The sequence below is a fragment of the Lissotriton helveticus genome, chromosome 7 (assembly GCF_964261635.1).
Source record: "Lissotriton helveticus chromosome 7, aLisHel1.1, whole genome shotgun sequence".
Classification (NCBI taxonomy): Eukaryota; Metazoa; Chordata; class Amphibia; order Caudata; family Salamandridae; genus Lissotriton; species Lissotriton helveticus.
In genome coordinates, this window is record NC_136068.1 from 1016970641 (window position 1) to 1018124073 (window position 1153433).

Sequence of the window (1153433 nt, forward strand, 5' to 3'; positions counted from 1 at the left end):
TCTGTTCTATAGGAAACTTTGTCCCACAGAACAATGTTTCCCTCCTTATCTGCATTGTTGATGACCACTGAATCATTGTTCTTAAGTTTATTCATAAGTTGGAAATACTCCTTATTTCTTCCTTTCGATTTTGTATTCGATTTGCATGTGTTTTTGTGCAAGGTTTTTAGTTCATCGGTTAAACGTTCATGGAAAATGTCCAATGCATCTCTAGGCATGATGGGAACAAAGTGGAGGGGGATTTGAAAGGGCTACAGCTGGGTGATGAGATGTTAATATCCTCCTCTTTTGCTGCCACCTGTGTATTCATATCCTTGGCACTAGGCTCTGGTTTATCTCCTCGCAAGGCACTTAGGGTTGTAAGTAGTGGGATCTCCCCAGCAGTGAGGTTACCACTGGGTGTATGCATTGGAGCCATTGTTTTACATTGTCCATGTTTTTTGATGGTGAAATATTTTTTTTATTTCAATTTCCGAATGAATTTATACACATCCACACGAGTTTGTACAAAATGTAAATTGCTCTCGGGGCAGTAGCTCAAACCTAGAGCTACCAACTGTTTTTCAGGATCATTTAATTCAATATTCGGTAAATTGATCATGGTTTGTTTGCCGATGTAGTTATTTGTGCCAGTTCTTTTTTCTTTTGCTGTCCTCTGCCTCCACCACTTTGAGCACTTTCCTCTCTCTCTCCTCCGGCGGTTCCTTTCTTTGTTTGAGGTGCCTGTGGATTTCTCGGTCGAAGTGACTGCTTTCTTTGCTCCGGATAAAATCCATCTCTTCAGCATAAGAAAGCAGTCCCAGTGTTGCACTGAGAGTGCCGTCTACACAACTGCTGCGATCAGAATCAGTATCACTGAGCATGGTGCTAGAATCAGAACTCGAGGCTAAAGCAGATGAGGCAGATGCCTGTTCGCTGGCCTGCAATCTCCCTGGCTGCGCACCAGATCTGTTGAGCACTTTCTTAACATAGTCATACTTGCGAGCAAAGGTAAATACCTGCCCTTGCTCGTAGTCATTTTTGTCCCTCGCAAATTTCCATACTTTTCTCGTTTTGATGGTATCTTCTTGTTTGTTCATCCTTTCATGCATTTCTTTCAAACTTTTATCAACAAAATCTTTGTTATTGGAGTTGGTGAGCATGTCGATTTCACTTTGAATGCGTGTTATTTCTTTCAAGTCATGGTCTCTGTCAATTCTGGCATATTTGATAAGCAAGCACACAAGCCTCATAGATGCCTCGAGGTTACTTTCCGCTTACCCCGGAAGAACCAGGGTGGAGGAGCATGGAAGGGCACATAACCTAGCCACCCAAGAACGAGAATAGGTGGAGAGCCAAAGACGCGAAATCAGAATTATACATCCTGCCCCGGAGAGAGGTGAACTAGAGCACCCCTCAGGAAGACCAGGGACACCTGTAAGGAGGCAAGTGGGTAGAACCCAACCTGGAAAGGTCCTCGCAGAATGGGGAGGAAGGGTGGGCGTTAAGGAATCTACGGCTAGACTATGTCTCTACCAGATACATCATTACCTAAGAACAATAGTTACTTACCTGTAATCTGTGGTTCGCCAGTATTGGTGTCTTTCATCGATTCACATGCCTGAATCTTTCCCCGTCGTCGGAGTGGGAGTCCCACGGTACATAAAAAAGCAATAATTATGCACATAATAACCAAAAACCTTGGTAACATAAAACCAGGAAGTAAAGTAGTAGTAAAGGTGGTGGGTCTGAGTGCCCCACCACCAGCAAATGGTGGGTAGGCAGAGGTTGACTCCTGAGGTCCCGTGTCCGGTGAAGACCGGGAGCAGTGGGCACCGACATCACGCTTCTGCGAAGTCGGCGACCTCAGTGACTTCTACCGGTGCCTACCCGAGGCAGGGGAGCGAAATCCGCAGGAACGACTCTGGGACCTGTCCCGAACAGGAATCTCAGCATGGGATGAAGAACTGCGCCACTTGGACCCCTCCACTGGAGACATAGGCCAGCGCCACAAGGATTCGGACCGGGACAACTGGTCTGACATCAACTTCCTCCGTCGTTCCCACAGGGATCAGCTTCAACTGGCGGCAGGTGTCGCTTTCGGTGGAGTTGTGGTGCTCACCCAAGCACCACAAACAAATCTCGTGTGGATCCGTCGCCGGCATCAGCCGCGTACAGATCTCAAATGACTTGAAGCTCGCAGGCATTGGCACACTGTTCAGACGCGAAAAAGGTGTTGAGAAGGCCTGAAAAACAAAACAGGGCAGAGGAAACGCTTATCCCTGATCCGCGTTGGAACGCGGAAAAGAAGAAAACTGACATCAGCGCGCCGGGGGGGACACTTATATGGCTCCATTGAGGTCACTTCCGTGGAAGATCTCAGGAAGGAGCCGGGCGACGCCGCTTCCCCGGCGTGCAGAGGTGCTGCTGGGGAAAAAGTTTTCCGGATCCAGTCCGACGCATGGGGGATATTCTAAGTTAAAGAATCTGTGGCTAGATGTCTCTATCAGATAACAGTTTGCAAATGATGACCTTGGTTAGGTTGATCTCTTTTAAGTGGGTTCATATGTATACTTGAGATAGTGAGAAAGAGGATAATTCATTTGTTATAAGCAACAGGACCATTTCAATTTTGTTTGTTTGTTGTGACTTGTAGACTTTCTTACTGGACTCCCTGGTGACAAGTTTTGGTGGTTTTGCAATGTACATACAGGTTAATTTACATGAAAACTGGCCTTCTGCATACGTGCATCCAGGATCTGCAACAAGATCCCTAAATCCAACAGGAGTAGCCAGCCCTGCTCCTATTTATGAAAGAGCTTAAGGCTCACCTCTTCAAAGAGCACTGCATTCATGACGCAGTAACAGTACCCTTCAACTCCCTGAACTCGGTTCCCCTCACATAACTTGTTAACTGTATCTTTGCTGTTAACACTGCGCAGTCCTCTACTGCGGTCAGCTAGGTTTAAGCTGTACAAACAGCATATTCATACATAATGAGTAAATACAATTTAAAGAGGGTGCTGCAATGAATATGATAAAATCTCAGTTCTAATGTGACATCACAGTTTTGTGTAAACAATTGCATCCTTCTTTTTTACTACTATTTGTCATTCAAACACCAGAGTGCTCTGGGAATGAACATGGTGCACTTGTCACTGTCCCTGTGCTGTATCATAGCTAATAGGCCAGGTAGGCATATGGAATCTAGACAGATGTAGTTATCTATTTTTGTGGTTTTCTTCAGTGCAAACCAGATTCACTGAACAACAGAGCACTATACATGCCAGGTGTGAAACGCTGTTGACTTGATAACAGGATGGATTAAACATTTATATTAAAATTGTGTAAAACATTACATTAACATGTATTTTCTGTGGCCAGGCAGAACCCCAGAATTCACCCCAGAATTTACTTGTCTGCCTAACTCTGTTATAGCAGATAATTAGTCAGGCAAGTGAATTATTAGGTTTGTAAACACACTTCGAAGTGATGGAATTTGCTAACAATTAATAATCTTCTATTTAACAGAAAATACATATCTGTGAGGTATTGTATGAAAGTGCCCCTTTTTGCATGTTTATCCCCCACTTTTTGCCTGACATCTGATGCAACCTGACTTGATGTGCCGTGGGTCCCTGCCAAACAGGTTCCCAGGGCCTGTGTTCTTTCCCAAAACTGTACCTTTGTAACCACAATTGGCACCTTCCTGGCCACAGGTAAGCCCCTTGTAAAAGATACCATGGATATCAAAGGCACTGTGAGCAAGGAAGGCCTCTAAGGGCTGCTGCACCTATTGTGCCACCCTTAGGGGCCCTGCACCGTAACACACACACTACCAGTGAAGGCTGCGTGTTTTGGTGCAGAGAAAAGTGAAAAGTCGACATGGCACACATCCCTGGGTGCCATGCCTGCAATCCACTGCCGGATGTATGACGTTATAACGCATACTTTTACTCCGCAGACCATTACAACGCGACTTTTACTCCGCATACCGTTACAACGCATAGCGCCTTGGGGCGCTGGATAGTGGTAAGTATAATTTACTATTCTAACTCCAGTCCCCGTGGACCCTAGGGAAGGTGTTGGATAGTAAATTATACTTATTACCTATCCTAGAGCGCCCCCCAGCGCAATGCGTTGTAATGGTATGCGGAGTAATGGTCGCGTTGTAATGGTAGTGCGGAGTAAAAGATCCGTTGTAACGGGTGTATACCTCCACTGCCTAATGACCCAAGTAAGTCACCCCTCTAGCAGGGAGCACTAGTCCTAAGCTGAGGGTACAGAGGCATGAGCCCTGTACCCCTACAGTGTCTATGTACATTCTTAGACATTGTAAGTGCAGTAAAGCCATAAAGAGTATATGGTCTGGGAGTTGGTCATTACGAATTCCACAGCCCCATAATGGCTTTATTAAAACTGGGTAGTTTGACAGCAAACATTTCAGCACATTAACTGATGCCAGTGTGGGATTTAATGTCAAAAGCACGCAGAGGGCATCTTAGAGAGGCCCCCTGAAAATTGACCAGCCCTGGTGTGGTTCCTGTATAGCTGCCCACTATTTGCCACCATCAGGAAGGTTTCTGGGCACCTGTGTAGAGAGCCTCTGCTCTCTGGTTCCAGAAACAAAGGCCATCCTGGGCAGAGGTTACCTACATCCTCCCCCAGGATGGGCTGGGTCCACGAAAGGGAAATCTTCAACGGTCTGACACTGTCCCTGCCTTTTGCCACCCTCAGCAACTGGCTCCCTCCAGTTTTGGCCCCCACTTTTGGTGGGAGCATCGGTGGGAAGTCCAAGCTAGGAAGAGAGGTTTGCCCACCTTTGCCAACCCCACCTTTCAGGTGAGGGAGGTAAGGTGAAGCACATATCTCAGTATTCTCCATCTTGAAGATGGTTCCTGTATAGCTGCCCACTATTTGCCACCATCAGAAAGGTTTCTGGGCACCTGTGTAGAGAGCCTCTGCTCTCTGGTTCCAGAAACAAAGGCCATCCTGGGCAGAGGTTACCTACATCCTCCCCCAGGATGGGCTGGGTCCACGAAAGGGAAATCTTCAACGGTCTGACACTGTCCCTGCCTTTTGCCACCCTCAGCAACTGGCTCCCTCCAGTTTTGGCCCCCACTTTTGGTGGGAGCATCGGTGGGAAGTCCAAGCTAGGAAGAGAGGCTTGCCCACCTTTGCCAACCCCACCTTTCAGGTGAGGGAGGTAAGGTGAAGCACATATCTCAGTATTCTCCATCTTGAAGATGAGGGGACTCAGCAAATTACGAAGAGGTTCATACCCCCTCCCACTGGAGGGTGACATAATAGGGAACCTATTGGTCCCGACCATCACACCCCTTCAATGCCCCTAAATTTAGTATTTAGGGGTGACCCTGAACCTAGCCTCCTGCGATTCGAGGAAGAAAGAAGAACGACCGAAGAGCCATGCTGACCCAGGAAGAAGAAGAGGACACCAACTATCGTGGCCCCAGTCCTCCCGGTCTGTTCCATCTACGACATACCAACAGCAAGAACCCTGGCCAGCAACCCCCAGAGTCCAGAGGACCTACCCTGCGACTTTCCCACAGAGTCAGTCTCCTGTGAGCATCAGATTTGCTCAGTCAAAGACTCACCTCCAGAATCCGGATTCCATCGACTCTGTGATTTTGCACTACTCTGCACCCAACGCCCACGGGCGAAGTTCAAGTGGCCCAACACCCCAAGGAGGTCTCCCCAGTGATCCTGACCTTCCTCAACACTCACAACATCATTTGAAAAAGAAACACTGACTATGATTGCCGACAGACCGCAAATCCAATAACGCTGCTGAGAGATTTTCTGAATGTATGTAATTCCAATTGAAACCACAAGATGTGACATGAACTTCGCCTCACAGCCTTGGGTGGCCCAACCAACCGTGTCCATGCAGCCCCTAAAATCCCAACTTACCTCTCCAGCCTGTGGTAGCCTCCAAGACGTCTCCCTGTCCGAGCCTGCAGTATCTGTCCAAAAGCAAGGTTCTCCATGGGAATGTACAGGGTCCACCGACATCTGATTTGCACTCTGCAACTGGCCGCCCAAGTGCAGCTGGTGGTGCTGCTTCTGCGCTGGTCGTTGCCCCCTACAATGCTGACCCTAACCCCACAAGCTTGGCTCCCACAACTGAGTGGCCTGCTCAGCAGCAGTCCCTAACCGGAGACCCCATTAGCCCCATTGGCTAACATTGGGCTCCTGCACTGTGCACCCAGTCGTCCCAGTTCCGCTGTTGGTACAACTTGAGTGCCCATCTAGACTTTGGGGAACCTTGGTCCTAACCCCCAAATCTCACCCTCGTGAGAAGAGTACTTACCTTCAAAACTGATTTTTCTCACATCGGAACACATGTTATAAGATTTTGAGCCTAAAATTGTTCTGTGTGGAACTGCTAATATATAGAGAAAAAGTGAACTCAATTGCAAAGTATAAAAAGTCGTACTTACCTTGTATGTAGAAATCGTAAGGTGTGGTATCTAGGCATACCACCCCCAGTACTCAAAGTGATCTAAAGTCACTCAAAAGTAATCTAAAAGTATTTACTGTATGATACAAACTGCATTTAAAAGTGATACAAACCTGTAACAATTGTAATTTCAAACACAACTGCATTACCTTTAGCAGTCTTGCATTTTGAAAGTATCTATTACTCACCTGTGCCATGTCCTGCTTGGTTCTAAAATAAAACATAAGTATATATTTTTTTTATACTTACCTAATTGGTCTGGATTCTGTCTCTGAGTGTGTGTATCAGTCCTTGATTGAGTAAATACAATAAACGATTACACACCCTCTGAATAAGCCTAAGTAATCGATCACACTACCACAAAGAGAGCTGTTGGTACTTACATAATTTAGCCTCTTCTATACCTCTGGGGACTCCCTGGTCTCTGTGCACACTATACTTTACTTTGGTATAGTATATACAGAGCCAGCTTCCTACAGATATCTATCGAGCCCCCTTACCCGCCGCTTTTTTTTTATTGTTAGCTTTGAAGTTTATATATATATGTGATGCATTTGCACCCACAGTAAGCCGTGCTCATGCTTTACATTGGTTCTGCTACAGCATGGTTTATTTCATTCTCCGTCACAATTTGGTTGTGGCAACACAAGTGCTTTGTTTAAGGAATTTGTGCAATACAGGGTTGTATACCAATTCCCTGAAATGCATACACCATTTTTGGCCCCTGTGACAAGACTGATACGGTCTGCCACTGGGTGCTCTGGCAGGTTGCTCTTTCTGGTCTGTGTAAAAAGGAGGGACAAACAGGAGTTAGGGTGAGAAAAGAGAACAAGGAATAAGGGGTAGGGAAGAGGAAAGAGAGAAGGGAAAGAGCTAAAATGGGAAAGAATGAGCCACAACGATGAGAAAGAGTGACAGAATGCAAGATGGAGAAAGAATTATACAAGGAAGGAAATGAGTGATGGAAGTGAAGGTTGCAAGGAATATGAGCTGTGGAAAGAAGAGGTAGGGGAAGAAGCTGCAAGAAAGAATACGGCTAAAACATAAGAGCAATACCAAGTAGTGAGCAGAAGAAAGAAGGATTCATAGAGAGAGTGACATAAATATAGTTAGAGAAAGGATAGGTAACAGAATGAAAACAAATTATGATAGCGCAAAAAAGAAGAATAAGGTAAAAGAGTAGGGAAAATGACAGTTTTTGATTAAAATGAGTTACACATGCATAACTTTAAGGAGATCTCACTTTCATGAAGACGAATGGCTGCAAAATTCATTGAAATGCTATGTTTCTCACATAAAGGTAGATGCTGAAATGAAGGAAAGATTATTTATATTTAGGAAAATGCACATAATTAACAAAACATTTGTTGCTCTCATTGGCAACGCCACCCACAAAAGCACCACCAAACAGGTTAGCTGGTACACTGAAGTCCTCAGAACTGCTCAACGAAACTGTAAACCACTGGAAAGGAGACAGTGTAACAGCAAGGACACAACTGATAAGACCTCCTTCAAGACAGCACTCAACCTCTATCACAGACAGATAAGATATTTGAATACAAAGGCCTTAGTCTCACGTATCGAATCAAGCCCCAATACCAACAACGAACTCTTTAACATCGTCAAAGAATTCTCTGACCCCTCAGCTGCATCAAACAACATTTTACCACTTTACAGGAACTCTGTAACACCTTGCAAACTTCTTTCACGACAAGATTGCCAACATCTTCAGAAACTTCAAACCCCAGCTCAAGGCCACCGACTTCTTCAAGCAGCACGACTCCACTGCCACCACATACATCTGACTAACTGAATGGAGACAGCTTGCCCCACAGGACACCACCTCCATCATGAACTCCGTCCACTCAGGGGCCCCAACTGACTTGTTCCCTCACCACAACTTCAACCTAGGTGAAGCCAGAATCAGTCACCTACTCACCACCTTGTTCAACAACTCAATTGCTATGGCCACCTTCCCCCAGGACTGGAAACATGCATACGTCAATGCCCATTCTAAAGAAACTATTGGCAGACCCCAGCAGACTAAACAACTACCGACTGATCTCCCTGCTGGATTGCCTCTTTCCTCACCAGTAGAACTCAAAAGGTCTACCTTCCCCCTTCACCTCCAAACCCAAAGACATCACCTGTGGAGTACGGATTAGTTACTTACCTGTAATCCTAGTTCTCTTCCAGGGGTATCCTCATCAAAGTCATAAGCATTAGAATATTCCCGCCCATGTGCGGGACCCCGGACACACTATATTATATGTGCCCCACATATATATATACACATATATATATATATACATATATATATATAAAAACATGCAATAGCAGCCAAAATAAAAACAGAGCTGAAATATGCTGTAAAGAATTTCCACCATACATGAGTAATAAGCATTAGAAACATGAGAAACAACACAAAGTTTGTTTTAGAAACTGTTTTAATGCTCAGAAAGCAGTAGAAATTCTCATAACTCACTGGAAGCATAGAAAGCTCCCAGGCTGCATTGCAAACACACAGTCTAAAAAGACTGAAAAGCTAACCTGTAGCTGCATAGCAATAAACTGACACCGTGCCTTTAAGGCACCCATGACCCCCAGTATCCCATCATGCCTCAGGGGTGACAGTTAGGTCAGTTGTACTTTTCGGAGACTGAAAATAAACCCAGTAACAGATAGGTTAACAATATCTCCTTATTAAAGAATTTCCATTTGCCCGGGGAGGCGGGAGGGTTGCTTATGACTTTGATGAGGATACCCCTGGAAGAGAACTAGGATTACAGGTAAGTAACTAATCCTTCTCTTCCAGGGGATCCTCATCAATAGTCATAAGCATTAGAATAGAATAGCGAGCCTCACCTCATCTCCCTGCGGGCAAAGGAGTAACAATACAGTAATAACCATATTAAGCCTAGTAACCACTAAGCTCGTACAGGCCGTAGGTTACCCAAATAGATTCCTCAAAGAGGCTTGTCCTACTTGAGTATCGGCCCTGGAATCAGATTCTAGGCAGTAATGCCTTGTAAAGGTATGAACTGATTTCCATGTCGCCGCCTTGCATATCTCTGACATCGGAATGTCGTGCAAGAAAGCTACTGTAGCGGCCTTCCCTCTAGTGGAATGCGCTTTGGGTGACCCCAACAAAGGCTTGCCTGCAAGCTGATAGGCCAATTTAATGCACGAGACAATCCATCTCGCGATGGACCTCTTGGCCGCTGGAAAACCTGTTCGCATTGAACCATAGTTCACGAACAGTTGATCCGTTTTCCTAATCCCTTTGGTCATTCCAAAATAGAACTTGAGCACTCTCTTAAGATCTAAGGAGTGAAGCGACCGCTCGGCTGGGGTCGTAGGATTTGGAAAAAACGAAGGGAGGGAAATGGACTGATTTATATGAAAATCAGAAATGACTTTAGGCAAGAAAGATGGATGAGCCCTTAGGACTACTCTATTGTGATGAAAAACAGTATATGGTTCTTTCGCACAGAGCGCTTGAATCTCGCTTACTCTGCGCGCAGAGGTAATCGCCACCAAAAAGGCCGCCTTCCAAGAGAGATGTTGCAAAGAGGCCTTTTGGATGGGCTCGAAAGGAGGTGACATTAACCTGGATAAAACCAGGTTCAATTCCCATGGAGGAGAAGGATTTCGCACAGGGGGATACACTTTTTTCAACCCCTGGAGGAAGTCCTTAACCACTGGAACCTGAAAGAAAGAAATCTGATCAGGTGATTTTCTGTATGCTACTATGGCTGACAAATGCACCCTAATAGAAGCGTACTTTAAACCAGCAGTTGCCAGGGAAAGGAGGTATGGCAAGATGACGTCCTCCTGCCCTTTAGTCGGATCTAGGTGATGATCCCTACACCATAAGTAATACCTTTTCCACTTGAACGCATAGGACGCTCTCGTGGAAGGTCTCTTAGCCTCTTTTAAAATGTTCATGCATTCAGGAGGCAAGTTCAAATGTCCATATTGCAGGACCTCAGGAGCCATGCTGTTAGGTTCAGTGATGGGAGGTTGGGATCCATTATCCTCCCGTTCATCTTGCTCAACAGGTCCGGCCTGCAAGGGAGTCGTCTGTGTGGACACACAGATAGATGTAGAAGGTCCGGGTACCACCACTGCCGCGGCCAATCCGGAGCTATCAGGATCATTTCCATGTTCGACCTGCTGAGCTTGGAAATTACTTTTGGAATCAGAGCCAGTGGAGGAAACGCGTAAGCGAATGTCCCTGACCAATCCATCAGTAGAGCATTGCCCTGCGTCCCTGGCCGGTGGAACCTGGACGCGAAGGCGTGGCATTTGGCGTTTTCGTCGTCTGCAAACAAGTCTATGGTTGGACGACCCCAGCAACGAAAAAGCTCTTCTACTACTTCGTCTTTTAGCACCCAGTCTGGCTGATCTTCGAAGTGCCTGCTGAGTGCGTCTGCTTTTACGTTCAACTCGCCTGGAAGGTGCACTGCCACTACCGTGAGGCCTTGAGAGAGGAGCCAATGCCAGATTGCCTGAACCTCTCGAGAAAGTGAGCGAGACCTTGTGCCTCCTTGTTTGTTCAGATAGAACATGGTGGTCGTATTGTCCGTCTGAACTAGGACTGAGTTGGACTCTATCGCTGGAAAGAAAGCTTTGAGAGCCAGAAATACCGCTCTGAGCTCCAGCATATTGATGTGGTATGTCTGCTCCTGCGCAGACCACTGGCCTTGAATTTGAAGCGGACCCATGTGCGCTCCCCAGCCTTGCAGAGAGGCATCCGTCACTATCGACTGGGATGGAAGAGGTTGGTGAAACAGTACCCCCACCAGTAAATTCTTTCTCCGAGTCCACCATTTGATAGCATCTTTCGTCGCTTGGGAAAGCGTGATACGATCTTCCCAACGTCCTGTCGCTTGGTCCCACTGATCCTCCAGAGCCTGCTGTAGAGGACGCATTCTCAGCCTGGCGTTTGGGATGAGAAAAATGCAGGACGCCATGGAACCCAGCAGGGATGCTACTTGTCGGGCTGTTGGAAGCCGAGACTCTAGCAGGAGTCCACATTTCTGACTCATGGAAAAAAGTCTCTCCTCCGAAGGAAACGCTTTTCCCACTTTTGTGTCCAGAACGGAGCCTAGGTAGTGGATGGACTGTGTAGGCCGCTGGACTGACTTCTCCAGGTTCACATGGAGGCCGAGCCTGCGCAACTGGTGCAGACACAGATGTAGATCGTGCTTTACCTGTACGGAGATGGACCTTTTAGGAGCCAGTCGTCCCGGTATGGGTAGATGAAGAGCCCCTTTTTGTGAAGAAAAGCCGCCACCACTGCCATGCATTTGGTGAAGACTCGTGGTGCGGACTTGAGACCGAAGGGTAGCACTTTGTACTGGTAGTGGTTGTTCCCTACGACAAACCTCAAGTACTTGCGATGTTGTTGAGCAATTGGGATGTGAAAGTACGCATCTTGCAGGTCCACCGAACACATCCAATCTCTGACTTGAAAATGTGGGCATATTTGGTGAAGCGCTAACATGCGGAACTTTTCTCTGACGATGACTTTGTTTAAAAGTTGAAGATCGAGTATTGGTCTGAACTTGTCCTCGTGATCTTTTTTGGGAACAAGAAAATATCTGTAACTCCCTTTCCTCTTTGAGCGAGAGGAACCTCCTGTATTGCTCTTTTTTGCAGTAGGACTTTTACCTCTCTTCGGAGCAAGCTTTGCTGGTGAGGGCAAGAGCTCTTTGGAGGAATGCTCTTCGGAGACGCACGGAAACGTAGCCTGTATCCATTGCGCAGTATATTCAGCACCCACTGATCCTTTGTGATGCTGACCCACTCTGCCAGTTGTTGTGAAGCACTTCCTCCCACTGGAGTGGGTAACGGCGCCAGAAGAAGCCACTGCTCAGGCCTTTCCTCCTCTTGTGGTGTTAGAGGATTGTTGGTGACCTCCTCTACCTCTGCCGGGCTTGCCTCGAAACTGGGATTTCCCCTGGTTCTTATTTTGGGACCACTGAGGGGTTTGAACCCTCTGTTGAGCCCCTCTCCCCCTGTTGGTCTTGAAGCGGCGTTTGAATTCTTTCTTCTTCTCCAAACCCACCGCTTTCACTGTGTCCAGTTCCGTCTTCATTCGGGTCATTTCTTCGTCAGCATGTTCCCCGAAGAGAGCGGAACCCGAAAAGGGGAGATTAAGGATGCGATGCTGAGCATCCGGCTTCAGACCTGTAAGGCGCAACCAGGCCGACCTCCTGGCACAAACCCCATGTGAATAGGAATGCGCCGCAAGGACAGCACCATCTGCAGCCGTGCTGATCATCTGATTCGCCACCAGACATCCTTCTGTCACAGTCTCTTCAAAATCCTGCTAGTCTTCTTTTGGCAGCTTGGATTTGAACCTTTCCATGGAGTCCCATAAAGATCTGTCATATCGACCCAGAAGCGCAGCCGCACTAGAAACCTTAAGAGTGGATGCAGCTGAGTTGCAAACCTTGCGACCCCAGGAGTCTTGAGATTTGCTGTCCTTGTCTGGTGGGACTGAAGAGGAACCGGCAACTGCATGTGTCTTCCTCGCCGCTGCCACAATTACAGAGTCTGCTGAAGGGTCAGATTTTACAAAAACCGGGTAAGAAGAGGCCGGTTTGTATTTTTTCTGAATGCGGGCTGGCACCGCTCTGATAGCCGCCGGAGTTAGGAAAACCTCTTTGACAGGATCCATAATCCCCGGGACTAAAGGCAGCAGAGGACGGGAGATAGCTTTTTTGGGTAAAGTCTCAAAAATGACTGTCGTTGTAACCTGAGGGACAGACATTTCAATGCTCAGCTTCTGAGCTCCTCTTTGCAGGACATCTAGATACGTGCCAATGTCATCCACTGGAGAGGATCTGGACGTAGGACTGTCCGTCAACGTAGGGGAGTAGTCCCTCTTGGAAGACCTGGTAGAAGAGGTAGATGAAGTAGACGGAGTTCGTCGACGTCTACGGTGAGCACTGTGCCTCCTCTCCCGCGATCTTTTTGAACGCTCCTCCCGCCTAGGAGAGCGAGATCTGATCCGATCTTCTGAACGAGGTCCTTTTCTGGGAGATCGGGACCTTCTGGGAGATCTGATTGGTGTTCTCACAGGTGATTTGCGCCTGGGAGGACTACGCTTGTCCATCTCCTCTACCAGATCCTGAAGAGGAGACCTGTGCTGTGGGCTGGCATAATCTTGCATACGTTTGGCAGCCCCAGAATCTCTCCAATGGTCCAAAGACTTGTACCATCTAGGTGATAGTCTGATTTGCCCAACCGAAGGGTCTGGCCGACGCTCAGGAGATTTGCGCACAGGACTTCTGGACTTTGAAGATGCAGTTGAGGAGCCAGAGGACCGTGAAGTGAAATGACGGAAAGCTGACTCCGTTACCATAACCACATCTGAAAACCTCGACGTCGAGCGATCTTCCCTCGCCGTCGAGCGCCCTCGGGGAGTCGGAGGTTCAAACAATCTCGACTTTGATTGTCTATGCCTCGACGGAGTTCTCTGTCTCGACGTCGAACGGCGATAACCGGCCGTCGACGGTGCCCTCTCTCTCGACGTCGAACGACGATGTCCAGTCGTCGACGGAGGCTTCTCTCTCGACGTCGAACGACGATGTCCAGTCGTCGAGGGAGCTCTCTGCCTCGACGTCGAACGGCGATGACCAGCTGTCGACGGAGTCCTCTGCCTCGACGTCGAATGTCTGTGCGACGACGGCGGAGGGGTATTGGGCACCCTCGACGCCGAGCGCTGACGAAACACTGACGGAGACTGCCTCCTCGACGCCGAACAACTTTTTCCTGTCGACGGCGGAGGGGTCTTGGTCCTCGACGCCGAACGTCGTTTTTTAGACGACGGCGCAGGGCTCACACTTCTCGACGCCGGTCGTCCCCTGGATGACGACGGTGGAGGAGTGACCTTCCTCGACGCCGGTCGTCGCCTGATTGACGAGGGCGGAGGGGTCTTGGATCTCGACGCCGACCGTCGCCCGGTTGACGGCGGCAGAGTCATCTTCCTCGACGCCGGTCGTCGCCCGGTTAACGCCGGCGGAGGGGATTTCAACGACGGAACTGGATCCTTCGACGTCGTCGACGTACCTGGTCTTCTTTTCGACGGCGAGCCCGCCGTCGACGGTAGTTTAGAAGAGAGATGATCCACCGGTGGTTCTTTTCTCAGCGCCGAGCCCGACGCTGAAGTTGAAGGGTGTGAAGACTTCTTTTTTGAAGATGTATGAGCCTTCTTGGAGCCCTTCTTCACCGGAGATCTTCCTCTTGATGACCTGTGAGCCAGGCCATAAATGCGAATCCTCTCCCTGTCCTTGAGAGTTCTTCCTGACAGGTGCTCACAATGAGGAGAGGTGCCTGGATCATGATCTTCAGGCAGACACAGGATACAGACGTCGTGGTTGTCTGATTTTGCCTTCTTGTTGCCACAAGAAGGACATTTGTCAAAGAGTGAAGGCATTCTCAAAAGAAAATGTTCACTAAACTGACTGAAAAAGACAGTATCTTACTTGACTAGATGTTAAATGTCAAAGTAAGAGCAAAAGTTGTTAAAAGTGAAGTATTTTTCTGTCAAAAAACAGAAAATTAGTGGAGCTGTGTAACCAGGGTCCTTCTCTGAAGGAACCGGAAAGAACAACTGACCTAACTGTCACCCCTGAGGCATGATGGGATACTGGGGGTCATGGGTGCCTTAAAGGCACGGTGTCAGTTTATTGCTATGCAGCTACAGGTTAGCTTTTCAGTCTTTTTAGACTGTGTGTTTGCAATGCAGCCTGGGAGCTTTCTATGCTTTCAGTGAGTTATGAGAATTTCTACTGCTTTCTGAGCATTAAAACAGTTTCTAAAACAAACTTTGTGTTGTTTCTCATGTTTCTAATGCTTATTACTCATGTATGGTGGAAATTCTTTACAGCATATTTCAGCTCTGTTTTTATTTTGGCTGCTATTGCATGTTTATATATATATATATATATATATATATATATATATATATATATATATATATATATATATATATATATATATATGTGTGTATATATATATATATGTGGGGCACATATAATATAGTGTTTCCGGGGTCCCGCACATGGGCAGGAATATTCTAATGCTTATGACTATTGATGAGGATCCCCTGGAAGAGAACCAAAGGATCCTCGCTCAGCCCAACCCTCTTCAACACTTATATGACACTTTTGGCCATCATTGTCAAAACCCAAGGACTCAACATCATATCCTTTGCTAATGAGACACAACTCATCCTCTCTTTCCGAAGACACCATCGCCAACTGAATGAAGGACAACTGCCTGAAGCTCAACACAGACAAGACAGAGGTACTTCTGAAACAAACACTCTGCATGGTATGGATCCTGGTGGCCCTCGGAACTCATACATACTCCTACCCCCCACTGATCACGCTAGAAACTGAGGCACCATTCCGGACACCAAGCTAACCTTGATGACTCAGGTCAACTGCATCTCCATCTCCTGCATCCTCCGCATGCTTTATAAGATATTCAAATGGTTACCCCCAAAAGCTGAAGACCCACCATCACCCAGGGCATCATCTCCAACTGACTGACTACGGCAACGTTCCCCAAGTAGGGATCGCAGCTCACCTCCTCCGATGACTACAGACCATTCAGAATGCAACAGCCAGACATGTTCTGTATCTTTGTAGACAAACCCACATCACCCTCTACCTTGGGGAACTCTACTGGCTCCCTGTACAGAAAAGATGCCAGATCAATCTTCTGACCCACACATACAAGGCCCTATACAACTGCGGGCCTGAACCACTGCCTCAACTTTCATCAGCCCATCAGACACCTCTGCTTCATTTCCCTTTCACTAACCCTCACCCCAACATCTGACTTAGCAGATGCCAAGGTCGCTCCTTCTCCTACCTAGCAAGGAAGACATGGAATGAGCTACCCTTTTATCTCCAAACCTCCCCATCTCTTATAGAGTTATGAAAATCTCTGAAGACATGGCTACTCGGTTAATCAATTGAACCCTGCCAGTGCCTAGATTCCCTCACAGGTGACACGAAGCACTCTACAAATCTACTGATTGATTGGTTTAAATGTTGCCACCCAGGATGATTAAAATTATCAATCCTTCATTTCTTGGCCATCACAGGGATGTTCCACAACTTTTGTTTTTGTTCTTCAAGGACTTAACAGTAGTGTACTTAATTATTTAGTAACTTTTAAACTGACGTGTACCACATTATGTGAATAAACATTGCTACTGAATTTGTGAGAACTACAAATAGTACTTTAAAGGAACTGCCACTGTGGGATACAAATGAAAAGTATAAATGATAAGTAGATGAGGCCTGCTGGAATTTCTGTCAGTCTGTCAACAAGAATAGGAGCCTAGTATATGCATGCCAAGGGTTCTGTCAGGTTGCACACAGTATCCAGTATTGTCCACAATGTGCAAATCCAAATGATAAAGGAAGGTAGAGGATTGTGCCCTCACAATTGTCAACAAAGGTTCATAAGAAAATTCAGGCGTTCTTTGAAAGTTTGACGTGCTTAAGTTTTATTTCATGTCTCCTCTGTATAGAAGGACAGCCAACACGTGTTTCGCCCAAGGGGCCTATTTAGGCAGTGGGCTTTTTCAAGGCTGATAGGGTCAAGAAGGGGAAAGGTAAGAATGTGTGAGAAGGACAGGGTCCCAGTTGGGAAGTCAAGAAGAGAAAAGATAAATGATAGAGTGAAAAACGTGGAATCATTGGGAACATGGCAGAATGGCGAAGCAGAGAGAAAAATTAGATAAAACGTCAGAGAAAGGAGAGAAAAGTAGGGCGTGGGGAGAGGTTGGGAGGAAAAGGCAAGGGAGGGAAAAAAAGAGGATAAATTAGTGTATGTAGAGGCAAAAATAGGTGGATACAGTGAGCTAGCGGTAAGTAAAAAAAACACATGGAGTACATGATTAGACTATTGACAAGCAATTGTGCGGGCACAATCCTCTACCGTCCTTTATATTTACCTCCATAATGGCTCTTGGGTGAAGCCTTTTGCGAGGAATGTGCCACAACAAACTTGGGCCATGACAATTGTAGCACCGAAACCCAGAAACCTCCACCCAAACATCTATTCGCAAATTCAAATGATGTTTGTGTCATAAGTGCAGAAGCAATCTGCACACATTCAAATTTGAAAGATATTGCTAAATATATAATTTGCACATGCAAATATAAAAATATTACAGATGGCAGAAATGTATCTGTATCATCATGTTCAACTGAACACTGTGAAAGTCTCATCTATATAACAAATGCCTTCCATTTAGCACCACCCCTAGCACAGCCCATGCTCCACCCCAAGCCGCAATTCAATTTGGGAGTACCTGCACACTGCTCAAGATTTAGCTGATAAACTTTCCCACTATTTTGAAGAAAAATCAATACAATCTGTGACTCATTGAGTCTATCAGAGCTCTTTTTACTTATCATCATTTGGAATTGCCAGAAGACGTGGCTATGCTTTACTCTCGCCTAGATTAATTTCCATGTTTATCTGTGTAACAGTTAATTTCTATCTCTGGCTTTATTAAATCTGTCACTCCACTGAATCGGATCTCGGCAAAATACTGATATATGGCCAAATCTGCTCTCCTACAACCTATTGGCAGTGCGTAATGGCTCTCTTATTAATGACTGAATTTGTAGTGAATGGGTAAGGGCACTCATTGTCCCACTGCTGAGGAAACCAACATTGATCAAGCCATTCTCTGTTTCACCCAATATCTCTTCTACCCTGTGCAGTTAAAAGTTTGGAGAAGCATGTTACTCAATAGCTCTCTAGTTTTTTGGAACAGAACCATCTAATAAACCTGAACAGTCTATTTGTTGACCAGAGCGCAGCACTGAAACTGCGGTGGTTTGGGTCTTGGATGACTTAAGAATGCTAGTGGACAAGGCTATTTCAGCTGCCTTAGTACTTCTTGATTTGTCTGCAGCAATCAATACTATATCCTATTCCATCCTTTTACTCAGACTGGCGGAGGTAGGGATAGGAGGATCTGCACCACAGTAGTGTAAAGCCTACCTTGAGGGCAGACATCAAGCTGTGTACCTTCCTCCATACTTGTTGGCTTACAAGGCTTTGGAACAAGATGTTACCCATGGGTCTGCTTTCAGTCTGACCCTGTTTAATATTTACATTCGTCCTTTGTCCTTAATGGTCAGATCTTTTGGAGTCACCTGCGTGATTCCCAGAACAAATACCTCTTGGAAAAAATTGTTAATATCAAAGCCAGTATTCCTGTCTCCTGCCCCAAGGAGTACTCCCCGGCCACGATACTCAACTCCCATACTCTTGACCACTTTCCACTCATAGATGCGCAGTCTCTGCAGGCTCTACTGACCAGGGTGAAATCTGGCTCACCAAGGGACTGCTGTCCCCCGCATATCCTAAAGGACGCCTTCTCTGTCCTCTCGCTCCCTATGATGACCTTCCTTAACGAATCTTTATCTCAGGGCAGGGTCCCCAAAGCCTTCAAGGAGGCAGTTGTAGTTCCCCTCCTAAAAAAAAAACAGGAGCGGACCCCCAAAACCTCTCCAACGACAGGCCCATTTCTCTGCTCCCCTATTTGGCTAAGGTCCTTGAAGCTCATGTAGCTACTTGTCTGTCCAACTTCGTGGAGCAGTCTCAGATTACTTAGACCCCCATCAAGCAGGGTTTCGCCCTGCCCACTCCACTGAGACAGTTATTGTCGCAGTATTGGATGCCCTACGAGGAAATGCTGACGAAGGAATCCCTCAGGCCTCGGTCCTTCTGGACCTCTCGGCCGCGTTTGACAAAGTCGACCATGCCATCTAGTTGGACTGTGTCAAACAGGCCGGCATCCGTGACTCGGCCTACAGTTGGATCAGGTCCTTCCTCAGCGACCGCACTCAAGCGGTACGCTTAGCCCCTTTCTCTGCACCCAAACTTCTCATCACATGTGGGGTCCCTCAGGGATCTTCACTGTCCCTCTTACTGTTCAACTTGTATTTGATACCCTTGATCCAGTCTTTGAAGGAACGGAATACTATCACCTTTAACTATGCGGATGATCTCCAGTTGATCTTCACAATAGACAACTCCGCATAATCTATTCAGGATTTCCAGGGTACAATGCTTCACATTCGTCAGTGGATGGACCAAAACCATCTGAAGCTGAACCCCGGCAAGACCGAGCTAGTTTTGAATGGGAACCGCCAAATCCTCTGGGGCCCACATTACTGGCCTACAGAACTTGGCTCTCCCCCCATCCCAGCCTCCTTGGTAAAAAGCCTTGGGGTGATCATCAATAATGATCTATCTCTAAAGACCCAAGTAGACACGGTAGTGTCCTCCAGCTTCCGCAGGATCAGGAAGATCAGCTGCATGTTCATCCACTCGTTCTAATACCTGGCCTTCCATTCTCCCTCAGCAAACGCCTTCAGCTGGTCCAGAACCAGGCGGCCAGATTGATTCACCAGCAACCACGTTGGCAATCGGCCAGACCCCTGCTAAAAAAACTCTACTGGCTCCCCATCCCCCAACACACTGCATTTAAGACGGCCTGTATCATTTTCAAGTCCCACCACGGCCGCAGCCCCCAATTCATCAAATGCCTTCTTCTTAGGTACACCCCCTCCCGCAACCTTCGTTCCACCAACCTCCAACTCCGGGTCACCCCGATTTTCAAGCTTCAACGCCAGGGCAGACGTAGGTTTGCGACTCTGGCCCCCAGATTATGGAACTCCCTTCCGTTAGAAATTTGATCGTGCAATAAACTCCTAAGCTTTAGGAAAATGCTCAAAACATGGCTATTTACACAGGCCCACGTGTAACTCCTGCTTGGTCCCGGCACACGCTAGCGCAATACAACCTCCCAGTGAACGTACGCTCTACAAGAAATTATTAACATAACATAACATAACCTGCACAAATTATGCATATGACACACCACTTGTTAACACCTTGGAAAAAACCAGGCCGGCTCCTATAGATAATTCCCATGAGTGTATGTAATCAGTCGCCTTTTGACTGCGACTTAATGCGTTGAACTTCAACTCTAACAAGACTTCGGTACTCTGGCTTTCCCAATCCCCTCTGACTAAACATTTTCTGTATTTTTTGGGCCCCTTTCTTGGCTTGAATCTCATCTGCCTGAAAACTTTGTGAAGAATTTGGGCTCCTGTTTGGAGGAAATTTTGTCCTTGGAGAAACAGGTTAGCCATCTTTCCTCCTTCTGTTTCCTCCTCTTAATGGTGCATAGGACATTAGTCACTTGTCTCCCTTCCTAGGTGGGCCAGATAGTGGTATAGGCTACTACCCTTACTCATCTTGACTGTTGCAACTCAATATATCTAGGAGCCCCACCCAGTGTGCTAAAGAAGCTACAGAGGATCTAAAATGTGGCAGCCAAAGTAGCTCTTGGATTATGGAGTTCTTCAGTTAATCAATCAGGATTCCAATCAGGATTTATAAAGCACAGCTAGTCACCCAATAGGGTATCCAGAACCTTGAAGGTCCGGGAAGCTTGTTCAAACAGCCAGGTCTTGTGGTCCATTCGGAATTCCGGAAGTGAGGTGATAGTCCGGAGATGCATGGGGAGGCGGTTCCAGGGGTTTGCTGTGAGGTAGGAGAAGGAGCATCCCCCACTTCTGCTTCTGAAGATTTAGAGAGTATGGGCAAGTGAAAGGGATTTGGAGTGTAGTCTTCTCGACAGTTGATGGAAGTTCAAGCAGTGGTTCATGCAGGCGAGTCCTTGGTTGTGTAGAGCCTTGTGTGTGTGGGTCAGCAGCTTGAATTGGCATCTCTTCTGCATGGGGAATCAGTGGAGTTGCCTGAGGTGGAGTGTGATGTGGGTTTGTTGGGGAAGTCAGAGGAGGAGTCTGGCTGGAGGGTTCTGTATGGTCTGAAGACTAAGTAGGAGGCATGTGGTGATTCCTATGTAGAGGGCGTGGCCATAGTCCACTCGGCTGGTGATGAGGGCCTGTGCCATCGTGCATTTCATGTGTGGGGGTAGCCATTTGAAAATCTTACGTAACATGCGCAGAGTGAGGAAGCAGGAGGAGAAGATGGCGTTGATCTGTGATTCCATTATGAGCTTGTTGTCAATGATGAGTCTGAGGCTTCCGGCATGCTCAGAGTGGGTGCAGTTCCTAGGACTGATGGCCACAAGGAGTCGTTTCATGAGTTGCTGCTGTTGATGGAGATCAGTACTTCCATCTTGTCTGTGTTCAGCTGCAGGCAGTTGTTTTTCATCCAGTCGGCGATGCTTGTTATGCATCTGTGGAAGTTGCTTCTAGAGGGGGTGGGGTCATTGGTGAGTGAGAGGATGATTTGGGTGTCTTCGGCTTAGGAAATTATGTTGAGAGCATGGGATCCGACGATGTTAGCCAGCAGAGTCATATAAGTGTTGAAGAGTGTGTGGCTGACAGATTAGCTCTGGGGGACTCCTCAGGCGATCTCCTTGGAATCCGAGGTGAAAGGTGGATCCTCTGGGCTCTTCCAGTGACAAAGGAGGTGATCCATCTGATTGTGTCCACTTGGATGCCGATGTGGTGGAGTCTTTTAATTAGCGTGTGTTGGGATACAGTGTTGAAGGCTGCCGAGAGGTTCAAGAGGATCCTAGCTGCTGTTTCTTCTTGGTCGAGGAGGTTTCAGATGTCGTTGGTGACTGCGATCAAGGATGTTTTAGTGCTGTGATTGCTGCAGAAGCGTGACTGGGAGGCGTTGAGTAGCTGGTTCTGCTCCAGGTGTGTCATGAGCTGCTTGTTTATGATCGTCTGCATCCTCTGCTCTTGATTCTTTGCACTGGTATCCAGTGGATAAAATGATTTTAATAATCCCTTTGCATAGTATATAAGGCTTGCTTCAATCTGGTCCAATGTATCTGAGAAATACATTTAAAATCTATGTTCCCGGTGACCACCTGCATTCCTAGTGCGATCTGCCAATAGGGCCTTCTCTGTGGCTGCCACTAAATTGTAGATTTCTACGACTTATTTTTGCATAGTATGCTGGCTCCTAAGTAAAGCCTTGGAGACCTAGCTATAGGTGTATTAATGTATTAATTTAGCTTCTACCTATTTTTTGTCCTCTCTGGATGTGATTGTTACCCTTTTGCAGAGCAGTGAGACATTTATTCTCAGTCTACTGTTTCCAGGGCACAGTATCAATATTTGCATGCTTTATCAAAATAATAATATAATAGAACATAACATTTACTCCTGAACTTAGGTGCAAGTTTATATTTTTTCAATATTCATCATTTTGGAGTGTAGATTTACACCATAGAACAGACTTACATGTCTCCACATCCCTGAAATCGGGGTGTGAGACATCTAGAATAGAAGTTATGAGTGTAAAGTTACTACTATTAACTTTCTACACGTAGGCAGAGATCTTCCAAAAGAATAATAATAATTTATTAATCCGTAAAAAAAATCAAACATATTTAAATGTAAAATAAAAATGTCAATTTTAAATAATGTTCACTAACCTAGAGGCAATAAAACAATAATGTTACAGCACATTACCCCATCAAATTGTTTATTAAATATTACATATATATTAATTTAGAAACATTATTTCGACACAACAGTTAAAAACTCCTTCACGAACATGTTCATGTTTAGTAAATTTAATTAAGTTGTGTTTTTGCATTATTAAAAATTATTAAAACTAATTTAATAATGAACACAGTGATTGTTATTTTGCAGAATTATAATATTTTTAATGTAAACTATTTTTAACATATACAACGATTTCATTTCATATTACAGAGTGGCAGTAGCCACTTTGTAGAATAGTTAGGGTTCCAAGAGATAGGAATTCTTCATATTTTTGCTTGTTAATAATGTTGTCACTGTTTGTTGAATTTTCACGAACCTTTGCAGACTTATTCTTATTTCTACATTGGCTGATAATGCAACGTTTTGTAGTGATTAGTTAAGGAGTGCAAAGAAAAAAGGGGGCCCTAAAACACATATTTCTACCAATGCATTTTCCATAGCCTTTTTAAACAAACGTAGCCACGAAATGGGGGAATGGACTTACATGAAATTTGCCAGGAGTATAGATTATGGTGTGGAAAGGGTCCCTTTTGTTATTTGATCTGAATTTGTTCTGTTGTTTTTAAGTAATAAGAGACAAAAACCTATTAATATATTAGACATATCACGGTACATACCGTTGACGAAACAATATTGTTAGTTAATAGAAGTCCTTGCAAATTAAAAAGGCAACAATATTGTATAGACCACACTTTATCTTTGTTCTGCGCTTTATTGTGGAATTTAGCTTATTACTGGTTTTGTAATGTATAGGATTAAAGGAGGCAGTTTAGCAAAGCCTATAGAGTTAGGGAAATATATATTAATTGATATATATTTCTAAAACGTTTACAGTGTACAGCAATACTTCCTTATAATTATCAAAAAAGTAAAGCAGTACATACTGAAATAGAATTTCTTTTTATATATGACAAAACAGCATTAGACATAATATATGGTGACTCTTTATATAGGTTTGTCAAGCCACGTTTATAGGTTTGAAATAAAAGTATGGTTTCCATACGGATGATACATTGCTTCATTGCCATATTTTATATTTAAATGAAAAATGTAAGACATATTATGATCGGGAAGGAATGCTGACACTACCTTGTTCACATCTTCAAGTCCTTTCAAACTTAACAGCATTTGCAGTAAACCATTTTCACTTTTGTCTCTGACAAATATTTGAGAACACCAAATGTGTGTTCAGAAACATACACATTAAGATGGAAAATGTCTCTTTGATCTCAATTTTCAATCTAACTCCATTTTAGTGTCCAGTATCATTACTACGACAGAGGATAACCATAAAGTCGGGATGGTCCCATTTACTAACAGAAGACAGTAGAGGGAGTAACTGATTCCAGTTCAAACCTCTTTTACCATGTTAGTTCAACTCCTTTCAAACCTAAACTATTTTCATTACCTACATTCTTAGCATGCTGTTCAGGCCCAAAAAACTGAAACTGTGGCCAACAAATCAAACCCTAACCATCTTGCCCATACACTGATCTTCACAAATAAGAAACACAGAGGCAGACAAACAAATACGTAAAGAGTAAGATGATTGGCCATTAGGAAACTACATCATACCAACAACTTAATTTTCAAAGGAGGACAATTATTGCCTTAAATAATTAGGGCTACTAATGTAGCACAATACTACCAAAACCGAAAATGAGGTAAGAAAATAAACTAGCCGGCAGCAATACCATTTATTAAGTATTAGAAAGGCATTTGACACACCCATTTGTGGTAACATGATAATGAAAACGAATAGCAAACTAGTTAAGAACTAAAATTAAGAAGTAAAGAATTATGTGACTGGCTGATAACACAAAGTGGGTTATAAACACAGCCCGATACTGCGAAATACCACCAACAACCTTAGAGGGTCTATTGACTGTTGCAAAGCAATAGAGCTCTATTTCTTCTTCAAAGACATACATATCATTGCTGGAATATCCGAGTATAATGTACCAATGGTTGTTTAATACATCATAGTAAACCTAATCTCTTATTAAACTAAGTTATGACGCAGTCGAAAAGAAAGATGTTTACTATTTAGCACTTCTTCAACTATTCAAACCATGGCGCAAAGAAGAACTTGTGGTTCCCATTCAATGCTATGGAGATGCATTTCATGTTTATAAAAAAATGACACTGCATTGCCTGAATTTCAGATATGCTTGCAAACGCTCAATCAAGAAATAGAAGAAAACAATATTAATGCTGAAATGCTGTATAATACTCCATAAACTAGTAATACGTTTACTTCCAGGACTGGTATCCCACTTGGATAAACAATAATGGATCCTGAAGTTGTGCTTGCCATGGACGATGTTCGAAATACAGTGAAGCGAGTCAAAAAGGACGTATACAAATGAGATAACTTAGGGCCTAATTATGATGGCGGTCGGACGAGTGTCTGACCGCCATCACAGCGGGTTGGAAACCGACCGACATGTAGTCGGCGGTTCCACCCGACAAATTATGATGCACCGCCCTGTAGGTGGTCAGAAACATTCCCTTTTCAATTGCAGCTTGTACTGTGGCTTGGAAAAGGGCTGCAGCACAAGTCACAATGGAAAAGAGGATGTTTTGAAACTTCCATGCCCTGTGTGCCAGGCACCATGTGGTGCCTGGCACATGGGTCATGAATGTTTGGGGGGCGCCACAGGTGCTCCCCCAGGCCTCACAGCAGAGGCCCATAGGGGATGGGGGTTGGACCGTCATGGAAAGGCTGTCAGGAAGGGACATTGGGATCTCTACAGTAGTGCCTGTTCAGGCACCGACCCTATTGTAGGTAATACGATCTGACCAACGGTACCACTAGCTCCTTGAACGAGTCGGAAGTGTAGGTCGATCCCTCTAACCAATGCGGCATGAGCAATCACATCATAATTCAGCAGTCGGACCGAGTCGTGGCTGTCACAATGACATCCTGTTGAGGCCCTTTATATCTCAAATAGTTAACAACAAAAAATGTACAAATGATAAAAGACTCTAAAAATGATGGACTTCAACATACACATGGAATATGTGACTACTATGTAAAGGAACAAGCAGGCACAGGGAAAAGCTTTCTCATTAAAGTAATTACTGCGTATGTGCACTGAGTTACAAGCTCTAATTTATCTTGTGTAGTTACTGCTCTCAATGGTCCCTTGCTCACTGTGCCACTGGAATCAAGCTAGCCTGGCTGATGAAGGGTGACATACCCTGAAACCGGTTCCAGGATGCTTGTCTCTGGTCCAGTGAGGACCTGGCCTGGCAGTTCGGTCTGGACTGCCTCCATGGGGCACAGGGTCAAGACTGATTTGCATATGGCTGGGTCCAAACTGGGGTGGCGTAGTGGGAAAAAGAACAATGGATTTAACCCAGATCTTTTGACTGGGGGAGAATGTTTGCATTGTCAGCATTCCGTCCATCATTTGTTTGCTGTAACACTCAATGGATTAGCAGCAGGTAACATCAACAAAATAATTACCTTACATCGTCTACTCTTACTACCTGTGGAGCATGATAACATACTGGAATACTTGACATTAAATTCTGATACATGCCAAGACCTTTGTAGAGTTCTTAAAAAAATAAAAGTTCATGATGACTACTCCCATATGATCATCTTGAACTGTAATTGTTCTAAATTATGACATAGCAGCATAACAGAAATGGTTGTTTTGTCTGAAAGAACATAAAAATTAAAACTATGATGGATTGTCTTTATGTTTGTTTATTAAATATAATTAGATATCACTGTAGTAGGCTATTATTAACTTACCATCTACTAAGAAGCCAGCATAAGGCACATGTTTAATGTACCTTGCACTTACCATTCATCTCTATATAAGTTACAATTAAGTATCTTTGATACCGGAATAAATATGGTTGTTATTGGTAGGAGCTCTTTATCTTTAGAGACATTTGGTTAGTTCTGAAAATATCTTCCCCCCCCCCCCCTTCTTTCGTGTTTTTAGATTTTTTTCTGGAAGTTTGCATGTTTTACAAGGTCACCATGACCAACCAAAATAATAGTCTGAACAGGAAACAGGATAAAAGTAACATAAAAAAACACAAAAAACTAAAGGGTATTGGAGAGGACACTGGTGAGCCATGACAAACTCGCAAATTATGGCCATATCTCTCTTCCTCAACCATCACAGTATGGCAGAGGAGACCGTATGTCGCTGTATTGCCATATTGCACTACTATTTCAGGATCCTGCCTCAAAAGATGTATTGGCACCTCGCTGCTAAAAGCAGGTACTTGTGGAGGGACAGATGTACCGGGTGTTGATGTAGGTAGTGTTGGAGCAGAAGAAGTAGAAGTTGCTACTGAAGGGACAGAAGCAGTGGGTGGTGATGAAGCAGAAGAAGTCAAATGTGTTAAAGGAGTACTGTTTAATGATCCCACTGGAAATAACTCTGTTACATAGGCTGTATGTAAAAAGTTTGGCATTCGTTTTTTTTCTCTCTGGGGGAATGACATAAAATCCCACAGAATGTATTTCTTGAATGTCTTCCTCCGCTCAGCATCTTCTTCCTCTTGCAATAGCGCTGGATGATCTTTTTCCTCCATTGCAGTTATTCAAAGTTGCAAGGTGGCTTTTGAAAAACAGATATTCCCTTTTCTAAAGAGCACAACCTTTTCCTTTGAAGATATCAAATTGAATGAGGATAAGGGGTATACACTTCATGTTTCCCACAATTTACAAGAGTTCTATGCTAATGAAAAGCCTTTTTTGGAAAAGCAAAAGTACTGCGGTAGTATCTCAATACTACCCCATCATTATCGCAGTATCCATATAGCTCACAGACACAAATATATAGTTACAATACTAACACATACATATCATTAAAAAATAAAACTAGCTAAAAAAAAATGAAGAACAAGTTACTTACTTCTGTAACACTTTTCCTGGTGGATACAGTATCTGCTTGTGGATTCGTCACCTTTTGAATTATCCCTTTGACAGCATTCCACAGAAACTTTTCTCCATAGCTTTCCCATGTCCACGAGGACGTCACAATGGAACGGCTGTGGGCGCGACTCAGGGTGACATCATTGGAGCCATAAGAAGACCTCGTTGGCGTGCTGACGTCAGTTCCACCCATTTTTTCCGTGCCCTCTAGGCAAACGGGTGAACCGAGAACATTTTCACAAGTATACATAGCATACAAAACCAATGAAAGCTGGAAATTCTAAAATAGAAATTTCCTAGTGACCAGTATCACATTATTTCAAGAATTCCATAAATTATTGCATGTCAATAATTTTTCGGTATAAAGAGGCAGGCAACAAGGAGGCGGGTGGTTCAGTGAGGAATCCACAGGCATATACTGTATCCACCAGAAAAAGCGTTACCGAAGGTAAGTAAGAAAACAAGTTACTTACCTGTAACGTTGGTTCCCCAGTATTTGCAACTTTCCTAGATTCCCATAGCTTGTATCATTCCCCGTCGTCGGAATGGGAGTCTCGGTAACAAAAATAACATAGCAGTAGGTCCAAAAGAGAAAGCAAAAGGCCTAGACCTCATTCCCTTTTGTAGCATATCCGCCTCTTTTTGTAAAAGAGACCAAACATAAGCCTCAGCCAATCAGAGGAGCCTCACCCCATAGAACCCTCCTGAAGGAACCTCAGAGCCTCAGATTTTCGTAGCCATTGTGTAACAGTAACCACATCTGCTGTAGGCTGAGCTTTCCCAGGGGAGGAGGGTGCGCGCATGGAAATCTATGAAAGTTACCAATACTGGTGAACCAAAGTTACAGTTAAGTAACTTGTTTTCTTGCCCCAGTATTGGAACTTTCATAGATTCCCATAGCTTGTATCAGAGTAGCTAGCAGTAAGAAATATAGCACATTTTGTGACATAAAAAGAAACATGATTACCTCTGTAACATCATGAAAGCAGAAGTAAATTAGATACTGAAATAACAATTTGTATCGACAGTAAACACAAAATGTGCATAAAAAAGGAAGGAGGGCTAGTAGGGAAAGCTCACCAATTAGTGGAAGAGGTTCCTCAGGATTGCCTGGCCCACAGCTGTGTCTTCCTGTGTCAAGGATCACAAGCAGTAGTGCTTTGTAAAGTTGTGCACGCTGCTCCAAGTCGCAGCTCTGCAAATGTCTCTGATGTGTACTCCCGCAATGAGAGCTGTAGATGAAGCCACGGATTTTGTGGAGTGTGCTCTTATCCTGCTGTCCAGCGGCTTACCCGCTGTTGAGTGGCAATATATAATAGCACTGGAAATCCATCTTGCATTACTCTGCTTTGAAAGTGGAAGGCCCTTGCAAGGACCACCAAAAGCAATGAATAATTGTGAAGATTTGCGAAACCCTTTGGTGCAATCCAAATAAAATTTCAAGCACCGCTGCACATCCAGAGAATGAAGTGACCTCTGCGCTGGTGTGGATGGTTGAAGAAAGAAAGACTTGAGAATAATTGGTCCATTTAGGTGAAAGTCTGAAGGCACTTTAGGTATGAACCTCGGGTTAGTCCTCAAAATCACAGTATTTCTCTTGAATTGGAGAAAAGGTTCCTGTATTGGGAGAGCTTGCAATTCCCCAATGCGTATTGCCGATGTGAGGGCAAGCAGGAGAGCCAACTTCCATGAAAGAAATGTTATGTCTGTACGACGAATTGGTTTGAAGGAATCCTTCATGAGCTGTGCGAGAACTAAATTCAAATGCCATGTAGGAGGCGGAGGCCTCACTGGGGGGTAGACTCGAAACAAGCCCTTGAGAAATTGTTTAATTATTCTTGAAGACCAGAGAGAACGTCCAGATGCCGAGCGTCTGTAGCGAGAAATCGCTGCCAAGTGAACTTTTATGGATGAATGAGCCAATCCCGTCTTAGCCAAAGACAAAAGATAAGGTAGAAGCTGATAAGGCTGAGAAGAGAAAGGGTTAATACTTTCCTTCCGGCACCAAATGCAAAATCTTTTCCATTTTAAACAGTAAGTTGTATTAGTGGAAGGAGCTCTAGCTTGAGATAGAACTTCTCTTATTTCATTTGAGATGGGAAGGTTCATGAATTCTCGCTGCTCAGGAGCCATGCAGTCAGGTGTAATGACTCTGGATCCGGGTGCCAAATCTGTCCGTGGGACATCGCGAGAAGATCCGGAATCGTCCGCAAAGGAAGAGGAGGGACGAGTGACAGAAGGTGAAGTTCTGTGAACCAGAACTGTCTCGGCCACGCAGGAGCTATCAAGATCATCTTGCATGGTTCCGTTTTGATCTTCCTGATAAGCCTCAGGATCATTGGAATGGGAGGAAAGGCGTACACATATGCTCTTGACCAAGCTATCGAAAGCGCATTCCCTAATGACCCTCGATGGTGAAGCCTGCTTGCGTAAGACTGGCATTTCTTGTTGGTCGGGGTGGCAATTAGATCTATTGAGGGTTTGCCCCACCGTTGAAAAATCTCTTCCAAGACCACTTGGTTGAGTTCCCATTCGTGACTGACTGACGATAGCCTGCTGAGTCTGTCTGCCTTTTCGTTTAGGACTCCTGGTACATGTTCTGCCTGCAGTGATATTCTGTGAAGAATAGCCCATTCCCAAATCTCCTGGGCCTCCTGAGACAACGGAAGAGACCTGGTACCCCCTTCCTTGTTTATGTAGTGCATGGACGTGGCGTTGTCCGTTAGGATGAGAACTTCCGACCCCTGCAGTCGAGGAAGAAATGCTTGAAATGCTAGCCTGATAGCCCTGATTTCTAGGAGGTTGATGTGAAGAAGACGGTGCTGGGGCAACCAATGCCCCCTGACATGAAGATCCTGAAGCACCGCACCCCAGCCGCCCAGTGACGCATCCGTTGTCACCACTTGAGGAGACGGATTGCCTACGAAGGCTAGACCTTGGGAAAGGTTTTCCTGTTTTGTCCACCACAAGGCCGCTCTTTTCATAGCTAAAGTAATCGCCACCTTGTCGTCGAATGAGCCGTGAACCTGCCTCCACTGTTTGTCTAGCTGCTCTTGAAGAGGCCGCATCTGCCGTGAGGGATTAAAGGGATGCATGAGGAGATCACCCCCAGAAGGGATTTGTAACGGCGTACTGAAAGACACTTTCTTCTTCTCAAGAGCAGTGCCATGTTCGCAGTTTTTCCTGCCTTTCTAAGGATGGGAAAGCCTTGCTGAGATTTGAGTCCAAGATGGCCCCCAGGATATGCGCTGTCCTGGACGGAATCAGAGATGATTTTTCCTTGTTGAGAGTAAGACCCAAATTCTGGTATAGGTTCGTACATGCGTTGACTGCTTCCCTCGCAGCCTCCCTGGACGGGGCTTTCAGCAACCAATCGTCCAGGTATGGGAAGACCTAAAAGTGATGTTTCCGTAGGAAAGCTGCCACCTGTGCCAGCACCTTGGTAAAGATTCTCGGGGCAGAGCGAAGTCCGAAGGGTAAAACCCTGAATTGAAAGTGGCTCTTGGCTACTGTAAATCGTAGAAACTTCCTGTGTGCAGGGTGAATGGGTATGTGAAAATACGCATCTTCGAGATCGAGAGTGGCCACGAAATCCTCCGGATTGACGAGACGTAATATATCCTGAAGGGAAACCATCCGAAAGGATTGGGAAATGAGATAGGTGTTTAGCTCCCTGAGGTCTAAAATAGGGCGCCATTTCTCCAGCGTCTTCTTCATCATAAAGAACCTGGAATAGAATCCTTTCTCTCTTTGAGATAAGGGAACCAGCTCCACAGCTCCCTTCAGGAGCATCTGATGAACTTCGAGCTGCAAGGGACGCTGATGTTTTGATGGAATTGCAGCAGGGGGCTTGGAAGGTGGGATTTGAGTGAATTCCAAGGTATGGCCCTTTCGAATTATGTTGAGCACCCAACGGTCTGATGTTATCTGAGACCAGATGTGGAGGTATTGTGACACCCTGCCTCCTACAGATGTTGTCAAGGAGGTGGGCACAGCAGGCAGAGCCAGAACGCGGCTATTGCCTCTTGGACGTATCACGTCCCTGGCGGTTTTGTTTCCCTCTGGTATTCGATCTAGAGAAAGTCGAGGCTTGACCTTGTATTAGATCCATATGACGAGTACCTTTGCTGCTGGTATGAGCCTCAGTATGACGTGGTACTCCTGCCCCTGGCACCCCATAAAGGAACTTTCCGGTACTGAAGCGTACCAAGAGACCTAGCCGTCTCGGTATCCTTCTTTATCTCTTGGAGGGCATCATCTATGTGTTTCTTGAATAATGCCTCTCCGTCGAAGGGGAGGTCCAAGATCTTATTCTGGACCTCTGGCCTGAACCACGTCGCTCTGAGCCATCCCTGGCGACGAAGTTCTGCCGCTCCAGCCGAAGATCTAAAAGCTGTAGTGGCGATGTCCATGACACAATCTATCACCTCAGCCGACGTCGCTTCCCCCTTCTTGCAGAATTTTCTTGGCCTCACCTTTTGCCTCGTGTGGAAGTTGCGGTACAAAAGGGGGTGGTGATGGGACGGAGCATCTGAACCAATAAAACACTCACACCCAGTCAACAGATCTGGGTTTAATCCATCACCGTTCTTTAGCCCACTCTGCCACCCAGTTCAGACATGGCCATATGCAAATCAGTCTGACCCTGTGCCTCAAGGGAACAGTCCAGCCCGAACTGCCAAGCCATGCCTTCCCTGGACCGGAAACAACCTTCCTAAGACTGGTTTCTGGCATTTCAGCCGTCTTCGGCCAGGCTTGCTTGAATCCAGTGGCAAAGTGAGCAAGGGACTCACGTCTGAGCATACCCTGCCAACTTATGGAAGTTGATCCAAATAAGGGGTAAGGTCACACCACAATTGGCGATCATACCTGCCCAATATCACCAGAGCATTCTCCGCTCGCACCAGCATGCTAGCCATTGACGAGAACCTCTAAGGGGTGCCGGAGGGTTGAAGGACGCTGGACCATATTCAGGCGCCTTATATTTCTTTTCCAGGCGTGGCAGAACTGGAATACAGTAGCCGGGTTTTTCATAGCCTTAAGACCCTCATTCCACACATGCTCCACAATGGGTATGGATTGGGTCACCTTCCTATAGCGCTCTTTAAAGTCATAGAGACAACACTCTGTCTGTACAGAAGGCATAAGCAGCTTGAACCGGCTTGATGCTCTTTCCATCAGCTTATGGAAACCCCCGACATCCACTGGGGGAGAATCCACCGGATCTGGGTTTGGCGATGCGGGATCCGGGATCACATACTCATCCCATTCTAAGCCTTGATTAGGCCTGTTATCAATATTCTGATCCTCATCCGAGGAATCATCCTGTACGTCCAGTAGTGTTAAAGGAATATTCAAAGCAGGTGTTGGAGGCTGAGAGAACACCTGAGTTGGCAACACTGGAGAAACCATCAATGGAGTTGTAAGGGCAGTTGTAGTTTGAACTGCTGGGACAGACTCTGCCTGAGTCATAACTTGAGAGGACCTGTTTTTATAGTCCTGCAGCATACTATGGAGATCCGCCAAAAGTGAGGAAGGAACAGACACCATTTCTTGGCCTGCGGATTCTTGACGTTGGTAAGAATGTTGGTAAGTACATTCATGAAGAAACTCACCCTCAGAATCAGTGTCCTGACTTTTAATCAGCAGCGGAGATTGACTGTGGGCATACCCAAAAGAGTCTTGATCCTCTTCGTCAGAATCTTCCTCTTCTTCTTCTTCTAGTAACAAAGCGGGAGGCAAGGGGGTAACCCTCTTTGGAGACGTCATGTCCGGAGTTATCCTTTTCAAGGAAATAGTTATCCTCTCCGTCGACGATTGCATCGTCAACAGTGCCATGGACGACGGAGAAGGTGAATGTATAACCGTCGTCGATGGAAGAGCCACCGTCGACGGGCGGACTGCCGATGACGAGATGGGCATCGTCGACATAGTCGGTCGTCTTCGTCATCGTCGTTAAAGCACTCGTCGACGACACCGTCGTAGTCACCATCGTCTGCGAAATCCTCGTCGTCACTACCGTCGTCGAAATCCTCATCGACGTCACCGACGATACTGTCTACAACGATTGTGCCTTCGACGAGCCCGTCGACTGCACCACTTTAGTCACCATAGATTTAGACATCTTCATCGACGGAGTCTTCTGCTGCGTCGTAGACGACTTGGAGCTTTTCCCAGATTTCTCAGAAGACTGAGAGGATGGTTTTTTGAATGTTGAACAGTCTCCACCATTGCTGAAGGTGTAGATGGTCCCTTCCACTCCTTTACACCGTGGTGAGGAGATTTGACAGAACTTTGGCGCTCAAACTCACGGGGGTCTTTTATTGAGGCCTTAACTGGATGCTCCACAGAAGATGCAGGTAAAACCCTACCCCTTTTGACTGACCTTCTGGATGATGTAGCTGAAGAAGAGTCCTCACTGTCACTTGACACTGTCTCTTTTCTGGACTTCAATTTTTGGAGCCAAGTAAGGAGGCGACCCTCACGGTCCCGGAGGGTCTTTGTAGAGAAGGTACGGCAGCTCTTGCAGTCTGCAGCCTTATGATCAGGATACAGGCAATATATACAGTCCTTATGCCTGTCCTCTACATATAACCTTTTCTTGCCGCAGGTGGAACATGACTTGAAAAGGGCCTTCTTCTCCTTGTCAGACATTTCAGAAGAAACTCTAAACAATCCTGAAGAAAAAAGTTAAAGAAAATCTCTCAAAAGAGTAGAAAATGAGCAGAGCTCAAAGGAGACTCCATAAGCACAACGTGCGGTAGAGATTCTGAGGTTCCTTCAGGAGGGTTCTATGGGATGAGGCTTCTCTGATTGGCTGAGGCTTAGTTTTGGTCTCTTTTACAAAAAGAGGCGGATATGCTACAAAAGGGAATGAGGCCTAGGACTTTTTCTTTCTCTTCTGTACTTACTGCTATGTTATTTTTGTTACCGAAACTCCCATTCCGACGACGGGGAATGATACAAGCTATGGGAATCTATGAAAGTTCCAATACTGGGGCAACTTGTTCTTCTGATGGATACATCTGCCTGTGGATTCCTCACCTTTTGAATTGAACCTCCAAGCAGTCCCACTCCTGGAGGAGGGTGCCTGCCTACCTATACCAAAATAATCTTGTAACACAGAAAATGCAATGTGGGTGTCCCTCTTCACCACCGAGTCTAAGCAATAATGCTTTGCAAAAGTGTAGAGGGAGGCCCAAGTTGCCGACATTTGTAGATGTCTACAACAGGGACACCTCTTGCTAAAGCAGAAGAAGACTTAGCTCTGGAGGAATGAGCTCAAATACCTTCAGGAGGCTCCTTCCTGGACAAGGCATAGCAGATCTTGAGACACAGGATTATCCACCTGGTCAGTATTCTTTTGTGGACAGCCTTGCCCTCCATGGGGCCCACATATCCGATAAAGAGTTGGTTGTCCAACCTGCAGTCCTTAGTCCTGTCCAGGTAGAAGTTGACCATCTTCTTAGGGTCCAGGTGGTGAAGTCTCTCCTCCTCCTTGAGGGGGTGGATAGAAAGTGGGTAAAGTGATAGATTGCCCTAGGTGGAAGGGAATGGCCACCTTAGGCAGGAAAGCAGCTCCGGTCCTAAGAACCATCTTATCCGCATGAAATGAGGTGAATGGAGGCTTGGAGCAAAGAGCCTGCAGCTCACGGCTCGCAACGGTTCAACCGATGTCTCTCCACACCATTTAACAAACCAGGCCCACATACCAGAATAGACAGATTTGGTGGAGGGTCTTCTGGCCGATAAAATAACACGTCTGGCAGGAGAGAGAAAAAGCTCAGGTTCAATCTCCAGGCATGAAGGTGCAGGCTCTGGGGGTGTGGGTGTAGAACCTGCCCTTGCAACTGCGAGAGGAGGTCTTCTCTGAGAGGGACACGGAGTGGAGGTCGCGATAAGAGGTAAATGAGGACTTAGTACCACACCCTCTAGGCCAATCTGGGGTGATCAATATAACTTGGGCCTGGTCTTGGCAAATCGTCCTCAGGACTCGAGGAATCAATGGTACGGGAGGAAATGCGTAAGGAAGATGTGAGCCCCAATCTAACTGAAATGCGTTGCCCAACGCTCCCCACATTAGATACTGGAGACTGCAAAACGACGGGCAGTGTGCAGTCTCATGAGTGGCACACAGGGCCAACGAGGAAACCCCAACATCCTGAAAATGTGACGGACCACCTCAGGATGGAAACGCCACTCGTGAATGGCTGAGTACTGCCGAATGAGACTGTCAGCAGGCACATTCAGCACTCTGGCCAGATGATTTGCAGTCACGCAAATCGAATGGTCCTGAGCCAAGGACCAGAGCTGCAGAGACGATACAACCCCACTCCTCCCTGTTTCTTGATGTGCCACATTGCGGTAGTGTTGTCAGTCAGGACCTGAATCGACTGACTGCGAAGGGAGGAAAGAAAGGCCTTGAGAGCCAAACGTATCCAGACGTAAAACAATCTTTCCTCTGGAGATCAAAGGCCTTTCACCTCCAGATCCCCCAGATGAACTCCCCACCCTAAAGTGGACGCATCCGTTACTACTGTGACCACCGGAGGACTAGGTTGAAATGGCTTTCCTTGAGCCAGGTTGTTTGAGACACTCCTCCATAAAAGCTCAGCTGCAGTGTCTCTGGAGATTCTGACCACCTCCTTGAGATCTCCGTTGTGTTTGAACCACTGCCTGCGCAGGCACCGCTGGAGAGCCCTCATGTGCCAGCCTTCATGGTTGGCCAACAGTATACAGGAAGCAAACAGACCAAGCAGGCGTAAGATCTTCAGGACTGGAACAACCGATCAATTGTGAAAAAGTGGAATCATAGCCTGGATGTTTTGAATCATCTACGAAGGCAGAAGTGTCCAGTACTGCCCCTGTGAACAGGTCGCGCTGAGAGGGTGCCAGGTAAGATTTGGATATGTTTATCGAAAAAAACAAGTCAAACAACAGACACGTTGTTACTTGCAAATGATGCATCACCATCTCTGGAAACTTTGCCTTGAGCAGCCAGTCGTCCAGGTAGGGGAAAACAGGAATCCTGGACCTTCTGAGTTGTGCTGCTACCACACTAAACACCTTTGTGAAGACCCGAGGTGCTGATATAAGACCGAATGGAAGGACTGTAAACTGGTAGTGTTGTGAGCCCACCATAAATTGGCAAGACTTCCGATGCGACTTCAGGATGGGAATGTGAAAATACAGATCCTGCAAATAGATTAATACTATCCAGTCTGCTTGCAGCAATGCCAGAGGAACCTGAGCTAGGGTCAACATCTTGAACTTTTCCTGCTTGAGGTAAAAATTAAAGATCCTGAGGTCTAGGATCAGCCTCAACCGGCCGTCCTTTTTGGAAATCGGGAAGTACAGAGAGTAGCAGTCCCTCACCCCTTTCCTGCTCCAGAACCACCTCTATCACACCTTTCTGCAGTAAAGATAGAACCTCCTTCTTGCAGTAGCAACAGATGCTCCTCTGAGCACCAACCCTGGGCGAGGGGGGAAAGGATTGGGAAACTCCCGGAAGGGAAGGACATACCCATTTTCCGCGAGATCCAACACCCAGAGATCTGAAGCAACAGACCTCCAATTTCATAGAAAATGGGACACTTGTCCTCCCACAGGACCATCATGCTCTAGGATGGAGGAGCTAGAGCTTCTTCCCTGTGGTACCAGTTCGAGGGGCAGGAGAAGAGGAGGAGGCTCGAAAGGATGAAGTCCTGCCAAAACCGTGAAAGTTGCAGTACCCAAAGCCCCTGGGCTGTGACTGGAGACCCAAGGATCTCACTGTGGCTCTACTATCTTTAAAGCACTGTACCTCTGAATCCGCTTTGGCACCAAAAAGACGTGAGCTATCAAAAGGCAAGCCCAATAGGGTGGCCTGTACATCCAGTGAAAACCTAGGTGTTCCTCCTGGTTGCAACTGAGGAGCCCATTACTCTGGCAACAGGAGTCTGCAGTATCAAGTCCTGATTGAATAACCTGATGGGCCGCAGCTTGGGTGTCAGATAGTACTTCCATGAAATGGCCCTGAACATCCTCCAGAAGCTTAGAGAGCACCTCCCTTGCTGAGTCCATCAGCGCATGGATAAGGCGACCCAGCAGGCATGTATCATTTGTTGATTTCAGAGCCATACAGTGTGAAGAAAACACTTTCTTTGCCTATTGCTCCATCTTTTTGGATTCTCTATCTGCAGGCGTGGATGGGAAAGAATAAATAGTAATTGGGGTTGTGAGGAGCACTCCAATTTAAACACAAGTTTTTTTGAATTTCTCCAATGGTGCACTGATTAATCAGGAGAGTCACTCCTGGTCAGTATAATGAATAGTGATGGTGAGTTTTAGCCCACCTAACCATGCACTGTTCACTTGGTGCTCCGCACCTTAATGAATAAAATTGTTTAAACAAACTCTTCGTTGCTCGTTTTTAGCAATTGTTTTTGCATTTATTATACACTTCTATTCAATTGATTGCTTATGTTATTTTCAATATTCATAACATTTGCTTTAAACATTTGTCAACACATTAGCATCACAACTTATGTACATAACATTATTTTACAGACAATCATAAATGAGCACACATTTGCGAAATAGGCCCAATGCATTTCGGCACCCGAAGTGGTGCCTTCATCAGGGGCAATGCTGTAAGAAATGAAAAAATATTCAATGTAATGGTGCACTTCATTTGGTTGAGCATGGGGGTATGCATTTGCATGAAAATAATAGCGTACCTGATGTCAAGTTGGGTTGTTGTGGATGATATGCTTAAATATTAAGCTGTGTGCCTGGAGCGCTGTGTGAATAAATAACAAAGAGCTGATAGTATGAGGCTGGGGACTGATGTTATCACAATGATATCGTGCGTTAAGCCTGTGACCCTATTTACAACATACCTGCTTGTCTGGTTCTTGTGTAACTGTAACGATAAGCAATAGTTGAGTGAAAATCCAGGTCATGTGTTTGAAACCACAGCGTCAGCGTGTTTCAGAGAAATCAATAAAAATAAAAAATGAAATGCCCTACCTTATCTTCGTAAACCGGAGTTCTAAATCTATGAGAGCGGAAAAGTAGTAGCGCCGTTAATAACTATATAAGTCATAGACGGCTCAAATTACACGTTCTGTGAATTATTATATGGTAAGTACCTGATTCCGGGAGAAACGCGATCTACGTAAATAGTGCCGCTGCTCGTTGCGTGTTCGTTCCACAGAAACTCGAGAGCGCAATGTATGTAAACTCAAAACTCCCCTTCCCGTTTGAGAAGAGTTGAAAAGAAAAACGGACTTCAAGCGACATAGTCGCTGGGTGGAGAGATTCTTGTGGGCGCCATCTTATAATTGCGTTTGTGCTGATAAGAATGGCTAAATTCCGTTACCTATTTCTAGTTGGGCAAGTGGACGGCGCCCATGCATCGATTGAAATGACATTGTTGATGATCCTAAATATTGGTGTTAGGTAATGGGGTAATTAAAATGTAAGACTGTGGGTATGTTGTGATTGAAAATAATGTACACGCTCACATGTGATCCTTGCTCGTGAAGATCGGGGCAGAATGCTGGAGTGTTGAATCGATTGATGTGTTTTTCATGTCCAATGAATACACATTAATATCAAGTAAACAAATATGCAGAAATTATTGAAAAATATGAAACATGCAAAGCTTAAGATATACATAAAATACATATTGACTAATGCAATTGGTGAATACCTGCATTTACAGTGCTGTAACTGAAATATTATGCAGACCGTTTTGCCATAAACAATATCGGTGCTCAAGATTAAACAAGTCTAATACTTATTTGAACTTCATGGGAACGTTATTAGCGGATGACATAGATTAGGGCTAACATTATCATATGGGCAGTCTAAGTTGATCTGCTTGTTGTTATGACCTGTATTATTGCTATTGACGGCCTAACATAGTACTGATATCAAATGGAGCTTCCTATAGGAAGCAAGCCAGATCATATTTGTCATTAAGACCTGTCGGTGTCAGGGTTTTTAAGAACTTGATCCAAAATAATTCTCGCTGCAATAACCTTTGGTGGTTATCTCGATCATTGTAAATTTGTACGTGTTCAATAATGAAAAATCTCAGTTGAGCAATAGTGTGTCGTGCTTCTCTCCAGTGTGTTACCAATGGTGAGGTCATGTTATCATTACGGATACGACTTTTATGTTCCGAGATCCTCACTTTAATTTTGCGTTCCGTTTTCCCTATGTACAGCTTGCCGCATGGACATTTGATGGCGTATACCACATTTTTAGCGTTACAATCACATGAGTGTTTCAAGTTGATAGTTTTGCCCGTGGTGGGGTGTCTACATGTGTTGCCAGTGATTACGTTATTGCAATTGATGCAATTTAAACATCTGATAGTGCCTTTATGGTTGATTGGTTCTGTGGCTTGATGTTTCCGTTTCAGTCTTTCCCTCAAGTTTGGACCACGTGTATATGCATGTAACGGTGCATCTTTGAAAATTCCATGAAAATCAGGTTCCGTAGATAGAAGTTCCCATCTTTTATTCACAATTTTTTTGATCTTGGTAGACAAAGTTGTGTATTTCGTGACAAATACCAACCTATTCTGAGATGTTTTTGGTCGTGGTTTTAACAAGTCCAATCTATCCATTTCTTGTACTTTGGCCAGTTGTGCTGCTAGTTCATCTGGGGCATATCCCCTTGCTTGGTATTTTTGTACCTGACGTTCCAGTGTGGTGAGACAAGTTTGTTCGTTAGAACAAATACGTTTGATACGGATGAACTGGGATACTGGTAGATTCCGGATTAGATTTTTTGGGTGGAAACTTGTGTGTTCAAGTGCACTGTTGCGGTCTGTGGACTTGGTGTACAGCGATGTTTCAAATCCATGTGTTGTTTTAGAAATCCTCACATCCAAGTAATCGATAGTGTCACTGCTTATTTTGTGAGTGAATTGAATCCTGGTGTCCACTAGGTTTAATTGGTGAATTAATTGTTCAAGTGATGCTGAAGTGTCATCCCAAATTAAGAAAATGTCGTCTATGAATCGACTGTACATTTTCACATGACTCCATTCAGTAGATGACATGATGTTGTCTGCTTCATACTGGGCCATAAATGTATTTGCGTACGCAGGAGCCCCTGCAAAACCCATGGCTGTACCATTCAATTGTGCGTAAAACTCTCCCTTCCATAGGAAATAACTGTTGTGTAAACAAAATTTCAAAAGTTGTAACAAAATTTTTTTTGGGGTGGTGGGTGAGTCTTCCATTTTAAGCAAAGCCCATTCGGTCGCTTCTAATCCAGCTTGGTGTGGTATAGAGGTGTAAAGTGCCACCACGTCTATGGTGCACATGATCCAATGCTCTTGATATCCTTCCTCTGTCCATTTCAATTTGTTTAAAAAATCTGTCGTGTCCCGTATATAGGATCCCCATTGTTGTACAAATTTTTGCAAATGGTGGTCGATGTATTTGCCAAGGGGGTCAAAGATTGACCCGCACCCTGACACTATCGGTCTGAAAGGTGGATTTGTGGGGTGTTTGTGGATTTTTGGGATCATATACAAGGTAGGTCGTCTGGGATTTTTTTGTGTGAGGTACGTTTCTGTTTGCTGGTCTATCCAATCATTCTGTTTGGCTGTTTGTAGTATGGTCTTCAGCATTACTTGTAATGTTGTGGTTGGATCTGCTGATAATTTGAAATAAACATCTTGATCGGTCACGTGTTCATTAACTTTATATTCATAGAATGTTGTGTCCATCAGGACAAGGGCCCCGCCCTTGTCTGCCGGTTGTATCGTGATTGTGGCGTTGTTTGCCAAGTTGTTTATGGTGTTTAATTCAGCTTTGGTTAAGTTGTTGTAGTGGGTTCTTTTGTAGGTTAATGCTTGTAAATCCTTTCTGACCATTGCCTCAAATGTATCAAGCCTTTTATGAGATACTGGCGCTTGAAACACGCTTTTTGGTTTGAATATTCTCTCGGTGGTATGTTCACTTGATTCTGTAGGTTCCACCACATTCTCAAAGTAATGTCTTAGTTTTAATGTGCGCATGAATCTAAAGAACGCACCTTCAGTCTCTAATTCGTTAGTTGCCACTGTGGGTACGAATGTTAAACCTTTGTTTAATACTTTCATTTGTACTTTTGTGAGTGTCAATGACGATATATTGATGATCAGACTACTGTCCGTCCGCTCCTCAATTCTTTTCCTGCCGTTTCCTCGCCTTGTTTTCCTTTTGTTACTGATGTTTCTGTTTGAAGCGTTGGTGGTTGTCCTTGAGTTTGAGCCTGTGATAAAAAAGCCGGGTCTCTACTAGTGGTTGCTTGTATATTGGCCTCGGTGGATAATATGACACCCTCTTGTGTAGCTGATATTGGTCCCCTCCGTATTGATGTTTCTCTATCTGCGACCAGACTTTCTTCCGACGAACGATTTGATGGTGGTGTTTTCTTGGGGATATATTGACGTCGGGCATAGATATCAGCCCATGTATATACTTCATTGAGTTTATAGTCTATAGTGTCACGTTTATATTTACGTAATTTGCCCTCCTGTAATTCTTTCTCATATTTGTCCAGTTTGATGTTGATATTATCCAAGCTGATCTTCCACGTGTCTGTTTCCATTCTCGCCTCAAGTTCTGACTTCAAAACGTAAATCTCTTCTTCCAATTCACGGATCGTTTTAGCTAATTCCTCAATGATAAGCAGAATCAAATCTAAAGAGCATTTGTTCAGTATGCTGAACCATTTGTCCATGAACTTAGAATTAAGATTGAAACGGAATAACATCGGTTTTATTGAAAGTCGCAAACCTCTTGGTATCCGTTTGGCACGGTGATATTGGATGAGGGTGGAAGCATGCATCCTCTGATTCAGTTGGCGTCTTGTTAGGTACTCCAATTGTTTTAGTTGCTGGCTAATGGATCCCCCATGGACATCCATATTTTTCACTTCTTTGATGAGAGCATAGATCTGGTCCGCCTGATCATTTGTATAGGCCAAGGTGCTGGCCCTATTGTCTGTTATGCCAGTGATTGTATCGAATTGCATCCTTGTTTGGTCAGTGGGTGCCTCCTCACTGTGTGACTGATTGAGAACTAATAGTAATTGGGGTTGTGAGGAGCACTCCAATTTAAACACAAGTTTTTTTGAATTTCTCCAATGGTGCACTGATTAATCAGGAGAGTCACTCCTGGTCAGTATAATGAATAGTGATGGTGAGTTTTAGCCCACCTAACCATGCACTGTTCACTTGGTGCTCCGCACCTTAATGAATAAAATTGTTTAAACAAACTCTTTGTTGTTCGTTGTTAGCAATTGTTTTTGCATTTATTATACACTTCTATTCAATTGATTGCTTATGTTATTTTCAATATTCATAACATTTGCTTTAAACATTTGTCAACACATTAGCATCACAACTTATGTACATAACATTATTTTACAGACAATCATAAATGAGCACACATTTGCGAAATAGGCCCAATGCATTTCGGCACCCGAAGTGGTGCCTTCATCAGGGGCAATGCTGTAAGAAATGAAAAAATATTCAATGTAATGGTGCACTTCATTTGGTTGAGCATGGGGGTATGCATTTGCATGAAAATAATAGCGTACCTGATGTCAAGTTGGGTTGTTGTGGATGATATGCTTAAATATTAAGCTGTGTGCCTGGAGCGCTGTGTGAATAAATAACAAAGAGCTGATAGTATGAGGCTGGGGACTAATGTTATCACAATGATATCATGCGTTAAGCCTGTGACCCTATTTACAACATACCTGCTTGTCTGGTTCTTGTGTAACTGTAACGATAAGCAATAGTTGAGTGAAAATCCAGGTCATGTGTTTGAAACCACAGCGTCAGCGTGTTTCAGAGAAATCAATAAAAATAAAAAATGAAATGCCCTACCTTATCTTCGTAAACCGGAGTTCTAAATCTATGAGAGCGGAAAAGTAGTAGCGCCGTTAATAACTATATAAGTCATAGACGGCTCAAATTACACGTTCTGTGAATTATTATATGGTAAGTACCTGATTCCGGGAGAAACGCGATCTACGTAAATAGTGCCGCTGCTCGTTGCGTGTTCGTTCCACAGAAACTCGAGAGCGCAATGTATGTAAACTCAAAACTCCCCTTCCCGTTTGAGAAGAGTTGAAAAGAAAAACGGACTTCAAGCGACATAGTCGCTGGGTGGAGAGATTCTTGTGGGCGCCATCTTATAATTGCGTTTGTGCTGATAAGAATGGCTAAATTCCGTTACCTATTTCTAGTTGGGCAAGTGGACGGCGCCCATGCATCGATTGAAATGACATTGTTGATGATCCTAAATATTGGTGTTAGGTAATGGGGTAATTAAAATGTAAGACTGTGGGTATGTTGTGATTGAAAATAATGTACACGCTCACATGTGATCCTTGCTCGTGAAGATCGGGGCAGAATGCTGGAGTGTTGAATCGATTGATGTGTTTTTCATGTCCAATGAATACACATTAATATCAAGTAAACAAATATGCAGAAATTATTGAAAAATATGAAACATGCAAAGCTTAAGATATACATAAAATACATATTGACTAATGCAATTGGTGAATACCTGCATTTACAGTGCTGTAACTGAAATATTATGCAGACCGTTTTGCCATAAACAATATCGGTGCTCAAGATTAAACAAGTCTAATACTTATTTGAACTTCATGGGAACGTTATTAGCGGATGACATAGATTAGGGCTAACATTATCATATGGGCAGTCTAAGTTGATCTGCTTGTTGTTATGACCTGTATTATTGCTATTGACGGCCTAACATAGTACTGATATCAAATGGAGCTTCCTATAGGAAGCAAGCCAGATCATATTTGTCATTAAGACCTGTCGGTGTCAGGGTTTTTAAGAACTTGATCCAAAATAATTCTCGCTGCAATAACCTTTGGTGGTTATCTCGATCATTGTAAATTTGTACGTGTTCAATAATGAAAAATCTCAGTTGAGCAATAGTGTGTCGTGCTTCTCTCCAGTGTGCTACCAATGGTGAGGTCATGTTATCATTACGGATACGACTTTTATGTTCCGAGATCCTCACTTTAATTTTGCGTTCCGTTTTCCCTATGTACAGCTTGCCGCATGGACATTTGATGGCGTATACCACATTTTTAGCGTTACAATCACATGAGTGTTTCAAGTTGATAGTTTTGCCCGTGGTGGGGTGTCTACATGTATTGCCAGTGATTACGTTATTGCAATTGATGCAATTTAAACATCTGATAGTGCCTTTATGGTTGATTGGTTCTGTGGCTTGATGTTTCCGTTTCAGTCTTTCCCTCAAGTTTGGACCACGTGTATATGCATGTAACGGTGCATCTTTGAAAATTCCATGAAAATCAGGTTCCGTAGCTAGAAGTTCCCATCTTTTATTCACAATTTTTTTGATCTTGGTAGACAAAGTTGTGTATTTCGTGACAAATACCAACCTATTCTGAGATGTTTTTGGTCGTGGTTTTAACAAGTCCAATCTATCCATTTCTTGTACTTTGGCCAGTTGTGCTGCTAGTTCATCTGGGGCATATCCCCTTGCTTGGTATTTTTGTACCTGACGTTCCAGTGTGGTGAGACAAGTTTGTTCGTTAGAACAAATACGTTTGATACGGATGAACTGGGATACTGGTAGATTCCGGATTAGATTTTTTGGGTGGAAACTTGTGTGTTCAAGTGCACTGTTGCGGTCTGTGGACTTGGTGTACAGCGATGTTTCAAATCCATGTGTTGTTTTAGAAATCCTCACATCCAAGTAATCGATAGTGTCACTGCTTATTTTGTGAGTGAATTGAATCCTGGTGTCCACTTGGTTTAATTGGAGAATTAATTGTTCAAGTGATGCTGAAGTGTCATCCCAAATTAAGAAAATGTCGTCTATGAATCGACTGTACATTTTCACATGACTCCATTCAGTAGATGACATGATGTTGTCTGCTTCATACTGGGCCATAAATGTATTTGCGTACGCAGGAGCCCCTGCAAAACCCATGGCTGTACCATTCAATTGTGCGTAAAATTCTCCCTTCCATAGGAAATAACTGTTGTGTAAACAAAATTTCAAAAGTTGTAACAAAAATTTTTTTGGGGTGGTGGGTGAGTCTTCCATTTTAAGCAAAGCCCATTCGGTCGCTTCTAATCCAGCTTGGTGTGGTATAGAGGTGTAAAGTGCCACCACGTCTATGGTGCACATGATCCAATGCTCTTGATATCCTTCCTCTGTCCATTTCAATTTGTTTAAAAAATCTGTCGTGTCCCGTATATAGGATCCCCATTGTTGTACACATTTTTGCAAATGGTGGTCGATGTATTTGCCAAGGGGGTCAAAGATTCCGATGGGAAAGAGCCTGCAGACTGTTTAGAGCATGATGCCTGGACAACTAAACTCTCAGGAGATGGGTGTGTGGAAAGGAAAGCAGGATCTTCCGGGTCCACCCTATACATCCTTGCCACCGATCTGGACACTGCAGTGGCTGTCATTGGCTTCTGCCTCACCTCCAAAACTGGCTCCACCAAAGCCTCATTAAAAGGAAGCAGAGGTTCCGAAACGGAAGAAGGAGAATGAAGCACTGCGTTAAAATGTTAGATTTAAGCTCTGCAGTAGGCAATGGCACATCCAGCAGATCCGCTGCCTTCCTCATTAGGGAGCGATATGAGGAAATGTCATGTGTTGGAAGGCCTTTCGGAGAGAAGAGCTCCCATTCAGGTGATGTGTCTAATCCACTAGCTTCCTGTAGGCCCTCAAACTCTTGTACTGGGTTTACAATCTCACCCTCTTCAGCCTCCTACTACTGCTCTTGATATTCTCCTCTTCCAGCAGCCTTTGTGCTTTCCATCTGGATCTCATCCTTGGGACCGGCATTGGCGGCGCCAGTCACGGCATAGTGATTTCAGGACCGGCGTTGATGGAGGCTCCACATGAATAGTAGAAGACGCCGGATGAGGCCGAGTCGGCGCCAGACCGGAGCCAGATGGACTCTGAGAAGAACCGTCCAATGACACTCTTCCCTCCAGGGATTGCACCGGCGACGAGAACCTCGGCACCGGGAGAAGCCAACTCACTGGAGCCAGTGGCATAAAGGGCATGAAAGATGCCTGAGACAAGTGGGGTGGCAAACCTCCAAGGGAGGAGGTAAGCAGTCCCATCGGGCCACCCGGTACTCCAGCAGGGTTAGCCGCTCTGGCAAACATCTCAAACATCCCATTTAAGAAATGAGACCGATCTGTACCTGGAGCCGGAATGGCTAGATATCATGGATCTGGTACAGCCCGTTCCGAGAAGGCTCGAGGGGGCAGTCTAATTGGCTCCGGTTGCAGCGCCGGAGACCCTGGTGCCGGGGGTGGAGAGGTCGGAAGTGAAGGTGTCGTTTCTCTGGGCATCGGTGAGACTCTTGGAGCCGGAGACAGCTGGTCTCACCTGAGGAGAAGGGGAAGTAGATTTCATCTGTTGCGGTGACATCGGACTACCAGAGACCCCAACTTTGGTGTTTCATCCTTCGATGACCGACATCTAGATCCAGGGCGCCACTGCTTTTTATGCTTCCTTGACATTTTTGAGGTATGCGAAGTCGGCGACTTGGACTTGTATTTCAACCTCCTTCGGCCACTTTTCTGCTTTTTTGCCTTGGCCATAAACAGCTTGACCTCCCTCTCCTTTAAGGCCTTTGGGTTCATGCCCCTGCATGATGAACACCCCTTGACATCGTGGTACGGAGAAAGGCACCATTAACAATACTCATGGGGGTCAGTAATCGACATATGACCCCCACATTCCCTGCGTGGCTTAAAACCAGACTTCTCCTGGATAGCCATGATCACTGCTACAATTACACATAGCGTGCAACAAAGAAACTCCCAGAAATGAAGAGCCCTGGAAGAAATCGTTAAGCATCGATGGCGCAGCAAAAAGGGAACTGATGTCAGCACTCAACGAGGTCTTCTTATGGCTCCGATGACGTCATGCGGAGACGCGTGCAGAGCCGTTTCATTGTGACATCCTCATCGATGTGGGAGAGCTATGGAGAAAAATTTCTGTGGAATGCTGCGTATGGGGTCATTCAAAAGGCGAGGAATTCACAGGCAGACATAGCCATCAGAATCCATATTTTAGCTAAAAAATAAACTTCACAATCCTTATCAATTCTAAAGTTATAGTTATGACTTAAAGTTGTAATTTGCGCCCCACCAAAAACTTACTATAACTTTTGCACCTCCATACAGAGTGTTGTCCACTGGCTAGCCAGACTACATTAACTATAACCCAGTCACTGTTTATACCCTTTCATATTACATCACATACAGCATATTAAATCAGAGCACTCATAACACTCATGACATCTCAAATTACATTATGTAAGAGGATAGTGTGCCTGGTAGAGGGCAGAATTTTAGTTAACTTAGTCTGCTTAGTGAGTTGATAACACTGTACGAAGGTCTCAAGTTATAGTATATTGTTGGGTGGAGCGTAAATTGTAACTTTAAGTTCTAACTATGATGTTTGAATTTATAAGATTTGTGCAGTTTAAATTGGTTTTGTATACAAATAATACATGAAGTTGTCCTAATTACACATAAAAAAGTTATATATTATATATTATATATATATATATATATATATATATATATATATATATATATATATATATATAAGTTCCATCCAAAATGCACCACTGGGCCACGGCGGCTTAACGCAGAAATGGATACAAAGTCATGCCCTACATGCTGCTGCAGAAGGGGTTTCTCAAAGGTGCTAAAATCACCGGCATCAAGGCCATGAATTTTCAGATGCCATGTGATTTTAGTGAATGGATAGCACAGGCCAGCACCACACTCTGAAAAATGTTCCAGCTCCCGATTCCAGTGCAGTTCACCATCTGCCACATTTATAATCAGATCAATATCTTGGCCACAGTCCGATAACTAATGGCGTGGTAAAGGTTCTGATGTTTACAAATACGTGCTGTTATAACATTATAAAATCTCCCCGCCTCATGTCCATTAAAGCTAGGTGGGTCGTGAAAGTTTATTGTTTCTAAAAATTGGGTCATTATTCTAAAATGTTTGGGAAGCACTGAGCTACTGTCAACCATGGCTGGTTTTGCTGACAGCCAGCCACCTGGAGGAAAGGGGGGACATCAACTCAAGTATGACATAAAAGAAAATAACTTAAAGTATGCACATCATAATGGAGTGTTGTGGGACAATATGAGACCTGGGTACCAAGATGCCTCCTGGTAGGAGAGAAAGAGTGGCTGGTCCTGCAGAAACTGTCTGCCTGAGGAGAAAAAGAACTGCAGTCGAATTTGGAGAGACGATTGGGCCGAAGAGAGCAGACCTCTGTGTGAGTATCCCTAGAGTTCACCTGAGAGTGCCCAAGGGTCTCTCAGGCTCCCTACATGCCCTGGACAAGCCAACATGAACTTGTGTCTTTCAGTATGCCGGATCAAGACACTACCACAGAGGTAAACAAGAAGACCTGGGCTGACTTGGGCTTTGCTGCACCTCGGAAACTGTGACCCTGCACCATGGACCAGAGGAAGGAATCCCCCAGGTGCAAGTGGCAGACTTGTCTGTGAGAAATAAGACAACATATTTCAATGTGTGAAGGAACGGATACATTTTCTGATGGCATATTGTCTACCAGCAGAGAAATCCACTGTGGAATTACTTTCTCAATAAGGATACCACGAAGGAAATAATTCTACCAGAGAAGCCTCTGATGTGGTATTTATCATTATCTTCGTAAATCAGAGGATTTTCGATTACCACCCACCTCTACACTACACAATCTCATCCAACCGATCAACAACAGTGTTTTACTGCCTTTCTACCCTGATTCACATGTCCAGACCACAGTCACACCAGCTTAATATTATGCTAGTTTTCACACGTTCTTTTGTACTGACTAGCAACAGTCTTCCAAACACAATACATAGGGCTCCCTTGGATCTTCACCATTATACCACCACCACATTCAGTTCATTTCATAATTGTTTCCCCCACAGATGCATGCCTTATTCCAACTATTATACCTGCTAACATATCCAAAATATAGATGTTTGAATATTCTCCAATGTGGCTTACACAAGGTTGGACTGCTACAAGGTTGGACTGCAGCAATGACCATGTTTTACACCTAGTAGGTCTGATATTTGTTCAGCAGAAACCTTTATTTTGAAGGAGAAAGAATGCATTCTTTACATTTATTACGTTCCACGTCTCAATCTACTCTGATTTGGGTATTTATAGACTGTGTATTATTAGTGAGTTTTGGACCATATGGTGTTACTCTGTATCGTTTCACCTAACTCGGGGGACACCTCTAATGTGTGTTTTCAGCATGTTAGATTTATGTAACCTGTGGAATAGTTAAGATGTGCAACACTTGAGCCATTAATAACTGAGAAGTCTATGGCATACTTCTGTTTTCCAACGCCTTGCTATCAAAGACTGATGTAGCCACTTGGTTAGTTTTGTTGTCTAATGCTTGAGCCCCAAGATGTGCAGAAACCAAGAGATATCTCTAATCACAGAAGCCTTACTAGTCTGAACTCTATGTAACCTGCGATAGTTCTTCTTTTAAATAGTACAAATGTTAAATTTTTCTTAATATGTTTGCTTCAAATGTGGTTTTAAGTACATTAGGGCTTAACTTTTTAGGCATAAAGTGAAAAGAACTCTAGTCAAAACAGAGCAACCTGCCTGGTTACATCGCAGATAGGAAGGTAAAAATTGCCAACACAAGAGTCTAAGTGGAAAAATATTATATTTGATTAACTTTATTACAATGAACACTGAGGCTGGAACGATTCCACCAAAGCAAAGGAAAAAGGGAACAAACGCAGGAATCAATGATCCCAAATGAATTGCCCTACAGACATTCTAGCAATTAAAAAAGAAAATCAGTGAAAGCTCAGCAGAGAGGCTGAAATCACCCCTCCCCCAATCAAAGTTAATGTTATATACACACCCATACAAATACAACCATAAATAAATACATTGCAATGTTATAAATAGTAAAAAAATAAATATATAAATACGTAATGGGCAGTTGTGATTTACTGCATGTGATCCCAGGTTTCTCTGTAAATAAATAGAGGTCCGAATCAGGAAACTCGGGGCTATACGCTTTGATCAGATGCCCAGAGGGGGATCAGAAACTGAACAAGATACTTCACTAAACTCAAAAAAATGAGTCTACAAAGTGATGCTTCCGTGAACTCTGCACTACAATACTTCCTGAAATAATCTTTGGATCTGTGATTCCAGGCACTTCTGAATTCTGTGAAACAAAACTGACTGAAATAGAAATTACATCCAGGTTTATTTTATCTACGTTCTCAGAAATGTGAGTTTATGTATCTCTATAGGAGACCTATAAGTCCCTGAGAACTTTGCCTTCCTCCTCTTCCTCGCTGTCAGTCACATTGACCTGCTGAATGCGAGATGGTGCAGCGGTGGGGGCTGAGAAGACATTCTCCAGAGCTACAATGTCTAGCTGGGGCATAGAGTTAAGGTAGTCCTCCCCACTGTGGCTGTTGTAGTAGGACATTCCTTCCAGACTCTCACAGCTACGAGAGTCCTCGCTCTGAGGCCGCTCATCACCATACTCTCGGAAAGAATAATCACGGTTCAAGGCTGAAAACATGGCTTCATGTTTCTGGTAGCGATCTTCATAGAAGCCCAGACATTCTGGCACTGGGTTTGCAAAATCTCCATAGCCAAAAGGTGGCCGGCTGTAAGGACAGGTGCTGAGGACAAGAGATAAATCAAGGCAAAATACATTAGCACAATTATCATTTTGGACTTATGCTTCATCTACAGTTATTTGTAAAGCCAAATCGTTATCAATTCAATTATAAAACTTGTCTAGGACAAGAAAAGTTGTATTATTCAAACAGAGCATTCTCTAAGGATGAGACTGCTTAACGTGTCACAGTGTGACTCTGGAGGAGAATACTGCATGCCTGCCAACACACCCGATTTAGGTAGGACCCCTCGGCTTTATTATAGCTTTCTCTCACCTGAAATTACACCCATTTCAATGCAAGTCAATGCAGGAAATTAAATCCCCCAATTGATTGTTGACAACCTCCCTCACATAAAAATACATATCAACAATCAGGAGGTTGGCAAGCCTCAATTGTAGCTGTGGACGAGCAGTCAAAGGTTTTCTCGGGGGGTGGGGGTGGAATAGTGTAGATACAGGTTAGTGAACACAATTCAAAACTCAAAGGCCAATAAATCAATGTCCAGTTAAATAATTGTTATATTAAAAAGTATTTTATTTTCTAACTCTAATCATTCGAAGAATTACTACAACATTTGTAAGCAATAACACAATCCCCATGAGGTCAGGGCTCTAGTGATCAACTGGCAAATCCCTGTCCCACCCTCTTCCTTGTAATGTAGTCGGGGTTATTGCCCATTCAATGGTGGCCACATCAGAGAATGCTCACTAGTAGGCCTTTCTCAAGAGTCCGCTCTGATACTTGAGACATAATCAATTGTGTCTATGGAGCCACAGCACCTTTAGTGGTGAATCCCCGTATCCCCGTGAATCCCTGTATCAGGTCTTAACAACTCAAGCAGCAAGAAAGTATTCAGTGTGTGTTCCGACCACAGGACCTGCAATGTTTGAGTCCTGCTTGGTTGAGTCAGTCTGCACGTGGGAAGGGCAGCAGCACCTGGCAGGCTCATGATCTCTTCTGAGCAGTACGGCCAGTCACAACAGGGATCGGAGGTGCTCCCGGCTTCGGTTGGTGCAGTAACTTCAGCCTTTTCCAGCATGGGTTAGGAGGTTGAGCTTCATGCTCCCAACTGAGTTCCAGCGACACAGCGAAGTTCTCTCGACGTCCTCTGGAGTCCACAGGGCAGGTAAGGGGGCATGTCTCAGTGCTTAATTCAGACCTGCAGGTAACAACTTCAGTTTTTCCAGGCAACAGCCAGCACTTTGTAATACTAGGTACTGGTAGCCCTTCCTGGCATACAGGTTTGCAGTGGTAATCGCTGGGAAGGAATCGACCTTTCCTGTCCAGGCACTTATGACACAGCGATCCCTCCTGGCATACCGGGTCGCTGTTAAGGTCCACAAAAACCTTGGCGCTTTGTTGGCAGCAATCACTGATTTCTACGGTGGCCCCATCTAGCATACGGGGGTCAGTGCTATTAGGCGCTGCGTGCTTCATGCTCCTGCATGGCACTTGATTCTCGGCTTAGTCTACGGAAGCACTCTCCTGGCAATAAGGGTTACAGTTTCAATCCTGAACACGGGCAACGACCCATTCAGTGCACAGCCGTCTTCTCACACCTCGCACCGGGATTCCTCTCTGCAGGATCGCCACCTGACTTTGCTTCATCCAACACTCTCCTGTTCCTCACAGGAAACACTGGTCTTCACCAGCCCGGCGACCCGAGCTACAGCTATCAACAGGCCCGATCAGCCCCCAGCGGGTAATATATTAACACATTCACCCTCCCCACATCCATCTCGTTCGACTTACTCCGTCCCCCCCCACACAGGCACCCTTCCGCTCACATTAACTACACAATGGCTCGCGACTCGCCATCCCCTCCCACACAAGCCCGACCTGCCCACCTGAAACCCCACAGCCGGAACTCATTCACCATCATCCCCCCCTCTCTACAAAAATGAGACGCATTTTCAAACAGAAACTTATCCGCCAACACAAAGAAACCCTATTCATAGACATCTACCACTCAGCCTCCATAGGTCCGACTAAGATGGACCTTATATTCCACACTGAAAGACCGGAAGACTGGATCTCCTTGATCAGAACGCAACTGTATATCGCCAAACCCACATCCACTTCCCACAGTTGCAAACTAACTTCCATACTCACTAACCGTTCCGCCAGAAGAGGGTCCACATCCGTGACCATCTACACTAATGGCACGGTTCTCATTCAGGCAAACAATAAGAACCCTGAAGCTTTCGACTCCCTATTTCCCGCATTAAGATCCGCCCTTACCGCACCCTGCCTCAATCCTAATCCCACCCACAATCACAGCTAACAGCGAATCCTATGATTCTCTCTTCCACCCACGTGATACCGCTCCGGCCCGCTACGCTCCCCTTCACACGCTTGGCCACGCCGCATCCCAACTCATACCTACTGCCATCCAGCCACAACAGGAAACTCCAGCCACTCCCTCACTTCCCCTTCCAACCATCACACTTCCCCTACCAACCTTACCCCCCAGCTCCTTACGGAAAGCACTACCCCACCCCTTACTGGATCCCTCCTCAGCAAACTCACAGATGTGACACACTGATAGAGACCCTTTTCCCCACTAGCTACATCCTAGCTCTCTGACACTCTAAGCCTTCCCCTGTCCCTTCCCATCTCCTTCCTCTGACCTCTCCCTCGATCTCGAAAAAGGACAACCCGACATGCTCCACCAACAAGAGTCCTCAATCCCTCAACCTGATCCACAACACGCAAGACGATACCCTAGATGCCCCCAACTCCCCCCATGATTTCGCGTCGCAGCATCTCGCGGCTCTTGAAAGCCAGATAGACGTAATCTCCTAGGGCTTGACCGAAATCCTCTCCAACCTAGGTAAAGCCTGCAGACCCCTGAAATCCCCTCCCTGTACTCCCCACACCGTCAATGCAAACAGCACTCCCGGGCACACAGAAACCCTTGGTACCCAGCATCAAAGTCCCCCCACCAGGGTCTTGGAATCATGCCCACAAAAGGCCTCAAAAACCGGAGTTCCCCTCCCCTAAGATCAAGATCCCTACATTATCTGATATAAAACACCTGATCTCAAGGCCGATCAGAACAGAAGCACCTATGTCAGACAACGAAGCAGCCTTGCTAGCCTCCACATACGACACTCCCTCCTCGGCCTCTCCTAAATCCAAAATCCAAGTGATCACAGGCCACCGGAAAGACCTTCCCTGCACAAAACCCCTGAGACGTCCTGTCCTCACCGCCATACCTAGGGCGACCAAAGAAAAAACTGCCAGTAATCAAGAGCATTTCACCAACTGCTTACTGATCAACTGCAGATCGGCCTCACTTCACCCAACGGAACTAGCTGAAGCTATCCTCTCACATGACATTGACATTGCGTTCCTCACGGAGACCTGGCTGCATAAGATATCTCCTCCTTGCCTAGACATGCTGGTACCACCTGGTTTCTCCCTTATCACCAAAGACAGGATAGATCAGCGAGGAGGGGGGGTTGCTATTATCCACAAGGATAGTCTGGTCATCTCGGAAACCACCTCTTTCGATTACGATTCATTTGAATGTCTCTCCTCCATCATCAAGACCAAAGATAGCGGTTCTTTACTGTGTCACCTGCTCTATCACCCCCCCGGTAGAAACGCTGCATTTGGAGAACAACTATCCGACCTGATAGCGCAAGGTGCACTCGGTGATACCAATAATTTAATTCTCGTGATCTGAATCTACGGTGGAACGAGATAAACAATCCTCTAATCCAATCGTTCTTCAGTCTCCTCTGCGATAACAACCTTATACAATACTGTAAAGAAGAGACACATTACAAAGGAGCCACATTGGATGCCATCATTGCGCAAAATAACTCAATCACGGTCAACCACATACTTCCCGTCGACTGGTCAGATCACCACATGATCCTATTTCATATCAATCACCCCACTCTCTCCCATCAACCCCCTCAAGACCCCCCCAAATGGATGAGAAACCTCTCCCAAGTACCCCTGGATATCCTAGAAGTTCAGAATAGCTCACTTCTCCCGAACTTCAAAGACCACCTCTCCACCAATGACCTCACTGACCGGTACAATTCCGAGCTAGTGTCTTTACTCGACAAACTAGCTCCACTAAAGCTCAAAGGGAGCAGAGCCATTCCATCCAGAACATGGTTCAACTCTGACCTCAACTCAGAAAGGAGAAACTTAAGAGCCAACGAAAGAAACTGATCAACTGAAATCAGCCCTTAGGAAGTACAACAACCACATCAAAAGCAAGAAATCCAGCTTCTTCCGCGAGGCACTGAACAGTGCCAAAAACAGACCGAAGGAGCTCTACAGCATCATTAGACAACAAACCTCCAAGCCAGTGTCCTCATCTGTACAGGCGTCCAAAGAACTATGTGACAACTTCGCCCACTTCTTCAATGACTAGATCGCAAAAATCAAACTATCACTAGACATCAACAGATCGCACCCCATGAAGAGCATAACGGCTGTACCTCATGCTCTCTCTTCTGGCTCTTCTCTCACCCCCTGGCTTAGCTTTCGCCCCGTTCAAGAATTGGAGATAATCTCGTTGATCTCCACCTCCAAACCATCAGCGCATGTCTCAGACCCTATTACTTCCCTACTAATCAAAAAAATGAAACACGCTTTTGCACCGTTATGGGGCAAAATCATAAATAGCTCCTTAAAAAATGGAGTGGTTCCTGATTGCCTTAAAATGGGGCAAGTCACCCCCTGCTGAAAAAACCGAGTCTACATTCGACAGATCTGAACAATTTCAGACCTGTATCAAACCTCCCCTTGCTCTCAAAAACACTTGAACGATGCGTACTTCATCAACTAACACAGCATCTGGACAACATCAACCTATTAGACGCAAAAAATCAAAATCAAGAACTTCACCTCCGAAACCCAGCAAGTCAACAAGGGCGTCCCCCAAGGATCGGTGCTCTCTCCACAACTCTTTAACATCTATATGGAACCGCTCTCCAAACTACTCAGAAAAGCCAACATCCGCTTCCACTTCTACACGGACGATACGCAGATCTATCCGGAAACTATCTCTCTCATAGACATCCAAAGACTAAATGTTGTCCTGAAAGATGTTCAAGAATGGCTGACAAACAACCACCTGAAACTAAATCCAGACAAAACCGAGACACTCCTCATCTCGAACAAGGAGGATAACCCACAAATCACAGAATGGCTAAAGGCTATTGATGCGCTCAAAGGGAATCTTACTCTAGCAGACTCTGTCAAATCTCTAGGCATCACCTTAGACCCAAAACTGAACATGATGAAACACATTAAGAACTCGGCCAAAAGTGCTATCCTTAACCTTAGACTTCTGAACAAAATCAAACCCTACATTCTAACCAAGGATCTCAAACTGGCCACACAATCTCTGGTACTGTCAAGACTAGACTATGGGAACGCAGTCCTAACAGGAATTCCTAAATCGCACCTGGCACCGATCAAAACAACATTACATGCGGCAGCCAGAATGATCACCGGCATCAAAAAATCTGATCATATCTCCCCTGCACTCAAAGAACTCAAATGGCTTCCAGTAGAAATGCGAAGTAACTTCAGAACGGCTTGCCTAACCAACAAAGCCCTCCATACAGGCAAACCCGAATACCTGGCAAAAAAACTCAAAAAAGCAGGCCAATCCAGGAATCTGAGAATCTCTAACTCCCTCCTACTCATCCCACCTAAAACTAGAAGGAAAAGAACAGCGGATTGCTCTTTCACGGGAAATGCCACCAAAATCTGGAATTCCATCCCCCCACACATTAGAACCATACCGTCCTTTGTGGAATTCAAGTCAACTCAAATCCCTGTTCCTCAACCGTTTCCTTGGTTGTGGATAATTTGGGACAGTGAGCAACCACAGAGAAATGCGACCAAAGAATCTTGAAGCCTAAGAAGTTCTGCATTACAATTACGCCGCTCTATACTCTGTCACTCGTTGATTGTTATATCGCTCATATGTCATGTTTCTGTTGATTATATGATATTCTCCTACTGTAAAGCGCTCTAATACCTTCGGGTCTTGACAACGCTATAGAAAACTTCTTGAATAAAAAAATAAAATAAATAAACAAACAGGCAGGTGCTGGTGCTCTAGTCTCAAGGTCAGGTGGTCTTGATTTCCTTGGTAGATGTTCCCTCACCTAGCAGAGAGACAAGCAAGCCCTGGCCCCTAGTCCTGGTCACAGGCAGAAGTCTTGAAGAGTTTCCTCTCCTCTCACAGTCCGTCTGGCTACTTGGCAGATGACACATTTTGAGGTCTCAACCTGTCCTTACAATAGTTTATTTCCAGACACCAAATGTGATTTAGGGTAATGGGTTTTTGACATTTGTTCCTGGGGTTCTGTTTCCTTTAAAGTGTACACTTGTTTCTTTCTTCTTACTCTTGAAAGGCAATCTGGCTCCAATTCTTATAGTCCCAAAACACAGGCCATGGAAGTGACTAAAGTTCACACCTGGATGTCAGCCACGGTGATAGGTGCATCGAAAGGTTAATCTCAGGCTCCCAGCCCTACTCTTTATGATTCTGTTATATGCCCCATCTCCTTCCTGAGATGCGTCCTGGTGATATTTCACTGAATCAAAGAGCACCTTTCGAAGTGTACAGAGGGAGTCTCTCTCTCCCTTCTCCAGTGTGTCCCACCCAGCTCACACGAATGTATCAATACACACATCTGTCTGTGGGGATTACTCTACTCCTCATGTCTTCACCAGGCAGGCCTGGGCTTTCCAAATGAAACCCAGGGTCCTCCATACAATGTAGTATTGCAGGCACACTTGCACTAAGCGTATGGACACCGCACATACACTTTCAGTACTATTACCTTCATGCTTCGTGTCCTCACAGACACATATGTTCACATGCATTCACTAGGTGCACTATTGAGAACTGTAACCTTTCTGTGTTGTGCCATGGTGTGCTACCTGCAAACACAGACACCGCCAGTACACACATTCATCATGCGCACATTGCCCAACACTTAACCTTTCATGTATTGTACTTTTCACAAGCACACACACAGGATATGCCTCTACTGTGCATGCACTGCACAGCAATACATCTCACATGTAATGTATTTTCCATAGCTATACGTAAACTCAGTATGTGCACTCACCAAGCAGGTACTGCACAGCACTGCTCTATCCTTGTACTGTACCCTTTCCAAGTACACATACATTCAGGGCACATCTACCACTCCTGTGCGGCGCAGCACTTTCCATCTAACTGATGTAGGGCAAGAGTGAGTTATGCAGAGTTTTAAAAAGGTGAGTGAGCCTGTAGGCCTCACTCCAGTGACACAGGGTAAAGGGACTTGTACACTTCTCCTGATCACTACACTGTATGCTGCAACTACCATGCTCGTGCTGCCTAACTCCTGTTGAAGGCACAACCTTCCACCACTACGAGGGTAGTGTTCCGGGTGTCCCTCCCAGTCCAACAAGAACAAAATCCGTGAGACAGGCCTATGACATGGTGCACACGCATGACCTGTGTTTGCTCATGACAACACATATCAGCATTAGGGATCCAGACAAAAGAATAGCTGGGCAGTAAAGGTAGGGGTACACATCCTTTACCATGCAGAGGACTTTTCTGTCTCAGCACTAGCATTATAAATGCAGACTTGTCCTCTTGGAACTGTGGCTTTCGGAATCAAAACCATGCATAAGGAGTGTTTAAACATGCCTCTAACAAGCAGCTATAAAAGGGCTATATTTTGTTTGTTACATTTCCGTGAACAACACTATGCTGCCTTTTCTATAGGCTGCATGCACACGATAAACATTACATTAATAGTCAAAGTCAAAATCAGCTTTATTTGATTTCATGTTTCAATAATCATAAAAGCATACATAGTAAAATACATTTATCAAAATTTCTGATATCATCGATAAAATCTAAAATTAAAAACACACTGTAAAAACCAGAATATCTACAATATAAGAGAAACAATACTGTCTAATATATATATAAAATAAAAAGACACAATATATACTGACATGACCAATCATATTCATACACCATTTGTCATACTAAGAGAGGGCTTTCCATTCAAGGGAAACAACATGGCAAATATAGTTAGTCTCAAGGCTACCTAAAATGATAGGCTTCCTGATGCATTGTAAAATTCTTTGATAATAAGGCCGACTATAAAAAATACATTAATAGTTCGATTTCATAGTGCACAAGTCAACCTTTTGGTACACGGAAGCTGTATTCTTCATGTTCCGGACAACATCATATAAACAGGATTAGCTTATTATTGTAAAAATCAGTTCATATGATACGTTGTGGTTTTTTATATTTCATTGTCAAGCCAGGTTCCCAAGGAATAAGCTGAAGCATTCAAAAGGTTTTGATGCCTAGGCCCAGATGTACAAAGTTTCACATTTGCATTTTTATATAGCGACTCAATAGGAATCGCTATTTAAGAAAAACTCTAATTTGCAATCGCAAATAGAATGCCATTCCATTTCAGTCTATCGGCAAAATAGGAAATGGTTCGCATTTCCTAAATTGTGATTTCCTAATAGGAATTTGCAATTTAAGAAATGAAAAGCCAAGGGTGCCTCTGGGTTTAAGGCCCCACTGGATGCACCCTGAAATTCCTATTGCACATATGCCCTAGGAGAATATGCGCGCTACATGTCACATTAAAACATGCATTTTTAATTGCACTTTTTAGGTCTCGCTGCGAAAAGCGCGTGAGAGCCTATAGCTGTCGGTTCAGCGGACTTCAGCCGACAAGGACTGGAGACAGAAGATGGCCACACGCACATTAAGAAGCATGGCAGAGTCGGATTCCGACGCACGGCTTGGGATTGGGTCGCGCGCGTCGGAATCCGACTCTGCCATGCGCCTTGGGATTGGGTCGCGTGCGTAAGCTTCTACCGTAGACAGCTCACGTCGTGCGCCTCGTATGTTGCAGTTTCGTTTTACGTGTGGCCGGTGGAGAGGAGCCGAGCGTCGGCGGCCACGGATGCATTGCTAAGCGCAGGGGGGAGACAGCATCCCGGATAACAGCACGTCGGAGCCAGGTAAAGTCCGCGCTATATAAAAGACTGGCCCGTTGCTCGTTCGGTTCATGTTTGTTTTCGAAAAGGAAAGCTAGAAGCTGGTTTTGCCGCTCAGTAGAGACGACGACAGGCCAGGCACCTGAGTACTGTGTGCGTTTATCCCCTGTGCCAGATTCCAGCGTCCCGGATACCAGCACGTCGGAGCCCAGGTAAAGTCAGCGCTATATAAAAGACTGGCCCGTTGCTCGTTCGGTTCATGTTTGTTTTTGAAAAGGAAAGCTAGAAGCTGGTTTTGCCCCTCAGTAGAGACGACGAGAGGCCAGGCACCTGAGTACTGTGTGCGTTTCTCCCCTGTGCCAGATTCCAACTTGTAATAGAGAGCCCTGGCATCGCCTGACCTTTGGGTGATGCGCGAGGGTAAAAACAATAAGTGTGGGAACTCACCCCTGATTGGTTCATTGAGGTTTTAACGAGGTCTGCTGAAAAGATTGTTCACAAATCAAGAAATGTTTAGTGAGTGAGCCATTTAGTGATACGTGAGCGAATCATTTCTACTCTCTTGCTACTAGCAAACCCTGCCATTATTTTTTTGTACCCATCTGACTGAAGTATCTGACAGCTGACCTGAATATGTGCTTTGGTGGATGATTGTTCATGTTTTCATTGTGATTATGCAATTGCTCCGGCATCAACTTTGAAAACAAGCATTTACAATGCAATAGGTCTCGCATTTACGTGAGTTTACACTATTAGCATTGTAAATTACAATGCCTTTTATTTGTTTTAAAAACAAAAATAAAAGGCATTGTCATTTACAATGTAGCTCAAACTCGTGCAAATGCGAGACCTATTGCATTGTAAATGCTTGTTAATTTTGCACACGTTACCATCGACTTCAAGGCGATGGTAATAGCCCTGGCTAAATGCCAGATATGCCATTAGGAAACCCTACGTACATGTGCTTTAGGAATTGCAAATTGGTAATCCCTATTTGCGATTCCTAAACTGCTGTCGCAATTTACGATTTCTACTGGGTAGAAATCGCAAATTGAGACCGGTTGTGGTTGTGTACATCTGAAAAGGTCAATTAGCATTTCTTAATGGGCCAAATCGCCAAATGCTAAATGGCTTCGTACAACTGGGCCCTAGTCTTTTACAGTTATTGACAATGCATTTTCATACTGACATGTCTCGAACGTAGAAGTTGCTATTTTTATCAGGTTCAACCAGTACTTAATTTGAGCCAGTGGGGAGCCCTGGCTCCTATTTCTGAGAACCAGCAGTTTTGTCCGCATCAGATATTTACTGAGCGCATGAGAGGGAAAAGCGCACAGATTGAAACGCCAAAGGAAGAGAAAGACGGCAAAACTGTCACAAAGTGAGAAAGAAGGAGACTTCTGTGAGCTAAAGTGGCAGGAAGTGTCTGGAAATGGATTAAAGAAGCATGCAATGGATTTAAAACAATGCTTAATTGCACTGGTTAAGTATTTCTGAGCAGTGCTTCGGGCACCAGGGCTCTTTCTTTTTCAATTCATGAAGAGGACATGATACAACTTACGCCTGGGTTAGACTGAATAAGAAGTTAAGATTTTATGTTAACACTGTTTTAGGATTTTGCCCACTTCACTTTACTTACACATGTCCTTTGAAGAGTGATTACTTAGGGGTGACTAGTGAAACACTGATTATATACGTACAAACTTAACTTGATAAACAGTATTTTTCTCTATGTCCACCTCCGAGGGAAGGAAAGGCCATTTATTTTTAGTCTCAGCTCTGCATAATAGGAATCTTCTTTGAAGTCATAAACCTTTGAATAATCTCCCACTGTGTGCATGGATCAGGAGCATTGTATCATAAACATGTTGTTCATATAAAAATAATACAGGATGTGAGAAATCCATTTGCAAATGCGATTAAAGACAGCTCCCCAAAGTAGTCTATCAAGGAAGGGACAAACACAACAAGAACAAAAAGGAAGAGGAAACAAAGGAGAGGCAATCAAGGGTGGAGAAAAACGAGAAGCACAGAATGTGGGAATAACTGGGAACAGCAAAAAATAATTGAAGAAGAAAAGACATTTATAAACTTAACACAAGAAATGCTATTGACTGTAGAAACACAAATACTATTATTGGGTCTGTCTTATTGTCCAGAATCATGCTTTAACACACAAAGATACATATTGATCTGTAGAAGTTTATGAGAAAATTGAAATTCATGAAGATATTTAATGAGAAAAACAAACATATGTATGCTTGACTTGACTTAACTGATTGAAATGATTGAGAGCAATTTCTTGGTCTCAGATGTGGATTTAATGAGAGAAATACTGGAACTGGAGCAAGAAAATGCTGGAGATGACATGAATGTGAGTGAAATGTTGGCTTTTGAATTAATGGCTCCTAATACTCAGGAGGAAGGGGGTACCATCTTTAAAACTACGTCGAAGAGTATATTTAAAACAGCATATGATAATATAGACATCTTTGAAATGATGATAAACAATTAAGTGGCATGCAGTATAAGAGTAACAAGAGGTTTTACTGAGGAAAGAGAGTTACTGAGTACAAACAAGTTATAATTAAATTAAGAGAGAACACAAATATTGTCATAAGATTCTCTGACAAAGGGAGCAATGTCGTCTTGCGGCCCAAAGAGATGTAAATTAAAGGAGCAGACACACAGCTTAAGGATGTAGAGTTTTGTAAGAAAATTAATAACGAAGTATAGTTACAGGTCAAGAAAGACTTTTTTCATGATCTTAATAAATTGGGAAGAACATAGATTTTTAATGAATGAACACCCTAGATTCCTTGTCTTATGCCTTGTCGGGAACCCACCAGGGCATTCAATTATTGCTGCACAAGGGAACAGGTTTGAAAATGTTTCTACATACATTGATTATTTTCTGAGACCTTTAGTTGAGAGCTTATCATGCTACATCAGGAATACTTCTGATCTTCTCAGCAGGATCTTTAATGTGAGTTGCGAAACCAATATGTACATGATGACATTTATGTATCATCTTATATCCAAGTATAATACATGCAGACGGCTTGAAAGTGATGGAACCCTTCTTAAGGGCTAGAAACATACGGTATTGACAAACATAACTGTAAATATTGCAGTAATATTATCAATGATGGCATAAAAGATGCCAGCCATGAGTAATGTAATATGTGAGGTAATTAGCAGTGAATGGCAAGGGAGCGAGTTATAGTTACCTTAGGATACAAGGTATAGTTACTTGAGATAACTAATACTGCTGAATTCCTATGGTTCGGTTAGTGTAAAATCTGACCCTAGCTATAACATCCCTGTAACCTTTGTTTTTTTAGTGCATTTCAATTGTTTTTAATGCTATTTCCTAACAGTAATGTTCCTGTAACTAGGTGTATGTGAGTGACTGTGTGGGTGTGTAAGTGGTTGTGTGAGTGTGTGGTGGGTGTGAGATTGGTTCTCTGAGTGGGTGTGAGAGTGGCAGTATGGATGTATGAGTGGTTATCTGGGTCTCTAAGTGGGTGTGAGTGGCTGTAGAAGTGTGTGAGTGGTTGTATGGGTGTGATTGTGACTCGCTGTGAGGGTGTGTGCGTGGTCTTGCAGGTCACTGAGTGGGTGTGTGATTAGTTTTGTGGGTCTGTGAGTGGCTGTATGGGTTTTATGAGAGGGTGTGTGAGTGATTCTCTGGGTCTTGTAAGGGAGCTCTTGCAGAGCAATGCTTGTGGCCTAAGGCAAAGCGGGAACGGGTCGCAGCCTACGCACTTGGACCTGCTAGGTCTAGCCTGCGCCAGAGCGAAAGGGTGTGGATGGCCTGGTGCCTTCTTAGTCCTGCCTGCACTTGGGCTTCCATGCCCCTGGGGCCTTGACTTAGAAAAAGCAAAAATGAAGAGAAATAATTTCTCCATTCTAAATGCCTGCTCTTGCAGGCAGTTCGTTTTTTTTTTTGTGTGAAAATGTTTTATTCGTCATTTATTTAACTTACAGAGTTCAAAAGTAAAATAACAGTTAAGTATACATGCTTCATATCACATGTCGCTCCATCCGGAGGATTATACAATTGTTTGTTGTACATTATAATCAGTAAATAACAAAGACCCGCCTCTTGTATTCACTTATATCCAATGCTGATTCAGTAGAAGGTGGTTCACAAATGTTCCCTCTAAAATTGTTCCACTTTCCCCATACCGTTTCCACTTCTTGGGGCACCCTCTATGCATATAGACTGCCATCCCCGCCACCACTGCTTCATCCATATCCCTACTCCACTCTCGCCACGCTGGTGTGTCCAGCGCCCCCCAGTATTTAGCGATGTTGCGTTTGGCTAGCATCATACCCAGCGTTGCCCAGTCTTGATCTGTGTGGTTAAGGTCTGTAGGTTCCCAAATGTTAAGGAGGCATCTCTTGGGTTAATGTGACACAGAGGCTACTGCTAACCTGCGCAATTATGTGCATAATTGTTCCCCAATATGTCTCCATCTGCGGGCACTCCCACCATGTATGATAAAATGTGCCAAGTGCCCCGCAGCCCCTTAAGCAAAATGGGTCATCCACCCTTTTTATTTTAGGCAGGGTTGCCCCTGTGTAGTATATTCGATGGAGTACTTTTAGCTGCACTAGTCTCAGTTTGGAGGGTATCGCTACCTCTTGTGGGGACGTAGGAGCCTCCTGCCAATCCGCCTCGTCTAGTTCTCCTACCTCTGCCTGCCATTTTTCTTTTAGCATGTGCGTGGGGTCTGGTTAGTTGTTGATAATCTTGCGGTAAGTCAAGGAAATGGCTTTCTTATCCAGTTAGTCTGTTAAGAGCCTATCTTCCAGTGGAGAGGCCTCTGGTAGCAGGGTGCCCGACGGAATACCCGTCTTGAGCACATGTTTGATCTGAGTGTAGCGGACTAGTTCTGTGTGCGCCATTTCATGGTTCTTTTGGAGTTGATCGAAGGCGATGACCTCTCCCTTACTCCACAGATCCCCAACTCTTGAGATGGGGATCCCATTGTTCAAAGCCTTTACTACCACTGAGCTTACCTAGCCTCTGGGTCTCCCAGAGCGGAGTCAATTGAGTTATTATACCGTCCCAGTCGAGCTTCTTAAGCGCTATGTACCATAAACGTACCGTATATGTGGTTGGTCCCATAAGGGTACGCTGCCGGGATTTGTTGTAAAGCGCCCTCATGACCCCTCCCTCTCCCAAGACATGTCTATCCATGTGGAATGCTGGGTCTTTCTCGGGAGCATGGAGCCATTGATTGAGCACAACCAGTTGGGAGGCCCAGTAATATATTTGTACGCTTGGGAGGGCTATTCCGCCGACATAACAACCCTAACTAATTTATGCATGGCTACGGGGGCTGGCTTACCCTCCCCAAGGAGGTTGCTAACCTCCGCTTCAATTCCTTTGAAATATGTAAGGGGAACTAGAAACGGGGTATTTTGTAGGGCGTAAAGAAACCTAGGGAGAGCAATTATCTTGAAAAGTGCTGCTCTACCCAGCAGCGTCAATGTTAGAGATTGCCAATGTTTGATTTCGAGGTGAAGCCGTTTCAGGGGTTCCAGGTGTTTTTTTTCGATTAATTCCTGTCGCAGGGATTCTGCTCCTACACAGAACTGTGCATAGAGACCTAGAACCTCAATGAATTAGGGTGTACCAAAAACTCACCTCAGTATCCAAAATCCCCTACCAGACTAGCAATCACTGTCTCATTGGTTCTTCCATACCCCCAATGATTAGACAACCCAGAACATGGACTTAGAACACCTCAGGTAACATGGAACACATGAACACTCTTTCGTTATACTAACATACCAATCCAAAACGAGGAGTAAATGAAGACACGTGCAAGTTTGAAATGTTTATTTCTAATGCCGTGTTCTCAGGCGCAGTATCTTAGCTAATACAAGCAAACATATTATAAGCAACAAGGTTATCAGCATAGTTACTAGTCCATAAAATACAAAGGGAGAAAACATGTTAAAATGCTAAAGGGAAGAAGGCTATATATATATATATATATATATATATATATATATATTTCAAACCTCTTCTTCCTCTGCTTGAATATATATATCTTTATAATAAGTCATCGAAAATGTGAGACAGGACAGGATGGTGGGAAGGAACCAAAGAAAAGAAGGCTCACCTTATTTAAAACGATGTCTGAGAACTGCTTGTCCCACTGCTGCATCTCGCTTGTTCTCAGCCTCCAAGCAGTAGTGTTTGATGAATGTGTGAGGCGTCCTCCAAGTTACTGCTCTACAAATGTCAGACAGGAACACACCTGCAAACAGTGCTGTAGTTGTGGCTATTGCTCTAGTAGAGTGGGCACAGACCCTTGACATCAGAGGGTGGGCAGCTTGCTGATGACAGAACACAATGGCACTACATATCCATCTGGAAATGCTCTGTTTAGTGATAGGGAAGCCTTTTCTAGGTGCACGGTATGCTATAAGAAGCTGATTTGACTTGCAAATTGATTTTGTCCTGTTCAGGTATAGTTTTAGGCACCGTTTAACATCTAGAGAGTACAGAGCATGCTCAGCTGCAGTCTGTGGGTTTGGAAAGAATGATTTCAAAACAATTAGGTCATTAAGGTGAAAGTCCGAAGGAACCTTGGGGATGAACTTAGGCTATGTTCGTAGAATAACTATCATTTTTAAATTGTAAGAAAGGTTCTTGAGTAGTAAAAGCCTGAAGTTCACCATCTCTTCTTGCTGAAGTGAGTGCTAGAAGAAAAGCCACTTTCCAGGATAGGAACTTCATGCCTGTCTTGTGAATAGTCAAAAGGATGTTTCATTAATTGGTTCAGCACTGTATTCATCTGCCACGTAGGAGAAGGTGCCCTTACTGGAGGGAACATCCTGAACAGACCTGTAAGAAACTGTTTGACCAGCCTGTAGGACCATAGAAATGGAACATTAGCTGATCTGCGGAACCTAGAGATGGCAGCTAAATGTACTTTAATTGATGCATGAGCTAAGCCAGAGCGAGCCAGGAGAAGTAGATAAGGTAGATTCTCCTCTGGAAGTGAGTGGAGAGGATTGACTTTAGAAGATGCACACCACATGCAGAATCTTTTCTATTAAGTGAGTAAGTTCTGCTAGTGCTATCTGCTCTTGCTTTAGCCAGCACCTATCTACACTCCTGTGGGATCTTTAAGTGTTGAAATTCCTGGGACTGGAGCCAGGCTGACAATTTAAGGGAACTGGGGGTTTGGATGGCATACTTGTCCCTGGTTCATCGTCAGAAGGGACAGGAATGGTCTGAGATGGATCGGAGGCTTGATTGAAAATAGGTGAAGTTCTGTGTGTACTATTAGAATGATCTTTCAGGGTTCCGTCATTAACGTTTTTAGTACTCGTGGAAGGAGAGGAATGGGGGAAAGGTATTGGCAAATATGCCGGACAAAGCTATGGAAAAGGCATTCCCCCATGAGCCCTGATGGTGATGCCAACTTACGAAGTACCAGCATTTCACGTTGTCTGGAGATGCGAACAGATCTATGCTCCGCTTGCCCCATTGAGAGATGTTGTCGAGAGTGCATTGGTCCACTTACCACTCATGGCAAGTTGTCTTCAGTCTGCTCAACATATCTGCTATGATGGTCATACTCCGCTGATATACGTACCTTGTGATGAATTGCCCAGCACCAGATAAGCTGGGCTTCCTGAGAGAGCATTAGAGATCTTGTTCCTCCCTGTTTTTTCAGGTAGTACATTATCGAGGTGTTGTCAGTTCTGACAAGCACCGATGCGTTTTGTAATCTTGGCAGGAACGCTTGGAGCGCCAGAAAACCTCTTCTCAACTCGAGAAGATTGATATGAAGATTTCGGTGGGAAGGTGGCCATTTTCGGCTGACCTGCAAGTCTTGAAGGAAGGCTCCACAGCCCTCTAGAGATGCATCTGTTGCGATCACGAGAGGAGCAGCCTGAGACAGCAACGCAGACCTTGAGATAGTTGGCGTGGTTGCATCCACCAGTCCAAAGCCGCTATCAAAGGAGGAGTGATTTGGATCAGATCGTCGAATGTGCCTTCTATCTGCACCCATTGTTCGTTTAAAGCCTCTTGAAGAGGACGCATGTGGAGAAGACAATGCGGTATGAGGGGAATACAAGAAGACATCATCCCTGGGAGGGATTTGAAAAGGCGTACGGAACGAAACCTATTTTAGACCCGATTTGCCGAGGAGATTATCTTTTGTTGTCTCTCCAGAGTGGGGTACGGCTTTTTCACTAAAAATGTTTACGTAGTTTTATATAGCGCAAACTTGACACGAATCGGGTATCAGAGTGCTCTACATAGCACCAGTTGCATTACCTGAGGCCTTGTTCTCCGTGGTGTCCAGGATAGCACCTAGAAAAATGAGTCGACTGGATGGTTGCAGAATTGATTCCTCTACATTTAAAGCGAGGCCTAATTTCCTGATTAGTTGCAGACAGGCTTTGGTGGATGTTTTGGCTGCTCCGTAAGTTGGGGCTTTGAGAAGCCAGTCGTCTAAGTAGGGAAACACTTGAGGGTGTAGTTGCCTTAGAAATGCTGCGACTGGCGCTAGACATTTCTTGAAGATGCGAGGAACAGATTTTAGTCTGAAAGGTAGGACGCGGAATTGGTAATGACTGTTGGCCACCGTGAATCTTAGAAATTTCTTGTGCTTTTGGCAAATGGGTATATGAAAACGTGCATCTTGGAGTTCCAGAGATGCCATGTAATCGTTTCAGTGAGGAGGTGTAGCACATCCTGAATAGAGACCATTCAGAACAATTGTTTTTTGAGGAATTTGTTTAAATTCCTTAAATCCAAGATCGGTCTCCACTTCTTTAACTTCTTTCGGATCAAGAAGAAATGGGAGTAGAAACCTTTTCCTCTTTGTTTGAAGGGAACTCGTTCTATTGCTCCTTTCAGCAACATGTTGGTAACTTCTATCTTTAAGAGATGCAGGTGTTTTTTAAAACGGGGCAGAGGAGGAGATGGTGGAAGGATCTTTATAAATTCCAAAGAGTGGCCAAATTGGATTAGGTTGAGGACCCATTGGTCTGATGTTATATCCTCCCACTGCTGAAAATAATGGGATATTTGTCCGCCCACTGAGAATGGAATAGGCGGGATAGAGGCCAACAGCCGGGAGTAGTTATTGGGGGCGACCGGTCTCCTTACCCTGGCGTCCTGATTTTCTTCTAAAGGAAGACTTGTTGCAAGCCGCCGCAGGTGATAGGCGGTGGGTAAACTGGCACCTGTATTGTTGAGACAGTGGAAGAATAGGCTGGGTAGTGAGATTGTTGGTAGCCTCCCCTGTAAGATTGGTAGCCTCTTCCTCAGGAGCCACGAAATGGCATTTTTCTGTACTGTAAAGTACTCAAAGACTTAGCCATATCTGTCTCTTTTTTAATAGCTTGTGAAGCTTCATCAACGTGGCTGCCAGATAATTCTTCTCCATTATAAGGTAGATCAAGAATCTTCGTCTGTACCTCAGGGCTGCATGAAGTGGCTTTCAGCCAACCTTGACGCCTTACGACGGCTGCTCCCACTAGCTGCCGGAAACCAGTGGACTCTACATCCAAAGCGCAGTCTATTACTTCAGAGGCAATCCGCTCGCCCTCAAGGAGAATTTTCCTAGCTTCATCCTTGACTTCTGGTGGAAGTCTGTCCAAGCATGGTGCCAAATCCGACCACATTTGCCTATTATAACGGCCCAGTAAAGCCAGAGATTTCTCAGCTCGTATCATCAAGGCTGACATGGTCAAAAAACGCTTCCTAATGTTGTCAAGTCATCTGCCTTCTTTCACAGGAGGAGCAGACAGAGGAGGTGCAGGATTCTTAGATCGTCGCTGCACTGTTTGCGAGATCACTGAATCTGGTTTTGGATGATCTATTAACCCCTTCAGTGCTAATGACAAGGGTAACTCGTCATGGAGTTTCCATTGATTTCAATGGAAAGTCAATGGAAGTGCATCATGTGCCTTAGCAGCCAAGTGGTTAAGCAAGCAGGAGCGTCATCCGGAGCTTTATATATTTTGGCCAGCTCTGGCAACACAGGTGGAACAGTAGCTGGATTTTGCATGATTCTCAGACCTTCTTTCCAAATATAATCAATAATAGGCATATACCTTACTGATTTTCTATAAGGTTCTTTGAAATCGTACATTAAACAATCCTGCTGATGTACAGACATCGGTAAATCAAAACACTTTGCCGCTCTCCAGAAGATTATGGAAACCTCCAATATCTTCTGGAGGTGAATCCGCTTGTGGGAAAGATGGAAAAGCCTGAGTGGAAATGATGTAAGAATCCCATTTATCCTGCCGAATCTCCCCTTCTTCTCTCTCCATTTCCTCGTCAGAGGACGACAGCTGATGCACAGGTGCAACTTTAGGAGGAGGCTGAACAACTGGAGACCCCAGCTGAAGAAGAGGGGAGTGAACCTGTGCCTGTGGAAGGGGAGACGGAGGAGGAGCCTGTTGGAGACTTTGCTCCAGAGGAAATCTCCTCTTATAGTCGGCCAGCATAAATTGTAGATCCGTCATCAGATTTGAAGGGAGGTACATCACCTCCTGCTGTTGCTATTGTTGTTGTTGTGAATGGTAATATTGATGACTATAGTCATCTTCATCCTCATCAGAATCCTCCTGATATTTGACATTGAGGTCTGATGGGCTTAAAGCAGCCCCAAAAAGGCGGCCATCTTCAGATTCCTCTTCCTCATCATCTTCTTCCAAAAACTGTGACGGTAAAAGAGACTGCACCTGACTAGGTGTGGTTAAAGCTTTCCTCGTCGATGAGCCCGTCGACGATTGCAGCTTCACGGACAAGTCTTGGTTGGTCAATGGAATCGTCTTCATCAACGAGGGCTGCTTCTCTTGGTCCGTTGACGGAATTATCTTTGTCGGCAACAAACCGTCGGAGACAAGGATCTTCGTCGACAGTAACACCGATGATTTTTCCGTCATGGTCTCTGTTGAGGAGAGTGATTCTTCTTCAAAAGCCTACTTCAGCTCGGCCGATGAGCAGCTCGTCAAAAACACCTCCATCAACGAGAAAATCGTCGTATGAGGTGATTTTGGTCACATTGACAATGTCTACAGTCACTGTGTCTTTGGCGTTGATTTCTTCGTCGACGAACACATCGTCGACAGGTAATGCTCCGTTTAGAAGAAGAATCACTCCCCTCATCAGAGACCACTGTGTCCCTCTTTTTAAGCTTCTGAAGCTACAGAAGAAGCCTTCCTTCAGGATCTATCAGATTCTTAGCAGAGAAAGTCCAACACACCTTGCAATCCTTAGGTTTGTGTTCAGGATACAGACAGTAACGGCAGTCCTTGTGTTGATCATTAATATGCTACGAAAAATGTAAGGCCTAGGGCCTTATGTTCTATGTATAATAGGAAATTTCTTTCAATAAGACCTGGGGCTCCCATCTCGACGACGGGGAATGATTCAAGCATGTGAATCTATGATAGTTCTAATGCTAGATTAAAGAGGCCTTATTTACAAGGGGGCTTTAAGCCACAAAAAGTGGCTCAACTGCGCTTTGTAAATATGGAGAGAGGCATCTCGCCACCAGAACATTGCTGAAAGTGACATTATGGTTGTGATATTCCCTTGTAAATATGCCACAGCTTTGCTGACAGATCGTCAGACTGAGAGAGCCGTACAAGCTCTAAATGGTGCTCCCGCTGAAGAGGGTCCATCCAGAAACCTGCTGATGCCACAACTCGCAGCTCAGTACCAACGGAATTCCATAATTGATGAAGACAGGTGTTCAGTCTTGGAGACAGCAGTGCCCCTTCGCACCTATGGCTTCCCATGCACCCCAAAGAAAACTGCGCCTACGAGCGATGATGACGCCTCAGCATTCCTTACCTCCTTCTCGGAATCCCTAGCTCAGCCAGCTGTTACCCCACCAACCTCTGATGACTTGTAAAGTTTTCATTACAGAGCTACTTCACTGGATCTCAGGAGAATAACCAGGCCCTGATGACTCCTGATCCACTGCTTACACCCTGGCATGGAAGGACGCCTGTGGCCTATATTTTTGCCAGTTCACCTCGCATTTCTCAACTAAGTCCTGTTGGCAGTTGTTCCACACACTACCTGCTGCCACAAGTTTAATGTCATGATATAAAGGCTTCTGTCCCTACTAAAGGGTATCCTGGGTTTTCAATGGCCTCAGTACCAAGATCTACAACAACCCATCCCCACACAATTGGATCTCTAGTATTTGTAGGCTGTTTGGATGGGAGGCATTTCGCTCTCTGCCCTTTTTATTCTTGTTAATGTTATTGTTAATGTTTACTTTTTGCAGCCTGTCCCATAACCTATAAATGATACCAGTGTGGACTCTTTGTTTGTTATTGCATCATGCTAGGCTATTTCAACATGTTGCCAACCCAAATACAGCACCCTTTTCATAAAGCATTGTAAATAAACCGCTTACTGACTACATCTTCTTTACAGGGAATGTGCTCCGCTATCAAACGCTCTGCAATCTTTTCTTACTTAAGGCATAGAGGGATACAAAATACTTACTTAAGGCATAGAGTGACACAAATAGCGTTCCTGCAGGAATTGCACATGATTGACCTGGAGATAGTTCACTTTCAGAGACACTGCAGGGGCCAGATCTTCTTCACAAATTACTAAGCCTACACCCAATGCACTCTGATGTGGGTAAGCACGGGGGTTCTATTTCTACAGTGTTCAGCTGTTACAGATGGGGGGGGAGGAGATATGTCTTGGTAAAGGGGAATCTAGATGGTAGGCCGATTGTGCTGGGTAGCATCTACCCCCCAACTCTGCCACTTTCTGGGATCACTCGGGGGCATTGGTGCAGTGGGTGACAGTCCCATGGATAGTTACTTGGCGGGGATTCAATAGCGTGCAGGATACTTGTATGGACAGGTTGTTCCTCCTCTCTCTCAAGCGCCGACTGCACACAACACTAAATGCCTTATGGCTACACCGATGGTCCTCAGAGGGCATTTAGCAATTGTGCCACGAGGGCTCCAGAGGACAATCTTTATACTCACCTTCATATACGGCTTGACAGGATTGTCTGCACCTCCTCCATGAGGTTGCTGATTACAAGGACTGACTACTGGAGCAGAATGTTTTCTGGTACAGGGACTCAGTGGGGACGGTCGCTACTATCCCTAGGTGGAAGATAAAGCCTTCACTGCTAGACAATCAGTTGTTTCATTCTACTGTTTGCGATAGCATAGTAGACTATTTCAAGCGCAACTCTAACGCAGCTTCTACTTGGGCAATTAGATGGCATGCGTTCCAGTTAGAGGCCTTTGTACTGCGTCTGAGTCAGGTGCTTGTGGAGTACTTGATGTAGAATTAAATTTTTGCAAGGAATCCTTGATCTGACTAGAAGAATGACATCCAACATCGCTACCTGTTACCAGGGGTTTCTGACTGCCCAAGCTAAACAATCACAACTGCTCAAGCAATCGCGCCAAGCCAGGAAATGCCTCTTTTTGTATGCACGTCCAAAGTTTTTCGATTGATGCCACTGGTTTTGCAACTTTGAGAGTGCACTGAGACCTGCTAATTAGATCTCAGTGCCAGTGCCCTGACCCAAAAGTGTATGTCGAATTGGCTGTACCCATTTGGAAATGGCTAACTACCTGCAAGCCCCTAGTATATGGCACCCTAGTACCTAGGGCATGGAAGTTAGTGGGGTTACGAGGGCTTGAAGCACTGGTTATACTGCCCTGGAGGACCCCCAAGTAAAACGAGTCCTCCAGTCCGCCAGCGTGGACTGGCAGATCAGTTGCCATTGATTAACACATAACATTGCCTAATAACACGTGGTTGGTATGCCCTCTTTAAGTCTGTAGTATAGCGCTTTGTTGGTTTTAATCTTGATCCTTTAGTCCGGCTTATGATTTAAGGGATGTACCTTAGGATTTTTCTAATCATGGTAACATAAATGACTTCCTCATCCAGCTCAGGCTTTTACTAGCGGATATTGCACTATACAACATATTTTTCGGTGACAAGTTAAATTTGTCAGGAAATTGACTATGTGGGAACTTAAATACCAATGTTAAGATTGAACTAGGAATTACTTCTTTAAGAACATAATGCTCACTTGCTGCATATATTTATTTTTGCCTACATGAAACCTACAAAGACAACTTAGCTTTGTGCTTCAATTGATCTATATTGGATAGTAATATGAGCCACAAGAGTGAAATATATATTGTACCTTAAATAAGAGGTATCCTGTTTTGTTTTGACTTGATTCCACCTTTCTCCCCAATCAGCATGTTTTTGTAGCCACTACAGGTATGAGGGTTCTTTACCTAACTTTCTCACCAACAAACCTTCACTGTTAGTCATGGACCAGAGGCACTAATATACTTCCCTCTCTCATGTAATTTTCACTACGAGTAGCTTGCCAGCACTACTTATCAGCACTAGACCTTGACAATTGTTGCCGCATGTTTGGACTTCGTAAGATCTTGATTAATACTTCTTTTTACCGAAAACTGTGTATTAACAGCCTGGACACCGATATACACTGGGAAGTATCAGAGAAGTCTACACTCAAGTCTAGGAAGTCACGGTGTTCCCTTGTCCCCTACCTCACACACGGTGATGGGCACACCTAATTACAGACTTAATTCAAATCATTCACAGCAACCTATGTTATTTATTTTTGCCGCCTTGAGAAAGCCTCAGGTCAATGACCCACAAGGGGGGAAAACACATGTCGGCTGCCTTTTGCACTTGTTACTCTGTGGAACACTTCAATATTGATATATAAATGGAAATATTCAATGTACATAAACTGAAAGAACAAAGAAAGGAATTGATTTCGCTCTATTTTAATGGGTGGACTCACTTAACCCTTCTTTTACATGCTTTGATGTTTTATTACTTGTAAAATCCATATCTCTGGAACCCTCCAGTGGATCTTTTTTGTTTGGGTGTCTAGATTTATATAAAAATACAGTCTATTGTTTATAAATTGGAGTCTGATTTCTTGAGTGTTAAGTCGATTTCCTCTTCAATTGTTTTGTTTCTGTTTAAATGCTTTACATTTGTTCCTCTGTGTAAGCCTTGCTGCTCAGTGCCACAGCTATCCAGGTTGAGCTGAGCTTTTGATAGACGAACTCTACTGGACCTGAAGGGGGTTGGTAAGTTTATTGCTCGGTGATGTGTACAACCAACCCAAATTATACATCCCATATCCTCATGCACTGCATCAATTTTTCAGTGCACATAGTGAAAACCCGCCATACTTTGTAACCTGCCATACATTTAAATCTATCCACTGCTGGAGCATTTTCGGGCGGGTGCCACCTCGACCTGCCAAAGCATTACACTTAACATTTATCCCGTTGTGGCATGGCCCTCTCCTATCTCTCCTATACAATAACAGCTATGGTGAATGCATCTAGCTATGCACCAATTACTTCCCTGTTGCATTTGTTGTGACACTGCTTTAGTCTCTACACAACTTATTGGATGTAATTGCCTGCACAGCTTGATGTTTCTCTGTTACGCACTTCTCTAATAGACATACTCATAGGTTGTACAGAAACACCTCAATAAGTAAATGTTGCAGGTTGTAATGGTTATAAGCCTCCTCCAATTTCTGTGTAATCGCCAATACCTACAGTTGGTATGGCTACACTGTTAATTTGTTGCTGTAAAAGACACTTATTGTAAAGCTGGTACCTGTTTCAAAATGCAATACAGAGATGTTAAGAAAACTCAAGAATGGTAGGGTGTGGTTTCAAGCCTGCCTTGGAATTTGAAGAGGTGATCCAGCATTCACTGCAGCTTCATGTGTGGACTTTAAAACGTAAGGAGGATGTCCAAATTCTAAAGGGGATATTATGAGTATGTCGGTCCTTTGAACCACTGTACTCGTGGTGGCGGTCTGACCACCACCACCCCAGGGGTCTGACAACTGTATTCCGATGGTGGCGTGGGACTGCCACCCCCACTGGGATCCAGGATCGCACAACGGTGGCAATGGGGAAAGAGGCCTGAATATGCTGGCGGTGTCGATGCCGGCACCGTTGAGCATATTACAACTTGCATTTCTACCGCCCATTACATGGCAGGGACCCCACCATGAAAAGGTTGACAGAAATGCAGGTGAGGGGCCCTAACAGGGCCCCTGGACAAATCTGCCCATGTGGATCTGTGTAGGATGGTACATGTTGTACCCTGCACAATTGCACTTTTTTGTGTGTACTGTGTGGAATGCATGACATGGTTCATGCCACACAGTGCACGTACGTGCAGCAGCCTCTCAGGGCAGCGGTATAGGATCTCCTATGAGCCTAACATACCCGCCACTGTGACACCACCGCAGCAACGCCCACCTGCCCTGGATTAAGCTCGAAATCCTAAAGGTAGGTGCACCACAAGCTTGGCGGTCTTCCTGGGATCGCAGTGGTGGTGGTCCCAGATGAAGACAGCCAATCTCGTAATAAGACCCTAAGACAGACGTACAAGTTACTTACCTTCGGTAACGATATATCTGTGAGAAGGAGTAGTTTCTGTCCTGTAACTCCAGTTCTGTAGTAGGGGTATCTCTGTTACAGTCATAATCTAGTGAATAGTCCCGCCCATGTGCGTGGACCCCGGAGCAATCAGAAATAATCTCTTAAGACTGGCCGCATGGCTCCTGAGATAGTTCAATATGGCCATTTGAATCTACCAGAAGATTGTATGGACATACTGAAGGAGACTAAGCGACCTTCCACTAGGACTTCCTATGCTTACAAGTGGAAGAGATTTTGCATCTGGTGCAAGTCCAAGAACTATGACCCAACGACGTGTAAGGAAAATGTTATCCTTCCGTATCTTCTACATTTGGCGCAGTCTGGCCTTAATGTCCATTCCATTAAGGTTCATCTCGCTGCGCTGACTGCCTACAGGAAATGCCCTTCACAGACTTCCTTCTTCCAGATCCCTGTGATCAAAGATTTTTTGGAAGGCTTGAAGAAAGTGTTCCCTCCTGTCCTTCCTTCGCCTTCATGGGAATTGAACGTGGTGCTGTCCAGATTGATGAAGGAGCCTTTTGAACCTATTCATAAGGCTTCGTTGCAGCACCTGTCCTGGCAGGCGGCGTGCCTCGGGGCCATTATATCGGCCCGCAGGGTGAGTGAAATTCAGGCGTTGTGTTGCCAAGAACCTTATACTGTGTTTCATGCTGCTAAGGTTGTTATGTGTACTCACCCTAAATTTCTTCCAAAGGTTATATCTGATTTCCATGTTAACCAGACCATAACGTTACCTACGTTTTTTCAGAATCCTTCGTCTCCAGCGGAAAGGTCCCTGCATTCCCTGGATGTTAGGAGGGTGTTGAAATTTTACCTGGATAAAACCAAGGATATTCGTAGGTCAGACCAATTGTTTATCAATTATGGATCAGTCAGGACCGGTCTTGCTACCTCAAAACAGTCCATCTCGAGGTGGATTGTGTCCTGTATACAATTGTGTTACCAAAAGGCTAATAAGACCTTAGGGGGTAAACCTAAGGCTCATTCCACCAGGGGCAAAGCTGCCACGACTGCTTTGCTGCGTAATGTTCCAATTGCAGAAATCTGCAAGGCGGCCACTTGGAAGTCGGTCCATACCTTTGCTAAGCATTACTGTCTGGACACTGATGCCAAGGCAGATGCTCAGGTTGGGCAGGCTTCGCTGCGAAATCTGTTCGCACGGTAGTGGCGTTATTTCTTTTTTCTCCACCGCCGCTTTGGTGTGGGGATGGGCTTGCCATTCTATTCACTAGATTATGACTATACACAGAGATCCCCTACTACAGAAGGAGAAGTTTCTGTCCTGTAACTACAGTTCTGTAGTAGGGGTATCTCTGTTATAGTCATAAGTGCCCGCCCTCCTCCCCGGTGGAGAGAGATATTCATGTAAGAAATGCTACAGGTCTGGCGAGTTACGCCTTCAAAAAGAACTGAAAGTAAAAGGGACCTGCAGTGCATTCTGGGATATTGTGAGACTTCTGGAAAGTTCTCTTAAAGGCACAGTATCCTGTTCTGAGCCACATAATGGCAGCCTATGGGGCTTGTCTGTTCACTTCTTCTTCTCTATCATTCCAGAGGGTTTTGCTGTTAAAGGCAAGGTTTTTCTCTGTGGAGAAACCTGGGCAGGCTGTGCTGTTTGTGGTTGATTGGTGGAATTTCTAGTTGAAGTACTGGACAGTGTAGCCTGTGGATATAGGCTGCATTATCTGTCTTTAAATTCTCTCTTAAGTGTCTGTGCAGTTCTGCATGTTTTGACAACTTAAGAGAGTATTTTTGATTGCTCTGGGGTCCACGCACATGGGCGGGACTATTTACTAGATTATGACTATAACAGAGATTCCCCTACTACAGAAACATTATTTAGTGTTAGATTCTTTACCTTAGAATATCCCCAGGCGTCAGACTGGATCCGGAAAGTTTTCGTCAGCAGTACCCCTGTGCGTCGGTAGGCGTCGTCTGCAGCTCCGAGTCCGTCGTCGGCGTCATGATTGCCGGGATGACATCGCTGGAGTACTTAGTCGTCGCCCTCGCAGGCTAAGCTCAGTTCTGTACAAAGCTTTGCGCGCCAGGAACACAGAGTCATGCAAGAAACCGACACTGGTGCCATGAAACAAGGGCCCTGAAAGGGATGTCCTTAACCCTATTATCCGTTCGCAGAACGGGGAGGATGGTGGGGAGGGGGTGGTAAGGAATCTAACACTAACTAATGTTTCTTACAGATATATTGTTACCAAAGGTAAGTAACTTGTGCTTCTGAAAGAAACACTTTAGTGTTAGATTCCTTACCTTAGAATCAATACCCCAGCAATACCAACCCCGGTGGTGGGTCTGCGAAAATCACACCAGAAAGTCCTGGAGAACAGAACGGCCAAAGAAGTCATCTCTCCGGACATGACTGTTCAGGCAGTAATGCTTGGCAAACGTGTGCAGCGAGGCCCACGTAGCTGCCTGACAAATATCATGCAAAGGGAATCCCCGTCCCAAGGCAGTAGTAGCCGCTGTGGCCGAAGTGGAATGGGCGCGCAGCCCCTCAGGAGGATCCTTTTTAGCCAAGGAATAACAGATCTTGATGCACAAAACGACCCAATAAGAGATGGTCCATTTGTGCACTGCTCGTACCTTCTTAGCGCCCACGTAGCCAACAAAAAGTTGGTCATCCACCCGGAACTGTTGTGTGCGGTTTAGGTAAAAGGAAAGCGCACGTTTTGGGTCCAGACGGTGGAGCTGCTCTTCCTCTTTTGAAGGATGCGGAGGCAGAAAGAAGGCGGGCAAGGTAATGGTCTGGCCGATGTGAAAGGCAGTGACCACCTTGAGTAAAAAAGAAGGACGAGTCCTCAGAACAACTTTGTCCGGATGGACAGAGAGGAAAGGAGGCTTAGAAGAAAGAGCCTGGAGCTCACTCACTCTTCTGGCAGTGGTGATGGCAACCAGAAAAGCAGTCTTGAGAGTCAGAAAACGAAGAGGACAGTTATGAAGTTGCTCAAAGCAAGCACACATCAGATAGGTCAACAACAGATTCAAGTCCCACTGAGGCATTACAAAGGGAACAGGAGGAAACATGTGAGTAATGTCCTTCAAGAATCTATTTACAACAGGGGACTTGAAAAGAGAAGGCTGATCAGGAAGCCTCAAGAAGTTTGAAACAGCTGAAAAATATCCCTTGATGTTGCCCAGAGCAGAGCCCTGCTGGGCCAGGGAAAGAAGAAAGAGGAGAACCCCAGAAAGAGGGGCAGAACGGGGATCCACAGCCACAGCCATACATTTTTTCCACCTGCAGGGGTATACCGATTTTGTGGAGGGACGCCTAGCTGCCAGAATGACATCACAGACTTCAGGAGGCAAGTCAAATGGCATCAACTGTCGCCGCTCAATCTCCGCGCATGTAGGTGGAGGCCTGAACGTTTCGGGTGGTGGACCGTTCCCTGCTGCTGCGACAGAAGGTCCTCCTGTAGAGGCAGTCGAATCGGGGGATCAATTGACAGACTGAGTGGCTCGGGATACCAGTACATTCGTGCCCAATCCGGAGCCACAAGTATGACTCGGGCCCGATCTTCTTCAGCACTCTGGGCAGAAGTGGTATAGGTGGAAAGGCGTATAACAGACCGCAACTCCACTCGCGACGAAAAGCGTCTCAGAGCGAGTGCTGCCTTGGAAATTCCAACGCGCAGAACTGATGACATTGTGCGTTCTCTTTGGTGGCAAATACATCTAACCAAGGCTCTCCCCACTGCTGAAAGAGACCTTGCGCCATGTCCGAGTTCAGACGCCACTCGTGACCCATCATGCACCGCCAGCTGAGTTCGTCCGCCCTGACGTTCAGAGAACCTGCCAGGTGTTTTACCACCAGGGTGATGCCTGATGTTCCAGCCATGTCGAGAGGCGCAGAGCCTCCTGACAAAGGGTCCATGACCCAACCCCGCCCTGTTTGTTGCAGTACCACATGGCCGTGGTGGTGTTGTCCGTGAACACCTGCACCACACTTCCCCAGACAGAGGGAAGGAATGCCTTCAGTGCAAGTCGGATCGCCCGCAGCTCCAGAAGGTTGATATGGAGCCGGGACTCCGCCGGAGACCAGAGGCCTCTGATCTCTGCCTCTCCCATGTGCCCCCCCCCCATCCCAGGAGGGACGCATCCGTCACCACTGTGTGGTCCGGTTGGGGTAGGGAGAGGGATCTGCCACTGACCCAATCGCGGTCCGTGAGCCACCACTGCAACTGTCTTGCAGTGCCCTCCGAGAACAGGACGTAGTCGGACAGGTTGCCCTGATGCGGTGCCCACTGGAACTTCAGGTCCCACTGCAGAGCCCGCATCCGCCACCTGGCGTAATGTACCAGCAGGATGCAGGAGGCCAACAGACCCAGCAGCCGTAGGGCCATCCTGACCGAAACTCGGGATAAAGGCTGAAAGATCGGAATCAGAGCCTGAATATCCCAAACCGGCTACTCGGGAGGATAAACCCGAAACTGCGCCGAGTCCAGAACCGCTCCGATGAAGAGGAGCTTCTGAGAGATGTGACATCGGCACGTTGATGGAGAACCCCAGCGAATGTAGGATGTCGGCCGTAGTCTTGAGGTGAGAGACGACTGTTTGGGGCGAGCCCGCCTTTAACAACCAGTCGTCGAGATAGGGGAAGACTGGAACCCCTCATCTGCACAGATGAGCTGCGACCACCGCCATCACTTTCGTGAACACCCGAGGGGCACTGGTGAGGCCGAAGGGGAGCACAGTAAATTGAAAGTGCTCGTGACCTACCGTGAACTGCAGGTAACGCCGGTGGGCCGGCAGGACCAGAATGTGGAAATAAGCGTCCTGCAAGTCCAACGCTACCATCCAGTCTCCAGGGTCTAGCGCAGCCAGAACCTGAGCTAATGTCAGAATCTTGAACTTCTCCTTCCAGAGGAATCTGTTGATGCTCCTGAGGTCCAGGATAGGGCGCAGGCCCCCATTGCCCTTCTTGGAAACCAGAAAGTACTGAGAGTAACAACCCCGCCCTACTTCTGGGCCAGGAACGCGCTCAATGGCCCCCTTGGCCAAGAGGGCCGTAACTTTCTCTTTCAGAAGTTGCAAGTGATCCCCGACATGCGGTGATATTGCAGTGGCATGGCTGGAGGGTTCGCCGCGAAGGGGAGGGAGTAGCCCCTTTGGACGATTTGCAGCACCCACCTGTCCGAAGTGATGGCACACCAATGGAGCAGGTGATGGCGAATCTTGCTGCCTACTGGCGTGGATTCGGCCTGAAAGCTCGGACTAGGATGGCTTTGAGGCAGATGCTGCGGGAGGGGATGTGGACTGACCGGCTCTTAGTCCCCCTGCTCCGCCACAGCATAATGCACGTCCACGACCGCGTTGAGGCTGGTTCTGCGGCCTGTGGCTGGACGAACGTGCGGGGTTGCCCCTTCCTTTGCCACGAAAGGGGCGAAAAGCAGAAGGTTGCTGGCGCTGGGCCGATAGGCCCAAGGATTTCGCCGTAGCCCTGGAGTCCTTAAAGCGCTCCAGCGCACTATCTGCCTTGTCGCCAAAGAGGTGACGGCCATCAAAAGGCATGTCCATGAGAGTGCTCTGGACAGCCCTTGAAAAGTTTGTGGAACTCAGTCAGGCGTGACGACGAATCGCCACAGTTGTTGCAATCGCTCTGCCTAGCGAGTCCGTAGTGTCAAGTCCACATCGAATGGAATACCGTGCTGCATCCCGCCCCTCAGCAAGAGCCTGGGTGAGCCGTGCCATGGCCTCCTCCGGACACTGGGGCAGCACGTCCACCACCGTATCCCACAGAGAGTGGGTGTAACGGTCCAAAAGGCATGCGGTATTAATAGACCGCCACCCTAGACGGAGGGAGGAAAACAGTTCCTTGCCAAACTGTTCCATCCTTTTGGATTCTCCATCCGGAGGTGTGGTCGGGAAGGCGGTTTGGGACGTGGAGGCCTGGATAACCAGACTCTCAGGGGTGGGGTGGGTAACAGAAAGCAGGGGTCGCCCGGAGCTGGGCGGTGGCGCAGGGCCACGTTCCGATCCACAGGAGGAACTGTGGTGGACTTGGACCAAGTGCCCATCAGAACTTCAGTGAGGGTTTCATTAAATTGCAGCAGAGGCTCCGAAGAGCTTACTGGTGGTTGAAGCACCTCGGTGAGGAGATTAGTCTTCACGGCCGCTGCAGGGAGCTCCACGCCCAAGGCTGTGGCCGCCCTGCGCAGCATCACAGTATAAGTGGCTCCCTCCTCGGTAGCCACGGAAGAAGGAGAGATAAAACCAGTGTCAGGCGAAGTGTCTAGACCGCTGGCCTCCACTAGTTCATCTGCCCAGTCCTGACGTAACTGGCACTGCTGTGCCAGAGGGTCCTCAGACCCCACACAATCCTCCCCTTTATCCGTGTCCTGATAAAAGGCATAAATGACGGATCGGGTCATAAGGAAAGGGCTCACACATCGACACCGCTCCGACGCCGGACCCGGACTGAAACCAGGGACGGCGTCGTCCGAGGACGGCACCAGGAGCGGCACCGTGGGGGTCGGCGCCAGCGGAGGAGTCGTAAGGTCAACTGCCGTCGAACGGGATCCAGGCCTGGATCCCACGCGGGCCTGCGGCGTCAGGACCGAAGTCATTGACGGCGCCGGGGCCGAAGCCGAAGGCATGCTAGGACCCCGTCGAACCTGCGGGGCCCGAAGGCGCGCTAGCAGGCCTCGACGGCGGGAAGAGAGTCCTCATGGCCACGAGGATGTCTCGAATCTCACCCGGAGTCGCATTAAGTCCAGGGACCGGAGAGTGTGGGACCGGATGCGACTCCTGCGGCTCCCGCGGAGCCACGCGGGTAGTGCAACCCGAACCCTCGGCAGAGTCGCGCGACCAGCAAGGGGAGTCAGAAGAGCGATGTCATCTCTTCGACTTCTTTTTGCTATGCCTTGACTTACCTGAGTGCGAGGACTTGGATCCCGACGAACGGTAAGGACTGCGGCTCCGCGACCGGACCCTCGACTTCCTCCTCGACCTGGACATTGAGCGGCGCGGAGCCGACTGCCGGATCTCGAAGAGCTTACGGGACCGCTCCCACCTAGCTTTCGACGTCAAGGCCCGGCAGTTGGGGCACGACTTGTCATCGTGGTCAGTCCCCAGACAGTAGAGACACGGGCGGTGGGGGTCAGTAATCGACATCAGTCGGTGACAGGCGTCACATGGCTTGAACCCGGGCATCCCTACCGGCACCAGGAGTCGAAGTCGACTCAAAAAAGATAGACAAAATTGTCCAAAAAGTTCGTCAAAAAATGACTAAGGGTACGCTCTTCCCGGATCTGTGCTTGCTGGCATGGAAAAAAGAAGAACTGACGTCAGCGTGCAAGGGCGGCGTCTACGTACTCCAGCGATGTCATCCCGGCGATCACGACGCCGACGACAGACACGGAGCCGCAGACGACGCCTACCGACGCACAGGGGTACTGCTGGCGAAAACTATCTGGATCCAGTCTGACGCCTGGGGATATTCTAAGATTAGGAATCTAACACTAACGGGTTTCTTTCAGATAGGCCCAGCCAGGGGGCAACTGGAATGACCCTGACTTTGTAGAGTCTTGCAGCCAGATTTAGAGAAGAGCGGTAGAGGAGGTCCTGTCAAGAGAACAGTGAAGCGATTATGTGTCGCTCATAAGGCATAGCCACAAAATCCAAAGCCATGGCAGATGAAACACGTATGAAGAAAACTCTGTTTCCACCAATGTGCAATGCCAATTCCGTCACAAATGGTGGTGCAGCAGCTCTCTCTAGGGTAACTGGCATGCAGCTTTGCCACTTTGTCTGTTGGAGTCAACTCACTGAAAGACCATCAATGCGGCTTTCATCAAAATTTTAAGCATATTGTCCTTACCACAAGGGGATAGACTGCCTGCATGTTAGGCGAACTACACAAGAGCGCTAAAAAAGACCTTCGCTTTCAGGATACATTCCTACTGCCCAGAGTAGCTGAAGAAGGGTATGCTTCACCATTGTCTTTAGTGGAAGTTCCACAAGTTTTTATCAAAGAGGCTCCTGTGTTTGGTGGTGCAGCTGCAAGGTTAAATGGAGGCCACACAATCTGAAGGATCAACAATGATGACAATGGATGAACCCGGTTAACGCAAAGGCAGAATAGACGCTTCGCCGGAAGGCTCAGACAGCCCAACATGAATCTGGTACCAAATCTTGATTGCCTAACCCCATCCACATCAGAAACAGGAACCGGGAAATAAGGAGAGGAGCAGCGGTATAAACCTGAGACAATATAGCCGATACCACGCAGGGGAAATTCACCTGCGGCGAAGACACCTCAGAGGCCGAGCGTGTGAGACCAAAATGAGGGCGCCCGCTGGCAACAGCGGCCATTGTTAAAGAGTTGAACCCAGGATCTGGCGGCATAGGTGGGCAAATCGATCGTCCAGGGAAGACATGGAAACCCACCATCCTTATCAACCCCCGCTGGGGTGCCAGAGCCCCTTTGCTTGTTGCAGCTGGCAGGAGCAGGGGGGACTGTGGTGAGCTGAGGCAGGGTGGCTGGATCTGCGGGCGAGGAGGAGGTAGAGGGCCGCACAGATCCGCAACGCCAGAATATCTCATGATCGGAGGTGAAGTCAAGCACACCATGGACGGACCCCCACCATAGGAGGCAGGTGGGGCCACCAACAGGGACAGAGAAGCATGCGGTAAGAGTGGAAGGAAGCCTGCACCCTCACTATCTAGAGACACTCTGAGGACCCAATTAAACAGAGGACTCGGCAAGCAGGCGGTGAAGTAAGCGGGGGCCCAAGGGTCCAGAGAGGGCAGAGGACATCACACACTCCCTCAATCGTGAACAGCTCACCAAGTCCCCCCTCTGGTGGCCTCCCTGAGCGAACACGGCCAACTTTGTCTCACACAAGGCCTGAGCAGACTTGGTGGCCACGATACGATCGCATAGGCGGGGGCAAGACTCTGGCACAAGAGTCACAACGTATCCCCACAGGAGGCAACCATGGATCAGTATAAGACTTTGGGGGGGGGGAAAAGGGAAGAAACACAAGAACCTCCAGAATCCACAGCTGAAAACAGAGGGCAGCCGGCCCAATTACTCCAGGTAGAGGAGGGAAGGCAGACACTGGGCATGGAAGCGGCTCAGAGCACTTGCATCGGCCCTGGTTGGTGGGGCCGACCCCGGACAAGTCCTCCAATATAGGGCCTGCAGGAAAGGGGCGCCTGCCAGCGGAGACTGGGAAAACCAGATAGCGCCAGGGGAGGTGGACTGAAAAGGCCCACCTGAGACAAGGTGAGATACACACGGCTGCAGGCCCTGACGTGCCAAAAGGCACTGGGAGCACGAACAGGAAGAACTCGGCCCAAACTCCCAGCCTACGCCAAAGCCCAGGAAACATTTGCACCTCAGAGATAGGGGCAGACCAAAAGCAACAAGCCATGATAAAGCGCACGCCTGCGCGATAGTGAGGTCAGGATACTTGACAGTACTCGGGGCCCCGCAGGTAGGGGGAAGTCAGTAGCCCAGACGCTGAGGGAAGACCTCACCTCATGAAGCAACCCTGAGCACGGGAGAGCAGAAACCATTGGCATTACGACGGGGAGAAGCTGACCACAGATTACCACCCCTCAGGCAGGCAAGTAGTTCAGTACACTCTACTATGACCCACGAAAAAAATGTCAACAACTAATGGCCAGAGACAAGGAGACAAAGTTTCCAAGGCAGGAGAAAATGGACAGATACGCTAAAGTGGTGGCCATGCGAGAAGGAACAACCTGCACTTTATAGGCTTCCCGGAAAGAATCAAGGAAGCGGATGTGGGATCCTTCCTCCTCAAATGGCTTAAATTTACTCTCACGAATGCTCAGTTCTCCAACTGCTTTGTGATTGAGCAAGCACACAGGATGCCTGCCCCTTTCAACCTCCAGCAGTGTCCCTCTCCAGGCAGGTAATCGTCCGATTCTTAAACTACCAGGATAGGGACTTAATATTACAAGAGACGCCTGGGAGAGGTCTGGTTGAAAAACACCAGAATAATGATCTACAAGGACTACTTTAGAGAGATCCAGAAACAACGAAAAACCTTTGATTCCGTCAAGGAAAAGCGAAGGAGCCTCCGAATCCAATATATGCTGCTTTTTCCTGCCAAGCTCAAAGTAATATTCCAAATTAAGACGTTCTTCTTTCAGATCCTGAAAGAGGCATGGTCCTGGATAGAGGATGTCGCATACCAATGGCCGTCCCAGGAGACAGGCTACCCCAGCCCTGTCAGAACAGGAACAATCAGAAGTATCCAACAGTATCACCCACTCCTGCAAAAAATGACTTGGCTAGAAGAACCAGGCGCAGAAGATGAAACCAGGGATGCCCCCGAATTACAACGCTGGATGGGAGCCAAGAAGGCTGAAATCCTGGGCAGGTTGGATGCCGAAGGGACAGAAAGTGAGCACTAGGTGCCTATAGGGACTTATCTAGTACATGTTAGAGAGGACTTAAGTCCTGGCTCTTAGAGCCCCAATAATCCTTTGTTCACATTAGTTAATTTACTTTGGGTGGGGGAAAGAGGGCTATAGACCTCTCAGGCTAATCCTATGTCACAGTTCTCGTGTTGACATTTAGGGGAAAGTGCGTGGGTAGTGGGAGAGAGTGGGGTGGGGGAGTTTGGGGTATCAGAATCAGAGGTGCGACCAAAAAGGGAGGTAATCTGATTCTTGAAACGGCGCAGAGAGGCACAGTGAAGGCAAATCATGGGGCAGGCAACTTCCTAAAACACAACATGCAATTCAGATATAGAGGAGGCAATCCCGTAAGGCGTTAGTGAGAAGGGCTATACAGTGATGTTCCACGTCACAGCCTTGCCATCAGATAAAAAGAGTGGCAGACTCTGGATAAAGTGGTCGAGGTTTTTTGGGCATGGACTCCCCCTTACACCTGGTGGAAGGGGACTCCAACGACGCGGCCGACCCTTCCACAGACCGCTCGTGAAAGGCAGTAAGAAGGAGGGGGAACACGCCACCGGCAGACTTTGCCCTCACCCTCGGGCTCAAGATATCTGAAATCTGCTTTATCCCACTGAGCGGGAATACTCCTATTTCTCCGTGGCACACAGGGTGTTTTCCAGACTGGATTATTGTTTTGCCCCAGAGGTAGAGCTACAGAATGTGGTCAAGGTGGAATACTTGGTGTAAGGCTTATCCAACCACTCCACCCTGTGGCGCTTTGTGGGTGGTAGGGCTCGCGGAGGGACAGCGGGATGGAAACTTAATGCTTGGGAGCTTAGAGACCCAACAATAGCAAAGGAATTGCGAGTGTACTTTGAGCTGTACTTCCTAGAAAATAAAGGTTCAGTAGCATCTGTGGTGGTCCTGTGGGAGGCCTATAAGGTAGTGCTATGAGATAGAGCCCAAAACGAGATCACGCATAATCTCAAGAGAGAGACACAGGAAATTGTGGCCTTCGAAAGGAAACTCCTAAAACTGGAAAAAGATGTGGGTGCGGATCCCAGCCACTCCACTCTCCATCAGCTAGAAGTTCTCTGTGAAGATTACCAAGCAATGGGGCGCCAGGAGGCAAAAAACTGTCCTCAAGAACTTGCCTATATGAGGCGGTGGACAGGGCAGGGAGGCTCCTGGCATGGCTGGGCAGGAAAGAGACGGAATCCAGGTGGGTGAGCACCATACACAGGGCCGGGCATACCTTCACCTCAGCGAAGGACATTGCCAACGCTTTTGCGGGCTACTATGCTGACTTGTACAAAGCTAGAATGCTGGTGGAGGAATCACAGATACGGGAGTATATCTGCGAGATAGACCTCGGCTCTGCCAACGGAAGACCGGGATATCCTCGAGGAAGAGTTCACACTTGAGGAGGTTACAGGGCCATACACAAACAAAAAAACAGGGAAAACCCCAGGACCTAACAGTCTGCCGGCTGAATTTTAGAAGGCGAACTTCGGATTACTAGGGCGGCACGGGAGGAGGGCACACTACCTTCTGACCTACGGAGCGCAATGGTGGTGGTGATCCACAATCCCGGGAAGCCAGCCACGGAGTGTGGGTCCTACCGGCCAATTTCACTTTTAAACGTGGAGGTTAAGAAAATAAGTTACTTACTTGTAACTGTAGTTCGCCAGTATTGGAAGCTTTCATAGAATCACATGCTTGAATTATTCCCCGTCGTCAAGATGGGAGCCCACGGTACATCAAAAAAGCATTGCTAAACCAATACAAAGCAGAAACTAGGCCTAGACTCATTTCAGTTTTGCAACCCATATCTCTCGTTTTGTAAAATAGATCAAAAGTAATTCTTGAACCAATCAGGACCCTTCAACCTCTAGAACACTCCTGAGAGAACCTTAGACCTTCAGATTTTCGGAGCCCTTGTGCAAAAGATAACCGAGGGAAAATCCAAAGGTGAGTCTCTCTTTCACATGTGAATCTATTATAGCTTCCAATACTGGAGAACTACAGTTACAGGTAAGTATCTTATTTTCTTACTCCAGTATTGGAACTTCCTGGGATTCACATGCTTGAATCAGAGTAACTAGCAGTCAGTAGCACATTTTTTTCTCTACTTAAATAAATGTAAGAGTGTGCTTTAAATTGTCAATCTGTAGGGAAGACCAGCTTTAATTGAGAAAACAATAGTCCCCAAACTGATATATACTCCATGCTTAACATCTAGGAATTTAATACATCATATTATAAACATCTACACAAAGAGAAATTCATATGAAATAAAATGTGTGTAGCCTTACAGTAGAAAGGAAGGAGGGATGAAGGACAAGGAAGGAAGGTGAGATGGGGAGGATGCACTTTCTCCTTCATTGCCGCTAGGCTGTGGAATTCAGTTCCCCAAGCTATGCGGGGGAACAACAACCTGCTGACCTTTCGCAAGCTTTTAAAAACCCATCTGTTTAGAATGTTCCCTTAATGGTTAGTCCGATGCTATTCTGCCTCCCTTTTCTCAAGCGCTACGAGGCCTTCGGGTAGTTAGGCGCTATATAAATACTCTTCATACTCATACTCAAGGAGAGAACTCACCGTCAATGGAAAAGGTTCCTCACCTCTGCCTGTCCTACTGCCACATCACTGTTAGCGGCTGCATCCAAGCAATAATGTCTGGTGAAGCTGAGAATACTCTTCCAGGTAGCAACCCTGCATATATCCTGGATAGGTATTCCTCTTGGAAAGAGGATAGCCCTTTCTGGGCCCGCTGAAGGATACAAGAAGCTGTGAAGATTTGGAAAAAAGCTTTTGTTCTTTGTAGATAAATTTTTAGACAACGCTGAATGGCCAGCGAATGAAGAGCTTGTTCCGCTGCAGTAGTTGGTAGAGGGAAGAATGTCTTAAGGATAAGAGGTCAAAAGACCAAGATGTCCCGAATGGGTGGACAATAGTCCTATTTGTATGTTAATCGTAGGGATATAGTATTATCAACAGCATACCATTCAATGGAAGGGAAAGGCAAACGTACAGTAAGATTTGATGAAAATTGTCTAGACCCGTAAATTAAACAGTATCGTACACAGCACATTTGTGGATTCTAACCACTTATAAGCGTTTGTCGAGGCAAAGGGAATTAAATCAATAAAACTTGTCAAACAAACATATTAAAAAACATATGAAAAAACATGTATTGGTAAAACTGTGTTAAATTTAATTGCACAATCAAATTTAGGTCATAATTCATATCAAAACATCATTTTTTTTAAAACCATTTCACAATAGACATATAAAATTTTTATGAAATACACAGTAAAAACAAGAAGAATCAAAGAGGTCGACGCGGCGTTTCGGCTTTCTTTTTAGTACACCTTCATCAGGACTGATTCTAGACAAGTAAAACATTAAGAACACAGAGTTACTAACCATTTTTTCTTTGGAACAAGTTTTACATCTTTTTAGGAACATCTCTATCTTTCCCCCATCGTTGCACTGTTATTGCCAAAGACAAATCGTACTGTTTTTTTTAGAGAACACAGGTTCAAATGTACATGGTATGTTCATATTCTATATTCTGCCTAATATCTTAGTGTACATTTAGACACAAAGTTGTTTGCCTCTTCCTAGGACATATGTCCAATACTGTTAGCCCCACAATTAACAATACAGAAATTGGTTTGTTGTTTCAGCATTCATACCTTATTCCAGATGGAATCCAACTGGAAAATGCTGGGTGGATATAAAAGTCTTATGAACTTTTAAACCGTTTGCAGATGCTTTTCTCAATTTTGCACTGCCCGAAGTTACTGAATGAGAGAATAAGGATTATCAATACCATCCTTTGTTATCGTCCCAACAGCTGTCTACTTATATAGGGTGGGCGATGTTCACATAACGTACCTACTGGGAGATGAGTGACTACAAGGTTTCTGTGATGTCGTCTCTATCTGTTAGTCCAATTTTTCGTTTCTGTAATTATATTTATAAAAATGGAATTTCCATTACTGACTGGATTTACAAAAATCATCCCCATATGTTTTAGGAAGTGTATTATGATGTACCTATTACCTCTTATTCAGGATATGGTCCTGCTTATATGTCTGCCAGGAGGAGCCACCGTTTTTATACAGGTTGTAAGGATTCTTCTCCCTATGGGGTTGGAATTGATACTCTTATCAGGATTATACATAATTATATCACCTGATTATCATGATTTGGTCGCACGCCCATTATTCACTCACCATGAGAGCTATATGATCAATCGTTGCAGTCTGGAGCCTTTTTCAATTGGGACAGCCTTGTGCAGAGGATCAATTATGTAATCCGGGTTGGCCTCACGGGTATGATTATTTTCTGTAAAAGTATGTAATGAAATGGTTTATCTGCTTTATAATTCTGAATATTACCAAATGGGTTAAGTATTATTCTCAATATTCTGTCTGTCTGTTAATATTGTGTCAGGCATGACGGACTTTACATTCTATCTCCATTCTCTGGTGTGTTTTTTTTTATATATATACCTTGAACCTTGACGTATACTATTTTCATAATCGAAATTCGCCTCTAAATGCATTTCCACTTTCTATGACTCCATTTAAATATATACCACATCGATAGGGCTATCTCCATGGTCTATTTAAATATAGGATATTCCTGATAGCGGGACATATTTAAACTAGCACGGTTCACACGCTTATTACAATTTTGCTTACTCGTATCTATCTGCTATCATTTCTTATACTGCTCTTCCGCGATTCGAGCACCATTACCAGGAATCTTTTCGTTTTCCTTACCTACAATGCTAGGTACGGCCTCGCTGCTCCTATTTCCTGGCAGTCTTCCCTCGTGCTGTTCACTCAATCTCCAACGACGGGAACAAAGAATTAATCGAGTAGGTAGTTCCGGGTTTATATGCGTCCCTTTTTCTACTTGGGCGCCTTTCTCCTACCGTCTGATTGGTTCAAAGTTATCCAATCCAGGTGGAGTTTCTATGGTAACTAAACGCATATGCTCGCTTCTTCTCATTCGATCATTGCATTTTAGGATGATTCCTCTCATTGGCTGTTATGTGCAATGCGTTTCCCTGGAGATGTCAACATGTCTCGTATGCGATTTTTTGATGAAAGAGGGCCTGTCTTTTTTAGACAAACGAAACCAAACATTTGGCCAACAACGTGGGAGAGGGAGAGGCCGCAACAACTACAATCAACAAGCACAATATGCACAAGCCCAACACCCTCAACGTCCACGAACCAGGAGCCAGAAACAATGGGACTAGCCAATACTCAAAAAGCAGCTGTAATAAATCTATCAGACCACCAATTAACCCTCACTGAGACCAAACTACTTGAAAAAGGTCTAGGTTATGCAATCTGTTCTCCTGTAGATAGATATGCCCTCGAAAGGGACTTACAAAATCTTTTTAGAAAAATAAGACTACAAATTCTTTTTGATGGTAAAGAAAAACTACCTAGACCCAATAAATCAGGGCTTAAAAACAAATCCACCTGGACTCCGTCACTCAACACAGTGCACAAAGATGTGGAGGCCTTTGAGAGATCTGTAGATAAGAGTGTAGACAACCTTCTAAAACAAAAGATTTGGACACCTTTTAATTTAAGTAAGGAAGAAAAAAGAGCCCTAGAACTCCTCGAACAAGATGAAACCCTGACAGTTAAACCAGCGGACAAAGGGGGCAGTATAGTGCTAATGAACAGCATTGATTATAATAATAGGATGCTCAAGCTTTTGAAAAAAAGGGAACATTATAGGAAGTCCAGTAGGGACGAATGGAATACCCTAAAGGAAGAAATAGGAAGATTGTTAAGACTTGCCAAAGATGATGATATAATATGCGAGGAAGAATTTGCATTTATGATGAATACAGATCCTTTGATACCGGCTTTATATAGCCTACCAAAGGTACATAAAAACCTTCTAGACCCCCCCATGAGACCAATAGTATCTTGCATAGGCTCACTCACTGAACCTTTGAGCCAATATGTGGAGATTTTTTTACAACCCCTAGTACAACAACAAAGAGCCTACATTAAGGACACTACCTCTATGATCAAAAGAGTAGAAGGGCTGAGGTTTAATCAGGATACACAAGTGTTAGTGACTTTGGATATCGAAGCACTGTACACTAATATCCCCCAGGACAGTACTATTGAGATCATGGAAGAGATTTTGAGTGGGAACCAACAGGATCTTACAGACCATCAAACTTTCATTATAGATTGTATCACATTGATCCTTAAAAACAACATTTTTCTGTTCAATGATGATTTTTTTAGACAGGTCAAGGGGACCAGCATGGGGGCTACCTGTGCTCCTAGCCTGGCTTGTCTATATGTCTCGAAATTTGAAGACAAACACATCTATAATCCATCTGCCCCATTCTATGAGAATATCTCTGAATGGGGTCGATATATAGACGATATATTTTTTATATGGACAGGAGAGATGGACTCTCTGAAAGACTTCTTACTCTGGCTCAATTTGGGCGATGACAACCTTAGATTTACATCTCATATTAGCAAGCAACACGTGGAATTCCTTGACATTATTATCAAGCAGACAGGTGGTCATCTCAGTGTTGAATTATACACAAAGCCCACTGATAGGAACAGCATGCTGCATTTTGACAGCAACCATCCATCTTCGCAGAAGAATGATATCCCTTTTGGACAATTTCTGCGCCCAAATCAGACGGTAGGAGAAAGGCGCCCAATTAGAAAAAGAGACGCATATAAACCCGGAACTACAGACTCGATTAATTCTTTGTTCCCGTCGTTGGAGATTGAGTGAACAACACGAGGGAAGACTGCCAGGAAATAGGAGCAGGGAGGCCGTACCTAGCATTGTAGGTAAGGAAAACGAAAAGATTCCTGGTAATGGTGCTCGAATCGCGGAAGAGCAGTATAAGAAATGATAGCAGATAGATACGAGTAAGCAAAATTGTAATAAGCGTGTGAACCGTGCTAGTTTAAATATGTCCCGCTATCAGGAATATCCTATATTTAAATAGACCATGGAGATAGCCCTATCGATGTGGTATATATTTAAATGGAGTCATAGAAAGTGGAAATGCATTTAGAGGCGAATTTCGATTATGAAAATAGTATACGTCAAGGTTCAAGGTATATATATAAAAAAAACACACCAGAGAATGGAGATAGAATGTAAAGTCCGTCATGCCTGACACAATAATAACAGACAGACAGAATATTGAGAATAATACTTAACCCATTTGGTAATATTCAGAATTATAAAGCAGATAAACCATTTCATTACATACTTTTACAGAAAATAATCATACCCGTGAGGCCAACCCGGATTACATAATTGATCCTCTGCACAAGGCTGTCCCAATTGAAAAAGGCTCCAGACTGCAACGATTGATCATATAGCTCTCATGGTGAGTGAATAATGGGCGTGCGACCAAATCATGATAATCAGGTGATATAATTATGTATAATCCTGATAAGAGTATCAATTCCAACCCCATAGGGAGAAGAATCCTTACAACCTGTATAAAAACGGTGGCTCCTCCTGGCAGACATATAAGCAGGACCATATCCTGAATAAGAGGTAATAGGTACATCATAATACACTTCCTAAAACATATGGGGATGATTTTTGTAAATCCAGTCAGTAATGGAAATTCCATTTTTATAAATATAATTACAGAAACGAAAAATTGGACTAACAGATAGAGACGACATCACAGAAACCTTGTAGTCACTCATCTCCCAGTAGGTACGTTATGTGAACATCGCCCACCCTATATAAGTAGACAGCTGTTGGGACGATAACAAAGGATGGTATTGATAATCCTTATTCTCTCATTCAGTAACTTCGGGCAGTGCAAAATTGAGAAAAGCATCTGCAAACGGTTTAAAAGTTCATAAGACTTTTATATCCACCCAGCATTTTCCAGTTGGATTCCATCTGGAATAAGGTATGAATGCTGAAACAACAAACCAATTTTTGTATTGTTAATTGTGGGGCTAACAGTATTGGACATATGTCCTAGGAAGAGGCAAACAACTTTGTGTCTAAATGTACACTAAGATATTAGGCAGAATATAGAATATGAACATACCATGTACATTTGAACCTGTGTTCTCTAAAAAAAACAGTACGATTTGTCTTTGGCAATAACAGTGCAACGATGGGGGAAAGATAGAGATGTTCCTAAAAAGATGTAAAACTTGTTCCAAAGAAAAAATGGTTAGTAACTCTGTGTTCTTAATGTTTTACTTGTCTAGAATCAGTCCTGATGAAGGTGTACTAAAAAGAAAGCCGAAACGCCGCGTCGACCTCTTTGATTCTTCTTGTTTTTACTGTGTATTTCATAAAAATTTTATATGTCTATTGTGAAATGGTTTTTAAAAAAATGATGTTTTGATATGAATTATGACCTAAATTTGATTGTGCAAATAAATTGAACACAGTTTTACCAATACATGTTTTTTCATATGTTTTTTAATATGTTTGTTTGACAAGTTTTATTGATTTAATTCCCTTTGCCTCGACAAACGCTTATAAGTGGTTAGAATCCACAAATGTGCTGTGTACGATACTGTTTAATTTACGGGTCTAGACAATTTTCATCAAATCTTACTGTACGTTTGCCTTTCCCTTCCATTGAATGGTATGCTGTTGATAATACTATATCCCTACGATTAACATACAAATAGGACTATTGTCCACCCATTCAGGATATCTTGGTCTTTTGACTTCTGTCTTCCCCACAGTCCCGTATAACTCTGTGAGGGGTCCTCCTTTTTTACTTCATTTAAGGATAAGAGGCTCATTCAAATGAGAGTCTGATGGCACTATGGGGATAAACTTGGGATTAGTACGAAAGACTACTCTATCATCTCTAAACTGTAGAAACGGTTCCTGTAATGTCGGGGCCTGAATTTCTCCAACTCTTAGGCCTGCGCCAGAGAGAAGAGCCACCTTCCAAGAAAAGAACTTAAGGAGCACCGTATGAATGGGTTCCAAGGGATGTTTCATGAGTTGTGATAATTCTATATTAAGATGCGAGAGAGGGGGCGGAGGCCTAACCGGAGAAAAAGTACGGAATAGGCCTCTGATAACCTGCTTTATGATTCTTTCCAACCATAATGATGGTCCTGATGATGTCCTCCTAAAGCGAGATATATCAGCTAGATGGACTTTAATTGACGCATGTGCCAATCCAGATTTTGCCAATAGCAGAATGTAAGGCTCTTAGAGGATGAACATTGGAATCCTGGCACCATATACAAAATGTCTTCCATTTCATCCTGTATGTCTTATTCGTACTCTGTGCCCCGGCATTAGAAAGAACATCCCTGCATTCAGATGGGATTTCTAGATCTTGAAATTCAAAGTATTCAGGAGCCATACTGCTAAGCGAAACAATTTGGGATCTGGATGTAGCACTTGTCCCTGCGACATCGTCAGAAGAGAAGGAATGGGATGAAGGAGAATAGTTTGTGTCTCAGAAAGAAGGAGAAGTTCTGTGAACCAATGTTGTCGGGGCCACGATTGGGCTATTATGATCATCCTACATGGCTCTGTCTTGATCTTCACAAGCAGTCGTAGTAGAAGGGGAATTAGTGGAAAAGCGTAGGCAAAGATGTGTGACCATGCCATCAGAAATGTATTCCCCTAGGATCCTGGTTGGTGACGCCAACTTGCGAAGTACCGGCATTTCTTGTTCTGAGCTGTCGCAAAGAGGTCCACTGTTGGCCTGCCTCATTTTAGAAAAATGCTATCTAGGGTTTTCTGATGGATTTCCCACTCGTGGCTGGTAGACTTGAGTCTGCTTAACTTTGTCAGCCGGTGTTCTACCTTCAGTGAAATTCCGTTCTGCAAACCCATTTCCAGATGCAATGGGCCTCTTGAGATAGGGGAAAGGATCTTGTGCCGCCTTGCTTGTTGAGATAAAACATTGCTGTTGTATTGTCTGTCCTGATTAGCACAATCGAGTACATTATCTTCAGCAGAAATGCCTGCAATACTAATCTCACTGCTCTGAGCTCCAGTAAATTGATGTGAAGCTGCTAGCCCTCCACAGGGCTTGGTCACCCCACTCACTGCTGCCGCTCCTGCCTGCCTTTGCCGCCTCCTGCCTGCAGATTCCTTCGCTCGCTGCCCGCTGCTCCTGGGAATTTCCCGCTGCCCGCTGCTTCTTGGAATTTCCCGCCGCTGCCTCCCTGCGGCCCGCCCCCCTGTGATTCCATTCGCCGGCCCGCTCCCGCCACCCAGCTGCTCCTCCCTCCCGGCTCCTTACTTATGACGCCACCAGAGCGACCGCGCAGCGGACGCGCGCAGCGGGAGCGCCGATTGAGCGCCGAAGGTGCGCCAAAGGTAAGCCCGTCTGCGCCCGTCTGTGCCTGGCCCGCGCCCAGCGCCAGGACGCCTGGCCCTCCCCGCCGAGGCAAGACAACCCGACTGACCTACGACGCCGCCACTCTCAACGCAATAATGCCGGCCAGACCCACGCCAGCTGCCGAGCCACCCCGAGACGCACCCATGGACCCTTCACCTGCTGCACCTGCCTCCGAACCTGCCAAGACAAACACCAGCAGCAACCACCTCAAGTGCATCCTGATCAACACCCGCTCCGTCCACAGACACGCCGTGGAACTCTGGAACCTCCTCGACGCTACATCACCGGACGTCGCCTTCCTCACGGAAACCTGGATGAACGCCTCCTCTGCACCCGACATCGCCATCGCCATTCCGGACGGGTACAAGATCATCAGGAGGGACCGCATCAACCAGACCGGAGGTGGCATCGCCATCGTCCACAGGAACACCATCCGCATCACGACCGACGCCAACGACTCCTTTGCCGCAGCCGAACATCTCCACTTCCAGATTCACACCGACCCTAAGACGACCCTCAGAGGCACCCTCGTCTACAGACCCCCGGGACAACGCACACAATTCAGTGAAGACATCACAGACTTCATCAGCCCGCACGCCCTCCCCTCCACTGACTACATCCTCCTCGGGGACCTCAACTTCCACCTGGAGAACAACAAGGACCGCAACACCACCGCCCTGCTGGAAAACCTCGCCAACCTCGGACTCAAGCAACTGGTAAACACCCCCACCCACTACGCCGGCCACACGCTTGATCCCGTCTTCTCTTCCAGCAAGTACATCACCTTCAGCCACGCCACCAGACTCCACTGGACCGACCACAGCTGCGTCCACTTCAGCTTCAAAAGATCCACGACTCACCACCACCCGCAACAGGTACCTCACAGGAATTGGAGCAAGATCACCGCAGACCAGCTCACCACCTCCCTCAGCCAGAGCCCACCCGCCAACACAACGGACCCCAACGAAGCAGCCCGCAACTTCACACAGTGGCTGACTGCCTGCGCCGACGACCTCGCGCCACTAAAGAACCCTCCCAGCAGACCCAGAAGCAAGAAGGCATCCTGGTTCACCGACGACCTCAAGGACTCCAAGAAGACCTGCCGCACCCTCGAGAAAGCCTGGCTCCTCGACCGGACCACCGACAACATGACCGCCCTCAAACACGCTACCCGCAAGCACCACCAGCTCATCCGCACCACCAAGAAGAAATCCCTGAAGGAACGACTGGACAACAACGCCCACGACAGCAAAGAGCTCTTCACTATCGTCAAGGAGTTCTCCAACCCCAGCACCGGCACCAACGACATCACTCCGTCACAAGACCTCTGCGACTCCCTCGCCTCGTTCTTCCACTGCAAGATCGCCGACATCCACAACAGCTTCGGCGCCCCACCCACGCACCCAACCGTCGAACCAATGCCCCCCACCGCCACCCTTCGCACCTGGACCACGGTGACCACCGAAGACACAGCCCGCACGATGAACACCATCCACTCCGGATCACCGACCGACCCCTGCCCACACCACGTCTTCAACAAGGCCGACTCCACCATCGCACCCCAACTCCGGAACATCATGAACGCCTCCTTCAACACCGCCACCTTCCCGGAGAGCTGGAAGCACGCCGAGATCAGCGCCCTCCTGAAGAAACCTACAGCGGACCCCACCGATCTCAAAAACTTCCGCCCCATCTCGCTCCTCCCTTTTCCTGCTAAAGTCATCGAGAAGATCGTCAACAGACAGCTGACCGCCTTCCTCGAGACGAACGGATCCCTCGACCCCTCGCAGTCCGGCTTCAGAGCCAACCACAGCACCGAGACCGCCCTCATCGCAGCCACCGACGACATCCGGACCCTGCTCGACAAGGGGGAAACAGTGGCCCTCATCCTCCTGGACCTCTCCGCTGCGTTCGACACGGTCTGCCACCGCACCCTAGTCCAGCACCTCAGCAACATCGGTATCCAAGAGAAGGCACTGGAGTGGATCATCTCGTTCCTCGCCGGAAGAAGACAAAGAGTCCGCCTCCCCCCGTTTCGCTCCGAGGCCACCGAAGTCATCTGCGGCGTCCCGTAAGGATCTTCACTCAGCCCCACCCTCTTCAACATCTACATGAAACCTCTCGCAGCCATCGCACGCCAGCACAACCTCAACATCATCTCTTATGCCGACGACACCCAGCTGATCCTCTCCCTCACCAGAGACCCCGACACCGCCAAAACCTGCCTACACGAAGGGATGAAAGACGTCGCCGAGTGGATGAAGGACAGCCGCCTGAAACTGAACTCGGACAAGACGGAAGTCCTCATCCTGGGATCTTCGCCCTCCGCCTGGGACGACTCCTGGTGGCCCCCAGCCCTGGGCACCGCACCCAAGCCAACCGACCACGCACGCAACCTGGGCTTCATCCTGGACCCCTCCCTCTCGATGACCAGACAAGTCAACGCCGTCTCCTCATCGTGCTTCAACACCCTGCGTATGCTTCGCAAGATCTTCCGCTGGATCCCGACCGAGACCAGGAAGACTGTCACCCAGGCACTCGTCACCAGCCGACTGGACTACGGAAACGCCCTCTATGCCGGAACCACAGCCAAGCTACAGAAAAGACTTCAGCGCATCCAGAACGCCTCCGCCCGACTCATCCTGGATGTCCCCCGACGCAGCCACATCTCCAGCCACCTGAGGAACCTGCACTGGCTCCCCGTCGACAAGATGATCACGTTCCGGCTCCTCACCCACACACACAAGTCTCTCCACGACCTGGGCCCCAAGTACCTCAACGACCACCTGACCTTCTACACGCCCACCCGCCAGCTACGGTCCACCAGCCTCGCCCTCGCAGCCGTACCACGCATTCGAAGAGCCACCGCCGGAGGAAGATCCTTCTCTCACCTGGCTGCCAAGACTTGGAACTCCCTCCCCATCCACCTTCGGCTGACCCAGGACCATCTCGCCTTCAGGAAACAACTCAAGACCTGGCTGTTCGAGCAGTAGCATACCCCTCCCCCCAAGCGCCTTGAGACCCTCCCGGGTGAGTAGTGCGCTATACAAATGGCATGATTGATTGATTGATTGATTGATTGATAGTCTTGACATTGCCAAGCCCACTGACCTGGAGGTCTTGAAGGAAGGCTTCTGAGGAAGCATCGCTGGTGATCACAAGTGGGGCGGGCATGATGAGAAAGGAAAGCCCGACGGAAATATTTTTACGTCGGGTCCACCAAGACACGTTCCTCGAAGAAACCTATTGCTTGACGCGATTGCCAATACAGCTACTATTGTAACGCATCCTTAACCGGCAGAAGGGGACGAGAGGGAATCACGATGATATTGTTCCCAGGAGTGACTTGTAACGGTGAACTGAAAGTGTCTTTCCTTTTGCAAATGATCAGGCCAGTGAAATTTGTTTTGTTTGGGGGAGGGAGGAAGGTAGAGAGAGAGAGAGAGGGAGTGAGGGAGGGAGGGAAAGGGTGAGAGAGAGTAGGAGGAAGAGAGAGACAGGGAGCGGGAGAGGGAGAGGGAGAGAGAGAGAGAGAGGGAGAGAGAGAGAGAGCGAGAGAGAGAGAGACAGAGATAGAGAGAGACAGAGAGACACGCCTTTTTGATTGTGGTGTCCAAAATTGCTCCTAAGAAGGTGATGTTCGTGGAAAGGTGCAGAGATGACTTTTCCTCGTTCAGTCAGGCCCAACTCGGCAAACAGTCTTGTACATGCCACTGTGGACGACTGAACAGCTGCGTGCAAAGGTGCTTTGATTAGCCAATCGTCCAGGTAAGGAAACACCTGATGCCTATGCTTCCTCAGAAAAGCTGCTACTGGAGTCAGACATTTGGTGATAATTCTTGGAGTCGACTTGAGGCCAAGTGGCAGTACCATGAACTGGTAATGGCTTTCAGCTACGGCAAATCGAAGGTACTGCCTGTGGGAGCGATGGATGGGGATGTGAAATTATGCATCTTGTGTGTCTAAGGTGGTCATTTGATCCCCTGGGTTTAGAAGTAATAGAATGTCCTGAAAAGTGACCATGCGGAAGGACGGCTTTTTGAGATAAGTGTTTAGCGTTCTCAAATCCATGACCGGACGCCATTGCCGTAAGTTCTTGCGTACCAGAAAAATATGGGAATATAATCCCTTCCCTCTCTGGGAGTTCGGCACTGGTTCTATTGCTCTGTTTCGGAGCATTGTAAGAATTTCCAAACGCATGAGATGTAGGTGTTTTACCTCTTGCCGTCCGGGAGGAGTACAAGGTGGGATATGGAGAAACTCCAACGTATGGCCAAATTGTATTAGACTGAAGACCCATAGGTCCGTGGTTATTTTTTGCCACAGGTGTAGGTGAAAACAAATTTGCCCCCATAGGGGAATTTGTGGGAAGGTGGGAATAAAAAAAGCCGGAGCCGGAAGTTCATCATTTGCGTAGTGAGGTGTCCTTTCCCTGATGTCCTGCTCTTCCTCTGGGGGCAGATTTAGAATACGCCCCTGACTGTTGCTGTTTGTGAACATACTGTTGTTGATACGACTGAGGAGATGTAGTATACGAGGGGTATCTGTACTGCTAAAATCCTCCCCTGTAGGAAGGAAGGCCCCTTCCTCTAGCTCCTCTAAAGGTCACTTTCCAATACTGAAGCATCTCTAGATCTGTGTCAGTATCTTTCTTAATATCTTGTAGCGCATCATCAATGTGCTTCCCAAATAAAACCTCTCCATCGAATGGAAGGTCTAGGATCTTCTTTTTAACTTCCGGTCTAAACAAAGTGGCTCGAAGCCATCCTTGATGGCGTAAAACCACTGCACCCCCCAGCGATCTGAATGCTGTAGTGGGATATCCATTGCACAATCTACCACCTATGCAGATGCTCTCTCGCCCTCCTGGGGAATCTTCTTAACTTCTTGATTGCTCTCTTCAGGAAGCTGATCCAGATATGGAGCCAGGTCACACTACATTTGTAACCCCAGGCGTAGACCTCCGCTCCGCCCGCGGAGTGTGTGGAGATTTGCATACTCCTCGTTCCGCGGAGAACACGGAGTACGTAAATCTCCACACACTCCATGGCAGAGCGGAGTTGGCCAGCCCGCACCTCCCACCCCCCTGTTAACAATTGATTAAAACTTAAATAAAAAGAGTTTAAAGTAAAGAAACACCACTTACCTTGGCTGCTGCGTTCCCGGGCTGCCCTCCTCCTCTTCATCGCCGTCTCTGGGAAAACTGCGCAGTTTTCCCAGAGACGACAGGCGAACTTCAACCTTCGCCGTCGATGTCAGAGATGGTTTCTTCATCAACGTCTTTCCTTCAGGAGGCACAGAAGAAGCCTTTTTGAAGGAGTGCCTGACTTGAGGTAGGTATTAGGCGGCTCAGAACTCCCCTTTTTTTGTTGTTTATTCCCCGAAGAATGTCCCTTCCTCTCCTTTTCATGTTTTTTTTTTCACCAGATGATTGGGCGTGAGGTGATCTTCTCCTGGATGAAGAAGAAGAGGAGGCCTCATCACTGTCCTCACTTGAAATCACCTCCTTTCTGGCTTTGAGTTTCTGAAGCCATATAAGAAGGCATCCCTCACGATCTCTTAAGGTTTAGAAAAGGTACGACATACCTTGCATTCCTTTGCCCCATGGTTGGGATACAGGCAATAAATACAGTCTTCATGAGGGTCATCTGTATAAAGCCTTTTCTTCAAGCAGGTAGCACAGGCTCTAAAAATACCCTTTTTTCCCACATAATTATGCCAGAATGTTGACAAACTAGCACTGTAGATGTAGAATGTTGACATGAAGCCAAAAACTCTTTCTAAAGTCACTAAGAATAAGAGAAAACTGAGCAGAGCTCAGAGGAGACTCCCTAGTGCAACGTGCAGAAGAAAATCTGAAGGTCAAAGGTTCTATCCGGAGTGTTTTAGAGGGTGATGGGTCCTGATGGGTTCAAGAATTACTTTTGGTCTCTTTTACAAAACGAGAGATATGGGTTACAAAACTGAAATGGGCCTAAGACTAGTTTCTGCTTTGTATTGGTTTAGTATTGCTTTTTTGATGTACCGGGGACAACCATCTCTACGACAGGGAATTATTCAAGCATGTGAATCTAGGAAAGTTCCAATACTAGAGTGAGATAGTAGCCTCTATCCTAGCGCACAGATTGGCTTCAGTCATAACCTCCCTCATCCATGCCAATCAATCACGGTTTATGCCCAAGAGAGCGACAAGGTTTAATCTACGTCGTTTAGTGAAGTGGTTAAGCATGGTTAAAGACAGAGCTGAACCGCCCTTGCTGCTCTCACTTGATGCCGAAAAGGCCTTCAATGCCGTACATTGGCTGTACATGTGGCAGATGCTGAAGAGATTCGGACCTAGATTCATGGCATGGATGGAGATGCACAATAAGTCACCGCAGGCAAGGTTGGGGTTTAATGGAGAAATGTTGACGGTGTTCCCAACAGAACGAGGCACTAGGCAAGGGTGCCTGCTGTCCCCAATGCTATTTGCCCTGACTTTGGAGCTGCTAGCATGCTTAGTTAAAAATCACCCGAGGGTGACTGGATTTATGTCAAACGAGGGCAAAGAACGAATTTCACTCTAAGCCGATAACATCCTTTTATACGTCACTAACCCCTCGTCCACGATACCTACCCTTTCCTTAGTGTTTGGAGTATACGGGAACATGCAGAATATAGGATTAACTGGGAAAAATCAATTTTATATCTGGTAGGAGTGCCTTTAGACATGTGAGAGCTTCCCAGGGACCTGCAAGTAACCACTGAAGGACAAAGGAGTTTACATCTCCACAGACATCCCCGGAGCCTCACTCACAACATCCGGAGAATAGTTACAGATCTTCCTACAGATGTTGAAAGGTGGAGATGGCTGCCCCTAATATAATTAGGTAGAACAGCAATGTACAAGATGATTACACATACCCAAGCTACTATATAACCTACAAAACACACACTATAAGATTCCAGAACACATTTATGGGACAATAGATAAGGACTTGTGTACAGTTCTGTGGGATAGAGGGCAACCAAGGAGAGCGCTCCAGACACTATACCGTAACCAGTACAATGGGGGATTGCCCTCCCGTACATAAGATCTTACTATCGCGCAACACACCTGATAGTAATTAATGAGTGGGGGCACTTGCCAGGAGCGCACCCCGCATATACACTGGAGCGTTGCCAATTTGAGACACACAAACGCTTACACTCCATATATGGGGGGGAAGGGCTCTAAACATCTACTACCGGCCACCCAAAGGACAGTGAGGGTGTGGAAGGGTGCTAAGAAACAAATGGGCTGGGGAGGGAAGGTCACGAGGGAGACCCCACTATGGGAAGGCACGCGCCTCTCAAGACTGGGATCTAATCGGAATTTCTAAAGTAGGCGACATAATAAAGGACGGCACACTGATCACACTTGACGCCCTACAGCAAGACTTCCAGCTGAGTGGCAGTCAAAGATACAAATATATGCAACTACAACACACCTGGAATGCTGAGGGAGTGGTTCTAGCGAACACACCGGAGTTCGCACCACTTGAGGGAAGACTCCTTCAAGGGGAAATAGTAGAGAAGGCTATTTCCTGGACAAACAAGACCCTCATAAATAACGTTCCAGACAACTTGAAAGGCCTGAGGAGATGCTGAGAATCCACTTTGGGTGAATAAGAGGATGTAGATAGGGAAGCCGGCCTAATGCATCCAAGGGAAGTGGCCATTAAATCAAGGCAACGCTTAATTCAGTTAAAAATCCTCATGAGGACATACATGACAAGGTCCCGTCTCCATAAAATGGCAACGGCGGACTCCCCCGGCTGCCTCCGCTGCAAAACAGAGAGTGGCACATACATCTACACCCTATGGGATTGCACACACATACAAAGATACTGAGCCAAAATAACTATGGAGCTAAGCGAGACGGTAGGGACACAGCTACCAAGGGAAGCCAAGTATGCACTGTTGGGCATACCCTTAGAAATATAACTACCCAGACGCGCCCTCCTACTTTGTAACTTGGGGCTTGTGGTAGCTAAGAGGGACATAGCCAAATATCGGGGTGCGCCGCAGGCCCCAACTCTGCGAAAGTGGAAAGTAGGGGTGGACATGTACGTGGGGGCAGAGCAAGTGACATACAAAATGAGAGAGTGCCCCCAAAAATTCTTTAAGATATGGCTTCCCTGGCTTAGGTACTATGGATTGGAATTGAGAAATACGCAGGAAGATTCACAACCTCCAAATGCAGCCTGGGGAGGGAGGGATGCGAACATGCACACACACCTGGTGGGATGGGAGAGGCGGGTGCCCAATGATATAAAATTTGTATTAACCAAGAAAGACAATGTTGATGTTAACGAATATGCAAGATGCCTGTGATCAGATGATGTATTGCCTTGTGTTCCTTTTTGTGCTTAAAGTAAAATTGTTTAAGAATAGAAAATGTATTAATAAAAATATTCCCCCCCAAAAAAAACAATGATCACAATGTCGTTGATGCTTCAGCTAAATGATGGCAAACAAAGTCTTTGTCAGGTACACTAGATCTTAACCAGTACTTTCAGGTTGTGATCAGCAGTGCCTTGAAAACGAGGATGTCAGCCATAAATGGACACCTGGCAACATCTTTATTAGTGAGTTACCCTGGAATTAGTCTGACAATTGTTTATCCTAATTAGGAGCATGTTTGTTGTTTTCCTAGTGCTTCCCTTGAGGGCTCCTTTCTTGGAGCCTCAATGCTTCCATTGTTGTATCAACTATTTCTTCCTCATTTTGGTCAATCCTGTGCACCATTACCTACAATTCTCCTTACCGTCCTGTGTTTTGGTGATTACTCCTTGTTAATTAGTTTTTGTTTGTCTGCTCTGGTTTACTAATCTCCAGTCAGGTCAATTAGGTTCCAGAAGAAAGCCATGAACACTTATGACTTTTGCAATCACCACTAGGATAAAGGGTGTAAATAAATGTAGGTCCTGAAGAAAGCCCACTTGACCCGTCAAGGGCAGATAAGGGCTGAAACATGTCTACCTTTTTACTGGACACAAAATAGTGCGGAGGATCCCTAACAACTCTTCCCAAGCACGCCAATATTTTTAACGAGCCTCGGCCACAAGACTCAATAAATTCATCCTTCTATGGTTACCAAGGCTTTTTAACAATTAATTTTTCTTTCAATACACTAACTTTATCATTTTTCATTTCCATATCGCTACTGCACTAACCAGTGGTTGACCTCCGGGTGGAGGAAGCACAACGAATGACCCTATGATGATGCTATCACGTAGCAGGAAAGGCGGAAAAACAAGATATACCGCCAATCGAGCCTAAGTACGTGAATGAGGGCTTTTTATCGGTACAGGAACAACACCTAGCAATAACCCTGGTTACTCAGGACAAGTGATTCCTTCCCCTTTTGATTTTTTGTAAATAAATGTCTATAACCAGCTCAACAAAATGAAATATAGAGACATCCAAGTACCTTAAACTAGAGTGTACTACCGTTTGAGGTACCCGGACCAAAGGTCTGGGCATTTTTGTTGCTTTTATTTGTGAATAAGTCTTTTGAGGATATCATCAGACTTGGAATAAATTATGCAATATTTGCTCTTTCAAGTATACACTTACAATGTACGCAAAAAGGTACTTTAATATATCTGCCTAGCCTCTATTAAAGCCAGGTAGGCTGTAATGTTAAGGTTCCTGGCTTAAACTCAATGCCATTTGGTTTGAGCGTCTAGCAACTTCGATCTTATTTATCTCTGTGTTTTATAGGTAGTACTGGTTTTGCTCATCTAAACTAAAATACAGCTAGTTATGAAAGATGTAAAGTATGCCCTCACAGCTATGTGTTCTACTAAGACCTCCAGAAGACCAGGTCTAAAGTGCAGCCTAAAACCCATCACAGATGTATCTGTTATCACTGCCTCAGAATGGAATCTGTGGATTAGAAACCACTCCTTTCATTACAGGATTTGGGATTACCCCATCAAAGTAATTGAATTGCTGGTTGCAACAGGTGCAGCTTTTCCTTCCTTCCTAGGCACTTCTGAAGTTGCCTCATGTAATGTCTTGCATTCAGAACTAGAAAATGCATGATGCCATGCAGCGCAGCAGGGAAGACCTCTTGCATGTTGTGGTATAAGACGGTAGGTCAAGAAAATGCCAGTTCCCTTGACTAGACCAGTCCCTCTTCCTAAGAACCCATTTTCTTTTTATGGAATTCAGTCAGGCTCACAGGTATTAAATAACCTGCATTGGTGCTGGAATGTACTGGGGGAGATTCATCTCTGAAACTAGAAGATGAGGTAGGAGCACTGTCGTTTGAAAATCCAAATCTAGTAGCGCTTTCTGATAGTGTATCAAATTACTAAGCCAATCATCCTGGTAATTATAAACAAAGATGTTCTTTCCCCTGATATATGCCACTACCATTCCCATTACTTTGAAAAGGAATGAGGTGATGACTTGAGGTTGAATGGCAGACATCTTGATTAGTAGTACGCTTTCACACAGAAAAGCAATATTTAATTTATCCTTACATTTGGGACATAAAAATATGTGTCCTGGAAGTCGTTGGTTTACATCCAATCTCCCATTCAATCTGGGTGAAATTCAGCATTTTGAACATTTTGAACTTCTCTTTTGAAATCTATTTGTTGGCTGGATTGACGGCAGTCAGAGTTTCAGTTCTTCTGAACCTTAGTAAAGGGAGTCCTTCGCATTTCTGGAAAGAAGGAAAATCCCCCATTACCCATTTCAGTAGTTACAGCCTGACTTCTTGCAATTTCTGAACATAACAGCAGCATTACTTTTTTCCCTGAACTGCTGGAGAAGGAATCTTAAACCTCAAGACCACCAACTTGCGCAAACTTCAGCACCCATCTGTCATTGGCTACTCTGCAAGATAACTGATGCCACGATCCACACCAGTGGATGACAGGAGGAGAGAAATGAGGAAGCCACTGGCTAATTGCTGCAGCGGGAGATAGTTGACTCTTTGGGGCCTTTTAGGATGGCGGGCAGACCTGGGTCCACCCGTCATCCTAGCGGGAACGGGACCGCCTGCCTGCCATGCGGTGGTCCTGCATCCCTGATCATGATGCGACCGCCACCGTGGCGGTCGCATCTGACATTTTAACATTGGGGTGGGTGCTGCTGGCAGCAGCTCCCGCCACAATGGTAAAATGACATGTTGTGCATTTCCAGGCGAAACGTGGCAGGCACCGTGCGGTGCCTGCCACCTTGTGCATGAACTTGTAGAAGTGCATCCTCCCACCCCCCTGGGGGCCCGCAACGGGCCCCCAAAGCAAATCCCCGCCAGCCTTTCCATGGCGGCATCGCCCTAATGTAAAGAAAAACTGGAAATTGGATAATACAACCAGGGAGAGGTGACAAAGGGAAAGCACAACAACCAATTAAAAAACAAAGAATTATATTTATTTCTAAGTATACATATTCATGATAAAAACATTTTAATTCAAAAACATAAAAACCGAATCTTTATGTAAACAAATAATCAAATACAAACAATATATTTATAACACAATTGCACAAAAATTCATAAAACAGAGGCGGACAAATCTAGTCATCGACGCGCGTTTCGGCGTATTAAAGAAAACGCCTTCTTCAGGAGCCACCTTTAAAATCTGAAAAACATATATAAAATAAATTAAAAACATATAGGGGAGTATCTTGTACTCCTATCATTCTCATACTAGTACATATACATTTAGTTGTGCTTACATATCAGTATCTCCCTACTTATGCAGCTAGCCATTATAGCTGCAAAAGGTACAAACTAATTAATTTATATTTGAGCAGTGGTGTAAGGTTAACTTGAAAGATCGAAAAGAGGGAGTTCCACATGGGCATTCTCTTGAAATTGGGGCACTTTAATTCATATTACACAAAAATAGATAAAGGAAAGAAAAAACATGAGCATGCATATTTAATTAAATTCATGCATAAACTAAGAGAACACGAGATGGGTGTTCTTCTTAGTATTCCTTATGTTAATAGGTCAAGACAAGATGGAATTTTTATTGGACCTGCGGCAGTTAACTCATATTGCCCACAGTTGAGAGACTAAGGAGACATGAACATGCAAACTTAATTAAGTTCATACCTGACCCGAGAGAACACGAGATGAGGGTTCTCTTAGTATTCCTTATTTAAACATCAAGGCCGGATGGAAATCTTGTTTCTTTATTTTCCTATCGCCTGGGTGGAATCGCATCTCACTCCACTGAACTTGTTATCTAGAGTGGTATAAATACACCTATTGTAGGTATAGGCCAGTTTCAAATCTTGTGCCTCTGGAATAGTTTTGGGTACAAAATGATCAGGCAGGATATTGTTATTCGTGACCGATGATGTTCTCAAACTAATGTTGGAATTTGAGCAACACATATGCATAGATCGAAAAGGTGCCCCTATATTATAAAAAGTTCCCATCTACTTTTGGAATTGGCTATAGTTTAACTTAAGCTTTAAGTCTAACTGGTGTCTAAGATATCTAGTCAAAATGTGATAGGACTTTATACTTCACTAAGATTGTAGAGACATCCGTAATTCCAAATAATAAGGGGACATGAAAAAAAGGGGAGAGGGACCCACTTTTAAAATTCTAAACCAGGTGCTTGTCAATATCTGCATGTATTCGGTATACTAGTGAACAACCATCCTGCGTGAATGCTCGAAGGAAAGTGAGTGGGGACACTACTTGTTTTCCTATATACAAATGCTGCACGTGTACAGAAACTATTGCGAGCTGCAGATGTTAAAATCTTACCGAGTGTGAAGCGGAAAGGAAAGGTGTGCCTGGGTACGCAAAGACGCCTTCATCAATCCTCGATACAAAATGTTTAAAAATGCAAAAACAAAGAGGCCACATTCAGGATATTCACCAGCCTCCTTTCAGTAACTCTTCGATACTGCGTTGAAAAATGAAATAAACCCGCTGTTACTAACAGATAACAAGGTGGTGTAATTACAAAAGCACTGCCGATATTCTTATCTTACCGAGTGCAGTGCAGTGTAAGAAAATATGCCAGTGTACTCTAAAAAGCCTCCGTCAATCTTCGGTACTAAAAACGCAAACCATACGATAATTATCAGCAGATACAAAAATGCATGAATTGCAGATACAATGTCACGAACTGGAAGTAGCACGACTTACCAAGTATCGCTAAAAAATTAGTAGGTAATGTTGAAACGAAGGCGCCGCATACCGGATATTAGCTGGCGTCCCTTGATAATGTCATCAATACTATGGGTGAAAATAGATAAAACAAGTTTGTAGTTTACCACTACATAGCGGGATGGTTTAGTACCAAACGTGTTCTAAAATAAAAATTACCGAGGGGAGCTGCTCGCTTACCGAATATATTTGAAGACGAACGGTAACATCAACCCGCGGGCGCCACGTTCAAGGTGTATGTTGGCGTCCCGCAGCCGTTGGAAAGGATGATTAACCAAGCCGGCTGTGCACGCCTCTTTTTAAATGTGCGCCACGGAATTGCATGTGCTGACGCGTCCGGTCATCATAGCTTCTACTTAAAGGGAGAGTCCCAAAATTCAAAATTCGTGGGGTCAAACTAAAATCCGTCTAAGAAGATCCGAGTATCGAACTCTACGCCGTGTGTCGTGCCCACTTGGAGATATACTCTCGGAATATAAATTCCAAACATTAGTCCTAATATGGAGCCATAACAAATAACTGCAATGGCAAGGGAACGGCGAGTATCCCCAAATGAACTACCAATTTAGGGGATCGATGTCAGTCCCATTATTTGAATGAAAAACCATGACAAGTTTATGCATTAGCAAGTGGGGGCGAATAACACATAATTAACAGTCCCTGAGAAAGGAATAAGCAATCCTAATCGGACACACGGAATAAATGGTACATATTAATTATTGAAGAATCTTCTGACCGTATACGGAACTAGGGCACAGAGAATGAACCTATATTCTATTAGAGACAGATAGCATTCTCCCAAGGAATTTCATTTCTTCAATAATTAATATGTACCATTTATTCCGTGTGTCCGATTAGGATTGCTTATTCCTTTCTCAGGGACTGTTAATTATGTGTTATTCGCCCCCACTTGCTAATGCATAAACTTGTCATGGTTTTTCATTCAAATAATGGGACTGACATCGATCCCCTAAATTGGTAGTTCATTTGGGGATACTCGCCGTTCCCTTGCCATTACAGTTATTTGTTATGGCTCCATATTAGGACTAATGTTTGGAATTTATATTCCGAGAGTATATCTCCAAGTGGGCACGACACACGGCGTAGAGTTCGATACTCGGATCTTCTTAGACGGATTTTAGTTTGACCCCACGAATTTTGAATTTTGGGACTCTCCCTTTAAGTAGAAGCTATGACGACCGGACGCGTCAGCACAGGCAATTCCGTGGCGCACATTTAAAAAGAGGCGTGCACAGCCGGCTTGGTTAATCATCCTTTCCAACGGCTGCGGGACGCCAACATACACCTTGAACGTGGCGCCCGCGGGGTTGATGTTACCGTTCGTCTTCAAATATATTCGGTAAGCGAGCAGCTCCCCTCGGTAATTTTTATTTTAGAACACGTTTGGTACTAAACCATCCCGCTATGTAGTAGTAAACTACAAACTTGTTTTATCTATTTTCACCCATAGTATTGATGACATGATCAAGGGACGCCAGCTAATATCCGGTATGCGGCGCCTTCGTTTCAACATTACCTACTAATTTTTTAGCAATACTTGGTAAGTCGTGCTACTTCCAGTTCGTGACATTGTATCTGCAATTCATGCATTTTTGTATCTGCTGATAATTATCGTATGGTTTGCGTTTTTAGTACCGAAGATTGACGGAGGCTTTTTCGAGTACACTGGCATATTTTCTTACACTGCACTGCACTCGGTAAGATAAGAATATCGGCAGTGCTTTTGTAATTACACCACCTTGTTATCTGTTAGTAACAGCGGGTTTATTTCATTTTTCAACCGCAGTATCGAAGAGTTACTGAAAGGAGGCTGGTGAATATCCTGAATGTGGCCTCTTTGTTTTTGCATTTTTAAACATTTTGTATCGAGGATTGATGAAGGCGTCTTTGCGTACCCAGGCACACCTTTCCTTTCCGCTTCACACTCGGTAAGATTTTAACATCTGCAGCTCGCAATAGTTTCTGTACACGTGCAGCATTTGTATATAGGAAAACAAGTAGTGTCCCCACTCACTTTCCTTCGAGCATTCACGCAGGATGGTTGTTCACTAGTATACCGAATACATGCAGATATTGACAAGCACCTGGTTTAGAATTTTAAAAGTGGGTCCCTCTCCCCTTTTTTTCATGTCCCCTTATTATTTGGAATTACGGATGTCTCTACAATCTTAGTGAAGTATAAAGTCCTATCACATTTTGACTAGATATCTTAGACACCAGTTAGACTTAAAGCTTAAGTTAAACTATAGCCAATTCCAAAAGTAGATGGGAACTTTTTATAATATAGGGGCACCTTTTCGATCTATGCATATGTGTTGCTCAAATTCCAACATTAGTTTGAGAACATCATCGGTCACGAATAACAATATCCTGCCTGATCATTTTGTACCCAAAACTATTCCAGAGGCACAAGATTTGAAACTGGCCTATACCTACAATAGGTGTATTTATACCACTCTAGATAACAAGTTCAGTGGAGTGAGATGCGATTCCACCCAGGCGATAGGAAAATAAAGAAACAAGATTTCCATCCGGCCTTGATGTTTAAATAAGGAATACTAAGAGAACCCTCATCTCGTGTTCTCTCGGGTCAGGTATGAACTTAATTAAGTTTGCATGTTCATGTCTCCTTAGTCTCTCAACTGTGGGCAATATGAGTTAACTGCCGCAGGTCCAATAAAAATTCCATCTTGTCTTGACCTATTAAAATAAGGAATACTAAGAAGAACACCCATCTCGTGTTCTCTTAGTTTATGCATGAATTTAATTAAATATGCATGCTCATGTTTTTTCTTTCCTTTATCTATTTTTGTGTAATATGAATTAAATTGCCCCAATTTCAAGAGAATGCCCATGTGGAACTCCCTCTTTTCGATCTTTCAAGTTAACCTTACACCACTGCTCAAATATAAATTAATTAGTTTGTACCTTTTGCAGCTATAATGGCTAGCTGCATAAGTAGGGAGATACTGATATGTAAGCACAACTAAATGTATATGTACTAGTATGAGAATGATAGGAGTACAAGATACTCCCCTATATGTTTTTAATTTATTTTATATATGTTTTTCAGATTTTAAAGGTGGCTCCTGAAGAAGGCGTTTTCTTTAATACGCCGAAACGCGCGTCGATGACTAGATTTGTCCGCCACTGTTTTATGAATTTTTGTGCAATTGTGTTATAAATATATTGTTTGTATTTGATTATTTGTTTACATAAAGATTCGGTTTTTATGTTTTTGAATTAAAATGTTTTTATCATGAATATGTATACTTAGAAATAAATATAATTCTTTGTTTTTTAATTGGTTGTTGTGCTTTCCCTTTGTCACCTCTCCCTGGTTGTATTATCCAATTTCCAGTTTTTCTTTACATTGGTCAATTTCCCTGTATAACAAATTCAGTTACACAACAGGGGGTCCTTGTTACCTACGCCAGGCATTGCCCTAATGGAAAGGCCTTCAACACCACACATCATATTATGAATGGTGGACCTGCTAGGCACCGCCACCATATATGTGCCCCAGCTATGCCCGGCCGGTAATCGTAACGATTGCCGACCGGCTTTCCGTCCGTTGCGTTACCCACTGCCATTGTAATCTGGCGGTGGGTAAATCAGGTTACGATTGCGTGACGGTCGGCGATTGTTACGTCATCCTAATCACCCCCTTTGTCTCTTGGCAGTTTTCTGAGGATATGGCTACTTTGCTGTTAAGGTTGCAGCTGTTGGTGCAGCCAGAAATATGGTTGGGCGAGTTGTTTGTTCTTCTGTCACTAGGTAAATCAGCAATACTTACGATTTGCTTCTGCACAAGCGTGTAGAGAAAAATCTGTGGTATTTGAAGTGGGACACAAGCCTCACTGGAAATGCTGCAGGAGTTGAAGCACGCCGATCTTGTCTATGACATTTCATGATGGCATGAGTGGCGAGGTACAGCACCATTCTAAATGACGCTGAGCAACCAATAAGAGAAAGGTATTGGAAGATGTTTCAGCAATTCTGATGAACTGGCATCAACCAATTAGAAAAAGTCTCTGTGGTCAGTCCATTCAGATTCGTGCTGAGTAAGAATCCTGAACAGCCATGTGCAGACCCGACATTACTGGGTACTTTTGCAGTCTAGTGAGGAATGGATGAACCAAAGAGAAATGATTTTACAAGCCTGGGCACAGAATCTGCCACTTTTTCTAGCCGATTCCTGGGGTAAATGTTGGTTTCTATTTATTGTTTAATAAAGTACAACCCCACAAGTGAGATATTAAAAAAGAATGAACTTCATCCTATTAGATTTTGAGCAAATATTTTCACCAACCCCAGTCCGTTAGGGTTGATCTTTGACTAGTGGTCATTTTTTATACCTGTGGTACCTTTGATGTAACTCCATGTTTTCCAAGGGTCTTTCAGGGACTCTGATGCCACCTTCTTCCATGAGCGGAAGAAAAGTTACTTAATTTTGTTTACAATCTTTTTGAATGATACTCTATTTAATTGCAGATTCCTCACCTTCTGAATATCCCCAGCCCTAGACTGGATGCAGAAATATTTTGTTATAGCTCTCATGCACTGGTAGGTGTGCTGGCTCCATCTTGGCACTGAATGGTGTACAGCTGTGACGTCATTGGAGCCACATAGTTACTTGTCTATTTCTCTGAACCCTTAGAGGCAGAGATGAAGAAAGCATCGGATCAAACATGGATGAGCAATACAACCAAACTAAGGGGCGATTACGATTGCGGAAGGCCCGTCATCGGCAGCCATGTGGTGGCGATCCTCCCGCGATCGTACCGCGCTTTCCCCCCCTGCCACATTACAATGGCGGAGGAAATTGCACTAGGACCGTGGCGGACGCAAAGATCGTCGGCCCCCGGTCCGCCTAAAGCAATCTCACAGATTGCCTGGCGAACGGTCCTCAAGGCCAGATATGGTGGCGGTGCCTAGCAGGCACCATCCACCAAATCATGATGCGGGCTACAGCCGGCGATACAGCCATGGAAAGGCTGGTGGGGATTGGTGGCAGAGGCCCATTGCGGCCCGTCCATGTGTAGGGGGGCCCCGCATGTATCCATGGAACCCCTTACATTTGTTGTGCTGTGAAATGCAACACCCGGCATTTTCGCATAGCACCCGCCACAAAGTTAAAATGCAGGAGCCGTCCGCCATGGTGGCGGACGCATCCTGATCCGGTGTGAGGGACCGCTGCATGCATGGCGGACGTTCCCGGTTTACTCCAGGATGGCGGACGGACTCCAGTTCGTCCGCCATCCTAATGAGCCCCTAAATTGGGACCTTATTAACATAGAGAGGTCTATGACTAATGTTCCCTCTAATTTTTTACCACTGTGTGCGGCAGGGTAAGGTCCCTGTGCGCTGCAACCAAGACTATGTGCACCACGAGCCAGTCCGCGCGTGGGGGTGCAGCGCCACATATCATTCCAAACTTTTGCTTGAAAAGACAGTGCATTTCCACACATGCAGCGCCACATGCAGCGCCACATGAATGGTCTTAAAGCAGGTTTTCAATTTAGATACGCATGCCATGACATGAATTGGTTACACATGTGCACTTTCCTTACATTTAAATTACGACATTTTAAAATTCTGACCATATTTGCCTACATTTTCTTTCAACAGGAATGGTTCTATATACTTTGAGTAGCAGATCTCAGTGAACATACCAACAGAATGTCCAGAATGTGAACGTTCGGCTTCTAGTAGCCTGTGGACCACAGTTCCCAGAATCCCGAGTGCAGAAACCCTCTGCCTCCAGTGTGAAAGAGCTTAGAAATTCACAGGCTCGGAGATTGCCTTTGGTACAATTAACATCCTTTTTGTGCTATGGCAGCTGTTCTAAACAATGCAATGAACCCCCTCCTTGGAAAAAACCTACAGAAAGATGCGTTTTATAAAGAAACAACCTGCTGTGTGCTTGTTAGTGAATGAAACCATCTCTGATGGGGAACTGGGGCTGGTATCACAGAACATTCTTCTAACCCACGCTTCAAAGTTAGTGTTTGGTTACTTAAGCATTGCGACTGCCTGATTTTCTCTTGTAGAAGCCAGTGTGTCTGTCATTTTACCCTCTCCTTGCCAGACGGCTGGATCCTGGCTTGACCAAAAACATTCGACTAAATGCAGCTATTATTGGTTTGTCTTGGGGAATAGATATTGGGTATAAGTAAACTAAATATTCCCAATTAGTTGCATGCCTATTAAACCATGTTTAGCTGAGTGAGCACAAGCACTTTAGCACTTGTTAGGAGTGGTAGAGTGCAGAGTCCTAAAGGCAACAAAAGCAAAAATGCAAAAATCCAGTACAAATTGAGGGTAAGTAGACAAAACATTGTGGCCTCTCGTGGTAAGGGCCTGGCATGGCGCCTGTTTTTTTTTTTGTTAGAGGCAAGTGCGGGCAAATTGATTGTGCGGTAAACAATTGGGCCGCGGTAGTCAAAATGCTGTGGGATTTAGATATGTCTCACATACACCCAGGGCGCTACATCTATGAATCCAAGTGGTAGGAATTCCATTCCAAAGATGTAGCCCTGTGAAGCCCAGATTTATGTAAAACATTAGGCTTACTGAGAGAGCGGTGTAAGCCGCTACATGGGCGTCCGGGTTCCAGGCCATGCCAGGCCCTTACCATGAGAGGCCTTGGGGAGACAACCACTTATGCACAGCCTGCTAAGAACACAATTGCACCTCCCCACCGTATTTAGGTGTGTCCTGGTGCTATACTAGCAACTAGCATGGGTCAGCAGCTGAGCAGCTAATTCGGCTGACCACCTCTATAAGCACAATATATGTTAAATGTACAACAAATGTTTGTTTGCTTGTCTACGTGATCCCAACCCCCCCCCCCTTTTTTTCCCTCCACAGGTTTTTCTTCTAGATTGGGGAGAAGACTATATTTTTTAAAGGTCCACAATTTGTGGTTCTAAACAATTTTCACGTGATCGTGGGCAGGGCGCACCTTAGCGCGTGCATACCACCCAGGTCACCCACACTGGTCCTGACGAACACCCACAATCTCAAGATGGTTGAAACATGTAGACCTAAATTTTAAAATCACATAGCACACGTCGCTATTTTTAAACACTACACGTCTTAGACACCGGAGTCTACCTAATTAGACATAGGTGTCACATCTTTTTTATGGGGGTTCAAACACTCAGGAATAAAGTCTTGCAGTGAGTAGTATTGGCCCCTTTTTAAACCACTTATCACCTTTAGAACTATTGCATATATAAAAAAGAAAATATACCCGCTCCACTGTAGTCAGGTGTCGAAGCACACCCTGTTGGCACTCGGCCTTCGGGGTGGGACCCCGATGATGAAGCATGTCACCAACCAGGTTGGTGAGTGAGGGCTCTTCTAAAAGGACATGCTTTGTCCTGCAAAAAGGTTGGGCACACTGTGCTTCATTGAGCTTTAAGCTCTAGGTACAGAGCCTTTCTCTGTTACGCCTCCAGGGGGTACTCCTCCATTTGTTGTTGAATACTGAAGAAGGGGACCGGGAGTTCCCACCTCACAGATTTGTTAAAAACCCTTACTCTCTCCTATTGTTGTGGGCTGCAATTAACATGACTACTAACTCAAAGGCCCTCAATCAGGCCAGCCAAGTATCAGGCATCACGTGTGACTCTAACGTATTTCAGGGAGGTGTTCTGCATCACCGCACTGAAATGCTTTGTCACACATTTTTAATGCCACAAAACTGGCTACGCCGCAGTGCTAGCGCTGGCTCTGCTGCTCCCAGCAGACTTGCTGCCAGCAGCTAATGGCTCATAAACAGTTAAGGATCTTCAATTCTTGTCTGCTCCTCAGCTCTGGCACTGAGAGTGCTGCTACAATGTTACAATCTGTGGCCTAGGCCGCAGGGCCTGGCTGCATTAAATAATTTAACTTGTGACCTCAAGCGGTCCTGCAGGAAGTGAGGTCAGGTCGCCAGAAGCGACAGGGGACTCGTCGGAGTCAGTCGAGTGGAGTCAAGTGCGCTCGCTGCTGCAGTGCTGCCTGCCTCAGGCTGCTGCTGCTGGCTGCACATAATTAATTAATATTACCAGGCAGCGGAGTTCGGACCGGGCGGCGGTTGGATGGCAGCATCGTTGACCCGGACTGCGCAGACTACACTCAGCACGATGGCCTGCTGGGCCGCTGCGCTGCATCATGAGTGGCATGATCGCAGGCGCTGTGGAGAGTCTGCCAGAGTGACTCATGGTGCCAGTCATCATCTGCTGTGCTGCAGTGCGGCCGTGACCCCGTGCGGCTCACCGCAGCGGCCGCCGGACGAGGCTGTGTCAGTGTGAGACAGTCAGTCTTAAAATTATTAGATCGCAGATTTTAATTTCAGACTCTGTAGACAGTAAAATCTGCAGGCAAGGCTGCTCTGTCTCGTCATCCTGAGTGTGAGGTTTATCTGCAAGATGACATCTGCATTTCTTCAGTGTAATCTGAAGGCCGAGCAGCAGGGTTGCTCTGTGAGTCATCCTTCTGAGGTCATTGGGCACCAGTACTAACTAAACTGAGAGCGTTTTGTTTATCTTCAGACAATTATGGATGGGTGGTGCGTGTTTTGCCAGGGCTCAGAGTCTGCTCTCTCTCATCCTATTATGGTTACATATTTGTTTAACTACCATCAGGTTACATTGGCACTAGCATTGGCACTAGTGCCCTTCCATTTCTGGTGCTTTTCAGTAGTTTTAAGATCTTCGTCAAGTTTTTTGTTGCTAAAATTGGTGTAATTTCTGATATTTATGTATATGTTTCCCCTCGTCTTTGCTTGATTTTGCTCACTAGAAAGTGTCACTCATAGTTGTTAAATGTCACACATAATTTCACAGAAATTATGAAAATGTCACCCATAGCAATTTGAAACCATGGCAGCTATGCACATAGTTGTGCACAATTAAGAAAAGAAAAAAGAGTCTCAAACACAGCGTGTGCTAAAGCACACGTTGTGTTTGAGACACAGTTTTTCTTTTCTTAATTGTGCACAACTGCAGGGCTGATTGAGGCCCTTTGAATTAGTATCCATGTTAATTGCAGCGCCCGTCTGCGCTGCAATTAACATGAATACTAACTCAAAGTGTCTCAATCAGCCCCGTAGCTGTGCACAATTAAGAAAAGTAAAGCAGAGTCTCAAACATGACGTTGCTAAAGCACACGTCGTGTTTGAGACACTGTTTTATTTTTAACAGTGCACAACTGCGGAGCTGATTGTGGGCCTTGAGTTAACATAAATACGGTCTCGCAGTATAAGATGATGTTGCGTGCGCGCTAAAAACAGCACCCTGCGCGCTAGGTCTGACTTTGGTGCGCGTGCGCTCATGCGTGCGGCCTATTGGGAACAGTGTCTACGACAACTATCCTTCAAAAAAGAGATAAGGACAGAGATGGTGAGGAAGCTGCAGGTAGAGTGCCCACCAGGAAGCTTCTAAGTAAAGGTAAGTAACTTTGTCTTCTGATGTCTACCTCTACCTGCAGATTCCTAACCTTTTGAATAGATACGAAAGCAGTACCTTCTTCAAGGTGGTGGGTCTGAAGGAGTGGTCAGATTCGGAAATCCTCTAGCATGGAACGAGCAAAATGGATATCCATTCTCACTTCAGAGTCCACGAAATATAGCTTTTCAAAAGTGTGATGGGAAGGCCATGTTAATACTCAACAAATCACCACTTTTGGCGAACACGGAAGTTGAAGCCCTTGCTCTGGTGGGATGATCATGGATTTCTTCTGGTGGTTCTTTCTCGTCAAGGGCATAAGAAATGTTAATGCAAAAGACAATTCAATGTGAGAAGATCCTTTTCTGGATCACCTTGCCCTTTTTCTTGTCTAATTATCTAACATATAGCTTGATGTCAGACCTCATCTCTTTCGCCTGCTCAATGTAATAATTGACTAACCTACAATGGCCATCCAATGTAATCTCTACTCCTCTTTGGTGGGATAGAGTGAGATAAGGTTTCAACCTTTGACATGAAATTTGTTTTAGTCCTCCAGACTAGTTTATCTGGATAGAAAGAGGTAAAAGTGGAACAGGTAAACAATGCTTACAGCTTGCTGATACATCAAGCTGAAGTGCTGATCACAAGAAAAACTGTTTATATCGTCAAAAATCACAACTGGGAACTGTGTATGATTTTCAACATAGCTCCCAATAAAACAATCTCCGACTGCCTTTTCGTGCCGGAAAGACTGGCATGAAAAGGCAGTGGAAAACTGCCATTGTACTCCCTCGGTCGAAAAGAGGCAGCCGGGGGAGTACTAAAGGGTTTCCGGGAGGCAGACGGGCTCGTAAACCATCCGAAAATCAGAGTCAGATTCCATTCCGACTGAGCCCATTGGAATGGCTCGGTTAGAAAGGAATCCGAATAGCACTTTATGATGTGGGCGGAAGGGCTCCGACCATCAGTCGGAGCCCTTCCGTCCGACATCGGAATTGTCCCCTTTATTGAGAAAAATTAACTTCCAAAAAAAAAAAAAACTCCTACACATTAAAACTAAGAAAACATAATAACAATTAAGAAAAACAAAATATGGAACACTGAAAAACTGACATAATTCTAAACAATACACAATATTACATTAAACATAAAATGCACATATAAAATATATTAAAATACAATTCATATACATTAAATACATGATGAAAACATTAATTAACATTTAGCTTTTTTTTTTTTTGATTTCAACAAGATTTTATTGAGAGAAGTAAGGGTCCAAATAATAGCAGTCAAAATACAAATAGGTGATACATTCCAACATGAGGAGAACATGAAAACAAGCCTGGGTATCATTTGATCAGTAACTAAACTTAATGTAGATAAAATTGAAAAAAAAAGGCAATCAATATGGAGTTAATAATATGAGCCAATAAAGGAGTATATCATTTAGAATGCAGAACGTATCAGCCTCTGGGAAGAGGATAGGGGCAGGGGAAGATAATAAGAGCAAAAGGAAGAAAGAAGGAAAGAAAGGAAAATAGCAGCAGAAAGAAAGAACGGGAGGAGAGGACAGGAAAGAAGGAGAAAGAAAGAAAGAAAGAAGGAATCCCACAGGAATAAACCAAGGTAACGTAACTAGCAGACAAAAATTAAGTAGACAGAACAACAGGGAATCGAGGGACTACACCTTGCGAGGAGAGTTCCATATAGTCATCCAGGGATGCTCAAACCCCATTCGAAATGGAAGGCGACAGGTGTGCTAGATCTACTGAGGTGTGAGCACTGCGTAGGAAGGAAACCCATGCCCACCACGTATGGTAGGAGACTGACGAGAAAGATTTCCATTCCATAAGGATAACCTTAACCGCAACAGATAAAAGAAGATCTAACAGCTGTAATTGCAACAAATCAAGGGGAAGGGGCGTAGGAGCAGCCCAGGGACCTAATATAACTAAAGGAAAAGAGAGCTGGAGCTCAATGTCAAAGATAAGAGACAAATGTTGCTGAATAAGGTCCCAGAAAGGTTTAAGTAAGGAGCAGTTATAGAACATATGAGGGAAATCACCCGCCTCTAGTCCACAACTCCAGCAGAGGTCATCCTCTTTAAGGTTGAGGGAATGAAGACGGACAGGTGTCCAATGGAGTAGGTTGATCGAGAAAAACTTGGACTGAGTTAGGGAAGGAGCTATTTTGTTACGGAGCGCAAATTTGCTAATGGATTGCCAAGCTTCAGATGATAAGTGATCCGTAATATTGTGATCAAAATGACGCAACCATTTTTGCTGTGCAACTGTCTGATCAGGAAGCGAAGTAGAAGATAGAAACTTATATATGTGGGAGGCAACATGACCCGCCTTGAGCCACATACAAAACAGCGAGATGGTGGGAGAGGAGGGGTGAAACCGAGTTTTTGAGATGGCAACCTTGATTTTAAGAAAAGTATAGAAGTCTAGATTAGTTAAAGAGTGTTTGAGCGCTAAGGTAGAAAAGGGTAAGGGCTCACCAGAGTCACTATACAGATGTTGTACAAGAGAGATACCTTTCATAGCCCAGTAAGACATAAGGTTGGGGGTGATATTAAGTTTAATTTTGGAATTACGCCAAATGGAAGACCATCTAGTTTTGTGCAGAGGAAATGCCAACTTCCTATCTACTCTCTTAAGTGCGACAATTGTATCAATAATTATAGAGCGGGAAAACAGGATGTGCAGAATGGAAGTAGTACAAAGAGAGGCAAGTGGTAGAGGTGCAGCTAAATCCTGTTCTATGAGTAGCCATAAAGGGATATGACGGGATGGGGGAGAAAACCATAAGGCCCCTTGAGAGGCCAGAAAAGCAGTCTGGTATGTTCCCCAATCCGGGAAATTACAACCCCCCATATCACAAGGTCTACGTAAATATTTATATGCTAACCGAGCGCGTTTGCCGTTCCAAAGGAATTTGGTGGTGATACTATCGATTTTCCGAAAAAAAGAGTCGGAAAATTTCATCGGAATCATGGATGAGACAAAATTGATAATCGGCGTGATCATCATTTTAAGGGTTTGTAGGCGACCCCACCACGAAATATGTTTCGGAGACCATGTATCCAGAAGACGACGAACTTTAGTAAGAGTTTGAGATTCATTATAGGCAACCGTGGCATGTAGCGTGGAACAGAAATAGATGCCCAGATATTTTAGATGGGTAGATTGCCACTTAAAGCCAGCCGAACCCATATGAGCAGGAAAACAATAGGCATTTAAAGGGAACATTTCTGTCTTATCTTTGTTTAGAGTGTATCCGGATACCTTAGAGAACAAAGAAATGGTGTCAGAGATAGCAGGGATGGCCAATGCTATATCATCTGAGAAAATGAGAACATCGTCAGCGTAGGCAGCAGTTTTAAGACAATGAGGGCCAAAAGAAAATCCTTTGATATCAGGGTGTAAATCAATCAGCCGAAGGAGAGGATCAATAGATAACAGAAACAAGAGAGGGGATAAGGGACACCCTTGTCTCGTGCCCTGGCAAAGGTTAAAAGAAGAGGATGTAGAACCATTAACCCTAATATTAGCTTTAGGTTGGGAATATAAAGACATTACCATGTTAATAAAAGAGTCCCCGAGGTTATGTGCACATAAGACCGCTCGAAGGAAAGGCCAAGAGACCTTATCGAAGGCTTTTTCCGCATCGAGGGCCAAGGCCGCAGCAGGTAATTGGGATCGCTTAGCCGCCCCAATAATATGACAGAAAGTGCGGATATTGTCTCTTGCCAATCTACCCTTAACAAAACCAGTTTGGGAGGGATGAACTAGATTGGGAATAAAAGATTCTAGACGTTTAGCCAAGATTTTAGCAAAAATCTTCGCTTCCATATTAAGAAGCGAAATAGGGCGGAAATTCTTGGGGTCCGAATGGTCTTTCCCCTCTTTCGGGATCACGACTATGGTTGCTTCAGCAGCCGTACCAGAAACAGAACCATTACGAACAAAAGCATCAAAGACAGCTTGTAACTTAGGAACAAGCAACGGTAGAAAGGTTTTATAAAATAAGATCGGGTATCCGTCTGGACCGGGTGCTTTCCCCGAACGGGTGGCCTTGATAGCATCCGCTATTTCCTCAGGAGAGATAGGTTCATTCAGAGTAGAGCGATCTTCTTCTGAGACTGATTGAATCGGAATTGATTTCAAAAAATCTTGGCACTTGTCAAAAGAAGCTTGGTTAGAGGGGGTGTATAATTTGTTATAGAAATCGCGAAAAACTTCAAGAATTTCTTCAGTTTGGAATTTCTTAGAGCCAGTGTGATCTTTAATAGAAGAGATCTGTGAGGACTTATAGGAAGAATCTTGGAATTTTAAGGTGGCAGCCAAAAGTTTCCCAGCCCGATTCTTTAAAAGTAACTTCTTGGACTTTTGCGCCTGGAAACCAATATGAGCTCTTTTAGTGACAATTGTATTATATTTGTATTTTATGAGTTTAATTTGTTGCAGGGTAGTCGGATCTTTGGTATGTCTAAAGGAGGCCTCCAGAGCTTTGATTTGAGAAGATAAGTCAGTAAGTTCTCTTTTAATCGCCAAGTTACGTTTGGACATGCATGCAATAACTTGACCCCGGAAAGTACACTTAAAAGAGTCCCATAAAGTTATTGGAGATGATACAGAATCTTCATTTTCACGGAAAAAAGTGTTTATATCCGTTGAAAATTTGTCCACCTGGGAAGAGTCATGTAACACTTCTGTATTAAGTCTCCAGGAACGACCACTTGGTTTCGGCGCAAAGGTCAAGAGCGTAAAAGTGACCGCAGCATGATCAGAGATGACAATGGGATGTATAAGCGGAGAAGAAGAAGCTGAGACAAGAGAAGAGTGAACCAGGAGATAATCAATACGAGAAAATGAGGAATGAGGGGAGGAAAAGAAAGAAAATTCACTGCCAGTGGGATTATGAAGACGCCAAATATCATGCAATTGAGCAATGGAACACATGTTAACCATCTGTTTGTGTGCTTTGGGCGGACGAAACTGAAATGCAGAATTTCTGTCCAATAAAGGATCCATTGGTAAGTTAAAATCGCCACCAACAATGAGACTGCCAGCATGTGGGGTGTCATGCAATTTTTTAGAAATGGATTTCCAAAACGCTGGGTCATCAACATTCGGAGCATATATATTCATAACAAACAAATCATGTTGTCCATCCGACAACTTAGATAAAAGCCAGCGACCCTCAGAATCATGCTCAGAAGAGATAATTGATAACCCTGAATTCCTCGAAACTAACGTAAGCACACCATTGCGTTTACCAGAAGCATCCGAACAAGACACATCCGACACCCATTCTTTCTTTAAAAATACAGCTTCTCTACTAGTAATCTTAGATTCTTGAAAGAGGACTAAGTCTGCCGAGAGCGACTTACAGTAATCTAAGATTTTAGATCGTTTCACTGGATGATTCAAACCCTTAACATTAAGGGATAATACATTTAAACCTGGCATATAAGAAAAGGGGATACCAACGGAGACAACATTGATGACAGACAAAGAGCGGGGATCACAAATATAGTAGACCAACCATTAAGCAGAATAGATGTTACGGGAACATCCATGTGGGAGAACCAGGAAAAAAGAAAGGCCAGAAGAGAAGAAAGACAAGAGAAGAGAAAGAGGAGAGGCAGAGGGGGAGGTCTAAAAGAGACCCAGATCATGCAAGGGAGAACGTGGAAAAGGCGAGTAGGAGATCCGTATTAAGCGCAAAAGTTGGTATTGAGAAACAGCCCATTATTAGGAAAAACAACAATCAGTAAGATAAATAACAATAGGAAGAAAAAGACCAAATCAATGGAAATACATTTTGATAATGAAGTATGAAGTTGCTATAAGAGGAAAAATACATTTCAAAGTAGACTAGCGATATCACAGCATGAACAAGAACATATATTGACTAACAATAGTATAAAATGCAATAAAAGCTTAAGTATGCACGAAACAACCTAAATAATGTGTAGCATTTCATAAATACAGTGACAAATATGCACCGAAACCGCATATTAATAATAAAAAAACACTGGCAAATACCTATACTATAAAGTGGAATCGTAGAAGGAAAAAGAGAGGTGCACGAGAGGAGCATGTAGAGACGAGGAAGAAACAGAGAGGGAAGATGAAAAGGAGCAGAAAGAATAAAGAGAATGCTACCCCGCCATACTAGAATGATACCTAGTATAAGGTAAATAGGAGAGAAATTGCTAGTGAAAGAAGTAAAAATATGTCAATTACACGCAAGAAATCTGCAACCAATAACTTATAACAAGGCAGGTACCATGTAATTGGAAATAGCAACAATATAAAGGAAACACACCGTAACTAAAATAGTTAAGAGAAAGAAAAGAAGGAAAGAAGAAAGAGGTACAAACAACTAAAGAGGCCAGAGAAGCCGGGTATGAAAGAAATAAGAAAGAATCGAAAGGAGCTGAAAAAAGTCTTTTCGAAGGATAAACCAGAGAAAAAGGCGGAAAGGTCGAATATGAGAGAGAAGGAGAAATACAAGAATAGTATGGAGAAGAGAAAAGAGACAGAACGAACAATAGCAGTGGATCAAATCAGCATGTAAGCAGAACGAGAAATAAAGAAGAGGAATCTATCTTGAAAGCAGCACAACCATAAATAGAGAGAAACAAATCAAGTCCCCGAGGCTCCAGGAGCTTGCGAAGTTGCTCTCTGAATCTCCATTTCTATTTCCTCCTGGTTGTCTAAGAACGTTGTCAAGTCCGCCGGTTCATCGAAGATCCTGGAACGTCCTTTATAAGTGATGCGAAACTTGGATGGACCTGAAAAGGAAAAAGGAATGCCCAAGTCGATGAGACGTTTCCGAAGGTTCAAGAAACCTTTCCGTCTTATGACTGTGTCTCTGGCAAAGTCTTGGGAAATGGATATGCGATGACCCTCCCAGTTGAGTTGTTTAATCTTGCGCATATGAGACAGAATCAGCTCAGTGTGTTGATGTCGCAAGGGCTTAAAAATAATTGCTCTTGGCTGGGTGGCTGCCTTAGAACGAAACGTTGGAACACGGTGTGCTCTTTCAATCTCAAAATCTCTGTGGAAAGATAGTTGGAGTGTATCCGGGATCCAATGAGATAGGAACTCAATCATAGAGGAGGATGATTTCTCTGAGTCCTCCGGTAGGCCAAAAATACGCAGATTAGATCTCCTATTACGGTCCTCCTGCTCCGTGAGGTCTCTGCGCATCGCCGCCATAGAACGCTCCAGTTGAGAAAGGGACCTGGATTGGGTTCGCATACCATCCTCCGCGGAACTTACTCGTGTTTCTGTCTCTGATACACGAAGAGAAAGGGCTTTAAAGTCACTCCTGATAGCATTCACTTCCACTTGTAGTAGGTCAGTATTAGTTTTAGTGGACTGCGCAATATCATGCACTTCATTAAGGCGCGCCAAAATGGTGGCTAATGTGGAAGCAGTGTCTGCCTGAGGAGATTCAGGCGTCGGAGAGACTGATTTAATTCTTTTTAAAGATGCGCCCAGGTCCTTAGAGTCTTTGTTGTTCGAGGACCGATTCATAATGACAGTATCGTAGCAGGAGCCTAAGAGAATACCACAGGAATAGGCTAGAACACCAAAGTTGCGCAAAGTATGCAGATTTAGTGAAAAAAAAAGACAGTTCACGCTCAAAATACGCAGAGCCAAAGTAGCTGTTTAAATATGAGCAGAGTTGCGCAGGAAATCACCTCAATGAAGCGATAGGGACACCTCCATGAAGAATGTGAGAGAAAAATAAAAGCGAGCAGCTCAAAAAACCAGCCAAGAAGTAGGAAAGTAACATCAAGAAAAAAGCATAAATGTTACCATGTCAGACGACGTGTGTAGAGACCCTTAGCCGAGTGCTGAACACTGCAAGTTTGTAACCACGGCGGCACCTCAGAAGTCCGATGACAGGGACGTCATGCGCGACAAAATGGCGGTCTCTCTTCAGGAATGCGAGCGCCTGTGGGGGATGATTCAGAAAGCATCTCTTCGGCGGCTGAAAGCGCGGAAAAAACAGCGTCGTGAAGGTCAGCACATGTTCCGCTGCTGTCGAGTGATTTTTCCGGTCAGAAGGGCACGAAGGAGCGGAAAGAAACGCTCTACGGGACCAACTCACCCCGGAGCTCAAGCGCGACACGCCATACTGTAGCGGCGCGCAAGCCACGCCCCCCAATTAACATTTAGCTTTAATATAAAACAAACAGTAGTCGCCAACCAACCTATCAAAATGAACTGAAAAGCAGTCAATACAGTATAAAAAGGCAATAAAGAACCATAAAACTACAGAAGGACAGTGTCACTTTGTCAAATTGCAAACCTACAAAAGAAAACTGTAACACTTCAATGAACCATTAAATACTACAAAGTATGTTTACAAATAAATAAAAGTTAACCAGGTTACTAAATAACTAAACATATGTTAAGCTAACATAATAAAAATGAGCTACATGTTTATTTCTCTAAATTACAGGCTCATTCTCTACCAGCAAAAAGACAGAGAAAAAAATAATAAAGACAAGGACACTGAATTTCTCGAAATACGAAAACTGCAGCTCACCAAAATGGGAGATGTGTTCCCAGAGGGTACCTTTATTGAGCCGGAGCAGATGTAGGCAGGGGAGGACTTGACCATATTGGAACAGATGACTTACTACCAGCTGCGAGCTGCAATGAGCGAATATCTTCCCTCCTTCCCAGCTGCGCCACCCAAGTTCCATACGCTTGAGTGCTTCCCGGGAATCCCCACACCGCGCAAGCTGGTTACGCTTAATGTACAGATATGCAATACACGGCGCCTATATGCACCCCGTAACCCCAACAGGAGTGGGAGGTCTCTCTTGGCATCTCCATCAAGCTGGAGCAGTGAACCTTCTGCTGTGCACAGGCACAAGCACTCTCCCCAAACTTCTGGTTCCATCTCTTTCACTTCAAATTTGTCCATAAATTATATCGGCCCCCAGTCTGGCTCCACAAAGCTAGACTGATTAAAGAGGCGCGCTGCCAGGGATGCAATTGCTCAGAAGGTACCTTCCTCCACCTAGCCTGGTACTGTCCCAAAATCCAGCATTATTGGACTATAATTTTCGATGCCATAGAACAGGTGCTTGACATGCATTTAGAGCAATCCCCCCTCACCGCGCTGCTTGGTTATGTGGAAGACCTGCCACAGGAGAGTAAAAAACGTGTGGCTATACTCCTACAGCTTGTAAAGAGGTGCATAGTGATGAACTGGGGAAGAGGTCGAGTCCCACAAAGAGAAGAGTGGCTTAGGGATGCAGTGTTTTGCCCTGAGCAGCTGACAGGGTACTGGGACCCCCCCCCCCCCAAACTCGACCCAGAGACATATGGGGCCCTCTGTAGCTCTACATGAGGTCAAGCGTGGGGACTGAGACACTTATTCACTCCCAGGTCTTGAGCAGTGAGGACTAGCATGGGGATCAGTAAGAGATTGAACTAGTGAGGACCGTGGCCATCTCAATATCCAGAATTAGAAACTGGTCACCCTTCCCTTCTGTCTTTCTCTGCTCTTTCTTTCCCTCCTCTCCCTGTTCTATCTTGACAAGCAATTGGTTGGTTCTCTTATACTCTTGTATTGCACCTTGCAATATTGCTATGTATTCTTCAACTATGACATTCGCCTTCTGGGCTCCGAGGTGGGAGAGACCAAGAGAATGAGTTACGTGATAAGTTTGCAGACTTAATGCACTGAGCTCTGTTGATCAGTTGATCTTTGTTATATTGCAATGCAAGAATGCTTGTGAATTTATTTACTTGAAAATACTGAGTAAAAAAATAAAAAAGAATTACTCGAAGTACAAAAAAGATGACTATGGAATTAAGTATGGCTTTCAAAGCCCAAAACAAAAAATATACTAAAAATAACACTTTAAATATTTAAAAATTAAATAGAACAAACCCCTTTCTAAATTTTCCATTAAAAAATAAACTGACACAACACATTTCTCCGTTCAATAGACTGCAACAACAGAAGCATGTGCCAAATAAAACGCCAAACATACCTGCAAGAAATGTACAACTACCTACAATGGTAACATTCTTAACTAAATATAACATTGCATTTTTTTTAATTCATGTATAAAACCCAAATATATGATCTCAAAAACAGCAAGGTACATAAAATCCCAGAAAGTCAAGCTGTTAATAAAATTATAGAGGATGCACTTACACTACTGAGGGCAACACTAGTAAAATAACATGTGGTGCCCCCGAAAAATACATGCACTTTAAAAAATTGCCTATCTATAAATAAACATGTATGTACACTTCATCTGTATCATATCTGCAAATGAAATTATGCTGAAATAAAAAAAGAACGTGTTTTTCTTTGGAAAATAAAATAAATTCCAAAGAAATCATTAAATGATAATGCACAGTAAAATTGGTATTCTTTAAAAGAGAAGTATATATAACAATGAAATGTGGGGGGCGTGGCTAAGCCACCTAAGATGGCGGACCGGTCTTCCTGAGGCTCCAGCTGCCGGCGCGCTTCAAATGCTGCCCAAGCGACCCTCTGCCACGCGACTGCAGCCTTGAGGGCGCACATAACCGGCGGAACCACCGGAGGTGGCCCGGAGGTGCCTGCGACCCTCGAGGGGGGCTCGGGACGAGCTCACGGCACCCCGCTGCTGCTCCCCGCGCGCAGCCTGGCAAAATGGCGCCTGCCGGGTAGAGCAGCGGCGTTAGAGCAACAACGGCTGGGGAACCATAGCGTGACACCCATGGATGGCCGAGCGATGGGGAGGCGAGGTGACGGAGGCGCCGAGACGGACGCTGCGGCCCCTTGAGCTCCAAGTCGGAGGAGCGACCAGTGACTCCCTGGGCGAACTGTGTTGCCGGGGGCGGCCCATCCCGCACGGAGCGGGCCCCTGGATCCTACGGCCCGGCCCGGCTTGGACTACCAGCGGAGTGTAAGGCGAGCTGCCTACCCCAGACGACATTTCGAAGGACCCCTGGGCGAGCGGCGGGGACGTCGGGGGCTGCAGAGGCCGGCTGGGCCTTCCGAGACGGACTGAGGTGGGCGTGGACCGGCCCTGTGGTGCTCGGCGGCGGCTCCCGTGTGTGGACTAACGGGGTGGCGGCCACGCTCGAGTGCCTCACCTCCCGGCTGGGTGGCGGCTGGGGAGTCCCGAAGGAGCGCCCACTACAAAACACCAGGTGAGGAGGCGGAGCGGCTGGGGAGACAAGCTCATTCCACCAGTGGGGCCTGCGAGACCAGAATAGACTGGGAGTGGCCCATCACCCGCCAAGTGGTTGCATACCGGGGACATTGCTGAGGTGGGGCGCGCGTCACCCCGGGGCACCCGGACACCCTGAGCACTGCCCCTTGGTGGTGGCGGCCGCGTCCCCCTCCCTGCGAGACCGTGGCACTACCTCGACCCCTGTCGCGCCGCTGGATGTCAGGCGGAGCTGTCGTTGGGGAGTACCTGGTAGCGGACTCATCACTGCGAAGAGGCTTGAGAGCTGGAGAGCATAGCCCACCCCTACGGCGACCCTGAGGCCTCCGACCTGCCCGCCACCCCGCCGGGAGAACATCAACTGCCCGGACTACGGGGCATAACGCGTCGCCGAAACCGGGGGCGCCCCCCAACTGGGGCCTTGCAGCGTTAACGCGGGTGGCAACTTTGAGGGAAGAGACAAATCTCTGCGGTGTAAAACAAAACCCCCACGCCCTGTGGACTGAGACACACGCCCCGCTGCCGCCCCTGTGCCATCCAGCGGAGACCCCCTTGCCACCAAAAATGGGTCACAGAGCGGCGGGAGCTGCGCCGAGTGCAGACCCACAGAAACTGCAGGGCCAAGATACGACTCTGACCACACAGCGGGATGAACAGGACAAGGCGGATTCCATGTCCAGAAAACTGGATCAAGTGCTAGCAGCAATAGAACACTCCAGAGTGGCAATGGAACACAAATTCAACTCTCTAGCGACGGACGTCAATCTTCTTCGTGATGACCACAGGAAATTATCGGATAAGGTCTCCCAGGGAGAACAGGAGCTGCAAACGCTTAACCCGCAGGTCCAACAACACCATCGCAACATCGCTGACCTCCAATCCAGACTCAAAACTCTGGAATACAAAGCAGACGATTTGGAAGGGAGCTCTCGAAGGAGCAACATCCGCGTCATGAACCTACCAGAGGGGGCGGAAGGGACTGACCCCATTCAATACATCACGGACTGGATTCAAACTTTCACACCAGCCACAGACCTGACCCCCTGCTTCTCAGTGGAACGAGCCTACCCCCACAACCGTTTCTACTGAAACTCCTCCACTTCAGAGACAGGGACGCAATTCTGCGAGCGGCCAGAACACACGGGCGGATTCAAGTGGAGGACAAACAAGTCATGCTCTTCCTTGACTATTCCAGGGCCGTGCAACAACAACGAGCCACCTTCCAGGCCGTTAAGCGGATTCTCCGGCAAAAGAATATCCAATATGCCCTCTTGTTCCCGGCCAAGCTCAAGATCATCAACGGAGGCACTACGCACTTCTTCACCGTCCCGAAGGCCGCGGACGCCTGGGTAGAGCAGCACACCCCGCGCCGTCCGGCGCAGAACAATCCACCGGAGCGAAGACCGCGGCAACAGCACCATAGGGTAACTCTGACGCAACTCAGCTCCCGATCCACACCAACAAGGAGCGGCTCCCCAGACCTCACCCAGATCATCACCTGCCTGCGGGGGGCAGGCAGGTGGTCCACGGCACCCTCACACGGTACATCTGACCTATGACACCGACAACACCACACTCGGATCTTAAATTAGTGACATTAAACGTCAGAGGGATACACACAGCCACAAAACGTTACTCCATATACGCCTACATCAAACGACAACAGGCACAGGTGGCCCTCCTCCAGGAGACCCACCTAACAGACCAAGAGGTGGGCCGACTTCACCGGAAATGGCGGGGGATTATATGTGCCACAAAATACTCCGCCTTCGCAAGGGGTCCCCTGGTGTGGATACGGCCTGGTGTGCCATTTAGAGAACAAAGCAGAGTGGTAGACAGTGGTAGGAGATACGCCATTATTAGCGGCCTCATAGAGGACCAGCCAATACTAATCGGTAGCATCTAGGCTCCGAACACAGAGCAGGACAGATATTGGGAGGAACAGACCGGGGTCCCGGCCCGCTTTACAGCAATTCCATGGATCTTGGGAGGGGATTACAACTGTGAAATGAAATTAAATGAAACATACATTTGTAAAGCGCGATTGCTGCCCAGGGGCGTCCAAGCGCTATGTACGCTAGACTTACTCCTAGACAGATCACACCCCCCCGCAATGCTCCCCGGCGCACAAACAAACAGAATGTTTCCATAGTTGGGTGAAAAGATGGGCACTGACAGATGTTTGGAGAGCGCGGAACCCCACGGCTAGGCTATACTCCTTCTATTCCATCCCACACGATCTTAGGATACGCCTGGACAGATTCTTATGCTCCTCAACGCTCATGCAGAAAGTACAGCACACTGACTACCTCGGGCGCATAGTATCGGATCACGACGCACACACGGTGACCCTGTGCTGGCGGCTTCCTCACCCCCCGGTTCCCATGTGGCGGCTCCCCCAGGAATGCCTCACCGATCAGGCCTTTTGCCACTCACACGGGGATTGCATAAATGCACACTTTCAGCGCAATGCCGGCTCTGCCGCCTCGAAAGGCGTAGAATGGGACGCAAGCAAGGTCACCGCATACGGACATTGCATTCAGCAGGTAGTGGGAGTGCGGAGGACTCTGGAGCGGGCGTTGAGCGAGGCGGAGCTGGCGTTAGCGGGACTATCCCGAGATTCAGATCAGGGAGGGGTCACCCCGGAACAAATAGGGGCAGCGAAACTAGCGCATGCGGAGACATTCCGAGACCTATGGAAATACAACTTCCGTCTATATGCAACCCTGGTACACAAGGAGGGTAATAGAGCTGGCGCCCTCCTAGCATGGATGGCCAAACAAGACACGTCCCCACAGCCCATCACGGAGCTGCTAAACGGCACAGGCAGGCTGCACTATTCGCAACTTGACATCCTCAACATATTCCGTACCTACTACACTAACATATACCGCGACCCTGAACCAGCGCCACACATCACACTACAACACTTCCTAGGCGTGCACCGACTCCCCACCATATCCCCAGACGATCAACAAGACTTTGATAGCAAAATCACAGCCTCAGAGATCAAGCACGCTGGAATACTATAGCACATTCAAGGCCCAGACAGTGCCCCATCTCGGGCTCATGTACGAGGAAGCCCTGTCCACGGGGATCCTGCCCGCATCATTCCGAGAATCCATTATGGTGACTTTTCTAAAGCCCCACAGAGACCCCATACACCCCCTCATCGTACAGACCCATCACACTCTTCAATGCGGATTGTAAAATCCTGGGGAAGATCTTGGCCGACCGATATAGCCAACTCATACCCACCTTAATCCACCCCGATCAGTGCGGATTCGTGCCTGGACGAAACAGCTCTGACAATCTAAGGCGGCTTTTTCACATATACAGGATAGAGTACAGGGCAGGTTCCCCCGAGCAGCATGCCTGATATTCGATCTAGAAAAGGCATTCGACACACTGCTGTGGCCTCATCTGTTCGCGGTCCTCCAGACTCTGAATTATGGCCAGGTTCTCAGGGCGTATACACAACTCCTGTACAGAGGGCTCACCTCCAGGGTCAGACTCAGCAAGCTTATTTCGGACCCCCTCCCAATTGAGAGAGGTACCAGGCAGGGGTGCACTCTCTCCCCCCTCCTGTTTGCGTTAGCGGTCAAACCTTTGGCCGTACGACTATGACAGGAGGGTGTAGCCTGGGAGATTCCGATGGCAGGGACGACGCACTGCGTATCCTTATACGCTGACGACTTGTTGATATACGTCCGTGACGTGACAGAGGATCTGACTCCAATTTGGGATACTTTGCAGGCCTTCGGCGCTCTCTCAGGGCTTAAGAATAACTGGGAGAAGTCAACTGTATACCCACTGGGTCCCCATCTGGCGCCACACACCGTGACACTAGGCACCCAATCGATACATTGGAGCGGCGTGGGCCCCGATACCTGGGGGTGCGCCTGTACCAATCTCCGGCCGACTTGTACGAACGCAACCACCGCAAGACGTTAGCTGGTCTACGATCAGCGGTGGCCTTCTGGAAAACGCTGCCCTTGGCACCCATCGGCCGGGTAGCCGTGGCAAAAATGGTAATGGTACCCAGACTACTTTATCACTTTACCAATCTCCCGGTGATCCCACCCAGGTTCTTTTTCCAGGAACTGGACACCTTGCTCACAACTCTCATATGGGGAAACGGCCGGCACAGAGTAGCGCTTAGTAAATTACAGTTACCCACTACAATGGGAGGCCTCTGAGTTCCATTGTTTGAGTCATACTTCCTGGCAGCGCAACTCCAGTGGTTGTCCCATTGGACAGCGGAACACAACGTAATGGAAACTACAACAGAAGTGGGCAGGATACCGCTCCCGGTCATCAGATGTCTGCTCCTGCCGGGCACCAAGCCGTCCCGCACTCACCCGCTCCAGGTGTCCATAGCACGCAAATGTATGATGAGAATACACCGGCTGTCCAGAGGCAAGCCACTCTTCTCCCCACTGCTACCGTTGGTGGGTCTCCCGTGGGGAGATCGCCACTACACCACCAGGAGATTACAAATCTGGACCGATCACGATATCAGGGAGGTGGAAGCGTTGTTCCAGGACGGACAACTGCGCACTTATGAGCAGCTCCTCTAGAACGTACGACCGTTCTGGGATCCAAGAGAAGGGAGGCCGCCTACACATCCGGTGCTCCATACAGTACTTCGCATGAGAGCCGGCAGACACCTAATAACGTGGCACTACAAGGCCATCAGGGAATTGACTAATGTCTCTCTGGGCACCCTGCGCCACTCTTGGGAGGACGATGTAGGTAGGGTGTTCCACGACGTGGAATGGAAGCGCGCCCTGGAATACACCAAAAAAGTATCCAGGAACGCGTGATTTAAGAATATTCAATTTCATATTCTTCACCGGGCCTACCTTACGCCGGACAAACTCCAACTATACTATCCAGACAAGCAATTTAACTGCCCGCTTTGCAGCCTACCGGCTGCAAACTTCAAGCATATGTTCTGGGAATGCCCCTCCCTACACCAATCTCCCTACACCAATACTGGTCCACGATTCACCGAATCCTCCTGGAACAAGTAAACCTACCACAAATTGACTCCTGGGAAGCTTGCGCACTGGGGACATACCACAGAAAGAAATCGGAGAAACTGCAATGGAAGTTCGCTTCCTTCGCCCTGTTACTGGCGAAAAGAGCCATTGCCATGCATTGGAGGGCTCCTACCGGCCCCCCGGAGGCAGCCTGGACAGGAGCGGTAACCAAGTGGAGAACGGCAGAGGAGGAACTCTTACGAGACGAGGAAGTGAAGGGAATGCGCAAGAACCCCATATCCCTAGAATGGGCGCATCTGCTTATACGCTTCAAACAGGAAACGGCCCCAGTAGACACTCCTGGCCCATCTCCCCCTCGCGCCCCGGCCTCGCCGTGACACCCCACCCAACCACCAGATACATTATCTCCTGCGCACAAGACGAACCAGATCTTCATCTGCCCCATCTCGGACTTGGAGCCCACTACCCTTGACGGGCAGCCCCCTCCCCCCCCTTGTCCCGCGCGCCTCTGGTGGCCCCCCCCCATATTCGATCTTCGGCCCGCCGGCCATGACGCCCTCCCCGGACGGTGGTCCCATGATCCAGGCCAACCCGCCACACACGCTCTAGCACGCTTTACCACCACTCGCAACACTAGGAAAACTTTCCCTTACGGTTTCAAGTTTGTATTTGATATAGACCGGAAGTTCCAAAACCGGCGCATATTCCCCCCCTTTTTATTTTGTCTATCGAAATAGTCACGAGGTTACAAGTGTACAACAACTCACATGAGGACGAGCCTAACAGATACATCCACCAGCACATGATCCCATGACCCTGGCACAGAGCATTCTAAAATCTTACATCCCACTCCCCAGTTTACATGCCAGCGGACCATTGCATATCGAACGACAGGCGGAGGTCAAGACTGCATGACACAGAAAAACACTGTTTGTACTTTTTATGGATGACTATCAATCAATCAATCAATCAATCAATAACATTTATAGAGCGCACTATTCACCCCCGTGAGGGTCTCAAGGCGCTGGAAGGAGGGGGGCGGGGGTGCTGTCACTGCTTGAATAGCCAGGTCTTGAGGTGCCTCCTGAATGTGAGATGGTCCTGGGTCAGTCGTAGGTGTGTGGGGAGGGAGTTCCATGTCTTGGCGCCCAGGTAGGAGAACGATCTTCTTCCCGTTGTGGTTCTGCGGATCCGTGGGATGATGGCGAGGGCGAGGCCGGCTGAGCGGAGCTGGCGGGTGGGTGGGAGCGTAGAACGAGAGGCGGCTGTTGAGGTATTCTGGGCCTATGTCGTGGAGCGCTTTGTGTCCGTGGGTGAGGAGCCTGAATGTGATCCTCTTGTTGACGGATAGCCAGTGCAGGTTTCTCAGGTGTCCAGATATGTGGCTGTGGTGAGGGATGTCGATGATGAGTCGTGCGGAGGCGTTCTGTATGCGTTGTAGTCGTTTCTGAAGTTTGGCGGTGGTTCCTGCGTATAGGGCATTTCCGTAGTCCAGTCGGCTGGTGACGAGGGCCTGGGTGACTGTTTTCCTGATTTCGGTGGGGATCCACCTGAAGATCTTTCGGAGCATGCGCAGGGTGTTGAAACAAGATGACGAGACGGCGTTGACTTGTTTGGTCATCGTGAGGGAGGAGTCCAGGATGAATCCCAGGTTGCGTGCGTGGTCCGCGGGTGTCGGCGCGGAACCCAGTGCTGAGGGCCACCAGGTGTCGTCCCAGGCGGATGGGGAGTGTCCGAGGATGAGGACCTCCGTCTTGTCTGAGTTCAGCTTCAGGCAGCTGAGCTTCATCCATTCTGCCACGTCCTTCATCCCTTCCTGTAGGTTAGTTTTGGCGGTGGCTGGGTCTTTGGTGAGGGAGAGTATCAGCTGGGTGTCGTCGTCGTAGGAGATGATGTTGATGTTGTGTTTGCGTGCGATGGCTGCGAGGGGGGTCATGTAGATTTTGAAGAGGGTTGGGCTGAGCGAGGAGCCTTGGGGTACGCCGCAGATGATTTCGGTGGCTTCTGAGCCGAAGAGAGGGAGGCGGACTCTCTGGGTTCTGTTGGCGAGGAACGAGGTGATTGAGTCCAGGGCCTTTCCTTGGATCCCAGTGTTGAAGAGGCGGGTTATTAGGGTGCGATGGCAGACGGTGTCGAAGGCTGCCGAAAAGTCTAGGAGGATGAGGGCGGTTGTTTCTCCCATGTCCATCAGGGTCCTGATGTCGTCGGTGGCTGCGATGAGGGCCTTCTCGGTGCTGTGGTTGGCTTGAAATCCGGACTGGGTTGGGTCGAGTGAGTTGTTTGCCGCGAGGAAAGCAGTCAGCTGTTTATTGACGGTCTTCTCGATTACTTTGGCCGGGAAGGGAAGAAGAGAGATGGGGCGGAAGTTCTTGAGGTCCTTAGGGTCCGCTGTGGGTTTCTTCAGGAGGGCGTTGAGTTCCGCGTGCTTCCAGCTCTCGGGGAAGGTGCCAGACGCGAGCGGGATGTTTATGACGCCGTTGAACTGTGGGACCTCCTGGACACAACAGCACCAGACATAGCCTTCCTCATGGAAACCTGGATGAACGCCTCCTCGGCCCCCGACATCGCCATAGCCATCCCGGACGGCTACAAGATAACCCGGAAGGACCGCGCCAACCAAACCGGAGGAGGAATCGCCATCGTCTACAGGAACACCATCAACGTCACAACCTTCACCAAAGACACACTCTCCGTCGCCGAACACCTACACTTCCAGATTCACACCGACCCCAAGACCACCCTTAGAGGAACACTCATCTATAGACCCCCGGGCCCACGCACACAATTCAGCGAAACCATCGCCGACTTCATCAGCCAGCACGCCCTAGCCTCACAAGAATACATCTTCCTTGGGGACCTGAACTTTCACCTGGAGAACAACAGCGACAACAACACCACCGCCCTGCTCGACAACCTCGACAACCTCGGACTCAAACAACTGGTGAACACCCCTACCCACATCGCTGGCCACACGCTTGACCCCAACTTCTCTGCCAGCAACCACATCTCCTTCAGCCACTCCTCCGGGCTACACTGGACCGACCACATATGCATCCACTTCCCCTTCAAAAAGAATACATCCCACCACCACACGCAACAAATCACCCGCAGATGCTGGAGCAAAATCACCACAGACCAGCTCCGCTCATCGCTGAGCCAGAACCCACCAACAAACACCGACGAAACAAACGACGCAGCCCACAACCTCGCACAGTGGATCACCAACTGCGCCGACGACCTCGCACCACTGAAGAACCCCCCAGGCATGAGCGGCAACAGGAAAACCTCATGGTTCACAGACGCCCTCAAAGAATCAAAGAAGCACTGCCGAACCCTCGAAAAAACCTGGCGCCACGAACGAACTACAGACAACATGACAGCCCTCAAGATCGCCACCCGCGAACACCACCAGCTTATCCGCACCACCAAAAGGACATCATTCAAAGAGCGACTAGACAACAACACCCACAACAGCAAGGAACTCTTCAACATCGTCAAAGAGCTCTCTAACCCCAGCGCGAGCAACAACGACATCACACCGTCACAAGAACTCTGCAACTCCCTCGCCACGTTCTTCCACCGAAAGATCACAGACATACACGACAGCTTCGGACCCCAGACTCCACCTCCAGTCACCAAACCAGCAACCCCCACCTCCACCCTCAGCGCCTGGACCCCCATCACCACTGAAGACACCACCAACGTCATGAACACCATCCACTGCGGCTCCCCCTCCGACCCATGCCCCCATCACATCTTCAACAAAGCCGACACCATCATTGCACCCCCTCTGCGGAACGTCATAAATATCTCTGTCATGTAACCCTCTCATATGTGGAATGTTTGGTACTTATGTAATGTATCACCCCCACTGGGGGTTTGATTTGCAAAACCTCAATAAAAAAACATAACAAAAAAAATAAATATATAACAATGAAATGTAACAAATATACTTTATAAAATCTATTTTACTAAACAAACAATTGATACTAGAATTGTCTATAACATTGTAATGTAAAAAATTAAAAATACAAACAAATGTTAACAGTTAATGGATACCAGATTCACTTTGGAAAAGGTGTTATAATTTGATGGTATTTGGATTTCATGAAAATTCACATTGATTACATAAATATCGATGTAAAAAATATCGGAAAAATATATAGATTACAAAAATATCGACTCCTATACTTAAACAGGTAAGTACAAAAATATTGACAAAAAAAGTTAGATGTACAAAATATCAATTTATAGATATATAAAATAAAATTATATAAATTAATTATATTAAATATTAAAATTAATTTTAACAAAATTAATTACATTTAACACATTTTAACAAAATATAACAAATAAACTTCATTAAAAAGAGATAAACACAAAAACATAATAAATTACACATATATATTTACTTTAAAACAATTAATACATTATTTTTAATCTATTTTAAAACTTTAAAATTATATTACAAAAATTAATTTACATTTCCGCAATACGGTCAGTGCAAAAGTAGGCAAACTGTTGGATAGCGGAGAGATAAAAATTATTATTCCTATTCCAATAACTACAACAGTAGGGAAAGTGTTGGATAGCGAAAGGATAAAAATTACTATTCCAACTCCAATGAGTGCAACAGTATAGAGTAATTAATTGTTGGATAGCGGAGAGATTAAATTTACTATTCTAAATTCCAACTCCAGTCAGTGCAACAGAAGGGATTGGATAGCGGAGGGGCAATATTGACTATGTCCACTTATTTGAGTGCATCAGTAGGGAAACTGTTGGATAGCGAAAGGGTAAAAATTACTATTCCAACTCCAATGAGTGCAACAGTAGGGCAAATGTTGGATAGCGGAGGGATTACATTTACTATTTCAACTCCAGTCAGTGAACAGTAAGGAAAGAGACGGATAGCGGAGGGGTAAAATTTACAATTCCCACTCCAGTGTGTGCAACAGTAGGTTAAGTGTTGGACTGAGAAGGGGTTACATTTACTATTCTCACTCCAGTGAGTGCAACAGTAGGGAAATTGTTGAATAGCGGAGGGAGAGAGTGCAACAGTGGAGAAAGTGTTGGATAGTAGAGGTGTAAAAATAAATTAATATTCCTACTCCAATGAGTACAACAATAGGGAAAGTGTTGAATAGCAGAGGGATTAAAATGTACTATTCCAACTCCAGTGACTGAAACAGTAGGGAAAGTGTTGGACAGCAGAAGGGTAAAAAGTATTATTCCCACTCCAATAAGGGCAACACTAGGGAGAGTGTTGAATAGCGAACAGATAAAATTACTATTCACACTTCAGTCAGTTCAAAAATAAAAACAAAATAACTATTTAAAAATAAAAAAACATTATAAAAATTATTAAATGTAGAAATATGTTAAAAATTAAAATACCAATATATGTAATATAAATAAAAAGAAGACATATTATAATATTATTTACATATAACAAATACCTGCAAACATTATATAAAAAAAAAAAAAAATTTTAAACTAGAAAAGATTTAACAACCAAAACATTAAGGGGTCGATTCGGATTCGGGAAACAAATCCGTACAACGATTCGTATTCGTAGCCGTTTCCGTACAAATTGTACGGATCCCTCCGAATCGCGTAGTACAATCCGTTGCAAGATAATACGTCCGAATCATTGCGAACCGTACGAAAATGAAGTGTAAATCCGTACGACATCGACCCGCACAGTGAACCGTACGATTCGTAAACATGCCGTACGATCCGGACCGGGGAATGAGTATGCGATTCGTACGGTAAACATCGCGTATGAGCAATTCGTACGGAGGGCAACACTATTAGATATGCACCATACCCCTAAAATCAAGGGGTGTACGCACGGGGTGTACGCACCGTACACCTACGTCTGGTGCGTATGTCCCCGTGCGTACACCCCATAAGCTTGTTTCCGGTTCAGGGAAGGCATGGCTTGGCAGTTCGGGCTGGACTGTTCCCATGAGGCACCACAGGGTCAGACTGATTTGCATATGGCCATGGCTGAGCTGGGGTGGCAGAGTGGGCTGAAGAACGGTGAGGGATTAGACCCAGATCTGTTGACTGGGTGTGAGTGTTTGATTGGTTTGGATGCTCCGTCCATCACCACCCCCTTTTGTACCACTTTGTTCGCCATAAGTTGGCAGGGTACGCTCAGACGTGAGTCCCTTGCTCACTTTGCCACTGGATTCAAGCAAGCCTGGCTGAAGACGGCTGAAATGCCAGAAACCGGTCCTAGGAAGCTTGTTTCCGGTCCAGGGAAGGCTTGGCTTGGCAGTTCGGGCTGGACTGTTCCCATGAGGCACAGGGTCAGACTTATTTGCATATGGCCATGTCTGAGCTGGGGTGGCAGAGTGGGCTGAAGAACAGTGAGGGATCAGACCCAGATCTGTTGACTGGGTGTGAGTGTTTGATTGGTTCGGATGTTCCGTCCATCACCACCCCCTTTTGTACTGCTTTGTTCGCCATAAGTTGGCAGGTTATGCTCAGACGTGAGTCCCTTGCTCACGTTGCCACTGGATTCAAGCAAGCCTGGCTCAAGACGGCTGAAATGCCAGAAACCGGTCCTAGGAAGCTTGTTTCCGGTCCAGGGAAAGCATGGCTTGGCAGTTCGGGCTGGACTGTTCCCATGAGGCACAGGGTCAGACTAATTTGCATATGGCCATGTCTGAGCTGGGGTGGCAGAGTGGGCTGAAGAACAGTGAGGGATTAGACCCAGATCTGTTGACTGGGTGTGAGTGTTTGATTGGTTCGGATGCTCCGTCCATCACCACCCCCTTTTGTACCGCGGTATGTAATGCAGCAGTAAAAAATGTATACATCTGTTCAAGTCAGTCCTGTGATGTGTCCCTCTAATAGTGAAAAAATGCTGGCAATTGCCCAATTGTGCCCCCTGTACATCTCTCATAGTGGTGGTACATATGTACGTAGACTCTCATGGAGATGTTGATAAATCCTGAAACAGAGGGAGACAGCGGATGTCCACAGTCCCTCAAGTGTCTGCTTTGACCATTCGCAGTGAAGACCAGTGTTGGCAAGTGCCTAATCTCATGGTATGCAACCCTGTGTGCATAGCACCTTCTAGATCATGTAGTCCTGTATGGTGGGTGAATAGAGTGAACTAGTGGGTACTGCTGCAACTGGTCAACGTAGACACTTGAGGGACTGTGGACTTCCGCTGTCTCCCTCTGTTTCAGGATTTATCGACATTGTTTATCTCAGTGAGAGTCCATGTACATTTGTACCACCACTATGAGAGATGTATAGGGGGCACAATTGGACAATTGCCAGCATTTTTCACTGTTAGAGGGACGCATCACAGGAGTGACTTGAACAGATGTATACATTTTTTACTGCTGCATTACATTCTGCAGCATGAACGCATGACTACTGTCGTGCGGAAAAGGGGGACCCGTTTGCGGCGAACACCTGTACATGGTTAACATCTGGTAGGCACTAACTTTGGGGCAGTTATCAGCATACCCATCCATGCCAAAAAACCCTTTTTGGCTAATCGAGTTGACAAGCGAATTGCACAGGATTCCTTTTTTCTGTCACTTAATTTCGAGTACTAGACATACACAAGGTTCACAGGACGTCTGTAGTAGCAGTACGTTCCAGTCATTTATGCTGTATTTATCTTGTCTACAGATAACAAACGACGGACACTCGAGATTTTTTGTCAGTGCTATTTACTGTTCCAAGATGTCTACCAATTCTGATTTTACCGTTTGTTGCGTACTCAGAGTTTACAGGACATGCGTAGCATCTGAACGTGCTTCCAGTCATTTATGCTGTACATTCATGTTTACTGAAGACTAAGATAACCATTGACGGACACTTGATTATGTGTCAGTATTACTTACTGCTCCAATATATCTGTGAATTTTGATCCGTGTGAGTCCCTCCCTTTTCACTGTTTATTATCATACCCACTACTTAGGTTGCTGACATTGGTTGTACTTTTCACGTGATCAAGCCTTTTGTCACCATAATGAGCCACGTAGGGGCTCATTATGATGCTGGTCGAATTTGATCCGCCCACCACAGTAGCAGTGATTGGGTCCGACCGCCATGCGTGCGGCGGTCCTGCCTATTCAATTATGATGGGTCCGCCATCGCTGCGGTCGGATTCTTTAAATCGATATTACTTACCCTAAGTCGATATTCTTGACCACAATATTCTTGCTGTCGATATTTCTCACTCACGATATGTGTGACTCGATATTTATGACACTCAATATTTTTTCTCGATATTCTGTCTCATCTCTGGGCAAAACTAACTTTTAAGACAGGAGGCCGATTTACCATTCCCACCCCACACGAAAGCACCTTTGAGAAAGTGTTGGATTTGGGCAGGGTGTTCAAATTTACTATTACCAGTGTAAACTTAATCATATCAGGAAATTGTCAAACTTTGGAGGGGTTCAACATTACTATTTCTTCGCCAAACTTAACAACATTTGGGAAAACGTTGGACTTTGGAGGAGTTACTTTTACTATTCAAACTCTAAACATAACCACATTTGGAAAGTGTTGGACTTGTGGAAGGGGGGGCTTTGGGGTTAGATTTACTATTCCAACTACAAACGTAACCATATTCGGGAAAGAGTTGGAATTTGGGAGAGGGTACAAATGATTTATTGCAACTTGAAACATAACCACATTGGGGAAAATGTTGGACTTTAAGGGGGTCAAATTAAATATTCCAACTCCATCCATAACCACGTTGGGGGCAATTTGGACTGTGGCGGTCCAAATTTACTATTCAAACTTAACCACACTGGTGAAACTGTTGGCCTTTGGCAGGGTTAAATGTGTTATTACCAATCTAATTATATAAAGACGTTAGGGAAAGTGCTGTTCTTTTAGATTTTAAATTTACTACTAACACAAATTAATTATACCAATTATAGTCAAAATAATACATTACACACAATCCTTTTAACTATCCAAAACAGTAAACCACACAACATTTAAAAAGTAAATTAATAGCATGACCAATAAATTAAAGAAAGAACTTACTATAACTTCAAATTAACTGTCATTACTAAAAAAAATACAAATGAATATATTTCAAAAATAATAAAACATTATTCAAATTTTTTGTAAACAATAAGTTTACATTGCATATATTTAGGGGGCGATTCCGATTCGGTAAAATGCCCTCCGAATAGCCGTACGGAGCTTTTTTCCCGTATGAATCGTATGCAGAACCATACCCGTACGTACGATGTAGTACGATGTGTACCCAAAGCAGTTCTCCGTACGAATTGTACCGAAGACCTACAACTCACTAATCCGTTCGAATCGCATTCGGAACGCGCAGTACACGATGTCCATACGGATCGAAGCTGCATTTTCCGACCCAGCAAGTACGAATCGTATCGACAACACTCCGTACGACTCTTTTCCTACGGGAGCTTAAAACGTCCCTAAAAGCAGATTTCGCCTAGAAATGCATATGAAACGGACCCCCCCCCGGGTACGGTGCGTATACCCCATGATAGCAGGGGTACGGTGCATCGGGGTACGGTGCGTACACCCCTGGATTTCAGGGGTACAGTGCGTATGTCCCCGTGCGTACACCCCATGATTGTAGGTGTATGGACCGTAGGAGTACGGTTCGTACACCCCAAGGTCGTAGGTGTACGGTGCATACACCCCGCACGTACACCCCTTGATTTTAGGAGTACGGTACGTATGTGATACTGTTGCCCTCCGTACGAATTGCTCATACGCACCGTTTACCGTACGAATCGCGTACTCATTCCCCGGTCGGGATCGTACTTGGAGGGTGGTACGGCATTTTTACAAATCGTACGGTTCACTGTGCGGGTCGATGTCATACGGATTTACCCTTCATTTTCGTACGTTTCGCAATGATCCGGACGTATTTTCTCGCAACGGATTGTACTACGCGATTCGGACGGATTCGTACAATTCGTACGGCAACGGCTATGAATACGAATCGTCGTACGGATTTGTTTCCCGAATCGGAATCGACCCCTAAATATTCCCAATGTAAAAAATACACAAAACAACTTTATTTAAACCCAATGAATATATTACAATTAATTAAATTCTATTATAATAAATAAATTGTATTTATCAAATAAGAAAAATCTTATCCTAAACCTATATGCAAAAGAATTTTTTAGACATTCAAAAAACATTAAAATGAAATAAAAAATAAAAACATTAGAAATAAAAATGTGAGTTTTACATAATTAAAAAACAAAAAAATCAAACGCATAATTTTATTTTAAAAAGCATTATAAATCATATTTTAAAAATGTTTAAAAAATGAATGCACAATTTTAAACATAATCTTAAAAAAACATTTATATCCACCCTGTTCGACAAACCAACATTCTGCTTTAAAAAACGCAAACATTCTAAAAACAAATACAATATATCAAAAACAAAAGCTGACAGAATTATGTTGACAGCCTCAAAGGAGCTCAAGTGTCCCCGTTCAACTTACAAGCATGAAGGTTGAGGCATTGGAGGTTGGGTGCAGAACCTCTCTGTCCGACTGGGAAAATAAGTCTTCCTCTGAGAGCAGAGGATACAGAGAAAGTCGTAGGAGATCTGCCTATCACACCCTCATTTGCCATTTTAGGACGACCAGAAGAGCTGCAACTCAGCCCTGTGGCAACTTCCTCAAAACATGAGGACTTGCTGGTATGGCATGTGTAGTGAAATATATAATTACAAATCACCAAAAATGCATTCCCCAAGGCGCCCTGCAAAGGAAACTGGAGAGTGCAGAACTGAAGGCAATGCACATTCTAATGAGTGGCGGAGATGTGCACCTGATGCTTGTCCCACAGAGAGATGTCCTAACCCACCTCTAGGCGAAGACCCCCCTTGTGGTCGGCAAAATGACACACTCAGGTTGTAAACTTTGGATTTCAAAAAGCATGGCAGATGGTTGGTGACCTGCCAAATCCCCTGCTCATGGTTCAAGACCTGGAGTCTCAGAGCTTCACAATAGAGAAGATGGTATTCCACTCCTCCGTACTTGCTGCCATATCACATTGTGGTCATGTTGTTTATCAAGATCTGGACCAGTGGCGGCTGGTGACATTTGAAAGTGGTGCGGCATAAATACTGCACTGTGGCGAGCCCGTACTACCTATGGCAGTTTGAGGGGGTTCCCCGCTCGAGAAAATGTTGAACAAAGAGTGGGCAAATGGTGCATTTTCAAGCAAATTGGAAAAAGAGGTGGCTTCGCGACCACATTTCTGGGAGTAGCCAGACAAGTCTCTTTGCACTTGCACAGATACATCACGCTCCCTGCATTCACATAGGCACACTACTCACCCTGCACTCATAGACCCATTACTCACCCTTCCCATACACATCACTAAGCCTGCATTCATCCATCTACATTACTCACCCTAAACTCACACAGGCACACTGCTCAATCTGCACTCACACAGACATCACTCACCCTTCACCGCGCTTAAAGATGCACACTGTTTCGCTCTTCCTACACTCAAAAGAGTAGACTGGTCACCCTGCACTCAGAAGGGCACACCACTCATCCAGTGTATTCACACCACTTAACCCTCACTCATGAGTGCATAAAACTCATCCAGTGTACTCATACAGCCACACTACTCACTATGCGCTCACACAGACTCACCATTCACTGTTGGATACGACCGATACACACCCAATAACAGAGACCGGTCTCCCTGTTCTTGTGGCAGTCTCTCAAATCAGGCAATCTGCCTAGCTAGTCCCCAAAAGCATACTAGGTTTCCCCATTTCTGGGGCAGTCTGGTGGTTGCAGCCCTTACACGACCTGTTGCATACAGGCAGCCAGGTCTCATGGATCTTGGGACAGTATCCCAAAACAACATGTCTGCTTACATAGATCCTGAGAAAGCCTATAAAAACACACCCAATCTCCTTGACTTTAAAGTTTGTGCAGCCTCAACAACCCACAACACAGCACTCACTGATCTCCCGGATCATAGGCTTGACACGCAAGACTTGGGAAGACCAGCCCAAATTGAACCCATAGCATGCATCCAGCAAGCTGTGATATATGCACCCACAGCAGAGTCCTCTGCCAAGGCTGGCCTAGGACAAACTGGATCTCACCCTTAGCCGGGTCTAGTCATAAATCAGCTGGGTGACTCGGAGCCTCCTGCCTCATCCCTTGACCCCTCATAATCTCTGTTATCCCGTCAGAGAGTCCTAAAGTCAGGATGATAGAAAGGCGAGGGCTTCCCTTGAATGCTGCCTTAGTGGCAAAGTTAAAAGAGGGCAGTGTTGACAATTACCTGTGCCCTGGTGTGGTGCTCTTTTTTCTACTGTGGTCTCCGGTGGTAATGGCATTAAAAAGGCATAAGCAGTTGTACAAGTGTGAGAGCGGACACAGTCGAGTAGGCAATCTTATTATCGCAATGTCGGTCGTAGGCAACATAGACTATGTCTCACTGCACTCAAACTAACATAACGTGTATTTGTAAAGCGTAAGTCCAGCCAATGGTATCTTGGATCTGAATAACAGATGTTTATTGTTAATAACAGGGCTGCTGTACATTATACTTCGTATGTAAAACAGGTCATCGGAAACATAAATCATTTATCGTAAGTAGCAGATGCCAGATAATGCACCAGCTTTATCTTAGCGCTCGCATATAGCATATCTCTGTGTAAATATACATCAACATGCGGCGCACACATAATGCAATTCTCAGTTCACATATACAGCTAATTGTGAGCAATATATACATAATTTCTGAGTGCCCAGGCAAACGTTAGTGTCACGTATACCCATCCTTTTGTTGTAAATTGGCAGCGATCAGGGTTAGCATTTAGCTGAAGCCATCTTGTATTCGGCAGCCATCTTGTCTGCCATGTGCTCATCATGTGCTCTGTCCTTCCTTACTGTCGTTTGCTCTTGTACTCTGCTCATAGACAGACTATTTTTAGACTCTGCTACTCTGCACATGCGCAGAAGGAGACTGTGACTGTCCATACACCTGTTATAGTCTGTAAATGTCAGGTTATTCTTACCGGAGTCAGCAAGCTGCTAGCTCCTCCCTACTGTTGACTTTGCATTACTGTATGACCTTTTATGTATGTAACCGTTCTCTTCTGTACTTGTACCGCCTTCTTTTGAGCCCCTTTGTGGGTATAAAAGGACCATGCTCCTTCTGTTCAGTGTGCTACTTCATACACTACCGAAGGTTGTTGTGTGAATATAGTTCCACCTCATGAGGTTTACTAATAAAGCTTTGTTTTAAATTCCAGTTTCTGTGCCAACTGTTGGTTTTGGAATTTGTATTGGCCAATTTTTGAATTTGTGATTGAGTATATATGAATTGTAATTTATTTCTAGGCAGGTAATGGGGAGAATTTTCTCTTCTTTGACTAAGATTTGAACGGCGCACCGTACAAGCGTACTTTAAGTGCTACTTTGTTTATAATACTGCATATTCTGCACTATTTTCGGCATGCCTGTTTCTAGCACACTTCGTAGGATGTGTTGCTTTTGTGGTGGTACCAGTTTGAGACTTGATGAAGCACAACCGCCCCCCCGGAGGGGACACCTAATAGGGACATGTATTTTAAGTATGGTATTTCTTCCATAATGTACAGCACGTTATGGAATAAATATACTAGTAAGGATCCTGAGTTGCGTTGGCCTATGCATGGGTCATTTGATTTACGAAAGATTCAGTATGTGGAACAATGTATGTTTAAGCGAAAGACTAAGCAAGATATGTTTGACTGTGTATGAATGTGGAAGAAAGAAGTGCGTGAACGAATGAAGTGAGAGCAAGTCTTGGTCGAGAAGGAACAAACGAAAAACTATTCATGCGAAAGCATTAGAGTTGAAAAATAAAGAAATGAAAGAAATAAAAGAGAGAAAGGATAGGGAACGTCATTTGCAGGTAACTGGCCAATACGCTGTTCGGTGACCCCTCTATCCTATCCTTAATAAACCGCAAGATGATTTCTTGTTATTAGATCGTTCTCCGCCTCCGTATATTTTTCCTTCTGCTCCTCATGAGTCAGATGAGGACTCTACTTCAGAACAAGAGAAAGCACGGGAAACTATGTTGTCTGCTGAACGTTAATCTAAGCTTAGATCCGCTGCTTGCAAAGCCGTTCGTAGTACTACTCCTGCCTCTGAACTTATAGATAACATGAAAGGTTGGCAGGAAAGGGAGGAAATATATTTTACCCAGGTATTTCCGCAGAAGTCATTGAGCGGTTTAGGAAGCATTCTGAATAATTGGAGCCCGATGATATAGCAAATGACTGTAAGCAAATGTGTGATGGTCTTTTTGTCTCTTCCCAGGTGGCTGACTCAATCAGACATTTGGTTAAACTGCGTGCTGAAGCAGTCCGTTTGTGAGAAGAGAAAAAGGCAGCAAGCGCAGCTACACAAACATCCCAGACCAGCGTGACACAGGCTTCTGAAACAGATAAGACTATGATAGTACGTGCAAAACCTATGCGGGAAGCCGCACCTTTGTATGTTCCTCCTAGAGGCGAGGGAACAAGAGATAATAAGGATTCCGCTGATGCAAAGAGTTATTTCATTTATAATTGGTTTTACACTCCTTGGAATAGAGCGTATGTTATGGCTCTTAAAGCTGCATTGCCTGATCCGCGGAAAAATCCAGCCGCTTCTTATGAGGAAGTTGAGGGAGTCCTTAGCTCTTGTACTATGACTCTGCCTGATATTGACATGTTTTTCAGATTGATATTCCCCCCTGATATGTGGAGAACTGTTCGTAAAGTTGATGATCATGCGACTTTTGGGGCGTTATGGAAAGAATTGGAACAAATGGATGTAGAAAGGGAACCCGCACAGAAGCCATGTCAGCTAATTTTAGATCTTCCAGCAGCTATATTAGTTAAGGTAAAGACGATTATTCCCCCCAAAAAAATAGATTGGACTGTGTTAGAGTCTTGCAAGCAAAAAGCAGATGAATCGGTTTCTGACTTCTTTACACGCTTTGAGGAGGCATTCCACGATTTTAGTGGCCAGTCATTGACAGATGACACGGGCAGGCATCTGTTTGTCGATAAATATGTCGCCAACCTGTTGCCAGGAATAGCTAGTCGCCTAAAGGCCAGTGAGAGTTCATGGACTACCTCTTCTCCGGTTCCTCTTTTGACTATGACTCAGTAGTAGGCAACCTAAAATGGGACAAGCCGTTTTCTCTTTCAAAAAGTCAAGGAGCATAACAGACTGTGTTGTCAACACTAGGCCTAAAGAAATATATATGAAACCATCCACGGTCCTAAACGCCTGGGGTCTACCTAGTATCATAGGCCACTACAAATGCGGAAATTGCAGTGTGTGCCACCTAACGGAGAACACTAAAATTCTATCCTTAGAACCTGGGAAAATATGGACTATTCAGTCCCACGCAAACTGCAATAGCACTAATGTAGTGTACAGAATAACTTGTCCCTGTAACCTTCAATATATAGGAATGACCAGCAGGAAAGTGAAACAGCGAATATGCGAACACAGGAGCACAATCAGATGCAGAAAATCAATGACGAAACTCACCGAACACAATCTCACATTGAATCATACCCCCAATGATATGAGATGGACTGTTATCGAACAAATTAACTCAGGTGACAGATTACCACGACTGTTTGAACAGCGCTGGACTATCTACACACAAAACCGGCCTAAACGATAATATACCATGGAACGCTGTCCTTTCCAAATAGCCTAGCCTGCTGTTCCCCATTTGCATGAAGGACTACATGCTCATACTAATGCCCATCTGGGTATTGCACACATTCGTGTGCAATTCACAGTTTCTTAGTATGCTTGGTATATCGCTCTACTCACCTGTTATGCATTTTGATTGTTACACTGAACTGGACATTATTAATCTGATCATCTGGGTATATGGGTTCACGCTTGTGTACAATTCACGGCCTCTGAGTATGCTTGGTATATCGCTCTGCTCACCTTGTATGAATCTGAGAATCTAGATTGTTATACTGAACTTGACATAACTAATCAGATCATCTGGGTCTATGGGTTCACGCCCCTAATAGCTAGGAAACTCCCCTAACGAGCGGACCCCCTTTTCTTTGACCTGGCCCCAGGTGCGCAGCCCACTAAACCATCTGTCGTACCAAGACACCGACACGCAACTCTTTGGCTGCCATTTCAGACTCGTATGTGGGTCCCTACCAATTGTCGCTTCATCCCTACATTGGGCGACAATTGGAACTCGTTTCCAAGTCTACACCTAAATGGTGTTTATTTTGTTCTCTTTACCTTAATGTGCCAACATGCATCAACTCCAGTCCAACCAGGCGGAGGATAGAAGCTCTACTCTGCCGCCCTCCCTGTTTTTAGTTTTTTAGTCTTTCACTTTAAAACTTTATTTAAGCCACACATTCGGTGGCGCTTTCAGCTAGCAACCAACGCCGCCCTGGTCGCGTTGACTACCACATATCATGTGGGTTTGGCTGCCTTGACAACCACTGATCACGTGGCCCACGTGACTTCGCCCTGCCTTCGACCCGGAAGCGCGGAACCTCTCATAGCCTTCTCCGGAGCCCACAGATCACATCTATGGGGCTCCACACAGGTTACCTGCTAGGTGAATCTACCTGACGATCATCCCACAAGTAAGTCTTTCGGCATGATATCCCCCAGACAAAGCATAGATTGCCACACGAGGCCGTACTTACGCACAACTTCTGTCCCATCTCCCCTGCTTTTTTCTAGATTGTGGCAGTGATTTATTGCAGGAACTGGGACGCCCATGAAGCCGGCAATTAGAGCGCTTCCAGTAAGAGCAGCCTCCCCCACCATTATTATTAGTATTTTTCACACGAGTCTATATTCTTCAAACTAGGAGTGTTTGCCTTTGATCAGTAACCCGTTGCTTGTCGGGCGCCTGTGGTTCCACGTGTGTTTTGCGGAAGTTTTGAACTATTGAAAATACGCTTGTAAGATATTGAATCAATACACGCTATACCCTCCGTTGTGAGGAAGACGACACCCACCATCATTCTGTATGTTTTTACCGTCTCATGATTGTATCGGCGGTGCATGTGTGAACGCTAACAGCACAGTTCACAAAAAATACAGTTCTGAGTGGGTTGCACTAATTACTATCACAGACTCAGTCTGTTACCTAACAGTACAACTGTCTGTGTGATCTATGAATCATAGATCAGAACAATGAGTAACTTCCACGACGTGGTCTCCACATGATTGGATGCCTTACATGAGGTGCACCTCAAACGCTGTGTATGTTTTATGTGTATGTACCATGTGTTTGCTGCCCCAACCCCTTCCCTCCTTCGTTTCCACAGGTTTTTTTTCTGGAAAATCTTGAAGAAGAACACAATTTTGAAACAAACCACGATTTTGTGGTTTCTGTTTTTCCACGTAGTCGAGGGCAGGGTTACACCTTAGCATGTGTACACCACCCAGACTACAAACACTGGTCCTGACGAAAACCTTATAATTACATCATGGTTGAAACATGTAGACCAACATTTTAATTCAGGACACAACTTTTTTGACACCACCAGCCTACCTAACCAGGCAAAGGTATCCCACATTATTTTATCCATTGCCCAACCACTCCAGAATAAATTCGAAGAGTGAGTAGTGTTGGACAACTTTTAATCAATCACTGACTGTACTTCTCTGCACATATAAAAAATCAAAAACCCGCTCCACTGTAGTCAGGTGTCGAAGCACACCTTGATGGCACTCGGCTGTCCGGGTGGGACCCCGATGATGAAGCATGTCACCAACCAGGTTGGTGAGTGAGGGGTCTTCTAAAGGACAAAATCTGTCCCACGCTGTGTGGCACTAAATGCACCTGGGTATCTTTAAAATAGAGGTAGTAGGCAGCCTCTAGGGTATACTCCTCCATTTGTTGTTAAATCAGTATTATGAACGACAGGAGTTAGAAGCAAAGGGTAATGAGGATAAGAAGACTAAAGAGTTAAAAACAAAGGTTAAGTTAGCTCAGGCTTATGGTCCGCCTTCTAGAGGTAGTGATAGAGGTGGGTGTGGGTCTTATGGTCCGTCTTTTTCTCCTTCGACTTTGTCTGCTGATCAGTGTGCGTACTGCAGGAAATTTGGGCATTGGGCTGCAGATTGTCCGGCATTGTGTGCTCAGCAGTATCCACGTGGACGGGGACAAATGAGAAATCGTTCAGGATATCCTGGGCCTAGAGGAAGCACGGACGATCGTGCTATGCTTGATGATAATACACGTGGACAGGATGGGTTTAACACTTTTGATAGACTGAACCAATATCAAATGTCTGATTATTTGCCGTCTGATTTGAAAGATTCTGCTTATGCATAGGACTGCCTAGGATGGGGTAAGGAATCAGTTGAAGTTCCAGTAGATCAGAAGGGTCCCTAAGTTACAGCACATGTTTTGGGTTCTAATGATCAGTTTCTAGTTGATACAGGAGCCACTCGTAGAGCCTTCTCTAAACAATTGGTTCCAAGGGCTCCCCTGTCTGGCTTAACCATTACATTGATAGGTTTTGATGGAACACCTTACCTTAGCCCACTGTCACAACCACTTGCATTTCATGTTGACAAATTTACTGCTCCATGTCCATTTCTGCTTTCTCCAAACACACCGGACAATATTGTGGGTCTTGATATGCTCAAGTATTTCAGGGCTACGATACGTTGTTCTCCAGAAGGTGTGCGTGTTATTTTGAGTGACAACTACCCCGTGATTGAGAGATCTTCTCTTGTTCAAGAGGACATTGTATTAGCTTCATTCCCTAGTACTTTGTGGGCTACTTCAGACACTGATGTAGGGCAAATGGTTATTCCACCAGTACATATTAGTGTCAAGGAGGGTGCTTCATTACCACGCTTGCCTCAATAAAAAATTTCCCAAGAAGGCGAAGAAGCACCTGTACGCATTGTCCATGATTTAATTGAAGTGGGGGTTGTGGAAGAAGTTCCTTATAACATTTGCAATAGTCCTATTCTTCCTATTTTGAAAAAAGACACTACCACTAGGATTTACAGATTCATCATTGATTTGCGAGAAGTTAACAAGATTGTAGTACCACAATACCCCGTGGTTTCTGACATAACGACACTTCTTACCTTAGTTCCTCCAACAGCAACTACCTTTAGTGTGATCGATCTAAAATGATTTCTTTTCGATTCCTATTCATCCTGATAGCCGATATTTGTTTGGCTTCACTTTGAATAATCGGTCGTACAGATTTTGTAGAATTCCTCAAGGGTACACTGAGAGTCCTAGCATTGACAGCCAAGCATTGAAAAGACAACTTCAAGCATTGAAAAGACAACTTCATTTTTTCACTTTGCCTGAAGGAGTGGCTCTCATACAATATGTCGATGATAATTTGTTCATGAAAGGGGTGGTATGCACTCCATATTTTCCGAAAGTTAATCAATCCTAACATCCTCCTGTGCTTATTGCATGTAGAACTAGGTAGTGCCTTGCCCTGAATGCACCGAATTAAGTACATTTTAGTGGGGAGTGCAAAATCCACGCTCCACTCCCAGACGCACTGCGTAACCGGATCCTGGATCCAACCAACTAATCACCATTTCGTTTTACTCAAAATTCTACCGATTTAATCCACGATTTTTCAAAGTATTCTTTTTCTCATTTACATGTCCACATACTAAACAAAATGCATTTTTGGAAGCTTCTCATATTTGCGTGTGCCCATCCGAACTTCTTCGGAAATATGATCCACATACAACCAGATATTTTGTTGGCAGCTGATACGCCTGAACAGTGTGAAAAATGTATTTTGTCTTTACTTTCTTTTCTCGTTTCACACCACCACAAAGTGTCACGGAAGAAATTGCAATATTGTAGACCGAAGGTTACCTACTTAGGTCACCTTCTGTCTAAGGAGGTACGTGCACTTACAACAGCACCTTCGACTCAGAAAGATGTAGGTGCATTCATTGGTCTTACTTCGTTTTGTAGGCAATGGATATTAGGTTTTTCACACATTGTTAAACCCTTGTTGGCATTTTTGACCAAAGACACTCCAATGCCCCTTCCATGGACGACTGAATGCCAGAATGCTTTTCGTCAGTTACGTCAAGCTCTTTGTTCTGCACCAGTGTTAGGCACTCCAGATTACACAAAGGTTTTTACACTTTATATACATGAGAAAGATGGGTGTGTGTTGGCAGTTTTAGTGCAGACACACGGTGACAAGCAGCGTCCCTGTGCATATTTTTCAGAGGTCCTTGATCCTGTTGCTCGTGCATTGCCTGGGTGCTTCCGTTCAGTTGCAGCAGCAGCTGTGTCCATACGTCAGAGTGAAGGAATAGTTTTGACACATAAACTGTTGGTGTTAGTACCCCATGCGGTTGATGCCCTTTTGAATCAGACTAAGATGCAACACTTGAGTAGTGCTCGTTTGACAGGATACGAATTGACACTGTTGGCCCCTCACATTACCCTGAAGAGGTGTGCGACTCTGAACCTAGCTACTTTGTTACCATATCCAGCGACTCAGACTCAGTCACAGGAGTCTCATGATTGTATATTCCTTACTGAGGAAGAGACAAAGGGTTGCGTCGATTTGCAAGATATGCCCCTTTCAGATTAGATGGGGAATTGTGGGTTGATGGGTCTTGTTTGAAGTTACCAGATGGCACGACATCAGCTGCATATGCAATTACGACACTTCAGACAGTAGTGGAGACAGCTCGTATACCACAGAAGTCGGCTCAAGCAGCTGAGCTAATAGCGTTGACACAAGCGTGTGAACTTAGCACTAACTTGCGTGTGAACATCTATACAGATAGCCGCTATGCTTTTGGAGTGGCCCATGATTTTGGCCTACTTTGGAAGGAAAGAGGCTTTTTTACGTCCCACTGAATGCAGATAATGCACGGAGAACTAGTGCATAATCTTCTGACTGCACTGACCTATACGAAGGAAATAGCTATTGTTAAGTGTAGCGCACACAAGAAAGTGACTGATAAGATAGGACAAGGCAATGCCTTTGCAGATCGTGTAGCTCGTGAGACTGCGATGCAACGAAGCACTACATCTATGTACGTAGTGAAGTCACAAGCTGAACGTTGGCATGACGCTAGACAAGAGGTGCTAGACATACAGAGATCTGCTTCTGTGGAAGAACTTGAGCAATGGTCTAAAGAGGGAATGTTAGATGATGAGGGCTGTTGGCGAAACAAAGAAATGGATAAGTGGAAACTGCCTACAGCCTATTTACAACCTATGGTTCAAATGGCACATGGGCTGGCACATGTTGGAGCTTCAGCAATAACTAAATTGTTCACACAAGTTTGGGAGCATCCAGAAATTGCCAGCACAGCTAAGAGAATAGTACAGTCCTGTTTGATCTGTTGGCAGTACAATCCTGGTAAAGGGACACGGTCAACTACAGGAGGGTTTGCTACACCAACTGCACCTTTTGAAGTTTTGCAAATGGATTATATCCAACTTGAACGTTGCAATAACTTGAAGTATGTTCTAGTGGTGATATGTGCATTTAGTAAATGGATAGAGGCATACCCTACTAAGGATAATACGGCTCTCACCACAGCAAAGGTGCTTTTAAAGTAACTCTTCCCCAGATTTGGTCTTTGTAAACTTTTGTGGAGTGACAACAGACCTCATTTTATTGGGCAAGTTGTTGAGCATGTCCTGAAAGGATTAGGGATCAAACAGAAGTTCCCTGCAGTCTTCCACCCACAATCAGCAGCATTAGTGGAGAGGATAATGCTACCTTGAAATTGAAATTAGCTAAAATACTGGCTTCCACGTCTTTGAAATTGCCTGATGCGTTACCTTAGGCATTGTTGTCCATTAGATCGGTGCCACATTCACGATCTGGGCTTACACCATATGAAGTGGTATTTGGGAGCCCGATAAACATTTGGGGAGTTCCTAAGCCACACCCCATACATGATGTACCTTGTGTTCTGATGAATGACTATTTAGCACAGTTAACTGACAGTTTGATCTCTATTCATCAACTGGTTCGAGAAGCTCTTCCTGACAGATCTGCTGGTGATGCCCAGGAACTCCGACCCGGTGACCACGTGATGGTCAAGGTCTTCGAGAGGTCGAACAGCTTAGAGCTGAGGTGGCGAGGACCAGAGCAAGTGCTCTTAGCCACGAGGACAGCGGTTCGAGTGACAAACAGAAAGAACTGGATCCATAGCACTCACTGCAAGCGAGTGTCGCCTTCCTTGGTGGGACCTGCTGTGCTGACTGACCATCGAGAGATTCTGGAAACGGAGAAGGGCCACACTATCTCACCTGACGAATCTGAGGGAGTCTTCCCGGACCATACGATCTCTGGAGTATCCCGGTACCAGCTAAGACCGGGGAAAGAATCTGTATTGTTGAAAAAGACTGGTTGAGCTACCGTCCTGGGTTTGTGAAATGGAGTGCTGATGTGGCAAGGGGTGGATCAGTCCTACATAGTGACACCCGTCTTGACCCTCGGTGAAGAAACCAACGGCTGCCCAGGACATTAGAGCTCCAACGATTGACTCAACGACAAAGTGATCATGTCTGCAAGAAGATCAACTGTTGCTAAGATCTGTAATAAGACCATTTGTGCTGTAGGATTTGTTGTTGCTATGGTGGCTGTAGCAATGACAACTTGGTTGGTTGAGAAAGTGGCTCCTGCTCGACAGCTTCCGATCACCACTACTCCAGTACCAGTTGAGCATCATTACTTTATGCTTCCATATCATGAGCAAAAGTATCGACAATCCTACCTGAACAATACGTTTATTCAAATGTTGCATCACACTCACAATGCCACAAATACTACCAACTGTTGGGTGTGTGGGATGATACCTGCTCACCAGAAGAAAGGAGGAACACCTTTTATTCCTCTTCCTTTCTCACATAATGGTTCTTGCCAAGCTTGGTTTGCGCTTTTGTTTGCTTCTGAAAAAGCAAACATTTCAAGGATGACAGTAGGATGGATTAATTATCATCTCAATAAAGTTTGTTATCCAGATGAAGAAGGTTATCCGCGAGCTGAAGGGACTGAATGGGAAGAGTATCGACCTGAGAATATTTCTATGCCATATGTTTTCCCAAATATTAGAACTATTAAGAACAATGGACCATTTGTGATTTCTGTTACCAGAGCTAAATCAGACTTATGTATAAGTAGTGTTGGGAGAATTCCAGTGGGGAGAAGTGAGTGTACTGTGGTTCTGACTATTGAAGGTGCCAATAACAGCAGTTTCAAATCCTCACATAATACATACTTTGTCTGCGGTAACAAGGGCTATTACACACTACCTGTTGGATGGTCTGGAGTATGCTATGTGTCCTTTCTGTTGCCCCCTGTGTATCTGGCCCCTGCATCGTATCACAAAGACTTTAAATTGTATAACAATATCTCTAAGAACAGATATAAGAGGACAATAAGTACTGATGAGGTGGACCAGACTGACACCACCTTGCAACAATACGTTGATTTCAATTTGGGCTTGTTTTTCTTTGTGGGTGCTGCATTAAACAGTAGAAAGATAAGACAATTGATTCGTGTTGTAGAAGCTGTTACAAATTAGACAGCAATGGCACTTGGGAACATTACAGATGAGCTGCAAGTTGTGAGGATTGTAGCACTCCAAAATCGTATGGTTTTGGATGTAATTTTGGCTGATCGAGGTGGTGCATGTCGCATCATTGGTAGTAGCTGCTGCGTCTACATTCCTGACCACTCACCTTCAGTGTTTGATGCAATCTCTAAACTGCATAAGATTACTGCTGGAATTCATCCAGAGACTGACACCTGGACTTTTGCTAGCTGGATTTAGACACTCTTTGCTACTTGGGGATGGAAGCTATTGACCATCCTATGTGTAATACTAGTGATATTATTTACATGCTGTGTATGTATACAATGTGGTCCAATGCTTTGCTCTGTTTGCATTACTGCCTGTACACCTGCCAAGCGAAATGTTGCAGAGATTAGAGTCCAACGTATGCTAAATAAAGAGGTTACTGAAAGGATGAATATAGACGTACAAGATGTGAATGCAGATTATCCCAAATGAATGAATGTCTTCAGCTAATGCTTAAAGGGTCGTCTGTTGTTAATTGGCAGCGATCAGGGTTAGCATTTAGCTGAAGCCATCTTGTATTCGGCAGCCATCTTGTCTGCCATGTGCTCACCATGTGCTCTGTCCTTCATTCCTGTCGTTGGCTCTTGTACTCTGCTCATAGACAGACTATATTTAGACTCTGCTACTGTGCACATGCGCAGAATGAGACTTTGACTGTCCATACACCTCTTCTAGTCTGTAAATGTCAGATTATTCTTACCAGAGTCAGCAAGCTGCTAGTTCCTCCCTACTGTTGACTGTGCATTAATGTATGACCTTTTATGTATGTAACCCTTCTCTTCTGTACTTGTACCGCCTTCTTTTGAGCCCCTGTGCGGGTATAAAAGGACCATGCTCCTTCTGGTCAGTGTGCTACTTCATACACTACCGAAGGGTGTTGTGTGAATATAGTTCCACCTCATGAGGTTTACTAATAAAGCTTTGCTTCTGTGCCAACTTCTATTCTATGATCTGAGAACTTGTGCAGAGAAGGGCGAACCCCTAGCACTGGTAGGCCTAGATGAGGCTCACCCCGACACTTTAGCTTTGATCCTACAAAGGGACTGGTACTAACAATTAATGCGACTGAAGAGAGACTGCTCACCAGTGTCAGCACTCTCCTCTATGCGTCAACTGTCACCAGTATCAGTACCCTTCTACCCTCTTGAACCGGTCCATATCCTCACAGAGCTGTCACCTGCCCCTGGACCCTCCTCTCCACTTAGACAGGTCCACACCCTCCCAGTTGTCAGCATTCCCCCTTCTCTCTACTTAAACCAGTGCACATGCTTTCTCAGTTGTCACCAGTTCCAGCACCCTTCTCTCCACATGAACTGGCCCCATCCTTTCAGTTGTCATCAACAACAGCACCCTCTTCTGTGCGAATCAGTGTCGGTCTTCCACCTCAAAGCAGTGTACTCCCTGTCTCTCTAAATCTCCCCATCTACCCGACTGTAACCTAACCCGACTTCCAACCCTCCTGTGGAGAGGCATGTATCCTCCCTCCACTCCTGTTTACTGCTCGCCGTCCACCGATCAGGATGAGGGCACACTGGGTCAGGAGGCCACACCGTTCAGTCTCGGCACTGAAGGCGCCCTCCTCTGTCTCTTTAGTCCTGTTACCAGATGACAGCTGCAGGGACGTAACTAACACTGGTGCTGCAGGTGCAGTGACGCCCTGTCCCTGAGGCCTTGGGGGTCCACTGAATCCAGTTTATCGGTGTATTTCTAGCTGTCCAGCAGCAAGAGGGCCCTTTTTTCTAGTTTACACTTGGGTCATGGCACCCTTGCTACGTCACTGAACAGCTGTCTAGGCGCCCCTGTCTTTCCTTAAGCACGTCCTCACCCTCCGAACACTCTCGCCGCGCTCCTCTGTGGACAAGCGTCCATCCCCGCGCTGTATTCTTCCTCCCTCTCTGAACAAATGCCCACCCCCAGGACTCCACACGCTTCTCTGTGAACAAGCGCCCATCCACAAGCGCTCGTTTCTAGGCACCTTCTTCTATGAACAGGTCAGATTCCTAGCACTCGGGGTACCCCGTCCCTCGTGGGCCATCGCCTGATGTATTTTATCCCCGCCACTATTTCGTTTTTCTGCTGAATCTTGGTATCCCGGCCATTGAAGAGACGGATGGGAGGCGACTAGGTTCTTAACCTCCTTTATCCCCATAGCATTAGGGATCAGCTCTGGATGGGTAGTTGTGCGCATGCATTCTTTGATTGTGATAACAACACCGGTCACCATGCACTCTATGTTTTGTTGCAATATATAAAAAAAATGCAAAAATAAAGGTTTTAACAACATAGAAATTGCTAATAAGGAGCAGCTCCGTGAATAGCCAAGTTCAGTTTTTGAGCTTTTCCACACACACAGCGCAGCAAACAATGAGCTCCCTGCTAATAACTCTCAGCAAAATTCTGAAATTAGTAACCGTGAACCTTTGGCTTCCTCCTCCTCCACACCCCTCCTTCCCTTATACATTGAATATGCTACTTACCAGTATGCATCTGTTCTTGGCATGTAGGGCTGCTGACATTCATATCTATAGCATAGATCGCCGCCTAGTGTTGGGTCCGGATGATTGCACATTGTTGTCCTGGAAGAGTCTTCGAAGTATCACGAGATAGGTGGCTCCTCCCCTGGACTACAGTGCGCATGGGCATCGACCCCATCCCCAGATTGTTTTTAGCCATTGTGGCAAAGATGGAGTGTAATAGTGTAAGCGATGGCCATGCTAAGAGTAAGTGTTAAAAAGTCTGCAGCCGCTACAGGCGCCGGGGAGGAGGGCGGGCGATATGAATGTCAGCAGCCCTACATGCCAAGAACAGATGCATACTGGTAAGTAGCATATTCAGTTCGAGGCATGTGGGCTGCTGAATTCATATCTATAGCATAGAATACATAGCAGTCCCTCCATTAACGGCGGCCGCCTGTGCCAGCTGCAGAAGTCTGAAAAAGCGTTTTAAGAACAGCCTGCCCTACAGCTGCCTGCTGCTTGGAGTGCACATCTACACAGTAATGTTTAGTAAATGTGTGTGGTGTAGACCATGTGGCTGCTCTACAAATATCTTCCAAAGGAATATTACCAAGGAAAGCCGTAGAGGCCCCCAACTTTCGGGTGGAGTGGACTCGTGGAGGGACCGTTAAAGTGCGCTTAGACTTGTGATAGCAAATTTGAATGCACTTAACGATCCACCTGGCTATACCTGCTTTGGAAATGGGGTTGCCTTTGTGCTGGGCTGAGAAGGCAACAAAGAGTTGTTGTGTTTTCCTAAAGTCTTTGGTCCTATCGATGTAGTACATCAAGGATCGTTTGACATCAAGAGTGTGGAGCATTCTTTCGGCAACTGTTTCTGGGTTTTGAAAGAATGCGGGCAGTTCAATGGTCTGATTGACATGGAACTGCGAAACCACTTTAGGAAGAAATTTAGGGTTAGTGCGCAGCACTACCCTGTTGGAGTGAATTTGAATAAATGGCTCTTGTACAGTGAGCGCCTGTAGCTCGCTAACACGTCGCAAAGACGTAATGGCAATGAGAAAAGCCACTTTCCATGTTAAGAACTGAATCTCACATGAATGTAGAGGCTCAAAAGGTGGGCCCATCAACCTGGTGAGGACCACATTGAGGTTCCATACAGGAGCTGGCGGGGTCCTGGGAGGGATGACCCGCTTTAGGCCTTCTAGGAAGGCTTTAATGGCAGGCACTCTGAAGAGGGAGAGAGGCTGCCTGTTCTGGAGATAAGCCGCTATGGCGGATAAGTGTATCCGGATGGAAGCGTATGCTAGATTGCATTTGTAAAGATGTAACAAATAGCAGATGATGTTGGGAGTGGATGCATCTAGCGGGTTGATGTTGTGTGTAGCACAGTAAATGACAAACTGCTTCCATTTTGCTGCATAGCAGGCTCTGGTGGTGGGCTTTCTTGCCTCTCGTATGATATCCATGCATTCAGGAGGCAAGTCAAGGTAGCCAAACTCTAAGACTTCAGGAGCCAGATCGCCAGGTTGAGCTGTTGCGGATCTGGGTGCTGAATGTCGCCATGGCTCTGCGTCAAAAGCTTGGGCGTGAGGTGTAGCCTTTGATGCGGTACCACAGAGAGTTCTAGAAACGTGGTGTACCATGGTTGGCGTGCCCACGTTGGAGCAACCAGGATGAGAGTCATCGAGTGTTGCTTTAGCTTTCTTGCCACCAGCGGTATGAGAGGTGCTGGGGGAAAAGCGTACGCAAATCTGCCTGACCAGTTCATCCATATCGCATTGCCTTGCGACTGTGGGTGAGGGAACGTGGCGGCAAAGCTTTGGCATTTTGCGTTGTCCCTTGTGGCGAACAGGTCTATCTGTGGATGACCCCACTTCTGGAAGTACGGGCGGAGTACTGATGGATGTATCTCCCACTCGTGCATCTGGTGGCTGTACCTGCTGAGCAGGTCCGCCATCTGATTGTCCGTGCCTGGGAGGTGTTCCACCATGAGGAAGATGTTCCTTTGAATGGCCCACTTCCACATGCTCTGAGCCAGATGAGACAACTGTGGAGAGTGTGTACCTCCCTGCTTCTGGATGTAGTACATGGCTGTCATGTTGTCCGTCCGGATCAACACGACCTTGTTGCACAGATGTACTTTGAATGCTCTCAGTGCCATGAAGATCGCCATCAGTTCTAGGTAGTTGATGTGCATCTTCTTTTGCTGTATTGTCCATAGTCCCTGCACTGTGTAGTGGAGTACATGAGCTCCCCATCCCTGGAGAGACGCGTCCGCCGTCAGGATGATATGTGGGACAGGCTCTTGGAACGCTCGGCCCTTGCAAAGGTTGTGTGGATTCCACCAATGCAGAGAGTTGTATGCCCGACCGGTGACCAACACTAGGTCTTTCAACTGTCCCTGAGTCTGATTCCACTGATGCGCTAAGCATTCCTGGAGCGGACGCATATGTAACGTTGCGTGCGGGACTATGAAAATGCAGGAGGCCATCATGCCTATCAACTGCATGAACACTCTCACAGGAAGCGAGTGTTGGGGTTGGAACTGTTGGATTAGCGACTGGATGTTGTTGATCTGCGCTGAAGTTGGCTGAGCCGTGGCTGCCAGAGTATTGATTGTCGCACCTAGATATTGCCGCACATGGGCTGGCGGAAGGTGCGACTTTGGATAGTTCAGGGAGAACACTCTGGGGGCTGTGGTCACTCCGAAAGGAAGGACCTTGAATTGATAATGCCGATTTTGAATGGTGAATCTGAGGTATTTTTTGTGTGATGGATGGAGTGGAATGTGGAAGTAAGCATCCTTGAGATCTAAGGTTGCGAGGAAGTTTCCCTGATTGAGGAGCGGAAGAACCTGTTGCAGCGTTAGCATGTGGAAGTGTTCTGAGAGAATGTACTGGTTGAGGGGCCTGAGGTCTAGAATAGGCCTGAGGGGCCCGTCCTTCTTCGGGATTAAGAAGTACAGGGAGTACACTCCTGTGCCTTCCTCCTCCACTGGCACGAGCTCTATAGCCCCCTTTTGCAACATGACGAGAACCTCCTGCTGCAATAAGTGCAAATGCTCTGTGGACATAGGACGGTGTTTTGGTGGTATGTTGGGTGGAGTGGATGTGAGCTCCAAACAGTAACCGTACTGGATAAGTTTCCTGACCCACCTGTCCGTGGTGATGGTTTTCCAGACTGGCAGGAACTGCTGGAGTCTCCCCCCGACAGGTGTGGGATGGTCGGGGGGCAGTGACAGGACGTCACTGTTTGTTGGAGGCGGAGGAATGGGAGTTGTTGTTGCCCTTGCCTCTGCCCTTGGCGCTGTTGCCCCGATAACCTCCTCTATTTTGTTTGGTGTATGAGGATTGCGCACCACCTTTATTGAACTGTGCTTGCGGGGACATTTGGCCTCTGGAAACACCCCTATTGCCTGAGCGACGAAAAGTGCTCCCCCGAAACTGTTGGGATTGGAGAGCGCCCATGGACTTGGCAGTCTCGGTATCCTTTTTTATTTTTTCCAAGGTGGTATCCAAATCAGGACCAAATAATCTGTCAGGGTTAACTGGCTGGTTGAGGATGGTAGTTTGGATCTCAGGCTTAAATCCAGAGATTCTGAGCCACGCCTGTCGCCTTAACATCACACTGGTGTTAATCGCCCTGGCTGCAGTATTGGCAACGTCCAGTGCACACTTTATAGAAGCGTTGGAGATGAGTTTCCCTTCTTGGATAAGCATCTCCGCAGCCTCCTTATATTGGTCTGGGAGATGTTGCAACAGGGTCTCTAGTGTGTCGTAGTGTGCCCTGTCGTAGCGTGCCAAGAGTGCCTGCGTGTTAGAGATACGCCATATATTGGCTGCCTGAGCTGCTACTCTCTTTCCCGATGCCTCTAGCACTTTTGACTCTTTTTCTGGGGGAGGAGCTTCACCCGTGTTCTGCGAATTCGCCCTCTTGCGGGCATTAGAAACGACCAGAGAGTCCAATGGCAACTGGCCCTTGATGTAAGTGGGATCGCCAGGTGCTGGTCGGTATTTCGTTTCAATTCTAGGGTTGACCACGCTTTCCCGAGTGGGCTCCTTGAAAATGTCCGCAGCATGTTTGAGGACCCCTTTGAGCATTGGGAGAGTTTTCACAGTCTTTTCAGCTGCTGAAAAAGTGTCAAAGAGGAAGTCCACCGCCACAGGGTCAGCATGGATTTCAACGTCGTGGTTTTTAGCCGCCCTTTCAATCAAGGCATTGAATGCTGCAGAATCCTCAGTGGGAGACGTTCTGATATTATATATCCGAGGGTCTAGAGTGGGTTGCTGATCCCCCTGGTCACCCTGGTCACCTGTGTCCACCCATGCATCCTGTTGTGCATCAGGATCAGCGTGGGTCGGGAAGCTGTATTCATCATCTTGATCCCCAGCATCCTCGGCATCGGAATAAGTTGGCGAGGGCGTGGCAACTCTTTGAGTCCGAGGAGTCAATGGTTCGACCAAGACTGGTGCATCAGAAGCAGGCTTTTTGCGCTTTAAAGGAATGGTATACGACTCCAAAGGCGTCGTCGCCGTAATTTTCCGCTTGTAAAGCGTAAGCTTCCCAGTGTCGGCATCGATGAAGCGTTCCGACCGATCCTCCAGTAATGGTGGTCGATGCGTTGAGCCCCCAGCTGGGATATCAGGCGTCGACCCCACAGCACTGTGCGTTTTTGCTTCGGGCGCCGCCCGTGGTGCGAATGCCTTAGGTGCCACCTTCGGCGGTAACGTGAAGAGGAGTGGCGTCGATGACTTAGAGGTGGGGACCGACTGTTTGGGCGCGGAAGGCGTTTTGGGGTCTTCTGCCGAGGCCTTGTCCCTGATATGCTTGAGTGAGTTCGAGACCTGCTTCGTGAATGAAGCGGACGGTTTCGCCGATACGACAGACGACCTCGGTCCAGCAACGTGGGAAGACTCGATCGTTGACGACTGTGGCTGGTCGGTCCGAGGCGTGACTGTGGCGGTGCCCTGGGCAACCTTTGACTCGATGCCCTTGCCGGTCTTCGGCTCGACGCCCTTTGCGGCCTTAGGTGCTGCGGCCTTGCTCGGCTTCGGCTCGATACGGGATCCGGTCTTCGGCTCCACGCCCTTGCTGGACGGAGTCTGGACGACCTTTTTGGGCTGCACCTCGACGCCTGTAGGCTGCTTCGGCTGGACGGATTTCACCGACTTGGCCGGGTCGACGTGCTTCTTCGGCTTGGGCTGTCCCGACACCCCGGAGGACGAGGGTGTCGATGGTGGATCAGAAGGTTTCGGTTTCGATTGCGACTGAACCACTTTAGGGTGTTCGGAGACCGAAGGTTTCACTTTCGGTTTCGATTTCTTCAATGGCGGCTCCGCCGAAGCATCCGTAGCCGGGCCCGGAGGCGGGGCTGTGGATTTTGGGAGAAGGTCTTGGGTAAGGCCGATAGGCGATCCCTCGACCTGAGCCGTAGCAAGAGTTCGAACGGGACATAGCTCGTCCTCTGAGCTATCTTCCATGGCCCCATAGGCCTCATCGTACCTCGTCGACGACGTCTGCTACGGGTAGGTCTTCGACATCCACTTGAGGGTCGTCTGCGACGTCTTCCGCTGGAGGCGAAATCTGCAGGTGAACGTCGTGTTCGTCTGCTTCGTCGCTGTCGAAGATGTCCACTGGTGCCGGGGCCGACTGCCGGGCCTCCATGCGCGCCACGCGCCGAAGCCGAATCGTCTTCTTCGAACGAAACCTGGAACAAGCCATACAGTTGGCTTCATCGTGGTCAGGCGACAGGCACTTGTTGCACACCGGGTGGACGTCGATGTGCGGGTACTTTGATCCGCACACGGGACACTTCTTGAACGGGCTACGTTCCATGTCGCTTCGTCGAGGGTCTTGCTGCGTCGACTGGGCCTCGAGCTCCAAGAGTCACGCGACTCCGTGAATGTCGAACTCGGAAGGCGAGTCCGAACAGAACCGGGCACCGAACGCAAACAATACCGACGACAAGATAGAAAGAAAGGACTTTTGGCCTCGAGAAATATGTCGATTCCGAACTGAGCGAACGAAAGTACATCCGAACTCAATGGCGGAAAAAAACAATCTGGGGATGGAGTCGATGCTCATGCGCACTGTAGTCCAGGGGAGGAGCCACCTATCTCGTGATACTTCGAAGACTTTTCCAGGACAACAATGTGCAATCATCCGGACCCAACACTATGCTATAGATATGAATTCAGCAGCCCACATGCCTCGAACCCATATAATCTCACCAACCCTCCACCCATCCCCCATAGTTTCACCTCCCTTCCCTTGACCTTCTTCCCCCTCACTGAAGCCATTCTGACTCCCACAGTAACTTTCCTACCGCTGTGACCCGCTGGTCCTGGTCTTGTCTGATTATTTTCCGTCTGTAACCTGGCACTAAATGATAGCCTGTCTCGGGGCACTCGAGGGAGTCAGAGAGTAGTCTCTGCAGTCCATGTCCTGTCTGAGGTCAAGTCTGCGCAGACTCGAATCCTCGGCTTTCCGCTTGCCACACCCCTTTCCCAACTCGTCACAGGATGGGTCCCACCACTCCCTGTAATAAATTGGGAAAGGGGTGGGTGGGTGATAGTCCCCACTCTCTGATTGACGTGGAGGGTTAGCAAATCGAGGCTTAGACTTAAAACGCCCGGGGCTAACTTTCCCTCCACGCCATCAGGGGGTGGAGACTGGGGCCTGAAGCCAGTTCTTTGCCGAGCTGATGACATCACAGCCTTCAGAGCTGAGAGGTTGTCGGCCCAGCAAACACTTAGGCTTCTGTGCACCCGCAAGGGGTCAGTCACGTCACTTGACATGCTTCCCCTTGAAGTTACTGCGGCGCCCGCGGTATTGGTGAGTGGCCGAGGCTGCTGCTAACAGAGCTGTAGTGATTGTGTAACAGTAATGGAGCAAAAATTAAAAGTAAAAAAACTTTTTTTTCCCAACGAATAAATATGATTGAGCAGCTTTTGGGAACGGGGGCGGAGCCACGACGCCCTCGTGGAGAAACCGCCACTGATCTGGACACAGTGGCCATGAATGGAGGGCAGGAAAGCTTTCAGGGCCACAGGAATTGCTCACACCTCGAGCAAGTTGAGCTCTTAAAGGTGCACAGTCAGTTTTCATACTAGCATAGCTACAGCCTATATGTCTACATAGTCTTCTTCCTTCATCCCCCAGGAATGATGGTTTTTTTAGGAAAGATTATCTTGTTTCCTATTTTTCATTATTAATTTGGCCTTCTTAAAAGTACATTAAAGATTTTGACCAATATAGCCTCATACATAGGGGCAGATTCCAATCCGGTCGGAAGGGCACCGAACGCGATCCGGCCGGAAAAACTACAAGCCGTACGCGTGTTTTTCGCCCGACTCGTACAGCTGTACAAGCGAGCAAGTATGATGCGAGCTACGTGAAATTCACCGACTGAGTCGTTTCCGGGTCCGAACTGCTCCGTACGTCTCGGCCTTAATCTAACCGTGCAATGGATGTGATTTACAACGAGCCATTACGGTGCACGCGTCGGACAGCCGGTTCGAGCCGAAGTTTCCGGCTCGCAAAACATCTGCGTTGGACCCCCTGTCACCCCAATACAGGCTTGTACAGTGCGGATGACACTGACGCGTACCCACTGTCGGGGGCGCCTTTGTGCGAGCCGTACCCATTCAGTCAATGGGAGCCCATGTACGCACAGTACCACCGGCTCCCATTGACTTCTATGGGAGTCCGACCGAACCGAGTACGGCAGCATGCGGCCACATCGTACTCGCGCGGTTGGACTGCAGGAGTCTGGCTCGGTCGGAAAACACTCCGGATCCGGCTCGGTCGGAGAGCTTTCCGACCCAGATCGGAATCGGGCCCATATTCTACAAATATTTTTAAACTCATACATTGAAACTCCCACACCGCCAAACCTCACCACCAGCCAGATTACGAGTTACCTTGTGGTAAACAATTTTCCACAAGCCCCGCAGAAGCATGGGAATATTCTATGTCTATGACTATCAATGAGGATCCTAAGATGTAGAAGACTTAGCGCCTTATTACAAATTTGGCAGTCCTCCTAACGGCACCGCTGGAGGACTGCCAAAGCTGTTGTGCCACACCATGCAGGAAGGGATAGTTCTTATCTCTTATGGGCATTTCCATGATAGTCATAAGCGTTGAATAGTCCCACCCATCTGCCGGGACCCCAGGGCACTTTATCCAATATAACTTCTTAAGTGCTGAAGTTCGCCTTTCATTGGGAAGGCCATAAAAAGTCACTTAAGAAAATCATAATGCAGCCAAGGACAAGGCTACAGTGACCAGAATTCTTCATCTTGGAATGGCAAAAGAACAGGTTGCAATGAAATATGCGCCCAGTACCTGAATAATTTTGTATGGGCAGAGAAAAAGAACCCCCAGAAGTGAAAGGCAATGTAGCCAATAGGCTGCCATTATAATCAGAAGAAGAAAGAGGCTGAGAGACCTCAAATATCCCATCATGCTCAGCCAGAGGCCGTTACCTCAGCTCTTTTTGAAGGCTGTACTAGATAAGTAATAACGAAGCATGTAAATTGTCTGTCTGTCAACTCCATTGGGGAGGAGGGAGGGTTGCTTATGGCTATCATGGAAATACCCCTACAAGGGAACTGGAGTTACAGGTAAGAAACTATACCTTCTCTTGTAGGGGACTTTCATGTATAGTCATAAGAATGCAAACTCATCCCCCTTGAGGCAGTGGAGTAGACAGAACTACAAATGCATGTACACAGCTAGGCAAAGAGATCCCTGAGGAGTGCTTGTCCTACTTGAGCATCTGCTCTAGCATCTAGCATCTGTGTCAAGGCATTAGTGTCTAGTGAATGCGTGGATTGATCTCCACGTATCTTCATTGCAGATATCCACCAAGGGGATATTCTGTATCTAAGCCGTAGTGGCTGTCTTTCCTCTAGTAAAGTGAGCCTTTGGCCTACCAGTGAGAGATTTATTAGCTAGCTGATAACAAAAGAGGATGCAAGAGGCAATCCATCTAGAGACTGACTGTTTGGGAGTACCTAGACCCGAGCAAACTGGGCCATAATTGATAAATAGCTGCGGAGATTTGCAAATAGATTTGGTTTTATCCAGGTAGAATTTTAACACTCTCTTAACATCCAGTGAGTGGAGAGCTCTCTCCGCTGAAGAAGAAGGGTTTTGAAAGAACGTGGGTAAAGAGATCGCCTGATTTACATGAAAATCTGAGACCACTTTAGGAAGAAACCTGGGATGGGTAGTAACACTACCTTGGAAGAATGGACTACTGTGTATGGCTCATGAGCACAAACGGCCCATATCTCACTAACTCTCCTAGCAACAAGATAGGCAGGTTTCCAAGTGAGATGCTGAAGTGAAGCTATCTGAAGCAGCTCAAAAGGAGGAAGCATGAGGCGAGAAAGGACTACATTTAGCTCCTTCCCCCCTTCATGCAAATCTTTAATTACTGTAATCCTATTTTCTTGTGAAGGACTTTTCCTGTATGCCATTAGTGGAGACAGGTGGACTCTGATTGACAAATATTGGAAGCCAGACTTAGCAAGGTGTAGTAAATACGTTGAGAATGACATCCCCCTGGCAAGAAGTGGGATCAATATGCCATCAAATGCAAAATCTTCTCCCTTTAAAGACGTAGGCCGATTGTGTAGCTTCCTTTAGGAAGTCTAGACAGTCCTGAGATAGGTTTAGATGACCATACTGCACTATCTCAGGAGCCATGCTGCCAAACTCAAAGAGGAGAGGTTGGGGTATAGAAGTTAACCTCTGAACTTTGTGAGAAGGTCCGGCCTGCATGGCAGCCTGAGATGTGGACGATAGACCATTGAAGCAGGTCTGGGAACCACCGTTGTCTCAACCTCTCTAGCGCTATGAAGATCATCTTGGCTGTCGTGGTGGACAGTTTGCACAGGACTGCCGATATCAGACACAGTGGAGGAAAAGTGTACACAAATTGTTTGGACCAGCTGATCCACAGGCCATTTCCTAATGACCTTGGATGGTAAAATCGGGTGGTAAAGTCACTGAATTAATTTTTTTCTGCTGTGGCGAAAAGATGTGTAGAGGGTGCGCCCCACAAGTTGAAGATATCTTGTACGACTTCCTCGTTCAGATCGTTTGAGCTTCTCGTGACAAGGCTCAGGACCGTGTTACCCCCTGCTTGTTCAGGTAGTACATGGTGGTGGTATTGTCCGTCTGAAGAAGAGTGTTGGCCATGAATGAAGATTGAAATGCCTTGAGCGCCAGGTGAACTGCACAGATTTCCAGGAGGTTCATATGATATGTCTGTTCTTTCAAGGACCAAGGAGTAAGATCCTTGTATTTGCAGGTGATCCATGTGGGCTCCCCACCCCAGCAGAGAGGCATCTGTCACTATGGAATGTGTTGGGTCCTTCTGGTGAATAGGCATTTATTCCCCTCAGGAGATTTTTCGGGGAACACCACCACTGGAGGGATTCCACATCATGAGTAGAAATACTGATCTTGTCCTCCCAGTTCCCTGAGAACTGGTTCCACTGATCCTCTAAGCACTCCTGGAGACAACGCATGTGAAGGCGAGAGTAAGGAGTCAGAAATATGCAGGAGGCCATCGAGCCGAGGAGAGAAGAGACCATGTGAACTGTTGAACGAGCCATCCTCCGGAGGTTGCTGCATTTCTGGAAAATGGATAATGGCTGTTCCTCCGAAGGACACACCTTTTCCTGTAGTGTGTAGATGGTTTCTCCAAAGCACTGCAATGTCTGGAGTGGTGCCGACGTGGACTTTGAAAGTTGAAGTGAAGACCCAAGCGATGGAGCGGATTGCAAGTCCACTGGAAACGCTCTTGGGCTTCTGTGAAAGTGGAAGCCTTGATCAGCCAGTCATACAAATAGGGATATACAGAGATTCTGTGTTTTCTTAGATGAGCTGCCACCACTGCCATGCATCAGTACGAATGGTATAACCTCGCTTGGTAGTCGTTCTGCCCCACGACGAATCTGAGGAATTTCAAATGTGACTTTGCGATGGGAATGTGGAAATAAGCGTTGTGAAGGTCAACTGAAAAACCAGTCCCCATGTTAAAGTTGAGGGTAAATTTGATGTACCACCAGCATCCTGAACTTTGCCTTTCGGATCCACTTGTTTGCGATTCGGGGGTAGAGCATAGGCCTGTACTCTTGTCTGCCCTTTTTTGGCACAATTAAGTTCCTGGAGTAAATACCTTGGCCTTGTTCGTTTCCCGGAACCGATTCCACCGCTTTCTTTTGGCATAGCGTGTTGACTTCCTCTTTTAGAAGCTCGAGGCGAGACTTGGACAACCTTGGTGGAATGGATAGTGGTGGGGCAGTGAATCTGAGACGATAGCCTCATTTGACAATATTCAATATCCAGGCGTAATTTGTAATGGCCACTCAGCCAAGTAATTTGCAATGTTTCCCCTTACCGGAGTGGGTAACAGAAGAGGGTTTGGATGTCGTGGGTTGTCGGCCTCCCTGGTTAGCTGATTGAGAGGTATGTCTCCTCTGTTGCTTGCGTTGAGACTGGTAGGGCTGTTGATACTGTTGTGATCTTCCAGACTGCCATTGAGGGGTTTGAACCCTCTGTGACAAGAATCAACGGTGGTAGGGTCAGAATGGATGTCCCTCCTCTTCAGATTTCACTAAAACAACAGCTTTCAGAGTATCCATCTCCATCTTCATTCTCGCCATTTCATCATTGGTGTGTGAACCCGAAGAGAGTGGAGCCGGAAAAGGGTCAATTTTGAAGACGCAGCTGAGCGTCAGGATTGAGAGATGTTAGGCAAAGTCATGCATTTCTATGTAGGGAGACTCCATGACAGTAACTGAGGGCGGCTAAAATCAAAGAATCCACTGCCGCACTGATGACCTGCTTGGAGACCATTGCTCCCTCCTGGACGATTTCCAGAAAATCTAGCAGATGGTGATGTGGCATGGGAATTTTGTGCAGCTAATAACACCCCTAAATCAGGTGGAGGGTTGGCACGTAAAAAGTGTGGTTCTTGCTCTGGTGGAAGGTATTTCTTCTGGAGCCTGGAGGGTGCTGATTTTGCCACAGATGGAGAGAGGAACAACTCCATGGCTGGCTCAAGAAGACCCGGCACTAGCTGGAGCAAGGGTCTTGAGGCTCTGCGTTAGTAAAAAGTTTTGAATATCACCGAAGTTGATAGAGTGAGGACCATCATAGGTATCAATAATATATCAGAGCACACCCAATCACTATATCTATAATTCACCTAATGTAACACACATTCATAGGTCTAAAGATAAATGAGTTCTTTCAATGTTGTAGTATAGGATTCCAAATTTTCAGTCTAAAAAAGGCATCCAGTCACACTCTTCAATCAGATCCATAAGTTTTTTTATTTTCCAATCTTAGCATTGTTGATAAGCAGCAGCCGACGCGCGTTTCGCCCACAGGGCTTTTTCAAGGCATCAGAATAGGAATAAAATCCAAAGTTTCAAATGGTGTCATAAATCCAAGAGTAAACAATGATGAGAATCAAACAAATAGAAGTGATGTCCGTAAAATCACTTTTTATATCCGAGGCGAGAATCGACGTCCAATATTCATTAATTAATTTCCTCTGTTTGAACGCAATAACATTTAATTTGGCGTCTTTCCCTTGAAATACATCCCCATACCGATCCTGATAAACCATGAAGCTGGGGAGTAACGTCTTCATTTGTTTCCAGATTCTCGTTGTCCGTTTTTGCGATGGCGTAAGTAAGCTTACTTACGCCATCGCAAAAACGGACAACGAGAATCAACAATGCTAAGATTGGAAAATAAAAAAAAACTTATGGATCTGATTGAAGAGTGTGACTGGATGCCTTTTTTAGACTGAAAATTTGGAATCCTATACTACAACATTGAAAGAACTCATTTATCTTTAGACCTATGAATGTGTGTTACATTAGGTGGATTATAGATATAGTGATTGGGTGTGCTCTGATATATTATTGAAATTGATAGATCAGAATTCTATGAATCTCTGACTTAAGCGATATCTCAGTGGGTAGATGTTGCACATCGTAGTTAGCACCCCGTACTGATTGTTTGTATAACTAAGAAATTGTTCCTCTACATGACAAGCGAGTAGATGTGCGGATTAATTAAGGCAAACCCACCCTTCTTGTTTGTACCATCATAGGTATCTTCAATTTTGCTGCACCAGCAACCAGAACCTCCTGAAAGGAGTTGACGTCATTAATTGGTGAGGATCGAGGTTGAGGTGAGTCAGACAAGGTCGGAGAGCATCCTCTGGTGGAAGGGGATGTATCCCGCTGACGATGGCGGTTGGAATGTGATCGTGACCTGTGATGAGAACGGCGATGCAACCTTGAATGGTGTGATGCAGTAGAGGAACGCGAGTGTCCATGGTGAGATCGATGGTGTGTCCCTGATTGAGAACTCCTAGGTGCTGTTGTAACAGGAACTTGAGGTACCACAGGGAGTGGAATAAGGAGTGTTGGTATAACTAGCGGAGGTGGAAGTTGAGGTGCCAGTTTAGGAGGAGGAGCAGCTAGCACCAGAAGTGGGGGTGCTGGTGGAGCTGATGAATCCGGTTGAGGAGATATCGGAATGGGAGAAGAGAGTATCTCTATCAGAGATGAAGTTCTGAAGTGAGAATCAGTTGAAGAGCAGATTCTCCTTCTCTTGGATTGACGCTGTGTCCTCGACATTAAGGATCTTCTCAAGCTCGACCTCTGTCATTGTTAACTGGTTTTCGACGAGGAGCTGCTCCTCGACCTCAACCCCTGTCGACGTAGGCTCGCTTGCGATGCCAACCGGCTTCCTGACGTCGACCACTCTCGACGATGCTTGGCTCTTAACGTCGACCACCCACTTCTCAGTGACGGCGAGTCGGAATCCCTCGTTGTCGAGGCATATCTCGACGTCGGTTGTCGGTGTAAGGTAGTTTTCAACGTCGCTCGTGTGGTTCTTAAAGTCGAGCATCAACGTTTGTCCGGGGTCGAGACAGTCAATGACTGCAAACATGTTGGTGCCGTACCTGCTCTCGACCGGGACCAATAGCGTTTTCTGCCTGAAAAACACCTTTCAGACCTCCCACGACCGGAGGCTTAGGGGAGAGCTATGGTGGAAGAAGTACCTCCCCCTTGCTCTGAGGTACCACTGGCTTCTTGCTGTCTTCTTCTTTCTTCTCTTCCTAGCAGGCAAATGTTCTGTTGTGTACCATTTTAGGACCCTATTGTAATTTTCCCGATTCATGCCCTTATACAGGTATAAATCACCATATCCTTATATAGGCATAGAAATCATAACCATATTTAGACATACTCATGCAGTCCAAATACGACAGGGCTACTTCCACTAGTTCCGAAAATCTACAACGATTTCGTGGAAAACTCGGCTTCAGCAGCTAGGGACTTCCCCTTGCTCGAAAACTGACTTGTCCAAGAACTCCTGGAGTTTTCAAAGAACTGAGACTCTTTGATGACGTTATTATGTCCACCTTTACGTCAAACTCGGTACCTTCAAGGTATAAATATGCCCACACTTGCCATAGCAAACACACAGTGGTTTGGAGCAGTTCGACTACCTACTTGCCCGACGCATCCTGCTACAGCAAGTGCCGAAGGAAGCCGACCCTCCAGCAGACGCACTGAGAGAGACGCTGTCTTTTCTCCTGCCGAGAAATCCAGCTCCAGTGTTTCCAAGCTACCCTTGCGGGTTGTTGGGAAATCGAGTCCTGAGCCTGACCTTCTTCATTCCAAATCAAGGTACGGAGCTGATTAGACCCTAAGAGAAAACTTGGACAGATTCTTGGCAAAGAATAGTACATTTATGCTACACCTCACTTACTTCTTTCCTCGTACTATGCTTAGGTTAGGTACATCGGGGTAGGCGTATTTTAGAAGAACCAGTTGAGTACTTTTAGCCTCTGTTATTTATGTATGTATTTATCTATGGTTAAGGAACCATACAATGCTCTTACAGTATTATTTTATTCTACTCTTTCTACTGTATGCATTATATTTTGCAACCAGTTTTACGATTGTAGCAGTTCATTTATAATGCTTGAGAAAGAAGACTGTTCAATAAATCCTTTTATTGAAAACGCTTGTCTATCTATTTCTCTCCACCTCTGGTGAAACGAAGCATGCACAAGTGACTGAGTGAAATATCTATCTATTGTTTCCACGACTCTGAAGATCAGTTTTATCTTGTGGAAACAAAGTTGTCATGTTTATGCGGTTGTCAGAAACTAAATCCCTTCTTGTGAACTCGAGAAAGTTTCTAGTGACCTGTGAGCTAGCTGGCCCTCAAAATTAAGTCTAATATATTCGATAGAGACCTAGTAGACATAAGTTCTACGTCACATCTATAGGATATTTTATTCTAATGCGCAGAGCCTATTGGGAATATAGGAACTACACTACATGTTATGTTATGTTATGTTATGTTATTTATTACTTATTAAGCGCGCGTACGCCCAAGAGCTTCTTGGCGCTGAGGAGAGAATCAAAACATAACAAAGCATAAAAGAAAATCGCTATTTCAAATAGGCCTGTGTAAAAAGGAAAGTTTTAAGTGCCTTTCTAAAGGCGAGAAGATCCCTGCTATGTCGCAGAGTCAAAGGAAAGGAGTTCCACAAGGAAGCGGCTAAAAAATGAAAACTGCTACCTCCCTGTCGTTTCTTTTTAAAACGGGGGACCGCAAGTAGGTCTTTGTGAGCTGATCTCAAACTTCGTGAGGGACTATATCTCCCTATCAGTTGTCTGATAAACATTGGGCCCTTGCCCTCCAAGGCCTTGAAAACAATGCAGCCTACCTTGAATGTGGCTCTCTGTGCCACGGGCAACCAGTGCAAGTTCTCAAGTCCAGATCGAATTGATTCCCATTTAGGTACCTTGCAGATTAGTCTGGCAGCTTGATTCTGCAGGTATTGCAATCTTCTGAGTTGACCAATGGGTGCGCCTAGATAGAGGCCATTTGAGAAATCAATATGAGAGAGAACTAAAGCACTGACTACCTGAATTAAAGCCAAGTCAGTGAGGAGGTGTGCTATCTTCCTAATCTTCCTCAGTTGGAAAAAGCCAGAGGACACCACCGTTCCAATATGAGATTTCAGGGTAAGGTCCTCGTTGAGAGTCACTCCCAGGCTTTTTACTGTTTAGGATTTTTTTGGAGGGGAACCCATGTCAGGCGGCCAGAAGCGTGGGCTCCAACTGATCTCGCTCTTCCCAGGCAGGATCAGTTCGGTTTTCCCCGGGTTTAATTTGAGATGATTTAGAGACATCCACCTTTGAATAAGAGACATGGTTGCCTGAAAATCCTCGGCCGCATTTAATGAGTTTAATACAAAAACCAACTGCAGGTCGTCTGCATAGTTATATACAGTAACCTTGTGCTCTCTTAGGGAGAACAGAAGAGGCCGCATATATAAATTAAATAATAAAGGGGATAGGGAAGATCCTTGAGGAACCCCACACAGGGAACTGTTTTTTGGGGCTGTGAAAGATCCCAGCCGAACAGACTGGGTACGTTCTGATATAAAGGACTTGAGCCAGGCCAAGGCCGAGTCTCTGAGACCGACCTGTTCGACACGGTTGACCAGAATGGTATAGTCAACCGTGTCGAATGCGGCAGACAGATCCAGAAGCACCAAGGCCTGGTGCAAGTCCCTGTCAGCATTAGACCTTAGAGTATTCTGAACGGCCAGTATGACTGCCTCGGTGGAATGGCCAGGCCGAAAGCCTGCCTGGTTAGGTTGTAAGTAACCGGAGTCTTCCACAAAATTTGAAAGGCTGTTGGTGACATGAGCCTCCAATATCTTAGATAAGTAGGGCAGAAGTGATATATGCCGATAGTTAGAAAGGTCTAAAGAGTCAATACCTGATTTCTTTTTTAAGGGAATCAGTAAGGCCTGTTTGAAACTGTTAGGGACTATCCCCGACATAAGGGAACTGTTAAGCAGAGGGATCATGCTATCTGGGATTGCCCGACCAATTTCTCTCATTATTTGGGGGGGGCAGACATCCTCAGGAGATCCTGATTTAACTCTAATGAGTAAGTCTAAAAAAGTTTTGTCATCAATTAAGGAAAAGGAATGCAATGTTGAAGGATTAAAAAATACATGGCGCCCAACATTTGGTAAGGCACTAATTTAACGCTAGATACTAGAGTAACTCAGTCGTGCTTTTCACAGAAACCCCTTTATCCCGTAAAATACTCCAATAGACGTCTGGAGTGGGTTAAAGGATAAGAATATCTGCCTTAAACTGAGTAGGACGAAAAATCCTATGTATTAGTTTTTGGTTTGTTCAACGTTGAAGGATACAGTGTTCCAAAATATTGTGCACCTTATCTTTGTTTCCTTGAAACTCGCTCTGCAACTTTCTGTTATGTTTCCCAGGATAGCGCCGTTTCAGCCGATAACTTTGGGATCGTTGTGGTGCTGCATCCATGGAAACTACATCTCCCAGAGTCCTTAGCGGCATGCCGATGGGAGGTTACATATGGGATCCACTTCCTATTCTCCGTGTCGGATATTCAATCTTGCTACTGACTGACGGCGGAGGTTCTGTGGATTCCTTGTTCTTGACTTGGGAAAGCGTTTCTTGTTAAGTTCTGCTCTCCCTACGATCGGCAATCCTGCCGATATTCTTGTTGTCTGGTCCTCCGTTGGCGAGTCCTGGAAGACTCATGCGGAGGACGATTGCGTATAAGTTGTAGGGCGTTATCAGAGCCTGCCGTGCCCTCCGTTGGAAGAGCCAGTAACGGCTCATGCGGAGGACGACTATTGTTTGTTTCATCATACTGGCGTCTTCAGTTTTTATTGCAACCTTTGCCCTCCGTTGGTGAGCCTGAAGCTAAGGTTCATGCGGAGGACGAAATCGCGACATACTACATACAGACGTTACCAGGCTTGGTAATAGATCTGTCTTCGAAGGAGTCGGCGTCTTGCTGCCCTGGCTAAGGAACACCTTTTTTGGCCCTACAGCACTGATTGTACATTCCAGTCCTTGGATACAACTGATACAATACGGATCAGGTATAGGAGCGTATTGGAAGTTCCCACAGACAACCCGTGCATGGTTGGCAAAAGGTACTGTTCAAAGATATTATTAATACAGGGTGACGTAACCCGTTCTGGATTGTTTTGCTTATCGTTATTTAAACCAACAACGTTGTTACTCCATGATCTCCATTTCGCAGTTAGAGAATTAGCAAAGGGGGGTACGTACACATTCCATAGATATTCATATAACATATCCATTGGCCACATACTAGGATAATGGGTAAGGTTTGTTATGCTTTATGTGTTACAGGTGGGAAATAGCGTTGTCCTCAATCTTCCTAGGCCTTGATGTGGATGAAGAGTCTTATCTTCTACAGTTACCGCGCCTTTCATATTCTTTCCAGGTAGAATGTGTGAGGGGGCTAGATTGATGGTTTATGTCTCATTGTTTTATCTTGTATAGGACAGAGAAAGAACTGGTTCAACGATCTTTATTGTTTGTCGTTTCAGATCTCCCTCCCCGCAGTTCCCTTCCTTCCCCGCGGGCTTTATTGCCCTCGCTTGATCCTTCCTTAACCCTTGGCTATAACAGCATTCAGGGTTTGGATAGATCAGGAGGTGGCCTTCATTTTGCACCACACTGATCCCGAGGACTTGGAGGATAACAGAATATCCGACCCACGATTATACATCCTCCTGATCAGCGGATGTTAAAATGGCCACTCTTGAGGATGTGTTAGCAGCCCTAGTGCTAGTCCAGTCAGAATTGATCACCTCTAGACAGGAGACAGCGGATCTACGCAATCGATTGGATACCATCCAGAGGAACCCATTTAATGCAGGGGCCTCCAGTACCACACCACCAAGTCCGGTGGTGGTGGAAATGCCTGTTACCATTCCATTAGCTAATCCTGAACGCTTTAAGGGGGACGCAGGCTCGTTTACAAGTGTTTCTCACGCAGGTGATGCTGCATTTTTCTTGTAAACCTAGGTCCTTTCCTACTAATCATGCCAAGGTGGCGTTCCTCATCTCATACCTGGCAGGTGATGCAGCCCAATGGGCGGTACCACTGATACATAGAGATGACCCTCTCATACACGATTGGGAGGCATTCAAGGAAGAATTCGTTAAGGTGTTTGACCGAAGGGCGGATGCCTATACAGCAGACAGAGTTGTTAGAGTTACGTCACGGTAATCAGGACATTTTGACCTACTTGAACTCTTTCAGGAGGCTTGTTACTGAAACAAAGTAGCCTGAAGCAAAACAAGCTTCTTTATTCCATCAGGGATTACATGAAGATATGAAGGATATTATAGCGCAGATAGATCCTCAGCCAGTGACTTGTGAGGATTTGATTAATCTGGTTTTAAGTCTGAATCACAGATTAAAAGAACGTAAAGGTGATCATGAACTTAAGGGGAGAACGATCCCTTCATATGGGCCTTCAAAGCCCTTAGATAAAGACTCAGCCACTACTTCTGAACCCATGGATATAGGGGCTGTTAGGGCGGCCTTAAAGAACTGCGTCGTAAACACGGACTTTGTTTATATTGCGGTAAAAAGGGGCACTTCGTGCGGGAATGCCCTGTTAAACCCAAGATGTCTAGATTCCGCATTTCCAAAGGGGTTTCAGCAGCTATTGAAAAACCTTCGGAAAACTAGAGGACTTTGAGGTGAACGAAGGGGTTCCTTGGAGTCAGAAATACATCCCTTCTCTGCTAAAGAATATAGTGGGGGCTCAGCACCTGTTTATTGAAATTATGTTGCTAGTGCAGGCTAGATGGATACCTATGCATGCTATGGTAGACTCAGGCGCTACGGGCATGTTCATGGATTCGATGGAAGCAAAGAGAGCTGGGATCGGTTTGGTCCCTAGAGAGACATGTGAAGTGATATACGCTGTGGATGGGAGACAATTAGACATAGGCCCCGTTGGGTACCATACAGGCGATATGGACATGATGTGTGGGTGTTATAAAGAAAGGGCCAAATTCAGCATAATCAAGGCACCACAATACGGTGTCATTCTGGGTATCCCATGGCTGAAAAGACACAATCCTGAAATAGACTGGGTTACAGGCACCATCACGTTGAGCTCCTCGTATTGTTGGGAGAATTGTTACGAGGTTACTGAGAGGCCTTCTTCGGCTTTAGCATGTAGTGAGTATGTGGCCACGGCAGCTGAAAAAGAGGTACAGTTACCAGAAGTATACAAGGAATACGAAGGGGTTTTCGATGAAATACAAGCGGAAATCCTCCCTCCACATAGGCAGTATGATTGCCAAATCGATCTTGTCCCTGGTGCGGTGGTTCCCTGTGGACACTTGTATGCTTTAACTGAACCCGAAAACGTACATTTAAGGGATTATCTGGAAAAGCTTTTGAAGCTTGGTTTCATTCGCCCATCCATGTCCCCGGCGGCCTCTCCACTTTTTTTTATCCCGAAGGCCAATGGGGAATTGAGGGCGTGTGTTGACTTCAGGGCTTTAAACGCAGTAACAACTAAGAACAGATATCCCCTTCCCTTGATCAGTGTATTGCTGGAACAGGTTAAGACCGCCACCATTTACAACAAGTTAGATTTGAAAGGTGCTTATCATTTGGTGAGAATGAGAAAAGGGGATGAATGGAAGACCGCCTTTAAGACCAGGTATGGGCTCTTCGAGTATTTGGTTATGCCGTTTCTGCTCTGCAATGCCCAGCGGCGTTCCAATACTTTTTAAATGATGTTTTGCGTGCGATTTTGGACCGTTACGTCGTTGTCTACATAGACGACATTCTCATTTATTCTGAATCAGAGGACGTCCATGTACATCATGTTAAAAAAATATTGAGTATTTTGCAGGAGCACAGCATATACTGCAAGTTGAGCAAGTGTGACTTTCATGTCTCAACGGTGGAATTCCTAGGGGTCATGCTCAGCCCTCATGGCCAGGAAATGGCGGAACGTAAGATCAAGGCAGTAAAAGAGTGGCCTATACCTCAAAATGTGAAGGATGCGCAATGCTTTATCGGCTTCGCTAACTTTTACAGGCGCTTCATTAAACAGTTTTCTCAAGTAGTCGCTCCCATCACAAGACTGCTGAGATAAGCACATGCTTTTGTATGGGACTCTGAAGCCCATGAAGCTTTTGAAGCTTTGAAGGAGGCTTTTGTGTCTGCCCCAGTACTTGCTCATCCAAATCCTGACAAGCCCTTTATCGTGGAGGCTGATGCCTCTAATGCTGCATTGGGAGCTGTACTGTCACAGAGACATGATCAGACAGGACAATTACATCCTGTTGCGTACATGTCCCGGAAGCTGAACGGGGCTGAGAGCAATTATTGTATCGCCGAAAAGGAGCTTCTGGCGATAAAAGTTGCATTTACCGAATGGAGGCATTTCTTGATGGGGGCTAAACACCTGGTTACTGTCTTCACTGACCATCGAAACCTCCAGTTCATGACAGCAGCTAGACATCTCACGCCGAGACAGCTTTGGTGGATGCTTTTCTTTTCCGAGTTCCACTTCACTATCACAGTCAGACCTGGGGCGGATAATAGGAAGGCTGACGCATTGACTCGCCAGTCCTCTTCTCGAACTCCTGAGCATGTGGAGGAGAACGCCATCATTGATCCAGCGAAGCGGGTGTGTGTTATACAACCTGATGCCTTATTGGAGGGGATCCGGAAGGGTATTAACACCTTCTACTGGAAGACTTGGCTGCGAGGTCACAGCGAATGGAGGATGTTGGATGGTTATCCGGTGAATAAAGGGCGGCTTTTGGTTCCTACAGTTTCCCTTCGAAAGCAGGTGTACCGGTGGTGTCATTGTTCCCCCAGTGCTGGTCATCTGGGCGTGGAGAAAACGGTGGATCATATCAATCGACGATGTTGGTGGCCTTTGCGGAGGGCTGACGTCGCCGAATGGGTGTCAAAGTGTGTGGTCTGTGCGACAGTCAAGGCGGATCATCGTCGCCCTGCCGGGCTGCTGCAGCCTTTGCCCACGCCTACTGTTCCATGGGAGCATATATCGATGGATTCGTGGTGGGCCTGCCCAGAGACCAGGGGTGTACTGCGATTCTGGTGGTGATCGACTACCTGACTAAGATGGGACATTTTATTGCCTGCCCACAAGTTCCCACAGCTGGGCAATTGGCTCGTCTGTTGATAGTGCACATCGTTCGATTGCATGGGTTGCCAGCTGTCATCGTCTCTGATAGGGGCTCCCAGTTCACCGCGCAGTTCTGGAAGTCTTGGTGTTCCTCTTTGCATATCAAGACGGCCTTGTCCACCAGCTTCCACCCTCAGACGGATGGGCAGACGGAGCGTCTCAACCAGACCCTGAAACAGTTTTTGAGATGCTATGTGGATCATGGAAAGGACAATTTGGTGGACTATTTGTGGCTTGCGGAGGTGGCTTATAACAATGCTACACATAGTGCTACGCAGGTGTCTCCCTTCTACTGTACTTACGGGCGCCATCCACGTTTCCTTCCCTTTCTTCATCCTGTTAAGGAGGACAAGGCTGCGAAGAGGGTTCTGCACATCAAGGATACATTGGTGAGGGTTCAGGGCAATCTCAATGCGTCCAAGGCAGCGTATAAACGCACAGCAGACAAGCATCGGCGTCCTGGACCTTGGTATCAAGTAGGGGATATGGTGTGGTTGTCTACCCGGAACATCAGATTTCGTAAACACAGCATGTTTAACCCTCGCTAAATCGGCCCATACCCTATTGAGCGTTGTATCAACCCTGTGGCCGTGAAGCTGAAGCTCCCAAGACACCTGAGGGTCCATCCGATGTTCCATGTGTCCTTGCTGAAGCTGTCTCTGTCCTCTGTGCAGCGGCTCCCTCCGCCGTTGGTGGTGCAGGACGGGTTGGAATACGAGGTGGAGGCCATCCTAGACTCGAAATGGCAGGGGCGGGGTCTCCGTTTACCTGGTCTCCTGGAAGGGGGATGGCCCGGAGGAGAATACTTGGGAACCCGCGTCTGGGTTTCATGTGCCTCGTCTGGTGTCCTTGTACCATAGGCGGTTTCCCATGCGTCCTGGGCCTTTGCGGCGCTCTTTGTGAGGAGGGGGATGTACTGTTATGTTTCCCAGGAGAGCGCCGTTTCAGCCGATAACTTTGGGATCGTTGTGGTGCTGCATCCATGGAAACTACATCTCCCAGAGTCCTTAGCGGCATGCCGATGGGAGGTTACATATGGGATCCACTTCCTGTTCTCCATGTCGGATATTCAATCTTGCTACTGACCGACGGCGGAGGTCGGCGGACTCTGTTCTGTGGATTCCTTGTTCTTGACTTGGGAAAGCGTTTCTTGTTAAGTTCTGCTCTCCCTACGATCGGCAATCCTGCCGATATTCTTGTTGTCTGGTCCTCCGTTGGCGAGTCCTGGAAGACTCATGCGGAGGACGATTGCGTATAAGTTGTAGGGCGTTATCAGAGCCTGCCGTGCCCTCCGTTGGAAGAGCCAGTAACGGCTCATGCGGAGGACGACTATTGTTTGTTTCATCATACTGGCGTCTTCAGTTTTTATTGCAACCTTTGCCCTCCGTTGGTGAGCCTGAAGCTAAGGTTCATGCGGAGGACGAAATCGCGACATACTACATACAGACGTTACCAGGCTTGGTAATAGATCTGTCTTCGAAGGAGTCGGCGTCTTGCTGCCCTGGCTAAGGAACACCTTTTTTGGCCCTACAGCACTGATTGTACATTCCAGTCCTTGGATACAACTGATACAATACGGATCAGGTATAGGAGCGTATTGGAAGTTCCCACAGACAACCCGTGCATGGTTGGCAAAAGGTACTGTTCAAAGATATTATTAATACAGGGTGACGTAACCCGTTCTGGATTGTTTTGCTTATCGTTATTTAAACCAACAACGTTGTTACTCCATGATCTCCATTTCGCAGTTAGAGAATTAGCAAAGGGGGGTACGTACACATTCCATAGATATTCATATAACATATCCATTGGCCACATACTAGGATAATGGGTAAGGTTTGTTATGCTTTATGTGTTACAGGTGGGAAATAGCGTTGTCCTCAATCTTCCTAGGCCTTGATGTGGGTGAAGAGTCTTATCTTCTACAGTTACCGCGCCTTTCATATTATTTCCAGGTAGAGTGTGTGAGGGGGCTAGATTGATGGTTTATGTCTCATTGTTTTATCTTGTATAGGACAGAGAAAGAACTGGTTCAACGATCTTTATTGTTTGTCGTTTCAGATCTCCCTCCCCGCAGTTCCCTTCCTTCCCCGCGGGCTTTATTGCCCTCGCCTGATCCTTCCTTAACCCTTGGCTATAACAGCATTCAGGGTTTGGATAGATCAGGAGGTGGCCTTCATTTTGCACCACACTGATCCCGAGGATTTGGAGGATAACACTTTCATTAAATAATGTAGCTTAACGGCGACAACAACGCACCTGGTGGAGCTGCAGTAAATGCAAACCAACCGGGCTTTGACGTTACAGGGTTTAATGAAGACGACGTTGATGCTATAATCATCCCGGAAAATTTAAGGAAAGCCGCAGCTATAAAGCTTATAGAAAATGGCCTATCAGCAAGAGGTGGTAGAGCCATCTTTGTCATAGAGGCACACTAATATCGGCAGACAGAGGAATTCTATTCATGGATTATCTTTCCGCAAGCAAATCCAACAACACATGTGTTCCACTTCTACAAGATAGAGGAACCTCCAGCGGAATACGTTCCTTTCGAGGACGTTGAAATTCCACTAACTTACCAAGAGCATCAGCACTGGTTTAAAGGCGCCCTACAACATCAAAATCACATTACCAGGCTCGGTCCATTAGGTAGACCAGGAGCAACATGGCCGGTACTAGCCAGCTATACACCACATCCTGCCATTTAACAAATGACAGGTCCAGAACTATTAGCTCAGCTAAAACAATTAATAAAAATACATAGACAATTGGTACAATATGTCATATGTACTCTAACAGTTCAACCTGCTATAAGAATTCCACAGCAAACCCCTCATCAGGGGAACACAAACAAAATTACACCACAGACTATACAATCAGTCATTGGTAAATTGCCAGCAAAAAGGGAACACATTCCATTCTGGTTAGATCAAAAAATTACTCAAATAGAGGCAGTATTTCCCGATAGTACACCTCATGAGAAACACAGGATTCTAACAACCTGTTTACCAATGGGGATAGAACCACACGTGGAGGATTGTGACACTTGGGGTACAGTCTTTGCTTCAATCTACACAAAAACACATGGAGTTCCGTCAATGGTGGTAATACCTGATGTCCTGAAACAGATTCAAAATGAATATGGACCAGAACCTGCCTTGAATCTTGGTATGAAATTACTAAAAGATTACAAACAGGTCTCGGGTATATTATTAGTTAACATTAAAGGTGAAGCAGCATCCGTGGCAATCCGCCAAAAACTAAAAGAACTTGATGTAACTGAGCAACCATATGAACTTGCCAGAATAATAGAAAAATCCGATGACGAACTAGATAGAGATAGTTTGGGAGGAAAACCAGTAAAGCCCGAACTAACGGGAAATCCTGAAAAGGTTTTTTATTAAAAACAATCTCACCACTCCTAAAAAGAAATGGGAAAATAGTAGACAGTCACTTCCTAAAGAGAAGAGTTCTCAGTCCAGAGGTAGATCTCAAAAGGAGCACTCTGAAAAGAGGTATAACCTCAGAAACAGGGATAATTTGAGAAAACCTGATATCAAGATACAGATACACGTTCCTCCTGTACCTTTAAGACTTCCTCGCAGAAACCTGAAAGAAGAGGACGATCAGAACACAAAGAAGAACACGTGAAGTCCAAAGACGATGAACATGTTCCAAAAAATAAGAAAACTCAATTCACCAAAAAGGTAGCAAGTATTAAAATCAGACATGCCGAGGATCTTGAGGACACAACTCAAGAACGGAGAGTGGGCCCAGACAATGCTGGACAGTGCAGCAGAGGTCACCATAGCTCGAACGATCCTCAAGGATCCTCAGGAGACAGAGGATCTGAATGATTGCATTCAAGTTGAAACTGCAGATACCAGGGTTAGTGTACCACACAAGTTATATGAAGTCCCACTCCGCATAGAGGGAGACATAACTAGGAAAATAAAAGCACTCTTTTGGGAAAAACTATCAAAGGGTTATGACATCCTTCTGGCTGAAAAAGACTGGCAACCTGAATTTGTCAGGAAGTGCCCACATGGCGAAGAGATCATTATGCCAGCTTTATCAAATCATATTCCTATTCCTAAAAAATACACCTATGCCAGAAAATGGGCTGTGGCCCAGGCTCCAGCATTATATAAAAATCATGTGGGATGGGATGAGGATTCTCCTCACCATAAGATCCAGTTAAAAAATCAACCAACTGCTCAGAAGCAGTATCCGGTTAAACAAGAATCTAAATAAAAAACAAGTCAGGGAGATCTTAGAACAACTTGAATACCAAGGAGTGATTGAAACATGCACCTCATCCATGAACAATCCTTTGTTTCCTGTCTCCAAACCAGACAATACATATCGTCTAGTCTTGGATTACAGACATTTAAACTCCTGAAATGCACACAGTGCGGCACTGATGAATAACATTGTGCGCAAAAAGTATAAAACGACATTAGACATTTCAAACGGTTTCTTCTGTCAAAACATTGCACCTGAAAGCAGGTATTTGACTGCTTTCTCGATAATGGGGACACAAAAACACTTTTGTCGTCTCCCCCAGGGATTAAAGAACAGTTCTGGATTATTTTCAGCCAGAGTAACAGAGTTACTACAAACGTATGATGATGAGGCGTTATCTTATGTCGATGACATCTATCTTACAGATGATGACTTGGACAGGCACTTGAACAGGGTGAACACCATAATACTTGGTTTCACCTCTGAGGGGTACAAATTCAATTTAAAAAAATCAAGAATTGCCCACCTCAACGTCCTATTCTTTGGGATACGAACTTTCAAGTGAAGGCAAAAGCCTGGCAGCAAACATTTTAGAAAAATGTGCGTTGCTCCAATCTCCAAAACAATGAAAAATTTACAGTCAGTTTTAGGATTCCTTAATTTCAGAAGAACTTACATTCTGAACAACGCAGAAAGGGTTAAACCTCTCTACGAACTAATCAAACCTGATTTCAAACCTACTAATTGGACTCAAAAACACACAGAAATCTTGCCTTCACCGCAAACAGTCATGTTAGCAACAACACATTTACAGACACGCGTAAACGAACACAACCTTGTAATCGGAATCATCCCAGGGAGATGCGGATTCACATACCTAGAGAACAAAAGTAAAGACCCTGTAGTTCACCTAAAAATTGTAGTAGAAAGATCTATCGATAGTACAAAAGCACTTTGAGTACTTAACAGATATCACAATAACAACTTGTTTCTCGGTATTGACAAGTGTCACAGATTCCTAAGCATCATAGTCAGACTTAATGTAAAAAGAATAAATTTTATTCAAATTGATTCCTCCCTTTGGGTTACACACTAAATAGTAAACACAGTATTTCTAGTCTAAAAAATCACATCATCATCACAAAAAAACTTTAAAAATGTGTTTAAAACAGTCGACGTGGCGTTTCGGTGTACACTAATCTTTTCCACCTTCATCAGGACAAAAACATTATTGATGCAAGATCAATAAATAAAAACAATATTTTAGATGCCTATATACTACTGTGACACGTTACATTCAAACATTGTACAATACCCTTTTATTAATTATAGTCTATTCTTTAACTCTTGCTCTATCCATAGAAGCAGGGACAAACTTTATTCATAACTTTATTAACCAAAAATATTCAAATGAACTATAATTCAGCTCTAAGGTTTTTTATTTAAAGTCATATTAGGCACATTTAAGCAGAAGCTGCAGTTGTCTGCAGATTATAGACTGTCTCGTAGGGTTATGCAGAAGCCTTTATTCTATTACCAACTTCTCTTCATCTTTTACTTAATTATAAATACCTTACAGGGATCTTGTAGGAATATGATTCATCAATTTCATAAATCTGGCATACAGTCTTTATTTGCGTGACCCTTTCCTGTGGAGCCTTCAGAAATAAATTTATCAAGTTATATTTCGACATCTCTCAGTTGATGATTAATTTTATAACTTCCTCCTTTGTTTTAATTACCTGTTAGAATAGTGCTTCAGGTTTATAATAAAATCCTGTACGTTGGAACCACCGTTTTAATGCAAATTGGTTGTATAGGAATATAGGGCGCTCATGTCAATAGAGGCGACTAGGAAGACATAAGAACATACTTCCCTTCCTTGTTAATCTCATTTGTCTAACGGGTAAGTGCAAAAGATGCTGTTTTCATGCAGCCTACTCACCCCTTTTATTTCTTTCAGTTCGATTCTTATTTGGCGCTTAGTTGTGGATGTTGCGCGTTTCCACGTTTCCTACAACAATATATGCACAAGTGTTAAAAGATAAATGGTCTTGTGGGAAGTAGGTGCCATGAAGGTACTTTTCGGTCTGAACTCTTGGTATTCTGTGCCAGTGGAACTGGGTGGGTCAAAATCCTGAGTGGAGAAAAAATGACGTAATCTTAATTTTCTGGTGAATCTGAATATGTCAATCTGTGCATCAAGACTCTTAGCTTGGTTGGTCGGAACAAAAGAGCATTCCTTGTTCAACACTTGAGTCTGTTGCTGTGTGAGTTGTTTAGAAGAAATGTTAACAACTAGTGTTTCTTTCTCTGGATGCCTATTTTACATAATCACTGTAGCCAGTGATCTCTGTCATCCTGTCTACTATGCCCACTGGGCGTACTCCTACAGTTAGGCCATCGATAGAAAGGTACCTCCGCTAACCGATATTTGCATAATAACAATCCCGCTACACTGAAGCGGTCTCCATTACCCATTCTGTGTGACTATGCTACCTTCTAAATGTTAAAGTGTATCCGTTTCATTTTAAATATAAACACCCACAAAGGTCCCCTCATACCTGATAGTGTGTAAGCGCTCTCCCTGTTCCAACGTACGTCTCGGGTAGTTTTCGATAAAATTACTTCTATATGCAAATATCGGTTAGCGGAGGCACCTTTCTATCGATGGCATAACCGTAGGAGTACGCCCAGTGGGCATAGTAGACATGATGACAGATATCACTGGCTACAGTGATTATATACCCATTTATCACGCATATAACAAGAACAAGGGAGACAAGTGGAAGTAAAGTTGAGATAATATTGCCATATTTCACGATACAAATAGCTGTTATATGCTCGTGTATAATAATTTGATAACGATAGACAAAAGCATGAAAAACCGTCTGTCGGTATGAATGGGTTGCGTTAAGGAATATTGGCGTATAAAACAAAAGCTGCATTAGTTAGCATGAGGAACTACAAAATGGGGTCATTAACACTTGCGCATATATTGTTGTAGGAAACGTGGAAACGTGAAACATCCACAACTAAGCGCCAAATAAGAATCGAACTGAAATAAATAAAAGGGGTGAGTAGAATGCATGAAAACAATATATTTTGCACTTACCCGTTAGACAAATGAGATTAACAAGGAAGGGAAATATGTTCTTATGTCTTCCTAGTTGCCTCTATTGACATGAGCGCCCTATATTCCTATACAACCAACTTGCATTAAAACGGTGGTTCCAACGTACAGGATTTTATTATAAACCTGAAGCACTATTCTAACAGGTAATTAAAACAAAGGAGGAAGTTATAAAATTAATCATCAACTGAGAGATGTCGAAATATAACTTGATGAATTTATTTCTGAAGGCTCCACAGGAACGGGTCACGCAAATAAAGACCGTATGCCGGAATTATGAAATTGATGAATCATATTCCTACAAGATCTATATAAGGTATTTATAATTAAGTAAAAGATGAAGAGAAGTTGGTAATAGAATAAAGGCTTCTGCATAACCCTATGAGACAGTCTATAAACTGCAGATAACCAGAGGAGGCAGCTACTGCTTAAATGTGCCTAATATGACTTTAAATAAAAAACCTTAGAGCTGAATTATAGTTCATTTGAATATTTTTGGTTAATAAAGTTATGAATAAAGTTTGCCCCTGCTTCTATGGATAGAGCAAGAGTTAAAGAATAGACTATAATTAATAAAAGGGTATTGTACAATGTTTGAATGTAATGTGTCACAGTAGTATATAGGCGTCTAAAATATTGTTTTTATTTATAGATCTTGCATCAATAATTTTTTTTGTCCTGATGAAGGTGGAAAAGATTAGTGTACACTGAAACGCCGCGTCGACTGTTTTGAACAAATTTTAAAAGTTTTTTGTGATGATGATGTGATTTTAAAGACTAGAAATATTGTGTTTATTATTTAGAGTGTAACCCAAAGGGAGGAATCAATTTGAATAAAATGTTTTCTTTTTACATTAAGTCTGACTGTGATGCTTAGGAATCTGTGACACTTGTCAATACCGAGAAACGAGTTGTTATTGTGATATCTGTTAAGTACTCAAAGTGCTTTTGCACTATCGATAGATCTTTCTCCTACAATTTTTAGGTGAACTACAGGGTCTTTACTTTTGTTCTCATTTGATTACCCCCTCCCTGTCAATAAGTATAGGGGTTCCTTCCTACTGTTGGACGATTCACATACCTAACCTTTAATGAAGGTGAAAAGGTACCAATAGCTTACAAATTACACTTGTACACACAAGCTGAAATGAAATTAATTTGAACAGAAAAAATTCTGACAGCGGTTCAAACTGCAGTAGCAAAAGAGAGCCCTCGCACAGGGAAAACACATAAAAGTGGTTACGCCTGTACCTGCCTTAGAGGCAGTAACAAAGGCAAGCATTCCAAATGCAAAAGCTTTACATCGAAGATGGATACAATGGGTTAATTCTCATGCTGCGACAGACGTTGAATACGTTTTTGATCCTTACTCGAAGACACAAGAATTTCTCCAATACGAACAAGAATGTCCTCTGCCCACTGAAATTCTGCCTCTAGAACATTACGGCTGTATAATTTGTACAGACGGATCAGCACAGCCCACAATTGGGGGAAAACAAGCTTATAGTGCTGCGTGCGCAATTGTTAAAGGTCGCTGGCGCGATGGTAAATTCAGACCCATGGTCACAAAAACTCAATCCCTAGGAGACTGTACAGCTCAGCGAGCTGAACTACAGGCTTTCAAGATGGCGCTTGAAAATACCGATCACGAATTCCCCACACTCATAGTGTGCGATTCGTATTATTGCGTCCAGTCTTATAATAATTATCTGCAGAACTGGGTTCAAAATGGTTTTAAAGACGCAAAAGGGGGGGCGTGGCCAAAATGGCGGCAGTGTAGGACGTGCTTTGCAGTCCCTCCGGCGCCACGAGTTTCATAGCATTGATTAGCGCCCTCTTTGGTGCCCATCCACGCACCAATTTGCAGTTACTGGTGCCCGGGCGTTGATCTCCAGGGGTCTGGAGCTCCAATCTGCGGTCCTGACCAGCGGTCAAGCTGTAGCCGGGGGTGAGGGCGAGAGTGAAGCCGCGGAGCTGTGGCTCGACCGCCAGCGGGATTGGCTGTGCCCTGTGCCCGGGAGTGGTCTAGGGGGAGAGCGCCCCCGCGATATCTACTTCGAGTGGCGGCCCTGCCGGAGAGACTAGCGGTGCCAAGAAGCGAGACCTGGAGGTGCCCGGAGCCTGTGAGCGACCTGGGCCGGAGCTACAAGTGGAGCGGCTGGGGGCTGCGGTGCTCCACGTCAGCGGTGTTGGCGCCTTGTGCCTGTGGGCGCCCCGACGATCGCTGGAGCTGAGAGGCTTGGAGGTCCGTGAGCGGCGCGGTGGCGCCTGGAGGCAGGCAGGAGAAGCGGAGAGATCGGGTGAGCGGTGGTGGCCCTAAGATTGCCGTCGGAGGGGTGCGAGGCGTGAACGGGACCGGGGTTCCGAGGATTGTGCCCGGCCTTGCACGGCGGAGTGCGGGGAGCACGACTGAAGGACTTGCCGCAACGGAAGGGGCTGAGGCTCTGAGGCGGTTGGCATCGCGCTCCACGTCGGGGCTTGGAGAGTCCTAACACCTGCCAGAGAAGTGGTTCCCCCGGCTTCTAGTCAACAGCAGCGGCAACGGAGGTGAGGAGATGGGCGTGGAAGCCAAGGGGTGCCCGGATTGCGACCCACATGCTGGGGGACAGTGCTTAGCCAGCGACGGGGAGTGCAGTGGGGCAGGTAGGCTGGAACTGCTGTGGGTCCCCCCACTCGGAGATTCGGTAGTGGCAGGTGGTCTGGGGGAGGCCTGGTGGAAACAGCGACGGCCTTCCCCAGCGCTATTGGCTTCATACCCGGCAGTGCCTAGGCCCTGACAGAGGAAGCGCCCGAGGAGCTGGAGACGTTTACCGCTTTCGGCCGGCTGGCAGGATACACCCTAATAGCGAGCGGAAGGCGGCAGGAGCGGCTGAAGAGCACCTCGAGGCAGCAGGGCTGTTGGGAGCTGCCCGTGGGGAGAGGGCTTAGCTCGTGGTGGTTGCTGTGGAAGTTGCCCCTTGCGGAAGTGGGGCGTGTGAGGGGGAGCTAGACTTGAAAGTGCCCTCCCTTCCCAGACTCTGCGGCTTGCGGACAGGCCCACGAAGAGGACACTATGGCGACGGCCAGGCAAAAAAGAAGGATAAGCCCGCGAAAGAAGGGACGCTGAAGGTCGGGACACAGCCTGTCTCGTCAGGGACAGACAAGCCCCCGCAGCGGGGCGATTCCGAGGAGCCCGCGACCAAGGCCTTCATGATAGAGCTGTTCGCGGCCATCAAAGAGGACATTGCGGACTTGCGGTCTCAACTTGCGTCGGATCTCCGCGAGGTGCGGAGGGACGTGGATGGAGTGGGGGAGCGAGTTGCAACGCTGGAGGAACATGATCTGGGTACAGCGGAGGACATACATCGACTCCAGCAAGACGTGATCCGCCTAACAGAGCAGAATCTAGACCTACAGGGCCATACCGAGGACTTAGAGAACAGGTCCCGCCGCAATAACATTAGGATTCGGGCGGTGCCGTGGAAAGGGGAGGGGTCGGACCTGCGGGGCTATGTGGAAGCTCTCTTTATATATATCCTGAATGAGGAAGATCTGCAGGACATATAATGGATCGAGTACATCGGGTTGGGCTGCCGCGGGGCCCCAAGGCCCCTCCTCCTGATATATTAGTTTGTGTGCACGATTTTCAGCTTAAAGAACGGATCCTGCGGAAGGCACGCGACTTTACTCCCCTCCAGTTCCGTGACCATCGTCCCTTGCTCTTCCAAGACCTCGCAGGCTCCACCCTGGTGAAGAGGAGGGAATTTAAGCCCGTCACCAACTACCTGCGGGAGCAAGGTGTGACCTATTCCTGGGGGCACCCATTCAGACTGGTCTTCAGGTGGAAGAATAAGCTGATTCAAGCCCGATCCTTGGAAGCGACCATGGACATACTGGGGTTGGAGGGACCCGCCCCCTCGCCTGGCAACGGCGGTTCTCCTGGCAGGCGGCGACGGCATTCCGCAGAATGGCAGAGGGTTGGCAAACCAGCGTCAGTTGTGAGAACCGACCTGTCCGCGAGCTTGCAGGAAAGAGGGGCTGCGGTTGCCTCTGTGGCCCAGGTAACGGAGGCTGTGGTAGACTCTGGTGGCACGGAGCCTAGGTGAAGTCGAAAGAGGGCTGGTAGCTGACGCCAGAGGGATCTGCCGGTAAGAGGTACATGACTGGTATTTCTTTGTCCTTGTCCGGAAGTGAGTCCTGTATCAGGAACGGGACGGCTGGAGGAGGGTGCCATGTTCCCCTGCCCTCGAGGCCTGTTGCACAAACTGTTTGGTGCTCTCTTTTCTTGTAGTGGTATGCCTTGTGTTTTTGGGGTTGCTCAGACGTGGTGGGGAGGAGAGCTTACTCCTTTTGCTTCGTATGTTTTCTCTTTTTGGATTGTTGTGATGTTTTTTTTGGGGGGGGGTTGTTTTGGGGGCTCCGCATCAGTACTCAGGGGGGTTAGAGGTAGGCTGGGGTGGTTGGAAGCCACGCGTGTGTCCCTCGGGGGTCCAGTTTCGACTGCTCCTTCTAATGCTGCTCTCCCGTGCTGGCGACTATGGGAAAGGACCTGAAAATTGTTAGCTTGAATGTACGGGGCCTTAACCACCCGGTCAAGCGCGCAGCCATCATAACACTGCTGGAGAGTGTAGACGGGGATATTTGCCTGCTGCAGGAGACCCAACTCCTTTCCAAAGACACTAAGAGAATGAGAGACAGGCATTTCCCGGTGCAGGTGTGGTCCTCCGAACACGCAGGGGGTGGCTATTCTATTTAGCACTAAGGATCATTGTAAGATCCTATCCCAAGTAGTCAACAATAAAGGACGCTTTCTAGCGGTCGGGTCCAATGGGGATCCAAGTCCTTCACAGTAGGTTCCATGTATGCTCCAAATGACCACCAAGAGCCCTTTTTAAAGACAGCGCTGGCAGAGGTTTTAGCTTCCCCGGATGTGTACGTTCTGGTGGGGGGTGACCTGTATATGGTGATGGACTCTGCACTAGATAGATCTGCTGCGCGTTCAGGCCAGGCGGGAGCCATTTCCCAGGGAGGGAAGCAGTGGTTGCGGGATGGGGGGCTTCATGATGTTTGGTGGACTCAGCATCCCTTAGAGCGCGACTTCACTCACTATTCCGCCGCCCATAAAACGTATGCCCGCCTGGATCACTTTTTAGCCACGTCCTCACTAATGCCCCAATTGTCGGCGGCAGAGATCTTGCCGCGCGCTTTGTCGGACCATGCCCTTATATCAATACAGATGGCCTGCTCTGGACAGAAACTACCTTCGGCCGGTTGGCGTCTTCGGGACTCCCTACTGAATGCGGAGTCTGTGGTTGCCAGGGTTAGGGCCACGATCACCCAGTACTTTGAAGACAACGAAAAGGACGGCATGTCACTGGGGTCCATTTGGGAGGCTCTCAAGTTGGTAGTCCGGGGAGACTTCATAGCGGTGTCTGCGTCGCTTGCTCGGAAGCATAGGGAGAAGCGTGAGGAGCTAGCGAAAGCTGTGGGGGCATTGGAGGCGATACATAAACGGACAGGGGCCCCATGTGTTTGGCGGGAATTGGAAGCGAAACGGCGCATGCAGTGGTTCCACTCATTCCTACAGGACAGGCAGCAGGCAGTGTCTATTCCCCCATTTCAGTCAGCTTTTTCGCGGATTTCTCATGGGGTTCCCCAGGGCTCAGCAATTAGCCCAATCCTTTTTAATCTTTATCTCAGACCTCTGATCTCACTCATCAAAAGCTTCAACATTAAGATTTTCAACTACGCCGACGACACGCAGTTGATCCTCTCCTTGGAAGGAGAGGACTCTACATCTGTGGAGGTCTTCCACAACTGTCTGCGTGATACGTCCCGTTGGCTAAGGGACAATTCCCTTCAGTTTAATGCGGGGAAGACTGAGGTGATCTTTAGTGCAGGAACTAAGATTCCCCGCCCATTTCCAGATAACTTCTGGCCCCCGGAAACAGGGACCAAAGTCCGGCTGGTGGACTCAGTCCGCAATCTAGGGGTCATGCTGAATCAAAGGCTCAGCATGGATACACATATACAAAAGACGACTGCATGTTGCTTTGCCATCCTTCGCTCGTTAAGGAAAGTCCTGCCTCTTTTACCAACTCATGCTCGTGCCCAAGTGGTAAGATGTACCATCCTCAGCACAATGGACTATTGTAATGCCCTTCTGCTAGGATCCCCTGGGTTCCTGCTGGATAGGCTCCAAAGGGTCCAATCAGCAGCTGCTAAGTTGGCCTTGGGGCTTCCGAGAAGAGCACATGGGCCGTCCTCTCTGGGCAAACTGCACTGGTTGCCGGTGAGACAGAGGATACAATTTAAGGCCCTTTGCATAGTCTTTAGGGCTCTTCATGGAATTGTCCCTGCTTCCTTACGATCGAAATTCGCCTGGTACACTCCAACTAGGCAGCTTTGCTCTTCTGAGACCAAGCTGGCAGTGGTTCCCAGATTCAGGAAAGTAAGAGCCGGAGGCAGATCCTTCGAGGTAGCGGCGGCCAAACTCTGGAACACGCTCCCGGCCGAGATTAGGCACATTACTGAACTTCTCCCATTCAGGAGAAGGATTAAAACCTGGCTATTTCCCACGGCAACCCCCTGATAATTCTCACTCCTGTGATCGCTTCCGCGTCATCTGATCTAGTCAGCGCCAAGATGCCTGCAATGGTGATAGTGCGCTTAACAAATTCCTAAAATAAATAAATTAAGCACCTCAATCTCGATCGAGCGGAGTACGCCCTCTTACGCTTGCGCCACAAATTCTACCTTAGTGGGGACAAGAGGGGCTGGATGCAGGCACACAGACTCAGGGCTCAGATGCAGAGGTACGCCGTCAAGCCCATTAGAGACAAGGGTGCGGTTGAACACACCACAGATGCGCTCATTGCGGATTCTTTCCGGAGGTTTTACGAGGCCTTGTATCGTGAGGAATGCACAGACCCAGAACGAGTGGAGGCATATTTGGCGTTGTGTGGCGTGACTCCATTTTCTGAGACCACAGCGGAGGCGCTCGACACTGAGATACGTATCGAGGGAGTCATCTCCGCGATCGCGCGTTTGAAACTGGCCAAGTCTCCTGGACCGGACGGTTTCTCGGCCGTCTTTTATAAGAAGTTTTGTGTGGAGTTAGCGCCCTTTCTGACTCGCCTTTTTAATTCCTTCCTGAAGACGGGGGAGGGGGTGGGGGAGGGAGGTGACCCCCACCATGGCAGATGCCTCGATTACAGTTATGCCCAAAGCAGGGAAAGACCCCATGGAATGTGGGTCATATCGCCCGATCTCGCTCCTCAACATTGATGCCAAGCTTTTCGCCAGTATTCTGCCAGCACAGCTTAGTCCTTTCATGGTCGGCATCGTAAAACCGGACCAGGTGGGGTTCATACCAACACGGCAGGGGGGGAGAACACGAAGAGGCTTTTACACCTCATGGACTCTGTTCATCGGTCCCGCAAGCAGGCATTCTTCTTGTCGGCGGTACGAGTGAACGGCTGTAGGTCTGCTCCCTTTTCCATCTCACGTGGGACACGACAGGTGTGCCCACTGTCGCCGCTGCTCTTTGCGCTCTATATGGCATTCTTCTTGTCCATAGACGCGGAGAAGGCCTTTGACCGAGTCGATTGGACGTCTTTGTTTGCGGTGTTGAAGGCCTTTGGTTTGGGCGCACATTTTCTGAGGTGAGTGTGCTACTTATATGCGGCACCGAAGGCGGCGGTACGAGTGAACGGCTGTAGGTCTGCTCCCTTTTCCACCTCGCGTGGGACACAACAGGGGTGCCCACTGTCGCCGCTGCTCTTTGCGCTCTATATGGAGCCCTTTGCCCAGAGAGTGCGGTCTAATGGCGGCATCGAGGGGATACAGTTTGGTGCAGAGATGCGCAAAATCTGCTTGTATGCCGATGACATCATTCTCTCGCTCACACGCCCTCACGTCTCCCTGCGACACCTCTTCTCGGAACTGCGCATATTCGGCGAGGTTGCGGGCTTCAAGGTTAACTTTGCCAAGTCCCAGATACTTAATATATCGATCCCTGCTGCGGAGGTGCAGGACCTCCAAAAGGATTTTGCCTTCCAGTGGGTGCAGTCAGACATCCCATACCTAGGAATTCGCCTGGCCCCCTCTTTGGCACGGACGGTCTCGACCAATTACGAACTCCTGATTGATCTCACAACTAAGTCCTTGTCGGATTGGTCCCGTCTCCGGCTCGCATGGTTTGGTAGACTGGCGGCAGTCAAAATGACAGTCCTCCCCCGCATCCTCTACCTTTTTCAGCTGCTGCCTCTGAGCCCTCCCCCGGGTGCCATACGGACGCTGCAGGGGCTGATTACCAAATTTTTATGGGATTACAAACACCCTCGGCTGGCCTCTTCGCTGCTCACGGTCCCCAGATCCAATGGGGGTCTAGGCTTTCTTGCGTTGCAGGCGTATTATCAAGCGGCTTGTCTGCGTTTTATTCTCAAGTGGAATAGGCCATACTCCAGTGAGCACTGGCTTTTTATGGACCAGGCGGTGGCGGGCCGCAACATTTGGCGGCAACTCTGGCTCCCTCGGAAACAGAGCGTGGGGCTTATATTCATCCACGGTGACCTCACCCACCCTGAGGGCGTGGGACCAGTTGGCGCTGCGTTAGGGCTTTACGACCTTCCCGTCACCTATGACGCAGATGGTCGACAACCCGGATTTCTCACCTGGCTGTTACTCCCCCGTCTTCCAGCGCTGGCGGGAAGCGGGCTGCAAGAGGGTGGGCCACCTTTTTGACCTTGGTGGGCTGATCTCGTTCTCGTCTCTCCGCCGGGACCACTTCTCCATCCCTGAGTCTGAAACCTTTGCCTACTCCCAGGTGGCACATTGGGTCACTCAAGCCTCAACTGTTGCTGATATGTCTCGCCCACTTACGGCCCTGGAACGTTGGGTGGTCTGCAAAAAAGATGATCGCAAAGTGATATCCAACCTCTACGCCATGATCATTGAGCGACGTAAAGCGCCGCGTACTAAAGCACAGGTGCGGTGGGAGACGGAGTTGGGGCGCCCACTATCGCATAAAGAGTGGGAGAGAGTGTTCTATTGCGCGCACCACACCGCTGCCAATGTTGCAGGGGCTGAATCGGTCTATAAGATGTTAACCTACTGGTACTACACCCTTGCTCGTCTTAAGTCCTGGGACCCGAAATGCTCCGGCCTATGTTGGCGGGGTTGTGGTATCCGGGTACCTTGACACACCTGCTCTGGCACTGCCCGAAGCTAGAGCGCTACTGGAGGCTGGTGCTTGACGACATAGATGACGCGTTTCACATCACTTTTCCTAGGGCACCCGAACATGTGGTGCTAGGACTCCAACACGCAAAAACGTTTCCCTTACGCTCCTTGAGGGGTAAGCAGATCGCTCTGGCCTTATTAGCGGTGCGCTTAGTTATCCTGGTGCTCTGGCGTTCCACTGATCCTCCTGACCCCAGGGGCTGGATCCGACGACTCTGGCAAGCTGTTGGCGATGGAAAAACTCTCTTTAGGGGTCAATGGCAAGGGGGCGGTCTATGCAGAGTTATGGGAACCATTCATTCATCTTCTATCCCGGGATATGCGTGAGGTAACATGCCCAAAGTACTTGCAGATCTTGCAACTCATCCCGGATGACTCTCAGAGGGTAACCCACTAGTGGTGGGGAAGAGGTGGTGGGGGGTGGAGAGAGGGCAATGTAAGAGTCTAGCCTGCACTCCTTATTACTACCAAATTTTACAATCATTTATCAGTGATAAATGGTCTGTATTGGGAGCTACCCAGTGGTCAGTTGAGCCCACAACTGATTGTAAACTGCTATGTAGCGGCCCAGTATAGACTAGGTCTAGAAGCCGGGAGCTCACTCCAAATGTCCCTAAGGTTTCAAGTGTGTTAATACTGTAATTCAATTTATTCAAATATTTGTGAAAAAATACTTCAATCACCTTGATTTCTGAAAAGTTTGGCTTATTTAGTAACCATTGTTTCAAAGCATATCAACAAGAATATTTACATAGATGAAATCATGAAAAAATAATAATATCAGTTTTGCAATCAAATTGTTCTCCATACATCAAAATACAAAAAACAAAATATTAAACATTTCCCAATGCATTTCGAGTCAAAATGACCCTTCTTCAGGGGAATTACACATGTAGATGTGAATCTGTACTTTAATCAGTGACGCGCATCTCAGTCCGAAGGAAGGCACTGCAAAGTTAATAAAAACAATTGTATTCCTCCAGAACATAGAATAATGTACATTTTGAAAATAGAATTAACACTCATTCCCAAAAGAGGTGTGCAATTTAAAAAAAGTTTGTGATCCTCATAAGCATGTAAAATTAAGAATGAGAGAAATTTGAAAAACTGTCAGCTCCCTTCAAGAGAGGTGCACTGTGAAGAAACGTGTGTAATACACAATATAGTGGAAAAGAAGTGCTTAAAAAATTAATTATCCGCACCCTTGTGCCTAAGGGAAATGGCTTTGTGTAAGTCCATGCTTAATCGAACTAGGATATCAAAACAACGAGGAATGTGCATGTCGCCTCGACACATGGGTACAAGTGAATAATGGTACTGAGCCCGACCCTGCGTAAAATAATGAAAAGGGCAATCAACGTGAATATTGCTTCCCCGAGTTTAAGTGTCATAAAAGAATAAACTATCTTACCGACAAACTGATGCTGCCAGGTTCTAGGTAAGGTGATAGAAGGAGTCTAAATGAGGCGTCTGCTGTTATAGTGTCCAAACACTGTGGAAATGTCATGGAGACCGTTACCATTATAGCCGCACATGCGGAAAAAATAAACAGCCGTGAGGGAAGCTGATGAGTTATCTTACCGCTACTCAGCTGTTAGCATTATTCGATAATCTCTCCCTCGGTTCTAAATGAGCCTGTTTTCAAGACGACCTGATATAAAGGAACAAGAGGGGAAGAGTAAGAATAGAGCCTACCCGCTTAACTATTAACTAGTAAGAAATGTCGAACAAACGCCATGAAGGCGCGAGCGCCTACCTTGCTTCTCTGACGAGTCGCGACCTCTGACACCACATTACTTCCGGTATAAACATCCGGAACGAGCAATAATTCTTTAAATACTGAGGCATGACGTGAAAACAAACGTCTCCGTGTTACGAACGTGAACCATGAACAATGTATGATGTTTATGTGCCTAAAAATCTAGAACTTCATAAACAGTTAAAGATCAAAAAGAGTGCAGTGAAAGCGTGAAAATAATAGCGTGAAAATAAAACGATAAAAGAAAAGTGAATAAAAGTGAGAAGGTCATGTTAAGAGCATGTGCCCATATAAAAATAAAAATAAAAGTAAGAGCAGTGTAGGAATGCAGTGTCAATCCTGTACAGTGATAGTGGACAACAATCACAAGAATAAAAAGTCGACGTTGTGACCACACGATTCAATATTAGCTCAGATGATGTTTGATTTATATGTTATAATTGTGCAACATTATAAAAAACATATCATCTCATACTGGTCATTAAGCCCACCTGGCATCAACGTACCCAACCTTTTAATCCAAAATGTCTCTCTACGAGCCAGAGCTACATTATGGTCTACGCCCTTGTGTTTCTCTACCACTTCTAGAATGGTAAATCTGAGTTGAGGTATTGAATGATTGGACCTAGTCCAGTGTATGGCTAAACAAGATGTTGTTGACCTGTTGCGTATAGTACTTTTGTGCTCGATGATTCGAGTTTTAACTTTACGCGAGGTTCTTCCCACATAGGTAAGTCCACATGGACATAGTATGGCATAAATTACGCCTGTAGTGTTACAATCACCACTGTGTTTCAGACGGATTGCTTTGCCTGTGTGAGGATGCTTGAATTCTTTACTCACAATTGCATTGTTACATTGTCCGCAATTATAACATTTCCTCATCCCTTTGTAATTGACTTTTGGATGATGTTGAGGACTCTTCAATATTTCTCTGATGTTTTTTGCTCTTGTGTGTGCTATAATTGGAAAAGTCTTGAATAGGTTGGCAAAATCAGGCTCATTAGCTATCATCTCCCATCGCTTTCTAAGGATCTGTTTTATCCTTTGTGATTGAGTTGAATGCTTCATCACAAAAACTATTCGGTCGTTAGGAGATTTTTCTGTTTTCCTCAGTAAGGTATTTCTATCCATAGTGGAAACCTTTTGCACTGAAGTTTCCAATATTTCTGTCGGGTAACCTCGAGCAATGTATCTTTCCACCTGTTCTTCAATCATGGTTTGACAATTGGTTGATTCAGAGGATATCCGTTTGATCCTTATTAATTGTGAAGTCGGTAAATGATCTTTCAAGTTTTTTGGGTGGGCACTTGTGTAGTGTAATGCATTGTTTACATCTGTAGGTTTACGGTAAATTGTAGTTGAAATGCCTTCGGTGATTTTTTTATCTCAATGTCCAAAAATTGTATTTGTTGTTCCTGGATGTTATGGGTGAATTGTATTCTAGGGTTACAATCATTCAGTTCTCTGATTAATGTTTCCAACTCTGTCTTAGTACCACGCCAAATTATCAAAATGTCATCAATGAATCGTAGAAACAAAATTAAATTTGCCGTCCACCTGTTGTTAGATAAAATGTACTGTTGCTCAAAATGGGCCATGAAGGTATTAGCGTATGCAGGCGCCCCTGAAAATCCCATTGACGTGCCGGTCTTTTGCAGGAAGAATTTAGATTTCCAAGAAAAGTAGCTGTGATACAAAGAAAAATGTAAGAGTTCTAACAGAAAGATCCCCAATGGCTGGTCCATATCAGATTGTAACAGTCTCCATTCTATGGCTTCCAAGCCCTCTGTATGTACTATGGAGGTATAAAGTGCCACCACGTCAATGGTGCACAGTAGTGTGGTTTCTCCGATGAGGTGGTTAACTTCTTTAAGTTTCAATAAACAGTCTGTCGTGTCTTTTAAGTACGTATCCCAAGACTGAACCAATGGTTGTAAGTGATGATCGATAAAGCGTCCTACAGGTTCATGGATAGAACCACATCCTGCCACGATGGGTCTAAAAGGAGGATCAGTAATGCTCTTATGTATCTTGGGTAGCATATATATATGCGGTACTTGCGGTGTATTGGTTCTAAGGTATCTGCCAGCATTGTTATTAATGATGCCCGAGTTCTCTGCCTGGGTGATGATTGTATCCAATATTTTGCTGAAATCATCAGTGGGGTCCTGATCCATTTGTATATATGTTTCGGGATCCAAAACATGCTCATCCACTTTACGTTCATAAAAAGTTGTATCCATCATCACCAGTGCACCCCCCTTATCCGCCGGTTGGAATGTAATTGACGTGTCTTGTTTAAGGTCATTGAGGATTCTCTTTTGTTTAATGGACAAGTTCTGGTTTTTGGGTGATACGTATTGAATTGTTTCTAGGTCCTTTTTCACTAGAGTTTCAAAGTTATCCAGAATTTTGTGTGAAATTGGAGACATGAATTTACTTTTGGGTTTGAATTTTTCATGAGTCCTTGTAGTCCCATCCGTCATGGTAGTTGAAAAAAACCATTTCAATCTTAACTTGCGTAGAAATTTAAAAAGGGCAATCTCTGTTTCTAAGCCATTTGATACATAGGTTGGTACAAATGATGTCCCCTTATTGAGAACTTTCTCTTCTTCAGGTGTTAACCTCCTGCTGGAGATGTTGACTATCAGGTTGTTTTTTTGACTTGTCTCTGTGGTCGTCCTGTCTCCGTGGGTTTTTTTGTGACCTTGTCCCCTACGGGTACGTCTGTTCTTGACTCTGTGGATTGGTCTGGTGGGTGGACTGCTGCTTGGCCCTCCGCTAAAAAAGAAGGTTGCAGCAAGTGCTGCGAAATTCCAGATGTTGTTGCTTGTTGTGTGACTGCGATTGCTGCAATAGGTGCTTGTGGTCTTTGTAGTGAAAGATCCTCGTCCTGTACCACACTTTCCTCTGAAGAGGTGTTCCTTGATGGTTTACTGGTGAATCTTTTATGTGCATAGGCCTCCGCCCATGTGTAGACCTCATCCAGTTTATAATCAATCGTATCTCTACGAAATTTGCGAATCTTGCGGTCGTGGACCTCCTTAGCATGAACATCCAATCTGTTGTTGATATCCTCAAGTATCTTTGTCCAATCCTCCTCAGGGAGGGTTTTGGATAGTTCTTGTTGTAATTTAAAGATGTCTTCCTTTAGATCATTAAGTATTTGTGAGAGTTCCTCTATAATCAGTAATATAAGGTCTAACGAGCATTTGTTCAAAATCGCTTGCCATTTGACGATAAATGCTTTGTTAAATTTGAACAACATTGGTTTCAAAGCAATTCGTAGACCCCTTGGAATTCTTTTTACTTTATGATACTCGATTAGAGTTGTGGCGTGCAAACGTTGGTTTACTTCCTTGCGCATGATGTATTCAAGTTGTTTTAACATCTGGGTGGTAGTGCCCTTAGACGTGCTGAATGTGCGTACTTGTTCGATCAAAGAGTAGATTGAGGCTGCTTCTTCTGTGCCAAATACCTTAATTTCTGCTTGTTTCAAAGTGAGGTTAGCTATTTCATGAAAAGAGGCCATTATCAATTGTACTGTGGGTGCAGTCAAGTGTGGGGCTGTAGTTAAACTGCAATGTAAGAGTCTAGCCTGCACTCCTTATTACTACCAAATTTTACAATCATTTATCAGTGATAAATGGTCTGTATTGGGAGCTACCCAGTGGTCAGTTGAGCCCACAACTGATTGTAAACTGCTATGTAGAGGCCCAGTATAGACTAGGTCTAGAAGCCGGGAGCTCACTCCAAATGTCCCTAAGGTTTCAAGTGTGTTAATACTGTAATTCAATTTATTCAAATATTTGCGAAAAAATACTTCAATCACCTTGATTTCTGAAAAGTTTGGCTTATTTAGTAACCATTGTTTCAAAGCATATCAACAAGAATATTTACATAGATGAAATCATGAAAAAATAATATCAGTTTTGCAATCAAATTGTTCTCCATACATCAAAATACAAAAAACAAAATATTAAACATTTCCCAATGCATTTCGAGTCAAAATGACCCTTCTTCAGGGGAATTACACATGTAGATGTGAATCTGTACTTTAATCAGTGACGCGCATCTCAGTCCGAAGGAAGGCACTGCAAAGTTAATAAAAACAATTGTATTCCTCCAGAACATAGAATAATGTACATTTTGAAAATAGAATTAACACTCATTCCCAAAAGAGGTGTGCAATTTAAAAAAAGTTTGTGATCCTCATAAGCATGTAAAAATAAGAATGAGAGAAATTAGAAAAACTGTCAGCTCCCTTCAAGAGAGGTGCACTGTGAAGAAACGTGTGTAATACACAATATAGTGGAAAAGAAGTGCTTAAAAAACTTAATTATCCGCACCCTTGTGCCTAAGGGAAATGGCTTTGTGTAAGTCCATGCTTAATCGAACTAGGATATCAAAACAACGAGGAATGTGCATGTCGCCTCGACACATGGGTACAAGTGAATAATGGTACTGAGCCCGACCCTGCGTAAAATAATGAAAAGGGCAATCAACGTGAATATTGCTTCCCCGAGTTTAAGTGTCATAAAAGAATAAACTATCTTACCGACAAACTGATGCTGCCAGGTTCTAGGTAAGGTGATAGAAGGAGTCTAAATGAGGCGTCTGCTGTTATAGTGTCCAAACACTGTGGAAATGTCATGGAGACCGTTACCATTATAGCCGCACATGCGGAAAAAATAAACAGCCGTGAGGGAAGCTGATGAGTTATCTTACCGCTACTCAGCTGTTAGCATTATTCGATAATCTCTCCCTCGGTTCTAAATGAGCCTGTTTTCAACACGACCTGATATAAAGGAACAAGAGGGGAAGAGTAAGAATAGAGCCTACCCGCTTAACTATTAACTAGTAAGAAATGTCGAACAAACGCCATGAAGGCGCGAGCGCCTACCTTGCTTCTCTGACGAGTCGCGACCTCTGACACCACATTACTTCCGGTATAAACATCCGGAACGAGCAATAATTCTTTAAATACGGAGGCATGACGTGAAAACAAATGTCTCCGTGTTACGAACGTGAACCATGAACAATGTATGATGTTTATGTGCCTAAAAATCTAGAACTTCATAAACAGTTAAAGATCAAAAAGAGTGCCGTGAAAGCGTGAAAATAATAGCGTGAAAATAAAACGATAAAAGAAAAGTGAATAAAAGTGAGAAGGTCATGTTAAGAGCATGTGCCCATATAAAAATAAAAATAAAAGTAAGAGCAGTGTAGGAATGCAGTGTCAATCCTGTACAGTGATAGTGGACAACAATCACAAGAATAAAAAGTCGACGTTGAGACCACACGATTCAATATTAGCTCAGATGATGTTTGATTTATATGTTATAATTGTGCAACATTATAAAAAACATATCATCTCATACTGGTCATTAAGCCCACCTGGCATCAACGTACCCAACCTTTTAATCCAAAATGTCTCTCTACGAGCCAGAGCTACATTATGGTCTATGCCCTTGTGTTTCTCTACCACTTCTAGAATGGTAAATCTGAGTTGAGGTATTGAATGATTGGACCTAGTCCAGTGTGTGGCTAAACAAGATGTTGTTGACCTGTTGCGTATAGTACTTTTGTGCTCGATGATTCGAGTTTTAACTTTACGCGAGGTTCTTCCCACATAGGTAAGTCCACATGGACATAGTATGGCATAAATTACGCCTGTAGTGTTACAATCACCACTGTGTTTCAGACGGATTGCTTTGCCATGAAAAAATAATAATATCAGTTTTGCAATCAAATTGTTCTCCATACATCAAAATACAAAAAACAAAATATTAAACATTTCCCAATGCATTTCGAGTCAAAATGACCCTTCTTCAGGGGAATTACACATGTAGATGTGAATCTGTACTTTAATCAGTGACGCGCATCTCAATCCGAAGGAAGGCACTGCAAAGTTAATAAAAACAATTGTAATCCTCCAGAACATAGAATAATGTACATTTTGAAAATAGAATTAACACTCATTCCCAAAAGAGGTGTGCAATTTTAAAAAAGTTTGTGATCCTCATAAGCATGTAAAAATAAGAATGAGAGAAATTAGAAAAACTGTCAGCTCCCTTCAAGAGAGGTGCACTGTGAAGAAACGTGTGTAATACACAATATAGTGGAGAAGAAGTGCTTAAAAAAATAATTATCCGCACCCTTGTGCCTAAGGGAAATGGCTTTGTGTAAGTCCATGCTTAATCGAACTAGGATATCAAAACAACGAGGAATGTGCATGTCGCCTCGACACATGGGTACAAGTGAATAATGGTACTGAGCCCGACCCTGCGTAAAATAATGAAAAGGGCAATCAACGTGAATATTGCTTCCCCGAGTTTAAGTGTCATAAAAGAATAAACTATCTTACCGACAAACTGATGCTGCCAGGTTCTAGGTAAGGTGATAGAAGGAGTCTAAATGAGGCGTCTGCTGTTATAGTGTCCAAACACTATGGAAATGTCATGGAGACCGTTACCATTATAGCCGCACATGCGGAAAAAATAAACAGCCGTGAGGGAAGCTGATGAGTTATCTTACCGCTACTCAGCTGTTAGCATTATTCGATAATCTCTCCCTCGGTTCTAAATGAGCCTGTTTTCAAGACGACCTGATATAAAGGAACAAGAGGGGAAGAGTAAGAATAGAGCCTACCCGCTTAACTATTAACTAGTAAGAAATGTCGAACAAACGCCATGAAGGCGCGAGCGCCTACCTTGCTTCTCTGACGAGTCGCGACCTCTGACACCACATTACTTCCGGTATAAACATCCGGAACGAGCAATAATTCTTTAAATACTGAGGCATGACGTGAAAACAAACGTCTCCGTGTTACGAACGTGAACCATGAACAATGTATGATGTTTATGTGCCTAAAAATCTAGAACTTCATAAACAGTTAAAGATCAAAAAGAGTGCCGTGAAAGCGTGAAAATAATAGCGTGAAAATAAAACGTAAAAGAAAAGTGAATAAAAGTGAGAAGGTCATGTTAAGAGCATGTGCCCATATAAAAATAAAAATAAAAGTAAGAGCAGTGTAGGAATGCAGTGTCAATCCTGTACAGTGATAGTGGACAACAATCACAAGAATAAAAAGTCGACGTTGTGACCACACGATTCAATATTAGCTCAGAAGATGTTTGATTTATATGTTATAATTGTGCAACATTATAAAAAACATATCATCTCATACTGGTCATTAAGTCCACCTGGCATCAACGTACCCAACCTTTTAATCCAAAATGTCTCTCTACGAGCCAGAGCTACATTATGGTCTACGCCCTTGTGTTTCTCTACCACTTCTAGAATGGTAAATCTGAGTTGAGGTATTGAATGATTGGACCTAGTCCAGTGTATGGCTAAACAAGATGTTGTTGACCTGTTGCGTATAGTACTTTTGTCCTCGATGATTTGAGTTTTAACTTTACGCGAGGTTCTTCCCACATAGGTAAGTCCACATGGACATAGTATGGCATAAATTACGCCTGTAGTGTTACAATCACCACTGTGTTTCAGACGGATTGCTTTGCCTGTGTGAGGATGCTTGAATTCTTTACTCACAATTGCATTGTTACATTGTCCGCAATTATAACATTTCCTCATCCCTTTGTAATTGACTTTTGGATGATGTTGAGGACTCTTCAATATTTCTCTGATGTTTTTTGCTCTTGTGTGTGCTATAATTGGAAAAGTCTTGAATAGGTTGGCAAAATCAGGCTCATTAGCTATCATCTCCCAATTCAATTGGGTGGTAAAATACCGAATCCAGGTGTGCATGCACATGTGTGCATGCATACCTATGCCATGTGACAGACAGACATGCCCTTAGGGCATGTCTGTGTGCCACATGGCACACATGCCTGTATTTGGGGTGCTAGAGGGTGTCAAAGTGACACCCCCTGCACCCTGGCAGGAATCGGTATTTTAGATTCGGTATTTCAATTTCTAGAAATACCTACATCTCCCCCCTTCCTATTTACCGTCCACGTCGCAGGACTGCCTTGTGTGGAAATACTGTATTTCCAGTTACTGCGAAGCAACTTATCAAGGTTGCGAAAACCGGAACGTTTGTACTTTTGGCTGAGCTACTGACTTACCGTTTAGACTTCTACGGCACAGGAAATGCATTAACGATTCACTATTGTGTGCTTAGTGAGCTATACATCAGCCTTATTGCACCTGACTGGTGTTACGATTGTTTGACAGATGTGAACTCACCTCTATAACTACACTGCAAGCATCTATTCTATTTTCTAAATGAACGGTATTCTGCTTCAAAAACACACTACAGCTTGCGTCTTTCATATTGATGAACAAACAAAGCCTCACTTCACCACAATTATGCCTTGATGAAGTCCTTGTGTAGGACGAAACACGTGTTGGCGATTTACGTGCTGGGAGAATATGTTTTAAGAAATTTGAATATCAATAAAGAAAAGACTGAAGAAATCAAAAACTGGATTGTATTTGAACTCTAATTTATCCTTTTGGAACCCCCATGGAATAGAATTTTGTTCTCTGTACTGTACAATATCCTCTATGATAATTAGAGTGTGGTATATCGAGGGCTTTATGTACGCCATGCCCAGACTGCTATAATACCAATCATTGGGAGTGCTGTAATTAGATTCTCATCCCCCTGTAGCTTCACTTTTTTCAACACAGAACACTTCTGAACTCTATTTTTTTTTTACTCATTCTACAATTTGATTTGACTTTTTCCCAAAACACAATGAACTTTGGCACAAAGCAATCTGCTTAAAGTAGAACTATTCTCAGAGAGCAAGAATTCTTTGAATACTTCCTAGGAACAATATTGACCTAATATGCATACCAAAACCGAAACAGTTTGTATATTCTGCTAAGGGATGGTCTCGACTTTTTCTTCTGTAACTAAGAGCCATTTCATAAATGTAATTTTTCGTGATTCATTCGGTTAGCATTGCTAATATCATATCATATCATATGCTTACAATGAAATCATTGCTTTTAAATGCGTTCAGTACAAATGCTCATTTTTCGTGAACAACCATTTTCAAATGCATTTTATGTATTTTTGGGTGGGATTGTAAACACATGCTCTAGATTATATGTTTTAGTGCTTGATCTTAGATGAACATGATAACGTGGAGTGGGTGTTGTGTACCATTTTAGGACCCTATTGTAATTTTCCCGATTCATGCCCTTATATAGGTATAAATCACCATAGCCTTATATAGGCATAGAAATCATAACCATATTTAGACATAGCTCATGCGTCCAAATACGGCAGGGCTACTTCCACTAGTTCTGAAAATCTACAACGATTTCTTGGAAAACTCGGCTTCAACAGCTAGGGACTTCCCCTTGCTCGAAAACTGACTTGTCCACGAACTCATGGAGTTTTCAAAGAACTGAGACTCTTTGATGCCGTTATTATGTCCACCTTTACGTCAAACTAGGTACCTTCAAGGTATAACTATGCCCACACTTCCCATAGCAAACAAACAGTGGTTTGGAGCAGTTCGACTATCTACTTGCCCGGCGCATCCTGCTACAGCAAGTGCCGAAGGAAGCCGACCCTCCAGCAGACGCACTGAGAGAGACGCTGTCTTTTCTCCTGCCGAGAAATCCAGCTCCAGTGTTTCCAAGCTACCCTTGCGGGTTGTTGGGAAATCGAGTCCTGAGCCTGACCTTCTTCATTCCAAATCAAGGTATGGAGCTGATTAGACCCTAAGAAAAATCTTGGACAGATTCTTGGCAAAGAATAGTATATTTATGAAGTTGAAGTTGAAAAAGCAATTGTTGAGCGCACTAACACCAAGCGGTTTCATGGCGCTGTACCCAGAATTCAGACAGAAAAAAAGGAAAAAAGAGTAAAAGGGGGTTATTGTAGAGGAAAAGCTAAAGAAAATAGATAGGTTTTAAGAGCTTTCCGGAAATCCATATAATTGGTTAAGGACCGGATAGGAAAGGGAAGGCTATTCCAGAAGGTGGGGGCAAGAGTGGAGAAACGAAGGCCACCGTGTTTTTTCCTCTTGAAGCGAGGGACTACCAGAAGGATAAGGGAGGAGGAGCGAAGGTCTCTTTTTGGAAGATAAGGCTGAATTTTGGATTTGACAAAGCTGGGGGCAGTGCCTGCAAGCGCCATAAAGGTAATGCAGCCCAACTTGAAAAGGGAGCGTTGGGAGATAGGGAGCCAGTGAAGGGATTTGAGAAGGGGAGTGACATGGTGGTACTTAGGAAGCTGATATATTAGGCGTGCAGCCTGATTCTGAATGAGCTGCAGGCGCCGGAGCTCATATGCCGGGATTCCTACGAAGAGTCCATTGCCATAGTCAAGGCGGGAGATAATCATGGCCATGACAATGAGCTTAAGGGCCTCAACAGAAAAGAAACTGGAAATTTTCCGGATGATGCGTAGGGATAAAAAACACGATGATACAACGGCGCTGATCTGAGGGCGCATGGTCAGATCCTGGCTAACTAAGATGCCTAGGGTTTTTGCTTTAACAGAACGGGAAGGAGGGGGACCAAGGGCAGGGGGCCAAAATGCAGAGCACCAAGGACTAGGGAGATTGCCAGTAAGTAACAACTCTGTTTTGTCCGGGTTCAGTTTGAGCTGGTTGGAGTTCATCCAGTCAAATATAAAGGTCAGGACAGAGCAGAGGTTAGAACTGGAATCGGGAGAGGGAGAAAGATTGAAGATGAGCTGGAGGTCGTCTGCGTAGTTGTAGACTGTTACCTCCATGTTTTGTAGGGCCAGGATAAGGGGATGAATGTAAAGGTTCAAAAGGAGGGGGGAGAGAGCAGAGCCTTGAGGAACCCCACAGGTGATCAGGCAGGGGTCGGCCGGGAAGCCGTCCAGATGAACGGCCTGAGTCCGGCCCCCTAGGAAAGAGGAGAGCCAGACATGGGCGGAACCCCGAATGCCCGCTCCCTCGACACGGTCGATAAGGATGGAATGGTCGACCGTGTCGAAGGCAGCGGACAGGTCGAGGAGGACCAAGGCCTGGGAGGAATTGGAGTCCGCACATTGCCTAAGCTCGTCCAGGACAGATAGAACCACGGATTCCGTCGAGTGAACTGGACGGAAGCCGCCTGGTGGGAGGATAAGAGATGATTGTCCTCAACAAAAGTCGAGAGGCAGGAGGTGACGTGGGTCTCCAGAGTCTTTCCAAGGAACGGGAGTAGGGAAATAAGGCGGAAATTGGGGAGGGAAGAAGGGTCACTCCCAGGTTTTTTCAGAATGGGAGTGATAATTGCCGATTTGAAGGAGGCTGGGACGATGCCATGCTGAATAGATGTATTTAGCAGGGTAAGGGGGGGACCAGGACAGTTGGAAAAAACCTCCTTAAGTATACGGACAGGGCAACAGTCCAAGGGGGAACCAGATTTGACCTTCTTATAGAGACCAAGGAAAGTCTCTTCTGAAAGTAAAGGAAACGAGTCAAGAAAAACGGAGGGAGGGGCGGGAGTAGGAGGAAGAAAGGAGGGGGGGGCTGGGGTATGTTGAGTTTAATAGCAGCTATCTTTTCGATAAAGTAGGAGTTCAAGGAGTTACAGAGGGATTGGGAGGGGACCGGTTTGGGTTGAACTCTGTCTGCAGCTGCTACATTGTGGACGATAGAGAAAATCTCCTTAGGTTTATTGCTGGCTAGGAGAATTTTAGTGGAGAAGTACTCCGTCTTAGTCGCCAAAATCTCCTTTTTATAGCTGCGAAGAAGGGCAGAGTACTGGGATTTGAGAATGGGGCAGTATGTACGTCTCCAGTGACGTTCGGCTTGTCTTAGGAAAAGTTTAAGAGCATTAAGGTTTTCAGTGAACCACCTGTTAGCCTCATGTGAGCGACAGGACCTGACTAGCTTGAGAGGACCAACTGACTCACAGGCTGCTGAGAGCCAATTATTTAGAGTGGTTGCCTGTCAGTCGGGGGGGGGTGAGGATGGTAGACAAGGAGAGGAGGCCGCAAGGGATGCGCACAGGGCAGGCATGTCCACATGGTTCCAGTTACGGAGCCACCTATTTTTTAGAGGGGGGGACTTTATTAATAGCTCCTAAGTCAAGGTAAAAAGATATCAACAAGTGGTCGGACCAGATGCAGGGGGAGATGGACAAAGACGAGATGGAGATATTGGCGACCCAGATCTGATTCAGGATATGGCCGCCAGAATGGGTGGGAAGGTGGATCAAAGGCGTAAAATTAAAACAGCCAAGAGATTCGGTGAATTCTTTGGACGTAGGGTCTTCTCGGGGATCATGTGGCCAAAAATTGAAATCTCCTACAATAAGTATGGAAGAGGCGACCAGGAAGTCTACAGAAGGAATATGGGAATAAGGCATAAATTGTAGCTGGAATCTGGAATGAATGATTTATGCTACACCTCACTTACTTCTTCCCTCGTACTAAGCTTGTGTTAGGTACATCGGGGTAGGCGTATTTTAGAAGCACCAGTTGAGTACTTTTAGCCTCTGTTATTTATGTATCTATTTATCTATGGTTTAGGAACCATACAATGCTCTTACAGTATTATTGTATTCTACTCTTTCTACTGTATGCATTATATTTTGCAACCAGTTTTACGATTGTAGCAGTTCATTTCTTATGCTTGAGAAAGAAGACTGTTCAATAAATCCTTTTATTGAAAACGCCCGTCTATCTATTTCTCGGCACCTCTGGTGAAACGAAGCATGCACGAGTGACTGATTGAAATATCTATCTATTGTTTCCACGAGTCTGAAGATCAGTTTTATCTTGGGGAAACAAAGTTGACATGTTTATGCGGTTGTCAGAAACTAAATCCCTTCTTGTGAACTCAAGAAAGTTTCTAGTGACCCCTGAGCTAGCTGGCACTCACAATTAAGTCTAATATATTCGATAGAGACCTAGTAGACATAAGTCCTATGTCACATCTATAGGATATAATATTCCAATGCGCAGAGCCTATTGGGAATATAGGAACTACACTACACTTCTCCCTGTCATAGAAGGTTTGTCCGGGGATCATCTTGCAGATGTCACAGGAGGCAGGAAGGTGATAAGATGGTAGACAATAATACAGACCTCGGGGTCTGTATTGGGCTTTTTCCTGCCACAGTGATGGCATTTGTTAAAGAGAGATGGCATTTTAACAAGGGATAAGCCTTTTTACTGTCAGGAAAAAACCTCACTCAACAAAGAGAGATAAAAGACGTCGAGTGAAGCAATAGAAAACGCTGTATTTTAAAAGTTCTATATGGAAGGAAAAGGCTAGAAAGGTTGAGTTCAACTCCAAGGGTCCAGTCAGAAGGAGCCGGAAAAAAGAACTGAGGTAACTGCCTCTGGCTAAGCATGATAGGATATTGGAGGTCTCTTTGCTTTTAAACACACAGCCTTCTTTTTCTTCTAATTATAAAGGCAGCCTATGGGCTACATTGCTTTGCACTTCTTCATCTCTGTTTCTCACATAGCAAAAGGGTTTGCGGACGTTCTTTTTCTGTGCCCTTACAAAATTATTCAGGTACTGGGCGCATATTTAATAGCAACCTGTTCTTTTGCCACTCCAAGATGAAGAATTCGGGCCACTGTAGCCTTGTTATTGGCAGCATTATGACTTTCTAAAGTGACTTTTCAAGGCCTTCCTAAAGATAGGCGAATGTCAGCACTTAAAAACTTATATTGGATAAAGTGCCCCGTGGTCCGCGCAGATGGGCGGGACTATTCAATGCTTATGACTATACATGGAAATCCTCTATGAGAGAACTGGGGTTGCAAAACCAAGGGGGCACAACATGTGCCCCCACCTGCATGCACCCCCAGGAGCGGCACGTGGACCCTGTTGGACCCCCTTTGTTGCCTCTACGCCACTCATTTTATGGCGTGCTCACCGCCATGAAAGGGGCAGCAAACAAGTAACTTGTAATAAGTTCTGCGGTGCCGCAGCGCCACTGCCAGCACACTGCAGCTCGCTGACCACTGCGTGACTGCTCCAGGGTCCTGGATCTCCAGCAGACGCAGTGGTCCTGTGGTGCTCAGACTACCCAACTCGTAACACAGCGGGCGGGGCCACAGTGTGGCGGTGGTTGGGCCGGCACGGCAAGTACTGCGGTCCTATGGACTGCCATACCTTTAACAAGGCCCTTAATCTCTCCATGCATAAAAGAAATACCATGACCTTGTTTAATGTTAACTGTTGCTTCGTTCAATGCACTCCAATACCTTCCCGCTGAATGGTGGGATATTCGTCTGTCCCAATTGGCTCTCCCAGACCCTGCATCCCAGGCTCCTTCTGTCACTTTTTAAGAGTGCATGTGCAGAAGTACATAAAAGAGTACCCATAGGAGCCTGCTGGCCAGAGGAAGGACACTGGCCACAAGAAGCAGTACTTGGTCCAGGCTCAACAGCATGGACAAAGACTCCTAAGCCAATAGCAAGCAAGGAAACAAAAGTGATTTAGGAACCAACCAATGGTAAGTCAAAATAAGTAATATGTAGGCTCTAAGCCCCTTTCAACTTTAATTTACAAGAGATTTTGCAAGCACAGCATTGCGCTGTGCAGGGGAAATCTAAGAAAGAGATATATGTAATGCTTGAATTAATCTCAGTCACTAATAATTATTCAGAGTCGCATCCGAGACCATTGTTATTTTGCGCACCATGCCACCTCAGTTTGGACCCAGCTCTGTGCAAATCAGTCTTGACCCTGCTCAAACAGGAACAGTCCAGACTGAACTGCCAGGCCAAGTCTTCTCTGAACCAGAACACAGGCAACCCAAGACCTGTTTCACCCTTCTTAAGGCTCATCATTCAGAAATAGCTTGGTTTCAGTGGCACACTGTGTAGGGGATCAATGTCTGAGCATACCCATCCCACTTAGGACGTCACACAGAAGTGTACAAAAAAGGGATGGATGGAATTTTTTGTTTATTACCAGTCACTGGAAATTACAAGGGGTCGCACCCCAGTCCATTGTTATTTTGCACACCATAGAACCTCAGTTTGGACCTAGCCATAAGCAATTCAATCTTCACCCTGCTCTAATCAGAACAGTCTAGCCCAAACAGGCGGGTCAGGTCCTCTCTGAACCAGAACACAAGCAATACAAGACCGGTTTCGCCCTCATGGCTCTTCAGTCAGAGTTAGCTTGGTTCTAGTGATAAAATCGTTGCTGGGTTGCTTGTGTTCCAGTTCAGGGAGGACATGGCCTGGCAGCTGGGGCTGGACTGTTCCTGTTGTGGAGTAGGATCAAGACTGATTAGCATACGGATGGGTCCAAACTGAGGAAGCATGGTGGTAGAAAAACGATAAATTGGAATGACGCATGAACAATTGCTAGTGACTGAGATTAATTCAAGCATTCGATCCCCAACACCTTGTTTTTGATGCCCTGTAATGGTGACAACATTTTATCGAGGAAACGAAAATGAAAACCAAACTAAAATGAAGAATCCAGATAGAAATCATTGGAAAAATTGCTAGATAATAAAAGCATTAAGTGTCCTAGAACAATATGAAAATAGACACATTCTATCAGAAGAAACATTCAAAGGCAGGCTCCACTGTTTCAAAATATTTATCACCTGAGTTTAACTCAATTCAGGGCATTATCTGGCAATAGAGAGGTTATGCTCCTGCTTTAATGGTGGAGGGTGATATTTTTAGTTTTGTCAAACTGTCGTCCATCTTTTTTTTTTTTTTTTGCTTTAAATCTTTTTATTATCAACATGAGGAAATAGCAATAAACAATAACATAACATCAATATACCCAAAAAGGAATGCAGTTGTCTAGGACTCGATAAATAAAAGAATCATTTAACAGAAAAAAAGAAAGAGAAGAAAAAGGGGAAGGTTTTTACATAAATGATCCCCAGATTTTTTCAAGCTTACATAATGATTGAATCCCCCTTATTTTTATCAAGTGCGAGTTCCATATCGTATGTTTCTTTAACCAGGCCCCACCACTCCAAAGCCAGTGGTGGGCTCTGCGAGATCCAGACCAGAGCTATTGTTAGTCTAGCACAAGCCTGTAATAGTTATTAGGTCTTTCTGGCTAGAGTCCCTATTCTGCCCCCTCCCCCCAACATCACATCCAATACTGTAAATGATATAGATCTACCAAGTTTCTGAGACAGAATTTGAGCGACCCTTCGCCAAAACTCAGCTAGTGCCTGACATTGAAAGAACATATGTTGCAAATAAGCTGCGAATAGATCGCACTTTGGGCATTTAGTCCGATCACTGGTAGAAGTATTTGACGACCACCTTGCTATCCTTTCAGGAGTGTAACATAATGAACAGATAGTTCTGTACTGCTGTAATCTCAGGTTAGAAGAATGTACCGACCTACAAATACCACTAAGTACAGACGAGATAGTATTAGCTGTAATATTGGTCCCCATTTTTTGACTCCATTGCTCAGCTAATCTCACACAGTCATCCTCTTTATAAGAGTTAAAACTTTTATATCCAATACTAATCAGTGATTTATCCTTAGCCATATAAATACAGTCCCATATATCAGAGTCTAGTACGGCTGTAAGTTTCATACTTTGTGTAAGATAATCACGGATTTGATAATACTTAAACTGCATATTCTCTCAGCGATTATGTGAGATCTTTAATCCGTCAAATGTCAAGCACCCACTAAAATCATACAAATCCCCCAGATTTTTAATACCTAAGTTAAACCATTGCTCCCCCCCCATCCTGAAAAATTCCCGGGAAAACTGGATTATCCCACAAGGGAAGTTTGGGATGATAAAGCAATGTTTTACATTTATTAAGGATAGCCCGCTAGATGATTACACTTTTCCGGTGCAGTCTTAAATTTGACCTGCTTATAGTAATTTGGGTCGTTAGTTCTGTACAGGAACATATTAGATTCTTCCCCCAACATAAATACATGATGAAAGAAATTGTTACTAGGGCTTAGTAAACTGTGTATACGTCCTAGAGAAGCTGACCAAAAATATAATTAAAATTCTGGAAAATCGAGGTCCCACTTATTAAATGGAAGTTTTAGTAGCTCAATTGCGCGACGCGTTTTTTCATAGCCCCAGATAAACTGCTAGGCATTTAAAAAATGAGTTATTGAGACGCAAGGGGATGGACCGAAACAAATAAAGAAGTTTAGGAAGAATCTGCATTTTTATTACATTCATCCGCCCACTTATACCTAAAGGAACCTTATGCCACTTTTTTAATGAGATAACTGTTTCTTTCAGTAATAGCTCATAGTTTAGCGCGACTATCTCATGTAATTTGGCAGAGACTCTGATCCCTAAATAAGTAGCGGAATTACAAACTCCTTGTATTGAACCGGAGGCTTATAAATCATCACTATTTGAATTTTATGAGTGTTCAATCTGTAGCCTGAGATAGACCCAAATCTCCTTGCCTCCAGAGTTATCCCCTTCATTGCTTCCCCCGCGTCTACCGAGTATACTGCGATGTCATCTGCATATACAGTAATTTTAAGGGAATTCGAGCCGGGGATAAAGGGAATTATTCAGGATTGGTTTTGCAGGGCCACTAAATATGGCTCCATTGGCAGTGCAAATAATAAAGGTGACAGAGGGCACCCTTGACGAGTACCCCGTGATATTAAAAATGTAGACAATTGCAACCCCGCATAGCTGATTTTGGCGCTAGGATGGTCATACAAAGCTTGTATCCATTGTAAAAACTGGCCTTTAATCCCAAATGTTGATAATGTGGCCCAGGGAAAGTCCCACCCCACTCGGTCAAAAGCTTTCTCTGCATCAAGTGCTGTCAGAGCCGTATTTACATGGGCCGTGTCATACCTTCCTAAGATGAACCCATGTTGTTGTGGGGACACCAGGCCAGGCATTATCGGTGCCAGGAGAGTCGTCAACACTTTTGAAAATATTTTCGCGTCGGTGTTTATAAGTGATATGGGTCTATATGACCCGAATTCATCAGCTGTTTTAAAAAAAAAATGTTTAAACACGATCTGTGTGATATTCCACGATTAGGGGCCTTTCCTCCAGTTCCAATATGGCTACCTACCTGACTAAATAGTGGGGCTAGCTCGTCCATGCATACCGTATATAGCTCCAGAGGGATTGAATCCTCTCCCGGTAAGGCAGAGATTGCCAGTTTAATTTCTGCTAATGTAATATCTCCAATTAATGAGTCAGATTGTTCATCCTCAATAGATTCCAAAAACTAGTTTGCAAAAAGGAATGAATGTCAGGCGGTGCCGGCCTGTTCTCCGGGGTATAAAGTTCTCTATAGTAATTAGTAAATTGTTCGAGTACCTGCTGGGGACGTTCATGAACCGTGTTGTTAGGCCCTTTGAGGAACTTGATGAGAGTTTTAGCTTTATCGTCTGCCACTTTATATGCTAAAATTTTCCCTATTTTCTCCCCGCTCTCATACTGGGATAAATAATATTTATTCAGCTTGATAAGGCTTTTTTCCCTGAGTATATTTTTTAGGGCACATTTAAGGTCAACTAGAGTATATCCCAGATCCTCTACCTCTGTCGAACCCTGAAATAGTGCCTCAGCCATTTGATTCTCTGCTATGAGTATACTTGCAAAAGTTTTATCCATCTCCTTCTTACGTTCGTAGTTCAGTCTCAATATAAATTGTTGAGTGAAACCCCTAATACTAGCCTTACAGGCATCCCAAACCACAATATGTGGGCTGAATCAATATTAATTTCCAAAAATTCTTTTAAATGTGCCTTGAGTTGTAATATAAAGCCTGTATTTGACAATAAATGCCTATGGAATGAGAAAAGCCGAGGGCTCTGCCTCACTGCTGCAATGTCTATACGTGAGCAGAGTTTATGCGCAGCTGAATAATAAGTATAGCCAGCCACGTCAGGATATAGTACCCGCCAAGCATCTTTTATGGCATGTATTCGGCCCATATTGCGGAACGTATTTTACGCATCATTTGCAAAGCCCCTCGTCTAGTAGTATCAATATCGTAGTTCATGATGCAATTAAAATCACCCATTACCACCCGTTCTCCCTCCCAGCCCAGCAGCTTAATATTTACCCTATCAAGGACAGTGGGATCATCTATATTTGGGCCATACAAAACACAGAACGTATATTTACAGCCTTCCACTGTTATCTGAGCTATAGCCCATCTGCCACTTTTGTCTGAAGCTATTTTACTAGTCTAGGCTCTGAATTGCTTATGTTTTAAAATTGCAACACCTCGTATTGAGGCATTTAGATCTGAGCTAACGACTACATCATAGCCTAATTGTCTTAATAAACTCCGGTCTTTATAGAAAATGTGTATTTCTGAAAGTAGGGCTAAGTGCGGGTTGTACATCCTTAATTCTTCAAACACTAGCCTCCGCTTATTTCTACTATTCAATCCTGCCACATTCCAGGCTAAACATCTCAGTCGATCCTTCCTAGTGTTTTTTTTTTCTTTCTTCCTTATTCATTATAACCAAAATAATGTTGCCATTAATATTTTTAATGCACATTGTCTTCATGTTGTTTTTACTAGAATTTCCCCCCCTCGTGAACCCACCCAACCCCAACTGCCTCAACCCCACCCCTTCCCATCCTACTCCCCCTGTCTCATAGAGGAGGACTCCTCTTTTTATCCAGCTGCCATTAGTCTGGGCAGCCATACAGAGTCACAGCTGTGGTGGTCTACCCCACACTTTTTTCAACATCATCTTGACAGATAGCACTTAATATACACTTAATATACACTAGCCATACTCAAAAGTGAAAAGAGAAAAAATAAAAAAGACCCAGAAGCTCGCTGACAACCCCGCTTGATTTCAGGTAATTTCCCTGAAGCCCCCTCAACAACCCTATGTTGTTTAGCCATTGTGCATAATTATTATAGGCCACTTATTCTGCTACTTCTCTGTAGCTTCTCCTTGCCACTTGGCCACTGACTGTTCAGCTTCCTTTTCATCCGTGAAAAAATATGTGTGGCCCTTCTTAAATACTTTTAGCAGCACTGGTTCTTGCAGGAAAGCTTGGCCACAAGAGCTTTAATTGGATCTATAAACTGTCACAGTTTCCAGCGCTTTTCCATTGTGATTTTGCTTAAATCCGACCTGACAAAAAAAGTAACAGATTCTATTGAGGCTGGAGTGTTGGGCCAGGCCTTCAATGAAACAGCCTGTCCCAGTAAGAAATTTCCCAAATAGATCAAGAATGGCCGAGGATATTGACCTCCATCATTCCTCTGGACTAACGGTAGTCTGTGGGCCCTTTGCAACTGCGAGTCCCAGCCCCAGTCAGAGAGATCGGGGAATGCCTTTTGGAATAATTGGACTATATAAGCCCTTGGATCTGCCTCTTCAGCCCCTTCCGGGATTCCAAAAAGTCCGATATTTTGTCGCCGCTGCCGATTTTCCATGTCTTCCAGCTTGGCCTGTATACTTATGATCTGAGCCTCATGTTTATTCGCGAGAGCCTCTGTGCGAGCCGGCAATTCTTCAGTGTTCTGAAATCTCTTGAGTCAGCTCCCCTAGTTTGCCCGCCATCTCCTGCAGAGAACATTGCATTCTGCTATTATCTTCTCCCACCTGTAAATAGTGCTGTTGTGCTTCATGTCTTTGCTCGTTAAGCATTTGCAATATCAGGCCAAGTGATGATGGCACGTCTTCCTGGTTAGCCATAGCCCCATCTTTTGACTGAGTAGCCGCTTGAGTCAAATTAGAACTTTCCATGGTATGAACCAATCTGGAGGCTGGAGCAGGAGCTGCAGCTGAAAGTGTGGATTGATTCCCATCCGGGGAGCCCAGCTTGGAGCTATTGAGTGCAGTTATAAGAGAAGGATGAGCCTTCATAAGATTTCCGTCCGTGGGGCTAGTACCTGAGAGCCGCAGTGCCAAAGTCTTGACACCGCCCTTTGCCTGCACCCATTTCCGTTAAGGGCTGTTATCAGCGATGGCTTTCCCTCTAGGAGTTACAGTATTCTGCCCACCAGTTGTTTTTTTTTATTTTATTTTTAGACTTTCCCCTTCCTTTCTTGCCCCCAGTTCCTTTACTTGTATCCGTAGGGGTTCTAGTTAGTCTCTGTTAGCTCCTCAAAAATCTTGATAGAACACGAATCCTCGCATGCGCCTGTATCATCAGCCATGCTGTCTATAGCCGTGCACACTTTTGCCCCCAGTTCTGCCACCGCGTCAGCAGAGTTCTGATAAAATATACCCCAGGATCTGACGTATTTGGCAGATTTACATAGTTCGGTGCATTAGCTATGCCAGAAGAATCGAGTAAATGAATCGTCCCTTTGTCGAATATTCCAGACACGCATGGCGGCTGGGCTATCGTAGAACTGGAGGTCTCTAACAATTCAGTGACCTTCCCATCCCCTGGGTCTACGTTTAAGATCCCAGCCGCCCCATCTGCGCCTGCATCTGACACCATATTACCTCCGGGAGCACGGGCAGTCTCGTTATCATTAGCAACTATGTTGCAAGGTGAAATTGCTATTGGTGGGACCATAATCACTTTGTTACCAGTAGTCTCTTTCTCCAGATTGTTAACAAGAAACTCCGCTACTTTAAAAACTGTGGCATACGTGTTAATGGCTTGCTGACAGTCTGACCTGTTTTCTCCGCTGCCGCACCGCCATCAGCAATTCCCGTTTCTCCTATAGCCGGTGCGGGTTGCTCTCGGGGGGTTCTTGGATGGCGCCATTCCCCTCTGCACTGCAGCCTCAGATGACGAAGCTACGGTAGGAGCAACTGCTAGCAGCAGGGGTGACCAGTCGAACGCCGACCGGCCCGCCACTCTCCACATGGGCAGCCGCTCGGTCTGCAGCAACCACCCAATCCGAAACCTACAGGGACGCCACATCCACTTCTCAACTCGTGTGTGCTCAGGTGCAGGCTCGTCTTCCCCTGCTGTCGATTCTCAGTTCTCCAGTTTGCCAAATCCGCAACAATTCCAGTATCCAAGGGTACATTGTAAGCGCTTTCCTTAATCTTCTACCATGTGTGGGGGAGAGACCACCGCTCTGCTGTGCTCCGTGGCGGCTTCAGTCCGCCATCTTACTCCTCCTCCCCGAGCATTTCAATGATGGGCTAAGTCTCACAGAAAAAAAATCACTTTCGTCCATCTAGTTCAATTTATTTTCAAAAAACGTATTTATTGTTTCACTACAGATTTTATCTCTTCTAAAATATGTTCCAAGATCCAGTGTAAGGCCATGTCTACACTGTGTTTATGGCTATCAATGAAGATCCAATAAAAGAGAACCCAAGTTCACAAAGGCACCTTAAGGGCATTTCTGTCCCTAGTGTCACATGTCCATACACATAAACTCATTCATTCATACAATCATTTGTGCACATTTGTGAACAGACGAGCAGCCCTGTGGCAGAGGGCTCGCGCGCGCTGGGCGCTTTACCTGATTTTTAATTTCCTCATTCTCTGCTGACCCAAGAGCAGCCTTCCTTCGTCACGCTGATTGCTAGCGGTTGACGCCATCACTTTGTTTTTAACTCACTCCTCCCGCCCTGTTGCTCCTCCCACCTCCCGCGTCACGTGCCTATTTAGGCCACGCCCCTTTTTCTCTCTGGGTGAACAGACGAGCAGCCCTGTGGCAGAGGGCTCGCGCGCGCTGGGCGCTTTACCTGATTTTTAATTTCCTCATTCTCTGCTGACCCAAGAGCAGCCTTCCTTCGTCACGCTGATTGCTAGCGGTTGATGCCATCACTTTGTTTTTAACTCACTCCTCCCGCCCTGTTGCTCCTCCCACCGCCCGCGTCACGTGCCTATTTAGGCCACGCCCCTTTTTCTCTCTGGGTGAACAGACGAGCAGCCCTGTGGCAGAGGGCTCGCGCGCGCTGGGCGCTTTACCTGATTTTTAATTTCCTCATTCTCTGCTGACCCAAGAGCAGCCTTCCTTCGTCACGCTGATTGCTAGCGGTTGACGCCATCACTTTGTTTTTAACTCACTCCTCCCGCCCTGTTGCTCCTCCCACCTCCCGCGTCACGTGCCTATTTAGGCCACGCCCCTTTTTCTCTCTGGGTGAACAGACGAGCAGCCCTGTGGCAGAGGGCTCGCGCGCGCTGGGCGCTTTTTATCTGATTTTTAATTTCCTCATTCTCTGCTGACCCAAGAGCAGCCTTCCTTCGTCACGCTGATTGCTAGCGGTTGACGCCATCACTTTGTTTTTAACTCACTCCTCCCGCCCTGTTGCTCCTCCCACCTCCCGCGTCACGTGCCTATTTAAACGTCTCCTATGCGGCCGCGCAGCGGACGAGCGCAGCGGGCGCGCCGGCGTCGCCCCGGAGTCGCACCAGAGTCAAGCCCGTCTGCGCCCGTCCGCGACCGGCCGGACCCAGGGGCCAGGGATGCTGCCACTGCCATCTCCTACTCATCCCCCGCCCTTTTGCACCTTCGAGCCGCCGCCTGCCCCCTATCGTTTGACACTTGGACACGGATCACTTCACTTGGAATTGCTGGTGACCTACCCCCCCACCTGGGCCCGCTCACTCCCTCCACTTCTCTTATTCTCCCTGAGTCACAGATCCGCCTACTGTATCTCAATACTCGTTCCCTTGTCAGGCACCAAACTGACATCTTCCATCTACTTATGACTGAAAGGCCTGATGTCCTTTTGCTCTCTGAGACCTGGCTCACGGACGACTCTCTCCCAGATATCTTGGCAGCGCTACCCCCTGACTACTGTCTGCTTAATACCAACCGCCACGGGGGCCGTCCTGGAGGGGGGGTCGCAGCGGTAATACGTAAGGACATTCATGTTATCGCTCCCACTTCCATGACTCTCCCTGATGTGGATAACCTGGTTTTTAGTCTCGGGACCGAGGTGGGCGCAGTTACCTTTATGGTACTCTACCGCCCCCCCCAGCCCATGCCCTCCTTTCCTGCATCGTTTATTGAACAGCTCGCCGGCCTTGCTACTTCCTCCCCACGCATAGTCATCGCTGGGGATTTTAACTATTGGTTTCAGCATAAGGACGCCGGTCCCCATGCCTGTGAACTGTTTGAAGGCCTCTCGAGTCTGACCTTCAGCCAATTAGTTACCTCTCCTACTCATAGTGGTGGTCACATACTTGACCATATCTGGGTCCATGGGGTGAAGCCCTCCCATCCGCTTATCACGCCCTGTGTGTGGTCTGACCACTGCCTTATTGACACCACCATTTCTGTGGTGGGTCAGATTAGGATCCCCCCGCGGGAGGGTGGCATGGCCCGCAAGTGGAAGACCGTTGATCCTTCCAAACTGTTAACCCATCTGTCTCACACTCGTCCCCCCACCCTCAATAACCTTGACATCAACGAGCTAGATGGCCAAGTCTCCAACTGGCTCATATCAGCCAGCGACACCTTTGCCCCACTAATCAAGTTCCCTCGCTCCCGCCACAGCAACTCACATAAATGGTATACTCCCCATCTCAAAACCTTACAGCTGGAGCTTCGCCGATCTGAACGCAGATGGAGAAGAGACTACGGCCCGTCAAGCAGAGCTACTTATGCGGCAGCTCGCAATAAGTATAGATCCGCTATCTCTGAAGCCAAGAAAGCCTATGTCTCTGAGAGAATTCTACGTGCCCCCTGTAAATCGAAGGAGATTTTTAGAGTTCTGGACGAATTTACTTCTGACTCCAGAACGCTCCTGTCCCAGGCCCCGACTCAGGAATCCTGTAACGCACTTAGCACTTTTTTTTTTACAAAAGATTGTTCTGATTAAGGACACTATCCCAGTCTCCTCACTGGGCGCTGACTTCGCTACTCCCCCTCACAACGCCCTTTCTCTCACTCAGCTTCCTCCATTAGACCCTACTTCCCTAGCCAGCTTTGCCGCTCGTATCAAGTCTGGTTCTCCTGACGACCACTGTCCACCTTCTATACTATGTGACATCTGCCGTTCCCTACCTGACTGTATCCTCCCTTTGCTTAACTCTTCTCTCCTCTCAGGGACGGTACCCAGCTCCTTCAAGGAGGCCGTTCTAGTGCCTCTGTTGAAGAAGCCTGGAGCTGATCCTGCCGTCCCGGCGAACTATCGCCCCTTCTCACTCTTACCTTTTCTTTCTAAAATCTTAGAGGCCCATGTCACTGCCTGCCTCTCGAGGTTCATCGAGAGTTCCACCTTCCTCGAGGCCAACCAGGCCGGTTTCCGTCCTGGCCATTCTACAGAGACTGTGATCCTGGCGGTTCTGGATACCTTGAGAGGTGGAGCCGACAAGGGTACCTCCCAGGCCTTGGTACTATTAGATCTATCGGCCGCCTTCGACACGGTGGACCATAACATCCTTCTCCACCGTGTCGAACAGGCCGGCATCCAGGGCCTGGCGCTGGCATGGGTCAAATCATTCCTCACTGGGAGATCCCAGTCTCTCAGCCTAGGCACATTTAGGGCACCTAGGGAATACCTGCCTTGTGGGGTCCCCCAGGGCTCCTCTCTATCCCCTCTTCTCTTTAATCTTTATCTTCGCCCCCTTCTTTTTTCTTTGAGGCAGTGGGACGTCACCGTTTTTAACTACGCGGACGACCTACAACTCATTTTCTCTCTCAACTCTCCCTCTGCTATTCCCACCTTCCAGGCAGTTATGTCCCATATCTTTCAGTGGATGTGTCAGAACCAGCTGAAATTGAACCCAGGAAAGACGGAGCTCCTCCTGCCGGGTAAGAGCTCCGTACACTGGGGTCCACACTTCTGGCCGGCAGAGCTTGGCTCCCCCCCCACCCCGGTAGCCTCGGTGAAAAGCCTCGGGGTCACCATTGACGCGGGGCTCTCTCGGGCAGCAGGTGGGGACGGTGGTTTCCTCCTGCATGTTCCAGCTACGCAGGATTAGGAAGGTGGCTTACCTCCTCACCCCCGATGCCCTGCTACAAGTCATCATGGCCCTCGTCCTCTCCCGCCTGGATTTTTCGAACTCCATCTATTATGGTTTGCCCAAATGTTCCATCTACAGGTTGCAAATCATTCAAAACCAGGCGGCGAGATTGGCCCTCGGGATACCGAAGTGGCAGTCTGCCAAACCCCTCCTTGCCAAGCTTCATTGGCTCCCTGTCAGCCTAAGGGCCGCCTTTAAGCTTGGCTGTCTCGTTTTTAAGTCTCTCTCTGGTGCTTGTCCCGCTTTCCTGAAATCTCTTATTCGACCCTACTGTCCCTCACGTAACCTTAGATCTCTTCATCTACATCTCTTGGTGGTCCCTTCCTTTAAACTCTGTAGATCTGGTGGTCGAAGATTCGCCTTCCTCGGCCCCAAACTTTGGAATTCCCTTCCTCTCCCAGTTAGGATTTCTGGTTCTCTCATTCAATTTCGCAAATCTTTAAAAACCTGGCTCTTCCCACAACCTAGCTAAATTCCTTCTGTTCCTCCTCTTGTACCTTTTCAGCGCCATGATACCCACGGTGATAGTGCGCTCAATAAATACCCCCTTAACATAACATAACATAACATAACTCACTCAAACAACCCTGAACTCTCAAGAATGACGAGAGTTTACTCCAGTAAGATCAACTTAGACATAGCTTTCAGCACAGTCAACGGGCAAAATATAAAAGCTGCCAAAATTAGATGAACTCTACATTTTAACTTAATAACCGACTGAGACTCACCTTGAAGGGAAGTAGTGTGGTCCTGGTAAGAAGTATGGATGGTGGAATGAGAACCGTGGTGGTGCCCCAAACAAGCTGGCAGGATGACTCAGGGGTGCTGGCTGGTACATGTGGGGATGTGGGATGGGCGTCCCTCGAGAACATGTAGTAGTACCAGAATACTCCTTGGATGAGTGCATGTCAGGGGAAGTAAACCTTGGATGCAGAGAACTGTCATTACTGGTATTCTTAGCAGTATTGTCCACTGTCACAGGTACTGATCGCTCTAAGGGTCGTGATGGTGCTGAGCAGGGCACTGGAAGGCTGTGGTGTGGCTCTGCCTGTGCTTGGATCACAGAACGCTGCGGGGTCATTTGGGGGCGAAGAGACAAGCTTGGGGCCTGCGCCGATATCTGGCCAGAGTTAGCAGTATTTGACTGGAAAAGCGTGATGGGAGCGGTACGCTGAAGGGGTGGGGCTGATAGAGGCATTGGAGGTGGAGCTTCACCTTGGAAAAGGAAAGAAAAGCAAGAGTCAATCACACACAAACACCTGGGAACATTCTAAAATGTAGCCACTATTCATATAGTACTTTGAATTTCAATTATTTACAAGATAGAAATATTATCTTCTTTTTTCTCTCCCCGTCTCCCCACTCAGTCCATTTACTCTGCTTCGACCACATCCAATATCTCTCCCCCTCACTGTCTCATTACCCCACCATTTGCTTCCTACTTCCTTCTCCTCTTCAGTCTTCCACTCTGTCTTTTTTCTCACACCATCTATATGGCTTTCTCTATTTTCTCTCACTGGATCACTAAAAGGGGAGTTGTATGCCTTTCTTGCTCTTTCACAGTTCATGACTCTGATAGTTGACATTAATTTGTTTATGATTTTCAGACACATTGAAAGTGTGGAGCATGATCATGATTTGGGGGAGCACTTGTCTGTTAACAATGTGCCTCTGTTCACCCCATGCCTCTCAGGAATGAAGTCACAGATATAACACCCTTAAGTAGACACAAGCCCACACAGAATCCAAGACAGAACTCAAATAGCACCCTGGGGAGCTGACACCGTCCGGCCAACAATAGCAGTTGAGGCCTCAACAAATATGAACAGAGAGCCCCTGATAATAGACACCAACACATCAGAAAGCAGAAACAGGCACAGTCAGAGGCAGCAGGCACAAAAAACAACAAGGGGGGTGGGGAGTAGGTACAGAAAGAATTGATATAAGGACCACGAAGAGAGGTCACTGACAACAAATACACACAAATGAAAAGACACACGGGAAAGCAGAGCTCAATCGACTGAACACAGGCCAAACCAAGGCCCAGACCCCAAAGTGGACTGCAATATATTCAGGGAAGGAGCAAACAAGGACACGGGGGTCAGACACTAACAATACACAACTTCGGGAATCCTAGCTCTTTGCCCTAATCCTCGGAGCATGGTCTCAAGTATACTACAGAATGAGGAGGGCTTCTCTTGAGATCTATTCATTTGCTCTGTGCGCACAGTGTCCATGGGCTTACATTACAAGTTAACCGACCTATGCAACATGGAAGCATTTTAAGTTTAACTAAAACAGAAACTCACCAACACTGTGTGTGAGAGTGGGAATTACCACAGAGTATGCCGGTGATCGGTATGGGTACAGTGCCGTGGCGTTCGTGGTGATGATGTTCTGGGTGGTGCCAGAGAAAACTGTGGAGACGTTTAAGGGGAAGCGTTTCCTTTTTCCGGGTCGGGGCTGGTAAACCCAACCTGAGGACACAAGCCACAAATAAAATTTACCTGAGGATAGAAGAGATGTCTAAATGTTTCCATTATAGAAAGTCAGTGGTACAGAACTATATATGAGTACAGAAGTCATTAAATTAATTCTAACTTTTAAAAGCTGAAACATGATTCCTTTTTAATAATGACATTTTTATTATTCCATAACCAGATAAAAAAAAAACATAGTCCAAAGAAATGGCAACATGGACGAACTGTGCTAAAATTAAAAGAGTGCATGATAACAAAGAATCATTTCGCAGTGTGAAGATTGGCAACCACTTTAAAAGAACTTTTTTACCACTGAAAATGCTTACTGAACTTCCAAAATGAGAAGGCTTCTACCAGAGTGCAAAGGACACTAGCAGCCGTGGGGTTCTGGATCGCCAAACGTGATACTGTGCACCACAGGAGCTAGGAAGAAGCTCCAAACTGACAGAGGGCGTTAAATGGTATGAATTAGTGTGCTCTGCGGAAAAGAATGATATACAAATCGAGGGGATGTGAGAAGACACATGTGAGCATATGGGATCCTAGGATTCCAAGTAATGGAGTACAGTGACTACGCCAATGCCAAATGGTACAGGTGGTAAACATTTGTGTGAATATGTACAAGAATATACAGTTCCCCAAGTGTCTAAAATGCGTGGGTTTCAGATTTAAAGGAAATGTAAAAAATATTCCATTACAATTATATTGAAGACAATAACAATTATAAATACAAATAGATTGTCCATGCCAATAGATGTGGCTTTAATGTGCTACACCCTGCACTCACAATAGCATGAAACTCATTCAGCATTCCCATGGGCACATCTTTCACCTTGCACTTATACAGACATACCACTCACTCTGCAATCACACAGGCCCACCACTCACCCTGCAGTCATACACTACTCTCCCACACTCAAACTGCACCTATCGGCGTGCTTGCGGGATGCCCTTGCCAGAGACTAGGGCGTGCCAGCTGAGCACATCCTGTTGACAGGGTTTGGCGCTGCATCCTTATTATTATTATTAAATTGAATTTGTAGGGGCAGAGCAGACGTGTAACTCTAACGCTCCCGCCGACTGCCCACTAAAGCACTGGCATCTGGCCGATCAAGAGATCATTGACCTCAGCACCGGAGCCATATTGATCGCAGGACTGAAGAGGAGCGACCTGGATGGCGTGAAGAGGCCCCGGAGAGCGTAATCCTGGCGGCGCAAGGCGAACGCCCGAGAGCGCGCCCTCCCAGCGGGGTTGCGAGGTGAGGCCATGCGATCCCTGGCGGAGTGAAGCGCTGCCCAGACAGTGATACAGCAAACCCGAGACACCTGACCGGAGCAGCGGGAGACGATGGTGGCTCCGCTCCATTAGAAGAGTAGCGGCAGACAGGCGAGACTGAGGAGGGCGCCGGTGGTGATCCCGCAGCAGAGGAAGAAATGTGCCGAGCCGCCATCTTGTGGGTGTCCTCACACGGCTCAACTACATACGCATACGGTTGAGGGCCCGATAGTGGTGCCGGGGCCTCCCATGGTGGCGCTGCTTAGGGAGCGCATGGTGAAATTGCCAGTAACACACGGTGGGGCTCTGGTGAGGTGGAAGACTGGGCAATCGCTGCTCATCGGAGCGGCGACATCGGGGCCTAGGCGAGTACGGGAGGCCCGGTCGGAGTGCGCGCCCTGAGGCCCTATCGGTGAAACATCTATCCCTGAATGGTCACCCACTGTGCCGCATATGAGCAGCGACACACGAGAAGCTAGTGACCCCTAGCAAGACACACCGCCGCTGCAGAGGGCTTGCGGGGAGGCTGCGGCCAGTCGAGAGCCCTGCGACCTGGTCCGGACACCCCGTCCGGTGAATCCCTACAGCAGGACGCAGCACAGCCTGACTCGGCGTGCACACCGCGGGGATTGTAATCGGGGCGCTCAGCAGACACACAAAGAGAGCACCCTCCACCAACCACTGAGACACAGGCTGGAGAGACAGGCCCTAAAGCTGACGGGGGGTCTTGAGAGTCTGGTGGAGACCCCCCCGCACCAGGAAATACAACTGCTGGGCCCGAGCAGAGGGAGAACTGACTCCACAGATTACCACACAGACTGGCAGCAACCATAGACGGCGTCAGGCAAGTGCCGCTTATTGAGATCAGATTGTGGCAGGGAAGAGCGGCGAGGGAGACTGCTCCTACGGGCGGTGAGCCACCAGCGGACTGGGGTGCATGACAGCATGGGGCGGGGAAGTTGGGCCTACTAGGGCTGTCTTACGGAGGGAGGCGCCAAGCTCCCTGCGGGTGATCGCACAGCTACAGAACCACCCTAACCCGCTTACCTTTGTGCCCTGCCACCCAAAAAGTGTCACGTGCAGCGAGGAGGCCGGACATTCCAGAGTCCAGCGTTCCCTGGAGAAGTGGATTCGGTGCCCGGTGGGAGCACGGTCAGCTTACGGTTCCCTTGGGACTCGGTATGTCCTCCTCCCGGGGGCGCAAAGACAAGACCCTGAAGGACTTGTTTGCGAAAGCATAGGCTGGGCAGCAGGCTACCGACATTGCAACGGACGCTACCCGCCCTAAATCCGAGCGTGATGATGGGGCGGAGCCGATCACTAAGGCATTCCTGGAGTCCATGTTTGTGGCCCTGAGAGAAGATATCCACACACTCAAGCAAGAATTCACGGAGGAAATCAAGGAGGTCCGCAGGGACATGGATGGCATCGGCAAATGAGTCGCCGATCTAGAGGACAAGAGCGACGGGAGGGACACGGAACTAGCAGCGCCGCAGCAGGAGGTTCTCAGGATTCATGATCAACAGGTTGACCTTCAGACACACCTTGAAGACCTGGAGAACTGCTTCCGGCGCCATAATGAACAAGTTACTTACCTTCGGTAACGATATATCTGTAAGAAACAGTAGTTAGTATTAGATTCCTTACCTTAGAATATCCCCAGGCGTCAGTCTGGATCCGGAAACTTTTGCGTAGCAGTACCCCTGCGCGTCGGTAGGCGTCGTCTGCAGGCGTCCCCTGCGGCTCCGCGTCGTCGGCGTCGTGCGCCGTGATGACGTCGCTGGAGTATATAGACGCCGCCTCCGCGCGCTGACGTCAGTTCTTTGCACACAGCTTTTCCGCGCCAGAACACGCAGAGCCATGTGAGAACCAACACTGGTGCCATTTGAAACTAGGGCCCTGAAAGGGATGTCCTTAACCCTAGGTATCAGTTCGCAGAACGGGGAGGACGGGCGGGGCGGTAAGGAATCTAATACTAACTACTGTTTCTTACAGATATATCGTTACCGAAGGTAAGTAACTTGTTCATCTGAAAGAAACAGGTTAGTATTAGATTCCTTACCTTAGAATAGATACCCCAGCAATACCAACCCCGGTGGTGGGTCTGCGAACCAATACAACCTACACCAGAAAGTCCTGGAGGACCGAACGGCCAAAGAAGCCATCCCTCCGGACTTGACTGTCCAGGCAGTAGTGCCTCGCAAAGGTGTGCAGCGAGGCCCACGTGGCCGCCTGGCAAATGTCCTGCAAAGGGACTCCCCGGCCCAGGGCAGTAGTAGCCGCCGTGGCCCGAGTGGAATGGGCCCGCAGCCCAACAGGAGGCTCCTTCCGAGCCAAAGAGTAGCATGCTTTGATGCACAGGACGACCCACCGAGAGATGGTCCGTTTCTGTACCGCCCTTCCCTTCTTCTCACCCACGTAGCCAACAAACAGTTGGTCATCCACCCGGAACTGGCGTGTGCGATCCATATAGAATGAAAGCGCACGTTTTGGGTCCAGACGATGGAGCCGCTCTTCATCCTTTGAAGGATGCGGAGGCGGGAAGAAGGAGGGCAAGGTGATGGACTGCCCAATGTGAAAAGCAGAGACTACCTTGGGCAGGAAAGAAGGTCTAGTCCGAAGAACCACCTTATCAGGATGAACAGACAAGAAAGGAGGTTGAATAGAAAGAGCCTGGAGCTCACTCACTCTCCTGGCAGAGGTGATGGCTACCAGGAAGGCCGTCTTTAAGGTGAGAAGACGGAGAGGACAGGAATGAAGGGGCTCAAAGGGAGCGCACATCAGGAAAGTCAAAACCAGGTTCAAGTCCCACTGAGGCATCACGAACGGAGTTGGAGGATACATGTGCGTGATGCCCTTTAAGAATCTTAACACAATAGGGGACTTGAACAAAGATGGCTGATCAGGTAGCCTCAAGAAGGCGGAAAGGGCAGAAAGATAGCCCTTGATAGTGCCCAGAGCAGAGCCCTGCTGGGCAAGGGAAAGGAGGAAGAGGAGAACCTCAGACAGAGGGGCAGAAAGGGGATCCACAGCCTTTGCTGTGCACCATGCCACAAATCTGTTCCACCGGCAGGCGTATACCGACTTTGTGGAGGGACGCCTGGCTGCCAGAATGACATCACAGACTTCAGGAGGCAAGTCAAATGGCCTCAACTGTCGCCGCTCAATCTCCACGCATGGAGGTGGAGACTGGACAGGTTCGGGTGGAGGACCGTCCCCTGCTGCTGCGACAGAAGGTCCTCCTGAAGGGGCAGGCGGATCGAGGGACCGACTGTCATGCTGAGTAGCTCGGGATACCAGTACCTTCGAGCCCAGTCCGGAGCCACAAGGATAACTTGGGCCCGGTCGCGCCTGATCTTCTTCAGCACTCTGGGCAGAAGTGGTATAGGCGGAAAGGCGTACAACAGACCGCAACTCCACTCGCGCCGAAAGGCGTCGCCGAGCGAGTGCCGTCTTGGAAACTCCAACGCGCAGAACTGATGACATTGCGCGTTCTCTTCTGTGGCGAATAGATCTAACCAAGGCTCTCCCCATTGCTGAAAGAGGCCTCTCGCCACATCCGAGTTCAGACGCCATTCGTGATCCACCGAGCACCGACGGCTGAGTTCGTCCGCCCTGGCGTTCAGAGAACCTGCCAGGTGTTGAACCGTCAGAGTCACGCCCTGACGTTCCAGCCATTGCCAGAGGCGCAGAGCCTCTTGGCAAAGGGTCCACGACCCCACACCGCCCTGTTTGTTGCAGTACCACATGGCGGTGGTGTTGTCCGTGAACACCTGCACTACACTCCCGATGACAAAGGGGAGGAATGCCTTCAGTGCCAGGCGAATCGCCCGCAGCTCCAACATGTTGATATGGAGCCGGGACTCCGCCGGAGACCAGAGGCCTCTGATCTCCGCCTCTCCCAAGTGGCCACCCCAGCCTTGGAGGGACGCGTCCGTCACAACCACGTGCTCCGGCTGGGGAAGGGAGAGGGATCTGCCCCTGACCCAATCGCGGTCCGTAAGCCACCACTGCAACTGTCTCGCAGTGCCCTCCGAGATCAGGACATGGTCGGATAGGTTGCCCTGATGCTGGGCCCACTGAAACTTCAGGTCCCACTGCAGAGCCCGCATCCGCCATCTGGCGTGATGCACCAGAAGGATGCAGGAGGCCATCAGCCCCAGAAGCCGCAGCGTCAACCTGACCGAAACCCGGGATAACGGCTGAAAGATGGGAATCAGAGCCTGAATATCCCGGACCCGCCGTTCCGGGGGATAAACCCGAAACTGCGCCGAGTCGAGAACCGCTCCGATGAAAAGGAGCTTTTGAGAGGGACACAGGTGTGATTTCGGCACATTGATGGAAAACCCCAACTCGTGCAGGAGGTCTGCCGTCATCTGAAGGTGGTGGACGACTGTCTGGGGCGAGCCCGCCTTCAACAGCCAGTCGTCGAGGCAGGGGAAGACTGAAACCCCTAACCGGCGCAGATGAGCTGCGACCACCGCCATCACTTTCGTGAACACCCGTGGGGCGCTGGTAAGGCCGAAAGGGAGCACGATAAACTGAAAATGCTCGTGGCCTACCGTGAACCGCAGGTAACGCCGGTGGGCCGGCAGGACGGGGATGTGAAAGTACGCATCCTGCAAGTCCAACGCTACCATCCAGTCTTGTGGGTCTAGAGCAGCCAAGACCTGAGCCAAAGTCAACATCTTGAACTTCTCCTTCCGGAGGAAGCCGTTGACGTTCCGTAGATCCAAGATAGGACGCAGGCCTCCCTTGTCCTTCTTGGGTACCAGAAAGTAGTGGGAGTAGCAACCACACCCTACTTCTGGCCCAGGAACGCGCTCGATGGCCCCCTTGGCCAAGAGGGCCGTAACTTCCTCCTGCAGAAGTGTCAAGTGGTCCCCCGACACACGGTGGTTCTGCGGTGGCATGGCTGGAGGAGTGGACTCGAAGGGGAGGGCATAGCCCCTTCGGACAAGCTGCAGCACCCACCTGTCCGATGTTATCGCGCGCCAGCGGGAGTGGTGATGGCGAACCCTGCCACCCACTGGCGTCACGTGAGCCCGAAAGCTCGGACTAGGAAGGCTTGGATGCCGCAGCGGAGGGAGGCGTGGACTGACCACGACGCTGGCCTCTACCGCCACCACGGCGGAAACCACGGGCGCCACCGCGCTGGGGAGCGCTCTGCGCCGCGTGGCTGGCAGCACGTGTGGGACCTCCTCTCCCTTGGCCACGAAAGGGCCGAAACGAACCCGTCTGCTGGCGCTGGGTCTGGGTCGAGAGACCCAAGGACTTGGCCGTGACCCTGGAGTCCTTGAAGCGCTCCAGCGCGTGGTCCGCTTTGTCACCAAACAGGCGACTGCCATCAAATGGCATGTCCATAAGCGTATTTTGGACGTCTGGTGAGAAGTTGGCAGATCTCAGCCAGGCATGGCGACGAATCGCCACCGTAGTGGACATGGCCCGTCCCAGTGAGTCCGTGGTGTCCAGACCACAACGGATCGAGTACCGCGCCGCATCCCGGCCTTCAACAAAGGCCCGGGTGAGCTTGTCCCGCACTTCCTGGGGGCATTGCGGCAAACACTCCTCGACCGTATCCCACAGGGAGTGGGTGTAGCGGCCCAAGAGGCACGCGGTGTTACAAGACCGCAGCCCAGCACTCAAAGAGGAAAACACTTTCTTTCCAAATTGGTCGTACCTCTTTGATTCCCGGTCGGGCGGAGCCGACGGAAATGCGGACTGCGAAGTGGAGGCCTGGATCACCAGACTCTCCGGGGAGGGATGGGTGGACAGGAAGGCAGGGTCGTCCGCGCAGGGACGGTGACGCCTGGCAACGTTCCGGTCAACCGGCGCACCAGAGGCGGGCCTGGACCAGGTGCCCAGAAGGACATCCGTCAGGGCCTCATTAAACGGCAGCAGAGGCTCCTGGGGGCATGACTGCGGTTTAAAAACTTCCGTCAGGATATTCGGTTTGACCTTCGCGACGGGGAGCTCAAGGTGTAAGGCCTTGGCAGCCCTCATCAGGACCACCGAATAGGCAGCACCCGCCTCGGACGCCACAGGGGACGGAGAGACAAACCCAGGGTTGGGCGACTCGTCCAGGCCACTGGCATCACCCAGATCACCTACCCAGTCCACATCGTACTGGCAGGCACGGGATAGAGGGTCCTCAGACCCCTCCCAACCCTCTCCATACTCCTCCTCGTCATACCCATATTCTGGGTCGACGATATAGACATCGGGGTCAACGGGCCCCATCGGCGTCGGGTCCGGCGTCGGCCGACGCCGGTCCGGCTCCGAGTCCGGAGTCGGGGAGGAAAGGGGGGTGGCGCCGCGCGGCGTCGGTGCCGGGGACCCGACGCCGGCCGGAGCCGACGGCGGAGTCGCTGCACCACGCGGGGGCGGTACCACGGGCTGGCCCACAGGAACCGACGCCGGAGAGGCCGGGAGACCAGCCGGCGACGAACCAGAGGGAACCAGCGGCGCCGGGGCCGGAGCCACCGGCGGCGCCGGGGCAGGAGCACCCGAACCGCTCGGGCCCCCAGACGGAACCGACGGGCCCGCAGGCGCCGAAGGCCCCGCCGGAGAAGACCTCGCCCTCATAGCAATGAGGAAGGCCTCGATCTCCTCACGCGACGCGCCTTCCCCAGGGACCGACAGGTGTGGGGTAGACGGCGTCGGCGACCCATGCGGGACCGCGGGGGTGGGGTCACCCGAGCCCCCGGCCGCAGCACGCGGGCGTCGGGGGGAGTCGGGGGTGCGATGGCGACGCCCCGACTTCTTGTGCTTACCTGACGAGCCGGAGGAATGGTGGCGACTCCCGGAGCGCCCATGGCGGCTCCGCGACCGCTCCCTCGACCGCTCCCTCGACCTCCGACCGGACCGGGACCGCTCTCGACGCGGGGCCGACAACCGGAGTTCGAGAAGCTTGCGGGACCGCTCCCGCCTAGCTTTTCCAGTCAAGGCCCGACAGTCGACGCAGGACTCCACGTCGTGGTCCGCGCCCAGACACCGGAGGCAGAGTCGATGGTGGTCGGTGACCGACATCATGCGGTCGCACTCGTCACAACTCTTGAAACCGGGCATCCTACCGGCACCGTAAAGATCAATCAGTTAACAAAAAACTTGGTCAAAAGACCGGAGTACTGCTCTTCGGATCTGCGCTAACTGGCGCGGAAAAAAGAAGAACTGACGTCAGCGCGCGGAGGCGGCGTCTATATACTCCAGCGACGTCATCACGGCGCACGACGCCGACGACGCGGAGCCGCAGGGGACGCCTGCAGACGACGCCTACCGACGCGCAGGGGTACTGCTACGCAAAAGTTTCCGGATCCAGACTGACGCCTGGGGATATTCTAAGGTAAGGAATCTAATACTAACCTGTTTCTTTCAGATATCCGGATTCAAAGAGTGAACTGGACGACGACATGAAGGAAAAGGGAGCTATTCAACCACATCCTAGGTAGACCCCTAGAGAAGGAACTGCGCCTGGACCGAGCACATAGAGTGGGTCCTCAGCGGGCCCCATTAGCTCCACCGTCGGACATTTTGGTCTGCGTCCAAGATTACCGCACCAAAGAAGATATACTCCAAAAAGCTCGCCAGCCACATCCACTGACATTTCGCGATCAGACGCGGTCCTATATCAAGACTTTTTTTTGTTCAATAATTTTATTAGAATTTAAAAGAGTATATAAACATTTGAATAACATATAGGTGATACATAAGAGAAAATAAATAAAAAGTATGAATACATCATAAGTTGATATCTGAGATAAAATATAAAATGAAATCCAAAAAGTCGGGAACCAAAGCAATGGCATCACCATAGGTTATCAAAGAAAGAAAAATAATAGAGAGAAAAAGAAGAAAGCAGAAAGAAAAAGATAGAAAAGGGAAGAAAAGAAGGAGAAACAGAAGGGAGGTTAAAGAAAAAGAGAGGAAGAAGAGCAGGGAAAGAAGAAGAAGAGGGAAAAGATCTTCTAGGGAGCTACACTTATACAGAAGGACAACATTCACACAGCCGAATCAAAAGGATACTGAGCAACCAAACCCTTAGAAGATAAATCCATATATGAGTCTAAAGTTTTCCAGACCCCTTTAGAAATTGAAGGAGAGAGATGAGCATCCTCAACTGAGGAGTGTGCACCTCTTAAGAAAGAGACCCAAGCCCACCAAGTGTGATAAGAGATCGAAGAAAAAGATTTCCATTCCATAAGAATTACTTTCACTGCAATAGTTAATAGCAAATCTAGTAATTGGGAATCTAAGGAATCTAAGGGTAGTGGAGTACGAGATGCAAGTGGACCTAACATAATCATGGGGAAAGAAAGCTGAAACCGGAGGTTAAAAATCAATTGTATTAAGTCCCAAAAGGGTTTAAGTAGCGAGCATTCAAAAAACATGTGTAGGTAATCACCTGGACATAGACCACAACTCCAACAAAGATCATCATCCTTCAATTGAAGAGAGTGTAAACGCACCGGAGTCCAATGGAGCAGGTTAATAGAGAAAAATTTAGATTGGATTAAAGAAGGAGCAACCTTATTCCGAAGAGAGAGCTTCCCAATCAAGCGCCAATCATCTGCAGAGATATGGGCAATAATATCCTGCTCAAAATGAGATATCCATTTCTGTTGTATGACAGTACATTCGGCAGGAGAAGCATCAGAGAGAAATTAATACATTTTAGAAGCCACATGACCTAAACGAAGCCACATTTGAAATAATTTAATAGAAGAAGAGGTTGGAGTCAGACGAGTTTTAGCTACCGCCACCTTTATTTTCAGGAAAGTGTAAAAGTCCAAATTATTGAGAGAGAACTGTTGGGATAAGGTAGAAAAAGGAAGTGGATCTCCATTAGAGTCATATAAATGATGCACTAAAGTTATCCCTTTGTTAGCCCAATACAATATCAACCCAGGGTCAATAACAATTTTGATACGAGGATTGTGCCACAGCGAGGACCATCTTGATTTATGAATAGGAGTAGTAACTCGTCTATCAACCTGTTTAATTGCTGCAATAGTATCTAAGATGATAGAGCGCGAGAAAGGGATAGAAAGAGTAGAAGTAGTTAGAAAAGATAAGGGTGGTAAGGGAAAAGCAATACTCTGCTCAATGAAGAGCCAAGAAGGAATATGATCAGGACACAAAGAGAGCCAAAGCGCCCCCTGCGAGGCCAAAAAAGCAGTTTGATACTTTTCCCAATCAGGAAAGTTACAACCACCCAACTCATAAGGTTTCTTCAAGTATTTATTAGCAATTCGAGCCCTCTTTTCATTCCAAAGAAACTTAGAAGTAAGGGAGTTTATTGTATGAAAAAAGGAAGGGGAGAGTTTCACAGGGAGCATTGAAGAAACAAAATTAATAATAGGGGTAATCATCATTTTTATAGTTTGAAACCGGCCCCACCAAGAAATATATTTAGGAGACCAATTCTCTAAAAGCTGTCATACTTTATTAATAGTCTGAGCCTCATTATACGCAACAGTATCATAAAGAGTACTGCAAAACCCGATACCCAAGTTTTTAAGCTGTTTAGATTGCCACTTAAACCCTGCAGAGCCCATATGAGCCGGAAAGCAGTAAGCGTTTAAAGGGAACATTTCCGTTTTGTCTCTATTAAGAGTATAGCCAGAAACACCCGAAAAAAGAGAGATGGTATCAGAAATCGCGGGAATGGCCCGGTCAATATCTTCAGAAAAAATAAGAACATCATCTGCATATGCAGCAGTTTTAATACAATGCGAGCCAAAAGTAAAACCACTGATGTCTGGATGGATGTCAATCAAACGAAGCAACGGATCAATAGAAAGTAAAAACAAAAGAGGGGACAAAGGGCAACCTTGCCTGGTGCCTTGGCGAAGATTGAAAAAGTGGAACCATTGATTCTAATATTTGCTCTAGGCTGGGCATATAGGGACAAAACCATATTAATAAACGATTCACCCAAATTATGGGCACAAAGAAGCGCATGTAAAAAAGGCCAAGAGACCTTGTCAAAGGCCTTTTCGGCGTCTAAGGCCAATGCAGCAGCTGGAAGGGAAGCGCATTTGGCAGCACCCAAAACATGACAAAAGGTACGGATATTATCCCTCCCTAGTCGGCCCTTGACAAACCCAGTCTGAGAAGGGTGTACAAGCTTAGGAATAAGGGATTCTAGACGCTTAGCCAAAATTTTGGCAAAGATTTTCGCTTCCATATTAAGGAGAGAAATGGGCCGAAAGTTTTTGGGGTCTGAATGATCCTTGCCTTCCTTAGGAATTACAACAATGGTGGCATCCGCAGCCGACCCCGAGACTGACCCTTGTTGGATGAAAGAGTCAAAGACCACTTTAAGACGAGGGACAACCACAGAAAGAAAGGTTTTATAAAACAGGATAGGCAAACCGTCTGGCCCTGGGGCTTTCCCGGACCTAGTAGCTTTAATAGCAGAAATGATTTCTTCAGAGGTAATCTCGCCACCTAACTTCAGACTATCATCAGTAGAGATCGATTGAAGAGGAATTGTTTTGAGAAACTCCTGACATTCAACAAAAGATGATTGATTAGTGGGAGTATATAATGTACTGTAGAAGTCCCGAAAGACATCGAGAATGTCTTTGGTCTGAACTTTGGTATCACCAGAGCTGTCAGTAATTGAGGAGATTTGAATGGATTTGAGATTAGAAGCTTGATATTTCAACGTCGCCGCCAATACTTTACCTGCACGGTTTTTCAACAATAGGCGCTTGGATTTCTGGGCCTGAACCCCAATGTGAGCCCGCTTTCTAAAAATAGTGTTGTAGGAATATTTCAGATTCTTAATAGCTTGTAAATGAGTTCTATCTTTAGAGCTTCGGAAGAGAATTTCCTGTTGTTTAATTTTGTCTGCTAAAAGTTTAAGCTCTTTTTTGGCAGCAAAATTCCTCCTAGCCATGCATTGAATAAGGGAGCCCCGGAGAGAGCATGTGAGAAGTTGGCCTGATATATGATGGTTCCAATTCTGGAACCACCTTGTATCAGTCCAAGCTTTCCCTTATGGTGTCTGGTTGTAAGTCAACCTTGTAGACAAGCTATCTTAATGGTAGCATAGACTAAGCAGCCTTAAAGGCTTAACTCAAGAGGTCGTGTTAAGCGAGCTGTTTTACCAATCACAGTCCTGTAATATCAAATGAAAGGACACCACACAAGTATATATTATAAAAATATATGTATTTATTACTTAAAATAATCCCCAGTATTCTTTATGAACAAAGGGGCACAAGCGTTAAATCAAAAGCACAGTATAACATACAAAGTTGCACAATTATGGATGAGGGCGGGTGGCCACTCAAACCATATATTAGGAAAGTGGTATAAGAGATACCAATCGAACAGTGGTTAGGCCTAGGGCCTAGGGAATCGCTGGGAGCAGTCGGGACAAGCAATGCTGAAGTCGGGAAAAGCCCGCGGGATTCGGGTGCAGTGCTTAAAGCACACGCATGCACCGATGCAAGTCAATGGTGCGTAAAAGTTACACAAATAGAGTTTAAGGATACTTCCGCTGAACCTAGAAGGACAAAACTTTAGACACAGACCCTAGAGGTGTGTACCAGTGTGGGAACACCGGCGTTGCAATGTTACCTCACCCACAGGAAGCGGGTGCATAGGGTCGAAGTGGCGTCGGGTTTCAACGTGCAGGTTCTGTGCGCTTGGAGCTGAAGATGCTGCAGGCGATGGGAAAAAGAAGTGTCGGTGGGATCCAAGGGTGGATCCGGATGGAAAAGTACCTGAAAGCAGAGGGGACAGAGTCTGGGTCACTCAGCAGTGACCAGGGTGGAACCAGGACGGAACCAGGCAATGTCGGGCGCAATCAGGTGGTTGTCGAGGAGCTTCTCTCCACTGTCACGTGGGCTCTGGGGCATCTGCGACGTCCAGGAGCGGGTCACGATCTGTCCCACGAAGGCTCTCGCCGTCGGCGCTGTCGGCTTCAAGATTGGAGCAAACAACACTTGGCAAAAGCAATCCACGCGGAACCGGGAGATTGCTTCTCACTCGGACCAGGAAGGTCAGAGTGGGGGCTCCTTTTCAGGGGAGCTGGTGCAAATCTGGAGCAACCAGAATCACAAGTCGTATTTCGGTTTTCGTCGGCACAGGGGCCACAAGCCAGCTGGCAAGTGACCGGGCCAACGCGTTGAGCCAAAAGAAGCAGAAGGGCCCCACGCAGCACTCGTCGAGTGTGGAGGGCTGAACATCGGTGTAAGAGTGGCTCAGGGTTGGGGCTTCTCAAACCCCGGTGTACAGCTTCGAGGGTCACTCGTGGGCTGCACAGTCAGCGTCTCGTGGTCTTTTCAAGATGGCGTGCCCCACGCTTCCGGCCGCCTCCACGGGTCTCAGCTCTGCAGGGACTGTGGATCGGGCTGTTAGAAGGCAGGCAAGCTTGATCTCGTCGATCTCTGTCGCTCGAGTTCCGGCGGGAACTGCAACAAAGCAGACGTCGAGGTGCTGGATGGTGCCTGTTTGCACAGGGTGGTCACTCCTTGACCACAAGGGAGATTCTTCAGTCTTCTACGTTGAATAGGATGTCCAGAGTTTCGTTTCTTATGTTTCATCAGGATAATCCCACTCTTATTCGAATCTGGGGGGCTGGATTACCTGCTAGGTCCCCTCCTATGGGTGGGACCCAGGAAGGGGGTGGATACACCCCTTTCCTTTGATCCAGGCCGCGCTGGGACTGGGGCTGGTGTGCCCCAGAACCGGTTTGGCCGGATTATGCAAGGGGCAGCCTTGTGCTCCCCATGCAGTGTCTGGTTTCTTTCAAACCTCCCTGCTACAATCCACTATCTCCTTTCTGGGGTGGTGTGACACCTCCGTGCGACAGGAAACCCTTTGTCCAGGCCCCCTTGGCTGAGTTTCGGTCAGCTTCAGGGGGTCAGACTTGTGTCTGTGGCAGAAGCATCCATTTTGTGGATCTGAGCCTCTTTTAAAAATCAACCGCATTTCAGTAAAGTAACATGTCTTTTCCCTCTAGAGGGGTGGAATGCTATCCCCGTCGCCAGAACTGGCGAGGGGATAGTATTCCAAATCGTATGACACCTTACACGACATGTTTTGATAAAGCCAAACCAAAGTTGCTATATAACCGCGAGGATTATAATGCACTTAATAGTATATGATATGGCATTATCCTGAAACAGCTTAGGGATTTGTTCCCGACAGCTGCAGATAGGCTCAGCTCATGCTAGAGCTCCATCTCACATTAAACCACGCACTCTGCCTCCAGGATTGATGAGGCCTTCCATAGGAGTGGCTCACAGGTTTATATGTGTCCAGATATAGGTTTAGATATAGGTATACTATATCTAAGCAAGAGGTGATTACACCATCTTGCCCCAGCTGAGTGATCAGCCAGTTGTGTCAATTTAAGAACCAGCCAGGGGTGGCAAAAGATATGCTGCAGCCCCTGGTAGGCCTTGGTGGCACCTATGCCCTGAGCACCTATAGTGCATGGTACAGGGGCTAACAAGGAGTCCATTTCCAATTGTGGTATGTACCTAGGGTACATGGAATCCATTTTACAGAGAGAGCAGACAGCCTGGGGCCCTGATTAGCAGGGAACCAGGCCAACTAAGTAAAAAACCAGCTAAACACAAGGCACACAATCTGGGGTAACCATAGTCAGGTAGCCACCTTCCTACACAACCCCCCCCCCCCCCAAAACGAAAGGAGATAAGGCTATCCTTGGCCAGGTAAGCCTATATTGCCTGAGTGGCCATATAAGGAAGTACCTGCACTAGCATGGGTACCCCCTCTCTCATGGTCCACTAAGCAGTCCCTCACCCTTGGGGTATTAGAGGGTCTCGACCATAGGGAATCACTACCTTGGGTGTGTTTAAGCAAAGTTAAAGGCTGGTTTGGATATGGAGTATTGAAGTGAGGCTCCACTAATTTAGGGCTCAGCTTCCTCCAATTATCTTCCACCATGTGTGCCTTTTTTATCTTCAACTGAGTTGCACTGTGCTCTCAGGGTCAACCTCTGGCTACCTAAAGCTGGAGGCTGGGTCCCTCTGTTTGGTTTGCTGGAGGGACAGTTCAGGTTTGGGCCCTTTGGGTCCCAGGTTTGGCTGTGCCCAACAGAATCCATCTGTGGGAGGTCCCTGACTATTTTTAAGGGGGCTCCCTCAGGAGTTTTTTAAGTTGTCACCTCACTAGGGCTACTAGTTTTGGTGCCCCTAATCTGTTGATGGGGGTGCTTTATTTGACAGGGGGCCCTCTGGGTCTCACTGTCCTTCTTGTCCTCTGCAGCCCTGGGCTGACTAAGGCAAGGTAGAGAGGGGCAGGATACCTGCTCCAGACTGGGTCCCACCTGAGAAGGGTCCACTGCCATCAGAGGCTCTGTCAGGCCAGGCCTAACAACCTCTGGGGCAGTTCCTTCATCAGGGTTAAGATCAGTTCCCTGAGGAGGCTGATCCTGTCCTAGTGTCTGGTGAGGGGAAGATTTCTCTTCCTCCTCCATGCTCTGAGTTTGGGTGGAGTGATCCATCATTTCAGGCTTCACAACCCACATATCTGTTTGAGTTTGGGCTGTGGCCATCACAGCCCCACCAACCTTTTCAGTAGGAGACTCTGTTTGGGTTTCTGCTGTTATCATAACAGCTTTGCTATTCTGTTCAGGAAGAGCTTCTGCTAAAGATGGGGCAGAGAGTTGCTCAGCCCTACCAACCTTTTCAGGAAGGACATCTTGTGTTGGGGCTGTAGCCATTACAGCCCCACTAACCTTTCCATTGGAGTTTACCATTCTAGAATGGGTTTCTTGTTCAACCTCAGCCCAGGCTGAGATTTCTAAATCATTACCAAGTAGGCAGTCTACAGGCAAGTTTGATGACACTGCCACTCTCTTTGGGCCAGTGACACCTCCCCAGCTGAGACTTACCACTGCCATGGGATGATTTGTTTGGATTCCATCAATGTTCGTTACCTGGTATGTGGCACCTGGTAAAAGTTGCTTAGAGGGGACTATGCAGTCAGCCACCATGGTGATGCTAGCCACTGTGTCTCTAAAGGCTTCAACTTTCAAACCATTGATGATGGGTTCTTGTCTATATTTGCTCAAGGTATTTGGGCAATCAGAGAAGTTGGCAAACCCCATGCCAGTCTCATAAACAAGATTATTTGGTGATGGGGACCTGGATAGGCCAGGGTCCACCTGTGCTCCAAAAGTAAACCCACCCAGATTCCTGGGTGTGCTCCCACTTCCTGGGGGATTACTGCTGACAGTAACAGGAGGTGTTGGAACTGGCTTTGGAGGTATATTCTCTTTATTGTCATTATTGGGACAACAGTTGTCTGTTTTGTAATGCCCAACCTGTTTACAGACATGACAATAAGGCTTTTTCTGAGTTGAAGAAGTGTCTTGGGACCCACCCCCATTCTTGGAGTTTTGGGGCCCTGGGGAAGTTGTGATGTATTTACTATGGGTACTGTATCGATCCCCCTATTTCTGACCCTTGTCTGGTTAATAATTAACTAGCAGCCATTCAACTGCACAAAAACCCGTTATCTGATTAGCCATACAACGGCACAGAAACCCGTTATCTGATTAGGTCATAGCGCATGCCATCTCATTAAGCAAGCACTATTTCTCCAGCCCCCTAATAGGCATACGGTGTTCTCAAAACAAATCAAACCTACCACGACCTGGGAAATCCCCGCAGCCATTGTTTTGATTTAACCGAGAACTTCAGTAAAGAATGTGTGAACGACCAGTTCGTATGACATCCTTATTGACGTATTTATGTCCATCCTTACGTCAATCTTGGCACCTTTCAGGTATAAATAATACCGACATTGCCTTAAGCAAACACACGAGGTGGTGACAAGATTGGAGCAGCGAAACTTGCCGAGGAGCCCAGCTGACAGCGAAGCCCACAGACGCTGCCCCTCCTTTCTGACGCGCTGAGAGAGAGACGCTGCCTTTTCTCCTGCCGAGAAATCCAGCTCCGGCGCTTCCAGCCGCCCTTGCAGGCAGCTGGGATATCAAGCCCTGAGATAGAGATACCAGCCCTCCAGCCTTCTAAATCCCAGGTACTGAACTGAATAACCCCTTGCAGAGAATTCTTGAAGCAGACCCTTGGCAAAGCAAACTTAACTTAAACTGCTACTTATCTACTCCCGCCCACGTATTAGGCTTAGGTCAGGTACATTGGGGTAGGCGTAGTTAGAAGCACCAGTTGAGTACGATTAGTCAATGTATATATGTATGTATCTATTTTATCCATTTTAGTATCATATGGCTAAGAAACCATATCAATGCTTTTACAGTATTATTTTATAATTCTGTTATTACTGTATGCACTTTACTTAACTATAAGTATTGCAATAATAGCGATTCATTTCTCTTGTATGAGAAAAGAGACTGATCAATAAATAACATCTTTTTATTGAACACGCCCGTCTCTTCCTTTTCTCTACAATCTGGTGAAACTAAGAATGCACTGAACTGACTGAGTAAAATAAGTTGTCTTCTGTTTTCACACGACTCTAGAGATACACTCTTGATTAGGGGAGAGCAAAGTTGTCATGTTCTATGGTTGTCAGAAACTAAATCCCTTCTTGTCTATCCAGGGAGGTTAAACTCCTTCTTGTCTATTCGAGAAAGTTTCTAGTGAACTCTGAGCTAGCTGGCAAACACTAAACTTTAAGTCTAATATCATCAGTAGAAGACCTAGTTAACCTCTGTCCTACGTCTATACTATTGAAGATATTATTCCAATGCGCAGAGCCTATTGGGATAATAGGAACTACACTACATGGCGCCCAACGTTTTGGATAGGCGATAAATCTAACGTAAGACATTAGAGTAACTCAGCCGTGCTTTTTCACACAGACCCCTTTTTTCCCATAATACTCCAAAGACGTCTGGAGTGGGTGAAAGGTTATATCCGCCAAACTTAGTAGGAGGAGACTCCTATGTATGGTTCTTGGTTTATTCAACGTTGAAGGATACACTGTTCCAAAATATTGTGCATCTAATCTTTGTTTCCATAGAAACCTGATCTGCAAATAAACAAAATAACCTTCTTGACAGTAGAATGTCAGAAGCTGAAGTAGAAAGGGAGACAGCTAGAATAGCAGCTCAACTCCTAGCGGCTGACAATAGTCTCCTACAGCAAGACCCGGATGCAATACTCATCCCGGTCAACATAAGAAAATCTATAACTTTAAAACTTATAGAAAATGGGCTGACACCGAGAGGTGGTACAGTCATATTCGTAATTGAGGCACACGAATATCGGCAGACAGAGGTATTCTATTCATGGATAAACTTTCCAGCAGCAAACGCTGTAACAAAGGACTTCCACTATTACAAAATATAGGAACCTCCTAATGAGTACACTCCTTTCGAGGAGGTGGAAATACCACTCAAATACCAAGAGCACCTGCTCTGGTTTAATGGCGCCCTAAAACATAATAATCACATCACCAGGCTCGGTCCACTAGGTAGACCAGGAGCAACATGGCCGGTCCTATCCGGATACACACCACATCCAGACATTGAAGAAATGTCTGCACCAGATCTTTAGCACAGCTAAAACAATTAATTAAAATACATAGACAATTAGTCCAATATGTAATGCGGACTTCAACAGTCCAACCAGCTATTAAAATTCCACAGCTGATCCCTCATCAGGGGAACACAAATAAAATTACACCACAGAACATACAGTCCTGTCTAGGTAAAGTACCCGCAAAACGGGAACAAATTCCATTCTGGTTAGCACAAAATATCACTCAAATAGAGGCGGTATTTCCAGATACCACCCCGGTTGAGAAACACAGGATTCTGACTATCTGTCTTCCAATGGGAATCGCACCACATGTGGAGGACTGTGACACTTGGGGTACAGTCTTTGCTTCCATTTACACAAAAACACATGGTGTTCCATCCATGTCAGTAATACCAGATGTGCTAAAACAAATTCAAGATGAATACGGTCCAGAACCTGCTTTAACTCTTGGTATGAAATTACTAAAAGACTTCAAGCAGGTCTCGGCAATATTACTAGCCAATATAAAGGGAGAAGCGGCAAATGTGGCGATCCGCCAGAGGTTGAAAGAAACAGATATAGCAGATCAACCATTTGAAATTGCCAGAAAAAATCATAGAAAAATCCTATGAAGAATTAGGAAGAGATAGTTTGGGTGGAAAACCGGGAAAACCCCAACTTATTGAAAATCCTGAAAAGGTATTTATTAAAAATTATCTAAACACTCAAAAAAAGAGCTGGGATGGAAATAAACAATCCACTCCTAAAGAAAAAAGATTCCTGTCCAGAGGAAGGTCTCCTCGGCGGAGTGAAAGATCTCCGGACCAAGGACACAAGTCTCCCCAAAGGGAGCCCTCTGAGAAAAAATACAACCTTAGAAATAGGAATAATATAAAAAAAACCTGATAGATATCAAGATATTGATACACGTCCCTCTCAATCTTTTCAGACTTCCTCGCAGAAATCGGAAAGAAGAGGACGATCAGAACACAGGGAAGAGCACGTCAAGTCCAAAGACAAGGAACCTGCTCATCAAAATAAAAAATTACAGTTTCCAAAAAAGAAGGTAGCCAGTATTAAAGTAATCAACCATGCCGAGAATACTGAGGACACAGCTGAAAAACGGAGAATGGGCTCAGACAATGCTAGACAGCGCAGCAGAAGTGAGCATAGCTCGCAAGATCCTTATGAATCATCTGGAGACAGTGGACACGAATGAATACATTCAGGTGGAAACTGCAGATACCAGAGTTAGCAAACCTCATAAAATATATGAAATAACATTGCGTATAGAAGGGGATAAGACTAGGAAAATAAGGGGTCTCTTTTGGGATAATCTCTCCACGGGCTATGACATCCTTCTAGCTGAAAGAGACTGGCCACCAGAGTTTGTCAGGGAGTGCCCTCATGGCGAAGAAATTATTATGCCTGCCTTCTCAAATCATATTCCAATTCATAAAAAATATACACTTGCAAGAAAGTGGGCAGTAGCCCAAGCTCCTGCATTATATAAAAACCATGTGGGATGGGATGAGGACTCTCCTCCTCACAAAATCCAGTTAAAATCACAACCTACTGCACAGAGGCAGTACCCAATTAAGCAAGAAGCAAAAAAACGGGTAAAAGAGATCCTAGATCAACTGGAATACCAGGGGGTGATTGAAACTTGCACCTCACAAATGAATAATCCTTTGTTTCCTGTCTCCAAACCAGACAATTCATATCGTCTTGTTTTGGACTACAGACACCTTAACTCATGTTGCAAAACCTTTGCAGTACAAAACTCGCATAGTGCTGCACTAATGAATAACATAGTGCGCAAAAACTACAAAACAACATTAGACATCTCTAATGGATTCTTCTGTCAAAATATAGCACCAGAGAGCAGATATTTGACCGCGTTCTCAATAAATGGCGCGCAAAAAATTTTCTGTCGTTTGCCCCAGGAGTTCAAGAATAGCCCAGGATTATTCTCAGCAAGAGTAACAGAGTTACTACAAATATATGATGATGAGGCATTATCTTATGTCGATGACATCTATCTAACAGATGATGACTTGGATACTCACTTGAAGAGAGTGAACACCATAATACTTGGGTTCGCAGCAGAGGGTTACAAATTCAACTTTTAAAAGTCAAGAATTGCCCATCTAACTGTCCTGTTTTTAGGATATGAACTATCAAGTGAAGGCAAAAGCCTGGCTGACAATTTCCTAGAGAAATGTGCTGTAATCCAAGCACCTAGAACACTAAAAAACTTACAATCAATTCTAGGTTTCCTAAATTTCGGAACAACTTACATTATAAATTATGCAGAGAGAGTTAAACCTCTCTATGATCTTATAAAACCAGATTTTAAAAGAATCAATTGGACTCAAAAACACACAGAAATTTTGAGATCTTTACAAACAGATATGTTAGTTAAAACAAAATTACAAACACGTGACAACACACGCAATCTTGTGATCGGAGTCATCCCAGGAAGATGCAGATTCACGTACCTAACCTCTAATGAGGGAGAGAAGGTACCAATTGCATACAAATCACACTTGTACACAAAAGCTGAAATGAAATTTAGCCCAACGGAAAAAATTCTAACCGCGGTACAGACTGCAGTAGCAAAAGAACGAGCCCTAGCACAAGGTAAACGAATAATCATCGTGACACCGATACCAGCCCTGGAGGCGGTAACAAAGGCAAGCATTCCGAATGCTAAAGCACTCCATCCGAGATGGATACAATGGGCTAATTCTCTTGCTGCAACAGACGTGGCATACGAATTTGATCCCAACTTAAAAACACAAGAGTTTCTCCAATATGAATTCGAATGTCCTCTGCCGACCGAAATTCTGCCTCTAGAACATTATGGCTGTATAATATATACAGACGGATCAGCACAACCCGCAGTGGGGGGTAAGCAAGCTTACAGTGCTGCGTGCGCGATTGTTAAAGGTCGCTGGCACGAAGGAAAATTTAAACCAGTGGTCACTAAAACGCAATCTCTAGGAGACTGTACAGCCCAAAGAGCAGAACTACTGGCATTCAAGATGGCGCTTGAAAATACCGATCGAGAATTCCCCACACTCATAGTGTGCGATTCATATTACTGTGTCCAATCTTACAATGAATACTTGCAGATCTGGGTTCAAAACGGTTTTAAAGATGCAAAAGGTGGCACAATCAAGCATAAAATGCTTTGGGAACAAGTAGTTCTTTTGCAAAAGGAACTACAAAAGACTCACGTGATACATACACTGAGTCATCAACGTGATGGCGTTCACGTTGCAGGGAATTCATTGGCTGATGAGGCCGCGAAGGCAGTTGTGCAAACGGCTTCCGTAGCTGCCATCACTCGGTCAAAAACAAAAATAGACAGCGAAATATTACAGGCTGTCAGCGCTACAGTAAAAGATGCGATAGAAACACTCCCGAAAGGCTTTCCAGTAAAGTACTGATACATAACTGATACAAATAATGTTCCGTTTGCTCGAATCCCTGGAGTGGGGGATAGGGCAATTCCAAACATGGAACATAGGTTAGGACTCATCATAGCGGCACACGAAGGGCTTGCTTCTGTACATGCTGGCGTTTCAGCCACAGTATCATTATTAAAACAGAGATACTGGTGGCCACAAATGAGACGACAGACAAGGATCTATGTTCTAGAATGTGAAATATGTCAAAGAATGAAAGTATCAACAGTGAAACGACCAGCACAGACGCCCCTTCTAATCTCAGATAAACCATTAGCCTGTGTTTACCTGGACCACTGTGGTCCCTTACAAAGGGATGGTAACTATAAATATATCTTGGTCGCAGTGGATTCATGCACGAGATTCATATAGATGTGGCCCCAGCGATCGGCTGCCGCCAGAACTGTTATAAAAGATTTGCGAGTCTTTATCGGCACATACGCAATTGGCATGCTACATTCTGACCAGGGTCCTGCTTTTAGCTCTCGAGCTTATAGGGAGGCCATGACCAGCATGGGCATTGCATTGCGGTACTCTTGTCTAATTCATCCTGAGGGAAACGGAATCGTAGAAAGGAAAAACCGTGACATAAAGCAATCTATAACAGCAAAGGTATTAGGTTCAGGAGCTGGGTGGGTCAAACATTTAATAAGTGTCCAACGTAGTCTAAATAACCTGCCAAGAAATTCTCTGAAAGGACTCAGTCCGTACGAACTATTGTTTGGGACTAGAATGTTAGTCCAGGACTTAGATAGTCAGACTTCAGTGGTTAAAGAAAAATGCTTTGATATCAAAGATCGCTTGGCTATTTTACAGGACTTAAATGAAACAAGAAAAGACCTGAGCAACATAAAGTTGAAACAGCAGCCAACAACCACTGAAGAAAAACCACCTGTCCCAGCAAGGCCTGTCTGGATTCCGAAAGTCGGGGATCTGGTCAGAGAGAAAATCGCGGTAAAGAAGGAATTTGGGCCTTCTTACAGAAAAGCAGTTCCTGTCTTGTCTATCAACGGGACAAGATCAGTAGTACTACCGCCCCTTGCTGGTAAAAAGGAGAACCGAGTCATATCCATCAACCTGGTTAAACCACAATCATGTGGCCGATAACAAATAGTAGGCCAAGTGGACTCCCAAGAAGTAGCAGAACACCAAAGTTTGCTACATCAACAGAGGTTCAAACTGAAAGACTGATCACATTTGAACAATCTACAGTGAAACAACAAGGACTATGCAATGAAGCAATGGAACTTAAACCTCTTAAAACCCAAATCAAAGCTTTTCATCAAGAAACACCGACCTACGATGATGTAACTACAGACTTTTCTAATGAAACAAAGCAAAAGCCAAAAGCAAAAAGTAATCCAGAAGCAATTAGAACAATTGACAGAACGGCATCCGGCTACTTCATCAACTTCGATGATTTTTCTGAAGATCCAAGTGAAACAGAAGTACAGCCATCAACAAAAACTTTTAAAGATAAAGCAAAGGAACTTTTTCATCAACTAAAGGGAACCTATCTAACTTCTCCATGGATTGAAATTTGGGTGACATTAGGTGCATTTGTCCTCATACTTTGGCTCATCATGGTACTATGCTTGGGACATTTCATTGAGGGAAAATATGCTAAAATGGACACAGCAAGCCAGAACATCAACTTGGTCCTTAAACCACACACATCTTCACATGTCGAGAAAAGAGAACTTTCTTCAGTGAACTTCACAGCCAATCCTATACCAGGCGGTGTAGCATGGGACAATACTGATTATGAAATCTATGGCCCGGTTGAAATCCTGAAGTATCCACATCAATTAAAGATCTCGTTAAGTGACTTTGTAAAACCAAGCACATTTGCTGATGATTGGGACTTTGAAAGTATTAATGATATGATGTCTGACCTAGTAATGTGTGCTAAATTTACAGAACATGATTATTTGCAGGGTTCGTCTAATTATGATCAAATGTTCTGCTACAACCACTATGGTAACCATTATCTCCATAAATCTGCACAACCTAGAAATGTTTTAAATTATAACCAATGGGAACATTGTGCTACTCCTCCAAAGGGTAGTTCTAAAACATTTTATGATAAATATTCATATTTTTCAGGGTTTAACACTAGTAATGCAGAAACATTTTATTTCAAATTGTCGAATAAGACAGGTATGAAGACCATGCTTACAAACACGAAATTGATATATTCAGATTCATTTTTTGAGCAAATGAATACATTTGGTTTTGATTTCTGGAACAATAACATTGAAACAAAAACTGTTTGGGGTACAAAAGATTGGCAAGTACAAGGTATAGAATCATTGTTCAGAGCCTGCATGATCCCAGAACAAATTATATTTTTGAATGACACTATTCAACAAACTACCTGTCTTGGCTTAGCCAAAATCAAAGACTTAAACAAACCGTCTATTCCAAAGCCAACAACGAACAGTAATAGCTCTATAGATGTTGAGATAGACGTGAACCGTATTTTAAACCAAAACAGAACACATCCTGATTGGAAACAATGGTTGATCTGGTACACTGATACAAATAACTGTCAAGACAGATTCCTGAACAAAATACAGGGGTTCAAATTGACCAGGCCAGACCCTAGATATTCCCAAAGACAACATCCAGGGATAGTAACTACTTACAGTGTGGGCAAGCTCTGCCTTCAATGGCTACAAACATCCACACTGGCAGAAATTAAGCAACACCTAACTTTACTTCAAGAGGGTGCTGACTTGCGTGATTTCATTATGGGACCACGCAAACAGCGTCAAAAACGTTTCATAGCGGCCTCTATATATGCAGCTTACAATGAAGCTTGGAAAGTAACTCAAATTGAGACAGCAGAAAAAATACGGGAAATTGACCGTATTAATTTGGAAAAATCCCTTTCTGTTGTGGACAATGGGTTAATGACTCTGTCCTCCAGAATATATTCACTGGACAGTATTGTGTCTTCAGCAATCGATATAATATCGCAAGACTTACTGATGTTACAACACGGTCAGTCCCAATTGCGTTCTATTGTACAACTTGGCTGGACGTTACAAAATCTGCGTTCAGGCTATGTGCCTTGGCGTTTAATCAACACAACGTCACTATTTAATATCTTTAACCTTACTGATAAACAAATCAGTTTGGCACAGAAGGGTGCTGACTATACAATTCTGAGCATTGAAAAACTTGAGAGATTACCATTGACAATGTCAGAACGACCTGTCATTGAATGGATAATACATGGGATAATAAATATTCCGATAACAACTTTCCAGTTTCAATACTGCCAAAAATATATACAGGCAGGCCAGTATGAAAGGTTGGGTAAAGGGTACATTAAGTCAACATGGAACCTGCCCTATACACACACATGTGTTAGTAATAAAGGCCAGAATGTGTTTCTTAGTGGCAATAATTGTGCAAGATCACTAAGCGGTACACTTCTGTGTCAGGGTATTAGTTTGCATGGAGCCTGTGAAGGGACTACAAATAACCTTTCATGTCACCAGCTAGGCACACCTGCAACACAAATAGAACCATTCTTTAGGAGACTCTCGAACGGGAGTTACATTCTAATTGTAGATCGCAGATGTTGCAGTCTGCTGCCCGGAAAACCTTATCTCATAACCGTGACTATGAAGGTCATGTGCTGTGAACGAGTATTGTTCCCAAACGATGCTCGAGACAGGGGGGCAAGGTTATGGCCCAGTTTGAAGATTTCTTCTATTCGAATTGATACTTTAAGCAGAATGAAGACTGTGCTCCTACAGACGCCAACCCAGTTAACGTCATCAGAAGAAACGTATGATCTCCAAGTTGCAAGGACAACTGCTGAGATTCATTCACTGTTATCAACCAATTCCCCCATACATTTCGCAGAAATACTGAGCGAAATCTTAAATATTTCTGATACAAGTGGAATCTCGAGTGTATTTAAGACAGTGTTTTTGGGAGCTTTAACCCCATTCAAAGCCATCCTGGGTATTTTTCCTGATTTTGTCCATTCCATCTTTGGCGGACTTCCTCTCCTTTTGGGACTAGTGGCAGGCATCCTATTTTTGATCCTGTTACTTCGCTATGGCCAACCACGTCACAGACAAGACACCAGCGACAATGGAAGAAACGATCCTAGCCATACGCTACAGGGACCGCATAACTAAAGTCCTTGGAATAGCCCGGCTTAGAGACCTGAACATGACTTGGTTTCTTTCATTTAGACCGATGTGTCAAAGTTGTGTTATGCCTGTATTAAGGTGCTTGCTATGCGGCGAAGAATGCGTGTTGGACACCTGTCTGACACTACAATCGGATGTGCCAATGGACGCAGAGACTTTGTTGGGTCCGGTAACGGCTCATGCATTGTACTGTCCCCAGCGGCTACCAATCCTGATGACGGCATTCGTGGAGACTTCACCACTACGATTGAAGAGTAGTGAAGTACAAGATGAAAGCAGCATCGATCAGGTACGACCTTCTGTCAGCTATGCTGATCGAAACATCAAGGAAGGCAATCATGCTCATGAATGCATGTTACAAAATTTTTCCGAGTTAGTGGCACTTTCGCAAGAAGCAGTTGACAGTTTTTTCGAAAGTCTCAACAATATGATGTTTTCACCAGAGCAGAAAGAATGACTTTGAGCAAACTAGCACACGGCGTTCCCTACACCCTCAATTTGGCCTTCAACTTTGAAAATAAAGCAATAAGAAATTTTCTCACCAGTTTTTACGGAGAGCGGGACATTATTTTTTCTTTCTCCATTTCCAAAAATATTTACGATTTTTTGGGACACTTATCTTATGCTTAAAGTAAAACTATTCCTAGAGAACAAAATTTCTATATTTAGCTACTCTAGAGACATTAGCTACCCTCTAGCATTCACGAGTATTTATGATTTTGTGATGAGATGGTCTCGAATTTTTTCTTCTGTATTAAGAGCCATTTCATGTGTAATTTCCGCATTTCGTTCATGCTGATTTCAAAATATGCGTTTAGATTTAGCATTATTATACTGCTTGAAGTGCATATAGTAACTATACTCATCTTTTCGTGTATTTCGCATTTCCAATTTTCAAAATGCATTGATTGTATTTTGGGGTGGTTCGGTATACACATGCACTACTAGTTTTGTTTACTATGCCTAGATTTGTAAATATGGACATAGATTACGTGGAGTGGGTGTGATGTATTTACTATGGGTACTGTATCGATCCCCCTATTTCTGACCCTTGTCTGGTTAATAATTAACTAGCAGCCATTCAACTGCACAAAAACCTGTTATCTGATTAGCCATACAACGGCACAGAAACCCGTTATCTGATTAGGTCATAGCGCATGCCATCTCATTAAGCAAGCACTATTTCTCCAGCCCCCTAATAGGCATACGGTGTTCTCAAAACAAATCAAACCTACCACGACCTGGGAAATCCCCGCAGCCATTGTTTTGATTTAACCGAGAACTTCAGTAAAGAATGTGCAAACGACCAGTTCGTATGACATCCTTATTGACGTATTTATGTCCATCCTTACGTCAATCTCGGCACCTTTCAGGTATAAATAATACAGACATTGCCTTAAGCAAACACACGAGGTGGTGACAAGATTGGAGCAGCGAGACTTGCCGAGGAGCCCAGCTGACAGCGAAGCCCACAGACGCTGCCCCTCCTTTCTGACGCGCTGAGAGAGAGACGCTGCCTTTTCTCCCTCCGAGAAATCCAGCTCCGGCGCTTCCAGCCGCCCTTGCAGGCAGCTGGGATATCAAGCCCTGAGATAGAGATACCAGCCCTCCAGCCTTCTAAATCCCAGGTACTGAACTGAATAACCCCTTGCAGAGAATTCTTGAAGCAGACCCTTGGCAAAGCAAACTTAACTTAAACTGCTACTTATCTACTCCCGCCCACGTATTAGGCTTAGGTCAGGTACATTGGGGTAGGCGTAGTTAGAAGCACCAGTTGAGTACGATTAGTCAATGTATATATGTATGTATCTATTTTATCCATTTTAGTATCATATGGCTAAGAAACCATATCAATGCTTTTACAGTATTATTTTATAATTCTGTTATTACTGTATGCACTTTACTTAACTATAAGTATTGCAATAATAGCGATTCATTTCTCTTGTATGAGAAAAGAGACTGATCAATAAATAACATCTTTTTATTGAACACGCCCGTCTCTTCCTTTTCTCTACAATCTGGTGAAACTAAGAATGCACTGAACTGACTGAGTAAAATAAGTTGTCTTCTGTTTTCACACGACTCTAGAGATACACTCTTGATTAGGGGAGAGCAAAGTTGTCATGTTCTATGGTTGTCAGAAACTAAATCCCTTCTTGTCTATCCAGGGAGGTTAAACTCCTTCTTGTCTATTCGAGAAAGTTTCTAGTGAACTCTGAGCTAGCTGGCAAACACTAAACTTTAAGTCTAATATCATCAGTAGAAGACCTAGTTAACCTCTGTCCTACGTCTATACTATTGAAGATATTATTCCAATGCGCAGAGCCTATTGGGATAATAGGAACTACACTACAAAGTCTTTTCCTTACTTTTATCCTCACCCTTTTCTTGAGGCTTGGTAGACTCCTTCTTCTGGTTACTGTCCTGATTCTTAGGGCTAATCCTGGTTCTGACCCATTTATCTGCCCTCTTTCCCAATTCTTGGGGAGAGGTCAAATCTGAGTAAACCAGGTGCTGGTGTAAGAGCTGGTTCTGACAATTACTTAGGATCTGCTCCCTCATAATCAAATTATACAATCTTGTGAAGTCATGTACTTTGCTGCCATGTAGCCAACCCTCCAGAGCCTTAGTAGCACAATCTACAAAATCAGTCCAGTCCTGTGTCTGTGTCTTCTGGGTGTCTCTGAACTTCAACCTGTACTGGTTAAGCCAAACCCATCTATTAGGACACTCTTCAGGACTTTGTAATTGTTTGCATCCTCATGTCTGACAGTGAGGAGCTTATCTCTCCCTTTCTCAGAAAAGGAGTACCATAAGATTGCAGCCCACTGTTCTTCAGGAACCTGCTGTACCATGCAGGCTCTTTCCAGAGCAGTTATCCATTTGTGGATGTCATCCCCTTCCTTGTAGGGGGGCACAATCTTTGTCAGGTTTCTACTATCATTGGGCCTGGGTTTCTCTCTAGGAATATTGCTGCCACCAGTGGCATCTAAGCCACACATTTTCTGTTCTCTTGCTAAAGCAAGTCTAGCTGGAGCCAGGGCTACCTCCTCCCTCTCTATCTGGAGTTTGACAGCCCTCATCCTGGCTCTATGTTCTATCTTCTGAGAGGAAGTCATCCCTCTCTGAGATTCTCTTGAGGCACTAGAAATATGAGAGTCCCCTGATGGAGATCTCACTCTTCTGTTGCCTGGGAGAATGATATTTTGGGATCTGGGGAGGTGCTGGCCCTCTCCATTCCCAAGTAGGTTTAAGTTGGCCTGGTTAAGCCTGGCAACTATAACCTGGCTACCCCTCTGATCCTGATTTTCAGGGTCCTCTACATCTGAGTCCTCCTCCTCCTCTTCCTCCTCTTCTTCTTCCTCCTCTGGAGTGGTATCAGTTACAGGGGGGTTCACTCCATCTCCTTAATCTAGGGGAGCTGCACTCGCCTTAGCTAAGTCATCCTGTTCTAGAATGGCTATCAGGGTAGGAATGGTGGGACCTCTGCCCCTTTTTAGCCCTCTTGATATGCACAAGGCACACAAGTCTTTGTGGCTAGGTTTGTCATAGCTGGAAGTTGCCTGGGTAAGGTCAACTGTCACAGGCAGAGAGCTTGGAGCTTCACCTGTGCCAGACATGACTGCTAGTGAGGTGTAAGTGGTGCACTTACCTACACTAAGTGTTTTCCTACTGTACCTTGCTAGTGAGTTGTAGTCAGGGTGTGCTAATCCCTTTAATCTACAACTACTAAGTTCAGTAGAACTTAATATGCTAAGCTTTTGATTTATATGTACCTAAGGTACTTGATGTGATCTTTCAATTTGATAAAAAGATTGCAATGGTAAAACAACAGCAAGCTCAAATCCGCACCGCTGCGCACCAATGTGAGAAGTTGGCCTGATATAATAGGTTACACATACGCCAAGGCTTGTGCTACCCCGCAACTTGTTGCAATCCACATAGCCTGGAAACTATTGCATATTCCTGCTCACAATGTAACTTCACTATCCCTGCTGTTACTAAACTGTCTCATCTGCCCATGAGTGCTCACCGCCAGCCCCTGGTCACTCTAAAAGCAGCCTTAGTTAATTGCAGATCTCTTCCTGCTCACGCCTCTGATATTTGGCTATCGCTCGACACTCATAAATGGGACTTACTATTTCTCACAGAAACGTGGATCAAAGATTCGTCCAAACCGGACATTAACTTGGCCACTCCCCCTGGTTACCGTCTTTTAGGCATTAATCGAGAAAACTCCAAACCCGGGGGGGGACTCGCGGTAATCGCGAAATCCCACCTTACACTGAACATCACAAAAATTCCCAATCTGGGCCTTATTGAAGCCATGCACTTTACGATCATGGACTCTGCAAGTATCATTTTCTCTGGTATTCTGGTCTAAAATCCCCCTGCAGCCACTGCGTCTTCTCTCATTGCTCTGACGCACTCTATTGCGGACTTTTCACTTAAGCACTCCCACTTTACAGTGCTGGGAGACTTTAATCTCCATATCGATAATCCGTCTTGTGCACAAGCATCCTCTCTTTTGGAAACTTTACAAGGATTTACCTTGTCCCAATTAGTTAAAGGCCCCACTCACATAGCAGGCCACACACTTGATCTTATTTTCTCTAATCATCCTGGTATCTTTGCCCTTTCCCCCCTCCCCCTGACTTGGTCAGATCATTTCCTGCTTCCCTTTACTATCACTATTCCATCCCCTCCTCCACTTTCTTCCCTCAACAGAGACAGTGGTCGCAAATGGACCAAAGTCACCTGTGAGTCCATAGATCCCCGTTTTCAGTTTCAATTTAATCAGTTGGAAGACCTTGACAAAGAAACGGCAAGATATAACTCGACCCTTATTTCCACTCTGGATTCCATTGCCCCCCTTGTCCCGTTGACTTCCTCCAGATCTCGCCCCTCTGCCCCCTGGTTTTCCCCCTTGCTTCGTGAGGAAAAGAGTAAGTGCACACAGATGGAGCGCAAATGGAGACAAAACTATGACCCTTTGGCCAAACTGACCTATAAATCTGCCCTAAACAAATTTCAAAAACTTAAACGTTCCTCGATGAGAGCTTATTTTTCAAATCTCATTCAACAGGCGCAGAATTCCTCTAAAACTCTTTTCACCATCGTGAAGGATTTTGTGAATCCTCCTGCCACGAAAACCCAATGCGTTCCTACTCAAGACTTGTGCAACGGACTTTCTGACTTTTTTCAGAATAAAATCATTAAACTTTCTTCCTCCTTTGGCAGCGCCCCACCTAACCACCATTCTGATGTTCCATATTCCTCTCACTGCTCTTTCAACTCTTTTAGTGAGTTAACCCATGACCTAGCGCTGTCGCTGTTGTATAAAGTTAAGTCTGGTTCACCTTTAGACCCTGTCCCCGCTAAAGTAATGGGCAACCTTGCCCCTGTTTTAATCAATCCTCTCCTCTCCATCTGGAACTCCTCCTTGACCTGCGGTCAATTTCCCTCAGTGTGGAAACAGGCTAGGCTACTTCCCATTTTGAAAAAACCCGATGCTGACCCTTTACAATTTTGTAATTACAGACCTATATCGCTCCTGCCTAAACCTGCCAAGGTACTGGAGAAAGTGGTCCAGAAACAACTGGCTCAGTATCTTGAAACAAATCAGCTGCTGCACGATTCTCAGTCCGGTTTTAGAACCGGCTACAGCACCGAGACGGCGCTGTTGGAAGTGTCCGAGATTATCAGGGAATCAGTGGATAGGGGCGAGGAGGCCATGTTGGTTCTCCTCGACCTATCCGCTGCATTTGACACTGTATCCCACAACATACTTACAGCCCGTCTACAACAGCTGGGGATCGGTGGTACAGTCCTGGCCTGGATTAAATCTTTTCTGTCCAGACGGTCTCAGAGGGTTCTAATGCATCCTTTTGAATCGGAGGATAAACCCCTCTTGTGCAGTGTGCCTCAGGGCTCCGCCTTAAGCCCATTATTGTTTAATGCTTACTTGTCCCCGCTAGCCAAGGCAGTAGAGTCTTGGGGGGTCAGGGTGGTCTCATATGCTGATGATACTCAGCTTGTTTTTTCATTCAGAGACCATTCTGACTCCCTCTTTACCAACTTCAGAAACTGCCTTGGCAATATCTGCGCTTGGATGTCTGCCAATCACCTTGCCCTAAACACTGACAAAACTGAGGTTCTTTTCTTTAGCCAGAAATCGACACCCCCTGCAACCCTATGGTGGCCTACAGTCCTGAACCCGCCACCCATACCAGTACAGTCCGCCCGCAACCTTGGCTTTATATTTGACAACTCCTTGTCCTGTAAAACCCAGGTCAATAAAGTGGCAGGGGCCTGTTTTAATAAGCTGCGTATGATTAGGAAGATTTTTCCCTTCCTCCCCCAAACATCCCGCAAAACGGTTGTCCAGGCACTTGTCACAGCACATCTTGATTATGCCAATAGTTTATATGCTGGTGCCAGCCCAATATCTTATTGACCGTTTACAAATCATTCAGAACGCTGCAGCAAGGCTCATTGGAAATATCCCTGCTCGCAATTCGGTTAGAGCATATCGGGATGAGCTACACTGGCTTCCCATAGCCCGACGCATTGAGTTTAAAACACTGATCCTTGCTTTCAGGGCTATTCATGGAATTGGCCCGGCCTATCTGAGCAAACGACTCAAGATATCATCTTCTGTAAGACATCTGAGATCTAACAGTCTTCGTCTACTGAACGTCCCCAGATTCAGACTTACCCGATGTGGCGGTAGAACTTTTACCGTCACGGCTGCCAAGCTCTGGAACAGCCTACCTCTTGACCTTAGGTTTATTGAATCTGAGCCAGTCTTCCGACGCAAACTAAAAACCTGGCTATTTTCTAAATGCTAATTAAAGCTTCTGTATCCCTCGATTTCTCCTCTCAGATGGATTTGAACTAGGCAACCCTCTTCGGTGATATTCCTGTAATCCTAGCGCCGGGACACCTCCGTTGGAGGTAGCCGTGCGCTCTACAAGCTTCTAAATAAATAAATAAATAAATAAATATATGATGTTTCCAATTCTGGAACCACCTTGTATCAGTCCAAGCTTTCCCTTATGGTGTCTGGTTGTAAGTCAACCTTGTAGACAAGCTATCTTAATGGTAGCATAGACTAAGCAACTTTGGCGGGCTCGGTTCTGGGGTGGTGGAGTCCATCTTGGGTAGGCTGTGAAGCGCGCCGCCGCCATTTTGGTGCAGGTACTCGGGAGATTCATTCTCCGAGGTTTTCGCCGGACTATTTAAGGCGGAACCGTGCCTGGGACAGCCTGGACAAGGTGTCCATTGTGAGGCTGTGACTGAACGCTGTTGGTTAGCGTAATTGCGCCGCCAGCAGGCATCTTTTTAATTTTCCCGTTTTAGTATTTACTTTATTTTTAATTTTGATTGTACCTTGTTTTTAGCCGCCGCGCTGCGCCTGGCCCCTTACTCCCACACTAAAATCATTGTAAGATCACCGCTACTTTGGCGGGCTCGGTTCTGGGGTGGTGGAGTCCATCTTGGGTAGGCTGTGAAGCGCGACGCCGCCATTTTGGTGCAGGTACTCGGGAGATTCATTCTCCGAGGTTTTCGCCGGACTATTTAAGGCGGAACCGTGCCTGGGACAGCCTGGACAAGGTGTCCATTGTGAGGCTGTGACTGAACGCTGTTGGTTAGCGTAATTGCGCCGCCAGCAGGCATCTTTTTAATTTTCCCGTTTTAGTATTTACTTTATTTTTAATTTTGATTGTACCTTGTTTTTAGCCGCCGCGCTGCGCCTGGCCCCTTACTCCCACACTAAAATCATTGTAAGATCACCGCTACTTTGGCGGGCTCGGTTCTGGGGTGGTGGAGTCCATCTTGGGTAGGCTGTGAAGCGCGACGCCGCCATTTTGGTGCAGGTACTCGGGAGATTCATTCTCCGAGGTTTTCGCCGGACTATTTAAGGCGGAACCGTGCCTGGGACAGCCTGGACAAGGTGTCCATTGTGAGGCTGTGACTGAACGCTGTTGGTTAGCGTAATTGCGCCGCCAGCAGGCATCTTTTTAATTTTCCCGTTTTAGTATTTACTTTATTTTTAATTTTGATTGTACCTTGTTTTTAGCCGCCGCGCTGCGCCTGGCCCCTTACTCCCACACTAAAATCATTGTAAGATCACCGCTACTTTGGCGGGCTCGGTTCTGGGGTGGTGGAGTCCATCTTGGGTAGGCTGTGAAGCGCGACGCCGCCATTTTGGTGCAGGTACTCGGGAGATTCATTCTCCGAGGTTTTCGCCGGACTATTTAAGGCGGAACCGTGCCTGGGACAGCCTGGACAAGGTGTCCATTGTGAGGCTGTGACTGAACGCTGTTGGTTAGCGTAATTGCGCCGCCAGCAGGCATCTTTTTAATTTTCCCGTTTTAGTTTTTACTTTATTTTTAATTTTGATTGTACCTTGTTTTTAGCCGCCGCGCTGCGCCTGGCCCCTTACTCCCACACTAAAATTATTGTAAGATCACCGCTACTTTGGCGGGCTCGGTTCTGGGGTGGTGGAGTCCATCTTGGGTAGGCTGTGAAGCGCGACGCCGCCATTTTGGTGCAGGTACTCGGGAGATTCATTCTCCAAGGTTTTCGCCGGACTATTTAAAGCTCCACCTTCTTCAACGCGCAGCGGTGGCGCGCAGCTGGGGCACCCTCTTTGCGCCTGAGTCGCGCCAGAGTCCTGCCCGTCTGCGCCCGTCAGCGGCACGTAGGCGGACGGGGCAGGACGGCTGGCATCGTGATTGACTTCTGGCCTAGTTTGCATTTTGCGACTCAGTATGTTGACGTATTCCAGTACCGAGCTGCGTTCCTTCCGTCCTCCGTGTGGTCTTTGCCATCATGTATTCCCAGGAGGACGGGCTTTGAGGAAAGGCTGCAGCGATTGTGGTTGGCGCCTTCCTGGTCGTAATCATTTCACAAAGGTTAGTCCACCCATCCACCGACAATGTTTGTTACTTAACACCAGGTCCTTACCTGGCCATGCCTTAGATATTTGGAATGTGTTGCAGGACTCGCAGGTATCTTGTTTATTCCTGACGGAGACCTGGTTGTCTGACTCTTCTGCCCACGACTTGGCTAACGCCGTACCTTCGGCCTACAACATATTTAGGAAAGATAGATCCTCTGGTAGAGGCGGTGGAGTGGCGATCATAGTAAAAAAGAACATAACATGTCGCACTTTTCCTGTAGATAATATACAGGGCAGTGAAGCCCTCGGCTTCACCCTTCAGCTTTCGCCTTCCCAGGCTTGCACTGGTATTCTTGTATATAGACCACCAGGCTCGGTGGGGCCGTTTTTAGAAGAACTGCAGGCAGCTCTATCGACTCCATGCCTCAGATCTAATCACTGCCTTCTATTGGGTGATCTAAATATCCATATGGATAACAGTCTAGATCCGGATACTCAAAAACTGATGGATATTACCTCAGTGCTTGGATTATTTCCTTATGTGGTAGGACCGTCCCACAATAAAGGCCACACGTTGGATCAGATTTTTTCTACCCTTTCTATTGGTGTAGATCCTCCTAGGCCAGTTTTGTGGTCTGACCACTTTCTTATTTCTTTTTCCTTTCCTGTTATTGCTTTAACACGGTCCAAACCGGCTGGGTCGTTAAAGCATCTCTCCAAATCTTTCCATCTTCTTACTAGAGAGATGCTATTGAACGCTCTAACTAATTTTCCCTGCCCTACCTCTGACAACTTAGAGGATTACATTGCTCTTTTTCACAACTGGCTTACAGACTGTTTAGAGAGCCTGGTTCCAGTCAAGAAACAAAATTCTGCCGATAAGAGGACATCTGCCCCATGGTTTACTCCTCAGTTAAAAAAAGCACGACAAGATCTTAAGAAAGCTGAAAGAGCATGGAGGCGATCTTATGATCATTCTGAGAGGCAGAATTTTAAGGCATTGACTCGAGCCTACCATAAATCAATTTGGGCAGGCAAAAAATCTTATTTGGAACTCAGAATAAATGAGGCGGAGCATTCTTGCAAAGAAATCTTCAGGGTGGTAAAAGATTTTACCTCTCCATCTGCTTACACCCCTATCCATGCTCACTCTGAATCCTGGTTGAGGGAATTGGCTGTCTATTTTGTACAGAAAATTACTACCATTCAAGACTCTCTCCTGTCTACTTTTCAGCAGTATACTGTGAGCTTGGGGGGTCCTTTGATAGACCACGGTCCGTTCCTGTGCGACTTCCTTCCACTTGATCATGAGAGTTCTCTTAACATCTTGGCAAATCTCAAATCCGGATCCCCTCAGGATCCTTGTCCTGCCAAGTGTTTAGCAAATATGGCACCAGTCCTAAATAACTTGGTTAATCCCATCATAAATCTGTCACTCTCATCCGGGGTTGTTCCTAAGGCTTGGAAGAGCGCCTTGATCCTGCCACTCCTGAAAAAACCAGCACTCGACCCTTTGGTCCATGCCAATTACAGACCCATTTCCCTACTCCCTGCTCTGGCGAAAGTGACTGAGAGGTTTGTTCACAGATCTATCTCCAATTTCATCGAGGAAAATGATCTGTTGCACAGTACTCAATCTGGTTTCCGTGCGAACTTTAGCACGGAAACTGCGCTCCTCGAAGTCACAGACGCCATCAGGGAGGAGCTGGATGTTGGCAGAAAAGTTGTATTGGTTATGCTTGACTTGTCGGCGGCTTTCGACACCGTTCCCCATGCGCTTCTCCTTTCTAGACTCTGGGACTTTGGGCTGCGGGGAACGGTGTGGAGTTGGCTCAAATCCTTCTTAGCCGAGCGCCGACAGACAATCTGGGCGCCTCCCTACTCCGCCGAGATGTCACCACTAGAAGTGGGGGTTCACCAAGGTTCCATCTTGAGCCCCCTCCTCTTTAACATCTTTATGGCTCCTCTGGCGGTGGTGGCGGAGTCTTTCGGCGCCCGGATTGTCACTTACGCTGACGACACCCAGCTCCTGTTTGTAAGCAATAGGGATGGTCTGTTTGACGATGTTCAGGTTAAGGATTGTCTGAGCGCGGTTTTCGAGTGGTTTGGTCGTCATGGATTGAAGTGCAACTCCGACAAGTCTGAGCTGCTCTTCTTTGGTTGCACTTCCGAGCCTGATTGGAAACCCTGGTGGCCGCAGGATATGTTTCCTCCCGCTAGTTCATCCCTGAAGGCCAAAAATCTGGGAGTTACCATCGATAGTGACCTATCTTTTGGACCACATATTTCCTCTCTAACAGGGAAATGTTTTGGCATCCTCCGGATGCTTCGTAAATTTCTCCCTTTGGTGTCCATCCAGCACAGGAAAATCATTGTCCAGGCACTGGTCGGCTCTAGGCTGGACTATGCGAACATTCTGTTCCTGGGTCTTCCTAAATATCTGGTTAGGCGTTTACAAATCTCCCAGAATTCTGCGGCCCGAGCCATTTTTGGCCTCCCAAGAAGAGCCAGAGCCACTGATCTTCTGTCAACCTTACATTGGCTACCTATTGCCAAAAGGATTCTTTTTAAAACGCTGACCACAACCTTTAAGGCCTTACATGGTATAGGCCCTAAATACATTTCTAAACGACTGTCCTGGTATCAGCCCTCTAGATCTCTTAGATCTTCGTCCCTTTCCAAAATGAATGTCCCCATCATTAAGCGCGCGAGAGCAGGAGGACGGTCTTTTCGCTATTTAGCTCCCCATGCTTGGAATGACCTCCCAATCTCTCTAAGGCAGGCTTCCAGCCTTCTGTCCTTCCGAAAGGCCCTTAAAACATGGCTTTTTCCTTAAATTGATGTTGCGCTCCTGCTTTTTGCGTGTCCCTTCAGTGTTATGTTCCCCCTTCTTTTGATGGGCACCTTCGATAAAGCGCCGGGATACTCCGTGGAGTGGCCGTGCGCTATAGAAGCACAAAAATAACATAACATAACATAACATTAAAGGCTTAACTCAAGAGGTCGTGTTAAGCGAGCTGTTTTACCAATCACAGTCCTGTAATATCAAATGAAAGGACACCACACAAGTATATATTATAAAAATATATGTATTTATTACTTAAAATAATCCCCAGTATTCTTTATGAACAAAGGGGCACAAGCGTTAAATCAAAAGCACAGTATAACATACAAAGTTGCACAATTATGGATGAGGGCGGGTGGCCACTCAAACCATATATTAAGAAAGTGGTATAAGAGATACCAATCGAACAGTGGTTAGGCCTAGGGCCTAGGGAATCGCTGGGAGCAGTCGGGACAAGCAATGCTGAAGTCGGGAAAAGCCCGCGGGATTCGGGTGCAGTGCTTAAAGCACACGCATGCACCAATGCAAGTCAATGGTGCTTAAAAGTTACACAAATAGAGTTTAAGGATACTTCCGCGGAACCTAGAAGGACAAAACTTTAGACACAGACCCTAGAGGTGTGTACCAGTGTGGGAACACTGGCGTTGCAATGTTACCTCACCCACAGGAAGCGGGTGCATAGGGTCGAAGTGGCGTCGGGTTTCGTCGTGCAGGTTCTGTGCACTTGGAGCTGAAGATGCTGCAGGCGATGGGAAAAAGAAGTGTCCGGTGGGATCCAAGGGTGGATCCGGATGGAAAAGTACCTGAAAGCAGAGGGGACAGAGTCTGAGTCACTCAGCAGTGACCAGGGTGGAACCAGGACGGAACCAGGCAATGTCGGGCGCAATCAGGTGGTTGTCGAGGAGCTTCTCTCCGCTGTCACGTGGGCTCTGGGGCATCTGCGACATCCAGGAGCGGGTCACGATCTGTCCTACGAAGGCTCTCGCCGTCGGCGCTGTCGGCTTCAAGATTGGAGCAAACAACACTTGGCAAAAGCAATCCACGCGGAACCGGGAGATTGCTTCTCACTCGGCCCAGGAAGGTCAGAGTGGGGGCTCCTTTTCAGGGGAGCTGGTGCAAATCTGGAGCAACCAGAATCACAAGTCGTATTTCGGTTTTCGTCGGAAAGGCAGGCAAGCTTGATCTCGTCGATCTCTGTCGCTCGAGTTCCGGCGGGAACTGCAACAAAGCAGACGTCGAGGTGCTGGATGGTGCCTGTTTGCACAGGGTGGTCACTCGTTGACCACAAGGGAGATTCCTCAGTCTTCTACGTTGAGTAGGATGTCAAAGGGTCCAGAGTTTCGTTTCCTATGTTTCATCAGGATAATCTGAAGTGCATTGGCACTGCTCCCACTCTTATTCGAATCTGGGGGGCTGGATTACCTGCTAGGTCTCCTCCTATGGGTGGGACCCAGGAAGGGGGTGGATACACCCCTTTCCTTTGATCCAGGCCGCGCCGGGACTGGGGCTGGTGTGCCCCAGAACCGGTTTGGCCGGATTATGCAAGGGGCAGCCTTGTGCTCCCCATGCAGTGTCTGGTTTCTTTCAAACCTCCCTGCTACAATCCACTATCTCCTGTCTGGGTTGGTGTGACACCTCCCTGCGACAGGAAACCCTTTGTCCAGGCCCCCTTGGCTGAGTTTCGGTCAGCTTCAGGGGGTCAGACTTGTGTCTGTGGCAGAAGCATCCATTTTGTGGATCTGAGGCTCTTTTAAAAATCAACCGCATTTCAGTAAAGTAACATGTGTTCTCCCTCTAGAGGGGTGGAATGCTATCCCCGTCGCCAGAACTGGCGAGGGGATAGTATTCCAAATCGTATGACACCTTACACGACATGTTTTGATAAAGCCAAACCAAAGTTGCTATATAACCGCGAGGATTATAATGCACTTAATAGTATATGGTATGGCATTATCCTGAAACAGCTTAGGGATTTGTTCCCGACAGCTGCAGACAGGCTCAGCTCATGCTAGAGCTCCATCTCACATTAAACCATGCACTCTGCCTCCAGGATTGATGAGGCCTTCCATAGGAGTGGCTCACAGGTTTATATGTGTCCAGATATAGGTTTAGATATAGGTATACTATATCTAAGCAAGAGGTGATTACACCATCTTGCCCCAGCTGAGTGATCAGCCAGTTGTGTCAATTTAAGAACCAGCCAGGGGTGACAAAAGATATGCTGCAGCCCCTGGTAGGCCTTGGTGGCACCTATGCCCTGAGCACCTATAGTGCATGGTACAGGGGCTAACAAGGAGTCCATTTCCAATTGTGGTACGTACCTAGGGTACATGGAATCCATTTTACAGAGAGAGCAGATAGCCTGGGGCCCTGATTAGCAGGGAACCAGGCCAACTAAGTAAAAAACCAGCTAAACACAGGGCAAAAAATCTGGGGTAACCATAGTCAGGTAGCCACCTTCCTACAGAGCATTTAAACGCATCCCATAAAACTACGGGAGAGCTAACCGACCCATCATTATCAGCAAAGAAGTTCTCAATTTCAGTCATTAATGCCAGAACCTGGGATTCATCATAAAGAATTTCTGTTTAATCTCCAAGAACTGGGACCTTTTTTCGTAACAAAAGAGGAAAGAGAGAAGGAAACAGCAGCATGGTCAGAAACAAGAATAGGATGAATGAGTGGGGAGGATGAAGCCTGAACAAGAGACGAATGAACTAAGAGGTAGTCAATACGAGAAAAACTAGAGTGTGGAGAAGAAAAGAAAGATAAATCACTACCAGATGGGTTATGAAGCCGCCAGAGATCTTGAAGCTGAAGAGTAGAGCACATGCTTAACATTTGTTTGTGCGCTCTAGAGGAGCGAAACTGAAAGGCAGAATTCCTATCCAACAGAGGGTCCATAGGTAAATTAAAATCACCCCCAACAATTAAATTGCCCTGATGAGGGGTATCTACCAACTTTTTCGTAATCGTACGCCAGAACACCGGGTCATCACAATTCGGAGCATAAATATTGAGAACGTATATGTCATTAGTACCCATAGAAAATCTAGACAATAGCCAGCGGCCCTCAGAGTCATGTTCAGCAGAAACCAACGATAATCCAGAATTTTTAGAGATCATTGTAAGCACACCATTCTTTTTACCAGAGGCATCAGAACAAGCAACATCAAGCACCCATTCTTTCCTCAGGCACAAAGCCTCCTTGTAGGAAATTTTCGTTTCCTGTAACAAAACAAGATCAGAAGAAAGAGACTTACAATAATCTAAGATTTTTGATCTCTTTACCGGGTGATTTAATCCTTTAACATTCAGGGACACAACATTCAACTCAGGCATAAGTGTGCATCAACAAAAAATCCAGTAAAAATGGGTAATATAAGGAGAAGTAATAGAAAAAAGCAAAGAGGCAAAGACCACGTCTGAAAAAGGAAAAGGGGAGAGCCGCCCCAGAAGAACCAAAAGGAAGCAAAAAGAAGCAGAGAGGGGAAGAGAGAAAGAGAGAAAATAGGACCCACCAAGGGAGGTCTATAAGAGACCAAATTCATACCAGGGGGAACATGGGAAGGGAAACAGAAGACCATTGAAAGAGCTTGGATGTTAAAGTTTAGAAACCCTAAAAATAAAAACCACAGTATAGAGAACAAGGCAACAAATCATACAATGAAGTAATTTGCTAACCAAAATAAAAGATCACCTTTGGAAAAAAGTAAGTAGTTAAAAACAGCCTAAGAGTAATAAGAGGTATGTAAAATAGAAAAAACAGCAAATATTTGCAACCAATTGTGATAATATAGGTATATATTGCATAAAACTTGCAGATCTATAGCACTATGAAAAGGAATACCCAAGTAAAGGTAAGCAGGATATCATTAACCACATATGTAAAAGGGAAAGAAACCTAATAACTCTTATAATGCATCAACCATGGTAAAACTTGTAGGGAAATTAGGAATACAATAATAACAATAATGCACCATAGATATTGTATAAATGATGAAAAGCGCAGTAGAATATACAAGAACAAAGAAAACCACATCAAGCACATAATGAAACTGGTCAAACATAGAGCAATTAATAGAATGCTACAATACAAATACATAAAATGACCAAAACGTAACAATGTGCAAGAAAAAATCACAGAACAACGATTGGAAATGAGGAAATGTCAGAGAGATAATGAGCGGAACCCACAAAACAAGAAACCAAATAGAAGCCTAGTGACAAAAACAAAGAATTGAAAAAGAAGAGAAAGGAGAACTCAAGGAAACACCTACATATTAAACATCACAAAGAACTATCAATGACATAGAGCAATCCAAATAGTGACCAGAGTGCCAACACGAAGATAGATGGATGACAAAATTAAACGAAAAAATAAAAGAAATCAACTATGGAAACGCAAAAATATGTAGAACAGAGAAACGCAAATGACAGCTAGCAGCACGACCAATAACAGAGAAGACGAGAACACGTCCGAAACGGAGGAAAAGTTACAAAAGATAACATATGTGTCGAAGGACCATGACTCAAGATGTCAAGAGTGACGACGTCAAAATATGAGAAGATACGACATCTGAAGAGATAAGAGGAGCCAACCACAACATGTAACACTGAAACAGTGGCACATATCGGAAGAAAAGAGCTAATAAATTAAATGAACAAGGAACAAACAGAATCAGGAACCAGAAGGACCAGGAGCAGAAGAAGAATCCATCTGCGATTCAGACTGATTATCCAAAAAATTGGAAAGGTCAGAGGATTCATCAAAAATTCTAGAGCGACCTTTGAATGTAATTCGAAATTTGGAAGGTCCAACAAAAGAGAAGGGGATGTTCATGTCTGCAAGACGTTTCCGCAGGTTAAGAAAACCTTTTCGTCGAATCACCGTATCTCTGGCAAAATCCTGAGAAATAGAGATACGATGGCCCTCCCAAGTCACAGACTTGACCTTTCTCATATGAGCCAAAATTTGTTCTGAATGCTGGTGACGTAACGGTTTAAAAATGACCGCTCTTGGACTTGTCGCAGATTTAGACCTGAAGAAAGGAACACGATGAGCTCTCTCAATTTCAAAGTCTCTCAAAAATGAAATCTGTAAACTAGCAGGAAGCCATTGAGAAATAAAGTCAACCATCGAGGGGGCTGACTTCTCCACCTCCTCAGGGAGACCAAAAATTCGTAAATTACTTCTTCTGTTACGATCTTCCTGCTCCGTGAGGTCTCTCCGTAGAGAAAGCATAGATCGTTCCATCTGTTGAAGAGACCGTGAATGTTGATGGGCAACATCCTCCACACCACTAATCCGAGATTCCGCAGCATTGACCCTAACAGACAGCGCCTTAAAGTCATTTCTGATCGCTGCCACTTCGACTTCTAAGAGATCAGTATTAGTTTTAGTAGATTGGGCGATATCATGAACCGCATTGAGGCGCGAGAGAATGGTATCCAAAGTGGTAGTAGGGTCTTTTTGAGAAGCCTCTGGAGTAGGAGATTGTTGTTTGAGCCTCTTGAGGGCACCTTTAGAATCCTTAGCAGGAGGGCCCATGTTGTCCGCCATAGGAACCGCCCACGTTGAAAGGTTAAGAGTGAGTGAGACTAAGTATGTGGAGAAAGAGATAGCAAAGCAGGTGTAAGAAACATGGCAACAAAAAAAGATGTACACAGATTTCGCAAAGAAACCGCCAAAGAGATGTCAAATTAGGAACCACTGGCCGTATTAGTAGAATGAAAAATGGCCGTCAATAATTTATGAGGAAAAACACAGACATGGAATAACCTCAAAGAGCCATAGAGAAACAAGATTCCAGGTAGCCGACAACCTCGCAATCAGGTGGAACGGACCTCATGTCAAAGCAATCCCAATGGAGAAGCAAAAGAGCAGAGGGAGACCACTGAGGCAATACAAGCAGACTCCCAATGTAAATAGTCATAAAAGTGGCAGCATATGAGGAAAAAACGCTGTTAAAAGTCCAGACACTGTAGAGAAGACTTGTAAATAAGGTAAATGTCACCTCAAAAACGTCAGCAGTCCATCTGTCATGAAAGCGCCATCATGTCTGAGGTAGAAAAACACGAGCGACGCCACACAGGAAACAAAATGGCGGCTGCTCGTGAAATCCAGTGGGGAACGCTTCAAATCGCTGGAAAAGACTTTCCTGCTGCCTTCAACGATGTCCGCCCATTCTACCACGGTCCAGGCGCTTTCCGACTGAAAATTGCCGAGTTCGGAAGTTAAATGGTGCTAAAAGAGACTCCAGAAACGTCCCGACAGCTGCTGTCTCCCGGAGCTCAAGCGCCGACCGCCATCTCATAGCGGCGCGCAAGCCACGCCCCCCGTCCTATACCTAGACTTGTCAGCACTCACCCTGCAAAAACGTAGAACTTTCAGACCCATTACTACTCACTTGCAGCAGCGCAATATTTCCTACAGCTGGGGCCATCGATTTCGCCTGGTGTTCCGCATGGACAATAAATTGTAGCTGTTACGATCCTTGTCGGAAGCCTGTTGCTTGCTGGGTGTAGAACCCCCTGTGGAGGAGAACGGTGCGGAGGGCCCTACAACAGATGTGGATAACTCCAAGTCCCGATGGAGCCAGCAGGGCCAAAGACGTCGCCCTAGGAAAACCTCCTGCTGCAGAAATAACAAAGAGCCAGCAGTCCTCTCTTGAAACTGTCTCAGCAGAACTGACCACATCCCAACCTGGCTGATCTTTGTGGCCTCAGACAAGCTGACTAATTGCTTGTTTTGTGCCCGGAGCCGTCGGCAGGAGGGGGACTTCTTGATTCTTGGTCAACCACCTCAATTTGTCATATTTCCAATCACCTACAGATAATGGACAATATGTTACTGTTCTCCTTCTTCAATTTTTCTTCTTTTGGGGTTTCTTTGGGGGGGGTCCAATGTTCCTTTTCCACCTTCCTTTTAGGGTTAGAGTAGATCCACGTCGCCCTGGAACTCTAAGGCGAGAGATCGCCCCGCGCCTCTGTAATACCGGACCCGGCGCTTCACCTTTGCCTTCTGTTTTATTGCCACTTTGAATACATGCTGCCACGTGTAAAATACTTACCCTAAATGTGAGGAGTCTTAATAACCCGGTGAAGCGCAGAGCGGTACTTTCGTGTCTGGAAAATGCCCAAGCAGACATCTGCTTATTGCAGGAAACGCACCTCTTATCTAAAGATTGTCACCGCCTCCCGGAAGTTCCCAACACGGTTTTTCTCCTCAGGTCCAACTAAAACAGCCGGGGTGGCTATCTTGGTGGCTCAGCGGTTTAAAGGGGAGTTCTTGCATAAGTAGGCCGAAATAGAGGGTAGACAATTGGCTTATAGATTTGCCCTAAGTAATTTAACGTTCACCATTGGCTCATTGTATGCCCCGAATGATGGACAAGAACGATTCTTAAACTCCGCCCTTATTGAAGCAACGGCCACGTCCAATCACCACATTCTCCTAGGGGGAGACCTGAACGACGTTCTTGATAACGCTCTGGACAGATCTTGTCAACGCACACATCAGACAGGCGCCCTTTCCATGGAGGGGCTGACCCGCTTACATGACCTAGGCCTCAAAGACTTATGGCTTAGCTTCCACCCCAAAAGCTGCGAATACTCTTACTATTCCAGCATGCATAAAACATACGCCAGGCTAGATTACCTCTTGGCATCCACACCTGTACATGCACTAACGAACAAGTTACTTACCTTCGGTAACAATTTTTCTGGTGGATATAGTATCTGCCCGTGGATTCCTCACCTTGTGAATATCCCCTGCGCCAGCAGCATTTGGAAATTTTTCGTAGCTCTCCACGCCGACGAAAAGACGTCAAAGAAGCCTGGCTCCGCTCGCGGCTCCGCTGACGTCACCGGAGCCATAAGAGAGCCTCGTCGGCGTGATGACGTCAGTCCCTGCCTTCGGGGCACACGGACGGACCGACACAAATATATACAGTATACGCAGTACACAGTGTTCAAACCAACGCACACAGTGTGAAATGAATGCAGCAAAGCAAAAAGAATAAAACACTTCCATTGAAAGTAACAGATAGAAATTATCAACATTGCAGGTATACAATCGTGGACAACGGGGAGGCGGGTGGGTCAGTGAGGAATCCACAGGCAAATACTGTATCCACCAGAAAAAGCGTTACCAAAGGTAAGTAACTTGTTCTTCTGATGGATAAATCTGCCAGTGGATTCCTCACCTTGTGAATAGAGTCCCACAGCAGTCCCCACTCCCGGAGAAGGGTGTCCACTCTTCTATACCAAAAAGCCCTGTAGGACGGAACGCGCAAATTGTCCGTCCCTCCTCACTTCGGAATCTAAGCAGTAATGCTTCGCGAATGTGTGGAGGGAGGCCCAAGTTGCCGCTCTACAAATGTCCTCCAGAGGAACACCCCTAGATAAGACAGATGTAGAAGACTTTGCTCTGGTAGAGTGAGCTCTTATACCCTCCGGAGGATCCTTAACAGCCAAAGAGTAACAGATCTTGATGCACAAGATAATCCATCTGGAATGGGCACGCTTGTGCACCGCTCTGCCTTTCCTGCAGCCAATGAAGCCCACGAAGAGCTGGTCATCCACTCGTCTTTAGTCTTATCGAGGTAAAAACTCACCGCCCTTTTAGGGTCCAAGCGGTGAAGCCGCTCCTCCTCCTTGGAAGGGTTAGGGGGAGGAAAGAAGATAGGAAGGGTAATGGGACTGCCCCAGATAGATGAAAGGGAGTTACCACCTTAGGCAGAAAAGCCTCCATGGTCCTGAGTACCATTCTATCAGCATGAATGGGGGTTTCGAACTCAAGAGCTTGAAGCTTACTTACCCTCCTTGCTGAGGTAATGGCAACAAGAAAAACTGTTTTAAAAGACAATAGTCTCAAGGGACACTTGTGCAAGAGCTCAAAGGGAGAACCCATCAAGTAAGTCAAGACAAGATTTAAGTCCCATTGAGGCACAATAAGGGGAGTGGACGGAAACTTGTTAGTAAGGTCCTTAATAAACCTTAACACAATGGGTGACTTGAACAAAGACGGCTGATCAGGCAAGCAAATGAACGCTGACAAAGCCGATAAATAGCCCTTCACAGTAGCCACAGCAAAAGCCTGCTGCGCTAGAGAGAGAGCAAACTGAAAGATGTTGGATAAGCGAGCCCTCAAAGGGTCAATAGACTTCTCCCCACACCAATGGACAAATTTGGACCACCTATAGGAATAGATAGACTTGGTGGAGTGTTGCCTGGCCGATAGTATAACATCCACCACGTCAGGCAGGAGAGAGAAAGAATTCAGGTTGCCCCCTTCAATCTCCAGGCATGAAGGTGTAAGCTCTGGAGGTGGGGGTGTAGAACCTGCCCCTGAGACTGCGAGAGGAGGTCTTCCCTGAGAGGGAGACGGAGCGAAGAGTGCGACAAGAGGTGAAGTAGATCTGAGTACCACACCCTTCTTGGCCAATCCGGGGCGATCAATATGACTTGGGCCCGGTCTTCGCGAATCTTCCTCAGAACCCGAGGAATCAAGGGTGTGGGAGGAAACGCGTAAAGGAGTTGAGAGCTACAACTCAACTGAAACGCGTCCGCCAAAGCTCCACGCATCGGATACTGGATACTGCAGAATGACAGGCAGTGAGAGTTCTCGAGTGGCAAACAGGTCTACCTGAAGAGTTCCCCACGTCCGAAAGACGTAACGAACCACCTCCGGATGAAGCCTCCACTCGTGGTCGGCACAGAAATGCCGACTGAGACTGTCTGCACGCATGTTCAGAACTCCGGCCAGATGATTTGCCATCAGACAAATCTGATGGTCCTGAACCCAGGACCAGAGACGCAGAGCTTCTCTGCAGAGACAATGCGACACCACCCCTCCCTGCTTGTTGACATACCACATCGCAGTAGTGTTGTCCGTCAGGACTTGAACCGACTGACCGCGAAGGGAAGAGAGGAAGGTCTTGAGCGCCAAACGTATTGCCTGCTACTCCAAAAGATTGATGTGAAGCAACCTTTTCTCTGGAGACCAAAGACCCTTGATCTCCAGATTCCCCAGATGAGCTCCCCACCCTAGAGTGGATGCATCCGTTATCACTATGGCCACCAATGGAGGTAGATGGAAGGGCTTTCCCCAAGACAGATTGCCCTCCACACTCCATCAAGACAGATCCGCTGCAGCTTCTCTGGAGATCCTGACTGACTCCCTGAGATTTCCGTTGTGCTGATACCACTGCCTGCGGAGGCACCACTGGAGCGCCCTAATGTGTCAGCGTGCATGGTTGACCAACAGAATGCAGGAAGCAAACAGACCAAGCAGACGAAGGACCTTCAAGACTGGAACGACCGCTCCATTGAAGAACAAAGGGATCATTTCCTGAATGTCAAGAATCCTTTGTGGAGGTGGGAATGCTCGACACACAGTAGTGTCCAGTATCGCCCCTATGAACAGGTTGTGCTGAGAGGGCACCAGGTGAGACTTGGGCATGTTTATCGAGAAACCCAATTTGTACAACAGCTGGGTTGTCACTTGCAGATGATGAAGCACCTTCTCTGGCGACTCCGCTTTGAGCTGCCAGTCGTCCAGATAGCAGAAAACCAGAATCCCCAAACTCCTGAGATTGGCTGCCACCACTGCCATCACCTTGGTGAAGACTCGAGGTGCAGTAGTAAGACCAAACGGGAGAACGGCAAACTGATAGTTTTGCGACCCTACCGTAAAACGGAGATACTTCCTGTGCGACTTCAGGATTGGAATATAAAAATACGCATCCTGCAAGTCGATGGACACCATCCAGTCCTGTTGCAGCGCTTAAAGAACCTGCGCAAGGGTGAGCATCTTGAACTTCTCCTGCTTCAGAAAAAGGTTCAAGATCCTGAGATCCAGGATTGGACGTAACCGGCCATCCTTCTTGGGTATCAGGAAATACCGGGAGTAGCATCCCTGACCCCTTTCCAGCTCTGGAACCACCTCTATCGCACCTTTTTTCAGTAATGTTAGGACTTCCTCCTGCAGGAGAAGAAGGTGGTCCTCCGGGCAAGCCCCTTGGCAAGGAGGGTAATTTTGAGTGAATTCCCGAAAGGGAAGAGCATACCCATTTTCCACAAGATTTAGAACCCAAAGGTCTGTAGTAACCGATTCCCAATCTTGCAGAAAATGGGTAAGCCGACCGCCCACCGGACCAACATGATCCAGAATGGTGGATCTAGGGCTGCTTTGCTGTGGCAAAAGGGGGCGAGGTGGAGGAGGGCTGACGACCTCGTGGACGACCTCTGTTTTTGCCCATGTAGGTCTTATACAGGGTATTTTGCTGCTGCTGCTGTATGCCGCACTACCCGAGGTAGTCAGAGACCAGCATTGTGTACGAGGAAGCGCTTGCAAAATTTGTTTTTCAAGTGCCGGCATCGTACTAATGGGCAAAGCAACCTGAAGTATTTGGAGGTACCAGGAATTATTCTGGGTTTCCTGTTACCCATTCAGTTAAATATTTACAACAAGGGGTGGTGAGGGACAGAGTCTCTGAATTAAGCAGAATACTCTCACCCAGTCAAGAGATCAGGGCTAGATCCAACACCGTTTTTTAGCTCATTGCACCATCCCAGTTTCAGAACCTGGCTGTATGCAAATTAGTCTGTCCCTGGCCCAGTGCATCATGGGAACAGGGCAGACCAGACTACAAAAGCCAATTCTTACACTGGGAAGGAAACAAGCTTCCGGGGACCGGTTTCTGGCATTTCAGCCGTCTTCGGCCCGGCTTGCTTGAATCCTGATGGTGCAATGAGCAAGGGACTCATGTCTGAGTATACCCTTCCACGCTTAGGGTGGACAAAAATATTTACAACAAGGGGTGGTGAGGGACAGAGTCTCTGAATTAAGCAGAATACTCTCACCCAGTCAAGAGATCAGGGCTAGATCCAACACCGTTTTTTAGCTCATTGCACCATCCCAGTTTCAGAACCTGGCTGTATGCAAATTAGTCTGTCCCTGGCCCAGTGCATCATGGGAACAGGGCAGACCAGACTACAAAAGCCAATTCTTACACTGGGAAGGAAACAAGCTTCCGGGGACCGGTTTCTGGCATTTCAGCCGTCTTCGGCCCGGCTTGCTTGAATCCTGATGGTGCAATGAGCAAGGGACTCATGTCTGAGTATACCCTTCCACGCTTAGGGTGGACAAAAATATTTACAACAAGGGGTGGTGAGGGACAGAGTCTCTGAATTAAGCAGAATACTCTCACCCAGTCAAGAGATCAGGGCTAGATCCAACACCGTTTTTTAGCTCATTGCACCATCCCAGTTTCAGAACCTGGCTGTATGCAAATTAGTCTGTCCCTGGCCCAGTGCATCATGGGAACAGGGCAGACCAGACTACAAAAGCCAATTCTTACACTGGGAAGGAAACAAGCTTCCGGGGACGATGCAATGAGCTAAAAAACGGTGTTGGATCTAGCCCTGATCTCTTGACTGGGTGAGAGTACTCTGCTTAATTCAGAGACTCTGTCCATCACCACCCCTTGTTGTAAATAATTTTGTCCACCCTAAGCGTGGAAGGGTATACTCAGATGTGAGTCCCTTGCTCATTGCACCATCAGGATTCAAGCAAGCCGGGCCGAAGACGGCTGTAATGCCAGAAACCGGTCCCCGGAAGCTTGTTTCCTTCCCAGTGTAAGAATTGGCTTTTGTAGTCTGGTCTGCCCTGTTCCCATGATGCAATGGGCCAGGGACAGACTAATTTGCATACAGCCAGGTTCTGAAACTGGGATGGTGCAATGAGCTAAAAAACGGTGTTGGATCTAGCCCTGATCTCTTGACTGGGTGAGAGTATTCTGCTTAATTCAGAGACTCTGTCCCTCACCACCCCTTGTTGTAAATATTTTTGTCCACCCTAAGCGTGGAAGGGTATACTCAGACATGAGTCCCTTGCTCATTGCACCATCAGGATTCAAGCAAGCCGGGCCGAAGACGGCTGAAATGCCAGAAACCGGTCCCCGGAAGCTTATTTCCTTCCCAGTGTAAGAATTGGCTTTTGTAGTCTGGTCTGCCCTGTTCCCATGATGCACTGGGCCAGGGACAGACTAATTTGCATACAGCCAGGTTCTGAAACTGGGATGGTGCAATGAGCTAAAAAACGGTGTTGGATCTAGCCCTGATCTCTTGACTGGGTGAGAGTACTCTGCTTAATTCAGAGACTCTGTCCATCACCACCCCTTGTTGTAAATAATTTTGTCCACCCTAAGCGTGGAAGGGTGTACTCAGATGTGAGTCCCTTGCTCATTGCACCATCAGGATTCAAGCAAGCCGGGCCGAAGACGGCTGTAATGCCAGAAAGCGGTCCCCGGAAGCTTGTTTCCTTCCCAGTGTAAGAATTGGCTTTTGTAGTCTGGTCTGCCCTGTTCCCATGATGCACTGGGCCAGGGACAGACTAATTTGCATACAGCCAGGTTCTGAAACTGGGATGGTGCAATGAGCTAAAAAACGGTGTTGGATCTAGCCCTGATCTCTTGACTGGGTGAGAGTACTCTGCTTAATTCAGAGACTCTGTCCATCACCACCCCTTGTTGTAAATAATTTTGTCCACCCTAAGCGTGGAAGGGTATACTCAGATGTGAGTCCCTTGCTCATTGCACCATCAGGATTCAAGCAAGCCGGGCCGAAGACGGCTGAAATGCCAGAAACCGGTCCCCGGAAGCTTGTTTCCTTCCCAGTGTAAGAATTGGCTTTTGTAGTCTGGTCTGCCCTGTTCCCATGATGCACTGGGCCAGGGACAGACTAATTTGCATACAGCCAGGTTCTGAAACTGGGATGGTGCAATGAGCTAAAAAACGGTGTTGGATCTAGCCCTGATCTCTTGACTGGGTGAGAGTACTCTGCTTAATTCAGAGACTCTGTCCATCACCACTCCTTGTTGTAAATACCCATTCAGTTAAAGACACAAGAAAATGGGGGATACTGACACACTTCAGTCACACAAGAGGGTCGTTGACCCTGAAGACTTAAGAGTCTTTTTGGTCCTGAGGAGAACCCCATTAATTCTCGGGTTCGAAACGCGTCGACCTGGTCCCAGGTCACATTGAATAATTTTACAAATAGCAGGGCAAATTTGTGATTTTGATTATGTTGTAAGACATACAAATTGGAGGAATTTGTTGCTTTGGAAATTATGTTTTACTCTTCTGTTATGTTGACACTGGGACCCCTTTTCTGTAGTTTGTTTGGTGTATGATTGGGTGATGTATGCATGAGGATTGGATGTTTTTGGCCAAATTTGTGGAAAAGGAGAGTTGTGTTGGTATGATGATTGAAGTGAGTTGGGATTGTAATGTATATAGCTTTTGTACATAGTCTGTTTCAAGTATCCATACTAATATTATAGAGAGAGCCCAAACCCTTGAGGCGGGTAATCTCAGTAACCACAGCACCAATCACAACACCCAATACAGCGTTGAAAAGGGCATAGGCTATGCAGACGGCCACCATATAATTTTAAATTGTTTTCATTAACTTTTCAAGAAACAGTGGTGTTCATCACAATCATACAGTGCAAGACATACAATTGTACCGTAGGACACGATATACATTTAAAAGGTAAAAGAACTGTGCCAGCAAAAGTAGTCCCTTGTGGGCGTGTCTGCGTTGTGCGGTGGGCGTGGGCGTGACTAACGTTGGTGGCGTGTGGTACGGCCATCACATCGTGGGCTGTGGGCGTGTGCTGGGGCGTGACAAATGCTGGGGGCGTGTGTCCGCCCTTCATGCCATGTGAGTCGTACATACAAGCGCCAATTACGTTGCTGCGCAGCATCAAGGGGCATGCTGGGGGCGTGAGAAACACTGGGGGCGTGTGTCCGGCCTTCATGCCATGTGAACGCAATTGCACCTCATCAAGGGGCACGCTGAGGGCGTGAGAAACGCTCGGGGCACGCGCTACGTTCCGCCCTTCATGCCATGTGGGTCGTACATTAATCAGAAGATCGTCTGCTGTGGCCGTGTGCTGGGGGCATGACAAACGCGTTCAGCTGGAGGCCTGGTAAGTAACATTACTGCAGCCTCTCCTGCGCGCTGTTACTGAACTCTCTCATTCAACAAAATTAGACGCGCCTGCTACCATCAAGCAGGGCTCTAGCCGGGCTCAGGCGGCGGATCAGTACACTAATTATACGCGCCTGATAACATCAACCAGGGCTGCAGCTAGGCCTCAAGTGGGGGAACACGCGCCTGCTAACATCAAACAAGCCTGCATCTGGGCCTCAAGCGGGGGAACACGCAAATGAGCGTGTCTGCGGGGACAATTACTGCAGCCTCTCCTACGCACTGTCACTGAACTCTCTCATTAAACGGATTTACCCACGGCTGATAACTATCTCATACAACGACATTACATGCGCCTGCTAACATCAACCAGGGCTATAGCCGGGCTCAGGTGGCGGATCACTACACTAATTACATGCGCCTGCTAACATCAACCAGGGCTGCAGCTGGCCCTTCTCCGTCCCTATTCTAATTGTCTACCGCGAGATTTTAAAATAAATTGCCCTTACCAAATACACACATTACACACATTCTATTTCATACCCGGACAACGTCGGGATGGGCTGCTAGTTGTTTATGTTTTTCTATGCTCAAAAAAATCAAGTTTTTTGCAAAAATAATGAAGGCAAAAATAAGTTGAATAAATCATTGGATGGTGCAATTTAAAAAGCAGACTATTATGTTTGATTCATAAACTTGTCTGAAAAGATTTTTTAGGAGTTTTTCTCAGTATTGGCAATTGTTTTGTTCTATAGTTATTTGGCTCAGCCTTACTGAGTCCGAGTCAAGGCCCTTTGCTGTTTGCTGTTGCTGCTGAGGCTGCCTGTAGGTCTGAAAGGACAACCTTCCAAAACCTCTTTACCTCCTGTAAGAAGAACCTCTAGGTTGCGCCTGTAGGCCAAGAGAATTAGCTTTGGCTTTGCTGTCCTTGAACCACTCTAAGGCTGCATTTGTTTTTTTCCCAAACAGCCCAGAACCATCAAAAGGGAGGTCAAGAAGTGTTGCCTGCCTATCCGAAAGAGAACTCCGATGACTTGAGCCATGCACTCCTCCTCGTGGCATCCGAAGATCCCATAATCTTGGCAACAGAGCGCAGAGACCATTAGAGGGCGGATGTAGCGGCCCAAAAGCCAGGTGGCATTTGTCGACTTCAAGGCCATACTAGCTGAGGAGAACACCTTTTTACCTGACTCATCAAGTTTTTTTGACTCCCTATCTCCTGGCTCTCAGGAGAAGGATGAGATGTTAGGAAGTCCGGATCCCCTGGAGCCGCCCTATACCTCCTAGCAACAGATTTAGACACTGATGGAGCTGAAAAGGGCTTACGCCAGACTTCAAAAACCGGTTCAGTGATGGCATCATTAAAAGGCAATGGAGGTTCTATGACAGTGGAGGGAGAATGAAGATCCTCAGTCAAAATATTGGACTTGAATTCAGCTGTTGGAAGCTGAAGGTCTAAAAGTTCTGCTGCCTTCCTTATGACTGAGTGGTAAGGAGCATCCGAAGGAGGAGAAAGCTCCCATTCCGGGGACATATCAAGACCACTTGCTTCCTTCAAACTTTCAAATAAGTCCTTTGACTCTTGAAGTTCACCTTCCTCCATTTCTTCCTCTGCACGAAAACGCTGCTACTCCAAAATCCTCTGTGCCTCTCGCCTGGACCTCATCCTCGGAACTGGCATAGGCGGCGCCAGACACGACTCCGACGGATCCGGAGCCGGCGTTGAACACGGATCCGGAGGCACAGCCTGAGTCAAGCGAGGTCGAGAAGGCGGCGCCTAAGATGAAGGAAATGGTGTTGATGTCCTCAGCTCACTGAAATGCCAGGACGGCACCGCTGGAAGAAACGGCATAAAGGGAGCCTAAGCATAGGCCTGAGGAAGCCCCAGGTTAAAGGCCATAGGAACCATGGGACCCGAAGGCGCTCCACAGGGGTACATAGCCCTTGCAAAAACACCATACATTGCATTTAAGTAATGGAGTCGAAGACTCGTCAGGTACTGGAGCATCTTCCACCGGAGCCGGAGACTGAACCGGCGTCGGGAGACCGGGCCGGCGTCGGAGAGTGCGCAGGTGAAGCTTCAGGCGAAGCTGAGCGAGCAGGAGTACCCTGATTCAAGCGTGAAGGAGAAGGAGAGACATAGTCCTCACAATGCCGAGGAGCTGGAGAAGCCGACTTCAGGGCAGCGTCCTTATCTGAATGGCGCCGTGAGCCGTGCCTCTCCTTCTTGTGCTTCTTTGACTTTGAAGCATGACCCGACGTCGACTTCAAACCCGCCCTCGATCTTCTTCGACCTCTCTTCTCCTTTCTCATCTTCGCCATGAACAGCTTGGCCTCTCTCTCCTTCAACACCTTCGGATTCATCTTGCGACAGCAAGCACAACCCTTGACGTCGTGATCCAACGACAGGCATCAGACACAATCCTAGTGGGTGTCTGTAATGGACATATGGCACCCACACTCCCGGCAAGGCTTGAAACCCGACTTCCTTGAAGACATCTTTGGAGAAGAAACAAGAGAAGCAAGCCAAAAACACAGTGCAGCAACAAAACCACGGAGAGTCCCAAAAAAACGTTAGCATCGACAGCGCGGATAAAAGGGACCTGACGTCTTCACACCGACGAGGCTCTCTTATGGCTCCGGTGACGTCAGCGGAGCCGCGAGCGGAGCCAGGCTTCTGTGACGTCGTCCTCGCTGGCGTGGAGAGCTACAAAAAAGCAGGAAGAACTCACCCAACAAACTAGAGAATTGGAACAGATGCATCAGAGAACGTGGGCCCCTCTGGTGTGGCGGCAACTTAGGGCCATGCGCCAACAATTCGCGGCGCTCGACCAGGATAGGGCAGACTTTGCGGCCTTGCGACTTCGGCATGCCTACTATACAAGGGGAGATAGGTGCGGATGCCTTCTTGCCCATAAGCTATGCGAGACCAGGCCAAAACAGAGAGTTCACGAAATTCACCGGAGGAATGGTGGACATGTATCAAGAGGACAGTGACATCGCCGAAGCATTTCGCCATTTTGTATGCCAACCTCTACGCCAACTCTCCACAAGAGAGCTCAGTTGGGGCCACCTTCCTCGATTCCATCACTTTGCCGGCTCTGACTAAAGCTCAAGCCGACGATCTTGATAGAGACATTCGACCAGAAGAAGTCATTGCTGCCATTGCTTGCCTCAAACCAGCAAAAGCCCCCAGGCCGGATGACTTCTCTGCTGTTTTTTATAAAACATTCTGTGCCCACACTGCCCCTCTACTCACTCAACTTTTCAATTCCTTTGCTGAACCTGGTGCAATCCCAGGAGACCTATTGGAGGCCTCCATAACAGTGCTTCCCAAACCAGGGAAAGATAAGACTCAATGTGGAGCATATCGCCCTATCTCCCTTCTTAATATAGATCTTAAATTGTACACGGCGATTCTAGCCACCCGCCTTGCACCTCACATGCCTGGTCTTGTTGATCCGGATCAGGCGGGATTCATCCATGAACGCCAAACCTCTGATAACACGAAATGAGCCCTGCTCCTCATTGAGAAAGCCATGCGTACACAGGGAGAATACATGATGCTCGCTATCGATGCCGAAATCCACTAGCCTTACTTGGAGCACGTTCTGGAAAGAGTGGGGATAGGAGAGAAGTTCCGCACATATATCTTGAATTGCTATAAATTCCCGACAGCTACAGTTCACGTGAACGGGCACACATCCTTCCGGTTCCCCATTGAGAGAGGGACCAGACAGGGGTGCCCCCTGTCGCCCCTCCCTTTTGCCTTTCATATGGAACCACTGATCCAGAAGATTTGACACAATCAATTGATCACCGGGATTAAATTTGGCGGCTATATCTATACGATCAGTCTTTACGCCGATGATGTTCTGATATCATTATCTAACGCAAGGGGCGCACTACCAGTATGCCTAGCAGACTTAGACCTCTTTGCACGGGTTGCAGGGTTCAAAGTGAATATGGATACGTTGATTGCCCTAGATCTCTCCCTAACGCGACCAACCTGTGAATATCTTCAAAGCAGTGGGCGACGGATGCGATCCCGTATTTAGGGATTCAACTGGCCTCTCTCTCTGGACAGTGGCCGCGAACTATGCACACCTGTGACAGAAAATCTGGCGAGAACTGGGACATTATTTCGTACTATCCCTCTCCATCCGCCACCAGGCTGGATACAACAGACGCAATCAGATCTTGCCCAGTTCATCTGGAACGGTCGGAAGCCACGCCTAAGCAGAGGCTAGCGACACTCCCTCCGGAGGGAGGTGGACTCAGGCTCTCTGATCTACAGCTCTACTTCCAGGCAGCCCAACTGCACCAGCTGATTGAGTGGATTAGTTGGGAGTCGGAGAAACACTGGTTATTCCAAGACCAGGCAGTAGCCGCCAGGCCCATACAGGAAATCCCCTTTCTCCGCAAACGCCATAGACCCCATAATTTATATGCGTCACAGATTACACGAGTCCCCCTGGAGATATGGGATCAAACAATATTAAGCACGAACCTACCACTTTCCCGTCTCCGCTCACCCCGTTGTTGATAGATAACCCCGACTTCACCCCAGGTATGAACGCGATAGCCTTTGCAAGATGGCGGTCCTCCGGGTGCCGATTCCTGTACCATGTGTATACCACGGACGGAGTTATCCCGTTTTTTCACTTTAAACAGGAATATGGGTTGCCTGAAACACAGAGACTTCGGTATTTGCAGGCACAGCATTGGGTACTCAATGATCAGGTTCGCTCCGCGGCTGATAGACATCTTCTTCCCTATGAGCGGTGGCTTATTACGTGCATGTCAGATAAAAAGATAATATCTGATTTATACAAGATGCTGCAGGCCAGACATGCTCACACTTACAGTTACGGACGGGCGCACTGGGTAAGGGAGCCGGGCAGGACACTCAGTCACAAAGAGTGGGAGGGGCTATACTATAGGGCCCGTCACTCAGCATATCACATGGGACTCACTAAAACCTTCACAAAGGTAGTGACCCACTGGTATTACAACCCAGAGCGTCTTCACTCAATAGACCATGCTCAAGAAGCAACATGTTGGCAGGGCTGCGAGCATGTAGGCACTTAGGTACATCTATTGTGGGAGTGTGATCAGATCCAGCCTTATTGGAAACAGGTGCTAGACGAAGTGGATAAACACTTCGATACAGAAATTCCACGCTTTCCAGCATATGTTCTTTTGGGTCTTCCAAACCCACTGACTTATCCACTGCACTCCCGTAGAGGCCGCCAGATAGCAATTGCGTTAGGTTCGGCGATGCAAAATATACTTACACACTGGGGTACCTCCCACATCCCAACTTTCACAGACTGGCTGCACCGCCTGTGGCATGTACTTGGAATGGAGAAGCTAACATTGACAATAGCGGGGGAGGGTTCCAAGTATCCAAGTATATCGAGTATATTGAATTATGGGAGCCCTTTCTACCCATATTGGCATCCGAGTTCCGGTAAGTTACTTTGCCCAGATACCTCTGCTTACTGCGCCTGCGACTGCTTACCAGGTATAGTTTAGACAGCTTAGGTGGTGGACATGGAACACGGGTGGGGGTGGAGAGGAGGGAAGGGAGGGGTTCACAACGTTTTTGTATTTTATTTTGTTAATTTTATTTCATGTAAGGTTTTCCTACTTCGGTACGGACCCATTGTCGTACTAGCGGACCTGTCCTGACCCTTTTAGGTCATGTGTTTAGCAATATTAATGGCATGACGACTAAACCTGCATGGTTATTTTCGTGTTTGCTGAAAATTTCAATAGAGATTTAAACCATAAATTGAATTTGTAGGGCGCACAGCTACCCCAAGGGGTTCCCGGCGCAATCCTGATAGGGAAAGAAGTAGCTACTAATAGAGGAAATTAGGGATTGAAAAGCCAAGTCTTCAAACTTCTGAGGTACACACTATACACGGTTTCATTGCATATTGGAACAGGTAGGGCGTTCCACAGGGATGGTCCAAAATAAGAAAAGGATCGACCAAGCATGGGAGAAAGTTTGATTTTTAGAGCAGTAAACCTAGTCTGCTGGGCAGAGCACAAAAGGCGTCGGGTTGATAGCACTGAACGAACTCTCGCAAATATTTTGGGGCCGCTCCAGTTTCGATTTTAAACATATAGCACAGGGCTTTAAATATGACTCGGTTTCCCACCGTCAACCAATGTAGATCGCGAAGGAAACCTGAAACTGAGGAAGAGTTAGGAACATGACACAGCAGTCTAGCAGCTGCAATCTGCACCACTTGAAGTCTCTGAATGGTTGTTTTATTAGAGCCCAGATAAAGAACGTTGCCATTTTCTTCAACCATTTTAGGATAGTAAAGCAGGTAGAGGACACCTTGATGACTTGTTCTTTCAGCGATAGATGTTTGTCAACGATAAAGCCTAAATTACAAACATGATGTACCAGGCACCCATTTCAGAGGGCCCGTGTTGAGGTTCCCAAAGTTCATGATTTTTTCCTAAGATCATGACTTCAGTTTTGTCCCCATTTAGTTTGAGCAAGTTGTTTTGCAACCAGGACGCAACTTTACTCAGACCTGACTGCAGAGTCGAGGGTTCCGACCCTTTATAAGAGGAGAGCAAAAAGATGATTGTCAGATTACAGATCGAAATACCACTAACCTGGGATCAACTGCACAGCAGGGGCAATGTACGATAATATATAACCTTTTCCCCCTTCCTGATATCTCTCGAGATTATGTCATATACTACTTTAGCAAGAAACACCATTTAGGTGAAAGGGAAAAAAGGGACAAAAGAAACAAAACTAAAAGAAGACTCAGCAGTGTTAAATACAAGTCAGGAGGACTTCCCTGGTAGGATTTGCTTCAGCTCTAGCCTCTCTGCCCAGAATTCTTAGCCTCGTGAGACGTTCTACACTGCCACATTCCCTCCATATGTAAAGGTCATCAAGAATTGCGGGAAACAAGACACTCCTGTGTCAAGCAAAGAAAAGAAACTGTCCTATGAAATAGGATTCTTAGTATAGTCTCTTCAATGGCAAGGAAACCAAGGAATCATTAAACTCAGGTAAACGTAATATATGAAAAGTACTTATCTAAGTGATGCCCTTCAGATATTCTCAAGGTAACTAGTGCTCCTGTGCTAGTATGCGTAATGAAAGAGGAACTGTTCAACAATCTTATGTTTCCCAAAAATGTAAAGTACATCACAAAGCGCTCCTGCGCTGTAGAAGCCAATGCAGACCTAATGTGCACAAGCCTAAAAAAACATAATAAACCAAGGCACCACCGTGTGCTCCTGCGCTGAAACTTCATATGAAATAAAGGTGTCCAGTAAAATAAAAAAACAAAAACTCTGTGAAGGTTTCACCCTCACAATGCGCACCTGCGCGGAAACGAACAGAAGGCAAAAAACAAAGCTTCTTAATTGCAACAAAAAAAGAATACGTTCCAGTTCCCTCCAACGAGCTCCAGAGCAGACTTCGCTCAACCGAGCTTTATCCAGGAAATAGCTTCGCTCCAATCGAACCCGCTGTGCAGATGAAGCAAGGCAGCTTCACTCTGTCCTCTGACTCAAATTGTCAAGCACTGGACAATTCGAGTCCGGTGATATTCAAACTCTGGCAGCCAGATTCCAATCACGGACCCCTCCTCTATAGGTTTCCTGGGTGATTTAGTACTTGATGTTCACACCCGACACACCATGTTAAACCTCATTCATACCCAACTTAAAGGAGGTGTTTGCACCTATGGCCTACCAGTCATGACAATGATCTGTGTATCGTCAGCGTAAGAAAGAAGGGACAGACAAGCCTCTTCACATCCTCAGCCAAAGGACGGACATACACATTAAAAAGAAGCGGGCTCAGCACAGACCCCTGTGGAACAACATAATGAGACGGATAAGGGTTGGAAGTAGCCGATGCAGAGATGAACTGAAAAGCTTGGACCGCTAAAAAAGAGCCAAGCCTCTGCAAGGCAATGCCCGCCAGACCCAGAGACTGCAAGGTTCTCAGCAAGATGAAATGAGACACCATGTCAAACGAGGCGCTGAGGTCCAGCAAGATGAGTGCCGCCATTTCACCCTCATCTAACCGATACCCTAACATTTCAGTGACACCTAGGAGACTAGATTCAGTAGAGAAACCAGCTCTAAACCCTGATAGTGAGGGGTGCAAAACATTTTGAGACTCCACAAAAGAGGTCAACTGGTCATTTACGTGCGTTTCCAGAATTTGGGAAAAAAACGAAACAGTGAGATGGGACAAAAGTTCGAAAGTATAGCAGGATCAGCATTGGCTTTCTTTAGAAGAGGGAGCACCATAGCATGTTTCAATTCCAACAGGACAGAACCCTCCTGAAAAGATCCATAATTATTAGAAGTCCAGCTGCTTGAGGACATAGATAGGGAGTAAATCACGGGGGAGCCACATTTAATATTAGCCGGAAGATGGTTAAAGGAACTGAGGTCCAGAAGGGCCAAAGTTTCCAATTTGCAGGAGGTAAAGGTATTATTATTGAGCCCTGTCAACACAGGATCCTGAGTAGCGGTAGGAGTAAACTCGGTCTCCTTTTGAGAGTTTTTACTCTGCAGTGCATAGTGTATCTTTCCTACTTTGTCAGTGAAGTAAACAGCATGTTCTAGTTAGAGCAAGGGGAGTAGTCTGGATATCCGAACCAGCTAGTTCTTTTACCACCTTGAAAAACATTATAGAGTAATTTTGTGCTTGAGAGATTTTATGTGAGAAAAACTCTGCACGGGCTAATTTACAAAGAGTATGGCATTACAGCCTCTTCATTGTAGTGTTTCTTCCAGCATCTTTCGATGGTTTTACATATAGACTTTACATTCTTAAGCCTCTCAGTGAACCAGGGATCTGGTGGTAGATGTCTGTTAAGGCACTTGTTGGACAAAGGATGGCAAGTGTCTACCGCTTGTAAAATCTAATTTTGGATAAGACCGAGATCAGTAGTCAAAGTGTGTTCAGTAGCTGGTCTGCTATCAATTAGAAGTTTATTAAAAGTAGTGACATCGTGCTGAATCCATCTTCTTATCTTTTGTTCAGGCACCAGGCAGATCGAAGGAGGAGAGGACATAACTTTCAACATGAAAGGTACAGCAAAGTGATCTGACCAGCACAGAGGAAAAGCGGGAACACAACTAAGGTCAAGCAAATTGGAAAAAATAGGGTCTAACAGGTGGCCCGCTATATGGGTAGGACCTGAATTGCATAGTCGGACATTCATCGCTTCTAAGTTAGCTATGAACGACATGCTTCCGGTGCATTAAGTGGAGATTCAGATCTCCCAATATAGTAAAATTGGCAGCCTTCAAAATGTACGGAGCTACTTGATTAAAGAAGGAGAACCCCAATGGCCCAGCTGGGCCTGGAGGGCGGTATAAAAGTGTGCCAGAGAATGTGAAATTGGGCCTAAGCAAGATTTTAAATATTAAAGCTTCACAATCAGTGTTGGTTAAAAAAAATTATTTTACATACAAAAGAACTTTTGTAAATAATCGCGATACCGCCCTGACCTCAACTTCCTATCCTTTCTTATAATGGAGTATTTGGGAGGAAGAGCCGCTGCTACGTCTGGGCCTGAGCTTTCCAGAAGCCAAGTCTGTGTTAAAAAGACAGCATCTGGAATCCATCCAGAATCCTTGAGATTCAATTACAGGACAAGAGGCTCAATTTTTTGCTTCTCTTTCCTTTACTGCAAAATTGCAGCAGCCAATGAAACACGTTTAAACATAACAACTATACTTCCCATGATGTAATGCCCTCTAACCACCAATCACAGCCCCTCCGTCCGGATAAGAGTATCCATTTACATATTGCGAGCCTCTTTCTTTGCTGCTTTAAGCTGATTAAAGTGCCTCATTGACTTTCCTTGTTGCTAGAATTACCTATTTGCATATTGTATTGTGCAGCGATCATTGACCGCACCATCTGCGTTGCAGGCCAACCAACGATCGCTTATACAATTTAATTCCTCTTTGGCACTCTGCCTATTGTTTACACAAGCGCTTGCCCTGTATGCTCCAGCGGCCTTTGCCGCACCCCTGTTTACCCGACGCAGAGCCTTCCTACATCGGACATGTGAGTTCATCTTGGTTAGAGCCAGATGCGTGTAGCCCAACTTGGCTACATTTGGACTTCTTTTGGGCTACGTGACGTGTCCTTTCGTTTTTCCTCCTCGTTCGGTGTTCTTTTAACAACGGATTCCACATTGCTCATGAAATCTCGCAGCATGGTGGTGACTCTGGCTGCAACAACTAGAGTTTTTTGCCCTGGGAGCTTTGATCAGGCTCTTATATTTTGGCTGTTTGATGCCCTGTTCATTAGTGGCTGTAATAATTCAGCTACAGATTTGCTGAGGAGCCCTTTTTCAATCTATTCTTATTGGTGCACTGAGGTCTGGCTCCCCCCTAACTCATTCCCCTGGAATAGACTTGGCACAATAGTAAGAGTTAATACTAAACATTTTAGAATGGAGGAATGGGTCACCTTTGAGGTGGCTGAATATGATTATTATAAAAAACAGCAAGTGCTCTACTTAGAGGACAAGTTAGTGGATGCCATAGATGCCGTTGTCCTGCAATCGGTCAACAGGGTCATTGAGACTGTTGTGAATGTATCTAGGACCCTATTTAAATATTCCCGATTCATGCCCTTATGTCGTTAAAACAAAACATATCCTTATAAAGGCATAAGAATCATATCCAGTGCAGTCCAAATACGGCAAGGCTACTCCCATAGACTCCTAGAAAGTACAACGCGTTCTTTAAACAAACCAAGCCTCCAGCAGCCCAGGAATTCCCCCTGCTTTTGTTTTGATTTGTCCAAGAACTCCTGGAGTCCAGAAAGAACTGTAGGTTCTTAGTGACGTCTTATGTCCAACCTTACGTCAAACTCGGCACCTTCCAGGTATAAATATACCAACGTTGCCTTAAGCAAACACACGGTGGTGGCTTGGAGCAGAGCGGCTATCTACTTGCCCGACGCCCAGCTGATGCGAGAGCCGAAGGAAGCCGACCCTCCCCTTGACGCACTGAGAGAGACGCTGTCTTTTCTCTTGCTGAGAAATCCAGCTCCAGTGTTTCCAGCCACCCTTGCGGGCTGATGGGAGATCGAGTCCTGAGAAAGAGATACAAGACCTCCTTCATTCTATACCCAAGGTACGGAGCTGATTAGATCCTTAGAGAATTCTTGTTTCAGATTCTTGGCAAAAACTAACTTAACTTAAACTGCAGCTCACTTACTCCTTCCCACGTACTAGGCTTAGGTTAGGTACACCGGGGTAGGCGTATCTTAGAAGCACCAGTTGAGTACGTTTAGTCAATGATTTTATGTATGTATATATTTTATCCATTTTAAGTATCATATGGCTCAGAAACCATATCAAAGCTTTTACAGTATTATTTCATAATACTACTTTTACTGTATGCACTTTACTTCAAGATAAGTATTGCAATTGTGGCAATTCACTTCTCTTGCTTGAGAAAGAGGACTGCTCAATAAATAACAACTTTTATTGAAAACGCCCGTCTCTCTATTTCTCTGCACTCCTGGTGAAACTAAGCATGCACGATTGACTGAGTGAAATAGCTGTCTATTGTTTTCACACGACTCTGGAGATATACTCCTTGTTCTGGAGGGAGCAAAGTTGTCATGTTTATGCGGTTGTCAACGAATCCCTTCTTGTCTAATCAGGAAAGTTAACTCCTTCCTGTTCATTCGAGAAAGTTTCTAGTGACCTCTGAGCTAGCTGGCATTCATAATTAAGTCTAACATATTCAGTAGAGACCTAGTCGACCTCAGACCTACGTCTAAACTATCGTTTATATTATTCCAATGCGCAGAGCCTATTGGGAATATAGAAAATACACTACAAGACGGCCGTACCTAATACTGTTAACCAGGCTCTGGCTGCTGCTCAAAAAACAATTATTGGACTCCAAACAAGGTTTCAAGTATTACACTCAAATAATTAAACCACCCAAAAAGACATATAAGAAAAAAGGGGGAGAGAGTGAAAGAAAAGCCAGCCCAATAATATTTGGGCACAGGATACGTCTTTGGACAAGGGTTTTGAGTATATTCCCTACAATATCTATTTTTCGGAGCGACAAGTGTTACGTACTGTGAAAATCAATCAGGAGTTAATTATAAAGCCCGCCGGTAAAGGCGGTGGTATAGTGATTTCACCTATTGACAAATATAAGGTTGAAATACAAAGACAGCTCTCTAATGTAAATCATTATACCATGTTGAGATCTAATCCTCTCCCTGAAAGAGTTTTAACACTTCACATGATTTCTCATCTGTATTAGTCCTGGATGATTCATTTAGTAGGTTTCACTCAATTAATTCTCTCTTTGGAAATGGATTGTCTGACCTGACTCACCCGCTACCTCGAGGACAACAACATCTGAGACCCATCCCAGTCCGGATTCAGAAGAAACCACAGAATCGAGACAGCCCTCATCGCCGCCACAGACGACATCAGGATCCAACTTGACAACGGCTAAACATCAGCTGTCATCCTCCTGGACCTGTCAGCCGCCTTCGACACGGTCTGCCACCGCACACTAAAGACACGCCTCCAAGAAGACGGAATCCAAGAGAAGGCCCTGGACTGGACCACATCCTTCCTCTCCAGCAGAACCCAGAGCGTCCGCCTTCCCCCCTTCCGCTCCAAAGCCTTCAACATCATCTGCTGCGTACCCCAGGGATCATCCCTCAGCCCGACGCTGTTCAACATCTACATGGCCCCCTTCGCACACGTCGCCCGCCAGCATGACCTCAACATCATCTCCTACGCCGACGACACCCAGCTGATCATCTCCCTCACCAAAGACCCGCACACCGCCAAAACCAACCTCCACGAGGGAATGAAGGCCGTCGGCGAATGGATGAGGAACAGCTGACTGAAGCTGAACTCGGACAAGACGGAGGAACCACCCCCTCAGCCTGGGACGACTCCTGGTGGCCGACCACGCTGGGAACAGCACCAACACCCACCGGCCACACACGCAACCTGGGATTCATCCTCGACTCCTCCCTCTCCATCTCGAAGCAGGTCAACGCCGTCTCCTCCTCCTGCTACAACACCTTTGGCATGCTTCGCAGGACCTACAAGTGGATCCCCCACTGAAACAAGAAGAACGGTGACCCAGGCCCTCGTCAGCAGCAGACTAGACTACGGCAACGCACTCTACGCAGGCATCCCGGCCAAGCACCTACGACGACTGCAACGCATTCAAAACGCCTCCGCCCGACTGATCCTTAACGTCCCTCACCACAGCCACATCACCCCCTACCTGAGAGACCTACACTGGCTCCCCGTCGAAAAAAGGATCACCTTCAAGCTACTCACCCACGCACACAAAGCCCTCCACAACACCGGACCAGCCTACCTCAACGGCTGACTCAGCTTCCACACCCCCACCCGCCAGCTCCGCTCAGCCAGCCTCGCCCTCGCCGAGGTCCCAAGCATCCAACAAACTACCTCCGGCGGCAGATCCTTCTCCTTCCTCGCGGCCAAGACCTGGAACACCCTCCCTACCCACCTACGGCAGACCCAAGACCTACTCACCTTCAGAAGACTCCTCAAGACCTGGCTCTTCAAGCAGTAGCGGCACACCCTTCCCCTCAGCGCATGGAGACCCTCACGGGTAAGTAGAGCGCTTTATAAATAGATTGATTGATCGATTTACTGAATCTTTTGTCGTACTGACTTTATACCGGTTGTGGGTCTTTCGGTTTCGGCTTAGCCCTCATTTTTCTTTGGATCTTTTTCTTTGCACATTTATTCTAAACTTCCTTGAACTATATTTTCTAAATAGTGACTGCTGCTATTTTATTCCTGATACCCATGTACATATTTTCTTTTTTAGATGTTTTATTGAAAATTGCTTGGATGCTCCTAAGTTTATTGTCTTGTTCAGATGATGACCTTCTAAGTTCATTTTTGGTTGAAACGCCGTTGAAGCTTTAATGTGGCCCTAAATGAAGAGGACGCATTCTTTTGCTGTGTGCTGTTCTGTTGTTTCTGAACCCCGCTGTTAGAACTGGGGGTCTCTAGTTGGCAATGGTATACCCCTTTGTCCAAATAGGGAACCTTGCATCTAAGTCAGGAATAGGGGATTACACTCCTAGATAACCCCTTCTCATCCCCTTGGTAACTTGGCACGAGCAGACAGGCTTATCCCAGAGGCAGCGTGTTAAGCATTTGTGAATATACACAATAATACAGTGAAAACACTACAGATGGACACCACACAGGTTTTATAAAAATAAGTATTCTTTATATAGACTTAACACAAGACCACAAAACGACAAAAATCCTCAATACTATACTTAAGATTGACTTAAAGATGATAAAAGTTACTTAGTTCAAGTTGGTGATAAATGCAACACAGTTCTCACAAAAGTACCTGGATGCGTAACGCAATATAAAGAAAAGGCTCGCAGAGTGGGAGATGCGTCGGTTCCGTGCTCTGGGGGAGATGATGTGTCGCGCCTCAATGCTTGCGCACAGTAGGGATGCGTTGTGATCCTTACCGGTGCAGGGGGATGCGTAGGTTCTCGGCCTGCGGCCCGGTTGCGATGCACAAGATGGCGCATCGATGCGATGCGACAATCCTGGTGCGTTGCGAGAAGATGGCGCCCCTGATGCGACGACGATACGTACACGCCCTGGCAGCCTTGCGACGACTCTGTACTTTGGAGCCTCTCAATGGCGTTACGCTTCTCCGGTGATGCGTCAGCGGACAGCTTCGACGAAGACACACTTCCTGGGAGATGCGGCAGCGACACGCTTCTTCTCGTTGCGTCGCACTTCCAGCTCCCAGCGACACGCAGGCTTCTGTAGATAGAATTCCCAGCAAGGAAATTCAGAGGGGAGCTGGTGGTGAAGTCTTTTGTCCCTGAGACTTCAGCAGTAGGAAAGCACAAGCTCAAGCCCTTGGAGAAATATTCTGTAAGATGATGAAAGTTCTTTGAAAGTTCCTTCTCCTTTCCTTGGCAATAAAGAAACCACTGCAGGCCAACCCAGCAAACAGCACACTGGCAGAGGGGCAGTCCAAACTCCTGCAGCTTCCTCGGTTCTTCTCCTTGGCAAAACGTTCCAGAAGTGAACTAAATTCCCGGGATCAGGGTCCCAATACTTATACCCCAAAATCCTTTGTCCTCTGAGGCAGAGGGGCCTTTGCCCAGTCCAAACCAGTTCTGGAGCACTCTGTTGACATGACTCCTTCTTTCCTTTCACGGTGTAGGGCAGAAACATCAGACGCCCCATAGGAGGTGGAGCCAGCATTGTGGAGGGAAAACACAGCCCTGGAGCACTTTGTTGACAGGATTCCTTCTCTTCTTTCACAGTGCAGGGCAGAGACATCAGTCGCACCCCAGGGGGTGGAGCCAGCATTGTGGAGGGAAGCCCCAGCCCTATTTAGGTCCCCGGTGCAACTCCTCCCTCCCATCTAGATGCAGATCTCCCTATTCACCACTGGGCTGACTCATTCTGTCTCCTGGAATCCCCCAGCCCTGTCACTCAAACTCCAGACAAGGAATACACAACCTAGCAGAGGCAGGCTTGGATAGTTAGACAAGAAAATACCTGCTTTCTAAAAGTGGTATTTTCAAACACAGAATGTTAAAGCCAACTTTACTAAAAGATGTATTTTATCAGGCATACTAAATTCGAATTTCTACCATGTTCCCCGAGTCAGTTAGAATTATAAAATGTAATAATCTAACTGCCCATTCTAGCCTATGGAGAACAGGTAGCCTTGCAATAGTGAAAAACGAAAATGGCTGTAATTCATTATTAGGACATGCTACACACACAAGGGCATGTCCTACCTCATACATACAATGCACCCTGCCCTTGGGCCTACCTTAGGGGTGTCTGATATGAAGAAAAGGGAAGGTTTAGGGACTGGCAAGTGAGTGCACTTGCCAAGTCGACATGGCAGTGAAAGACTGCACACAGGCCCTGCAATGGCAGGCCTGAGACACACTTTACAAGCTGCTTCTGTGGGTGGCACAACCAGTGCTGCATGCCCACCAGCAGCATTTGATTTACAAGCCCCGGGCACACATGGTGCACTGTACTAGGGTCTGACAAGTAAATCCTCAAGTGCACAACAACAAAAATAAAGCGGGTTGAGATACTGACACGGACACTGATACCAACTCCTGGGACCCTAATTCTCCCCCTAAAAAGAAGAAGTCTCAAAAATCGTCTATAGTCAGATCTTCAATTTCTGCTTTGCAGTTCACAAACCCATTTGACTTCAATCCCCAGGACATCGTCCATCCTCGGTCCTCCGATTGGGCTCCTGCCCCTGAAGTTGCAGAGTATCTCCATGAAAACCTGCGTAAAAGTTTCGATAAAGAGGTTCGCAGCCATTTGTGGGCTGAATGCCCCATCGTGGCATTCCTGACAAATTAGTTGAGACCCCAGAAATTGAGTCTAATATGTTGGCCTTCTTAAAGAAATTCGCCAAGGATCCGAAGAAGGTTATCGGCACGGTTGTCAGGAGAAATTATTGGATCTAGCTGGACTCCTTGCCAAAATCCTAGAGATGGCATCTGAGCCTCTTCCATACCAACAAACCCACAGTCGCCAAGAACAACATCCACGACAGGATAAAGGCTTGAGGACATCTGCCTCAAGTTAAACTCAGAGAAGACTGAAGCCTTCATCCTGGGCTACACCCCCTACATCTGGGATGACTGGTGGCATGCAGATCTTGGACCCTCCCACACCCACAGACCATGCACAAAATCTAGGCATCATCTTGGACTCCTCGCTCATCACGAACCACCAGTTCAATGCCGTCTCATCATTCTGGTTCACACGCTACGCCTGCGCCGAAAGATCTTCATGTGGATCCCCACCAAGTCCGGAAAGACGATCACCCACACACTCATCAGCAGCAGCACTCTAAGCCGGCATCACCCAGAAACTCCTCAAGAAACTGCACAGCATCAAGAATGCCTCTGCTAAACTCTTCCTCAAAATCCCAAATTGCAGCCACATCACCAGCCACCTGAGAGACCTCCACTGGCTCCCAGTCGACAAAAGAATCACCTTGAAGCTCCCCACACACGCCTACAAAGCCCTACACGACACTGGACCTTGTGGTATATAAATAAATAATACCGGATCTAGGTTTTACTGGACATAGCAATAACAGATAGCTCAATAAATAAGAGTCAAGATTCGAGGTAGTAGGAGTTTGCAGGTTTAATACAGCATAAAGGACAGGAACAGGTCAACCTGCACGGGAACAGGATGGCAGCGCTGCCGGGGGCAGGATCAGAATCGGCACAACATTTAATAACAGTGCACAAATATATATACTAAAACAGTTACATTACAATGAATTACAGTAGGCGGAGCAGTGGGTGTGGTCAATAGCAGTCGCGAAAGATAAGGGTGAAAATGGGTGTAACAGGGCCGTATACATAGACATGTGATGTAAACGTAACAGAATATGTCATAAATGGGGCGGAAACATGGAGGGGGCTACCTAAGGAGCCGAGACCTCTAACCTAATGGTGCGCGTAAACTGACAATGACGTGTTACTAGGAGAAGCTGGGGGCTATGAACTCTGTGCTAGGAGCAGAGACTGAAGTCTGGAGAGACAGGGCGACATGTACCTAAACAGTATCTAGTATCTGATGTTTAGAGAACATGTTGATATAAACTAAGAGTCAGGAGGGGAGAGGCTAACGGACTCTAAGAATGGTGCATGCATTATTCTACATGTAGTGCGTGATGAAGAATATTAAATGACCATTAAATGCAGTATTTCTCTTACATGGAGACGTAAAGGCTAGACAATGACGGAAACTATTGATGTGATTCAGTAGCTTAGGAATGCAGAGAAGGGGGGCTGGACTGATAACTAGAATCATAACATACTCTTGGCAGACTCGTAGGCAGAGCCAGGCTGAGCCGGGCACTGTGAGGCAGGAAGTAAGTGAAGGGTCGAGGATACAGGTGGGGGCTGTATCGCTCCTCAGCGAGGCTCAGGAGACAGGAGCTGAATCTGGTGTCCGGGCCCTTTTGAGGCCTAGAAACGGGGACTTTACAATGAAATAACGTGCACACTGAGAAACGTGGCAACGTAACTTTACATAGGCCTGATACTCGTAGCTTTCATGAGAACTGGAAACTGGCATACTAGTGATGGACACAACTGTAATTGCGTCTTTAATCAAACATGGGGGATAAATATGCATATTTAATCATGCACACATAACATAAGATGGAGGACTCGTAGGGACACAGAACATGGCAAAATTTACTTTTCCACATTCCCTCCTTGTCACTACGTTTCCATCAGGAAACATCAACATTCATGATACCATCTATCATTTCATACAGTATCATTTGCTCGTCTCGAGTTTTCTTGGAACGGGATTTAGGACGGGACTTGGGACTAGGAACACATGATGTAGCACAAATGCCGCAAATCGCAGGGCCACATTGTAAACAGAGGCAGCAACTGAATATGATCGCTACTGCAATACCCAGAAATGACAATACTTTCCATCCCCAGGCGGAAATTATATTCCAGAACCAACCGGACCATGTCCAGGTGCCTGGATCTTGGTGTAACATATGGGCAATTTTATGGAGTCTGGTAATAGCTGAATAAACAGACGGTGCGTTATTAGGAATGAAAATGCAGCAACTAGATCCGATGACTCTACATGCCCCGCCCCTATCGGCCAGTATGACGTCAAGGACGAGACGATTCTGGAGCACGACAATTCTCATAAAGGATTGTTCTTCGGTTAAGTTACCTAGAGCAGAAGTAGTCTCAATCACTACTGCTTCAAGTGTTCTGGTTAATCTACGTATCAGTTTACTATTCACGACAGTACCTAAGTAGGGGAAGACACCTTTATTGATATCTATGTATTGTTCTAGAGCAGTTTCAGTATAATCGACAATCGGGAGATTTCTCTTGTGTCTAGTATGTACTAGGTGGGAATTCCTATGATAGTCAGGTGGGGCTAGGAAAACTGGTGGCAGTAGGAAGGCAATGTAACATGTACCCTCCCAATCGAGGGGCAGACGAACATATGCGGTCTGACCACAAACAAAATAAGAATGACGTGAAGCTTTGAAAATAGATTTCCTACTGTCACTATACTTGACAATAGTAGTACAATCACTATGGCCTATATGTACGGAACCATTATTTCGGACACATAATTCACCTTTGACTGGTAGTACTGAAATAGCAGGTAAGTCTGGAGTAGAATCAGACTGAACATTCAGGACCATGAAATTCGAGGAATAATTACCTAGATTATAAACTTCATTCTCTAGATCTAACCCTGTTCTGTGGGGAAGACCTTGCTTGTCTGGGAAACATGTACTGTTCAGAAAAGACATATCTGTTGAGGATGACGTTAACGTGGACCATGCTCCACACGAACCATTATGTGAAAATGGATAAGGAAAAAGTGGCAGAACTCCCTTCGGTGTCTGGAAAGGGGGGAGTCGACCACACACCCAACAATTTGTGGCATTGCTGGTCTGGTGTGAATAATGTAACATGCGGACAAAAGAGTTATTACGCATAGCAAGACGATAAGAGAGTTCATGAGGAGGCAGATCACTAAACGTGTGCTCTACTGTAACATTAGCAGACTTATTTACATGAGAAACTGAAAAACACAAATAACATGCATAACTGGTGCAGGAAATCATAATGCTGAAATATAGCAGAAAACATAAAATAATAGTGCAACTTCTAGAGTTCTCACTAACTCTCTCTCTGTGGGGGTCTATTATATACATGTCAGAAACCGGTCTAACCGTTTCACCTAGGGGAGGACTTAGACAATCAAACTGGCTGACTTATTTTACTAGACCTTAGTTTAAGCTTATACTCCTGCTGCGGAGTTTTCTCTAACAGGGAAGGGTTCGTAGCAATGTCTTTTGCGGGACAGTCCTTAAGAATAGTACTTTGGCAGTCTTTAAGATCCTCGGAAATGTTCTTTGAAACAGGTTTCAATCCAAAAAATCTTTTCACATGTGACAGGTGGACCCAGCCCTTCCTGCCTTCCAACTTGACGGCAGTACGGGTGGCCAGGAGGACCTGTCGGGGTTCCTTCCAGCGAGGCTCCAGCGGACTTGAACGATCAAAGTTCCTGACCAAAACCATGGATCCGGGAACGATTTCATGCGGTGCCACCTCGGTATTGTCTGGAAATGCGGCAGCAACCTGTGAACGACAAGAGTTGAGGGCAGACATCAAGGAAGCTAGGTAATCTGTCAGCATATTACTTGAAACATCGGTAATACTTCGCGGTCTAGGTGTACCCCACATGTTAGGGGGCGGCCGAATACGACCTCATAAGGGGACAGGCCTGATCTAGAATGTGCGACCATGCGCATATAAAACAAGGCAACTGGCAGAGCTACTAGCCAGTCCACACCTTTCTCTTTACATACTTTTGCAATCCGGATTTTCAGGGTCTGATTATGTCTCTCTACGAGACCGGCTGCTTCTGGATGGCGTACACAATGGAACTTCCACTGGTACCCTAACAAAAGGGAAATATGTTTCATGAGCTCAGATGAGAATGGCTGGCCGTTATCAGAATATACGACCCTAGGGAGTCCATAACGGGGGAAGAATTCACGAACCAACTGCTTGGCAGTGGTCGCGGCTGTGTAATCTGGGACTGGATATGCCTCTGTCCACCTGGACAAAGCGCATACCACTACAAGGACATACTTGAAACCTCGACATCGCTCCATCTGAATATAATCCATCTGGAGGACTTCAAAAGGGTGGTCAGGGGGCTGGAATCCACCTTGTTCCACCGGGACACTTTTACCTGGATTAAACTGGCAACATATCATACAAGTACGGACTTTCTGCTTGGCTGCAGCTCGTAAATGCTTGTTGAACCAAATGTTCTGGATACTATCTAACATAGCTTTTTCTCCTAAATGTGCTGGACTATGTGCGGTATTGATAATGACTTGAACCATGGAGTCGGGGAGAAACCATGTGGCTTTACCCTTCGTTACCCATCCCTGATCTGTCTGGACCCCTCCTTGTTCGGACCATTTCTTGATTTCATCGGGAGTAGCATGTAACTGGATATCTATGACATCTTGAGTGGGGTCCTTAACTGTCATACAGGTAGTCAGATCTGGAGTGTATGTCGGTGTCTTATTAACTGGAATGTCTGGTGTCTGTGCTGTACGCTTGGCTGTGCGATCTGCTAGATCATTACCTTGAGAAATAGTGTCAGTAACTTTCGTATGTGCTTTGCATTTCATGATAGCAATGGATGTCGGTAAGTGTATGGCATCTAACAGAGCTTGAATAAGGAGACCATGCTGAATCTTGGTTCCATGAGAAGTCATGAAACCTCTCTCCTGCCAGAGCACTCCAAAGTCGTGTACGACTCCAAATGCGTAACGTGAATCTGTGTAAACATTAACTTTCAGGTTTTTGGCGTGTATGCAGGCTTCAGTCAGAGCAACTAGCTCTGCTGCTTGAGCAGACAGGGTGTCAATACGATGTGTTTCTATAACTTCAGTGTCAGTAGTCACTGCATACGCGGCTACTAGTTCTCCTGTACTTGTTCTCATACATGAACCATCCACATAAAGTGTCAGGTCTGGATCTGGTAATGGAATATCTGTCAGATCTTGTCTTGGCTTAGTCATAATATTAACTACTTCCACACAGTCGTGTGTGGCAGGATTTGAATTTACTGACGGTAACAGTGTGGCAGGATTTAGAACGTTGCAGCGTCTGATTTCTATGTGTGGCTGGAACAGTGTCAATTCATAACCTGTTAAACGTGCAATTGTCAAGTGCTGAGTCTGTGTTCGGTTTAAAAGAACTTCCACGGAGTGTGGAACTTGTACTGTCAAGGAATGTCCTAATACTATGGAATCACTTTGTCTGATAGCTAGTGCTGTGGCTGCAACTGACTTGAGGCACGCAGGCAGAGCCTGGGCTACAGGATCTAATGTGCTCGAAAAATAAGCACAGGGCTTGTATTGTCCTGCTTGATCTTGTGTGAGAACAGATAATGCTGTACCTTCACGTTCAGTGACGAAAAGTGTAAAAGGCTTACTGTAGTTCGGTGTTGCTAGAACTGGAGCTTGGCATAGGGCTTTCTTTAATTCATTGAAACTAAGTGTATGTTCAGATGTCCAAGGGAGGACAGTCGATACGGCTGCCTCCTGTGTCGTTAACTGTATCAGTGGTTTAGCTAGAAATGCATACTGAGGAATCCATTGTCTGCAGTAAGAAGTAAGGCCAATAAAAGCACGTACCTCCTTCTGGGTCTTGGGCTGAGGAAGACTCGCTATTAACTGGATACGGTCAGGTGTCAACTGCCTACCCCTCTTGGACAGTAAGTGGCCTAAGTAGATCACTTGCTGGACACAGAATTGAAGCTTAGAAGGGGACACCTTGTGCCCCATCTCGGCAAGGAAATACAAGACTGTAAGGGATGCTCGCTCGCAAGCACGTTCAGAACGGGCTGTGATCAGTAGATCATCGACATACTGGAGCAGGGCAGTGTCAGTTGGCATGTGAATATTGTCTAGTTGTCTCTTAAGTGCTTGACTGTAAATACTTGGACTTTCTGTGAAACCTTGAGGAGCGCGTGTGAACATATAGCTCCTTCCATTTAAACAAAATCCGAAAAGAAACTGGCTGTCTGGATGAATGGGGACACTAAAAAATGCGTTCTTGAGGTCTATGACTGAAAAAAATGAGGCTTCAGAATCAATGGCTGTCAATAGGGAAGAGATATCTGGGACAACTGGGTACTGGGGAATAATACATTTATTAAGCTCTCGGAGATCAATCACTAATCGATATACTGGGGGTGCATTTGGATCAGTACGTTTCATGACTGGAATGATCGGAGAATTACATATATTGGAGTCAGTTTCTACAACTACTCCTTGAGCGATGAGCTCGTCAATAATTTTGGATAAGGCTGTTACAGCCTCAGGTGGCAGTCTGTACTGTCTGATTCGTGGCAACACTACACCTGGCTTGAGAGTCACACGATGGGGTGTGATTTGCATATAACCAACATCAGTTGGACCTTGTGCCCATAGATGCTGCGGAACATTAGACAATCTCGGATCAAAATCTCGTAATACATAGTGACCCTTGAAGTCACGTAGGAACAATCGTATTCCCTCTGGGGAACAGCATATGACTGCACCTAATTCTTTCAGTGTCTTAATGCCTAACAGATTTTCTGGACATGACTTCGTAAGTAACAGATCAGTAGTGCGGGACAATGGACCTACTTCTAGAGTAACTGGCTTAGATATCTCGTTTATAATAGGCTTTCCTGAAAATCCAAGGGAAACATTTCTAGAGCCTGAGAGCGGAGCCCCTGGAACTTCGGCGTGACTAATGGTGGTCCTACTTGCCCCTGTATCAATCAAAAACTTTCTGTCTTTCCCTAATACTTGACTATGAACATAGGGACCCTCTTGATCTACAGGTATCTCGATGAGAGGCAAGCCTACCTCCCTCTCTAGGCTGTTTCATGAATATGGCTGATACTCTGGATACTCAGACTGCGCATACTGGTACATCTGCTGTTTAACATGCTGTGTTGCAGCAATAGGCTGCGGTGCTGGAACTGTCTGTTGTGCATTCTGTGGCTGAGAAGTCTGTGAAACTTGTTCTTGTCTAGGCGGACGTGGTCTTTCTTTAGTCTTACCGGTAGCTATGTTGTGTTTCAGAACTGCACACTCGTTTATATAATGACCTGGCTGTTTACAATAATTGCATGTCCCTTTAATGGGAACTGCAGGATGACTGGCTTGATTCGTACCCCTCTTCTGACTGTCTTGAGGAATAGATTGTGCAACTAGTACTTTCATTTTCGTGTCTTTCATACGTTTTCTTTCATGATCTTGTTCTTCTCTGATTCTATTCTGGTGGTATTGAAGCATCTGTAACATCTGGGACGGGGTATTAGCTTGCCAGGTACTTTCGACTTTCAAAACTCGATTCTTAACTTGTGGACTTGAATTCTCGACTAATTTAGTAACAAAAAGATGAGGGTATGACTCGCTACTTGTCTTGAGGCCACTGTTTATACTAAAACATTTCTCGAATCTAGAATAAAAATCACTAGTGTCTTCGTCTTGTTTCTGTTTACAGGCTGAGATTGCATCCCAGTCTTCCTTTTTAGTGGCTAATAATCTTGGCAAAACTTGTATTAATAGTTCTGGTAATTCTTTACATTTCTCCCCTAGACCGGTACCTGGTACTCGTATCTTATCTTCAGCTTCGAGAACTGCCCAATCGATCTTTTTCTCTCCCACCTCCCAATCTTTTTCCTTGAGTTTTTCATATACCCCTGCGGGCAACAGGACCTTTAACATTTTAATTATATCTGGATACGTATATTCTCCCATACGGAGCATGTCTTTTAATTCTCAGTGGAACCCTGCTGGATCTTTATCATGACAGGGAATCAACTTTTTCATCTCTAAGAGTTCCATCTTTGTAATCGGAGTGTAAACAAACACTCGTTGCATTTCACCATCTGTTGTCCTAACTGGGTGTACTTCTCGTAACGGATTCTGTCTGTCTATGTAAAACGGTTTACTTTCTGGAGGTGAGACATGAACGAAATGCGGGTTCAAAAACATACTATATTTGTGGCGCTGTTTTAGAATGACACTAATTAAATCGGTACCTAAACCTTTCCATCTATACTGGAGTAACTCGTTCAGGACATCGTGTAACGGACCTGGATCAGAATGTTGACCCTCATACAATGTAATGAGGTGCTGGATCATATACATACCCACCAGTCGCTGCTCGGCTGGGGGCAATTTCAGGAACATTTGTGCCACTATTTCGTCTGGAAAAGTGGTAGAATCAGTAATCCATCGGACTGCTGATCGGGCTAGTTCTTGTTCATGCATAGTACTTAACTCACTGTAACCGATTCGTGATTTCAGAATATGATCGGTAGCTTGAAATACTTGTTCCAGAGAACCTTGTTCTGGTGCTGGATGATGTAAAACTGACTTGTGTTCTAGGCTCAAATGGCGATCTGGAAATCTAGATTTTCCTACATACGCTATTCTAGTGGGATTCTCGTCCTCTACCTCTTCAGTAGAGTCATTTTCTTTCTCGCTTACTTGTGCTGCTTTACGTTGTTCGTGTAACTTTAGTATTTCCTTACGAATTTTCTTGTACATACTCTCTATACTACTGATAGTCTTGTGTTTACCCTCGGCTTTATTATCACTCCACCTTGTCAGGATTTTCATTTCGGCCTAATCTTTAGTCGGGTAATCTTGTTCTCTTATTAGACAATTAATCAGAAACTTTAATATCATGAGCTGGATCTCAGCTTTTCTTTGAGACATGGCTTCGCCAATACTTTCTGGATCATCCCCTGTACGGATGAAACGATATATTCTGTCTAGATCTCCTTTCATATCTGGTAGGGTGTCTAAATACCCGGTCACCCGTCTTACACGGATGGAATATATTACTGTACTATCATCACCTGCAACTGGATCATAGCGGCATTCAGTGAGAGCTCGTCGGATTTCTGCAACGGACTTAAATTTGGGCGTACGCTGTAACGCACATTCATGTAACTCGGCCAACGTTCTACGTTGGTGCGGTGGCGGGGTACCAGGAGGACCTCCTCCTGCGGCCCCTAAACTGGAATCGTCGACTGATACTCTTCGTACCAGCGCGGCGGGAAATTGAAACGTAGGCTGGACCGGGGGTACCGTAGCAGGTACTGCAAAGGGTGCCCCGGTGTCTGGGGGAGCAGGAATTGCCTGATTTACAGGGACTGGCGGAACAGGATTTGCATATTCCGGGACTGTGTCGTCCAAATAGGACGAGATGAAAATATCAGCTGCGGTCGGTTTGTGACGTAGCTTGGTCGGAACTAATGGTGGCGGAAAATTACTGGATGCCTCCGGGGTTGCTTTCGGCAAGCCCTCGGCAAGAAGAGGATACATACCCTTGATGAGGGCATGCCTCTGTCTGTCTGACTGTTCTGTTTTAACTCGTTCACCTATCTCGATTAGTTCCCTTTCCTGGGCTCGTTCCAAGGATTCTCTACTTAGTTCTGACTTTCTGATTTCTTTTTCGGTTCTTTTATGAGATTCTTTGCGCCATAACTCGATGGCATCTTTCTGTGACTGTCTGGCTTTCTTTTTCCATAATGCTTCTTCTACTCTCATGATGCACTCGGCATCCCACGTACCTGATACGGGCCATCTATACTTTTCCTCTAACTCTTTGGTATACTCTACCCATAAATCTAGATATAATATGGCACTTATGCCATGCTTCTGATACATAAAATGACCTGGACTGTCCCTAGGCGGGACAGGAACTGCTGCTTCTAGCAGACCTTTTCTAGTTTTTAACTGACGTAGTTTCGAGAATAAGGGCATGACTGAACTGTAATCTAGACACAATACAATACACAATGAACACGATAATTACTTCACATTCATACCACGACATTAAAATACATGAAGAATATTTAAAATAACAGTTCGAACAGAATACTACCTGGAATACTGAAAACAGAATACATGAATTTTCTCGAGAACAGAACTGACTAGAACAGAAACTAGATGCACTGCTGAAACAGTACGAAACTTACCGGTCTCATAAAGAGACACGTCAGGACCCGCATCCACCGAAGTGGACACTTCGTTTTGGGTCTGTGTACCACCAACCCACGGACCAGAGTCAATTAGATTGACCCTGTCTAGATACTACCCCAGCAATGGTACTCACCGGGCAGCAAGAACGGAAGGCCTCGGACTGGACTGGACTGCTTCGACGCCGGACGGACGAACTTCGAACTTCTGTTACGGGTGGGCCTCCGGATACCTCGGACCTTGGACTCTCGGCTTGGGCTCTGGTCGGGACTCGCCGCGTTCCTCCACCGCCTCGTCTGGATGCTGGACCGCCACCTCCGTCTCCTCCGTGGGCCTGAGGGATACTTGAAGCAGAAATATCTGCACGTGCACGGTATGGTTCCGTCACGGCTGCAGAGGGTCAGGGGGCCGGCGTGGCTTCACCGGCGCGTGGGGAAAGGGCAAGTCCCTATTCGGGCGCCATTATGTGGTATATAAATAAATAATACCGGATCTAGGTTTTACTGGACATAGCAATAACAGATAGCTCAATAAATAAGAGTCAAGATTCGAGGTAGTAGGAGTTTGCAGGTTTAATACAGCATAAAGGACAGGAACAGGACAACCTGCACGGGAACAGGATGGCAGCGCTGCCGGGGGCAGGATCAGAATCGGCACAACATTTAATAACAGTGCACAAATATATATACTAAAACAGTTACATTACAATGAATTACAGTAGGCGGAGCAGTGGGTGTGGTCAATAGCAGTCGCGAAAGATAAGGGTGAAAATGGGTGTAACAGGGGCGTATACATAGACATGTGATGTAAACGTAACAGAATATGTCATAAATGGGGCGGAAACATGGAGGGGGCTACCTAAGGAGCCGAGACCTCTAACCTAATGGTGCGCGTAAACTGACAATGACGTGTTACTAGGAGAAGCTGGGGGCTATGAACTCTGTGCTAGGAGCAGAGACTGAAGTCTGGAGAGTCAGGGCGACATGTACCTAAACAGTATCTAGTATCTGATGTTTAGAGAACATGTTGATATAAACTAAGAGTCAGGAGGGGAGAGGCTAACGGACTCTAAGAATGGTGCATGCATTATTCTACATGTAGTGCGTGATGAAGAATATTAAATGACCATTAAATGCAGTATTTCTCTTACATGGAGACGTAAAGGCTAGACAATGACGGAAACTATTGATGTGATTCAGTAGCTTAGGAATGCAGAGAAGGGGGGCTGGACTGATAACTAGAATCATAACATACTCTTGGCAGACTCGTAGGCAGAGCCAGGCTGAGCCGGGCACTGTGAGGCAGGAAGTAAGTGAAGGGTCGAGGATACAGGTGGGGGCTGTATCGCTCCTCAGCGAGGCTCAGGAGACAGGAGCTGAATCTGGTGTCCGGGCCCTTTTGAGGCCTAGAAACGGGGACTTTACAATGAAATAACGTGCACACTGAGAAACGTGGCAACGTAACTTTACATAGGCCTGATACTCGTAGCTTTCATGAGAACTGGAAACTGGCATACTAGTGATGGACACAACTGTAATTGCGTCTTTAATCAAACATGGGGGATACATATGCATATTTAATCATGCACACATAACATAAGATGGAGGACTCGTAGGGACACAGAACATGGCAAAATTTACTTTTCCACAACCTGCATACCTTTTGTTCCTTCCTCGGACGCCTGACCCGACATTACAACACCATAGCGCGCTGCAGAGCGAGCTATTCACCAACGCGGTAGCGTTTTTTAAAAGTCCTGTTTTTCTATTTGGGTTCATTTATTTTTCATTTACCTTGTTCTTAGCTGGTGCTTCGTTCCCTCGCCTGCACTATAATTGTACTTTCACCGCGCTTTGCGGGTCCCTGTTTCACCTTAGGTTTGGCCGCCATCTTGGGTGAGTCTTTTTGCACGCCTGGCCATTTGGGGGTAGTGTGGAAAATGACAATGTATATGTACATAAGCGGCGTTCATTTGTGTTCACCCTCGCCACCGTTGAAGGTAAAACGAAAGTCATGAAACAGTGGCCCGCCATCTTGCCCCCTTTTTTTGGCCCCATCACGAACATAGATAGTAGCCATTTTGTGTGTCATGACCTCTCTGCCCACTGCCAATAGCCTGCATCTCTCTCTCTCTCTCTCTCCCCCCCCAGCCTCGCAAGTATCCCCCCCCGCGCCCCGAAAGCCCCCGGTCTCTCCTGTTCGGACCATAAACGCACCACTAAACACGACCCTGTCTCCGTGCTGAACCCCTGCCCCTCGCTCTTTTCATCCTACCCATAGAACAGGCCCTTTTGGTAACCTCTTCCTCCCTGCCCGATTGCCCGGCCTGATCCCAGGCCATCACCTAGTCCAACAGATGCAGTTTATTGCTCCCTACAGTAGGACCTCGCCTCATATCAGAGGGGCGGTGATTAATCAAGGCCTTCACACCCCTAGATCTGATCAACACCCCTGCATTCCTCCCAGGAACACCCTTCCTCTCTTCTGATGACCCCCCCCCGGCTACACCTGGCCTCTCGACCCAGTCCCATATCATAAAACTAGGTCTCGTGGATGTACCCCCTCCGGCCCCGCATAGCGAAACGTGATCTTATCGCCTGCCCAACCTTAGATCTGACCACCCCCTCTTGCCCTCGTGTCCTGTCGGGACGTCAGGCTGCAGATTACAATCACATGTTACATTTGGGAGGGGAAAACAACATCAGAGCGACCGGTATGGGAATAGGCCTGAAGCTGGGATTCCAAACATGCCTTTTCGTACTTCAAAGTGTCTCTATTACAATAAGGAATGTTTGTACATCATAAACCTGTGTATAAAAGACGGAGCCGTAGAGAAACTTCTTAGAGCACCTCGAGAAGATACCCTGTTGTCTGATGTGACGTGTTCTGTTCCGTCGGAAATAAACTCCTGTTTCCTGCCTTCCAGTCTCCAGCGCCTGCCTCTTTATTTGGTAATCGTGAGTTGGGTGAGAAGCGGCTAACGCTGGGCAAACCTAGAAAAGGGGTAAAACGACCTGATCTGCCTGAACCCTTTTTCATCAATTGGCGTCCCAAACATGGGGCCCATCAGCGACACGTGGATCCAGTGAGAGAGGTCCCAACGACAGAGTGAACGACTGCAACGATCGGGAAGAGCTCCTGCCCGATAGACCCTTGTCTGGCAGCCGATCATCCGAACTTCACTGGTTCCAAACAGACCTCTCTCGAGTGATCTGCGGTCCTGACTGGGAACCATCAGGAGTGCCACAGCAATTACGGAGAATAGAGGACGATCGGGCGCTGGAAACGGAAGACGAGAAACTGTCCATACGGTCCGGGTAAGGTCGTGTAAACACGACAAATTGCGAATTGATTGTTTGATTGTCATTGGAAAATACTAGTATTACGCATTTGATTGTTTTGTCCTGAGAGATTCTCTGTCTACAAACGGGGAAGGATAGGAGTATTCTCCCTTTGCAGATAGTGAAGGGTGGATAGCGCAGGCTTTTGCCCCCGTTGTAACCCGTCGCGCCTACTTCCCTCTCCATTTGATTGATTGTTATCCAAGCATTTATTGTTTTGGAATTGGTTCTCTTTGGATCATTCTCTATTTGCAAACAAGCACAGAGTCGCCATACTCTGTTTAGTCTTTGCAGATAGTGAAGGATAGGTAACGCAGGCCTTTGCCCCCGTTGTAATCCGTCGTGCTTATTTTTATCCCCCACTGATTGATTGTTTGACCGAACATTGATCGTTCGGAATTGGTTCTCGGAAAGGATCTTCTCTGCCTACAAACAGAGAGGAACAGGAAGATCTCTCTCTTTGCAGATAGTGAAGGGTAGGTAGCGCAGGCTTTTGCCCCCGTTGTAACCCGTCGCGCCTATTTTATCCCTCATTTGATTGATTGATTGTTTGTCCGAACTTGACTAATTGGAATTGGTTCTCTCTTTGGGTATTCCCTATTTGCGAATACTGTAGAATAGAAATATTCTACCTAGTCTCCGCAAAGTAGTGAAGGATAGGTAGTGCTGACTTTTGTCCCCGTTGTAACCCGTCATGCCTATCTGCCCCCATTGCTCAGTAGTTGGTTCAGCCCGGACCATTTATTAGAGGTAGACCATCTGGCTCCACCGGAGGACACCCTTAATAAAAAGGACATATATAAAGAAAATGCGGATTAGCCGCTGTATCGCGCTAGCAAATAAAAGAACATAAAAATCGTTAGGAAAAACAAAAAGAATCGAGTAAAATCAGTAGGCCACTGATGAGATCTCTTTTCAACCTCACTGAAATGGAAGCATTAGGAACAACCCCTCAGGAAATATGAAACTAGTGAGGAAAACCGAACTCAACGCCATGATGACTGCGAGACAGCTCGGCTCCACCGACCGCCCCGCCCAATTAACGACAAACCCTAGGCAAATATTAGAAATATACAACACTATAGCAAAGTAACAGGTTAAAACGTTTTTATTTGAACAAAAATGTATTAAACAACTATTTACACGGCAAACGGCTGCAACAACAAACCCACAATGCATTTCGCCGTCTGCTTGACGCCGTTCCTGTCCCTCCTTCCCCAAAGTAGCAACGTTGGGCTACTTTGGGCTACTTTCTAGTAGGTTTTTGGGCGTAAGAAAGTCTACAAAAGCCGTCGGCGGCGGCCTGGGGTGGAGAACCATTACGCGAATAGTCCAGAGGCGACACCACGCGCCAAGGCCTGTCCCCAGGATGAACCAAGGGACCCGTTCCTGGGGCTGTGGCAAAGAGCGGCCGGCCGCCATCGGCCGGAGAAGGCATGGGCCCGACCCGAGATGTACTGGTCCTCCCATTCCCTTCTTCTCCCGGCGCCTTGCAGGCCACGGGGGGGGGATGTCTTGCATGTGCCTCCGACCCCCCCCCTCTTCTTCATCGCCTGGTCCGGCCATAACAAATGTCAGCGAGACGCCGTGGGGTGCACTGGGGGGGAGAGGCGGCGCGGACAAGCCTCTCCCGCCTCCCCAGGTGGAGGCCCACAGCTGCACCCCCAACGCTCCACGCACCCGGCAAAGGGTTCGTCCACTCTTGCGGTGCAGGGACGCTCCACGCACCCGGCAAAGGGTTCGTCCACTCTTGCGGTATAGCGACGCTCCACTCACCCAGCAGGGTATCGTCCACTGTGGCGGTGCTACGACACTTCGCCCAGCGGGCTGGAGTCCGTCTGCTCATTTGACCCAGTGACTGCCGGTAGCTGCAGAACTCCTAAAAATGGCGGTCGACTCTGCAGGAATGAACCTGGCGTGCAAGGATGGCCTGGTCGCTGGCCAGCTAGAAAAGCGAGTCCTCCGTCCAGAAGCGTTCTCCTCAGCTTTGAAGATTCTACGAGAACTGCAGGGGCCCCAGGCCCCCGATGGGGAACGACTGCCATGATTGCCCACAGAACGACCAAGACGTAGCCACGAGACGTTGGCGCCCTCATGCTGGCGCCAGCCTCAGTTTTTGAATGACCAAAAATACTGCAGACTACCGATTTGATCAGTTCCGGTGGAACATCAGTACGACCCGGTAGGAAAGATTGTTGCCCCTCCCTTTTCTTTGATTGATGGTTCATGTCACCGGTCCCTCCTGTTGCCCCTTAACGAAACTTCTGGACTGCCGAAAGAGGTTCTGGTCCGACCACGAGTTGGTGGAGACATTTTGACTATACTTGGACCCGCCTGACCCCACCCAAAATGGCGCCGGTACAAACGAAACTCGCAATTCCCCGTTGTGTTCCGGATGCTCAGACTTGATATCATGAGATATGTATGCAGTTTCTGAAGCACATGGCGGGAGGGGATGAGTATTGCCTGAACATTCGAACAATGAATTTGATATTAAGTTCTGGCGCATCATTGATTACAGTATTATTGAAAGTTCGAATCTTTTTGACACTGATGGTACTTGCCCACAATGAATTTTCGATATGATTTTATTGTACTTATCGTACCTTGATGAAATAAAACAACCACCGACTCAGTTATGTTTTCCGCAGATAAATATGCCCTCATGTACAGTTCCAGTCTGCTCCGTGGCTGGCCCACGTGGTTGTAGGCCTGCATTTGTACGTCAACATTTTTTTAAATAAAGATTTTGTGACAAACAAATATAGTCGTAGCTCTTGGATTGGTAAGTTCGAATACATAGCCATTGTTTCCGATCTACGTAAAATACAGGCGAAATAAAGCAAGTCAATTACTAAAAGGTTAAAAAGCAAAGTGCCCAGGAATATTGAAAATGTGAATGGTCCAAGTTTGTTGCGTGTGTGTTTTTTTAACTTTTGTGCAACATAAGGCAATCGATAAAGGTCCCGGTGTTCTGTTTTACTTTGTATGCCACATATCCCAGGGAAATTGTTTCAGATGCCCCTAAACCAGACCCGGTACCACTGTAGACCACCCCGCCTCCTCGAAGGAGAACACGAGTTCACCCCACTTTACACTGACTGCCCTTTTGTTTCGACCCCCCCCCACACAAGATCCGCAATACCACACGTGGACGATCTATGCAATATGCAGTCCATTAATGATTATGCCTCCCGCACTACCAGTCCCTCGGGGCTTAAAACGCCGAGATGGAAGGGACTGCACCCCGCGGAGATAGGTCGAATACGTGGTAAGTAAAAGCCTTTTGGTTTTATGCGCGCGGATGTGTCTTAAAACGCTGCCCCCACCCCTTCTTTTTCCCCTTCTTTCTGCAGGTCACATTGGAACATCGACTAAAGTATGGAGAAGACCTAAGCAACGCGCCATGGTTCCGCGGGGACAAATGATACATTATCCATGGGGACTGCCCCATAGGACATGACGACTTTGGGTGATATGAATGCACGCGTGTATGACCGGATGTGTATAACTCGACTGGATATACGTTGCACGCGTTGACTTGATAAGAGAGATGTTTTTGTACGACTTGAGTGATGATCGCACGACCGATGGAATGGGGAAAAAGGGGGTCTGAACATGGTACCTATACACGACGAGCAAACATAGATATAACACTCCCTTACTTAGAAACGACCATCTCTCTCTCTCTGAACGCAGCGACTGGAGGGGGGGGGGGGGCCGAAACAGAAACTTGACGGGTTATTGCAGTATGACAAAAATATGACTCCAACCGACCCCCGAATAATGCAACCAAGAATGACGTGCACCTACGAGTAGGTTCATGCGATAACTAAATAGGGGAAGGTTCAGGGCTATTCCAGGGTGGGGTTTACCCAAGTACCCTCCTCCTGGAAGACTAAGAATATTGTCAATGTTTAAGATTTACCACCTCCTTCTTGCACCCTCATGAACATGAAACTCGAAGCTGCCCATTGTTCCCCCGACTGACACCCTCTGTTGCCTCAGCCTGGATGCCCATTCGCTAATAACGATTCAAAGATCCCACCGTAAGTACTAGCCCGACCAGGTTAGTTCCCGAACAATTGACGAAAGTGTAAGTATTTGCGACAGAGGCCAACGGCAAAAGACAACCAAGCGAATTAAATAGGATACTAAGGGTGCGCAGCATGCAGGAGGAAATATCTTTGGCCAAGTACTGTTCTATGTGTTGTCTTGAGTTCTGTATATAATACATGTACCTCCCCCGCCTGAATTCATGTGTACGTAGTATATGGATTTACGTTGTCCCTCAGTCTGTGTTTCTATATAACATGACCCCTACTGTTTTGTGTTGTGTGCGCATTAAATGGCCTATTACTGTACACGTTTCTCTCTCTCTCTTTTTCTCTCTCTTCATGTTGTACGTGTACCGAATAGTTCATTTAAAATGCGGACGACTCTCCCTCCGAGGGTCCCCCTCCCCCCTGTTCCCTCTTCCTTTGTGTGGTAACGTTGTGCCCCGCCGGCACGAGCCTAATTGGTTTTCGAACACAAAGGTGTTCGGCAAATTGACAGAAACTAAAACAATTGTAATTTGCCATATTACTACCTCTCCTTTCTGTAAAATGATGGAACTTGAATTGGCTATGAAGGAAAGGACAGGTTAGACGACTGAAGTCCCCTAATCTGGCCTTCTAACAGGAGGACTATATGTCAGTGGTTTTCTGTTCTCAGCTTGTTAGAAACAATGTCCAGAGTGCCCCATCCCTCTGCATCCAAGTACGGATGTCCAAACGTCCCCGTTTTCTCCCGATTGGCCCCAGCTCCATAACACGAAGTATAACTGATGACCCCGATTAACTGTTGCCCCCCCCAGAGAAAAGAATGTTTAGCCACTATCCCTCTCTCTCACGTTGATAGAAGACTGCCAGGGCTAGGGTCAGAAAGCCACATGCGACATGAATGAACGCCAAATAGACTTAGTACAAACTCAGTAGACATGCCTGTATACATGCTCCACAGTGATAACTCCTGACCGTGACCGATGAAACGTACCCCAACTACCTAGATTTGGGACGGAATTGAAATGTATAAATGCCTTCTCTTGCCAGTTCGCTAAAACCTGTTTTGTACCCATTCAAGGATACACAGTCACCGGAGGAGAGAGGCTGGACGTGACGCACAGCCTGGCCACAGATTGTGAGGCGCGTGTGGCCTCGACATAAGATGGAGCCGCAGAGCAACGGGACGCGGGACGATGCACCACTCTCAAACGCAGAAAACGAAGGAATGGGGGGCTGCCTTGAAGCCCTCTACTTGTTGACCCACGCGTGCCAGAAGTCCCCGCCCCTTTGAGCCCGATTGATGGACCTGCCTGCGCATCACCCTTTTGCTCCCCTGGTCCGTCTCAAAGATCCGGTCCCACTCCGCCCTCTCCTCCCTCGATTATCCGACAAAACCCCTTCTATCCTTTCCACGTGGATTTTGACTCCGAGACAGAAATGCAGGTGCCCAGCATAAGGCACCCTTAAGAGAGATTAGCTAGGAAACAGGACTGTGGCCTAACGGCAAAGGACAGATCACACCCTGCGACGTGTAAAGAAGGACCCGAGCTGGACCTATAGCTCCACCGCCGGTGCTCAACAGCGCCAACGGAAGAAAACGAACTACCAGAACCTACCAGTGATGACTCGCTACTAAAAAGACACTGTGGCGAAGACCCCCCCTTTTTTTCGGAACTTTCTACACCCCTTGACTAATTGCTTGTATTGGACTAACTTCCTCCCTCAACCACTTTTGCCTGTAGAATGTTTCATCGGTCACTTTTTTTTAAATACGACAAATGTAAATTTATATGTATTCCACCTCGTATGTCGCATCAACTGCACACGGTTATATGCAAGTCTACCTGTATTGACAAACGCTACTTCATTGACTACACACGACTATATGTACACCCCGTCAGTTATGATAAACACGGAAATGACCTATCTTATGTAAAAAGCGGCGACTGTGGAAAATGACAATGTATATGTACATAAGCGGCGTTCATTTGTGTTCACCCTCGCCACCGTTGAAGGTAAAACGAAAGTCATGAAACAGTGGCCCGCCATCTTGCCCCCTTTTTTTGGCCCCATCACGAACATAGATAGTAGCCATTTTGTGTGTCATGACCTCTCTGCCCACTGCCAATAGCCTGCATCTCTCTCTCTCTCTCTCTCTCTCTCCCCCCAGCCTCGCAAGTATCCCCCCCGCGCCCCGACAGCCCCCGGTCTCTCCTGTTCGGACCATAAACGCACCACTAAACACGACCCTGTCTCCGTGCTGAACCCCTGCCCCTCGCTCTTTTCATCCTACCCATAGAACAGGCCCTTTTGGTAACCTCTTCCTCCCTGCCCGATTGCCCGGCCTGATCCCAGGCCATCACCTAGTCCAACAGATGCAGTTTATTGCTCCCTACAGTAGGACCTCGCCTCATATCAGAGGGGCGGTGATTAATCAAGGCCTTCACACCCCTAGATCTGACCAACACCCCTGCATTCCTCCCAGGAACACCCTTCCTCTCTTCTGATGACCCCCCCCCCGGCTACACCTGGCCTCTCGACCCAGTCCCATATCATAAAACTAGGTCTCAGCGATGTACCCCCTCCGGCCCCGCATAGCGAAACGTGATCTTATCGCCTGCCCAACCTTAGATCTGACCACCCCCTCTTGCCCTCGTGTCCTGTCGGGACGTCCGGCTGCAGATTACAATCACATGTTACATTTGGGAGGGGAAAACAACATCAGAGCGACCAGTATGGGAATAGGCCTGAAGCTGGGATTCCAAACTTGCCTTTTCGTACTTCAAAGTGTCTTTATTACAATAAGGAATGTTTGTACATCATAAACCTGTGTATAAAAGACGGAGCCGTAGAGAAACTTGTTAGAGCACCTCGAGAAGATACCCTGTTGTCTGATGTGACGTGTTCTGTTCCGTCGGAAATAAACTCCTGTTTCCTGCCTTCCAGTCTCCAGCGCCTGCCTCTTTATTTGGTAATCGTGAGTTGGGTGAGAAGCGGCTAACGCCGGGCAAACCTAGAAAAGGGGTAAAACGACCTGATCTGCCTGAACCCTTTTTCATCAGTAGCAGACCAGCTGTAACAAGGACACGCTGACCTGCATATAAGGGGGCATTCTAGGCGGGCTGCGCTGTTTGTTCCTTCCTCGGACGCCTGACCCGACATTACAACACCATAGCGCGCTGCAGGGCGAGCTATTCACCAACACGGTAGCGTTTTTTAAAAGTCCCGTTTTTCTATTTGGGTTCATTTATTTTTCATTTACCTTGTTCTTAGCTGGTGCTTCGTTCCCTCGCCTGCACTATAATTGTACTTTCACCGCGCTTTGCGGGTCCCTGTTTCACCTTAGGTTTGGCCGCTATCTTGGGTGAGTCTTTTTGCACGCCTGGCCATTTGGGGGTAGCAGACCAGCTGTCACAAGGACACGCTGACCTGCATATAAAGCAGCCATTCTACGCGCAGCGTTTGCGCGCAGCGTTTCGCCGTAGTGACGCCAGAGTCACGCCAGAGTCCAGCCCGTCTGCGCCCGTCAGCGTCCCGGAGGCGGCTGGAGTGGCGGGGGGGGCTGGCCTGGCTGGACTAACTCATCTAGTGTCATTATGGTTTGTTATACATCGTCGGAGCTGCGGTCCTTACAAAAGGCTTCGTGTGCTTGCTATGAAGTATTTCCTGGCCGTTTCAGGGGCAAAAGGAGATGTCCGGGTTGTGGTTGGTCTCCAGGTTATACCTCGTCCATATCATCCAACCGGGAGACGGACAGTGTGAAGCATCTCTGCCTGCTTCTAAACACCAGATCAGTGCGTAGTCATGCTCAGGAGCTCTTTGATCTCCTGACCACGGAAAAGCCGTTGTGTCTGATGCTGACAGAGACCTGGTTAGGAGTTTCATCTAATCCAGATATTGCCACAGCGATCCCCCAGAATACAATATTTATAGGCAAGATAGACTGGAAGGGAAGGGTGGAGGCGTGGCACTCGTAGTGAATAAATCTGTCGTTTGCTCGATTATCCCGACGGAGGCTATCGCAGGGTCTGAATCCCTTGCTTTTTCTATATCTCTGGCGCCGCATCAATCTGTTAAAGGGCTGTTAGTTTACAGACCTCCCGGCCCGGCCGGCTCTTTTTTTTTTTTTTTCAGAACAAATTTTATTTCGTTGAAATAGCATACAATCAGGTCACCGTCCCCTATGTAACAGGGGTCTAGTGAACAAGCAGATAATCAATAACCAACAGCAGTGCAATCAACATTTTCAAAGGAAAGGATCCCCACCAACTCCCCCCCCCTACTCCCACCCTGGCCCTCCCCTCCCGGATCCCCCCCCCCCCCGGCACAGTGTTCGTATGATTCAAAGCATTAGTTCTTGGAGTCGCAAGCAGTGTGTTGGCCCCTTCACCCAGAGTCAATCGGTAAGTGGTCCACATCGGAGTCCCGCTGCACTGGCGGTTCCAGCCAGAGCCCTCTATATTCCGCCCAACGCTGCCATATTTTAAAGTGCTTTCGGGGGCACCCCCTGGCCTCAAAGACCGGACGTTCCAGCCCCATGGTAAAGTCCAACCCTCTCTTCCACACCTCCAGCACAGGAGCCCGGGGGTCTTTCCAGGCACGAGCCACATCTCGTTTGGCCACTGTAAGGCCCAGGAGTAGTAGATGGCGTTTGTAAATATTCCCTCCCACCTGTTCCATTACGTGAAGGAGACCCAGTTTAGGGGAGCGGGGGAGGTCCCAGCCCAGCACCTCAGACAGGCAGTCCCACACACCCGACCAGAACCGCGTCAGCCGTACACATGACCACACTGTATGTAAGAACGTTCCAACCGTGCTACCACATCTCAGACACTCAGGGGAGGCAATCAGGCCAGCTCGCCACAGCCGTTCTCTGGTGTAGTATGCACGATGCAAATATTTAAACTGAATAAATCTCAGTCGCACCGCAACAGCCGCCCCTCGTGGCGCCTCTAAGGCCTCCCTCCAGTCATCCTCGTCTAAGGCACCAATATCTTCCTCCCATACCTTGCGTAGCTTATCGAGTGAGGTAGAGCAGTGCGTGACCAGAGTTTGATATATATTGGAGATTTTCTTGTCCCCCAGTTCCCCCATAAAGACCTTGGCTTCTACAGGACTAAATTCGGGCAGCTTGTCCAGTCCTATTAGCGAGGGGGACAGAGCATGGCGGAACTGTAGATACTTATAAAATTGGGTCTGCGGCATATCGTATTCATCCCGCAGAACCTGAAACGATTTAAGGGTCGTGCCTTGCATAACGTGGCCCAGCGTCGAGATGCCTATGTCATCCCAGCCCCGGAACCCCTGAAGAGCCGCGAGCTCCGGTAGACGTCCATTGTGCCACAGGGGCGTTTCTTGTGTTAAGACATTCCACCATCCCATGCGGCGTAGGGCTCCACGCCACACTCGGAAAACCACTTGAGTAACAACTGGGAGTTTTTTCCGTTTGCCTGCCGAATAAAGGATGGTGTGGAGCGTGTCCGGGTCCATCAGGTATCTTTCAAGGGCATAGGCCGGGTCGCCCCGGTCTCCATACCACCAGTCGTTTAGTATAAGTAGATGGGAAGCCTGGTAGTAAGATAGGATGTCCGAAGTCGCCAGACCCCCGCAATACGTGGAAAGGAAACAGGTGCGGAGCGCCACTCTGACCGCCCCACCAGCCCAGAGAAACTGGCTCAGTGCAGAGTTCACTTGCCTAAACCAGTGTGGCGCAATGGGGCATGGATGATTTTGTAGTTGGTATAAAAGGCGCGGGAGAGCTACCATCTTAAAAATGGCGGAGCGGCCATATATGTTTAGGGGCATCCTGGACCAGACCTTCATGTCGGACCGTACGCGATCCCAGACCGGCACCACATTACGGGTCCAGGCTATTCCCGGAACGTCCGTAAGAAATACACCGAGGTATTTGATGCCACCTGCCGCCTCCTGTAACGTCGATGTCCAGGGCCCAAGCCGTCCGCACTCACCCAGCATCCACAGCGTGGATTTCCGTGTATTTAAGTGCAGGCCAGAGACCTCCCCAAATACTCGCATTATTTCCAGTACTCTGGGTCCAGATCTATTAATGTCTGTGAGGAAGAAAAGGACATCGTCCGCATACAGTGCAATACGATCAGACGGTCCCCGCTCCCATTCAAGTCCCCGCATCTGCGCGTCAATTTTCACCCATGCCGCCAGCGGCTCCATGGCCAGGGCGAATAGGTATGGCGATAAGGGGCAGCCCTGTCGGGTGCCCCGGCCTATGGGGAAGGGGGCCGAGGTCGCTCCCGCTATCCTCACCGAGGCCGTCAGGTCCGTGTATAGTAGGTGCAGATACGAGAGGAATCGAGGCCCAAAATTCAGATGGGTCAGAAGCGCACGAAGATAGACCCAGCTGACTGAGTCGAAGGCCCTATCAATGTCAGCCAGGAGAAGCGCTGTCGGGATCCCGGCGGCTTTGGCCGCCTCTATCACCATCTGTGCGCGCCGGATATTGTGCCTAGTCGCCCTATGGGGCATAAAGCCGGCCTGATCCGGGTGCACCAGGTCTGTAATATACGGGAGAAGGCGATTGGCTAGGGCTTTCGCCAGTATCTTTGCTTCAACATTCAGGAGCGAAATCGGTCGGTACGACGCGTGCTGCTCCGGGGGTCTTCCCGGTTTACAGAAGACAACAATCTCGGCGTGGCGCCAGTCTGCCGGCAGGCGACCACGGTCTCTGGCCTCCTCCAGCGCCTGTCTATAGCGCGCACCCAGTTGAACATGAAATGTCTTAAGGAATTCACACGGGAACCCATTAGGCCCGGGGGCCTTACCAGTATTCAGTTCCCCGAGTGCCGCGGTCAATTCCTCCAAGGACAGTGGGTGGTCCAGTAGGTCCCGGTCCTCGTCAGAGAGGGCCCTTGGCGGGAGATCAGCTAGGAATTCGTCCACTTCCGCCTCAGGGATAGTTTCCCGTGGGGCGTATTGGGCTTCATAGTATCGGGCGAAACTGGCCGCCAGTTCCACCAGGGCCGTCATAGGCTCTCCAGCCTCATCGCGAAGTCCCGGTAGGGTCTGCGCATGAAAAGTCCCCTGACAGAGTCTGTAGAGCATAGAGCTGGATTTGTCCCCCCATTGATAAATCCTACTCTGTGTAGCCAGCCACAGCTGGCGGGCCTCATCTATTAGAAGAGAGTTGTACATCTGCTGCATCAGTAGCAACCGCTCAATGGTATCCACAGACCCCTCGGCAGTACTCTCTCCCTCAAGGTCCCGAACCCGCCGCGCAGTCTCCTCTATCTCTCCCCTGCGGGCCTTGCGCGCCGCCGCGCACCAAGCGATGTCTACCCCCCGGAGCACGGGCTTCATGGCTTCCCAGAGGGTTATAGCTAACCCTGGGCGGGCGGCTACGTTCCGTGCACGGAGTGTGCGTAGTGCCGGCTTCTACGCATTTTGCGTAGCAGGCGTAGAATCCGGCACTATGCACGCTCCGCAGACGGAGCGTAGCTGGCCGCCACCCGCCTCCCTCCCGCCCTCCCTAAATACTTTAAATTAAAAGTGTAAAAGAATTAAAAGGCACTTACCTTGCCCGCCGCTGCCCGCCGCGTCCCCGGGGCTCGCTATCTTCATGGCTTCCGTCTTGTGTATCTAATGCGCATGCGCGAGCGGCCGCGCATGCGCATTTCTCACGAGAAATGCGCATGCGCGGTCGCCCGCGCATGCGCATTAGATACACAAGACGGAAGCCATGAAGATAGCGAGCCCCGGGGACGCGGCGGGCAGCGGCGGGCAAGGTAAGTGCCTTTTAATTCTTTTACACTTTTAATTTAAAGTATTTAGGGAGGGCGGGAGGGAGGCCTGCGGTGCGTAGTGGGGCTACGCGGAGTGCGGAGGTGGGCGTAGTTTCTCGCCCACTTCACGTAGCTCCACGAAGCCCCACTATGCCCACTACGCCCAGGGTTAGTTATAGCGTCCATGTCGGGCTGATCATTGCAGTCCCAGTACAGAGAGATGGCTTCGCGCAAGTGTGACCTGTAGTCGTCCTGTTGTAGCTGCCATGTAGACAAACGCCACCGAAATGGCTGTCGTGTCTTACCAAGAAGTACATCAACTGCGACTGGAGAGTGATCCGACAGGCCACGCGGGAGTATAGATGAAGAAGCAACCCTCCCCATCCACCCATTAGGAACAAACAAGCAATCAAGTCTGGAGAAGGATTTGTGCACTGCTGAGACATAGGTAAACTCTCGGCCATGGGGATGATGGTACCGCCATGCATCAATCCATCCCATCCCACGTACCATACCACTCAATTTAGTGGGAACATGTGAAATAGTCCCCCCATCTGATCTATATCTATCCTTGTATCCATCCATGACATCGTTCCAATCTCCGCCCACAACAGACATCACATTAGGTATGTCAGCCCAGACATCAAACAGTTTCTCAATGAGTGCTTCTTGTAGCGGGGGTGGGGCATACACACTGCCAAAGACCATCGGCTCATCGCCCACCATCCCTTTAATGAATATAAACCGTCCTTGAGCATCCACCCACTGCGTCTCATGAGTGTAATCCAGTCGATGGTGTATCAGAATCGCCACTCCCCGTGACCCCCTCACAAAGCCTGCGTGGAACACTTGGTGATAGCCATATCGTTGTAAGCTAAGCGTTTTATTGCCCAGAAGGTGAGTTTCCTGTAAGAAAAGCACATCCGCCCTTTCTCTCTTCCCCAACCGCAGTACTGCACCCCTCTTTATTTTGTCAAGCATCCCACGGACGTTCCAACTCACCACTCGAAACCCCGCCCGTGTGGGGCTAGACTCCCGTGTACCACCCGCCATCAATAAGTGTATAGATCAAAGTTCTGAGCCCTCGGGGCCATCCACACACCAGCGCTGACAACCATCCTGGAAAATGTACTGTGCCGAAAACAACCATCCCACCCCCCACAAACCCCCCTCTCCACCCCGTCCTCTGATCCCCTGAACCCCCACCAACTCCCCAGTCCCCACCACAACCCCAACTTTGTCCACCCCCCCTCCCCCCCACCCTATACCTCAGTAACATTGAAGTATCTGTCGCGGTAGAGACAGTCTTCAGCCTCCAACGGGAGACCCCCAACCGTCTATGCCAATGGATCCCCACCAACCACCCACCCAACTTCAACTAACCCGTAACCCGATTAACTACTTTTAGTCCTCGGGGTGATGACCGCCCACTTATGGGCATCCCCCGACCCACTGCTCGTCCCACACCGCAGTCTTGCAGTAAAGTATGTGGTGGCATCCATTAGAGAGCTTTAAGTCGTTAAGTATCATCACGGGTCCGGAGCCGGGGCCTCCGCTACATCGTTGCCCCCCGACGCGCCATCCGTGGGAGGTTGGTTCTTCCGAGAGCGTGCCCTCCAGTTGCTTCTGCTACGCGATCTCCTGGGAGTCCTCGAGGGTCTCGTCTCCGAGGAGGGCTCGGAGTTGCGCCTCGGGGGAGTATGCACTTTCACTCTGACCGTCTCGTCTGTCCATTCAAAGACCTCCTCCGGCGTGTTGAAGAACTGTGTCTTGGACTGAAACACTACACGCAGGCGGGCCGGATAGAGCAGGGCGTATTGGATTTTAAGTTCTCGTAGCCGAGCCTTCGCTGCAGTGAAGGACTGTCGCTGTTGCTGTACCAGTTTTGTGTAATCTGGGAAGATCAGGACTCTGTGGTTCTCGTACATCAGGGGTTCCTTAGCTCGCGCCTGCCGGAGGACTGCGTCGCGGTCATGGTAGTTAAGTAGTTTGGCGATGACCGGGCGGGGGCGTGCTCCCAACGGTGGTTTCGGGAGAAGCGCACGGTGCGCCCGTTCAATGATGAAGCATCTTGAGAGGGAGTCCGGGGGGAGCCACCCCTCCAGCCATTTTGTCAGGAATGCCTCCATGTTGCCTTTCTCGCAATCCTCCGGCAAACCCACGAATCGCAGGTTATTTCGTCTGGCCCGTCCTTCCGCGTCCTCGACCCTGCGTGCCAAGTTCTTCTGTAGCCCCTCCAGAGTGGCCACCTTCTTTTTAAGGACGACCACATCATCCTCCACCTCCGTGATTCTGGTTTCAGTTTCGGTGATTCTGGCCACTGCATTCCGTAGATCCTGGCGTAGCAGCGTGACATCGGCCCCAACAGCCCCAATTTTTGCGTCCAGCATGTCCCTTGATTGCGTGATCGCCGCCATCAGGGCCGCATTGTCCGGGCCAGGGCCTGGGCCGGGCTGGCCCCCGGACGCTCCTGCTCCACCACTCGGTCCCGTAAACTTATCTATGGGGCCCTGCTTCGTAGCGCCTCCACTGTTGCCGCCTCGCGTCATGATGAGGAGCGGGCCCGGCGTCCAAGTATTCTCCGGCTACTGGTAGTCCCCCTCACAGTCAGGGACCCCCGCGAGCCGCTCCCGGTCGCGTCTTGATCTGAGAGGAAAAGTGGGCACGTGTCCAAGAATGTCAGTGTATCTGTCCGTGGAGTCCTCTCCCAGCAGAGCACCACCTCCCCTCTGCATCCGCCACTGGAGTACGCCCCCAGTTCAGTTCGCAAAGCCAGGGATAGGAGACCCCCAAAGGGGCCCTGCGCCACAGGATCGTCAATAGCCCCGGCCAACAGGGGAGGAATCCGATTGTCAGAGGGCGACCCCTATCTGGCTACAGCTCGCCGTCGGCCCCCAGTAGTAGCTCACTCCAGGCCGGGCCTCTACAAGCGTCGTAGGTCCCCACCAGGGGGGGGGGGAGGGGAGAGAGGGGGGTAAGGCCGCTAGTATGGAGGCGTCCCCGGGAGCAGGGGCGAAGGCAGGAGCCCCCTAGCACTCCGGGGACCCCCGGCCCCCCGCAGGCCGACTCGGCTGCCGAGTGGGTCGGCCTGTGGCAAAGAGTACTTTCCCCCTCTGTTGTGGCGCTCGCCTCCCCCCGCCGGCTCACCTCACCGCTGCCAGTGTCCAGGGTGACTCCGCAATGTCCGTGGGTCTCTCGGGCCCTCCTGCCCCAAGCGGAGATCCGCAGGTCCGGGGAGCCGGTACAGGCCTCGCGACCGACCCCGCCGCCGCCTCACTTCCGGCCGGACTTCTCAACACTCGAGATCCCGGCTGCTGAGCGTCGCGCAGGCCCCACCTCGTCCGGATCACTGCGCCGGAGCCAGAGCACGGAATGAGCCCAAATCTCCACCGGAGCCTCCCCTCCACCACCGGCTGCCAAGCGTCTGGTCTGGGGGTCCGCAGGTCGGGGATATGCAGGATAAATGGCGCGGATAGTGTATAGGCGGGACGGAGCTCTCTCAGGCTGCGTCCGCCATGCTCGCCGCCTTGGCCACGCCGGCTCTTTTTTGATGAGCTTCAATCTGTAATGTCAGCGCTGGTCTTGAGAGCTGATCACTGTATCTTGGCTGGGGACTTCAATTTCCACATGGATGAGGGATCGGACCCAGATGTGATCAAATTGACCGACATTACGGCCCCCCTAGGCCTGGTCCCCTATCTCTTTGAACCAACGCATGATAAAGGCCACATTTTGGATCAGGTCTTTTCCACGTCCCCCATAGAGGTGACGGCACTTTTGCCGGTCCTCTGGACAGACCATCGGTTGGTCAATTTTTATGTACAGGGTACAAAGAAGCTTTCGTGCGTTGCTCTCAGACAACAGGGACTAGCGTTGAGGGCGTATCATCGGGTGACCCCAGAAATGCTGGAGCAGGCATCTTACGATCATCCTTGCCCTCTTACGGGGGATTTGGATAGGGATCTGGAGTCTTGGCAGACGTGGCTTGTGGACAGGCTGAATGATCTAGCCCCTGTGATGGCCCCTCGCTTGCTATCTAAACGGGTCTCTGCCCCTTGGTTCACTGAAGCGCTGTCGGCTTCTCGCAGGCAGTGCAAGGTGGCTGAAAGGGCGTGGCGTGCTCAGTACGATTCTGCCGCCAGGCTCGCCTACAGGACTATGGTCAAAGTCTATCATCGGGATATCATCCGAGGAGAGAAAGGCTATTTTGCTAGGAGGATTGAGGCTGCTTCTAATTCCTGTAAGGAGATCTTCACCATCGTTAGGGAATTTACGGCCCCACGGCCAAATTCGATCCAGACCGCCCCTTCTGAGGCGTGAGTTTCTGATCTCGCCAACTTTTTTTACCACTAAGATAAAGCTGATTCAGGACTCCTTTCCATTGAGGCCGGCTGTCGTCTCCCCCAGTGTTGAGGACGGACCAGTTCCATCCGGCCCTCTAGGGTCAGTCCTGTCAGACTTCCCGCCTATTTTAGCTCCTTCGTCTTTGACACTTATGGCCAATCTTAAATCGGGTTCGCCGCTTGACCCATGCCCGGCCAAATTTCTGGCGAAGATGGCGGCAGTTGTAAATCCGTTGGCGAACCCCCTCCTGAATCTCTCCTTGAGCCGGGGGGTGGTCCCACAGGCCTGGAAGCAGGCGATGGTCATTCCCCTCCTTAAGAAGCCTGGTTTGGATCCCGAGGTTTTGGCCAATTATAGGCCAATTTCTCTCCTTCCTGCGCTGGCCAAGATCTTGGAGAAGCATGTGCATAGTGTGCTTTCTAATTTTTTAGAATCTCACGACCTGCTTCCCCTACCCAATCGGGCTTCCGCCCTAACCTTAGTACCGAGACGGCACTTCTGGAGGTGTCTGAAGGCATTAAGGAGGCACTGGATTCGGGTGGTAAAGCCATGCTGGTAATGCTGGACTTGTCGGCGGCCTTTGACACCGTCCCCCACGAGGGTCTGCTCGTCAGACTCTTTGAGATCGGTCTGAGGGGGACGGTGCTTAGCTGGTTTAAATCGTTTCTGGCGGGCCGTCGGCAAACGGTCTGGGCCTCATCTAGTTCTGCCGAGATGCCGCCGTTGGGAGTCGGAGTTCCGCAGGGCTCTGTGTTGAGCCCGACTCTATTTAACATCTTTATGACCCCTCTGGCGGCATTGGCTGAGTCTTTTGGGGCCCAGATCGTGTCCTATGCTGACGATACCCAGCTCCTCTTTACCTGCGGGAAAGGAGAGGATTTTGATGGAGAGAGTATCCGTGAGTGCCTTGGGGCTGTTTTTAAATGGTTCCAGCTGAACAGCCTCAGGTGCAACTCAGATAAATCTGAGGTACTCTTCTTCGGCTGCCAATCCGATCCAGATTGGCAGGAATGGTGGCCCGCTGACATGTCTCCTCCAGCCCGATCGTCTCAGTTGGCTAAGAACCTGGGGGTCAAGGTGGACAATGGTCTGACTTTAAGATCTCAGATCCTTGCCCTTACGGGCACCTGTTTTGGCCTCCTCAGGATGCTTCGGAAGTTTCTTCCTCTGCTCTCTGAGGACCATAGGAGGACTACGGTACAGGCCTTAATTGGTTCAAGGTTGGACTATTCCAACGTCCTATACCTTGGCCTGCCAGAGTATCTCTTACAACGGCTGCAGGCGGTCCAGAATACGGTCGCGCGAGCCATTTTCGGCCTTCATAGACGAGCCAGTGTCTCCGGCCTCCTGGAGTCTCTCCATTGGCTGCCTATCCGGAAGCGGATAGTTTTCAAGGCCTTGACCCTGGCACACAAGGCTCTTCACGCCTCGGGGGCTAAATATCTTCAAAGGAGGCTTGCCTTTTACCATCCGGCTCGATCTCTGAGATCAGAATCGATGTTCCTTGCCACGGTCCCTCGCGTGAAGAAGGCCCGCATTGGAGGCCGTTCCTTTAGGCTGAGGGCTCCACAGCTTTGGAACACTCTGCCGTTGGCACTGCGCAGCACCTCGAATTCGTTGACCTTCAGGAAGGGCCTTAAAACCTGGCTCTTTGCCCTTTAGACTCCCCTCTTTTATTTTGCTGTTTCTGTTTTTTTTATCTTTGTGTTGTGTTTGTATTGCTCAGGTTGTCAATAAAGCACCGGGACACTCTTTTTGAGTAGCCGTGCGCTATAAAAGACAAAATTAACATAACATAACATAACATAACATACCTCAATCACAGCCTCGTATTCCACGCACTCACCAGAGACCTCCACTCTGCCCATCTGACCCAGCATGCCATCCCACGCACCCGCAAGACCACTGCTGAGGGACGATCGTTCTCCTACCTCGCAGCAAAGACCTGGAATACCCTGCCTCTCCATCTAAGGCAATCACCGTCGCTGCCCCAATTCAGGAAGGACCTCAAGATCTGGCTCTTCGACTGAACGACAGTGCCTGCAACAAATCAACAGTCCCCACCCCTTCCTAGCGCCTTGAGACCCATATGGGTGAGTAGTCGCGCTTTACAAGTCTCTTGATTGATCTGTTTCTTAGGGAACACCAACTGTGCAGTCTCAACCAAAAGGTGCAAATCACTACTGATGAGAATGGATTCCAACCTGACAGAGCTTGGCTCTGCGAAAGCGGGTCCTTTAGCTGAAGGTCTCCTGTTCAGGAGCAGGTTCATCAAGGGTTTGTCCAAATGAACAAGTTACTTACCTTCGGTAACGCTTTTTTCTGGTGGATACAGTATCTGCCTGTGGATTCCTCACCTTGTGAATATCCCCCTGCGTCAGCAACATTCGGAAATTCTTTTCGTAGCTTCGCGCCAACGACGCCATAGAAGCACAGCATCGCGCGCGGCTCCGCTGATGTCACCGACTCCATAATAGGCCCACGTCGGCGTGATGACATCAGTTCCGCCCTTTTTTCCGTGCCTTCGAGGCACACGGACGGATCAACAACAGTAGATATACACACAATGTACATAGTACAAAATAATCAAATAACACACACAGTGTGTAGTCAATGCAGGAAAGCAATTATAATAACACCTTTCCTTTGACAATAAAATATTAACATTACAGTAATTCAGGTATAGAAGAGTGGACAACGGGGAGGTGGGTGGGCCAGTGAGGAATCCACAGGCAGATACTTTATCCACCAGAAAAAGCGTTACCGAAGGTAAGTAACTTGTTCTTCTGATGGATTCATCTGCCAGTGGATTCCTCACCTTGTGAATAGAGTCCCACAGCAGTCTCCACTCCCGGAGGAGGGTGCCCACTCTCCTACACCAGAAAATCCTGGAGGACAGAACGCGCAAAGTGGCTGTCCCTCCTCACTTCGGAATCCAAGCAGTAATGCTTCGCGAAAGTGTGGAGGGAACCCCAAGTTGCTGCTCTACAAATGTCCTCTACAGGTACACCCCTAGATAAAGAAGATGTAGCAGACCTTGCTCTAGTGGAATGAGCTCTTAAACCTTCAGGAGGTTCCTTACCCGCCAGAGAGTAGCATATCTTGATACACAAGACAATCCATCTCGACAGCGTGCGGTTGTGCTCCGCCTTCCCTCTTCTGGCTCCAACAAAACCAACAAAGAGCTGGTCATCCACTCTGAACGCCCTGTTTCTGTCCAGGTAGAAGCTCACCGCCCTCTTCGGGTTCAAGCGGTGAAGTCTCTCCTCCTCCTTGGAAGAGTGAGGGAGGATAGAAGGTAGGAAGGGTAATAGACTGCCTTAGATGAAAGGGAGTTACCACCTTAGGCAGAAAAGCAGCCCTGGTCCTGAGTACCATTAGTTCAGCATGAATGGTCAAGAATGGGGGCCTTGAACTGTAGGAGAGTAGGGTCTCCAATCCTATGATCACCCAGATTTTTGCTTTTTGCTTCACTGGTTTACGACTTTCCCTGGCTGTGGGCCTGCTAATCAGACCCACAGCCTAGCTGTTCTCTCTATTCCAAATTGTACCCAGGTACTGAATTGGCACTGGGCCCTCTCCAAGTCCCTGTACCCAGGGCAGAGGTGCACCCAGAGGTCTCCCAGGGGCTGCAGCATGTATTATGCCACCCCTGGGCTGACTAACTAAACAGACACAACTGGCTGCTTGACAGCTGGGGCAAGGTGGTGTAATCACCCTTTGCTTTAGATATAGTATACCTATATCTAAACCTAAAATGGGCACACAGATCTCCTATCAGTCACTCCTATGGCAGGCCTTAACAATCCTGAAGGCAGAGTGCTTGGAATCGTGTGAGATGGTGCTCTGGCATGAGCTGAGCCTGTCTGCGGCTTTCGGGATCTATCCCTTAGCCGTTTCCATGATAGTGTCAGACCATATACTCTTAAGTGCCTTATAATCCTCGCGGTTATGGTAACTTTGGTCTGACAATATCTAAACATGTCGTGTAAGGTGTCATACGCTTTGGAATACTACCCCCTCGCCAGTTCTGGCGACGGGGGTAGCATTCCACCCCTCTAGAGGGAGAAGACATGTTGGTAGCCTGTAACTCCGGTTAAAGTTGGACATAGCCTCAGCTCCACAAAATGGATGCTGCCACCGAGACACAAGTCTGACCTCCTGCTGCTGGGAGTCCTTCCAGCGAGGAGTGCTTGGACAAAGGGTTTCCTGTCAGGGGCGGTGCCAGCACCATCCCAGACAGGGTTTTGTGTATCCCAGGTAGGCAGGGCTATAGAGGAAGGTGACTGCAAGTGGCACCCCGGTGCTCACTGTGCATATGCCGGCTCAAACCAGTTCCTGGGGCACACCAGCCCCTGAGCTGGGGAGAGACCGGACAAAGGAGAGGGGTGTAACCACCCCCTCCTAGTCCCACCCATAGGGCAGGACTTAGACGCGTGCCAGCCCCTTTTCTCAGGATAAAGGTAGGAGCAGGCCCCCTTCCAAATTAGATCATCTTTGAATCCTGAAACTACTTTCTACGAAAGAAACTCAAGACTTCTTCCTAAGATTTCTCCCTTGTGACTAAGGAGTAGTCACCCTGCAGCAGCAGGCACCAACCAAGCATCGCGGTTTGCTGTAAGTCTCTCCTCCGGATCAAGACTGCCCAGCTCGACGAGAACCGGCTTCCCTGGCACCTCTGACCTCTACCTGCATCATCAGCCCAGCTGAGATTCGTGGGTGTGACGAGACCTCGAGGGACCGGCCATCTTCAGGACTGCACGACGCTTGCCCAGCACGACCACGAGGGACCCTTGAGTGAGTGCTTTGGGGTTTGAGAAGCCCCAACCCTGAGCAGCTCCAGCACCGAAGTCCAGCCCTCCAGCATCCACCAGATCTGCGTGGGGCCCTTCGGCTCTTTGCTGCTCACCGCGTTGTCCAGGACACTTGCCCGTTGGCTAGTGGCCCTTCTGACGACGAACCACGACGACAACACCGCTGGTCTGGTTGCTCCAGACTGGCCCTTGCTCCCCTCCAACAGAGGAGCACCCCGGACCCTCCTGGTCCACTCCAGACGCCATTTTGAGTCCACCGCGTGGGCTTGTATTTGCCAAGAGTTGTTGCCCCAATCCTGGGTCCAGCGACGTCGACAGCAGATACCACCGTGGGACAGCTCGCACCTCCATCCTGGTCGCCGACAACGCCTCCTGGTCCGAGAGACTGCAGAGTCCAGCGTCGCCCACTCACCTGGTCGAGGTGACTTTGCCCGGTGCCATCCTGGTGCCCACCTAATCACTGGCTAGTGATTCAGGACTTGGTCCCCTCTGCTTACAGGTCTCCATCTTCATCGATCCAGGCTTGGATCACATCGAACATCTTCACTGGTCGCCTGCCAGCAACTTCTTCTTTCAGGCTCCATAGACTGCAACGAGGATTCCCGACGTCTTTTGAACCCTATGCAGCCGCAGCCCCTGGGCTAGGTAACCTAAGCATTTCGGTGCTCCAGCATAGCTTAACTATCTAAGTGTCCAGATCCTTTTTCGTTTCAGCTCTACCTAGTCGGATTCGTCCGATAACACTAACTTTGCATTTACTAGCCTCCATAGACTTTGTTCCGCATCCCGCGTGAGAGTGCACACTCTGCACCCGATCTCCCTAGGCCTCCTGCTCGTAATCTAAAGGTTCAGTAGTCTAGTCCTAGCGATCCCAAAGCCTCTGAGAATAGTTACTTACCTGCTAGTAATTCGCATTCCACTTTTGTAGTATATGGTTTTTCGTGCCCCTCGGGCATTTGTGTAAATTGTGCGACTTTAAGTATTTCTTTAAGAGTTTTGTGTTGTGCTTAGCTCCCTGACTCATAAAGAGTTCAGGGTAGTACTGTTATAAATAAATATACTTTTATTTTCATAACAACTTGTGTGGTGTCCTTTCACTTGGTGTTCAAAGGGTAAATGTGGTGGTAAACAGCTGGCTTAACACGCCCTCTAGAGTTTAGCCTAAAGACTGCTCTTGTCCATGCTACTAGGATAGCTGGTCTATCAGGTTGACTTACAACCAATCATCAATAAGGGTCGTTTGGAATGATACATAGTGATCACTAGAATAGTGAGCACTGCATATCAGGCCAATTTCTCACATGAACTAAGAGCTTAAAGGTCACTTACCCTCCTTGCCGAGGTAATCGCAATCAGGAAGCCCGTTTTAAAAGACAACAGTCTCAAGGGACACTTGTGCAAAGGTTCAAAAGGTGAACCCATCAAGAAAGAGAGTACGAGATTCAAGTCCCATTGAGGCACAATAAAGGGAGTAGGAGGAAATTTATTTGTAAGGCCCTTTAGAAAACTTAAAACAATAGGAGATTTAAATAAGGACGACTGATCCGGCAGACAGAGAAACGCCAACAAGGCCGAAAGATAACCTTTCACTGTAGCTACAGCAAACCCTTGCTGAGCCAAAGAAAGCGCACACTGAAGAATGTCAGACAATCGAGCCTTCAAAGACGCCTGGCTGATAAGACGACATCCACCACATCATGTGGGAGAGAAAAAGAATTCAGGTTGCCCCGTTCAATCTCCAGGAATGAAGGTGTAAGGTCTGGAGGTGGGGGTGTAGAACCTGCCCCTCCATCTGAGAGAGGAGATCTGCCCTGAGAGGGAGACGGAGCGGCGGGCACGAGGAGAGGTGGAGATGATCTGTGTACCACACCCTTCTTGGCCAATCCGGGGCGATCAATATAACTTGGGCCCGGTCTTGGCGAATCTTCCTCAGAACCCGAGGAATCAATGGTATGGGAGGAAACGCATAAAGGAGTTTTGATTCCCAACTCAACTGAAACGTGTCCCCCAAAGCTCCCTGCATCGGATACTGGAGACTGCAGAATGACGGGCAGTGAGCATTCTCGTGAGTGGCAAACAGGTCCACCCAAGGAGTCCCCCACGTCCAAAAGACGTGACGAACCACCTCCGGATGAAGCCTCCACTTGTGATCGGCTGAGAACTGCCGACTGAGACTGTCTGCACGCACGTGCAGAAACCCGGCCAGATGATTTGCCATCAGACAAATCCGATGGTCCTGAACTCAGGACCAGAGACTCAGAGCCTCTCCGCAAAGGCACTGCGACCCCACTCCTCCCTGCTTGTTGACATACCACATCGCGGTAGTGTTGTCCGTCAGGACTTGAACTGACTGACCGCGAAGGGAAGGGAGGAAGGCCTTGAGCGCTAAACGTGTCGTCCGCAACTCTAAAAGGTTGATGTGAAGCAAGCTTTCCTCTGGAGACCAAAGACCCTTGATCTCCAGATCCCCCAGATGAGCAACCCACCCTAGAGTGGATGTATCCGTTATTACTGTGGCAACTGACGGAGGAAGATGGCCCTCCACGCTCCACCAAGACAGATCCGCTGCAGCTTCTCTGGAGATCCTCACAGACTCCCTGAGATCTCTGTTGTGCTGATACCACTGCCTGCGGAGACACCACTGGAGTGCCTTCATGTGCCAGCGTGCCTGGTTGACCAACAGAATGCAAGAAGCCATCAGACCGAGCAGACGTAGGACTTTCAGGACAGGAACGTCCGCTCCATTGTAAAACAAAGGAATCATTTCCTGTATGTCGCAAATCCTTTGAGGAGGAGGGAATGCCCAACACACAGTTGTATCCAGTACAGCACCTATGAACAGGTTGCGCTGGGAGGGCACCAGGTGAGATTTGGGTACATTTATCGAAAAACCCAATTTGAACAACAACTGAGTTGTGACTTGCAGATGATGGAGCACCTTCTCTGGGGATTCCGCCTTGATTAGCCAATCATCCAGATAAGGGAAAACTGGTATCCCTGATCTTTTGAGATGTGCCGCCACCACAGCCATCACTTTGATGAAGACTTGAGGCGCAGTAGTAAGACTAAACGGAAGGACCGAAAAGTGGTAATGCTGCGAACCCACCGTAAAACGGAGATACTTCCTGTGCAACTTCAGGATGGGGATGTGGAAATATGCATCCTGCAAGTCGATCGACACCATCCAGTCTTCTTCCATCAGCGCTTGAAGAACCTGCGCAAGGGTGAGCATCTTGAACTTCTCCTGCTTCAGAAAGAGGTTCAAGACCCTAAGATTCAGGATTGGACGAAGTCTGCCATCCTTCTTGGGGATCAGGAAATACCGGGAGTAGCATCCCTGACCCCCTTCCTGCTCCGGAACCACCTCTATCGCACCTTTTCTCAGTAACTCCAGGACTTCTTCCTGCAGGAGTAGCAAGTGGTTCTCCAAGCAAACCCCTTGGCAAGGAAGGTAATTCGAAGGGAACTCCCGAAAGGGAAGAGCATACCCATTCTCCACGAGATTGAGAACCCAAAGGTCCGATGTGACCGATTCCCAATCTCGTAGAAAATAGGTAAGCCGACCCCCCACAGGACCCACATGATCCGGAATGGCAGATCTAGGGCTGCTTTGCTGATGTTGGAGGGGGGTGGGGAGAGGAAGAGGAGGAGGAGGAGGAGGAGGAAGCTTGACGTCCTCGAGGACGAGCTCTTTGTTTGCCCGAGTAACTTATACAGCGGATTTTGATGTTGTCGCTGCTGTTGCGTCGGCTTGTAGGGACGAACGGAGAACCTCCCAAAACCCCTATACCTTTTGCCTACAGTTCCCCTGGATTGTAAACCCAAGGATCTGGCCGTAGCTCTACTGACTTTGAATCTCTCCAATGCAGTATCAGCCTTTTTTCCGAAAATGCCAGAGCCATCAAAAGCCACCATTAAGGCAGCCTGGACATCCACTGAGAATTCGGAGGACTTCAACCAGGCCGCTCTTCTGGTGGCAACTGAAGATCCCATTACTCTCGCCACCGAGTCAGCTGTGTCCAACCCACTCATGATGACCTGCGGAGCAGCAGCTTGAGTGTCAACAAGCACCTCATTAAAAAAAATTCTGTCCTCCTTTGGAATTTTAGGAGCTTGCTGTTTCACAGAATCCATCAACGCATGGATGTAACGCCCCAAGAGGCATGTAGCATTTGTTGACTTGAGAGCCATACTCGCCGATGAAAAGACTTTCTTTGCGACTTGGTCCTGCTTTTTAGATTCCTTGTCCCCAGGCACCTGAGGGAAAGCACCTGCGAATTTCTTGGAGCAGGCAGCCTGTACCACCAAGCTCTCTGGCAAAGGATGCGAAGATAAAAAGTCTGGGTCACCAGGAGCCACCCTGTATCTTCTTGCAACAGTTTTTGAAAAAGCAGGAGCTGTAAGAGGTCTATTCCACACCTCTAAGATTGGCTCCGTCAAAGCTTCATTGAAAGGAAGCATGGGCTCTACAACAGAAGATGGAGAGTGGAGGACTTCTGTCAAAATATTCGACTTATACTCTGCAGTAGGTAGAGTTAAATTCAATAGATCCGCCGCCTTCTTGATGACTACGTGATATGGAGCCACATCTTTAGAAGGGGCATTTGAGACAGAGGCTAACTCCCAATCCGGAGACAGTTCCAGTCCACTAGCCTCCCTTAAGTCATCAAATAAATCCTCTAATTCCTGCAGCTCACCCTCTTCCATCTCGGCTTCTCGGTATCTTTGTTCCTCCAGAAGTCGCCGAGCCTCACGCCTCGACTTCTCCTTCGGGAACAGCGTCGGCGGATCCGGAACCGGCGCCGGTCACGAAGGCATCGGCGTCGAAGGCTTCAGCGGCGCCGAGAAATGCAAAGACGGTGTCGGAGCCGGCATAAATGGTAAGCACGGGCGTAAAATCCGTTCCGCTCGCGGATTTTCGGCAAATTCGCAATCCGCAACCTCTCGCGAATTTGCCGAAAATTCGTAAATCCGTGCGAAGCGGATTTTTTGCTTGGTCGCACTTGCCAACTAGAATATTATACAATTTTGCGGCGTGCAGCGTTCACTTACCGTCATTCAGCATTTGCAGAGTTGTTTTTCTCCATGTTTGCGTGTGCTGCGCCATTTTGGATCTTGCTGCGGGATCCCGCGAGAGTTTGTCGACGTCATCGCGGCTTGCCACCTTGCACAGCGAGAGTTTGGCAACGTGAGTACGTCATAAAGGCCCGTGATCACGCATCGCGGGAGTAAACACTTGCGAACACGTAGATGCGCCGGGCAGCGACAATCTCGCAATTGCGAGATTGCAAAATTTGCAATTTTGCACAAGAAATAAACCTTGAAAATTATGATTTTTATCAGAATAACTCCTCAGGTTGACATTTGCCTGCACTTTTTTTTTGCAAGGAGTCCATTTTGGGGGGCGGGGGGTGGGAGGAAGGAAGTGCCCCACAGTCTCCAACTTCCTGTTCCTGTCCAGCAGGCTCCTTCCAGTGCTTTCTTCATGTGCTGGTCACTTTGATTTGGATCTTGACCTTGAAGGGTTACTTTTTGTGGATGCTGCTGGATATTTGGATTTTTGCAAAACTGAAAGCACTCAGCAGGTGCAAAAGTTCAATCTTATCATTAGTAAGCATTCCCTGTAGTGCTTCCTGAGGGGCCCCTTCTGAGTTCAGTTGCCTACTTGCAACTATTCTATGACCCTGCTCTGACCCTCACAGTAGGCTTCAGAGAATAGCTACAAGTATACAACGAAGGTCCTGTTAAAAAAATTACACTGCAACAGAAAGCAATTACAGATAAGGAAGCAGGTGCCAGCCTGGAAGTTCAAATTCAGTGACCCATTAATCAGCCCCTTATTCATTCATGTCAGCTGGGGCAGGGCAGGTGTGCTTTTCCCCCCATAATCTACAGTGATGAACTAGAGGGTGGCATGGGTGAGCCAGAGGGTGGCATGGGTGAGCCAGAGGGTGGCAGTGGTGAAACAGAGGGTGGCAGTGGTGAAACAGAGGGTGCTGTGATGAACCAGACGTAGAAACAACATGGTCGCGACCGTTGCTACCCGACAAGCAAGTTCGCGTTTGCGAACTGGTAAAAAACCCTTGCGAAATGGCAGAAACACTTGCGAACACAAAAAAAAAGGAATCCGCAAAATTCGCGAGAGTTCGCGGATTTTGCGGATTGCGAATCCGTAAATACGCAATTTCGCGGATTGCCAATTCGCAAAATCCGCCCATGCTTAATAAATGGCATGAACGGCGCCGGAGCATAAGACTTGGGGACTCCCAGGTTAAATGCCATCGGACCCATGGGACCAGCCGGTGCTCCAGAGGGGTACAAGGTTCTTGTATAGACACCATGCATAGCATTTAAAAACTGTTTAGGGTCTTGTCCTGGGCCCGGAAAAGGAGGGTATGAACCCACAGACTGCTCTCAAGGAGGCACCGGAGTCTTGTCGACCTCTTCCTCTGGTTGGTGTACCGAGTCGTCGAACCCTCAGGCAATGGAGCCCCTTCCTCCTCTCGAGTTGGAGATCGAGACGGCGCCGGAGAGGGATTCGACACCGGAGCCGGTGAATGCTCCGGCGACTCCATGGGCGAAGCCTCACCTTCCGGATCCAGAACATCTGGAGAAGGAGATACATCATCCTTACGATGTCTTCTCACTGGCAACTTTGGTCACGAATCCGAATCCTTCTCAGAATGGTGTTGAGATCCATGCTTCCTCTTCTTATGCTTCTTTTTAGTCGACCTGGAAGCATGCCCCGATGATGACCTCGACCTTGACCGCCTCGACCGCGACCTCAAGCTCTTCCTGTCCTTTTTACCTTTCATCTTGGCAACCAGGAGCTTCGCCTCTCTCTCCCGAAGGGCCTTGGGATTCATATTCCTACAGGATGGACACCCTTGGACATCATGGTCTGTGCTCAGGCACCAAACGCAATCTTCATGCGGCTCCGAGATCGACATCATTTTCCCGCATTCACCACACGGCTTGAATCCGGTCTTCTTCGATGACATATCGACTGAAGAAAGCGATACAAGAAACACAAAAACCAACAAACAGTAACAAAGTTACTATCAAAGCTACAGAAAATCCCTTGAAAACCGTTGGCGTTGATGACGCGGAAAAAAGGGAACTGATGTCATCACGCCGACGTGGGCCTATTATGGAGTCGGTGACTTCAGCGGAGCCACGCGCGATGCCGTGCTTCTATGAGGACGTCGGCGCGAAGCTACAAAAAGAATTTCCGAATGTTGCTGACGCAGGGGGATATTCACAAGGTGAGGAATCCACTGGCAGATGTATCCATCAGAAATGTGGGTACCTAGTTGTCTACCATCAAAAAGCTTTCCAAGTTGGTCTTTTCGGCAGGGCCCGCTTGACAGGCTGATATTATTATCAAGGTCTCCCATGAGGCGACTACGGTCAAGGTACAGGAGACTGGCAGGATACAACCAGAGGTGGCACGTTCTATCCCACCAGCCAGAGGTTCTGCTGCCGTTGCTTCAAACGAGGCAGTCATAGAGAGGGCTTCCAGTCCCAAAATACTTCAGGTAAGGATTCTCGATTCTTTTTCCATTCCTTTGGGGGTTGTGTCTAGTATTTTCTACATAAGTGGATATCCATACACAGGATGAGTGGATCCTGCAAACAGTTCATGGTATCCACATAAATTTCTATCAGAATCCATATCAGGAGTACTTTCACCACCAGTTACATTTTTCCCAACAAGACAACTCTTTTATAGACGGAAAAATAGGAGACTTGCTGCAGAACAACGCAGTGGTATATTGCAACAACAGCTCCTTGGGTTCCTGCAGCAACGTATTCCTGGTGTAAAAAGGGGAGGTGGACACAGATTGGTCTTGAATTTGAGAGACTTCAACCATTTCATCACATACAAACATTTCAAGACGGAAGGTATCCATCTGTTGGCAGATTTACAGCGGGAAGGGGACTGGTTGGTCCAGCTGAGCTTCAAAGACGCATACTTATCCATTCCCATCTTTCCTCCACACCAGCGTTTTCTGCAATTATGGTGGAAGGACATGTGGCTGGAATATTTGTTCCTTCTTTTTGAGCTTTCTTTGGCTCCATCTTGCTTCACCAAGCTGATGAAGCCAGTAGTGGCCCATCCAAGGGAGCAGCTAATACGCTTGATAATTTATCTAGATGACAGGTGGTATCCTTGCAGGCTATCTCACGCCTAGTCGGTATACTGGTTTCATCGATCCAGGCCATTTTTTCGGGCACCCTTCCTTATTGGGCCCTCCTACGCCTGAATATACGTCATCTTCAGAAGGGCTTGTCATACACGGATCAGGTTTCGTTAACAGAGGAAGTGAGGGACGAGCTCTGTTGGTGGTTGAGACACGTGGATGCCTGAAACAGATCTATCTTCGGATCCCTTCTGGAAATAGTGATAGAACCCGATGCCAGCCGTTGGGGGCTCGTTGTGGAGGCGTATCCACAGGGGGCAGATGTTACTTTCAGGAATTGTCCCTTCACACCAATTGACTGGAGCTTTTGGCGGGAATTTTTGCAATTCGGATCCTCTCTCCCAAGTCAGTATCTTGTTGCATCCTTCTTCGGATTGACAACATCTCAGCAGTGAGATACATCCACAAGCTGGGGGACACAAGGTACCCTCTGTTGGAGGAAATTGCCAAGGATTTCACTATTGGCAATTTTATTGGCACTATTGTCTAATTTCCTGGTCCCTGTCTAATAGACCTGTTCGCCTCCAGATTGAATCACCAGCTAGAGATTTTCTTCTGCTGGAGGCCGGACCTTCTAGTGAAGGCAACCAATGCTTACTCGCAGGACTGGTCTGCAACTCTGAATTACTTGTTTACTTCGTTTGTCCTTATTCCCAGGGTAGCAACTCAAATCTCTAGCCAATTAGTGGAGGTGATCTTGGTCTCCCACCTATGGAAGCTCAGCCCTCGTTCCCGATGGTATTGGAGCCGACGTGTGACTTCCCTTTCCTTATTCCTTCATCTCAGACAGTGCACCAGGGCTCTCAGGGAGAGTTGCATCCACTATTACTGTTGAGGCAGTTATCCCCGATGGCATGGAGGCTTTCAGGCAACAGAAGACCTCCTGGGCCAGAGACCTGCTCTCTCCCACTGCAGCTCCTTTGTGATACCGCCGCTGCTGTTGTGCCACTGCTCTGTGTAGGTAGGGTTCAAGGTCGCTCTTCGACGGTCTGCCGGTCTGCTCTTGGTATTGTATTGTGCCTTTTTCTTTATTGTGCCTTTTGTACTGTGCCCACTCTGCCACCCATTTTCCCCGCCACTGCTGCTCCCGCGGCCCCTCCCCTCTGCCGTTTCCCGCTCCGCTTTCCTCCCCCTCCCCTATTTAATGGCAGTCGCTGTGCCAAAGGAAAGCCCGTCTGCGTCCAACCATGACCCGACTGGGACCAGCGCCAGGGACACTGGATCTCTGACCATCCACCGCTACGACTCAGCTGCCCTCCTCGCACTCAACCCCGGAAGAAACAGCAACTGCGAGCTGTCCATGCCTAACACTACCCACGGCCAGTTCTCCAGCGGTCACTGCCACCAGACCTTCACCACCCTCCTTACTTCCATTGACACCACCCCCAAGTCGGACGTCGATGCCACCAAAGCCTCCTCAACATGTGTTCCCTGCACAAACACGCCGTAGAAAGATCTGGAACCTCCTTGACACCCTCTCACCAGACGTCACCCTCTTCACAGAAACCTGGAACAATGCCGTCTCCGATCCTGACATTGCCGCCGCCATCCCTGACAGATACAAGATCCAGAGGAAGGACTGCCCCAACCGCCCAGGAGGAGTATGCGCCGGCGCACACAAGAGCTCCCCCCGACTCACCACCCCCGCCACACGCAACTCCCCGTCCACCACCGAGCACTACAACCTCCAAATACAGACCAGCCCCAGATCCACACTAACCGGCGAATCGCCTACAGGCCCCCCGGACCATGACCTGCGTTCGCCATTACCATAGACGACCTAATCGCACCACACGCCATCGCCTCAACCAACTACATACTCATTGGAGACCTTAACTTCCACCTCAACAACCTCAAAGACACAACTCCTCCACCCTCCTTGACAACCTTATTTATTTTATTTATTTAAAAGGTTTTATATAGTGCTACTGAACCCAAGAGTATCAGAGCACTTTACAGGATACTTTACACATCAGGAAAAAGAAAATCAACATACGGCAAATTGGTAACATAGGCTAGGCGATATAGTCATCCGAGTGTAAAAGGAAAAGAAAGATTAATTCAGAGACCAGGTAAAGGAGAAGAGGGCTGTTGAAAAAGTAAATAGGTGGGTTTAAGTAGTTAGTTAGAGGATGAAGGAAGGAGAGAGAGAGAAGGAAAGGTAGTGGAAGGGAGAGTGTAGAGGACTGCAAAGAGTAAATGGACAGATAGTTCAATAGGATTAAGGACCCCAATATTTGTTTAGAAGCAGCAGCTTGAGGCTTTTCTTGAAAAGGGGGTAGGAAGGGTTGCAGCGAAGGTCTTTGGGAAGAGAATTCCAAATAGATGGGGCATTACCTGAGAATGAACATGATTGAGTCTTTTTCTTTTTGGTCTGAGAGCTCGTTACCACCTCCACCCACAGGGCAGGACACACCCTCGACCCCATCTTCGCAGGAGGTAACAACATCCACTTCTGCCACACCACACAACCCCTCTGAATGGACCACCACTACGTTCACTTCCACACCAACAAATACACCACCCCCAAACCTGCACCCTGCCCACCATGAAGGCACTGGAGCAAAGTCAATGAGGAGTACCTCAACTCCACACTCACTCGCGATGGCCCCCACCTCGACCAATGCCAACCTCGCTGCCAAAGAACTACACAGATGGATTTTACCGTACTGTGGGGTTTTTCCTTACTCTCTGTATTCCGAGCGTGCAGGGAGGCGGCGTGGACCCGGTCTCTTGGAGAGGGTCGGCGCGCTGAAGAGGCGGGTGCTGCCTCTGTGATTGCCCGGTTCCACTGGTCCCACTAGCTTTGCTAACCTCCGGTTGGCCCATATTCTGGCCCAGTGAGCGCCAATATACCCTCAGCCTACCTTTACTTTCACTTGTAGACAGGTTGATAATGGCATAGGGGTATTACGTTGAAGAGGAAGAGGCTCATCAGTACCTAGAGGATGATGAGTTTTATGCAGCAGTGGATCAGTCAATCTATAGATGTGTGCAAGAGATAGTGGGGCCTATGGAGGACCGACTCTCCGCCCGCATAGTGGAGGAGTGCGCAAAGTTAGAGCCAGTGCCTGTAGGGACGCCCGTGCAAGACCCAGGGAACACACCGGCGCCTAAGAAGGTTTGTAGGGATGGAGGCTCCGGGGGAGCCGAAGGTGTAGATAAGGATGCCTTTGAGCGCCTACGGGACGCTTTTCTGGCTAAGGCGACCGCACCTGCCCCTGCGCCACTCCCGACCTCAGGACCCTCAACATCGACTGAGACAACCCTTTCCTCCCCGGGGGGGGAACTCCCCCGCAGACACGGATGACGACGAGGATTCGGTGCGGTCATGGCGACCGTCCAGCTCCGCGGCTGAGTTACCCAAGGATACTTCAGGCATGCTCGACCCGGATGACATCATTCATCCGAGGTCAGCCGCTTGGGCTCCTGGGGACAAGGTCGCGCAGTTTGTGGCGGGACGCCTCCGCAAGCCTTTAGAGAAGGAGACGCGGAGTTGTCTGAGGGGAGAGTGTCCCCGTCCTACGTTGGAGGGAAAGGTCGCATGACCCCAGAGTTGGACGGGAAAATGGCCACGTTTATGGCAAAGTTTGTCAAAGACCCCCGTAAGGGGATTGACCGTTCCTGGCGCTCATGCCAGGACAAGTTGTTGGACGCAATAGGTCCGATCACAAAGATCTTAGACATGGCGGAGGAAGCCAAGGTGTCGGGCACTCCCATATCCCCAGAGGTGCTGTCGAACTGGGCGCAGAGGGCGGTCATATTTTTAGGGAACGCCAACTGCGCCCTTTCGACGGAGCGCCGGCGTTCCTTGCTGATCAAACTGGACCCCAAATTGGGGGATTTGGCCTCTTCAGAGGCGGGCAATGTGGCGCAGGGTGGTCTCTTTGGAGAACCATTTATCAAAGAGCTAGGGAAGTTTGTGTCAACGTTCACCTCTTTGGACAAAGCCCAGTCCACTATAAAAAGGGTTTTCCACCAGCGTTTTTCCCGAGGGGCTAGTCGTGTTAGGGGCTTCACGACCGGCCGTGGCGGTCAAAATCAATCCAACAAAGGGCAGGGCTCCGGCAGAGGCCAATACAACACCTCTGCAAATTACAACAATTTCTACCCGACCAGGGGCCAACGTTTCCGAGGACGCGGAGGCTTCAGGAACGACGCAGGAGGCAACAATTCCCACGGTGAGTGTGATTCCTGTAGACCAGGTTTTAATTGGGGGAAGGCAGGCATGTTTTCCAGAGGCTTGGGCGAATATTACGGCGGACGCATGGGTTCTTCGGACCGTGCGTGGTTTCCGTATAGAGTTCTACGATCAGCCGCGCCAACTAAGGGCGCCTCGACCCATAGTTTATTCCCAGTCAGATGCGCAGTTGATCGACGAAGAAGTCTCTGCGCTACTGCGCAAAGGGGCCATTTGTCGATCAACGTGACACCCTTACGGATTCCTCAGCAACATTTTCCTAGTGGAGAAAATGGACGGGGGCAGAAGGCCCGTAATCAATCTCAAAGATTTCAACGGCTGGTTGGTTTACAACCATTTCAAGATGGAGGGCATCCATCTACTGCGGTACGTATTGCTTCCGAACGACTGGATGGTCCGCCTGGACCTCAAAGATGCGTATTTGGTGGTGCCCATCCATCCTCCTCACCGTCGTTTCCTTCAGTTTCTCTGGAAGGATCAAGTCTTCGAGTTCACAGCCCTTCCATTCGGGCTTTCCTCGGACCCTTGGTGCTTCACCAAGCTGTTACATCCAGCGGTGCAAGTCCTTCAGAGCCAGGGGATTCGGTTGATCGTATATCTCAGTGGTTCCCAAACTTTTTTGACCCGTGGCTCCCTTGACCTAATTGGCAGTTGGCCGTGGCTCCCCACCATTTTTTTTTACCAGTGGGCGGGTGGGGGAGGATGTAAGCCCGACCTCGGTAGTACTTCCTGTTGTCTCCCTTAAATTAATTGGGATGCAATGAAGATATAATAATCATATTTGTAACAAAATAAGATAACAGTTGTTTAATAAAAACTCGTTAAGTGTGAAACGTACAAGATTAATACGCAAATATGTTTCCATGCAACTTTTTTCAACCACACAATACTTCAAAAACTTCTGTATAATAAAATCTTTTCAATGAACAGGTAAAACAACAGAGTCCGAAATTTACCTTAAAAATCCTAGTGAGATGGGTGCGCTTGTTTTTCCAACTTTGATTTATTTTATTTATTTATTTGAAAAGTTTTATATAGCGCTGGCTAGACCCGGAGGTATCAGATAATATAAGATAATTAGCACGTAGGCCAGACTAATGACTAACAAAAGCTTGATTGCTATGTCAAACTGTCAGTGTAAGCATTATCACAGATTACTACCCCATGGTTTTTGGTGTCACTTCTTACTTACATGCAATAGTTTAGGTGCCAGTTTTCCACCAATGGCAATCTAGGTTGGAAGACTTGTGTATAGTGCAAAACACCTACATAGTGTGTCTTTACACCTTCAAAACTCCCATCATTTGCTAATATGGGCACGCTTTTTAGCAATCAGATTCGCCAAAGGGGGTCGTATATATTTTGTTCCTGTGCCTATTTTCTCTCAGTCCGATCCTGAAGACAGCCATGCTGCTATGTTTAATGTAATTTTTGAACAGTACTTGAATACCTTACAGATTTATATGGTGGCATGTTCTTTTTACACTTTAATTATTTTAGTTTATGTTCCAAGTGCTTATGTTTGTGTGTCTGTTTATTGCAGGTGGGTACATGGATGAATACATGAGTGGGTCAGTGGGTGGATGAATACGAGTGCAGAGATGAGTGACACAGTGTGTGTAGGTTGACTTATTGAGTCTCTAAATTCATCAGTGACTGAAGAGGCATTTCAGTCATAAGTTATGGCTATTGGAATTGCCAGTTCTTGGCTCTCAATGTCTCTTTCCTCTCTTTTCTTCGGTCTCCTTTCTCCATTTTGCATTGCTCTTTCTTTTGCTGCTCCTTCCTTGCTCTTCTGTCTTTTCTCCCGTTCATCTGTTTATTCTTCTGCTTTTTATGTCTCTTGCTCGCACTTATCTTTATCTCTCTTTCCCTGCCTTCATTTTCAACTGCTCCGTTTCATCCTCTGGCTCTTGCTCACACCCTCGTACTTCTCTACTTCTTTCTTTTGCCAAATGTCACCTTGTTCTTTCAGCTATGAAGCCTCTCTGTTTTTCTTATTCCTTTTTCATTTTGACTCACTACCACTTGTAGATTTTGTGTTCTCCTTATCCATTTCTGTTCTTACCCTACCATCACCTCCCTCCGCCTAATTTGTGTTCTCTTATGCCTCTCTCAGTCCGACTGTGCACCCATCCATTCACCCTTCCATATTTCTATTCATCATCCCTTCCTTGCATTTGTTCAGCACCAGGCATCTATCTGATGGCGGCCAATCTATCGATCTAATCTCTTTCTCACTCCACTGTGCTCATTTGTTTTTCTGTCTTTCCCTCCCATGCTCGTGTTCTCGTCCTCTCTGTTAGTATATCTCCCTGCCTACATTTCACTCTGACGCTCTGATGCCTTACAGTTCCCATCCTCTCATCCTCGGAAACACTCGGTTTTCTCCCAGTAACCAGACTCCCTTAAAGTGGTTGCAAGATATATCAGTTTCAACTAAGAAAGCGAAAAGCCAACAGGAGCCTGTGAGGGGAAATAGAGCGGCCGTCTAACGCCTGCTCTGCGGCTGCCGTAACCGGAGGTCGGACCTATGGACAATTGACTTCCTGCATTTTAAACGCTAAGTCTATTTACCTTCTTAGTCCGACCATTTCCCCACTGTGGTCGCGGCGCCCCTGGCTCCTCATTATGGCGCACCGGGGTGCCGCGGCGCACAGTTTGGGAACCACGGGTATATCTAGACGACATCCTCCTGATGACCCAGAGTCCCTCCAGGTTGGTACTTCAACTCGATCAAACGATCTCCTTGTTACAGGGACTGGGGTTCATCATCAACAAAGACAAGTCCGTCTTCTCTCCCTCCCAGAAAATAGTGTTCTTGGGGTTTGTCGTGGATTCTTTGCAAACATCTCTCAGTCTTCCATCCAGGAAGATGGCCAAGATCAAACACGAGCTGCGGCAAACGATCTCCAAGTCGCAGACTTCCCTACGTCAGATTGCCAGGGTGGTAGGACTTCTCTCGTCCTCCAATCAGGCAATCTTTCCGGGACCCCTTCACTACCGGGCCCTTCAACAGCTCAAGGCGCATCATTTACGGAAAGGCTTGTCCTACGACCACCTGGTACCTCTTTCAGAGGAGGTGAAGGAAGAAATGGCCTGGTGGCTCGCCCATATGCAGGCGTGGAACGGTCAAGCGATCTTCGGGTCTGTGCCGGACTTGGTGATAGAATCGGACGCCAGCATGGCAGGCTGGGGCGCCCGCTGCGGGGATTTCTCCACAGGCGGCGCTTGGTCATCCGACGAGCAAAGGCTTCACATCAACTGCCTGGAACTTCTGGCAGGATCCTTTGCTGTCCGTTGCTGGACCAGGGATTCAGCGAAGTCATGTGTTCTTTTGAGAATGGACAACGTCTCGCAGTTCGATACGTAAACCATCTGGGTGGTCCGCGATCACGGGTCCTAGCAGATCTGGCGAAGGACTTTTGGGATTATTGTCTGGCCCATCATGTCTCGGTGACGGAGGAGTACCTTCCGGGACAAGCCAACCAGGTAGCGGATTGGCACTCACGTTACCTGCGGGACTCCAGCCTTTGGAAGCTGGATGTTCGAGTGTTCCAATGGTTGGCAACAATGTGGGGTCCTTTTTCAATAGACCTGTTTGCGTCCCGCCTGGACTTCCAGCTACCGAGGTTCTTCAGCTGGAGGCCGGATCCTCTGGCGGAGGCCACGGATGCGTTTCTCCAAGATTGGAGTCAGGAGCGGCCTTATGCCTTCCCGCCTTTTTCAATGGTGGTGCGAGCGGCGGCCCAACTTCGCCGGCAGATGGCGGAAGTGGTGATGGTGACGCCCGTGTGGAGGTCGCAAGTATGGTTTCCAGTTCTTCTGGAACTTTCCTGGGATTCTCCAATCCTACTCCCCCGGCTCCCTCGTCTTCTCCTCAATCCGGACGGGGACCCTCATCACCTCCTTGTGCAGGGTTCTCTCCACCTCATGGCATGAAGGCTTTCCAGAGACGCTGGGCGCTCCCAGGCCTTTCGGAGTCGGCTGAAAACCTTTTGTCCAAGGCCTGGGCAGGTAGTACTGCAAAGAGGTATCGGTCAGCTTGGACCAGGTGGGTTCGTTGGTGTCTTTGACAGGACTTGGATCCCATGGTCGCAGGCGTCGTTGTCATCCTGAATTTCCTGGCGGAGTTGGCAGCGGACAGTTTAGCCTACCGGACTATCAACGCGATGCGTTCTGCAATCTCGGCGGCTCATGAGAAGTTGGATGGTGCCCCGGTTGGGGAACACCCCCTTGTCTGTAGACTCCTTAGGGGAGTGAGGCTTTCTTTACCCCCGGAGCCGCGATATTCCGTCCTGGGGACGTCAATGTGGTACTGAATCTTTTTCTTTCATGGCAACATAACAAATACCTTTCTTTAAAGGAGTTGTCGGCCAAGTTGGCTATGCTCCTCTGTTTGGTGTCGTGTCGTAGGGTCTCTGATGTGCGCGCTCTGGATGTCTCGGCGAGAGTGTTTTCCCCGGATGGGGTTACCTTTACCGTAGGCCGCCTCACAAAGTCCGCGACAAGGTCTATTTCTTATCCGGCCTTTGCCGACGTCCCCAAACTGTGTGTTGTTCAATGCCTAAGGACATATGAGGACGTCACTGTAGAACTTCGCCCTCCGGGTGAACGACAGCTCCTGATTGCTCTGAGGAAGCCACACAAGCCCCACTATAGCCCGTTGGGTGCGGTGGGTGCTACAAGAAGCTGGTATTGATACTAAAAAATTCGTAGCTCATTCAGTTAAAGGGGCCATGGCCTCGAAAGCTTTTTCTTTGGGGGCACGTTTGGAGGACCTAATGCGGGCAGCGGCTTGGTCCTCAGATTCCACCTTCAAAAGGTTTTATTTCAAACCGGTGGTGGATATTGCGAGTTTGGTGGTGGATAAGCTTTGAACAAGCATAATCCGAAGCTTCCGGTCCTGACATAGAATCGAAATTTGCCTAGCTTAGTAACGATAAGTTTCAATTCTATTAAGGACACGGAGGCGAGGATTATCCCACCCATACCTCCTGCGGAGATCCCTCCCGTATTGATGTAAGTAAACAGTTTTTGCTTGAATTTCAGTCATTTGTCATAGTGCATGTTATGATTTTTGTTCTCAGAATTCTAGCGAGTTTGGCAACGCTCACGCTGTTGTGTTTTTCCAGCTAGGTAATGATGGTGCAAAGCAGGACCGTTGAGACTTTGGCGTGACTCGCGCGAGAGGAAGGGAACACAAGATGGACGCCCTACCTTAGGATTGTGGACACTATAGAAGGACTAACGTGTTATGGACTGATGGAAAATGTAGTTTCTAATGTAGTTTCGCTTATGATGTTGTTCATAATAACCCAGTGTTGGGATATAAATGACATTTTTCTTCACATTTGATGCTTTTCTGGCTGCTATGTGTTTTTGTGGAATAAACAGCAAAGAGAGAAAAGCATAATCCTCGCCTCCGTGTCCTTAATAGAATTGAAACTTACTGTTACTAAGCTAGGCAAATTTCGATTCACCAGAAGAACCTTCATCCAGAACAAGATCTCCACCAACGCCGGAAACTCAAAAGAACTCTTCAGCATCATATAAGAATCCACCAAACCACCTAGTAAGGTTATGGACATCATCCCTTCCCAGGACCTTTGCAACAAGCTCAACTCCTACTTCCATCTGAAAATCAAGTCCCTCTACAACAACTTCAACGAATGAACCGTGGACTCCGACCCCCGTTCCCCAACAATGCCAACCAACCCACCATCTCCGCCTGGACCCAAACCACTAAATCAACCATGAAATGCATCTACTCGGGAGCACCCACGGACCTCTGCACTCCCCACATTTTCCACAGAGCCGCCGCCAGCATCGCACTGGAACTACGACGCACCATCAACAACCTTCTTCGAAACTGGCACCTTCCCCGATGACTGGAAATGCACTGAAGTCAAGCCCCTGCTCAAAAAGCCCTTGGCCCACCCTTTGGACCTCAAGAACTACCGACCCATCTTCCTCCTTCCCTTCTTGGCCAAAGTCACAGAGAAGACCGTCAATGCCAACTTACTAAATTAATTGAAGAGAACTCCATCCTCGACCCCTCCCAATCCGAGACCGCCATACTCGCCACCAGAGATGACATCCGCATCCTCCTCCACCTAGGCCACACCGCGGCCCTGATTCTACTCAACCTCTCCGCAGCCTTCAACACCGTCTCCCACTGCACACTCAGCGCCAGACTCCACGATGCCGGGATACGAGGAACCGCTCTTGAATGGCTCCGCTCCTTCCTCACCGGCAGGACCCAAAGAATCAGACTGCTACACTTCCAATCAGAACCCAGAGATTAACTACGGAGTGCCCAAAGATCATCACTCAGCCCAACGTTCTTCAAAATCTACATGGCCCCCCTCGCCGCCATCGTCAGAAAAGCATGGACTCAACATAGACTCCTATGCTTACGACACCCAGCTCATCCTCTCCCTCAACAAAGACCCCGTCACCACCAGACTCAGCTTTCAGGAAGGTTTGAAGGACGTCGCATCCTGGATGTGCAGCAGCTGCCTGAAGCTCAACTCGGAGAAGACAGAGGTCCTCGGACCCTCCCCCATCGCCTGGGACAGCACCAGGTGGCCCACCACCCTCGGCAGCCCACCCACCCCCATCGATCACACCCGGAACCTCATCATCATACTTGACTCCTTCCTTTCTGTGACCCGTCAGGGCAATGCCGTCACCTCTACCTGCTTCAACACACTCCACATCCTTTGCAAGACCTTCAAATGGATCCCCCCGGAATCAAGGAAAACCTTCACTCACGCACTCATAACCAGCAGACTAGACTACCGAAACGCCCTATACGCCGAAATCAACAAGTCTCTACTTCGCAAATTGCAGACCATAAAGAACGCCGCAGCCAGACTTGTCCTACGCATCCCTCGGCAAGAGCACATCACCCAACACCTGAGAGACCTACACTGGCTCTCCATCGAGAGGACAATGACCTTAAAGATATCTACCCACGCCTACAAATATCTCCATAATACCGGACTCCAATACCACAACAAGAGAATCTCCTTTAACGTACCCAAGAGAAACCTCCGATCCCCGGCCTCGCCCTCGTCAAAACCCTGCGCATCCGCAGAGCCAAAAGGAGCGGAAGGGCCTTCTCCTACATCGCGGCCAAGACTTGGAACGAGCTCCCGGTCGACATCAGATGTGCTCCCTCTGAACATCTTCAGGAAGACACTCAATATCTGGCTCTTTGACTGAACAGAGCTGCACCCCCCCCCCCAGCACCTTGAAGCTCTCACGGGTGAGTAGCGTGCTTACAATCCCTTGATTGATTGATTGAATGGGAAGACGTTGCCAGGCATTTCGGAAGTGGCTTCAGGATTCATTCAACAGGCCTGGGGTACTTCCACCAGGAAGCGCTACTGTTTAGCATGGCGATGCTGGATGGGTTAGTGCCTGGAATGGCACATGGATCCAGTGGAGGCAGAGTTATCCCAAGTGATACATTTTGTTTCTCATAGGGTCTAACTTACAGGCCGATAAATAACTTTTGATCTGCCATTTCTGCATCACAAACCTTTTTTAAAGAAAAAAGATAAAGAAGGAAGAGAACAATGTAGACTTATTTATTTATTTATTTATTTTTAAACTTATTTTTATTATCTGAATAATGGTATCATGCAAAGCAAGTTGTATCTTACACATATAACATACGCAAGATAGTTGGCAAAGTTCTTACAATTGCAATTTGGTACACAAGAATGTATGTTTTAGTAAACAGTAGAACAACTTAGGCAATCGTCAGTACTTCAGAAAATTCAATATGTAATCACAGTAAAAGTATCAAAAATATGGTACAAAAGGTCAGTGCATCAATGTCCATGTGGTCGGTTTGGTGACAGAAAACCTTGACATAGTCATATAAGCGCTAGTAGATTCCAAGGGACATATCATAGATCCGCAAGACAGAGAAAGCGGGGTGATCACAAGTGGTGCATTCAACATGAGAGGCATACAAACAAACAGTGCATTAGAAGTAACAACCTCGTTTTAGAACCCAGACCGTCACTCCACCCCTTGGCAGCTATGCCTCTCTATGGCGGGCTAATGGGTTCAGGAGACAACAATGCATCTCTATCTCCCATCCACTGGAGGAATGGCTCCCAGATGTCCCGAGGGCGGGAGGCAGTCGACATTAATTCCCAATAGTTTCCAAGCTGAGTGTGGCCATAAGCCACGTCTGATAACCAGTCCGGAAACTTGGGAAGGGTTCTGCGCCCCCAGCGAATTGCTACCTGACGCTTGGCATATAATTTCAAAAGAGCATATAGCTTGCGATATTTGGGTTCCGTGTCAGCCACCCACCCTAATATTCCCAGCAGCGGGGATGGCGTATCTGTTCTCTTAAGAATCTGGTTAATTGCATTGAATACGGCCGTCCAGTAACCAAGAAGGGATGGGCAGCTCCAGGCCACATGGAGGAAAGAGGCACCCTCTGCACCACACTTCCAACAGTTGTTATCCTCTCTTAGGCCCATTCGGTGGAGAGCAACAGGGGTACGATAAAATCTATGTAAGAATTTAAAGTGGATTACCCGGAGTTTATAATTAGGGGAAAGTTCCAACAGTTGCCTACAGCAAAAGGACCATTGGTCTTCAGTCAGTGGCGGGTCAAGTTCAGCATTCCACAAGTGCATAGAATTAGGCGTTACAAGGGGAGATTGTTCTTGCATTGCATTGTATAAACGAGATATCAACTTTTTCGGGGATGCTCTGGCTAGAATGTTCTGGAGAGCTTGAAGTTGTGGAGGTTCCTCCGGAAATTGATCCCAGAAGGCTTTACAGGATGATTTCAGTTTATGATACATGAACCTGTCTGTAAAAGACGGGGCCGGTCCATCTGCAGCCAATTGTATATCGCGGAACATGCCATTTGGATAAAGATCAGCGAATGTGCGCAATGTCGTTCCTGCCAAGGAGATGTCTCCCCTGCTTTCCTCTAAGCATGGTATCATTGGGTTTTGTCTGAGAGGAATTGCCGGCGCGTATAGAAGAGAAAGACCTGCACGCCTTCGCAACTCCTGCCATGCCCAGCGCAACATGTTCGCAGTGTCTATGTCTAGGGATGGTCTCGGAGTTTTGTGATAGAGGGCTACACTGAGTGGAAGCGAAGACAGAGTCCATTTCCACCGCCACATGCGGTTGATAGGGAGTGGGGTAGGCCCAGAAATGTGCAAACTGGGCTTGCGCACATAAGGCATATAGGTGCATGTCAGGCGCGGCCATGCCTCCCTGCCGCAACGGTAGCGTCAAAAGCGCCCAAGACAGCCTAGCTTGTCCGCCCGCCCACACCAATGTTAGTAGATGGGATCGCAGACAAGCGAAAAAATGCTTCGTCAGGGGGATCGGGATGTTCACAAAGAGATACAGGAATTTTGGCAGGACCACCATCTTTGCAAGTGCAATTCTGCCGGCAAGAGATAGCGGTAATTTTGTCCATATGGCCACTTTCCCTTCAAGCCAAGCCACAGCTCTACCAAAATGTAGGGCCCAAACATCCTGGATGTTGCGGCTTATCCACACACCCAGATATTTAACTTCATCTGCCTCCCACCGTAGAGGGAATTCAGAATGTACCTCTGGGGTGTTGTCAGTTAGGGGAAAGATGACCGATTTGGCCCAATTAATTGAGATACCTGACAACCCGGCAAATTTTACAAATTCGCGTAGCAATGGGTTCAAATTTTCAGCTGGTTTCGAAACATATAGGGTCACTTCGTCAGCATATAATGAAATCAATAAGCTACGGGTGCTAAATCCTATCCCTCGCGCAGTGTGGTGTTGTCGGATTCTGGCCGCTAACGGTTCCATCGCAATTGCAAATAGGAGCGGGGTTCAAGGGCAACCCTGTCTTGTACCCCGGGAGATATTAAAAGGTGCAGATATTAGGCCATTGACTCTCACCCTCGCCTTTGGTGCTGTGTAGAGTGGACGTATTAGTGCAATAAATAATGGGCTAAACCCCATGCGTTCCAAAATTCGGAATAGATCGGGCCATTCAAGAGAATCAAAGGCCTTCGTGGCATCTAAAAATACCGCTGCAGCCTGTACATCTGGGTGGACATAGTGTAGTACTGAGAAAACAGTCCGTAGGTTATGTGAGGTTGCACGGCCCGGTACAAACCCTGATTGGTCAGGGAGGGCTACCATTGGGAGCAGCGGCAGTAAGCGGTCAGCGATGATTTTCGCATATATTTTCACATCCACATTTATAAGAGACAAAGGCCTGTAGGAATCCAGAGATTTGTTATCCTTGTCCGGCTTCAAAAGCGTGACGATAAGGGCCTCTCTCATAGATTCTGGCAGTACCCCCTCCTCTAGAGCCTCGGCAAAAACAGCATGGAGCCTCGGCGCCAGTTCATCTACATATGTTTTGTAGAATGCCGTGGTGAGCCCATCAGGGCCGGAGCTTTATTTAATGGTAAACCTTTAATAACCTTGGCAATGTCTTGGACAGTAACCGGAAGGTCCATGTATTTACGATGGGCATCGTTAAACCAGACTAGGGCGATGGAATCCAAATAGGACTCGAGCAATTCCCGTGTCTGCACATGTGTGGATTCATATAATTTGGAGTAGAATGTGGCAAAAGTCGCCAAAATCTCCTCCTGTCCTATAATCACGTCCCCATCAGGGTCAATTATGGTATGCACGTAGGCGGGCGTCCCAGCATTATTAATGAGCCTGGCTAGTGTCCTGCTAGGCCTATCCCCTTTACCATATCTTCGCGCCTCCGCCTGCTTACCTAGGAACTTAAGCTTGCGCTGCGCTTCCTCTGTATAATCTAATAGTTTAGCTTTAATCTGTGTCGCAAGCTCGGGAGTGGGGTTGTCACAGAATATTTTCTCAAGGTCTTTAAGGTCCTTTTCCAACGCGCTCAGGGTACCCCTAATAGCCTTAAGAACACCCGCCTGGCGTGCCATGCACTGCCCCCTAATGACCACCTTGAATGCATCCCATGAGATTGATTCCGAAGAGACAGACCCAACATTATTTTCAAAGTAGTTTGTGATATCTTTCCTAATTTCCTCAGTGAAGGCAGCATCGAGCAAGGCATGTGGTGGCAAACACCAGGTAAAGGCGAGAGTGGGGGCACCGGAGATCATTAGTTTCAACAGGCAGGGGGCATGGTCGGACAGTGAGCGGGCCAGACCCTCCAAATTAACTGTCCAAGCAGCCACATCTGAAGTTACCAGCCAAAACTCCAGTCTTGACCAGGCACCATGGTGACTGGATATACATGTGCCCTCCGTACCCCTGGGGTTCCGTACCCTCCAAATATCTATCAACGAGCCTTCCTTGAGTATGTCATTTAGAGCAGTGCTGGCGTGTGGGTGTAGAGGTCTGGGGGCACCTTTTTGATCTAGTGAATCATTTAACACCACATTGAAGTCCCCACCCCAAATAACGGTCGGGCAATCCATTAATGTAATCTGAGCCCAGACCCTCCTGAAGAACTCCCGATCATCTACATTTGGGCCGTAGACAGCCGCCAATACTATCGGTTTACCCATGAGGGTCCCTTGCAACACCACGTATCGCCCATCTGTGTCGCAGGATATCTTATGTTCCCTCCAGTCTAGGCCTTTTCTTACCAGTATCGCCACACCTCGGGCATAATTTGAAAATATAGCTGAGTATACGGGGCCCCATCTAGAGTGCCTAAGTCTAGGTGATGGTGTTGTGTTCAGATGTGTTTCCTGTAAAAAGCATAAATCAATGCCATGCCTCTGCAGATAGCCATGCAGTAGTCTCGCCTTCCGGCTATCATGCAAACCACGGATGTTCCACGTTAGCACCTTTGTCACCCCCATTCACCCAATTCTGATCCCTGGTGGTCACAATCTAGCCTAACCACAGTATGACCATGTAAAACAACAGTACAGAACTTAGTACCAAAGCACTGACCTATAGCCAAACAACCCATTACCCCAGCCCTCCTCCCGCCCACACCAACCCCCCAATCAGGTTGTGATGAATTCCCCCCCCATAACGCACGTGGCGTAAGAACAACTTAACAAGTGAATAGCGGGAGACACCACTCGGGGGCTAGGCATCTCGAGCATACAACCCCGTTGGCACAGGGTGACTGCGTTATTTCAATTTAAACCTAAGGCACTTAATAACAGTAAATATTAAAGTCAACAGTTGCATAGTTAGAGAGCCACGCAGCATAAGCACAGCCCATAAGGGAACCATAGCAGACATATCATTCTCAACATAAATGTTACCCAGCAAAGCGGATCGAGGCGTACATTGATATACTAGGTCTAATCAGTAAAATAAAGAACATTTCACAAGAGTTGCAGCAGTAAGGAACTGTTAGCATTCAATCATTGTCACTCGAGCGCGCCTCCACTTCTCCACCAGGTACAGTCTTCTTCTTTGATTTAGAACCACATATGTGCTTTGCAAATTTAAGGGCAGAGTGGGCATCTGTAAAGTAATTGGTAGTTCCGTCATGAACGACTCTTAGTTTTGCAGGGTATAGGAGGGAGTATGGAAGACCCGCCTGCAGTAGTAGGCGTTTCGCTGGTAAAAATTATTTCCGAGCTGCCTGCACCAGAGGCGTGAAGTCAGGGTAGAATGAAAGATTATTACCTTTATGTATTATTTTCCCTTTCTCTCTCGCCAGCCTGAGTATGAGATCCCTGTCTTGGTAGTTCAGCAGCTTCACGAGAATGGGCCTCGGCGTTGATCCAACCGGCGTCTTTTTCCCCAGTGCCCTATGTGCACGCTCTACAGTGAACACAGGTGACAGGTTAGGGTCAAATAGTTCATGCAGTAGGTCAGTGATGAAGACCTCCATCTTCCCGATTGCTGTGGTTTCTGGAATCCCTGTAACTCGAACGTTACATCTCCTAGAACGTGCTTCCAAGTCATCGGCTTTGGTGTGCAAATCTTCAATCTGTTTCTCCATGTTGGTGATTTGCACCTTCGTGTCATGCTGGAATTCACAGCATTCCGTGTTACGATTTCCAGGCAATCTAACCTAGTCTCGTGCGTGCTGACCTGGGATCTCACCGACTCCAACTGAGTAGTCATGGAGTCCAACTTCGTATCTATGCTCCGCAAGCTAGAGCGCACCTCCAACATCAATGTTTTAACATCTATGTCCTGTTCGTCACCATGTGCCGCCGACTCTGCAGCCTCCGAATCCTGAGATGGCTGCTTAGTCTGGCGCTTTTGTTCGAAGGTAAGGCGCAGCTGGCGAGGGTACCCTTTGCCCATCCTCCCAGCCTGGACGAGGCGTTACCCCCGCGTCTTCCGCAGCCCGCGTGTAATAGCCTGCACCTACGGGCAGTCAGGGTCCAAGAGTAACTGAATACAGGGCTCACATGCCAAAGCGTGCGAATATGTCTCTTGACAGTGAGGTGTGAGCTTTCAAATGTGGGCTTAATTGTAATATCGATCGTCCCTTCAACTCTGCCAACAATACCACATCGTTCGGGGGAGAACAGGCAGCACAGTCGGGAGCCAGGCACTCCTTAGGGTTCCAGAGGGCAACTCGTGTAGGCCCAATAAGCTCACAGGCCCCGCAGCAGCTCGCTGGCGCAAGCCTGTGGATTGGAGGTGAAGCGTGCAGTATACTGTGTGTAGCGCTCTTCACAATGTCACACACAGAGCCTGCTAATCAATGCCTGGCAGTCGTTTGCCCCTTCCCGCCCTCAGTAGGTTTCCGCCATCTTAATTCAGGACGATCAAAGCCTTCCACATCGCACAATGGCGGCGTCCCGACCTCACTCGGGAATTTGTTTGTCGTAGCAGCCTCGCCTGCGTGAATAGTTACAGCGCCTCCAGACTACATCATGGAACGGAGCAGTTTGGCAGGCAAACAGCGTGGCAACGTACCTCCTAAGGAGTTAACACAGACTCAGGATGCACAGTTCAGCCCAATCCAAGATGGAGGCTCAGATAAAGTGTCTAGCTCCGATTTTCATAAAGTATATTTCCCAGTCACTGCACACACCAGAGCATTGCTGATGCCGGCCGATAGAACGGCGTTCCCACCTTTGCTGGTCCGGCGCGGAGTCGCAGGTCGCGCCGATTCGAGTCGTGGCGCCTCCGGTGCGGCCCTCTCGTCCCCGGACTCAAGTTGAATCAGGTGCCCAGGAAGGATATCGCCGCTCTCAGCTTTCGCTGACGCCTCGTCTCAGAACCAGCAGTCGGAGCGTGCGACCCACGACCCACACACGCTATGGTCTTCAAAGGGTATCTATGGGTACCTCTCGCCAACCGCAACCACACCATGCAAGGAGTGACGATGTGCCTTACGATCTGGTAAGGATTATTGCAGGATTAGTATCGCAGCCGGCGGAGCTCGCTTATTCAGCGGCCATCTCGCTGCTCGGTCAGCCACGCCCCTCGACAAAGTAGACTTATTAGCTGCAACTTTGCGGACATGAAAAGAGAGTCTGTGCCTTTAAGGGCTCACTGTCCTCCAGTATCCCATCATGCCCAGTAGGTGGCTGTTACCTCAGTTCTTTTTTTTACAGAGCCAGCAATAGTATTAACTAGGGAAACTGATTGTCTATTTATTGTCTCTGTTTCTTCCGTCTGGGAGGAGGGCGGGTTGCTTATGATTTCAATTAAGATTCCCCTGATAGAGAAATAGTATTACAGGTAATAAACCATTCCTTCTGTTTCTCAGGGGATCTCCACTGATAATCATAAGCACTGAATAGAGTAGCAAGCCCATCCCTACCAACTGTGGAGGAAATGACCTATAGAGAAGATTAAGCAAATAGATTCCTCAGAGAAGCCTGTTCTACTTGTGCATCTGTTCTTGCATCTAAGTCCAAACAATAGTGTTTGATAGAAGTGTGAACTGATCTCCACGTAGCTGTTTTGCATATTTCAGCAATGGCAATATTCCTCATTAAAGAAGCTGTAGCTGTTTTCCCTCAAGCTTAATGAGCATTAGGTTTACTACACAGAACTTTATTCTTGGAGCTTGGAAACACTGGAGCTGGATTTCTCGGCGAGAGAAAAGACAGCGTCAGCTGGAGGGTCGGCTTCCTTCGGCACTTGCTGTAGCGAGCTGCGTCGGGCAAGTAGATCGTCAAACTGCTCCAAACCACTGTGTGCTTGCTAGGGCCAGTGTGGCATATTTATACCTTGAAGGTGCCGAGTTTGATGTAAAGTTGGACATAATAACGTCATCAAAGAATCGCAGTTCTTTGAAAACTCCATGAGTTCTTGGACAAATCAATATTCAATCAAGGGGAAGTCCCTGACTGCGGAAGCCGAGTTTTCCAAGAAATCGTTGTGGCTTTTCAGAACTAGTGGAATTATCCATGCCTGTATTTGGACTGCATGGGCTATGTCTAAATATGGTTATGATTTCTATGCCTATATAAGGACAAGGTGATTTAAACCTATATAAGGGCATGAATCGGGAAAATTACACTACGGTCCTAAAATGCTACACAACAATGCAAGACACTATCCACCTGAATACAGATTGTTTAGATGTGGCTAAACCTGTATGAATAGGGCCATAGTTTACAAACTATTGATTAAACTTGCGTATGCCTTTTGTTTTGCTAGATAACATTTTAAGATGTGCCTAACAACTAAAGTATAGATAATTCTTTCTGCTGGAGTGGAAGAGTGTTATAAGAAAGTGGTCAAAGTAATGGACTGGTTAATTTGAAAATCCGGAACAACTTTTGGTAAGAATTTCGGATGAGTCCTCATAACCACCGTACTGCTATGGAACACAGTATACATTTTGCAAGAGCATAAAGTCTCACTAACCCTATGTGCTGATGTAATAGCTAATAGGAAAGTTGCCTTCCAGGAAAGGTATTGTAATGAGGCTTTATGGATGGGCTCAAAAGGACACTGCATGAGACCTGAGAGCAATATGTTCAATTCCCAAGGAAGGGAGGGACTGCGTATTGGAGGGAAAACCTTTTTCAAACTCTAAGAAGCCTTTAATAATAGGGGTTTGGAAAAAAGAAGGACATTTTCCATAGGCAGTAATCGCCGCCAAACAGACTTGCCAGGTAAAGCAAATATGGAAGAATAGCTTCTTCTTGGCACGTCACTGGATCAAAGTTACCGTCAGAACACTAGATACAGAATCTCTTCCATTTTTTTTTTTTTTGCAAAAACAATTTTTATTGGCGTTTCAGAGAAAGACATTCAAGATACTGGTCATTGTTTACATGCACACTGAAGAGTGTAGGAAGATGAGTCTTTTCTGAGAACATACCATTTAGAAAAACAATCCCACAACCGGTCCCTCCCTGGATCCCACCCCCCTAGTCAGTGTGCCAGTGTCCTCCGTCCAACAGTTAATGCTCCACAATCCCTCCCTCCTTCCGGGCAATTGAAGGGGAGGTAGATGATGCTTCCCAGTGGGGGGCCTGAACCCTCACAACCTTTGTCTTTATTCATGGCAGGTGTGTGTCGTATCCGGAACAGGGAACCTCACCCCTACAGCCCCCTATGGCGTCGGCGCCTCACTATCCTCCTCCCGGTCGCCCTCAGGGAGTCGCAGCTCGGCCACAAGGGCCTCCCACGCTCTGGCTGTGTCCAGTGCCCTGTCAGTATCTAGTCGCCTGGCCTGTCGCAGCTGCAGTGCGCCCTCTGCCGTAGCCCACCTCTCCAGTGTAGATCGCCAGCGCAAGTAGCTGGGGCCCTGGCTGGATTTCCAGTGCATGGTAATTTCCCGTTTGGCCAATATCAGGCCCAAATCGAAGAATTTGCTGGTGACGCGGGTGCGGGGGGTATGAGGGAACCACAACAGCAAGCACACGCCCATATCTGCTCCAATATTCCGATCCGTGACAGCATTCAGGCAGGCCATCACCGCCTCCCAGTAATCGGTCAGCTTCACACACGCCCAGAACATATGGGCGAAATCCGCCTCCTCCATACCACATCTAGGGCAGAGCGAAGGCGCGCCCTCAAAGTACTGCGAGATCTTGACCGGTGTCAGGTAAGCTCGGTGAAGAGAGAAGAATTGGATCATCTGGAACCTGGCATTCCTCGTGCCTTTCCATGCACGCCGCAAAAGCTGCGGCCAAGTCGTGTCGGGAATCGGTCGACCAATATCCGCTTCCCATTTGGCTCTCAGTCCGTCCAGGGGCTGCAGCGTCGCCGACGACAGCCTCCGGTATAGACAGGTGACGGCCTTGTAAGTACCAGCCGCCATAACCACATACTGACAACTCTCAGACGTGGGCGGTTCAGAGAGGCCCTTCCTCCAGTGGCGCTGGATGCTAGCCACGAGCGAGGCGTGCAACAGGTAATCCCCCCTCGGGAGGTCGTAGACATCACGCAGCTCCTGGAATGACAGCAGCGATCCCTCCTTGTACAGATCACCGACCATTTGCAGGCCTAGGTCCTCCCAGGTCGCCAAAGCTGACCAATCCCCTCCATGCGGGAAGGCAGTGCACATCCCCAGTGGGATTTCCGGGGCATATGGGCGAGCGACGCCGGCTCGTCTATGGCACCGCAGCCAGCAATTGCGGATCGTCCGTTCCTCGCTGGAGAGTAGGGAAAGGTCCAGCTTCTGGGCCAGTATAACGAAGGACATGACATGTCTCGGAAGGAAGCCGCCTGCAGCCCCCTCCGGTCCTCTGAATTCAAGAGCCACTTCCTGAGTAAGCCATTGCAGCTGGGCCGCTAAGTAGTACCATTCAAAGTCAGGGGCGGCTAGTCCCCCGTCCGACCTAGGGCGCATCAGTGTGGTCAGCGCTACTCGCCTCCTGCCCGCACCCCAAAGGAACTCGGTGACCAAGGATCGCAATCTGGCGAACACGGAAGCCGGGATCCAGACTGGTAGAGTGCGAAACAAATATAAGAGGCGGGGCAGCGCCACCATTTTGAGTAACGCCACTCGCCCCGCGATCGCCAGCGGTAGCGTCCGCCAAAACCCCATACAGCCTCGCAGGTTCCGGATCGCTCTTTCGATGTTACCCTCCAAGAGGTCCAATTGGGACCGGTATATACGCGTACCCAGATAAGGGAGGCAGTGAAATTCCCACCGCAGCTCATCCTCTGGTTGGGAGTCGTCCGCTCCTGACCCTAGCGGGAAGAGGCATGACTTCTTCCAATTGACCCTTAGTCCCGAAAGGTGGCCGAAATCCGATAACAGGCGTCTAGCCCCGCGTAGGGCGGCGTCCGCATCGGCCAGAAACAGTAGGCAATCGTCAGCGTAAAGGGAGATATAGTGCGTGTCGCCTCTTAGCTGTAAGCCCTCATATGCCTGACCCAGACGGGCGTGAGCTGCCAATGGCTCTATAGCTAACGCAAACAGGAGAGGGGACAAGGAACAGCCCTGTCTAGTTCCACGTTCTACCCTGTAAGGGGCCGAAATAGTGGCCCCAGTCTTGACTCGGGCTGTGGCCGCAGCATAGAGCAAGGAGGTCCATTTCACATATCGCTCACCCAGGCCGAAGGTCTCCAGTACGCGAAGCAAGTACGGCCATTCGACGCTGTCAAATGCTTTCTCAATATCAGTTGACAGAACAGCGGGTCCTGGCAGGCCGTCAACATAGCCCTCCATGACCCGAAGCAGTCGTCGCACACAGGTAGCGGTAGTGCGCTGGGGGATAAACCCTGCCTGGTCCCGGTGTACCAACGCTCGCATGTGGGGCAGCAATCGCGTCGCAAGAACCCTGCTCAATATTTTATAGTCCGTTGTGAGCATGGACAAGGGTCTGTAGGCCGAGCGTGAGGTGGCGTCGCCGTCCCGCTTCAGTAAGGGAATCACCAAAGCTTCCCGGGTCGACGAGGGGAGAGTCCCCGTGTCCCACGCCTCTCGGTACACCACAAGCAAGCGCGGCACCAACACGTCAGCATAAGCTGCATAAAACTCGATCGGTATCCCATCTGTACCGGGAGTCTTCCGGCGAGCCATCTGTTTAATGGCCACCCGAATCTCACCTTCAGAGATGTCACCGCCCAGTGTGGCCACATGGTCAGGGTCTAGTCGGGGGAGCTGCGCCACCCGGAGGAACTCGTCCAAGTCCTCTAGCATACACGGTGTCGCACTCTTATAAAGGTGCGCGTAGTATGTGAAAAACTGGTCATTAATCTCCGATTGGGAGTAAACCTCAGTCCCTTCCGGTGTAGCGATAGCCACAATCGGGGTGCCACGAGTTCCTGGAGAGGCCAGCCAAGCCAGGAGCGAACCCACTTTGTCGCGCTCAGCATGAGCTCGAATCAGGAACTCTTTATAATCAAAGCAGCGCAGCTTTTCCATCACTGCCGCCACGGCCTCCCGCGCCGATGAAACCGCCTCGCGAGCTTCCGGGGCTGCGTGGAAGCGCCTCTCCTCCTCACGCAAGCGATCCTCGCTCTTCGTGAGGTCCCGCAAGAGAGTTTTCCGGACTCCCGCCGTGGCCGATATGCATAGACCCCGAACCACCGCCTTAAAAGCGTCCCATTCCAGCGCTCTACTAGAAGCCGTGCCCGCGTTATCGCCAAAGTAGCCCTCCACCCCGATACCTACTTCTGTTCGAAATACCGGGTCCTCAAGCGCCAGCGGGTTCAATCGCCACGTCGGTATAGCTTGGCGTTGCCGCGTCCAGTGGAACGTTACCAGACAAGGGTTATGGTCAGAAATTGTCTTGGCCAGGTACTCACTATGACGGACCAGGCACTGAACATCTGGCGTGCAGAGAATGCTGTCAAGGCGAACATGAAGCTCGTGCGGAGGGGAATAGAACGAGAAGTCTTTCTCCGTTGGGTGTTGGGTACGCCACGCATCAACCAGGCCCCAGCCACTCTGCCACGCTCGCCTACTCTGCGCTAGCCTGTGCGCCGCTGCCTGCGCCAGTGGAGGGTGAGACCTGTCCATCCCCACATCAAGGACCGAATTAAAGTCCCCCCCTAATATGACTGCATTGGCTAATACAGACGCCAGCTTCCCTGAAAGACGCGCAAAAAAGGCAGGTTGGTCTACATTGGGGGCGTATATACAACAGAGTGTGACATCCCTCCCGTCCAATCGGCCCTGTACAGCCACGAACCTCCCCTCAGGGTCAAGCACCGTCTGCAGCGGCTGAAAGGGGACCCCCGCCCGCACCCAGATCAGGACCCCTCTCGCAAATGCCGAGTAGCTCGTGTGAAACAGCTGACCCCGCCACCTGCGCTGTAAAGCCCGCCCTTCGCAGTGGTCAACATGCGTCTCTTGCAGAAAGGCTATGTGTACCCCCCTACGGACAAGATAGGCATGCACCTTGTGGCGTTTCAGCATGGAGTTCAGTCCCCGTACATTCCAGGTCACACATTTGAGGTCAGGTATGGTCCCCATTCACAACAGTAAAAGTAGCTCCGTCGATAACCCAGAGTCTGGACACACTGACATCACCCCCAATCCAACCCCAGAACATCACCCAACAACCCCCTGACCCACCCATCCCCAGAACAGGCCCTAAACAGCAGAGTCCCATCCAAATGTCAATAACCTCAGTTGAAACGTCTCCGGTAACTACCAGAGTCCCACAATAGGTGTGAGGAGGAGGGGCGGCTTGTCGCTACCTCCAATAGGGCGTGAGCGAACCGTGTCCCCTGGCCAGCCCTCCCTATCGTGTCCTCGATGCCCCATATCCCCGCTACCGTAGTGGTCTAGATCGCCAGCAGCGGGAGGGAATCCCCCCAGCACCCCGTAACAACCCAACACTCCCAGCCACGTGCCTTCGCCCCAGTCCCAACCCAATTGTCCCACAGCAAATACGATACCAGCAGGACAGGTCCCGAAGGTCACTCATCCAATAAATCATCAGCCGTCCCAGGCGTGACCGAAGGTAGTCCCTTATCACCAACACTCGATTCCTCCGACACTGCTTCCTCCGAGCCCATTTTGGAGCCCGTCTCCGCTGCAGAGAGCACCGCCACCGCCTTGGAGATGTTTGAAACCGCCTGAAGGGCCTCCCTGCGTTCTAACTCGGTTTGCGAGACAGAAGGTGTTCCAGCCTTCGGCGGTCTCCTCCTGGGTCTCCGGGATCGCCTGGATCGTTGCGGCTTCCTCCGTTGTTCGTCAGATGCAGGGGGACCATCCGTCCCAGCTTTATAGAGCTCCAACCAGTCCCACACTTCATCTGGAGAGTCATAGAAAGAAGATTTACCATCCATCATAATCCTCAGACGCGCAGGAAACAGAAGCGAGTAGCGGATGCCCTCCTCCCGTAATGCTCTCTTGACTGCCAGAAATGTGGAGCGTTGCCTCTGCACCTCTAGGGAGTAATCCGGGTAAATAGAGACCTGAGCGTTGTCCACCCGGTAGGGCCCCAGTGCTCTCGCCCTCTGCAGGATAAGATCACGGTCCCTGAAGTGCAACAAGCGCGCTACCACTGGGCGTGGTGGCCTGCCCTCCGCTGGGGGTCGAGCTGGCACCCGATGGGCGCGCTCCAACGTGTAAAACTGGGTCAGGCCCTCCGGCGCCACCACGCTGCGCAGCCAGGGCTCCAGGTAGCCTACCATGTCAGTCCCCTCGATTTTCTCCGGCAGGCCAACCACGCGGATGTTGTTGCGGCGATTGCGCCCTTCCGCGTCCTCCGCTCTCTGCTCCAGGAGGTGTACCCTGCGCTGCAGCTCCCCTATGGCAACCTCGTTCGCCTTGGTCGTCGGTTCCAGCACGTCCAGACGGCCTTCAGTCTGCTTGACCCGGTCCGCTAGCTTGCCGTGGTCCGCTCTCAAAAGTCCCAGGCCCGTGGACACTTGGCCGATATCCAGACGCAGGGCCTCCCTGGTGTCTGCGATGGCCTGTAGAATCTGCTCCAGTTGGCCTTGAGGCAGGCCCGACGGCGGCCCCTCACTCACGGCAGAGCTCTGGCTGCTCGCCGCCCCCTCCTCCACGTCCGTCGGGGGCTTCCGAGGGCGCCCCATGGTTCACAAGGCCCCACTACTCCCCTCCTCCCGGAGGGCACAGAGTGCGCAGAAGGATTCCCGGTAGTTCCTCACCGCAGCCCAGCACTTTTCAGCCAGGGGTTCAGGCGATCAAAGCATGTGTATCCCCTCCAGGCGGGCAAGCCGTGTCTCAAAGCAAAGCAAAAGGGGGGCCAGTCCCAGTATATAGTCAGCCAGCACCAGTCCCGGGAGTTAAGGCTCCCAGTGCAGAGGATTCCCCAGTAGATCAGCCCCCAGGTCTACAGCTCCCAGCAGAGCGTTCCCGGTCGAGATACCTCAGTGGCCCCCCCCAGTGTCGGAGCCCCGGAGCATCTACCGAGTAAGGCAGGCAGGAGGAGTGGGGGGAACGTCACCAACCAGCAAATGCCCCTTCCTGGGGGTAGGCCGCGGATCTGAGAGCCCCCGCCAGCACCAGCGCTGGTCCGATCAGTTCTCCGGGGGGGGGTCCCACCAGCTGCCGCCGCCCCTGCACCACCGCGTCCGTCCGACAAGGTCCCTGCGGTTTTGCCGCCAAGCCGGCCTGCGCGGGCGGCAGAGGCCGAGCAGCCCGCACCGCAGGTCAGCCGCTCGCACACGCGAGGCCGGGGATCCCGCCGGGCGCCCAGGCCGCCCACAATGGCTGGCGCTGTGTCAAGGCCTCCTCGGTCAGCGCGCCACTCTCCGCAGAATTGGGGCCAGCGATGGCCCTCCTAAACCCAGGCAGGGGTACAGGTGAGCGCTCGGCAGCGGGCGCCTCCGGCGGGTCCCGGTCGCCGGTTGTCGTCCGCGACCCCAGGCCGCCCGGTAGGTGTCCAGGTCCGGGGGCGCGAAACTCTAGGTCCCCGGCTCCACCTCACTGGTGCAGGCCTCCAGATGGCACGTCGGCTCGCGTCGCGTCCCCGGCTCTGGGAGCTCCGCTCAGGGCACCGGATCGCCGACAGGCAGCCCCAGACCCCGTACACTGGCAACGGGCGCCTGAAAGCAGGGCAGAGGCAGGATAATCACAGGAGAAGTAGCGGGCCGGCTGGAGCTCGCTCAAGCTGCGACCACCATCTTCAAGCGGCAAGCCACGCCCCTGAATCTCTTCCATTTAAAGGAATAAATGGAACACGTTGATGGAGGTTTATCCTCCCAGAGAATTTTCATGCATTCTTGTGGAAGATTCAAATGCCCATATCATACAATTCCATGAGCCATGCTGCCAAACTCAGAGGAGAGAGTGAGATGAACCATCTGAACTCTGAACTTCATGAAAAGATACTGACTGTACTGCAGCATTGTTGGAGCCACTCTGGAGCTATCAAAATTGTTATTGCCTTCGAGTAAGACAGCTTGATGATTACTGATGGAATTAGGGGAATCTGAGAAAAGGTGAAATTTGTTGGACCAGTCGATTCATAGGGAATTTCCCAATGTGTCTGTTTGGTATTACCTCGAAGTGAAGTTTGGGCATTTTTTGTTTTCTGTGGTTGCGAATAAATCTATGTGAGAATTACCCCACACGCAGAAGATGTTTTCGACTACGTTGTTGTGTAGAACCCACTCGTGATTTTATTAAAGCATCTTGCTTCAGGAGTCTGCTTGAAGATTCTGTTCTCAGGTGACTAGCAACCAGTTCCAAATTGTTTGGGCCGCCTCAAACAAGGCTCTGGATTTTGTACCCCTCTTGCTTGTTCAGATAGTACATTGTTGTTGTGTTGTCTGTCTGAACAAGAAGGGATTGCGTTTTGAAGGACGGTAGAAAAGACTTCAACACTAATTGAACAGCTCGTAGCTCGAGGAGGTTCATATAATAAGTCATTTCCTTCAGGGATCATGCTACCTGGATTTGAAGGTGATCCATTTGTGCTCCCCAGCCTCATGTGGGTTGCATCTCTCACTATTGTCTGGGAGAGAACTTCTGATGATAAGGCATCCCTGCAGCAGATTGTTCGGCTTGCACCACCATTTGAGGAACAGCCTCGCTTTGAGAAAAAGTGTAATCTTGTCTTCCCAGTTGCCAGAGTACTGATTCCACTGGTCCTCCAGACATTCTTTTAGTGGTCTCATGTGTAGACAGGCATTTGGCGTCAGACATATGCACGATGCCATCAAGACTAGGAGAGATTACACTTTTCTCACTGTAGGATGACAGTCTTTCATGAGAGATTGACATTTCAGATGGATGATAGATCGTGTGCAGTTTGCAACATGGGTTGATGGTGCTCCAAATGTCCATGCATAGGTATTTGCAGGAGGGTATGTCCATTCTATGTGACTGTTTCACTGCAATATTGTTTTTGAGTATGCAGGAGATACCTCCGCCAGGTCTGCTTGGTCAGTCTAATCTAATGATGTATTAGGTGGCACTAGAAGGTCAAGGATAGGCGAGGAGGCCTCATTTATCCATGTTTCAGTCAGGATTAGTATGTCTAGCTCATGTGTGAGGATGCGGTTTGCAATGTTTGCCGCATGTGTCACTGTCGATCTGCAATTGAGTAGCATGTATTTCAGAGGGGTTTGGTGTCATCCAATGATGGCTGAGAGATGGGCACTTACTTGTTTACGACTCTGTGACTGTGCTTTGTATCTCTTTGTGGATTTGTAGGAACTGTTTGGATTTCGGCTACACCGCTTCTGTTAGCAGAGTAAGTAGGACCAAATGGGAGGAGGAGGCAATGAATGTCCCTGTTGGAAAGGGGCTACTTCAGCCGGTGGTGCCGTGATTCAGCGTTGGGGTGGGTTATCGTTTGCCATTTTAAGGTGGGGGTATGGCAAGACCGTTGAGAACCCGTTGTCTGTGGGGTGTGAATTTGGACTAGTGTGGTAATTAAAATCTTGGGTGTGATTGAATCTAGTTCTCTGGTGTAATGTTGTTTCCTATGTTGATTGCCAACTATGAGGTGAGGTTTTTGAGGATTTTTAGATCTGCCTTAAGTAGTTGGAGGTCGTGTGCTATCAGGCTAAGTCTGGCTTCTAAAGATGTGTGAAAGCAGGTGGGCAATGACTGAGTCCAAATACCCGGATATGGGGATAAGGGGGTGCTCATGCCTGTAGTGTAAGTGTGAATCTGGCCAGGGCGAACCAATGAAGTGGAGGTTGGGTTGTGGATAGCTTGGGGTGTGGGGCGTTGAGGAGGAGAGCAAGGGAAGTGGTTGGGTAGGAGTGTTTGGATCTTTTAGTGTGAGGTATTTATCATATTAGGGCTTTCAAGTCTAGCAGGGGCACTTGTTTGGGTCCTATCTAGTGTCTTGGGCGAGGTCGATGTATCCCCAGTAGTGTGTTCAGCCGACAAGGGTATAGTCATGGTCAAATGGTTGTTTTCATGGATGTGTGTCTCTGTAATCGTTCCTTAACAGGGGTGGTAAAGGCTTATCCCAGATTGTTGATTAAAGGGTAGGGTCTCCAGTTCCCGGTGGGTAAGCTGAGTGCTGATGTAATCTGTTTTATAAACCATGGGGGAGACCTGTGCAGCAAGGGTAACAGTAGAGACAAGAGAGCCTCCGGTAGTGGCCTGCTCATTACTATTTATAGTGTTTTTGATGATAGAGAAGGTTTCATCAAAAAGTTCCAGGTTGTGGTCTGATGATAATCCCAGTATTGTATAGGGGGATGGTTGGATCTGCTCTGTAAACCGGTGAGGGGGCTATTGAGAGTTTGAGCCCATGTGGAATTTTCCTAGATGTCATGATCCTGAGCGAGCAATGCTTTCCTCGACTGAACTCTTCTTTTCATGTAGAATATGAGATCAGTAATTATAGCTCCTTTTTTAAGAGCAGAAATAAAGGTCCGAAATTTGCATTTCTAGATGTAATTTGAGAAATCTGTGTTTTATGGTTTTTGAAGCAATTTTTGATAGATTTGGAGAACAAATAAGTTTAGAAGCATTGTAGCTTATCTGTCCGAAAATAATGTGGGGAGCTCTAAAGTGGTTAGTCTCCATGTCTGGGTGACCAACAGGCATAAAGGTCTCGAGAAAAGCATCAAAATGTTCAAGACGGATTTTGTATAAATAAGGGGGGTGATGAACTTGTATTTTATAGCAAATGATAAAAATGTGTAAGTGCACCATAAAGACTTGTTGAGGTTGAATAAATATAATAGGGGAGCAGAATAAAAACCATCACACAATGGCCCCTATTATAGCAGCTTAGCCTTCTATGCTTTCTATGGACTACATGGCCTTAGTCCTACCTTAGTTTTTAGATGAAGTCTGAGGGGAACGCAATCTTGTGCTTTGGTCTTCAAAGTATATCAAGGAGAGGTAGCTCAAAATGATATACTTATATCCTCTTACTTGTCTGCTCCCACGCTGGTGGCAGCCCTGGAGTGAGGTTTGTGGTGCTTAGGGTAGCTCCCCGTTGCAGAGACCAGAGCACTGGACAGGCTGTAGATGTAGTGGTCCCTCAGTGAATTTTAGTCTGGTGGAACGGTGGACAAAGGAATAGTAGAATGCACTTTATTTGCAGCTAGGATAACCACTGAATCAGAGGGAGGATCTCATCACAGGAATAAAAGGTCCTGCTCTGGAGGCCTATATTTTGTCTGAAACCTAGACCGAACTGATTTGGCTGCAGCTGGCGTGAGGAACAGTTCCATGGCTGATTCCAATAAACCTGAAACTATGGGTAGGAGAGGTCTTGATGCTGCAAGATGGTGAATACTTTCAAAGATCACCAATATTGTTGATGGGGCAGGTAAGTGAATGGTTAGTTTGGTTGCCCCTCGCACAAGCACCTCTTGGAGGGTGTTGATATCATCAACTGGAGAAACCCTTTGCTGGAGAGAATCTGTCAGTATCGGTAAACATCTTCTAGTACTGGGGGAAGAGGTAGAATAAAATAATCTGTGTCTTGATTGTGTACTAGATCTGGACTTAGGACGATGGTGCTGAGTGCGACAAGAGGAGCATCTTGATGAGGAATGCTATCTCGATGAGGAATTATGTCTCGAAGGTGCATGTGCTCTCAATCTATGGTGAGATCTCGATTGAGGAGACCTTGTTCTCCGAAGGGAAGCAAAACAGGATGGTATTTGTATTGGTCTCAACATTCTGACTCTTTGCACAGGTCTACAATGTCATAAAGTCAACAGACTTCTCAACGTTGATTTTCCCCTATGTCTCGACTTCAACAGACTTTGACGTCGAACGTCTCCATCTTGACAGAGTTGTGGAATGCTTCGACATCGACCCCCAATGTCTCGACGTCAAGCTTCGTCTCCTTTTTGATGATGACCCAGCTCTCAAGGCGAGCATGTAGGCACTGTACCTTGTCTCGACTTCGATGTCCTTGACATCGAACTGGAATGACGTTGTTTTTGGAGATGTTCTCTATTTTTGGATCTCCCTCTTCTGGAGTCCTCAGAGGAAGGTGGAAGAGCCTTGGTAAAGGACTGACCCTCTCCTTGCTCCTGCGACTTCCCACCTTCAGACTGCGCGTCCTTTAGCATGCGTCGCTCTTCTGTTCCATGAAGGCGAATCTTCTCCCTGTCCCTCAGAGTACACCTTGAGAAGGTCCTGCAGATTAGACATCTTCCAGGGATGTGGCTGTCAGGTAGGCAGATAATACAGACATCATGAGGATCTGATTTGGCCTTCTTTCTACCACAGGCAGGGCATTTGACAAATAAAGATGGCATTTTATTTGACTAAAAAACTTTCCTTTCAGAAAATGATAGAAAAATCCTGGAAACGTTGAAACCAGTCAAATGAACTAGTTGTAAAAAAATGCTAAGAGAAAGCTTTGAAGAAAAAGCCAAAAAGGCAAAGGGCAGTGCTCTAAGATCCTGTCGCCGGAAGCAGGAAAAAAGAACTGAGGTAACTGCCACCTACTGGGCATGATGGGATACTGGGGGGCTGTTAGCCCTTAAAGGCACATACTCTCTTTTCATACATGCAGAGGTGCAGCATCTAAGTCTACATTGTCCTCTTATTTCATAATCTTTTTCCTTTAATCTTTTTCCTTTAAAAAAAGTTTGTGAATGAGATTTGTAAACACAAATATCGGAATTCCAGGTCATTTTTACCTGGTTCTTTAAGTAAACATTTACCCTTTTTTAAATGTAAATTAAAGCAAAAGGGCAAAATAACCTCATTTAAGATGGCAAAATATTTTGGGCCTGATTTAGATGTTGGCAGGTGGGATACTCTGTCACAAACGTGACGGATATTCCGCCCACCATATTACAAGTGCATTATATCCTATGGCACTTGTAATATGGGGGACGGAATATCTGTTACATATGTGACTGAGTATCTCATTAGCCAAGATCTAAATCAGGCCCTATATATCTTAAAAGCTTTTCCAGGACTTACCTAAGAAAGACGAACATCTACACTTAAGAAGATATATTGTAAGTAGTGTTCCGGCATCCCTGCAGGACTGTGCTTATGATTATCAATGGAGATCCCCTGAGAGATAAACATGTTTACAGCCCTCCCGGATGCTGCCTTATAAATATCTTCAATAAATACATTCTGCATGCAATGGTAGCTGCTTTCCTACATGCTGAATTAGCCATAGAATTACACACAAAAGGTGTACTCACCTTTTCATAGCAAGTAATGATGCAAGAAATAATCCATCTAGCTATCATTTGTTTTGAAGACTCCAAAACTGTGCAGATTGCACCATAGTTTATAAAGAGCTGTCTGTATTGTCATGTTGATTTAGTCCATATATAATATTTCAAAGCTCTCTTTACGTCAAAGGTATGGAGTGCTATTTCCACCACCAAAGAATGGTTTGGAAAAGAGCATAGGAAGAGAGGTCATCAAAGTGATATGAACATCTGAAATTATTTTATTGAAAAAGGCAGGGTGGTCCCTTAAAAAGCTTTGGACCATTGGCAGACAGCCTGAAGCTCACTCCTTCTGATCGATGTTTTGTCTACAAGAAAGGTAGTTTGCCTTGAAGTATGCTTGTGTCCTGGTTCGAATGAGAAAGCCATCAACTTAGAAAATACAATGTTAAGCTTCTAAGGAGGAAAAACGTTTTCCAACCATTCTAGAAAATACTTTATCACAGGAATAGATAAAAGGATGTTTGAGTAGGACTTTTCCTATAAGCACTGATCTCAGCCAAATATCACTCTATAGAAGAGAACTGAAGGCTAGATGTAACTTAATAAAGAAAATAAGGCAGTACCATCTCTTCTTGACTGGTACTCTGGTCCAAATGCTATGAGTATCATCGTCAATTTACACTGTATACATTTTTACGATGACAGTAAGAAGCAGCTGTATTGGCAGGAGAGCATAGGTGAATGACGTCATTCTACCAAAAGCATTGCACCTGGACTTTGGCTGGATGCAAAGGAGTGGTATTTTGAGTTTTCACCAGTGGCAAATAGAACTATTTCTAGATTGCCTCATTTGTAAAAGATGTTTTGAACCATGGCCTCATCTGATGAATTATTTGAACATTGATGACAAACAATGCCCTTTTTAGGTTTTCATTCAATAGGTTTATCTATAGAATCATAGACAAAGAAATTTGTTATGCTGTTTCCCGGGAAATGAAATATATGTAGAGATGTTACGGGGTTCAGGAAGGTAGAGGGAAATTATTCAAATGTGTATAGCTATCATGAAGGTGTAAACACATATATAATGGTATGAGATGGTCGCAAAAAATGTCCTAACTCTGAATTGCCAGTCACCAGCTGAATTATCCTAGGCTCGTCTCATTAACCACTTGTGAAGAATCACCGTTTACTGATACACCGTCTTTTAGAATTGTACCTAAAGCGATTGTAAAAATATTTGAGGACTGAATAAAAGTTACTTTTACTTTTGCAACATTGTGGGAAACGAGTAAAGGCAATGTTGAAAGTAAATGCACCCCTGAACATTAAGGACAGAAAAGGTTCCAATTAGATGACATGAATGGCTGCAGGAATACCTTTAAATAACTTTTTATCTGGAATAAAATTGAGAGAACACTTTGATATCTTAAATCTAGACAACATAATAAAATTGCGTACAGCACATCCTGACCTTTCACACTTAGGCTCATCCCATATTGTCTCCATACAGTTTCAAGTGCCAATAAGCACAAAAACACACAAATCTGCCTTAGTGGCCTGGTCATCTAATGAAATAGAAAATTAAATATTTACAAGAAAACGTATACTTGCGAACTGGGGAATTATCTTATATAGTCCTACAACCAATTCTTGTCCCTAGTTTATTCTAACAAACAAGACTCATCACAATGAGTTAGAGTGAGACCGAATTATAGTACTGCTATGAACCCTAATCCGAACTGTACATGTATTTCAGTTCTAAAAAATGCAGCAGACAATGGTTTACAAACTGATTAGGTCGGAGCTTTGTGGTAAGGTACAACAATGGCCTCGGAAGATTTTGCATCATCAAAAGGGGTCGCTATGAAATTCAGAAAGCATCACTGAAGTTTGCTTTCATGAGCATTACTAGGAACCAACAAAGATTGATTAAATGCTGCAGACAAGAGTCTGAGAACCACTACCCAGCCAACTATTAAAGTGGAATTTTACTTGTGGAATGTAGGCGCTCTGGTACGTATAGCACAAGATTCTGATGTCATAAAATTAGGAAGCAATATTATCTAATCCTATCCAAGAAACATGGTGTTAACATTAAATATCATAGTTGTGCTAGCTGAAAAATAAAAAGGGCCCGTAGAGGGTGGGCTAGCCATCTACATTTCAGTTCTCTATGACCTAAAGGACAAAATGTTTCAAAAAGGAAACCTCTCAGTTTTAGCCATAATAATAAATAATGTTGCAAAGGCCAATGGAAAAGACCACTGTGATTGTTAAATGTGCATATCAATCCGTTGCATAACATAGAAAAACAACTATTAGTGAGTTGAAGCTGGCCACCAACCAATTGAAATTAGAGTTCTCTGACATTGTATGGCTGGTATCCAGGAACTATTTTAAACTGATGCACAAACTGTGAGGATGACATGGTCAGCTGTGAGGTTTATAAATGGAATATCATCTACCAATGGATAAGTATACAGAGAATGGCCAATTTAGGCAATCATTATGGCGAACTAGTCCTACATTGGGACTTAGGGTTCTAAAAGGTAGGTCCTGAACAGATTAACCAATGTCCCCAACATGCGTTTCTTCTTGTACAAATACAGTTTTAGATTATTTATTGACCACTATCTCCCTATTCAAATTTGTTGGTAATTTTGCAGTTCTACAAAGTTGTTAGAATGAAGACCTCCACCATGTCCTGACAGTAGTTATTAAAAATCGCTATTAAGTTTGAGAGAACTGTAAATTCGTTTGACTGCCCATTGATAAAGAGGGTGAAATGGGTGGGGAATGTAAACACACTCTTTGCCTCTTGCAAGAAGACATCAGGTCAAAATGATTTGATCATTTAAATTATCCTCAGTGAGAATTAGGAGACAGTAACAAAGCTATTAATGCAAAACCTTGGAAAAGGCCTGCACAGAAATGGAGTTCCAGTTTGCTCATCTAAAACTAGGCCTAGTTGATACTATCGGGCTCTTCAGACTAAAAAGAAGGTACTAGAGAGCTCAGTGTTATGAATAGTTTGCACTCGAGGACACCTCAGTCCCTATAAGTGAGGATATTAAGAAAAGCTTTAAAAAGGTGTAAAAAGATATTGTGAAGACATAACCTGGGCAATACTAGTAAAAATATGTGCTAACAAAAACCAGAAGTTGCGGTCCTTCGTAAATAAATTAAAAAAAGGTGGCAATCCTGAGCTCGGGTACAATATGTTGGTGGACATTTGAACTAGGTACATCCGTCAGTTATATAATGGTACTAATCCAACCCCATAGCTCATGTGAAAGCATATCTGACTAGAGCTGCCTTTTATTGCAGGTAGCCAAGTCTTTCATAGTACTGAAAGTGCTGGATTAGATGGGGCCATAGAACACAAAGTTTCACCCACCAGTCTCTTGAATGATGTTGAATTTTGGTAAAGTGTTTCATGTCCATTTAACAATCACTGTCTACAAACACAAGTTATACCTGAGATCTGGCATTGGTCAATACTACATCAAATTAGCTCAGCTGTGGACATCATGGTATCACATAAATAAAAAACAGAATGTCAGGTGGGAGGTTGCCTCGAAATCTGGAAAAGCTATTCACAATCTTTCCAGTATTGTCGTTAATGAAGTGGAAGTGTTTGAGTCACAGATCTTGATTCCATCCCAGGTCACAAGTCTCCATAATAGTCTCTTTGATAAACTTGGAAACATATTTATAAAAGTCTGCAAAAACAGTGGGACCTTATACAAAAAGAGTGCAAACTAACAGTTTGATGAGTCATGTAAAACCGCCAAGAAGGTACTGATTCAAGCTTTGAGGAATAATCATAGAACAGAGATCATAGTTAAGAGACAAGACTATGGCAATACTATTAGAACTAGCAAAGCTTGGAGGGAGGCTTGCATCTGGGACGAACTGCTGGCTGCTGCTAAACAGAGGGACAACAGGTGCTTTTGGCAGTTGGAAGCACACAATTCATGCAGAAAACCATTTCGCCCTGATTGCCATGTAGTGCCAGAAAAGTGGGCGAAACACTTTTTAATCTTGTACGCAGATGATAATACTGCTCAAGCCATACCAGTTATTCCAAACCAGGGATGCAATGATCCCCAAGAGGATGTGTTGTGGGCCTTTTGTCAATAACAATGTATCTGAACCTGAACTGCCACAGGAACAGATGCTGATTCTCCAAATCCCCAACTACTTTGCTAGCAGCATTCAAATTGATCTGCTCCTTACAACCAAGAGGTGGAAAGGGGATTGGGATATCAAAAAGAGAGACTGCCACTGTACGTGCTACTTCCTTGAGCTATGCTACTGGCCCAACTGGACTACTTCTTGGCGTCTGAAATTTAAAACACAGTTGTAATTTGTAATACTCTATTCTTCCTAAACTGTTACTTTTGTATTACTGTGGCTTAGCTGCTCTCTAATTATATTAATATTTTCTGCCCTGCTGATAACTAAATTGTACTTCTATTTTTTCTTGCGCAACTCTTAATCTCTTCTCTGCTTTTTCTTCTTTCAGGTCTAGATTTCACTGAAGGTACATTCTATATGCTTTGAATATATATATATATATATATATAACATGTTGACATTGACTGGGGGTCATTATTTGTTGTTGTTGTGGCCCTCTGTGCAGCATTCGACCTTGTTCCAAGAACAAAGTTATGGGAAGTCCTGCAAAGGTGCAGGAGTCCCTTTGGCAATTACTATTAAAAGAGGAGTTAGACAAGAGTGTATCCTGGTTGTCACTCTTTTTCTTTTATTCATATATGAATGCCTCCCATATCTATTTCATTGTGAAAATGACTCTCCCAAAATGGGGGGACATAAAATACCAGGTCTCCAAAACCACAAAGGGACTTTCCATTGTTTTGGCCAATTTTAACATGTTTTGTAAGGTGCATGAGCTAGAGATTAATAGAGATAAAACTAAATTCATTGTTTTAGTCACAAGAAAAATATATAGGTCAAGGTATCGTTTGAGGGCAGGATACTGGACAGTATTTGGCTACCTGGGAGTTAGAACAAGTGTTTGTCACAGTTGGCATACCCAGACGGAAAGAAAGTGTGCTAACCTTGAAGGAAAGGGCTGGGTTCATTTTAAGGTTTGCCAACAGGGCATCCACTTTTGCTATTACCCTCCCCCATCGAGATGTACAAGAGTCAAGCTTGCGGGGCTATTTTGTATGGGGCAGAATTGTAGGGAAACTGCAAACACCCCCCAAGCGCCCCAACGCTGCCAATAACACTAGATCTTAATCTTCAATCTATTTTGGCTGTGGCTACCTTAAAATCTATCTTGTATTGGATGAGGCTGTGGGCCCCTATTAGGACTATGTAAGAGTTTTAATAGTAGGCCCTTAAGCAAGTAGTATACCTTTCCTATTGAGTATAAAATCATGGCTCCTCAAGTTGGGCCTAAAGGATTATTGGTATCATCATAAAACACTAACTCGTGCTGCTAGAGAAAAGGTGAAAACAACCTATTGGAATTATGTGTTAAGAGCAAAGATTTCTACAGCCAACACGGGTAGTTTGGCAAACTCTTATCTGAGTTCAAATGTGAACTTGAATTCAAGACTTTCATGGATTTGTAAACTAATCCTGTTGCCCAAGCACTTTATATCAAATTCCTATTAGAAATTTTGCTTTCGGCTGGTTTTACATACTCTTGGAATAAAAAAGATACCACTTATGCCCGCCCTATGGGCTGTCTGACAATTGAGAATGATTAGCATATTTTGTTCTTTTGTAAAGCTTATTCTAATGTAAATTGATACTTGTATAGCGCACTACTCACCCGCAAGAGTCTCAAGGCGCTTGTACGAATACCGCTGTGGAACCCATCCTGGCTTTCCCTGTGAGGTGTCCACTCCTGGGCACCCCCAAGGTGGAGGCCAGGCATCCTTAGCATTGTGGGGGCCGTTGTGGGGATTAAGCAAGCTATTGCCCAGAGTTGCAGAGTGGGACTCCATGATTGGAATAGGCACCGAGGCGAGAATTATCAGGTCTGTGGAATTTTGAGCCCAAGACCCGCCGAGGCGGGGAATTGAACCCTGGTCCCGGGCTAGACCTCTGCATCAGGGTCTGCCGCTCTAACCATTGAGCCACACTTCTCCACTTCCTTCTAAACAGCCTTCTCATTGGATCACTCTCCTTTGCAGCTAGTTGGGTGTTATTGAGCGAAACACAGTGTTAAGATTATGCAGGGCGAAACTGCATGACTGTATGTTTTTTTCTATTTACTGCTCTTGTCCTTTATATGGTTTAGGAAGATGAAGGCATTGAAATGAGTTTTATGGAATTACTTTTTACATAAACCAACCTGTACCAAACACTATTGACTGTGTTTTGGGATTGAATATGAAAGGCCATTGTTTTAAGAATTTAAATAATTGGTACATGGAAGATAGTCATTTTGGGAATTTTATTACATAATTGTACTTGATAATGTTGATTGTATGTATTTAAAATTGTAGGGCTGTGAGAGTATTTTATATGTTTCTGTACCTGTTATGGTTTATTAAGCCAAACAAAGGACTTTGATTGATTGAGTGAAACATCAAATCTTTAAAAACTGCAATCCGAGCATTTTTAAATGCGAAAGCAAACTTTTTTGCAAAAATATTACAAACGAGTTATAAGGTTGGGTTTCCATTTCTTGGACTTTAAATATGATTGGGTTTTAGCCAGTCATGGGAATGTATACTTAGTTACTCATAATCCTAGTTCTTCTTCAATAGAATCTTCATTATGGTTGTGAGCAGTGAAGAACAAGTTACCTACCTTTGGTAATGCTCTTTTTGTTAGAGACTGTAGCACCTATACAAGCCCTACAAGTCATTTCCATGCACTTTTTTAAACAAGCATTTGCAATGCAATAGGTCTCGCATTTACGAGAGTATGACCTATTGGTAATACAGTAGCTTAAACTGTCGCAAATGTGAGACCTATTGCATTGCAAATATTTTTATGTTTACTAGCGCCCATGCGGCGCTTTCACATTTAAGGAGGCAGCGCCCCTATCTTTAGGCAAGCCGCAACTAATGCAAGGGGCATGGCCGACATAAAAGTGAAACAGTGGCATGCGGCGCCTTGACAAAAAAAGCATCTGTTTGTCAAATTGACAAACAGATGTTTTATTTTGTGTACAAGTGCCCATGCCGCGCTTTCAATTTAATAGCGTCTGTGCACCCTTCTTTAGACACAGCTTGTCTAAAGAAAAGGGTGTGGTCTCCATAAATGTGAAAGCGCTGCATGGGTGCTAGTTAAACAAAAACATATTTTAAAAAGTAAGCGCAGCCGCTATACTTAAAGTGGACCGCCACTAGTAAGTAAAAGAAAGAAAGAAAGAAACACGGCCACTATAGGTAAAGCGGACCGCCATTAATAAGTAAAATAAAAGCGGGTGGCGTGCTGTGACCTAGTGCCTGGAATAGGGTCAAATCATAAAACACTTCAAAGCCATACTCCAGTACTGCATGCCTCGCAGCAGCGTATGCGCTGCCCTGGATCAACCTAAAAGAGAAGGTAGGTGTCTGCAAGATAACTGGACCTCAAGTTATTCGTTTTGGGGGCTGCAGTTGGCCCTCTGCCCAATGCTGCTGTGGTCAGATAAAATATCTGTGATCATGGAGACTGTTGCCACCATATTTGGTCAGGCAAGTTTTCTGAACTGAAAGCAGACCTCTGTATGGCCCACCCCTCCCCCGCAGTCAGCATTAAGCCATGATTAATGCTGGTCAGCTCTCCACAGCACTGCAATTCAACCTCTATTGCTTTCACTAGACTTTTATGCCACGCCCATTGGACAAGCAGAATTCAGTCCCTAGTTAAAATTACCCCAGGCCACTCGTAACTTGTGTTTCTGAACCATGATCTAGGATTCTGCGATCCTTGACTAAGATCGAGGGCAGGGTTTGGTTGGATACAAGGGTCGTGTCTTAGAAATGTTTGGCATTCCTTGCTAATTTCCCCTAATGTCCAGAGTTAACACCAGCTAACAATTTCTGCAGAGGGCATTGACCTCTGATACTTTCCTGTCTTAAATTAGAGCCCCGGGGAAGAAGCAACGATGCATAATGAGTTGAAGGGCAATTAACAGCTGTTAACATCTGATATCATGTAGGCAATCAAAAGCTACTGGCACTCATCCTCCGAATCTCACCCAAAACAACCATATAGACAAAAAGCCCCGGTCTAATGTATGCGCATAATTCTCCCACTGAGCTTAAAATGCAGGCAAATAACAGTAGTTATTGCCCGCATTCTGATTTGCTGAATGTAGGTCTGTGCTACCAATGAAATCAGGAGACGCGCTCTTTCGATTGTGTAAACTGCCCGCACAGCTCGAGTGGGGAATTGCTTATCTGAATTTCAAGTAACAAAATCACTTTCTAAAATGGGCTCCCTCTGCTGCGCCCCACGGTTGCTGGGGGAGTCAGAATGGGGCCCGGTATCAAGGAGGTTTGTTTTGCATTAGTTACTTCCGAATGTGCCAAGGGCTGTTATTGTTGTGTTTGCCCACAACGGACACAGACCCTCACTTCAGTCGAGCCTGCAGCTGCAGGACAATTGTTCATTTATCAGCTTTGTTGTTCCTGTCCACAAGAACCCGCTTTTCATAAACGGATGGCAGGAACGTCAACAAAAATAACTATTTATTTTGGAAAAAGGTGAGACGAAACAATTCAGGCGACACAAAGAGCCCCGGTTGTTCCAGGTAGGCAGATGGTGGGCCGGGCAGGTGGTCGCAGCGGGGCACCTTGCTGCAGAAACGTCTGGCTGTTCCCAGATCACTCGAAGATTTCAGTCGCTGACTGAACAAGGATTTACAATGCAATGGTCTCGGCATTATTAAAGGTAGAGCTATTGGCATTGCTCATGACATTTTTTTTTTTTAATCATAAATAAATAGCATTGTCATTTACAATGCCAATAGCTTAATCGCTCGCATATGCATGACCTATTGCATTTACACCCACACAGAGCCACACACACACAGAGCCACCCACACAGTGTCATTCACATAGAGCCACCCACACACACAGAGCCACCTACACAGAGCCACCCACACACACACACACACACAGAGCCACCCTCACACAGACAGAGCCACCCACACATAGAGCCACCTACAAAAAAGCTATTCACACAGAGCCACACACACAGAGCCCCACACACACACAGAGCCCCACACACACACACACAGCCCCCCCCAACACACACAGAGCCCCACACACACACACACAGAGCCCCACACACACACAGAGCCACACACACACAGAGACACACACACAGAGACACACACACAGAGACACACACAGACAGAGCCACACACACACAGACAGAGCCACACACACACAGAGCCACACACACACACACACACACAGAGCCACACAGACAGAGCCACACACACACGGACAGAGCAACACACACGGACAGAGCCACAAACACACGGACAGAGCCACACAAACACGGACAGAGCCACACACACGGACAGAGCCACACACACGGACAGAGCCACACACATGGACAGAGCCACACACACACACAGAGAGCCACACACACAGACAGAGCCACACACACACAGACAGAGCCACACACACAGACAGAGCCACACACACACAGACAGAGCCACACGCACACAGACAGAGCCACACGCACACAGACAGAGCCAAACACACACAGACAGAGCCACACACACACACCGACAGAGCCACACACACACACAGCAGAGCCACACACACACAGACAGAGCCACATACACACAGACAGAGCCACACACACACAGACAAAGCCACACAGACAGAGCCACACACATCCTCAAGAGACAATACAAAGAAGAGGAAAGGACAAAGGCATACCTTGCTGAGACAAAGGCACAGCTCACACGAGGAGACGAAATAGGACCACACAAGAAGAGATGACAAAGGATACCACACATGAGGAGACAAAGGAGCCCCACAAGAGGAGAGGAAAACAGCATCCCTCACAGAAATGAAGGAAATACCTCAACCCCAAACAGCATACCTCCCTTGAGGAAAGAAAGGAGCCCCATACAAGGGGAAAGAACAAATGCATACCTTCAATTGGACGAAAAAGCAGCCTCACACCAGGAGAGAAGACAAAGGATTCCTCACAGAAAGAAAAGATATACCTCCCATAAGGACACAAAGGAGAGAGGACAAAGGCAACCCAATGCATTCTGGGAGTGCTAATCGTGGCTAAATCAGCCACATTAAATTTCTACGCTTCAATTGTTAAAAGTAGGAAACAGTAAACTGGAAGGTGACGTTTCTGATAACTAGGGCTCACCCAGAACCTTTAATCCAAGGAGCAGAAAGCGAAAAACACCTGAGGCCACAAAGCAGAGCCACTCAGACAGAGAAGGATCATTTGTGCAAGTGGGCGGGGGTGAGGTGCCAGAAATGATAGTTGGAAAGAAAAGATGCAAAAACTTACAAGAGACAACAAAATATTTAAAAACTAAAAGCAGGTTTTAAGCAAAAACAGGGTTAGGGCTACTGTGCTGAAGGAAGGAAAAGCAAGGGTCTGCTTCCGAAAAGTGTCACGTAACCAAAGAACGTGCCACCCACCACTCCAACAATCTTACACAAGCAATACACGGGGGATAGACGGGGCTATGGATAGTATGCAGTGCCCCAAAATGTGCTTTTAGGGACTCTTCCGTCTTCAGCAGGGAAAGAAAGAAGCAACTTACCCCCATTTAGTGCGTAAGTTCTTGGTTGTAAACTGGTCCCAGTCAGGGCACTATCTGATAATGTAGTCATCCCTCAGGCCACTCTTGCCTTATGACAAGCACTGGCTTGGAAACACCAACACACATCTTGGAACCGAATAGATAAAATCAGAAGACATACCACGCACACAGCTCTGCACCAGAGACACACACACAGCTCTGCATCAGAGATACCCTCCTAGAGTGCAACACTTATTTAGAAAATATTCACGACATACTGCATCAAGTTGTGATACTCAGAATGCAGTGACAACTTAACCCTGAGGAAGAAAGCGCTATGATCGTAAAGGAAAGGTTGATAACGCTATATATATGCATGTAAAGTAGCAGAACATATACACGAGTGGATGTGGCCTAAAGGCCAGAGCCGCCGACTTTGGAACTGAGGAACCATGTTAAGCATCCTGCAAATTCTGGGCAAATAACTTATACTCCCACTGCTTGCCTAAAATATGGTGCTCATGTGAAGCGCTTGAATACCTTCCGGTCGAGTTGGCGCTATTATAAAACCGCAAAAAAAGTGTGAGTGAGTGTGTCACACTGAGGTAATTCAGTTTCGACTCCATTTTGTATCCTTCGCCATTTTGTGTTGCCCTCACTCAGAAAGCTTGGCAAACCAAGTGTTTTTGCCCTTTGTACTGCTACGTGTCAAATAACCCCCCTTCCTTGTTGCGAAGCCAATTCCATGAACTAGCCAAACTAACTAATCCTTGTCTAGACTGACTAATCCTTGTCCCAACTATCTGTTGGCCTTCAGTATTCTTTCCCTGTCCTATCTTATCTGTTGGCCTTCGGTATTCTTTCCCTGTATTATCCTATTTCTCAAGTTTTCCTTTGAAGCACACAAACACGTTCTGCCATTACTGATTGACCTATGGTGCTGTCATTGATTGACTTATGGGGTTGGCCAAGAACACGACTCAAGCGGGACGTTCTGGTCACATGGTGTCTTGTTTTGAATGTTTTCCTATTCGTTAATATTTGGTGCATGGGGAGTATTTTTCTGTGGGTGTATATGGTTATAAAAGACTGTGAGCCACAGAGTGAAGGTGCAGTCTCCTGAGAACCTACTATTGGTGTACTTCTGGGACAACTGTGCATAGCTGCAGCTAATAAATTTGGTTTTCTACGCTAACAGAGTATTCAGTGTCTCTGTACAACAAGGCAGGTGAACTCGGAGATTTAAGGCGTGCCCTGTGCCGCCAGGCCCTTCTAGGCTCGGTTCTTCAACACGTGCGGCCGACTGAACCAGCTGGGCTGGGTCTTCTGGGCCGCTGACTGCTCTCGCATCCGCCCAAGCCTGCTCGATGAACTGGGAGGACACTTCACCCCGAGGGGAGGGCGGCGAGACTTCAGACGGCGCTCGTGTAGTCCGAGAAACAACACACTGCCCGTTGGATTAAGCGGGAGAAACTCCCCTGAGCCTGGGAGCCATCCTTCCCAGCCTCAGTGAAGGGGTGCAAGCTGGCACGGTATTAAATTAATGAAAGCTTGTGGTATGGCAAAAATAACCGTCAATAAAATAAACCGGAAAATCCCTCGGATGCGTCTAGGGTCACAAACGACGACACAGTTTGCGCTGCCATGGGCCGAACCGAACCATTTTAATATTTAATTAGACTTTAGAAACAGACACAAACAAGGGATAAACGGAAAATCCCTCGGATGCGTCTAGGGTCACAAACGACGACACAGTTTGCGCTGCCACAGGCCGAACCGAACCGTTTTAATATTTAATTAGACTTTAGAAACAGACACAAACAAGGGATAGTTACCTCATGTCCTCGGTAGACGCTGCTCTCCTGGTTTTACCGAGCAGCAAAATGGCGGCCGCAAAGCTCCGAAAATTTCGGAATCGGGGGCGTTTTTGTGATGACGTCACAGGTCGAAAGAACGCAAAAAACACCCCCCCGAATCCGAAAGAGACGGGGCTTGCACTGAGTGACGCCCCTCTCCTCCAATGGCTGGCCTCCGTTTAGGAAGCCAGCCAATGGAAAAGAGAGGCAGGTTCAGGCCCCCATACTAGAAAACATTAAATCTCTCACCGAAGACTGCGCAAGCGCAGCCTTACAGTCCTCGACCTAAAAAGGAAGGGTTGTTGTCTGTACATCGTGCTCTCATGAACAAACACTGGCGCTGTCAAATAAACCTGCTCGGTTTAGGATGCTGATTGGCCATCAGAGGGATGCTGAGATCTCCCGACAGGAAAGTCACTAGTGTTGGAACCAAGTCCTAGTGTTGGAACCAAGTCAGTCACCTGTCAGACAGGGCCGAGCTGGGGCAACATCAGTTGCTTGCCACCTACAAACCTACACGCGACTGGCTCCGTGCCCTACGTTTGCTGGTCTTTGAAAAGTATCGGCTTACCGGGAATTCGGATTTTTCAGACAGCACAGTTGCATTTAAAGGCCAACAGGGCTGGGGAAGAGGTTGTCTGAAGCTTCTATTGTTGATTTAAGGAATACCATTGCCAGCTGTATGCAAGGCAGTGGCTGGTCTGTCTCTGCAGTAGGTGCTCAACCCACTGAGCTACAGCACTGTATGAAAAGGGGAGTGAATGTACCACCGCATGCTGGGGCCTGGGCCCTGGCTGTGCCTGGAACACAGGGAGCACAGCAACTGCAGTCCAAGGCCTACACGGGGAGCTGGGGCTCTGTTACTTATTTAAAAGCCTGGCTAGCAGGGTTAAAAGGAAATAAAACAGACCTGGTGTGGGGATAGAAAAAAAAAACACGTACAGTGCGGGAGCTGAAGCTGTCAGGAGACCAGTGAAGTAAAGGTGAAAGTATAGAAGAAACCAGAACAGAACATGCGAGGATGTAGAAAGAAATAGCTGCAGAAGATGAGCAAACGAGGTAAAGAAACCTGTATTGAACAAAAGCAGAGTGTATTAGGAAACCAGCATGGAACAGGCATGGCTATAAAAGGAAACATATGGAATATGTGCAAAAGGGGGAAGAAACCAGCACTGGACAGGAGCAGGTCCGGAAGCCGGGACAAGTGCAATACAGAAGCTGGGACAGGTGCAGTAAGGACCCTCGAACAGGTGCAGGGCAGAAGGGAGCCAATACATGTAAAGGGCATAGCCTATAAGAAACCAGAAGAGGACGGGTGCACATGACAGGAAGGGAATCAGTGCAGCACCAGGCCTGGAATGAATCCAGTACAGAACAGGGTTGGGGGATGAAAAGAACTGGCAGACAGCAGGTGCAAATGGCATACTTGGGGGGTCAGTGAAAGCTAATGAACTTTGACATGAATCCAGGGTGTTGGAAAGCCACTGTCCAGAACTACACTAAGGGGCTGGTATGACACACGATGACTTTGCACCTGATGCTATCCACAAGACAAATATTGACCATGTCCGCTGCTAAGAATTAACATGATGAGATTAATTTTTTTCGGCACAGATATGAAGTGATTTGCTCGCAATCACACGATGTTGAGCAAACGCGGAACCGGAACCTGGTGTCCCATTTCTAAAGTGGACAACTCTTGCCATAACACCACATCCTCTCACTGAAATAACACTAAGACGCTCAACACTCAATTTTAAACAAACCAAGAATAGTAAAGCTGCAAATAGTTCTGCAATCACTCCCATTGTACTGTGAATTTCTTCAGAGAAACCCACAAGTTTCCGGCACATATTTACGCACCTTCTGCTGGGATGTTTCTTTTCTGACTTTCATAGTAATAACTCTGCTGAATATTTTAGTTTAGAAGCTGTACCTCGGCAGCAAATTAAAGACGAACAAGAGTGCAGTTGTTTGTGTGGAAAGCGCGACAGTGAAAAACAAAACAAACCCCACATATATAAGTTTCTTCGAATAAAACCCCATTCCAAACATAGCTCCGTCAGGTGTCAAATGCCCGTTTACCTAAGTGACTTAGAAACAGTTAACCGAGAAAAGACAGCCCATGCCCAGAAGAACAAGCGGCACGGAAAGCAATCGCTTTCGCGATCGCTAAAACATAGAAAGCTGCGTGTGGTGCGCGCACGCCACAGCGAGCCATATGGTTTCAATTTTCGCACCCGTGTCTGAGCACGATAATTGAAACCATATGGCAGGAACGCGCGTAATAGACACCAGTAGTCCATGGGCGGAACAATGCACCCGCCTTTGGCCAATTGTGTGCTATCTTAAAAACAAAAACGCAGGCACCGGCAAATAGCAGGCCACAAAAGTAAAAACACACGCACAAGCGTGTACAATTCCAGGGTCCATTTCGGAACCCCCGGACAAAAGAACTCTCGCCTGCGCAAGCACTGCTGCGCAGTGCAACGCAGGGCGCAAGCCCTAAAAAGAACAAAATAAATGTCTTAGAACTGCCTACAACTGACTATTTTGGGCAGTTTTTCAGTCATTTACTTTACAAATCGGCTATTATTTTAACTAGAGAACAAATCCCTATAAAAAATCCTAGTGACCTGAAAAACACTTTCACAAACCATTTAAAAAAGAAGGATGAGGCAAAAAAGGTTAAATGTATCCTAACAGGCTGAAGCCTAAATGGCCGGGTACACCGTGCTGCTCCTTCAAGATACAGTATACTATTAGTATCCCATCACACCCTATAAGTGGCATTTGAGCCAGTTCTTTTTTATGGTAATGTAGGATTATGTTAGAACTGAGAGAAATAACCTTTACCTTTTCTCTGGGGAGGTTGTTTATGACTACAATGAAAGTTCCTCTGGGGGAGACCTAGGATTACAGGTAAGTAACTCCAGGAGATCCTCATTATAAGTTATAAACACTGAAGAAAATAGCATGCCTATGCGTTTAAAATGAGGGGAAAGAGGCAAAGGAAAAAGACCAACTGTGCACTATCTAAAAAGATTCTACAGAGAGGCTTGCCCCACTTGAGTATCTGATCTGAAATATGTGCCTAGGCAATAATGACTTGTGAAAGTATGTATGGATAGGCACTTTACATATGTTAGTGAAATGTTTCTCAATAGTGCTGCAGTATCAATTCTACCTCTTGTGAAGTGGGCACTGAGTCCAATAGACAAAGACTTGATGGCATTACTGTAACATAGTGGTATTAAGTATACAATCCACCTACAAATGGATTATTTTGAAATGGCCAATCTAGTTCGAATGGGACTATAATTAATAAACAGATGCTCAGTTTGTCTATTTGTCTTTGCATTCCCTTGACACCAAGGGAATGCAAAGATATTTCATTTAGAGAAGAGGGATTTTGGAAGAAAATTGGAAGGGAAATTGTCTGAAATCGCTCTAAACAGCCACCAACCCAAACACTGCAACAGCTCCCCAAAGCCATCAAGAATTTAATCAATTGGATCACCTCCTGCGTAGAGTCCCCAGCCCCCCTCAAACACAGCAATACCACAAGATCTAGAACCCACAACAGTTGGTACAAAGAGGGAGTTGGACTAATGAAACACCACTGCAAACAACAGGAGTGCAAATGGAGAATGAGTTGGGACAATGCAGATAGGAAGTTCAAATCCGCCCTGAGATACTACCACCAATTGATCCGGACCACCAAACGCCCGCCCTGACGGACCGCATTAATGCCAGCACCAATAGAAGCAAATGCATTTTTACTATTAGGAAGGTTTTCATCTCACCAGTTGTCGACTTGATCACCCCATGGTGGGACCACTGCAAAAATCTCTCTCAATTATTCACCGACAAAATCACTGCCATTTAGAGCAAATTCAATCGACAACTGGACCAAAAACACCTTGCCAAATGCCTCCCGGTCTGATACAAAGAAGCAGTGCTACCCACATTGCTCATCATCATCCCAGAAAAAATGTCCACCATTATGAAGCCCTTCCACTCCGGGCCCCCCTGACCCAACACGCCAAATCCAGAGGACTGAAACCCATCAGCGCCATGCTGACACCCACTGGGAATGCCTCCACCTCTGCTGCGACCTTCTCATATGCTTGAAAACACACCATTGTTTTCTCATTGATGAAGAACCCTCCACGGACCCTTCCGAAGCTCGCCAACTATAAACCCATCTCCCTGCTTCCAATCCCAACCAAGGTATATGAGACAATCATCAAAAGACGCCTCTCCAAATACCTCAACGACTACCAACTCCTCAACACCAATCACTCTGGTTTCAGACCCAAGCCATAGCAAGATCGAGGAGACACAACAGCCCTTATTCTTTGGGTCCTCTCTGCAGCATTTGACACAGTCTCCCACCCATCCATATCCAACACCTACATGACATCAAGATCCAAGAACACGCACTCCAATGGATCTGCTCCTTCCTGACTGAAAGGAGTCAGTCAGTCTTGTACCGTACACCTCAGATGCCCGAGACCTCATCTTTTCATACGGATTCTCCCTGAGCTCGACCCTCTTCAACACATACCTGATCCTTCTAGCCAACATCATCTGATCTCACAACGTCTTCTCCTACACCAATGGCACATAACTCATTTCAACCTCACACACAAGATGCCCAGTACCGAGATCAAGTTCAATGCCTGCATGACTGTACTCACCCTCTGGATTAACACCAACTGTCTGAAGCTGAACACTGACACGACCAAAATCCTGATCTTTGGGAAGCGAGTTTCACCGTGGGACTCCAACTGGTGACCAACACTCACCCCCACTACCCACACCAAGTACCTCAGTATCGTCTTTAACAGCTAACTTTACATAACCGTCCAAGTCAATGTCATCATTGCCTCATGCTTCCATACCATGATGATTCTGAGGAAGATTTTCAAATGGCTTCCAGTAAGTACCCAGAAAACAGTCATGCACTGCCTCATCACAAGCAAGCTGGACTAAGGGAATCCCCTCTATATATGCTAGGACTAGGATCCACAAAAAAAGTCACTAGAAGACTGCATACCATTTAGAACATGTTAGCCAGAATCACTCTCATCTTCCCATACCACACTCACATCACACCACACCTTAAGGAGCTCCAATGGGTACCCAAACACTTGCAGCACTTAGGTGTACAAGGTGGGAAGGAGCCCTGGCAGCTGAGTCTCTGCTGTGGCGGGGAACGTGGCTCTGATATGCAGCAGCCCTCAGTATCTTTCATGGCTGGGATAATATTGGAATCTCAAAGTTGGGGAATATATGGGAAGGCAATAATATGAAAGGATATCGCAAATGTATTGTTCATTGGTTGTTAATACCCTGGATACATAAAAGGTGACACAGGACGTATGCTGTTTGGACGCCGATGATTGGACTTAGGTGAAGAGGGCCCCTTGGGTCCTTGCAGTATCTATGCACCTTGGATTGGTCTAATTGCGATACTTCTACAGAGTTTACTATCACCCCAGTAGACTGCATAAGATGAGTCAAGGGGATATATCCTCACTGTCTACGATGTGGGAATAGCTGGGGTACCTTTTAGCATACCATTTGGTCCTGGCATGTGATACATGCTTTTTGGCAATGAGTACAAACTGGAGGTAAGCGCCAAGCATATATCTCTAGGCCCCAAAATGGCCTTACTTGGACTGATGGATGAGTTGGGCGACCGAGGTGTACAATACTTTTTGTGGCTATAGTTTTTGTGGTAGCTAAACAATGTAGAACAATAAAAAAACATAAGAATTCTGTTTTTGAAAACTGATACTCAAATAATCAAAAGGGTAAAAGTTGTCCATCAGACATTAAGGCGCAAGGGACTCCAAGCAGAAATTGCGGTAAAGGTAACAAGCATTTGCAACGAGATAGGTCTCGCATTTCGCGAGTTTGAGCTATTGGCATTGTAAATCACAATTCCGTTTATTTATGTTTTGTTTTTAAATCATAAATAAAAGGCATTGTCATTTACAATGCCAATAGCTTAAACTTGCGTAAATGCGAGACCTATTGCAATGGAAATGCTTTTTATTTTATGGCATACACTTGCAATGAAATAAATGTAACTACTGCAGCAGTATGCCAAGACGAGACCTTATGGCTATACCATTACATGTTAATTAATAAAATAAAAGGTTGTACTAGACTGAACCTTATTCCACGTGCATTTGTAGTGAAAGAGTTCAGGCACCCTCACTCTGGATTTAAATGTGGTGTCTCAGCAGCCTTCTTCCAAGTAACTGAACATAGGGCTAGGAAATTGACCCTCCACCCCCTGTGGTGTGTAGCCCAGTTTCTGAAAGGTAAGGAGACCTCCAAGCTTTCTATAACACTCTTTTTTTGGGGGGGGAGCAGAGGCAGAGAAGTTAGGAGGCAACATTTATCTTTCACGGTATACGTTTGTAGTGAATGAGCCACTTTATTGGTCTGATGATCTGTGATGACCCTCGATCACCACCATTGTGCACTGACTTTAGTGTGCTATGTTACTTTAGCCTTAATGTAAGATGGTCTTGCATTACAATAATCTTGCCAAAGAATAGAAGGTATGGGATGTCGAGGTGCAGTGTTGGTGATGGTGCACACATGTGCTCCATAGTGGATACTGAGGGATTAAGTGCATAGTGTTATTTGAGTTAGGTGAATTATGACTTTAGCCTATTGGCTTTGACGTGGTCTAATATCATTCTGCTTTCCAAGTAGTAGAGGCCTATGCTTGAGCAACTCCATATTCTAAACTGCAGCCATCTTCTGAGCCTCTGTAGGTGAGAGGTTATATTTGAGATTACATGTGTTGTCCACCAGTAGTGAACCAGACAGGACCGGTTCTTATCGAGTGGAATGTGCTCTCTTCGTGCCGAGTCAGAGCAAAACGCTTGGCCAGCTGCTTGTTGTGCTCTTGGTACGAGGTGGTATAGGAATCCCATGAGAACTGTAGGCGGAGTTAGCTAGAAACTTCGATGGAGAGCTGCATTCTATATTAGAGAAAGGGGGTCCGAGAGATTCTGAGATGGTGAGATGCTGGTCTGGTGTTTTGGCGGTCTGATGATACATCACGGTGCAGACGTGCAGACGTGTTTGTGCAACAGAGAGTCCTGACCCAACCAGAGAGGGGAAGAGAGACGGACCCTTCTTCAGATGACAAGACTCCTAAGATTATGGTGAGGTGTTCCAGGTGTACTTATTGTATCTAACTATGCTTTTATTTTCAGGTTCTATGTATATGTATGTGTTAGTGATTGCTACAAATGTTTACTGTGTTCTTCTTCCTTGTCATTCTATTATCATGTAAAAAAGAAACCCTAGAGCATATAATTTATTTGCATTCCTTGTGAGGGAAGGTCGGGACCCTTTTTTACCAAGTACTTACAGAGGGATGGGCGATTCCCCTCTAATGGGTAATTGTTGATACGGAAGGGAAATCGACTCCCATCAGGGATGTCTAAATTCTAATTATTCTATCCAATACATTGCTAGGAGGAGCATGCACTGTGTACCCTCTCAGATAGAGAGGTGTTGTGACTTGCTCTGTGTACCCTCTCAGATGTGGAGGTGTTGTGACTTGTTGTTATTTGCGAGCTCCTCGGCAATGGTCTTATATGTTGTCAGTGTTTATTCCTTTCTTGGGTAAGTATTGTGAAAGGTGGTGTCTTTCTGGAACCTGAGAAAGGATGTGGTAAGTAATGACCTGGTGACTGACAGAATCACCAAAACATACAGAGAAGTAGGTCATTACAACGTTTTTATATTTTAGATACCCAAGTGTGAAGTAGTCTTCTGTCTGGGCTAGACATAGTTTGTGGAGTACTCTCTTTTGCACTGCTGTATTTTTATTGATATGGTATTTGGTTTAGGAAGAGGGTTCAAGGAGAGAAAAGTGAGGAGGAGTCTGCCAGCCACAAACAACAAAGAGAGAATAGATCAGGAGAAGAAAGAAGAGGAGGAGCTACTGGGATTCAGGCAATAGATTAGGACCAAGAGACGTGATCCTAGAGAAAAAAGCTTCAGAATTTTGTTTGACCAGAAGGGCATTCACCTAAATGTATTAGACATCTTGGGAATCCTGTCTATTTTGCAACAATCAAGGAAAAAAGGTGAACTGAAAATGTTTCACTGTAAAAGATTTGCTTGAATACGCTTTTTACTCCTGAACAGCATATAAATGTCCAGGGGTTTGTTTCTGTCATCACTCCCAAAATCTCTTCCAATATGTACTTATAAGATTCTGCACATGTGCATCATACATTGTGTCCTCGGCAACATAATACCCTGGCAGGTACCTTGGTGAAGTTTTAGTATAAAGATACTTCGTAACAGTTACACTATCACCACAACTTTCTTTACAACCACAAGAAAGGGGTAATAAAAATAAAGCAGTAAAAAACACAGAAAATGATGGGCCGACATAGCACAGTGGAAAGCTCGGACTGTGAAAAATAGGTGAGCAATCAAGTGTTCTCAGTCCAGTGGCATAACACAAAATGAGGCCTCCTACACCCAGAAGAATTTGGTGAGGGGGCCCCTAAAAATTCACTATGTCAGACCTTCTTACAGATACACCAAGAAAAAAGCAGAGCAGGCGGCCTTACACCCATTATTCCAACAAAAAGTTCCTGTGCCAGTCACTCAACAATCATGAGAGAGCACATGCGATGTCAAAGTGAACGAACAGGCGGAGCAGACAAAAAGGATGGGACTGAAGATAAAATGGTTGCAGATTGCTGGGAAAACAACACTTACCTTGCTTTACCAGGCGAGAGGAGAAAAGGAATGCTTGGAAACTGGAGGTGCACAATTCGCTGACGGTACCCATGGTAGATCTGATCTAATGCTCCTTGCATTACAGTGAAACTAAAAGCTGAATCAATCCCGTGGTGGGAGTGTGTGAGCGCACGGTGGGAGCGTGTGAGGCAGAAAGGAGATGCCATGCGCGTGCACATCGCCTGTCCGTGCGCGCACATCCTTTGTCTCCCTTCACGCACCAAACCCACAACAATAGTCTCTCCAAGGCGAAGCAGTGCATGCGCTGCATTCGCTAGGCGAGACCTAAAAAGGGTTTGGTATATCTCAAGTTAAAGAAGGAGCTGAAAAAAATCCTAAAAAAATAAACTTCAGAATAACAGAATGCAGTGCAACCTGAATGCCTGTTTCTACCCAGGTCAGCAAGAGTTGTTCAATCTCTAGTAGCTACAGTTATTCACCCTTACTTCTAGCCACATTGGGAAAGATCTAATTCTCTGGTGTCGATCCATGTGAAATCCATGCCAGAGGTGAGAGAGTAGGGTGCATAATTGAAAAGGCTGTTAGAAAGCGAGGTCTGAAGAAGCTTTCTTTTACTAATTGGATTCCTGCCTTTGAAATATCTAGTCCCCGATGTCACCTTCTTCACCCTCTCCCCCATACTTTAAACCGGTTCACCCTTAAGTATTCTGGTGTCCTTGACATCTGTGATCCCCTGAATTTGTGTTGTTGCAGGCATTAATGCAATGTCTTAACGTTGAACACCTACAGCTAACAATTTGGTTTGTCAAATACATTTGATTGTATCGAGAAACTACTGCCTGCCAACAACATAACTTAATTTAACAGTTATAACTGCTAGGAAATACCACTTCTGTGATATAATTCGATATATACTATAATTAATAATATGGAGCACATGATATTATGCTCCTCGTTTCATTTGAATGATTTGCTGTTTCAAACACACTTTGTTAGAATAGTTTAAATCTTTAAGTTTACATTTATAACTTTATAATGTTTTAATTGACTTGGCAAATAAATGGGCATTCATTCATTCATTGTTAAATCCAATGGAATAAATATTTATACATTTCTTCTTGTATATTCATGTAGGCAAATAAAAAGAGAGATGATGGGGCGCACTGAGGTGAAGACAGAATCTTCTATAAGCTGTACAGCTTTCTGCAGAGCCCAAGCTCAAGAGTAAGAAGGTCTGGGATGTTCTGTCCCTCTCAGCTTGATGCCTTTCCCATTTCGCAATGAAACAGAACTAGCATTATTTAATTTTATGACAGTCAGCAGGCAGAGGATGCAGAGACTGTGTGGGTCTTTTTCTAATATCATTTCTCTCACATTGCAGGCACTCCACAAAAGCATGTCATGGAACAGTAAACAATTAGAAAAGGGAGAGGGAAATCCCAAAAGTACTGTATAAGATATAAAATGACTAATGAACAGTTTAATTCAAGAAGAAAGGGTAGAGAAGATTGTTTCTGTAAATTCACAGCAGAGTGCAGAGAACTGAATTGGAGACTAGCTGCAAAGAGCTATACCTCACGGTACCTGTAACAGCCAGTAGCCATGTTGGCTAAGCACACGATGTGTTCTTTTATTAGAAGATTTTTCTCTTATATAAAAGTGTTCTGGGAACCCACATGGAGGCAGAGATATTCAGTGTTCACAAATATCAGTCAACAAGGATCTTATGACGGAGAACAATACAGCTCTGTGGTGTTCTACTACTCTGAGAGGTACTTTGAGGGTGTTCCCTCACTGTAATGTCAGGCATGGGAAAGAGTAGAGAGGAGTCATTGTAATGTGTATGCCATCCTCTGATTTTTACCTTTTGTCCATTATGAAAGCAACTTCGTTTGGAGGGTCTCATCATCGGTGTGCCTCCTGGTTAGATGCCAGTGAAGGTAAGGTTTCTCATTTCCTCTTATGCAATAGTTAGGTCATCTCATGGATACACATACTATACCAGTTCAAGTGAACCGCCAAATTCGGCACATCCACTGCAACACTGCTGACTTCATCTGAAACCAAGAATCTGTCTTTTCAGACTCTAATGGAAGTCTTGCCTCTTATCTCTTGACTGGGCCAACCAAAGTACATCTCATATCCTGGAACTTAGCTGATCTCAGACCTGAAATACCTTTTCCAGACTGAAATATTGTAATGGATAAACATGACATTTGTATGTTCCAAGAAACCTGGTTGCAGGACCCCATTCATACACTGGGATGTCTTAATTTCTTTGTTCCTGCTATCCTGAGGCCAAGGGGCATGGCTGCCGGGGGTCTGGTTATTTGGATACGTGCCACACTAAATTCTAAAATCCAACAGCTTAAAATTGATTCTCCTGACATCTTGGGTATTCAGCTGGATGTTGGTAGCAACTATCAATTAACCATACTTCATATCTATGTAATGGGGGGCCAGGAATGGGTGGGCCTCATGCACTCTACATGCACTGGAGAATGTTCTTAATCAACACTCCCACCAACACTTTCTCATTTTAGCTGGTGATTTTAACCTCACATTTGAGCCACTTGATGCTTCTGGATAATCCACCAATACGTAGCTGGACTCCAGTGGCGGCTGCCTCGGAACGGGGGTGGCAGGGCGGGGAGGAAGGGAAGGGATTACAAAAAAATAATAATTAAAAAAATTAACTTGTCCTTCGCTGCCGGACATTTCTCCTCTGTCCTCTTCCTCATGATCTGCAAGAAGCACCGGAAGCATTTCAGGCTTCTGGACTCTCACAGACAATCACGGCACTGCAGCAGCAGCGTCGTGCTTGGTCAGAGTGTCCTGTTTGGATGCTTAGGCAGTGCCTGGGAAAGCTGATCATGTTCTCAAAGGAGTTGCCCAATGGAGAACATGCCAAGTGCGCATGACAATTTGGCCAAACTTGGCATCACAGAGCCATCCACACCCTCACCTGGCTCCGAGCTCCACATTGAAAAATAAAATGATAGCAATATTTTGTTAACATAATTTTCTTTATCTTTTGTGCACTGCTGAATTAGCAGTGTGGCGACGTTCCTCCGCCTTAGCGGAGTAGCCGTCACTGCTGGACTCATTCAGTGGTTTACCTAAAATCAGTCAGTTCAATTAAGCATGGCTTGAGGGCTTTAAATGGCCACACCAAATCAGATCTAAAGGGTGCTCATACATTTAACAAACCTCTCCACACAAGTGGTATAGATGACATACTTGTTGACCTGGGATTATGGCCAGCAGTTGACATGTCAGTGTTAGATAGAAGTGACAGCGACCACAACCCTCTATCTGTCATTTTATATCTTCTAGATAATTTGTCAACACACATATGAATTAACTGACTACTTTTTAGATAATGCTTGTATAGTTGTAAATATTTCAACTCTGGAAATTATTTTATTGATGCTGTAATATGAACGTTTTAAAAATGGTATGTTTTTATAATGATCTACTTTTATGGCCCTGATGGCCGAAGTAAAGTAATTTGAATTGAATTGAAAATTTCAACATGGACCACGATAGACACCTGGCATGCCTCCTTAAAAATGCTGATGCAGAGACAGCCTTCACAGTGGTGGCCAACAAACTTTCATTAGGATATTACAGATACACATAAGTCCTCCACATACTTCAGGTCCTAGCGTATGCTATTGTAAAAGTCACACAGTTGACTTAAGAGGACGTACGCTAGATGTTTGCTCCTTTTTGCTATTGGTGGAAAAAAGTCACATATTATTTGGCACAGGAGTGGAGCAATACAGTAATCTAAAAAACCCAGAGCTTTGCATTATGGGCATGTGTTCTCTTTCTACTTTTGGAGGGTTTGCTTAACTGGGCGAATCCTCATGCACTCTCTTTCATTTTTTCAGTGAGGAAATTCTGAACACCTATTGCTAAACGTGGTTTAATTTCCAAATCTGAATGGGTTATTTCTAAAATAAAATCCAAATATATTTTGTAATGTTCCCTCAGTGGCGTAGCTAGGCACTTTGCCGTCCGCTGCTTTGCTGAAGAGTAGCGGGGGTGCTTGGGATGAATTCTGCGTTTGCCGCCCCCTCAAAATGCTCAATGCGTTCTGAAACAAATGGGTGAATTATGCAACCATTAACATTTTCTGTAACTTAGGGCCAGATCAACAAAAGGATTTGCAAAATCACTGGGCTTTCAACTGCAAAATCCCTTTCTGTAATACAAAATCCATTTTGCAAGTCGAAAAACTTTTTCCTGGCCTGTAAAATGAGATCTGTGGTACATACGAAATTGCAATTTGGAAGCATCATTGCAAAGAAATTTGTGAATTGGTAACTCGCAAACCACAGATCAGTTACCCACTCCTAACAGAAGTTGTTAACTGAAACGGGTTTACGCCTCTTGGGGAGTACGTGTTCCTACAAGAAATTGGAATGTTATCACAGGGATGCTGACTTGCAGGCCTTGAAGCTCAACTAACTTGTGGTTCTTGCCAAATGCAGGGGGTTGCAAATTGATACCTACCTAATAATTATTAATGAAGGAAGTCGTTCTGCAACCCTGTGATTCATTAAATTGTGGGCCAACCAATTAGTACATAAGCTGTTTCGCAAAAGCATATTCTGTTCCAAAAAGTCAACGCACAATTTGTGACAATTGTTTGCAAATGCAATCTTTGTATATCAAGCCCTTGATCCTTAATGAGGGCTTGAGGGCAATCCAATGCCAGCACCTAAAATATATACACCTTTGTGATTCTTCTTGCCCTGGTCAAATCAAACTTTTCTGTCCTAAATTCTTACCAGGAAACTCCTCTCTGTGCTTGTCTTTGATCTTCTGAGCTTCATCGTAATAAGGTTTCTTCTGATCTTCACTCAACTTGTTCCACTCCAGCCCAAGCTGAACACTGATCTCTGCATTGTTGGCTGCTGGATTGGCTTTGGCAAGTGCTGGACGGTGAATGCGAGCCCAAACCATGAATGCATTCATTGGACGCTTCACATGCCCATTTCGATCCTTGCTGAATGGGGTATCGGGCATTCCTGCACCAAAGTCAACAAACAAAAAATTGGAGCTTAGGAGCTGATCAAGTTATTCCAGAGGCCTCACAAACCAATCACGACATCCCATGAACACACATCACCAGCTAACGATGCAGTAATGATGGAAACACAATTCAATCTGATTATTCAATCCAACAGAAACTGCACCTCACAATGACTCAACACCAATTAGGATTTTTCTTTGCACAAATACAGATATGAAACAGAGTGGTATAAGACCACTTTGACAAGGTTTTCCATTTAAAGCACAGCTGTTTCCACCACCGACCAACCTATTAGGATTTGATATACTGGACCTAAATGGCTGAGCCAATACTACTAGCAGACCCAGTCAACAGAATGTTTTCCAAACAATTTCTAAATGCACAAAACTGTTTCCGATCTTTGTTGACTAAGGAAAAATTACTTATCTGCAATCCTAGTTCTCTCATAATGGGTAATTTCTTTGATTCTATAAAGAGAAGAGCACATGTGGGAGCCTGGAAACACTTTTATAAACCATTTTCCTCCTGAAATCCAGAATAACAAACATGACACAGGGAAAATGCTGGAAACTCCATGACTTCACTACGAGGCAAAGGAGGCAGGATCATCAGTTTTTAGGGGGTGGAGTCTCATAGTGCAGAAGCCAAAAGGAACACGAGGGAGGAGACAAACCGTGCAAGAGGGGTAGTGGCGACCAATAGATATCTGGAAAGAGGAGAAAAAGGAAAGAGGAGCCAATTTCTATAACAGCCAGTGAGGAATAACTCAATTGAGGATGCAGAATGGAAACAGTATGAATCTTTACCTGGGAACCGCTAAGTTTTAGCAAAGTGTGGGAAAGGGAGAGTGAGGAATGAAGGATGGACAATGGCAACAGGACTAATCCTTACCTGAGAAATCTCTGTATTTAAAATGACTGAATTCCTTACACACTTTGAGAGAGAGTAACCTCTGGGACTAACCGTACTGTTGAAGAGAGACCAGAGACTGAAATGGAGAATTTGAACCCTTTAAGACTGGCGATATAACCCTTAATAACTGGAATAACCTTTGAGACAGGACTGGAAAGGGGCTTTGGATAAATACTTACTTGACATACTGAATAAACTCATATTCAAATGGAAATCACGTTGTGTACCAAGTGATTCCTTACACCTTCATTTCTCCTTATGCCCGCACTTCGTCTCTTATCTGGCAAAGTTGGAGCTCCTCGTCTGACGTTGACAGCCAGATACGGTTAATTCATTAGCTAGGTAGATAGGAGTCTTGGTGCAGTGGGCCTTGTAATTGATGAGCTGACCTTGAATATGATCTAGGTTTGCAGGGGGATCCAGTAGATCTATTAGCGCAAGGGTAAAGCAGTCAGATTTCTTCATGAACCATGCTGCTGCGTAAAGAGTGCATTTGAAGGCTGATAAAAAGGTCTAGGTGTGAGAGTGTGAATGGTATATGTAGTGGTGTTTCAAAGACACATGATGATGAATAACTTATCTTGGCAGCACGGGTCCTGCTCTAGGTCCTTCAGGTCCAACATGTGTTGTCATTGTCTTGCTCACTCTTAGCCTGTGATATCGGGGTAAGAGACACCCTGGGGCTAGACCTTAAAAATCTATGGATACTTGGAATATGCAGTGATGTTACTTCCTACACAGATGGATGCTGGGAAATTCAGTGATGTCACGTTCTGTTGAGAGTGATGCTGGAAAAGCCAGATGTCTTCTTGTTGAGATGGGTGATGGGAAATTAAGTCTTTTTCCCTTTTAAAGATGTGTTTGTCAGGAAACAATTCTTTGCCAAATTTACTGATAAGAACATGATAAACTGTACACTAAAGGAAAAACTACAGGAACCTGCAGCCTCTAAAAGGCTGATTACTAACTGTGCCAGCATAATACTGTATCTTTAAGAATTCAAGAAGCTGCCTGCCTTTGCATCAAACAATGGAGGGCCATTAGGCAGTTCATTTTGTACAAGTACAATATAAGGATTGCTACTCCTTAATCATTCCCATACGTCCATCTAGAACAGGAAGGTCACAGGATTGTTCTTTATAGATTTGGAAAGAATATCCATGACAGATAACTAGGATAAGAGTTAAGTAACTTTTCCTTTTCTGTCATGGGATTCTCTCTGAAATCCATGAACAGCAGAATCGAGGGGCCAGGAAAGAAAGCTAGAAGCAATATTTTCTGATTAAATTGGAAAATCAGAAATGAGTTTTGCTGTAAGAAACCAAATAAGGATATTCTGAAGAACGAGCTTGAAGCTCACTCATACTTTTTGGAAGATGTAACTACCACTAGAACGGCTACTTTCCATGTATGATGGTGAAGATCTGCTTGGTGAAAAGGTTCAAATGGAGAGCCTATCAATTTGGAGAGAACAATAGTCAGTTTCCAGAGGACATTGGTTTTCTTCATAGGGGAAATAACTTTCCTCAGGCATTCTAGAAAATTCCTTCTGGAAAAGGCCTGAGGAAAGTTTAGTCATTGCCACAGTAAAGAATAATGTTTAAGAAGGAGGTTTTATGTCAACAGTGATGACAACCACATGCACTGGAACAGAAGAGAATTTGCCAAGTAAAGGGAAGAGATAGTACCATCTGTTCTTGACACGTTCTTGGATCCATACTGGACATGACTCTATTTTACCAACTCAAGAGCCAGGTGGTCAGGTTAAGCCAGTTCAATCTGGGATGCAGAATCTTGCATGACAACCTGAAAAGCAGATAAGGTCTGCACAGAAGCCTCTTGTGAGGTTGAAGTAACAGCTGAAATGGATCCTGATATCGCAGCTGCCTGGGTTGGTCTGGAGCAATAAGGACCACTCTCATTTCGTGCTGCATCAATCACACTGGAGTGGCGTGGTGAGCAAAAGAACGATGGATTAAACCCAGATCCTTTTGACTGGGGGTGAATGTTTGCATTGCTCAGCGCTCCGTCCATCATTTGCTGCTTTTGCTTTTGTAGCCCTAAGTGGGAAAGGTAAACCCAGACGTGGGTCCCATGCTCACAGCGCCATTGGATTCAAGGTAGCCTGGCTGATGAGGGGTGATGCCCCATAACCGGTTTAAGGGTGTTTGTTTCCGGTCTAGGGAGGACCTGGCTTGGCAGTTCCAGCTGGACTGTTCCCAGGAGGAACAGGGTCAAGACTGATTTGAATATGACTGGGTCCAAACTGGGGTGACGTGGTGAGCAAAAGAATGATGGATTAAACCCAGATCCTTGTGACTGGGGGTGAAGAACAAGTTACTTACCTTCGGTAACGCTTTTTCTGGTAGATACTATATCTGCCTGTGGATTCCTCACCTTGTGAATATCCCCCTTGCGTCAGCAACGTTCGGAATTTTTCTTCGTAGCACGCCGACGTGGACGACGTCATAGGAGCACGGCATCGCGCGCGACTCCGTCTGACGTCACCGACTCCTTATTAGGCCCACGTCGGCGTGATGACGTCAGTTCCGCCCTTTTTTCCGTGCCTTCGAGGCACACGGACGGACCAACGACAGCAAATATGCATATATACAATGTACACAGTACATACAAACCATCATAGCACACAGTGCATAGCAAAGGTATCAAAACCCAAAATATATACAAATAATAAAACCAGGTATAGCAGAGTGGACAACGGGGAGGCGGGTGGGCATGTGAGGAATCCACAGGCAGATATAGTATCTACCAGAAAAAGCGTTACCGAAGGTAAGTAACTTGTTCTTCTGATAGATACATCTGCCGTGTGGATTCCACACCTTGTGAATAGAGTCCCGCAGCAGTCCCCACTCCCGGAGGAGGGTTACCACTCTGCTATACCAGGAAATCTTGGAGAACAGAGCGCGCGAAGTGGCCGTCCCTCCTCACCTCGGTATCCAAGCAGTAGTGCTTCGCGAAAGTGTGGAGGGAGGCCCAAGTCGCGGCTCTGCAAATGTCCTCAACAGGTACACCTCTAGACAAAGCAGATGTTGCAGACTTTGCTGTAGTTGAATGTGCTCTAATACCCTCAGGAGGGTCCTTACCCGCAAGGGAGTAGCAGATCTTGATGCACAGGATTATCCACCTGGAAAGTGTGCGCTTGTGCACCGCTCTGCCCTTCCTGCAGCCAGCAAAACCAACAAACAGCTGGTCGTCCACCCGGAAGTCCTTAGTCCTGTCCAGATAGAAAGACACCGCCCTCTTAGGGTCCAGACGGTGCAGTCTCTCTTCCTCCTTAGAAGGGTGAGGGGGAGGATAGAAGGTAGGAAGGGTAATGGATTGTCCAAGATGGAAGGGAGTAACCACCTTAGGCAGAAAAGCAGCCCTGGTCCTGAGAACCATCCTTTCAGCATGAATGGTCAGGAATGGGGGCTTAGAACTAAGAGCCTGAAGCTCACTTACCCTCCTTGCCGAGGTGATTGCAACGAGGAAGATCGTTTTAAAAGAAAGAAACCTCAATGGACACTTGTGCAAGGGTTCAAAGGGAGAACCCATTAAGAAGGTCAGCACAAGATTCAAATCCCAATGAGGAACAACAAAAGGAGTAGGAGGGAACATATTTGTTAGACCCCTCAAAAACCTTAAAACCACCGGAGATTTAACAAGAGAGGGCTGATCCGGCAAACAGAGAAATGCCGATAAGGCCGAAAGATACCCCTTGACCGTGGCCACAGCAAAACCTTGCTGCGCCAGAGAAAGAGCAAATTGTAAAATGACAGATAAATGAGCTTTCAAAGGGTCAACATCCTTCTCCCTGCACCAAGAAACAAATTTAGACCACCTATAGGAATAAATGGACTTAGTGGTGTCACGCCTGGCAGAAAGAATGACATCCACCACATCGTGAGGGAGAGAAAAAGAACTCAAGTTGCCCCGTTCAATCTCCAGGCATGAAGGTGTAATGTCTGGAGGTGGGGGTGTAGAACCTGCCCCTCCATCTGAGAGAGGAGGTCTGCCCTGTGAGGGAGACGGAGCGGCGGGTGAGAGGAGAGGTGGAGAAGGTCTGTGTACCACACCCTTCTTGGCCAATCCGGAGCGATCAATATGACTTGGGCCCGGTCTTGGCGAATCTTCCTCAGAACCCGAGGAATCAAGGGTATGGGAGGAAACGCGTAAAGGAGTTGATTTCCCCAACTCAACTGAAACGCGTCCCCCAAGGCTCCTTGCAACGGATACTGGAGACTGCAGAATGACGGGCAGTGAGCATTCTCGCAAGTGGCAAACAGGTCCACCCGAGGAGCACCCCACATCTGAAAGATGTCGTGAACCACCTCCGGGTGAAGCCTCCACTCGTGGTCGGCAGAGAACTGCCGACTGAGACTGTCTGCACGAACGTTCAGAACCCCGGCCAGATGATTTGCCATAGGACCAGAGACGCAGAGCCTCTCTGCAGAGACACTGCGACCCTACTCCTCCCTGCTTGTTGATGTACCACATCGCGGTCGTGTTGTCCGTCAGGACCTGAACCGACTGACCGCGAAGGGAAGGGAGGAAGGCCTTCAGCGCTAAACGTATCGCCCGCAATTCTAGAAGGTTGATATGAAGCAACCTTTCCTCTGGAGACCAAAGCCCTTTGACCTCCAGGTCCCCCAGATGAGCACCCCACCCGAGAGTGGGTGCATCCGTTATCACTGTGGCCACTGATGGAGGCAGTTGAAAAGGCTTTCCTTGAGACAGATTGCCTTCCACGCCCCACCAAGACAGATCCGCCGCAGCTTCTCTGGAGATCCTCACTGAGTCCCGGAGATCTCCGTTGTGTTTATACCACTGCCTGCGGAGGCACCACTGGAGTGCCCTCATGTGCCAGCGTGCATGACTGATCAACAGAATGCAAGAAGCCATCAGACCGAGCAGACGAAGGACCTTCAGGACTGGAACAACCGCTCCATTGTAGAATAAAGGAATCATCTCCTGTATGTCGTGAATCCTTTGAGGTGGAGGGAATGCACGACATACAGTAGTGTCCAGTACCGCACCTATGAACAGGTTGCGCCGGGAGGGCACCAGGTGAGACTTGGGTACATTGATCGAAAAACCCAACCTGTGCAACAACTGAGTTGTCTCCTGCAGATGATGGAGCACCTTCTCCGGCGACTCCGCTTTGATCAGCCAGTCGTCCAGATAGGGGAACACAGGTATCCCCGATCTCCTGAGATGCGCAGCCACCACCGCCATCACCTTGGTGAAAACTCGAGGCGCAGTAGTAAGCCCAAACGGAAGGACCGCAAATTGGTAGTGCTGCGATCCCACCGTAAAACGGAGATATTTTCTGTGCGACTTCAGAATAGGGATGTGAAAATACGCATCCTGCAAGTCGATCGACACCATCCAGTCTTCTTCCATCAGCGCTTGAAGAACCTGAGCAAGGGTGAGCATTTTGAACTTCTCCTGTTTGGGAAAGAGGTTCAAAATCCTGAGATCCAGGATTGGCCGAAGCCTGCCATCCTTCTTGGGTATCAAGAAATACCGGGAGTAGCATCCTCCTTGACCCCTCTCCTGCTCTGGAACCACCTCTATTGCACCCTTTCGGAACAGAGCCAGGACTTCTTCCTGCAGGAGCAGCAGGTGGTCCCCCGAACAATAACCTTGGCAAGGAGGGTAATTGGGAGGGAACTCCTGAAAGGGGAGTGCATACCCATTTTCCACGAGATTGAGAACCCAAAGATCTGATGTAACCGATTCCCAATCTCGTAGAAATTGAGTAAGCCGACCCCCTACTGGCCCCACATGATCCAGAATGGTGGATCTAGGGCTGCTTTGCTGATGCGGGTGGGGGTTGGGTATTATTGGAGGAAGTGGAGGAAGAGGAGATTTGACGCCCACGTCCACGACCCTTCTGTCTACCTCTATAGGACTTATACAGAGGGTTCTGCTGTTGCTGCTGTTGTTGTTGGCCTTGTCTGAAGGGACGAAAAGAGGATCTACCAAAGCCTCTAAACTTTCTAGTTGTCGACCCTCTCATCTGGAGACCCAAGGATCTTGCAGTAGCACGGCTATCTTTAAACCTTTCCAAGGCGGCATCCGCTTTTTTACCAAAAAGGCCAGTCCCTTCAAAAGGCAAGTCCAGCAACGTAGATTGCACATCCGCAGAGAAATCAGAGGATTTTAACCACGCGGCCCTCCTGGTCGCAGTAGAAGAGCCCATAATCCTGGCAACAGAATCAACCGTGTCCATGCCACTCTGAATAACCATGCGTGCAGCAGCCTGAGTGTCTGAGACCACCTCATTAAAGTTCTTTCTATCCTCCTCAGGAAGCTTAGATGATAACTGCTTCACAGAATCCATCAATGCATGGACATATCTTCCTAAAAGACAAGTAGCATTAGTGGATTTAAGAGCCATGCTCCCTGAAGAGAAAGTCTTCTTTGCAGACTGATCTAACTTTTTTGAGTCTTTGTCCGCCGGCACTTGAGGGAAAGAGCCTGCAGCCCTGTTAGAACATGCCGCCTGCACCATAAGACTTTCAGGAGAGGGGTGCGAAGAAAAAAACTCAGGGTCACCAGGAGCCACCCTGTAGTGCCTTGCAACAGATCTTGAAACCGCAGGAGCAGATAATGGTCTCTTCCAGATCTCTTTTATTGGATCTGATAAGGCATCAGTGAACGGTAACGTAGGTTCAACAATAGAAGAGGGAGAGTGTAAAACTTCAGTAAGTATGTTGGGCTTATACTCAACCGTGGGCAGTTTCAAGTTGAGAAGATCTGCAGCCTTCCTAATAACGACGTGATAGGGTGCTACGTCCCTAGAAGGAGCATCAGAAGCTGAAGGTAAACCCCACTCAGGAGAGAGCTCCAGACCACTAGCATCACGTAGGTCTTCAAAGTCATCATCATGATCAAGAAGTTCACCCTCTTCCACATCTGATTCTTCATCTCCCTTTTCTTCCAGAAGACGCTGAGCCCTTCGTCTCGACCACTCTATTCGAATCGAAGTCAACGGATTCGGTAACGACTCCGACGGAGCCGGATTCGACGTCGAGCGAGGAGTCGGGGCAGCCGAAGGACGAGACTCACGGACAGGTGTGGAACCTCGATCCAAACTACGAGGTCGATCCGGAGTCGGCGAAGCCGCATGCGGAGTCGAAGACCTCGGTGGTGCCGTACCGAGCCAAGGTGTAAGAGGCGCCGGCATAAAAGGCATAAATGGAGCTGGGGCGTACGACTGAGGAATGCCCAAATTGTATGATAATGGACCCATGGGACCAACAAGTGCTCCAGAGGGGTACATCGCTCTGGAATACACCCCAAACATCGCATTGAGAAAATGCGAGGGGTCCTGACCAGGACCAGGAAAGGGAGGGTACGAACCTACCGGATGCTCTAAAGGAGGTCGATCCGACACAGGTTCATTTTGACCCTCTTGGTCCACAGGAGTCTCCATCGGAGTCGGAGTTTTAGGAACTACCTCTTCTTCTTCCTCATGTTCCGAAGAATGTAAAGATTCCGGATCCGGTTCCGGAGTCGGGGAACCTCCGATGGACTGAGCAGGAGAAGGAGAAACGAAGTCCTTATGGTGTTTGTGAGACTTCTTCTTCGAATCTGAAGATTCCTTCTCCGAATGATGCTTTGAGCTGTGCTTCCTCCTCTTGTGCTTTCTCTTCGAGGAGCTCGAAGCGTGACCCGAAGTCGACTTCGATCTCGATCTTGATCTCTCTCTGGACCTCGACCTCGCTTTGGATCTCGACTCCGCTCTGGACCTCGACGCCGACCTCGACTTCGATCGAGACTTTTGTTTCGATCTCGAGCGTCTCGACGTCGACCTCTAAGATCTCCCAGCATCTCTTCCCTTTACCTTCGCGAGAAGTAGTTTTGCTTCACGCTCTCGAAGCGCCTTTGGGTTCATCTTAAAACAAGATCGACAGTTCTTGACGTCGTGGTCTGAACCCAGACACCACAAACAATCGCTATGTGGGTCGGTGATTGACATCATGCGGGCACAAGACCCACATTGTTTAAATCCTGTCTTCCTCGACGACATCCTTGATGAAGAAACAAATCGCAAAGGAGAAACAGTAAAGATTAAATAATAGCCAGATACTAAGTATCGAGAAGATCCCGAAAACCGTTAGCGTCGGAGACGCGGAAAAAAGGGAACTGACGTCATCACGCCAACGTGGGCCTAATAAGGAGTCGGTGACGTCAGACGGAGTCGCGCGCGATGCCGTGCTCCTATGACGTCGTCCACGCCGGCGTGCTACGAAGAAAAATTCCGAACGTTGCTGACGCAAGGGGGATATTCACAAGGTGAGGAATCCACACGGCAGATGTATCTATCAGAATGTTTGCATTGTTTAGCATTCTGTCCATCATTTGTTCCTTTAGCTTCTGTCTTCCTAGGTGGTAAGGGTACGTCCAGACGTGTTCTCATTGCGCCACTGGATTCAAGTTAGTCTGGCTAATAAGGGGTGATGCCATGAAACCGGTCCCAGGATGCTTGTTTCCAGTGCAGTGAGGACCTGGCTTGGCAGTTCCATATGAACTGTTCCTATGAGGAACAGGGTCAAGACTGATTTGCATCTGCCCGGGTCCAAACTGGGGTGGTGTGGTGAGCAAAAGAATGATGGTTTAAACCCATATCCTTGTGACTGGGGGTAAATGTTTGCATTGTTCAGCATTCCATCCATCATTTGTTTCTTTAACATTTCTTGCCGTAAGTGGGAAGGGTATGCCCAGACGTCAGTCCCATGCTCACTGGACTACTGGATTCAAGCTAGCCTGGCTGATATGGGGTGATGCCCCAAAACCGGTCCAAGGTTGCTTTGTTCCGGTATAGGGAGGACCTGGCTTGGCAGTTTGGGCTGAACTGTCCCCATGAGGAACAGGGTCAAGACTGATTTGCATTTGGCTGGGTTCAAACATGGGAGGTGTGGTGAGCAAAAGACTGATAGATTAAACTCAGATGCTTGTGACTGTGGTTGAATGTTTGCATTGTTCAGCATTCCGTCCATCATTTGTTCCTTTTGCATTTCTTGCCATAAGTGGGAATGGTATGCCTCGATTCAAGCTAGCCTGGGTGATGAGTGGTCATGCCCCAAACCTTGTCCCAGGATGCTTGTTTCCAGTCCAGGGAGGACCTGGATTGGCAGGTTGGCTGGAACAGGCTACAGGCTGATTTGCATATGACTGGGTCCAAACTGGGGTGGCATGGTGAGCAAAAGAACTATGGAATGAATCCAGATCCTTGTGACTGGGTGTGAATATTTGCATTGTTTAGCATTCTGTCCATCATTTGTTCCTTCTGCTTTCATCAATTTGAGAATCAAGGCAACTGGAGGAAAGGCATTGTTGGGTGTTAGCCACTAATCAGGTCAAAAGAGCAATCCCTTTTGATCCGATCTCTGGAAAACTGAATATAATGGCTTTATTTCCTCAAGGCCAAAAAGCCAATTTTGAATCTTCCCTAGGCAAAAAAGCTGTCTAGAAGAAAGTCATTATTTAGCACACACTCATGGTCTTCTAAAAGACAGTTTATCAATAATGGTAACCACGAGAAATCAGGGCACACTCTAGACATGTAATTTCAACAATTACTTGAAATCATAAAGTCTTAGTGCTTCCAGGTGGAAGGAGTGGCTGCCAATCATTCCTCAGCATGAGAGACTCCCATATAGTTTGATAATGGTTCCCCGAAGTCATCCAAAAAGAAGTTACAGTGTAATTCACTGAGAGTATTCTGGAATATTCTTTTATTATTCCTTCAGTCTAGCCGCCATGTGTTTCGACATTGCTGATATCCTCAGGACTAGAGAGCCATCTAATATAAATTACTATAAAATAATTATGTTACATGGATTGCTAAAGCAGAGCTCAAAACAACAAGGAAAGAGAAACAGAAGACCCTTCCAATCACATGCTTAGAGAGTGAAACTCTCATCTTAACTGAAGAGCAACAGCAAGATAAATAAACTTGTGTCATGTGTCACTATAACCAGATTCATCTAGTGTCCGATCCAATCGGTAGTGCTTGAGTACGTAGACCAACAGCCTCCTCGGGGTCAGGGCACAAGTTTGCTCAGGAGATAACCACATGTCACCCTTACCTAATAAATAGAACAGCGGCTTGACATGTTTTAGCCAGGGGATTTTGCCCACACCCCTTATGGACAATAAGTCCCTTAAGTCCTCTCTATAGCTTAGCAGCTCTGGAGTAGACCAAAGACGCCTCCAGTACATCAAGGGGCGGTTCGATATTACCTCCTGAATAGGGGGCAGACCCAGATCTAGCCGTAATGGGGTCAGGGGTGTACTCTGGGGGAGTCTCAATAGGCGCCTGATGAAGCTGTTCTCAGTAGTAGGCAGAGAGGTGGAGTTGGTATGGCCTCATAGCTCTACACCATAAAGCGCCCCCCTCGCGCCTGAGCTCTGTAAATTTCCAGTGGTGGACCCAAGGTTTTATGAGAGCACTCGTTATAGACCTTTATAATACCACCAGTGGCTTGCGCCAGCTTCATGTTTGCCTTGGCCGTGTGGGACCCCCATTCCATCTTATCATTGAGGGTTACCCCATGATATTCAAAAGTGGACATTTTTTCAAACCGCGAGCCGTCTAGGTGGGGGTGGGGCAGTTGGGTGCTTTAGCATTAAAAATCATATATTTGGTTTTGGAGAGATTGGTCTCCAAATTTCTAGTACTACAAAAAGAGCAGAACGCCTCAAATGTTCGCTGAATACCCATGGAAGATTTTGATAACAATAGGGTATCGTCAGCGAACATCAGGGCTGGTATCTTGCAGGCTGCTAAAATAGGTAAGTCTAAATCCCTCGCACCTAATAGATGGTCAATCAATCCGTTAAGGAACAGAGAGAAAAGTGTAGGGGCCAGTACGCAGCCCTGCCTCACACCCTATTCCACCGGGAAGGGGGCCGAAAGCTCCCCATTCCGCCCATACCTACGCAGTAGTGTTTTGTGAAAGTGTGTATGGTAGTCCATGTGGCTGCTCTACATATGTCCTCAAGGGGGATATTTCCTAGGAAAGCCATGGATGCCCCCATTTTCCTTGTAGAGTGTGCTCTTGGGGGTACGGTTAAAGTGCGTTTTGCCTTTTGATAGCAAATCTGAATGCATTTAACTATCTATCTGGCTATTCCTGACTTTAATATGGGATTCCCCTTATGTTGTGGTGAAAAAGCAACAAACAATTGCTTTGTCTTCCTAAATGATTTTGTTCTGTCCACATAATAAAGCAGAGCTCTCTTTACGTCCAGTGTGTGTAGGGCTCTTTCCGCTACTGACTGTGGATTTTGGAAGAACACTGTCAGTTCTATAGACTGATTGATATGAAAAGTTGAAACGACTTTCGGCATAAATTTAGGGTTTGTTCTAAGAACTACCTTGTTAGCATGTATTTGCATGAATGGTTCTTGAATTGTTAATGCTTGTAGCTCACTAACTCGCCTGAGTGAGGTAATGGCAATTAAGAATGCCACCTTCCATGTTAGAAATTGCAATTCGCATGAGTGTAAAGGTTCAAAAGGAGGCCCCATAAGTCTGGTAAGTACTATATTTAGGTTCCAGACTGGGGAAGGTGGGTGTTTTGGAGGAATCACCCTTTTAAGACCCTCCATAAAAGCCTTGATTGCTGGTACTCTAAACAGTGAAAGCTGTTGTCTGTTTTGAAGGTATGCTGCTATAGCAGCAAGGTGTAGTCTTATTGAAGAGTAGGCTAGGTTGCATCTTTGAAGATGCAGTAGGTAACATATAATGTTTTGAATGGAAGCGTCTAATGGGTTGATTTGGTTATTGTTGCAGTAAATAACAAATCTCTTCCATTTAGCTGCATAGCATGCTCTGGTGGTCGGTCGTCTTGCCTCCTTAATGATGTTCATACAGTCTGGAGGCAAGTTAAGGTATCCAAATTCTAAGACTTCAGGAGCCAGATCGCTAGGTTCATCTGATTGGGATCTGGGTGTCTGATTTCTCCATGGTTCTGAGTTAGAAGATGGGGTGCGAGGCGCAGCCTTTGATGAGGAACTACTGAAAGTTCCAAGAACGTCGTATACCACGGCTGCCTCGCCCATGTGGGAGCAACTAGGATTAGTGTGAGTGACTGTTGCCGCAGTTTGCGTGCCACCAGCCGGATCAGTGGTGCTGGGGGAAAAGCGTATGCAAATCTGCCTGACCAGTTCATCCATATCGCATTGCCCTGTGACAGCGGATGTGGGAATCTGGCGGCAAAGTACTGGCATTTTGAGTTTTGGTTTGTGGCAAACAGGTCTATGTCTGGGTGCCCCCACAGTTCGAAGAATGGCTGGAAAACCTGGGGGTGAATCTCCCATTTGTGAAGTTGTTGGCTGTGTTTGCTGAGCAGATCCGCTATTTGATTGTCTTTCCCTGGGAGGTGTTCTTCCAGAAGAAAGATGTCTTTGGGAATTGCCCACTTCCATATGCTCTGTGCTAAGTGGGATAGCTGTGGGGAGTGTGTCCTCCCTGCTTCTGGATATAGTACATGGCTGTCATGTTGTCCGTCCGGATCAACACAGTCTTGCTGTACAGGTATTTTTGGAATGCTTTTAGAACTAGGAATATTGCCAGCAACTCTAGTTGGTTGATATACAGCTTCTTTTGTTTAAATGTCCAGAGCCCTTGTACTGTGTATTGAAGTAGATGGGCTCCCCAACCTGTCAGTGATGCGTCCGTTGTTAGTACTAGTTGCGGAACCTGCTCTTGGAACAGTCGCCCCTTGGAAAGGTTTTGTGGGTTCCACCACTGCAGAGAGTTGAAAGCGCGACTGTCTACCAACACTAGGTCTTTTAGTTGTCCTTGAGCTTGGTTTCACTGCCGTGCTAGGCATTCTTGCAATGGACGCATTTGAAGTCGGGCATGGGGGACAATGAATATGCAGGAGGCCATCATGCCTATGAGCTGCATGAAGACTCGAGCTGGCAAAGAGTGTTGTGGCAGGAATTTGCGAATGAGCATCTGCATGCTGGTTATCCTTGCTGAGTTTGGATATGCCTTTGCTAATGAGGTGTCTATAGCAGCTCCCAGATATTGTTGTGTGTGGGATGGTTGTAGATGCGATTTTGGGTAGTTTATCGAAAACCCTAGGCTGTGTAGCAGCTGAAGTGTTTGAGACGTGTCGTTTGCACACTGTTCGTACGATTTTGCTTGTATTAGCCAATCGTCTAGGTATGGGAACACGTGGATGTGTTGCCTCCTGAGATGTGCAGCTACTGTCGCTAGGCATTTTGTAAACACTCTTGGAGCAGTGGTTACCCCGAAGGGGAGAACCTTGAATTGGTAGTGTTGACCTTCTATTGTGAACCTGAGGTATTTCCTGTGAGCTGGATGGATGGGTATGTGAAAATATGCATCCTTGAGGTCCAATGTTGCTAGGAAGTCCCCTTGCTGGAGCAGCGGGAGCACTTGCTGTGGTGTGATCATATGGAAGTGCTCTGACAGTATGTATTGATTTAGGGGTCTAAGGTCCAATATTTGTCTGAGTGAACCGTCCTTCTTGGGAATAAGGACGCATAGTGAGTATACTCCTGTCCCTTGGTGTTGGAAAGGGACTGTCTCTATGGCCCCCTTCTCCAGCATGCATCTCACCTCTTGTTGTAGCAGGGTGATGTGTTCCTTGGACATATGACGGTGCCTGGGTGGTATGGTTGGTGGGGTAGAGGTGAGTTCTAGGCAATAGCTATACTGGATAATTTGTCTCACCCACCTGTCTGTGGTAATTGAGTTCCAGACAGGTAGGAACTGTTGGATTCTGCCTCCGACCGGTGTTAGATGGTCTGGAGGTAGTGTGATGAAGTCACTGTTTTGTGGCAGTGGAGGCTCTAGTATTATTGCCTCCACGTCCTCGTCCCTTATTATTGTTGCCCCTATAACCTCCTCTGTTGGAGTTCTTGGTAAAGGAACCTTGTGTGTTGCTTTTGTATGCAGATGAGGTTTGTGAAGTATTGCCTCGTGTAGCTGCTCTGTATGAGGAGCGTCAAAAGGAACCTCTGTGTTGTTGAAACTGCAATGCACCCATTGATTTTGCAGTTTCAGTATCCTTCTTCATTTTGTCTAAAATGGTGTCGACAGCAGGCCCGAAAAGGAAGTCTTGATTGACTGGTTGGTTAAGAATGGTGGATTGCACCTCGTTCTTAAAGCCAGAAATCCAGAAATGCGTAGCAATGCATGTCTTCTTAATAAGACGCTTGTGTTAATGGACCTGGCTGCAGTGTCTGCTGCGTCAAGCGCGCATTTATTGGAGGCGTTTGTAATAAATTTCCCCTCCTGTATGAGGTCAGTAGATTGTGCTTTGAAAGGCTAAGGCAGGTGTTGCATCAAACTTTCAAGCTGGTCGTAGTGTGCCCTGTCGTAACGAGCTAGTAGAGCTTGTGTATTTGCAATTCTCCATAAATTGTAGGCCTGGGATGCTACTCTTTTACCCGAGGCCTCTAGTATTTTGGACTCTTTATCAGGAGGTGGAGCTTCTCCTGTTGTCTGTGAGTTGGCCCGTTTGCGTGCATTGGCCACCACCAGTGAATCTAATGGCAACTGACCTCTGATATAAGTAGGGTCTGTAGGGGCCACTCTATACATCTTTTCAATCCTGGGATTGATTACACATGCTCTGGCTGTATCTTTAAATATGTCTGGCGCGTGTTTTAGGACCCCTTTCTACATAGGGAGGGTTCTGACATTTTTCTCAGTAGTAGGGAATGTGTCAAATAAAAAGTCCTCTTCTATAGGTTCATTGTGCATGTCTACATTGTGGTACTGCGCTGCCCTATCTATTAGCTGGTTGAAGACAATGGTGTCGTCAGTAGGTGACGGCCTTGTTGGGTATGAGGAGGTGTCAGGGATGGGATGCGTGTCATATGGATCAGTGGGCTCTACCCATGGTTCATTTTGAGGGTTAGGATCCTCAGGATAGTTAATATCATATTGGGGATCTTCCCCTGTGTCGCCCTCATTGTCCCCAGAGTGAGTAGGAGAGTAAGGAGCAAAAGGCGTAGTAGGCATAGTAGGATAGAAAGGAATGAAGGGTCTAGAGGGAGAAGTCCAAAAGCCCTTTTTCTTCAGAAGAATGGGGGATTGAGGCTCAGTGTCCAGTGGCCTCTTTTTCCTGTGTAAAATAGTGATTTTACCAGTGTCCGGGTTGATGTATATTTTTGCCTGATCCTCTGATGGCTCTGGGTGGAAGAGTTCCTCTTCCACTGTCCGTGGCTGTGTCTTTGACTTTTTTGGCTCAGTCTTTTTTGGATCTCCCGTTGCCTTCGGGTCGACAACCTGTTTTGGTTCGACGACTTTCGGTGCCTTATTGCTCTTCTTCGGCTCGGGCTGTTTGCCCGGCTCGACGATTGATTGCGGACCGATCGGATCTTTAGGTTCGATGCGCTTTCTGTGCTCAACAGGTTTTTTAGGTTGACTGTCTTTTGTCGAGTCAATGATTTTTCTCGGATCAACTGGTTTTTTAGGAGCACTTGGTTTCGGGTCGGTGCCTTTGTTTGGCTCGATAACCTTTTTCGGCTGGGCCACAGGCTTCGGTACGACGCCCTTTGTGTCGGCGACCTTCTTCGGTTCGACGACTTTCTGCGCAGAGGCCTTCTTTGGGTCGACGGCCTGCTTCGGGTCGGCGCGGATGTATGACATTACAACGCATGCTTTTACCACGCATGCCTTTACAACGCGGTATTTACAACGAATACCTTTACAACGCATAGTGCTTACTGCCCAGGATCGACCAACTTAATTGACCCTGAGACTCCTTGTTAAGGCAATCACGCCCGAGGACGAGGCCCTTCATAATCCCTTTAATTTTAAAAGCTACCATCCCGTCCCACAAGCTGCAGAGGACACACCACGGTGTTTGGCTCCTCAGTCAACCGCTTCCAATCCAGACGCCCCGAAGTTCATCCGCCCACCGGGCCTGGCTTTGAACAGCTCAGGCAATAGCTTACAAACTAGTCCTGAAGATGATCCCAGTTAATAATTGGAGCTAGGGATCGAAACGTCACGTCGACTGTTGTAACAGAACTGCATGTCTCTAACGTATATATTAAGTGCAGTAACTGTTAGTGCATGCTTACGCAAGATTGCATTGTATTGTAAGCCGCCATTTGCTCCAACCCTTTTGCCTGTTTAAATTTTCCTTATTCTTTTTCTTCCCTCTCTGACTTGGTACAGGCTTGTGCCCAGTTTTATTGATTCACGTTGTGTCTTACGCATTCATTTATTTTCTAAAAAATCCTTAAAATAAATCCTTGTCCGGCTGGACAATGGAAACTAAGCCATAGTTCTTATTTAAGTCTATGTTGACCATTTTTTTCCTAAAGTATTTGTTAAGCTTAGGACCTTTGTTCTTGATAAAATACTAATTACCCGAGGTCCTTAGCCATTTATTACGGGTTCCCTTGTTCATGATAACGCCCTTAGGGTGTACGGCCTTCTTCGGTTCGACGGCCTTCAGGTCGACAACCTTTTTGGGCTGTAGAGCCTTCTTTGGGGTAACGTTACTTGGACCTGGGGTGTCTGAAGGCTTGGTCTTTATTTTCGAAGCCGAGCCGGACGGTGGGGCTGCCGAATGATGTTTCGGATCTTGGCTAAGGCCTTTAGGCGATGCCTCGATCGGAGCCTTCGGTAATGGGCTAATTGGTGTCGGGGGCAATGTACTCACGGTTTGCCCCGGTGGGATTTCATGTTCGGAGTCCGAGTGGTCCTCGACTGTGACGATCTCTAGATCCAAATCTTCTCCTTCTGGAAGTTCCTGTTCATCCTCGAAGATGTTGTCTGGTTCCGGTGCCTGTCGCTGCATCTCTTGCCTAGCGGCCCGTCGAATCCGGATCGTTTTCTTCTAACGGAATTGGGCGCAGGCTGGGCAGGTTTCTTCCTTATGGTATGGTGATGGGCACTTGTTGCATACTGTGTGTCTGTCAGTATGTGGGAACTTGGAGTGGCATTGTGGGCACCTTTTGAACGGGCTCCTTTCCATCGACAGCAGGCCCACGTGGCGAAGAAAAGGCCCAGCGGCCCGCGTCGCCGACCGAGTCGAGATGGAAGGCTTGATCGAGTCAAGAAGTACCGAGTGAGAACAATACCGTCGAAGTCGAAGGCCTTTTGGCCTCTAGAAAAGTTTAGTTTCGATTCCGAAGTTGGAGTATAGGAATAACATCCGAACCCAATGGCATAAAAAAACAATCTGAGGATGGAGAAGATGCCCATGCGCACTGTAGTCCAGGGGAGGAGTCACCTATCTCGTGATACTTTGAAGACTCTTCCAGGACAAGGTGCAATCATCCCGACCCAACACTAGGTGGCGATCTATGCACAGATATGAATTCAGCAGCCCACATGCCTCGAACAGCTTTTTCTAGGGAGTGAGCCGCGTGCTGGTATAGCTCCGCTACTTTATCGGGGGCTAGCACAAACTTGGCCCATCTAACACGTCTGCCTCATGCCACTAGGAGTAGGTTCGGATTGGCGTGGGACTCCCTCTCTCCCAGTCTATGTTGGTATCCCAGGGTATTTTTTAGTTCTAAGGACAGAAGGTTATGGTCACTGTCTACCCTTTGAATTACACTGAAGGCCTTAATTTGGGACCAGACTTCTACATTAACCATTAGGTAATCAATGGTTGAAATTTTCCCAAACTCTATTGTAGGTTCTTTTACCAGGGGTGTCGGGAGAAAGTCTGCCATTACAGGCTCTGAGAGAGTGCAATACTAAGAGCTTGTTAATCTGCAGTAGAAGTGGCGTCAAGCGATTAACCGGATACATTAGGCACTCCTGTATGTGCCAGATGGAGTCCTCATCTAAAGTTACGGAGGGGATCCCTGCTAGGGGTTCAAAGTGGCAGTTGAAATCTCCCGCAAAGATCCTATGTATTGGGGCAGAATAAGATGAGAGAAGTTCATCAAGAACCTCTAGCGTGGATAACCCGTTCGAAAGGGGGGAAGGTCGCAAATAGATGTTAAAAACCACCACCATTGAGCCATCAAGATAATTAAGGGTGACACAGAGAATGTCCGGAGAGTGGGAATCTATTACTTTCACTGAGCACCCCAAATGTGTGTCTCCCCAGATGCACAGTCCCCCGGAGGGTCTACCCATGGGGCCCTGTACAGCCGGTATAAAGAAAGTTGCGAAGCCCACCCTTGTAGGGGCAGTCAGCATCCAGGTGTCTTGAAACAGACACAGGTCATACTGGTCCATCAGCTCACCCCAATCTGGGTTAGCTAGCTTGGAACCAAGCCCTGTTAGATTCCAGGACCCGATTAGTGATTTACGAAGATCCGCCCTTAGGGGGCTACGTGTATGTGGACGGAGCCCCCTAATGGGGGAAATTCTATCGGGAGTATCCGACTGGGAACCATCACCTGTAAGGCAAGGGACTAAGTTTGAATTGATAGGAGTTGTTAATACTCCAGCTACTTTAGATCCACAAGCCGCCTGGGGTAAGCCCTCCTCCGCCCCTCTCCCACCTCCATAGAACACCCGTCTACTATGGGGGCTAAATCGTTTAGGCTAGGTGGATGGGATAGTCAATCCACAGAATTGAGGGGGCTAAATCTATTGGCTGTAGGTATATTGTATTCTGCCTCCTGGCCACCTTGGTGGGAATAAGGAAGGCCGTAACCCCCCAGTGTTAGTTTCTGTGGATAGAAGTACCCCAAGGGGAGTGGATTGATTGCACCCAAATGATAACGTCCTCCCCAGTCAAGGATGTAAATGACCGCTCTAGGGTCCCTGAAATTGACAATCACACAGTTCCCATCAATGTCTTTGTGTTTGGTCCCCAACCAATTAACTCTTCTGGCGAATAGAATTTCTCCCTGACCTGGGCTCCTTAAAGGTCTATTTTTATTCATCCAAAAAATAACTTTATTCTTCAGCTCAGGAAAAGTTTCACCTCGGTCTCCTGACAGCGAGGGGACACCCGTTAATACCACTATGTACGGGGAGGCTTTGGGGGGTAACTGGGGACAGGGAGGTGAATGTTGGGTTCCCCTACTGTGGGGATTAATACCCCGTTTTTGATGCACCTGCCCCTGTTCTGGCTGCTGTTTATTACTAACGTTTGAACTTACTGGTAGATCTCGGGGGTAATGCCCCTTAGACATAGTAACGGGGCCAGCCACAGTAGTATTAGAAGTGTGGATACATGTGGTCAATACAGCCGGTCCTTGCCCCAGGTTTGCTGGCTAAGCACCTTCACTGAGATTGGGACCTTGGTTTGTCTGTAGTGAGTTACCTAGAGTTAGTTTCACGGGGTTATTCCCAGAGGAGGAGTATACCAGATCTCCACCACCGTTCTTGTTATTTATTAGAGAGACAACTGTATCAATTCTACTCATCAGGATTTTAAAATGAGAATTGATCAGCTGTTCCATTTGAGCCTGCAAATCAATTAATAAATGGGTGGCACAGAACGGAGGAGCCAAATTAGAAAATTGGGAGCCTAGGTCAACCTGGGGGTCGGGTAGGGGGGCTGTAGTTGTCTTATATGGTTTCTTGGGTCTAGGGCAACCCTTAGATACCTTGTTAGCCACCTGAAGAACAGTGGGAGGTGCAGGAGTGCTGGGGGAGCTGCCGTCTTGCACAATCTGCGCGCATGGAAGTTCGGCAAAGGAGGATGCTAGCATCGAGTCTGGAGAATTAACATTGGCTAGAGAAGCATTCCCAGATGGCGAGGGGGAGCATCGCAGGTGTATGGGAAAGACATCTTTCAGTATTTTCTATGGCCGAAGCAACCACCCCTTTGGTTTTTTGTAACATTTTATCTATAGACGTTAGACTCGGAACTGGGTTTGTCTGAGCTGCTTTTTGCCGTGTCAGGGGGCGAGAAATAGGAGGGGTAGGTTTGCCCATGGTGCAGGAACAAAGAGTCTAGGTATTTTAATAACAAGTGAAATCCCGGTTGCTTGTTTAAAAAAAGAAGAAAAAAGGACTGATCGGTTAAAATTAGGGAAACCCTAAAACACAACAGCAAATAAACTGTAACGACTTATTACAAGTAAGCCTCACTTTTGACTGACTATAATAGAAATAAATACCACATTAAAGGGTCCCGGCTCTGACCCGGGCCGACCAACCACGAGGGGTGGCCCAGCCCGGCCTCCTTCGGCCCCTGACGGCCCGCCCTTTGCCCCGGCTTAGCCCGGCGAGCGTCCCGCACGGCAGGGTAGGCTAGTTGCTTTTAGACCTTCCGTAGCGAGGGGGAGGGGCGAGTTGAGAGGTGCCCCGCAGCGTCCTGGACCTTGCAGTCCTCCTTGTCTCAGGTCCCCACAGTGCGCTGGTCAGTCCCAAACGAAGCGTCTCCAGCGGAGCGGGAGACCCGAGGAGTAGATATTGCCCCCGGTAGCGAGGGGGAGGGGCGAGTTGAGAGGTGCCCCGCAGCGTTCTGGACCCTGCAGTCCCCCTTGTCTCAGGTCCCCACAGTGCGCTGGTCAGTCCCAAACGAAGCGTCTCCTGCGGAACGGGAGACGCGAGGAGTAGATATTGCCCCCCGGTAGCGAGGGGGAGGGGCGAGTTGAGAGGTGCCACGCAGCGTCCTGGACCTTGCAGTCCTCCTTGTCTCAGGTCCCCACAGGTGCGCTGGTCAGTCCCAAACGAAGCGTCTCCCTTTTGACTATACTCAGCACACAAATGTCTTCTGTTTTCTTCTGCTATGAGGGACAATGGTTGGCAATGTTCCCCCCACTGTAGTGTCAACGGTGGTAGCAGAGAAAAGTCATTATTTAGCAAGAAGTGCCTTTCCTGCTGCTGCAAAGGTTGCTGTGAGCACCTACATTTCTCCGATTTCTGCTTGTCAGAAATGCTTTTGAGGTTGTTGCTCTTTCCGCTATAATTCTTCTTGCCTTTTTCCAAAAGGAATATGGGAATGCTGTTTGTCTGCATCATATACCTTAAACTGACTATTGTGAATAACTTCCCTTTTCTTACAAATTATTTTAGGGTTTTAGATTCTATTCTCAAGAGTTGGGGTTCAGTGCAGTGGAGCTTGCAACCCTCAACACTGTAGCTGTAGTTTCCCTCCCATAGCATCTAATCTTTGCAGTCTTTTATGGAAGGAGCTGAGAAAGTACAGTTAGAGGCACTGTAGCACTTTTAGGTGACTAACACAACCAAGGAGTCTAAAGGTGGATTTCACCTTAAGAACAAGGGGTCAGATCCTGGAGTCCTGTATTTCTTCAATTGTTAGGGAATGCCAGATTTATGGACACATGAGACAAAGACATATTCATCAAGGTTTCCAAAAGATCCAGAACCAGAGCTAAAAGGGGTCGTTTTGAAAGGAGAGTTAAAAAATGCTGGAGGTCTCTAAGCGATTCAGAAAAGGGGGTGGTGATGGACAGAGCATCTGAGTTAATCAGAACACTCATACCCAGTCAAGAGATCAGGGCTTGATCCATCACCGTTTTTTAGCTCACTGCATCACCCCAGTTCAGAACCTGGCTATATGCAAATTAGTCTGACCCCATGATGCACTGTTCCCATGATGCACTGGGCCAGGGTCAGACTAATTTGCATGTAGCCAGGTTCTGAACTGGGATGGTGTAGTGAGCTAAAAAACGGTGTTGGATCTAGCCCTGATCTTTTGACTGGGTGAGAGTATTCTGCTTAATTCAGATACTCTGTCCATCACCACCCCCTTTTGAATCGGAGGTCTCTAAGCAGCTGCAGAAACTTCAATGCTCCGTTTTCTAGTTGCTCTATTTGTGAAAAGAAACCACAAAGTATAATGGGCAGATTCTGAGAGGTGGAGTGCTCAGATATGGCAGTGAGAAACCACTCAAGTCTGACAATGATTAAAACAAGACCTACATCTGGCAAGTGGGATCTGCATCTGTCAGACCTGTCAGAATGTCTCTACCCTGAGCATCAAGAATGGCAATCCATCTTATCCTTCTTTGCGGACTCATACTCTGTTGACCAGTGATGAATATGTTTCTTCCTTTGCTCTTCTCTGGAGCCTTTGGAATTGGCCTCAGAAGAGGACTAGGATCTACAGGAAGCAATGCAGATGGTCTGCATGGAACCTGTAGACTGCTACGTAATTACAAGCCATCCTCAGCCAATGGTAATGGTATTGTTCAGTTTTTACAATTATTATGTAAGCGCAGCCCAGTAGATCCCTTGTGGCTCTTTGGCACGCGCAGGTATGGAACAACTTACTTATTTTGGGCTGAGGGAGAAGACAAGTTATAACCCATGCATCTGCCTTAACTCAGGTGGAGATAATGCATGTCAGGCACATAACAACGCCAGAGATTCTCAGGCACATCTATTTATCGCTGTTATGAGTTCTAGCATCTTTTAGTCATAAGTGCACAAACAAGAAATCCATACTGTTTTTAAAGGCTTTATTTTCAGCCACTCTTATAGCAGAATAAATGAAACAATAATAGCTATTATATAACAATTTAGCATTTTTTTAAGAGAAATAACCTTGCGGTTTTGATGTAGAGACAGTGAAATGGCATGATAATTCCCTTGCAGACTTGTGTGAAAATCTAAACTTAGTCTACTTTCTCCCAAGCACCATATGTTCAAATAAACACATGAAACTAGAAGCTTATTATTAAAATCCATGATAAATGTATTACATGTAATGCACATTGTCATATAAAAATGAAAATTAATGCATCAGTTAATGCAAATGAATAATGACTTAGTTGGCTTAAGCAAATGAGCAAATACGCAATATGTGGAAGCCTTAAAAGACAGATAAGGTGCTCTATGTTGTACCGCTGGAAGAATACTAATCTTTTCTAGGGAATAAATTAATCATATTTCACTATGCACATTGATAAATGATCAAGCAAGGCAACAGTTCTCTCTAATTCAAATATACAGCAAGGTGCAAAAAGCAAACAAATTAGGTGCAAAAGCCAAGTAGGATGGAAACATGGCTATATAAACAACAGCAGCAGCCACTGAACACTCTTTAATTTTTTGACTGAGTTTTTTGCCATAGAAATGCCTGCAACATCCATATCTGATGTTTCAAAGCAGCCTGACTGGATGACGGAAGGTGATGCTGAGAGATAAGTAAACAAAATCATCAAGAAAGTTGGAGGTGATTTAGATTTTGCAATCAGTTTTGGTGCTCGAAAAAGAGGATTGAAGCTTGCAATTAAAGGTGTAGCAGGTGAACAAGGCATCAGATTAAGTGTATATGCCTAGGTCATGGTTGATGTTGGATATGGTGGCACATAAGTAACTGGACCTGAAAAGCCGGTATCCACTGAATATTATGGAGAAGTGAACGACATATCATATGTTGGTGGCACATTTGATAAGCAGAAAGCTTCAACCTAGGAATCAGATGCGATGATGAAACAGCTACAATGGCAAGCAAAAGGAATGATGAATAATCAGCAGCTACAGCCAATCCGCAGGAAGCACCGGTGGATGTTCTAGTGGAATGTTCAAAGCAGTAATGTGAAAACTGCAGATGGTAGATGAAGCTTATGAAATCCCAGATCCCAGTTCTTGAAGCTCCACAGCCACATTGCACCATGCAGAAAGCCACTACATGATGACAGTGCTACTCATATGAATAGAAATTATTTGACTTAACAGATTGATCAAAAGGGCCGCTCCTACGAGAATTAGAACTGATGTAAATCCGCCAAACAGGTGCAAAAACATGAAGCCAAAAAATGCAGGTATATCTTTAAGCATACTTTGAAGCTAGTAAATAGTTCAGAGCTTATTTTTTCAAAAGCAGGACGGCGGTGAGAATGGCCGCCTAATCTGTCTCCGCTCCGCACAGGGACAGAATCAGATCCTGTTGCAGTGCGACCTAGAGCCCGAGCGTCAACCAGATTGATGACATCTCCAAACGCTTGATTTGGTGCGCAGGGAAATGTGACTTGCGACTCCGTTACGGACAATAAAGGAGTTTTATAGCCGATCGGGCTGTCAGTCCGGGGACCCGATAACCAGCCGCCATCTTGTGAGCGCGATCTCCGCTCCTGACTCGGAGATGCTCCGATGCCTGCAATTCCCAGATAAAGTGTGGTTTCTACACCGGAGGTGAGCGCTTGATTTACCCACACTCAGGGCGGCGCAAGGATGATCCCAATGATTTGCCACGGCAACGGGAGGCAAATTAACCTGACGCGCGCCACTGTTGCCTGTCTATAAAATGGCGTCATGATAAGAACCTGCAACGAACGCAGCCTGCCTCCGTGCCATGCTATCTTGCTCGGGGCTCCTTGGGACTGTCTAGATGTCCCCATACTAAATTATGTCTGCCGCTCCTTCTAACATCCCCCAACACACACGTTAAAAGGGGCACCCAGACCATCGCCCAGCACGTCGCGCCTGACCTCAAGATGGCGGACCTACACTCATCTCGAGACAGCGATTTTTCTTTTGGCAATTCAAGTCAGCGATCAGCCACCACAAAAAACGGCCAGCTTTAGCTCTAGCTTTAGCCCATAATTGCTCTTCAGCCCTAATATCGCCAAGGAAGAGGTGTGGCGCCGCGGCCAGGGCGACTGACTCCGGAATCTGGGGATCACGGTTCGATCCCCGGCACCGGCGGCAGATTAGCCCAGCACCATGTGACTCTGGGCAATAGCTTGCTTAATCTTCCCGACGGCCCCCAGCGCCTAGAGACCCTAACGGGTGATTGTGCGCTTTACAAATGTGGATATTATTATTAACATCGCCAGCAGTAGGTACACCAGCCAGCAACAGAGAGGAGGGCACACTGAGCCCACACTATAGCAACTGCAGCCAGCCATCCAGCATCTGAGAAGAGCATCGCTCCAGCACCTTCTTATCAGTGACCAGCCATCATAAAAACGGCCAGCTCTAGCCCATAACTGCTCTTCAGCCCTAATAACGCCCAGCAGTAGTTACAGGGGACACCAGTCAACGCTGTCCAGCAACTGAGAGAAGGACATACTGAGCCCACACTATAACTACTGCAATCAGCCTATCCTGACTTTCCGGGGTGTCCTGCAACAAACGCATCGATTCGGAAAGGCACGGAAGGTCTTTGCTGTCACCTGCGACCCGGCCCCCAGCTCAGCGTCCCTGTCCCCCTGGCACTGAGCAGTGTTACTAGTGCCCCACTACAAAATAGGATCTCATGAATACTGTGGGCCAAGAAAAGCAAAACTGCCAGAGGTGCACTCCCAACCATTGAATACATAAGTCTGGCTCTGATTCTGCAGTCGGCCGTGCTGCAACCCCTATTGATCCACCTGCCTACTGATTAGACACCACGTAATTACCGAAAATGCCGGACAGGGACTCCAAAAACACTAAGAAGGTACGACCAGAAACATCCGTCTCAGACTCACCTATCAAAAACAGGGGTGACGTTGCTAGCACACTAGACATGATTTTGAGGAAGCTGGCGGACGTGCATGAGCTAGCCAAATCGACGAAATGCAACACCGACGCGATGCAACTTGAACTAACCGCGATCAGGGCAGACATGAACTCCTTATCTCTACGTCAAGACGAAGCAGAGCAAAGAATTAGCGACATCAAAAACAAGTCCACGAACGGCACTAAAATTACGCAGCATCTCCAAACAACCGCCAACGATCTCAGACGCCAAACCTCAGAATTGGAAGATCGCAACAGAAGAGGAAATGTGCGAATCTTCGGGGTCCCAGAAAATGCAGAAAAGGACGCTGACTCCTGCATATCCTTTCTGGAAGCGTGGATTCCTTCTGTTACGGGGATACAGTTCCAGCACGGATTGGAGCTGGACAGAGCCCACAGAGTGCCGACCTTCCCACACCGCACATTGAGAGGCCCTCGACCTCTCATATGCAAACCACTGAGGTTCCAGCACGCGGAAGCCATCCTAAGGTATGCTAGAACAAACCACAACATCAGCCGGGAAGGTAACAGGATCACATTTACCCAGGATTATTCAAGAGAAACGGTGGAAATACGGAAAGGTTTCCTTTCACTCCGAGAGAAATTACGGGCGAAAGATATTCAGTTCTCTTTTGCAGGCCCGGCGAAATTCAAGATCTCAGACCATGGTCGCTCTCACCTATTAACCAATCCGCATGACTTAGCATGTTACCTAAGCGTCAAACCTCAACAAGAAATGGACACGTCTGGGGGTCAATCCAATAAAAAGGAAAACAGATGCCCAGGAAAAAGGCAGTTAGGACTATTTCTAGCCCTCGTCTTCAATGATCTTACTGACAGGTATGTCCAAATGTTGAAATATGAAAGGTGATTACAGGCGGCCTGCCACTCCAGTTTTAACCTCGTAACACGGGGAGATAGGTCCTGGGACGTCAGGTCAGCTGGACCATATATAATATTTTTGAAAAAGACAAGTGCTGACCTAACAGATAAGTGGTCTCCTTCTTTGGAGAGACAAAATAGAGAAAAAAATTCAGAATTTGTCTGGTATTATTTATTTTATACCTTCTTACTTTCTGTTTTGTTTTTTTGATTTAGAAATTCATTTTTTCCGAAAAAGATATACCATACACAATTAACATACATTTAGTCAAAGACACATATACAAAATACATTAGATATAAACAACAGAACATCAATCTTAATGTTTCATATGTACATTTTGCACAAATGTTTGTGCAACACCAAAAACATTCAATATTTACACTCTCTTCCTTCAAACAAAGTGAATAAACACTCAATTAAGGAAGAAATCAAATGGAGAAAAACGATAAATGTTCAAAGCAATATAGCAGGGGACTGAAGGACTAAATCCAAATCTCAGTCAAGCAAGAAACCACTCATTGCTAGCTGTTTTTAGGTACTTGTCTCCATTATGCCGACGCGTTTCGAACTCGCTTTTGACTTTGCGCGTTCTCGTCAGGGCTTTATGATTTTATCCTGCAGACGGTGTGCAAAATATGAATAAATAGGAAGAGTTACGTTAGTTCCTTTTGTGGTGTTACATAGCCTCATAAATTAATTCAAGATATTGCATTTGATAAGTGGATTTGGTGAACGCATACCTTATAATAATCGTCACCGGTTGATGGGGTTCAAAAGATTAACTGCAGAGGTCCCCGTCGCAATTTCTAGAAAAGGGGAAAACCAATGGAAAGGGTTGTGTTTCCTGTCCCAATGATAAGCCTGATACCTGATGCCAAAAGTAACACCCTAGCTCCTACCTTATTCAAGTGTTATTCGTGTTGTTAATCACTCCAGGGATGACATACGCCGTTTAGTCATGGACGCCCCTCATGTCCCACGATCCTGCCTAGGGAAAGAGTGTGGGGTAACTATCTTTAACGCTCTCAAGTAATGTCTATTGATGTGACATACGAAGTTTGGGAAAAGTACCTGCACTTCGTGCTCGCTAGCGTGGATTGTGGGCTGAGGCGGAGAGCGCGTTTGATGTGCGGTCCGCTTCAGCGACGTTAGATCGCGCAGTCAAGGGCGGGGTCCGCTAGGTATTTCAGAGACGCGATCTCTTCCTGCAAAAAGAAGAAAGCGCGGTGTATTACAAACTGCTTGTTTGGTACAGCCGCGGTTATTCTAGCGGATCGAGTGGCGAGATGTAGACCTACCCGGTGTCTCTGGTTAGTCTGCAGACATCGCTTGCAGTGGCTTTCCATCAGTGCGCCATGTTTAGTGTGGGCGTGATTATTTCAAGATGTCATGTGCTGCTGGGGATTCTGGGATTAGTAGTCCAGGTTGTAATATCTTGAAATGGGCGAGTTTATCTTTCGTGTTTCTATTTGAGGAGTATCTACAAGCGAGCAATTTCTGACATGGAGTTTAACCCAGTTTGTAAACTGTTAAAGCGCAGTATCAAATAAGCCTCTTTTTTAAGTAAGACATCATCCACATTCTGGACTCTTTTCATGTGCCCTATGGTATACAGGACTGTCCATTTTAAGTCCATCTCAGAGTGACCCTGTTCGATGAAATGTTGTACCATTGGTGCAGACACAACTTTGTTTTTGATACGCGATCTATGTTGTGTAATGCGGATATTGATTTGCTGGTTTGTTTTGCCAATGTACAATTTATCGCAGCTACAAGTGATTGCATAAACCACATTCTTGGTTTTGCAATTGCTGAAACCTTCATTTCGCCACCTGATATTTCTGTGGGTGAATTCGCTGCCCTCAATTGTTGTCTCGCATGATACACAGTTACCACATCTGTGGTGACCTTTTATCTGTTTCATGCCCCATATAGAGAGCAGGTCATGTTTTGGTTTTTCTATCATGACGTCTGCCCGCACAATTTGTTGACCTATGCTCTGGTTTTTTTTAAAAGCAAAAATTGGTCGTGGAAATGGGCATTCCAACTCTTCTAAAAGGTGCCAGTTCCTGAGTATACTTTGTCGCACCTGGTGAGTGTGGGGGCCAAACGTTGTGACACAAACTAGTTTGTCAAGATCCGATTTCACCTTACGTTCAAGTAGGCACTCACGTGGTGTATATCGTGCCCTTTTACGTGAGTGTTTCAGCAATTTCTTGGGGTATCCCCTAGTGATCATTTCTTCGCAAAACCTTTTGGCATGGACATCAAAGTCTTCTACTTCTGGACAATTTCTTCGAATGCGAAGAAGCTGCCCGTACGGTAGATTAGTCTCCTTCCTGAAGAGAGAGGATTTGGGCAACCATTCACACAGCTCATTTCTACATCCAAGAATGTCACTTTTGAGTCACTATGTTCCATTGAGAACTTGATGTCTTGGTGTTTATTGTTTAACCAGTGATGGAATTCTAACAGTTCAGTGTGGCTCCCCTGCCACAGGAGCCACACGTCATCAATATATCTAAGCCACTTTCTCCTGAGGCACCTCAAGGGAGGAACCATCCCTTGGGGGCTACAGGTGAAAAATGTGCCAGTGATCTTTACGGAGGATGTAGAATATAAAAGGGGCTTTAGTTGCATAAATACGAAATGCAGCAGGGACCTTATGGTCCATACAATTGAGACAGCCCAGCGTCTGTGCCTGAAAGAATTAGAAGAAATAGAGGAAGTCACTAAAAGTATCCAAGAAAGCCAATTGGTCCCTGATGCCAAAGCATTACTTGAAAAAATTGAAAAGGAGATCTTGTCCTTCAAGGACACTGCCATAAACAACAAAACTATCCAGTACGAGAGGGATTCAAAATCTTTTACCCTCGAAAAAGCATATCCGTTTTTAAAAGACGACTACTATTCCCAAGCTGATTCTAGGGGAGCACTGTATAACTATCAAGGGCGTTCCAGAAACAGGTTCAAAACCTTCTCAGAGACATCATCCTCATCAGACTCCTCCGGCCCTGATACAAGAGGCAATACTAATAAGAAGCAGGTCTCTTTTTTAGGGAAGGGCCAACAGGGAAAACCAAAACAAAAAATACCATGGGAGATGCGAACCCGGAAAAACTCCTACAAATCATAGAGGTTCCATCGACTATAGTTAACTTATCGACTAAAATTCTTACACCAGATGAAGAGTCCGTACTGAATCTGGGATTGAAATTTGTTCCCAATCAGAAAACGGATTTCACAAAAATCAAAATGGAAATGATCACCTTCTGCCGCAAAATTAGACTAAAGGCTTTTTTCAATAACCAGCCACCTAGAACTGACTATGAAACAACAGGGCTTAGGAACAAATCAACGTTTGTTCCCTACCAGAATATTCCAAAGCAGATTCATGCCTTTGAACAAGTGGTGCTATCCTCAATTAACAAACTTGAGAAGAGGAATAAGTACATTAAATCTAATTTAAGCAAAGGACAACACGCAGCATTGAAAAGCCTCAGTGAGGACAAGACCATCATAGTGAAACCGGCCGACAAGGGCGGAGCAACTGTCTTGTGGCCCAGAGAGAAATATCTGAAGGAAGGGGAATCCCATGTTAATAACCAAACCTGGTACAGGAAACTGCCAGTCGATCCAACTAAAGAAATCCAATCTAAAATAGCTGATTTGATTCAAATGGGTTTTGATTGTGGTTATGTGGGACAGAAGGAACGGGAATTTCTTCTTAAAAAATCCCCCCGGATCCCACTGTTATATTTCCTTTCCAAAATACATAAAAACCCTGCCGAGCCCCCTGGACGACCAATCGTCTCAGGGTGTGACTCGTGCTTGGAACCACTATCAAAGTATGTGGACTACTTTTTGAAGCCTTTTGTAATCAAAGTGAAGTCGTACCTCCAAGACACCACCGAATTTTTGATCAAAACAGAGGGTGTGGAATTCAACCCCTCAACAGAGATCATGGTCACAATGGACGTGACTTCACTATACACACAAATTCCCCAAAGTGAAGCATTGGAGGTCATTGAATTGTACCTGGATATGAGGGTGAGACCCCACAGGGTCCCGACGTCATTTATCCTTGAAATGGCAGAACTGACATTGAAGAAAAACTATTTTCGCTTCAATGATGAGTTCTTCGTACAAGTCAAAGGGACAGCCATGGGCTGTCCTTATGCGCCGGAGATGGCCATATTGTTTATGGCAGAGTATGAGAACAAGTTCGTGGAGAACAATAACCCATACAAAAAGCACATAAAACAGTGGCTTAGATATATTGATGACGTGTGGCTCCTGTGGCAGGGGAGCCACACTGAACTGTTAGAATTCCATCACTGGTTAAACAATAAACACCAAGACATCAAGTTCTCAATGGAACATAGTGACTCAAAAATGACATTCTTGGATGTAGAAATGAGCTGTGTGAATGGTTGCCTCAAATCCTCTCTCTTCAGGAAGGAGACAGATAGAAACACCATTCTCCACCATCAGAGTGCACATCCTAGAAACTTGCGGACTAATCTACCGTACGGGCAGCTTCTTCGCATTCGAAGAAATTGTTCAGAAGTAGAAGACTTTGATGTCCATGCCAAAAGGTTTTGCGAAGAAATGATCACTAGGGGATACCCCAAGAAATTGCTGAAACACTCACGTAAAAGGGCACGATATACACCACGTGAGTGCCTACTTGAACGTAAGGTGAAATCGGATCTTGACAAACTAGTTTGTGTCACAACGTTTGGCCCCCACACTCACCAGGTGCGACAAAGTATACTCAGGAACTGGCACCTTTTAGAAGAGTTGGAATGCCCATTTCCACGACCAATTTTTGCTTTTAAAAAAAACCAGAGCATAGGTCAACAAATTGTGCGGGCAGACGTCATGATAGAAAAACCAAAACATGACCTGCTCTCTATATGGGGCATGAAACAGATAAAAGGTCACCACAGATGTGGTAACTGTGTATCATGCGAGACAACAATTGAGGGCAGCAAATTCACCCACAGAAATATCAGGTGGCGAAATGAAGGTTTCAGCAATTGCAAAACCAAGAATGTGGTTTATGCAATCACTTGTAGCTGCGATAAATTGTACATTGGCAAAACGAACCAGCAAATCAATATCCGCATTACACAACATAGATCGCGTATCAAAAACAAAGTTGTGTCTGCACCAATGGTACAACATTTCATCGAACAGGGTCACTCTGAGATGGACTTCAAATGGACAGTCCTGTATACCATAGGGCACATGAAGAGTCCAGAATGTGGATGATGTCTTACTTAAAAAAGAGGCTTATTTGATACTGCGCTTTAACAGTTTACAAACTGGGTTAAACTCCATGTCAGAAATTGCTCGCTTGTAGATACTCCTCAAATAGAAACACGAAAGATAAACTCCCCCATTTCAAGATATTAAAACCTGGACTACTAATCCCAGAATCCCCAGCAGCACATGACATCTTGAAATAATCACGCCCACACTAAACGGCGCACTGATGGAAAGCCACTGCAAGCGATGTCTGCAGACTAACCAGAGACACCGGGTAGGTCTACATCTCGCCACTCGATCCGCTAGAATAACCGCGGCTGTACCAAACAAGCAGTTTGTAATACACCGCGCTTTCTTCTTTTTGCAGGAATAGATCGCGTCTCTGAAATACCTAGCGGACCCCGCCCTTGACTGCGCGATCTAACGTCGCTGAAGCGGACTGCACAACAAACGCGCTCTCCGCCTCAGCCCACAATCCACGCTAGCGAGCACGAAGAACAATAGTTACTTACCTGTAATCTGTGGTTCTCCAGTATTGGTGTCTGTCATAGATTCACATGCCTGAATCATTCCCCGTCGTCGGAGTAGGAGTCCCACGGTACATAAAAAAGCAGTAATATGCCATTTGTACATAGCAAATAACAGTTATACTAAACCAGGAAGTAAAGTAGCCCCAGCTACCATGGAAAAAACTTCCACATTAGTGACTATCCAAGACATTATGTATAGACCAAACTGCAGCCAATCAGACCACAGCTCCCACCAGAATACTCTCCCCAGAGACCCAGGCTGTCAGATTTTGTAGCACCGGAGTGTACCTGAGTATATATATATATATATATCTAACAGTCTGGGTGAGACTCTGAGGGGAGGTGGGTGGGTGCATGTGAATCTATGAAAGACACCAATACTGGAGAACCACAGATTACAGGTAAGTAACTATTGTTCTTCTCCAGTATTAGGGGTGTCTTTCATAGATTCACATGCCTGAATCCGAGTAGTTAGCAGTAATACAATATATCGCTCTTAGACGCTAAGCTAACAGTCTTCATGCATGAACATAATGTAATGCAATAACATATTAAAGCGTCAAAAGAGCAAGAGGAGGTGGGAGAGATCATCAGAGGCTCACCTTATTGAAAAAGATTACGCAGGACTGCTCTCCCCACTGAGGCATCGGTATCACTTGAAGAATCCAGACAGTAATGCCTCGTGAATGTGTGCCTGCTGAACCATGTTGCCGCTCTACAGATCTGCAGGAGAGGCACACCAGCAAACAAAGCAGTTGAAGAGGAGACTGCTCTCGTAGAATGAGCTCTAGGTAAGGTCTGTAAGGGTTTACCTGCTTGTAGATGGCAGAGCCCTATCGTTGATGAGACCCACCTAGCGATAGTCTGTTTTGTCACTGCACAGCCTTGTCTCAGTCTGCCATGCGCTACAAATAGCTGATCCGTCTTCCTGATGGCAGCTGTCCTTGAAAGATAAAACTTAAGACATCTCCTAATGTCTAATGAGTTAAAGTCCGCTCAGCTGGCGACTGCGGATTCGGAAAGAATGTCTTAAGTATCACTGGCTCATTTAAATGAAAATCCGATGGCACCTTGGGCATGTACTTCGGGTTGGTGCGCAGTATCACAGAGTCATTCGTGAATTGCAAGAAAGGTGGCTTAGACGTGAACGCTTGCATGTCACTCACCCTTCTGGCTGATGTTAACGCCAGCAGTAATGCAACCTTCCAAGTGATGAACTTGAGATCAACTTTATGGATTGGCTCAAAGGGATGGCGCATGAGCTGAGCTAGTACTATATTCAAATGCCAGGATGGAGGTGGCAGACGTATTGGTGGAAACATACGAAATAAACCTTTAAAGAATTGCTGGATAATTCTTGAGGAATATAGAGAATTCGTACCATCCTGACGGTATCGGGATATAGCTGCTAAAAACACTTTAAGTGTTGAGTGCGCCAAACCTGATTTAGCCAACTGCAGAAAGAAGGGTAAGATCTTTTCCGGTTCCGCATTCATGGGATGTAAATTCATAGTTTGGCACCAAACACAAAAACGCTTCCATTTAAGTTTGTAAGTTTTGTTCGTTGAAGGCGCTCTAGCATTGGCTAGGACTTCTTGACAGTCCTGCGGAATGTTCAAGTGTGCAAACTCATGGTGTTGAGGAGCCAAGCCGATAATTTCAGAGAATGAGGGTCCGGATGATATACCCTGCCTTCTTGAATTGTCAGAAGATTTGGAATTTGAGGCAGCTGGACTGGTTCGCGTTCTGATAGAAGAAGAAGCTGTGTGAACCAATATTGTCGTGGCCACCGTGGAGCAATCAGAATTATTCGACACGGTTGACTTCTCATTTTCTTGATGACTTTGGGAATTAATGGAATTGGCGGGAAGGCGTAGGCAAATATCCGCTCCCAATTCAGTGACAGAGCATCCCCGCAAGATTCTCTGTGGGGAATCCAGCTCGCAAAGTGTGTACATTTCTTGTTCCGAAAAGTTGCGAAAAGATCCAGATCGGGGTGACCCCATCTCTGGAAGATCCGATCCAGCGCTGGCTGATGCAGTTCCCACTCGTGAGTGCTGCTCTTGGAGCTGCTCAGGGAATCTGCCAGTACATTGGCTACTCCTGGAACATGCACCGCTGACAAGTTGATGTCGTGATTCAGAGCCCAATTCCAGATCTCTTGAGCCTGCTGGGACAACCGGGCTGATCTTCTGCCCCCCTGCTTGTTCAGGTAATGCATGCTCGTTGTGTTGTCTGTTCGAATCAACACTGTCGAGCCTTCCAGTATCGCCTGAAAAGATTTCATGGCGAGGAAAATGGCCCTTAATTCCAATAGATTGATGTGCCATTTCTTTTGTTGTCTGTCCCATTTGCCACTGATCGTCATCTCTTGAAGGTGAGCGCCCCAACCTTCTAGCGAGGCATCCGTGGTTACGATGAATCTGGGGACCTCTGCGAGGAAAGCACAACCCACCTGCAGGTTGTGTTTCTGACTCCACCACAGGATTGTATTCTTCATTCGAGGTGTTAAGGCGATGATATCCTCGAAGGAACCTGATACCTGCACCCATTGGTGACTGAGTTCCTCTTGTAAGGGTCTCATCCTCAGACGACAGTTTGGAGTGAGAGGGATGCACGATGAGATCATCCCTAGGAAAGATTTGAATTTTCGAACAGAAATGCACTCTTTTCTGAGGAGTGTAGTCGCCATCTTTTGAACCTATTCCTGCCTTTCGCTTGAAATGAAGACCTGAGCGAGCTTGGAATCCAGCGTCGCTCCTAGGAAAGACTTCCTTTGTGATGGTATCAGATCTGATTTCTCGAAGTTCACTGAGAAACCCAGGCTTTGAAGCAGGCAAAGGCATTTCTGTACATGTCTGCTTGTTGTGGCGTAGGAATTGGCCTTGATAAGGCAATCGTCCAGATATGGGTATATCTGAATACCCTGTAATCGTAAGTGGGCCGCTACAGGTGCCAACATCTTTGTGAATACCCTTGGGGCTGAACGTAGTCCAAAGGGAAGCACCTTGAATTGGAAATCCCTGCCAGCCACTCTGAACCTTAGGAACTTCCTGTGTCTGGGGAAAATGGGTACGTGGAAGTAAGCATCCTGAAGGTCGAGTGTTGCCATGTGGTCCCCTTCTGCCAAAAACTGGAGGATCTCTTGGAGTGTCAACATTCTGAACGTTAATTTTTTGATGTATTTGTTGAGGGCACGCAAATCGAGGATGGGGCGCCATTCCTCCGATTTTTTGCGTATCAAGAAAAAACGAGAGTAAAAACCTTTTCCTCTCTGATGTTGAGGTACTCTCTCGATTGCCCCCTTTCGAATCATTGTATTGATTTGGATGAACAGCTCTTTGAGATGTGCTGGGGGCGGTCCCTTTGGGGGTGAATTTGGAGGGGTTTTTACAAATTCTAATATGTGGCCCTTGGAAACGACATCCAGGACCCATTTGTCTGTGGTAATATTTGACCATTTTGAGCAATGTAGGGATATTCTTCCTCCAATTTGTTTCTGGCTGGGACAAAGTGGTGGCAGGATGTGAGTCTCACTTTTTGTTAGTGTTGTCTCTGCCCCGATATGTTGTTTTGCCTCGGGCTGTGAATAATTATTTCTTCTCTGGCCATAAGGCTGTTGCTTATATGGCTGGTATCTCTGGGCATTTTGGTTGTTCGTATATGAACGCTGTTGGTAATATCCTCCTCTATTTGTGAAGTTACCTCTTCCTCTAGCACCACGAAAGGAAGATTTCCGATACTGCAGAGTACCCAACGATCGTGCAGTTTCTGTATCCTTCTTGATGGCCTGCAAAGCCTCATCCACATGCGAGCCGAATAGGTACTCGCCATCATAAGCCATGTTCAGCACCTTGGCTTGCACCTCCTGCCTAAAGGATGTAGATTTCAACCATCCCTCTCTTCTAAGGACAGCAGCTCCTGCCAACTGTCTAAATCCTGTAGCTGCCACGTCCACTGCAGCATCAATGATCTCCGACGAAGCACACTCCCCTTCCTGCAGAATTTTTGTGGCTTCGGTACGATCCGGTTCAGGCAGTTTTTGAATGTATGGCGATATGTCTGACCACATCTGCCTATCATACCTGCCGAGAATTGCCAACGAATTAGCAGCCCTAACTGTAGTCGCTGCAATAGTCGATACCTTTTTCCCAATGGTATCGAGTCGCCTCCCATCTCTGTCCGTAGGAGTAGAGATCTGAGATGATGGGTTCTTTGCTCTCTTTTGAGCTGCTTGCGCAATGACTGACTCCGTCTTGGCCTGGCCGATCAGGCAAGCAGGTGAAGAAGTTGGTGCCCTGTACTTCTTATCCACTCGCGGTAAAACCGCAGGTAAAGAATTAGGTGTGGCCATGATCTTTAGACCTTCTTTCCAAATGAAGTCTGTAATTGGAATAGACCAACTTTACCTCTGAGACAAACTCTTAAAGTCGTACAGGAAACATTCGTCCTGTTTAGCCTCCATGGTAATGAGAAATCTCTTAGTTGCTTTGTCCATAATCCTATGGAAATTTGCAATATCCACCGGTGGTGACTCAGCCTTTGGTTCTTCATCTGGAGCAGGTGTGTCAGCTTGATAATCTTCATACTCCGACGAGTCCGTTTTATCCAATTCCCCCTCTTCATGAGTTTCCTCATCAGTATTCTCATCCTCCGTTTGGTGGTAGGGCACCGGTGTGGATGGTCGGGCATGCTCCGTGTCTTCTGTCATTGGAGCTCGAGGCCGTGGAGAAGAGATTTGTGATTCGCCTGACTCTGAAGGCGGGAAACGGCGATAATAATCTCTCAACATATACTGCAAATTTTGGAAAAGCTCCATAGGCATTTGCATCCCTGGCGTTGGTTCAGTCTCCAACCTAGGCGGTGGCATCACTTGCTCCTCTTCCTCCTGATCCTTTACAAGTATAAGCAAATCAGATGGGCTCTTAGCTGCCTGAAATAGTTCCTCACCAGACTCATCCTCTTCAGAATCCAAGAGCTTGTCTGGCATCTTTAGTGGCGACAAAGATGCAGACTGTGATGAACGCCTTTGTAATAGAGCCGCAGTAGTGGCTGGAGATGGCAGCTGTATTACCTTGCTCCTTGCTGACCAGACTTGAAGATCTGTGCAAGATGACAGCTTTGGTGTTGTTGGATTCTCTTGAGCCACTGGTAATACTGCTTCTTGTGGCTTAGACTTCGACGTCGACGATGCACTCGTCGACGATAATTGCTCCGTCGACGACTGTGGCTGTTTAATCTTCGTCGACGAGATGGACTTCGTCGTCGACGGAACAACTTTCTTCGTCGACGGGGCCGTCGACGGGACTATCTTCTTTGTCGACGGGGCCGTTGTCGACGGGGCCGTCGACGGTGTTTTCCTCGTCGACGATGGGATCGTCGACGGCAGCTTCGTCGGCGATGCCGTCGACGACGGTAAGGTCTTCTTTTTTGCCTGTAAGGCTGCCGTCGACGGCAAGCTGCTCGTCGACGCTGGTACTAGCTTCGTCGACGGAGGCTCGTCGACGAGAGGTGTGACTATTTTCGTCGACGAGATGGGACGAATCTGGACATGAACAAACGTCGGAGAGGACGCTGAGGCCATCACCATAGAAGGTTTTGGTGAGGAAAAAGTCACAGTAGAAGTCACTGCAGTGGCTGTCTGACAGGAAAACGGCAGAGTAGTCGCTGCCTTGGTTACAGGCCTCTGAGGTGACAATAAAGACGCAGTCTTTTTTGATTCTGTTGGCCTCACAGATTTCTCAGAGGATGTTTTCAATTTTTGATGTAGAAGGTTCACCAGCGTCTACAGTGAGCTGAGCCTGTCTTGCCACCTTAGCCTTAGGAGTAGTCACAGTACTCTCAGCCATCCTCTTCCTAGATCCCATAGAAGACCCTGAAGCCAAACTTCCTACCTCTGAGAGTGGCATATCCTTATCTTTAATCCGCTGTATCCACAGCAGCAAGCGACCCTCTCTGTCCCTGAGGGTCTTTGAAGGAAAGGTGCGACAAATCTTGCACTGCTTAGCCTGATGATCAGGGTACAAGCAGTAGATGCAGAGAGTATGCGGATCCTCCTTGAACAGTCTTGCCTTTCCACAGGATTCACAGGCCCTGAACAGGGACTTTGATTTAGACATGTTAGAAAGTGAAAACTTTCAAAAGTAGAGAAAAAAACTGAGCAGAGCTCAGAGAGACTCCCTATCACACGACGTGCGGTAAAAAATCTGACAGCCTGGGTCTCTGGGGAGAGTATTCTGGTGGGAGCTGTGGTCTGATTGGCTGCAGTTTGGTCTATACATAATGACTTGGATAGTCACTAATGTGGAAGTTTTTTCCATGGTAGCTGGGGCTACTTTACTTCCTGGTTTAGTATAACTGTTATTTGCTATGTACAAATGGCATATTACTGCTTTTTTATGTACCGTGGGACTCCTACTCCCACGACGGGGAATGATTCAGGCATGTGAATCTATGAAAGACACCCCTAATACTGGAGAAGTGCAGGTACTTTTCCCAAACTTCGCATGTCACATCAAAAAAAATTACTTGAGAGCGTTAAAGATAGTTACCCCGCACTCTTTCCCTAGGCAGGATCGTGGGACATGAGGGGCGTCCATGACTAAACGGCGTATGTCATCCCTGGAGTGATTAACAACACGAATAACACTTGAATAAGGTAGGAGCTAGGGTGTTACTTTTGGCATCAGGTATCAGGCTTATCATTGGGACAGGAAACACAACCCTTTCCATTGGTTTTCCCCTTTTCTAGAAATTGCGACGGGGACCTCCGCAGTTAATCATTTGAACCCCATCAACCGGTGACGATTATTATAAGGTATGCGTTCACCAAATCCACTTATCAAATGCAATATCTTGAATTAATTTATGAGGCTATGTAACACCACAAAAGGAACTAACGTAACTCTTCCTATTTATTCATATTTTGCACACCGTCTGCAGGATAAAATCATAAAGCCCTGACGAGAACGCGCAAAGTCAAAAGCAGTTCGAAACGCGTCGGCATAATGGAGACAAGTACCTAAAAACAGCTAGCAATGAGTGGTTTCTTGCTTGACTGAGATTTAGATTTAGTCCTTCAGTCCCCTGCTATATTGCTTTGAACATTTATCGTTTTTCTCCATTTGATTTCTTCCTTAATTGAGTGTTTATTCACTTTGTTTGAAGGAAGAGAGTGTAAATATTGAATGTTTTTGGTGTTGCACAAACATTTGTGCAAAATGTACATATGAAACATTAAGATTGATGTTCTGTTGTTTATATCTAATGTATTTTGTATATGTGTCTTTGACTAAATGTATGTTAATTGTGTATGGTATATCTTTTTCGGAAAAAATGAATTTCTAAATCAAAAAAACAAAACAGAAAGTAAGAAGGTATAAAATAAATAATACCAGACAAATTCTGAATTTTTTTCTCTATTTTGTCTCTCCAAAGAAGGAGACCACTTATCTGTTAGGTCAGCACTTGTCTTTTTCAAAAACTCCAGCTTTAACGGCCTTTAACAACATGTCCTAGACTTTCCTTGTCTTCCATAGACGAAACTTAGCCTCACTGATCGAACTCTGTAATCTGTAAATATTGTCTTCTCTACGTGCAGTGCTTAACTGAGTTCCGCCCCACAGTAGCTATCACTAACTATCACTAGCTATAAATGTCTAGGGTTCTTATGACCATCAGCTACTGCAGATAGCCTGTTGATAATCTGCTGTGGGACTAAACAAGCGACATACGATATATTGGCTACATACAGTCATATAGATACTAGTTACAAGATGTAAGTCCACTGGTCTGCTCCATGTATGGGAGGGCTCCAGCACTACACTGCACTACTTACAGTGCTCAACCGCATTGTGACTCTTAATACTATGGCTACCTATAAGCCGATGAGAGTTTTTATGTACGTTAACTAGCACCGATAACCTGATGTGAGTCGATTGTAATACAAGGTTGTTTTACCAGGTAGTTGCTTTACTTACCTTTAAGCAAGGGTCACACGCTCTATTGTCTACACATAGACTTACGTTATAATGTTTGCGTGCAAAAGACTATACCTTCCACAAGTCCCCTGAATGCCTAACTTTACCTATTCATAACCGAAACTGTTAGCAATAAGTCTATCTATCATATGCAAAAAAAGAGGGTCTCTATAGATATGAAGTTCTTTGTTTACTTATGTAATTTCCTTCAAATAAAGCGTTACGTCAGACACCCTTCGGAGTGCCCGAAGTGCTAAGTTAAACGGTTAAAGGATATAAGTTGAATGTACTTAAGTTGCTTTATCTCTTAATGTTATCAGAACTTTACCAAGATGTTTGAACGCAAAAACATATCAGAATGATACCGCACAATGGGTCATCTATCATCTTTACTACATATGTCCCTGTGCAGGCGCCGACAGCACTGCTGTCGCAGCTCTTCAGTTCGAGTGTCGGGGAGGGGGGGAGGGAGGGGTGAGAGGGGAGAAGGGTGTAAGGAGGGGCTGACTCAGTTGGGGGGGGCTGTAGGGTTGTAAAAACGGTTGTTTCAGGTGTATCTCTGCTATGTACTACTCTTTATCTACTCTTTACTCTTCTTTCTTTCATTTCTTTCTCTACTCGCACTTTCACTGCTTCCTCTTACTTACTAATTACTCTCTACCACTGCGATGTGTGCCTCGCATACCAAGGCCTTACTAGGCTTGCAGCGCTATCTTTTGGAGTTTCCATAGAACACGGACTACCTAGGTGTGCGGAAATCCACGTTACAGCAAGACCATATCCACACAAAATCTCGTGGCGGCCCATCACCACACTAATCCGAACATATATCCATGGCCTCAGATAAGAACTTAGCAGCCTCTCTACAAATTGTTTCGCTAAACGTTAAGGGGCTTAATCACCCAGTAAAGTGAAAAAAAATCTTAAATTACTTAGCCAAAACTAAAGGGGAGATAATTCTCATGCAGGAAACCAAATTATCCCAGATTGATGCTGATAATCTTAAACAAAACTGGATCTCACTGACACTTTGTTCCCCCGCGACTCAAAAGAAAAGAGGGGTGATCACCCTGGTTGCTAAAAAGGCAAACTTAGCCCTGATATCACACTCGGTAGACTCCCGAGGGTAGACTGAGTATTGCACACCTTCAAAGAGACGAGGACCATATCTATGTGGCAAGTATATACGGCCCTAATACAGACCTGCCCGAATTCTGGGAATATGTGTCGAAAGAACTTGAAAATATTCCACAAGATGAACTACTAGTGGTCGGGGGAGATCTTAACCTACCATTAGATCTCTTGTTAGACAGGCAGTCCAAAAGTACATACCACCACCCACGCGCCCACGAGGCATTGAAACGAATGTGTGCCAAATTCCACCTACATGACTCTGGCGCCTCCAACACCCAGATGGCCGTGACTATACTTTCTACTCCCCTCCCCACAATTCTTATTCAAGAATTGATTACCTTTTGATATCCGACTCTCATACACACCTCATCGACGAAACTGATATAGCCCCCATATTGGTGTCGGACCATGCAGGTATCCATATGAAATTGGCAGGCTCCCACTCTCTTATCCCCCCCCAGACGATGGAGATTCAACGATGAGATACTATCATTGCCAGAAAACAAGTTAAGCATAGAACAATGCATACAAGAATACTTCCAGATAAACTCACAACCAGAAACACACCCCGCCTTAGTATGGGACGCGTTCAAGGCCACATTAAGAGGTAAGCTAAAAGATATCAGGGCTCGTATGAATAAAGAGTTAAATTCCGAACTGGACTCTCTAGAGAAAACAATCAAGCAACTAGAGTTGCAACACTCCCGTGATCTGAACAATAAAGTTACCATCGACCAATTGACGAACCTGAAATATAAATACAACGCCATCCTTAGTAAAAGAGCAGGAGTATGGATTAACACATTCAAGGCATTAAGACTTTGTGAGGGTAACAAAGCAGGGAAACTCCTTGCTTCCTATCTTAAACACAAAAGGAAGCAATTCCATATAACATCGATTAGAGACCGATCCAATAACACCAAAACCAAACAGAAAGACATCCTTCACACATTTCAGTCCTTTTATGAGGAGCTCTATAAAAATAATAACCAATTCAACATGGAAGAATGTAACACCTATCTAAACTCAATTCGACTCCCACGGTTTTCCGAACCTGACAAAACCAGACTAGGGGCCCCACTGACTATAGCAGAAATCTCTTCCGCAGTCAAAACACTAAAGAACAATAAAGCTCCGGGGCCTGACGGCTTCACGGCCAATTTTTATAAAACTTTTGAAGAACAACTTAATCCAAGACTCCTTAAACTGTTCCATTCATTTTCACTGTCAAACAGAATCACCCCCACGATGAGTGAAGTGACAATAATAGTGATCCCCAAAGATGGGAAAGACCCCCTACTCCCTAAGAATTATAGGCCGATATCCCTCATATATTTGGACTGCAAGATTTACGCAAAGGCTCTAGCATGCAGACTAAACAAAGTTTTACCCGCCCTAATAAATAACTCACAGGTGGGGTTCCTGAAACATCGCCTTTCTAACGACAATACGAGACTCCTATGCCATGTACTGGAGAAGTCGAAAATCTCAAATACCCCCGCTGTAGCAATCACCCTGGACGCAGAGAAGGCGTTTGATAGAGTGTCGTTGCTCTTCCTCCGCCAATGCATGCACATGTTCAACATGGGTGAGACTTTTATTAATATGGTCATGTCATTATACGCCTCCCCTTCGGCTAGAATTGCCATCAACAGCTCGCTATCAGAACCATTCCTTCTCGAACAAGGAACTAGACAGGGTTGCCCATTATCTCCCTCTCTATTCCTTCTGGCAATGGAACCCCTCCTCCGCGACATACAACAGAACGCAGATGTTAGTGGCATCAACTTCGGGGATAAAACTGTAAAACTTGCTGCTTACGCAGACGATATTCTTATAGTCACTGAAAATCCTGATACTTCTATAGCAGCACTGATGAATTCTATAGAATTATACTCTAAACATTCAGGCTACAAACTGAATCGGGATAAATCTGAAGTTAAACCCCTCAACATATTCACTAACAAAGAATCTTTAGGCTTATCTGGTCTAGTCTGGCAAAACAACTACATCAAATACCTGGGTATAGAATTTGGAAGCTCCATCATAGAGACCCTACTACATAATGAGAAACTCACTCTCGAAAAAATAAAAACTCAACTAGACGGATGGTCACCCCGCTTCATCACTTGGTGGAGTAGGCTGGAGACCATCAAGATGATGATTACACCGCTAGTAAACTACCTAATTACCATGCTCCCCTTAATGCTGTCCCAAGAATTTCATAATAAATTAGATAAAACTATTAACAATTTCATCTGGAAAGGGAAAAAAGCACGTATCAGCCTGCAAAAGCTGAAACTTGATAAATCCATTGGCGGAGTCAACCTCCCTGACTTTAAAAGATATCAAATTGCCTTCTTAGCGAAACAAGGATCCTATTGGCTGTCCCCCCCAATGGACTACTCGCCGGAGTGGTTGGATGTCGAAAAAGCGCTTCTGGAAGGCATGCCTCCCATCTCGATCCTTTCAATGAAAGCGTATCAGATCCCATGTTCTAAACCCATATTTATCAACACCAAAATAGCCCTACTCAAAGTGGATAAACTGTTAGACTCAACGATAAGAAAATCTAGGTGGGAAGCGATCTGGAAAAACTCCTCAATCACCTACAAAGGTAAGCCACTATTCAACCCAACCTGGATCAAGAAGGGAATCTTTTTCCCCCACCAACTCCATGACAATGGCTACCCTCTACCCTTTACGAAAATCCAATCGAACTTTGGGATTGATAGTTCCAACTTCTACATATTCCTCAATGTTAAAACTGCCATTACAAAAGCGGGATTGACATCCAAACACCCAGCTCTTCCTTCACTCCTCTCCTCCCTAAATAAAATAGGCCACCAGGTCTCGAGGCTATACAAATTATTGAGCCCGCAGTCATCAACATTAAATACCAAAACAACGCAGTTCTGGTCATCAGTCGCCTTCTTCTCCATCTCAGAGCTGGAGTGGTCCATGGCGTGGAGATCTTGCACAAGCCATAAAATAAGCCCTACATTATCACAAGTCAAGTTCTGGCTCATGCATAAAGTCTTCTGGACGCCGGCTCGCCTATATGCACATAAACTCAGCCCTGATGCATTCTGCTGGAACTGTAAGCGTGCAGAAGGAGATTTAGAACACCTCATACTCCAATGCAACTGTGTCTCACTGTTTTGGGATAGGGTATTTGACTTCGTCCACAAAGTATTTAATATCTCACCTGCCAAAGAACTCCCCTATCTTATTTTCGGCTTTACTAAAGAGACCCAACTCCCAGAAATAGATAGGGCACTCCTTGACCTCCTCCTTACGGCAGCTGTGAAAGTCATTCTAAACAATTGGAAAAACACCAAAAAGGCAAGCTATGCCTGCTGGCTAAACTGGGTGATTAACCTCCGAGGAGCTGATAATATCACTTTACAAAACACACCGGGGCGAACCTCACAAAGGAAACTTTGGAACTCACTAGATATCTACTTCAAAACCCATAAACCTCCGTGACTCATCATACTCCCCATACCTTCCCACAGCTCCCGAGGGGCCGTTCATACTTTCTCACAGCTTAAATAGCCCGTCACTCGTAACCTGGACTGCTAAGCTGCATCGTGGTGGACCATCTAACATCTAACATCTTACATCTTACATCTAGCTTCTTACCTCTTACATCTCACCTCTAACCTCTATTCTCTCTTTCTATCTTCTCCTTCTTCCTCTTATCTACTCCTTTCCTTTCCAACTCCGAATCCTTTGTTTTATAGCCCCTCAGGAACCCAGCCTAAGAAGGCTGCATGGTGGTTAGCCACATTGTTTTCAAGATCGTCCCGAATGACCACCACCATGGGACATAATGCATTTCTATGCTGAATGATGTGCAATTACAAGTATTGATTGTATGTACATTGCAATTTCTGATTTGTATGATATATAACCATGAAACGTCCAATAAAAACTTTTGAAATAAAAAAAAAAAGCAGTTGCAATGCCAAAGGTGTTAGATGCATGGAAGATAGCACCAAGCGGGTCTTGGAAACACATAATACTCTGAGAAGCCCATTTACAAACTGTTTTATGAAGTATGTTGTTATAGCGCAAACTTGATGGGGGCTTATGAATTTCTACTTCAAATTATCAAGATATTTTTATCCCAGAATAACCTCAGCTAAAATACCTATTTCTCTAGGTCCTAACATGGATCTTGGTCTGTGCTGAAAGGGACTAGAATATTTAGGGAATTAATTATTATCATATGAGGACCTGGAATAAGATAATAGTTAACTTTTATTCATTACTGAATTGATTTGCTCTAGCTAAATCTACCTTTAGGTCAGTGAACATGGAAACAGATAAATTGACCACAACAAATGAATGAAACAGAATCAGCAGAATAGTTATCTCAGTCGGTATCTTTATCACATTTTAAGGAGATTGCATGCCAATCTAATTTACGGCTTAAAGAGATTTAATACACATTAACAAAGCTGTGAAAACCAAGGGGCATATTAGGATGGGGGGCGGACTTTTTCCGCCCGCCATTCCGTCGTAAAAAGGGACCGCCCGCCATAAGGCGTCCCGTAGGTGCCATTAGGATGCGCCCGCCACAGTGGCGGGCGCATCCTGCATTACTTACATTGTGGCGGACGGTGCACTCACCACAGCCTGCCACAATGCCAGGAAGGCATGTCATGCACAACATGGCAGATACCGTGCGGTGCCTGCCATGTTGTGCATGGAACAGCAGGGGGGTACCGGCAGAAAACTGGCAGACAGTCTTCCAATCCGGCGGGGTCTCCCCCACCATGGTAATGTGGTGGGGGGAAATTGGTAGCGGGCGGATCGCCACCGCCATACGGGCAGTGGCGATCCGCCCGTTATCCTGATGTGCCCCCAAGTTTGAAGGGAATTATCTTGCTCAGCCGAGTGAGGTTTTATCATAATAAGTGAGTCCTTTAAAGCAAATAACCCTCACACAAACCCTATAGATGAACGTTCAGTAATCGCCAAATGACCAGTACCAGTTCATAGACAAGATTTGTGTGCCCCGGTCTGCACTGCAGCATCAATGCCACAGCTATTGTCAGAAACCTTCAAGCCGGAAAGATTCCACCACACAAGCATACTAGCCGGCAGCAAAACCAATATTTCATCACAGTTCTTGTTAGTTTCTGAAAGTCCAAATCATCAGTCTCTGTACCCCAAGGTGGGTTGAGAAGGTGGACAAGATAAGAACCGCACCTGGCCGCACTTTTGGGAGTTATACTCCCATCTATCTATGGTATACAACCCTTGACATCATCAATTTGATCGGACCACTCATTCCCACTGGTCAGCTTCAGTAGGATGAGATGATGTAGGGAGCAAAAAGTATACAAATCCGGAATAATTAAGTAATCCATTACATTGATTTTCCTTAAGACCACTGTCCATTAGTCTTACGATTGGTTGCGTCATCTAGAAAATAGGCAAGTCCATGCTCTCATCTTTTGTCAGTCCTTTCCCAAGCATGTGCAATTTTGTTGCAAGTCTAGTCGAGTGAGCTACAAACGTGATAGGAATCATTAATTGTTACATCACTAGTAGAAACTTTATGAATGGTTCCCATAGGCTTCAGACTATTCAGTTCATAAGATCATACAGGGAAAGGAAAGCAAGTTTTGAGGCCTTCATGAAACACAACTTGTGCACAATGAATTTATGCTAAATAATGAATTTCACGTTATTAGAAACCATGCATTTGTATTTCGAATAAGCAAATTAATGATTCACGTCTACATCATGTAAGTATAAAATACCCCATAAAAAATAATTTAACACTTCATTTGCATTTTACATTCCATTTAGCAATTCTTTATTTCACGTTTTAGGTTAAATCATACCCAAGATTCAAAGGCACATTTAGAATAAACTTTTTCATAACACAAATCATTATGACATCTCTTTCTCTTCATTGTTAGTGTTCATTATTACACGTGCTAAGGTTGAAGACCATGTTTATAACACATTAGTTGTTTTTTTTCATGGAGTTTTCTATGTTATAGTTTGTTGATTACACTTATTTACGCATAGAGAGAAACATCTTAATGCATTTGTTAAACTTTTCATTAGTTTGTTTATATTTGAAAATAAATGCCACAAATAATTTTTCAAGGGTGAATTCATAGAGAAGATAAAATCCATGCTCTATCAATGTTTACTAGTACCTTAGTATTATTAATAATGTACTACAAAATACTATTCATAAAAATCTAGGTGCAAAGGTCTCCTATCTTTTATAGGCAGAAATCTCCCCACACGTATGTCTACATTTAAGTAGGAGATGTCAGAGGGACAGGGGTGTGGCTGGAAACTGAGGAATACTTACGAGTAAAAGGAAGAGGTTTAAGGAGGAGTAAAAAAGGGATTAAGGTAGCGGCTTAGGGAGGGAGGGATGTGCACCTACCCACAAAAAGGTAAGCCCATTTCTATGCATAAACTGTACTTCTATAGATACTAAAGCTAAAAAGTACCTGAAATAATCCTAAATATACTCCAGCTTTAAGATGGAGTAAGTCCAGCAGCATCTATGGCCACTTACAGGTACTGCAAAACCCTCTCATAAAAAACAATGGAGGTAGGGACTTAAAACTGTATAGGAAATAATGTAAACATAAATTAATTCATTTAAACTAGTCAATGGTCCAGAGCTTATGTTATCAAAAGCAACTGCAATGCCAAAGGTGTTATAGGCTTAGAAAAAACATCAAGCGGGTCAGTGGAACGCATCACACTCTGAGAAGCCTATTCACAAACTGTACTCTGGAGGATGTTTATTAGAACTATAGTATTATTAATGTACTACAAAATGCTATTCACAAAAATCTAGGTGCAAAGGTCTCCCATCTTTTATAGGCAGAAATCTCCGCACAAGTACCCCTACATTTTATAAGGGAAATGTCAGAGGGACGGGGGAGTTGCTGGAAAATGTGGAATACTTGATACTGCAGTCAAAAAGGGCCCATAATAGTGCACAATATACTCCAGCTTAGAGCTTGAGTAATTCCAGCACCCCCAGCGGTCACTCATAGGTACTGCAACACCCTCCTATAGAAATCACGAAAGTAGGGACTTAAAATATAACTCTATCCATACTAATATTATAAAGAGAGAGCCCAAACCTTTGAGGCGGGTAATCTCAGTAACCACAGCACCAATCACAACACCCAATACAGCGTTGGAAAGGGCAGTTGCAGCAGAAGGACATAGGCTATGCAGACGGCCACCATTTAAAAAAAAATAGTTTTTATTAACTTTTCAAGAAACAGTGGTGTTCATCACAATCATACAGTGCAAGACATACAATTGTACCGTAGGACACGATATACATTTAAAAGGTAAAAAACCGTCCCAGCAAAGTAGTCCCTTGTGGGCGTGTCTGCGTTGTGCTGTGGGCGTGGGCTGGGGGCGTGACTAACGCTGGGGGCGTGTGGTACGGCCATCACATCGTGGGCTGTGGGCATGTGCTGGGGGCGTGACAAACGCTGGGGGCGTGACAAATGCTGGGGGCGTGTGTCCGCCCTTCATGCCATGTGAGTCGTACATACAAGCGCCAATTACGTTGCTGCGCAGCATCAAGGGGCACGCTGGGGGCATGAGAAACGCTGGGGGCGTGTGTCCGGCTTTCATGCCATGTGAACGCAATTGCGCCGCATCAAGGGGCATGCTGAGGGCGTGAGAAACGCTGGGGGCGCGTGCTACGTTCCGCCCTTCATGCCATGTGGGTCGTACATTAATCAGAAGATCGTCTGCTGTGGCCGTGTGCTGGGGGCATGACAGACGCGTTCAGCTGGAGGCCTGGTAAGTAACATTACTGCAGCCTCTCCTGCGCGCTGTTATTGAACTCTCTCATTCAACGAAATTAGATGCGCCTGCTACCATCAACCAGGGCTCTAGCCGGGCTCAGGCGGCGGATCAGTACACTAATTACATGCGCCTGATAACATCAACCAGGGCTGCAGCTGGGCCTCGAGTGGGGGAACACGCGCCTGCTAACATCAAACAAGCCTGCATCTGGGTCTCAAGCGGGGGAACACGCAAATGAGCGTGTCTGCGGGGACAATTACTGAAGCCTCTCCTACTCGCTGTCACTGAACTCTCTCATTAAACGGATTTACCCGCGGCTGATAACTCTCTCATTCAACGACATTACATGCGCCTGCTAACATCAACCAGGGCTGTAGCCGGGCTCAGGCGGCGGATCACTACACTAATTACACACGCCTGCTAACATCAACCAGGGCTGCAGCTGGCCCTTCTCCGTCCCTATTCTAATGAAACAAAAAATTTTGTTTACCGCGAGATTTTAAAATAAATTGCCCTTACCAAATACACTCATTACACACATTCTATTTCATACCCGGACAACATCGGGACGGGCTGCTAGTAGGAAATAATGTTAAATGAAATGAACTCATTTAAACTATTCAATGGTCCAGAGCTTATGTTTTTAAAAGCAGTTGCAATGCCAAAAAGTTGTTGAAGGCATAAAAAATAGCAACAAGGAAACAATGTTAAAATAAAATAAGTAATGTAAAGTTTAAAAAATAGACATACATTTATTTTAATGTTAAAAATAAAATTTTAATGATAAACATTATTGTTTTATTGAAAATATTATAATCTTTTTCAATTTGAAAACAAGAGCAACTTTAAAAAATAATAAATATATATATTTTTTTAAGTTTGAGTTCATTGAAACCAGAGGAAATAGAACAACAATATAGTAAGCTATTTAGGTCATAGCTAGCAATGAAGATCATATCAAGGGAGAGGAAATGCATTGGTTACAATAAACACTTTATACGAGAGGGGAAAAAGGGAAAGAAGGGAAGGGGAAAATAATATAACTTTCATCATAAAAGATCAAAGGAAACATGGGTTTTGAACTTAAACATTGCATGCAAATAAAATTCAATAAAGATATGATTATGTAATTACATATGTGTGAAACATAGTAACATCGTAAGATTTTTAAGTAAAAGACAACAAGACATGTTCGTGGCGGTTTATGACGTATTCACAACAATAGCATTGGAAGTATTCATAGAAGCAGACCTAGATAAATATGTAGTGAGTGGAATCCACAATAAATCTCTTTTAATTGCTAGATAAATAGGGGTGACATAATTGGTATCGAGTCTATGATGAAAATATTCCACCAGGCTCCATAAGTGATCGTGTCTGCGTGTTTCCAATTTGAAGTTATTAAACGTAAGGCTATAGCTAATAATAAATCTAACAACTTAAAATGTGATGGTGATTGAGGCCAATAAGGGGAAAGGGAACCTAGGAAAATATTTGATAAGGAAAAGAGAATATTAGTTTTAAAAATGTTGTTGATTTGAGACCAGATGATTGCCAGAATTTATAGATCTTAGGACAGTCAAATAGCATATGTTTTAAATCGGCATTTGAGCAGGGACAGGACCAGCAAATAGATGGGACATTAGGGGAAAAGGAAGCTAGTGTCGCTGGGGAATATAATAATTGTTGATAAACAAAGTAAAGAGTCTGGGTAGTATTAGCCGCCCTAGAGGTTTTGTGAATCTTTAACCATAATGTATCCTTTTCTCATGCCAATACAGCCCTTGACTTCAACCTTTCTGAAGGGAGCAATAAACATTTGTAGATAGAGGATGCAGAAGGGTGAAATGTCTAATAAGGGAAATATTGTAGAACATGTTATAGGAAGATTAGGGAGAGATGGGAGTGTTATAAGATACTGTTGGAGAGAAGGAAGTAAGAGATCATACTGTTTTTTAAAAGAATTAGGAAGAGCAAAATTAGACTGGAGATCAGCAAAAGATAAAGGTTTATTATTAAGCAGAAGTTGAGAGATCCATAGTAGACCCTTGGATCTCCATGATTTAAAATAGAAAGTACTATTGTTGATGCACAATAGTTTAATATGCCAAATGGGTTGTTGAGATAGCGTAGTAAAGGAAAGATAAGAAGATGGAAGGAGAGGAGTTATAGTCTGTGTTAACTAAAGAGTTGGGGTGATAATTTTTACATAAAGAAGGGCCCTTATTGTCTTTGGGAATTAAACAAATCATGGCTTCCTGAAAGGTGCCTTGAGATGCCCGTTCATAATAAAGGAGTTAAATACGACACCCAAACCGGCTTCCGTCCAAACCATGGAACAGAGACCGCGCTGTTGTTGGTAACTGAAGAGGCAAGGAGGCTGGTGGATGAGGGAGGAAGGGCTGCCATCATTCTTTTAGATCTTAGTGCAGCGGTTGACACGGTCAACCATTCCATCTTGATCAACCGACTCAAGAGTAGCGGGTTGTCGGGCGCTGCACTCGATTGGCTTACCTCCTTCCTCAGTAACCGCCGCATCCAAGTCTTTGAGGGAGATGTGGTCTCCTCCAGTCTGTCCTTGGAATGCGGGGTACCACAGGGCTCGGCCTTAAGTCCGACGCTCTTTAATGTGTACATGCAGCCATTGGCAGCCGTCATCCATCCATTTGGCATTAGGATCGTCAGCTATGCAGACGACACCCAGTTAGTGGTATCTCTGTGCCACGACAAGGGATCGTCTGACATGCTGGCCCCCTGCCTTGAAGCAGTGGCCAGGTGGATGGAGGACTCTTATCTCCGTCTTAACGGAGATAAGACGGAGATCATGTTACTGGGCAACTCTTCTCCTACACTTTCTATCCCCGCATGGCCCTCATGTCTAGGACCAGTGCCACCGCCAAAGCTACATATAAAAAGTTTGGCCGTGTGGCTAGATGACACCCTCAACTTCGGCCATCAGGCTACGGTCTTACCATCAACCTGCTATGGGTTGTTGAGGATGTTACGCAAAGTTCTTCTTCTACTTCCATTTGATGCCCGCAGAATTATGGTCCAGCCCCTGATATTATCTCGGCTGGACTACGGAAATGTCCTGTACCTAGGAGCCCCACTGACCACAATAAACAGACTACAGGTGGTTCAGAATAGTGCAGCAAGACTACTCCTGCAGGTTCCTCGGAGACAATCTGCAGGACCAGCGCTTCGTCAGCTGCATTGGTTACCTATGGCCGCCAGGATAAAGTTTAAGGCGATGTGCATAGCCCATAAGGTTATGTGGAAATCTGGCCCAGCCATCCTTTACTCTATGCTGTCGCCCTATGTACCATCAAGATCTCTCCGCTTGACTAACCATTTTCTGTCCACTACAAGGAAAATTAGGAAATCAAGATGGGGAGGTCGCTCTTTTTCTTATTCGGCGGCCAGATTATGGAATTCACTTCCCCAGTCAGTAAGAGAGATCCGTAGTCTGACAACCTTCCGCAAACTTCTGAAAACACATCTATTCAACTGGTAGTGTCGGCTGAGACTTTTGTTTGTGGCGTTATTGGTTCTTGAAGCGCTACGAGGCCTCCGGATAGTTTAGGCGCAATACAAGTATTTTTTTATAATAATAATAATAAATAAAAGAAGAAGATTTGGAAGAAGAAGTTTCGCGAAATGTTCATGAAACTCAATAGTAAATCCATCAGGTCCAGGGGTTTTACCCTGTCGTAGTACCGAAACAGCATGAGAGGTTTCTGCCAAAGTAATATCTGTTTCCAGTGAATCAAAATCAATATGTTGAGAAGGGGGAGAGTTAATTCATTGGAAAAAAAGAGGATAAATCAGAATGAGGTGTTTGGGTCTCAGGAGTATAAAGATTTTTGTAAAAGGAGACAAATTCATTTAGTATGTCTTTGTCTTTAAAAAGAGTATCTCCATTAGAATTGTTCAGGGAATCTATTCTGGTTCTATCTCGGCGTGTTTTTAAATAATTAGCTAGTAGTTTTCCCATTTTATTTTGGCCTCCATAGTAACGGGCACTACTCTTTAGGAGATAAGAAGAAGCAGCCTCTGTGGACATTTTATTAACAGTAATCTTAGCAGCAATAAGATCATTTAAAGAGGACTCAGTGGTAGAGTGATAATAAGCATATTCTGGGTTGTTTTTTTTTATTTTGGCGAGTAATTGAATTGACTGTTTTTCGAAATCTTTTTTCTTCTGAGAGACAAAATTGATTATGAAGCCTCTCGCAGCTGCATTGAAAGAGTCCCAAATCATAGTGGGTGAGGATTCAGGAGTTTTATTAATATTGAAAAATTCAGAAGTGAAGAGGCTGAACTGGCTAGAGAAATTAGGATCCATAAGTAATGAGTTATTAAAGCGCCATCTACCAGTGGATGGGCTAAAAGTTATTAGGTCAAAATCAACAAAAACCGGGGCATGATTTGATATTAAAATAGAACCTATCTCAGAGTGGAGAACATGTTGAGCTAAAGATTTATTTAAAAAGAGATAATCAATACGGGACTGTGATCTATGTGGGGAGAAAAATAGCTATATTCTCGAAGGTCTGGATGACAAAGTCTCCAGATATCTACTAAGGATTTTTGACATATAGTAGAAGTAAATTGTGAATGCATTTTAGTATAGACAAATTTGACTGGGATATGTCTGTCTTAAATGGGGTCATGATTTTGATTGCAGTCACCGCCAAATATAATATAACCATCATCAGGTAAAAGTAATTTATCTCAAACCAAAAAGTATTATCAACAGAAACCGAACCGTACACATTAAAGAAACTATTGGTATCTTATCTATAATTAATTTAATAATAACCCATCGATCATCTGGATCAATTTCTTGATGAACAACTGAAACATTAAACTTTTTATGACAAAGAATGAAAACACCATTTTTCTTACCCCACATCGGGGAAGAAAATACATTCCCTACCCAACATTTCTTTAATTTAGAAGCTTCAGCATCAGACAAATGAGTTTTTTGGAGTAGAGCAATGTCAGTTTTTAACCTAGCTAAATGTGACAATACTCGTCTTTTAATAGGGTTACTTAATCCCTTAATATTCCATGTTGTAACTCTGAATTTAACTGGAACGAAATAAAATAAATAAGCACTAAGCATACAATGTAATATTCAGTCCTAGATTTGAAAGCGTACAGTAAATAAGAACATATGAATTCAACAACAAGGAGATATTGAAAAATATTTGTAAAGATACTAGCAACAGTGAAAGCAATAGGGAAGTTTAGGAGTGAGAAAGGAGAAGAAAGCTGCAGATTCAAAGATAAAGAAAAGAAACATGAAAGAGAAGGGAAAAAAGAGAAAACAGAGAGTTTAAGGAAGAGCAAGGAAAAAGGGAGAAGGAGGGGAAAGGGAGAGGATGAAGGAAAGAACAGTGAAAGGAGACAGTACAAGTCATCAATCAATACAAAATGTGGCTAGAAACGAGTACAAAACGAATGACTAATGCAATACATACCTTTGAGACGATACAAAAGAAAAATACGAGGAGTGGCGACACGAAGGAGAAGATTACACCACTAACCAGGGAGAATGCACAACAACGGGGGTTCATGAGAACAGATAGGGAACGGAACTTCAAGACATATCAAGAAGGAAACGCCTGTAGAAACATAAAAGAAGCAAAAAGTAAATGAAAAAATAGAAACAGGTGACAATACAAATATTAACAAGAACCTGCAAAAAGAACTGAGGTGAGTCAAAACGCTTTAAAGTACAGTGTCAAGAAAAATAAAAGAGGTTAGTCAAGACTTGGAAGTCGATGCAGAGAAAGAATGACCAGAAGTGTCCATTGACGTATTGGAGTGCAGGTTAATACATTTCTTTAAGTCAACTGGATACTCAAAAGTATAAGTATTATTTTGGAATGTAACTTTGAATAAACACGGGTGAAATAATCCATAGCGTGCCCAGAGAGTATGTAGAGCTGGGCGAAGATCAAGGAATTCTTTCTGTCGCTTGGCCGTTGCTGAGGAAACATCCTATGAAATAAAAAGCTGAGATCCTAGCCAAACAAGTTGTTTATTTTGTTGGCTGCATTTAAGACAAGTAAAAAATCAGTAAATTGTAAAAATAGAAAGATTACACCTCATGGCTTTGAAGGAGCAGATGACGAAGATAGGCGGGACCCAGCCTGTGTGCTCGTTGAATGTTCAGGTTTGTAGATGGAGGAAGGTCAACAAGCTTTATCAGAAAGTTATTGAAGAAGTTGACGGGGTCACTACCCTCCAATCCTTCAGGAAGACCATATCAACGTAGATTATTACGTCTATTCCTGTTTTTAAGGTCTTCTGCTGATTTCTTCAGTGCAAGGACTTCTCTTTCCAGGGTAGACACTTTAGTAGGTAAAGACTGTAAGACCTCGACGTGTTGCTCCACTGCGATGATGCGGGATTCCATAGTTGCCCATTTAGAGTCCAACATTTGTAAAAAAGAGTTAATTTCCTCAATGAAAGGGCGCAAGGAGCGAATTTCGTCAAGAACCATGTCCAAAGAGATGAGGTTCCGTGGTTTTCGGGACCGGACTCCATTTTGTTTGCATTGTTCGTGACGCCATTTTGTGTTGCCCTCACGTAGGCCGTGGAGGTAACCGAACGAACAAAGTTGCATGGGCCTCATTGTTCATGTATGCATTAAACAGGCCCTTTTCTGACTTGTGAGTGAACTGCAGGACGCTGACCTCTTCACCTGAAACTGACCCTTCACGAAGCCAATTTCTCTGGCTGATCGTTGTCTGAGATTGCCAATCAATGTTCAGGACCTTGTTAACCTTTAGTTTCTTTGCACATATCTTATTCTAGTCAGCATCTGAATTGTTTCTTTCCTTACGACTTTTCATTACATGGGTAGTGCTTTCAATTATAAATTTGTCCGGCTTGCAAAGATTGGATTTGGGACAGTCCTAATATTTAACTTTTGGGTTGGGTTACTGTAAATTGGGTTTTTGTTAATGTGATACTCAGTTAGAAAATGTGTCCTATTGGTTAGAATTTTGCGCAGTGGGTGTACATTTATAATGCGAATATTGTGTATAAAAGGTGATGTCTTGCTCTATGAATTTGAACAGTTTCTTGAGTTGTACACCGTGTTGTATTGCTGAGATTACTGTTACTAGCTGCAGCTAATAAATTTGATCTCTGACGCCACCTAGAAGTATTCCATGTCTCTGTTTGCCAAGACAGGAGAACCCAAAGACTTTGGGGGTGTCCCTGGTGCCGCTGGGTTCTAAAACCCGGTTCTTCATTTGGCGCCCATCGGTGGGGCGACTTCAGCGGTACCGGTCCAAGCCTGAGGATCGTGAGGAGCCACGTGAGGAAATTCTGGAAGAAGGCCACCACTTCATTGACCCCTGCATGTCGACGTGGACCGAAGGTCTTTTCTGCGAGGCTTCCCGCTTTCCGACGGCTACGAAGGACTGCTGCCCTGACTGTCGACTGTCTTGGACCCTTGATTGATCCTTTGTAAAGCGAGACAATAGACGGTCTTCTGGTGGTATAACAGATATTTGGTTAAGTATAAGTGGGTCGCTCCCACGACTTTGTTTTGGTTCTTGGTTTTGATTTGATTTTTGCAAAAATCGAAGCCGAGGGGCTCGTATATTTACGAGTGTATCGATAGTTGATAACCCCTTGAAGTTTAAAGCTAGATTAGTGAGCTATAAGATGCCTAGTCTTAGCAAAATTAGGAAATGGTTTAGTTGTGGTTGCAACAGGGATTCCCGATTGGAGGATTCGTGTCCGATACCTCCGGTTGGAACTCCGACTTATGAGCTCTATTCAAAACACGGAGTGGGTCCTATTACTTATAATGAAGTTTGGGCCCGCTACACTAGGAAGGATGGTGTTTTACGATGGCCCCAACATGGTAGTTTCAAATTAAATATTTTAGATAATCTTGAAGTTGCGCTATTTAAGAAGAAAGCCCGGCCGGCAATGTTTGACTCTTTCCGCCTTTGGCGAAAGGAAGCCAAACAGCGAGAAATTAAGCAAGCAAAGAGAGATAGGAAAGATACGAATATGTCAGTACTACAAGCTGCTAGACAGTTTAAGTCAGATGAGGAAGATCGAGTGTGTGAAGTTTTAGATAGACAGCGTTGCATGGCCATAGATAAATGTTATCCGGCCTTGCCGTCTTCTCCTCCGAAAGTGACGGAAGACCCTGAAAAAGATCCTTTGATGTCTCATTTACTGAGATTGCCACCCCCTTATGTGCAGGGTGCTACTGCGCCTCCATTACCCCCGGTTGTTCTAGCCTTTGTTGTTGAACCTCCTGCTGTTGTTCAGCCACCCGGTGCTCCACAGATGGTTTTGCCTTCTACTGCGCAACCCACTCTAGGGTCGCAAGCTTTGCTTCCAGCTTTGCCTCAAACTCCTTTGCCTTCTGCTTCTGCATCTCAGACTCCTACTGCTCTTGTTCCTACTTTGTCTCAAGATTTTAACTTTCCTATTTTTACGCCTACTTCTTCTCCTTCAGCTCGAAAACGAATGACAGAAACTGTTGTTAATCTGTTGTCTCCATTGTTTGGGCCACTGAGTATGACCCCTGTTTCGGAACGTAAGCAGAGTCGTAGTCAGATTCCTAGTTCCGAAGAGCGAGCAGTGTTGGATCTGTTGGCTCGTAGATGGATTTTAAATGCTTCCAGGTATCATTTGCCAGCAGTTATGGATGTTTTCTTTCAGTGGGAGCCGCCTAAGCAAAGGTATGTTTTTGATGTGATGTGTGCTTTTCTGCGGCAGGAATGGGAAGATAATGAGTTGGGTCCGATTCCGCAGGAAGTGCTTGATGTTCAGTCAGAGTTTGCTAAAGGGACGATAGTGGAATCTGATGTTACTGATGCTGTAGAGACGATACTTGCCTTCAGAACTAGACTCCCGTCTCAGCCATTGTATGAACCTGATCCTTCTGTTAGGAGGAAAGTGAAGCAGTATCCTATGAGAGAAGTTCCCCCTGTATGGAGAGAGGCAGTTCAGGCTGATGTCGGTTTGGGTATTCAGGCTGCACCGGCCCATTTTCAGCGAGTGTGGGTACATGTCCCTTGGAAGAGAGCAGAGGTCTTGGCTCTTAAGCAGACCTTAGCTGACCTTCGTAAGAATCCTGCTGGTTATTACAAGGAGTTGTCCCAGACAGTTGAAGCGTGTATTATGAATTTAGCTGGCATAGATATGTTAATGGGTAATGTAGTTCCTCAACCTTTGTGGGCGAAGATTCGTCATGAGAATCATGCGGCAGAATTAGGAGATACGTGGGCTAATATTGTTGCTGCAGATGGTCGACAGGTTGGAGGTGCCAAACCTGAGCCTTTAGTTGCAGAATTACCTGGTAGGATTATTAATCTAATGAAAACTATGATGCCTGCTTTACAAGTGAATTGGGACAAGTTAGCAGCATGCAAACAAAAGAAAGACGAGAGTGTGTCTGATTTCTTCACGAGGTTTGAAGAGACGTTTATCGATCATAGTGGTCAGGACATGAGTACGGAAGGTGGTCAAAGGTTGTTCATGGACAAATTTGTCTTTAATTTGCTTCCCGAACTTTCCAATACGTTAAAGGACTCTGAGAGTTCATGGGCTGTTTCTTCGTCGGCCCAGATATTGGCTACTGCACAATATTATGAGAATAGGGATAAAGATGAGAAGGATAAAGCAGAGAAGAAAACTAAAGATTTAAAGACGAAGGTTCTTTTGCAGCAAGCTTATCCGCCTCGTCAGAATCAGCCTCAATTTCAGCAACCTCCACAGTTTCAGAGATTGTTACAGAAACCTGAGCCTTATGCTCCGCGATTCTTTCCTGGTCCTAATCAGTGTGCTTATTGCAGAGAGGAAGGTCATTTTAAGAATAGTTGCCCGGCTTTGTTACAGCGTGCAAATGGCGTATCTGGTCAGATAGGTTGTGGTGGTTTCCAGCAAGCTCCATGGGGTAGGGGATGTGGTGTGTTACCCCAGAAAGAGCGTTCCTCTTCCCTTCAGAATTCTGCAAATTATTTTGACAGACAGAATGTTCCGAGTGGTCAGTCTGCACAGTACTATGTTGATGATTATTGTGTCGAGAGTGAGAGTGCTGGTTATAATGATAGTTAGGACAGCCATGGGCAAAGAGAGGGAGTATAGTGTCAGTTCCAGTAGACCAGAGTGGACCTTATGTTGAAGTGACTACATCAGGTGTGGTACAACCTTTTCTTTTGGATACTGGTGCGACGAAGAGTTCTATTATGCACTCTAAACTTCCTGGCGCACCTTTGTCTGGCTTGACCAATGTTTCTGTAGGATTTTCAGGAGCCCCAGTTTGTAACCCGATTTCTAATTCTTTGCCCCTTTCTATTGGCCCTAGTGAATTGGAAGCTCCTCTTATTTTGACGACTGGTTGTAATGAGAATCTGTTGGGTTTGGACTTGCTGAAAAGATTGTATGCGACATTACATTGTTCTCCTTCGGGAGTACATCTTACCCTACGTAAGAAAGTGATTTCTCCGATGTATGTGTCTAAAAATTGTCTTCCACTGGAATTGCATTCTCTTCCTGATACACTTTGGGCTACAGGTCCTAATGATGTTGGTCTTTTGCAGATTCCACCTTATGTTGTCACCCTCAAATCGAATGCTAGGCTACCTCGTATCCCACAGTATAAAATATCGAGCGATGGTGAGAGACTTCTATTAGCGATTGTCTATGATCTGGTTGAGAAGGGTGTAGTTGAGGAAACGAGAGGTAATGTGTGTAATAGTCCGGTTTTGCCTGTCCTTATGCGTACTGTTGCTTCTCAGCCACCTGTGTACCGGTTTGTGATTGACCTTCGAGAGGTAAACAAGATTGTGGTGCCACAGTTTCCTGTTGTCCCTGATATCACTGCTTTGTTGACTCTGATTCCTGCTTCGGCAGCCTGGTTTTCTGTTATTGACCTGAAGAATGCTTTCTTTAGCATTCCGATTGCTGAAGAGAGTAGGGATATTTTTGGCTTCTCTTTAGGAGGACGAAGCTTCCGGTTTAAGAGAGCTCCCCAAGGTTATTGTGAAAGTCCCTTCATCTATAGTCAGGCGTTGAAAACTCAGCTTGATAGCTTTGTGTTGCCTACTGGCGCTACTCTTATTCAGTACGTTGATGATTTGTTGGTTGACGCTGATGACGAAGAGATTTCTAAAGAGGCTACTCTTTCTTTGTTACGACATTTGTCTGACCTTCATCATAAAGTGTCACCTTCCAAGTTACAGTATTGCCGACAAGAAGTAACCTACTTAGGTCATCTCTTGTCGAAGGAGGGAAGAAGGTTGACCCCAGAACGAATTCAAACGATTGCGCAAATGAGTGTACCATCCACACAGAGAGAAGTGCGTGCTTTCTTAGGTATCACCTCGTATTGTAGACAATGGATCCCTAATTGTTGCCTGCTAGCGAAACCTCTGTTGGCGCTGACTCTTAAAGATACTCCGCATCCTCTCCCTTGGTCTGATGATTGTCAGAAAAGTTTTTTTGAATTACGTGATGCATTGTGTGCAGCTCCGGTATTGGGTACTCCTGACTACAGTAAACCTTTCACGTTGTACGTTCACGAGAGAGAAGGTTGTGCATTGTCAGTGTTGACTCAACAGTTTGGAGACAAGCAACACCCATGTGCGTATTTTTCAGCGACGTTAGATCCGGTAGCTAAAGCGTTGCCGAGCTGTTTGAGAGCTACAGCGGCAGCGGCTGTTTCTATCCGACAGTCTGCTGGTTTGGTATTGGATAATAGGTTGATTGTGATGGTCCCACATGCAGTGGATACCTTATTGAACAGGACCAAGACACAGCACCTTACTAGTGCACGTCTGTCAGGTTATGAGTTGACTCTTTTGGCTAGCCATGTTCACATTAAAAGATGTAATGTATTGAATCCAGCTACGTTGTTGCCCGTTTCTGTAGAGTCAGATGCTCAAGAACAGCATGATTGTTTTCTTCGTACAGAGGAAGAAACGAAAGCTAGAGTTGACCTAAAAGATACTCCTCTTGAGAATGTTGATGGTACCCTATGGGTAGATGGTTCGTGTTTTAAGCTTCCGAATGGTGAAACGACTGCAGCATATGCCGTCACAACTTTACATACAGTTGTTGAGACAGCACGCATAGCACAGATTTCTGCACAAGCAGCAGAGTTGATTGCATTGACACGAGCGTGTGTATTGTCAGAGGAAAAGCGAGTGAATGTCTATACTGATAGCCAGTATGCGTTTGGTGCTGCCCATAGTTTTGAACGTTTGTGGAGAGAAAGAGGATTCCTTACTTCCCATGGCACAAAAAGTCAGCATGGGCAGTTAGTGAATGAACTTTTGGAATCTCTTGCTCTCCCAAAGCAGATTGCAATTGTGAAGTGTAGTGCGCATAAGAAAGTTGTGGACGATGTAGGTCGAGGGAATGCGTTTGCGGATGAAGTTGCGAAGGAAACGGCGAGAGACATGATGAGCCGTATGTATGTGGCAGGTCCTGCAAGATGGGTTGTGGAAAGTGGAATGTGTGAAGACACAATAGAAAGTGTGAAGATGATTCAGGCTGAAGCTACGGAAAAAGAAGTGAGTACGTGGAGAGAGAGTACGGGTATGTTGGATTCGACGGGTTGTTGGGTTGAGTTGTCAGAACACCAGTGATGGTTGTTGCCAGATGCGTATGTGCTCCCAGTGGTTACTATGGCTCATGGAATGGCTCACATTAGTTCGAAGGGAATATGCAAGTTGTTGGCTCCAGTATGGCAGAATGCTGGAATTCCGAAATGTGCTGAGAATGTTGTGAAGCATTGCATGATTTGTCTGAAGTATAATCCTGGCAAAGGGAACTCCAACTCCAGCTGGTCATTTTGCTCCTCCGACGTATCCATTTGAAGTGATACAACTAGATTACATTCACATGGAGAGATGCAACAATCTGAAGTATGTCCTTGTGGTTGTTTGCGCCTTTTCCAGATGGATAGAGGCCTACCCCCTAAAGGATAATACTGCCTTGTCTACAGCTAAGGTTTTGCTCAAAGAGTATTTCCCTACATTTGGTTTGCCGAGAATTGTATGGTCGGACAATGGGAGTGAATTTGTTGGTCGAGTCATGAAGAAAGTGTGTATTGGATTAGGGATAAATCAGAAGTTCCACGCTGCGAATCACCCCCAGTCAGCAGGTCTTGTCGAATGCTATAACGGCACATTAAAGCTGAAACTCGCTAAGATTCAAGCAAGCACTGGTCTTACATGGATGCCTCGGATGCCTTGCCGTTGGCTCTTTTGTCAACAAGGACGACAGTGCATTCTCATGTGGGACTTAGCCCATACGAAATAGTTTTTGGTCGTACACCGAATGTTTGGGGTGTGCCTCGTCCAAAAGAATACAGCAGTATTGAGTACCCTATGTTGGTGTATTATTTACATGACTTGACTGCTAAATTACGTGTTCTCCACCAACAGGTCTATGACAGTTTGCCGACAGCTACTGCAGATCCTGGACACACGATCCAACCTGGTCACTACATCCTGGTCAAGAACTTTCAGCGTAACAAGAATTTGGAACCGAGATGGACTGGTCCTTATTTAGTCCTTTTGGTTACTAGAACCGCTGTTAGAGTAGCTGGCAAAAAGAACTGGGTGCATGCCACCCACTGTAAAAAAGCTCCTTTGCCTTTACTGTATGATCAGTGGGTGAGGGATGGTATAGCTGACACAGGTTGTGAGAAAGTCCCCAGATTCGTGCCTTTTAGTGATGCACATTTGACATGGACTCAGTCGGAACGCGAGGATGATGATGTTCTGCAAGCTGCTGTGCCTCCGTCTCTGAGACTCGACACGACAAATCCGGACCTCCTCTTTAAGGATCAGACTGTGCCTGGCAAAGAACGCTACAATCTGAGATCGAAAAAGGACGTTTGAAATGGACAAATAAATCTAAATTTTTTTATGTAGTGAATTACACCTTGTCAGATCAAGAGACTTTTTTACTTTTTCGAGTCACCATCCGGACTCAGCTGCAGGGTCACGGTATAAGTTCTTAAGGGGTGAGCCGCGTATTGACACAAGGTCTATGGTTTAGGGTCGCTAGTACGATCTTGACGCACACTTAAGTGAAGAAGGAAAATAGCCGTGAGCAGCACGTTAGGGGATGGAGTCTTTTGAGTCCGACAAGGGTGTTAAAAGAGTTGATTTCAGAGTGCAAATATGTATATTGGTTCGTAGCAAATGTTTTTTAATAATGTGTTTTCTTATTCTTTTGAACATTACGTTGGTTTGTGTGGGTTGGATTTTCTATGCATCACAACAGACACTTGCATCTACCTCCCACCCTATTCTTTCTTTTTCTACTGTTTCCCCACATGAGTTTCATACGTTGCCTGAACATGAACAGACACGAAGATTAGAATTTGTGAACAATTCGTTTATACAGATGTTACATCAGCATCAGCTAGTTGTAAATACCACGAATTGTTGGGTGTGTGGTCTTCTGCCACATACGACAGATAAGGGAATGCCATATTTGGTTTTGCCTTTTTCGCCTAATGGGTCAGTATGGGCACTCCAGTCAATGTTTATCTATGCGAATGAAAAGGTCTCCTCCTATTTGGATAGTACCCCACCGAGGTAATTTTTGCCTGCAAGGTAATGGTCAGAATCCGAGAGCTCAGCTTGGTAAGAGTGTGTGTCTTCACACCTATGTCTATACGTCCCAGAAATCTCCACCGTTTGTGCCAGCTAAAGGCACGTATTTTGTTTGTTATGATAGAGCATATACATGGTTGCCTTCTGATTTTTCAGGCACATGTTATGTGGCATTTTTGCTTCCCCCTACATACACAGCTGCTTTCAACTACCATAAGACAAGATATGGTAGAGGTGTTATTGATGCGTAAGACACTGCCACACAAGAAGTTGGAGACTTCTTTAAGGGTTTCCTGCCCTTTTGGGGTCCTATGGCTAATGGTGGGACAATTCGTCAGCTTACGAGAGTGGTCGAGGCCACTATAAATGAGAATGCAGGTGCCCTTATCAATATTACAGCCGAGCTTCAAGCGGATCGCCTTATGACATTACAGAACCGCTTTGCTTTAGATATTATACTTGCAGATAGAGGTGGAGTATGTAAATTGATCGGGTCTAGTTGCTGCGTTTTCATACCAGATAACGCCCCGACAGTGTATCAAGCCATCTTGAGGTTACATAAGTCCGCTGAGTCTATACATGTAGACGAAGGGAACTGGTCATTGATGGGATGGTTTTGGGAACTGCTGTCCAAATGGGGATGGAAGATTCTGATGTTCCTTGGTATGGCTTTAGCGATCCTTTTCTCGTGTTGCTTATGCATCCAGTGTGGTCCCACCATTTGTAGTCTTTGTGCTACAATCTGTGTGAAAAGACCAGTCCCGAGAGAAGCGAAGGATAATAAGATGATGTTACAGCAACACCTTGATGACCTGATGAGAATAGATATAGACCTGGATTCAGATTGACGTGAGTTTAGGTCATTGCCTACGTAATGGCAAAAGGAGGGTCTGAGGTTCCGTGGTTTTCGGGACCGGACTCCATTTTGTTTGCGTTGTTCGTGACGCCATTTTGTGTTGCCCTCACGTAGGCCGTGGAGGTAACCGAACGAACAAAGTTGCATGGGCTTCATTGTTCATGTATGCATTAAACAGGCCCTTTTCTGACTTGTGAGTGAACTGCAGGACGCTGACCTCTTCACCTGAAACTGACCCTTCACGAAGCCAATTTCTCTGGCTGATCGTTGTCTGAGATTGCCAATCAATGTTCAGGACCTCGTTAACCTTTAGTTTCCTTGCACATATCTTATCCTAATCAGCATCTGAATTGTTTCTTTCCTTACGACTTTTCATTACATGGGTAGTGCTTTCAATTATAAATTTGTCCGGCTTGCAAAGAATTTGGGACAGTCCTAATAATTAACTTTTGGGTTGGGTTACTGTAAATTGGGTTTTTGTTAATGTGATACTCAGTTAGAAAATGTGTCCTATTGGTCAGAATTTTGTGCAGTGGGTGTACATTTATAATGAGAAAATTGTGTATAAAAGGTGATGTCTTGCTCTATGAATTTGAACAGTTTCTTGAGTTGTACACCGTGTTGTATTGCTGAAATTACTGTTACTAGCTGCAGCTAATAAATTTGATCTCTGACGCCACCTAGAAGTATTCCGTGTCTCTGTTTGCCAAGACAGGAGAACCCGAAGACTTTGGGCGTGTCCCTGGCGCCGCTGGGTTCTAAAACCCAGTCTTCAGAGACTGGAGAGTTAGCCTTTGGTGGGGTTGGAGAGTCCTGTTTGAGGCGTTTGTTGGTAGAGGACGTTTGCGCTTTGAGTGAAAACATTGGTGAAGTCGTCATTTTGGAAGAAACAGGCTGCGCCATTTTAGGAGTAACGTGAAGTGAGGAAGATTTATGAGGTGAAGCAGGAGTATGAGCCACATGTCTGTTTATATTAGTGAGAAGTAGCTTCTTAGTCTTGCCCATTAGGGGACAGAGAGATTTCATTTAGTTATGTTAGGAATACTTATATAACGCTCGACTCACCCGGAGGCATCTTGGCGCTTACTTAGTGTTAGGGAGTCAGAACAAAGGGACTTTATTAGTTAAACAGAAATGCTTTTAATTGTTTCCTGAAGATATTGAAGGAGGGACATTCTCGCAAGGTAAGGGGCAGGAAGTTCCAATAACGTGGGGCAAGGAATGAAAAAGTCATTCCACCGGTACGACTAAGACGTATCTGGGGAACTTTTAGGAGGGCTAAGGAGTTAGATCTGAGGGTCCGACCAGAAACATGTTTGATGAGCTTTTTGCGCAGGAAATCGGGGCCTTTTCCTCTAAGAGAGTTGTAGATGAGGCAGCAGATCTTAAAATTCGATCGCTTCCTGATTGGGAGCCAGTGAAGCTCTCTCAACAGAGGACCTGATGGAAAGCCAGCTGGGCAATTCAAAATCATTCTAGCTTCCATATTTTGGATCACCTTCATTTTGGTGAGCTGTGTCTTTCCGGCTTCAACCAAAAGGGCATTACCGTAGTCCAGGCGACTGATCACCATGGCTTGGACCAGGGTTCTACGATGTTTGATCGGCAGATAGGGCAGAATCATACGCAGAAGACGTAGGCTGTAATAGCAGGAGCTGGTAATGGCAGCAATGTGATCTTTCATAGTTAGAGAGTGATCCAGAATTATTCCCAGGCTCTTCACTGACTGTTTTGGGGAGGGAGCCAATCCAAGCTGGGATGGCCACCAGTCATCCGTCCAGATCGTTGATGCTTTCCCCATCAACATTACCATAACATTAGTGGAGAGAAAACACCAAAATAACATCACAGCCAATAGAAAATTCCAGAATATGTAACGTAGGCGCATGAAGAATAATATTGCAGACAAGTAAAGTCACATTCAGGTAAAATGCTCGTAGGAAAGCGTCAGTATATCAGAGGTAATGTCATGTTGAAGTCACATTGATAAATAATGCAGCATGTTTGTGGAAAAAACTGAAAATTCAACTTGTAAGGGAATCAAAATGGTGGCCGTATCTCAGCTGCAGAGATTGTAGAAATTAAGCTTCAAAAGTAGCATTAGCAGGCATTTTTCTTAAAGAAGTCCACTCAGGAGGACTTCCGATTTAAAAACGCACCGTTTCCATGATGAAAGTCGCGCTGGAACGGCAAAAAATACAGGGGTTGCTCCCGTCGCGATGCGAGCTCTAAGCTCAGGCATCTATCTTGTCTGGCGTCGCGCGCACCTCCCCATCAATAATACATTATTTTAAATTACATTTATATGTGATTTTTTGTAACGTTTAATAGATGATAAATAAATATAAACATTTTACTGTGAGTGTTTTTTTATAAAAGTTTATAAACACATTTTTGTTTCTTTTAATGTACTGAAATTAATTGAATTATTAATTTCACGTTTAGTTAAAAGTGCTATATCATTTTTTATCAACTACTCTACACTTAAAATTTGTATTTAAAATTAATCTTACAAATGTTTGAATTTTTTTTAACTTTAATAAACTTTTAAAACTTTCCCGATAGTTTAAAATGGTGAGATCTTCACCCTAATTACAGCGTTCTCCACCAAGTGTGTGCAATGTCAAATACGGTGTAAAGTCAGTATCAGTAGTAACTTTACAGTCATAAATGATGTTTTTACTAACTCCATTCTTTAGGCGGGGACATGTAAGTCTACCATTCTGAGTAAATTTACAAGTAAATGGCGAATAGCCAAAAGCAGTATAGTTTCTCAAACGTTTCAGAGTAAATTGACATGTGTAGATTTACTCACCCATAAGTTTACCATTGTGCACATGCTCCAGACTCACATGGGTACTCACAAACTTTCTCTCAGGGGCCAAATTTACAGTATGGTTTGTGGCCGAGGGCCGCACTGGTTGGGGCGGGGTCAGTGGGGGAGGGGGGCAGGGCTAGAGCAAAAAAAATTGAGGTTGAACACAGGCCCCTGCAGCGGACACCTTTGTCCACTGAGCCACCAGACCTGGCATACACACATCTTTCTCTCTCTCTCTCTCTCTCTCTCTCTCTCTCTCTCTCTCTCTCTCTCTCTATCTCTCCGTCTCCCTCCCTCTCTCTCTCTCTCTTTCTCTCTCTGTCTACCTCCCTCTCTCTCTATCTCTCTCTCGCTCTCTGTCTCCCTCTCTCTCTCTGTCTCCCTATGTCTCACTCACTATGTCTCTCTGTCCCTCGGTCTCCCTCCCTCTGTCTCCGTCTGTCTCCCTCTGTCTGTCTACCTCCCTCTCCCTCCCTCCGTCGCCCTCCTCCCTCTGTCTGTCTCCTTCTGTCTCCCTCTGCCTGTCTCCCTCCCTCTGTCTGTCGCCCTCTGTCTCCCTCCCTCCCTCTCTGTCTCCCTCCCTCTGTCTATGTCGTCCTCTGTCTGTCTCCCTCTATCTGTCTCCCTCCCTCTGTCACCCTCCTCCCTCTGTATGTCTCCTTCTGTCTGTTTCTTCTGTCTGTCTCCCTCCCTCTGTCTGTCGCCCTCCGTCTCTTCCCCTCTGTCTCCCTCCCTCTGTCTCCCTCCCTCTGTCTGTCTCCCTCCGTCTCCCTCCCTCTGTCTCCCTCCGTCTCCCTCCCTCTGTCTCCCTCCTTCTGTCTCCCTCTCTCTCTCTGTCTCCCTCCCTCTGTCTCCCTCCCTCTGTCTGCCTCCCTCTGTCTGCCTCCCTCTCCCACCCCCCCTCTGTCTCCCTCTCTCTGTCTTTCTCCATATCCCTCCCTCTGTCACCCTCTGTCTCCCTTCCTCTCTCTCTCTGTCTCCCTCTCCCTCTCTCTGTCTGTCTCAGTCTCTGCCTCTATTTGTCTGTCCCTGTCTCTGCCTCTATCTGTCTGTCTGTCCCTATCTCCCTCCCTCTGTCTCCCTCTCCGTCTCTCTGCCTCTGTTTGCACCTGTCCCTCCCTCTATCTGTCTCTGTCTCTATCTCGGTCTGTCTCTGTCTCCCTCCCTCCCTCTCCATGTCTCCCTCCATCTCTCTCTCTCTCTCTCGCGCTCTCTCCCTCTCTCTCCCTCCCGCTGTCTCTCTCTCTCTCCCTCTGTCTCTCTCCCTCTGTCTGTCTCCTTCTGTCTCCCTCCCTCTGTCACCCTCCTCCCTCTGTCTGCCTCCCTCTGTCTGTCAACCTCTGTCTCCCTCTCTCTGTTTCCCTTTGACTCCATCCCTCTATCTCCCTCCCTCAGTCTCCCTCTGTCTCCTTCTCTCTCTGTTTCCTTCTCTCTCTCTGTCTCCCTCTCTCTCGCTCTGTCTCCCCGGGACTCCCGCCCTCTGTCTCCCTCTCCCTCCCACTGTCTCCCTCCCTCTACCTCCCTCCCTCAGTCTCCTCCCTCTGTCTCCCTCTCCCTCTGTTTCCCTCTCTCTGTCTCCCTCTGTCTCCCTCCCTCCCTCTATTTGTCTCCCTCTCTCTGTCTCCCTCTCTTTCTGTCTCCCTCTATCTCCCTCTCTCTCTGTCTCCCTTTTCCCCAGACTCCCTCCCTCTGCCTCCCTCTGTCTCCTTCTCTCTCTGTATCCCTCTCTCTGTCTACCTCTCTCTGTCTCCCTCTCCCTGCCTCCCTCTGTTTACCTCTCTCTCTGTCTCCCTCCCTCGGTCTCTGTCTGTCTCCCTCTGTCTGTCGCCCTCCCTCTGTCTCCCTCTATCTGTCCCTCCCTCTATCTGTCTCCCTCCCTCTGTCTGCCTCCCTCTGTCGCCCCCCTCCCTCAGTCTGTCGCCCTCTGTCTCTGTCCCTCTGTCTCCCTCCCTCTCTCTCTCTCTGTCTCCCTCTCTCTCTGTCTCTCTCTGTTTGTCTCCCTCCCTCCCTCCCTGTCTCCCTCAGTTTCCCTCCCTCTGTCTCCCTCCCTCTGTCTATCACCCTCTGTCTGTCACCTCACCCGAGCTTCCCGGGCAAACACACAGCGGCATCTGAGTACTTCACAGGTCTTTAAAAGACCATTTACTTGTTAATGAAGCTTTGTTGTGAATCACCCAGCCCCATAGAGCAGAGTTTCTCAGAGTCCGCGCTGCTGCGGCGGTGTTGGCTGACACACTACATAAAAAAAAAAAACACAGGTACAATGTCTGCAAGGTCCGCGGGCCGCCAAGGAAGGCTTGCCGGGCCGCTGGCTGGTCGTACTATGAGTACCCGTGCTCCAGAGTGTTTAAAATACATTGTATCTCCACCACAAACCTTCTATTTGAAGGTTAAACGTCAGCAATGCAGAATTCAAACTAACTTCCTTCTGAGTTAATATTGGAAAGAGCTTATTTACTTTATCAAGGCTTGCAAAATGTAACGTAACCTTTGAATAACCAGTAATATCGGAAGCCTTTGTTTGGGTGGATAGAGTGTTGCACTGTAACATCTAATATTAGTTTGCATAGTAATCAGATAGCTTTAGCCTCAAACCAGGACACAACATGAGATATTAGTTCTAAAAACATTGCCACCTTTGTCTGGAAGAGAATTGTAAAAAGGAAAAACAGATAGAGGTGCAGCAAGTAATTTGCAATTAAGGCCAGGCTTTTGCCGTCATGCGAGTTCTGCACTATGATAGTCATATGAGTGTGCTAATAAAGAGATAATGCACAAAAAAAGTGCTTATAAGGAAAGGGGCAGGATTTCTTAAGCAATGGAAATGGAATGGAAGTTCTTGCAGGTGTGCACCACACCCGCCCATGGAAGCATCCAACATCATAACCAACTTTATCTTTGTCGTGAGGAAACAGAGACCTTGAGAGACATTGTCTCTGACTGTCCACCAGGACATTGCTGAAAACCATCACCGGTGTAAGTGAAATGATGTCCTCGAATGAGCCTCAAGATTGAATCCATTGAGCCTTGAGCTCCTCCTGGTGAGGTCTCATCCTTAGGCGACAGTGCGGGATACGTGATGACATCATCCCTTACAAAAAAATTGATTTAGGCCAAGATCTCTGAACTGGGGTGAATGTATGACATTGTTCTGCATTCTGTCCATCAACTGTTATTTTTGCATTTGTCACCCCGAGTGGGACAGGTATGCTCAGATGTGAGTCCCGTGCTCTCCATGTCACTGGAATCAAGCTATCCTGGCTGATGAGGGCTGAAAGCCCGAAACCGGTCCTAGGATGCTTGTTTCCAGTCCAGGGAGGACCTGGCTTGGCAGTTCGGGCTGGACTGTTCCCATGGGGCACAGGGTCAAGACTGATTTGCATATGGCTGGGTTCATACTGAATGGCATGGTGAGAAAAAAAAATTATGGATTTAGGCCCAGATCTCTGTACTGGGGTGAATGTATGACATTGTTCTGCATTCTGTCTATCAACTGTTGTTTTTGCATTTGTCACCCCGATGTTAGGAATTAGGCGCAGTCCTCTTTCGGTGACCATGCCCTGTTGTCACATGATCGGCCAGTGAGAGATAAATTTCAGTCCTACCTTGTTGTAGGGGCTTGTTATTGCTCACCTGTGGGTTCCTGTTGCTGGCTTCGGTGTGCCTGGAATCACCTTGCTGTTTCTTGCGGGCTCGTGAGAAATTCATTCCTTCTTTGTCCCCCTTCCTTTTTTTGGAGACTTCCTGTTCTGTGCCTTTCATCGACCTTGTTTTTTCCCTTATGTATTTTATCCCCTGGGTAGTGAGTTAGCCAGTTAGAATTCCCTTTTTTCCCGTTTCCGTATTGTGTCTGTGAATTAGGTGTTCCCTGGGACGTTTTTGTTTCCTGCTCCCCCTCTAGTGGGTTTTTGATCCCTGTATTCTTTTTTGCAAGTGAATAAGTGGTGTTTCCAAAGCGAATTCTTTCGCTTTCACGCGTCCATTGTAGACGCCACTCTACATCGTTCTGGATGCGGAAATGACGTTTTAGGTCATTCCGCGAGTGCATCCCAATCCCGGAGGCAGCTGAAGCGCCCGGGTGTATTGTTAATACTTCCCCGTTTTTTAGCCTTCCCGTTCTGATATTCACGCAGAGACTCAAGCGTGAAGGGGGTTTTTTCTGTTATATTACTGGTTTTTTCCCCCGAGAATTGTAACGGGCAGGGAGACACCTTTTGAGAAATCCTTGGCTCGACCATTTGTTTAACCCAAGAGACGATATCTTGGAAGGAAACAAGTCGTTTGCTGTCTCCATGAAACAAACCCTGTGCTTTTGACTGGTAAGCCTTTTATGTTGTGGTAGCAGGAAATGGTCACTGAAAACGGGTTTTCAGGTAGGGTTTGTATTGTGAAGTGTTTCTGCTTTGTGTTTGTGCAGGTGCAGAAGCGTGGAGGAATGAGCTGTTCGTTATTCACACTATAGGGGTGGTAGACTTGGTGTCTCCCCGATATCCACCCCCTTTTCTGGGTCATCAGTTTACTCATTGAATACCTTTTGTGAGTGACTGGTGAGTCGGGGAAGAGGCTGGAACATACTTCGTTCCTGCAGTGTGTGGGTTGGGTGGGAACCTAACACCCGAGTGGGACAGGTATGCTCAGACGTGAGTCTCGTGCTCTCCATGCCACTGGAATCAAGCTATCCTGGCTGATGAGGGCTGAAAGCCCAAAACCAGTCCTAGGATGCTTGCTTCCAGTCCAGGGAGGACCTGGCTTGGCAGTTCAGGCTGCACTGTTCCCATGGGGCACAGGGTCAAGACTGATTTGCATATGGCTGGGTTCAAACTGGAATGGCATGGTGAGCAAAACAATGATGGATTTAGGCCCAGATCTCTGTACTGGGGTGAATGTATGACATTGTTCTGCATTCTGTCCATCAACTGTTCTTTTTGCATTTGTCACCCCGAGTGGGGCGGGTATGCTCAGACGTGAGTCCCGTGCTCTCCATGCCATTGGAATCAAGCTATCCTAGCTGATGTGGGCTGAAAGCCCGAAACCAGTCCTAGGATGCTTGTTTCCAGTCTAGGGAGGACCTGGCTTGGCAGTTAGGGCTGGAACGTTCCCATGGGGCACAGGGTCAAGACTGATTTGCATATGGCTGGGTTCAAACTGGAATGGCATGGTGAGCAAAGAAACTATGGATTTAGGCCCAGATCTCTGTACTGGGGTGAATGTATGACATTGTTCTGCATTCTTTCCATCAACTGTTGTTTTTGCATTTGTCACCCCAAGTGGGACAGGTATGCCCAGATGTGAATCCCGTGCTCTCCATGCCACTGGAATCAAGCTATCCTGGCTGATGAGGGCTGAAAGCCCAAAACCGGTCCTAGGATGCTTGTTTCCAGTCCAGGGAGGATCTGGCTTGCAGTTCGGGCTGGACTGTTCCCATGGGGCACAGGGTCAAGACTGATTTGCATATGGCTGGGTTCAGACTGGAATGGCATGGTGAGCAAAAAAAATGATGGATTTAGGCCCAGATCTCTGTACTGGGGTGAATGTATGACATTGTTCTGCATTTAGTCCATCAACTGTTGTTTTTGCATTTGTCACCCCGAGTGGGACGGGTATGCTCAGATGTGAGTCCTGTGCTCTCCATGCTACTGGAATCAAACTATCCTGGCTGATGAGGGCTGTAAGCCCGAAACCGGTCCTAGGATGCTTGTTTCCAGTCCAGGGAGGACCTGGCTTGGCAGTTCGGCTGGACTGTTCCCATGGGGCACAGGGTCAAGACTGATTTGCATATGGCTGGGTTCAAACTGGAATGGCATGGTGAGCAAAAAAACAATGAATTTAGGCCCAGATCTCTGTACTGGGGTGAATGTATGATATTGTTCTGCATTCTGTCCATCAACTGTTGTTTTTGAATTCGTCACCCCGAGTGGGACGGGTATGCTCACACGTAAGTCCCGTGCTCTCCATGCCACTGGAATCAAGCTATCCTGGCTGATGAGGGCTGAAAGCCGGAAACCGGTCCTAGGATGCAAATTTCCAGTCCAGGGAGGACCTAGTTTGGCAGTTCGGGCTGGACTGTTCCCATGGGGCACAGGGTTAAGACTGATTTGCATATGGCTGGGATCAAACTGGAATGGCATGGTGAGCAAAAAATCGATGGATTTAGGCCCAGATCTCTGCACTGGGGTGAATGTATGACATTGTTCTGCATTCTGTCCATCAGCTGTTGTTTTTGCATTTGTCACCCTGAGTGGGATGGGTATGCTCAGACGTGAGTCCTGTGCTCTCCATGCCACTGGAATCAAGCTATCCTGGCCGATGAGAGCTGAAAGCCCGAAACCGGTCCTAGGATGCTTGTTTGCAGTCCACGGGAGGACCTGGCTTGGCAGTTCGGGCTGGACTGTTTCCATGGGGCACAGGGTCAAGAGTGATTTGCATATGGCTGGGTTCAAACTGGAATGGCATGGTGAGCAAAACAACGATGGATTTAGGCCCAGATCTCTGTACTGGGGTGAATGTATGACATTGTTCTGCATTTTGTCCATCAACTGTTGTTTTTGCATTTGTCACCCCGAGTGGGACGGGTATGCTCAGATGTGAGTCCTGTGCTCTCCATGCTACTGGAATCAAGCTATCCTGGCTGATGAGGGCTGTAAGCCCGAAACCGGTCCTAGGATGCTTGTTTCCAGTCCAGGGAGGACCTGGCTTGGCAGTTCGGCTGGACTGTTCCAATGGGGCACAGGGTCAAGACTGATTTGCATATGGCTGGGTTCAAACTGGAATGGCATGGTGAGCAAAAAAACAATGAATTTAGGCCCAGATCTCTGTACTGGGGTGAATGTATGATATTGTTCTGCATTCTGTCCATCAACTGTTGTTTTTGAATTCGCCACCCCGAGTGGAACGGGTATGCTCACACGTAAGTCCCGTGCTCTCCATGCCACTGGAATCAAGCTATCCTGGCTGATGAGGGCTGAAAGCCGGAAACCGGTCCTAGGATGCAAATTTCCAGTCCAGAGAGGACCTAGTTTGGCAGTTCGGGCTGGACTGTTCCCATGGGGCACAGGGTTAAGACTGATTTGCATATGGCTGGGATCAAACTGGAATGGCATGGTGAGCAAAAAATCGATGGATTTAGGCCCAGATCTCTGCACTGGGGTGAATGTATGACATTGTTCTGCATTCAGTCCATCAACTGTTGTTTTTGCATTTGTCACCCTGAGTGGGATGGGTATGCTCAGACGTGAGTCCTGTGCTCTCCATGCCACTGGAATCAAGCTATCCTGGCCGATGAGAGCTGAAAGCCCGAAACCGGTCCTAGGATGCTTGTTTGCAGTCCACGGGAGGACCTGGCTTGGCAGTTCGGGCTGGACTGTTTCCATGGGGCACAGGGTCAAGAGTGATTTGCATAGGGCTGGGTTCAAACTGGAATGGCATGGTGAGCAAAACAACGATGGATTTAGGCCCAGATCTCTGTACTGGGGTGAATGTATGACATTGTTCCGCATTCTGTCCATCAACTGTTGTTTTTGCATTTGTCACCCCGAGTGGGATGGGTATGCTCAGACGGGAGTCCTGTGCTCTCCATGCCACTGGAATCAAGCTATCCTGGCTGACGAGGGCTGAATGCCCGAAACCGGTCCTAAGATGCTAGTTTCCAGTCCAGGGAGGACCTGGCTTCGCAGTTTGTGCTGGACTGTTCTCCCATGAGGCACAGGGTCAAGACTGATTTGCATATGGCTGGGTTCAAACTGGAATGGAGAGCAAACACAATGGATTTAGGCCCAGATCGCTGTACTGGGGTGAATGTATGACATTGTTCTGCATTCTGTCCATCAACTGTTCTTTTTGCATTTGTCACTCGGAGTGGGACGGGTATGCTCAGAAGTGAGTCCCTTGCTCTTCATGCCACTGGAATCAAGCTATCCTGGCTGATGAGGGCTGAAAGCCCGAAACCGGTCATAGGATGCTTGTTTCCAGTCTAGGGAGGCCCTGGCTTGGCAGTTAGGGCTGGACCGTTCCCATGGGGCACAGGGTCAAGACTGATTTGCATATGGCTGGGTTAACTGGAATGGCATGGGGAGCAAAAAAACAATGGATTTAGGCCCAGATCTCTGTACTGGGGTGAATGTATGACATTGTTCTGCATTCTGTCCATCAACTGTTGTTTTTGCATTTGTCACCCCGAGTGGGACAGGTATGCTCAGATGTGAGTCCTGTGCTCTCCATGCCACTGGAATAAAGCTATCCTGGCTGATGAGGGCTGAAAGCCAAAAACCGGTCCTAGCATGCTTGTTTCCAGTCCAGGGAGGACCTGGCTTGGCAGTTCGGGATGGACTGTTCCCATGGGACACAGGGTCAAGACTGATTTGCATATGGCTGGGTTCAAACTGGAATGGCATGGTGAGCACAAAAACGATGGATTTAGGCCCAGAGCTCTGTACTGGGTTGAATGTATGACATTGTTCTGCATTCTGTCCATCAACTGTTCTTTTTGCATTTGTAACCCCAAGTGGGACAGGTATGCTCAGATGTGAGTCCTGTGCTCTCCTTGCCACTGGAATCAAGCTATCCTGGCTGATGAGGGCTGATGATGCTTGTTTCAAGTCTAGGGAGGACCTGGCTTGGCAGTTAGGGCTGGAACGTTCCCATGGGGCACAGGGTCAAGACTGATTTGCATATGGCTGGGTTCAAACTGGAATGCATGGTGAGAAAAGAAACTATGGATTTAGGCCCAGATCTCTGTACTGGGGTGAATGTATGACATTGTTCTGCATTTTTTCCATCAACTGTTGTTTTTGCATTTGTCACCCCAAGAGGGACAGGTATGCTCAGATGTGAGTCCCGTGCTCTCAATGCCACTGGAATCAAGCAATCCTGGCTGATGAGGGCTGAAAGCCCAAAACCGGTCCTAGGATGCTTGTTTCCAGTCCAGGGAGGATCTGGCTTGCAGTTCGGGCTGGACTGTTCCCATGGGGCACAGGGTCAAGACTGATTTGCATATGGCTGGGTTAACTGGAATGGCATGGGGAGCAAAAAAACAATGGATTTAGGCACAGATCTCTGTACTGGGGTGAATGTATGACATTGTTCTGCATTCTGTCCATCAACTGTTGTTTTTGCATTTGTCACCCCGAGTGGGACAGGTATGCTCAGATGTGAGTCCTGTGCTCTCCATGCCACTGGAATAAAGCTATCTTGGCTGATGAGGGCTGAAAGCCAAAAACCGGTCCTAGCATGCTTGTTTCCAGTCCAGGGAGGACCTGGCTTGGCAGTTCGGGATGGACTGTTCCCATGGGACACAGGGTCAAGACTGATTTGCATATGGCTGGGTTCAAACTGGAATGGCATGGTGAGCACAAAAACGATGGATTTAGGCCCAGAGCTCTGTACTGGGTTGAATGTATGACATTGTTCTGCAATCTGTCCATCAACTGTTCTTTTTGCATTTGTAACCCCAAGTGGGACAGGTATGCTCAGATGTGAGTCCTGTGCTCTCCTTGCCACTGGAATCAAGCTATCCTGGCTGATGAGGGCTGATGATGCTTGTTTCCAGTCTAGGGAGGACCTGGCTTGGCAGTTAGGGCTGGACCGTTCCCATGGGGCACAGGGTCAAGACTGATTTGCAAATGGCTGGGTTCAAACTGGAATGCATGGTGAGAAAAGAAACTATGGATTTAGGCCCAGATCTCTGTACTGGGGTGAATGTATGACATTGTTCTGCATTTTTTCCATCAACTGTTGTTTTTGCATTTGTCACCCCAAGAGGGACAGGTATGCTCAGATGTGAGTCCTGTGCTCTCAATGCCACTGGAATCAAGCTATCCTGGCTGATGAGGGCTGAAAGCCCAAAACCGGTCCTAGGATGCTTGTTTCCAGTCCAGGGAGGATCTGGCTTGCAGTTCGGGCTGGACTGTTCCCATGGGGCACAGGGTCAAGACTGATTTGCATATGGATGGGTTCCGACTGGAATGGCATGGTGAGCAAACAAAATGATGGATTTAGGCCCAGATCTCTGTACTGGGGTGAATGTATCACATTGTTCTGCATTCTGTCCATCAACTGTTGTTTTTGCATTTGTCACCCCGAGTGGGACGGTATGCTCAGACGTGAGTCCTGTGCTCTCCGTGCCACTGGAATCAAGCTTTCCTGGCGGATGAGGCTGAAAGCCCGAAACCGGTCCTAGGATGCTTGTTTCCAGTCAAGGGAGGACCTGGCTTGGCAGTTCGGGCTGGACTGTTCCCATGGGGCACAGGGTCAAGACTGATTTGCATATGGCTGGGTTCAAACTGGAAGTGCGTGGTGAGCAAAAAAAACGATGGATTTAGGCCCCGATGTCTGTACTAGGGTGAATGTATGACATTGTTCTGCATTCCTGTCCATCAACTGTTGTTTTTGCATTTGTCACCCCGAGTGGGACAGGTATGCTCAGATGTGAGTCCTGAGCTCTCCATGCTACTGGAATCAAGCTATCCTGGCTGATGAGGGCTGAAAGCCCGAAACCGGTCCTAGCATGCTTGTTTCCAGTCCAGGGAGGACCTGGCTTGACAGTTCGAGATGGACTGTTCCCATGGGACACAGGGTCAAGACTGATTTGCATATGGCTGGGTTCAAACTGGAATGGCATGGTGAGCACAAAAACGATGGATTTAGGCCCAGAGCTCTGTACTGGGTTGAATGTATAACATTGTTCTGCATTCTGTCCATCAACTGTTCTTTTTGCATTTGTAACCCCAAGTGGGACAGGTATGCTCAGATGTGAGTCCCGTGCTCTCCATGCCACTGGAATCAAGCTATCCTGGCTGATGAGGGCTGATGATGCTTGTTTCCAGTCTAGGGAGGACCTGGCTTGGCAGTTAGGGCTGGACCGTTCCCATGGGGCACAGGGTCAAGACTGATTTGCATATGGCTGGGTTCAAACTGGAATGCATGGTGAGAAAAGAAACTATGGATTTAGGCCCAGATCTCTGTACTGGGGTGAATGTATGACATTGTTCTGCATTTTTTCCATCAACTGTTGTTTTTGCATTTGTCACCCCAAGAGGGACAGGTATGCTCAGATGTGAGTCCCGTGCTCTCAATGCCACTGGAATCAAGCTATCCTGGCTGATGAGGGCTGAAAGCCCAAAACCGGTCCTAGGATGCTTGTTTCCAGTCCAGGGAGGATCTGGCTTGCAGTTCGGGCTGGACTGTTCCCATGGGGCACAGGGTCAAGACTGATTTGCATATGGATGGGTTCCGACTGGAATGGCATGGTGAGCAAACAAAATGATGGATTTAGGCCCAGATCTCTGTACTGGGGTGAATGTATGACATTGTTCTGCATTCTGTCCATCAACTGTTGTTTTTGCATTTGTCACCCCGAGTGGGACGGTATGCTCAGACGTGAGTCCTGTGCTCTCCGTGCCACTGGAATCAAGCTTTCCTGGCTGATGAGGCTGAAAGCCCGAAACCGGTCCTAAGATGCTTGTTTCCAGTCAAGGGAGGACCTGGCTTGGCAGTTCGGGCTGGACTGTTCCCATGGGGCACAGGGTCAAGACTGATTTGCATATGGCTGGATTCAAACTGGAAGTGAGTGGTGAGCAAAAAAACGATGGAATTAGGCCCCGATCTCTGTACTAGGGTGAATGTATGACATTGTTCTGCGTTCCTGTCCATCAACTGTTGTTTTTGAATTTGTCACCCCGAGTGGGACAGGTATGCTCAGATGTGAGTCCCGTGCTCTCCATGCCACTGGAATCAAGCTATCCTGGCTGATGAGGGCTGAAAGCCCGAAACCGGTCCTAGGATGCTTGTTTCCAGTCCAGGGAGGACCTGGCTTCGCAGTTTGTGCTGGACTGTTCCCATGGGGCACAGGGTCAAGACTGATTTGCATATGGCTGGGTTCAAACTGGAATGGCATGGAGAGCAAACAAACAATGGATTTAGGCCCAGATTGCTGTACTGGGGTGAATGTATGACATTGTTCTGCATTCTGTCCATCAACTGTTCTTTTTGCATTCGTCACTCGGAGTGGGACGGGTATGCTCAGACGTGAGTCCCGTGCTCTTCATGCCACTGGAATCAAGCTATCCTGGCTGATGAGGGCTGAAAGCCCGAAACCGGTCCTAGGATGCTTGTTTCCAGTCTAGGGAGGCCCTGGCTTGGCAGTTAAGGCTGGAACGTTCCCATGGGGCACAGGGTCAAGACTGATTTGCATATGGCTGGGTTAACTGGAATGGCATGGGGAGCAAAAAACAATGGATTTAGGCCCAGATCTCTGTACTGGGGTGAATGTATGACATTGTTCTGTATTCTGTCCATCAACTGTTGTTTTTGCATTTGTCACCCCGAGTGGGACAGGTATGCTCAGACGTGAGTCCCGTGCTCTCCATGCCACTGGAATCAAGCTATCCTGGCTGATGAGGGCTGAAAGCCAAAAACCGGTCCTAGCATGCTTGTTTCCAGTCCAGGGAGGACCTGGCTTGGCAGTTCGGGTTGGACTGTTCCCATGGGACACAGGGTCAAGACTTATTTGCATATGGCTGGGTTCAAACTGCAATGGTATGGTGAGCACAAAAACAATGGATTTAGGCCCAGAGCTCTGTACTGGGGTGAATGTATGACATTGTTCTGCATTCTGTCCATCAACTGTTCTTTTTGCATTTCGCACCCCAAGTGGGACAGGTATGCTCAGATGTGAGTTCCGTGCTCTCCATGCCACTGGAATCAAGCTATCCTGGCTGATGAGGGCTGAAAGCCCAAAACCGGTCCTAGGATGCTTGTTTCCAGTCCCGGCAGGACCTGGCTTGGCAGTTCGGGCTGGACTGTTCCCATGGGGCACAGGGTCAGGACTGATTTGCATATGGATGTTTTCAGACTGGAATGGCATGGTGAGCAAACAAAATGATGGATTTAGGGCCAGATCTCTGTACTGGGGTGAATGTATGACATTGTTCTGCATTCTGTCTATCAACTGTTGTTTTTGCATTTGTCACCCTGAGTGGGACGGGTATGCTCAGACGTGCGTCCTGTGCTCTCCATGCCACTGGAATCAAGCTATCCTGGCTGATGAGGCTGAAAGCCCAAAACCGGTCCTAGGATGCTTGTTTCCAGTCTAGGGAGGACCTGGCTTGGCAGTTAGGGCTTGACCGTTCCCATGGGGCACAGGGTCAAGACTGATTTGCATATGGCTGGGTTCAAACTGGAATGGCATGGTGAGAAAAGAAACTATGGATCTAGGCCCAGATCTCTGTACTGGGGTGAATGTATAACATTGTTCTGCATTTTTTCCATCAACTGTTGTTTTTGCATTTGTCACCCCAAGAGGGACAGGTATGCTCAGATGTGAGTCCCGTGCTCTCAATGCCACTGGAATCAAGCTATCCTGGCTGAAGAGGGCTGAAAGCCCAAAACCGGTCCTAGGATGCTTGTTTCCAGTCCAGGGAGGATCTGGCTTGCAGTTCGGGCTGGACTGTTCCCATGGGGCACAGGGTCAAGACTGATTTGCATATGGATGGGTTCAGACTGGAATGGCATGGTGAGCAAACAAAATGATGGATTTAGGCCCAGATCTCTGTACCGGGGTGAATGTATGACATTGTTCTGCATTCTGTCCATCAACTGTTGTTTTTTGCATTTGTCACCCCGAATGGGACGGTATGCTCAGACGTGAGTCCTGTGCTCTCCATGCCACTGGAATCAAGCTATCCTGGCTGATGAGGCTGAAAGCCCGAAACCGGTCCTAGGATGCTTGTTTCCAGTCTAGGGAGGACCTGGCTTGGCAGTTCGGGCTGGACTGTTCCCATGGGGCACAGGGTCAAGACTGATTTGCATATGGCTGGGTTCAAACTGGAATGGCATGGTGAGCAAATAAAACGATGGATTTAGGCCCCGATCTCTGTACTAGGGTGAATGTATGACATTGTTCTGCATTCCTGTCCATCAACTATTGTTTGTACATCTGTCACCCCGAGTGGGACTGGTATGCTCAGATGTGAGTCCTGAGCTCTCCATGCTACTGGAATCAAGCTATCCTGGCTGATGAGGGCTGAAAGCCCGAAACCGGTCCTAGGATGATTGTTTCCAGTCCAGGGAGGACCTGGCTTGGCAGTTCGGGCTGGACTGTTCCCATGGGGCACAGGGTCAAGACTGATTTGCATATGGCTGGGTTCAAACTGGAATGGCATGGTGAGCAAAAAAACAATGAATTTAGGCCCAGATCTCTGTACTGGGGTGAATGTATGATATTGTTCTGCATTCTGTCCATCAACTGTTGTTTTTGCATTTGTCACCCCCAGTGGGACGGGTATGCTCAGACGTGAGTCCTGTGCTCTCCATGCCACTGGAATCAAGCTATCCTGGCTGATGAGGGCTGAAAGCCCGAAACCGGTCCTAGGATGCATATTTCCAGTCCAGGGAGGACCTAGTTTGGCAGTTCGGACTGGACTGTTGCCAAGGGGCACAGGGTTAAAACTGATTTGCATATGGCTGGGTTCAAACTGGAATGGCATGGTGAGCAAAAAATCGATGGATTTAGGCCCAGATCTCTGCACTGGGGTGAATGTATGACATTGTTTTGCATTCTGTCCATCAACTGTTGTTTTTGCATTTGTCACCCTGAGTGGGACGGGTATGCTCAGACGTGCGTCCTGTGCTCTCCATGCCACTGGAATCAAGCTATCCTGGCCGATGAGGGCTGAAAGCCCGAAACCGGTTCTAGGATGCTTGTTTCCAGTCCACGGAGGACCGGGCTTGGCAGTTCGGGCTTGACTGTTCCCATGGGGAACAGGGTCAAGACTGATTTGCATATGGCTGGGTTCAAACTGGAATGGCATGGTGAGCAAAAAAACGATGGATTTAGGCCCAGATCTCTGTACTGGGGTGAATGAATGACATTGTTCCACATTCTGTCCATCAACTGTTGTTTTTGCATTTGTCACCCTGAGTGGGATGGGTATGCTCAGACGGGAGTTCTGTGCTCTCCATGCCACTGGAATCAAGCTATCCTGGCAGATGAGGGCTGAAAGCCCGAAACCGGTCCTAGGATGCTTGTTTCCAGTCTAAGGAGGACCTGGCTTGGCAGTTCGGGCTGGACCATTCCCATGGGGCACAGGGTCAAGACTCATTTGCATATGGCTGGGTTCAAACTGGAATGGCATGGGGAGCAAAAAAACAATGGATTTAGGCCCCCAGATCTCTGTACTGGGGTTATTGTATGACATTGTTCTGCATTCTGTCCATCAACTGTTGTTTTTGCATTTGTCACCCCGAGTGGGACAGAGATGCTCAGATGTGAGTCTCGTGCTCTCCATGCCACTGGAATCAAGCTATCCTGGCTGATGATGGCTGAAAGCCCAAAACCGGTCGTAGGATGCTTGTTTCCAGTCTAGGGAGGACCTGGCTTGGCAGTTAGGGCTGGACCGTTCCTATGGGGTACAAGGTCAATACTGATTTGCATATGGCTGGGTTCAAACTGGAATGGCATGGTGAGCAAAGAAACTATGGATTTAGGCCCAGATCTCTGTACTGACATTGTTCTGCATTCTGTCCATCAACTGTTGTTTTTGCATTTGTCACCCCAAGTGGGACAGGTATGCTCAGATGTGAGTCCCGTGCTCTCCATGCCACTGGAATCAAGCTATCCTGGCTGATGAGGGCTGAAAGCCCAAAACCGGTCCTAGGATGCTTGGTTCCAGTCCAGGGAGGATCTGGCTTGCAGTTCGGGCTGGACTGTTCCCATGGGGCCCAGGGTCAAGACTGATTTGCATATGGCTGGGTTCAGACTGGAATGGCATGTTGAGCCAAAAAAATGATGGATTTAGGCCCAGATCTCGGTACTGGGGTGAATGTATGACATTGTTCTGCATTCTGTCCATCAACTGTTGTTTTTGCATTTTATACCCCGAGTGGGACAGGTATGCTCAGACGTGAGTCCCGTGCTCTCCATGCCACTGGAATCAAGCTATCCTGGCTGATGAGGGCTGAAAGCCCAAAACCAGTCCTAGGATGCTTGCTTCCAGTCCAGGGAGGACCTGGCTTGGCAGTTCGGGCTGGACTGTTCTCATGGGGCACAGGGTCAAGACTGATTTGCATATGGCTGGGTTCAAACTGGAATGGCATGGTGAGCAGAAAAACGATGGATTGAGGCCCAGATCTCTGTACTGGGGTGAATGTATGACAGTGTTCTGCATTCTGTCCATCAACTGTTGTTTTTGCAATCATCCCTAACATTAGCTTGTATGTCCTTACTGAAATGCACTTTTTTGCAGACAGACCCCGCATTGTCTTTTGCAGTGGTAATATCCTTTCTTTTGTCGAAAATGCTTTTGAGAGCGTAGTGTCCAAAGTGGCTCCTAGAAATACTATCAACCTCGAGGGAGCCAGAGAGGACTGTTTCCGGTTGAATCTGAGCCCCAAGGAGACGCAGAACACTGGTGTCTGTCGTCCTCTGGTAGCCTGGAGCGATGGGGCCTTGAATAACAAGTCATCCAGATAAGGGTGACCGGCTTGTCATAGAAAAGTCGCAACTGGAGCCAAGCACTTGGTGAAGACTCTTGGAGCCGACTTTAACCTGAAGGGCAGTACTCTGAATTGATAATGGCACCCTGACACTTTGACCCTGAGAAAACGAGAATGTTTTGGGTGAAAGGGAACATGAACATACGCGTCCAGAAAGGACATATAGTCCCCCACATCCATGAGAAGCAGAATTTCCTGGAGCGACAACATTCTGAAGGTTTGAGATTTGATGAACTTGTTCAATGACCTGAGATCCATTATCTGCCTCCATTTTCCCTTCTTTTTCTTTATCAAGAAGAAGTGAGAATATAACCTCAGATTCTGCTGATCGGGTGGCAGCTCTTCGATTGCCTGCTTGGCGAGGAGCACTTGGATTTCCATCTTGAGGACTTGGAGATGACGATGGGAAGTTCTTCAAGGAGGCAAATTCGGGGGCTGTTAAACAAAGTCCAGGGTGTGACCGTGGCAAAATAGTCTAACACCCATTTGATTGAAGATATAAGCTTCCACTGACTGAAGAATTTGGAGCAAGGTTGCACTGAAGTGGGACTATGGTAGCAGGGGCCTGCGGATCCATATTGTCTCTTATTAGAGTCATGAGCCCTTCCCCCTGATTGTGGGCGTCAACGTGCTGCTGCTCTAGAGTAGGCTGGTGTTGAGGTTTGCCGGAAGGGCTGCGCTGAGAACCGAGCCCAAAAGCCCTGTTGATAATATGCTGGAAACGCTGCTGAAGCTGGAGGCGTGAGAGATATTGACCTCTGGCTCTGCCCCGGAAGGAAGCAACATTTTTCGGCTGCATATTAGTTAAAGACTTAGCCGTCTCAGTATCAGATTTAATCGACTGCAGCGCTTCATCCACATGTTTACCAAAGACAAATTCGCCATCGAACGGCATGTCTAAAACCTGGGCTGAACTCCGAATGGAACGGAGTAGCTTTTAGCCTCCCTTGCCGGCTCAATACTGCTGCCCCCACCATCTGTCTGAAGGCCGTTGAAGAAATGTCCAGAGCCACATCAATCATTTCGGAAGAGGCTCTCTCTTTTTCTGGCAGCTTCTTTCTTCTTATCCTGAGAAGGAACTCCAGCAAGGCTGAGAAGTCAGACCACATCTGGCGGTCATACCTTCCAAAGATAGCCATAGCATTAGAGGTTCTGATGGCAGTGGCCGTCAAAGTGGAGAACCTTTTGCAGATTTTGTCCAATCAGCGCCCTCCTTGTCAGGTGGAGCAGTACACGGAGAAGAAGGCTTCTTCGGCATCCTTTGATACGCTTGCATAATGACTGAATCAGGTCAGGGGTGCCCAATCAGGCACGTGGGAGAGTCCTCGGGTGCCCTGTACTTTTTGTCCAATTTCGGCACAACTGCAGGATTGGAAGCTGGCATCTACATCAATTTTAGGGCTTCTTGCCATGAGAAGTCTACAATGGGAAAGGATAAAGAGGATTAAAATCGTATAAAAAGCACTCTGTCTGCTTGACAGGCATAAGAAGGTCAAAGCGTCAAGAAGCGCGTTCCAGAAGATCGTGGAACCCGCCGATATCTGCAGTCACAAAGTCAGCTGGTGGCGTAGTAGGAGAAGATGGAGATGGGGCAACATAGTCGTCCTACTCATCATGGACATCCTGGTCCAACTGCAGATCCCCCACTTCTAGCTGCTGGTTGTCGTCATCCTGACTTTGCACAGGTATTTCCACAGGTGGTGGAACGATCTTGCACTTCTGCAACAGGGGTATAGACAGCTATCCTGGAGTGAGGGCCTCCTGAATGGGAACAGGCTGTGGAGCAGAATTCTGTTCAGAAAATCTCTTATAATAATCGTTCAGCATTAACCGAAGATCATGTGCCAATAATACAGGGTTATTTATAGAGGGTTCTTGAGCTTGTTCTTCCAGTTCCATATAAGGATAGTGCTCCTGAAATTCGTCCAAACGTTGAGAACTGGGACGCCCCTGATCCGAGAAAGAATAGTCCACCTACAAATAATTAGACCATTGTCTCATCCTGCACTTAACCCTGAGTTGTGAAGAACTGTAAGCAGGACCATAAGGCCCATCATCTTCAGACTCCTGAAAATCCAGAAGACGAGTAGGTGGTAGAGAAGAAAAGTCCTGCAGAAGGGAAGGCATTAGCTTTAAAAGTAGACTGACTTTTTCCCTCGTCGACGGGGTAATCGAAGGGATCGCCGACGGGATAGTCGACGGCACAAACAACTGCAGTGGTTGAAAAATCGTTGACGGTGAATGAACCTGCTGAACAGTCAACGAAGAAACCCTTGCCGACAGAGATGGTCTAACCGCAGCAGACAATGGTGACACCATCACTGCCGTCGACGTCATTTTGACCGTCGGCGTAGTAGGCATCACTGACGAAACTGTTGACAGAGCGCCAGCTGCAGTGGAGACGTAGGCTGTAGAGAGAGTTCTTCGTTGATGGGGCCGTCGACAAGTGTTTTCTGTCACCTGAAGAATCTCTGGAAGGAGTAAGAGGTGTCGAAGGAGGAGCAGAAGAAAAGGTACAAGGCTGGTCTTTCTTGGCTCCTTTCTACTCCCCAATCATTACTCTGAGATCTGGATTTTTTAGGGTCCTTATGCAATGAGGAAGACCCTTCTTCTTTTCTCTTGCTAGAGGAGGTATAGGGCTTCTTCTCAGAGTCAGAGTCTTTTGCTGCTTTTTAGGTCTCGTCCTTTACCATTCCGAAGGAATGGGAAATGGCGAGAATTCAAGTGCTCGAACTGATTGTCAAACCACCGCTTTTTTTCGTGGCGTTTTCTTCAAGTGCACGTGGCCACAGGCACGCGTTTTTGGCCCATACACTTTCATGGCCATCTGTTCCTCAATGTCCCTCCCACCCTTCGTTTGATCGTGCCGCGAGTTCAGGCTAATGGCCCTCCCCCTCCCCCAGCACAGAGCGCGCATCGCGGCCGCACAGCACATCAAAGGGCTTCTCCCAGCGTGTGCTGTGCGGCTTCTCCTCCCCTAATTATGTGGCCGGCCGTACTTGTGTTTCCCGGCCGCTTCCCGGCCGCTCTTGTATTTAATTAGCAGCAGCAGCATTTCTCCTGCGCCAGGCCACATCAAAGGCTCTGTGCCACTTTCACCCACACAGCAACACTTACAGACACGCAACGCCACTCACACCCACGCAAGCCCACTATCATCCACGCAACACCCCCCTCACACACGCAACGCCACTCACACACGCAACGCCACTCACACACGCAACGCCACTCACACACGCAACGCCACTCACACACGCAACGCCACTCACACACGCAACGCCACTCACCCACGCAACGCCACTCACCCACGCAACGCCACTCACCCACGCAACGCCACTCACACACGCAACGCCACTCACACACGCAACGCCACTCACACACGCAACGCCACTCACACGCGCAACGCCACTCACACACGCAACCCCACTCACACACGCAACCCCACTCACACACGCAACCCCACTCACACACGCAACGCCACTCACCCACGCAACGCCACTCACCCACGCAACGCCACTCACACACGCAACGGCACTCACACACACGCAACGCCACTCACACACACGCAACGCCACTCGCACACGCAACCCCACTCACACACGCAACCCCACTCACACACGCAACCCCACTCACCCACGCAACGCCACTCACCCACGCAACGCCACTCACACACGCAACGCCACTCACACATTGTGGGTGCAGATTGTGGGTGCAGATTGTGGGTGCAGATTGTGGGTGCAGATTCAGATTGCAGATTCAGAGAAAACTCAGCAGCACCACCACCATTGCAATGCAATAGGTCTCGTTTTAACACAAATTTAAGCTATAGGCCTTGTAAATGACAAAGCCTTTTATTTATATTCCAAAAACCAGAACGCAAAAATAAAGGGCATTATCATTTACAATGCTAATAGTTCAGACTCGCGTTATTGCGAGACCTATTGCATTTCCAATGCTTGTTTCCTTTGTAGCCAGAGAAGCAGAATACCCTTACAGGCCTTGAGAGTTTTGAGGAGAAAGTACAACATTTCTTGCATTCTTTGGGCTTGTGGTCTGGATACAGACAATAAAGACACTCATTATGTGGGTCCTCAGAATAAAGTCTGGACTTTCCATAAGTCTAAATGGGCCTAAGACACCCTTTTTTAGACTCTGACATTATGAAGTAAAATAGGTACTCACGCTCCCGACCTGTAACTCAGAAGAAATATGAAGTGAAGAGAAGAACAGCTAGCCGCAGTTCAAAAGGGCAACAGTAGAAACACCGTGACTGAGCAGATCTCAGGGAGACTCCCTAACACACAACCTGCGGTAAGACATCTAAGGTATGGTGGCCCTGCAGGAGAAGGATACTCGATGGTCTATGCTCTAATTGGCTAGAGTTTGGATGTTTTATAAAAATGGTAATAGGTTGCTAAAAGCTAGTCAATTCTTATGAACCTCTGAATGTTAAAGTTTTAATACTGCTCTTGTACTGTTACAGTGGGACTCCCACCTTGACAGCGGGGAAGATTTAAGTATGTGAATCTATAAAAGATACAATACTGGAGAATGGCAATAATTCAGAATCTTGCAAATAAAAATAATCCGATTAATGTCCAAATACACAAATCTCTTGCCGTGTCAGCCCATTGGGTCAACAAATCATAGTGACGTGTTGATTGATGAATGTAATGATGTCCGTAATTATGAAAACAAAACATCTCCACATACTTATCTGCAGCAACATAAGGATCTTCATTGTCTAATGAAGCATAGGTATTCAAATCATCTAGGAGCGTATTGACTATATTTATATCCTGTGAGCTTGCAAAAGAACCTGGCATAACAGTGTCATCCAATTTAATGCATAAAAAATGCGGTATATGTACCAATTGCATTGATACCAATATTTGATAAAGAAGCCTTTGCCAAAAATGCAGTCAAGCAAAGGATAAATAGTGTTATGTTAATAGCATTATACATTACATAACATTACAACGTGATGTGAGGATGAATGTGGCTGTTACTGTTTTATAATCGGAGACAGTGGAGAATAATCCACAAAATAGCGCCCATGCACCATCCTCAAGATGATAATCAGCACTGTAATCCACATAAGGAAGACTGATCTAATCAGAAAAATGTAAATATAGGACCATGATAGATGGATGTCCCCGCTACTATTGCAGCAAAAAGTTATTATCCATCTACATCTCCGTCTGTGTACTTAATTTTGGTATTTCCAGGGAAAAAACTCTAATTTCTTAAGGTTCAGGATTAAGGTTTGATATTACAAATTTCTGCAAAGGCATGGTTGAGATTCTTGTAACAATGGTGTGGATGTGGTTGATACTGAAGAAGGTTCAGTCACTGAAGCTGCCTGTACCAAATCAGGATTGTGTTTGTCTGGCTTATCTGATGTAAAGCTGAAAGATCAGCAGTCCCTCCAAATCTACAGACTATCTTCACCTGTAAGAACTTTAATATCAGTGGGAAAGGGGGGCTGAAAAGAATCGGCCACATTATGCTTCCTAATGTGATCAATTGAGACCTTTTTGTTTTTATTAGCAGCAGGCTATGTTGACAAGATTACAGTGCAAGTGCCTTCAACCCCAGGAACTAGTACCAGTGTTATGTATGATGGTCAAAAGGGAACTATTTCAGAAATCCTTTCTTCTACTAGTTTTCTCACTTGTGGTAGCTACTAGTCAGCAGCCTTGTCTTGCAATGTCATAAGAACTCCTTTAGTTTGTAAGTTTTCTTCTCAAACTATTTGTCACCCCTTCCTTGCCAGGGTGCAAAAGGTCTGATATCTTCATAGTTCTACAAAGAGAAGCTGCTAAAGCCTGCAACCATCTAATACTGGTCTTGGCAAATTACTCAGCGTACACTGAGCATGATAATTCACTGAAAAAAAAAACTAAGATTACAGGGACGTTATAGTTAGGTTCACGTTTTACCCACACAGAGCTATAGAAATTCAGACGTTAGAGTTATACTTCTGCTAAGAAACCAAAACACGTGGCTTAAAGTTACTTAACAGCATGAGTTTTACTTTCTTCAGATAGTTATAACTATAACTATAACTGCTGAATTTCTAAGGTTTTGTGTGGGTAAAAAGTTAATCCAACTATAACGTTCCTGTAACCTTTTGTTTTTTCAGTGAATATGTATGTTTTTTTATGTAAAGTAATATATAATTTGATCTGCGGATACCCATGGGGCCACAGAGGATCTGCGTTCCTAGATATACAAAGTTTTTCTTTCTTTAATAGCTCCAAAACTCCTGAACAGATTCACATATCAAATTACAAAAAGAGCCAGCTGTCTGCCAAATTTGGAGTAAATCCATTCAGTGGTTCGAAATCTAGCCGTGTCTAAAAGTTGCAAAATCCCCATAGACATTGCGTAGGAAAAAACGTTTTAGGCCTCCCCCCTTTTTTCTCAGCCCCCGCTTGACGGATCACCCTGAAACTTGATATGCAGAACTAGGCAAAGTGGGGCACTTGTTTTGGCAACTTTCAGGAAGATTCGTCAAACAGCGGCAAAGTCATTAGTAAAACAAAAAATACTTTATCTATGGAATAGAGATTAAATGCTGACCGTGAAATGTATTTGCAGAATGGACATTATGTGGAAAATAGAGATTGAATGCTTACTGGGAAATGTACTCGCAGAATTAGTACATTCGGTAGAGTCCAAACACAGTGGCGTTACAGCAATTGGGAACATGTTTATATCTGCTTAGGGGCACTATGTAGATAGAATATGCTTATTGATTAACCTTTCCATGTACAAACCGCATGCAGTAGGAATAGCACTGATTAAATAGTGAGAAATACCAGTGCTCAATATGTTTTACTAAATTATGACACTATGTCGAATATACTGTCTATTACAACAATGATCATTACACGGACTTAATGTAACAGAAATTGCAGTGAATAGTTGCATACACTGTAAGACTAATACTAAAATACTAGTCAAAAATGGCTGCTGTGTTTACAATTGTTGCAGGACTATCCAAATGAAGTCCTCTTTCCCTGTCTTGTTTTTGAAAGTATATATGTAACTTTACCCCACACTTCAGTGTGTGAGCAAGCCTGCTGTGACAGATGAAACGCGTTACTGGAATTAAAAAAGACCTGGTGGTGGGATTACCCTCCTGTGTGATCGTCTAATTTGCTAGTTTGGGAGAATATATATATATATTTACACACACACACACACCCACACACGCACACACACACACACACACACACACATATATATATATATAGAAGTATCCCAAAGGAAGGATATTTATTCCTCCTTCAGTGATGTTTTCCCCTTGTTCTAGTCAACACCTCCCTAACCAGTTGAGGTGACCCCAGGGAAATGACAATACAGTTCCCTCCCCCAAGGTTTTTTTTACTTGTTCCTACCCAAGGTACACGTCTTATCATCTTAAAAGCCCTGAACATATCTGAGGTCAATCCCACCCTATTACCCAGGCAGTGAATGGCCTTGTTTCTCAAAGCCGTCAACGTTTCGTGTTCACCTGGTTTAAGTATTGGAGCATTGGCCAAAATCACAGTATAGAGCATTGCTGCTGGAGGGAGGTCAAGATTATGGACATAAATGGGGACTTCCATAGGAGCTAAATGAATTTAAAGACTGTGCAGGTGTTGTATCGCATGGAGTACTGCCCCATGTTGCCCTTCCGTAATTCTAATTCCTGGCATACGAATCTCTGGCGGTTCTCTCCTGGTATTTTTATTACTGTGTGTGCTCTTAGCAATATTCTTCTGTACCCGATCATTATTGGAAATATTAATGTCCCTTACTGCAGAGATGTTGATGAGAGCCGGAGTGTGGCGACTAGTCGTAGTTTCTAAATTACTCGAGGTACCCACGGGCTACACGGGCTTCTACCTCGAGTGGCAAGGGATACGTTTTCAGTAATCTTCTCTATGCCCGTTTCAATTCTAGCTAGCCTGGATTCCAATCTACCTATCAGTAGTTTAACATAACTCGTTAATTCTATAACAGATGTTTCTAGGTTGTCCATGCCTGTTAGTGGGTATGCGCTGCCATCATTTTTTGGACAATAAGTGCTTACGTTTCCCTTTTGCTTCTGGGCGCTATCCTTTTTCCCCTGTTGTTTGGTCAATGTATTTTTTGACTGGCCAGTCATAAGGTGAACCTGATGAGTTTCTACCGGCGTAAGAGTGGACTTTTTTGATAATTCTAAGTTACGCTGCCTCTTACGCTGCTTCTTTGTGGGGGGGGGGGGTGATGTTTCAACATCTTGGGCATTCACTGACGCATCTTCAATTTCGTCAGTAATCAATTGGATGCAGCCATTTCTACTCTCCTCCAAATTTATTAATTCAGATGGATTAATCTCAGTGGGCTCTTTGCAACTATTGATATTTTTGGTTATTTTTTCCTGGCTGATTTCTATAAGCCCCTCTGATTCCACGCTTAATGTCTCCTCCACTGAGGAGATCTGTTTTTCTATAACACCCACAGCCCCTGTTGGGTAATTTAATAGAGACATTTTGGCGTCTTTGGGTTTACCTGGCTGTTTGTCTGACTTAAAGCAGGGTAGTTTTCTTTTCCCCATTTTTAACGTTCAAACTGATCACAAATGTCCCAAATACCCAAAGTCCCAATTTCACAGGATTAATCAGGATTAATCACCACAAACAATGTTCTGGGCAGCCAAAGGTCAAAATAATCATAAAATTGCACCTCCGATTGCAATGAGCAAAAGGCTTCTTAAGTCCAGGCTGATGTTACACCCCTTTAATGATGATTCAGTAGTGTCACAGTACCTTATTATGTCCCGGTTAATCAGATCAGACGCTCACTGCAGAGAGGTAGAAAAATAAATATAAGAGGAATGGCCCAGCCCGGCCTCCTCCAGTCTCAGACGGGCTCAGACGGCCCCGCCCTTGATCCGGGCTTCGTCGGCGCTGTCCGCGCGCATGTCTCGTGCTGCGGGAGCCGAGCTGCTACTTATGCGCCTCCAGGCGACGGAAAGACATTGGCGCGACGGCCGCGATTGCAGGGGCTCCTGGGGGTTGTAGTTGGTTGCCCCCGGTCAGTGAATCAAGAAAAACGGGCTCCTCAGCCTAGTGTCCAGCTTCAGGCTCGAACAATCAAACTCCAGCAGGGAGGGTCCAAACTTAAATACCAGTAGCTCCCTGTCTGCAATGCTGCAAAAGTGGCTTTTCCCTGAATGTAAATGCAGCGCCAAAATCGCTCCTCGGCAATCCCAATGCCAGCATGCACGCTCTCATCACGTGCTCTGCAGCACCGGGCCCCCACGCAGAGTCCCAAGGCTTACCGCAATCCTCTGCGGCGTCTTAATGATATCCTCACGGCGCCCTCACAAGGCCACCTTGGCGTTCACGCCGTGTAGGCAAAATGAAGCGGATGAAAAGTCAGCGTGAAAGCGGCAGGCGCTGAGCACCGGTGAATACTGCAGAATCACTGCGCTGCACACGGCAAGGGAAACCAGCGGATAGAAGGCTTGTAGAAGGCTCAAGCAGGCGATGGCTCCCGGGGGGCAAGAACGAAGACGGCGGCCATCACCCAGCAGCTTCTTCGTAGGCGGGGGCAGAGCAAAACAGCAATTAACAGGTCACTTTGAAACAATTTCTTCAACAGTTACTAGTAACATTTGTGGGGAAGCGGCATTGCTGGCCAAATGTTTTCTTTTTGCCACCTTGTTGCCACCTGATTGCAAACAACAGCTACCCAACAATATTTTGTGCGCATGTGTGTGTGTGTGTATATATATATATATATATATATATATATATATATATATATATATATATATATATATGTGTATATGTGTTTGAGAAAGACGAGACCACCACAGGGGAACCGTTGGGAGCCAGCTTTTATTAAGGAACACCTCCGTACAGGCGAATGCATTTCGGCATAATGACAGCCTTCTTCAGCGCCTGAGGTATTCTGCAACAGTGAAGGAGTTCATATGTCAGTATAAATACCCGCCTCCTCCTCGCTGTTCTGTGCTTGCTCCTCCCCTTCCAGGTACAGTCCATAAGCATATGCCTCCCGTTTGGCGCTATATTGGTATCGCCTACAGGTCCTAGAATGCAATTGAAGAGTGGGTAGGCATTGCGGGGATAGGAGCAAGTACGGGCTCTGATGTTGTGAAGTACACCCCAAAGTACGAGTGTCCCATATATATATGGGACACTCGTAGGGTAGGGTAGCCCGTGGGTACCTCGAGTAATTTAGAAACTACGACTAGTCGCCACACTCTGGCTCTCATCAACATCTCTGCAGTAAGGGACATTAATATTTCCAATAATGATCGGGTACAGAAGAATATTGCTAAGAGCACACACAGTAATAAAAATACCAGGAGAGAACCGCCAGAGATTCGTATGCCAGGAAATAGAATTACGGAAGGGCAACATGGGTCAGTACTCCATGCGATACAACACCTGCACAGTCTTTCAATTCATTTAGCTCCTATGGAAGTCCCCATTTATGTCCATAATCTTGACCTCCCTCCAGCAGCAATGCCCTATACTGTGATTTTGGCCAATGCTCCAATACTTAAACCAGGTGAACACGAAACGTTGACGGCTTTGAGAAACAAGGCCATTCACTGCCTGGGTAATAGGGTGGGATTGACCTCAGATATGTTCAGGGCTTTTAAGATGATAAGACGTGTACCTTGGGTAGGAACAAGTAAAAAAAACCTTGGGGGGGGGGGGGGGGGACTGTATTGTCATTTCCCTGGGGTCACCTCAACTGGTTAGGGAGGTGTTGACTAGAACAAGGGGAAAACATCACTGAAGGAGGAATAAATATCCTTCCTTTGGGATACTTCTACCAACCTAATTGGGTGATTCAGCAAAACGAACCGCAATCTAGATTGCTTCTAATAGATTTGCACCACTCCAATCTCTAGTCTGTTAGATCAGGGAGTAAATTCTTCTGACAACATGGAGTACGACGTGGCGTGTACAACTAACAACAACAAGCATTTGCAATGCATAAGGTCTCGCATTAGGAAAGTTTGAGCTATTGGTATTGTAAATGACACATTTTTTATATATGTGTTGGTTTTGAAAATAGCAAAAATAATAGCTTTGTCATTTACAATGCCAATAGTTATAACTTGTGACACCTATAGCATTTGTAATGCAATATGTGTTGTATTCACGTGACTTAGATGTATTGATATTACAAATAACAATGGCTTTGAATTTATACTTAAATAAAAGTTATTGTAATTTATAATAGCAATAGCTTAAACTTTTGTAAATAACTTGTGAAGAATATGTTCAGTGTATTTTATTGTGACGAAAATCCAAGAACAGAAGTGAAATACTAACCTCTTTTTGTGACATTTGTAATAAAGCTTGAAACATTGAGAGATCATATTAGACCCAGTTGTTGTTGAATGGTTGCACAGATTGATGCTGTGGTGGCGCTGAGTGATGTTGTGGTAGCAACTAGTGATGCTGTGGCATTCAATAATCCTGTGGTAGCGCATAGTGATGTTGTTGTGCCCCTTAGTGATGCTGTGGTGGTGCTCAGTGATGCTGTGGTGGTGCTCAGTGATGCTGTGGTGATGCGATAGATAGAGTGAGTGGGATAGACAGATAGAGTGAGGGCGATAGATAGATAGAGGGAGGGCGATAGATAGGAGTGAGGGCGATAGATAGCTAGACAGATAGATAGAGTGATGGCGATCAGTATCTAAATAAATAGATAGAATGAGGGCGATAGATAGATAGAGTGAGGGCGATAGGTAGATAGATAGAGTGAGGGCGATAGATAGATAGCGTGAGGGCGATAGATAGAGTGAGGGCAATAGATAGAGTGAGGGTGTTAGATAGAGTGAGGGTGTTAGATAGAGTGAGGGTGTTAGATAGATCGATAGATCGATAGATAGATAGAGGGAGATGGATAGAGTGAGGGCGATAGATAGATAGTGAGGGCAATAGCAAGATAGATAGTGAGGGCAATAGCAAGATAGAGTGAGGGCGATAGATAGAGTGAGGGCGATAGATAGAGTGAGGGCGATAGATAGAGTGAGGGCGATAGATAGAGTGAGGGCGATAGATAGAGTGAGGGCGATAGATTGATAGATTGATAGATAGAGTGAGGGCGATTAGATAGAGTGAGGGCGATAGATAGATAGAGTTAGGGCGATAGATAGATAGAGTTAGGGCGATAGATAGATAGAGTGAGGGCGATAGATAGATAGATTGAGGGCGATAGATAGAGTGAGGGCGATAGAGTGAGGGCGATAGATAGAGTGAGGGCGATAGAGTGAAGGCGATTAGATAGATAGAGTGAGGCCGACAGATAGAGTGAGGGCGATAGATAGACAGATAGAGTGAGGGCGATAGATAGATAGACAGATAGAGTGAGGGCAATAGATAGATAGATAGTTGTGTGTGGTTGTGGTTGTGTGTGCGTGGTTGTGTGTGTGTGTGGTATGTGTTATGCTTTGTTTTGCTATGTTTTTTTATGCTATGCTTTGTTTTGCTATGTTTTGTTATGCTATGCTATGTTTTGTTGTGTTTGGTATGCTATGCTATGTTTTGCTTGGTAAGCTATGCTATGTTTTGCTAGGCTATGATATGTTTTGTTTTGTTATGCTATGTTTTGTTTTGCTGTGTTTTGTTAAGCTATGCTATGTTTTGTTATGTTATGCTATGTTTTGTTGTGTTTTGTTAAGCTATGCTATGCTTGGTTAGGCTATGCTATGCTTGGTTAGGCTATGCTATGCTTGGTTAGGCTATGCTCTATGCTTGGTTAGGCTATGCTCTATGCTTGGTTAGGCTATGCTCCATGCTTGGTTAGGTTATGCTCCATGCTTAGTTAGGTTATGCTCCATGCTTGGTTAGGTTATGCTCCATGCTTGGTTAGGTTAGGTTATACTCCATGCTTGGTTAGGTTAGGTTGTGCGCTATGCTTGGTTAGGTTAGGTTATGCGCTATGCTTGGTTAGGTTAGGTTATGCGCTATGCTTGGTTAGGTTAGGTTATGCTCCATGCTTGGTTAGGTTAGGTTATGCGCTATGCTTGGTTAGGTTAGGTTATGCGCTATGCTTGGTTAGGTTAGGTTATGCGCTATGCTTGGTTAGGTTAGGTTATGCGCTATGCGCTATGTTATGCGCTATGGTATGCGCTATGTTATGCGCCATGTTATGTGGTATGCGCTATGTTATGCGCTATGTTATGCGCTATGCGCTATGCTATGCGCTATGTTATGCGCTATGTTATGCACTATGTTATGCGCTATGTTATGCGCTATGCGCTATGTTATGCGCTATGTTATGCGCTATGTTATGCGCTATGTGCTATGTTATGCGCTATGCGCTATGTTATGCGCTATGCGTTGTTATGTGCTATGTTATGCGCTATGCGTTATGTTATGCGCTATGTTATGCGCTATGCGTTATGTTATGCGCTTTGTTATGCGCTATGTTATGCGCTATGTTATGCGCTATGTTGTGCGCTATGTTGTGCGCTATGTTGTGCGCTATGTTGTGCGCTATGTTATGCGCTGTTATGTGCTATACGCTGCGCTTTATGCGCTATGTTATGCGCTATGTTATGCGCTATGTTATGCGCTATGCGTTGTTATGCGCTATGTTATGCGCTATGCGCTATGTTATGCGCTATGCGTTGTTATGCGCTATGTTATGCGCTATGTTATGCGCTATGTTATGCGCTATGTTATGCGCTATGCATTATGTTATGCGCTATGTTATGCGCTATGCGTTATGTTATGCGCTATGTTATGCGCTATGTTATGCGCTATGTTGTGCGCTATGTTATGCGCTATGTTATGCGCTATGTTATGCGCTATGTTATGCGCTATGCTATGCGCTATGTTATGCGCTATGCGCTATGTTATGCGCTATGCAATGCGCTATGTTATGCGCTATGCGCTATGTTATGCGCTATGTTATGCGCTATGCACTATGTTATGCGCTATGCGCTATGTGTTGCGCTATGTTATGCGCTATGCGCTATGTGTTGCGCTATGTTATGCGCTATGTGTTGCGCTATGTTATGCGCTATGTTATGCGCTATGTTGCGCTATGCGCTATGTTATGCGCTATGTTATGCGCTATGTTATGCGCTATGTTATGCCCTATGCTATGCGCTATGTTATGCGCTATGCGCTGCGCTATGTTATGCGCTATGTTATGCGCTATGTTATGCGCTATGTTATGCGCTATGTTATGCGCTATGCTATGCGCTATGTTATGTGCTATGCGCTATGTTATGCGCTATGCGCTGCGCTATGTTATGCGCTATGTTATGCGCTATGTTATGCGCTATGTTATGCGCTATGCTATGTGCTATGCTATGCGCTATGCTATGCGCTATGTTATGCGCTATGCGCTATGTTATGCGCTATGCTATGCGCTATGTTATGCGCTATGTTATGCACTATGTTATGCACTATGCTTTGCGCTATGTTATGTGCTATGCGCTATGTTATGCGCTATGTTATGCGCTATGCGCTATGTTATGCGCTATGTAATGCGCTATGTAATGCGCTATGTTATGCGCTATGTTATGCGCTATGCTATGCGCTATGCTATGCGCTATGCTATGCGCTATGTTATGCGCTATGCGCTATGTTATGCGCTATGCGCTATGTTATGCGCTATGCTATGCGCTATGTTATGCGCTATGCGCTATGTTATGCGCTATGTTATGCGCTATGTTATGCGCTATGTTATGCGCTATGCTATGTGCTATGTTATGCGCTATGCGCTATGTTATGCGCTATGTTATGCGCTATGTTATGCGCTATGCTATGCGCTATGTTATGCGCTATGTTATGCGCTATGTTATGCGCTATGCTATGCGCTATGCTATGCGCTATGCTATGCGCTATGTTATGCGCTATGCTATGCGCTATATTATGCGCTATGCGCTATGTTATGCGCTATGCGCTATGTTATGCGCTATGCGCTATGTTATGCGCTATGTTCTACGCTATGCACTATGTTATGCGCTATGTTCTGCGCTATGCGCTATGTTATGCGCTATGTTATGCGCTATGCGCTATGTGTTGCGCTATGTTATGCGCTATGCGCTATGTTATGCGCTATGTTGCGCTATGTTATGCGCTATGTTGCGCTATGTTATGCTGTGTTTGGCTATCTTATGCTTTGCTGTGTTTTGCTATCCTATGCTTTAATGTGTTTTGCTATGCTATGCTTTGCTGTGTTTTGCTATCCTATGCTTTGCTGTGTTTTGCTATCCTATGCTTTGCTGTGTTATGCTTTGCTGTGTTTTGTTATGCTGTTTTGTTGTTTTACTATGATATGCTATGTTTTGCTATGCTATGTTTTGTTTTGCTATCCTATGCTTTGTTTTGCTATGTTTTGTTATGTTCTGCTGTTTTGTTCTGCTGTTTTGTTATGCTATGTTTTGTTATGCTATGTTTTGTTATGCTATGTTTTGTTATGCTATGGTTTGTTGTGTTATGTTATGCTATGTTTTGTTGTTTTACTATGATATGCTATGTTTTGCTATGCTATGTTTTGTTTTGCTATCCTATGCTTTGTTTTGCTATGTTTTGTTATGTTCTGCTGTTTTGTTCTGCTGTTTTGTTTTGCTATCCTATGCTTTGTTTTGCTATGTTTTGTTATGTTCTGCTGTTTTGTTCTGCTGTTTTGTTGTGTTATGTTATGCTATGCTATGTTTTGTTTTACTATGCAATGTTTTGTTTTGCTATTCTTTGTTATGTTATGTTATGCTATGGTTTGTTTTGTTTTACTATGCTATGTTTTGTTTTGCTATTCTTTGTTATGTTATGCTATGGTTTGTTTTGTTATGCTATTCTATGTTTTGCTGTGTTATGCTATGTTTTGTTATGCTATGTTTTGTTATGCTATGTTTTGTTATGCTATGATTTGTTATGCTATGTTTTGTTCTGCTATGTTTTGTTCTGCTATGTTTTGTTCTGCTATGTTTTGTTGTGTTATGTTATGCTATGTTTTGTTGTTTTACTATGATATGCTTTGTTTTGCTATGCTTTGTTTTGTTATGCTATGGTGTTTTGTTGTGTTTTGTTATGCTATGCTTTGTTGTGTTTTGCTATGCTATGTTTTGTTGTGTTTTGCTACCCTATGCTTTGTTTTGTTATGCTATGCTTTTGCTATCCTATGCTTTTGTTTGTTATGCTATGCTATGCTGTGTTTCGTTATGCTATGCTACATTTTGTTATGCTATGCTGGTAAGGGTATGTGAGGGTGTGTGTGTGTGTGAGTGAGGGGGGTGAGGGTGTGTGAGGGTGAGGGGGTGTGAGGGTGAGAGGGTGAGGGGGGGTGAGGGTGAGGGGGGTGAGGGTGAGGGGGTGTGAGGGTGAGGGCGTGTGAAGGTGAGGGGGTGTGAAGGTGAGGGGGTGTGAGGGTGAGTGTGTGAGTGTGAGGATGTGTGAGGGTGTGTGAGGGTGTGTGAGGGTATGTGAGGGGTGTGAGGGGTCTGAGGGGTGTGAGGGTGAGTGTGTGAGGGTGAGAGGGTGAGGGTGAGAGTGTGTGAGGGTGAGGGGGTGTGAGGGGTGTGAGGGTGAGGGGTGTGAGGGTGAGGGGTGTGAGGGGGTGTGAGGGTGAGGCAGTGTGAGGGTGAGGGGGTGTGAGGGTGAGGGGGTGAGTGAGGGTGAGGGGGTGTGAAGGTGAGGGGGTGTGAGGGTGAGAGGGTGTGAGGGGGTGTGAGGGTGAGAGGGTGTGTGAGGGTGAGAGGGTGAGTGAGGGTGAGGGTGTGTGAGGGTGAGGGTGAGGGGGTGTGAGTGAGGGGGTGTGAGGGTGAGGAGGTGTGTGAGGGGTCAGGGGGTGAAGGCGAGTGAGGAGGGTGAGGGCATGAGGGTGAGTGTCTCCAATGAATGTCGCTGCTTCGCCTTCTTTGAAAATGTTCAGTGCTGCAAATAGAGCATGCCGCCCTAATTATCACAGCATGAGGCCCCAAAGTGATAATAATCACAGCATGCAGAGAGGCGCCCCACGCTGCTGGAGCACTCAACTGTGCATTAATTATAGTTGAGTGCTCCAGCAGCCTGAGGCACCTGTTGACATGCTGTGATAAGTGGGTCTCATGCTGTGATAATTGTTGCGGCGCCTGAGGAAGTGGAGACTCCTGCTGGGATAATTGGTCTTGTGGGCCTCGGGAAGTAGAGTTTCATGCTGGGATAATTGGTCTGGCGGCGCTTGCGGTGCCTGACGTTCAACAAACGTGCACAAGCTGCTCAACCTTGAAGCGCGTTCACAGACCTGGGTCGGCTCATGCCCAGGTCTGTATCGGGCTCGTTCACAGCTGTTACTCCCTTGAAAGGGATGAAGGCGGCTATAAGTCTCGTTGGCGGCAGCGCTTCGCGCTGCAACGCCAGCGAGACCTAAAAAGGGCCAGAGTCTATATAGAAATGTGCATCTGGAACAAAAGCATTGTAAGAATGAGCAAGTGACTTGTTTAACTGATCCCCTAGAATCATGTAACATAGACTTACGAGAGATGTGATGAACATATGAGGCCTGAACAGGCCTGCAACCCAGCATCCACCTTAGAAACTCAGTCTCCCAATGAGTTAACATCTCAGAAGGTCATAAGAGTTCTCTTCTGGAATGTGGCTGGCCTTCGCACAAAAGAAAATAATCTAGGCTGGTTTGACTTTGTCAATGGTTTTGAAATCCTGTGTTTTCAGGAGACCTGGCTGTTAGAGGAATTCCATGTTGAAGGCTTTAAAACCTACCATACACCAGCAGTCTACTCAAAACATGGTAGACGTAAGAGGGGGACTCTGTATCTATATTACAAATCTACTGGTGGTGCAAAAGATTGTTTTCACAAAAGATACCAATTATTACCAGATAGTATCTATGAATATGGAACCAAAATGCATGTTAAATATAATTAATTTCTATAATAATATAGAGAAAGAAAATTTGGGGGATATCTTAAAACAACTTAGCAAAGATATTAACAAACTGAGCTCCCCAATTGACTTTGATATGATCATTATCTGGGGAGGGGACCTTAGCCCTTTCGCAGCGGGGGTAATTCCACTGCTGTGCTGGGGGGTGAGGGGGCGCGCACAGCGCCCCTGTGCTCATGACGAGCTCAGCTCGTCATGAAGCACAGTGCTCGTGTGCTCATGACGAGCTGAGCTCGTCATGACCACACCCGTTTCCGTGGAACGTTCAGCACAGCAGGGGAATTATCCCCGCGTGTGAGCGTTTCACGGCTCATGACGAGCTCAGCTCGTCACGAGCACCGTGCCTCATGACGAGCTGAGCTCATCATGAGCATAGAAGGTGTTAATGTTAACTTATGTCCTAAATCAGACGTAGGGGTATGCGGCTTGATGTCAGAAAAAGATGATCCACTGATTCATTTTGATCATTCAGAAAGGGGAGAAAAGTTTAATGAATTTATGTTCCCCCACGATCTTGGTTTTGCAAACCAATTATGCTCACTTAGAGTGGATTTTAATTATACTTTTATAGGCAGAGGTTGCCAATCTATAATAGATGTTATTACAGTTCCTAACTATAACACAAACTTTTCAGTCAAAATGGTTACCTTTCCAGTCAAAATGGTTACACTTTGCGTTGGGCGAACTGTGACCCCAAGCAGTTGAATAAACAAATCATAACTTAGGCCTATGACCCTATCTTAATCTGTCTGCAGGAAGACTCCACCCACCAATCGGGTTTAAATGCTTTCGTGGAGATTACACCAGTCACCCAAAATCTCCTTAGTGGTGTAAATAAAAACAAAATTAAAAATATCCGAAACCAGAATAATGGTTGGTTTAACTCAAAATGCACTAATGCATATTGCAGATTAAAAGAGGCTATTCATAGGTTACCAAGGGACCAAGACGAAATTAGAGAGTGTGGGAAGCTTTACAACTTAGCGCGTAACAATAGAAAGAAGGAGCTAAAAATTCAAGCATGGGAGACACTACACGAAGCACCATTAAGCAAAGACTGTTCCCTATTCTGGCGGGCAATGAATGCACCATTTTTAAAACAAATGATGCTGCAACAATTGCAGTCGCAATAGACGAAAAGACATGGGTGGATTACTTCTCTAATGTGTATAGTAGCAGGATACAAGTGGAATCCCCCCAGGGTCTTTTACCCAACCAGGAGGAAACTTTAATTAGCTTTAAGCCTATCGAATTCCAGTTTTCCCATGATGATGTGTTAGAGGCCTTAAATGCAAGCAAGGGAGGCAAGGCGTCAGGCCCTGATGGGTTACCTATTGATTTATTTAAATCCACTCAATCCCTATGGTCACCCCTGATAACTAAGGTCCCTCATGCCAGCTGTGCCAAGGGCTTCCCAAAAACTTGGTCTGAGTCAGTAATCATCCCTATATTTAAAAACAGGAGAATGTGATAACCCGGCATGCTATCGCCCGATATCACTACTAGACTCCCTAATGAAGGTCATGGGTAGAGTCGCTCTGAATAAACTACAATCTTGGGCCGAAGAAAATAACATAATCAGGGATGTACAATACGGCTTCAGACAGGGGTTGGGGACAAATGAGCAAGTCCTGAACCTAAACATCCTGATAGGAAAATACACTCAGGCTAAGGGCGGGAAACTTTATGTAGCGTTTGCAGATTTAACTGCTGCTTTCGACACATTATAAATTATGGAGTACACTACAAAACATGAAGATTGACCCGGTCATAATTCAGGTCCTAAAGCAATTTAATTATGGGGCGTCATCTAAGGTGCGTTACGGTACAAACGGCGAATGCACCATGCCGTTTGCTGTAGACAAGGGGGTGAGAAAGGGGTGTGTCCTTGCGCAGTTCCTTTTTACCCCATATACCAACGCTTTAGAGCTGGAGCTTGAAGGAGCGGCGCAGGAACCCCCCTATGTCGGTAAACGCCAGATAGTTGCGCTCGTTTATGCGGACGACGCAGTCCTGATGGCGCGCACGAAGCTGGGTTTGCAGAAAGCCCTCAAAACTTATTCTTGCTTCATGGATAACTTAGGACTGAAACTAAATGCTAAAAAAACATTTGTTATGACATGTGGGAAGGGGAGAAACAAATGTAATAGCATTCCTCTGGGGGACAATAGGGTAAGACTCCACAAACACTTTGGCAGATTTGGGTATTTTATTTGCAAATTCAGGCTCATGGTTAGCGGCGGTGAGGAGTAGTAGTCTGCTATTCATGAAGTCAACTGCTGCTGTTGTTAATTTTTCAAAGAAAATTGGAAATAGGCTCCCCGCAATACTTCTCAAGATTTACTTGGCTAAATGTATTAGCATTGCGATTTTTGGGTCGGGAGTGTCGGATTATCATGATGTCTCTCTGATCCAACAAGTGGAAAACTCTTTTTTGAGATTTATTTCAGCTGTTCCGGTTAGTTTTCCGTTTTGTAATTGTCATAGTGAGCTGGGTATCTCGTATGTCTCTGATATGATAAAAATGCAACCTGTATTATTATGGCACCGTGTATGGACCACTAGTAGTGAAAGCTTAAATAGAGAAATATTCAGGGACACAATGAATCTGGACCACGCGTGCAAAATTACGTGGCTAAACTATGTTAAAAAATGTCTTCGCGGCATAGGGCATCCTGACGATTATTCTTCTCCAGAGAAAATGTGTACCATCCCCAGAAAGGAGCTCAAAAGAATCTGTTTATCCCACTTAGAGTCTCTTAGAGCTGCCTTGGAAATAAATAAAGGGATGGTAGTTCAACATCAAATGACCCTGATTACGTTCAACATTCAACCCTATCTTGTATGCTGCATTAAGGGATACGATAGATATCTCCTGACTCGATTCAGGTTTAATGGCTTTCACCGACTTGTTAGTTATCCAAAAGTCAATGATTGTTCCAGAGAACTGAGCGCTGGCCGTTGCAATAAAGTGTCACCTCAATCTACCATTCACGTGATACTGTTCTGTAAATTTCACACAAGGGAAAGAATTAGATGGATCATTCCATTACTAAAACAAGCAGGTTTGAGACAATGCAGACCAGCTTTTTTATATTTACAATTTTTAGATAGCTTTTTAACAATTTTTGCTATGTCTGGTTTTCTGAAAAATATCTTTAGAGTTAGGAAAAGTTCAAATGAATTAAATGGTTGTGATTATCGCTCGGCCACTTTTAACATGCAAACTAATTGAATGCACAGACGCACTTTGCACTAGATACTGTATAAAGAACATAACAAATGTTTTAAAATGTTTTTATGCTTGTTTATGCTTTTGAGATTTTAAATGTCTAAAATCGAATAAAGCTAAATTTAAATTTAAAACTTGACTTGTTAATTTTATACTCAAATGAACCTGCGGTCTGCACCCATGTTTATTTTGTATTGTTTTTTATAAACATCTGGCCAAATCGCAATGTACAGTGTACCATTTGTAATGGTGTACATGCAAGACAATATGGTTCCCCAGGCAGCACATTCTTCAAGTATCCCACACACATTCTGTGAGTATCACATTTACCAAGGGAAGACACAGTCATTATTCTGTTTATCTTTTGACGTTGTTTGAGGATAAACAGCATATAATTGGTTAGTTATGCAAGAATTAGACACAGATGGTAGATTTGCTACCTCCAGGTGCTATAAAAAAGGGCTGAATGTCAATCTGGTCAAAATTTATGGCCCAAACCCCGGCGAATCACTTTTTCACCAGACACTAGCCTCCCGCTGCTTAAAGGGACTGACCCTCCACAAATCTGGGGAGGTAATTTAAATTGTGTCCTAAACCCATTCCAGGACCGCTCCAGGGGTCCTCCTAGACGACCTTCTGCTGCTGCTAGGGCAATAGTGGACATAATTAAGCAACTAAGTTTACTAGATGTGTGGCGCAAGCCTCCCTTAACACTGCAGAGTTCACTCACTACTCTGCTCCTTACAACGTACGCACCAGAACTGAATACTGGTTGTTCTCCAGGTCACTTTTTTAGGTTTTGCCTAGCGAAAGCTGCGCTCTGCGCAGCTTTTCGCGCAGGCGAAATCCTGTTGAGAACTGTAGGGTGCTTTGGGTCGGCCCTCGTCATTGATTGGCTGGCTCCGTAAACGGAGCCTTGCCATTGGACGAGGGGCCTGTCCGTCAATGCCGGACCAGACACGGGGGCGTTCCTGACATTCTTTGCCTTTTGCCGACGTCACGCGACGCCGGGAACGCCCCCGAGTCTGTTCCGGCATTGCCGGCACCTCCCTTGCTCTACTGTCATCACCACAACACTGCGCCCATTTTATCCCAAGCTAAACACTCGGAGAGGCGCAGTGACCGGGTCTTTGAAGGCCGCTCTCCCAATGAAAACAAGTTTTCTCTCCGAGTCAGCACGAGCAGGAAGACGAGCAGCGCGCCTCCCAGCTGGCCTCTCGCATCAGCATCCAGAGCTGCCCTGCGCGGTGTGTAGCTTCAGTGGAGCTTCAGAGTGCAGAGTGGAGCTTCAGAGTGGAGCTTCAGAGTGGAGCTTCAGAGTGGAGCTTCAGAGTGGAGCTTCAGAGTGCAGCTTCAGAGTGGAGCTTCAGAGTGCAGAGTGGAGCTTCAGAGTGCAGATTCAGAGTGGAGCTTCAGAGTGCAGAGTGGAGCTTCAGAGTGCAGATTCAGAGTGGAGCTTCAGAGTGCAGAGTGGAGCTTCAGAGTGGAGCTTCAGAGTGCAGAGTGGAGCTTCAGAGTGCAGAGTGGAGCTTCAGAGTGGAGCTTCAGAGTGCAGAGTGGAGCTTCAGAGTGCAGAGTGGAGCTTCAGAGTGGAGCTTCAGAGTGCAGAGTGGAGCTTCAGAGTGGAGCTTCAGAGTGCAGAGTGGAGCTTCAGAGTGGAGCTTCAGAGTGCAGAGTGGAGCTTCAGAGTGGAGCTTCAGAGTGCAGAGTGGAGCTTCAGAGTGGAGCTTCAGAGTGGAGCTTCAGAGTGGAGCTTCAGAGTGGAGCTTCAGAGTGCAGAGTGGAGCTTCAGAGTGCAGAGTGGAGCTTCAGAGTGCAGAGTGGAGCTTCAGAGTGCAGAGTGGAGCTTCAGAGTGCAGAGTGGAGCTTCAGAGTGGAGCTTCAGAGTGGAGCTTCAGAGTGGAGCTTCAGAGTGGAGAGTGGAGCTTCAGAGTGGAGCTTCAGAGTGGAGCTTCAGAGTGCAGAGTGGAGCTTCAGAGTGGAGCTTCAGAGTGGAGCTTCAGAGTGGAGCTTCAGAGTGGAGCTTCAGAGTGGAGCTTCAGAGTGGAGCTTCAGAGTGCAGAGTGGAGCTTCAGAGTGCAGAGTGGAGCTTCAGAGTGGAGCTTCAGAGTGCAGAGTGGAGCTTCAGAGTGGAGCTTCAGAGTGGAGCTTCAGAGTGGAGCTTCAGAGTGGAGCTTCAGAGTGGAGCTTCAGAGTGCAGAGTGGAGCTTCAGAGTGGAGCTTCAGAGTGGAGCTTCAGAGTGGAGCTTCAGAGTGGAGCTTCAGAGTGGAGCTTCAGAGTGGAGCTTCAGAGTGGAGCTTCAGAGTGCAGAGTGGAGCTTCAGAGTGGAGCTTCAGAGTGCAGAGTGGAGCTTCAGAGTGGAGCTTCAGAGTGCAGAGTGGAGCTTCAGAGTGCAGAGTGGAGCTTCAGAGTGGAGCTTCAGAGTGCAGATTCAGAGTGGAGCTTCAGAGTGCAGAGTGGAGCTTCAGAGTGCAGATTCAGAGTGGAGCTTCAGAGTGCAGAGTGGAGCTTCAGAGTGCAGATTCAGAGTGGAGCTTCAGAGTGCAGAGTGGAGCTTCAGAGTGCAGAGTGGAGCTTCAGAGTGGAGCTTCAGAGTGGAGCTTCAGAGTGGAGCTTCAGAGTGGAGCTTCAGAGTGGAGCTTCAGAGTGGAGCTTCAGAGTGGAGCTTCAGAGTGCAGAGTGGAGCTTCAGAGTGGAGCTTCAGAGTGGAGCTTCAGAGTGGAGCTTCAGAGTGGAGCTTCAGAGTGGAGCTTCAGAGTGCAGAGTGGAGCTTCAGAGTGCAGAGTGGAGCTTCAGAGTGCAGATTCAGAGTGGAGCTTCAGAGTGCAGAGTGGAGCTTCAGAGTGGAGCTTCAGAGTGGAGCTTCAGAGTGGAGCTTCAGAGTGGAGCTTCAGAGTGGAGCTTCAGAGTGGAGCTTCAGAGTGGAGCTTCAGAGTGCAGAGTGGAGCTTCAGAGTGCAGATTCAGAGTGGAGCTTCAGAGTGCAGAGTGGAGCTTCAGAGTGCAGAGTGGAGCTTCAGAGTGGAGCTTCAGAGTGCAGAGTGGAGCTTCAGAGTGGAGCTTCAGAGTGCAGAGTGGAGCTTCAGAGTGGAGCTTCAGAGTGCAGAGTGGAGCTTCAGAGTGGAGCTTCAGAGTGGAGCTTCAGAGTGGAGCTTCAGAGTGCAGAGTGGAGCTTCAGAGTGGAGCTTCAGAGTGGAGCTTCAGAGTGGAGCTTCAGAGTGGAGCTTCAGAGTGGAGCTGCAGAGTGGAGCTGCAGAGTGCAGAGTGGAGCTTCAGAGTGGAGCTGCAGAGTGCAGAGTGGAGCTTCAGAGTGCAGATTCAGAGTGGAGCTTCAGAGTGCAGAGTGGAGCTTCAGAGTGGAGCTTCAGAGTGGAGCTTCAGAGTGCAGAGTGGAGCTTCAGAGTGCAGAGTGGAGCTTCAGAGTGGAGCTTCAGAGTGCAGAGTGGAGCTTCAGAGTGCAGAGTGGAGCTTCAGAGTGGAGCTTCAGAGTGCAGAGTGGAGCTTCAGAGTGGAGCTTCAGAGTGCAGAGTGGAGCTTCAGAGTGGAGCTTCAGAGTGCAGAGTGGAGCTTCAGAGTGGAGCTTCAGAGTGCAGAGTGGAGCTTCAGAGTGGAGCTTCAGAGTGGAGCTTCAGAGTGCAGAGTGGAGCTTCAGAGTGCAGATTCAGAGTGGAGCTTCAGAGTGCAGAGTGGAGCTTCAGAGTGCAGATTCAGAGTGGAGCTTCAGAGTGCAGAGTGGAGCTTCAGAGTGGAGCTTCAGAGTGGAGCTTCAGAGTGGAGCTTCAGAGTGGAGCTTCAGAGTGGAGCTTCAGAGTGGAGCTTCAGAGTGGAGCTTCAGAGTGCAGAGTGGAGCTTCAGAGTGCAGATTCAGAGTGGAGCTTCAGAGTGCAGAGTGGAGCTTCAGAGTGGAGCTTCAGAGTGCAGAGTGGAGCTTCAGAGTGGAGCTTCAGAGTGCAGAGTGGAGCTTCAGAGTGGAGCTTCAGAGTGGAGAGTGGAGCTTCAGAGTGGAGCTTCAGAGTGGAGAGTGGAGCTTCAGAGTGGAGCTTCAGAGTGGAGCTTCAGAGTGGAGCTTCAGAGTGGAGCTTCAGAGTGGAGCTTCAGAGTGGAGCTTCAGAGTGCAGATTCAGAGTGCAGAGTGGAGCTTCAGAGTGCAGAGTGGAGCTTCAGAGTGCAGAGTGGAGCTTCAGAGTGGAGCTTCAGAGTGGAGCTTCAGAGTGGAGCTTCAGAGTGGAGCTTCAGAGTGGAGCTTCAGAGTGGAGATTCAGAGTGGAGCTTCAGAGTGCAGAGTGGAGCTGCAGATTCAGAGTGGAGCTGCAGAGTGCAGATTCAGAGTGCAGAGTGGAGCTTCAGAGTGCAGATTCAGAGTGGAGCATCAGAGTGCAGATTCAGAGTGGAGCTTCAGAGTGCAGAGTGGAGCTTCAGAGTGCAGATTCAGAGTGGAGCTTCAGAGTGCAGAGTGGAGCTTCAGAGTGCAGATTCAGAGTGGAGCTTCAGAGTGCAGAGTGGAGCTTCAGAGTGGAGCTTCAGAGTGCAGAGTGGAGCTTCAGAGTGCAGAGTGGAGCTTCAGAGTGGAGCTTCAGAGTGCAGAGTGGAGCTTCAGAGTGCAGAGTGGAGCTTCAGAGTGCAGCTTCAGAGTGGAGCTTCAGAGTGGAGCTTCAGAGTGGAGCTTCAGAGTGGAGCATCAGAGTGCAGAGTGGAGCTTCAGAGTGCAGAGTGGAGCTTCAGAGTGCAGATTCAGAGTGGAGCTTCAGAGTGCAGAGTGGAGCTTCAGAGTGCAGAGTGGAGCTTCAGAGTGCAGAGTGGAGCTTCAGAGTGCAGAGTGGAGCTTCAGAGTGGAGCTTCAGAGTGGAGCTTCAGAGTGGAGCTTCAGAGTGGAGCTTCAGAGTGGAGCTTCAGAGTGGAGCTTCAGAGTGGAGCTTCAGAGTGGAGCTTCAGAGTGCAGATTCAGAGTGCAGATTCAGAGTGGAGCTTCAGAGTGCAGATTCAGAGTGCAGAGTGGAGCTTCAGAGTGCAGATTCAGAGTGGAGCTTCAGAGTGCAGATTCAGAGTGGAGCTTCAGAGTGCAGATTCAGAGTGGAGCTTCAGAGTGCAGATTCAGAGTGGAGCTTCAGAGTGCAGATTCAGAGTGGAGCTTCAGAGTGGAGCTTCAGAGTGGAGTTTCAGAGTGGAGCTTCAGAGTGGAGCTTCAGAGTGGAGCTTCAGAGTGGAGCTTCAGAGTGGAGCTTCAGAGTGGAGCTTCAGAGTGGAGCTTCAGAGTGGAGCTTCAGAGTGGAGCTTCAGAGTGGAGCTTCAGAGTGGAGCTTCAGAGTGGAGCTTCAGAGTGGAGAGTGGAGCTTCAGAGTGGAGCTTCAGAGTGCAGAGTGGAGCTTCAGAGTGCAGAGTGGAGCTTCAGAGTGGAGCTTCAGAGTGCAGAGTGGAGCTTCAGAGTGCAGAGTGGAGCTTCAGAGTGGAGCTTCAGAGTGGAGCTTCAGAGTGGAGCTTCAGAGTGGAGCTTCAGAGTGGAGCTTCAGAGTGGAGCTTCAGAGTGGAGCTTCAGAGTGGAGCTTCAGAGTGCAGAGTGGAGCTTCAGAGTGCAGATTCAGAGTGGAGCTTCAGAGTGCAGAGTGGAGCTTCAGAGTGCAGATTCAGAGTGGAGCTTCAGAGTGCAGAGTGGAGCTTCAGAGTGGAGCTTCAGAGTGCAGAGTGGAGCTTCAGAGTGGAGCTTCAGAGTGCAGAGTGGAGCTTCAGAGTGGAGCTTCAGAGTGCAGAGTGGAGCTTCAGAGTGGAGCTTCAGAGTGGAGCTTCAGAGTGGAGCTTCAGAGTGGAGCTTCAGAGTGGAGCTTCAGAGTGGAGCTTCAGAGTGGAGCTTCAGAGTGGAGCTTCAGAGTGCAGAGTGGAGCTTCAGAGTGCAGAGTGGAGCTTCAGAGTGGAGCTTCAGAGTGCAGAGTGGAGCTTCAGAGTGCAGAGTGGAGCTTCAGAGTGCAGAGTGGAGCTTCAGAGTGCAGATTCAGAGTGGAGCTTCAGAGTGGAGCTTCAGAGTGGAGCTTCAGAGTGGAGCTTCAGAGTGGAGCTTCAGAGTGGAGCTTCAGAGTGGAGCTTCAGAGTGGAGCTTCAGAGTGGAGCTTCAGAGTGGAGCTTCAGAGTGCAGAGTGGAGCTTCAGAGTGGAGCTTCAGAGTGCAGAGTGGAGCTTCAGAGTGCAGATTCAGAGTGGAGCTTCAGAGTGCAGAGTGGAGCTTCAGAGTGGAGCTTCAGAGTGCAGAGTGGAGCTTCAGAGTGGAGCTTCAGAGTGCAGAGTGGAGCTTCAGAGTGGAGCTTCAGAGTGGAGCTTCAGAGTGGAGCTTCAGAGTGGAGCTTCAGAGTGCAGAGTGGAGCTTCAGAGTGCAGATTCAGAGTGGAGCTTCAGAGTGCAGAGTGGAGCTTCAGAGTGGAGCTTCAGAGTGCAGAGTGGAGCTTCAGAGTGGAGCTTCAGAGTGGAGCTTCAGAGTGGAGCTTCAGAGTGGAGCTTCAGAGTGGAGCTTCAGAGTGGAGCTTCAGAGTGGAGCTTCAGAGTGGAGCTTCAGAGTGGAGCTTCAGAGTGGAGCTTCAGAGTGGAGCTTCAGAGTGCAGATTCAGAGTGGAGCTTCAGAGTGGAGCTTCAGAGTGCAGAGTGGAGCTTCAGAGTGCAGAGTGGAGCTTCAGAGTGCAGAGTGGAGCTTCAGAGTGCAGAGTGGAGCTTCAGAGTGCAGAGTGGAGCTTCAGAGTGGAGCTTCAGAGTGGAGCTTCAGAGTGGAGCTTCAGAGTGGAGCTTCAGAGTGGAGCTTCAGAGTGGAGCTTCAGAGTGGAGCTTCAGAGTGGAGCTTCAGAGTGCAGAGTGGAGCTGCAGATTCAGAGTGGAGCTGCAGAGTGCAGATTCAGAGTGCAGAGTGGAGCTTCAGAGTGCAGATTCAGAGTGGAGCATCAGAGTGCAGATTCAGAGTGGAGCTTCAGAGTGCAGAGTGGAGCTTCAGAGTGCAGATTCAGAGTGGAGCTTCAGAGTGCAGAGTGGAGCTTCAGAGTGCAGATTCAGAGTGGAGCTTCAGAGTGCAGAGTGGAGCTTCAGAGTGGAGCTTCAGAGTGCAGAGTGGAGCTTCAGAGTGCAGAGTGGAGCTTCAGAGTGGAGCTTCAGAGTGGAGCTTCAGAGTGCAGAGTGGAGCTTCAGAGTGGAGCTTCAGAGTGGAGCTTCAGAGTGGAGCTTCAGAGTGGAGCTTCAGAGTGGAGCTTCAGAGTGGAGCTTCAGAGTGGAGCTTCAGAGTGGAGCTTCAGAGTGGAGCTTCAGAGTGCAGAGTGGAGCTTCAGAGTGCAGCTTCAGAGTGCAGAGTGGAGCTTCAGAGTGCAGAGTGGAGCTTCAGAGTGCAGAGTGGAGCTTCAGAGTGGAGCTTCAGAGTGGAGCTTCAGAGTGGAGCTTCAGAGTGGAGCTTCAGAGTGGAGCTTCAGAGTGGAGCTTCAGAGTGGAGCTTCAGAGTGCAGCTTCAGAGTGCAGAGTGGAGCTTCAGAGTGCAGCTTCAGAGTGCAGAGTGGAGCTTCAGAGTGCAGAGTGGAGCTTCAGAGTGCAGAGTGGAGCTTCAGAGTGCAGAGTGGAGCTTCAGAGTGCAGAGTGGAGCTTCAGAGTGCAGAGTGGAGCTTCAGAGTGGAGCTTCAGAGTGTCAAGAGCAATGCCAATAGCTCTAACTTTAACAAAGGCAAAACCATTGCATTGTAAATGCTTGTTCTCCGAGTGGTTGCTTGTGAACCACTCCCCGAATGTACTCGGATCATTCTCCTGTGCTTTTGGACATTGAACTACCTCCCAAGAAGACCACACCCTTCACATGGAGGTTTCCACCGTTCTCCATACTAGACCCAGTTTTTAAGGCAGAGCTAGTACCTCAATTGAAAAGTTTTTCAGGGATAATATTGGCTCAGACCCCCACTTTTACACAGTTTGGGAGACGTTCAAGGTGTTTATTAGAAGAGTCGCCAAAACAAAACATGCAGGAGTACTCCGCTCCCTGGAGTGTAAGCTGGATCACCTGGAACGGGCTCATCAACAAGTGGGTAACACACAACTGCTTGAGGACATTAAAAAAACTCCTGAGAAATATCAGGAGGTCGCATATAGTGAAGTGAAACATTGGGGCAAATACGCTTTAACTAGAATGTATGGCGAGGGTGAACGTCCCGGAGCAGTTCTGGCTGTACTGCAACGCCACAAAAGGGAGACTATCATGATAGTAGAAATATGGGGGAAGGATGACAGCTTGTTACACGAGACATCGCTGATTGCTGATAGATTTAGCAGAAATTACAAGGAATTGTATAGCTCCTGTGTGGTCCCAAATGAAGATGTCACAAAATACTACTAGGAGCATATCCAAATGTCATTAATCAACAACAAACAGAAAGCACCTTCTGGCTCCTCTCGATCCCAATGAGATTCACAGTGCACTCAGAACAATGCGTGATGGTGGCGTGATGCCCCTGCCTCAGATGGGCTTACGGTGACCTTCTACAAAGTATTTAAGGAGCTGCTCATACCACATTTAGTCACCCTGTACGAAGAGATGGTTGAAGCTGATGTGATGCACCCCACCATGAAAGAAGCTCTGATAGGTACACTACTGAAACCAGGGAATCCTCCAAATGAATGCTCTCCCCATAGACCCTTATTACTACTGAATGTGGACACAAAACATTTCGCCAAAATATTAGTTAACGGTTAAGCCCAGTTGGTCCCGTTGCTGGTGAGTCCAGAGCAGGACAGCTTTGTCCCTGGGCATAGATTAACATATATTCTTAGAACTCTATTTGGAACCATACAGCATATTAACCCCGAGGTCAAAGGTGCTGCCGTCGTCCTAGACCCAGAGAAGGTGTTTGACTCAGTGGAGTGGTCATTTGTGAAAGCTGTACTTCGGGGTATTGGAGTGGGTGAAGTCTTTCTCAGACTCGTAGCTCTTCTAAACAATACTCCGGTCACTAGAATCAGGGTAGGCAACACTGTCACGCCTCCTATTACAATTTCGAGAGGCTCTCGGCAGGGTTGCCCGCTGTCGCTTCTGCTATATGCCATTGTGGTGGAGCCATTGGCACGTGCACTGAGAGAATAAGGTGAGCAAAGAGGACTGCGTTTCCCTGGATATCGTCTCATTATTTCTGCATATGCTGACGATATGCTCCTATATATCCAAGATCCGGGTAGACATCTTACCCCAGTATTTACAGAGGTCACGCGCTTTGGTGCTATATCAGGCTTAAGGTCAACTGAGCTAAATCTATTATTTTTCATCTGACTCCATTCATGACACCAGTGGAGTTCGATTTCCCTTTGCAATGGACCACTGATCCTGTACGATATTTAGGTATACAAGTGCACACTGACCCTGAATTAGTACTCTCTGACAACTACGGGAAGGCAATCTCCAAACTGGAAGAAGATGTCGCTTGTTGGATTCGTCTGTCACTTTCGCTGATAAGTCGTATTTCTCTTATGAAAATGATAGTACTGCCTAGATTTTTGTTCCTGATTCAAAACATTCCAATGCTTCTCCCAAGACATATATTTGACGTCCTCCGCACAATATTAATAAAACTGTGTGGGCCGGGAAGCAACCTACAGTTAAGTGGGACATTCTTACATTGCGCTACTCTATGCGTGATCTAATTGTGCCAGACCCAGAACTATAATATAGAACAGCGCTGAGCTCCCATGCAGACTACTGGATTCATGGGCCACAGAGTTTACCACACTTACACATTGAAAGGGTAGCTGCCGATCCCAACACTCTCCCCCATATGTAGTTTCATACCCCTACCAGGAGACCCTGCACACTAGATTCTATAAACTCTACAGTGCACGCATGGCATAATTTACTTACTAGACAGGCAGGTGCTCTCATGTACTCTTCATTGATCCCTTTAGAATACTGTTCGAGATAGGAAAGTGGTACAAGCATTAAAGAAATTAGACAGCACGAAGATGAAGGACCTCTTTGAAAATGGGGTGGCATGCAAGTGGGCAGACATTGTGGCAGAAGGATATGAATCCTCCCCCCTAACACAATACCAATACCACAGAGTCAGGCATCCACTAGTCGATCTCCTGATGAAAGATATGCAGGAGCCCATGGAGATGCTAACGCGTTCTTACATTTTACGCTCCACCACCCCGCTAAGTTGTTGACCACTATTTTTAATCTGACGCAAGAGGCCGGGAGACCATACTTAATAAAGGCTCCACAGGACTGGCAGAAAGATCTGGACATAGTCCTAAATGACAGCATACAGCGTTATTTCCGTGAGACGACCTAACATATTTCACTTAATGGGAGGCACCGCCTCATCCACTTCAAATACCTCAATAGGGTTTACTATACACCTGAGAGACTCTGTGGGTGTGGCCTATGGGAATCAGCTGTATGTCCCTGCTATAGGGAAAGCAAGGCTGGGTTTTTCTTGTAGCCTGGTATTGCCAAAAGATCGCAGAATTTTGGGATACAGTTTTTCACACACTAAATGAGATCACAGGTCTCTCGCTTACTCCAGAACTACTACTTACACTGCTGGGATATAACAAAAAAATAAGCAAAGTGGGAAGGCGATTAGTAGCAGCCAGCTTACTCCTTGCCAAGCGCAGAGTGGCTATGCGCTGGGCTAAAGGTCCAGCTCTGACGTTAGAAGATTGGGCAAATAGAATACACAATCAGAAATTTTTAATGAGTTATTACCCCCTCAGAATCGACCCAAATGATTTTGAAGTTATATCAACAATACCTGGTGGGAAAGGAAACTGGAGAGCCCAAAGGATGCGATAGTAATTAAGGGTTGAACGGTCACAAGCTAAGCTACAACCTGGCAGATATTACACATAAGGGGATGAGGTTAAATATTCTCATCTGCATTCAAGTATAGGTATAATAAGGAGAATATGCTTCTGCTGACTACTATCAAACATCTATGATTTATAACTACTCTGGTTGTTGTGTACATTAGCGCTGCATGTTTCCGCTATGGGACTGTAGGGTATCCAGCCAATGTAATTAAGTATTGTATTGTGAATTGGGAAAGATCATTACTGTTCCGATTAAGGGCAGGTTCTATAAATACTTTACTGGGATTTCCCCTGGGCTATCACCATACAAATGATTATAATCCATGCCCATGTGATGGTATTAGTAAACAGAATGATTTGCACTTTCTATTCTTCTGCAAATTTTATTTAAAATATATCAACTGGTTTTTAACTCCGTATTTTAGAAAACACAGACCCATTTCAGTAGGGGAATCTTATTCAATGTTATTGTCCCTGGATACAGATGAATTAATTTTCCGCACTAGCACTTTTTTGAGAACTATAACATGTGCACGTAAAACTATGGAAAGCCCTTCTTAAATTGTTTATGTGCCTCATGAGAAATGCTTCAGTTTTTAATTTATGATTTCATACTTGTTTTTATTGCACAAATGAATGTTTTTATTGTGTACTTTTATGAATTTTATGAAATTCGAATAAAGGTCTTTTGAATTGAATTGAATTGAATATTGTATTGTGTTGATTATACACTGTAAAAGTTTTAAATAAAAAAAAAAAAAAAAAATTGATTAGTTATACAAGCAATCCAGAATGGGAATCCATCTCACTTTGTAGGCAAGTTTCATGTAACAACATTTGTAGTCTGCAAACTTACTGTGTTGCAGGTCAGTGTGCAACTACTTGTGCCCCAACATTAGTCCCTGCCATCTGTAAAAAACACTGTCTCAGACATGTAAATGTAGCCACTAATGATGGCTCTGCTACTTGTGGTAATTCCCTCACTGAACGACAAAGCATGTTCCTGATAACATATAGAGATCTCATATATTTTGTCTCAACTGGTGATAACTCTACTTATGAATTAAATATTTCAGAAAGATAAGCTAGACATTGTAGCACTAACGAACAAGTTACATACGTTCGGTAACGCATTATCTTTTACAGACTCTATCTAGCTACAAATTCCTTACCTTTGAATTTCCCAGGTGTCAGGCTGGATCCGGAAACTTTTGAGGAGCAATACCCTTTGCACGTGACGTCGGGTGGCTCCATTCGGCTCCGCGTGCTGTCGATGACGCCGGTAGCGTCGGTTATGACGTCGCGGTGCCTACATAGGCACCAGCCAGGCACGCGGACGTCAATACTTTTAATTCTTTCACGCCAGAAGCGCAGAGCCACGAAGTGACTGACGTAAACGTGTGGAAAACTAGAGCCCTGAAAGGGGAGAAACCCTGGACCTACAATATCAGTCCACAAACCAGGGGGCTGTAAAGAATCTGTAGCTAGATAAGTGTCTCTACCAGATAATGCATTACCGAAGGTAAGTACCTTGTTCATCTAATAGAGACTTCTAGCTGCAGATTCCTGACCTTTGAACCATCCCGGTGGTGGGTTGCAGACTCATGGACTACACTAAAAAGTCTTGCAGGACTGAGTGGGCAAAGTGCCCGTCCCTGCGCACATGGGTCAAGGCAATCATGTTTTGCAAACATGTGCAAAGATGCCCACATCGCTGCCAGACAGATGTCTTGGACTGGGACACCCCGTGCCAAGGCCGAAGTCGTAGCCTTTTCCCTAGTGGAATGGGCTCTTAATCCCTCAGGGGGCTGATTCTTCACAAAGGCGTAACATATTTTAATGCAGAGAACAACCCAGCGAGAGATGGTTCTTTTCTGCACAGCCTTTCCCTTCGTTGCTCCCACATACCCCAAAATTAATGTCCCATTGTGGCATAATAAAGGGCGTGGTTGAAAACAAGTGAACCAGCCCTTTTAGAAATCTATTTACAATAGGAGATTTAAAGAGAGAAGATTGGTCTGGCAGCCGCAAAAAAGCAGACAGAGCAGAAAGGTAACCCTTGAGAGTTCCCGAAGCAGAGCCCTGCTGGGCAAGGGTCAAAATGAATAAAAGTATAGTAGAAAGAAAAGCAGAAAGAGAGTCAATAGGCCTTTCTGTACAGTATAATACAAATTTCTGCCAATGCCAACGGCAGGCATATACCGACTTAGAGGAGGGCCACCTGGCCCTCCACTAAGGAGGAAGGTCAAAAGCCATCAAATGCTGCCACTCAATCTCCAAGCATGGAGGCGCAGATTTGACAGGTTTGGGAGGAGAACCCTCCCCTGCTGCTGTGACAGAAGATCCTCCCGAAGGGGCAGCCTGATCGGAGTATCCACACTCATGCTCAGAAGCTCTGGATACCAAACTCTCCTTGCCCAGTCCGGCGCCACCATGATGACTTGGGCCTGGTCGCTCCTGATCTTCTTCAGAACCCTGGGTAGGAGTGGTATGGGCGGAAAGGTGTACAACAGGCCTCAGCTCCACTTGTGAAGAAACGCGTCGCCAAGCGATAGCCGCCTTGGAAATTCCAGCGCACAGTACTGCTGACATTGTGTGTTCTCTTCGGAGGCAAACACATCTAACCAAGGTTCTCCCCACTGCTGAAAGAGTCCTTGCGCCCCCACCGACTGGAGACGCCATTTGTGATCCACTAGGCATCGACGGCTGAGATTGTCTGCCCTGGCGTTCAGAGAACCTGCCAGGTGTTGAACCACCAGGGTTATGCCCTGACGTTCCAGCCACGTCCAGAGACACAGGGCTTCTCGACAAAGGGTCCATGACCCCACCCGCCTTGATTGTTGCAGTACCACATGGCGGTGGTGTTGTCTGTGAATACCTGCACCAACTTCCCCTTGACAGAGGGATGAAATGCTTTCAATGCCAAGCGAATCGCTCGAACACATTTATGTAGAGCCCGGTCTCCGCCGGAGACGAGTGACCCCTGATCTCCTTCTCTCCCAAGTGGCCGCCCCATCCCAGAAGTGATGCATCTGTCACAATTGTGAAATCCGGTTGGGGAAGGAAGAGAGGTCTGCCTTTGACCCAATCTCGGTTCGTTAACCACTACTACAGATCCTTCGCAGTTCTTCCCAGATCTTAACAATGTTGGTTAGATTCCCCTGATGCTGTGCCCATTGGAACTTCAAATCCCACTGCAGAGCCCGCATACGCCATCTTCCGTGTCTTACCAACAGGATGCAGGAGGCCATAAGGCCCAACAGCCTCAGAGTCAACCTCACCGGAATCATGACCTGAATATCCTGGACTCGCTGCTCGGGAGGATGAGCCCGAAACTGCACTGTGTCCAAAACAGCTCAGAAGAAAGGGAGCTTCTGAGAAGGAGTCAGGTGTGACTTTGGCATGTTTATAGAGAACCCAGCGAATGCAGGAGGTCTGCCGTAGTCTGAAGGTAGGAGACAACTACCTAGGGCGAGGACGCCTTCAACAGCCAGTCATCGAGGTAGGGGAAGACTGAAACCCCTAACCTGCGCAAATGAGCTGCAACCACCGCTATCATCTTGGTGAACACCCGAGGGGCACGGGTAAGGCCGAAGAGGAGCATAGTAAACTGAAAGTGCTAGTGGCCTACCTTGAACCGTAGGTAATGCCTGTGGCCCGGTAGGATGGGAATGTGAAAATAGGCATCCTGCAGGTCCAGCGCTACCATCCAGGCTCCTTGGTCTAAGGCAGACAAGACTTGAGCCAATGTGAGTATTTTGAATTTCTCCTTTTTGAGGAAGAGATTGATGGTCGAAGATCCAAATGGGCCATAGTCCCTTGTTCTTTGTCGGAATCAGAAAGTAGCGGGAATAACAGCCATCTGCCTACTTCTGAAATCGGAACCCTTTCTATAGCTCCTTTGGCCAAAAGAGCTGTAACTTCCTCTTGGAGCAGTTTTAAGTGATCCTCCGCCAGCCGTTCCTGACTTAACAGAATAGTAGGAGGAAAAGAAAGGAAAGAAAGAGAATAGCCCTCCTGGACGATCTGCAAGACCCACTTGTCTGTTGTTATAGATCTCCAGAGGGGGAGATGATGATGAATTCTCCCACCCACTGGAGTAGTGTGGTCCTGCAGAATCAGCCTAGGAGTGCTTGGAGGCTGCGGCTACTGTGGGAAGTGTGGCAGACGACTTCTGACCTCCATTCTGAGGACGGAATGTACCGCACCCACAACCACGCATGGCTTGGGTAGTCAGTGCGAGACGGTGGCTATGATAGGGCTGATGCGGCTTGAAATACCTTCCATTGCCATGAAAGGGGCGAAAGGGAGACTGGCCACGAGGAGTGGAGCAGAAGCCCAAGGATCTGGCTGTAGCTCGAGAGTCCTTGAACCTGACCAGGGCCGGGTCAGCCTTTTCCCCAAAAAGGCGGGTTCCATCAAAGGGCATGTCCATGAAATTGGTTTGGACATCCCCCGAGAAGCCAGTTGTACGAAGCCAGGCGTGGCGCCTCAAGGCCCCGTGGATCTGCAGAGCCAGATCAGGCGGAAGATCGTTCTCCCACATCGCAGCCAAGACCTGGAACGAGCTGCTGGTAGACATCAGACGCGTCCCCTCCCACTACACCTTCAGGAAGACCCTCAAGACCTGGCTCTTTGGCTGAACGGAGCGGCACCCCCCCCCCCTTCCCCAGCGCCTTGAGACCCTAATGGGTGAGTAGCGCGCTTTACAATGCCTTGTTTGATTGATTGGATGCCACTGTTGATGAAATAGACCCACCCAGTGAATCAGTCGTATCCAAACCACACTGAAGAGTGAATTTTGCCGCATCTCTCTCATCCTTGACAGCCTGGGAGAGAAAATCCCGGGCCTCCTCCGGGTCTTGTGGCAGCACTTGCGCAACCATCTCCCAAAGAGAGAAGGAGAAACGACCCAATAAGCATGTGGTATTCACTGACCGCAATGTCAGAATGGAGTAAGAAAACATCTTCTTCCTCAAAGAGTCCACCTCTTGGATTTCCTATCCGGAGGGGCAGAAGGGAATGTGCCCTGGGAAGTAGAGGCCTGCACCACCAAACTTTCTGGGGTGGATGGTTGGCTGAGGAACTTTGGGTCACCTGGTGCTGGGCGATGATGGCGTGCAGTCGTCCAGTTCACAGGAGCTTCTGTGCTAGGTTTGGACCAAGTTCATAGTAGGACGTCCGTAGGTGCCTCATTTAACGGCAAAAGGGTTTCAGAAGTTAAAGCCCTTCGGTCAGGAGATTAGTCCTGACCTGCACTGAGGGCAGCTCCGGCCCTCTCAACCACCATAGTATAGGACGCCCCCTCCTCCGTAGCCACTGTAGGTGGAGAGAGCATGCCAGTGTCTGGGGAAGTATCCAGACCACTGGCTTCCCCAAGTTCCCCATACCAGTTCACAGTCTCTTCAGAGACATCCTGGTTCTGGGTCTCCAGACTCCTCCCATTCCTCTCCTGAGCCTAGCACGTCCACAAAGGGCTAAGGTGACAACATAGAACCCCTGGGTTCTGTCGACATCGGAATCGGCGTCGAACGATGTAGTTCCGGCTCCGTGTGCGCCACCAACAGCCGCTGGTGACGCCGCTGGCACCAACTTCAAGTTCAACGTCGGGGAAGGTTGCGTTGGTACAACCGCCGTCGAACCGGATCCAAGATCGGTGCCCTTAGGCCCCACCTGTGCTATGGCCGAAGCCGACGTCGAACCCAATGGGGCCCCATTCGACCCCGAGGGGCCCGAGAGCTCACCAACGGGGTTGTTCCGCTCAAATACACGGCGCATGGCCTCGTAAAACTTCCCTAATTTGAGGAAATGGAGGGAGGCGCAAAGTCGGCTCCAGCTCCACAGAACCGTGCCTAGAGCGTCAGTGCTCTTTACCTCTCTCGACGACGGACGCCAGTTGAGGTAAAGTCAAAGTCCACTTGGACTTCTTCTTGTGCCTCTTCCCCGAGTGTCCAGATGACCTCGAATGGGAGGAAGAGGACTTAGGGCTCCGAGAGCGATCCCACGACCTCCTCTTCTTCAAACGGGATGGTGACCTCCTTGGAGTCTCACTTAACAGTGTCGACTACTGGGACGCGAGCAACTTCAATGCCCGCTCCCTCAAGGTCTTCGAAGACATCCCCCGGCAGTCTGACCACGACTTCGAATCGTCGTCGTGTTAAAGACTCCACAGACATACACGGTGGGCATCGGTAACCGATATTGTGCGGGAACAAGTCCTGCACGGTTTAAAACCTGTCTTCCGGGAGGAGCCAAGATGGCGATCGGAACAGTCGCATAAACGCCTCGCTCCGAGATCCCTTCCTCCCCGCCGCCTATCCTGTCTTTAATCCTGATCGGGGTGTTCCGAATTTGGTTACCTGGGAAGAGCCTTCACTTACCGTCTTTTTCCGGGGCTCTGGCGTGCAGTGGTTTCTGCGTTCTGCCCTTGTAACCTTGCTGGCCTTCCCGGCCCTGACGCCGGGGCCTCGAGTGCTGTGTCTGCCCGGAGGTGTTCGGAGTGCCGGCGGCCCGGAACCGCTGAAGAGACCCGATGGTGGGAGCCTGAGAGCCGCGAGCCGGAAGCGCCGGAGCGGACCCACCCCCGATGGTGGGCCACCCCGCATGCCTGATTGTCTGTCGGCCCGAAGAAGAGAAGCCGCGTTGTCCGGCACCCCTCGGGTGAGAAGCCCACTCCTGTTGATTGTCCCGCCTGGGATCCGGTGCAGGGCTCCCCCGAGTGTTGTGGGGAGCACGCCCGTTCTTCTGGTGACTCTCCTTTCTCCGCCGAGCGCCATCCGCCGCGGATCGGCTGTGTGTCCTGGGGCCTCCGGCACTCCTGGTGGGCTTGGCGGCGGATGCGACAATGGCGGCGGGCGATATGCACAAGATGGCTGATGGCCCCTCGGAGTGTCTTCCTCCTGGAGACAGAGACGTTGCTGCATTTGCTCTCCCCGGACCTCGTTTGATTCGGGCGGCCCCTACATGGAGTACTGTCTTGTTCGCCCTGGGGGCTCTGCGGATCGACCTGTCCTTGCACGGCCGGGATTTGGAGTTGCGGATCGCCGCCATGGTTGTTCAGCCATTTTGTGACGCGGTGTCGTCTCCCCGAGTTGGTCTTGTTGAGACTTCTCCAGCTGCTGTGCTGGGTTATCCGGCTGGGTGTTCGATTCCATGGGATCAAGTGGACCCGGTGCCGATGCAGCAGTATTTCCTACATCCTGATTTCTTTGCTTTGTGCTGGACAGCCCGGACTTTGTGCTTGGCCACGTGGATCTTTGGGTTACTTTTGCATTCTGACTGCTGCCGAGTTTTCCTGGCTGCTTTTTGTTCGCCGAGACGGTGTTCTGTGAAGATCCCACTTGCTTTCTCTGACTGGTATGGACCCACTGTATCATGCTGTTTCCTGGCCGTGGAGGGGTCTGGCAGCTCTGCTTTTCATAGAAGTGGCCAGGGGTGATCGTGCCTGGGTGCCTGCGGGACTTTTGTTTTGTTAATTGCCATCTCCGTGCCTCATCATTTGGACAGTTCCTGTCTTCATCCTTTATGTAGGCTTTTCTCAGTATTCCTTTTTTGACCTCGACTGGTGATCCGTTATTGCGGGTGGGGTGGTGTTCTGTATTTCGATCGCTGGCTCCCCTCCTCTCCTCTCTTCTCTCCTCTCCTTCTCTTCCCTCTTTTTCCTCTCCTTTTAACCCTTTCTCTTTTTTCCCTTCGTTATTATTCCTTTTCTCTTTCTTCTATATTTCGGGTGACTCTGGGCGACAGGCACGCTGTTTAGTGGGATAGGCCATAGCCATTACAGTGATGTAGGGTGGGGGGGGTGTTTGTTATTTTAGTTTGTTTTCTTCTATGGTCCCTTTTTTGCTTTCTTTCTAGGGGGTGGGCTATGTCCCTTTGTTCTTTCTCCTTCGTTTCGTAAGTGTCTGCACTTTCTCCTTTTTCGGGGCGGGAGGGTGGTCTATGCGGTGACCCATTTACTTGTTTGCTACGATTTGTCCTTTATTTTTGAACCTTTGATGGGCATTGGATGTATCTGGACTTTGCTCTACTGTGGTTATTTGATTGCGTAGGGGGCTGCATCCCTCTCGTCCCCCCCCTCTTTTCCTGGGTATGTTGCATGACACACGGGTAGATATGGCTTCTGCCTCCTCTATACATCATAAACTGAAACCTTTCTTATCCTGGCGCTTACTGTGTAACGATTTCATTACTCGTCTATCCTGTATTCATCCTACCGTACACATTGATGTTGTTCTTTTTGACTCTCCTGATTTTGCGGCCGGCCCTTGTGGTTGTAGGCCTGCGCTTGTACTTATACCTGTTTCTCAATAAAGGTTTTTAAAAAAATATAAAAAAAATAAATAAATAAATAAAACCTGTCTTCCTACCCGACATCCCTCACATACGAAATTGTCAAAAATATCGACAAAAGTCGAGAAAAAAGCCTGCCAAAAAGCGGCAGAGGGGTAGCTCTTCCTGGATCGGCGCTTAACTGGCACAGAAAGAAAAGAACCAACGTTGCACGCTTGGGTGGCTACCAACGTCATCGACGATACGCGGAGCCAAATGGAGCCGCCCGACGTCGCTCGCAAGGGGTATTGCTCAGAAAAAAATTCGGGATTCAGCCTAACGCCCAGGAAATTCAACGGTAAGGAATCTGCAGCTAGAAGTCTATCAAATAATGAGTTCACCGTAGGCAGCAGGACACCCTTGTGTTACTAATAGATCACCTAAAGGACTTTTCATCATTATTCTTTAGATACATAGTCCCATCTGCCACATTAATAAAAGATTCAGAATCTGATTCAATGAACAATCAAATTATGGGGAAATCCTTTTACTAGATAAACACCTAATGAACCCTTTAGCAGAATTGGTAGTTCCAATCTGAACCGAGGGTGGACACAAGACATTTCCATATTAATATTAATTGTTGAGTACTTGTGCATTGCCCCTGAACATATTCAGCCGATAAGCTGGCTAACATGTCACGATTTTACAAAGAATATGTAAATACGACCTGATAGATCTCTCATGCCTCTTAGGCAAGGGCAGATAGGAACCAATTTACCAATTCTGGGCAGAAGGAACAGACAAGTTATAACCACACATCTCGCTCTTGTTACCTGGAGATAACACGTACTTGGGCATGTCACGTTGCCAGAGTCGTCTAGCATATCTATTAATTGCCGTTGGAAGTTGTGACATTGCTTTGCAACAAGTGTGTGCACAGAAGAATGCCAGACTGTTATTCTTAAGGGCTTTATTCTAAGCTTGTTTAAGTGCAGAATAAGTGCAACAAGATAATCGAAGAAATCAGTAAATTGTAACAGCAGAATAAGCACGAAGTGTAAATATGATGAAAATGGGCAACATATAATACAAGGTCTATTTTTAAAATTCGTACATACCTAATTTTAAGGCATCAAAGAATTGCCATACGAAGGGTCAGTATTTCATAGGAATCAACACATGTTGGCACTTGTACTTCATTTATGTTTGCCCAATTTGAAGGCTAGTCTGCAAAACAAGGCAAAGTTATGTCTCTGCTGAGAAATAGGCAGGACCACTGGAATTATGCAGCAGGAGAGGACCAAATTATGTGGCACGGTCGACTAAAATTAAGGCAAATTGTGCGGCGTAAGGAAGCACACATTTTGTGGTAGCGTTACTTCATTATTTTCTCATTTCCACACTTGCTAACTTGTCTCAACATAGGTTGTCTCATTAGTAGCAGTTTAACACCCATTATAGCAATAAGCAACAGAAAGGGCAACCTTTGTGAAGAGCCTTCCACTGCACGTGTTGCTGTTTTTTAAGTAACTTTTTAAACTGTTGAGCTAGAAAGTTTTTTTTTGTTAGTAACAGATTATGTAGCAGATGTGAGTTTGTGGCAAATGTGGCTAATCCATAATTATGAAAAAATGCAGCAGTCACGCAATCGTTATGAGATACCCAGCTTCAGAAAGCACTGGATGGCTCATTGCTGGTCTTTTAGCTGAAATGTCAAGTCCCAGTCTCTCTGTCTCTCATAGAAAGGACTGTGAATAGCTACATATCATTCTAGTGTGTATTCTGAAAACAATACATCTTGTGTATATGATGTAAGTTTGAGGGAAATAGCAAGAAAATATGCTTGCACACACTTGCATCAATCAAAGAGCCTTGCATAGAAATTCCTTGACACTGTATGCCTCGCATTCAACCAGAAGCGGAAGCACAAGTGACTTAAAGAGAGGGCTGAGGGGATTCAGATCTAGTCACACCAGGGCTACAGAAGAGGGTGAAACCACCTTTGTACCTCCAGAGCAGGTCCTATTGAAGTGGAACAGACAACTTTCTCCGCTTAAATCTGTGGTGAACTCCCACCCATTTCCCTGATCAACAAGTTACTTTCAATAACATATTACCTGGTAAAGACAAAATCTAGCTACAGATTCCTTAACTTTGAATTCTCTCCAGGCATCATAATGGATCCAGAACGTTTTGAGTAGTATCTCTGCGCACGGGGGGCGGGGGGGGGGGGGGGGGGGGAGGTGCTGCACAGCTCCGTGACGACGTAAACTCCGGTCATGATGTCAGTGGAGCCATATAAGTCCCCCCCTGGCACACGGCCATCAGTTTCTTCTGTGAAACCTTCCACACCAGATTGCGGAGCCACCACAGAAACTGGTTGTGGAAAGAGTGTGCCAAAAAGATAAAAGATCTTTGAAAGATTATTAAAGAAGTAATATAAAATGGTATGTTAATACCAGACATGGAATTTAAAAGAAAACCCCAAAAGAATCAATGAAGCACAGGGCTACGTGAACCTACACTCTGCAGACCATTCACCAATGGTAACGAAAGGCATGATAATACTAAAACAAAACCTATAAAAACAACAATAATCTGTTTGTTGATCTCACCATTACATGAGATAGTGACAGTAGCAATAAAATGTATGAAAATACTAGACAAAGACTTTCAAAGAAAGAACCAAATTAATCAACACTGCTCACTGATGTTTAATCCAGTGTAAAAGAGAAAACAGCCCAACTCTATCACTCACCATTAGAAATGGATGGTATGGCAACATCTAAACAATACACATGTGGCAAGACCACCTAATCTGTTGAGCCCCAACATTACTTGAGACAGTGATCACCCGTATATAAAACCAATGTAGAAAAAGGGTGTAACCCTTACCTCTTAGGCAGATTGGGGAGGATGGGCAGGGTGTTAAGGAATCTGCGGCTAGACTGTGTCTCTACCAGATAATACTTTACCGAAGGTAAGTAAATAGTTTATCTGAATGAAACATCTAGCCGCAGATTCCTTAACTTGGAATTAAATACCATGGCTATACCCACCCGGAGGAGAGTCTGCAAACTAATCCCACAAAAGCTCTGAAAGAAAACCAGTCTGACGTTAGTAAATAACCCCCAAAGGGAAGGAAAACTCCTAGACCAGAAGTGCCAAGGACAAAATGAATGTTATGCAACCGCATTCTCTACATCAATAAAGAAATATTTGAAGACATGTCCCAATAAGTCTAGAAAGAAGGACTTTCAGTCCTCATTTCCATTAAAATCAAGATGAATAAACCATAATTGCAAGGTCTGGAGACTCAATCCATGTACCAAGAAAGATGAACACTAGTCCAACCCTAGAACAAAAAATATTGCTTAGACAAAATGACTACCCAAAGGTTTACATAATGATGTAAGGATGACATTCAAACAGATTTGAATCTGCTAAAGATATGAATCAATTATGTCAGAACTATATAACCCCACTTTATGCATACATGTGGAGCCAAAATAATAACACAAATCCATATACATAAAATATGTATATATGTAAAGATATATATCAGGTATCACACACCGAAATTATCAATGAAAAGGGAAGCAATCGTATCCCACAATAAAATCTTTCTTTTTTTTCAGGAAAAAACATCCTTGTGTGTGTGTGTATATATATCATACCTACTGGCGGTCGCCAGTAGGTAGTTATAGTTAGGACCTAGTTACCATAGGAAAATGGCAACATTCTATTCCCAACAACTTTGGCGCCGGTTGAGGATTCTTTGCGAAATTTTCAAAACTAATTCTTTGTTGATATCAGCTCCTATGTTGAAAGTTTGGGGGTGATTCGTCAAGGGGGGACAGAGAAAAAAGGGGGGTCCCAAAACGTGTTTTCTCCATGTTACTTTCCACAGGAAACTTTAGACAAGGCTACAGGTCGAACGGGTGAACAAAATTACCCCAGATTTGGCAGGGAGAAGGGTCTTGGTCTAGAAAGCAGGCTTTTGTTTATTTGGTGTAAATCCGTTCAGTGTTTTTGAAGAAATATCGAAATTTACAGATATCGATATTTGGGTATTCTGCCATCTGATTGGCTGAGGTGTTACGAGCACAAGCTTGCTGCTGATTGGCTGCGAGCGGTTGCAACTAGGAAGTGTTGGCTGCCATTTTGTGATTCTGTTTAAGCGAGTAAGGGGAAAAAAGGGCAGAAAAAATGGGAAAGAGGAGGGTAGGAGCATTGTAACCTTTGTGGGGTGTTTAGGGTGTGTTATAGAGGGGGTGCGAAGCGAAGTATTCACCCCTATCGGTGTGAAAGTACTGGGCTTCGGAAATTAAGTGACGTATTACCTAGTGTGCGATGTTGCTAAGGTGAGCTGGTGCGCGACTCGGGGATTAAAGCGTGAGACCAAACTGTGTGTCTTATGCTGTGAAGTCATGTGCCCTGGCCGCTGCAGTACAGTTGTGGAAGTAGTGTCAGCATGTGTTTATACCTACTAGGATGAACTACTGACCCGTACTGGTGTGAAAGTCCTGTGGTACAGAAAATATGTGAGGTATTGTCTAGAGTCTCATGGAACTAGGAAGTGTTGCCCGCCATTTTGTGATTCCGTTGAAGCGAATAAGGGGAAAAAAGGGTGAAAAACGTATGAAAGAGGAGGGTAGGAGCACTGTAACCTCTGTGGGGTGTTTAGGTGTGGTATACGAAGCGAACTACTCATATCTACCGGTCTGAAAGTGCTGGGCTACGGAAATTAAGTGAGGTAATGCGTAGAGTCTGATACTGCTAAGGTGAGCTGGTGCGGGACTCGGGGATTAAAGCGTGAGCTCAAATTGTGTGTGTTATGCTGTGAAGACATGTGCACTGGCCGCTGCAGTACACCTGTGGAAGTAGTGTCAGCATGTGTTTATATTTAGTGGGATGAACTACTGACTCGTACTGCTCTGAAAGTCCTGGGGTATGGAATATATGGGAGGTAATGTCTAGAGACTCATGCTGCTAAGCTGAGCTGCTGCCAGACGCGGGGATGAAAGCGTGAGCCCAAACTGTGTGTCATATGCTGTGAAGTCATGTGCTCTAGGGGCTGTGCCATACCTGTCCAAGTAGTGTGAGCATGTAGTTATAGCTACTTGGATGAACTTTTGTTTCAAAAATTGTAGCTTGTGTGTGGTGCTTAGGGGGTGTTTTAGAGGGAGTGCGAAGGTAAATTCGCGCGTATCAAATCAATTCGGTATTTGTGAAGTGCTAAGTACTTACTCCTACAGGTCTGATGGCGCTGGGGGAGTAAATTGAGTTGCTGACGGACTCGGGGTAAAGCTGCTGAACTACTGACCCCTACCGGTCTGAAAGTGTGCGGTACGGAAATTAAGTGAGGTATTGCGTAGCGTGTGATGCTGTTAAATTGAGCTGCTGCTGGAGTCGGGGATGAAAACGTGAGCCTAAACTGTGTGTGCTATGCTGTGAAGTCATGTGCTCTGGGTGCTGTGTCACACCTGTACAACTTGTATATGGTGCTTAGGTGGTGTTGTATAGGGAGTGCAAAGGTAAATCAATACCCTATGGGTGAGTAGAGCCGGGATCAAAGCAAGAGCTCTGTGTTGCAAAGTGAGATGGTCTGGCCGCTGCTTCACAGATGTGTGGCGCAAAGTCGGCTCCAGCTCCACAGAACCGTGCCTAGAGCGTCAGTGCTCTTTACCTCTCTCGACGACGGACGCCAGTTGAGGTAAAGTCAAAGTCCACTTGGACTTCTTCTTGTGCCTCTTCCCCGAGTGTCCAGATGACCTCGAATGGGAGGAAGAGGACCTAGGGCTCCGAGAGCGATCCCACGACCTCCTCTTCTTCAAACGGGATGGTGACCTCCTTGGAGTCTCACTTAACAGTGTCGACTACTGGGACGCGAGCAACTTCAATGCCCGCTCCCTCAAGGTCTTCGAAGACATCCCCCGGCAGTCTGACCACGACTTCGAATCGTCGTCGTGTTAAAGACTCCACAGACATACACGGTGGGCATCGGTAACCGATATTGTGCGGGAACAAGTCCTGCACGGTTTAAAACCTGTCTTCCGGGAGGAGCCAAGATGGCGATCGGAACAGTCGCATAAACGCCTCGCTCCGAGATCCCTTCCTCCCCGCCGCCTATCCTGTCTTTAATCCTGATCGGGGTGTTCCGAATTTGGTTACCTGGGAAGAGCCTTCACTTACCGTCTTTTTCCGGGGCTCTGGCGTGCAGTGGTTTCTGCGTTCTGCCCTTGTAACCTTGCTGGCCTTCCCGGCCCTGACGCCGGGGCCTCGAGTGCTGTGTCTGCCCGGAGGTGTTCGGAGTGCCGGCGGCCCGGAACCGCTGAAGAGCCCCGATGGTGGGAGCCTGAGAGCCGCGAGCCGGAAGCGCCGGAGCGGACCCACCCCCGATGGTGGGCCACCCCGCATGCCTGATTGTCTGTCGGCCCGAAGAAGAGAAGCCGCGTTGTCCGGCACCCCTCGGGTGAGAAGCCCACTCCTGTTGATTGTCCCGCCTGGGATCCGGTGCAGGGCTCCCCCGAGTGTTGTGGGGAGCACGCCCGTTCTTCTGGTGACTCTCCTTTCTCCGCCGAGCGCCATCCGCCGCGGATCGGCTGTGTGTCCTGGGGCCTCCGGCACTCCTGGTGGGCTTGGCGGCGGATGCGACAATGGCGGCGGGCGATATGCACAAGATGGCTGATGGCCCCTCGGAGTGTCTTCCTCCTGGAGACAGAGACGTTGCTGCATTTGCTCTCCCCGGACCTCGTTTGATTCGGGCGGCCCCTACACGGAGTACTGTCTTGTTCGCCCTGGGGGCTCTGCGGATCGACCTGTCCTTGCACGGCCGGGATTTGGAGTTGCGGATCGCCGCCATGGTTGTTCAGCCATTTTGTGACGCGGTGTCGTCTCCCCGAGTTGGTCTTGTTGAGACTTCTCCAGCTGCTGTGCTGGGTTATCCGGCTGGGTGTTCGATTCCATGGGATCAAGTGGACCCGGTGCCGATGCAGCAGTATTTCCTACATCCTGATTTCTTTGCTTTGTGCTGGACAGCCCGGACTTTGTGCTTGGCCACGTGGATCTTTGGGTTACTTTTGCATTCTGACTGCTGCCGAGTTTTCCTGGCTGCTTTTTGTTCGCCGAGACGGTGTTCTGTGAAGATCCCACTTGCTTTCTCTGACTGGTATGGACCCACTGTATCATGCTGTTTCCTGGCCGTGGAGGGGTCTGGCAGCTCTGCTTTTCATAGAAGTGGCCAGGGGTGATCGTGCCTGGGTGCCTGCGGGACTTTTGTTTTGTTAATTGCCATCTCCGTGCCTCATCATTTGGACAGTTCCTGTCTTCATCCTTTATGTAGGCTTTTCTCAGTATTCCTTTTTTGACCTCGACTGGTGATCCGTTATTGCGGGTGGGGTGGTGTTCTGTATTTCGATCGCTGGCTCCCCTCCTCTCCTCTCTTCTCTCCTCTCCTTCTCTTCCCTCTTTTTCCTCTCCTTTTAACCCTTTCTCTTTTTTCCCTTCGTTATTATTCCTTTTCTCTTTCTTCTATATTTCGGGTGACTCTGGGCGACAGGCACGCTGTTTAGTGGGATAGGCCATAGCCATTACAGTGATGTAGGGTGGGGGGGGGGTTTGTTATTTTAGTTTGTTTTCTTCTATGGTCCCTTTTTTGCTTTCTTTCTAGGGGGTGGGCTATGTCCCTTTGTTCTTTCTCCTTCGTTTCGTAAGTGTCTGCACTTTCTCCTTTTTCGGGGCGGGAGGGTGGTCTATGCGGTGACCCATTTACTTGTTTGCTACGATTTGTCCTTTATTTTTGAACCTTTGATGGGCATTGGATGTATCTGGACTTTGCTCTACTGTGGTTATTTGATTGCGTAGGGGGCTGCATCCCTCTCGTCCCCCCCCTCTTTTCCTGGGTATGTTGCATGACACACGGGTAGATATGGCTTCTGCCTCCTCTATACATCATAAACTGAAACCTTTCTTATCCTGGCGCTTACTGTGTAACGATTTCATTACTCGTCTATCCTGTATTCATCCTACCGTACACATTGATGTTGTTCTTTTTGACTCTCCTGATTTTGCGGCCGGCCCTTGTGGTTGTAGGCCTGCGCTTGTACTTATACCTGTTTCTCAATAAAGGTTTTTAAAAAAATATAAAAAAAATAAATAAATAAATAAAACCTGTCTTCCTACCCGACATCCCTCACATACGAAATTGTCAAAAATATCGACAAAAGTCGAGAAAAAAGCCTGCCAAAAAGCGGCAGAGGGGTAGCTCTTCCTGGATCGGCGCTTAACTGGCACAGAAAGAAAAGAACCAACGTTGCACGCTTGGGTGGCTACCAACGTCATCGACGATACGCGGAGCCAAATGGAGCCGCCCGACGTCGCTCGCAAGGGGTATTGCTCAGAAAAAAATTCGGGATTCAGCCTAACGCCCAGGAAATTCAACGGTAAGGAATCTGCAGCTAGAAGTCTATCAAATAATGAGTTCACCGTAGGCAGCAGGACACCCTTGTGTTACTAATAGATCACCTAAAGGACTTTTCATCATTATTCTTTAGATACATAGTCCCATCTGCCACATTAATAAAAGATTCAGAATCTGATTCAATGAACAATCAAATTATGGGGAAATCCTTTTACTAGATAAACACCTAATGAACCCTTTAGCAGAATTGGTAGTTCCAATCTGAACCGAGGGTGGACACAAGACATTTCCATATTAATATTAATTGTTGAGTACTTGTGCATTGCCCCTGAACATATTCAGCCGATAAGCTGGCTAACATGTCACGATTTTACAAAGAATATGTAAATACGACCTGATAGATCTCTCATGCCTCTTAGGCAAGGGCAGATAGGAACCAATTTACCAATTCTGGGCAGAAGGAACAGACAAGTTATAACCACACATCTCGCTCTTGTTACCTGGAGATAACACGTACTTGGGCATGTCACGTTGCCAGAGTCGTCTAGCATATCTATTAATTGCCGTTGGAAGTTGTGACATTGCTTTGCAACAAGTGTGTGCACAGAAGAATGCCAGACTGTTATTCTTAAGGGCTTTATTCTAAGCTTGTTTAAGTGCAGAATAAGTGCAACAAGATAATCGAAGAAATCAGTAAATTGTAACAGCAGAATAAGCACGAAGTGTAAATATGATGAAAATGGGCAACATATAATACAAGGTCTATTTTTAAAATTCGTACATACCTAATTTTAAGGCATCAAAGAATTGCCATACGAAGGGTCAGTATTTCATAGGAATCAACACATGTTGGCACTTGTACTTCATTTATGTTTGCCCAATTTGAAGGCTAGTCTGCAAAACAAGGCAAAGTTATGTCTCTGCTGAGAAATAGGCAGGACCACTGGAATTATGCAGCAGGAGAGGACCAAATTATGTGGCACGGTTGACTAAAATTAAGGCAAATTGTGCGGCGTAAGGAAGCACACATTTTGTGGTAGCGTTACTTCATTATTTTCTCATTTCCACACTTGCTAACTTGTCTCAACATAGGTTGTCTCATTAGTAGCAGTTTAACACCCATTATAGCAATAAGCAACAGAAAGGGCAACCTTTGTGAAGAGCCTTCCACTGCACGTGTTGCTGTTTTTTAAGTAACTTTTTAAACTGTTGAGCTAGAAAGTTTTTTTTTGTTAGTAACAGATTATGTAGCAGATGTGAGTTTGTGGCAAATGTGGCTAATCCATAATTATGAAAAAATGCAGCAGTCACGCAATCGTTATGAGATACCCAGCTTCAGAAAGCACTGGATGGCTCATTGCTGGTCTTTTAGCTGAAATGTCAAGTCCCAGTCTCTCTGTCTCTCATAGAAAGGACTGTGAATAGCTACATATCATTCTAGTGTGTATTCTGAAAACAATACATCTTGTGTATATGATGTAAGTTTGAGGGAAATAGCAAGAAAATATGCTTGCACACACTTGCATCAATCAAAGAGCCTTGCATAGAAATTCCTTGACACTGTATGCCTCGCATTCAACCAGAAGCGGAAGCACAAGTGACTTAAAGAGAGGGCTGAGGGGATTCAGATCTAGTCACACCAGGGCTACAGAAGAGGGTGAAACCACCTTTGTACCTCCAGAGCAGGTCCTATTGAAGTGGAACAGACAACTTTCTCCGCTTAAATCTGTGGTGAACTCCCACCCATTTCCCTGATCAACAAGTTACTTTCAATAACATATTACCTGGTAAAGACAAAATCTAGCTACAGATTCCTTAACTTTGAATTCTCTCCAGGCATCATAATGGATCCAGAACGTTTTGAGTAGTATCTCTGCGCACGGGGGGCGGGGGGGGGGGGGGAGGTGCTGCACAGCTCCGTGACGACGTAAACTCCGGTCATGATGTCAGTGGAGCCATATAAGTCCCCCCCTGGCACACGGCCATCAGTTTCTTCTGTGAAACCTTCCACACCAGATTGCGGAGCCACCACAGAAACTGGTTGTGGAAAGAGTGTGCCAAAAAGATAAAAGATCTTTGAAAGATTATTAAAGAAGTAATATAAAATGGTATGTTAATACCAGACATGGAATTTAAAAGAAAACCCCAAAAGAATCAATGAAGCACAGGGCTACGTGAACCTACACTCTGCAGACCATTCACCAATGGTAACGAAAGGCATGATAATACTAAAACAAAACCTATAAAAACAACAATAATCTGTTTGTTGATCTCACCATTACATGAGATAGTGACAGTAGCAATAAAATGTATGAAAATACTAGACAAAGACTTTCAAAGAAAGAACCAAATTAATCAACACTGCTCACTGATGTTTAATCCAGTGTAAAAGAGAAAACAGCCCAACTCTATCACTCACCATTAGAAATGGATGGTATGGCAACATCTAAACAATACACATGTGGCAAGACCACCTAATCTGTTGAGCCCCAACATTACTTGAGACAGTGATCACCCGTATATAAAACCAATGTAGAAAAAGGGTGTAACCCTTACCTCTTAGGCAGATTGGGGAGGATGGGCAGGGTGTTAAGGAATCTGCGGCTAGACTGTGTCTCTACCAGATAATACTTTACCGAAGGTAAGTAAATAGTTTATCTGATAGAAACATCTAGCCGCAGATTCCTTAACTTGGAATTAAATACCATGGCTATACCCACCCGGAGGAGAGTCTGCAAACTAATCCCACAAAAGCTCTGAAAGAAAACCAGTCTGACGTTAGTAAATAACCCCCAAAGGGAAGGAAAACTCCTAGACCAGAAGTGCCAAGGACAAAATGAATGTTATGCAACCGCATTCTCTACATCAATAAAGAAATATTTGAAGACATGTCCCAATAAGTCTAGAAAGAAGGACTTTCAGTCCTCATTTCCATTAAAATCAAGATGAATAAACCATAATTGCAAGGTCTGGAGACTCAATCCATGTACCAAGAAAGATGAACACTAGTCCAACCCTAGAACAAAAAATATTGCTTAGACAAAATGACTACCCAAAGGTTTACATAATGATGTAAGGATGACATTCAAACAGATTTGAATCTGCTAAAGATATGAATCAATTATGTCAGAACTATATAACCCCACTTTATGCATACATGTGGAGCCAAAATAATAACACAAATCCATATACATAAAATATGTATATATGTAAAGATATATATCAGGTATCACACACCGAAATTATCAATGAAAAGGGAAGCAATCGTATCCCACAATAAAATCTTTCTTTTTTTTCAGGAAAAAACATCCTTGTGTGTGTGTGTATATATATCATACCTACTGGCGGTCGCCAGTAGGTAGTTATAGTTAGGACCTAGTTACCATAGGAAAATGGCAACATTCTATTCCCAACAACTTTGGCGCCGGTTGAGGATTCTTTGCGAAATTTTCAAAACTAATTCTTTGTTGATATCAGCTCCTATGTTGAAAGTTTGGGGGTGATTCGTCAAGGGGGGACAGAGAAAAAAAGGGGGTCCCAAAACGTGTTTTCTCCATGTTACTTTCCACAGGAAACTTTAGACAAGGCTACAGGTCGAACGGGTGAACAAAATTACCCCAGATTTGGCAGGGAGAAGGGTCTTGGTCTAGAAAGCAGGCTTTTGTTTATTTGGTGTAAATCCGTTCAGTGTTTTTGAAGAAATATCGAAATTTACAGATATCGATATTTGGGTATTCTGCCATCTGATTGGCTGAGGTGTTACGAGCACAAGCTTGCTGCTGATTGGCTGCGAGCGGTTGCAACTAGGAAGTGTTGGCTGCCATTTTGTGATTCTGTTTAAGCGAGTAAGGGGAAAAAAGGGCGGAAAAAATGGGAAAGAGGAGGGTAGGAGCATTGTAACCTTTGTGGGGTGTTTAGGGTGTGTTATAGAGGGGGTGCGAAGCGAAGTATTCACCCCTATCGGTGTGAAAGTACTGGGCTTCGGAAATTAAGTGACGTATTACCTAGTGTGCGATGTTGCTAAGGTGAGCTGGTGCGCGACTCGGGGATTAAAGCGTGAGACCAAACTGTGTGTCTTATGCTGTGAAGTCATGTGCCCTGGCCGCTGCAGTACAGTTGTGGAAGTAGTGTCAGCATGTGTTTATACCTACTAGGATGAACTACTGACCCGTACTGGTGTGAAAGTCCTGTGGTACAGAAAATATGTGAGGTATTGTCTAGAGTCTCATGGAACTAGGAAGTGTTGCCCGCCATTTTGTGATTCCGTTGAAGCGAATAAGGGGAAAAAAGGGTGAAAAACGTATGAAAGAGGAGGGTAGGAGCACTGTAACCTCTGTGGGGTGTTTAGGTGTGGTATACGAAGCGAACTACTCATATCTACCGGTCTGAAAGTGCTGGGCTACGGAAATTAAGTGAGGTAATGCGTAGAGTCTGATACTGCTAAGGTGAGCTGGTGCGGGACTCGGGGATTAAAGCGTGAGCTCAAATTGTGTGTGTTATGCTGTGAAGACATGTGCACTGGCCGCTGCAGTACACCTGTGGAAGTAGTGTCAGCATGTGTTTATATTTAGTGGGATGAACTACTGACTCGTACTGCTCTGAAAGTCCTGGGGTATGGAATATATGGGAGGTAATGTCTAGAGACTCATGCTGCTAAGCTGAGCTGCTGCCAGACGCGGGGATGAAAGCGTGAGCCCAAACTGTGTGTCATATGCTGTGAAGTCATGTGCTCTAGGGGCTGTGCCATACCTGTCCAAGTAGTGTGAGCATGTAGTTATAGCTACTTGGATGAACTTTTGTTTCAAAAATTGTAGCTTGTGTGTGGTGCTTAGGGGGTGTTTTAGAGGGAGTGCGAAGGTAAATTCGCGCGTATCAAATCAATTCGGTATTTGTGAAGTGCTAAGTACTTACTCCTACAGGTCTGATGGCGCTGGGGGAGTAAATTGAGTTGCTGACGGACTCGGGGTAAAGCTGCTGAACTACTGACCCCTACCGGTCTGAAAGTGTGCGGTACGGAAATTAAGTGAGGTATTGCGTAGCGTGTGATGCTGTTAAATTGAGCTGCTGCTGGAGTCGGGGATGAAAACGTGAGCCTAAACTGTGTGTGCTATGCTGTGAAGTCATGTGCTCTGGGTGCTGTGTCACACCTGTACAACTTGTATATGGTGCTTAGGTGGTGTTGTATAGGGAGTGCAAAGGTAAATCAATACCCTATGGGTGAGTAGAGCCGGGATCAAAGCAGGAGAAGGGAGAGAGAGTTAGAAGGAAAGGAATGAAGAGAGTGAGAGAGAGAGAGAGAGAGAGAGGGAAGTGAGAGAGTGAGAGAGAGAGAGAGAGAGAGAGACTGTCGCCTCTGCTCATCGATTAGCAAATAATTACTTGGTGCTATCGGAGTGTGCAGCAGTGGGTGGACTGCACGTGCTTGTCAAAACCTCGCCGATCTCAGATGTGTTGCAGAGTCCTGAGTGGAGACACCACAGGACATTGTGCGCCCATATTACAGATGTCGTTGAGTCTTGAATGGCGGAGACTACATCAGCTTCTTCGCGGATCTGACAGATGTCGCTGAGTCGTGTATGGTGAAGACCATTTGAACTTCTGCGAGGCCTGGCATATCTCACACATGTCGCTGAGTCATGAGTCGTCAATGGCGGAGAGCACCTTATGGTTTGGTGCCGTTAAGCTTGTGGAATTCAAATTTGTGGCACGTGGTGGAAGGCTCCTGAAGGCCACATGAGTTTGAGGTGGCAGTAACTCTATGCATATGAAGTCCGCGCCAAGGGGATGGTAGGCTGCTGACGGCCATATAGTTGAGGGTGCAACTAACATTATGTGCAAGTTTTCATAGAGTCTTTATGGTTGAGACCCGTGGACCGTTCGCCGGCTAGTCAGCACCGGCAATAAAGGATGTGACGTTGTCGATCTATTATTTTTGCGTGGTGACATGGCTTGTGTCGCATGTGCCGGATGAGTGTGGTGTGTGTGCAAACTTGCCCTCAGGCAAGGGCCGTGAGATGTTGAGAACTACAGCACTGACCTGTACACCCACAGCAAGTATGCCTGCGACAGGTAGCTATGTAGGGCCAACGTTGGAACGTAATCGGAGTGGCGTGGCGAAAGACGGAACAGGGCAGGGATAGACACAATGATGCGGACGGTTTGTAGTACTGCGACTGGGAGCGGACGGGCCACAGGTGTCGCTGTGCGAGCATGGGTGCGAACTGTTCATAGCTCACACTTCATAAGTATTGAAAAAACATTTTGTGATTCAGTCCGTCAGCTGGTATCTGTCCGAGGCATTTGTGAAAACATATCGGAGTTCTTTCTGTGAGTGATACCCCTTTGAGGCTCCCTCTCCCATATTAGCAGGTAACGTACCCTCTTCCAACATTACCAACATACACGCAACAACCTTCTTGGGCCCAGAAGTATCACTGTGCGATAGGATAAAAAAGAATCTTACTCATGTATAGATTTACATATAAAAAAATGGATTTAAAGAAAAAAACAACAAGACTGAAGGGGGTTTGGTGCTGTGGTCGCTGCCACGAAGTTGGGGTCACTGGTGTTCAGGACTCAGGACACAGTTAGTCAAGTGGGATTTGTTTGTGTTAAATAGGGTTAGTGGTACCAGAAGCATTAAGAGTGTATGAGTCTGTGACGATGCTTGATGCGGACGGATCGCACTGGGAGCAATGTGTCTTGCCTACTGGACTGCGTCATGTGGAATCGGGACTGTATCTGGTTTGTGAGGACTGCTGACCATAGCGTAGGTCAGAGGTAGCGATGAGGAAGGGCCCAGAGCCACGTGCATATGTTGGTGGCGTCACCGGCCTGCGTAGTGCAGGTTCAGTGGCACCACTTGTCGGCAGACTTCAATCTGTAAATACTCCTCACTAATCAAAGGGAGTGAGGTGCTGTGGTCGCTGACACGAAGTTGGGGCCGTTGCCATTCAGGACTCAGTTACGCATGTGGGATCAGCTGGTGTTACAGAGGGTTAGTGGGACTATGTATCGCCGGCCTTGCATATGGAAATTTGGTTGTGATTGAAGGGAGTATGGTGCTGTGCTCGCTGCAAAGAAGTTGTGGTCGCTGTCATTCAGGACTCAGGACAAAGTTACACATTTGGGATCGGTTTGTGTTGAATAGAGTTAGAGGGACAAAGTATCGCCGGTCTTGCATATGGTAATATGCCTCAGTGATCGAAGGGAGTCTGATGCTGTATTTGACTTATGGACTTGTGGTCACTGCTATTTAGTACTCAGGACACAGTTGGAAATGTACGCTTGTGTTGAAGACGGTTAGTGGCTCTATGTGTCGACGGTCTTCCACAGTGTAGGTTAGAGGTAGCGGTGCGTACGTTGGTGGCCCCTCCGGCCTGCATAGTACAGGTTCAGTGGCACCACGTTTCGCTGGCTTTCCATATGCAAATATCATTCACTGATTGAAGGGAGTTTGGTGGTGTGGTCAGTGCCTCAAAGTTGGGGTCGCTGCCATTTAAGATTCAGGAACCAGCTACACATGTGGGATCGGCTTGTGTTGAACAGGGTTAGTTGGCAGCACGTGTCGCCGGTCTTCTATAGTGTAGGCCGGAGGCAGCGGTCAGCAAATGCCCACAGGCAGGTGACGCTGACTTGAGCTGCAAGGATTGGGAGCATTTGGTCTTCTAAACCCATTTTAGTCTCTTACACGATTTGCATCGCTACTAATCTTGAATTGTGAACCGTGTAACCCCAGTGTAGGGCGCAGGCAGCGGTCAGGATGGGCGCACAGCCATGTGGCGTTGAGTTGAGCTGCACAGTCGTGGCACCTGGAGTACTCGCCGTGTGCGCACACTGCGATAATACGTGGTCTCGGCGGTCCACAGTGGGAGCAATGTCTTGACTTGATAAGGCCACGTGGTGATGATTTAAGGTGCAGTAAGTTAGTAGCACCTGAAGCACACAGCGGGGGCCCATCCTGCGATGAGTCGTGGTCTCGGTGGGCCGCAGTGGGAGTAACGTGTCTTGCAAACTGGACTGCGTCATCTGCAATCGCCACTGCATCTGAATTGTAAGCCGTGGTGTCCGCAGTGTAGATTGAAGGCAGTAGTTAGCATAGACATCGAGGAATACTTTTTGTCACTTCTTCTTGACAAAAACCGAAGACATAGAGTACAATTCTCTCTGAAATTAATAAATCAAGGTTGAATTCAATGCTGTGCGCAGTGTAGATTGAAGGCAGTAGTTAGCATAGACATCGAGGAATGCTTTTTGTCACATGTTCTTGACAAAATCCGAGGACATAGAGTACAGTTCTCTGTGCAATTAATAAATCAAGACTGAATTCAAGTTGTGAACCCTGCTGTCCGCAATGTAAATCGAACGCAGTAGTCGGTACAGAAATAAGTCTGCGGTGTTGTGGCGCTGGGTTCGCAGGGGGCTTGTGTGGAGGAGGCCCACGGTCATGGAAGCAGCCACATGCCAGGGTGAGGGCCGCCGCTCTGGCAGACTCGTTGGTCTTCGCACAAGTGAACCACGCCCAGGGCGAGGCCTATTTATTCATATTCCTACGCTGGAGTTGCGTACGATGGACCAGCCCACTCCGCATCCGCTTCAAGGGGGGGCGGGGACGACGACAACACAGCTACATGACCGAGATCTTCCCTACTGTCTGAGGTAATATGGTTGCATCCACAGTGCAGTACACTACACGTTTCAATATTATATCTCCACATGGAGAGGTTTGCGCTTTGCATAGTGAGGTCTGTGCAGCACATCATTAACAAACTGGTCACTCAATACCACCCTAATAGACCCCTTCGGTCCACGGAGGCCTTTCTGGCCGTAGTCCCAAGAGTACGGAGAGCCAGGACCGGAGGAAGGATGTTTTCCTTAAAGGCCGCTAAAATGTGGAACTCACTCCCACTACAAATCCGGTCCAACCCTAACCTACTCTCATTCCGCAAACAATTGAAAACCTTTCTGTTTGCCAGGCCCACTTAAATCTCAGTCTCCGCCACCCTCAGCTCGGCTATCCATGCTCTAGCGCTTGGACGCCCATTTGGGCAGCAATCGCGCTTTACAAATCACAATACAATACAATACAATACAATACATCACCGGTACACTTGGGATTGTATGAATTATTGTTGATGGGCGACTTGCCTCCTTCACACATAGTTGGTTGCCACATCTTTGAACTTTCAGCTATTGTGCGGTTGAGGGGATATGGTATTTTGGGACGGTCTGTTGTCCTGTTTTGCGCTGCCTCAGTGGTAGTAGCGGGGGGAGTGGTCCGGAGGGGAGGGAGGTTCTGGTGGTGGTAGCGCTGGGTGTTGTCGCCTTGTTGGGTGTCGGAGCTGCATGATTAGTACCTCTAACACGTGTTGGTCTTTAGATGTGGGTGTGAGTTGGGTGTAATTCACGCAGTAACTTGTTGAAGTCCTTACATCAGTTAAAGGTTGATGTTAATTTGTTATTGGTAAGGGGCTATCACCTGTTTTTAGGTAGCATTGCAGATTTGGCTGGTTGTTGAAAATATGGAGAAGTGGTGTTTTTGTGGTTTTTTTGCACGGGAACGCCTAGTTTGTATATCATTAGCGTTAGTTGTGGCTCTGGTTTGTGGCGATTTAGTTGGCGGAAGGTATTGATGGAAGAGTGGTGAGATTTGCAGTTTTTAACAGGTTAGGTATGGGATGGTAATTAAGAAAGACAGAAAAAAAGTTATGCTTAATGAACATTATAATTAGAAATTAGCATTTAAAAAACCTTTGAAATTCCCTGAAAAACACATAGGTTTTTACAGACGTTATAGTTAGGAATTAGTATTTAAAGAACCGTAGAAATTCACAGAAAAAAAACATAGGTTTTAGGGACGATATAGTTAGTTAGACATTTCACTCATACAAAACAATAGAAATTCTGCTGCTATAGTTAGTTGAGGTAACTATAACTCGCAACCCCGCAATGCACTGCTGATGACGTCACATATTACATCATAACGTCCCCAAAACCTATTTTTTTTTCTGTGAATTTCGAAGGTTTTTTAAATGCTAATTCCTAACTATAACGTCTGTAAAACCTATGTTTTATCGGTGAATATATATATATATATATATATATATATATATATATATATATATATATATATATATATTACCTACTGGCGATAGCCAGTAGGTATATATAGTTAGGATTGTTTTCCATAGGGAAATCGCAACATTCTATTGGGAATAACTTTGGCGCCGGTTGAGGAATCTTCCTGAAATTTTCGTTAACTTTGCCTCGCGGCGCTCCGCTCCTTCCCTGAAAGTTTGGGGGGGATTCGTCAAGCGGGGGCCGAGATAAAAGGGGGGTTCCAAAACGTGTTTTCCCCATGTTAATTTCCATAGGGCGGTTGGACTCACTTTTAGCCCGAACGGCTGAATGGTTTTCCACCAAACTTGGCAAAATTGTAGGGACTGGTAGCCCGATGTGCCTTTGCTATGTTTCAAGATATGTGCTCCAGTGGTTTTTACGAAAATTAACTTTGAAAAAATATATATTGGGCTACATTGGGCTATATATATGTTAGAGCCCAAATGTAGCCCAATGTAGCCCAAAGATGGCCACCAGAGACAAAAAAAACAAATGTAGCCCAAATATCAGCCAGATGTAGCCCAACTATAGCCCAATGACAGAATGTCCCAGAGTGTTCTAAAGAACAACTAGAGCGCTAACAGTCTTACTTATGACAAAAGTATGGCACACCTGAAGTCATCTTGATTGGAATAAAGTGTTAACACTTAAAACATTTAATTTGCAAAGGAACAAAATGAGGGGGTTCATTTTGCCATAGAAATTATGATTAGTGCTGAAGAAAGAAAAATTAGGGCACATTTTGAGTGACTTCTCAAATCCTCTTATATTTCATTAAAAAAATTCTGATATGCAGTCTCCCATGATGGCCACCAGAGACAAAAGAGCCCAAATGTAGCCCAAATATCAGCCAGATGAAGCCCAACTATAGCCCAATGACAGAATGTCCCAGAGTGTTCTAAAGAACAACTAGAATGCTAACAGTCTTACTTATGACAAAAGTATGGCACACCTGAAGTCATCTTGATTGGAATAAAGTGGTAACACTTAATACATTTAATTTGAAAAGGAACAAAATGAGAGGTTTCATTTTGGCATAGAAATGTTATATATATATATATATATTCACTGAAAAAACCATAGGTTACACACCAGTTATATGTAGGAATTAGCATTTAAAAAACCTTTGAAATTCACTGAAAAAACCATAGGTTTCACACCAGTTATAGTTAGCTGGAAATTTTACTCGCATAAAACCATTGAAATTCCCACGTTATAGTTAGTTGGACTCACTATAACTTGCACGTCTGCAATGCACTGCTGATGACGTCACATATTACATCACTCATGCATTTATTTAAATATTTAAACATTACTCGCTAATATATGTATTCACTAAGATACACTTAATAAGCCAGTTAACCAATCAATTTTTTTTTTAAAACACTGAAAAAACCATAGGTTTCAGGCCTTATATAGTTAGGAATTAGCATTTAAAAAACCTTTGAAATTCACTGAAAAAACCATAGGTTTCAGGCCTTATATAGTTAGGAATCAGCATTTAAAAAACCTTTGAAATTCACTGAAAAAAGCATAGGTTTCAGGCCTTATATAGTTAGGAATTAGCATTTATAAAAACCTTTGCAATTCACTGAAAAAACCATAGGTTTCAGGAGTTATATAGTTAGGAATTAGTTTTTAAAAAACCTTTGAAATTCACTCAAAAAACTATAAGTTTTAGTGGTGTTATAGTTAGCTGGACATTTTACTCATACAAAACCATTGAAATTGCTCCTATATAGTTAGTTGTACTAAGTATATATCGCGCACCCGCAATCCACTGCTGATGATGTCACATATTACATCATTCATGACATGGTCAGTGACATCACTGATGACATCTCAAATGACATCACTGATGACATCACTGATGACATCATCCATGTGACAATCACATACACCTTTTCATACACTATTACAATTTTTCATCACTCTTTGTAAAATACAGAGTATCATATTTTAATCCATTGTCACAGCAATACAAGTATCTAAAAATCCACTCAGTGATTCATACATGTATACACACATCTAATCCCTTACCTATGGATTCACTCATACATGCTGTCAATGAACAATAGAACACTATCAAAAATACTTATACATCTATATCGACATTAAACAACAGCACGCATCCTATTCACATATGAAGTCATCCTACTCACTTATGCAAACAATGGATCATACTTACATATTTACTTAGCAAAACACTTACACAAACACCACTTCTTCCATTCATTTAGATAGTAAGTCATACTTAGTGAATTATTATTATTATTATTATTATTATTAAAGGCTTTTATATCGCGCTCTATTACTAAAAAAATAGTATCCTGGCGCGTTGAAGGCAGAGCAAACTAGGGGGGCGTAAATAACAAGGAATACGGAGGATAAGAAGGTTTAAACTATAATATTAAAAAGATGGGTTTTAAGACCCTTCTTAAAAGAACCAAGAGTCGGGGCAGTTTTTAAATGGAGAGGTAAAGTATTCCAGGATTTCGCTGCTCTCACTGAGATTGATTGCCCGCCAAGTCTACAATATTTAAATTTGGGGACAGTCATTTGGCACAGATTGGCTGAGCGCAGAGGGCGATTAGGCATATACAGGCAAAACCTTTTTCTCAGGTAGACAGGACCAGTGTGGTGGATGGCTCGATACGCCAACACTAGGATTTTAAACAGAATCCTGTTGGCCACAGGGAGCCAGTGCAAAGCACGAAGAAGAGGTCGAGCACTGGAACGCTTTGGGACATTAAACAGAAGTCTGGCGGCGGCGTTCTGAATAACCTGAAGGCGGTGAATCAAGAAAGCCGGTAGGCCAGAAAACAGTCCATTAGCGTAGTCTAACCGGGAGAGTACTAATGCCCGAATGACAGTCTCTTTAGCTTCTTTCGGTAATAGAGGGAAAAACCTACGCAAAGTTTTTAAAGTGAAAAAGCAGACTCCAGTGACTTTGTTTATATGGTCCTTAAACTTAAGGTTCTTACCGAACCAAACCCCCAAATTTTTCACTGGGCCCGAAGCAGCTTTTGGAGGGGGTAGGTCGGTAGGCCAAAGACAATCACTAAAATCCTCAGGAAAGGAGCCATATAGCAGGATCTCAGATTTGCTTTCATTACATTTTAATTGGGCATTAGCTAACCATTGGAAGACAGAAGATAGGCATAATTGGGCCGCCGACGTATCTAAATTATCTTTGGGCCAAGTAAACAAAAGTTGCGTATCGTCGGCGTACGCCATAATTTTTGCCCCTAACTGTTCAGCCAGGTAGATCAAAGGGGTAAGATAAATATTGAAAAGCAATGGGCTTAACATGGACCCCTGAGGCACACCAGTAGAAAGCAGTTTAGGAGTAGAAGCAAAGGGAGGCAACCAAACTTGTTGCGTGCGTTTTTTTAAAAAATGAGGTCAGCCAGTCAAATGCGGAGCCAGTAATACCTATATCGGCTAGTCTGGAGAGTAGAAGGGAGTGAGGCACCGTATCGAAGGCGGCAGAGAGGTCCAATAAAATCAGAGCCGCTCTGCCACCCCCGTCAAGACACTCCCGAATAGCCTCCGATATTTCGACTAAAGCCGTCTCTGTACTGTAGGCGGCCCTAAAGCCAGACTGAGCTGGGTGTAGGGCCTCCGTGGATTCCACGAATTTCTCCAGTTGACCAAAAACAATTTTTTCGCATATTTTTGCAAGCGCTGGCAGCAAAGATATTGGGCGGAAATTGGACGGGGTAGCCGGATCAAGTCCATTTTTTTTTAATAGTGGGAGTAGTTTTGCTTGTTTCCAACAGTCCGGGACGGTAGCTGAGCGGAGCGAGAGGTTAACAATCTGGGTTACCTCATTTCCCACCGATTCTGCTACACCCGCAAATACTCTGGCCGGGCATGGGTCAGAAGGGGATCCGGATTTTAAGGCAGCAACAATGGCAGTAATATCCGAATCTAGTTGAGGGGTAAAGCCGGCCAGTTGGGCGATGCGACTGGGCATTAAAGGAAGCGGAGTTGTTAAAAGAGAAGAAGGGCCATTACAAACATTTTGCAGGTCCACCTGAATTTTGGCAATTTTTTCAACGAAGAACTCAGAAAGTTCTTCGCACCATTCTTCTGATGCGGACAGCAGAGGTTTTGATGCACAGGGGGAAACAAAGCTATTGACAATCGCAAATATTTCCTTGCTATTGTTGTTAGCTTTGCTAATGCGCCCTGCATAGTAGCTGCTTTTGGCAGATCTGATGGCTGCATAGTACTTTTTTTTGTGCAGTCCGCAGATCCTTTTTCGCCTCAGGCAGGTAATCTAGTCTCCATAACCTTTCCAGCTTTTTACAGCCCGATTTGAGGTCTCGGAGAGCAGGACAAAACCAAGGTTTTGAGGGGGTAGAGCGAAGTCTACAGACCCGACTGCTTTTAATTGTTGCGGCAGTCGCACCCTCCACCCAAAGGTTAAATGCGCTGGCTGCAGCATCAATGTCAGGAGGAAGCAATGGGCGAGAGGCCTCAAGACCAGCTGAAAGAATATTTAAATTGATCTTCTGTGTGTGGGCAGTTTGGGGCTGGATCGCAGTAGAGAGCGATAGAGGCCAGGAAAATCTGATGAGCTTATGGTCAGACCAAGGTACTGGCTCAGGATGAACCATGTTGATATCAAAGTTTGTGCATACCAGATCCAAAATATGGCCGCCTAGGTGGGTTGGGGCGACCACCCATTGTTTTAGTTGGGCCATGGAGAGAACTTCCGCAAGGCGAGCCGCCTCTGGTAGCTCCGGGCTATCAACATGGATATTAAGATCCCCCAGAAGGAGGTACCGGGAATGACGCAAGATCCTAGGAACTATAACTTCTTCCAGGACCTGTACGAAATTGCCGGTATAGCCAGGAGGACGGTAAACCAGCGTGCCACCAATGGATGAGTGGGCATTGAATATCAGAGAAAAGTGTAGCATCTCCGCCTCAGCCAGTTGTTCTTGGGGGTCAAAGGAGAAAATCCACTGTTCTCTGAAAACAACCGCAGTTCCGCCACCTCTACCCAGAAGGCGGTCTGACCTAAAAATTTTAAATCCACGTGGAATGGCAAGTTCAACAGAAGGGGCACAAGTGTCGTTGAGCCAGGTTTCCGTAATAAATAATAAATCCAACTGATTGTCACTCAGCAGCTCAAAAATATCTGCTGCATGTTTGACCAATGACCTAGCATTGATCAAACCGGCTTTCACCAGTGAGATATCAGTGGGGCGAAAAAGCGGGAGGCTAAGGCTGGGCTGAAAACGGAAATTGCACATCTGGCAAACCCGGGACGCACTGTTAGTTACGTCCCATGCAGCATCACACATACAGGGGTCGCCTTTCAGCGACATTAAGTGCCCGCGTGCATACCGCATTATGTTATTAGGTGGCCGTCGAGGAGTATTGGCAGAATGGCTGGCCCTAGGCCCGTCCGAGGCACGGACGGGCACAGACGGGCCCTCCTTTGGCGCTCCTTCGGCGCGCAGTCGGCGCGCCCGCAGCGCGTGACCGCTGCGCGTCTTAGAGTGCATTTTTATTTGTACCCACAGCCCCTCCCTCCGCTGGACCGCTAACTCGGGTCCAGCCGGGTCCGAGCCTGACTCAAGATGGCGCCCGTCTAGCCCTCCACATCAATCGGCACCTGGGAGCCGCGGTGGACCGGGGCACAGGGGACCAAGTCTTAAGCACAGTGAAGGTAACAATATTATAAAAGATTTTTAAAAGGCACAAAAGTTTACTACATACAATTCTTAAAATCGAAGTGCAAGTAATCTAAAAGACTCGGCAATTCAGTGGGGACCGAAGGAGAGCAGAGGAGAACCCTCGCAGTCTGCTCGCCTTCACTAAGCGCTATTTCGAGGAGCTGCCACCGCCTCCAGCAAACGCCCAGCCCCACCTACTCCAAATCTATTTGTACCCACAGCCCCTCCCTCCGCTGGACCGCTAACTCGGGTCCAGCCGGGTCCGAGCCTGACTCAAGATGGCGCCCGTCTAGCCCTCCACATCAATCGGCACCTGGGAGCCGCGGTGGACCGGGGCACAGGGGACCAAGTCTCAAGCACAGTGAAGGCAACAACACCACAAAAGATCTTTAAAAGGCACAAAAGCCCACCACACACAACTCCCAAAATCGAAGTGCAAGCAATCCAAAAGACTCGGCAATCCAGTGGGGACCGAAGGAGAGCAGAGGAGAACCCCCGCAGTCTGCTCGCCCCCACCAAGCGCCACCTCGAGGAGCTGCCACCGCCTCCAGCAAACGCCCAGCCCCACCCACTCCAAATCCACCTGCACCCACAGCCCCTCCCTCCGCTGGACCGCCAACTCGGGTCCAGCCGGGTCCGAGCCCGACTCAAGATGGCGCCCGTCCAGCCCTCCACATCAATCGGCACCTGGGAGCCGCGGTGGACCGGGGCACAGGGGACCAAGTCTTAAGCACAGTGATTATAAAATCATTATTACAAGTATACAGTTATCCATACAGTCACTCACACAATCATTGTGTCTTATGTATACTTATTTATATACAACAACTGACACATACACTGCCTTTTATTTTTCTAGTTTGTTGGACCTGTACCTTTGAGAAATATATTTGCTCATCACCACACCCATAAAGAGATTCCCTCACCCAAACTGTTAGAACATGTAGTTTTAACTTCATATATCTACTGAATCAACTATTCACACATCTTTGGACAGTCACACACCCCCCACCGAACCACACACACTTTCACACTCCCATACAAATACTCAGTTAACTAATCAATAACTAATATAGACTTTCACATAGCTAGTAACCAACTGTAGAATCAGTTTACACAACAACTGACAAAGTGATACAGATATTCACACAGTTTAGTCACTATCCACTATATTTAGTGAGACATTATACATTGGTCAAGTAAACAGTCAATTACACTGCTACTAAATCCTCCATCCATATATTTATTTATATATATCCACTCATTCTTCAATGTAAATTGCTATATATATATATATATATATAATGCATATTTAAATAACGAAGCAAACCACATTCACTGGATGATGTCATCAGTGATGCCATTTGAGATGTCATCAGTGATGTCACTGACCATGTCATGAATGATCTAATATGTGACATCATCAGCAGTGGATTGCGGGTGCGCGAAATATAGTTAGTACAACTAACTATATAGGAGCAATTTCATTGGTTTTGTATGAGTAAAATGTCCAGCTAACTATAACACCACTAAAACGTATCGTTTTTTGAGTGAATATATATATATATATATACATATATATATATATATATATATATATATATATATATATATATATATAAATACATATATATATATATATATTCACTGAAAAAAACATAGGTTTCAGGCCTTATATAGTTAGAAATTAGCATTTAAAAAAACCTTGCAAATTCACTGAAAAAACCATAGGTTTCAGGCCTTATATAGTTAGGAAATAGCATTTAAAAAACCTTGCAAATTCAATGAAAAAACCATAGGTTTCAGGCATTATATAGTTAGGAATTAGCATTTAAAAAACCTTGCAAATTCACTGAAAAAAACATAGGTTTCAGGCCTTATATAGTTAGGAATTAGGCACAAGAAAGCAGAAAAACAAACGTGTAGAACACAAAAAGGGGGCAGGGTAGGAACACCCTGACCCCCTAGGGCTGCTCAGGTGGTCCCACTAGGATATTAATATATTTAAACGTTATCCGCTAATAGAATTAGCATTTAAAAAACCTTTGAAATTCACTGAAAAAACCATAGGTTTCAGGCCTTATATAATTAGGAATTAGCATTTAAAAAACCTTTGAAATTCACTGAAAAAAACATAGGTTTCAGACCTTATATAGTTAGGAATTAGCATTTAAAAAAACCTTTGAAATTCACTGAAAAAACCATAGGTTTCAGGCCTTATATAGTTAGGAATTAGCATTTAAAAAAACCTTTGAAATTCACTGAAAAAACCATAGGTTTCAGGAGTTATATAGTTAGGAATTAGCTTTTACAAAACCTTTGAAATTCACTCAAAAAACTATAGGTTATAGTGGTGTTATAGTTAGCTGGACATTTTACTCATACAAAACCATTGAAATTGCTCCTATATAGTTAGTTGTACTAAGTATATATCGCGCACCCGCAATCCACTGCTGATGATGTCACATATTACATCATTCATGACATGGTCAGTGACATCACTGATGACATCTCAAATGACATCACTGATGACATCATCCAGTGAATGTGGTTTGCTTCGTTATTTACATATGCATTATATATATAGCAATTTGCATTGAAGAATGAGTGGATATATAAATAAATATTTGGATGGAGGATTTAGTAGCAGTGTAATTGACTGTTTACTTGACCAATTTATAATGTCTCACTAAATATAGTGGATAGTGACTAAACTGTGTGAATATCTGTATCACTTTGTCAGTTGTTGTGTAAACTGATTCCACAGTTGGTTACTAGCTATGTGAAAGTCTATATTAGTTATTGATTAGTTAACTGAGTATTTGTATGGGAGTGTGAAAGTGTGTGTGGTTCGGTGGAGGGTGTGTGACTGTCCAAAGATGTGTGAATAGTTTATTCAGTAGATATATGAAGTTAAAACTACATGTTCTAACAGTTTGGGTGAGGGAATCTCTTTATGGGTGTGGTGATGAGCAAATATATTTCTCAAAGGTACAGGTCCAACAAACTAGAAAAATAAAAGGCAGTGTATGTGTCAGTTGTTGTATATAAATAAGTATACATAAGACACAATGATTGTGTGAGTGACTGTATGGATAACTGTATACTTGTAATAATGATTTTATAATTCACTAAGTATGACTTACTATCTAAATGAATAGAAGAAGTGGTGTTTGTATAAGTGTTTTGCTAAGTAAATAGGTAAGTATGATCCATTGTTTGCATAAGTGAGTAGGATGACTTTATATGTGAATAGGATGCGTGCTGTTGTTTAATGTCGATATAGATGTATAAGTATTTTTGATAGTGTTCTATTGTTCATTGACAGCATGTATGAGTGAATCCATAGGTAAGGGATTAGATGTGTGTATACATGTATGAATCACTGAGTGGATTTTTAGATACTTGTATTGCTGTGACAATGGATTAAAATATGATACTCTGTATTTTACAAAGAGTGATGAAAAATTGTAATAGTGTATGAAAAGGTGTATGTGATTGTCACGTGGATGATGTCATCAGTGATGTCATCAGTGATGTCATTTGAGATGTCATCAGTGATGTCACTGACCATGTCATGAATGATGTAATATGTGACATCATCAGCAGTGGATTGCGGGTGCGCGATATATACTTAGTACAACTAACTATATAGGAGCAATTTCAATGGTTTTGTATGAGTAAAATGTCCAGCTAACTATAACACCACTATAACTTATAGTTTTTTGAGTGAATTTCAAAGGTTTTGTAAAAGCTAATTCCTAACTATATAACTCTTGAAACCTATGGTTTTTTCAGTGAATTTCAAAGGTTTTTTTAAATGCTAATTCCTAACTATATAAGGCCTGAAACCTATGGTTTTTTCAGTGAATTTCAAAGGTTTTTTTAAATGCTAATTCCTAACTATATAAGGTCTGAAACCTATGTTTTTTTCAGTGAATTTCAAAGGTTTTTTAAATGCTAATTCCTAACTATACAAGGCCTGAAACCTATGGTTTTTTCAGTGAATTTCAAAGGTTTTTTAAATGCTAATTCTATTAGCGGATAACGTTTAAATATATTAATATCCTAGTGGGACCACCTGAGCAGCCCTAGGGGGTCAGGGTGTTCCTACCCTGCCCCCTTTTTGTGTTCTACACGTTTGTTTTTCTGCTTTCTTGTGCCTAATTCCTAACTATATAAGGCCTGAAACCTATGTTTTTTTCAGTGAATTTGCAAGGTTTTTTAAATGCTAATTCCTAACTATATATGGCCTGAAACCTATGGTTTTTTCATTGAATTTGCAAGGTTTTTTAAATGCTAATTCCTAACTATATAAGGCCTGAAACCTATGGTTTTTTCAGTGAATTTGCAAGGTTTTTTTAAATGCTAATTTCTAATTATATAAGGCCTGAAACCTATGTTTTTTTCAGTGAATTTCAAAGGTTTTTTAAATGCTAATTCCTAACTATATAAGGCCTGAAACCTAGGGTTTTTTCAGTGAATTTCAAAGGTTTTTTAAATGCTAATTCCTAACTATATAAGGCCTGAAACCTATGGTTTTTTCAGTGAATTTCAAAGGTTTTTTAAATGCTAATTCCTAACTATATAAGGCCTGAAACCTAGGGTTTTTTCAGTGAATTTCAAAGGTTTTTTAAATGCTAATTCCTAACTATATAAGGCCTGAAACCTATGGTTTTTTCAGTGAATTTCAAAGGTTTTTTAAATGCTAATTCCTAACTATATAAGGCCTGAAACCTATGTTTTTTTCAGTGAATTTCAAAGTTTTTTTTTAATGCGAATTCCTAACTATATAAGACCTGAAAGTCCACCAGGAATCTCCAGTATGCACCAGGGGACTGCATTGCAGAGAGGTGTAATTAAGCCACGGCCCTTTTTACACCTCTCTGCAACGCAGCCCCCGTGCATGTTTGAAGAGGGGGAACTCATTCCCCCTGCATACTGGGGGCCAACTAGCCCACCAGGAGCCTCCAGTATGCGCCAGATGGCTGCATTGCATAGAGGTGTAATGAGGCCACACCCTTTTTTACACCTCTCTGCAACGCAGCCCCCGTGCATGTTTGAAGAGGGGGAACTAATTCCCCTTGCATACTGGGTGTCCCTGGCAGCCATCTTGTGCCTTGTTCGAACCAAGGCACAAGAAAGCAGTGAAACAAAGGTGTGAAACTCGCAAAGGGGCCAGAGTAGAAACACCCTGACCCCCTAGGCCTGCTCAGGGGGTCCCACAAGGACCCCCAAGTAAAAAAAAATAATATATTTTTTTTTTAAAGTCGCGGGGTACAAAAAAACAATAAAAAAATATAAAACAACAATAAGAATAAAAAAACAGTTCTTTTCAGAACTACCTCCAATTTATATAAAAATGCTACATTTTTAAAAAACTCTGTCTTTCTTTTTTTCTCCAGGGTACGCGTACCGGTACGTGTACCGGGGCGCGCATCCCCTAAAAAAAAATTTAAAAAATAATGAGTGTGTGTGTGAGTGGTGTGTGTGTGGGGGGGGTGTGTGGGGGGTATGTGTGTGGGGGGGGGTGTGTAGGATGTGTGGGTGTGTGTGTGGGGTGTGTGTGTGTGGGTGTGTGTGTGTGTGTGTGTGTGGGGTGTGTGTCAGAGGTGTGTGTGTGTGTGGGGGGGAGTGAGGTGTGTGTGGGTGGGGGTGTGTGGGGTGTGTGGGTGTAGGTGGGGGTGTGGGGGTGTATGGTGTGTGTGTGGGTGTGTGGGGTGTTTGGGTGTGGGTGGAGCTGTGGGTGTATGAGGTATGGTGGGGGGGTGTGTGGGGGGGTGGGTGTGGGGTGTGTGTGTGTCGGGGTATGTGTGTGGGGCACCCCCTCAAAAAAAAAGAAATGAGTGTGTGTGTGGTGTGTGTGTGTGGGGGGTGGGTGTGGGGTGTGTGTGTGTGTGGGTGGGTGTGTGGGTGTGTGTGTGGGGGGGGTGGTGTGTGTGTGAGAGGAGAGTGTGTGTGGGTGTGTGTGTGTGTGTGTGTGAGGTGTGTGTGGTGTGTGTGTGTGTGTGTTTGTGAGGTGTGTGTCAGAGGTGTGTGTGTGTGGGGAAGGGGTGAGGTGTGTGTGGGGGATGTGTAGGGTGTGTCTGTGAGGTGTGTGTGTGGGTGTGGGTGTGTGGGGTGTTTGGGTGTAGGTGGGGGTGTGGGTGTGTGAGGTGTGTGTGGGGTGTGTGTGGGTGTGGGGGGTATGTGTGTAGGATGTGTGTGTATGTGTGGGATGTGTGGGTGTGTCTGTGAGGTGTGCGTGTGTGTGTGTGGGGGGGAGGTGTGTGTGTGGGATGTGTGAGGTGTGTCTGTGAGGTATCTGTGTGTGCGTGTGTGTTGGGGGGTGAGGTGTGTGTGTGAGTGAGTGTGTGTGGGATGTGTGGGTGTGGGTGTGGATGTGTAAGGTGTCGGTGTGGGGGTGTGGGGTGCTTGGGTGTGGGTGGAGGTGTGTGTGTGTGTGAGGTGTGTGTGGGGAGTGTGTGGGTGTGGAGGTGTGGGGTTGTGTGCGTGTGGGTGTGTGTGGGACGCACTTGTAGGTACCTAAAACAGCCACAGAACCAAAAGCTCTTTTCAGAGCTACCCTACCTGTAATCACTCAAAATTATTATTTTATTATTTATTATTATGATTATATAATTTTTTTCACTATTTTTCCCCATGGTACGCTCCCCGGTACGCTCCCCGGTGCGCATACCGTGCGCTCCCCCCGCGAAAAACAAACATTTTTTTTTTGCCCCGCGGGACCCTTTAATGGCCCCCACATCAAACCTAGGGGGTCAGGGGGGTCTACCCTGCCCCCTTTTGGTCATTTCCCCCTTTGATTTTTGCCACCTCTTGTGTCTCAATCCTACCGAGACACAAGATGGCGGCCGCTGTGGACTGTTTCGAATGTTTACAGACACCCGAGAACCAATCAGCTTCCCGTGCGCAAGTCGCGTGGCGCGCCCGGAGCGCTCCCCGGTGCGCGTACCGGGGCGCGGCCATAGATATATACATTTTTTTGAACCTAAATTACTCAAAATCCTCTGGAGCACATATCTTGAGACATAGCAATGGCACATCGGGCTACCAGTCCCTACAATTTTGCCAAGTTTGGTGAAAATCCATTCAGCTAAAAGTGCGACAGACCGCCCTATGGAAACTAACATGGGGAAAACACGTTTTGGGACCCCCCTTTTATCTCGGCCCCCGCTTGACGAATCCCCCCCAAACTTCCAGGGAAGGACCGGAGCGCCGCGAGGCAAAGTTGCTGAAAAATTCAGGCAGATTCCTCAACCGGCGCCAAAGTTATTCTCAATAGAATGTTGCGATTTCCCTATGGAAATCAATCCTAACTATATATACCTACTGGCGACCGCCAGTAGGTAATATATATATATATATTAATATATATATATATATATATATATATATATATATATATATATATATATATATATATATAAAATTTCTATGGCAAAATGAAACCCCTCATTTTGTTCCTTTTCAAATTAAATGTATTAAGTGTTACCACTTTATTCCAATCAAGATGACTTCAGGTGTGCCATACTTTTGTCATAAGTAAGACTGTTAGCATTCTAGTTGTTCTTTAGAACACTCTGGGACATTCTGTCATTGGGCTATAGTTGGGCTACATCTGGCTGATATTTGGGCTACATTTGGGCTCTTTTGTCTCTGGTAGCCATCTTGGGAGACTGCATATCAGAATTTTTTTTAATGAAATATAAGAGGATTTGAGAAGTCACTCAAAATGTGCCCTAATTTTTCTTTCTTCAGCACTAATCATAATTTCTATGGCAAAATGACCCCCTCATTTTGTTCCTTTGCAAATTAAATGTTTTAAGTTTTAACACTTTATTCCAATCAAGATGACTTCAGGTGTGCCATACTTTTGTCATAAGTAAGACTGTTAGCGCTCTAGTTGTTCTTTAGAACACTCTGGGACATTCTGCCATTGGGCTATAGTTGGGCTACATCTGGATGATATTTGGGCTACATTTGTTTTTTTTTGTTTCTGGTGGCCATCTTTGGGCTACATTGGGCTACATTGGGCTACATTTGGGCTCCAACATATATATAGCCCAATGTAGCCCAATATATATTTCTTCAAAGTTAATTTTCGTAAAAACCACTGGAGCTTATATCTTGAGACATAGCAAAGGCACATCGGGGTACCAGTCCCTACAATTTTGCCAAGTTTGGTGAAAATCCATTCAGCCGTTCGAGCTAAAAGTGCGACAGACAGCCCTATGGAAATTAACATGGGGAAAACACGTTTTGGGACCCCCCCTTTTATCTCGGCCCCCGCTTGACGAATCCCCCCCAAACTTCAAGGGAAGGACCGGAGCGCCGCGAGGCAAAGTTGCTGAAAAATTCAGGCAGATTCCTCAACCGGCGCCAAAGTTATTCCCAATAGAATGTTGCGATTTCCCTATGGAAATCAATCCTAACTATATATACCTACTGGCGACCGCCAGTAGGTAATATATATATATATATATATATAAAATTTCTATGGCAAAATGAAACCCCTCATTTTGTTCCTTTTCAAATTAAATGTATTAAGTGTTACCACTTTACTTCAATCAAGATGACTTCAGGTGTGCCATACTTTTGTCATAAGTAAGACTGTTAACGTTCTAGTTGTTCTTTAGAACACTCTGGGACATTCTGTCATTGGGCTATAGTTGGGCTACATCTGGCTGATATTTGGGCTACATTTGGGCTCTTTTGTCTCTGGTGGCCATCATGGGAGACTGCATATCAGAATTTTTTTAATGAAATATAAGAGGATTTGAGAAGTCACTCAAAATGTGCCCTAATTTTTCTTTCTTCAGCACTAATCATAATTTCTATGGCAAAATGAACCCCCTCATTTTGTTCCTTTGCAAATTAAATGTTTTAAGTGTTAACACTTTATTCCAATCAAGATGACTTCAGGTGTGCCATACTTTTGTCATAAGTAAGACTGTTAGCGCTCTAGTTGTTCTTTAGAACACTCTGGGACATTCTGTCATTGGGCTATAGTTGGGCTACATCTGGCTGATATTTGGGCTATATTTGTTTTTTTTTGTCTCTGGTGGCCATCTTTGGGCTACATTGGGCTACATTGGGCTACATTTGGGCTCCAACATATATATAGCCCAATGTAGCCCAATATATATTTTTTCAAAGTTAATTTTCGTAAAAACCACTGGAGCTTATATCTTGAGACATAGCAAAGGCACATCGGGGTACCAGTCCCTACAATTTTGCCAAGTTTGGTGAAAATCCATTCAGCCGTTCGAGCTAAAAGTGCGACAGACCGCCCTATGGAAATTAACATGGGGAAAACACGTTTGGGGACCCCCTTTTATCTCGGCCCCCGCTTGACGAATCCCCCCCAAACTTTCAGGGAAGGACCGGAGCGCCGCGAGGCAAAGTTGCTGAAAAATTCAGGCAGATTCCTCAACCGGCGACAAAGTTATTCCCAATAGAATGTTGCGATTTCCCTATGGAAATCAATCCTAACTATATATACCTACTGGCGACCGCCAGTAGGTAATACACACACACACACACACACACACTATATACAAACTATATCCAAGCATGTGTAACACATATGCACACATTTATGTATACCCTGTATACACAATAAATAGACACAGAAAAAACAGCCCCACAACACAATACTATATATAAGTGATGAGAATATTGCCCATCAATAAAACACCATAGGTGACTTGCATAATAATAATGCTGTCTACCAAAAGTATCTTAAAAAGTCGAAACTAAAAGAAAACATAATAATGAACCCTTGCCAGCAGCAAGCACCTACGATCACACTTGCTCCTTCAAGAAGCAACAGACCACAGGCTTGCACAATGATCTCTTAAGAACTGATACTACAGAGAATAACAGATGCACACTAGAGAAGGAACAAGTATCTTCAAGGAGAGAGGCAACCAGAACAATGCAGGAAAATAAAGGAGTAGAGCTTTTAAGAGAGCCTAAAATTCTCCAACTATGTAAGACATGGCCGAAAACTGCCTGAATGTATAGGACCTGATTTTGAATCTGGTGTTTGTGCGACCTCCAGACTCGGGATGGCGGAGGTCCATCTGCCGCATTACAAATTCTAAAGTCGTTGAGGCGGAGCACCGGCCGCTGCACCAGGGGAAAGTCATTCCCTCGTGGTAGAGGAGGTGTGTCACAATCTAGTATGCTGAGCGGGACTGGTGCAGCATAATACAAGTGCCTGCACCGCCAGCCATTTCATGGTAGGAGAACCACCATGAAAAGGCTGGCGGTGCAGACAAAAACGGAGCCCTACAGGGCCCCCATTCCCCCGCAATGGGAATACATTCAGGGAAGGCACAACATGTGACCCCCCTGTCTGTATTCCCTCAAAGTTCCAGCATGGCATGGACGTCACCGTCTTGGCGCAGCAGTGACGGCAGTGAGCCGGCGCAACTGTGCCAAGCTCGTAATCAGCCCCAAAGGCATTTCAGACATTGCCTCTTAGATAACTTTAGACACAGGGTTCACATAATCATCATGTTCCAAAACTGACCACAGGAATTACATATACCCTCCAATAAAGGAGGAGAACAAGAGTGTGAGCATTGGAAAGAATACAAAACATAGACTCTAAGCTTACCAGCGCAACGCTTCAAAAAAGTGAAGCATCCACAATGAACAGCACTCTGCTTAAGTAGCGAAAAAAGACTGTGCTAATTATCCTGACAAGGAAAATCAGAGTATATGCATATGGCCGGGATGCTCGCCACCCCCTCCCAACACATATCCCCAAGGATGGGAAGTCGGACAATTGTTGAACTTTTGGAAGACGGGAGGGAGTCACCCTCCCGGCCGTATTTATTAAAAATATGAAACAAAATTTAAAACATTAAATAAAAGTTTCATCATTATGCATTATGTACAATTTGTCATTTATTACATTTAAGGTCTTAACCGGTGTCAGATCCCTACTACCAGCTCCCGCCCTCACTGTGTGAGCGGCGCATGCGCAGAGGGCTCTACCCTCATTGCCAACTGTAACTTCCCTTGTCGTGGTGGGGGCCCCCTTTCTACTCGACGCCATCTTAAGGGTCGTCCGAGTTCCCGTATGAGGTCTCTGTAGGAAGGACAGCGTGGACTCTCCCCCCCCAACCCCACACACTCTATCCGCCGTCGAGGATATCCGGCCCCCGGGAAATTAGTAAGGAGGGGCATATAACCGCCTCCCCCCCCGGGGAGGGGCCCATGGCCATCTCCCCCTAGGCGCCCCATCCTTAGTGGGTGCCGCCTCCCCGTGGAAGGGGCCAATGGCCGTCTTCCCCCGGGCGCTCCCATCCATTGTGGGTGGCGCCCCACTCTAGGGACCTTTAAATTACTGCTCAGCGATCATGACCTTACCGCCCGACAAATAAATTCGACAGTTGTTTACCTATTAAAAAAGAAAAATTTCACATCATCTCACTATTATTACTGATCTTTCCTGCAAGAAGAAGTTTCTCCAATGCGAACCGTATTTACATTCTCAAAATTCCTTTATTCACTCCTTCAAGGAAAAAGGCCTATACTTTCATCACTCAGAAAAACTTTATTTTTCTCCAAACATTTGCTATCAGGGGCTGGTGGGTGGGTCAAAATTGCTGCTTGTTCCGTCGAGGGCTCACGAGCAACGAGTGGGTGCAGCCTTCCGATCCGAGGAACAAGAGGACGATCTTCTGGATTCCCGCTCCTTTATCCTTCTGCGGGAGGGCGTGTACCCGTCCCCGATACGCCTACTGGGCGTGGTCTTCCATCGAGGTGTCTAGGACAACCCCTCTCGGGCGGGGGAAGGCGCGCCCCGGCTACGCCGCTTTGGGCATACCAGCCGGGCTACGCCCACCCCGCCCAAAATGGCTTCCCGGGAGGTTCGGGCACCCATCCATACGTTCGGGGGGACCGAGCGGTCGCCCCTTTCCATATGGCCGGGATGCCCGCCACCCCCTCCCAACACATATCCCCAAGGATGGGAAGTGGGACAATTGTTGAACTTTTGGAAGACGGGAGGGAGTCACCCTCCCGGCCGTATTTATTAAAAATATGAAACAAAATTTAAAACATTAAATAAAAGTTTCATCATTATGCATTATGTACAATTTGTCATTTATTACATTTCGATGCAGTCATGTACTTTTGGCTAACATCCTGAAAATGCATACACTCTAATTCAAATTGTACATCCTAGCATTAAGGGCCAACGGCAAGGTCTTAACCGGTGTCAGATCCCTACTACCAACTCCCGCCCTCACTGTGTGAACGGCGCATGCGCAGAGGGCTCTACCCTCATTGCCAACTGTAACTTCCCTTGTCGTGGTGGGGGCCCCCTTTCTACTCGACGCCATCTTAAGGGTCGTCCGAGTTCCCGTATGAGGTCTCTGTAGGAAGGACAGCATGGACTCTCCCCCCCAACCCCACACTCTCTATACGCCGTCGCGGATATCCGGCCTCCGGGAAATTAGTAAGGAGGGGCATATAACCGCCTCCCCCCCTGGGAGGGGCCCATGGCCATCTCCCCCTAGGCGCCCCATCCTTAGTGGGTGCCGCCTCCCCGTGGAAGGGGCCAATGGCCGTCTTCCCCCGGGCGCTCCCATCCATTGTGGGTGGCGCCCCACTCTAGGGACCTTTAAATTACTGCTCACCGATTATGACCTTACCGCCACAGACCGGATCGTTGACCGACGATCCGGTCCCCCCCAACTCCTCCTATAGGTCATGCTTCCTCAAACCTCTTAGCCATGCAACAAAGTCTCCTATGAGTAAATCATTCCCCTCCCCGGATAGGTGAACCCCATCGTTCAGGTACATTTGGTCACCCCGGATACACCCATGAGGAATGACATGCAACTGTGCAGAACGGAAAAGTCTACCAATCTTATTATTGACCCGTTTAACTGAATGGTTCAGAGCTGACACCGAAAGGCCCCCCTGCCACCTCCTTCTAGGAATCATGTGGGACCAGGCAATCGTGCACCCCGGGACTCTTTTAGCCAACCAGCTAACAGCCGACAAGATTCGTTCAAGTAACACTCGTCTCCCCAGTGTCACCAAATCGTTGCCTCCCAGGTGTACTATGACTATAGATGGCGGTGACCTATGCCGCCCTAAAAGTCCCTCGAAAAATGACTCAAATTTGTCAAAAACGAGCCCACCTTTACCATGGAAAGCCACTCTGAACCCGTATTCCCCAGGTGCGTGAATCGCGTCACCTTCTTTGAATGCGTCACCGGCACGCCTCACGTATGAGTGGCCCACGACCCATACCATCCTCACTCCAGTCGGTGATCTCTGACCGCTGGTCTCTTGATGCAGGGTCGACCTCCAATTCCGCCCTGCATGGCAGGCTCGTGAAACTGCAAAGTAAACAAAAGACAGGAAACGTGAGTGCATGTCAATTGATCACTTACAACATGTGCAAGCGCACATACCTCTTGAAGCAATTCGAGGACCAACGGCCCAATTGTTTCACTTCCTCGGCACTCTGACCCCTGGCTGTAGCCTCAGTAGCAGCCCCTATCCTGAAAGAGTGGGTCCCAAAATCGCACGGGTCCATGCCCGCGTCAGCGATTGCCAGTGCCAACACCCTCTGAAACTGAAATCTCGTCAGTGGGGTGCCATCCTTGTGTCGGAGCAAGCTCCCCCCCCAAGCGGCCGCTCTTAGCGCCAAATAGTCTTCCACACACTTCAAAGGACAGACGGGGGACCCACGCTTGCGCTGTACGACCACACTATCTCCCGTAGCCCCCTGGTCAGTCTTGGACATGGCTATCATGATTACAATCGAATCAACCCTTATCTGGATGTGATCCCTGCACAAACCTCCCTCCATATCTCTCTTGTTCCTTGCGACAAGCTCGCTCACCCTCATGGCCCCATGGAATGCCAATGTGAACGCTGCCCGGAACAGAACTGTTTCGTAATGGGAGGAACACGTCTCATCCAGCTTTGCTAAAAGCAGAGACAGTCTGTCTAAGCCAATCGGGTGCCTCGTATCTCTCTTGCGACCCTCAAGGCGCTGCCAGCCGCGAAGGGCTTTCTTCACCAAAAAAGAACCTGTAGGGTCTTCTATGCTGTGTACCTGGGCCATGAAGGAAATGGCCGCCCTATGCCTACCGGCCGTTGCTGCTGATCGGCCCTCTCTGTGTAGTGCAACCAGGTACCCCAGGAAGTATTCCTCCTGACCCCAATTCTGACTCCCTGCAGGACCCAAATATGTGCAATAGGAACGAAACGCTCCTTCGTATGCTTTCCTCGTCCTGGGGGCTAGACTCGCTGCCACGAGGTCCTGTAATCCGAGGCACCGATTAGCCATAATGCTTCTGGGAATGGTGCTGCCTCTAGGTCTGCTGTGGGCAGATAACCCCTGAATGCCTGTATATGTGAACGAGAGAGTGCATCAGCCGCATGATTCAGTACACCTGGCACATGTTTCGCCCTGAACAGTACATTCAATCTCATGCAAAGCAGCACAATCTCTTTCAAAATCTCAAGATCATTTTGCAGCGTGCTGCCTGTTGGTTAATGCAATCAACGACAGTCATATTGTCGGACCAAAACACCACTGAGCGGCCCCTGAAGTCGTCAGCCCATGTCATCAGAGCAACCCAGATGGGGAATAACTCCAGGAACCCAATGTTACCTGTGAGACCGTTGAAGTGCCACCATGTTGGCCATGTTTGTGCCGACCATCGATCACCAAAGATGGCGCCAAAACCAACGCTCCCTGCCGAGTCGGTCCATAGACCTAATTCCTCCGAAGTCTCTGGCGGGGAGCTCCAGACGACTCGACCGTTGAAGTCCGCCAGAAATGCCAACCAAATACGCATATCCTGGCGAACCTCCCCAGACAGTCTCGTACGGTGGTGAGCCTCTTTGAGACCACCCATAGCCTGCGCGATAGAGCGCGAAAACGGGCGGGCCATAGGAATCACCCTCAAGGCAAAATTAAGCTGACCCACTGTTTGTTGTAACTGGTGCAGGGTCACCTTCTCCCCACCCAGGCATTGCATCAAAGAAGCCTGGAATTTGAGCACTTTGTCCACTGGCAGTCGGAAACACCCCTCCACCGAATCGAGCTCAATTCCCAGAAACTCCAGTGAAGTAGATGGTCCGACCGTCTTACCTGGTGCCAACGGGACACCGAATTCATTCATGAGAATGCAGAAATCATACAGCGCCTGTGCGCAATTCGTATTCCCGGCTGCCCCTAAAAACAGAAAGTCATCCAGATAATGCATAACATGTCTATGCCCTGTAGCTTCGATAAATGCCCATTCCAAAAAACAGCTAAACATCTCAAAATATGCACATGAAATGGAGCAACCCATGGGCATGCATTTATCCATGTAATAACTTCCCTGAAATGCAAAACCTAGCAGGCGCTGATCCTGCGGGTGCACCGGAAGCAACCGAAACGCTGATTCGATATCACATTTCGCCATCAGCGCCCCAGGGCCTAGGTGGTTCAATATGGCCACAGCATCGTCGAACGATGCGTATCGTACCGAACAAACTTTTGGGTCAATGGCATCATTCACCGAGGAACCCCTAGGAGCAGAAAGGTTATGTATGAGTCTAAACTCCCCCGGATCTTTTTTCGGGACAACCCCTAACGGGAAACAGATGAAATCGGCCACCGGCGGGCAGAAAAAGGGGCCAGCCACTCGTCCTAAACTGACCTCTTTTGCTATTCTCTTTTCTGCCACGCCTGGGTTGTGCCGTACCGATAACTGGTTTCTACAAAAGGAGTTCCCCCGAACTTCCCCCGCCGGGATGTGGAAGCCATGTAAGAATCCCTTCCTCAGCACCCCAGCGGATACATGATCAGGGTATTTGTTTAACCACGGAATCATAACCATGAGATCAACGGGTGTAGGCAATCGGTTACAAAGGTCCACCTCACTCCTGCTTAGGTCCTCCTTTTCCTCCCGTCCCGCCGTTCTTTGATCTACATGCACTTTCCGGGTGTGAGGAATTCCCACAGCCGGCACACACATGCTTAAACTTGCATGTCCCCTGTGGTCTGTTACAATTGCCTCGATTGAAGCCCCAACAGACCCCTCCTTTGCCGCCATTCCCGCCAACTCTAGGTTGATAGCCCCCACCTGTGCCTGCTCGAAAGGGCACCCCGGGCTTTTGGCGGACTACTCCGGACCCGCTCCCGCCTGGCGAGGACGTACCTGTCGCCCCCGGCAGGAGTTGCTTGTGCCATGACATCGAGTCCAAACAATCCCAAGACAAAGAAGCATCATATTCTTTCGCTTTACGGAACTTCATGTCATAGCCTTTCCATTCTTCCCCCTCATACATTGAATAAAAATCCATAATGCGATTCTGATAGCAAACCAACTCAGTCATAACCTCAGGTTTACGTTCCCCCATAACTGCGGTAAATATAGAGAAGGCCTTAACCCAGTTCGTCACTGTCTCTTCCACCCTGAACTCGGCCATCTTGGCGCGCCAGACACTAGGGTGCCACAAATCCTTCTGCGTTTTAGCATACTCCATCTCACGATGGTCCGTTAACAATGAAAACATGTTGACATATTTGTCTCCCCATATTAACTCTTTCGTGGCCAAGGGAATGTGCTGTGCAACTTTTTCCCGCCTTGAGGGTATCGAGCCCTCCCCCACCATCGGCAATGCGAGCTTACCCGGATCGGCTGTTGTTGCCGCCGTCTTTTCTTGACCAGCTGCTGGTACTCCCGGCGCCACCTGTGGAGGAACAAGAGGAACACTCGCCTTCGTGACATCTCTCGATTGCCGCAACTGCTTTATTAACACTCTGGCTTCTTCGGCCGGATCTCCCGGGGTCGCTGTGCCCCCCACCTTTGTTCTGAGCCATGCCGTCAACTGTGCGGCCAATTCTGGGGGTATATCCTCGTCCTCGACAGAGGTGATCACCACCGGGATAGGCTGGCCTACATCTGGGTTCTGAACCGGGTTATCGACCGGTACGAGGGGGGCGATGAGAGGTACCTCTGGAACTGGGACCCCCCCCGAAACCGCCCTTTCCTTGACCCGCTTCCCTCTTCCCCCGGGGACTATTCCCGGCAAAGCCGGGCCTATCACCTTTTTTGGCTGACCTGGGTCGTTCAATGCGGCCAATTGCTTCTTTACCACCGCTAAACCTCTCCCGAGCGACTGGACTTGTCCGAGCTTTCGGTCCATACAAGCCATCCGATTCGACAACAGGCGTAACATCCTCTCTGTCTCCGAACCCTTTCCTGCTTGCTTGCTAGGCATGGTTTCGAGTCTTCCGCCCTTGGTCGATCCACGAGGTCCTGAAATCTGTGGGCCCTCGAAACTGAAAGAGAAAAAACAAGATTACCACATTCAAAATTGCTGCTTGTTCCGTCGAGGGCTCACGAGCAACGAGTGGGTGCAGCCTTCCGATCCGAGGAACAAGAGGACGATCTTCTGGATTCCCGCTCCTTTATCCTTCTGCGGGAGGGCGTGTACCCGTCCCCGATACGCCTACTGGGCGTGGTCTTCCATCGAGGTGTCTAGGACAACCCCTCTCGGGCGGGGGAAGGCACGCCCCGGCTAAGCCGCTTTGGGCATACCAGCCGGGCTACGCCCACCCCGCCCAAAATGGCTTCCCGGGAGGTTCGGGCACCCATCCATACGTTCGGGGGGACCGAGCGGTCGCCCCTTTCCAAAAACATCCTGCACCCTATGTACAAGGTCTCAAAACAGGCATAACAATACGTCTCTATAGGAAATACAGAAGCTATGCAAATTCAGCATACCAAACTGCTTTGAAGAAGCATGTGAACAGATACGCTTCCTAACCGCAAAACACTTCTTTTCAATAAACTTCTTGAGCGTAAAGCTCATCCTCAGAGGTAAAAGAAAAAAGGAGCCAAACCATCTTTTAGTCATCCACAATAAAGATGGTATTGAAACAAAAACATCTTCTCCTCCAGGAATACCATCTGGTGCACCAAAAGTGGACATGACAATGCCCTGACAAGTCTTAACCATTGATAAAGAAAGCTTCTATTGCCTATACAATTTTAATGTAGGCCAAATAGCATTTAAAAAGAACATGAGGAATAACAACTCTGTATTCCATCGCCTATCATGAAGGCGGCTTAATGCTGGTTCAGCCTGAGCCCCAAAGAGATGAGCACCATCAACTGCTCTGTTGACCTAAGTTGACTAAACAGCCTCCGAAAAACCTGTACCTGTCAACCAAGCATGATGCCATAGCACCATTGCAGATGCCATTGGCCTGACATGCAAAGAACAGGCTCTTCTCCTAACTGTCCTTGGAAAAGGACCTCAATCATAGGGTCGGTAGACCTCTGCACAGTAGTTAGTGACAAATCCAAAACTGCAGCCAATCTCCTTAGCATATCTGTGAAGGTGGAACTCTGTTTAGTTGTGAGACTAGGGGAGGAACTAATCCCGAAACTGGTGAAGATTCTAGCCCATAACCTCTCCAAGAACAGACATCAGAGATGTAAAAGTATCGGAAATGGGCTGAAAAAGCCCTTTCCCAGCTGACACAAGCTGACTGTCAGACGTCTCACCCTGTAATGGAACCAACAACAGCACATTCCCCTCAGTCTGTACTGTACAACGTCGAGTAGGCGACGCCTCAACATTGGTAGGAGGAGGAAAGACAATTTCAACCTCCGCCGACGTCAGAGTTGTAGTCGGCTGATCGAAAACAGGCATCATAGGTGGAGATCCCGAAGGACTGTATACCTGCGCCGGAGCGGACTAGGCTGACACTGATCAGCGCCGACCCAAATACTCTAACGGACCAACTGTCACCGAGGTTGAACCCTCCGTCAGCACCCCACTACCTTCCTTGGGTCCCAAAGGTGATACAGAAGAAGATGGTGTCTCAAAGATGAGGTGTAAAGAGTTATAATACTCCCTCATCTGGATCATCGACACCAAGGCTCCCAGAAAGATGGGGAGAAACGGTGCGGAGTCGCATAAGGCCTCCTCTACCGTCTAGTGGGAGGAGCCGCGTTGAAACTGGGGAATGCTGCAACTTCAACTGCTTCCTACCTTTTGACATCATTTGAGAACAAAGTCGTCAGGACCGGCTCTGACTTCTAGACCGACCCTGCGAACAGACCTCTTTCTGGGACATCGAAGATAAGAGTCGGGAAGTCTCTAAAGATCACGACATACATGCTGATCGCAACTTCATATGGCGCTCTTTAAGCGCCTTCGGTTCAGCTTTTGGCAGGATCCGCTATCATCGATGTTGTGGTGTTCCCCAAACACCACAATCAAAACGTATGTGTGTTTGCAACCGACAGTTGTCGACTAGGGAACTCACAAGCCGTAAAGCCTGAAGACATGGAGAAAAAGAGAGCCCACTGTTCCCAACAACAAAAATCTGTTGAAGAAAGCCAAAAGCAGCCTAGGAACTGCTTCACCGGATCCACGTTGCAACGTGGAAAAGAAACTGACGTCCGCACGCCGGAGGTGACATATTTAAGACTCACGGTTTTCAGTTTTTGCGGATTTTTATAGTTAATTACAGAAGAAAAAAAATGTCCTGTCTGTATTTATTTTCAAAAGTGGAAAAATGCAGGAAAGAGTGCTTTTTATGGGTGACTCTCCATGCTTTTTTGTGATTTCCAAGACAACAGATGAGCAATAGGCAACATGAGATGCTAAAAATAGGTTGAGATTTCCCTAAATGCAGGTGTATGGTAACATATATTTGTAATATAATGCTCATATTTACCTGAAGGTGTAGTGTTTTGCTATATTTGGCTGCTTAATTTGCTACAACACAACAGGCAGCTAAGTAGGAGTGCACGTTTATCAGTTAAATAAATGTGGAAATATACTATTTTATGACTCCATATATTCGCAAAACAAAATAAATATGGATAATTACCAAATACCATTTCGAACGCCGCATTCATTATTTCAAACGTCGCCTCAAAAATACCAGAAATACATGCTTTACGAAGGGGCGTTTTTTCGTACCTCCGGTTCCCTCAATGTCTTTTGTCCGTCTTAAACTATGATTAAAAAATATAAAAAAAGGGACAACTTAAGCTAAAATGGAGAAAGGACAACCCATGAATTACAAGTTAAGCTTAAATAGAGAAAGGACAACCCATGAATTACATCATTTAGAGGAAAGCTCCTTAACTTTCCGGCTTAAAGCCTAAATTAGAGGAAATGCCCTTAACCTAAGGTGACATTTTAAGATTAGTTAATGACACTTCAACATTAAACACATAACCTTTAGAGGAAAAGCCCTTAGTACTTTGGCATCCATCTTGAGGGCCCCCCTATCAATCACCACGACGACCAGATGGCCATTTTATCCCTAACATTCAAACTGTTTGTCAGTTGTACCCTCAATACCTATCTGCCAAACCTCTGTACTATGTCTGAAAATCCCTCAACCAGCTCAATGGAGGATAAAATAGAGGGACTAATTACAAAAGCGCTGGATAAAGTAATGGGATCCCTAGATGACACCATTAATAAAAAAACTTGAGACCCTTTCATCTAAAGGCTGGACATGCCTAACCTCTCAGGCTGAACCAAAAGAGACGGCACAAAGAAAAAGGGCAATGGTTGACAACCCTTCCAAGGGTACCAAGAAGGCTAAGCGATCTAATCCCACAATTTTGACTTCACGCGCTGGCGGTGACAATGATGGTGCCTCGGGCACGACAGATGGGCAGGTTAGAGGCCCTGATTTACCCATCCCCATCAACAATAATGATGATCAGGTGGATGAAATTGATCTTTCCTATTCCTCAGACTTTGATTCTGAGGAGGAAGGCGAAGTCTTGGACACACCATGAGAAGCATCCAAGGCCTCAGGGTCTACTGTGGGAATTCTTGAACCCTTTGGGGAATACATGTTCGAACCCCTTCTTATTAAACATCCCCTCTCTCCCGAGTGGGTCCCCTCTCAATATATAGAATACCTTTCTTTCTGGCTCCGTAAGGAGATCCCTAAAGAAGTCAGGTAACGTCTGAGAACTGAATGCCCTCGCCCCTCTCTCCCTGACAAGGTAGCCCTAACCCCTGACTTGGATAGCAAGGTGGTGGCATTCATTGCCAAGACAGGGAGGGACCCGAGGAAAGGTCTTGACAAGGGGCTTAAGTCCTGTCAGGATAGACTATTAGACATTACCGGCCCCCTAACTAAGATGTTCGAACTGGCGGAGACAGCCTACCTCAATGACACTCCCATAGACCCAAAAGAGCTGCGCCAGTGGGCACAAAGAGCAATCTGCCTACTAGGGAATGCGAATACTGCGCTTTCAAATGAAAGGCGGAAAAGTGTGCTCCTAAAGATTGATCCAAAACTGGTCGAGCTGGCTACCAAGGAAGGAGGACCATCCTCCCAAGGCCTTCTCTTTGGAGAAGAATTTATTAAAGAAATGGCAAAGTATGTGGGAGTATTCAACTCCATCCAAAAAGACATTAAAAAAGAATTCAACAACAGAGGTGTTTTTACCAGGGCCGGGAGGATGCGGGGTCGATTTCCTGGCCGAGGAAATTTCTCGTCAAGACCCTTCCTGGGATGGGGAGGAAGATTCCCCCAATCTGGTCAGTCCTCATTTTACCCCCAGACACAAAGGTCCCGCTCAAGAGGCTTCAGGGGTGAAAGACGACAAAGAAGCTTTTCAACTGGTAAGTCTAGCCAAAGACCCTTTAGATACCCCTATAAAGGTGGGAGGGAGACTAGCCCTGTTTTGTGGGAACTGGAATATGGTGAGTCAGGACCCATGGGTGTTAGATACAGTCAGGGGCTACAAAATAGAATTCATAGACTCACCCATTCAAAAGAGACTTCCCCGAGAGATTTGTTTTTCAAGAGAAGACTCCGCTCTGGTATCTCAGGAGGTAAAGGACCTCTTCGCAAAAGGCGCAATCCGAGAAGGGAAAGAGATTGGCTTCGTCAGCAATGTCTTTCTAGTAGAAAAGAAGGACAAAAAGATGAGGCCTGTGATAAATCTAAAAGAGCGAAATCAATGGGTGGTTTACCGCCACTTCAAAATGGAGGGAGTCCACCTCCTCAGGGATATCTTAAGGAAAGGAGACTGGCTCACTCGTCTAGATCTAAAGGACGCTTATCTAACTATCCCCATATAGCCCTCACACCAACAATTCCTCCAATTCTTCTGGGAAGGCAAACTATGGCAGTATTCCAGCCTTCCTTTCGGACTGTCGTCAGCCCCTTGGTGCTTTACCAAGATCCTACGCCCAGTGGCGGCCTGGTTAAGAAGCAAGGGAATGAGACTAATTCTTTATCTGGACGACATCTTGATAATGGCACAGTCCAAAGAGGTCGCCTCTCAACACACAGATCTGACAGTAAAGATTTTGGAACACTTGGGCTTTGTCATAAAATTATCAGCAACGCCAGCCCAGGACACACAGTTCCTAGGTTTTCCGGTGGATACTGTCCGAGCAGAGTTAAAATTACCCGGGGGGAAAACTCAGGAAAGTCAGGAAAGAACTGAGGAAAATTCTAAGAAAGCGATACTTCCCTCTCAGGTCTCTAGCCAGAGTACTGGGCCTCCTGTCCTCCACTATCCAAGCCATATATCCAGGCCCTCTACATTACCGGGCCCTTCAGAGACTCAAAGGCATCAGCCCTGAGGAAGAATCCTTCCTACTCTCAGATCGTGTACCTGGACCCAGATTCCAGGAAAGAGATACTCTGGTAGTTGAGGAATGCAGAAGCCTGAAACGGCAGAGCCATCTTTGGGGAGGAACCAGACCTCATAATAGATTCAGAAGCGAGTCTAGAGGGTTGGGGTGCCACGCGCGGCAACTCTTCAACAGGGGGTCTTTGGACTTCTCAAGAGAAAGAACTACATATCAACTGCCTAGAACTTGTGGCAGGATCCTTTGCAATCCGGAGCTTTACCAAGGATATGATGAAATGTTCAGTCATGCTTTGCATGGACAACGTTTCCGCTGTGAGATACGTGAACAAGATGGGGGGTCCTCACTCCAAGGGTCTCTCAGCCCTGGCCAAGAATTTCTGGACCTACTGCCTCAACAAAGGCATCTCAGTGGTTGTGGAACACATTCCGGGGCTAAGCAACGGGGTAGCAGACTGGTTCTCCAGAAATTTCAAAGATTCCAGCAACTGGAAACTGGACAGACAGATTTTCCATTCCATTCAATCTTTATGGGGACCTTTTGGAATAGATCTGTTTGCAGACAGACTCAACACTCAACTGCCGAAACTCTTCAGTTGGAGGCCGGATCCTCAGGCCTTGGGGATAGATGCCTTCCTGCAGGACTGGGTTGGTCTGAACCCTTATGCCTTCCCTCCTTTTGCCATGCTCCCACGTTTTCTTCTCCATGTTTGGAGAAACAAGGATGCAGTAATAGTGATAACCCCCCTATGGAGATCCCAGGCTTGGTTTTCCAGTCTGATGGAAATGAGCGTAGACTTTCCAATCCTCATTCCTACCTTCGAGCTAGTATTGACCAGTCCTCACAGAGATCCCCAACCCCTTGCCTCCGAGGGCCTCCTACCTCTGACGTCTTGGAGGATTTCAGGAGACAGTGGCGCCTCACAGGGCTTTCCGAGAACGCTTTCACTCATATCAGAGTCTTGGGCACCCGGCACAAGGAAATCTTATATACTGGCTTGGCGTAAATGGGTTTGTTGGTATATTTGACAGAATTACGATCCCATTTCAGTCGGTTTAATTCAAGTTATTAATTTCTTGTCTGAAATCTCCGCTTCAGGCCTGGCGTATCGGACTGTTAATGTCTATAAATCGCAATTGCTGCGGGTCATTGGTTAATAGACGGTACCTCAGTAAGCCAGAGCTTGCTAACAAAGAAGCTCATGCGAAGTATGCATGTTTTAAACCCTCCTTTACCTAAATACTCTGCCTTATGGGACGTGAGGGATGGCCTTAGATTAATCACCAGATGGGGTGTAAACTTTACCCTCTCTTTAAAGAGACTCTCCTACAAACTCACTGTCTTATTGTGTCTCAGACGAACATCAGATGTCAAAGCCTTAGATGTCTCTAGTAGGGCTTATCAACTAGAAGGGGTTAGTTCTTCCTTAAAAAAAGGACTAAAACCGTGTCATCTTCTGTCTTCTATCCCTCCTTTCCACAGAACGAGAGCTTGTGTGTTGTGAAGTGTTTGTTAGAATACGAAAAGAGAACATTGTGATTAAGAAGTTCTGTTGATCAATTACTGATATCACACAGATCCCCTTATAGAGCAGTTTCCTCCCCCACCTTGGCTAGATGGGTTAAGGATGTTATGAGAGAAGCTGGAATTGATGTCTCCATATTTGGTGCTCATTCCCTTCGAGGGGCTTCTGCTTCAAAAGCCTTTGTTTTGGGTGGTAGTCTTCAGGATATCCTTAGGGTCGCAGAATGGTCGTATGAATACATTTTCAAAAGCTGTTATTTTAAACCTGTAACAAATGTTATTGATAATATGTTGAACACACTTTGAACTTGCATAATGTTGGCCTCCGTGTCATGCCATAAAATTTCGATTTTTCACAGCCTGGTGGGCAGAAAATCTGGATTTTATTAAGGACACGGAGGCCAGGATTATCCCTCCAAATTGTTCCCACCCTGGAATATAATACTGTTTGTTTTTTCTTTCAGATTAATTGGCTTCAAAATCCTTTGAGATGTCTTATCTAAAGGAAGTTATTTGAAAAGAGTTACCTTGTTCGCTAAAGATTTTGGGAAGTTATCTTGTTTGCTACAGAAAGAAGGGAGAAGACTGTGCTCACGGACTTTATAGTATCTTATAATGTTTTTGAAGTTCTAGATCTCTTCATTGTTGCTGCTGTGAGCTGCGCAATAAAGGAGATTTGCATAATCCTGGCCTCCGTGTCTTTAATAAAATCCAGATTTTCTGCCCACCAGGCTCTGAAAAATCTAAATTTCTTGATATCTTCTGATCTGCATTTGTGACATCACTTCTATTATATATATATATATATATATATATATATATATATATATATATATATATATATATATATATATATATATATTATATGCAGAGAACTCCTTCTAAGAAAGAAGCAGAGGCCACGTAGGGGATGTCAGGAACCACTTTTATTGAAGCTGTGACTCTTACACGGCGGATGCATTTCGGCATGGTAGCCTTCCTCAGCGCCTAGAGTCTGTAAGCAGGGTGTGGGCGAAAGATGGTTTTGAACAGTGTCCTGCCGCACACCGATAGGATCGCGTCTGACCCCGCCTCCAAAATAGTCAATCTACTTCACCTGAAGATTCGAGGCTACAGCAGAGACTGCAGATCCCAGAATGCAGTTCTTCAATGAGGTCAGTGATACGGGGAATCAGATGCTTGTAGCGGCTAGGGCCTGCCATCTTCACTTTCACAAGTGTCCCGCATGTAGCTTCTTTCAAAGTGCCCCCTCGAGTCCCCTGAACCGCAAAACCACCGAAGTGCAGGAAAGAAAATGACGGGGGCTCGTCCGGGAATCCAGCTCGCCCAATGTGGTGCACAAATGCTTCCAACACCGCTAAAATCTTTGCGTCCAATTCCGAAGGTGGGCCTGGTAATTTTCAGTATCCTGAAGAGCGAAAACGCCGAAGCAGTTACCAGTGAGTCCCAGGCCAGCTTTGGATGCGGGGGCCCCTAATGCGCGATACTGGCATTCGCGCTAGACATGCAGAGAACTCCTTCCAAGAAAGAAGCAGAGGCCATGTAGGGGATGTCAGGAACCACTTTTATTGAAGCTGTAACTCTTACACGGCGGATGCATTTTGGCATGGTAGCCTTCCTCAGCGCCTAGAGTCTGTAAGCAGGGTGTGGGAGAAAGATGGTTTTGAACAGTGTCCTGCCGCACACCGATAGGATCGCGTCTGACATATATTCTTCCAAACTTGGTCCAACTTTACCGGATCTCGCAGTGCTCCTTGTTGGTGCGTTCTCCTACGGCAGAACCACGCCGCTTAACATTCCACAACTTTCCCTCTTTCAAAGGAAAAAACGGGCCGCACGCCCGAAGTGAGTTTAAACACTATTCTTTTTATTTTTATTTTATTTAGGGGCTGATAGCGCTCTGATCAACGCGTTTCGGTGTTTCACCACACCTTGCTCACGATCAATGGGCCCCCCCATTGGCTCACAATTTAAAAAGTTCGTATAAAGTTCATGATCACTTCCTGTCATGCGATCAGCCTCATGGAATTGTGGTTCTTGTAGTTCAGTATAATTTTTCTTTTACATTTCTAACTACATGCAATATGATTTTCTGATGTTATTATTTTCACACCAACTTTTTCTGTGACCATATTTCATATGCATTGCTAATTTTTTCCATAGTTCTCCCCTCCGGTGGGGCTACTCCATTTCTATTTTAATAGTGTCCTTCATTCCCAGATCCCTGGGATTACTTTATGTTGTTCCTTGTTTTCAATGAGATTCAGTTTATAAGGTTATATTTCCAAACTGATATCGCCTTCCAATAGGCTCTATCTTTGTATGGTTTTTCTCATTTTCAACAAAACTTTATTGTCTATTTTCTTGTTTTCATCCATTATTTTTCCTTGTCAGATGTCTTCGTTGTGTCTTCTTTGGTGTGTTCTGATTAGTTGTTGAAAATACAGATCCCTGTATTTATAGATGGATATATAACTCTTCCGATTGGTTAAGGCCGTGTGGGTGTAGGGTTCTTAGATTTAAAATATAGCGTGATTCTGTTTAACGCAGTTTCTTTTCCCGGTCTCCGCCACGATCTCGTTTTGGGATTGTCTCAATTCCATAGCATTTCAATTTTTGCCAATCTCCTTGGTGATATTGTTCCATGTGCTTTGATATAGCATTGGTTCGATCTTTGTGGATAGTGGCTCGCACATGTTCCATTATTCTTTTTTTAAGCTCGCAAGTTGTACTTCCAACGTACTTTTGTGGGCAAGGGCATTCTACTATATACACTGTATAGGGTGTCCTGCAGGTGATACATTGGCGTATTTCCCACTTCTTTTTGTTCGCCAATGTTATTTCCTTGGTTGGTTTAGCAATTTGATACATTTTACATGAGTGACACTTTACAAATCCTCTCGTCTTCAACCATGTGTCTGCTTTCTTTTTACCTTGAAAATGGCTGTGTATCAAGTGATCTTTAAGATGTTTTGCTCGTCTGTATGTCATTGTCAGATGATTTGCCCATTATACCTTTCACAGTATTATCCAGTTGGAGAATTTTCCAGTTTTTCCTTAGAATTTTCTCAATCTGTTTACTTTCCTGAGAGAAATCCGTGATCATTCTGATTTGTCCTGTCTGGTTTGTTTCTTTATTTTCTTTCCTCTTCAGACAATCCTCTCTTGTTTTCTGATTTGCTCTTTCCCAGCATTTTTTCACTACCTTTGGTTTGTATTTTCTTTTTACAAATCTTTCCACCGTCTGTTTGCTTTGTGTTTTCCATTCTTCATGTTCGCTGCAGAATCGCCAAATCCTTAGGAATTCTCCATAGGGAATACTGGATAGCAATGAGTTTTGATGGAAACTAGTTGCTTCAAGGGTGGCATTCGTTGATGTTGACTTTCTATGTAATGTTGTATGGACTTGATTATATATATAGTTTTTTTTTAAAATAAATATTGTTTTAAATATTATTTGATATCCCTTGGAATGACAATTATTTGCTTGTAGTGATAGACATTCAGGGCCTTTCTACAAACAATGAACATAACAAAGCTCTCACAGTATTGCAATGACATTATCTTTATAAGAGATCAACAAGGTATCTGAACTGTTCTAAGATAATTTTGGATTGAACTGATATTGCACTGCGTGACAACTTTTTTGTATCAAGACTATGTAGCAACAGTCAGACTGGTATTGATGAGGGCCTTTATGATGCATGAGAGTTGACAGAGGAGAAAGATATATTCAAAGTACTGAAATACTTGCTTACTAGGGAAATTGAAGAAAGAGTCAGTGTAGGCAGCTGAGCGACTCGGAGGCCACATAAAGGCCCGACTTGTTTGCAGAGTGTATAAGCCTTGCTGATGTAGACGGCTTTAAGTGAGGGTTTTATAGGAAAGGTGTGTGGGACCTAAAATGGTGTTGCCCGAGTCTGAGCTAGATAGTACTATCTATATAGTCCCCATGTTTCTAACTTCAGAGTTCCCTGTGGGGGGTGATAAATAAGAGATTTTCAAAAACTTTATACAACAGCACTCAGTTAATTTACACCCTGCTCTACAAGCAGGTAATCCATGGCAATTTCCTATCACCCAGTAAAACGTGACTAATGCCTTTATTAACATTTTCTATAAATTGTACAGTAAAAACAGAGGGAGAGTTCGTAGTTCTCATTTGGTGAAATGCACATGTTTACAAGCAGTTGTTCTTGTTTCTGAATGCAAAAGCTTAAACTCGAACAAGGTGGAACACCTTTTAATCTTTGGCATTCGAGCAAAGGCTGTTTTAGGCCTACATTAATACGTACACAATCTGGTATTTGCAGAGAGAAGAATTTAAATGTATGTGTGCTGGAGCTACTTGCTGTGACCCAATGTAAATTCATACTAGGCTTAAGTAAGCATGTCAAGTGAACATCTGGGACAAAAACACAGCAAGGTGTTCTGTCTTCAAATCTAGATATCTAATCTCAAACAAAAAAGCATAAAACAATTATTGTTTGCTTACCTCTAACGTCTTGCTTTTATTTTTATAATCCCTTCTGTTGATTCCAGAAGCCCTACCATCCTTGGCTTACATAACCATGACTATCTAGAATACACTTATTAACAAATTTGTAAATGACAGATTAGAGAACCTAACCAAAAGGAAGGGCTTCAGCTAAATGTGCGAAACAACACCCCGAATCTAAGAAATGAAAATTCTCTTCGAGTCCCCTCACTCACCACTGCATCTGTTCTTTATTATATTATTTTTTTTAGTATATGATTGTTTTTCTCACGGAGTGGTACGCATGGGGCTGGTCCCCATGTGGTCCTGAAGAAGAGGTTTAGGGGACACCTCAAAACCTGTCGACCAAATACAAGGGACAATATATACATAACAGTTACACTTCCTCCCTACTAATACCCCTTTTTATCTATACCAACTAGGAGCAGGAATAAATGACTTGCTCACTAGCTAAGTATTTTTAGCATTACCAGCACCACTCCCCCATACACTGCACTACACATTTTTTCACAAAACGTGCTCCTACGTAGTTCCGCAATTTGCAGCATGCCCCATTCAGTAGCTGTCTCGATGGCCCCAATGATGAAGCATGTCACCTAGGGGCAACCCTTGGTGAGTGAGGGGACTCAAGAAGAGAATTTTCTTTTCTTAGATTCGGGGCGTTGTTTCGCATTTAGCAGAAGCCCTTCCCTTTGGTTAGGTTTTCTGATCTGTCATTTACAGATTTTTTAATAACTATACACAGTCTGGAGGATGAACCTAACGTCGAACTCCATCTCCCCCTTTTTGATTATAATATCCAGAATACACAGTACATGATATCAAGCCAGCATAATCCATTGTCGCAACACAGAATTAGGATTAATGGCGGATGTTAGATTTGGGGGCCTCTAGTTGGCAGAGGTAGGTACCTTTGACCAAATAGGGACCCTTGCATCTAGTCAGGGTAAGGGGGTACACTCCCAAAATAACCCCTGCTCACCCCTTGGTAACTTGGCACGAGCAGGCAGGCTTATCTCAGAGGCAGTGTGTAAAGCATTTGTGAACACATACAGTAACCCAACAACACTACAGGTGGACAACCACACAAGTGGTAGTACAAAAATAAGTATTTTTATATAGACTTAACAGAAGACCACAAACAACAAAAATCCACAATACTGTACTTTAGAATGGTAGAAATAGCTAACTTCTCTTAAGATTGTAAATGCAACACTTTAAGTTCCATGTACCTTTGGATGTGTAACGCTATACAACGAAAGTGTTGCAGGGAAGGTGATGCGTCGGTTCCTTACACGCAAGAACGGTGATGCATCGGTTCCCTACTGCTGCGCAGGAGACGGTAATGCGTCGGTTTATTACTGTGCTTCCATGGCGATGTGACCTGCAACGCCGTGATGCGATGAAGATCCGGTGCAATGAAACAAAATGGCGTCTTCTCCTTAAAGCGACAACGATGCATGCGTGCACAACGGCCATGCGGCGACTCCATGCCACCGCCCGCATGGCGGTGACGATCTGCCCTACATCCTAGCCCGCCCACCACCCATTTCACCTCCGCCATATTAGTATGGCGGGGGTACCGAGGCAGACGGGAAGACCGTCCGCCGCTTTTCCGCCCAGTCGACAAGTCAAGGAGGCGGAAAAGGATTTAATATGGTGGTGGGGTCTGCTAGACACCGCCATCCATATCAAAATGCAGGCTGGGGGCAACCTTTCACGGAAAGGCATGCGGGTTTTGAGGTTGGGGGTCCGTTGCAGGCCCCCAGGATGTTGGAGGTGTGGGGGCACATGGTGTGCATGCATATACACAACATGCATTTTTGCCATTGCGGCGGGTGCTGCTGAAATAGCTGCCGCCGCGATGTTAAAATGCAGGATGCGCCCGCCACACTGGCGGGCGCATCCTAATCTCCCCCACGGGACCCCGCACATATGGCAGGCGGTCCCGTTTTCCGTCAGAGTGCCTGATTACGATGGCGGTCGGTCGACTGTCCGACCGCTTGATCACAGCCCAATTCCAACCACCAAGTCTGCAAAGTCTCCGTCCATTGTATTACGGTAAATGCAGCCCTAAACACCAACTGCGGTAGTTGTACCATACGTGAAATGAGCCCCAGACATCGGAGTAGCCACTGAATGGACCATGGCAGTTGAAAGCTATGCCAATAGGGACTTCGAGGCCATCTGGCCTATGGTACCGGCGCAAAAGACCAAAATACCCATGAAGTGACGGTCCCTTGTCGGCCATCCAACGATAGTGCTAAACAACAGCGCAATAGCCAGTGCGAAACACTACAACAGTGATTCTAGTTGCAGAAAATAAACACACAGCTGATGTTAATTGTCAAATTGGACACATCCAAAAATCAAAGTAAAAAACAAATACCATCCCACACCATGATGCTTTGCCACTTGGCAGCAGCACAGCGATACATACCACTTGTTGAGTGAGAGAAGCCAAGCCTTACAACACGTTTCGATCACACACAATCCACATACATATATAGCACATTTCTCTCAGCCACATTATGTTTTCTTATTTTTTATTTCCATCCCTATTTCCTGCACTGTCACATCAATATGTTGCCTAAACAAAATCCAAGTTTTTCTGAAACCGACTTGACAGCGATGGTGGATGAAACCATTAGAGTTGAGCCACTACTGTTTGGAGCCCAAGTCCAACAAACATCTGTCGGTAGTAAGAACAAGATGTGGAACAGGATAGTTAGCAATGAATAGGTACCACCCTGAGCACACAGAACAACATCAGAAAGAGATGGCACAATCTCAAGATGAGAGTGAAGAACCTGGCCTCCAGGCACCACCTGGCAGGCCAGGAGACTGGCAGTGATCCTCCCCTGCTGCGATTACAACTCTCACCCTGGGAAGAGAAGCTGCACACCATCCTGCCTCAGGAGGCCTTGAGAGGAATACCTGGGGATTGGAGTCTGGTAAGTAACACCTCACCAACTGTTACAACAAATCAATGTTAAATTTGTACACATCACTGCTCTTGTTATAGTGTCGTCCATCTGCACAACAAGTATGCAGTACCCAAGGTATCAGAGATGTGTGAATGTCACTTACAATCCTAGCCCTGCACATCAAATCACATTTCTCCATCTCCATAAAAACCCACGTGTCAATGTACCATCAAATCTACATCTCAGGACCATAACAATTTGTAAAGGTACAATAGTATGGGCCACAACAGCTGCAGTGGTGTATTAGGCATGCAATCCAAAGCATTATTTTCAAGTATTGGGATGCTTTGCAAGAATCTACTACAACTACCATGAGGCCCTGTACTGCTCTCTCCCAACAACATCCGCCTGCGCTCCTTGTCCATACTCACATGTTAGCCATGCCTTAGGTGTTCTTCAGCTCACATGCACCTCCCACATCCTTAAAGCTGGGCTTTGACAGATTGTGAAGACTACAACTACCATGAGGCCCTGTACTGCTTACTCGCTACAACAGCCACCTGAGCTCCTTGTCCGTACTCACCTGTTAGTCATGCCTCAGGTGTACTCAGCTCACATACAGCTCGCCAATGCTCAAGGCCTGGCTTTGACAGATTCTAAAGACTACACCTATCATGAGGCTCACTCCCGGCAACAGCCACATGTGCCCCTTGTCCATACTCATCTGTCAGCCATGTCACATCTGATTCCCAGGTCAGTGGAAGTGAGCAGTCCATACACAATGCTCAGCTCAGACTCATGTCTGCCTACTCAGCATCAACATACCCTGCTCTCCATAACACAAAAGATTGAGGCCATGAATGGCACCTTAGCAAGTATGAACATGTAGTATCATGAAGGCAGTAAGCAGAAATAACGGATATGAATTCTCAGGTGAATCACTGACACCGCATAGCACACATGAGAACCTATGATAATCCAACTATCAAGTACTGTGTATGTCTGTATAGTACACAGCATTGATTTGGAAAGTACCATTACACATGTCCATTATACACTGCGTTGGGTTAAAGTCATCTGGAGATAACATGGCCATCCCACATTCCAATATGAAGCCCTTCAGCACAGCAAAGTATCTGGCCAAGACCAATTCATGTAATTGATGTCCCCTAATGTAATTTAAACTACTGTAACACTATGAAGAGAGCTCACTATGTGAACCTCCATCACTTACCTCCTTCCCAGGATTAAACTCATTATGTACCAAATGATGCTGAAGTACACATCACACTGACCTCAATAACAATGTCATTCTTGTCTGAACAGGTAACTCTGGTCAGAGTCAAGACACCGTCCATACTTCACCCCGACGCCTGGGTCAAGGCTTTAGTGATGAGAAATCTCTTGAAGCCAAAGATGTGGAGAACCAGCCTGGCCCATCTCATGAGCCTTTGTACACAGTCACAGAGAGTCTCTCTGTGCCCACAAACAAACCTTTCACCCCAGCTTCTACACCTCTGCTGATCTCTGCCCCAACAACCGGTGGTCCTAGCACGGGCAGCCCTATCTCACCCCCATCTCCAGAGGTGGAGGAGTAATCATACTCTCACTGAGGGGTGAGTCAGTGGGAGGTTGCAGCCCGTTGCAAGGCCACCCATACGTGTGGGCAGGGGTGGCAGGAAGGTAACTGTGGGCCCACAAAGTGAGGCCACTGGTGGCCATAACACCCAGGCCAACCTCATCTGTGTCTTGGGTGCCTATGAGGGCACCCAAAGAGTAATGGGCCAGGTACTGGAGGAACTCAGGGAAATCAAGCAGCTGCAGAGGTCCATAAACCACAGGCTGGAGACACACAACTACACCATGGACCAGTTTGTTGGAGTGCTGAGGGATATCAACTCCATATTCTCCAGGGCATGTCCACCATCAACTATCCCTTCCTGCGGTGCAACTATATCTCGCCCTTCAACAACGGTGGCTGTCACAGGAAGGGAGCCCCTGTCAGACAGGAGTGCTCAGACACCACTGACACTGCAGCAGTGGATCCCCCCACCGTTGTGGACCAGGATTTCAGAGGAAGAATCCAGGAGGCCCGGGTAGCAATGCACCCACCATCCCCAGGAAGAAGGGTCACCCCTGTTGTCCAACTTTGTGGGGCACACTTGCAATTTGTTAACTATGTAGACGCAATGGGAAACAAAAGAGGCTGAAAACCACCACACCTGCCTCCAAGAAAACAATAGAACACAAAAAATGGGTGTGGTAGCTATACACCAGAAACCTCTTGAGAAGAAGTACCCCAGGTCTGGAGGAGTAGGTCTGATATTCTATATGCACAGAACAGTATTATGTTTGTGTGTCCCTATTGAGAAAGGCAATTCCAAGATGAAAGACACACATATGTGCAATCAAGAGTCACACCTCAGCAGACCATTGTAAAAATACATCACATACACCAGGGTTGGGGACAAGATACTCACCAACAAGCCAGGTCCTCTCCGGTTGTAATTTTGACTTCAGCTGGGGTATGGTACTGTTCAGCAGTATGAAGGAGTCATGGGCAGAACCCGGGAATTTGGCAGAGACATGTGCGATGTATAATTCCGCTCAACATGCCACTTGCACGTTGGTAGAAAAGAAGTACTTCCCATTCCTATAGACCTGTTTACTAGCATGTGGTGGTGTCAAGGCAACATGTGTGCCATGGATAGCCCCTACCACATGTGGTATACGTCCTAATCCATAAAAGTCAGCCTTCAAATTGGCCAAAACTTGTTGTCTGGGGAACAGGATGTAGCTGTCCAGGTGCCTCAGCAGTGCATTAAGCACATCACGTAGCACCAAACAGAACATAGGCTGGGACATACCTCCAGATATGGCCACAATGTACTGAAAGGAACCTGTGGACAGGAAATGCATTGATGTCATAATTGTCACCACTGGTGTCAGTGATGTAGGATAGGTCCATCAAGAACCCAAATCAGGCTACAACTAGGCACAGGAATCTTGTATCGTCTGCCGGTTGAGACAAATTGTTCTTGACGTCTCTTTCCTCTGCAGTCTGCAGGTCAGGAAAAGGCCAGTATAAAGGAGGGAGTCGTCTCCTCCCTCTGCCAGGATACCAATGTGTGGAGTGTACACACAACATGTCATTGGTCACTGTATCCACACTAATTCATACCTCGACAAAGCCAAATGTGTTGTTGACACACATGCCTGCACTTATTTGCAGTACACAGCATCTCACATCATAACTGTATGTCATGACATAGCATGCATAGCAACTTCTTGTATGTGGAAAGTGGAAATGATGCCTCACAATTAATTGGATCACACATTTACCCCATTGGTCACTGTTGTCTGAGAGAAAAGACCAGGCAGTAAAGAGCCCAAAGAATAACACTGACGTACCAGAGAACTACAGGAGTCACCGGGAAAAATCAGACTGACTGCCATTACTGCAATCTCCACCCATCATCCTCAATCTGGACTGCTCATGTGTTTGTAACAGCGTTTTGCGCAGCAGACAAGCTACAAATGTATGGTGGACACCATCATGTTGGGAGTCCGCATTGCACACATAAGTACCATCACTGCTGGCGTGCACTGCAGTATACGTGTGTATATACACAGTCCTACACAACACTGACATGTGACTTTTGGAATAGGCAGAGGCATGTGCACATACATCAGGTGAAATGTTTCTTGAAATTAGTAGTGGTGGCAACACACATATGTAAGTGATATCGACACCACTTACATGGGATATGCTGGTTTGCCGAGTCTAATAGCGCGGAATGCCGAACTGAGCACGGCTGCCACAACCATAGGCTACATTTGTAAAATGCGACCATCTCGGTACACTGCCTGCGGACACCTACAGATGAGACTGCCAAATATGGAGGGATGAACTGGCGACTGGGACCTGCTGATACATCGAACGCCAGCTGTTTGAACCGCGTGGAAGGCGGTATTGACCACGTAGTTCACAGTCATAGGTCAACACTGAAAAATGTGACCGCCATGGTTCACTGGCTGTGTCCATCTGCACAGAAATCCACCTATGTGGCGTACCTATAGGTGGCTGATTTGGCATAAAATATCTTGCCTTCAGACACTGCTGCTTACAAAACCCTCTCATCGTTAGGTGCTTGTTGTAAAGTGATTAGGTAGGCGGCAGGACACTTCTTTGTAGTTGCAAAATAGGTTTATTAAGAACACAGCAGAGCGCACACCTCGCCAACTGACCAGACATCAACTGACAAGAGTGGAACTCTCAAACTGTACAAGGTAGAATGCACACAGGTATTCTGGGAAGGTGGGAACACAAAGGAAGGACTAATGACCACAGGTGGCCATCTTGTGAGGATCACAAGTATACTACACATCTCCCTCCCTTACCGGGAAAAGGAAATAAAGTAACCAAGTAAACTACAGTGCCATCTCTGGGAGCAGTGATGACATGCTTTCCAGGGAGTAGGGCTCTTACCTTCACTCCTGAGGGCATGGAGACCCTGGTGGATGAGGTCCTTTCCCTTTACCGTCAGCTCTATGGCTCACCAGAAGAACAGGTGAGTACTGCTAATACATTCTGAAATCTACTAAGTTGTTAGTATTCAAGCCCATAGGCCACATTGTGAAGAGCCCCATACTGAAGTGTTGTCTGTGTCAGTAAGTGTGGGCCAAGCCTAGGACTATGATGTAATACTTTATGTTGCAGTGTATTTTGTGGACATTACATCATAATGGTGATTTGTAAACAGGCCTAGTCTCTCCACCTGTTATATGCACATAGCTATGCATGTTTAGACCGATTGTTGCCTGAGTTGAAGCAGCTGATCAGTGAATGGAAAGTGTGGTAACAAATGTGTAGATGTTACACCCTAACTTGTATATGTATCCTGTCCTGTGAGTAGCATGTGAGAATTATGCTAGATAGATGCAGTTCCACATTACCAGCTATGGCAAATGAGGCCTCACAAACTTCCTGTCAGGGAGATACTATGTCCTCACAGCTCTCTTCATAGTAACCCATATACAGGTTGGCCACAAGATGTATTATAAAGTATGAAATATGTGGAAATATCATGGTCATGTGGGAACAATATACTCAGCATGCAGAGAGCAAACAATGAGCCTGATATGTGGCCTGCGTGGTACATGGCCCAGGCTGCAACTAGAGTTGAAGTGAAATAGGAACTGCTGCACAAAGTAAACTTCCTGTACATATGCTGATTCTTGGATGTGGCATACATCAGTTGAAAAGGAACACGAGTTGGGCTATTTGCACATAGTATAAACTTATTTGGTTTGGTGCAAGGTGAGAAGGCCAGATCCGTGACTACTGTCCATGGGCCCATAAGGTCACTGTGTTTCATTGCCTTAGGACAGGGGCCTTACTCCCAAATGTCTGGGATCTTACCATCATATGAGTGATAGTGGAATTGTAGAAGTACTTTGCTCGTGTGGAACATGTAGACTGCAGATAGTTGGTTACATCTGCAGTACTGTTCATAATTATATCACCATCTGTATCAGAATGACCAAGCATATAGTATGTACGATGGAATGGTTATGGTGTCCATTACATACAGCCACATTTGGCATGAAGTGTGTGCCGTGATGGCAGGACTTCACACACACACACACAGGCTTTGATGTAGTATGATGTCCTAGTGAGTACATCTGATCCTCAGAGTGAGAGGTCTCAGTGACACACATGCCAGCCCTCTTGAAATGTGGTAATTACTATGACCGCAGTGATGTGTCAAGAGTATATGAATCAAGTCATTTGTACAGACTGTTCAGATGATGCATTACTATTCTTGAGGAGGACACAATGGTGTGCTATGTTAGATGGTAAATCCTTACAGAGTACATTTGGTGTGGGCCTGGGCTACGTGATGTCAGTGGGCTGGCCTTCTTATTATTGGCATGATCATGATTGAGGCAAGTCTTCAGATGCCTTAAACAGTGGGCTGTACAGTTTATGTTGTGTTCAGCTTGTGCCCAATACACATGCAGAGTGTGCAATTTTGATCAATGGTTATGCTAACTGTCCACAACCTCAGTGTCACACTTGCAGATTACATGTATCTTTCATGTCAGCTGAGTTTGTCCATCTATTGCATCCATACAGGGCAAAACCCATCAGAAGGTGTGAATATAGAAAGTCATCGCACGGAAGGTGCGGACCCGGAATGTTGCTCGTCGGCGTAGTGTCCACTGCAGAAAACGCTGTGAGGACCTGAGACGATGGACCAGGAAGATCGTTGAGGTCCAGCTGGGGCTGTCCTCCCCATGCAGAAGGGGCACGCCCCAGACCCTGACCCTCCTGATTGTCCGCATCCTGGCGGTTGCGTACCCGAACCTTGATGAGTAGTTGCAAGCCCAACAGCAGCTAGGAGGGGATGAGTATTAGCCTGAGTTTAAATTTCTGTAATCCTGTGCATCTTCTGTTTCAGGCTGCTATTTCAACATTGAAGGTGACTCATGTCCAATGCAATGGGAGAGTTGTTGCATGTGTAGGTCTTGCATTCCGCGCATGCGGACACATGTAGTCCATTGTCCATGTGACCAGGTACTAAGCAGGGTCCATTCAAACAACAGTAAACCGGGTTTAGCAACCACAGTGCTGGCTAATGTCATAGATAGCATGCATCATCAGTTGTTGTCTTGAGTGACAGTGGTCCCAAACATCCCACTTGTCATCCTTGTGTCTAGAGTGATGCTTCCCTACTATTGTCGAGCATGTGAAGGTGGACCAGAGAGTTGTGGCAAGCCATACAATGAACTCTGGATGCAGATACAGTGGACTACTTCCCTTTGGTAAATGGGGAATGTACAGTATTCGATGTGGCTGACACCATTGGTTCCACCTGTATAGATGCCTACATGCTGGCATGTGTACCTTTAGGTGATGTACTGTCAACTGATCTGAGGGCCTACATGCAATTTATTCAGATTCCAACATATGATGATGTGTTGGACAATGTGTACATGAGAACAGGTTTTGAATGATAGATATACTGAGTAGGTGTAACCACATACAGGGGTGTGGAGACATGGGTGGGTGAGTCACACATACCAATGACATTATCGGATGTCATTAGGCAGGGCAAACTGTTGTGGCAATGATACACATGGTGGGAAGACTTGCAGTACTATCTGGCAATCTACATTTGCATGCAATTGAGATGGGTGAATTCAGAGAGGTGTGTGATGGACATGTGCATCTGTGGAGGCTGGTACACTGGCTGGTTACATGCATCAGGGCAATACATGGTGACATGTAGGGGCCATATGTGTGTGGCAGCACTAAGTACATCATTGGTATGAGTGTTTGCGAGACTAGAAAGGTACTGGGAACTCCCTTCTTTTGCATACACGTGCTACCATTTCCTGGCCTGGATATTTCCTAATCACCATGTACTTTCACTATTCTAATAGCATTGACATTTACAATGCGCAAAATGTGTGCTGACGTGGGGCAATATGGACTGGGGATGTTCCTGATCAGACTAATGTATAATGCTTATTTGTAGTGATATCTCACACCACTTGGAGCCACAATGTCTCCATTCTACTCTTCGATACTACATGTGAAACCTACCTAAAGCACTCATGAGCAACTTTAAACTGCATCATCTGGTAGTAGACATTAGTGTAAGTGTCACTTGGGAAGTGTGAACAGTGTGGAGTGTGCACTTCCATAGCACCTCATTCTTGATAGTCACACATTGCTGTGACTGAGCTGTAGCAGGTGCCCAGCTATTGTCTATGTTATGGGTTAGAGACACCTGACCATTTGCTGATTGCAGGGTCTTGTGTGGATAGGTAGAGTGGGATTACATGAGGACATCCCATTTGATGATATCAGGAAATTAAGGTATGCTACAAGGACCTAGGTTTACAGGCTAATGATATCTCCAACCACACATATGTTGCATGATATTGGACAAGTTCACACATACAGCTGGAGCTGACTGTGGTAATGACACCATGTGCATAGGTCAGATAGCAATCACGCAATTTTTGACCCAATGTAGACATCCTTGCAGGTGTTGTAATCTGAGAAATTGTGTAATGTTTTGTATTAGGATGTCTGACCTGTGTGTTTATGCAATAGCAATTGACCAATTTTTCCAATTCTAGCAGCATCAAACCAGTGATGTGAAGGAGACAGGGCAGTGACAATTGGGGAAGCAGGTGGCCAGAGTGGTTACCGTTGCACCAGTGACACCGTGGGAACAACGGTCACGGAGAGTGATGGGAGTAACGTGGAGGAGGCATCGAAAACAGCATCTACAACATCAGAGTCATCCTCCAGTGTGCACTCCTTGTTGGCAGTGGACTCCCCTGGACCTGCTTCCGCAACACCCATGTCCGCCACCCTCGGTTCCATCTCCACCCTCCTTGCTGCTCCCTAATCAGCTGTCCACACCCTCAAGAAGAGGGACGTCTACTTCTCTCCAGGCTCCTCAACCCCCGCCCAGGTCTCCCTGCTGGCCTAAGTGTGGACGTAAAGGAAAACAAGGGGACCCTACTCACAACGGAACCAGGGTAGTTAAATTATTTAAAGAAGAACAGTGGCTCCTGTGGAATAGATACTTGATAGTGATTTATAAAAAGGACGTAAAATACGTATATTAGAACAGGGGTTTACGTGAGATGTCAAAGAGAAAGAACTGCAAATACACCAATATATTTGTTCAATGTGTTGTATTGAAAAAATTGGATTGTAGTAAACAGTTTCATACATAAAGCAAAATTATTTACAGTTGTGTAAGGTGTCCCAAGTGAAAATATGAACCAAAGCATTAGAATAACATATGTGAAAAAATATGTGCAAGGTTTCAATAGTTTGTTGTTTCACAAAAGAGACCACTGTCTTTCATACAATTACATAACATCTATTCTCAAAGGTTCGCTTTTCTCAATTGTCGACGGTGTTTCGACCCTAGTATGGTTGTAGGGTCTCATCAGGACCTACGATGTAGGACATCTGGGAAGAAGAGAAATATATGTGTTTTAGAATCTAATATGGGGGTGGGATACTGTATTCAGAGTATTTTGGGTCATTGTCAAATTTACCGGACTTCCAGGAGCGCTAGATTACTGGTGGTGTGGGTGCAAACCGTGTAAGGTTGAAATAAAAGTACTCACTATGCAACCCAGCCGGGTTCAGTTAGGGGAACACAATGTACAAAGTCCAGGTTAGGGCATGAAGGAAGGCAACAGATTGTAAGGGGATGGTAAGAATAATTGCTGTAACGTTGTTCTCATGTCGGGCAATCAAATCACAAACCCCTAATGAGGGTGTCGGTCTAGCGATTCTGGGTGGCTCAATAGCTATCCTCTCGTTTTCAGAAGCCGTAGTCCGGTTTGAAGAAGGCTTCTTATAGATTAACAATGGTTATTTCAGTTGCGGGTGCTCGTGGGCAGTGACCGCGTGTCCAGGGTGATTTCTGTATAGAGATAGTATAGACTCTGTGATTAGCTAACGGTTATATTGTTTTTACCAGTCATCAAAAGTAAATAATTGAATTAATTAAAGTAAGCACTGTGTGGCCTCCCCAGCAGTCTCCTGTCCAATTAATGGAAGTCTCAAGAAGCTAGCCCAAAGTGGTGACCCGCTTCTACCAATATTTTAATCAATTCTAATCAAAGGAGACCCAGGGTGATTGTACTCTTATCCTGGTCGAATATAGTCAAAGTAGGGTTGGTTGCCGCCCGTTACAAGGCTTTCACCACCCATTGTGGATTATTTCTCATTCCCTGTCGTGATGTATTACCATGCAGGACCCGTGGGTTTTACAATTTGAAAATAAGGGTGGGGGGGGGAAACGATTGTGATGTGACCCACTATTCTCATTTCTAATGAATTATTTGAAATCCCTGGAGGCCACAATTCTATTGCCGCCTAAGTGTGGAGGCTATTGACATGCTGAGGCAGATCTCTGTGGGTCAGACTGCAGTTCTGAATGCCATCCAGGTGCAGGGCCCACAGCTGACGCAGATGGTCTCGTACCTGGAGGGCATTTACTCTGACATTTCTGCCCTACATACATCTTTTCAGGCTCTGGCTTCAACACTCAAGGCAGCCTGTCACCATTTCCAACTTTCCACCCTACCGCCTGACTCCACCCCATCCACAATTCCCAGTCTCATACCTGCCCAAAGCACACACAAACATAAGTATGTAGCCACATCAATATCCACACACAGCACACGTAAACACATTCATCAGGAAAAACACAGGCACACACCCACTCTCAAGGCACTTGCATGACTCACCACCACATCTACTGACACGCAGCAAGACATCACATCACCAGACACTGCCACTACCCACATCACACACCCAGACACCAAAACACCACCAGCCACATACACATCAGACATTGCTACAGACCTGACACATTCCACAACCACACATACTCGGAGGCACATGCACATACAGCCACAGTTCAGACCTAACATCACTCTACCTCTAAAATCTCATTCCTTGTCTCACCTTTCCCCCATCTTGCAAAGTAGCTTGCCTTGTTGCTTTTGACCTCTTTCCTGCCACAGCTGACCGCCCCCTCCCAAAACCAGCTTTTTGTTTTCCTACCCTTACCCCTCCATCCCAGTTCTACACCAGAACAAAAAGTAGGGAAAAAGAGAGGTCCATATACCCGGACAGACCTAACCCTCCCAAAAACCCAATGACAGCTTCCCATCCCCAGTCCACATCCACAAAAACCATGAAAAGTAAAATAACAGCTGCTCCCACCCTCCCAACACACATCATTATCTTTAAGGGCTACACGATTCCACGATTGGTCCGGCCCCGCTCTCCCCATCCCGAGCCCAGACCTCCCACAGCCCAACAAAGCCCCGTCCCATCCCAAGCCCAGACCTTCCAAAGCCCAGCCCAGCACTCCCCCATCCCGAGCCAGACCTCCCATAGCCCAATCCAGCCCTCCCCGTCCTGAGACCACACCTCCCACAGCCCAAACCAACCCTCCCCATCCCAAACCGAGCCCTCCCCAGCCCACCCACGTGACTTACTTGAGGTGCCTGGCCTGCCTACTAGATGCCCCTTCCTGGGGAGGTTTCCCTGGCAGTGTACTAGAAGGCAAGTGTGTGGCACAGCAGTAAGCTGGACCACACTTTGGAAATTCGACTGGCCATTGGTCTTTGTTTGTGAACTGGACTTCCTTGTCTTTATTAAAGACATTAATGTTTTAAATTACCTTTGTCCTGCCATTGATGTTGATGCCATTTGATTAAATTGGTTATTTTGGAATGTGTGTCTACAGTTGTGTGTGTATGACCAGGATGGCTGATCCCTTTGCAGTGGTAAGTATAGTCAGACCTTGGGAAAGGTTATGGAGTTACCAAGGCCGAGGGTGAAGGTTAATAGGATGTATATGTGGGAATAGTTCCTATTGGGGCAGACATTGCATTGTGTGGTATCTGCTACGGTAAGTATTACTGCTTGCCTTGGCCATTCTCCAGGTGTTTGACTTTGCAGTGGCACCTAGGATTTGGGTTGATATGTGTTTGATGTGTGCCAAGTTGGGATTTGTTTATCCACACATGGAAGTTGTTGTATAGTCATACCTCTTTAGTACTTTTTTGTTGTTGTATTTATTGGCATTTTAAAACAATGCTACAAACTATATAAACAACAAGCCAGTTGCTATTCGATACAGTATCATCTTGACATAGAACCATCATGTTAATTACAAATATTCTTGCATAGATGTTCGCTCCGCCACTTTGTATCTGAAAAGAAGAGAGTACATCCTATCATAAAAAAGAATAACAGCTAACACCTTTCAAGCGGCCGTTTCAGAATAATTCCCTGCAGCATCTTCCAGGGTTCACAACTGATTAAGCACAACGACAGACACCTGCATAGTTCTCCCCAAGAGACGTGCAACACCTCATCCCTGACCCCCCCAGGCCACCCGTGCTGAAGTCATCAATTCCCAAAAGGTGGTCAATTGTGAGTGGCCAAAGGTGATGTCCCTAATCCAATAGTTTTTAGAGGGAACCCTCTTACGTCCCCAGTGCAAGGCAACCGGGCGCTTAACAAATAGAAGCAAAAGGGCATGCAGCTTTTGAACCTTGACAGGTGTGTCCTTGACATAGCCCAACAATCCGTTTACAGGGTCAGGATCCCCAATCATACCACTTATTTGGTGTATTGCAGTAAAAACGTTGGACCAGTATGCTGCCAGCCTCGGGCAGCTCCATGCTATGTGTAAAGAATTAGCGGGAGCAGTACCGCATCTCCAGCAGCGTTCGTCTTCTTTCAGACCAATGCGATGCAAACTGGAGGGTGTCCTATAAAATCTGTGCAAGAACTTGAAATGGATGAGACGAAGTTTATAGTTAGGGGCAATGCTGTGAGTTGGCAACAGCAATAAGTCCACTAGTCCTCCGTAGGTGGAGGCTGAAGTTCTACTTTCCATGCCTGGAGCGCCGTGGCTGTGTCAAAGGGGCCGACCTTTGCATGTGATTATTGTAGAGTTGGGGAGGGCCCTAGGCCCGCATGGTGAACAGCAGCAATGATAAGCACACAGACACCAGTTAGGGGTAGTGGGAATGGCCACGAGCACGTGCGCTCGGCCCCTTTTATTAGTAGCGTCATGTGACACCATGACGTCTGTGGTGGGTGTGTGTACAGTGGGTTACATCACTCCTGAACACTAGACCGTGTTCATGCTAGGACTCTACATCCCTCCCATTTTTTAATCGCAAAAACCCACATACAGAAATCAACCTGTGGGAAAAACAAACTGTATCAGGATGCAGTAAAGTGTTCAACTTCCGCTGAGTCCCTTTATCCGCCGCTGCTTGGAATCACAGATGATGTTCAATCTGCTGCGGGGAACGTCAGTTCACAGTGGCACCGGTTTGGGGGTGCTCGATGGAACCAGTCTATTGACGACTCTGCGACAAGATTGTCCTCACAGTCCTTCTTTTGCTCACTTCCATGGCGACGGGTGCAGTTAGAGTTCTTGTCGTTCGCCGGGGAATAATGCACGATTTCCGGTCTCGGCCTTAGCTTCACTTGTAGTCTGTGTCCTACTTGGCAAAAAGCAGATCCGTTGCAAGGCATCCCTCTCACTAGGATGACCCCTCTCGTCGGTGTTCCCCTGCCACGGGATATCCTTGAGGTCCTCTTTCTCGGATTTGCGCTGGGCTGGATGTGCCACATCAGGTTGCTCCTGCGCCGCCGTCAGTGGGGTATGTAGCAGACCATGTGCCTCACCTCAGATTCCGCAGCCTCGTCCCAAGGTAGCTGTTGGTTTCTGTCTTTGCTTGCGATGTCTTCGCCCTCCCCGGACCTTTCGGATGGGCGTCGGAGGACCGTCTCTCGTCGCGGGGACTGCGTCCCGGAGGCCTCTGCCCCTGAGTCACCACGGCTGGCATGTGTCCAGTGTCCTGTGTGACCCCAAAGGTGGATGTCACAAACGGTCTCGCGTGCTCTTCTCCGCAGATCCTGGGTGTGCGGAAACATCGTCTGTCAGCTGGTCTTCTTTGCCACTGGTGTTCTTCCGGCCTCGTGTTCCTCGCACCGTTGTCCTGGCACTTGTCGCCTCCCTTCTCTTCGGGAGTGTGAGTGGTCTTCCTGCACTCCTCTCTCTTTCCTTAGTTGGTTCCCTGTGGGGACGTTGCTTCGCACTGACTTCTCCTTCTACTCTTAACTGTGGCAACAGGCCACATGGATATACTTCCTTCCTTTTCACGGTGGCAGACGTGCCACTCGGATCTCTTCTTTTCTTCCTTCCTTTTCGCGGTGGCAGATGTGCCACTCAGATCTCTCCTTTTCTTTCTTCCTTTTCGCAGTGGCAGACGTGCCACTCAGATCTCTCCTTTTCTTCCTCCTGCATCGCGACATCACTTGGACCGATCTTGTGTCTTTTCTCCTGACCTGGGTCCTCCATGCAGTGCGCGCACTCTGCATGTGTACCCCTGGTCTTGTCCCCGTCGGGGACACTTTCTCCTTCTTTCTCAGTAGCCAGAGTTGGTGTCGCGAACCTTCTTTTCTTGATGCTTTCTTTTCTTGATGCTTGTTGGTGACGTTCGGGGGTCCACGTCCGTAGACCTTTTCATGGTTGAACGTCCTGGACCGGTTGTAGGTCCACTTCTGCCGATGCCTGGCAGGTTGCTTTCGGTCGTCCTGTCGGACTTTGCGCTACAACAGTTCCTAGGGGACCCGTTGTGGGTCAGCACTTGATGGGCGATCATTCTGCGGATCGGCTCCTGGGAGGCGCCATGGATCTGTCGCGGGTCGGCACTTGATGGGCGATCGTTCTGCGTATCGGCTGTTGCGCACTTTCTTGCTCCGGGAGTTCAGATGCTTTCCCTGGGGGCGCTACTCAGTCTGTTGCCTCTAGATGCCGCTGGTTTCTCTTGCGTTGTACAATGCTTGTTTTAGTACTGGTGGATGTAAGTGCACTTCTGCTTTTGGCCACTGGGTGGCAGTGTTGCTGGATTTGTTAGCAGCCTGTCTTGTCTTCCCCTGGTGTGCACTCTACTGTCTCAGTGCACAGGGGGCTGGAGCTGCTTCTGGTAACAGGACTTTAAGCTGTCTTCCAGGTGAGTCCCTTTCCTTTTCACTTTTGGGGGCAGAAATGCAAATGTTCTGAATCTTGCCGGGTGCACCGGCACTTTCACTTTCCCCTATTTGTGAGCGTGCTGGCAGCCCGTGTCCCTGGGGCACAGTTGCAGTTAATTTCAGCAGCGCTGGCCGCTTGTAGGCGCTTCGTTTGTCCGCCGGGGAACCGAGGAGGTGGTGGCATGCTCCTGTTGCCGGCGCCCGCTGTGCCTTCCTTCTCTGAGCCCTCCCAGCCCGCGGCAGGCTTCTGCAGTCCTCGCGCGGGCAGGGGGGGTTTGTGGGCGATGTGTGTTCGTGCGTGGTGCCCGATTCAGGGCACAGAAAAAACGGCAGTCACTTTCCTTGGGTCCTCCCTGCCCGTGACGGCGTCTCGCAGTCCTTACGCGGGCGGGGGGGCAAATGTTCTGAGCGCGTCGCTCCGGTCTCTCTTCTCCCAAGGCGGGGGGCGCTTGAGGCTGGCCGCGGGTGAGCTCCGCCGGCTCTGCCTATTTAAACGCCGGTAATGATCCGGCCCTGCAGGCTCCACTTTCCGGTCTCCCGCCGCAGCAGCTTTTCCTTACACATGCTGCGCGGCGGAGACCCGCCATGCACGTCGCAGGCCGCGGGTAGGCTCCGCTGGCTCTGCAGTCTTTGCCGGGGCGCTACCGGCGGGCCGCGGGTGGGCTCCGCTGGCCTGTGGACAGTCCAGACCACGTTGCGAGGGGGTCAGGAGGCGGGTAGCTACTCCGCTCCTTCCCCCTCGTAGGTTTTGGTGATTGCGGGTCCGGCCGCACTTTTCCCACGCCGTCTTCAGTCTCTGTGCCCCGCCGCTTCTAAGCACACACGCGGCGGGGGCGGGGGACGACTCGGGCAGGCCGCGGGTGGGCTCCGCTGGTCCTGCTTACACCTTGGCACAGTTCATGGCGGGCATTTCGCCCCTGGGGCTCACCTTCGGCCGGCGGGCCAGATGCTTTGTCGCGGTCGTGGCGGGTGGGCTCCGCCCGGCCCGTGCACCTCTCCGGTGGGGGTTGCAGCCTCGCGGCCGTCGCAGGTGGGCACTGGGCGGTCCGCTCTTGCTTGGTGGCACTCGGTGGTGGCGGTCGACGCGGGTGGGCTCCGGTCGGCTTGCTGTGGGGTCCCCGGTCACTGCGGGGCTCCGACGTGCTCACCGGCTTCTCGGCGCGCTGCGCCCTGCTGCAGGGGATGCCCTCTAGGCGGGCAGCTCTCTTCCCCTTTTCTAGTCATTGAGCTGTGGGTAGTGGCACGCATGGGCTACACTACCGGCCTCGTCGCCAGTGTAGAGTTGGGGAGGGCCCTAGGCCCGCATGGTGAACAGCAGCAATGATAAGCACACAGACACCAGTTAGGGGTAGTGGGAATGGCCACGAGCACGTGCGCTCGGCCCCTTTTATTAGTAGCGTCATGTGACACCATGACGTCTGTGGTGGGTGTGTGTACAGTGGGTTACATCACTCCTGAACACTAGACCGTGTTCATGCTAGGACTCTACATCTATATATCCGGGTAATGAGTCTGCGGGGTGAATCCGATTTAAGTACTTTCTCTAACGCATTTAGGGTGGACGGGGCGTCTGGGAAAGTTGCATGTAGAGCGACACGCAGCTCTAAGTCTGTAGTATACAAATAGATCAGAAAAAGACACAGGCTGACCCTCCACGGAGGTCGGGGGCGGCCAAAACGCCCCATCTGGATAGAGGTCCGCGAAAGTACGGAGGCACATTTTTTGTGCTAAATCTTTTCTGATACCCTGACCTGTGGTGAACAAAATAGGGTTATGTGCTAGGGGTATGGACGGGCCGTTGAGAATAGGACTGCCAGCTCTCTTTCTCAGCTCATTCCATGCCCATCGCAGGGTCTCCACTGTGTCTATGTCGTCTCTGGGACGCCTATAAGCCTGAAACCAAGCGACCTGCAGGTAGACCGGTGCCGCAGCATGTGTCTCCACAGCCACGAAGTTGAAAAGGGATTGGGTGTAACCGGTGGTGTAAAAATTGAGCTTGTGCACTCCATGCGTACAATTGCATCTCTGGAAACCCCAATCCAGCCTGTCGCAGAAGGAGTGTCAATAGATCCCAAGAGACTCTCGCCTGTCCTGCCGCCCAGACCAAGGAGATCAGCAGGGACCGGAGAGAAATAAAAAAGGCCCGCGTGAGGGGGAGAGGAATGTTGACATAAAGATAAAGGAATTTAGGCAGAACCACCATCTTGACCAATGCTATCTTCCCGGCTAGAGAAAGCGGAAGTTTAGCTCATGCAACGACTTTCTCTTCCAGCGATGTTATGGCTCACCCGTAGTTCATGTCCCATATGTCTTGCATTTTTCTACTAAGCCATACACCCAAATACTTCACAGGTTCGTCCGCCCACTGAAGAGGAAACTCAGAGGGAGCCTGGGTGGTGGTGTCTGTTAAAGGAAAAATAACTGATTTGGCCCAGTTAATTGAGATGCCAGATAGGCCGCCAAATCGAATAAATTCCTGCAGTAGCGGATCGAGGTTCGACGCTGGGTCTGCCACGTATAAGGTGATGTCATCAGCATACAGTGAAACTAAGGGACTTCAAGTGCTAAACCCGATCCCCCTGGCGGTGTGATGTTGCCGGATGCTTGCTGCGAGAGGCTCCATCGCGACTGCGAAACGTAGAGGGGTTAATGGGCATCCTTGCCTCATACCTCGCGAGATACCAAACGTCAGTGATATGAGTCAGTTCACCATGACTCGAGCCGTCAGCTGAGTATAAAGCAGGCGAATAAGATTAATAAACAGGGGACTAAATTCCATTCGACTCAGGATGGCAAATGGATACTGCCACTCCAGAGTGTCAAACGCCTTTGTAGCGTCTAGGAATACAGTGCCGCTTGCACTTTGGGGTGTAAATAATACAGTTCTGTGAAAAGAGTTCTCAGATTATGAGAAGTAGATCTCCCGGGGATAAACCCCAATTGATCTGGGCGAGCGATCAGCGGGAGTAAGGGCTGCAGCCGATTCGCAATCAGCTTTGCCAAAATCTTCACATCCACGTTTATTATTGACAGCGGTCTGTAAGAGTCTAATTCATTTTCTGGCTTCCCAGGCTTTAACAGGGTGATTATTATCGCCTCATGCATTGATTGTGGTAGGACGCCTGACACTCGAGCCTCCTCGTACAGCTCTAATAAATGCGGCGCCAGCTCTTCAACATATGTTTTATAAAAGGCGGTGGTTAGACCATCCGATCCAGGGGCCTTGTTCAGCGGTAAGCTCTTGATGACCAGAGCGATGATTTCCACCGTAAAGGGGAAGTCCAGATCCTCCCTATGCCTTTGACCCAGCCAGAGTAGCTCCAGGGAATCGAGAAAGGGCAACAGGCCCTCTGGGCTAGATCTCTGTGTAGTGGTGTATAGTTCAGAGTAAAAACGGGAGAACTCGTCTAGGGTATCTCTCTGTCCTCTAATTATAGACTGGTGTGTGCCTTTCAGCTCAGTTACGTAAGCTGTGGACCTTGGGGCGAGAATCATTGCCTTCAGAGTTCTCCCCGGCCAATCCCCCTCATCATAGCTCCTAGCCTGGGCATGTTTACCCAAAAATGTAACTTCAGGGTTTGCCTCTTCTTCAAATTCAAGCAGTTTCTCCTTCAGCGAGGCCAGTATCTAAGGATCATCAGAGGAATAGAACTGGGATTTCATTTCCTTAATCTGATTTTCAAGAGACGCAAGCGTTCCTCGAATGGCTTTCAACACCGCAGCTTGTCGGGCGATGCAATTATCTCTTATGACTGTCTTAAAAGCTTCCCATAAGGAAGCCACAGTATCTACTGATCCAGTGTTAAGGGTGAAGTAGTCAGTTATGTCTCCCCTAATTTCTTCCTTAAATGCCTCGTCTAAAAAGGCATCCTGCGGTAACCTCCATGTAAACATCTGTCGAACAGAGTTGGGAATTTCTAGGTGCAAAAGACTTGAAGCGTGGTCTGATAGAGACCTAGGAAGATGTTAGACCTCCCTGGACCATGTAGCCACATCACGGGACACTAACCAGAAGTCCAGTCGTGACCATGCTTTATGGCACTCCGAAATATACGTCCCCTCCTTTACAGTTGGGTGAGTAGGTCTCCAGATGTCCATAAGGTCCCCGTCAGAGAGTATGGCCTTCAATGCAGCACTAGCTGATGGGTGCAGCGTTCTAGATACCCCTTTCCTATCCAGCTCATCATCTAGGATGGCATTGAAGTCCCCGCCCCAGATAATGGTGTCGCAATTCGTCGCCGCACCCTTTGCCCATATATCTGGGAAAAACCCAGGGGAGTCAACATTGGGGCCATATACTGCAACCAACACCACTGGAATCCCAGCCAGGGTGCCCAGTATTATGACATATCTACCCTCTGGGTCAGTTTGTAGGTCAACTTCCTTCCAATCAAGACCCCGTCTGATCAGCAAGGCAACCCCTCTGGAGTAATTCAAGTTCAGAAGTTTCAAGTTCAGAAGTTTATATAGCGCAATACTCACCCAGAGGGTCTCAAGGCGCTTGGGGAGGCGGGTGCATTTACTTATCGAATATCCAGGTTTTTAGTTGCTTTCTGAAGGAGAGGTGGTTCTGAGTAAGTCGGAGGTGGGTGGGGAGAGAATTCCAGGTCTTGGCCGCTAGGTAGGAGAAGGATCTTCCTCCCATGGTGGATCTGTGGATGCGCGGAATTGCGGCGAGGGCTTGATTGGATGATCGTAGTTGGCGGGTGGGGGTGTAGAAGGACACTCTCGTGTTGAGGCATTCGGGTCCTAGGTTATAGAGGGCTTTGTGTGTGTGGGTGAGGAGACGGAACGTTATTCTCTTGTTGATGGGGAGCCAGTGGAGATCTCTCAGATGGTCGGAAATGTGAGCATGGCGAGGGATGTCCAGTATGAGTCTGGCTGATGCGTTTTGGATGCGTTGAAGTTTATTCTGTAGTTTGGCTGTGGTTCCGGCGTAGAGGGTGTTTCCGTAATCCAGTCGGCTGGTGACCAGTGCGTGGGTGACCGTCTTTCTTGTTTCAGTGAGGATCCAACGGAAGACTTTTTTGAGCATGCGTAGGATGTTGAAGCAGGATGATGAGATGGCATTGGCTTGTCTGGTCATCGAGAGGGAGGAGTCCAGGATGAAGCCCAGGTTGCGTGCGTGATCCGTTGGTGTGGGTGCGGATGCCAGGGCTGGTGGCCACCAAGAGTCATCCCAGGCCAAGGGGGATGAGCCTAAGATGATGACTTCCGTTTTGTCCGAGTTCAGTTTTAAGCGGCTGTTCTTCATCCACTCGGCTACTTCTTTCATTCCTTCGTATAGGTTGGTTTTGGCGGTGTTCGGGTCTTTGGTGAGGGAGAGGATCAGCTGGGTGTCGTCTGCATAGGAGATGATGTTGAGGTTGTGTTGGCGCGCGATGGATGCGAGGGGACTCATGTATACGTTGAAGAGGGTGGGACTCAGTGATGATCCTTGAGGTACGCCGCAGATGACTTCGGTGGCCTCTGATTTGAAGGGGGGGAGGCGGACTCTCTGGGTTCTTCCGGCAAGGAACGATATGATCCATTCCAATGCTTTTCCTTGTATTCCGACGTTGCTGAGTCGTTGTGTGAGGGTGCTATGGCAGACTGTGTCGAAGGCTGCGGAGAGGTCAAGTAAGATAAGGGCAACTGTTTCTCCGTTGTCCAGTAGTGTTCGGATGTCGTCTGTTGCTGCGATGAGGGCGGTTTCGGTGCTGTGTTTGGCTCGGAAGCCGGATTGTGAAGGATCGAGGGATTTGTTGTATTCGAGGAAGGCTGCGAGCTGACTATTGGCGGCTTTCTCAATGACTTTGGCGGGGAATGGGAGGAGCGAGATGGGGCGGTAGTTCTTAAGTTCGGAGGGGTCTGCCGTGGGTTTCTTCAGAAGGGCGCTGAGTTTGGCATGTTTCCAGATTTCCGGGAAGGTAGCGGAGTTGAGGGAGCAGTTGATGACGTCTCGGAGATGGGGAGCGATGATGGAGCCTGCTTTGTTGAAAATGTGGTGAGGACATGGGTCGGTTGGCGATCCTGAGTGGATGGAGTTCCTCAGGCGGATGGTGTCTTCGGTGTTGATTGGGTTCCAGGCGTAAAGGTTGTTAGAGGGCGGTGTTGGTTCGGAAATGGGAGGAGTGGACTGGTCTTCGGACTGGATTTCAAAGCTGTTATGAATTTCGGCGATTTTGTTGTGGAAGAATTAGGATAGAGAGTCGCAGAGGTCTTGGGAGGGAGAAATGTCGTTGGTGCCGGCGGTGGGGTTAGTAAATTCTTTGACGATGTTGAATAGTTCCTTGCTGTTTTGGGCATTGTTGTGCAGTCGATCCTTGAATGCTGATTTCTTGGTAGATCGGATTAGTTGGTGGTGTTTGCGGGTAGTACGGCAGGACTTCTTGGATTTCTTGAGGTCATCGTTGAACCAGGGGGCTTTTTTGCTACCTAGCTTGATAAGCTGGTTTTTCAAGGGTGCAAGTTCGTCGGTGCTATGGGTGATCCATTGGGTGAGGTTAGTGGCTGCTTGGTTTGGATCCGATGATTTGGCAGGAGGGTTTTGTTGATGCGACGTGAAGAGGTGTTCGGTGGTGATTTTGTTCCAATTTCTTCGCGGAATAGGATGTGGGGGGTTGTGGGTCGTGGATTTTGTGTAGTTGAAGTGAACGCAGCTGTGGTCCGTCCAATGGAGAGCTGTGGTGTGATTGAAGGAGATGTGTTTGCTGGAGGTGAAGATAGGGTCGAGCGTGTGTCCGGCATAGTGGGTGGGGGTGTTTACAAGTTGTTTGAGTCCTAGATTGGCCAGGTTATCCAGAAGGGTGGTGGTGTTTCTCTTTTCAAGGTGGAAGTTGAGGTGTCCCAATAGAATGTAATTCTCGGAAGTGAGGGCATGTGGGCTGATGAAGTCAGCGATGTCTTCGCTGAATTGAGAGCGGGATCCTGGTGGTCTGTAGATGAGGGTGCCTCTGAGTGTGGTTTTGTGGTCGGTGTGAATCTGGAAGTGGAGGTGTTCGGCGGAAGCAAGGTTGTCGTCGGAGCTGGTCGTGATGCGGGTGGTGTTCTTATGGACGATGGCGATGCCTCCTCCTGTTTGGTTGATGCGGTCCTTTCGGGTGATCTTGTAGCCGTCCGGGATGGCTATGGCGATGTCGGGCGCTGATGAGGCGTTCATCCATGTTTCTGTGAGGAAGGCGACGTCCGGCGATGTATTGTCGAGTAGGTTCCAGAGTTCAATGGAGTGTCTGTGGACTGAGCAGGTGTTGATCAGGATGCACTTTAGGTGGTTAGTGTCGGATCTCTGTTTGGAGTTTGTGGATTTGGTGTGGGTCTTGATGCAGTCGAATTTGCAGGAGAGGCAGGTGAAGGGTCCATGGGTGAGTCCTGGGGCGGCTTGGTAGCAGGTCGGGAGTCGGCTGGGGTTAAGGGCTGAGAGGGTTACGGCGTCATAAGTAATGCGGGGGGATGGGAATCGCGAGGGCCAGGGTCTGGCGCCGGGCGCGGTCCAGGCGCGGACGGGCGTAGACGGGCTTATCTTTGGCGCACCTTCGGCGCGCGAGGGGCGCGACCGCTGCGCGTGACCGCTGCGCTCGAAAGCGTCTGTCATATAAGGATAGTGGAGGGGAGGGGCGAGGGAGGAGCAGCTGGGAGGCGGGATCGGGGTGGAGAGCCGGGCAGGGAGGCACAAACAACAACAACAAAACAAAATGGCAGTCAGCCCAAAAGCGAAACCGGGTTGGGGCACACTGTGGAAAATACGCGATGTCAATGGCAGTGGAACCGGCACAAGGCACAATCAGGCACAAATCCAAAATACAGGCAGCACACTTCAGCAGAGCGTTGCAGCGCGCTTTGGCAGGCTAGCGCCACGCTAATATGCAAATAAGCGATCGTGAAATAGGCAAGGCAGCGCAGCACAATTGAGCAGGTATATCAAGCGTAATATGGCGATCTAGCACAGCGAGGGTAATCAGTTACTGATCAATGCAGGCAGTAGTCTGTCTGTGGGCGCTACGATACCAGTTTGTCTTGCAGGGCAGGGAGCAGCGTGAGGAGCGACCGCTTCTGAAGTAATCAGGATGGTCACAGCGTTTCAGCGGGAGAGTGGAGCCTGACTATCAGTGGGAGGGAGGAGCAGCTGGGAGGCGGGATCGGGGTGGAGAGCCGGGCAGGGAGGCACAAACAACAACAACAAAACAAAATGGCAGTCAGCCCAAAAGCGAAACCGGGTTGGGGCACACTGTGGAAAATACGCGATGTCAATGGCAGTGGAACCGGCACAAGGCACAATCAGGCACAAATCCAAAATACAGGCAGCACACTTCAGCAGAGCGTTGCAGCGCGCTTTGGCAGGGTAGCCCCACGCTAATATGCAAATAAGCGATCGTGAAATAGGCAAGGCAGCGCAGCACAATTGAGCAGGTATATCAAGCGTAATATGGCGATCTAGCACAGCGAGGGTAATCAGTTACTGATCAATACAGGCAGTAGTCTGTCTGTGGGCGCTACGATACCAGTTTGTCTTGCAGGGCAGGGAGCAGCGTGAGGAGCGACCGCTTCTGAAGTAATCAGGACGGTCACAGCGTTTCAGCGGGAGAGTGGAGCCTGACTATCAGTGGGAGGGAGGAGCAGCTGGGAGGCGGGATCGGGGTGGAGAGCCGGGCAGGGCGGTACAAACAACAACAACAAAACAAAATGGCAGTCAGCCCAAAAGCGAAACCGGGTTGGGGCACACTGTGGAAAATACGCGATGTCAATGGCAGTGGAACCGGCACAAGGCACAATCAGGCACAAATCCAAAATACAGGCAGCACACTTAAGCAGAGCGTTGCAGCGAGCTTTGTCAGGCTAGCGCCACGCTAATATGCAAATAAGCGATCGTGAAAATGGAGGAGTAAACTGAGCCCCATCTGCTGTACCGCAGTCTGGGGGAAGAAGGAACACTGAGATGTGTCTCTTGTAACATGCATATGTCAATGTGGTGTCTAAGCAAATAGAAGTGGACTAACCTGGATGTCCTGCCGTCTTTTAACCCGCGGATGTTTAAGGTTAGAAAATGTAAACTGGTCATAGGACGTCTATCACAATATAATTTAGAGGACCAGCAGGAGCGAAACATAACAGCATAAATGGTTGCACCCAGCGACAAGAATTTGAAGTGAAAAGCAAAGATCTGGCAAACAACAAAACATTATACCCCCCCGCCCCTCCAATATATATATTTGTCCACCAAATGCCCTTGAGCTGAGAGAGCACACTACGAAGCTCTGACCATCCGGTTTGTTGGCCTCTCTGCTGCCCGCCTGACTGCTTAGCTTGTTTATCCTTCCATCCCCGACGCGTTTCGAGGCCAAAACACCTCTTAATCATGGGTAGTTTAAACAGCAGCATAGATGACTCACCACTCTCGTTCAACATCGCTTTATTGCTTATTTCCTGTTGAATTTCTCGGGTGAGTATTTCGTTAGGACCCTCTTTGGACTACAAGCACCATCATGCTCCGTGGTGAGCAGAGTGAGCCACGCCCACTGAGGGCGGCGAGTTTCAACAGGAAATAAGCAATAAAGCGATGTTGAACGAGAGTGGTGAGTCATCTATGCTGCTGTTTAAACTACCCATGATTAAGAGGCGTTTTGGCCTCGAAACGCGTCGGGGATGGAAGGATAAACAAGCTAAGCAGTCAGGCGGGCAGCAGAGAGGCCAACAAACCGGATGGTCAGAGCTTCGTAGTGTGCTCTCTCAGAGCTCAAGGGCATTTGGTGGACAAATATATATATATATATATATATTCCCTGAAAAAAACATAGATTTCACACCCGTTATAGTTAGGAATTAGCATTTAAAAAACCTTGCAAATTCATTAAAAAAAACATAGGATTCACACATTATAGTTAGCTGGACATTTCACTCATACAAAACCATTGAAATTCCCCTGTTATAGTTAGTTCAGCTAACTATAACTCGCGCGCCCGCAATGCACTGCTGATGACGTCACATATTACGTCACTCATGACATGGTCAGTGACATCACTCATGAAATCCCTGATGACATCTCAAATGACATCACTGATGACATCATCCAGTGAATGTGTGTCTTTCTGAAAAATAAATATTTTTTATATATGTATATCTAAAGGTCGATGGAAGAATAAATGGGTAAATAAGTGTCTAAATGGATTTTTTTAATGTAAAATTGATTGTCTAACTGACTTATTAAGTGTATCTTAGTGAATACATGTATTAGCGAGTAATGTTTAAATATATAAATATCTGTATCATTGAATCACTTTGTTTAAAGATGGCATGCATGGGTTGGTGAGTAGCTACATGAGTGTCTATATGGGTTATTAGTTGGTTTTTTGAGTATCAGTATGAGTGTGTGTATGGTTTGGTGGTGGTATTACTTAGCACACAGATGCATGAATGACTGACTCACTGTTTGTATGTGTTTTGAAGACAGCATGTGTGCAGGACTGGATGGGTGGATGAGTGTGTGTATGGGTGTCTTAGTTAGTAAATAACTGTCTCAATAGTATCTTTATGAGTAATTACATATGTTTTAAACTAGTATATGTGACTATTGATGTATATAAGTGAGTATATGTGAGAGTGAGAGATTGGAAGAGTTCCTGTATAAATAAGTATGTGTTTCTATAAGTGATTGTTTAAGAGAGTAAGTATGTGTACGTTTCTGTAGAAGTAAGTGTAGTGGTGTGTGTATAGCTGTATATCCAAATAAATGGATGTTTGATAGTTTATTTGCATGTGTGAGTATGTGTGTGAGTAAATCTATGGATGAGTATCGGTGTGTAACAGGATGTATAAGTGTATGAGTACATATGATTAGTGAGTACATGTATGAGTAACTATATAGAACAAAATGCAAAGTGGTAACCAACAGAGAGGCGGGCGCTCAGCAAATTATAGAGGGAAAGAATATTAACAAATACCTAGATCGTCGGTGCTACCAGGGGGGATGGTGTGGTTACCATACAACACCCACCACGATCCACCTAGGTGAATCTAAAAACGCACAGTTCTCCCCGAGCACACAATTATAAAGTAATATAATAGCAATCTCTGTAGCAGGTAAGAGATCAAATAACATAGTCCCAATAACACAGTCACAGAAATCCTAGATCCAAATACTGATCCATCAATCCAGATCCTTGTATATTCAGGTAGGTTTATTTTTCAAAGTTCATATCCAAAATAATAGTCTTCGTTTTTTTATTCAAAATCCAATTCTTTATTCTTCCAATTCAATATCCAAATTTACAGCAGCCAACACGTGTTTCGTCGTGCTGGATAAAGCACAATGACATCCTCAGGGCTTTATTTTCTTCAAAAATTCTCATCTACCACTCCAATTTCCTACGTCACATAATTCCAAGGTCATATCCTTATGAATCAGGTCCAGCGTTGTAAATTAAATCTTCCAAACTTAATATTCAATCATCCAATAATACCATAACGAACTCTCCATATCTTCAAGAGGAACGAGCACTAATCTGTCTCCGTTCTTGCCAATTCGATCACAACAATCACTCCACTATGCGAACCATAAATATTACGGGTCATGTGTATCAACAATTCCCCATGGTAGTCGGCGTTCTTGAATTGAAAAACTAAGACTATTATTTTGGATATGAACTATATACAACTGTTGGTGAATGAGTGGATGTGTATGTAGATGTTGGAATTACTGTATAGGTTGTTGTAACTGGTATTGGTATCTCCATTTAAAAAAAAAAAATAGTTTCTATTTTTGAATGTGTGTATCAAAGGTATATTAGGGTGAGAGGAGGTCTGCCACTCTTTCACAAGGACGATGTCATCAGTGATGTCATCAGTGATGTAATTTGAGATGTCATCAGTGATGTCATGAGTGATGTCACTGACCATGTCATGAGTGATGTAATATGTGACGTCATCAGCAGTGCATTGCGGGCGCGCGAGTTATACTTAGATGAACTAACTATAACGGGGGAATTTCAATGGTTTTGTAAGAGTGAAATGTCCAGCTAACTATAACATGTGTGAGACCTATGTTTTTTAATGAATTTGCAAGGTTTTTTAAATGCTAATTCCTAACTATAACGGGTGTGAAACCTATGGTTTTTTCAGTGAATTTCAAAGGTTTTGTAAAGGATAATTATTAAATGTATTAATAATTATATTTATTTATTTTATAACCATTTCTTAATTCTTATTATCAATATTTATATTTATTTCATTTTTTACATTATAGTTCATATTCTTAATGTAAAATAATAACAAAACTAAATTGAAAAATATTTTTTTAATTAATTATTTTTTTTCCAAAATATATAAAATTGAATTCTATATAATTCCTTTAACATTGTTTTTTTTATCATTGTACCATACGCATACACTAATGTAATTACACCAAATTTGGCAGAGAGGTAGAGTTCGGTTTGCATATTGTGCTTTTTGTTAAATGGAGTAAATCCGTTCAGTAGTTCATGAGAAAACCCCAATAGACTATACATGTAGTCTTCTATGCACCGGCAAACTTATCTTTTATACCTTCAATTCCCCAATCTGTATATTTACACTTCCAGTAAACACTATCACACTTCTGTTTCAGTATTGTACTGACCATACAGCACTGTGCTTATCTGTACACTACTCTAAAAGAATCCATTCACTACATTAAAACACTAATCAGCAGATGTACAATAAGTGGTACATTTCCAGAGATATGACACTTATTGTGTACTGTGTTATCACCTATTTCTGGCGCAGGGCTTTATAATGTGATGCACCTTCCACACAACATTGCACATCTTTTACAATACCAGTGCATCACTAAAATGGCTGTGTTAAAAGAAGCACAAGGGGGTTGTATATCTACCCCTAACACATACAAATTCACCCAGGCAGTTTCACCACCAGTGCAACTTGAAGCATAGACTTGTAACATATTTATATAGATATGTTACATTCAAGTGCTTCAGAGGTACTACAGTATACTATAGGTAAACACCTTATAGATGTAGCTGTAGCACTTCCTTATAGTTCTGCACTTTCACATTCACCATACACTAGTAATGTTTTCATTCATTCATTTATGAACAACACACTCATTCTGACAAACTTTTCTACTCTAACATAGAAATATAGTTCTTTCTTTGACCAGTGAAGGTAGTTCTAAAAAGAACTGGTTTTTTTCTGTTTTTAGTTTTCTTTTTTTTTGTGTCTTGTCAACAAGTTTTTTTTAAAACCAAAAAAATGGAACTGGAACCCAAAAAGTGTCCAACTGGAACAAAATAATAAAAAAAAAAAAAACTAATGTCGAGGACAGCGATGCTCCTGCATCCTGCGTTTTATCAGGTCAATAGACTGTTCCCTATAACACAAAAGTTTATCTGTATGAATTCATACAATTTTAACGTCAGCAAAATCAGGATCAATTTGTGGGTGTGGACTGCTTGCTAAAAATTCTGCAGCAGTAGTTGATGTGCTTGGTGTAGAAACTGGTGGGTTCTCCTGTAACCTCCGTGTTGCAGCTCGAGCAAAGTTATTAGGGTGCAAGTTCTTCACGTGTCACACCATATTTGCTGTGCCAAAGGGGTATTTTTTAGATGGATCACCCCTGAGAGACTTGTTTGGCAAATTTTACAGGTTACTTTTGGAGCATTGACCTTTTTTTGCCCCTCTGGAAAAGTAAAAAAATTCCAAATTAGAGCTTCTTTCCTCTTCTTTGGAGGTTCTTCAGGAATGAAATATTCCTCTGAAGAATGGCTGGAAGATGAGTCGATTGCTGTTATTATGGTGATCTTCCTTCTATTTGACAGGATTCTCAGAACAGATGCTTCTTCTTAGAAAGACAAAGTAGAATGATTAAAATGGACGGAACTTTCAACAATTGGAATAGAAACTATTATGAACCAATCAAATCCATCTTTTAAAGTCACATGGCCTTGCGTCCGCTTACGCTGAGCTTACGGTGCTCTTACGATCCGAGTAAACATAACGTTCCACCGCGATTTGTGTAATTACTTTTAAAAGTAATATACAATTCTTTAAAGTTTAAAAAAAATTCATAACTATTCGACATAATGTATTCTGTTAGTATGTTTATTAAATACATAAATATATGTTTTTAAACAATTAAAAACATTTGCGCCTTTCGCGTACGGGGCGCCGTACATGACGTTACACGGAAGCTTTGATGCGACACGTAACGTCGAAGCGTATTCGTAGCGCATGCGCGAGTACGCGCTGAGAATGATTAGCAATACAAACTATGGTGCAATCACTCTCGCATGTCAAATCAGAAGACAGGGCGCGTTACAAAAATAGTTACAAATGGTCACTCATTGGAGATCGGATTCTGGGTCTGCCTCTGCACACATGAAAACCCCACCCCCATCTCTCTCTGTTGCCAATTATTGGTGCACACACTCACACTTGCGCAGAGCGCGCCCTCCACACTTTCCCACATATCACCATGTGCCTTTCTTGCTATCACTAAGCCTGGAACCCAATACAATAGCCAAAGGGAGGTTCTCCAGGTCCGTCATTCTTCTAGATCGCAAAAACGCTACCAATAACGACCCTGGACTTACTTTGGTCAGCCCCCTCGGTTCCCATATAAAACGGATAGTGACCTAACCACGCTCTCTTTTGCCTCCGCTGCGGTGACAGACAGACTCACATCGTCGTCGATTGTACTACGAACTGTTTGCTCGAACGGAGGAGGACTTGTGATACTCGATGTGGTGTCACTGCTGCTGCCTTCCAGCCAGGCCATCATAGCCACAGGGCCGGTGTCGCCCGCGCCCACCCACCCAGGCCCAGCCAAAGCCCCAGCCTTTGAAGACAAGACAAGTGACGACAAAAGCAAAGGTAGGAAAAGCCATTGTAAATTGTACCTGCATGATAGTATTTTTTATTTTTTATTTTTTTACTGTCAGGTGGCCCTCGAAGCTCTGGTTTGCTTTATTTTTGTGCAACACATATTTTGTACTTCATTGTATTTGCTCCCTCCTAATCCTCCTGTGACTTTTAATATTTATTGCTACCTCACGTGGCCTTCCCAGGCCTCTATTATTATTTATCATATATAATTGATCATAATATTTCCTTCTGCGTCAAGGACCCCTCCTTAGCCTTTTCTAAATAAATTGTACGTGCATGAATTTCTGTGTCTTATTTTTTAAGTGTCACATGCTTTAGCCTGTATTCTTATGAATTGTGCGTTCACAATAGTATTATTTTTTGACTGCGTCATGTGGCCCTCCCAGCTCTCTTTTGCTTAATTTTTTTGCTCCATGTGCTTTGTACTTCATCGTATTTCTTCCCTCCTAATCGTCCTGTAACTTTTAATAATTATTGCCACCTCACGTGACCTTCCCGGGTTTCTATTGTTATTGATCGTACATGGTTGATCGTAATATTTCCTTCTGCGTCACAGGGCCCTATTAGGCCTTTTCTAAATAAATTGTGCGTCCATGAATTTCTGTATACTATTTTTGAACTGTGCCCCGTACTTTAGCGTCTATTGGTCCAATTTGTGCATTCATATTAGTATTATTTTTTTTACTGCGTCACATGCCTCTCCCAGCCGTTTTGCTTTACTTTTCTGCGGCACATGCTCTGTGCTTCATCGTATTTTCTCCCTCCTAATCCTCCGGTGACTTTTAATGTTTATTGGTACCTCACGTGGCCTTCCCAGGCCTCTATTATTATTTATCATATATAATTAATCATAATATTTCCTTCCGCGTCAAGGAGCCCTCCTTAGACTTTTCTAAATAAATTGTACGTGCATGAATTTCTGTGTCGTATTTTTGAAGTGTCACGTGCTTTAGCCTGTATTCTTATAAATTGTGCGTTCATAATAGTATTATTTTTTGACTGCGTCATGTGGCCCTCCCAGCTCTGTTTTGCTTTATTTTTTTGCTCCATGTGCTTTGTACTTCATCGTATTTCTTCCCTCCTAATCGTCCTGTAACTTTTAATAATTATTGCCACCACACGTGGCCTTCCTGTGCCTCTATTGTTATTGATCGTATATAGTTGATCGTAATATTTCCTTCTGCATCACGGGGCCTTATTAGGCCTTTTCTAAATAAATTGTGCGTCTATGAATTTCTGTGTACTATTTTTGAACTGTGCCCCCGTGCTTTAGCCTGTATTGGTCCAATTTGAGCATTCATATTAGTATTATTTTTTTACTTCGTCACGTGCCCCTCCCAGCCGTTTTGCTTTACTTTTCTGCAGCACATGCTCTGTGCTTCATCGTATTTACTCCCTCCTAATCCTCCCGTGACTTTAAATGTTTATTGGTACCTCACGTGACCTTCCCAGGCCTCTTCTTACTGATCGTATATAGTTGAGCATAATATTACCTTCTACGTCACGGGGCACTACTAGGCCTTTTCTAAATAAATTGAACGTGCATTAATTACTGTGTCGTATTTTTGAACTGTGTCTATATTCTTAAAAATTGTGCGTTTATAATAGTACTAGCAGCCCGTCCCGACATTGTCAGGGTATGAATTGCTGCCGGCCAGTAGTATATTGTTTTGAAGGATTTCGTTTAGATAGCATTTCTTATCTGTGACAGGCCTGTGAAACGCTGCGATTCACAGTGCACTGCTGATGCACTTAAGAGTGCGCGTTCAGTAGTGTGTGAACTCGAGTTTCCCTACTTTATTTTTCCTTGCAATATTATATAGCGCGAACTCGACAACATGGCATGAGCACAATTTACATTACAGAAGAACACATTCATTTGTGGTAGGCACGGGGAGACAAAGCGATTTGCCTTGAATCACAGGATGTTGAGCTGATGCAGAGATTCGAACGTAGCTCCCCAGCTCTAAAGTTCACAATTCTAGAACTGTAAGGTGTAAGGTGTATCTAAAAGTGTATGTCGGTGCTGGCCATCAATGAGAGAGACCTGTGTATTTTTCAAATGGGTGGTGAAAAAATATGAGTATGTTGCTGGAGATGTGGGCCGCCGTGCCACCAATGTACTTACCGGGGGAGGGTAAACACCCATTATTCCGCAACTTTCTTTCCGCATACCATCACTCCGCATACTTTCATTACGAAAGTACCATGACTCCGCAATGCCATTATAACGCATGGCATTACATTTTATATGCTTTTACCACGCATACATTTACAACGAAATTAGTTGTAAATGCATGAATGATAAAAGCATGTTTTTTTAAATGTTTGGATAAGGTAAGTATGGGTATAGGGGTATATGTTTTGGGGTACTGAGGTATATGTTTTGGGGTGTTTGGGTATTTTAAGGGTTCAGATATAGTTTTGGGTTATGGGGTACAGGGGTAGTTTTAGGGTTCAGGGCTAGGTTTGGGTTTTGGGATGTAGGGGTATTTTTAGGGTTCAGGGGTAGGTTTGGGTTTTGGGGTACAGGGGTATTTTAAGGGTTCAGGGCTAGGTTTGGGTTTTGGGGGTACATGGGTATTTTTAAGGTTCAGAGCTAGGTTTGGGTTTTGGGGTACAGGGGTATTTTAGGGTTCAGGGGTAGGTTTGGGTTTTGGAGTACAGGGTTATTTTTAGGGTTCAGGGCTAGGTTTGGGTTTTGGGGTACAGGGGTATTTTTAGGGTTCAGGGGTAGGTTTGGGTTTTGGGGTACAGGGGTATTTTAAGGGTTCAGGACTAGGTTTGGGTTTTGGGGTACAGGGGTATTTTAGGGTTCAGGGGTAGGTTTGGGTTTTGGGGTACAGTGGTATTTTTAGGGTTCAGGGCTAGGTTTGGGTTTTGGGGTACAGGGGTATTTTTAGGGTTCAGGGGTAGGTTTGGGTTTTGGGGTACAGGGGTATTTTTAGGGTTTAGGGATAGGTTTGGGTTTTGGGGTACAGGGTATATTTAGAGCATTAAGATGGGTTAGTGTTTAAGGGTGTTGGGGTATTTTAAGGAGTAAGGGTGGGTTATGATTATGGGGTGCAGGGGTATTTAAAGGGAGCAGGGTGGGATTAGTACACGATATGAGACATGCCATGAAGGGCGGAACGTATCACACGCCCCCAGCGTTTGTCACGCCCCCAGCACACGCCCACAACGTAGACACGCCCACAAGGGACTACTTTGCTGGCACGGTTCTTTTACCTTTTAAATGTATATGGTGGGCGTCTGCATAGCCTATGTCCTTCTGCTGCAACTGCCCTTTCCAACGCTGTATTGGGTGTTGTGATTGGTGCTGTGGTTTCTGAGATTACCCGCCTCAAAGGTTTGGGCTCTCTCTTTATTATATTAGTATGGATTATTTATGACTGCATCATGTGGCCCTCCCAGCTCTGTTTTGCTTTATTTTTTTGCTCCAATTGCTTTGTACTTCATCGTATTTCTTCCCTCCTAATCGTCCTGTAACTTTTATTAATTATTGCTCCCTCACTTGGCCTTCCCAGCCCTCTATTCTTATTGATCGTATATGGTTGATCGTAATATTTCCTTCTATGTCACAGGGCCCTATTAGGCCTTTTCTAAATAAATTGTGCGTCCATGAATTTCTGTGTCGTGTTTTTAAACTGTGCCCTGTGCTTTAGCCTGTATTGGTCCATTTTGTGAATTCATATTAGTATTATTTTTTTACTATGTCACGTGTCCCTCCCACCTCTATTTTCCTTTTTTTTTTCTCCCATGAATTTTAATATTTATTACTGCCTCACATGGCGTTCCCACGCCTGTTTTCTTACATATTGTGCTTTCATAAATATATATCTTGCATTTTTGTGCTACTCTACGTGCTTTGTGTTTCAACATACGTACTCTCTCGTAATCATCATTTTTGCTCCCTTTTAATCCTCCACTGACTTAACATTCCTTGCTTTCTCATGTGACCTATGCTTGTTTTTTTTCTGTGCTCTAGTTGGCCTACGAAAGTTTTGCCTCCTCAGATTACCATAGATTTAATTCATAATAATTGTTGGATTTATAACTTTGACACTGCAGTGTTGTACTGGCCCTTTATTTGGCTTAGGTTACCCTAACCATTTATCTCTCTCTCGTACAACTTTTTATAACATGCTTTTTTTGAAAGTGTAATGGTAATTGTTTGTCCATGATTACAATGTTACCCTTGATAGTTACATATACCAAGACTGCTCATCTACATGCTACTACTGGGTCTACAACAGTAACTGTGCCACCCACACAAGAAACTCTAAATATAAAAATCAAGCCTATCACTGCATGGCCTGAGCGCCCTTTGTTAAACTGTCATGTTTTCAAAGTGCATCCATTTGACAGGCCTTACCTCTGTATTTGTATAGACTGAACTCTATATCCCTCGCTTAAACTTTCTACACACAACATATTTTTCAAACTACATTAATATAACAAAAGTTATTTTGGATCAACTGTGTTTAACAAACTTTTCTGTTCGGTTGTTAAACTAATTTCTTCTTTAACAAATGTTACTTTTTCACAATAAATTTGCAGGAAGCATAAGGAGTGATAATTCACCAGCACATCATCATTCTCCACAACGTGATCAATCTTCACAACGTGATCAATCTTCATAACCTGCACCAGGTACGCCACGTTATGCTACATGTAAATTGTGTATACTATACCTAATAGCGTATGATGTACATATTGGTTCCTCTTTAGAAGCTCGTGTGCTTTCATATATTTTTACAACTAATCGATACCTTCCTCTCAAACATGTCTCTCAACACCAAATATATGTACATTTTCATTCCTATAACAGTTACTTATCTTTAAGTAACAATTTCCCAGCAATGTGTGTTCTGAAATTCTCTACTCTGAAACCTATGATTGGTATGAAATTCAGGTTCGACTTTCGCTCAACATATACATTTGTTATTATTTTTTCAGTTTGCAGAATACTACCAAACTCAGCATCGAGTAGCTCAGATTTTTACTAATGTAATATTTCTTAAGAATTATGGACTGACAATTGCAATGAACCTAATGCAGTCATCATGTTTGACTTTAAACAATAATATGACACAAGTTGTGGCTTTGTATGGTCTCCACATCTTCGAACATTCTAAGTCTATATATCCAGTGTATAATCCTATTGGTTGGAGGTGCTCAAAAGATGGTGTTTACGTACCCACCCACTAGTGTAACGATAATATTCAAGACCAAAGAATGCCCAGAACAAAAAATCTATGTTTACCATGTAATTACATATAAAGTTTTCATTTTAAAAAGCAATTGACCTTTAAACAATGCAATCTTAATAACAAGTTACTTTTCACTGTCTTCCCAACAGGCCCAATGTTTGGAATACAGCAAATGACTCCACCTTCACTTTCTAAAACCAAATGTAAACCTTACTTACCTATTACTGTTAGATATGTAAAAAATTTATCTTTTTATGTAACATGATCGCATGCCACATGTCTAAGTAGACATTTGCACACTCCTGCAATCTAGTGTTGTGTCTGAATTATTTTAAAAACTAATGTTGAGACAAATTTCCTTCAGCTGTCACGATTTGCACAATCCTTTTAGAGTTGGACCAGACTTCCTCTAACATTCCTACTTAATTTTCTTTTTGACATTCAACAATTATTTGAGAGTTCATTAAAGCAATAAGAACACTTTACATCCAACCGACTGCGGTAATCCGGATTTCGGGCTCTCTGTCAGGGCTGGTACGGATAGCAAGGGGGACGAGACAGGGCAGTCCCTGTTCCCCCTTGCTATTCGCTTTGTACATCGATCCCTTTATCCGAAAGCTGGAAAAGAATTCTGCAATTAAACCAGTACAATTAAATGGCTGGGAAATAAAAGTCTGTGCCTATGCTGATGATATAGCCGTTAAATTTGATATTCTGATTCAAAGTCATAACCCTTTGTCGAGCCTGTTTGTTGTACCTACTACCCCAGCCAAAGGTTAATACTGCAAAAGTAATCTTTAAAAGTTGCCAAACAGCTCTTTCAAAAAATACTTCTTTAGCACAGCAAATATAGTGCGACATGTGAACTACTCGCACCTCAACAACTTTGCTTCAGCTGCAACACAAAGATTGAAGGGCAACCCACTTCCTGCTGCACCAAGCACATCAACTGCTGCAACAGCATCTTCAGCAAGCAGTCCATACTCACATATAAATCTTGATTTTGTTGAACTTAAATTTCTATGCATTTATTGCAATGAACTTTTCTGTTACGTGAAACTGTCTATCAACCTCATCAAAAGCAAACAGGAGCATCACTGTCCTCAACATTAGTCATTAGACATTTATCAAGCTTTTTTGTTGTAAGAACTACCCCGTCTGAAGGCACTGGGAAATTTGCACACTTGCTGCCTTTCTTGGCTGGAGTTGTCAATTATTGTTCAATTTGATATTCTGATTCAAAGTCAAGGCCCTTTATCAAGCCTTTTTCATGTATATACTACCCCAGCAGAAGCAAATGAAAAATGTGCACACTTGCAGCCTTTCTTGGCTGGGGTTATCAATTATTCTTGAATTTCATATTCTGATTAAAAATCAAGGTCCTTTATCGAGCCTTTTTATTGCAACAAATAACCCGTCCAAAGGAAGTAACAAATGTACACACTTGCTGCTTTTCTTGGCTGGGGTTATCAATTACTCTTGAATTTCATATTTTGATTAAAAATAAAGGACCTTTATCGAGCCTTTTTGTTGTAGCTAATACCCCAGCCCAAGGCAGTAGCAAATTCTCACACTTGCTGCTTTTCTTGGCTGAAATTATCCATTATTCTTCAAGTAATTCAAAGTACAGACCCTTTATTAAACCTTCTTGGTAACTACTACCCGTGAATGGCAGTGGGTAATTTAAACACTTGGTCCTTTCCACCGCACAGTATGTGCACTTTATGCATCCACTACCTCAAACACACCTACCTGCTAACTTTCTTGCAGCCTTTGCCAAGTATTATTCTAATTCAAACTACAGTCCCTAAAATGGGCCTGGTATTGTAATTTTTCAGCCCTACCACCCACAGTGGTAACTTAATGCACTCACATTGCTTCCTTCTATGTGGTAGCCATTTCTTAGCATCCCACTGCAAAATTTGACGCCCTATTCGTATAATGAGGTGGAAATCCAAAGATCCACTTCCCTGACAAGTCAGTGGATAGTTTGCACGTCTGCAGCCTTTCTGATTATTCACCTTTTTTATCTTCCATTCAATTAACACATAACACACACCAACTTGCTACCGTTTTTGTCTGGGGTTATCAATTATTCTTGAATTTCATATTCTGATTCAAACTCATGGCCTTTATTGAACCTTTTTGGTGTAGCTACTACCCCAGCCGAAGGCAGTGGGAAATTTGCACACTTGCTGCCTTTCTTGGCTGGGGTTATCAATTATTCGTGAATTTCATATTCTGATACAAACTCATGCCCCTTTTTTGAGCCTTTTTCTTGTACCTACGACCCCGGCCGAAGGCAGTGGGAAATTTGCACAATAACTGCCTTTCTTAGCTGGGGTTACCAATTATTGTTCAATTTAATTTTCTGATTCAAAGTCAAGGCCCTTTATCGAGCCTTTTTGTTGTAGCTAATACCCTGGCCGAAGGCAGTAGGATATTTTCACACTTGCTGCTTTTCTTTACTGTTGTTCTCGATTATTTTAAAAGTAGCTACCAGCTTAGGAACAATATTTTCTTTTGGAAACAAATTTCAAAGTAATCGTCTCTGTAAAACTTCTTTGCCATGTTCAGTCATTTCTCCATTTTTTATTTCTTGTAGAATAGTTCCATTTTCAACATAATTTCCTTGTTGCACATTTGTATTAAGTTCCTTATATTCAAAATATGACCAAATGTTAACATTTTCAATGCTACATTACATAGTTTACTTATACTACCTGTGGAGCATGACAACAAATTAGAATACCACAAGCTATCTGGAGAAGCTTGTTGTGAAGTTTCAAGAATCTTGACGAAAATGAAACTTCTCATTATTCATGACCTAAGCATTGTATCAAACTTAATGCTTGCCTTTATGCCTTTAAGAATGCAACAAATTCTTAAAACAGAGTATGAAATATTACTCTTGATTTATTTAAAGCAGAAACAATTGTACTATGTCCTCAGATTCTTTTAACGGTACAAAATAGCATTCATCGATGTTTGTGTCGAGTAGTACCTTCAATCTACATTGCAGACAGCAGGGTTCACAACTTCAAATCAGCTTTGGATGTAAATTTCTCTTCAGTATCTGTGCTGACAACGGCTTACAATCATTTCAGCACTAAGTACAGTTCGCAACTAGATACCAAGATCGCCAGCACTACAGAAAATATTCAATACAATCTTGATTTATTTCAAACAGAGACAATTGCACAATGTCCTCAGATTTTCTTAAAGTTTAACCAGTATTTATTTTATTTATTTATTTTATTTAGGAGGTTTTCTATAGCGCTATCAAGACCCGAAGGTAACAGAGCGCTTTACAGTAAGAGAATGACATATAATCAACAGAGACATGACATATGAAAGGTATTAGCAGTCAACGAGTGTCAGAATGAGCGGAGCATATTTGTACTGCAGAACTACTTTGGTTACAGGAATCAGTGTGGTCGCAAAGTTCAGGAGTTGCTTTCTGATCCGAGTTATTCACAACCAAGGGAGCGGATAAGGAACAAGGATTTGAGTTGATTTTTGAATTCCACAAAAGACGGTATAGTTCTGATGTGCGGGGGATGGAGTTCCAGATTTTGGGGGCGTTTCCCGTGAAAGAGCACTCCGCTGTTCTTTTCTTTCTGGTTTTAGGTAGGATGAGCAGGAAGGAGTTAAAGCTTCTCAGATTCCTGGCTTGGCCTGCTTTTTTGAGTTTTTTTGCCAAGGATTCGGGTTTGCCGGTATGGAGGTCTTAGTGGGTTAGGCAGGCCGTTCTGAAGTTACTGCGCATTTCTACGGGAGCCATTTGAGTTCTTTGAGTGCTGGGGAAATGTGATCAGATTTTTTGATGCCGGTGATCATTCTGGCTGGCGCATGTGATGTTGTTTTGATCGGTGCCAAGTTAGATTTAGGAATACCTGTTAGGATTGTGTTCCCATAGTCCAGTCTTGACAGTACCAGAGATTGAGTGGCCAGTTTGAGATCCTTGTTAGGAATGTATGGTTTGATTTTGTTCAGAAGTCTGAGGTTAAAGAATGCACTTTTGGCCGAGTTCTTAATGTGTTTTATCATGCTTAGTTTAGAGTCTAAGGTGATGCCAAGAGATTTAACAGAGTCTGCTAGAGTAAGATTCCCTTTGAGCGCATCGATTGCCTTTAGCCATTCGGTGATTTGAGGGTTGTCTTCTTTGTTCGAGATGAGGAGTGTCTCGGTCTTGTCTGGATTTAGTTTCAAGTGATTGTTTGTCAGCCATTCTTGAACATCTATCAGGACATCATTTAGTCTTTGGATGTCATTGAGAGAGGAAGTTTCCAGATAGATTTGTGTATCGTCCGCGTAGAGGTGGAAGCGGATGTTGGCTTTCCTGAGTAGCTTGGAGAGTGGTTCCATATAGATGTTAAAGAGCTGAGGAGAGAGCACCGATCCTTGGGGGACGCCCTTGTTGACTTGCTGGGTTTCGGAGGTGAAGTTCTCAATTTTTATTATTTGCGTTCGATTGTGTATAAATGAGAAGAACCATTTGAGAACTACCTCGCCGAGGCCAGCTCTTTCTTGAAGAGCCTTGACGAGGAGTTTGTGGTCCACCGTATCAAATGCTGCAGAGAGGTCAAGGAGAATGAGGAGGCAACATTTGTCTGAATCAAGAGATCCATGGATATCATCTATGATGTTCAGCATCGCGGTTTCTGTGCTGCAGCCTTGTCTAAAGCCAGACTGGAGGGGGTCTAGGAGATTGATGTTGTCCAGATGCTGTGTCAGTTGCAGAAGTAAACAGCGTTCAAGTGTTTTAGAGAGCAAAGGGAGGTTAGATATTGGTCTGAAATTGTTCAAGTCAGTTGAGTCAAGACCGGGTTTTTTCAGCAGGGGGGTGACTTGCCCATTTTTAGGCAATCAGGGACCACTCCATTTTCAAAGGAGCTGTTTATGATTTTGCCCCATATAGGTGCAAAAGCGTGCTTCATTTTCTTGATTAGTAAGGGAGGAATGGGGTCTGAGACATGTGCTGAAGGTTTGGAGGTCGAGATCAGCGAGATTATCTCTGTTTCTAGAACGGGGCGAAAGCTAAGCCAGGGGGTGATAGAAGAGCCGGGAGAGAGGGCCTGAGGTACAGCCGGGCTGATCTTCTTGGGGTGTGATTTGTTGATGTCAAGTGAAAGTTTGATTCTTGCGATCTTATCGTTGAAGAAGTGAGCGAAGTTGTAGCATAGTTCTTTGGACGCCTGTATAGATGAGGACAGTGGCTTGGAGGTTTGTTGTCTTATGATGCTGTAGAGCTCCTTCGGTCTGTTTTTGGCTTTGTCCAGTGCCTCGCGGAAGAAGCTGGATTTCTTGTTTTTGATGTGGTTGTTGTATTTCCTACAGGCTGATTTCAGTTGGTCGCGAAGGATGGCGGTTGGGTTGTTTCTCCACTTTCTTTCTTTGGCTCTTAGGTTTCTCCTTTCTGCGTTGAGGTCAGCGTTGAACCATGTTCTGGATGGGATAGCTCTGCTTCTTTTGAGCTTTAGTGGCGCTAGTTTGTCGAGTATGGACACTAGCTCAGAATTATAGTGGTCGGTGAGATCATTGGTGGATAGGTGTGCTTTGTTGACCGGTAGAAGAGAGCTTACCTGACCTTCCAGGATGTCCAGGGGTACTTGGGAGAGGTTTCTCATCCATTTGGGGGGGGTCTTGAGGAGGTTGATGAGAGATAATGGGGTGATTGATACGAAATAAGATCATGTGGTGGTCTGACCATTCGACGGGAAAGATGTGGTTGACCGTGATTGATTTCTTTTGTGAAATGATGGCATCGATTTCTTTAATTTAGAGATTTTTCTACTGTATGTCTTCACATTTTCTTTAAATAACTGACAAAAAGCATTCGTCTATCTCTGTGTCAACAATTGCCTTCAATCTACATTGTGCAAGGAACTTACAAGCTCAGCGCCAAAGATACTACTTACTCACTCCACCATAAATAATCTCCAAGAGTGAACACTTTTATGTTATAGTGAAACATACTATTCCTTTTACATAAAATTGATGCACAATTCAATCGACAAAAGACATTACTTCAATTACTGTTCATCCCGCCCAATCATGTATCATCAGAGGGTACGTTCAACCTCAGCGCCAAAGGTATTACTAACTCAGTGCACCAGAAATCATCAACACACAACCGTATTGAATAACATGACTTATTTACAAAAAAAATATCCTACTTTTTGGAGATATAGTTCAACTTACTTCTGTGAATGAACAACCAACATTGATTAAAAAAACTTGATTTTAAAGACTTTGCTACCAATGCGTCCTGCTTGGACCACGCATAATCGCAGACTCCACAGAACTTTGTTCCTTCAGGTGCCACTAACTCATTCCACCACTTATCATCACTGCATTCACACACACTAAATTACCAATATTGTGCAGCTATAATCAATGCCACATAGTCATGAAGTCTTGGTAACCGCTACCTCCTACCATCACCACATGTCCGTATTCAGCCACAATTTAACTGATTCTTCATTCATTACGTATAAAGTACAGTACCAAATAAAGTAATCTCCCTCAAATCTACACAAAATCGCCAATTGCCCTTACTAAGCCAGAATGCACAAGACCCAAAAAATTACTATCAGTACGTCCTGGCCGGACCACACATCTTCGCAAGCTCCACAAACCTTGTTGTTTCACGTACCACAAACTCAATGGAAACTAAACTAAGTATAACACCTATTTCATATCCTGATTCAAACTCAAGACCATTTATCGAGCCTTTTTGTTGTAGCTACTACCCCGGCCGAAGGCAATGGGAAATTTCTACACTTCCTGCCTTTCTTCGATGTGGTTATCAATTACTCTTCAATTTCATATTCTAATTCAAACTCATGTCCTTTTATGAAGCCTTTTTCATGTAGATACTGCACAGGCAGAAGGCAGTGAGAAATTTGCGCATTATATTGTTCGATTTCATATTCTTATTCAAAATGCAGGCCCTTTATCGAGCCCTTTTTGTTCTATCAACTACCCCCGACGAAGGCAGTGGGAAATTTGCAAACTTGAAGCCTTGTTTAGCTTGAGTTATCAATTATTCTTCAAGTAATTCAACTTCAAAGTCCAAACCCTTTTTTGAAACTTCTTGGTAACTACTACCCATTGAATGGCAGTGGATAATTGCACACTTGCGTCCTTTCTTGCGTCCTTTCTACCACACATTCTGTGTACTTTGTGCACTTCCTTAACTCCTTAGATGAGATACCCGTTTCTCAGGCTCCCACAGCGGAATCCGACGCCCTGTCTGTATAATGAACAGGAAAACCAAACACTCACTTCCCTTACAAGTCAGTGGGTACTTTGCACGTCTGCAGCCTTTCTTATTTTTCACCTTTTTTTATCTTCCACTGAATCAACACATCATCTACACATATACACACACCTACTTGCTGCTTTTTCTGCCTGGGGTTATCAATTATTGTTCAATTTCATAATCTGATTCAAAGTTAAGGCCCTTTAACGAGCCTTTTTGTTGTAGCTACTACCCCGGCCGAAGGCAGTGGAAAATTTGCACACTTGCTGCATTTCTTGGCTGAGGTTACCAATTCTGCGCTCAGTAGAGTTGACAACTAGATACCAACAGCGCCAACACTACAGAAAACATTCAATACAATCTTGATTTATTTAAAACAGAGACAATTTCACAATGTCCTCAGATTTACTTACAGTTTGAACAGTAGGAAATTCAGCCTTCATTTCTTTAGTTTAGAAATGTTTCGACTGTATGTCTTCAGATTTTGTTTAAATAAGTGACAAAAACCATTTGTTTATGTCTGTTAACAACTGCCTTCAATCTACACTGCAAAGGGAACGTACAAGCTCAGCACCACAGATACTACTTACTCAGTGCACCATAAATCATCACAAAGAAGAGTGAACAATTGTATGTCACTGTGAGACATACTGTCCCTTTTAAATGGAATTGATGCAGAATTCAATCGACAAAAGACATTACTTCAATTACTGTACCCCCCCACCCCAACTACACATCATCACTGGGTACGTTCAAGCTCAGTGGCAAAGATTACTAACTCAGTGCAACAGAAATCATCACCACATGACCGTATTGAATGAGATTACTTATTTAGAAAAAAATATATCATACTTTTTGGAGATATACTTCAACTAACTTTTGTGAATGGACAACCAATATTTATTAGAAAACTTGATTATAAAGATTTTGCTACCAATGCGTCCTGCTTGGACCACTCATAGCAAACTCCACAGAACTTTGTTGCTTTAGATGCACACTTCCTGCGTTTCTTGCCTGGGATTATCAATTATTCTTCAATTTCATATTCTGATTGAAAGTCAAGGCCCTTTATCAAACCTTTTTGTCATAGCTACTACCCCAGCCGAAGGTTAATACTCCAAAAGTAATCTGTAAAAGTTGCCAAACAACTCTTTCAAAGGCTGATCCACACAAAAAATACTTCTTTATCACAGCAAATATAGTGCGACACATGAACAATTTGCACCCCCAACAACTTTGCTTGAGCTGCAACACAAAGATTGAAGGGCAACCCACTTGCTGCTGCACCAAGCACATCAACTGCTGCAACAGCATATTTGGCAAGCAGTCCATACTCACATATTAATCTTGATTTTGGTAAACTTCAATTTCTATGCATTTATTGCGATGAACTTTTGTGTTACGTGAAACAGTCTATCAACCTCATCAAAAACAAAAAATGGGAGCATCAATTTTGTAAACGAATGTCACAAATAGCATTCATCTATAACTGTGCTCACTAGAGCCTTCGATCTACACTACGCACAGCTGCATTCACAACTTGAATGCAGCTTTCCTCCTACATTAAGGAGAGCATTGTATTCAGCCTTGCTTTGCTTAAGGCAGAGACAATTGTAATGTGTCCTCAGATTCTGTTAACTGTGACAAAATAGCATTCATTGATCTTTGTGTCAACAACTGCCTTCAATCTACACTGCGTACAGAAGGGTTCACAACTTGAATTCCGCTTTGGAACTAAAATTATCTTCAATATCTGTCCTGACAACAGCCTTCAATATATTCTGCAGTCAGTAAAAATCAAAACTTCATGGCAAGAGCTCCACTACTACAGAAAACATTGAATTCAGCCTTGCTTTATTTAAGGTAGAGACTAATGGATTTTATGTCTTCAGATTTTGTAAAAGAATGTCACAAATAGCATTCATCTATAACTGCTCAATAGAGCTTTCAATCTACACTACGGACAGCTCGGTTCACAACTTCAATTCAGATTTCCTTCTACATTAAGGAAAGCATTGTATTCAGCCTTGCTTTCCTTAAGGCAGAGACAATTATACTGTGTCCTCAAATTCTGCAAACTGTGACAAAATAACATTTATCAATCTTTGTGTCAACAACTACCTTCAATCTACACTGCGCACAGCTGCGTTCACAACTTGAATTCAGCTTTTTTTCTACATTAAGGACAGCATTGTATTCAGCCTTGCTTTCCTTAAGGCAGAGACAATTATACTGTGTCCGCAGATACTGTTAACTTTGACAAAATAGCATTCATCAATCTTTGTGTCAACAACTACCTTCAATCTACACTGCGCACAGCTGCGTTCACAACTTGAATTCAGCTTTTTTTCTACATTAAGGACAGCATTGTATTCAGCCTTGCTTTCCTTAAGGCAGAGACAATTATACTGTGTCCGCAGATACTGTTAACTTTGACAAAATAGCATTCATCAATCTTTGTGTCAACAACTACCTTCAATCTACACTGCGGACAGCTGTGTTCACAACTTGAATTAAGCTTTCCTTCTACATTAAGGACAGCATTGTATTCAGCCTTGCTTTCCTAAAGGCAGAGACAATTATACTGTGTCCTCAGATTCTGTTATCTGTGACTAAATAGCATTCATCGATCTTTGTGTCAACAACTGCCTTCAATTTACACTGAGGACAGCTGCGTTCACAAATTGAATTCAGCTTTCCTTCTACATTAAGGACAGCATTGTATTCAGCCTTGCTTTCCTTAAGGCAGAGACAATTATACTGTGTCCTCAGATTCTGTTATCTGTGACTAAATAGCATTCTTCGATCTTTCTGTCAACAACTGCCTTCAATCTACACTGCGGACAGCTGGGTTCACAACTTGAATTCAGCTGTCCTTCTACATTAAGGACAGCATTGTATTCAGCCTTGCTTTCCTTAAGGCAGACACAATTATACTGTGTCCTCAGATACTGTTAACTTTAACAAAATACCATTCATCAATCTTTCTGTCAACAACTGCCTTCAATCCACATTGCGGACAGCTCAGTTCACAACTTGAATTCAGCTTTCCTTCTATATTAAGGACAGCATTACATTCAACATTGTTTTCCTTAACGCAGATACAATTCTACTCTGTCCTCAGATTCTGTTAACTGTACAAAATAGCATTCATCAATGTTTGTGTCAATTAGTACCTCCGATGCACATTACGGACAGCAGGGTTCACAACTTCAATTCAGTTTTGCATGTAAATTTATCTTCATTCTGTGCTCAGTAGAGTTCACAACTAGATACCAAGACCGCCAGCACTACAGAAAACATTCAATACAATCTTGATTTTCTTACACTTTGAACACTAGAAAATTCAGCCTTCATTTATTTAATGCAGACACAATTCTCCTGGGTTCACTTTTTTTTTAAAAACCGCATATTATAAGAAAAAGAAACTATACAAAATCTACTTCAGAAGGCTTTTGAATTGATTTTTTTAAATTTGTTTTAGTACTCAATACAAGTCAATCACTAGATAAACCAATCCCTTTAATGAAGGTCAAAAGTAAGTGCAAAAAAAGAGAAACTAACAGAAGTAATTTTTCAGAGATTTTTTGGGTTGAATGCAACCATAGTTTAAGTTCTGAACCGTTTTTTAATGATAAGTTATCTTCAGAGTAATGATTTGTTGCATGCAGATAACACTAGTAGTCGTGCCTATGAGGTTAGAAATAGTTGTGCTACTGTAAAAGAGAAAATTGTTCCTAGAAATACAAAAGAAGTGTTAGCGGAGGAACTTTTAGGGAGACGTCCTAAAACTCCAGTGAACACTTGCAATTGTAGTAGTATTTATACTGTAAGTCAAGAATCTATTAATAACATAACTATATTAAGAAAAGTGTTAAACAAAAGATTAAGATGTGGCAAGGACTAGACTATTGCAGAGTGAGAGAAAATACTGGTTTCAAAGGTCATTCTCTTGCTTGTCTTTCTAAAAAAGTATGGCGAAGTGTTTTTCACCGATTCAGAATGTTACCAGTTCATCATACTCAAATCAGGAAATTAGTCAGAACATTGTATTACGCAGAAATTCCAGCACTAATGTTATAAAAAGTTGAACAGTACTCTTTTCCGTGCATCTGTATCAGATGTAACAAATGTCTCTGATGAAATTCAGCTTAGTTACTTTGGTCCTCAGGAAGACAGTGGAAAAACTGAGATATTAATAGAAGAAAATGTGGAACAGAATGTACAATGTTCTACTGTAGAAAATTTTGAACAACATATTACAAAGTTTAAGGTGATTTCACTTGAAACACCAAATTATTCTTCTATTTGTTTTCAACGTACTCATTATAAAAATCAAACCAGGACCGTTCATCTGTATTTAAAAAGTAAAAAGGAGAATAAGAATGAGGGGAAGCATTTTGCAACTTATTTGTTGGTAGAGAATTGTTTTGATTTGGATTCTGATCAGCGTATTTCTAAATATTTTATAACAAATTAGATAAGAACAAAATGCCTGCTTGAGCTGTGCATAATAATCTTAAGTTAACTTAAAAAAAGAAAGAAAAAAAAAGTTCGTAATTATTCCTTCTGAACTGATGGATTTTAATACCTATGAGTCTATTCTTATTAAATGTGTGCATCCATTTCAGGATATTGTTCGTATGGAGCCTAAGAAAGGAAAATTGCCTCCTTCTAATTTACTAACACCAATAAAGAGAAGAGTTCTATATTTGCCTGCAATTTTTTTTTAAACAACTGAAACGATTGGTGTAGAAAATGTAGAAGATGAGCCTCCAAAGAAGAAGAAAAAAGCTCTAATATGCAACTTATTGACTATCCCTGAAGGGCAAAAAAAGTTGAATGCTCCGTTAGTAACCTCTAAAATTTGCCAAACAACTCTTTAAAGGAGTCATCCATCCAAAAAATACTCCTTTGGTACACCAACTATGATGCGACATATCAAGAACTTGCACCCCAATAACTTGGCTCGACCTCCAACACGGACGTTACAGGAAAACCCACATTCTGCTGCACCAAGCACATCGATTGCTGCAGCAGCATATTCAGCAAGCAATTCACACCCACAAATTGATCCTCATTTCGGTGAAATTAACATTCTATGCATTTATTGTGATGAACTTTTGTCTTACGGGGAACAGTCTATCGACCTAATAAAATGCAGGGAGCAGGAGCATCGCTATGCTCAACATTACTTTTTTTTTACATCATCTTGTAATTGGTACCAACTACCCCAGCCGAAAGCAGTGCTTCATTTGCACACTTTCTGCCTTTCTTGACTGGAATTATCAATTATTCTTCAATTTCATATTCTGATTGAACATCAAAGCCCTTTATTGAACCTTTTTGTCATAGCTAATACTCCACGCGAAGGTTAATGCTCCAAAAGTAATCTGGAAAATTTACCAAACAACTCTTTCAAAGGGTAATCCATCCAAAAAAGACTTCTTTCACACAGCAAATATAGTGCGACACGTGAAGAACTTGCACCACAACAACTTTGCTTGAGCTGCAACACAAAAATTGCAGGGCAACTCACCTGCTGATCCACCAAGCACACAAACTGCTGCAACAGCATCTTCGGCAAGCAGTCCATACTCACATATTAATCTTGATTTTAGTAAACTTACATTTCTATACATTTATTGCGATGAACTTTTCTGTTACGTGAAAAAGTCTATCAACTTCATAAAAAACAGAAACATATCTGTCCTCAACATTACTCATTAGACATTTATCAACCTTTTTTTGTTGTAACTACTCCCACCAAAAACAGTTGGAAATATGCACTCTTGCTACCTTTCTTGACTGGGGTAATAGATTCTTCTTCTTCTAATACAAATACAAAGTACACACCCTTTATTCAACCTTCTTGTTAACTACTTCCCGTAAATTGCGGTGCATAATTTCCACACTTCCATCCTTTCTTCCGACGCACAGTCTGTAATGAGCTCGGTATCCAAATATCTACTTTCATGATAACACAATGCTTACTTTGCGCATCTTCAACATTTCTAACTTTTCACCTCATTCATCTACCAATCAATGAACACATCATCCACATGTACACACACTTACTGCCTTTCTTGGTTGAGGTCATCAATTATTCTTGAATTTCATATTCTGATTCAAACTCATGACCCTTTATCAAGCCTTTTTGATATAGCTAATACCCCAACTGAAGGCACTGGGTAATTTGCACACTTGCTGCCTTTCTTGCATCCTTTCTACCGCACAGTGTGTGTACTTTGTGCACTTCCATTGCTTGCTTAGATATGGTACCCATTTGTCAGGCTCCCACTGCGGAATCCAACGCACAGTCTGTGTAATGAACTTGAAATCCAAACATCCACTTCCCTGACAAGACAGTGGGTACTTTGCGCATCTGCAGCCTTTCTTATTTTTCACCTTTTTTATAACCCCAGAAAGGGGCCAATATTGTTATTTTTCAACACTACCCCCCAGTGTCGGGAGTGTGTACTTTATGCACTTCCTTGCTTACTTACATGTGGAAGCAGTTTCTCAAGACTCTCACTGCGGAATGCAACTCCCACTCTAGGTAATGGACTGTAAATCCAAACATCCACTTCCCTGACACAGCAGTAGGTATTGTGCGGGTCTGCTGCCTTTGTTATGTTTCACCTTATTCATCTTCCACTCAATCAACACATCATCCACATACACACACCTACTTACTGCCTTTTGACAGGGGTTATCAATTATTGTTCAATTTCATATGCCTATTCAAAGTGCAGACCCTTTATCGAGCCTTTTTGTTGTTGCTACTACCCCGGCCGAAGGCACTGGGAAATTTGCACACTTGCTGCCTTTCTTGGCTGGGGTTATCAATTATTCTTCTTGTAATACAAATTCAAAGTACAGGCCTTTTATTGAGCCTTCTTGGTAACTATTACTCGTGAATGGCAGTGGGTAATTCGCACACTTCCTGCCGTTCATGTATAATAAAAAGCTTAATAAAAGTCTACCAATATTTAAAAAAAGCCAGTATAGTCTATGGTTATCAAATCTTCTGTTTGTTATTCTAATTCAAAGTACAGGCCTTTTATTGAGCCTTCTTGGTAACTACTACCCGTGAATGGCAGTGGGTAATTTGCACACTTGCAGCTTTTCTTATTTTTTACATTATTCATCTTCCACACAATCAACACACCATCTACACGTACACACACACACCTACTTCCTGCCTTTCTTCCCTAAGGTTATCAACTATTCTATTTCATATTCGTATTCAAACTGCAGGCCCTTTATCGAGCCATTTTGTTGTAACAACTACCGCAGCCGAAGGCAGTAAAAAAGATTTGCACACTTACTGCCTTTCTAGAAGTGTATTAGTGTTTCCTGGAAGTGTAAGGAAACAGACTGGGCAATTAAAGGTATAAAAGACAAATTTGCCGGTGCATGAAAAAGTGCATACACAGTCTATAGGAGTTTGAAGCAGTCCATGCCCTAAGGCCCACTTTGCAACATGAGTACTTCAGTACTACCTGAATGATTACAATTCTGCAACAAGAATGTCTCAAACCATTTTAATAAATGTATTCTTATAACATCTCATAACTTAATAGATCTTCTGAAATAATTTTATCATGTATTTCATATTCCTGATAATCAATTTCAAAACTCATATGATCACACTCGATGTCATCTAATCCTTCCAGAAAATCAACATCTAAGGTTTAGTCTAGGAAATCACAGCTAATATCTGCAGCATTTATATCTTCCTCTTCATTCTCGCTACTTGTAAAAAGTATGTTCAGCTCTTCTATGACACTGTTACTAATTTCGAAACTGTCTTCCAAATTGTTTTGTTGATTTTGCATACTGTTGTAGGTCCTTGTACAAAAACATAAACACTTCATTTTATCTTTACTGTAATATCTGCATATGTGGTGATTGATATGAATTATGTTAAATATTTATCTTGCAAATAAAGCAACAATATTTTGTACATGAGTGTAACTGTCTTCCAAATTGTTTTGTTGATTTTCTATACTGAATTTCTCATGTTGTAGCTCCTTGTACAAAAACAAACACTTCATTTCATCTTAACTGTAATATCACACACATATGTGGTGATTCATATGAATTATATTAGATATTTATCTTGCAAATAAAGCAACAATATTTTGTACTTGAGTGTATTTTATTTTGAAAACATTTGAAAAATAAATACAATAAATAGTGTCACTCTGCATTGTGTCAAATGCTTTATTTATTTATCCTACCTACTGTGTTGCAAACTTAAAACAGTGACGACACCAGTGCCATGCTTTGACTCACCCCATTACGTTGTCAATTAGGGTGGAGGGATGCAAAGAAAAGAAGTAAAGTACATGTCTACAGATCTACTGCTATATTCAAAACACTGGATGAAGCACTGAATTAAAAAAACTCAGATAAAAAAACCATACACAAAAGAAGGCTGCACAAAAGATACACAAAGGAAAGCTACACAAATAGGACACCGAATCTTGAACACAAACTGGTAAGTAAGCAAAAGAACGAAAAAGCTAAAAACACTGCAACGGACGCCACGCTGTGGAACTCATTCTTAACAGAGGTAGAAACATACTGTAAAGAAAACTGAATTCAAATAATGAAAAAGTAAAAAACATACATGGATGACAAAGTCACTAGAGGAATACTCTGTTCCCTAACATAAATTAAATGTACGAATGTTTAAGGAGCTGCGAAGGCACCCATTCCCCGGGGCTCAAAAAATATCATTAGGGACCGTGTGGGAAACACCAATGCCCCCACGGTCCCAGCCGGCTCCCCGCGTCCTTCGACAGCCGGCATTGCTTTGTCAGAGAGAGCCGTTTATATGCTGCTCTAACGAAAAGCAATCTGCTTTCCTACTTGAAAGACACAGCAGCTCTCTCTTTCAAATAGGAAAACGGTTTCCTGTGCTAAAGTGGGAGCCGCGACGCTCCCGCCCTACCATACCAAACAGCAGTGTCCCGGGGGTAGACACCCCGGGACACTGCAGTAGCCGGCCCTGAGAGATGGTGGTCCCTAGAGCCAGCAAGAGCTCCAGGCCGGAGACCACACAACTCCATCCCAACATTAAAATGCCCCGAAAAGTGATACTCCCCGGGGCTGGGAGGTCCGTGCCGTCACGGAACCCCCTTTTTTAAAATATTACTTCTCCAGGAAGGTGGCGGTCCCTGGGGCATGTACGAGTGCCATGACCCCATGCATACTTCATTAAAAGATGGCAGCCAACACTTCCTCGTTTGGAGCGTTGACAGCCAATCAGCATGCAGCTCGTGCTCGTAATTGTACAGATTTCCGTACGCATGCCGTACTCCGTCTCTAGATATCGCTGTAATTTTACTTGTAATTTTCTAAGGAACTACTGAACGGATTTACACCATTTAACAAAAAGCACAATCTGCGAACCGAACTCTACCTCTCTGCCAAATTTGGTGTAATTCCATTCAGCCGTTCGGGCTGTGGCCCTGGCTAAAGGTCCCTACAGAAAATTGCATGGGGAAAACACGTTTTGGGACCCCCCTTTTTTCTCAGCCCCGACTTGACGAATCACCCCCACACGTTCAGGGAAGGAGCGGAACCGAGCATTTCTTGGAGAAATTGGCGAAGATTCGTCCACCGACGCCAAAGTTATTCCAAATAGAATGTTGTGGATTTCCTATGGAAAGTAGGTCCTAAATAAATATATATATATATATATATATATATATATATATATATATATATATCCATCCTACTGGCCGTTACCAGTAGGTAGCTATAGGTTATAGTTAGAACCTAGTTTCCATAGGAGAAGCGTTTTTTGATTTGCCAATAACTTTGGCATCGTTTGATGGATCTTCCCGAAATTTTCAAAAATAATTGTTCACTCAGGTCAGCACCTGTCTTTAAAGTTTGGGGGTGATTCGTCAAGGGGGGGCCAAGAAAAAACCGGGGTCCCAAAACGTGTTTTCTATATGTTCTTTTCAAAGTAAACTTTAGACACAGCTACGGCCTGATCTGCTGAACGGAATTACACCAAATTTGGCAGAGAGATAGCTCTTGGTCCAGTAAGCACGCTTTGTTTTAAATGGTGTAAGGCCGTTCAGTAGTTTTTGAGATATTTAAAGATTTACAGATATCGATATTTGAAAATTGTGAGATCTGACTGGCTGAGCCCGCCCGAGCACGAGCTTGCCTCTGATTGGCTGCCAACACTTCAAACCAGGAAGTGTTTGCAGTCATCTTGTGACTCGGTACAGAGGGAGAAGGAAAAAGGTGAGAGATGCATTCAAAACAAGAAACAGGGGCAGGATAAAAACACCCTGACCCCCCAGGCCTGCTCAGGGGGTCCCACAGGGACTCCCAGGCAAAACAAAAAGCATTTGTTTTTTTATTTTCGAGCGGGGTCGCGCCGGTGCGCAAATCTGTCCATACAGGTTCTCTGACAACCAATCATTCTTCAATATACATTGGCATATATAGATATAAAAAAAATTTACTTTTTGGAAACACTCAGTCACTGGATCATGTCAGGGATGTCATTTGAGAGGTCATCAGTGATGTCACTGAGCATGTCATGAGTGATGTAATATGTGACGTCATCAGCAGTGCATTGCGGGGGCACAAGTTATAGTTAGCTCTACTAACTATAACAGCCGAATTTCTCTGGTTTTATACGAGTGAAATGTTCAACTAACTATAATGTCCCTGAAACCTATGTGATTTACTATTCCACTCCAACCTAATCAACATAAGGGAAAGGCATGGACTTTGGAGGGGTCAGATTTACTATTTCCAGTCGACCCTAGGAAACAATAGGGAAAAAGGTAGAAAAAAGACAACTAGTATGATATAACAAATCAGAACATTAAAAATATATATAAAAATATTTATTGAAATATTCATATATGGGGGCATGGCTTAGCAGCGCATGGAGTGAGACGTGCCTCGTGGAGTCTCTGTGCGCCTTCGGCCTGACAAAGCCAAGACACCGGACACCACCTATTCATTCCAGGGGGCAGAGAATGACCTGGGGGTTTACCGCCGGCTGCCAAGCTTCCTGGAGACCGCCATGATTCTGAGAGGCAGAGCTCCCCATAAGACGGCATCCGCCATCTTGAGATCAGCGGCGGAGCTCCCGTGCTTGATGTGATCCCAGAGGCTCCTTGCCCTGGCAGTCTCTCGATCAACTCATCCTTGTCTGCAGGTGAGTGTGGCCTGAGTGCGGCCATACCCCTACTGGGGGTAGGGCATCAAGAGGCTCCCTATCTACGCATGAGAGGCTCTGTGCCTGAGCTGGAGGGTGCGAAATGTCCGACCATGCAGAGGAGCCCGGGAGAAAGGAGCGAGCATGGAGAGCCTGTGATGCTCCGTAAGGTACTCTGGGGCATACCACTTCTACGCGCATCTCAGGCGGCCCTGGGGGCTGCTGTAGAAGAACGAGTCTCCAATCTGGGGGCCTTTGTTGTAGCTGACCGGGAGCGGAATCGACTATTGCACGTCTGGGGCATAGAGGAAACTGGCCCGATGAGACAGGGACTCAGCTTCTCTTGAGGCTCTAGGGACATTGCAGGGGGCTTTGTCAGGATCTAGGAGACTATGAATCCCCCTGGACTTTGGTATAACATAATTGTGGTGTCAGCTGTGAATCCCCTGGTACCTAGTTGAGCCTCTGCCTAGCTACCGGTAATAGGAACTCTGGCTAACACCACCACCTCTCAAGGCAATTTGGCAGCTTGTTAATCTATAGCTACTGGTTTCAATATCGCCACACAATGCATCACCCTATGCAATACTTGTGAGGCCCTTTGCCCCGGCCAGGGATGTGACTGTTTCTTTACAACTGACACACAAGACTGTGCTTTGGGTGGTAATGTCAACCATTTGGCTGCAGCTTTGACAAGGATCGGATCCTGTTGGAAGAGCTGTGCCCGTTGTTGGTCGCAGGTAGCCTGGGGGGGCAAAGGCTAAGCCTTCTGGAGTTCGCAATTTTGGCTGTTACACCCTCAAGGGGGGTGTTCTACCCGGAAAATGCTGTGCACCAAGGCAGGCAAAGAAACTACGCCTAGCCTGCACAGAGATTTTCCGGTCGCCTCCTTGTGGATAAAGTCCGGTCCTCCAACCATAGCCCTCATGGAATCTCCACCCGAGATCCAGCCATCCCGCACACACGGGCTTACATGAACACCTCCTCAAAGAAATAAAATCCAAAATTAGCTCTCTTAAAGCTGAATTTTAGACGTGCTTTAAAGACCTGAAGAGAAATATCATGGAGAAAGGGAGCGAGTTGATGACCTTGAGCACAGAGTGGACTAGCGGACGGAAGAACAAGATAACCTCTAGAAAAGAATGGATGCCTTAGAAGACCAGCATATTGATCTTCAGATCAAACAGGGGGATTTGGAAAACAGAAGCAGACCAAACAACCTCTGGATCAGAGGAGTCCCTAGAGGTGTGGAGGGATCAGACATCATGTCTTTCACTGCGGACATCCTCCACGAGATCAGAGGTGATGACGATACCTCCCGCCCGCTCTTGACAGGGCCCATCAAGTAGCCATAGCCCCTAGATCCCCTGACCTAGTCTCAGACATCTTCACAAGGGTACACTTTTCACCAAGAAGGAAGCTATTTTGAAGGCTGCACATAGCAAGGTAGAGCTGACCTATATGGAATACACTATACAGCTATATCAGGATATTGCTCCGGTAACACTGCGGCGTTGTAGAGACTTCAAACCAGTTAGAGACAAACTGCAGGAACTGGACATTATATATCAATGGGTCCACCCGTTTGCCTTGATTTGTACATGGGAGTGCAGGAGTTGAGTGTTGCACTCCCTATGGAAGGCCAAACAGCTCCTACAGCTTCCGTTACTTTCCCGTGAGGCAAGCCCCACCCCTCCATCTTGATTGTCCAAGGAACCCATCCGCCCAGATTGGACAACGGTACCCAGCCCACGTCGTGGAGGTCAAGGTGGGGAGTAATCCTCTTCCCAAGCTAAACAAGACATCATACAACACCTTCGGTCCATGAGCTCCGGGCACTCGCCCACCCGCTCCCAAGCAACCTCTGAATGATATTATCTACTCCCCCAGACTGGTCGAACTCCGAGAATGCTTACTTGCTCAGACTGCCCCTCTGCTATGAGTATAACACTAGCATATATGTTTTATGACTGGAAGAAGGGCACTTTATATCTGCACACCTAGGAAAGAATACCCAGATGATGGGAGTACTGAAATGTTGTAACTCTTCACTTATGTTGGCATTGTCCATATTTTGTACCTCATGGTTAACACCGAATAAGTCATAATGGGGAGGACCCCTTCTTGTCCTGCTATGGGTTGGCAGCGGGGGACGGGGTACACAAATAGAGACAGCTGTTTTCTCCTTTTTCCTTTCAGTCTAACCCGATCAATCCTACCCTAAGTAGAGTGACATCTCCGGAATGGCCAGTGCTTCGGCCATGATACTATTCCTAAATTGGATTGGAATTTATTGCCCTGTTGGCCTCCTTGTGTTGACAGTTTCCTTCTATTTTCCTACCTTTTTCCCAATCAAACTCACGGGTATTCATCTGGGGGTGGGTCTCACATTGAGTCCAGCATGGTTTTTGTCTGTTGTAACTGGCTTTGGCCTCTGCCCCATCGGGCCAATCCCACCTCTCTTTTTCTATAAAATGTATGGCACTCACAGTCCGCATATATTGAGGGTGGTCCCTAGGGGGCGGTGGCCGGCTAGCGGGGGGATCCCTCCATGGGCCAGCCTTATTCTTCTAGCAGTTTCTCTCGTCCCTGACAATGAGTATTACCTCTTGTGGCAAAATCCTCTAGCTTTATTTGAAAGGCCTCAATGCACCCAACAAACGGAGCCAGGTATGGGGCCACTTACTCATACAGGATCTGGATATTATCTTCTTACAGGAGACCGATCTCCTGCAATCAGACATACACCGCATGGCCCACCCTAAATACCCAACACAATATTGGGCTTCCTCCCCGACCAAGACTGCTGGAGTTGCAATCCTATGTACGGCTGGGATACAATACAGGAAACCGAGGGTGGTGAGGGACAAGGAGGGCCGGTTCATAAAAGCTGAAATCCAGCACAGGGCACAGCCTCTCATTTTACTCAACATATATGCACCTGACCAAGCACAAGACCTTTTTATCAGGACCATACTGACTAGGTGGCACAGGAAGGGAAACAACTAATTCTGGGGGAAACTTTAACCTGGTTTGGGAAACCGACCTGGACCATAGCTGTAAATCCTTTCAGGGCACTGGGGTGATGTCTGCAGTGCTGAAACTGACCCTCACTGACTTAGGCCTGACTGATGCCTGGTGCTACCAATTCACAGATACCTGTGACTACTCTTATTACTCACATGTGTACTGCTCATACTACGGTATTGATGACTTTTTCCTTTCCCACACTCTTTTACGGGATCTAGAATCTGCCTGCATTTCAGATATCTCTATTGCCAACGCGGCCTGCCCTAGACCCATTGGTGATTAGCCCCAACGTTCTGCGCAATCCAGTAGATGTTGCGGAGATACGGAAGAGAGATTTCGGCCTATTTCACAACCAATGACCTCCCTGATGCCCCTTACTCTGTCCTCTGGGACACCGTTTAAGGCGACAACTAGAGGTGTTATCACATCCATCACGATAGAGCGCAATCGCGAGGCCCGATTAGTCGATACAGAGCTGGCCAGAGACATTAAAGCCCTGGAAATATTAGACCACTCGGCACCCTCTAGAACTCAAATGGCGCCTCGCCATGCTCAGGGGTCAACTGAGGGCTCATAGGACGAACAGGGCAGAACAAGCACTATTGACATTAAAACAGAAATATTATGAGGGAGGGGACAAAGTAGGGTCAGTTCTAGCTCATAGACTGCAGCGGTGGGAGGCAAGGGCTCACATTGCAAAGGTTAAAAACATAGAGGGCACCGGGTCCACAACAGACCGAGACTAACTGCACCCTTTTCATACTTCTCTATACGAAGCAGGGCCCTCCCCCCGGATGAGGCTCTCTCTCATCTCTCGACCTGCCCGTGGACCCCCTTGGGTGAACAATTCTCACAGCTCCTTGTAACGCCAATCACACTTGCTGAGCTCCAAAGGGCTTTATAGGGTCTACCAGACAGCAAAACTCCAGATCCGGACGGACTCCCCATTCTCTTTTACTGCATGTTTTTAACACAAATGTAGGACTATTTACTGCGACTTTTTAACTAATTCAGAGATAGTACAGGACTCACTCACAATGTCAATGGCTGAAGTAACATTCATCCCGAAGCTAGGTAAAGACCATACACTATGCTTGTCGTACCGCCCTATTGCGCTCCTCAACACAGATTCGAAATGTATACAAAAATATTGACCAACCACTTAGAACCTTAACTGCCAGGCCTGATTGACCCTGATCAGGTTGGGTTCATGCGCCAATGGCAAGGGGCGGACATAATATGCCGGATAGCTCACCTAGTAGGAAAAGCCCACTGTTGGAAAATCCCTGCCTGCTTACTATCCCTTGATGCTGAAAAAGCATTTGACCGCATAGACTGGATCTTTCTCCGGGCGGTCCTTCAGAAAATTGGGCTTCGACCCACAATGATCCCTCGAATCTTGGCATCATACGCCATCCCACAGGCACAGTTGAGAGTCAATGGCCAACCCGCTCAATCAATTTCCATATGCAGAGGCACCAGGCAGGGTTGCCCACTCTCGCCCTTGCTTTTTGCCCTTGTGATCTAGCCCCTAGCAATTGCCATCCATCAATCAGGAGATATCAGGGGCCTTCCCTTTGGGGGCTCAGAGCATAAGTAAGCATCTTTTGCAGATGATCTCTTACTCACATTGACGTCTCCTAGGTCCTCACTACCGGCATTGATATTAATTCTAAAATCATTTGAGGTAGCCTTGAGACTCAAAATCAATCTGGCCAAGTCATGGGCGCTAAATCTAACAATCCCTAGCAAAGACATTCTGGAACTGCAATCCCGTACCCCTTTCCAATGGGCCTCGCAATCGATTTGCTACCTTGGGCTGAACCTGACCCCCTACCTATCCACGTGGACACAGGCAAACTGGACTGAGTATAGGAAGACAGTCCTAAAAGACCTGCGAACTTGGAAATCACTTCCGATTTTGTGGCTCGGATGTCTAAAGGCAATTAAGATGTCCATCCTCCCGCAGATATTATACCTATTTCAAACGCTGCCCACCCCGATACCGCAAACCGATATACAACTCTTATAATGGGACCTCACTGCTTTCATAAGGGGAGGTAGATGGCTGAGATTCCCCCAAAAACTTCTCATGCTACCTAGAGATGGGGGGGACTGGCATGTCCCAACCTCCTAGAATAGAATTGGGCATCACACCTCCGATACATCCCGGAATGGGTGGTCCGTGTAAGCGAGAAGCACTGGTTCCACATGGATCGGGCAATGGGCTGCAGTACGCTTTGGGACTTAGCCTGGCTTCCACTGAGTGCCAGGCCTCACAGTGCCTACATAGCTAGATACTAGATATCTGGGATAAGGTTGCAATCCACAGGGTCCTCACTTCTATCCCCTCTCCCAACAGGCCATTGGCACGTAACCCTGACTTACCACCGGCCTTACAACCACAATCATTCTCAGCATGGGGGAAAGGGAGGGCCTCTTTAAGGGAGATAGGTTTAAAACCTTTGACCAATGCAAAAGAAACTACAATGTGCCTGAGAAGTCTAGGCTGCAATACTATCAGATTCGACATTGGGCACACACACCATTAAATACTCAAGGAGCAACCCTGCCCCTCACCTTCTTTGAAACACTAGTGCGTTCATATGCCAGCTCGCTGGGCCTGATCTCCCACACATATCAAGTAGTACAGCATTCCACCCTGATCAAACCCCATACTTATCAATTGTGATGGCAGGCAGACACTGCAGAAGGGGTCACCTTGAACCAGTGGGAGCAACTATGGCATGAGAACGAAAATATTTAAAAGCATACCCCAGCGATAAACAGCTTACAAACTCATGACACAATGGTATTACACCCCACAGCGTTTACATAAGAGGCACCCCCACATAGCCACATAATTGCTGGCGATGCCAATCTGCGGTGGGGTACTTCTTACATACTTAGTGGACATGCCCGTCGCTTACACTCTACTAGAAAGAGACCTTGAGCCATATTAAAGGTGTTATTGGCTTTCCCATACCGACACCCCCACTATGAATACCCTAAAGCTCCTCGCCATGTCCCATGCTGGCTGGCGGCTTATATTGCATATGCTCAGAGCTGCCAAGCAACTCATAGCCTTTTATTGGAAAAAAACAGTTGCACCCAGCATTGCCATGGGGTACACACTTCTTTGGCACACTATGGCGATGGAACTCCTTACCGCCCAGGTGACACACAATTAACCTAAATTTACACACACTTGGCAGCCTCTACTAGACTACTTCTCTAAGTTGGAACACACATGCTTTATTCCGCCTAAGCTCCAAGCCCTCTAACTATTTGAAGATGCCACATTAGCCCAAGATTCTGACACTTCACAGGAGATCCTTCAGAATAACAATGTAGGTAGCCCAATGTCCACTCCTTAACCCCAGACAGGGAACGCAGTAACCTTCTGCTTGGAATGACCTCCTACCCACCTCTTCTTTGTTGATCCCTTTTTCTTCTTTCCAATCTTTACCTTTGTTTTTGTTACTTATTTCTCATTGCAGCTAATGGCTTTTAGCAAGACACTTCTATGCTCATAATTGTTATGCTTACAGAACTATGACACCGTGATCAGGCTAATGCCAAACTTGTGTACACCTATGCAGTCAACTGAGTATTACATGCAAATTTGCTAATGTAACTATACTGTGTTATAAGATTGCATTTTTTTCAATAAAGAGATTTGAAAAGTAAATATTCATATACATTTTAACAAAAAAGATACATTTGTATCAACAATCTAGTATTCATAACCAATTCAAATATTATTTACCAATTAGATCCACTAAAACAATATTAAGTAAAACACTTACTACCATACTCCCCTAAAATTCCAATACTCAAAAAAAGTCAAATGAGACTCCATCTTTTTTTAAAATCACTCCTAAAAGAAACTACAAAAAAAATCAATTAGTTTAAACTACATAATTTATATAATTATTAACATAATTACCCAATTAAAATGAAAAAAAACCTAACAATTTACAAGTAATAAAAATATAATGCAGTATGTTACATAACTGATAATCTAATTAACCAATTGAAAATAACTAAAAAAGTAACAATTACATAATTTAACTTATTGATCATCTAATTAAGTAATTAAATTTAACAAAATGTAAAAACGCACAGCAAAATTTATTCCCACAATACTCCCTTAAATCTCAACAATTCTCTAATAATTATTTTAAAAACTCAAACAAAATATCTCAAAACTTTGCAAAGCTCTGCAAAATCGATATTATATCTTTATTTAAAAACAATATTAAACACTTAAAAATGTGATATTGTTAACCTCAAATTTTCTGTAACTCAATATTCTTTTCATTAGAACTTTTTTGGCACAATATTAATGTTGTGCATCTCTACATCTACGAAAAAAAGAGGAGTTTCTCTTCCTTCTGCAGACGTAACATGGACACTGACTGGAACAGAGATGGCAGGCTAATCTGTAAAACAAAGCCATTCCAAACCAATGAGAAAACTAATTTGTAAGTGGTATTCTGTAATAGTGAAGAGAAAGCTTTCCCCACTATGAAGCTTATTGAGTCTTTAAGAGTCGCAAAGAATTGCTGGGCCCTGTGGAAGTCGTTGGGACGTCTTTGCATCTGTTGCCGAGGGGGCAGACTTGAGCTTTTCCCTCACATGCCTCCTCCTGGGACGGAAGATAAGGCATGGAGTCAAAAGACAGATCTGGTTTTGTGGGATTGAAAAATGTATGCCAGCTAGAAAGATCACTGGTCATACCTGTGTCACTTAGATGGAGCGTACTGCAGAAGAACCTTGGCTACTGTAATAGAAACAACAGTTGGCTGTCTGTTGAGTCTATAGTAAACCAAGGACACAACTCGAGGGGCTATTAAAATAGACAAATGGTCTATGTCACGTCCATCCTAAGAGCTGCCTTCGTGGCCTGCCCCGGCCCCCCTCTTGATCTTTTAAACCAATCTCTTCTGTCAGGCTCTGTCCCTAATGCTTTCAAAAGCGCTGTGGTGGTTCCCATTTTAAAAAAACCGGGCCTTGACCCCTCCACGCTGGCCAACTACCGCCCCATCTCCCTCCTCCCTTATTTAGGAAAGGTCTTAGAGACCTATGTCACCCGCTGCCTCAGTGCCTTTATCGAGGAAACCCATTTCCTCGATGACCGACAGGCTGGGTTCAGACCTGCTCATTCCACTGAGGCAGTTGTGGTGGCAGTTATGGACACGCTGAAACAGGGAGCTGACAGGAATCTGTCCCAGGCCCTTGTACTTTTAGACCTTTCAGCCGCTTTCGACACGGTCGACCATGGTATCTTGGTCGACCGTGTCAGAAATGCTGGCATTTCTGGCTTGACCCTGTCATGGGTGGTATCTTTTCTTCATTTCCGTTTTCAATCTGTCCGGCTTTCCTCCTTTTCTGCCCCTCTATCTTCTCTTTCCTGTGGTGTTCCCCAGGGTTCTGCTTTGTCCCCGCTTCTGTTCAATCTTTATATGCAGCCCCTTCTTGTCTCTCTTCGTCAGTTCTCACTTACCGCTTTTAACTATGCAGATGATCTGCAGCTTATTTTTCCTCTCAACTCTTCTCCCTCCTCCTGTTCTAATTTTCAAAATGCCATGCTCTTCATCTATGAGTGGATGAACCGTAGTCAACTCAAGCTCAACCCCAGTAAAACGGAGCTGGTGGTGACCGGCGGTTCTCTTACTCCCTGGTCTCCCAACTTCTGGCCTGTAGCTTTGGGTTCCCCTCCTTGTCCAGTGAATACAGTGAAGAGCTTGGGGGTCACTATTTCTAGTGACCTCTCAATGCGGCCTCACATTAACACCGTCACTTCGGCCTGTTTTTTCCACCTCCGCCGAATCGGGAAGATTCGCAGGTTTCTATCCCAAGAGCCCCTTATTCTTGTTATCCTTGCCCTCATCACCTCACGTCTAGATTATGCCAACTGTCTATACGTGGGGGTCCCTGCCTGCCATCTTTCCCGACTCCAACTGGTCCAGAACCAGGCAGCCAGACTAATTTTTCGGCAGCCTAAACATCAGCATGTCACCCCTTTGCTGAAAACTTTACACTGGCTCCCAGTTGCACAGCGGTGTGTTTTTAAAATGGCCTGCACCATCTTTAAGTCCTTGTTTTTATGCGCTCCTGTTTTTATTTCTTCCTGTTTACACGTCTATGTCCCTTCCCGTCACCTCAGATCTTCGGCTCATAACCTTTTGATCATCCCTAGGTTCAACCGCAAGAAACATGGAGGAGCTTGCTTCTCCTTTCTTGCTCCTGTTACCTGGAACTCCCTCCCTCTTGCCATTCGTCTGTCTACCGATTATCGCTGCTTTCGCAATTTTCTGAAAACCTACCTGTTCCGTTTGGCGCATGGCTAGCGGCCCTGCCCCCGTATGTTCTCCTCCCACCCGGTCTCGAGCGCCAAGAAACCAATTGGTGTATGTGCGAGGTACCAAATCCTTTTTAATAATAATAATAATAATAATAATAATAATAATAATAATGTCTCTTGTATCTTGTACCCATAAAAGTCTGGGGAAATGCCATCTATAGCTAACAATGTTCCCCTCATGTTACTTGCTCTGGAATGGCTGATCCAAACAGAGCAACACAGAGTACATTACATCAGTCTTCAAATGTTAACTAGAATTGTTTTGCTCTGAAAAAAGGGGAAATGATCCTCAAAAAGCTGGACCCACCCAGACAGCTGCCTCCCTGATTGTGACAGTTCCAAGTACATTTACAAACAAATTGTCAATCAGGTCCTGTCGCAAAAACCATGAGATAGTAATATAGTGCCATATTACATGTTGCCCAATATTTTGTTTTATATTACATGTTTGTTTTGGGCAGCAATTTGAAAAAGTATATTTTCAAACAGGCATATCTTAATTTAAAAAGGTGAAATACATGTTGGGGTTCGGTGGTAAAAAGTATATATCACGCAGACGTGATTTAGTCAGTTGCAGTCCAGTATATATCTCTGCCGTATTCCCGCTGTATGCAGTGTCTTTCAAGCAACTCGTAGTTTCAGGTGAGGGGGCTTTTATCCATGCACGCATCCAAGTTGGTTTGGCTAATAAGATCAAAATAGATTTAGGAAGGGGCTTCTTGCAGTCAAGAAATAGCAACTGGGGAATGTAATCAAATTTCAACCCAGTAATTTCCTCTGGTTTTTATGTTATGTCTAACCAATAGACTTTGACAGAGGGGCATTGCAGGCCAAATGTTGCGGGATTCATGCCGCATTCATTGCATTCCGGATCTCTAATGGGGTAAATTTTATGCAATGTGAATAAAGCACAATACAAGTGGTTAAGAACTAAATAATGAAGAAGTTTCTGTGTATAATCAATGGAGACTGATCTTGTCTGTGAGCAGTAGTATTTCAGTAAGTGGTCATCAAGCGTCTCCCCCGTATCTTCCTCCCAATATGAGCATGCAGTATTCCAGGTAGGTAGCTGGCAGTCTATGTGCACGCTGTAGAGTTGTGAAACCAAACCTTGCAGGCCAGAAGGAGTAATCAAGATTGTGAGCGGGAAGAATTCCTTCACTTCATCTGGAAATGAAGTCCAGTGTGTGGAAATGGAATACCGTAAACAGAAACAAGAGAAGATATCAAGTGCTGTGGTATCTCTATTCTGCATAAACGGTTCCAATGTCAGAAACCTTTCATTAGGGAACAGCTGGCCTACACAGTGGATAATTGCTTTCTCTAGGCTATTAACAACAGCATTATCCAAAAACAGAGGAATTTTCAGATTATTAAAAATCTGAAGCGAATATAGTCCAGTGCTATCAGCCATGTTCCAGATGGACCAACATGTACATCTGATGGTTTGTACAAACTGAGATGGTCTGAACAGTCTACTCAATTTAACCATGGCTAGCTTGCCCTTGTCTCCCTACAATCTTTGTCATACCAGTAAGTGCCATTCTGTGATTATAAAGTAAGGTAGTATGTTTCAAGGACGGGGAACTGTAAAATTCTCTCTGTCAAATGGTAAAATGTGGGCGTCCCGTTTAAGCCTGAGATTCCGAAACACCCCCCCCCCCCCCACACCTCTCTAGCCTGATCAGTTATGAGTCCAGTTTATAAAAGAAGTTCAAATTTGGAGGGACTGTAATATTGATAAATATAGGAATGTGGGGAGTACTATCATTTTTGTAAGGATATTTTTTCAGCCATAGAAAGCAAGAATTTGATCCATCTATCAACCTAACCAACTAATTTGGGTATGGAGGAACCATGGTTATCTTGTTTCACAGTCTGTTTATCACTGTTCATTTAGATACTCAGGTAGGAATTGCTCCAGTTCATGTGGACGCTTGAAAACCTGCCAAATCGTACCACCCCAGGGATAGTTTCCTCCAGATTTTCTGCTGGTTTTTGACAAAAAGCATTTTATCAACAAAATATAGGCATAGAAATACCCTTCTTCATGGCAAGGCAATTTACCAATGAATATGCTGTTCCTTTAGCCAGGCAGCCAGGTGCTCAACTGCAGCCATAAACCCGTGCACACTAAACAGCAAGGCATGCATCTATTTGTATCAAACAGTTTAATTAAGTCTAGGATCATGTCGGCAATGCACATTCTCAGCATCACCGAAACATAGGAAAGGATATTCAAGTGAATCAAATGCTCTCTCCACATCCAACAGTACAGAGAGACCATCGGATGTTGGCAGTGATGTCCATTCTATGCAGCACCACAAAAAGGAAAGGCCATACAGTGAGTCAAACGCCCTCTATACATCCAATAGTACAGAGAGAGTCTCCACCTCTGGCCTAATCTGGTGCATTATAGCAAATAAAAGTTAACATATTATTGGAGGTGGATTGTCAAGGTATGAACCCTGACTGCTACAGGAAAATGAGTGGAGCAAGTGTATTAAGTTGTGACGTGGGCCAGGATTTTATTATCAAGGTTAAAGAGCAAAAGAGGATAGTATGATTTAGACTCTCTGCTATCTTTACTTAGCTTAGGAATAGCAGAAATCACCGTCTCTCTACTGGTAGGAGGTAAGCATCTGCCTTCTAGTGCTTTTTGATATAGATCAATGAGCCATGGGGCAAGCAGGGCTTTCAACTCTTTGCAGAACTCAGTGGTTAAGCCGTCGGACCCCGATGCTTAACTGCCAGATAATCCCTCAATTGCAGTCCCAACTTCAATGGGCTCTATGGGTTCCAATAAGTATAAGAGCCAACCTTAAGCTAGGTTAGTGCTACGCCATCCGAATTCTCTTCGATCTGCTTGGAATCAACAATATCAAGTGAATTCAACCAGATTCTCATTTATGCTATTGAGTGAGATAAGACTGTGAGTGCTCGCATAGACTTCCTCTGGTTCTGTTAGAGAATCTGTCTATTTTATCAAATTGTGTGCACAAGAAGTGAATTAAGACTTTGGTCCGGGGACCCCTGAGGGTATGCGACGCCTCCTCAGGGGGTCAGCTACAGCTTGGAAATTTATATAATATTAACAGAGTAATAAAGTGTATACAAGTAAAGAAGTAAAATGACAAACTGCCTTTAAAATAAATATTTTAACAAATGAAATTGGATGCAAAAATTTAGTAAAATTTGAGGTTTGCAGAGTATTTCGGGTAGGAAGATGTTTTTTATGTCACCTGGTGATCCCACTGTAGTGTAGTTCCTATTATCCCAATAGGCTCTGCGCATTGGAATAATATCTTCAATAGTATAGACCTAGGGCAGAGGTTAACTAGGTCTTCTACCGACGATATTAGACTTAAAGTTTTGTGTTTGCCAGCTAGCTCAGAGTTCACTAGAAACTTTCTCGAATAGGCAAGGAGGATTTTAACCTCCCTGGATAGACAAGAAGGGATTTAGTTTCTGACAACCATAGAACATGACAACTTTGCTCTCCCCTAATCAAGAGTGTATCTCTAGAGTCGTGTGAAAACAAAAGACAACTTATTTTACTCAGTCAGTTCAGTGCATTCTTAGTTTCACCAGTTTGTAGAGAAAAGGAAGAGACGGGCGTGTTCAATAAAAGATGTTATTTATTGATCAGTCTCCTTTCACATACAAGAGAAATGAATCGCTATTATTGCAATACTTGTAGTTAAGTAAAGTGCATACAGTAAAGACAGAATTATAAAATAATACTGTAAAAGCATTGATATGGTTTCTGAGCCATATGATACTTTAAAATGGATAAAATAGATACATACATATATACATTTGACTAATCATACTCAACTGGTGCTTCTAACCACGCCTACCCCAGTGTACCTGACCTAAGCCTAATACGTGGGCGGGAGTAGATAAGTAGCAGTTTAAGTTAAGTTTGTTTGCCAAGGGACTGATTCGAGAATTCTCTGCAAGGGGTTATTCAGTTCTGTACCTGAGATCTAGAATGATGGAGGGCTGGTATCTCTTATCCCAGGTCTTGATATTCCAGCTGCCTGCGAGGGCTGCTTGGAAGCGCCGGAGCTGGATTTCTCAGCAGGAGAAAGGCAGCGTCTCGTTCTCAGCGCGTCAGGAAGGCGGGGCAGCGCCTGTGGGCTTCGCTCTCTGCTGGGCTCCTCGGCACGTCTCGCTGCTCCGATCTCGTCACCACCGCATGTGTTTGCTTAAGGCAATGTCGGTAATATTTATACCTGAAAGGTGCCGAGATTGACGTAAGGATGGACATATATACGTCAATAAGGATGTCATATGAACGGGCTCATTCGCACATTCTTTTACTGAAGTTCTCAGTGAAATCAAAACAATGGTTATGGGAATTTCCCAGGTCGCTGTAGGTTTGATTTGTTTTGAGAACTCCGTATGCCTTATCAGGGGATGGAGGAATATCGCTTGTCTAATTAGATGGCATGCGTTATGACCTAATCAGATAACGCGCTTCTGTGCCGTGGTGTGGCTTAATCAGATAACGGTTTTTGCACCGTTAGATGGCTGCTAGTTAATTATTAACCAAACCAGGGTCAGGAATAGGGGAATCGATACAGTACCTATAGGAATACATCACACCCACTCCACGTAGACTATGTCCATATTTACAAATCTAGGCATAGTGAACCCAGTAGCGTTTGTGTATACCGTACCACCCCAAAATACATTCATATGTATCCTGAAAATTTTTGAAACATAATCACATGTACTATCACGTGTACTATATGCACAAGCAGTCGAATAATGCTAAACATATAACGCATATTTCTAAATTCAGCATGAATAAATGCGAAAACCACACATGAAATGGCTCTTAATACAGAAAAAAAAGTGCGAGACCATTTCATCACAATCATAAAGTTATGTATAATAGTGCTAGAGGATAGCGAATGTCTCGTGACTACCTAAAATAGAAATTTAGTTCTCTAAGAATAATGTCTACTTTAAGCAGAAGATAAGTGTCCCAAAAATCGTAAATATTTTTGAATTGGGAAAAAAGGTTCTTGCAGTCTGAAAAACTGATGAGAAAATGTTTTTCATATCGCTTTTTAAATGTTGAAGGCCAAATTCAGGATGTAGGGAACTCTGAGTTCTAGTTTGCTCAAAGTTATTCCTGCTGCTCTGGTGAAAACATCATATCATTTAGACTGTTGAAAAAACTGTCAACAGCTTCTTGCGTAAGTTCTACTAATTCGGAAAAGGTTGTTACCATGCATTCATGAGCCTGAGCATGATTGCCTCCATTGATGTTTTGATCAGCATAGCTGACTGAAGGTCGTACCTGATCGATGCTGCTTTCATCTTGTGCTTCACTACCCCTCAATCGTAGTGGTGAAGTCTCCACGAATGCCGTCATCAGGATTGGTAGCCGCTGGGGACAGCACAATGCATGAGCCGTTACCGGACCCAACAAGGTATCTGCGTCCATTGGCACCTCCGATTGTAGTGCCAGACAGGTGTCCAACACGCATTCTTCGTCGCATAGCAAGCACCTTAATACAGGCATAACACAACATTGCCACATTGGTCTAAATGAAAGAGACCAAGTCATGTTCAGGTCCCGAAGCCGTGCTAGTCCAAGGACTTTAGTTATGCGGTCCCGGTAGCCAATGGCTAGGATCATTTCTTCCCTTGTCGCAGGTGTTTTGTCTGTGACATGGTTTGCCATAGCGAAATAACAGGATCAAAAATAGAATACCCGCTACTAGTCCCAAAAGGAGTGGAAGTCCGCCAAAAATGGAATGGAAAAAGTCTGGAAAAATACCCAGGATGGCTTTGAATGGAGTTAAAGCACCCGAAAACACTGCTTTAAATACACTGGAGATACCAGTGGTATCAGAAATATTTAAGATTTCGTTCAGTATTTCTGCGAAATGTATGGGGGAATTAGTTGATAATAATGAATGAATCTCTTCTGTTGTCCTTGCAACTTGGAGATCATACGTTTCTTTTGATGACGTGAGCCTGGTCAGCGTCTGTAGGAGCACAGTCTTCATTCTGCTTAAAGTATCTATTCGAATAGAAGCAATTTTCAAATCTGGCCATAACCTTGCCTCCCTGTCTGGAGAATCATTAGGGAACAATACTCGTTCACAGCACATGACCTTCCTAGTCACGGTTATGAGATAAGGTTTTCCGGGCAGCAAACTACAACATCTGCGATCTACTATTAGAATGTAACTCCCGTTCGAGAGTCTCCTAAAGAATGGTTCTATTCGTGTTGCAGGTGTGCCTAGCTGGTAACATGAAAGGTTATTTGAAGTCCCTTCACAGGCTCCATGCAAACTAATACCCTGACACAGAAGTGTACCGCTTAGTGATCTTGCACAATTATCGCCACTGAGAAACACTTTCTGGCCTTTATTACTGACACATTCGTGTGTATAGGGCAAGTTCCATATTGACTTAATGTATCCTTTACCCAACCTTTCATACTGGCCTGCCTGTATATATTTTTGGCAGAATTGAAACTGGAAAGTAGTTATCGGAATAGTTATTATTCCATGTATTATCCATTCAATGACAGGTCGTTCTGACATTGTCAATGGTAATCTCTCAAGTTTTTCAATGCTCAGAATTCGTATAGTCAGCACCCTTCTGTGCCAAACTGATTTGTTTATCAGTAAGGTTAAAGATATTAAATAATGACGTTGTGTTGATTAAACGCCAAGGCACATAGCCAGAACGCAGATTTTGTAACGTCCAGCCAAGCTGTACAATAGAACGCAATTGGGACTGACCGTGTTGTAACATCAGTAAGTCTTGCGATATTATATCGATTGCTGAAGACACAATGCTGTCCACAGAATATATTCTGGAGGACAGAGTCATTAACCCATTGTCCACCACAGAAAGTGATTTTTCCAAATTAATACGGTCAATTTCCCGTATTTTTTCTGCTGTCTCAATTTGAGTTACTTTCCAAACTTCGTTATAAGCTGCATATATAGGGGCCGCTATGAAACGTTTTTGACGCTGTTTGCGTGGTCCCAATATGAAATCACGCAAGTCAGCACCTTCTGTAAGCAAAGTTAGGTGTTGCTTAATTTCAGCCAGTGTGGACGTTCGTAGCCATTGAAGGCAGAGCTTGCCCATGCTGTAGGTGGTTACTATCCCTGGATGTTGTCTTTGGGAATATCTAGGGTCTGGCCTAGTCAATGTGAACCCCTGTTTTTTGTTCAGGAATCTGTCTTGACAGTTATTTGTATCTGTGGGCCAGATCAACCATTTTTTCCATTCAGGATGTGTTCTGTTTTGGTTTAATATATGGTTTACGTCTATCTCAACATCTATAGAGCTATTACTGTTCATTGTTGGCTTTGGAATAGACGTTTGTTCAAATCTTTGATTTTGGCTAAGCCAAGACAGGTAGTTTGTTGAATAGTGTCATTCAAGAATATAATTTGTTCTGGGATCATGCAGGCTCTAAACAATGATTCTATACCTTGTACTTGCCAATCTCTTGTACCCCAAACAGTTTTTGCTTCAATATTATTGTTCCAGAAATCAAACCCAAATGTATTCATTTGTTCAAAGAATGAATCGGAATATATCAATTTTGTGTTTGTAAGCATGGTCTTCATACCTGTCTTATTTGACAATTTGAAATAAAATGTTTCTGCATTACTTGTGTTAAACCCTGAAAAGTATGAGTATTTATCATAAAATGTTTTTTAGCTGTCTTTTGGAGGAGTAGCACAATGTTCCCATTGGTTATAATTTAAAACATTTCTAGGTTGTGCAGATTTATGTAGATAATGGTTACCATAGTGGTTGTAGCAGAACATCTGATCATAATTAGACGAACCCTGCATATAATCATGTTCTGTAAATTTAGCAGACATCACAAGATCAGACATCATATCATTAATACTTTCAAAGTCCCAATCATCAGCAAATGAGCTCGGTTTTACAAAGTCACTCAATGAGATCTTGAATTGGTGTGGATACTTCAGAATTTCAACCGGACCATAGATTTCATAATCAGTTTTGTCCCATGCTACACCGCCTGGTATAGGATTGGCTGTGAAGTTCACTGAAGAAAGTTCTCTTTTCTCGATGTGTGAAGATGTGTGTGGTTTAAGGACCAAGTTGATTTTCTGGCTTGCTGTGTCCATTTTAGCATATTTTCCTTCAATGAAATGTCCCAAGCATAGTACCATGATGAGCCCGAAGAATGAGGATAAATGCACCGAAGGCCACCCAAAATTCAATCCATGGAGAAATCAGATAGGTTTCTTTCAGCTGTTGAAAAAGTTCCTTAGCTTTGTCTTTAAAAGTTTTTGTTGATGGCTGTTTCTTTGCTTCACTCAGGTCTTCAGATGAATCATCGAAGTTGATGAAGTAGCCGGATGCTGTTCTGTCAATTGTTCCAATTGTTTTTGGATTTTGCTTTGTTTCATTAGCAAAGTCTGCAGTTACATCATCATAGGTTGTTGTTTCTTGATGAAAAGTTTTAATTTGGGTTTTAAGAGGTTCAAGTTCCATTGCTTTGTTGCATAGTCCTTGTTGATTCACTGTAGATTTTCCAAATGTGATCAGTCTTCCAGTTTGAGCCTCTGTATTCGTAGCAAACATTGGTGTTCTGCTACTTCTTGGGAGTCCACTTGGCCAACTGTTTGTTATCGGCCACATGATTGTGGTTTAACCAGGTCGATGGATACAACTCGGTTCTCCTTTTTACCAGCAAGGGGCGGTAGTACTACTGATCTTGTCCCGTTGACAGACAAGACAGGAACTGCTTTTCTGTAAGAAGGCCCAAATTCCTTCTTTACCGCGATCTTCTCTCTGACTAGATCCCCGACTTTTGGAATCCAGACAGGCCTTGCTGGGACAGGTGGTTTCTCTTCAGTGGTTGTTGGCTGTTTCAACTTTATGTTGCTCAGGTCTTTTCTTGTTTCATTTAAGTCCTGTAAAATAGCCAAACGATCTTTGATATCAAAGCTTTTGTCTTTAACCACTGAAGTCTGACTATCAAGATCTTGGATCATCATTCTAGTCCCGAACAATAGTTCGTACAGACTGAACCCTTTCAGAGAATTCCTTGGCAGGTTATTTAGACTACGTTGGACACTTATTAAATGTTTGACCCACCCAGCTCCCGAACCTAATACCTTTTCCGTTATAGATTGCTTTATGTCTTGGTTTTTTCTTTACACCATCCCGTATCCCTCAGGAAGGAAGTGAGAAGAGTCCCGCTATGCAATGCTCATTTGGCCATGCTTCCCTATAAGCCTGAGGGCTAAAGGGAATACATTATTCAAAACGTAGCATGCTTCTAGCGTATATGCCATTATAGACTTGCAAATCCTTGTATAACAGTCCAGACGTCAGCCGAGCGCTGGGGTCTACATCATAAGTGAAAATTAATCTTTTTATGTTAATATAACGCTTTTTCGTGATGGGTACTTTCTTATTGTTGTTGTTTTTCTGGAGCGAAGTGCCATGGAAATAGTCCTCCTCGCTCGCCACTGCGATCTCTATTGCAGTCTGGGCAGTTTTTTACAAAAATGTGATGATGCAGGCTCATGCCTGGCCACCAGTACACTGATTGTAATTCTTCCAGAGAATCTTTTAGCTTAAGGTGTCTGAGACCCTCACCCATATGTGCGTCTGCTATTAACAAGCCTCTCCTGTCCGTGTTTGGAATTACTCTATCCCCCACTCCAGGGATTCGAGCAAAAGGGACTGAGTTTGCATCGATTATGTATGTATAATTGAGTGGATAATTGATCGGTAGTGCTGAACAGTCGCCTTTTGATGACGTTTTCACCGCCAGCACAGTTTCACCGTCAATGTATTTTACTGCACGCTTTTTTGTAGCTACGGAAGCCGATTTTGTTGCTTCCGCTGTGGCTGTCTCAGCCAATGAATTCCCTGCAACGTGAACGCCATCACGCTGATGACTCAGTGAATGTATCACGTGAGTTTTTGGTAGTTCTTTCTTTAAAAGAACTAATTGTTCCCAAAGCGCTTTCTGCTTTATTGTGGCACCTGTGTCATCTTTGTAACCGTTCTGAGTCCATTTCTGTAAGTCGTTATTGTATGATTTGACGCAGTAATACGAATCGCACACTATGAGTGTCGGGAATTCGCGATCGGCATTATCTAGCGCCATTTTTAACGCTATTATTTCAGTTTGTTGTTCTGAATTATTTTCCACTGAGTGTGTTTTTGTAAGTAGAGGTCTTAATTTGCCTCCGCGCCATACTTCTTTTACAATTTCGCACGTGGCGTTGTAAGCCAGCTCTCCCCAAACTGAGGGTTGAGCATGTCCGTCTGTATATATTACACAGGCGTATTGTCGTAAAGGCAGAATGTCGATTGGCAGAGGGTATTCTCTCTCATATTTTAGAAATTTTAATTCTTTCATTTCCGGGTCAAAATAGTATTTTACTTTGTCTGTAGCAACAGAATTTACCCATTGTACCCATTCTGGATTTAGTGCAGTTGTCGGTAAATTACATGGTATTGTTAATGCCTCAAAAGCTGATTCTGCTGTTCTGACTGTAACCTGTCTACCGTCTGCTTGGCATTTTTCCTTTGCTACAGCTGTTTGAACCGCATGAACAGTGCTTTCCTTAATGCTGAACCTTTTTTCAGCTTCTGTGTACAAATGTGATTTGTATGCTATTGGTACCTTCTCTCCCTCATTAGAGGTCAGGTATGTGAATCCGCATCTTCCTGGGATGACTCGAATCACAAGGTTGCGTGTGTTGTCACGTGTTTGTAATTTTGTTTTAACTAACATATCTGTTTGTAAAGATCTCAAAATTTCTGTGTGTTTTTGAGTCCAGTTGATTCTTTTAAAATCTGGTTTTATTAGATCATAGAGAGGTTTAATTCTCTCTGCATAATTTATGATGTAAGTTCTTCCGAAATTTAGGAAGCCTAGAATTGATTGTAAGTTTTTCAGTGTTCTAGGTGCTTGGATTACAGCACATTTCTCTAGGAAATTGTCGGCCAGGCTTTTGCCTTCACTTGATAGTTCATATCCTACAAACAGGACTGTTAGATGGGCAATCCTTGACTTTTTAAAGTTGAATTTGTAACCCTCTGCTGCGAACCCAAGTATTATGGTGTTCACTCTCTTTAAGTGAGTATCCAAGTCATCATCTGTTAGATAGATGTCGTCGACATAAGATAATGCCTCGTCATCATATGTTTGTAGTAATTCTGTTACTCTCGCTGAGAATAATCCTGGGCTGTTCTTGAACCCCTGGGGCAAACGACAGAATTTTTTTTGCGTGCCATTTATTGAGAACGCCGTCAAATATCTGCTCTCTGGTGCTATATTTTGACAAAAGAATCCATTAGAAATGTCTAATGTGGTTTTGTATTTTTTGCGCACTATGTTATTCATTAGTGCAGCACTATGCAAGTTTTGTACTGCAAATGTTTTTCAACATGAGTTAAGGTGTCTGTAGTCCAAAACTAGACGATATGAATTGTCTGGTTTGGAGACAGGAAACAAAGGGTTGTTCATTTGTGAGGTGCAAGTTTCAATCACCCCCTGGTATTCAAGTTGATCTAGGATCTCTTTTACCTGTTTTTTAGCTTCTTGCTTAATCGGGTACTGCCTCTGTGCAGTAGGTTGTGATTTTAACTGGATTTTGTGAGGAGGAGAGTCCTCATCCCATCCCACATGATTTCTATATAAGGCAGGGGCTTGAGCTACTGCCCACTTTCTTGCAAGTGTATATTTTTTATGAATTGGAATATGGTTTGAGAAGGCAGGCATAATTATTTCTTCGCCATGTGGGCACTCCCTGACAAACTCTGGAGGCCAGTCTCGTTCAGCTAGAAGGATGTCATAGCCCTTGAAGAGATTATCCCAAAATAGACCCCTTATTTTTCTAGTCTTATCCCCCTTTATACGCAATGTTATTTCATATATTTTATGAGGTTTGCTAACTCTGGTATCTGCAGTTTCCACCTGAACGTATTCATTCGTGTCCACTGTCTCCAGATGATTCATAAGGACTTTGCGAGCTATGCTCACTTCTGCTGCGCTGTCTAGCATTGTCTGAGCCCATTCTCTGTTTTTCAGCTGTGTCCTCAGTATTCTCGGCATTGTTGATTACTTTAATACTGGCTACCTTCTTTTTTGGAAATTGTAATTTTTTATTCAGATGAGCAGGTTCTTTGTCTTTGGACTTGACGTGCTCTTCCCTGTGTTCTGATCGTCCTCTTCTTTCTGATTTCTGTGAGGAAGTCTGAAAAGATTGAGAGGGACGTGTATCAATATCTTGATATCTATCAGGTTTTTTTATACTTTCCCTATTTCTAAGGTTGTATTTTTTTACAGAGGGCTCCCTTTGGGGAGTCTTGCATCCTTGATCAGGAGATCTTTCTCTCCGCCGAGGAGACCTTCCTCTAGACTGGAATCTTTTTTCTTTAGGATTGGATTGTTTATTTCCATCCCAGCTCTTTTTTTGATTGTTTAAATTATTTTTTATAAATACCTTTTCAGGACTTTCAACTAGTTGGGGTTTCACTGGTATTCCACCCAAACTATCTCTTCCTAGTTCTTCATAGGATTTTTCTATGATTCTGGCAATTTCAGATGGTTGGTCTGCTATATTTGTCTCTTTTAACCTCTGGCTAATCGCCACATTTGCTGCTTCTCCCTTTATGTTGGCTAATAATATTGCAGAGACCTGCTTGAAATCTTTCAGTAGTTTCATACCGAGAGTTAAGGCGGGTTCTGGACCGTATTCATCTTGAATTTGTTTTAGCACATCTGGTATTACTGACATGGATGGAACACCATGTGTTTTTGTGTAAATGGAAGCAAAGACTGTTCCCCAAGTGTCACAGTCCTCCACATGTGGTGCGATTCCCATTGGGAGACAGATAGTCAGAATCCTATGTTTCTCAACAGGGGTGGTATCTGGAAACACCGCCTCTATTTGAGTGATTTTTTGTGCTAGCCAGAAAGGAATTTGTTCCCGTTTGGCGGGTACTTTACCTAGACAGGACTGTATGTTCTGAGGTGTAATTTTATTTGTGTTCCCCTGGTGAGGGATCAGCTGTGGAATTTTAATAGCTGGTTGGACTGTTGAAGTCCGCATTACATATTGGACTAATTGTCTATGTATTTGTATTAATTGTTTTAGCTGTGCTAAAAGCTCTGGTGCAGGCATTTCTTCAATGTCTGGATGTGGTGTATATCCGGCTAGGACCGGCCACGTTGCTCCTGGTCTACCTAGTGGACCGAGCCTGGTGATGTGATTATTATGTTTTAGGGCGCCATGAAACAAGAGCAGGTGCTCTTGTAATTTGAGTGGTATTTCCACTTCCTCGAAAGGAGTGTACTCACTAGGAGGTTCCTCTATTTTGTAATAGTGGAAGTCCTTTGTTACAGCGTTTGCTGCTGGAAAGTTTATCCATGAATAGAATACCTCTGTCTGCCGATATTCGTGTGCCTCAATTACGAATATGACTGTACCACCTCTTGGTGTCAGTCCATTTTCTATAAGTTTTAGGGTTATAGATTTCCTTATGTTGACCGGGATGAGTATTGCATCTGGGTCATTTTCCAGCAGAGTATTGTCTGCTATTAGGAGTTCAGCTGCTAGTCTCACTGTCTCCCTTTCTTCTTCAGTTTCTGACATTCTACTGTCAAGAAGGTTATTTTGTTTATTTGCAGATCAGGTTTCTATGGAAACAAAGATTAGATGCACAATATTTCGGAACAGTGTATCCTTCAACGTTGAATAAACCAAGAACCATACATAGGAGTCTCCTCCTGCGAGGTTTGGCGGATATGACCTTTCACCCACTCCAGACGTCTTTGGAGTATTATGGGAAGAAAGGGGTCTGTGTGAAAAAGCACGACTGAGTTACTCTAATGTCTTGCGTTAGTTTTATCGCCTATCCAAACGTTGGGCGCCATGTAGTGTAGTTCCTATTATCCCAATAGGCTCTGCGCATTGGAATAATATCTTCAATAGTATAGACCTAGGGCAGAGGTTAACTAGGTCTTCTACCGACGATATTAGACTTAAAAGTTTTGTGTTTGCCAGCTAGCTCAGAGTTCACTAGAAACTTTCTCGAATAGGCAAGGAGGATTTTAACCTCCCTGGATAGACAAGAAGGGATTTAGTTTCTGACAACCATAGAACATGACAACTTTGCTCTCCCCTAATCAAGAGTGTATCTCTAGAGTCGTGTGAAAACAAAAGACAACTTATTTTACTCAGTCAGTACGTGCATTCTTAGTTTCACCAGATTGTAGAGAAAAGGAAGAGACGGGCGTGTTCAATAAAAGATGTTATTTATTGATCAGTCTCCTTTCTCATACAAGAGAAATGAATCGCTATTATTGCAATACTTGTAGTTAAGTAAAGTGCATACAGTAAAGACAGAATTATAAAATAATACTGTAAAAGCATTGATATGTTTCTGAGCCATATGATACTTTAAAATGGATAAAATAGATACATACATATATACATTTGACTAATCATACTCAACTGGTGCTTCTAACCACGCCTACCCCAGTGTACCTGACCTAAGCCTAATACGTGGGCGGGAGTAGATAAGTAGCAGTTTAAGTTAAGTTTGTTTGCCAAGGGACTGATTCGAGAATTCTCTGCAAGGGGTTATTCAGTTCTGTACCTGAGATCTAGAATGATGGAGGGCTGGTATCTCTTATCCCAGGTCTTGATATTCCAGCTGCCTGCGAGGGCTGCTTGGAAGCGCCGGAGCTGGATTTCTCAGCAGGAGAAAGGCAGCGTCTCGTTCTCAGCGCGTCAGGAAGGCGGGGCAGCGCCTGTGGGCTTCGCTCTCTGCTGGGCTCCTCGGCACGTCTCGCTGCTCCGATCTCGTCACCACCGCATGTGTTTGCTTAAGGCAATGTCAGTAATATTTATACCTGAAAGGTGCCGAGATTGACGTAAGGATGGACATATATACGTCAATAAGGATGTCATATGAACGGGCTCGTTCGCACATTCTTTTGCTGAAGTTCTCGGTGAAATCAAAACAATGGTTATGGGAATTTCCCAGGTCGCTGTAGGTTTGATTTGTTTTGAGAACTCCGTATGCCTTATCAGGGGCTGGAGGAATATCGCTTGTCTAATTAGATGGCATGCGTTATGACCTAATCAGATAACGTGCTTCTGTGCCGTGGTGTGGCTTAATCAGATAACAGTTTTTGCACCGTTAGATGGCTGCTAGTTAATTATTAACCAAACCAGGGTCAGGAATAGGGGAATCGATACAGTACCTATAGGAATACATCACACCACAGCTTTCCTACATAGAAATTTGAGAAAAAAATGATATTTTTTACCTAAATGTGAGGTTTGCAGGGGATTCGGGTAGGAAGCGGTTGGGAGATCCATGCAAGCCATACATCCCTGGACTCCCCGGGTGACTAGTTTTCCGAAATGTGTGGGTTTTGTAGGTTTCCCTAGATGGCCTGCGAGCCCGGGTTAAAAATGATAGGTGAGTCCCCTTGCAAAATCAGGTTGTTTTGTGATAGATAAATTTGATGTCTCCTCAATTCGTTTTGGGCCCTTGCCTGTCACGGGTACTGGGCCCACCCACGCGAGTGAAGTACCATTTTTATCGGGCAACCTGGGGGAATGTTGCGTGGTAGGAAACTTGTTTCAGCCTGTTGATCCCACAATGATCCTACATTGAAATGTTTGAAAAATGTGATTTTTTTCAGCTAAATTTGAGGTTTGTAGGGGATTCTAGGTAGGAAAACGTTGGTGGGTCCACGCAAGCCATATCTACCTGGACTCCCCCTGATGTCTAGTTTTCAGAAATGTGTGGTTAAGGTAGGTTTCCTTAGATGGCTGCTGAGCCCGTGAAGGAAGTGGCCCGATTAGGGCCACCCGGGTCACTCGCAATCACCTCTCAGCCTTCCATACAAATGAAGAGTTGGTCAGACCGTAGAGAATACAAACCAGGTATATTTTATTCAGGTACACTTTTTTTTTTTAACTGCGTTTATTGGTTTTTTGCTACAATAAAATAAAACAGTCCCAATACCTGATACATTAGGCAAGCATGTGATTATCAAAAATAGAGTTACATTGCTTTTCCTCACAGTCGCGTCGCATGGCATATACACTGATCGTCTGATTTTATAATGCATCTGTTAACTTCTCCCAAATGTAACAGTACTACACCCCTCCCATTTTAATGCCAGATACTCTAGACATCTTATATTTCTGCATGTATGACATAGGCACTTGTCACTTTCTATTGCTGGGTGGCTTCAGTATGATATTAATACATTGCCAACAGGCCCAATGCCAAACCATGCGGGGGTTGAGGTTGATGCAAGGAATTGAGGTATGAAATGTGCACAGCGTTAGGAGGCGTAGAGGGGACAATGCGCCTACAGTATCTATGTCAATGAGTCGGCCTCAGCCGTATGCAGAGGGTGTGTGAAAAGATAATTTAAGGGGTCCCATATATCCTTGGGGCGTGAGGCCCAAGGGAGCAGCTCTGCATAATTGGTTAATTGCTCCTGACAATATATTAAATCGGTGAGCCAGTCTTTGAATTTGGGTGCTCGCCCTCTGCCCCACTGACAAGCAAAACAGCGCTTGAGCAGTAGGAAGGCGATGGTGAGATAACTGCGGTACGATTTAGCTATAAGTTTCGTGTAACCAATCAAGGCGACCAGTAGAGAGCACTCTAGGGACAGTAGCGTCATCTGTTCAAGGGCGTTGAACACTTGCTCCCAATATGCGGACGCTTCAGGGCAGTCCCAGGCTAAATGAAGAAAGCCAGCACCTGGGGTGTTGCATCGTGCACAGCGGTCAGTGTCCCTCAGATTGTATGTGTGCATTTTGACAGGAGTGTAATACAGGCGATGTAGGAATTTGAAGTGTATAATGCATAATTTGCTGCTTGCTGAGATTTGCTCCATTTGCAAACAACAGTACGTCCATTGTTTGTCTGTAAGCTCATATCCCAGCTCCAGGTCCCAATGCACTCGGGAGGGGCATGGCGGTGTCTCTTGTGTCGTATGGAGAGTATGGTAAAGTGTGAAAACCATGCGTCCTGGAGAGAGTGCCTGTAGTACCATCTTCAGAAGGGTCAAATTAGGGGGTTCACAAGGGAACTCCGGAGTGATGGAGCGTATACCCTGCCGTAATCGTACATAGAGGAATGGATTTAGGGGAGATGGCTGGATTCCCTGAAAAATATGGTTCATTGTACGAAATTGCCCATTGTCCGCTCTAGTAACTTACGAAAGCCCTTTTCCTGGAGAAGCTGCATGCGGGGATAATGTCAGTGGGAGTAGTGGGAAATAGAGCATAGGGCAGTGCAGTTTACGTAAAATGCGTTGCCAGGCAGTGATCGTGCAGGTGACTGTGGTAAGAGTTTTGTCTCTTGGTGGTGGGGCATCGCATAATGGGGTACAGGGTTGGCAAGCCAACGTTCTGCCGCAACCTGCGGCATATATCGGGGAGGGTGGAACGAATAATAAGCATAGTGTGCTTAGGCACATGTGTAATAGAGCTCAAAATTCGGAATATCAAAGCCTCCCAACGAATAGGGCCTAGTGAGTATGCTCCATTGTAATCGCGGCTGTTTGCCCCCCATAAAAGTCTAATTCATTCTGTTTGTAAGGCCTTCAAAAAATGACGTCTGGGATCGTAAGGGATATTGAGAAATAAATATAATAATTATGGGAGGACCACCATTTTGATTAGGGAGGCACGGCCTGCTAGGGAGAGGGGCAAGGAAATCCACCTGGTGACATTGTCTGTGATAAGGAGTAGGGCTCTTCCGTGGTTGAGGCGCATGAGCTCCTCCCTATCTGTAGTAATAGGGATCCCAGATAACACATGTCTGAGTGGCAACACTCAAGCGGGAAGTAGAGAGGGAATGGCACAGCTGCGGAGGTGAGAGGAAATATTTGGGACTTGCCCCAGTTGATGTGAATCCCTGACAATTTCCCAAAGACGAGAGATTCCCATGGGAGTGGGTTGATGTTGGTCTGCGGGACACAATCATATAAGGTAATGTCACCTGCGTAGGGAGATAGCAATATTTGACGCTGATTGCAAGGCAGTGCTTTATCTTGATGGTGTTAGCGTAGTTTTGCTGCCAATGGTTCGACCGCTAGAGCGAAGGGTAAGGGGGAAAGTGGGCACCCTGTCGGGTGCCCCTGGTGACATGAAAGGCTGGCGATAAGTATCCATTTATTAGGACTTTAGCAACCGCACGTTGGTAGAGCAACCTGATCCAGGAAAGGAACAATGGAGGAAACCCTGTTCGTTGCAGGATTCCAATTAAGTAGTCCCATTCGACAGAATTGAATGCCTTAATGGCATCCAAAAATATCGCCGCAAGCGGCAGGTCAGGGTAAACATTGTGGAGGATTGAAAAGAACATACGAAGGCTAAGTGTGGTTGCTCTACCAGGAATGAAGCCCGCTTGGTTGGGGAAGGCCAACTTATCCGTAAGTAAATTCAGTCTATTGGCTATAACTTTGGCCAGTATTTTAGTGTCACAATTGATGAGTGAAAGCGGCCTGTACGGGTGGCAAAGGAGAGAGGATTTCCCAAGTTTAAGTAGGGACATGATGAGGGCCTCCCTTATAGATGGGGGAAGTGTGCCATTGTCTAGAGAATCCTCATATACTTCTTGAAGGATAGAAGCTAAATAGTCTATGTACATTTTGTAGAATTCCATTGAAAGCCCATCTAGGCCGGGTGCCTTACCCGATTTCCCAAATCTCGTCCAACTCAAAGGGAGCACTTAGGAATTCTGGTTGGGTGTCACTTAGCCATCCCAACGCCACGTCCTCTAGGTAGCTATCAAGATCAAGATCGTCATGTCTCTGTGACGTGTACAGGGAGGCAGGTGTGTTGAGAAGGTGCGGAGTATGTCGGGGGTATCCCTATAGGTAACATCTCCAGGCCCTGTGATTTCGAGTACGTGATTGGAAAAACGGGGTTGTCGTATTGTTTTGGCTAATGTCTTTCCCGGACGTTCCCACTCGCCATATCTCCTGGCCACCCAGTGTTTAACCCTAAATTTCGCTTCGCGGTCAGCAGTGATAGTGCATTCGGTTAGCTTATCTCGGAGTTCATGCTGGGCGTGGGTATCGAATCCCGCAGCTAATCGTGTTTCTACCTGCTTCATCTCAGTTTTTACTTTTTTAGTATGCCCTGTATGCCATTTTACTGGAGCATGGTCAGAGTATGTTCTTGGTAAATGTGTAACATTCGTGATCGAAGGGCCCAAGCCGTGGAAAAGTAAGAGGTAATCTAGGCGTGCCAAGATGCAAACTTGGTCGTGTAATGTGTCCCCTCGGTAGCGTGTGGATCGAAGGCATCTAGTAAACCTTGACTCGCTGTTATGCCTTGTAGCGCTCTCTGAAATCCATTGTAATGGTGTGGGACAGGTTTAGATCTATATACAGCCGGATTGAAAGCAACGTTAAAGTCTCCTCCCCGTATGAGATGAGGAGAACCGACCTGTATGATCTTACCCCAAAGCATGTGAAAAAATTTGGGGGAATCTACGTTGAGACCATAGCAACATGCTAAAGTGAGAGTCCATGCCCAGCCTACCCCATGCCAGGCAGTATCGTCCATGCTGGTCATGTGCTGATCAAATCAAGGCAAAGGGAGTGGTCTTTTTTAATAAGTATGGCTGTCCCTCTGTAATAGGAAGAGTATGAGGAGAAAATTCTGTGCTCTGCCCATTTACTAGCGAAAGTATTATTATGACAGGGGTTTATATTAGTCTCCTGGAGCATTACTATGTGGGCTTGATGCCTTTCCAGGTATACCAATACTTGGCGATGCTTCCTTGGATCTCCCAACCCCCTGACGTTTCAAATGGGGATCTGCACATTCTGGGAAGTTGCTAATCTAGCCATGGGTAGCGATGAATTGTGATGGGCGATATGGGAGCGACTCTGTGCCTGAGAAAGATGAAACAAGCAGCAGCACATTTTTCCATCACATGTGACCCGTGTTATATAGTTAAACTCCAAAAACAGCCCTTTACCTCCCCCCTCCCACTTAAGCGTCCCAAACATGCAAGAAAAGGTTACCCCACCCCCCCTCCCTAGGTCCCTGTAACTCCAAAAACCAGCTTCATGGAAAGCCGCAGCTCAGAACAAAAGGGGAGCACCCGTGGGGGGGGGAACTCCTAGGGTCATGCATGTGTTCTCCCTGCCCCCAGAGAGAATAAACTATGGAGTGCTCTAGCTCCAAAGGGGCAAAGGTGCCCGGGAATTCGAGACCCCGTGGCCCCACATTGTCACAAATCTGATGGTTGCCATCAGGCGATTAACAGCGTCTCTGAGCTTATGCTCACTGTCCGGTGGTCGTGTTGTAAGGCTGTAAAGTTCAAAAGTCTAGTTGCACTGCTCTGTTGTGGTATTTGCGGTGTGTCAGGGGAGGGGCATTCCCCAGCCTGCCCCCAGTGACTGCTACTCCGTGACCGGGGATCCCGATCTAGGCGACGAAGACAACGTGGTAGGAGGGCTGTTATTACACCTGAGTCGCTTTAAAAATTCTTCCACTTGGTGCGGCTCGGTAAAAGACGTCTGTTTGCCTTGATGGGTGACTCTCAGGTGCGCCGGGTATAAGAGTGCATAGTCGACTAGGGTCGCTCGCAGTTTCTGTTTGATGGGCATGAACTTGCGCCTTTCCTCTTGTACGACTGCAGTAAAATCTGGGTAGATAGTGAAGTAAGTACCTTCAAAGGTCAGTTGACGCTTTTCTCTAGCCACCTTGAGAGCTGTATCCCAGCCCCGGTAATTCAGTAGCCGGGCAATGATGGGGCAAGGCATGCTTCCTGGAGGAGGTCGGGTCCGAGTGACCTGTGCCGCCCTTTTGACGATGAACTGGGACGAGAAGGATTCAGCGCCGATGGTGTCAAGCAGGAGCCTTTTGATGTATTCCTCCATCTTCCTGGTGTTGACACTCACAGAAATACCAAGGACTCGTATGTTATCCCTTCTACTGAGCGCTTCCAAATATTCATTTTTCACTGCGTCGACTTTCAGCAGTTTGTCCATATTTGTCATGTGTGTCTGGAGCTGGGTCGTGGTGTCTTCTGTGTCAGAGATGCGCCTTTCTGCTTCTGTGATTCATTCTTCATGGCCCACTAATTTATGCACAACAGCGTCCATTCGGTTGCTCATTGCGTCCATTTTCTCAGCTATCGATGCAAGGCTTTGGTGCATCTCCAGCAGTATGGTTTTCATGTCATTGCCCTGTGCAAGGGATGACCCAGTGGTAGGTGCGTCTCCAGCCGCATCGGATTCATACTGCTGTGTACGGCTACTCTACCTGGCCTCGAATACCAACCTGGGATGTTTTTGATCTGCCTTCCCCATGTTGGACGGGCTGCAATTGTGGGGGCCATATCAGTCCAAGTATGCTTGATGCCTCTGCTGCGTATGGTAGCTCAAGGGTTTGGCCAATGCTGTTGTTAGCACAGTGGAGAGGAATGAGGTATGGCCCCTGACTACATCCCCCGCTGTTTCTCCCCACCTGAGGTCTGCAGAGGAGGCAGCGATGGGACTGCGGTCAGCCTTCGCGTAGTGTAGGTCTCCCCTGGCAGGGGCTGCAGCGGAGCGAGGGTGCTTCAAGCCGCAGGGTACAAACTATGTCCCCACGTCGCTCTGCTGTATTCCTGTTGGAACTCCCTCTTCTTGCCCTGCTAGTAGCAAAGCAGATGTGGTTGGGTTGCTTAATATGCGATCAGGGCTCAGGCAATCTGTCTTGTGCACCTAACGCAATAATCGGCAGCGCACCGTCGCATTTCCTTATAGGCCGCTAGGAATGTCCTCACTCAGCGCCACCGCGCTTCAGACCTGTCAGACAGCAGCGGCGCGGTGCCCACAATCATGGCAGGATAACCGGGGGCAGCGGCAGGGCTTTTGCAGGTACAAAGCGTTCCTCGCAGAAGGTTAGTGCAGGGCTCAGCGTGGCGGCAAGCTCAATCAATCAATCAATCAATGACACTTATAGAGCGCGCTACCTACCCGTAGGGTCTCAAGGCGCTTAGGGGAGGGGGGGGTGCCGCTACTGCTCGAACAGCCAGGTCTTCAGCTTCTTCCTGAAGGAGAGGTGGTCTTGGGTCAGGCGCAGGTCGGTCGGGAGGGAGTTCCAGGTCTTGGCGGCCAGGTAGGAGAAGGACCTTCCTCCTGTAGTTGCTCTTCGGATGCGGGGGACGGCGGCGAGGGCGTGGTTGGCTGAACGGAGGTGGCGTTTGGGAGCGTAGAAGTTGATCCGGCTGTTGAGGTAGCTCGGGCCTTGGTCGTGTAGGGCTTTGTGTGCGTGGGTGAGGAGGCGGAAGGTGATTCTTTTGTTGACGGGGAGCCAGTGAAGGTCTCTCAGATGTCCGGAGATGTGGCTGTGTCGTGGGATGTCGAGGATGAGTCTGGCTGAGGCGTTCTGGATCCGCTGGAGTCTCTTCTGGAGCTTGGCGGTGGTACCGGCGTAGAGGGCGTTGCCGTAGTCCAGTCGGCTAGTGACGAGGGCCTGGGTGACGGTCTTCCTGGTCTCGGTGGGGATCCACCAGAAGATCTTCCGTAGCATGCGTAGGATGTTGAAGCACGCCGAGGAGACGTTGTTGACTTGCCTGGTCATGGAGAGGGAGGAGTCCAGGATGAAGCCCAGGTTGCGTGCATGGTCTGTCGGTTTGGGTGCGGTGCCCAGGGCAGGAGGCCACCAGGAGTCGTCCCAGGCGGAGGGTGAAGAGCCCAGGATGAGGACCTCCGTCTTGTCCGAGTTCAGTTTCAGGCGGCTGGTCGTCATCCACTCGGCTACCTCTTTCATCCCTTCGTGTAGGTTGGCTCTGGCGGTGGCGGGGTCGTTGGTCAGGGAGAGGATCAGCTGGGTGTCGTCGGCGTAGGAGATTATGCTGAGGTTGTGTTGGCGTGCGATGGCCGCGAGGGGGCTCATGTAGACGTTGAAGAGGGTGGGGCTCAGAGAGGATCCTTGAGGGACGCCGCAGATGACTTCGGAGGCCTCTGACTTGTACGGTGGTAGGCGGACTCTCTGTGTTCTTCCGTCGAGGAAGGAGATGATCCATTCCAGCGCCTTGTCCTGGATTCCGACGTTGCTGAGGCGCTGTACTAGGGTGCGGTGGCAGACAGTGTCGAATGCCGCGGAGAGGTCTAGGAGGATGAGGGCCGCTGTTTCTCCGTTGTCCATCAGGGCTCGGATGTCATCGGTGGCGGCGATGAGGGCGGTCTCGGTGCTGTGATTGGCTCGGAAGCCGGACTGTGAGGGGTCGAGGGATCCATTCGTCTCGAGGAAGGCGGCCAGCTGCTTGTTGACGGTCTTCTCGATGACTTTGGCTGGAAACGGGAGGAGCGAGATGGGGCGGTAGTTCTTGAGTTCGGTGGGGTCCGCTGTTGGTTTCTTGAGTAGAGCGCTGAGTTCGGCGTGCTTCCAGCTCTCAGGGAAGGTGGCGGTGTCGAAGGATGTGTTGATGATGTCTCGCAGGTGGGGTGCGATGACAGCGTCGGCCTTGTTGAAGACGTGGTGGGGGCAGGGGTCGGTCGGTGATCCGGAGTGGATGGAGTTCATCGTGCGGATGGTGTCTTCGGTGCTGATCGGGGTCCAGGCGTGGAGGGTGGTGGTGGGGGGTGGTTGTTCGGTCATGGTGTGCGTTGGTTGTTTGTTGAAGCTGTTGTGTATGTCCGCGATCTTGTTGTGGAAGTAAGAAGCGAGGGAGTCGCAGAGGTCTTGCGATGGGGTGATGTCGTTGTTTCCTGCGCTGGGGTTGGATAGCTCTTTCACGATGTTGAAGAGTTCCTTGCTGTTGTGTGCAAGCCGGTCCTTGAATGCAGTTTTCTTGGCGGCGCGGATCAGCTGGTGGTGCTTCCGAGTGGCCAGTTTGAGGGTGGTCCTGTTGTCCGGTGTAGGTTCCCTTCTCCAGACTTTCTCGAGGGCTCGGCAGTTCTTCTTGGAGCTCTTGAGTTCGTCGGAGAACCACGGGGCTTTCTTGCTGCCGGGTCTGCTGGGCGGGGTCCTCAGCGGGGCGAGCTCGTCCGCGCAGATGCTGATCCACTTCGTGAGGTTGTCGGCGGCCTGGCTGGGGTTCGCTGAGCTGGCAGGAGGGTGCTGGCTCAGGGAGGTGGCGAGCTGGTCTGCTGTGATCTTGTTCCAGCTTCTGCGGGCGGCCTGTTGCTGGTGGTGGTGGGTCGTCGTTCTCTTGAAGGTGAGGTGGACGCAGCTGTGGTCCGTCCAGTGGAGTTCTGTGGCGTGGCTGAAGGCGACGTCTTTGCTGGATGAGAAGACGGCGTTGAGTGTGTGTCCGGCGAGGTGGGTGGGGGTGGACACCAGCTGCTTGAGTCCAAGATTGGCGAGGTTGTCGAGCAGGGTGCTGGTGTTGCGGTCGTCGTTGTTCTCCAGGTGGAAGTTGAGGTCCCCCAGGAGGATGTAGTCAGCGGAGGGGAGGGCATGCGGGCTAACGAAGTCGGCGATGTCCTCGCTGAATTGTGTGCGTGGTCCCGGAGGTCGGTAGATCAGGGTGCCTCTAAGGGTGGTGTTCGGGCTGGTGTGGATCTGGAAATGCAGGTGTTCGGCGCTGGTCAGGGTGTTGTCGGTGCTGGTCGTGAGACGGATGGTGTTCCTGTGGATGATGGCGATGCCTCCTCCCATCTGGTTGGCGTTGCGGTCCCTCCGGACGATCTTGTAGCCCTCTGGGATGGCGATGGCGATGTCGGGAGCTGAAGAGGCGTTCATCCAGGTCTCCGTGAGGAAGGCAACGTCAGGGGCTGTGGCGTCTAGGAGGTTCCAGAGTTCGATGGCGTGTCTGTGGACGGAGCGGGTGTTGAGCAGGATGCACTTGAGGTGGGTGCTGCTGGTGTTCGACTTGGCGGGTGCTGGTGCGAGGCAGGTCCGGATGCAGGTGAACTTGCAGGAGTGGCAGCTGAAAGGTCCGTGGGTGCGTCGTGGGGTGGCTTGGTGGCAATCTGGGAGTCGGCCGGTGTTGAGTGCGATGAGGGTGGCGGCGGAGTACGTCAGGCGGGTCGGTCGGGGTCTTCGTGGGCTCAGGGGGTGAGCGGTATGAAAAACTCACCGCAATCGCCTGTGGAGTCGGAGTTATAGAGTGATGCTGATGCAGGCCCACACACCACTTGGGCGTCGCGGTGCTTGCGTGGCGTGCTCTGCCAAGCAGCGGCTCCAGGCGCTCAGGTCATTGGCAGCGGGGACTCTCAATAGCGCAGCAACGGCAGTTAGGAGCATGCTGTATGCACCAGACTTACAGGAGTGAGGCACAGGTGTCTAGTCATTCCTGTGCGACGGTGACTTAGCGTTTGGGGCCATCTGAATAGGATTTCTGAAAGGATTAAGATGCCGGGCTGCAGAAGCCTCACTCCAGTGCGGCCATTCTGCTTGTGCACCACCTAGCGCCCCTTATTCAGATACACTTAAGTGGAGTCCAGTCTGACCAGCCTCTTGGGATTGCTGCAGAGGGACTGACTTTAAGAAAGTATGGTGATAGATTATGTACAATTCAGAACCAATAAAGACAGGCCCGGCTGGAAATTTCCAGTTGGTAGCTGGTGAGCAAAGGAGATACAGAAGGATGGGTTTCAATCCTGAGACCGGGCTCATGCTATCTCAGCGCCAAGGTCACTCTGCCTGCACCCGCCACGCGAAGGGTGGGAGCAGGCATATCTAGTGGGAAAGGTATGTACAGGCAAGGACAGTGTATTCATTAGTACAGCGAAGCTCAACCTTGGAGAAATTAAAACTATAGTAGCTGCTTTCAGCTGGGGCAGAGAGTGAGAGAGACAGAAGTTAGTTTCGATCATGGCTCAAAATGGCAGCTGAAAATAAAATGGTCCCGCGAATGCTAACTTAAGATATACAATGCATGGATGACTCAGGTAAAACTTTTTTATTCCAACAGACCCTCCTTTTAGCAGTCGCTAAACCGTTTTATTACTACCTAGAAACAGATATCATATTGCAGAAAATAAGAGCTACCACTACAAGCTCAGGTGTGCATGGTCAATATTCAAAGTATTCAAAATATTCATCAATCAACATAATGTCATTAATATCTTTCATCATCATGATCGTGGCATTAATGTCATGGACTGATATCTTTGGCTTAGGCGTCAGAGTATTTCCACAATAAGTGCAAATAGCAGGGAGGCAGTGTATGCAAAGGCAACATGTATGGCAGCATACACATTGGGGGCATGGTCAGTAATGTACACACAACAGCTACTGCCAATAACGTGACAGGCCACTTCCTGATCGGCAAGGATGACGTCTAACACTATCCTGTTTTGTAAGGTGACGAGTTGTAGCCTGGAGCCCAGAAGTGATATTGGTCAGTGTCCCTGCAATTGTTTTAATAACCTCTTCCAACACTCTTGTGAGCTGACGAAGCTAGAGGCTATTAGCCATAGGGCCCCAAATACGGCATCCCCAAACTGTTCTAAGGTGGTATCTGTCTGATCTATATCTTTTGTGTCAATGAACCTTCTCACTCGGGGTAAGTATACACTTTTACGCTGTAGCTGATGGTCTTTATGGTAATTGGACGGAGCTATATACACAGGGGGTAGAAGAAAAAAGAGATAACACCTGCCCGCCATCCCTCTGGGAGCCAGACATAAGCTTAGGATCCACAGACAAAATAGACATTAAGGGGTTGTATTAAGGGTGGACTATCGGTCGTTCTTTACTCATATGTGGAATTGCATCTCCTCTCCCCTAGTTTTATCCTCCTGGCCCCCTGGACACAGAAACTAGCTGTTGTGTTAACCACTGACACTGGTATTGGCTTGTCCTCAGTAACATTATGAGCCTGGAAAGACTGAAGTCTTCGGACGTGTTGAACCCTTGGAAATCAGCTATTTCCATTCAAGACCATGTCCAGTTATTTACACTTTTGTAAGCATTCATGCAGGTCCTTAAAAACAATTTACCAAATGCCTCTTGGCCTGTCGGACCACCAGGGAGAACCCTATGATGGAAATGCACATTCTGTACCACATTGCGAGAATCAGCAGGTGCCCTATCCAGAGTATCGAATTGGGGATGGGGACGCACCATACTGAGCAATACAAACCAACCCTCACGACTACTGACGTATGACAGAGGCATGGACAACAAGTTATTACTTTTATGAGTCACTGAGGGAAGTAATCCACAAACCCAACAATTAGTTGTATTCAACACCTCAGGAGTCTGATGCAACATGTGTACAAATACATTATCCTTATAAGACTTTAGATGCTCTCCTTTGTCAGGGGCTAAAGTGACAAACATGTGTTCAGGAGGAATCGGTGTTGTACCAACCAAAGAATGCACAGGATACTTCTCATCCAGAAACCAGGATATTCCCAGTACAATAATTAGTGAAATCGCAACTATGAACACAAGAACTATTTTACTTTTTGTGGACCAACCCCGCACTGGGCGCGGAGGTGCAAATGGCTGTTCTTCCTCAGTAATGGGCCGACCAAACGGATACATTATGGAGCAAGGAAAAGGGAATGCAATAAAACTGATGGCAAGGGGCAATTGTTCCCAGTGTCTGTCTGAGCCTCACAGGTAGGCTCCTATGGTTCATCAACGTTGCCGCTCTTGAGCACCGGCGGGGGAGCAGCTCAGTCCTACCTCGCAATGAATCCCACCTCATTCAGGATAATGTACCCCACTCCAGGGGAGCACAATCGATTTATCCTATCCAATGTCAGATTAACAATCTCCCCTCACCCTAAACTAACACCATTGGTACTACTGACAAAGTACACCCTGACTTGCACAGTCCATCGCTAGCTAATCTGACTTCTCCTTTGGTGCACTGTTCCTCCGTCGGGGCGCAAATTGTACCTAGTGACTCCAGGCACAGAAGGGTTAGTGAAAACAGGGTCAGGCACCGAGGGGTCAGTGGAAAGGGGCTCCTTGATTGCTTTGATCTCCGGGGGAACTGCCACATTTAGTACGCCATTATTTTCAGCATCTATTTGGGTCCACATGAGCTTGGCATCGGAAAAAGGGATGAATCATGGAACTCTGTCACACTCCGAGTCCCCAATACCTTCCCTCACCCATTGATCATAGGGCAAAGGCAGGGGTACTCTGCGGCAGTGGTGTAAATGGATCCAGTACTTTCGTCCGGCAATGTTCACGGCTGTGCGGGTGGCAAGAAGGACCTGGACAGGTCCCTTCCAACGGGGCTTCAATCTCTTTTTCTGATAGAAATTTTTCACCAAGACGAAGTCACCGGGCCGAATATCATGTCCTGGCACCTCGTTCAGGTGGCAGGGAGTCAAGTATTTGTTGGTGAACAGAACAAAGACTTTTAGTTAGCTCACACAGGTATCTGTCAGCAAAGGATACTCGATTTCCGAAAACTTATGCGGCCGTGGGACGCCCCAGACATTTGCCGGGCGTCCGAACACGACCTTGTACATTGGCAATCCTGTCCTAGAATGTGCTGTTGTTCTGGTGGACAAAAGGGCTAATGGTAAAGCATCTGGCCACTGCAACCCTGTGGTGTACTGAATCTTTGCCAATTTCAGTTTGAGAGTACTATTGTACTTCTCAACCAATCCTGCTGACTGGGGGTGATTCGCGGCATCAAACTTCTGTCTAATGTGTAGTCCCTCGCAAACTAGCTGAAAAACCTTGGCATTGAAATGACTTCCGTTATTACTCGAGGCCAAACGGGGCGAGCCGAAGCGAGGAAAGAACTCCTTCAGCAGTATCTTTGCAGTCGCAATGGCTGTATTCTCTTTAGTGGGATAAGCCTCAACCCATTTACTGAACGCACAAACAACCACCAACACATACTTCAAATTATTGACCCTGTCTATTTCAATGAAATCCATTTGAAGGACCTCAAAAGGGAAAGTGGAAAGTGCAAAATTACCGGATGGTGTAGGGTACCCTTGCCAGGATTGTGCATCACGCACACCGTGCAGTATTTTACTAAATGGGCAGCTATCTTGGAGATTTTGTCATTCTGCCATACGGGGTCTAACAACTTGCAAATATCCTTAGCACTGATATGAGCTGGGCCATTATCACTACAGGAAGAACATATGCATCTGGCAACATCCATCTCTGCTTCCCTGACTTGTCAATCCAACATCCTTCATCATTTAAATTTGCTGTACTTTCTTGCCACACCGTTAATACCTCCACTGTGGCCTCCCTCTGGGTCTCCTTTACGTTTTCAAGTGTATCCGCAAACAGGTAGAACTGAGGCAACCACCTAGCTGTACCTACTACAAACATTCTTTTCATTTTAGTGCGGGCTGTCTCCTTAGCTGTCTGATTTGCAAAAGTGTTCCCCTCACCTACCTTGTCAGTAACCTTCTCATGTGCGCTGCACTTCACGATCGCCAATTTCTTAGGGACCGTCAGGGTGGACAGAAGCCCAAATATGAGAGAACCATGCTGAATGCGTGTCCCCTGGAACGTAAGGAAACCTCTCTCTGCCCAGATCCACTTAAAATTATGGGAGAAGGCATACTGGCTGTCAGTATAAGTATTAACAATCAGTCCATCACGTCCTCGCAGGCTCGAATTAGGGCAACTAACTAAGCTGCTTGAGCGGACCGATAGGGAACTCGTGATGTCTCAACTACTGCGTGCAGCGTAGTAATTGCATATGCTGCAGTGGTGGTGTCATCTGGCAATTTGAAACAAGAACCATTGACATATAGATTCCCTTGGGGGTTAGATAAATTAACATCAGTCAGGTCTACCCTTTACCTCGTCTCTTCCTCGGCCTGAAAAATGCAATCATGTATGTCAATTTCCTAATTTTCAGAAGGGAGGGGTAGTAATGTGGCTGGTTTCAGAGTGGCTCAGCGTTTGATCGTAATGTGCTTTTGGAAGAGCGTTAGCTCGTAACCAGTCAGACCTGCACTGGTAAGGTGCAGCGTCTTCGTCTTATTCAAAAGTGTATCCACAGCATGGGGTACCTTAACTGTGAGGTCAGTATCGAGTAAGAGTACTGCCGATTGTTGTATTGAGACAGCCATGGCCTCGACAGCTCTCAGACAGCTCGGAATGGCTCGGAATGGCTCGCGCGACAGGGTCAAGCACAGCAGAGAAATAAACACACAGTTGTTGCTTCTCCCCAAATCTTTGTGTTAAAACAGAAAACGCACAACCAACCAGCTCATGGACACACAACACAAAGCATTTTGCTTTGTTTGGGGTACCAAGCACTGGAGCCGAGCAAAGCGCAGTTTTCAATTGCTCAAAAGACTGCTGATACTCTGGCGTCCAAGGAAGGGGCTCCTGCACATCTTTTAATGTTAGTGCAAGCAGGGGCTTAACAAGCGTGGGGTATCCAGGTATCCACTTCCTGCAATAGGAAGTGATACCGATGAAAGTGTGCACATCTTGTTGAGTTTGCGGAACAGGCATTTTCACAATGGTACTGATGCGCTATGGGGTCAATCTCCTAATCTCCTTCGGCAGTAGGTGACCTACATAGGTGTCCTCCTGCAGATAATACTAGAATTTGGAATTCCAGTATTTGTCAGCTAGATGAAGCAATAATTTAATCGTACTATCTCTACAACCTTATTCTGTGTCTGAGGTGATGAGCAGGTCGTCAACATATTGTACAACATATTACCTGTGGGGAGTGACAAGGAATCCAACTGACTTTTCATTGCTTGACTATAAATACTCGGACTCTCTGTATAGCCTTGAGGAGCGCAACAGAATCTAAAGCTTCTACCAACTAGGGTGAACCCAAACATATACCTGCTGTCAGGATGAATGGGGATGCAGAAGAAGGCATTTTTCAAGACAGATAAGAATTTAGCAGAAGAAGGAATCATCGTCAAAAGAGTCGTAATGTCAGGAACCACTGGAAACTGGGGAATAACTATTTTCATAACTTCACGCAAGTCAATCACAAAGCGATAAACATCTTCCTGATACTAGAGGGACCCAAAAGGTGTCCGTTTGAGAATGGGAAAATAGGGCTATTACAGACATTAGCAGACATCTCCTCAACCACTCCTTCCTCAATCAAATCCTGCACAATTTTTATCAAAGCTTGCTCACCTGCCTGCGGTATCTTATACTGAGGAATATGGGGTGAAATAGCACCTTCCTTGACACAAATCGAAACCGGCGATATCTGCAACAAACCCACATCTGTGTCGCCCGTTGCACACAGTGTGGGTGGCCTATTTAAATTCAGCAGGGAGAGGCGCATTTTAGACAGACACTGCGTAGTGCACACAACATTTGAACCTACTGGTGTGTAGACGCCCCCCGGGGAGCAATATATCGTGGCATGCAATTTCTTCAATAGATCAAGACCCATTAAATTCTCTCCACAATTAGACGTCAACAAAAATGGCGAATCCATAGTAAAAGGACCAATAGTCAACGCAAGAAGTTTGGAAATGGAGATCACAAACAGTACACCAGAAAATCCTACCAAAACATTATTATGACCAGACAGAGCCGCCCCAGGGACCAAGGAACAAAAAATAGAGCTGTTTGTCACACCTGTATCCACCAAAACTCCTTAGTCGAACCATGCGTGTCCGCACTAACGTACGGACCTCTCTGGTCTACAGGTATCAAAACTGCTCCCTCACCCTGTCCCTGGGTGTCCTAGCTGTAAGACATCCCGGTCACAACATCCGTATCATAGTAGTCATGATAGTAATGTTTGCCTCGAGGGCCAAGGGAGTCTGATCAACAGCAACAGAAGAAGAAACAGCAGAGGCAGAAGAACCGGGTAGCTGAGCCTGTTGGGGAGGCGCGAGATATACCCTCTGCGGGGCATACAGAGGTGGGGGTCGAGCATCTAGCAGCTACTCTACAAAAGTTTCATTTTCTTCTCGGGCTACATATGATATATCAATATTCAGACGAAACATCCAATCTTCACTTTCAATTCCTATCTCCTGCTTCTCTCTATCATGCGCTACAGCTTTCTGAGTCAATGTTTGCATCTTGCCTTTCCAGGCCTCTTTCTCTGCTTTCATTCGCTCCTGTTTAGCCTCTTTTTGCCTTTTTCTGAGGGAATCAAACATCAACTGCCTACTCCTTTTCGCAAACTACTGCTCCTGTAAAAAACTAATTTTTGTTCATCAAAAGTGCCCGACCACTGCAACTCGTATATTTGTGCCATAACATACTAAACATAATACGCCAATGCCATGTTTTACATACATGTATAAATTTGGAGTGCCTTCCGGAGGCGCTGGCTGACTTTTTTCCAGTCAAGCAACCGCAGAACAACGACAACAGGAAAACCAAAATTTACTACACCCAAGCCTTTTTAAAAATATACCAAATTTGTTATGCTGCCCGGCGAAGTGCTCACAGGCACTTCAAGCCAAAAGTGGTCCTCAAAACCGCAGCAAATCCAAACTGAAATGGTATCATATTCACAAAGAACCAAACAAACTCACCTGGTGCACATAGGTCAAACAAATGTATTCTCCACTGCAGACTCTTTGGACCAAACAGTCAGATCCAAGGGTTTCGCCATTCAGGACCCCAGTCGGGATGATCGCTGGGCGAGGCTCCGACCGGTGAGACAGATGGGGTAGCTGCGAGTTCAGGACTCTCTCATGCAGGGATCCCTGGTCCGCCCGTCCGACCAGATGTGGCCCCGACCTCCCCGCCCATCCACAGGCGACAATGGGTAACCCGATGGGGTCCCTGTTCAGGCTCCAACTGAAGGAAGTGACCCGATTAGGGCCACCCAGGTCAATGGCGACCACCTCTCAGCCTTCCATACAAATAAAGAGTCGGTCAGACAGTAGAGAACACTCAAGTACACTCAAGTGGAGTCCAGTCTGACCAGCCTGGGATTGCTGCAAAGGGACTGACTTTAACAAGCATGGTGATACATTATGTACAATGCAGAACCAATAAAGACACACGCCGACTGGAAATTTCCAGTTGGTAGCTGTTGAACAAAGGAGATACAGAAGGATGGGTTTTAATCCTGAGAGAGGGCACATGCTATCTTGGCACCAAGGCCACTCTGCCTGCACCCGCTGCGCTAAGGGTGGGAGCTGGCATATCTAGTGGAAAAGGTATGTACAGACAAGGACAGTGTATTCATTAGTATAGCAAAGCTCAACCTTGGAGAAATGAAAACTATTGTAGCTGCTTTCAGCTGGGGCAGAGAGTGAGAGAGACAGAAGTTAGGTTCTATCATGGCTCAAAATGGCGGCTGAAAATAAAATGGTGCCGCAAATGCTAACTTAAGACATACAATACATGGATAACTCAGCTAAAACACTTTTATTCCAACACCGGGGCCAAAAACGCAGTTGACCCCCTTGACAAACCAGGTACGTTTGTGATAGGTAGGTGGGCATCTGTGTTTTTGGTCCCGGGTTTGCAGACATCTAGGAGAACCTAAAAAACCGAGACATTTCTGAAAACTAAAACATCTATAAGGGCAGTTGGTTCATACGTTTTTGGGCTGACGCAACTTAGGGCATCCACACAAGTAAGGTATAATTTTTCTCGGGAGACCAAGGGTAATGCTGCATAGTAGGAAATGTGTGCCTGCACGGTGATCCTACAACTTACCCACACAGAAATGTGAGGAAAATGTGACTTTGTAAGCAAATATGAGGTTTGCGGGGGATTGTGAGTAGGAAAAAGCTGGAGGATCCATGCAAGCCAAACCACCAGCTAAGAGTCAGTTCATGCACACAACCATCCACACACACCGGCAGCAATACACCATCCACGCACACCACCAGCCAAGCGCCATTCACACACACCACCAGCCAAGCGCCCCCACGTATAAATAAAACAACAAAATCCTACTGGGCTTTCTGCTCCCCAGGGGGCATATTAGGGACTATTGCCCCCATCTGCCTCTCGGGGGAGGCAGAAAGGCTGTGGCAATTTTTTGGGGGGAGTGGAGGCCCCGGCATGCCCATTTTGGGCAGCTTCCACCTCTACGTATAAAAAAATCCCTGGGGCCTAGAGGGCTTTCTGCACCCTTCCAGAGGCAGATCAGCGGCTATTGCACCATCTGCATCCGGGGGGGAGCAGGAAGACTGAGATTTTGGGGGGGCATTGGCAAGCCCATTTTGGGCAGCCCCTACCCCTAAATTCAATTAGAAAAAAATCAATGGCATCTACTGGGCTTTCTACACCCTCCAGGGAGGCAGATTAGGGTCTACAGCCCCCTTAGGGGGTCAGAATGAGTGTAATTTTGCAGGGGTGGGTGGGGGCATTGTCATACCCATCTTGGGCAGCCCCCACCCCTAATTTCAGTGAAAATAAAATCCCTGGTATTTTGTAGACGTTCTGCCCCCGCAGAAAGGGTAGATTCTCTCCTTGCCAACAATACCTCTCCTGACTTCCTCCAAGCTCAGGGGGATGAGATGGCCCTCTGAGCAAGTAGAAAGCGAGACTGAAATGAGCCTCTTGGCCCATTTCAGTTTCACTGAAAGGATGTGCGTACTGATCGTCATTTCAGGGGAACCAAAGCTGCAGCCTTGGGAGCTGGGGAAGCTCTTCTCCAGCTCCCGAGGCTGTTGGGGGTGAAGGGGAATCCCTCTGGTCCCCCCAGTGCCATGTATGAGGACCACCAGGGACCATCCGACGCACATGAGCACTGGTGTGTCGGACGGCCCCCGGCCGTCCAACGCACCAAAGGGGTTAATAGACCCAGCATGGTCCAAGCGCTGAAGGTTATCACTGACCAATGTAAGTTGAATGGTGAGATTAAAGTTGCCACCCCAGAAAGTATTTAGGCTGATGCTGTCTACAAAAGGAGACAACTTGGTTTAAAAAATCTGTAGAGTCAATATCTGGTGCGTATGTATTGATCAATGTAGCAGAAGGGTCATGCAGTTTTCCCTTTGTGGGTCTCAATAGGCAAATGAGAGTTTCAAACAAATGGACCACTTTATTATAATCGCTACCCCTATATGAGTAGGAGCTGTAAGAGGCCTATTAGGGCACACGGGTTAGGCAAAACTGTAGATATTTGGTCACTGAAATAGCATAGTTATTTCTATACCATTACGTTCAAGATATGCGTCTCTTTTTCTTTGGGTACACCCGGCCTCAAAATTACAGTAAATCATCTTGAGTTGCCTCATAATGTACATTCTATTATCTATACAATCTGAACAGTGAGCTCCCCAAAGTGTACAATGATAACAGTATTAGCAAGTAGTAAAACCCTTATAAACAAATTCTCTGCAAGATAACTCTGTTTCCCTAACCTCTCTTCTACACTGTAAACTCCAACAGTAAGTTTATATTCCCACCCTAATCGGAGGAATGCATGCCATAGACTTTTGCGTTTAAGCATTGGGGTGGGCTAGCAACACAAACTCGGACTGCAAAGCATGAAATATATTTATAAACCAGTAATAACCTAATTTAGAGTATGCATTACTATTACTTCCCCTCTCATGAGGGAATTAAACAGCCTGAAGGACACACCTCGATTCATCTGTCCAAAATGGGACCAACCAAAAATGAATCTGTTATAGCTCTTTACAACTAAATCCAGGCAGAAGAGCATTCAGTTTAAGCACATAACTGCAAGCAACTGGTACTGATACATTTCTACGCATTTAGCCCCTATTCATTTGGTTCAGCTTCAGAAGTGTCGGGAAGAGTATAGCATATTTTACATTGTGAGATCTTAGCAACTTTTTCAAATCTGAGTAGGCTCTCCTGGCTTCATATACTGCTATTGTAAAGAACACTATATATGATCCTTGGTATTGAAGTGGACCCTTTCTTGGGCCAAGCACAAGACTGTGCGACAGTCTGAGTAATTCTGTAGTCTAGGGATCACCAATCAAGTGGGGGCACCTGTGACCTATGTGTCAGAAAAGTCAGGCCTCTCAAACAAAGTGGTAAGGAGAGATTGAACAACACTTTTTACCTATATTTGTAGGCTTCCGTAATGAATGAATGTGAATATTGTTCCCCTGGAGCATAATTCCAAGTCTTTGTTTTTTTCATTTTTAGCAATTATTTTGGCCAAATCTCGTGGCATTTAGAAGACAGCGGTCTGTAGGGTCGGCATTTCAAATTTCATGGACTAAATTCTCCATTCAGCTTGACTGATACATTCACCATAACTGTCAAGCCACTCCATCATCAGATCCATTCTACAGGTGAAATGCTTGATTTTAATATCTATGGCTTTAAGGCTGGATTTCATGTCTATCAGTATGGATCAATCGTCTAAGTCCAAATCATCTCCAGTGTTGTATATGGCTGATGCTGTATTAGGTGAGGCAGCTCTAGAGTGAGAGCCGGCTGGTTGACTCAGTTTCTGTTCAAAGGAGAGCTTTGCTTGTTTGGCATCCACTTTCCCCATTTTGCCAACCCCACAGGTAGGTTATTAATATGTCACTGGAATAGGATTCAGCTCCGTCATGCCACCAGGGGAGCCCAGTCTGACAAGGTAGTTTTCAACTCTATGGATGTGATGGGGGCCTGCAAACAGATAAGCAAGTCCTCATACACCAGGCACAACGAAGCAGGATCCCCCCACCCACTACAGTGTCCTGCTACTCTCACCTCCTTGTTTATCTGCAACACTCAGTTTGTGTTCAGTCGTAAAGAAGACAACTCACTCCAGGTGAGGTATTTAGCAGTTATAAAAACATACCTGGTAATGTCCAGTATGGGAGCAAAAATCATGCAACAGCAGGATCAGGGCCCAACATTGAGGTCGCACCAAACCAAGGGTATCCAGGCCTCCGCAAGCGGCAGAAGTACAAGGACAAATGTGCCAATATTTTCCTCACAGTTCAAAGGCCTGTGATGTGGAAAGACCAAGCACTCTTTTGATAGCAAGGCGCCGCACAGTGCCAACCACTCACCACTCCACAGGAGCATCTATCTCACCAGGCCTAACAGCCAGGAGACAGAGCACAGCATAGGGTTGGGGAACGGGTGCCTGTACCTCTCAGGAGCTGTGCCTCTTTAATGCGGGCAGGGAGCAAAGGAACAAGACCACAGCGTGCTACTTAAGCAGGCTTCTCCTGCTCCACTAGCGGTTTCCGATCCCAAATTTGGTAGCTCTTCGCAGCTCGATCACTTTGGCATTCAGATTTGCTGCAGTCATATTCGGATTACAGATGGGTATTCCCAGGACTTTCAGGATTAGGAGCTGGGGCGCAGAGCTTTACTATTAAGAAGTCATCTTTGATGGGGGTAGGCCATACCCCAAGAAAAAATACTTACTTGTGTCATTAAGCATGAAGAATGAAACACATATATAAACAGAATGCTGAATAATCAGAGACAATGGACAATGATAAAGCTCTGCTGAGTGGTTAACAATGTAGAATTTTATCAAATCAGATTTTATGTCAAGACCCAGAGGCCTAAAGTATGCAATAAATCCTGCATTGCCACCACTCAGCAGCATGTTAAAAGTTTCTAGAATAGAGAATATAGAACTTTTGAACAACACTCCAATAGAATAAAAACCCCCACCAACCAGTACTCTCCCTTCTTTTATTGCTGCTGCTCAATTAGATAAGTACAAGTCTGTCTCCCATATAGTTTTAATGTTACTGGTTGTGTGTTTGTAATGAGCGCTTAGATTTTAGGCTATAAGTGTATGGGACATATATTTGGTGTGTGTGTCTGATTTCTGGTATTTTGTGACCTTGTCCATGTTTTATTTTCTAAATAACCGTTAGGGGTTTTACCAGTTATTGTTCAAGTTGTAAAGTTTATCCATTCCACCCTCTTTATCTTTCCCTTTTTGAGACCGTTTTTGCTTTCGTTCACCTTGTTCGGCCTTCATCGCACGAGCAATCCATTTTCAAGTAATGGTCTTGCTTCGTGATGGAGTTTCCATGGTTTTGCAGCGCGAGCACACTCCTCACCTGCTACCTCTCGCTGTGGCAGAGACCAGCATCTGAGATTTTCCTCCAGGCTATCATGACGTGGCCAGAGCCTTGTGCACACGACCGCTAAAAAACATTATTTTCCATAACGGGCCCATTGCCTTGAACACTTTAGGTATTTTGTCATAATTTGTTATCCATAGCAGGCGCCTTGCTTAGAACGCTTGCTCTGTCAGACTAGTTATACTGCATCGACGTTTCTACTTTCAGCTGTTCTTCTGTTCTCTGGTGTGTTTTATTGTTACTCTGATCACCTTTGGAGGTATTACTCAGAGTCTTGGAGATCGGCTCAGAGAGGTATTTTTTGGGGAGGCGGGGGTATTGTTAAGCTTCTAGGCTTTAGTTTTCTCAGAGTTTTGGCAATTTTAGTGATTTTGAGATTAAATTGTAGTTTGTACATAACTTAGTTGTTTACCTACCTTGAGGGTAATTTTTACTTGGCAGTGTTTTGAGGGAACCTTGAGAGCTATTTTTTTCTTGGCAGTTTTGGATTCATACCTTTTGAGTTTTAGTGTATTATGGAGCAAGGTGAAGGATCGATGGAGGATAAACTTAATAAGGCCATTGAGAAAATCACCACAGAGGTGTCTCTTAGGATGGAAAGGAAGTTAGAGATTTTGGTTTCAAGGTTATCCAGGAAGGATGAGGAACGTTTCTGGTCGGCACCAGAAACAGAGGCTGCGCATGGGTCAGCTAAGAAAACTTCTCAGAAAAGGAAGGGTGTGGTTTTTAATATCCCTCTGAGTAAAAAAAAGAAATCTACTTTAGTAGAACATGTATGCTGTATGGACAGGCAAGTGGAAGGTGCCTCGGGCATCAACGATGGGCAAACAAAAGGACCACATGATGAAGTGTTGAAGAAGGGTCGCAGGGGCAAGACTTTTATTTGTGTTTAATCCTACAGGACTGCAGAGGTAGAACTGTGTTGTTTATCCGATTTTGATTTAGAGGATGATTCCTCATACAATAAGAAGCTGACAATGGATGGCACATTGAACAAGGAGAGTGGTTCTCCGGTAGACCCCCAGGGTCGGAACATGTTCGACCCTTTGACTGATTGAACCCCCACCAGAATGGTGTCCTTCAGATCAGATGGCTGATTATATTCAGCATTGGATCCGAAGGGAGATACGTAAATAGGTGCGTGTAAGACTGAGGTCCGAGTGCCCACAGCTTACTATTGATAATAAAGTTTTGGTGACTCCAGAACTTGATTCTAAGAGTCTTGCCTTTATCGCAAAACGAGGTCGCGACCCTAGAAAGGGTATTGATAGTGGTCTAAAATCCTGTCAAGACAGGTTGCTGGATATAGTTGGCCAATGACTAAGATTTTCGACGTGACTGAGGAGGCCTATGCCTTTAAAAAACATTTTGATGTGGAGAATTGCGTCAGTGGGTCCAGAGAGCCTTTTGCTTGTTAGGTAACGCTAATGCTGGACTCTCTACTGAAAGAAGGAAGAGTATTTTACTGAAAATAGACCCAGAGTTAGTCAATCTGGCATCCAAAGAGGAAGGGCCTTCTGGCAATGGTCTCCTTTTTGGTGAAGCTTTTATTGAGGACATTTCGAGGTATGTGGGGGCCTCTAGCTCACTACATAGGTCTCAAAGAGAGATTAAAAAGGTTTTCAACTATGGTGTTTTTGAGTCTGCCGGGAGAATACGGAACCGGTTCCCAGGCCAAGGCATCAACAGAGGTCCCTTTTCGAGCAGTTACAGGGGATACCAGGGCAATAGTCATTCTGCAGTGGCGGATTTTACCCCTAGAGGCAGAAAACAAGGGGAAGATACAACCGCATAGACTGGCGGAGCAGAGGATCAAGTGGTAAGTCTAGACCTTTCTGTTATCCCCTTAAAATTGGGCAGCAGACTCTGGCATGGATTTTGATATCAAGGAACCCTTGGGTTTTCGAAACAGTGCAGGGGTTTCAGACAGAGTTTATTGCTCATCCAATTCAGAACGTTTTACCAAGATACTTAGTCTTCCCAAAGGAACAAATGAATCTGACAGGTTTAGAGGTTCAAGAACTAATGAAGAAAGGGGTGATAGTAAAAGAGAGAGATCAAGTCAACGGTTTTGAGAGCAACATGTTTCTGGTAGAAAAGACAAAGGTATGCGTCCAGTTATAAACCTGCAGGAGCAGAACAATTGGGTGGTTTACCATCACTTCAAAATGGAGGGGATACACTTGCTGAATGATGTGTTGATGAATGGGGATTGGATGACTAGACGGGAGTTAAAGGATGCCTACCTTACAATTCCGATTTGCATGGATCATCAAACGGTTCTGTGGTTTGCGTGGAAACATCATTTGTGGAAGTTGGTTTGCTTGCCTTTCGACCTATCGTTGGAAACCTGGTGCTTCACGAAGATTCTAAGGCCTGTGGCAGCGTATCTGAGAGAGAGAGGTGTAGGTCTGATAATCTATTTAGACAACATTCTGTTGATGGATCAAGACAGGTTGACTCTGCTTTCAAATACAAAACTAGCAGTAGGTTTGCGAGAATCCTTGGGTTTTGTAGTAAACAGAACAAAATCTCAGTTTGTACCGAGTCATCAAGCCCAGTTTTTAGGTTTTATAGTGGACACGCTGGAGTGAGTATTGAATTTACCCAAAGAGAAGTTAAAAAGGATTCGAAAGCAAATAAGGAATACTCTCATGTCAAACCGTGTCTCTTTAAGAATGTTAGTTCACATTGGTGGCCTCCTATCTTCTACAATTCAAGCAATTTTTCCGGGTCCTTTGCATCGCAGGGCCTTAGAGAGACTAAAGGCTTTTTTATTTAAGGAATGGATTAAAATATTCGGAAAATGTATGGCTAGTCCTAGAAGCAAAGCAAGAATTGACGTGGTGGTTGAGAAATATGGAAGCCTGGAATGGGCGAGCAATTTTTGGAGTGACGGCGTATCTGGCTGTAGAAGCGGATGCAAGTTTGGAAGTTTGGGGTGCAAGATGCGGATTGCAGAGAACTGGCAGGAGATGGACAGAGCAGGAAAATAAGCTGCATATAAATTGTTTAGAGTTATCAGCGGGCTCTTTTGCTATAAAATACTTTGGAGATCCGACTGCCAGATGCTCTGTAGTTTTGAGGATGGACACTGTTTCTGCTGTAAGATATGCAAACAGGTTGGGAGGCCCTCGCATGAAGGGCCTAGCAGATTTAGCTAAAGTTTTTTGGGAAAACTGTATGGAGAGAACATTTATGTCCAGGGAGAACACATCCCAGGGAAAACGAATTGAGTGGCAGATTGGTAATCACGAAATGTTTTCGATTCAAGCGACTGGACCTTAGACAGTACTGTATTCTCTAAAATGAACCTTCTATGGGGCCCCTTTCAGGTAGACCTTTTTGCAAACAGAATCAATGCTCAACTGGGAAAGTTCTTCAGTTAGCACCCCGATCTGGAAGCGGCCGGGATAGATGCTTTTCTGCAGCATTGGAGGGGTCTCCATCCCTATGCTTCCCCCACCCTTTGCAATGATCAGCAGTGTAACAGGGATGATTTGCAAATGGAGGGAGACTGTGGTAAGGATCACCCCCTTTTGGAGTTCACAAGCTTGGTACCCTATATTGATAGAGATGAGTGTGGACCTCCCAGTACTTCTTCCCATGTTTCAAGGGATCTTACAGGGTCCACAAGGAGAAAAACATGGTCTTGTAGAGACCGGACAACTCCAACTTATGGGTTGGAGACTTTCAGGAGAGTCTGGAGAAAGCCAGGGCTCTCATCAAAAGCTTCGAAACTCATTGTGGAATCCGGAGCACCTGGAACTAGGAAGGCCTACAGATCGGCATGAAATAAATGGAATGGTTGGTGTGTGGCAAGGGACCTGGATCCTGTATCAGCAGATGTAGTTCAGGTGTTGAATTTCTTAACGGTTTTCTTTTCAAAGGGTTTAGCTTACAGGTCGGTAAATTTATACAGATCAGCTATTTCAGCAGGTCATGTTCTGGTGAATGGCATTACAGTTGGTCAAGAGATTATGGTAAGAAGACTGTTTTTTTAATAAACTGTTTATTGATGACTGCTTCATATATTTCAAGAGGATTACAGTGTCTACATCATTTATACAGTCTTTTCTGTTTTCCTCCCCCCCAACATTAGAACCATCTGACTCAGTGTCCTCACAACATGTAGTCTATACAAATCTCCAGCAGCAGCTCGGGCACCTCTATACACAAGTGGTACTTCTGTACTAGTGAACTCGAGCTGTGGATGCTCAATCAGTTCTCAGCATGTATACATTCATGACTTCAGAAGTAAAGGCGTCGCCAGTCTCTATCCCTCCCCACCCCCCACCCCGCTTCGTACATCTCCTGACTTCTCTGCTCAGGCCATGGCATCTTCCCGGGCCTAGTGGTCTCAGAGAACTGACTTATCTAAATAAGTGTGATCATCATCCTCGTCTCCAGCCGTCCTGTGCGCACACCGGACCTTTCCCTATTCATGAACCCACTACCCTTGCCCAGCCATATCTATAACGCAGCCCCCGTCTGGGTGGGCATCAAGTCCATGTCTTCCAGCTCCAACAGTATCTGTTCCCACTCCTGTGCTATTGGGTGTTTCCGTAGCCCTCGATCCTCCTCCCTCCTGAGTATTGTACCTTCAGCCCTACCCCACTTCAGTACTTCGGACCGCCAGGCCTCTACAGTCGGGGGTCGTGCAGATTTCCACCTCATAGTCAGTGTCCTGACCGCCAGTAGTAATGCTAAGACCATGAACTTCAGTGGGGCCCTACGACCTTTAGGTTTTTTCCTGTGTCCCAGCAAGCACGGCAGCGCCCCCTCTGGTATCTACATGCCCGTGGCAGTACACAGGATGTGTCGCACCTGACCCCAATAGCCTTCTATGCGCGGGCAGGACCATAACATGTGGAGAAGGCCAGCCTCCTCCACTTGACACCGGGGACAGCAATGGGAAGAGGCAGGAAACATCCTATGCAGCCTTTGTGGGGTAAGGTATGCCCGATGTAGTAACATGGCTTGGATAAATTTAAACTTCACATTTCTGGACACTCTTCTAGGGTGTTCCGTGACAACCTTCCATGCCCCATCTGTCATGTCCTCCCCTGTATCTAACATCCAGGTGTTCCTGAGGGGAGTAAGGGACATAGCAGCGTGTTCCCTAATACCATGGTATAACCACCTCACAAGGTGACCCCCAGTTCCCATGTGATATAGTAGGTGCACTAGCTCGTGTTGCTCCGGTCTGGTACGCTGTGGGGCTCATGTAGTACGTATGTAGTGTGTGACCGTGGCATGTAGGAGGTATAGTCGTGGAGGGGCTCCCGTGGTCTGCACAAAGGAGGCGTGGTCTAATAACGCGTCATCTCCAAACAAGTCGCCCACTCTGTCTACCCCCGTATCCATCCACGGCCGCAATCTACAGTGCGTCAGCCGCCCTTGTGGTGTTGGGATTCCCAGTAGGGGGATGTTGTCGGCGTATGATGTGGCCGACGACGTGTACGTCAAAGCTTTCCGCCAACATATCAGGGCGGTATGCAGAAGAGGGTGGCAGTCTCTGGGCACTTTGGCCCCGGGAAGTAGTAAGGAGTGCAGTTCGCCACGCGCCAGCCGCTCACCGGTAAAGCCGATTTCGTGCAATTGTCTACCCGCCACCCATCTTGATAGCCATTGTAATTGACTCGCGTAATAATAACCGCGAAAGTCTGGTACACCCAGGCCTCCACGCCTTGTTCCCAGTTGAAGTTTTTTAAGGCTTATTCTCCGTCTGCTAGAACCCCAGACTAAGGTGGTCAGGAGTGTATTCAAGGTATTAAAAATGGTCTGTGGGAGTAGAACCGGTAGATTAACAAAGTAATAAAGCAATCGGGGAAGCATGACCATTTTATATATAGCAATCCTACCCATGACAGACAGCGGTAGAGATGTCCAGAACTGCACACTACTCCGAAGGCCAGCAATGGCTCGCCTAATGTTGCCATCGATCTGGTCCTCCGGCCGTCTGTAGACCCGTATGCCTAAATATTTAAACGTGTCCTGCGCTATCGGGATTTGGGAAGTACCAAATAGTAAGTGGGTCGGCCGTTGTCCCTCCTGGAAGGAGAACCCCACCGACTTCGCCGGGTTGATTGTCAGTCCCGACACGTCTGCAAACCGGGTAAAAATGGCCGCTAAGTCCGAATGATCCTCCTCCAGGTCCCGGAAATACAGAAGGATGTCGTCGGCGTAAATTGATAACAAATTGGGCGTACCACCGACAAATATTCCCCGTTCGGCCAGTCTAGTCCGGAGGGCGATCGCCAGAGGTTCGAGGGTCAAGACAAACAACAGGGGCGACAGTGGGCAGCCCTGTCGAGTGCCGCGATATATGATGGTAAGAAGACTGTTAAGGAGCATCAGGTTGGCTAAACCTGATATTCTGCCCTCTGAGATGTATCACGTGGTTTCCCCTTTTAGAATCATGGAATGATAATGTGAGGTTAAGTTTAAAGGCCTTGTCCTTCAAACTAACAATGTTATTGTGCCTTCTTTTTTTTCGTACAATCTCAGATGTTTGTCGTTTTAATAATCACTACTAGGTGTTTTACTCCTGAGGGTATCGCTTTCCCTATTAAAAAAAGAATTAAAACTAATTCTTCTACTATGTTTTTACCCCTATTTGGATGAAAAGTAAAAACTTAGGGCCCTATTAGGATGCGGACGGACCTTGGTCCGTCCGCCACACCAGAGGTGGACGGACCGTCTGCAGGGGCAGCGGCGGTCCCTCCGTGCAAATTAGGATGTGACCGCCACCCTGGCGGTCACATCCTGTATTTTTAACATTGCGGCGGGTGCTGCCTGAAGCCCCTATCGCTCAAATTGAGAAATTAATGAAATCTTTGATACTCCTGGTACTTGAAAGAGTGAAAGTTTTGATGGAGAGGCTTGATAGATTCGAGCAGGCCTCTCTCGACAACTTTTTCTCACTCAAAAACCGGGAGGGTTGGCTAGAGGCAAATAAAATTTCTCAGGGGGATCCCCCACCATTAGAGGTGAGGGTACCTAAAGTGCCAGGGGCAGTCCTGGGGGCTAAAGTGTGTGCGAATACTATCGGCCAAGGTGGTCTTACTCAAACTATTGCTCCAATAAGCCCTAATCGCACTTCGATTTTGGATAAAGGGACTGATAGTCCCTGCCAAAGTCTACCTGCCCAGAGCAATCCCAGCATAACAGCGTGGGAAGAAGAGGGGGCCTAAATTGTGATCCACCAGCTCTACCAAAAACGCCCGTCGGGAGTTATTAACCATCCCCACATCAACCTACCCCCGGATTGTCAGCCTTATGTAGTGGTGCTCACCGGGGACCCACAGCAGAAGGCGGGCAAACATGAATCGTATGAAGAACTCAAAAATAAAACTATGTTTTGGGTAAGGGAGAATAGACCTCTACGTAGTTCATTTGATGGGCAGGTTCTTCACGTCAGACGTGCCAGCTGGGTAGGAAATAGGAGAAAGGACACGGCTGGTGATTGCATCCTGGTTAATTTCAGGGATGCTAGGGTAGCAAGGTTTATTTGTAACCAATATTCTAGCCCAGGTAATATAGGAATTAGCACTCATGATCTTAGCTATTTCCATTACCATCTTCACCCTGTAACTTCCCAGAATGCTAGTTATCAGACCGGGGGGGGGGGGATAGAGGGTTATTCCCCCATGATCTCCACTCCCTTAGGTTCTGTGTGCCAAATATAGGCCTTGGAGCCTCCAGGCTGGGGTTCGGTTGTTGACTTGGCGCCTACCCCTCTATCGAGAGGCTACCTGTTGTAGCCGACTCGACTGGGTGCTGCATGGTGTTTGAGTGTGGTGTACCACATGGGTCTCTCCATCCCCGCGAGTTCTCTTCCACTCTTATTCCCACCCCCGCGAACAAGCTTGTGCCTGTTTGCCTCCTATCAGAGAGCAATTGTAAGCAGGCTGAGTCTGAGGATAGGCCACTGGAGTCCCGAATTGGGCTTAGCTTGTTTACGTCTCAGCCCCCAAAAGAGCAAGTTCTAGCGAATACAGATGTAAGGATCGTCAGCTGGAACATTGCGGGTATTTCCAGAAAACTAGATCTTCCAGATTGGAATGTCCTTATAGAGTCTTTTGTGATATGTATCTTCCAGGAGACCTGGTGTATGGAGCCTTGTTATAAGGTTGGTTATACCACGTATTTTGTTCCAGCAATCCCCCCTCTTCAGGGAGAGGTCGCCCCTCAGGAGGCCTCCTTATATGGGTCAGCATTTCTTTGGGTTGTCATATTAGGCTCAGAGAAACTAATTCTCCTGACATATTAAGATTATCAAACAGGGGGCCCCAGAGAGGGCGTACTTTGGAGATATTTAATATTTATGCCAGGGGTACCAAAGGGGGTTTACCATCCCCAACCTTATCTGGGCTTGAAGACGAACTTAGCCACTGTAGTAATTATATGCATGTCCTGGTCGCAGGGGATCTCAATTGTACTTTTGAGCCCCATGCGGCAGAGGACATTTTGGGTACCTCTGAAGAGGATGCCAGAAGGGGTATCCCATCTCTAACATTATCGCCCATAAAGAGGTGGTCCCAACGGGCCATCCAGCTTAATACCCTATCCTTGGAATATGGTTTAAGGGCGGTGAATGGCAGATCAATATCGGAGCCTTGTGGAGCACATACGTTCAACAAGGTGGACCATTCATCGAGGATAGACTACATCCTACTCGATTTCAAGCTCTGGGGCTTTATGCGCGATATGGAAGTTCTGTCCACCACGGACAGTGATCACAATCCATTATCCCTGACTTTGTACCCCATGTGGGCGGCTACATTTGGTTCGCAGGAACTCTCTGTACTACGGTCAACCGCAGAAGTTTGTCCCTCCAACTGTGGGAGGCGCCTCAAATGGCGTAAGGTTGCCTTGGATGAGGGAAAGATCCAGAACATAGGGGAACTCTTGGTGGCGGCCTTGTCCAGGCTTGACGCTATCTCTCTGGATTCCCCAGAGGTATCTCTACTTTTTTGTGAAACTATTAATGCCCTGGGTAAGCTATTTATAACATATAGCCGGGCCCCCCCGGTAGGGAGTGCCAGAGACCTATGGGTAATCCGGGGTGGTATTCCACGAAATGTCGTCAGACGAAAAGGGCACTTTTGAAGAGCCGATTCGTACTGCTAGGAAGGAGTATAAGCTCTCTATTAGCGAAGCTAAGAAAGAGTGGGAGGACCAGTTCTGGTATGACCTGAAGGAAGCTAGTGCAGGAAGGGACTCTAGGGGCTTCTGGGACCTTGTTAGGGCTATAAACAGACCAATTGATACTCTCATAACTTGTAACATCTCTGAGCAAACATGGTTTGATCACTTCTCCCTTCTTTATACCAGCAACCTGGATGTAAGCCAGGGGCCGAGTAGTTCACCATCATTGGGTCCCTCCGGGGAGAGTGAGGATTTCTCCTTTACAGCTAAGGAAGTGGAGAATGTGATAAAATCCCTAGTTCCAAACAAAGCAGCAGGACCAGATGGGGTACCAGGGGATTTGCTCCGACTCAATTTTAAAGAATGGGGGAGGCTCATTTCTTCTCTGCTTAATGCTACTTATCATGGTGCTGCAATCCCTGACTCCTGGAGGGGAGCCAAGGTCGTCCGATCTTTAAAAAGGGTGGTCGGGACGACCCAGCTAACTATCGCCCCATAAGCCTAATTGACTCTACACAGAAGGTGGCAGGAAAGGTGGTCCTTGGGAGAATGCTCCAGTGGGCCGATGACCACAAAATTCTATCTGAGTTCCAAGCAGGCTTTAGGAGATACGTAAATAGGTGCGTGTAAGACTGAGGTCCGAGTGCCCACAGCTTACTATTGATAATAAAGTTTTGATGACTCCAGAACTTGATTCTAAGAGTCTTGCCTTTATCGCAAAACGAGGTCGCGACCCTAGAAAGGGTATTGATAGTGGTCTAAAATCCTGTCAAGACAGGTTGCTGGATATAGTTGGCCAATGACTAAAATTTTCGACGTGACTGAGGAGGCCTATGCCTTTAAAAAACATTTTGATGTGGAGAATTGCGTCAGTGGGTCCAGAGAGCCTTTTGCTTGTTAGGTAACGCTAATGCTGGACTCTCTACTGAAAGAAGGAAGAGTATTTTACTGAAAATAGACCCAGAGTTAGTCAATCTGGCATCCAAAGAGGAAGGGCCTTCTGGCAATGGTCTCCTTTTTGGTGAAGCTTTTATTGAGGACATTTCGAGGTATGTGGGGGCCTCTAGCTCACTACATAAGTCTCAAAGAGAGATTAAAAAGGTTTTCAACTATGGTGTTTTTGAGTCTGCCGGGAGAATACGGAACCGGTTCCCAGGCCAAGGCATCAACAGAGGTCCCTTTTCGAGCAGTTACAGGGGATACCAGGGCAATAGTCATTCTGCAGTGGCGGATTTTACCCCTAGAGGCAGAAAACAAGGGGAAGATACAACCGCATAGACTGGCGGAGCAGAGGATCAAGTGGTAAGTCTAGACCTTTCTGTTAACCCCTTAAAATTGGGCAGCAGACTCTGGCATGGATTTTGATATCAAGGAACCCTTGGGTTTTCGAAACAGTGCAGGGATTTCAGACAGAGTTTATTGCTCATCCAATTCAGAACGTTTTACCAAGATACTTAGTCTTCCCAAAGGAACAAATGAATCTGACAGGTTTAGAGGTTCAAGAACTAATGAAGAAAGGGGTGATAGTAAAAGAGAGAGATCAAGTCAACGGTTTTGAGAGCAACATGTTTCTGGTAGAAAAGACAAAGGTATGCGTCCAGTTATAAACCTGCAGGAGCAGAACAATTGGGTGGTTTACCATCACTTCAAAATGGAGGGGATACACTTGCTGAATGATGTGTTGATGAATGGGGATTGGATGACTAGACGGGAGTTAAAGGATGCCTACCTTACAATTCCGATTTGCATGGATCATCAAACGGTTCTGTGGTTTGCGTGGAAACATCATTTGTGGAAGTTGGTTTGCTTGCCTTTCGACCTATCGTTGGAAACCTGGTGCTTCACGAAGATTCTAAGGGCTGTGGCAGCGTATCTGAGAGAGAGAGGTGTAGGTCTGATAATCTATTTAGACAACATTCTGTTGATGGATCAAGACAGGTTGACTCTGCTTTCAAATACAAAACTAGCAGTAGGTTTGCGAGAATCCTTGGGTTTTGTAGTAAACAGAACAAAATCTCAGTTTGTACCGAGTCATCAAGCCCAGTTTTTAGGTTTTATAGTGGACACGCTGGAGTGAGTATTGAATTTACCCAAAGAGAAGTTAAAAAGGATTCGAAAGCAAATAAGGAATACTCTCATGTCAAACCGTGTCTCTTTAAGAATGTTAGTTCACATTGGTGGCCTCCTATCTTCTACAATTCAAGCAATTTTTCCGGGTCCTTTGCATCGCAGGGCCTTAGAGAGACTAAAGGCTTTTTTATTTAAGGAATGGATTAAAATATTCGGAAAATGTATGGCTAGTCCTAGAAGCAAAGCAAGAATTGACGTGGTGGTTGAGAAATATGGAAGCCTGGAATGGGCGAGCAATTTTTGGAGTGACGGCGTATCTGGCTGTAGAAGCGGATGCAAGTTTGGAAGTTTGGGGTGCAAGATGCGGATTGCAGAGAACTGGCAGGAGATGGACAGAGCAGGAAAATAAGCTGCATATAAATTGTTTAGAGTTATCAGCGGGCTCTTTTGCTATAAAATACTTTGGAGATCCGACTGCCAGATGCTCTGTAGTTTTGAGGATGGACACTGTTTCTGCTGTAAGATATGCAAACAGGTTGGGAGGCCCTCGCTTGAAGGGCCTAGCAGATTTAGCTAAAGTTTTTTGGGAAAACTGTATGGAGAGAACATTTATGTCCAGGGAGAACACATCCCAGGGAAAACGAATTGAGTGGCAGATTGGTAATCACGAAATGTTTTCGATTCAAGCGACTGGACCTTAGACAGTACTGTATTCTCTAAAATGAACCTTCTATGGGGCCCCTTTCAGGTAGACCTTTTTGCAAACAGAACCAATGCTCAACTGGGAAAGTTCTTCAGTTAGCACCCCGATCTGGAAGCGGCCGGGATAGATGCTTTTCTGCAGCATTGGAGGGGTCTCCATCCCTATGCTTCCCCCACCCTTTGCAATGATCAGCAGTGTAACAGGGATGATTTGCAAATGGAGGGAGACTGTGGTAAAGATCACCCCCTTTTGGAGTTCACAAGCTTGGTACCCTATATTGATAGAGATGAGTGTGGACCTCCCAGTACTTCTTCCCATGTTTCAAGGGATCTTACAGGGTCCACAAGGAGAAAAACATGGTCTTGTAGAGACCGGACAACTCCAACTTATGGGTTGGAGACTTTCAGGAGAGTCTGGAGAAAGCCAGGGCTTTCATCAAAAGCTTCGAAACTCATTGTGGAATCCGGAGCACCTGGAACTAGGAAGGCCTACAGATCGGCATGAAATAAATGGAATGGTTGGTGTGTGGCAAGGGACCTGGATCCTGTATCAGCAGATGTAGTTCAGGTGTTGAATTTCTTAACGGTTTTCTTTTCAAAGGGTTTAGCTTACAGGTCGGTAAATTTATACAGATCAGCTATTTCAGCAGGTCATGTTCTGGTGAATGGCATTACAGTTGGTCAAGAGATTATGGTAAGAAGACTGTTTTTTTAATAAACTGTTTATTGATGACTGCTTCATATATTTCAAGAGGATTACAGTGTCTACATCATTTATACAGTCTTTTCTGTTTTCCTCCCCCCCAACATTAGAACCATCTGACTCAGTGTCCTCACAACATGTAGTCTATACAAATCTCCAGCAGCAGCTTGGGCACCTCTATACACAAGTGGTACTTCTGTACTAGTGAACTCGAGCTGTGGATGCTCAATCAGTTCTCAGCATGTATACATTCATGACTTCAGAAGTAAAGGCGTCGCCAGTCTCTATCCCTCCCCACCCCCCACCCCGCTTCGTACATCTCCTGACTTCTCTGCTCAGGCCATGGCATCTTCCCGGGCCTAGTGGTCTCAGAGAACTGACTTATCTAAATAAGTGTGATCATCATCCTCGTCTCCAGCCGTCCTGTGCGCACACCGGACCTTTCCCTATTCATGAACCCACTACCCTTGCCCAGCCATATCTATAACGCAGCCCCCGTCTGGGTGGGCATCAAGTCCATATCTTCCAGCTCCAACAGTATCTGTTCCCACTCCTGTGCTATTGGGTGTTTCCGTAGCCCTCGTTCCTCCTCCCTCCTGAGTATTGTACCTTCAGCCCTACCCCACTTCAGTACTTCGGACCGCCAGGCCTCTACAGTCGGGGGTCGTGCAGATTTCCACCTCATAGTCAGTGTCCTGACCGCCAGTAGTAATGCTAAGACCATGAACTTCAGTGGGGCCCTACGACCTTTAGGTCTTTTCCTGTGTCCCAGCAAGCACGGCAGCGCCCCCTCTGGTATCTGCATGCCCGTGGCAGTACACAGGATGTGTCGCACCTGACCCCAATAGCCTTCTATGCGCAGGCAGGACCATAACATGTGGAGAAGGCCAGCCTCCTCCACTTGACACCGGGGACAGCAATGGGAAGAGGCAGGAAACATCCTATGCAGCCTTTGTGGGGTAAGGTATGCCCGATGTAGTAACATGGCTTGGATAAATTTAAACTTCACATTTCTGGACACTCTTCTAGGGTGTTCCGTGACAACCTTCCATGCCCCATCTGTCATGTCCTCCCCTGTATCTAACATCCAGGTGTTCCTGAGGGGAGTAAGGGACATAGCAGCGTGTTCCCTAATACCATGGTATAACCACCTCACAAGGTGACCCCCAGTTCCCATGTGATATAGTAGGTGCACTAGCTCGTGTTGCTCCGGTCTGGTACGCTGTGGGGCTCATGTAGTACGTATGTAGTGTGTGACCGTGGCATGTAGGAGGTATAGTCGTGGAGGGGCTCCCGTGGTCTGCACAAAGGAGGCGTGGTCTAATAACGCGTCATCTCCAAACAAGTCGCCCACTCTGTCTACCCCCGTATCCATCCACGGCCGCAATCTACAGTGCGTCAGCCGCCCTTGTGGTGTTGGGATTCCCAGTAGGGGGATGTTGTCGGCGTACGATGTGGCCGACGACGTGTACGTCAAAGCTTTCCGCCAACATATCAGGGCGGTATGCAGAAGAGGGTGGCAGTCTCTGGGCACTTTGGCCCCGGGAAGTAGTAAGGAGTGCAGTTCGCCACGCGCCAGCCGCTCACCGGTAAAGCCGATTTCGTGCAATTGTCTACCCGCGACCCATCTTGATAGCCATTGTAATTGACTCGCGTAATAATAACCGCGAAAGTCTGGTACACCCAGGCCTCCACGCCTTGTTCCCAGTTGAAGTTTTTTAAGGCTTATTCTCCGCCTGCTAGAACCCCAGACTAGGGTGGTCAGGAGTGTATTCAAGGTATTAAAAATGGTCTGTGGGAGTAGAACCGGTAGATTAACAAAGTAATAAAGCAATCGGGGAAGCATGACCATTTTATATATAGCAATCCTACCCATGACAGACAGCGGTAGAGATGTCCAGAACTGCACACTACTCCGAAGGCCAGCAATGGCTCGCCTAATGTTGCCATCGATCTGGTCCTCTGGCCGTTTGTAGACCCGTATGCCTAAATATTTAAACGTGTCCTGCGCTATCGGGATTTGGGAAGTACCAAATAGTAAGTGGGTCGGCCGTTGTCCCTCCTGGAAGTAGAACCCCACCGACTTCGCCGGGTTGATTGTCAGTCCCGACACGTCTGCAAACCGGGTAAAAATGGCCGCTAAGTCCGAATGATCCTCCTCCAGGTCCCGGAAATACAGAAGGATGTCGTCGGCGTAAATTGATAACAAATTGGGCGTACCACCGACAAATATTCCCCGTTCGGCCAGTCTAGTCCGGAGGGCGATCGCCAGAGGTTCGAGGGTCAAGACAAACAACAGGGGCGACAGTGGGCAGCCCTGTCGAGTGCCGCGATATATGATGGTAAAAAGACTGTTAAGGAGCATCAGGTTGGCTAAACCTGATATTCTGCCCTCTGAGATGTATCACGTGGTTTCCCCTTTTAGAATCATGGAATGATAATGTGAGGTTAAGTTTAAAGGCCTTTTCCTTCAAACTAACAATGTTATTGTGCCTTCTTTTTTTCGTACAATCTCAGATGTTTGTCGTTTTAATAATCACTACTAGGTGTTTTACTCCTGAGGGTATCGCTTTCCCTATTAAAAAAAGAATTAAAACTAATTCTTCTACTATGTTTTTACCCCTATTTGGATGAAAAGTAAAAACTTAGGGCCCTATTAGGATGCGGACGGACCTTGGTCCGTCCGCCACACCAGAGGTGGACGGACCGTCTGCAGGGGCAGCGGCGGTCCCTCCGTGCAAATTAGGATGTGACCGCCACCCTGGCGGTCACATCCTGTATTTTTAACATTGCGGCGGGTGCTGCCTGAAGCCCCTATCGCTCAAATTGAGAAATTAATGAAATCTTTGATACTCCTGGTACTTGAAAGAGTGAAAGTTTTGATGGAGAGGCTTGATAGATTCGAGCAGGCCTCTCTCGACAACTTTTTCTCACTCAAAAACCAGGAGGGTTGGCTAGAGGCAAATAAAATTTCTCAGGGGGATCCCCCACCATTAGAGGTGAGGGTACCTAAAGTGCCAGGGGCAGTCCTGGGGGCTAAAGTGTGTGCGAATACTATCGCCCAAGGTGGTCTTACTCAAACTATTGCTCCAATAAGCCCTAATCGCACTTCGATTTTGGATAAAGGGACTGATAGTCCCTGCCAAAGTCTACCTGCCCAGAGCAATCCCAGCATAACAGCGTGGGAAGAAGAGGGGGCCTAAATTGTGATCCACCAGCTCTACCAAAAACGCCCGTCGGGAGTTATTAACCATCCCCACATCAACCTACCCCCGGATTGTCAGCCTTATGTAGTGGTGCTCACCGGGGACCCACAGCAGAAGGCGGGCAAACATGAATCGTATGAAGAACTCAAAAATAAAACTATGTTTTGGGTAAGGGAGAATAGACCTCTACGTAGTTCATTTGATGGGCAGGTTCTTCACGTCAGACGTGCCAGCTGGGTAGGAAATAGGAGAAAGGACACGGCTGGTGATTGCATCCTGGTTAATTTCAGGGATGCTAGGGTAGCAAGGTTTATTTGTAACCAATATTCTAGCCCAGGTAATATAGGAATTAGCACTCATGATCTTAGCTATTTCCATTACCATCTTCACCCTGTAACTTCCCAGAATGCTAGTTATCAGACCGGGGGGGGGGGATAGAGGGTTATTCCCCCATGATCTCCACTCCCTTAGGTTCTGTGTGCCAAATATAGGCCTTGGAGCCTCCAGGCTGGGGTTCGGTTGTTGACTTGGCGCCTACCCCTCTATCGAGAGGCTACCTGTTGTAGCCGACTCGACTGGGTGCTGCATGGTGTTTGAGTGTGGTGTACCACATGGGTCTCTCCATCCCCGCGAGTTCTCTTCCACTCTTATTCCCACCCCCGCGAACAAGCTTGTGCCTGTTTGCCTCCTATCAGAGAGCAATTGTAAGCAGGCTGAGTCTGAGGATAGGCCACTGGAGTCCCGAATTGGGCTTAGCTTGTTTACGTCTCAGCCCCCAAAAGAGCAAGTTCTAGCGAATACAGATGTAAGGATCGTCAGCTGGAACATTGCGGGTATTTCCAGAAAACTAGATCTTCCAGATTGGAATGTCCTTATAGAGTCTTTCGTGATATGTATCTTCCAGGAGACCTGGTGTATGGAGCCTTGTTATAAGGTTGGTTATACCACGTATTTTGTTCCAGCAATCCCCCCCTCTTCAGGGAGAGGTCGCCCCTCAGGAGGCCTCCTTATATGGGTCAGCATTTCTTTGGGTTGTCATATTAGGCTCAGAGAAACTAATTCTCCTGACATATTAAGATTATCAAACAGGGGGCCCCAGAGAGGGCGTACTTTGGAGATATTTAATATTTATGCCAGGGGTACCAAAGGGGGTTTACCATCCCCAACCTTATCTGGGCTTGAAGACGAACTCAGCCACTGTAGTAATGATATGCATGTCCTGGTCGCAGGGGATCTCAATTGTACTTTTGAGCCCCATGCGGCAGAGGACATTTTGGGTACCTCTGAAGAGGATGCCAGAAGGGGTATCCCATCTCTAACATTATCGCCCATAAAGAGGTGGTCCCAACGGGCCATCCAGCTTAATACCCTATCCTTGGAATATGGTTTAAGGGCGGTGAATGGCAGATCAATATCGGAGCCTTGTGGAGCACATACGTTCAACAAGGTGGACCATTCATCGAGGATAGACTACATCCTACTCGATTTCAAGCTCTGGGGCTTTATGCGCGATATGGAAGTTCTGTCCACCACGGACAGTGATCACAATCCATTATCCCTGACTTTGTACCCCATGTGGGCGGCTACATTTGGTTCGCAGGAACTCTCTGTACTACGGTCAACCGCAGAAGTTTGTCCCTCCAACTGTGGGAGGCGCCTCAAATGGCGTAAGGTTGCCTTGGATGAGGGAAAGATCCAGAACATAGGGGAACTCTTGGTGGCGGCCTTGTCCAGGCTTGACGCTATCTCTCTGGATTCCCCAGAGGTATCTCTACTTTTTTGTGAAACTATTAATGCCCTGGGTAAGCTATTTATAACATATAGCCGGGCCCCCCCGGTAGGGAGTGCCAGAGACCTATGGGTAATCCGGGGTGGTATTCCACGAAATGTCGTCAGACGAAAAGGGCACTTTTGAAGAGCCGATTCGTACTGCTAGGAAGGAGTATAAGCTCTCTATTAGCGAAGCTAAGAAAGAGTGGGAGGACCAGTTCTGGTATGACCTGAAGGAAGCTAGTGCAGGGAGGGACTCTAGGGGCTTCTGGGACCTTGTTAGGGCTATAAACAGACCAATTGATACTCTCATAACTTGTAACATCTCTGAGCAAACATGGTTTGATCACTTCTCCCTTCTTTATACCAGCAACCTGGATGTAAGCCAGGGGCCGAGTAGTTCACCATCATTGGGTCCCTCCGGGGAGAGTGAGGATTTCTCCTTTACAGCTAAGGAAGTGGAGAATGTGATAAAATCCCTAGTTCCAAACAAAGCAGCAGGACCAGATGGGGTACCAGGGGATTTGCTCCGACTCAATTTTAAAGAATGGGGGAGGCTCATTTCTTCTCTGCTTAATGCTACTTATCATGGTGCTGCAATCCCTGACTCCTGGAGGGGAGCCGAGGTCGTCCGATCTTTAAAAAGGGTGGTCGGGACGACCCAGCTAACTATCGCCCCATAAGCCTAATTGACTCTACACAGAAGGTGGCAGGAAAGGTGGTCCTTGGGAGAATGCTCCAGTGGGCCGATGACCACAAAATTCTATCTGAGTTCCAAGCAGGCTTTAGGACGGGCACCGGGACCATTGGGCAGTCATTTAGACTGTTGCTTTTATACTGGAAGGTGGTCGCACTAGGCAAAGGCAGTCTTTATCTCGCCTTTATTGACTTAAAGACTGCCTTTGACCTGGTGCCACGGGACCGCCTGTGGGAGGTACTGTCCGACCTGGGGATGCCTGCATACATACTGTCTTTATTGGTTAAGTTGCACACGGGAAATTTTGCGCAGGTGAGGTGGGGGTACGCAGGGACAGAAGACTGCTAGAATGCCAGTGAATAGGGGTGTCCGCCAGGGATGCGTCCTTGCCCCCACTCTGTTCTCATTGTATGTGAATGGAGTAGTGGAGCACCTTTTGAAAAATCCATCTGACGCACCATCCCTGGTGGGCAAGAGAATACCAACTCTCCTATTCGCTGACGACACCCTCCTGATTTCCAAATCCCCTGTGGGCTTACAGAGCCTCCTGGATAGTTTTCAGGCTTTTTGTACAAATAAGGGGCTTCAAATCAACACTAATAAGACAAAATATCTGGTATTGAACCCCCCAAAAAGCTTGGACGGCCTCCTGTATTAAACCAGGTGCCCCTTGAAAGGGTCAAGGAATTTGATTACTTAGGCATCCGTCTAACTGCCACTATGCGGTGGAACTCCCACCTTCAGAAGATGTTGCTAAGTCACAAATGGGTTGTGGGGGCTCTCCTTAAAGAATAGCGCTCGTCCTCTTTCAAACCCATTGCCCCTGTGTTAGATATCTATAAGGCTAGAGGAGTCAGCGCAGCCTTATACGGGGCGGAACTTTGGGGGACTCTTAACATCGACCAGCTATCCAGTTCTGAGAATAAATTCTTGAAGGACTTGATGGCTCTTCCACAGAGTACTCCGACGTTACCCCTGCTACTTGATATGGGATGACGCTCAATCAAAAACCAGGCTCAGCTCCGACCGTTACTTCTTTGGGCTCATTTGTGGAATGTTCCCGAACTTGCCAATTACGCGGAAGGTTTGTCGGAAGTTCTGACGTTACCTGGTTGGTCCAAAATTAGGTGGCTCAGGGACGTTAAATACCTGCTTGGGGAGTTGGGGCTCGGGGTTGCTTGGGTTACTAGATCTGCCCCCCCTAAATCTGTCCTTAAGAATATCTACTGGAGCTGGGTATCTGATAAATGTAGCTCCGACCCTAAACATTGTAGAGCAACCACTGAGTTCCGTAGGATTAAGGACGTGGCCTTCCGAGAACCCTACCTTGATATAATTTCAAAATCAGCAGATAGGGCTCTGTATTTTAAGTTTAGAGTAGGCATGCTCCCAGTGGGCGAATTGACTGCACGGTGGAAAATCCTGGCCCAATCTTCTCCCTTTTGTCCATTTTGTGCGTCTAGAGTGGAGTCTGTTGCCCACTTCCTATTTGAATGTCCAGCCTACAAATCCCCGAGATCTAGGTGGCTAAAACCACTGTGTAGGGAGTTGGGCACCAGACATCACATAGTTGCATTGCGAATTCTGACATCTGACACCCGGCCCCTGTTCGTGTGTGGTCTGTCAAAGTTCTTAAGTTGGGCTTGGTCGATCAGATTCAAAAGGCTTAATGAAATTGTTTAATTATGGTCATCTGTAGTTAGACCTTCTTAAGTATTTATTGTCGTTATGTGTATTATTTTTAACTGTTTTGTGGATTTATTTTCTATGCCGTGGTTTTTTAACTTGTTGTTTATGTAATGCTTTTAAAGATATGTTTTATCGAAATAAAGCCTATTGACTGACTGGGTATGGGTAGGCCAGAATTTCAACTGAAAAGTACAATTTTGTATTCCAAAAAGCTTTGTCTCCTTTTGACTGATTAAGCTTGTTCGATTTGGGTTCAGCATTGCAGGTTTTGAGCTAATCCATCACAATGGAAGGAAAGGGGGAGAGGATCATAAAAGTAACTTTTTAAATGTTTACTCCATAGGACTCTATGCTCACCTCTGCAGATGAAGCATCGAAACAGAATTACATTAAACTTGGCAAAAAAAGTATAACTTTACTCAAGGAATTGCCTTTGGTGGGTCTGGTACTGGTCCATAGTAGTTTATAAGAAATTAGTGTTACAGAAATAAGTTGGTGGGTCTGAAAGGGGTTAACCGTTTTTGGGACTGTTAGTTCAGAGACAGTCAACAAATCTGAAATTCCAAAAATAATTTCATTTGACTGGACAAGGGAACTATTTTTCCACCGTTAATTTCGGGTCCGCTAATTCAAAGTCGGGTACGCAGACTCAAATCTTTTGTTGTACAGAGAAAAATCTGTTGCGGCCACCATTGCAGAGCATCTTGAAAAAACAAATGTGAAGGAACCATAACGAGACAGGGAAAGCCTCCCATGACCTTCTGGCTCAGGCGTGGGAGCCTAAAGGGAACTCTTCCCCACAGAGGTTAAAATTTATTTTGCCTGGGGCTGGTGGACCCTGACATGGGGTTTGCATACCTCCAGAGAAGGTCTGAGGTCTGTGAAACCTGAAGCGCAATCTGAAAACCCCCGCACTGACTCTTGGACCTTTGAGGGCCTTCTCTCGGGTTTTGCAGACCTGGATTCAGGTTTGCCAAACCAAAATGAGCCCAACAAGGGAAGCTGTGCACATCGGAGCTTGGCATGCTTATCAAGTCGGGCATAGTCTTGCTGAAGGCAATGCTCAGCTGTGTAGCACATTATTTTATCCTACTCTGTGGGAGTTATGGTTTACATGGTAGGACTGTGAGCTATGGTTTGGGGAGCTAACTATAACTCGGGACTTGTAGGGGGTTTTCAGTTTTATTTCAAAACCATGATGCACTGTTTTGAGTGAATATATCTACATAGATCTCTCTTTAAATGTGTGTATATTTGGCTATATATACTCTCACTCTGTAATATATTATATATATATATATATATATATATATATATATATATATATGTGTGTGTATATGTGTGTGTGTGTGAGAGGGGAGTAGAGCATGAGTAGTAGAGAGTAGTGGAGTAGTAGAGAGGGAGTAGTACAGTGTGAGTAGTAGAGAGTAGTAGAGAGCGAGTAGTAGAGAGTGAGTAGTGGAGAGTGAATAGTAGAGAGTAGTAGAGAGCGAGTAGTAGAGAGTGAGCAGTAGAGAGTGAGTATATATATATACTCTCAACTATAGGTTTTATACAACTGCATTTTGTGAAATGAAAGTAATTTGATGTGTATATTTTCTCTCTACTACTCTCTCTACTTCTCACTCTCTCCTACTCACTCTACTACTCTCTCTCTACTACTCTCTACTACTCACTCTCTACTACACACTCTACTACTTGCTCTGTACTACTCTCTACTACTCCCTACTACTCACTCTCTACTACTCCCTACTACTCACTCTCTACTACTATCTAGTACTCATTCTCTAATACTCTACTACTCTCTACTACTCTCTCTACTACTCACTCTCTATTACTCTCTCTCTACTACTCTCTACTACTCTCTCCTACTCACTCTCTACTACTCATTCTACTACTCACTCTCTACTACTCATTCTCTACTACTCTCTTCTACTACTCTTTACTACTCACTCTAATAGTCACTCTCTATGACTCTACTACTCACTCTACTACTCTACTACTCACTCTCTGCTACTCTCTCTACTACTCTCTACCTCTACCTCTCTACCTCTACACCTCTACCTCTCTCTACACGCACACACATGCACATATATATATATGCATATGCATTTATATATATATGTATGTGTGTATATATGTATATGCATACATATATAAACATATATATAAAATGCATATCTATATAAATACAAATATAAATGCATGCATACATATATGCATACAAATGCATGTTATGTACATGAAAGTTTGAAAAACACTAATACAAGCAAAGCTAAAAAGCCACCTAATTACAAACAGAATTGCTTTAACTTAAACGAGGGCGAAACCTATTGCATTTTAATGCTTGCTTACTTTGGTACCATCAGGAAGGCATTCAGATGTGTCACACATTTGCCATAAATTCAGAATGTTAGCACTCTAGTTGCTTATTAGATCACTGTAGTAAAGCTACTGCTCACCAGGGAAGTCTGCTGCTGGTATTGAAAGTGCATGTTTCAGTCTGCATGTCAGAATTTCTTAATGAAATAGAAGAGGATTTGAGAAGTCACTCAAAATGTGCCCTAATTTTTCTTTCTGCAGCACTAATCATACTTTCTATGGCAAAATGAACCCCCTCATGTTGTTCCTTTTTAAATTAAATGTTTTAAGAGTTACCACTTTTTTCCAATCAAGATGGCTTCAGGTGTGCCATACGTTTGTCATAAGTAGGACCTTTAGCGCTCTAGTTGTTCTTTAGAACACTCCGGGAAGCTGCAGTAGAACACAAAGGAATCAACTGACAGTCTCTGCTCTTGTTGGATGTACATGTTTGGACAATAAAACACCCAGTGGGCCTCCGGACGGGAAAAGAAGGTTATTTGCATGAGAGTCCCGCTGTACCAGCTAATCTGACGGGAAAACCATCCTTCGTTGTCAGGCCTCGAAATACACCATTGCAGTGGCAAACTCTCTGCGGCCAGGCTGCCGCAAATTAAATCCATCAAAAGATTGCCCTGCTGTGACAGCTCGCCGTCAGCAGGATGGTAAACACCAATAATAAAATGCCACCAAACTTGCACAGTCCAAAGTTCATTTTAATCACCTTCCTAACGTGTTTCAAGGCCTCGCAGCCTCTTCATTAGAGGAAAGGCGGCAGACAACAGACAAATCCTGCAAAGGTACTTTTAAATGCATGCGCTGCTTATTCACAGGTGTGCTCAATTCTCCTGACATGCTGGTACCTGTAGTCCTAATAACCAGCGCTGTACAGTTTATGTTTGACAGGTAGGATGTCACCAGTGTCAATGTGGTGCACACACCACTCAGTGATGCCTGGAGTCAAAGAGAACAGGCCAGCAAACTGCTCCAGCACCAGCTTACAGTCTCTGTATTGTTGCTCTGTCAGTTTGGGAGAGAGTACCACTCCCTCCACTGACCCATCTTGCACATTAGTGGAGAGGAGGTCGGGCACAGGCTCGGTTTCCTCCTCCACACTCTCATCAGTGACCAGTAACATGGTCATGTCTGCCCTGTCATGGTGGGGTTTCAATCTATTCACATGCAGGACCCTATGAGGGTACCCGGGGTGCCAAGGTCCACCAAATAATGTAATGTGTATACTTGTAAAGCGCACTGTTGCCAGCCGGCGTCCTGGCGCTGTATACTGCTGGGGAACCCGTCCTGGCTTTCCCTGTGGGATGGTCCCTGCTGGGAATTCCCAAGGTGGAGCCAGGCATCCCCGGCGTTGATGGGGCCGTTGTGGAGATTAGGCAAGCTAATGCCCAGAGTTGCTGAGTGGGACCCGTGGTTAGAGTAGGCACCGAGGCGAGAATTATCGAGTCCGCTGACCCTGGTCCACGACCCTGCCGCGTCAGGAATCGAACCCTGGTCCCGGGCCGACTTCTGCTTCCTGGTCTGCCGCCTCTAACCAGTGAGCCACACCACTCCAAATAGGTAACCTTACCCTTCTTCTCTAAGATTGGATAGGGCCCACTCCACTTGTCATGGAGGGCCCTGGGAGCCACAGGCTCCAACACCCACGCCATTTGGCCTGGAGTATACTCAGGCATTGTAGCCTTTTGATCATACCACTGCTTCATGAGTTCCTGGCTGGCCTCCAGTTTCCTGTTTGCCTTCTACATGTACTCTGCCATTCTAGATCTAAGGCCTAGCACAAAGTCAAACACATTGTCCATTGCCTCTTTAAGAGGCTTCTCTAAAGACGTTCTTAGCAGGCTCAATGGTCCCCTCACCGGGTATCCAAACAACATCTCAAAGGGACTGAAACCAACCCCTTTCTGTGGCACCTCCCTGTAGGCAAACAGTAAGCATGGGAGGAGAACATCCCATCTCCTCCTGAGTTTCTCTAAAAACCCATTTATCATGCCCTTCAGGGTTTTGTTGAATCTCTCAACAATACCATTTGCCTGTGGGTGATAGGGGGTGGTGAACTTGCAGTTAACACCACATTCATCCCACATAGCTGTCAGATAGCTGGACAGGAAGTTTGTTACCCTATCTGACACCACCTCTTTTGGAACACCCAGTCTGGTGAACACACCACGCAGTGCTCTAGCCATCGCAGGAAAACAAAAAAGAAAGAAAAAAGGAACCATTGACCCAGCTGAGACAGAGTAAGCTATATAACAAACAATAATGTCTCCACTGGTATATCATTCAGGGGGGACTGTTCATAGAAGGTGTAGTAATCACACAGGCGGGGAAAAAAAGGGAAACGAGGGAGACCAAGGTAAAGTAGAAGGGTTGTTATTTCCATGTAGTTATAATAGCACTATAATACAAATAGATTGCAGTAACCATAACAACCAATTGTGCATTGGAAGTGTTGCTGTGAGTAAACAGTGAAGTGACACAAGTGATTAAAGAATAACGTGAAGCGGCAAAGAAACAATAAAACAATAAATTGTGGGGGTCAAGCAAATGTTTGTTACAATCACAAATACAATTTCATTTTTTGCTTATGACCCTTTGGCGGCCGCAAATGGCGTTGTGGAGTCGACGGCGTTTCGACCTATTTAAATCAAAGTCATCATCAGGACGATGGTTACTTAAACTCTGGAATAGTGCTATATAGAATCAGAGAGGAAAAGAGGGGTAATCAGAATAAATACAGCCCAGAGAAACTGGATAAAACATAGAAGGCACTAGATAAGTGATTAAGGAATACCCGATGGCACTATGAGGGAGGAATAAGCCAGGGGAGAGAATCTGCTTGGCTGGAACTGCTGTAAAACAGGGGGGACATCTGGTCAGGGTAAGGAAGTGAGGACGCAGTGTGTCGATAAAAAGCTGGTGCCCGCTTGGTAGTTACCTGTAGGGCATCAATCAATTGTAGACCGGAGTGTTGGGAGCTGCAGCATAAAGGGGAAGGAAGGGGCGGTAATCCAGAAAGTGATCCGACCGGAGCTGTCAAGCAACACGGTCTTACCTTGGCGGTCAAAATTCACCGAAAGCAGGTGACGGGGCCCATGGTGCAAAGAGCAATAAATGCGCGGGGTAATGCCCAACCGGTTAGGTCGTGATTCGGGAGGTCGGGACTCACTTATCGCTCTTTGCACCACAGACCCCGTCGCCTGCTGTCTGCGATTTTTGCCCGCCAAGGTAAGACCGTGTTGCTTGACAGCTCCGGTCGGATCACGTTCTGTATTAGCGCCACTTCCTTGTTAGTAACCCCCGTCCGTGTCCCCTACCTTCCCGTTTAGACCGCAGCTCCCAACACGCCTACTACAATTGATTGATGCCCTACAGGTAACTACCAAGCGAGCACCCGCTTTTTATCGACACACTGCGTCCTCACTCCCTTTTTTACAGCAGGTCCAGCCAAGTAGATTCTCTCCCCTGGCTTATTCCTCCCTCATAGTGCCATCAGGTATTCCTTAATAACTTATCTAGTGCCTTCTATGTTTGATCCGGTGTCTCTGGGCTCTATTTATTCTGATTACCCCTCTTTTCCTCTCTGATTGTAAATAACACTATTCCAGAATATAAGTAACCATGGTCCTGATAATGACCTTGATTTAAATAGGTTGAAACGCCGTAGACTCCACAACGCCATTCGCAGCAGCCAAAGGGTCATTAGCAAAAAATGAAATTGTATTTGGGATTGTAACAAACATTTGCTTGACCCCCACAATTTATTGTTTTATTGTTTCTTCGCTGCTTCACGTTGTTCTTTAACCCCTCCCATGCTCATGACGAACTCAGGTCGTCATGAGCCACGGTGCTCGTGTGCTCATGACGAGCTGAGCTCGTCATGCTCGTTGGAATGCTCGCACGCTGGGCTAATCTCCCTGCTATGATGAGCGTTCCATTAAACTGGTGTGGCCGTGACGAGCTCAGCTTGTCATGAGCACACGAGCACCGTGGCTCATGACGAGCTGAGCTAGTCATGAGCACCGGGGAGCTGTGCGCGCCCCCCCAGCACAGCGGGGGAATGAGCCTCGCAGCCAAGGGGTTAATCACTTGTGCCACTGAGCCGTTTACTCACAGCAACACTTCCACTGCCCAATTGGTTGTTATGGATACTGCAATTTATTTGTATTATAAAGCTATTATAATTACATGCAAATAACAACCATTCCACTCTACCTTGGTCTCCCTCATTTCCATTTTTTGCCCGCCTGTGTGATTACTACACCTCCTAGCCACTGCAGGAGCATCAATGGTTCTAAGAGGTATGGATTCAGGGTACCTAGTAGCATGGTCCACTACCACTAAGATATACCTATTCCCTGATGCAGTAGGTGGGTCCAGGGGACCAACAATGTCCATCCCCACTCTTTCAAAAGGAACCCCAACCACTGGCAGTGGTGTTAGGGGAGTCTTTGTCTTGCCCCCTGCCTTGCCACTGGCCTGACAGGTGACACAGGAGCTGCAAAGCTCCTTTACCTTTTCAGACATATGGGGCCAGTAGAAATGGTTCACCAACCGGTCCTATGTCTTCGGTTGTCCCAAATGTCCTGCCAAGGGGATATCATGACCCAAAGTCAGTTTGAACTCTCTGTACTTCTGGGGCACCACCAACCTCCTGGTGGCCCCCTCCTTGAGGTTTCTGGCCTCAGTATATAGCAGTCCATCTTCCCAGTAGAGTTTGTGAAACCCATTGTCATCCCCCTCCTCTTGCTTAAAAGCAATCCGGCTCAAGCTCTCAAGGGTGGGACAGTCACGATGTCCCTGACTGAACTCCTCTCTGACGGGTCCACCTGCTCCAGTCAGTTCTTCTGAATCTGACAGCTCTGGCAGGGATGGAGTCCCTCCCTCAGAGGCCAGATCCTCCCCATCAGGGTTAGGTTCTTCCTGCACCTCTGGAGTTCTCTGGGGTTGCTCACCAGGCTCAGTGCCCTTATCCTTAGATTTTGGGCCCTTTGTTCCAGGGTCCAAGAGTCCAGCCCCTCCCTTCTGCATAGTCTGTGACCTAGTCACAACACATACCCACTCATGGAGCTCCAATATTTTGCAATGGTGTATTTCAGGGCCTGACGACGAAGGATGCTTTTCACGTCAGATTAGCAGGCACAGCGGGACTCTCATGCAAATAAACTGCTTTCCCTTTCCGACGGTCCACTGGGGTGTTATATTGACTTTTAATGAGTGGCAGATTGACATAACCCACTCGGGAAATAAAGCGCTGGTTATTAGGACTACAGGTATCAGCATGCCAGGAGAATTAAGCACACCTGTGAATAAGCAGCGCATGCGTTTAAAGTACGTTTGCAGCATTTGTCTGTTGTCTGCCGCTTTTCCTCTGATGAAGAGGCCGCGAGGCCTTGAAACGTGTTAGGAAGGTGATTAAAATGAACTTTGGACTGTGCAAGGTTGGTGGCATTTTATTGTTGGTGTTTACCATCTCGCTGACGGCGAGCTTTCACAGCAGGGCAACCTTTTGATGGATATATGTATATATATATATATATATATATATATATATATATATATATATATATATATATATATATATATATATATATATATATATATATATATATATATATATATATATATATATATATATATATATATATATTAAAGAATATGTAGCCATGAAAAAGAATATACAAACAGTTGGAACTAAAGAAGGAATGAAGGAAAGATTCTTGAAAAGGGGATACAGTTCCAAAACAGTGAGTATAGCCACCAACAAATCGAAGAATTGAACTTGGAATCAGCTACAGCAATCAAAATGCTAGATCAGAAAAAGAAAAGCCTGTAACCCAATTGTTTACATGCTTTAATTCCATGTCGCAAAAAGTGCGCCAGGTGATTAAAAGACACTGGCCAATATCAAAGGGGGAAGAGTTACCAAGATCACCACCCATAACATACAGAAATGGGAGGACCCTAAGGGACGATTTAAACCATAGCTATTTTACAAGTAATTGCAAGCAAGACACTTGGATATCTACAACAAAGTGATTTTTTCTAATGTAACCACTGCAAAGCATGCAGGACGGTTAAGCATACATCAGAGTACACCTCCTCAGACGGTCAAAACAGAAGGGTGAATGGGTTTTATAACTGCAATACAGACCATTGTGTATATGTGCTGACTTGCCCGTGCCCCCTGATGTATGTAGGCAGTACTATCTTCCCCTAAAGAAAAGTATATTAGAACATCAACGGGCGATAATGAACCATGATTTTAGCTATCCTGCGGCACAACATTTTTATGAGAAATATGAGAGTGACCTGGGAAAATTGACCTACTTTGCAGTTGATATGGTCCCCGAATGTGAGAGGGGGAAATATAGTGATGAAACTAAGACGCCTCGAATCTAGATACATTCCTGGTTTACATACAAAATTACCCTCAGGCCTGAATAGAGATGAATAAATGGAAGTGTATATGGATGACAGCTTGCAATCAGATGCCTTTTCTCCTATAGTACAGGTAGAACTGAGGTCCTTGAAATCTTAACTGGCGAAAGCAATTCAAATTACAATTGGCTAAGTATGAATAATATGAATTTCAGTCCTTGAAATATTTTTTTATTAATTCCTCTTAATATGTGCTTATTTATGAATAATGTATAGACATCAAATTATTGGTAAAATTAGTGGATAAGATTTGTGATGTTGATATTCATCCAGTTCACATTTTGCACAATAGGGAGTGGTTTGTTTACAGTTAAATCTATAATGGACATATTAAGTGACGAACAAGTTACTTACCTTCGGTCACGCATTTTCTGGTGGATACAGTATCTGCCTGTGGATTCCTCACCTTTTAAATTACCCCTGCGCTAGCATTCCACTCAAACTTTTTTCCTAGCTCTCCCACGTTGACGAGGACGTCACAATGGCACGGCTCCACTCGCGATTCCGTCTGACGTCATAGGAGCCACAAATATACCTCATCGGCGTGCTGACGTCAGTTCCACCCATTTTTTCCGTACCTCCGAGGCAAACGGGTGGACCGACATCATAACTGAAATATAGACAGTATACAATATAAACACAAATATACAAAGTATAAAGAATCATAGGAAAAGCAAAATAAACTAAGCATTTCCTATAAACGAAAAGCAAGGCCTTCAAAAGACACAGGAAAACAACCATGTCAAATAAACAATAATACCTTTGGCATACGAAGGTGGACAACGGGGAGGTGGGTGGGTCAGTGAGGAATCTACAGGCAGATACAGTATCCACCAGAAAAAGCGTTATCGAAGGTAAGTAACTTGTTCTTCTGATAGATACATCTGCCTGTGGATTCCTCACCTTTTGAATTGAATACCACAGCAGTCCCACTCCCAGAGGAGGGTGTCCACCTGCCTGTACCAAACAATCCTGAAGCACAGAATGTGCAATATGGCCATCCCTCCTAACCTCTGAATCCAAGCAGTAATGCTTCGCAAAAAGTATGGAGGGAGACCCATGTTGCAGCCTTACAAATATCCACTACAGGAACACCTCTAGCCAAAGCAGATGGGAAGACTTATGTCTAGTAGAGTGAGCTCTGACACCTTCTGGCGGTTCTTTCTTGGCAAAGGCGTAGTAGGTCTTGATGCACAAGATGATCCAGCTGGAGAGAGTCCGCTTGTGCAAAGCCTTGCCCATCATTCTTCCAACATAACCAACGAAGAGCTGATCATCCAACCTCAGATCCCTGATTCTGTCCAGATAGAAACTAACAGCTCTCTTAGGGTGGAGACGAAGTCTCTCATGCTCCTTGGAAGGGTGAGGGGGAGGATAGAAGGTAGGTAAAGAAATGAATTGCCCAAGATGGAAAGGGGAAACCACCTTAGGCAGGAAAGCAGCCTTGGTCCTGAGAACCAACCATTCTGCATAAATGATTAAAAACTGAGGTGGGGCGTGGTTTGGCGCCGACCGGGATGGCCGCCTGAGCGTGCAGCTCCGCGCCAGGTCCCTTAATTTATCCTGTTATCGCCGCCTGTGGAGCCCCTGGAGGCGCGAATTCACCGTCTGAGGTGATTTTACTCGGGGCAGAGAGTCCGGTTGCTGACAGGGCCCCGGAGGACGAGCGAAGCCCGAGATCCGCATGCAGAGGTGCCCGGCCGTAGACAAAGACAAGATGGCGGCGTGAGGCTCCGGAGCACATCGGAGACGGAGGGCGCCGGCGGCTGCTGTCCTGGTGGTTGCCGAGTGGAGCGAGGGGTGCGGTGGACTCCCTGAAGGCACGTCCGGCGCTGAGTGGGGGCTGAGGACGCCATCCCCCGGATTGCGGTGAGTGCGCCCCCCCCCCCTCCCCCTCCCGCTCCCCGTCCTGGAGGCTGGTGCGGAGCGGGGGGACCTGGCGCTGCGGCGCCTGCTGCGGCGGCGGGTGCGCAGGCGGAGTGCTGACCTGAGACGCCCCGGGGGGGGGGCCGCACAAGCGAGCGGAACTGGCCGTCTCCAAACCAGAGGCGGCGAGCGGCGGGTCTGGAGCCGCGAAGGCAGAGAGGCTGGGGCACGCACAGCTGGGGACCCTGACTTACGGGAGGCGAGGCGCCGGCGGTGAGCCCCAGACAGCGAGGGGCGCCCTGCATTCGGGTCAATAGAGCGGGGCTTGCTGCTTTGACGGGGACCGCCAGCCTGAAATACTGTGCCGGCAGAGTTGAGGAGGTGGGGCACACGTAGAACGGGGACTGCGGCCGTACTGCTGTGCAGTGGAGCCCTGGGCTGGACACCCGACGCGATCGGCCCCTGGGGGTGCCCGCCTCCTTGCCTGAGGGAACGCTGTTGGCCTGGACGGCTGGACTTGAGAGGGGGCTCGGAGCCCTGGTGGTGGCTTGAGACTGTGGTGATGATCGGAGCCTGAAGGTGTGCTCTGGGGACGCGGACGACGCGGGGGAGGAGCGGGAACTAACTTTGCAGGGATGTGGGGTGCCCTGGTACACTCGGCCGCTGTCTTCTCTGGAAAGGGGCTGCAGGCGGTGTGACGGTCAGGAGAGCTGTGGATAGCGTGGCCACAGGCAGTGGTCCAGGAGGAGCGTTGATTGAGCTCGAGATGGCTGCTACGGGCGGGGTCCTCACCACACTGCCTGGGCAGGGCGATGTATCCACCTTCCCTCAAAATGGCGGTAACAGAGCCCCACAGGATGACACTACGCCGGAACAGCGGTTGAACCTGCGTCTCGATGCTATCCTAGATGCAATTACCACGACAAAGGAGACGCTGCACCATGATATTGCGCAGGTTGCCACGGGGCTGGGCCTACTGAGAGCTGACCACGCCAAGCTTTCGGATAAGGTGAAGGAACATGAACAGACACTCCTGGACCTGAAACCTGCTGTGGTGACGGCGGAACACAAGCTGGCAAACATTATGGGCCGTTTGGCGATTCTGGAAAAACGGGCGGAGGACGCGGAGAGTCGTAACAGGAGGAGCAACGTGCGGGTGGTGGGCCTTCCGGAAAGGATCGAGAAAGACGACGCTGTGGCGTATATGGAGGACTGGCTCAAAACGGTCGTGGCGCCGGAGGGGCTTTCTCCTTTCTTCTCCCTGGAGAGAGCGCACAGGGTCCCGGCCAAGCCGCCCCTGGATGGCCGACCTCCCCGACCGATGGTAGTGAAGCTGCTGCATTACAAGTACCGCGATCTTTTGATACAGAGGGCACGGACTCAGGGCCCCTTTCAGGTGGACAATAGCAAGGTCACGATCCTTCCGGATTACACACAAGAAGTGCAGAGAAACAGGGCATCCTTCCTATCAGTTAAAAAAGAACTGAGGGAAGAGGGGATTCAGTACTCTTTACTCTTCCCTGCCAAACTGAGGGTTATCCTTGATGACAGGACACACTTCTTCCAAACTCCGGACGAGGCTTGGTCGTGGCTGGAGTCATACCGTGCTGGAACAGATCGCACGAATAAAAGCGGAAGGGAAAGACCGAAACCGATCCGGATCAGGAAATCGCAGCGCATTCGCTCACGGAACAAACTCCAGAGGGCCTTGCAGGAGGCCCGGATGGCGGATGACAAAAGAGGGGCTGTGGCCGCGACGGCGAACATTACAGGTTCACAGCAGGAGAGAACGTCGGAGGGGTCGGCCTCGGAGGAGGAGGGAGGAAAATCTGGAGACGATGACTCGGAGGCGGGGAGTGCCGGGGGACCGGTGGTACCCCTCAGACTTCGGATGGAGTGTTTAATGAGTGATGTTCCGAAGCATCCAGTTACCCCGGGGTGCCTGTTGGGACTGACTCTCCGGTCTTTTGGTTCACTGTCAGGTATGGGGCGGAGACAACAGGGTGGGACTGGGGGCGCGGGGGGGGGGAGCTCTGCTGGCCCTGGTTCGGTGCTCTATCACCCTCTAGTGGCCCCTAAGGCCTTCTGTGGTGGCGACCGCAGATTAGTGTGTGTGTGTGGTTTTGATGGTTTGGAACGGGGCTGAAGCTGGGTTATTAGGTCCTGTCCTGGGGTGTGGGGTTTGGGGTGTTTTGGGGGACGATTGGGTAGGGGGAAGCAACTGCTGCAGTGCGGGGTACATCTGTTTGATGGTGGAATTGCTCAGAACTGTCTACTATGGGGTCGTTACCTAATGTGAAATGTATTACATGGAATGTCCGCGGAATTCAGACGATGGTGAAACGCCATAAGGTGCATGCGTATCTGGTGAGGCGGGGTGTACAGATAGCACTGCTTCAAGAGACTCATTTAACTAAGAAAGAATGTGGAGCTCTACAGAGGCGGTGGCGGGGTCAGGTGTTTGGCACAACCTATTCAGCATTTGCCAGAGGGACCCTAATCTGGGTGAGAGCAGGGACTCCGTTCGACGTCACGTCACAGCGGGTCGATCCTGAGGGTAGATATGTGGCGGTGGAGGGGCGGCTTTATGGGAGGGAGGTGGTCCTGTGCAGTGTGTATGCCCCCAATTCTGATCAGGCACGTTTTTTTGATGGCTTAACAAGTTCGCTGGCTCACTTTTTAGCTGGCCCGGTCTTATTAGGGGGCGACTTTAATTCGATCACTGATGTGGTACTGGATAGGTCGCACCCGCCGTTGGTTGACTCCCCGGTGCGCAGGCTGGCGGCTCATAGGAATGGTTGGCAGGAGGAGTGGGGACTGCTTGATGTGTGGAGGGCACAGCATCCTGGGATGAGGGATTACTCTTACTTTTCTGCAATACACGACCTACATGTTAGATTAGACGCAGTGTTGTGTAGTGGCACGTTGGCAGCGGCGGTGACGCATACTGAGTACCTGGCTAGGACAATATCAGATCATAACCCCTTATTGGTGTCAGTGCAGTGGCAACGGGCTAGATCGGCGGTCCCATCATGGCGGCTTCGGACGGAGGCGCTGGAAGATCTGGTGTTTGGTGACATGGTTCAACAGGGCATTGACCGCTACTTTGCGGAGAACGAGGGCTCCGCGACGTCACGCTCAATAGAATGGGATGCGATGAAAGTGTTGGTAAGGGGCGTGTGCATGGGTGGGTTCTCGAATGTGCGGGCGACTGTCCTGAATGATTTAGTGAAAGCGGAAGGGACGTTGCGTGATCTGGAACGTCGGAGGCCTGAACGGCCGGATCTGCAGGAGAGATTGGTGGAGGCTAAGGAAGTGGTGGCGACTGAAACTGAACGATTGCGGTGTTATGATTATAAGTTGTATAATGTAAGGGTGCATGAGGAACGTGATAAAGTGGGTGCGCTCCTTGCCAAACTTGCGGATCCTGAGCCTAGGGGGTGCCCGATCATGAGTATAAGAGTAGAGGGGGGGGGAGGTAGTTTACTCGCAGTCGGCCGTGTTGGAGTGCTTTCAATCCTATTACACGGGACTGTATGAATGCCACCTGGAGGCGGGGAGGGACGAGATAGGCGAACACTTGGCCTTGCTCCAGTTGCCAGCGCTGGATAGTGAGGATGCTAAGGAACTGGGAGGTCCTATAACGCTAGCAGAGGTAAGAGTAGCTATCAAACAGATGGCTCGAAACAAAACCCCGGGAGTGGACGGTTTGCCGATAGAGTTTTATGCCAAATTTGTTGACGTCCTAGCGCCAAAACTATTGGTGGTGTACTCGGAGGCCAAACAACGAGGTTGCCTGCCTGAGTCAATGAGGGAGGCACTGGTGGTGCCACTGTTGAAGCCGGGCAAAGATGCGTTGGGTGTGACATCTTACAGGCCCTTATCGATGTTGACAGTGGACTACAAGATCCTGAGTCGAATTGTGGCCACCAGGCTCCTGCCGCACATGACGAGGCTAGTGCACAGGGACCAGGCGGGGTTTATCCCGACTAGAAATACCTCCATGAATATACGAAGGCTGGTCCGAATTTTGGATAGTGCCGGGTCTTCGGCTCTCGACTCCGTGGTGTTAGCGGTTGATGTCGAAAAGGCTTTTGATAGCCTTGAGTGGCTGTATTTAGATGAGCTGCTGCTGAAGTTCGGAGTTGGGGAGGGATTCCGGAGCTGGACGAGGGTACTGTACTCGTCGGCTAGGGCAAGGGTGCGCCTGGGCCCGCTGATATCTTCGGCCTACCCTGTTTGTAGGGGGACGAGACAGGGGTGTTCATTGTCCCCCCTGTTGTTCGCATTGGCGATGGAACCGTTGGCGGCGCAGGCGAGGATGGGCGCCGTGTATGAAGGGATCACGCAGGGGCTGGAGTCGCATTATATATCGTTATACGCTGATGATTTGCTGCTGTACTTGGCGGACGCTGAACGGTCACTGGAGGGAGCGGTAGATATGCTGGTTGGATTCGGTCGGCTGTCGGGCCTCAAGGTGAATTGGACTAAGACCTGTATATTCCCTTTGCGGGCAGGTATGCCCTGTCCACCGTTAGCGCGGGAGGTAGTATGGGAACCTTCTGGCTTCACCTACCTCGGGGTGCGAATTTATCACGAAGCAACCGATCTCCTGGAGGGGAACGTAGGGCAATGCATACGTGCGCTGAAGGGCTGCATGGCATTCTGGGCCTCTCTCCCTCTGTCGGTACTGGGCCGAGTAGCATTGTTGAAGATGGTGGCGCTTCCCCGGCTGCTTTATTACTTCCGTACACTGCCGGTATGGATTCCGCAGCGGGTTTTTAAGGAACTGAAGATGTTGGTGACGGGCTTCCTTTGGGGCCAGGGTCGGCGGAGGGTGGCATTGGAGACTCTGATCAGGCCTAAGATTGAGGGGGGCATGGCGGTCCCCGATTTTGAGCTATATTACCTAGCGGCGCAACTGCAGACCCTAACGCAGAATGTGGCTAGAGAATTCAGGGGTCCTGAGAGTGACCGTGGTGCTGGCATTCCAAAGTACGTCCTTTCTTATATAGTTATGCAACAGAAACTGGATTTGAGGGAGCTGACGGTGGAGGAAAGGACGCTTAGAATGTGCTGGCAGCGGAGTCTGAAAAGGGCAAGGAAGGTCCGGCCGTAGGCACCGGAGATACCGCTGGGGATGTTGACCGCACTGCCGCATGGGGGTGACTGGTCCAGGCTTCTAGAATGGGAGGAATTGGGTCTACAGATGGTGGGGGACCTGTACATTGATGGAGCATTGGTCCCCTATCAAGTGCTTCAGGAGCAGTTTGGCTTACCGGACGGTACCTTTCTATTGCACGCGGCGGTGGTGGCGGCGCTGCAAAAACATTGGGGAGTAGGACTTGCCGAGCCGGAGGTGACCATGGCATGCCAGTATGTGGTGATGGCAGCGGGCACTGTTAAAGCGGTGACGTGTCTCCACATGAGAATGTTAAACGAGGGGCTGGCTCCTCTGCTGGCTTTGAAGTCGCGATGGGAGGATAGCATAGACAAGCCCATTCCGGACACGGTCTCGAGTCAGGTCCTGCGGCGGACGTGGAAGGGCACGAGGAACGCACGGTTTCAGCAAGTGCATTTCTTTATACTGCATAGGGCGTACTTGACTCCGGAGAGGATAAAACGGTACTTCCAGGTGCGTGACGCTGTGTGCCCACGATGCTTGGCACCCGAGGTTGACTTGGATCACATGTTGTGGGGGTGTCCGACACTGGGGACGTACTGGTCGGAGGTAGGGGTGCTCTTGAATGCGGTAACGGATAGGGAGGTGGACTTTGATATGGCGGCATGTCTCCTGCTCTGGTTCCCACATACCAAAAAAACGAAAATTACCAGTAAATTTATTGATTTAGGACTCATATTGGCACAAAGAGAGATAACCTGGCACTGGAAATCTAGTGCAGGCCCTTCAGTGAGGGGGTGGATGAATGAGCTGTTGAAGTGGGCGGGCTGTGAAAGCATCATAAGAATGCGGCAGGCTACTAGACTTGGTAAGGAGAGCTGTCTGGACATGGCAAGAGCTTGGGAGTTGGTGGTGCAAGCGTTGCGTGATTACATGGTGGGGGATGACGAGGAGGAATGATGATCCATGCGGCTTCCATGCACTTTTAGCGATTGCGCACGACTCCTGGTGGATGGCGAACCTTTGAGATAGCACGGAATTAGACAGCCCGCATTAGCAGCAGCAGCAGTAGTTGGGGGGGGGGGAGGAGGGGGCGTTTTGAGGAGGGTAGCTTGACTTAGTGGCCCGGAGTAGAATAGGAGGATAGCACGTGGGTTGGACCCAGGGATCCGGGGCTCCCGGGATAGCAGGCAGGTGTTCTGACAGTGCTGCAGGGGAGGTCTGGGAGGGGGACTCTGGTACGACTTGATTGGTGCGGGCTTGGGCACGGTATGAGCTGTTGACGGTTTCTTCCTGGAAATTCTGAGTTTGTTAGTTGATGCATGGGGGGGGAGGTTTAGGGGGGTAAAAGCAGAAACTGAAAAGGGATGTTGGTCGAATAATTGGGAAAGGAGGTCACGGAAGCATCCTACTGCGAAAGGTAATCCTGCAGCGCCGCCCAGCCTCCGGGATGTGGGCCAAATGGCTGTGTACGATATAACTGTAACTTTTTAAGATTGTGATGCTGCAAGTGTACTGATTGGCTAAAGATGTGGCTTTGTTTTTCATTCTGCAATCAAAATATATTTAAAAAAAAAAATAAAAATGATTAAAAACTGAGGTTTGGAACTAAGAACCTGAAGCTCACTTACCATCCAGTCCGAGGTAATAGCGATCAGAAAAGCCGTCTTAAAAGAAAGAAGCCTCAACGGACAACTATGAAGAGGCTCAAAAGGAGAATCCATCAGGAATGTAAGAACAAGATTTAAATCCCACTGAGGCATATTGAAAGGAGTGGGAGGAAACCTATTGGTAAGGCCCTTGATAAACCTCATAACAATGGAAGTTTTAAATAAAGACGGCTGGTCTGGCAAACATATAAAAGTCGACAAAGTCGACAAATACCCCTTAACTGGAGGCGGGGGCATAGAACCTGCCCCTGTGACTGCGAGAGGAGGTCTGCCCTGAGAGGGAGACGGAGTGGAGGGTGCAATGAGAGGTGAAGCAGATCTGTGTACCACACCCTTCTTGGTCTAACCGGGGCGATCAATATAACTTAGGCCCGGTCTTGGTGAATCTTCCTCAGAACTTGAGTAATCAAGGGATGGGGAGAAACACGTAAAGACGCTGTAAACTCCAATCCAACTCAAATGCGTTCCCCAACACTCCCCGCATCGGGAAACTGGAGACTGCAAAAAAGGCTCGACACACTGTAGTATTCAGTTCTGCCCCTATGAACAGGCTGCGCTGTGAGGGCACCAGGTGAGACTTGGGTATATTTATCGAGAAACCCAAATCATATAACAGCTGCGCTGTTACCTGCAGATGATGAAGCAACATCGCCGGTGACTTTGCTTTGAGCAGCCAGTCGTCCAAGTAAGGAAAAAACTAGAATCCTTGCCTTTCTGAGATGTGCTGCCACCACCGCCATCACCTTTGTGAAGACTCGAGGCATGGAAGTAAGTGCAAATGGGAGGATCGCAAAGTGGTAGAAGCAAGAAATGGTCCTCTGAACACCCGCCCTGGCGAGGAGGAAACTCCCGGAAGAGAAGGGCGTACCCATTTTTCACAAGATTCAAAAACCAAAGGTCTGATGTTATAGATTTCCAATCTTGTAGAAAATGGGTACGCCCGTTCTCTTCCGGGAGTTTCCTCCTCCTCCATCCCGACCCCCTACAGGCCCGGCATGCTATAAGATTTATACTGTAGGCTTTGCTGCTGCTGAAGTTGTTGGCGGCCTCGAAAGGAAGACATCCTGCCAAAACCACAATACCTTTTAAAACCAAGTCCTCTAGATTGGGATTGGAGTCCCAAAGATTTAGCCGTGCCCTACTGTCCTTAAACCTCTGCAGGGCAGAATCAGCCTTTTACCCAAAAAAGCCTGGAACCATCAAATGGAAGATCAAGAAGAGTTTTTTGAACATCAGGAGCGAAACCTGAAGACCTAAGCCAGGCATGCCTTCTTGTAGCAACAGAAGAGCCCATCACCCTTGCCACTGAATCAGCAGTGTCCAATCCAGACTGTATAACCTGATGAGCAGCCGCCTGGGTAGCTGCCACGATCTCCTGAACAGAGCTCCGATCATTCTACGGCAACTTTGGAAATAACTGTTTTGCCGAGTCAATCAAGGCATGAATATACCTCCCCAACAAACAGGTTGCATTGGTGGATTTCAAAGCCATACTTGAAGAGGAGAAAACCTTTTTAGCTGATTGTTCTCATTTTTTTGAATCCCTGTCACCAGGAGTCTGGGGGAAAGACCCCGTTGATTACTTTGAACAAGAAGCCTGCACCACTAAACTTTCAGGAGAAGGATGACTTGAAAGAAAAGCAGGATCATTTGGAACAGGCCTGTACCTTCTTGCTATAGTCCTTGAAACTGCAGAGCAGAATGGGGCTTCCTCCACACCTCCAAAATAGGCTCAGTTAAAGCCTCATTAAATGGCAAAAGAGGCTCAACCACAGAGGAAGGAGAATGTAATACCTCTGTCAGAATATTCGGTCTGAATTCAGCAGTGGGTAGCTGAAGATCTAAAAGTTCAGCAGCCTTTCTAATAACTGCATGATAAGGCGCAACATCCTGCGAGGGTAAAGCCTTTGGAGACGAAGGTTCCCATTCTAGGGAAGGGTCTAATCGACTTACCTCCTGAAATCCTTCAAACTCATCTTCTTCAATCTCACCTTCTTCAGCCTCATCGTGCTGATATTCCTCTTCCTCTAGAATGCTTCTGCGCCTCTCTCCTAGATCTCATCTTCAGACCAGGAATCGGTGTCGGCGGCGCTACGTGTAACAGGAATCGGTGTCGGCGGCGCTACGTGTAACAGGCACCGGTGTCGAAGGAACAGCTTCCGGGGAAAAAAGGGAACTGACGTCAGCACGCCGACGAGGTCTATTTGTGGCTCCCATGACGTCAGAAAGGAGTTGCGAGCAGAGCCGTGTCATTGTGAAGTCCTCGTCGACATTGGAGAGCTAGGAAAGACGTTTTTGTGGAATGCTGGCGCAGGGGTCATTCAAAAGGTAAAGAATCCACAGATAGATGTATCCATCAGAATATTTATTTTCATCCTTAGTGTGATGCAGTGCAATAATTTGTATTATAATGAATATATATCAGAAATCTCTAGCTGCTATATGTATATATGAATATATTGTATTTGTGACTTTGCACATATTATGTAGGTTTAAATATGTGAAAGGAGATATATTTGTGGCATATACAATGTGGCTCCACCTCATATGAGATGTTAGAATGACAAAATGAGAGTATAATAATCAGGAGGGGAAACTTTGAATGAAATTATGTTGAATGATGGTGTAGATGGTGTGATTTGGGCACTGGCCCAATACTGTATACATTTGGGCCCAAGAGCTCAGTACCATGGACAGTCATGCCCCAAACATAAGATAAATAGGAAAAAAGAGAACAAATCTACTGTAACGTGTAAAATTCGATATTGTATGATGTCAATGGTTTTACACTTTATCAATTCCTCTTTTAAAGAAAAATAAAAAAGAGAGAATAGAAGGAATAAAGTGCTTTTGAAAGTATGTTGGAAGAAAATGTGAACGCACACACAAGCGCACACCCACACATATATGTATATGTTCACATATATCACAGAATGAGAGTAGTCACTCTGAAGTTTTAGTTAGGGTTACCAGAGATAACAATTCCTTTGATGTTTGACCATTACTAAATAGGAACTACGGGCCTGATGAGGATGGTGGGGAGACCGGCAACGAAAGTCGGTGGCGTTCTCTATGCGATTTGTATGGGCCGATCTGACCGGCGCATGCCGGTCGGATTGGTGGCAGTCAGAAAGACCCTCCATCCCCAGAATGGTGGCGGTGCCTGTAAGGCACAGTTGTGGGGATTGCAATATCCCTCTCCGCCGGTTGTTCTGCGGCAGTCAACCCCCCATGAAAAGGCTGGCAGAAACAGATTTAGTGGCCCGTAACGGGCCCCACTTAACTAATGGAGCTGGTACATGGGCCCTGGGGGGCACCTATGGTGCCCCCTACATATCCATGTTCCATGTGGCAGGCACCACATGGTGCCTACCACATAGTGCAGAAATATGTAAACACACAATTTTTTGTATTGCGGCAGGGGCTACTAACCGCATCCCCACCGCAATACAAAATATAGGCAATGCGACTGTCGTGGTGACGGGGGTGCAAAGAAAAACAGTAGGCCCCAACACAGGTATGGGAAACAATTCGTTTTCCATCGACTCTGTACTCATGCCTAGTGCCAAAAAAGGGTTAACAGGCTGTAATGAAATTTGCCATTAAAATTAGAATGTGCATACGATCCATTTTGGGGTCTGAATTTAATTGCTTCAGTAGTAGTTATAAGGCAAACCAACAAATTGATATATGTAGACGCTACAACTCCGTGGTACTATCGAGATCGTACAGCCGTACAGGGCAATAATAGAATGTGATTGGTCAATCCTTTCATAACTAAAATGGCAGCCATTTTTATTGAAGTACACTCTGAATGTGTTCTGTAATGACATGAAATACTCCAGATTAGTTATGATGTTCAGTACAGCAACAACTAAGGCACTCTACCACACTGTAGTAGTAGGACAAATGTATTTTTTATATATTAAATTATATTATACATAATATAGGGTGGATCTCACTTTTGCCTTTAGTTGTTTGGAACAGAAAATAAACTTGAAAATGTTGGATAAATCAACATTTCGGGTTTGGAAGGAAGATATGGTTTCCGTAGGTGATGAAATGGACTATATATACCCTACAGTGCTGCTTCAGAAAATTTAAAAATATAACCGAAAAATAGAGGAAATTCGGTGTTCTTGCCGGAATGCAAACACTGTCTTGTTGACACGTATGCAAATTTTTTCACATATAGCAGCATTTACAGAAATGCAATTCCACTTTGTGTCTCTGATAAATGATGATAAATACAAAATGTGAATTGGGAAACTGAGACATTAACTTTGAAAATGTATCCTTCATTTTTATTTCTGTCTTACTACTGTTAACTGTCAAATATCCATTTTCACCACAGTGGATAATCATAATGGGTGGAAGTACCTGATGCCATCTCAAGCCTCTCTCCCTAATCCACGTAATCTCTACTCCTTTCGCACTTAAATTGCCTTCAAAATATGCTTTCTTTGCGGACGCTCTGGTTACAAAAACATAAAGGCTAAACCCAACTACCCAAACACAAACCTTCTTGCTCATGAAATAGTGACTCACACAAACAGATATAAGCAGATTAACATGATTGGCCAATGTGAAACAATTTTACAATGAGAAATTTTATAAAATAGACCATGATTCGGTGACATACATTTTGGGCTACATATGTAGTGCAATACTACTAACTTCTGCAATGATTTGGCTACAAAGCTAGACGGCTGCTATGAAGCTCTACATGTACTACAAAGCCTTGTAACCCCTTCACCGCGGGGGTAATTCCCTAGCAGTGCGGGGGGGGGAGGGGTCGAGCGCGGCGCCGCGGCGCTCATGACGAGCCCAGCTCATCATGAGGCACAGTGCAGCTGTGTTCATGACGAGCTGGGCTCACGTGATAATACAAATCAATACAGCACTACATAATAAACGGAATACATAAATAAAGCAGTATTTACTAGGCTTCTCATGCAAACATGTACACACAAATACTAGTGATACTACATACATAATTTATATCATATGGCACAACCAACACAAAATTAGATAACACAATACTATACACAACTTTTTCTCGTCTCATCAGTTGATATTTCTAATTGGAGAATAAAAAAGGACAATTCTACCAAATATCAGTAACCACCATTGCCATTGTGGTGTCAGTTGGAAAGCAATACAACTGTCCTACATCTACACATATTACAACGATTTTGGATTACAAACAGCATCAATTACATCAACATCTTTCTGCATAAAAAGGTGTGTACCTTACTTTCATATTGTTTTCACACTAAATTAGTAGAACAATTGACAAGTTCTTAAGAAATATATTACAACCATAACCAAGAAAACCCAACTATCATTGAACAAAAAATGCCTACAAAACAATACCTCTAGAAAAAATTGACTTTTGATAACAGGGAGAAAACATTGAAAAATAAGGTAAACACAGAAGAAGGACAAAGGAAGCCTACTCAAAGACAACACTATTAGTAAGAAAACTGCAAAAAAAAATACTATTTCAAAAATTGTTCTGTAAATAGTAAAGCGTTTTGTCCTAAACAATTGCCAAATAAATATCTAGTCACAGTTATACATTGTGAACGAACATCTGATATACCCGTGAAAAAAATATTTACTTTTACAAGAGAGGGTCCAGCTCAACCAAGACACATGTACCAATAACAATCATAGGTTGGTGCAAAACACTTCTCGCACCCGTCGTCCCAAGGTGCAAATTAGGGCACAATGTTCATGGAAAGATGGAAGGTGCCAGTGGGGACTCCTCTATGGGGGCGTTTGGGTGCCGCCCCCCTGCTTTCTCGCCGTGCGAGAAGGCAGAAACATAAATGGTAATGACTACCTTTTGTTTCTGCCTTTTTGCACGGCGAGAAAGCAGAAGTTCCTGGTTGGGGGTGGGTGGTCCTGCTCGAGGGCAGGGGGGAGTGGCTTGCCCACTGTTGTGCATACTGACTGTTTGCGCAGTCTGAGGCCACCCAAACAGTCAGTATGAACAACAATGGACAAGCCACTCCCCCCTGCGCTCGAGCAACGCCGCCCACTCTCCCTGTTCTCTCTGTATGCCGCAGCATACAGAGAGAAAATGACCCGGCTGGGGCAGTGGCCTCACCAATCACAACGCTGCGGTGGAGGGGAGGGAGGTTGCTTGCACCCTTCCTGATGACGACGAGCACAGAGGAATTCAAACGCAGGACGGCGGGAGGGGGGAGTCTCGGGACTTAAGCAAAAGCAGGAAGGTAAGATTTACTTTTATTTTATTTATCCCGCCCCCCCCCCCCCCCCTATCCCCTCCGTGGCGTGATGACCCCATTTTCACCACCCACCCCCACCCGCCTGTAATGCCGGCCTTGACTGCCTACAGATGTCTGCTGTATCAAGTGTTCGTCCGGATCTGATGGAGCATTTTTTGAGGATACCTTCTTTACAGTGGACACTTCGGTTTTAGGAAGCCGTATGCACAACCTATTGTTGCCAATGTTTTACAATACACAAAGTGGGCTTTCGCTCAACTCAAAATTAACTCTCTCACTTAATGCTATTGGCAGTTTGGTGTCTGATTCCAACTTCTGAGAAGTGCTTCCGGCAGAATGCATGAGACAATATTTTACATCTGTGTACTATTTGCCGGTGTCTTTAGGTTTTATGAAGCCCTGGGCAGGGCATATGGTTCCCCGCTCAGAACATCATCACATGTGTTACTTAACTTTAGCTTATCTAAGCCCTTAATTGGTGAGTTGAGGTAATGAGGGGTGGAAGCTGGGCATGAGGGAGAGAGAGACGACATTCTACAATCTGGAGGTAGAGAGAGACGAAGTGGAGAAAGGTGAGGTTGAAAGAGAAGAAACAGACAGAAGACATCAGTAACTTGAAGGGAGGTAGACAGTAATGTATGGAGAGAGAGATGAAAGATCCAGCAATTAGTGTGGAACAGAAAGAGAGGTCAGTAGAAAGGTAGATTGTGGAGCTTCGGGGACAGGTAGCGAGAGGTAGAGAAGGGGTAGGTAGAGAAAGGTGGAGATAGAGAAAGTAACAGAGGAGAGAGAGGTTAACATACAGAGGGAAGAGAGCGAGAGAGGGCCATAAACAGAAAGAGAGGGAGAGAAAGAGAAAGATACAGAGAGAAAGAAAGAGAAAGATACAGAGAAAGAGAAATATGGAGAGAGAGAAGGAGAGAGAAACAAGCAGAGAGAGATAGAGAGACAGAGAGAAAAAGAGAGCGAAAGAGATACAGACAACAGAGAGAAAGTGAGATACATTGAGACAGCAGAACACCAGAGAGAGAGAGAGAGTAAGAAAGATACAGAGAGAGAGAGAGACAGACAGGTAGAGAGTTCTGACCATCGATTCCCCCCTCCCCCAAATCCCAGGCACTAGGCGGTTCCCTCTTGGTCCACCCTTTGCAGCTCCTCCACTGTGTCATACCGTACGGTTCATGGCTGCAGAACGTTTTGCCCATACGAGTGCATAGCTCAACTCAATATTGGAATTTGAAATAATTTACTCTAGGAATCTGTTGTGTTTTGTCCAAAGAGTTGCGCATCCAAGACTGATTATTGCATGGCTTCTGCTGATTGTGAATGACAATGTATGGGTTTCTCTCTAAACACAAAGTATTCCATCGTTCAGGAGCTTCTGGTTATCCCCACAACACTACTTACCAAGCTTTGCTCTAGTAGTTCTTGTCTGATGACATTTCTCTTCCTATGGCGCTACATAATTAAACCATAGTTATCATTGTATTTTATTCGCGTCTCCTGTGCATTTTCGACTCTTTCTATACTTATGCTTCACTTGATCCAAATCTGCACCAGTGGTTGCACGTGGTGAGCACCGGCTCTCATTAACGCAGTGGGGATTATTTCTTATCATCAGTTTAGTGCAGAAAAAGAGAGAAGGGGAGAATAGGGAAAATGAAGAAAATGGGAAAACAGTGATCAAGGGAGAAAGCACGAGCGAAAAAGAGCCTAGAAGAGTGAGATAAGGAGATAAGGAGATAAGCAGTGTGTGTTGGTGAAAGAAAGTCATAACTGTCTAGACATACGCTCCTTCTTGCTTCTTCTCACTTGGCGCTTCTACCTGGTACTTTTCACTCACGGGTGTATGGAGAGGAACAGGCGATATATAGGGTTTGACCTTTCACCTCATCCTCTTTCTTTAGTCCTTTCCCTTGTGGCTTGACCGCCTCTCTCCTAACTACAAATCTCGGCTTCCTAGAGGCTTTTAATAAGTCAGATATGCTATTATCTGTCATGAAAAACTAAAACAGACGCTGGTTCCCCACAGTGCAGTATTTACGCCTCACCACTTTCAAATGTCGCCAGTCGCCACTGGAAGGTGCACTCGTTGAAATCAGATGCAGAGTCACTTAGTCCCAAAAATATTTCTTTCTTTATTCTGTTAATCTTTAACAAGAACGGCACACAGCCAACGCGTTTCGTTCCAAGAGGGAACTTTGTCAGGGCTGCAATGATCACAAAAAGACAAACATTTACAAAATACATATATAACACTCATTAATAAGGACATATATCATACAACAAGTTAATCTTAGAGACAAATGGCCCACGATAACACACAAAGAGATAAAAACATTCTTTTGCACATACATATATACATACATATATATATAGAAAACACAAAAACATGACATTTAAAAGCAACAATTTGGACAAATTGTTGACACTTAAACAGAACTCCATTTGACACGCAGTTCTTTGAACTTTAACAAAAGTTTTATAAAGTCTTCTTATCCATATAGATAAAGGAAAAATAGTGAAGGTGAAGAACAGATGAAAGAGAGGGGAAAAAAACAAGAGAAAAGTAACAAGTACAAATTGCATAATATTCATAAGGAACACTGAGAGACTCCATCATTGGTAAATTAGATAGGGAACAACAGAACACCAGAAAGTTCAAAAATCAAAAAGAAGCTAAAAAAGTCATTCAACGAAAAATAGCAAGTCAAGTAAAGAGATACTGAATACAGACAAATGGCACAGAATCCAAACCATTATGGTAGCGGACTTGAGTCCCATTCTGGTTAAGGAAAAAAGACAGAGAGGCACACATTCCCATCATCAATGACACAAACACAAAAGATTATTATATCTCACCTCTACTAGACCAATAGGCGATGAGAAAAGTCCGAAGTGGTGCAAATGACAGATTCACGAGAGGCACAGTATGCAGCGTCAAATAAATAATAATAATCTGAAAATGGAGATAAAAAGGGGGGGAGGGGGAATAGGAAAACAAGAAATATCCCTGTAAGTAGTTTATAATCAGAGGGAATTCTAAGAGCACCAGCACCCAATAGATTCTCCAAAGTCCGTGGGTGATCAGCCATACAAGAGGAATAGCTAATTATGTCTCACCTATTCAGTCGATGGGTAAATTAACCCAAAGAGGTTACACAATCCACGAGGAGCCGTGTCTCATCCCAGGAAGCCGAGCCATGGAAGGAAGAATTTATTCCTGTAGCTGTAAAGTGTAATCGACCAAGAAACCTAAATGTGGTAACTATGCACACATAATATTGGCCATAAAATTGGTGTAAACCCAGATGTTGATCTCACAAGTGGAAGGTCTCACCTAATCAGTGTACAACCTCGCAATACCAGAAGATAGGTGGCCAATATGATAAAAGCTTGTTGCAACAAAAATGGTAGACGCAAGATGTGGTTAAATGTCTAAAAGGAAGAAAGAAGAGAACAACCATACTCAATGAATATGCTACTTACCAGTATGCATCTGTTCTTGGCATGTAGGGCTGCTAACATTCATATTTTAGCATTAGATCGCCGCCTAGTGTTGGGTCCGGATGATCGCACATTGTTGTCCTGGAAGAGTCTTCGAAGTATCCTGAGATAGGTGGCTACTCCCCTGGACTACAGTGCGCATGGGCATCGGCTCCATCCCCAGATTGTTTTCGCCATTGTGGCAGAAGATGGAGTGAAAAGTGTAAAGGATGTCCATGCTAATGATTGAATACAATAGTATATCTGCAGCTGCGACAGGCACCGGGGAGGAGGGTGGGCGATATGAATGTTAGCAGCCCTACATGCCAAGAACAGATGCATACTGGTAAGTAGCATATTCAGTTCGAGGCATGTGGGCTGCTAAATTCATATCTTAGCATAGAATACATAGCAGTCCCTCCATTAGCGGCGGTTGCCCGTGCCAGCTGCAGAAACCTGAAAAAGTGTCTTGAGAACAGCCTGTCCTACAGCAGCCTGCTGCTTGGAATGCACATCAACACAGTAGTGTTTTGTAAAGGTATGTGGTGTAACCCACGTGGCTGCTCTGCAAATGTCCTCTAAAGGAATGTTCCCTAGGAAAGCCATGGATGCCCCCAATTTGCGTGTGGAGTGCGCCCTTGGGGGTATCGTTAAAGTGCGCTTGGCCTTTTGATAACAGATTTGGATGCACTTAACAATCCACCTGGCTATTCCTGCTTTGGAAATAGGGTTGCCTTTGTGTTGTGGTGAGAAGGCAACAAAAAGTTGTTTTGTTTTCCTAAAGTGTTGTGTTCTGTCTATGTAGTACATCAACGCCCTTCGTACGTCTAACGTATGGAGCATTCTTTCCGCCACCGTTTGTGGGTTTTGGAAGAATGCCGGCAAGTCAATAGTTTGGTTGAGATGAAACTGTGACACCACCTTCGGAAGGAATTTGGGGTTAGTACGTAGCACTACCCTATTTGGATGAATCTGAATGAATGGCTCTTGGATTGTGAGCGCTTGTAGCTCACTAACACGCCTCAGTGACGTAATAGCAATTAGGAAAGCTACTTTCCACGTTAGGAACTGGAGGTCACACGAGTGCAGTGGCTCAAATGGTGGTCCCATCAGTCTGGTGAGGACCACATTGAGGTTCCACACCGGAGCTGGCGGTGTTCTTGGGGGAATGACTCGTTTCAGGCCTTCAAGGAAAGCTTTAATAGCAGGCACCCTGAAAACAGAGAGATGCTGCCTATTCTGAAGATAAGCTGCGATGGCGGATAGATGTATCCGAATAGAAGTGAACGCTAGATTGCACTTGTAAAGATGTAGCAGATAGCAAATGATGTTAGGGATAGATGCATCTAGCGGGTTGATGTCATTGGCTGTACAGTAAATGACAAAACGCTTCCATTTTGCAGCATAGCATGCTCTGGTAGTTGGCTTCCTTGCCTCCTTGATGATGTTCATGCATTCTGGAGGTAGGTTAAGGTATCCAAACTCTAGGACTTCAGGAGCCAGATCGCCAGGTTGAGCTGTTGAGGATCTGGATGCTGAATTTCTCCATGGTTCTGCGTCAAGAGTCTGGGCGTGAGGCGCAGTCTTTGATGCGGCACCACTGAGAGTTCGAGGAACGTGGTGTACCATGCTTGGCGCGCCCACGTTGGAGCAACCAGGATGAGAGTCATCGCGTGCTGCCTTAGCTTTCTTGCCACCAGCGGTATCAGAGGGGCTGGCGGAAAAGCGTACGCAAATTTGCCTGACCAGTTCATCCATATCGCATTCCCCTGCGACTGTGGGTGAGGGAACCTGGCGGCAAAGTGTTGGCATTTTGCGTTTTCTTTTGTTGCAAACAGGTCTATCTCCGGATGACCCCACTGCTGGAAGTACGGGAGGAGTACTGACGGATGTAACTCCCACTCGTGCATTTGATGGCTGTATCTTCTGAGCAGATCCGCCATCTGATTGTCCTTGCCCGGGAGGTGTTCTGCCATGAGGAAGATGTTCCTCTGAATGGCCCACCGCCACATGCCCTGAGCCAGATGAGACAGCTGTGGCGAGTGGGTGCCCCCCTGTTTTTGAATGTAGTACATCGCGGTCATGTTGTCCGTCCGGACTAACACTACCTTGTTGCACAGATGTACAATGAAGGACTTGAGCGCCATGAAGATTGCCATCAGTTCCAGATAGTTGATGTGCATCTTCTGTTGCTGCGTCGTCCATAGTCCCTGCACGGTGTAAGTGAGCAGATGAGCTCCCCATCCCTGGAGAGATGCGTCCGTTGTCAGGATAATCTGTGGCACTGGCTCCTGGAACAGTCGGCCCTTGCAAAGGTTGTGTGGAGTCCACCAATGCAGAGAGTCGTATGCCCGACTGGTAACCAACACTAGGTCTGTTAATTGTCCCTGAGCCTGTGTCCACTGATTTGCTAAGCACTCCTGGAGCGGGCGCATATGTAACCGTGCGTGAGGGACTATGAAGATGCAGGAGGCCATCATGCCTATCAACTGCATGAACACTCTCGCTGGAAGTGAGTGTTGTGGTCTGAACTTCTGGATTAGAGACTGCATGCTGTCTATCCTGATTTGGTTTGGGTGAGCCATGGCCGTCAGGGTATTGATCGTCGCACCCAGAAACTGCCGGACATGTGCCGGCTGAAGATGCGACTTTGGGTAGTTCAACGAGAAACCTAGATCATGAAGGAGGTGAATGGTAGTCGACATGTTCGCGGCGCACTGTTGTTCCGACTTGGCTTGAACGAGCCAGTCGTCCAGGTAGGGGTAGACATGGATGTTCTGCCTCCTGAGGTGCGCCGCTACTGTCGCCAGACACTTGGTAAACACTCTTGGGGCTGTGGTGACTCCGAAGGGTAGGACCTTGAACTGATAATGCCTGCCTTGGATAGTGAACCTGAGGTATTTCCTGTGGGACGGGTGTAGTGGAATGTGGAAATAAGCATCCTTGAGGTCCAAGGTTGCTAAGAAGTCCCCTTGGTTTAACAAGGGAAGAATCTGTTGTAGTGTAAGCATATGGAAATGTTCTGACAGTATATACAGGTTGAGGGGACGCAGATCCAGAATGGGTCTGAGAGATCCGTCCTTCTTTGGAATAAGGAAGTACAGGGAATATACCCCCGTGCCTTCCTCCCCCACTGGCACGAGCTCGATTGCTCCTTTTTGCAGCATCACCACCACTTCCTGCTGCAATAAGTGCAAGTGCTCTGCGGACATAGGCCTTTGCCTTGGTGGAATGTTGGGTGGAGTGGATTTTAACTCTAGACAATAACCGTACTGGACAAGTTGTCGCACCCACCTGTCTGTGGTGATGTTTCTCCAGACGGGCAGGAACTGCTGTAGCCTCCCCCCGACAGGTGTTAAGTGGTCGGGGGGCAGTGACAGAGAGTCACTGTTTGCTTGGGGTAGAGGAGCGGGAGTTGTTGTTTCCTCTGCCACGTCCTCTGGTGCTGTTTCCTCGGTAACCCCCCTTGTTCTGTTTGGGGTACGAGGATTGTGCTCCACCTCTAGAGAATTGTGATTGTTGACCCATCTGTCCTCTGGTGACTCCACGCGCACCTGAGCGACGAAAATTGTTGCCACGAAACTGTTGTGATTGTAGGGCCCCCATAGACTTAGCAGTTTCGGTGTCTTTCTTTATTTTTTCTAGGGTGGTGTCAACATCTGGACCAAACAGTCTATCAGGATTGACTGGCTGATTAAGTATGGTTGTTTGAATGTCAGGTTTAAACCCCGATATGCGGAGCCACGCCTGTCGTCTCAGCATGACGCTAGTGTTAATGGCCCTAGCGGCCGTGTCCGCGGCATCAAGTGCACACTTTATGGCTGCGTTGGAGATCAGTTTTCCCTCCTCTATAAGCAGTTTGGTAGCCTCTTGAAACTGCGGAGGCAGGTGTTGTAAAACTTGCTCTAGGGTGTCGTAATGCGCCCTATCGTAACGTGCCAAGAGTGCCTGTGTATTTGCAATACGCCAAAAATTGGCAGCCTGTGCAGCTACTCTTTTGCCTCCTGCCTCTAGCACTTTGGACTCCTTATCCGGGGGAGGAGCTTCACCCGTTGTTTGGGAGTTGGCCCTTTTGCGGGCATTTGCGACCACCAGGGAGTCAACCGGCAACTGTCCCCGAATGTATGCAGGGTCTGCAGGTGCTGGTCTGTACTTTTTTTCGATACGTGGATTGACCACTCTCGCCCTGGTAGGTTCTTTAAAGATGTCCGCAGCATGTTTGAGGACCCCTTTGAGCATAGGCAGTGTCTTTACTGTCCTTTCAGAGACTGAAAAAGTGTCAAATAGAAAGTCTTCTTCTACTGGGTCAGCATGCATGTCCACATCATGATTAGCAGCTGCCCTCTCAATGAGTGCATGAAAACCTGCAGAATCTTCTGTTGGGGAGGCACGTGCACTGAAAGGCTGTGGGTCAGGCTGTGGGTCTTGCCCCACATCCTGGGTGCTTTGGTCACCAATGTCATCATATGAATCCGGCTGTGCATCTGGTTCATTGATGGGGAAAGTGTATTGGTCATCTTCATCATATCCCTCACCCTCAGAGTGTTCTGGGGAAGGAGTTGGGCTCCTTCTTGGAGGAGGCTGGATAGGTTCCATGAGGCCTGAAGCGTCCTGAGGAAGCCTTTTCTTTTTCAGGGGGATGACATAGGAGTCCACTGGCTGTGAAGTGATTCTCCTCTTGTAAAGGGTCAATTTGCCCGTGTCTGCGTCGATAAAACGCTCAGAATCCTCTTCTGAGTCGAGTACCCGACTTGAAAATGCCCCTGCCGTCGAAGAATCCGACTTCTTTGGCGTCGATTTTGTTGAAAAGGCCTTCGGCGCCTCCTTTGGCGGCAGAAGGAAGAGAAGTTTACCCGCAGGCTTCACCGGAGTGTCCATCGGCTTCTGTGGCGATGGCATCGGAGCCGACGTAGCAGAGGCCTTCTCCCTGATTCTCTGTAGTGAAGAGGCGATGAGGGACGCGTCACTTACAGTGGCCTTTGGCGTCGACGAGGAGGTCTTGACCTTGCCCTCGGATCCGACGTCCTGTTGCCCCTTCTGAGTTTTTGACGATGATGCCGCAGCCGCCGACCCAGAGTCCTTGGACCGATGCGCAGATGTACCAGCCTTCGATCCGTGTGACTTTTTCGGCTCCGTCTCCACCACGCGTCCGACTAACGGAGTCCCAGTCGGAACCGGAGCCGTTTCGCTGGCTGTTGCGGGCTTTAACGGCGCCGCAGCGGTCGACCCGTGCCGACCACCCTTCTTAGAGGATCCCTCCTCTGTCGTCGATTTTGACACTGTGGAATCGACAGATTTCTTCGACTTCTGTGGACCGGAGGTCGACGGAGTCGATGAAGCAGCGGGTTTGGTCGTTTTCGTTGGTACGGCCGCCATTTTAGGTGTGCTCGAATCCATAAGTTTCGGTTTCGATTTTGGGTCGGCCATTTTAGGTGCAGTCGATACCGTAGGTTTCGGTTTCGATAAGGCCTGCCCAGCAAGTTTGTCCGTGGCCGGGCCGGAAGGCGGGGCCGTGGCTTGCGGTACGGGGTCTAGGGTAAGGCCGACAGGCGATCCCGTGACCCGATCTCGATCTTCGTAACCTTCGGGGCATAGCTCGTCCCCTGAGCTATCTTCCGCGGCCCCATAAACCTCTTCGACGTTGTTGGACTTGGCCCGCAGGGCTGGTTCACCCCTGAACTTTTTGCCTTATGTGTGACCCTGTGTCAGTGATTTTTGGGTCTCTGCGCACTTTTCCCTGGGTCCCAGAGTGAAAGTGCGTGCGTGTAGCATGGCTGGCCTGCCCTCCCATAGGAATGCATGGGGAATGTGTGTGTCCCTAGTAGTTCCTGATGCATGGGGAGTGCAGGCTCGAGTTTAGTATGTGTAAACTCGTGAGAGTGAATGCTGCGAGATGGTATATGCGGCATGTATGTGTCTAGAAGGGAAGTGCTACTTCTGGACATGGATGTGCGTGTGCTGTGAGGGTGCTGGAGAGTGATTGGCTGGAGCTGGCTGGCATGCCAGGCTCCAGGAAGTCTGGATGGGTCTGCCCGGTGGTGAGTGGGAGATTAGCATGAGTGATGTGTGGGAGGAGTGTACCTGTGTCCTGGATGGGCTGGGTTTTCCCCACACAATGCTGGCTCCGCCCCCCTGTGGTGTGTCTAACGACCCTAGCCTCCCCAGTGAATGAAATGGGTGGTTGGGCCATTAAGAGTGCTCCAAAGCCAGCTGAAACTGGTTTTCCCCCCACCCTGCACCTTGAAACAAAGGATTTGTTACTATAAGAAGGGGCTGTGTCCCCTTGGAAAATGTTCTGCTTTGGGATCCTGCCAGAGGGGGCTGTTGCTGCTGCTGGGGCCAGGAGGACCGCCACTTGGGGTGTCTCCCTGCCTGGAGACCCAGTGTGCTGGCTCTGGCCCAGCCTTGCCCCCCCTGCCTGCCTCCAGCCCCTGCTGGAGCCTTGTCCTGTCCTCCAGTGCTGGGGAGCACTGAGGATTCTTTGCCTGCAGCCTGAGAGCGCTGCTCTCTGCCCTTCAGCGCTGGGGAGCGCTGGAATCCCTGCATAGCGCTTGGAAGCGCTTTATTTTGGCCCTAGCGCTGCGAGCGCTGTGAGAGCACAGCCGGTGCCCACCCGGCATCTGATCGCCCTGTGTGGCGGTTTGACGGCGCGGGTGCCACCCCGCTCATTGCCGCTTTGTTTGCCCATTTTTATTGGATTCACGAGGGAGCCCACTCCTCGGATCCTGGGAAGCCGCCTGCCTGCCTAAGAAGCGAGCCACCGCGCTGCCCGCGGCGACCCGGAAGTGGTAAGCGGCCCGGCCAATCCCAGCGCGGCCCAGGAAAGGCCGACCGGAAGTCCCGCCTCCTCAGCCGAGCCGGGGAGGGAGAAGCTGCCGGCCGGGTCCCCGAGGCTCCCCGAGTGGAGAGGGGAGCCCCGGGACGAGGGGAAAGGAGCCCCGCGGCGAGAGGAGCCGCCCTGCAGCCCAGAGCCGGTGAGTGTTGCGAGAAGCGAAGGGAGGGGCGCCGGGACAGGTTGTCAGTGTCCGCCCCCCCCCCCTGCCCCCCTCAGCAGCGCGACCTCGCGCCCTTGTGTTTAGAGCCAGAGAGGCTCTTAGGGGGCATTTCTCGTCCTGAGTCCCCAGAGGGGGGGACTCCAAGCGCCCCCACGTGTTCGAGGGTCCCCCGTGAGGGGCCCTGACGCCCGCATCATTGTTGAGGAGCCCGGAGAGGCTCCTGGGGGCCATTTTGTTCGTAGAGCCCAGCGAGGCTCCTACATTGGCCCCCCCCATTTGCTCTTGAGCCCTGAGAGGCTCCCCCGCCCAGATGTCGTGTCACGAGCCCTGAGAGGCTCAGGGGCATAATTGTGGTTCAGAGCCTAGTGAAGCTCTTGAGAGACAGTCAGTTGGGCAGAGCCTGCGAGGCTCCAGCGTTGGCCCATTATTGATAATTCAGCTGCCCAGCACTTTGTGGGCAGCTGCCACGTTTAGGCCCTGACATTTGGACACAGAGACTGTCACAGGTGGTGACTTATCTGAGTTTGGCGCAATTGTGTGCTTTTACACCTCTGAATGTTAATGCATCATGTGTGTTGTTTTTACACCCCTACAGGAATTGAGACATGTAGGTGGTTGTTTTTCTCCCTAGTACAGGTGGTGCTAGTGAGGTCCTGTTACCAGTGATTACTGGTTGTGTGCTCTATTTTCATATTGTGTGCTACACTGATTTTACTGTCTAAAGTGCTATTTCTGAAAGTATTATTTCTAAAAGTGCTGATACCCCTGACAGTGGTCCAAGTGGCCCTGTCCTGTGCAATATCCCTTGTAAATTCCGCCTGTGCCTGTTGGCACAGTGTAACAGTATGTGTGTTTTATCTGATGTATATTTATTATAATACAAAGGCTATTTTTACATAACCTGGTGTGGAGTTTTCCTTTGTGGTGGGCCTTTGGTTGTTGTTGCTGGGGTGCGTGCGCAAATACTTAACTTACATCGCCTCCAAGTTTAGCCTTGCTGCTCGCGCCACGTTACCTAGAGGGTGAGTAGGGGTTATCTTGGCGTGTAACTCCCTTGCCCTGACTTGGGTGTGGTGGTCTCTGACTGACTTTGGCGAAAGCCCTGGCCAGCCGGGGATCCCATTTCCAACATTGGCGGCAAGCGGTGGGATAAAAATTTGTGTTTGCGTTGTACCACAGTAGCGGCTGGCCGCACTTCAAAGCTCTACATGTTTAGATACCCACATTTTGGGGATTATTGTTTTTGGTAAAATTCCATTGTTTCTTCCCATGAAGAGTGTCATTTTATAATTGTGTCCTGTACATTTGTCCCCCGCCCTGCTTCCAGAGTTTGGTACCTGTGTCACTTGTGGTCAGGTTGAGAAGTCAGGGGTGGTAGAAACTGCCTTACCGATCCGAGGGGAGGGTGTGTGTGGATGAATGGTGTGTTTCCCTGGACGCATGAGTGAGTTCTTTTTTTAAGGAGAGTGTGGAAGTTTTGGAATTGTGTACTCCTACTTCAGATTGCTAGATCCCTTGTGTTGCACGTGTCTGTGAACATCCTGTCAAGATGGAATCTCCTTTTAACCTTTGTGGCCTGTTTAAGTACAGTGTGCATGAGTTGGTACGGTTATGTAAGGAGAGAGACATCCCAGTGAGTGAGTCAGACACCCAGTCCAAGCTTAGGGATAACATGATCCTGTGGCAGAAGAGTGACTGGGAGCGTGAGCACAGTGAGAGGGAGAGGGCCCGGACCGCACACCATGAGGGTGGTGGGTCTGAGGGGAGCCCTGAAGAGTCTGATGTGGAGAATGAGTTTGACAGTGAATGGGCGCCAGCAGAGAGCGAGTACCCCCTAGATAGGGAGTCCCTTGCTGGGTCCAGTGTCAGATGTAGCACCCCATCCCTTTCCCTGTCCCCAGAGGAGTGGGTAGATAGGAGAGAAGAGAGGGAGCACCAGCTGGCCATGGAGAAGCTCCGGTTAGAGTATGCCAGAGAGATGGCGCAGCTGGGTGTGAATGAGCGGACTGCAGAGGCTGAGAGGGCCTTGGCCAGGGAGAAGATAGCCCTAGAGTGTAGGTTATCCCCTGAGCGCAGTCTTAATTTTCTGGATCCCCCAGGGAGGGTTGAGTCCAGTGGTGGCAGCTATTTAAATCTCAGTCTAGAAAGTCCCAGTTCCCAGAGTATGGTTCCTGTTTCCCCAGAGGAGGAGAATAGGTTGAGGTTTAGGAACCTTAGGAAACCGTCTCATCAGTCTTGGGAAGACTTTGAAGAGGACTGTTGTGGAGCCCTGTGTGATTGGGTACGGGAGCCCACGAAGTGTGATTGGGACATATTGTTCGATATGTTTCTCAGAGAGCAGTTGCTCAGTTGTTGTTCACCAGGGTTGCGCCAACACCTAGTAGGGTGTGGATTGTCTGAACCAAGTGACCTGGCAGAGGAAGCAGACCGCTGGGAAAGGGCCAGAGGTTCTGTAGAGTCATTGGTGAGTGACTCCGAAAGTAGTGGGTCAGGGATCTTCCAGCCCAGCGTGGTGGAAGAGGCTCAGTGTAGCCCAGCTAGGTCCCAGTATAGTGAGAAGGGTGTAGGGGCTGACTGCCTGGCTCAGTGGGGCAGGAGTCAGTGGGTGGCTGAGAGCCCCCAGAGGCCCGAAGCCCTGTCTCAGAGCCTGGGTGGTTTCTTGAGGGAACACCAGGTTGGGAACCTAGGCTGTCCTGTTAGCCCATTTGAGGAGGATCTCCTAGTGAGTAGAGGACCTGGAGCGTCTGTAACCAGAGCTCCTGTGGTTCTAGAGGCTGGCAGTACCGCTCCGGTAGGGAGGGTACAGGAGTCCAGCGTGAGGAGTGATTGGGGGATGAGTTTCCCAGTGGATGCACCAGTGGACCAGAGACTAGCCAGTTGGGCTAGATCTTCTGGGAGGGACCCGGGTGGCACCACTTCTGGTCTGGGGGATCGTCACGCACTGTCAGGTGGACAGAGGGCGGGAGATCTGCGCCAGACAGACAGTCACACAACAGATGTGTCAGTTGTTAGCCTCAGGGGGATTGTGTGTGAGTCCCCAGAAGTCCTGGAGTGCCAGGCAATTGTTCCACCGAAGGTTTTAGACCGGAGGTTGGATGGCCAGGTTCAGGATCAGCCTGACCTGAAGGGTAGGACGACTGTAACCAGTGTCCTGACCGGTTCTTCTTCCAGAGGAACTTCTCCAGGTGGGAGAGGGCAGACCTCTGGAAGGGGGTGCAGAGGGTGGGAGAGCCCAACTCTGACCCCGGTGCAACCTGAGGGGTTAAACCCTGGGTTGGCATGGCGTTCTAGGTGTCCCCCTCGCACGGGGAGGAGGAACCCTAAAAGAAGAGGTAAGGGGAGGAGAGCCTTCCCTGAGACTCCTGGTCCACCTGAGGTTGTAGACCCTAGGCTGGAGAACCAGTGGCAGTCTAGCCCTGTCTTGCAGACAGGAGGAGTGGAGAATGGCTACTATGGGCCTGGGGTTACTACCCCCCACTTCGTGAGTAGGCAGGAACCAGTGGCACCTGGGTGGCCTAGGGCCTGGTCCTGGCCGCGGACAGCTGAGGAGTACCAGCAGGGTAGCCCAGCTGGTCCTTACAGTAGCTTTAGAAGGAACCCTAGGGGTTCACCGTGGCATAGAACAGGAGGGTGTCCCGGCAGTGGCGGGCCTGCGTCCGTGTTCTATCGCCCCAAGCAGGGAAGTCCATCACGGTGGTGATTGTTCTCCCCTGCGTTTTGGCTGGAAGGGGGTTATGTTGGACTTGGCCCGCAGGGCTGGTTCACCCCTGAACTTTTTGCCTTATGTGTGACCCTGTGTCAGTGATTTTTGGGTCTCTGCGCACTTTTCCCTGGGTCCCAGAGTGAAAGTGCGTGCGTGTAGCATGGCTGGCCTGCCCTCCCATAGGAATGCATGGGGAATGTGTGTGTCCCTAGTAGTTCCTGATGCATGGGGAGTGCAGGCTCGAGTTTAGTATGTGTAAACTCGTGAGAGTGAATGCTGCGAGATGGTATATGCGGCATGTATGTGTCTAGAAGGGAAGTGCTACTTCTGGACATGGATGTGCGTGTGCTGTGAGGGTGCTGGAGAGTGATTGGCTGGAGCTGGCTGGCATGCCAGGCTCCAGGAAGTCTGGATGGGTCTGCCCGGTGGTGAGTGGGAGATTAGCATGAGTGATGTGTGGGAGGAGTGTACCTGTGTCCTGGATGGGCTGGGTTTTCCCCACACAATGCTGGCTCCGCCCCCCTGTGGTGTGTCTAACGACCCTAGCCTCCCCAGTGAATGAAATGGGTGGTTGGGCCATTAAGAGTGCTCCAAAGCCAGCTGAAACTGGTTTTCCCCCCACCCTGCACCTTGAAACAAAGGATTTGTTACTATAAGAAGGGGCTGTGTCCCCTTGGAAAATGTTCTGCTTTGGGATCCTGCCAGAGGGGGCTGTTGCTGCTGCTGGGGCCAGGAGGACCGCCACTTGGGGTGTCTCCCTGCCTGGAGACCCAGTGTGCTGGCTCTGGCCCAGCCTTGCCCCCCCTGCCTGCCTCCAGCCCCTGCTGGAGCCTTGTCCTGTCCTCCAGTGCTGGGGAGCACTGAGGATTCTTTGCCTGCAGCCTGAGAGCGCTGCTCTCTGCCCTTCAGCGCTGGGGAGCGCTGGAATCCCTGCATAGCGCTTGGAAGCGCTTTATTTTGGCCCTAGCGCTGCGAGCGCTGTGAGAGCACAGCCGGTGCCCACCCGGCATCTGATCGCCCTGTGTGGCGGTTTGACGGCGCGGGTGCCACCCCGCTCATTGCCGCTTTGTTTGCCCATTTTTATTGGATTCACGAGGGAGCCCACTCCTCGGATCCTGGGAAGCCGCCTGCCTGCCTAAGAAGCGAGCCGCCGCGCTGCCCGCGGCGACCCGGAAGTGGTAAGCGGCCCGGCCAATCCCAGCGCGGCCCAGGAAAGGCCGACCGGAAGTCCCGCCTCCTCAGCCGAGCCGGGGAGGGAGAAGCTGCCGGCCGGGTCCCCGAGGCTCCCCGAGTGGAGAGGGGAGCCCCGGGACGAGGGGAAAGGAGCCCCGCGGCGAGAGGAGCCGCCCTGCAGCCCAGAGCCGGTGAGTGTTGCGAGAAGCGAGGGGAGGGGCGCCGGGACACGTTGTCAGTGTCCGCCCCCCCCCCTGCCCCCCTCAGCAGCGCGACCTCGCGCCCTTGTGTTTAGAGCCAGAGAGGCTCTTAGGGGGCATTTCTCGTCCTGAGTCCCCAGAGGGGGGGACTCCAAGCGCCCCCACGTGTTCGAGGGTCCCCCGTGAGGGGCCCTGACGCCCGCATCATTGTTGAGGAGCCCGGAGAGGCTCCTGGGGGCCATTTTGTTCGTAGAGCCCAGCGAGGCTCCTACATTGGCCCCCCCCATTTGCTCTTGAGCCCTGAGAGGCTCCCCCGCCCAGATGTCGTGTCACGAGCCCTGAGAGGCTCAGGGGCATAATTGTGGTTCAGAGCCTAGTGAAGCTCTTGAGAGACAGTCAGTTGGGCAGAGCCTGCGAGGCTCCAGCGTTGGCCCATTATTGATAATTCAGCTGCCCAGCACTTTGTGGGCAGCTGCCACGTTTAGGCCCTGACATTTGGACACAGAGACTGTCACAGGTGGTGACTTATCTGAGTTTGGCGCAATTGTGTGCTTTTACACCTCTGAATGTTAATGCATCATGTGTGTTGTTTTTACACCCCTACAGGAATTGAGACATGTAGGTGGTTGTTTTTCTCCCTAGTACAGGTGGTGCTAGTGAGGTCCTGTTACCAGTGATTACTGGTTGTGTGCTCTATTTTCATATTGTGTGCTACACTGATTTTACTGTCTAAAGTGCTATTTCTGAAAGTATTATTTCTAAAAGTGCTGATACCCCTGACAGTGGTCCAAGTGGCCCTGTCCTGTGCAATATCCCTTGTAAATTCCGCCCGTGCCTGTTGGCACAGTGTAACAGTATGTGTGTTTTATCTGATGTATATTTATTATAATACAAAGGCTATTTTTATATAACCTGGTGTGGAGTTTTCCTTTGTGGTGGGCCTTTGGTTGTTGTTGCTGGGGTGCGTGCGCAAATACTTAACTTACATCGCCTCCAAGTTTAGCCTTGCTGCTCGCGCCACGTTACCTAGAGGGTGAGTAGGGGTTATCTTGGCGTGTAACTCCCTTGCCCTGACTTGGGTGTGGTGGTCTCTGACTGACTTTGGCGAAAGCCCTGGCCAGCCGGGGATCCCATTTCCAACAGACGTCCCCTACCTCTTCGACGTATTCAAGGCCTTGACCCCCGACTCCGTCGTCGTGTTCCGGATCTGCCTCGACCTCCGTCTCGGGCGGGGAGATTTGAAGATGATGGCTTTGGTCCTCGTCTTCTTGGTCGCCGAAGAGGTTTTCTGGATCTGGGGCCGCTTGTCTGGCTTTAAGGCGCACCGCGCGCCGAATCTTGAGTGTTTTCTTGGACCTGAACCTTGCGCAGGCCCTGCAGTTGCCGTCGTCATGGTCTGGCGAAAGGCATTTGTTACAGACCGGGTGCAGGTCTATATGTGGGTATTTGGACCCACAGAGCGGACAGAGCTGAAACGGACTCCGCTCCATGCTGTAAAGTTGCAGTCGTGTCGCGATGAGAAGGCCCCGATGTCCGAAGAGTGTAAGCACTCCGCTGATTCCGACTCCAAGAGACGGAAGAACTCGAGACCGCACGCAAACAATACCGACGCAAAGAATACAAGGCCTTTTGGCCGTTTAAAGTTAGTTTTTCTCGGTTCCGACAGAGAGACGTCGAGACCGCATCCGAACCCAATGGCGGAAAAAAACAATCTGGGGATGGAGCCGATGCCCATGCGCACTGTAGTCCAGGGGAGGAGCCACCTATCTCAGGATACTTCGAAGACTCTTCCAGGACAACAATGTGCGATCATCCGGACCCAACACTAGGCGGCGATCTAATGCTAAGATATGAATTTAGCAGCCCACATGCCTCGAACTAATGAGTATCCGGAAGCATATCCAAATTTCATAACAAAAAGGTGAGGGAATCCATAATGGGATAATTTAATACTAAAAGGCATGTTGTAGGACATCGGGCAAAAATGGAATCAAAATCACTTTATCAGATATATGCATTATCTTATATCAATGTTGTGCATATAAGCACTTCCAAAAAGAATGAGGAAAGGTTAATGCCTGGCATGTCCATCTACTAGATCAACCAATATTGATAATATAATATCCTAATGTGACTCCTTATATTCAAATATATAGAAAGGTACACATTCAGTACTTCCAAGGAAGAACCCAAAGAACCCGCGACAAAATTGCCAAGCAAAATAAAAACAAAGAAGAGAGGGCAATAAACTCACCTTGCAATACTATTTGTATAAAGATATGTAGACAAAAACATTCATGTAGTCCCGGTGATAATAAACACGAGGGATAACAAGACGGGCAGTTGATAGCAAATGTTACTCTGTATGCGCATAATATAGGGACAGAAAGAAAGAGAAAAAGAAAAATTATATGTAAAACAAATTAGCTGTACTGATATTAGCGCACAAGCAGAAAGCCATATGTCCAAAATAAATTTAAAATGCCGTCACTAACTGGTGCAGTACACAATGCAGAATGCGATGTAACAATAAATGATAAAAAAAATCACAGAGTGAAGTGTATACCAGACGCAAGCTATGTATTAATGTGGAACAACATATATTGTGGATAAACTTAGCCCCTAAAAAGCGAGCTAGAACAATGGCCCCTTGTATATTGTCTATCAAACGTGTGGTTGGGGGGCGCACAGCGGGTTGTATTGAGTTTTTGTTGCACTTCTTTCAAGGTTGGGTGCTACATACAGGTGGCGTGTCCGTCCGGCACACGTCTATGATACATGTGATTAATGTGTCACCACGTAGCTTGGTGACATCCCTGTATCTTGTGCACACCGTTGGTGCTCGAGCAAGCAAGCTTCCACAATACAAGTTGTTTTCACAGTTTATTCGTAGGGATAACGAGACGGGCAGTGGATGGCAAATGTTACTCTGTATCTGCGTAATATAGGGACAGAAAGAAAGAGAAAAAGAAAAAATATATGTAAAACAAATTAGCTGTACTGATATTAGCGCACAAGCAGAAAGCCATATGTCCAAAATAAATGTAAAACGTCGTCACTAACTGGTGCAGTGCACAATGCAGAATGCGATGTAACAATAGATGATAAAACTCCCCAGAGTGAAGTGTATACCAGACGCAAGCTATGTTTTAATGTGGAACAACATATATTGTGGAGAAACTTAGCCCCTTAAAAGCGAGCTAGAACAATGGCCCCTTGTATATTGTAAAACAAGTCAGAGGCATAGAAGTGTAATGGGCAAGGCAAGTTACAATAATTACAAACAGGGCTGCCACTATACGGAAACGGTGATATGTATGCCAACGAAGAATTGAAAAAGTTACCCCCGCACTGGCAGCAATGAAAAGATAATGGCATGCCAATCCCAGCAATCTGTCACCATCCTTAACGTGATAATAATGACGCCTAGTCACTGGTGGCTCACTAGAGTAACCGCTATCAACCCATAACGCAGAGCATGGAGCGTGTAACTCCCTCCTACCTTCGCGATGAGTGACGAATACCGGCATGGTAGCTGGAAGGCTTCAACCGCTAGCGACGATAATCTCTATTTAAAGCTCAAACAAACTCCTGCGTCCGAACGTGAACGTAAGTCACGTGAGAGATAGCAATGACGCAGCCACCGCCTGCATCGAGGACATTGAAAGAGGACAAATGCCCAAACAACCGCGGCCATGTTATAGTGGGGTAGTTTACTCAAGATTGATCCAAAATAGAAAAAATGAAATAAAAAAGAGAAACTAAAAAAGAAGAAAAGAGCGGAAAAGACCGCCATTACGGCCATCTTAGAGGGGCAAGTGCAACTAGATATTGCAATAACTGTAAAACGGCAAACCAGGTCGTAAAGATTGGTCCTAGTTGCTCGATGGTATCGCAAATGCCAGTGAATAATGATTTATACTAAGAGCGCTTAACAAGATGTATATACGAAATCAAAAAATGCCAATAAGCAAGGATTTAGACTGGGTGCGCTCGGCAAGATATATATTAAAAACTACCAATAAAGAAATGCATTAAGTGCACATTAATCATTCAAAGTTTCAGAAATCTCATAAGCAGATAAAACTGAGACAACCCAAGACAAAGCCAATGGATGTGGTCGATCTGGGAAGCCTATAACACACCCCAATAAATTCTTTAAAAACCACACATGGTCCTTTTGCAGGAACACATAATGTCAACGATGCCCTAATGGTGTTATTCATACCAGTTAACATCAAAAGGTTATATATGACAAGGCAATATAATTCAGTACAAATGATGCAAGAAACGACGAATAAGCAACATTGGATCTCTTTGCCTCGCACTAGTGGAAAACAAATGACGATCACACATGAGAACCCCCATGCACAGGGCCATAGTCATTATTTAGCAGGTAGGCAATAGAAACTCTTTTTACATGCAGGTTAAGGGGAAAGTTTGGAGAAACACAATCAGCAGAAAAGAAACCTTTCTAACAGCGTCTACAAGAAATAGTGCAATCCCCTGTCTGTATTGTGTCCCATCAGGGTTGCTTGAAGCCGACAATTCCATTTTGCTTCCCTTTGCCTAACCAGAAGCTCCCGATTACCACCCCTATTGCCACAGGGAACATGATCAATTCCGTGGAACCAGAAACTATCGTCATTAGGATGGATGTCCCTACAATGGTCACTTAGGGGATAGCGACTGTCCTTATTGATAATGGCTCTCCAGTGTTCCTGTAGCCGTACCTTTAGGGGGCGTACAGTACTGCCCACATAGATAGTGCCACAGTCACAACCAAGAACATATATCACATGGGTGGTATTGCAATTTATGAAATGATTAATCTTGTAGGATTTAGGGATATTATATGAAAAAGTACTGGTTTTGTTACGGCCAAAGGAGCACATGTTACATGAGCCACAGGTATGGAAGCCTAAAGGTTTTGGTGGCAAACAGGTAGACGGGCCCTGCTTGTTATTCACATAGCTGGGGCATAGAGTTTCCCGTAATGTTCTACCTTTACAGTATGTCAGTACCGGGGTATCTGAGATACATCTTTTCAGGCCGGATACCTTCAACAGTAAGTCCCAATTCTTTTTCAAAATGTCCCTGACTTTACCACTGTTCATGTTGTATTGCGTAACCAGACTTACTGGTCTGTCTGGAACAATATCCTTCCTTTTTGGTGGCTTGTCTTTTAGGGTCTCTTCTCTTGTTAGAAAATTTGCCATGCCAAGGGCTTTAGATAAAATCTTCTCTGTGTAACCCATTTTTAGAAATCTCTGCTCAGTCATGTAAGTTCCTGTAGTATGAATCTTCCTGACTACAGTTTCTTCGGATTCTGGTCATTTCCCTGAAGGGGATGTTATTGATGACTGATCGCGAGTGAGCACTTGCTGCATGGAGAACCCCATTGCAGGCCGTCTCCTTCCTGTATAGGGTACTCTCCACCACTTGGTCCTGGACATAAAATTTAATGTCAAGGAAATGAATCCTCTCTGTTACAATCCATATAAACCTGACATTGAAATCATTGGAATTCAAGCATAGGTGATACTGCTGTAGTTGTTCCCTGGTTCCAGACCAAAGACAGATAATGTCGTCTATGTACCTTCCCCAGTACACAATGTAATCCGTCCAGGGGGAGGCACGATGGCTCCAGAAAAAACTCCCTCTCAAACCAGCCCATAAAAAGGCAGGCATAAGAGGGAGCAAAGCTGGAGTCCATAGCAGTACCAAGTATCTGTTGGTACCAGCACCTGTCATGCAAGAAAAAGTTGTTATCCAAGATCAGGGTGATCATCTCAATGACCATTTCATTGAATTGGTACAGGTTGGCACTTTCCCTATCCAGGAAAGTCCTCACCGTAAGTACTCCAAAATCCTTGGTAATGCAGGTGTATATACCTACAACATCCAAGGTCACAAACATGAGGTCCTCAGACCATTGGAAATTCCCTAGTTTAACAAGAATGTCCTTACTGTCCTTGATAAAGGAAGGAAGATTTGTAACAAATTTCTGGAGCCTGATGTCCACAAATTCCGCAATTCTTTCAGTGTGGGACCCCACTCCTGAAATGATGGGATGGCCAGGGGGGAACTCGCCCCCCTTGTGCACTTTTGGCAAAACATAGATACAAAGGAATGTGGGGCAGTATAGTCTAAGGTACATTGACTGTTCCTCTGTTAGGAGCCCAATCTCTTTCCACTAGCTCAATTTGAGATTTATAAGGTGCTGTAGTTCAGGAATGGGATTAGACAAACGTTTACGATAACACGATGTGTCATTTAGTTGGCGTTCGATTTCTGACATATAGTCTCAAAAGTTCATAACCACAACATTACCGCCCTTGTCCGCCTCCCTAAATACAATGCTGTTATCCTCCTTCAATCTGATCAGGGGTTCTCTCTTTGGCGGTAATGTTGTGGTTATTGGGACTCAGATATTTTTTAGTTGTCTCCATCTTGTGGAGGTCTCTTGTGACTCTGTTATAGAATATATCAATATTCCTATGGTAATTGGTGTGGGTATGAATTTGGATTTCAACTTTAAGTCACTGTCTGTCTCCGAAGCTTGATCAATATCAAGGTCATTCAAAAGTTTTGGCATTTTGGGAGCAGTATCCCCCTCTATACTTAAAATATCTGAACATTACGGATCTCTTCAATTGTCTTGTAGCGCTCATAATCTGTGTTCGTATGTTGTGAGAAGTTGCAAGCTCCTTCTGGAACGAAGAAGCTCCCTCTGCTTAAGGGATGTCAGATGTCACATTTGATGCTATGCTACTCAAAGATGAGGTGGAGGCACTGATAATATATCCTGTTTCATCATTGCTTTCTTTTTCCTCCCTTCGTCTTTTCTTTTCCTCACTGTTCTGGATGTTATCATATTTTTTCGCGAATGTATACACTCGCCCGTCCCGGTAATCCCGGTCATTCCTCCGTACTTTCTTGAGTTTTTTTATCCTTTAGATATACCTGATATTCATCCATGACTTGTTTTAGGATGGCAAAGTTTTTAGTAATCAAGTCCTTCTGATCCATTGAATTCTTCTCAAGGTTCTCTATCTCTTCCTGCAGTTTTTCTCTCTTATCTCTAGCGTGACGTATTAAGATCTGCATCATTATTTGCGACGCATTCTCAAGGTTATATTCCCAGTCGTTGAGGAGATTATCCTATAGGTCCTCAAATGAGGGAAAAATTAAAATTCTTAACCCAAGTGGGACTTTCTTGTTATCGAGATATTGTTGTACGGTTATCCCGTCCGACCAACGGGATAATTATTGTTTCTTAAGTCTCTCTAGTCTAAGAAATAGTGTTTTCAGACTAGTTGTGGTGGGTAGAGTTTGGGTTGTCGGAGTATTGGTTAGACTCATATCAAACAGGTTAAGGGCCATTTCCTCTCTACTGTCCAGGAATTTGGACTTTCTATTTGTTAGATAAGTAAAGTTTTGTGATGTGGTGCTGGACAGTGAATATATAAATTAAACAATGAAGAACAGAACGAACAACCAGGGTCCAGCTCAATCAACACACATGTACCATCAACAATCATAGGTTGGTGCAAAACACTTCCCGCACCCTTCGTCCCAAGGTGCAAATTAGGTCACAATGTTCATGGAAAGATGGAAGGGGCACTCGTTGAAATCAGATGCAGAGTCACTTAGTCCAAAAAGGAATATGCTACTTACCAGTATGCATCCGTTCTTGGCATGTAGGGCTGCTGACATTCATATCTGTGCATAGATCGCTGCCTAGTGTTGGGTCCGGATGATTGCACTTTGTTGTCTTGGAAGTGTCTTCGAAGTATCACTAGATAGGTGACTCCTCCCCTGGACTACAGTGCGCATGGGCATCCTCTCCATCCTCAGATTGTTTTTCGCCATTGTGGCAGAGATGGAGATGTGAAATTAAGAGATGGCCATGCCAGAGATAACGCTGCAGCTGCTACAGGCACCGGGGAGGAGGGCGGGCGATATGAATGTCAGCAGCCCTCCATGCCAAGAACAGATGCATACTGGTAAGAAGCATATTCCGTTTGAGGCATGTGGGCTGCTGAATTCATATCTGTGCACAGACTGAATAGCAGTATCTCCTCTAGCGGTGGCCACCTGTGCCAGCTGCAGCAGTTTGGAAAAGAGTTTTGAGGACAGCCTGGCCTACAGCAGCTTGCTGTTTTGCTTGCACGTCTACACAGTAGTGTTTAGTGAAAGTGTGTATGGTGGACCATGTGGCTTCCTTACAGATGTCTTCGAGAGGAATATTCCCTAGGAAAGCCATGGATGCCCCCATTTTGCGTGTGGAGTGCGCTCTAGGGGGGACTGTTAAAGTGCGTTTAGCTTTTAAATAACATATTTGAATGCATTTAACTATCCATCTGGCTATTCCTGACTTTGAAATAGGATTTCCTTTGTGTTGTGGTGCAAAAGCAACAAAGAGTTGTTTTGTCTTTCTAAATGATTTAGTTCTGTCCACATAATAGAGTAGAGCTCTTCTTACATCTAGTCTGTGCAGGGCTCTCTCCGCTACTGACTGTGGGTTCTGAAAGAATACTGGCAGTTCAATTGCTTGATTGATATGGAAATTGGATACGACTTTGGGCATGAAATTAGGGTTTGTCCGAAGGACTACCCTGTTAGCATGGACCTGCATGAAAGGTTCCTGAATTGTCAGTGCTTGGAGTTCGCTCACTCTTCTGAGTGAGGTAATGGCAACTAAGAATGCAACTTTCCATGTCAAGAATTGTAATTCACATGAATGGAGAGGTTCGAAAGGAGGGCCCATGAGTCAGGTGAGCACTATATTGAGATTCCAGACTGGGGAAGGGGGGTGTCTCGGAGGGATCACCCTCTTTAAGCCTTCCATGAAGGCTTTGATTGCTGGCACTTTAAACAGTGAAAGGTGCTGCCTGTTTTAAAGGTATGCTGCTATAGCAGCAAGGTGTAGTCTTATAGAAGAGTATGCTAAGTTACATCTTTGTAAATGCAGCAGGTAACATATAATGTTTTGTATGGAAGCTTCTAATGGGTTGATTTGGTTATTGTTGCAGTAAATAACAAATCTCTTCCATTTAGCTGCATAGCACACTCGTGTGGTTGGTTTTCTTGCCTCCCTAATGATGTTCATGCAGTCTGGGGGCAAGTTAAGGTATCCAAACTCTAAGACCTCAGGAGCCAGATCGCTAGATTCATCTGATTGGGATCTGGGTGTCTTATTTCTCCATGGTTCTGAGTTAGAAGATGGGGAGCAAGGCACAGTCTTTGATGAGGAACTACTGAAAGTTCCAGGAATGTAGTGTACCATGGTTGTCTGGCCCACGTGGGAGCCACTAGTATTAGGTAACGGTGGGCGGCCAGCTACGCTCCGTGCACGGAGTGCGCGTAGTGCCGTCTCCTACGCATTTTGCGTAGCGGGCGTAGCCAGGCGGCACTACGCGCGCTCCGCAGACGATGCGTAGCCGGCCGCCACCCGCCTCCCTCCCGCCCTCCCTAAATATTTAAATAAAAGGATTGAAAGGTTTTAAAAACACTTACCTGTCCGCCGCGTCCCCGGGGCTCCCTCTCCCGTCCCTGGATTCGCGCCGCCGCCATTTCGGATACTAATGCGCATGCGCGGGCGGCCGCGCATGCGCATTTCTCATGAGAAATGCGCATGCGCGGGCACCCGCGCATGCGCATTAGTATCCGAAATGGCGGCGGCGCGAATCCAGGGACGGGAGAGGGAGCCCCGGGGACGCGGCGGACAAGGTAAGTGTTTTTAAAACCTTTCAATCCTTTTATTTAAATATTTAGGGAGGGCGGGAGGGAGGCGGGCGGCGCGTAGTGGGGCTACGCGGAGTGCGCGGGTGGGCGTAGTTTTGCGCCCACTTCGCGTAGCTCAGCGGAGCCCCACTCCGCACACTACGTCCAGGGTTAGTATTAGGGTGAGCGAGTGTTGCCGCAGTTTGCGTGCCACCAGCGGCATCAGCGGTGCTGGGGGAAAAGCTTACGCATATCTGCCTGACCAGTTCATCCATATCGCATTGCCCAGTGACAGCGGATGTGGGAACCTGGCGGCAAAGTACTGGCATTTGGAGTTTTCTTTTGTGGCAAACAGGTCTACCTCTGGGTGACCCCATTCCTCGAAGAATGGCTGGAGAACCTGGGGGTGAATCTCCCATTCATGTATTTGTTGGCTGTGCCTGCTGAGCAGGTCGGCAATTTGATTGTCCTTCCCTGGAAGGTGTTCTGCTAGTAGAAAGATGTTCTTTGAAATCGCCCACTTCCATATGGTCTGCGCCAGATGGGACAGCTGTGGAGAGTGCGTCCCCCCCTGTTTTTGGATATAGTACATTGCGGTCATGTTGTCCGTCCGGATCAACATCGTCTTGTTGTACACGTATTTTTGAAATGCTTTTAGGGCTAGGAATATCGCTAGCAACTCTAGTTGGTTGATATGCAGGTTTTTCTGTTTGGTTGTCCAGAGCCCTTGTACCGTGTATTGGAGGAGATGGGCTCCCCAGCCTGTCAATGATGCGTCCGCTGTTAGTACTAGTTGTGGAACCGGCTCTTGGAACAGTCGCCCCGTGGAAAGGTTTTGTGGGTTCCACCACTGCAGAGAGTTGTGAGCGCGACTATCCACCAATACTAGGTCTTATAGTTGTCCACGAGCCTGGTTCCATTGCCTTGCTTGGCATTCCTGTAATGGGTGCATCTGAAGTCTGGCATGGGGGACAATAAATATACAGGAGGCCATCGTGCCTATGAGCTGCATGAAGACTTGAGCGGGCAGGGAGTGTTGTGGCTGGAATTTGCGAATGAGTATCTGCATGCTGGCTATCCTTGCTGTGTTTGGATATGCCTTCGCCACCGAGGTGTTTATGGTGGCTCCAGGTATTGCTGTATGTGGGAAGGTTGCAGATGCAATTTTGCGTAGTTGATTGAAAAGCCTAGGCTGTGTAGCAACCGGATTGTTTGGGATGTGTGTGCTGCACATTCTTGGTACGATTTTGCTTGTATTAGCCAATCGTCCAGGTAAGAGTACACATGGATGTGTTGCCTCCTGAGATGCGCTGCCACGGTCGCTAAGCATTTTGTAAACACTCTTGGAGCCGTGGTAACCCCGAAGGGCAAAACCTTGAATTGGTAGTGTTGACCTTCTATTGTGAACCGGAGGTATTTTCTGTGGGCTGGATGGATGGGTATGTGAAAGTACGCATCTTTGAGGTCTACAGTTGCTAGGAAGTCTCCTTGCTGTAGCAACGGGAGCACTTGTTGTAGTGTGATCATATGGAAGTGCTCCGATAGTATATATTGATTCAGGGGCCTGAGGTCCAATATTGGTCTGAGAGAACCGTCCTTCTTTGGAATAAGGAAGTATAAGGAGTATACTCCTTTCCCTTGTTGGTGGAAAGGGACTTGCTCTATGGCCCCCTTTTCCAGCATGCATTTTACCTCTTGTTATAGAAGGGTGATGTGCTCTGTGGACATCAGACGATGTCTGGGTGGTATGTTTGGTGGTGTAGAAATCAGTTCTAGGCAATAACCAGACGGGATAATTTCTCTTACTCACCTGTCCGTGGTATTTGCGTGCCAGACAGGTAGGAACTGTTGTAGTCTGCTTCCGACTGGTGTTAAGTGGTCTGGAGGCAGCGTAATAAAGTGACTGAATTGTGGCAGTGGAGGCTCTGGTGTTATTGCCTCCACGCCCTCTTCCCTTATTACTGTTACCTCTGTAACCACCTCTGGCTGTGTTCTTTGTGAAGGAGCCTTGTGTGTTACCTTTGTATGAGGCAGATGTTTGTGAAACATTCCCTTGTGTATTTGCTCTGTATGAGGAGCGACGAAAGGAGCCCCTATGTTGCAGAAATTGCAATGCACCCATAGATTTTGCGGTTTCTGTGTCCTTTTTCATTTTGTCCAAGATGGTGTCTACAGCAGGGCCAAATAAAAAGTCTTGATTGACAGGTTGGTTAAGAATGGTGGACTGCACATCATTCTTAAAACCGGAAATACGCAGCCATGCATGTCTGCGTAGCAGGACACTAGTATTAATAGATCTAGCTGCGGTGTCTGCAGCGTCAAGCGCACATTTGATGGAGGCGTTTGATATGAATAAACCCTCCTGAATGAGATCATTGACTTGTGCTTTGAAAGGCTCGGGCAAGTGTTGCATAAGGCTCTCGAGCTGATCATAGTGCGCCCTGTCGAAACGAGCTAGTAGGGCTTATGTGTTAGCAATCCTCCAGGAGTTGGATGCTTGTGCAGCTACCCTTTTGCCTGATGCCGCTAGGATTTTGTCAGGGGGAGGTGATTCCCCTGTTGTCCGAGAGTTGGCCCGTTTTCGTGCGTTAGCAACCACCAGTGAGTCTAGTGGCAACTGGCCCTTGATGTAAGTAGGGTCTGTAGGAGCCGGTCTATATTTTTTTTCTATTCTGGGATTGATTACCCGTGCCCTGGCTGTGTCCTTAAATATGTCAGGTGCGTGTTTTAGAACTCCCTTTAACATGGGAAGAGTTTTGACACTTTTTTCTGCAGTAGTAAATGTGTCAAACAGGAAGTCTTCTTCTACAGGGTCGCTGTGCATGTCCACGTTGTGGAATTGTGCTGCCCTGTCTATGAGCTAGTTGAAAACTACTGTGTCATCAGTGGGTGATGGCCTATTAGGATAAGTGGGCACATCAGGGATGGGATGGGTGTCATAAGGGTCTGTTGGTTCTTCCCAAGGCTCCTCCTGAGGAGGGTCTTCTGGGAAATCATATAGAGGCTGTGGTTCATACCCTGCGTCCCCCTCACCGTCCCCGTGGTAAGAAGGTGATGTAGGTGCAAAAGGTGTGGCAGACATAATAGGTTGAAAAGGGCAGATGGGTCTTGAGGGAGAAGTCCCAAAGTCCTTTTTCTTTAGTGGAATAGGTGAATCAGATTCAAAGTCTAAGGGTCTCTTTTTTCTATGCAGGATGGTAACTTTACCAGTCTCTGGCTTAATATATATTTTAATGATTCAGAAAAGGGGGTGGTGATGAACAGAGTGTCTGAATTAAGCAGACCACTCTTACCCAGTCCAAAGATCAGGGCTTGATCCATCACTGTTATTTAGCTCACTGCCCCATCCCAGCTCAGAACCTGGCTATATGCAAATTAGTCTATCCCTGGCCCAGTGCATCATGGGAACAGGGCAGACCAAACTACCAAGCCAATTCTTCACCAGAAAGGAGACAAGCTTCCGGGGACCGGTTTCTGCCATTTCAGGCGTCGTCGGCCCGGCTTGCTTGAATCCTGATGGAGCAGTGAGCAAGGGACTCATGTCTGAGTATACCCTTCCACGCTTATGGTGGACAAAATGATTCAGGACTGGGTAAGAGTGGTCTGCTTAATTCAGGCACTCTGTTCATCACCACCCCCTTTTCTGAATCATTTTGTCCACCATAAGCGTGGAAGGATATACTCAGATGTGAGTCCCTTGCTCATTGCACCATCAGGATTCAAGCAAGCCGGGCCGACGACGCCTGAAATGGCAGAAACCGGTCCCCGGAAGCTTGTTTCCTTCCCAGTACAAGAATTGGCTTTGTAGTTTGGTTTGCCCTGTTCCCATCATGCACTGGGACAGGAACAAACTAATTTGCATATAGCCAAGTTCTGAGCTGGGATGGTGCAGTGAGCTAAAAAACGGTGATGGATCAAGCCCTGATCTTTGGACTGGGTAAGAGTGGTCTGCTTAATTCAGGCACTCTGTTCATCACCACCCCCTTTTCTGAATCATTAATATATATTTTAGCTTGGTCGTTTGATGGATCTGGGTGGAATAGTTCTTCCTCTACAGTCCAGGGTTTAGTGTTTGACTTTTTGTGGTCGGCAACGCGTTTTTTCGACAACTTTTGGAGTTTTGTTGGACTTTTTAGGCTCGGGCCTGATTTCGGTTTGACAAGTTCGACCGGAAGTTTTTTGTGCTCCGTAGGCTTCTTCGGAGGAATGTCTTTCACCGAGTCGATGTTCTTCTTTGGATCGACTGGTGGCTTTGGAGCTGTTATCTTCGTGTTGACAGGTTTGTCCGGCTTCGATGGTTTGGGTACGGCACCGGATGCCGGGTCAACGGATTTTGGAACAGCAGAATTGTTCGGGTCGGTGACCTTCTTCGGTTTGGCGCCCTTTGGCTGCGTGCTTTTGTTCGGGTCGACCGATTTTTTGGGGTCGACGGCTTTTGGCTGAACGGCCTTTGTGGGGTCGACAGTCTTTTTTTGGCTCGACGCTCTTTGGCTGTGCGACCTTTTTTGGATCGACGCCCTTCGGGTCGGTGACCTTTTTTGGCTCTGGAACCTTCTTCGGGGCGATGGTACTGGGCCCTGGGGTTTCTGAAGGTTTCGGTTTCGTTTTCGGAGCCGAGCCGGAAGGCGGGGCTGTCGAAAGTCTTTTATGATTTTGGCTAAGGCCTTTTGGTGATGCCTCGACCGGAGCCTTTGGTAACGGTACAGTTGGTGTCGGGGGTGTTGTACTCACGATTTGCCCCAACGGGATTTCGTCGTCGGAGTCAGAGTAGTCCTCGACGGTGACAATTTCTAGGTCCGAGTCTTGAGCGTCCGGTAGTTCCTGGTCATCATCGAAGATGTTGTCCGATTCCGGTGCCTGTCGCTGCATTTCTTGCCTAGCGGCCCGTCGGATCCGTATTGTTTTCTTTGACCGAAACTGGGCGCAGGCCGAGCAGGTTTCTTCCCTATGGTCTGGGGAAAGGCACTTGTTGCATACTGAATGTTTATCAGTATGTGGGAACTTGGAGTGGCATTGTGGGCACCTTTTGAAAGGGCTTCTTTCCATCGACGATCGGCTCATGTGGCGTCAAAAAGGCCCAACGGCCCGCGTCGATGACCGATTCAAGATGGAAGTGTGAATCGAGTAAAGAGGTACCGAACGAGAACAATACCGTCGGAGCCTAAGGCCTTTTGGCCCTTAGAAAAGTTTTGCTTTCGATTCCGAGTTTAAGTATAGGAGTTTGCATCCAAACCCAATGGCAGAAAAAAACAATCTGAGGATGGTGAGGATGCCCATGCGCACTGTAGTCCAGGGGATAAGTCACATATCTCGTGATACTTCGCAGACTATTCCAAGACAACAAAGTGCAATCATCCAGACCCAACACTAGGCGGCGATCTATGCACAGATATGAATTCAGCAGCCCACATGCCTCGAACATATTTCTTTCTTTATTCTGTTAATCTGTAACAAGAACGGCACACAGCCAACGCGTTTCGTTCCAAGAAGGAACTTCGTCAGGGCAGCAATGATCATAAAAAGACAAACATTTACAAAATACATATATAACACCCATTAATAAGGACATAAATCATACAACAAGTCAATCTTAGAGCCAAATAGCCCACGATAACATACAAAGAGATAAAAACATTCTTTTTCACATAAATATATACATACATATATAGAAAACACAAAAACATTACATTTAAAAGCAACAATTTGGACAAATCGTTGACACTTAAACAAAACTCCATTTGACACGCAGTTCTTTGAACTTGAACAAAAGTTTTAAAAAGTCTTCTTATCCATATAGATAAAGACAATATAGTGAAGGGGAAGAAGAACAGATGAAAGAGAAGGGGAAAAAAACACAAGAGAAAAGTAACAAGTACAAATTGCATAATATTCCTAAGGAACACTGAGAGACTCCATCATTGGTAAATTAGATAGGGAACAACAGAACACCAGAAACCTCAAAAATCAAAAAGAAGCCAAAAAAGTCATTCAACAGAAAATACCAAGTCAAGAGGCACTGAATACAGACAAATGGCACATAATCCAAACCATTATGGTAGCGGACTTGAGTCCTATTCTGGTAAGGAAAAAAGACAAAGAGGGCATCACACCTTCCCATCATCAATGACACAAAAGATTATTATATCTCACCTCTACGTATGATAGACTAATAGGCGATGAGAAAAGTCCGAAGGGGTGCAAATGAAAGATTCACGAGAGGCACAGTAAGAAGAGTCAAATAAATAATAATAATCTGAAAATGGAGATAAAAAAGGGGGGGATAGGGAAACAAGAAATATCCCTGTAAGTAGTTATAATCAGAGGGACGTCTAAGAGCACCAGCACCCAAAATATTCTCCAAAGTCCGTGGGTGATCAGCCACACAAGAGGAATAGCTAATTATGTCTCACCTATTCTGTCGATGGGTAAATTAACCCAAAGAGGTTACACAATCCACGAGGAGCCGCGTCTCATCCCAGGAAGCGGAGCAACGGAAGGAAGAGTTTATTCCTGTAGCTGTAAAGAGTTATCGACCAAGAAACCTAAATGAGTAACTATGCACACATAATATTGGCCATAAAATTGGTGTAAACCCAGAAGTTGATCTCTCAACTGGAAGGTCTCACCTAATCAGTGTACAACCTCGCAATACCAGAAGATAGGTGGCCAATATGATAAAGGCTTGTTGCAACAAAAATGGTACACGCGAGATGTGGTTAAATGTCTAAAAGGAAGAAAGAAGAGAACAACCATACTCAATAATGAGTATCTGGAAGCATATCCAAATTTCATAACAAAAAGGTGAGGGGATCCATAAAGGGATAATTTAATACTAAAAGGCATGTTGTAGGACATCGGGCCAAAACGGAATCAAAATCACTTTATCATATATATGCATTATCTTATATCAATGTTGTGCATATAAGCACTTCCAAAAAGAATGAGGAAAGGTTAATGCCTGGCATGTCCATCTACTAGATCAACTGATATTGATAATATATTATCTTAATGTGACTCCTTATATTCAAATATATATATAAAGGTACACGCTCAGTACTTCCAAAGAAGAACCCAAATAACCCACGCCAAAATTGCCAAGCAAAATAAAAACAAAGAAGAGAGGGCAATAAACTCACCTTGCAATACTATTTGTATAAAGATATGTAGACAAAAATATTCCTATAGTCCCGGTGATAATACCCACGAGGGATAAGAAGACGGGCAGTGGATAGCAAATGTTACTCTGTATGCACAAAATATAGGGACAGAACGAAAGAGAAAAAGAAAAAATATATGTAAAACAAATTAGCGTACTGATATTAGCGCACAAGCAGAAAGCCATATGTCCAAAATAAATTTAAAACGCCGTCACTAACTGGTGCAGTGCACAATGTAGAATGCGATGTAACAATAGATGATAAAACCTCCCAGAGTGAAGTGATTACCAGACGCAAGCTATGTTTTAATGTGGAACAACATATATTGTGGAGAAACTTAGCCCCTAAAAAGCGAGCTAGAACAATGTCCTCTTGTATATTGTAAAACAGTTCAGAGGCATAGAAGTGTAATGGGCAAGGCAAGTTACAATATTTACAAACAGCGCCGCCCCAATACGGAAACAGTGATATGTATGCCAACGAAGATTTAAAAAGGTGACCTTCGCACTGGCAGCAACGAAAAGATAATGGCAAGCCAATCGCAGCAATCTGTCACCATCCTTAACGTGATAATAATGAAGCCTAGTCACTGGGGGCTCACTAGAGTGACCGCTATCAACCCATAACGCAGAGCATGGAGCGTGTAACTCCCTCCTACCTTCGCGATGAGTGACGATTCCCGGCATGGTAGCTGGAAGGCTTCAACCGCAAGCGACGATAACAATCTCTATTTAAAGCCCAAACAAACTCCCGGGTCCGAACGTGAACGTAAGTCACGTGAGACATAGCAATGACGCCTCGAGGAAATTGAAAGAGGACAAATGCCCAAACAACAGCCCCTAAAGGTACGGCTACAGGAACACCGGAGAGCCAGTATCAATAAGGACAGTCACTATCCCCTAAGTGACCATTACAGGGACATCCATCCTATTGACAATAGTTTCTGGTTCCACGGAATTGATCATGTTCCCTGTGGCAATAGGGGTGGTAATCGGGAGCTTCTGGTTAGGCAAAGGGAAGCAAAATGGATTTGTCGGCTTCAAGCAACCCTGATGGGACACAATACAGACAGGGAGTTGCACTATTTCTTGTAGACATTGTTGGAAAGGGGTTTTTTCTGCTGATTGTGTTTTTCCAAACTTTCCCCTCAATCTGCATATAAAAAGTTTCCATTGCCTGCCTGCTAAATAATGACTATGGCCCTGTGCATGGGGGTTCTCATGTGTGATCGTCATTTGTTTTCCACTGGTGCGAGGCAAAGAGATCCAATGTTACTGATTCGCCGTTTCTTGCATCATTTGTACTGTATTATATTGCCTTGTTATGTATAACCTTTTGATGTTAACTGGTAGGAATAACACCCTTAGGGCATCATTGACATTATGTGTTCCTGCAAAAGGACCATGTGTGTTTTTTTAAATGTATTGGGGTGTGTTATAGGCTACCCAATCGACTACACCCATTGGCTTTGTCTTGGGTTGTCTCAGTTTTATCTGCTTATGAGATTTCTGAAGCTTTGAAGGATTAATGTGCACTTAACGCATTTCTTCATTGGACGTTTTTATTATATATCTTGCCAAGCGCAACCAGTCTAAATCCTTGCTTATTGGCAGTTTTAGATTTCGTATATACATCTTAGTATAAATCTTTATTCACTGGCATTTGCGATACCATCCAGCAAATAGGACCAATCTTTACAAACGGGTTTGCCGTTTTACAGTTACAGCAATATCTAGTTGCACTTGCCCCTGTAAGATGGCCGTAATGGCGGTCTTTTCCGCTCTTTTCTTCTTTTTTATTTTCTCTTTTTTATTTTATTTTTTCTATTCTGGATCAATGTTGTGTAAACTACCCCACTATAACATGGCCGCCGTTGTTTGGGCATTTGTCCTCTTTCAATTTCCTCGAGGCGGGCGGTGGCTGCGCCATTGCTATCTCTCACATGACTTACATTCACGTTCGGACGTGAGAGTTTGTTTGGGCTTTAAATAGAGGTTGTTATCGTTGCTAGCGGCTGAAGCCTTCCAGCTACCATGCCGGGAATCGCCACTCATCGCGAAGGTAGGAGGGAGTTACACGCTACATGCTCTGCGTTATGGGTTGATAGCGGTTACTCTAGTGAGCCGCCAGTGACTCGGCTTCATTATTATCACATTAAGGATGGTGACAGATTGCTGCGATTGGCTTGCCATTATCTTTTCGTTGCTGCCAGTGCGGTTGTCACTTTTTCAATTCTTCATTGGCATACATATCACCGTTTCCGTACAGGTGCGGCGCTGTTTGTAATTATTGTAACTTGCCTTGCCCATTACACTTCTATGCCTCTGCACTGTTTTACAATATACAAGGGGCCATTGTTCTAGCTCGCTTTTAAAGGGCTACGTTTCTCCACAATATATGTTGTTCCACATTAAAACATAGCTTGCGTCTGGTATACACTTCACTCTGGGGAGTTTTATCATCTATTGTTACATCGCATTCTGCATTGTGCACTGCACCAGTTAGTGACGATGTTTTACATTTATTTTGGACATATGGCTTTCTGCTTGTGCTCTAATATCAGTACAGCTAATTTGTTTTACATATATTTTTTCTTTTTCTCTTTCTTTCTGTCCCTATATTACGCAGATACAGAGTAACATTTGCCATCCACTGCCCGTCTCGTTATCCCTTGTGTGTATTATCACCAGTACTATTTATTTTATTTTTTATTTATTTTATTTAAGAAGTTTTATATAGCGCTAGCCAGACCTGTTGGTATCGGAGCGCTTCACATCAGTTACAGTGCAGATGAAAAGAGAGCAGAACATAATTCAATAACGCAAGACAATCATAATGGAAATGACACAGAGTTCCATTTGGAGGACTTGAAAACACTGCATCCAGGAGGGGTGAGGTGTCAATCTCAGCGCTCCAGCTGTTTCTATCTGTTCGCTGGGGCTCGATCGAGGAAGAGAGTTTTGAGCTGAAGAAGGAATAGTTCTGATGTGAGGGAGAACAGAGTTACAGATTTTGGGCGCGTTACCAGCGAAGGACCTGGCCGCAGTTTTTTTTTTTCGTGTTTTTAGCAGGATGAGAAGAAGGGTGTTAGAGCTTCTGAGAGTTCTGTTTTTGTCTACATATCTTTATACAAATAGTATTGCAAGGTGAGTTTATTGCCCTCTCTTCTTTGTTTTTATTTTGCTTGGCAATTTTGTCACAGGTTATTTGGGTTCTTCTTTGGAAGTACTAAATGTGTACCTTTATATATATTTGAATATAAGAAGTCACATTATATTATCAATATCGGTTGATCTAGTACATGGGTACTCACAAACTTTCTCTCAGGGGCCAAATTTACAGTGTGGTTTGTGGCCGAGGGCCGCACCGGTGGGGGCGTGGTCAGTGAGAGAGGGGGCGGTGCTCGAGCCAAAAAAAAAACCTGTGACCATAAGGTTGAACACAGGCACCTGCAGCGTATGTCTTCGTCCACTGAGCCACCAGAATCAGCATACACACATATCTCTCTCTTTCTCTCTGTCTCCCTCCCTCCCTCTCTCTCTCTTCCTCCCTCCCTCTCTCTTTGTCTACCTCCCTCCCTCTTTCTGTCTCCCTCCCTCCCTCCCTCTATCTCCCTCACTCTCTCTGATCCCTCCCTTCCTCTCTCTGTCTCTCTCCCTTCCTCTCTCTGTCTCCCTCCCTCCCTCACTGTCTCCCTCCCTCCCTGTCTCCCCCCTCCCACTCTCTCTCTCTCTCCCTCCCTCTCACTGGCTCCCTCCCTCCCTCTCTGTCTCCCTCCCTCTGTCTCCCCCCTCCCTCTCTCTGGCTCTATCCCTCCCTGTCTCCTCCCTCACTCTCTATGTCTCGCCCCCCCTCTCCCTCCCTTCCCCCCTCTCCCTCCCTCTCTCACTCTCTCTCTCTCTCCCTCCCTCCCTCTCTCTCTCTGTCTCCCTCCCTCTCCCTCTCTCTCTCCCTCTTCCTCCCTCTCTCCCTCCCTCTCGCTCTCCGTCTCCCTCCCTCTCTCTTTCTCTCCCTCCCTCTCTCCATCTCCCTCCCTCCCTCTTTCTCTCCCTCCCTCCGTCTCATCCCTCCCTCTCTCTTTCTCTCCCTCCCTCTGTCTCCCTCCCTCCTTCCCTCTCCCTCCCTCCATCTGTCTCCCTCCCTTCCTCTCTCTGTCTCTCTCCCTCTCCCTCCTTCCCTGTCTACCTCCCTCTCTCCCTCTCTCTCCCTGCCTCTCCCTCCCTCCCTCCCTCTCCCCCTCCCTCCCTCCCTCTCCCCCTCCCTCTCTCTCCCTCTGTCTCCCTTCCTCTCCCTTCCTCTGTCTCCCCCCTCTATCCATCTGTCTCTCTCCCTCCCTCTCTGTCTCCCTCCCTCTCTGTCTCCCTCCCTCTCTGTCTCCCTCCCTCTCTGTCTCCCTCTCTCTCTCTCTCCCTCCCTCTCTGTCTCCCACCCTCTCTGTCTCCCTCCCTCTCTCTCTCTGTCTCCCTCCTTCTCTGTCTCCCTCCCTCTCTCTCCCTCCCTCTCTCTGTCTCCCTCCCTCTCTCTCTCTCCAGCTGTCTCCCTCCCTCCCTCTCCCTCACTCCTTCTTCCTCCCTCTGTCTCCCTCCCTCTGTCTCCCTCCCTCCCTTTCTCCCTCCCTCCCTGTCTCCCTCCCTCTGTCTCCCTCCCTCTCTCCGTCTCCCTCCCTCTCTCCGTCTCCCTCCCTCTCTCCGTCTCCCTCCCTCTCTCCGTCTCCCTCTCGCTCTCCGTCTCCCTCCCTCTCTCTTTCTCTCCCTCCCTCTTTCCATCTCCCTCCCTCCCTCTTTCTCTCCCTCCCTCTCTCCGTCTCATCCCTCCCTCTCTCTTTATCTCCCTCCCTCTGTCTCCCTCCCTCCTTCCCTCTCCCTCCCTCCATCTGTCTCCCTCCCTCCCTCTCTCTGTCTCTCTCCCTCTCCCTCCCTGCCTCTCCCTCCTTCCCTGTCTACCTCCCGCTCTCCCTCTCCCTCCCTGCCTCTCCCTCCCTCCCTCCCTCCCTCTCTCTCCCTCTGTCTCCCTTCCTCTCCCTTCCTCTGTCTCCCCCCTCTCTCCATCTGTCTCCCTCCCTCCCTCGCTGTCTCTCTCCCTCTCCCTCCCTCCCTGTCTCCCTCTCTCTCTCCCTCCCTCTCTGTCTCCCTCCCTCTGTCTCCCTCTCTCTCTCTCTCCCTCCCTCTCTGTCTCCCTCCCTCTCTGTCTCCCTCCCTCTCTCTGTCTCCCTCCCTCTCTGTCTCCCTCCCTCTCTCTCCCTCCCTCTCTGTCTCCCTCCCTCTCTCTCCAGCTGTCTCCCTCCCTCCCTCTCCCTCACTCTCTCCTTCTTCCTCCCTCTGTCTCCCTCTCACTCACTCCCTCCCTCTGTCTCCCTCCCTCCCTTTCTCCCTCCCTCCCTGTCTCCCTCCCTCTCTGTCTCCCTCCCTCTCTCCGTCTCCCTCCCTCTCTCCGTCTCCTTCCCTCTCTCCGTCTCCCTCCCCCTCTCCGTCTCCCTCCCTCTCTGTCTCCCTCCCTTTCTCTCTCTGTCTCCCTCTCTCTCTCCCTCCTTCTCACCCTCTGTCTCCCTCTCTCCCTCCCTCTGTCTGTCTCCCTCCCTCCCTCCTTCTGCCTCCCTCCCCCTCCCCTGACTGTCCCTCTCTCTCCCTTCCCTGACTCTCCCTTTCTCTCCTTCCCCTGACTTTTTCCATCCCTCGCCCTCCCCTGACTCTCCTGCTCTCTCCCTCCCTCGCGCTCCCCTGGCTCTCCCTCTCCCTCCGTCCGCCCTTGCCTGACTCTCTCCCTCCCTTGACTCTCTCCATCCCTCTGTCTCTCCCTCCTTCGCCCTCCCCTGACTCTCTCCCTCCCTCGCCCTCCCCTCACTCTCCCTCCCTCTGTTTCCCCCTCTCTCCTTCGCCCTACCCTCACTCTCCCTCCCTCTGTCTCTCCCTCCCTCGCCCTCCCCTGACTCTCTCCCTCACCCTGCCCTGGCTCTCCCTCTCTCACCCTCCCTCGCCCTGGCTCTCCCTCTCTCTCCCTCCCCTGACTCTCCCTCTCTCTCCCTCCCCTGACTCTCCCTCTCTCTCCCTCCCCTGACTCTCCCTCTCTCTCCCTCCCTCGCCCCCCTGGCTCTCCCTCTTTCTCCCTCCCCTGAATCTCCCTCTCTCTCCCTCCCCTGACTCTCCCTCTCTCTCACTCCCTCGCCCTCCCCTGACTCGCCCTCCCCTGACTCTCCCTCCCTCTGTCTCTCCCTCCCTCCCTGTCTCTCCCTCCCTCCCTCCCTGTCTCTACCTCCCTCGCTCTCTCCCTCCCTTGCCCTCCCCTGACCCTCCCTCCCTCCCTCCCTCCCTCCCTCTCCCTCTCCTGACTCTCTCCCTCTCTCTCCATCTCCGTCTCCCTATCTCTGTCTAGGTGAGGTGTAAAAAGTCTATTAGAAATATCATGAAAAGCAAGAGCTCTTTGCTGCACACATTGAACCACCTTCCCAGCCTTCCCAAAATCTGCAGCACATTATTAATAACACCCTAATGTAGAGGGTGCACGAGAGCCAGCTGCAGCAGAGATCAGGTGTAATCCGGAGGGCAGAGATTCCTAATAATGCTGGGCTGATTCAGACTTTCTTCCCTTCAGTGTCGATAAAACAAATGCTACTCAGGGGAGCGCGAGCTGCGCAGAGTGATCTCCAAGTTCATCGGTTCAATCAGTCGCGGGGTTTGTCTTTGAGTCCTGGTCACTGTAATTGTCAAACAATTGTCACCCCCCCTCCCCCGCCCCTGTGTGGCAGCCCGGGATGAGACAGCTTGCCTGGAGCGCACAGAGCCAGAGCACTTCACAGGTCTTTAAAAGACCATTAAATTGTTAATGAGGCTTTGTTCTGTTTAACCTCTTCTGAGGCCCCTGCAGCTCCACTCTATGGCTGAAATCTCCCAGCCCCCTAGAGCAGAGCCTCTCCGAGTCCAGGCTGCATCAACCGGTGGTGTTTACTGACACTCATGAAAACATTTTTTTTTTTAAACTGGTACATGTCTGCAAGGTCTGCGGGCCGCCATGGAAGGCTTGCCGGGTCGCTGGTGGCCCGCGGGCCGTACTATGAGTACCCCTGATCTAGTAGAAGGACATGCCAGTCATTAACCTTTCCTCATTCCTTTTGGAAGTGCTTATATGCACAACATTGATATAAGATAATGCATATATCTGATAAAGTGATTTTGATTCCATTTTTGCCCGATGTCCTACAACATGCCTTTTAGTATTAAATTATCCCTTTATGGATCCCCTCACCTTTTTGTTATGAAATTTGGATATGCTTCCGGATACTCATTATTAATTGTGGTTGTTCTCTTCTTTCTTCCTTTTAGACATTTAACCACATCTCGCGTCTACCATTTTTGTTGCAACAAGCCTTTATCATATTGGCCAACTATCTTCTGGTATTGCGAGGTTGTACACTGATTAGGTGAGACCTTCCAGTTGTGAGATCAACTTCTGGGTTTACATCAATTTTATGGCCAATATTATGTGTGCATAGTTACTCATTTAGGTTTGTTGGTCAATTACTCTTTACAGCTACAGGAATAAGCTCTTCCTTCCATGGCTCCGCTTCCTGGGATGAGACGCGGCTCCTTGTGGATTGTGTAACCTCTTTGGGTTAATTTACCCATCCACTGAATAGGTGAGACATAATTAGCTAGTCCTCTTGTGTGGCTGATCACCCACGGACTTTGGAGAATATTTTGGGTGCTGGTGCTCTTAGAATTCCCTCTGATTATAACTACTTACAGGGATATCTCTTGTTTCCCTATCCCCCCTTATTTATCTCCATTTTCAGATTATTATTATTTATTTGACGCAGCATACTGTGCCTCTTGTGAATCTGTCATTTGCACCACTTCAGACTTTTCTCATCGCCTATTGGTCTATTATACGTAGAGGTGAGATATAATAATCTTTTGTGTCATTGATGATGGGAAGGTGTGGTGCCCTCTCTGTATTTTTTCCTTAACTAGAATGGCACTCAAGTCCGCTACCATAATGGTTTGGATTCTGTGCCATTTGTCTGTATTCAGTGTTTCTTTACTTGACTTGGTATTTTTAGTTGATTACTTTTTTGGCTTCTTTTTGATTTTTGAGGTTTCTGGTGTTCTGTTGTTCCCGATCTAATTTACCAATGATGGAGTCTCTCAGTGTTCCTTAGGAATATTATCCAATTTGTACTTGTCACTTTTCTCTTGTGTTTCTTTCCCTTCTCTTTCGTCTGTTCTTCTTCCCCCTCACTATTTTTCCTTTATCTATATGGATAAGAAGACTTTTTAAACTTTTGTTAAAGTTCAAAGAACTGCGTGTCAAATGGAGTTTTGTTTAAGTGTCAACGATTTGTCTAAATTGTGGCTTTTAAATGTAATGTTTTTGTGTTTTCTATATATGTATGTATATATAAGTGGAGTGGTGTGGCTCACTGGTTAGAGGCGGCAGACCCGTAAGCAGAGAACAGCCCGGGACCAGGGTTCAATTCCCGACGCGGCAGGGTCGTGGACCAGGGTCAAAACGGACTCGATAATTCTCGCCTCGGTGCCTACTCTAACCAGGGAACACACTCGGCAACTCTGGGCATTAAGCTTGCCTCATCTCTACAACGGCCCCCCACAGACGCCGGGGATGCCTGGTTTCACCTTGGAGATACCCAGAAAGGGACCATCTCACAGGGAAAACCAGGACAGGTTCCCCAGCGGTCTTCAGCGCCAGGATACTCCATGGAGTCGCAGTGCGCTTTACAAGTACACCCACATTTACATTTACATATTTATGTGCAAAAAATGTTTTTATCTCTTTCTATGTTATTTTGGGCCATTCGTCTCTAAGATTGACTTGTATGATATATGTCCTTATTAATGGGTGTTATATATGTATTTTGTAAATGTTTGTGTTTTTGTGATCATTGCAGCCCTGACGAAGTTCCCTCTTGGAACGATATGCGTTGGCTGTGTGCCGTTCTTGTTAAAGATTAACAGAATAAAGAAAGAAATATTTTTTGGACTAAGTGACTCTGCGTACGATTTCAACGAGTGCACCTTCCATCTTTCCATGAACATATCAGATAGATATATTGCATACAACTAAACAGAGTAGACTCAACTTCTGTAACATTTCCAAGGCACATGGAGGCATAAGCACTGAAGTGTACTTTAATGAGGAGAGTTACCATTAACAGAATATTTGTGTCCTCACAGTCACAAATGAAAGCCTGTGTTATGAAGTTTTACATGGAAATGTGGTAGAAATTTAAAAAGAACAAAAAAGAAAAATTACTTTAATGATGATTTGGGTGAGGAAAAACGTGTATATGAATGGAATTGTACTTCTATTTGCAATATTCAAGAAACATCCATCGGGACGCTTAAGGAATTTCTAAAGATAATTAGACAATCAAGACCACAAAACAATTAGCATACTACAGAAAAAAGACATCTGACCATTTTGGACCATTGCTAACCTCCAAGGACATTCCCTAGCTAGCCTCACAAATCACAAGTGTAGAACCAGAATTTTTCACATTAAGATCTTTTCAACACATCAAACCTAAATCAGAAAACATGTGCGCACATTAAACTTTGAGAAATCTCCATAATTGCAATTAGAACAACTACATGTTGCCTTATTGCACTGTAATGCTGCACAAGTCAGTACTTTACAGACTACAAACAAACAATCTACACATTTAGATGACCTTATTGAAACGAACGGTTGTCCAGAGGTTGTTTTCACTCTGAATCGACAACAAAATACTGTCATGGACCTCAGAAGTTACCAAATGGATACTCTACAATTTCAAGGCAAAATTGCAAAAATATCAAATAAGGTATGCTTTTGTTGCAGAAGAACACATTATACTAAGCAATTTACAATTGTTATGTTATGTTAACTCCATTTTTTAAGCGCACAGCTGCCCCAGCTAAGGGGCGTCCCGGCGCTGCGCCTGGAAAGGAACACAACACAATCAGAACAAAGAAGGAAACAATCAAAAAATAAAAAGAAGTTAACAACTGTTTGGGAAAATATACGTTTTTACAGCTTTCCTAAATGTCAGGAGGTCATCAAGGGCACGAACATGGGGAGGAGGAGAGTTCCAAAGTTTAGGGGCAAGCACTCTAAAAGAGCGACCGCCGGACCTACTTCTCAGAAAGCGAGGGACTACAGCTAAATTTTGTCCACAGGATCTCAACTGACGGGAAGGGATGTAAGGGAGAATAAGATGCTCTAATATCTGAGGAGAGGCAGATTTTTGTATTTTAAAAGAAAGACAAAGTCTTAAATTATATCCTCTCAAGCACAGGCAGCCAGTGAAGCTTGACAATAGTACTTCTAGCAGAGCAGAATCTGGGGAGAACAACTAAAGCCCTAGCTGCAGTGTTCTGAACACGCTGCAATCTCGTAGTTTTGGCCTGATTGGCTCCGAGCAACAGCGAGCTCACATAGTCAAGCCTAGACAATATACCTGCCTGGATGATCGATTGTCGAGTCGGAGCGTCAAAGAATTTCAACACCGGCCTAAGTCCACGTAAGATGCCAAAGCAGGTCGCGGCTACTTTTTTGGTGTGGCAGGAAAAACTAAGCGTGGAGTCCAGCCAGACGCCCAGATTTTTCACCTCCGCAACCGGAGTGGGGGTAGGGCCAAGATCAACTGGCCACCACTTATCACCCCAAAGATTACTCCGTTTGCCGACAATCAATACCTCGGTTTTTTTCGGATTGAGCTGCAGGCAATTAGCCGTCATCCATCCAGCCACCGCACTGAGACCCTCACGAAAATTGGAGGCCTCAGGATCAGAGTCTCCACTGAGTGCAACCACAAGCTGCGTGTCGTCAGCGTAGGACACCATTGTAAGGTCCCAACGCTTGGCGACAGCAGCCAACGGCTGCACATAAAGATTGAAAAGCGTGGGGCTCAACGCTGATCCCTGCGGCACTCCCTGTTCGATGATGTGGGATTTAGACTCGAAAGGGGGTGTAGAGACCCGAAAGGTACGATCAGAAAGAAACGATCGAAACCAATCCAGCGTCAAACCCTTGACACCCGCCTCTCCCAGCCGCTGCAGGAGTATCGCATGGGAAACAGTGTCAAAGGCGGCACTGAGATCTAGAAGTACCAGAGCCGCCGTTTGACCCGCATCCAGCACAGCGCGCAGATGTTCAACCATGGAGAGAAGAGCTGTCTCAGTGCTGTGCCCAGCACGGAAGCCATTCTGCGAAGGGTCTAGAATGTTAGCAGATTGAAAATGATTGGACAGAATGCCGTTTACATGGGCTTCTGTCACCTTCGCCGCCCACGGGAGGAGGGAGATAGGATGGTAATTTTCGAGTATTAGAGGGTCCAGTGACGGTTTTTTCAGGATGGGAGTAACGTGAGTTTGTTTCCATCTCGAGGGGACTTTACCCGATGAGAGGGATAGATTTATAAGATGGCGAATAGGGGGCAAGCAAAAGGCAGCTGAGTCTTTAAATTGGGCAGGTCTAAGTGGATCCGCAGGAGATCCAGATTTCACTTTAACTGCCAGTTTCTCAAACTCCTACTCCGAAAGAGCTGGAAGTGTCGATAGAATCAAATTGTTACAAGAAGTGGAAACCAGATCCTCACTTGCCAGCATAGTACTAGGGAAGGAGCGGTAAATATTAGTCACTTTTTCCACAAAGAAGGCTGCAAGAGCCTCACAGTGAGATGATGAACAGACCTCAGGCATTGAGACTCTATTAGCAGTGAGATCTTTCAAAACTTTGAAGATCAACTTTGTGGGATTAAGGCTAACATTAAATTTGTGTGAATAATAAGCTGCACGAGCCCTGCAAACAGCTCGGTGATAGAATTTAACTTTCGCAAGATAGAGAGTTTTCAGTCCCACCTCATAAGTCTTGCGCCAAGCTCTCTCTGCATGTCTGCAAGAAGCTTTCAGAAGCCGTAGGGAGTCATTATACCATGGACTGGATCCTGACCGGCGGCACTTACTCCACGCTGCAGGAATCAAAATGTCAAGAGCTTTAGTGATCCAATCACAGAAGAGGGTATATCCAGACTCAACGTCGTCAAAAGGGGCCAAAGGAGAGGACTCCAGATAATGGTGAAATTCCTCAAGTATAAATTTTTTCCAAGGACGTCTAAAAATTGTTCTGTCAGATGTTTTAAACAAAAGGTCCTTAGTGATGACCTGAAACTCGATCAGATGGTGATCACTCCAAGCTATAGGTCTCGGCAGACTAACCTTGACTGCGCTCAAGTTGGTAAACAATGGGTCCAGGATATGGCCACACTCATGTGTGGGGTGGAGGATCAGCTGCGAGAGCTGAAGAGCCTCTAAGTCTGCAAGAATGCCACTTATCCCTGGAGTATCAAAGGCATCAAAATGGAGATTTAAATCCACGATGATGCTAAAATTAGCTGAGGCAGCCGCCAAGGAGCTAACAAGTTCTGGAAGCGCTTTCCTAAATAATACATCACTGCCTGGTGGCCGATAAATCACCAGACCAGACAGAGTGAAATGGTGGTTAATAGTGGCAGCAAGAAAAGCACATTCGCAGCCCGCTATATTCATAGGTTTCCAAGTATAAGGATAGCAGGACTTTATAGCCAAGGCAATACCTCCTCCTCTGGAGTTGCGATTAAGCGTAAAAATAGCATAATCCGAGGGAAGTGCTAAATTAATTATGGCCGTGGCCTCGTCCCGCAGCCAAGTTTCAGTCATACAAAATATATCACGAGATTCCTGCGATAGCAGGTCATGAATATCCTGGTGATGTTTAGGCAAAGACCTAACATTAAGATGCCAAATTTTTAAATGTGAGGATGACCGAATATGAGAAGCGGGAGTAGCCGACAGAGAATCCGCCAAACAATAGGGTGTCGTGAGAGCAGGTATAGGAGTGGGGATGGGAAGGCAGAACTTACCGCAAGAACAAGCATAAGGCCCACAAAGAGGATATAAAGGGGCGAGTTTACAAGGAATGGTCATATACCGCAATCTAAGGAGTTCCTCCCTAGAATACTGGAAAGCCATCAAAAGAAGGAACAGAGTCCTGCCACGCCAGGCGCCTCCTAGCGCCTCCTAGCGCAGACGGGCAGGACTCTGGCACGACTCAGGCGCAGGGAAGGCGCACCCGCTGCGCGTCACCGCTGCGCGCCGGGTAGAGCGCCTTAAGTAGGCGGATGACGAGCTGCAGGAGCGCTAGACCGCTCAGAAATGGCGCCCAGAAATGTCCCCTTCGCTCCCAATATGGTGAGCGTGAAGGGCAAAACTAAAAACTCATTTATTCCCGAATTTATAACTGACCGGATGACCCCCCTGCCTCTTTTCCTCTAGATTGATTTGTTAGCAGTTAGCGCGGGGACACACAGCTTTGTGCAGCCAGGCGCTTTATAAACTTCATTATCATTATCATTATCATTATCAATGCAGATCCCCGGGAACGGACCCGCTCAAACAGCGGTGATTTCACACTATTACAATGCAAGTAGGTGGGCAGGAGAGAGCAAACATTAAAAGCAGGGTAAATACAAATTAATAAAAACTCAAATAAAAAACTTTGTGTATGCCTTAGTTGCTGCCAAATTTTCCTGTCCTTTGTAAGTTCTCCGTAGACCAAAACCACTAAAGGTTCCTCTGTTTTGCATTGTATCCCGAAAGTGCTCATATTGTTTGTGAAATTTAATGGAAGAACAACAATTTTTCCTTTAAGTGCTCGTACTAATACATGTGGCTTGAATGTTTCAGATTTTGGTTGTGCTCTAACAATATTTTGACACAAATGTAACAATTAATGAACGTGTTGATAAAACGGAGAATGATGAAAAAATAGCATAGAGAAATATAACTCTCTATTTATGGAAGAAAAATAGGATTGCGAATATCCGATAATCTGCAAATATTGTCTAGGATAACTAAACCATAAATGGACTCCTTCATGTGTGATGCACAATAATTTGAAAATGTGTCCAATTCTATCAAAAATAAGCCTACTCAATTTATATAAATGCATTTTAATTTAAACTTCACATTTGTTTCGAAATATTGTTAGAGCACAACCAAAATCTGATCAGCAAACCTGAATCCGATTCGGAGCCCTTCCGAACGGGATTCTAATTGGCCCCTAAATGTACAAGAAACCCACAAGCAACACTATAAGTAACCTCTAGACCTGTTTTCAAACAGCGAATCTCTAAAGAGAAATACACCAGAGGGTATTCAAAATAATCTACTGGGCACAGTGTACACTCTAGGCAAAACTTATCCAAACAGCAACTACTCACTTAAAATATATAAAAGGTTCTGAAGGTGCTAAAGGTCATACTACCTGCAGCCTTCATACTATGGTGAATACTTTACACATTGCACATCTTCTGAAGCAAAACAAGCCCATGTACAAAAAGTTAGTACCTGGTGTAGACAGACTTCTATGTTTGGCAGAAATTGTCATACTGAGATAATTCTGACTAATAATTCAAGGCTGCTTACAATACCTTGTATGTAGTACGTAAAATCTCTGTTCTGTTGGAAACTTCTTTCTGCAGTACCAAAAAACTTGTGTGGAACATGCTGTCATCTGCACCCAGAGTTACTCCTCGATACAAAGATTTATAACATGTTCAATACCTCTACACACCTATGATGCATTGGGAGCACATGTGGTTTGTAAACACTTACATCCTAAGTAATATGGTAGTTACACGCCACTATGTAAACTATAAAACAAACTAACACACTCCTTGGATGTTGTCATCAGTGTAGGAAGGTGGATATCTGACTATGGTTGCCCCCAACTTTTTGCCTAGTGTTTTGCTGGTTTTCGACTTAGTTGGCCTGGGATCCTGCTATTCAGGACCCCCTGCTCTCTCTGTTAAAATGGATTCCATGTACCTTAGGTAGATATCTAATTGGATACTGGGTCGCCTTATCAGTCCCTGTACAGTGTACCTTAGGTACCCAGGGCATAGGTGCATTCAGGGCCTACCAGGGGCTGCAGCATGTATTATGCCACCCCTGGCGGGCCATCCAAATCTGACACAACTGGCTGATCAATCAGCTGGGGCAAGGTGGTGTAATCACCCTTTGCTTTAGATATAGTATACCTATATCTAACCCTAAAATGGACACATATCCTCCTATCAGTCACTCCTATGGCAGGCCTTATCAATCCTGAAGCCAGAGTGCTTCGAATTATGTGAGATGGTGCTCTAGCATGAGCTGAGCCTGTCTACAGCTTTCGGAACCAAGTCCTTTAGCTGTTTCCATGATAACGCTATACCATATACTCTTAAGTGCATTATCAACCTCGCGGTTAAATGCTAACTCTGGTATAACATTATCAAAACATGTCGAGTAAGGTGTCATACGAATTGGAATACTACCCCCTCGCCAATTCTGGCGACGGGGGTAGCATTCCACCCTTCTAGAGGGACACGACATGTATGTAACTGAGAACACCGGTTAAAGTTAACTCGAGCCTTGGCATCACAAAATGGATGCTGCCACCACAGACACAAGTCTGACCTCCTGCTGCTGGGAGTCCTTCCAGCGAGGGAGGCTTGGACAAAGGGTTTCCTGCCTTGGGAGGTGCTAGCACCACCCCAGACAGGATTTTGTGTATTGGGTAGGACAGGCCCGAAAGGAATGAGACATGCCTGGGGCACACAAGGTGCCCTGTGCATACACCGGTTCAAACCAGTTGCTGGGGCACTCCAGCCCCAGCTCTGGCGAGAAACCGGACAAAGGATAGGGGGTGTAACCACCCCCCTTCCTGGTCCCACCCAGGGGAGGGACCTAGTCAGTAGTGCAGCCCCCTTTAGCAGGATAAAGGTAGGAGCTGGTCCCATTCCAAATTAGATTATCCTGAACAACTTTACAAGAAGAAACTCTGGACTTCGACGTTCTGCTCCACAGAAGACTGAAGAATCTCCCTTGTGGACAAGGAGTGTCCACCCTGCAACTGCAGGCACCATCAAGCGTCCAGCGGCTTCCCTTTGTCGTCTTCCCTCGAGGATCCAGACTTCAGAGCCCGACGAGACCCAGATTTCCAGACCTCTCCGACCTCAACTCACATCTGTAGCAAAGCTTCCAGCACGACTCCCGAGGTAAACTCGACCAAGTGCTTTGGGGATTGAGAAGCCCCAGCCCCGAGCAGCCCCTGCACCGAAGATCAGCCCTCCAGCTTCCACGAGATCTGCGTGGGGCCCTTCTGCTTGTTTGCTGCTCGACGCGTTGTCTGGTCACTTGCCGGCTGGCTAGTGGCCTCCTAGACGACGAATCTTGAAATCTTCACTGCTGGACTGGTTGCTCCCGACTGGCCCTTGCTCCCTTCCAAAAGAGGGGCACCCCGGACTCTCCTAGTCCGCACCAGACGCCTTTTCCACTCACCGCGTGGGTTGCCTTTGCCAAGGCCTGTTGACTCCAATCCCGGATCCGACACCGCCGACAGCGAGAGCCTGCGTGGGACAGCTCGTGCCTCCATCCTGGTCGTCGAAGACACTTCCTGGTCCACGTGGCTGCAGAGTCAAGCGTCCACTCTTCACCTGATCGTGACGACAGCATCTGGTTCTTTCCTGGTTCCACACCGGTCACTGGCTAGTGACTTTGAACACTGTCCCCTCTGCTTTCAGGTCCTCTTCTTCACCGATCCACCCTTGGATCGCACCGGACATCTTCCTCCTGGTCGCCTGCAGCATCTTTTCTTCCAGGCTCCATAGACTTCAACCCGAGAACCCGACACACTTTGACACCTATGCACCCGCAGCCCGTGGGTGAGGTAACGAGAGCATTTCGGGGCTCAAGGGTAGTTTAACTGTCCTAGTGTCCAGTTCCACAGTCGTTTTAGTCCTACCTAGTCAGGATTGTCCGTACTCACCTTTAACTTGAACTGTACTGTCCATAGACGTTGCTACGCATCTCGCGTGTGAGTTCACACTCTGCACACGCGTTCCGTGGGCCTCCTATTACTTACCTAGAGTTAGTGTAGCGTGGTCCCATCGATCCTACAGCCTCTGGACAGCTCCATTCCTTCTATCGACTTTCACATTCCACTTACTTAGTATATGGTTTGTCGTGCCCCTAGGGCACCATTGTAATTTTGTGCAACTTATCGTATTTTTCCTAAGAGATTGTCATGTGCTTAGCCCTCTGACCTCATAAAGGGTTCAGAGGTGTTGTTATTAATAAATATACTGTTTATTTTCATAACAACCTGTGTGGTGTCCTTTCATCTGGTATTCAAGGGGTTATATTGTGGTAAAACAGCTGGCTTCACATGCCAAAAGAGTTTAGCCTAAGACTGCTTTGTCCATGCTACCATTAGGATAGCTGGTCTATAAGGTTGACTTACAACCAATCACCATAAGGGTTGTTTGGACTGATACAAGGTGATCACTAGAGCTAGTGAGCATCATATATCAGGCCAACTTCTCACAATCAGTGCTGTCATAAACCTGTCATGAGTGATGTCATAAGCAGTGCATGGAGGGGGCACAAGTTATACTTAGAACTGGAGACTTGTTTTTTTTCCGTACAAAACGTTAATGTTGTCACTGACAAGTTCATTTAACTATAACATTACTGTAACCTTTGTTTTTTTTTGTGAATATATATATACACACACACATATGTGAGCAAGGTAGAAACCCGTTTCAGCAAAAATAATAATAAAAAGAATAAAAAACGTGTGAAATTTGAAAAATCAAGCTTTCGTGACGGTGTCTGGTTTTGATTGTGGAATTGTAGTTGGTGTTGATATTTTATATATATATATATATATAGATATATATATATATAGATATATATATATATATATATATATATCTATATATATATATATATGTTTTTGTTTTCATTTTTTATTTTAATATATTTATATAATTTTCTTTTTAAACATTTTTTTTTCCCAATTTTTTTTCAGGGTTGTGCACTCAAAGCGTACACATCATGGTGGGTGCGCGGATTCTAGCCGCCATTTAAGAAAAGTCGTGAAGGATCCGCGTATGGTGTACGATGGCTGCATGTTTTTCAGTTACATCATATGCATTTAATATCACGTGATGTGCGCGATTGGTATGCGACCAGTCGGCGACTCCTGCTCCCACGCATTCGCAAAACATGCGCATTACAGTACGAGACTCTTGCGCGATGGCGGGTCCCACGTGACGTCATATACGTGCTAGGGCGCGTTGGGTGCGCGACTCCCGCAAAAAGAATTTATGTTCCAAAATGATATGTATGTGTCTTTAATATACATATTAGGGCAAGAGAATATCTAAGAAATTCATAAAAATAATATATTTGTACTTATAATAAACTTATATTATTTTCGCGAAGTCGGGTGCGTGCATCGTGAGCACAGAGAGCCAGGTCAGCAGAGCCGTTGTAGAGCCAGAGAACCAGGTCAGCGGAGCTGCTCTAGAGCCTAAGAAGCAGGTCAGCAGAGCTGCTAGAACCAAGACCCAGGTCAGCAGAGCCGCTCTAGAGCCAGAGACCCAGGCCAGCAGAGCTGCTCTAGAGGCCGAGAACCAGGTCAGCAGAGCTGCTGTAGAGCCAGAGAAACCAGGTCAGCAGAGCTGCTTTAGAGGGAGAGAACCAGGTCAGCAGGACTGCTTTAAAGCCAGAGAACCAGGTCAGCAGAGCTGCTCTAGAGCCAGAGAACCAGGTCAGCAGAGCTGCTTTGGAGCCATAGAACCGGGTCAGCAGAGCTGCTTTAGAGCCAGAGAACCAGGTCAGCAGAGCTGCTCTAGAGGCAGAGAACCAGGTCAGCAGAACTGCTTTAGAGCCAGAGAACCAGGTCAGCAGAGCTCTTTAGAGGGAGAGAACCAGGTCAGCAAAGCTGCTTTAGGGCCAGAGAACCAGGTCAGCAGAGCTGCTTTAGAGCCATAGAACCAGGTCAGCAGAGCTGCTTTAGAGCCAAAGAAACAAGGTCAGCAGAGCTGCTTTAGAGCCAGAGAAGGAGTAGTTTCTGTCCTGTAACTCCAGTTCTGTAGTAGGGGTATCTCTGTTATAGTCATAATCTAGTGAATAGTCTCGCCCATGTGCGTGGACCCCGGAGCAATCAAAAATAATCTCTTAAATTGTCAAAAAATGCAGACCTGCACAGACACTTAAGAGAGAATTTAAAGACAGGTAATGCAGCCTATATCCACAGGCTACACTGTCCAGTACTTCAACTAGAAATTCCAAAAAAAAACACAAACAGCACAGCCTGTCCAGTTTTCCCCACAGAGAAAAACTTTCCTTTACCAGCAAAAGCCTCTGGAATGATAGAGAGGAAGGAGAGGACAGACAAGCCCCATAGGCTGCCATTATGTGGCTCAGAACAGGATACTGTGCCTTTAAGAGAACTTTCCAGAACTCTCTCAGTATCCCAGAATGCACAGCAGGTACCTTTTACTTTCAGTTATTTTTGAAGGCGTAACACGCTAGACCTGTAGCATTCCTTACATGAGTATCTTTCTCCCCCGGGAGGAGGGCGGGCTCTTATGACTATAACAGAGATACCCCTACTACAGAACTGGAGTTACAGGACAGAAACTACTCCTTCTGTAGTAGGGGATCTCTGTGTATAGTCATAATCTAGTGAATAGAATGGCAAGCCCATCCCCACACCAAAGCGGCGGTGATGAGAAGAGAAATCACACCACTACTGCGCGAACAGATTTCGCAGCGAAGCCTGCCCAACCTGAGCGTCTGTCCTGGCATCAGTGTCCAGACAGTAATGCTTAGCAAATGTATGGACCGACTTCCAAGTGGCCGCCTTTCAGATTTCTGCAATTGGAACATTACGTAGCAAAGCAGTCGTGGCAGCTTTGCCCCTGGTGGAATGAGCCTTAGGTTTACCCCTAAGGTCTTATTAGCCTTCTGGTAACACAGTTGTATACAGGACACAATCCACCTCGAGATGGACTGTTTAGAGGTGGCAAGACCGGTCCTGACTGATCCATAATTGATAAACAATTGGTCTGACCTACGAATATCTTTGGTCTTATCCAGATACAATTTCAACACCCTCCTAACATCCAGGGAATGCAGAGACCTTTCCGCTGGAGATGAAGGATTCTGAAAAAATGTAGGTAAAGTTATGGCCTGGTTAACATGGAAATCAGAGATAACCTTTGGAAGAAATTTAGGGTGAGTATGCATAACAACCTTAGTAGCATGAAATACAGTATAAGGTTCTTGGCAACATAACGCCTGAATTTCACTCACCCTGCGGGCCGATGTGATGGCCACGAGGAACGCCACCTTCCATGATAGGTGCTGCAATGAAGCCTTATGAATAGGTTCAAAAGGCTCCTTCATCAATCTGGACAGCACCACATTCAATTCCCATGAAGGCGAAGGAAGCCGGACAGGAGGGAACACTTTCCGCAAGCCTTCCAAAAAGTCCTTGACCACAGGGATCTGGAAGAAGGAAGTCTGTGAAGGGCATTTCCTGTAGGCAATAAGCGCAGCGAGATGAACCTTAATGGAATGGAAATTAAGGCCAGACTGCGCCAAATGTAGAATATACGGAAGGATGACATCTTCCTTACATGTCGTTGGATCATAGTTCTTGGACTTGCACCAGATGCAGAATCTCGTCCACTTGTAAGCATAGGAAGTCCTAGTGGAAGGTCGCTTAGACTCCTTCAGTATGTCCATACAATCTTCTGGTAGATTCAAATGGCCATATTGCACTATCTCAGGAGCCATGCCGCCAAACTCAAAGACGAGAGGTTGGGGTGCACCATCTGCCCCCCGAACTTCGTGAGAAGGTCCGGCCGGCTTGGCAGCCGTATGTGAGGAAGGAGAGACCGGTGAAGCAGGTCCGTGAACCACCACTGCCTGGGCCATTCCGGGGCAATCAGGATCATCCGCGCCCTGGACTGGGACAGCTTGATGAGCACCGCCGGAATCAGGGTAATGGGTGGAAAAGCGTACAGAAAGCTGTTCGACCAGTTGATCCATAGCGCATTCCCCAGCGTCCCCTGCTGGTAGTACCTGGAGGCGAAGTTTCAGCATTTGCTGTTTTCGGCGGTGGCGAACAGATCTACGTCTGGAGTCCCCCACCTTGCGAAGACTTCTCCTAGTACTTCGTCGTTTATGACCCATTCGTGGTTTTCCTGAATCAGTCTGCTCAGTGCGTCCGCCTGAACATTCTGCACACCTGGTAGATGGGTAGCCGTTATCGTCAGTCCTCTGGCTAAAAGTCAGCGCCAGATCGCCTGCGCCTCCTGTGACAGAGTGCGTGATCTCAAACCCCCCTGCTTGTTGAGGTAATACATCGTGGTCGTATTGTCCATCTGTACAAGCAGAGAGTTGGTCCGGAAGGACGGATGAAAGGTCTTCAGTGCCAAGTGAACAGCTCTGAGTTCTAGGAAATCGATGTGATACGTGGACTCCGTCGGGGACCACGTTCCTTGTATCTGTAAGTCTCCGGAGTGCGCCCCCCAGCTGTGGAGAGGGGCATCCGTCACGATAGTCTGTGTGGGAATGTCCTTGTGGAAAGGAACCCCTCTGAGGAGATTCTCCGCTGAACACCACCACTTCAGAGACGGAAGAGCATGCAGAGACAGTTGTATCTTGTTGTCCTCAGACCCTTTCCTCTGATCCCACGGATCCTCCAAGCACTCCTGCAATGGCCTCATGTGCAGCCGTGCGTGTGGCGTGAGGAGGATACAAGAGGCCATCGACCCCAGTAGAGAAGACACCGTCCTCACTGTTGTGGATGGAGCGGTCATAAGAGCCTGAGCCTTCCGAAGGAGCGATAACCGTCTCTCCTCCGAAGGAGACAAGCTTGCTGACAGCGTATTGATGGAGGCTCCCAAGTACTGTATGCATTGAACCGGAGTCGGGACAGACTTGGACATGTTGATGTGCAACCCCAGCTTGTTCAAGAGAACGCACGCCTTCTGGAAGTGCGCTTGAGCTTCCGAGAAGGAGGAGGCCTTGATCAACCAATCATCCAGGTACGGGTAGACAAACACCTTGTACTTCCTCAGGTGTGTAGCTACCACTGCCATGCACTTCGAGAATGTTCTGGGCGCAGACTTCAGCCCGAATGGCAGTAACGTGTACTGATAATGATTGGCGCCGACTTGAAATCGCAGGAACTTCCTGTGTTTGTGTGCAATGGGCACATGGAAGTACGCATTCTGTAGGTCTATAGCACATAGCCAGTCTCCCTGTTGCAGCTGAGGATAAATCTGATGCAACGACAGCATGCAAAACTTCTCTCTGCAAATCCACTTGTTTGCTTGTCGCAAATCCAGAATGGGCCTGAACTCGTTCTTGTCATTCTTGCGAACCAGAAAGAACCGTGAGTACAGACCTCTTCCCCTTTGAGACAGAGGTACGTCTTCTATCGCCCTTTTCCTTAACAGGGTATCGGCCTCCGCCTGGAGCTCGCGCAGCTGAAACTGCGAGCTGACCGGTGGAATTGCTGGAGGCGGGCTGGTGAACCGAAGACTGTATGCATTGCAAACAATATTCAGCACCCACTTGTCCTGAGTAATTTTTCTCCACTCTGCCAGAAAAAATTGAACGCTTCCCCCCACCGGAGTGGGTAACGGATGCAGGGGAAGTAACCGCTCAGGGCCTAGACCCAGCCGGGCCTTTGTTCGCCGCTGCGGACTGCTGGCCGCCTCTGCCCTTCTGGCGCTTCTGGAAGGGCCTCCGGAACTGCTGCTGCTGTTGTTGCTGCTGTCCCGAAGCCTGCCCTTGCCCTCTGCCTTGCGCCCCGAACCGTCTCTGGAACGGGCTTCTTCTCCTTGGGCTTCTCCAACCCGACAGCCGTCAGGGTCTCGGCCTCCGCTTTCATGCGGGCCATCTCGTCGTCCGCATGCTTGCCAAACAGGGTTTCCCCCGAGAAAGGAAGGTTGGTCACCCGTTGTTGAGTCTCTGGCTTGAGAGATGTAAGGCGAAGCCAGGCGTGGCGCCGTTGGTTGACACCATGGCAGTACCCATGCGCCGCCAGAAGAGACACATCAGCAGCCGCGCTGATGAGTTGGTTCGACACCAACATCCCCTCATTCAGAATCTCCTGAAAGTCTTTTTTCTTCTCTCGAGGAAGGAGCTCAGCGAATTGCTGGAGGTACTCCCATAGGGCTCGATCGTATCCCCCTAGCAAAGCCGCGGCACTTGCAGCCTTCATTGCAGTAGACACCGTCCCACAGACTTTCCTGCCTGCCGAGTCTAACCAGCAGCTCTCCTTATCAGGAGGTACTGTAGACGACGGGGTGGTGGCATGCTGCTTCCTAGCCGCCGTCACTATGACCGAGTCCGGTGTCGGATCCATCCTGAGAAAAGCAGGGTCAGAATCCGGCGCCCGGTACTTCTTTAGGAGTCTGGAGGGAGCCACCTTCGTCACCGCCAGAGTGAGAAACAACTCCATGCCGGGCTCTACCAATCCTGGTACTAGAGGCAGCAACGGCCGAAACAGGTGCTTTTTATGTAGCGTCTCGAAAATCACGGACGTCGTGGGCACCGTCACCGTGATGCCCAACTTAGCCGCACCCCTCAGCAGAACATCTTGGAATGAGACGATGTCGTCAACTGGCGACACCATCGTCTCTGGGGATTCCGACAAATGCGGCGAGTAGTCCCTGGCCCCAGAAGGGTCCATGTGGGATCTTGATCTGCGCCTCCTGTGGCGTTGCCTTGATCTTGTCGACGACCGGTGACGACGCCGCGATCTCTCCCTCCGGCCGGAGCGAGAGCGCGATCTCCTCGGCTTCGGACGCTCCACAGGTCTCAAAGGAGCAGGCGACTGCGGCCTGACCGGGAGCCTCCGCTGAGGAGTCCCCTTAGGCGGATGTTCCTTGGGCAAGGGAGGAGGAGGGGAGGGCGACCCCGGCTTAGGAGGTGTATATACCTCGGAGTACACCGAGCCCGGTGACTCCCTCTTCTTCTTAGGCGGAGGCGATGGAGAGGCAGTGTCTCCTATTGGCGAACGTTGCCGGCGCGCCCCAACGGACCCAGAGGGACTCCTGGTGCCAGAACTCCTTCTGCGCTTCTTTGGCGTCGAAGAACGTTGTCTCGACGTCGACGAACGCCGTCTCGACGTCAACCGGCGCCATCGTCTCGACGTTGAGCCTTGCCTGGACGTGGAAGCCTCCTCCTCGACGGCAACCTGCGTCCTCTCAACGTCGAACGTCTCCTCCTTGCCCTCTAACACCTTCTCCTCGATGGCGAACGCCTTCTGGACGCCGAGCGTCTCCTTGACGTAGAACGCCTGCGAGTCTTCGACGTCCTCCTCGACGTCGACCTCCTCCTCTTCGCCGACGGCGAACGGCGGTGTCGCCTCGACGGCGAGCGCCGACGCCGGGCCGAACTCTCTCAACGTCGATGACTCGACGACGACGACGATGACTCCGTCGACGGCGATCTCGACGGCGGCCTAGTCCGTCCCCTCGACGTCGAACGTCGACGCCGCTTCGAGCCAGAACCCTGGGGAGACGGGGAACAGACTGCTGTCATCCCTCTCGACGCCGTCGTCGATGCTATCGACGCCGGCGGAGAACTAGGACGTTTGCTGGTCTTCCTGCCCCTGGGGAGACCCCCAGAGGCCTCCGCATGGGCAGATGGAGTATGCCCAGACCCACCTTGTGCCTTCAGTCTTTTCTCTTCCAGGCCTTGGAGCCTGATCTTCATCCTCTCTCTCAGGGTCCTGGTGGATAAGGACAGGCAAATGCCACACTCCACCGGGACATGAGATGAAGGAAGGCAGACGATGCACACCTCGTGTGGGTCCGACTTGGCCTTCTTCCTCGAACACTCTGGACATTTGTCAAACAAAGCAGGCATTTTGACAAATAAAAGAGTGCACAAAGACACACATAAGGAAGAAAACACCAAAGTACTTCAAATGAAAGCACTCAGACACTTGAAAAGTGAAAAAATCTCAAAATAAACCCTTGAAAGGGAGAGCTCAATGCTCCAGGGTCCTGCTTACAGGAGCCGGAAAAAAGAACTGAAAGTAAAAGGGACCTGCTGTGCATTCTGGGATACTTAGAGAGTTCTGGAAAGTTCTCTTAAAGGCACAGTATCCTGTTCTGAGCCACATAATGGCAGCCTATGGGGCTTGTCTGTCCTCTCCTTCCTCTCTATCATTTCAGAGGCTTTTGCTGGTAAAGGAAAGTTTTTCTCTGTGGGGAAAACTGGAAAGGGTGTGCTGTTTGTGGGTTTTTGGTGGAATTTCTAGTTGAAGTACTGGACAGTGTAGCCTGTGGATATAGGCTGCATTATCTGTCTTTAAATTCTCTCTTAAGTGTCTGTGCAGGTCTGCATTTTTTGACAACTTAAGAGATTATTTTTGATTGCTCCGGGGTCCACGCACATGGGCGGGACTATTCACTAGATTATGACTATACACAGAGATCCCCTATTATTATTATTATTATAGGGGCTTGTAAAGCGTCTGGTAACGCCTCCCGGCGTGTCCCCGCGCTGTGGAGAAAGAGCTTTGCAGTGTGGAACCAGAGACAGAGATTAGAGAGTAAAAAGATAGGTTTTTAACATTTTCCTGAATGATATTTCATCACTCTCTTGTCTGATGTGCATAGGGAGGGTGTTCCATTTTTTTGCTGTCAGAGTACGGAAGGATCTGCCTCCCATTCTAGCTTTTTTAGGGAGCGTTGTTTTAAGTAGACCTGTACCCAATGACCGTAAAGATCTACTAGGTACGTAGGGTGTAGCTAGATCAGACATATAGGGGGGGGCCTTGAGATGAATGATCCTGTGGCACCAGAGGAGCGCTTTGAATAGTATCCTCTTGCTAATGGGTAGCCAGTGAAGGGCAGCGAGGGAGGGTTTAGAGGGAGCTCTACGGGGGAGTCTCAGCACAAGTCGTGCAGCTGAATTTTGCAGGACTTGTAACTTCCTCATGTTTTTATCCGAAGTGCCCAGCAGAAGCACATTCCCGTAATCTATACGGGAAGTGACAAGTGCCTGAGTCATGGTGCGCCTGGCACTTAACGGTAAGAGATCCAGAGTACGATTAAGGGTTTTCATGACTCCAAAACACTTCCCTACTGTTTTTTTGACATGGCTGTCATAGGATAGTTTATTGTCTATCCAGACACCCAGATTCTTTGCTTCCTGGCTGGGAATAGGTACGGGTCCCAGACAAGAGGGCCACCAATTATTGGTCCAATTTGTGTTATTGCCACCTATTATGAGCACCTCGGTTTTTGTTCCATTTAATTTGAGGCAATGCTCATTCATCCATGCAGCAAGCTTGCACATGCATGATTTAAAATTATCAGCCGCGGAGGAGGGAGCTTGGGACAGGGAGATCAGAAGTTGAGTATCGTCGGCGTAGGAGACAAGCTCTACGCCGAACGATTGGACTACCTCTGCCAATGGAGCCATATATAAGTTGAACAGGGTGGGACTCAGGGCAGAGCCCTGAGGCACCCCCTGATCTAATGACATGCTGTCCGAAAGGAAACTTCCCCTTTGGACCTGAAAGCTCCTGTTGGTGAGGAAAGCTTTCAGCCATCCCAGTGCCTCTTTGGTGACCCACGCTCCGTTTAGACACTGTAGCAGAGTGGAATGTGCCACAGTGTCAAACGCGGCACTCAGGTCCAACATGATCAAAGCCATGGTCTTACCCTCATCTGCTCCTTCCCGCAAAGTTTCAGTAGCTCTCAAGAGTGCTGTCTCTGTCGAGAAACCAGACCTGAAACCCGATTGAGAGGTATGGAAGGCGTTTCGGGCTTCAAGATGGACCGTTAGTTGGGCATTAGCTACTTTCTCTGCTAATTTAGCAAGATAGGGCAGCAGGGAGATAGGTCGTAGGTTCTCCATTATGTCCTGACTAACGTTGAGTTTCTTTTTGATGGGGAACACTATTGCTTTTTTCCAATCTGCGGGTAGACAGGCCGTAGAAAAAGACATTTGAAGCAAATGTCTAAAGTGGGGCTCTAGGACCGAGAGACTCCCAATCAGAATTTTAGGTGGCGCAGGATCTCGCGGAGAACCAGATTTAATACTTTTACACATTTTTATCAGAGTTGCAGTGGGAGGTACAGAAAACGTACATAGGCAAAGTTGCGTGCGAGTGTGGTCTACGTTCTCTACAAAGTCAGTGCCAGGTTTTATATTGTTGGAAAAATTCACATAGATGTTTGTGATTTTATCCGAGAAATATTTGGCAATTTTATTGCAGGTTTCCACTGAGTCATTGTGGGAGGTAGGGTTAGCATCAACTATCGAGATTTCTTTGTAAATCTGGAAGAGCTCCTTCGAGGAGTTTTCGGCTTCCAGAATTCGGTTATTGTAGTACGATGCTTTGACTAGACGTTCCTTTTTATAATATTGTTTTTGTGCTATTTTATATCGGGCCTTGATTTCAGGGCAGAAATTAGTACGCCAATCTCTTTCGAGCTTCTTACAAGCTGTTTTCGCAGACTGGAGCTCCTGACTAAACCACGGGGCTGTTTTTTTTGTTCTCGTGGCAGTTGTTATAGTGCGAATAGGAGCAGTGGTGTCCAGTGCTTTCGTGATACAGTCTTGTAGGTAGGCATATGATGTCTCACAATCCGATCCTTTAGGAGGACCAGCATCCAGAATGATTTTTCCAAAGGAATCATTAGTGAAGTTTTTCCATCTCCTACGTTTGAAACGCTGTGAGTTCTGTATATGCTGCTCAGTCTTTTCTAGTTGGAGTACTATCGGAATTATGAAGTGATCAGACCAGGGTATTGGCTGAGGGGAAAAAGTCTGAACTCCCTTCCAGTTACAAAATACAGGATCAAGTAAATGACCTTGATGATGTGTTGGGTCACTGTTTTTTAACTGTAGATTCAGAGAAGATAACTCTGATTTGATGTCATCCGCCTCTTTATCAAGGGGGTCGTCGAAGTGGACATTTAGGTCGCCTAGCATTATAATGCGAGATGGGTTAAGGCTTCCATAAGAGTCGGAATAAAATCATAGAGCCTTCCCGGGGGACGGTACACCAGAATGCCTGAAAAGGAGTGATTCGGACCAGTAATGATGGTGAAAGATGCCGCTTCACTATGGTCGACCAGGATGGGAGAGAGGGTACATTCTAGTGGGGCTTTAGTAATAATGGCGATGCCCCCACCTCTGCCATCTTTCCTGTCCAATCTGGCAAGGGAGTACCCAGGTGGCAGGGCTTGAATAATATCGGGATCTGAACAATCATCCAGCCATGTTTCTGTAAGAAACAAAATGTGAATTTTGTCATCTTCAAGTAAGTGGAATATTTCTAGGCAGTGTTTTCTTAGAGATCGACAGTTGAGCAGAGCAGCGTTTAATGTGTTTAAAACGTTAGTAATGATAACATTATTGGCCGGGGAAAATGTGCACGAGCTGCAATTTCCTAGAGACAAAGCATGCATCGAATGATTGTGGCATTTGGGAATATTAAGCCGGATGTCCAGCAGATCTTGTCGGTTATACCTACAGATGGTAGAAGTAGGAGAGCCAGGGATTAAGGCCCCGCGCCCCGTCCGGCCGCGGACGGGCGCAGACGGGCTTGACTTTGGCTCGACTTCGGCACGATTACGGCGCGCCCGCTGCACGCGTCCGCTGCGCGGTCGCTGACCAACACACATTTATAGGGGGTAGGGGCAACTAGAACGCTGACCTGGCCGCCTGGAGCCCGGAAGTGCTCGGCTCCTCCTCACCCTCCGCAGCAAACGCCCAGAAATGGACGCGGCGGACCGGGGCGGGAGTAGGCGAAATGTGATACAGCAAGGCTTATTAATCAGCCTGAAAGGTGAGGTGCAATCAAGGAAAGTGACACAATTATTATTCCACACACAAATTTTAAAATTAGCTTCACTCGCGAAAATTAAAATACCACGCTATGCAGTCAGCGCTTTCAGTGTGAGGATTGGGAAGAGCACAGCGCAAGCGGATAGAGTCTGCCACTGCCACCGGCAAGACTCTTCTCCACAGCGCGACTGTGCTCCACTAGCAGTTTAAATACAAGCACCAACAGCGCAACTAGAACGCTGACCTGGCCGCCTGGAGCCCGGAAGTGCTCGGCTCCTCCTCACCCTCCGCAGCAAACGCCCAGCAATGGACGCGGCGGACCGGGGCGGGAGTAGGCGAAATGTGATACAGCAAGGCTTATTAATCAGCCTGAAAGGTGAGGTGCAATCAAGGAAAGTGACACAATTATTATTCCACACACAAATTTTAAAATTAGCTTCACTCGCGAAAATTAAAATACCACGCTATGCAGTCAGCGCTTTCAGTGTGAGGATTGGGAAGAGCACAGCGCAAGCGGATAGAGTCTGCCACTGCCACCGGCAAGACTCTTCTCCACCACTCTTCTCCTCCCCTACTACAGAACCAGGTCGGCAGAGCTGCTCTAGAGGCAGAGAACCAGGTCAGCAGAGCTGCTTTAGAGCCAGAGAACCAGGTCAGCAGAGCAGCTCTAGAGCCAGAGAAACCTGGTCAGCAGAGCTGCTTTAGAGGGAGAGAACCAGGTCAGGTGAGCTGCTTTAGAGCCAGAGAACCAGGTCAGCAGAGCTGCTCCAGAGCCAGAGAACCAGGTCAGCAGAGCTGCTTTAGAGGGAGAGAACCAGGTCAGCAGAGCTGCTTTAGAGCCAGAGAACCAGGCCAGCAGAGCTGCTTTAGAGCCAGAGAACCAAGTCAGCAGAGCTGCTTTAGAGCCAGAGACCAGGTCGGGCTGGACTGTTCCCATGAGGCACAGGGTCAGACTGATTTGCATATAGCCATATCTGAACTGGGGTGGCAGAGTGGGCTAACGAACGGTGATGGATCAAACCCAGATCTTTTGACTGGGTGTGAGTGTTTGATTGGTTCAGATGCTCCGTCCATCACCACCCCCTTTTGTACCGCTTTGGCCGACAATAGTGTGGCAGGGTATGCTAAGACGTGAGTCCCTTGCTCACTTTGCCACTGGATTCAAGCAAGCCGGGCTGATGACGGCTGTAATGCCAGAAACCGGTCCTCGGAAGCTTGTTTCCGGTCCAGGGAAGGCATGGCTTGGCAGTTCGGGATGGACTGTTCCCATGAGGCACAGGGTCAGACTGATTTGCATATAGCCATATCTGAACTGGGGTGGCAAAGTGGGCTAAAGAACGGTGATGGATCAAACCCAGATCTTTTGACTGGGTGTGAGTGTTTGATTGGTTCAGATGCTCCGTCCATCACCACCCCCTTTTGTACCGCAGAGAACCAGGTCAGCAGAGCTGCCCTAGAGCCAGAGAACCAAGCCAGCAGAGCTGCTTTAGAACCAGAGAACCGGGTCATTAGAGCTGCTCTAGAGCATTAGAACCAGGTCAACAGAGCTGCTCTAGAGCCAGAGAACCAGGGCAGCAGAGTTGCTGTAGAGCCAGAGAAACTAGGCCAGTAGAGCTGCTTTAGAGGGAGAGAACCAGGTCAGAAGAGCTGCTCTAGAGGGAGAGAACCAGGTCAGCAGAGCTGCTCTAGAGCCAGAGAACCATGTCAGCAGAACTGCTTTAGAGCCATAGAACCGGGTCAGCAGAGCTGCTTTAGAGCCAGAGAACCAGGTCAGCAGAGCTGTTGTAGAGTCAGAGACCCAGATCAGCAGAGCTGCTCTGTAGCCTAAGAACTAGGTCAGCAAAGCTGCTCCAGGGCCAGAGAACCAGGTCAGCAGACCTGCTGTAGCGCCAGGGAAACCAGGTCAGCAGAGCTGCTTTAGAGGGAGAGAACCAGGTCAGCAGAGCTGCTTTAGAGGGAGAGAACCAGGTCAGCAGACCTGCTCTGGAGCCAGAGAACCAGGTCAGCAGAGCTGCTTTAGAGCCAGAGAACCAGTTCAGCAGAGCTGCCCTAGAGCCAGAGAACCTAGCCAGCAGAGCTGCTTTAGAGCCATGGAACCAGGTCAGCAGAGCTGCTTTAGAGCCAGAGAACCAGGTCAGCAGAGCTGCTCTTGCTGACACTGACTGACTGACACTGACTGACTAACACTGACTGACACTGATTGACAGATACTGACACTGACTGACACTGATTGACTGACACTGATTGACTGACACTGACTGACTGACTGACACAGACTGACTACTCTCTACTACTCCACTACTCACTCTCTACTACTCTCTACTATTCTCTCCTACTCACTCTCTACTACTCTCTACTGCTCACTCTCTACTACTCTACTACTCTCTATACTCACTCTACTACTCACTCTCTACTACTCTCTACTACTCACTCTCTCCTACTCACTCGCTACTACTCACTCTCTACTAGTCTCTACTACTGACTCTACTACTCTCAACCACTCACTCTCTACTACTCTACTACTCACTCTCTACTCCTCAATCTCTACTACTCACTCTACTACTCTCTCTCTACTACTCACTCTAGTAGTCACTCTCTACTACTCACTACTACTCACTCTCTACTATTCACACTCTACTATGCTTTCTCTACTACTCGCTATCTACTACTCTCTACTACTGACTCTCTACTACTCCACTACTCTCTACTACTCACTCTTTACTACTCCACTACTCTCTACTACTCACTCTTTACTACTCTCTCTACTACTCACTCTCTACTACTCTCTACTACTCACTCTCTGCTATTCTCTCTCTACTACTCTCCACTACTCACTCTCTACTACTCTACCACTCACCCTATACTACTCACTCTCTACTACTATGCCACTACTCTCTACTACTCACTCTCTACTACTCCACTACTCTCTACTACTCACTCTCTACTACTCACTCTCTACTACTCTACTACTCACTCTCTACTACTCACTCTACTACTCACTCTCTACTACTCTCTACTACTCACTCTCTACTACTCCACTACTCTCTACTACTCACTCTCTATTACTTTACTACTCACTCTGTTACTCTCTACTACTCTCTATTACTCACGCTCTACTACTCTCGCCTACTCACTCTACTACTCTCTACTACTCACTCTCTACTACTCACTCTACTACTCTCTACTACTCACTCTCTACTACTCGCTCTCTATTACTCTCTACTACTCACTCTACTACTCTCTACTACTCACTCTCTGCTACTCGCTCTACTACTCTCTACCTCTACCTCTACTTCTCTGTACATGGACACATATGCACATATATATGCATATATATATATGCATATGCATTTATATATATGTATGTGTATATATATATATATATATATATATATATATATATATATATATATATATATTACCTACTGGCGGTCGCCAGTAGGTAGTTATAGTTAGGACCTAGTTTCCATAGAAAATCTGCACTATTCTATTGAGAATAACTTTGGCGCTGGTGGACGAATCTTTGCGAATTTCTGAAAGAAGATGGCCTGCTCCGCTCCGCTCCTTCCCTGAAAGTTTGGGGGGGATTCGTCTAGTGGGGGCTGAGATAAAAGGGGGGTCCCAAAACGTGTTTTCCCCATGTTATTTTCCATAGGACGTTTAGACACGGCTACAGCTCGAACGGCTGAATGGATTTATAAGAAATTTAGTAGAAAGGTAGAGTCCGGCTCGCAGATTACGCTTTTCTTTGAATGGTGTAAATCTGTTCAGTAGTTGCTGAGAAAATTAACTTTGAAAAAATATATATTGGGCTATATTGGGCTATACATATGTTAGAGCCCAAATGTAGCCCAATGTAGCCCAAAGATGGCCACCAGAGACAAAAAAAAAAATGTAGCCCAAATATCAGCCAGATGTAGCCCAACTATAGCCCAATGACAGAATGTCCCAGAGTGTTCTAAAGAACAACTAGAGCGCTAACAGTCTTACTTATGACAAAAGTATGGCACACCTGAAGTCATCTTGATTGGAATAAAGTGTTAACACTTAAAACATTTAATTTGCAAAGAAAAAAAATGAGGGGGTTCATTTTGCCATAGAAATTATGATTAGTGCTGAAGAAAGAAAAATTAGGGCCCATTTTGAGTGACTTCTCAAATCCTCTTATATTTCATAAAAAAATTCTGATATGCAGTCTCCCAAGATGGCCACCAGAGACAAAAGAGCCCAAATGTAGCCCAGATATCAGCCATGTGTAGCCCAACTATAGCCCAATGACAGAATGTCCCAGAGTGTTCTAAAGAACAACTAGAACGCTAACAGTCTTACTTATGACAAAAGTATTGCACACCTGAAGTCATCTTGATTGGAATAAAGTGTTAACACTTAAAACATTTAATTTGCAAAGGAACAAAATGAGGGGTTTCATTTTGCCATAGAAATTATATATATATATATATATATATATATATATATATATATATATATATATATATATTCACTGAAAAAACCATAGGTTTTAAACACGTTATAGTTAGGAAGTAGCATTTAAAAAACCTATGAAATTCACTGAAAAAACCATAGGTTTTACACACGTTATAGTTAGGAAATAGCATTTACAAAACCTATGAAATTCACTGAAAAAACCATAGGTTTGACACCAGTTATAGTTAGCTAGAAATTTTACTCGCATAAAACCAATGAAATGCCCACGTTATAGTTAGTTGGACTCACTATAACTTGCGCGTGCAATGCACTGCTGATGACGTCACATATTACATCACTCATGACATGGTCAGTGACATCAGTGAATATATATATATATATATACATACACATATATATATATATATACATACATATGAATCCTCAAATGCCCAAAAGCTTGGAAGGTCACTCGATAGGAAGCCAGCCATCCGGCTTTCATTTACTGGCTCCTCTCACCTTCAGGATTAAAATTCCATTGCCTGACGCGTTTCGATGTTTGGCACATCATCATCAGAGGCTTGTTACAACAGCATTGCAGACGAGGCTCTCTTTTATTTCTGCATGCAGCTTTTCATTGGTTCATTTCCCTGAGTGGGTTCAACATTTTACAAAGTCCGATATGCTGCATGCTGGGAAATATGGTCCCTAGTAGAGCAGTTATTTTCCCTGAGTGGGTGTCTGTTCGCTGTCCTTTTAAAAGCATTTTTTCTTTCCTTTGGTAAGGTTCATAAAGGTGAAAGAAGTAATTTTTATTCCGAGGCTTCCTGTGCTGCATGGTTCTGGAAAACGTTCCGACCACAGCCTCTCTTGCACATTAAAGAGATGTTGCTCCTTCCCACGGCAGGGCAGCCGTGTTGAAATGAATCCTCAAATGCCCAAAAGCTTGGAAGGTCACTCGACAGGAAGCCAGCCATCCGGCTTTCATTTACTGGCTCCTCTCACCTTCAGGATTAAAATTCCATTGCCTGACGCGTTTCGATGTTTGGCACATCATCATCAGAGGCTTGTTACAAACAGCATTGCAGACGAGGCTCTCTTTTATTTCTGCATGCAGCTTTTCATTGGTTCATTTCCCTAAGTGGGTTCAACATTTTACAAAGTCCGATATGCTGCATGCTGGGAAATATGGTCCCTAGTAGAGCAGTTATTTTCCCTGAGTGGGTGTCTGTTCGCTGTCCTTTTAAAAGCATTTTTTCTTTCCTTTGGTAAGGTTCATAAAGGTGAAAGAAGTAATTTTTATTCCGAGGCTTCCTGTGCTGCATGGTTCTGGAAAACGTTCCGACCACAGCCTCTCTTGCACATTAAAGAGATGTTGCTCCTTCCCACGGCAGGGCAGCCGTGTTGAAATGAATCCTCAAATGCCCAAAAGCTTGGAAGGTCACTCGACAGGAAGCCAGCCCTCCGGCTTTCATTTACTGGCTCCTCTCACCTTCAGGATTAAAATTCCATTGCCTGACGCGTTTCGATGTTTGGCACATCATCATCAGAGGCTTGTTACAAACAGCATTGCAGACGAGGCTCTCTTTTATTTCTGCATGCAGCTTTTCATTGGTTCATTTCCCTAAGTGGGTTCAACATTTTACAAAGTCCGATATGCTACATGCTGGGAAATATGGTCCCTAGTAGAGCAGTTATTTTCCCTGAGTGGGTGTCTGTTCGCTGTCCTTTTAAAAGCATTTTTTCTTTCCTTTGGTAAGGTTCATAAAGGTGAAAGAAGTAATTTTTATTCCGAGGCTTCCTGTGCTGCATGGTTCTGGAAAACGTTCCGACCACAGCCTCTCTTGCACATTAAAGAGATGTTGCTCCTTCCCACGGCAGGGCAGCCGTGTTGAAATGAATCCTCAAATGCCCAAAAGCTTGGAAGGTCACTCGACAGGAAGCCAGCCATCCGGCTTTCATTTACTGGCTCCTCTCACCTTCAGGATTAAAATTCCATTGCCTGACGCATTTCGATGTTTGGCACATCATCATCAGAGGCTTGTTACAAACAGCATTGCAGACGAGGCTCTCTTTTATTTCTGCATGCAGCTTTTCATTGGTTCATTTCCCTAAGTGGGTTCAACATTTTACAAAGTCCGATATGCTGCATGCTGGGAAATATGGTCCCTAGTAGAGCAGTTATTTTCCCTGAGTGGGTGTCTGTTCGCTGTCCTTTTAAAAGCATTTTTTCTTTCCTTTGGTAAGGTTCATAAAGGTGAAAGAAGTAATTTTTATTCCGAGGCTTCCTGTGCTGCATGGTTCTGGAAAACGTTCCGACCACAGCCTCTCTTGCACATTAAAGAGATGTTGCTCCTTCCCACGGCAGGGCAGCCGTGTTGAAATGAATCCTCAAATGCCCAAAAGCTTGGAAGGTCACTCGACAGTAAGCCAGCCATCCGGCTTTCATTTACTGGCTCCTCTCACCTTCAAGATTAAAATTCCATTGCCTGACGCGTTTCGATGTTTGGCACATCATCATCAGAGGCTTGTTACAAACAGCATTGCAGACGAGGCTCTCTTTTATTTCTGCATGCAGCTTTTCATTGGTTCATTTCCCTACGTGGGTTCAACATTTTACAAAGTCCGATATGCTGCATGCTGGGAAATATGGTCCCTAGTAGAGCAGTTATTTTCCCTGAGTGGGTGTCTGTTCGCTGTCCTTTTAAAAGCATTTTTTCTTTCCTTTGGTAAGGTTCATAAAGGTGAAAGAAGTAATTTTTATTCCGAGGCTTCCTGTGCTGCATGGTTCTGGACACCCACTCAGGGAAAATAACTGCTCTACTAGGGACCATATTTCCCAGCATGCAGCATATCGGACTTTGTAAAATGTTGAACCCACTTAGGGAAATGAACCAATGAAAAGCTGCATGCAGAAATAAAAGAGAGCCTCGTCTGCAATGCTGTTTGTAACAAGCCTCTGATGATGATGTGCCAAACATCGAAACGCGTCAGGCAATGGAATTTTAATCCTGAAGGTGAGAGGAGCCAGTAAATGAAAGCCGGATGGCTGGATTCCCGTCGAGTGACCTTCCAAGCTTTTGGGCATTTGAGGATTCATTTCAACACGGCTGCCCTGCCGTGGGAAGGAGCAACATCTCTTTAATGTGCAAGAGAGGCTGTGGTCGGAACGTTTTCCAGAACCATGCAGCACAGGAAGCCTCGGAATAAAAATTACTTCTTTCACCTTTATGAACCTTACCAAAGGAAAGAAAAAATGCTTTTAAAAGGACAGCGAACAGACACCCACTCAGGGAAAATAACTGCTCTACTAGGGACCATATTTCCCAGCATGCAGCATATCGGACTTTGTAAAATGTTGAACCCACTTAGGGAAATGAACCAATGAAAAGCTGCATGCAGAAATAAAAGAGAGCCTCGTCTGCAATGCTGTTTGTAACAAGCATCTGATGATGATGTGCCAAACATCGAAACGCGTCAGGCAATGGAATTTTAATCCTGAATGTGAGAGGAGCCAGTAAATGAAAGCCGGATGGCTGGCTTCCTGTCGAGTGACCTTCCAAGCTTTTGGGCATTTGAGGATTCATTTCAACACGGCTGCCCTGCCGTGGGAAGGAGCAACATCTCTTTAATGTGCAAGAGAGGCTGTGGTCGGAACGTTTTCCAGAACCATGCAGCACAGGAAGCCTCGGAATAAAAATTACTTCTTTCACCTTTATGAACCTTACCAAAGGAAAGAAAAAATGCTTTTAAAAGGACAGCGAACAGACACCCACTCAGGGAAAATAACTGCTCTACTAGGGACCATATTTCCCAGCATGCAGCATATCGGACTTTGTAAAATGTTGAACCCACTTAGGGAAATGAACCAATGAAAAGCTGCATGCAGAAATAAAAGAGAGCCTCGTCTGCAATGCTGTTTGTAACAAGCCTCTGATGATGATGTGCCAAACATCGAAACGCGTCAGGCAATGGAATTTTAATCCTGAAGGTGAGAGGAGCCAGTAAATGAAAGCCGGATGGCTGGCTTCCTGTCGAGTGACCTTCCAAGCTTTTGGGCATTTGAGGATTCATTTCAACACGGCTGCCCTGCCGTGGGAAGGAGCAACATCTCTTTAATGTGCAAGAGAGGCTGTGGTCGGAACGTTTTCCAGAACCATGCAGCACAGGAAGCCTCGGAATAAAAATTACTTCTTTCACCTTTATGAACCTTACCAAAGGAAAGAAAAAATGCTTTTAAAAGGACAGCGAACAGACACCCACTCAGGGAAAATAACTGCTCTACTAGGGACCATATTTCCCAGAATGCAGGATATCGGACTTTGTAAAATGCTGAACCCACTTAGGGAAATGAACCAATGAAAAGCTGCATGCAGAAATAAAAGAGAGCCTCGTCTGCAATGCTGTTTGTAACAAGCCTCTGATGATGATGTGCCAAACATCGAAACGCGTCAGGCAATGGAATTTTAATCCTGAAGGTGAGAGGAGCCAGTAAATGAAAGCCGGATGGTTGGCTTCCTGTCGAGTGACCTTCCAAGCTTTTGGGCATTTGAGGATTCATTTCAACACGGCTGCCCTGCCGTGGGAAGGAGCAACATCTCTTTAATGTGCAAGAGAGGCTGTGGTCGGAACGTTTTCCAGAACCATGCAGCACAGGAAGCCTCGGAATAAAAATTACTTCTTTCACCTTTATGAACCTTACCAAAGGAAAGAAAAAATGCTTTTAAAAGGACAGCGAACAGACACCCACTCAGGGAAAATAACTGCTCTACTAGGGACCATATTTCCCAGCATGCAGCATATCGGACTTTGTAAAATGTTGAACCCACTTAGGGAAATGAACCAATGAAAAGCTGCATGCAGAAATAAAAGAGAGCCTCGTCTGCAATGCTGTTTGTAACAAGCCTCTGATGATGATGTGCCAAACATCGAAATGCGTCAGGCAATGGAATTTTAATCCTGAAGGTGAGAGGAGCCAGTAAATGAAAGCCGGATGGCTGGCTTCCTGTCGAGTGACCTTCCAAGCTTTTGGGCATTTGAGGATTCATTTCAACACGACTGCCCTGCCGTGGGAAGGAGCAACATCTCTTTAATGTGCAAGAGAGGCTGTGGTCGGAACGTTTTCCAGAACCATGCAGCACAGGAAGCCTCGGAATAAAAATTACTTCTTTCACATTTATGAACCTTACCAAAGGAAAGAAAAAATGCTTTTAAAAGGACAGCGAACAGACACCCACTCAGGGAAAATAACTGCTCTACTAGGGACCATATTTCCCAGCATGCAGCATATCGGACTTTGTAAAATGTTGAACCCACTTAGGGAAATGAACCAATGAAAAGCTGCATGCAGAAATAAAAGAGAGCCTCGTCTGCAATGCTGTTTGTAACAAGCCTCTGATGATGATGTGCCAAACATCGAAACGCGTCAGGCAATGGAATTTTAATCCTGAAGGTGAGAGGAGCCAGTAAATGAAAGCCGGATGGCTGGCTTCCTGTCGAGTGACCTTCCAAGCTTTTGGGCATTTGAGGATTCATTTCAACACGGCTGCCCTGCCGTGGGAAGGAGCAACATCACTTTAATGTGCAAGAGAGGCTGTGGTCGGAACGTTTTCCAGAACCATGCAGCACAGGAAGCCTCGGAATAAAAATTACTTCTTTCACCTTTATGAACCTTACCAAAGGAAAGAAAAAATGCTTTTAAAAGGACAGCGAACAGACACCCACTCAGGGAAAATAACTGCTCTACTAGGGACCATATTTCCCAGCATGCAGCATATCGGACTTTGTAAAATGTTGAACCCACTTAGGGAAATGAACCAATGAAAAGCTGCATGCAGAAATAAAAGAGAGCCTCGTCTGCAATGCTGTTTGTAACAAGCATCTGATGATGATGTGCCAAACATCGAAACGCGTCAGGCAATGGAATTTTAATCCTGAAGGTGAGAGGAGCCAGTAAATGAAAGCCGGATGGCTGGCTTCCTGTCGAGTGACCTTCCAAGCTTTTGGGCATTTGAGGATTCATTTCAACACGGCTCCCCTGCCGTGGGAAGGAGCAACATCTCTTTAATGTGCAAGAGAGGCTGTGGTCGGAACGTTTTCCAGAACCATGCAGCACAGGAAGCCTCGGAATAAAAATTACTTCTTTCACCTTTATGAACCTTACCAAAGGAAAGAAAAAATGCTTTTAAAAGGACAGCGAACAGACACCCACTCAGGGAAAATAACTGCTCTACTAGGGACCATATTTCCCAGCATGCAGCATATCGGACTTTGTAAAATGTTGAACCCACTTAGGGAAATGAACCAATGAAAAGCTGCATGCAGAAATAAAAGAGAGCCTCGTCTGCAATGCTGTTTGTAACAAGCCTCTGATGATGATGTGCCAAACATCGAAACGCGTCAGGCAATGGAATTTTAATCCTGAAGGTGAGAGGAGCCAGTAAATGAAAGCCGGATGGCTGGCTTCCTGTCGAGTGACCTTCCAAGCTTTTGGGCATTTGAGGATTCATTTCAACATGGCTGCCCTGCCGTGGGAAGGAGCAACATCTCTTTAATGTGCAAGAGAGGCTGTGGTCGGAACGTTTTCCAGAACCATGCAGCACAGGAAGCCTCGGAATAAAAATTACTTCTTTCACCTTTATGAACCTTACCAAAGGAAAGAAAAAATGCTTTTAAAAGGACAGCGAACAGACACCCACTCAGGGAAAATAACTGCTCTACTAGGGACCATATTTCCCAGCATGCAGCATATCGGACTTTGTAAAATGTTGAACCCACTTAGGGAAATGAACCAATGAAAAGCTGCATGCAGAAATAAAAGAGAGCCTCGTCTGCAATGCTGTTTGTAACAAGCCTCTGATGATGATGTGCCAAACATCGAAACGCGTCAGGCAATGGAATTTTAATCCTGAAGGTGAGAGGAGCCAGTAAATGAAAGCCGGATGGCTGGCTTCCTGTCGAGTGACCTTCCAAGCTTTTGGGCATTTGAGGATTCATATACATACATATATAAACAATTTCTTGTCCTTGGAGAAGAAGGCAGTTTACACATATATAAACATATATATATAATGCATATCTATATAAATACAAATATAAATGCATGCATACATATACAAATATGCATACATATGCATGTTACATGAAAGTTTGAAAAACACTAATACAAGCAAAGCTAAAAAGCCACCTAATTACAAACATAATTGCTTTAACTTAAACTAGGGCGAGACCTATTGCATTTTCAAGGCTTGTTTATTTTGGTTCCATCAAGGAGGCATTCAGATGTGTCACACATTTGCCATAAATTCTGAATGTTAGCACTCTAGTTGCTCATTAGATCCCTGTAGTAAAGCTACTGCTCTTCAGGGAAGTCTGCTGCTTGAATTCAAAGTGCATGTTTCAGTCTGCATGTCAGAATTTTTTAATGAAATAGAAGAGGATTTGAGAAGTCAAAATGTGCCCTAATTTTTCTTTCTGCAGCACTAATCATAATTTCTATGGCAAAATGAACCCCCTCATGTTGTTCCTTTGCAAAGTAAATGTTTTAATAGTTACAACTTTATTCCAATCAAGATGGCTTAAGGTGTGCCATACATTTGTCATAAGTAGGACTGTTAGCGCTCTAGTTGTTCTTTAGAACACTCTGGGAAGCTGCAGTAGAACACAAAGGAATCAACTGACAGTCTCTGCCCTTATTGGATGTTCATGTTTTACTGAGAATGTCAGACTTCATTCTCACATGACTGAGAAAGATAATGTGAATTTACAAAAAATATGCTCTCAGTTTAGCTTATAGATCACCTTCCAAACCTCTGTGGGAAAAGCATGAGAAAATAGTTTTCTCTCAAACATGATTCATTATATCCCAGCAGAAGGCTTTTCCACATGGTAAAATCTCCTTAGAACACACCACAATTCCTAAAATGAGTATGGTACCATCAACAAATGATTTATAATGTAACTAAAGTCTTAAAACCTTCTATTACCTGAAATGCTTTTTAATGAGGTGCTATCATGTATATTAGTCCCAAGATGGCTGCCAACACTTCTTGGGTGAAGTGCTGATAGCCAATCAGATCTCACGATGAGCTGTGTGGTTAGGCTCCGCCCAGATATATATATATTTTTTCCTTTAATATCTAAAAAACTATTGAACAGATTTACACCATTTAACAAAAAGGCACAACTCTGAACCAAGGTCTACCTTTCTGCCAAATTTGGTGTAATTCCGTTCAGCAGTTCGGGCTGTAGCTGCGATTAAAGGTACCTATGGAAAGTTGCATGAGGAAAACACGTTTTGGGACCCCCCTTTTTTCTCGACGAATCACCCCGAGACTTTCAGGATAGGAGCAGACCGGAGCGTCCCACTAGTTATGAAAATTTCGCAAAGATTCGTCAACCGTTATTCCAAATAGAATGTTGCAGACTTCCTATGGAAAATATGTCCTAATTAGAACTACCTACTGGCGACCGCCAGTAGGTAATGTGTATATATATATATATATATATATATATATTTCCCAATGGCGGTCACCACTGGGTATTTATAGAATCGTATTTCTAATACTTATTTGACGAATCTCCAACAAACTTTCCCAAAAAGTGCACATTTTTTACTATTTGGGTATGGAAAGTTTCGGGGTGATCCATCCAGCAGAGTTCAAGAAAAAGGGTGGGGGTTCCCAAAACGCTACAGCCTGTATCATTGAACGGATTGACCCCAAATCTGGCAGAAAGCTTTGTCCTGGTCCAGAAAGAGTGATTTTTGTGATCTGTAGTAAATCCGCTCATTGGTTTTTGAGCTATTAATGCTCAAACAGTTTGTATATCTAGAAATGCAAAGCCTCCACAGAGCTGACAGATCTCAAGATGAGATCTGATTGGCAGCCACCACATCAACCAGGAAGTGGTGGCAGCGATCTTAGGACTCAAACACACAAAGGAAAAACTACAGACACATGACATAGGGGGAAAGATTGGGGACCCAACCTGGGGCTAAAAACCTTTGTTTTAAATGTCTGCTGTGAAATTGCAAAGAATCTGCAAATCCACAGCAACATTTAAAAAAAAAAAAAAAGAATCCCTGCTTCTTTTTAAACCCACCAGGGTGAGCCAGGGCCTGGGTGTAAATGTGTTTATGTTGGGGAGGAGGTGCGTAGCCCCCCCTCCCGAGCCCCCTATCGAAGTGCCACCCCTGGGGCAGAAATATATTTAAACAAGCATTTGCAATGCAATAGGTCTCGCATTTATGAGAGTTTGAGCTGTTGACATTGTAAATGACAATGCCTTTTATTTATGTGTTGTTTTCAAAACAGATAAATAAAAGTTATTGTCATTTACAATACCAATAGCTTAAACTCTCGCAAATGAGAGACCTATTGCATTGCAAACGTGTGCTATAAAAATTAGTAAAAGCGTTAGGACAATGCTATTTGAGAAAATAGAGTTTGGAGGCTGTAACTAAAGCCTACCGGGCAACAACACCCGTAACAGGGGGTGCCGCCATGGGAGGATGCAAAATGAGACAAGGAGGGACTACTAAGCCTTTTGACCAATGAACAGCCAGTTTACAGTGGACAATGACACAAGCCAATGAAAAATGTGGGGGGAGAGTGGGCAGAGCTTCAAGTTCCTACCTCAATAGAGCATGCTTCGTAGAGCAGCGTATGCGCTGCCCAGGCTAGACCTAAAAAACAAAAAGGCTGCGGCTAACATGAATGTCTCAGGAAAATACAAAAGTGTGCAGGTACAAAAAGAAAAGTTTTACTACAACATTTGTTAATCCTACATAGGCCTGCTTGTAGTGAGAAAGAGGTACAGGGATGCCCCACCTGAAAAAAAAAGAATGGCGGTAGCACCCGCTAGCAGCTCTGGTCAAATTATCCAATATTGCTGGTGCCTGGGTGGGAGAAGCCAAAATGTGTTTCAGGGGCATACTCATGGAACTTTGGATACAATTTCAAATACCACATTTTATTTAAAAACCCCTTGTACGTTTTTCCAAACAGTGCATTTGCTATCAAAACAATTCAAGAGTAGTTTAGACAGGTCGAAACCATTTTTCACTTGATTTAGTCTTGCATTCGATATTTCAAGTTTTAATTTAAAAGAGAAAAAAAATACCAGCAATCACCCACAGACACGCGCCCAGCCCCCCCCCCCCATGTTGTTAATAAACCAGCCATGTCGCACACTATCCAGAGGGCGCTGCACACTTGGCCAGCGTCCACCCACTCAAGACCTCCTGACAACCAGCTGGGTACTTTTTTTTCATTCTTGCAGATTGAGAAAATAGGCAAAAGGGCTTGCTAAAATGACATATTTGAAGCATATTGGTTAAAGCAACTCGGGCACTCGGTTTCACAGCAGGAACGCCCTTTCGGTATGAACAGTTCACGCCCCATTGCACTGCGTCCGGGGTTTTCTAAGTCAGCTGTGTTTGTCAAACGTCAGGACGTTTCCGTCAGATTTCAAACATGTCTGATCAGCATAAGAGAATGGAACATACACATCAAAATCAAGATAAAATGTTTAAAATCTTATCTGGACGCATTTCTTACAAAGACACAAGAGTGCACTACATTGTGTAACTACTTCACAATGTGTTACCCAGATGTGCGCATGGCAGACCCCGGATGAGTTCCAGTTTCAATGTTTCTCCGAATATCTTAAAAGAACATTCATATTTTTGAAGATCCAGGACTCGCTCACTTTAGGGTCACTGAAAATGTTGATGTATTGGATGCAATATTGTGCTTCCCTTCCAAACAATGTTTCTAAATATAACATTTTGATCAATGTAATTGGAACAAATGTTTTAGTGTCAGGACACTTTCACCCCAGTTTTTCAAGGATTTCCCCAGCTAGGCACGCCTGCAACGCCTTGGGTATGAACAATAGTTACTTACCTGTAATCTGTGGTTCTCCAGTATTGGTGTCTTTCATAGATTCACATGCCTGAATCATTCCCCGTCGTCGGAGTGGGAGTCCCACGGTACATAAAAAAGCAATAAAATGCTATAAATATATAGTAATACCAATAGAAATGAACCAGGAAGTAAAACAGCCAATGGTACAGTAGGCAAAAACTTCCACATCTATGACTCTCATAGTCATTTTGTATAGTCCAAACTACAGCCAATCAGGCGCCAGCACCCACCAGAATGTTCTCCCCAGAGGCTCAGGCTCTCAGATTTTCTCGCAAGGAGTGAAGGTAAACCATAATAGCCTAGAAAGCCTCTGAGGGGAGGTGGGCGGGTTGCATGTGAATCTATGAAAGACACCAATACTGGAGAACCACAGATTACAGGTAAGTAACTATTGTTCTTCTCCAGTATTAGGGGTGTCTTTCATAGATTCACATGCCTGAATCAGAGTAGCTAGCAGTACATATCTTTGCTGAACAGACGCTCATAACACCCAGCTTGTCAGCTAGTAATGCAAATAACAATGCAAAGTGAATAAACACATATCATATAAAGCATAACATAATGCAATCAAGAAAATATGTGAAAACATAACATAAGAAGCGTCTGACAGCAGAAAACAAGGAGGTGGGAAACAGAGGCTCACCTTAATGAAACAGATTCCGTAGAACAGCTCGACCCACAGAAGTATCAGCCTCGCTGATGGACTCTAGACAGTAATGTCTGGTAAAGGTATGGCGACTCGCCCAAGTCGCCGCCTTGCAGATCTGCTGAAGTGGGACACCAGCGAATAAGGCCGTAGATGAGGAGACTGCTCTTGTAGAGTGCGCTCTGGGCGCAGATGGTAAAGGTCTCCCAGCCTGTGCATGGCAAAAGGCAATGGCAGCAGATATCCATCTTGCAATAGTCTGTTTTGATACTGCCTGCCCTTTACGAATCGCACCGTAGGTAATGAACAACTGGTCAGAGGTGCGTACAGCAGAAGTTCTTTGTAGATAGAATTTAAGACATCTTCTAATGTCAAGCGAGTGTAAAGCTCTTTCCGCAGGAGTTTGCGGGTCTGGAAAAAATTATTTAAGAACAACAGGTTCGTTCAGATGAAAATCCGAAGGTACTTTAGGAATGTATTTGGGATTTGTGCGAAGTATGACAGAATCGCTAGTGAATTGGAGGAAAGGATGATGAACAGTGAAAGCTTGGATATCACTAACTCTCTTGGCGGATGTTAAGGCTAAAAGCAGAGATACCTTCCACGAAAGATACTTCAAGTCAGCTCGATGGATGGGCTCAAATGGGTGACGCATGAGTTGACCCAGGACCACATTCAGATGCCACAAAGGAGGTGGACGACGTACTGGAGGGAACATTCTAAAGAGGCCTTTAAAGAACTGTTGGATAATTCTTGATGAATACAGAGAATTGGACCCATCCTGTCGATATCTGGATATTGCAGCCAGAAATACCTTCAAAGTAGCATGGGACAGACCTGTTCGTGCCAACTGCAAGAAAAAAGGAAGAATTTCCTCAGGCTTTGCCAAAAAAGGGTGAACACCTGCTGAACGGCACCAGATACAGAAGCGTTTCCATTTGAGACTGTAAGTCTTGATGGTTGCGGGTGCTCTAGCTTTGGCCAACACCTCTTTACAGTCTGCTGGGATGTTTAAGTGTGCAAACTCATGGTGTTCAGGAGCCAAGCCGCTAATCTCAGCGATGCTGGGTCCGGATGGAAGACTTGACCTTCCTGAACACTGAGCAAGTTCGGGATTGGATGTAACTGAATTGGTTTGCTCTCTGATAGTAGGAGGAGCTCCGTAAACCAATACTGGCGCGGCCATCTGGGCGCGATCAGGATCAGTCGGCAAGGTTCCTTCCTCATCTTCCGCAGAACCTTGGGGACTAACGGAATCGGTGGGAAAGCGTACGCAAACCTCAGGGACCAATCGAGGGAGAATGCATTCCCCAGAGAATTCTTGTGGGGGTGCCAGCTGGCGAAGCTCAGGCATTTGCTGTTGGTACTTGTCGCAAAGAGGTCCAGGTCTGGCCAACCCCACTGATGAAAGATGTGGTCCACTGTGTTCTGGTGAAGCTCCCATTCGTGGTTGGTGATTGTTGTCCTGCTGAGTGCATCCGCAAGGACGTTTTCCGTTCCCGGAACATGCACCGCATGCAACTGTACATTGTGGTGAAGAGCCCATGTCCATAATTCCTGCGCCTCTTGAGACAGGAGAAGAGATCGAGTTCCTCCCTGTTTGTTGACGTAGTGCATACTTGTTGTGTTGTCTGTTCTTATCAACACATTGGTGTTCTGAATGATGGCACAAAACGCCTTGAGGGCAAGAAAAATGGCTCTCAGTTCCAAACGATTGATGTGCCACAGTTTCTGTTGCACAGTCCATTTGCCACTGATCGTGAGGCCTTGCAGATGAGCCCCCCAGCCCTCGAGGGATGCATCTGTAGTGATGGTGAGACTTGGTGGTTCTTGAAGGAACGCATGACCCTGACTGAGATGACACCTCTGTGTCCACCACAGAAGAGACTCCTTCATGAGTGGTGTGATTTGAATGAGGTCCTCGAAAGTGCCTGAAACCTGTTGCCACTGCAGGGCTAGTTCCTCCTGCAGCGGCCTCATTTGAAGCCGGCAATTTGGAAGTAATGGAATACAAGCCGATGCCATCCCCAGAAAGGATTTGTATAGTCGGACAGAAACTGACTTTCTTTGCATGAGATCTTGTGCTAGCCGACTTATTTTCATTTGTCTCTCCTTGGAGACGAAAGCTTTGCATTTGTGAGTGTCCAACATTGCTCCTAAGAATGCTATTCTTTGAGACGATTGCATTTGGGATTTGGAGAAATTTATTGTCAGGCCTAGAGACTGAAACAGGTGGAGACACTGGTGAAGGTGACGTTGAACGGTGCCATGAGAATTGGCCTTTATAAGGCAATCGTCCAGATATGGGAAAATTTGTATTCCCTCCAGCCGGAGGTGCGCAGCTACTGGAGCTAAAACCTTCGTAAAAACTCTTGGAGCTGACCGTAGTCCAAAAGGAAGGACTTTGAATTGGTAGTCCCTGCCAGCCACCCTGAAGCGAAGGAATTTCCTGTGGCGAGGTAGGATGGGGATGTGGAAATATGCATCTTGGAGGTCTAGGGTGACCATGCAATCTCCTGCTGTTAGAAGATGCAAAATTTCTTGAAGAGAGAGCATCCGGAACGTCAATTTCCTTAGATATTTGTTTAATGCACGAAGATCGAGGATCGGGCGCCACTCCCCGTTCTTCTTTCTGATCAGGAAGAACCTGGAGTAAAATCCTAGTCCTCTCATCCTCTGAGGAACGCTCTCAATAGCTCCTTTTTGTATCATCATTTTGATTTGGGTAAGCAGCTCCTTCAGGTGAGCTGGAGGCGGGCCCTTTGGCGGTACATTTGGGGGAAATTTTTCGAATTCTAGGGCATGGCCCCTGGCGACAATATCCAGGACCCATTTGTCCGTTGTTATCGACTGCCAATTGGAGTAAAATTTGGAGATTCTTCCGCCAAGTCTTTTGAGAGGGTGGAAAGACGGTGGTGGCAGGTGAAAAATTTCATTGTCGCTTGTCCTTGCCGCGGTAGGTAGCCTTACCCCTGTTTGGGGTGTATTGAGATCTTTTCTGCCCATAAGACTGGTAGCGCTGATTTTGGTAGCGCTGATTACCCTGACGGTATGAGGATTGTTGATGTTGTTGCTGGTATCCACCTCTATTGAAGGACGTTCCTCGTCCTCTCGCTCCTCGAAAGGGCGGCTTGTGAAATTGTAGAGTGCCTAAGGATTTGGCCGTTTCGGTATCCTTCTTGATAGTCTGTAAGGCCTCCTCTACCTTGGGGCCGAATAAATATTCGCCATCAAATGGCATGTCTAGAACTCGGTTTTGTACTTCCTGTCTGAAGGCAGTGGAACGTAACCACCCCTGTCTACGGAGAACCGCAGCCCCTGCCAATTGGCGAAAACCTGTAGATGCCACATCAACAGCTGAATCAATTATCTCTTCAGAGGTCCTTTGACCTTCATTGAGAATCTGGAGTGCCTCCGCCTTGGATGGTTCAGGGAGTAGATCGATAAATGGTGAGATGTCAGACCACATTTGACGGTCGTAACGACCTAAGATGGCTAATGCGTTGGCAGCACGGACAGTCGTTGCAGCCATGGTGGAAACTCGTTTTCCTATTGAGTCTAGGCGTCTGCCATCTCTATCCGGCGGCGCAGTAACTGCAGAGGATGGATTTCTGGCCCTTTTCTGAGCCGCCTGGACAATTACCGAGTCAAGTTTTGCTTGTCCAATGAGACAGGCAGGCGTCTTGTCTGGAGCTTTATATTTCTTATCAATTCTTGGCAAGACTGGAGGAATGGAAGCCGGCGTTGACATCACCTTAACACCTTCCTTCCAGATGAATTCCACAATGGGTATTGTCCTAATTTGTCGCCTGGGCTGATCTTTAAAATCGTAAAGGAAACATTCTTGTTGAGTATGCTCCATTTTCATATGAAAACGTGCGGTTGCACGCTCCATCAGCAAGTGAAAATTTGCTACATCAACAGGAGGGGAGGCCGACGCAGTCTGAGGAGATGTTGAAGGAGATTGGACCTGATAGTCCTCCCACTCCGATAAATCATCCACTTCTCCTTCTTCCCGTTGGTCGTCATCTTCCGAGGATTGCGGGTCCTCTTCGTGAGCAGGTTGTGGGTGTGAAGGTGGGCACACCGATGGGAGCACGGGTGGAGGCGTTTCCGAAGTTGGAGTTGCTTGTCCAGAACCTGCCGATTCCGATGGTGGAAACCTCCGATAGTAATCGTCCAGCATAAATTGTAAGTTGGATATTAAATCCAAAGGCACTTGAGCAACAGGGGTACTGACAGGCATCGATACTTCAGCAGGAGAGTGAGAATCCTCATATTCATCATCTTGAAGTTTAATATGTAACTCCGATGGACTAGTGGCTTGTCCAAAAGTATTCTGGACCATCTCATTGTCACTGTCAGAATCCAGTAGTTGGTCTGGGACTTCAGAGGACACCTTGTGAGGTGAAACACGCAGGGGTGAAAGCCTCATTACAGTGTTGCGCAGTTGTTCTGCTGCTTGGCGTGGTGTTAAAAACACCGTAGACGGAGACCACACCTGTAGTGCCGTGCATGAGGATAACTGCGGCGTCGTCGGAGGGTTAACTTCCGATGGATTTGTCGTCGACGGATCACCTCTCGTCGACGGGACACTTTTCGGCAACGGAATAGTCGTCGTCGACGGGACACTCGTCGTCGACGGGAGACCTTTCGTCGACGGGACACTCGTCGTCGACGGGACAGTTTTCGTCGACGGGACACCCATCGTCGACGGGACACTCTTCGTCGACGGGACACTCTTCGTCGACGGGACACTCTTCGTCGACGGGACACTCTTCGTCGACGGGACACTCCTCGTCGACGGGACCGTCTTCGTGGACGAGTCACTCCTCGTCGACGGTGTTATTTTCGTCGACGGCGTAGAGCCTGACGACGAGCTCGTCGACGGAGTCTTTTTCGTCGGCGGTAAAGCCTTTAAAGGCGTCGACGACGAGGCGTCGACGACGGACGTCGACGAAATAGGCCTCACAGAAACAAAAACCATCGTTGGAGATGCCGTAGACGAGGACATAACCATACTAGGTTTAGGAGATGAAAATGTTACCGTAGATGTCACTGAAGTCGTCGTTCTCGTCGACGAGGAAGCTGAAGAAGACTTCACAGGAGGCGGAGATGAATTCTGTGGTAACATCTTGTCAGAAGATAGGGGAAGCTTGAGTTTTTTCCCCTTTGAGGAAGCAGAAGCGCCTTCCATGCCCCTGGAGGTGGGGACAGCCTGAGAAGTGGAAGGTTGATCCAGTCCTTTAGCAGGTGGTTGTTTTTTAGGCAGTTTAGCCTTGGGAGATGACATTCCCTCAGGCGCAGATCTCTTCCTGGAGGCTGAAGTGGAAGCAGAGGTGACACTGCCTACTTCAGAAACAGGATTAGAAGAATCCTTTAGCCTCTTCAATCACAGCAGTAAACGACCCTCTCTATCTCTGAGAGTCTTCTGAGGCATGGTTCTGCAGATCTTACAATCAGAGGCCTGGTGATCTGGGTAGAGACAATAGATACACTTTTTGTGTGGATCCTTCTCAAAAAGCCGAGGCTTACCACAGCAGTCACAGGCTCTGAAGAGAGATTTCTTTGAAGACATCCTGAAGAGAAGACACAGATGAAGTTAGAAGTTAGAAAAAACTGAGCAGAGCTCAGGGAGACTCCCTTCACACGACGTGCGGTAGAAAATCTGAGAGCCTGAGCCTCTGGGGAGAACATTCTGGTGGGTGCTGGCGCCTGATTGGCTGTAGTTTGGACTATACAAAATGACTATGAGAGTCATAGATGTGGAAGTTTTTGCCTACTGTACCATTGGCTGTTTTACTTCCTGGTTCATTTCTATTGGTATTACTATATATTTATAGCATTTTATTGCTTTTTTATGTACCGTGGGACTCCCACTCCGACGACGGGGAATGATTCAGGCATGTGAATCTATGAAAGACACCCCTAATACTGGAGAACCCACGTTACTCACTTGTTCAAAGACACTGGTGTTTTTAGCTCCTGTGATATTTGAGGAGTGCCACCAAAGGCCAGCACCCCAACTCAAACAATTGTTTCAGCATCATCGGTCTGATAATGATAACTAAGTCTTGCTCCCTGAAAATGAGCGCCTTCTGCAACCACCGTCACAAATTAAGCCCTGTAATATGAACACACCAGAGTCTTCAGTTGTCACAATGCTGAGCACATCCAGGGCGCCCTCAGCCCTTGTCCGTGCAATCGGCAGCAGCCCAGACTGCTCACTGTGAGGCAAGGACTGAGGGACCCTATCACTGAGCTCCCTCTGTAGCCATCTGTGGGCGGGGCTAGTGAGAGGGCCCCATTTATGCTGCAAGCAGCAGTACAGGGCTGTAGGAAGCTCACTGCGGCTACCCATGGAGCTAGGATGTTTCCTCTACTGCAAATAGTAATTCCTTCACTTTTCTGGTGTTACCAGGCGGAGTATGGGCAACAATAAACACGTTTTGCTTAAGGCAATGGACTGTTGAGCGATCTGCATTGGTTTAGAGGTGCAATAAAGGATACAATTTTACAGGAAGGAAATCACTTTTCATCTTCAGATCTCTCCAACAACCGCTGCAAAGATCTGTCACACTGAGCCTGCCTCTCAAGGGAGACAGACCGGGGCACGCGCGGCGATTCGGGATGTGGACGCGCACGCAGGCAAACCAGCATTCAGTTTCACTGCTTACAGTGAGACAAGAGATGTCATGCTGTTCACACAGACGCGCGTGCACACACACACAGGCACACTCGCACACACACGCGCACACACACACATCCCCGCCCTCTCTGCCCCCCCACTCCCCATTCCCCCACTCCCACTCACCGGGCTCTTTACGCGTGTCCCTCTCCCAGTCTCGGCAGCAGGCAGACTCGGAGGTCGGGCGTGTCTTCTTCGGCGATGTTCAGCCTGCGCGCTACAGCTGATGTGCACGCTCACGTCGACTGTGTCTCATCTCGTGCGCTCCCACCGCGCTGTTTCGCGCCCGGCGATCCTCAGCTTGTTACATTATGAATCTGATCGATGGGATAATTTTCGTTGATGCACTTTCAACCATTGTAATTACTTATAGTGTTATATTCTATCTTAAACCTGCAACTTCCACATAATGAAATATTTCTCCTGTAAAGCGCTCTATTATCGTGGGTTAATGTCCACGCTATATACACCGGCACGAACCAATACCAACACCCTCCTCTCCAAAACAGCGGACAGAAACACTTGCCCGTTTACAAAACGGGGATGAGACACTCCGAATACCGGAAGGACTGCTTGGACGGAAACACATGCAGACTCGACAGCCAACCAGCACTTCAGATTTAAGTCAAATCAATAGGCGTGGCTGTCGCCGGCGCTCCAATCCTAGGTCACCTTAGACATAACTCCTTCCAAACAACTAACAGAGTATGTTCAGTATCAGGATTGGCCAGTAATACGACCCGGAAGATTTGAAATTTAGCCCAAATGACATCCCTTGAAATATCAACAATTGACAGCGGGCTATGAGCGGAATTCACAGGCGGCCCAGTAAGTAGTGGTCAGGTTCATCCTAGGTGGGAAGTGGGAGCCACGGGACGCCTCCGTGCTACGAGGCGGCAGACCAGGGGACACTTCCTGGCTTTTTGCCGGCAGAAACACAATCGTACGCACGCATCTTTTAACAGTTTCTTTATTGCAAAATGTATACAGCTGTACAAGACTCGGCAGCGTAGTTTGAGAGCCCAAAACAAGAAGCTACGAGTAAGGAAGGAACTGGAAATCTGCTTAGTTTGATAAAGGTCGGAGAAATAGTATTATTAAAGCAACAAAAGTATACAGAGAAGTAAAGAAGAAGCTGCAATTGGAAAGTAATCCTGAACGGGTGGGTCAGCAGATGTTTGGTGAGGGCGGCAGAGACAGGAATTGACGTAAGGGCAAAACATTCCGTATTTATACTTCCTTGGATCACTGAAATTTGTTACCAGTTCTCGTGCGTTGGGAGTCACCGGCGTGAGCATTTCTGGTAAGTTCAGTTTGTTTCCTAGTGAAACACAATTAAATGTGCATTTACTCGTTTTTGGAATGTTTACCTGAACTTTGACTTGCATCATTTGCATGACAGTTAGAAAGTGAAGATTTTGTAGCGCTCTTTCAGTCTCGTAAAATAACGTGTGCTTTTAAAGTCTACATTCACCCTGTAGTAATGGGGTTGTAGTAGAATTTAGAGTATTGTGTTTGGTGTATTCTCTGTTCTATGATGTTTAGGAATGTCGAGTACGATGCTTGGTAATGTTGGTGCGACTGATGCGGTGTAGCGGAGGATGCGCTCACACCTTGTTACCATTGCTGTTCGAGGTTATCAATAAACTACAGATTGTTTATACATCCAGTGTTCCTGATGTCTTACTACACCCCTTGGGGCAAATTGGCGTTAATATGTGGAGTTGATGTGTTCGTCTTCTGAGCTACCAGATCAAGTACGGTCTTTGTGTGAAATGCCAAATATAAACCAGTGTTGTGGCTTTGAAGAATCCGTAGTTTGCTAATCTGTTTCAGAGACAGAGCAACATGGATTACCTTTCGGTGCTCAAGAAGACTTAAGACGATCGCAGAATATATTGTCATTTTGAGGAGAGGCCAGTAAAGGAGTAGCTAAGGAGTTATTTTATTTATTAAGATTCTTTAGATTAACTAATCTGTTTATTTTTGTGGTTTGAGTATGGACAATACTTAATATAAAAAGAACATTACAAGAAACAACAAGCAAATTTATAACCGGCATGACATTAAATGGTTAATGGATCGGAAAATAAAGTGTAACATTAGTGTTATGAAAAGCATATAACGTATTACCTTTTTTTGTCAGGAAAAATAAGTAGAGGCATCATGCTGCGCCTAAAAATGTATAAACGTGTTACTCTGGAGTGGTGGTAGTATCTGCAGAAACTAAGAGATCAGAGGTGACTCTCCAAAAGAGGAAGTATCAATTTTTAATATATATCGAGAGTAATTGATTTGCACGGATGGCCGGAAAGATATATATATATACAAAGATACATTTCCAAAATGTGAAGAAATACTAATCCTGGATATCAGGGATGCATTAACTCACTAGAGGGTATGACCTTTTTGAAAACGAATTATGAAAGTATAAAATAAATAAGATAATAAGCAGACCCGGTTGGAAATTTCAGAATTGGTACTGAGAAACAACAAATGGAATTTTTAGAAAATCGATCAAAGGGAGTTACCCACTTGAGGGTGTGACTGTACAATTGGACAAAAAAGTTGCATGTCATTTTTTAATAAACTATTGAGAACATTATAAGCATAAGAAAATCGCATGGCATTTGCCTCCACATTTTAATTACATGGTTTTTATCACAAATGCCTGTCCTTGCGCAATGCACATTCAACTAACACAATGGCATTTTTCAATGGAATTTGCACTTTGTGCACTATGTCACTTTAAATATTACCGGATTATGCACCCAACTACAGGTCCCATCAGCCAGTAAGGTTCCAAGTAATGACGGTATTGTGAATGGAAATAAATGAGGGGCAGTTGTTCTTTGAAACCAACCCGTGATCTAGGTCTGAGGAGAGACCGAAATGCGTTGGGTGTTTGTGCTGCAAATACAATTTGTAAAACCAACTTCCTGGGAGTGCGCTCATTCTTAGTGCTGTCGCACAAATATGAAATATATATATTTTTTTGGGGGGGATGTATGTGATGACCACAGGATCCAGACTGGAAGTTCATGTGTATCTTGCGTACCATTTCCAAGATTTATTTAATATCAATAAGTCATGTAAGCTAAACTCCTGACCCTAAGCCAGAGCATGCCTCTGCAAGGACAGCTCTGTTGGATAATGTTGGTTTTAGGAATCCTTGTAAGACTGGAGCTGTCATAACCAAGCATTGGCAAGAAAAATGATTTTGATTGTTTTGGGGTTCTCTTCAGGCATGAAGTTTCATGCCTTTCAGAAATATTAGCAGGCACCTGGCATTTTTAGCAAAGTATGTCTTGTAGGAGTGAAGATCTAATTTCTTGTCTAGAATGAAACGTCATGATTTAGTACTCTATTGCGTTGACTTAAAGAATGTACATTTTGCAAATAAGGTTTAAAAGATAAAAGCAGAAAAATTCAGACCGGAAAGGTTTTTTTCTGCAAAAAGTAAAAAAATAAAGGGTACATGCTGGTGACAGATGTGATTAATATGATGATTGGTGCTGTAATGGAGTTAAGAAAGTGATGATGAAATGCTGGGACAGAAAGACGTATGAACATTTCTCTGGCTAAGCTAAACATGGCTTAACCACACCCGGTGCCCTCCTCCACTACCCCTGGTGCGCTGCTCCCCCCGCCCCGCACAAGCCCTCTAACCTCTTTTAAGCGGGGAGTCCCGGGAGCCTGCCCCCACCGCTGTGTGGCAGAGAGCTGGGGCAGAGCCACGGAACCCGTCTCCCAAGCTTGGTGGGTGAGGCAGTTGTGTGTGTGTGTGTCTGTGTGTGTGTGTGTGTGTGGCTGTGTGTGTGTGTGGCTGTGTGTGTGTGGCTGTGTGTGTATGTGGCTGTGTGTGTGGCTCTGTGTGTGGCTCTGTGCGTGTGTGTGTGGCCACCCCCGGTGCCCTCGACCACTCCCGGGTGCCCTCCTCCACTACCCTGGTGCGCTGCTCCCCCCGCCCCCCACGAGCCCTCTAACCTCTTTTCAGCGGGGAGTCCCGGGCGCCTGCCCCCGCCGCTGTGTTGCCGAGAGCTGGGGCAGAGCCACGGATCCGGTCTCCCAAGCTTGGTGGGTGAGGCAGTTGTGTATATGTGTGTGTGTGTGTGTGTGTGTGTGGCTCAGTGTGTGTTTGTGTGACTGTGTGTGTGGCTCTGTGTCTGTGCAAATGCAATAGGCCTCGCATTTGCAAGAGCTAAAGCTATTGGCATTTTAAATGACAATGCCATTTATTTATCTGTTTTCACATAAATAAAAAGTTTGTCATTTACAATGCCAATAGCTCTAACTTTTGCGAAGGCGAGACCGTTGCATTGTAAATGCGTGTGCTTCCTTTTTGCGGCCGCCAGTCACATCGCTCAGTTCCCCAGAACCAACTAATCAGTGATGATGTCATCAGACTATGGAAAAGTCTGGGTCCTGGTCTGGAGGCATGCATTTTTTTGAGTAAACACAGTGCACAGTTCCATGGGGTGGTAATGGGAACACAAACGTGTTTGCGAATAATTTAGTCACTTGCATTATGACTGCCATCCCGAAAACATGGTCTTCAAACATCCCTGTTTATAGATTTGTATGAAGCTCAATGTATAAAGGGTAAGGTAAACAAGGTAAGACCCTGCTAAATTTCATACTGATTCATAATATAGCACCCAAAAAAATAGCAAATAAAATTTCTTTTTAAGCTCCGCTTTAACTTACCCTTTTGTCACATCTCTCTTTAATTTGAGATTCCTGCACTGGGCTCAACTTGCTAACAGCCTATCAAATTAGCTTTATTCGGTTTTGAGAATACAAACCATAAACGCAGGTGCAATATCAAACAGCATGCCGATTTGTTAACCGGCGTTTGCACATGAACACTTTTTTGACCCTCCTCATTTGAGTCTGCCCCTTACCAGCCGGTACAGCAGCAGACAGGGGAGGCTTTGAACGCCGAGTCCACCGCCAAGAGTCACTTTGAGCGGGGAAAAACGCCGACACCATTGCCAGTAGCGCAGCCGCCCGGGACTGCTAATCCCGGCAGCCTCTGCGGCGGCGCGCTCCCAGTGACGCCACCAAAGCGCCAGGAGGCGCATAAAGACGCCAGAGACCCGGCGAGCACTGAGGGAACTTACCAGCCGGTACAGTAGCAGACAGGGGAGGCTTTGCACGCCGAGTCCACCGCCAAGAGTCACTTTGAGCGGGGAAAAACGACGACACCATTACCAGTAGCGCAGCCGCCCCGGGACTGCTAATCCCGGCAGCCTCTGCGGCGGCACGCTCCCAGTGACGCCACCAAAGCGCCAGGAGGCGCATAAAGACGCCAGAGACCTGGCGAGCACTGGGGGAACTTACCAGCCGGTACAGCAGCAGACAGGGGAGGCTTTGCACACCGAGTCCACCGCCAAGAGTCACTTTGAGCGGGGAAAAACGACAACACCATTGCCAGTAGCACAGCCGCCCCGGGACTGCTAATCCCGGCAGCCTCTGCGGCGGCGCGCTCCCAGTGACGCCACCAAAGCGCCAGGAGGCGCATAAAGACGCCAGAGACCCGGCGAGCACTGGGGGAACTTACCAGCCGGTACAGCAGCAGACAGGGGAGGCTTTGCACGCCGAGTCCACCGCCAAGAGTCACTTTGAGCGGGGAAAAACGACGACACCATTGCCAGTAGCGCAGCCGCCCCGGGACTGCTAATCCCGGCAGCCTCTGCGGCGGCGCGCTCCCAGTGACGCCACCAAAGCGCCAGGAGGCGCATAAAGACGCCAGAGACCCCGCCTCGCGGGACGCCGGGCTAAGCCCGGGCAAAGGGCGGGCCCTCTGTGGCCCTCAGAGGCCGAAGGAGGACGGGACGGGCGCAGCCCCCTAACATTTCTACTCCAAGGTACCTGATTGTTACCTGACTATGTGCCCGGGCAGATGCTCTGAGGAACACTGACTCTATTCTCCTATACTTGCGTTGGGAGCATTAATATACTGACATTTAATTATCTGTTTTGCTTTGCTCTGTAGTTCGTGTGGCAATTTATATCTTGCCCCACGTATTTGTTTATTGAAGTGCCCAACAGATCTGACACTTGATCCGACTCTGTGATTGGTCTAGTATATTACCTCCCATTATTAATATGTCTCCAAGGGGCAGTCGCAGTAGGACAGCTGCTGCTGGGGGTGGTTTAGTAATTGGCCCTATTGACAATTTTATATTTAAGGCCAACGATGCTATAAACCAGGGTATTTCCCTTTTAGAACGCAGGGTCTCACAAGATCTGGCCCATGCCAAACGTTCATCCCTTGGTCTTATTGCTTCTGCTACCACACCTACCCAGGTTATGCCTATCAATATTAGACCTTTAATAAATGTATGCGCTGATATTCATACCATCCCAAGTGAGGTAAACTTATCTGCCTCAATTCCCCTGATAGACTCTGAGACAGATATTAGCATGGATTTGGAGAAGACCCCAGACTTGCATATTAACCCCACCCCTGAAAATATATCAGTAGATAACACGAGGCAATTAAGAGGCAGACGTGAGGGTGCTATCCAAAAACAAAAACAATATGCACCGAAGCCCCGGTCTCCAAAGGTCAGAAAACATGGCCAGCCCAAAAGGAAAACTAGGAAAGGTGTAAACTCAAACTCCCATCAAAATATGAGCAGGACAAAGGAGACTATTGAGGAGGATGAAAGAGAGGAGGTGCAGCAGGGTGGGACATCAGATAAGGATGGTGACATCAATGATAACATTGAAACTGTAAATGATCGCATGTTGGAAAAGTTGGGTGAGCTACTTAGTATCTATTTGTCCCCCATTGAAAGTAGGCTCACTCGGATAAAAAAGCAAATAGCCGAACTAAGCATCCCCATTAGGAGTCTATCCAAAGAAGGCGCTGTAAACTGTGCAACTAAACCTACTTCCACCAAAATAGTAGGCACTAAATCCAACACTTCACAAGCACCAACTACAAATATAAATACTGTACCTAAACCCCCATCAGTCCCACCCAAAGGGACAATTGCTAGTCAGCTAACAGCTATCCCTAGAACTAACAACGTAGCCTTAGATATAAGGAAGGATCAGAACACTAAACAATCGAATGGGACTACTGTGGGTCAATCTCTGAATCCCGCAAGTAGTTCCCCCATGGTCCAACCGCCACAAAAAACAATTAGGCAAGTTCCCTCCCGTATTAACCTTCCACCGGAATGCGGGGCATATGTGCTGGTCCTAGTTAATGTTTCTAAATTAAGGAAGGACCAAGATGAAACTCCCACATCCCTCAAAAATAAAATCTTACATTGGTTAATTGCAAATTGCAATTTTCCTATAGAAGGTGCAAGGGAGATCATCAACACCCAGAGAGTGGGCTGGATAGGCCCACTCAGGAAAAAGTTTGAGGGTGACTGTGTTACAATAAATTTTAAAAAACCCCAATGGGCAGAGAAAACACTAGCAAGTGCCCCATTACCCTCACCATGGGAATTCAATACTACACTCCTACCACTAGGCTATTTTTACAGACATTTGATACCCCCTAAACAAGCTATGGTGAATCACCCCACAACTCCTTATCAAGATTTGAATTTTGGAGCAAGGATCAAATCACCGCTCTTTCTCCAAAACCAAGATTTTAATCACTTGAATGGCCACAATTGGCGGAATCAGGTCCCAATGTCAATACCTTTTTCCCATCCCCTGCACCACCCGCAATTCTCAACTATGCACCAATATAACTATAGAGATAGGTCTTACCCTGTCCCTGACCTTCATCAGTTCACACCGATAACTGAAGCTAGGTCAATATTTAACATTCCTACTCATAATCGGTTTGAATATTTTTCCAATTTAGATGAGCAGGACTGACTGGACATAATGGCTAATAGTAATATCTATAGCCAAGCTACAGTTAGTAAACCAGAGGGACATCCAGCACTAGTTGTGGATTGTCAGGATCAGGATGGTCCTGTGGAAATCATGCCCGCTAACAGTATTTTGCCTGTTGTTGTCAACACAATCCATGACAAAACAGGGAGTACTGGGGGTAGGCCCGGTAAACGTTGCATTACTCATGGTCTATCAATTCTAAGCTGGAATGTTGCAGGACTGGAATCTAAGTTATTGGACCCTGCATGGATGGAGATAATTAATGATGTGGATATTCTTATGTTCCAAGAAACATGGGCTGTTGGGAATCTGTACATAGAGGGCTATCACTGTTTTAGTCTAACATCACCTAAACTCAGTTTTGGCCGAGCAGTGACCTGCAGAGTGATAATCCTGATAACCCCAATATTCAAATTCTTTAATATAAGTCAAAGTCAAAGACCACAGTTTATTTAATCAATTTTTATAATAATGATTTTTATTATGTACCGAACAAGAATCTTTTGGCATTATCAAAGGTTTTATGCAAATTGGAATGTTCCCTATCAGCAGACACTGAGTCAGGTATTCTAATAGGGGGTGATTTTAATGCGAAATTAATAGAGAGTCATGGGTCTGAAAATCAGACCTATCCTGATCCAGCGGAACGCAGGGGTTCGAAACTGTCTAAAATACTAACCGAATTTGACCTTGCTGACGCTATGAGAGTAGGGTATAACCCTAACTCCCCTTATGCCCCCACGTTCATTAGCAGGGATAGCAGCTCTACTATTGATTATGTATTCACATCACCACTGCTTACAGATTGTATAGCAAAAACTTCTGTGGTGCAAACATCTTTTAGTGATCATAATCCACTGGTTGTGATCTTGAATTTTGCACCAAGCCCGATTTTTATGAATTTAAATGGTGCAAGGGACATCACACCGTCAATTGACGGCCTTCGTCTAAAATGGAGGGGAGTCGACTGTGGGGCCATTCTAGATAGTGTACAAACGTTACATCCACACTTGATTGATTCTTGTTTGTCCCCAAGTGGTAACCATGATAAATTAATTGCTGATTTCGAAGTATTGTGTTCAACCATTAAAACCCTTCTGTCAGTCCCATTACCCAAGGAAGGCAAAGAGCCAAGGTGGTTTGATCCATCTTGCTCCTTGGCAAATAGGGAGCTAAGAAAGGCACTTTCTGCCAAACCTAGGTGTAAAGTTACCGTTCAATCTGCCAGAAAAAACTACAAAGCCAAAATATCTGAAAGGAAGGCTAATTTACTCTCTGAACAGTGGGACTCTTTGGTAATCAGCGCAAATTTGGGCGGCAGTGGCCCATTTTGGTCCGCTGTCAGAAAAACGAGGGAAATTGGAAAGAAGCTCACCCAAATTAGTTGTAATATAACAAGTGCAGTATGGGAGACCCACTTTTCTAGAATTTATGCAGCCCCCTCAGAGGAGCATCCTCCCCTTACTCCAGGACAATCAGGTGGTCTACAGATTTTGGATCACGAAGTTAAAATAGCTATTAAAGAGAGTTTGGGAAATAAGGCGCCCGGACCCGATGGCCTTCCCATAGATATTATTAAACATAACGCTTATTTGTGGACACCAATACTTCTTAAAATTTTTAATAGTCTTGCCGACCACATGGGCAACCAGTATTATCGTCCCAATCTATAAAAAGGGAGATAGGTCAGACCCTGCGAACTATTGCCCTATCTCCCTTTTGGATAACACCTTAAAAGTTTTGGGCCGTATAATTTACAATAGAGTATTGGAATGGGCGGTTGACGCAGACTTTTTAGACCCTTGTCAGATGGGGTTCCGGAGTGGGGTAGGAACAGTGGAGCAATGTTTAAATCTGAAACTAATAATTGATAAATATAGTGTTGCCCGTTCCTCTCCCACCTACCTTGCTTTTATGGATCTCTCATCCGCATTTGATCTTGTGAATAGATCCAAGCTCTGGTCAATCCTTTCATCCAATGGCCTTGATGATACTCTTGTATGTTTTTTAGCCTATCTCCATACTGACCTGAAAGCACGGGTACGTATTGGGATGGGTGGAGAGGTCTCAGGAGCCATTGATATAGGGAGGGGGGTGAGACAGGGGTGCGTTTTAGCACCCCTGTTGTTCATCATTTATATTAATGGTTTATCTAACTGTTTGAAAAAAGTCACTACAGATGTTCCAGTAATTTCAGGGAAACCACTTCCAGTGCTTTTATACGCAGACGATGCGGTGCTTATGGCCCGCACACCTAATGCTCTTCGTCTGCTTGTATATAGTTTTGTCAATTTTATGGAGGGTCTGGATCTGAGGGTAAATTTAAAAAAATCTTTTATTATGTCCTGTGGCCCTGGCAAAAGGAAACTCAATACCATACAGATAGGTACAGATAAACTAGAATCTGTTCCTAAATTCCCCTATTTAGGGTTGGTTTTCGCTGCGAACAGCTCGTGGAGTGGGCATTTGGCCCACGCCACGAGCAAGTTCTCGAAAGCCAACAATTCTGTTTTGAGCCTCCCTCGCCCAAAGAAAATTGGTGCCACTAAGGCTATTTTAAAGATTTTTAAATTGCAGTGCTCACCTGTTGCCACGTATGGAGCGGAGGTATGGGGGTTGGGAAGCACCCTTTGTATTCAAAGGGAGGAAAATCGCTTCTGTAGAAAAGTGTTGGGCGCCCCGATCTCTTCATCTGATTTTATCTGTCATAGTGAATTAAATCTTCCTTATATAAGTGATTTTATTAGAGCAAGACCAGCACTTTTCTGGATTAGAATTTGGAGGAATGATGCTGCTGTCCTACACAAAATATTATAAAGGACTGTTTAAATTGTGACCATGGAATGGAGATTCCATGGCTCTCAGATTTTTTTAAATCACTTAATGAAGTTGACAGAGGTACTTTGTTTACCGATCCTATGACAATTGAAACAAAGGATAAAGTTGAGGTCAAAAATGCACTGTATGCACTTTACAATAATGAACGGATAGGAAGTGAATTACAGAAATCAAGTGTTATGAAATATATAGGAAATGAATTGTGTAGACAAACTTTGCCGCCCTATCTCTCCCTTCCCATGACTAGTTGGGAGCGATCACTATTGTTCCGCTTAAGGGCGGGTACTGTTAAATTTTTGTTGTCTTTTCCTCTGGGGTATCGTCATGGTGCTGATTTCACTCCATGCCCCTGTGATGGTGTGAGTACACAGGATGATCTGCACTTTCTATTTTTCTGCAAATGTTATCTTAGATTTATCAAATGGTTTTTAACTCCTTATTTTAAAAAACACAGACCACTCACATTTAAAGAATCATATAGCATGTTGGTTACTCTGGATACCGACGAACTAATTTTTCGCACCAGCACTTTTCTAAGATCGGCCATACGAGCGCGCAAAACGATGGAAAATCCCTGAACATAGCAATTAGTTTTTAATGGTGCCACAATGAAAATAATATAATGAAATGAAATGCACTGTATTGTCACTGTATGGAATTCAATATTATGATATTATGAAATGTTTTTCTGTATAACATTCTTTTTATCTGCTTGTATATATATTTAAATGGATTGTTGTTCTGATCGGTACTTTTATGAATTTTATGAAATTCGAATAAAGGTCTTTTGAACTTGAACTTGAGTCTGCCCCTCCCTGATCAATATGCATGAAATTCAATATATTAAGAGTTAGCTGAGCATAAGGACCTACCACATTTCATGCATGTCTGGGATAAAGTATCAAAGTTATTAATATATGAAAGATATATATATATATATATATATATATATATATATATATATATATATATATAAAAGCTCCGAGTTACCCACAGGTTAAGGATGCACTCATCCAGCAGCCCTTGCTTCAAACGGGTAAAGACATCTCGGCACCCCAGTCTGCAGCTTCTCATGTCTCGATTAAAAGCCTGACGCGTTTCTGAGCCTACGCTCGTCTTCAGAGGCTCGACTTGAGTTAGACGCTTTGACACTCCCACTATTTAACCGCCCTCAGATGAGCGAACTCGTGTGAGTTGGAACGCACTGCCTTGTGGGACTTGTAGTTTGTGTCTCTTCCCTGTATGGGTGCGTGTTCTGCCATTTCATAGCCCTGGATGGGCCCCGGGATGCAGATGTCCATAGATCCCTTGGTTGCTGCTTCACAACAGGTTCGGCGACTTCCGACCCGTGACCCCCATGGATCTTCCGCGGGGGGGTGCACCCTTCGCGGCTGGGCTGCCGCATGCAAATGAAAGCTCCGAGTTACCCACAGGTTAAGGATGCACTCATCCAGCAGCCCTTGCTTCAAACGGGTAAAGACATCTCGGCACCCCAGTCTGCAGCTTCTCATGTCTCGATTAAAAGCCTGACGCGTTTCTGAGCCTACGCTCGTCTTCAGAGGCTCGACTTGAGTTACACGCTTTGACACTCCCACTATTTAACCGCCCTCAGATGAGCGAACTCGTGTGAGTTGGAACGCACTGCCTTGTGGGACTTGTAGTTTGTGTCTCTTCCCTGTATGGGTGCGTGTTCTGCCATTTCATAGCCCTGGATGGGCCCCAGGATGCAGATGTCCATAGATCCCTTGGCTGCTGCTTCACAACAGGTTCGGCGACTTCCGACCCGTGACCCCCATGGATCTTCCGCGGGGGGGGTGCACCCTTCGCGGCTGGGCTGCCGCGTGCAAATGAAAGCTCTGAGTTACCCACAGGTTAAGGATGCACTCATCCAGCAGCCCTTGCTTCAAACGGGTAAAGACATCTCGGCACCCCAGTCTGCAGCTTCTCATTTCTCGATTAAAAGCCTGACGCGTTTCTGAGCCTATGCTCGTCTTCAGAGGCTCGACTTGAGTTAGACGCTTTGACACTCCCACTATTTAACCGCCCTCAGATGAGCGAACTCGTGTGAGTTGGAACGCACTGCCTTGTGGGACTTGTAGTTTGTGTCTCTTCCCTGTATGGGTGCGTGTTCTGCCATTTCATAGCCCTGGATGGGCCCCGGGATGCAGATGTCCATAGATCCCTTGGCTGCTGCTTCACAACAGGTTCGGCGACTTCCGACCCGTGACCCCCATGGATCTTCCACAGGGGGGTGCACCCTTCGCGGCTGGGCTGCCGCGTGCAAATGAAAGCTCCGAGTTACCCACAGGTTAAGGATGCACTCATCCAGCAGCCCTTGCTTCAAACGGGTAAAGACATCTCGGCACCCCAGTCTGCAGCTTCTCATGTCTCGATTAAAAGCCTGACGCGTTTCTGAGCCTACGCTCGTCTTCAGAGGCTCGACTTGAGTTAGACGCTTTGACACTCCCACTATTTAACCGCCCTCAGATGAGCGAACTCGTGTGAGTTGGAACGCACTGCCTTGTGGGACTTGTAGTTTGTGTTTCTTCCCTGTATGGGTGCGTGTTCTGCCATTTCATAGCCCTGGATGGGCCCCGGGATGCAGATGTCCATAGATCCCTTGGCTGCTGCTTCACAACAGGTTCGGCGACTTCCGACCCGTGACCCCCATGGATCTTCCGCGGGGGGGTGCACCCTTCGCGGCTGGGCTGCCGCGTGCAAATGAAAGCTCCGAGTTACCCACAGGTTAAGGATGCACTCATCCAGCAGCCCTTGCTTCAAACGGGTAAAGACATCTCGGCACCCCAGTCTGCAGCTTCTCATGTCTCGATTAAAAGCCTGACGCGTTTCTGAGCCTACGCTCGTCTTCAGAGGCTCGACTTGAGTTAGACGCTTTGACACTCCCACTATTTAACCGCCCTCAGATGAGCGAACTCGTGTGAGTTGGAATGCACTGCCTTGTGGGACTTGTAGTTTGTGTCTCTTCCCTGTATGGGTGCGTGTTCTGCCATTTCATAGCCCTGGATGGGCCCCTGGATGCAGATGTCCATAGATCCCTTGGCTGCTGCTTCACAACAGGTTCGGCGACTTCCGACCCGTGACCCCCATGGATCTTCCGCGGGGGGGTGCACCCTTCGCGGCTGGGCTGCCGCGTGCAAATGAAAGCTCCGAGTTACCCACAGGTTAAGGATGCACTCATCCAGCAGCCCTTGCTTCAAACGAGTAAAGACATCTTGGCACCCCAGTCTGCAGCTTCTCATGTCTCGATTAAAAGCCTGACGCGTTTCTGAGCCTACGCTAGTCTTCAGAGGCTCGACTTGAGTTAGACGCTTTGACACTCCCACTATTTAACCGCCCTCAGATGAGCGAACTCATGTGAGTTGGAATGCACTGCCTTGTGGGACTTGTAGTTTGTGTCTCTTCCCTGTATGGGTGCGTGTTCTGCCATTTCATAGCCCTGGATGGGCCCCGGGATGCAGATGTCCATAGATCCCTTGGCTGCTGCTTCACAACAGGTTCGGCGACTTCCGACCCGTGACCCCCATGGATCTTCCGCGGGGGGGTGCACCCTTCGCGGCTGGGCTGCCGCGTGCAAATGAAAGCTCCGAGTTACCCACAGGTTAAGGATGCACTCATCCAGCAGCCCTTGCTTCAAACGGGTAAAGACATCTCGGCACCCCAGTCTGCAGCTTCTCATTTCTCGATTAAAAGCCTGACGCGTTTCTGAGCCTACGCTCGTCTTCAGAGGCTCGACTTGAGTTAGACGCTTTGACACTCCCACTATTTAACCGCCCTCAGATGAGCGAACTCGTGTGAGTTGGAACGCACTGCCTTGTGGGACTTGTAGTTTGTGTCTCTTCCCTGTATGGGTGCGTGTTCTGCCATTTCATAGCCCTGGATGGGCCCCGGGATGCAGATGTCCATAGATCCCTTGGCTGCTGCTTCACAACAGGTTCGGCGACTTCCGACCCGTGACCCCCATGGATCTTCCACGGGGGGGTGCACCCTTCGCGGCTGGGCTGCCGCGTGCAAATGAAAGCTCCGAGTTACCCACAGGTTAAGGATGCACTCATCCAGCAGCCCTTGCTTCAAATGGGTAAAGACATCTCGGCACCCCAGTCTGCAGCTTCTCATGTCTCGATTAAAAGCCTGACGCGTTTCTGAGCCTACGCTCGTCTTCAGAGGCTCGACTTGAGTTAGACGCTTTGACACTCCCACTATTTAACCGCCCTCAGATGAGCGAACTCGTGTGAGTTGGAACGCACTGCCTTGTGGGACTTGTAGTTTGTGTCTCTTCCCTGTATGGGTGCGTGTTCTGCCATTTCATAGCCCTGGATGGGCCCCGGGATGCAGATGTCCATAGATCCCTTGGCTGCTGCTTCACAACAGGTTCGGCGACTTCCGACCCGTGACCCCCATGGATCTTCCGCGGGGGGGTGCACCCTTCGCGGCTGGGCTGCCGCGTGCAAATGAAAGCTCCAGGCTTTTAATCGAGACATGAGAAGCTGCAGACTGGGGTGCCGAGATGTCTTTACCCGTTTGAAGCAAGGGCTGCTGGATGAGTGCATCCTTAACCTGTGGGTAACTCGGAGCTTTCATTTGCACGCGGCAGCCCAGCCGCGAAGGGTGCACCCCCCCGCGGAAGATCCATAGGGGTCACGGGTCGGAAGTCGCCGAACCTGTTGTGAAGCAGCAGCCAAGGGATCTATGGACATCTGCATCCCGGGGCCCATCCAGGGCTATGAAATGGCAGAACACGCACCCATACAGGGAAGAGACACAAACTACAAGTCCCACAAGGCAGTGCGTTCCAACTCACACGAGTTCGCTCATCTGAGGGCGGTTAAATAGTGGGAGTGTCAAAGCGTCTAACTCAAGTCGAGCCTCTGAAGACGAGCGTAGGCTCAGAAACGCGTCAGGCTTTTAATCGAGACATGAGAAGCTGCAGACTGGGGTGCCGAGATGTCTTTACCCGTTTGAAGCAAGGGCTGCTGGATGAGTGCATCCTTAACCTGTGGGTAACTCGGAGCTTTCATATATATATATATATATATATATATATATATATATATATATATATATATATATATATGTATATATACACCCATAGTACATGAAGATGTGCAGAAGACTGTTCAGTGTGGAGAGGGGCAATGACTCACGAGAGACAAAGCCTCAAGTTAGTAGTGATGTCCTTCCTTTTCTTCAACAATGGTAATAAAATGCATATTATACTCTGTGCATCTACATATCTGGTTTATGCCCTGGTACTTTTCATGTGTATGTGTATCTGTTTTAACAAAAGGCATTTAACCAGAGTGGAAATGTGTACAGCAGGGTAAAATTACATTGAAGATACTTCATGGCTATTAGGAGAGCGGTTTCCCTGTCTAAAGTAATTGTTACATACAATCTGTGAGGCAGTAAAACATGTTTTGTTATGTCAATTCTGTTGTACTGTAGTAATACTCAATTTTGACCTTTGCACTGTAGTAAGAAATGTGTGAATGTACATTTATTAGAACAATTGCTCTGAAAAACATTTGCTATTGGGTCACATACATTTATATGGTCATTATATATTACCCAGTGGTGGTTGCCAAGGGTAGTTATTACTAGTATTGTGTTTTCATAGGACCAGCATTTTTTTCCTAATAGCTTTGGCGCCTTCTCGAATCTTCATAAAACTTTCCAAAAAAGTGCTCATTTTTACCTAGTTTGTGCATCAAATGTTATGGGGTGATCCGTCAAGTGGAGGGTGAGAAAAGGGGGGGTCCCAAAACGCATCTCTCCTATTCATTTATTCATTGGAAATTTAGACATAGCTACAGCCCAAATGGCTGAATGGTTTTAAACCAGATTTGGAAGACAGCTGGGATCTTGGTCCAAAAAGTGGACTTTTGGGATTCATTTTTCAGTAGGTTTTGAGAAATGAAGGCTCAACAACTTTGCATATTTTATGTAGCTGAGAATCTGTGGCAGATCCCTGAGTAATCTCAATGCTCAACCGCACATAGTGATTGGCTGGCCTGCAACCTAAAGGAAAAGTTGAAGCTGCCATCTTAGGTACCTGAGTCCTAAAAAATAAAACAAAAAAAAGATATAAGGGGTGGGGAGGTAGGGGCACCCTCACCAGACCTTGTTTGGAGAGGGTTCCAGAGGGACAAATCCCCCCAGGTCAAATTTAAAACAAAAAAGGTTTTTGGGAGGTGCTGTGGCCCTGCGGACTCACTGTGACAGCCAATGGCACACCTCTGAAAATTCGCTCTGGACCAGCGCCCAACTCCATGCAGTGCACGGCTATGAACAGCTCACTTTAAGCTAAAAAACATCGAAATTCACTGAAAAAAAACACAAAGGTTAAAGTGGTGCTATAGTTAGGAATTGTATTATCATCTTACTTTATTAGAACAATAGAATGTTGAGCACTCCATTGCAGACAATGGAGCGTTCTTGGTTTCTACGGCTGGTAAAAGGCCATAGAGCAACATTCTAAAAAATGTTTTCATTCACAGCTGCTGCTGAGCCAAAGGGTATTTAAATCCCCTCGGGCTCAGAGAGGCCTTCGTTTTATTTGTTAGAACATTCTACCCTCTAGTGGCAGAATGTTCTAATAGCCTTATAGCCCTCCGTAGTTGGGCTATACCGGCCATTAAAGGCCTGCTCCAGCGTTAAAGGCCCTAGCCTAAGATAAAGAAATATTCCCTGAATGTATTTAAACACAGGGAATTTGTTGAAGTATATATAAGAACTCAAGTAAAGGTGAAAAAATGGTTTTCTTAAGAAACAATCTTAAAAAAAGATGGTTGAAAAAACCATGAAGTGTCCAGAGATTCAGTCACCATTATCTGGAAAAAAGGACTAAGAGACAAACTGCCAGTACAGCAGGTAAATGCAGCTACTGATTTCCTTAAAACTTCAGAGCATGCTGAATGCATCTAGTACACTTTTGACCTGACATTTCTCTCAATTTTTCATTGCAGACTGAGCAAGATCTCATGTGGTCTAACTATATTGCACACTTCTATAACGTTTGCTACAATGTGGTTTGTTTTTAATTATGACACTGTAGTTTTCTGCAGAAAATTTCAGAAGAAGCTACCTTAATACAGACGTATTAAATTGTCAAGTTTAACATTGAGGTGTCTACCTGTGCCAGATGGATGAATTTATATGTGTGTATATATATATATATATGCGTATATATGTGTATATATATGTGTATATATATATATATATATATATATATATATATATATATATATATATATATATATATATAATGAAGCAGTCCTGGTCCCGTTCAATAATGGCGGAACCGAAAGGTCAAGACCTCAAAAGCCTCACGCCCAGCAAACAGCAATAGCCTCGAAATAATCAGCAATCCAGGAATGGATAACAGGGAAGACGATTTATACAATAAAGGTGACGCGTTTCGCTCTACACGAGAGCTTGTTCACACAACACGTCAGGAACAAACAAAATATATAAATAGTAATAATGAAAAAGGACAATCAAAAGTGACCAATAGTGCACGCCTTCTCTGAGTAATAAACATAATGAAAGGACTAATAAAGTGACCAGTGTTAGAAACAATAAAAACAAATGAACCGTAGCTCCGTGTAAAGAGGCTCCAAGATCACACATAAATGAATCATCACTTGGAAACAAATAAATGGAAGCATAATCAGCACATAGCAAAAGTGCAATGTATGTACAGCATGTAACACCCCCAGTTGGAATGTGAGTAGTTGTCTGCAAACCATTCAAAACAAATAATGACAAAGTGCCATAAATAAACGCAGAAAGCAATACTATTGAGTGGATAACTGCAGATCATATGAATATATAATGACAAAAATGTCAATAAACATCGCAGAAAACATGACTATTTACAACAAGCACAAACTGCCCTGAACCTAAATGGATGGAAATAAAGTGCCCAAGATGATGAAAATGATCACAAGAAATTGTCGTCTAGAGCATTCCTAATTACACTTCATACAAGCTGTCCATAAAAATAGAAAAGAGCAAGTAAAAACTGGTAAAACCACAAATGAAAAATAATGAGAGAAAGCAAGAAGAATAACAAAATTATATTGCAAAAAATGAAAATAAACAAAGAAAAAATGTAGGAGAGCCACAGCCGACAGAAATAGAGATGACAGGGAAAGAAATCATTCAATTCATGTAAACCAATGAGCTGGTGTAACAAAATTAATAAGCCAAGTAATAAATTGGAATTCAGTAAAGTATACACCAGACAAAAGTATATATATATATATACACATGAGAGCCAACAGGCGGCCAACCGCGAAGTGAAAATCTAAATCACATGAAGGAAATTCATGAAAAACAAAATCATGGCGAGATATAAACAGTTCATAAGAAATTGCTCAAAACTTCAGTGAGATTCAGTCCATTGGGAGCCTTAGTATCTAAGGCAAGAATCAAATGCAATTCCCTTTGCCGAAGAAGCTTCATTCGATCACCCCCCCGGCCGGGTTGGGGTACCGAGCACAGAACTGTATATTCGAGATCCTTGAGTTTTTTGTCGTGTACTGCACGGAAGTGTCTAGCGACTGGATAACTATTGTCGCTATTGACAATAGCACGAATGTGCTGCAAAATTCGTTGGTGCACCGGAAGTTTAGTACTTCCGATGTACTCTAGGTTACAGGTACACTTCAGTTTGTACACAACATATTCTGATCTACATGTTAGGTGTTCTCGAATAGGAATGGGTGTGGAACTGAATGCAGTGACATAATGTGTGCTATTCTTGGCAAAAGTACAAGCTCTACAAGATGTACATCTGAAAAAGCCAGTTTTGGTTGTCATGCTTTTTTTGAGCGGACCTTCAGGCATGGGCCTGTCAAGGGCATCGCGCATAGTAGGCGCCCTTCTGAATGTGATGTTAGGGATGCTAGGAAGTAATCGCCCAAGAATAACATCAGTTAGGATGATAGGCCATTCAGAAGCAATGATGCGCCTGATTTTACGCTCTTGAGTGCTGTAGTTGGTAATCAGACGTACATTGCACTCTGCGGTAGAAATGTTTTGAACCTTAGGTGTAAGTAGTGTTGTACGCTCAAATGTACATGCTTCATGAAGGGCTTTCTCCAGAATAGACTCAGAATAGCCTCTATTTATGAATCGCTGTTTAGATTCACTTAGACACTTATCGAGAGAGTCCTTGTCACTACATATTCTGCAAATACGTATGAACTCCCCATAGGGGATGCTGCGGATTGTATGGGCCGGATGAAAACTACGAGCATGTAAAATTGAATTGCCCGCGGTGGCCTTTCTATGCAGACGGGTTTCAATTTTGTTGTCCTTGATGAAAATGTTCACATCCAAAAATTCTGCTGCATCAGTGGTGACAGTGGAGGTAAATTGAAGGTTGAAAACATTGGCATTAAGTTCAGTAACAAATGCTTCCGCCTCTGCTGATGATCCTTTCCAAATGATACAGACATCATCTATAAAGCGCCAATAATGCGCAATATAGGGTAGCCAGCGACGGTGTGTGGTCCTGAGCTCGTGTTCCTCCCACCAGCCCACATGTAAACATGAGTAACTGGGGGAGAAACACGAGCCCATCGCCACTCCACGCAGCTGTTGATATATCTGGCCCTGAAATCTGAAAAAATTGGTGTTAAGACAGATATTTAACATTTCCATCAGCATAGCATTATGATCCCGGAAACTGATGTCTCTTTTGTTCAAATAGTACTTGCACGCCTGCATGCCGTGCTGATGATGTATCGACGTATAGAGTGACTCTATGTCCATAACCAAGAATAGTAGATTGTCACTCCATTCCACTTCCATGATTTTATTCAGAAAATCAGTGGTGTCCTTCAAAAAGGATGGGAGACTGTGCATATAGGGCTGCAAGAAGAAGTCCACATATTTGGAAAGGTTCTCGTTCATGCTGCCAATTGCAGCTATGATGGGACGACCTGGAGTAGGCGTCACCTGTTTGTGCACTTTCGGTAAAAAGTACAGAACAGGTGTGATGGGATGATCATTGACCAAAAAGTTACATTAATCTTTAGTGAGCAAACCTGTTCGCTTCCATGAATGAATTAACTTGCGTGTAGTTTCATGGCTTTTGTTCATAGAAAATTGAGTGGACAAGAGATAACATGAAGTGTCACTGAGATGTCTTTCTGCTTCAATGATGTAATCCTTGGTCAACCAAAGCACCGTGTTTCCACCTTTGTCCGCATTTTTAATTATGACATCCTTGTTTTTTTGGAGCCTACTCACAAGTTGATGGTACTGGTTGTCATTGTAGTTAGTCTGTTTCCTCTGATTCAGAACTTCTCTATTCAGGGCTTTCAATTCAATAATCACCCTATCGCTAAACATATCCACCGCATCACGGGGCATGATCGGTAGAAAAGTAGATTTCGGGCGAAAAGGGGTGACAGCTGAACGTTTCACAACAATGCTTTGACTCACTGTAGGGGTAAATTGTGAGTCATTATCGAAAGCTAAATCTAACAAGTTCTGTAACCCCGCAACATCCTGAACTTGTAGAGAGGGTATCGTAGTATCAACATCTGCCATAGTCACTACTTGATTCCTTTTGGAGTCGAGTTTGAAATATTTAATGAGCTTGATCTTACGGATAAATTTGTAGATGTCAATGCGTGTTTGATTATACGAAAACCTGTTAGGAGGACAATATGAAAGTCCAAGAGAGAGTAGTTGTTGTTCAGCTTGGGTCAGAGGAAAATCAGTGAGATTGATGACAGTGTTTTCCATATATATATATACATATATATATACATATATATATATACATATATATATACATATATATATATATATATATATATATATATATATATATATATATATATATATATATATATATATATATATATATATGTATAGTTATATATATATGAAAGCTCCAAGGTTCCCACCTGTTGGAGACGCACTCTGACATCCACTACAGCAACCTTCATGAGGTAAAAGACGGATCGGCGGGCGGAACCTGTCGATTCACGCCGGACACGTTTCGTGCTCATTGCAGTCTTCAGCGGCGTGACAGTCATTTTGGCATACAGGCCACACCTCCCACTTAAAAATATGAGCCCTCCAATGGGCGACTCGAATGAGTCTGCGTTGGTTTGTGGGTCTTGTAGTGTGTGCATCAGTTATGTGCCGCTGTCTGAGATGTTTCAAGCCCACCAATGGACCTCCACTCGCACATCCGGCTTGTCAATCCTCCATGGATGCCTCCACATTGAGACTCCGTGATTCAGAGCTCCATGGCCCCAAATTTCCGGGTGGTGCATCTCCCGCGGCTGGTAGGCCGCGTATAAATCAAAGCTCCAAGGTTCCCACCTGTTGGAGACGCACTCTGACATCCACTGCAGCAACCTTCATGAGGTAAAAGCCGGATCGGCGGGCGGATCCAGTTTACAGCATGCCTGTCGATTCACGCCGGACGCATTTCGTGCTCATTGCACTCTTCAGCGGTGCAACAGTCATTTTGGCATAGAGGCCACACCTCCCACTTAAAAATATGAGCCTCCAATGGGCGACTCGAATGAGTCTGCGATGGTTTGTGGGTCTTGTAGTGTGTGCTTCAGTTATGTGCCGCTGTCTGAGATGTTTCAAGCCCACCAATGGGCCTCCACTTGCACATCCGGCTTGTCAATCCTCCATGGATGCCTTAATATTGAGACTCCGTGATTCTGAGCTCCATGGCCCCAAATTTCCGGGTGGTGCATCTCCCGCGGCTAGGAGGCCGCGTATAAATCAAAGCTCCAAGTTTCCCACCTGTTGGAGACTCACTCTGACATCCACTGCAGCAACCTTCATGAGGTAAAAGCCGGATCAGCGGGCGGATCCAGTTTACAGCGTGCCTGTCGATTCAAGCCGGACGCGTTTGACTGTCGCGCCTCTGAAGAGTGCAGTTATCACGAAACACGTCAGGAGTGAATTGACAGGCATGCTGTAAACTGGATCCGCCCGCTGACCCGGCTTTTACCTCATGAAGGTGGCTGCAGTGGATGTCAGAGTGGGAACCTTGGAGCATATATATATATATATATATATATATATATATATATATATATATATATATATATATATATATATATATATATATATATATATATATATATATATTCAACACACACGGTCCACACTCCAGGGTCCGTTACACAATTAAGGGCACTCTCAACAATTTCTCCGTCGTTTTTCAAACTGCCACAATTTATTATTTATGGCGCTGCACAATCATATCAACAAACGCGTTTCGGCGATCCCGCCTTCGTCAGTGTCGATAGATACTCATTTTCAAACGGTTTAAATAAAGTTACATTGCAACTTACTCACGTGGTTAAAATTAAACATAAAAGAAGGCACAGTAATTATTCTACATTTCTGTGGTGGCCATCTTGGAATGTCAAGGAAGCGCTTGTTACAATCACAAGAGTCTACTTAAACTTCTGTATATTAGATCATAATGTTATTGATAGCGTAATTATGCATTATATTTATATTTTAAATGTTCTTTTTCGTATTTTATGATTTCATTTTTGTATTTTACAAATTTATTCGACCCTCACTGGGCTTTCCTTATTAATTCATAAGGATATTTTAAGGCGCTTTTCCTCTGTTTTTTATGGCCCATATGTGTGCCAACCGTCTCACATTTCTTTACTTTTTAGTATCTTGCCCTGAATGGGCGAAATGTGAGAAATCAATTATCCTTCAGAGGGGAGTGAAGTCTTAGCAGGTTATGAATCACATTTCTTACTTATTTCTCAAAGTATTCATCTCAGCCTATGTGTACCCACATTTCTTCCTCATTGTTCAGGCCTGTCGGGTTCTTGGTCTGCAGCATTATAATATATCGTGACTCGAGGGTTCTCAACTTTCTTACCCAGTCTCCCCCACGTTCTGACCTTGTTAGCTGATCGAGGATGAAAAAGGAGAGCAGACTGCTGTTGCTCTGATGCTTCTGCTCATAGTGCCGAGCTACTGGGTAGCTCTGATCCTTGGTGTTGATCGCTCTCATGTGTTCCAACACTCTTAGTTTTGTTTGTTTAATTGTGCTGCCCACATATTTTTACCACATGGGCACACAAGGCAGTATACTGTGACCTCTGAATGACAGTTCAAGAGTTTGGGGATAATCTTATTCTGTTTGCCCGGTACCTCGAATTCTTTTACTTTGCTGGAGTTTTTACAGGCCTTGCACTTGCTCGCGCCAGGATACTCTGTAGTAGCAGAGCGCGTAATAAAATATTTTATACATATACATACATACATACTTCATACAGGGGTAGAACCCCAGAATTGGGATTTTCCTTTTCTGTTTGGGATTATGGTGGCTGCTCACCAATAGGTCTTTTAGGGAATGACCTTTTCTATAGGTGACTAGTGGGTAGTTGGATATTAATTTTCCCACTGTATTGTCAGACTGTAGTATGTTCCAGTTTCTTCTCAAGATCTGGAATAGCTCAGGAGACTTCTCTGTGAAATTGGTTATTAGTCTCACCTTCGTGTCTTTAGGTTTAACCCTGTCTATTAACAGTTCATTCCTGGTTACAGCATTACTTCTCTCTTCTGCCTCTTTCAATACACCCTTGCAGTACCCCCTTTTAAGGAACCTCTGCCTGGATTCTGTTCTAGCTCTCGCAAATTCATCTTCAGTGGAGCAATTCCGCTTTATGCGAAGGAATTCTCCCAGGGGAATGTTATTTACTACACTCCTTGGGTGGCAGCTGCCAGCATGCAGAATTGAATTTCCCGCTGTAGGCTTTCTGTATAAGGATGTCTCAATTTTTCCCCCCTGAACAAATACTCTCAGGTCTAGGTAATACACCTCTCTCTTACTGATGTCGCTCGTGAATTTTAAATTCAGTTCATTATCATTGAGAATCCTGATATACTGTTCTGCCTCATTCTCCGTTCCATGCCACACTATGAAAAGATCATCAATGTAGCGCGTCCATAGCACTATCTTCTCCACCCATTCCTTGTTGGTATCCGCCCAGGCCACGTGCTCCTCCCACCAGCCCACGAAAAGATTCGCGTAGCTGGGGGCTAGTGTATATATATATATATATATATATATATATATATATATATATATATATATATATATATCCACCATCTGAGTTACCCCATTTTGAAGAGCCAGCATCTAGGAAGGTAAAATGTATCGTTTTATTTTGCAGGATAACAGCGCAGTACAGACAGAACAAAGTCCAAATTCATTTCCCAGCCTGACGCGTTTCATGCTTCTGCAGCATTTCTTCAGAGGCTCCTTTGCACACTGAGTGAAGCATTGGCAGCTTAAATCATTAACACCTGGCTCCGTGGGCGTTGACTCTCACCGAGCCTGCTGGTGTTTGTAGTCCCGTTATTATTGCTTCAGTGAGCTGCTTACACACAGTGCTGAATGTTCAAAAAATAAAAATAAAACCACAGTGGGCTTGGAAGTTGTGCCACTGTCTCTGCGCTGCAAGTAACACCTGCAACACGACCTTCCTGCCCTTCACGCTGCTCGCAATGTGACTGCAGCGTGGTCCACTTCCATGTGGCAGGGCTCTTCACGACCGGGATCGGCCGTTTACAAATCCACCATCTGAGTTACCCCATTTTGAAGAGCCAGCATCCAGGAAGGTAAAATTTATCGTTTTATTTTGCAGGATAACAGCGCAGTACAGACAGAACAAAGTCCAAATTCATTTCCCAGCCTGACGCGTTTCATGCTTCTGCAGCATTTCTTCAGAGGCTCCTTTGCACACTGAGTGAAGCATTGGCAGCTTAAATCATTAACACCTGGCTCCGTGGGCGTTGACTCTCACCGAGCCTGCTGGTGTTTGTAGTCCCGTTATTATTGCTTCAGTGAGCTGCTTACACACAGTGCTGAATGTTCAAAAAATAAAAATAAAACCACAGTGGGCTTGGAAGTTGTGCCACTGTCTCTGCGCTGCAAGTAACACCTGCAACACGACCTTCCTGCCCTTCACGCTGCTCGCAATGTGACTGCAGCGTGGTCCACTTCCATGTGGCAGGGCTCTTCACGACCGGGATCGGCCGTTTACAAATCCACCATCTGAGTTACCCCATTTTGAAGAGCCAGCATCCAGGAAGGTAAAATTTATCGTTTTATTTTGCAGGATAACAGCGCAGTACAGACAGAACAAAGTCCAAATTCATTTCCCAGCCTGACGCGTTTCATGCTTCTGCAGCATTTCTTCAGAGGCTCCTTTGCACACTGAGTGAAGCATTGGCAGCTTAAATCATTAACACCTGGCTCCGTGGGCGTTGACTCTCACCGAGCCTGCTGGTGTTTGTAGTCCCGTTATTATTGCTTCAGTGATCTGCTTACACACAGTGCTGAATGTTCAAAAAATAAAAATAAAACCACAGTGGGCTTGGAAGTTGTGCCACTGTCTCTGCGCTGCAAGTAACACCTGCAACACGACCTTCCTGCCCTTCACGCTGCTCGCAATGTGACTGCAGCGTGGTCCACTTCCATGTGGCAGGGCTCTTCACGACCGGGATCGGCCGTTTACAAATCCACCATCTGAGTTACCCCATTTTGAAGAGCCAGCATCCAGGAAGGTAAAATTTATCGTTTTATTTTGCAGGATAACAGCGCAGTACAGACAGAACAAAGTCCAAATTCATTTCCCAGCCTGACGCGTTTCATGCTTCTGCAGCATTTCTTCAGAGGCTCCTTTGCACACTGAGTGAAGCATTGGCAGCTTAAATCATTAACACCTGGCTCCGTGGGCGTTGACTCTCACCGAGCCTGCTGGTGTTTGTAGTCCCGTTATTATTGCTTCAGTGAGCTGCTTACACACAGTGCTGAATGTTCAAAAAATAAAAATAAAACCACAGTGGGCTTGGAAGTTGTGCCACTGTCTCTGCGCTGCAAGTAACACCTGCAACACGACCTTCCTGCCCTTCACGCTGCTCGCAATGTGACTGCAGCGTGGTCCACTTCCATGTGGCAGGGCTCTTCACGACCGGGATCGGCCGTTTACAAATCCACCATCTGAGTTACCCCATTTTGAAGAGCCAGCATCCAGGAAGGTAAAATTTATCGTTTTATTTTGCAGGATAACAGCGCAGTACAGACAGAACAAAGTCCAAATTCATTTCCCAGCCTGACGCGTTTCATGCTTCTGCAGCATTTCTTCAGAGGCTCCTTTGCACACTGAGTGAAGCACTCGGGGGGTAAGTGGACACGAACGTTTTGAGGGGTACTGCAGAGGTATTCCCTGTGAACACTCCATCAATGGCAGGAAAGCAAGGCAGGCAAACAAATGCGATGTGCCTTCATTCCACTTGGTTTTAAAATTTGCATCCATTTCGCTGGGGATCACTCCATTTGATACACAGACTACTGATCCCAGAAACGCCTCTGACTGCTAACGCCCAGTGGGCGGGGACTTAACATTATGAAAGAGGGAGTGTGCCAGCAGATGATGAACTTGCCACTGACGAAGAGAGCAGTGCCTCTCGAAATGCATTTGGCAGCTGATTATTGGAAGAGCGTCACCTTTGTAACCCTGCTGGCAGGCTGTTGAAATAAAGGAGTTCTAAATGGAGTTCGTGTGTGGCTGCATCCAAATGGATCTCTGCAGTTTGTTGGATATATATATATATATATATATATATATATATATATACTACTACTATTATAAAGGAAGAACTTTGAACCTTTTAGGCGGGTAAACTCAGGAACCACAGCGCCAATCCACACACCCGATACATCGTTGTAATCGTCAGGGTGTGCAGATGGACATAGGCTATATAAACGTAATAAATATACGTAATTTCAAAAATTTACCCCCCTTAAAAAAGTAGTCCCTTGGAAGAAGCGCTGGCCGCGACGTGCGTGCTGACGTGAGGAGCGGCGTACAGGAGCGCGAAGAGGACCGGTGGACATGAGCGCGGGGAGGAGCGGTAAGGAGCGGCGGACAGGCGGAGAGGAGCGGTGGACAGGCGGTGAGGAGCGGCAGACAGGCGGAGAGGAGCGGCGGACAGGCGGGGAGGAGCGGTGAGCGGCGGATGAGGTAGGTTATTTATTTATTTATTTAGGAGCGGTGAGCGGCGGCAAAATACAAAAGCAAACGTTACATTAATTGAAGCAAAAATGACAATCGTGGGCCAACAAAATAAAAGAGGAAGCAAACGGTGCATTACAAAAGTGAGCCAAACGGTGCATTACAGGAGGAAAAAGTGACGTGTGCAGGTTACAAAAGCGTACAAAGTAAGCAAACGTTACTTTAAATCAAGCAAAAATGACAATCGTGAGCCAACAAAATACAAGAGGAAGCAAACGGTGCAGTACAAAAGTAAGCCAAACAGTGCATTACAGGAGGAAAAAGTGACGTGTGCAGGTTACAAAAGCATACAAAGTAAACAGAGGTATAATACTGCATTACAGGAGGAAAAAGTGACGTGTGCAGGTTACAAAAGCGTACAAAGTAAACATAGAGGTATAATACTGCAATATATGGAGGAAGGCTCGGGGGACCCATGGACAACGTCAGGCAGGGCGGGGGCCCTGAAGCCTAATTGCACCCGGACAACGTCGGGACGGGCTGCTAGTATATATATATATATATATAACACCTACTGGCACCAGTAGCCAGTTATAGTAAGGAACTATTTACCGTAGGAAAATGCCAACATTCTAATCCCAATAACTTTGGCGCTGATTGACGAATCTTCGCGAAATTTCCAAAACTAATTCTTTGTTGATATCAGCTCTGATGTTAAAAGTTTGGGGGTGATTCGTCAAGGCGGGGCAGAGAAAAAAGGGGGTCCCAAAATGTCTGAGTATACTTAGAAAGTTGTTATATGAAAGTAGTAGGATTGAAGTGTATTATAAAAAATGGAAAGGAAAAAGTAAAAAAAATGGAAAAAAATCCATTCAAGAATAACGTGAGTTTCTTTCAAGTCTTGGAGACTACAGTCCAGAAGTTTTTCAGCGGCTTGAGAGGCTATTGTTGCCATCGTCTGAGAAAAGCAAAGGAATCCAATTCATATCCTCGAAGGGACAGTAATGTTCCTCGAATGTTGGAGCGGCAATTTGAATTGGCTGCGATTCCTTTTTGCATTGCATTCGACATTGCTCCACTGCCAGAACAATCATGTTCATAGTTTTCAAGATCATGCATTACCTGCTGGATATCGGGAGTAATTGTTGGGATTTTGGCAAAGCATACATTAATTCGCCAGTCAAATGGGCAAGTTTTGCAATCAAACGATGGTTGTACGCATATTGCGTAAGTGTAGAGAAATGTTATGGTGTAGCTAGCCCCGATAATAGAGGCAGGTAGCCGAAAAGTTTGTCCGTTTTTTTACAGTATTGATGTAGCTTGGCATAGAGGCGTATTCTGTCGGATATAGTTGTTACCACCGAGAGTGTAGCCATTTCTAGAAGTAGAATTAGTAGTAGGATTGCTGCAAAGAGAGCGAGAATTATGGGCACTGTTCCTGTTATTCCAGAGATGATCGAATGAATGTAGTCTAGTATTAAAAGAACAGTTTGAAAGCGTGTTAGAAGGTTGCAGGAGACCGTGTTAAAAAGTGTGCCAGACCTTGAGTGCGACATGTGTTGTAAATTGTGTAACAATTCACAAAGTGTAATTGGCGGTTCGTATTTAAAAGGGAGTGTATTTTACTTGAAGCTTGTGATATCTGCAGTCGATACATTTCTTTTGCAGAAGTGAGGGAGACTACTGTCTGAACAAAAGCGCTTTTAGTTTGGTTTGTTTCTTCAAATCTGTTTTCAAACTGAGAATTGAAGGCCAAGTTGAAGTTTGGGAGTTAGTTTGTGTGGGTGGGAATAGACATTGCTACAGGAAGTTACTGTGTTTGAAACAGTAAGGACAACAGGTGTGCCAGCTCACATTCCGTAGGAGTGCATGTTATTGAGAAGCAGATAATTGCCGTTAGAAAGCTGTGTGAATGTTAGTCGGACTGTGGAAGTTGGTGTGCTTTTAAGAAAGGACGCAAGATTGGGGACTGTAAGCTTAGAAGCGCTGTGTAGTTGACATTCTTGGATAGTAATGAATGACTGTCATTGTGGTCGCACTTTTCAACTGTGAGAAAAACTTCTGTATGCTCTTTAAGACAGCAATATGTAAATGGGAGAAACCTCTGCTCGTGAATAAAAGCGCTACCTTATATAATCACATAAAACTTGAAAAACAACATGTGCACCTAGCAGACACGACACTACATACTGTGGGAAACCTGGCTAGCCATGTACACAAACTAAATATGGCATGGCACCTCTGCCTCACAATGCAGAATGCGGGGAGAGATAGAAGCAAAGTATGTGCGAAGGTGGTGAGTAATTATCGATTATAAAGGTATATAATGTAAAGTCTTGAGGGGATGTGCCGGACACAGATGAGTATGTTGAGCACAGACATGTACATGTCAACATGCACTGATGGTCTATTGAGTGAAGTGGACACAACCATGATAGTGCAGTCAATAGGGAAGATTACGGAATGGTAGCGCGTACGTGCCTCCCCCCCCAAATGTTTAGGGTAGTGGGCTGGCTCGGCGCACACAAGGCTAGCGTAGGGGTTTAAAGACGAGGCTTGTTTCTCTGGGTGTGGTCCTATTCCGGATTGGCGAACGTGTCTGCCAGGTCTGCTCAGCTTACACCGCCACGAGGCTGACACCGTGAGCGAAGGTGGCTGCGTGAATGATGCTTTCAGGGTGCTGGTATCTAGAAAGCGTAATGGCTGCTGCGACGCATATATGCCCCACAGTTCACCTTTTGACTGCCACGTATGTGAAAGAGGGCCCACCACGTGCCGTAGGAAGCTCCTGGGCCGAGGTTTCTGAGCTCGGAAGGCGCCTCAGATTAACGCTGGGTACCACGACACAGTCACACAGCGTCCAGCCTGAGGCCCAGCACTGTGGAGAGCTCTGTGTACTACTAACACAGTAGTCCGACAGGTACCAACAGTGAAATGGTGTTTTTGATACTATACTGGACGATGTTAGAACTCTATCTGATAGTGGAGAAGAAGGTACTCCCTTCGACTAGGTGTAAGAAACTCCGGGTCCCAACTGTGGAACGGTGTGTTGATCACACAATGGACGATATCTGATATTACCTGTTGCTGGTTTTTCACAGAACTCCCTCTGTTGAGGTGCATCAGACTCTGTGCTTCAGTAGTTAACTGCTGCACATGGTTTTGGGCTTAGTTGACTGCTATTGCTGGAATACACCGCGATTGAATGATTGAGGATGTCATAAGTTAAAGTTTGTGATGATTTCTGTGTACCCTCTGTGATCAGGTGCAACCAACTCCGTGCTTTTGAATCGAATGGTTCACAATTTAGATTGAGTGGTGATTGTTTAATTACAGAATCCAGTAGTTAAGTAATTCGAATGTCTATTGAAACATACAAAATATTGTTTTATTAGAACATTGGAATGTTGGGAGCTCCATTGAAAACAATGGAGTAGTTCGGTTCTTATAATGTCTTGTATAAGCCTGGAGCTGCAACATTGCAAAGTTTTTTTGTTCACAGCTTTGGCGGTGAACAAATGCTTCAGGGAGCCTGAAGGGATTCCAATCCCCTTGTGCTCTCTTAAGGCTTTGCTTTATTTGTTAGAACATTCTATCCTCTAGTGGCAGAATGCTCAAATAGCCTTATAGCCCTTTGTAGCTGGGCTATAGTGGCTATACACATGTTTTTTGCTTCGCGTATTGCAAACTGTAGAGCTCAAGTCAAAGCCACGTGGCTGTGGGCCCTTGCTGATCGCTCACTCTGGCCTACACTGCAGACACCAGTGTTCACAATTGAGATGGAGTCACTATTGTAGATGAGGTAGTCCTGTAGGAAAAGACATTGCTCTAGTACGTACTGTCTGCACCATGCACATGTATAATTGCAGGCTCCGCACACGCTTTTTTGTTGCTTCGCTTACGACACACTGAGCAGCTCAAGTCACCTTATGTAGGTGTGGGCCATGCTGACCACTCTCTGAGGCCAACACTGCAGACAGCAGTGTTCACAATTCAGATTGAGTTGCTATTGCAGATGATGCAGTGTTTGTGGCAACAGATATTGCTCCTAGTACGGCCTGTCTACAGCACGCATTATTGCTGGCTGTGCACATGCTGAATGCTTTTGATGTGGCTATGTGAGTGCACTATAACTGATGGAGCGTTTATGACATAATCTTTTTGTGTATTTTTTCAGATCTATTGATTGGGTGTCAGTATACCACAAAATGTGGTTCTTTTACGATAGAATTATTTCTGTATTATTTCACATCTACTACCTTACTGCAGCACAAATTATTAATTCTTTTAATATTGAATCTCTGTGTGTGATGCAATGATTACTGTTGTAGTTGATGCTAGCAGCAACCATTCCCTGAGGGCTGGTTTACACTCACCCCACACGCATCCAGCACAGATGTCACAGGACATGTGACCCTGGTAATAAAAAGGAGTCGAGTGCACGTGCCCGTACCCACTTCCACTATCTATCTGTGTCCGTGTGTTTATTATCTTTGCATGATACTGTCTCTGGGCCGTACTATATTACGTTCTGCTGTGGACAGCGAATGCAACCATGTTACCTCTGGTATTGGAGAAAATGTTGGTAATGTAACTTTGAGGTGTATGGCTATCACAGGTGGAAGGCTACTTTACAGAGCATGAATATTGATGAAAATGATGGTTGCATGTTGTGTGTAGTGTAAGATATGTGTATATTGCAAAAAGTTTAGAACAAAGCTCTCTAAGCAGAAGAGGTGTGTTTCATGAAATGCAGTACAGATACTGACTACAATGGGTGGCGTTTTCGAACTGTTACAATGGGAAATGTTATGAAGTAAAGAAATGTTTTTTCTTATGGTCACATGGCAATCTCATAGCCAGTACACAATGAGATCGCACCCAATGTGATTTTGAGAAAATATATTTACTGTAATATAAGTTTATTACAGTTAGAAATATATAACTGTTTTAAATATTTTTAATTATCGCTTGCTCTTGATGGAGGGAGGTGAAGAAAGTCATTTCCTCATGATTGTAACCTTTATTAAGTGTGTGGTTTGGAAAAACTAATCAACGTAGTATAGAATGCACACACAAATATACGTGGGACTACTAATCTGCTTGCATGGAAAACTATAACTGACTAATTTAGTAATGTTTTCATGTTGTTTATTAATGCAAAGCTTTAATTTAATCAAAAGCGGCATAAATGTGCTTTCTGTTTGTGTATTTTGTGGCAAAAACATGGAGTTAGGTGAGTATATCATGCATACATGTTGCTTATTTGCTAGGCAACAACTAACAGGGAAATCCTTAGTATGGGGGAAGGTAAACAGAAGGGCTATATTTCAATAATTAACATTTATTTGTATTTGTTTTTATGATAGTTTCCGTTCTGGCCCGTGAGGCCTAGTAAAAATATGGTTGCTTTATTAACTGTGAATAGAAGATGAACTGAGCATGCGCAGCCCAAGGCCGAGATTGAATGTGAGCTGCCTGTTCCTGAACGAAAGCAGTTCAAGGACGACTTTCCCTGGAAGTCCTGATGACTGCCAAAAGAATGAACATTTGAGTAACTGATCGTGGGAAAGGAACCTGTAGTAACTAGTTGAGGATGAGACTAGGCCAGAGACTTTTTCAAACAAAGGACTCTTTAAAGTTCAGCTGATGCTACGGAAATTGAATATTAGAATGATGAGGTGATGCTCATACACCCTCAAATTGTCCAATAAGAATTTGAGTTTGTACTGACAGTTACTTTTTAGATAGATAAAGTTAGTGAAAAGGGGTATAAAAAATCATGATTTTCCTTAAGAAAAACTCTCTTCCGATTTCCTCCTGAGATGCTGTCGGTATGCTGATTTCCTGAGATGTAAGAATTCTTGAAAAAATGTTTTATTACTTTGAGTGAGAACTGAGCTTTAGATGAGGTTATTAGTTAGGGAAGTTAGGAGAAAATTTACTTTGGGAACTATCTGTCTTTTGCTAATATTTGTGTTCTGAAATCTAAGTAATAATGTCTATTTCTGAATCTCTGAAATAAATGAATATGACTGTTTGAGATAACTTTAAAAGAGTAAAAGTTTTATTATTAAATAAAGAAACAAATAAAGCGAATAAACTGTTAGACATGCTAAACTTTGCTTGGAATAAAAATTAGATAAATGGAGAATTAAGTTGGTCTTGTATTTTCCTACGCCTAATTTTTTACTAGCAGATTTATTGACCATAATGGTGGTGTGTCTGAATAAAATGTCTTGATGATAGAAAACCATGGTAAAACTCATCTAAACTGCAGGTGTAAGTAGTATAAATATTTAGTTTTAATTTAGACACTCCGCTATGATACAGCAGCTCTTCTTTGAATCTCACCGATCCATGAAATAGATGGAAGTGTTTTGTGAGTAACTCGCAGTGTAATGGGCCCCACTGATGAGTAGATGTATGATTTGGTATTTCAGGGAAAGGTGATATAGTTTTAGAAAATATTTCCGGAGTAGCGCTGCATCAGTAATTAGCTTGGTAGCAGAGCATTGGTTGCTATAGAATTAGCTAGGATCATGTATAAAATGATATACAAGGGTTTTGATGTACATAATTATAACTAACATCTGTTAAGTTCGTATTATGTTATATGTAGTCCTGAAAAGGCTTCCGAGGATTGCGTGAAGCTAGTCTCTGTCTGGAGGCAGAGGAAGTGTGGCAAGTGAAGTCGCACATTCCATAGTCTGTTTCAAAAGTAGTATTGTTGTATACTACAGTGGTATTTGCGCATATCACAAGTTTAGGGATCTTTACGTGTGAAAGGATAAATGCATAGTGAGGGCAGTCTATAAAATCTTAGCCTTCAAGTACAGGGAACATTGTGTATCCTGATTTAAAACTTACTGCTGGGAGAGTAATAGAGCTTAACCTGAGCTTGAGAGAAGGGTAAAGTAGAGGAAGTGGTGCTACTTTATCGGCGAGTCTAAAATTCTGTGGTAGAGAAGAGGTAAGCGCTGTCTACTGGAAATACAGAATACTTGTACGACTGAAAATTCTATCACTTTATTTAGTGAAACAGACGAGTGGAGTTGTTTTGTGTAAGTTACTAACTGATTCAGTTGTATATCTTGTAAATACGGCTTCTCGATAAATCTTATAAAGGAGGGGTCATTCGGCGCTGCAGAAGCCGGAGCGCTAGTAACGCCAAAAGTGTTGCGCAGGGATTGGTCGTCGTGACCAAGACAGAGTAAGGGCTGATTGGTACATCACGAAAAACAGCGAAACTATTGGTAAGCACTAAGGAGACGTATCTTGTTCTAATTGGTACGCTAGTGTAAACCGCGCTGTGATAGGTTGGTGTTACGGAACAGCAACAGAGAAGTACGCGATCTTTTGAAAAGACAGGGATTTACAGAAAAATAGATTACTATTACGAAGAAGAAAAGAAGAAACCTTCATGGTTTAAGAAATTGAAAAATGTGTATGTAAAGGATAAGGCGATAGTAATAAGAGATGGAAAATGACTTCCGCCATCAAAAACGCCTGCTTCCTATATGTTGTCGAAATATGGTTACCATACATGTGTTTGGCTAGAGAATTGGGCAAGGTATACCAGGAACGATGGTGCATTAGCTTTTCCAGAAGTTAGATCTTTTAATGTGGCAGTTTTGCGAAATTTGAGAGACAGGATGATGAAACTTGAACTAAGAACTAGACCAACTCAATTTGAAGCTCTAGTTGAATGGGAGGATAAGATGCATGAAATGGAGCGAGAGAGGTCGGAAAGTCATCTCAGACCAAGAGGTAGATTGCGTGGATTATGGGGAGAGACACATGAGAGTAGAATGCGCAGATGGAGAAATGCTGACATGTGTGATGGAATGTATCCAGTTAGATTAGTGGATGAATATGAAGGGTGGAAATGTACAGAGAAGAGGAAAAATGTGAAAACAGGGAAAGAAAGTTATGGTGAAGGTGAATCGGAGTATGCTGTACTGAAAGAAATATTAAATAGGAGACCGCCACCATATCAACCAGGTTCTTTATGGACCACACCTAATGCTCCACCAGTAGAAGATAGAATTAATGAAACCCCAAGAGAATTTTAAAATTTTAGAGATATACCAGAAAGAGTAGAAATGAGATATAATCCAAATGCCTCAATAACAGAAACAAGACTTACCGGTACTCCCAAGCAAAATAACGGAAGAGGAAGTGTAAATAGAGTAGAAAAACGAGTTGAAGAAAAAAAAAAGTATTGCTGAATATATACGATCTACAAATGAATTGACAGAATAGATACAAGAGCTTACGAAAAACATAGAAGCAGTAACAGTCCCAGTAACGATAGGATCTGTAATCCCGGTGTTCGAAAACCAAAGAATTAAAGAGCCAAGTTTGACAATCCCTTTACAGCAAAGTTTGCAAAAGGTAAAAGAAAATATTTATCCAGATTTGTCAGAAATTAAGCGAGCAAGTAATGTAAATCCGCCAGACTTAACTTTTAATCAGAGTTTACCCTATAAGTATGCAACCGGAGCAGAATCTGACTCTGCTACACCTGAAAAAAGCATAGAGAAAATAGATTTAACACAGACTCCTGTAGAACCATCAGAATAAGAATTAAGTGATTGGCTTAAAACTTTGAAATTAAAAGAACATGAACCTAAAGTATTAGATGTGGCAAGATTAAAAATTGATATGGAAGAATTAATTATTGAAACAATTGGAACAGACAGATTATAAACATGCCAAGATGATTAACTCATGTTCATGTGTAAATGGAAAGCGAAGTCTGTACATGATCAATTGGAAGGATTAGCTAATGAATTTGAAGTAGAATTCGCAAAGAAAAAAACATTTCAGAAATCTTACAGAGTAGACTTTTCAGAAAAGGATATTGAAAATATGAATACTGCAGGAAGGTTAACCCAGATCAAAGAATTAATTGTACTACTAAGGAGATGGGGAGATGTGAATAAGTGGAGAATAAAATGGGCAAAGTCGAAAGAAGAGGCTAGTGATAAATCTACATTAGCGTTCCCTGTGAGAGAAAAAGAGACAGTAGCAAGTTAATTCCCTATGAGAGAAATACCTGGTGGAGGTTACGTGCATGTTCCTTGGAGTAGACAGGATATATTATCATTTACAAATGATTTCCCCAGATTGAGAGAAAAACCAGTAGAATGGTATTGACAGGTAGATCGATTTGTGAAAGTTTCAAAAGTACTATGGGTTGATGGATTATTTGACATAGTTGTACCAGCAGATGTGTGGACTGAGTGCAAGATAACTGTAAATTGGCCAAATGAGGAATATCCATGAGAGAAAGTAACAGGTGCCCGTCCCCTGAAGGAATGCGAAAGTACGAACAAGTAATAGTGTTTTTGAAGAATAAAATTCCACCAAAAGAAACAGATTGGGTTAAAATAGACAGAACTATACAGGAATCAAAGGAATCTGTACATGCATTTTATGAAAGACTTTTGTTGGTTTTTAAACAATACAGCGGATATGAGGAATTGAGTGAAAAAGACATGAGTCATTTTGTATATCGATTTGTACATAGTTTAAAACCAGAAATAGGAGATATGATTAGGCATAGTTTAATAGGATGGCAATCGAGTACAGTGGATGAGGTATTGAGACAGGCAAAATATTGTAGTGATGAAATTGAAGCAAAACAAAAGAAGCTGAAGGAAAAAGCTATGTGGGCACAAGTGAAGGTAGCAGAACACCAAGTAGCACAATTGGAGAATAAAAATACAGATAGTCAAGGAAAATTAAAAGGAAATATTAACAAAACAAAATTGGTAGGAAATTTAGACAAGCTTAAGAAAAAGTTCCCGTGTCATAATTGCGGCAGAATAGGGCATTGGAGAAAAGAGTGTAAGTATCCACCAAGAGTTAATCCCGAAAATACTTCATTGAATCCACAGGTGCAGCATGAGGTAATTCTACAGCAACCGCAACAGCAGCAGATAGTTACTCAGCAAAGTCAGGTGCCGCAACCGCCAGTTCCACACAGTGTAAATCTACAGAGATACAGTGCAGAGACAGAATTCAGCGGAGGCGAGCAGGTAAACCGATCGCCCAGAGTGAATGTGAGTCCCCAGTATTGGTTACAAGAGGAAGGTGGGAGTGAGTTGGATGAAAGTTTCTGACGGTGCCTGAGAGAGGGAGAAGAGTGTGTGCTTGGAGCCACTCTTGAGGTAGATCAGTCTGGTCCATTTGTGAACGGAAAGGTGAATGATGTAGAAATAACTTTCCTAGTGGACACTGGTGCTACCCGTTCTACTGTTAGATCAGTGGAAGTCCAAAATCTTCCTCTCTCGGGAGAAAGCATTCAAGTTGTAGGTGTAACCAATAGACAGATTAAAACTGCCTTAACACAACCAGTTGAAGTAAAAATTGGAAATTTCAAAGACATGCACCGATTTGTGGTGTGTGATAGTAGCCCCGTAAATCTTTTAGGACGAGACATTCTGTGTAACATGAATTGTGCCATACACTGTTCACCAGATGGCATAGAGCTGCAAACCCTGATGAAGATAGTTTGTATAAAATGACCATGCTCATGATTGAGGCAGAGAAAAATAAGTTGTTTCCTGTGTTCGATCGAGAAAAGATACCCGATGAATTGAAAAAGGTAGTGAAAGAGAAGGTGTGGGATTTCACAGGAGAAGATATTGGATTAATGAAAGATGTAGATCCTGTAAAAATCTCTATAAAAGAAGGTGTGAGTTACCCGAACGTTCCCCAATACAATATGACAGCAGATAATTGAAGGAATAACTCCAGTAATAAACAAAATGATTGATGAAGGCATTTTGAAAGAGATAGAAAGTAGTCCTTGTAATTCACCGATAATGGGATTGAAAAGGCCAAACGGAACATTTAGGATTGTGCAAGACCTTAGAAAGGTTAATAAAATAGTTGTCCCATGTTGCCCAATTGTACCAAATCCAGCAGTGATTTTATATCAAATTCCCAATGATGCAGAATGGTACACTGTGATCGATCTGTGTAATGCGTTCTTTACTGTTCCATTGCACCCAGAAAGCCAGCTAATATTTACATTCCGGTTCGGAGACCGTATTTTGGTATGGTGCCGAATTCCTCAAGGGTATATTGAGAGTCCATCTATCTTTAATCAGTTGCTAAAGAAATCACTAGAAAAATTGAGCATGCCTGGAGAGTCTGTATTGGTTCAGTACATTGAGGGTCTCCTAGTGGCATCGAAGACAAAAGATGCATGTGTAACAGTTACTGTTGCATTATTGAATCATTTGGCAGAGGAGGGACATAAACTGTCTCCATCAAAATTACGATTTTGTCAGAAAGAAGTGCAATACTTAGGTCATAAGATTGCCAAAGGAATTAGACAAGTCACTGCAGAAAGAATCAAAATGATACAAGGAATGCACCCACCAAAAACCCAAAGGCAAGTAAGAATGTTCCTGAGAATGGTAGGTTACTGTAGACAATGGATTAGTGAATTTTCACTGATAGCAAAACCATTACAGAGATTAACCAGAGCAGATATCAAAGACCCTATAGTACTGACCAAAACTGAGATGGAAGCATTTGAACAGCTAAAAATGAGCTTATGTGAAGCACCAGCTTTAGGAATGCCTGACTATGAAAAGGAGTTTGAACTGTATTGCAGTGAACGAGAAGGATGTGCATTGTCCGTGCTAATTCAAAGACATGGAAAACTGAGAAAGCCAATTGCATATTTCTCAGCTGTTTTAGACCCAGTTGCAAAGGAATTGCCAGGTTGTCTGAATGCAGTAGCAGCTACAAACGTAATACTAGAACAAAGTAAAGGAATAGTGATAAATTTCCTGTAAGGGTGTATGTACCTCATTCTGTGGAGAGTATCCTCACTAGGACAAAAACACAGTATCTAACCAACAATAGGATGACGCAATACAAGAAAGTAATTCTGGGAGCAGAAAATGTGACAATCTCTAGATGTGTAAATATCAATCCTTCTACGCTATTGCCTGATACCATGGAAACTGAAGTAAGAAATGAGGTTGATCACAAATGCTTAGATGTTCTTGAATACTGTACCAAACCAAGACCAGACATCTGAGATGAGCCATTGCCTGAATCCGACTATGTAATGTTTGTTGATGGTTCGTGTCTGAGAACAAATGAAGACGTTCTGAGGGCTGCATATGCAGTCTGCACAGTGACAGATGTACTGGAAGCATCTTGTCTGAAAGGAATTCGTTCTACTCAAATAGCAGAATTTATTGCTTTGATTCGAGCATGTGAACTGGCTGAGGAAATCAAGGTTACCATAGTGACTGATAGTCAGTATGGATTTGGGTTTGTCCATGACTACGGACAACTGTGGTCCCAAAGAGGTTATTTAACTTCTGCTGTAGGAACAACGACTTGCTCTAGGGGTCAGAAGATGTTAGATTTAAAATCCAAAACCTTCACAACTGTCGCCCAGACTGGAGTTAGAATAGTAAATTATACTATTCCAACATCCAGCGCCCCCCCAGAGCAAGTCGTTGTTCCAATTTGCGGAGTAATGGCATGAGTAGTTACAACGCGGTCGTTGTAATGAGCGTGTTGTAATGGCATGCGTGAAAAAAGCATGTGAGAAAACGTGGCATATTTGGTCTGCTGACCCCAGCAGGCCACCATCCATGTGAGTGCAAGCCATTTCCAATGGATTGCAAATTGCGACCTGCCTCATAAATATAAATGAGGTAGGTCTCTTGCGAACCATCTGGGAATCGCAATCAGGGTCTCAAACACTGTTGTACATTCCATTTTGCGAGTTGCAAGTTGCAAAAAAAATTAGCAATTTACGACTCACAAGATGGAATAGTCTTACATCTGCCCAAAAATACTTAACATCACAAACACATTATTGTGTAGCAATTACAATTGTTTGGCAGATGTAAACATTGACAGATCTACACCTCCAATACCAGACTTCCCGATGGTCAGGCTTACGACAGACTTATGGGAATTGGAGGGACATTGGGGCTGGAAGATTTATGGAGGGCGAGATGAAAGATATTGTCAAAACAATGTTTCACACGTGAATGGAACAGAAGTGCGTAGATCACATACATTAATATCAGCAAGAATTATATACATATTTTTGCAAAATGTCCATGTGGAAATACACTGCATTTGATTTTCATCCTATAAGATTTTTACTAGACTCTTGCACAAGATGGGAAGAATTTTGAAAATAAGTGATTATCTATACATTCTGGGAGGAATAAAATGTTACCTAGGTCACTTCTTTGCGAAGTGTGTAATCTTCTTGGGATCTAAACAGAATAGTGCTATTTATATATTTTCTCATTACCTTAAAACTGAGCAGAACTAATTTTGATGGCTCTTCGGGACTTATTGTTACAATGTTTTGTTTTTATATAAAATTCCAGTAAGTTTTGAAACAAAAATACCCAAACTTGAATCAAAACATGTATCAAAGATTTGCTTCCTTATTGAGGATGATACACATTCTTGTACAAATAGGCAACCAAGAGCTTTTGATACACTGATAGCACTTGTGCCCCACTGGATATCGAAAACAAGTGCAGCAGTTGGCTCAAAGCACATAAGTTTAACAGTGGAAACTGTTTCGTAAAGTTCAGTTACAATTGTGAGTAATCTACATATGTAACTTAACTCTTCAAAAAATGTACTACTTTTGGCTATTCCCATAATCTGAGCGTGAAGTTGTTCAAAAGTGTAGGGTTATACAGCTGCACCCTGTGTGTGTGAAGCCTAACTTATGAGTGGAAGTTACTATTAAAAGATTTAACAGTGACAAGACAAGCACCACACATAGCCAACCCCTGATACTTCAACACCTTCCCACAGAAAATAACAGAGGCAGAAACTTAAATTAAAAAAAACCACAGGACATAATGCGAATTTAAATAAAAAATTAAATGATTTAAAATACCTACAAACATGTATGATTACACACACACATATAATACATATTTTCTATTCAATTATGACATTGTTAATAATCTTTTTGCATTTTAAAATAAACATAATAAACATGATTAAAATAAAAGCAAGTTCCTTGTAATTATAATTTTTATTAATTCTTAATGCATAGTATTTTTTAGTTACGGTGGATTTTTTTTAAATTTAAACATGGGAATTTAATGTTGTTTCATATATTAAAACTAATTTAAGATTTATTACAAATGTTGTTCTAAGTGCTATATACCATTTTTCATTTAGTTCTACATTTTAAATAAATATATAAAAAAATACTTTACTTTAATATTCAACATAAAAATATTTTTGCAAACTTTTTCCAAGTTTAATAAACTTTTTACTTTACTATGTATAGATATAAACACAAGTACATACAAGGTCAGATTTAAACAAATAAACGCTGCTCTGCAGTAAAAGATGGTTGAACAAATTAATGTGTATGTGGTAAGATGCTGAGTCTATTGTTTTCTGTTTTGCCTCCTGGCACATTCAACAACTGTGGTGGTGGTGTTCAAGGGAGGGGTTCCCCGCACGAAAATCAGAGCTGGGGCACAGGCTTCATCTGACCCCCTCCCACCCACCTCTGGAGATGCAGATGGATACACTTCTGCAGGTTCAGGGAGGATTTCCCATACTCAGAGCAGGGTTTAAAGCTCTGACTCGGCAGCCTCCTGATATGAGCTCCAGCATGTCCAGAGAGTGGGCCCCTCAGCCTGGGCTCCATTCACCAGAGGAGGGTGTAACAAAGTACCCAGGACAGTGTTCTGCATGACGGAGAAATCTCCCTTGCTCCAGCAGGTCGGAATGCTCAGACCGGGTGTCCTGTAAGACGTGTAGGAGGCCTGGAGTGCACAACTCATGACTATGTGATATTGACCAATCATTGGTGTTCCGAACTCCCAGCATACACTTCCGCAGGCCTGGGGAGGGTTCTACTCCTTGGGCTGGGTGAGGAGCTTCGACAGAGGCACTGGGTAAAGCTCCGGGAGATCCAGGGTCCGAAACAGTGCAGTGTCAAAAAAGTGTTGAGGATGGAGATCCAGAAGCCTGGGAGGCAGTACGGTGAGCTCTGACAGGCTCATCTGTCAGAGCTCTGGTAGGCATGGGACGCAGGCTCAGTTGCAGGGTGTAAGGCACTGACTACTGGTGTCCTAAATTACCCATAATACTTTACCGAAGGGCCAGAGAGGCTTCCATTGATTGGGATGGAATCCTCTGACTGGTTCCCAGGTCAGAGCTCTGACAGAGCCAATAAGTGGGCCTGAGTGTCGGGTTCCGTTATTCAATCTATTGTGCCACAAGCTGCCCACAATATGGTGCTGATAGCCTTGGGTGCTTCCCACTGCTCCAGCAGGATGGGAGGCTCCAGCTGGGTCCCTAGTCAGAACTCTGGTTTGGCTATAGGAGCAGCAGCCCCCCCCCTTTAGTCCAGGGCTCCAATAGCCAGCCACCTGTGTCAGAATATACTCAGGATAAGGTTCCACTGGTCAGTGGTTGGATGCCCAGCTCCAGAATGGTTGGAACCGAAGTTCTGACTGGTCCCAGTTAGAGCTACAGCAGACCCGTGGTGTGTTCTCCGGTGTATGCCTCCCAGTCACCAGCCCATGAGTCATAAAGTGCCCAGGACAGTGTTCCGCAGCCCCGGAAGGGCTTCTCAGCTCTAAGGCTCTGTCAGGTCCGGGTCAGAGCTCCAACATTCAAGGGGTGCAAGCCATGGGGCTGGGCTCCTTTTACTAGCCATGGATGTTCTAAGTGCTACCAAGTTCTGGCACTGTGGAAGGATTCCAGCAGGCCCATGGTGCATTTGCCTAGACCTAGGCTCCATATGCTGGCCTGTTGTATCACCAGGTGCTCAAGAAGGGGTTCTGCAAACCCGAGGAGAGCTTCTCCGCTCTGGCACAGTGGAAAGCTCTGACAAGTGCTGGTCAGAGCACCAGCAGGCCTGGGGTTCGGTGCCCTCAGCCTGGGCATTCTTTGCTGGCCTATGAGGTCACATATTGTCTCAGAAGGCTTACCTCGGGCCCAAAGAAGGCCCCCAGCTCCAGTAGGTGAAACGTTCTAAGCAGGCCCCAGCCAGAGGTTTAAGCGAACCTCCCTGCGAACCTGAGTCAGGGCCCCTGGTCATGAGCTCCATCTTCTGCCTGGGGGCCCCTGCATCCTCCTAGAAGTTTGGCAGAGATCCCCAAGCATCCTTGGGATAAAAAGCTCTTACTGGACTCCAGACTGAGCCCTAGCTGCCCCCAAAGAAACCTTGCTCTAGCTTGGGGTGTATTTCTATGCACAGCTTGCCTCCTCTGTGCAGGTTTAAAGCATGGTGCAACCAGATGTCCAGTTAAGTTCAGACATCAGGTTGTACACCATAATTAATTAATGGTATGACCAGTTGGCTGAACTGCTCAGGATCCAAAGATTACAAGAAAGCTTATATATCTCCCTCCAGATTAAAAGGAGACCAGGTCAGGGCTTATTTTTCATCTAGTTGTTCTCCCAGGTCGATGCAAGAGCCCTAGCCATCCTGTGAAGAGCCCAGGTATTCAGTCACCGTCCAACCCTTCCTCAGGGGCACTTCCACAAGCCTGACTTCCAAGAGAGCAGGAATAGGTCCAAAGCAGACATCCCAGGCTGAGTGGCCTGCTCGAGGGTGGTCTACCTAGCACCATACTGTGTTCAATTGGGCCACGCTTGGTTTGTTTAGAGACAGACTGCCTGGTCAGCCTTGGCTGTTTCAAGAGCTTTCATCCTGACGGGGACTGTTCAACTGGAGGGTGTGTTTTTCAGGTAGGACCTCTTAGCAGGCCTTCCCACCCAGCAGTGCAATGACTTAGCAGCACGGCAGATTGCCCACAAGTGATCTGACCAGAGAGGATGGGGTTGAGTGGTGCTAGCCCCTGGCGCTGTCTGGCAGTCCGGGTTCCGTATGCAACACCATTGCCCGTCTTTACCTACCTCATTTCCGCTGCAGCTCATAATGACTGATCTGTGGGATTTCTCCACCACCTATGGCAGCAGTGAAACTAGAGCTTCTCGCTCTGGCTCCTTCTCGGACCACTGCTCCCTTCCAGCCACGTGGAGCAATCTGGGCCTCCAGTACTGTCGGCCCAACCCCCTTGAAAGGGACTTGTTAGTGAAACTACTGTTTCAGGAACATGTGACATTGAACTCAGTGATTCCCAAGTACTGTTTACAGAAAAAGAGACTTTGCAATAAGTGTTTGGAATGGAGAAGCAAAAGAAGTATTATTCCAACATAAAAAAGTATTTTTAACATACCAACTAGAGCCAGTGGAATTATGCGACAGGAAAGGATAAAATTAAGGCGGGCTGACTAAATTATAGATTTAGAAAAGGGAAATTATGTGGCATGAAGTAGCATGTTTTATGATAACATTAATTCATTATTTTGACATTTTCACGTTTAACACTATTCTGGAAACAGTTTAATTTATTTATTTTATTTATTTATTTGCGGGTTTGTATAGCGCTATGAATCACTCCCGAAGGAGTATCTCCGCGCATTGACGACAAATCTGATAAGCAATAGTCCTAGCAGAAGGAATTGGGTCATTGATTCTGAACAAATTAGGATAATTAACTGACCAAACTAAACAGAAAAGTTTTCAGATTTTTTCTAAAATTCAAGTGGTCAGAACACTGCCTTAGTGATAGTGGGAAAAAACCAAAGAAAGTGCCAATACTGTATCCAGTTAAGCTAAACAAGCCAACCTAATTGGGGCTCAGAATAACAAAGAATCAATTGTTAGTCGACTGTTGAGACATATCAAATGTATTTATTTCTTTTTACTAGAAAAATGTTTTTTTAGATAACACAACCAAAACAAGCAAAATACTTTTCTTATATATATATATATATAGAAGGAACGAAGGAATCCAAAGAGAGGTAAATTGGAAAGTAGGACAGACAATCTGTGTGGTGAACATAGATTTTTGACAACTCTTTCAAACACCAATCATTCAACTATCATACTCACAATCCTTACAACACATACCAAATACTGTGCGTGTGGGATGAAACCAGAAAATAAAAAAAGGGGGGGTCAAAAGACAAAGTCAAGAGCGGATCAACAATAATTAGAAACTAATTAGACAAGGTACTTAATATCAAAACAGTTATAAAAAACAATCAGTATATACATTTCTTTTTAACCATAGACCTAACGAAGAAGGTACACAAGGTCGACGCGTTTCGAATCGGACCCTTTGTCCGATTCTCATCAGGACCAGGGAATCTGAAATAAGGAAAGAAATTGTTTCCTTTAGTATGTAACGTTTAAGAAAAAGAAGCGACCAAACTACGACAAAAGCACTGCCTCCTACCTGTGTGTATTCAAAGTAGTGTCAATGAAGGAGACAGATGTCTGTGGGTGAAAGAGTGGCCCAGGATTAGTGACTAAGCTCAACTGACAAACATATATATAATATAGCAACTTCGGGGACAAAAAGGGTGGAATAAAATACCTGCACGTTTTCTTTTCGTCAATGGAAGAAATCCAAGTCAAAATACGTGGTGCCCGGGTAGTCATAGGGCCGTCACAGTGAAGGGCTCATTAGATGAGAGCTGTGAAGGAGACGTGGGCAGCATGAATTAATTGAACACTCAAGTTGGAAACCAGAGGTTCATTGGGGCGGAATTATTACCTGTCAGGCGGGAGGTTGTGTTCGGCCTCCAAATTGCATTAATGGCGGCGAATGGAAGTCTGGCGGCCGCGAGCTAAAAGGGAAAGCAAAGAGCTCGGTGAGTTTTTCACAGGATGGCGGGTGCTTAAGCAGAGCGGCGCGGCTCGGTAGCGATAAATTACCTTCTTTTAGTTGTCCACGTAGTAGAAAGTGGGGCGCATCTCAGTCAACATGCAGCCGATGTTCTGTGGACATTAAGGGATAGCAGAGAAAGACGCGAAAAAACGTGAGATTAGGACTCAGTCACATGATCACTGATCGGAATTGTGGGAGTTGTAGTACATGATTTTCGGTTAGCGTGCATAATTGAGAGGGCCATGATTCAGAGGACTCTAGAGACTTCAGAAAGTTCATTTAATCCATTTATAACTGTATTAAATTTTAAGATGAGGGTCGCTTCTCGTTGGCAGAGTTTTGTCTCCATGTCGCCTCCCCGAATATCCAATTCCAATTTTGACAGTACAGTCCATTTAATGTCATGTTCCGTATGTCCTTCTGTATTCCAATGATTGACAAGCGGTGCATTAGCTACAGATTTTCTGACTCTCGATTTATGTTGGCAAATCCGCTGTCGTATTTCTTGAGATGTTTTACCCACATACAATTTTTTGCACGGGCATAAAATACCGTATACGACATTTCTAGATTTACAATTAGTAAAAGTCTGGTGTCTCCAAAATATGCCATTGTAGGAGAAAACATCTCCCTCAATGGTCTTATCGCAGCAGACACAGGTACCACATTTATGGTGGCCGCGTATGGGCTGCAGGCCAAGTAAATTTCTTAATGTAGGTGGTTCCTTCAAAGGGACTGCAGCGCGCACTAGAAAGTTTGCGACGCTCTTTTCTTTTTTAAAAGCGAAAAGAGGGGGTTTGAGCAGGCTGTCTTCAAGATGCCTTACTAGGTGCCAGTTCTGGTTGATGATTTTTTTAAATTGATTAGCATGTGGACAGAACGTGGTGACGCAGACAGTTCTTTCAAGGTTCTGTTTCTTCTTTTTCTCCAATAAGGTCTCACGCGGGGTCCACCTTATTGGAGAAAAAGAAGAAACAGAACCTTGAAAATCATCAACCAGAACTGGCACCTAGTAAGGCATCTTGAAGACAGCCTGCTCAAACCCCCTCTTTTCGCTTTTAAAAAAGAAAAGAGCGTCGCAAACTTTCTAGTGCGCGCTGCAGTCCCTTTGAAGGAACCACCTACATTAAGAAATTTACTTGGCCTGCAGCCCATACGCGGCCACCATAAATGTGGTACCTGTGTCTGCTGCGATAAGACCATTGAGGGAGATGTTTTCTCCTACAATGGCATATTTTGGAGACACCAGACTTTTACTAATTGTAAATCTAGAAATGTCGTATACGGTATTTTATGCCCGTGCAAAAAATTGTATGTGGGTAAAACATCTCAAGAAATACGACAGCGGATTTGCCAACATAAATCGAGAGTCAGAAAATCTGTAGCTAATGCACCGCTTGTCAATCATTGGAATACAGAAGGACATACGGAACATGACATTAAATGGACTGTACTGTCAAAATTGGAATTGGATATTCGGGGAGGCGACATGGAGACAAAACTCTGCCAACGAGAAGCGACCCTCATCTTAAAATTTAATACAGTTATAAATGGATTAAATGAACTTTCTGAAGTCTCTAGAGTCCTCTGAATCATGGCCCTCTCAATTATGCACGCTAACCGAAAATCATGTACTACAACTCCCACAATTCCGATCAGTGATCATGTGACTGAGTCCTAATCTCACGTTTTTTCGCGTCTTTCTCTGCTATCCCTTAATGTCCACAGAACATCGGCTGCATGTTGACTGAGATGCGCCCCACTTTCTACTACGTGGACAACTAAAAGAAGGTAATTTATCGCTACCGAGCCGCGCCGCTCTGCTTAAGCACCCGCCATCCTGTGAAAAACTCACCGAGCTCTTTGCTTTCCCTTTTAGCTCGCGGCCGCCAGACTTCCATTCGCCGCCATTAATGCAATTTGGAGGCCGAACACAACCTCCCGCCTGACAGGTAATAATTCCGCCCCAATGAACCTCTGGTTTCCAACTTGAGTGTTCAATTAATTCATGCTGCCCACGTCTCCTTCACAGCTCTCATCTAATGAGCCCTTCACTGTGACGGCCCTATGACTACCCGGGCACCACGTATTTTGACTTGGATTTCTTCCATTGACGAAAAGAAAACGTGCAGGTATTTTATTCCACCCTTTTTGTCCCCGAAGTTGCTATATTATATATATGTTTGTCAGTTGAGCTTAGTCACTAATCCTGGGCCACTCTTTCACCCACAGACATCTGTCTCCTTCATTGACACTACTTTGAATACACACAGGTAGGAGGCAGTGCTTTTGTCGTAGTTTGGTCGCTTCTTTTTCTTAAACGTTACATACTAAAGGAAACAATTTCTTTCCTTATTTCAGATTCCCTGGTCCTGATGAGAATCGGACAAAGGGTCCGATTCGAAACGCGTCGACCTTGTGTACCTTCTTCGTTAGGTCTATGGTTAAAAAGAAATGTATATACTGATTGTTTTTTATAACTGTTTTGATATTAAGTACCTTGTCTAATTAGGTTCTAATTATTGTTGATCCGCTCTTGACTTTGTCTTTTGACCCCCCCTTTTTTTATTTTCTGGTTTCATCCCACACGCACAGTATTTGGTATGTGTTGTAAGGATTGTGAGTATGATAGTTGAATGATTGGTGTTTGAAAGAGTTGTCAAAAATCTATGTTCACCACACAGATTGTCTGTCCTACTTTCCAATTTACCTCTCTTTGGATTCCTTCGTTCCTTCTATATATATATATATATATATATATAAGAAAAGTATTTTGCTTGTTTTGGTTGTGTTATCTAAAAAAACATTTTTCTAGTAAAAAGAAATAAATACATTTGATATGTCTCAACAGTCGACTAACAATTGATTCTTTGTTAGTCTGAGCCCCAATTAGGTTGGCTTGTTTAGCTTAACTGGATACAGTATTGGCACTTTCTTTGGTTTTTTCTAGTATTGGACTCTGCTTTACTGTAGATGAGTCAAAGCCCTTGTTTGTTGTTTTAGTGATAGTGGGAGCAGGTTCCAATGTGTAGGCCCTACTACTGACAAGGCCCTGCCACCTAGTCTGGTCTTGTTGATTTTAGGCACTTTTAGCAACAACTGTTGGCTGGATCTAAGAGTACGAATGGGGTTGTATGGCGCAAATTTAGTGGACAGATATTCAGGTCCTCAATTATGGAGACTTTTATGGATAACACAACAAGTCTTAAACTTGACTCGCAGTCGTATGGGCAGCCAATGGAGTTTGCATAACAAAGGTTTCGATGGGGTTCTTGGAGGTGCGTTCAGCACCAATCTGGCTGCAGTATTCTGTATTACCTGCAAACGGTCAAGAACCTCTTCATTAGCTCCTGCTAAGAGACCGTTGCAGTAATCCAGACGACTGATCACCAGAGCCTGGACTAAGGTTTTTCTGTGGGAATCAGGCAGGAAAGGGAAAATCCTACGTAGGAGGCCAATCATATGAAAACATAGTCCCACTGTTGCATTGACATTCTGTTTCATAGTCAGCTCAGGTTCTAACCGAACTCCCAAGTTCTTAATTGTGGATTTGGGTTCGGGGATTGGGCCTAGGTCCAAAGGCCACCAATCAGGGGACCATTGGATCTTGGCTTTCCCAAAAAGCATCATTTCCGTTTTCCCCACATTGCATTGGAGGAAATTACTGGACATCCAACGCGCTACTGCCTGCATCCCTTCTGAGAAAGATTGTATCATCTCAGGGGTCAGATGTTTGAAAGGGAAGAGTAGCTGCGTGTCATCAGCGTATGACACTGGACTAAAACCAAAAGCTCTAGTTATTTCTGCCAAGGGGGCCACGTAGGAATTAAATAAGGTCGGGCTTAAGCAGGATCCTTGTGGAACCCCCTTGGTGATTTTAACCTCTTCCGATCTAAAATCACCCATGATGACACGTTGGGTGCGATTCAGGAGGAAACTTTTGATCCAGTCCAGTGCCCTACCACCGATTCCACTCTCAGACAGGCGTTCGATCAAGATGTTGTGCGATATAGTATCGAACGCTGCCGATAAGTCAAGTAATACCAGGACAACTGAAAAACCGTTGTCCTGGTACATACGTAGGTCGTCCGTTATCGACAGCAAGGCCGTTTCGGTGCTAAATTTTGGCCTAAAACCTGACTGAGATGGATCGAGGTTATTGGAATGCTCCAAATACGTTGAGAGATGTTTATTTGTGTGTTTCTCAATAATCTTCCCCAAGAAAGGTAGCAGGGAAATTGGTCTTAAATTGGACATATTGGTCCAAGGAAGTGATGTGTTTTTCCGAATTGGTCTAACCAAGGCCATTTTCCATTCCTGGGGGACTTTAGCAGAATTAAGGGAAAGATTAACAAGTTTTTGGATATCCGATCCGAGGGTAGTCCCTAGAGGTCCCATGAGCCTAGCTGGGAGAAGATCTACCGGACTCCCACTTTTGATGTCCATAGACAGTTTCAGTACCTCTTGTAAAGTAATTTCTGGGAAGTTCATAAGTGCATGCAATCCGGTAGGCGTAGCAGGCACCGGAGCTGTATATCCTAAGTCAGACCTCGCGGAGGGATGTGTCTTGATTTTATCATAAATGGCATCAATTTTTTCTGTGAAAAAGTGTGATATACTGTCACACAGATGTTGAGATGCCAGATCTAAGCTCTCACAAGCTGAAGGTTTCAAGAAGGTATTAACGATCTGGTATAAGACTTTAGGATCGTTACCAGCTGCCTCTAACTGGTTAGATACATGATTCTTGCGTGCAGCTCTTATAGCTTTGTGATATACCCTCAGTGCTTGTTGATAATTATTTTTATCAGTAGACAGGTGGGACTTCCTCCAAGTTTTTTCTGTCTTCCGAGCCCTTTGTTTGAGGTTACGAAGTTCTGCAGAGAACCAAACCTCTTGTTTCCTCGCTAAACGTTGTTTAACACCAAAATACAGCAATAAGTAACGGAAAGGTGACCACTCAACGTTTGTGAAGGGCCTTCCACTACACAGCAACACATTGCTGCATTTAAGTAACCTTTAATCTGTATGAGCTGCAAATTGTTTTGTTAAAATCTGCAAATTATGCAGCAGATAATGGATTATGTGGCAAACCCATAACTATGTAGAAAACACAGTGGCATTGAAATCGCATAATTTCACTGATCCCAATAATAACCACCAGAAAGGTGGATGAAGAGTGTTCCTGGTACAGAAACCATGCGACTAATCATTCAGCCAAGTAACACTGTCTCCTAGAAGAGTTGCCAGAAACAAAGAAGTAGAAGAATGATTACATTGGATTATAGAGTTAAGAGTTTTCTTGTATATACTCATCTTATAATTCATTCAATCTTGTCCAATCAGCATACATTTGGACTCTTTTTCCACAGCACCTGTTACATATTTCCACTTATAACAATTTTGTAAACTTCAACTATAATACATCATATGTCACCCTGGTAGGTGCCAGACTTTAAAATGTTCTACAAAGGGAGAACTGGAGCATGCATCTGATAGGTGAAATGTGTTGCCTATCCTCACTGTTGTTTCCCATTTCCCCAATATAGATCTTATATGATATACATAAAATATGATTACAAAAAGCAGGAAATGTTGCCATATGGAAATCAGTACCATCTTCTGCAAATTGATAGCACATGCAATTTTCACTTGTGGCAATCCCTACATCTGTGTGATTTGGATTACCACCATGGGGATTTATCAATGTATGCCAGTTTCAGTTAGCTTCTCCCTTTTTCTCAAGGTAATAAGTGGTCTAGCACTTTGAAGGTGTCAGAATGAAGGTTGTATTAGTTTTTGTTGATCAAAGCTTAATGGAAAAACAGCAGTTACACTGAAAATTCTGTCCACCGGAGCCGTCTTGTGTGGAATAAAAAGTGTATTTCTATCTATAAACCAGTATGTGTTTGAAGTTCAAATCAGTTCATGTGATAGAATGTGGATGCCTGACGCGCTAAGCCCTGTGTTTTGATAACCTAATGTAAATCAACACCCTGCACACCTCTCTTATAGTTGAAACTGTGCTGGACTATTCAGATGTAGATGATGACACATCTACTAGTCAGGTTTCTGCAATCCTGGCTTTACTCACATCTGCCCTGGCAACAGCTGCATCCAACTCTGCAATCAGGCTCAGCCTCTGGACCAAGTACAGCTACAATCCCGATGCCAGCAACATCTTCAAGCCATGCTGCAGCCACTTGATTAGACCATGCTACAGTCATGTCTGGAAATCCAGTCACTGCCTCAGCCGCAATGCCAATAATTGTACCTATCACCTGTCATGATGATGCTGACCATATCCCAGTGTTGTGGGGTGAACAGAAGAGGTGGCTTAGAGTCACTCTTCCTCTCATAGCAGGGGGATACAGTGATTTATGTTCCTGCACCCTTCTAGCCTTAGGGCAAGGTGGCGTTGGTGCTGCATGGCTTGGCATAGAGGATGGCCACCAAGGAGGCAGTAGATGCAGCATTCCTGGTGACGTACCAGGAGTTTGCCAACTTCACTGGAATCGTCATGAATATCAGATACTCCAAGAAAGCAGGTAACTATGATGCAGAGGGAGGACAGGTCAGTAGTGCCAGTCCAGGTCTGCACAGCACCATTTTGTTGATCAAAGGCATCCGTTATCACAGGATGCTAGTGCTCTTGTTTTGGATCACTGAAACACATAAGGATAGGCTATCATCTTTGTAGAGAGCTCTTCATCAGTTGAGTGCCAACAGACCTCTATACAAAGATGATAGTCTACCCTTCTGTGTTTCACTAATCCAAAACAAGAGTACTCACTCCTTGTGATAGTTATACAACTCCCAAAAAATACATTTTACCATATTGTTTAACATTAATGAACACAGGGTTTCTAATATTTCACTGGTATATGAGGATGTGGGTTCTTAGATTAGAAAAGGTTTTGTCCAACAGTTCTGTACTACTAAGGAATTCCTGAAATGGGCAGGTGAGGGTGTTTTCAGCAAAAAAAGAATATAGAACAAAGTCATAACCATAGTAAAAAAAATGCATGTGGCAGCATTGGGTAAGAGCGGGAGTTAGAAAGAAGTTTTGGGTTAGGTTCGGATTATATTTTAGAGGTTACGGTTAGAGTAAGGACAGTGTGAGTGATGAAGTAAGGTAAGAGGTTAGCGTAGGAGAAAGAGCTAGGGTTATGAGTGGGTAACAGTGAAAGGTGAAATAAAGGGCAGGAGTATGGTTACGTTCCATTTGGGATTTAGCTAGAGTTAGGCTTAGAATAAGGGTATGTGTAAGGTATGTTTAACAGAAGATGTTACATTTGGGGTTAGAGAATGGTTCAGGGTTGGGGTTCAGGTGATTATATAAGTAATGGTATAAAGAGAAGATGCAGAAGAATTGAGGCCTGTGAGGTGGAACAGAGATACTAAGGAGTATCCAGCAACAAAGAGACAGCAAAGTGTATGCGAAAAATGGTAAGAGTTAAAGTTAAGGTGGCAGTTAAAGGGCTTAAGGTTTAACATATGTATATGTTTAATTCACAAGCAGAGTGATAAAAGGGTTACTTTTTTTTGTATTTTGCATTGACTTGCATATTATTTAAACCATTTTAACCTCTACTTTTTAAAATCTCCTTTTCTATACTTGAATTTTTACATAGAATCCTGAAAAATTCAGATGGTTGTGGAAGAGGCTTAACGTGACAGAAAAGACTTCCTTTGACAGAATATAAGCCTCCATCCTAAATAGCCTGAGATAACGCAATTGAAAAGAAGATGAATTTTGTTAGATTCATGAAAAAAAGCCATTTTGACGGGGACAAGAGGGATGCATATGAAAGGGCTGTAGAAAATGTGCATTTCCTTGACAGAACTACACCTAGGGGTCGATTATGATGACGGATGGACCTGGGTCCGTCCGCCATACTCCGAGGTGGAGGGACCGTCCGCAGCGGCGTTCCCTCCGGTGGTATTAGGATGTGACCGCCACCCTGGCGGTCACATCCCGTATATGTAACATTGCTTAAAGCAGCACCCGCCGCAAAGTTAAAAATGCATGCTGTGCATTTGCATGCACTGCCGCATTGTGCATGCAACTGCAGGGGGGTACCATAGGTACCCCCCATGTGCAACCCCCACCCCCTTCAACCTGGGGGCCAGCAACGGGCCCCCAAAGCAGGAACCATATGCCTTTTCGTGGCGGATTGCCGCCATGGAAAGGCATTCCTCCCAGGCCATCCTAACATGGCTGGCGGTGTCTGATAGACACCGCCACCATATCAGGCCTTTTCCGCCGCGGTCGCAAGGCGACCGTGGCGGAACAGCGGCGGACGGTCTTTCCCTCCGCCACGGTCCCCCCCGCCATTGTAATATGGCGGGGGGAAGAAAGGTGGCGGACGGGCAAGGATGGCGGACGGATCGCCACCGCCAGCATGGCGGTGGCGAACCGTCCGCCATCCTAATGGACCCCTTAGTTCACAACTTCATGAATGCGCAAAGTTTAAGGACTTTTCTACAAAGTTGCCATAGAATTTTTCAACTAAAAGTGGATTGCATGACTAACGACACTCCAGTTACTTGTTATTAAAATATGTTGTTATGCATTTAACCTTTTGCATATTTGGCCACAAAATGTCGACATCAATATTTGTACTATGTATACTTCGCTGTTATGGCATACAGCGTTCACAGGCATTTTTGGCTGTTGACAAAAATGTTGTTGTGAAAAAAAAGTGGATTGCTTGGGTTTGTCTCCCGAAAAAATTCAACTTTTGTGTGCTTTTTTAAGCTGCACATTTTAACACCAAAAATGTAAACTGATCTAAAAGTTTAATCTGAACAATGGGAGAAATTATAATATCTAGACATACATTCTAAAACCTTATGAGTATTCACTTTTGCGATTTTCCCATGTTCCTTATACTGTTTTGTACATAGACTGGAAAAATGGCGTCTTTTTTTTGTTTGTTTTAATGCTATCAGAATATTCCTCCCTCCCACCAGGGGAAAAGGCTCTAAATCAAAGAGGGAGAAACAAAACCCAAGCATTAGAATGTTGGAGGAAAAAGTCTATACCAACAACTACTGCCCTTCTGCCTCTTCATTGGAGTTCTTTATATGCCAATCTCAAAATCTTAGGAATCCTTAATCAGACCATAAGAATACTTGTGGTGAAAAGTCAATTCTTTCACTAGTCAATGGCTAATATAAAATATGTCAGGATGATCAGCATTTTCAAAGCAATCTTTTAACTGCATATGCTGAACGCATTACTATTAGGTTAGTAAACAACGCAGTCTTTGTCATGTTGTTATAACAGAATTTCAAACTGGTCAGGCGGTAGCACAGTATCATCTGGGCTTTCATAAAAAAGCAACAGCTGCACTCTTGGCATATAACATTCAAGAGGGCTTCCCGAGGGGTTCCACCGCCAGTTTAAGGAAGAATGTGGGTACTCTAATGTGCACAATGTTGTTGGCTGTGCACCTTGAATGCATCATTAATGGATGAATGAGCTGAATAAGCAACACACTTATCACTCTGAGGGAATTCAAGAACAGAATCGACACCAAATAAAAAAATATCTGCTACTGGTTACGTTTCCAACCCTACAAGTTAGACAAAATCTTGTAACTTAAGTGGATCCGTGGGTTTATCAATCTGTAAAAGGTTTTGGCACCTTATTTACAAAAGCATCATATAAGGATTGCAGCATTTTTTGTTAGCAAGCATGATACACATATATGTTTCTTATTTTAACATTGCTAACAACATAAATGTACCAAATGGTTAAAGAGCTTGGTAAAGACACAATTCACAGACAAGAATATTTTGGAGAGGTGATGGTAGAGCATCATTCTTTAGGTCTCGCCTTGCGACGCAGCGCGAAGCGCTGCCGCCAGCGAGAAGTATTGTTACTGAGTTGCCTCTAATGCGAGACAAGAGATGGGCACGCGCAAGAGACGGACTGCAAATGTGGACGCGCACGTGAACAGGAGATGTTCACATGCGTAGGGCTCAGCTCACTCCCTCTCTCCCCTTCCCTCCCTGTCTACGCGCGCGCAGGACAGGAGATATTTTTCACTCCCTCCCCACTCCCCCATCGGCTCCACGGAGAAAGCTTGTTGACAGAGGAGATGCTTAGCCTGATCCCTTTGTCCTGCTGACCTCCTGTAGTTTGAAATGGAGATTTGAGCAGAGAAGCTCTCTGTGATTTTCAGGTCAAAGGGCGCCTGACTATGTCCAGACTGAGAGTGGACAGTGTCCGATGAGGACCTTAATGTGGGTGCTTGGTCACAAACCTGTCTCACTGTGCAGACAGATGGACAGTCTCTTGCAGTGCCAAGCAGCAGAAGATGGCGTCTGAAACCGGACATACATCTGTCTCTTGTGACTGCTGCCCACCTTCTCAATGTACAGATGATGCAACTTCTCAAGGCTCGAGGCTTGGAACAGCAAGTTCCTGCCCTCCAGGGCATGAAACAGAAGGCCTACAGCCCACAAGACCCTTACCATGTCCTGCTGTTTCTCGGACTCATAGCTCGCTCTCTCACACTTCCTCTAGGAGGATTCTCTGATGTCATTGCCAGACGTATGAAAGTAAATATTATTTTATTGTAAACATTACCCACGATTTCAGCGTTCTAAAAGTGTCTGGTGTAAGCTTCATGTCTGTCGCTGGGTGTTAAGTATTGTTACTGTCCCGTGATAGCTTTGTGATCTCTGCCCACTTACCAGGGGCGGAGGAAGTTGATACAACTTTGGAATTTGTTTAAAAGAGCAGTTGAGGCGGGCTTAGCTTCTGACCAGAAGGTCATAGGTACCGCAGTAAGCTTTTGGTCTGAATAAGAAACTGAACAAACGATGCTATCAATGCCGAAAACAAAATAAAAGCAAGGTAAAATAAATAGATCTGTCGTCAGTAAGGTGGTACGATGGTTATTATTAGAGATGTAAAACATTTGCACCATTTGCTTTTCAGCGGTTACACGGAATTTCTGCAAAATTATGCACAGTTGTGCATTATTACGTGTACTGCAAACCCTTCATTTACTCCAATACTTTAGCGCGCAATGCGTTCTCATGTCATTTTTTGACTCAGGGCTGTATTTTTGCCAAAACAAACTGCAAAAAACACAAACGCATCACGAACAAGCTGTTCACGGATGCATGTTTGTGATCGTGTAGTACTTTTTTCAACCAAAAACTACTCGTTAGTGGTACATTTTTACTGCAAATGGTGAGTAGTTGTGTGAAGTAACATATTAAGATAGTTTCGGGAATTTCGCATACCTATCATTACACGAAATTTTGTATGGAGGCATAGTTAAAATTTCACCCAAGCGTACCTATTTTTTAACATTTTTATTGCTAACACATGCTAAAATAATATAAAGAAAAAACACCACCTAAACTTTGTGTTTATGTACTTGTAATAAAAATGTTAAATTAAAATAAATGAACTAATGCTTCTGGTGCCAACTTCTTCTTCTCATTCCTTACTTTATTGGGAAACGTCCCTTTGTGACAGGCATGTTAATCTGTTTTCCCTTAAATCTTAAATATGTGCAGTAGAAACTAATGGCGCACACATTGGAATTACAAGTATTACGATAAATATCGTAATCCCTGGTTAAATTTCATAATGTCAAACCCGTCAACATTTTTAGTAGAAAAATGCCCAGAAATAAGAGATGTGAAGATTTTGGGGTGTACGCCCCAAAATCTACATGTTATTCCCCATTATTGGGGAAACACTCATAATCGAGTATGTTTAGGGCAGCCAATAAAGTCCGACTCAGTGAAGTCAGATTTTATAAACATCGCACCAATTATTAGCTAACTCACAAGGATTGCCAGTGTGTGTTGATATAAGGTGCACTAGGGGTTTCTTTTGGCTTGTTTATAGCAGCCCTTAATCGTGAGGTGAAGAATTCCAGTCGCCCATCCAGGGCACATTGTTTGGGATCAAGGACAAAGGTTCCTTTTTTTTGTCCATCATTCAAGTAGGCTTCGCCGTATGCAAGCAAGATTTATATCCATAGGTAAACGTTATTCAAACTTATATATATGATCAATACAAAAGCCTTCACTATCAGGATGAGCACTCAGAAATGTGAGCTCTGAGCTCAGCTTGTGTGAGAGACAGCAGTCTCAGTATAAAGGTGTGTATATATTTCCAAATTTAACAAGTAGAAGCTTCTTACAATGATTTCAGAGAACTCCTTGAGTATATTCAAATACACACAGAAGGATGTGTCAGCAGGATTGGTGATTTATTGCACAAATAAATGTAGACTAAGAAATTGCAAATTGAAAAAAACGTTTTTCTAAACTATTGTGCAACTTTAAACACCATTTATCTGCAGAAATATTTAGTAGAACAATTCTGATGCAAGCCAAGATTTAAAAAAATGATTATTAATAGAGTGTGGGTGTAAAACTATTATTGACAACACATAAATAAAATACAGGTCTAATTCTTTTAGAAAGTCACAAAGGGCAACCACATGTATATGTTGTTGCATTGGTGTAGATTCACAACTTTCAGGAATTCACAAGAGTTTATAGAAGTAGGCCCGGAAACTGTACCCTAATAAACGTTAATATAACACATTTTATGTGCACACGTATACTTCCTCATGTAAACATCTGCTGGAGCAATTGGAACTTCACATTCCTTACACACTCTTTTTCCCACACTGGAAATAGTTTGACACCTGCTGTTGTCAGGAGTACATTCCCAAATATTTCCTGTGTGGCAACAGACTAGCGAGGACTGGTTAGTGTTCATGATGCCGGTACGCAATTAGCACAAGTAAAAGCCAGGATGGTATTTTAGGGAATTAATTTCAAGCGCGGAGAGTATTTTCTCATTGTCTGGTAATGGTAAGTAATCTTATGAATGGATGATGTGCTGGCCAGTTCATTACCAAACCGTTAAATATGTGCATTAAACAGGATGGGCTGATCCATGAGATACATCACAGAGCATTGTTAAGGGCTGGGGCTGATCATATCAGTCTGGACAAACTGGACTCTTCCAAAGAAAAATAAGAGCCGTTAAGGACTTTGCTGTAAAGCCCCTTTATTGTTTCAGTTGAAATAAGTAGCTAGATCAGTGAGCACTTCTTGCAGTCTTTTCACGTGTCAACAGCATTATTCTTAACTTAAAGTGTATGTCCCACTGTTGCATGCACCGGGAAAAAACCTGGATTGGTAGTAACCCAGAAGGCTGTATAATCAGCTCTAAGACTGGAGCTAAACAACAGTACATCTTTCAGTAACTAAACTGTGCAAAGCCAGGAGAGACTGAAACATTACTGTTAACTGACAACATTTTGTTAAAATAAAGGTCACTGTGGAATGTTCCTGTTTACTCTGGGTTTCTCCTTAGTATCCATACTCGTCGATATTTCTTTGATCTTACCAACCAGTCGTGAAAACTTCTCAGACACGATTTGTCACAAGAGGCGAAACATGTTTCAGCTTGGACCTGATTCTCAACCAGAATTTTGTAGGATATTTTTATATTATTCAAAGAAAGATTACAATTATCATCCGCAAAGTAAAATATGATGTATGATCAACCACTCTATAACTGAACATCAAGATATAACATAACATATTTTTTCCTAAACTTTTGGTGTTTTACTTCTCTCAAATTATACCCTATCTGTGAATTTCAGGAGGCCAGTTATCTAGTGATATTTCTAAAGCCACCGATTTTGATGGTAGATTTTGACAGGGCAGTCATGGCATGTTCTTATGTTAGCAGGATAGACATGATGTTGTAAATAAAACGTGTGATCAAAATTCAAACTAACAGAGAAAACATGTTTTATGTATTGATGGGTAGGCTGCAAGCTTTGTGTACGAGAATATTGAGAAAAAAATCTGAGACTTCACAGTAGGATTAAGAGTGAAGAGTAGTGGGGAACCAAAAGTGAGGTTTGTTGAATTTCAATGCTACCCTTACCGAAGTTGAATACTACATTTAGCGGCTAACCTGGTTTTTTTATAGCATTCAAAGACTATTTTATGCCAATTTTTGTATTCAATAGTGTTCTTTTTCGGAAGGCTAGTGCATGAAGACTACTGATATGTGAGTGGTACTTCTTGAATACTAACAGAATACTAAGCACATACTTACTTGTAATCGCATAGTCTTCATTTACAATGCAGAACATTTAGTGAATACAAACAATTTGAATACTACTGGACTTTACCCAGAATACTATTAACATTCTATTCAAGCTGCATGCTGAATGGTAGATCAGTGCCTTATTTATTACACTATTTTTATGCCTTATTTATTACACTATTGTGGTGTTTGTGTAGTGTAGGGTAGTGTTATAGGGTGTATGGTAGTGCTGGGGGATAGTGCAGGGTAGTGATTGAGTGTAGGGACCAGACTGAGTGTTGGGGGAGGGTCGTACTGGGGGTAGTGTTTTAGGGTTTAGGGTAGTGTTTTGGTGTTTGTGCAGTGTAGGGTAGTGTTTTAGGGTTTAGGGTAGTGCTGGGGGGCCGTGCAGGGTAGTGTTTGAGTGTGGGGACCGGACTGGGGGTTGGGGAGGGTCATGCTGGCAACCCTACTTTATATTCATTTTGCTGAAATTCATTCTTACACTATGGTAGTGAATCTAAAATACAAATGTAAGTTATAGGCTGAGCGGAGGTTCCAGGGGGTCTTGGTACCTGAATAAACAAGCATTGGCATAGCCAATAGGTCTCACCTTTGGGACCTTATAAGTATTTATTTATGCAGCACAATATCGTTACTGCAACAACATTAACTGTTGCATGGCTAAACACTTGTAAGGTCCCAAAGGCGAGATCTATTGGCTATGCCTATGCTTTTTTTTAATGCATTTCGACCGCTACACAGAGCTTTTTAAAATTATAAGCGAACGTTCAGCGTTAATTTACACTTTGCTTAAAAAAGCCTGCAAGCCCAAAAAGTATTGCCAAAAACTTAATTTCATTAGCGTTTTCCTTGCGGAAACCTTTCTGGTATGTGCACAGTGCTTATCCACATGGTTTGTTTTCAGAGTTTTTCCATGTTGTCAGCTCTATAAATGGGTGGTAAAACAAAAAAGTACTGGAATAAAATGTGTTTTCAACATTCGCATTGCTGTCTTCTGCCCTTAAGCTGCGGCAACTACCATCCACCCCCACGAGCTGATATTTCAACACTGAAGCAGATCAGCTCTGCACTGAAAACACACTGCGCATGCCCGAAGTGCGTACTTCAATTGACATTAAAGACGCAATATCGTTTCCAGCCTATCAGAACCTACGGCCGAATCTTTGAAGGTCTGGCTTCCAAATAACTCAAGACCGACGCTGTAACAAAATATGAACAGTTGTCACAATAAAGGGAATGTAAGTATTTACATTAAAACGCAGCACTAATGGGAGGTTTGTCATAAAACGAGGTGTTGATTTTGTCAAATATAGAAATCCCTAAAAAACGTCTTCTGTTTGGCAAGTTTTTATATTAGTCGTGCCTATCGTTTCTAGTCCCTCGTTTCCTCTTAAGCCGCCTTCCCCTTTGGGGCCATTTTGTAATTGCGTACTTAAAATGGAATGGAGGCAACATCAAGCTTTAGTGAGTGCTGCGCGTTTTACAACAAATTCAGGTTAGAAAATGGCCATGCTCACATTAGAATTGTTTTCTTGCCTCTATTGTTAACTACTGTGTATCTGACATTTATATATTATTAAGAAATGTGTTAGACTTGAGCCACATAAGAAAAAGAGCAGAGTGTCCTACTTCAATACACTGCCATTTGATTTTCTCTGTGGCTGTCTAATCAACTCGACTTCGAAGTGTAGCAGGAGAACTGATGCGTGGGGGAGGGGTGGCCACCGATGGCTATTCACTTGAGGAAGGTAGGAAGTACCAGCTCACGGTTTTGGTGATGGTTCTGCCAAGGGCACTGTGGGGTGTTGACGGACGTTGTAGCTGGGGGTGGGGGCATGCACAAGAGCGAGTGGTTACGGGCAAGTGACGTGGCTGGTAGAAGGCACTGGGGGTGGGCAGGAGGGGGGATGCTGACTCCAGGCACTAGGAGTTGCCCCCGAGGGGGACTCTGGGTACATTCAGGCAATGCTCCAGGATTCGGGATCTGGGAGGGCCAAGAGAAAGCATGGATGGACCGTGAAGATGAATGGAGTTGCATAGCATTCCCCAGTTATCAGTGAGTTGAGATCAGGCATGCTGGAGGTTCTTTGAAGGGGGACTGAGCTGCACACTGTACCTACTGCTGAGAGCATGTACACTAGTTTTAGTTCTGCCTTTCTTGGGGTTTCACCTACGTGCTTAATCTCTTCTGTTCTCTCTGCATCAGACTTCTTTCTCTCTACCACATGATCCGTTCTCCCCACCTCACCCATCTCCCTCTCCACCTCAATCTCCTTTCTTTCCACTTCACCCTGCTCACCTACCCACCTCCCCCTCTTTTCTTTTTTTTCCCTTTCTTTTCTTTTCATCTTACCTTCCACTTTCTCTGCCTCCCCCTCCTATTTCTCCACCTCTCCCTTCTCTCTCCCTTCCTTGGCTTCCTCTCTTTCTCACTATCCTCCCTCTGTCTGCCTCACCCTCTTCCCTCTCATCATCACTCTTCTACCTATAACCCTCCCTTCTCTCTGTGTCACCTATTCTTCTTTCTATCTAGGTCAACCATGACTCTCTCCACTTCACCCTCTTTTGTCAGTCTTGCCTTTCCTACTGCTGCATGAGGGATGATGAGGGATAGTGGCTGTACTTATGTGGGTGCATGGATGTGTGCAATCCTGCTGCCCTGTACCTGTTCCTGTTCTTCACTGGTGGCCTTTACCATTTGGAATGACAGCAGCAACAAGGCCTGAATTATTTGCATAGTGTGCTCATGAGCATGCAGACCATCTACAAACACTTGAGAGCCATACATGTTTTAAAGAAGAAGTAATAGCCAATGCAACTCTTTTTAAAAGTTTTGGATAGTGCCTACTGCTGTACATGTACTCCAAATAAGAGAAGTAACAATTGGATGATCAATCAAAGTTGCCAACCTAAGCTGAACCAACCAAACTTCAAACAGAGGTCTGTTTCAACCCCTAGTTTCCCACTGTGCAAAGATTACAACTTCTGAGAATGACAAGTGGTCCTTCAATTTGGTGGCTAGTTTCTCAAACAATATTTGACTGTCAGCTCTTTGAGCAGAATGCATTCTAAGTGAAACACCAAGAAAACACACATCTTATGTGAATGCTTAAAAACTGAACTGTCTCTTCTAAATTGTGATTAGCTTGTCCCCTCCTTTTTCCTGTTTCCTACTTACTCCTAATAGTATATCCTATTCCCATCACCTTCCTCTTCCTTGTGTTCTACCACTCTCCTCTTAACACTCCATTCCCCCAACGTATCATTTGCTCACCACCCTTCTCTCTAATCACCTTCCTTTCTCATAATTGTTATCTTTCACCAGACTCATCTTCCACCTTCACCATTTCATACTCTTTTCCTACTACTCCCATCTTATCACCCAATGCATGCCTACCAATCACTCTACTCGCATCACCCAATTTGCTCATCATTCTCCTGCTCCTATATTCTGCTTTCATCTTCCTTCATCCAACTCAAACACCATCTTCATCACCTTCTCTCATCACCCTCACACTCTTCTCTAATCAACATCTGTTAAATGTATTCTCTTGCCTTCTACTCACTCGGTTACTCTTATTTCACCTACCTCTTTCTTTACCATTCTTTTGTTTTATCCTTTCTTCTTACCTTCATCTTTTTTATCCTCACATTCTCCTCAAATCACCCTCCTCCATTTCTCATCTCTGCACCTCATCCCCATTTCCTCATCAATATTCTATAATTGGTGATAATCTTCCCTGCCCTAGAGAGCCACAGGTATGAAAACTGTTGACCTGGGTTTTTCAGGACTTCTGTTGAAAAGACACCATCGCAGCTGCTAGTTAATCGACAACATTAGTGGGTTATGTGTTCCAGCTTTCGATATGCCCCAAAAGACCAGATTTATTTGAAGCTTAAATATCTGTGTTGTGTACCCATATCAGAGACACCGATAAGCTCAGAATATTTATACTGATGTAAGGACATACAAGTTGTTCCACTCTTGTGTAAGTAATGAAAGGCTGACAAGATTTTAACTTACTAAGTCACAGATTATAGGAACATCTTTGAAGCAAGTGCATTAGCCCACAGGAGTATCTTATCTATTTATGATCTGAGGAGCTACAGCAGTGCTATGTTCCATTTGTATCTATTCATATGACAACATGAGGGTTTTGAGACTCTAGAGAGAAGCTTAAGGAAGAGTCTACTTACTGTAGCACCCCTTACAGGCCTGGGGAGAGGAGGGTCTGTGACTGGCGCCTCTTTGCCTCCCAGCCTCCAGTGCCGCATGCCTACTTCTGAAATCAGACCCCAGCTGGCCCTAGTGTCCTGTCACCTCCCACTGCCTACTACGTCATGTGCATTCTAACCTTCAAATCCAGTCCACCCATTCCACTCACCCAAATATCCATCCATCCAACCAATCATCCACCCAATCAATCATACACCCATCCCCAGCCACACACCCATCATTCCATCCACCCGTCCATCCATCAATCCATTCAAATATCCATTCATCCATCCATCCATCCATCCGGCAGTGGCCGGTGCAGTTAAGCGCCGGAGGGGGGATCTATAGATGATAGAATAGAGTAAATTAATTAAATAAATAAATCCTATTCCAACGTCAGTCAACATCACCCGCCCGCCAAGCTTAACTGCATCCCCCACTGCTGCATCCATCCATCTGTCCGTCCATCCATCCATTCAGCCATCCATTCCCAGGCATACACCTATCCTTTAATCCATCCAGCCGTACCTCTGTCCGTCCATCCATCCATCCATCCGTCCATCCATCCCCAGCCACATATCCATCCGTCCATCCCTAGCCACACACACATCCGTTCATCCATCCATCTATCCATCTGTCTGTCTGCCAATCACCCCAGCCACACACCCCTCCGTCCATCCATCCACCCACCCATCCACTCATTCATTCATCCGCCCATGCGATCATTCCCAGTCACACACCTCTACTTTCCTCCATACATCCTTCCGTCCATCCATCCATCCCCAGCCACATATCCATCCGTCCATCCCTAGCCACACACACATTCGTTCATCCATCCATCCATCTATCCATCCGCCCAGCCACCACACACCCATCTGTCCATCCACCTATCCACCCATCCCTCCACCTATCCATCTACATCCATCCATCCGTACCTCCGTCCGCTCATCCATCCATCCATCCAACAATCTATCCACAGCCACACATCCATCCATCCATCCCTAGCCACACACACATCCGTTCATCCATCCATCTATCCATCTGTCTGTCTGCCAATCACCCCCAGCCACACACCCATCCGTCCATCCGTCCACCCACCCACCCACCCATTCATCTGTCCGCCCATGCGACCATCCCCAGTCACACACCTATCCTTTCATCCATACATCCTTCCGTCCATCCACCCATCCATCCCCAGCCACACACCCGTCCATCCATCCATCCCCAGCCACACACCCATCCTTCCATCCATCCATCCGTACCTCAGTCCACCTGTCTATCCATCCCCAGCCACAAATCCATCCCTAGCCACACACACATTCGTTCATCCATCCATCTATCCATCCGCCCAGCCACCACACACCCATCTGTCTATCCACCTATCCACCCATCCCTCCACCTATCCATCTACATCCATCCATCCGTACCTCCGTCCGCTGGTCCATCCATCTATCCCCAGCCACACATCCATCCATCCATCCATCCACCCACATCCATCCATCCGTACCACCGTCCACCCACCCATCTGTCCATCCATAAAGTGGGGCAAAGTGGTAGGTGGTGGGCCGGGCCACGGGGGGAGGAGGGGGGTCTCCATGTGTTTTGCAGGGGGGGCGGCCCTCAAGTGTCGTTATGCCACTGCATTCTCTAATCCCTTCTGGCGGTGTCCTGTCGTTCACAGCTCCCCATCTGGGTGCGCTCCCCCGCGTTTATGCGCACGCGTATCATCATATGCAAGCGCACTATGCTCTTGTCTTTACATACCTGTATTTTTAAGCTCCTCGGTGTTCTGCGTGTCATTGTACGCATGCGCACTGTCTAACTTGTTATTCCGTTTGAATATCCCGCGGCAAGCGTTACTACTACTACTATTAGTGAATAAGGAGAGATAGCGAGCCTGCAAGCTACATGGACCAGGCCTGGGTGTTTAATACATGAGAAGCCCAGCCAGAGGACGGGAGAGATTGTTACAGGTACTGAGTGTTCATTCTGAAGCTCCCCGTGGCAGCGTTGCCCGTAGTGAGTTAGGGAAAACCGTCGGAGCGAACACTTCTGTATAGAAACGCACATAATCTGACAGCACCAGCTTCAAGCTTTCAGCTCCTGCGTCCGGTAAAGCTTTGAATTGTCTAGTCTCATCTTTTTCCTCAGGGCACTCTGTTCCCCTTTTCCGGTCTGTTGGCCTCTGGAAGATAACCTCGGGGCGCCTACAGAGCCAAATGTAAATATCTATTTATGCATGAGACTTTTACTCCGAGTGTTTACACGGCTCAAGCTCTAAGACGGTAACTGTGGAGGGCAGCACTTTGTCAATGGAGCACGATTACAATCCATTCGGAGCAAATATCTTACTGACAACTACAAGTAGTGTTCACCTTGTTTGTAAGTATTTAAGTTTAAGAAGCACCTGCTGTCGGGAGGAACATGGCGGCGGTCTGACGCCAGCTGCGGGAGCTCCGTTCCTGGCTGGGAGATGCCGCTTGATGTCTGAGCCCCGTTGAGGCTCATGTATACTTAGGAAGCGGTGAGAGTACAGAAATTATGTGCCGCGATTAAGCTTGCCGAAATATTTACCCCATGTGTGTCAAAACCGGCATCTGCCGAGCTGCGGGACCTAGGGGCAGTCACGGATGGGTGCTGAGACGCTGACGGAGGTGGAGGAGGAGGGGCTCGGCGGGGAAGTCGGCGCCTATTGTGGACGAGCAAGGCTCTGGTGCAGAAGGGGGGCTTGGGGGAGGGAGCCGACCGCCGGGAGGTCTCCTCCCCCGGGCGGTTTGGGAGAGCTGCGAGGGGTGTCCCTTTAAGAGGGACAGAAGTTTCTAGAATTGGGCTGGTCCAGTAGGACCAGAATAGCCCAATTATAAACCCCCCGCCCACTGCCTACCAGCCACCATTTTAGGTTTGGTGACCTGGTGGCTAGGTGGGCTCATAGCTTTTTGTGTGAGGATTTAGGAATTTGTAATATTTTATTACTGTTTCTTGAGGCGGTTTTTCTGTGGCTATTATGGAAGACTCGCGTGTAGTGGAGGCTATGAGGTTGCTGGCTGACGCGGGACGACTGGATTTGTTGGTGGGTGGGGGGCCGGCGCGCCCCCAGCGCCAGGCCTCCGCTGGTGTATCTGCCGCTGTTTTGGCGTGCGAGTCGCCGAAGAGAAGACGCTCTGGTCAGGTGAGTGAGAGGGGCCGGTCTCGTACGAAGAAACCGGCCCCTCCGGGCCAAGCGCGCGCTGTGGTGGGGGCGGGGAAAGCTCCGGCGCTGCCTGGCGCTTTGGTCTCTGGGGCGGGTGTAGTGCGACCGACCCCCTCGTTTGCAGCGGGAGGGGCGCGTGCATTGGGGGAAGCTCCGGAGGTTTTTGTTTCCCCCGCCGGGCTTTCGCAGGAGGTGACAGGCGCGGTACCTCACGCGCTGTCTAGGCAAGCGGGCGGGGCTCGGCTGGGGAGTGCTGTGTCAGCCGTTGTACCGGCTGCGGGGAAGCCGGCGGGTAAGAGGGGGGGGCGGAGAGCGGGCGGGAAGCGCTCCGCCTCAGACCCTGTTTCCGAATCAAGGACAGAGCTTGTGAAGGGGCAGTCAGTGCGGGGAGCGCGAAGGGGCTCCCTGCAGTTTGTAGAGGTGCAAGGGTCTTGGCAGCAGGTGGGGGAATCGGTGGGTCGGCCATTAACCCCTTCAGTTCAGGTAGTGGTGGAAACGCAAGGTGAATTTGGCTGTGAGGAAGGGTTTGGCTTACTCCCTGCAAGGCAGTTAGTGTCACAGAGACAGGTGGTTGCGGAGAACTTTTCTGGACGGTTTGCTGCAGAGGGGCCAGATGTTGTGGGGGGTCCGGGTTCACAAGTGGGCCAGGCCGGAGCTGATGATCAGACAGGTATGCCTGTTCAGGATTTAGGAGGTAATTTGGGGAGTCCATTGCTTTTTTCTACTCCTGGTTCTCTCAGGGGTGCTGCTTTGTCGGTAGGGGGGGGTTCCAGGGGAGAGGGGGAGTGGGCACAAGTAGGGGAGGGGGGGTCAGTTTCTGGCGCTACTCTAGATTTGGAGGGCCCCCGGTTTGAGGAGGCTGGGACTTTTGGTTTTCTTGATGTGTCTGACCGTTTACAGGGGAGAGATGGGGGTATGTCCCAGGTGCGGCGCGGAGCATTTTCTTGTTCTGGGCTTGGCGCAGGTCATGTGGAAGAGACAGGCAGATCAGGGCTTGAAGGGGCCGTGTGGCGGGAGGCGGTAGGTGTGCCACATCCTGTTGTTGGAGGTTCGGAAGGTGTTGGGTTTCATGGTATGGTGTATCAGCCGGAGGGGGATTTGAGGAATTTCAGTGGCTGGCCGGTACAGGGGACTGGGGCGGCTGCCCATTATGGGCAAGTGGGTGCTGGTGGCCCCTACTTGATGTTTGGCTCTCCTGGGTGGGAACATTTTGGGGCTGCAGGTTTGGCGCAACGTGGTCTTCGGAAAGATAGTGTTGGGCAAGTTTTGGCTTCAAGGGCTCCGGTTCCTGTTTCCTCAATGGTGGCGGTTGATAATTTGGATGGCAGTGAAGATGAGGAGATGATTGGCGACTCTCCGGTCAGGGAGGTGCCTGGCAGGAGGTTTAGGGGAAGTTCTTTAGATAGGGGGCAAGGCACGTTTCTAGGTGCTACTAGACAGGAGATGAGGGCTGTGTCAGGTATTGTAGCCGTGGACCCTAGTACACCAGTCCAAACTTTTTCTTTTCAGGACAGGGATAGGGGCGCCGGTCCAGACTTGGCAGGGCGCGGTCCAGTCCACTTTCGCCAAGGTGAAGTGAGGAGAATGCCTCGCGCGGCCGTCTCTGTTCCACCGAGGGATCCCGCCGCGGCTAGCACACGAGGGTCCGGCGTGACCCCGCTGGCCCCAACGAGTAGCAGGTATAGGTGGCAGGCCTTGCCGGCGGCTATGGAGCTGCAGAGTCAACGCGCAGGGAGGTACAGGCGGGTACAGTCTGCTCCCCCTCCTGGATTTTTAAAATCAGTTAAAAGTACAGTGGTAGATACCGGGTTGGGTAAGACCCGTGATGAATTGTTGCATACCAGTGTTGATTCAGTGGTGTTGGACTACGACGACGAGAGTCCTGAAGAAGGTGAAGTGCGGGATCCGGAAAGGGGGGTGCCCTCTCATGTTTCTTCTAGTGTGTTACAGGCTCCAGTGGTCCAAAGTCAAGTGCAAGGGAGAAGAGAGCACGGCCCATCGAGTAGGGCGCCTCGCAGACCGGATGCATTGACCTCGGAGACACGGGCGGAGCCATCGAGAGTGGTCTCTCTGTTGCCAGGTGAGCAATCAGCCACACAGGCCAAACCTAAGATGGTGTCTGTGGGTACCGGTGGTGAAACTGAAGTGATTAGTAGTGATGGCCGTCTGGTTAAAGGTCGATATGTTAAAGACACAGCAGTTGGTACAGATGATGTGGTAGACATTCAGAACACAGTGGTAGGTCATGTTATGGCTGGTGCTTCCAGCAAGGTTAAAGAGCCTGTGGCCAGTAAAGAACTAAAAATCAAGAAAATGCCTTACATGGGGGTTACGAAACCGTTAGGTGCTCATCTCATGTTAAGTACAAAGGAACGAATTTGGAATGGTGAGTATGTGGAACTACTGAAGCTACTCCACAGGGAAGTCCGGTCTAAAGAAGGGTCTAAGGAGGAGGAGTTTGAGCTGGCTAAACGCCCCAGAGTGCCTTTAACTATTGAAAACTGGACAGCTGCATTTTTGATTTATGCTAGTGTATATTGCGAAAAGTTCCCTGAGCGCAGCGTGTCCCTTTTTAAATACATGGACGTCATTCGCAAGGCCCAGATCACCGGGGGTGGTTTTGCTTGGTCTCAATATGATGAGGAATTTAGGGCCAGAATGGCTTCGGACCCGGAAGCTAAGTGGGGGGAGATAGATAATGACTTGTGGCAACACACAATGGGGTCAGCGTCAGGGGGGAAAACCATTTTCACGGCAAGTGGTTTGCCGTTAGTTTATCGGCCCTTTCAGGGGAAGCCCACCCGGGGAGGGGTGGGGGCCACTGCAACCTTGTACTCAGGGTCTGGTTTCTGTTGGGAATTTAATAGGGGCTCCTGTACCAGGGAGTATTGTAAATTTAAACATGAATGCTCAGGCTGTGGTAAGAAACACCCGTTGTCCAAGTGTTGGAACAATCAGCCATCGGACGGTACACAGGGAAAGCAAACAGTTTCAGGAACATCAAATACGACTTCACAGTTTTCAGGAGGAAGGGGATACAGAGGTGCTAAGGGTGCTGGGTCCAAGGGCTCGTACGCCAGTTAATTTAGAAAGGCTGCGCATTGCCCTCCATGGTTTCGAAGATCAGTCAGCAAAAGTTACACTGTTGGAAGGTTTTCAGTTTGGGTTCCGACTCGGTTACTTAGGTGCTAGGGACCGGAGGTGGTCTGCCAATTTAAAATCAGCTTCTGAACATGCCACAGTGGTACAAGACAAACTTAATAAGGAGGTACATGAAGGGAGGATGGCTGGCCCGTTTCACGATTGGCCGATCCATAACTTGATTGTTTCACCGGTTGGAGTTGTCCCGAAGAAAGAACCGGGACAGTTTCGCCTGATTCAACATTTGTCATGGCCTGAAGGGTCGTCTGTTAATGATTTCATTGACCCAGAGGCAGTGTCTGTCTCTTACTCTTCGGTTGACGTGGCCATGTCACTTGTTGTGACAGCGGGCGCAGCCGCTGAGATGGCTAAGTGTGACATCAAGTCTGCTTTTCGGCTATTGCCTGTCCACCCGGACGATTGGAGCCTTTTAGGTATTCAGTTCAATGGTAAGTGGTACGTGGACAAGGCTCTGCCGATGGGCTGCTCCATATCATGTGCCTTGTTTGAGTGTTTTAGTACTTTTCTGCAATGGTATTTTTCCCATCAGTCCGGTCATACCCTGGTAACACACTATCTCGATGATTTTTTCTTTGTTGGATCCCCGGGCTCCGCGGAGTGCCAGAAGGCTCTGGACACATTCCAAGGGCTCATGGAGGATTTGGGAGTTCCTTTGGCTCCCGAGAAAACAATGGGCCCTGCCACTGTCCTATCCTTTTTGGGTATTGAAATAGACTCTGTGGGTATGTCTGCTCGACTGCCGGAGGACAAAAGGGTCAACATGATTGAATTACTGGATGTGATGTTGTCAAAGAGAAAAGTGTTGGTGAAAGAGATTCAAGTGCTTTTGGGTCATTTGAATTTTGCCTGCAGAGTGGTGAGAGCGGGCAGGACCTTTTGTAGGAGACTGGGCAGGGCTTTGGCAGGTCATCATTTGCCCCACCATCGTGTTCGTCTGTCTGCTGGTGTCAAGGAGGATTTGAGAATGTGGAAGTTTTTTCTGAACTCCTTCAATGGTGTCCCCTTGGTCAGAGAGGTTGACTTTCAGTGGGATGTACAAATGTTTTCGGATGCTGCTGGCAGTGATGGTTTTGGGCTCTTTTGGAATGGCAAATGGTGTGCAGAACGTTGGCCTGATGAATGGTTGAATGGAGGTCGCAGCATCACTTTTCTGGAACTGTTCCCCTTATTGGTCGCCTTGACATTGTGGGGGGAGGAATTGGCGCACAAGAAAGTGCTGTTTCGTGTGGATAACATGGCGGTGGTGGAGATAGTGAATCGCCAATCGGCCAGGGACGGACAAGTGTTGAAACTTATGAGAGTTTTTGTTCTTGGTTGTTTGAAACACGATATTCATTTTCGTGCGTTGCACATTCCTGGTGTGGACAATGACATTGCGGATGCTCTGTCTCGTTCACAGTGGGAGAGATTCCGTGGTCTGGCGAGGGATGCGGACAGATCCCCGACTCCGATGCCGAGTCATCTGTGGCACGTCGGCGAGGTCGGGTCGTTCAATTGGTGGTAGGTTCTCTGTCTGTGTCCACGCGTTCTGCGTATTCCCTTGCGTGGAAGGAATTTCTGGAATCTGGTGCTGTCAGAAGGGAGGATCTGTCGAGTCGGTCGGATGATGTGGTCAACTTTATACTGGACCTCATGGATAAGGGTTTGACCAAAGTAACCATTGCTGGGAAACTGGCGGGGATTGCTTTCATGGGGAAGTTGTGGTGGGGCTATCCTCCATCTGCGGGGGAAATTGGTAGAAGGATGCTTGAGGGCTGGGCCAGGGAGCAAGGGCACATTGGTAGATCCAGAGCCCCTATATCTTGGCAAGTTCTTGCCAGGTTAATTACGGTTTTGCCTTTAGTTTGTTCAGATGATTTTGAGGCATGTCTTTTCTCTATGTTGATGGCTTTCATGTTTTTTGGTGCTTTCAGGGTATCTGAGTTGTTGGGTTCAAAGTATAAGTGTGGATTGTTTTGGAAGGACGTTTTTTGTTATGATGAGGGAGTTCATGTATGGTTGGCCAGTTCTAAAACGGATCAGACGGGTAAGGGGAAAGGTGTATGGTTACAGGCATGTGCTCCGAAGCTTACTTGCCCTCTACTGCTTGCGCGGCGCTGGCGTTCCTTGTGTGGGGGTGGCGATGAAGTCCTGGTTTTCCAACATATCAATGGCACCCCTGTAACACCTTATCAATTACGTATGGTTTTGCGCAAAGCGCTACAGCACATAGGTCTCGATGGCAATATTTATGGTACTCACTCTTTCAGAATAGGTGCTGCCACTGAAGCTTTTCACAGAAATTGGTCTGAAAGGGATATTAAGCGATTGGGGCGCTGGTCTTCTAACTGTTTCCAGCGTTACGTGAGGAGCTCGGCGGAGGAGGCGCATGCGTCATCCTCCTTCACAGGATTCTAACTCTCTTTTCTTTTTCAGGATCCGTTGCTGGGCCTCGCTCCTCGGTGGTAACGGTCTGGATAGTGGGGCATTCATTTGTCAAGTGGGCCAGAGTCCAGGCGGCGAGGAGTTACTTTGGAGATCTACTTGGTTTCAATGATCGAATGTTTAACGTTCTTTGGAAGGGTAAAGGTGGGATGCTCTGGAGAGAGTTGATCCCTTGTTTGAACAACAACATGGTGGGCGGTGTCTGCCCGGATATTTTAGTCATTCATTTGGGAGAAAATGACCTATGTGCAACGAAAGGTGTAGTCTTGCTGCGAGCTATGAAATGAGATTTAGGCCTCATTAAGGAACGATGGGCTGGGTGTCATGTTTTTTGGACAGAGTTAATTCCTCGCAGGATATGGAGGGGAGCGGTGAATCCCAGGGCTGTCGATCGGGCTAGGAAGAAAGTGAATTCGGAGGTGTCTCGTTGCTGTAGGAGCCTTGGTTTCAGTAGGATTTCACACAGGGACATTAAGTTTGAGGCTGTTGAGTTCTTTAGGGATGATGGAGTTCATTTGTCCCGTGTGGGCATGGAACTTTACTTGTTGGAGATTCGTGAGGTTTTAGCCCGGGCATTGGCCATGCAGCGCTGATTTTCTGGTTGTCTTTCGCTTTGCGGTTGGGGGGCAGAAAGGGAGGCGTTGCTTCCCCCGCCTACCTTTCTGGGTGGCGGTGTTTTTGGGTATCATTACGGTTTTTAGGCAGATTGCTGGTTGAGTATTAGTTCAAGTATTTCTTTGACAAGTGCTGGGGTATGTTGGTCATGGTTTGACCGTTCAGTTTTGTGAGGGGGGGTATCTGCAGGAGTGCAGGGTCAGGCAGGGTTTATGGTTATGGAGGACCTGACCGTTGTTATTGCAATTGTGGTTGGACGAATAAAGTTTTAACGATGACGTATGTTTGTTTAATGACGAAATGTTTTATTGATGATGTAATTTTATCGATGACGTAATGTTATAATGCTGTTATATTGTTATTGATGTATTGTTGGGAGCGGGAGGGCTCAAATGTTTTAGGGGTGGGGGAGGGTTCGGGGGGCTGAGTTTGTAGTTATTTATTTATTTAGTGAGGTTTAGTTTTGTAAGGCGTTGCCAAGGTTTGTGTTTGTAATGTGCACCTGTGTCTTAATAAAGCGGCCTTTTACACACACAAACAACTTTTGGTCTACTTTTCTCCCACCCCTCGCCCTCTCTCCCAAGGGGGGCTTGGGGGAGGGAGCCGACCGCCGGGAGGTCTCCTCCCCCGGGCGGTTTGGGAGAGCTGCGAGGGGTGTCCCTTTAAGAGGGACAGAAGTTTCTAGAATTGGGCTGGTCCAGTAGGACCAGAATAGCCCAATTATAAACCCCCCGCCCACTGCCTACCAGCCACCATTTTAGGTTTGGTGACCTGGTGGCTAGGTGGGCTCATAGCTTTTTGTCCCACCCTCCCTCCCTCAATTTTTCGCTTTAAATGCTCCTCTTTTCCCCTCGCTGCCCAGTTTTTCCCCATTTTTTGGGGGTTTTTTGCCCCTATTTTCTTTTTTAAGTAAAAGGCTGTTTTGTGGGCTACCGGTGTGCAGGGGTTGTTTCTCTTGTATTTGTATCCGTCGCTAGACACAGGTGCTGTGCGGTGTTTTTGGGTATCATTACGGTTTTTAGGCAGATTGCTGGTTGAGTATTAGTTCAAGTATTTCTTTGACAAGTGCTGGGGTATGTTGGTCATGGTTTGACCGTTCAGTTTTGTGAGGGGGGGTATCTGCAGGAGTGCAGGGTCAGGCAGGGTTTATGGTTATGGAGGACCTGACCGTTGTTATTGCAATTGTGGTTGGACGAATAAAGTTTTAACGATGACGTATGTTTGTTTAATGACGAAATGTTTTATTGATGATGTAATTTTATCGATGACGTAATGTTATAATGCTGTTATATTGTTATTGATGTATTGTTGGGAGCGGGAGGGCTCAAATGTTTTAGGGGTGGGGGAGGGTTCGGGGGGCTGAGTTTGTAGTTATTTATTTATTTAGTGAGGTTTAGTTTTGTAAGGCGTTGCCAAGGTTTGTGTTTGTAATGTGCACCTGTGTCTTAATAAAGCGGCCTTTTACACACACAAACAACTTTTGGTCTACTTTTCTCCCACCCCTCGCCCTCTCTCCCAATCCGGGCAGCGGCAGCGAGGATTAACTTTCGACCCCTTGAACAGTGCCGTGAGTCATGCTCGAGCTGGGATTACACAGTGACAGGGGTTCGGGGGCGGAGAGGTGAATACTGCGCGGTAGGCGCTGTTGGTGTCAGCGCTCTTGAAGCTAGTGGGAGCTGTGGAGGACTGTTGCCTGGGCGCTAGTCCGAGGCTACTGCGTGGTTTGACAGCGAGAAGAACGAAGGGATGGACATTGAGTTAGAGCAGCCCCCTACAACTACCTCTGAAGAGTGCTGTGTAAGGCAGAAAGCACATCAGAGGGGGAAAGTAGTGGGAGAGGATATTGGAGGGGGAGAAGGCGGAGAAGTTAGGAAACAGCCATCTGAAGTACAGTCCGCCCCTCCAGCGGTGAGAAATGGATACCTTCTCCGTTCCCAGCCTGAGAAGGAGCAATTATTCCCTTCTACCGGCTGCGCAGGAGGGCTGGTCCCTCTAACCCCACGACAGAAAAAGAGGGAAAATAGAGAGAGAAGCAAGACAGTGGAGGTTAAGAAATTCAAAAATTGCTTTAATATATCAAAACCCGCCCCCTCACTGAAATCTTATTTCAAAATAAAGGAAAAAGTGACTGCCCCCAAGGCCCCCGCTACTACTACCACCCCTATTCCAAGTACAGATAAGGGGGGCAAGCAGGTGGGCAAGCAGGTGCTCCACCTCATAACTCCTCACTTATCAATCGTACATGAGAATAGGTATTCCCCATTGCTCTCCGAGCCGGAGACAGATTTAGGGGTAGGCGATCCTACGCCTACTTTGGAGGAAGAGAAGGGTTCCTTATCCCAGCCATCACCAGAGCATAGTTCCCTGCTCACAGCGAGATCTCTCTGTGATAATTCTGCAATAGACTCTCTGGGGGCCCAAGTGACAGAGAAGGGAACTAATCAGTCTCAGCTTGAGCTACTTCTCCAATCCCTACGCGAAGATTTACTTTCAAAATTACTCCCCAAATTTGAAATCTCCGAGGGGAATCAGAAGGAGATCAACAAGAAGTGTACCAGTCTGGAGAATAAACTAGACGATATCTGCACTCGGACGGAAATGCTGGAAGGAGAAGTTGCTACCCTCACTCAAGTCTCCCAGACCCACTCAAGAGATATAACGGAGTTAAAAGCACACAACAGGTCACTGCAAATAGAAATGGAACGATTAGAGATCCATGCCAGAAAGAACAATTTACAATTTCTGAAAATACCTGAGGGGGCGGAAAATAGAGATGTAAAATCCCTGGTCTGTAAACTACTGAGAGAACGAGTGCTGAAAGATAAACCAGACATCGATCTTGAGAGTGAAATCCAGCGGGCACATAGGGACCCATTTAGGCAACATCTAGATAGGAAAGCTCCAAGAAAGATACTGGTCAATTTTCACACCTACGCAGTAAAGGAACTGATACTAGGCTGGGCCCTCGTGGATCCTTCACTCCAGATAGACACCACTAAATACCTCATTCGCTCTGATGTAGGAAGAGTTACAGCACAAAGGCAGTGGGAGCTGGGGTCTCGAATGTCGGACTTGAGAAGTCACGGAGCCCAGGTGATGATGAAATTTCCTACGGCACTGAGGGTGGTGTGGAGAAATAAAACATACAACTTCACCTCCCCTCAGGAAGTCGACACTTTCCTAATCAGTATGAAGGAGACTCAACGTTAGAACTTGTTGTTCTGATAGGGCTATTAATAGGATCTCACATATCATATATTCTGCACCCTGTCCTTCACTGCCTATCTCTTTAAAAAGAGAGGGGGAAGCGAGATAAGACTAGGAGTGGTAAGCACAATTGGGAACAATAGACTGTTGCAGGGTTTCTGTACTCACACAGAACTGTGCACAGAGGAGTGGAACCTCGGCAAATTAGGATGTCCCAAAACTTACCTTAGCAACCAACTCACCCCTTACCGAGCTAGCTACAGTGTCTCATTGGACATATCAAACACCCAATGTTTAGACAAACCAGAACATGAACTTACAGTACCTCAGGGTACGTGGGACTCATGAACACTCTTTCGTTATATTATCATTACAAACCAGAACATGGAGTAAAGAAGACACATGTGCATTTGAAATGTTTATTTACTAATGCCGTCTTCTCAGGCGCAGTATCTTTGATAATACAAGTATACTTATTATCAGTAGCAAAATTATCAGCATAGTTACTAAGACATAAAAAGCGAATGGTGACAGCATGTTAACATGCTGTAATGAATAAGAGTTAACAACACTTATATCTCACCCTCCCTAACACATATATTATATTATTATCTAAGAAGGTCTCTTTGGGTTGTTTTAGGGCGGGCCCATACCTTAGTGTCCTAGCATGAAGGAATCACATCAGCATACACCAGCTCTCTCTGCATGTGCACCGCATCAAGTGTGTTAACAATTCTCGTGCAAAGCAATATCAATCCCGCCTCAAGCCCAAGTTGGCAAAGGCTGCACTTGTGTTATGACTATGAAGGCGTGGAGATCAGACCTCATAACAATTCCATATCGTGTTGCTCCTGAAACTTCAGCACTCTCCGTGCAGACATGTTTTATTAAACAAAGCAGATATCAGAGCAATAACATATTATTCTCACATTCACCACGGCAAACCACTAGGTTGAAAGCTAAGTCAACAATTAAGGGTCGTGTGCAGAAGTTGCAAGAAAGGAAAAATGGCGTTTAAATCTGAAATGTACCTATGCTAACTTAACACGAAATATGGATATATAGGAGCTATACAACACCCCCCCATGATCCGAGAACGGACTAAATAAGGTAACAGAAGTGCCATCACATGAGAGCAGAATCCATTTAAAAACGAGCATGAATAAAAATTCAATTATAAAAACTAATGCTAAAAAATAGCCCACAAATATAATGTGGCTCAAGCCAATAGGCAAGCAAAAATAAAATGTCTTGACCAAAAGTCAATAAAATCAAGGAAATGCTATCAATCAGCATGCCAATCTGAGGCAGTGTCTATGATAAGACCGTATATGAAAAGTAAGCTGCAACAGCCTCAAGGAGGAAGTCACTGTCCTCATCCGAAAACAGTTCAGCCATCCAGTTTAAAAGATGAAAGGAACATACGTGATCTTCCAGCACCGGATCCTCTATAACCATCAGAGGACAGCTCGGTGGGTTTTCAAGAAAACTTTGTTCCAAGAAATTTCGCGCTGCCGACAACACATCCCAGGGACCCATTAGTCCATGTGCCACCGCCAAGGCCATAATCCTTTCGTCAGAACAAACCAACCCGTGAGCAATGATAGGACTCATCAGTTGATCAAAATCGACGTCAGAAGATGCTGGTCCGCAGAGACACAAATCAATGGCCCAAAGGAAATCACAGGTCAGGCAGCGAAATACAGGCTGGACACAGGTGAAATAGGAGAACCGAAAAGATAATCCAAACGCCGTGCTTAGAGTCGCCAACGGCAGTGTGCCATAATAATCAAGCATGCGGTTGCGAAACCGCGTCAGTAGTAGCTGTGCGTGGTCTTGCACAGGAAGGGCATCCATATTTAAAAAGGCAGAAAACCACCAATGCGCCTGCCGCTAAAGCAAGTATAAACGGGAACCCTCCAAATAAGGAAGAAAAAATAGAATGGAAGAAAGCAGGGATGACTCCAAAAATCTTCTCAAAGGAAGTCACGAGACCACCGCTAACAACTTTAAAAAAATGTGCTAGGCCCGTTGTGGAGGATGCGTTAAAGATAGAACGGACCATGGCTCCGAAATGCAAGGGCAAATCAGTGTTTAAAAGAGCCTGAACCTCCGTGCGGGTGTTAGCAATGTGAAGCACGAAAGTTTCACGGGCCGAGCTCAAGGCCACCTCTTTCTGGGACAATAGAGCTCTTATTCTAGCCATGCCGCTGAATTCTGCTCCCAAGGTCGGTATCTGTGGCCAAATGGAAGACTCCCTATGTTCACGTGTGGGAGGATAAAGAACATTTCTGCAGCAAATAACTCGCTCACTAACTGTTACTATGAAAGCTATACCTTTAATTAAACCACAACAGTTTTCATTATTGAGCATTAAATAACTACCATTCTCTAACAACTTAAACGTGGGGATGATAGCAGGAACTGGCGTGCCCTGTAAAACGCAAGCCATATTCGGGCGGTCCTTATTACATGAACCGTGTAACTGTATGTGTCTGCACATTAAAGAATGATCTGGCGTCTCAGTGCACTCATCCCCTGTTAGATAAACCTCTTGGTCATCCTTGAAACATCTGTATGTGTATGGGAGTGACCAGACCTCATGAAGAAAACCGCTACCTAAGGGTTCAAAACGACCTATTGGCACATATTTCATACAATTTGAAAACTTATATAAAGCAAAAGGCAGTGTTATTAAACCGTGGATAAGCCACGTAGCAGCGGTGGATTCTGCCACAGAAAAAGGTAAAGATTCCAACCTTTCAATATGTAGCATGGAAAAGGAAGCATCACGCATTGAAAGCAAGCGTTGTTTGTCTGTCAAATTAAACGGTGCAAATAAAGAAGAAACGTTCATGTATCCCCAGGGAACTTTACCCATTTTCAGAGTCTGAAGTGTCCACGCAAACTGCATGATTGAACGTAATTGATTTTGACCATGGTATAATACAGATACTTCATCATGTACAATATCAACAACAGACGACACAATATTATCCAATGTGTAAATTCTTGAGGAAAGCACGTTAATGCTATTGTCAACAACTGCAAGAACTTTCTCAAGATTTGCCTGATCAATAGCCCTAAGGCGTGAAGCAGCCTCAATTTGTGAGAGTTTCCAAATTTCATTGTAAACACCATATAACCAGCGTTTCGACCTGCCACTAGCTGGGCCCTTAATGAAATCATTCAAATCCACGTCTGCATTCAGTTTGGAAAGGTGATACTTAACCGCAGGTAAAGTTGAATGTTTCAGCCAAGCTTGACACAACTTGCCAACAGAGTAAGAGGTGACAGTATGACTCAAATCAAAACGGGGATCAGATCTAACAGTCTTAAAACCGTCAGTTATATTTAAAAATCTTTTTTGGCAAGCATCAGCACTACGGTGCCAAAGCAGCCAACCCTTGGGATTCATACTGGAAATGTTAAAGGAGGAATTCAGAAGCAGAGCCTGTATTTCTCTAATGGACAATTTAGTAAAATTACTCCAATTCTCATATTCCTCCAACTCCGGGAAAGACGGGGTGTTTAACCTTTTAGATGTAGCCAATCCAAAGCACGTGGTCTGGGAAATGGTTTCATTTAAAAACCACATATGATTTGGGATGAGACATGCACGGTGCAAAGCCTCAGTGCCTTGCACCTGCCAGGCCCTTGAGCCCCAAACTGATTTAAGGTCTATGGTATCCTTCCATAACTCATACCCTCCAGCAACTAATTTATCCAGGAAGGCCTTTGAATACAACAATTTTGTATTTGTAAGTCGAACCTTGGACAGTGGCTGTTTGTTAAATTTAAAATAAAATGACTCGGGATTGGACTGATTAAAGTCAGTGAAATAAGTATACTTTTTAAGAAACGTTTCTGAACTCCCTTGTTTTGGTGCTGGGCAATGTTCCCACTGAGTAAAATTAACCGCATCCCTACGGGAAGATGTCTTGTGTAAGAAGTGATTGCCATAATGTTGGTAACAGAACAATTCACCATAATTAGCAGATTCTAAATATAAATCCTCAGCATCAAAAGCAGCATAATATTTCAAATCAGAAAACAAACTTTCCACAGCATTAACATCCCAATCATCAGAACGAATGTTTTGTTTCACCACATCCCCCATATTAACTCTTAGTACATTAGGAACATTAACGACTTCCGTTGGGCCATGAATCTGAAAACGAACTGCATCCCACGCGATTCCATCCAGAACAGGCCATGCTGTGATGTTAACCAAAGGCAAGTCTCTTTTTAATCTGTGTGTAGAATGTGAAGAGGAAAGTGGGGCCAAAGTTCCATTTAAATGAGTAATGCAAGTTCTCTCCTCGACATAGTGTCCATTCATAATCCGAAAAAAATAAAACACAAAACCAATTGACATAAAAAGGTAAACTGAAAAAAGGACCAGCCAAATGTATATCCAAGGAGGTATCAAAAAATGTTTTTTAAACAGGCTGGCATATACTGCAATTTTAGAGGGTTTTTTCGAGGCAAGGGAAGCAGAGTCAAATGAAAATCTGGATTCCGTGGCTAAACGAGCTTGCAGGTCAGGCATGGACAAATCAGTGGGGTATGTATAGTCTGTCTCATCAAGATTAGTTCCTGGTAAGTTATTCAATAATGGACTGGAAATAGCAGGTAATTCGATGGCCACCTCAGGTTCATTATTAGAAGCAGTGGGCATAATTGAATTTCTCACAATGGAAGGACAGGAAACAGCCGGTGTCATGCTAAGAAGAATCGGCCACTCTGTGTATCTTGACATTGTCAATAGAAATAAACCTGTTTTCCTTACGACCTGGAAGTGGTGGTAGAATGACTGTTCTTGTGCCCTTCACTCCAAGCACTGGGACTGGAGCTCGATAGGAGGGACCAAACTCTTTCTTGTTGTCGATCTTCTCTCGAACCAGTTCTCCAACTTGGGGTAGCCAGCCAACTACCGGGATCTGCAACGCATCATCCGATGTGGAGGGCAAATGTTCCTTTGCAAGAGTGTCTCTCGTCTTTTGTAGATTCTGTAAAATATTGCAATGTTCATCTGCGTCAAAGGAAGTGGCGCGAACCACTGAGTCTAGACCGTCAAGGTCAGGGACGAACATCTTGATGCCAAAGAGCATTTCGTATGGGGTCCGCCCACCCAGAGACCTTCTAGGGAGATTATTAAGAGCACGCCGCACGCCATAGAGGTGGGCCAGCCAGTTTCTGCCAGTGCCTATAACTCGGGCTGTCAAAGATTGCTTTAAATCACGGTTCATTCGTTCAACTACACTATTACCCTCGGGTCTGTAGGGTGACGAAAACTTGACTTGGACCCCCATCGAAGTCATGGCATCCTTATACGCCTTAGAGGCGAAAGCCGGACCCTGATCCGAATGGAAGGTACCACAGGCAAAAATCCCTATAAAGATACGCAAATCTCTGATGACAGTCCGGGAATCAGCGCTGCGATGTGGCCATAACCACACAAAGCGTGTGCATGAGTCAACTGCTACTAAGATGTATTTATACGCAGTATCAGATGAAAATGGACCGCAGTGATCTAAATAAACACAGCCTAGTGGTTTATTAGAAATGTACAACTGAGTCTGAGGCGGACGCGTAGCAGTTGAAGGTTTAATCTGCTGGCATATGTCACAAAGAAGGACATAATCACGCGTCTGTTTGTACAGTCCCCGCCACCAGAAACGTTGTTGTAGTTGCGTTACAGTGGCTGAGACGCCCGCATGCGCAGACGCCACACCTTCATGAGCCGCTGTAATCAAGTCTGTTCTGCGATCCGAGTTGGGAATCAGCCGTTCCCCAACATCAGGAATTGTCACAAAAGGAACCTTTTCGGGACTTAAGTGGTATTTATACTTCGAAGGGAATCCCGAAGGATGTTTACTTCCCTTCTCAGAGGCAGCAACCGCTGCCAAGATGTCGCTATCAATCTTGGTTTTAGACCTAGTAACCGCTGCAACTAAGTATGTAGATACTGCTGATTTCGCCGCTTCATCAGCAAGCGAGTTGCCAAGAGCGTGTACTCCCACGCGCTGATGACCGAGAGTATGAATCACATAAACGAGTGGCAACATAGCCTTAAGCTCTGCCACTCGAACCCAGATCATTTTATGTTTTATTGTGCTACCCTTGGAATCACGAAAGTCATTTTGAATCCAAAAGAACAAGTTTTCATTGTAAGACTGGACACAGTAGTAAGAATCACTTACAATTAGAGTAGTAACACTTTGATCTGCGTACTCCAAAGCTAGTAATAGAGCACGAAGCTCTGCTAATTGTGCAGTGCAATCGCCCAGGGGCAACGTGTGTACCTCCCTGGAAATGAACTCGTCATTCAACATAGCACCGACCACAATGGCGCATGCGGAAACGTAGGCATGTTTAGAGCCATGCGCAACCTGCGCCGACCCATCAGTGTAAATGATGCAATGGAAGTCCTCCAAAGGTCGCATCTCCAGAGGAGCAGGATGAACGAATTCATACTGCAAGTACTCCTGTGACCGTAAGGAGGCGTCAAAAATAAACATGACATCTGCGGATGACAATGACGCAGCCCACTGAATCCACCGAGGGTGCAAAGCCTTTGAATTTGGTACACTGGCTTTCGTGACTGCCTCCAAATGAGGACAGGGTGTTACCACTAGCATGCGTTTCCCCTGTGACAGAGCACGTTCTTTTAGAATTGCCATCTGTACAGCAGTTAAAACCTTTTCTATGGTGGGAAACCGCATCTCAGCCGAGGAGTACAAGTGTGACTTGTAAGCAATAGGTACTGTGTCACCTTCATTAAAAGTGAGGTAGGTGAAACCCACCGTCCCAGGAATTATTCTTATTACCAGGTTGGTGTGGTTATCACGAGTCAGTAAATATTTAGAAGCGAGCAGATCAGCCTGCAAGGATTGCAAAATGGCTGAATGCTCAGGCAGCCAGCATGATTTTGAGAAAGTTGGTTGTATCAAAGCATACAGAGGCTTGACACGTTGGGCATATTCCGGAATGTAAGTTCTGCCGAAATTCAAAAAGCCCAGTAAGGATTGTAATTTCTTCAGTGTTGTTGGTGCGCGCAATTGTGCGCACTTCTCCAAGAAGTGAGGAGCCAAACCTCTACCTTCATTGTTGAGCTCATAGCCCAAAAACAACACTGTATGTTCAGCAATGTGCGATTTTGCAAAGTTGAATTTGTAACCCATGTCTGCGAAGTTGCAAACAAGAGAATTCACACGACACAGATGCTCCCAAATATCGTCGTCTGTGAGATATATATCATCCACATACGAAAAAGCATCAGGGTCGAGTGCCTCCAGAATTGAGACAATTCGAGCGGTAAATACACCAGGACTATTCTTGTAGCCCATTGGAAGACGCCGGAATTGCTTTTGGACTCCAGCGCTTGTAAAACTGGTCCATTGGGAGCTAAAGCTGTCCAATCTGTGGGCATAAAAACCATTGGATATGTCAAGCGTTGTCTTGAAACGCTTACGCACGAGACTATCCACTAGGGCAGAGCCGTGGGTATTCTGTACTGCACAGTTACGGCAATGCGAGTTCAAATGCCGGTAATCCAAAACCAAACGATATGATCCGTCAGGTTTATTCACAGTAAAAAGGGGATTATTCATCGGTGACACACACGTTTCAATAACTCCCTGATATTCCAATTGTTCAAGGATTACTGCGACGGAAGATTTTGCTTCACGTCGAATGGGATATTGAGGTTGAGGCTGCGGCTGAGACCGCAACGGAATTTCGTGGCAAGGCGACAATTTATCCCAACCACATTGGTTACGGTACAGAGCCGGCGCGAGAGCCCGAGCCCACTCTTCTGCAAAATGCTGCGCATGCTCTTTCGAGACAGTGTTCGCGAAACTGGGTAGGATTACCTCCTCCCCTCGCGGCGCCGCGAGCACAAAAGGTGGGGGCCAGTCAGCCTCCGAAAGTAAAATATCATATGTGGAAGACAGATTCTCCCAAAATACACCTTTAACGGTACGCTGTATGTCACCTTCAATTAACAGGACGATTTCATATAGTCTTTCAGGGGGAGCAAGTCTCGTATCCGCTGTTTCTATCACAACGTAGACATCAGTCGCTGTCACCCTCAGTAGTGGACGCAGCGCCTCTCTGACTATTGTTATCTCCGCCGCGCTGTCCAGCAAGGTCAGAGCCCACGTCAGATGCCGAAGCCGCGTTCTCACTATCTGTGGCATATCGATGCGCTGTTAAGGCTGCGACTTTCTTTTTCGCAAACTGCGGACGCCTAGGCGTAGAATCCTCCTGCTTCACTGCGCCGTCCGTCTGGCGGGACTGACCACGTCCTTGTTGGCCACCACGTCCACGTCCACCCCCTCCTCCTCCACCGGTTTTCTGTGCCGATGCGTCCTGAAAGGAACGAGGAGAGCGTTGATCAGAAACCTGAAAACGATCAGGTGATTTAATCATCGCGCGGTCGCGCAAATCATAAACTTTTTCGGATGGCGCAGGAGCTTCTATTGCAGGAAAAGAACCCTGAGTCTGCATTGTCTGCTTCCCCTGTGTCTGTTTTTTAGGCCAATTTTGTTTCTTGGACTTTGGCTGGGCATCTGTCACTGCAGACTGCCCCTGTGGTTGTTTTTTCTCCTTCACTGGAAAATATTTCAGACCTCTACTCGTGCGGCCAATCGTTTTATAAGCGGCCACCACAATCTTTGCTAACTGGCGGGGTTTGTCGGCATCGGGCAGAGCAGCCAAAGCATTCGACACCTGAAAGTTAACTGCATCTCCTTCAACATTGGAGAGAATGAGATCACTTACAATCTCAAAAGAACCACACAGGCGCATACCCAATTCAACCGCTGCCTCTGGACCGTGATCATTCTGAACACGTCGAACGATTTCAGGCAGGGCAGTCATAGACGGGGTGCCGAAGCACCTTGTATAAACTGCCGCAAATGTTTTTCCCCAGCTGTCACAGTCAGCAAGTTCAGGAGTAATATCCTTCGGGAGAGTAATCGTCAACATTCTATGTTTATCAGCAGGAGTGGAATTCGGAAAAACCGCTTCCAGTTGATCAAACTTCTCTGCTAGCCAGAATGGGAAGTCATCGTTGTCAACAGGACGCGCACCAAAAACCGAATTTACCATCACTGGATTGAGACGCATTCCGCCTCGTTCCAAGGGAGCGGCCGCACCCCCCTGGGGACCACCAGGAAGATGTCGACCGATGTATTGCACTAATGCACGAATCACGGAAATGGAAACTACATGTAGCCGGCGAATTTCTGCCAGGGTACAAGCCCCGTGATTCGGGTGCGGGGTAAAGCCACCCAACGCAGGCCAATTAGTACCTGGAATTGAGAGTGGACCTAACCTCGCACGGGACAAAGAGTGGGGGAGGGCGCCATCAAACCAAACTCGATGCTGCCAATGATCAATAGGTATTTCCAATGCCCTGTATGGCGTATATTCAGCCGGGACATCCGAGGCGGTGTAGGAGTGGTACAAACCAGAATTAGCGTCCACAGCCGGAAACGTAACCCAAGAGTAAAACAACTCGTAAGGAAACGCCGGATCCGCACTCACCACGAAAATCACAGCCATCCCATCTACTGGGACCTGGTACGTCTGAAGATGGTTGCGTATCGCTACGCGACTATGCTGCGCAATAGCCACCGCTGCCGCCATCACAGAATTGGAAACAAGAAAACACAAAGAATACTTTGTAGCACAACTGGGTAGTAATTCAAAGAAACCGTTTAAGTAAGAATCAAGCTTGAATAAAGACCTATTTCAAAAAATAGGTAGGTTTCACCAACACCCCGTTTTCCGGAAACGGATGTGAAGGGGTTAAGGCATGAATGATAAACTACTCGAGTGTCATGATATAAGACCACCGAAACCGTTGGGCGCCATGTTGCAGGGTTTCTGTACTCACACAGAACTGTGCACAGAGGAGTGGAACCTCGGCAAATTAGGATGTCCCAAAACTTACCTTAGCAACCAACTCACCCCTTACCGAGCTAGCTACAGTGTCTCATTGGACATATCAAACACCCAATGTTTAGACAAACCAGAACATGAACTTACAGTACCTCAGGGTACGTGGGACTCATGAACACTCTTTCGTTATATTATCATTACAAACCAGAACATGGAGTAAAGAAGACACATGTGCATTTGAAATGTTTATTTACTAATGCCGTCTTCTCAGGCGCAGTATCTTTGATAATACAAGTATACTTATTATCAGTAGCAAAATTATCAGCATAGTTACTAAGACATAAAAAGCGAATGGTGACAGCATGTTAACATGCTGTAATGAATAAGAGTTAACAACACTTATATCTCACCCTCCCTAACACATATATTATATTATTATCTAAGAAGGTCTCTTTGGGTTGTTTTAGGGCGGGCCCATACCTTAGTGTCCTAGCATGAAGGAATCACATCAGCATACACCAGCTCTCTCTGCATGTGCACCGCATCAAGTGTGTTAACAATTCTCGTGCAAAGCAATATCAATCCCGCCTCAAGCCCAAGTTGGCAAAGGCTGCACTTGTGTTATGACTATGAAGGCGTGGAGATCAGACCTCATAACAATTCCATATCGTGTTGCTCCTGAAACTTCAGCACTCTCCGTGCAGACATGTTTTATTAAACAAAGCAGATATCAGAGCAATAACATATTATTCTCACATTCACCACGGCAAACCACTAGGTTGAAAGCTAAGTCAACAATTAAGGGTCGTGTGCAGAAGTTGCAAGAAAGGAAAAATGGCGTTTAAATCTGAAATGTACCTATGCTAACTTAACACGAAATATGGATATATAGGAGCTATACAACAAGACTAATAATAGTATATATACTGGTACAGAACCCATATAGTAGTTAAATATTTCATAAATATAAGTAAACATTTAAGTAACCAAATCAAAGAAGGGGAAAAAATATATATATATATATATATATTTAATTATAGTTTACCGTGTAATATGTTCCCTTCTCTTTTCCACCCATATAGCTAGTAGGGGGCACAGTCAGTTCTATAGGGGCACAGTTAGTATTATAGGTTTCCCTATATCTTTTGACACAGAGGTAGATCCTTAGTCGGAAGTGAGGGTTCCCATTTGGCGACAAGATTGCCAAGGCTCACAAGGGGGGGTTCCTCAAGGGTGGTGGGTGGGAGATGGGGTGGTGGGTGGGAGCAGGGGGGTGGGGGTAATAAAGAGAAAAAATATTCCTCATGTAACCATGAAGGCTAAGAAAAACAAGGCGCAACTCTCCGGTAGGAAAAAGATCCGGGTTAGTTTTGAGTTCTTTTCAGGATATCCCTTCTCATGACTAGTACACTTAATAAAATAAAAATGGCAAGCTGGAATGTTAATGGGTTAAGGGAGGGTAGGAAACTCTCTAGAATCTGTGAATTTTTTAACAAATCAAAGGCTGATATCTGTCTCCTAGAAGAAACCCACTTAGAGTCACAAGAGTGCACGGCAGCATTTAGGAACCAAAGGTGGATACATGATCTCCTTTGCTCCAATCAGAGAGGAAACACTAGGGGAGTGGCCATCATAATTTGTGCAAATAGCAGGATCAGGGTAGAGAAGTATGAGACGGATTGTTCAGGCAGATGGCTGACTGCATCCTTAGTTGTGGATAGTTCACGATTGGCATGCGCAGTCTATTATGGGCCCAATCTAGATTCCCCAGGGGCTTTGTTAAGCCTAAAAACCAGTCTCTTAGATTTGGAAATACCCATTATTATGGGAGGAGATTTTAACCTGATCTTGGATGCAACTTTGGATCGCACTTGCAGGGCCAAATTTACCTCTCCACGTAAATCACAAATTGAGCTTAAAAACATCATGAAAGACTTCAATCTACTGGATATATGGAGGGTTAAAAATGGCAGAGATTATTCCTTTTATAGTCACAGATACAGGCACCACTCCAGAATCGACTTTTTTCTCCTAGATCAAGCACTACTCCCTGCTGTTGACACCGTAATATACATCCCAGCCCTGTTATCGGACCATTCTATGGTGGAATTAACGATCAAGCTTAAGCAGGGAGATCAACTAAGAAGGTGGACTCTTGATAGATCAATACTTTTAAAAGAGGAGGTGAAAATCGACCTGGAGATACAGGTAGCCGAGTACTTTAGGATAAATAACGGTACCGCAGCTGATCAAACTGTATGGGAGGCCTTTAAGGCCTGTACGAGAGGATTCCTAACTACTCTAATGATCGGGAGAAATAGATCCAAAAAAAGAGTGGAAGAAGATTCCCTCTTTAAAATAAAACAAAAAGAACAGCAGCTACAGAGGGCCTCGTTAGACCAGCAGACTAATCTAGCTGTTATACAGAGTGAGCTAGAGTCCTTACGGGCCGAATATCAGGCTAATCTTGATAAAATAATTAAAGATAGGTGGGATGCAAGTAAATTGCAAAATTTCTCCTATGGGGAAAAATGCGGACGATTTCTTGCCTGGAAGGCTAGGTCTGACAGGGTCAGAAACCAGATCAAGGGTCTAATCATGCGTAGCACAGGGGTCATCTCCCACGACAATGTCCTGATCTCCGAGGAGGCAAAACTATTCATGCAAAATCTCTATACAGAAGAGAACGGCTTTCCATCTTGAAGAGCAGAAGACTGGTTAAATCAGCTTGAACTACCACAGCTAACAGAGGCAGATAGAGCATTTCTGAGTTCAGACATCAAAGAGGGTGAAGTCCTTAATCAGATAAAAAAAATTGCCAAGGGAAAGGCAGCCGGCCCAGATGGGCTCCCGGTCAAGATTTATCAAATAGGCTCTGATAAAGTTGTCCCTGTTCTTACGACCCTGTTCAATTAGATACATCTGTCAGGTGAGACTATTCCACAAACTTGGTCAGAAGCCACAGTCACTCTGATCTTAAAACCTAATAAGGATCCCTTAACTATTGAGTCCTATAGGCCAATCTCGTTGCTAAACACTGACTATAAGATCTTTGCAGGGGTCTTGGCGGCGAGATTGGCTAAAGTCATTAAATCAATAGTACATAAAGATCAGAGAGGCTTTATTCCGGGCAGGCAGCTAAACGAACTAACTTTCCAAGCTATTGCTGCCATAGATGTCACCATTGATAAAAAAACTTCCCTTGACTATTGCAGCTATTGACGCCGCTAAGGCCTTCGATCAAGTAAACTGGCCGTATCTATGGTCGGCATTATCTGGTTTTGGAATTCCGGAGAATTTTATAGCATCAATCCGATCACTTTATTCCAGCCCTAGGGCAAAAATTCTTATAAACTGACTCCTTACAGACGGGATCCGTATATCGCGTGGAACTAGGCAAGGGTGCCCCCTTTCCCCGCTATTGTTCAACTTGTACATTGAACCCTTTGTTTGTCAGCTAAGATCAGACCCTTGCATTAAATCTTTTAATATCGCAGATTTAGCCTTAAAATTTGCCTATACGCAGATGATCTCTTAATGCTTACCTCTAACCCGGAAGAGGCCATCCCCAGGTTATTTGATCAGGCTTTGGGGAAATCTCGGGCTATAAAATAAATAGAGAAAAAACTGAGATTATGCAATGGAACCAGGAGGTGGTGGCCCCAGGCGTAAAGTTGCGCATGAGATATCTTGGAATACATCTGGCTCGGGATATCTCAGAGATATCTAAAATAAATTTAAATAGAGTCTATAAAGATGTCTGTGGCCTTCTGCAATGCTGGTCAGGCCTCCGGCTAAACATCTTTGGAAGAGTGAACTTAATAAAAATGATCATCTTACCCAAAATCACCTTTCTCTTCAATTCAATACCATTAATGTTTAGTCCCTTTGACATAGCCAAAGTACAGGGGAAAATTGGTTCCTTCATCTGGAATACGAAGACACCAAGAATCTCTTGGAAAAAATTAAGGAGAAATCTAAAAACAGGAAGATTAGCCTTGCCGGACCTACTTATGTATTGTCACTCTTTTCACTTCAAGAATTTTAGACTTTTGGCAGATAAGGCGGATACATCCTCCTTAGGTCTACTGTTCTAGGCACTACTTCATGGTATTCCACAAGGGCATGAATACTTTTTGTTTAAGTACAGCGTTCCAAGGTTCTATAAGAAGGTGAGGTTAAAGATCCTTGGAGTGGCCCTGAAAAATTGGATTTTTATTAGGAAAAGGCTGGGAATTCCCTACTAAGCGCCTCAGGCCCCGATATGGGATTCTCCAGGGACGCCAGATTGCCTCAAAGATCAGCTATCACGCCCTCTAAAATTAGCAGGAATAATATACTGGCGTGACTTGCATAAGGATTCATTGCTTTTGGATTGGGAATCTCTATCTGGATTGACTGGCGGAGCTCTTACTAGGTTCAAATACCATCAGCTGTCAGGTTTGTGGGCTACTATACCATGGGATTCTAATACATCCAATCTAAAGTTTGATTTAGTAAGTAGAAAGGGCGGATGGAAAAAAGAGCTATCCTTCTGGTATTGGGCCATGGTTGAGACAAAGGGAGTGACAGAACCCAAACTCCAAAGATTGTGGGGCAGCGTTATGGGTCTAAACTTCAATAACCTGAAGGACCTCTGGGCGGACTCTTTTACTATGCTCAATGCAGTGGTCAAGTCAGCACCCCTTAAAAGAAATCATCTTTTTACAGTGCACAGAGTGTATATATCACCAAAAAAAATTGTTAAAATCACGAGTCTAGAACATCATTGCCCAAGGTGTAAACTGCTGGCCGCGGATGATGTCCACATGTTTGTAGAATGGCCAATGAAAAGAAGATTATTGGTCCAAAATACAAGACTTCCTGGTTGAGGCACTAGATATACAACTAGTGGTCACCCTGGGGATGATTCTGTCTGGGTTAGCCATAGACTACCATCCCAATGATATGGCGTCCAAATTTATTTTTTATGTTATCATCTTGGCAAGGCGAGAAATATGCAGGGCCTGGAAGGATGAGAATGCCCCCACCTTTTCAGAGTGCCTGAAACATATCATCTACACAAGTGAGTCCGACATGGCCTGTGATGGTGCAAGCTATGGTAAGATCTGGGTGGCCCTTGTGGCATGGCGGAACAGATGAGGGTATTCCAATGATTTCACCTGGGCACTGTTGGTTCTTTGCCTCCAAACCACCACAGGGTCATCCAGATAGAGGGGATTGGAATGGAGTGGATTAAGAAAACAGTAACTACTGGAGGGGCTTTCCTTTCCTCTCTCTCCTCGGGCCTCAAATAACTGAGCCGGAACATCTTGAGAAGAGGAGAGAGGGTGGGATTCTCCACCTAGAATGCCCATATTGGTATATGAGGAATACAAAAGAAAGAAAAAAAAAAAAAAGCACCTGCTGTCGCCTTTATTTCCTCCTGAAATGTACTTAGAACAATAAAAATGTCACCATAACTCCGATCAATGTTCTTCTTGGAGTGCGATCATTTTCTCCAGTGGAAGTTTTGACTGATTATAAAGTAGCACAGCTGGTTAATATACCTGCTGCAAAATACACAATCCATGCAGATCAGGGAGTGCATATAATGAAAATAGGTTAGTGCTTTAGTTAGAGCGGTCATTTTTAGGTCTCGCCTTTACCATTCCGAAGGAATGGGAAATGGCGAGAATTCAAGTGCTCGAACTGATTGTCAAACCACCGCTTTTTTTCGTGGCGTTTTCTTCGAGTGCACGTGGCCACAGGCACGCGCTTTTGGCCCATACACTTTCATGGCCATCTGTTCCTCAATGTCCCTCCCACCCTTCGTTTGATCTTGCCGCAAGTTCAGGCTAATGACCCTCCCCCAGCACAGAGCGCGCATCGCGGCCGCACAGCACATCAAAGGGCTTCTCCCAGCGTGTGCTGTGCGGCTTCTCCTCCCCTAATTATGTGGCCGGCCGTACTTGTGTTTCCCGGCCGCTCTTGTATTCAATTAGCAGCAGCAGCATTTCTCCTGCGCCAGGCCACATCAAAGGCTCTGTGGCACTTTCACCCACACAGCAACACTTACAGACACGCAACGCCACTCACACCCACGCAAGCCCACTATCATCCACGCAACACCACACTCACCCACGCAACGCCACTCACCCAAGCAACACCACTCATCCACGCAACCCCACTCATCCACGCAACACCACACTCACCCAAGCAACACCACTCACACACGCAACGCAACTCATCCACGCAACCCCACTCATCCACGCAACCCCACTCATCCACGCAACGCCACTCATCCACGCAACCCCACTCACACACGCGACGCCACTCACACACGCAACGCCACTCACACACGCAACGCCACTCACACACACAACGCCACTCACACACGCAACGCCAGGCTACACATCATAAATAACAATCATTTGCAATGCTATAGGTCTCCCATTTACTTAAATTGAACATAATGGCATTGTAAATGACAATAACTTTCAAAAATGTTTACTTTTACAATAAATTGAAAAGGCATTGTCATTTACTATGCCAACAGCTTAAAGTTGCCTAAATGCAAGACTTATTGCATTGCAAATAGCCAATAGGGCTCGCTTTTGGGACCATCTAAGTGTTTATGCATCCGACATTTTATGTTGTTGCAAAAAGGAAATTATGCTGCATAACTACTTATAAGGGCCCAAAAGCGAGACCTATTGGCAATGCCAATGCTTGTTTTACTTGAAGTGTAAAAGTTAAATTCCCAGTTTAGAACAAGGAGCTAATAACTGTCATAAAAAAGCTGGAAGCAAACTGGAAGATACAGATTAGGGCACTATGATCCCCCCCACACCCCCAGTCTTTCATTATTGAAATGTTGCAAAAAGGGGTCACTTTGATAAAAAAATAAACAGTTATTAGTAAAGATAACCCCCAACCACGGAGTAAGATGTTGAATTCTGAGTTTGTTGCTTCTCCAGACCAAGTACTCCTAAACTATACTGTCTATCAGTATGGATGACCTGTTACTCACTACACCTTGTAGTTCTCTGGCTTAAGTAAAATTCCTATACACTGATTTACACATTTGGAATGAGTGTATGTGTGATGTAAAGTGGTCCAACACCCTACACTGGTATGCGTGGCGCTATAAACCTAGTTAAATGCATACGAGCCAGAGTGGTTATGGAGAATTGAGGGGACTGTTAAAGGGGTGGTAGTAAGGGAATCAGCAGCAAAGTTGGTCATTGGGGATCCAGCAAACAAACAAGCCGGCCCTGGATATAATAATATACGTACAGCTGACAACAAGGCGAGTGCTCTTCTGAAATGGCCAAAGTCATACAACTGAATTGAATTACCACCTATCTTAGTGACTCTGCTGTTGTTTGAGCGTTCGTCCAGTATTAACAGGCTTGCGAGCAGCAACGAGCCTGGCTGACTGTAACTTATGTGTGCCTCATTCTCACTCTCCTGAGGCTTGCCTGATGCCGAGAGTCTTCGACCGCTGACCGAACAGGTTACCAGGGCACTAGGTTGTGCCCTTCAATTTCTGATGCTTTGCTTTTAAGACCGTGTTAGGAGTTTCTAGTTGCTCAAATGGGTGTCATTTCTGATAATTGTATGTTTCCCTCGTCTTCATTGCTTGATTTTGCTTGTGAGAAAGTGTCACTCATACTTGTTTAAATGTCACTCACAGTTACACTGAAATTATGAAAATGTCACACATAGCAATCTGAAACCTTGGCAGCTATGGGAAATCAGCCAGTTGTCGAAGTGGTTGAATCGGCAGGGCACGGCGTCCCCCTATTTTTTTTCCTTACATCAAATGCGCTGTCCTGTCACTTAATGCGCTCACCACCTGCTTGTCATTTTGCCGTCGTAGCTGTAGGCCGATGGGGCTGGGCAGGGAGTCCACTTGCTCGCAAGCCCCTTCCAGTGTGTGGAAGCACTCCCCTCGGCCCGGAGAGCAGACCTCTGCACGCCACTCACACACGCAACGCCACTCACACACGCAACTCATCCACGCAACCCCACTCATCCACGCAACACCACTCACACACGCAACACCACTCACACAAGCAACGCCACTCACACAAGCAACGCCACTCACACAAGCAACCCCACTCACACACGCAACGCCACTCACACACGCAACGCCACTCACACACGCAACGCCACTCACACGCGCAACGCCACTCACACGCGCAACGCCACTCACACGCGCAACGCCACTCACACGCGCAACGCCACTCACACGCGCAACGCCACTCACATGCGCAACGCCACTCACACGCGCAACGCCACTCACCCGCGCAACCCCACTCACCCACGCAACGCCACTCATCCACGCAACGCCACTCACACACGCAACGCCACTCACACACGCAACGCCACTCACACACACAACGCCACTCACACACGCAACGCCAGGCTACACATCATAAATAACAATCATTTGCAATGCTATAGGTCTCCCATTTACTTAAATTGAACATAATGGCATTGTAAATGACAATAACTTTCAAAAATGTTTACTTTTACAATAAATTGAAAAGGCATTGTCATTTACTATGCCAACAGCTTAAAGTTGCCTAAATGCAAGACTTATTGCATTGCAAATAGCCAATAGGGCTCGCTTTTGGGACCATCTAAGTGTTTATGCATGCGACATTTTATGTTGTTGCAAAAAGGAAATTATGCTGCATAACTACTTATAAGGGCCCAAAAGCGAGACCTATTGGCAATGCCAATGCTTGTTTTACTTGAAGTGTAAAAGTTAAATTCCCAGTTTAGAACAAGGAGCTAATAACTGTCATAAAAAAGCTGGAAGCAAACTGGAAGATACAGATTAGGGCACTATGATCCCCCCCACACCCCCAGTCTTTCATTATTGAAATGTTGCAAAAAGGGGTCACTTTGATAAAAAAATAAACAGTTATTAGTAAAGATAACCCCCAACCACGGAGTAAGATGTTGAATTCTGAGTTTGTTGCTTCTCCAGACCAAGTACTCCTAAACTATACTGTCTATCAGTATGGATGACCTGTTACTCACTACACCTTGTAGTTCTCTGGCTTAAGTAAAATTCCTATACACTGATTTACACATTTGGAATGAGTGTATGTGTGTGATGTAAAGTGGTCCAACACCCTACACTGGTATGCGTGGCGCTATAAACCTAGTTAAATGCATACGAGCCAGAGTGGTTATGGAGAATTGAGGGGACTGTTAAAGGGGTGGTAGTAAGGGAATCAGCAGCAAAGTTGGTCATTGGGGATCCAGCAAACAAACAAGCCGGCCCTGGATATAATAATATACGTACAGCTGACAACAAGGCGAGTGCTCTTCTGAAATGGCCAAAGTCATACAACTGAATTGAATTACCACCTATCTTAGTGACTCTGCTGTTGTTTGAGCGTTCGTCCAGTATTAAGAGGCTTGCGAGCAGCAATGAGCCTGGCTGACTGTAACTTATGTGTGCCTCATTCTCACTCTCCTGAGGCTTGCCTGATGCCGAGAGTCTTCGACCGCTGACCGAACAGGTTACCAGGGCACTAGGTTGTGCCCTTCAATTTCTGATGCTTTGCTTTTAAGACCGTGTTAGGAGTTTCTAGTTGCTCAAATGGGTGTCATTTCTGATAATTGTACGTTTCCCTCGTCTTCATTGCTTGATTTTGCTTGTGAGAAAGTGTCACTCATACTTGTTTAAATGTCACTCACAGTTACACTGAAATTATGAAAATGTCACACATAGCAATCTGAAACCTTGGCAGCTATGGGAAATCAGCCAGTTGTCGAAGTGGTTGAATCGGCAGGGCACGGCGTCCCCCTATTTTTTTTCCTTACATCAAATGCGCTGTCCTGTCACTTAATGCGCTCACCACCTGCTTGTCATTTTGCCGTCGTAGCTGTAGGCCGATGGGGCTGGGCAGGGAGTCCACTTGCTCGCAAGCCCCTTCCAGTGTGTGGAAGCACTCCCCTCGGCCCGGAGAGCAGACCTCTGCACTGATGGCGTGGGAGCGCCAGGTTCCGGTACCCTCCCAAGAGTGGTGTGAAGATCATGGCCACCTCAGTGGAAGGCGTCTCCTAGTGCCTTGGTGGGCCGCCGTAGTGGGCTACGTGGTTGCTGCTGTGGGGAAGCGGTAAGATGAGGTAGATTGCTAAGTGCGCATGGGAGAGGGGCTTGTCAGTCCCTGCTTTATCGCCATTGTAGTGTCTTCAAGGATGTGGGTGACCCAAATGATCACAGTACACCAGGTGTGCTGTTTAATCCTTGCCACGCTTGGCTGCAGGCTTTTATTCACAAACTTTACCTAGCACTGGCCATAACACTGCCTCGTGTCAACAGGTGAAATTGGTGTCCACCCCAGTGCCCCCTAGTCCAGTCTGCTACTTCCCACGACACTACAGGACTAATCCTAAACTTCCCCATTCAAATGGACGTATCACTCTTTCGCCCCCTACTTTTTTGTATTTTAAAAATGCGTTCCGAAAAGGCAGAAATAGGTAAGGCCTTTTAGCCTCCCTGGTCGTTTGAGGATGGGCAGGGGGGGCTGAGAAGGAAAACGACTGTCTTCCTTCTTGCCCAGATCAGACAAGGCCAATCTTCACTTCTACTCTGCCGACCTCTCTTTCTCCCTTCCCCTTATTCCCTCTCTTACTGTCTCGCTCCTCAGTTACTGATAACACCTACGCTAACCTAAAATATTCTCTCCATTGCTTCATTTGTTGCCCTGTGAAATGGACCCAAAAAAGAAAAACACTTTTGCTGGAAATGTTGTATTTTTCTGACATTTTTTAGTTCTAAAGTGCAGCCTCGAGACAAAGGAAAAAAAAGGTTCAAAATATAAATATTTAAATACAGCAAGCCAGAGTGGCCGCAAAGTGGCCAGATTGGTTTTATTCACACCCAAACACATTAGCGCCACTTTACAGAGTTTGCCAGAGAAGCGCTACTTTTGTTTTCTGGTCTCTTATAACAGCATTGTTTTCCCCGAATGTGGAAGTGCACCATTCCTGGAGGTACTCCAATACTTGGTTGATGCGTGGATGGTTGATGCGTGGAGTGGAAAACGTTAATGTGATCTGTGTCAGCTGTTTTTCTCACTTCAGTTTATAAAATGTATACCGCTGCTCTGTGTTCAGGGATGTGGTCTTTTTAAACCACACTGCTGTTGTGTTAACTTTTCAGGCAGAAATATTCATGGATTTCTGAATAAATAAAAAAAAAAAAAAAGTTCACCATGTTCCTGCTTACATTTCACACGCTTTACCTAATCTTGCTTTTACTATGAGTGTTTACTTTTTCAAGGATGTTGTTACTTTTTTTTCAGGCAGCATATTACTTACTCATGTCTAGAGCATAATTTCAATTAAGTCGCATCTAGGTGTTTATAGCAGGGCACAATAGGGTTGTAGCTGGAAGCACTGCAAGTTTCTCTTACTGGGGCAGTATTGTGTTCAGTGGTGGACAGGATGTATCACTATGGCCAGAGCTGTTGAATTTGGCACTAATGAATGGTTCAGCCTTCATGACCAGACCATTCTCCAGAGGGAGCACATTCCCATGCTAGAAGGCCCCACTAGACCATAGAAGCGCTGCTGTCATAGCACCAGCAGGTGTGCCCTAGCGGTGGCAAGTGTGGGTTAACCTTGAAAGCCTGTTCACTACAATCAATACTGAAGTTCACCTCAAGGATTAGCAATGCAGGATTTGCACGCACACCAATCTAAGCTTGCAAGCTTCAGGCACAAGCAGTTTTAACTAATTGATCAAGCAGGGAAACCTGGAAAATACTAGGCTTTCTGACTTTACATTCCTTATTCAGCCACTAGATGAGCATGTCATGCCCTTTAACAGTTTACATCAAAGGTTAATATTAATGATGTTTTTCTTTAATTTGTGGCACTTTAGTTTACTGCGTGGATGACCGCCAGAAGCCACATGGAAGCTTGGTTTATTTGGGCTCAAGGAGACCTTGCGCTGCTCCAGAGCCAGGCATCTGGCTCAAGCTTTCAGTGGCTCGCAAACATTTTAGTTTAATCTCACACCATCTGCACTCGGTTGGATCGTGGATACTGGCAAGGAGTCTGCTGATATGATTCATTACTTCACTAAATTCTTGGTCTTTGCAATGTGTGTTGATTGTCTGGTATTTTAAGCCATTTTTGTCATTGCTCTAATCTAAATTCTCCACTTTTCCTTTTGACTGTTTAGGACTTCCAGCCATTGCTGCTCCTGTTTATTTATTATGCGTCCTGTACCTGACAAATGGTAGCATTTTGATGTTGTTGCCATGTTTAGTGCTTCTGTACCCAGGGGGTTGGGACACGGGACTGGACCGTGGCATGCTGGTAAACGAATGGTGCATGCATTGTTTTAAAATGAAAACTCTGGAAAAGGGCGCCTGGTGAATAGAGGCCTGGTGGAGGAGGGATGTGACGTCTCCACCATTGGAAAGTTTTCCATTGATTTTTTTTCATAGGCTGTTCAATACTCTAGTGATTCAGTCGCACACAGAATTATATTGAGCGGTTGACTTGCATCAATGCACTTGCCTTTCTGTCAGTGCATTAAAAAGCCTTGGAATGTGTCCATAATTGTTTCCTGAGGCAAGCATGAGTTCCTGAATCAGACTGCATGACTCAATGTGTAATCATTGTGTAGCTTTTCAATCACTGGTAGTACAGCACCCAGGATAATGTGCTTCACGGCTAAACACTAAGGTCTCAAAAGTGCACCCTTTTGGCTATGCTGATGCTTGTTCACTCCAGTGAACTCCACAAAGAGCTGATGACCCACCTGATGGGCTTTGGTACAAATCTGTATCGAGGGTCCACATTCTCTTGGGCTCCAAGTACTGCACCAGGCAACACATTGGTGCCAACAACAGACATATATAGTTTAGTTATAGTTGAGGGATGCTTGGCTGCCAAGAGGATATCAATCATGTCTGGAGTAAGATCAAACGTGTTCAGCTGTCGCCGCTCATGCTCCATGCATGGACATGGACTTGCGGCATTTTGATTACAGCCGTCAGAGGGGAACCTCAGGATTTCAGGAAGAGACTCTTCACCTGACATCCAAATCAGGCCCATTATCTTCCTGTGTCTGACAAAAGATGAATGTGACCTTGTGCAATGTAACTGGTAGTTATCCCGCTCCCATACCCTCGAGTTGAGTTCAGGCTATGAAAAACTGCCTAAAATATATTTGCAGAGATATGGACAGTTACCATGTTTCCTTCTACTACCATAATTCTTTGCAACTTTTTTTCCACCGAATGTTCTCTAAGACCTTCCGTACACAAGGATTCTTAAACATAAAGGTTCCAAATTTCATCATTAATGGGCGGGTGAAAGTGAATAAAACATGCCAGAATGCAAAACCTGATTTGCATGTTGGGTAAGGCTTTTTGCACCAGGCACATTAACCTACTGTGTTCTTATAGATAGTTTCTAATACTATTTGACATTAAACCTGTTCAGATAGCTCAGTGAGTTAAGGGCCACATCTTTGGGAACAGTTTTAATCCTGGAGAGAAGAACTCTGCCTTTTACCTTTCCAGTATTACTGAAATGCATAACATATATGATGGATGAAAATGTATGTTAGATAAATAGAAATGTATAAGCATGAGTGCAATGAGCACCCATCCAATCACTGCACCACACAACCCCCCCCCCCCAAACTGGATGCCCTGCTCTAATAATCCTCCATAGACTCACCCAACCCACTGTACTAAATAGTTCAGAAATTGCTCGTAACCACCTGCTCAGCATGCCCAAAGAAACATCCATCTAGACCACTGTTTTCATAGTTCTTCTCTCTCCCATTTTCTATCTCTCCACCACTTACATCCTATGCCACCAGATCTTTTTTTGCTCTTACCTTAGGGTTAGATCATATATGGAGGCACAACTACATACATATTCAAGGCCAAAGAAACCTGACAGAAACACCCAGACTCCCAGTCTTCCCAGCTTCCTCTATCTCTCAAACACTACCAAGTCTTCACCTCTGTCTTTTCTCCTAGTAAGGTTTGAAGGTGGTGGGGTTGGGAGGGTAGAAAGTAGAGCAGCACCGGCTCCTCTGTAGTGACAAAGGAGTGTCGCCTTCCCCAATACTAAAAGCCAGCAGATGAACAATAAAATGATAATAAAACAATTTATCATTTTATTTTTCCTTGGCTAGGCCAAGTGGCCCGAGTCTATGGCAGGGCCATCCTCTAGGGACAATAGCAGGGAGGAGGAGTGGTGGGCACTGTTAGTTCGCTTGTTGGTTTGGCCGGCCAACCTAGGACGGCCAAACCAACATGCATACTTACATTTCTCTAACCCAGCTGTGTTGTATTTCTAGGTAGAGAAAAGCCACAGACTCATATGCCTTAGTGAGCGTTAAACCAGTCCGCTCAGGCCAATCCTGGTGATGCTGTCCTGCTGGGTAATAGCATGAGAGCAGCTTCGGGATTGGGTGTGCAGTCTGGGAGCTGGACTGCGCTCATGGAAGAAGCTGGACAGTTGCAGGTAAGTCATTTTTCTTTTTTTTAAATATCCGCTGCCCTACCACTTTCTATTAAAAGCAGCCATCACTGGAGTAGAGGCTTCTACATAGGAAGTTCTAACACCAAATGTTAATGTGTTTAAATAGATGAACCAATAAAAGATTTGTGTATGCTAACTCATACTGTCCCTCAGCTGCCAGCATTCTCATTTACTTCATTCTTCCTGATGGTCCTATCAGAAAGATTGTAAATATTTACACGGGTGTGGAGACACTCGTGCTTTCATTCACACCTACAGTTTTGGATTTGGATTTTGGATACGGATTTGTAGAGCGCGTAGCTACCCTAAGGCGTCCCAGCGCTGTCAGTCGACCTATGGTTCTGGGGGGGGGGGGGGAGGGGGGGAAGAGTGCTATGGGAAGAGCCATGTTTTTAGTTGCCTACGAAAGGCAAGTAGGTTGTGTTCTCTTCGGATGGAGATTGGGAGGGAATTCCACAGCTTTGGGGCGTTATAAGAGAACATTCTCCCCCCAGAACGGGCCTTTTGTATTCCGGGGACGCTGGCCAGGGAGAGGGAGTCTGATCTGAGTTGCCTGTTGGACTGATGGGGTTTGAAAAGGGAACTCAGAATCGGCGGGCCTCTACCATGCATTAATTTGTGTGAAATGCATAGAGTCTTGAAAGTGATCCTTTCCTTGACCGGTGGCCAGTGTAGGCTTTTGAGCGCTGGTCTGGCTGAGCACCTAGAATTAGTCCCTGTTAAGAGTCTGGCAGCTGCATTTTGGGCGCATTGCAGTCTGTGGATGACCGCAGCGGGGGCCCCTAAATAAAGGGCGTTACCGTAGTCCAATCTGGAGTTCACTAAACCCTGCATGAGCAGTTTCCTAGATTGGAAGGGGATTCGGTGGAGGACTTTCCGTGCTGTTTTAATAAGACCGAGGCAGGTGCCTGTGGTTTTTCTGGCCTGGGTTTTAAAATTAAGATCTTGGTCTAACCAGATGCCAAGACTTTTGACTTCTGGTTTGGGGGTGGGGGGTGATCCCATACAGCTAGGCCATATGAGGGATGGGGGGAGTTTACGTGGGTTTCCCAAGAGAAGGATCTCGGACTTCTCGCCGTTTAATTTCAGACGCGATTCACTCATCCAGATGTAGATATTCTCGAGACAGACTGCCAGGTTGTCAAGGCTTTTCCTCGACTGGCTGATGGACACCAACAGTTGTGTATCATCGGCATACATAACTGTTTTTATGCCGAATGGGGTTATAATGTCCTCTAGGGGAGACATATAGACGTTAAAAAGTGTGGGGCTCAGAGAGGAGCCCTGGGGGATCCCACACTGTAGCGGGAGAGCTTTGGACTTAACTGTGCCATCCGACACCTGGAAGGTTCTCCCTTCTAAGAAGGATTTAATCCAGGAGAGGGCAGTGCCGGTTACTCCTACCAAGCTAAGCCGATGGATGAGGATAGCATGGTCTACCGTGTCGAAGGCGGCACTTAGATCGAGGAGGATCACTGCCACTGATCCTCCTGCGTCTATGATGGATCTTGCCTCTTCGACCACGGCTAGTAGTGCGGTGTCTGTTCCCTGTCCTGGTCTGAACCCAGTCTGGGATTGGCGCAGGAGTTTGTTGGATTCCAGGAAGAGAGATAGTTGGCGGTTGACGATTCGCTCGGCCACTTTGCTGATGGCCGGGAGGAGAGAGATGGGTCTGAAATTGGATAAATCCGTGAGGTCGAGGTGGGGTTTTTTAAGAAGTGCCCTGACTGTGGCTTTTTTCCAGTTGGTTGGGACAGTACCTAGTGTCAAGGAAGCGTTGATAACGTTGGTGAAGGGGGGGCAACCGTGGTGGCGACCAGTTGTAGTTTGCTCATAGGAGCTGGATCCGATGGAGCCCCACTCTTCACTGATTGTAGGGTTGTCAGGAATAGATCTGTGGTCACCTGAGAGAATATTTGGAGGCATGGGGCCTCTGAGCAAGAGGGAGCGGTGACGGAGGGTAGTGAAGTGATGGGAGGGGGGAGGGTGTTGAGGATATTATACATTTTTGTTGAGAAGAACTCAGCTAGCTGGTTGCATATGGTGCCTGACGGGTCTGGTGTGGGCAGAGGGTCCGGGGTTTTGGTGAGGAGCTGTATTATGCGATAGGTTTCTTTGGCTGAATTGGCTGCTTCTTGTATTTTTTGTTCGTAAAAGGTTGCCTGGGTGTTTTTTATGCACGTTTTGTATTGTCTTAGGGCAGACCTGTATTCGTTTTTGTTTTCAGTGGCCCAGTCCTTTCTCCACAGGCGCTCGAGCTTTTTGCATTTTTTTCTAAGTACGCGTAGTTCTTGCGTATACCAGGGAGACTTAAGAGTTCTCTTTTTGCTAGGGAGGGGTTTGGCAGGGAGGATGATGTCAAGGGATTGATCAATCCAGCCACGAAGCTGCGTGTCTGCTCTGGAGGGGTCTGGGTCGAGCACAGGTGTGGTAGAGGCGAGTGTTTGAGCCCATAAGGCCGTGTCCAGTTTTTGCCATGACCGGGATGGTGCTTGAGGGGGAGCTCGCACCTTGGTTTCAGACAGCAATTGGAGTTTAAAAGGGATTAAGAAGTGGTCTGACCAGGGAAGGGGGAGGGGGTTGCTCACAACTAAACTCGAGAGGTTAGTGAAGATGGGATCCAACAAGTGGCCCTTGGAGTGGGTAGGCTGGTTGCCTTTCAAGAGGAGGTTAAGGGAAGCTAGGTCTTTTTTTAGGTCTTCGGCGATATTGTTTGTAGGGTCGTCGAAATGGAGATTTAAATCTCCTAAGACCGTGAAGTTAGGGGACAAGCAGGCAAGAGAGGAGGTGGCTTCCACAAGGGAGTTGCAGAAGAGTCGTTGCTGTCCTGGGGGACGATAGACTAGTATCCCTGAAAGAGTTGTGGATGGGGGTAAGTGGATAGAAAACAGGACGTTTTCGCAGTCCTGAATTGGGCTGTCCTTGAAGTGACAATCTAGATAGTCTCGATAGACGATCGCTATTCCACCTCCAGTCCCGGAGGATCTGTCCTGATGCTTGATGAGGTAGCCTGGGGGTAGTGTTTGGACTATGTCCGGGTCTGAGTTGGAATTGATCCACGTTTCGGTTAGAAAGAGAATCTCGATCTCGGAGTCTTGCAGAAGAATGTTAATTTCTGCTTGGTGTTTTGGGAGGGATCTGCAGTTAAGCAGGGCTATCCCGATCGAACGTGGTTTTGGGGGGGGTCGTGGTGTTAGTCTATATGGACAGTTTGAGCAGCAGGAGTGTCCATCCCTTAAGGAATGATGCTGTGGCAGGGAGTAGGGGTAGCGTTCCTGAGATTGAGGAGGGTTTCCTGAGTGTACCTAAGAGGTGGAGATGTGGGTAGTCCTGGGCCTCGGGCTCGGTCTGGCGCGCAAACGGCGCTCCCGTTGCGCTCGTCCGCTGCGCTTCCGGTAGAGGCACATGGTTTATGCGGATGGAGGGGGAGGGGGTGGGGTGGGTGTGGCCTAAAAGGGGCGTGGCCTCTGTCCTCGCCGGTAATGGCGTCAGGGTGTGTGTTGGGGCGGCTTCGCGGCAGCGCTAGGATCCGCTGTGCGGGCCGGTCAGGGCGAGCGAGTGCCCTGCGGTCGTATCACGAGCAGGTGAGTTAAAAACACAGTATTATAAGTGACAATCAATATATATATTTTTTTTTAATTCTCACAAGTAGCACTCCCGGCTTCCGCCTCAGGAGATAGGTCAATCTAATTGTGGCGCTTGTGGATCAGCGTCTTTATACCTGGCGGTAGGGGGCGTGGCCTAAAAAGGGGCGTGGCCTCTGTCCTCGCCGGTAATGGCATCAGGGGGTGTGTTGGGGCGGCTTCGCGGCAGCGCTAGGATCCGCTGTGCGGGCCGGTCAGGGCGAGCGAGTGCCCTGCGGTAGTATCACGAGCAGGTGAGTTAAAAACACAGTATTATAAGTGACAATCAATATATTTTTTTTTTAAATTCTCACAAGTAGCACTCCCGGCTTCCGCCTCAGGAGATAGGTCAATCTCATTTTCGTTTTCACATAACAAGTTCTCTCACCACTGCAGTGTGCAGTTATCCAGGTGCTCCTGCTTGCTGTTCTCATGTTTCAAATCCTCCCCAGGTCGTGTAATTCCCTCTCATTTGTCTCCTGCAGTCTACCCAAAGGACTCACGTCCACTTCTCCTAGGAGTACTAATCGGGGAACTGCTGCTGTCTACTTGAGGGGAAAAGCAAGGCAGCCTGGAGCACCATTTGGCGTCGTGACAGCAGTAAAAGGTAATCTAGAAAAACATTTAAGGCTCTGTGGGTGCCTGAGGGAGTGGTGTTGCTCCCATAGCCAACACTGGTGATATGCTGACCCTCACATAATGGTTTTCTGTGGCAACTAGGCAACCATTGCATGATACCCAACCTTTGGAAAACTTTGGCGAAGTCACAAAAAGGGTAATTCTTGGCCATAAGTGAGCACGCATGATATGTTGGCTACATCTGGTAAAATGCTGAATTGGGTATAATGGTAGGAATTCCTGTCCTGTTGTTGGCTTCCATGATATGCCGGTGCCTTTTTTCCCCAGGTGCAAAATGGTGATTGGCCATAGGGTTTTGTATTTTATTTTTTAATGTTTTATTGGTACCATAGTGGCTACTGCGCTGGGTACCCTAGTACCAGGCACTCATACCGGGGTACCTGCGACCCAATCTTCTTATTTTCTGTTAATACCTGTTTTGAATTAAAGCGGGGTGTCCCAAAGGCATGCCTATCCTGACCCCTATGTGGCCTTTCATGTTTTTTCCCCCTTCAGGACTAGAGGATTGAGATGGCTGACCCAACATTCTCATTTTTGTGGCCAGCCAAATAGGGTCCACCCTTCCACTTTGAATGGGCCAATCGCCAATTATCTGGCACCAATGGTTCAGTTATTTTTAAGTTTTAACTGGTGTTTACCCTAACATAACGTGTACATTTGTAATGCACACGTTCAGCGAAAAGGTATCTTGTTGCTGATTAATAGATGTTTATTGTTACCCAACTCAATGGTACTCATTTTATCAACCTCAGGATAAAAGGCTGAGTAGATTGGGATTTGAACCCGTTGCAGTGAGGTCATATATAGACTCCTATAGTGGATGCATTAGTCCACGAAGACAAGAAACCAGCTCATCATGATCTCCATTTTGATGCTAATTTCTCAAAAATGGTTTAACAGATTTACACCAAATAACCAAAAACAGGTTTTCTCTATAAAGTTCTAACACTTTGCTGTTCAATTTTGGTATAATATCTGCATAACTTTCCATGATGAAGCCAAAGTGATTGTTTTAAAAAACATGTTTTTAATGAAACGGTACCAAGGCTATGAAAGAAAGGAAACAATGCCTTTCCTATGGAAACTCTGGACAAACTAGAACTAAACTGTGGTGACTGTGTAATAAATTTATGATATTCACCACTCAAAAAGCCATAATATGGTGTATGGTTAGTCAGACCCTCCAGGATATCGCGATTTCGCGATTTCGCGGTTTGCCGCGAAATCGGCACTTTAGTGAAAATGCCGCGATTTTTACAAAAATGCCCGCGAAATCGGCACTTTTGTAGAAATCGCGGCATTTTTACAAAAGCTATATGCATGCCGCTATATCCTGGGCGGTCTGCCTATTGCACGTCCTTCTATAAGTGGGTATGATACAGGATCCCATAGGAGCACGCCACAAAAGTCCCTATAAACACAGGCGTTGAAGGGTAATTTAAGCGCCTTGTTCCGCAGTCTATTATTAACTGGTAGCACAAAGATATCACTGAGTGCTCAGGCTCTGACAGCCCAATGCACAGGCTTCTCTTCACAATTGTTGTCCAATCTGCCACAAGTGAGCGTTCCAAAGCTTCCAAGTACAGGGTCTATCTAGGGTCGGCCTCCCCGTCACCGGGCGCACTCGCACCCACCTGCAGGGCATCACCTGGCTGAATCATTCTAGCTGTCATCGGCTGACCCCCGCCTCTACTTGTTCCAGGCAGACTGTCCAACCCACACCTCTCACCTTACCTTCTATATTGTCCTGGTGCCTGCAGCGCACTCTCGCAGCGCTGGACCTGTGGCTGTCACCGAGGCTGTCACCGAGGCGGCTGCAGTGACCGGAAGAGAGGCAGACCTCACACCTCTGTGCCAGCGCCGCAGTCCCGCTCCTTGATCCTACCCGCCTCGTGTCTCCTTCGCGCTGCTTTTTAAAATCCCAGCTGTAATGACGAACTGTTGTCCATCCCACGGTACAATCACGTTTTACCCAACCAGATGCATCAAAGCACTCTAAGGGTGGTACGACTATTTCAATGCAAACCACCAGACCATCTCTTTGTGCAAAAAAATATGCTATTTGATGTTCCATCTCGCTTTATAGATTTCAGTGCTTGTTTTTTTTTTACTGGTGATAAAGTGCCACTCAAAGTATCAGACAAGTCACACCTAAGCAGGCATGGACCCTGCAAAGGTCACTCACAGGGGACTCTGAAACCTCTGCAGCTATGCTGGCCTCTTGCTAAATCGCAAGGTTTACTAATGAGTTGGACTCTCTGCGGTTTAGGAATGAATGGGGTCAATGTGGTCAGCAGCAAGAACACATTAGGCAATTGACACCTACACCAGCAACCCATTCATAACAGAGCTTCCGCCAAGTACTTGACAGAGCTTGGATACAAAGACAGACAATTAATCTCCTAACAGCCCAGCTGCTGCAGCCTCTGGACACATTAACTCTGTGCCTGCGAGGTCCAGCGAAGGCTGCCCTTCTCCTCCTGCTTCTCCTTGGTCTTCTGTGACACCCAGATGGGATCCAAGGAGTTCACAGCATGTCACTAGGAAGCGTACCGAATTTGGACAATTCTTTCACTATGCAAAATATTTTTTTATGCAATATACATAAAAAGCCAACAGACATTTTTTTACATCTTCCAAAATATTTCTCTCATGCTGCTGGATCACACTTGCAGATAGTTTCTATGGGACCCTGTAAAATGTTCTTTTCCGTAGTTCTATTTGTGGTTTATTATTACATGAGCTCTCTTTACAATGTCGTCACAGTAAACATTGTGGCTGCAGATTCACGTAACAGCACACATGAGATGCTACTTCTAGCATGCTGGCACTCACTAACTGGTAGACAACTCTGGAGGGGGTGCTGGGCAGTGTATCTTATGCTGCACGGGGGCCATGGCTGTGGGCTGGTGCCTTCACCAGGGCATGGACTGGCACAGACGGTTCAACAGTGCTACCGGCATTCTCATCCAAAGTCCACATTAGCAACCAGTGGGCATTTTTGGGCCAACTGGTGGCAACATCAAGAGGGATGGTTGTCAGGGCATCCCTTGGGCAGCCCTGGTGTTGTGCACTATTTCTGAACCTCTGCAAACTGGGAAAAGAGGATGCCTGCCAAGAAACAGTCAGTATCCTTGGCGAGCAGTTTACTCCACAAGTCAACCTTAATTCTAAAGTTCTCTGGTGTGTATTGTACCGCAGGGGTGGGGGAGTGCCTGGATACACTCGGTGCACCCTTGTGCAAACAGAGGAGCACGTGCACCGTCGCTGGTCTTGAAGACGAGCTGAGGGCGCAAATGATTGTTGAGTGATGAACCTCCAAACTCCAGCATCTCCCCCTGAAGAAACTCCATGCCATTCTATCGCTGGGCAAACCTTCCAACGTCATAAGCCGGACCAGTTTCTGCCGTCCTCCCGTGAATGATGCTGGTAGCTCCTGGTGGGACGACGGTCCTAGCCCCTCCCCCCCCCACACGCAACGCGGGACTCCTGTAACGCTGTTTTGCTGCCCTGGGTTGCTGACGGGCAGTCTTTTGCTTTTCGAGGGAAACAAAAGTGTCTACATTGTAAATAAACCAAATATACATAGCTTCATGTTGTTAAATAACTAAAAAACCTAAGATATCTGTGTTTTTTGTAGGAAAAATGGGCAAATATAATGCCGCAAAATTGCCGCTAAATTTCCATATTTGTGCCGCTAAATTTGCTAATCTATGCCGCTATATCCTGGGGGGTCTGGTTAGTGAAACTCAACCACACATCTGGTCTCAGTTTATGCTTAAGAAGTTAAATTCACAACGTTATGTGCCTATTTACAAAATACTTTTTTATATTAGTAAATCACTTATATCTCCTTGTCAATTATTACAGCTATTCGTCAGATTGCCCTGCTACTGGTCTGAAAAATCAGAACATTTCATGGTAAGAATGGTTGCCAAAAAGGTAAGTGACTCATATTTTATAACCAAGTGAGTAGCAGCAACTTTGACCACATAACCCAAAACACCTAATACTCTGGCACTTTCCCTTTGTGCTCCTCACCTGCATATCTCCGAAATAGGTTTCTGTTTACCAAATGCAGACCCTTAAAAAATAAAATAAGAAGAAACGCCTACTGCATTGTAGGCCAGTTGAAGTACTAATATGAAGTCATTAACAAAACCACTCAATATACCTCTCAGTTTTGCCAGACCCTAGTCATAGTGCTTCTTGCTCACTATACCATCACCCACTCACAACACATCCTAGTAACACTACTCACCGCTAAACAATTTTCATCTTATTCGCTGCTACTCCTTAAATATTTGAGAATCAACAGGGAAATGTATTTCCATTATCGCAAGAAATTGTCAATCTATGTAGGGGCCACTGGAATTATGCAGCTGAAGAGGACCAAATCATGGGGCATAGTTGACTAAATTATGTGATAAGAAAAGGCACATTTTGTAGACGAATGCAGCACATTTTGTAACATATTTTTGCATTTATTATTTTGGCATTTTGATTGTTGTTGACACTGGCTTAGCGACGGTTCTACTCCATTAGTACTACTTTAAAACTCAAATACAGCAATAGGCTACAGAAAGGTGACCCATCAACCTTCACAAAAGGACTTCCACTATGCAGCAACAGATTAGTAACTCTGCTCTAAGCCACTCCACTGTATGCCACTCTATGCGACTCCACTTTGTCACTACAATACATGACACTATCTGCCACTCCATTCTACAACACTCTATTCCACTCTTCGCAATTCCACACTGCAACACTCCACACCACTAGATAGTGCACAACATGGCTAAAACACATTGGCCAATCCAATAGCTCTTCCATAGGCAAGGTTCAATGAAATGCCATATCACACACTTTTGTGTCCAACTGCATGTCCTTTAAAAAATGTTGTACAAGTCAACACCTTGCACAAATGTTTTAGTGAATTGTTTTTAGAAGTTCTAACATTAATGGAGTCTGGTGGATAATCAACACAGGAAGAATTAGAACAATTACTTTTTTATCTGACAAATAATTGAATTTTGCACAATTGCTCATTTTGGGTAACCTGAAAACAAACAGTGGTCTCTTGCTCCGGTCTTCTCAATTACCACAATTATAAAATGCTTACTAAATGCATGACTAATGAGTTTGTAACAGGCGTAGACTCCCAAGATATGTAACACATAAAATTTAGTCCAAAAGCCATCATTAAAAGAAGCCTTGTGCAAGCAATCAAATTAATAAAATTGCTATTAATTAATCAGAATTAATGCGACTTGTGTTTAATTAACATTCAATTTGAATTCTGATATAGTTTTACTTGACTCTTGGCAGTCATTGCCATTAGTCTTCAGATATTGCTCACAAAGATACCACTAATCTTCAATTAGCGGTCACAATCAATGAGACTAGCCTTAATTTTGCTTTTGAATAGCACAATAGTGTTCAATTAATATTCACTTTAAATTCTGTTAGTCTTACTTGAGTCTTCACAATCATTGCCGTTAGTATTCAGATACTGCTCACAAAGAATACCACTAGTCTTCAAACAGTGGTCACAATCAATTAGACTAGCCTTCATTTTGCGCTTGAAATAGTACAAGAGCTGCAAATAAAGCCTAACAGAATACTAAGCTTCAAATACTATTCTTTTAGAATACTACTAGTCTTCTTTTAGCAATCAATTGAAGTGTTCATCATGTATTTAAAGGGTAGTTGAGTAGAACTAGTATTCCCTCATTTGCATATTTCGGTTTGTGGGCATACTACTTAGTCTTCATGCATACTAAATGAATACTACTTTTCAATGGTAAATGAATACCACTGTAAACACTGAAATCACACTAAATGAAGAGCTTCCATTTTGGTGAGGGATAGTTACTTAACTTTTTTAGAGAAATACAAACTGAGAGACATTTATTGGAGAGTGAGATAAAATCACAAATATAGATTATTTTGAAAAATTCATGAGGGGATTTACTTTGGCTTGGTGAAGATGAATGTTTTATGTGTGTTTATTCATGGAGACTGGGTAATAAAGGAGTAGGCAGTCTGTTTTCTTGTTCTTGTATCTGCCAATGGGAGAGATTAATTCCTCCTTCATTTAGAGGATTGAAAAAGAGAGCTTGGTGACCCCTGTGGCAGTTGAGTTGATGTAAAGTGTGTGATGGATTACTGAGATTTTGTTTGTGCTGATGCAGGTGGGGATTTAATGAAGTAAAGGAAGGGGAGAAAGATTTTTTGCACCAGACTTTTTGGCGAGCCTCCTGACAATTAATTGGATTTTTTTAGAAAATGGTGAGATTGAGGAGTCTAGCCAGTCTGTAAGCAGGATGGTGATGAATAGTTATGCTCAGCAAAATTTAGGGATTTTGAAACATTGTGATATTTGTTGTTATTTTCAAATTAAAAACACAATGGTAAAAATACCCATTTAAACAATGAGAAAATTACCCATAGCAAAAATGTTAACTTTAATATAATGTTAATGTTAAAAATCCTGAACGTTAGCTCAAATAATTTAACACCCATCCATTACAAACATGCTGTCCGCTACCCTGGCTATAACTTACATTTTCTGAACTAAACCTACATGCTGCATCTTTCACTAATTACCTCCAATTTCTACCATCCTGACCATTGCCACAATAAAAAACATGGGTGAGCAACAAATACAAAGAGAACAGTATATCCCTTCAAATACACCTAGCAAGTCCGAAATCTGCGACGGTGCTCAGTTGTTTCCAAACAAATAACTCTTTATTTTTGACTTGCTAGCTACAAATTAAGTCGGAACAAAACATACAAAAAATAGGTCTTAGCATAACCAAGAAAACAATTGTCATTAGATGGAGAGATGGACGACACGGGAATGGGCCCAGTGCTCTCCCTTAAATGCAGTCTATTCAAGCTTTGCTTTCAAATACATTGTTGTTATATTGTCTAGTTTGAAATGCTGTTATTGACATATATGTTACTCCTTGATTATGTTATTTCTAACTTGTTACATTTGTTTTGTACTATTTTTCCTCTGATTTTTTTTTTCAGACAATTTTTTGCAGCTATAGGGCAGAGTTTATAAGAGACGCCATTTTGGAAGAGGTAAGGAGAGCGATTATGAAGTTCTCAATAGATGGAAAGTTTATAACCTCTTGAGCTGAAGAATAAGTAGATAAAATAAATGAAGTCACACCTCCATGAAAAGCTATCTAGCGTGGATGAATGTCAACATTCATTCAATAATGGGAAGTGTGGAAGCTGTAGCACGAGAGTAAGCATTTGTGACGTCAGCAACGTGACAGTATTTTTTATTAATGTTTTTTACGATGATCTGACAAAGTTCATCTTTAAGATAGGGTAGGCAGGATTTGAGAGGTTCTTTCTTTTTGCCTGGGAAGCTTTTATAATATAGCAAGATTATACTGCACCTCTTTACCCTGGTTCACTCATGTTCTCCTTTTGGTTTTTCATGTTTGATGTTTTCTATATCTCTACAATGCATTGCCTTGTTTGTTGTGCACTTCTCTGGAAATTCACCCTGCCTCCTACTATTTTATGCTAAATCAGCAATATAACCCCTGCGTTGGAGCCCAAATTAAAACAATGCAAATTTAGGCACATTAACACACTGATGGCGAGTACTTGGTGAAAGAAAGAGATATAGTGCATCTGTCAATTACTGTTTGTTAGTTTTGATTTTATCTGCATTTTATGTTGATTTTGTGAAAAATATGAATATTACTTGGGTTTTTAGTTATTAAATGCATTTTTGACATGTGCACTACATGATGGAAATACAGGTTTTTGATTGATTGTTATTGGTCTTTGGCTTAACACTGATTTTTACAACATTGATTTGGCGCATGGGTACTCGCAAACATGTTCCTAAGTGGGCACATAATATGGTTTGTGCAGTGCCCAAGGGCTGCATTGATGCCAATTGGGTGGGGGTATGGCAGGCGTTGGGGAAGCGAAGCATGTACATGGTGTGGTCAGTGAGACATGGAGTTATTTTGAGGGTTTAATTCCACTGCCCTCTAAATGAATCCCCTAGTCTCTACAAGAGTCATAGATCTGGCAATACTGTGTTATGCTGTATCTGAATCGCTATCCCTCTACCAGCCTTCTCTACTTGCTAAGACAACCTCGGGAGAGTCAAGTGTGAAAAAAAGAAGTAACTTCATTACTGAACTGGAATGAAATTGAATTGCACGATGTGTAAGCCAAAAAAACCTATGATCAATTCCGGCTTCCAGGCTTGACCAGATTGTGTGATGCTAGGCAATTATTTTATTCCACTTTGCCACTCTTTTTCTCATCTCACATGTAAGAGCACCTTAAAATATATGTGTTTATCAAATGCACTGTACAAACCTTCTACTGTGCTTCATATAATAAACTATAATGCTGCCCATGTATAATAACAATCCAAGTCACCCAGAGGGTTTTATGTGACAACTGTCTTGCCTCTTAGTTCACTTTTGGCATTATCAGGCTGGGAGTTGGCATGAATGTTTCTATGTTAATTTTTTTTATATACTTCTAAATGCACAGATATAATTTGATGTCCTAAAGGTCAAACGCTTCTCTCTGTTAATGAATACACTTTTTAAATGTTGAATAGACTTTGTCATGTTTATACATGTTTGTTGCAAGATGCAGCGGCGGTTGGCACAGGTAAACGACGTGAGCCGGGGCAGGAGTCGACAGAAGACGGAAATAGGTACGATTAAATAAATAAATATTACCGATTCTGTTGTCTGTCGGCTCCCCCTGCTCCCCAAGCCTCACTGCACTTACCTGTGCCGGCCGCCGCTGGCAAGATGTTTTAAAAGTTCATGTGTTCTTAAAGTTAAGTGGTGCAGGCTACCTTTTTTTTATTCTTTTCTTTTACTTCAGTTATCTTGTAAATAAATACGTGCCTGTTTATTTAACATCTTTCTGAAAGTTAGTGCTCTCTTAAGTAAACAGCAGCCCAGTGCGGTTGTTGAGCATGGGTCCTATATGTGAAGGTAGGGATAGCGCAGCAGAGTACGGATTTTTTCCTTCAATAACAATACAGCAGGTGTCTTTGTTCGAAGTTGAGCGTTTTAAAGATCTTTGCTCAAGTTAACAGGCTTGTGTAGGAAACTGAAGCTTATTTTATTTTTTCAATTTTGACCCCAGAGCCATAGCCAGGAAAGAATTGATAGCAGTCTCCAAATAATTCCTAATGGAGATATCACCTGAACTTTCTTTTCTGCTGGCTAAGATTTATTCAAAGAAAAAAAAAGTATTTGCATGGTCTTTGCAAAGGAAAAGGCTGTGCTGGTATTACCAATTACCTGTTAAGTATCCCCAGCCCTAAATTATGTAAAAATCTTGTGTTATCTCTTCTGGGATTAGTATTAAAGCAGCAGGAAATTAAAGCTAGGGTACCTATAAATGTACTTTCACATTGAGAAAATCTAATAAAATCTAATATGTTATATTAGTGTGCCCAGTCACGTTGTTCAGAAGAAATTCTTGAGACCTTTGTTTATACAAACTGGATTTTAAACAGTGCTCCAGGGCATTATTTTTTTTATTTGCCCGGATGTTTAAACAGGTGGCAGTAAGGTTTACTTTATTTTTTAGGAGTTTATTTAAAAAAATAAAAATGTTCATTGTAATTGTAAAATATATCACCTTTTTTAAATATACTATATTTTATAGTTTATATATATTTTCGGGTTGAGTTATTTATATGTACCTTGCGTCCACACAGACAAATGGACTTTCTTTTGAAATTACTGCAGGGGACACTTAATTTGATGTTTTTTGGGGGGGTTGAGTGACAGCATTAGTAAATAAAGTGATTTTGAAAGAGTTAATAACAGTGGGATGAGAAATCATTATGAACACACTCTGTGAAACGTTTTAAGCTGTCTCTCTTCTTCTCCAGTACTTTGAGAGTACAGCTACTGCGAATGTGTGGTTGAGAGAGGACAGCACAAGTTACTGTGGTGGTTATGTATTCGCTTTAATCCTTTCTACTCAGTCATGCACGTTTCCTTTGGGCTTTGAGGTGATAACTAGCAGGTAACACATTACAGTGCACTTACCCCAGTATCTCTCTCTCTGTCTCTCTCCCGCACACACACACACACACACACACACATACATCTAAATATGGCTTGAGTCTTTGAGAACCTTATATTTAACGTACATCGTCTGTAACAATAACAAATATTTAGGGAATGCAAACTCAGTGTTTAAATCGTATACATCTTGCATAACCCTTGCCATTAACACAAGCCATAAAATCTTCAATCCAAAAGAAGTACAGTAAGGACAGTGAGAAAATGCATTAACGATACCTGCATCTGATGGCAGCACAGTCAGAGGGACATCCTTAGTCTCAATCTTCACAGATGGCTCCATCAAGGATTGCATTTTGATAGGTACTGGTGTCAGAGGCATCTTGGTAAGTCGAATCACTTCAGAGGAAGCTGGAGGTGCCTGAAACTGGATCCTTGTGCCTGGAGGCACAGGGTGGAGTGTCAGGGGTATTCTTAGGTCCTGAGAGGAGGTCCCATAGACTGCAGATTCCTGTGCTAAGAGCATCTCTTTGCTCTGAGGATGTAAATATCCGTTGGGCGTTGGGGGTTTTGTTACACCAGCATTCTCTCTTTGTTCCCTTTCATGCTCAGCCACAAGCTTTTCAGGTTTCGCTTCCTCCATGTGCTCAGTTTTAATAGCTCCGTCTTTGACAATGACATACACTCCCTTGGTGCCAAACCCTCTGTTTTCCTCTACAGCCCCATTAGCCTTGCTCTCTTCTGCTCTAGTTAGGGTTCCTTGGCCATCCCCACATGTTCCCCATGAACCAGGGGAAGGGAGCATTCTAAGGTCTGCATCACTATGAACTTTACTCCGGTCTGTGTCTTCCCAACAACCTCTTGCAGAGATAACCGCTTGGTTATTTTCAATGTGGCCCTTGCTCTGGTCACTGGTCTCCCAACATCCTCTGGTGGCAATTCGGTGGTCAGTATGATGGCCCTTGCTCTGCTCATTTTCCCACAATCCTCTGATGGCTATCCTGTTGTCAGTTAGGCTCTTCTGGTCACATTGTGCCTCCCATGAGCCTCTGCAGGGAATCTCCCGATGGTCAATGTCATTTGGACAGTTTTGCTGGTCAGTAGATTCCCATGGCCTTCTTACTGACCTTAAGTCACAGTGCCCCCCACTTTGGTCAACTGCTTCCCACGATGGCCTGGCTGATCTGTGGTCAGCGAGACTCCCTCTGTGACTAGTTACTTCCCACGGAATCCCTCTCTGGTCGGTGTGGATCTGCCACTGGCCTGTTGCTGCCCATGATCCCCGGGCTGTCAGATGGTCAGTGGGATTATCCCTTTGGTCACTTGCCATCCAGGGAGACCCTCTAGAGGAACTGTGGTTAAAGTAAACATTCCTTTCTTGTGCAGCATCCCAGGCCAAACCCCTGGTGGTCCTTTGGTCTTCCCGCTGATCACTAATATCCCATGGTGACACTCGCATGGTCCTGTGATCTGTGTGAACCACTCTTTGGTCACTGGCATCCCATACTATACCTCTGGTGATCCTGTGGTCATGGTGGATCTGGTCACTTGTTTCCCACGACAATCCCCTGGATAATCTTTGGTCCTCTGTATGGCCACTTGTCACCCACATTGAATCTCTAACTGCTATGTGGTCAGTAATGCTATCAGTCTGGTCATTGGAACTGCCTCTACTAAACTCTTGACTCTCTCTCTCATCATTTGTGGATATTCTACTGTGCCTAACACTCTCACTTTGTTCACTCGTGGACCCCGTGGTATCTCTAAGACCTTCACTCTGATCATTTATGGACCCTATGGTGCTCCTCAGACACACTCTCAGATCACTCCTGAGTACCTTGCTGTCCCTGTGAGTCTCAAACTGATCACTTATAGAGGCCATGGAGCTCTTGTGACCAACTGCCTGTTCATTCGTACAATCTCTAGTATCATGAAAGGCATCAATCTGGTCATTTGTAGACCCACAGGTCTTTCTTTGGACCTCGTTTTGATCATCTCTGCATTCCATATGATCTTCACTCTGGTCTCTGATCTCACCCACCACCATCCTGGCCACCTTACCAGCATGATCTTGACTATGTTCAACTGCAGGTGCCTTAACTGTTCTGTGGTTATCAAGGCCCTCCCATGATACCCTGCGGATTTCCTTTGGCTCTGTGGGTGCACCATTATTTTCCTCCAGGAAGCCTTTGGTAGGTGTGCTCCCCTTGCCCTGGAGGAGGCTGACACCCTCTCCCTGTGGTCCTCTTCCTGGTTTGGTACTCTCGCCCCAAACTCCTTTGCAAGGCTGGGAACAAACTTCAGAATGCGTCAGTTCTTGGGGGCTTAGATCCGACTGCAAACCTTCCCCCTGAGGGCCCCCATCAGTCTGCAATCCTGCTGCTCCAGGGCCACTGTGTTGAACCTCCGGGCTGGGAAGCCTGTGACTCGCCTCCATTGCGTCCGATTATGAGATCAATCAATGCGCACGCACGCTCCGCTCGAGGGGCGGGGCTTCATCTTAGTTCGTTAATAACGTTCTCAGAACTCGACCTTCATTCAAACCCTTCACCGCCGAGCCAGGGAGGCCCCGCCCCCTCCGCTCGCGCGCCTTTTCCCATTGGTCTGGACTCGTCGAGAAACAACATGGCGGAACCACCTCGTGTCTCTCGCGTGGCAAGGTGAGCCGTTGCTATGGAAACTGCGATTTAGACAATAGGGACCGTGGGCACGGCAAAACGTCACAGGCCGGGAGTTTTAGGATTGGCTACACATGCTAGAAAGGCGGGATACAGGTTGAGCGTAGCAGACAGGGAGTTTGCCAAAGGGCAGGTAGGTTACACAGGGACCATTTTGAATATGTTTGGGAGCTTAAGTTAGACACCGAACAACTCGTTTGGTAAAAGGTAAAGAGGCTTATAGCGTCCAATTTGCTGGCTGCACTAGAGGACGGGGCTATAACAAAATTAACTAGTCAGTTAATTTCGAACTAAACGTGGCACGATGCTCTGTGCATCATTAGTCAGAACAACCCACAACAGTTTTTTATGTGCGCGAAGAGGACAAGAAGGTAAAAGAACGACTTATTCTTCTAATAGAAGCCTTGTTAAGCGCTGAAGAATTTAATTGACAATTTTTACAGAACACTTAAGGTTCCGCTCAGTTAAAATCCTTATGCACTGGTGGCCCTGAGCGTTTTCAACAGGTGCAGCACTAGGGATGGGATTGCACAAGGCCTGATGCATGTGCATTCAACACCTTTCCGGAGAGGTTGACGTGTGAGTGCTTATCTTAGTGCATACTTACTACAGGAGTTTCAAGGCTGTTCCAAATAACAATGACCTACTAGGTTACTGCAATTTCTCATTGCATAGAAAAACAAAGAATCAATGAAAACAGGTCTCAAAATGACAGCAGCCAGGGTTCTCATTGAATATCACCTAAGTGAGAATGATGTCAGAAATCGCATATTCACTCGCTCATCCACCTATGCATTCCTATCAGTGTGTAAAGCACTTGTTCTAGAAACCTGTCTGTAACCTGATTGTCACTCATACCCAGTGGCGGCTGGTGACATTTGAAAGTGGTGAGGCGTAAATACTGCACTGTGGGGAACAAGCGTCTGTTTTAATTTTTCATGACAGATAATAGCATATCTGACTTATTAAAAGCCTCTAGGAAGCAGAGATTTGTAGGTAGGAGAGAGGCGGTCAAGCCACAAGGGAAAGGACTAAAGAAAGAGGATGAGGTGAAAGGTCAAACCCTATGTATCGCCTGTTCCTCTCCATACACCGTGAGTGAAAAGTACCAGGTAGAAGCGCCAAGTGAGAAGCAAGAAGGAACGTATGTCTAGGCAGTTAAGACTTTCTTTCACCAACACACACTGCTTGTCTCTTTATCTCACTCTTCCAGGCTCTTTCGCTCATGCTTTCTCCCTTGATCCCTGTTTTCTCATATTCTTCATTCTCCCTATTCTCCCCTTCTCTCTTTTTCTGGACTAAACTGATAATAAGAATTAATCCCCACTGCGCCAATGAGAGCCATGCTCTCCACGTGCAACCACTGGCGCAGATTTGGATCAAGTGAAGCATAAGTATAAAAAGAGTCGAAAATGCACAGGAGACGTGAATAAAATACAATGATAACTATGGTTTAATTATGTAGCGCCATAGGAAGAGGAATTATCAGACAAGAACTACTAGAGCAAAGCTTGGTAAGTAGTGTTCAGGGCTCGACAAATCCGAAAAACGGTACTAGTCCTGCAGGTCTAGTACCATGGAAAATCCCCTCGACCTGACTGCAACCCACTTGACCTCCGTCTCTGAAAACAGAGCAAAAGTGACAAGATTTAAAGGCATCTTTATTGCTCATTCCCTTTGTGAGCAATAAAAATGCCTCTAAATCGTGTTATTTTGTCACTTTTGCTCTGTTTTCAAAGACAGAGGACAAAAGTTACTTTGACTTCCTACTCGCCAGAAAGGGCGAGTAGGACCTAAAAATAGCTCGTCCTCATCCATTCCCCCTCGCAAATGCGAGCGGGCGAGTGGATTTGTCGAGCCCTGGTGTTGTGGGGATAACCAAAAGCTCCTGAACGATGGAATACTTTGTGCTTAGAGAGAAACCCATACATTGTCATTCACAATCAGCAGAAGCCATGCAATAATCAGTCTTGGATGCGCAACTCTTTGGACAAAACACAACAGATTCCTAGAGTAAATTATTTCAAATTCCAATATTGAGTTGAGCTAAGCACTCGTATGGGCAAAAAATTCTACAGCCATGAACCGTACGGAAAGACACAGTAGAGGAGCTGCAAAGCGTGGACCAAGAGGGAACCGCCCAGTGCCTGGGATTGGGGGGGGGGGGGGGATCGATGGTCAGAACTCTCTACCTGTCCGACTCTCTCTGTCTCTCTGTATCTTTCTTTCTCTCTCTCTCTCTCTCTCTCTCTCTGGTGTTCTGTTTGTCTCAATGTATCTCACTTTCTCTCTCTGTTGTCTGTATCTCTTTCGCTCTCCTTTTCTCTCTGTCTCTATCTCTCTCTGCCTGTTTCTCTCTCTCCATATTTCTCTCTCTGTATCTTTCTATTTCTTTCTCTCTGTATATTTTTCTCTCTCTGTATCTTTCTTTCTTTCTCTCTCTTTCTGCTTATGGCCCTCTCTCGCTCTCTTCCCTCTCTATGTTAACCTCTCTCTCCTCTGTTACTTTCTCTATCTCCACCTTTCTCTACCTGCCCCCGTCTCTACCTCTCGCTACCTGTTCCCGAAGCTCCACTATCTACCTTTCTACTGACCTCTCTTTCTGTTCCACACTCATTGCTGGATCTTTCATCTCATTCTCCATACATTACTGTCTACCTCCCTTCAAGTTACTTTTATGTCCTGATGTCTTCTGTCTGTTTCTTCTCTTTCAACCTCACCTTTCTCCACTTCGTCTCTCTCTACCTCCAAATTGTAGAATGTCGTCTCTCTCTCTGCCTCATGCCCAGCTTTCGCCCCTCATTACCTCAACTCACCAATCACAAGGGCTTGGATAAGCTAAAGATAAGTAACACATGTGATGATGTTCTGAACGGGGAACCATATGCCCTGCCCAGGGCTTCATAAAACCTGAAGACACCGGCAAATAGTACACAGATGTCAAATATTCTCTCATGCATTTCGCCGGAAGCATTTCTCAGAAGTTGGAATCATACACCAAACTGCCTATAGCATTAAGTGAGAGAGTTAGTTTTGAGTCGAGCGAAAGCCCACTTTGTGTATTGTAAAACATTGGCAACAATAGGTTGTGCATACAGCTTCCTAAAACCGAAGTGTCCACTGTAAAGAAGGTATCCTAAAAAAATGATCCATCAGGTCCGGACGAACACTTGATACAGCAGACATCTGTAGGCTGTTGCGGCCGGCATTACGGGCGGGTGGGGGTGGAAATGGGGTCAACGCGCCGCTGAGGGGATGGGGCAGGCGAGATAAATAAAATAAAAGCAGAACTTACCTTCCTGCTTTTGCTTAAGTCCCGAGACTCCCGCTTCCCGCCGTCCTGCGTTTGAATTCCTCTGGGCTCGTCGTCATCAGGAAGGCTGCAGGCAGCCTCCCCCTCCACCGCAGCATTGTGATTGGTGAGGCTGCTTCCCCACCCGGGTCATTTTCGCTCTCTATGTTGTAGCATACAGAGAGAACAGGGAGAGTGGGCGGTGTTGCTCGAGGGCAGGGGGGAGTGGCTTGTCCACTGTTGTTCATACTAACTGTTGGGCGGCCTCAGGCTGTCCAAACAGTCAGTGTGCACAACAGTGGGTAAGCCACTCCCCCCTGCCCTCGAGCAGGACTGCCCACCCCCAACCAGGAACTTCTGCTTTCTCGCCATGCGAGAAGGCAGAAAAAAATGGTAGTTATTACCATTTATGTTTCTGCCTTCTCGCGCGGCGAGAAAGCAGGGGGGCGGCGCCCAGATAGAGGAGCCGCCACAACTCATACCTTAACCATTCGTGTTCTGCGAGTGATGAAAGTTTGTACAATTCTGTGATGCTGGATCTGTTCTAAAGAAATGAAAGACTGTACTTATTGCTGTTTCTGAGAAGGAGAAGCTTGCTTTGCTGTTGCCATGATGTCCCTATTCTGTGATGAAATTAAGCTTGCACTGCTGTTTCCCAATTTTGGCAGGGGAGTGGTGGCCCTGAGCATTTTCAAAAGGTGCAGCACGAAGGCTGGGATTGCACACAGCTTGATGTACATGCATTCAACACCTTTCCGGAGAGGTTGACATCTGTGTGCCTCACTAGTGCATAGTTACTATAGCCGTTTCAAAACTGTCCCAAATAAGAATGACCTACTAGGTTACTACAATTTCTCATTACATTGAAAAAGTAAGAATCAAGAAAACAGGTCTCAAAATACCAGCATCCAGGATTTTAAGAGTGCTGACGTGGAATATCACCTAGGTGAGAATGATGTCAGAAATCACATATACACTCGCTCATTTACCTATACATTCCTAGCAGTGTGTTAAGCATCTGTCTAAAACATCTGCCTGTAACCTGCATGTCACTCATGCCTTAACCATTCATATTCTGTGCGCGATGAAAGTTTGTAACTCGGTGACGCTGGAACTGTTCTGAAGAAATGAAAGGTTGCACATTGGCCTTTTGTGAGAGAGCTTTCTTTGCTTCTGCCATGCTGTCCCTATTCTGTGATGAACTAAAGCTTGCACTGCTGTTGCCCAATTTGTCACTGCTTGTGCTGAAGTTACCCTAACTGTACCTGTTCTCTAAAGGAGGGATGAATGCTTGAACTGCTCCTGCCTAAGGGTGCTGTTCTAGGAACAGGGATGTTTCCACTGTTGTTTCCCCATCTTCAAAAAAACAAAGGGTGATTTGAATGCTCTTGCATAACATGCCCAGGCCAGTCAGAATCTTTTATTGGACCCGAGGTGAAACTCAATGCAGTGCCCTGTCCCAGAGACCGTGATTTGAATTGTAACTTCCTAACTGGACCAAACTCCGTGAACTGGGGTTATTACTTTTCTTCCCTCTGCTTCCTTTTCAGTGATCTTCACATTTCAGAGCAACTTGAAAAATGTACTTCATGATGTGCACTATACAAACACCTATCTTGTTTACGGTTTAATAAACCATAAAGTTGCTCCATCTATGACAACAGTAAGGATCTTATATAGGAGACTTATGACAACCAACTTGCCTCTTGGGTCACTAATAACATTTTCATCAGGGGAGAAGGGGGAAAGAATGTGATATCCATCCAGGATCTGAATATCACAATGTCTAAATGGAAACCTGGTTCAATCGCAGCTTCCAAGTTTAACCAAACAGTGTCACCCTCGGGAATATACTTTTCTGCTTTGTGCCTCCCTGTCCATGATCACCAAATTTAAGAGCTCTTTGAAACAGTTCAGGATACGCACTGTCAAACAATCTCTCTTGTGTATTGTTTAACGCCTCCCATGCGCCTGCGATTTTGCGGAAGTGCGGCACTTCCGCAAAACGGGCGGGGCCGCGTCGGCCATTGGCCGACGGCAGCACTATTGGCCGACGACAGCATGGAAGGGGTTAATAGACCATAGGAATGCTTCATCTATAAAAATAAAAAGCTTATTCATATAAGATGAAATAAAACAACAGATTTTCCTCTTGAGCACTTAATAAAATTGTCTCAGCAGAAAGGGTGGTTCACAAATTTTAATAATGGTTGCTCAGAGCAGTGATGCTATCTAAGGTGTATAGTAAAACAATACAAAATACACTTTTTTAATGTAAATGTTTATACCTAAGCAAATAATAAAGTAGCAGTCACTGACATTTCACAAGAGCTGGAGTTCCAGGCTGAGGCAAAAGCTGTTCCTGTAAGCCTCCACAGCACTGCTTTGGCAGGATGCAACACAGATGTAACGGCAGTGACTTATGGGGCCCGGCAAGCACCGCCTAACTGCAACTGCTCTACAGGCACTTGCAGCAAGACAGGAGGTGCTTTTGTGTTAGAAGTATAGTTCACGGTCTCGAGGCCTATGAACTCCCACTGCCCACACACAGTCAGTTGCGAGTGTGGCTTGGCAGCATGGACATGGCCTGTTTCATAGTGCAGGCTGCAATTACAATTTCTTGCCCTTGTAAACATGCATGATATGCAAACAAATGATGGAGGGAATGCTGAATATATCATACATTCACCCCAGTCAAGAGATCTGGATTAAGTCCATCGTTCTTTTGCTCACCATGCCACCCCAGTTTAGACCCAGCCATACGCAAATCAGTCTTGACCCTGTGCTTCATGGGAACAGTCCAGACCGAACTGCCAAGCCAGGTCCTCCCTGCACAGGAAACAAGCATCCTGTTACAGGTTTCTCGGTTTTACCCTTCATCAGCAGGGCCGGACTGGGAACTGAAAGCAGCCCTGGCAAATTTTGCCAGACCAGCCCCCATCCGGCGCATCGCGAGTAAGCGCAGCGAGCGAGCCTAACTGCTTCTAGGAAGGTTCGGTGGGTTCTCCCCCCAAGAAAATTTTGGAAAAAGACAGACCAAAATGGTGGATTTTACAGCACATTTTTGATTACATATTCAATTGTACCAATTTTCAAAGCACAGTAAATAGTAGATGATGACCTTAAAGTGCGCCAGGTTACCCACCAAGTCATATGTAGACAAAATGTGCTTAAACCATCAGAGATGGAAGCACCAGACAGATACACAAAAATAACCACACGCGCAGAAAGGCAAACAAGAGGCAATCAGACATTTAAAACACATGAAAACTCTGTCATACAAGCATTTGAACACTGACACAGAGGCAGACACAGTCATGTTGGTGCCATTTTAGCACACAATGTAACTAGGCACAAATATCCAGATGAATGCAATCACACAGAGACACACAGTGTACACACAATGACAGACACACATACACGTCACAGCCAGAAAAACAGTGACACAGCTTATATCCCAAGAAATACATTATTATGTAAGTAAGTAAAATGTTAGCTACAGAAGAGAACTATCTCCTCATGGCTATTATGTAGTTTGGAAACTACTGCAATTGTCTTTTTTGTATAGCTCAATTTTATATTAATGACATAGTAACATTTATTTTTAATTTTGTATTTTTTTTTAATTAATGGTGCTGTAAAATGTTTCTTTTAGATTTGTATTTCTATGAGTATGTTTTTACTTGGTGATGTAAATGATCATAAATTGATCGAATAAATTACTTTCTATTAATATGTGTAAACAACCCACACGATGGCACAGTGGTATACAAGTCAAACACATATTGTCAATCAGATGTACATACAGCACGGAACCAAAGTGACACACAGCAAAGACACAGTATCATACAATACATACACAATGACATAAAACACACACATGGTGACACTGCAGCATACAGCACAGATACAGTGAAACACAGATCAAAAGCACAATGACACATAGTACAGAAAACAGTCACACAGTACAGGGCAGGTGCATAGTGATACAAAGCACATAAGTCATGACGCGCAGCACAGAGAGTGATTGACACCACACAGCACAGGGATGCAGCAGAGACCACATCACAGCAAAACACACATCGGTGGCATGCACACACCTGTTGCTGCCGAAGACACCACTGTCACAATAACATCTAACACACCCAGAGTGTACCACAGCCACAACTTTACCACAGATCTCAGCCTGGCCTGTTCCTGCCTATGGAAATGATTACTAATGCTCTGGGAACATTTATCCACAGCCCCGGTCTGTTCTTGCCTGTGAAAATGATTCCTGTTATGGGAACATCTCTCCACAGACCACAGTCAGCCCTGGCTGATTCATCCTGGTTCTGCGCTGCGGAGTGGAGTGGAGTGAGTGTGGGCGGCCATGCTGGCTGCAAATCACATTTTAATTTTGATAGTGGGTATGTGGGGTCAGGGGTGGAAGTCATTATGCCCTCCATGCTGCACTCCCTCCCTGCTCTCTCACAAGCAACAGGCTACATCGATATAGCTTTTTTTCTTCTCAATTTTCAGCCATGAATCTGATGCACAGAAGTCACGCTGCTGTGCAACAGGGCTACAAATATTGCAAAAGGCAATAGCTTTTTTCTTCTGCACCAATTGACGGAACACTGGGTTTTCTGCCTGGGGCAAAACAACTGCTGCTATTTTCCTTTTGCTGTTTGATTTTCTAGGCTTGCCTCCAGTGAGAAGGTCAGCTATTTACAGAAGGGAGCGGTCTACTTGCTCGATGCCTGTCCAGAAAGCAGAAACAGGGAGACCCTGCTTGCTGTGGCGGTAAATTAAAATTATGGTGAGCCCCTGACTGCCAGACCAGCCAACCCCACGGGACATTGCTGGCGGCCGTTGGAGCCCAAAGCACACACTGCAGCTCAGCGGAGCCTGAGTGAATCTGAATGCAGCATTGCAGAAGGCCTGACTCAGAGTATGAGGAGGCGGTGGGCTGGCATCAACCAATTGCTGTCACCGTGACTCGCCTTTCAAACTAAGTAAATTGGTCTGAGTGTAGTGCCTCACTCTGTTAATCTATCTCCCACTGATACATTTGTTTTTTGGTGCTTAGAGCGCCCTCAGTCAGCTGCTCACTGAGGTTGCCTTGCCCATGCAGCATGGTGCGTTCAGTGTTGCCAGCGTCTGTCCTTCGAGCGAGTCCATGAGAACAGCGTGTATTGACTGACTCCTCCGTGACTATACACCTGTTATTTTAATTGCCTCTTCACCTTGATTAGTTTTCACCTACCATATACTTTAACATGATGCCAGGAACTCCCTCGAAGCCAGCGACGTGCGAGTCCAGCAACGCACAACAACAGGCATACATATTTATCCTTAAACATGGGCACTTGAGACATACGTTAAAGAACTTCAGTGAAGCAAGGGACTTGACACTAATTTTGACAAACACGTGAAGCAATTAATAATTTATCTGGCCGGCTCAGTCCATGATCTGACAGGAACTTGCAGATCCCAGCAGTAGCAGGCATACATTAATTGAGGCGTCTAACCAGTTAGAGCAGCAGGGGCTCGACAAAGTCAGTGCAGGACAGATAAGACTACCACCTGGGTTCGAATTTCGAACAATGTTTTTTTAGAGAGAGGATAGGAGTAGAGGTATTCCGCAAAGAGAAAGGGAAAACATAGAAACGAAAGAGGAAAAGGAATACCATTCTCTGTTACAGAATTCCCTCCTTTTCGTTTTCAGGTTCCACCCTTTTTCTCCTGCAGCTTTCCCTCCCCAACTTGCTGCAAGTTTTCATTTTTGTTTACATTTCCATCGATCTTGTCCCTAGCAGGTTTCCACACTCTTTCTTTACTCATACAGGTTTCATTCTCCAACCTGTTTCAATCCTAGCCATCTGAGAACTTCAACTGAAGAAGTGCCTGAAAGAGTGTCACTGTGCCAGTGAATCTAAACACGTTTTTGTGTTATCACTCAGCAAATATAATAGTCAAAGTATTTGAATGTCACAGAATGCTTGTTTCCTGCCTGCGTATTTTTCTGGTGCTTTGCAACAGTTGCTGCGTAATCAAGAGAGAGAGGTAGGACCAGAAAGCTAGTCCATGTCCCCGGTTAATATATGATTAAATCAAAAAGAGACTAGCTCAAGTTACTTTAGGGGAGGGGGAAGACTCTGGTATGTTTTGTCACGGAGTGTGAACACCCAGCAGGTGTGTTCAAAAAGCCCTCACCCACCAACCTAGTTGGTGGCATGCTTCATCATCGGGCCCACCCAGTGGCACCTAGCGTGCCCCGGGTGTGCTTCAACGCCTGACTACAGCGGAGCTGGTATATTACTGAGTGTGCGGTGAAGATAGTTAAGGAAGTGATGTTAAAACGGCTGGACGGTGGTCCCAGTACCCGAAGGTAAAATTAGACTTTAATACCTGGGCCGGTATGCGAAGGAGGCACTACAGGTCCAGAGCAGGCTCAACCCAGAAGTACTGGTCAAGCCTTTGCCACCTCCCAACCTTGAGGTCAGACTGAGCAAAAACTTGCGTGGTCTTGAGAAGGGAATCCCCCTCTCACACGTAGATACACTTTAGGGCGTGTAGACACATAGTCTCCCCTACACCCCCACTAGGTAATTTGCACTCACTTATTTTAGGTCCTGAAGAAAGCCAGTCTAGTCATAAGGCACTGGCTGAAACATGTTGACCCATTGGATGTGAGAGGTCGTAACTCGCCCCTTACATCCCCTTGCCTTATTTTTAACCGCTGACGGAGGCCCAGGTATTAAAGTCTAATTTTACCTTCGGGTACTGGGACCACCGTCCAGCTGTTTTAACATCACTTCCTTAACTATCTTCACCGCACACTCAGTAATATACCAGCTCCGCTGTAGTCAGGCGTTGAAGCACACCCGGGGCACGCTAGGTGCCACTGGGTGGGCCCGATGATGAAGCATGCCACCAACTAGGTTGGTGGGTGAGGGCTTTTTGAACACACCTGCTGGGTGTTCACACTCCGTGACAAAACATACCAGAGCTTTGCAACAGTTACCTTCTTAGAGTCCCTTGTTGCTCAAATGGGTGTGATTTGCCTCATCGTCCTTGCTTGAATATGCTCACGAGAAAATGTCACTCATGCCGATCTCCGGCTCAGCTCTTGGTTCTCTTTGATCGTGGAGCCCAAAACTAGCAGATCCCTCATGAGGCTTCTGCCTGCCACCAAGCTCTAACCTCATGCACCACAATTAAATACAGGAGAGTGATCTTCAATGCAAGACGGGCGAGACACAGAGAGGCCTGAGTTGAGGTTGAACTCCACAATGTGGAGCCAAAAAATCCTGGAATCAATACAGGGTTCCTCGCTTCACCAAATGTTGGGACCTTTTACAAATACTTTATTTTACCAAGCCTTCATTGTCACTTATGAGAAGACCTTCAAATATGTGTGTTTGCAGCAGGCCACAAAAACCACTTACGTTTAATTGAATACACTGTAGTTTTGCTGCCAGATGACAGAATTCTGGCATATAGGCTGCAAGTGACAAGTGCTTTGCCTCTCATCCCACACGTGACACTGCCGTCAAGACAGGGACATGAACATATCTACTTACAGGTTTAAAAGCGGTCACTTTTAATTAAAGCCTGTCACTGTAGTGATGTCATCTAATGTGAAACACTGCCGCGTGTTAATGAAGTGTAGTTGTTTGAAATATGCAGTGACTATCATATTTTCATACGATGTTTATTGCATGATTTACATGCAATAAGATGTCCAGGCTCGGCTCATGCACGGGCTCTACTAGGTACCAAGCAGCCAGACCCTTGGTTCTCCCTGTTAGCCGTTGAAATGGCACTATGATACTAAAATTATAAAAATGTCACACATACATATCTGAAACCTTGGCATGAAGGCCGCAATTAAACTAGCTTAGTTCAGTAACAGTTCTAGTTTAATTGCGGCCTGCGGTCCTGGATGCCCGCACGTGCGCAACAAATCAAAAATTATAATCATGATGATGATTGAATTATCAACATGAATACAAATTTTGATTTATTGCCTGCACCCGCGACGGTCCTGTGAGAGGCTAAGCAGCTGAGCGCGCAACTCAGGCCAGTGAGGCCACCTCGCTCCGCCCTGCCTCTGCCCTCCACCCTGCTCACAAGTCACCAGATCACAACAACACAGTCAGCAACTCAATCAATTAAAATTAAATCCAACACCACTGCACGAGGCGCGACGCCCGCCCAGTGCCAACGGTGCCACCATAACTATGAATAATTAATTAGTGCCAGTAAAACACACCTACTGTTGGCGCTGGCGGCAGACACCGGGGGGGAGGCTATGGCTGGCCTAGGAATAATTAAATTATGCCCCCCGAAAACTCCGGTCAAGTGCCCAGAGTGCCTCTGTTTCTCAGTCGTCACTCCTTATGTTGCAGGGCAGGCAGTCAGGCGCACTTTTAATTGTGCTAGGCCCAATGCGCACGCTGCAAGATCTTGATGACATCAGCCACACCTAGAAGTGCGCAGACGCGGCGCCGAGGAGGAGGATACAGTGCATCATTCTGCGCGCTGCGCAGAAGCACCTCCTCCTCCTAAATGTTGGGTAGGCTGTGCTGTTTCCCAGCAGCTGCAGGCTGTCCAGTGTCCACTCCCTGTACTGGGGGGTGGAGGGGGGCACGTCAGCGAGCGGACACTACAGAGAGAGCGGACTCAAAGTAGTCTGATTGACTGTCTGTCTGAGTGAGTCTGACAGAAAGACTGTGTCAGTCTCGGACAGACAGTCAGACTTCTCTCTTGAAGTGACTCATTTCACTCACGGTCGGACCGAAAATCGGCCCCAGCCACAAAACCGGCCCCCTGTCGGACAACCGGCCCCCACCCCATGCAGCCGACCGGGGGATTGCCCGGTGCCCGGAAGTACCAGTCCGGCCCTGTTCATCAGCCAGGCTAGCTTGAATCCAGTGGCACAGTGAGCAAGGGACCCACGTCTGGGCATACCCATCCCACTTAGGGTGAAAAGTGCTATGCAATCAAATGATGGCCGGAATGCTGAATAAATCATACATTCACCCCCAGTCAAGAGATCTGGGTTAAATCCACAGTTCTTTTGCTCAGCATGCCACCCCAGTTTAGACCCAGCCATATGCAAATCAGTCTTGACCTTGTGCCTCATGGGAACAGTCCAGACCGAACTGCCAAGCCAGGTCCTCCCTGGACCGGAAACAAGCATCCTGGGACCGGTTTCTGGGTATTACCCTTCAAACATGCTGCATACTGACAACCTTGACAATAGACCTTTGTGAGGCCTGCCCCAATTCTCCCCCTCTCTGAGGCTGTTAAACATGCTCTATGAAGCAGGGTATGTTTAAAATTATTTGATGTCAGATATCTATATTCTTGGTGAAAACACCTGACAATATTCAAGCACTGAAACAACTCGATGGAAAAGAGAAATGTATTGGCCCCTGTTGCTAATCTTGTGGTAGGGAGACACCAGTAAAAAACATTTTGCGCGCACCCACCTAGATTTTTAATATATGTTTAGCAGTTTAACAAATGTAGAAATAAATGTCAACATAAGTGACGTAACCTCACCCAAACTAGGGAATCCTGTAACTGGGAGACTGTACAACAAGTGAACAGTAGTACTCTTGAATGTGTTCCAGTGCAAGATATGGGACCCACTGATTAAGCGCCCCCTTCTTGACAAACTCCATTGGTTGCCCGCTCGGCAGCGCATCAAATTTAAAATTTGCTGTACAATACATAAGAGCCTTTCTGGCTTGGGCCCAAAATATTTGGCTGAAAAATTCAATTCCTATAGTCCTGGCCGTCCTTTGCGTTCTAGCAATCAACTGCTACTTCAGGTCCCTCATGTTATGAAGGTTAGACAAGGAAGCCGAGCACTGTCCTACAAGGGCCCCAAACTCTGGAATACGCTCCCCATCACTTTGAGGAAGATTACACATTTCCAGACTACAGTATAGCTTCTCTTATGCATGTTTGTTTGGGCACCCTAGCTGAAGCACAAGCGCGGAGATACCCCTCCGGGGGTCGAATCCTTGCGCTATACAAGCAAATAAAGAAATAAGCATCTACACATGGTAGGTGAGGGTCCATCCTATATGAATACATTAATTTATTGTAAATCCATACTGGGTTTGGCTATTTCTTCCATGAGGTTTGTATGTCCCATATGTTTATGTCTGTTTATGAAAATGATACAACATTCCTTTAATACCTCTCACTCTTTTGCATGTTAGCTACGGATGTATGACGTTACACCGCATACTTCTACAACGCATACCTTTACAACACATTTTTTACAACGCAACATCCATTACAACGCATTCCATTACAACGCATGCCATTACAACGAATATTTAAAAACTACCTTTACAACGCATTCCATTACAACGCATACTACCTTTACAACGCATACCATTACAACGCATAACATTACATTGCATGTTTGGTAAGTATTGGATAGTGTAGGGGTAAAAATTACTATTCTAACTCCAGGGGGTGCAACAGTAGGGTAAGTGTTGGATAGTGTAGGGGTAAAAATTACTATTCTAACTCCAGGGGGTGCAGCAGTAGGGTAAGTGTTGGATAGTGTAGGGGTAAAAATTACTATTCTAACTCCAGGGGGTGCAACAGTAGGGTAAGTGTTGGATGGTAATGTTATGCGTTGTAATGGTATGCGTTGTAATGACTGCGTTGTAATGACATGCGTTGTAGTGGTATGCGTTGTAGTGGTATGCGTTGTAGTGTCATGCGTTGTAATGGTTGCGTTGTAAAGACATGCGTTGTAATGGAAGTTGCGTTGTAAAAGTTTCGTTGTAATGGTAGTGCGTTGTAAAAGTTGCGTTGTAAAGGTTGTTTCCCGTTAGCTACCTGTGTTATACCTGTACTGTATGCATGAGAGAATCGTGTCATGCTCTTTCAGCTGCTGCCATCTGTCAATATTTGTGTCAGGCAAGTTGATCTGCATGCTATCCATATTGCATGTTTATTTTGTTGTGAAGCTTGATATAAAACGTTTCAATTCACATTGTCAATGCTTGTTTTAAAGCATGATGTAAGTGAAAGAGTGAATATTCACAAAATACGTGAGCAGAGTTACCTTTTAGTTTTGAAACAACATCTTTTTAAAATAGAGTAAACAGCATTGTCAAATTTTAAAAGGTAACTGACAAGGAACTCCATATCATGTATAATGCCTCTAGCCAATTTTAGCCAGCAGCACTTTGCATTCTGGAGTTTTGAAAAAATATATGGTGATATCCTATGTTGAAGTACCAAAGTGCAGAATTGTGAAATTGTTGGACTTGGCCCTTTTTGCAGGGTCATCCCTAAACCTTTTGCCTTTCTCCTAGCCTTTTTTCTAACCTGGTGTGGGGGTTTCTGGACTCTGGGCACTTTAGCACTGCTGTCCAGTGTAAAGTGTGTGTGCTCTCTGTGTTACATCTGGGAAGATTGGTCTACACCTGTCCGGCATATTTAATTTACCTGTCAGTCACTTGAAAAGTGGTATCTCATATACCCAGAGCTGGTGCTACTGGTGGGCTTGCAGCGCTGATTGCCCCACCCACCAAAGTAGCCTCTCAAACCTATCTCCGGCCTCTGCCATTGCAGGGCCTGTGTGCGCAGTGCGACTGCTGCTGTGACGTGGCACCTAAAGTGTGTCCCATGTCCGTGACCCCCGTTTTCCGGCATGTCAGTCACCCCTAAGGTAGGCCCTAGCTAGCCCTATGGGCAGGGTGCATTGCAGGTACAAGGTAGGGCATGTACCATAAGTGTGTGACATGTCCTGATAGTGACAAACAGCCATTTTTGTTTCTCACTACTGGGAGGTTGCCCTCTCATAGAGATGCATTGGGGATTCCCTGATAGGTGTTTCGGTGGTAATTCCTGATATAAGAGGAGCAGCGTGGTAAGGTTTAGTATGCCTGAACTCAGAATCGAAGGATGCATCTTTTCGTGAAGGTGATTTTTACATTCTGTGTTTGAAAATACCACTTTTAAAAAGTAGGCATTTTCCTGCTCAGTCATCCTGTGTGCCTCTCTTGGAATGTGGATTGCCTGTCTGGGTTTTTGATGACAGGAGGCTGGGGGGTCGGAGTGGCTCCAAATAGCCTGGGGTGTTCAGGAAAGGTCTGAAGGGGCCGGGGAGGCAATCAGGGAAGGGGGGGAGATCTCCTTGCACCTCAAAGGGCCTGGTTGGCCTCTCACTCTGCCCTCTCCACCTCCTGCCAGGAAGTCGCACTAGGGAAGGCAGAACCGGTTCTGGCTGGGGGCAGACTCTCCCTGCCTCAGAGATCAAAGTACTGGGAAGTATAATTACTGGGGCTGTGACCTCAGGAGGGTTATTGTTCCTGTACTTGTTCTGTCGCTGGGGGCTGCTGGTGGGGCCCAGGAGGGACCACCATGAGGGACTGCCTCCCTGCTGGAGTGCCCTGGGTGCTGACCTACCTGAGCCCGGCCTTGTGCCCCCCTGACCTGTACCCAGGACCTAGCGCCTTGTGTAGCGCTCGATTGTGGATTTTGCATCATTGGGCTACGGCCTGGAGCTTCCACTGCACAGCGTGGGGAGCGGGTGCCCACCCCGCATTTCTGCCCGGTTCTAGCGAGAGCCCGCGCCGCTGTTTGGTGCCTCTGCGAGAAGGAAATCACTGCTGCGACCCGGGGGAGAGGAGCACCGAAGAAACCAGGAAGTCCAGTGCCCGTGCCTGGCTGTGGGCGGGCCCACCAGAAGTGATAAATTGGAATTTATCATTTGCCCAAGCCCGCAAGGTTATATTGGGTTGCTCACCCATTCTTTAATTGTTTTCCACCGGAAGTGAGGCGGCGCTGAGAGGTGCGGCTAGGGCTGGCGGGACTCTCAGAAGAGAACAGAGAGCCCACGTATGCCGGTGAGCCGGGGGGGAGCAGGTCGTTCAAGCGTAGAGGAGGACGGGAGCCTACACCGCCTCCGCGACCTCTAGGCAGAAGACCGACTGAGTGAGGAGGTAATGTCCGCTCCAGTGGCCGGAGTGATGGGGCTGCAGCCGAGAAGCGGGGCTCCCGTGGTGAAGGGAGGGCCCCACGTGTGCTGCCCCACCCAGAGGAAGCCTCCCCCGAGAGGAGAAGACCTGTGCACTGGAACGGAGACGAGAAGGAGCCTCGTGGGCTCCTCACTGCTGCTTCCCGCCTTGCCCCAGTGAGTGGAACCACAGAGACTCCGGTGAGTGGGGAGGTGCGGCAGAAGTCACCAATGGGGGCCCGCACTGATCTCCTCTCAGGGGGCTGAGGCGTATTGGTGCAGAGAGATGGCACAAGGGGGAGCCCAGTGAAACACGTCTATTGGGGCACTGAGAGTGCCAGCGCTGTTCTTTTCAGCTGCCCTGCTTGACAGAGGGCAGCTGCCACGCTTGGCCGCATTTTTGTTAAAGAGTCCCAGAGGGGGGCTCAGGCCATTTTGCTCAGCTGTGCCACTGTAGCGGGCAACTGCAACGTCAGGGCGCATTACTTGAAAGAGCCCCAGAGGGCACAGTGAGTGCCAGTGGTCACAGTATCTGCCCAGCTGCACCGGAATTAGCGGAAGCTGCAATGTTTAGGCCAGTCCAGTGCAAAGAGTTCCAGTGGGGACCCAGGAGGCACAGTGGTGCCAGCGCAATTGCGTGCTTGTGACTTTGCTGCTTTGGCAGCCAGCCCTGACATTTCGGGACATAGGGCATCTCATTTGTGCCCCTAGAGAAGGCCAGGTGGCCTTGGGGTTCAGTTCGATGTTGGTAGGGCGCCAGTCCCTCATGTGAAGGCATAATGTAATTTATGCTGGGGATGCCCATGACATAATGTGTTTATGTTTAGGATGTTTTTGCGTAATGTGATTGATGCTAGTGAGGCCTATGACATAATGTGTTTATGTTTAGGATGTTTATGCATAATGTGTTTATGCTTGTGAGGCCTATGCCATTAGGTGTTTATGTTTAGGATGTTTAGGCATAATGTCTTTGTGAGAAAGTGCCATCTTTCTTGCTTTGGTATGCCCCCATTTTTTTCTGAACTGCTGATGTGCTTGACTGAGTGTGCCCTGGGTCCCTGCCAATCAGGTACCCAGGGCCTGTGTTCCTTCCCTAAAAAGAAAAGCTATGCTGACACAGATTATCCAATTGGCACCTCTGGCCACCTGTAAGCCCCTAGTAAATGGTACCCTAGGTACCCAGGGCATGGTGACCAGAGGAGACCCCTGAGGGCTGCAGCACTTATTGTGCCACCCTTAGGGGCCCTGTACCCTGGCACCCACACACTGCCTTTGCAGGCTGAGTGCCTAAGTACAGAACTAAAACAAGAGTCAACATGGCACACATCCCTGTGTGCCATGCCCACAGAACCCACTGCCCTGGCATATTTCAGTCACCCCTCTAGCTGGGTGCCCTACGCCAGAGGTGAGGGCACAGGGGCATGGGCACTGTGCCCCTACAGTACTGAGGGTCATTCCTGGGCACTGTAAGTGCAGTGATGCCATTTAAGAGTATATGGTGCTGGGAGGTTGTCATTACGAACTCCACAGCACCATAATGGCTACACTGAAGTCTGAAAAGTTTGGTACCAAACTTATCAGCACATTAAACCCGCACTGATGCCAGTGTGGGATTTAATGTAAAATGCACGAGAGGGCATCTTAGAGATGCCCTCCAAAACCCGAACCTACAATCCACGTCTGGGCTGAGTGGGTGCAGAGGCTGCCACACAGCAGACATGTTGCTGGACCCCTGGGTGGAGAGCCCCCGCTCTCCTGGGCCTGCAACAATGCACATCCCGGGCGAGGTGATATGTCTCCTCCCCCAGGATGGACAGGGGGAAGCTTCAAAGGCATACCGCCTCTGAGAGCTTCTCCAGACCATTTGCTGTACCCAGCAACTGGCCCCCCACCCATTCTACCCTCACTCTGGTGGGAAGACTGGCGGGAAAAACTATGCCAGGAAGGAAGGTGTGTCAACCTTTGCCAACTCCACCCCTCAGGTGGGGGAGGCGAGGTGAAGCACGACCCCGGGCTCCGGCCATCTTGTAGATGGGGAGCCCTGCCCAATCCCAGCTAGGCTCCTGCCCCCCTCCCACAGGAGAGGAGCAGGCTAGGGGGTGTCCTCATCCCAGGACAGGGACCCATTGGTCCCTGCCCTTGCCCTACCTGTAACGCCCTTAAATTTAGTATTTTGGGGCTCCCTGAACCTTCCTTCCTCAGATCACGATATCAAAAGAAGAAAGAAGATCAAGAAGAAGAAGACCCGCCGTGCAGCTGCTAACAACAGGACAACAACAACTGACTTGGCCCCAGCCCTACCGGCCTGTTGACCCTGGAACCTGTTCCTGCCTAATCCCGGCGACCTCCACGGACAGCAACCTTGGGACACTCAGAGGACCTGCCTGCCTTGACCCTCTCGAAGATTGGGACTCCCATCAACAGAGGCTCTGCTGCAACAACCCACCTGGTGCCCACCAGGAAGCTCCGGACCAGCCCAGTCTGCACCAGCCGAGCCCGGGCCGGGCCAATCCGAACCAAGACCATGAGGACGTCCCCCCGGCAACTGGGACCCGAAGTCCAGTGCCCAAAGACCCTCCTCGACGAACCAGCTGACGCCTGCAGACTCAGAACCAGGGGCCACCCCAACCGCGACCAGCCGAGGGAAAGCTTTTCTGACCCCCAAAGACACCCCTGCACCCGGCACCCCGTGGCCCCCTGTGCCTCCCTTTGGGGTATCTACCTGTGCTCCAAGATCCCAACTTACCTCTCGAAGTGCTGGTCGCCCCTGGAGAGTCACCGTCCCCGAGCCTGCAGCCTTTGTTCCTTTTTCAAGATCCTCATTGGATAACATTGAGCGCCCGACGGCTCAAAAGCACCCTACACCCAGTCGCCCGAGTGCCGCTGGATGTGACCTCTCTGTCCTATCTTACTTCCCCCCTTGCCCTGAGCAAGTGACCAGGAGCCCAGCTCCCTGAGCGGCGTGGCCTGCTAGCCAGCCGCCACCAACCTAAGGCCCCCCTTCCCTCATTGGATAACATTGGGCCTACCTACCTCTGCACCCGGCCGCCCGTGCGCCGCTGGGACTGAACTAACTGTACTCACCTGACCCTGGGGGACCCCTGAGTCTACGCCCAGAACCCTAACTTCACCAACCAAGTACTCACCTGGAAACCGGTAATTCACTTACCTCCCATTGGATAACATTGACCCATTTTTACTTGAAAATGTTCTAAATGTGGAGTTTTGAAAACTGAAAATATTCCTATAAAATCAGCCAAAGTCCAAATTCAAAAATACTCACCTGTGATGAGGAGAGAAGCCAATACTGTACCTTTCAGCCCAGTACTGAGCCGCAAAAGTAATCCCTAGCGGGTTTACTAGTAACCTGTATTTTCTCCATAGGAACCCATTGTCTGCTTTTCTATGAAATTTCTTCTGTCTACTTTTAAAAACTGCAAATATTCTTTAAAAATCGTACGAAATACTGAAACGCAATTACCTACCTGGTTTGAGTTAAGCCCCCAGTGCTGGCCCTAGGAGACTAGTGCTGGGTTACAAAATTAATGCAATCGGACTTTACCTGTCACCTGAATTTCCTCCCATTGAATAACATTGTCAGAATCACCTTGAAAAGTTTCTTAAGTGTGAACTTTTAAAACAGCTTTATATTCAAGAAAATCCAGCACAGTAACTAAAACGTTTTTGCTAATCTGGTTTCAGCTTAGACCACAGGACTGAATCTAATATCTAGTCCTGGAACTACTAAAGTAATCCCTAAAGTAATTAACTGTACTTTCCTATGAAAAACCCATTGAGCTCAATGCTAGTGTGTTTCAGAACTGTATTGCTTATTAGCTATCCTGTAATTATCGTGTGTACAAACTTATTGCTCCTCTGCAAAGTATTTACATGAGAGTACTCGTACCTTGAAAAGTATATTTTTATAACTGTTGGTTCTAAAAATAAAACAACTATATCTGAGGATATAACAACAATTGGCCTGGAGTTCAGTTCTTGAGTGTGTGAAACCTTTTGCTGACTGAGTGTGTACAACAAGTGCTTTACACTGTCCTCTGGTACTGCCTTACTGCTCGACCGAGCTACCACTTTAGAGAGTAAGGTCAGTTCTGACTTTAACCTCTGTTATACCTTTGGGGTTTGTGGACTCTCTACACGCTGTACTACCTTATTGTCCAGTATATATAGAGCCACTTTCTCACATTGGTGGATCAGCGGTGGGATACAAACTTGCATTTGTTGGACTACTTGGTTACCATCTGATCACACGACAGAACTCATAAATTACCTTTAAAATTCTGAAATTGGTCTTTCCTAAACATACTAAACCTCTGGTAGGGCCTTGCTTAAGTCCCATTAGAATTTCTGAAAAATAAAAGTCACTACAAGCTAGGGTAGAGGGTTAGAACTATCAGGTTATAATGACTCAAAGGAACCCAGCTGTTAGTGAAGATAACACAGACCTGGTGGAGGAGCTCGACCTCACACCTTACTTGCACTTGGACTTCAAAGAATTAGGGGCCCTATGCAAAATTAAATAAATAACTGTAGGTCTGCATCCAACCAAACAAGGGCTCCAGGAGCTCCTGGCTGAGTATGCAAAAGACCACCTCTCTGAGCAGGGTGACACCCACACAGAAGAAGAAGAGAGGTGCCCCCCATCCTTAGGGAAGAAGGGGCCTCTGTACCCTTAATTCTAAGAGTCAGCCTCTGGGAGCCTGGGAACCACACAGGTGGACTGGGCCCCAGGGAACCCATTGGGGGAACCCCTATGCAGAGGACAACTTTCTAGCAAAGTTGGCCAAGAGATTAGACCTAGAGACCAGGCTCCTGGATCTAGAAAAAGAAAGAAAAGAGATGGGTCTAGCCCCCATCTATGGTGGCAGCAATACCAATAACAAGGATAGAGAGCAATCTTATGATCCTAAAATCCCCAAAGGGATTGTCCCTAAATTTGAGGAAGGTGATGACATCACCAAGTGGTTCACAGCCTTTGAGAGGGCTTGTGATATCAGACAGCTAAAGAAACCTCTCTGGGGGGCACTCCTGTGGGAACTGTTCTCTGGTAACTGCAGAGACAGACTTCTGACCCTCTCTGGGCCCGATGCAGGGTCCTATGATCTCATGAAGAAGACTCTGATTGAGGGATTTGGACTCACCACTAAGGAGTACAGAATTAGGTTCAAGGGGCTCACAAAACCCAGACCCAATCCTGGATAGATTTTGTAGACTACTCAGTAAAGACACTGGATGGTTGGCTAACTAGATACAATGTGCATGACTTTACTGGACTGTATAATTTGTTTATGAAGGAACACATTTTCAGTAATTGCACAAATGAAAAGTTACATCAGCATTTGGTAGACCTAGGTCTAATTTCTCCCCAAGAATTGGGAAAGAAGGCAGACCACTGGGTCAAGACTAGGGTGACAAGGACAGCCACTGGGGGTGACCAAAAGAAGGTGGTCACAAAATCCCCCCAGGGGAAAGGTGGTGAGAATCCCCAAGATAAAAAGTCTGAGTCTTCCAATGTGCCCCAAAAACCTGTTCAGGTGGGTGGGTCCCAATCTACTCCCTATGTGCCTCAGCCCTATAGGGGAAGACACTTTGATCCTAACAAGGCCTATTGTAACAACTGTAAGAAGTTGGGACATTTAACTGTAGACAAGACCTGCCCCTACAACAAAGTCCCTAAGGCACCCATTCCAGCTACTCCAGGGACAGTAAATCTACAGATGGGATCAGAGGAGTGCCCAGAGCAAATCTGGTAATACACTCAAGCTAGTCTTGGGGAATATGGAGGTTGCCAGTGTGGCTGGGTGGCCACCCAACTGTAACAAATATCGGCAATACCCCTCCATCAATGGAACTAGAGTATGGTAAGGGAAAAGCTGGTTTCCCCAGTGCAATACCTGGTTGGGAAAACGTACCCAGTCACCAATGCTGACAGCATTACCACCCAACTCCCCCTAGCTATGGTGATATTAGGACGGGGGGAAGTTACTGGCCTGAAACTGGTAGTGGTCTCACCACAATTGCCAGCTGACTGTCTGCTTGGAAATGACCTGGAGACCTCAGCCTGGGCTGAAGTTGAGCAAGTAACATAAGCAGCCATGCTGGGTATCCCTAGACAGGTGTGTGTCCAAAGCAGAGCACAGAGCAAAAAGAAGGATGAACAAGTGAGATTGGAGCCTGAAAGTATGGCCCAACCAACCAAGAGAAAAGCAAGGAGACTGGGGAACCAGCTTCTACACAGCCAGCCTCTCAGGACCCCTCTCCTCAGGGAGAGGACTTGGAAGCCCTAGAGGGAACTGAGCCTATGGAGCTTGAGCCTTACCAGGCTGGGCTCCTGGGCCCAGGGGGACCCACTAGGGAAGAGCTGTGCCAGGGTCAGCGAGACTGCCCCACTCTTGAAAGCCTGAGGCAGCAAGCAGCTGCAGAAGCCAAGGGAGATGTCAGTGGTACCCACAGAGCTTATTGGGAAGAGGGATTACTGTATCCTAAGGCAAGAAACCCATATCCAGGAGCTACCAGGAGAGTGATAGTGCCACAGAAGTACAGGGAGTTCCTCCTAACTTTAGCTCATGACATCCCCCTAGCTGGACACCTGGGGAAAACCAAAATGTGGGAAAGGTTGGTTATCCACTTTTACTGGCCCCAGATGAACCAAAAAGTGAAGGCGTTTGTGAGCTCCTGTGTTACCTGTCAGGCCAGTGGCAAGACAGGTGGTAAACCAAAGGCCCCCTGATATCACTGCGAGTGGTGGGGGTGCCCTTTGAAAGGGTAGGTGTGGACATTGTGGGTCCACTTGAACCTCCCACAGCCTCAGGGAACAAATTAATTCTAGTAGTAGTGGATCATGCTACTAGGTACCCTGAGGCAATTCCCCTTAGGGTTACTACAGCTCCTGCCGTAGCCAAGGCCCTCCTAGGTGTCTTTACCAGGGTTGGGTTTCCTAAGGAGGTGGTTTCAGACAGAGGTACCAACTTCATGTCTGCTTACCTGAAAACCAAGTGGAAGGTGTGTTGGGTGCAGTACAAGTTCACTACCCCATACCACCCACAAACCAATGGTCTTGTAGAAAGGTTCAACAAGACCCTGAAAAGTATTATCATGGGGCTCCCTGAAAAACTCAAAAGGAGATAGGATGTCCTGTTGCCATGCCTGCTTTTCGCTTATAGGGAAGTGCCACATAAGGGAGTGGGGTTTTCACCCTTTGAACTTCTGTTTGTTCATCCTGTAAGGGGACCACTTTGTCTTGTAAAGGAGGGTTGGGAGAGGCCTCTCCAAGAACCCAAACATGACATTGTGGACTATGTGCTTGGCCTAAGGTCCAGAATGGCTGAGTACATGGATAAAGCATCCAAAAATCTTGAGGCCAGCCAGGAGATGGAGAAGCACTGCTATGAGCCAAAAGCTGCCATGGTTGAATTTCAACCTGGGCAACAGGTGTTGGTTTTGGAGCCAGTGACATCAAGGGCTCTCCAAGACAGATGGAGTGGCCCTTACCCTATCCTGGAGAAAAAGAGTGAGGTCACTTACTTAGTGGACCTGGGCACCAGCAGGACACCCAAAAGGGTTATCCATTTGAACCGCCTCAAACTCTACAATAACAGGGCTGACCTCACCATGCTGATGGTGACTGGTGAGGAACAGGAAGCAGAGAGTGAACCTCTCCCTGATCTCCTCTCTGCCTGCCCAAAAGATGGGTCAGTGGATGGAGTAGTCTTTTCAGACACCCTCACTCCCCAACAGCAGGCTGACTGCAAGCAAGTCTTGCAGCAGTTTGCTAGCATCTTTTCCTTGACCCCTGGTCTGACCGGCTGGTGTACCCATGATGTGGATACTGGTGACAGTAACCCTGTCAAAAAAAAATCTATCGACAATCGGACCAAGTCAAGGAAAGCATCAAATCTGAAGTCAGCAAGATGCTGGAGCTAGGGGTGATTAAACCCTCTGAGAGCCCCTGGGCTAGCCCAGTGCTTCTAGTCCCCAAACCTCATCAACAGGGTGGAAAGAGAGAGATGAGGTTTTGTGTGGACTATAGAGGGCTCAACTCTGTCACCAAGACAGATGCTCACCCCCTTTCAAGAGCAGATGAGTTGGTAGACAAACTAGGGGCAGCCAAATTCCTAAGCACCTTTGACTTGACTGCAGGGTACTGGCAAATCGGCATAGCCCCAGAAGCCAAAGAGAAAACAGCATTCTCCACCCCTGATGGGCACTCTCAGTTTACTGTGATGCCTTTTGGGTTAAAGAATGCCCCTGCCACCTTCCAGAGGTTGGTGAACCAAGTCCTGACTGGGTTGGAATCCTTCAGTGCAGCCTATCTTGATGATATTGCTGTTTTTAGCTTCACCTGGCAGGATCACCTGATCCACCGTGGGAAGGTTCTACAAGCCCTGCAATCTGCAGGACTGACTATCAAGTGCTAGATAGGGCAGGGCACTGTGGTGTACCTGGGCCACCTTGTTGGTGGAGGCCAGGTCCAACCCTTACAGCCCAAGATCCAGAGCATCCTGGACTGGGCAGCTCCAACCACCAAGACTCAAGTCAGGGCATTCCTTGGCTTCACTGGATATTACAGGAAGTTTGTGAAAGGATATGCGTCTATTGTGACTCCCCTCACAGAACTCACCTCCAATAAAATGCCCAAGAAAGTGAACTGGACTGTTAGCTGCCAAAAGGCTTTTGACACCCTGAAAGAAGCAATGTGCTCTGCACCCATTCTAAAAGCCCCAGACTACTCCAAGCAGTTCATAGTGCAGTCGGATGCATCAGAGCTGGGATAGGAGCAGTCCTCTCCCAGATCAATGAGGAAGGCCAAGACCAACCTGTTGCTTTTATAAGCAGCCGGCTACTCCCCAGAGAGCAGGGTTGGAGTGCTATTGAGAGGGAGGCCTTTGCTGTGGTTTGGTCCCTGAAGAAGTTGAGGTTGAAGTTTGGGACTCACCTCCTGGTTCAAACTGACCACAGACCTCTCAGATGGCTAATGCAGATGAAAGGGGAAAATCCAAAACTACTGAAATGGTCCATCTCCCTACAGGGTATGGACTTTGAAGTGGAACACCGACCAGGGACTGCCCATGCCAATGCAGATGGACTTTCTAGGTTCTTCCATTTAGACAATGAAGACTCCCCAGGGCAAGGTTAGTTTCATCACCTTTTGTTTGGGGCGGGGGAGTGGGGGTTGAGAAAGTGCCATCTTTCTTGCCTTGGTATGCCCCCACTTTTTTCTGAACTGCTGATGTGCTTGACTGAGTGTGCCCTGGGTCCCTGCCAATCAGGTACCCAGGGACTGTGTTCCTTCCCTAAAAAGAAAAGCTATGCTGAAACAAAATATCCAATTGGCACCTCTGGTTACCTGTCAGCCCCTAGTAAATGGTACCCTAGGTACCCAGGGCATGGTGACCAGAGGAGACCCCTGAAGGCTGCAGCACTTATTGTGCCACCCTCAGGGGCCCTGTACCCTGGCACCCACACACTGCCTTTGCAGGATGAGTGCCTAAGTACAGAACTAAAACAAGAGTAGACATGGCACACATCCCTGTGTGCCATGCCCACAGAACGCACTGCCCTGGCATACTTCAGTCACTCTTCTACCTGGGTGCCCTATGCCAGAGGTGAGGGCACAGGGGCATGAGCCCTGTGCCCCTACAGTACCCAGGGCCATCCCTGGGCACTGTAAGTGCAGTGATGCCATTTAAGAGAATATGGTGCTGGGAGGTTGCCATTACGAACTCCACAGCACCATAATGGCTACACTGAAGCCTGACAAGTTTGGTACCAAACTTCTCAGCACATTACACCAGCACTGATGCCAGTGTGGGATTTACTGTAAAATGCACGAGAGGGCATCTTAGAGATGCCCTCCAAAGCCCGAACCTACAATCCACGTCTGGGCTGAGTGGCTGCAGAGGCTGCCACACAGCAGACATGTTGCTGGACCCCTGGGTGGAGAGCCCCCAGCTCTCCTGGGCCTGCAACAATGCACATCCTGGGCAAGGTGATATGTCTCCTCCCCCAGGATGGACAGGGGGAAGCTTCAAAGGCATACCGCCTCTGAGAGCTTCTCCAGACCATTTGCTGTACCCAGCAACTGGCCCCCCACCCGTTCTACCCCCACTCTGGCGGGAAGACTGGCGGGAAAAACTACGTCAGGAAGGAGGGTGTGCCAACCTTTGCCAACTCCACCCCTCAGGTGGAGGAAGCGAGGTGAAGCTCGACCCCGGGCTCCGGCCATCTTGTAGATGGGGAGTCCTGCCCAATCCCAGCTAGGCTCCTGCCCCCCTCCCATAGGAGAGGAGCAGGCTAGGGGGTGTCCTCACCCCAGGACAGGGACCCATTGGTCCCTGCCCCTGCCCTACCTGTAACACCCCTAAATTTAGTATTTAGGGGCTCCCTGAACCTTCCTTCCTCAGATCCCGATATTAAAAGAAGAAAGAAGATCAAGAAGTAGAAGACCCACCTCGCAGCTGCTAACAACAGGACAACAACAACTGACTTGGCCCCAGCCCTACCGGCCTGTTGATCCTGGAACCTGCTCCTGCCTAATCCCGGCGAACTCCGCGGACAGCAACATTGGGGCACCCAGCGGACCTGCCTGCCTTGACCCTCTCGAAGATTGGGACTCCCATCAGCAGAGGCTCTGCTGCAACAACCCACCTGGTGCCCACCAGGAAGCTCCGTACCAGCCCACTCTACACCAGCCGAGCCCGGGCCGGGCCAACCCGAACCAAGACCACGAGGACGTCCCCCCGGCGACTGGGACCCGAAGTCCAGTGCCCAAAGACCCTCCTCGACGAACCAGCCGACGCCTGCAGACTCAGAACCAGGGGCCACCCCAACCGCGACCAGCCGAGGGAAAGCTTTTCCGATCCCCAAAGACAACCCTGTACCCGGCGCCTCGCGGCCCCCTGTGCCTCCCTTTGGGGTACCTACCTGTGCTCCAAGATCCAAACTTACCTCTAAAAAGTGCTGGTCGCCCCTGGAGAGTCACCGTCCCCGAGCCTGCAGCCTTAGTTCCTTATTCAAGATCCTCATTGGATAACATTGAGCGCCTGACGGTTCAAAAGCATCCTGCACCCAGCCGCCCGAGTGCGGCTGGCTGTGACCTCTCTGTCCTATCTTACTTCCCCCCTTGCCCTGAGCAAGTGACCAGGAGCCCAGCTCCCAGAGCCGCATGGCCTGCTAGCCAGCGGCCACCAACCGAAGGCCCCCCTTCCCTCGTTTGATAACATTGGCCCTACCTACCTCTGCACCCGGCCGCCCCTGCGCCGCTGAGACTGAACTAACTGTACTCACCTGACCCTGGGGGACCCCTGAGTCTACGCCCAGAACCCTAACTTCACCAACCAAGTACTCACCTGGAAACCGGTAATTCACTTACCTGCCATTGGATAACATTGACACATTTTTACTCGAAATTTTTCTATATCCTTCGGGCTCAAGTTCCCGCTATATAAAACTTTATAAATAAAATAAATAAATAAATAAGTGTGGAGTTTTGAAAACTGAAAATATTCCTATAAAATCAGCCAAAGCCCGAATTCGAAAATACTCACCTGTGATCAGGAGAGAAGCAAGTACTGTACCTTTCAGCCCAGTACTGAACCGCAAAAAGAATCCCTAGCTTGTTTACTAGTAACTGTATTTTCTCCATAGGAACCAATTGTCTACTTTTCTATGAAATTTCTTCTAAGTGTCTACTTTTGAAAACTGCAAATATTCTTTAAAAATCGTGCTGACCTTCTCCATATGCTGTGGGCATGCCCGAGGATACGAAGATATTGGGGGACAGTCCGGCACACACTACACACTATCACAACCCTGCAGATCCCGGAGGGGGCACTGCCTTGCCTGATAGGGCACAGGAAAAGGACCAAGACCCACAAAGCGCAGCTGAAATGTTTGGACTTAGCACTCTTACTAGCAACCAGAGTCATAACTATGAGGTGGAAATCAGCCAGACCCCCGAGTGCAGAGGTATGGCGGTCTGATTTGCTAAAATGGGGCAGGGCAGAAATTATGGTCCTGCGTAGAGAGGAGGAGAGAGGGCTCCGGAAGCATCCAATTGCGCAGGACTGGGAGCGGATGCTGGCAGAGATAGAGGAGGAAGATCTAGAGACCTCACAAGAGATTGTCCCATGACCAGTAATACAAGATAGGAAGAGAGAGGAAAACAGAGGGGGGATATAACCGCCGAAAATACAGGTTAGACAGCCACTCAAAAATGCAGTACTGGACAGAATACGGTTGTCAGACCACGGTTTACAGTGTCTTACTGATGGAGAAGCTAGGAGACGCAGAAGGTGGGAGGGAGTTGGGTGGGATAGAGTTGGTTAAGAGACGATACTGGCATAATATGCAATGTAATTCTTGTTATACTAACTCTGAGATAGACTGAATTGCTATACGAGATGGGAAAGTTACATGTACATTAGCCGAAAGTTAAAAGGAGGACAAGTGAAAAGACTGTTGAATGATGATATGAATAAGTGTAAAATGTAATAACTGGCACAGTCACGAATAAAGAGTTTTAAAAAAAATAATAATTCTTTAAAAATCGTACGAAATACTGAAACGCAATTATCTACCTGTTTTGAGTTAAGCTCCCAGTGCTGGCCCTAGGAGACTAGTGCTGGGTTACAAAAGTAACGCGATCGTACTTTACCTGTCACCTGAATTTCCTCCCATTGAATAACATTGTCAGAATCACCTTGAAAAGTTTCTTAAGTGTGAACTTTTAAAACAGCTTTATATTCAAGAAAATCCAGCACAGTAACTAAAACGTTTTTGCTAATCTGGTTTCAGCTTAGACCCCAGGACTGAATCTAAGATCAAGTCCTGGAACTACTAAAGTAATCCATAAAGTAATTAACTGTACTTTCCCATGAAAAACCCATTGAGCTCAATGCTAGAGTGTGTTTCAGAACTGTATTGCTTATTAGCTATCCTGTAATTATCGTGTGTACAAACTTATTGCTCCTCTGCAAAGTATTTACATGAGAGTGCTCGTACCTTGAAAAGTATATTTTTATAACTGTTGGTTCTAAAAATAAAACAACTATATCTGAGGATATAACAACAATTGGTCTGGAGTTCAGTTCTTGAGTGTGTGAAACCTTTTGCTGACTGAGTGTGTACAACAAGTGCTTTACACTGTCCTCTGGTACTGCCTTACTGCTCAACCAAGCTACCACTTTGGAGAGTAAGGTCAGTTCTGACTTTAACCTCTGTTATACCTTTGGGGTTTGTGGACTCTATACACACTGTACTACCTTATTGTCCAGTATATATAGATCCACTTTCTCACAGTCTTTATGCTAGTGCGGCCTGTGACATAATGTGTTTATGTTTGGGATGTTTATGCATAATGTGTTTTATGTTTCCAGTGATGCAGATGTAATGTGTTTATGTTGCAGGTGATAACACTGAGGTCATTATCTTACCAGTGGATACTGGTGGTGTTTATAACTACTTACCTGTTCTGATGGTTCTGACAGTGGCCCGATTGGCCCAGTCCTGTGTAAAACCCCTGTGAATTTTGCCTAGTGCCAGTTGGCGCAGTGTAAATGTGTGACTATGTTTCTAATGTGTTTATGATAATACAAAGGCTGTTTTTATATAACCTTGCGTGGATTTTTCTTTGTGGTGTGCCTAGTGGGTTGCTGCTGTGTCTGTTGCGCAAACACGTTACACATTGCCTCTGGGATAAGCCTGACTGCTCGTGCCAAGCTACCAAGGGGGTGAGCAGGGGTTATCTTCAGCGTGTAACTCCCTTGCCCACACTAGAGTGGTGGTTAATGCATGGCATTGGCGTAAGCCTTAGCCAACCAGAAATCCCATTTCTAACAGAAATGCAAAATAAAACTGACTTCCTGGCTTTGTGTCTGTAGTTTTTCTTGTCAGCACTCATGGTTAAAGAACCCAGTGGAGAAGATGGCAAAGAAAGCCTTTCAGATGCAAATGACAGCATCTCCTGTTAATTGGGTAACATTTACACTCCATGAAATACCAATTTGCTAAAAGGATCTATTTACCAGAACAATTCCAGCAGTTAGACCTTTCTTTCGCCACCGTCCCGCGCATCCGAAGAACAACCAACGGCGGGAGATCCTTCTCCCACCTCGCCGCCAAGACATGGAACACCCTCCCACTGAGCCTACAACAGACCCAAGACCTGCTGACCTTCAGGAGGATACTAAATACCTGGCTGTTCGATCAGTAGCGGCCCCCACCTCCCCCCCTAGCGCCTTGAGACCCTCACAGGTATGTAGTGCGCTTAACAAATGACTGATTGATTGATAGACACATAAAAAAAGAATGAGCTTTCACCCCCTATTCTTTGTCTTTGGTGGAGTGCTCAAAACACTGCTGTGGATGTACAGTCAGACAGACTTTGAGGTCACTTTCTTAGTTAAGTAGATATCACACTGGAGACTTCTGTAAGTCTTAATTCTTTTATTAAAATCATTTTGTAAAAATTCAAATCTTTATCTCTTAGAGCCAAGAGCTTTTTTGTCAAAATAGTTATACTCTTACATTCTTATATTTCAGGACTTCAGGGCCAACAGGTGCTTCGTGATTATGTAATGTTGCTTCATCAGGGCCATAATGGTGATTACAAGACACTGTTAAAACAGAGATCTTTTACACAAATAATACTCCGGTCGAAAAAGTGCCATACTCCAATTTAAAATAATATATTCAATTTCCTGAATAATCACTTGTTGAATCACTTCAAATATAACTTATAGTTCATGCTTGTTCGAGGTTGAATTACACCTAGATAACCAGCGACACCATTTTTATCGTTCTGCTCTGAATATAATGCACCCTGCGTCAACAAAGTGCAGCACAGGCTGCTGGTCCTGTGCCGCAATGGCCACTAGTGCTCTTATGATCTATATTTCCTTTGCAGTTACCCAACTAGGAAATTGTTGCCCCCCCCCATCCTGTCTGTCCATTGTCCCCTCACCCCAACTCTTCTTAAAAAGTATATTGCTGAATAATAGAAGAGGTAATAGTCATACAGAGAATCCAGCGCTAGATGTTTTTTAAGGTGCTAGTTACTTCTGTAGCACGCTATACAAGATAGGGATCAATCAACATTTAGAGGAGGCGCCATTTTGGTGCCTCTTCCAATAATTCACTGATCATAATTTACTCAACAGCAATACAAAAGAAATGACTACATACCTAGATGACTTATAAAAATATTTTTACTGCTTAATGAATACATCAAAAACGTACATAAAATAGGACTCTATGTAATGCTAATTTCAATGATTTGCATGGTTATACAATAGTACAGCTCTACCAAGTATCAGGCATCAGGCGTGATACTAACGCATTTTTGTGCGGTGGTCCACATCACCGCACAAAAATGCAGGATCACGGATTTGTAGCGCCTCCTTGAACCACCGCCGGTACAAGGAAGTCAACGCCCTGGCCAAACACATTTATTGAGCACGCAACGCGGATCGCTTGCTTCTCAGCTGGCAGACTTTGCAATTGAAGTAGTGTGCAAAGTCTATTGCTGAATGGCAGGTCAGGAGTATGCGGCCGACCTGGTGGCTCATTGCTGCAGCTTTTATTATTAGCACAGCTGCTGCGTGCCTGCCGGGGTTTCAGCAGTTGTAACATTTTCTTAAGTGTGCCTTGTTGCTCAAATGGGTGCAATTATTGATATTTATATGTTTTCCTGGTCTACATTGTTTGATTTGGCTTGCGAGAAATTTTCACTCATAGTCATTGAAATGTCACTCACAATTCCACTGAAAATATGAAAATGTCACACATTGCAATCCGAAACCTTGGCAGCTATGTAATAGTTTCAAATAGAGACAGCAATTCATTGATTTTACAACTGACATCTTAACAATCATCATTAATACAGTCTTATTACATAAATCTTTTCCACTACAAACTGTAATTTATATATGCACATTTTCATACTTAGGACACCTAAATACAACGTGCCTGCTAGACTGCTTCAATAGTGCATAGTCAACGTAATGGTCTTAAGGTGTGCCTAGCTTTCAATTTGTCATGTAGCAACAAACGAATCCTAAACGTCTCTAGCTTGTTACGTTCGTTGGGGCAATGACATTGATTCAAATAATGTGTCCGTGCATCGAAATTAGAATCTAAACAAGCATTTGCAATGCAATAGGTCTCGCATTTGCAAAAGTTTGAGCCATTGGCATTGTAAATGACAAACCCTTCACCCATGCGTTGGTTTTGAAAACAGATATATAAATGGCATTGTCATTTACAATGTCAATAGCTTAAACTCTGGCATTGAAAATGACAATGCCTTTTATCCATGTTTTAAAAAAAGAAACATAAATAAAACGCATTGGCATTTACAATACCAATAGCTCAAACTTGTGTAAATACTCGTGTAAATACCAAAAATACTCGATCTCTGATCAGCAATTGATGCTTCTGCTTTTCAAACTTAAAAACATATGTTTTATTAGAAACACCTTAAACAAATGTAATGCCAAAATGCCCCTTTTGAAAATATGTCGTCCATACATAAATAGTATTTTATAGGAGTAGCAATTAATGCACACATATGTGCACGGTCTGTGAAGCACTAGATATAAAAGGGCTTCCAGTGCAGAGAAAAAAACACAGTCCTGTTTCCCCAGTCCGCAACCTCTAACAACCACCAACAACAGACATAGTAGAATTATTTTGTGACGTCTGCTGCGGCTTTGAACTGCTCAGTGAAAAATCTCACTGGATTAGGTAGGTCACTAAACCTACAACAAGTGCTCCTTTAAATGTCCTGTAATTTATATGCGTGGACACAGCTGAAGTACACTGTCCCGTCCTACACAACCACTGCCCCTACAGCTGTGGCAAGTAGAATTTGTGCATTTTTATACAGCACCAACTTTAAATGGGCACGCATAAAAGATTATGAGTGACACTATCTTACGTGCAAAATCAAGCAATATAGACAAGGGAAACATATATAAATCATAGAAATTACACCTATTTGAGCAACAAGAAACTCTAAGATATTAAAACTGCTGTAAGCAAGCACCAGAAATGCAAGGGCAATAACCTTGGCTGCTGCCTGGAGGCTGTGCGTCGCTGCAGCCACGCCCCACTGGATCGCACCGATGAATATTAAGCATGGCGCCTGTCTTGTTCCTAAAGCCGAAAATTTTGCACGCGCCCCGGGGAAGGACGGCAACGAGGAGCAAGCTACAACACTGACTAATAAAAACCACTGTGCAGAAACATGTGTTGCCACGTTTCTAGTCATTTTTTAACCGATTGCACTAAAACATTTTTTTATTTAGCATCTGCAGATTATGCAGCAGATGATGAATTAAGGGGCAAACGCTGCAGATGTATAGTTATTCGAAGAAAGCTGCAGAATGGCATAATTCCAGTGGCCCTGCCCTTAAATATAAAAATGTGACAGGCACTACCATAAACAAGCCATCGAAAAAGTGCACTATACAAACGACTTGCGCCTTAGTCCACTATTGGCATTGTTTTCGGGGAGGGGAGAAAATTAATGTTTCTCAATTTAGGTTTAAAAATGTATCACTCTAAAAAACCTACTGCTCAATGTACTGGTAATCTGTCCCACTAAGGTGAAACCGTTCTGCAGGTTAATTGAATAAAGTTTTTTTAATTCTGAAGAGATGTTTACACTTTTGCTGCACGAGGTCTTTTAAATGAAGGTGATCCTAAAGTTAAGGGGTGCAGGACACTTTTAGTTACTTCCTTTATCTTTAATTAACCGTTAAAAAAATGATTGCCTGTTTAGCTCAGTTAAGTAAACAGCAGCCAAGTGCTGCTGATAGCCAAGTGCTGCTGATAGCCAAGTGCTGCTGATGACCAAGGTGCAGCGTGTGAAGGTCAGTAGGGGCGAATGCGGCTACCGGGCCGTACTATATAGAAGTATCGCTGGATAATGATTGATTTGTCTTACCTTATACTGGTCCTATCACACACAGCTCTTGCAGCATGCTTCCTCTTCAGTGCCATTCTGCACCTCCTCTGTGCCCGCCTGCTCTAAATTTGTAGGCCTCTGATGCAGCCGCGGCTCCTCTAACTGTGGGGCCTAGAAAAGCCTTGCGCTGGTGATGTCTCGCGGTTGCAGCTATCACGGCCCAGTCAGTCACTCCAACACGGACTCTTTTGCTGAGCAATGGCGAATGGAAAACGGGAGTGAGAGTGCACAACTGCAAACCCGATGGGAATGGCGCGCAACACTAAAATGCACGTGCATGTTCACAGGTAGCAGGAGGGGAGGTAGGCGTGGCTACAGGATTTTGTCAGTTCAATCAGTGTCGGATTGGGAAAGCCCAGAATGCAAAGCGCTGTTTCCTAAACAAGCGCATCTCAGAAGCGCATCCACAGACCGGAGTCTGCTCGTGCACCGGCCTGTGCCATTTGGGGAGGGAAGACAACGACAACAAGTAACTGCATGAAAATTAACAAGGAACACAGCAAAATAATTTACTTGCTTTTGAGGATGATGCAGCGTAAAAGCTGATCATTCTTTGCACGACATAAAAACTGAATCGGACAATGAAATTATAATGTGCACAGGTCGAGAAAAAGAAACTGAGAAAAGTTTAAGTACCAGCATCGTAAAAGTGCACTTAGATTGATAGAAATAGAAGATTTTTAGAATTAGTTTAATATGTTTATAAACTGATTAGCTTATATTTTAACAAAGTCGTTATGAAAGATTATTAATGGAAAAGCTTTCTATGATGCAAAATAACATTATTAATATGAAGCAGTATATATGTAACAAATGAGTCTTACACACGATTGTGCGAATATTAATTATGACACTTAGCATCTTCATTGTAATGCACCATAGCAAACGAAAAACAGGTGCAAATTAGAATTATTCTATATGACAAACTTTCAGCAGGAAAGAAAAAAGCTTCCGCTGCAACAGGAATTACATCTAAAAAAGATTTCTGAAAAACACATTTACTTATAGTAGCAATTTCTAGTTACTTAACTGCACCTTAGATTAGTACACCACCATTGATTGCCCAAAGGAAAAGAATGCCATAACTTCAGCAGTCACAATATATTGAAAGACTAAAGACACCTATGCCTCTACAGAAGTACTAAGCCATGCCTGAAGTCACAATCCAGGTATCACAAGCAGGCCAACACCAACCTTGCACAAGCTGAAGCAATATCGACTGCTCACTTACAAACCAGGCTGGAAGTTTCCCTTTCTGTGCTATCGCTAAACCCGCAAATACGCTTCAACATGTTCCTAGGTGAAACCCAGTACTGCCGTCCGTTCAAGATGGGCATCTTCAAGCACCTAAGTACCAGAAGGTCTCTTCTCCCCCTATCCTTGCACAGGCAATCTCCTACTATACCCCTTCCAGAACTTTACGATCGACGGGTCAATTCCTAGTATGTGTCCCTCGCTTCAGGAAAGCCAGAATTGGTGGTCGCTCTTTTGGCGTACTGGCAGCGAGTCTTTGGAACACTTTGCCCGTCGACATCCGTGCCCTACCGGATCTCCTATCCTTTAGAAGAGCCATCAAGACCTTTCTGTTTCCACCTCTCTAAATCTGCTCTGTGCTTCTTCTGGCTTTCTCTTCTGGTTGTGTTATCTTTCATTACAGCGCCGGGACGCCACTTTGCTGTGGCAGCTGAGCGCTCTATAAATTTTTAACATAACATAACATAACATAACAAGGTGAAACGGGACATCTCGCTCGCTCACTCAATGGGTTGTACCTTTATTTCTGGATCTTGGCTTCTTGATATTTGCTGATAAATACTTGCAGTGAAATTAGAATGGCATTTATTTTATTTGAACATTTTTCCATAAAAATGTGTATGCATTTATGCTCCGAAAAATAATCTATACAGACCAATTTGTTGTAAATTTGTACGGATGTTCTGGTATATCATGGTCACGTATGTCTTTTTAAAACTACATTTTTAACCTCACCACCTAAACAAAGGCCTACTAAAAAATATGAACTATGTAATACAAAAGGCTTCTCTAATGGTCCGGACATCACAATAAGTGCTACACAATATTTCAGCAACGTACTAGTTAGCAGCAAGCACGCCACACCAGCGTGCTGCATTACATTCCTTGAAAACAACCAATAGCGTTGTTTTCAAATGAAAATCACGTTGTGCAAAAATAAAAACCGTGAAAATTAGAAAACAACTTCTGTAGAATATATTCGTGAAGGGACGGAATGCACAGTTTCCTTGGGTGGGCGTCTGTGATAAACAGCATTTGATCTTTTCTTTCTCAAACGTAGTAAGGCTCGTCTTCGACGACTTTTCCCTTGATGTCACGTCGCGCTCTGCTTTACCTGCCCTGCCGCATTGCTGGGGAATTTACTACGTGATGCTGTATTTTCTTAAATACGCAACAAGCTGCAAAACTGGATTGTGGGTTGTTTAATTGCTCCAAGCAGTCAATAAATTTCCAGGGACTGCTGGTGCGTGAAGAATATCAAATGTCCCTCAGTATAGCAGGTGGAAAGATTTTTCTACAAAGTCTGTCGGTTGCAGACAAGAGTTTTAAAACTTGCCGTGCTCGTGTTACATAAGAGGGGTGCAAATACGTGGCACGTGAAACGTCACACGTTGGCCTCGAGGTTAGAATAAAGCTTCTACCAGCAAGAACAGCCCCCAACCTCACCTAAAACCATCCGCAAAAATGACAATGGATGCTTACGGAACATGGTGCTGTCTTAAATGGATATATGCTCTAGCAACAGGGTCCCTCTTGTGCTCTACTGCTTCCATTGTTGTATCAAAATTAAAAATTTTTTAATTTGTGCTCCACATAAACTCAATAACTTTCCCAAACAAGTCGGCCTGGAGCGCGCCTTGGAAGAGACTCGGGAGGGCAGGAGCGTGACGCCATGAGCGTGCACGTTGGCGTTCCCTGCTTCTCGCGTGTTCACAGACCGGTGTCTGCTCGTGCACCGGTCTGTATCACTTGGGGAGGCAACAGGACGACAATAAGGCTCGCTAGCGGCAGCGCTTCGCGCTGCAACGCCAGGCGAGCCCTAAAAATGACATTATCTTAGGTTGGTCCTTGCTGATTCAAATCTCATTAAAATTACCATTCTAATGCACTGCATCCAATGACCTCTGGCTCTCGTTCAGGAGGCCTTGCATTCTTTGTCCAAATGCCTAAACCCTGGAACTCACTTTGTCACTAAAATCTTTTGCAGAACATTTTCTGTTCTGCAAGTAACTCAGATCTTGGCTATTCTCTCCTTGCTACTCCACCACCATGGATTGATTTCTTCATTTACAACCTCCTTACCTAGGAGCCTGTGGTAGAACAATCTGTTATAAGACAGCAGGCATGCTTTACGGATCTGTATCTATGTGAGACCCACTAATTTATGATCCATCAGTGCATTATAACTAACAGGGTCATGTCATGGCCAAAGGCTGGTGTGCAATATGTACATTTTAAAAAAGAGTGGCAAATTACTGCAGATTATACAAAGATAATTGGCCGCTATGGCTTGAGAAATGTTCCTCATCTAATAATTTTCCTGCTGTCAAAATCTTCTTTCTTTAATCTTAACGTTTTAATAGTATTGACTCTCAATAGTCCCAGGCAAGGCTGCTGTCTTTCATCTTAAATAGATGAACATAGAAAAACCTCATAGCCAGGCAAAGATCTACGGTCAACATAAAAACCTGTTACTTAACTTTAGGACACCCTGTAGAGATATATATATATATATATATATATATATATATATATATATATATATATATATATATATATATATATATATATATATATATAAATAAATAAAACACACGCGCTCTTCCAGCAACGTTAAACAGGCCACACCAACTGCTTCTGGTAGAATGTTTATTTTGATGAAAGCCTCCAGGCATTACGCGTTTCGAGTCTAACCAACTCTTAATCATATGCCAAATGCTGCAATCACGAAGGGTTCGTTTAGCTTTTTAAATAACGTGACTAGTTGACATTGAGAAAGGACATTTCTTCCAGTTTTAAAGGAACAGTCTATTTTCGTTTTGTAAGTATAATAGTCAATTTTAACACACATCTTGGATGCACACAAGGGTAAGTACAGTCTTTTATATAGGATTGTCCTCTTAACCCCTCAGTGGTGAATATTTCTGGTCTCCCTTGTTATGCACATTTCAAAAACACTCTTTGTTGTTGTTTCTGGGACTGCAACTCCCATAATGCTGCATACCTGTTCATTTGCCATACTGGTTCTCAATGTCAGTTTTGGGTGAAGCTTCGCTCATTGTTACTGTGTGCCAAATGCAAACTTGCTTTAAAAGGAATAGTTCCATACCTTGGCCGCAGTATACAACGTTGAAATCCCACTACCATCGTGTCCTTTAGCAGCTCGTAATCAGCCTTTAAAAAAAGTAACAAGCACGAAGTGCATAGGGAGAAAATCTCCCGCAGATCCTGGCTGTAAGAAAGTTCATTTGCCGAGTTCGGGCGGGCCTCACACAGGGGCCCTTCCATCCAACTTAGTCCATGTTCAATACTGCAGCCGACGGGCATCCCTTTAATTAAGCTTCAAGCTTCCATTAGTTTACCTGACATGAGGAATGCCTCTGCCTCGTGGATCATGGGCCTGTCTTCAGGTGTGTCAGACACCTTAAATACAAAAAACACACGCGCTCTTCCAGCAACGTTAAACAGGCCACACCAACTGCTTCTGGTAGAATGTTTATTTTAATGAAAGCCTCCAGGCATTACGCGTTTCGAGTCTAACCAACTCTTAATCATATGCCAAATGCTGCAATCACGAAGGGTTCGTTTAGCTTTTTAAATAACGTGACTAGTTGACATTGAGAAAGGACATTTCTTCCAGTTTTAAAGGAACAGTCTATTTTCGTTTTGTAAGTATAATAGTCAATTTTAACACACATCTTGGATGCACACAAGGGTAAGTACAGTCTTTTATATAGGATTCTCCTCTTAACCCCTCAGTGGTGAATATTTCTGGTCTCCCTTGTTATGCACATTTCAAAAACACTCTTTGTTGTTGTTTCTGGGACTGCAACTCCCATAATGCTGCATACCTGTTCATTTGCCTTACTGGTTCTCAATGTCAGTTTTGGGTGAAGCTTCGCTCATTGTTACTGTGTGCCAAATGCAAACTTGCTTTAAAAGGAATAGTTCCATACCTTGGCCGCAGTATACAACGTTGAAATCCCACTACCATCGTGTCCTTTAGCAGCTCGTAATCAGCCTTTAAAAAAAGTCACAAGCACGAAGTGCATAGGGAGAAAATCTCCCGCAGATCCTGGCTGTAAGAAAGTTCATTTGCCGAGTTCGGGCGGGCCTCACACAGGGGCCCTTCCATCCAACTTAGGCCATGTTCAATACTGCAGCCGGCGGGCATCCCTTTAATTAAGCTTCAAGCTTCCATTAGTTTACCTGACAGGAGCACTTCTTCTTGGATATATATATATATATTTGCAAGGGGCGAGACTATAGAAAATCACTCACTGGGGGGGGTATGGCCAAAACCTCGCAGGGAGGCAGGAAGGGATCATATAATATTAATGATCATAAGAATATGCTGCCACATATTGACCTACCACCTGAGTCCGCACCCTATGTTGTTGTTCTGACAGGGGTTCTGTGAAAAGGTAGAGCCGATGTCGACCAAGAACCTTCAGTGTTTGCCCGGCGTTAGCCCCCTCTCATACCATCCGATATTACCAAACAAAGAGGCAGGCGCTGGAGACAGGAAGGCAGGAAACAGGAGTTTATTCTGACGGAGCAGAACACGTCAAATCAGACAACAGGGTATCTTCTCGAGGTGCTCTAACCGCATCTCTGAGGCCTGGCCTCTTATACACAGGTTTATGGCTTTATTACATACACTGCATCCGTAATGTTTCTTTGAAGGACAGAAAAGACATCCTCGGAATCCCCGGTCCAGGCCCGTTCCCACACACATCTACAGTAGAGTTCCCACCCCGATCTCAGCATGTGGTGGTTATCGCGCAGCTGGACATTCCGCTGGGAACGGGGATGTGTGTGATCAGTCGGATCTTCGGGGTGCGAAAGCGTTGATTAATCCCCGCTCCTTTGATGGGGTGAGTTCCTACTGTAGGGGGCAATAAACTACATCTGCGGGGCCTGGCGGTGGCCTGAGAACAGCTTGGACAATCGGGCAGGGAGGAAGAGGATATCAAAGGCTTGTTCCCGTGAAGGGATGAAAGGGTTATATGGTTTCGGCTCGGGATATTGCGCTGAGGCAGGATCGCGCTTATGGTTCGTTTATGGTTCAAGGAGGAGAGATCGGGGGTTGCCGGAGCGCGGGGGGGATGCTCGGGGAAACAAGAGAGTGAGGGGGGGGCGCGCTGGCTATCGGGAGTGGGCAGAGAGGCCATGGCAATCAAAATGGCTGCTGCTTACGCACGTATGGATCTGAAAAGGACAAGATGGCGCCGATAATGTTTACGCCACAATCCAGATTTTAACAGTCCTCCCTTTTCAACATATCTAGCCAGCTTGTCAATTTATGTCTATCCCCATTATATTACGTATTTCGATATCATACAAAGCTTTCATACGTTCAGCTTCGAAGTTCGGAGTCTTAGGGCAAATACAGTTAGCAAACAGTGAGCACAGAGGCGGCAAGCATTGAATACCCAGGCAGAGTCCACATATTACGACGATTGGTATCAGTACGATCATGAACAACCTCCATCCCCAGTCCTTTACAGCACTCCAGAACCAACTCCCAAGTGACCATCCGTCTTGTTCCTGATGAACTTCTGAGGAGAGTCTGTGGAGGTGTTCAATGGCTTTGTAGACTGAGGGCGAATTGTCTGGTATGTAGGTACAACAGCTGGACCCGATGATACGGCATGCTCCTCCACGGTCCGCCAGACCCACATCTAGAACAAGGCGGTTTTGAAGAGCCACCAGACGGACCGCCTGAAGCTCGGCTGTATTGTTTGTGAGGATACCAGCTGTAATGTTCATCGTTGTTTCGACTGCCTGGGACAAATGCCGAATGGCACGACTGTTCGCCATCGGACCCCAAAGTGGAACAAGTCCCTTTATTGCATCCAAGAATTGTGCTCCAGTGGAGTCGGCCTGCTCAATGTCCTTTGCTCGTTTTTGTCGGTGATGGTTTGCCGGAGCCACATAGGTCGGAGGAAGGACGAAGGCAATGTAGCAGGAACCTCCCCAGCCCTTTGGGAGCCAGGTGTAGGCTTTTGTACCACAGACGAAGTACATGTTTGGAGAGGTGACAAAAGAGGGTGGGTCGGTTGAGTCCAAAGTTCTGGTGATGCGGCAAGCGCTGTGGCCCACCAGTTGTGTCCCATGGCCTGTGATGCATTCAAGGCCCGAGACATTGACGACAGATAGGGCCACAGTCAGGGTGGCAGCCGTTCGTTTCCGGAGGTAGGAGAAGGTGGGTCTGGCTGGATTGTTGAATACTTGCATCTCCACCCTTTCTTTGGCGGGGATGTCCATGTGAACAGAAGCATTGGAGGATAGAGGGCAGAAGGGAGCAGCAGTTCTTCCGGTTTTGTTCAGCCAGACCCCATGATAAAAGTGCGACATAGTTCCGCTGGAAGTGGCATTGTCTCTGTAGCTCTCTTGCAAGAGGATCAGCCAAGCAAGGCAGGAACCATGAACAGAGAAAGGTGAAGGGATGAAGGGGATGGAATGTCCGGTGGCATGTGGTATCAACCCACAGATCCAGCAATTCGTGGTATTGGCAGCAAGGTTGTGTTGGTGCAGCAACTGCACGAAGGAGTTGTTCCAGAACTCCTTACGCCTTTCTTGGATTTGAGGTGAAAGAGAGACCAGGTAGTGTTCTTTCATGGTGGTAGGCTGTGCAGTCGTTAGAAATGTCTTATGAGCCGGTGAGTTCTCTTCCACGATCCAGAAGGTAGTCATGAGGAGGAGGCAAAAGAGAAGAGCGATAAGGAGAGCAATAGTCTTTGAGCTGTGCAACCTGTCAGTTTTCGGGTTTCTGTAGTGGGTCTTCGGATGTCCGGTTGCTTCCATCATCTTCGTATCGGGCGCTTCCATCATCTTCAAGGTGCTCGGTAGTGGGCAGAACCACAAACTTCGTTGGGCTTCTCTCCTGGCAGCCTTAGTAGTGTTAGGCCACCAGTCTGAGAATTGTAACTTAGTCAGTGGTCTGCTTACCCGAAGCTCCCTTCTTTCGTCGCAGGTTATACCCTTCTCTGGATGGCACAGTGGGATCAGGGAATTTCGCCAATTCGAGTGTCTCTGTCTCAGAGTAGCAGCTCAGGGATGGTCGGTCTTTGTTCAGGAGCTCTTCTTGGGTGGTCACGTCTTCGGTCGACGTCAGGGTCGGAGAGATTTTCTTGCAATGATGTGCATGCAGCCAATTTCGCTTCCCCTCCACTCGAAGAGCTGTTCGGGTGGTGATCAAGACTTGCCAGGGGCCCGTCCAGCGGGGTTCCAGACTCCTCTCCCGCTGGAAGTTCCGAATTAGGACGAAATCTCCAGGCTGGATGGTATGTCCGGGGCCCCTGGAAGCATCGGGGATGGCCTGCAGCACCTGATGATGAATAACAGACAGTGTTTTAGTTAGGTTATACAGATAGTCAGACATTAGGACGTCCGGGACGTCGTGAATAGATGTCGGTTTGGGTGCAGACCAGATACTCATGGGCCGGTCGAAAACGACCTCGTAAGGGGTCAAGTGGTGTTTGGTGGGGGTGGAACGCATTGACAGCAATGCCAGGGGAAGAGCGTCTGGTCATTTTAGTCCTGTGGTAGCCACTATTTTCGCCAGTTTTAGTTTTAATGTGGCATTGTGCCGCTCAACCAGTCCAGCAGATTGGGGGTGAAAAAATGCGTGGAATTTCTGTCGTACCCCCAATCCTTTCAGGATAAGCTGGATAACCTCGGCTATGAAATGGGGGCCATTGTCACTCCATAAAATACGGCAAAGGCCGTAGCGAGGGAAGAACTCTTTCAGTAGTACTTTTGCAGTGGCAATGGCAGTGTTGTCACGCGTCGGGTAGGCTTCCACCCATTTGCTAAAAGCGCATACAACAACAAGTACATACTTCAGTCCTTGACATCTCTCTGACTGAATATAGTCCATCTGTAGGACTTCAAATGGGTGGTTGGGGACCCCAAATCCTCCTCGGGGTACGACAGTTCCTTTCCCAGGGTTGTGTTGCAGACAAACTAGGCATTGTTGGACAAGACGTTTGGCTGAGTCTGTAATTTTGTCGTTATGCCACACTCGGGAGACAAGTTCAGCCATAGGGGATGCTCCTATGTGTGCAGGGGAGTGAGCCATGGTCAGTATAGGGATCAAGTATGAATTGGGTAGCAACCATTTGTTCGTGTCTTTTGTCCGCCAGCAGCCTTCATCGTCCTTCAGTCCCACCCGTGCCCATTCAGTCAATTCGTGTGGTGCACTGGCTATCTGGATGTCCCTAATGGTCTCCCTAGCGTCCTTCCACTTTTCTGTTTGTGACCTGGTCACGTATATGCGTGTTGTCGTCCTATTCTCTGCTGTCGTCCGGGCGGTGATGTCCGCCAGTGCATTCCCCTGTCCGACGATATCTGTCACCCTTTTGTGTGCCTGACATTTGATCACAGCAAGTCGTTTGGGAAGGAGAACTGCTTCGGTCAGAGCGGAGACTAGATCTCCGTGTAGGATGGGGGCGCCGTGTGAGGTCAGGAATCCCCTTTCCTTCCACAGGAGCCCAAAATGATGCACCACCCCGAAGGCATACTGGCTGTCCGTGTAAATGTTTGCTGTCGTCCCTGCTGCTAGGATACAAGCTCGTGTGAGGGCAATCAGTTCTGCTGCCTGTGCAGATTTCTGTGTGATGCGGGCGGTCTCAACTACAGTTCGGGCTGTGGTGACTGCATACGCAGCTGAGGTGGTGCCATCGGTGAGTTTGATGCAAGAGCCATCCACCCATAGCTCTCCGTCAGGATCTGGGAAAGCTGTGTCTCGAAGGTCCACTCTACTCCTAGTCTGTTCGTCCGTGAGGGTCACACAGTCATGTATAGGGGGCACATTGGGATCAGTCTCAGGCAGAGGCAACAAGGTGGCTGGGTTCAGTGCGGTGCATCGTTTCAACGTGATGTGAGGTGCGAGCAGTGTCAGTTCGTACCCAGTCAGTCGTGAGCTGGTCAGGTGTTGTGTCTTGGTCTGGTTTAGGAGGGTGTCAACAGCATGGGGCACTAGTACAGTGAGGGAATTCGAGAGTACGATCCCCTCACTTTGTCGGATAGAGACAGCAGCAGCAGCTACTGCTCGAAGGCAGGCAGGCAAAGCTCTCGCTACAGGGTCAAGAGTGCCAGAGAAATAGGCACATGGTCGTTGTTTGGGGCCGATGGTTTGGGTCAGGACAGACAAAGCGCATCCCTCCCTTTCGTGGGTGTAGAGAGAGAAGGGTTTTGTATAATCAGGGGTTCCTAGGACTGGTGCTGAACAAAGGGCGTCTCGTAGTTCCTTGAAGGAGGATTGGCATTCAGGGGTCCAAGGGAGCGGGAAGGGGACATCTTTAGCCAGTAGGGAAAGTAGTGGTTTCACAATGAGGCTGAAATTTGGCAACCATTGTCGACAGAAGGAGGTGAGGCCTACCAAAGAGCGGACTTGCTTCGGGGTTCTAGGGATAGGGGTCTCTAGAATAGCCTGAATTCGATCGGTGTGAGTTTTCTCCCATCTTTGGACAAGAGGTGGCCTAGGTAAGTGACTTGAGGTTGGCAGAATTGCAACTTCTTCTTGGAGACCTTGTGGCCGTTTTCCGCAAGGAAGTGCAAGAGTTGGATGGTGGCTGTGACTGCAAGTGGAGTGGTGTCGGCCGCCAAAAGGATATCATCGACGTACTGTATCAACACCACTCCATCCGGTAACTGGACTGCATCCAGCTGTCTCTTGAGGGCCTGGCTGTAGCTGCTTGGACTTTCAGTGTAGCCCTGGGGTGCTCTACAAAATCTATATGAGTGGGATTTTAAAGTGAAGCCTAAAAGGTAGCGGCTGTCTGAGTGGATGGGGATGGAGAAAAATGCGTTCTTGAGATCGATTACCGTGAAGGTGGTGGCAGTGGAAGGAATTAGGGTCAGAATGGTTGTGATGTCTGAGACTACAGGGTACTGAGGTACAACTACTTTGTTGACTTCTCGTAGGTCGATGATGAAGCGGTACGCTTTTTCATCTCCCCTCACCCTGCTTCTTCACAATAGGTAGGATAGGGTTGTTGCAAACATTGCTAACTACTTCTTCTACCACTCCTGCATCTACCAGGGACTGGATGATTTTTACCAATGCCTTCTCGCCTTCGGGCGATATCCGATACTGTGGGAGTTTTGGGAGCACTGCGTCCTGTCGAACAGTTATGTGTACAGGGTCTATCATCATGCGTCCTACGTCCGAGTCAGTCTTTGCCCATAGGTACAGAGGTAGGGTGTCGAGTAAGGACAAGTCAGCGTCAGTGATGGAAAACATGCGTTGTGTGTGACAAGATCTGAGCAGCGTTGGGTTGTCGTACAGAATGACTCGAACTCCGTCTTGTGAACACCTAATAGTAGCTCGAAAATGTTTCAACAAGTCAAGTCCCATAATAGCGTCGGGGGTGTTGGAGGAGAGCAAAAACGTCGTGTAAGTGGTGTTATTGTCCAAGTTAAAAGAGATCGGAGTGGACAAGGGATTAGTGGAGGGCGTTCCATCAAAACCTATTGATGTCACATGTGAGCCAGACAAGGGTGCCCTGGGAATCAATCGTTTAGACAACCCACTACGTGTTGCACCAGTATCTACCAGAAATGGAGACTTCGTACCTAGGACCTTAGCGGTGACATAAGGACCTTGCTGGTCAACATAGAGCTCGACTGGATCCCTTCCTTGCCCTTGGCAGTCCTATGCAAAGTCGTGGGCATTGTCGCAGTCAGACTGTTGGCACTGATTCTGTCGGGGACGGTCAAACATGTTCGGTCTGCCAGGTCTGTCATTGTTGGTGTCGTTTGTGTGCCCTCGTCCCTGTCCTCTATTTCTCGGCCCGCCCGCTACGTCTCTCGTGTCTTTATTTCTGAGTGCTTCTTGCAGAGCTGGACATTGAGACTTCCAATGGCCAAATCCTTTGCAAAACGCACACTGGTTCTCATCGAGGTCTGTTCGTGGAGCGCCGGGTGCGGGTGTGCGGTCTCTAGGGGGTGGATTTCTAGGAGCATTCGACTGGTAGTTCCCTCTATACTGTTCCCTTCCTATAGTCACCCCTTGCAACTGAGCAATCATCACCCTCTCTTTCAAGTCCTTTTTCTTTTTCTCAGTCGCTCGATCGTTCTCGTTCTTTTGTCGCTCATAGTATTGAGCCATCTGAAGGATATCTGCGGGCTTGGAGGCCGCCCAACTACTCTCGCTAGTCTGTAGTTTCAGCGAGACTTCTGGTGTCAGGCCTTTCACATAGTTCTGGACAAACAAGTGATGTCCGGTTGCAGTGGTCATGTCCTGGCCGCTGTAATCGGAGAACACCGTTTCAAACCAGGAGAAGTATTCCGATACGTCTTCCTGGGGTTTCTGGCGACAGGCTGTTACTATCGACCAGTCCACCTTCCTTTCTGGGACTAGGGTTTTTAATTTCTGCACGATCTTATCTGGTAGGTCTAGAATGGCTTTCAAAGGTTTCTGTCCCGGCTCTCGCTGTTTGTCTACATCACCGAGTTGTATCCAGGTATGTCCGAACAGCTCAAGGTGGTCGACTTTCCGGATTTGCTTCCACACATCAGCTGGCAGACATGACCCGAAAAACAAATCGATATCCGCTAGGGTCATAATCGTCGAACCCAAAGCGGTGGCTAATTCTGTATAGAAGGCTGTGGGGTTCTTTCGCAGATCAGGCAAGGACTTTCGGAAAGTCAGGATGTCTTGCCGATCCCATGGTTGGTAAACCCAGTTGTAAACTACCCTCCCTCTCGCATCTTGGTGGTTAATATCGTCGTGTGTTCCCTGTCCTCGTGGGGGGACCCAATAGGGAGCGGCCTCCTTTATGGGCATCATAGTGTCAATTTTTTCTACTCTGGCTTCAGTCGCTGCAGGAGTCGTGGTGTTAGTCTCTGGTTTCAGTTCCGTGAGGTGGCGGAAAACTTTAAGCGTACGCGTGAAGAGGTTCGTCACGTCACACTCGCCCCCATCTCCGACATCAATTTTCCTATACAGAGTTGTTAGGTTTTCAGGGCCTTTTCCTTGGTATCGGTCCTCGTAGGCATTAAGGGTGTGGTAACAAAGGCGTACGACAAAGTGTCGTCTGTGGCTATTGGCATATGTATTGTACATATCCGTTACATAATCCTCACTTTCCTTTCGCACCACCAGTGTCTTTACAATCTTATCGATCCCAGCTCGTTCATCCTTACTTAATCTATTCGATCTTGCAGGGTCTTTCCTCCCCGCTTCGGGATCATCTGAAGTCGCTGCTCGCGCTGCGCTGAGTGCGAGGGGTTCGGTCGGCGCAGAGGCCATGAGGACCGAGGCTCCGGCACTAATCTCGCCTGTCGTTGGGGGTTGCGGGTGCTGCGCTAAGGGTTGGGAAGGGGCATATGGAGGGGGCATGTAGATGATCGGGGGACCTAGTAGTAAATCATCGTTCATTCGCTGTTTCGAAGGTAGCTCGGGGTAAAGTGGAGAGGGTGTCCTGACGGGACACTGGCCCGATGATTCGGAATCTTGTTTTAGCTTGGTTTCCTCTCTTTCCTTTATTTCTTCCTTCAATTTGTTAGCGGCTAGGTGAGCTGCTTTGCGTAATTCCTTTTCTAACCTGACCTCATTTCTCTTTTTCCGTTGTTCTGTTTCTTTGCGCCACATGCCGAAGCTATCGAGCATAGTGGGTGTTGTCTTATTGTTATAAAGGGCTGTTCCCAGCGAGTTTATTTTATCGTTATCAAAGGATCCTATCAGTGGCCACTGATTTTCCCGATCCTTTCTAGTGTATTTATGCCACAGCTTACTATAAGCCACGGTGACTAGTCCATATTTAGTAAACATGTCCTTATTAGGGGTGCCCTCCAGTGGAGCCGGATGGTTCACCTCTAATAAGCGGTCCGGGCTGAACCAACTACCAACAAACGGGGCGAAGATAGTCATGACGGGTTACAAAGGGGACAAAAGTCTGCACTACCTATCCTTCACTATCCGCAAAGACTAAACAGAGTATTGCGACTCTGTGCTTATTTGTGAATAGAGAATAACCCAAAGAGAACCAATTCCGAACGATCAATGTTCGGATAAACAATCAATCAAATGAGGGATAAAAATAGGCACGACGGATTACAACGGGGGCAAAAGCCTGCGTTACCTATCCTTCACTATCTGCAAAGACTAAACAGAGTATTGCGACTCTGTGCTTGTTTGCAAATAGAGAATGATCCAAAGAGAACCAATTCCAAAATAGTAAATGCTTGGATAACAATCAATCAAATGGAGAGGGAAGCAGGCACGACAGATTACAACGGGGGCAAAGGCCTGCGTTACCTACCCATCACTATCTGCAAAGACTAAACAGAGTATTGCGACTCTGTGCTTGTTTGCAAATAGAGAATCTCTCAGAAACAATCAAATGAGTAATACTAGTATTTTCAAACAATCAATTCGCAATTCGTCGTGTTACACGACCTTACCCGGGCCGCATGGACGGTTTCTCGTCTTCCGCTTCCAGCGCCCGATCGTCCTCTATTCTCCATAATTGCTGTGGCACTCCTGATGGTTCCCAGTCAGGACCGTAGATCACTCGAGAGAGGTCTGCTCAGAACCGGTGAAGTTCGGCTGATCGGCTGCCAGACGAGGGTCTAACGGGCAGGAGCTCTTCCCGATCGTTGCAGTTGTTCACACTGTCGTCGGGACCTCTCCCACTGGATCCACATGTCGCTGATGGGCCCCACGTTTGGGACGCCAATTGTGAAAAGGTAGAGCCGATGTCGACCAAGAACCTTCAGTGTTTGCCCGGCGTTAGCCGCCTCTCATACCATCCGATATTACCAAACAAAGAGGCAGGCGCTGGAGACAGGAAGGCAGGAAACAGGAGTTTATTCCGACGGAGCAGAACACGTCAAATCAGACAACAGGGTATCTTCTCGAGGTGCTCTAACCGCATCTCTGAGGCATGGCCTCTTATACACAGGTTTATGGCTTTATTACATACACTGCATCCGTAATGTTTCTTTGAAGGACAGAAAAGACATCCTCGGAATCCCCGGTCCAGGCCCGTTCCCACACACATCTACAGTAGAGTTCCCACCCCGATCTCAGCATGCGGTGGTTATCGCGCAGCTGGACATTCCGCTGGGAACGGGGATGTGTGTGATCAGTCGGATCTTCGGGGTGCGAAAGCGTTGAATAATCCCCGCTCCTTTGATGGGGTGAGTTCCTACTGTAGGGGGCAATAAACTACATCTGCGGGGCCTGGCGGTGGCCTGGGAACAGCTTGGACAATCGGGCAGGGAGGAAGAGGATATCAAAGGCTTGTTCCCGTGAAGGGATGAAAGGGTTATATGGTTTCGGCTCGGGATATGCGCTGAGGCAGGATCGCACTTATGGTTCGTTTATGGTTCAAGGAGGAGAGATCGGGGGTTGCCGGAGCGCGGGGGGGGGGGGTGCTGGCTATCGGGAGTGGGCAGAGAGGCCATGGCAATCAAAATGGCTGCTGCTTACGCGCACGTATGGATCTGAAAAGGACAAGATGGCGCCGATAATGTTTACGCCACAATCCAGATTTTAACAGTTCCGGATCTAGACAAGGGCAGTGCTGAATCATATACCGAATTAAAGAATAAAACGATCCACTGGCTGAATATTAACAGACCCCTCCCCCCTAATATGCACAGTCAAATTTTGTTTGCACGCAGAGTGAGCTGGGTAGGTCGGAAAGTGAAAGATATAGCGGGTAACTGCATAGTCATCAATTTTAGGGATAGTCGGGTAGTGCGCCACATTTGTGAGAGGCCCTACCACACTACGAGAACTGGTATTCAGACATGTGACCTCCGTTATTTCTACACCCCTCCAACGTATATGGAGAACTTTGGTCTACAGGGAAAGACATGCAAAAGGGGATTTCTGCCTAGTAATGTCAGTAACAGAACCGGGCTAGATGGTTCTGGTTTTGTGTCCAGTATCCCTGTTAGCAATAGATTCAGCGTGCTTGACATGGTGGACTGACTAACTCCAACCAGGTCTAACCAGCAGAGCGATATTACCCTGGATATGGGGGCTGAGGTCACGATACAACAGTTAGAGCGAAGTGATGTGTCGGCGTTCATAGACAGACCTGCGAGAAGGTGGGGTATCTTTTAGCTGTTGCTAAATCTAATAATTCTATACCTAGTAAGGGGCTTTTATATCTCAAACATCTATGCCTATTGAAAATAACGTTGGGTCTCTTGTACCTATGGATAGACAAGATTTGGAGGTGACCCCTGAGAGTAATCAACATGCAAATGAACACAGACCTAATAGAGGAGAAACGCAGAGCGAGATAGGGAGCACGCAAGGAGATATTACTACTTCAATAGATCCAAGGCCAACATCTAAGATCCCAGAAACGAGTAATATATTTAAGATGCTATCGTGGAATATTGCAGGACTTGCACCCAAGGTGAGAGACTCCTCCTGGCTAACATTCATAAAGGAGTATTCTATCATCTGCCTGCAAGAATCATGGGCAATTGAGGCATTACATATGATTGGCTATCGTACATTCCAACCCCTGCCAGATTTAGTACGATGGGACATAATAAAGGGGGATTACGTACCTATGTGTCTAACCTGGCGGGTGAATTGGTAGTGAAACTTGAGAATGGGTTCGAATTTTATCAGATATTGTCAGTAAGTATTGGGGATGAGAAGGGAACAGTTCTAATACATTTTTATTATAACATCCCGAAAACTGAAACCAATAAGGTACTAGAAGATTTATGTCAAACCCTGAAATACATAGAAGAACATTTGCCAGGGGATATGTGCTTAATATGGGTTTCTAACACATTTTTCCCATACAATTGTGGGGGACTTGCTGAATGAAATAATTTTTCAATTTGATTTGGGCTATGCTAATGAATTATGTATACCCCCTGTACCCTTTGAGCCAGCCTTCATTGGGAGGGGGTGTAACTCAGTAATTGACTTTGCCCGTATGTCAAAAAGGTATTCTTGCAATGTTTATATCTGTAAAACATGCGAAATAGCGATGGGTGACCACCACCCGATCAGGCTACATTTTTTCCTTGCAGGGGGTAAAAAAACCTCCAAAACTATAGAAATAACATATAATTACAAAATAAATCTTGCAAGGATAAATGGATATACTATAAACTGGACCAAAGTGGACCCCATGGTTTTCCTTGAAACCCTAGTAAAAAACAAGTATAGGGATGTTGAAACATGCCTCTCGCAGGTGATAATGCACTAGTCTTCCAAGCCTTCCTTAGAATTTCAGAGGAAACACGAAGGGCCATATTACCAAGATGTGCGTTAAAAAACGCACATCGCACATTTCCCTATCGCCGGATTTTATCGCAGTGTTAGAGCGTCATTATCAACGCGCAACACGTAGGCGATATTAAATCTGGCGATAGCCAGCGATAGGGAACATTAGCGCGTGAAAACAAGTGTTGTTGTCACGCGCTAATGTGTGCCTTGATAATATGGGGGGGTGGATTCAGCTTTATGATCCACACCCCCATGTTATCAATGCCTAACACCTGATCAGAGCAGGCGTTGGGAGACCTGCGATAAACGAGTTTATCGTAGGTCTCCTTCTCCCAACGCCTGCCTTGGTAATAGGGTGTTACAACCTCCAACCACATTTTACATGTGGTTGGACGTGGGAACTCCCACTTTGCATGTCATTAGCGATGTTTCTCGCTGACATGCAAAGTGGGCTTGAGGCAGGCGTTAGCAAGCCCTTGTTAATAGGGCGCTAGAAGTATCGCCGCTTTCTCGGCACAATTCGCCGAAAAAGCGGCGATACTTCACCTTGGTAATATGGCCCGAAATCTCCTCACAGGGACGCAGAAGTAGGACATGAATAAGGCACAGGGCTGGTTCAATAGGGATTGTAGTAAGGCAAACGCTCATTTAATGAAGGTCCTAAAACAAGAGACCAGAAGTAAGGAAGAAGTGAGACTAGCCAGAATAAATTGCCAACTAGCAATTAAAAAGCGTAAGACCCAGTTGAAAATGGAAGCATGGCAGGCGTTACATCAGGCCTGTATAACAAAGGATAATACGGGTTTCTGGAGGGCTGTTAATGCCCCCTTTTTCGTAGATAGGGAAACCAATATCATCGACGTGGCAATTATGGAAGATAAATGGGTTAATTATTTTAAGGACCTTTATAAGGCTGACGTTTTAACCCAGAGTGAGGGAATTATTGCTGTAGAGGGAGATGATAATGTTCACATCACATCCTTCCCCTTGAATATCGAAATCTCCTATGAAGAAGTTTTAACAAGAGTGCCTCAGGGAAGGTCCCAGGACCTGATGGTGTGCCAGTGGATGTATACAAGTCTAATACAGAGATATGGGCCCCACTCCTAACAAATGTTTTGAATAGCTGTAATAGACATAGGTTTATCCCCACTTGGCTAGACGCTATTGTGATTCCCATCTTCAAAAAGGGAGATAGTAATTAACCTAACTGTTATCGTCCAATTTCATTATTGGAATCACTTATGAAAGTCGCCGGCAGGGTTATTTTAAATAAATTACAACTTTGGGTAGAAGAGACGGGTTTACTTTCTACATTTCAATACGGGTTCAGGGCAGGACTGGGAACGACTGAACAGGGATTAAATCTAGCTGTAATCGTAGGCAAATATGTATTAGCAAAACGGAAAAACTTTTTTTAACGTTTGTCGACTTAAGTTCAGCCTTCGACTGTTTAAACCACGATAAACTCTGGAGCACCTTGAGAGAGATGGGTGTTGACCCGAACTTGGTATTATTTATCAAGGAGCTATACAGGGGAGCGGGGGCCAGGGTCCGGTATGGGAAACAGGGAGAATGTACAACTAAATTTAGCATAAACAAGGGAGTAAGACAAGGGTGCATACTTGCCCCGTTTCTGTTTAACCTATAGATAAAGAGTGTAGGTTTTTATTTGGCTCAGGACAGGCAGGATTATCCTCTGATTGAGAACACCCTCCCCATTTTACTATATGCGGATGGCGCAGTTATCATGGTGCGGACACAGATAGGTCTCCAAAGAGCTGTTACCAATTTTACAACCAAATGAAAGATAGAGGCTTAAAAATAAATAAAAGCAAAACCTTTACCATGTGTTGTGGAATAAAAAAGGCAATACATGTACATTTTTATTGAAAAGACAAAAATAGATACGACAGACAGATTTTCTTAGTTGGGTATTAATTTTGAGAAGTCGGGCACATGGTCATCAGCTGTAAATGTGAGAAAATTGTCTTTTTCTAGCGCTATAGGTGCAGTTCGCAATTTTTCGAATAAATTGGGCGGCCAACCAGTTCCGGAGCTAGTGGATATTTATAAATCCAAATGTGTATCTACTGCGACATATGGGGCGGGGATTTGGGGAATAGCGGACGTTCAAAAAATTCAACGCTGTGAGAATGAGTTTTTGCGTTATCTCTTAGTTGTCCCGGGTTCTACTGCTACATTTGTATACCATAAGGAACTCGGCCTGCCTTATATATCTGATATTATCAAAGTTAATCTCCTTTTACTGTGGCATAAGGTGTGGTCCACTGCTAAGACTAGTTTTAATAGAGACGTAATCATGGACTGTCTCAAATTAGAGGGGTTAGCCAGGATATTATGGATCAAATATGTAAAAAAACTATTGTATGGGGTGAGGGAGGGGAACTTGCGGTTGGACACAAATGTACCCAAATGCACTGCAGCCTAAGGTTGTCTTTCATATGTTTTTCCTTTTGTGTATTGTATCTAGACCGAGTGATTATCGATCTCTTTGTATGCACACTGTGATTCTCTATATATCCCCTATGATTGTCTTGAACTATAATAAAATGTTTAAAAAAAAAAAAACTATCGTATGACATTGGTCATCCTGAATATTTTGATTCTCCAAATTGTTTAGAAAGGATATCGAGGAAAAACTTGAAAGTACCTTGTTTGAATTACTTAGAGAACAAGCGTTGGCTTTCTGAAAAAGAAAAGATCTCAGTCATGGAGAATCACCTGATGTTGCAATGCAATGGTATCCAACCCTATTTGTCACAGATTCAAAGCTGCTACTTTTGTATGCTACTAGCACGTTTCCGTAGTGGGTCATTTTTTAGAATGGCTACTTTACCAGAGGTAAATTCATGGTCTATAAATCTGTCACCATGCCCGTGTGATGATATTTCCACCCAATCCATGTTACATTGCATGTTTTTTTGTAAATTTTATGATTTACCTAGGAGAAGGTTTTTAATACCTATCTTAAAGAAGTGGGGACTTAGACAATGTAGAATATCACTCTTGAGGCTTCAAATGCTGTAGAGAACGAATTGATTATGTTGGCTATGTCGTCATTTTGAAAAGCTATTATTAGACATAGGAATACCATGCATTAATGTTTCCTATTTATTGACTGAGTCTAAGATTCTTGTATGAATAATATGAGCTGCTTCTTATCATACTAACGTATTTGGTATAAAAAGTATAATGATGAACAATACTAATGTTTATGTAAATGTGCTTGTCACTTTTTATTCTTTTTATTGTGCTTTTATGGTTTTTAAGGAACAAAATCGAATAAAGCAGTTTTTTGAGTTTGAGTTTGTGTTTGATGTCAGAATGACCCTGGTAGTGTTGTCGGTTTCATCTATGTTGTCACTGGTTTTCAGGATGGTCGATCTACAGATGTTTTTGACCTTCTACGTTGCCCTACGTAGGACCCATCCTGGATAACCTCTCTCCGCAAATCTGGTAAGCATGGTATCTTGTTCCTTGGATAGACACCTCTGAGCTACAATTGCGCTTAGCTCTTAGGAGTTCCCCATAAGGGATACTCCACTTCAGCCAGTCAGGATGACTGCTCAAAGCATGGAGCAGACTATTGCTTGAAGTGGCTTTCCTGAACAAACTAGTGTGTAGGGTGTTATTAACAATTTCTACTTTGATGTCCAGGAATTCAACTGTACTGTGGCTGAAGTTGCTGGTCAGTACTGGATTACGGTTAGTGTTATTCAGTTTGTGTATAAAGTCTTCGGCTTCGGTAACCGTACCCCTCCAAATCCCGAAGAGGTCGTCTATATACCTTAGCCATAGAACAACTTTGTTTGTGTCTTATCTGAGCTCCTCCTCCCATGCCCCTAGGAACAAGGTTTGTCTGTATATGTTGCCATTGAAGAAAAATAAATTGTTGTTGAGGCAGAACCTAATCATGGCAATGATCATGTCAGTATATTCAAGGTATTTTATGGCTCTTTTGGATAGGTATTTTTTGCATGCTAGAATCCCTACCTCATGTTCAATGATGGTATATAGAGAGCTGACATCCATGGCGATAAGTATAAACTCTTCTTGCCAGACCACCCCCTTCTATTTTTGTGAGAAAGTCCTTTGTATCTCTCACATACGAGGTAACGAGAACCACCTGATCTTTTAAGAAATGGTCTACGTATCTAGATACGTTCTCCAAGGCACTCCCTCTGGATGAAACTATGGGCCGCCCGAGGGGATTGGTAACGTCCTTGTGGATCTTGGGGAGGAGGTAAAGCATGGGAAGTTTGGGGAAATCTTTTTTCAAGAAGTAATATTCTTCCCATTCCAGTAGCACCTTATCTTTCCACTCTGTGAGGTTGTTCCATATGTTAATGATACTCTTATTCGAGAAAGGCAGCGTGACTGCCGAAACGCGTCCCTCTTGTGCCCTAGCATGTGTCTGATGCAAATGATGTAATAATCAGGAGAAACTCCCATAACAACGAGTGCAAGTTCCTTAATCAGAAGAAGGTTTGGGAGAATAGATGTGATCAAGCGCTCTGGGAAGCGCGAAACGCGTCATGGCGATCTGAAGCACCAACAATAAAAACTTATTTTTGCACTTACTCAGGGTCCGTATCCGTTTCTGCAGCCTCGTGAACTTGCAAAGATATTGGAAAATCCTTGGAATATATATATATATATATATATATATATATATATATATATATATATATATATATATATATAAAAAAAAAATTAACCTACTGGCAGTTGCCAGTAGGTAGTTGTAGTTGCAACCTAGTTTCCATAGGAGAAGCATTTTTTCATTTGCTAATACCTTTGGCGTTGTTTGACAAATCGTCGCGAAATTCTCCCAAAAAATGTCTATCCAGGTCAGCTCCTATCCTGAACGTTTGGGGGGTGATTCGTCAAGCGGGGGCTGAGAAAAAAGGGGGTCCTAAAACGCATTTTCCCCATTTAAATTTTCCATAGGAAATTTTGCGACGAGCTACTGCCGGAACTGTTCAACGAAATTACCCCGAATTTGGCAGAAAGGTAGAGCTTCGTTCAGAAAGCGACCTTTTTTTAAATGGTGTTAATTCGTTCAGTAGTTTTAGAGAAATTCAAAAAATAAGAGTGAAAAAATCAATTTCCCATAGGAAACTTTTTGCAAGGCTACAGCCGAAACTACTGAATGAAATTACCCCAAATTTGTCAAAAAGTAGTGCTTGGATCAGAAAGCGACCTTTTTTTAAATGGTGTAAATCCGTTCAGTAGTTCCTGAGAAAATAGAAAAATAAAAGTTTTGATATCTGGGCGAGCCTAAGTCCCGTGCACAAGCTTCACTGTGATTGGCTAGCAACACTCCAAACCTGGAAGTGTTGGCAGCCATCTTGTGACTCGGCAGAAGCGAGTCACCAGAAAACAGAGAAACAAAGGTATAAAACAAGAGAAGGTGGTAGGGTAGAAACACCCTGACCCCATAGGCATGCTTAGGGGGTCTCAGAAGGACCCCTAGGGCCAAAGAAAGCATTTTTATTTAAAAACAAAATTTGGAGCAATTAGCACTGGGGTCGCGGGTTCCTGCGTTTTATTTTAATGAGACCCCGGGGTGGGCTAGGTCTCGAGGGAATATAAAAATAAAATAGCGGGGGCTCGCTGGGGCTTTGGGGGCTCACTGGGGTCTCCGCAGTCCCAAGGCTTTACTCATGTTGGGAAGGGTGTTGCGCGGCCCCTCTCCTGGAGCCCTCCATGTGCTTATAAGTTTCGCGTCGTTTGACGAATGTTTACGAACGTTTCCAAAAAGTTTCTCTTTTTTGATGAACTCCTATCTTTAAAGTTTTGGGGTCATTGGTCAAGGGGGGGGCTGAGAAAAAAGGGGGCCCCAAAACGTGTTTTCACAATGCATTTTCCATAGGAAACTTTAGACAAGGCTACAGGTCAAACTGCTGAAAGGAAATACTCCCAATTTGGCAGGGAGAAAGGTCTTAGTCCAGAAAGCGCACTTTTGTAGAAATGGTGTAAATCCATTCAGCAGTTTTTGAGATATTAAAGAATATATATATATATATATATATATATATATATATATATATATATATATATATATATATATATATCTGGTCAGTGCCTAACTCCCCAGCATGATCTCACCTCTGATTGGCTGCTAACACTTCAAACCAGGAAGTGTTAGCAGCCATCTTGTGTCTCGCATCGAGTGAAAATATAGAAGATAGGTCCCGGGGGCAATTTAATATAGCGGAGCTCTGTGTAATGATGATATGGACGCAGTGAAGGCTTAAGATTTATTAACAATAAAGGAGAAACAGGTGAGCGCCAGGCTGCACGACTTCCATTCCAGGACACCAGTAGGAAGATAACCCTTTCACGCTCCCTGTGCCCAACATCACCACTTCGCAGCTATGCCTTTAGAAGCCAGTCCGTCAGTACGCAGCTCTCTACCTTTGCGAGCTAGTACGCTGCTGTGCCTCTACGTCTGCGAGCTACTATGCTGCTGTTCCTTTGGGAGCGGATGGCCCGTACTTCTGCCTCTGTGAGTCGAGTGCACGGGCCGCAGTTGTCCCTCTGCGAGCCTGGGTTCGAACTCTTCATAAGTCACACTATATGAGCATTGAAAGGCAATTTTGTGATTCAGTCCGTCATCTGGCATCTGTCCAAGGCATTTCTGAAAACATACCGGGGCTCTTTCTGTCAGAGATACCCCTTTCACACTGCGTCTCCCCACATTAGCAGGTAACGCACCCTCTTCCCACATCACCAGCATATCCCCAACAACCTTCTTGGGCCCGGAAGTGTCCCTCTGCGAACCATTAATAAGAAGATGCTTGTGAGGTTGGACAAATAAGAATCTTAATCATGTATAGAATTACAAATAAAACATTTTATTAAAACAAAACAACAACAAATAAAAACAAACATTTTATTAAAACAAAACAACAACAAATAAAACTATGTACAGCCATGGCATGTCATCGCTGGACCATTTGTGAATCACAGCCTGCAAGACAAAAAGAAAGATAAGATGGTGTGTCATGCATCCAGCTAAGGAGATAGAGAAAGAGAGAAAGAGTGAGAGAGAGGAAGAGTGAGAGAGAGAGAAAGAAAGAATGAGAGAGAGAGGAAGAGAGAGAAAGAGTGAGAGAGAGAAAGAGATAACGTGAGATACAAGGAAGACAGAAAGATAGAAACAGTGTGAGAGAGAGGAAGAGAGAGAGAGAGAAAGAGTGAGAGAGAGAAAGAGAGAAAGAATGAGAGAGGAAGACAGAGAATGAGAGAAAGAGTGAGAGAGAGAAAGAGTAAGATACAAGGAAGAGAGAAACAGTGTGAGAGAGAGGAAGGCAGAGAGAGAAAGAGTGAGAGAGAGGAAGAGTGAGAGAGAGGAAGAGAGAAAGAGTGAGATACAAGGAAGAGAGAAACAGAGTGAGAGAGAGGAAGACCGAGAAAGAGAGAGAAAGAGTGAAATACAAGAAATAGAGAAACAGTGTGAGAGAGAGAGAAAGAAAGAGAGAGAAAGAGTGAGAGAGGAAGAGAGGAAGAGTGAGAGAGAGGAAGACAGACAAAGAAAGAAAGAGGGGGAGAGAGAGAGAGAGAGAGAAGAAGACAAAGAGAGAAAGAGTGAGAGATAAAGAGTAAGATACAAGGAAGAGAGAAACAGTGTGAGAGAGAGATAAAGGGGGAGAGAGAGGGAGAGAGAAAGAGTGAGAGAGAGGAAGTGAGAAAGAAAGAATGAGAGAGAGAGGAAGTGACAGAGAAAGAGAGAAAGTGTGAGAGAGAGAAAGGAAGAGATGGAGAGGGAGTGTTGACACTTTTTATTTTTATTTTATTTTAAAAGTTTTATATAGCGCTGGCTAGACCCAAGAGGTATCAGAGCGCTTTACATTAGAAGATAATATGAGGTAAACATGACATACACGTAGATAAAAAGATAGTGAAAACAACATGTAAAGTATACAAATCAAGAATAGATATATAAGGTGCAAAAGCTATACACTTCAAGTAATTTAGGAAGATGATGTTCGGAAAAAGGACAAATAGTGACAGAACAAATATAACATGATGATTTGGAGAAACAGGTGCAGGTCACAGGTTATGACCCCCAATATTAATTTTGCAAAACATGCCCTGCAAGTAGATGAAAGAATAATGAAAACAAAGTGCGAGATATACAAATCAAATAGATTATTAGGGGCAAGAACTGTACACATTAAGTAGTTTGTAAGAGGAAGTTCTGGAAAAGGATAAATATTACTGACATTAATTAAAATGGTGAAATTGGAGATTAAGTGCAGGTCCCAGGTTATGATCCCCAGTAATGATTGAGGAGGTGAATTTTTAGGTCATTTTTGAAGCTGAAATAGGAAGGGTTACAACGCAGGCTTTTTGGGAGGGCATTCCAGATGATAGGGCATTACCAGAGAAGGAGCGTGATTGTGTGGATTTCTTTTTATGCAGTGGTGGGATTAGAAGGAGGGTGTTGGTGCTTCTCAGAGGTCGTGTGGTGCCTGCATCAGGAGTTTCTTGGAGAGGTACTCTGGAGTGTTTTGGAGGAGGACTTTATGAGTGATGCAGGCAGTTTTGTAGGGAGATCTACCTTCAATAGGGAGCCATTTAAGAGATTTGAGAGCTGGGGAGATATGATCGAAGTGTTTGCAGTCTGTGATGAGCCTGGCTGCAAGGTTGAGCACAGCTTTGATTGGAGCAAAGTGGACCTTGGGGATTCCGTTGAGGAGGCGTTACCATAATCAATACATGAAAGGACAAGTGATTGAACTACACGTTTAAAGTCATCGGTAGGTAGAAAGGGTTTGATTTTATTGAGGAGAGATTTGATGGAGTTGACAGGGTGAGTGAGCAGTTGAGTGGGTAAAGGTCAGAGATCCAGGATTGAACGGGAGGAGGGTTATTTTTAGGGGAGAAGAGAATGATTTCAGTTTTGTTAGGGTTAAGTTTTAGATGATTAGAATGGAGCCAGGTTTCCTTCTTGGTGAGGGTGTTGTTCAGGTGTAGGATGTCAGCGTGATTTTTGATCTTGTAATATATTTGGGTGTCATCGGCATAGAGGTGGTAGCTGATGCCTGCTTGTTTAAGAATGACAGTGAGGGGTTCCCTAAAGAGGTTAAAGAGGGAGGGAGAGAGAATAGATCCTTGGGGGACTCCAAGGGAGACAGGAGTGGGGTTAGAAAGACAGTTTTGAATTTTGATTTGCTGAGTTCGATGTTGTAGGTAGGAGACAAACCATTTGTAGGTAGTGCAAATAAGGCCAAAGCGGGTCCTAAGCCCATTAAGTAGAGGCTGAATGGTTGACTGTATAGAACGCAGCAGAGAGATCAAGGAGGATAAGGAGGCAGGTCACGCCCTTATCAAGTGAGTGGTGGATGTCATCAATGACATTGAGTATTGCTGTTTCGGTGCTTCTGCCTTTCCTGAAGCCTGATTGAAAGGGGTCGAGTAGGTTGAAGTTTTCGATGTGTTTATCTAGTTGTAGTAGGACGCATTTTTCAAGAAGGGGGAGGTTAGTGATGGAGTGGAGATTGTTTAGGTCATTGGGGTCAGCTTTGAGGTTCTTGATTATGGGAGAGATTTGTCCAAGTTGAAGGGAGGTGGGGACACAGCCAGTGGAGAGAGAGGTGTTGATGATTGTGGTCCAGTATGGGGCGATGATATGCTTAAGGGCAGGGACAAGGTTAGATGGTAAGGGGTCTTTTGTGTGGGAGGACGGTTTCAGATTACCAATTATTTTAAGGACTTCAAGTTCAGTCATGGGGAGGAAGTTGAGCAAGGAGGCATTGTTCTTTAGTTGTGAGTTAGGGGAGTTGGATTCCGGAGATGTGGTAGAGGATAGGTGTGGGGAGTGGTTGGGGTGGGTGAGGAAGTAGGCAGGTGAGGAGAGTCGCTGGGGAGCGGTTGAATAGTGGGCGATAGAGAGAAGGGGTCAACTGGTCGAGGGGATGTGGAGAAGGCATTAGAGGTGAGGACAGGATTGCACTGGGAGTTATAGGGGAGCTTCGTGGGAAGTAAGGATTGATCAATTTTGGCTATCTTTTCCGAGAAGAAGTAGGCAATTTCTTCACATCTGGCTGAGGAGGCAATCAGAATTGAAGGTGCGGGGGAAGTTTGGTTTTGAATGATTTTGAAGAGTTCCCTAGGTCTGTTTTTAGCACGATCAAGTTGAGTGCGGAAGAAGGATGCCTTTTCCTTGAAGATGTGTTTTTTTGTACGTGGATCTAGCACGTCTGAGGAGTACAAGATGGGAGAGAGACGGATGATGTCTCCAGGTTCTTTACGACAATCTGAGTGACCGTCTTTCGTTATTAAGCTCGGTATTAAACCAAGAGTTGGATGGGGTGTTTCTTTGGTATTTAAGTTTAGGCGGGCCAATTAGTCAAGGATACCGGTGACAGTATTGTTAAAGTGGAGAAAATCTTTGCAGCTCACGTTTGTGCCACCGGTGTGTCTCCAACCATGTGCCGGGACATAGCACACCCTCAAGTTTAGTGATCTGAAAGATAGTATAGAATTAGTAATTGCAGAGTACATACAACTGCACATGCGTAATTCTCTTTTTCGCCAATGCGCCATGAGGCTACTGCTCCCCATCCACTCCTACTGCTCAGAGGTGTCTGTACCCTCTTGTGCGCCCAGACTGCTGCACACTATCCACTCCCACCGCCCAGAGGTAACTGCCCGCTGCTGCGGAAAGAAGTCTCTCTACTCACCCTCCGCTACCGGTGTGTGTGTAAGAGGGTCCACCATGTGCCAAAACAACTTTCTCATGCGTTGAGGATGGCCACGCTTCATCGCAGATTGTACGCGCATTCAGCTCTGGTGGTGTGGGGGGGGTCAACGTTGATTCGTGATTCACAGCCGTTACATAAAAAGCAAGGTATGATTGTGTGTCATGCGTCCATCAAAGGAGAGAGGAAGAGAGAGTGGGAGAAACAAAGAGTGAGCAGAAAACAGAGAGAAAGAGTGAGAGGAAGAGAGAGAGAGAGAAAAAGAAAGAAAGTGACAGAAAGACAGAGAGAGATAAGAAAGATGGAGAGAAACAGTGAGAGAGAGGAAGAGAGAGAGAAAGAGGGAAAGAGTGTGAGAAAGAGGAACAGAGAAACAGAGGAAGAGTGTGTGACAGAGAGAGAGAGGAAGAGAAAGAGAGAGGAAGAGAGAGAGAAAGAGACACAGTGTAAGAGGAAGAGGGAGATAGAAAGAGTATGAGGGAGAGAAAGGAAGAGTTGAGGAGGGACACTGAGTGCCCACACTTTGTACAAAACCGTCACAGCTTACCTTTACGCCACCACTCTGTCTCCAACCACGTGCTGGGACCTAGTGAAACTCTCAAGCTCCCACATCTGAAAGATAGTACAGAATTAGTAATGGCAGAGTATATACGACTGTGTAAGCCTAAATTGCTCTGCCGTCTTTCTGCATCCAGGCTGCTGTACCCCATCCACTCCCGCCACCCAGAGTTATCTGCCCGACACTGCGCACCAAGGCCTCACTGCTCACCTTTTCGCAGTCAGGGCACCCTCCACATCATGCAGCTCTGTTCTGAAAGCTAACAGGTCTCACATTTGGTACTGAGTCTTGATATTGCCGTGGCAGAGGACATGCTAGTGCACCTACCATCATCGCAGGTTGTACACCCGCTCAGTGCTTGCGGTGCCGCTAACTCAGTGACAAGTGAGGCCATGCACATGGAGGTAGGTCCTCGTTGTTGGGCTCAGGCCTACACTGCGGTGTGGCAGAGCACACAAAACATGAGGTGTCCGGACCACCGTGACAGGCCATCACCGTGGCGGTGTAACTCCAGCAAAGTAGTATGTCAAAGCGCTTTACTAGACAAAGATTTACTTGGCAGCCTGCTGCAACATCAATTCCAATGCATTCATCACCTGCTTGACGCTGTCCCAGCCCCTTCTTCCTTAAAGTAGCAGTTGGGCTATATTTTTCCCGGTTGTGCGGTAAAAGTTTGGTTTGTGCTAGTTGCCAGATTATAAATATATATACAGCGCTCCAGCAAAGTAGTATGTTAAAGCGCTTTATTACACAAATATTTACTTGGCAGCCTGCTACAATATCAATTCCAATGCATTCACCGCCTGCTTGACTCTCTCCCTTCTCCTCCTTCCTTAAAGTAGCAATATTGGGCTATTTTGGGCTACTTTTTGGTTGACTTTGGGCTATAGAAAGCTTAAAAAAATCTGACACTGGATGCGGGTGTCCGTGTTGGAGTGCTGGTGTCACCCGGGTTGCAAAAGACAAAGTGTCACTCTGTGAGCCAAGTCCCACAACATGGAAGGTACGGGGAAACACTGACCCTACATTCATCCATACTTCCACACATGAAAGATGGTGGACATGACATATCTGTGTAGATATGAATGTTTATTGCACATGCAGTGGAGTGTTGCAGCTGTAGCAATACAGGGCCATGGAAAGTTGAAGTTTGAGTTTTTGGAACATGGAGGGCAGACAATTAGAGACAAGCTCGTTGTCGGAGTTAGGCTGCGCCAACATATGTACTTATACAATCACTCCGACGATCCTCACGCACTTATAAATTCACTATACACTCTCCTTGCAGTATTTTAATGATGCAGTCTCTACGTACATACTTGTACAATGACCGAGACAAAGTTACATAACTACAGTTTTCCCTCACTGTCAAAGGTACGCTGTCCAGAGCACTATGTAATGTGGTAGGGCCCAGGGGCAGCATGTTGCATACATAATGAACACATGGACACAGATAGATAGTAGAAATGGGTACGGGCATGTGCGCTCGACTCCTTTTTATTACCAGGGTCACATGTCCAGTGACGTCTGTGGTGGATGCGTGTAGTGATTGTAAGCCAACCCTCCGGGAATGGTTGGTGCTGGCAACAAGTACAACAGTAATCATTGGATCAGACACAGAGATTCAATAATTAAGGGTCAATGATTTGTGCGGCGCTAAGGTACGAGCACCAGATATGAAATAATACAGAAAAGATTCTATCTTAAAGGGTTCCTAACTTGTGGTACACTGAGGTAGGATAGCAGATGTGTATACACAAAATATTGTATCATAAAGGGTTGTAGTGACCACTCCACAGACGTATTTGTAATTTCATTGATAATGTATTGGTAACTTCATCCAGCTACAAAGAAAGGTGCAAGTACGATCTTTGCCACAACACATCTGGCATCGTAACGTTCTCCACCTCTCGGGTGCAGTAGTCAGCACAGACATCGAGGAATGTTTTTAGTCACTTCCTCTTGACAAAGTTTGTGGACATAGAGTACAATTCTTTCTGTAATAAATAAAACATGTCTTAATTTAAATTGTGAGCTCTTCTGACCGCAGTGTAGGTGTATGGAACAAAAGACGAAACATTTATGAAATACACTGAGGAAATCTTGGTTCTTCTAAGTACAGTTGTAAAGTACGGTATTCTGAAGGTAGAATCTGAACTGGTCGTTCATCATATCGTACACCATTTCCAGTAGGGAACAGCTGTGGAAAACAACGAGCTTCCAAACTTGTTTCCCACACACTCATGGGAGTTCCTTTTGCTTTTTTCATCTGGAACAATTCAATAGTATCTCCTATCAGTTCTTTTGAATGTAGAGGATGTATAGTATAGTGTTCATAAATTTCTTCTTTATTTGAATTGTCCACTTTTTCTATTTGCCCACTTGAAATATGTGTTTCATCTTCTGAAGTCATTTCTTCTTCTTCTACATTTACAATTTTAAAGTAAATATTGTTTTGCACTAGATATAATGTAGCCTTTTGGACTTTCGTGACATGTACTAACTCTTGGGGCGAACAGAGCAAAACCAAAGGGGATGATCATTGCAAGCACTCACCCCCAGTCAACTGATCTGGGTTTAATCCATCATCATTCTTTAGCTCACTCCGCCACCCCAGTTCAGACATGGCCATATGCAAATCAGTCTGACCCTGTACCTCACGGGAACAGTCCAGCCCGAACTGCCAAGCCATGTCTTCCCTGGACCGGAAACAAGCATCCTGGGACATCCTCTGACTACTCAGCCGTCACCAGCCAGGCTAGCTTGAATCCAGTGGCAAAGTGAACAAGGGACCCACGTCTGGGCATAACCTGCCAACTTAGGGCGAACAAAACAAAACTAAAGGGGATGATAAATGGAGTGTTGAACATTGCAAGCACTCACCCCCAGTTAACTGATCTGGGTTTAATCCATCATCATTCTTTAGCTCACTCCGCCACCCCAGTTCAGACATGGCCATATGCAAATCAATCTGACCCTGTGCCTCATAGGAACAGTCCAGCCTGAACTTCCAAGCCATGTCTTCTCTGGATCGGAAACAAGCATCCTGGGGCCGTTTTCTGGATAATCAGCCGTCATCAGCCAGGCTAGCTTGAATCAAGTGGCAAAGTGCAATTGTAAAAAGTAGAGTCGCACGGTAACCACCGCTCCATTTTCTATTGACAGCTCATACACCGATTGAGTTCTTTTCGGAATTTTACATGAGACCGTAAGTTAGTAACAGGCTCGTACCGTGCGCCTCTACTTTTTACAATTGCACTATGACCACGGGGTCCGCACGATCACCACTCCATCTGTGATTCCTCGAGTGCACTATCCTTACACACATTTTAGGTATCTTGTGATCTCTTACTCACTATGCACAATGGATAATGCCATATTACTAAAGCCACTTTTTTAGCTTGGCCATCACTTGATCACCCCGCTGATTGAGATGATATGGTATTGCAGACTGAATCATCACTGCTCTCTGATGTTATCAGGCACCACAATGTCATGTCAATTTCCTGTCATATGAAAGCATGCAATTATGCTCACATTAGATAATGGAGAACAGACTTTGATACTATGATTTTGTTGTGAACCGAATCTTTTTCCTCTATGTTGCAGATACATATCCCCTGAAGAAGGGCTATCAGCCTGAAATGCATTGGGCATAGGTGAATTATTCACATATTGAAGATGAATGTTATGATGGAATAACAGACAAATTAAAGGATAATTGCAAGTGAACAAAAGTAAATATATGTAAATAAAGACATTTGGAATCAAATTATTTAAAGTGACACACATTTGTTATTGAGAGCACGAGGGTTATGCACCTTTGAGTCAGAGGTTGGCATTTCATGACAATCTACTTCTTTGCCCTCATACTCAGGAGGGTAAACCGACTACACCACCTACTTGTTCAACCAGTATTAATTTTCTACACAACAGAAGGAGTGCGAATCACTGGACAACCTTTGATCTCTTCAAAATGATGGCACTCCCACGCTTTCTATATGTGCTTCATAACACGATGGACCCGGTTCCCGTGTCCTATTTTAAAGAAATTGAGAGTCTCCAGAGGCAGCTCTTATGGGAAGGCAGGCCACGTATCGCATTCTCCAAACTGACCCTAAACTGGTATGATGGGGGAATTAGTCTGCCAGACTTAAATAAGTACTACTGGGCGTCTCAATTAGCAGCAATCAATCATGGGATCTTTGGGCAGCCAGATGACCCCGGTTATGCCATTGACAGGTGGTTACTCCCTGGGGGGACTATACTAGAGCGCTGTACGTGAAGCCTCGTAGATACCCGTTGACTGGGCCTACCGCACATGCCGTACAAGTATGGTATGCGGCTACCAAGCACCTGCAATGGGAGAATAAGCTTACGCTTGCCACGCCACTGTGGAGTTCAGAGAGACTGGGTAACATCTGGAAGTCCAAGGGGTTCGATAAATGGGACCTCATAGGAATATCCCGGATCAAGGACATCTGGGGTGAGGATACGATACATTTGTTCTTGAAACTGCAAGCTCAATATAAATTGGCAGACACTGAACATTTTCGTTACCTACAAATCCGCCATGCATTATTAACTCAGGTGCCCAGTGACTCGTCTCTCCCGGAAGCCTCCCCCCTTGAGGATAGGGTGCTCGACGGGCATCTCCCTGAAAAAAACATATCTCTACCCTTGCAATACTTTATTTAAAAAAAAAAAAAAAAAAAAAAAAAAACATATCTCTAATATATAAGAAGCTGATCAATAATATGGAGGATCCATTGTTGGCACTAAGAAGGAAGTGGACCGGCGACGGTCTAAAACTAGACGTTGAAGACTGGCAGAAGGCGATCTCCTCCCCAAGAGTGGTTGCAATCCCAGCCAGGCTGAGGCTAGTGCAGCTCAAAATCTTGCACAGGGTTTATGTTACTGGTCCGGGACTGGTTTGTATGGGAAGGACGGAGAGCAATGAGTGCAGATGGGGGTGTGGGGAGGTGGGAACGTTCATGCACATATTGTGGAACTGTCAATAGATAGAACGGTATTGGGCAGACATCCATTGCATATTGCGGTACGTGTTGGGGGTGGATCTGCAGCTGGAGGCTCGAAGATGGATATTGAATGTCTGTGAGCCCTCAGATCTTAATTCTTACACCACACGTTGGGCTACTCTTGCATTCATGACAGCGAAACGTAATATCGCACCATTGTGGGGAGCCGGTCAACCACCTCGGGTGGGGAAATGGAAGAAAGATCTGGACTGGTGTATGTACAGAGAAAGTTGGTCTTCATAGCGAGGGGAACTCTGGGAAGTGGAGCAAAATCTGGGGAACGTGGAACCGATATAGAGTAACCATCTGTCTCCCACCAAGCTGTCAGAGGGATTCGGATGCTCTTGGTACCCCTTGATTTGTCTCATGTAATATTGGTGAACTATTTTGAAAATGTGATTTTTCTCTGTGATGGGAGTAACAGCCTGCTTGTATTTATTTTGCTGTGAATTGGTCGAATTGTTTAATAAAAATAAATATTTTTTTAAAATCTGTAAGTTTAGGAGGTATAGCAACTAATTCTAAGTCATTATGGACGTCTCTTGCTGGCATTTTGTTTTCTTCTCATTTACTGTAACAATATTTACAAATACATTGTACAGTACGTAACTCAAAACGAGCTACCACAAACAGATAAGCAGGAAATTCTTTCTATTTATCATTCTTTTCCTTTTCACTTTTTAAAAACACATCTACATTCTTAGTTTGAATTTTTTAATGAGTACTTCGAGAACAAATACAAACATAGTTGGGATTTTCACCAGAAACGACTTTAAACTTTATGTCTTTTTCAAACTTCACATCAGTACCATCTTGCATCTCTTCTTCAACACGTACTCTTAACTAACTATTATTTTCTGTACACTCCTCTTGACTAGCAAAGAAATGTAACTCTATATCATCACAAACTTGTTTTACATCCAATACTGAACCATGCATGTACTAATTTCATTTAGACATAATGCAGGAGTTTTCACGTAGTATAATCTTCTAACTAACTTAAATAGATAAACTTATAATTGATATCAAAAAAGTTCTTGAAGCAAGGATACTAAAAGGATATTATGTAGGTTTTAGGGACGTTGTAGTTAGTTGCCTACTCCACTATGTAATTACTGACTGAAAATTCAGTTTTATTTGTGAGCCCTGATGACTGCAGTGTAGACAGGAGGCAGCGGTGAGCAAGGGGGCACAGCCACGTGACTGTGAGTAGAGCTGCACAGTCTTGGCAATCTAGCATGTGTGCATCCAGCGATGATAAGTGGTGCACTGAGTTAGTGGCACCTGAAGCAACCAGCGTATGGGCACCCTGTGATGATATGTGGTCCGGGCGCGCTGCACTGGGAGCAATGTCTTGTGTCTGTTAAATTCTACCTCACTAAGGCTACGTGGTGATGACTTATGGTGCACTGAGTTAGTAGTACCTTTGGCACTCAGCGTGTACCTACCCTGCGATGATGCGTGGTCCTGGGGGGGCGGCACTCGGAGCAATGTCTTTTGTCTATTGAATTCTGCCTCAATAAGGCCATGTGGCAATGACTTATGGTGCACTGAGTTAGTAGTATCTTTGGCGCTCAGTGTGTACGTACCCTGCGATGATGCGTGGTCCGGGGGGGTGCACTCGGAGCAATGTCTTTTGTCTATTGAATTCTGTCTCAATAAGGCCACGTGGCGATGACTTATGGTGCAGTGAGTTAGTGGCACCTGAAGCACTCAGCGTGTGCGCACCCTGCGCTGATAGGTGGTCCGAGAGGGCCGCACTGGGAACAATGTGTCTTGCATACTGGACTGTGTCATTTGCAATCGCTACTCCATCTGAATTGTGAGGCCTGCTGTCCGCAGTGTAGCTTGAAGGCAGTAGTTTGTACAGATATAAGTCTGTGGTGCTGTGCCACTGGGTTCGCAGGGGGCCTGTGTCGAGGAGGCCAGCGGTCATAGAGGCAGCCACATGGCAGGGTAAGGCCCGCCGCTCTGGCAGACTCGTTGGCCTTCACAGTTCACAAGTGAACCCTGCCCAGAGCTCCGGCTTATTTATTCATACTCCTACGCTGGAGTGGCGTACGTTGGACCAGCCCACTGCGCTTCCGCTTCCAGGGGAGGACAACACAGCTACATGTCTGAGATCTTCCCCACTGCCTGAGGTAACATGGTTGCGTCTATTGTCCACAACACTACAAGCACCAGCAGTATTTGTCCACATGTAGAGGTCTGTGCTCTGCATAGTGAGGTCTGTCCAGCACATCACCGCTACACTTGGTATTGTGTGCATTATTATTGATGGGTGACTTGCGTCCTTCACACATACTTGGTTGCCATATCTGCCAACATTCAAGTATTGTGTGGCTGAGGGACCAAGCCATTTTTGGAAGGTCCGCTGTCCTGTTCTGCGCTGCCTCTGTGGTAGTAGGGAGGGGGGTGGTCCGGGGGGACGTCCTGAGGCTGGTGGCAGTGGGTGTTGTGGCCTTCATGGGTGTCTGAGCTGCATGATCAGTAACTCTATGACATATGTTGGTCTTCAGATGTGATTTTGGGTTGGGGTCCCTTTCACAATGTAGGTAGTCGACCTGGTTTACATCAGTAAAAGGCAAATGTTAGATTCCTACTGCTAATGCGGCTTATTCTTGTTTTTGGATCGCACCCCAGATTTGGCTGCTCGTTGAAAATATCGGGTAGTGGTGTTTTTGTGTTATTTTTTGCACTGGAACGTCTACTCTGCATATGTTTACCTATAGTTGTTGCTCTCATTTGTGGCAATTTTTTTTGTGGAAGCTATTGCTGAAAAACTGAGGATATCAGCTGTTTTCACTAAGCTTTTTCCCCGTTACAACGACCGTGTTGTGATACCGCATACCATTACTCCGCAAGCTGGAACAACGACTTGTGGAAGGGGGGTGAGGTGTTGGATTTAAAATCCAACACCTTCCGTAGTGTCCACACAGACTGGAGTTGGAATAGTAAAGTATACTATTCCAACATCCAGCGCCCCCCTCCGCAAGTCGTTGTTCCGACTTGCGAAGTAATGGTATGCGGAATCACAACGCGATCGTTGTAACGTCCACGTTGTGATTCCTTCTGGGAAAAAGACTGCGGGATAACGACATACATTCCGGAAAGAACCATACGTTTCATGAACATTATAATTAGAAATTGGCATTTAAAATTGAAATTCACTGAAAAAAACATAGGTTTCAGGGACGTTATAGTTACAAATTAGAAATTTAAAAAACCTTTGAAATTCACTGGAAAAACCATAGGTTTCATTGACGTTATAGTTAGTTGGACATTTCACTCATACAAAACCATTGTAATTCCGCCGTTACAGTTAGTTGAGCTAACTATAACTTGCGGCCCCGCAATGCACTGCTGATGACATCACATATCATTCATGACATGGTCAGTGACATCACTGATGACATCTCAAATTATATCACTGATGACATCATCCACGTGAAAATCTGATGCACCTTTTCATATCTTAATAAAACCTTTGATACACCCATTCTAAATTACAGACTACATTTTTGAAAGAATAGACACCAATACCAGTTACTATGTACGCATTCACTGATTCCTAGGTCTACACACACACCATCTCATTCATCCATACAGTTAGTCATAGATGCAGTGACTCATCAATACAACACTATAATAGGCACTCATACAGCTATACAAACAGCCGCACACCACCACTCATCCAGAGTTACTCAAACACCTAGTCAGTCATGCAACAAATCAATCACACTTCTATTTACTCACCTATACAGTTATACACACACAACCTTCTTATTCATACAAATACTAATATATACTTACTCTCTTATACAATCACTGATACAAGTACATACTGATCAAATACAGCCACTCTCACAATCACTGGCTTTTTTGTATAGTCATTTATATACTCCAACTCTCACATGCACTGTGTTTTACATATGTATTTACTTGGACATGTAGCACTAAGATATGCATTCACTCACCAACACACCCATACACACACTCACCCACTCATACAGGTGTTTCCACGTGTACTCTTGAACCCATACACCCACTGAATGAAGCACTCACATATCTGTGCACAGAGGCACTCACATATCTGTTCACAGAGTCACACACCTCTCATCCACCCACTTATGCACTCAAGGACCCATACAAATACTCACGCAACCAAACAATTATCCATATAGACACTCATGTAGCTACTCACCAACCAAAGCTGCAGCTTGCACAGCAATAGATAGACTGATACAGACATTCACACAGTTTAGTCACTACTCATTCATTAAGATACATTTAATAACTCACTTGTACATTCAGTCACACACCTACTAAATACTCCATCCAGACACTTATACGGTAAACTATCATTACTACGCGGCCACTACTTCGAATTACCATTTATATGCATCTTTTATTTCGCAGTTACCATTAGAACGCATGCTTTTACTACGCATTTAACATTGTAACATATGCTTTTACTGCGCATGCTATTACTTTTTAAAAACCGTTACTTTGCAACTGTAATTAAACTAAAAAATGCAGGTAAATACAATTTTAAAAATACTAAAGTATTAATATAGTAATATAATATTAGGATCAGAAATATTCCGTTGTGCAGTGACTGTTCGCATTATGCAGGGGGCTCCAATTCAATTTGTCACATCTAGTCTTGCCGAGACCTCTACCCAGTCACCACTTATTCATTACTGACAATGCGAGAAGTACACCTACCTCTGGGACCTCAGGCAATCAGACAGTCAGAGCTCAGCAGGCTCTTCCCTCGTCTCCGCAGGGAACAAAAATGTTTTCTCAGGTTGACCATGCACTCCTTCTTCATACCGCACCCAGGGCCCGAGAGCTCTCCAGCAGCACCACAGATCTCAGCAAATGTCATTACGACAGCAGTAAAGCGAGGCAGGGGCCCGAAGATGTGGCACCAAGATGTTTAAGGACATTGTGACTGGGGATCGCGGACCCACTGTGGTATAGATATGGCATGGACTACCTCTCCCAGAAGGCCGTGTGACCACGCCGAACAGGGCGGGAGAAGTTTTAATCAGAAGTGCCTGCAGATGCGCTTTCCCTTCGTCTTCCGATAAAGCCACCGATGAAGAGACTTACTTGAAACGCGTCTGGCTTAAAATAGGGGGTGATTTTTGGCCGTCGAAGGAACCTTTGCTGGCAGGCTGCCATTTAATAAATTCTGCTGCACATCACTGGGTCTCCGCTGGCTCTCTCTGAATTGGGAAACTGCAATTGTTGGATTGTAACGGCCCTCCCAGGTCGTTGGAAAGAGCCGACTGCTTCTTGAGCGGGTCCGTGGTGGCGTCAGGTGATGCTACCGATTAACGGAGGAGAATGAGTATGCACCGTAGCAGTAAGGGGTTTGCTCACAGTAGAAATGACAGCAGTAAAGCGGGGCAGGGGCCTGAAGATGTGGCACCAAGATGTTTAAGGACATTGTGACTGGGGATCGCGGACCCACTGTGGTATAGATATGGCATGGACTACCTCTCCCAGAAGGCCGTGTGACCACGCCCAACAGGCCGGGAGAAGTTTTAATCAGAAGTGCCTGCAGATGCGCTTTCCCTTCGTCTTCCGATAAAGCCACTGATGAAGAGACTTACTCGAAACGCGTTTGGCTTAAAATAGGGGGTGATTTTTGCCCGTCGAAGGAACCTTTGCTGGCAGGCTGCCATTTAATAAATTCTGCTACACATCACTGGGTCTCCGCTGGCTCTCTCTGAATTGGGAAACTGCAATTGTTGGATTGTAACGGCCCTCCCAGGTCGTTGGAAAGAGCCGACTGCTTCTTGAGCGGGTCCGTGGTGGCGTCAGGTGATGCTACCGATTAACGGAGGAGAATGAGTATGCACTGTAGCAGTAAGGGGTTTGCTCACAGTAGAAATGACAGCAGTAAAGCGGGGCAGGGGCCCGAAGATGTGGCACCAAGATGTTTAAGGACATTGTGACTGGGGATCGCGGACCCACTGTGGTATAGATATGGCATGGACTACCTCTCCCAGAAGGCCGTGTGACCACGCCCAACAGGGCGGGAGAAGTTTTAATCTGAAGTGCCTGCAGATGCGCTTTCCCTTCGTCTTCCGATAAAGCCACTGATGAAGAGACTTACTTGAAACGCGTCTGGCTTAAAATAGGGGGTGATTTTTGGCCGTCGAAGGAACCTTTGCTGGCAGGCTGCCATTTAATAAATTCTGCTGCACATCACTGGGTCTCCGCTGGCTCTCTCTGAATTGGGAAAGTGCAATTGTTGGATTGTAACGGCCCTCCCAGGTCGTTGGAAAGCGCCGACTGCTTCTTGAGCGGGTCGGTGGTGGCGTCAGGTGATGCTACCGATTAACGGAGGAGAATGAGTATGCACCGTAGCAGTAAGGGGTTTGCTCACAGTAGAAATGACAGCAGTAAAGCGGGGCAGAGGCCTGAAGATGTGGCACCAAGATGTTTAAGGACATTGTGACTGGGGATCGCGGACCCACTGTGGTATAGATATGGCATGGACTACCTCTCCCAGAAGGCCGTGTGACCACGCCCAACAGGGCGGAAGAAGTTTTAATCAGAAGTGCCTGCAGATGCGCTTTCCCTTCGTCTTCCGATAAAGCCACTGATGAAGAGACTTACTTGAAATGCGTTTGGCTTAAAATAGGGGGTGATTTTTGCCCGTCGAAGGAACCTTTGCTGGCAGGCTGCCATTTAATAAATTCTGCTGCACATCACTGGGTCTCCGCTGGCTCTCTCTGAATTGGGAAACTGCAATTGTTGGATTGTAACGGTCCTCCCAGGTCGTTGGAAAGAGCCGACTGCTTCTTGAGCGGGTCCGTGGTGGCGTAGGTGATGCTACCGATTAACGGAGGAGAATGAGTATGCACCGTAGCAGTAAGGGGTTTGCTCACAGTAGAAATGACAGCAGTAAAGCGGGGCAGGGGCCCGAAGATGTGGCACCAAGATGTTTAAGGACATTGTGACTGGGGATCGCGGACCCACTGTGGTATAGATATGGCATGGACTACCTCTCCCAGAAGGCCGTGTGACCACGCCCAACAGGGCGGGAGAAGTTTTAATCAGAAGTGCCTGCAGATGCGCTTTCCCTTCATCTTCCGATAAAGCCACTGATGAAGAGACTTACTTGGAAAGCGTTTGGCTTAAAATAGGGGGTGATTTTTGCCCGTCGAAGGAACCTTTGCTGGCAGGCTGCCATTTAATAAAATCTGCTGCACATCACTGGGTCTCCGCTGGCTCTCTCTGAATTGGGAAACTGCAATTGTTGGATTGTAACGGCCCTCCCAGGTCGTTGGAAAGAGCCGACTGCTTCTTGAGCGGGTCCGTGGTGGCGTCAGGTGATGCTACCGATTAACGGAGGAGAATGAGTATGCACCGTAGCAGTAAGGGGTTTGCTCACAGTAGAAATGACAGCAGTAAAGCGGGGCAGGGGCCCGAAGATGTGGCACCAAGATGTTTAAGGACATTGTGACTGGGGATCGCGGACCCACTGTGGTATAGATATGGCATGGACTACCTCTCCCAGAAGGCCGTGTGACCACGCCCAACAGGGCGGGAGAAGTTTTAATCTGAAGTGCCTGCAGATGCGCTTTCCCTTCGTCTTCCGATAAAGCCACTGATGAAGAGACTTACTTGAAACGCGTCTGGCTTAAAATAGGGGGTGATTTTTGGCCGTCGAAGGAACCTTTGCTGGCAGGCTGCCATTTAATAAATTCTGCTGCACATCACTGGGTCTCCGCTGGCTCTCTCTGAATTGGGAAACTGCAATTGTTGGATTGTAACGGCCCTCCCAGGTCGTTGGAAAGAGCCGACTGCTTCTTGAGCGGGTCCGTGGTGGCGTCAGGTGATGCTACCGATTAACGGAGGAGAATGAGTATGCACCGTAGCAGTAAGGGGTTTGCTCACAGTAGAAATGACAGCAGTAATGCGGGGCAGGGGCCTGAAGATGTGGCACCAAGATGTTTAAGGACATTGTGACTGGGGATCGCGGACCCACTGTGGTATAGATATGGCATGGACTACCTCTCCCAGAAGGCCGTGTGACCACGCCCAACAGGGCGGAAGAAGTTTTAATCAGAAGTGCCTGCAGATGCGCTTTCCCTTCGTCTTCCGATAAAGCCACTGATGAAGAGGCTTACTTGAAACGCGTTTGGCTTAAAATAGGGGGTGATTTTTGCCCGTCGAAGGAACCTTTGCTGGCAGGCTGCCATTTAATAAATTCTGCTGCACATCACTGGGTCTCCGCTGGCTCTCTCTGAATTGGGAAACTGCAATTGTTGGATTGTAACGGCCCTCCCAGGTCGTTGGAAAGAGCCGACTACTTCTTGAGCGGGTCCGTGGTGGCGTCAGGTGATGCTACCGATTAACGGAGGAGAATGAGTATGCACCGTAGCAGTAAGGGGTTTGCTCACAGTAGAAATGACAGCAGTAAAGCGGGGCAGCGGCCCGAAGATGTGGCACCAAGATGTTTAAGGACATTGTGACTGGGGATCGCGGACCCACTGTGGTATAGATATGGCATGGACTACCTCTCCCAGAAGGCCTTGTGACCACGCCCAACAGGGCGGGAGAAGTTTTAATCAGAAGTGCCTGCAGATGCGCTTTCCCTTCGTCTTCCGATAAAGCCACTGATGAAGAGACTTACTTGAAACGCGTCTGGCTTAAAATAGGGGGTGATTTTTGCCCGTCGAAGGAACCTTTGCTAGCAGGCTGCCATTTAATAAATTCTGCTGCACATCACTGGGTCTCCGCTGGCTCTCTCTGAATTGGGAAACTGCAATTGTTGGATTGTAACGGCCCTCCCAGGTCGTTGGAAAGAGCCGACTGCTTCTTGAGCGGATCCGTGGTGGCGTCAGGTGATGCTACCGATTAACGGAGGAGAATGAGTATGCACCGTAGCAGTAAGGGGTTTGCTCACAGTAGAAATGACAGCAGTAAAGCGGGGCAGGGGCCCGAAGATGTGGCACCAAGATGTTTAAGGACATTGTGACTGGGGATCGCGGACCCACTGTGGTATAGATATGGCATGGACTACCTCTCCCAGAAGGCCTTGTGACCACGCCCAACAGGGCGGGAGAAGTTTTAATCAAAAGTGCCTGCAGATGCGCTTTCCCTTCTTCTTCCGATAAAGCCACTGATGAAGAGACTTACTTGAAACGCGTCTGGCTTAAAATAGGGGGTGATTTTTGCCCGTCGAAGGAACCTTTTCTGGCAGGCTGCCATTTAATAAATTCTGCTGCACATCACTGGGTCTCGGTTGGCTCTCTCTGAATTGGGAAACTGCAATTGTTGGATTTATATATATATATATATATATATACACTGCGGCATAAGCCCAGCCTGCAATGAGGCGTGTCATATATAATGGACTTGTTTGTTCTGCTTTATTTAAAGCACTGCTCGTCTTTTCCCTGAAGAAGAAGGAAGACCTTCGAAACGCGTTGGACTATATACAAGACGAACCTTGGCCCCTGAATACATCAGAGACCTTCTCCTGTGCCTGTAAGCTATCGTGCATGCTGCCGTGAATAAAGCACTAACCTGGTAACCCCCGTGAGTGTGGTGCGTTCTTTGAACGAGGGAGCTTCCATATTACAACGGACCCACCGCCGTTTTTCACTGCACCCGCCCTGAAGAGTGCAGAAGGCGCTTCGGTGGACCTAGGAGCCTAGCAGCAGTACTGCATACGCCCAGCACCGCCACAGAGACACCCTGAAACGGAGCCGTGCAACGGCAGCCATCCAGGCTGTTAGGATTGCGTGAATGATCCGCTCCTACTCCGACCGCAGGGATGCCGTGTGGTTGGCGAGGGGGCGCCCTGTAAGTGTTTGAAGACAGCGGCTTAGGGCGTTTACGGGAGACAACATATGCAAATTCATTGCTGGACTACAACAACCATGAGACACTGCGACATAAGCCCAGCCTGCAATGAGGCGTGTCATATATAATGGACTTGTTTGTTCTGCTTTATTTAAAGCACTGCTCGTCTTTTTCCTGAAGAAGAAGGCAAGACCTTCGAAACGCGTTGGACTATATACAAGACAAACCTTGGCCCCTGAATACATCAGAGACCTTCTCCTGTGCCTGTAAGCTATCGTGCATGCTGCTGTGAATAAAGCACTAACCTGGTAACCCCCGTGAGTGTGGTGCGTTCTTTGAACGAGGGAGCTTCCATATTTCAACAGGAAACCTGCTCTCTCTTCCAAAAACTAAAGCTGATTGCTTTTCCACACGGGGAGCTGCATCTTAGCAGCTCCCAGTGTGGAAAAGCAATGCCGGCTCCCGCAAGTGGCGGGGAGCCGGCTGGACCGTGGGGGGATTGGGGACCCCCACGGTCCCCAACGGAGAGGGCCGGCCCCGGGGGATGGGGTCTCCGGGGCCTGAGGAAGGGGGCAACACAGCCCCCCTCCAAATATATTAAAAAATAAATAAATGACCATGCCCCGGGGAATGGGGTCCCCGTGGCCGATTATGGCCTCGGGAGGGGGCCCCCTTCCAATTTAAAATAAATAAATAAATAAAATAGGGGTCAGGCCCTGGGGGATCAGGACCTGGGGGATGGGGTCCCCAGGGCCAATAAAATAGGAAAAGAAGGGGGGCCAAACAGGCCCCCTTTTAAAAAAAAAAAAAAGAAAGACCAGCATCGCGCCGGAGGTCCCGCCCCCTCCCTGCAGCACTCTGCAAACTCACCCCCTGGCGCATTTGCAGATGGGGAGCTAATTCCCCTTGAATACTGGGGGTCCCTGGGGGCCAACTAGCCCACCAGGAACCTCCAGTATGAGCCAGGGAGAGGTGTTGCAGAGAGGTGTTCAGAGGCCACGCCCCTTTGTACACCTCTCTGCAATGCAGCTCTGTGGCGCTTAATAGAGGTACCTGGTGGGATAGTTGCACCGCAGGGACCCACACGCTTCAAGGGGATTTAATCCCCCAATTTAAAACGCACCACGGGGCGCGTTTGCAGTGGTAAAGGGAGGGGGCGGGGCCTGAGGTGACATGTGCGCAAACATGCTCTGTGGCGTGTTTTAAGTAGGGGAATTAATTTATCTTCAATCTTGAGGTCCCCTGGGGGCCAACTAGCCCACCAGGTGGCTCCAATAAGCGCCACGGAGCTGCGTTGCAGAGTGTTGTAAAAAGGGGCGTGGCCTCTGAACACCTCTCTGCAACACAGCTCCTTGGCACATACTGGAGGTACCTGGTGGGCTAGTTGGGTCCCAGGGACCCTCAGGATTGAAGAGGAATTAATTCCCCAACTTAAAACACGCCACAGGGCGTGTTTGCAGACATGTCACCTCAGGCCCGCCCCCTTCCTTCACCATTGTGCAAATGCGCCCCCTGGCGAGTTGTAAGTTGGGGAATTAATTCCCCTTCAATACTGAGGGTCCCTGAGGGCCAACTAGCCCACCAGGTACCTCCAGTATGCGCCAAGGAGCTGCGTTGCAGAGAGGTGGTCCAGGCCGTGCCCCTTTTTACACCTCTCTGCAACGCAGCTCCTTGGCGCATGCTGGAGGTACCTAGTGGGCTAGTTGGACCCTAGGGACCCTCAGGATTCAAGGGGATTTAATCTCCCAACTTAAAATGGCCACAGGGCGCGTTTGCACAGTGGGGAAGGGAGGGGACGGGCCTGAGGTGACGCGTGCAAACACGCCCTGTGGCACATTTTAAGTTGGGGAAATAATTCCCCTGCAATCCTGAGGGCCCCTGGGGGCTTACTAGCCCACCAGGTGCTTCCAGTGAGCAGCACTGTGCAGCATTGCAGAGATGTGGTCCAGGCCGTGCCCCTTTTCACACCTTTCTGCACCACAGCTCTGTGGCGCTTACTGGAGGTACCTATTGGGCTAGTTGGACTCAAGGGACACTCAGGATTCAAGGGGACATTATCCCCCAAATTAAAACGACCACAGGGCGTGTTTGCACACATGTCACCTCAGGCACCCCCCTCCCTTCACCAGTGTGCAAACGCGCCCTGTGGCGCATTTTAAGAGGTCGTTTTAATCCCCCTGCCCTATTATGTACTAGGGTCTTACAGAGGAGGTCATGGTAATCACAGGGGTACCCCAACTCATAGTGTTCCCTAGTGTATGTAGGTTTTTTCACTGTAGTCTAAGTGTCTTTTAGCATAGCACTGGGTCTAGGCCTGGTGAGTCAGATTCAGTTACCATCAGTACCCGTCAGAAAAAGTTGTGGTTACAGGAGGACTTTCTGCTCCTCTGTTGGTTCTTTCTGTACATCTCTTCTTCTTCCTGCACTTTTCTTCGTCTTTGTGGACTTCTGTTGCTTCTTTCTGTATTTCTTTCTTTTCTTTCTGTGCGTTTTTTCTTCTTTCTTCACATGTCCTACCTCTGTAGGCATAGTTAGAAACTAGCATTTAAAAAACCTTTGAAATTCTCTGAAAAAACCATAGGTTTCAGGCACGTTATATTTAGAAATTAGCATTTAAAAAACCTTTGAAATTCACTGAAAAAAACATAGGTTTCAGGCACGTTATAGTTAGAAATTAGCATTTAAAAAACCTTAGAAATTCACTGAAAAAAACATAGGTTTCAGGGGCGTTATAGTTAGTTGGACATTTCACTCGTACAAAACCAGTGAAATTCCCCCGTTATAGTTAGCTCATCTAACTATAAATCGCGCGCCCGCAATGCACTGCTGATGACATCACATATTACATCACTCATGACATCACTGCTGACATCTCAGATGACATCACTGATGACATCATCCTTGTGATAGAGTGGCAGACCTCCTATCACCCTAATATAACCTTTGATACACACACTCAAAAATAGAAACTTTCATTTTCCAAACAATGGACATACAAATACCACTTACAACACACCTATTCAGTAATTCCAAGATCTACACACACATCCACTCATTCACCAACAGTCCCACACCTATTCAGTAATTCCAAGATCTACACACACATCCACTCATTCACCAACAGTCCTGTACAGTCACTCATACATGTACTCACTCATCATATGTACTCATACACCTATACATCCTTTTACACACCGACACTCATCCATAGAGTTACTCACACACATAGTCACACATGCAAACAAAGTATCAAACATCCATTTACTTGCATATACAGTTATACACACACCTCCACACTTACTTCTACAGAAACTTACACATACTTACTCTCTTAAGCAATCACTTATAGAAACACATACTAATTTATACAGGAACTCTTCCAATCTCTCACTCTCACATATACTCATTTATATACACCAATACTCACATATACTAGTTTAAAACATATGTAGTTACTCATAAAGACACTATTGAGACAGTCATTCACTCACTAACACACCCATACACACACTCATCCACCCATACAGTCCTGCACACATGCTGTCTTCTACACATACAAACAGTGAGTCACTCATTGATGCATCTATTCACTACGTAATACCCCCCACCGAACCATACAGACACTCATACTGATACTTAAAAAACAACTAATAACCTATATAGACACTCATGTAGCTACTCACCAACCCATGCAGCCACGTATACAGAAAGTGAAAGACTGATACAGATATTTACATATTTAAACATTACTCACTAACCCATGTATTCACTAAGATATACTTAATCAGTCAGTTATACAATCAATTTTACAAAAAGAAATCATCCATTTAGACACTATATACCCATTTATTCTTCCATCGACTGTGAGATATACATATATAAAACATATTTCATTTTCAGAAAAACGCACATTCACTGGATGATGTCATCAGTGACGTCATCGGTGATGTCATGAGTGATGTCACTGACCATGTCATGAGTGATGTATAATGTGACGTCATCAGCAGTGCATTGCGGGCGCGCGAGTTATAGTCACATCCTGTGATTCTGGGCAAATCACTTAATCTCCCCGTGCCTAACAAAAATGAATGTGTGTCCTCATGTAACTGGTGCTATGTAAAGCGCTCCGATACCCGATTCGGTTGTGGGTCAAGTTCGCGCTATATAAAACTCTGCAAAAAAACTATAACGGGGAATTTTACTGGTTTGTAGGAGTGAAATGTCCAACTAACTATAACACCCCTGAAACCTATGGCTTTTTCAGTGAATTTCTAAGGTTTTTTAAATGCTAATTTCTAACTATAACGTGCCTGAAACCTATGGTTTTTTCAGTGAAAAAAAATATACACATATATATAAAAAAAGAAACACGCGCCTTTTAGACCAACAGGCATTATGGGTTTCGAGTCTAGCGACTCCTAATCATATGCCACTTGCTGAAATGTCAGTGGGTTTGTTAGAGTTTAAATAACGTAACTTCTTAAGACATTAAAAAGGGGCCACCGTCCATTTCTTCCAGTTTAAAGTGGCAGTTCCTTCATGGTTTCTTATTCGTAATAGCGCCAAAGCAGCGACCACGCTTGTGACCACGCTCAGGAATTAATATCGCGCTGGCTATCAGTGCAATTTTTAAAATATCACCCGTTTTGTATTTAAGTTGTAAATTGTTTATTCCCCTTGATTTTAACCTGGCCATACCTATGTCCACTTACCCGCACGATAAAAACTAAATTTAACCACCGCGCTTTGCGGGTCCTTTTCCTTCCCTCTCACCGGCGGCCATCTTAGGGGAAGCATTTGGGAAGCACTGGACGCTCGGCGGCGCCATTGTGGTTGACGCGCTAGTGCCTCACTCCCAGGTATTTAGGGCGGCCATGCTGACGCGCAGCGTTCACGCGCTGCGTGAGCACGCCGGAGTCACGCCAGAGTCCAGCCCGTCTGCGCCCGTCCGCGCACGAACGGGCTGGGGGCTGGGGGCTCTGGACAGAGGTGCATTTTTTCCTCGGAGGAACTGTATCTCTTAGATACGGGGGGACACTCTTTGGACCCTGCTATTATAACTGCATTGGACGCGTTGTCCATTTTAAAATCTTCTATAGTATTATTAGATACTCGGCCACATTCTTTAAAGCTAACATGTCTAAATACACGATCTCTACATAAACACAGTTTGGAGATTTTCACCCTACTCCAAAATGAGGATATTGATGTCCTTACCCTCTCGGAGACATGGCTCGGAGATAGCTCATTACCAGACATCATAGCAGCTGTCCCGAGTGAGTATGATATATTTTGGCACAACCGTGCAGATAATGCCCGAGGGGGGGGAGTAGCGATTATATTTAAAAAAACTCTAACTGTAACTAAAATACTGGCAGAGACTGTGGACTTAGCTGACACACTCGCAGTAAAGATTGTGTTTGATAACCAGTGCTTAATAATTTTTACGGTATATCGTCCACCAAACTCTAACCCAGGTTTTAATGATTTGTTTATGGCTACTATATCGGATCTTTGCTCCCGATACAAAAATATAGTAGTAACCGGAGATTTTAACTTCCATTGGGATAGAGAATTAAAGGAACCAGCTGCCCGCTTTTTGGAGAGCACTATGTCCTCTTTGGGGTTTCGACAGTTGGTAGACACCCCTACACATATTAAAGGACATATTCTTGACCTCATCTGGACGTTAGACCACAAAGCAGTACCTTTGAGGGTTTTACCTTGCATTTGGTCAGATCATCACTTAATTTATTGTGAGGTACCTATTTATGCAAAGCCAATGAAACCGCCACCTAAAATGCAGAAGGTTCGCCAATGGAAGAAGGTTGATCTACAAACACTGTCCTCTACTCTTTCGGAATTGTTTTTTTCTTCTACTCCCAATACTGACCTAGATCAGGAGTATAGGTACATTATTGACAATCTGATCAGAGCAATTGACCAGATTGCACCAGAAAAGCAGCAAAGGGTAAAAGGAGCTGGAAAGGGGGCTCCATGGTTTACATCTGACCTAAGGGAGCACAAAAAGAAGCTCCGAAATTCAGAACGAAATTGGCGGAGAAAAAAAGATGAGGAAAGTCGAGAGCAATATAAAACTTTGCTCAATATCTACAAGAAGTTCATTCTGGACACTAAAGCTAAATATTATGAAAATCGTATAAAGCAAGCTGGAAATGTCCAGAAGGAAACATTCAAAATTCTAACGGAATTAAGCAAAAAACCTGAAAATACGGAAATAGCTTTTAGTTGCGACACCTTCCAAAGCTATTTTTTAGAGAAAGTAGAGACCATTCTACAGGACATCGGGAATGGTCAGACGACTGAAGTCATCAAGTCGCAGGTCGCCCAGACGCCGGTAGAAACTGGTATTTCAAACTTTCCTCTGATGGATGCAATGACCCTTGAGTCACTTATGAGTAAAGTCAAATCCGGCTCCCCGGCGGACCCTTGCCCACCTAATGTATTTCGTTTAGCACGACATACTTTAGAAGACCCTATCCTTTCTCTCCTGAATAATTCATTAGTTACTGGTCGGATACCAGCGAGCTTCAAAGAAGCTCGAGTGAAGCCGCTAATGAAGAAACTGGGAGCAAACCCTAAGATTCTGAAAAACTATAGGCCAATTTCCCAACTCCCGTTTCTGTCAAAAATCCTTGAGCAACATGTATTGAAGGCCCTAGCCTCGTTTCTGGAGTTACACCACCCTCTCCATGATTTACAGGCGGGTTTTCGTGCACATCACAGCACCGAGTTGGTAATGCTCTCGGTGCTGGACGAACTTAGAGGGATGGCTGACAGTAAGAAACCGAGCGCCCTGATACTTTTAGATCTGTCGGCGGCGTTCGATACTGTCAGCCATACCCTGCTCCTGGATAGACTGGTGAACTGCGGGATTCGAGACACGGCCTATAGATGGTTGGAATCCTTTCTAGTAGGGAGAACGCAGAGGATTCAGTTGGGGGATAAGGTATCGGAGGTGGGGAACTTGAAGTGCGGGGTCCCTCAAGGTTCCGCTTTGTCCCCACTTCTCTTTAACCTATACCTGCAGCCATTGATAAGCTCCCTGGCAAAGATGGGATGTCGCGTATTTAACTACGCTGACGACACCCAACTCTTATTGAGCATAGAGAACACAGTGCCAGCACAGAACTATGCGCAAGATGTTCTAAGATTTACTGTGAGTTGGATGACCAGGAACCTTTTGAAGATCAATCCTGAAAAAACAGAGGTTCTAGTTATATCATCCACTTGCTCTCCATGGAGTGACCTGTATTGGCCCCAGGAATTAGGCCCAACCCCAAAACCAGCGAATAAGGTGAAAAGTCTGGGTATAAAGATTGACAGCGAACTTTCAATGTGCAGTCAGATTTCTACTGTAGTGGGTACTTGCAATGGTCTAATTAGACAATTGCGTAAGTTAGTCCCCCTTTTATCCCAGTCTATGCTCCGTACCGTAGTCTCTGCCACAATAATTTCAAGGCTGGACTACGGCAATGCCCTTTATCTGGGCCTTCCAAAAATCCTGATCAGTAGATTGCAGGTGGTTTTAAACGATGCTGCACGCCTTATTTTTAAACTCCCAAGACGATCCCATGCCTCTCCACTGCTGCAGAGCCTCCATTGGCTGCCCATTGGACAAAGGTCTGTCTTTAAAAGCCTGTGTATTGCCCATAAAGCAATCTATGGGCAAGCACCTGTGTACATAAAGGAACGGTTGGAGCTATATAATCCGGAACGGAGATTAAGGTCCTCAGATGCCCAGCTGCTGGTATGCCCCCGGTTTAAGCTGGCCACAAAAGGCGGGAGATCTTTCTCTGCTCTGATTCCAAAAATCTGGAATAAACTACCTGAATCCCTCCGTAAAGAGGGTAATCTCCTCCGTTTCAGAAAAACTTTAAAAACCTTTTTGTTCAGGGATATGTTGTGCTCGGTCTAAACAGGATGTTGCACTTTCTGTCTCTGACAATCATGTAACTGTTACCTTTTTCGGTCATAAGCGCCTTGAGACCTGCCGGTGAGTTGGCGCTATAGAAGCCGGAATTAACAATAACAATAACAATAACAATAACAATAACAATAACAATTTTCACCGTATTTCAGTAGTACAACGCAGGTAGGTACAAGTTCTTGTTTTAGGTTACCTTTTAACCCCCCAAGTGGTATTGTCATCATTGTATTCCTTTGTTGTATGATCTTGTTATCCTTAATTACTTCATACGGGACTATAACTCCCAAAGTGCTCCATAACTGCCTTTTAAATTCATACTGGTTTTCAAAGTCGATTTTGGATATATATATATATATATATATATATATATATATATATATATATATATTCTCCAAGGCAAATTCTGTCTCTCCGGTTCGCAGCACAGCAGAAATCACGGACCACCAAGCAGCATGGGATATCAGGTACGTTTATTATCTCTTCTTTGTTTCATTTAGGCATGACGCGTTTCGGGTAGTGATATATATATATATATATATATATATATATATGTTTGTTTTCCAATGTGCCCTTGCGCATAGGAGTGCACTCTAACTTCCCCCAACCTCACGGCATTACCATGGCAGCCCGCTTCTCTGCGCTTCAATTCATTAATCTGGCCGACGCGTTTCAGGGCAAACAAGCCCCTTCTTCTTGGGCTCAACAAAAATCCACGACATGACCGCTGTTGCATACGGTATTACTTTATTTTCGGTATTTAACATCAATTTATTGGCCCCCCGTGGCCATCTGCATAGTGCAATTTCATCAAACAGCATGATGGGACACGTAGTCCTATAGCGGTGATCATTTCCCTTATAGTAAGTACGAGAGTTTTTGTTGTATTTAAAATAGTCCATCAATACCTTAGTAGGCTGTTGCTCAGGGAAGCAGACTATATCTGCCTGGGCGAAGTGCTGATCTACGACAGGAAGGTTCCGTCGGCAGCCTCGTAACTGGTTTGCTTCGTCCTCATCCAGCAACGATGGTGCCACTCCTCACGGCTGGACCGCCGTGTAATTGTTTGTTTTCCAATGTGCCCTTGCGCATAGGAGTGCCCTCTAACTTCTCCCAACCTCACGGCATTACCATGGCAGCCCGCTTCTCTGCGCTTCAATTCATTAATCTGGCCGACGCGTTTCAGGGCAAACAAGCCCCTTCTTCTTGGGCTCAACAAAAATCCATGGCATGACCGCTGTTGCATACGGTATTACTTTATTTCCGGTATTTAACATCAATTTATTGGCCCCCAGTGGCCATCTGCAGTGTGCAATTTCATCAAACAGCATGATGGGACACGTAGTCCTACAGCAGTGATCATTCCCCTTATAGTAAGCTCGAGAGTTTTTGTTGTATTTAAAATAGTCCATCAATACTTTAGTAGGCTGTTGCGCAGGGAAGCAGACTATATCTGCCTGGGCGAAGTGCTGATCAACGACAGGAAGGTTCCGTCTGCAGCCTCGTAACTGGTTTGCTTCGTCCTGATCCAGCAACGATGGTGCCACTCCCCACGGCTGGACCGCCGTGTAATTGTTTTCCAATGTGCCATTGCGCATAGGAGTGCACTCTAACTTCCCCCAACCTCACGGCATTACCATGGCAGCCCGCTTCTCTGCGCTTCAATTCATTAATCTGGCCGACGCGTTTCAGGGCAAACAAGCCCCTTCTTCTTGGGCTCAACAAAAATCCACGACATGACCGCTGTTGCATACGGTATTACTTTATTTCTGGTATTTAACATCAATTTATTGGCCCCCAGTGGCCATGTGCATAGTGCAATTTCATCAAACAGCATGAAGGGACACGTAGTCCTACAGCGGTGATCATTCCCCTTATAGTAAGTTCGAGGATTTTGTTGTATTTAAAATAGTCCATCAATACCTTAGTAGGCTGTTGCGCAGGGAAGCAGACTATATCTGCCTGGGCGAAGTGCTGATCAACAACAGGAAGGTTCCGTCGGCAGCCTCGTAACTGGTTTGCTTCGTCCTGATCCAGCAACGATGGTGCCACTCCCCACAGCTGGACCGCCGTGTAATAGTTTGTTTTCCAATGTGCCCTTGCGCATAGGAGTGCACTCTTACTTCCCCCAACCTCACGGCATTACCATGGCAGCCCGCTTCTCTGCGCTTCAATTCATTAATCTGGCCGACGCGTTTCAGGGCAAACAAGCCCCTTCTTCTTGGGCTCAACAAAAATCCACGGCATGACCGCTGTTGCATACGGTATTACTTTATTTCCGGTATTTAACATCAATTTATTGGCCCCTAGTGGCCATCTGCATAGTGCAATTTCATCAAACAGCATGATGGGACACGTAGTCCTACAGCGGTGATCATTCCCCTTATAGTAAGTTCGAGAGTTTTTGTTATATTTAAAATAGTCCATCAATACCTTTGTAGGCTGTTGCGCAGGGAAGCAGACTATATCTGACTGGGCGAAGTGCTGATCAACGACAGGAAGGTTCCGTCGGCAGCCTCGTAACTGGTTTGCTTCGTCCTGATCCAGCAACGATGGTGCCACTCCCCACGGCTGGACCGCCGTGTAATTGTTTGTTTTCCAATGTGCCCTTGCGCATAGCAGTGCACTCTAACTTCCCCCAACCTCACGGCATTACCATGGCAGCCCGCTTCTCTGCGCTTCAATTTATTAATCTGGCCGACGCGTTTCAGGGCAAACAAGCCCCTTCTTCTTGGGTTCAACAAAAATCCATGACATGACCGCTGTTGCATACGGTATTACTTTATTACCGGTATTTAACATCAATTTATTGGCTCCCAGTGGCCATCTGCATAGTGCAATTTCATCAAACAGCATGATGGGACACGTAGTCCTACAGCGGTGATCATTCCCCTTATAGTAAGTTCGAGAGTTTTTGTTGTATTTAAAATAGTCCATCAATACCTTAGTAGGCTGTTGCGCAGGGAAGCAGACTATATCTTCCTGGGCGAAGTGCTGATCAACAACAGGAAGGTTCCGTCGGCAGCCTCGTAACTGGTTTGCTTCGTCCTGATCCAGCAACGATGGTGCCACTCCCCACAGCTGGACCGCCGTGTAATAGTTTGTTTTCCAATGTGCCCTTGCGCATAGGAGTGCACTCTAACTTCCCCCAACCTCACGGCATTACCATGGCAGCCCGCTTCTCTGCGCTTCAATTCATTAATCTGGCCGACGCGTTTCAGGGCAAACAAGCCCCTTCTTCTTGGGCTCAACAAAAATCCACGGCCTGACCACTGTTGCATGCGGTATTACTTTATTTCCGGTATTTAACATCAATTTATTGGCCCCTAGTGGCCATCTGCATAGTGCAATTTCATCAAACAGCATGATGGGACACGTAGTCCTACAGCGGTGATCATTCCCCTTATAGTAAGTTCGAGAGTTTTTGTTATATTTAAAATAGTCCATCAATACCTTAGTAGGCTGTTGCGCAGGGAAGCAGACTATATCTGACTGGGCGAAGTGCTGATCAACCTCCGGAAGATTCCGTCGGCAGCCTCGTAACTGGTTTGCTTCGTCCTGATCCAGCAACGATGGTGCCACTCCCCACGGCTGGACCGCCGTGTAATTGTTTGTTTTCCAATGTGCCCTTGCGCATAGGAGTGCACTCTAACTTCCCCCAACCTCACGGCATTACCATGGCAGCCCGCTTCTCTGCGCTTCAATTCATTACTCTGGCCGACGCGTTTCAGGGCAAACAAGCCCCTTCTTCTTGGGCTCAACAAAAATCCATGACATGACCGCTGTTGCATACGGTATTACTTTATTACCGGTATTTAACATCAATTTATTGGCTCCCAGTGGCCATCTGCATAGTGCAATTTCATCAAACAGCATGATGGGACACGTAGTCCTACAGCGGTGATCATTCCCCTTATAGTAAGTTCGAGAGTTTTTGTTGTATTTAAAATAGTCCATCAATACCTTAGTAGGCTGTTGCGCAGGGAGGCAGACTATATCTGCCTGGGCGAAGTGCTGATCAACGACAGGAAGGTTCCGTCAGCAGCCTAGTAACTGGTTTGCTTCATCCTGATCCAGCAACGATGGTACCACTCCCCACGGCTGGACCGCCGTGTAATTGTTTGTTTTCCAATGTGCCCTTGCGCATAGGAGTGCACTCTAACTTCCCCCAACCTCACGGCATTACCATGGCAGCCCGCTTCTCTGCGCTTCAATTCATTAATCTGGCCGACGCGTTTTAGGGCAAACAAGCCCCTTCTTCTTGGGCTCAACAAAAATCCACGGCATGACCGCTGTTGCATACGGTATTACTTTATTTCCGGTATTTAACATCAATTTATTGGCCCCTAGTGGCCATCTGCATAGTGCAATTTCATCAAACAGCATGATGGGACACGTAGTCCTACAGCGGTGATTATTCCCCTTATAGTAAGTTCGAGAGTTTTTGTTACATTTAAAATAGTCCATCAATACCTTAGTAGGCTGTTGCGCAGGGAATCAGACTATATCTGACTGGGCGAAGTGCTGATCAACGACAGGAAGGTTCCGTCGGCAGCCTCGTAACTGGTTTGCTTCGTCCTGATCCAGCAACGATGGTGCCACTCCCCACGGCTGGACCGCCGTGTAATTGTTTATTTTCCAATGTGCCCTTGCGCATAGCAGTGCACTCTAACTTCCCCCAACCTCACGGCATTACCATGGCAGCCCGCTTCTCTGCGCTTCAATTTATTAATCTGGCCGACGCGTTTTAGGGCAAACAAGCCCCTTCTTCTTGGGCTCAACAAAAATCCACGACATGACCGCTGTTGCATACGGTATTACTTTATTTCCGGTATTTAACATCAATTTATTGGCCGCCAGTGGTCATCTGCGTAGTGCAATTTCATCAAACAGCATGATGGGACACATAGTTCTACAGCGGTGATTATTCCCCGTATAGTAAGTTCGAGAGTTTTTTTTGTATTTAAAATAGTCCATCAATACCTTAGTAGGCTGTTGCACAGGGAAGCAGACTATATCTGCCTGGGCGAAGTGCTGATCAACGACAGGAAGGTTCCGTCGGCAGCCTCGTAACTGGTTTGCTTCGTCCTGATCCAGCAACGATGGTGCCACTCCCCACGGCTGGACAGGCGTGTAAGTGTTTGTTTTCCAATGTGCCCTTGCGCATAGGAGTGCACTCTAACTTCCCCCAACCTCACGGCATTACCATGGCAGCCCGCTTCTCTGCGCTTCAATTCATTAATCTGGCCGACGCGTTTCAGGGCAAACAAGCCCCTTCTTCTTTGGCTCAACAAAAATCCACGACATGACCGCTGTTGCATACGGTATTACTTTATTTACGGTATTTAACATCAATTTATTGGCCCCCAGTGGCCATCGCAAAAAACACAGTTGATGGACAGATTGTAGAACAATGTCATACATTCACCCCAGTACAAGGATCGGGTCCTAAATCCATCGTTTTTTTGCACTCCACACCACCCTGGGTTAGACACTGGCTATATGCAAATCAGTTCTGACCCTGTGCCTCATGGGAACAGTCCAGTCCGAACTACCAAGCCATGTCTTTCCCAGACCGGAATCAAGTATCCAAGGACCGGTTTCTGGCTATCAGCCTTCATCAGCCTGGATAGCTTGACTCCAGTGGTGTGGAGAGCCTGGGACTCACGTCTGAGCATACCCAGCCCACTCGGGGTGAAAATTGCAAAAAACACAGTTGATGGACGAATGTAGAACAATGTCATACATTCACCCCAGTACAAGTATCTGGGCCTAAATTTAACATCAATTAATTGGCCCCCAGTGGCCATCTGCATAGTGCAATTTCATCAAACAGCATGATGAGACACGTTGTCCTACAGCGGTGATCATTCCCCTTACAGTAAGTTCGAGAGTTTTTGTTGTATTTCAAATAGTCAATCAATACCTTAGTAGGCTGTTGCGCAATATATATATATTTATTTATATATATATATATATATATATATCCTCAAAAATCTCTTCGTCCAAAGAGAAGAAGTGGGCACTCCACACAAGGTATTGATTTTCAATGCTTTATTGTAGCATGTCTGTCCTGACACGTTTCGGCTGATCCCAGCCTTTCTAAAAGTTACTCTGTTTGGGTCAGCTGGTGATCTGGAAACACGAAGCACTCCGGCACCGGAAAACAAGAGCCCCCTGCTACAGCAACCCAAACGTGCAAAGGGCGAAGCGCCTGGCGTGAAGTGGAGCTCAGTGGGCGGAAAAAACTCGGAGGAGTGATTCCAAACCTGGAGGCTACGACACAAGGACCGCGACAATACAAGGTACGAAAAACTTGCTATTATAAAGTCAGGGGGGAAGGCGTGCAACCTACAAGCTTGAATTCACCACACATCCAGGAAACATGAGCAAGCTAGGGGGTCATAATAATCTTGTAACAAACACACCAAAAATGTCCGCAGCGGCACTACGGGATCGAGAGTCAGCTGCAGAAGAGATGTTTTCGGACTCTCCTCTTATGCAGCATGATGAGAGCATAGGTGCTGGTGAGACAGCAAGTGTGGGGACACAAAGTTTAAAAGACAAATTTCGTCATTTGGAGAAGCTGATGCGTCAGGAACAATCAAAATAGTGGGCGTCCAAATCTCTGCAGAGGTACTTAGACGTGGGTAGAATACCCAGAGGCCTAAGAATTATGATTGCCCCAACTAGTTATGACACACCAAATCCGCAGATGATGGCTGAGTGGGCGGAGGCAAATTTGGACTCATCAAGACGGCTAGTCCAGATATTAGTAAAGTAAGCGGAGAGTGATCGGGCTGAACTTTACATTAAAATAGAGGCTCTAAATGAGGAAATGAAAACTGTAACTGATTCCCAGCAGCCACAAATAACAAAACTGCATGAAGAAATGATAAATCGGCTCAAGAAGGAGGAGGACAAAATTAAGCAGAGAAAGGCTTACAAATTTCGTCGAGACAAGGAAGATTATGCTAACGGGCAAATTTGCACTTTCGCTCGCAAGTTTGACACTTACAGAAATGCAAATCAAAGAAACAAAAGATGGCACAAAATCCATCTAACAAGAATCCATTACAGGAAGAGATCCTGTCGACATCCGATCTCAGTTCTGCAGTGGAGAGCGAGTCCGAAAGAGAGGGGCAGCGAGATCAAGTTAACAAGAATGCCATAAAACCCTCCTTGGGGGAGGAGTTGGACTATCTAAGGCGGAGTAGGAGAGAAACATTACGGCCCAGAAATCGACCGACAAAAAATGGAGAAACCAAACCAGAAGGCAAAGACGAAATGCAGGCCGCCCAACACGTCACCGCAGGTGACCCTCATAAGAGGGCGGGCATCGTAGTGCCACAGGATGACAGGCGCACCAGCCTGCGGGGGTCCAGCGGCCGGAGGCCGCGGCCATTACGTAAGCACGTTTTATTGGGGGGCGGGAGGGGACAAGGTATTTATGTCTCCCCCACACCGCTGAGCAGCCTCTTTTGTTCCTGACTGCCCTCGATGTAGGCCGCCAAAGAGGCAATCTGGAGACGGGAGTTCATCGACATTTTCACCCTTCTCATGTTAGGGCAGGAAGGCTTGGATGCTAGGAAGTTTGGCGTTAAGGAAGAGGATAAAAAGGTCAAGTACCAGCCCTGGCCTGAGAAGAACATTGCGAACTGGCTAGAGGCTTTCTCAATCTTAGCGGCTGTCACAATGGAACGCTTTCCCGAGCAGGGCCCAGGCCTTGTTCAATACTCCAGAATCATACACAATGAGGCTTTGAAATGGGGTGGAAACGGTAAACATCGTTTACAACGATGTTTTCACAACGCGGTACCTTTACACCGCGGCTGTGACAACGCAAGTCGTTACCACGACTTGCGCTGGAGGGCGCTCAAGGTCTAAAAATAGTTAATTTACTATCCTAACACCTTCCCTAGGGTCCACGGGGACTGGTGTTAGAATAGTAAATTAAACTATTCGAAATCCGCGCCCCCCCAACGCAAGTCGTGGTAACGACTTGCGTTGTCACGGCCGCGTTGTAAAGGTATGCGTTGTGACGGTACGCGTTGTACCGTCATATATCCGGTGGAAACGGGTGGATCAACTATGACAGGGAGTTCCGTAGAAAAATGTCTCAGTGCTCAGACATGAACTGGGATCAGAAGGAAGTGCAGCTCTGGATGGAGCACATGGGAGCTCGGGGACAAATGCCAATGGTGGCAGCTAGCAGTACTACTAGTGGGCAGGCTTCAGCGGGGAGTACCTCCTTTTTTCGGGGCAAAGGGAAACATTCCTTTCGGGGGGGACGCAGAGGAGGTGGTGCCAGAGGTGGCTTCAAGCGTTCCCCCCCCGGCACCTGCCGCTTGTTCAATAATGGGTCTTGCTCCTGGGGGAAAACATGTAAGTTTGTCCATGCATGTAACACCTGCGGGGGGCCACACCCCGCAACCTCAGCCTCTTGCCAGTCCAAGCAGAGCGCCCAGCCAGCGACCAAAGGGGGACAGTAAGTTGGAATCAGGCGTCAGCTCCCCAGGTTTGGTTCCTCCCCACACGCCCTCTGTTTTTCATCAGTTGCATGTCAGCGAGTTTTCTGGGCTCCCCTTTCCCCCAGTCGCTTCCTCTCCCTCACCAAGTTCACATCGGCAGGTGCCACTGGGAGGGTCTCCTGTGATCATAGAAAACATTACTCCTTTACTAAGGTGCTACCCCTTAGAGGCGGACAGCCGCTTGCTTTTGACGGGTTTCCACGAAGGTTTTAGGATTCCTTACTCGGGTTCTCTGGGAAGCAGGGATGCTGTTAACTTGAAATCTGCCAAGGAACAACCAGATGTAGTGAGGACAAAGGTTGAGAAAGAGAGAGCGCTGGACAGAGTGGGAGGTCCTTTCCTGCACCCGCCTTTAGAGAACTTTGTGGTATCTCCCTTGGGGGTTGTGCCCAAAAAGGAACCAGGTGCTTTTAGGCTGATTCACCACCTCTCCTACCCTAAAGGGTCTTCGGTAAACGACGGGCTGGATGTGGAAGCATGCTCTGTGTCTTATGCCACGCTGGATGTAGCATTGGATCTGGTCAGGAGAGCGGGCAGAGGGGCCTGGTTAGCCAAAGCTGACATCGAATCAGCGTTCAGGTTACTACCAGTCCACCCGAGCAGCTATCACCTGCTAGGTTTCAAGCTCGATGGCATGTTTTACTATGACAAATGCATGCCCATGGGTTGCGCGGTGTCCTGTGCATACTTTGAAACTTTCAGTTGTTTCTTGCAATGGGCACTCCAAGACACATACGGTGTAGAAGGGGTGACTCATTACTTGGATGACTTTCTGTTCACCGGTAGTGACGGGACACAGCTGTGCTCACAGGCCCTGGAAATTTTTGTCCGCCTTACAGACCACTTGGGGATACCCCTGGCCCCCGGTAAGACAGTCGGGCCAGCTCAAATCCTGACCTTTCTGGGCATAGAGATTGACACCATTGCAGGCGAATCCAGATTACCTGAGGAGAAGGTGCGCGACCTGTCGTGCAAGATTCGGGCGCTGGTAGAGCTTGACAAAGCTTCCCTGGGCAGTATACAGTGCATCCTAGGCCTGCTCAACTTTGCTGCTAGAATAATTCCAGCAGGTAGGGTCTTTGCCAGACGACTTGCCAGGGCCACTTCTAACATCTCCAACAAACACCACATGGTCAAGCTAAGTAAAGGTATCCGACATGATTTGGCGATATGGGCAGAGTTCCTGCGCGATTTCAATGGGGCAGTGATATGGAGGGCTCCTTGGGCGGGCAGCCCTGACCTTGCTCTGTTCACGGATGCTTCTGGCAGGCACGGATTTGGGACCATTTTAGGCAGGGATTGGTGCGCAGAGATGTGGCCCAATGCGTGGATAAAGAAAAAAGTGACCGCTAAGATTACAGTCTTGGAGCTCTTCCCCATCGTGGTGGCCTTCCACCTTTGGCCCACCATCCTGTCCGCCAAAAGGGTTCTGCTGTGGTTGGATAATCTGGCAGTGGTTCAGGCCATCAACTCCCACTCTGCCTCTTGCCCCTTGGTTCTGTGTTTGTTGCGCGAGCTGGTGCGTGCTTGCTTGTATAACAATGTTGAATGCAGGGCGCGTCACATTCAGGGCATCAAGAACATCGCCGCTGACGCTCTCTCTCGTTTTCAGTGGCAACGGTTCCGAGAAGCCTGGCCGAGAGCGAGAGAGGAAGCCACCCCTTTCCCTGCGCACCTCTGGTACCTGCTGAAGTGGTGAACAGGATGAGGGCCCTGGGGGAGATGTCCTTGGCACAGAACACTGTTAACAGCTACAAGGCTTGTGTTAAAAAAGTTTGTGCAACTGTTGGAACATGGGAAGTTGCAGGGGATGCGGCAGAATTGAAAGTGAAGGCCTTCATCCTGTGGGCTAAAGACAACAACAAGAGTCATTCGTGGATCTCTGGACACATAGCAGCCATCAGTCACAAAGCCAAGTTGTTAGGACAGGCGGACCCCACCAGGGCATTTGTCACCAGGTCAGCATTGAAGGGATGGGCTAGGGGAGAACATAAAGTGCCTGATAACAGATCGCCCATTGATTTTGCTACTCTGCAGAGGATGATCCTGTGCTTGCCCCAGGTCACTTCGTCCGCCCATGAGGCTGCCTTGTTTGCTTCTGCTTTTAGCCTAGCCTTCTTTGGCGCATTCAGAATCTCTGAGCTGGTTGCTAAGTCCAACCATGACAGGTCAGGGATAGCATTGTCTCTTCAGGATGTACTGGTTTTGGGGGACACACTCAAGATTACGCTGCACCAATCCAAGACGGATCAGAGGGGCAGGGGGATTGTGGCTACAAAGCCTTGGCGCGCCAAAATTTTGCCCTGTGAGCCTCCTGTCGGAGTACCTGGCCATTCGTCCTCAAGGGTTGGGGTACCTCCTCTTACATGCAGATGGCACGCCTTTGACCAAATTCCAGGTAGAACACGTAATGCACGCATGCTTGTTTGCAGCAGGTGTCTCAACGGTGGGCAAAAAGTACAGTTCCCACTCCTTCCGCATAGGCGCAGCCACGACCGCATCCTCAGAAGGGGTACAGGTGGAAGGCATTAAACAGTTGGGGAGATGGTCTTCTGACTGTTACAAGAGATACATAAGACCAGACAGTAACAGGTAATGCGCGGGAGCACAAGAGATGTTAGATATGTCGTCAGGGGGCTTGAAACAGAATTTGTATATGTAGGCACCCGGGGCATGCTCCTGTACTTTGTTTTGCTGTGTTTTGTTTGCAGTGTGGTAATTTGACCAGTGTGATTTTGTGTGTGTCGAATAAATAATTACATACAAAAACTTTTCTTTATTTACCAGGAACAACGGTCTGGGTGCTGGGACACGAGGGGGTTTCCAGGTTGGCACAGTGGGCAGAAAAGAGAAAGTGGAAGCATGGGTTTAGCAAAACTCAGTTTGTTTGGCGTGGAGTCACTGGCTTACGATGGAGCGGGGTGCTTGGTTTGCTAACACATGAATTACAAGGGAATGCTCAGCCCCCAGACGGGCTCATCCTGCACGTGGGAGGGAACGACTTGCCTTGCCTGGGGAAAAGATTTCTCTTAAGGGACATGAAAGTGAACATCATCAAAATCAGCAATCTGTTGGGTCCTTGTGAGCTTTGGTGGTCAGAGATCACACCACGCCGGTGTTGGCTAGGTGCTCGCTCTGGGCAAGCAATGGAAGGTGCGCGAAGAAAAGTAAACTGCGCTATGCGGAAATTCGCGGAGCTGATGGGCTTCGGTTTTATTCGACACGGGGAACTCAATGCCAAAGCCCCTGGTTGCCTGGACGATAAAGGCGTCCACCTATCCAATTTAGGCATGGACCTATTTCTTCTGGACATTCAGGAGGCACTAAGCTCTTCAGGCTGCATATAGGAGGAACTATGGTGGGGGGGCCCTGCCTGTGACGGTCACCACATTCAGGGCTGTGGAGGAGTTACATGATGATCCAGAGGCGAAAGGTACTTAGGAGTACCCTATGCAGAAGCACAAAGGGTGCTGAGGCCTATTATCCCTGGGAGATCCGTGCAGTGGACCCTGGGGGTGCGACGGCGCCCCGTTATACTACGGGCGGTTGGTTACCTGGACAACCGGGGGTTGCTTGGACGCTCCCCCCCTCGTAGGGGGGGGGGTGTGAGCTAGAGGGTGGACCAATGGTTCACCGGACAGGTGAGGGGCTACCCTCTCACCACAACCGCTAAGCACCGTATGGCCAAGGCCGCGGGCTACTTGGCCTATCAGGTGGCAAGCTGCGAGGGGCGGCTTGCCGTTGGATCATCTGTAAGTTAACCCACCATGTTTTAGCAATGATATACTAATAAACCTGCGACTACTTTTTCCCAACAACAAGTTGTCGTGTCTAATTATTTTGATGGGGATCTTGTCGTTTGGGGGATGGTGTGCGGGCCGATATTGGCACTATGCAGGCCGCCTGACACGTCGCCGCAGGTGACCCTCATAAGAGGGCGGGCACCGTAGTGCCACAGGATGACAGGCGCACCAGCCTGCGGGGGTCCAGTGGCCGGAGGCAGCGGCCATTACGTCAGCACGTTTTATTGGGGGACGGGAGGGGACAAGGTATTTATGTCTCCCCCACGCCGCTGAGCAGCCTCTTTTGTTCCTGACTGCCCTCGATGTTGCCCTCCCTGCCGCTTACCCTACATCTCGAATGGCGGGGGGGGGTACTATGTTTTAATAGTTGTTATTTGTGTTGCAGGAGGAGTTACATGATGATCCAGAGGCGAAAGGTACTTAGGAGTACCCTATGCAGAAGCACAAAGGGTGCTGAGGCCTATTATCCCTGGGAGATCCGTGCGGTGGACCCTGGGGGTGCGACGGCGCCCCGTTATCCTACGGGCGGTTGGTTACCTGGACAACCGGGGGTTGCTTGAACGCTCCGCCCCTCGTAGGGGGGGGGTGTGAGCTAGAGGGTGGACCAATGGTTCACCGGACAGGTGAGGGGCTACCCTCTCACCACAACCGCTAAGCACCGTATGGCCAAGGCCGCGGGCTACTTGGCCTATCAGGTGGCAAGCTGCGAGGGGCGGCTTGCCGTTGGATCATCTGTAAGTTAACCCACCATGTTTTAGCAATGATATGCTAATAAACCTGCAACTACTTTTTCCCAACAACAAGTTGTCGTGTCTAATTATTTTGATGGGGGTCTTGTCGTTTGGGGGATGGTGTGCGGGCCGATATTGGCACTAAGCAGCCAGAAAACGCCAACAACAAGCGTTCCACACGTGGACGGGGTCGTGCGACCTGGAAAAGATAAGGGACAAATACAAACTACCACTGTTGTCAATAGATGATACTAATAAGAATACTATTGTCAAATTGGCTGGCATAGATTTAACGGAGGCGGAAAAACAACTCCTCAGTTTGGGATTGTCATATTGCAAAGAGTCAAATTTCAATTATACTAAAACTTGGGCCGATAGATATATAAGTTTATTAGAAAACTCAAATTGCTAAAATTCCACCACCTTAGAACTCAGCAAAAGCAAGGGGAACATCGATCCTGCATGAAACGGCCAGCTGAGGGTTCAGGTCTCACAGTGGCAGATTATGGATTTTTGAAAGAGATGCAAGAAATGGACAACTTTGAGTCGGATATAGAAGATATTTTGGGCTGCACTGGTGGAGAAGCAGGTCCACTGCGCGATAATACAGAAATTGATGTATGCATAAAACCAGACACACCATTTAAAGTGAAATCCAAATTTTACCCTATTATGCCAAGAGATGCTCTAGATGCATTTAACGATCAAGTAATAACCCAGATTAAGAGGTTGAATGTGGCAGTCAACAAGAATACAAGGAGGGCATCCAATGAGGAGAGGAAATATGATCAATTGATAACTAAATTAAAGAAAGAGAAAAACGTGGTGATAAGAAATTCGGACAATAGAGGGAACATAGTGCTTTGGCCACTACAGGAATATCTCAGTGAAGCACAGTCCCAACTGAATAACACCGATTGCTACCGAAAAAGTACATTTCAAAAGTTCAAAGCCACGCAGGATTTTTTATATACAAAATTGTTGGCATGGAAAAGCAGAGGTCTCCTAAGCCTGGAGGAATATAAGTATTTGAAGAAGGAAAATCCCACAATACCTTCAATTTATTTTATTCCAAAGGTACACAAGGACATGAAGAAACAGCCAGGGAGGCCCATCATATCTGCTTGTGATGGGCCTCTTGAAAACATGTCAAGGTACATTGATTATTTTTAAGAGGAGCACGTTCAAAAGTTAAAATCTTATGTACAAGATACTAGTGATTTTATTCGGAAAATCAAAGATATTCATTGGCAGAAGGGTTTTCTTTTAATTTCTCTAGATGTCACCGCGTTGTATACCTGTATTGGAAACCAAGATGGGTTGAAGGCGGTAGGCTATTTCTTGTCCACCAGAGCACTGACATTTGTGGAACATAACAAGATGTTAATGGATATGCTAACCTTTTGTCTTAAAATAATTTGTTTTTTATTTAAAAAATCAAATGTACCAGCAGATGCAGGGAGTGGCAATGGGGGCCAGGTTTTCCCCCAGCTATGCCTGTTCATTCATGGGCTGGTGGGAAGAGCTGGTCCTCAGAAGTAGATTTGAGCATATCTACAGAAGAAATGTCATCACATGGTTACGATTTATTGACGATTTATTCATTGTGTGGCAGGGCACGGAACAAGAAGCAAGGGAATTTATAACATCAATTAACGTCAATGATATCAATTTGAATTTTACCTATAACATCAGTGATGAAATTATAACCTTCCTTGAAGTACAGATAAGAGTGATGAATGATATGATAACAACATCTCTATATCGTAAAAGTACTGCTGGTAATACTCTGCTACACGCATCGAGCGCACATCCTCCCCATTTGATCAATAGCTTACCCTATGGGGAAATGCTACGACTTCGTAGAATACATAGCGAAGAGAATGATTTAAAACTCAAACAGATGGACAGTAAAAATCGTTTTTTGAAAAGAGGCTATAAAACTCGAATCATAGACGCTGCAATAATAAAATCAAGAAGTAAGGTCAGGGAGGAATTGTTGCAATATAATCCAAAAGGCAAAAAAGGCATTTATGATAAGGAGGACATATCTAATGAGCCAACTAGACTTATTATTACAACTTACTAGGCAGTAACAGCAATTGCAGGGCATCATAAGACGAAATTGGCTCATTGTCCTGGATGACCCCGTAATTGGAGGACTGCTCCCTAAACACACACCGGCCATAACATTCAGGAAAACAGCTTCAATGGCCAGTGATCTAGTAAAAGGGAGTCAAGAAATCCAGGACCAAAGCGGTTGGCTCACAGCAAGGAAAGGCTTTTTTAAATGTGCCAATTGCAAGGCCTGCCAATATGGCTCCAATAGACCAACTTATCTTACTGCCTTTTGTGACAAAGAACAAAGTATAAACCAGCATTTGACATGCCGGACGGATCATGCCGTTTATATGTTAGAATGTAGCTGTAAGTTACACTATGTGGGACGCACAAAATTAGCTGCTCACAAAAGAATATTACAACACACAAGGGCCATCAAAAACAAAGATCCGAGCTTTCCAGTATCCAGGCATTTCTATGAAGAACAAAACAGTGATTTAAATCATTTAAAATACTTTTTCATAGATCCTGTCCCCCCTCATAGAAAAGGTGGTGATCGTGAGTCGAAATTGAGGAAGGTAGTAACACACTATATCCTGGAACTCGATACCAAGCAGCCAGGAGGCCTCAATATGAGTGAGGATTTGTATACTTATTCATAACTTCTTTGAATACAATGGTTTCCTCCCCCACTAACTGTGATGAATAAATTAGGAGGAAGGTGACCCGTATATATAATAGCCTCTTACATTTCCATTTGTGTAAGAAAACAAATTACCAAGAAATGACATTATATTGTTGTTGTTGTTGTTGATAACTTTTATTTCGGTCAAACGACCATAAAAAGTGCATATAAAATACATCAGCACTACATTAAAATAATAAATAATCATAGGATGTTTAAAAAAGAATTAAACTAGAAGTTATCGGGGGAGGAGCTACGCTACGATCTAAGATGGCTGCTTAAGCTCCCGGCTCCGTCGACCTCCGCCGGCAGCTCGCATATCCTGTCATTTATCCTTTACCTACGCCGGACTCCCGTGTGTATGAAGCTCGCCTGATACCGGTGGTGCAATCCCGGACTCCCTAACATACTGGGTGGTGGAGTTATGTCGTGTTCCATTCTCGGCCTACTCCAGGGCTGAAGCCGGGACCTCGATTTCTAGCCCATCCGGGCTGGAATTGATCAACAGCGGCTGTGGAACCAGTGTTTCGTCCGGTCTTCCGTACTCGGATCTTTTTCTGCATCTCCGATCTGCAATCCAGTTACCAGCTGGCACTGAGGACTCGGTCTCGTGACACAGGGTGTACATCGTGCGCCGCGGTCGGGGGCCGCTCGCCCGGAGACCCTGCTGGGGACGGCGGTGTTGAAGGGGGGGCCCCCCGCGGTCGGCGAAGGTGTCGTGATCACCAGCTGAGGGAGCGCCTGCTGTTGCCATCGGCTTCGTGTGTGCCTGGAGCCTCGGACGTGAGTCTGGGGCTCGAGTCCTGCTTCGTCTCTTTGGGGAGGGGAGATGGAGAGGACAGATGGCGCACCCTCGTTGAGGTCCGTGATGGCCGCCATTGGGGTGCTCCACTCCCAATTCACAGTCGCGTATGACCGAATGTCAGAAACGCTGGGAAATATCTGCTTGCGACCGGACGATGATGCTGCGACACACGATCAGCATTCTGTGGTTCCAATGGAAGATTTGGCCTACTGTTCTGAGGTTCCCGCACGGCAGCCTGACTCGGCTCACGTCGATGATTTTGGCCTCGTGAATGTTGCACCTGAGACCGTAGTTAGCTTTCCCGGTATGACTCCTGCTCGGCGAAACATCGTTGCCGAAGGTTTTCATCGCCAAGAACAGCTCTTTAGTGACCGTCGGAGAGGTCTGCTTATCTCCTTCATCTTTCCCCGTTGGACCTGTGGATGCCACCATCTTGTATCCTGTCCCCGGTCCGATTCCGCTGCTTCGAACTGCTATGGACGTTTCGATTACCACAGGAATACTGTGGCTTGGGTGGCATGGGTTTTCATAAAGAATCGCACTGGTCAGGGCTGACTTCATCTTGTATCCTGCCCTAGATCCGATGCCACTGCTTTGTACTATCTGGGACGCTTCGCTTTCTGCGAGATTGCTGGCTTTGGCGACGTAGATTATCGTGAAGAACCGAACTGTCATGGTTGTCTTTGACTTTTGGGGTTAGCTACGCTTTGTGATCTATGCCGGGATTGTACTGTGTATCTCACTGGGAGTCGGGTGGTTTTGGTTGAGGTCCTCCCCATATTGGTGCTTAATACTTGCTTTTAATAATGGACAATATGTTTTGCGGAGGTCGCTAATGGCGGGGGGTATAGGTGGCCGGGAGTATGTTTGTTCTTCTCCTCCTCCGCTTTCTTTATTTCCCTTCTTTGGGGTGTTCCGGGGCGACAGGCACGCTGTTAGTGGGGTAGGCCGTAGCCATTACAGGGGTGCAGGGTGGCGGGTGTTGGGGGGGTTTGTTATTTTAGTTTGTTTTGTTCTATGGTACCCTTTCTTTCTTTCCTCTTTCTTTGGGTAGGGTTTTTCCTCCCTTACAGTAGGGTTGGCTGTCTCTCCTTATCTTTTTCTTTCTCTGTTTGGCGTCTATACTTGCCTATACCTTACTGTCTCCGGAGGGTGGGTTTTCAGGAGGGTGTGCTCGCTAATCGCTTGCTATTACATTGTCTTTTATTCCTCGTCAGCCTCGGCGGGCACAGTGTGCCCAATGTTCATATTGCTCATCACCTGGACTTGTTTGCACTGTGGGGTACCTCCCCCCCATCTCTTCTTAACTTCATGTTATGGTGTGACGCCACCGATACTACAGCCACTTCTGCTTCTTTATAACTTTAAAATTAAACCTTTGATATCCTTCTGCGTTGAGGCATATACGATCACATGCTGTATCTGTATTGTCGATATTATTTGGTCGTATATACGTGCATGACTCCTGCTCTGATTCCTGTGTTTGCGGCCGGCCTCTGTGGTTGTAGGCCTGCGCTTGTCATACTTTGATTAACTCAATAAAGGTTTTTAAAAAAAAAAAACTAGAAGTTATCACAGTACAAGATATTAAAAACAGTGTATACAGCAATTAAGGTAAAAAGGTTTTTCTCCTACGCCACATATTAAATAAATAGCGAGAGACCGCAAACACAATGAGAGGATGGGTATCATGAGTCAGTATCCTACAGGCCTGTGTAAAGTGCAAAAGTCCCAAGTTCTTACAAATAGGTTTTAACCAGCGTTTTCTAATTGCAGAATAGGCAGGGCAGAAAAACAATACATGGGTTACATTCTCAGATTTATAGCTACATGCAGGGCAAACTTCATTGATCGGGTTTGACCATTTAGATGTAAAGGACCTAATAGGAAGGGTGCCATGCCTTAACTGTAAATATACTTTCGAGCAACTGGGGGTTCAATTAGGTCCATGAATTCCTCAACTTTAGGTTCTGGTTTAGCTAGGAGGAACTCAGATGTCAGCCTACCCAGCGATGCAGAGCTCATAAGTGTTTGGTAATTTAACGTACGTATCTGAGAAAAAAGTTCTCTCTTAGATATCGGGAGACAAAAGATCTCAGGGGTTTCCCACAGTTCAGGATAACCTAACCGGATACTAACAGCACTAATGTGCTGGAGCCAAGGGATCTTTTTATTTTTGAGAAGAGACCAAATCTCAGAAAATTTCGCTCTGTACGCGACCAATTCAGGGACTGACCACAACCTCTTCCAGTACATAATTGGTCTAGCACTTGTGATCTCCTCTATTGGCAACATGCCAAGGTCAAATCTAAGAGGGATCAGAGGCGTACTGGATGGTAACCCAACTAAATTTCTAACAAAGGACTGTTCCACCTTTTTAAGATTCATTATCTGCTTGTGCCCCCAGAGTTCAGCCCCATAGGTTGCTGCCAGTCTAGCCTGGTGACAATATATCTCTAGGGCTGGGGACACCGGCCTATAAGTAGACTCCCTGAAGACTTTACTTATGCCCCCCGCTAACTGGGATAACCTAAGTGAAGCTCGCAAAACTCCACAAAGCCGTATTCTTTGAATGCCCAATGATGTTCTAGACAACAACAGGGTGTCGTCTGCGAACATCAGAGCGGGCACTCTACCTGTAACCAATTTAGGGGCATCGTTATTTTCCACACCATTCAAATGTTCCACAAGGCAATTTATATAGAGACTAAATAGCGTTGGTGCCAATACGCACCCTTGACGAACTCCTTTGTGAACAGGGAATTGATCTGTAAGTTCGCCATGCCTACCACACCTGACCTGGGCAAAATTGTTTGCATAAAGCCTAGAAAGAATGGCTAACAAGTAGGGCGGAAGGCCCAAGTCTGCTAGTACTCTCCACAGTTTTTCACGCGGGACTAGATCAAATGCCGCCCGCAGGTCCACGAACACAAGGTAGAGGCTGCCACCCTCCACCTTTGCTGTTTTCCAGTACAAGACCTGCAGGCGGAATATCTGGTCTAGAATGGAGGTACCGGACCTGAAGCCTGCCTGGAATGTAGACAATATCCCGTTATCCTCAATCCACCCAAGAATCCTGTCAAGGATAACCCTCCCCATCAGCTTTTGAGATGTATCGATTAGGCTGATGGGTCTATAATTAAAGGGGGTTATTGGGCAGCCCTTTTTTAGAATAGGCACAATTTCAGCTCCAAGCCAAGTGGGGGGCAGGTCATCTCCCTGTAGGATGCCATTGAATAGAACAACCAAATAGGGGGCCCAGATTTTCGGTTGCGTCCTAAACAAATCCCCTGGCAATTTATCCAAGCCTGGGGCCTTATTAGGAATCAATTTGCCTATAGCTGTCACTACCTCAGTCAAGGTGAAAAATTCAACTGGGGCAGGGCATGAGGGGACTGTAGTTAACCATCCCCGCTCTTCGGCCCCGCTGTCACTTCGAAGTTGGTGGAATTCAGGAGTACTAACAGGCATTCCATCAGACTCAGAGATGCCATAAAGAGCACTAAAATGGCTTTCCCAGATTGAAGGGGCAATGTTGGGGGCAAGTGCGGGGGTATGCCCACTAAGTCCAGTTGCGACAATGGACCAAAAACATTTGGAATCGTTGGATCTAAGCGCAGATCCCAATTCCTCCCACATAGTGGCCTCCCATTCCTCCTTGGCATCACGGATTGGCGTTTTGTACATGATGCGATGGACCCCGATTGCCTCCCTGTTATACGTTTTTATTGCTGTTAGAAGGGCCTTTTTGGCCTTCCGACAGGAGGTATTGAACCATCGAGAAGTCGTGGTTTGAGGCTGATTTGCCCTTCTCACAGTATACAAAGTATCTTTAAGTGCGGCAACCAGTTGAATATGTATTTCAGATGCCCTTCCTAGATGGCCAACTTTCCCCATATCTTCAATAAATGGAATAACGGTCTCGTATAATTCGGCAAGTTTACTAGTGGACATCTGGCCATTTAACCCTACGCCTGCAATTTGTTATTATTAAAGGCGCAGTGGCGCAATGTTCAACCGGAGTTTGGCATTTCAACCCAAAACTCCCCGGTTTAAGTGACAGGACCAGGGCATTGTGGTCACTGTCAGATCTTTCAATAACCCTGAACTCATGCAGCCTGTCCCAGTGCCTGGCCTCGATAAAAATATAATCGATTACTGAGGTACTAAATTTTAATCGATTAAACGTGTCTTTCCCTGGTCTATCAGGCTCCACCCTCCCGTTGCAAGCTCGTAATGATGTCGCTAGCGCAAATGACTGCAATTGCAGGACTAGAGGGGTCCATGCCTTGACCCGGGTAGTCAATGGCTCAGGAATAGCCCACAACAAATCAACCTCATCCGGGTTGCTCAAACTCGGGTCCATAAGCGGCTCAAAGTGACAGTTAAAATCTCCACCCAGGATTAGCACGGTGGAAGGGTCAATCGACTGAATGAAGGTTAACAAGGTTTCAATAGCCTCTGACTCAAGGCCCGCCTAACTGGCCTTGAGTATACATTAATCAAAGCAATGTCTGGCCCATTTAACGTAGTCAACAATACACACTGGACATCCATTGAAGTAGTTGAAATTTGAGATGCCTTAACTCCTAGGTGTGTACCAACCCATATGGACAGCCCACCTGAGGGCCCACCTCTCTCACCCAAGCTTGCCAAAACATCGTATGTTGCAAAACCCTGAACCCTACTTTCTTTTAACGCCCAGGTTTCCTGCACAATACAGATGTCATGTGTAGCCATAAAGGAGCCCCAATCTGGAATGGGCAATTTACTTTTAAGGCCCGCCACGTTCCAAGAGAGGATTTTGACCTGGGCAACCAACAAGTCTTGCTTAGTTGGTTCACAATCTAAAATACCAGAAAGATCATTGATAGTGCAAGGGCTAGGATCTGTCCCCGACTCAGGTTGACAGTTCATTAGAGGTCGGTCATCAGGAGAAGTAACAATTACATGATGAATAGTTTGTTCTGATGTCAAGACTTGCACTAAAGGGCTTAGATTAACATTTGCATTTTGGTTCTCAGTGGTAGGTCGCATATTGATAGGGTGGTCCGTTTGTCAATCGCAATCATCGAAACCTGAAAAGGCATCGAACCTATTTGCGACTTCCAGCGGGGTAAATGGTAACAGATGGTCCATCTTCCTATTTCCTGGAAAATGGTCCATCCTCCAGATTCCATTTCTATGGCTCCTAAAGGGTACGGTTTCCCACCCAAATGCATTTTCAGCAATCATAGGATTAGGTGCCTGCATCATATACCGGTTGTTAAATGGTATAGACGGTTTAATCTGCGGGCATGCTAGAGCCCCAGGATAGATTGTAGGGTTCACTAGAGATCTTGGATAAAAATAAGTCAGGTCACAAGGAACGATGGAATTACCAGCGATCCCTGGAATCCAATTTAGAATATATCTAACAGTTCCAGGATCTTTAAAGTTGATGACAATTAGGTCCCCCTTTATGTCTTTCACTCTACTTCCCAACCAGGGGAGTCGCCGAACATGCAGAATATCTCCAATACTATTAAAAGGAAGTGGTCGGTTTTGGTTAAGCCAATGCATGGTTTTATTTTTTAGCTGAGAGAACCCTTCCCTCTTGCCATCCTCTAATTTTGGGACTCCGGTGAGCACAACCACAAAAGGAACCGCCTCAGGGGGTAATTCGACTTGGCGCCTCCTATGCTTCTCTGTCCTGACAGGGCTGGTGGTTCCCCTCTTATCTCGCATATTTCCTGTGGAAGATTTATTCCCTAACTTCAAAACTTCACTAGCAGCATGTGGTACTGGTTGCTGATCCGATTTGGGGGGTATTGCCTTCTGTTTTATAGGATTCATAAGCTTGCTAATCTTTTTTATACCCTTATCGGCAACAGGGGTAGGAGATGGCACTATAACTGCAGGGGGTGGCACTGGCTTCACAGGGTCCTTAGGTAATCCAACATTGTTACATATAGCCAGTTCTAGGTCCCCCAGCTGTTGCTCCACCCTCTTCAGCCTCTCTATTATGGGCAAGATAAATGACCTGATTAAGTGTTCGAAACTTTCGAGAGGAACAGCAGACAGTGCTTCCTTAGTCGGACAGTGTAAAGAAGTAACTAAACCTGGTGGAGTTGATACAGTCAATACAGGGACTCTTGGAATTAATACTGCTTCCGTGGGAGCCGTTGGAGTTGGAACAGTTGATACAGTAGCCTTTGAGGTAGGTACCGTTATTACATTTGCCTTTATGGTTTTACCAAAGTCAGAGTGGCTAATCTTGCTTCTTTGCGGATCACCGCCCCTCTTCCTTCTTTTATTTGGTGGCGGACCATAAACTTTGGGCATGGCTGATTTCCTAACCTGGTTTTTTTTAATAGGTCTCTTCTATTAGTAGAGGTGACTCAACTATCACGTCTGTTCCTATGATAGGATTGCTAGATAGGGATACATTATTCAAATATTGGGTGTTGTAAGTATCGCATGGAGGGGGAGTGTCTCGCAAGAGTATAGGGATACTATCTATGGATAACGGGTCCTCATTTTCAGTGTGAGAACTTGCATCAAGTGAAATAGTTTGATGCAAACAATCCAAGAGAGGTCTACTTTTCATGCATTCAATAGAGCGACATCGCTCGTCCCTACGCTCAGCCAAAACACTCTCCCTTTCTAAATCTGTAACGACCTTAGTAAAGTAATTTTCTATTGTACCCTTACTAATCCCAACTGCGCTTCCAGATGTGGATTTATCAAGAGTCGCAGCCATAGCAGATAGGCGTCCAAAAAGTATACCCAAACAATCCTTTGCAACTTGTTAGGATATAGGCCCAGCCCGGCCTCCTCGTGCCTCTGAGGGCCACAGAGGGCCCGCCCTTTGCCCGGGCTTCGCCCGGCGTCCCGCGAAGCGGAGGTTGAAGCATCTTTATGCGCCGCCTGGCACTCAAGTTCAGTCACTGGACCACGCCGCCGCTGAGGCTGCCGGGATTCGTAGACCCGGGGCGGCTGCGGTAATGGCGGTGGTGTCCTGGGATTTCAATCAGCGCTCCCGCGCTCCCAATTAGTCCGGCATGACTCTTGGCGGTGGATTCGGCAATCTAGCTGGCCTTCTGCACTCAAGGTGAGCTCCCCCCGCTCTGCCGAGGTTGAAGCGTCTTTATGCGCCGCCTGGCACTCAAGTTCAGTCACTGGACCGCGCCGCCGCTGAGGCAGCCGGGATTCGTAGTCCCGGGGCGGCTGCGGTAATGGCGGTGGTGTCCTGGGATTTCAATCAGCGCTCCCGCGCTCCCAATTAGTCCGGCGTGACTCTTGGCGGTGGATTCGGCAATCTAGCTGGCCTCCTGCACTCAAGGTGAGCTCCCCCCGCTCTGCCGAGGTTGCAGCGTCTTTATGCGCCGCCTGGCACTCAAGTTCAGTCACTAGACCGCGCCGCCGCTGAGGCTGCCGGGATTCGTAGTCCCGGGGCGGCTGCGGTAATGGCGGTGGTGTCCTGGGATTTCAATCAGCGCTCCCGCGCTCCCAATTAGTCCGGCGTGACTCTTGGCAGTGGATTCGGCAATCTAGCTGACCTCCTGCACTCAAGGTGAGCTCCCCCCGCTCTGCCGAGGTTGAAGCGTCTTTATGCGCCGCCTGGCACTCAAGTTCAGTCACTGGACCGCGCCGTCGCTGAGGCTGCCGGGATTCGTAGTCCTGGGGCGGCTGCGGTAATGGCGGGGGTGTCCTGGGATTTCAATCAGTGCTCCCGCGCTCCCAATTAGTCCGGCGTGACTCTTGGCGGTGGATTCGGCAATCTAGCTGGCCTCCTGCACTTAAGGTGAGCTCCCCCCGCTCTGCCGAGGTTGAAGCGTCTTTATGCGCCACCTGGCACTCAAGTTCAGTCACTGGACCGCGCCGCCGCTGAGGCTGCCGGGATTCGTAGTCCCGGGGCGGCTGCGGTTATGGCGGTGGTGTCCTGGGATTTCAATCAGCGCTCCCGCGCTCCCAATTAGTCCGGCGTGACTCTTGGCGGTGAATTCGGCAATCTAGCTGGCCTCCTGCACTCAAGGTGAGCTCTATATAGTCTTCATTGGTATTAGGGGAATTATATGAGTTGTATCAAAAATTAATCAATAGAGTATGTTTTCGCCGGAATCATCTTAAAACAAACATGGAGAAAAGTGAGGTACATAAATGCACGCATTCTTTTTAGAAGTTTTAAGTAATTGAATTGTATTATGGATGTTTTATTTATGTATTTATTAATATTTATATTTATACATATTTATAAATTTTTACAAGCATGGGAATCAATTACTGAAAAAGTCTAATATATAAACATTATGTGACCAGTGCACTTGCACACTTGCACTTTTTTCAAGAGTTTTCTAGTCAAAAGAATTGATATTAAGTCACAAAATGGACAATTCTTGTAAATGAAACATTGTTAATGCAGTATTTGCACATATGCACAATTTTTGCACTATAGGTAGCACTTTATTGTTAGGCACTGAAACAAGTTTCCATATAGTCTAGATGATGTGGAAAATAAGGAAATACATTGTGTTCAGAAAAAGCATTCATGCATTTATTGTTTTACAAAAAATATTCATGGTTATTTTATACAGAAGTATGTACTGTATATTTATTAAGCCATGGAATGGTTGGACTTGTAAAAAAGATATGAACAAACTTGCATTCTGGCAAACATTGACGTCAGTTATTGAAACAGTGAAATGAAAGTATTTTTCCATGATAATTACTATGACCATTGTGCACTATCACTTTAAATAGGTTTCCCACAAGTTGTAGCGATGACATGTGATCAAGGCAGGGATCTGCCGAAACACGTCATGGCGGAAAACCTTTGGTGTGAATAATAAAAATGTGCACAGAATCCGGGTCTGCCCTTGTTTATTTTCCCAAGGATTGTAACAAACGAGCAACTTATATATATAAATATATATATATATATATATATATATATCCTAAAAAATCTCTTCGTCCAAAGAGAAGAAGTGGACACTCCACACAAGGTATTGATTTTCAATGCTTTATTGTAGCATGTCTGTCCTGACACGTTTCGGCTGTTCCCAGCCTTTCTCAAAGTTAATCTGACCAATGGCAAAAAAAAGCTTTTAAAACCCCACATCATGGATATAGAAAACATACTTCCATACTCATTTTGCCTTTCTTCACCTATTTACTAACACCCATGATTTCTACAAAACAAATCAATTGTGTGGGGTTAAATTACCTTGTTTGTTTTTTTACCTATTCACAGGTTTGCTTATTTTTATGTTTTTTCACTTATTTACAAAGACTTTCATACTCCTATCTATATACAATTCATTGAGCATGGTACTTTGACACAGGAAATCAGAGGTCAGCTAGGCATAACAGGATCTCGGGCCAGTGCCCATATTTGATACTGTTCAAATCAATTCATATAATGAAATAAGATCTTTTAGATACCCCTTACAGTCAACTTAATTATGACTTTGTTCTTTACATCCTTCTCCAACATTCAAAGCATTACATTAATAAATATGAATCAATGTGAATGAATACATATTCAATCAATCATCCGGAGGTACATCCATTGCACCAAGGTGTGAGTATATGCATAAATAAATAAATATGTCCATACTAAATATGTTCTACTATGTAGGAAAAATTCCAAATATAAAGACATAAATACTCATAATATAAATCTCAAATTGTACCTAAATCCATATATTTATCATTAATACCCATACAAATTATCAATAAATTAGCTTATATCTAATGGTGGAGGGTATACCTAGGAAAAAGTCTAATAAAAATCACGGTGCAGGTCCTGCAATCAATCACACTTTATAAGAAAGCACATTAATTTATGCCTCACAATGAGAAAACACCATACTGTCTGCAGTCAGCCCCAGTGGACCTCCATCTCCTTATCCCTATTCCACTCAGCAGGAAATTTGTTATGAAGGTCTAGGATATATCTGGACTCTAAATGGCTAAGATTCATCGGCCTGTTTCGTCCTCATTCGGGGGGACTCCATCTACTGCAAAATAGTTTTTAAATCCTGGATCACTCTCGTGTTGCTCATAAAATTGTTTTGCCACTGAATAACTGAAGTTGTGATTCCTGATCGCTCGCTGATGTTCCAATAGGCGCTTCTTCAGTGGAAAGATGGTACTGCATACATACATTAAAGGACATCGGCAAGAAAACACATACACGCAGTGATTTGTATTGCAGTTATAGAATCCATTCACTCTTCTTTTTTGGCCATCTGAGGACGGATACTCCAAAATATTCTTCACCATCCAACAGGCCTTGTAATGATTGCATTTAAAAAATACTTTGGTGGTAGATAGCCAAGTGTTTAGTTTGCGACTTCTAGTAAAATAGCTGTGGATCAGATTGCCTCCCAGGGTCCTGCCTTTTCTATATGTGATAGGTGGTACAAGAGTACCCTTCACTATCTGCCAATGCTTTTTCATTAGCTGATGAACCTTATGAGACACAGAGTTAAAGCAGGTGATGAATCTAGTGACAGGGTTATCCTTATTCAGACAAATATTTGGCTAAAGTAACTGATTCGTGGTGATATTCTTGGATTTCAGTTTGGCCATCTTTAATGTCTTAGAGCTATATCCTCTCTTTAAAAACCTGCCATTCATTTCTGCCAATTGTTTGTTAAACTCTTGGTCCTGATTGCAGATTCTTTTTAATCTGAGTGTTTCACTGTAGGGGATGCTTTCTTTAAGATTTTTTGGATGCTGACTTTTAAAGTGCAAATTGCCATTTCCTGCTGTCATTTTTCGACAGACCGTTATATTGATTTTGCCGTCCCTCACTTGTAGCAGAATGTCTAAAAAGGTAATCTCACTGGAGCTCATGTGTGATGTAAAGTGCAGATTAAAAGGATTATTATTCAGAATTCTTATGTACTTTTATACCTTTGACTTAGACCCATTCCATAATAAAAATAAATTGTCATTATAACAGGTCCAAATCAAGTATTGTGCACATTTTCCAAATTGTTATTTCCGGAAGGATTGGGATTGTGTTGGGGTTTGCGTTCCATTTCCGATAATTTTCTTCTGTTAGCGAGATCAGGAGTAGCTGCGGTCTCATGCGGGGGAGAATATTGCTAGAATACATTTTGGTCAGCCAACACTACTTACGCCCTAGCTCTCATGTGTAAGAGTAGGGAAAGGCTTCAATCTCCATCGTTGGCGAATCTTAGTTCGTCTGACTCATGCGGAGGAGATTTGTGTTGTATAGTAAAGTGAAAATCCGTGGGAGGAACTGAACTCCCATATTTGATTGTGAGTGTTCTTGGAAGAGAGTTTTGCGGGCTTGGAGAAAGTAACAACCCCAAGCACTCTTCGTATTCTGATGCCTAAGAGATTGTGGAGTGAAGGAACTCCCAATCATGATTGTTGTTGCTTTTGTATCGGTAAAAGTACATCACAGACTGGGAACTTTTTACTGTGATCTTTTCTAATGACTCTGTAGTCTAGATGATCCAGGAGATATTCCTAGAGAAAAGGTGCACCTTTAATTCCTTCCAACACGCCAAACTGTGTAGGTGAGGCGATCAAGGTGTTTCTTACTGTTCATAGTGCTTGGGACTGCCTTATAAAAGTATTTACATATACTCTCCATGATGTTGTTTCTCCGTGACAGTTTTCGTGTTGAAATCCTAAAACCACCGTCTCATCTCTCCTGTTATAGGGTTGCTTATTTTCCTTTACAGGTAGCTCTAAAAAAATGTCATATACACCGATACATTGCACCTACTGAGTTTGTTAATTAGAGGTTAGATGTAAAAGGTTATTTACTACTCTTTATTTTCATGCTCAGGTCTCCTTCCCTGCAGTTCTTACCCTTTCCTTCCCCCTGATTGACCATCCCAAAAGTCTATGTTAATATCTATATTTCGGACTTGGGGTTGTCGAGAGGTGGACCCCTCTGAGCATCAGCACGACCCTGTGGATATATTATGGTGAACCCTGACAGGATGCTGAGGATCCTTGGGGGCCAACAAGCCCTCCTGTTACCTCTAGTAAGATCCAAACAGCAGTATTGCTGACAGGTCTTCGGAGGCCATGCCCCCTTCCCCCATCACTCTGCAAACACGCTGAGAGAGCGAGAGAATACATGTATGTAGCTGTGCAAAGTACAAAATGCTAGTTATTTCCAATGTTGAACAGAGAACAGGGCTATGGCTCACAAGATTCGAAGTCTCAACAATAGTAACAAACAATATATTACATTCAGTAGATCTATATAGATGATTTATACCATTAAATTTTTTCATGTGTATTTGCTTTTAAATGATATTGAAATTTTTTTGGGGGGCAAAGCCACTAAGGCTTGCCTTTAAACTTATTGGTTTTGCAAATGGTTATAGCCATGTTGTGTAGCATCCACCATGCAGTGCAGGATGTACGTTGTTACAACGCATGCTTTTACCACGCATGCTTTTACAACGCAGGTTTTTCAACGCAAGTCGTTACAACGACTTGCGTTGGGGGGTGCTGGATAGTGAATAGTTTAATTTACTATTCCAACTCCTGTCCCCGTGGATAGTAGGGAAGGTGTTGGATAGTAAATTAAACTATTAACTATCCTAGAGCGCCCCCAGCGCAATTCGTTGTAATGACTTGCGTTAAAAATCCTGCGTTGTAAAGGCACTGCGTGGTAAAAGTTGCATCGTAAAGGATGTTTCCCTGCTGTGCAGCATGATTCAAGAAAACAAACAAAACAAACTGCATTATAATATGGTGGCTCTCATGTGTGCCAGTCTCCCTGGCATCCTCTAATCACAAAATGTAATGGGGTATAATTATGGGTACGAATATATACATACATTTAATGGAACTGTCCACTGCTCCTTAGATGAGTGAGGCCCACCCACCTACACTAAGGGGCAGATTATGGAGGATTTTCCGCATCCTCCGGGGCCGGCGGATGCCACCGCCGGCCCGGAGGATGCGGAAAATCCTCTGCGGAGCCTCAAAAGACCCACCGCCATATTAGGATGGCGGTGGGTCTAGAAATCTGTCCACAGCTTTTCCGCCGCGGTCGCCTTCCGACCGCGGCGGAAAAGCTTTAACATGGCTGGCGGTGTCTATCAGACACCGCCAGCCATATTAGCATGGTGTAAGATGTATGCTTTTCCGCGGCAGCTTTTCCGCCGTGGAAAAGCATACGGACCTTCACTTCGGGGGCCCGTTGCGGGCCCCCTGGGTGAAGGGGGGGTGGGGGATGCACATGGGGGGTACCTCCCTGCATTTGCGTGAACAAAGCAGCAGGCACCGCGCGGTGCCTGCCGCTTTGTGCATGCAAATGCACAACTTACATTTTTAACATTGCGGCGGGTGCTGCTACAGGAAGGTAAGTTGTACACATACTGCCTGAGGAAAAAGTCAATAAATTGGGATAAGTGTCACCTAAAACCACATCCTGATACTCTTAGAGGTATTGATTGACTAATCAATACTGACATATAGTATGATCTATCTTATTTACTTTATAATTGGGACGTTTGGTACTTATACACATTCTGATTATTTTATAGGTCTTAGGTGGTGACTCGGGCACGAATTTGGGGGTGTCCCCTTCTTATTTCTAATCTCTCAGTTCCTAATATATGATGGAACAATGTTGGAATAACTTTATATAAAAAAATGAATATTCTGAGAATGTTATTTATTATGTTATTTGGGTTTCAGCCCTGAAGAAGTCATATGTCTAATTTGACTGGCCGAAACACGTGTTGGCTGCATTGAATTATATCATGGAACTCGTATTGGAGTGCATTTATTTTGCACATTAAAAATTGGAAGAATTACATATCCAAGACTGATTATCATTTTCGAGTGCTCGGAAGACAAGTATAACGATCCTTGGGGTACACCGAGTGTTATAGGTTGAGGTTTGGAGAAGCAGTGACCAAGCTTAATTTGTTGAGATCTATTTTGGAGGAACGAGGAGAACCATTTAAGTACAGTGCCTTCAATTCCAAAGCGATCTTTGAGGGTATTAAGAAGGGTGGGATGGTGGACAGTATCAAATGCAGCCGAGAGATCAAGGAGGATTAGTAGAGAGAATTCACCTTTGTCAAAAGAGCGATGAATGTAGTCAGTAATATTGAGCATAGCAGTTTCGGTACTGCATCCCTTTCTAAAGCCAGATTGGAAAATGTCGAGGAGATTGAAGAAGCTGATATGGTTATCTAATTGGTATAGGACACATTTTTCAAGTGCTTTAGAGAGGAAGGGGAGGTTAGAGATAGGGAGGAGATTGTTAAGGTCATTAGGGTCAGCTGAGGGGTTTTTAAGAATGGGGGAGATTTGCCCTAGCTTAAGGGAGTCAGGAACACAGCCAGTGGAAAGTGAGGAGTTGATGATGTCGGTCCAAATTGGGGCTATGATCAATTTAAGATCTTGAACTAAATGGGAGGGAAGAGGGTCTTTGGAGTGTGAGGAAGGTTTGAGTTTAGAAATGATGTTAATGATAGTAGTTTGAGAAATTGGACTAAATTCACTCCATGAAGCCTTGCTTTTCAAAAAGGTGCCCAGACCGAGATGAATCGAGATGGGGGAGGGCAGGGCTGGGTTGGGAGGGGTCAAGATGTGGTGGAGGGGAGGGTGAGAGTGAGTTAGGAATATTAGGGAGGATGCATTGGTTTAGGGGGGTTGGCGAGAGAGAGGGGGGAAGAGAAGGATAGTTTGATGTTATTGATTTTATTCATAAAGAAGCTGGCAATTTCTTCGCATCTATCTACAGAGGCTGCTAAGTTTGGAGGGCCGGAGGTATTTTTTTTTTTTAACGATATTAAAGAGTTCTCTGGGGCGGTTTCTGGCCTGGTCAAGTTGAGATTGGAGAAAGGAGGTAACAGCGATGGGCCAAGGTAAGGGGGGATTTAGAGGGACAATGCTGACGGAAAATTAAATAAATATTTAATTTTTCCTCTGTATCGTCCCTCGAAACCCCCCTTACCCGGCCCCACTGCCCCACGGCTGTTACCTGCATGGACCGCGGCTGCCATCCCTATTCCTTATAGAATAGAATTCTAGTCTTTTCCTCATTAGTACTCACTCCTGACAGCTGTTCCAGTATTGTCTGCTTGAAATAATTTGTTGTGTGGCCTCATTCTTTTTCCAGTCCCAAGTACAAACATTTAGTTGCTTTTTGGTAAATGGTAAATGCTGTGCAACCATAGCCTTTGGGAAGTCCCGGGAGGTGGGTGTAGCCTAGTCAACCTTCTTCTTTTTCAAGGTCTAGTGTGCACCAATGTATCAAACAGAGGTTTTTCTAGGTCTAGTGTTCACATGTTGAGAATTCCTCAGTATTCGTTTATTATGTTACTAACTTCTTAATCTGGGTCGTAATTATACTAAGGGGCTGATTTAGATCTTGGAAGGCAGTTTACTCCGTCGCACAGTGATGGATATCTTGTCCGCTGAATTATCAATCCGATTATATTCTATATGTTATATATATATATATCCAATGAAGAATCCCAATGTTGAAATCAACGCCAACAAAGCAGGTACGAACAACTCGATGCAAATTTTCAAAAATCAGTGCTTTATTCCATTTTCACTCCAGCAGCATGACGCGTTTCGACCAGGGCAACCCGGTCTTAATCACACACACACATATATATATATATATATATATATATATATATATATATATTAGCAGCCCGTCGAATGTGGCCGTAGAATAAATTGATTTTGCACATTGCCGGACCTAGAGAGTGCGACATATAACTGTCCATGAGTGAACCAGTCTTCTCGTACGTCTACGCCTATTACTTTGTATGTTGTCTTTGACGTTAATGTGTGTACGCTGACAGTGCCCGGCGTGATCCCGTGTTTGCGAGGGCTGGTTTGAGGCCCCGCCTGAGCCCCGGACTAAATTTTAATTGTGAAGTGGCTTAGATCGTGTGGTACGCTGCCTGCCTCAGTGTCCGCTGGAGCCGTTGGAGCGTGAATGTCGCGGTGAGTTAATGGCGCGCTTGTGCGCCCCTTTTTTTTCCCTGCAGCCACTTCTGACAAATCTTACGTTCCTAAAGGAGTAAAGTTTTGCTTGTTAGTTTAATTTTGTAGGCAGTATGGCAAGGTCGGTCAATGCGGCGCCCGTTGGTGTTTTGATACGGCCGTGTGAGAAGTGATCAGAACGCCAAGGCGGAGCGTGAATGTGCGCGCACATTGGTGGCGAAAGCCGCGCCCCTTTATTTGTTAATTTTAGTGCAGCCCCCTCTGACAACGCTGACGCCCACAAAGTTTGCGCCGCACTATATATCATTAATGTTGCGTCATCAGAACGCCAAGGTGGAGCGTGCACATATGATTAATGGCGCCTGAATGGCAATGGGCGTGAATGTGGCGCAGCTTGGTGATTGTAGACGGACGTGTGAGACGCGAAGGTGGAGCGTGAATGGGCGCGCATTGTTTCTGAAAGGCGCGCTACTGAAGTACGCGGCCATTTTTTGTTTTACTTGTGGCACGCCCCTCTGACAATGCTGTTGTGCCACGCGCTATACAGCATCATTGTAAAGGAGTAACCCGTCCACCAAGATCTAAATCAGGCCCTTATTCTTGTTATACACACAATCCTCTCTTAGTAACATTTTACTCATGTCTCAGGCATGCCATTGCAGCCTGTTTGTGCAGTTTTAAACTGCCATGTCAGCCTGGCAGAATAAACTCTTTGGCAAGCCCAAACCCTCCTTTTTAAAACATACAAGTCACCCCTAAAGTACGCCCAGGACAGTCCAGAGGGTAGGTTGCATGTATTTAACAAGGTGGACATGTACTTTTAAGTTTTACATATCTTGGTAGTAAAAAGTGAAAAACTCTCACATCCATGTTTCACTACTGCAAGGCCTACCTCTCCTATAGGACAACATTGGGGTTATTTTATTTCATTGGATAGGCTGTGATTTCCAAATGGTAGCAGGTAATACGCTCATGTTTGGTGTCTAATGAACTGTAATTAAATGTTAAAGTCTGATCTTTAATCACCATTCTGAAAATGCTACTTTCAGAAAGTTGCCATTTTCTTATCATAACCTACAGCCTGATTCTGGGTCCCATGACACCAGATACCTAAAGTTGGACCTTTCTGCTTTTTATTGCTATTTTCACAAAAATCTTTGAAATTGCATATCTTCGGTTCTACTGATTGGCATTTTGTCTGATTACCAAGAATCCTATGCAAACTGCAAAATTTCACTAAAAAACATATTTTCCTCACATTTCCGTGATGAGACGTTTTTTATGCGGTGGGAAGTTCTGAAATCTGAGGGGAGCGACCAACTTCCTTTTACCCAGCATTCCTTCAACTCTCCCGATAAAAATGATACCTCACTTGTGTGGGTAGGCCTAGTGCCTGCAGCGGGAAATGGTAAAAAATGCAGCATGGATACATCTCATTGTTCCACTCACAAACTGATCCTTTTTTTGCACAGTGATGGCCGTGGATTTTGGGCCATAGCTCAGCCAGCACCTAGGGAAACCTAGCAAACTTGCAAATTTTTGAAAATTAGACACTTAGGGGAATCCAGGGTGGGGTGACTTGCGTGGCTCTCACCAGGTGTTTGCACAGAGAATGCCTTGTAAACCTCAAACAAAAAAAATCTTTCCTCACATTTCAGTGATGGAAAGTTATTGGATCCAGAGGTTTCCAAGGAAGTGTGGTTTACATGGATCCCATGAGGTTTTAATACCCACAATGCCCTGCCCAGCTCAAAGTTTATAAGAAATCACACATTTTTTCTAAAATGTCTGCGATCTAAACTTCCAGAGCCACAAGAATCCATAAAACTCCTACTACCCAGCGTTACCCCACTTGTACTGATAAAAATGCTGCGCCACTTGAGTGGCTGAGCCAAACATTGATCTTGGTTTGATCCGTTCCTGTCGTGGGCACTAACCTCAGCCATACAACTGGTGCAGTGTTTATCTGCACAAATGGGATAACGCTGAGTGGTAGGAATTTTGTGGATTCCTGTGAATCCCAAAGAGGCCAGAACCACTTCATTATTTTATTACAAAATACATTCTTGCCATACCCTCAGGGGTAAATTGGAGCAAACCTCCTGTCTGTCCCATGTGGGAGAGGGGCAAAAACACTGGTTGGTTCCTTTTTTGGAGGTGAAGGTGTGGCCAATGCTAGAGTGCAACACCCACACCACTTTATTTTGCCCTAAAGGCAAAATCCCTGTCAGGTGGAATTTACACCCCCACCCCGGAGGCATATTTGGGGACATCTCCCCAATTGGGACAAACCGCCAACCTGCCCCGGGGGGAAGGGCTGAAAGACACTATTGCCCCTTTGATGGCTCGATGCCAGGGTATGTATGCCGTTTCCTATGTTTGTTTGTTTTGGCTCAGTTTTCAAATGCCTGGTATTTAAATGCAATTCTGTCCCTCAGTGGAGCAGATTGGGGGTGGATTCCACTAGGGCAGAGGAGCGTCGTCCCACTGCTTTCTCGCAGTGCCTGAAAGCCAAAACATAAAATGGTAATAATTTTTAGTTATTACCATTTAATGTATGCTTTGTGCATTGCGGGCAGGTGGGTGCGGCTAATCTGCTCTTTGAGCATGGCAGGGGAGGAGTGGTTTGCCCACTCCTGAGTGCACAAAGACTGTTTTGTCGACCCTCTCAGGACATCCAAAACCAGCCATGTGCACTCTGCCCTTCTCCAGCAGCCTGCATGGAGAACATGCCAACCCCACTGGCCCAAGGCTGCAGTGTTGTGATTGGCTTAGGGGAGGCTTCCTTTTCCTGTCCGAGGCAGAAGAGCAGGAGCAGAGAAGACGTGGGAACCGGCAGAACCATACATTTAATTTTATTTCTTTTATTTTTTTATTTCACACAACACGCCCGCAATTTCCCCCGTGACACCACCGTAAATCCCACACCCCCGCAACCCCTGCGGATACCCCCCAACCTGCGAGTAATGCCGGCCGCTACTGGTGAAGTCCCTTACCAATCCCCTTGGGGGCAGAGTGTATATTGGGCCCTGGGGTGGGGGAGAATATGCTCCCATGCCCGGTGTGGGGGCTGCCTTATCTTCCCCCACAAAAATACTGTACAAATGTGGTCTCTGGTGACTAGTAGACTTCCTGCCCTAGCGGTTGGCCCTCACTCCTACATTTCATTCACCTGGTGTCTAGTAGGCTTTCTGCCCCCCCCTCCACGGGGACAGATTGGAGGCAATCACCCCCATCTGCCCTCGGGGGCAGAAAGACTGTCACCATATTCTTTAGAGGTGGTGGTATGGCCATCCCCCCAGGGAGCAGCCCTCACTCCTATATTTAATTTTGCAATGACCCTGGTGTCTAGTGAGCCCAATCTGCCCCCGTGTACCTCTTGTTGGGGATGGGGGCGTGGTCATGCCCAGGGTAGAAAAACATCCAACACTTTATTTTTTTTACAAAGTACATTCCCTGGTGTCTAGTGGGTGTTCTGCCCCCGCACCTGGAGGCAGATTGATGGTAATCACTCCCATCTGAGGGCAAAAAGACTGACACCATCTTTTTTTTAGGGGTGGGGGCATGACCACCCCTATATTTTTCTTATTAACCCTGGGGCCTAGTGGTCTGTCTGCCTCCCCTCGGGGTGGCATATTGGGGTGATTACCCCCTTTGCCCTTCCGGGTAGCAGAAAACTGTCTTCTTGCTGGGGGTGGAGGCATGGCCATGCCCATGGTGGGCATCCCCCACCCAATATTGTTTTTATAAAAGGACTTTTTGTGGTTTCTAGTGTGCTTTCTTCCCTCCTCGGGGTACCGATTGGGGACAATCGCCCCATCTGCCCTCTAGAGGGGCAGAAAGACTGTCACCTTATTTGTTGAAAGGTGGGGGTATGGTCATGCCCTTTTTGGCAGAGTCACCCCTATATTATTATTTTTTAACCCTGCTGTCTAGGAGGCTTTCTATCTCACAGGGGGGAGACTGAGGATAACTAAACCCATCCACTTCCCAAGAAGGGGCAGAAAGACTGACATTTTATATATCCCCCTGGGGGAGCACTAGTCCTTGCCTAAGGGGCTTCTCCCCCATTCCTGGTGTCTAGTTGGTGGATTCCTGCTTAGGGATCGCTCTCTTATGGCAATGCCCAAGCAGGGCACCACTGGGAAGAGGTACCATTAGAAAGAGGAATTGTTACCCTTTCCAACGCTACCAACCCCAGGAGAATCAGTGCTCTGGAGCCTGAGATATGCCCCCAAGCACTGATTCAGTGAAAGTTACTTCCCCTTTTACTGCAATGACATCAGATCGCCCTGAGCGTCGATCGTCATTGCAGTTAAAAGAAAACACTCAGGCTGCTCAGGAAATAAAGGACTCCCTCTGGTGTAGAGCACCAGCATGGTCTTTATATACGTCCCCAGTATTGGCCAACAGTATTGGCCAACAGACGCACTGTGGAGATAGTGCGGGTGTCGGCCTTGGCCGACATCCGCACCCAAGGGTTAAAAAAAGGTTTACTCTGGTTCACGCTTAGTCATTCAAGCTGGGATATTAGCTTATATTACTAGTCTGACTGACTTTAGAACTCTTTTTAGGCAGTACAGGAAGGGCATGAATATCGGCATTAGTTGGAGAGCTAGGAACATCAGTTATATTTCCTTACTGATGTTGCATTTCATGTTTTCAGAGCACCGTCCTAGCATAATTTGTTCCTCACAAAATGGAGTGTGCTGCACTCAGGATGCCTTTTAAAGGAGTGTGCCTCTTAGGGGCAGAGCTGGAAGAGAAACTTTACAAAATGTTTGAAGAGAGAAATCATTTGTTTGCGTCCAGATTTTCCTGTTTATCCATGGTGAGATATTCTTTTATCTTGCAGTCTAGAAAACAGCAAAATTCAGATTAAGGATTCAAAAACCAAGGTGGAACTTTTGCTTGCAAATTCCAAGAGACACAGAAGCAAGATGCTGGGACCAAATATCCTCATTCCTGACTATCCTGTGCTTCAGGAAAATGATGTCCAAGAGTTGCAGTTGGGCATGGTACATTGTTTCATAATAGTATGGTAAACATCCAATTCAGACTTGTGGGTCTGAAATACCAGTCAAGATAGAAGTCCGGGAAGAGGGTGTGAAGATGCTGGTCTCCAAAACAGTAATAGTTCTGGCCTGGAAAGAGAGAGAGGTCAGGAATTGTACATAATTGTGTTTTTGGTATCCAATGTGAAGGGAAGCCATTCGATTATAAAAGACTTGGCAAAGACTGAACAAACTTATCAAGAACTCTACCTTACAAATGGAGACACTCCAAAGAATAATTCCTTTCATACCTCATCCAAGGACATTACTAGTCCAACTTGTCCACGCAATTCCACAACTAGAATAAGGAAATATTATATCCTGCTGTGGTTTATGTATCTTATGTGGGACATATTTGTAAAATTCCGTCCTTTCGTGTAAATATGTGTTATATATGTTATTTTTGTACAGCACATTGTCACTTACCACGATAAGTCACATATTGCTTCACAGTCCACGTGCTTTATTGTGTTTGGACAGCTGTATGCATTTTGATTGATTAATCTAAAGAGTAAAAAGGAATTCATCCTCTGAACCTCTTCTTTTCAATGTTATGTGCTTGTGTGTTCCCTTCATTAAATGGTTAATGTAATATCCATGTAATGTATTTAATACAGTAGAAACTAAGTTTACATGACTCCCGACAGAACCATTGGTGTTGTTTTACACTCATTCCCAAGTTCTGAGTGTTACTGGGTTACCCCATTTTCTTTAATGGTTAAAATCTTTACAGTGAACTCCCTTGGAGCCATTTGTGCACAGAGTTGGCATGTTTGTTCTCACGAAGTTACCTTTCTGGTGATAATCATTTCAGCATGAGGAGTCTGTGTGTTGTCTGTGTTGCTTTGTTGTCCACGAGTTTTGGTGGCAGGAGTGATTCTGAAACCTCATAATGACTTTATTCCCAGCGTCAGATATTCCATTCATGTTTCTCAAGAGTTTATTCTCCCTCTTCTTTCCCTCGCCTTCTTCGGATTAGGAACGATTAATGCACTGCCTGAATGTTAAAAAAAACATTGTCATTTTATCTTGAGAGATCCAAGTCATTCATAAAGTCATACATACAGCCTTTTTGTCACCTTTGGTAGTGCTGAAATCAAATAGGCCTCTAAGTTAACTCCGAGCAGATGGATTCAAGTGATACTTTGTTGGCCTATGAAGAGCAAAAGAAGAAGCGCAACAGAATGTGCAGGTAAGATTGTTACTGGGGGTCTCTGCATCTTGGGATGAGATTCAGAGAATTTCCCTCCATGAAATTTGTACAAACATTTATAAGACATTATTGACTCCAAAGTATCTGTAATATAGAAGACAACTTTGGTTCTGGTGTTTTGCACTCCGCAACAGTTTAATTTGCTTTTGGGGGGGGGTTTATTGTTCACTTTTATGTATTAAATCAACAAGTGTTGCATTATTTTGTGAAATCGAACTTTAAAAACAAGCCGATCTTGCTTTGACATAACTCATGAAGTAATGACTGGGATGAAGATGAAGAACATACAAGTACTGGCCTGATTAATTACCAGTAATATTTACCACTCTAGTCCTACTCGTTCTCATCCCAGTTGTTATGCCCCACCATACCTCTCAGATTCGATGCCTTTCACAGGATATATATATATATATATATATATATATATATATATATATATATATATATATATATTGCAGCTCCCCTGACCAAGTCAGAAAATCCGGCACTCCCAGTGAGTTTAAACCTGTTGGTTTATTTGCACATAAAAGAAAAACGCGTTTCACACTGGCGTCCGTGAGGTGAACATAAATAATGGCAAAATTAAGAAACATAAAAATAGGACTACACGTCCAAAATTAAAGCAGTAAAATATAAATAAAGTCAAATCAAATCGTGCTGTGGAACGTTATCTGTGAGATTAAATCGTTATATCAATCAAATCATCAATGAGTTCATTTCGCCCTGTATGGGCAATCATGATAGTTCAAATAGTTAATTCATTGAACAGTAATCATAACCTTTACGTCCACACTAAATAATTTCATCAATTGGTGGGAGAACTAAATATCTCTTGTCCTTGTGTTACGAACTTATAGACACCTATAATAGGTCATTCTTATCAAATTCAAAAAATTAAGCAATAATTGTAAATTAAATTCATTTTCGTTCGCCTATTTACAAGTTCTAGGACAACACTCTTCCAACTTCGACCCTATACACATATATACATTAACATACAGACTTGATGAACACAGGTTTGCACATAACTGGATAGTTCGATCAATTAGTGCCATTACCCTCAGGTACTACAGATGTGACAGCAGTTCCTCCCCCGAATTCATACCCCCTGGGGACTTCGTTTGGAGCTCTATGATGTATCTAGACTCCAAACGTCTCAACTGACATTTGTAGTTTCCTCCTCTCATATCTTGTGTGATGCAGTCTAGACTGAAAAAGCTCAAAAGGTTTCTGTCACTCCCATGATGTATTGCGAAGTGTCGTGCCATCGGATAACTATCATCTTTATTCGCGATGGCACGTTGATGTTCTAGTATCCTCAGCTTGACTGCCTTAGTAGTACTCCCTACATAGCGATGTCCGCAGGGACATTGCAAGCAATAGACAACAAAAGGTGTTGAACATGTGATAAATTTAGGGATTCTGATTTTCTCCGTTTTGTGGGGAACGCTGTATGACAACACTCTCTTGCTTGCGCTGCAGGCTTTGCATTTCCCACATGGGAACAATCCATGCATAGACTGCAGAGCTTTCTTGGATTTCGTATTAGGCAAATAACTTCGTACTAGCCTGTCCTTTAGGGACTTAGTTTTCCTGAAGGTTATCATCGGATGGTCCGACAATTCTTTGCCAATAACTGTGTCTGATTTGAGGATGTTCCAGTTCCTAAGCATAATGGCTCTGATCTTATTCGCTGCCACCGAATAGTTGGTAATTAATCGAATTATGCCCTTTCCACTTTTAACGTTCTTACTCTGTTTCTCCTTCAGGAGTGATTCCCTTTCAATTGAATATATATATATGTATATATATTCTGTTTACTGAAGATATAGGTCAATACACTATGACAGCAGCAATAGTACAATAACATCTTGGTATTGTTCAAAGAGGATGAGCTCCTTACAATTTCTGCATAGGATCTTCAATAGTCAAAACACTATATAAACGCAGAACATGTATATAAAGCATTTCTATTAGCTCCACGTCTCAAAAACTAGGAGAGGGAAAAGAAAGATAGCAGTCAATATGGGAAGGAAGAAGGGGTGACACAGAGCCTCCTCAAACTGCATTGAGTGCAAAAGGTGTCATCAATGTCAAACATCACTCATTTTGGTAGCAGGTCATCGCTCGTGGGGGGTGGGGCCTGCGTCCCATCCTGTATTCACAACCTCAGGTAGGCCTGACAAGGGCCCCAGATATCTCTGGGTCGCGCCTGAGAGGGCATTAAATCCCATTATGCCCCCAGCTGGCTATGGCAATATGCTGCGTCCTTAAGCCAGTCATCTAGCCAAGGGATCCAGTGGAGGCCACTGCACATCACCATCTGCTGCTTGCCAAGCAGTAGAAGCAACAATATTTACTTTCTACCTACCAAGGGGAATTCCAGACATACCCCAGTAATGCAGTTAAGGGGGGGCGCTCTAACCGTAAGTCTGCCATTTCCTATATCGCATCAAAGACAGCCCCCAATATCGACTTATTTCGGGGCATTCTCAAGACAGGTGCAGAAAATCTGCGCAGGGAGCCATGCATCGGACGCAGCGCGCATCTTTGAGCAAGCTCGCCTTAAGCACCCATTCCGGCATCCGATCCAGACTATGCAGAAATTAAAAGTGTATTAGGCACAGCCTGTTATTAGGTGACAGTTGTCTGGCCTTAGCGCAGTAGAAAGTCCACTGCTCCTCTGGTATGGATATGCCCAGCTGGACCTCCCACTCATGCTGTGCATTAGGTCCGCATTTCGAAATACAGCTACGTTATCAATTTTCATGAGGAAGGATTCTTCAGAAAGCTCTCCAGCGCCTGTAATGTGGGCAGCGATGCGCGGAACAAGGTAAAGCTAGAGTGCAGGGCAGCCCGAAGCAGATAGTAAGTGAATCTTTCAAGTACATTGGACTCCGCATCTCCCAGGGCCTGCTGCGGAGTGATAGACGAACCCTCCAGGAAAACAGCACCCATTGTGGTGAGCCAGAGTTTCCACAATCGATCGCAAATACCTCCATCTTGGGAAAAGGGCAGGGTAGGGTGTTTGATTAGTGGTATAGACCGAGCAAACAATACATCTAGTTGAGCCCTCCAGCGCAGCAAGTACCAAGCACATACTGTGCAGCTAATCATGTCCACTTTCGTCAGCGGCCAAGTTTGCGGCCTATACAGGACCATATCTAGCGGATAAGGCACAGCATGGTCATGTTCCGGAACAGTGTGGGCCATGAACTGCGTAGGGAACATCCAATAAAACCCAAATTGCGCCTGTAGACAACTGTAATAAAGGTCCATGTATGGCGCAAACAATCTGCCTTGCTCAAAGGAAAGCCTCAGCATCTCCCTAGCAATTCTGGGATATTTCCCAGCCCATGCCAATGATTGAAGTCTATGCCTGAAGCTACTAGTGAGAGGAAGATTGATGAACAGATAAAAGAAATTTGGCCACTATAACCATTTTAGCAATGGCCAGGAGCCCCACCAAGGATAGCGGGAGCTGCGCCCATCATTTCAGGCGACTCTCAAGCAACTCCATCAGTCGGCCATAGTTCAATCTCCAAGGAGCATCAGCGCCCCGACTCAGCCATATACCCAGATATCTCACTGTTTCCTCTGTCCAGCGGAGGGAACTCCAAGCGGACCTGCGCCGTAGCCTTCTTGAGTGAGAAAATCACCGACTTTGCCCAGTTAACATATATGCCTGATAATCATCCAATTCTAAAGAATTCCCTGATCAGTGGATCTAGGTTCACGGCCGGGTGTTTAACATATAGAGTAATATCGTCCACGTACAGGGAAACCAGTACCACCCAGGGTGTGAAAGCCAAGCCTCAGTGGGCATGGTGCTGCCTGAGGCGCGCGGCCAAGGGCTCCATGGCCATGGCGAAAAGAATGGGAGAGGGTGGGCATCCCTCAGGAGACCTGAAATGGGGGGAGATCACACCATTAATCCGGAGCCTTGATGTGGGTTTTGGGTAGAGGAGATTGGTCAGTTGGATGAATTTAGGACTTATCCCCAGGAGAGCTAACAACTTAAATAGATACAGCCATTTAAGGGAATCAAATACCTTGGTGGCATCAAGGGTTTATCTCCTGGCGTGTGGCAAAAAAGGTATGCAGGTTGTGCGTTATGGCTCTACCAGGAACAAAACCGGATTGATCTGGCCGCATTATGAGGGGCAGCAAGGGAAGGAGCCATGAAGCAATTTGTTTGGCCAAGGTTTTGTTGTCTACATTAATCATGGACAATGAAATATACGATTCGCAGCTCTGTGGGTCCTTGTCTGGCTTCAGGATTGTAATAATAAGCACTTTCCTTAGCGACGGGGGCAATACACCCTTTTCCAGTGACTCACTACACATATTTATAAACTGTGCTGCCAGCAAAGCTGTAAATTCCTTATAAAACATAGCTGACAGGCCGTCCTTGCTGGGGCTTTATCTCCTGGGTGAAGCAAGCCAATAATCAATCCTCGACCAAGAGGGACCAACAGCAGATATGCATTACCCTCCTCCTTGTCTCCATTCCTACTCCTCCAAATATCGACAATTCCATTATCTGCTATAATGAAACTGAGCTGCTCTGCTGCCCTGGGATTGGGGTGTCAGGGGGGCCCCCCAACCTGTCCCTCCGAGGGTCAAGGATCACATTATAAGGACCCCCCACAGAATTGCGCCAGGCCCCAAAGTATCTTATCAATCTTCTCCAAATCTCTGCCAAAATGTCAGGGTCATCCATGTTGGACCATAGATGGATGCAAGTCTGAGGGGGTGCCCTCCCCCCCCAAAGGGCAGGCAGCTAACATCACATATCTGCCTTGTTTATCTCAGAGGGTCACACTTGTGCGCCAGGGCAATACTTTCTTAATAAGGATAGCAACCCCGCAGGCATAATTTGAGTAGCATGCCATGTGTTTTTCACCAATCCACCCACCCGCAAGCACATACTGGTATGTTCAGTAATATAAAGTTCTTATAAAAGGCAGACATCTGCGCCATGCCGAGTCAGATGAGAGGCATCCAATCTCGCTTTGCGTCTGTCATTCAAGCCGCAAATGTTCTCGATAACCACCTTCAATCGTGCCATAACTGGGACTCATACAGCCAAGCATGTGGCCTCAGGTCACACCTTGCACTCAAGAGCCCACCGGTGACTATAAAAGGGGAGGAGGCGGTCAGAAAGAAAGAAGAAACAGAGTCGGTAATAGAAAGATAAATGAGCTTGTCAAAGTAACCAACCCCTACAACATCCACCATTCACCAACTACAGCCCCAATCAGCTGAGTAAATGCTCCCCAACCCAAACAAAGCCTTCATGGGCTAACAGCGTAACATGTTAGGGGAATCATCCCTGTGGGGAGACACTAGTTACCCAGCACTTCCCAGCTCAGAGTAAGCTGGGTGGCTTAAACAAAATATACAGCCAGCAGGTTCCGACCAACCATGGAGAAGGGACATCCACATCTAAATAGTCCAGAATAAGGAAGTTTCCTTTGGTCCCCCACTTCAACATTTCTGTTGGACGGTCAAGAGCGTAGAGCCCTGCCATGCTCCTCACCAGTAAACTGTTAGATCAGTAATTGTCACTGATGTGGCTGGTTTCATCAGGTTCCTGTGCAGAGCGGATTCTGACTTGGGTCTGTAAAATAGGAAGTTTTGCCAGTATAGAAGATACGCAACTTCGGGGGATGAAGCAAGGAATATTTAGTGTCGGTCTTTCGAAGAAATCTTTTCACTGGCAAGAAGTTGTACCTCGAAGCTTGTACGGCTATTGTGAAGTCAGGATAAATTGACAAATGATTCCCTTGGCATAACAGTGTTTGCTGAGCCTGCATCAGCCTAAGCACAGTATCTCTGTCTCCGTAATTTAGGAGATGTGCAATAATGGGCCTGGCGTTAGTGCCCGTGAAGGCCGCGGTCCCAGCAATCTATGGGACAGCTCCACAATGCAGACGCTTGACGACTAATCCCTGAACAGGGCCCGCAACATCTTCTCCACATAATCTTCAACACGGTTCATTGAACTGGACTCCGATAATTCTGATGTTGTTCCGCCTGGATGTAGCTTCTAGTTCCTCATTTTTGTTGCGGATTAGTTCAAGCACTTCTTCCATTTGAAGCAGTTTCTCCTAAGACATGTTCCTTTTTGTCCTCCATTGGCGATATTTCATGTTCCAAATGTCCGAGCCTTTCATAATGAGTGGCATGGCTGGACTGGTTGTTGCGGGCACCAGGCATTTTACGGGTGAGGCGGAGGCTTGGTTTGTGCCCGTGGGGGCCAGTATTGTCACAAGGGGCTGGTTTGAAGCAGTGCTGCAATATCAGCCCCCTGTAAAAAAAAAAGCGGGAGCTGTGCTTCTTGCTAGACCACCCTCTCCCAAGGCCGGTCGAGCAGTAATCTGCCAAGGCTGGTTGCTGTTCCTAGTCCACCGCTGATGGCTTGACACATTTTCTTTTAGGCAATCAAACATATCAGCCAGGGGAGTCGATTTTACTGTCAATCGCCGTAAGGGACTGCTTAAGATCTCTGAACATTTTCCTGATGTCGGGTTCCTGAGAGGATGCCCGCTCATTTAAATTTTTGCTGCGCCCTTCTGGTGGGATCACTGGTCCCCAGGTTGGCATGCGCTATTGACGGGTGTGAGTTTACCCCATCTTGACGGGAACCATGTGGGATCCCCCATAGCAGTTGTTCTCTCGTTCTAGCAGAGCCAATTCAGAAACAATGGGAGGGGGCCTCCTTGCGGGATCTGTCACACTGTATATGCAAGGGTTCGGTAATATGGCTGCCTATCAAGCCTTTGACTTCCCTTACACTATGCTGCACTCCAGCTCTGGGCAATTACTCATGCAATCGGTCCCCACTTCTTTGAGCACCAGCAGAGGGGGGCCGATGTCACACGTCATTGGCCTGCAGTTCTCCTTTCTCTGTTCAGTTCACTGCTGTTTCTGATGGTTTGACCTATTGAGCAGGGCCCGCCAGATTCACACTGCTACTCTATGCTTGGACCCCACTCTGTAGGGTCAGACCTTACGCAGGGCTTGATTCCTGCTCTGCCGGGCCGGCTCACCTGTCTATCTCCGCCTGTCCAGACAAATGATGCAGGTCACCCCGCATACTGCTGGGCCGCCCGCTGTCTTCAACTAGGCCTCAGGGAAGCCATAGGCTTCACCACCACTTCCAGCCCGGCCGCGGCCTCACCTGTCATCACCAGGTCTCTCACTGACAGACATCCGGCTTGTTGTCGCCAGCCTAAGTATCCGCTCTGTTCGTTGACTACCTCCAGCTAGGCCTCAGATGCCACCTCCAGACACCCCGCGTATATTCTATGGCCAGCTACCGCATCAGGGGCAGCTCCTCTCGTTGGGCCCCCCTGCACCAGCCTCCTATGTTCTTCTCTCTTCCGGCACCACTGCCAGTAGGGAACGCCTCAGTTCTCGCTGAGCCCACACCACGCTCAGGGCATCAGGCTGTGACGGTAGGCGGCCGCGATATGCCTCACCAAATCCTCTGCCCACGTTATCACTTAGTGTCCCAACTTCTGTGGGGTCCACTATGCTAGCCGGTCATCACCAATGCAGCCCATGGAGGCAAATAAATTACAGATATTCGTTCTAGCCTGCAGAGCCTCATCGGGTGGTGGCCATCTTGCGGCCGGGCTCTCTAGCGTCCCCACCCATGCCTTTCACAGGACTTACGGATACTGGAAGAGGCTGGAATGCTACTGTTCATAGTGCCTAGCTAAGGGTGGGTGGGATATATTGTTAGTATTTCTGCTTTGTTTCCTGTCCTCAAAGTTAGGATTCACCTTTTGAAATAATGATTGAGGAGAGGGCAAGTAGTATTAAGAGTAATGAAGATGACTGGTGAGTGATCGAGCCAATAGCACGTTATGGTTACTGTAAACTATACTAATTATTTTGTAGCTGAAGATTAGGGTGCTCTGTTAATAGCCAAATTCTATGGCAGGCTCAGAGGTGAAGATTATGCCTTCTTTTCTTTATTTTGCATACTAAGCATCCATTTATTCACAAGAAAAGTATAAAAAGAACACGAGGACTGCATGTCCCATGCGTCTTCAGTAAAGCATAACACAACATAACATTCCAGCCAAGAAGGACGTGGTGAGGATCATAAAGACACTCTTTTCGAGCCACTCCGCAGCAAAAATAAGTACCTATCTATATTTTTAAGTTAACCTTGTATGACGCGTGTATAGTCTTGTGCATTATTTACTGGTGACTAGGGCACCTTGTATTGTTTCTGAACGTTGTGTGCTTCTTTTCCCCAGTGTCTGTCTCCCTCTCTTGTGACCCTGCCGTGTTACAGGTAGGTGTCCTGTTTCTGCCCTGAACTATTCAGCCCGTCTTCTGATCATTTGTCAGACACTGAAGGTGTGTGTGGCTACCATAGCCACTGCCGGTCTCCAACTCCACCTGGCACCATGAACAGCAGTTTAAAATTATGCAGGGAAAGGAGGAGTGGAATCTAGCTGAAGCAGGAGGCTTCTTGTACACTGACACACGTTGAAGTTCTTCTGTTATATGCCTTCGGCGTGTGATACAAAGGCTGTAAAATGCATTTAGCAACTTTGATGCAAGAAACAGCAAGCTGCCTTACTCTACTATAGAATAGGCCTTAGGTCTTTTTTCAAGCGCTGGCATCCTTCACTGAGGGGCATCAAGGTGCAACCCCACAAACCAAAGGTGTGTTCAAGTCAACCTCTGCCCTCTTTTATGGTGACTGCAGGCAGAGTGGTTATAAGGAGTTCCTCGGAGGGGATGAGAGGATGCGCTCTCGGACGTTCAGGCGATTCCATACAACAGTAGGTGTATCCGCCTAGAAGAGGGACTCACGGCTGGAGTATCCCTCAAGTGACCAAGTGGAGAGCTGGTACGAGGGGCTTTGGCTTCTACATGTCATTGTGTATAACACTATAAGTGTCCTGTACGGTGATTGACGACCTCACTGCCCTGACGAAATTGCCAAGAAATTGAATAGGCAATGAAACATGTCGGCCCATCATCAAGTGGTCTGCACACATGCAGGTTGTTTTTAATTTGAATAAGTGCACGAGTTGAAAATAAAACTGGCATCGGGAATCGTGCATCTTATTTCTAGCTTAACCTCACTGAGTCATACTTGTGGTATTTGTGATACATACACTACTCGTTCTTTTTCTTTCACCACTATTTGTTTTGGACACTATTTTCATTTCTTGAGCCAAGATGGCTACCAATGAAGAGAAACGTGGGCATAGCTGGTGAGAACCAACCAGCCAGCTCCATTGGTGTTGCGCACATGAGTTGCCATCTTGTCCTTTCACACTTTTTTGGTTTACACAAATGTATATGTGACTTGGGTTGATAATATTATCGGTGGCACACTTCTGTATAAACAGAGGGTGTGGATTTACAGTGACTGTCATTTGTAAGGGTTCAGGATCAAAAATCAGGCAATAAGGTGGGAGGACATTACCTCAGTTGAAAGCGAGGATTGCTGATGGGAGAAAGAGTTACGATACACCCACCCCCTTCCTCCACTTATATTTTCCCTCAATAGGAGGTGTCTTTGATGATAAAGTCTTATTGTTGTTATCCCTCTCTTGTGACCCTGCCGTGTTACAGGTAGGTGTCCAGTTTCTGCCCTGAACTATTCAGCCCGTCTTCTGATCATTTGTCAGACACTGAAGGTGTGTGTGGCTACCATAGCCACTGCCGGTCTCCAACTGCACCTGGCACCATGAACAGCAGTTTCAAATTATGCAGGGGAAGGAGGAGTGGAATCTAGCTGAAGCAGGAGGCTTCTTGTACACTGACACACGTTGAAGTGCCTTCAGCGTGTGATACAAAGGCTGTAAAATGCATTTAGCAACTTTGATGCAAGAAACAGCAAGCTGCCTTACTCTACTATAGAATAGGCCTTAGGTCTTTTTTCAAGCACTGGCATCCTTCACTGAGGGGCATCAGGGTGCAACCCCACAAACCAAAGGTGTGTTCAAGTCAACCTCTGCCCTCTTTTTATGGTGAATGCAGACAGAGTGGTTGTAAGGAGTTCCTCCTTACCTGAGCATTCTTCTACTGCATGACAGGGACAGGGGCATCAGCTTCCATCAGGGAGCCTCCGTTAGCAGCCTCCTCGCTTCCTTCTTACCAGCATGGCTCGGCATCTCTACCGGAGCGCGCCGTAAGTATTATAGGGTGAGTTTGATTCCTTGCATGCGGAGTCTCTGTAACGCTGCATGCCAAAGGATATTTGGAGTAAGATCTATGGCAGCTCAGTGATGCCATAGGTCAGAGTAATATTGCTGTTGTATTTTTGTTTCTAGAACGTTTTTGGAGCCTTTATAATTAATTACAAGACATTCTTATAAGTAATGGGAGCCTTCCTGATCCAAGATGAAGGCTTTACTTCTTCCCGATTTCTTCCTAGGTCACATCCTGCTACTGCACTATATAAGAGAGCCCATGTTGAGTCTAGTTGCGTGACAATTGTACTTTGTCTGAATGTTCGCAGGTTGGGCTCGTCTGAAATGTCCTTGTTCTTTGTATCCCTGCTTCCTCTCCTTACTCCTCACCTTGTTGTTTGGTCTGGACAGTAGGAGGGCTTTTCTGGACTCTAGACTGAACTGGAGTTTCCCTTCGTGCTGTGGATTATTTCAGAAATAATCATAGGTAAATAGTGTAATCCTTGAGTCTGAATTTGCTTCTGGAGATAACAACCCATATCTACACACGAAGAAGGTCCTTCACCCCTCGCCAAGACCACCTGCTAATGTCAGTTGTCCCTTTCAAGTCATCTCACACCATGAACAGTCCCTACCCGACAGCCTCTAGTGTGCACGTCTGAACATGACTTTCAGAGCAGGCTTTAATATATTTGAAAGTGGGATTGTGGAGGGGGAGCATAACTACTTTGTGGATAAGCACCTATCTAAAGTTATAAATTCCTCTGTCCAAGCCTCCATCGTCAAGGCTCTCTCCACAACTCTGAAACCGATCGGGGTTATCTCAGACCTATATACTAGTTCACACATAATTTGCCCATGAGGCAAACATTAGGTTCGACAACTCCTGCAGGTGCTGGCAGGCCGAAGGACCTGAGACCGATAAGCACCTCAAAGAAATCTAATCACCTTGTGCATTCAGAGGCTTATGACAAAAGAAGGGCTACCTTCGTGGCGAAGTCCAAAGTTCCCAAATAACATATGTTCATCGGAGCCAGAGTAGAATGATTCCGAGATAGCTCCGGTGATGATTACTCAGATGAAGGGGTATTGCATTCCGAAGCTTATATAACATGGGGTCCGACAAAGACTCAGGCATGTATTGGCGGCCATCTCCATCAGAACCACATGGTAAGTGACCTTCGGACAAGGGGGTAGATGTAGGTGCAAAATATTCTGGTGAAATGGGCAAGCATGCCCTGTTACAGATTTTACAGGTGTTATAGATGTTTTCACCTGAAGATTTGCAGCATTTCAAATCTGTAGCGCGGACTCTGTTCCCTAGAAAAGCACTGTACATGTAATCTCGATTCAGAAAGTCCCTAGACAAGGGTGTCAGAATAAAGCTACGGGCGGAATACCCTAAGCCATCTATGTTTACCAGGAAAAGGGGAAGGAACACTGGACATAAACTCACAGATGTCCACATTCATAGGAAAACTTTTCTTGCACCCGAAGAAGGGTGCTGATAGGGCGCGAAGAGGCTGCCAGGACAAACTCCTCAACCTGGCAAGTACCCTTACGAAAGTTTTAGATCTGTCAATCTCACAGTACTGGTGGTAGGGGCGCAGAGAGCCATTTGCATGTCAGAGAATGCTAACTGCACCATATTCTTAATGGAATGTATCTGCTGCACACCTCTTTTTATCAACTAGATGCTTTCCTCCTGTTTTATGAGACTATATGAGTGTGCTATGTTGTGATGTGTACTGTCTGCTACATGTGAAAGATAAACTGAGAGTAGACCCATACAATAATGATTGTGTGGAACAGCATGCACTGCAATATGAATATCTAAAAAAAAAAGATTCACATTGATATTCATGTTCTTCAAGTTTTTGCCAATGCATTTCGGAATTCGATTGATTCCTTCCTCGGGGGCAATATGCTCACTATTTCTCAGCTCCTGGAGCAACCTGAAGTTCCGCATCGGTACCCAAACGGTGACATACTCACCTCTATTTTTAAAAGGACTACGGTGTCTAATAGTTGTGTGAGAAATTTTGTTACTCTGGCTTTTTTGTCCTGATATTGTGTATTGCGTTCAAAATTGCCCCCGAGGAAGGAATCATCAAATCCCGAAATGCATTGGGCACAACTTATTGTAAAATTAATATTGCCATGTGCAAAAATGTACTTTGAAACATGTATGACCATTAAGAATTTAGGGCCATATGTATCAAGCCTTTTGAGAATCGCAAAGGCCGAAATTCGCAGAATTTTGGCCTTTGCGAATCGCAAACGGCCTTTTTGCATGTTTTGGGATGTATGAAACATTCCCAAAATAAGGAATGGCAAAGATTTGCGATTCCTTATTTTGCCATAGCATTTAAGGAATCGCAATTTTGCGATTCCTTAAATGCTATGTATGTAGCAGTTTTTGGCTAGCGAATTATGGTTAAGAATTCGCAAATTACCACCAACTTGTAGTTGATGGTAACTTGCGAATTCTTCAAAAAATGCACATATTGGCATTTTTGAAGGTGGCATGTGATGCACACACATGCCCATAGGGCATGTATGTGCGCCATATGCACACACATGTACATTTCAGGGGTGCAGCAGGGAGACACCCCTGCACCCTTGAAATAATTCTCAAATTGCGATTAGCAAATTGAGAATTCGCAATTTGAGAATTATTTCGCAATCATTCCTATGGGCCTCCTGGTCCATAGGAATGCATTGGAAATTATTCCTTAATTGCGAATTCGCAAAATGCGAATTCGCAAATAAGGAAGATTAAGGAATCGCAAAAAAATAGCGATTTTTTTCATACATACCATTTTGCAATTCCTAAATAGCGATTCCTTAAAAATCGCTATTTAGGAATCGCAAAATAATTTGTTGATACATATGGCCTTAAATGTATACACTGAATACGTTGATAAAACGTGTGAATGTTTTTTTGATAAATTCATGTTGTAGGACATGCTGTTCCACACAATCATTACTGTATGAGTCTACTCTCAACTACACCATATTGGCAGAATGGCAGTGCTTGATCCTTATTAAAGTTCATTCTAAGATTGTTGATCTTGGCGTCCTCTAAAGATGGACCTGTAGCAAAGGGCCACTGAGGTCCAACTCTTTTAAAAAAGGCATTCAATCCTGGCCTTTTTGGGAGGTCTGGTCACATTCAGGCACATTTGGCTGGTCTCTTTTTGTATCAATGTTTCCACATGAGGCACCTGAACTAAAGGAGAAATTTCAGGGACGCCCAGAAAAGATTTTCCAATTTCTTTCCCTACCGGCAAAAATACAGACAAGAGAATTCCAGAGAAGCGATCATTGGAAGCTACAGTCAAGGAATTACATGTGAAACTTATTCCCTACTCTCAAGTTTGTATGGGAGGTTGTGTGGTCATGTTTGTAAATCAGTGGTGCAATCGATGAAGGATTCATAGATCTTGCAGTTCATTGCATCAGTCCTGCTGCTCAAAACCACTAAGGTTTGCTAACCCTCAGATGAATATAATGTATGAAGAATTCACTCATCTCCTCTGGAAAAGAATTTGCGACCCCTGAGGCGGAAGCCGGGAGCCAAGGGTTTATTTTAAAAATTGTTCGAATTGTTATTTCTTGTGACCTATTTTAATTTGTTTTGACATTCACCTTGAACGCTGTGTGAGTTAGACACAGGTTTTTAAAACAAAAGCTTATTCCTACCGCCAACCTCCTTGTGACTCCCCGATACCTCGCGCTCTGCTGGTGGCCGATTTAGGGTCTCCTGGACCGCGTACTAGGCAGGAACAACAGCGCTCTTCACAGCCGCCATCTTGGGAAGGTCGGTCGGCGCTCTAGTGTTGTGGGCGATTTAGGCCCTCACACTACATATAGGGCGGACTGTCAGGCTGACTCATTGACAGAATTCGCGACTCCTGAGGCGGAAGCCGGGAGCCAAGGGTTTATTTTAAAAATGGTTTGAATTGTTATTTCTTGTGACCTATTTTAATTTGTTTTGACATTCACCTTGAACGCTGTGTGAGTTAGACACAGGTTTTTAAAACAAAAGCTTATTCCTACCGCCAACCTCCTTGTGACTCCCCGATACCTCGCGCTCTGCTGGTGGCCGATTTAGGGTCTCCTGGACCGCATACTAGGCAGGAACAACAGCGCTCTTCACAGCCGCCATCTTGGGAAGGTCGGTCGGCGTTCTAGTGTTGTGGGTGATTTAGGCCCTCACACTACATATAGGGCGGACTGTCAGGCTGACTCATTGACAGAATTCACGACTCCTGAGGCGGAAGCCGGGAGCCAAGGGTTTATTTTAAAAATTGTTTGAATTGTTATTTCTTGTGACCTATTTTAATTTGTTTTGACATTCACCTTGAACGCTGTGTGAGTTAGACACAGGTTTTTAAAACAAAAGCGTATTCCTACCGCCAACCTCCTTGTGACTCCCCGATACCTCGCGCTCCGCTCGTGGCCGATTTAGGGTCTCCTGGACTGCGTACTAGGCAGGAACAACAGCGCTCTTCACAGCCGCCATCTTGGGAAGGTCGGTCGGCGCTCTAGTGTTGTGGGCGATTTAGGCCCTCACACTACAAAATGACTCCTCCCCGCCGGACGCGCAGCGGGCGCGCCTCTGGCGCGCCGGAGGTGCGCCAGAGGTGCGCCAGAGGTAAGCCCGTCTGCGCCAGGACGGGCCTAGGGTCGGGCACCACGGAAGCTCCCCATCAGATGAGGCTATCTTACTCTAGGGAACTCTTGTGCCAATTTAATCAGCCCCTTCGGTCTCTATGCACTCAATCCATTAGAGGTGAGGGTCCTCGCACCCACTGTCTCCACTGCCCATTCACACTTACCCCCGCCAAGACCGATCACTCCACCCAGACGATCATCAACATGGCCCTGATTAACTGCAGATCCCTGCCCAAACATGCCCAAGAAATTCATATGCTCCTAGAAGAGCATCAACTGGAGATTTTGTTTCTCACTGAGACTTGGCTCGCCCCTGACTCTGACTCAGACATTGTACAAGCATTGCCTCATGGCTTCCTCATACAACATCTGGATCGACCCAAGGAAAGGGGAGGAGGGATAGCTGTTATTTACAGAGATCATCTCTCGTGCAGATTTCACGACAGCCCCCTTTTGGACTGCGAAAATGTGCACTTTACCATCCAAATATCCCCACGTAACTCCCTTTCGGGAGTTCTTATCTATCGCCCCCCAGGGGCTTTGGGACAGTTCTGCAGTTCCCTCCTGGAATCCTCCTTGGCCATGGCCAGCACCCTGCCCAATTTTTTAATCTTAGGGGACCTCAATGTCTATTTCGATAATAGTAAGGACAATAATGTCACAGAAATGCTATTAGACCGGGAAGCCCATCAACTCCACCTACAGAACGACCAACCCACGCATACTCTTGGGCACCTGCTTGACCCCATTTTCTGCAACATTCTTGACCTCAAAGTGACAGCACCCATTCCACTGCCTTGGTCCGACCACCTGCTTATGCCCTTTAGCTGGTGGATCTCGACCACTCCACCTCCTAACCAAACTCCGGGAAGACTCTCTCGTCCCTGGGCCAAACTAGATATCGACAAATGGAAGCAGGTTCTGGAGCGTTCTAGGCCTAACTATGAAACCGACCCCGCAACAGCGGATGCCGAGTTTTCTTCCTGGATTGAAAACTCCCTTGATACTGTCCTCCCCAAAAAAACGTATCTGAAACCACGGAAAAAACTCACCTCCCCATGGTTCACACACGAGGTCCGCCTCCTAAAAAAACTCTGTAAGAGATCTAAAAGAGTATGGAGGAAAGATTTTGACCCTAACAGCAAAAAGGATTATAAGCTGGCTATCCTCAATTATAAAAAAGCTATAAAAACTGCGCAAACTGCCTTCTTCAACGAAAAAATTAGTACTGCATCTTGCTCGTCCAGAGAAACTTTTCAAATTGTAAAAAAACTCCTGAAAACCCCGGAGCCCATACGCACGAGTGATCTCTCTGACAATTATTGCAACGAGTTAGCCACCTATTTTGATCAAAAAATCCAAAACATCCTACACCAACTTCCCCCTCTCATTCCTGGGGACCCTCCACACCTCTGCCCGACGAAGGACCAGATTCTGAACTCAGGACTAGACACGTTCACCCTCATTAGTGAGGATACTCTATCTCCCATCCTCCAATCACTTAAGAGTGGCTCTCCGCGCGACCCAGCCCCAGTCAAGTACTTAAAACAGGTGACACCCACCATCCTTGCTTCGATGGTGAACTTGATCAATGCCTCACTAGCAGACGGAACGGTACCCCCGAGTTGGAAGAAGGCGGTGGTCAGGGCCTTACTCAAAAAACCTAACCTGGACCCTCGAAACCTGACTAACTTCAGGCCGATCTCTCTCCTTCCTTGCATTAGCAAGATGGCTGACAAATGTATTAACGGCCAGCTGTCCAATTACCTGGAACTCAATGACCTGCTCAAACCTTCTCAAACAGGTTTTCGCCCGGGCCAGGGTACTGAAACAGCGATGGTGGCGGTTGTCGAAGAGGCTAGGAAGATCATTGATGCAGGAGGGTCAGTGGCAGTGATCCTCCTGGATCTTAGTGCGGCCTTCGACACCGTCAACCACCATATCTTGGCTCAGCGGCTCAGAGACCTTGGTATCTCAGGGTCTGCCCTGTCTTGGTTAAAATCTTTTCTTCACTGTCGCTCCTTTCAGGTGGCGGAGGGTGACTACATCTCCAAAGAGACCCCTATACGTTGCGGAGTGCCTCAGGGCTCTTCGTTGAGCCCGACGCTCTTCAACTGATACATGTCTCCTCTTGAACAAATCGTCACCCCCCACGGAATTAAACTTCTGACATATGCGGATGACACCCAGCTGGTTGTCTCTCTCAGTCAGCAGGATAATCCCACCATCGATTTGTACTCCTGTCTGGGGGATATAGTCAGCTGGATGGATAGGTCCCACTTGAAACTCAACAGTGATAAAACGGAGATACTGGTGATGGACAATCAGTCTCACTTCCGTCCGGAATCCTTGTGGCCCCCGTGCATGGGCTTGCCTCCAACCCCCAAATCAGACATCAAAAGCCTGGGGATCTGGCTTGATCAAAACCTCACCTTGAACACCCAAGCAAGGAAAACGGCAGGAGTTTGCTATGGTCTCCTACGCATCGCCCGTAAGATTCTCCCGCTGCTCCCCTTTCAGTCAAGAAAGCTCCTTATACAGGGCCTTATCCTGTCCAGACTGGACTATGGAAATGCCCTGTATCTTGGAACACCGAAGAAAGTGACAACAAAGCTCCAGGTAGTGCAAAACGCTGCCGCCCGGATTCTTACTGATACCAAGAATCGTTGCACGGCCAAACCGGCCATCAGAGCACTGCACTGGTTGCCCGTCTTGCAAAGAGTGCAATTCAAGGCCCTCTGCCTTACCCACAAAATCCTTCACGGAAAAGCCCCCCCTATCCTTAAGGACCTCATCGTTCCTTATACTACCTCCAGAACCCTACGATCCTCCAATACCCCCCTAACCTTGCCACCCAGGATCAACAAGTCGCGCTCCGGAGGCCGGCGTTTTTATTACAACGCTTCTAAACTTTGGAACATGCTCCCTCCGGACCTCCGTGCCCAACCCAATCTCTTGCCTTTCCGGAAACTTCTAAAGACTTGGCTGTTCCCGTAACTTCCCTCTCGTGTTCTCGCCTGTTCTTCTGTCAGCGCTGGGACGCTTGCGGGCAGCCATGCGCTTTAGAAATCTTTTAACATTTAACATTTAACATTTAACATGGAAAAGGGCTTTTCAGATGACTATTCTTCATCCAGCAGGATTTCTCAGTAATATTTTTATGACTGACAAACAAGCAGTAGGTCTAAGGGTGGTAATTAATCTCAGGGAGCTGAAATCCTAGCAAAGTACTGACAGGTCATTGGATGGTTTATGTTGATTTGAGTGATGTTTACTTGCCTGTGCCTATTTTTTTTAACCCACTTGCAGATTCCTGCTGTTTCAGTGCCTAAAATGGACTTACAAGTTCACAACTCCTCCATTCAGCCTCTCTTTCACCCATGGTTCTTCGCCAAGCTGAAGAAGCCAGTGGTGGATACTTGAAGAACCATGGGGATTTTCTTAATAGTTTACTTGGATGTGGTCCATGTCACATGTCACTTGACCAACATATTTTCAGTCAGCAACTTTCTATGACAGTCGGTCTCTTCCAGGATCAGGGGTCTCTGATCAATGTTCACAAATCAGGTTGCCCCCGACTCAGCAACTTCTTTTATTGGGATTCCCAATCAACTCAGTGAAAGTTTCTATTTCTCACACCAATGAAAAAAATAATTCAATAAAGAAAGAACTACAGCAAGTCTATGAGACAGCTGGCAAGGATCATAGATCGTCTCTGTTTCAATCAAGACCATTATTTTCAGCCCTCTACACTACAGAGCCCTCCAGTTGATGAACATAACACATCTGCACAAAGGACTATTTTACGGAGAGATATTGCCCTGGAAGAAGAAATCAGACAAGAGATGCAGTGTTAACTGAAGTATATCACCTTAAGGATTTAAAAAATCGATGGCAATTGTCAAAACTTTCTGACAAAACTGCAGAGTACATTTTTGGCAAATAGGCAGACAACGCTTGCAAATGCTACAGTTCTTCATGGAAATGCTGGCATTGCTGCTGTCTGGAATGGGATCTTGAGCCCATAAAGGCAGATATTGTTTTCATCTTAATGGCCTGCTTAGAGTTATCAGAATCTGGCATGGCATAGGGTCTTTAAATAATTTTAGAACTGCCATCTTGGTTGGTCATATCCCGATCTCCCAAATCCCTGTTGGGCAACATTCGTTGGTGTGTTAGCTTTTCAGCGTTATTAGGTTTTTGGTGCCCCCGCAGCTGTGATACAATAAACTCAGGGAAGTTAAGTTGTTTTGCGGTTCTTGTAATACTGCCCATGCAGTGAGGATCATTGCACAAAGCAGCTATCTGCCAAGTTGGGTGCTACTTAGTTTCATTTCATATAGAAGAGTGTCAGATGTCAGAACCCATGACATTACTTGCAGGGTTTTTGCTCCTGAAGGTGTGACTTTCAACACTTGGAGAAAGACCAAGACGTCCTCTAGGTCTATATCCTACCTGAGCTTTCCTGAACAACAAAACCTGTGTTTTGTTTGGTTATTGAGACTGTGAATCTCACTCAGGTGAGTACAGGCCATAGAATGCCAGTCATCTCTTGATCTCATTTCCAAGTTCTTTTCCCAAGTGTATGAAAGTAGGATCTGCTTGGTGTCAGTGTGTTTTTGACTGTAGTTTGCTGGGATCCAGCCAACCAGGACCCCAACCACTGTGCTCTCTCCTTAAATTGGCTCTGGTAAGTACTTTGGTACATCCACAAGTGGCTACTGGTGTACCCCTATAAGTCCCTGGTATTGGGTACTGAGGTAACCAGGGGATAGGCACACCTGGGGTCTCCCATGGGCAGCAGCATGTATTGTGCCACCCATGGCAGTCCACTTAAACTCTGACTACAGGCCTGCCATTGCAGCCTGTGTGAGATGGTGCTTGCACCTCCCATGACAGATATGAGTTTTCTTATATTTGCGATCACTGCACTTAAAATCCAGAAGTCACCCCTATGGTAGTCCCTTCAGACCTGAGGGGAGGGCACTTGGTTATAAGGGTGAGGGTGCCCCTGCATGGGCAGAAAACCCTACAAAACCCCAGAGTCAATTCTCCAGGCTTTGTAAGTGCGGTCAGCCATTTTAAGACATATAGTGGACATCAGTCATACCACAACACCGATTTCGTTGTTGGTGGTATGATCCCATGATCTGGGGGGCTCCTTAGAGGAGTCCCCAGTACTTTCAGATTACAGGCAGGGTCTGACAGCAAGCTAGTGCTGCTGCCGACCACAGACACTGTTTTGTCCTCCAGCTGCTGAGAGGAGCTTGAGCAGGGGAAGGTGGAATAGGTTTCCTATTGCAGGAAGGTGTGGTCACTTCCCACACAGAACCTAGTGTATTGGGCTGGGGTGGGTTCGCCTTCCAGCGCCACCAGACTGCATTGAAGACAGTGGCTTAGCCATGCCTTGGGCCACCCGTGGCGACCCCTGCGTTTGTTGCCTGCAGCGGTCTGATAAAAGAGCGGGGGAATGCACATGAGTCATGCGGCCCCGACGGCCGCAGGTAAGAGTGAGGGGGGCAGCTGCCACCCCCAAAACTTGTGCCGCCTGAACCTGTCCACCACCCCCCCAACTATACCACTGATTGAAGGGCACATTTGTTGCCCTCCTTGCATACACCAGTGGGACTCAGTTCAGGAACCCTTCGTTCCTGCTCTGATGCAAAACTGAACAAAGGACAGGGGACTATCCACTCCTCGGTCCAGCTCCTCCTCTGGGAGGGATCCTTGAGTTGTTCCAAACCTTTCTTTGGGTATTTAAGGGCTCCCCCATGGGTGGGTCCTTGTATTAGTTGTGGAACAAGACTCACCTCTGAAACCAAGACACTCTTCGCTGGACTTCACCTGGAACCGAGACTGTATACGGGAAGACTCCTGCTGCGCCTGGTCTCGCTGTTCTGCAAGTATTCTGCCTCATCTATGTATGTGCTTGTCTCAAGCACTCCAGGGACCTGTGGGTATCAATGACATACAAAGTAATCTCCCTTGGAGTGAAGGAGTCACTCCCCTGTATCTTCAAGCACCGCAACGAAGCTGACTGGTCTGCTGCTCCTGTCATCCTATGGATTTCCCAAGGCACTGCAACCCAGGTGGTGGATCTGTGGCTCCCCAGAGGCCTGACCTGTCTTCCTTGCAATTTGGGGGACAGTATCCCTCTACGGAACCACTGGGTCCAAATCCCGGTGCACCACATCGATTTGCCATTGCAAAGGCTTGTTGGCTCTGCACTCTAGAGATCTTCGGACTACAAAAAGCTTCAGCCTCCAGCATCTCATCTCATCACATCAACACTGTTATCAATCATATTGTCTTTGGGAATTTAACACAAAGAGAAAAAAAGAAAACCATCTCACATGTATAATGCAAACAAACTTTTCAAGAAATTCATCTTTATGACCTAAACCGGTCATATTCCAGGACAGAAGTACCTCCCCCTGGCTACCTGAATGAACCACTTCTTTCTATCATCAGGCAATTGGTATTCAAGGATTTTGCAACCCAACTCCACTGAGACAAATCATCATCTATGTCTATGTCCTGATAGGTGCCAACGGCATCTGACACCAAATTTATTGAGCATCCCATTTTATCTAATGACACCTTAATATTTGGACCATCATCCAATGAGAACTCAGAGTCGGGCCCAAAGGGTCTAACACCACAGGGTTACCTGGTCTCTGTACTTTCGGGTACTGAAGTGTAGGGCACAAAGTGCGATATTTCATAGAATCTAGTACAGGCATTAAATCCAGCCCTCGTTTTAAAAAATGTTCGGAGTTTTGAAGGACCAAATTTGCTACAATCAAAGAGCTCAAGATGACCTTAGAATAAAAAAAGTTCTCATGCAAGTTAATCTTCACGGACGAGATATCCCTGCTTTCCACCAACTTTAGTGCCTCTATCTCAGAAAAGAGCTTGAGAATGAAGTCTCTATTTACCAGACAGGATTTACCTTCAAATTGTCAGAACAAATCCACAATGGGAGAAGAGACCTTCTGCAACCCATTATCTTTCTTTACAGCATCTCTTGGAGGGATCCATAGAGGCACTCTATCGCCAAGACTGACAGTTTGTCCATCCTCATTAAACTGAGTTGTTAGATGTGACACTGTAGTGGTGATTGGGATATCTGACTTTCTATTGAACAATGTTGTTGTCCGTGTGAAGGTTCTATTAGATCCCATCTGTAAGTCACCCAGTGCATGCGACCCCACCAGTAAGCTTGCATCCACTCTGGTCCCCAATGCTCTGGCTCTGTCTGAGGTATAGCAACCCCACCTCCTTTTAAAATCCCCTACTCAAGGGAGCGGACGACTCACTGGTCTGGAGGGAATAAGGAGAATGCAACACTGGCCTTGATGGAATCTCTGCCATTCCTATCGCCCCTGTCTAATGTAAAATGTACTACGGTCGGGTCTCAAGGAGTACCCTCCTCAACTGGCAATTCAAGGTCTCCCTCCTCCATTGTAATTTGGGGATCACTCTGACAATCGGGGATCTGTGGGAAATGTAATTTTGCCATTTTCCGTTTAGGGAATCGTCTTATCTTTTTATGTTTCTTTTTCCTGTTATCCCCTTTAGGAATTATTATGAGACCTCCCTTCTTCCTAGTTTTTAGCTCCCCTGTCCCCAATGAAGTAGAGGGTTGACCCTGAGAGGTGGATGGGGATGGGGCCTACCCTCCATCTCTCCCCAACCTTTTTGCCCCACATAGCTCCTGATTTTCTCATCGTTATTATCCGTACTGCCCCCCTTTTTACCCTTGATAAACAAGGGGTAAGGTTTTAGTTTTACGTTTCCCAGAGGGGGGCCCACTATGTAGTCTCCGAAAAGTGAGTTTAAACAAAGCTCTTCCTTGTCAAGATTACAAAAAGTTTCAATGGGGGGTAATAGAAAAAGGGGTATTCCTGCTTGAACAGACGCATCACCTCAGTTCTCTCCGGGGAACAGGAGAAAGAGTCTTAGCATCTGCCTGTTCTCCCATTTGGGAACATATCTTAGGTGAATGGTTATTGATGTCAGATTTTGTTACCTTCTGCACTTCGAACAACATTACAGAGATCATTTCAAGCATATGGTCAGAACTCAATACAGATTTCTCCAGTAAAGATAGAATGGAACCTAGTATTCTTTCAATGCAGACCAAATATTCAGAGGGCACATCATGCTTCACATTCTCATTACCCAGTTTCACTTGTGAACAAGGCAAAAAAACATCATGTGCATCGTGATCAGACTACACAGAAGTACCATTCAAGTGACTTGAGCTACAATATAGGAAAGGCAATGAAAGTCGTCTGGGGGAAGAGCTTACTATTGGGGTATTCTTCTCCCTCAGTCTACTCTTAGAGAAGCCGGCTTTGTCAATGTGGACATGAGGGACTTCCCAACCCCTTAATTGTGCTTCTATATCAATGTCTGGGAGTGTAAAATATTCCCTTTGAAGTAGTTTTCCACATGCAGATGCCTTTTCATATGTAACCAGAACATCCCCCCCTGAGACCTTCCGGGGACCTCTAGCAAGCCCAAGTACAGAGTCAACACTTGAACCCTTATTTTTCATAAACACTGTGTGTTTTTTTCTAATCTATTCTACACTATTGATTAAATGTGGTAAAACAAGCTGCTTTACACTCCTTCGAGATAAGCCTGAAGGATGCTCTCCACAGCTACCCCTTTGAGAGCTTTAAGGTTATCAAAGACGACTAAAATCACCATAAGAGTTGCCTGGATTAGTGCAAGGTGCATCACTCCTTTAAGTGTGCACTATATACTTTGCCAGCCTCCTACATGACCCGCTAATGGTCCTCTGTGTGCAATATTTAATACATCTGACACTGGAATCAGTACAGGTTTATAACAACGAGATGTTTGGTACCAAGCATCCCATAATTCAGTGAAGCCATCATGTTCTCATGTACTCACTATGGCTTCCCTCTTTACTTACAATATCCAGGAATCAAAATGGATATTTCAGTGGGTATATCTGCTCATGCACATATCTGCTCATGCAGATATACACTCACAGGAGATACAGTGCACCTTGCCTTTGGACTACAAGGCCTGCTGACCCATATACCATGCAATGACTATGGGTCGACTCTTAAGTCTGGTCTGCTCCAATGCACACAGTCTGCAATGGCACAGTGCAGGGCCTTGGTGAAGGGACTCTAGGGTGGCATAATTCATTCTGCAGCCCTGGTGTCCCTCTTCAATGCCAATGCCCTGGGTACCAGGTGTACCATCTACTAGGGACTTACACGGGCCACTGAAGTTGTACCAATTGGGAAACAAAGGGTACAGTTTAGGGAAAGAGCACTGGCAGAGGGACCCTGTGCAATTCCAGTCAAAGTTACAAAATTTTCACAGAAAATAGTGGGCTCTAACCATGCCCAAAAGATGCACTTTCCTGCACTTAACGATCCACAATTAAAATTCTGCAAAACCATCCAAAAACCTTCAGACAGCAATCTTGCTTGATCAATCTCCAACATAACAGTGACAGCTCCTGCCTTGAAACCGATACTGAAACAATCTGTTCTGTCAATCACAACAACAGAGACCATCGTCATAATCTGGTAGGATATAGTTAGACCTTAATCTTGTTTCAGTTCACTTCCTGTGAAAGATAATAAGCCATAACATAATGTATAAAAACATGCCATAAAACATCATAAGGGGGGTTATACAGTTAATGTATATTCTACAGTGTATTACCCACCATACCATTACCCCCACAGACATTCCACTGCCCACCCTGCTGGGGCTTACAAATAGTCCAGAGCTAAGTCCAGTAAACAGAATCTGTTGCAGCAGTGGCCTCAGAAGTGTGGCCTGCGAGTTAATTCAGCAATGGTGTCCAGTTATCCTTAGGCCGAGATGTTTTGAAGTAGCAGGGTACTACAGAGGTCAATATGCACACGGCACTGTGCCGAGGAGCAAAGCCATTCAGACTCTTTGGGGAATGTGCCCATGCCCCAGCACATGGTCACCCATCTTTTTCCCAATAGTAATCCTATATCAACCAATTTTCTATGTTTGAGCACCCTTTTCACATATCCCAGAAGGGCATGCATCGGTTAGACCTGTAGGGACAGTTCAGTCAGTCTGTGCCAGTATTTGGCAGGAGGGTGGGGGGGTGGGGTGGGGGGGGGGCATCGTCACGCTAGGTGGATAAAATCAGTCTCTGGAGATGCGTATCATTCACAGCTGCCATTATCCCTCCCACCATATCTATATATTTTAGCAGACGTATATTAATTAAAATTGATGTATAAAATTATAATGTGTAAGGTGATGTCTTCCATTCATTCGTTTGGTATGTTTACAGCACTATTCCCATTGCACATCCGATACTCGAGTTGCCAGAACTTAGGACCAATTGTCGCAAGATCTACAGCTTTTTTGTTGTGTCATGTAATGCCAGACAGTGCTACAACATGGAAAATAGGGATTGTCAAGAAAATCCAAAACATCCTACACCAACTTCCCCCTCTCATTCCTGGGGACCCTCCACACCTCTGCCCGACGAAGGACCAGATTCTGAACTCAGGACTAGACACGTTCACCCTCATTAGTGAGGATACTCTATCTCCCATCCTCCAATCACTTAAGAGTGGCTCTCCGCGCGACCCAGCCCCAGTCAAGTACTTAAAACAGGTGACACCCACCATCCTTGCTTCGATGGTGAACTTGATCAATGCCTCACTAGCAGACGGAACGGTACCCCCGAGTTGGAAGAAGGCGGTGGTCAGGGCCTTACTCAAAAAACCTAACCTGGACCCTCGAAACCTGACTAACTTCAGGCCGATCTCTCTCCTTCCTTGCATTAGCAAGATGGCTGACAAATGTATTAACGGCCAGCTGTCCAATTACCTGGAACTCAATGACCTGCTCAAACCTTCTCAAACAGGTTTTCGCCCGGGCCAGGGTACTGAAACAGCGATGGTGGCGGTTGTCGAAGAGGCTAGGAAGATCATTGATGCAGGAGGGTCAGTGGCAGTGATCCTCCTGGATCTTAGTGCGGCCTTCGACACTGTCAACCACCATATCTTGGCTCAGCGGCTCAGAGACCTTGGTATCTCAGGGTCTGCCCTGTCTTGGTTAAAATCTTTTCTTCACTGTCGCTCCTTTCAGGTGGCGGAGGGTGACTACATCTCCAAAGAGACCCCTATACGTTGCGGAGTGCCTCAGGGCTCTTCGTTGAGCCCGACGCTCTTCAACTGATACATGTCTCCTCTTGAACAAATCGTCACCCCCCACGGAATTAAACTTCTGACATATGCGGATGACACCCAGCTGGTTGTCTCTCTCAGTCAGCAGGATAATCCCACCATCGATTTGTACTCCTGTCTGGGGGATATAGTCAGCTGGATGGATAGGTCCCACTTGAAACTCAACAGTGATAAAACGGAGATACTGGTGATGGACAATCAGTCTCACTTCCGTCCGGAATCCTTGTGGCCCCCGTGCATGGGCTTGCCTCCAACCCCCAAATCAGACATCAAAAGCCTGGGGATCTGGCTTGATCAAAACCTCACCTTGAACACCCAAGCAAGGAAAACGGCAGGAGTTTGCTATGGTCTCCTACGCATCGCCCGTAAGATTCTCCCGCTGCTCCCCTTTCAGTCAAGAAAGCTCCTTATACAGGGCCTTATCCTGTCCAGACTGGACTATGGAAATGCCCTGTATCTTGGAACACCGAAGAAAGTGACAACAAAGCTCCAGGTAGTGCAAAACGCTGCCGCCCGGATTCTTACTGATACCAAGAATCGTTGCACGGCCAAACCGGCCATCAGAGCACTGCACTGGTTGCCCGTCTTGCAAAGAGTGCAATTCAAGGCCCTCTGCCTTACCCACAAAATCCTTCACGGAAAAGCCCCCCCTATCCTTAAGGACCTCATCGTTCCTTATACTACCTCCAGAACCCTACGATCCTCCAATACCCCCCTAACCTTGCCACCCAGGATCAACAAGTCGCGCTCCGGAGGCCGGCGTTTTTATTACAACGCTTCTAAACTTTGGAACATGCTCCCTCCGGACCTCCGTGCCCAACCCAATCTCTTGCCTTTCCGGAAACTTCTAAAGACTTGGCTGTTCCCGTAACTTCCCTCTCGTGTTCTCGCCTGTTCTTCTGTCAGCGCTGGGACGCTTGCGGGCAGCCATGCGCTTTAGAAATCTTTTAACATTTAACATTTAACATTTAACATGGAAAAGGGCTTTTCAGATGACTATTCTTCATCCAGCAGGATTTCTCAGTAATATTTTTATGACTGACAAACAAGCAGTAGGTCTAAGGGTGGTAATTAATCTCAGGGAGCTGAAATCCTAGCAAAGTACTGACAGGTCATTGGATGGTTTATGTTGATTTGAGTGATGTTTACTTGCCTGTGCCTATTTTTTTTAACCCACTTGCAGATTCCTGCTGTTTCAGTGCCTAAAATGGACTTACAAGTTCACAACTCCTCCATTCAGCCTCTCTTTCACCCATGGTTCTTCGCCAAGCTGAAGAAGCCAGTGGTGGATACTTGAAGAACCATGGGGATTTTCTTAATAGTTTACTTGGATGTGGTCCATGTCACATGTCACTTGACCAACATATTTTCAGTCAGCAACTTTCTATGACAGTCGGTCTCTTCCAGGATCAGGGGTCTCTGATCAATGTTCACAAATCAGGTTGCCCCCGACTCAGCAACTTCTTTTATTGGGATTCCCAATCAACTCAGTGAAAGTTTCTATTTCTCACACCAATGAAAAAATTAATTCAATAAAGAAAGAACTACAGCAAGTCTATGAGACAGCTGGCAAGGATCATAGATCGTCTCTGTTTCAATCAAGACCATTATTTTCAGCCCTCTACACTACAGAGCCCTCCAGTTGATGAACATAACACATCTGCACAAAGGACTATTTTACGGAGAGATATTGCCCTGGAAGAAGAAATCAGACAAGAGATGCAGTGTTAACTGAAGTATATCACCTTAAGGATTTAAAAAATCGATGGCAATTGTCAAAACTTTCTGACAAAACTGCAGAGTACATTTTTGGCAAATAGGCAGACAACGCTTGCAAATGCTACAGTTCTTCATGGAAATGCTGGCATTGCTGCTGTCTGGAATGGGATCTTGAGCCCATAAAGGCAGATATTGTTTTCATCTTAATGGCCTGCTTAGAGTTATCAGAATCTGGCATGGCATAGGGTCTTTAAATAATTTTAGAACTGCCATCTTGGTTGGTCATATCCCGATCTCCCAAATCCCTGTTGGGCAACATTCGTTGGTGTGTTAGCTTTTCAGCGTTATTAGGTTTTTGGTGCCCCCGCAGCTGTGATACAATAAACTCAGGGAAGTTAAGTTGTTTTGCGGTTCTTGTAATACTGCCCATGCAGTGAGGATCATTGCACAAAGCAGCTATCTGCCAAGTTGGGTGCTACTTAGTTTCATTTCATATAGAAGAGTGTCAGATGTCAGAACCCATGACATTACTTGCAGGGTTTTTGCTCCTGAAGGTGTGACTTTCAACACTTGGAGAAAGACCAAGACGTCCTCTAGGTCTATATCCTACCTGAGCTTTCCTGAACAACAAAACCTGTGTTTTGTTTGGTTATTGAGACTGTGAATCTCACTCAGGTGAGTACAGGCCATAGAATGCCAGTCATCTCTTGATCTCATTTCCAAGTTCTTTTCCCAAGTGTATGAAAGTAGGATCTGCTTGGTGTCAGTGTGTTTTTGACTGTAGTTTGCTGGGATCCAGCCAACCAGGACCCCAACCACTGTGCTCTCTCCTTAAATTGGCTCTGGTAAGTACTTTGGTACATCCACAAGTGGCTACTGGTGTACCCCTATAAGTCCCTGGTATTGGGTACTGAGGTAACCAGGGGATAGGCACACCTGGGGTCTCCCATGGGCAGCAGCATGTATTGTGCCACCCATGGCAGTCCACTTAAACTCTGACTACAGGCCTGCCATTGCAGCCTGTGTGAGATGGTGCTTGCACCTCCCATGACAGATATGAGTTTTCTTATATTTGCGATCACTGCACTTAAAATCCAGAAGTCACCCCTATGGTAGTCCCTTCAGACCTGAGGGGAGGGCACTTGGTTATAAGGGTGAGGGTGCCCCTGCATCCCCCCCTGAGACCTTCCGGGGACCTCTAGCAAGCCCAAGTACAGAGTCAACACTTGAACCCTTATTTTTCATAAACACTGTGTGTTTTTTTCTAATCTATTCTACACTATTGATTAAATGTGGTAAAACAAGCTGCTTTACACTCCTTCGAGATAAGCCTGAAGGATGCTCTCCACAGCTACCCCTTTGAGAGCTTTAAGGTTATCAAAGACGACTAAAATCACCATAAGAGTTGCCTGGATTAGTGCAAGGTGCATCACTCCTTTAAGTGTGCACTATATACTTTGCCAGCCTCCTACATGACCCGCTAATGGTCCTCTGTGTGCAATATTTAATACATCTGACACTGGAATCAGTACAGGTTTATAACAACGAGATGTTTGGTACCAAGCATCCCATAATTCAGTGAAGCCATCATGTTCTCATGTACTCACTATGGCTTCCCTCTTTACTTACAATATCCAGGAATCAAAATGGATATTTCAGTGGGTATATCTGCTCATGCACATATCTGCTCATGCAGATATACACTCACAGGAGATACAGTGCACCTTGCCTTTGGACTACAAGGCCTGCTGACCCATATACCATGCAATGACTATGGGTCGACTCTTAAGTCTGGTCTGCTCCAATGCACACAGTCTGCAATGGCACAGTGCAGGGCCTTGGTGAAGGGACTCTAGGGTGGCATAATTCATTCTGCAGCCCTGGTGTCCCTCTTCAATGCCAATGCCCTGGGTACCAGGTGTACCATCTACTAGGGACTTACACGGGCCACTGAAGTTGTACCAATTGGGAAACAAAGGGTACAGTTTAGGGAAAGAGCACTGGCAGAGGGACCCTGTGCAATTCCAGTCAAAGTTACAAAATTTTCACAGAAAATAGTGGGCTCTAACCATGCCCAAAAGATGCACTTTCCTGCACTTAACGATCCACAATTAAAATTCTGCAAAACCATCCAAAAACCTTCAGACAGCAATCTTGCTTGATCAATCTCCAACATAACAGTGACAGCTCCTGCCTTGAAACCGATACTGAAACAATCTGTTCTGTCAATCACAACAACAGAGACCATCGTCATAATCTGGTAGGATATAGTTAGACCTTAATCTTGTTTCAGTTCACTTCCTGTGAAAGATAATAAGCCATAACATAATGTATAAAAACATGCCATAAAACATCATAAGGGGGGTTATACAGTTAATGTATATTCTACAGTGTATTACCCACCATACCATTACCCCCACAGACATTCCACTGCCCACCCTGCTGGGGCTTACAAATAGTCCAGAGCTAAGTCCAGTAAACAGAATCTGTTGCAGCAGTGGCCTCAGAAGTGTGGCCTGCGAGTTAATTCAGCAATGGTGTCCAGTTATCCTTAGGCCGAGATGTTTTGAAGTAGCAGGGTACTACAGAGGTCAATATGCACACGGCACTGTGCCGAGGAGCAAAGCCATTCAGACTCTTTGGGGAATGTGCCCATGCCCCAGCACATGGTCACCCATCTTTTTCCCAATAGTAATCCTATATCAACCAATTTTCTATGTTTGAGCACCCTTTTCACATATCCCAGAAGGGCATGCATCGGTTAGACCTGTAGGGACAGTTCAGTCAGTCTGTGCCAGTATTTGGCAGGAGGGTGGGGGGGTGGGGTGGGGGGGGGGGCTTCGTCACGCTAGGTGGATAAAATCAGTCTCTGGAGATGCGTATCATTCACAGCTGCCATTATCCCTCCCACCATATCTATATATTTTAGCAGACGTATATTAATTAAAATTGATGTATAAAATTATAATGTGTAAGGTGATGTCTTCCATTCATTCGTTTGGTATGTTTACAGCACTATTCCCATTGCACATCCGATACTCGAGTTGCCAGAACTTAGGACCAATTGTCGCAAGATCTACAGCTTTTTTGTTGTGTCATGTAATGCCAGACAGTGCTACAACATGGAAAATAGGGATTGTCAAGAAAATTGTTATTGTTACTTTAGCTTATATAGCGCCATCTCACCTACAGGTCTCAAGGCGCTTATGACCAAAGGAGCAGCCAGGAAATCTCACGCAGAAAGGAGGGAAAGAGCAATAGATTATATAGATCCAAAGGCTTCTCTAAACAAAAGAGTTTTTAGCTGTTTCCTAAAGCATAAGAGGCTAGTCTCTTTCCGAAGATAGTCTGGCAGCTTATTCCACAACAGTGGAGTCTGTATGGAAAAGGCTCTTCCACCCTTAGTTGCCATTTTAAAACGGGGGAAGGCCAACAGCTGGGCGTCGGATGATCTAAGAGTCCGTTTAGGCAGATATGGAGTCAGGCGTTCCTTAATATAGGCAGGCGCCTGTCCATAAAGCGTCTTATGCGCAATGCACAGACTCTTAAATTCCACCCTCTGTTTCACCGGGAGCCAATGGAGTTTTAGCAATAACGGTGAAGCATGAGAGCATCTAGGAAGCCTAAAAATTAGACGCGCAGCATCATTTAAGACAACTTGCAGTCTGTGTGTCAGATTTTTTGGCAAACCCAAGTAGAGGGCGTTGCCATAGTCCAGGCGTGATATAATGGTGGCAGAGACCACCGTACGGAGCATGGATTGGGATAGGAGGGGAACTAGCCTACGCAGCTGCCTAATTAGGCCGATGCATGTGCCCACGACGGTTGAGATCTGAGCCGTCATTGACAATTCCTGGTCAATTTTTATGCCAAGGCTTTTCACACTTGGCACTGGCAGCGGTGCGGATCCAAGATCTTGGGGACAGAACAAATCCCCCCATGGTGATATGCCCGTAGATACCACAAGAACCTCTGTCTTTTCAGGGTTGATTTTCAGCCAATTGGCCGTCATCCACCCCACTGTAAACTTGAGCGCCTCTTGCACATATCCATGTGCTCCAGATGAGTTCTCAATGCTAAATAACAGCTGGGTGTCGTCAGCATAGTTAAAAACACGACAACCCATAAGTACCAGAGATTCGATTAAAGGTTGTAGGTAGAGGTTGAAGAGCAGCGGTGACAATGCTGAACCCTGCGGGACTCCCCAATCCACACTACCAACCTCGGAGATGTAATCCCCCAAATGAATCCTCTGCTGCCTCCCAGTCAGAAAGGATTTAAGCCAATTATATGCCATGCCTCCAATTCCAAAATCAGCCAGTCTGTCCAGGAGCAGGTCATGGCTGACAGTATCAAATGCCGCTGATAGGTCTAAAAGTACCAGGGCACTCGGATTCTTACTGTCAGCCATGCCTCTAAGCTTATCCAGCACTGAGAGCATCACTAACTCTGTGCTGTGGTGAGCCCGAAAACCCGCCTGACGCTCCTGGAGAAGACTGTGTGATTCCAGAAAGCCAGACAACGACTGCAACACATGTTGCTCCAGAATTTTAGACATAAATGGAAGTTGTGAGATAGGTTGATAATTTTTTTAATTAGTAGCATCTGTTCCTGGTTTCTTTAACAAGGGTCTGACACAAGCCTCCTTGAAACCCAGTGGGAGATAGCCCGTCCGCAGTGAATTATTCAAAAGGGAAATAATGTGGTCCTCCAAGATAGGGAGCGCTGCCCGGAAAACGCTGGGGGGCAGGGGTCCGCTGGTGACCCTGATTTTATGGAATTCATCAATTGTTTGAGTTTCACAGACTCGATCTCTGGAAAACTCATAATAGTGCAGTCTTGAGGAGCACCTGTAGTCTGCTGTGGAGTGAAAGCGGTTCCTGCCTTACTCTTAATCTCCAAGAGGATGGTGTCTACCTTTTCTAGGAAGAACTGTTGGAAGATGTTACAGTCGATTTTAACTTCGTCCTTTGACGGCTTCTTTGTTAATTCTGAGAGGATCTTAAAGGTTTCTTTCTGTATGTTGTCAGCTTGCTTTACACGATTATCAAAGTAATCGGCTTTAGCAGCCAAGATAAGTTTCTTATAGCTGTTTAATAGAGATTTATACTGCTCCCGATCCCTTTCCTCCTTGGATTTCCTCCAGATTGTTTCTGCGCAGCGGAGCTCTTTCTTATCTATCTATCAAAAACAGGCCGTGGTACCAAATGAGGTAAGGTAGGAACTTTAGTCAAAAAATTTGGAACAGTTCTCAAAATAATTCCCTCTTCCAAAATTCTCAAACTATCAGATTTACATGATAGTAATTAATGTACCCATCCTTCTAGCTGGCAACATTGCAGCTAGGAATAGAACGTTAAAGGTTAGCAAATTCAACTCCACCAAGGATAGAGGTTGAAAGGGAAAACATTGCAACCATTTAAGGACCAGTGGTAAATCTCAAAGCGGACCTAAGGATTGTACCACAGGTCTAGAAATTGAGAAGCTCTTAAGAAGGCTAAAGACCAAGGGCTCAATCTAGATTTGGAGATTGGGCAGTCCTCCACCAGGGTGATGTAGTAAATTACTCTGTTGCCCTGGTGAATGTCCCTAGAACCACATTTAGAAATGTCCATCGGGCCTGTGAATGTACTGTAACTTTGGCTTGAGGTCTGTCAAACTGACAGAACCATACAGCAAAGTTCCAAATCTATTTTTTATTTTGAAAAAGAAATTCCCAAAGTGGGGTTTTCTTTATGAAAATAAAAAAAGAATACCCCACTCACCATTGGAGATATTTCCCATGGCGAGGGAAAAATTGGCAGTTTGCACTGGCCCTTACCGGTGACAGGCAGTGAAAACTGACCTGTTTGTCCACCCATCCAAATTAGGTGGGCAGACATAGTGGCCAACTTCTGACGGCCTTTACTCTATTGGGCCATCAGAGGGGTGTAAACATGGTGGAGACGGAGTATATTCCACTGTGTTACATCAAAGGTCCATCCGCATTTAAATCGGGCGGACAGACCATTATGTTGGCGGTAACGATACAATGGCACGACGGAGTATCCTTACTATCAACATATAAATCAGCCCCTAATTTTCCATTATCAGGAAATCCCCTGTCCTGCGGATTCCTAAAGGCTCCGCCCACCGATCTCTTAATTTTTCAACTGAAAGACCTTTAGTACAACCCTCAAATAAAAACTGTAACCCATTCCAATCTCACAATCAGAAAACAAGTACTTCTTTTTCCCACACCATCTTTGACAAATCTTCTAGTTCCTCGAATAAGAAGACTATGTGGAAGTATGCCTAGATTGTTGAATTACAACTGCTAGATGCTCAGGAACTTACTTCTTCCTCAACCCCTCCCTTTGAATTTCCAGACCGAAAGAGGTAAATGAGTGAGAGAGAGAGATCCCATAGTTACCCCGTTGGAAACAATGGTATTCTCCAATGAGGAAGTTGACACATTGACAGAGGAGGAGAGAACAATGATCTTTTGGGCCAAAAGTGGGCCACTACAATTACCTGTGGCCCCTCCCTCTAAAATCTTGCCAACAATTTGGGAATAAGAAGCAAAGGGAAAAGGCATGAAGAAGTTTCTGAGGCCATAAAATGGATAAAGCGTCAACTGCCCACTCTGGAGTGGGTGTCTGGGAGCAAAACTTCTCCAGTTGTGTGTTGTCAGGAGAAGCAAAGAGGTCCAGGTTAAGGTTCTCCAAATGTTCAACATATCTTGCTAAATGTCTGCTGCGACAGACGTAGATCTCAAGATTGGTGTCATGCTTCATCATCGGGGTCTTCCCGCTCGTCTACCGAACGGGGCAGTGCTGCGACAAGCGACTACGCTGGAGCACCTTTTGAGTGAAGGTGCTATGTGAGTGAGTGGGAGTGAGTGTCAGTAGGGTCAGGGGTGATATGGTGATATTTAAAAAAATACCTGGCCTAGTGTAAAGAAAAAGTATTTATTAAGCACTGGCTGGTATTATTAAAAAACGTGATGTCGGAAAGATTAAGCTGGTTAGTGTGCTAGCTTTCCTGTGCGGGTCAACATGTTTCGGGGCACCATGCCCCTTCGTCAGGACCGGGGTCAGATCCCCCTGTCACTCACTAGATGTTTTGCCACAGTGCGTGTACGTACCCTAAACTGTAAGGTAGTAATTTTTATCAATGTGTATTTATATTTTATACACCCTAGCTAGTACTGGTATGCTTGGTTGTATGCCTGAAAAAACAAGAACCAGGAGTTACTAGTGCGCGGATCCCAAAGCGCTTCGCTTAAAGGTACCTGTGAAAAGAAATGGTGGAAAAAAGAAGCTCATACACATAGTGCATACAGATACTGCTGGATGTCCTATGGGAGATGAATGCTTATCCATTGAATCTAATAAGCATTCATCTCCCATAGGACATCCAGCAGTATCTGTATGCACTATGTGTATGAGCTTCTTTTTTCCACCATTTCTTTTCACAGGTACCTTTAAGCGAAGCGCTTTGGGATCCGCGCACTAGTAACTCCTGGTTCTTGTTTTTTCAGGCATACAACCAAGCATACCAGTACTAGCTAGGGTGTATAAAATATAAATACACATTGATAAAAATTACTACCTTACAGTTTAGGGTACGTACACGCACTGTGGCAAAACATCTAGTGAGTGACAGGGGGATCTGACCCCGGTCCTGACGAAGGGGCATGGTGCCCCGAAACATGTTGACCCGCACAGGAAAGCTAGCACACTAACCAGCTTAATCTTTCCGACATCACGTTTTTTAATAATACCAGCCAGTGCTTAATAAATACTTTTTCTTTACACTAGGCCAGGTATTTTTTTAAATATCACCATATCACCCCTGACCCTACTGACACTCACTCCCACTCACTCACATAGCACCTTCACTCAAAAGGTGCTCCAGCGTAGTCGCTTGTCGCAGCACTGCCCCGTTCGGTGGACGAGCGGGAAGACCCCGATGATGAAGCATGACACCAAGGGCCCTTTTGGTGTGTGAGGGGTATTTTAACACATCATGTGTATTCCAACACCAACAGGATGCACAATAAACCTCTCCGAGGTGGACCTTTGTGATTACTAAAACTTTGACAAGAGGAGGACGTGCCCACCTCGGTGCCTACCAGCACCACCTCTTCCATCCCCTTTTTTGATTTTCTCTGTAGATCTCAAGATGTCACAAGCTTTCAGCTCAGACAGTCCGCTCAAACATTGTCTTTCCCCTAAGGAAAGGTAATTGCTTTGCCCAATTCCCTATTTTCACTGCTACCAAATTCAATGTGGAGGATCTTGATCCCCTCTGTCTGTTGAATTAGGCGATCGCTACATGAATGTCCGTTTGAAGAAGCACATGATGATGCTGTGGGCATTTCTTAAATTACTTTAGAGCTTCTTAAATTTCAGACAGTTCTCTCCAGTTCGATGATTGATGTTTTTGAATCCATGACCACTGTCCCTCATCTGAGAATTCCCCTACAGTTGCTCCCCATCCTACCAAACTGGCACCGGTAGGTAAGAGGGGGACTGAGAGTCAAAGAAAGCCCCCTGGCCAAGGAAGACTTCTTGAGCCACCACTGAAGTTGTGTTGATAACTTGTGTAGTGACTGGTATTTCCATAATGTAATCTGTTAATGCTGGTTTCCAAAACCTGAGGACATATCAGTGGCCTCATATGCAAACGTACCCATTGTACGAGAAAAACACAAGAAGCCATGTGGCCTTGAACTTTCAGCCACCACCTCACTGAAGCCTTGTTGTGTCCAAACAAAAGAATGTGGGTATGTCCCATCCTGCTCTGTCTTGAGGGACATAGACCATACTATCCTGAGTATTGAAGATAGTCCCACTAAAAATACTCTCTTGGGGACGGACTCAACTGACAGTTTGCATAGCTCAGAATGAGACCATGTGCTTTCAGACACTTCTTTATCAGTCTTACTCCATCTAGGATTCCCTGCTTTGTTTTGGACACCAAGAGTCAGTTGTCCAGATATGGAAACATCTGCAGATGGACAGAAGTTAAGGGGGCACAATCATTTTTGTGAACACCACGAGGGCAGATTTTATTCTAAAGGGCAACACCAGGAACTGATAGTGGATGCCCAAAACACAAAATCTCAGAAACTTCTGGTGCTCCAACTAAATTGGTATGTGAAAATACAATTCCATCAGGTCTATGATAGCTAGAAGGTTTGTTGGGAAAACCATCACAACTCTTTTCTGTATTGTCTCCATCTTGAAATGTACATTTTTCACCAATTTGTTCACATTCTTCAGGTCTATAAGTATGAGAAGTCAGAAGTCGCCACTTACTTTCAGAATCAGAAAAATCCTTTGGTAAGATCCTTTTCCCTGCTGGAACTAAAATAACAGCATTCTTCTGAAGTAGCACTTATATTGATGATTTCATCTAACTTCTATTTGCATGTAGGATCTTAAGTAGAAATGGTCCTTGTGTTTGGAGTAGCAGAGAAAAACTCTATCCGGTCGCCATGCTCCACTATCTGTATGAACCAAGAATTCATACTTCCAGAAAGTGAGCAATCCTCCTCCTAAAAGTAAAGTAAAGTCCACATTTGTAAAGCGCACAATCACCCGTAAGGGTCTCTAGGCGCTGGGGGCCGTCGGGAAGATTAAGCGAGCTATTGCCCAGAGTCACATGGTGCTGGGCTGACCTGCCGCCGGAGCCGGGGATCGAACCGTGGTCCCCAGATTCCAGCGTCAGTCGCCCTGGCCGCGGCGCCACACCTCTTCCACCTATAGCCAATGGGCCATTTCTGACATAGTCGGGATCTCAGTTTGGTATTCTCTAAAGGAGATCTGCTCTTAAAATCATTCTGAGGTTTGAAGTACTTTCAATTCTGTCTTTTTGGTCCTTGATTATATTGACACTGAGAAGGTTGATAAAAGGATGTGTTGGACTTAAAACTAGATAAAACAGATGATAAAGGCTGAGATTGCCTGAAGGAAGAGAAATGTGTCTCCTCCCTAAATATTCTGGGCAACTTCTCATCTAGTTCAGGACCAAGCAGTTTAGTACCTTCAAAGGGCATTTTTACAGTTGTGTTCTGTTGTTCATAATCAATGTCTCAGAGAAAAACATGTCTTCTTACAGCGACTGTCGCTCCATATAAAGCTGTACCCTTACTACATCAAAGAAGATGTTGGACATGATTGCTGCTTGTTTTTTCAGACCTTCAATCAGACTTTAGCATTCTTCTCCCTTCTAGACTGCTTTAAAAATCTCCTTAGAGTAAGCAGGCATAGTTTGGGTGGTATATGCTCCATACATTCCTTCACTCATTACCAAGTTTGAATCTGCATATGCGTTTTTAAAGCATATTTTTTTTATAAATGGGATATTCAATCATGTTTTCCACAGCCATTGAAGTATGCCCTACTAATCTGGCAACCAAAGAGTCAATTGGAAGAGATTCTGGAAACTTCTTATCTATGTCTTCCAGAGGGAAAAGTTTAGACATAAAGTGAAGAATTACAATTATGTCTGGGTCTTTCCCTCTCTCTCAGATTAGCATTTTATACATGCTGATGGCTAGGTAGCAAAGATGTTTATGACTTGACAAATTATCTCAACACTGGCAATGTAGAAGACGGGAGCTTCAACACTGAAAACCCCATATTCATCTGAATCCTGGATAGTATATCAGGCAAAATGTATTTATCAATGCCTTCAAAATCCGATGACTAAGCATGCTCTTCCTCCTTTTCATCACTATTAAAAGAAGATGACAGAAGTATTGTCTTATCAGACTTCCTAGGCATATCTTGTAATCCAACCAATGTATCTAAAAGTATCCTCTTTACTCACTAAATCAAAACACTCATCCCCGGGTCTCGTGTTTTTCTGGATCTCTTTCTAGGGGGAGACGTGGATCTGGAGATGGAGTTCGAACTCACAGAGGATGAATCCATATTTTATATTTCCTGTGGTGCTTTCCAATACAGAAGAAGTAGAATGCAAAAGTGCAGAGGAAACACACACCGAAAACAAAGCCAACAGCATGAACTTAAAGGTCAGATCTGTCAACACCAGTGTAGACTACAATTTAATTTACCTAGTTCCAGCACTCACTTACACACCATGGACCCTTCTTCTACCTCCCCGCTTCAGCGTAGAATTGACCATATCTTAGAATAGAATGGGATTAGGTAAAATACGCACTCACTGCCTGGTTTTAGTCCAGTTAATGAGGTCGTTTCACCTCACAAGTAATTGACTGGAAGAGGACTTAATTAGGCAGGGATCATATAGCATGCATTCATTATACACACATACATCTTAAGTCAGGGAACTACATACACGTAACAGATGCACCTAAATGAAAAGCACTCTTCTATAATTCTAAAATTGCCTGCTTTATATAAACATTAACTAAGCACAATAAAACATATCTTTATGTTCTGCAGCTTCCTTGTAGCGATGATATGTATTTCACAATTTGTGTTCCATTTTTCCTTTTTACCTAATCTCTATGAAAGTCGTATCTAATTGTCATATAATATTCGCACTTTAATAGTGTAGAAACGGAACACCTCTCCCAACACAAGATGGCACCCTCACATTTTAGGTTCACCGAGTCCGTTCGTTCGCTTCCGGTTCAGTTCTTCCAGGATGCTATGCAGCACGCGCTCTACCCTTTTGCATTTTCCCTTACTGTACCGCACATTCCGCACAGGAAGTGACGGTCGTATCATGGCGAAAAGCAAATTTGAGTATGTGCGGGAGTTCGAGGCGGACGACGCGTGTTTGCGGAACTGCTGGGTGGTGATCCGGCTGGACGGGCGCAACTTTCACCGGTGCGGGAATCATGGTCTCGGAGAGGGCTGCGGGAGGACCTACTGGGTAGTAATTAACCTGGGCGGGGCTTAAAAACGAGAGAAACACAAAGGGGAGAATCGCTGGTGATAGGCGAGAAGAGGAATTGATTGTTGTTAAATTGTGAAATGGATAGTGACCGAACTTAGAGAATGTTAAACGAACGTAAAAGAAGTAGCAAAAGGCGTGGCTAATGGGTTGAAAGTGTCGTAACTGTGATGGATATGAACAGGGCGGAGCTGAGAGGCTTTTGAAATGAGCTGCACGAAAAGAGTGACTGCTCTGTGTGTGTTGAGATTATTGAAGGTCTGCCCTTGTATAGGAAAACACTTTAGCTGTATTGAACCAGTGGTCGAAGTGGGGTAAAAAAGTAGGGGAACTGTGGGCGGAGAATCAGAGGGCGGGAATAACCTGAGGATTGGATCTGTGGACGGAGTTAGAGGTGTGGCCAGGATGCGCAAAACATCCCAATCTTTAGTATTTCTGTGGCATTTCACTGACCAGTTACAGTTTATTATGTTATGTAATTCAACCAATGGATACACATGATTAATATGAGCTATTGACATTAGAAACATATTCCACTTTGTGAATTTATTTTTATCACAGAATGTCCCAAAAATGCTTAAAAGTGGAAGCACGAGCCATTTGTTTCCGAGCCATGGAGTTTCTGTTGTCAGCAATATACACAGAGACAATCGATTCTACTTGTGTAAATGACTGTATAGGAAATGTTACATAAGACAAAGGACTACAAGATGTAGGACATTACATGTAATGGGGTGACCCTGTAACCCTCAGAACCTGGGTGGGTAATGAAACTATTAATAATGGTTCTGTCGCAACGAAATACACAATGATATAGTATTTCTTATTGCGTTACTTCGAGAATCCGTCCCTGCACGGGTACCAGAATAGTGGTATCAATACACACAAAGCACACTGACCACAAGGGAAATAAAGTTTTAGTCATATATTTCCATCATACCTGAATCATGTTAAAAACATTAATTTTGCTGACCAACAAAAACATATACACTGAATAGACTCTGTGCAGAATTGATATACACTTAAAAACCAACATACATTGATGTCAAATCATACGGTTCTTTAACAAGGTCAACTATAATTGCAATAAACCAATAGGTACATCAATTAATTCTTGGGTCCTAGTGGGTTTTTGTATAGCTGATTCATGGAAAGAAGAAATGCGTTGACGTTTCGACCCTGGGGGGGCGATGCGCTGGTTGTGCGCATCAAAGGCGGGTCTTCATCAGGACTGTACAAAGGTGGGACAGCCTATGGGCATAATAGACATGTGTCAGAAGTGGGTCAGTGGTAGTGTGCGCAAGAAGTGAGGGCATTTACATTGCTCACCTTCAATGAACCTTGGCTCCTCATGGAAACCTGGTCCTGTATGATTAGAGTTGCTGGTCAGCCGACTCAGTCAACACGATTGTCCTTCGACCTATACATGAGGTGGTGGTAATTACTCATCTCACATAGTCCCTCTATGCTAGCTTGTCATGAATTACGATTGCATAGATTTTACATACCTAAGTGGTGGTTAATCTACCGGCTAGTGTTAGTGGCATTATATACAACGGTTTAAACTAGGGCGTGGCTGAAGCCTGCAATGCTAAGATTCTACCCAGGTGCTAGTCAAAGTAATGACAACCACATGCCTGGCATTATATGCACTTTCTGCCCTAGTGAGTAACAATAAATTAAAACTAAAAAACGATTCACGTAATATAGGAGCACTCCAAATGTTAGATTAAGTACTAACTGTCTTTACCAAGGAAGTATGGTTTCTGGCTAATTAAGTAAACATGTAGGAACGTAAGAAGCTACACTGGTAAAAAACACGCCGCATGCTTTACAATAGCACAGGCAGCGATCGTTTTTTTGTTTTAATTTATTGTTAATTGAGCTTCTAAAAATAAATAAGGCTATGGAGAGAGAGTAATGCCGGATTGGTTAAAGGACACCACACTGCCAATTGCTCAGGCAGAATGCTTTCATTTCTTTTGAGTTTAGCTTTAAGATGGGGCACTTAGGGAAAGAATGTTGAAATATATGAGGGCACATCAGTAAGGTTTTAAAGAGCGCGCTGAGACAGAAGCACTTTTTCGTTACTCACTAGGGCAGAAAGTGCATATAATGCCAGGCATGTGGTTGTCATTACTTTGACTAGCACCTTGGTAGAATCTTAGCATTGCAGGCTTCAGCCACGCCCTAGTTTAAACCGTTGTATATAATCCCACTAACACTACAGGGAGCACCAGTCCTAATAGATAACCTCGTATCCCCTCCACAGATCAAGGAAACCATAACCTTTTCATCTGCATAAGCGGTAGATTAACCACCACTGAGGTATGTAAAATCTACGCAATCGTAATTCATGAAAAGCTAGCATAGAGGGACTATGTGAGATGAGTAATTACCACCACCTCATTTATAGGTCGAAGGACAATCGTGTTGACTGAGTCTGCTGACCAGCAACTCTAATCATACTGGACCAGGTTTCCATGAGGAGCCGAGGTTCATTGAAGGTGAGCAATGTAAATGCCCTCACTTCTTGCGCACACTACCACTGACCCACTTCTGACACATGCCTATTATGCCCATAGGCTGTCCCACCTTTGTACAGTCCTGATGAAGACCCGCCTTTGATGCGCACAACCAGCGCATCGCCCCCCCAGGGTCGAAACGTCGACACATTTCTTCTTTCCATGAATCAGCTATACAAAAACCCACTAGGACCCAAGAATTAATTGATGTACCTATTGGTTTATTGCAATTATAGTTGACCTTGTTAAAGAACCGTGTGATTTGACATCAATGTATGTTGGTTTTTAAGTGTATATCAATTCTGCACAAAGTCTATTCAGTGTATATGTTTTATATGTTTTTGTTGGACAGCAAAATTAATGTTTTTAACATGATTCAGATATGATGGAAATATATGACTAAAATTTTATTTCCCTTGTGGTCAGTGTGCTTTGTGTGTATTGATACCACTATTCTGGTACCCGTGCAGGGACGGATTCTCTAAGTAATGCAATAAGAAATACTATATCATTGTGTATTTCGGTCCGACAGAACCATTATTAATAGTTACAAGGTGTAGGAGTCACATGATAACCATACTAGTAGACAGTATAGTTTAATAGTGATTGGCCTGGAGAAACACAAACTCAGAATTTAAAACTTAATACCATGATTGGGGGTTCTCTTTAAAAATCATTATTGATTTGTATAAAAAATAACACTTTTTGCAACATTAGGATAATCAAAGGCTTAGGGAAAAAAACATAACGCTTTAGTTTACCTTGCAGTTTGTATGCAGCTCTTAGATGAAAGTTAATAGCTCACTGTTCTTTGTTAGGATTTTAACTTATAAACTGCAAGTAGCAAAAGGAACTCACTGACAAAAGCAGTAACCCACTGATCTATTTACAATATGTGCACTTTGTGATGGGCCTGGTATATTTTCTTTGCAGCAGGCACATTAACCCTCTGCGCTATCTTTACATGAGTCCAAACTACCACTAGACAAATCTTCGATCTCGCTCTAGGAAGAAGTTTATTCATCAGAGTTATCATGGCATTTTTATTATTGCCGCAAATAGCTGGCGGCCAGGAAGGAGGCAGCAAGTGCTTTTAAAACCATAATATACGACACCCCCACTCAAAGTCAGCACCCGTTGCGGTCACACCAGTCGCACCGCCCTAGAGCCAGCTCTTCTCAGAGGTCCTGTGACCTCAGTGACAGAGTGACTGTTGCTCTAGGGTCTGCTACTTCGTAGGCCTGCCCGCAACACTGGAGGTGAACTTCAGTATGGATTGTGGTGGGCAAGCCTTCAAGGTGAACCCACACTTAACACTGCTAGGGTCCACCTGCTGGTGCTAACACACCAGGGCTTTTCTGGTGCCTTCTAAGGTCTGGCATGGGAATGTGCTCCCTCAGGAGAGTGGTCTGGGGGACTGTTCATGAAGGCTGAACCTGGTTCCCCAGTTCTAAATTTAGCAGCTCTGCCCCCAGTGCTACATCTGCTCCCTCACTGAACACCATACTGCCCCACTGAGAGAAACTGATGAGGTAAAGAACAACAGCACACTAATAAATACCACAAAGAACAAAATCAACTTAACAGCGGATCGGATAAAAACTCAAATAAAAAAGGGGAAAACGGAAGGAGCTCCAGGCCCAAACGGAATACCACCGATAATATTTAAACACAACATCAAATTCTGGAGCAATACACTACTGCCTCTTTGCGGGCATACAAGAATTAGAAACCTGCCCCGAATCCTGGCAAGGATCGATAATAAGCCCAATTTACAAGCAAGGAGATAGGAGTGATCCTTGCAATTATCGGTTGATCGCTCTACTTGACATAGAAGCAAAGTATTATGCGGGCATCTTATTGGATGAATTGACATCTTGGGCAGCGTCAAAACACATCATCCCGGAAAATCAAACAGGGTTCTGCAGGAGGACAAGGAACTACTACCAATGTCATGGCATTAACTCTGCTGACAGACGCGGCCAAAGTAGGAAAGAACTCCCTGTTTTTATGTTTTATCAACTACAGCTCAGCCTTCGACCATGTGGACCGGGGCAAACTATGGCGAAAGCTTGACAAATGGGGGATACCGCAACCCCTCCTGAAGCAATTAATCTTACTCCACACTAACACCATGGTTAAGATTAAGCTGGGAGACAACGCACCTCTCCAGGAGAATCAATACCTCTAAAGGACTAAAACAAGGGTGCGTCCTAGCCCCTACTTTGTTTAATCTTTTCCTGGCAGACCTACCAGGGGAACTGGACAACACCAAATCGCACGCCCCACGGTTGGGGGACACCACGCTGTCCAACCTCCTCTACGCTGACGACCTGGTTCTAATTAGTCGAACTCCAATTGGCCTTCAGCAACTTCTAAACACTACCTGCACATTTTAGAAGGCCAGGAAAAATTCCTGGTATCTGGACGGACAGAAATTGGACCATGTAGCATGCTACAAATATCTGGGGGTCCTAGTAGACAACAGAGGCTCGCCCAAACCGCAACCAGAGACGCTGCATCGAAAAGGCACCATGAGCAGCTTTGCGATGATCCCCTTGAAGAAAATACTGCCAGATTATACGCTTGACCCGCTTCTACAAGTATTGAGAGCTCGCCTTCAACCGATGCTAACATATGGGAGCGAATCAACTCTCGGAAAAGATGCTCTTACCCTCGATAGAGTGATCAGCAAAACCTTCAGAACAATCTTTCGGCTACCCAGTTATGTATCCCCTGCCCAAATCCGTCTGGAGTTCGGGATCCAAAAACAGACAGTGGAAAGAAGGGGCAGCTTTATAAAATGCTGGCACAAGATTAGAAATGCAGAGCAAGGCACCCTAAACGCCCACCTTTGGTCTGAGCTGCAGCGACGAGAATCCTCATACGCAAGGACGTATCTGATTTAATCGTTAGAAGTACTCGAACTGTCTGACCTCTGGAACACCTCAGTAGATCACAAAAGCTTCAAAAAGCTAGTAACAAAGGTTACAAAAATAACATCGCTATTAGAGGATACGGAAACTCTAGCAAAAAGGGCACATGGATGGACAGTCTTAAACGATTACAAAACACTAAAGACTCAAGTGTATATGGATCATGGATTCAAACAGAAGACTAAAGAGGAATTTTTAAAGCTACTATTCGGTATACTACCAATTCTCCCCCATCTGGCCCCATGGAAAAGGAACCAGGAAGACAAAACTTGCCGTCTCTGCAGTGCAGGACCTGAAGATATTATCCACATAATATGTATCCGTCCAACCTTAACGGACAAAAGGAGATCCTTGTTACGCACAATATGGAACCAGAAGGGCATTAGAACCTGCAGACAAGCAGTCAAAATATGTTTTAATCCGCAGGAGACCCAATTAAATTGCAGACTTACAAAATACTTTGACGCAGTGACGGAGAGAATTAAAGAGACACAAAATGAGGAAACAGAGTAACATTTAGTCACTGCCGCCGAGCACAACTCCGGGACCGAACAATAGTAAAAATGTAAACTGTTAATATGAACTTCATAATTTTAACCCCTGATAATTTATTTTTACCTTTGACATGTATCTCTTTTAAAGACGTGCACTTTAAATTGTGAGTTTTAATTAACTGTGCAATAAACTTATCTTATCTTATCACTGAGAGAAACTCATACTGCCTTCAGCCACAATCCAATTTGACCTGCTAAAAATAACTGGATGCGACTCAATTCAAATTACACAGTAGGCAAGATCAATATGCTGCCTAAAAGAAAAGGTAACAACATCCTGGAAAAGCAAACACTCTTAAGGAATGAAAGATTTAATAAAGCATGTAAAATGTAAGCAGGAACATGGTGAACTTAACGCTTTTACAGTCATTATTCAGAAATCAACAAGTATTTTTGCCTGAAAAGTTAAGGACATAACTGCAGGGCCCAGAAAGGACCCATTTCAATGTCCACTGCTTATATGCTTACAAAACGTAAGCAGTATGGTTTCAAAAGACCACATTTGTGAACACAAAGCCGCCGTACACATTTCGTTTTCCAATCCACCCATCAGCCAGGTATTGCAGTACCTCCAGGCAGGGCCTGTCCTAGGATTTTCAGGGCCCTGGGCAAAAGGGAATGTGGGAGGCCCCTGAAATCTACATAAGTGACACCTTCTGATCTCAGGGAAGCTGCTTTGTGCAGACTCAATTTGGGCCGCAGCTCCTCTTCTCAGCCACCCCAAGCAACTCTTGTACAGCCCATTTCGAACTGAAGGTGTGAGAATTGCTTGGGGGCTGAGTTAAACCTGGGAGAGGAGTTGGCCTAACGGCTAGGGCGCTCGACCTCGGACCTGGAGGAACTGGGTTTGAGTCTCGGTAACGACGCCAAACATCCAGTGATTCTGGGCAAATCACTTAATCTCCCCGTGCCTAACAAAAAAAAAAAATGAATGTCTGTCCTCATGTAACGTAACTGGTGCTATGTAAAGCGCTCTGATACCCGATTCGGTTTGGGTCTAGTTCGCGCTATATAAAACTCTGCACAAAAAAAAAAAACCTGTGTGGGCTAAAGTGCTGACAATGGGCGCCCTGCCGAGTCTCTGAACTGGCTGCCTGAGAGGTGTACCCTCCCCTCTGCCTTCCCACACCATCCCTTAGAGGCCCCAGGAGGGGGGCCTGCTCCCATGAGCCCGTTTGTGAAGCATTTCTTTCACTCTGATCGGCAGACATACACGAGGACTAGTGGGGTGTTAATTGCCATTGTGGGGGGCCCCATCCTGGCAGGCAGAGTGCCAGGCCCTGGGCAGCTGCCAACACTGCCCATGCCTAGCGCCGGCCCTGCCTCCAGGTAGGAGGTACTGGAGGAAAACAATGCTGTTCAAAGAAAGACAAGAAAACAAAAGTAGCGCTTTACTGGCAAACTCTGTAAAGTGGCGCTAATGTAAAATATCTGGCCACTTTAAGAACACTCCATCTTGCTTTATTTAATTATTTTTCAGAGTTTGAACATTTTATTTCCGAGGCTGCACTTTGGAATAGTAAAATGTCAAAACGGCATTTCCAGCAAAAGTGGTTTTCTTTTTTGAATCCATTTCACAGGGGTCCAAATGGACGACAGGAAGAGACGGTGAGAACCATTTCTTGATTCATGATTTTCAGAAAAGTGAGAAGGAGTTAGACGGAACGAGAGGGAATAGGGAATAGGGAATAGGAGTAAGAAAGAGGGGGCAGCTGCCAGCGGCAGAGCAGAATTCTTGTCTTGTCTGGGCAGGAAGTAAGAGACAGAGACCTTATCCTTCTCTGCTCCCCGCCCGTCCACGAACAGAATATTTCTGACGTCCAGGGACGCATGTTCATAATAAAAAAGTAGGGGAACAGAATCTACAGAATTAAAGAAGTAGGGGCACGCCACTTTGACCACTGTATTGAACACATGACTGGATGGGGCAGGCAACCTTCAACTGTAAAAGAGAGTAGGCTTGCCAATTGCCTCCATGTAGTCCGGCACGATGCTTACAGTTTAGGACCTTCTCTTTGAAATTAACTTGGATTGATTTAACTTAACCAGAAGTAAACTTTAACAGAACTCTATACCCATTGGCACCTTCTCCTTACTGCTCTATCTTCCGGTGGCATGGCTAAGGTTTAGATAGTTGTCTTTTTTGCTTTCTTGAGTCCAAGACTGCCGTGAGAGAAGTACAGAATCTGTTGTCTTAGAAAAATTGTATGACCTCTGCCCCTCAGTTTATATCACAATCAAATATGAGTATCGTTAATCTTCAGGAAAAGGTATCTACTGCTATGATCTTATTTCTATTTCACGACCGGAGCTGAAAATTATGCATAATTTCCCCCACTTTATTATTCAGCAGCAGCTCCCACGTTCACTTTTCGAACATTAACAAAATTGCATTTCCCAGAAACAAAGGGAAACGTCGACAACATACTAACAATACAGTACAGCAATCTCACGTTTCTGCCCACTATAAATCCTTGTGTGTGACCTGAAATTGTGTTTTACTATTTTGCTTTTTATTTTGTGGGACGGTTTAAGTGATTAGCTGCTCTTTTTACCCACAAAGAGTCTGTCCGTTTGGACGATTACTCCTACGTGCTAGGTTTCCCACTTTGGGAATGTTAGGGCCTTTGTTTAGAGCTGCTCTGTGTAACAGAGCCTTCTGGCAGGTGGTTGGGCTGTCACTGAGCCCGCGACTGAGGGCTCAGCCCAATTTCTATGTTGACCCCTGGCCCAACGTTACAGAAAGAAGCTCTTTGAGCCCAATGGGCGTTTTGCGCCTGATGGACACCTATCTGAAAGGTGTACCATGAAGCGGAGCAGAGTTTTCCCTTACCGCTCTGCTGATAGGTGTTGTGCGTTCTTTGGAGTAGTTAGAGCTCTTGTCTGATGGGTTATTGGACTCTAAGGAGCTCAGATGAACTTGATCTGTATATTGGCAGGCATGCTCTCCAACTAGACTCTGCTTGGGCACTAGGACTAATTTCATATTTAGGCATTGAGGCGAGAGTGAAGCCTGAAGGATATTAAAGGGTTCTTGATATATTCATGTCTGTGCCTGCCCACCCTGCATTTACTTTAGTGTGCGTGGTATGAAAGCTTGGGAACACTCTCAATTGAATACAAGAGAAGATGGGAACTTTTTCCCTGCAGAACAGTGTTTGTCTGAGGAGTTTGGACACTCTCTGTCTGTAGCAGTAACTTTTACCCTAAAGGCCATTACTGAACAATATATTCTTCAACAAAAAAGGGGAGGAGGAGAAAACACTGAGGATCCTTACCATCTTCCAGACATAACAATTAACCAAGGTCAGGCCCCTCTATGATAATCGAATTCAAGTTTCAAAACCCTTCTTACCTAACCATTGAGGTTCTAAAAGGGTCCCCAACCTCGAAACTTTGTGGCATGCTTCATCATTGGACCCTCAACCTATGAATGACCCTTAATTAGGGTGGGCTTGACCAGGCATCTGGGAGCATTAGATATTGAAGAAATGAGAGGAGATAGAATACAATTATCCTGGATTAAACCATATATTCATTTATTTAATGATGGTCATCCCGATAAGGCTAAAACAGACAGTACAATAGTTCTTAGACATCTGAGAGTGGTAATGGCCTCTGCTGTGGTCATGTGATCACGACAGAGGACTTGGACGCAAATATCCTTATCTGGGTGACCACAAAACTTTCTACCTTATTGGCGAAGTTCTTGAAAGATCCCTAAACAGTTCTTGATAGCTTGCCAAGACAAGCTCTGGGACGTGATGGACCCCTCTTACTAGATTCTGATTTGATGAAAGAAGTGGTCAAGGCTCTGGGAGACATTTTGGGCCAGATGTAGGTAATTCCGATTTACCTACTCTTAAATACCAAATCATACCGATTCGGTATTTAAGAGAGAGGTAAATTGGAAGTAGGCAGATGTAGGTAATTTTTATTTTACAATTACTGATTCTGTAAGATTCGGTATTTACCGATTCGGTAAATACCGAATCGGTATTTGCCATTGATTCCTATAGGCCTTGAAGCCCATAGGAATCCATGGGAAATACCGATTCGGTATTTACCGAATCGGTAAATACCGAATCTTGGCATGGGGAACGGGGTGTCACTTTGACACCCTGTAGCACCCCAATTGCAGGCTTGTGTGCCATGTGGCACACATACATGCCCTAAGGGCATGTCTGTGTGTCACATGGCATAGGTGTACATGCACAGATGTGCATGTACACTAGAATTCGGTATTTTACCACCCAATAGGATTGGGTGGTAAATACTGACTCCTAAAGGGCCTGTGGCACTCTTTGAGGTGCCAGCTACATCTGGATTTACCGATTCGGTAAATATACCGAATCGGTATTTTACCGAATCGGTAAATTTACTGATTCTGGAAAATTCGGGCCCCCTACATCTCAAAAACCAATTACCGGTCGGTAACGGCCGAAATCGGCCGCTACCCACCGGTAATTGGCGACCTACATCTGGCCCTTTGTCTCCAGGGATAGTTTCCAGTTGGGCACAAAGTGTTGTATGTATGTTGGTTATGCCAACTATGCCTTATCAGTGGAACAACGCTGGCCCCTTTCAATTAAGGTGGATCCATAATTGGGGAAACATGCTATGTCGGCTGCAGAAGCTGTGGACCAGGAGTTCCTTTCAGAAAAACTTTTGTGAAGGAGCAGGGGGAATTTATGGCAGCCTTTTTTGACCCAGACAAAGCCAAAACTTTGATTAAGAAGATCTTTGGTGAGACAAGGAAAGGAGGCTTGTCTGATGCTTCACCCAACAAGGTCTTCAGAAAACAATGTAGACAGAATTATGGCTGGCAGAATAGGGGACAGTTTGGTTCCTTCTTCCCATCTAGAGAAAATGCCAGAGGCTAAGGAAAGAGCACATGCCTTAGAAGGTTATTCCGATAACAATTATCTCCTTTTTAGGTCGAGGACCGAAGGCTGCGCTTGCGCAGTCTCCGGGAGGAGATTTAATGATTTTGAGTATCGGAGCTTGAACCTGCCTTTCTCCTCCATTGGCTTGCTTCCTAAACGGAGGCCAGCCATTGGATGAGAGAGGCGTCACTCAGTTAAAGCCCCGTCTCTTTCGGATTCAGGGGCGTGTTTTTTTTCGGTTCTTTCGACTGTGACGTCATCCGTCACTCAGAACGCCAAAAACACGCCCCCGAATCCGAGTTGCGGCCGCCATTTTGCTTTTTTCTTGTTTATGACTTGTTTGTTTTGAGAATGTATAATTGCAAAATCGAAACATTTTGGGATGAAAGTACATTTAACCAAAAAGTATGTGAGACAATCAAAACAAAGATCTCGTCAATTGTTTCCGGCAGAAGCAGGGTTAAAGGCCTAAGGCTGCATTTGCTGTCTCCGTTTACCCCTCTGGTGCGCACGAAGAACCCGGCACTGGTGTTCACGTGGAGCGGCTGGAGCGAAGGGACCCGTGGCTCTTCGCGGGGCACTGCCAGCCGCGGGAAAGCCTTTCATTTTTTTATTAGCACTGCAGGAATGAAGCAAAAGGAGGTTTCTGAGCAGTTTATTTTGTTCCTCTTTAAACAATCTCCCCGCTAGACGGACAGCCGGCCCGTGAGTCTGAAAAGCCCTCGCTTCGCCGGAGGAGCCGAAAGCAGCGTTGACCTTAAATGGTAAAAGCTCCCTTGAGTGAAAGAGAGGCTGGCCTCGGGGGGAAAAAAAGGGAGAACTCCATTTTGGGTTAGTTATTCCAATAACTGAGGGGAAATCTGCTCTATCCGGCCGAGAACCAAGAGCTGGACCTCAATACTTCTTAAAGGTACAGTGCATTACAATTGTCATGTATTTATTTACACTGTAGCGCTCTTTGCATTCATTGAAATTCATCTAAAATGTACAAAAGATGTGTGCAGCTGTTTCGAATGTGGTATGAGAAGGCGGGAGATAAAACCACACATGTAAAAGATTGTTTACTTATTCCTCAAGTTTACAAAGGCATATGTGTACTATACAAACGCCAGCAACGCAGGGAGAGGTCTTGGAAGCAAACTAGCTACATTTGGAATTCATTCCTTCTCAGTATGTGTGTGTAAAATGTTTGTTTTACATATTAATGTCAGTGTCTTCGAAATGCAAGCATGTTTTTTAGTAATGTGGCAAACACTGGCACATGCCGCATTTGCGCGTGATGTTTTGTCAAGAGACTTCTTGCAGCCTTCCCCTACTCCATGTATGTGTGTAGTGTCGAGAATTTGCTTGGATCCATGCACGGGAAGCGCCACTGTCGCACCACTGCCTTCTGGGGGCTTTCAGGGCCTGGATTTGGGTATACAGTGGACACCAAACCCAGGTCTTTTGTACATAACATGTTTGATGTCCCTGGCTAAGTTCTTGGTGTTGACATGCTGGTAATCGCAGGAGACCAACAAAAACTTCATGCGTAGGGGTCAGAGTGCATTTTTCGTTCCGTCTCCATGATTTTATGTCTAACCTGAAAAAACGTGATCTATTTTGAAGATCGACCCAGTGTTTCCATTGCCAAAACCGACAGCTCTGTTTTCATAATCAGAAACAGGCGTTTCATGTATGCCAGCATTCAGTATAACCCTGCGTGTCAGACTGCCTTTAGAGAAAATACATTTTAAGCTCACTGCAACCGAGATTCTGGGAATAATGCACGCAATTAGGGTAAAAGAGGTTTGTAACTGTCAACCGAACCTTAGGATGCAAGAGGACCATCGACCAGATGTATTATCTTTCCGGTTGCAAAAAAGTGGTTGTAATTTGCATCTTGACTGGTTACGATCAGAAACATATTTTGCTAACTGACTAGTGTACTAATAGGTCGATTCCCAAAATAAGGAATTGGAGGGAGTGGCCGTCTGACCTACGTAATGAATGTTCATTAGGTAGGTTATAAATTGTGACTCGGTCCGGTTGATCACAGTCACAGGGATCGTGGCTGGCAGACCATAATGTCTGTGATTTCCTTTTAAATAAAGGAAATCATTTTTTTTTTAAGCGGGCTGATTTCCTTAATTAAAATGTGACTGCTTTAAAAATATATATATCTATTCTTTTAAAGTGTCATTACGAGTTGAATGTGGTCCCCTACTCCTGAAAGTTTTACCCCAATTCGCAAAGGGGAAGGTTGTAAGAAGTAGTTCTTCCCTTTTGCGAATCAGTTGTCCTCCCAGCTTGCGGCCGGGTCAGTAATTTCTTAGTCAACTGCAACTGCTAATACAGCTTTATGCACATGGATAGGAATCACAATTGGGAAGGGATTTACAAACCGCTTCCCTTCCAATTTGAGATTCGTAAATCATTTCTAAATCCATTGCTAGATTCAGTTAAACTTTACCGTCTCCTAAAATAACTTTAGCACATAGCACAACACTTTTTCATGGTTGCAAACTGACTAACTTAGTACATTGCAGGTTTTGTGACTGCTTAAAAAGTTTAGTACATTTGGCCCTGATTTCTGTCTGTTTAAGGGAGAGGCTATTCAAGCTGTTCTCTTCAAGCACAGCTAACAATGTTTGGAACTAGAATGTTTAGGTTTTGTTTGCCGTTCATGAATAGATTTTGGATAAAATATTATACAATGTTAATGGCCAGTGAAATTATGTGATTCTGTGCCTGCATCATTTACTGAATCACAAGGCGAATAGGTGAGTAAGAATGGGCTAGGAGGCTATGAGGGAAGGTGTGAGTGATCAGGGGCTGAGGTACAGCGAGAAGGGATTGGCCAATTTGGACTGTGTTAACATACCTGCCAGCTCACACGGTGCCACCGTGTGATATCGGCTCCCATCACAGGGTTTCCAGACGAGGAGGCAATATCACATGGTGGCAGGAAAAACGAGATGATAGCCACTGCAAATAGTGGTCAAGTCTTGTGTGTGTGTGTGTGTGGGGCTCTGTGTGTGTGGGTGGCTCTTTGTGTGTGGGTCTGTGTGTGTGGCTCTGTGTGGGTGTAAATGCAATAGGGCATGCATTTGCGAGCGATTAAGCTATTGGCATTGTAAATGACAATGCCATTTATTTAACGATTAAGCTATTGGCAATGTAAACGACAATGCCATTTATTTATGATTTAAAAAAAAAAAAAATTTCATGAGCAATGCCAATAGCTCTACCTTTAATAATGCCGAGACCATTGCATTGTAAATCCTTGTCATTCTAAAGCTAGAGGGGTGTCTGTTGTACTTTAGGGCTCAATTGGGGCTGCAGCCCTCACTGGCCCGTGAATTCCACACTTCGCTTAAGGGTTCCGCTCAACTGAATCTCTGCTGGAACTCGCTTCCTCCAAGCACTCTTCTCCTTCTCATGGGGTCCTGTGGTCTTTGCGGGTAGGCATATGCTCTTGCTCAAGGGGATGGGGTCTTGATTTTCTGGTGTGATGTATCCTTACCTATCTGGAACCCTAGCAGGCCCTGGTCCCTAGTCCTAGTGACAATATGCAGAACCTTGCTGAGCTTCTCCAGACTGATGTACAGCCAATGTTTGACTAGTTGACCGTTTGACAATTTAGGATACTCAAGCTCCACTTTTTAGGTCGAGCCTAGGGGCAGCGCGCATGCGCTGCTCTGCTCTCTGTAATCCATCTCTCATGCTAGACCACACCCCCTCATTCTATTTGTTGCTTTGTGTTCCTTTCTGTGGTTGTTTGTTTTTACTGGTTGAACACTGCCCTTTGTCCCGCCGTTGGGTGTGGTTTCAATTTCCAGGCGACTGACCCTGTTACAAGTGCCATTACACTTGAATTCTTTTATTGTTTGTTTGGGCACTCTTTAACTTGCATGGAATGGTCCCCCGCCGACTCTTGCTGGCCAGGGGCCGCTCTCGTTTCCATTTAAGTATATCTGCGATATGTTCCGATTTGCGAGCACTACCCGTTCTCGTGTTGCCATTGCTCCTGCTCCCTCTCGTTGCCAGTGTTCAGCACCTCCCTAGTAAGTGTATTTTCCAAGCGCTTGGTTTGTGTTGTGAATGGATCATGAGTGGCGGGCTATTTAAACTTTTGTTTTCTTGTTCCGCCAACGCAGATAGAATGTGAGGCTGGGATCCCTAGGTACATGTAGAGCCTAATTGGCAATGCACTGCGAACATAAACAAGCCTTTACAGGGTCGTTGATGCGCCTGACTGGCATCCTACAAGTTGTTTTACATTTTTCTATCCTGCCTGCCCCCTCAAAGGCATTGCTGCTGTTAAAGGCAGGTGCACCGGAAAACAACAGATACATGCAGGGAGTCCTCTAATCACAGAAAACTGCAGCCAGCTAGAGCGAGACACTTGAGGAGACCTGTCTGTAACTCGCCGTGTGCTCTGAGACAGCTTCTCTCCAGCTGAAGCCCCAGACACACGTCACAGCTCAATTCTGTGTAAGTAAAGCTAGCTCTGGTGAAGCACTGGTGCTCAGCTAAATTGAGACACACTCCAGGCACCTGTGGAATGGCAGCACTGGGGTGAGTCATGCACTCTGCCTGTGTTTGACACGTTTCCTAGAGAAAATTACAGGTCATTATTTGTTGTCAAGAGTCTGCAAAGGCCTGACGATGACTGGAAGAACTGGAGACAAATTCGTATGTAACGTGCAATTTCTGTACGTTAAGTATTAGTAAATGGGTCAGCTCTAATGCATATTTAAAAGTGCTTTCTATTTATACTTGTGACACGAAATGACTCTCCTTAAGAAAATACAGCTTTTGTTGTCGCAGATTAAGTTTCAGGAAACAATAGCTGTCCCCGGCTGGCTATTGGAGGGCAGATCTGGTGCTCTCCTTTCTCTTAACTCCGACCACTAATTTATCATCGCCGTGGTCGACAGCCTAAGCTTTTTTGGAAGCCCTTGCACAATGAAAGGGTCTGCGTCGGCCACCTTAGGAGTGACAGTGGGTGGGGGGCGGTGATGCCAGGCCTCAGGAAGGCCAAGCAGATAAGTAGGGACTGTCAGTGAAATGATGAAGAAGTCTGGCCCTGGTGAAAGCCTAGCAAATGAGATTTAACAAGCATTTGCAATGCAATATGTCTCACTTTTATGCAAGTTTGAGCTATTGGCATTGGGAATGTTTTTTTTTTAAACATACATTAAAGGCATTGTCATTTACAAGCCAATAGCTTAAACTTGCGTACATGTGAGACCTGTTGCATTGAAAATGCTTGTTATAATCTGTTTCCGACGCATATGTGATTTAGCGTCGCTGACTTTGTAGTGCGTGCTGTGGGCGTTGCTTCCTTTCAAGTGCCTACTTGTCTGTCCTGCCCTTTGTCCAGGAATCAGTCTGTCACAGTAGGAACGACTCCAGCCATGATAGCCCCACAACACAGGCCATGGGAGTGACTAGGGGATCACATCTGGATGACAGCCTCACTGATGTATGCCTGACAAGTTTACAATGGACCTAGCTCTGCTCTTTAGGATTCCTTGTCTGCAGTGTTTCTCTTAAAAATTCCTTCATCTCTCTCTGAGAGTGTGCTCAGGTCCCATTGACCAATGACCTCTCCAGAATCACAGTCCATTTGAAATGCACAGGAGAGCTGGGATTTCCCTTCTTCCAGTGTATGTGTTCCTTCCAGCTCTCAGGAATGCAGGCAGTTGACAAATCTGTCTGTGATGGCTCCTCTACCTCTAGATGCCTGTCCAGGGCCCTGTGTTTCCACCATGAAACCCACAGGCCTTCATCTACTTTACCACACACCACAGGTAAAAAGGCCTGTTCACACTACTGATCGCTATTACAAAACGGTATGCTGCCACCACTGCTCTTGAGCAGTAGCCCTTCTCCATTAGGAGGGACTGCTCTTGAGCAGTAGCCCTTCTCGACTAGGAGGGTAACTCTTTGTGTGCCCCTCCCAATAATACAAGATTGCAATCCTTGAGACCGGCCTAGGTCATGGTGCACATGAATAATCGGTTTTCTCCCATGACCAAAAATTGGTACCAAGCATCTATATACCGTTGCAGCCCGGGCCCTCATGGCAGGGTGCACGCCCATCACCATACCAGGGACTTATCCGTCCCAACACTGATAGTCTCTATTTTCGCTCTTTACAGGAGTTTTGTTGGATTGGACTGGTGTATGGATTTGTAGCGTTGCGTTTTGGGATTTTTGTCAGCCCGTGGTGCTTCAAGTTACAGTGTTCAGTAGAATACCTGAGAGTATGGGACATGAGACTGATAATTTGCTTGGATGACATTCTGCTTGGCAACTAATGCACAATCTGTACTATTGCGTTGCTTCAGAATCTGAGGTTCCTGCTCTGTCAGATGCTGAACTACTCTCAAGTCACTCGGAGACTCTTCTGGGTTTTTTCATAGATTCATTGGCTTCCACTCTGAGCCTTCTGGCTGAGAAGATGGTCTGGAACAAAAGGGAGTTAAGGAAAACCCTCTGAAGGGACAGACTCTCACTCTGACAGCTGACCACAATTGTGAGACTTCTCTCGCCATCCATTGATGCCATGCTTCTGTGTTCGCTCCATTACAGGTCACTTTAGATACTGTAGGCCTTTCATCTTAGAAGAGATGTGACTACTTGGAGTTGCCCACCCAGTCGTAGGAAGCCTGGACGGAGATCCAGTGGCTGCTGGATCGCATAGAGACATGCAATGAAAGGGCAGTATTTGGTCCTGCCTTGGACTTAATGATCAAGTTAGACACCACTTCTTTGGGTTGGGGAGGCAGATGTGGAGATATTTCCATTGGTGACAGATGACAAACTGAATCTCCATATCAATCGCTTGGAGCTTCTGGCAGGATTGTTAGAAATCCAGTGGTTCATAAGGGGCAGGTTTTTCTACTTTATCCTTCTGAAAGTGGTCAATGTGTCCATGGTCCAGTAAATTAATCAGCTGGGGTGTACTTGGTTCAGGAGATTGGCCGAGATGACGAAGGACTCCTGGCATTTTTGTCTGGAGCGTTAGATCTCCGTAACTGTAGAATACTTAATTGGACACCATGACTTGGTGGCAAATTGGAATTCCATGTTTATTCAGGATGTGAGCAACTGAATGCAGCATTGGCTATAAGGCCAGATGGGGTCCTTGCGCAACAGACCTTTTTGCATTAAAATCAAGTACTGGAATATATAGGCTGGCTCCTAGGGCCAGGAGTGAAGTCAGGTGATGCATTAGTTCAGAACTGAATGGGGGCTCGGAGGTACGCCTTTCCCCCTTTTGCCATGATAGCTAGAGTCTCAGTGAAGATGAGACATCTGGCAGTGTATCTGATTCTGATGTCTCAGATTTAGAGATCACAGACCTGGTTCTCAGCAATGCTGGAGCTGTTGTAGAATTGTTCAGTGGTGCTACCTCAGTGTCCCTTTATTCTGACAGATTGTTAAGTCGGCCCACATCTTCTGGACTTTGAACATTCCTTGAAGTTAATGGCATGGAGGATTACAGAGGAAGCTGACCTGTTCCGGGCTTTCCAGCATTTGCTGCAGGCTTTATCCAACAGGCATGGGCGGAGGGTACCATTAAGATGTTCTCTTTAGTATTGAGGAGAGGGTTACATTGCTGTGTGGAGAGGAACCTGCATCCTGTGGGGTTAGGAATTATACATGTCGTAAAGTTTTTATCAGAATTGGGAGATACGAGATTAGCATACACAGTGGTGCACAAATCTAGATAGGGCATATTTTCAGGACATCTTGCAATAACCCAAGTAAAAGCGGAAGAACACCTTGGGTTTGTAAGTTGATGAAAGGTATTTGTCTTCCTAGGCACCCGGGCATAGGTATGCCAGTCTCTATTTGCTGCTTTATTGGAAGGATAATGAATTTTTGGGAAAACTAGTAGTGCTGTTGTGTCATGTGGACCTGTGTCTGATGTTACGGCTTTGAATATTTCTGCCACAATGTTTGCTCCATAGGTAGTCACATTTACTATTGCCAGGAGGAAAAAGATGAATAAAAGAGACAATTTCATATCTAGCGTTTGCAGAAAAGGCTGTTGTGCATAGTCAGATCGAGCAAAGCTTTTGAGGAGATGACCAATGAGCTGATTTAGGTGTGAGAGCTAATTTTGTTGATTGTATTCAAGAAGCCTTTGAAACCAGTCGCCTCTTCCATTGCCAGGTGGTAAATATTGGATTATCCTCATAGCATGCATTAATGTAATGCGTTTTGGGGCTCACTAGGCTAGAGGTGCCATGTGTTTTAAGACATTTCTCTGGGGGGCATTTGGGAGATATTATGAATGCTGTAGATTGGTCATCAGATTCAACGTTCAATTTTTTATTTTAAGCTAATTTGTGGGGTGGCGTCTATAGAGGTGAGGAGGCTTTTGACATGCATTAGCCTTGCCACCAACCCTAACAGAATGTAAACCTTATTTGCTGTTGATTGAGAATGAAAGTTTTGATTCTAATAAAGACCGAGGTGAGCGGATTATCCAACCAGTTGATCTTTGGAAGATCATTCCCACTGATTGATACTTCGTTGCTGGAGTATTTAATCAATGTTTGATCTTTTGATTTTATTGGAAATATGTCACGTTGATGTACAAAATGATTATTGTGGATAGAAGAATGTGGTGCTGTGATGCATTTATATGAATTAAGTAACAGTGTTTACATTACCTCCTCTTAGGTGTCGATGACAAGAATAGACAGTCATTTGACTGTTAGGCATGGAAGCTCCACATGAAGGAGAAAGAGTTACATTGAGGTTTATAGTGGATGGAGACATGACTTTTGGTGCTGTTAAACTTTGGCAAAAGCAGTTTTGTTAATGTAACAGCAGTAGCGAACTTGGGAGCTGCTACTGAGTAATAAAACAAAGAAAGATGATGCATAATCCTCGCCTCTGTGTTTTCAATAGAATTAAAACTTTCCTTCTTAAAAGCTAAGAAATTTTACATTGCTCCCTAACCTTTCTCTTAAATCGACCCCAAAGCCCCTACCCTTTCTCTTTAGGTCTCGTCCTATTAATCGCGCAAGCGATAATAGGACGAGAGTATTGAGGGCAAAACAAGCTCTGAAACTACCAGGCGGATTACGTTGAGTGCATGTGCTCGTGCACACGCTTACCATTTGCTCCCCGAGCCGCCTGCCTCCGAGAGCTTCACTTCAAAGGGATCCGCTCCCCCGCTTCACACTTTCCACGGCCGCTAGGCCGTGTCTCGCATTTCTCTTCCCTCCCCCCCCCCCCTCCCCACAGCAATGCCAAGAGCTTGTCTGTTCCTGGAGGCCTCCGTATGGATTGAAAGGCCTCGGATGGCTGGTTAATGTTTATTTCCCTGTACAGCTCCTGCCCTGGCCACCTCCCCACCTCAGGACAGGTCTTGTTGCATCTTATAAAGATTCCATTCTTGTCTGTTTTGCCTGTTTTCCAGCGTTGTCTTTTTTTTACATCAGGATTTTTTTTTTAAATGCATTCTTCTCCTGGCCCACCTTTTTTCTTCACCGCACTAATGTTCTTTGTTTTTCCCTCTTATCGACCTCTTGCCCATTACTCTGATCTTAGTTGTGTTTATTTATTTTTTTAAGTTTCTCTCGGATTCTTTTCTCGAGTCTGGCCTTTACTTGTCTTGGCATACGATCCACTGCGTCTCTTCACCTGCCCTCATCATTACCACTTCCGCTAGCGTCCTGTCCTTTTGATTCGACTTACCGCATCTCTTTTTGTAGCCCCCTTCATTTCTAATTCTGTCTCATCCGTTGACGTAGTCTATTTCCTGGTCTCACCTGTCATATCTTATGACTTCTTCCTTTTCTCTGGACCTTCCCCCAAGTCTTGTACTTTCCAGTCACATTTTCAACTTTCTTTTTCCCGACTTAAGCCTTTCTCTCTGACCTATTATCTCTTCTCACCCTCCTTCCCTTTGCATGCCTCTTGACCACCCACCATACCATGCTGCTCTCGGCTTCCCCCCGTTCCGGTACACCCCTTGTTCGAGCCACCGTCTTTTTGTGTATTGAATCATGCCATGCCCAGCTAGCTCTGCCCTGCATCCTCTTACAGCTCATCGTTTGCACTCGTAGGACGCGTTTACTGCGGGGTCTCCTTTCCTTCATTCTTTCATCATCGCTTTCATGGTACAATGTGAGATTTCCTGCTTGCACCCAAGAGCGAGAATGTCAGCGAATGCAAATATGTGCAGAGTAGAAAGAATCCTCAGCTGGAAACAGCTGCCAGCTCAGCTGGTCGACTTGCTTTGGTGACTCCTCGGTGCCAAGGGGAACGGTTAGCAGGTCGGTGCTGCTGTATGTATTTATTTATTTAGTGCATTTTGATATAGCGCAGACTTTACCCAAAGGTGTCAGAGCGCTTCACAACAGAACCAAGAACGTTACATGAGGAGAATAGTCCATATTTTGCACGTTACAGAAACATGTACTGTTACGTTCAGGAGCCGTGTCCTTGGAACAGCTATTAATAGGCTGAGGTTTGGACTCAGCACTTTGGAGGCTTCTAGAGCACAAAGTATGCCAAATAAATGTAGCTGCTCGCTCATCGCTCAGGCCGTCGCCTTTCAGTGATAATCGCCCTCAGTGTTTACTCTGTGGAGTCTCAGTGACGTCATCCTCCTTTGCTCAAGTACCACAGTGCTGGCAAGTGGCCCCGTGTCATGTTTATCACTCAGTCGTCCCTGCCGCTTTAGCCAGCATCACTTTTAGAGCCCGCGGCTTTGACTTGGAGTACCGCTCCATTAACAGAAATATGTACGTTCTTTTATAGAACGTAATCTCATCATAAAGTACTTATCAACTATATACAGAAAAGACATAGTATTTACAAAAATATTGCTAAGCACAGGCGCGCGCTTGGCCTCGCACACCACCATCATTTGTCTTCAAAGGCTTGAAAGCTTGAAGGCAATCTGCTTCCCCGCCCCCTGGTGTTTATGGCTTTTCTCGCTCGCTAATGCGTTTTTCCCCTCCCACCATTCCTTTGATGTCCGCGCGTGGCCTCTGCCTGTCGCCTCTCTGTCCTTCACAGCCCTTCTCTGTCATGGAATCTCAAATTTGGGGACTACATCTTCAAAACAAGCCTGTTCATGTTGACACTTGCAATTAGAATACTTCTTTCTTTCCTTTCATCCTTTCTTTCCTTCTTTTCTTTTCTTCCTTTCCTTCCTTCCTTACCATCCTTTCTTGCCTTCCTTTTCTTTCTTCCATTCCTTTCTTCCTTTCCTCCCTCCCTTTCTTTCCTTCCTCCCTTCTTCCTTCTTTCTTTCGTTCTTTCTTCCCTTCCCTTCCACAGCATCACTCAGCACCACCACAGCACCACTCAGCACCACCACAGCACCACTCAGCACCACCACAGCACCACTCAGCACCACCACAGCACCACCACAGCACCACTCAGCACCACCACAGCACCACTCAGCACCACCACAGCACCACTCAGCACCACCACAGCACCACTCAGCACCACCACAGCACCACTCAGCACCACCACAGCATCACTCAGCACCACCACAGCATCACTCAGCACCACCACAGCATCACTCAGCGCCACCCCAGCATCACTCAGCTCCACTCCGGCATCACTCAGCACTACCACACCACCACACCACCACATCATCACTCAGCGCTACCCCAGCATCACTCAGCACCACCACAGCACAACTCAGCACCTCCACATTATCACTCAGCACCACCACATTATCACTCAGCACCACCACAGCACCACTCCGCACCACCACAGCACCACTCAGCACCACCACAGCATCACTCAGCACCACCACAGCACCACCACAGCACCACTCAGCACCACCACAGCACCACTCAGCACCACCACAGCACCACCACAGCACCACTCAGCACCACCACAGCATCACTCAGCACCACCACAGCACCACTCAGCTTCACCACATCATCACTCAGCGCTACCCCAGCATCACTCAGCGCTACCCCAGCATCACTCAACGCTACCCCAGCATCACTCTGCGCTACCCCAGCATCACTCAGCACCACTCAGCACCACCACAGCATCACTCAGCGCCACCCCAGCATCACTCAGCGCCACCCCAGCATCACTCAGCGCCACCCCAGCATCACTCAGCGCCACCCCAGCATCACTCAGCGCCACCACATATCACTCAGCACCACCACATTATCACTCAGCACCACCACAGCATCACTCAGCACCACCACAGCACCACTCAGCACCACCACATTATCACTCAGCGCCACCACAGCATCACTCAGCACCACCACATATCACTCAGCACCACCACATTATCACTCAGCACCACCACATTATTACTCAGCACCACCACAGCATCACTCAGCACCACCACAGCATCACTCAGCACCACCACAGCATCACTTAGCACCACCACAGCACCACTCAGCACCACCACAGCACCACTCAGCACCACCACAGCACCACTCAGCACCACCACAGCACCACTCAGCACCACCACAGCACCACTCAGCACCACCACAGCATCACTCAGCACCACCACAGCATCACTCAGCACCACCACAGCACCACTCAGCTTCACCACATCACTCAGCGCTACCCCAGCATCACTCATCGCTACCCCAGCATCACTCTGCGCTACCCCAGCATCACTCAGCACCACTCAGCACCACCCCAGCATCACTCAGCGCCACCCCAGCATCACTCAGCGCCACCCCAGCATCACTCAGCGCCACCCCAGCATCACTCAGCGCCACCCCAGCATCACTCAGCACCACCACATATCACTCAGCACCACCACATTATCACTCAGCACCACCGCATTATCACTCAGCACCACCACAGCACCACTCAGCACCACCACATTATCACTCAGCACCACCACATTATCACTCAGCACCACCACATTATCACTCAGCACCACCACAGCATCACTCAGCGCCACCATAGCACCAATCAGCACCACCACAGCATCACTTAGCACCACCACAGCATCACTCAGCACCACCACAGCATCACTCAGCACCACCACAGCATCACTCAGCGCCACCACAGCACCACTCAGCGCCACCACAGCACTACTCAGTGCCACCCCAGCATCACTCAACACCACCACATCATCACTCAGCGCTACCCCAGCATCACTCAGCACCACCACATTATCACTCCGCACCACCACAGCACCACTCAGCACCACCACATATCACTCAGCACCACCACATATCACTCAGCACCACCACATTATCACTCAGCACCACCGCATTATCACTCAGCACCACCACAGCACCACTCAGCACCACCACATTATCACTCAGCACCACCGCATTATCACTCAGCACCACCACAGCACCACTCAGCACCACCACAGCACCACTCAGCACCACTCAGCACCACCACAGCACTACTCGGCACCACCACAGCACCACTCTGCACCACCACAGCATCACTCAGCACCACCACAGCTTCACTCAGCACCACCACAGCATCACTCAGCACCACCACAGCATCACTCAGCGCAACCCCAGGTTATAGGTGTCACATTTGCAAAAGTTATAACTATTGGCATTGTAAATGACAAAACTATTAATTTAGCTATTTTCAAAACCAACACATAAATAAAAAAAATTTCATTTACAAGACCAATAGCTCAAACTTTCCTAATGCGAGACCTATTGCATTGCAAATGCTTGTTTTTATCGCTAACCCATCCTGTGGGTATCTCAAGCATCTTCTCTGTTACACTTGTTTTTTTTATAATCAATTTTATTGATTTTGAAATTAACACATTTGCAGCAAGAAAAACAAAGCCAGCTTTTCGCACAGTGTTCCATACAAAGTTGTGACAAAAACAGGAAAATAATACTCCCACATACATGAATCCAGCCAGAAATAGCAAGAACCAGTGTTCACAGGTATGTCCATAAGGGAGCCTCAGGAAAGTTCAATCTTCTACCACCCGACCCATTTACCCCACACCTTTCGAAACTTTTTGGACAACCGCGGGCTGCATACATTGGCCGTTCTTACTCTGCACACCAATCCACCCCCCTGCGCCACCGTGTCATAGACGGGACCGACTAATCCAGCCAGAGGGCTGCAATATCTCGTTTGGCTACTAGCAGTGCCATGGAGAGACAGAGCTTCCAGGCCCTGATCCCATCCAAACCATCAGTAACACCCAGAAGTATGGTCATTGGGTTCAGCGGGGCCTCCCAGCCCAGGACCTCAGTAAGTTCAGCCGTCACTAGTTCCCAGTAGCGCATAATAGCGGGACAGAGCCATACCATAAAATAAAATTCTTGGGAGCAGTGACAACGGGGATAGGAATTATCAGTCCGAAGCCCTGAGCGATGAAGGAGCTTAGGCGTGAGGTAAGCTGAATGCCGATAGTATAATTTAACTAAACGGAGCTGCGACGAAGCTGTAACAGTTTTAGGGGCCATCAGCGCGTCTCTCCAATCTGCGTCATCCAGGGAGCCTATCCATCCTTCCCGCTTGTCCCGGAGAGAGGCAAGGGAATTGGGGGTGTTATTTGTGAGGAAACGATAGATGCGCAAGATACCCCCCCATTCCCCAGGTTTCCAGTCATGACCTGAGTCTCAGGCGGGCTATATGCAGGCAAGGAGGTCCCCTCCTAGATGTGTGCATGAAGTGCATGGCGCAGCTGAAGATAGCGGTAGAACTGAGAGGTGTGGAGGGACAACCGTGTCTGCATTTCTGTGAACTCGCCAATGTGGCTTCCGGGCCAGACATCTCCCAGCTGAGAAATGCCGATGAGATCCCAAGCTCTAAATCCAGAGAGGGCGGCAACGTCTTTGAGCCATGTTCCGCACCACAAAGGGGTACATTGAGTTAGCCTGTCTGACCAGTGCGTGTGGCGCAGGGCGGCTCGCCAGGCCAAAAACACCCCAAGAGTAATCTCCGGCAGGGTGTGAGGGATTGTGGTACCGTACAGCATCCCTTGAATACTGGAAAAACCCAGTGCATGCAATTCCAGGTGATAGGCCGGGTCCGCCCAGGCACCATTGAACCAGTCATGCACGGCGAAAAGCCTGGTCGCCAAATAGTATAGATGTAGGTTCGTCATTCCCAGCCCCCATCAAAGGGTGGAATTCTGCATTGACTGAGAGCCAATCTCGGCCTCCAACCCCCCCACAGGAACTTAGTGGCCAAACCATCCATCTCCCGGAATCAAGACAGCTGGAAGGCGAGGGGTGTGTTTTGGAGCATATAAAGGAACCGGGGTAGGACCATCATCTTACAAAGAGCAATCCTGCCCATAGGGTTCAGCGACAGCGTTTGCCATCGAAGGAGGTCAGCGCATACGCGCCTCGCCAGGGTGTTGACGTTAAGAGCCCAGGTGAGATCAGGAAGGAGCGTCACCCAGATCCCCAAATATTTAAACGATTGTCAAGGACTGCCAATCAGAACATTCTCTTGATAAATGTAGGGGGACCAGGACCGACTTGGCCGCATTTAATCTGAGACCAGAGACACGTTCAAAGAGACGAAAAGCGCGAAGACATTGAGGCCCTGAATGGGCTGGGTCCGACCGATAGATCAATACGTTGTTGGCGTAGAGGGCAACCTTGTCTTCCGCCAGACCGGGTCAGCGCCACCCCGTGAGTAGTGGGTCAGCGCGGACAAGAGAGGCAAAGGGCTCCATCGCTAACCCGAAGAGGAGGGGCAAGAGGAGGCAGCCCTGCGTTGTGCCCCTCTCAACGGGGAAGGGGTGGGAAAGGGCTCGTTTAACCATCACCTGAGCCCGTGGCTTGAAGTAAAGGGTCTTCATCAAGTTACGAAAGGGGGATCCAAATCCCATTTCAGACAACACTGCCTCCAGATATCGCCAGTCCACAGAATCAAATGCTTTCTCGAAATCCACGAGGAGCAAGGAGAGATAAGGAGTTAGTTGTTGTCGGTGCGCCAGAGCCAGGCGGAGCCATCTGAGGCAGTGCCTGGTGCCCCGGACAGGAATATAGCTGCACTGGTCCATCTGGACCAACCTGTCCAGGTGAGGGCATATGCGGTGCTCCAAAACTGAAGCAAAGATTTTGAGCTCTGAATTAATAAGGGAAATAGGGCCGTACTCAGAGCAGTGAGCCGAAGGGGGTTGAGACTTAGGGATCACCACAATGGTGGCCAGATCCGTTTCAGGACAAAAGGATCTGCGATCCGCCGCCACACGGTACATTGCCAGGAGATGGGGGATCAGTGTGTCTCGATAGGATGCTTAAAATTCCTGCGGGAGGCCATCTGGCCCCGGCATCTTACCCGCCGCCATGCAGGAGATAGCCGTGTTAATTTCTTCCGGAGTAATTGGGAGATCAAGGTCCTTCAACTCGGCGTCCGTAAGCCGCAGGAGGGGGAATCTTTCACTCCGGAGAAGTTCCGATAGGGCGAGGTCTGGAGGCCAGGCAGAGGATAGAGAGGCGTAATATGAGACAAAACACGGGGCCACTGCCGTGGGGGTCTGATGGGTTTCCCCCTGGGAGTCCATCACTTCCGGAATAATACGGTTGGCCGTAGGGTAAGTGGCCCCCCCATCCATACACTCTCGCCACGGAGGACCTCCACAGCAGCTTAGCGGACTCCATGAAGGCCTGTCTGAGCTCTTCTCAGAGAAATGTGAGTGTCCGATCTTGGGACTCCGCTCGTTCCCCATGTGAATGGGCCTTCAACCGGGCAGCTTCAGCCTCCAGGAGCGTGAGCCGGGCCTCCTGCTTTGTGCGTTGGATTTTGAGTTGGCCTGTGGCAAAACTATGAATATTTGCCTTAGTGGCCTCTCACAAGGTACATGGGACGAAACCGAGTCTTGGTTAGTGGCGAAGTAATGACGCAGCTCAAGCCCTACATGTTTCCGGAAGTCTTTGTCCTGGAGAAACCAGGCGTTAAGCCTCCAGATCGGTCGTGAAGAGGCCGGGAGGCTACCCAGGTACATAGAAACTGGAGAATGGTCCGATATGCCTCTGGGAAGGATAGTGATGGCCTAGATCGAATGACAATCCAGAGCCGGAAGAAACAGATAGTCCAATCTGGCATGCGTGTGGTGGGCGGCAGATGTGTGAGTAAACATACGAGTGGTAGGGTGCCAGAGTCACCAGGCATCACCAAGCCCCAGAGTCGCAGTTCAGTTCGAAAGGAGTGTGGATTGGGAAACCTGAGAGACAGAAGGGGCTGCAGGAGAATCAAGGTCCGGGGCCATAACCGCGTTAAAATCCCCCCCCCCCCCCAACTACGGTGGTCCCCGGGGGCAGGGCAGTAACTAGTGGAGCAAGGCGCTGGAGTGTGGAGGGCAGCAGAGAGGGGGGAGAGTACACGGCTACCAGGTTGAAGGCTTGGGTCCCAATGTTCCCTTCCAAAATGAGAAAGCAGCCTGCCGGTTCATGTGTTACTTTACGCTCAACAAAAGGAAGGGAGCGGCGCAGCAGGACCACCACCTCTTGAGATCCTCGGGTAAAAACTTAGCCATAGCGCGCAAGGAAGGGGCAATGGTTGCCTACCAGGTGGGTCTCCTGAAACAACAATATGTCCACATTGTGTCGCTGGGCACATACTGCCGTTGACGTTCCAAGACATAATATGAAGCGATGTTACACCAGTGCGGTTGTCAGACATGGAGAGGCTGAATAAGTGGTCAAGTGCTCGATAAGTGCAGGGAGCGTGGTAGTGTTTGCGCATGAGGAGTGGGATATAGAAGGACATTGTCTGTCGCCATATGGACGCTGCAGGACAAGGCTGAAGTGCTGGCATGAGAAGAACAAAAACAACAAGCAAATAAACAACTCTCGGGACAACGTTCCCACCACCCGAACCCAAGCCCCCCGACCCTATACTTCTGGAATGGAAGCTGTCGCCCTAACAATGGAAACTAGTAAAGACCAAACTAAAACGCTCAGGACTGGGAAACATGGAGAACCCCACCTCATTGCAGAATGTGCATAGTTGAGTCCATCTGGAGTTAAAGCAGTGATGACCCGAGTCGCCATCTCTGGCTGCGGAGCCAGGCCTGGTAGGCAGAGATGAGCTCAGGCGGGAACCCTGAGGAACATTGGGCTACGCGATAGATCAGTGTCTGGGAGGTCCAGCAGTGAGGGCCGGGGCGAGGTGCTTCCAGGCTCCAGACGTCCTGAGGAGCCAGGCCGTCGCACACCCGAGGGCCCTCCAGGGAGCGGAGCCAGGTGCCGAGAGGGGCCCAGCGGGGAGTCAGAGCGGGCCCTCCTCTGGCCACTGCATCTTTGTGAGCGGTTGCGTTGGAGCCTCCTGGCTGCCAGACTCATGATTCACATCGCCCGATGACGATGGACGGTCGTTGGCTCTCTGGAACCGTTCCTCCGTGGCACAAGTCCATGACTCCTCAGGGGTATCGAAGAAAAGGGTCTTATTAGAGAAAACGACTCGCAGGCGTGCCGGAAAAAGGAGCCTGTACTGTATGTTGAGGGCACGCAGCTTTTGCTTGACTTCAGTAAACGAGCGGCCCTGACCCTGGACCTCCCGAGTATAGTCAGGGAACTCCATGATCGTGTGATTATTATATCGAAGACATTGCTGTTTGCGGGCCTCAGCCAAGACGGAGTCACGATCCTTAAAATTGAGGAGTCGCATGATGATGGGCCTGGGGGCGGCACCCGGCGGCGATTTAGGGTCAAGGGAGCGGTGTGCTCGCTCAATCGTGAACCACAGGGAAAGGGAGCCATAGGTGACCCACGAACGAATACAGTTTTTCATGAAGTCCACTGGACAGCCTTATTCCACCCCTCCGGGAAACCCACCAGGCGAAGGTTGTTGCGGCGGGACCTATTTTCAGCATCTTCTGACCTCCGATGCAGCTCTCGGGTGTGCGACTGGAGACTGGTGACTTGCTCCTTAAGCTGCTGGACGTCGTCCTCCACCATGGAGATACGGGACTCTGACTCTGTGATGTGGACCACCGCATTCCGCAAATCTTGCCGGATAAAGTTAATGTCAACCCGGACCTCAGCAATCTTACCCTCCACAGAGGACTGCAAGGTATGTATAGCCTGAAGGATGGTAGCCAGGTCCGCTGCCGGTGGGGCTTCCCTATCCATGGTTCCCCCCGACCGCCCCGGTGTCCGTGGTGGTGAAGCGGTCCATCTTGGTCTGGGTGGCCTGGGTCTTGGCCACCCTATTGTGTCCCATGATCATCACTCAACAGCCAAGGTCCTGTAGTTTCTTTAGACAGTCTCCGCAGCAGGGGGCCACCGATCAAGATCAAAGGGCGGATAATCAAGCTGATCCCACAACAGTCAAAATGTGAGGTAAGAAGGCCACCCCGACCGAGGCGCCTAGCCAGTTGCAAGGTCTCCGCACCTGGGGCCGACGGACCGCACCAGGCTCCCCCAGGGCAGGTCAGAGCCAGGGGACAACGAAGGGAATGTTTTGCTAATCCTCATGCTGTAGGTACCGCCAGATGGGTCGCCCCTGGGTCACGGTCGCAGCGGGAGGCCGCACGATGCACTGCTCAGCACACTCCAATGAGTGTAAAGATCAATATGCAATATACAACTGAAAACTATACATTTCATACAAGTTTACAAAATAATCAAAAAAAGAAAATTATTAGAAAATTATTAGGACTGCTGATAATGTAGAAATCTTCAGACGAAGTGCGACTTGGTAATGAGACTGATTCATTTATGTTATGCCTGTTCACATATACCTAACCCCATGAATAAGCTCATGTAGACACGCTCCCACTGAGGATGTTTGTATTACTGTATTGTATCAATTTCTGTAGATACCCCTGATGAAGGGCATTGCATGCCCGAAATGCATTGGGAATGTTTAATGCTGAATCGATGATGCTATACTTGAGGATTTTGTGAAAACCAACAAATTTTCCATCGAGCAATTAAAACAAATTAAGCATCAACACTTCGTCTGAAGATTTCTTCATTATCAGCAGTCCTAATAATTTTCTAATCATTTTCTTTTTTTGATTATTTTGTAAACTTGTATGAAATGTATATTAAGTTTTCAGTCGTATATTGCATATTGATCTTTACACTCATTGGAGTGTGCTGAGCAGTGCACTAGGTTCTCCAGATCTCCATCTGGATACTCTTTCCCTACTGTTAGTACAAAAGGTCTAGCAGGGCCTTTCCACCTAGTGCACGCATATTGTTGATAATTGTTTAACCCTAATGTCTATTAGAATACTTGATTAGATTAGCATATTGAGTGCATACCAGCTGCTTTTCCTTACAATCTGCCTCAAGAAACGCAGGGTCTGTCTCTGCGGCAGGGAACCAGCCTCGCCAGGAAGGAGGAAGGGGCAGACAGTTCCAGGAGTAGGGGTCAAGAGGACCGATCTGCACCAGAGAAGGCAGAGGGGAACAGCAGGGTAGAGCAGCAGGCCGAACCGCAAGCAGCACTGCTCAGGTCACACCGGTAGGCCCGGGACCACCCCCATTGCCCAGACTCACCGCCTGTAAAATCAGTCAACCTCCAGGTCTCCACCCTCCGCGGGCCGTCGCGCAACGTCCAGGGTCTCTCGCAGGTGCTAATCTCCAGCCCATCCCGCTGCCCGATGTGGCGGCCAGTAGCACTGCAGCGCCGTGTGGGGGCCGGGGGTATCTGCAGGGTCAACTGCTCAAGGAGATGCAAGGCAAACAGTGCCTAATGTAGGTAATGGATTGGGTGGGTAGCCATTGGTCGAACTTGGATATAAATGAGAATTTGGTCACTGACGGGAGCGGGGGGACTGCTCACTCTACATCGACTTTTAGATCTATAACTTGTCCTTCACCTTCTAAATCTGTAAGCAGTCTAGATTTCAAACTTCCTTTTGCAACGTCAAGCAACTTTGCGTTATGACATACGTGACCACCAGTAGTTAGAGAGCAGCAACAACCATTGTGGCACAACTTGACAATGGCAACTCTTTATACCCAGGCCTGGCAAAATTCATCCAGACATGTTTTTTACAACTGCTGTAAAATACTGCTGTATAGTGGTAGGTGGCATTAAATTCTGCCAGAGTACTCTATGCGTATAAGGCCCCATTAGCTTCCTCTTCATAAAATAGTAAATCTCTATTATTTTGCTCGCTAGCTATTGATTCAAACTCGGTTTTCATAACTAGTTTCTAGAGATTTTTATAATGTAGTGTTTGATTAATTTGTTATGTGATGTGTGTTCTTGTGTAGGTCCTGAAAGACAACTCTATGGTATACGTACAACGAGATAGAGAATGAGATAGTAGCCGGTGGGTGAATTGTAGACCGAAGATTCTGACTTTAATATGTAGATCACTCGACTGCACCTCTTGTCATTGTAACATTCAGCACCTCATCATAATATAGGTCAGTCGGAGTCTGCTAGACTCATTTATAAGTGGTTTCATGTTGGTAATTTTCTAGTAATAATGTTGACCTTTCCTATAGTGTATATCGTGAACTAAATTGTCACTTGGGTGCTGTCAAGACATTCTGGGGATGGGATATTCTTCCTAAAGCTTTCTTTGTTTATGTTTAGAAGTTAATAAAATTATCAAATGCCAGTCTAATGTACTAAACTGCACTATTTAAACGTGCTATCAAATAACGTTGAGGGCTTATATTTTTGTTAGTGTCCTATTTGCTTGATTTACATGACCAATATACAGTTGGTTCAGTTTGTGCGTTAGTCCATAGGGTCGAACGAGACCATTGGCTCAGCTCTCTATATAAATAAGCCGTTTGCTCACCTTTATTAGTCACCTAGCGTCTAAACGTTTGGAGCTGCTAAAGTGATGAACTCCTTCCCTGAATAGTCGACCTGTAAAGGTGACTGAATGAGATCAAATGTCATAATGTCCCTGGGAATTTGCAGATGTGACTAAGAATGAAGTTTAGAGGTGTGAGGGTGAGACTGAGGGTGAGGGTGAGAAAGGGACAGGATGGGCTGTGAGGGTGGGGCCTGAGGATGTTGTTTGGAATATGATGGATGGTCTGTAAGAATGGGTGTTTGACTGTTTAGGTCTCGACTAGCGTTGCTGAGCACCTGCGTAGCTCGCTCGGCGAGATTTATTGTAGGTGAGTAGTTTTAGAAAAGGGCTTTAAGCCCTGCCCCTTATTTCCATTGGCTGGCGTCACAGTTTATGGTAAACGGTGGCCTGCCATTGGAAATGAGGGTTTTTGGTGGACGCCCTTTGGCCTCCGAGCCGGTCTCGGTCGCCTGCTTTGTTGCTGTCGCAAAGCAGTTTCTTATCTTTATGGAGCCATGTGTTAGAAACACATTGCCACATAATGACATGAGAACCTGGATCTCTTACACTTTGCGCCCGGAAGCTCTCCTTCAGTAACGAGCATTAAATAAACGTTGGTGGCACACAGATCCAGCCTCACACACTTTGTGGCTGGCAGCGGCTCGCTCCCTTGTGGTGGAGACACACTGCACCTCCGGCACACTCCTGCGGCAGTGCCATTCTCCCCCTCTCGCCTCTGTGTTTAGTTGAAGACGGCTCCCGCGCTCCTCTCGCGCACTCTGCCTTGGCAGTGGCAGGCGGTCTCTTCTCTGTTTTCACACACACTTTTGCGGTAGGGTCACATATCTCCCTTTTCACAAACACTGCTGCTGTGAAAGGAGGTTGCTGCAATTACCACACTTTTGTGGTGACAGTAGGAAGTTCAACCCACCAACACCCTCCGCCTAAGAGCTACCAAACCCAGGGCAAGGACGAGGCTGGCTCATCCCTCACAGACCCGCCTGCCTCCCTTGCCCGCCCACAGGTCCCACTCCTGGCGCTTGAGCAGCCACACGGCTGACCCTCCCCCACCCTCCTCCGCTGCGCGGCCTGTGTGTGCTTTCTCACTTCGCATGGAAAGTGGGTTATTGTTAGGGGCAAATGTAGGTCTACCGCTGGCAATAAGGCCACTTACACATGATAGTACTCAGCATAGGTCTTAGAAAATTATTCCTTTGCTCAACCCTTGGTAACGTGGCTGCGAGCAGACAGGCTTAACTTCAAAGACAGGTATGTAAAGCATTTAAAAACACAATTTCAGTAAATAATTAAGACACAGCACAAAATAAAAATACAACACCAATTTATAAAAATAGGTAATATTTATATCTTTTAAATGACACCAAAACGAAAATAATCCACTGTAGGGAACCAGAGATATGAATTTTTAAAGATTAGTAACTTTCTAGTGCTTAGAAACCAACAGCGCCCCTTTACGTCATTTCGTTTTCCCTGTCAGGGACACACCTTTATAAATTGTTTTGAAGAATTCTCACCACTGTAGTGGGCCGCCTTCTTCAGCAAGCGGGGTCCAGTTAGAACACCTTCCTGGCGTTCTGCTTGCAGGTCCCAAAGTATCCAACACACAATTCAAGGTTCTGGAATCTCCAAGAGGGTCCTTGAAAGTGTGAAACTTCAATTCCGCAATCCACTTGAACAAAACCCTTACAAATCCACTGGTACTCCAGGCTTTGAATTCTTTGTGGAGCTGTCCAGGTGAGCCCTGTTAACCTGTAGCTTGCAGGGAGTTTCCACTCTTGAGTCTTTTGGCAGCAAGGTAATCCACAGGGCTGTAGTTTCAGATTGTGCAGTCTTCATAGGTCAGGCCTTAGAGTTCCTTGCACACAGCAAAATCTTCAGCAGGGCACTTCTTGCTTCATTCAGTTTCAAGCAGCAGATCTGGAGGGCTCTGCCCCTCTCAGATACTTATTCAAAATTCTCTGGGTCAAGCACCAGGTCACTGCTGACCATTGAGAGCAGGGCAACTCCTCATAGTTATGACCACATCCTGCGGAGTGTGGCATTAGTTTGTCCCAGAGTGCATCATTCTTCCAAATCCATAATGGCTGATTTTCCAGCAAGGAGGTACGAGCTGGCTAAACACACCCCCTACCATCTGCACATACCTTTCTTAAGCCTAGCCCTGACTCTGGGTCACGACTGTCATAGTGGACTGAAACCCAGGCCTCCCCTCTTTCCTTTGAAGAGCGTAGTTTACGACGCCACCTCCTGGCCTGGCATTCCTATAGAACAGCACACTGCCCTCCCAGCAACCTGGCTAATCCACTTAACTCTGACCAATCAGGGCAGACCACTGAAAGGATGAATTTGGACTTACAAACAAGAAAGTCTCATAACTTATTGTATGTTCACTTTAGGAGAAATTTAACAATATAATATTGTTGGATTTACTACTACCATTCTGGGAAGTCTTTGAATGGTCCGGCTAGTCCTCTCCTATCAATATTTATTAATCAATCACTTCCTACCATGTTAACCTATGGGCCATGGGGTTTGCAATAGGAAAAATGACCTGGGCCACTTTTCAAGAACCAGGGCTTATAAAGCCATATTTAATAAGTATTCCCCTAATTTCTACAGGGCCGCCACCCCCTGTGCAACTAGGGGAGACTTCAGGGGTTCTGAATCTGCAGAAATATTGCAGATCATCCTTACCCAATCCTTCTAGCATCAAAGTCGAATTTGAGCAGCTCTTTAATACAATGTGGGGAGTGAAATGTAAAATTTCACTTTACCCAGGCATATAAAAACTCATTTTATAAGCGTGCTCCTTATAGATAACTGACCCTCCACCCCTGGGATACCTAGGGGTGACCCTGGGGGTCCCTAATATGCAAAAAACATGGTAGGTTTTTAATTTGTAAGGGCCCCTACCCCCCTACCCCCAAAGTCGAGTTTGGGCACAATTTAAGGTTTAAAAGCTGTCCTGGCCACCAGTGCAGCTTTTAAACTGACCTCAGGCTTCAGCACTGCACACATGCTGGTGCAGAGAGTCTGCTGGCCTCTAAACTGCCATGCCCCAGGATACTGGAGACTTCTAGGTAGTTTCAATCCCCTGCCCTATTACATACTAGGGGCTTAGGTGGTAGGTCATGCCAATTACAGGGGTACCCCACCATACCATAGTGTACCCTAGAGTATGTTGGGTGTCTTAACTGTATTCTAATGTGTTCCTTTTAACTTGGCACTGGCCCTGGGCCTGGTTAAACAGAGCCCAGGGTCAGTCAGAGTCAGTTACCACCAGTTCCAGTCAGCAAAAAGTTGGGGGTTTCCCGGGGCACAGGATAAATTTGCAACATAGCCCCACCCCCAAACAAAAGGTGATGGGTTACTAACCTACACCCTGGTAGTCCTCATCGGCTAAGTTGAAAAACCTGGAAAGTCCATCTGCATTGGCATGGGCAACCCCAGGTCTGTGTTCCACTGTAAAGTCCATTCCCTGTAGGGAAATGGACCAGGGATTCTCCCCTCACATCTGCATGAGCCACCTGAGAGGCCTGTGGTCAGTTTGAACACGAAAGTGAGTCCCAAACAAATATGGTCTCAACTTTTTCAGTGACCACACCACAGCAAAAGCCTCTCTCTCAATGGCACTCCACCTCTGCTCTCTGGGAAGAAGCCTCCTGCTAATAAAGGCAACTGGCTGGTCAAGGCTCCCTTCTTTCAGCTGTGACAAAACTGCACCAATCCCTTGCTCTGAAGCATCAGTCTGAACTACACATTCTTTTGTGTAGTCGGTGGCCAGTAACACTGGTGCTGAACACATAGCAGCTTTCAGAGTGTCAAAAGCCTTCTGACACTCTGGGGTTCAAATCACCTGTTTGGGCCTCTTTTTAGAAGTCAGTTCTGTTAGGGGCCCCACAATGGTCCCATAATTTTTAACAAACCTTCTATAGTACCCTGTCAGTCCAAGGAATGCCCTGACCTGAGTCTGGGTAACAGGAGCTGTCCAATCCAAAATAGTTTGGATTTTAGCTTGGAGAGGCTGTACATGGCCCCCACCTACCAGGTGGCCCAGGTACACTCCCCTGTACATGGCCCCCACCTACCAGGTGGCCCAGGTAACTCTGCCCTATTTGGCACTTGCTTGCCTTAATAGTCAGACCTGCCTGCTGCATGGCCTGAAGCACTTCCCTTAGGTGGTTTAAGTGACCCTCCAGGTAGAACTGTTTACAGCTATATCATCCAGGTAAGCTGCACTGAACTGTTCCAACCCAGACAAGACCCTGTTCACCAACCCTTGGAAGGTGGCAGGTGCATTCTTTAATCCAAAGGGCATTACCTTGAACTGATAATGTCCCTCTGGTGTGGAGAATGCTGACCTCTCCTTTGCTCCATCAGTGAGGGCAATCTGCCAGTAACCTGAAGTCAAATCAAAAGTACTCAGGTACTTAGCAGCCCCTAACCTATCAATGAGCTCAGAGTGCAGTGAGCAGCGTCTGTGCGCTGTGTAAACTGTATTTACTGGGGCCTGTGCACTTCGTTTTTCGGCCAGCAGGTAGAGTAAAGCTTTATTTAAACAGTATTGCTAGATTTCGAGTTAATGAAGCCTTTACCTGCAGAAGTCCAAAGTTGTGGATTGAGCCTGTCTGTCTCCTAGGAGATTCTGAACAGGAGCAAGCAGCTGCCCAGACCCCACCCCCAGGCCAGCAGACCATTGGCTATTCAGCTACCAGGCAAGTCTGAGCCCTCCTCTCACACCTGCCCAGGCCCCTTAAGGCCTGGCTGCGTGCACCCCAAATCATTCTCCTCCATCTTGTGAGTTGCAGCCTACATGTGCCCCAGATTGCAGTGAGCAGAGTCCAGGAAGTGGTAAGGAGACAGACTAGTGCTGTCTCTTCGAAAGACAAAAAGTTGTTTAAAAAACGATTTTCACTTTTTGTGTTTACTGTCTATGCCTGTGGTTGTTACAGTTAAAAATGGTAGTATTAGCCTGCCTGTAATTGCATATGTTTTCACCTGTGTTGTGTTTTAAATGTGTGGTTTTCCCTGCCCATGATTGCCTTCATTTAGTGTGTTGAATTGTGGGATTTGCAGTCCAACCTCTGTAGTTTGTCCCTCTCATTCCTTGGTGACAAATCTGTTTTCCCTCCAAATGTCTCCTTTGCTCTGTGCTTAGGCCTGTGTGCTCAAAGAGTTCACCCCCAGCCACCATTTTGTGTTCACAAGCCAGTGAGGCCAGCCACCCTGCCCCTCCCCCCCCCTCCCCCAGCAACAGGGATTTTCTACATCAGAGGGTGCTTCTGTGAACTGTTTAAACTGTATTTACTGGGGCCTGTGCACTTCGTCTTTTGGCCAGCAGGGGGAGTAAAGCTTTATTCAAACAGTATTGTTAGATTTCGAGTTAGTGAAGCCTTTACCTGCAGAAGTCCAAAGTTGTGGATTGAGCCTGTCTGTCTCCTAGGAGATTCTGAACAGGAGCAAGCAGCTTCCAACTCCCTGGCCAGCAAACCTTGTCTGAGGTTGCTGGGACCTTATATGGTGTGCTAGTGGTTGGCACATGTGTACACTGATTGGTGGTTGTATCTGGTGTTTCTATTGGGTTAGGGTTAATGTCCTCATTGGTTGGGTATTTGAGGGTTCTGATTGGTTTCTCGGTCTGTGATTCAATCATTGGAGGGTTGGGACTAGGGCTAGGGTTAGGATTTCTATTGGAAGTAGGGACTAGGGCTTCCTATGTTATTGGTTGTTGGGAGTAGGGCGGGACTAGGGCTAGGGTTAGACCTTTAATTGGAAGTAGCTATTTAGGGCTTCTGGTGTGATTGGTTGTTGGACCAGTTGTGGGACTAAGAGTAGGGTTAGGCTTTCTATTCGAAGTAGGGACTAGGGCTACCTGTACCATTGGCTGCTTGGACTTGGGTTAGGACTAGTGGTAGGGCTAAGGCCTTTATTGGACGTAGAGATCAGGGTTTTTGAACTGATTGGGTGCTTGGACTATGGTTAAGGTTGGCTGCAAGGTCCTGGTCTCCTATTGGTTCTAGATGTTAGGGCTAGTGTTGTGATTGGATAGTGTTAGGGCTAGGGTTCCCATTGGCTGAAGGGGTCACCTGATTACTAGGGCTACAAAAAAGGCCAGGCTTAGGGCATCTCAGCCCGGGCGTCGAGGCGAAGGGCGGAGAGGACAAGGGTAGTTGCCTGTTTGAGCCTGTTAAGGGCGGATAGGACAAGGGTAATTGCCTGTTTGAGCCTGTTAAGGGCGGAGAGGACAAGGGTAGTTGCCTGTTTGAGCCTGTTAAGGGCGGAGAGGACAAGGGTAATTGCCTGTTTGATCCTGTTAAGGGCGGAGAGGACAAGGGTAGTTGCCTGTTTGAGCCTGTTCGAGACTGGTCGGTACTAGGGCCAGAAATGCTGCCCTTTTTCTCATTTAACAATACCCAGCTCACACCATCCACAACCACAAACAGAGCAACACACTCACACCAAATATACACCACGCACAACAGTATGCACAGATTAATGTACCAGCATGCGCCACCAACCCAACCAAACCACATCTACACACCCTACTATCCCAACTACCACACATATCCACCATCACCCACAAACAGTACACGACTCTATCCTATACCACTAACCAATACACTCATTACTAACACAACGCCAATCAACACCATACATAACTACATCCCACTCAGACACACTCTCCCTGCTGTAATTACACCTAACAGTCCACCTTTTATCACTAACCAATATATAATGATCCTTCCATCAGTTGTCCAACAAACACCCTCCTCTCCCATAATAACACTAACACACAACACACACACTGCACACCACCACACTTTGTAACTCTTGAAACAAACCAGTCTAAGATAAACACTCTCACCTCTACTTCATTCCCTCCTACACACAACATACACTTTACACATAAACACATCACCACCCCCTCTACGTCACAACCTCCTCTCACAAACAATACTACACAACCAAATCAGGTGCATGAAACATATACATTTCTAAACTCTCCTCTCTGACTCCTTCCCTCCGAAACTTCTTTTTACTGCCTCTTCCTACTGCTAAGACTTAAAAAAAAACAATCCTTCACTCTTTTATCCCTCCTCTATCCTTTTGCAATCAAAATTAACAGACTAATATGTTCACTTCTCAAATTCCATATTCCATATTCAACTATACTAATATACTGCCCAAATAACTGAATAACATATCTACTACTCAAATTACTTCATATTTATACTATACTAATTTTCAACACTAATCCTTTATGGGTTCCGGAGTGGCGTGCAACTCGCCAGAAAAGCGCTTCAACACCCATCAGGGGTAACAAGTGCTATATGAATGCAAATCTTGCTTCCCCTTTTATCCATCCGCTATCCTTCTCACTCCAAGTAACAGACTAATATCCACCACTGAAATTACCTCATATTTCACCATATTAATTCACCACTAATCCTTTATAGGCTCTTTGAATAGCATGCGTCAACAAGCGAGTGATAAATAAATACAAACCTTTGTCCTACTCTATCCTTCTGCCATCATTCCGAATCCAAATAACTGACTAACCTATCCATCACTTAAAATGTACTTGCGTGTTTCACTATACGAATTCAACACTAATCCTCTATGGGTCCCGGAGTAGCGTGCTACCCGCCGAAAAAGTGCTTCGACGCCTCGTCAGGGGTAGTAGTAAGCGCTATATAAATGCAATTACAATACAATACAATACGATTACAATTCAAACCTCTGTAGTCCACACAGAACCTTAACTCCTTGGGTCCCCCCTGAGGGTTAGGTTTAGGTACCAGTACCACTGGACTGGCCCATGGACTCTCAGACGGTTCAATTACCCCCAGCTCCATCATCTTAGCACTCAGCTTTAATGCTGGCTCTGACATGGTCAGACGACTTGTATAGTTTATTTTTGACAGGTCACTGTCACCAGTGTCAATGTGGTGCACACACCACTCAGTGATGCCTGGGGTCAGAGAGAACAGGCCAGCAAACTGCTCCAGCACCTGCTACAGTCTCGGTGCTACTGGTTTGTCAACTTGGGAGAGAGCACAACTCCCTCCACTGACCCATCTTGCACATTAGTGGAGAGGAGGTCGGGCACAGGCTCAGTTTCCTCATCCACACCCTCATCAGTGGCCAGTAACATGGTCATGTCTGCCCTGTCATGGTGGGGTTTCAATCTATTCATATGCAGGACCCTGTGAGGGTTCCTGGGGTTGCCAAGGTCAACCAAATAGGTAACCTCACCCTTTTTTTCTAAGATTGGATAGGGCCCACTCCACTTGTCATGGAGGGCCCTGGGAGCCACAGGCTCCAACAGCCACACCATCTGTCCTGGAGTATACTCCAGCATAGTAGCTTTTTGATCATACTAGTGCTTCATGAGCTCCTGGCCGGCCTCCAGTTTCCTGTTTGCCTTGTACATGTACTCCGCCATTCTAGTTCTCAGGCCTAGCTCATAATCAAGCACATTGTCCTGAGCTTCTTTAAGAGGCTTCTCTAAAGACTCTCTTAGCAGGCTCAATGGCCCCCTCACAGGGTATCCAAACACCAACTCAAAAGGACTGAAACTGACCCCTTTCTGTGGCACCTCCCTGTAGGCAAACAGTAAGCAATATCCCATCTCCTCCTGAGTTTCTCTGACAACCCATTTATCATGCCCTTCAGGGTTTTGTTGAATCTCTCAACAAGACCATTTCCTTGTGGGCGATAGGGGGTGGTGAACTTGTAGTTGACACCACACTCATCCCACATAGCAGTCAGATAGCTGGACAGGAAGTTTGTGCCCCTATCTGACACCACCTCTTTTGGAAAACCCACTCTGGTGAACACACCAAGCAGTGCTCTAGCCAACGCAAGTGCATCAATGGTTCTAAGAGGTATGGCTTCAGGGTATCTAGTAGCATGGTCAACTACCACTAAGATATACCTATTCCCTGATGCAGTAGGTGGGTCCAGGGGACCAGCAATGTCCATCCCCACCCTTTCAAAAGGAACCCCAACCACTGGCAGTGGTCTTAGGGGAGCCTTTGTCTTGCCCCCTGCCTTGCCACTGGCCTGACAGGTGACACAGGAGCTGCAAAACTCCTTGACCTTTTCAGTCATATTGGGCCAGTAGAAATGGTTCACCAACCGGTTCCATGTCTTTGTCCATCCCAAATGTCCTGCCAAGGGGATATCGTGACTCAAAGTCCGGATGAACTCTCTGTACTTCTGGGCCACCACCAATCTCCTGGTGGCCCCCTCCTTGAGGTTTCTGGCCTCAGTATAAAGCAGTCCATCTTCCCAGTAGAGTTTGTGAAACCCACTGTCACCCCCCTCCTCTTGCTTAGAAGCAATCCGCCTCAAGCTCTCAAGGGAGGGACAGTCACACTGTCCCTGACTGAACTCCTCTCTGGAGGGTCCACCTGCTCCTGTCAGTTCTGCCAAATCTGACAGCTCTGGCAGGGATGGAGTCCCTCCCTCAGAGGCCAGATCCTCCCCATCAGGGTTAGATTCATCCTGCACCTCTGGAGTTCCCTGGGCTGGCTCACCAGACCCAGTGCCCTTGTCCTTGGATGCCTGGCCCTTTGTTCCAGGGTCCAAGTGTCTAGCCCCTCCCTTCTGGCTAGTCTGTGACCTAGTCACAGCACATACCCACTCAGGGAGCTCCAATATTTTCATATGGAGTCCTCTCGCCACCTCTGACCACGCAGAGGCTCAAGATCATTGCCCAGTAAACACTGGACCGGAAGCACCTTTGACACAGCTAACTTCATAGGGCCTGTCACACCTCCCCATTCCAAATCCACCACAGTCATGGGATGGAGTTTGGTAGTGCTGTCTGCATATGTCACCTGGTGAAACTCACCAGGTAACAACCTCTCTGGCAGCACCAGTTAATCCAAGACCGTAGTTACACTAGCCCCAGTGTCTCTGAAAGCCTCAACCTCCGTCCCATTCACTTTATGCCTCTGCCTGTACTTGTCCATGTTTGGAGGTAAGGCAGCAAGGGTGGCAATACTCACCCCACCCAGGGACACTAAGGTTGCTTCCATCACCTGCCTGTTCTGTACACCACCCTCCACCCCTACACTGACACTGGCAATCCCTGTGGATGTCCCCTTAGGGGGGAGCTTCTTGGCGCAGACAGCATCTCCCTGCTTATGCCCTGGCTGGTTACAGTCAAAGCACTTACCCACCTTTGAGGGATCAAATAACCTACCAGGCTTTCCCTGAAACCCCCTCCCTTTGAATTTGGGTTGGCTCGGGGCCCCTCCTCCTTGTGCAGGTTTTTGTGGGTCTTTGGAGGACTCCTTAGGATTTTGACCTTCATTTCCCTGGGCTTTCCCCTGGGGAGGGACCTTTCCTCCTTTCTTCTGGTCACCCCCCTGATGCTGATTGGAAACCCGGGTTCTCACCCACTCATCAGCTGATTCACCCAGCTCTCTGGGGTCTGTCAGCTTAGAGTCCACTAGATACTAGCGTAGCTTCTCTTCTGCACAATGAGTCAAAATGTGTTCCTTCAAAAACAAACTAATACAATCCCTCATATGTGTCAACTTTGTTACCAACAATCCAGCCTTCCAGTGCCTTTACTGAAACGTCCACAAAGTCTACCCAAGACTTTGAACTCAATTTCTGCGTGCCTCTAAACTTCACCCTGTACTGTTCTGGAGTCAGACCAAATCTCTTGACTAAGCATGCCTTCATCTGCTGGTATGATTCTGCATCCTCTCCCTTCAGGGTCAGGAGCCTATCCCTCCCAGCTACTGGAATCAACTCCCACAGGAGTGCACCCCAATACCTAGAGTGAACCCTACTCATTTTAAGGGCCCTCCCAAAAGCTGATAGCCACTTGTCAATGTCATCCCCCTCAGTGTACTTGGGTACTATGCCCTTGGGAAGTTTAGGTTCAAATCTACCACCCCTGGACATCTCAGCATCTTCTTCACTTTCGCTGCCACCATTCCTTTTCTCCTCCTCCCTCTCCCATTTTCTCTTAGCCAATTCAAATTTCTCTTTCTCCAAGGCAATCAACTCCAATTGAGCCTGAAGCTGTCTCTCTGCAAGGGACAGTAGTGGTACCTGACTAAGGGACCCTTCCCCACTCTCACCACCACCTTGATTCACCTGGCTAACACTAGTCACAATGGGAAAGGTCTCATCCTCGCCCTCTCTCGGGTGAGGTTGGGGGGAACATCTTCCCATCCCCCTGGGTTCTCCTCAGCTGCCCTGGCCCAGGCCTTAAGGGGCTCAAGCAACCCTGCCTTCCTCATCTTCTTGGCAGCATGCAGCCCCCTAAGCCTACACTGTTCCCTAAGATCAGCCATCTTAAACTGGGACAGTTTAGCCAGGTCCAGCTCCATGGTTCCCTAGTTTTGGGTCACAAAAAACTAGGCACAATAGACTTAGAACAATTTGGAAAAATCAAAACAATTGATTAAAAACAGTTTAGTCCAAATTCCAAAAATCAAACTCAAAAGTTTTGTTCTAAGGCAATTTAGAGGATTTTTATAATCTTAAATTATTCACTGAAAGGTGTACTTTTTAAACACAAGTCCTCATCCACACCGCTGAACACCAAATGTTGGAAAGTGGGTTTTTGGTAGGGGCAAATGTAGGTCTGCTACTGGCAATAAGGCCACTAACACATGATAGGACTCAGCATAGGTCTTAGAAAATTATTCCTTTGCTCAGCCCTTGGTAACGTGGCTGCGAGCAGACAGGCTTAACTTCAAAGACAGGTATGTAAAGCATTTAAAAACACAATTTCTGTAAATAATTAAGACACAACACAAAATAAAAATCCAACACCAATTTATAAAAATAGGTAATATTTATATCTTTTAAATGACACCAAAACGAAAATAATCCACTGTAGGGAACCAGAGATATGAATTTTTAAAGATTAGTCACTTTCTAGTGCTTAGAAACCAACAGCGCCCCTTTAAGTCATTTTGTTTTCTCTGTCAGGGACACACCTTTATAAATTGTTCTGAAGAATTCTCACCACTGTAGTGGGCCGCCTTCTTCAGCAAGCGGGGTCCAGTTAGAACACCTTCCTGGCGTTCTGCTTGCGGGTCCCAAAGTATCCAACACACAATTCAAGGTTCTGGAATCTCCAAGAGGGTCCTTGAAAGTGTGAAACTTCAATTCCGCAATCCACTTGAACAAAACCCTTACAAATCCACTGGTACTCCAGGCTTTGAATTCTTTGTGGGGCTGTCCAGGTGAGCCCTGTTAACCTGTAGCTTGCAGGGAGTTTCCACTCTTGAGTCTTTTGGCAGCAAGGTAATCCACAGGGCTGTAGTTTCAGATTGTGCAGTCTTCATAGGTCAGGCCTTAGAGTTCCTTGCACACAGCAAAATCTTCAGCAGGGCACTTCTTGCTTCATTCAGTTTCAAGCAGCAGATCTGGAGGGCTCTGCCCCTCTCAGATACTTATTCAAAATTCTCTGGGTCAAGCACCAGGTCACTGCTGACCAATGAGAGCAGGGCAACTCCTCATAGTTATGACCACATCCTGTGGATTGTGGCATTAGTTTATCCCAGAGTGCATCATTCTTCCAAATCCATAATGGCTGATTTTCCAGCAAGGAGGTAAGAGCTGGCTAAACACCCCCCCTACCATCTGCACATACCTTTCTTAAGCCTAGCCCTGACTCTGGGTCACGACTGTCTTAGTGGACTGTAACCCAGGCCTCCCCTCTTGCCTTTGAAGAGTGTAGTTTACAACGCCACCTCCTGGCCTGGTATTCCTATAGAACAGCACACTGCCCTCCCAGCAACCTGGCTAATGCACTTAACTCTGACCAATCAGGGTAGACCTCTGAAAGGCTGAATTTGGACTTACAAACCAGAAAGTCGCATAACTTATTGTATGTACACTTTAGGAGAAATTTAACAATATAATATTGTTGGATTTACTACTACCATTCTGGGAAGTCTTTGAATGGTCCGGCTAGTCCTCTCCTATCAATATTTATTAATCAATCACTTCCTACCATGTTAACCTATGGGCCATGGGGTTTGCAATAGGGAAAATGACCTGGGCCACTTTTCAAGAACCAGGGCTTATAAAACCATATTTAATAAGTATTTCCCTAATTACTACAGGACCCCCACCCACTGTGCAACTAGGGGAGACTTCAGGGGTTCTGAATCTGCAGAAATATTGCAGATCATCCTTACCCAATCCTTCTAGCATCAAAGTCGAATTTGAGCAGCTCTTTAATACAATGTGGGGAGTGAAATGTAAAATTTCACTTTACCCAGGCATATAAAAACTCATTTTATAAGCGCGCTCCTTATAGACCCTGGCGGTCCCTAATATGCAAAAACATGGTAGGTTTTTAATGTTTAAGGGCCCCTACCCCCAAAGTCGAGTTTGGGCACAATTTACGGTTTAAAAGCTGTCCTGGCCACCAGTGCTGCTTTTAAACTGACCTTAGGCTTCAGCACTGCACACATGCTTGTGCAGAAAATCTGCTGGCCTCTGCTGCCATGCCCCAGGATACTGGAGACTTCTAGGTAGTTTCAATCCCCTGCCCTATTACATACTAGGGGCTTAGGTGGTAGGTCATGCCAATTACAGGGGTACCCCCACCATACCATAGTGTACCCTAGTGTATGTTGGGTGTCTTAGCTGTATTCTAATGTGTTCCTTTTAGCTTGGCACTGGCCCTGGGCCTGGTTAAACAGAGCCCAGGTTCAGTCAGAGTCAGTTACCACCTGTTCCAGTCAGCAAAAAGTTGGGGGGGTGCCCATGGCACAGGATGACTTTGCAACAGTGTATGCTTTCTCGCTTCGCAGCGCTGAGTTGTCGGAGGTTAACGTGCCACATACACCCCCGTCACGGCTGTTCGCCCCTTCCCTCTCCACAGCGCCGCACTTGTGCGAGTTCCACCCGTCATCGGTTCCGACGGGACTCACTGTACACCGGAAAACACAAGCACTGTTGTATGAGGTGGAAACACATACACCTCTTATGGTCCACTACAGGACCCCGGTCTGACGGTTTGCTAGTGGTGCACAGGCTGAACAGACCCGAGGCAAGTTAAACGGTTCTGAGGGGCCGATGGCTGCGTGTTTCTACATATCTGCACGTATTCGTTGTGTGATTCCAATGTGTGTGTGTGGCTGTGTGCGTGATGGCTGTGTGCGTGATGGCTGAGTAGTAGCTTTTTGTGTGTAATGATTATGTTTCCAATGGATGCCTGCATGCAACTGTGTGATTGTAATACATATTGTGTGTGAAGGCTTTGTGCGTAGGTGGAGTGATGGTTGTGTTTGCAACCGATGTCTGCATGCAATGCTTTTTTTTTTTGCAGGTTTATAATCTCGCGAACTTGGCTTAGAGGCATGCGACTGCTTTACTTGAACACCAGGTTACATTACACAAGGTCCGACTTTTTTTTATTGCTTTAGGTACAGGGATATTAAGTGCTTTTCCTAGAATCACAAGATGTTGACCAGGCGCCGAGTCTCAACCTTGTTTCCCTAGCCCCAAAGGCAGGGGCTTAGGCTTGCGATATCTGTGTGTATAATGGGGGAGAGGTGGCACTGGTAAGGTTGGCATGTAATGACTGTATGTGAGGGGAATGGTTATGTGACAGCATTATCTGCCCCGACGCCTGATTAATTCCCAAAATCCGCATATATTCAAGACCTCGTACCCCCTGGCAACTCGATTCTCTGATCCTTTTTTTAATCCCCAGGACACTGTGTCTCCTAATTCTTGTGAAGTCCTTCTTTTATGTCTATGGTTGCCTTAGAAAGTCTTCACCCTGTCTTCAAGGGAGCGTTGGCTAATGTGCTTTATGGGAGAGCTAGATACTGTGCATTCGAGTAGCATTAGATGTTGTGCCCGAGGTGAGCACTGAGTGTTTAGAGTCAGGGGAGCACTATTATGTACATGTCAAAGGTAAATGGGTGTGTGCATTATGTGAGACAGATGATGATGCACAGCAAATTACACAGAGGGTTGTACAAAGGGTCACACATCGCTCTATAGTAACTGGGCACAGGGATAGTTCTGAGAGGTTGAAGTTGTGCCATCCCGGCATGAGGATCTTATCACGTTCCGCTTTTAATTGCATTCCTGGACTTGTGATATTCCTTCATTATAAATGAAGGACTATTAGTCAAGATGTTAAACCTGTATTTATGACGAATCACCCCCCCTAACCCCCCTTGTCTTAAAAATGCAATAGGTCACGCCTTTCATTAAGTTAAAGCCATTTGCTTTGCTATACAGTACCATTAGCAAAGCAAATGGCTTTAACTTAATCAAAGGCGAGGCCTATTCCATTTTCAATGCTTGTTTTGATAATCAGGCAGGCTGCGGGGGTGAACATGCTACGGAATGTGACTATGTGGCTGTTATTAGATGAGCAAGCTCTGAGCATGTCTGAATTGCTGAGGATGTATTTTGGAGTGGGTGGGCACTGACCTGCTTTTTGGGTGCTGTTAAGTGCTGGTTTCTAAATCTTTTATTTTTCAATGACCGTTATTAGTTTTTCACAATACAACCATGCCTGTTCGTAAACCTGATATTTGTTTTCTGTGCAGGTTTTCTGAGCAACACAACTTCTACAAGCCCAATGATGCACGGGCCCTGCACTTGATGAACCGCTGTGCACAAAATGTAATGCAGGAGTTGGATGACATTTTGCTTGCGTATGGCCAGAGTGACGAATATAGCTTCGTCTTCCACAAGAAATCAAATTTGTTCAAGAGGCGAGCCAGGTGAGTAAGGTGGAACTACCGCAAGAAGGAAGAAAACTGATGTGTTGCCAATTTTCCGTAGCTTTTGAAAAACATTGTCCTTCCTTTGTGAGCTGCACAGTTGTCTGTGCTTGCCCAGTGACCTAGAAGTCCCCGCACCCTCTTCCCCCTAGCATGCAGTAACTCGAGATGGAATACTAAATTATGCATGCAACTAGGTGTGGCTTTCTCACCTGTTACCGAAAAAAGTCACACGAAACCTGCAGTAAAAAAGCCAGATGTTAGGCTTGTGAGCTCTAATTATGAGCCATAAGTCATTGATTTGATTTTGTTTAATTCCAGCTTGCCCATATTTCTCTGTTGCAGTTTTAAAATAACTACTAATGGGAAACACATATAGCCACAAAGCTTATTTTAACTGACTGCACACAATTATTTCCTGGTTCAGAAACATAGGGTGAGCTCATAGATAGTATATATGGGCTCCTTTGTGTCTCTGCAGTTTAGAGTTTTTAGGGAAGATCAAGTCTGAAAAGTGGTGGTACGATTTGCTCAGATTGTTGGTATGTGTTCTCTCTCCCATCCTTTGCTCCTTCTGTGCTTCATTTTTTCTTTCTCCCAGTTTTATGGCAATTCTTCTGCTATTTCCATTTTTGCCTTGCTTCCTTTCTCCTCCTTTTGTAATGCTCTCCCTTGCCCTGCCGCGGCCGATACTTTGTGTACTATTTAAATAGTGTGTTCCTGTGGTGCTGCTTTCTAATGCTATATCTCCTACCCTCCCCGACTTGTAATCACCTGTTTTCTATTTGCGTTCCCCTCTATCCAATAGTAAATTTATGACTCACGTGGCCTCCCAGTTTGCATCGAGTTTTGTCTTCTACTGGAAAGATTACTTTGCGGAGCAGCCCCTCCTCTACCCACCGGGATTTGATGGCCGAGCTGTGCTATATCCGAGCGACCAAAACCTGAAGGACTACCTAAGCTGGAGACAAGCAGACTGTAAGCCACGTGGGAACCGTGGGAACGCCAGCAGGGCTACTGTCAGCAGCTGCGAGTTTACTTTGACACAGAGGCTATTGGGGAGTGTCAGTAAGATCACGCTGACCAGTAAAGAGTGGTTGATGATGCCGAAAGAGTGGGCACGGATGAGCGGAAACTCGAGGAGAGGGGGTCCTTTTAAGAGAGGGGATCGGGCACTGGTGTAAGTAGGAGAGTGGTTGAGGCTACAACATTTCTGGGGTCGAGGGGAGAAGGAGTAGCAAGATTGGTTGTGGATGACTGACTTTATTTGCTTTCGATGTATATTACGGTATCTGGTATTCTGTGTAAGCTGCCATCTTGAGTGAGTAGCACTCTGAAGGCATAACGTCTTTTTCAGCTGACATTGAACTGTTACTTCCATTCCTTCCTCAGGCCACATTAACAACCTGTATAACACTGCTTTCTGGTCGCTCGTCCAGGGAGGAGGTCTGACACCAGCGCAGGCGCAGGAGAGGTTGCGGGTAAGGATTCAGGAGCCGTATTGTGGAACGATTGCCTGCAGTCTATAGTGCTTTTATTGTGTACATTCACCGGTGACTGCTGGCACTCTGCATTGGCCATGCATCTTTTCAGGGCGAAGGGAGACGAGGTGTCATCACTCAACGCAGCTGGCAGGGTCTGGCGTTCTCATTGGTGGGGGGTAGGACCTGACATTCTCCATGGCGAGGTGCAGGGCTTAGTGGTGTTAGTGGCGGAAAGATTCTTTACAAAGAATGCAGCGATGCTTTCAGCATTTTGGTTCGATTTATTCAACAGGGTCCTCTTAATTGCAGAAGGGATCCTTGGCAACAAGTCCCAGCAGTGTGCCTTGATGCGTCATCGTCACTCCTGTGCTGTCACCCAAAGGCAGCCTCCCACTCAAGAGCCCAGCGCCCCAAGTCAATGGCGCTGTTCTATTTCTTTAGTACACAGGAGGCAGAGGCTGGATAGTCTGACGCCATTCAGCCTGGTCCCTCGGCCTTCATTTGTCCTGTTGGGTATTTGATCGATAATGCAGACCTGGCTCCAAGGCACCGCAAAGAGATTTAATGTTGTGCCTGGAGGATCCCGCACACAATTTTGTATGTACTCCACCCGAGACGATTGCAGAAACCAGGATGTGACCACAGCTATGCTGCAAAAACGTCCCTCTAACAAAATTGGCCCCCAAGCGCTCAAAACCGTCCCCACCCTTGCGGCGCACCGGGGGATTGCCCAGTGCCCGCTATGGCCCGTTCGGGCCTGGTGAGACATTAATTGTAACCGTAATAGATAGTACACTGTGCGTTTGTTTTTTACTGAGCACTTATTTACAGTTTGAGGCACACTGCAGATCTCATGTTTGTCTCTTCTTTTTCCAGGGTACAGTTGCTGCCGACAAGAACGAGATTCTGTTTAGTGAATTCAATATTAACTATAACAATGAGCCCTTATTGTATCGGAAAGGAACTCTCCTGCTGTGGAAAAAGGTAAGTAGATCAGCCAGTGTTGGAGGACGTACGTCTGAGAGCGAGTGTTATTAAAGAGACTGTACTTGTGTGGCACACCGTAGTTAACCCGAGCCAGTAGTGAAAGACTCTATCGTCAGATTCGCATTGCTTATACAAAAAGGCTGACAGTGGAGAGGTTGGTCTTGAAGGTCAGGATAACAGTCTACCGTCATACGGAGATTGGGCCATACTGGCAGCAAAAAGTGACTACTGTGGAATAAAATAAGCTGGAAAAAAATTTGACAGAACATCCCACCTTGGAAGACATGCATGGTAGAAGGGATAAGCCCAAGATTACTCAATGTGTCGTGATGATGTCACAGTCTGCAGAAGGTAGCTAGATGGATAGAAAGGGTGCTGTTGGGGTATTGTACCACTGACTTCCACTTCTTTAGCTCCATTTGATTCTGGTCTCTACTCTACAAAACACATTTCGCAGTTATTTACTCACATTCATTTTTTAGGTCTCGGCTATGAAAGACCAATTATGGTTTTACTAAAAACTTCCAGTGGGCTTAGAATTAAGTAATTCTCATTATCTTGCTTCTTGTTCTTGCCTTGTCCCATCTTGTCCATCTTGAGTTTGTTACTGACCTGAAACATAGTTTTTTCACCTTCCTTTTGACTGGCTGTCTTGTATCTTTCCGCTGTTCACTTTTAGGGAAATACTTTTTTTTTTATTTGGGTCAGTACTCTGATACTGCATTTCTTTTCGAGCTCGCTCTTTTGTGTGCTTCCCCCTGCTAAATATCTGCCCCCCATGCTCCCTCCATCGTTTACTGCTTGCTCGTGTTCGCTTTTCCACTTCCTTAATGTTGCTGTCTTCCTGTGCTGCTTTCCTGCGATTTCTCCCTCTTGCGCACTCTCCATTGCTTCCCCTTCCCACACACTCCCCTGTTGCTTCCCCCTCTCTCCTCCGTTGCACCAACCTTTTCTTACATTTGAAAAATATATATTTTTAGAGATCTTGGCTGCTGCATTGCTGCTAGGCCGCTCCGAAATTAACTGGTGCTTTTGTGCTAACAATTTACTGAACCAAGTGGCAGCTGCCTTCTGGGATCGATACATTTATTTAAAAAAAAAGAAAAGAAAATGCTGCTAGCATCATTGCATTGGGACGCATATGTGTCATCATGAGTTGGCACTCCAGCGTAATGAGGATAGTTTCATTTTCACCTAGTTATCATCCCTTTACCAAAAAGCATTTTGCTTTAAAGGCCAATGGGTAAAGAAGGCGAGACCTCTTGGCCTTGCAAATGCTTATTTAGTCAGTAAAGGGTTTCCGATCTCCAGAAGCGTTACAGTGCCACACTGTTGGTAGAAGTTTGCTGATAAAAAAGCAAGGAACTCAGAAACGCAAGGGAGCGCTGAAGCGAGTTGTGTGAGGGAGCACAGAAGCTGTCATGACACAGGAAGGATTAGAGGTATTTGTCTATTTGTGTGAGGAGAAACGAGACACGGGCATAAATACATACAAAGAGATCTGTGGAGAGTTGTACTAGAGGGACGTAGACTTTACAAACTTTGGTTTGCTTTGCAAACAGAATATTAAACATAAATACAGTGAGTGTTGTTTTGTTAATTGTATTATTTTTGGCTTTAATCTGAGAAACCTTCATATGCAGTTTCTTCATTATATGAACAGAATTCGTAGGGTTTTTTCTCAAATTGTCCTTCCTTTCCCAACCCCTCACAGAAATTTGAAAATATTTAGTAAGATTTTCTCATGTTCTATTAAGACATGGATTACATGTAGCTGTAAGGCTTGCAGCACGCCTCAGGAGACGTCTTTAAATGACCTGTTTGTTATTTGTTGACCTGTATAATGAGAGCCACCTTTGTTTTTAGAATTTCCCTAGTTCTGTAGAACCTTGACATTTGATGCCGTGACAGATAATGGAGTGGTTAACTCTAGTATCTCCTGTGTGAAGTGTGAAGCCATGCTCTCCACTTGCTCTTCTGTTTCCATTCACAGGAGAAAGCCAGGGGGAGACCAAGGGTATCGGCTGACACATTTGACAGGTGACATGAGATACCTTGTTCTCATAGGAAGGACATAAACCATCAGCATCCCAAATTAAGTCTTAAGCATGGATAGGCGATTCAGTGGACAGTGTGTGTTAGATGTATATTGCAAATTCCTGGATAAGTTCCCTGTAGTGTTAAAACCCCTGATCCAACTGGTTGAGAATAGTGCTATTTAAAAAAAATGTAGAGGCAGTGATGGGCCTACTGACTAAACAACAATAGATAGTTAAAAGTATATTAGAGCAAGATCCGACTCTGAAAACGATGCCTAGCTGAAACCTATTATGCATAGAAGATTGTTATGATAGAAGGCTGGAAGAGAATGGTAGACAACAAATAGAAACATTAACAAAGCATCTCTACCCAATGTCGCATCTGCTTATAAAGATGCATAAATTGCTAAGTAATTTTCATCATTTGGTTGATCGTAGAGATTACTCGACCTTATGTAGAAGAAGAATCAACAAGCACTGGCAATGCATCGGTTTCGCCTATGTAATAAATAAAGAGCTGTTTTCAGAAATCAGCTGGGAGAAGGAAAGAGCTCCCTGACAAATAAGGCAGGAGTGGAGAAGATATGGCTCAGCAGCCAGAGCTGATGGCTCGAGAGCTGGGTATTCCGGTTCGAGTATCGTCGGCAGTAGAGTGCAACATTCTGTGATTTTGTGCAAATCACCTAATTTCTCTGGATAATAAATTAATATATAAATATGCTGCAAGAGTAAAAGACAAAACCTTATTAAAATATAATGCCACCAAAGCAGATGTTAACAGTATTTCCACAGCGGGGAACTGATAAGAGAAGCAGACTACGAACAATGCAGGAAAATCTGCTACAGCCGATAGAAATGGAGGAAAGGTAAGTGCCACGCACAAGAACCAATGATAAGCCAGGAAAAAGAGGAGGTGGCATGTAAGTCCCTATTTGATTTCTCAAGCACAGCACAAGCGCTGTGCAGGCCAAACCTAAAAAGTAATCTTTATACGACATTATTAGTTCTATTGACCCTTCAGTGATAGCAAAAAAAATCCACTAATCCAGGCTGCATAACAGAAATATAACTGAGGATCGTCAGTTTACATTGACAATTGGGAAAAACACACATATGAACAAATAATACTATGTGGAAAAGAAAGAGAGCATAGTATCGAAAGCCTGGGGCAAATATGAGTAGGGAACATATCAGGTATTAACCAATATAACGATGTAATTAAGCTTTTATATTAATTATTTAAAAAATGTTGCAAACACATGGAGCAGTTGGTTCCAGGGAATAGGCAAGGCGAGTGAAAGCGAACTCGTGATTTAAACTGCAAGTCGTGTAGTAGTAGAGTCAAAAATTAGCTAGCATTCGCGCCAAGAATTTTCAATTCTATTAAGGACACGGAGGCGAGGATTATGCTTCTCTTTCTTATATTTGCTACTCACAGCAGCCAATGAAAAACGTTTTGTATGCAAATAAAACTACATTTCCCATGATGCTTGTACATACATCACATCCTGTATAGCCCAATAAGAGCTGCTGTACCCTGTGTCTCCTCCTCTTTCTTTGCTCGAACTTATATAGTCCACACATTAATAAATCCAGTCCAATCCACGGAATATGAGTCCCAATAAACATCCTTCAACATGGAAGAACCATCTTCAAACTGGAAAGATTACGTCTTCTAAGCCAGAAGAACACCTGCTCCGTCCTCTTTACTCGAAGTTGGAAGAACCCTTTTCAAGCTGGAAAGTTTACGTCTTCTAAGCCAGAAGAACACCTGCTCCTTCTTCGTTATTCGAAGCTGAAAGGAATGAGACAGGAAAACCCGTAACTTCTGCTGATACAGAGTATCAAGTACATGCGGGTGGGTAATTATTACAATACTGTAATAAACCGGGTGGGATAATCCTCGCCTCCGTGTCCTTAATAGAATTGAAAATTCTTGGCGCGAATGCTAGCTAATTTTTGATTCTATTACAGGACCGGAGGCTTCGGATTATGCTAGTTTAACGCTTACCCACACAACTACAGTCTTAAATCTCCCACCGGTACATAATATACTGTTTAAATACATTCTGAGAAAATCAATCATTAGAATTGAAACTTGTTAAACAATGAGAATCATCAAAACACGAATGATAAGTATGGTTCTTGAACAGATTGCGTCTCACCATTGATTCTGAACACCCATTCCGGCAAAAAATTGCCCTCAACCATCGGCTATAATAGCCTCGGACCCACATATGAAATGTCAATAATCATCAACAGTAATATGAACAATTATACGCGAAAACCTCAGATAGTAAATCCGAGAATCACCGTTGTAATCCTTAAGTAATGGGAAGAAAACACCCAAAAAATGCATTATTTCGAATTCGTGTGACCAAGCACTGTCCACATGCATCCCAGACATTGCTTACAGAGCAAACTTCTTAGAGTAGATACTGTACCTGTAAAACGCGGGCTTGCCTCGCCGTAGGAACATCTAAAGGTGTAATGCCTCGTAACACAGCCTGACCATATTTAATGTCCGGTCGACCTACTATTATTTGTCTATCAATCAAAAGAAAAATCACTAGAATTATTCCGGGCTGGGATTTTTTCCCCACCAAAAAAGAACTCGAAAAAAGGACCCGACGCAAGTGCATCAACTTGCCCTGGGCCGAGAGAGAACCGTAGAAAAACGGCCAAAATGGCCGCTAAAAGGTGAAAGCTACAGAATTCCCTGTACATATTGGTAATTAATTCACAAACTAGAGAAACCAGTCCTCACAAAACTGCCACATGGTGTACATACCAACAAAGTGACCCTCTATTGTCGAACCATATTGTGTGAGTGGAAGGACCCAGAAATACGAAATGGACGCCCTCAGCGCGTTAGAAAACGTGGAAAGCATTGTAGGTACCGGGCAAAGCCGGAATACATACCACCTTGGGAAAAACTGTACTTACCACATTGCCATGTGCAAACCCAGACCCGTGCACACTAAAGGCAACGAGTAACCTGCGAGCCGTAGCTCCCTGGTGAATCATGAAACCTTTGCCGCGCTCTACATGAGTATCGCTGCATTAGAAAAAAGGAAATTTGTACGGAAAGGCAGGGGAACGAGCTGGCCGCCGCCGAACCAAGGAGCATTGGAATACAAAATGGAGACCTCCATGCTCGAAAATTGCGACCCCAGTCGCCGGAAATACTCTGAATCGGAGGGAACAAAATCCTTTCCCTCGACTTTCGTGGGATCAGACCTACATTCTTTTCGGATGGAACTGACGTCCAACTATAACGACTGTAACTGACAACTCACTCCTGCCCCGAACTCGAAGGGCTTACAATTACTGACTGTCTCTCGGAAGAGAAGCCACACCCAGCCATCTGAAGGTACCCAAGGTACCAGTCCTTTACTGTCCTGTATGCTATAGGAGGTATTCCGCAGTAACCTAAATCTGAGAATTTCGGCAGAATGGCCTGAATCCTAGAACGAGTCCACTAAGAAGGTGCCCTATATGCCTATACCCGCTTATAGTTCCCGCAGTCGAGATATTGCGTATGCTGATCAGTAAGCCTCAAGAGGCCTGCACGATAAAGAACCCGAATAACAGAAAGATCGAAAAAACTGTTTAATTGACGGTGCTCAATGCACCGCCACTTTGGCACTCACCCGATGGAACTCTTGCACTGATACCATCGGAAATATATTTCTAGCACTGTAGTTTGGGTCGTACAAAAACTGAGTTGCGTAGGATTCAGATAAACCTGGAACCAAATCTAAGAGTCACAATTGTATGAAGGTTATAACCTGACTTGTCCAGCACATCCTAATCCAATGTCTGGAAGTGTGAAGGCTAAGGCCTGTGACTGTGTTAAGATAGACCTATCCCTACGTATATATACCCCTAACTCTAAAAGTCAAATGACGTGGTACTCGGAGAGACCTAGAGAGCTGAGAGCCTGGGATAACATACCCAGTATCAACCATCAGAACCGCCACCGAAACAACCGCCAATGAAGGGAAGGAGGAGACCACTAGACGCTCTCCTGAACGCTATATGGAAGAAACAGCAGAACATGATGGGAATATATGCCAGCAATATAAGTCTACCCATTATAGATGCAACCAATAACAAATCTGTCCCAGAGGGATCTGTCACAAAAGGCCTACCTGGAACGGCTATCCGGGTGCCCAACCTTGAAGGATTTGCGACCCTGGGAAGAGCTGGCGCGAGAGGCGTCATACCGACGCCTATTGTCGATCGTGGCTGACTACGACTAGGATATTGATTTGCAGCCTGTCTAGTCTAAATAATCTCTTTCTAGTCTAGGTCCCGTCGCACGCCGAAGGAAATACAAAATAAAATAAGAATAAAATAAAATGAAAATAAAATAAGATAGAATAAAACAAAATCATGTTCAAGGATTTGTGGCAGAAGAACAATGACGGGCGTCAATCAAGCCCTGTAACCCTGAGTCAGGGAATGTCATACCTGGGGCCCTGTTGACCACACAAGAACTTGGAGAACCTGAGTGGCAACATAATTAGTTCAGGAGACTCATGTGCTCCGATCAATTAGTAGTCATCCTCCAATATACATCCCACCAATCACCTTCAGGGGATATCCGTATTCAATATATATAGTAGTGCAAAGCACAGCGCAATGGAGGAGTAGAGGGGGAGCCAACCCTGTGCACACTAAAACAGAGAAAAGAATAATGTATCGGCTCCTCAGCAAAGCTGTAGTCGTTATATCAGCCCAGTGGGCGTCGGAGTCATCATAAAATACAAGGAGCGTGTGCGCACTCCGAGGGCCAGCCTATTGTTATCGCCTGGAGGCTACCAGGACATCTGCTCATGTAAAGCACGAGGCAATGTGACCTCGAAACAAACAGGGGACGCGTGCGACGTGCGTAGGCCAAATCGCCCAAATGAAGCTTAAGTGGGTTACGCACACCAGAGCGTTATGACTCCATAACCGCTCTCGGCTACTAGGGAAAGCCTTTGGCGGAGAAGGCGCGAGACCGCGCAATGATCAGAACAACCCTAAGGAAGTGACAGGAATAGTGTTAATTCAGCAATCATAATCATTGAAACACCAAATCTCTGAGCCAAAAAACCTATACACAAACCACCGTGACTCATTTTGTAGCGTTGTGACGCCAGCGCAGTATCGCAGCTCTTGAAGGAGCGTTCGATTCAGTGTGCGGCCAAGCTAGGCCTTGTCATGAAGATCAAGCGCAGGTCCAACAGGCATGTCGCAGATATCCTCTGCGTGACTTTTCCACTCCCGCGGGATATGGCATTGTGGACTCTGGTGGGTGAAACCAATAGCGCTAGCACGTGCACACAAACCATTACAGTACAACCACCGAAAACATTCATCCGATTAATACCAACCTTAATTGTAATTTAAAATAATTTTGTAGTTGTGAAAAACACAACCTGAAGAACCTGGAATCGAACCCTGAACCTCTTGGATAATAGTCAAAATACTTGCCCCTAGGCCACCTGGACTCAGTGCAAACCAATAGGCATGTGGGTCTGAGAGGGTCTCTGGACTCCGTCAATGGGGGAAGGCTACCGAGTGCAGCGCAGTTGTGAGGTCAGCAGGACACAAT

At 46.1% G+C, this 1153433-nt stretch overlaps 2 protein-coding genes across 4 annotated transcripts in view; one reads left to right on the top strand and one right to left on the bottom strand.

Annotated features, from left to right (window-relative positions):
• Positions 1 to 50669: 50669 nt before the first annotated feature.
• SOX30 (SRY-box transcription factor 30) lies at positions 50670 to 930447 on the bottom strand. Of its 2 annotated transcripts, none has more exons than XM_078653719.1 (5): positions 928202 to 930447; positions 402783 to 403022; positions 231548 to 231715; positions 229967 to 230453; positions 50670 to 51673 (listed from the first exon to the last, which is right to left on the bottom strand). In XM_078653719.1, the coding sequence occupies exons 1-5, from the start codon at positions 930357 to 930359 to the stop codon at positions 51298 to 51300; spliced, it is 3429 nt and encodes a 1142-aa protein (XP_078509845.1). In that variant the 5' UTR covers positions 930360 to 930447; the 3' UTR covers positions 50670 to 51297. The 2 variants fall into 2 exon arrangements, with proteins under 2 accessions (XP_078509845.1, XP_078509844.1); XM_078653718.1 differs by having other exon boundaries at positions 231548 to 231745.
• Positions 930448 to 985737: 55290 nt separating this feature from the next.
• THG1L (tRNA-histidine guanylyltransferase 1 like) overlaps positions 985738 to 1153433 on the top strand; it is a 170237-nt gene continuing 2541 nt past the window's right edge. The window contains exons 1-5 of one of the 2 annotated variants that reach the window (XM_078653721.1): positions 985738 to 985819; positions 1143142 to 1143318; positions 1144127 to 1144296; positions 1144711 to 1144799; positions 1145679 to 1145786. In XM_078653721.1, coding sequence (XP_078509847.1) covers positions 1143197 to 1143318; positions 1144127 to 1144296; positions 1144711 to 1144799; positions 1145679 to 1145786 — 489 coding nt within the window. In that variant the 5' untranslated portion in view covers positions 985738 to 985819; positions 1143142 to 1143196. Of the gene's footprint in view, positions 985820 to 1094698; positions 1094917 to 1143141; positions 1143319 to 1144126; positions 1144297 to 1144710; positions 1144800 to 1145678; positions 1145787 to 1153433 lie in introns of those variants that run through there. The other variant, XM_078653720.1, reaches the window with a different exon arrangement.

What these genes read in the sequence shown, in the direction of transcription:
- SOX30 (XM_078653718.1), bottom strand. Translation starts at nt 930,359, where the DNA reads ATGGAGGCGAGTCACAGGCTTCCCAGCCCGGAGGTTCAACACAGTGGC. An exon ending in TGTGCTGCCATCAGATGCAG is followed by an intron (nt 403,023 to 928,201) that starts GTATCGTTAATG and finishes ACTTTGGTGCAG; the next exon opens with GAATGCCCGATACCCCATTC. An exon ending in CACTCTCACACACAGTGTTG is followed by an intron (nt 230,454 to 231,547) that starts GTGAGTTTCTGT and finishes TCCTTTTCCAAG; the next exon opens with GTGAAGCTCCACCTCCAATG.